The sequence below is a fragment of the Lissotriton helveticus genome, chromosome 8 (assembly GCF_964261635.1).
Source record: "Lissotriton helveticus chromosome 8, aLisHel1.1, whole genome shotgun sequence".
Classification (NCBI taxonomy): domain Eukaryota; kingdom Metazoa; phylum Chordata; class Amphibia; order Caudata; family Salamandridae; genus Lissotriton; species Lissotriton helveticus.
This window is the reverse complement of record NC_136069.1, coordinates 1,543,615,153-1,544,768,585: the sequence shown is the minus strand read 5'-3', so window position 1 is coordinate 1,544,768,585 and position 1,153,433 is coordinate 1,543,615,153. Positions and strand designations below refer to the sequence as shown.

At 45.8% G+C, this 1,153,433-nt stretch overlaps 2 protein-coding genes across 3 annotated transcripts; one reads left to right on the top strand and one right to left on the bottom strand.

Moving 5' to 3' along the window:
* Positions 1-148,345: 148,345 nt before the first annotated feature.
* Positions 148,346-250,159, bottom strand: MAP6 (microtubule associated protein 6). Of its 2 annotated transcripts, XM_078658534.1 has the most exons (4): positions 248,759-250,159; positions 157,264-157,477; positions 151,815-152,011; positions 148,346-149,957 (listed from the first exon to the last, which is right to left on the bottom strand). In XM_078658534.1, exons 1-4 carry the CDS (start codon positions 250,063-250,065, stop codon positions 149,867-149,869), a joined length of 1,809 nt encoding a protein of 602 aa, XP_078514660.1. In that variant the 5' UTR covers positions 250,066-250,159; the 3' UTR covers positions 148,346-149,866. The 2 variants fall into 2 exon arrangements, with proteins under 2 accessions (XP_078514660.1, XP_078514661.1); XM_078658535.1 differs by lacking the exon at positions 151,815-152,011.
* Positions 250,160-405,190: 155,031 nt separating this feature from the next.
* On the top strand, positions 405,191-906,434 carry MOGAT2 (monoacylglycerol O-acyltransferase 2). Its single transcript, XM_078658533.1, has 6 exons — positions 405,191-405,554; positions 555,812-555,990; positions 755,985-756,189; positions 806,793-806,967; positions 820,750-820,949; positions 905,895-906,434. Exons 1-6 carry the CDS (start codon positions 405,251-405,253, stop codon positions 906,047-906,049), a joined length of 1,218 nt encoding a protein of 405 aa, XP_078514659.1. The 5' UTR covers positions 405,191-405,250; the 3' UTR covers positions 906,050-906,434.
* Positions 906,435-1,153,433: the final 246,999 nt, after the last annotated feature.

The following is a 1,153,433-nucleotide window of genomic DNA, read 5'->3' as shown; positions in this document are numbered from 1 at the left end:
ACTGAATGTCTCTCATAAATCCACTGAATCTATAAAAATTTCACACATAAGCAATTTGAAACATTAGCAGCTGTGCTTAAATGGGTGTAATTTCTAATATATGTTTGTTTGATTGATTGTTTCGGGTGTCAATCACTCAAACAAACAGGATTTGCATAGCGCTGCTTATCACCTGTGAGGGTATCTAGGCACTGTGGCGTGGGGGCGGTGCTGCTGATGAGGAACGTTAATTGAATAACCATGTTTTTAGGCCCTTCCTGAAATCCTGCAGGGTGGCAGTCTGTGTGTTCTTCTTTGTACTGTTAAACTGTGTAGCCTTGGACCGTGTCATGTATGTGCATGTAACTTGCATGATCGAGGTAACTATTAGCGGCGATACTACGTGTCTCTCTGTCCTTTTTCCCCAGCACCCCTCCAATCCCCTCACCCCTCTCCCCAGGGGCGGCAATCTGAGGGATAGCCCCGGGCGCAACAAGCTCTAGCTACGCCCCTGCTCAGGAGCTCGTCCCTATCGTATCTCGTGCCTGTTGTGTCCCTTTGTGTTTAGAGCTCGTCCCTATCGTATCTCGTGCCTATTGTGTCCTATTGTGTCTAGATGTCATCCCTGTCGTGTCTAGCGCTCTGCAAACTAATACACTGCATGCTGCCCATCAAATAGGAAAAAAGTGAAATCCGAAAGGAATTCTTAATAGGATAATTCACTGATGGAATTATGAGGGTAGTGAAAGAGTTAGATCCAATTAAGAGTATAAATCGCTTTACAAAGAGCGGATCAGCCTAAAAAGTACGATGCATGTACTTATAGCTCGCAGCTAATCCCTGAGTCTAATGTATGTGACACTGACAGACAAGAGTATTCACCGCAGCATCAGACTGCATCACGTCAGTGATTCTGAGGTAACGTGAACAGCAGACGTCAGATGGCGCACAGACGTTGTCGGTCCGTTGCGCGCCAAGACGCAGAGGAACGCGTTCAGTGTAGACGGCGCGCGCGTACCCGCTGCTCCTGAGGAAGACCCAATAAAGGACAATCAAGGACAACTACGTGCGTACCCCCCCCCCCCTTTTTTTCTCCCCCTCTCCTTTCTTTTTTTCTCTTTTCTTCTCCAGTGGAGGGAGAACAATAGATATGACCGCCATCTGTGTACCTATATCTGTATATATATATTTTTGTACGACCTTCTTTTGTATACCAATAAAAAAAAAATCTAAATAAAAAAAAAAAAAAAAGGAAATACAGCCAATGCTTGTTGTGGTTCTAGGGCAGCCTGTACATAGAGGCGCTGGTAGGATGCTTTGTGAGCAGTCTTGCGGTACATACAGGTTGTTAGTTCACAGATCTCCCAAGAGGGCTCTCTTCCCACTGGCAGTTCTGTGGCAGCCCCACCCTTCCAAACCTAGCGCCCACAAGCACCTTGAAAGACACGTTCATCGTATATACCCTGTTCATCACATATGCATCACTTCACAGCAGTAGCGCTCCTTGAAGGGTAAAAAAAAATACCATTCTGTGCTCGCCAGCACAACTCATCTATTCCTGCTCTCAGTGACGTCGTTTTTTTTTCAAGATAGCTGTTTATCTCCTCAGATAGAACAAACACGTGTCATTCATTATTTTCTACAAATGCTTCAGATAATACGGGGGAGAGAGTGATCACGGGCCCAGTACAAGGCACTTAAAAAACACACAAATTAAGCAAATGGTTGGAAACGCATCTTTCGGAGGGAAGCCAGAAACCGCCATCTGGAGAAAGTACAGTAAGTAGGACACAGAGCCGTGCAATGATATGCCGGGCTCCAGCGATAATGAACAGTGTAGGATTAAACCTCACTCCTGCAGCCTCCGTGGATGGAATTATGAGGCGAAAAGCGTTTTACCTTAAAGGAACCTTTTTTAATTCGTCTGTATACTGACAGGTGTATGGCATGTTTATACTATTTTGAACGCAAGGGAGTAGCCAGATAAGTAAACCACCCCCCACTTCGAATCAAAGCTCTTATGGCACCAAACAAACAAAGCAAGTCGTCACGACCCTCCTCAGAAGTGCTCTCTTGTCTCTTGCATCCATGCATCTATCCATTCATCCTTACATCCACCTGCTGATATCAACAATTTCACCTTTACATTCTGTCTTGCATTCAATCGTTCATCCATCCTTCAGTCTTTCACCATTTCGTCTGTCCACCCATTGATATCCAAATGTATGCATCCATCTACAGGCTCAGCCACCCACCCATCCATCCATCTACCCTTTCACTCATCCATCCATCCTTTTTGCCATCCATCCATCTACGTTTTCACTACATCCATCCATGCACTCCATCTACCCATCCTCCCTTTCACTCATTCATCAATCCACCCTTTCACTCAGCCATCCAATCATCCACCCTTTCACTCATCCTTTCACCCAACCACTCATGCATCCATTCATTCACCCTTTCATTTATCTATTCATCGATTCACTCATGCATCCATCTATGCCTTCACTCATCCATTCATCCACCCTCCCTTTTACTCATCTATCCATTCTTTCACTCACCCATCCATCCACGCTTTAATTCTTCCAACCATCCTCCATTTCACTCATCCTTCTGCCCCTTTGATTCATCCATCCGTTCAATCATCTATCCATCCTTTTGCTCATCCACCCACCCTTTCACGCCATCCAACTGTCCATCCTCTCTTTCGCTCATCCAATCAATCTATCCATTAGCCCTCACTTTTAATCAGCCATCCAGCCACGACGCCCTTGTTTAACGTAAAATGAAGGATGTTAAGTTTCATTTTACAGTACCACATGCTACGGCTCTCAATGGCGTATCAGTGCACCTTAATCCAGCTATAACAAGGTTTTGTCCTTTCGGGAAAATCCACACAGGCCCAGGAATAAAGGTTCTTTTCCACGTGGTTAGCCCCAACACTGGAGAAAAATCAGGTCAAATTTACCACCTGTTCTGGGTTGTCCTTAAATCTGAGCAAGGGCTGCAGTGGGCAGGAGGGCCAAGGAGTGTGTGGCCAGAAAGGCACTGCGGGCAGGGCAGTCTTTTATCCTTCATGGTGGAGCATGCAATGTTTTGCATGGACTTGGCAGTGGCCGGGCCATGATGATGCTAAGGGCTAGCTGGTTAGCCTCCTGTGTGAGCTACAGAGACACACCAACCTCCAGAGAACCTGCAATCAATCAATCAATCAATCAATCAATCAATCAATCAATGCATTTATATAGCGCACTACTCACCCGGAGGGTCTCAAGGCGCTTGGGGAGGGGGGGTCCGCTACTGCTCTAACAGCCAGGTCTTGAGCTGTTTCCTGAAGGCGAGGTGGTCTTGGGTCAGGCGGAGGTGGGTCGGGAGGGAGTTCCAAGTCTTGGCGGCCAGGTAGGAGAAGGACCTTCCTCCTGTGGTAGCTCTTCGGATACGGGGGACGGCGGCGAGGGCGTGGCCGGTCGATCGAAGCTGGCGTGTGGGATTGTAGAAGTTGAGGCGGCTGTTGAGGTATCCTGGGCCTTGGTTGTGTAAGGCTTTGTGTGCGTGGGTGAGGAGCCGGAAGGTGATTCTCTTGTTGACCGGGAGCCAGTGCAGGTCTCTCAGGTGTCCGGAGATGTGGCTGGGTCGGGGGATGTCGAGGATGTACCTGCCTGCTGCTGCTGGTCCCTACTGGAGAGATGTCCTAGCCCCAAGTGGTGCCGCCTCTGGTCCTGGACCCTTGGTGTGGTGCTAAAGTAGCCTCCTTCTACCTGACCATTAAAGCTGGGACTTAGAAACGTTTTTATCCAAAACTGCTCCGAGAACCTACAGGAGACCGGGACCTATCTGACGAAGGTGCATCCCCGGTGGGATTGACTTTGCTGCAGCTGTCACCAGTGGCAAAACAAAATAATGTATCTTTGTGTAATGTAACTGGTGCTCATGTGAAGCGTTCCAATACCTTCAGGTTGGATTTGAACTATATAAAACCACAAAAAAAATAAAAAGAAGATTAGGCTGAATATAGAGTGACACTATATACTGTATACAAAATACAAGTGAAGACTGTCCTCAGTACACTGCCCAGCTACAGGGTGGCAGCACTATTACAGTGGCCAAGACATACTGCCCATTAAAACACCTGTCTTGGTGAGGCAAAAACTCTTCAGGCGATTAAGGGTGAGCCAGCAGTACAGAAAATCCCAATTCTCTCCTTTTCTATTCTTGGATGCACTTAGAACTTGCCTGTGCAGGAGTGGGGGTTTCTTCATGGTTGTGGGCAGTGGCGGCTGGTGACTTATGAAAGTGGTGAGCCATAAAAGTTGGATATGCCTTTTATGTAGCGAGTGAAGCAAGCAAGCTTAATAGACACACTTGTGGTCCGGGTGGGGGGTTCCTCTTCCCGAGAAAAATTTGAAAAAGATTAGCAAATGGTGGATTTGAAAGCAAATTAATTTAGTGAGAAAGCAGATTTATAAAGCAGTCGGAATGTATAGCCTTGAAACATTTAACACCTTAAAAACTGCCACATATCTTACTGCATTAATGTGTTCAACAGTTACTGTAATGTGCAAATTGTATAGCGTGACAACCTTTTAAGTGTGCGCTTGCACAGTGTCTTGTACTACATGCAGCACCAAATTTGGAAGAAAATGCTCTAACCAGTCTTCAGGAAAAACCCACAGTTGCCAGCTGCAATCAGTCACATAGCAGTTTTTCGGACACGTTTTTAAGTGGGATGAAAAAAGTGTATGTTCTCTAAAAGGAAACATGTAAAATAAATGTTTGTGATTCCCATAGTGTGCCACCGAGAGTGTATTTTGGTTTCTCTTTGAGATGTTATTGCATCCAGATATATAACACAACAATTGACGCACATCTAAAACCTGCCGGTATTAATAGCTTTGGCAATGGCTGTTAGCTTATTAAGACAAATATGTAACAACAATGATTTTTTATAAACAAACACTATTGGAAATGTTTGAATTCTGAAATTGTGGGACTGAGTATTAAATATTATTGAGGTCTGTGGAAGGAGTATTGGCCTTTAGTAATGTGTGATTTATGTTAAGTATGTAAGCCCTTTTTCTCTGCACATCTTGTCCATCTGCACATCTTCAACCACATCTATTTCCTCTTCAGCATCCTCATTTCTTCCACAATTGCATTTGCTTGCATCTCCCTTACTTTATCACCCCCAAACATACGCTGCACTCACTCACATTTAAGCACTTTAATTTCTTTTACTTTAGCCTTGTAAATATTTTGACATCTGTGACACCCTTTACAAACTTTTAAACAGAATTTCAATTGTGACTGTAATACATGACAATTGTTCTGTGCGCTCTGCAGAGAGGCCAACCCACTGACAGATGATTTGTTTTGCCTCCTTCAGCCTCAGCACCATAGCTCCCAATCAAAGCCCCTCATAAATACCTGGCACGACTTAAAGTATGCACTAAACAAGAGTATTAAGATGAAAAAAATTGTAACACATCATGACGAAATGGCGAACAGCGATCACATCGCAGCTGTTACATCGCATGCTGTTACGTCACTTGCATTACAGTGCATGCAACGTTTTCACGCGTACAAAATCCGACGCGTCACATTACATCACATGTGCTTTTAAAACGCATGTGATGTAATGGACGGCCGCCGGGACAGAGAAGATGAAGACACAACGCTGGAACCGGAACCGGGAGAGAGGAACCACGAGGAGAGAGAGAGGTAAGGGACAGTGTTTTAGGCTTTAGGGTTTAGGGCTTAGGGTTGAGGGTAGTGTCAGGGGGTCGTAGGCTAGGGTAGTGTTTGAGGGTTTAGGGCAAAGGGTTTAGGGTAGTGTCAGGGGGTCATAGTGTAGGGCAGTGTTTTAGGGTTTAGGGCTTAGGGTAGTGTCAGGTCATCGTAGTGTAGGGTACTGTTTAACAGTTTAGGGCTTAGGGTCGTGTCAGGGGTTCATGGTTGAGGTACTGTTTTAGGCTTTAGGGTAGTGTATTGTTTTTTTTTTTCAATACATCTTTTTATTGAAAGAAAGAAAAAAAGGCATCGGCACAGATAATGAAAACAGAAAGCACAATCGAATTACATTTGGAAACCATAGGGGGGACAAGGATTACAGCTGCGTATAGGAAAGGAGCATCACGGGGAAAGGGGGGCATGTATGTCAGGACAGACTGGCGGTATACACATTTCACTACAATAGCTATTCCAAAGGCCCCAGATACAAGCCCATTTTTGGGGGCAACCCCTAGCAACATAGACCATCTTCTCCCTAAACATACACCAATCGAGGTCCCGCGTCCAGACCTCCAACGAGGGTGGTTTAGTAGCTCCCCATAATTGCACAATGTTTCTCTTGACCATCATGAATCTCAGAGTAGCCCATTGTGTCAGGTAGTTGTTAAGGTCTGTGGGCTCCAATATGTTAAGGAGGCAGCGTCTAGCCTTTGGCATCAGCCGGGTATATAATACGGTAGACATTGAATCATGTGCCTCTTGCCAGAAGGAGCTAATGTGTCGGCATTCCCATATGATATGCAAGAAGGTTCCCAGTTCTCCACATCCCCTTCTGCACTCCCCATTGTCTACCCTTTCCATTATAATCAGTCTTAGCCCAGTGATGTATATACGATGTAGTATTTTTAGTTGCACAAATCTGAGGCGTGCCGGTATGGCGACTACTTTGGGGGAGGACACTGCCTCTCGCCAGTCTTCGTCGTCCATTTCGATCCCATCTCCAACCCACCACTCCCTTAGTGCCTGTAGGGGATCCGCCATGTTATTTATCAGCTTTTTGTAGGTCGGCTGCGTACTTTGGGAAGATTCCGCGCTCTATTGTCCCTTCAGACAATGTGTTAACAGAGGGGGTGATTGAGGGTTTTAAACTGAATTACTGTAGATTACTCGCTTACTATCTGGTGTGCCCTCTGTGTTGCTTCTACACCCCAACCATCCATGTTATTTCCCCCCACCCATCCATGTTATTTCCCCCCACCCAGTCCCCCATGCCCAGAACCTGGATGCCTGACCCTAAGATGGCGGCCTTTGCCACCAGCCGTGCATAGAAAAAAAAGAGGAATGCTCTTTCAAATCTTTGATGGCCATCTTGGATTGGGCAACCCCCTTTTGGTGCTTCCTCTTCCTCTATTAGAAACAGAAGAGGTATGCACACAATTCAATGCTGCTTCTCCCCTGTACCTTTCTACCTGATTCTAGCCTTGTCAGGTATCTACCTTTGGTCCTGATTTGACCTCACTCCTATTGGTTTTATTCTCACTGATTTCCGGAATTTGCGCACCCCTCTTATTCTACCTCTTTGCACCATCACTACCCTAGTGGCCCCTTTTTCTGTCCACCACACCACGTCTTCACCTCATCTCCTAATCATGGCTTCCAGTCAAATTAAGTCTGGAATCAATTGCTTCAAAGTAATCTATCTCCCTTATATGTCCAAACCAGCAGCTAAACGGTTCAAGGATAACATCATTGAACAATTTCCAGATTCCCTCTTTGTTGACAAATTCCATAATAGGTGCCTAGGGAAGATTAAAAATGACTTCATTTTCTTCACTAATGACATCCCTTCCTGGTCGTCCAGCTTCTCTAATTCCTTCAATGTCTCCTCCTCCTCTTCTTTCCCGCATGGGAAGCGGTTACAAATTTCTCCCTCCGCCTGCTTTAATGGCTATCTCACCATTACACTTTATAACAATGGCACTGTCATGATCCAAGCTTCGGACTCCTGTCTCTCTCTCTTCGACCACATCTTCCACTCCCTTCGTCCCACCCCTGCGACTACTATCTCTCTAGATTCTTTCTCTTCTTCTTCCTCTAGCTGGTCTACTTTCTCCCTTTCTCCCCCCTTGACCCCCACACATTCCTTCAGACCGCTCTCCCAGGAGTCACAGGTCGACCCTCTATCCCCCCCTTCTCTCGTTCCCTCCCCTCCCATTCTGCCACCTTTCCAACTGGACCTCCCCCTTACCTCATGTGCTTTACACCCCACTTCACCTCTACATCCTGCATCTCCCCATTATTCCACTGCCTTCTCCCACCCCTTAACTCCCCTATTCCTTCCCATTTCCCCCTATTTAATCCACCTTTCTTACCATCTGAACTACCGATCAACCCGCCTTACCCTCCCTCCCCTCTTCTCCTCACCCCTCTCCCCTCTCCGCTCTTCCCCTTTCCTCATACCCTCAATTCTGTTCTGACATCTCCCATCTCTCTACAACCTTCTCTCCCCCCTCCCATGCCTCACATCCCTGCCTCCCCTGTTGGTAATCCCATCATCTTCCCTCCCACTGATCTCACACCTCCCATCTCTCCACATCTTACATTCCCACCTACGCTTCACAAACCTGTTTCCCCTCTTGGTAATTCCTCCATCTTCCCTCCCTTTGACTGCACAGTCCTTCACTCCTCCCACAACTTTTATTTTGCTCGACCTCCCCCACTCTGCCTGGTGCCTTTACCCCTACATTTACCTTTCATTACCCATGGTACCTGGCCTGCACCCTCCCTCTTCTCCCCACTCCTGTGGCCTCCCTTTGACCTCCCTCCCTCCTCTACCTGTTCAGTCCCTTCTCCTCCCATCTCACCGTATCCATGGCCTTACTATAACCCCACTCCTTCCCCCTCCTCCTCCAGCCATCCATCTCTACTTCTCAACTTTCTCCTCCTATATATTATCTCTATTCTTCACCTCTGCTCAACACCAGTAAAAATATCACAGCAACTCCATTCACTCATTTCTATCGCCTTCTTTCCCCCCCTCAGACCCTTACATCACATCTCTCTCCCCAGTCTCCCACAGCCCACTGTCCTCCTTCGCCTACTTCACTTCTTCCCCCACCTTCGACCCTCGCACCCCAACACTTGCCCCGGTCCCCCAATTCCTCCTGTCCTCCTTCGCCTAGGCCACTCTCTCCCTTAACCATTGAGCCACCCTTCACTCTGTGCTCAGCACACCTCTCTCTGGAAACTTAACTTGATTCTCTCATCTCTTCCATTTCCCAGCTTGAAGCGTCCATTTCACTCTTATGTGCTAAGATATCCCCCTCCCCGAATAACCTCCCGAGGAGTTCCTTGCTCCCGCAACCCAATAGAGCAAACCACAATCTGTCCTCCACAGACATCACCAATTTATTGGCTACCTACAAGACCATCAATGTCAGGTCCCCTCCACTCGCCTCTCCTAACAACTCTACTCAATTTGCCATTCAGACCATCTCTTCTGTCAGATCTTACCAGCCTCCCCCTCAAGGGGCACCCTCATTCAAGAATCTAATCCCTACCCCCCTCACCAGTCCAGACACTCACCTCACCAAAACAGTTGCGTCAGAGCTACACTGTATGCTCCATAACTGCAGATCTGCAACCAAACACAAACTGGAAATCTCTGACACTATCACTCACCACAATCTCGGCATGCTCTTTCTCATTGAGACCTGGTTTAATGACTCCTCTCACACTTCATTTGATCTTTTGTTACCTACCGACCACTCTCTCCTCAGAAACGACAGAACAGGCAAGATCGTTGGAGGTGTTGCGATTATCTTCAGAAACGCCCTCCAAATCAAAGCCTTTCCCTCCACCCTCTTTCGCACCTTTGAATGCCTTTCCCTAGAACTCCAAGTTCATCATGGCTCACCCTTCAGGTTCCATACCATCTACCACCCGCCTGGTAATTGCTCTTCCTTCATGAAGGAATTCATTAACTTCATTAGTGACCAATATTCACAAAGCAACAAGCAGATCTTCCTAGGTGATTTTAATCTCCACTGGGGCTCCTTGGAAGACTCGGCTGCCACCAAGCTTGCAACCTTTCTCTCAGCTAACGATCTTGCCCAACTTTGCTCGGAAATTACTCACGCCAAGGGCTCAGTTCTGGATCTTGTGATATCCAAATCAGACCAGATTACCACTGCATCACCCATCAGTGTTGACTGGTCTGACCATTTCCTCATTCCCTTCTGTTTTCACCTCTCTCACATTCTAACTCTCGGCCAACCTAAAAGCCTCTATGTGGTTCCGCAACACAAAAAACATTGATCTTGGGGGCGTGGCCAACTGCCGAACATGGCGGCAGCTTAACTCGGGAGCTCCGCAAGGCTGACCGGCCCGCGTAACTATCCGACCACTTATCCGCTCTTCAGCCCGCCCGAAGGGGTGAAATCGGTTCCGGGAACCAAGCGGCGCACATTGAGCCGCCCCCGGTGGCAATCCGACACCGGGAAGTGCTGGGTTCGACGACGGCAAAGTGGGGCCTCCGCCTGACCGGCAGCACCGGCCTGGAGTACGGGCTGTGCCCGGCCGGAAGTCCACCATACCCGGCGGGGAGACATCGGCTCTGCCCGGCGCCCGCACCCTGCAATCAAACGGCGGGCCCGGCGCGGCATCTGACCAGCGCGACAGCCTGAACGTACCTGCGGCATTGAGGTCTCTTCGCGGACAGGACGTCCTCGGGAGAGGAGGAATCCTTGCGACGCGAGGGGGCCATTTTGAGGCTGCGAGACCGGGCTGACCCCCACACACACGCCGAGGTAGAGCGGGAGGCGCCTGGACCCTGCAGCTCGCCATATTTGACTCTGGCCCAGGACTGAGTGGGGACGGAAGGGCGCTCATAGCCTGGCAGCGCCTGCATCCACAGCGCCCATAAAGGAATAGGACACGGCGGTGAGACCCACGTGGAAGGGGCACCGCCATATACATAATCGAATTTTACCTGCGGGAAGCCACTACTCCAGACGTCACCAGAGGCGAGTCTCGGCCTCATATCGCCGCCACCTGCAGTGCCCACGGAGGTGAGGGTCGCTCTCACGGGGGCATACACAGAGAAACCCCAAGCAGTTTACGACACGGGCCTGGCGTCAAGGGGCTGCGGTGCGTCACAACCTGCACTCCTACATTTGCGACACCGGCACGCGCCCAAAGAGACTAGGGGAGCGGTGAGAGGCTGTACCGGGGCCCGCTAGACGGATCGGACAGTGCAGCGCTACACACAGCGTCATGACGGGCAAAAACACGAGGCACACAACGACGCAGGCGAAGCTTGATAAATTCGCATATGCCCAGAGTGGACAATCGCAGGGGCCTGGGCGTCATTCCACCGGTGCGTCCGCAGACGCGAATGGGGCTGGGAAAGTCACACTGGAGGCCATAATGAAGACCCTCACTGAGGTCCAGGCGACGGTGGGCACCATCTCCACTGAAGTGAACCTACTGAGAGCGGATTTTAAAAAGATGTCTGAGAGGGTGTCCCAAGTGGAGGTGGTCACAAAATCACTCATTGAAGACACCTCGGATCTGCAGGTGGCGGTGGAGCGACTGGACAAGACCACCAAGCAACTACAAGCAAAACTGGATGACCAGGAAGGGCGCTCGCGGAGGAACAACGTCCGCATCCTAGGCCTTCCGGAATCGGAGGGGAAGGGCGCCATGGACCTCTACATCGAGGACCTTGTCAAGACCAAACTGCAGCCCAAAGGCCTGTCCAACTTCTTCTCCGTTGAGAGGGCACACCGGGTCCCTGGGGGAACGGCCAAACCAGGAGCCCCACCACGGCCGGTGTTGGCCAGACTCTTCAACTTTAGGGACAGGGACGCTATCCTGCAGGCAGCCAGGGTGGCACCGCCTGTAAAAGTCCAAAACTCTACTCTGGCCTTCTTCCCGGACTACACGGCCGAGGTGGCCAGGCGCAGGAAATCCTTCACTGAAGTAAAAAAGACACTGCATGACAGGGGCCTAATCTATTCGATGCTCTTCCCCGCCAAACTGCGGATTGTGGCTGAGGGAAAGACGTGGTTTTTCGACACGCCTGAGGTGGCACGAGAATGGCTGGATGGCTGGAGGCCGGTGGGCAAATCGCAGCGCCCGCACAAAGAACACCAAGCCCGCCGCAACGAGAGGACGCCGGAACGCCGGGCGGACAGCCCAACGTCCGAACAAGGTGCAGCCGGGGGACTGGAATCTGATCTTGAGAGGGATCCGTTTGACTCCGGACAGCCTAATGTGGGTTGATTACCTGAGCTGTATATACCATGATTTGGACACAGCCCTTGGGACTTCGGACCGATGGAACTGAGTAGGGCGGGCTCTGGCCGGTGCCTGTAGGGGACTCACCAACCCCACAAGCAAGTAAGACTAGATGGGGAGGGAACGAAAGCACTCTGCCAAGTTGGGGATGCGGGCGGGATTTCGTCCGTGGAGCAGGGGAGCAGGGAGGGGGTGGGGGGGGCAGACTTGCACTGTTGCAGTTAAAGTTAAGGTTATTGGTCATCATTCTGAATGTACAGGGCACAGTTACACTACTAGTCATCTACGCCAGGTATCATGGCGTGCGGTTCCGCACACTGGCTTCACCACATTGTTGCCCGTTGGCATCTTGGGTATTGAACACAAATGGCACACCAAGCACAAGTAGCACCCACTGAGGACGCCCCTGTAACGACACTGGTGCCCCCATTGAAGCTATTTACATGGAACGTTCGGGGGCTGGGGGACAAAATCAAACGTGGTTTGGTACTGCAAACCATTAAGCGCCATAAATCTGAACTGGTGCTACTTCAGGAAACACATTTAGCGGGGACCACCTGCAAAGCACTGAATAGGCGTGGCTACACCATGGCAGTCCACTCCGAATTCACCACGGGCTCCAGGGGTACCGGGATACTCCTTAAGAATAACTCATCCTTTCTGGTCACTAGCCACAAGACAGACGATCAGGGGCGTTTTGCGGCACTCTCTGGCCAGTGGGAGGGGAGGGCCTTGAATGTGGTATCTGTGTACATCCCCCCGGCGCTTCATTCTACAGCGCTGCCGGCTCTTGGGCAGTTTCTCATCGATCTCCCGGAAGGTGATATGATCCTGGGGGGAGACTTCAATGCTATCACAGACCCCCTACTGGACACATTTCCCATACGGAATCGCCAGAGGGGGAATGCCACGCTTCCTGGATTTCTGACTGCCATGGGTCTCACGGATGTATGGCGTCACTTACACCCCACAGAGAAGCAATACACGCACTACTCAGCCCCTCACGATAGCCTTTCACGTATTGACTACTTTTTCTTCCTAGGGGTGGGATTAGGCTCCATAGAAGGGCTAGACATCCTACCGAGGGGCATCTCTGACCACTCCCCAATCTCACTTCACCTTTCTACCAAAGAACGAAAACGTGCTAGGATGTACCCAATATATCCCCACTATCTGCAGGTTCCTGGGATTAGGAAAAAACTTAAATTGACTACAACACATTACTTTAGTGAAAACACGGGTTCGGTCTCCTCACCCTCGGTGCTGTGGGAGGCGTATAAAACGGTCTTCCGAGGGGCATCCATATCGGCCATTACGGGGCATAAACGGGACTCTAGAGCTGAACTGGCTAATCTAGAGCTGGCACTGCACACGGCGAATAATGCTCACATGGCCGACCCCACCCCTACCACCGCACATGAGTTGCAACTACGACAGCAGCAGCACCTGGCACATCTCACTACAATCACTAAAGGGCACCTCGCGAGCACCGCACACCGCATATATGATGTGGGAGATAAGGCAGGGAAACTGTTAGCATGGCTGGACAAAAGGGGCGGCAGCAACAGGGGGATACAACGATTATATGATGCTAGGGGCCAGCTGCAGACCCACCCGGAGCGGATAGTACAAGCCCTAGCGCACCACTTCAGGGAGATATACACGCCGACACGAACGGTCACGGAACAAGAGGCCATGGCGTCACTCGACCACGTTTCTGTTCCTGTGCTTACTCCTGAAGCGAGGGAAGAGCTTGATACAGATTTGACGGAGGGGGAGATTCAGTTAGCAATCCAGGCGTTGCAATCTGGTAAGGCTTTGGGCCCAAACGGTATTCCTGTGGAGTGGTATAAGGCGGTGGACTCGATACTGGCCAAGCCTCTCTTGGACATGTACATAGAAAGCGTGGAGACGGCACTGCTTCCGCTCGACCAACGCACGGCCACTATTGTGGCCATTCCCAAACCCACCAAACCACCAACGGATTGCGCCTCGTACCGTCCCATTTCTTTGCTCAATGCGGAAGCAAAGATCCTGGCGAAACTTCTGGCCGTTCGTCTGACCAAGCATTTGAGTGCCCTGATCCACCCCGACCAATCAGGCTTCATGCCTCACAGGAGCACAGCACTGAACTTACGAAGGGTGCATGGGGTGTTGGCGAGGGCGCATCTTCTCACGGACCAGGCTGTGATACTCTCCCTAGACGCAAAAATGGCGTTTGACCTGGTGGAGTGGGAGTACCTCTTTGCTGTTCTGACCCGAATGGGGTTTGGCCCCAAGTATCTTGCATGGGTCCGATTACTCTACGCCTTGCCGATGGCGCAGGTGGTTGCAAACGGTCACATATCATCGACCTTTCCACTGGGGCGGGAACCAGACAAGGGTGCCCGCTATCGCCCCTTCTGTTTGCATTGGTACTGGACCCGTTGGCAGTTCTGCTCAGAGCAACGCCGCTGTTCCGGGGAATCGCTTGGGAGGAGGGGTGGGAGGACAAAGTCTCCCTATATGCGGACGACATGCTGATCTACATGACCGGACCGAATGAAGGGGTCCCTGCCCTGTTGACTCTTTGCGATGACCACGGTAGGGCATTGGGCTATACCCTGAACTGGTCTAAGTCCGTGCTCTATGTCCTCAAGGGCCCGGATCCAGTGCTGCCGGCAACCTGTCCCCTTAGGATAACCACCACCTCTTTTAAATACCTGGGTATTTTTGTGTCTGCCGATGCTACGCGGTTTTCCACCGAAAATTTGCAGCCGCCTTTGCAACGCCTGCGTGCAGATGTCCGATACTGGGCTGCGTTGCCGTTGACCCTCATAGGCCGCGCGGCCCTGTATAAAATGATGGCTCTCCCAAGGTTTCTGTATGTGCTCGAAAATTTCCCTTATGTGGTAAACCCACGTTACTTCCGGCAGGTCGCGGCATTAGTTTCCAATTTGCTGTGGGGTGGTGGCCCGGCACGGATAGCACAGAGTAAATTGGTAAGGAGCTGGTACGAGGGGGGAATCGCGCTGCCTGATCTACAACTATATTACTGGGCGTCCCAGCTTAAGGTTATTAATCATTGGATACACGTCTCGCGGGCAGACCCCGCGTATAAGGCGGACTGGTCGCAACTGGGGACTGAAGGCATGCTTTCAGTGCTGTACAACTACCCGCAAGTGAAGGCCCTGCTTGGCCCAACGCTTCACACGGCGACAATATGGCATGCGGCGCAGTCACGTCTGGGGTGGAAGGGTAAAATCACCAGGTTAACTCCGTTATGGGACACTAAAACACTGGGCGCCCTGCGGACATGTAAAGGGTTCGAGAGATGGGATGCCATAGGGATCTCAGTGGTGGGGGACCTCTGGGACAAAGGCACGGTGGTTCCTTTCCCACAGCTTCAACAGATGTACGGCATGGGTCCCTCTGAGACGTATCGCTATGTGCAGATCAGGCATGCTCTCTTGCAAGCAATCCCACCAGACACCACACTCCCAGAATCATCACCACTGGAGGACAGGCTACTGACCGAATTTATGGAACAGAAAGCGACCTCACTCACGTACAGAAAACTAATTAATAACCTGCCAGATCCCACACAGAGACTTAAAGAAAAATGGGTGGATGAATTGGGTGAATTGGATGAAACAGAGTGGAACGAGGCGCTTGCCTCGCCGCGAGAGGTAGGCATTTCGGCCAGATTCCGCCTAGTGCAACTCAAAATTTTACACCGCACCTATTATACCCGAACTCTACTACATAGAATACAAAGGGCACCACACCCATACTGCCTCAGGGGTTGCGGGGAGGAGGGAACTCTCCTCCACACGATATGGGACTGTCCACAAATAAGGGAACTTTGGAGACAGATTATGCGCACAGTCTCACAGGCCATCAATGTATCTGTCCTACCGGAACCCCGTAAGTGTCTGCTGAATGTCTGGGACCCTACGGACCTAAATAGGTATGGACGATTGTGGGTCACACTGGCGGTGACAGTGGCCAAGCGGGACATTGCGCAGAGATGGGGGGCCCCAGAGTTGCCGACGGTAGCGGGGTGGATACGAAACATGGACCTCCTCATGGTGAAGGAAAGAGCAGTATATGTATTGAGGGCATGCCCTCGCAAATGGAATGGGGTGTGGACGCCATGGAACAAATACAGGGGGGAACCGTGCGAGGCCCTGCCAGAGGGTGAGGACTCGGAATCTGAGGAGGACGAGGACTAGTGGCAAAGGGTGTGCCAACACGATACTGGGGGGGGCCGGGAGGAGGCGCGAACACAGCGCTACCTTGGGCGAAATGCTGAGTAACTGAACCTGTGAACAACTGTATGTGGCTAATCGCAATAATGTGCTCAATGATGACCTTAGTTGGATTTTTTAAGTTTTAACGTTTTATGGTTTATCTACAGTTACGTATTGTTGAACGCAAAGGGATATGTCAGCAGTGCATTTTCAGGGAGTTACTTATGGTAAGATGCAACCTTGGGCCATGCTTTCAGTATGCTTGTCTTTCCTACATGTTCCAGTGCATGGCAATTTTAGTCACTGATAGGTGCTGACGCTCGATCTGTTAAGTTCCTTTCATTAGTTGACAATTGATAATGATGTACAATTGTGCTTAACGAATGCAAATGTCAATGTCTCCTTTTGTTTTCGTGCAAAATAAAGATTTAAAAAAAAAAAAAACATTGATCTTGAGACTCTATGTGATTCTGCTATGCGTTCACTTCCTAATCTAGACCCCAATACGGATGTCAACGATCTCACCCCCCTTTGCCTCTCAATCCTTGCAGTCGAAATCGACAAGGTTGCTCCACTCGACAGCAAAAGAAAAAGACCCACCCCATCAGCTCCTTGGTTCAACAAAGATCTCTATGACGAAAGGAAAAACCTCAGAATCTTGGAGAAGCACTGGAGACAATCTCCATCCACCCCCAACCTCTCTCTTTTACGTTCGGCAAGATCCAATTACCACAAGCACATCTTCCAGGAAAAAACATCACATTTCAGATCCCTCTTCGATTCAGCTACGAACAGACCCAAAAAACTTTTCGACCTCATCAAAAACCCAAATTGTTCTCCCCAAACCATCAAGCCTGAGGATGCTTCAAAGAAAGCAACTGAGTTTGCTATATTCTTTGATCAAAAGGTAAAATCTCTGGTGGAACAGGTCTCCCACCCCACCCCCATCGAGGAGCGAAAATCCTTAGTCACTTGGCAGAGCCATCTTGGAGGATGATCTCCTCAAATGCATCGGCGTAACCAAACCCTCCAACCATTCTTCTGACCCCATACCCAGTGGCATCGCCATTGATTTCTATACTAACACTCTCTCCTACTAGGCTAGTCAATCTCTTCCTCAGTCAAGGATCCCTCCCAGTTGTCCTCAAAACAGGACAGGTTACCCCCCTTCTAAAAAAACGCTCTGTAGATGCAAATGACCTCAATAACTTCCGCCCCATCACCAATCTCCCTTTTCTTTCAAAGATCGCAGAAAAATGCGTTGCAAAACAACTATCCCAACACATTATGGACAATAATCTTCTCGACATGTTCCAGTCGTGCTTTATTCAAAATTGCAGCACTGAAACAGCCCTGCTGCAAGTGATCGATGATGCGCTGCATATTCTCGATTCGGGGGAATCGTGACTTCTGATTCTTCTTGACCTCTCTGCAGCTTTTGACACTGTTAATCACAACACCATCCTTAACATTCTTCAACAGAGAATGGGCATGGAAGGCACAGTACTCAAATGGTTTGCCTCTTTCCTATCGGACAGATCCCAAATGATCAAGATTGCGAACAGTCTCTCGTCTCCACTGGTGGTTGGTCAAGGCATCCCTCAAGGTTCTATCCTTGCTCCCATTCTGTTTAATCTCCATCTGGAACCATTAGGGAACCTCCTAAGCAAATCAGGAATCCTCTGCCATCTCTATGCGGATGACACCCAAATCTACCTCAAGTTGTCTTCCCCTCATGATCTCTCACTACTCAGCTCTACTCTCAACGCTATTCATAACTGGATGTTAGTTCACCAACTCATTCTCAATCCCTTCAAAACGGAATTCCTCCTCTTATCTAGCTCTCATTTCAGGGTCCACAGGAAGTGACCACATCACTCTTATCCTGTCTTCTCTCCGATGGCTTCCCATCGAGGCTAGAGCGATCTACAAAACTGTGTGCATCACCCACAAAGCTTTGCACTCTTCCTCCCATCGCTATCTGGCGAATAAACTGAAATTGTCTGGAGGCTCAAGACCTTCTCGGAATGTGGAAAAGTTCCTTCTTGAGACCCCATCCTTCAAAAGGGAAAAATTGATGGCACAATCGTTCTCAGGTAATGCGGTGAGAATCTGGAACTCGCTTCCTCCTTCGCTCCGTGCTATCACCGCCATCCAGTTCTTCAAAGCGGACCTCAAATCTCTTTTATTCCAAAGACACTTTCAGAACTAATTCCCTCCTTCTCAGACCCCGCCAGGAAGTTCTTTAGTCATTGTAAATTTGTCACATATATTTATATTTTTGTTTGTACATTCTGTGCTTGCCGCGATTGATATTGTGTTCCTTTTGCATGCGTTGTTTTGATTCTATGGCCTGCTATTTTTCGACAGGAAGTTCTTTAGTCATTGTAAAATTTGTCATATATATTCATATCTTTGCTTGTACAGTCTGTGCTTGCTGTGCTTGAGATTGTGTGCCTTTTGCCTGCGTCGCTTTGATTCTATGGCATGCTATTTTTCTTTGTTCCATTTCTGTGACAGTTCTCTCATGTAATGTAACTGGTTCTATTGTACAGTGCTCCTGCACCTTTGGGTAAAGTCCGCACTTTATAAAAATGCATTAAATAAATAAATAAATAAAATAACAAATTAAGGAAATTGCTTTTTTAGGTAGGTGACCGTCCAAGATTCTATCCTCTAAAGGGGAGGCTTCAGGAGGGGTAACCCCTTTGGGTAGGTGTGAGCGGAGTGAGTACATTACTTGCGCGTATCTGAAATATTCAGTGCTGGCAAGGTCGTATTCGACCTGTAGAGTGTTGAGGGACTTAATTCCCCCTGGTCCCCAGACATCTTTGACTTGGGAGATGCCAATAAGGTCCCACCTATCAAAGTCCTTGGACCCCCATCATACCAGTTCAAAGTCAGTTTATGTAGGGCGATGCGCTGTCTGCCATCCCAGAGCAGCTCTCTCTGAAGGCCTTCCACATCCCTGAAATATTGTGCAGGAACCGGGTCAATGGCATTTTGCAATGTGATACAAAACAAGCAAATGGAGAGGCAACAAAGACAATGGTGAATAGAATGTATCAATGCAACAAAACACAACACATGTCCTTCATTGATGTGAAAAAAGTCCTGTTTTAATAAGTCTTCTTGACACGATGATAAAAGTAAACAGCCAATATTCTCAATATAGGATGACCAACAAAACAGCCAAGAAACAGCCAACTTTTTTCACATCAATGAAGGACATGCATTGTGTTTTGTTGCATTGATATGTTCTATTCACCATTCTCTTTGTTGCCTTTCCATTTGCTTGTTTTGTATCTATTTGTTTATAGTCCTGTGGCAGTGGACAGCGTTTGTATAGGAATCTATTTGAACTTATGTGTATATGTAGGTGGTGCAACGCATAATCCCTTACTGCCATCCCTTTGCTGTTTTCTCATTTTGCAATGTGTAAAGAAATCTGGGCAGAGACATCATTTTAAACAGGGCCGCCCTGCCCAGCAGGGAGAGGGGAAGTGATTGCGATCGTGCAATATCATTTTTGAGTTTGCGTATGGGGGAAGAAGGTTTTGGACATAGCGGGATAGTCAATCAATCAATCAATCACAGGCATTTATATAGCGCACTACTTACCCGGAGGGTCTCAAGGTGCTAGGGGGGCGGGGGAGTGCTGCTACTGCTCGAATAGCCAGGTCTTGAGCTTCTTCCTGAAGGAGAGGTGGTCTTGGGTCAGGCGCAGGTCGGTCGGTAGGGAGTTCCAGGTCTTGGCGGCCAGGTAGGAGAAGGACCATCCTCCTGTTGTCGTTCTTCAGATGCTGGGGACGGCGGCGAGGGCGTGGCTGGCTGATCGGAGATGTCGTTTGGGAGCGTAGAAGTTGATGCGGTTGTTGAGGTAGCTAGGGCCTTGATCGTGTAGGGCTTTGTGTGCGTGGGTGAGGAGGCGGAAGGTGATTCTTTTGTTGACGGGGAGCCAATGAAGGTCTCTCAGATGTCCGGAGATGTGGCTGTGTCGTGGGATGTCGAGGATGAGTCTGGTTGAGGCGTTCTGGATCCGCTGGAGTCTTTTCTGGAGCTTGGCGGTGGTTCCGGCGTAGAGGGCGTTGCCGTAGTCCAGTCGGCTGGTGACGAGGGCCTGGGTGACCGTCTTCCTGGTCTCGGTGGGGATCCACCGGAAGATCTTCCGTAGCATGCGCAGGATGTTGAAGCATGACGAGGAGACGGCGTTGACTTGTCTGGTCATGGTGAGGGAGGAGTCCAAGATGAAGCCCAGGTTACGTGCGTGGTCTGTCGGTTTGGGTGCGCTGCCTAGGGCGGGGGGCCACCAGGAGTCGTCCCAGGCGGAGGGCGAGGAACCCAGGATGAGGACTTCCGTCTTGTCTGAGTTCAGTTTCAGGCGGCTGGTCGTCATCCACTCGGCTACGTCTTTCATCCCTTCGTGGAGGTTGGCTCTGGCGGCGGCGGGGTCGTTGGTCAGGGAGAGGATCAGCTGGGTGTCGTCAGCGTAGGAGATGATGTTGAGGTTGTGTTGGCGTGCGATGGCCGCGAGGGGGCTCATGTAGACGTTGAAGAGGGTGGGGCTCAGCGAGGATCCTTGAGGGACGCCGTAGATGACTTCGGTGGCCTCTGACTTGTACAGTGGTAGACGGACTCTCTGTGTTCTTCCGTCGAGGAAGGAGATGATCCATTCCAGTGCCTTCTCCTGGATTCCGATGTTGCTGAGGCGCTGCACTAGGGTGCGGTGGCAGACAGTGTCGAATGCCGCGGAAAGTTCTAGGAGGATGAGGGCCGCTGTTTCTCCGTTGTCCATCAGGGCTCGGATGTCATCGGTGGCAGCGATGAGGGCGGTCTCGGTGCTGTGGTTGGCTCGGAAGCCAGACTGTGAGGGGTCGAGGGATCCATTCGTCTCGAGGAAGGCGGCCAGCTGCTTGTTGACGGTCTTCTCGATGACTTTGGCTGGGAACGGGAGGAGCGAGATGGGGCGGTAATTCTTGAGTTCGGTGGGGTCCGCTGTAGGTTTCTTGAGTAGGGCGCTGAGTTCGGCGTGCTTCCAGCTCTCCGGGAAGGTGGCGGTGTCGAAGGAGGTGTTGATGATGTCCCGCAGGTGGGGTGCGATGACCGCGTCGGCCTTGTTGAAGACGTGGTGAGGGCAGAGGTCGGTCGGAGATCCGGAATGGATGGAGTTCATCAGGCGGATGGTGTCTTCGGTGCTGATCGGAGTCCAGGCGCGGAGGGTGGTGGTGGGGGGCGGTGGTTCGGTCGTGGCGTGCGTCGGTTGAGTGCTGAAGCTGTTGTGTATGTCCGCGATCTTGTTGTGGAAGTAAGAGGCGAGGGAGTTGCAGAGGTCTTGCGATGGGGTGATGTCGTTGTTTCCGGCGTTGGGGTTGGAGAGCTCTTTGACGATGTTGAAGAGTTCCTTGCAGTTGTGTGCGTTGTTGTCCAGCCGGTCCTTGAATGCAGTTTTCTTAGTGGCGCGGATCAGTTGGTGGTGCTTCCGGGTGGCAAGCTTGAGGGCGGTCATGTTGTCCGGTGTTGGTTCCCTTCTCCAGGCTTTCTCAAGGGCTCGGCAGTTCTTCTTGGAGCTCTTGAGTTCGTCGGTGAACCATGGGGCCTTCTTGCTGCCGGGTCTGCTAGGCGAGGTCCTCAGTGGGGCGAGTTCGTCCGCGCAGTTGCTGATCCACTTCGTGAGGTTGTCGGCGGCCTGGCTGGGGTTCGCTGAGCTGTCGGGGGGATGCTGGCTCAGGGAAGCGGCGAGCTGGTCGGCTGTGATCTTGTTCCAGCTTCTTCGAGCAACCGGTTGCTGGTGGTGGTGGATCGTCGTTCTTCTGAAGGTGAAGTGGACGCAGCTGTGGTCCGTCCAGTGGAGTCCCGTGGCGTGGCTGAAGGCGATGTCTTTGCTGGATGAGAAGACGGCGTCGAGTGTGTGTCCGGCGAGGTGGGTGGGGGTGGATACCAGCTGCTTGAGTCCGAGGTTGGCGAGGTTGTCGAGCAGGGTGGTGGTGTTGCGGTCGTTGTTGTTCTCCAGGTGGAAGTTGAGGTCTCCCAGGAGGATGTAGTCAGCGGAGGGGAGGGCATGCGGGCTGACGAAGTCGGCGATGTCCTCGCTGAATTGTGTGCGTGGTCCCGGGGGTCGGTAGATCAGGGTGCCTCTGAGGGTGGTCTTCGGGTCGGTGCGGATCTGGAAGTGTAGGTGTTCGGCGGTTTTCAGGGTGTCGTCGGTGTTGGTCGTGATGTGGATGGTGTCCCTGTGGATGATGGCGATGCCTCCTCCAGTCTGTTTGACGCGGTCTCTTCGGGTGATCTTGTAGCCCTCTGGGATGGCGATGGCGATGTCGGGCGCTGAGGAGTCGTTCATCCAGGTTTCCGTGAGGAAGGCGACGTCAGGAGCTGTGGTGTCGAGGAGGTTCCAGAGTTCGATGGCGTACCTGTCGACGGAGCGGGTGTTGAGCAGGATGCACTTGAGGTGGTTGCTGCTGGTGTTCGGCTTGGCGGGCGCTGGTGCGGGGCAGGTCCGGATGCAGGTGAACTTGCCGGCGTGGCAGCTGAAGGGTCCGTGGGTGCGCCTCGGGGTGGCTCGGTAGCATCCAGGGATCTCGCCGGTGTTGAGTGCGATGAGTTCGGTGGCGTTGTAGGATAGTCGGGTCGTCTTCCGTCGGTGGGGGCCAGGGGTCCTGGCGCTGGGCGCGGACGGGCGCAGATGGGCTTACCTTTGGCGCGCCTTCGGCGCACAATCGGCGCTCCCGCTGTGCGTGACCGCTGCGCGTTCGCACGGTCGCCATATATGGTGAAGTGCGAGGGTGGGCGGAGCAGCTGGGAGGCGGGAGCGGGGAGGGTACAGAAAGAAAAAAGGGGCGTGGTTAGCGGCGGTGGCGGGAAGCGGGGAGCAGGTAGGGAGGAGACGGGGGGTGATACAGGCAAGCAGGCAAACAGGCAAAAACCAAAATAAATACACAATAAGATACAATAAAGCAGAGGGGCACACGGCGAGATAGCGGGGAACAGGAGCCTGCAGGTCAGGTGAGCACAGCGCTACACCGTAGGAGACCACGCCACTCGGTGGCAGGGGGCGTGGTCACACGGCGGCGGCCGGGGCAGCGAGGCAGGCAGGCGGGAGGCACACGCAGCAGCTGGTGGCCGTGCGGCGCGGGGGGTGTCCTAAACTAGGTCTCGTGGAACGAGTGAAACAAAAATACCTAATATTTGAAGCCAATTGTGTTAATCTGGATTGGACAGTTTCCTGGTAGAATTGGAGGGTCCCCTCTAAGGGCAAACAGTACAGATTTACCCCAATTGACGGTGAAACCAGAGAATCTCCCGAACACTGCCAAAATGTCTAGCACTATTAAGAGGGATTTCTTCGGGGAGGCCAGGTACAACAAAATATCGTCTACATAGAGGGAAATGCGGTCCTCCCAATCCGGTGACCATCTTAACCCTCGTATCATGCGGTCTTGGCGGATCCAGGCTGCTAGTGGCTCCAGAGCAAGGGTGAAGAGGAGAGGTGAAAGTGGAAACCCCTGACGTGTTCCACAACTAAGTGGGATTGTGTCCGACAGTTTGTTATTGACCACGACCTGGGCCAAGGGTTCCTGGTACAGGAGACGCACCCATTGTATGTATTTAAGGCCGAAGCCAAATTTAGAAAGAACTGCCCAGAGGTAAGGCCATTCAGCATTGTCGAACGTCAATTGTTTTGTACTGTAGGGTATTGTTGTGGAGTTTGTGTAATGTAGGGTAGTGTATTAGCGTGTTTTTTTGGGGGGGAAAAACAAATTGCGATCTAAAAGCATTCAGAAGATTTGGGTGCGTTGTAAAGGGATTTCGTATGCATTTCAAAGGAAATGCAAAGTAATGGTGTGCGTTGTACAAACTTGCGTTGTGACGGTACATGCGAACTAAAAACTGTGATGCAAAGGCATGCGTTGTTTTAGTTTTCGATTTATCGTCATACATCCTGATGAAATAGCTAACACTTGGGGAATGCAAGATTAAGTAAAACGTGAAATAAAAGAGGAACTAAATCGCTGAAACACATTACTTTAATGTTTTTAACATTCATTATTGATAAATCAAACCAATTTTTTGGCATTAATGTTAAGGGCATGAAGATAGACCCAGTTTTAGTGCCATACAGCATGTAACTATCTTTTATATAAGCACATATTCCCCGCTTTGCACTCGACTAGGATATTTGGATCATCATTTCAAGATAACAAACAAAAATGATGTTCTTCTTTCGGATCAAATTCACAGGGGACAAATATAGCAGCTCTGCTTCTAAAGGAGCCAGCGACCAGCAGCCAGGGCCAGGGATGTCACAGTGGGGGAGGTTAGCTTTACCAGCGTTCTCCGCTCACTATACATAACACAAGATTAGCATTATAACACTTACCATTACAGAGGGCAAGGCTCCAAATCACACATGCTTGCATCCAGACCTACAGTGTGGCGAATAGGAAAGGATTAGATCTATGCCTGTGAATGACAGACATCTGGTCTCACGCAAGGATACAGACTCTGACACCAGAAACTGTGAAGTTGACAGCATCACTGGCCTACACTGGATACCTATCAAAAAAGGAGGGAGAAGGAGGGTCTGGCTAGGTTCAACCTCCTATATCTTTACAGTACAACACAAAAATCCATATGTGATGGATCATAGGATCCTAGCCGGGGAAAGATTGTAGGTCTACCCAATTTGAGTGTGCCTTAACAAAAAAGAAAATTTATTTTCTTGATTCCCCTCACTCACCCAGGGTTGCCCCTAGGTGACATGCTTCATCATTGGGGCCATCCCAAGCATCTACTTCTTGGGGCGTGCTACGACTTGCGACGGATTCGTAGGAGCACTGGTTTGTGAATCTATGTGTAGTGCAGTGTATGGGGGAGTGGTGTTTAGTGCTAGTTAAAAATACCTAACTAGTAAGCCAAAGTTTTATTCCTGCTCCTAGTTGGTAGGATAAAAAGGGGTAGATAAAAGGAAAAATAACTGTTATGTGGTTATGATCCCTAATATTCCGTCGACATATTTCATGGTGTCCCTTACACCTCTTCTTCAGGACAACATGGGGGCCAGCCCCATGTGTACAACTCCGGTGAACAAATCTAAATTAAGGTGAAAAATTGAAGAAATGTAAAAACACATCTATTGTATGTGAAATTCACTTATACATACGGTTAACGCTGTACCCGCAGTATCTGTATTGTGGGAGAAAAAGTAGATTGCATATTAGTACATAATGCCTGCCCAAATGGGCAGGTCACGGTCTTAGGCAGTGGATGATCAATTTAGTTGGTGCCTATGAAGATTAAAACAATGTTAAGTGCTGTGGTGCTCCTAAAATAAACAACAATAGGCAGGGGTTAATGTTCCAACTGTGTCCGGTTTTGCTGTTTCTGTTCATAGAATGTTGTTAAACACATATCGTAAATACACTCATTTTACTGGACACACTTACTGACAGACATAACATATAACATACAACATTACACCACTTTATGAAAGTAGCAGTAATATGCCCCATGGTCCGCCTGGGTGGAGGGGCCTGTAGAACCCTGTGGATGTTAAAAATGGAATGGTATAATGGAGCGCTGCGGCTGCACTCGAGATAGAGTGTTTTAAAATGCGGGCAAATTTAAAAAGCACATCCAGGTTCCTATTTGAAACGCGGTTCCTGTTTAGATAAAAGGAAAATATCTTACTTTGCTCGGCTGCCCTCCGTCAGTTTGACCTGTAACTCTCAGGCTCGACTGCATCTTAGCATGTCTGAGCCTCGGGGCTGTTTTGTAGTTTAGTATTTGCCAAGTCACCGCAACCGCGTGGATGCAAAGACCAACAGTTTTCAAAAGCAGTCGCAGGGTTCGATACACACTGTCCATAATTTGAAATATTCTTTTGAGCCTCTCTAAATTCTTTATTTGACACACAGGGTATGAGCAATAAATTAATATTGTGAAAATGCGCTTTCTCAATTGCACAAGCAGGAATATAATTGCGCTCGCGACGTGCCAAACGCCTCAAAACCACAACGCGCGCTAGTCTTTGCATCCACATGGTTGCGGTGACTTGGCAAATACTAAACTACAAAACAGTGTATGTTTGTAACTTACATTATGTCCCTGAATCCTAAGGGACCCTTAGGATTCAAGGGGACTTAATCCCCGAACTTACAACGCATCAGAGGGCCCGTTTGCACAGTGGTGAAGGGAGGGGGTGAGGCCTGATGTGACAATTGTGCAAATGCACCCCGTGGCACGTTTTAATTTGAGGGATTAGGTCCCCTTGAATCCTGAGGGTCCCTGGGGGCCAACTAGCCCACCAGGTACCTCCAGTATGCGCCACAGAGCTGCGTTGCAGAGAGGTGGTCCACGGCAACACCCGTTTTACACCTCTCTGCAACGCACCTCCGTTGCGCTTACTGGAGGTACCTGGTGGGCTAGTTGGCCCCCAGGGACCCTCAGGATTCAAGGGGACTTAATCCCCCAACTTAAAAAGTGCCACAGAGTGCGTTTGCTCACTTGTTGAGGTGTAAAAAGGGGTAAAGCCTCGGACCACCTCTCTGCAACACAGCCCTGTGGCGCTTACTGGAGGTACCTGGTGGGCCAGTTGGCCCCCATGGACCCTCAGGATTGAAGGGGAATTGATCCCCTGATTTAAAATGCGCCACGGGGTGTATTTGCACAGTGGTGGTGTCTCATCAGTGGCCTGATGAGACAAGTGTGCAAATGCACCCTGTGGCGTGTTTTAAGTTGGAGGATTAAGTCCCCTTGAATCCTGAGGGTTCCTGGGGGCCAACTAGCCCACCTGGAACCTCTAGTAAGTGCCACAGGTCTGTGTTGCAGAGAGGCCATGCCCCTTTTTACACCTCTCTGTAACACAACGCTGTGGTGCTTACTGGAGGTACCTGGTAGGCTAGTTGGCCCCCAGGATTCAAAGGGACTTAATCCCCAAACTTAAAACATGCCACAGGACGTGTTTGCACACATGTCACATCAGGCCCTGCCCCCTCCCTTCACCACTGTGCAAACGCACCCGTGGCGCATTTTAGGTTGGGGGATTAAGTCCCCATGAATCCTGAGGGTACCTGGGGTCCAACTAGCCCACCAGGTTCCTCCAGTAAGCGCCACAGAGCTGAGTTGCAGAGAGGTGTAAAAAGGGACGGGGCCTCAGGCCACCTCTCTGCAACGCAGCTCTGTGGCGCATACTGGAGGTACCTGGTGGGCTAGTTGGCCCCCAGGAACCCCCACTATTCAATGGGAATTAATTCCCCAACTTACAACGTGCCACAGGGTGCATTTGCACACTTGTCACATCAGGCCTGCACTGAGGGTGCGGGCCTCCAGCCCAACGCTGGTTAAAAAAAATGATTTTTTAGAAGAGGGGGCTGTGTGGCTCCCTTCTTTTTCTATTTTTTGGGCCCTGGGGACCCCCATCCCCCAGGGCCTGATGCCTATTTTGTTTATTTTTGTTAAGAAATACGGGAAGGGGACTGCGTGGCCCCCCTTCCGAGGCCATCGTTGGCCCCGGGGACCTGATCCCCCGTGGCATGGCCAGTTTTTAATTTAAAAAAAATAATATTTGGAGGGGGGCCATGGCCCCCCTCCTCAGTCCATTTATGGCCCCGGGGACCCCATCCCTGGGGCCGGCCTTTCCTTTTTTTGTGTGCCTAAGGTGTCTCTTCCTGCACAAAAACAATCATTCCAGCAATGCAGGCACCCTTGCACCATGGTGCAAGAGTGCCTGCACCGGCACCCTGCAGGGGAGAAAATGGATCCGTCATATCGTTGTAGATATGACGCATCCCTTTGCTTCCAAAGTAACACAGCACAGACAAATGGCTTGAGGCACCGCGTTAACTTACTTTGTAGTAGATAAGGTCCAACGGGGCTTATTTACAAGCCCCTTGCACCGCCAGTAAGTCAACCTTTGCCCATTTTAAAAGTGCTGCAGCAGCGGAGCAAGGAGCTTGTAAATAAGCCCTTAGAAGTTTTATCGTAAAAAAAAAGCAGAAGGAAGTGCATTTGGGCACAGGTGAAGCTAGGATACCACAGGAACAGTTAGTGTCTGCTTCTCGCTTTCTGGTACATCTGATCTTGTGTGCATTTATACAACATAGTGTTGGCAGCTCAATGAACGAGGAACTCCCTAAAAAGCAATTACCTGTTCACCTCTAAAACCAACATTTTAGAAAATGTGTTGTAGACATGGTGCTTTCAACGAAACAGCCTTGATATGAAACATTTCATATACTATTATGTTCACCTAATCGAAATTGCTAAACATGACCTTATGATAATGAATGGCTGGGTCACCTATGTGTGGCTTTCATGCGACAGCCTGAATATTGCTCCCAGGTCTCAGCAGTGAGAGCTCAACTTGCTAACCAAAAACCAATAACGTTGTAGAGTCATTAAATATAGAAGCAGCATTTTCTTCCATGGAAGAGAATGAGATATCAAAAAACACTACTCTGTGTGTGAGGTAAATACATTTGCGTGACTGCTGAATGCTATCTGTGCCTTTGCCATCCCCTGGTCTTGTACACAATCAGTGCTTAATTTGAGCTGGTGGTTTCCCTTGCTCAGCACCAGCACTTGTTCCGTAGCACCTGCACTTATGACAGTCTGCTACTTGGTGGTGCTGTTTGTCTGATTTAGAGTGAGCACAACAACAGTTGTTTACTAATTCAATATACGTTAAAAATGACTATACTGTTGCTCAAGCTATTCTTTTAGCTTTGGACGCCTGGAATAGCTGGAATTGTCACACTTGTAAGAGTGTGATGGTTAGTAGCTGTCTTGGTACTGTTAATGGTAGTGCTAGCAGGGGCAATGGATGATTCATGCTGCAGTGGCCTCCTGATTGGTGCCCTAGCACTTCATTTTTTACAAAGTAAGCACTGCACACAATACGTTTCCAACTCAGATGTGAATGCACAGCTGGCCTCAATTTAAAACCTCCTAAGGATAAGGGAGGTGGCTGCTGCTTCTTGCTATGAGCAAGAGAAGGTGTAGCTGTATAGACAAAGCATGGCTTCCAAATTAAGCTTCCAAAGCTCCACTCGTCATACCCACTTCCCTCACCAAGGCCATGCTCACTGCAGAATCACACAGTCACAATTATTTTAAGGTTGTCAGGTCTGCAAGCAGTCTTCTAGAAACACGCTAATTTTAAACTGCACGGATGTTGCTTCTTAAGCTAAGTAAAAACAATGCATCCTGTCTATGGTGATTCCTAGATCATCTCATCAATACACCCACTGCTTTAGACCATTCCGACTCATCTCGTTAAAGGTTTGAAACAATACAACCCTATTTTATTTTGTATTTTCACTTTAGATGCCAATCAAGGCCACAGGCAAACACGCCATAATCAGCATAGCCCAGGGGAGGTGGCGGTTCCCGGGGCTGTGAGACCCCCACAGGCCTCTGCTATTATTTTTTGACAAGGCCCACCCGGGGGCCTCATTAAAATGAAGCGTGGGAGCCCGCACTTCCTTAAAAAAAAAATTCTGCGGGATTCTCGACCCCCAACGCGGATTCTGCAGTTTAAAAAAATATATATACTTTTTTGGGCCCTGGGAGTCCTTGTGGGACCCCTTGAGCAGGCCTAGGGGGTCAGGGTGTTTCTACCCTGCCCCTTTTCTTCATTTTTCCCTTTGTTTCACTGTTGATGGCTGCCAACCCTTCCTTGTTTGGAGTGTTGGCAGCCCCGGGACGGTTCGCAAACCCTCCTCGGTGCTCAGATATATCAATTTTTCCTTTCTTTAATGTCTCAGCAACTACTAAATGTATTTACACCATTTAACAAAAAGGACTCTTTCTGAACCAAGGGCTACCTTTTTGCCAAATTTGGTGTAATTCCGTTCAGCAGTTCGGGCTGTAGCTTTGTCTAAAGTTTCCTATGAAAATTAACATGGGAAAAACACGTTTTGGGACCCCCCCTTTGTTCTCGGCCCCCGCTTAACGAATCACCCCGAAACTTTTCATGACAGGAGCTGACCGGAGTGGGCCTCTAGTTTTGAAAATTTCATGTAGATTCCTCAAATGACGCCAAAGTTATTGGGAGGACAAAAAACGCTTTTGGAATAGAAACGAGGTCCAAAATATATCTATCTATATAAATAAAAAAGAAACTGTTTGTTTGTTCAAAATCTCAAAAAGTTCTTCACAGATTGCTTAGAAATTTTGACACAACGTTGCATTCGAATACCCGAGTGTTTTATATACACAACATTGTATTCGAATACGCGCGTGTCAAATACGCGAGTGTTTTTAATCGAAAGCACAGACACATAAAAATGTCAATGTGCGTTTGATAAAAATATAAAATCTACGAAAGTTCTTCACCGATTGCTTTGAAATTTTGCCACAACGTTGCATTTGAATACGCGCATGCTTTTATATACACAACGTTGGATTCAAATACGCGTGTGGCGAATACGCGCATGTTTTTAATCGAAAGCAGAAAGAGACACATAAAAATGTCAATGTGCTTTGATAACAATCTTAAATCTACGAAAGTTCTTCACCGATTGATTTGAAATTTTGACACAACGTTGAATTCGAATAAGCATGTTTATATATACACAACGTTGAATTCTAAAGGACAAACAAACCCTAATGATTGGGTTGCTGCGCAACAATTACAATAGACGCATAGAGACAATAGTCTACATATGTTAGGATGGACAGTTGGTGTCAGGATGGCAGACCGGGAAGTGGGTGGAGGGAGGAGGAGTTGGTTCACTTTGCAACATTAGCTTGTGGTTATATATACACAACCTTGGTTTTGAATACATGCGTGTCCAATACGTGCGTGTTTTTGATCGAAAGGCCGAGCAGACCCTATCAATTTGGTTGGTGCGCAGCAAATACAAGGGACGCATATAGACAATACTCTACATATATTAGGATGGACAGTTGGTGTCAGGATGGCAGACCGGGAAGTTGGTGGAGGGAGGGGGGAGGAGTTGGTTCACTTTGCAACCCGAACAGACCCTATCAATTTGGTTGGTGCGCAGCAAATACAAGGGACGCTATAGACAATAGTCTACATATATTAGGATGGACAGTTGGTGTCAGGATGGCAGACCGGGAAGTGTGTGGAGGGAGAGAGGAGGAGTTGGTTCACTTTGCAACATTAAGAAAGGACGCATAGAGACAATAGTCTAAATAGATTAGGATGGACAGTTGGTGTCAGGATGGCAAACCAGGAAGTGGGTGGAGGGAGGGGGGGGAGTTGGTTTACTTTGCAACATTAAGAAAGGACGCATAGAGACAATAGCCTACCTATATTAGGATGGACAGTTGGTGTCAGGATGGAAGACCGGGAAGTATGTGGAGGGAGGGGGGAGGAGTTGGTTCACTTTGCAACATTAGCGCGTGTTTATATATACACAACGTTGGATTCGAATACGGCCTAGGGGGTCAGGGTGTTTCTACCCTGCCCCCTTTTCTTCATTTTTCACTTTGTTTCACTGTTGATGGCTGCCAAAACCTCCTTGTTTGGAGTGTTGGCAGCCCCGGGACGGTTCGCAAACCCTCCTCGGTGCTCAGATATATACATTTTTCCTTTCTTTAATGGCACAGCAACTACTAAACGGATTTACACCATTTAACAAAAAGGACTCTTTCTGAAACAAGGGCTTCCTTTTTGCCAAATTTGGTGTAATTCCGTTCAGCAGTTCGGCCTGTAGCTTTGTCTAAAGTTTCCTATGAAAATTAACATGGGAAAAACACGTTTTGGGACCCCCCATTTGTTCTCGGCCCCCGCTTGACGAATCACCCCGAAACTTTCAAGACAGGAGCTGACCGGAGCGGGCCACTAGTTTTGAAAATTTCGTGTAGATTCATCAAATGAGGCAAAAGTTATTGGGAGAACAAAAAACGCTTTTGGAATAGAAACGAGGTCCAAAATATATCTATCTATATAAATAAAAATGTAACTGTTCGTTTGTTCAACATCTCAAATCTCAAAAAGTTCTTCACAGATTGCTTTGAAATTTTGACACAACGTTGCATTCGAATACGCAAGTGTTTTTATATACACAACATTGTATTTGAATACGCGCGTGTCGAATACGCGAGTGTTTTTAATCGAAAGCACAGACACATAAAAATGTCAATTTGCGTTTGATAAAAATATAAAATCTACGAAAGTTCTTCACCGATTGCTTTGAAATTTTGCCACAACGTTGCATTCGAATACGCGCATGCTTTTATATACACAACGTTGGATTCGAATACGCGTGTGGCGAATACGCGCGTGTTTTTAATCGAAAGCACAAAGAGACACATAAAATGTCAATGTACTTTGATACAAATCTTAAATCTACGAAAGTTCTCCACCGATTGATTTGAAATTTTGACACAACGTTGAATTCGAATAAGCGTGTTTATATATACACAACGTTGAATTCAAATAGGCGCGTGTAAAATACGCGCGTGTTTTTAATCTAAAGGACAAACAAACCCTAACGATTGGGTTGCTGCGCAACAACTACAATAGACGCATAGAGACAATAGTCTGCATATGTTAGGATGGACAGTTGGTGTCAGGATGGCAGACCGGGAAGTGGGTGGAGGGAGGGGGGAGGAGTTGGTTCACTTGGCAACATTAAGAAAGGACGCATAGAGACAATAGTCTACATATATTAGGATGGACAGTTGGTGTCAGGATGGCAGACCGTAAAGTGGGTGGAGGGAGGGGGGAGGAGTTGGTTCACTTTGCAACATTAGCTTGTGGTTATATATACACAACCTTGGATTTGAATACATGCGTGTCCAATACGTACATGTTTTTGATCGAAAGGCCGAGCAGACCCTATCGATTTGGTTGGTTGCAGCAAATACAAGGGACGCATATAGACAATACTCTACATATATTAGGATGGACAGTTGGTGTCAGGATGGCAGACCGGGAAGTTGGTGGAGGGAGGGGGGAGGAGTTGGTTCACTTTGCAACTTGAACAGACCCTATCGATTTGGTTGCTGCGCAACAAATACAAGGGACTCATATAGACAATAGTCTAAATAGATTAGGATGGACAGTTGGTGTCAGGATGGCAGACCAGGATGTGGGTGGAGGGAGGGGGGAGGAGTTGGTCTACTTTGCAACATTAAGAAAGGACGCATAGAGACAATAGTCTACATATATTAGGATGGAGAGTTGGTGTCAGGATGGAAGACCGGGAAGTATGTGGAGGGAGGGAGGAGGAGTTGGTTCACTTTGCAACATTAGCGCGTGTTTATATATACACAACGTTGGATTAGAATACGCTCGTGTCCAATACGCGTGTGTTTTTATTTTTAAAAACATTTTTTTATGAATCTTTTTATTATTTTAAAGTAAAAAAATAAACAGACATATCCGGTGCCATACATACATCCAATAATGACAGGGTGAATTGGTACAAAAAACAGGATAGACGTAGAGCAGCAAATATACTCGAGAGGCTCGCACAATTAAGCATAAAACAAAATGTGCATCAGTATAATCGGTTAACAGTTTAGTTGCGGGTCCTCAATATCTTCCCACCCATAAAATCGAAACGGCAGGAGAATCATGGCGAACAGATACTAGAGGTTAAGGATCAAAGTCAGGATATTTCGCCAATATTACGAGTAAAGGAAAGACTGAGAACAAATGAAAAAGATACAAAACCATATGGGCGATAACAAAAAGAAAACAATAAACCCATCCCCCCACCCTGCACCCCTGCAAACGGCTATCGCCTAACCCCCAGTAGCAGCGTGCCTGTCGCCCCAACTAACAAGGTTCTAAAAGAAGAATCTACCGAAGTAGAGAAGAGAAGTGGAGGAGGGCATGTTCTTACAGGCTCCCGGTCGCCCCTCCCCCCCGCCAGAACCAAGGATCCCCAAAGTGAAGTCAAGAAATCTATCAGATAGCGAATATGTATCTCAACAAGGGGATCTTCAAACACCGCCCAGCCTTACTATAGCATAAGTTTAGCAGATCCCGTGCCCATCGATATTTGAGTCAAACCCAGTCCTTCGATCTCATCCTTGCCCCTCCCGATCAGACACATGAGTCCCCCCCGGATAAACCACCTCTTCCACAGGACAGTCCGAGTATGATAAGACTGTAATAGAACTCAATGCAAGACAAAGTAGTAGAACGATAGTGCCGTGAACATCGTCAGGTCCAGAGACTCCCTTCCCCGTTATGAACTCCCAGCATTGAGTCGTCCGCCATCTTAGCGGCTCAGATGCATAGGGAAGTGGCGCAGTTGTATTCCGATAACAATTCTCGTCAAAAGTTTCTGGAGTGAGAACATCAATTAGTCCTTCCATAGTCTGCAACGATCGTAGGTTACACAATCCCTTGGTGGCATCAAGCTTGTGTACATCGTCTAAAACACTGGTCAAAGGCTCCGATACCTCACACGCTAGGGGGTCTATTTCCTTCATCAGAGTGGCCATATTGGGTGTCTCGGTTGTCGCTGTTTCTTGTAGTGGAGTAGGGTCCGGTCCAATTCGTTCCATCTCAGCCAAGCGCACCATCATCGTCTGAATGCGGTCTTCAACAAACACATGAATTGACTCAATGGCTGCCAACACAGTTCGTAGCGACGGTTCACCCACATTCTGTTCAACTAATCTTTGATCGGTGTCAATCATGATTGCTTCCCCAGGCAGGCTCGATGTCTCAGAGGGGGACGGGCGAATAGAGAACGGTCGATTGCAGAGGGAGACTTATCGGTTGTTTCGATAATATCCTAGGGGCGGAGATCCAAACCCAGTGAACACCAGCGGGCCCGTTACCTGGTCACCGGGCAGGGCCCCCGTCCACAGCTGCAAGCGTTGAGTTGTCACCCCTCCTCCGACTTTCAGCAAGGCAGCCAACCGTCATCCACATCAATCCGAAAAAGCGAAGAAAAAGATTTTTTCCCCCACTCCGGTAGACCGGACCCAATCACACCACCACAGCCGATGTTGTTGAACTGAAACCCGGATGGGCCAGAACTCGAGACCCTGGCTTCTGGGCAAATCTAGGCCGCAAACTTCCACTCGACATATCTTCGTCAGCCGAGCAATTAGAGATCTCGGGAAAGCACCATTAATCTCACGGCAGGTTCATACACACTGTGGCTGGGCGCAAGGACAGGATAAATATCAGGATATTCCGGCGGGAGTAAGAGGTCGGCGGAGCCGGGAGCTTACACGGCCATCTTGGTTGCTAGCGTGGCTCCTCCTCCTACGCTTGTGTTTTTAATCGAAAGACCGAACAGACCCTGTTGATTTGGTTGCTGCGTAACAAATACAAGGGACGCATATAGACAATAGTCTACATATATTAGGATGGACAGTTGGTGTCAGGATGGCAGACCGGGAAGTGGGTGGAGGGAGGGGGGAGTAGTTGGTTCACTTTGCAACCCGAACAGACCCTATCGATTTGGTTGCTGCGCAACAAATACAAGGGACGCATATAGACAATAGTCTACATATATTAGGATGGACAAAAACATATTGTATACCCACAAGCATTGTAAAATTAAACATATTAGAAACGTGCGCTTACTCTTTTCTTTCTCTTCCATTTAACCAGACTGAGCCACAGCAACGCATGGCCGGGTACAGCTAGTATATAATATATATATATATATGCCACGTGGGTATTAAAGGTGGAGGTCCATTCCATGGTTTACCTAAGCGCCGCCCTATGATTAAGGTGCTTGGAGCACCGAAACGTGTAACGAGAGAGACTTATTGGATTCACGTCCGTTTTTCCTCAATAAAAGGTTTTGTGAACTTTACCCTCGTGGAGTGCTACTTCAAAGCTCGGGGATTTCCTTTGCAGAATATATATATATATATATATATATATATATATATATATATATATATATACACACATATATATATATATATATCTATATATATATATATATAGATATATATATATATATATGAGTAGATAGCCTGATAGATAGATAGATAGATAGATAGATAGATAGATAGATAGATAGATAGATATAGATAGATAGATAGATAGATAGATAGATAGATAGATAGATAGATAGATAGATAGATAGATAGATAACTTTTTCATTACTTAATGTGCTATCAGTCTGTGACCATTGAATACTCCTCGTTTACTGTATAAATGCATCCTGTAACAGAAATGTTAAACAACACTCAATTGAGTCATCAAGCTGACTAAATGAATTTACCAATTCTCCTGCTAAATAAGAGAAACTCTTGGCTCAGTTAAGCTACTGATTTAGTGTACGTTTTACCATTTTACAATTTAGAATATTGGCAAAAATGTAGGTAACCCCGAAACGTCCCTACGTCCTTGAGGCAACCAGTATCAGCCACCTGCTTTTAAGGTTTGCAGTTTTGACAATTCATGGGTTAAAGTATTCTCATTTGCCTGAAACCTTACGAGCTCTGATGCCTGTACCAGTCTCCTGCCTCAGTCTGGTTGCTAGGCGACCTGATCTGGCTGCTCTATGTTTTCGCGTCTGCTCTCCCTGCCCCGGAGAAGCAGCCAAGCATTATTTTCTCAATGGATCACAGTTGTAAGCATGTGGTAGTGGCTTGAGAGAGTGGATAAAATTAGAAATAAAACTGCAAAAATGCACTTCAGTTGTTTAAAGATGCAGCAGTGTGAATCACAAAACTGGCAAATTGGAATTATGCAAATGTACTGTAATAACAATGATGAAGAGCTGTTTAGTAAACAAGTACAACAGTGGCAATTCCCTAATTTGTTGGCTGGATCATTAGCTACAAAATAAGCACCAAGCACCTTTATGCTTTTGTTGTTGATGGTTGTTGCTCAGTCTTTAGAGCCAGGGAGAAGTTCTCAACTGGTTGCTAAACCTCTTTAATAGAAAATTAGAACGGTGTATGACATAGGCCCTAGAGAAAATAGGATAAAATAATAGGCTCCAGACTTTATCTGAAAATCTGGGGTTCACTCTTAGTGATGACAATGCAGCCGACCTCAATGTGCATGTTCTTGAAGCATTCTAAATTGTTGCTCTTCTTCTCACATCATGGACAGTAAGACATTGCCCTATGTTTTTTATGTCTCAACTGCAGACAGCTTTGTAGACAGTATAGACTCTGGCCCTGATTATGAGTTTCTTGGAATAGGATGGGGTATTTACCCTACCTCCTCTACTGAGTTTTTAAACAGAAAATGGGACAGAACATGCTGAATAATTATTTTAACATGAAACACACAACAGGTGATGGGAAGAATGCTTGCAATTTGTCTAACCACTGGCGATCACTCGGGGTAGCATCCCAACCCATCGTTCTTTTGCTCACGATGCCACCTCAGTTTAGACCCAGCCATATGCAAATCAGTCTTGACCCTGCTCCATATGGGGAGCAGTCCAGCCCGAACTGCCAGGTCCTAGCTGAACCGAAAACAAGCATCCTGGGACCGGGTTCAGACTGTTACCCCTCATCAGCCAGGCTAGCTTGAATTCAGTAACACAGTGAGCATTTAATAGAAAATGGGGCAGGACATTTTGAATAGTTATTTTTATGCACCAAATTATACATGTTTTGACTTTTTTCTGTGCTTCCCCACCCCCTGCACTTCCCTCCTATAAATTTCATCAAGGTTTGACCAGCCAGAATTTATCAGAGGAAAACTGCAAGGGTGTGATAATCACACAATTTGTAATTCTGATCCCTGTACAAACAGTTGTATGCACAGGTATCAGAATGTAGGCTTTAACTCGCAATTAGGGCATTAGGGTGGGCTTGACAGCCCTTTGCTCACAATATGACAGATTTATTGCCTCTCTCAGTTATCTGCTCCAGATTAAATGGCTTTCTTTGTGCTTGTCACACCTATGGAACATCTGGCCTCTCCATATTTTTAGTAGATGAGGCTTATCCTTCCACTACCGATGTTAGTACCTTGCATTGCTGTGCATGAATAACTATTTTCTTTCTGGCTCTGACTCTCCCTGCCCCATTTTCTAACTGCTCTCTTTATGAAAAGATTAGCACCCCTAATGTGTTTGCCCTCACAGCCCCATTGTGACAGTAGTCCTTTGCTGTGTTGGTGTAAGACCTTTTTCACAGGTTTAAAAAAATTCCAAGATGGCAGCTATAAATGAGAAGTCAACGCGGTGGCTATTGAGGAGTGAATTTCTTTAAAGAAAAATAAAATAATTTCAAGATGGCCACCATGCATGCTTGCACTCACACTGCAGCCATCTTGGTAATATAAATCTGTTTATTGTGCATTTGTCTTATAACAAATTGACAAACATCAAACTCAACAATTAACTTCGTTATTGTGCCATGTCCAACATTCAAATCATTACAATTGCCTCTGCGACCGTCGAGAGTTTTATACCATGATCGGATCCTCCCAGTTCCCGGGACAAAGTCAATTTCTTGCTGCACTGTTTTCCCTCTATGTCTTATCCCTATGGACCTGTAGGCTACTGTGTTTGTACCTGCATAATACAATCATTCAATCCATATCCATCCCCTGCCATGGTGCCCACACTTAGGTAAACGTATCTGGAAACTCTTTGCTGTGTATACTAGTTCTTCAGTCTGCTGGCATCAATCCATACCATTCAACCATCTTTGTATCGTCGGAACTTCTGCCTTCCACCAGCGGCATATGATGTCTCATATGGCAATCGCCAATGCAGTGTTACACAGTGGGACGGTGTAGCGATCAAGGGTTAAATCTCACCATGAACCCAGCATTATTAATTGGGGGTAAGTTGTACTGTACCACCCACCACCAATGTCAATTTGCATTGTATCCTGCCAAAAGCCTTGAACCATTTGGCATTTCCAAACTGTGTGTCTATGTATACTGGGGATACCACATTCCTTCAGGCATCTACCTGTTGTGACTCTTTCCATGGTCCGCATCCAGGTCCTAGTAAAAGAGGCCCTATGGAGCTGCTTAAACTGTATCAATCAGAAGCTGGCACAGATGGTGAGCTCTCTAGGATATCTACAAGCCGTCTGCCAATCGTCATCGCTTAGAATACTCAGATCCCGCTCTTATTTCTCTCTTAAGATAGTTAACTAAGACTGACTATTAGTCAGCAATGTGGCTTAGATGTGGGATATGGAGTGTTTCGTCAGCGGTGAGCCCTGGACTCTGAACTCCAAGGGGTTGCCCTCCTCTACCTCTAGTGACGGGCCTAGAATCTTTAACAATTGCGCTCAGAGCTGCATGTATCTAAGAAAGTGACTCTCTGCCATCTGAGATTGCTCCTGGAGACTTGTAAATGTCATTAACCTTCGTTCCGACAATACGTCCCCCAGTTTGGAGATAACCAGCACGTTCCATTGTCTGTGACCATCCAGCTGCCTCGTCCCGACAATGCTTACAAGTCCCATAGTGTTGTTTCCCCTTTCTTCCTGGTTAAAGTATTGCTGACCTCCTGGTCTCAATCACCATGGTCATCGGGATGGGGAAGGCCACCAATCGTCTTCTTTTGTATTGATGATGTGTATGTCTGCCCAGGTCCATAGCCTGCCTATCGGTCATCAGAAAGAGTTCATGCTGGGCCGTGAATGTCCAGTTGTTAACTATTAACAGTTGTGTCATCCAGTAATATGCAATGCACCCGTCATATGATTTCTAAGTCAATGTGGACCTCGTATCATAAACTTTTTCTTTTTAGGATTCGTTTAATCTGCCTTGGGAGCGGTGGGCCTTTTTTTCTGTTTAGAAGGTATGATGGGCCTGATGAGTAGGGCGGGGTGGGAAGACATTAGATGAGGGGGATAACGTTTTTGTCCTGGAATGTCAATGGCCTACGGGTAAGGGGGAGGAGACACAGAATATTACAGTATTTGAGAGATTCCCCTGCTCAGGTCATTGTCATCCAGGAAACTCACCTTCTTCAGCAAGAGGTGAAGGACATGTTGAGGAAAGTAAGGTGGGTAGATAACTTTATTTGCACTAATCACAACGCTAACGTTCGGGGGATTCTTATAATATTCAAAAAACAAGCTAAGGTACAGATCATCGAGCATGAAGAAGACCTCAGTGGAAGATGGCTATATGCCAAAGTAAAAGGGGGGCCTTTATAACTTGGTGGGATACTACGGCCCTAACCAGGATGATCCTTCATACTTGCACAAAATTCAGAGCCACCTGTTAACAACTCAAGACCCAATAATTTGGATGGGTGATTTCAATCTAGTACTAAATCCTAAACTGGATAAATCCCCTAATTCCAGGGCACTGACTTACGAGAAATCCAGACAAACCCTCAGGGCGATCATGTCAATGCTTGGGTTAGCAGACGCGTGGAGGGAGAGGGCCGGTAACGCACTAGGTGTATCTTATCATAATTTAAAATACAATCATAAATCCAGAATAGATTATGTTCTATTCAGCTATACATTAAGAGACTCTTTGGAGGAGTTGGTTTACTTGCCCTCGCACCTATCAGATCATTCGGCCGTCTTCTTCTCCTTAAAACATCTCATCAAACTGGACATACTTCTTGGTCTTTTGATCGTACGATTTTGTTAGAGGAAAGCGAGACAGATCTTTTCATCCAAGAAGCTAAGTCCTTTATGGAAGTTAATCTAAACTCAGCCCCGTTGGCGACAGTCTGGGAGGCCTACAAAGCGAATTTGAGAGGATATATCACTAATAGGGCTTCCCACCGAGGGAAAGTCTATAGGGCAAAGATTGCTAGTATAGAACAAGAACTTGCCCTTCTTGACCAAAACCTTGGCTCGAGCACAGGAACCAAAGAAGATCAGAAACAACGGAAGGAGTTAAAGGGTAAGCTTGAAAGTATTCTCCAAGAAAGGGTGGCAAAAAGGTGGGAAGCTAGTAAACTCTCCAATTTTGAATATGGTGAATCCTCGGGTAAGATCTTAGCCTGGAAAATTAAATCAGACCAGGCAAAAAAACATATCAAAGTCATCAGGGTAGAGGGGGAGCCCAATGATAGAACTTCCACCACAGACATAGGAACCGCATTTCATGACTTCTTCCGAAATATATATAGTGAAGATATACTGGACGACCCGGGGGTAAGAGGCAGATGGTTAGATAAGATATCCCTCCCGACTCTTTCACCTGAACAAAGTAAGCGGCTAGATAGACCTATTTCGGAGTTACAGGTGAGCAATGTCATCAAAAAGGTGAAGCGGGGCAAGGCTGCTGGACCCGACGGGCTCCCTGGTGAGCTTTATCGTGTTTTGGCGCCCATAATCACCCCAGTGCTCAGTAGACTATTTAATGAAATCCTATTAGAATGGGCTATTCCACCTAAATCATGGGGGGAGGCAACCATTGTTTTAATTCCCAAACCTGGGAAAGATTCAGCCAAATGTGGTTCGTACAGACCAATTTCGCTGCTTAATTGCGATTATAAGATTTTCGCTGCGGTGTTGGCTGCTCGGCTGGGGAGTGAAGTCAGTACAATCATTCACACTGACCAGAAAGGCTTTATCCGAGGACGGCAACTTGCGGATCTAACTTATGACTTAATAGGGGCAGTGGACATCGCATCAACTTTCTCTTTGCCCCGGCCATTATGACCTTAGACGCCACGAAAGCGTTCGATAGAGTAAATTGGTCATACTTGGCCGAGGCAATGAGGAAGTTTGCAATTGGCCCTAACTTTTGTAGGGCTATAAGTCTTATATATGGTAACCCCAGCGCGAGTCTTCTAGTGAATGGAACTTGTACCCAGCCCTTTCAGATAAGCAGGGGAACGAGACAGGGCTGTCCCCTTTCCCCCGTATTATTTAACATTTACATTGAACCCCTTGCACAATCCTTGAGAGAAGATCTAGATATCCCCTCCTTTTACTTTGGTGGTTGGGCAAAAAGGGTGGGGATGTATGCGGATGATATCGTTATCTACACCTCCGACCCAGCTGTGGCTTTCCCTATAGTTGTGGAGAGGGCAAAAGAATTCGGACGTATTTCGGGGTATGACATAAATGCTGAGAAAACCGAGCTTATGACATGGAACATCATTAACCCAAGCGTTGCCGTGCTTCCCTCAATCCGTTACCTAGGAGTTAGGATAACGCAAGACATAGACATCCTGGCTAAATCCAACTTAGATCTGGTTTTCCAGGAATGTAGGGCCTTATTGAAATCATGGGCCGGCCTCAGATTGTCAATCTTTGGGAAAGTCAACATTGTGAAAATGTCTATCCTCCCTAAACTTACTTTTATTTTCAACACCATCCCCCTGGCCTTTGACTCTAAGCAACTCCAAAAATGTCAACAGGAAATTAATTCTTTTATCTGGGGAAACAAAGCAACAAGGCTGGCATGGAAAAAACTAAGGAGGAGGAGGGAAAAAGGAGGACTCGCCTTGCCAGACTTGCTGTACTATGCGTGGGCATTCCAGCTTTCTCATGCAAGGATGCTCCTAAAGTCCCCAGTCAATTCCTCAAATGGGAGATTATTTAAGGCAATGTTGGTCGGGGCTAATCTTCCTCTAGACGGGTTTTTATTTAAGTTCGGAGATCGTAGGTTCTTCAAAAAGGTGAGGTTAAAGACTCTCTTAGCGCTAATGAAGATTTGGGTGCAAATTAAAGCAAAAGTGGGGCTGGCATACTTCTCTAACTATGCCCAGATATGGGACTCCCCCGGACTCCCAATGTGTTTGAAAGACAGCCTGGCACTCCCGTTGGTTGAAGCCGGGCTTTCAAGATGGGGAGAACTGTTTGTTGGAGGGACACTGCTGGAGTGGGAGGAGCTTAAAAAGAGAGTAGGGCCAGCCTTATCAAGATTTAAATACATGCAACTTAGTAGTTGGGCCAGGGAATTAGTCAGGAAGAACCCTAACACTGGGAGACCTAGCCTCCTTGAACACCACTTAGTAGGAAGACAAACAGGAAGTAAGGAGGTTGCCTTGTGGTATTGGTCCATCTTGGAGGAGTCGGACGGGGATTTCAATCTCCCAATGGAGTTATGGGGAAGTGAAACTGGGCTGCAGGATGGGGAAGTTTGGACAAACTCCTTTTCTCTTCTATATAAAGTTGTTAAACCGGCTTGGTTGAGACGGAACCATTTGTTCACCTTACATCGGGCTTTTTTTTCCCCCTTTACGGCTATCCAAATACCAGGCAGGGAAATGCTGCAATAAATGTTTACTCCCAGCAGCCTCCGACTCCCATATGTTCTGGGAGTGCCCCAACATAAAAGGTTTCTGGGAAGAGGTAAATGTTACTTTGGATTCAATACTTAAGACAAACCTTTCTCTTACTTTAGCATTAGTAATATTTGGTTTAGATCAGAACATCACGGGGGTGGCGCGGTCTTTCCTATTTTATGCCATTCTCTTAGCTAGACGCCAGATATGTATGCACTGGGTAGATACCATCGCTCCCACACATTCGGCCTGGCTGACATCCCTGTACGATACATCTAAACTAGACCTGGCTAGATCTAGCAGTCCGCAGAGCGTCACCTTCTGGAACCTACTGATTGAGTGGAGCTGAGTACCATCTAGGCTCGTGGTTTTTTTTTTTCCCCCCCAAGGTCCTATGATTAAGCCCATTCACTTCTCGGCCCAGTTTTGAGGTTGGCTCCGATCCCGTCATAAACTGGCCCAACAGGCAATAAGTTGCCTAGAGGGGAGTTAACTCGGTGCAATGACATCTCCCGCCAATATTGCTATGTTCTGTCTTTAGTGGGAAGCGGCTCAATCAAAGGGCCTTGCCCCCCAAGGCAGTAAGGTGGTTGGTGTGTTTCCTTTTGCATCCATGGTACGAAAGTTGGGCAGATGAGGACAATAACATTTTTAAAATAAAAAAAGCTCTTTAACTGGCTTTCTACCCATCTTCTTGCTAAAAGACCTAAGAGCCATTATGGATTTAGAAAACAGTAAATTCCTAGCTTTAATTGCCCAGCCCCATTTGCCCGTGTGATCATACAAAATCCCCAAATAAGGGAATGTCGGGGTATGTTGTAGTGGGGTTGATCCTATGAACATGTTTTTTTTCCTTTGGTTCACATTACCGCCACAATTCATAGCAAAAGTCTACGTGCAATTTACTTTTAGTTCTAGTTTGGCCATGAACGTGTTAAAGGAAGTGATCATGACATGCATGGCTATGGGAGTCCTTGCCATAAGGACGGCATCATCTGCATAGATGAGAACAGGAATACGACGGGCTGAGGCAGTTGGCATATCAGTGCAGTTTTGTAACAAGGTGTCCTCCAGATTGTTTATATAGATGGAAAATAAAAATGGAGCAAGGACACACCCTTGCCTCACGCCCCTTGCAACGCTGAACTCCCTTCGGCACTCCCCATTTTTACCGTATCTAACCATTGCACTAGCCCCGTTATACAATTCTTTCACAAATTTGATAATATTTGCTTCTACTCCTAGTCGGGTTAAAATTATCCACAATTTCCCATGATTAACAAAATCAAAAGCAGATGTCAAATCTAAAAAAGTTTAAAATAGTCTACCTCCCTTTGCTGTAGTATATTTCTCAATCGGTATTGATAGATTTAGTGCTTGTTCAGTGGTACCCACTCCTTCACGGAACCCATATTGAAGGGCGCTGATAATATGGTGTTCCTCTGCCCATTTGTGCAGTCTATCTAAGATGACTCTACCAATAATTTTGATGGTGGAGTCAAGCAAAGATATGGGCCGATAGCACACACAGCTTGCTCTGTTTTCCTTTTTAAAAATGGGGATTATGATCGACTTGTACCAAGTACTAATCAGCCCTATTGAGCAAGCAGCATTAAAGGTTCTAGTCAGCAAAGGTGCCCAGAGCAGCATATTATTCTTAAAAATGTCCACTGGGACTCCGTCGGGGCCGGGTGCCTTTCCCCCACGACTGGTGGTAATACCCTTAATTATCTCCTCCAGTGAGAAGTTAAGTTGCAACCCTTCCATACCTTGACCCTTGCTCATAGATTCTCTCGCTAAATCAGTATTTCTTGCTGCTGGGTTATAGAGTGTTTCAAAATGCTCAACCCATTCATCCTCGGTGATAGCTATCTCCATGCGAGCCTTTGTACTATCTTTGAAAAAAGGGGCATTCACCGCTTTCCAAAAAGCGATCATATTCTTTGATTCTGAGGCCTCCATAATAGCGGCCCATGCTTCCCTCTTCATCATCTGCCTTTGGACTTTTAGTGCATTTTTATACTCCTTACGTAGAGCCCTTATTAGGGCCTGGTTTCTAATTGGCTTATGCAGGGCCAATGTTAGTTGTTTATGGGCCTTACTACATGCTGATTTAAACCAGCCTCCAGCTTTCCTTTGGACCTTCTGTTCCTTGACATTTACCCATAGACTCCTCTTTATACAGTCAGTTATTTCTTTAAAATTACTAATAATGTCTGGGTCATTAGATGCCAGGTCCAAGCACGCACCAATATTTGTGCTACAAGCGTTAATTAGGTTACTAAGAAACTCCTCGGGGACCACTCTAGTCCATTTTATGGCATATCCATTTTGCCTAATAATTTCTAGGTTTTCAGAGGTAACCTCAGCATTTTTGTGCACTAATAATTGTGGATCCAATAATTCAATCCTGATAGGGAAGTGATCGCTTAGGGGAGATTTTAAGACTTTAAAGCTATCAATACATTCCCTAAAACACAAAGAAATAAGAATAAAATCAATTGTAGACAATAAACCTCTACCATTAAAAGTTGGGGAAAAAGGGGTCATAGGGTTGCATAATTCATTTGAGAACCCTGGATCGTTGTTAAATATGATCTCATTAAAAGCATTCCCCGTTAAAGTGTGTTCAAAAAGTGTCGGGTGGTTTCCCTATCTATCGTTAACCCACAGTTTCCTGTTCCTGATCTTTCACATAGGGAGCAATTAAAATCACCACCCCAGATGACAATGAACTGTTTATGGGAGCTATTGTTTATGCTATTAAGTTTCGTGTTCAGGGTTTTAAGCACCACTGGGATATCTTGTACAGGGATATTATTATAAAAATGTACTACTAGTATACAGACAGTGTTATTAAAATGTAGCCCAACTATATGATAAAAACAGTTATAAAAATACAACTCAATTTTTTTGTAGGTAAGACAATTGGAAATAAACATACATAATCCCCCCTTTGCTCGGCCATGTGCAGAGCCTACGGCAGGGATAGATACAGTTTTAAAACCACACATATGATATTCCTTCTCGGCCCATGTTTCTTGTAAACATATAAAATCACATTTATCGATAATGTTTACCCAATTTGGATTGTCTAGTTTCGCCTTAAGGCCGGCTATATTCCAAGATATAATGGACCATTTTCCTCGAGTCCTTCTATTAGACCCTTGGTTGTGAAGCGCCACACTAACTTCAGAGTTATCAGCGGGACTCCCCCCCCCCCCCGCGTTTGCCTTACTGGCATTAATTTCATTGTTTTTTTTAGACAGACCTTTCTCAGGTAGTGACCTACCAGTTTTAACTTGCCCATAATCAGAGCTTATTGTACCATTGCTATCAGTAGTGGTTACATCTTTTGTCATTTCACTTATACTTCCAGTACCCAAGTTAACCTGATTGAACATCCCTGGTACAGGGCTAACTACTTTATCATAAATGTTACTATATGACGAGTACTCACTAACAATTCCCTCATATGGTATAGATTTTAAAAGTCATTCGTTTGCATCTAGGCCAGAGAGGGGATGATATAAATTGTGCAGTGGGATGCTCCAGTACTCGTTTGGATTTGTAGTGTAATATTTGTTATCAAATGGGGTAAAATGCCTATTTATTCGTTTGGGTGGGAATACAGGGCTATAATTTTTATTATTGTATCTAGGAACGATAAAGTGCGAGAATTGTTTTGGTCGATGGGGAGCATATTGGTTACACAGAGTTGGAGGGTTGTTTGGGGGTATCATCAGGGCTTCTGGATAGAAGTAGCTCAAATTTCTCGATGATACTCCCCACTCACTTCTCCCTGAGAACCAGTCACTGATATATGTAACCACTCTATGGTCCCTAAAATTTACTATTACTACATCCCCTTCAATGTCTTTAGGGCGTAGGCCCACCCAATTGCACCGTCTCACTGATACAATATCCCCGTTTAGATGTGAGGGGAGCGGTCTGTTGTTACACAGCCAATGGATAACTTTATTTTTGAGGCTGGTATTAGTTTCTACATTTCCCGCTGTCACAGCCGGAACACCTGTTAAAATAATGACATAATTGGACGAATCCGGGGGCAAGTCTGCTATATTACTAAAGTTGGATTTTACTCTAGGCGTATGACTTGCCTTCGTTGGGGGATTGTTTCTGGTAGGGTCAACTTTCGAGGCACCTAATTGAGTCTTATCTTTGCCTATTACATTTAGGCCTGAAGATTTGTTGGAGTTTTTATCTGCAGGTACGTTTTTGGATATCACGGAGTCTTTTTGTTGCTTTGATGGATTATCAATGTGTTGTTTATTTTTGGTGCAGGCTTCGCTTTGATTAGTTTGGTTGGGGTTTTGAATCGAGTTAGGGTCTACCATAAGGAGATCCATTTTTTCCCCCAGCCTTTATCCTCTTTCAGTGAGAGGAAGTATATGAGATTTTAATAGGCATTCAATATCTTCTAAGAGCCCTTTATTAGTTAATACTTTAGAACTTAGAGTTGGTGGCCCCATCTGAACTTCCTTCCCTAATACCTTAGATGGCTTAGGTATTGGGTCCATATCATGTGTTGCCTTACTTAAAGTACTATCCCCTTTACTGGACCCACGCTTTCTTCTTCTCTTTTTGGGTGGGGAGCGAAGTACTCCCGTCTTCGCCTTGGTGGGTAATTTGTCGTGTGCTACACTGACTACTGTGGGCGGTTGAGAATCTAACGTCACAACTGCCACAACTGGAGGTTTGAAGACAGGGGAAAGTGTATTACTATTTGAGAAAGGGACCGCATCAATAGGTAAAGGTGTGTTTAAGTCTATTAGGAGAGGAGATAGAGCTGTTGACTCAATAATGTTAGGGTCTGTATTGACTTCCATGTCGTCTGGCACTGATGGAATGTCCTGGAATATTAGTGGGATGTTTTCTGTACTAAACAGCTCGGCATCTATGTCGGCAGGCAGTGTATTGCGTGGTGATATACTCATTGCAGTTTTCCTTGGGGTAATCAATGCCTGTTTTTTAAGGAGTTCTATAGAGAAACGACGCTCTGCCCGTTTCTCTGCTAGCAAGATCTCTCTGTCAATCTCTTTCGTTGCTCTAGCGAAATATTTGTCTAAAGGCCCAAGTATGGACACCCCAACGCTGGACGGTAGAGAGTTCGAGACCGGTGTCGTCATCTTTGGTATATAGTACTAGTTAGTGTCAAACAATGAATTTGGACAAACATGAGCCTATAAAATATATTTACCAATAAACGACAACCTAGTCAGTGTCACGAAATGATGCGGTACTTATATAACGCGACTTACATGCGTGTATTCCCAGCACGTGGACTTTAAACCAATGCAATGATACAGATGTCAGAGAGGTGGCACAGCCCAGCCTCCTGCAGCCCCTGACGGCCACAGACGGTCCCGCCCTTGTCCCGGGCTTCGCCCGGGCGCTCCCGCGCAGCGGTTGCCTTGGACAATTATATACACGCTGGGGGCGGGGCAAGCAGGGAGAGCGCACCAGGTGGTATCGGTCAGCTGAGCAGGGACTCCTGGGAATTGGAGTCCCTGTAGCGCCACTCGCAGCCCTGCCTTGAGCCCACACACACCCCAACAAACCTCAAAGATAGAAGCAAGTTTGTGGAATCCAAAGTCCTTAAAGACGAAGCGGGACCCGCGCAGCGGGTCCGGCGAGCGGTGAGTCTTAATCCAGGAAAAGGTGATTCTCAGCGCGTCCTCTCGTGCAGGCTCAGATTTGGCAAGGTTCCCACTGAGTTCAGAGGGCGGGATAGTTTTAAAGGAGTCAAGTGTGCTTGGGGGCGGGGCAAGCAGGGAGAGCGCACCAGGTGGTATCGGTCAGCTGAGCAGGGACTCCTGGGAATTGGAGTCCCTGTAGCGCCACTCGCAGCCCTGCCTTGAGCCCACACACACCCCAGCAAACCTCAAAGATAGAAGCAAGTTTGTGGATTCTAAAGTCCTTAAAGACGAAGCAGGACCCGCGCAGCGGGTCCGGCGAGCGGTGAGTCTTAATCCAGGAAAAGGTGATTCTCAGCACGTCCTCTCGTGCAGGCTCAGATTTGGCAAGGTTCCCACTGAGTTCAGAGGGCGGGATAGTTTTAAAGGAGTCAAGTGTGCTTGGGGGCGGGGCAAGCAGGGAGAGCGCACCAGGTGGTATCGGTCAGCTGAGCAGGGACTCCTGGGAATTGGAGTCCCTGTAGCGCCACTCGCAGCCCTGCCTTGAGAGCCCACACACACCCCAGCAAACCTCAAAGATAGAAGCAAGTTTGTGGATTCCAAAGTCCTTAAAGACGAAGCGGGACCCGCGCAGCGGGTCCGGCGAGCGGTGAGTCTTAATCCAGGAAAAGGTGATTCTCAGCGCGCCCTCTCGTGCAGGCTCAGATTTGGCAAGGTTGGTAACATATATCCCCAAGTATTTAGAACCACAGTCTTTCCATCAGTGGACATCACCTCTCCTTTGGCCTAGAGTCTGTGAGTGGATGCACCACTGATTTTGTCCAGTCTATGTGGAGGTCTACAAAGTACCCGAAAACTATAAACATTTCCAGGGTCCATGAAAGATGTCTTTGGATCTGCGAGATATAACAGGGTGTCATCGGCATTTAGTGAATTTAATTTCAACTTAACAGGGTCCCACCACAAACAACTGAGTTAGGCATCACAGTGGAACCAGTTGGCCAGAGGCTCTACTACTAGAGAAAAAAAGGAGGGGGGTAGCGGGCATCTCTGTCGGGTTCCCCTGCCTAGGTCAATTTCCTTTAAGAGCATCCCATTAATCTGACCCACACCTTCGGTGTCTGGTAGAGTAGCTGTATCCAGGGCAGAAAGGAGGGTTCAATACCCAGCCACCTGAGAAGTGCCATGAGGTATAGCCACTATAGCAAATCAAATTCTTTCTCGGCATGTAGCGCCAAAAGCATTTCAGATTCTAGCAGTTGTATTCCTGCGCCTCAGGCACCCAACAAATGGTGGAGGTTATGCCTTGTCAATCTATAGCAAAAGATGTGGAGCAATGCTTCACTCCAATTCAGGCGCACAGCTGATATCGTGAAAATCACTTGTTTTTTATGAATAACTTGATCACTTTTGACAATAAGTATTCCTTGTAATCCAAAGCTTTTCTTCATCTGATTTTATTTTTGTTATTCTTTACTCTTTAAGCAAAAAATACAAAAACCTCAGGTTGGACCTATATTCCTTTTAATAAAAAGGAATATAGGTCCAACCTGAGGTTTTTGTATTTTTTGCTTGCTTTGTTTTCTCCCCCCTCTGGACCTCAAATCAACCGGGAGTACTCTTTCCTACTATATTCTTTACTCTTTACACACGTGATTTGATTATGTTTTAAAACAACTTCTCATGCCTCGGATATGCCTATCCAGGCCTTTTTCTGGGCACGCCATAAAACATAAAACATCATAGGTTGTAGGTGCTAATGATTCCCAATGCATTTCGGGCTATGTAAAAGTCCTTCCTCAGGGGTTCTCTACAAAGTAAAAACATTACTGTTAAAATACGACCTTAAATCTCTATGATAAACGCATTCCATTATCATTCCACCAATGTCATTCTGTTTTCTAAATGTTGGCCTATACCCAGCCCTTTCCCTCTAAAACCGAAGCTGAACGCTCCCATAGTTAAACCTGGCGAGTCCTTTAACCAGCGTGTTTATTCTACAATTTCAAACTTCCTGACTGTAGAGGACACCCCAAAGCATCTAACCTTCTCTGCTTATCCTTTCTTCACCCCATGACCATCTAGTTCTTCCCCCGCTTTCGTTCACAAAACCTCATACCTGTACAACTCCATTACACATTCATGTTTGCTGCTCCGCTTCTCTCTCACTGGCGGCTTTTACAGACACGCCATGTTTCCCCTTATTTTAAATTCCTACGCAGTTGGCCCGCCTCTTCAATAGAGCCTATCATTGTCTTACTGGTAGCGCTGTTGTGATTACTACTGCCTACAGTACCCACGTGGCACGTGGAGGGGAGTCGACAGACGAAGGAATAGGATGTATTTATTTATTTAATTTTCCCTATTCCGTCATCTGTCGACTCCGCCCGCCCCTCCACGCCCCGCCCCAACTCGCTTACCTGCAGCAGCCGCAACTGCCCTGATGGACAGCACGTAGTCGGGTCTTGGATTTGTGAACATTTCACCCCACTGCAAATGCCGAAAACTGTTCAATATTGCATTTGCCCAGCATTGATTGGTGTTTTTTTGTGGGATTAAGGGGGGCATTTTGCCACCTCCAACTTCAGTGCTGTTTAATTAGGCACTACAGTGCAGGCACCAACATGTCCGTCAGCTCAGAAAATGTGGCACCAAGTCTGCATACCCAGCATGTAGTATTATCTATCCTAACCTGGCATTCATTTTATCCATACTGATAGGATGAAAGGGAAAAATGGCCTCAGCAGATCTTCACTTCTGACATCCAACTTGAACGCCGATCTCAGCAGTCTTTGGTCATCTCACAGCTGCTAAAACATGTATGTAAGATTTAAATTCTTCAATAAAACCAAAAATCATAAGGGAAAGAGAATGTAGGTGAGGGATCCAATATTGGAATATACCTACGAAAACACAAACAATTTAAGTCATCAGAGAGTGGAAAATAAACCCATTCTCCCTAAGGTTAACAATCATTTGCATAGCCAACAGGTCTTACCTTTGGGACCTCATAAGTGTTCAGCCAGAGCTATTGGCTTTGTCAATGTCTTTAACCCCTTCGATGCTTGTGACGGAACCATTCCGTCATCAGTCACGGTTGAGCTGTGCTGATGACGGAATGGTTCCGTCACGACCGCACCCTGTTCTGGAATGTCCAGCACAGGGGCGGAATCGGCGCCGCACGGAAGCGATTAAACTACGTTGTAGAGCAGTGTGGCTACAGTGCAGCATGTTGAAAAGTTATAATAAAAAAGTGTTATAAGCATTTTTGTTACCTTATATATAACCAAGAAGACAGTAGGCCAGATGTACGAAATACTTATTTAGCATTTCCTAAATAGCGATTCCCTTGAAATCACTATTTAGGTATGTGCAAAAATAGAGATTCCCTAATATCGATTCCTACAGAGTAGGAATCGCTATTGGGAAATTGCTATTTAGGTAATACCAAACCATTCATTTCCTATTGGCCTAAGTAACAAATGGTTTTGCATTTCCTAATTTGCAATTTCCTAATAAGAAATCACAAATTAGGAAATGTTAAAACAAGGTTGACGTTCAGCCTAAGGTCCCCCTTGCTGCACCCTGAAAAATGTGCTGCACATGTGAAGCGTGCACATGCCCTAAGGGGACATGTGCACTTTTGTTGTACTTAAAAATAAATTGCACATGGTTACCATTGACTTAGAGAGCAAAAGTTGTCAGAACTCCTCTAAACACATTATATTGCTATTACATCAATTAATTCAATTATTTCCCTCTTTCATTTCATTTTTCAAAATGCTGCTATTATTTACCCGCACTGTACCACTAGTAACAGCACAATATATTGCCTTTTTGTACATAGACAAGTCATAATACTTTAACGGACTCTCTGTAACTTATATTGTACAACTACTCAGCAAGCTAAAACTCACAACAAAAAACGGTGTATTATTAATCACATAGGTGAAACCTAATGCATTCACCAATGCTTGTTTATGAATGTTTGAAAATGACAAACTATTAAAAAACAAACTGTCACAGAATGTGACAGTATTTTGTCTTTTCCTGCTGCATAATTTAGGCATCCGTGACATTAATAATCTAGTCCTCAATTGCCACATAATTCCAGTGGCCCTGGTTTTACAACAGTACACAAGTGGCTGGGCCAACTATTGTGAGCAGCAGTACTGAGAGTTTCCAAAGACACTGGCTTTTTCTGTCACTCATTCATCTATTTCCAGCACCTTGTACACCTCAAACAAGCACGCTAACAACTGTTGCCACAGTGCACATTTTTATGAACGGCACGTTAATTAAAGGCCTGATCATATTTCACTTCTCCATATTTACAAGGAGAGGAACAGCCACCCTGCATGACTTTTGCTCTCCTTGTAAATATGGCACCTTCTCACGCAGCACTTTGCGTGGATGGGGTGTTCCGTGGGTGTTCCATGGGTGTTGCTGTGTGTGTTTCCACGCAACATCCATGGAACGAAACACATTTCCAGATTTACGAAATGTGGAAATGCGTGTCAATGCTATTCCTCCCCAGGGAGGCGTAACGAGGCGCAACGAGGAGAAATGTTTTAATTTCTCCTCGTTTTTTCCTCTTTCAAAGTGTGCTGCATTCTACAGAACGCATTGAAAGAGGAAAATGCCGGTAGTGATTGTTTTTGTGCAGGAAGGTGCCCCTTCCTGCACAAAAACAATCTCCCCATGATGCAGGCATCCTTGCACCATGGTGCAAGGGTGCCGGTGCCGCCGTACGGCTGCAGTTTGTGGGCCAGCGCAGGGTAGACCACAGGAATGCCACAAATTATCGTAAATATGTCACATCCCTGTGCTTCGGAAGTGCCGCAGCGTGGCACAGCCACAGGGCTTGCGTTGTCACGCTGCGGCAGTTCCTTGTAGATCTGCCCCATGAAATGTAAAATCAGTTTCAAAGCCACAAATTTGTCATCAGTTGTTTATCATGCACAAAATAGTGGCTTGTTTAAATCATCAACAGTTGTATCAAAACAGTGTTCAAACAAGTGTGCTCCTGGACAGACACAGAAACAGATGCAAGCGTGCACACAGACAGACATGGCACGAGAAGAAAGCATGTACAGACACTGCGACAGATGCAAGTGTGCACACCAACACAGACAGGGCGACAGCTGCAAGCACACAACTGTACAGATGCAAGTGTGTACACACACAGACATGGTGACAGTCACAAACGTACACAAAATACACACAGCCACACTAATTCAGCACAAATGAATATAAAGAGCAGCACACACATGGAGACAAGCACACAACTACAGACTGACAGAGTAAGAAGGCCAAACCAATACGGACCAGACTGTCGGCTAGACATGCACACATAAACGCCAGCATGTATGTATAAAGGAAGTTAGAAACACACAGTCTTGTTTGCGGACAGACGTACACAGAGACATACATGAGTACAGACATGCAGAGGCAAACATGTACGCCTACCTACAGATTGCCACGAAGATGAGGAGACATGCAGACGAAACACAATGGTTATGCAGAGCACACGAGACACACCCACAACTACACACACATGCAACGAGGCGGACACACAGCCGCAGCTAAGCAATGAGGGGGAGGGGTCAGTATGTAGATACACACAAGTAGGGGGGTGCGTTGCACAAAAACTAGACAAAAAGATAGCCAGAGAGGGGCCTAATCAAACATGCATGCACAAGCATTGTGTTTATCGATCATGCTGATGCTACCTTGTAGGGGCTACAGGCAGAAACACAGGGAAAACCTGCCATGAACAACATGAGGGAGGATGGTGGTAAAGACATTGGAGGGAGGTGGAGGGAGGTGGGGGTGTTGAGTTAAAGCACGGGGAGTGGGAGGAAGGCACGGGGTGGGATGGTGGGGTGGTTTTGAAAGCGGCAAGCAGGAGTTGACACAGGAAAGTGTTTAACGCCGGAGGGAGGGGGGCTACACAGAGAGAGGGAGGAGGGCAGTGATGAAGGAGAGGGACTATAAACGCATGCACTGTGTACGCATGCTGTTAAATAAAACAAGCTGTATGTATTTTAAGTACGTACTCACCAATTAGGGTGCCTCAGTAACCGCTGCGTTCACCAAAGTCCTTGCCGGGTGAACGCAGCGACTGCACCTTATTACAGGTGCCGCGCAATTCTTTCATCCTTATCGTGGATGACACACCTGGTGTATTACAGGTTCCGCTTAATTTCCTCAGTCCTATTACGCTTGACATACATGGTGGAATTTGTGGGTCTCTATAAAGAAGAGTGATTTTCTCTTTATTTTTATTTTTATTATTATTTTTGCTTTGTCACACCCAATCAACGCTGTTGCTGTAGATATTGATTGGAGGTCTAACCCTGGGAGTGAATTTTGATGACTATTTAATACATCATATTGGAGTTGAAATCTGGAATTGGACTTCATTTGGGTCATCTCGAAAATACCGATATTGCTGCCTTAAACTCCCACAGCGAACTTGACTTAAATAAAGAATTAGGAGGACATCCGTACATGGACTGATATTAATCATTGAAATCCAATAGATGTTACTCTTCTCAGCAACATCGTCACTTTGCTTATTGTGATTTGCTACGAAATCTGGAGGTGGCTAGCTGGGAATATTCGAACTCGGGTGACTTATCTTAGTGAAGATTACTATTCTTCCAATACCTTCCTTTTTGCCCTTTACATAAGTCCTGACGAAGTTCCCGTGGCACTGGGGGAACGAAACGCGTTGGCTGTGCCGCTTTTTTCATGAAAAGAATCAATAAAGAAAAAGAACTTTCACACAAACCATTTGTGCAACTAACTTTATTGGAGTGCACCTCCCTCTTCCTATGAACATTAATGTTACAATAGTTCGAACAAGCAGCGACAGGCAGTGGTGGTGATGGGTTCTAGTGTACAAAGACAAGGGGCAGAATCCGGGCAGTGCAGCTGCTTCCTGCTAATCAGATTCCAGAAAGAGACACTCTGCTCGCCAGACAGTTGCATGCCCTTTTCTACTCCATTTGGTGCCGAAAAGCCCCTGAGCTGCAATGCAGAGAGTTATGCACCCCCACTCCCCTGCCCATGTGCCTGATTAAAGACAGGTGCCACCACGGGGCCGGGGCTTGCTGTGCAGCTTCAATGAAGGCAGGAGGGCGGAGTGCATTTCTTGGAGACCTTAATGAAAGTCAGTTCTTAGGAGTGAGATGAAAGATATGTTCTACTAACAAGGAAGGGCCAAGTGGGTGGGTTTTAATGAGATCTGGGAAATGTTGGGGTGAAGGAGAAGGCTCAAAAATCTCAGGGAAGATGAATTCAAAGGCTGCAGGGTAGATACGGAGGGGTGGTCTGCAAAAAGGGAAACATCCATGGACGGCATAATGCAGGTGCCGCAAGCCAAACATAACAAAAAAAAGAGTGCTCTCAATTTATCCTAAATAACCTAAAGAGCAAGAGCACATGTAACAGGGGAAGTCCTCATGGGAGGATGCAAAAGTCCAAAAGAAGGGACTACTAAGCCTATCCATGAAACAAAAGCTGGCATTTACAAAGGACAGGAACCAATGAAAAAGATGGGCTGTTCTTGAAGCCCATATTGTAGATACAGCATGTCTCGAAGAGACAGTACATGCGCTGCCTAGGCAAGACCTAAAGCTGACTTACGGCTTACTGGTTTCCAACATACGTCCAACCTACATGACATATTGTTTATATGTCCACATGACAAATTTACACAGTTAGGGCCTGATTCACAAACGTAGCACTTTTGAGTAAGTTCACTCTTTTTCGGTAGTCCATGACCTATTAGAGGACACCCCCCCCCCCCACGTCCTCTTCCTTACCGAGACATGGCTCTCTGATGCCATGAAAGCAGAGCCAGGCCTTGAGCTTCCCTTGGGCTACTGCATGCTCACTTTGAATAGGGAGTCCAGAGGTGGGGGCATTGTGGCTATTTTTAAATCTTGCTATCCCTGTACCTTTGTAAAACGGGTCGTAGCCTGTGGCGAATGCGCACACTTTAAGATTGCCCTGAGCCCCAACTACACGATGTCAGGGCTCCTAGTATATTGGCCCCCTGGGCCATCCACAGACTTTAGGACCGCCCTCACAGAGACGGTTAGCGTATTAGCGGTTAACCCTGCTTACTTTACCATCACTGGGGATTTGAACCTCCATTTGGATAACCACAGACATGGCTAACTTTATAGCTGATCTTGTGGCTTGCCAGCTTGTGCAACTGGTATTGGGTCCGACATACATTGCTGGTCTCCTTTTAGACCTCGTCTTTATGACCATACCCTCACTTACAGTGAAAAACACCAATTCCCATGGGATGGTCAGACCACTGTCTTGTGCCTATGTCACACCAGGGTATAAACCTGGCACGGAGTGAGGACCGTTCAACCTCGCTCAAACGCCCGTGGCACAAATTGCACTGGGAACAATTTGACGCATGCCTCGCGGCCACCTGCCTTAGTCTTCCGGTTGACACTTACGAGGCTTGTAGGGTATTTTCCGATTGGATCAGACATCCATTAGACAGCTTAATTCCGGAGAAATGGTCCACTAATCGCAAATCCAAAACTAGACCATGGTACCATGGTACAAAGGCGATTTGGCAGATATGCGTAAATACTGTAAAAGGCTGGAGCGTATATGGAGACGGGATTTCGATCCCGCCGCAAAGGACATCTACTGGACGGTGATTAAGAAGTACCACAGGACCATTCAATTGGCCCGAGGGGCATTTTACACCAATGAAATCTGTGAAAGTGATAACCCTGTAAAAAGCGTGTTCTCATTACTCTCTAGCCTTCAATCCCAGCAGACTGCCGCTGGTCCTACCATTAAGTCTTATGGGTAGTGTGAGGACCTGGCCACCTTCTTTGTTAGAAAGGTGGATAATATCTACAGGTCCTTTCCAATGACCCACAGTAGCAAACGAGCGGCACAGGTGTCCTCAAAAGGCGAACACCTTGGATACCTTCCCGCCTATCGCCCCGACTAGCTGCAAACACTGTGCAACAAAGTCAAGTCTGGTTCCCCAGCAGACCCGCTCAGACCTGACCAACTCAGGAAAGTGCTTCTTACAATTTTACCCTCCATGGGCCAAGTGATAAATGGGTCACTTGCCACAGCCACCGTGCCCAGGGCATGGAAACAGGCTAAAGTGCTACCCTTGTTAAAAAACCTTCCCTAGACCCTGCCAAGCCAGAGAACTATTGTCCTATTTTCTTGCTCCGCTGGGCGGCTAAGATCACCGAGGCCTATGTCAACTCCCTCCTATTGGACTTTCTGACCAGGAATAACACGCTAGACCCCTCCCAGAATGGCTTCCGACCAAGACACAGCACGGAGTCTGCCCTCCTTGCTGTGACAGAATATCTCTGGTCTGCTCTGGATGCCGGCCAAACGTCGGTGCTGATCCTGCTGGATCTGAGCACCGCGTTTGACATGGTGTCCCATGCCAAACTGTTGCACCGCCTGGAGGAGGCCGGTATCACCGGGTCAGCATTGGAGTGGCTCACCTCCTTCCTCCACAAGAGGTCGTTCGTGGTGACAGTCCCCCGTACACCTCAGGCGTACACCCCATTAAACAAGGGGTGCCACAGGGTTCCTCCCTTAGTCCTTTTCTATTCAATCTTTATGTCCAACCCCTAGCCGCAGTAGCTAAGAGCAGAGGCCTGACCATGGTCTCCTATGCTAATGATACACAGTTGGTGGTAGCGTTCTCGAATAACACCGAGCGGGACGTCCTTAAGTTTCAGGGCGACCTAGCGGCAGTCGCCGAGTGGATGACCATCAACTGTCTCCAGCTGAATGCCAGCAAGTCGGAGGTACTGCTGGTGGGGAAGGACCATGGTCAATGGAATGAACGCTTGTGGCCTGCAAGCCTTGGTAGTGCCCCCCCTCCCAAGCAGGCCGTGAAAAATCTGGGGGTGTGGCTAGACTCATCTCTCAACTTCTAAGTCCAAACCAAAAAAGTGACAGGTACCTGCTTCAGACTCCTTCGGGGGCTTCGACCTCTGTTGTATTTTTTTATGCCCCCACACGTCAGGTCATCATTCAGGCGTCTGTATTATCAAGACTAGACTATGCCTCCTCGCTATATGTAGGGTCCAATAAGGCTGAAATTCTGAGGCTACAAAGGGCGCAGAGCGCAGCAGCAAGAACCCTTCTAGGTCTGCGCAGGTCCTGCCTAGTGTCTAACGCCATTCGGCGCTTTCATTGGCTGCCTGTGTCCAGGCTAATTGAATTCAAGGCTCTATGGATCGCCTTTAAAGTCTTGAAACTGTCCACCCCTAACATCTTGGCAAACCTTCTTCTGCCATATGTTCCCTCAAGCCAACCCCTGCTCACAGTGTCAACACCTGGTAGTGGTTTCCTGAACACAGAGAGTCCGCGCTGAGGCCGCTCATTCCGCAGTAGAGCCGCCCTCCTCTGGAATGCACTCCCAGTCTACATCCGGGGCCTTAACAACTATCTAGAATTCAGGAAGGCCATCAAAACTTACCTTTTCCCTGCACCATAATCCTACTTTCAGGTCCACCCGTTTATGTCAGTTGCTTTGCTGCCAGCGCCGCAACGCCCCTTCGCTGGGGCAGCTGTTGAGCAACACAGGTCATCATAACATAACATAACATATTCACAAGCTGCACTTTAATAGTAATTTATCCATTTATACTAACTTAAACATTTGTAGTAGGTCTCGCATTACACACGGCCAACCACTGGCATTGCAACACCCTCCCATTGAAAATAATATAGGTCAGGACATACTACAGAAGTATAAGTTGGTACAAAAGCTTAAGTTGCTACAAAAGTGCAATTTATGAATTCCGAAATGTAGAAAACTTGCTCAAAAGTGTAAGTTATTACAAAAGTGCAGTTTGTCAACATCACTTTGTTATAAGTTTTGTAGTACTACTAAATACAGTTAATAATAGGGCACTACTGAAGCGAGTACCTTAAACTTCAAATTTAGAAGCGTATTTACAGAGTATAAGTATAAATAGTAATTTAAATTGGAATGTGTAAAACCCCACATGATGTACAATGTCTAACAGAGTTTCCCAACTCCCAGTGACAGTGTTCGGCTACTCCCCAGCTAAGCATGTGTAATATAAACAACAACATATTCCTCCATTAATAAATACATACATGATTACATTTGTGCAGGCAAAACTGCGAGCATTTGCCACTACATTTCCTAGTCGATACTTTTAGGGAGAATAGAAAGGGCTCGCTGGGAATGCTGAATATTTCATTAGGTCTTGTAACCAAAGGCAATAGATAAATATGGTTAGAAATTCACAATTCACTACTACCTTTCTCCATAATCCCTTGGGAGAGAGAGAGAGACCTCTCTGTCAGCAGTAAAGTGGATTTGCAATTCAGTGACTACTAATTGGTTTACTACAAAATGCACACTTTCCTTCTACACTGACCAGAAATGTATCATTTTACCTCCTAACCGTCTTGGTGTTCTTCTTAAATGGTCTATGTTTTGACCGATGAATCTAGTATTTGCGCCTCAGAAACCCATTCATCATTAAATGTCACCAACAGCCCTACGCTGAGATACCACCACCCTTCTGAACAACGTAACTGAAATGCAGGTAAAAGCCATTGCAATTTGTCATGTACTGACTTGTTTTGTTCCAAAGAGAAAGATATTCAATGTGATTAAAGCTTCTTTTACTTCAATTGCTGATTAACAGCAATTGCAAAAAATATTCACTGCTGCTAATTAATACATCGTCTTCAAAATATTGAATTCTAATTTGTGTTTGTAGTCATTGTGCAAACACTTGCATGGAAACATGTTGTGTACTTGGCGATGTATCTCCCCATTTCGTTTAAAGCACAGATTTTGTTGAACTCATCCAAAGGCTTGGGAGTCCAAGGGAAGTTTGACAGAGATTTATAATCTCTGGTTTCTGTTGATTTTATGTCCAGCTTGTAGTTATTGATTCGACTGGACAATAAAGCCCCTGAACCAAGAACCCTAGTGAGATAAAGAATGAGATGGATCCCATGGAGTCTGTCCTGAATGACATCCCCCAAACCACCACTCAAACACCTGGGTCGGTGAAGAGAAGACCAGGGGGCCTGTTGTAAGGGTAACAGCAAACAATCACCAAGCATTGTCATGTGTGACAGAACGCTGCCTGAAGTGACTCACCCTGGAGCCTGGGCTCTTCACTGTGAATCAGGAGCAGGGGTTGCTGGCTACAAAAATGAATATAAGAGGAGATGCATGCCAGTGAGAGCATGCCACCCTTTTGCCACTTTTCTGCAGACATCAGCAAGTGTTATACACAGACAGAGACAACTGGAAGGCTCTCCCACTATGTCACAAGAAAAACAGATAGATGTACATCAGCAAAGCAGTGAATGGGTATATAATGTATTCTGTTGTGAAGCTGTTTGGCCACGGAAGAATGTGGTTTGCATGTGCGGGTGAGCAGCTTACGGTAAATGCTTCCCATAAAAATCCGTGTGGGTGGAGCAATGAATTCTGGTCTAGTGCAAATGTGTGAACAGTAAGGAGAGATGGCAACAGAGAAATGGTTCGAGGTATAAACTTTGGAACGGAGAAAAAAAGCTGACCTATTCTGATAGGCCATAGAATTGAATCAGATGTACCTGTGGCGAAGGATACAGGAGACATAGCAGTATACGAGACAAGGAACAAGGGGATGTGTACCCTTGTGGAGAATGTAGGGAACTCTGAATGCTTAACGAAGTCAGAAACATGAGGAATATTTTGAAATGACAACTCTGGCTTAAGGTATCTTTAGGAACTCTGCCTTTTCTGTGTATTCACCACAGCCTTTTTTCATTTTGCTGGACCCTATATTATTGCTGGTGTTAGATGTCAGAGGACTTTAACCCTCCTGACCAGTAATAAATGGTCTGTGCTCCCCCCTGTAAACATGGTCAATTTGGCATATTCCTAATTGTTATATTAACTTACCTATAAGTCCCTAATATAAGATATAAAATGTGTCCAGGGCCTGTAAGTTAAAAGTCACTAGTGGACTGTAGCACATGTTGTACCATTCACTATAGGGGCAGTGTAAACATGGCGTCAGGCCTATCAGTGTAGCCTGACTGTAGCAGTGTAAAGACTGTCATTTAACCAGACAAAAAAACATTTGACAGGTCAAAACCTCCATTTTAAATACAAATGTTTATGTCACCCAGTGTAGCTTGTCATGCACAAGGCAGGGTGCATGTTATTTCAAATTAGCACATGTAGAAATTTAATTTTAACATTTCCTTACAGCTACCAACAAACAAATGCTATTTTCCATTGTGGCAGACCTAGATGTCCTATGTACAAAAACAGAGTACAGGTTGAATATCCTAATACTCCATCTTGGCAAAGGGACAAGCTCGAAAAATAATTGAATAACAATTTTTAATAGTTATTAGAAGTCCAATACAGGGGAGGAGCCAAGCTCGCGAGCGTAATGGTCGCCTTGTAGCTCGGCTCCGTCAGCCCTCTGGCCTGACTCGCATATCCTGTTGCATATCCTGCCCAGAGACGACATAATTCCGAAGAAATAGGAGCGCAACGTTTCGCTCTTACTCACCGTTTGGCCTGGAGACTCCGGCGTGCTGCGGTTCCGAAGTTGTGCCCCCCGAAGGGACCTGGGCCTTTGTGGTGTTGAGACCGGGGCCTCGCCTATCGGATCCGACCTGGCGTTGTGGTGACCGTAGGCCCCGGCCGAGAGACTGCGCCACTGGTGAGAGCCGTTGTGAGAACATCCCGGTGACCCTGATCCGGGCCTGACTTGACGGCCGTGAGGCTGGTGCGGGGCGCGGTGCTCCGTGGACTGATCGTGTGAAGGGGTCCCCCCGCCGCTGCTCCGTCCATCGACCCTGGACCCTCGTCCTCAGACTCTGTTTGAGAGGAGCGCCAGCGATACTGCAGACGACCCCCGCCTTGGGCGAATCTCCTTTTTTCACCGAGGCTGCCATTGCTGGGACCCCCCGGAAATCTGTAAAGGCCCGCATTTGTGAACTTTTCCGAAAATCACGGAGGGTGGTGAGGAGGCTGAATTCACAAAATGGCTGCCGACGACCTGTGCTGAGGGTCTCCTCGTGATGACGGACTTGGGTTGCTGGACTGCACGGGGGCCTGGACGTGTGTGCGTGAGCCTACGATTGGAGACGTTCTTGATGCCTTACGATCCTTACGCGCGGCCCTGGCCCCCGGTGCTCCGGGAGACTCGATTTGTTCCACCGCCATCTTGGGTGAACGCTCCTTCATGGTCCCCTCTTGTCTCAGTGATGCCACTGCCTCGCCTCCCTCGGTCGCTACGAGGGTTACTGTCGCTATCCATCGACGGGTTTGCTGGCCGGTGGATTTGGAACCTCCTGCTCTTCGATGTTTGGAGTTTGGGGACTTGGATGTCGTGCGGGGACCTGATCCTCCCCGGGTGCCTGAGAACAATGGTGGACCGCTGCCTGTTTTTGCCTTGATGAGGTCGTGTTTCTATTTTGCAGGGAAACCCCCGCTTTTCCTAACGGCGAGACTGAACTCCTGTCTATTATTGCCCTTGTTGCTATTGCTGAGACGTTTGAACTGCCTATTTGAACTTTTGCCCACTTGCTTATTGAATGCCCTCCCTGGCCTACGTTTTGCTCGTACTTTCTTTCATTTGTGTGCTTGCCTCGCATCGTGTTGCTTACTTCACACTGTCCTGTGGTGGGTGGTAATTGTGGTTAGGAAGGGACTGGGGTGAGATGCACGGCTCCCGGTGGTTTATTGGTGTACAGATCCGTGGCGAAGTTGCTCATATTTCTAGTGCTGTGGGAGACCCCCCTGTACGTTTTTTGGCGCTCGAGATTGTGTCGTTCTGGTTCACATGTAATATAATCGTATGGTTGGGTGGAGGGCTGTGGCCGACCGTATTTGTTTCTGTCCTTTTGCTCCTCCCTCCCATTTATTTCTTTTGTTTTCATGTTCTTTTTTTTGTCTCTATATTCTTCTTCTCTCTTGTCTCTACTACATTTCGGGTTCTGGTTTAGGGCGACAGGCACGCTGTTTGGAGGGTAGGCCGTAGCCTTCTGCAGGGGTGCTGGGTGGGATGGGTGGGTTGGGTCTTCTTTGATGTTTTATTTTCCTCAGTTCTATGGCCCTTTTGTATCTCTTTATTGGAGTGCCGCGTCTGTCCTTGCCTTCCGTGGTATGATTGGGGTGGGGTCTGTAATGTCGCTGTTCTTCTTTTTGTAGTTCTGCTGCTTTCCATTGCGACTCCCATGCCCTCCTCGTTGCTGATATTACCGCTCTTTTATGTGTTCCTTGCTACGGGGCGCTTGTTTAGGCGCGGCATTCTTCTCTTTCGGTCTGTGTTTTCCTTTCCCTCTCTTCTTTCCTCTTTCCCCCCCCACCCCTCCCTCCCTTTTTCCTTCTCTCCCAAGGTCAGCATGACGGGTTAGTCTTGGTGTTGTCGCTATTCCGGCCCCTTTGTTCTGTTTCCGATGTGATACTGGGTGGTGGGGATGCAAAGTTGTTCTTAATTATATACTGATATATACAGTGCTGACATTCCTGCATGGCTGCCCTTTAGCCTTTCTGTTACCAATGGTTTGATTTGGGAATCCGGATTCCTCTATATTGTCGCCGAGCCTGTCATGCTCCTTATTGCCCTATTATAAAAATAACCTTCTTTGCTCCTGTTTGCTGGCCGGTTGGATCCTCTCTCCTCCCCCCTTTTTAAGATTGTATTGCTTACGTTCCTCTATGATTGATTCTGTAACTTCATTCTGGACTTCTTGACTGCTTTCACGTATTATGGCCGGCCAGTTTGGTTGTAGGCCCAGATTTGTATATCCTGTCCATACCAATAAAGGTTTACAAAAAAAAAAAAAAGAAGTCCAATACAACAGAGGAGTCAGATTATTAATTAATGTTATGAACAATTAACTTTTAGAAAATTACCTTTTTCCTGCCTGATGTTCCTAGAGGCTGAATTTGCATTTGCTCTCTCACTTCTGCCAGCCAGCAATTAGCATTTGAAGAAGTGGAAAACTTCTCCCAGGGGATGCAGTGACTGTCCCAAACTGGACTTTAGAGGGAGATGTAAGAGAACACTAGAATTACTATAGTAGACTTCCTACACACACCCAGTCCTCAGAGCCCAGGTTCCACCATCATGAAAATACCCAAAGTGCGTAGGGTTGGCTCCCAGAACTTTTACCCCATAGGTTAGGTCAATCCCAGGAGCTATTCCTACCCACTAGTTCATGCCAGGCATAAATGTAGCATCTCCATGCACCCACGTCAGAATACTACTGGACCAGTGGAGGATCAGAAGAAGACTGAACCTCCTGGCTAAGACCTGAGTAGAGTGTTATCTTAGCTCAATTAATGAGGCTGATGCTCTGTTGCTACCTGGGTAGGGCAGAGGTTCAATCCATGAGGTGAGTGAAGGTAGTTAAGGTTAGAGTGTAGGAGCTTAGTCGACAGGTTGTGGTTGGGTGGCTACTGGAATGGCTCTGAATCATCAGCAGTCTGTGCCATTGCTGGTGGTCTTCTGTTGCTTGTAACAGCATCAGTGACAAATTGTGAGATTTTTAAGGACATACACTCTAATTACAAGTGGTCTGGAATGAGTTTGGATGTTTGCCACATCCGGTGAACACAATTACCTGGGGTGAGATTTTTTACTGAGTTTAGCAAATACCTCCTATTCTAAGTATCCCTAGAAAAATGGGGAATTACATGTGAAATTGATGCGCTCCTCACCAAATTCTGAATGTATCAGAATTTGTTCCTGCATATTATTTCCTGCTAAATTTTGGTAGGTTTGAGAAGCTTTATAAATAATATCCTCTTGGTTCAATTCAATTCCTCAACACTCATTAACATAGTTGTGTTACACACTAATTAGTCCCCACAGAGCAGAGCAACATTGAGAAGAAGAACATCGCAATAAGTGGGAAAGAGGGGGCCACACAAATAATAACAACAAGTAAGTGTGAGTCCCTATATCGATATAAGCATTTTTGGTAGTTTTTAGAGAAGTCTGCTAACATGGTTAACTTAACCAGATGATAGTCTCAACACTGGTATTATATCTATGTATTTTAACTCAAGGCGGGCCAGGATCAAAATAAAGGAAATGGAATCGAAAAGGATATAAGTCTCAGAAGTAGTCCATAGAGGAGTCTAGTAATCCACCTCACGAATCCAGTTGATTATTTTTACACTGGTATTACACTCATGTGTTTGAATTCAAGACGGCTCATGACTGCAGTATAAGCAATGTAATGGAAAAAGTATAGAAGGATTGAGTGGTGTGATTCAGATGAGGGAATAGAAGTAGAGATATTGGCACAGAATGTTTTTTTTATCAATTTATGTAATTAGATTTATATTGAGAAATGTGAAGAATCATTATTATGTTTAATTGAGGACAATCTTATGGGTAATACTACAGATAGGGACATGACATAATTACATAAAGAAAAAAAGAGATGTGAATTGTAATGTAATTGCATCCATTTGTATTTCTAGATTATACAAAGACGGGAGTAAAAGTTACAGTCTTGAAAAAGAAGGTGTCATAAGATTAAACCTTCGAAACGCGTCGACGCAACCAATTGGGCCACAAATCTAATTGCTGTACTATCATCTTAGATGGTCACAAATATGTGGTAACTAATGGGGTGTATAGGATACAAAATTGTGAAACAGCATCTAACTGTGGCATCTAATGACAAAGAGTACTGTCTGCACAAATTCTCGTAGGACATTTTGTTTATGTCTAAATGTTATTTTGTTTACCCATATGATACTGTTTATGTATTTTTAATATGCAAAAGTTTGGAACATATAGAATGTTTTTATGAATTTTTGTCGTAATACATTTTATAATGATTTTTATAAATTTCTAGATATTTTGTGCCAATACTTGGGATATTTAGAGTGCAATATTAGTGGGAGGAGGTGACTAATGAGTGTGTAACACAACTATGTGAATGAGTGTTGAGGAATTGAATTGAACCCAGTCCTTTGGGCAACCAAGAGTCCCTCTCCTTTTGTGATAAAGGTTTGAGAAGCTGCCATTTACCATAGGGAAATTGCTGTGGGTGCAGTATACCGGGATTCAGCTTTATACTCATCTGGATCAAAATGGTGGCCAGTGAGGGATTCTTATAAGGGACCTTACTGCCTAGAGGCAAAATAAGTGTTCTGGCATAGTGAGCCAGAGGGATGTTTGTCCTTTGTGCTCTGTAGAGGTAGGTTACATGTGCCAATGTTGTTGAGGTCAGAAGCATGCTGAAGGAAGGCTCATATTGTAATGTAATGTAGATGCTCTAAAGCTGCCATTTTGCAAGGAATCTGTCCTCTTGGACTGCTAAAACTGTGTGCAACACTTTAGCACCCAATCTGGTGAGACCTCTCCTTCTTTTAGGGTATCCATGTTTTTGGGTGTTGAAACAGGTTTTACAGGAAGGCTCTGGCTGCTGTGTGGGGAGGGGTTAATATAAGATCTGCTTCTACCTGGAGGCCAGGAAGTGACCAAGGGCTTTTTGAGGGCAACGTTCTTCAGTGCTACAATTGGTGCCCATTTTAAAATGATGCTTTTGAATGCTGAAGTAACACCAATCCTGAATACCATCACTGTTAACAAGCTCATATAAACACCATTCAGTGCAGGAAGCAACCAGTTATAGAGAGTTGGCCACCACCTTTAGTGAGACAGATGATTAAAGAAAGGTGATTTCTACAAAGTGTGCCACAATCTAATATAATTGAAATTTCAGTGTAACCCATAATTTGTTGAAGTGTAAGTAAAATGCCAGTTGAAAAACAATCTGTTTGTCTGGTGTTAGTCACTGTATTACACACTGGTTGCTTTGTAGCCCCTCAGCCGGAATTTGTGAGATATTGTTAAAAAAAACATTCTCATAAACATTGGCTGATGTGGTTAATAGCTCATAAAAATCATTAATCACTATACAACCGTGTTATCCACTGATTAGAAAACAATCAATTTCATATGTCAGCAATACCACATGGGTGGAAGGTGTTCGTTGTACAAAAAACATTTTAATGAGGCTTCGTTAGAGCTGATCAATTAACAATAAGTGACGGTGGTCCTATTTTTCTTTCTAATGAGCTACTGCGTATAGTTCAGTTTGAGAGTTAATTGCCATAAATAACTTTCCATCAATGTTTCTTATGTGCCCAATGGCTATCAGTCACTTAGACAACCCCAGTCTTCATTTACATCTTTAGAAAGCCAGTGGCTCACAAATGACACTGTTTTTAATAGTTTGTAGTTACAAAGAAACAGCCATCTTGTGGCAGGAATAATCATAAGCAAGGACTAATCAATGTGCTCACTGCCACTTCTACAATGAAAGATTACTATCTTACACACAGGTGTGTAACTTTAGTATTCTTTATATTGGTTTCTGGTGAGATACCAAAGGCACAGTAAGAACAGTGTTGGAAAAGAACCTTCACGAAAAGCGAGATTCACTATGGCCAGATGGCTCCAGGGTCATGCTGTCTGCATGTTGTTCCTCTCTGTAGAGTCATCTCCAAACATCTTGCCTTACCCTCCCGTTTTCGGAACCCGTTTTTGTTGGCTTTTAGGACTCTGTGCACTTTATTTACCACTGCTATCCATGGCAAAAGTACTTGTGCTCTCTCCCTTAACCATGGTGAAATTGAGTTACACCCAATTGGCACATTTAGGGCCATATTCTCAAGAACATGTGATAACCATCGCAAAAGTAACTTAACGCAACTCCCAACATCGCAATCTATCGCGGGAAAATTACGCTGTGATAACAAAGCATTCTCAACACGGCAGTAGCATGTGATCAGATAACTTGTCAAATGTCCGCGTGAACACCCACGCCGCAAAAATGCGAAACGCGAACGCAAATAATCCTGCAATGAGGCCAATCGTGGTACAAAAAGCAGCGAAAACCAGTAAAAGGCCTGCAAATCCCACGCATCTGGCAGGAAAATGCACTAACACAGCTACATAACCAACAACCAGAAAGAATCCAAAGTGCGTAGCGACATAGATGCACCCTGACCGAGCGCAGAGGCCGACGCAAACTCCACAAGACCCACAGACCACCAGCAAGGAACAATGGGGTCGGGGAAGACCAAGGAGAAGAGGGAGAGGAAGACAAGGTGCAGTCCGCAGCAAAACAAGATCAGCGTCACGGAGGTGACAGAACACAACCATCAATGGACCCACAATTAGACCACCTGGAATGCAGTTGGAGTGTCGAGAAGGACAATAGAGGAGGCCAAGAGGCACTGGCATGATGTGAAAATCTAAACCAGGCACAAAGGCGCTGCCAACAGGAAGGCAGCAACGGTGACAGAAGGTGGGAGTCCTGCGCCACAGAAGGAGCAGGAGGAAACAGGCCACAGTCAACAGTGTGGAGAGGGTGCAAGGAGTTGGGAGTCCGGATACAGCTCAAAAGGACCTGACACAACAACAACAGGGTGAGAAACGACCAGGGACTGGGAAGACATGAGCACAATGGCACACATGCACAACGATGTGTAGCACACTGCACAACCACAATGACCCAGGATCATGACCCTCATCCCCATCCCCATGGCACACTGCAGCACACATACATAGCAAGAACAGCACAACCACATTGACGACCATGTGGTACAATGTGCAACCCCGACACTGCAGAACAGAGGACACAACTGGCTCCGCACACATGCAGAAACAGGCCTACTACATCTGATAGAGATGGAAACTGTGAAATGGAAATGTACACGCACAACCTCACATCCATCACGTAGTCCAAATGTACACTGTCCCGCATCTAAATCCAGCACCTCCCAAACAGTCACAATGTACATTGTCATATAGTCTGCATGTAAACAAGAACAATGCGCCAACATACATGTCAACACACCTTCGACACCCTACAACAGCCCATGGACATCCCACGAAACCCAACACCAGGACCAGGGCAGCCAAGTTACTTAGGGGAGAACCCAGCCCCTGCAACAGACCACACAGCATGAAGCACCCACAAGCACGGCAAGCCACCAACACTTCACCGACCCACACATGGCACCCCAATGACAGGTGTCAGAACACCAAAAGGAGCTGTGTGAACAGGTGCGAGTGTGGTCCGAAACCATGGAAGGTGAACTAGATCACATACGTAGGTGTCCATTACCCTTCAGGGACCAACTCCACTCCACAAGGGAGACCCACATTGCCATAGAGACACATGCAGATGCACATTTCCAGTACAGAACCACGCCCAGGGGCACGCACATATCAGTCACACACCCACGTTGGCTCTGCTCACAATGACCCAGTCCACTCCCCTTACGAATAGAGTGGATGACGACAAAGCTACATGTGCAAGCACTAACCCGCTGGCTGCGGTGACATGTCTGCGTCCGCTGTACACAGCACAATGTAATGTCGTAGGGCCCAGGGCCCTCATGCATACAACAAGACCACAGGGACACATGCAGATATTATGTTGAACTGGCTACGGGCACGTGTGCCCGGCCCCTTTATTGGCAGGGTCACATGTACAGTGACACCTGTGCTGTATGCGTGTGGGGTGAGTATGAGCCAGCCCACACAGAGTGCTTGGTCCCAGCAACAACTTGAACAGTGGACCCCAGTGCAATGGAAACAGACACCACCTGAGCAACATGGAGGGAACCGGAGCAAGTACAGAGGACACCCAACATACAAACAGAAGTGTCCGTGAGTTTCAGTGTGATGAGGATGGGGCACTAGAGCTGAGCACGCTCATGTGAAGAAAATGTCTAGGATAGTGTCCCTCCTGGACATTCCTGATGCAGCTGCGGGGGTGGGGGGGTGTCACACCTGCATCCTGCGGGAGATCTCCACAGCACATAACCAAAACAGTAATAGACGATGATTTGTGGTGCACTGAAGTGGAGTGCTGAGCAGGGGGATCAGGCAGATGATGGCATCCACGACAAGTGTGAGCAAATCCGTCAGTCCTCCAGAGGAGGTCCTGTCGATGGTGGCGTGTGCCTGGGCCGGTCTGGACTCGATTTGATGGGTGAACCCTGGTGGCCCGCATTTGTGGCCAGCGCAGGGCCACAGACACATGGCATTGATGACCCCAAGACCATCGCCTCGGAGGCTATCCAATATCTCAGAGGAAGGGGTCCCGGACCTGACCAGCACAGAGTTAGAGGCCTCGGATGGACAGCGGCTGGCACTGGCACCCCGCCACGGAACGGTGACTTACCGTCCACTGAGGTCGGGCCACGCGGACAGAGCGGGTCCTCGTCGAGGTCCAAGGTGTTTGTGGCAGAGGGTTGTAGGGTTGTGGGGGACAGTAGAAGGTGTCCTCCAGGGCATGCTGCAGAGGTCTTATCTTATCCGGAAACAACAAATGGGGGAGTGAAAAGTGACAGCCTCGTTGCCACCTTCAATTCGATATCAGGTACATGAGGATGAAAACGACCCCCTAGTCCATAGACACAGACGCTATGAATGTATGGTCAGAGAGTGTCCATGAATGTTGGGGAACAGACTTAGTGGCACCGGGGCTAAAGGGGATGCAGTCTGTGATGATGCCGGTACACTGATATGAACTCCGCCATTGCTAAATGAAGTCTCTGTGACCGACTGGACCGCAGTGTAGGCCAGAGGCAGCGGTCAGCAGTGGCCCACAGCCACGTGTCGTAGGCTCGTGATGCACAGAGTTAGTGACACCAGGGCAGGTGTCAGTAGTGTCCGATCACCTCCGTAACAATAATCCTTTTTTCCTCCCACATGCAACGCGTCATCCTATTACGCCTCTCCTTGCGTGCAATGATATGTACTCTGCCTTTGAATATTCGAGGTCCAGTTCCAATTCTGTGACCTACTTGAGTGCAGCATAGGCCGGGGGCAGTAGTCTGCGTGGGCCCACAGACACGTGTGGTTGAAATGCTTTACACAGACTTGGTGGCACCACATCGAAGAGAGTATAGTGATTTCAAGTCAGCCATAAATATTGCAGCAACCCTGCTCACGGCGATGGCGTCCGCCTCGTGGCAGGGTGAGAGGCGCCACCCTGGCAGAGACATTCGGCATTCCGGAAGAGGACCAGAGGTACGTGCCTTTTATTCACATCCCTACATGAGGTTGGTGTACACCAGGCCAGCCCACTCCACTCATGCTTACAGGTGGGAACGTAACAAGCTACATTCCCGCGATCTTCCCCACTGGCTGGGGTGACATGGTTGCATCCACTGTCCACAACACTCCAAACGCCATTGGTGTGTGTCGTCATGGTTATGTGTGTGTGGTCTGCATACCGCAGTCTGGCCTTCACAACCACGCCACACTTGGCATTGTGTACATTCTCATTCATCGGTCACTTGCCTCCTTCGCACATGCCTGGTCCCCACCTCTTCCGACATTCTGCTATTGTGTGGCTGAGGTGCCATGCCGTTGATGGCTAATGTACATGGCTGGGCTACGCTCCCACAATGAGTTCTGCTGTTGTGTCTGGTGAGTGTGCATGTTGTATGTGAGCTTGTAACATGTGCACTTCCTGTGTTGTGAGTTGCATGATTGTGGAGTTGAGGTGTGTGGTGTGTGCATTTGGTATTGGCCAACAAGCAGTGAATTTCCGTGGGTGCCATCCTGGTAGCGCAGCTTGATGATGGACTGTCGGAGGTGTATGTATCATGCACACTGCCTGGGTGGTTGACGGCGACGTTAGCAGAGATTCCCCGGTGGTCCACTAGTGCTTGCACATTGGTCGGATACGTGCACTTTCTGTTGCGCTTATTGTGTGCAGTGTTCCCAGGGGGCACAAGTGGGACATGTGTGCAGCCAATTGCCCCAAGGACAGTGCGGGTAGCCAGCTGTGGAGTACACGCCTTGCTTGGTCTCCAGCTGTTCCAACGCAGTGTGGGGGAAGTATTGGTAATGGGGTACCAAGCTGATGAGCTCATCCATGTCCGTTGTCAGGGACGTGGACTGGCCTAGCTGTGTGACTCTGCCAACTCGGGCGGTTGTTGGTTGGAGGGACCCAGAGCCCAACAGGTGCATCACGGCCAGCAGCTTTGTCTTACGTGGGATGTTGGTTGTCTGCTGCGTTGGTATTGTCAGCCAGTGGCCAATGGTGGTCAGGATGCGGTGGTGGGTTGTTCCTTTGAGCCTGTGGTGGGCAATGACATTCTCGGGTGTTGGGTCTGTGAAGTTTGTGCATTTTCTGGGGTCACTGTGTTTGTCTGCGCTGCCTCAGTGTTGGTTCGGGGGGCGTCCTGGGGGTGGTGGCGGTGGGTGTTGTGGCCCCCTTGAGTATCCGGCCCGCATGTTCAGTGGCTCCATGGCGTCTGTTGTTCTTCACGTGTGGCTGTGGGCTGGGCTCCATTTTGTGATGCAGGCTGTGGTCCGACTTTGCACCAGGTCAGAGCAGGTGTTCATTTTCTGCTACTAACGCACCTTATCGCATGTTTTGTGGTCGTATTGTCGATCTGGCTGGTCGTTGAGAATGTTGGGGAGTGGTGTTGTTGCGGCTTTTTGCACGGGAATGCCTACTCTGCATCTCATTAGTGATAGTTGCAGGGGTCATCTTTGGTGATGTTTTTTGCGGCTGATATCACAGGTAAACTGGTGATGTCGGCTGTTAGCACTGGCTTATGAATGGGCCGATATATTTATCGCCCCTTTGGCTGCGATAAAGTGCTGATAACTCGGCGATAGCTCCTTGAGAATATGCCCCTTAATGTATTCATAAATCCCTAGTAAACTGATACTACTTGTACCCAGGGCGTGTTAATTAAATGCTACTAGTGGGCCTTCAGCACTTATTGTGCCACCACTTAAGTAGCCCTTTTAAACATGTCTTAGACCTGTCATTGCAGTCTGTGTGTGCAGTTTTAAACTGCGACTTCAACCTGGCAGAATAAACCATTAGCCTGGTCTAAACCTACCTTTTTTCATCAGTGGAGGCTTGGAGCGGTAACGCTGTGGGGCGGTGAGGCGGGCAGGGTAGGGGCTGGGTGGGGACGGTAGTGGTGCCTAACATATGATGGCAGATATTTATTTATTTATTTACGTTCACCTTTGCAGTCGTATGTCGGACTCCACTACCCTCCACCCAGCCCTGCCCCACCCCGCCTCACCGCCCCACAGCATTATCTCTGCGAGCCGCCACTGCTTTTTATACATATAGGTCACCCCCTAGAATAGGCCCTCAACAACCCATAGGGCAGACTGCAGCATACTTAAAATGTTGGACATGTACTTTTAACATTTTCATGTCCTGGTAGTGAAAAACTCTTAAATTTGTTTTTCACTGCTGCATGGGTTTCCTCTCCCAGTGGATAACATTGGTTTACCTTATTGCATTTAATAAGTGCTCATGTTTAATTGGGAACAAGTAGGAAAGACATGTTTCATATCTGAGGAATTGTAATTGAAAATCTTCTTTAATAGTAAAGTCTGGTTTTATGTCACAATTCTAGAAATGCCACTTTTAGGACATTGGTATTTTCTTGTACCAACCATTTGGTGCTTGCAGCCTGTTCCTGGGTCACATTACTGCTTGCAGCCTGTTCCTGGGTCACATTACTAGGTGTGAGTGGCAGTTGGCATTTGTGTATTACTCTCAGACAGTGAGTCAAAGGGGGAATGGGTGTTGGTAGGATGAGCTATCTTCGACATGATAGGGGCAGAACTGTCACCTACCACACTTGCACATGACAAATTACCTGCCTCAGCACACTCACAAAGGGTTTCACGCTAGACCTTGGTGCCTTCAGACAGACTATGGTCAGGGCAGGGATGCAGAAAATTCCAGACACCTCTGTAGGGGCAGAACACTAGAAGCTTCCCTTACTTCAAAGAGTGCACCAAATATAAATATTGGACCCTCAGACCCAGCTTTTCAGCACACTTCTGAACCTGTGGAAGACTCAGAAGAAGCACTGCTGTGCTGCTGCAAGAAAGGCTGCTACACTGCGGCCCTGCTGCCTGAGTGAGAAGGAGTGGACCTGCATCTTGACCCGAGGAGTGAGTCCAAGGGCCTCCTGACCAGGGTTTCAGGGAAAGAAAGGGCTCCAACCACCCTGAACCCTCATCTGGACTCTGCCTACTGTGAGTCCTGCCCCCCAAGTGGTGCCACCCCAGCTCTGAACCCTTGGAAGTGGGCCTGAAAGTGCTCTGCAAACCTAGCTGTGGTCCCAGCACAACCGACGCAGCATAATACATCACCAGAACCACGGCTGCACAATGCATCCTTATTGCCGAACCTTGATTCACAGCCCTGCAGTTTCTCCGAACCACCACAGTGCCAAGCATCCTCAAAGCCGGACAACTCATCATATCCTTACAGCTCTTCAGAGCCGCTGCTGCATGATTCATCCTTGACGTAGGACCTCTCATCTCAGCCACAGCTCATCGGAACTGCCACTATGCGATGCATCTTCAACATAAGATTTTGCAACCCTTCGCAACCAGGAATAAAGGTACTTTATTCAGCAGGCCTAACTTGGTCCCTGTATCTGGTCCGCGCTTCATCACGGTTGGCCTGAACTTGGTACTTTGTCCCAGTCTGGTGCGACTAGATGACCACAGTTGGAGCATTAAGCTTTTAAGCGCTATTTTTACCTAGATCTTAAAATAAGAAGCCAACATTTCCGGCTCTACTAATTGGATTTTTAAATTTTGATGTCAAATTATTTATTACATTTTACTCTATATTTCTAAAATGGTGTGGGATTTTTCCTGTGTTGTATTTTGACTTTATTACTGTCTGAAGTGCTGCATACATACTTTATACATTGCCTCTAATTTAAGGCTGACTACTTTTAGCCCAGCAACCCAGTACCCCACAGGTTAATAGTGTTGTTCCTATGGCCAGCCAAATTGCCCCCACGGTAAGGGCACTATTTAACTTATACATTGCATCAGGAAAACTCCCTTCAGCCTGGAAAACAGCACAGGTTACATCCATTCAAAAGAAGAAGAATTTAGATTGTTCTATTCTTTCAAATTGCAGATCCATATCATTACTTCCGTGCTTGGGCAACCTGCTGGAAGGTCAAATTAACAAACAAGTGACCGATTACCTTGAAGTGAATAAAATCTTAGATCCTTCTCAATCAGGTTTTAGAGCAGAGCACGGCACTGAAGCAGCCTTGGTGGCCTTGATTGATTCAATCAGGTGCACACTGGATGTTGGCACACCTGCCATGCTCTTAGACCTATCTGCAGCATTTGATACTGTGTCCAACACTAAGGGCCGGATTATGATGTTGGTCAGTCATAACCGACGGCCTGTCGGTTGCGATTCAACCAACATCTGCCCCTGCGTTCCGCCCACTGCATTATGATGCGGTGGTCAGAGGCAGCATGCGGAGGGACCCACTGCTGCTGTTCCAACGGACTCAAACAGCCCATCACCCAGCGATTGGAATGTAATCCCTACAATAAGGGAGGTGCCTTCTCAGGCACTGCCGTAGGGATTACGATGTCCCTTTCAGTCTGACTTTCACTGGTTGTCCGACCACCATAGTGAGGCAAACAGAAACTGACTTTAGGGGCCCCTAGCAGGGCCCCAGTCACTCCACCACCTCCGCTAGGAGGCCTGGGCAAACATCCATGTACCGTGGGGCAGACAGCATGCGGTGCCTGCCCCGTGGTGCATGGATGTTTGCAAACATGCAGTTTCCTAATGAGGATTGTGCAGTGGACCTTTTTTGCCCTCTGCACAAGTCGCATTAGGTAAATGGATATTTTACGACTGCCTCATGGGCGGTTGCATCCAAATTTGTCAGATGGAACTGCAGACTGCTTGTCGGTTGGTTTCCATTCCAACACAATGACGGTTGGACACTCGTCTGACCAGCATCGTAATTAGGGCCTACGTTATTACAAAGAGTACAAGAGATCTTGATTCATGGGTCTGCCCTGGCATGGTTACGGGATTTTGTGAAGGATAAAGTTCAGGTGTCTTGCTGGGAGTGTATAAAGCGAAGCCCAGTGTGGTTGACAAGGGAGTGCCGCAAGGGTCATATCTGAGCCCTATTTTATTTAACATCGATGTGGCTCCCCCGGCGAAAGTCATCAGAAAATATGGATTTGATATTATAACATATGCAGGCAGTACTCGGCTGGTCCTATCCATCGAGGACATCTTGACAAAGCAAAGTATTGCTTTCCAGCAGGTATGAAGGAGATTGTCAAATGGATGGTAGATAACTTCCTGCAGTTAAACCCAGGGGAAACAGAGATTGTTCTGTCTGGGAAAGCCGAAACCCTGTGGTCTTCAGATTAGTGGCCACCTGAGGTGGGCATGGCCCTTATCAGGGCAGGGTAGTTAAAAATCTGGGGGTAAAGTTAAATTAATAAAGGAAGAGCAAATCCTATCTACTACAGGCACCTGTTTTTGCATGCTACTTTCACTTAAGAAGGCATTTCCAATAATGCTTATAACGTTTTTCTTCTGCTATCGGTCAGGAAGATCTTAGTGCAAACTCTGGTTGTGAGGCAACTGGATTACGGCAATGCACTCTTGGTGTCTGCCAATGAGTTTCTATTGTCGAAATTGCAAGTCGTCCAAAATATAGCTGCCTGGCTGATTTGCAACTGGCCACTTAGAACAGCCTCAGCTCCACTCTTAAACTCTCTTCACTAGTTGCCAGCAAAGAAAAGGATAACTTCCAAATGTGCTGTTTAACCTACAAAGCTTGGTTGGGCAAAGGCCCTGAATATCTATTTCAGAAGCTCAAGCGCTAATATACGGCTAGGAATCTGCATTCCAGTGAGAAAGAGCTACTGTCAGACCCGCATACTCGTAGAACTTGATGCAGTGGAAGGTCTTTTTCTTATCGGTACGGATGTATGACATTACAACGCACGCTTTTACATCGCATGCCTTTACAACGCGGTTTTTACAACGCATGCCTTTACAACGCATAGTGCTTTGGGGCGCTGGATAGTGAATTGTTTAATTTACTGTTCCAACTCCAGTCCCCGTGGATAGTAGGGAAGGTGTTGGATAGTACATTAAACCTATTCCCTATCCTAGAACGCCTCCCAGCGCAATGCGTTGTAATGGTTTGCATTGTAAAAGTTGCGTCGTAAAGGCACTGCGTGGTAAAAGTTGCGTTGTAAAGGATGTTTCCCTATCGGTACCCACCCTCTGGAACAAATTGCCACTCTATGTCAGAACCTCCAGACTATCAAACATTCAGGAAAGCACTAACAACAGCACTGTTTTAGATCTGGTCTCTTCTTGCTTTACTGTACTGACGTTGCACCGAGATACCCCGGTTGGGACGATTCATGCATGTTATCAAGTTAAATCATTCATTCTTTCAATATGGGGTTTGCTTGTGTTTCACTCTGACAAGAACTGTGGTTGCTGCCTGAGTGGGGTTTCACTCCCCTCAACCAGTCGTCCAATTTTCTACAGTGCCCTACAGCATGGGCGTGACCACAACAATGTGGAATAGTGAAGTAGGATGCAGGAATTTGCCTCGGGGACTCTCTGGCCTGGATTTTATTCACCAGAGCATTAAAAGCAGTACTTAACTCCAGGCAGCTATGCAGATGGGCTTAGTCACCATGACCACTGAGGTAATCCAGTGGGAGTCAGACTGAAAAAAGATGCAGTACACGGCATTGCTGGGGGAGTAGGTATAGGTTCTTGTTACACATAATCGTTATCTTATTTCAGTCAAGTATGACATGGTCAAATGATATAAAGAAGTATGGTGTTGAAGGTCAACCATGGTCTCTTGTTTCCCCTGCTTTTTCTCTTTTTAAGTCTAGATCCCACAACCAACTCAAGGATATTTGGTTTGAAGATTAGTCAAGAGAAGAGGAATACTAAGCAACCCATGGAAACCTAACAAGCAGGAGAAAACATCTTCAGCACACTCAGCTAAAGAAGAGAGGAGAAACTATACTGTGTACATGCCACACCGTGCAGGAACGTGCTGCAGGCACAGTCATGGCAGCGTCTGCAGTTAAGGTTCACCTATGAGTCTTATATAGCTGCCGCTGTGAGACCGCCCGCCCCCATGGATTACAGCTGTAATCCGGTGGGCGGATGTATAACGTGTTTGGCAGTCCTCCTGTCGGTGCGCCGGTGGCAGACCAACAGAAGGACCGCCAAACTCATAATAAGGCCCTTAGTCTCTATATTTTAGTTATCCACACATATCTTCCTTGCTGTCTCTAGTCCCTGTGTTCTATGAATCCATTTTCAAATTGAAATATGTGTTTTTAAATGTTGTTGATGTCTGTTGCCAGGCCTGGCAGCTAAGAAGTTTTAATAAAGAACCTATGACTTTTATCCTGCTTAAATTCGGGTCGTTCTTGCAGAGCCTTTAACAAAGTGATGTCAGAAGTGGTATGCAATAAATCACAATGCCAAGGAGGCACTACTGAAGTCACTGGCTGAAGACAGTCCAAATTAATTCAAGCATAAGGAAAAGCATCATCAGCTGACGTGTTTCACTTGCTTTTATTGCACAGCCAAAGTTATCTTTGCAGGCATACAATAATAAACAACAGGATAAAAAACAGAACAATCTTGGAAGTAATTTTGAACAACCTGTTAATAGTGATGCATGACCTTATGAGAAATAGGGATATCACTCCTTTACTCATGGGTGACGGGCACATTTGTTACTAAGATGTACATCATGAGGAGTTGAGGAAATTTGCTGAAGCCAGATCTGAGACACTAGGGAACAAGCATTTGCGATGCAATAGGTGTCACATTTACGCGAGACCTATTGCATTGCAAATGGTGGGCATCACGGACAAGAGGGAGGGCAGGGTGGAGAAGGAACAGACAATGGGAAGCAGGCAGGTGGGGAGGGAAAGGGCACATACAACGTGAGGGTGGGCGGGGGGGCGAGAAGGCATGGACAACAGAAGGGCAGGCGGGCGGGGGGAGAAGGCACGGACAACGGGAGGGAGGGTGGGGAAAAGAAGGCCCGACAACGGGAGGGAGGAGTAAAGAAGGCACCAAAGCATGTTGTGCCTGCAGTAGGAGAACCTCTTTAAAGGAAATAGTGCTCACAGTCTAAATAACACGTACAGTGTAACAACTGAAGTAAAGGGGCCAGTTTCCATGGGAGGTGACAAATGAAGAGGGGGCGGTACTAAGGACAGACTAACAAGCCTATTGACGAATCAGAAGCCAGCATTTAGGACAGACAATGACCCAAGCCAATGGCATATATGGGTGGAGAGTGGGCGGGGCATCTATTCCCTACTCCTCTACAATGAGTCTTGCAGAATAGCCCATGCACACTGGCTCTAGGTTCGACCTAAAAAGCACATCCAGAACTGCAATGATTGGTTTATTGAATCTCCGGGCTAGTCTAGGAACAAGTCATGGGGCTCAGTTAGAAGAAAATGAGCCTGACTCCTCAGATAATAACTGTATACTGATTTGGAAATCAGAGAAGTGGGAACTTGTAACCTTTTGTATGTTAAATTCCATGCTGTTTACATATCACGCTGCATTATGTCTGAAGCATATGTTTAATAAAGGCATTCTAAAAACAATTTTAGATGATAAATGGTTGCAAGCCATTAACACCATCCTTCCTGTAGTGCTAAATCAAATTGACTTTGTACAATGTATAGAATACATGATAGAGGGTTTAACTTCCCCAACAGCCAACTTTCTGCAAAGTGTTAGATATTGTTCTGCATATCAGAGAGAAAAAGGCAGAACTACATGGATTTTTTCCCAGACAGTAGCCCCTCTTTTGACACATCAATCCTTTGGAGGAAGAGTTTACGTTTACAGATTCTTACTAACCTACCCTCAGATTCAAAGGCAGCTTGACCCCATCATCTCTGTTACCATCCTAGGACGTTTACTAGATTCTCAACTATCAATGGAACCTCATATTGATAAAGCATCTGCCAGTAACACATTCTATAGAAAACAAAACCACTGATTCTATAGGAAGACTTCAGAACTGCTGTTAGATAACTTTGTTTGTCACACTTGCTGCAAAATGTTTGGAGAAAAGGAAAGCTAGCAGGTGTATCTCCTGTCCCCCTGCCCACCCACAGCGTTATGCTTGTATGGGAAAGGGTGATAGGAGTCAAACAAATCTATCGGTGTCTTTCATCTGCAGGTGAAAATGCAGGACCCCTCCCCGAACCTCAAAACCAAAACACATACTAAATATTGTTATTTTTCAACAAACTAATATTTACTATGTGCTATTTTCCTACAATTAATTTAAAAAATATTGACATAATTAATATTATCCCCCATGGTAAAATGAATGACATGGGGGCCCATAAATGTACCCCACCAAATCATATTTCATCAAACATCCATAACCAGGCCCCACTACCGGTATCTTTCATACCTTGTTCTTATTTGGGAGAGGTGTGGCGCCGCGGCTAGGGAGACGAACTCCAGAATACGGGGATCACGGTTCGATCCCCGGTGGCAGATTAGCCCAGCACCATGTGACTCTGGGCAATAGCTTGCTTAATCTCCCCGACAGCGCCCAGCGCCTAGAGACCCTTACGGGTGATTGTGCGCTTTACAAATGTGGATTATATATGGTAGTCTACTGAGCGAGAAGGGTCTGACATGCTTGACTCTTGTTTTTATTTCAATTAAGGTAAACAATGGTTTTGGTCAGACTTCATGCTGAATACTGAAAATGTCTCTATTGTATGTTTTGGTTCCTCTGATGTTGTGTAGTTCCTTTAGTCCCCATGCAGGACCTGCGCGTTCCGTTAACATAAACTGTAGTATTGGTGGCAGACTAACTCTGAGCACTCCCACCGCGTATGTTAGCCTGTTTGCATTAGCTAGCTCACAGTGCCACTATAATCTCCTCTTATTGGGGAGAGAATAGTTTCTGGCAACCTTAGAACATGACAACCCTGATCCCCCAGGATCGTGGAAACAATGTACTATCTTTTGCTCAGTCATTCCTGCTTACTTGGTTTCTCTCAGAGAGTTACACAGAAGAAACGGTTGGACGTTTTTACAATAAGTATTTATTGCACAGTTGATCTTCTAGTGTATAATATATGTGCTGCGACGACCGTTAGACAGTAGCAGAGATATATGATCAGCAGTACAGTAAATATAAAAGGATAGTACAGTGCTACCATTTTGCAATAGTGTAGGAGAGTAGGGTCTGCAATCCTATGATCACCCCAGATTTTTGCTTTTTGCTGCACTGGTTTACGACTTTCCCTGGCTGTGGGCCTGCTAATCAGACCCACAGCCTAGCTGTTCTCTCTATCCAAATTGTACTCAGGTACTGAATTGGCACTGGGCCCTCTCTAAGTCCCTGTACCCAGGGCTGAGGTGTACCCAGAAGTCTCCCAGGGGCTGAAGCACGTATTGTGCAACCCCTGGGCTGACTAACTAAACTGACACAACTGGCTGCACGACAGCTCGGGCAAGGTGGTGTAATAACCCTTTGCTTTAGATATAGTATACCTATATCTAACCCTAAAATGGACACACAGATCTCCTATCAGTCACTCCTATGGCAGGCCTTAACAATCCTGGAGGCAGAGTGCTTGGAATCGTGTGAGATGGTGCTCTGGCATGAGCTGAGCCTGTCTGCGGCTTTCGGGATCCATCCCTTAGCCGTTTCCATGATATCGCATACCATATACTCTTAAGTGCATTATAATCCTCGCGGTTATATGCCAACTCTGGTATCGCTTTATCAAAACATGTCGAGTAAGGTGTCATACGAATTGGAGTACTAACCCCTCGCCAATTCTGGCGACGGGGTTAGCATTCCACCCTTCTAGAGGGACACGACATGTATGTAACCTGTAACCCCGGTTAAAGTCAAACAGAGCCTTAGCTCCACAAAATGGATGCTGCCACCGAGACACAAGTCTGCCCTCCTGCTGCTGGGAGTCCTCCCAGAGCAGGAGGCAAGGACAAAGGGTTTCCTGCCAGGGGCGGTGCCAGCACCGTCCCAGACAGGGTTTTGTGTATTCTAGGTAGGCAGGGCTTCAGAGGAAGGTGACTGCCAGTGGCCCCCCGGTGCTCACTGTGCATAGGCCGGCTTGAACCAGTTCCAGGGGCACACCAGACCCTGAGCTGGGGAAAGCCCGCCAAAGGAGAGGGGTGTAACCACCCCCTCCTGGTCCCACCCATAGGGCAGGACTTAGTCGCGTGCCAGCCCCCTTTTCCCAGATAAAGGTAGGAGCAGGCCCCCTTCCAAATTAGATCATCTTTGGAATCAAGACACAACTTTCTACGAAAGGACTTCAAGATTTCTTCTTCAAGATTCTCCCTTGTGACTAAGGAGTAGTCACCCTGCATCCGCAGGCACCATCTTAAGAACACTGCGGTCTGCTGCAAGTCCGTCCTCCGGAATCCGACTGCCCAGCTCGACGAGAACCGGCTTCCCTGGCACCTCTGACCTCTACCCACCTCTACAGCTAAGCTGAGAACCGTGGGTGCGACGAGACCTCGAGGGACCGGCCATCTGCAAGACTGCACGACTTCTTTCCAGCACGACCGCCGAGAGATCCTCTGGTGAGTGCTTTGGGGTCCGAGAAGCCCCGACCCTGAGCAGCCCCAGCACCGAAGTTCAGCCTCCCAGCATCTCCACGATCTGCGTGGGGCCCTTCTGCTTTTTGCTGCTCACCGCGTTGTTTGGCTACTAGCCCGCTGGCTTGTGGCCTTCTTAAACTTGCTTAATCTCCACAACGGCCCCTCGCGGCGGGATGCCTGACTTTCACCTTGTGGATACCCTGCTATCTCACAGGGGAATACCAGGACGGGTTCCCTAAGCAAGCGCCGGGAAACCCACTGCGGGTAGCTGTGCGCTATATAAGCTCAACTACATTTACATTTACATTTACATTTAAACGACGCCCGACGACATCACTGCTGCTGGTCTGGTTGCTCCAGACTGGCCCTTGCTTCCCTTCTTCAGAGAAGCACCCTGGACCCTCCTGGTCCACTCAAGACGCCATTTTAGGTCCACCGCGTGGGCCTTGCATTTGCCAAGACTTGTTGCCCAATCCTGGGTCCAGCGACGTCGACAGCAAGAACCTTCGTGGGACAGCTCGCACCTCCATCCTGGTCGCCGACAACGCCTCCTGGTCCGAGAGACTGCAGAGCCCAGCAGCGCCCACTCACCTGACTGCGGTGACTTCGCCCGGTGCCATCCTGGTGCCCACTTAATCACTGGCTAGTGATTCAGGAACTTGGTCCCCTCTGCTTTCAGGTTTTCCTCTTCCCTGATCCAGGCTTGGATCTCTTCGAACTTTTCTTCACTGGCCGCCTGCCAGCAACTTCTTCTTCAGGCTCCTGGTTCGTCAACGAAGAATCCCGACGTCTTTTCAGACCTATGCAGCCGCAGCCCCTGGGCTAGGTAACTTCGGCATTTCGGTGCCTCAGCATAGCCTCACTATCCAAGGGTCCAGATCCACTTTCGTTTTTGACCTACCTAGTCGGGTTCGCCCGAGAACACTAACTTTGTGAGTTCTAGCTTCCATAGGCTTTTTCCCGCCTTACGCGTGAGAGTTGCCACTCTGCACGTGGCTCCCCTAGGCCTCCTGCTCCTAACCTGAGTGTTCAGTATTGTAGGCCTAGCGTTTCTAAAGCCTCTGAGAATCGTTACTTACCTGCTAGTAATTCGCATTCCACTTTTAGAGTACATGGTTTTTCGTGCCCCTCGGGCATTTGTGTAAATTGTGCAACTTGAAGTATTTTTATAAGAGTTTTGTTGTGTGCTTAGCTCCCTGTCTCATAAAGAGCCAGGGTAGTCTTGTTATAAATAAATACACTGTTTATTTTCATAACAACTTGTGTGGTGTCCTTTCACTGGGTGTTCAAGGGGTAATGTGATGGTAAAATAGCTGGCTTAACACGCCCTCTAGAGTCTTAGCCTTAGACTGCTCGTATCCATGCTACTAGGATAGCTGGTCTATAAGGTTGACTTACAACCAATCATCAATAAGGGTTGTTTGGACTGATATATAGTGATCACTAGAATAGTGAGCACTGCACATCAGGCCAACTTCTCACATTGGTGAGCAGTGGTTGGGATTTGAGCTTGCTGTTGTTTTACCACACATATCCTAAGAATATCTTGTGAAAGATCACATAAGTACTAAAGGTACATATAACTTAGCTTAGAATACTCTGAGTTCTACTGAACCAGCTGTTGTAGCTCCTAGGGCCTAGCACACCCTAAACTACAACTCTAGCAAGGGATCAGTAGGCAAACATATAGTGTAGGTAAGTGCACCACTTACACCTCACTAGAAAAGCATGTCTAACCAGGGAGAGTCTACTGAGACCCCTCTTGTGGTTTTTGACCCTCCACAGGTCACTTCAAGATATGCAGCTCTCAGTTTCCAGGAGATGAGACAAGTGTGTACCTCCAGGAAACTGAAACAGGGGTCTAACCCCACCATTCCCTTTCTAATAGGTCTCTTAGAAACCTATGATGCGAGAAAGATTTCTCAGTTAGATGGGAATATGCCAGCCTTAGAGGGTACCTCTGGAGATCCAGACCACCCCAACACTGCCAATGCAGTTGAGGAGGAGGATCAAGAGGAACTCTCTGGGGATGAGGTAGACAAAGGTCTTGAGGTAGTCAGAAGGCTAACTAGGGCCAACTTAGACTTACTTGGGCTAGGATCTGGGGAACCCCCAGTACTAACCCGAAGTGGGCCTAACCTTGGAGTTAGGAGAGATAGATCTCTTTCTAGGGACTCCAATAGGTCTCTGCACTCTAATGCCTCTTCTCATAGGAGAAGGAACTCTCCCCAGTGGAGATGTACTTCCCCTCAGAGAAGAGAGCATGAAGCTAGGATGAAACAGGCTGCTCTGAGGGTTGAAAGGGAAGAACTTGCCCTGGCCAAAGAAAAGCTTGCCTTTGCTAGAGAGCAGCAGATGAGTGGGCTAGCTCCCACTGGTGGCAGCAATCTCCCAAGAGATAGAGAGAAGGGTTTAGATACTAAACACCTGACAAAAATAGTGCCCCCCTTTAAGCAAGGGGATGACATCCAGAAATGGATGGCTGCTCTGGAGAGGGCCTGCACTGTGCAGTGCATTCCCCAGAGTCAGTGGGCAGCTATACTGTGGCTCTCCTTTGATGGTAAAGTTAGAGATAAGCTCCTCACTACAAGAGTGGAGGATGCTAACAATTACCAGGTCCTGAAGAATACCCTGGTTGATGGGTTTGGTTTAACCACTGAGCAGTACAGGTTGCAGTTCAGAGACACCCAGAAAACTCAGTCTCAGGACTGGTCTGACTTTGTGGGTTGTGCCACTAAGGCTTTGGAGGGCTGGTTGCTGGGTAGCAAGGTTACTGATTACACAGGATTGTATAATCTGATGATGAGAGAACAAATTTTAAACAATTGTCAGAACCAGTTGTTGCACCAGCACCTTGTTGATTCAGATCTGACCTCTCCCCAAGAATTGGGAAAGAAGGCAGACAAATGGGTCAGGACAAGGATCAAGCAGAACCAGAACCAGAACCAGGGTGGTCAGAAGAAAGCAGACCAGAAGGGTAATGCTAAGAGTGAACAAAATGACCAGAAGTCTTCACCAGGTCCCCAACAAACCAAAGAGGGTGGGGGCCAGGCTTCCCAGAAGAAGAAGACTCAAGAAGGCCAGTCAAAAAGGTGGTGCCAGTACTGTAAAAGTAAGTCTCACTGGTTTAGTGAGTGCACCAAAAGAGGAGGGCAAACTCCTACCACTACAGCCCCTAAGGCAACTGCACCCCCTAGTACAGTCAGTAGTAGTAGTGCACCTCCCAAGGCATTAGTTGGGTTAACCTTGGGAACTGAGGGGTCTGACAACTTAGTTGGCACACTCACTCAGGCTGTCCTTGTCTGTACAGGGGATATGGATATATCCCCTGACACAAGTCCCAATACTTTGGGCAAATACAGGCAGACACCTTTGATTAATGGCAAAATGGCTCAGGCCTATAGGGACACTTGTGCCAGTGTCACCATGGTGACACCTAACTTTGTGGACCCTGGACAGATCATGCCAGGTACAGATTTCCTGGTGACCAATGCCAGCAACGTCACTACCAGTCATAGTATGGCGATTGTGGCTTTCTCCTGGGGTGGAGTGAAGGGTCAAAAGAAAGTTGTAGTCAGTTCAGACCTCCCAGTTGATTGTTTGTTGGGCAATGATTTGGAGTCATCACTATGGTCAGAAGTGGAGCAGAGGACTCACATGGAAATGTTAGGCTTGCCAGCACATGTGCTTGCTGTGACTAGGTCACAGGCCAGAAGATGCCCCACTGAACAGGTGCTGGATCCTGGAAAAATGGACCAGACACCTTCCAAGAAGAAGAGCAGTAGGGTTAAGGCTTTGCCTTCCCCCTTGCCCCAGGTTGAAGATCAAGTCTCTGAGGAGGCTGATCTGAGAGAGCTGAGGGAAACTGAGCCTAAAGAGCTTGAACTTGATCAAGTTGAGTTTCTGGGCTCAGGGGGACCCTCCAGAGAAGACCTGGGGAAGGCACAGTTAGACTGCCCTTCCCTTGAACCCCTCAGACAGCAGGCTGCGGCTGAGGCTGCAGGGAATGCCACAGGTGCCCACAGGGTCTACTGGGAATATGGACTCCTGTACTCTGAGTCAAGAGACCCCAAGCCTGGTGCAACCAGGAGGCTGGTCATCCCCTTGTCTCTGAGAGGTTTCCTTCTCACCTTGGCCCATGAGATTCCCCTTGCAGGTCATTTAGGTCAGACAAAGACATGGGACAGGCTTGTCTCACACTTTCACTGGCCCCACATGAATGAGAATACCAAGGAGTTTTGCCGCTCCTGTGTCACTTGCCAAGCCAGTGGTAAGTCAGGTGGCACCACAAAGGCCCCCCTCATACCACTACCTGTGGTGGGGGTTCCCTTTGAAAGAGTGGGGATTGACATTGTTGGTCCAATGGAACCCCAGACAGCATCAGGGCACAAGTTTATACTGGTGGTGGTGGACCATGCCACCAGGTATCCTGAAGCTATTCCACTTAGGACCACTACAGCACCTGTAGTGGCAAGGGCCCTAGTTGGAGTGTTCTCCAGAGTGGGTTTCCCTAAGGAGGTCGTTTCTGACAGAGGTACAAACTTCATGTCAGGATATCTGACTGCAATGTGGAGGGAGTGTGGTGTGAACTACAAGTTCACCACACCCTACCACCCACAATGCAATGGGCTGGTTGAGAGATTCAACAGGACCCTCAAAGGGATGATTCATGGACTACCTGAAACTCTTAGGAGAAAATGGGATGTCCTGATCCCCTGCCTCTTGTTTGCTTACAGAGAGGTCCCACAGAAGGGGATTGGCTACAGCCCCTTTGAGCTTCTGTATGGGCATCCTGTAAGAGGACCCCTGTGTTTGGTGAAGGAAGGATGGGAGAGACCTCTCAAAAAGCCTGCAACCAACATAGTGGACTATGTACTTGGTCTCCGCTCCAGGATGGCTGAATACATGGAAAAGGCATCTAAAAACCTTGAGGCCAGCCAAGAACTCCAAAAAGCTTGGCATGACCAAAAGGCTGTTCTGACTGTGTACAAGCCAGGACAGAAGGTGTGGGTGCTGGAGCCAGTGGCCCCAGCAGCTCTGAAAGACAAATGGTCTGGGCCCCACACCATCATTGAGCAAAAGGGAGAGGTTACCTACTTGGTGGACCTTGGAACTCCCAGGAGCCCTCTCAGAGTGCTCCATGTCAACAGGCTCAAAGCATATGTCAACAGGAAGGGTATGAGCTTGCTCATGGCCACAGATGAGGGACAGGAGGAAGAGAGTGACCCTCTCCCAGACCTGCTCACTCAGAATCCTGATGATGGATCAGTAGATGGTGTTGTCTTTTGTGGCAGCCTCACTGAGCATCAGCAACAGGATTGCAGGCAAGTTCTGCAATCCTTCAGGCATATGTTCTCTCTGACACCCAGCCAAACTGATTGGTGTACCCATGATGTTGACACTGGGGACAGTCTGCCTGTCAAGAGTAAAATCTACAGACAGCCTGATCATGTTAGAGACTGCATCAAAACAGAAGTGCAGAAAATGTTGGAGCTGGGAGTCATTGAGCCCTCAGATAGCCCTTGGGCTAGCCCAGTAGTTCTAGTGCCAAAGCCTCACACCCAGGGTGGTAAGAAAGAGATGAGGTTTTGCGTAGACTACAGAGGCCTCAATGCAGTCACTAAGACTGATGCCCACCCAATACCAAGAGCAGATGAACTTATAGATAGATTGGCTTCTGCCAACTTCTTAAGTACATTTGATTTGACAGCTGGGTATTGGCAAATCAGGTTAGCTGAGGAGGCCAAACCCAAGACAGCATTTTCTACCCCTGGTGGGCATTATCAATTTGTGGTAATGCCCTTTGGTTTGAAAAATGCACCTGCCACCTTCCAAAGGTTGGTGAATCAAGTCCTCACTGGGCTGGATGACTTCTGTGCAGCATATCTTGACGATATTGCTGTCTTTAGCTCCACCTGGGAGGATCACCTGGTCCACCTGAGGAAAGTGTTAGAGGCCCTGCACAAGGCAGGCCTCACTATCAAGGCCACTAAGTGCCAGATAGGGCAGACACAGGTTGTATACCTGGGCCACCTTGTAGGTGGAGGCCAGGTTCAGCCATTGGAGAGTAAAATACAGGCCATCAAGGACTGGGCTCCTCCAATCACCCAGACTCAGGTTCGAGCTTTCTTGGGCCTGACTGGTTATTACAGGAAGTTTGTCAGAAATTATGGGTCCATAGTGACCCCTCTTAATGACCTGACAAGCAAAAAGATGCCAAAGAAAGTTCAGTGGACAGCAAGCTGTCAGAAAGCATTCAATGACCTAAAGCAGGCCATGTGCACAGCACCTATCCTTAAGAGTCCAGATTACTCCAAGCCATTCATTGTCCAAACAGATGCTTCTGAGTTGGGGGTGGGAGCTGTTCTGTCTCAACTGAATTTTGATGGTAATGATCAGCCTATTGCTTTCATTAGTAGGAGGCTGACCCCCAGAGAGAAAAATTGGTCAGCTATTGAGAGGGAGGCCTTTGCTGTGGTTTGGGCCCTGAAGAAGCTGAGGGCCTACTTGTTTGGCACTCACTTCACCATTCAGACCGACCATAAGCCCCTCTTGTGGCTAAATCAGATGAAGGGTGAAAACCCCAAACTGCTTAGGTGGTCCATTTCCCTACAGGGGATGGATTTTACAGTGGAGCATAGACCTGGTACTGATCACAGCAATGCTGATGGGCTCTCCAGGTATTTCCACTTAGAGCAAGAAGACTCACCTGGTCAAGGTTAGTTTATTGTCCCAAAGTTTGGGGGGGTCATGTAGGAGAGTAGGGTCTGCAATCCTATGATCACCCCAGATTTTTGCTTTTTGCTGCACTGGTTTACGACTTTCCCTGGCTGTGGGCCTGCTAATCAGACCCACAGCCTAGCTGTTCTCTCTATCCAAATTATACTCAGGTACTGAATTGGCACTGGGCCCTCTCTAAGTCCCTGTACCCAGGGCTGAGGTGTACCCAGAAGTCTCCCAGGGGCTGAAGCACGTATTGTGGCACCCTTGGGCTGACTAACTAAACTGACACAACTGGCTGCACGACAGCTGGGGCAAGGTGGTGTAATAACCCTTTGCTTTAGATATAGTATACCTATATCTAACCCTAAAATGGACACACAGATCTCCTATCAGTCACTCCTATGGCAGGCCTTAACAATCCTGGAGGCAGAGTGCTTGGAATCGTGTGAGATGGTGCTCTGGCATGAGCTGAGCCTGTCTGCGGCTTTCGGGATCCATCCCTTAGCCGTTTCCATGATATCGCATACCATATACTCTTAAGTGCGTTATAATCCTCGCGGTTATATGCCAACTCTGGTATCGCTTTATCAAAACATGTCGAGTAAGGTGTCATACGAATTGGAATACTAACCCCTCGCCAATTCTGGCGACGGGGTTAGCATTCCACCCTTCTAGAGGGACACGACATGTATGTAACCTGTAACCCCGGTTAAACTCAAACAGAGCCTTAGCTCCACAAAATGGATGCTGCCACCGAGACACAAGTCTGCCCTCCTGCTGCTGGGAGTCCTCCCAGAGCAGGAGGCAAGGACAAAGGGTTTCCTGCCAGGGGCGGTGCCAGCACCGTCCCAGACAGGCTTTTGTGTATTCTAGGTAGGCAGGGCTTCAGAGGAAGGTGACTGCCAGTGGCCCCCCGGTGCTCACTGTGCATAGGCCGGCTTGAACCAGTTCCAGGGGCACACCAGACCCTGAGCTGGGGAAAGCCCGCCAAAGGAGAGGGGTGTAACCACCCCCCTCCTGGTCCCACCCATAGGGCAGGACTTAGTCGCGTGCCAGCCCCCTTTTCCCAGATAAAGGTAGGAGCAGGCCCCCTTCCAAATTAGATCATCTTTGGAATCAAGACACGACTTTCTACGAAAGGACTTCAAGATTTCTTCTTCAAGATTCTCCCTTGTGACTAAGGAGTAGTCACCCTGCATCCGCAGGCACCATCTTAAGAACACTGCGGTCTGCTGCAAGTCCTTCCTCCGGAATCCGACTGCCCAGCTCGACGAGAACCGGCTTCCATGGCACCTCTGACCTCTACCCACCTCTACAGCTAAGCTGAGAACCGTGGGTGCGACGAGACCTCGAGGGACCGGCCATCTGCAAGACTGCACGACTTCTTTCCAGCACGACCGCCCAGAGATCCTCTGGTGAGTGCTTTGGGGTCCGAGAAGCCCCGACCCTGAGCAGCCCCAGCACCGAAGTTCAGCCTCCCAGCATCTCCACGATCTGCGTGGGGCCCTTCTGCTTTTTGCTGCTCACCGCGTTGTTTGGCTACTAGCCCGCTGGCTTGTGGCCTTCTTAAACGACGCCCGACGACATCACTGCTGCTGGTCTGGTTGCTCCAGACTGGCCCTTGCTTCCCTTCTTCAGAGAAGCACCCTGGACCCTCCTGGTCCACTCAAGACGCCATTTTAGGTCCACCGCGTGGGCCTTGCATTTGCCAAGACTTGTTGCCCAATCCTGGGTCCAGCGACGTCGACAGCAAGAACCTTCGTGGGACAGCTCGCACCTCCATCCTGGTCGCCGACAACGCCTCCTGGTCCGAGAGACTGCAGAGCCCAGCAGCGCCCACTCACCTGACTGCGGTGACTTCGCCCGGTGCCATCCTGGTGCCCACTTAATCACTGGCTAGTGATTCAGGAACTTGGTCCCCTCTGCTTTCAGGTTTTCCTCTTCCCTGATCCAGGCTTGGATCTCTTCGAACTTTTCTTCACTGGCCGCCTGCCAGCAACTTCTTCTTCAGGCTCCTGGTTCGTCAACGAAGAATCCCGACGTCTTTTCAGACCTATGCAGCCGCAGCCCCTGGGCTAGGTAACTTCGGCATTTCGGTGCCTCAGCATAGCCTCACTATCCAAGGGTCCAGATCCACTTTCGTTTTTGACCTACCTAGTCGGGTTCGCCCGAGAACACTAACTTTGTGAGTTCTAGCTTCCATAGGCTTTTTCCCGCCTTACGCTTGAGAGTTCCCACTCTGCACGTGGCTCCCCTAGGCCTCCTGCTCCTAACCTGAGTGTTCAGTATTGTAGGCCTAGCGTTTCTAAAGCCTCTGAGAATCGTTACTTACCTGCTAGTAATTCGCATTCCACTTTTAGAGTATATGGTTTTTCGTGCCCCTCGGGCATTTGTGTAAATTGTGCAACTTAAAGTATTTTTATAAGAGTTTTGTTGTGTGCTTAGTTCCCTGTCTCATAAAGAGCCAGGGTAGTCTTGTTATAAATAAATACACTATTTATTTTCATAACAACTTGTGTGGTGTCCTTTCACTGGGTGTTCAAGGGGTAATGTGATGGTAAAACAGCTGGCTTAACACGCCCTCTAGAGTCTTAGCCTTAGACTGCTCGTATCCATGCTACTAGGATAGCTGGTCTATAAGGTTGACTTACAACCAATCATCAATAAGGGTTGTTTGGACTGATATATAGTGATCACTAGAATAGTGAGCACTGCACATCAGGCCAACTTCTCACAAATAGTCATGAACACATACAGAGGTGCTGTATTTATACAGAAAAGTATCTAAGGTTCCTTTGTTCCTTGGTTCTTGTATTAGCCATTGTTGAGTTTGAGGATGACGTATGGGATGAAGATATTATGCATGTGGATATAGCCCCAGCCTGGTTTCCAAGAACCATTATGAGTATACATTCATACTGTATCTAAACAAAAGAGAGGGGGTACCAGGAACCAGTTATGGCCCAGTGGCCGTGCTCCTAACGTGAAATGTTTTAGTCAAAACAGAGGACACTGTTCCAAAAGAGGGCTAGAAGTAGTCACCCACTCGATGTAGAATCGGGAAAAGTAAGTAAGCGGTATAAATAGTCCTAGGCTTCTTGAGGCCCACTTGTGAGGGGAAAGAGCATGTCTTGTCTCCTAATGCTCTCACAGATCCCGAGCGATGTCATGCTTCATCATTGGGCATTTTGTTCCTCGTCGGGCTGGCGCTGCAATGCCCTACTGGTCCCCGAAGGGTCCCTTTAGCGTAGATCTTTTGAGACAAAACGCTGTACGGCGCATGCGGGTCTGTGGTGTGGGTCCTCTAAGTGAGTGCAGTTGTGTGTGCAGAGTGAGTCTAAAACTGCCTAAGGGTTATCCTAATAGAATTTTAATGAAGAGGGGCACCGTTGGCAGGCTAAAAAACCTGTGACCCTGGTGTTACCTATGTCAGCTCAATTTGCCCTAGGTAACTAAAGAGGTCGACACCTCTGTGAGCGGTTCAAGGTAAAGGTTGAAGAGGGTTGGGGACAGGGTTGATCCTGGGGGAACTCAAACCGTGATCAGAGTGGGAGTGGATAAGGTGCCGTTGATTAGGATTCTCTGTGAACGATTCTGGAGGGAGGACCTGAACCATTCTAGAACTGTGCCATCCTGTCCCATCCTGAGTTTGAGGAATTTGAGGAGTGTTTCGTGGTTAACCATATTGAAAGCCAAGGATATGTCAAGAAGGATTACAAGACATGTTTTGCCTTGGTCAAGAGCTTGTAAGGCATCATCCACGATGTGTAAGAAGGTGGCTTCAGTGCTGTGACTAGGTCTGAAACCGGATTAGAAGTCAATTAGTAGGTGGAAGTTGGTGATGTGTTGGCTCAGCTACTGCTGTACGCATTTCTCAAGAACTTTCGCTAAGAGTGGGTGTGGTATCTCCCACTGTTGTTCTCCCCCCGGCGCTCCGCATGTAATGGAGCTGCTCGCGGTGACATCATTTAGAATGTCACCGCGAACAGCATTCCAAGGCGAGCGCCCGCGGTAGTGAGAAAAGCCGTCTCTCGAGACAAGCTGTGGCTGAGGTCGTTAGGTCGTGTAATTCATCTTAAATAAATATTAATGGTTTCCTATCGCAGTGTCCTGCTGATTATTTGCCGCTTTCACACTGGCGACGAGGACTTGGGATGACCAGCGACCTCAACACGCTAAACGGTTGGTGACAGCTGAAGGGAAAAGAAGGATTCTGACGCTCTGGAGACTGACGGCATCGCGGAGAATGGTGTGGGGAGTAGAAGTATTTACCCCGCTTGCAGCCTGAGTCACGAAGAAAAACTGCGAGGAAGAGCAGTTTCAGGGCTGAAGGAAAGTAATCACCGACTTCCAAGTAAGGTGACGCCTGTCTGCTGCCCTCGGCGCGCTGAATAAAGACCCACAAGTAACGTATTTGATGGATGGAGTTTGTGACTGGGGTCAATCGAGCCTGCTAGGCAATTTTGGCAGCGTGTGTGTTGTGGGACTATGAACGAAGCGCCAGCTGTTTCTACATAAAGGAAAAGACGGCACTTGACAGCCAGCTGGAGTGTGTGTGCCTGGCGCGCTGTTTCTACACCCAGTGAGGTTCCTGAGGCAACTTATGACAGGCAGTCACAGAAGCGGAGTGAGCTGGAGAATATCATTCTTGGTCTGATCCACGTGCAGCGTGCGCGCAGAGAGTGAAGCCAGAGACTCACCGTGTGGCCTGCGGGTGCTGCAGTGTGCTAGGGTTACGTGATGAGGGCAGTATCAGCGTGAACTTTGCCAGGCCAGTCTCGTCCCTGCAATAGCGTTCGCATTCCTTTTAAAAGAGAGCTGTCGGTGCGCCAGGACGGATGATGAATAGTCCCTACTGTATTCTGCCACACTTCGTGAAGTGACTAGCAGCGTGAGCAGCACACCATCCCCTGCTGGTTCGCACGGAAGTAGGACAAACTTTGTTTTTTTAAATTCCCACACTTAGTAATTGGCATCCACGACTCGGCCATCTGAAGTACATTCCTTGTGCAACCTTGAATTTGGAGTTGAATTCTCTCGCAGGCCTGCAGCATTCTGTTTCTAGGAGTGTTGACCGGCTAGACTCCTACCATGAACCCATTCTCATAACTGTGGGCCTCTTACTGGTTGTTCGTATTTACCCTCTGTTTATAATAGTCTTTGCGTGTATAATTGAGCTGCCATGTATCTCGAAACAACATGAGAGGGTATTGATTATGTGCCTGGCTGTTACAGTAGTTTGGAATAGCACGTTACCCCACTTTACACAGTAGCCTAGGATAAATTATTCGTCCTTTGTATTGGTTTCCCTGTTACATTGCATTCTGTGGACACTGCACCTTGCGCTATTCCCCACTCTTTTACTCTTGTTGGCAATACACGTTTGTTCTGTGCCACCGTCTAATCGTAACCATGCAGAGTGTGACTCCTCCGCCCTTTTTCCTCACTAACCCGGGTGAACCTAATATTCAATGGAAAAAGTGGAAGAAAGTATTTTTGAACTATGCCACTGTGTGTGGGCCTAATCTGGGACTGGAAAGAAAAGTAGCGTTATTAGCATATTACCTAGGAGCAGAAGGGGAGGAAGTTCTAGATCATCTCCCAGAGTTAGGGACGCAGGAAGCGAGGGGCCTGAATGAGTTAGAAGTAAGTCTTAAGAAATTGGACTTGCACTACCTCCCCAAGACGAGCACCATTATGGAGAGGTACCATTTTGGAAAGAGAGCACAGAAGGAGGGGGAATCTATTGAAGATTTTGTGTCTGAGTTAAGGAAACTGGCTGCGACATGCAAGTTTGGGGGTGCAAGCGAAGAAAGGATCAGAGACCAGTTTGTGTTGGCTTGCAGAATGGAACGGGTGCGTGAGGAGCTGTGGCTTAAGGATGATCCGCCCCTGAGAGAGGTGTTAATTATTGCCAAACAAGTTGAGCACATGTTGCTGTGCGTCAAGGAAATTAAGCAGGACATAGGGGAGAAAAGGAACGAAGACAAGCCAAGTGTGAGTGAAGTGGTGGCAGAGAGTGAGGCTGTGTCGGTGATCAAAGGTCAAAAGGTGACAGGCAGAGAGCAGAAGGAGAACAGGGTGGGAGGGTCATTCAAGGGCACCTGTTACAGGTGTGGCAAACAGGGGCACCTTGCCAATGACAAAGAGTGTCCCGCCCTTAGATTTACATGTAACAAGTGTGGGAGGAAAGGTCACTTTAAGCAGTATTGCAAGAGTGGTCAAGGGTTCAGCAGACAGAGTAGAGACAGGACTAATGTAGTCTGTGATGAAATTGTGGTACAGGTCAATGAATGCCAGGTCGAGAGCCGTAATGACACCATCTGTGAAGAAATTGTGGTGCAGGTTGGTGAGGGTCAAGTCAGCAGCCCCAAGGACACCATAAAAGTGGGAGACACTGAATTAGAGACCTTGTTTGACTCCTGCTCTAGGATTACAATCATTAATGCCAGAGAATTCGCCTGTGTGTCCAAGGGGAAGATAACTTTGAGGAAAATGGATGTGAGACCTGGAGGGTATGCGGGGCGCCCCATCTCTATGAAAGGGTACTTTTGGGGCAAGATAGAATACAGGAACAGGTCAACAGTGTCAAAGGTTTATGTGTCTACAGTTGGGGATAACATTCTGGGGTGGCAAGCACAGAAGGAGTTGGGGGTCTATCTCAATCCCAATAGCACTCCCCAGATCTTGATACAGGAGATACAGGGACAAAAAGAGAATGTAGTGTCCGAGTTCAAAGAAGTATTCAGAGAAGAGCTAGGGTGTTTAAAGAACTACTGCCACAAAATAAAGTTGAAGGAGAACGCCAAGCCAGTTGTAGCAAAAGTCAGGAGGCTGCCAATCGCCATCCAAGAGGAAGTGAAATCTGAACTGGAGAAATTGTGCAGGGCTGGTGTCATCGAACCGGTGGAAGCGACGGAATGGTTGGCACCCATCGTGGCCGCAAAGAAAAAGGATGGATCGGTTCGGCTCTGCATCGACTTGAGAGCACTTAACAGAGAGGTAGTGGTCGAGCGATTTCCCCTACCGAACATCACCCAGATGATGAGCATGCTAGAGGGGGCAAAGGTGTTCTCTACCCTCGACCTCACTTCGGCTTATTTCCAGATCAAACTGCACGAAGAGTCGCAAGAACTCACGGCGTTTGTGACACCCATGGGCGCGTATAAGTTCAAAAGGATGCCTTTTAGATTGGTCTCGGCGGCTGCTGTGTTCCAGAGACTCATGGGGAACATCTTGAAAGGCATTCCAGGCGTCGTGTGTTATCAGGACGACGTGCTGATATTTGCAAAAGACCACGAAGAGCATGATGAGAGGCTGAGGCGCGTTCTGGGAAGGTTCAGGTCGCAAGGACTAACGGTGAAAAAAGACAAGTGTGTCTTCGGATGTGCAGAGCTCGACTTCTTGGGCCACAAGGTGACTGCCGGCGGAATCTACCCTAAGGCCGAGCTCCAGAACACCATAGTAAACTTGATGCCCCCCACAAGCAAGGACGAAATCAAGTCTTTCATGGGAATGTTAGAGTTCTACGGGAAATTCATACGGAACCTTGCAGGAAGGACGTACGCCATCAGGTTGCTTTTGAAGAGGGAGGCGGAGTTCAACTGGAGTCAGGAGTGCCAGAGGGAGTTTGAAGACGTAAAGAGGGCACTAGCTGAAGCCCCCAGCCTAAAGTCTTACATACCCAACCGGGCGACAGTGGTTACCACTGATGCAAGCGCGAAAGGCCTGGGAGCAGTCCTCACTCAAGTAGGCAAGGAAGGGGAAGAAACGATAGCATTCGCCTCTAGATCACTCCAGAAGTCTGAAAACAACTACTCAGTGATAGAAAAAGAGGCTCTGGCAGTATCCTGGGCATTGGGGAAATTCAGAGACTTCCTGGGGGGCACACAGTTCACGTTGCGTACTGACCACAAGCCGTTGGTAGAGGTCTTCAGCAAGAAGGGCTTGGATGCCATCTCCAGCAGGATCAGGCGGTGGGTGGTCAGTCTGCAGGAATACACCTTCTGCGTCGAGTATGTTCCGGGATCGCGCAATTTTGCAGCTGACTGCCTGTCAAGACTCGTAAACGAAGAGGAAGCGAAAGAGACGCATGACAGGGTGGATGATGAAGCTGATGAGAATCAGATGGAAAATGTTTGCGCTATCCAGAGGGCATTAGGAGAAGAAACATGGAAGAATGCAATGAAGGAAGATGAAACCTTGGAGGAGGTGTGCAAAAGAGTAAAAGGCAAGTGGAAACAAGAAGATAAACGAGAAGAGGCTCTGCGGCCATACTGGGTGGTCAAAGATGAGCTGTCTATAGTTGATGAATGCCTGTTCAGGGGAATAAGACTAGTACCACCTGTGTCAGTGAGAGAGAACCTAGTTGAGATAGCCCACGAAGGTCACATGGGTATCACCAAGACGAAGCAAAGGTTGAGAGAGAGCTACTGGTGGCCGAGCATGGACATTGCGATTGAGAGGAAAATAAGGGACTGCATTCCGTGCAGCAACAGCGACAAAATCTTGAAACAACTGACACCCCCAATGGTATGCAGGCCGCCACCGTCAGGACCTTGGGAAGAATTGGCCCTGGACATTGTGGGTCCATTGACGGGAGAAGTGCGCACGCCGTATATCCTGGTGCTCATGGACATGTATTCTAGGTGGCCAGAGGTGAGGCTAGTGAGTGAAGTCACAACCAAGGTTGTCATCGAGTTCATGAAAGAGTTGTTTGTCAGAGAAGGATTACCCAGCAGCCTACTCACAGACAATGGGGTGCAACTATGTTCCAAAGAGATGGAAGAATTCCTCGAGGGGAGTGGCATCACACACAAACGGTGTGCCCTGTATCACCCCGAGACCAACGGCATGGTCGAGCGTTTCAATAAAACCCTGAAAGAGAGCATCCAACTAGCCAAGGCCAGTGGTTTAAGCTGGAAGGAAGAAATATGGAGGCGGGTAGAAGCGTACAGGTTCACTCCACACCAAACAACGGGAGTCACCCCCTTCGAGTTGCTCCGGGCAAGGATACCGAACACCAAGCTGTCCCCAGGATGGATGGGGTGGCGCAAGGGATGGTCGGATCGCTCCAAAGAAACGAGAAGTCTGGAGAAACAAGAGGGAGCCATGATGGAAAGAAAAGAAAGATATGACAGGCTCAAATCAACACAGGAGGCCGGGTTCAAAGTAGGAGATGACATCAAGATCAGGACCCCTACTGGTAGAGCAAATTGGTCAGGGTACAGTCGTCCAACCAAGATCACCAAACTGTTCAAGAATGCGGTGAAAACTCAAGAGGGGAAGATCTGGAACCTGGGAAGAGTTGTGAGATTTCACCCACCTGGGCGTGACCCTAATAATGGAGGAGAGGGGGAAAATGTTGTGGTAGGGAGTAAAGGTTCTAACGCTAGGAAGCTGTTACCGACTCCCCAGCAAGGTGGCAGGTCTAGCAGGAGAGTGACCAGACCCCCCAGATATTTTGATCATTATGTTATGATGTGATGCTCTTCAGCACTTTTGGTTTTGCTGTCCATCCTCTTACTCCATTCCGCAGGGGATTCCCTGAGGTTTTGATTGTTATGTCATGATGTGATGTTCTGCTGTACAACTTTCCTTTTGTTGACCCCCATGCCTTTTTGTCCGCAGGGGAGGGGGATGTGTGGTATCTCCCACTGTTGTTCTCCCCCCGGCGCTCCGCATGTAATGGAGCTGCTCGCGGTGACATCATTTAGAATGTGACCGCGAACAGCATTCCAAGGCGAGCGCCCGCGGTAGTGAGAAAAGCCGTCTCTCGAGACAAGCTGTGGCTGAGGTCGTTAGGTCGTGTAATTCATCTTAAATAAATATTAATGGTTTCCTATCGCAGTGTCCTGCTGATTATTTGCCGCTTTCACAGTGGGATGCTGGATATAGGTCTACAGTTGTCAGGGAAAGTAGGATCCAGCATAGGTTTTTTTAAGATAGGGACGACTTGGCCGGCTTTAAGAGAGTCAGGTATCATTCCCCATAGGAGGGAAGCATAGATTATTGCAGTCCAAGAGGGGATGATAGATGGAGAGGCTGTGGTTAAGCAGTTAGAGGGGAGAGGATCGTTGTAGTGATTGTTCGGGTTTAAGGAGGACAGAATTTTTTAGATAGAATGTTCATGGTAGACTTTGAAGTTGGACCAGTCAGCTACGTTTTTGGGTGAAGTCTGTTAAGGCAGCGCGGAAAGAAGAGGTGGAGCCAATGAGGTTTGGGAGAGCGTTGCCAATTTAAATCATTTCCTAGGGCAGAGATTTTGTCACAGAAGAAGGAGGAAATTTCCTCGCAAGTTATTGGTGCCTTACGGTTTTCTTAGGAGGTTATGCGGGGCAGGAGGCTATCTGGACAGATTCGTAGCTAATGAGGAGGTCTGTAACTTCTTCCTCCGTAAGGTCTAGAAGGCTAGGTGTAACTGGGGCAGGTTTGTAAGTAAGGAGGAGGGCCTGAGTTTCCTCCTCAGAGAGGTGGCAAGGCAGCTTGCGGGGACGCAGGTGTCTATGGATAGTGGTAAAGGGTGAAGGAGGGGCATGGAGGAAGGGGCAGGAGTAGAGTCCTGCGAGTACTTGAGATTCGCAAAGGAATGTTCGGTGAGGTGCAGGAGTTTCTTTAGATCAAGGATGGCATTGTGGATGCTCAGGGTTAGTTCAGAAGCTCTGCGGTGGAGAGTGTCAATATGAATGTCAATATCAGTATAAGTGGGGGGTTAATGCGGGCAGGGGGGAGAGGGTGTGGGAGTGATTATGAGTGACTGTGCTGGAAGCCTGGTAGAGAGGCTAGGTCGATCCATGTCACGAACCATAGCAGGAGTTTCCATGTCCCATAGGGAGTGGGGATTTTGCGGTTGAGAGGTAGGAGGTTTGGGGGTGCTTCTGTTAGCAAGCGTTGGTAGTCTGGGGGAAGGGCTAGGTCGGCTAGAGTGGAGGGTCCTAGAGGGAGTTTCAATGGGCAAGCAAGAGGGAAGAAGTTGAGGGTGAGAGTACAGGGGTTTGGGCGCACTTTAGTTTGCATGCTTTGGTAGCATGGTGATGGGGCAGGGTCGACCAGTGTTGTGAGCCCTAGGGAGTTTCATGAAAGGCTAGGTACCCTTGTCGGGTTGGGCGAAGGAAGGTGCGGGGGGCGAAGACGGAGGAGGGTTGTGTACATATTTATTGAGGAGGGTGAAGAGGTCCGCAAATTTAATGAGGTCATTGGGTGGAGCTTGGATCAGGATGATGCCGTTTTTCTATAAAGTAATGGTGAAGTTGGCTTGCATGTTGGCGGACAGTGCAATCGTAAGTTTGTTGCTGTAAAGGATGTTCCTGGCTTCATGCACGTTAAGGAGGTTAGAGATGGCTTTGCACCATAGGGAGGTTTTCCTGGAGTAGAAGATGAGGTTATTGATGACTGTGCCCTTATGTGCGCTAAATCGCAGGTCCGAGATCAGGGTCTCAGGATTACTTTTTAGGCTGAATTGTTTGAAGTATTTAGCGGTGGATTTGGAAAGATAAGGGAGATAGACCACCGTGTAGGAATTGTACCCCGTAGCAGTTAGGCAAGGCCCTGTCATGCTGGAGAGAAGTGTGAGAGAGCTAAGGTTGGGGAGGAGTGAGAATGGTAAGTCTATAGGGACACTAGATTGATCAGGCCTGTGGGCGACACGGAGGCAAGAAGGGAGTGGATCAGTGTAGGTTGTGTCAGAGGCGATGAGGCATGTGGAGTCAGCCTGTGTGTAACCTGGCGTAACTGATGAGGCCAGGAAAGTTGTGAGCTGAGCAAGATTTATTTAGGCTTCGTGTGAAGGCGAGTGAAGCCTCGGCAGTAGTGGCCATGTTAAGGTCAGGCAAAGTGAGGTTTTGTATATAGCCAGGATAGCCCTCAAGCAATGCAGAGAGGGACATGGTGTGTGGTCGGATATCAGGGCGGCTATCTGTTGACAAGTGCAGGACTGAGGCTTGGAGGTCGTGCTTACCTCTTGATTAAGATGCGAGGTTGTCAGAAAAGCACGATGTCATCCGGCATTTTGGAGTCAGGCAACGTGTTCACCACTCGTCTTAGTGTCCACCTGAGGTTCAGAGCACGAAGAGGCAGCAAGCGTTTGGATTGGGCCAGAATTCCAAGTTCAGCAGTGCTCCTGACAAACCGCCACTCGAGCCCAGCACTAAGCACTCCACCACATTGCTGGTGTGTAGGGAGCCGCCGCTTGTCAGAGCGATGGAGCGGTCCCAGGCGGCGCATCAGATAATGGGCTGTACTCCTGAGATTGAGTGAGCGAGCACTCCTGAGATTGGGTGAGCAAGGAACGCAAAGAGTGGCGTCAGGCACAAGCGCGTCGCCAGCAACCACTGCCGGGCGTCAGGCTCCGGGCCGTTCCGAGGCAACAGCACCAAAGGGCCACAGAGAGCAAATGGCATCGACCACCTCCACAGTCAGACCCAGACTAGGGTCCTCCGGGGCGATGATGAAGAAGTGCCCGCTGGGAGGTGCTGGACGCCGGGCTCGGTCAGGTCCTCCGGAGTCCTCCAGGTCACGGTCGACTGTAACTGGCAGGGGAACATAGCCCACTCCTCTGGAACAAAAGGAGAGACCCTCAAAAAGAATCTGCACCCAGGGACATCCCTCAGAGCCAGGAGATCTCATACCTCTGGGGCAGGCAGGCAGGCATGGGAAATGGAGGGGCCAGCAGCGTTGTGTCCTCAGGCACACCTCAATAGACCTCCACAGCAAATTGCTCCAGGAGATCAGCCTAACGAGGTCGGAGGTCGGGCAGCAAGTGAGTGGACCGGGGCTGAAGCGGCGATCGTTCCCCAGGTAAGTTGGTGCTTATTTCAATTACAGCTATGTGTTACAGGCGGGAATGCATTCCAGTCCGAGGGCAGGAGGATGGAGCGCCGGTGGGGTAGTTTTTACAGGGATAGCTACCAGGTTGGTAATCCCCAAACCTGGAGCTCCTCCGGAGCCTCCTACTCAGCGGACATCTTTCGAGTTTCCTGAGATGATGGACGGAGTGCTGAAACATTTCAGACACTTACCTCTAGTTACAGATCTGGGTTGTATCCATCATCATTCTTTAACTCACTTCACCACTCCAGTTCAGACCCAGGCATATGTAAATCAGTCTTGACCCTGTGGCTCATGGGTACAGTCCAGCCCGAACTGCCAAGCGAGTTCTTCCCTGGACTGGAAACAAGCATTCTGGGACCAGTTTCGGGGTAACATCCCTCATCAGCCAGGTTAGCTGGAATCCAGTGGCAAAGTGAGCAAGGGACCCACGTCTAGGCATACCCTGCCAACTTAGGGCAAACAAATCAAACCCAAGGAGATCCTGAACAAAGCGCTGAAACTTTTCAGACACTTATCCCCAGTCTTTAGACACATTTATATTTTGTTTCCTTTACTGTTGACATTACTTACTCATGGAGGGAAGAACTCCATCCAAGAATGTAATTCGACTGTGCCATTTTTGTGTTTCACCTCACCTGTCACCTAATCACCATCTGATACATAATAGTTAGGCTTTCCTGTTTTCAGTTTCTATTTTTGGTAAATTCTGGTGGGGTTTTTTCAGTGTTTTCAATATCTTAAAAAACAGTTGTTATCAGTGGTTACACATTTTCGCGCCACTAAAAACAACAGAAAAAGTGTTTTTCCTGTGTTTATGGAACGTTTCGCTTTTATTATTGCTTGCTTTCTGCACTGAAAGAACATGATATATAGACAGTGTACTTATAGTGTATATGAGGTCCAAATAGATTTTTGCAAATTAATCTTATTGTAGTACACCATACAATACTTCTTCAGTGAGTCTTTGGGTCATGTGCGCTGCTCTTTCCTTCCCATGTAATCTTCTGTGAAAAGACCCTCTCAGCATTGATAGCCCCATGGGCTGAGAACCATCAGCTACGGGACACAGTTGGGATGACTCTTTCTTTGATGCCACATAAAGCACGAAATGATAAATATTTGCGTTTTAGTTCCTGTGCATAAGAAAACAGTGCACCAGAATGGAATAAAAAGTCAATAGCATCCCTCATTAACTCTGAAGATGGTAAAGATGCTTTCAGCACACCATCTAACAAGTGGCAAGGATCTCCTACAGGGAATCACTTCAGCTCGGGTATCAATTTTAACAGGTCATCACACAACTTTTTTAGATACGTAGCTGAATCACTGCAAATACAAACAATATCACTCCAATCTTTGTTGAACTTGGAAAGAACCTTTTTTGCAGGGCATTACAATTGACACTGAGTTCAATACTTTCCAAAAGTCTGGTGTCATGTTTTCACCACTATCCCAGATGCTAGGTGATATATATACTTGTCACTATACCTTGCATTGAATGTTTAAAGCCTGAGGTGTTGGCAATTCACCTATCAATACTGACCCACTAGAAACTATGGTCTGATGTATTAAGGGTTTTTACCCATTCTCTGCGGGTAAATGTGATGACACATATAAGGAAAGATTTTTATGAAACCAGCCATTTTACCTATCAGTGAAAGAATCAAATGCAGCCAAAATATCAAATATGAGTTTGATATTTTCTGATTCTTTACAGTTTATAAAATAATTAAACTAGACCTAAAACATGAAACTAAACCCTGCATCTTTAGACCAAAGGGCACAAAACTGAAAAAAGTAAAAGGAAGAAGAAACAATATTTTTGTGGCATCCCTAAAGAACAAAACTCAAGCAGAATAATGTTAGCCAGTCTTCCTTACTGCTAGCTTGTATAACAAAGTTACATTGTATTTACACCTTCAGGAAGAAAATAATGACTCTTTCACTCTCTTTTTCCTTTCTTTGAATGGCATTTAGTTAATGGTTGTGCAGGTGTTTTTTCAGTGTTTATATGTTTTTACCGGTGAGGGCTATTTATCTTTCAGTGGGGTTTTATCAGTTATTATAGGTTTAAACTTAAAATCCCACAGCCTAATAATAGTAGATTGCAATAAAAAATAGTTCCTTGTCAAACGGATCAACGGTTATTAACAAAATGATACACGTGGTGCTGCACATTGTAGACCATTTGGCCAGGATAACTGGTCATCTCTCCACTGTATTCAGATGTTAAACTGGGACATTGAGGTGGAACGTTTTCCCAGGCCGTAATAATGTGTGTTAAAGTCACACTTTAGTGAAATAATGTACATCGGTTATGCCACAGCATTACCGTTTCCTTGCTGCATAATATATTCATCTCCACCTATTAATTGCAGTGGCTCTGACTGTAGTGTAGAGCATCTCAAAACCAAGGTATACCACATAGCTGTTGTGTGATGCATGCTGCAAAATATGGATACAAGCTATATTATTCAATGGTAGGAGATCCAGAGACTTCAGGGAGCAGACAAGGATGAGTCAAAAATGCCGCCGAGAGCGGCTGTACAGAACCTCTTCATCTGAAGGTTGATCAGAGGGACATGTGTACATGCCCCTATCGCCACCCCAACGTCACTTATAGTGACATTGTGGTGGCCATAGGTGCTGCACCTTGGCTTAACTGTGCCTTGTACATAAGGCCCTGTTTCACGCTATGGTTAGCGTGAAAGGGGTAGAAAGTGGGTGTTGTGGTGGGCGTTCCACCTCAACACCCATTCATTTTGACGCTGCCCCCTATCTACAAGGATGGCATACATAGGAGGCAGCGGAAAAATCAAGACCAGGTAAACACTTGTCTTAAGATGGCGAAACAAGGATAAATGCATTATTTCTCCTCGCTTTTGCCTTTTCCATGTGTGCTGCCTTGTGCAGCACACATGGAAAAAGCAAAATGCCATTGTTTGTTTAGGTTTAGGATGTTGTCCCTTACTGTACATAAACAAACATGCTATTTTGTCACTTTCATGTGTGCTGCATGAAGCATTACATTGCATGACAGAATGTCATTTTAGGATTGTTTATGTGCAGGAATGGACACCTTCCTACACATGAACAATCCTCCCCTGCAAGCAGACACCCTTGCACCATGGTGCAAGGTTGCCTGCATTGGCGCTACGTTGCTAAACTTAGCACCACCACAGGGAAAAAAAGCAAGGCTGCACCACATTCTTGTAAATATGGTGCAGCCTTGCATTTCAGAAGTGGCAGAGACACGCGTTAACCCCTTCCCTGTGCTGCAAATTCTGCCGTGACGCGGGGGTGCCTAGGGGGTGGGTGTGGCTCTTCGGTGCTCATGACCGCTCCACCCCGTCATCAGTCACGGGCAGCATGTGCTCATGACGGCGTGGTGCCATCATGGCCCCGCCCACTCATTAATTTGCCCGCATAGGCGGGGAATTAGTGCCACGTGGGCGAAGCGGCAGCGGCATGACGGCTCCACGCTGTCATGAGCACACACCTACCGTAACTCATGACGGCGTGGAGCCGTCATGAGCACCCAAGGGGTTAAGCCAGTAAGGCTAATGCCTCTCTCCACCACTTCACTGTACATATGGCCCAGACCTCCTTTGATTAGGATCTACTACAAGCAAATATATTTAAAAGGTAAGATGAAATGTGTATGCAGAGCTTCCTCCATAACTAGTTTTTTTCTCTTTTTTGCCTTTAGAGACTATGAAAGATCCTTACAAATAAATGCATTACAGTCTTCTGTATCATTTGCAGCCCTCATGTGGCATTGCTGCTTGGAAGGAACAAAGAGACAATTTGGCCTTAGATAAACTCTCACTTACCAACCTTTTTAAGAAGTCAAATTTAGATCACGACTGCTGATACTTTCATATCAGAATTGCTGAAATATCATATGTTTTCTTTTTTCCTAGGATTAGGAACTTTCAGAACTTTGGAACAGCCACACTTAAAGAGTGTTTTATATGCATTATTCGTGTCCTAATTTATGAAACCATACCATTAAAGGCACCCCAAAGATACCCATTAATGCCCCTTTTAAATGTTCAAAAAAGCAAAGATCAGCAGAAATTGTAGATGACTACTATCTCACAGGGCACAAAAAGGCACACAGAAGCAAATGTATTGTCTATACTCTTCTGTGAATCGCCACCATCTCTTCGATGACCATGTGGTGGACCCCACAACTAAAATTTCAGCAGGTGTCCCACCGGAGGCTGAAGACTCATTCTCATTGGCTGATGGAATATGAGGCTGCAGAGGTGAGGAACCATCATGTGACATGCACAGTTCTTTCACAGGACAAGATTTATTTTCAGTTCTCTTGAAACATCCCCACTCATAAAAACAGCATCTTTCAGGTTTTGTGAGCAAGAAGTGGTTAACTCTATGGAGGCCTTCAAAATTATTTTAACATACGCAGCATGAGTTACTACATCGGCACTGGAAGTAGGGGTGCTGGGGGTGCTGCTGCAAAAAACACAGTTGATGGACAGAATGTAGAACAATGTCATACATTCACCCCAGTACAAGGATCTGGGCCTAAATCCATCGTTTTTTTGCACTCCACACCACCCTGGGTTAGACACTGGCTATATGCAAATCAGCTCTGACCCTGTGCCTCATGGGAACAGTCCAGTCCGAACTACCAAGCCATGTCTTTCCCAGACCGGAATCAAAACTGAGGGTGCTGCAGCACTCCCAGAACAACTATGCTGGGGTTCACAAAGTGAATGAGTAATTGATATGTCTTAATATTTTGTTTCTATCTTGTCACATGTGCTGTGCGTTCGAAGACTGAGGCCAAATTTCAGGCTGTCTTCGGGCAAAGTACTTATTATTCTTTTAATGTGGAGAGTGGTGTTTACTTTTCTTTCTCTAACTCCAAAGTTAGAGAATTTTCTAAAGTGAACTATTTGACAATATTTTTGTGGTACAGTGAGTGTGAAGGGAAATGTTATAGGATGTCATATTTTTCTAACTCGTAGCAAACTGTAAATAACTGTAAATAAACTGTACAAATATTGCAAAATATATTAGAAGTAAAGAAAGTACAATAAAGTAAATTTTTTGTTATTCTGAAGTGTGACGCATCAAAGAATTTAATAGGATCGAAACAAATCAAGACACTTTAGTTGGTGATGTGTAAATGATAAATATTTGGTGAAACACAATTTCTACACATTCGCGTTTATGCACTATGTGGTTTCATCAGTAAAACTGTAAATTGTGGGCCTCATTTATGAATAGTGTTGCATCGCTGCGGGGAAACAGCGATGCAACACTTTCCATAGAGCCATCCTTGTGTCGCCATGGATGCGCCGTTTTTACTGTACAGTGCTCCATGTCGCAAGGATTTACAGATACATCAGTATTCCTGACATATCTTTGGGTGAAAAATTGGCGCATTGCTGGAGTGTGTCTATAAACAGATGCCAGCAATGTGTCACTTCACATGGCGCAATCCCCATGTGTAAGGGCCTGCCCCCTTATGCCTGCTTCAAGCAGGCATAAGGATTTGACGCACTGACGCCATTGAAATGTCACAATGAAATCTCATAGATTTCACTTCTACATGGCTTCTACGTTGCTTTTCTGCAACAGAATGTCCACCCTGCATACATTATACCTATCATAGGTATAATGTAGCTCAGGGGTTTATAAAGTGACGTATCTGCCTCGATGCATCACTTTGTAAATATGGTGCAGTGTGGCGCAATGTTTAAGTCGCCGCAGAGTCACAAAAAGTGAGGCAACTGCAGCGTAAGGGCCTCATAAATAATGCCCTGTGCTGCTATTTTAACGAAAATGTGCTGTCTGGAAATTACAGTATCATGCTTCAGTAACATCAATGTGCAAAATTGCTAGCTTACTATGTGTAGAGGCATGTGGTACTTCACAGTAACTCTGTGCCTTGGAACAATTTAGTTCCATAATAGTCTTCACCATCACTTAAGTGTGGAGTAATAGCTTGCACAGAGGAATTTCTTGTCTAGGTGCAGTGTGCCATTTATGAAATTACAGTTGATCTTCCAATAAGGGGCTTCTGCAGAAATTCTGGGCCTTATTTATGACACATTAATGCAGCGTGGTGCCGCAAACCATTTGCTGTGCTGCATTAATTTGGAACCAAATGGATGCCGCATACATATCTACAATGATATGACAGATCTCTTTCCTCTACCATACACTGGTGAACAATTGGCAGCCATGCGCTGAGGCAGGCACCATGGTGCAAGGGTGTCTGCATGTCAGGGATGATTCTTTTTGTCAAGGAAGAGACAGCTTCCTGAACAAAACACCTTCCCACACAAAAACAATAATTAGGGGTGTTTTTCTCTTTGTATATGTGCTGCAGAATGCAGCTTGAATAGAAAGAGGACAAAATTGAGGAGGAATGAAAACATTTCTCCTCTGTGCGCCTCACTAAGCCTCTCCTTGGGAGGCGTAGCATTCTGATGCATTTCCTGGTATATGATTTCTCGTAAATCTGGAAATGCTGCAGAATCCATGGGTGTTGCGTGGGAACACCTACAGCAACACCCATGGCAAGCCCCTTTCAAACAAAGTGATGCGCGGTAAGGGGCCGTATTTACAAGGCTACGAAAAGCCACGCAAGGTGGCTTTGACGTGGCCTGGTAAATATGAGGCAGCACACTGCGCTGCCGGTGCACCACATATAAAGTGTCGCAATGGTGGCGCTAGGGGCCTGTAAATATGCACCTCTGTATGTTAAGGCGGTTGCTCATCCAATAATTATTTTGCACTGCAGCTGGAATGTTGTACAAAAGAGCACCGCTAAGACAAAAGAATGACTCAAGAATGTTTGTGTTTCCGACAAACAGCACTTTCCAGTGCGAGAGCATGCTCACCTGTACAGGCAGTAAATAGTCAATGCAAGAACAGAAAATAAAAGATGCATTGATGTGGTTTAAATGAATGAAAGTTGAACAATTTTGAAGCGCTTTGGCAATTGTTTGGGACAATTGAAGACTTCTGAACCAACTTCTATAAAATTGATTTTTTTTTAAAATTATTATTGTTACCAAAAATGTATAAAAGCTAACGAGCTGCATATGGTAAAAGCGGAAAGATAATTGACTTGCAGCAATCAAATAAAATGAAGCTAGTAAAAAATGTTAACTGTGTCAAACCCCCCAACTACCCCCTCCCTCACCGTGCCTGTAACAAGAACAACAAATTCGAATATTCCTTCTCGCCTAGTTGAGGTGACTGAGATAATGAAATGTGAGTACAAAGTTTTCTTTCTTTCATTGTGTTTACACCTTCAGGATTTATTGTTAATGGAGATATTTGTCTTATATTTTTGTGTGGGATATAGTAAACACTAAATGGATGACCAAGATAGGGGAGTGTGAAGTTGCCACGTGTCACACAAAAAATGCCCAAATTGCCTTATTTTGGTGTTTATATTTTCTAGGAAATCAGTGAATTGGGTGCCACAGTTGCTATGCAACTCTGTGTAGCAAAGGGGGGCAAAAAAGTACAAAAATTCTCATAATGAAACAGGTATCAGATCAACCAAGACCATGCGGCCAGTACGCATCATCGAGCATTTTAAAGTAAACAGAAGCAAAATTATATTTGCAGTAACAATGTTTACAATATACTTGAACAGTTACAAAATGCTGAATAAATAGCACGTTTTTGCAGAAATATTATCTCACAAGCATGAATATACACAGTGGCGTAGCGTGGAGGGGTCCACAGGGGCGGTTGCCACGGGCGCAAAATACTTAGGGGCAGATTTACGAGTTCTGGGGCATCTCTGCAAATCAGCAGGGATGCGCCAGAAAAGATGCGACACGCAATTTCCTCCCTGCGCCACCACGAATGCGCCGCATTTATAATGCTCCCTAGATGCGTCACGTAGTAAATACTGCTCAACATGGCGCATGGTTTACGCAGCTGCCTCACAGAAGTGACGCAACGGCGGCGTAAATGTGGCGCATGGGGCTTGTAAATCTGCCCCTTAAGGAGTACAACATTTTCAAAGAAAGTATTGTGCTCTCTAACCTGTGGACCGTTAGCACTTCCTTAGCTAACTGTCCACAGACTAGGGGGCGCAATACTTTATTTAAAATTGTTATCCCGGGGTGCTGATAGCCTACGCTATGCCGCTGACTCTGGTAGGGCCAGGACCAGCCGTGGTCCGTGCCGGTAACAGCAGTGTGGCTCGGTAAGGGGGAATTCGAGGGACGATGCAGAGGGGAAATTTAATAAATAAATAATTTTCCCTTGGCATCGTCCCTCGAAATCCCCCCTTACACGGCCCCACCGCCCCACCGCTGTTACCTGGACGGGCCGCGGCTGACCAGGACGCAGTTGTCAACACTTGCTGAGATGGAGAAATTATATATGTGGAGATAAAGACTGAGAGTAGTTTATTGAGTATGTATAAATTGTACATTTTATGAAAAACATAAAAATTGACACATGTATTGTTTATATCCAAATTGTCTTTAAGTGAGGATGTGTGAATTTGTATAATTTACTTTCATGTAATTAAACATAATTTGAAAATTTGCCAAAATTACGGATAACTACTTGAAATGCAAATCCATCATTTATTTAATTTTTTTAGAGTTTTACATAGTGCTAGTTAGACCCAAAGGAATCAGAGCACTTTACAACAGTAAATTTTAACATCAAAGATAGATAAGTCTATATAGAGCATCTGAGTCAGAGCGCTTTAATCAATCAATCAGGGAATTGTAAGCGAACTACTCACCCGTGAGGGTTTCAAGGTGCTGGGGGTGGGGGTGAGTTATGCAGATCCAGTTCAGCCAAAGAGCCAGTTCTTGAGGATCTTCCTGAAGGTGTTCAGGGAGGGGGCACGTGTGATGTCTGTTGGTAGCTCGTTCCAGGTTTTGGCCACAATGTGGGAGAACGCTCTTCCACCTGCTCTGGCTCTGTGGATGCGCGGGGTTTCAGCTAGGGTGAGATTGGCAGATCGGAGGTTTCTTTTGGGTACGGGGAAGTTTATTCTGTCGCTGAAGTATTTGGGCCTGCTGTTGTGAAGGCATTTGTAGGCGTGGGTGAGGATCTTGAAGGTGACTCTCTTCTCCATGGGGAGCCAGTGAAGTTTCCGCAGGTGTTGGCTGATGTGTTCGTGCCGGGGAATGCCGGGGGATGCAGAGGACGAGTCTGGCCGCTGTATTCTGTATCATCTTTACAACAGTAAATGTTCACAACATAGATAACAAGTATAGTAGACATTTATTTAAGCGCGATAATGAAAGGATGAAGCTCTTCAGAGTGTTATGGGCGACAGTAGGTACATTTAGACTGCGATTTCTCCACAAAAGAAATAGAAAGGTAAATAACGAGACAAACAAGCATTGGCAAAGCCACTTGGTCACACTAGTGGAATAAATTGATTGGTGTATCCAATCCTTGTTTTTCCCCCTAAATGACCATCATGGATCTGTAAGCATCTGTAGTAGCCATATATGAATTACTTTTCTGAGGATTTTAGGATGCTTTTGTCTATGAATGGAATTTTTACAACTTCTTGAAATGGTTATTAAATCATGTTAAGATGGCTGGCCACCATACAACTACAGGTGGTGCTCAGATCACGAGGTGGTTGAGAGGTAAAAGGGCACTGGAGAGAATGAGGTCGTTTTTAATAAAGAGGGAGATAAGGAAGGTGAAGGAGGAATGGAAATCCATCATTTAGAGTTATATTTTTTTGCATGGAATGCATCCTCGCATCACTTTATGATGCAAGGATACATTTTGAGCTTAAACAAAGCACAAGAAACATAATTGCTGCTGGCAGCTCATGAATTGATCATGTTCTGATTGTTCACATTTTTCCCAGATGATAAATTTACTTCAAAATGCATAGAAGGTATGTGACGTAGCACAATTGCATATTTTCAAGAATTTCACATAACAAGCATAACATGCAATTCCAACAAATATGCAGATTGTGCCAGCATAATTTCAGTTTAACCCAGACCACAAAGTTGCACCAAATTTGAAAATGGTGGTACAAATGCACCTTTTCACTTATAATTTCTTAATAGATCAACTGAATCCTTTTTTATTTGTTCAGCAGTTAGTTCTCCTCAAAAAAGGAAAGAACAATATTTTTGAAGGCTAAATATTTATCTATTAAATTATTAATAACTGTTAAACCCAATTTCTTACAGTAACTCTCCAAAATCATGAATAGTACAAACAATAGGTCCATTATCTTTCCATGTTGCAAAGTGAAATGACAGAGATAGAGTTTTATTAAAAACTTAATCTTAAAAATCTGTGACATTTTTTATTGTCAGTAAGAATTTAAAGTTAATTACATTTTCTAATCATTTAACAAAATAAAAACCAAGTTAATTGCGGAAAATTTAGTTTATTTCTATTCCATTTTTTACATTCTTTATCTGGTAAACTTTATTTTTGCAGAAAGGAACAACATTGATTAGGTATACATTGTTGTTTTCCAATGTCTTTGTTCCTTGTTCTAACTTAAAAGTGTGTTCTCTAAAAAGTTTTTTAAGGCATGTTTATGAAATAAAAAATGATCATGCTTTTTGATAAAGACGACATCTGGGTAAATTACCCGTTGCTTGTTTCGCATTTGTTATTTTCTGGACTGCACTGATGCGTCTGTCGTAACTTCGGTGCTGCCTGATGCTTACACAACTGTTTTTGTAGCAATGGTGCCTCCTAGATAGTAACAGTAATGGACACTAAGCAGGTGTCCTTAAGAAACGTGCCATGGGAGGAAAACGCTGAAAGGAAAAAAATTCCAGAAGCAGATGGAAAAGGAATTTTGGAGAAACAAATCACAAGACGAGAATTAGGACACTTAATCTCCTCAGGATTGAATAATAAAGAATTTGTAATCTGGAGACTTGGAGGAGAAAATCCATGGAAAATTCAAAGGGAAAACCAATGGGATGCAAATCTTGAGCAAAGGGTGAAAAATGCTAAGGAAAATACTCTTGGCTGCTTTTCGGCACATCTTCCGCCGAATTCTACAACCATTTATATCTAAAAAAATCAAGTGACATCGCAGGAAATACAGGAGCCATCTTGGATTAGGAATCCATTACGCCCCAAATCTTGCACTGGAAATAATGATCTATTCCAGCTCTGCTTCTACTTGAAGACCTATGGGAAAGAGAAGACAATGTGGAGCATTCCAGAAGGTAAGCCAATGGCTTCCTGGAAAAAGTAAGCTTTCCTAAACACCTTGGGCCAGATGTAGGTCGGTCGGTAACGGCCGAAAATCGGTATTTTCGGCCGTTACCGACCGGAAAATCAGATTTGGTATGTAGGGCCCAGAATTTTACAGATTCGGTAAATTTACCGATCGGTAAATTTACCGAATCTGTAAAATACCGAATCGGTATTTATACCTATTCGGTATTTTTGATATGTAGGTGGGACTCTTCTGAGTCCCACAACCCTTACCGATTCTGTATTTTACCATCAAATATATTTGATGGTAAAATACCGATTCAGGTGTGCATGCACATGTGTGCATGCACACCTGTGCCATATGACAGGCAGACCTGCCCTTAGGGCAGGTATGCCTGCCACATGGCCCCCGAATCTTTTTTGGGGGTGCTAGAGGGTGTCAAAGTGACACCCCCTGCACTCTTGTCAAAATCTGTATTTACCGATTCGGTAAATATCGACCGGTAATGCCCCATTCATTCCTATGGGCTTCAAAGCCCATAGGAATGAATGGGCCATTATTGGTCGGTATTTACCGAATCGGTAAAAACAGATTTTTACCGATTCGGTAGCAGGAACATCTGGATGTTCCTACATCTCAACCCCTTAGATTTACCGATTTTTTATTACCGAATCGGTATGATTCGGTAATTAAAAATCGGTAAATCTATTTTACCTACATCGGGCCCCTTGTCTCCTAAAATGTTTCTTACTGAGATTAGCCTGTTATGGGGAAAATGAGGCATAGATCGCCGTTTCCGAAAACATGGAATGCTATTTGGTGTTCTCAGCAGCGAGGAGGCACAACACACCCATTTACACTTTAACCTAATTAGTTCGCCTAACTTGGCTAATGTAGGTAGTGGAGTAATCTGTTGAGGTTATCACAAAGAAAACTATCAATCTTGGGTCCAAACTAGTCATTTCACTGCCCGCTCCAAACGGAGTGGGCAGTCAACTGGCCAAACCTCCGATGGCCATTAATTTGCTGAGCCATCAGAAGTGTATGTCAGTGGCAGCGACAGAGGAACCTAAAGGAGGTGGGTGGACCTTCAGTTTGGTGGAAAGTGTTGTGCATGTTCTAGAATTAGAATGGAGAGCATCGAATGTCAGGTTCAGCTGCCGAAAGTGGGGAGTCATTTGATCGGGTCCAGTGGATGAGTTGTTCATTTGTACTTTTCTACTTTTAATTAAGGTCTTTGTGAGAAGTTGGCCTGATATGCAGTGCTCACTATTCTAGTGAACACTATGTATAAGTCCAAACAACCCTTATTGATGTTTGGTTGTAAGTCAACCTGATAGACCAGCTATCCTAGTAGCATGGACACGTGCAGTCTTTAGGCTAAACTCTAGAGGGCGTGTTAAGCCAGCTGTTTTACCATCAACCCCTTGAACACCAAGTGAAAGGACACCACACAAGTTGTTATGAAAAATAAAGTATATTTATTTATAACAAGACTACCCTGGCTCTTTATGAGACAGGGAGCTAAGCACACGACAAAACTCTTAAAGAAATACTTAAAGTCGCACAATTTACACAAATGCCCGAGGAGCACGAAAAACCATATACTATACAAGTGGAATGCGAAATACTAGCAGGTAAGTAACTATTCTCATAGGCTTTAGGATCGCTAGGACTGGACTACTGAACCTTTAAATTACAAGCAGGAGGCCTAGGGACGTCGTGTGCAGAGTGGGAACTCTCACGCGTAAGGCGGGAAAAAGTCTATGGAGGCTAGTAAAAGCAAAGTTAGTGTTTTCGGGCGAACCCGACTAGGTAGGTCAAAAACGAAAGTGGATCTAGACACTTAGAGAGTTGGTCTACGCTGGAGCACCGGAGTACTCGGTTTACCTAGCCCAGGGGCTGCAGCTGCATAGGGTTCAAATGTCGTCGGGTTTCTTCGTTGATGAACCTGGAGCCAGAAGAAAGAAGTTGCTGGCAGGCGACCAGTGAACAAGTTCTTGGAGATCCAAGCCTGGATTGGGGATGAGGAAGACCTGTAAGCAGAGGGGACCAAGTTCTGAATCACTAGCCAGTGATTTAGGTGGGCACCAGAGTGGCACCGGGCGAAGTCACCTCAACCAGGTGAGTGGGTGCTGCTGGGCTCTGCAGTCTCTCGGACCAGGAGGCGTTGTCGGCGACCAGGATGGAGGTGCGAGCTGTCCCATGAAGATATCTGCTGTCGACGTTGCTGGACTCAGGATTGGGGCAACAAGTCTTGGCAAATGTAAGCCCACGCGGTGGACTTAAAATGGCGTCTGGAGTGGACCAGGAGGGTCCAGGGTGCTCCTCTGTTGGAGGGGAGCAAGGGCCAGTCTGGAGCAACCAGACCAGCGGTGTTTGTCGTCGAAATTCGTCGTCAGAGGGCCACTAGCCAACGGGCAAGCGACCTGGACAACACGGTGAGCAGCAAAGAGCAGAAGGGCCCTGTTAGACCTGTCTGACTTTTTGCGTAGTCCCTCCAAATTATTATTTATTTTGTCCCCTTTTTGCCCCTCATACCTTTATTAATTTTTGTGTCCACTAGCTTTTTCAAGGTGTTGGTCAAGGGGATAGGCGCTCTTTCACCCTCATAGTTTTTCACCTCAGGCCCAGAGGTGAGCCACTACCCGCGCTGACAAGGGGAGTAGCCGCAGGTCGGAGCCGCATCTCCCTCGCGCGTTCGCTGGAGCGCTGCCAGCAAGGGAATCCACGGAGAGCGGGCTCATCACAGAGCGCGAGTTAGCGCTACCTCCTCACGGGGCTGGTGGGTGCAATCTGGAGCCCAGCCCTGTGATTCACGTTGGGAGAGATCGACTGAGGCCCCAGAGAGAAAGTGTGGGCTGAAGAGTGAGGCCGACTTTCATCACAAGTAAGGGGAGTGGGGGAAAAGCGCGAGGTGCTTAGACTTCCCCCCTTATTTCAGTCTTCAGGGTGTCTGGAAGCACTAAAGTGCGGAGTGAGGGGTCGATTCTGATAACTTGAAGGATTTCCCTCACAGAGATTCGAAAGAGACAGAGTAAGTAGGAGTTTCAGAGCTGAGGAAGGTCAACTACAGAACACTGTACAATTTACAAGGGAGCAGCCTGGGTAGAATGCCTGTGGTACTCTAGAGGATTGCCAAAACGTTCTTGTTTCACTGAAGGCTCACTCAGTAGATATGGTGTTCACCTGCTAAAAACTCAGCTTTGGGAAGGAGGGGTTGCTATGATATCTGAAAGAGTTGGCTTTGTTAAACTGGAGATCCTATAACTAGGGTATCTGGGGGCTGAACAGGAAAGTAATCTCTATTAATGTTTCTGTGCTAAAATTTGAGACACTGTGCCCTGGAGACCAATGTGATGTATTAGTAAGTTGGGAAAATGAAAAGTGTAATATTTTAATAACTTTGAAAATCTTAATAATTCCATGAGTAAATGTAATGTACTGAACTGAGATTTCTAAAGTCAAGAGAGCAAATATTATTTTTATAAACAAGCTCGTATTTTTCCAAACATTGGTGTAGCGTCATTTTTGAGTGAAATTGCGTTGATTTACTGTTGGGTGGTTCTGCAACCTTTACACATGTGCCTTTAGTAATTGTGTCTTACCCTAGGCCAGGCTACCCTAGGTGACCTGTCATCTCAGGTTCCAACAAGTTGGTGTCTAGCGGTGGGATCCTGACTGTGGTTGCAACTACTCAGTAGTAATTGAGCGTAATTCACTAGACTACACCAGGAGTTTTCTCCTAGCGGCCCTCCTAATTTGTGCTTTTGTTTTTCCAAATTTGTTCCTGGTGGTGGGGTGGAGGTAGCTTCAGGTTGCCCTTGCAACTCAAATTTCCTTGTGTGTATAACTTGGTATTGCCTATTGTAAAATGGAGTTTGCACTAGAAAACCTAGACACCTATTCTGTGGCTCAGCTGAAAGATTTCTGCCAGAAAATGGGGGTATTTTTTAAGCATGGTGCCAAGAAGGGGGAACTCCAGAACAGTCTAAGGGCTTGGGTGGAGGCACACAAAGAAGGGAAGGAGGAGGATGAAGGGACAGACCGGGACACGGTTGTGGAGATAGAAGGATTATTCCACTCTGAGGGGGAAAACCTACTCCCAGGACCAGTGTCCTACTCCAGGAAGGGCCGTAGCGCCTCTGGGGGGAAGCTTAACTGAAGCAGAGCTCGCTAACAGGAGGGAAAAGAGGCAATTAAAATGGGAGTTGGCTAAGCTGGAGCAGGAGAAGGAAGAGAGGAGGATGGCTCACGAGTTCAGGTTGAAAGAGTTGGAACTCCAGGCCCTACAACGGGGGCCCTCTCCTGTAATGAATGGTGGCAGCGAATCTAAAGAGACAGCCAGGGAGTCCAGACCCTATTTACCAAAAGATCTCATTGCTAGCTTTAGTCAGGGAGATGATATAGCCAAGTGGTTGGCTGCCTATGAGGTCTCCTTAAGAGCCCATGGGGTGCAGGAGAAGCACTGGGGGGGGTGGTTTGTATAGGTACATGCCTCCCGCTGGTCGGGACACCTTGCTGGCCCTGGAACCAGAGGAGCAAACCAACTACCCCATCATGAAGCTAGCATTGGTAAGGAAGTTTTGGCTTACCCCAGAAAGGTACCGTCAGAAGTTCAGGGGAAGCCACAAGTTGAGCACCCAGAACTGGGTGGACTTCCTTGATTACGCAAGAAAGGCGTTAGAGGGCTGGGTCAAGGGCAGTGAGGTGAAGGATTATGAGGGGTTGTATGATCTATTTTTGAAAGAGCACCTTCTCGAGAAATGTTTTCCCGAGCTGCGCCAACACCTGGTGGACAACAAGCTGACCAATCCCCGGAAGCTTGCAGAGGAGGCGGACATCTGGGCAAGTACCCGGGTGTCCTCAAAGGGGACTGGAGGGGATTCCCAAAAGGCCGGACAGGGCGCCCCCCAGAAGAAGGAGGGGGGAGACAAAAAGAGGGAGTTCTCTAAAGGTCCCCAAAACAATTTCCAAGGAAAGGGAACAGGTTCCACCCCTAAGGCAAACCCACCCAGAAAACCTAATCCTGGCCAAAGCCAGCAGCCAAGGGTTCTCCACTGTTTTGAGTGTGGTGGTGTTGGACATTATAAGGGAGATGTCAGATGCCCAAAGAGACCACCCCCTCCCACCGGAGGAAAACCACCAGGAGTAGCTAGTGTAGCGCTCGGGGAGGAGTTGTCCTTAGATAAGGGAGGTGAGTGGGCGGGTGTCACCTTAGTGTCCCTGGGAGAACAGGAGATGGTTCCTAAGATCCAGGTGCCCCCAAATACTGTTAAGTATGGGCAATGGATCACCATCAATGGCCAAGGAGGGGAGGCTCTGAGAGATACAGGAGCCAGTATGACTATGGTGAGAAGTCGACTGGTGTCTCCAGAGCAGGTGATTCCCAATGTACTCCACCCCGCCGCGATGGCTGACGGCAGAACGGGCCACTATCCAGTGGCTGAGGTTCCCTTTGAGTGGGAAGGGGTTGCAGGTTCACTTCGAGTTGCCGTAAGCCCTGCCGTGCCAGTTGATTGTCTGCTGGGGAATGACATGGAGCACAACACTTGGAGAGAGGTGGAATACCGGACGCACTCTGCGATGCTGGGTACACCTGACTGGGCCTGTGTGAGCACAAGGTCTGCGACTGCCCGGAGAGGGAGTTCGCCTGGGTTGGAGCCTGGAACAATGGCCCAACCCGCTGCCAAAAAGGGACAGACCCGAAGACAGGAAGAGCCTGCTTCGGCTTCCACACCCCATGTGACAGATCGGCCACCTGCGGTGGTGGACCAGGAGTCCGTGGAGGGGGAAGTAGACTCTCTGGAGGATTTACCCATCCCTGCTGAGTGGCATGTGGAGGGAGGACCTACCAGAGAGGAATTCTGTAAGGGGCAGAGGGAGTGCCCTACCCTTGAGGGACTGAGGCGACAGGCTGAAGCCCAGGCAGCAGGTGATGCTACGGGACACTACCATATTTACTGGGAGGATGGACTCCTCTACAGTGAACCCAAGGTACCCTTACCTGGTTCATCAAGGGCCTTGGTAGTCCCGCAGCAATACCGAGCCTTTCTGCTGGAATTGGCTCATGCTATACCTTTGGCAGGACACTTAGGTCAGGACAAGACCTTTGCTCGGCTTGTCCTCCACTTTTACTGGCCTCAGATGAAAGTGGCGTCCAACACTTACTGTCGGACGTGTGTATCCTGCCAGGCCAGTGGGAAGACAGGGGTGAAGCTGAAGGCTCCCCTGGAACCACTTCCAGTCGTTAGCACCCCCTTTGAAAGGGTGGGCATCGACATTGTAGGGCCTTTAGATCCACCAACAACAGCTGGTCACAGGTCATCCTGGTTCCGGTGGATCATGCCACACGGTACCCAGAGGCAATTCCTCTGAGGACAGTCACTGCACCTGTGGTGGCTAGAGCCCTAATGGGGATCTTTACCCGAGTGGGTTTCCCCAAAGAAGTTGTGTCTGACAGGGGGACCAACTTTATGTCAGCTTACATGCGGGCAATGTGGAAGGAGTGTGGAGTGACCTACCGGTTCACCACTCCTTATCACCCCCAGTCAAATGGACTGGTTGAGAGGTTCAACAAAACCTTGAAGGGCATGATCAGAAGTCTGCCCGAAAGCCTGCGGAGGAAATGGGACGTCCTCCTACCCTGTTTGCTATTCTCTTACAGGGAAGTGCCACAGAAGGGAGTGGGCTTCATCCCCTTTGAACTTCTGTATGGGCACCCTGTACGCGGACCTCTCAGCCTGGTGAAGGATGGTTGGGAGAAGTCTCCCAGGAAACCCCCCCAGGATGTGGTGAGCTACATGCTGGCCTTGAGGAGCCAAATGGCGAAGTTGTGGAAGCAAGCTTCTGACAACTTGGAGGACAGCCAGGCAGTCATGAAAGAGTGGTATGACCACAATGCTCACCAGGTGGAATTGGAGCCTGGTCAGAAAGTGTGGGTGATGGAGCCTGGAGAGCTTAGTGCCCTCCAGGATCGCTGGACAGGCCCCTTTGAGGTGTTGGAGAAGAAGGGTAAGGCCACCTACCTGGTGGACCTTAAGACCCCACGACAGCCCCTACGGGTGCTTCAAGCCAACCGACTCAAACCCCACCATGAGAGGCCCGAGGTCATTTTAATGATGGTGACTGATGGGGAAGAGGAAGCGGAAAGCGAACCTCTTCCAGACTTGTTCTCGTCTCAAGAGAAGGATGGGTCAGTGGAGGGAGTGATTCTCTCTCCCACTCTAACTCCTGAACAGCAGGAGGACTGCCGCCAGATACTGGAGCAGTACTCTACGTTGTTCTCCCTTGTCCCGGGAAGGACTCACCTGTGTACCCATGATGTGGACACAGGGGACAGCCCACCAGTGAAGTCGAAGACCTACCGGCTGTCTGACAAGGTGAAGGCTAGCATCCATGGAGAGGTTGCCAAGATGCTAGAGCTGGGAGTTATAGAACCTTCCAACAGCCCTTGGTCCAGTCCGGTGGTGCTAGTGCCAAACGCCGCTCCACCAGGCACCACGCCAGAACTGAGGTTCTGTGTGGATTACCGGGGACTGAACTCAGTTACAAAGACTGATGCTCATCCGATCCCTAGGGCGGATGAATTGATTGACCGGCTAGGAGCTGCCCAATATCTAAGTACCTTTGACCTCACTTCAGGGTACTGGCAGATCTCCTTGACAGATGGAGCAAAGGAAAGGTCAGCCTTCTCCACGCCTGAGGGACACTTCCAATTTTGTGTAATGCCCTTTGGGCTCAAAAATGCCCCTGCCACATTTCAGCGGCTGGTGAATCAGGTCCTCTCTGGAATGGAGAGTTTCTCTGCTGCTTACCTGGATGACATTGCTGTCTTCAGTAGCAGTGGGAAGGACCATTTGCAACATTTACAAGCAGTTCTCCAGGCCCTGAAACAAGCTGGATTGACAATCAAGGCCTGCAAATGCCAGATTGGGCAGGGGTCGGTTGTGTACCTTGGACACTTGGTGGGTAGGGGGACAGTGCAGCCCCTGCAGGCAAAGATTGAGGCAATCATGGCCTGGGAACCCCCCAAGACACAGACTGAGGTCCGAGCTTTCCTGGGCCTCACAGGCTACTACCGTCGCTTTGTGAAGGGGTATGGCACTATTGTAGCGCCCCTCACAGAGCTCACCTCTAAGAAACAACCTCGACGGGTAGTTTGGACGAACGCTTGTCAGCAAGCTTTTGAGAAACTGAAGCAGGCAATGTGTGCAGCACCGGTCCTGAGGGCCCCAGACTTCTCCAAGGAGTTCATTGTCCAGACAGATGCATCAGAACATGGCATTGGGGCAGTGTTATCACAACTGAATGAAGAGGGCCTGGATCAGCCTGTGGTCTTCTTATCCAGGAGACTGCTTCCCCGGGAACAGAAGTGGAGTGCAATTGAGAGGGAAGCTTTTGCGGTGGTGTGGGCTCTGAAGAAGCTGCGGCCATACCTGTTTGGCTCGCACTTCCTGGTTCAGACTGACCACCGACCCCTTCGTTGGCTGATGCAAATGAAGGGGGAGAATCCCAAGCTGTTGAGGTGGTCCATCTCCCTACAGGGAATGGACTTCCGGGTAGAACATCGGCCTGGAGTGGACCACGCCAATGCAGACGGTCTCTCCAGGTATTTCCGCCTTAGTGTTGAGGACTCCCAAGGGGTTGGGTAGCTCTCCCCACTTTCAGCTGGGGGGGACGCGTGTTAGACTTGTCTGACTTTTTGCGTAGTCCCTCCAAATTATTATTTATTTTGTCCCCTTTTTGCCCCTCATACCTTTATTAATTTTTATGTCCACTAGCTTTTTCAAGGTGTTGGTCAAGGGGATAGGCACTCTTTCACCCTCATAGTTTTTCACCTCAGGCCTAGAGGCCTTTTCTGACAAGAATATAGTTGGAGTCACAAAATGGTGGCTACCAACTGTCCCACCTGACAAACCTAGAATCTGTCCCATAGGATAGAGTAGGGCATTCCAGAACCTTCTGGTCCCTTCTGGACCTCTGAGGGTCAGCCTATAAAAGGCGGAATGCTGGGCAACCATTTTGTCTTGTTAGTGAGGAGCAGCTGGAGTATAGGCGAAGGGTCTGGTAGAGGGTAGAATCTTCACTGGGAAGCTTGCCTTTTAAGGGTTGCCCCTTTTATGATTCCCCCCTTTTTCCCTCTTTAAGTCTGACCCAGTTAGCCCCCTCCTGCTGACCCTGGACAGGGGGACTCCAGCCTAGGAGGATGTGAGGTGTATAACCAAACCTCGACCCACTCTTGTCCAGTAGAGGGGAATTGAGAAATTGGCAGGAGCTAGAGGACTGGTGCTTTGGAGCGTGGAACTTCAACCTTGATTAGCTCCTCCTCGGTGTAACACCAGGACCCCATTGTCGGTGAGAGTGAGCGCAGACAGTGTCACCTCCTCTCACCTGTGGACCCTAAGGCGGAAGATCCGGCGCTGCCATGAAGTCCATGTGAAGCGGAAGTGTAGCGCTAGTTGTTTTGGGCGGCGCACTTCTGCACGGACTCTCGGCGGTGATCACTGTGTGGCGCTGACCGAATTTGGGCGACGCGCCTCTGAGCAGACTCTTGGCGGGGACCACTGTTCTGACAGGAGGGGCCTAGGACCGAGCAGGCTCAGAGGTGAGCCACTACCCGCGCTGACAAGGGGAGTAGCCGCCGGTCGGAGCCGCATCTCCCTCGCGCGTGCGCTGGAGCGCTGCCAGCAAGGGAATCCACGGAGAGCGGGCTCCTCACAGAGCGCGAGTTAGCGCGACCTCCTCACGGGGCTGGCGGGTGCAATCTGGAGCCCGGCCCTGTGATTCACGTTGGGAGAGATCGACTGAGGCCCCAGAGAGAAAGTGTGGGCTGAAGAGTGAGGCCGACTTTCATCACAAGTAAGGGGAGTGGGGGAAAAGCGCGAGGTGCTTAGACTTCCCCCCTTATTTCAGTCTTCAGGGTGTCTGGAAGCACTAAAGTGCGGAGTGAGGGGTCGATTCTGATAACTTGAAGGATTTCCCTCACAGAGATTCGAAAGGGACAGAGTAAGTAGGAGTTTCAGAGCTGAGGAAGGTCAACTACAGAACACTGTACAATTTACAAGGGAGCAGCCTGGGTAGAATGCCTGTGGTACTCTAGAGGATTGCCAAAACGTTCTTGTTTCACTGAAGGCTCACTCAGTAGATATGGTGTTCACCTGCTAAAAACTCAGCTTTGGGAAGGAGGGGTTGCTATGATATCTGAAAGAGTTGGCTTTGTTAAACTGGAGATCCTATAACTAGGGTATCTGGGGGCTGAACAGGAAAGTAATCTCTATTAATGTTTCTGTGCTAAAATTTGAGACACTGTGCCCTGGAGACCAATGTGATGTATTAGTAAGTTGGGAAAATGAAAAGTGTAATATTTTAATAACTTTGAAAATCTTAATAGTAAATGTAATGTACTGAACTGAGATTTCTAAAGTCAAGAGAGCAAATATTATTTTTATAAACAAGCTCGTATTTTTCCAAACATTGGTGTAGCGTCATTTTTGAGTGAAATTGCGTTGATTTACTGTTGGGTGGTTCTGCAACCTTTACACATGTGCCTTTAGTGATTGTGTCTTACCCTAGGCCAGGCTACCCTAGGTGACCTGTCATCTCAGGTTCCAACAGGCCCCACGCAGATCTCGTGGATGCAGGGGAGCTGAACTTCGGTGCTGGAGCTGCTCAGGGTTGGGGCTTCTCTTACCCCAAAGCACTCGGTCGAGGGTCACTCGGGAGTCGTGCTGGGCAAGCGTCGTGCAGTCTTGAAGATGGCCGGTCCCTCTAGGTCTCGTCACACCCACGGGTCTCAGCTGGGCTGAAGATGCAGGTAGAGGTCAGAGGTGCCAGGGAAGCCGGTTCTCGTCGAGCTCGGCAGTCTTGATCCGGAGGAGAGACTTACAGCAGACCGCGATGCTTGGATAGTGCCTGCTGCTGCAGGGTGACTACTCCTTAGTCACAAGGGAGAAATCTTGAGAAGAGTCTTGAGTTCCTTTCGTGGAAAGTCGGTTCAGGATTCAAAGATGATCTAATTTGGAAGGGGGCCTGCTCCTACCTTTATCCTGCAAAAGGGGGCTGGCACGCGACTAAGTCCTGCCCTATGGGTGGGACTAGGAAGGGGGGTGGTTACACCCCTCTCCCATGCCGGGCTTTTCCCAGCTCAGGAGCCGGTGTGCCCCTGGAACTGGTTCAAGCCGGCCTATGCACAGTGAGCACCGGGGTGCCACTCTAAGTCACCTTCCTCTAAAGCCCTGCCTACCTAGAATACACAAAATCCTGTCTGGGACGGTGCTGGCACCGCCCCTGGCAGGAAACCCTTTGTCCTTGCCTCCCGCGCTGGGAGGACTCCCAGCAGCAGGAGGGCAGACTTGTGTCTCGGTGGCAGCATCCATCTTGTGGAGCTGAGGCTATGTCTGACTTTAACCGGGGTTACAGGTTACCAACATGTCGTGTCCCTCTAGAAGGGTGGAATGCTAACCCCGTCGCCAGAATTGGCGAGGGGTTAGCAGTCCAATTCGTATGACACCTTACTCGACATGTTTTGATAATGTTATACCAAAGGTAGCATATGACCGCGAGGTACATAATGCACTTAAGAGTATATGGTATAGCGTTATCATGGAACAGCTATTAGGACTTGGTTCCGCAAGCTGCAAACGGGCTCAGCTCATGCCAGAGCACCATTTCACATTATTCCACGCACTCTGCCTTCAGGATTGTTAAGGCCTGCCATAGGAGTGACTGATAGGAATATATGTGTCCATTTTAGGTTTAGATATAGGAATACTATATCTAAAGCAAAGGGTGATTACACCACCTTGCCCGAGCTGTCAAGCAGCCAGTTGTGTCTGATTTAGTTAGTCAACTCAGGGGTGGCATAATACATGCTGCAGCCCCTGGGAGACTTCTGGGTACACCTCTGCCCTGGTTACAGGGACACAAGAGAGGGCCCAGTGCCAATTCAGTACCTGGGTACAATTTGGAGTAGAGAGAACAGCTAGGCTGTGGTTCTGATTAGCAGGCCCACAGCCAGGGAAAGTCGTAAACCAGTGAAGCAAAAAGCAAAAATCAGGGTGATCATAGGATTGCAGACCCTACTCTCCTACATGACCCCCCCCAAACTTTGGGACAATAAGCTAACCTTGACCAGGTGAGTCTTCTTGCTCTAAGTGGAAATACCTGGAGAGCCCATCAGCATTGCCATGATAAGTACCAGGTCTATGCTCCACTGTAAAATCCATCCCCTGTAGGGAAATGGACCACCTAAGTAGTTTGGGGTTTTCACCCTTCATCTGATTTAGCCATAAGAGGGGCTTGTGGTCGGTCTGAATCTTAAAGTGAGTGCCAAACAAGTATGACCTCAACTTTTTCAGGGCCCACACCACAGCAAAGGCCTCCCTCTCAATAGCTGACCAATTTTTCTCTCTGGGGGTCAGCCTTCTGCTAATAAAAGCAATGGGCTGGTCGTTACCATCAAAATTCAGCTGAGATAGAACAGCTCCCACACCCAACTCAGAAGCATCTGTTTGGACAATGAAGGTCTTGGAGTAGTCTGGACTCTTTAGGATAGGTGCTGTGCACATTGCCTGCTTTAGGTCATTGAATGCTTTCTGACAGCTTGCTGTCCACTGAACTTTCTTTGGCATCTTTTTACTTGTCAGGTCATTAAGGGGAGTCACAATGGATCCATAATTCTTGACAAATTTCCTATAGTAACCAGTCAGGCCCAAGAAAGCTCGAACCTGAGTCTGGGTGGTTGGAGGAGCCCAGTCCTTGATGGCCTGTATCTTGCTCTCCAAGGGTTGAACCTGGCCTCCACCTACAAGGTGGCCCAGGTATACAACCTGTGTCTGCCCTATCTGGCACTTAGTGGCCTTGATAGTGAGACCTGCCTTTTGCATTGCCTCTAACACTTTCCTCAGGTGGACCAGGTGATCCTCCCAGGTGGAACTAAAGACAGCTATATCATCAAGATATGCTGCACAGAAGTTATCCAACCCAGTGAGAACTTGATTCACCAGCCTTTGGATGGTGGCAGGTGCATTTTTCAAACCAAAGGGCATTACCACAAATTGATAATGCCCACCAGGGGTAGAAAATGCTGTCTTGGGCTTGGCTTCCTCAGCTAACCTGATTTGCAAATACCCAGCTGTCAGGTCAAATGTACTTAAGTAGTTGGCGGAAGCCAATCTATCTATAAGTTCATCTGCTCTTGGTATTGGGTGGGCATCAGTCTTAGTGACTGCATTGAGGCCTCTGTAGTCTACGCAAAACCTCATCTCTTTCTTACCACCCTGGGTGTGAGGCTTTGGCACTAGAACTACTGGGCTAGCCCAAGGGCTATCTGAGGGCTCAATGACTCCCAGCTCCAACATTTTCTGCACTTCTGTCTTGATGCAGTCTCTGACATGATCAGGCTGTCTGTAGATTTTACTCTTGACAGGCAGACTGTCTCCAGTATCAACTTCATGGGTACACCAATCAGTTTGACTGGGGGTCAGAGAGAACATATGTCTAAAGGATTGCAGAACTTGTCTACAATCCTGTTGCTGATGTTCAGAGAGGCTGCCACAAAAGACAACACCATCTACTGATCCATCATCAGGATTCTGAGTGAGCAGGTCTGGGAGAGGGTCACTCTCTTCCTCCTGTCCCTCATCTGCGGCCATGAGCAAGCTCATGTCCTTCCTGTCGACATATGCCTTGAGCCTGTTCACATGGAGCACCCTGAGGGGGCTCCTGGGAGTTCCAAGGTCCACCAGGTAGGTGACCTCTCCCTTTTGCTCACTGATTGTGTGGGGCCCAGACCATTTGTCTTTGAGTGCTGCTGGGGCCACTGGCTCCAGCACCCACACTTTCTGTCCAGGCTTGTACACAGTCAGGACAGCCTTCTGGTCATGCCAAGCTTTTTGGAGTTCTTGGCTGGCCTCAAGGTTTTTAGATGCCTTCTCCATGTATTCAGCCATCCTGGAGCGGAGACCAAGTACATAGTCCACTATGTTGGTTGCAGGCTTTTTGAGAGGTCTCTCCCATCCTTCCTTCACCAAACACAGGGGTCCTCTTACAGGATGCCCATACAGAAGTTCAAAAGGGCTGTAGCCAACCCCCTTCTGTGGGACCTCTCTGTAAGCAAACAAGAGGCAGGGTATCAGGACATCCCATCTACGCCTGAGCTTTTCAGGTAGTCCATGAATCATCCCTTTGACGGTCCTGTTGAACCTTTCAACAAGCCCATTGCACTGTGGATGATAGGGTGTGGTGAACTTGTAGTTGACACCACATTCCTTCCACATTGCAGTCAGATATCCTGACATGAAGTTTGCACCTCTGTCAGAAACAACCTCCTTAGGGAAGCCCACTCTGGAGAACAATCCAACTAGGGCCCTTGCCACTACAGGTGCTGTAGTGGTCCTAAGTGGAATAGCTTCAGGATACCTGGTGGCATGGTGCACCACCACCAGTATAAACTTGTGCCCTGATGCTGTCTGGGGTTCCATTGGACCAACAATGTCAATCCCCACTCTTTCAAAGGGAACCCCCACCACAGGTAGTGGTATGAGGGGGGCCTTTGTTGTGCCACCTGACTTACCACTGGCTTGGCAAGTGACACAGGAGCGACAAAACTCCTTGGTATTCTCATTCATGTGAGGCCAGTGAAAGTGTGAGACAAGTCTGTCCCAAGTCTTTGTCTGACCTAAGTGACCTGCAAGGGGAATCTCATGGGCCAAGGTGAGAAGGAAACCCCTCTGAGACAAGGGGATGACCAGCCTCCTGGTTGCACCAGGCTTGGGGTCTCTTGACTCAGAGTACAGGAGTCCATCTTCCCAGTATACCCTGTGGGCACCTGTGGCGTTCCCTGCAGCCTCAGCAGCAGCCTGCTGTCTGAGGGGTTCAAGGGAAGGGCAGTCTAACTGTGCCTTCCCCAGGTCTTCTCTGGAGGGTCCCCCTGAGCCCAGAAACTCAACTTGATCAAGTCCAAGCTCTTTAGGCTCAGTTTCCCTCAGCTCTCTCAGATCAGCCTCCTCAGAGACTTGATCCTCAACCTGGGGCAAGGGGGAAGGTAATGCCTTAACCCTACTGCTCTTCTTCTTGGAAGGTGTCTGGTCCATTGTTCCAGGATCCAGCACCTGTTCAGTGGGGCATCTTCTGGCCTGTGACCTAGTCCCAGCAAGCACATGTGCTGGCAAGCCTAACATTTCCATGTGAGTCCTCTGCTCCACTTCTGACCATAGTGATGACTCCAAATCATTGCCCAACAAACAATCCACTGGGAGGTCTGAACTAACCACAGCTTTCTTTTGGCCACTTACCCCTCCCCAGGAGAAAGCAACAATCGCCATACTATGACTGGTAGTGACGTTGCTGGCATTGGTCACCAGGAAATCTGTACCTGGCATGATCTGTCCAGGGTCCACAAAGTTAGGTGTCACCATGGTGACACTGGCACAAGTGTCCCTATAGGCCTGAGCCATTTTGCCATTTATCAAAGGTGTCTGCCTGTATTTGCCCAAAGTATTGGGACTGACATCGGGGGACATATCCATATCCCCTGTACAGACAAGGACAGCCTGAGTGAGTGTGCCAACTAAGTTGTCAGACCCCTCAGTTCCCAAGGTTAACCCAACTATTCCCTTGGGAGGTGCACTACCACTACTGACTGTACTAGGGGGTGCAGTTGCCTTAGGGGCTGTAGTGGTAGGAGTTTGCCCTCCTCTTTTGGTGCACTCACTAAACCAGTGAGACTTACTTTTACAGTACTGGCACCACCTTTTTGACTGGCCTTCTTGAGTCTTCTTTTTCTGCTGTGAAGCCTGACCCCCACTCTCTTTGGTTTGTTGGGGACCTGTTGAAGACTTCTGGTCATTTTGTTCACTCTTGTTACTACCCTTCTGGTCTGCTTTCTTCTGACCACCCTGGTTCTGAGTCTGGTTCTGCTTGACCCTTGTTCTGACCCATCTGTCTGCCTTCTTTCCCAATTCTTGGGGAGAGGTCAGATCTGAGTCCACAAGGTGCTGATGCAACAACTGGTTCTGACAGTTATTTAAAATCTGCTCTCTCATGATCAGATTGTACAACCCTGTATAATCAGTAACCTTACTGCCCAGCAACCAGCCTTCCAAAGCCTTAGTGGCACAATCCACAAAGTCAGACCAATCCTGAGACTGAATTTTCTGGGTATCCCTGAACAGCAACCTGTACTGCTCCGTGGTTAAGCCAAACCCATCAACCAGTGTATTTTTCAGGACTTGGTAATTGTTAGCATCCTCAATTCTAGTAGTGAGGAGCTTATCTCTACCTTTGCCTTCAAAGGAGAGCCACAGTATAGCTGCCCACTGACTTTGGGGGATGCACTGGACAGTGCAGGCCCTCTCCAAAGCAGCCATCCACTTGTGGATGTCATCCCCTTGTTTAAAGGGGGGCACTATCTTACTCAGGTGTTTAGTATCTAAACTCCTTTCTTTATCTCTTGGGAGATTGCTGCCACCAATGGGGACTACCCCACTCATCTGCTGCTCTCTAGCAAAGGCAAGCTTCTCTTTGGCCAGGGCAAGTTCTTCCCTTTCAATCCTCAGATTAGCCTGTCTCATCCTTGCTTCATGCTCTATTCTCTGAGGGGAAGTCAATCTCCTCTGGGGAGAATTCCTTCTCCTCTGAGAATAGGCATTAGAGTGCAGAGATCTATTGGAGTCCCTAGAATGAGATCTATCTCTTCTAACTCCAAGGTTAGGCCTCATTAGGGTCAGCACTGGGGGTCCCCCAGCTCCTTCCCTAAATAGGTCTAAGTTGGCCCTAGTAAGTCTGCTGACTACCTCAGACCTCTTGTCTGCCTCATCCCCAGAGAGTTCCTCTTGATCCTCCTCCTCAACTGCATTTTCAGTGTCAAGGAGGTCTGGATCACCACTGGTACCCTCTAAGGCTGGCATATTCCCATCTATATGAGAGGCTTTCCTAGCATCATATGTCTCTAAGAGACCTATCAGAAAGGGAATGGTGGGGTTAGACCCCTGTTTCAGTTTCCTGGAGGTACACACTTGTCTCATCTCCTGGAAACTGAGAGCTGCATATCTTGATTGGACCTGTGGAGGGTCAATAGCCACAAGGGGAGTCTCAGTAGACTCTCCCTGGGTAGACATGCTTTTCTAGTGAGGTGTAAGTGGTGCACTTACCTACACTATTTGTTTACCTACTGATCCCTTGCTAGAGTTGTAGTTTAGGGTGTGCTAGGCCCTAGGAGCTACAACAGCTGGTTCAGTAGAACTCAGAGTATTCTAAGTTAAGGTATATGTACCTTAGTACTTATGTGATCTTTCAAATGATATTCTTAGGATACGTGTGGTATAACAACAGCAAGCTCAAATCCCAACTGCTGCTCACCAATGTGAGAAGTTGGCCTGATATGCAGTGCTCACTATTCTAGTGAACACTATGTATCAGTCCAAACAACCCTTATTGATGTTTGGTTGTAAGTCAACCTGATAGACCAGCTATCCTAGTAGCATGGACACGTGCAGTCTTTAGGCTAAACTTTAGAGGGCGTGTTAAGCCAGCTGTTTTACCATCACATATACCCCTTGAACACCAAGTGAAAGGACACCACACAAGTTGTTATGAAAAATAAAGTATATTTATTTATAACAAGACTACCCTGGCTCTTTATGAGACAGGGAGCTAAGCACACAACAAAACTCTTAAAGAAATACTTAAAGTCGCACAATTTACACAAATGCCCGAGGGGCACGAAAAACCATATACTATACAAGTGGAATGCGAAATACTAGCAGGTAAGTAACTATTCTCATAGGCTTTAAGATCGCTAGGACTGGACTACTGAACCTTTAGATTACAAGCAGGAGGCCTAGGGACGTCGTGTGCAGAGTGGGAACTCTCACGCGTAAGGCGGGAAAAAGTCTATGGAGGCTAGTAAAAGCAAAGTTAGTGTTTTCGGGCGAACCCGACTAGGTAGGTCAAAAACGAAAGTGGATCTAGACACTTAGAGAGTTGGTCTACGCTGGAGCACCGGAGTACTCGGTTTACCTAGCCCAGGGGCTGCGGCTGCATAGGGTTCAAATGTCGTCGGGTTTCTTCGTTGATGAACCAGGAGCCTGAAGAAAGAAGTTGCTGGCAGGCGACCAGTGAAGAAGTTCTTGGGGATCCAAGCCTGGATCGGGGAAGAGGAAGACCTGTAAGCAGAGGGGACCAAGTTCTGAATCACTAGCCAGTGATTTAGGTGGGCACCAGAGTGGCACCGGGCGAAGTCACCTCAACCAGGTGAGTGGGCGCTGCTGGGCTCTGCAGTCTCTCGGACCAGGAGGCGTTGTCGGCGACCAGGATGGAGATGCGAGCTGTCCCACGAAGATATCTGCTGTCGACGTCGCTGGACCCAGGATTGGGGCAACAAGTCTTGGCAAATGCAGGCCCACGCGGTGGACTTAAAATGGCCTCTGGAGTGGACCAGGAGGGTCCAGGGTGCTCCTCTGTTGGAGGGGAGCAAGGGCAAGTCTGGAGCAACCAGACCAGCGGTGTTTGTCATCGAAATTCGTCGTCAGAGGGCCACTAGCCAACGGGCAAGCGACCTGGACAACGTGGTGAGCAGCAAAGAGCAGAAGGGCCCCACGCAGATCTCGTGGATGCAGGGGAGCTGAACTTCGGTGCTGGAGCTGCTCACGGTTGGGGCTTCTCTTACCTCAAAGCACTCGGTCGAGGGTCACTCGGGAGTAGTGCTGGGCAAGCGTCGTGCAGTCTTGAAGATGGATGGTCCCTCGAGGTCTCGTCACACCCACGGGTCTCAGCTGGGCTGAAGATGCAGGTAGAGGTCAGAGGTGCCAGGGAAGCCGGTTCTCGTCGAGCTGGGCAGTCTTGATCCGGAGGAGAGACTTACAGCAGACCGCGATGCTTGGATGGTGCCTGCTGCTGCAGGGTGACTACTCCTTAGTCACAAGGGAGAAATCTTGAGAAGAGTCTTGAGTTCCTTTCGTGGAAAGTCGGTTCAGGATTCAAAGATGATCTAATTTGGAAGGGGGCCTGCTCCTACCTTTATCCTGCAAAAGGGGGCTGGCACGCGACTAAGTCCTGCCCTATGGGTGGGACTAGGAAGGGGAGTGGTTACACCCCTCTCCCATGCCGGGCTTTCCCCAGCTCAGGGGCTGGTGTGCCCCTGGAACAGGTTCAAGCCGGCCTATGCACAGTGAGCACCGGGGTGCCACTTGCAGTAACCTTCCTCTAAAGCCCTGCCTACCTAGAATACACAAAATCCTGTCTGGGACGGTGCTGGCACCGCCCCTGGCAGGAAACCCTTTGTCCTTGCCTCCCGCGCTGGGAGAACTCCCAGCAGCAGGAGGGCAGACTTGTGTCTCGGTGGCAGCATCCATCTTGTGGAGCTGAGGCTATGTCTGACTTTAACCGGGGTTACAGGTTACCAACATGTCGTGTCCCTCTAGAAGGGTGGAATGCTAACCCCGTCACCAGAATTGGCGAAGGGTTAGTATTCCAATTCGTATGACACCTTACTCGACATGTTTTGATAATGTTATACCAAAGTTAGCATATGACCGCGAGGTACATAATGCACTTAAGAGTATATGGTATAGCGTTATCATGGAACAGCTATTAGGACTTGGTTTCGCAAGCTGCAAACGGGCTCAGCTCATGCCAGAGCACCATTTCACATTATTCCACGCACTCTGCCTTCAGGATTGTTAAGGCCTGCCATAGGAGTGACTGATAGGAATATATGTGTCCATTTTAGGTTTAGATATAGGAATACTATATCTAAAGCAAAGGGTGATTACACCACCTTGCCCCAGCTGTCAAGCAGCCAGTTGTGTCTGATTTAGTTAGTCAACTCAGGGGTGGCATAATACATGCTGCAGCCCCTGGGAGACTTCTGGGTACACCTCTGCCCTGGTTACAGGGACACAAGAGAGGGCCCAGTGCCAATTCAGTACCTGGGTACAATTTGGAGTAGAGAGAACAGCTAGGCTGTGGGTCTGATTAGCAGGCCCACAGCAAGGGAAAGTCGTAAACCAGTGAAGCAAAAAGCAAAAATCTGGGTGATCATAGGATTGCAGACCCTACTCTCCTGAGATTAGCCTGTTATGGGGAAAATGAGGCATAGATCGCCGTTTCCGAAAACATGGAATGCTATTTGGTGTTCTCAGCAGCGATGAGGCACAACACACCCATTTACACTTTAACCTAATTAGTTCGCCTGACTTGGCTAATGAAGGTAGTGGAGTAATCTGTTGAGGTTATCACAAAGAAAACTATCAATCTTGGGTCCAAACTAGTCATTTCACTGCCCGCTCCAAACGGAGTGGGCAGTCAACTGGCCAAACCTCCGATGGCCATTAATTTACTGAGCCATCAGAAGTGTATGTCAGTGGCAGCGACAGAGGAACCTAAAGGAGGTGGGTGGACCTTCAGTTTGGTGGAAAGTGTTGTGCATGTTCTAGAATTAGAATGGAGAGCATCGAATGTCAGGTTCAGCTGCCGAAAGTGGGGAGTCATTTGATCGGGTCCAGTGGATGAGTTGTTCATTTGTACTTTTCTACTTTTAATTAAGGTCTTAATATGGTATATTTGTTCATTCAGTATCTTGGATATATTGAATTGAGGCTGTATAATCAACTTGTTTAACATAGCCACCATTTTACAACTGTATTATGATTTTGTTATGAATCTGCAACTGCTGGATTGATACTATTATTGCCAATGCCCTGCACAATTGTTTTGTGTTGTATCAGGGTTAAATGAAACTTGCAAAAATTAATAGTTAAAAAGGTCAGGTTGTACTGTTGAAACTGTATATGTGTTGGTCTAATATTTTTTACCTGCTTGCAAATACTACCTCTGGTGAAAATGGTAAGCAGTAGGTTTAATTGCACTTAGCTCTCTTAGCACTTCCTGTCTTTAGGAAGTGTGCAAGTTTCAATATCCCTTCTCTTGGCTTCTTGAGCCGGTGATGATGACATAAAAAAGCTATTTTAATGGATTAGGCAGCAGCATGACTGATTATGGAGAGAATTTGGGACTCACAGCAGACAGAGTCCAAGTGCAGGGCTCAAGGGTGGGCAACCTTGTTGTGTCCCTGTCTCTTCAGAACAGGAGGCCAGCCACCCTTTGAGTCACTCAGGTGGCCCTGAGTTCAAGGTGGAGGTCCTGCCCTTCTTCCTCTGGCAGCAGGGCAGCCACACAGTCCTTCTTGCAGCAGAGCAGCATGGCAGTAGATAGTCCTTCTTTTGAATCTTTCACAGGTCAAGAAGTGATCTTAAGAGAGGTCCAAGGGTACTATATTTATATCTGTGCCCACTTTGAAGTGGGAGAAGCTTCTGGGAGTCTGGAATTTTCTTTCTCCCTGCCCTGTGCCCTGTCTGTCTGGGGGCACAATAGGCTTTGTAACTGAGACAGTACCTTTGAAGTGCAAGTGTTTAAAATTGCACACAGAGATTGGAATGTCAGACCTGGGGCATGTTTTAAAAGGGCTACTTAAGTGGGTGGCACAGTAAATGCTGCAGGCCAGCTAGTAGCATTTAATTTACAGGCCCTGGGTATATGTAGTACCACTTTACTAGGGACTTATATGTATATTAAATGTATCAATTCGGTTTAAGACGATTTTACCATGTTCAAAGGAAAGATTACAAGCACTTTATTACTGGTTAACAGCAGTAAAGTGCATAGAGTCCTAAAGCCAAAAAAAAGGTTCAGAAAACAGGAGGGTGAAGGCAAAAAGGTTGGGGATGACCCTGCAGAGAGGGCCAAATCCCACACTTATTTTTAGCATGCCTCTCTGTTGGTACGTAGGCCTCAGAAAGGCATTGAGACTGGAAGATGAAGGGATGCACAAGCTCAGAGGAGAGGTGGACTTCATCTTCCACAGGACTTTGCAGCAGTGGCTGGAGTGTGTGAGGAGCTGTGCCCCGGCACCTTTGTGGGATACGCAATGATTTGCTGGGACCTCCTGCGCGGTACGCACAAGATGAGAGGCGAGGGGGACATCATCTCCCACAGGACTTTGCAGCAGGGACTGGAGTACATGAAGAGCTGAGGCCTGCCCCCTTTGTGAGACATGCTATAAGGCACTGGGACCCCAAGCGCTGCATGGGACTCGCCCGAGCAAGGCCTAGCCCAAGGGCAGGCCCGCCCAGCCCTTGCCCATCAGTGGCTGGAAGTGACCAGGCTGGGCCACTCCTCTTGGCCGCTGAACTTGGGTTTAAGGTACTGTCAGGTGCTGTATACAGTGGCGGCTCCTCCGCTATGGTGGTGGAGCATTGCCCCACTGCTTTTGAGAAGTTTAAATTAAAGGAAATATAAAATGATAATGACATTGAGTTATTATTTTATTTTTCCTTCGTGGGTGGGCGGGGCTGCCCTGCTCTCGGAGCAGGGCAGGGGAGGAGTGGTTTGCCCACTCCTAAGTGTGCAATGACTGTTTGGTCGGCCCTCTCGGGTCACCCAAACCAGTCATTCGCACTTTCCCTGTTCAACATGCAGCCTTCATTACAGCCATTACTTAGCTGCATAAGCAAGCACCTCTACTCACTTGTTCTGGTCCTGACTGCATAACATTATTCCAATAAGGATAACGACCAATGATGCTGTTATCCATCTAAATCGAACAGCGTCTTGATATTGTCTTGCTGCACACTTGTGTTTCTAACATTGGTTTTTATAAGGATAGTTGGCAAGGGAGTTAGCCGAATATTAAGCTTAGTTTCTATTATTGGCTTTTGTATTTGGCTAACACTTATTTAGTTAAGTACAGCACAGTTTAACTGTATTTCAATGTAGGCACTTTTGTGGCATAATGTAATTGCCCCTCTCTGAGTACCTTGTAGTGGTGGTTGAGATCATCACCTGGGTAAGGCAGAGGAAGATCTAGTGTTATGTAGCGTTGTAACGCCTGAATTTTAATTAATACTCGTATTCATACAAACGATGTGGTATCAATGTGTATATTGTACATTATATTTTTAAAATGAGCGAGGTGGATTGGTGGTAAGCAGTGCATTTGTAGTAGTCAATCATAGGGAAATAAAATGCCATTACTAATTCCATCTCCTCTGCCCCACATAATGTGCCAAAAGCGTTCCCCAAGAGGAATCATTAAGAGTACTAGATCATCTATTACAACAGGTTGAATGGAACTCCAATACCCCATGAGAATTTGTGATGGACTGCGCACATACAGCCATGGTAAAGAACTGTTTCAAATTTGAAGAACAGTTCTATTTACAGACCCATGGGACTTCAATGGCCAGCACTTTTGCCCCAGTATAGCCTGTTGTTATGTCCATTCATTTGAGGATGGGCATATATACAGTGAGGTCAACTCGTTCATGACCACACAAAAGTGTGGGAGCGTTACATAGATGATATTTTCATAATTTGGTCAGGGATAATGGACTTGGCACAATGACAGCAAGCGGAAACGAGACAGCATTCTTGGACTTGAATATTACTCCACATGATAATATTATACGTAGTGAAGTATATGACAAGCCCACTGACAAGAACAATCTACTCCAATACTCCAGCAACCATCCTAAAACCTTACGGGACAACCTGCCAGTAGGACAATTCCTCAGGTTGAGAAGAAATTGCACAGACAAAAAGGATTTCTCAAAACATGCAGGTATCCTCATTGAAAAGTTGAGATAGAAAAAGTACCCAAAACAGATTAAAACAAAAGCAAGCAAAACTGCATCAAATACTCTAAGAGAAGCCCTCTTGGCTACCTCCCCAAAAACAGCACCAGAACTGCTGATCTCTGTGACAACATTTGGACTACACTCAACAAGAGTCCAAAAAAATGTAAACAAACATTGGAACATCTTAACAACTGGCTCTCTGAAGTATGAGAAACCTATGTTCTCTTTCAAATGGAGCAAATCTATCAAAGATGATCTAGTTCAGTGATACTCAAAGAACGGCCCAGGGGGCCATTTGCGGCCCTCCTGAACTTTACATGTGGCCCCGTGAGCAGCAGCAGCATGGGGCTGCTGTTTACTCGAATCAGCACTAACATTAAAAAAATGTTAAATATACATCAAGCACTTAGGCAAAGGATAATTTCAGTTCAACAAAAGAAAGTAACTAGACCCTTAACTTTAGGAACACCTTCATTTTTAAAGACCGCAAACATGAAAAAATGTGATAATCTTTTCAAAATTCAAAAAGTGTATTTCATTGACCTGTAGAACCATTTCTTCTTAGTGAATCAAATTATAGCAGTGCATTCGGAAGTATTTTTTTAAAGTAATGGTTTTCAAACATGAATTTAGAAATGTTCATGCTTTCCCCCTCCCGAGCCACCCCATCCTGACAACAATGCCATTAGTGATTACATCCGAGCCCAGGAGATGGTTTGGTACAGCACGCATCCTGGAGTCATGTATTTTGAGATCCTCTTATAAAAAAATGTAGGGAAATTGAAATAAAACAATTGCACAGGGTCACACAAATAGATCAAGTGGAGAAGCCAGGATTCATCCCAGGTTATCTGGTTTCACATTGCGCATTCGAGTTCAGCCAGTAGATATACATGCTTTGCTTCCCCTACACCCACTTTCACTGCCCCTCCCCCACTGGCAACAGTGCGGCCCTCGGTCACACCAAAGACCAAACTTTGCGGCCCCTGGGAAAATGTTTGTGGATACCCATGATCTAGTTCATACTCATCCAAAACTGGGTAGGATACAAAGTAATATACCCACACTATGGAATGCGCCAGACCTAACAGGACATGCGTCCTGTTTACACTGCAGTACATGCAAGCTGAAAAAAGAAACCTAAGAGGTGGATTTAGGTCTGAACATACCGCGGATTCACATGAAATTCACTAACTGAAACTAAAAATGTAATTTATATGTTGACCTGTAACTGCGGAGAAAGATATGTGGGTATGACCACAACAAAAGCAAAAACTCGGATCAATGAACACCGGAGTACGTTCAGGTGCCAGAAGACTCTGATTAAACTAATAAGACATTTCATTGAAAAAAGTCATGCGGCAGATAATTTTGTATGGACCATCATTGAGCAAATAAACAGAATGGTGGCAATAATAACACCCTGTTCAGAGTGGAGCAAAGGTGGATCTATCGTCTGGATACATGAAACAGGGACCTAAATGATGAAGTGAAATGGACGCAGCTGCAAGATAATGAACCATTTCTGCGCCAGGACTGCTAGGCCATTACATTTTATACAAAATATACTCTTCCCGGCCAACAATAGGGAGGACAGTTTATTTATATACTCCCTACCAGACTCCTTACTTCTAGATCTGTAGAATATAGAATGAACCATTGGAAAACGTAAAATTATCCTAGCTCAATAACCCTGGGACAAACCGTCGTAAAACTAACATTCTCCTAAGCTTAGTAATCCTGAGTATGAGGAGATGGAGAGAACCAGACACTATACCTTTTTTTATAGCCAGCATGCTCATAGTCAGCTAGATTCCAATAAGATGTTATATGTATTACATTCACTTAACACATGAGAAACTAACCAATGCCCTAACGGGTACCAGCATTCATAGTGCTGGCCCTAGATTACAATATAGTATGTTTGGGCAACACTTCAACTAGCTAGGGGTCCCAAACTACAGTTCCCAGGAATCTTGCAGTCCTTATGGTTTAATGCCCGCAAAAATGGCGTCATAGAGCAGGTGGCAACAAGCGACAGCGGCTTACTCAAGTAGCGATCACCGCCGCGGCTCCTTTCCTCACATACGGCAGTGGACGGGGCACGATTAGGTGCAACCACCGCGTCATCATTCTAAAGAAGTATGTGGATCTTGTAATGAGATAACATCATTATACTAATGCAGCCCCATGGTGAATCATCAGTATGAGAACAACCGCCTTCTCTTTTGTAGGAATGTGTCTGTTTCAGTACAGCCCTCTCTAATCTAGTGGCATATACCTTGATGCAGCACTTATAATATTGAAGTATTGTGCATTTTATTCCATTTTCTGGGTGATTGTGACACTCCTCGATGATGTCGGCATGCTAAAAATATGTTGCCCAAAAAGTATACTCTCACAGACAGTAGACCTGGGATGTAAATGTTCGAATGCTTGCCTGTTATACTTGAATTGAAACTGGAGGGTATTTTGACATATATATGGTGTTGATAAAAGAATGCTACATCATTATTGGAAGCTGATGGCCATTTGGCATTGTATATGAAACTAACTGTTATTTTATCAGTGTGTGACAACGAAGGTGACGCCCCCCACATCTGGCCATGATGCCCGTAGTACATTTTAATCTGGGTAAGTGAAGAATGAAACAAATAACTCTTGCAAGGAGTGTTGTATGGAAAGACAGACGTATGATTCACTAAGGAGGTGGGGTTTATGATCTGGACCCTCCTCACAGTGATATAAACGATGATGTATACCTTTAGGCAAATCCTTTAAACAAAAAATGCTACTAGTGATTATTCAAATGCTGGAGAATCAAAATATGCCAACAGTGGAAGCTCATTGCTATTGATCCCTTCATCCATACCCTTAGACTAAGCCAGTAATAACAGTATCAGAAATAACATTTATTTTAAATATGGACTATAATAGTCATCATAGTGGTGGGAGGTAAGGAACACGTTTACCCTACTAATATAGTTAACTTTGTTAATTGGATCCTCAACAAATAACATTGTCCCCCTTTATTTCATTTTATTTGTTGTTTGTATTTTAGGTGGTATAATGAATACAAGGACTGGTACGGTTTCAGGGGCTACCCTTCATTTTCTTTCCAATTTTCCACATGGTGTGTTAATATACCACATTATTGCTTTAGATTACCCTGAAAAACATGTTGGTAATTACAGTTCCTAAAGGTCAGTGTTTCATTGATTACACATTATGACCTGTATCGGAGCATTTAAATCATATCAGCGGTACTCTGTAATAAACTGATGGAGTATACCCCTTGGTATTTTTAATTGAGTTTCCTTCTTGTCTAAATAACGGAAACTAAGACATTGTCATGACAATAGATTTCAAAGAACTCCCAGGGTCAAGAATAGCTGCCGTCGGTTGAGTCCGCTGGAGTGGCACTGTTCCTACCCCAGTGTAAGAGGTCATCAAATGATGAAGCATACCTTGATAAGTTAAGGGTAAGACGACCTCTCAAAAATCTTTTGATGATCTTAACTCGTAGAAAATCAGAACTGTGAGGTGTCAAGTTGATGTGGCGGATATTGTGCATATATTTTTTGACTGCAGTGTATTGAAACCTTTTTTTGTATCTATTGCACAATTTCTGTCAAATATTTTAAACTCTGAAGTGGCGATATCCAGAGAGATGATGATGTTTGGATTATGTAAAGACATGGATACTCTGCCACTGTACTATCAAAATCGGTATTTTTTTTTTATAGCCATGTCAGTTGCCCGCTTATGCATTGCCTCTATGTGGTTGAAGCTTGAAGCACCTTCATATGAGATGTGGCGGGCAAAGTTTTATAATGTGTTTCATTTAGAATATAATCTGTACCGCATTAAATCATTGAAAAAAAGCAACTTGGGACCAAAATTTGGCAGCCTATGATTGATCACTTGGAAAGCCTAGAATAGTTGTTAGATTCATTGTTCAATCATTTTTTGGCCCTGATTTTTCTTTTCTTTGGTTTGTTTTTTGGCATGAAAGCTTTCTCATGTTGTGTCTTAGTGTATTTCTAATATGTTAGTTAACGGATTGATGTATATATGTGTTTGTATTTGCCTTGATTATGCTATGAACTGAGTGACAATAAAAATATTTTTAAAAACCAGAAAATCAGAACTGTGAGATACCAGCTTGGACCCTTTGCTTTGGGTTGTGCAATTTGTGTCAGGGGGGCATATTTGAGTGTTTTACCTCCTCCTCTCTCTATTTTTGAAATATAGCATGAGGAGCAGCTTAGCTCAGAGAGGTATTAGCGACATTGGTAGTCAATCGACTAGGGACATTGTATCCCAGTTGACAAAAATAGAAACATGGCACAGCGCTGTACCCTGCAATGTTGATACTGCCAAAGATTGTTCGGAATCATATGTGAGAGTGCCCAAAATGAGGTGCTCAGCAGCATTCTAAACATCTTGCAGGTGGTTCATCAAGTACCTATCCAGATACAGAGAGTTACCATGAATCAGTCTGGATTCCACCAGGGTTTTGTTGACTGAGACGCCACTAAATGGATGAAGACATGGTAGGTAGAGTGCTTTACAAAAGCTTCACTTGAAAAAATACAAGCAGAAGAGATGGACGCAATCTGAGACTCCCATGGGAAACAGGAGGATGGATAAGTGGGTAATGAATGAGTGAGTGCAAAGATTAAAGGATGGGTGAGAGCATGAATAGATGAATACGTGCATGAATTGATAAATAGATGTTAGAATGACTGCCTTTGCCCTCCCCTGCTGCAGCCCAGGAGTTGCACCCTGTTAGACCTGGCACCATTGGCGTGGGTCTCCCCTTCGATTTTAGCTGTTGCCTCTTATGTTTTGCTGGTTTTAGATGGTTTTGGGCACTGTGCCACTGCTGGTCAGTGGCACAGTGAAATGAAATACCAGTATTTGTAAAGCGCACATTTACCTCCGAAGTGGTGTCCCGGCGGTGTGGGCCCTCGGGAAGAGTAAGCAAGCTATCGCCCAGAGTCACATGGTGCTGGGCTAACCTGTCGCCGGCACCGTGGATCGAACCTTGCACCCCGTACTCCGGAGTCAGGCACCCTGGCCCCTGCGCCACACCTCTTCTAGTGAAAGTGCTCCCTATGGTAAATTGAGGTATGGAATAGTGATTCCATGATTGGCTTGTTTGGTTTACTGTCAGACCCTGGTACAGTGCACTGTGTGTGCCCAGGGCTTGTAAATCAAATGCTGCTGGCGGGCTTGCAGCACTGGCTGTGCCACCCACCGGAGCAGCTTGTAAAGTGGGTCTCAGGCATGCCATTGCACAGCCTGTGTGCAGTCTGGTACTGCCATGTTGACTGAGCAAGTGCACCCACTTGCCAGTCCCTAAACCTTCCCTTTTATACATATTAGTCGCCCCTACGGTAGGCCCAAGGGTAGGGTGCATTGTAGGTAAAAGGTAGAACATGGCCTGATGTGTGTGGCATGTCCTTATAGTGAATTACAGCCATTTTCGTTTATCACTATTGCAAGGCTACCTGTTCCCCATAGGCCAGAATGGGCAGTTTGATTATAAGATCTTATAATCCTAACTGACTCAGGGAACTAGGTAAACATTCGGGTTTAGTATGCCTGAACTCAAAATGATAAAATACATCTTTTTTATTGAAGTTGGTTTTAACATTATGCGCTTGCAAATACCACTTTTAGAAAGTAGGTATTTTCTTACCTAACTATCCAAGCCTGCCTCTGCTAGGTTGTGTATTCCTTGTCTGGAGTTTGAGTGACAGGGGCCGGGGGATTCCAAGAGACAGGGTGAGTCAGCACAGAGATGAATAGAGAGATCTGCATGCAGATGGGAGGGAGGAGTTGCACCTGGGACCTGCGCAGGGCTGTGCCTTTCCTCCACAATGCTGCTCCACCTCCTGTGGTGTGTCTGATGTCCCTGGCCTGCACTGGAAGAGAAGAAGGCCTGTAAACAAAGTGCTCCAGGACTGACCAGAACTGGTTTGGACTAGACAAAGGCCTCTCTGCCCTCAGAGAACAAAGAGAAAAGTAGTATAAATATTGGGACCCAGACCCAAGAACTTTAGATCACTTGTGGGAATCAAGACAAACCTTTGCTGAGGAGACGAAACAGGATCCTGAAGGAGGAGACTACCCCTGTGCTGTGTGTTTGGGGGTTGGCCTGCAGCGGTTGCTTCATTGCCAAAGAGAGGAGAAAAGGAATGAGTGTACTTTCTATCAACTTGAAGAAGAATCTCCAAGGGCTTGAACTAGAGCTTGCCTCCTGCCTGAAGTCTCAGGGATACAAGACTTCATCCACCAGCTCCCCCTGAGTTCCCTTGCTGGGGATTGAAGTGCCTGCTGTTGTGCTGGGCCTTTTGAGAGACTGCGTGTCACTGGGAGCTGGAAGCGCGACGCAACAACGAGAAGCGTGTCACCGCCGCAGCCGCTAACATCGCATTGCCGAGGAAGCGAGCTGCCGCTGTCATCATCGTATCGCTGAAGCATGGCGCATCGCCGGAGAAGCGGGACGCTGCAACAGAGGTCACTGTTGCATCCCCGGAGAAGCGTGTCGCAGGGCCTGTCACGGCTCCAAAGATCATCGAGTCGCTGCACGGCCGTCGGCATGTACGCATCACACCAACATTGTCGCATTGCAACCAAGATGCCATTTTTGTCGCATCGCAACCATGACGCCATTTTTGTCACATCGCACCAGAGAAGAGTATCGCATCGAGGTGCCATCTTGTCGCATCGCACTGGAGAGCAGTAAGAAACCGACGCATTAACTCCCCACACAGTAAGGAAGCAAGCATCAACTCCCCTGCACAGCAGTAAGGAACCGACGCATCCACTTCCCTTCATGTAAGGAGCCGACGCATCACCTTCCATGCGACCCTTTTGTTTTCTTTGCGTTACGCATCTAAGGTACATTGAGAGTAAAGTGTTGCATTTACATCTTGAGAGAACTGAGCTATTTTACAACATTTAAAGTCTATTTTTGAGTACAGAATTGTGGATTTTTGTCATTTTGTCGTGTGTTAAATCTATATAAAAATACTTATGTTTATAATACAACCTGTGTGGTGTACATCTGAAGTGCTGTCACTGTATTACTGTATGTGTTCACAAATGCTTTACACACTGCCTCTGAAATAAGCCTGCCTGCTTGTGCCAAGCTACCAAGGGGGTGAGCAGGGGTTATTTTAGGAGTATAGCCCCTTACCCTGACTAGACGTAAGGGTCCCTATTTTTCACAGGTAGCTACCTATGCCAACTAGAGACCCCCAAATCTAACACACCCCATTCTGCATCCCTTAGTTCATGTTCGACCTTGTACCATCACTCATTATTCCTAACTACTAGTGCATTTTTGCCCCACCACTCATCCTTAATTCAAACCAGATTTACCCAATCCCTCATCATTCCTTACTGTGTGCTCAGACCCTCAATTACTCCTATTAGTACTAAATGCATGCAGATTTGCACCATGACTCAGAAATTTTGCAAGTCTGTCAAGATTTGCACATCACCGGAAAAGCTGTATGTGGCCATGATTTGCACCATCACCAATTAATTCATAGTGAATGTTCAAATTTGCCCCATCACTAAGTAATCCTTAGTGCAGGTTTAATTTTGCCTCATTACTCAGTAGGCCTTAATGCTTGTTTAGATTTTCACCATCCCTCGCTAATAATGAATGCATGCTTAATTATACAGCCAAACTCATTGCATGCTGATATTTGCACAATCATAAATCTTGATTGCCTGCCCAGGTTTGCATAATCACTAATTGTGCTGAGAACAACATACTATTCAGGCATCGCTCAAGTGCTTTCTCATAAATTTGCCCCACAAAGAGCTGGAAAGAAGACAAGGGACCAGTTCCCTTTTTGGGTGAAGTATGCCTGGGACCTATGAGCACAGGAGCATGTTTTGGGATACCTCTATCCTCACATTTGCAGTGACAGCATACGATTGGCTTTTGTAAAGCAGAATCTGTCACTCAGATCCCAGAAACGTTGCTGTACAGGTGACCGTCTATTCTAGACACAGCAAAGAGCTGGCCTAGGCTCACATCCACCTTTGACCAGGGCAAACAGAAAAGCAGTGCCCCATAACACATAGGGAACCTGGATAGGACACCGCTAGCTGTGATTTTCATCCTCCTCCTTTTCCCTTCTGCGCCTTTAGAGTGTGCAGCACTTCATTGTATAAAAATAAAAAAATATATTTCTCATGCCGGTTTAGATACCATTTGACGGTTACAATCACATGATGTCTGATCCAGTGGAGAAGAGGCGCAATGCAGTTTCTTGCAATGAGTCCATTGTACATGATGTTGCCTTGCAGAAAAGAAGGCAGGACATGTGTTGGTGTGATATGCAGGTGGTTGGCCATGCCAAGTCCCACACATGTTGAAAACAACAACAAGGGGCACCCTACTCACTAGGAACCAGAGTATGTCATGAGTAACAGAAACAACGGTTCTAGCTATAATAATAATCAAATGCACAATCGCAATCACAAAAATGGGTTAAGGTGATGTCAGAAAGAAAGAGGGCCTTGCAGACTTTATGTTCACAATTATTCTTTTGATCAGATTTGTAAAATTGAAATTGATATATACACAGACCAAGAAAAAACAATAGTGCTTTGGCGTCCCCAAGTGAAATGGAACCATAAAACAAACAGTGAAAAACATGTAACGTGTACAGCTTGGTTTCCACAATTTTTCTAAAAGGCAACCAAAGATTCACTTAGTAATGATTCCAGCTTCTGTGTACAATAGTCGGAGCTGTTAAACTGGTTCGCTTTCAAATACAGTCAACGGCATTTTGACCCTTTTACAGTGCAGGGTCTCTTCAGGACCAAGGGATATGGGGACAATCTGATGGCGATTGTTCAGCCTCGTGAGACAGTGAAATAAGTAAGACACCGGTAAAGTGAGAGAGGAAAAGGGAATACTCACACTGGGACCCGGTCGGGTGCCCTGTATGAGAGACGAACTGGTGGGCTGACAAACAGTCTTAATCATAGGTTGCTCAATCGTGGTAGATGGCTGAAGTACATGACCCCCTTTGGAATTAATCTGTCAATTCGAACTGCTCCGGTCGTCTGCCTGGTTTTAATAACATGTCGACTGTATTTGAAAGCAAACCAGTTTAACAGCTCTGACTATTGTACACAGGAGCTGGAATCATTACTAAGTTAATCTTTGGTCGCCTTTTAAAAAAATTGTGGAAACTAAACTGTACACGTAACATGATTTCCACTGTTTGTTTTATGGTTCCATTTCACTTGGGGACACAAAATAACTATTTCTTTTTCTTTGCCTGTGTATATATCAATTTGAATTTTACAAATCTGATAAAAAGAATTAATGTGAACATAAAGTCTGCAAAGCCCTCTTTCTTTCTAACATCACCTTAACCCGTTTTTGTGATTGCGATTGTGCATTTGATTATTATTATAGATTAGCCTAACTTTCCGCTGGAACCGTTGTTTCTGTTACACAAGTCCCACACATGTGTCTGCTCCATTCAAGTTTCAGATATGTCATCTATGTTTTTGACTAACTATAGAAGAGTTGGGCAAACACAGCTGCTGCACGGATATACACCTTGTTCTTCCACAACTCAAATAACAGGGCGGAAGATTACTTGTGCAGCAGGTATACTCCATACGTTGTGAATGGCAGTATCAATCAGCCAAAGATTGATCACTGTCAGTTGATCAATATGTGAATGGCACACACGAACCTCAGTGTCTGAAGGGGGATGATCCTTTCTCTGTATGGAACGTAATAAACACTGTGACAACTTAACTGGTATTTAACCAGACATAAAATTGATTAGTGCAATGTTTCTTGATAGAGATCTAGGGCCAAATAATTTCCTTCAGGCAGTGTTTCTATGCTATGAAAACAAATTTGAGGGCTTTTGTAAATTTGAAATTTTTTGCCCATACTGTGAAAAAAGGTTACGACTAGTTTGAAGGGAGGTTGACATTTAATATTTTAGTAACTGGAGCACAGTGGCAATCCTGCTGATTCATATGTCAGATTACAAGTACACTGAAATATAAAATTATAACAATAATATTATATGGACATAAAAAATGACCTCAATGTTCAATACAGAAAAATGGAAATAAATAGGGTGTAGCAGCTAATGAAATATGGATCAATCATTTTTAATGTTATTAGACAGATGAACGAGGGACATTGCTGGTCATGTCAGTACATTAGTGCAACCATCATTACCACTGCACCTTGATCAACTTGATGTGTTTACAATACACGTTTGCAAATTATTATTTCAGCTCATCTTACACTGTCATGCTGCCCTTTTCAGTGCTAAATGCAAAAAGGGCAAACATATCCCAGCCCTAAGCTTCCAGATAATGACCTGGTGTATGTAGTGTCTTCTCTCAACAAAATACAAATGAAAGTCAGACATTCTTCTTCAGCATTTATTTATATTTGAAATTATTTTGGGCAAGCAAATCTCACAAGCACGTCACAATCAGTTGGTTATACATTAGTATCTTTAGTCATTCTCATACTTACAAGAATGAAATAGCACCAAGAGTGGTGTGCCCAACACATTACATAGACAATCTGTGATATGCCACCAAACCTAGGCCACAAAATAACAATTAGATACTTCATATCTGCCGCCAGGATGAACCATGGAGTAAAAAAATGATTGGCTGTAAGTTTTATGTTACGTGGCTTTGGCATGAATAGACATGTGGGAAAACATTGAGTGCTTGCAAATGTAAAAGGTGTAGCATTTCAATAAATAAATAACAATAAAATAAATATAATACATATAAAAATCTTAAATAAGCAGTAATACATTTAACATGACATAAATATTAATTACTTGTAACAAGGTGTGGTTACAGTGTAATACAAAAAACAAACTTCTATACCACAGACATGTAATGAAAAGTAATTGCCTAAGAAATTCTAAAATAGAAAAAGGGTAACCTTTCGTTTATTCTTTGATGGATAATGTTTTACCATTGGGTAAACCATGCTACTAACTGCTCAGCATTTACATTTTCATACATGTAATTAATGTGCATTTTATAAATATATGTACAATACTTACAGTACATTGCACTTACACAATTTATTGAGTTACAAAAGGGCATGAATGCTCAAAGTACAAATCTGTGCGAGTAGCTGAATTCAACCATTGTGAAACAGAGAATGGCATAATTAATAATTATACCATTACTAGAACAATCACAGTCAATCTGAATCCCTACAGTGTGTCCTCACTTCTATCACATCCAACAAATTAAACAAGCAATTACCAATCAATAAAGCTTGGTACAGAAATTAAAATAGTGTTTTTGCTTCTATGTATGTGAAAACTGTTTCCCCACAGCACAACACATACCTGAGGAGTCCTTTGGAGACCTGACCATCATCAATTTAAGTTATGTGACTAAATATTTGTGCATGATTATATGGGAAAAATATTTGAACTTCCATGACCAAATATCCCTTTTGTTTTATGCCTGAAATTTGAATCAGTTGGCAATATATTCAGGTTTTATCAATTTCTATAATGAATATTGGAGCTGTCGAAGTTGATGGACAACAGGTATATTCTTATGATGATTAATCATTTCACATTAACAGTATTCTTGGTTTTTTTTTAAAATCCACTTGAACCTTGTGTTTCACCTGTTTGAGTTACTCTACACCTTCTTCTGTTTAACAGTCCTCTACCTCCGAGTCCGGAAGCTCTTGAACCTATAATCAGTAAATAGAAGAAATGCCCGTTTAAAGAGACTCTTGAATATGAAGATAAATAAACAAAAATGTGCAGATCTGGGATCTTCCTAAACATTGAAAATGGATTTTGATTAAATTAATGGTGGACACTGGCATCCTAATTCAGCGGATTGGACAAAAAGTGATATTCAGTTTGTAAAATATGCATGAGTCTCAGGGCATTGATTAAAGTAGTTGGGCTTTATCATCAAGTGGCCCATTTAAGTCCTTTGCTTTCAATACTAGATCTGTCGGATTCCGAGGTTCATTGTTTGTTCTGGAAAAGAGAGAATAATTAATATATTTACTGCTGAAATACAATCAAATCAAATTTGCATCCTGATGCGGTATGCAAAGCAGTGTTCATTTACTGCAGACAGGGCACTGCATCTAGGTTTTGACAAATAATTTGGTGGGAAGGGGAATTCAAAATAAAAATGCATGCAATGAACTGATGCTGTAAGGCAGTATAGATATTGTGATCAAATGCAATTAATGGATCTTGGCATGCTTTAGGTAGAAATGACCACTGTTGATATTTCAAACAGGTGTTTCCCAAAAGCATGCATTCCTGGATAAAATATGAAGTGATCCCAAATTTAGTAGAATTATTGGGTATCTATTAGGAAATAGGCAAGACTTACTAGCATACACTGTACAGAGACATTCCTGCTACTTTGTACTATAGTATACAGCTCTACCACAGACACAGTCCACTCTAAGAAACACACCACTAATCTTAAATATTCACATTTTAAAACCTGCCATAATTTTCCAGCTTATAGTATAAAAGCACATTACACAACACCACCATGCTTTGTGTGACTCCCTTAGTTCGGTCTGAATCGTTTGCTCAAGGTTTCCTCATCAAAGTGGAAGGATTAGAGTGTATATTTTTATTCTTTCCCTTCAGAAGCCTTATTATTCAGGTAGAAATCCATTCCTTTCAAAGTACTTTACATTTCTAAATGATTAACCAACGTAAATGAGAGAGCACCTGCGTTACCTAAGATCAGACTTGGAATTTGACTTATGATGAGAAATCCTTTATTAAAGCTACTCAAGTACATCTAATCTCTGCCAACCACAGAAAACAAAGTCTCAAAAGTGTAGACACCACTTGCAGTTCATCGGTTACTACATTCTTGCAGAATGGAAACATATTCAACTTGCTATTTTTTGTCAATGGTTCCATAATCAACATATATCTTGCTTTTGCTCCTAAAATTGATGAAGGACCTCCTGCATTTATGCTGCTTAGATGTGCTTTTCCTCTATTTAAAATAGACTGTGCAGATGCATGGTAAAAAAGAAATTATGCCTCTTTCTTTGACCTGTTATCGAAATCTTCCAGTTAATAATTCCTACTGTGTTAGAACACTCAATCTATCAACTGGCAAGTACTGTGCCCCCTATAGGATCGGCAGGTCAATTTAGGAAAGGATCACATTTTTATCCCATCAACATTGATTCTGCAATTTTAACAAAAACCTGGATTGCAGTAAGCTACATTTTCATCCTGTCAGCAAAAAGATATTTTGCTTTAAATGCATTGGTTTGCTGAGCTGTGGAAACTCATAGACGTGCAAACCTCAATTAAATAACTATAAAAATGTCTACCATTTTGATGTACAAAAGGAAATTACAGATAAAAAATCCTTGCTAATAAAATCACAAATCATTTTTCTCTTAGAACACCAATTCATTGCCAAGAACAAATCTTTCCTCCAGTTTCAAGAAAATGGAAAGCAACAGGGAAAGTTAGAAAAAGTGGATGGTCCGAACAGTGCGAAAAATCTAATTTTACCCACCCACGAGTGATTTTTGTCAATGCCTTGAGTTGATTTCAAGTATTCTTTCTTTACACATGCTCTTAATTCACAATGAATTGTGCATGCTGCCACGAGACCCTCTCAAGATTCTCTAGGCATTCACTTTCCTCTATCATGCAGAATATAGCATGATGCAATCAAATCATTTTACACTATACCTGTCCTCTAAAATGAGGAATTCTATTTCCCCTTTTGGAAAAACAAATCAATACATCAGAATAACAGCAGGTTTGAAGCTTCTAATAGGTTTTGCGGCCTTTGTTAAAAAACAGAACAAACTAAAAAAAGTGCAGTGAAATTACTCTTTAGCCTCTGCCAATTTATTGTTAATCTCTTTGCTTTTCTCTTTGTCCTCTGGTTTTGCAGGAGTGGCACCCTCAGCACTCTTTTTCTTGGTAGCACGGCCAGATGGAATCAGCTTTTCTTTGGCCTTTTTCAGAGGTTTGTGGCTTGTTGTTGTCTTTTTCAGCTTTGGAGTCTGAATGCTAGGCTTCTCTACCTAGACAGACATGCATAAAAAAAACACAAACACAGAGAACACACAAGAAAGGGTGGAAAACAGGAAGCAGCATCAGAATACAAGTTCACCATAAGCAAATTATGACAGTAGTCATAAAGATCTTTATAAGAAGCCATATATATTACTTAGTTTAACATAACCACAAAAGAATATTTAGCACACCAGATCACCATAACCCCAAATATCCCTTTTCCCCCAACCCTCAACCATTTCCTACACATTTGATCATGTCACTTAAATCTGGGCTGAACTCCACAATGTTGTAATACGAAGTCATTGCTCTATTTAACAGCCATCCAGATAATTAAACATCCATCTCCTTACTCCCCTCCCCTGATGGCCACATTGCTGAGAGAAACAGTCACAGAGGAGCAATTACACTTTATTGAGGCTTCGGGTTTTCTTGACCTGCCATAAGTAGGGTTTCAACTATCAGGACAAATATAATTTGTACTGCAAGACATACTATTGGGATCTTTGATGATGCTGATACTGCTGTAATATAACATGCAAAGTTACTAATCAGTGCATCAATTCCATTACATTGTGATTTTCTATTTATAGATTGGGTCTTCTGTATCGCTAATGACACTGAACTGTATTTCTAAAATGTATTATTGGTAAAGCTGTATGTCTCTAGAATAAATATCATACAAAACAGGTTTTTCATACATTGTTGGACTCTGCTTTGTTGTGTAACTTTTTAGGGCCTTTTAACAAGTGGTTAGACTTTATGAAGGCCCCTAAGCACTGACTTGCATTGCTTTGCTTCACCTGGTACCTTAGCAGAGACATCTTCATCTTACAGTGCACAAACATTTCTTCTATTTTCAAGAATTTTCTGTTAAGTTCTGTTAGCTACAATAAGCGCACAACTTTTACTTCTGCCTAAATTGTTATTTTTCTAAATTCCGACAATCTTAATCCTTTTTTGAGAGTTCAGAGTTTTGTCTGAGCTGAAGTGCATGCAATGGCTATATTTTATCTAATCTCCTTAGCTGTTGCATCTTTCCTCTGGTCTGCAAATCTCCTGAGCCTATTCCTCTTTGCTAATGGTGATTTTCATTTCAATGTCCTGCATGGCCTTTCAATTACCCACTTGTCCTTAAAGAACCCAGTGATTATTATTTGTTACGCTCTCCTTGTAGCTTGGCTTCACTTTCATTAGCATATATTTGGCGTGACATTCCCTTGGGTCCTTTACCAACAATTCTCCATTTTCTACCTAATTCTTATTTGTAGATCCTCACCCAAAATGACCATCAATAATAACAGCAGTTGCTAAAAAGAAAGTAATTTTTTTTTTATTCTTTCACTGTGTTTGCCTACGTTTTTCCCCAATTGATGTTGGTCTTTGGGGGACACATCACGATTAAATATTGACTCATTGAAGTAATAATAGGAGTTCTCACACCACTGTTGGATTTACGGCTTGCTAAATTTGTACTTATGCGATGCATGAACTACAATTGTTGGGCTTGGTCCTCAGTTACTCTTTTCATTGGATGTCTATCCTTTTGGTGTAATTGATATGACCCTATATATAAGTGGAATATGTTTCAATATGTTGTCTCATAATTCTCAATTGTCAAACCCAGAAAGGAATGGCAACGAGTACGATACATACTACTGCCTTGAGACACACCCTGTCTGATACTTGATAAAAATGTTGAAACATGCCTATATTCCACAAACAGATTGTTTGGATTCAGACTATGGGACTTTGGGCCAAACACCGGCACTGACCTGAGAGGGGCATTGGAAGGCGTGTTTCCTGCCCCGCCCCCGGAGGTGCGCATAAGGACAGCGCGAGCCCCGGGGGAGCGGGGGACTTTGGGCCAAACACCGGCACTGACCTGAGAGGGGCATTTCAACAGGGCACCGGACCATTGCAGCCTCAGCGCTGCTCTGCCACAGCATTCCCCCGGCTTCCTGTTGTTGCCTGCCGCTTCCCACAAACGCGGCGAGGCGGCAGAACGGGGACCACATCCCCCACCACCACTAGCGCCTTGGAAGGCGTGTTTCCTGCCCCGCCCCCGGAGGTGCGCATAAGGACAGCGCGAGCCCCGGGGGAGCGGGGGACTTTGGGCCAAACACCGGCACTGACCTGAGAGGGGCATTTCAACAGGGCACCGGACCATTGCAGCCTCAGCGCTGCTCTGCCACAGCATTCCCCAGGCTTCCTGTTGTTGCCTGCCGCTTCCCACTAACGCGGCGAGGCGGCAGAACGGGGACCACATCCCCCACCACCACTAGCGCCTTGGAAGGCGTGTTTCCTGCCCCGCCCCCGGAGGTGCGCATAAGGACAGTGCGAGCCCCGGGGGAGCGGGGGACTTTGGGCCAAACACCGGCACTGACCTGAGAGGGGCATTTCAACAGGGCACCGGACCATTGCAGCCTCAGCGCTGCTCTGCCACAGCATTCCCTAGGCTTCCTGTTGTTGCCTGCCGCTTCCCACAAACGCGGCGAGGCGGCAGAACGGGGACCACATCCCCCACCACCACTAGCGCCTTGGAAGGCATGTTTCCTGCCCCGCCCCCGGAGGTGCGCATAAGGACAGCGCGAGCCCCCGCGTCGCGGGACCGCACGCGGGGCTAAGCCCGGGCAAAGGGCGGGCCCTCTGTGGCCCTCAGAGGACCCGAGAAGGACGGGACGGGCCACCCCACTTGGCTGCAACAAAGGAGGAGGTACAGAGACGTTTAATCTTTTTTATCTTTACCGCTTTGGACTGCCTACTGTTGTTATTGGAGTTCTGTCTCCCAACTACTATGTCCATCTGGGAGGAGCTGAATGCCCTGTGTGGCACAAACTATGGGCCGGATGTATCAACTCCCCCCATAGTGGGCAGAGACACTGCCCAAACAATCTGCACTCCCCAGGATGTACCTTCATCCCCCGAAACTATCCCCTCCACCGACCAATTGTGCTGTAGCCCCTTATTATCCCCCCCAAACCAACCCTATTAATGTTGGATAAGGCCGGAACAAATGACTCTGTATCGCCCCTCCAATTGACCCTACTGGCGCAAATAGAGCGATTGTTAAACTCCGCTTTGTCACCTCTGCTTGCGAAATTCAATGATTTGGGGGTCAGGTTGACCAGTCTTGAAAAAACTGTAAATAGGATTTATCCATCAACTGAAAAAACTGCTATACCCATATGCTCTACTCTCACTACCAACCATGAAAAACCTAGGACCATTGCTCCTAGGAAAGTTCAATCTTTTGATCCCCCTCTTTCTACACCCAATCCAAGGGGCAGCAATGTTACTTTTAATCCCGTACATGTCCCCAACATAGTTCCTAGGATTTCTCAAGAAATCGAATCAATCTACCCCCTGTAGCCGCCCCATACGTCACCGTTCTTTCTGGGGTCCCTCCACTCAGTCAGGGCAAACGTGAATTACATCAGGACTTGCTGAATAAAACCATCTTTTGGCTCAAAAACAACAGACCGCTACCACCTGCTCTAGATGGCGGGATCCTGAGCGTCAGGAGGGTAGGGTGGCTAGGGATGTTGTCCAAAGATATTCCAGGGGACTTGATACTAATTAAATTTAAACACAGCAATATTGCCCCCTTATTTACGTTCTACTCAGCCCAAAGTTGGAGATGGTCCCATCTGTATCTGGGACCTCCATGACTTTTATCCTGGACCCCGAGCACCGAATTATAATACCTGGTGAAAAGGAGTCTCTGTACATCTTGGGCTATTATTTTGATTATGTTGATTAGTTGATTTACTAAACTTTTTTCTTTTTCTTTGTTTTAAATAGTCGGTTTTTCTTTTAATCTTGAAATGAATTGTTGAGTTATTTATGCATGTATGTATTCCTTTCTGTTGCTTTTATGGTTTTAAACTCAAAAACCGAATAAAGCTTATTGAATTGAATTGACTATGGGGCTGATTTATATGTTAGTAGTAAAGATACCCTGTCGCAAAGGCAACAGTGTATCCTTATAACCAACATAATGGTCCGCCCACCCGATCTAGATGCGGGTGGACCACAGGTTTGGGAACAGCAATGACTAGTCCATCACCACGATAACCAAACCTTCCTCTCAGATGGAGCCCAATGGAGCCCAATGGAGGAAGTGCAGTCGAAGAAATGGCTTTATGTCCGCCTACCCAAACATGAAGGTCAGATATATAGCCATTTTGTTTACTGTCTGTCACTGCCAGGGAACCCTGTGGGAGATTGTTTTTGAGAGAGAAATGTAAAACTCAATAAAAATATGATAACCAGCCATCCTGTTTGACAGAGCCGTCTGTCAAACCTTTCCAACATTGACAGGAACTGGTATGATGGTGGTTCCTGCCAATGTTAAGAGATATCCATGGAGCCGGCAGACATCTCCAACTTTGGTGGACAGCATGCAACAGTCAAAACATAAATCAGGCCCCAAAAGGCCATTTGTCGACCAGGGAGGCTGAGTGAAATAATCCATTGCCCTGATGAACATGCATTTACCAAAGTTAAAGACAGTGTAGGCTCAGTTGTCAATATACTTTCAATCTGGATGCCTCTAAATGACATTTTGGGTGGGAGGGTGCTTCGTCTGTATTCTGGAGCAGACGAACAGTGGGTATTCCTTTGGCTTCGTTGGGTGAAAATAATAGATCAGATGTTAATTGCATTGTCACCCATATGCTACCGGACATTAAAAGCTGGTAACTGCCTTCAGCCTTATTTTCCACTGATGCTCCGCTTAGGCCCATATTTGCTGGGCGGGCAGCTAAATGTTGACACTGCCAAATTTCTTAGCACCATTAATGACCTGAGCAGGGGTCCGTAATGCAGTCATGCTTAATAATTAATGTGACGCCTAGGCCACCAAAATTGCATTCAATAGTCAGTAAACATTCGAAGATTTGCAATAACATGACCGCATGATGCGTTTTAATGCAAGTGCCACAGATGTAGGGCTACCTCTATACCAGCTTTCCCTTGTTGCTGCACTTTAGCAGTCTGTGCATTATGATTTTTGCAAAACCAGCAACTTTACTCTGTGCTGGCTTGCTGAATTAAAAACTCTTCATTGAGTCTGGCCATGGCCATTCTCAGAGGTAAAACAATAGAAGTGATTTGCACTGTTAGTTGGTGAGGATTGAAATGTGTTTTCTATCATGATGTTAGAAAAGAAGCAGTCTAGTAGTGGGAGGGGCTTCATGTCTCATGCAGACATGCACCTGTGTTTCCTAAAATGGCTGCTCTGTGCCTACACCCTTACCTTGGATGGTTCTTTGTAGGGCTCGCTGTACAGGCTGCGTATTCTCCTGCGCTCAGTCAGCTTGTTATCCCCCGGAGCAGGCTTGATTAACTCTCCCCTGAAGGTGGCCTTGTAACTGGTTTCAAGTATCACTTTGTCCTCAGGAGGCTTGTACTGAGGCTGGGCCTTGATAGGCTTCGCTGGCTTCACATCCGTCCAGGCTCTGAACTCATTCCTGCAGAGAAAGTACAGGACGCAGTGAGTACATTGAAACAATCTTTGCATTGCATGCTGCTTGCATGAGTTCAGAATCAATCCATTATCCTGTTAAAAGTACAATATTTTATACAGGTCCAAAAGGGCAGGAATTGAAACTTAGTATATAAAGAAATTTCACAATATGCTTTATAGCTCTGAACTCCCATCAGCTAAAATTAAATATAATGCATTTATAAATAGAGCGTTGCATTAGGCGTCCAAGTCAATTTTTTTAGTTGGATTTATGCACCCCTGACATTTGAAACTAGGCAGTAAAATAGATTTTTAGATGGCTGTTTTTTTAAAGGACCCATGTGTTAATAGTAATACATACTTCTTTTGCAAACGGCACAGCATATAAACAAAATGTATTATTTAAATGACAACAGTTGTAGTATATTATTTCCTCAACGTGTGATCTTTTGTCTCCTTTGTCTATTAACCCTCTCTTCTTCTGTGTGTGTGTGTGTCTATCTATCTATCTCTCTCTCTCTCTCTCTCTCTCTCTCTCTCTCTCTCCCATATCTTTGGTGCTCTTACAGTTCCATCTGAGTGCAATTTAATTTCTATCACTTGCTTCCCCATATTTCTGCCTCAGTCCCAGATCAAGGTACCCTGGTCATCCCTTATCTGTAAATATCTATTGCTCCTTGGTCAGTGTCACACTGGTTCTCCAGACCTACCCAACTCAGAGGCACACAGGTAATCCTTGTATCATATTTCCATTGTGCCTGGAAACACAGAAACCAGATACTGCAAGCTCTCTAAATTTCCAAATGTCTTCTCTTCAGGCTTCGACTCCCAAGGAATAGAGCCATTGAACAGCGTAGGCTTACTCTAAGAGAGTGGTTAAAAAGCAGAACATCTAGTTTTGACTGCACATGTATCACTCACAATGAATAGTTTGTCCAAAGAGAGTTATTCTTTAGTAAGTGCCACAAGCAAAATAGGGTACTGTGAGTGCACCAACACTGCCTTTCAAGGGACTATAGTGCTAGAATGACACACACAATGATGTAAACTCAGAAAAGTAGTAAAAAGCACCTCTGGAAACTGAAACCCTTCCTTGACGCTACCGACCTAAAAAGCGCAGTCCAAGCGCTAGTAATCTCTAGACTGGAATACAGTTGTTCCACTTTCTCAGGCTTACCCAAGATCTCTCTGGCACCCCTGAAAGCCTGCCTTAATGCCGCCACCAGACTTCTTACAAGATCAAAAAAATTTGATCATATCTCTCCACACTGAAAGCCTTGAACTGGCTCCCGCTTGAGGCAGGCCAGAATCCTACTCAAACTGGCTTGCATCACACACAAAGCTTTATGCTCCAACTCCCCTGCCTACCTTGCACAGAAACTTGTGGTATCCGGCCGAAGCAGAAACTCCCGTTCCGCCAGAGACCTTTTACTCCAACCGCACGGTTAAAGAAAAAAAAACATATAAAGCGGGCTTTCTCTGGATCTGCTCCAAGAATATGGAACTCTCTCCCGCCCGCCATCAGAAGAATCGCTTCTCTGGCACGCTTCAAAAAGGAGGCCAAAACCTTCCTTATGGGTAAATTCCTCTTGTAAAGGCTGCCTCTTACCGATTCTCAGTCCTTGACCAACACACAGACCTTGACCTAGTACATTCTAGCGCCTCCCTTCGGAATACCGTCCTACCTCTTCAAGAAATCGGGGGCCTTATCTGGAGTTAATTATATGTAAACTGTTTTTATACTTGTCCGCTTAACTATTGTGATTCCCTCCTATTGTACACTGCTATGATACCCTAGGGTCAAGTTTGCGCTCTATAAAACAATAAAACAAACAAACAAACACAATTTCCACAATAACATCTGCATGATTAACATTGTCAGATCAAGAACACATCTCACGCCTCTACAATCTAAGTGAGAAGAGTTGGTGGGATGGGAGGAAAGAAGAGGAGGGAAACAAGACAATGACCCTCCCTCCAATCACAGTTCACTAGGAAATTCCAAAGATGGCACTCCAACCTTCTATCAGAGAAGTAAGTGCACACCCGGCCCAACATCAACAGATTCTAGAAGTGAATTAAATGGTTATATAATACCTCATTCAGTCATTCTGATTGTGCACTTACAACTTTTCTGGAGACCAAGATGTTCCTGGCCAACAACACCATTCCCAAATTTGCTTTCTTTCTCCATATTTAGTGGGTACGTGGGTAGTCCTCGGTTCAGTTATTTCAGCCACCCTGTCTCCCTCATGAACCACATGACCTTCATTACTTTAAGGAATTATGAAAAGTAACTCAACAGAATTATTTGACTGCATATCTTCAGATATTCTGTCACTCAACTGTGCACTAGACTTTAACGCGTAACAGGGTTTGTAGGCATCAACAGTAAACTGTCCAGTGGAAAGCAAAGTTCAGCATATCCTTAAAAGTGTTAAAGATTATTACAGAATGCTAACTGATAGTTCTGCCGGGATATTGCACGCCATGTCTGAGTGATCGCGATATGGGCAGCAGGCGCATAGGTCTTTGAGAGCTGCATTATTGATCACTCAGGAGGACAGGTGAGGGTGGAGTGGGCAGTGGGCACAAAATTTCACCTAGAGAGCCAACCCATCTGAGGATGAAGTGGTCAAGTGGTGGCAGCACAGGGAGGAAGACTGACCTCTCATGCTCAAACTTTCTGAAAGTATTAACACACCACACAATGGTCAAGGCACAAGCGTGATGCACAAGTATTCGTTATATAGGAAAAACAGTGGTTCCTGTGGAATGATATATTATGAGGTTATTATACATAAGCGCAATCGTAATATAGAGGGTTAGATAAGGGCAGAGCGCGAAGGAACCACTAACACACCGATTCCAGTGTAGTATATTTTATGGATTTTTTAAAACAATAAAGTTAGGAGTAAACATTATACATCTAAACAACATTTGCGCATAGTGTCCCACGTGACAAAGGGAATCTAATGTTAGTGACAATGTGAATATTATATACAAGGTTTCCACAGTTTGTACAAGTCGACCATTATCAAAATAATTCCATGTGAACAGCAGCTATATACAATGATATGTGCTGGGAAAATGGTTTGCTTCTTCTTTTTGTTGACGGCGTTTCGACCCTCAAAACAAAGTGGGGTCTCTTCAGGACTATTGATGAAGGGACATCTGAATTTATGATTGCACAGCCTTGTGAAAAGGATGTGCCACACGTGAAGAATAGAGGAAAAGGGTTTACTCACATGAGGACCTGTCCGGGTACTCAATGTGAGAACAGGCTGTCACCGTCACTGTCAAAGAACAGGCTGTCAATCCAATGGGGTATGTAGGTAGGCCAGAGGGGCTCAATTAATTTTATGCCACGGCCGTAGCGTTGTAGAATCCCTTTGTGGAATAACAGTGGCAATGCACTGGGAGTTTCTCTCGGTAGAAGATTAGAAAAGCGGGACAGCGCTCCACGTGTAGATTCAGAAAAAGCTGCGTCAGTCAGCTTGATCGGGTACAGTGACACATGTAGTAGTGGCTGAAGAAATGGTGCTGTGCATGAAGATAAGGGCACACAGGCAATGCGTTGCTAGCACTAAATAAATTATGCAAAGATGCTGAGTTCAGGCATATGGGTGGCTTACTATAATCAGGCGCAGAACAGGATGAAGCATCCTGGCTTAGAGTTTGGTCGGAAAGGAACAAAAATGTTAGCTGAGCAGCATTTCACAACTCCAGGTCTCGGAAGGCTCTGCTTTTTCAACTTACTCACAGAAAAACGTTCTACCCAAGCTCTTGATGAGCAGGTTGAGTCTCTCGCTACTGGGAAGTCCACTTCTAGTATCCATCAGCAACAGTAGCAGCCCAGATTCTTATCAGCAGCAAGGGCATAGGCATTACTCAAACAAAGAGGGATAGCTGCAGATTCTTCCTCTGGTCCTCATCTTCCTGGTGTGCTGGTTCCTGGGGTGAAAACGTAAATTGAATATGGTAGAAGCTAATTGAATATGGTAGGGGGGCAGCTTATATCCTGTAGGGTGGACAGATGGCTTTTCCAATGTCCAGTCAAGTTCAAGGTTGCCACCAATGGCTTGTAGTGAAATGCATTATTCTTTTAATTACATTCAACTCCATGGCAACCTTTTGGAAGTCAGATTGATACCTTTCCTCTTGTGCACTGTTCTTGCCCATGGTACAAAGCTAAGGATTAAGCATACCACAAGGGACCAGTCTTTTGATGATGCGTGTGCCCCATGCCAAGCTTACAGAACACAGTCTTTATGTAATTGTTACTCTCTGGCCTGGTCACATCTTGACCTGCTCAAACTTGTTCAGTTCAGTAAATTGAAGCAAAAGGTCCTTCCACTAGATGATCATTCACAGTCTGATACTGACTTGTCTTTACAATGAATTCCGACTAGGGAACCTAAAGAACAGTACAAGGGATCACGCAGCTAGAGAGATAGAGCGGAGAAAGATTCCCCTGGTTACCACCAACACTATATTGCACCTTAAAACTTTACACACTATATACGTACACGTGAGGCCCCAACATGGGTACACAACTTCATGTTACTCAAGCACATACAAACAAGTTTGAGCACACTCCATATGCTATCAGGGGAATGAAGCAGGCTCACCAAAACATGATCTATGGATTAACCAGGGACAGCCAGATGGCAATCTCTGTACTGTGTTCAGGTAGAACAGTCTATTAGAACCAGGTAAACATAAGGAGATGATGGACGGAGTGCTGAAAGTTTTCAGACACTCATCCCCAGTCACAGATCTGGGTTGAAGCCATTATCGGTCTTTAGCTCACTTCGCCACCCCAGTTCAGACACAGTTATACGCAAATCAGACTTGACCCTGTGCCTCATGGGAACAGTCCAGCCATAACTGCCAAGCCATGTCTTCTCTAAACCCGAAACAAGCATCCTGGGACCGGTTCCGGGCTAAGAGCCCTCATCAGCCAGGCTAGCTTGAATCCAGTGGCAAAGTAAGCAAGGGACCCACGTCTGGGCATACCCTGCCAACTTAGGGCGAACAAAGCAAACACAAGGAGATGATGGACAGAGCGCTGGGACTTTTCAGACACTCACCCCCAGGGTCTACTAGAAACAGGTGCCACCAACTTTTACAATTGCAATGGACTGGTCCTGGAGACAGTAGCCACCCATGCTAAAAGGAGTGCCTCTCTAGGTGTTCCTCAATATCCCCAACAGAGTTTAGCCCTCTGTTGGTCTCCAAAATGATATAATAATATTTATTTATTTAGAAGTTTTCTATAGCGCTAACAAGACCCGAAGGTATCAGAGCGCTTCACAGTAGTGGGCATGAAAAAGAGAACAACATGAAACAAACCCAATAAAAGCAATCGGCGACAGACAATTTGGAAAGAAGAAAAGTTCGGACAGCAGGGCTTCTCAGTACTGGATTCAACAATACCGCATGGATTCTGAGACGTTTGCAGCTCCAAGTTATCCATAACCAAGGGAGCGGATCAGGCACAAGGATTTAAGTTGGCTCTTGAATTCTGCATAGGACGGTAGAGTTCTGATGTGCGGGGGGATGGCGTTCCATATTTTGGGGGCATTTCCTGAGAAAGAGCAGTCCGCAGTTCTCTTCCTTCTGGTTTTTGGTAGGATGAGCAGCAGGGAATTAGAGCTTCTCAAGTTTCTGGCTTGGCCTGCTTTTTTGAGCTTGTTAGCCAGGTATTCCGGTTTGCCGGTGTGGAGGGCCTTGTGGGTTAGGCAGGCCGTTCTGAAGGTACTTCGCATTTCCGCAGGGAGCCATTCGAGTTCTTTGAGAGCCGGGGAGATGTGATCATATTTTTTGCAGCCTGTGATCATTCTTGCTGCCGCGTGAAATGTTGTTTTTAGTGGAGCCAGGTGGGATTTGGGGATGCCTGTTAGGATTGAGTTCCCATAGTCCAGTCTTGATAGAACTAGAGATTGCGTGGCTAGTTTGAGGTCCTTGTTGGGAATGTAAGGTTTAATATTGTTCAAAAGTCTGAGGTTGAAGAAAGCGCTTTTCGCCGAGTTCTTAATGTGATTTGACAGGGTTAGTTTAGGGTCTAAGGTGAAGCCCAGGGATTTAACGGAGTCGGCTAGCGTGAGGTTACCCTTGAGAGCATCGATCGACTTTAGCCACTCGGTGATTTGAGGGTTATCTTCTTTGTTTGAGATGAGGAGTGTTTCTGTCTTATCGGGGTTGAGTTTCAGGTGATTCTTTGTCAGCCAGTCTTGAACTTCATTTAGGACATCGTTGAGTCTCTGGATGTCTTTAAGAGAGGAGATTTCCAGGTAAATCTGCGTGTCGTCCGCGTAGAGGTGGAAGTTGATGTTGGCGTTCCTGAGTAACTTAGCGAGTGGTTCCATGTAGATGTTAAAGAGCTGGGGGGAGAGCACCGATCCTTGAGGGACACCCTTGTTGACTTGCTGGGTATCGGAGGTGAAGTTCTTGATTTTTATTAGTTGCGAACGGTTGTGTAAAAAGGAGGAAAACCACTTGAGAACTACCTCGCCAAGGCCGGCTCTTTCTTGAAGAGTCATGATGAGGAGCTTGTGGTCCACCGTGTCGAACGCTGCTGAGAGATCAAGGAGTATGAGGAGGCAGCACTTGTCAGCGTCAAGAGATCCGTGGATGTCGTCTATGATGTTCAACATCGCAGTTTCAGTGCTGCGGCCTTGTCTGAAGCCAGATTGGAGGGGGTCCAGGAGATTGATGTTGTCCAGGTGTTGCGTCAGTTGCAGGAGTACACAGCGTTCAAGTGTTTTCGAGAGTAAAGGGAGGTTAGATATTGGTCTGAAATTGTTCAAGTCAGTTGAGTCGAGACCGGGTTTTTTCAGGAGAGGAGTGACTTGTCCCATTTTTAGACAATCGGGGACCACACCGCTTTGTAAGGAGCTGTTTATGATTCTTCCCCAGATGGGCGCTAAGGTAAGCTTCATTTGTTTGATTAAAGATGGGGGGATGGGGTCTGAGATGTGTGCTGAAGGTTTGGAGGTCGAGATCAGCGCGATTATCTCAGTTTCCTGGACGGGGCGAAAGCTTAGCCAGGGGGAGGGAAAGGAGTCGGATGGGAGTGCCACTGGGGAGGTCGAGTAGCTCTTCTGGAGGTGTGGGTTGTTGATGTCTAGAGATAGTTCGATTTTTTGGACTTTATCGATGAAGAAGTTGGCAAAGTTGTCACAGAGTTCTTTGGAAGCCTGTAGGGTTGAGGGCAGGGGCTTTGTTGTTTGTTGTCTGATTATGTTGTAGAGTTCTTTGGGTCTGTTTTTGGATTTGACCAATGCCTCGCGGAAGAAGCTGGATTTCTTGTTTTTGATATTGTTGTTGTACTTCCTACGGGCTGATTTTAGTTGAAGGCGGAGAATGGCGGTTGGGTTGTTTCTCCACTTTCTTTCTTTGGTTCTTAGGTTTCTTCTTTCTGCGTTGAGGTCCGCAGTGAACCAGGTTCTGGATGGAGTGGCTCGGTTTCTTTTGAGCTTTAGAGGAGCTAGATTGTCAAGTATGGCGACTACCCCCGAGTTATAGTGGTCGACGAGGTCGTTGGTCGAGAGGTGCGTAGTGTTATTTGAAAGAAGAGCGCTTAGTTGACCTTCCAAGATGTCTTGGGGTACTTGGGAGAGGTTTCTCGACCATTTAGGCGGGACTTGCGGAGGTTTAAGCGAGATGATGGGGTGATTGATGTGGAATAAGATCATGTGGTGATCTGACCAGTCAACTGGTAGTATGTGGTTGACCGTGATAGAATTCTTTTGGGCAATGATGGCGTCCAGTGTGGCTCCTTTGTAATGAGTCTCCTCAGTACAATGTTGGGTGAGGTTGTTCTCATCAAGGAGGCTAGATAGCGATTTGATTAGAGGGTTGTGGGTCTCATTCCACCGGATGTTCAGGTCGCCAAGAATTAAGTTTTTGGAGTCGCCCAGTGAGTCTTGTGCAATCAGGTTTGATAGTTGGTCTCCGAACTCGTTATTTCTGCCCGGGGGGTGATAGAGTAGGTGGCACAGTAGAGAGTCATTGTCTTTTGTCTTGATGACAGTGGATAGGCATTCAAAGGAGTCATACTCGAAGGAGGCGGTTTCTGTGATACTCCAGCTGTCCTTGTGGATGATAGCGACCCCACCTCCTCGTTGTTCAATCCTATCTTTGGAGATGAGGGAGAAGCCAGGTGGAACCAGCATGTCTAGGCAGGGAGGGGATGTCTTATTAAGCCAAGTCTCCGTGAGGAACGCAACGTCAATGTCATGTGTGAGGATGGCTTCGGCTAGGTCCGTTGCGTGTAGAGAAGCCGATCTGCAGTTGATTAGGAGGCAATTGGTGAATTTCTCCTGATTACTGGTGGTTCCCTCTTTAGTCTCTCTAGGTATAGCGGTGAGGACTGGTAATCTCTGTGTATTGACGATGGGTCGGTCTTTCCGGTGACCTGTGATGACTTGAATTTTAGATTTGGGTGACTCCGTAGGGGAGGAGTCATAAGTGGCGGCAAGTAAGGCTGCTTCCCTGTCTGACATAGGAGCTTCTGATCTAAGAGGCCTGGCGGTCGGGTAATTTGAGCCCACTGGAGTGGGAGAAGAAATGGAGGACGTTTTGACGGGGGGGGAGGTCCGGGGGGAGAGTTTGTAGGGATTACAGACTATTCCAAGGTTAGAGATGATTTCTGAAAGACCATGGGTGATAGTGTTGACCTGGTTTTCCAGGGCTGCGAGCCGTTTTGATATGGCCTCAAGGAAGGGGATGTAGGCATCCGCGGTGGGTCCGAGAGTGCTAGGGTTCGAGAGGGTCGGTTGGGGGATAGGGGTCAGGGAGAAGGACGGGGGGGTGTTCTGAGTGGGTTGGGAGATAGGGGTCAGGGTGAAGGACGGGGGGGTGTTCAGGGTGGGTTGGGAGATAGGGTGAAGGACGGGGGAGGTGTTCAGGGGAGGGTCCGGCGGGGGTTTAGACAGGGGGGAGGAAGGGAGGAGGACAGGAGGGTGCTTGGACAGGGGTGGATTGAGGGATGTAGGGAGACTTGAGGGGAAGTGGCTCGTTATCTGAAGGCAGCCTGCTGGCGTGGGGGTGATTGCTGTAGGAGGCTGTCGTAGCTTGGTGTTAAGGGAGGTGAGGAGGTTGGAGGAGGGGGAGGAGGAGGGGGATTGAGTGTCCTGCGGATGTTGGGTGGCTGAGCATGGAGGGTGAGGTATTACTGGGGGAGGGGGGGCCTGACGGACTGGGTAGGGGTTGCGGAAGGGAGTATCGCGGTCTTCACTGTAAGTTGTGGTCGTGGTCGGAGGCGGCGTAGAGGCGGGGATGGGGAGGGTGGGAGGGGCTGACCTGAGTGTGGGAAATATGGAGTCGAAAGCTTCCAGGTTCTCATTGTTAGCTTGGATGAGGACCATGCCATTGGTAAAGATGGTCATGGTTATGTAGCCTCTGCCAGCTGATCTGAACGGAAGAGTCGTGGTTAGTTTGCAGCTGTGGAGAGTGGAAGTTGTTTTGGCGATGAACATCCGCGATCTAATCGTGGAGACCCAGTATTCTGGTCGTTCAGTGTGGAATATTAGGTCCATCTTGGTCGGTCCGTTGGAGGCCGAGTGGTAGATGTCCGTGATTAGGGTTTCTTTGTGATTGCGAATGAGTTTCTGCTTGAGGGTGCGTCGCTGCTTAGTAGAGAGGAGTGGGGGGAAAATGATGGTGAAGGAGTTTCGGCTGTGAGGTTTAAGGTGGGCAAGTGGGGCTGGTGGAGGAGGGGGGGCTGGTTATAGTTCACACTGGTCAAGTATCTAGTGTCAGTGATCTCTTGCATAAAAAACATATCAGGTTTGGGAAAACCAAAAACCGAGCACCGTGTTGTCACACAGACACTGCCCCAAGAGTCTTTACACCCCATAGTCTCCCAAATGTGGGTTTAGAGCCATTGTGCACCATTTAGAGTACTTTAGTTCTTTCCATGTTTTGGATTTCTTTGTTTGGATGATGACTAATGACTCTTTGAGAAACTCTCATCCTTTGGGCTTTTCTATCTACTTTTCAGTGTATCAACCTTCTTCAAGCTCAGAGTGGATGCACACAGGAAGACTTTTCAGACTGTGCATTTTCCCTATTTGATGATCTTTGAGTACATCTCCCTCTTCAGTACCTACCTCTTGTACCATTGTGGTTGGGGGGGTGTACCCTGGGGTCAAGTCCTATAAATAATAGTTGGAGGACAAATTAGCATTTGCTACGATGTCACATTTAGTAAAGTCACAAAAAGTGACATCATACCCTGTATTTACCCCTATGTAAATTGGAAACTATTCTACTTTACAGCCAATCCCGAGACACTGTTTTTGCTATATTTAAGAAGGCAACTATAAGCAATGTATTCATAGCAAAAATAAACATACATGGACTTCAACTTTTTGATTGTGAACACAAAACAGTGAATGTTTTAGACAGTAAGGGAGACTACTTTTAAAGCATAATCTTTATGCGTAGTATGAAACATTGGACAAATGTATATACACATAACAATATATTAATGCTTTTATAAGCCTTTGGTGACCAGGCTATTAGCTATACTGAGCATATAAAAGAAATAATGCAATAAAATAAACATTAAAATAAGTCTGCTGAGTTATCAAATTATATCTTCCACATTGAACATGTGTTACAAATTCAACCATAAATGTGTGTGAATACAAAGTGTGATCCATCCACAGAAAATATATCAAAACATGTCATATGTAAGATACAAAACTAGAGTTTCAGCACAGCTAGTACAAAATGTATGATCCTGTAACAAGTGTTACCATCTATTACACTGATTTAAAGAGCCGTAACGCATGCAATGATCTTGTTTTCACTCTATATATTTTTTTTAAATATTGACTTCTTAAATCTTTCAAACCAAGATTTTTAAAATATGAGATAAGTGGTGGCTCGCATAGGGCATGATGCGAGGCGGTGAGGCGGGGCTGGGCAGGGGAGGGGAATGGTGGGGGGTTAGTAAACTCGGACATACGACACAAAGGAAGATAGTAATGATACACCCTATGCGAGCCACCACTGTATGAGATAGACTTTCATCACCTAATTGTAGGCATTTCCTATTCTGACTATTAGTGCATCTCCAGGAGGCAGTTATGTCAAGAACCCTGATATGTTGAAATTATATTTTCAGAAAAATGCCTCTTATACCAAGAGAAAGGCCATAATTGAAGTAGTTCTGAGCCTTTAAGCTGCTAGAATGTTACATTAATAATGAGTCAGATCTTTTGTTTATTAACAGGCCAATTTTATCTTTGGATAAACTATCTTCATTTATTTGGATAAACTATCTTCATTTATTGGAGAAGTGTGGCTCAATGGTTAGAGCAGGCAGACCTTGATGCAGAGCTCTGGCCAGAGACCAGGGTTTGATTCCCGCCTCGGCGGGTCTCCGGCTCATTAATTCCCCTAACTGGATATTCTCGCCTCAGTGCCTGCTCTGATCATGGGTCCCATGCTGCAACTCTGGGCAATAGCTTGCTTAGTCTCCACAACAGCCCCAAAAGCGCTGGGATGCCTGGCTGCACCTGGGGGGTGCCCAGGAGTGGACATTTCCCAGGAAGGGTTCCAAAGCGGTATACGGACAGCGCCGGGACACCTCCGGTGGAGGTAGCTGTGCGCTTTACAAATTCCGACATTTACATTTATCTTCATTTATTATTGATTCTATTGTTGCCTTTAAAAGACCTTTTCCCCTCTGCCTCAGATATGCGGCTGAAGACTTTAATTTGCCATTTACAAATTACATTTCAAAATCATTAAGTATGTCAAACTTCTGGCTTGTAATAGCTTTACTGGCCCCAATTTTAAATCTGTTATAAAAATGTAAACTAACCTCATCCTGTTCTCTTTTGAAACAGTAACAGAAGTATTGAATATTGTGGAGTTGATGTACTCATGCCAAACAACATACTTAGTCAGGCACACTGTCATCTGTCTTGCTCTTCCTTGGTGTTGAATACAAATACTCACTATGCCATGTTTATTATAAACAACTAGCATTTGCATCTAAAATTGAATTTTCGAGAATCATCTTTTATAGTTTTTGCAAAACATGCTGCATTCCATGGCATTAGTACTTCAGCATAGTTATTATAAGTCCCCCTATCTTGTTGAGTTTGATTAAGGTTTTAGATTTGCTATCAAGTTCAAATACACTTTTACCCCAACCAAGTATTCGTAAGTTCCAACTTTGATATGGGTGATCTAGAATGTGTAGTCAACTAGGTTAATTAGATGCTACATGTATCTGGAGTGCCTGACTTTTATCATATGTAAAGTTAAATTCATGGCATTCATTGATAAGTGAAACAAATTTTCTGGTTTGTAAACTCAACCCTCAATAACATGCAACATGTAATGGTTTTTGATCAAACAAAGCTTAAGGTGTGAATTTTGCTGGATTATCAGCTTTGTAGATAGTAAATCTTAATTGAAATTTTTAGGAAAGCAGCAGTTTCAATAATTATACATGTTCCTATACAGGATTTACAAAAGGTGATCCTTAATGCTTGGTGAAAATTATCATCATTGCTTTTCAGTGAAAATGTAATAAGATTACAATAACACAAGTTCTTGAGTCCTTGTAATCTTACTAGATCTTTAAAATATGTCCCCTATTGAGGTAATCATGCTTCCCAGCTGAGAAGAACATTGGTACAAATTTGATGAATTTAAGTATGTCAGAGGCCTCAAATTACCTAGACATATTAAGTAGCAAATGTTCATTTGATGCCATTCCTGGCCAGGTGATGGACCTTGTCTTCAAAACATAGGTTAATCTTCTCATATCATATCATACTCTGCCTTCTGGGCGGAGAACTCCACATGGTGAAGTATAGCGAAAAATGTAAAAGTTTATTTAAATTGAAAATAAGTATTAGACATGTTTTGATACTAAATAAGAATGTACATTAATTTTATGTATTTATTTTAAATGTAGAACATCAAACAAATGCTTGAAACTTTGATAGATGGAAATATAAAACCACAAATGCCACAGCACCATTAAAACTTTAATAAATGAAAATCTATTAACTTAAATTAAAATTATTTTTTTGAAGCTTATAATAAAAAATAATTTCCACCTAAAGAATAAATATTTTTTATCTTGCATTATTAATCATTAAAATGTAATTTCATTTTTTTATGACATTACTGTAAATTTGTATAACTAAATAATGAATACAGACTATTTTTTTAAAATATTTTAGCATTACATTTTATTTATTCATATTTTTTTATTATTTTAAATTATCTAATTTAACATTATTTTATATGGAGTTATTTTTTAATTCTGAACCACAATTATTTTCCATGGCAGGCTTTTGCTGTGCCAGTGAATGTCCATATGTGGTGCTGACTGACTATTGTTTTTATTTAGTAGCAACCTACTCTCGGATTTTGTGAAAAAGCCAAAAGTAGCAAATTTACTCATAAGTATAAGTTACCTTTGTGAATCAGGCCTGTTGTGAATAGCCAAGAACAGAAAAGTTACTTAAAAGTGTTAAGTTACCTTTGTGAACTAGGCCCTCTGTATTTTGGGTGATTGAGGGACATTTCCAAGGCAGAACCAATTCTGTGAGGATGATTGCTTTGTTCCTGTTGCTGCCCATGATTTACCTTTTCTGTGTGCTAGAGAAGCTTTAATTGGTGCTACTTTATATGTTGTACCTGTTCTGTATTTGTTGGAATCTTGAAAACCTGTTGCCCAAACTTGAAATTTGTTCCCTTTGCTGTAGGTGTTCCAGATGGGCAGGAACGGTGCACTGGTGATGCCTATGATGCAGCTATTTTCTCACATGGAAGGTGTATACACAAACTTTGTGTATGCACCGTCTACATGAGATTTTTTTTTTTACAATAAAACAAACATAACTATTGGCTTTGCCAGTACTTGCTGGAGTTTGGTGATGGAGGTAGTTGATAGTCCTACACTGCTGAATATATTTTCCGTGGTAGACATCAGATTTGATGGGGTGCAGATGTGTCTATGTGGGTATTTTTGAGAGCGGGGATCTGATGTTGGTGCATCTAGCAGTAATTTGCCAATGTGGCTCGTGCTCTGATTCCTTCTGCCATGATATCGTTGATCTTAGATAACATTTCACCGGCAGTTTCTTTTTTTATTTGAAAAACATGAACAACAATATATTATTAATCATCAATTAAAAAGGAGAATAAAGAAAGCATGCTATATACATTCCAAATAGATAATTTAATAAAATAATATATTTGGCTGCTAGCCTTAACATGCAAACGTGCGCATCTTTCCCTTCTCCTGGCCAAGACATAGCTCCCTACACACAAGGGAGGTTATAATTGTGTGTGGGGGGTAAGGTCACAGGAAACACCCCCTATTTAACTCATACACACAAAATCCCTGTACCTGATACCTTCATATAATGTAGAATGTAAAATGAACGAGATGACAGAGAATCCTAGCGATAGGACGGAACCCCCCTACCCACCATGGCGGTGGCATGCTTCATCATTAGGCCTCTCTTGCCACTGATCAAAGAGATCCAAGTACAAGCTACAACCATAAATGGGAGCTCTGGAGGATTTTTGAAGCCAGGAAGAATCAGGGTACCCGTATAATGTGAAGTCTCAATGGTGGTGCTGGGGCTTGTGATGCAGAGTGGTGTCAGGAATGATGGTAAAATTACCTTTTCCGTTGAAAGACTGGGAAGAGGGAGAAGAACAGGTACCACTCAACAGGTTCACTAGAGAACACTGCTCTCACCATGCAGGATGAGGAGCCAAATGATGAACCAATTAATTTCAACAAGAAACAGCACTTAGGGGCCGATTTGAATGTCGGTCGGAAAGCCTCCAACCGACATTCGCGGTTTGTATTCCAACTGCTGTATTATGAATACAACGGTCAGAATTCAAACCGGCCAGTCATTCTGGCTGGATTGCGACAGGCTCAAGGAGTCGGTCAGCCAATCAGGGATAGGCCTGTAATCCCTATGGACGATGTTTCCGTTATAGGGATTACGATGTCGGTTCCCGATAGGCTTTCCATGTCGGACTTTCGGACATAGAAAGCCTTTATGAAAGTGACATTGGGGACTCCTAGCAGGGCCCCTTTCACCCTGCGGCCTCCTGTTGGGGGCCGAGGGGGAACCCATGGTTCCTGCCACGTCGTGCAGGGATGAACAGATCCTCCCATTTGTCTATGAGAGCTTGTGCTATGGCTGGTTTATCGCTGCAGTACAGGCTCTCATAGACAAATGGAAGTATGTGAATGCACCATATGCAGTCACATTGTAATTGAGGTGTCGGGACCGCCGACCAGAGGTCGGTCAGTCCTGAGACCATGACGGTGTTGGTCGGAGGCAACTCTGATCAACATTACAATGAGGCCCTTAGTGGTTAATCTCAGCAGCTACACCCTCTCGGAACCAGAGAAGAAACTTCTAAACCAGGGCTTGGTTCCATACCTACACACAAAGTAGACTGGTTTACAGCCAGGTTGGAACTTGCAGAATCCACGTGAAACATTTCTTTGCCACCTATGGACAACAAAGGCCCAGAGAAAAGAATACTGGGTTAATAGAGAAATCCACATTCAATCCACACACAAATTGTGCTCCACTGGAAATTCTAGCCTCTGCGCAGAACATCATTAAGACCATTTAGAATGAGAAGAATGCAGAACAGTAGATTTTCCAGAACATATTTAAAGAAGAAAAGACACTAATCAATGATTTTGCAAATAACTCTTCAAACATCATGAAGCTAGCAGCCAAAAGAGGACTCATGATGGTATGAACATTGAAGTATACAGACAGGAGTGCCTTAGACAACTTAATAATGAATCATTCTCCAAAAGGATCTGGATAAACCCCACAAATCGACTAAGAAAGACCATAGACACAATGACTGGCCATAGACATAATGACTGGCCATGTGGTCAAAAACCATTGGATAACCAAAGCAGAAGCTGCATTCCTCAATTCATAAAACTCGAAAATACCATCTTTTATATACCACAAAAAATACATAAGAATGTACTAACTCCACCTAGACGGCTTATAGTGCCAGAGATTGGCTCTATTTAGGAGCTTCTTTTGCAATCCACAGATTTTTTTTGATAGACGAAATACCATCATACACACAACTGAGCAAAAACAACTGTTCATACTTTAGAAGACACACCATTCAATCCAGGAGAGCAATTCCTTATTGGATTAGATGGGGAGTCACTGTACACCTGCATCCCACGGACAGATTCACCGGTAACAATTGAGTGTCTACTAAACAATACATATAGAACATATATGAGCCCAATACAGTTTATAATGTAATGCTCATGAATAGCCCTAACTGAGGATATCTGCAAATTTGAAAACCAACTCTACAACTCTAATTACAGAAGAACAGGACCTCCATGGGAAGCACCTTCACGCAAAGCATGCCACAACTTTAAAACCAAATTCATATATGCAAACAATAATTCATTTCCTCAGAAGATCTGTTTCTAAAGACGGTACATTGATAACATTGTTATTATATGGCAATTGGAGACATATTCTATAGGGGAGTTTGTATTCTTGATAAACAACCTTGACCCCAACTTAAAATTTGTCTGTACCCATAGTATCTCTAAGCTACCATCCCTTGACATCTTGAGTTATGCCACTGCAGGGAAACTATACATAGAGGACTTTCACAAGCCCATAGATCTGAACTCCCCTGTGATGTACAGTAGTTTATATTCCATAGCACTCAGTAACAACTCCCTTTAGGTCAAGTCGTATGATTACCAAGGAACTCTGATTTGTATAGTTTTCAGAAACATGCACATCCTACGTAAGAATCTGCAGGAATGCGCCTACACCAACAGGATAATCACCTAGGCTAGGAAAAGGGCAAACACAACAATAGATTGGCTCTATTGAAATCCCATGAGACGATAGCAGTGGAACGATGTCTCTGTATAATAACGTTTTCCACACTCACAGGCAATATTACAAAAGTAGTCCTAAAGATTTGCCACATTCTAAACTCGAGAAATGTTAACTTTGAAAGGCCACTGTTTGCCTTTGAAAGAAGTAAGAACTTAGAGATTTGTTGGTCCAAACCATCTATGACAGAGAACCTGTGGAACCTCCCTAGAGCTGTAGAACATTTCACCTGTGGTCCTGTACTGTTTGAATTCAGACTAGACCTATGACACCTATAGACATCGGATTTAGGACATCCTGGAAACAGCAATCATTTACCAATTGAAGTAGTGAAGGTGTAAGATGTATGGTTGCTTGTCCGTGTGGTTTATGCTAAAGAATATTTGAATCAGAATTATGGAACATAGGAGCACAAGCAAGTGTCTAATGTAATACTACAAAAATGACCAATCACTTTCTTATGAAATGACATCCGGAAGAGATGATACACTGGACAGTGATTGACAAACCTGTACTTGAATGATCACAAAAAAGAAATCGGACACACTCCTTCTATGGGAACAACGTTGGATTTTCAGACGGTTTGAATGATTACATTACATGGATATCACTGCACCAACTAACCTAGCTGTACAAACTAATCTTGGAGAGGAGAGAAGGCCTCTCTACACCCTACTGACTAATATTTCCTAATTGAGAATACTGTCACACCTTTGAGTGGTGTGGACAAATAATTTCCTACCGCAACAATGCCATGATTTGATGGAGATTCTACATTGAAATTATCCAAGTCTGGAAATAGGACGCGTGTCCCATACAGTATGTACCAAAATATGCAACAGCAACATGATGATGGAATGAATGCTAAAATGTATCTCAGCCGCTGGCAATCCTACGGGCTGCACTCCAGTCCTTAGTTTTTAACTCACCATGCCACGTCTGATTGGACCCAGCCATATGCTATTAAGTATGGACGCTGCTCCAACAGTAACAGTCCAGCCCTCACACGAGCTAAAACATGCCCTTGATCATTTTACCCTTGTCTCCTTGTTGTACTGGAGGGACGCACTTTTGGCGGGAACTTGCAACATCTCAGGTAAGTTCGGTGTGCTTTATTTCAAGAGCTCAGTAGTTTGCCTTAATGCGCTACCGTGCTAAACACCACTGTAACTGACCTTTTTACTTCATGCTCAGCTATTTAGCTTTGACAAAGGAGGTCAGACTGCTCCTCAAAGGACATTATGTTGCTATTTCCCATAGTAGTGTGGATCCTACCTTCAGCCATTAGTAGAGGCAGCCTATCCTCAATACGAGGGGTAAGATGCTGTTTACAATATTACACAATGAGTGTGCAGTGCCTGCATGTCCCAAATGAATTCACATATGGGGACAGTTATTTTGTGTACCTTGCTTGTGTTTTTGTCCTCTTATAATCATACCAGTTCGTCAATATTATATGTGATATTTGTCTGTCTTTGGTTTTCAGAACTAAGGGGCACATTAGGATGGCAAAGCCCGCCCGCCACCCTAGCGGAAATCGGGACCGCCCGCCTAAAGGGCAGGGGTCCCGACAATGACCTTAGGATGCGCCCGCCACAGTGGCGGGCGCATTCCTCAATTTAACATTGTGGCGGGCGGTGCTCACTACACCGCCCGCCGCAATGTCACAAAGCAAAAGCAGCCTTTGCACAATCGAAGCGGGAGGCACCGCGCGGTGCCTGCCTCTTCGATTATGCAAAGGCAGGGGGGTACCACAGGTACCCCCCGTGTGCCACCCCCCTTTGGCCTTCATTCTGGGGGCCCACAGGGGGCCCCCAGAGTGAACACCGCATGCCTTTCTGCCACGGAAAGGCATTGAAAGAAGCCCATAGTAATATTGCGGGCGGTGTCTAACAGACACCGCCTCCATGTTACTCGTTTTCCGCCCCGGCCGCAAGGCGACCGGGGCGGAAAACAGGCGGGCGGTGTTTTTCACCGCCGCCTTCCCCTCCGCCGCCCGACATCGTAATGGACCCCTAAGACTCCATTACTGACACATGGAAATACAACACAGTAAGACTGAAGCAGTGGGTTGTTATCACTTTCTTTAGTTGATATATAACTACCAATTTCACAGCAGACAGGGACTTTGATGGTCCTGATGAATGCCCACACACATCTTGAAAGGGGTAAGAAGGGCAAAAACATGTGGATCAGAGATAACTGGTCAAATTAGACACAGCTCCTTTTAATCCTACCTACCAGGGCCTGAATAAAGCTTACCCACCACTCCAGTAATCTCCAGAGCTCCATATTTGAGGCTGGAGCTCGCACTTGGATCTGTCTGACCAGTGCAAGGAGGTGCCCGATGATGAAGCATGCCAGCATCATGGTGGGCAAAAACATAGCTCCTGCATCTACTCAGTGAACTGGCAAGTTTCAATGTGCACACTGATCCTTTATTCATTTAATTTGAAGAGACATGTAAGTAATGTATAAACCACAACAACAACAAATCCAGAATGCTATCAACTATTCCATCCCAATAAATAAAACAGGGACAGTATAATCAAACACAGCTAAGTTACCATGTCCTGTAACATCTACAAAAGAGATGCAAAATCACACTAACAGCTTGTATTCTTTTGTTTTTAAATTATAGATTAAAAGTTTAAGGAGGCCCCCTATTTTGGTTTGTGGGACCAGGGGAAATGAGTAAAGAAAAACAGAGTTAATTTTTCTATCTTACTTGTTGGTCTGATGTTGATGATTACCATATCTAACCTGTAACAATATATGTTTTGTTCTACCTTGCCTCTCTTTAATCCATACCTCCTTATAGGTGTGATCAACTCAGTTGAACTTATTTGTTTGAAGCTTTAATAGTTGTTGGGATACTATACCAGTGATACTTTGGGACACTCTGTTTTTCTTTAAATTATAGATGCCACTTCGATTATTGAGCACATGGAGAACTCAATTCATACTCATCGCTTGACACATTCCCAATTAGATACTTACCTCCCTACTGGTTACTTTCAGTACTAGTTGAATGAATGAGGTACTCGTTGAGTTGAATAATGCTCATTAGGATAGTAGGACTACAGCCAAAATGTAGGCATCTCCTTTAATCTTCTGTCCTGATGACCCTTTTCCAATTTATTTGGCATTGTGGGTTGAAACGTCGACAATTTTCAAGAATGGACTGTTTTAAATTTGATTGTGAGACTCTTAAGACGAGTGTCTTTATTGACATCATACTAGCCTTTTCATTCACAGGTATATAGTATTGTATGTAACACCAGAGCAATACTTATTTACTTTATCACTTTTCACTGCGCCATCACCAGATAGGAGCACCTTGATTCAGTATTGGATATTACTTGATTTTGAAATAATTATTTGTTGAAATGAAATAAAATGCATTACATGTATGAATAATCCTTACTTGTAAGAAGGGGTCTTTAAGAAATATTGCAGTGGAAGTTAAGGGCTACACTTCACCTGTTGGAAGCATTTGTGTCTTTAATCTCTATTCTACCCAGGTCCCTGGGTTACTGGATACCCCTCTTTTTAGGTCGAGCATTCAAGACCTCTTGCATATACTTTAGTATATACTTATATGTGTATGTACTTTGTGGGCTCTGGAGATCAACCCTAGGACTTTTCTGCTTCCGCTTAGGGACTTTTTTTTTCGGTTCAACTGCCTCTATTTAACTGTGTTGATAGAAAACAACCAGTCGAGGTCAGTAAAATACCAGAATTGCTTTCTGCTTGTTTAACTGCCTCTATTTAACTTTCTTGATAGAAAACGACCAGCAGAGGTCATTTCTAAAAGACAGAATTATTGAAACATTTGTCCCCTGCCTGGAGGATGATGGAATAAGCATCCTGAATGACTGATTCGAAACACATTTCCTTGAGCACATCTTTCAAAACAAAACACATCTCTCTCCATGAAGGACCCATATTAAAAAATGTAGGGAAATTGAAACAAAGTTATGTGTTTTATTTTTACAAATGAAGAAAATGGAGTTGCACTCAAACAAATTAGTATGTCAAGTATACTGAACTGGGGACCTAACAGTGCACTTGCATTAATTAGTCTATATTCTCTTATCATGGCCTGAAAGATTCTGAAAGATTTTATAAACATCATTGACATTTAAATCACTTTTGTATTCCAATGCACTGTAGTGAATGTATTTTTCAGAATTATCAGATATTTATTTTACAGTTACATGGTTCCTAATGATTTTTTTGTACTTCTTTCCCCTATCACAGAAGTATGATATGTGCATTGTGTGCCAAATGTATGCAGTTACAATCAAAAGCTTAGGGGGTCATTTATGGCCAAGCAGCCAGACAGCTAGGTCAGCCTAGACACAGGCTCCCCTTGTGGAAGACCACCCACTGAACTGAGAGATCAGTGATGTTGTTGGATGACGCATCGGAAGTTTCTTTACAGATGCCTCACATCCGCCTATCTCTAAATAATCCTTTTAGTGTCTTAAGTGACTGCTAAACCAACAGCCTGCTGTGCACAAGGACATTCTCCTCTGTGTTTTCTCACCTGGATCTATCGATTGCTCAACATAGTTGCAATTACAGAAGACGTGGCCGTACTCAAATAAATCAGCATGCTAAATGTTCACAATACGTGCTAACATCAGTGAGGCAAACCTTACGTAGATTCTATATAGTAATGCAGCCACATTTTCTTAAATTTAAGTTATTTTTGAGTCTGAGTTGACAGAACAGCTGTTGCCATACCTTATGTGATCAACAGAAAAATAGCTTGATGAAGCATTACTGAGAGAGGGACTATGGCCTCCACAAATGTTGCTCACCTAGAGTATAGAATTTGATTGAGCAGAAGTTGTGTACTCCCACTAAAAAAGAATGCGAGTGCTGCACTCTGTGCCTTGTGGATTATGTTCAACACAGCAGCACTAAGTCGGTTATGGTAACAATCTAATAATCAAGGCCATAGGACTGATCTGTTTATTGTCACTCGGTTGCTTCAATACATGTAGATCTGCCTTATTTCTTGTGAAAAGCAATAGGTCTGGGTGGATTGTAATTTTATTGTGTTAAAGCATGTAGGAATGTATTTTGTTACAAAGAATTTTATAGATTGTCACAGAAGGCATGGGTTTCGGTATTAAAATCCCTTATGACACACATTCGGGGTAAAAGATTTGCACTTTAGCAATCCATGGTATGCCATTTTAGGAAGAGTTGTACATTGTTTTGACGATTATAACTTTGCATATATTTGTGATTTCAAGACTACACCGATCGTTGCCTTTTTGAAGCGTCTTATACAGAATACGGGAGGTCTGTGTTGGTTATTGTGACAAGCCAGTGATTGGTTCATTGGAAATGTTATGTCAGATGCAAGAGGTCTTGTCTTATTATTATAAAACCAGACAACAAATATGTATTTGTTGCGAAGATAATAAGTTAAAGTCAATGGGCCTTTATACATGGATTGTTATTACACTGTGTTAAAGCCTGTAGGCGGATATTGTTTTTCATGGGTTATCACAGATTAAATTACAAGCCAATGGTTGTTTCCCTCTCTGGTTCCCCTTCTAATTAACCCTTTGGGTAGAAGATATGCACTTTGTCAATCTGTATTGTGCTGTTTTACCAGCTATAATTGGTTGTATATTTATAATTTTATGGCCATATGCATGAGGGGTGTCTTGTAGAAAAGCTTAAGTAGAATTCAGTAGGCTTGAGTTGGTTAATGTGACAAGCTTATGATAAAGGCTATAGGCCTGTTATGGTATAATTTAAGACTGTGGGAATTTACCTTGTTATATGGATTCTGAGGGATTACTATAGTAGGCCAGGCCAGGAGTTGGTTACACCCTGTGACAAACAGTTCAGAATCATTGTTATGTCGGTTTAAGATTAGGTGTGCCTGGATGGGCGAGCTGCTGACAGGATTGGGGGAGCAGAGCTGAAAACTGCCGCACTTAGAAGTGAATAGTCTGTGTGCTGCCTTCACACATAGGGCTTAACAACCCTGCATTGTCACTTCATTCAGCTTGGAGCCAGAGCAGGTGAGGCAGGGTATTCCACGCACATCAAGTTACTGTCTAGAAGCTTCACCACTTCCAGAACCATGTCACCAGGGTATAAAAAAAGGACCTCGGACGCCAACTCTTCTGTACACTGTGTACTATGCCAGAAAGAAGGACTGCTGTGCTGTTACAAGGACTGCCTCTCTGCTGGACTGCTGCTCTGAAGGAATGGCTGCCCTGCTGTGCTGGCCTGCTGCCCTCTTGCCTGGGGAAGAAGAAATGGACCTGTAACTCCATCTTGAACGCAGGACCCCAGAGTGACTCAAATGTCTAGTCTGCTGGCCTCCTGATCTGAGCCTCAGGCATATAAAAGGCTCCTCAAACAGCTCCTGGACCCAACTGCAGTGGGTTCATGTCGACCAAGTGCTGCCCTTTCAGGTCCTGAACCCTTGCTGTGGTTCACTGGTCCTTAAATCAAGCTTTTGTGATCTTCGCGACCAGTCACTGGCCCTTGCGCACCGGAACCATGCCACTCGCACCGAAAATATGTGTGAGCTGCCTCCAGTCGGTCTCTTCACACAGCAAGCATTGATTGCCCGCCGAGGACCGCCAACGCAAAGCTCTCACCCGCACATCCATGAGTTAGGCCTGCTCTTCACCCCACGCCAACCACTGCCAGTGATGCACTCCTTGCTCCATTCGGCCCTCTTCCTTGCAAATGGGACTCTTGGCACAAAACCCGAGGAGGTAAACCTTCAGCTGGAAAAATCTGGGACTGTATCCGGCCTGCACTCCATCGCGGTCGGTCTGAACTTTTGACTTTGACCCGGTCCACTGCGATCAGATAGCTGCGGTTGGCGCTCTATACTTTTAGGTGCTATAAGCAGTTTATTCTTTAATAATACATAACTTCGGTTCTACTGATTGAATCTTTGTTGTTTTGGTCTTGATTTATTTATTAAATATGCTCTATTTTGCTAACCTGGTATGGAATTTGGTTGTGATGTTTCTACTGTTTTACTGTTTGAAGTGTTGCACAAATACTTTACACACTTCCTCTAAATTAAGCCTGTCTCCTCTGTGAAAGCTACCAGGGGGTGAGCACAGGTTACTTTGGGGGTTGCTAGTGCCTTACCCTGACTAGGATTGTGGTTGCTGCTTAACCAGGTCATGCACACCAGTCAACCCTTAACCCAATTTCTAACAATCATCATGGAGCAGTAAATACAGTGATACAATATGCACAATAGCATTCCAATACAGCTGTTTAGTAAACATAGCACTGCATGGCCATGGTTGAATGTTAAATTGTAAAGTGTCTCACAGTGGTACTGAACCAAGAAGTCAACATAGCACTCCTAAACATGGTGAACATCTTGGAAAAGTAAAATAATGATATACTAGAAACATTGCCATTCCAATATGGATGCCCAGTTAAGAAACAATAGTCTCACAGGATGCAGGATCCATAAAGGGCAACAAATTGAAAACTAAAGGACAGGAGAGAAGACCAGACACTGAAGAGCATGACTTTTAGGCAGATAGGCTCATATGCTACAGGGAGGACACTAGAACCAAAGGCAGAAATGGGTTAACCCACTGCCCTTTACGGTATGCTGTCACAGGGAAACTTTGGAAATCCCTCCTCCTGCACATTATGTCACTCCCTGACCTATTGACCTTTAGAAAGGCTCTTAAAACTTGTTTTTAACCTTTAACGGGCAACCTCTCCTCCTTATCCTTGCAGCACCTAGATGCCTTTGGGTAATGTTCGTGCTATATGAAAATAATTATCATAACATAACATTTGGGCTAGAAACAATAGTTTTTTGTTAAAATCTGCAGATTATGCTGCAGATGATGGATTAGGTAGAAATGCAGATTATCCATAATTATGTGGAAAACACCACAGACTCCCATAATTCCAGTGGTCTTGCTTATAGGTAAGTTAAATATGCCAATTAGGAGTATAGCCAGTTTCGACAAGTTTTTGGGGACAAAGCAAATGCATTGGGGCTAATTAGTAGCGTCCCACTGCAGAGTCCAAAAATCAGCAGCGTGCATGCTTATTTTTTATGTATATCTTATTTAATTAAATATTCTCTAAAATCAAGAGCCAGATATTTATTGTCACTTTTCATTGAAATATATTAAGTTCCATTCTAATACTGCAATCAGATGCCCTAATTTGTAATGCAGAACATTTTCAGAAAACACTCATCAAAAATATTTTTTATAGTACAAATAAATTGCCAAAGGGCATGAGCCCTAAATTTAGTCTCTTCTATTTTGATGTTTACAGAAAAACTTTCATAAAACAAATATATCTGGTAACCTTTACACTGAAAATCTCTGAAAGGAAAATACTCCCTAAATTACTAACATGCTACAGGTTGCCATCTGACTCCCCTATTCAATTGCTACATGAAACAAACAATACAGGCTGAAAGTTCTGAAGTCAGGCATTCCCAATCCACCTTTCTCCTCAGATTAATCCAAATGTGCTCCCATTTACTAAAAGGGATTACACAATGGACCTCCTTCTCAATTGCAGGGCTATAAGTGTCCTGTTTCACTACTCCATACGCTTTTAGTAGCCTCAAAATGTCCTACAGTAAGGAACACATCTCTTATTCCCGAAGGTATGTCTGACTAGGGGGGGGGCCTCATTATGATGTCAGTGGGGCCGTCGGTGTCGGCCCCACTGACATCTGAAGCAGCGTTCAGACCACCGCATTACGATGCGGTCGGTCCGATCGCATGGGTGAGGGACCGACCATTGCGGTTCCGACGGGCTCAAAGAGCGACCATTGAAAGCTGTCAGAAACAGACGTTCGGGCCCCTAGTGGGGCGCGTCCCTCCGCTGCCTCCGCTATGAGGCTAACGGGCACTACAGGTGCCCCCACAAACATCCATGCCCCTGTGGCAGGCACTGTGAGTTGCCTGTCATAGGGTGCAGGGATGTTTAAAAATATGCCTTTTGGCATTGGGGCTTGTGTTGCTGCTCTTTTCTGGGCAGCAGCACAAGCCTTAATGCAAAGAGGCATGTTTCTAACTGCCTCCAGAGCGGTCGGATCCTAATTTTAGGATTGGGACTGCCGAGTTCCTGCCGGTTGGTCTCTTTACCATAGTGATGCTGGTCGGACGCTCGTCCGACCAGCATTGTAATTAGGGCATAGGTCTCTGATACTTTTGGAAAACCCACAGACTGCAATACGTTTTTCTATTCTTATGAGTACCATACTCTTGCACTAAATTGAGGATTTTCAAAGGAGTTATTATATGCATCAATTTCCAAAAGAGCAACTCTGTGCATCAATGAGCAGAAATAACAGCACTTCGCACATCAGGCTTTAACTCTCAAAGATCTGACTCTCAAAGAGCACTTCAGTGCCATTGATAAAGACCATCCCCGCTCCATCAGCTCTTTTAACAGTTATGGGCTGTGGGCCTTTCCCTATGCTTCCTCCTATCATTGTGCACAATCCCAAATTGGTTCACTTTCTACTCACAACATACCCCCAGATGCATCAAGCATCCATTTTGCGATTCCTTATTAGCGAAAAATAAGGAATCGCTAATAAGGAATAGCAAATGCTATGCAAGAATTAAATTGCTTAAAAAATAGCGATTTCTTAAAATTCCTTAATTGCGACTCGCAAATTGCGAGTCGCAATTAAGGAATACCTCCCCATTCATTCCTATGGGCCTAGAGGCCCATAGAAATGAATGGGAAGACATTCTCAATTTGCGAATCGCAATTAGCGAATCACAAATTGAGAATGCGATTTCAAGGGTGCAGGACACCTTGTTGCACCCCTGAAATTGATCTTTGCACATATGTTGCACACACACATGCCCTTAGAGCATGTGTGTGCGTAACATGAAACTTTGAAAAAGTTTTTGCAAATTACCATGAAGTTCAACTTCATGGTAATTTGCGAGCCCTATTAGCAAATTCGCTATTTTTTAAACTTTAATGCATTGCATTTAAGGAATCTCAATTTGAGATTCCTTAAATGCAAGTAATCGCAAATTTGCGATTTCTAATTTTGTGATTTTTGCATTTGGGATGATGCATCCCAAATGCAAAAATACCGGTCGCAAAGGGGCAGATTCTGAGAATCTGCCCCTTTGCAAGCGGTTTTTAGGTTCACGCATCTGTCCCTATCACCTCACTCCTGTGTGTAGCAATCTGATCTCAGTAGCCACTTTTCAATCACAATATTAACAATTTCCTTGTTCTCGCACCTTTAAAGCAAAACCGCCTTTAGTTATTGGCAATACATTGTTTTTTAAAATCTATTATATAGCTAAAACTTGGCCCAATGGTACTAAGGCGCTTTACAACAGGACTAGACAACATAAGAATTTTTTTCAGACATGGCAAGGTCAAATATTTTTTCCCGTATCATAAGATTTTGAGCGAAGCCTTGGTTTTGAACCTGGAGCCTCCTGTATAAAGCATTTTAACAGTCTACAACACTAAGATTCGGTAAATAAGGGGTTGTGACCACTATTACACGGTTCGCACTTTACTAAATCCAATTAAAGATTCAGGAAATGTTTTCCAAATTGTTAAATGGGTTAAGCAAATAATAAGGAATTGGCATATGGAAGGGGTGTGTTTAGACAGCCCTTCCAAATACTTATTCCTTATGGTAGTTATTAATGCTTTGCAACCAAAATTCAGTCGAAAAAAAATAATATTTTAGCAACAACCCCTAGAAGGCGGTAAGTGTAAGAAACTGGATAATCGTTGATCCTACTCAAGCAGGAACCATGAACCACGCTTAACTTTGAGGCAATGTGTAAAGTATTTATGCAACAGTAATAAAGTGAAAACACAACCCAGGAAAGGTTCCACACCAATTTAGGTAAATAGAGATGCATCATGATCCGTTGGTTCCGAGGAGCTGTGACGCTGCAAAGGAGGTGCTGAGTCATCATCGAGGAGGCGGTCGACAAGGAGGCAATGTGAAGTTCTGCATCAAGGTTGCATTACACACTGCCTAGTTCTGAGGAAGCTGTGGGGCTTGCGATGTGGAGTCCTGTGGCAAAGAAAATGCTTGCAATGGGAGAGCCTGCGCCGGGGATGCGTCACATAGCGGAAATTCCGATGGGACTGTGGGCTGCGATGCAGAGTCCTTGCGTCTGGGAAATTTCACACAGCGGAGGCGATGCTTCAGCTTGCTCAGGGTTGCGCTGCAGAGGAGATGTGCCTCTTCTGCTGGATACATAGATGGGCTGGCAGAGCACCTTCAGGACTACTTCCAAGGGTCCAGGACTGTGGTGGCACCACGTGGCAGGGTAGGACTCACAGATTGCAGAGTTGAGGTGCTGGAGTCAAGGTTGGTGGAGCCTTCTGTCCCTGAGGCTCTGGTCAGGAGGATAGCCGCATAGCCCTTTGAGTCACTCTGGTGGCCTGGGTTCAAGAGATGCAGTTCCAGTACTTCTCACCCAGGCAAGAGGGCAGCAGGCTGCAGGTCTGCATGTTACAGTCATTTATTGCTGACGTGTGCTCCAGTGCATCTGAAGCTGATGCCCTGTCTCTCATGCACTCCTTGATAAGCAAAAACTACAAACCATACGTTGGCCTGACTCTTCCAATACTCCCTGATGAATGAAGTATTTGTATAGGTATGTAGCTCTACATAAGAGCAACTGAATAAAATAAACATTAACAAACCATATAGATTTGTCTTGTGTATGTTACATGCAATCAGAAACATAACATTAAGACCCATATGCACACATAATACACGAATACCGGTGCCCTGATCAGCACACCCATATTACACATTCGCACATACAGACATTTTACGCGCCTCCCTAATTTTGCTAATTAGCCCAAAGCCATTAATTCCACATATAGAACAAAGAATGCCACCAACATTGTTAATGTTAGTTAGAAACCTACAATTAAATATTGCTGTGAAACATCTGGGGTTCCCTACGGCAGTGACAATCTCTGATTCAGCCCATCAAGAGTTCCCTTTTTACTAGACCAATAATCTATTTAAAGGGGATTTCTAATATTTAAACATTTTTCTGATCTGTGGAGAATGCTTTCTCATTTTCAAAACGAGGTAGATGGTAAAGCTTTTATTTTGTTTTTATATTATCATAATGTGTCCATTTGTGTATTCAAGTTGCATTTTTTTCTTTTTGGCATTTTGTTCAGTGGTTTAATGTGCCAATGGCCTCCATTGAAGGTAGGTCAATCATATTAAATCACCCCAGTCTGACCCTTTTACTTGGTGCAGGCAGAATCACTATTAGAGACATTTCATTTTAATCTCACAGCAGTCCAAGTGCAACAGAGTGGTGCAGCCAGGTGCTTTCTTGTGTCTTTCCGGCTACTTAACACACCCAGAGGCATTAGGTATTTATTGCCTGGCTTAAGTTTTCAATCTGGGAACCTCGTGTGCAAGAGTGCACACATGTGGCTCTGCATACAAACAGGTGTTATTTATACACACTTGTGTACATTACACTCATGTTCTAGTCCAGTGGATCATTGGCACCCAGGCTTGCCTTACTGCACAATTCTATACTCGTTGCAATTCACTTGTATACCAATCAAGTAATCTTTTGTGTAGTAAACACATTGATTGCAGTGCAAGCACTGTTACTGCAGAGACATAATGTAGAACAAAAGTCATGTGAATTCTTCACTTCATATGTTCTTTTATTCTAGTAACTCCAAAATGTCTCCAGTATAAGTCGGTCACAAATCAGCCCAGTATTCCACTGTCCTTAGCAGAGTTATCAAAACCTCAGGTATTGGTATTTCCCAGGACAGAAATTCTCTTGATTGCATTTTTTTTGGGGAATACAATAATGGAATCTCTGTTACTGTACCAATTTATTACCATTTTTCTCCGGAGTTTCATTGTGACACTTCACCTACTTTCACCTGAACAGCAGTGTCGTGTTGAAAACTTTAAACCCACAGTGTTCCCACAGATCTTCTAATCCCAGTTGGATCATTAACAACCAATACTCCTCCAAAGGGATTTATTGGGACGGTATAATGAGTCACTGGTATAAACTTAACCTGCAACATTCCGTCCATCATCTTGTGTGTTTTGCTGTTCTCCCTATGTGGGAAGTGTATGCCCAGACGTGGGTCCCGTGGTCACTACGCCACTGGAATCAAGCTATCCTTGCTGATGACGGCTGATAGTCAGAAACCGGTCCTAGGATGCTTGATTCCGGTCCAGGGAAGACATGGCTTGGCAGTTTGGGCTGGGCTGTTCCCATGAGGCACAGGGTCAAGACTGATTTGCATATGGCCATGTTTGAACTGGGGTGGCGTGATGAGCAAAATAACAAGGGATTAAACCCAGATCTGTGACTGGGGGTGAATGTTTTGCCAATGTGCAACATTCCGTGCATCATTTTGTGTGGTAAACTTAACCTGCACATAGATATATTATTTAAGCTGTCTGCTACAACTGAAATTCTCTTTTGATTAAAATGTATTGTGTTGCTGGCTTCATGTAAACTCTTCAAGTTTTTGTGGCAATTTGTAGTCGCGCCCTATTTTAAATTCCCAGATCTTAAAGAAAATTACAAATCAGAAGTACTGCTCTCATTTAGGATTAGGTGGGAGACACGTCATCCACAAAAAAGTGAAGGTAATAACCTTTGCTGCCCTGTGGGACTAACTCCCGCCATATTTAGAGATCCCCGCGTGCCTTGTAGGGAGCTCTTTGCTTTCAGAGGAACTTCCGCCACGGTGGCTCCTCTGGAACCATTGGATGTTTACTGGGTGGCTCATATGTTCCATGTGTGGCCCAGCAAACATTTTTGCTTTAACATGACAGTTTGTTTCTGCAAAACAAGAAAAAAGAATGACCGTGACACATAAGAATTTTTCTGCCAGGTTGTGGGAATCATTTTTCTTTTCTCTTTTTTCAAAAGAGAGAAAAGAAGTAAATCAGACCATCTGCTCTAAACAGGGTGGTCGGTTTGATATACTTTCCCCCCATGCTCCCAAGTTCATTAGGCAATCAGCGTAAGGTTTCTGACGGTGGAGCCGGCGGGGGCTCTTAAACATGATGGTCCACCTGACGCTAAATAAAGTGGGTGAATGTTCACTTTGGCGGACAGGGTACGCTGCCACACACAGCGTACGCTGCCACACACAGTGTACTCTGTCGACTAAACTCTAATTCAGCCCTTCAATCATTTTGCTATTCTATTTTTTGGAGAACATATGGCTACAAGTGCCTAGACGACTTTTTGTAAAAAAAAAAGTATCTTGTTTTTAGGTAGTTGGTATGGCACCTAGACAAGACATGGAATTAAAGCTATTGTGTCTGAAAAAAAGGAACATGGCTCCTTCTTGTAGTTTTCACGTACACATTACTACATCAATCTCCTGGATATTTGCCAGAGTAGCCTATGGATTGTAGAGTCATGGTAATGCTAAAAAGAGAAGCTGCAACTATTGCATATTCCATTGAAAAATCACCTTTTTAAAGGTTTGTTAATTTCCCACGTTCCTTTTTATGCTAAATTTGGTGATTCTCTTAATTAGAGCGAGTTGACCCAAGAGGTGACATCTAAATCCAAAAGATAAAGTATCCCAGCACCAGACTATTTAATTGCCTATCAGGCACCCCAAAACGTCTAACCTGGCCATCGACACTGGTAGACTCAGAGTTAATCAAACATTTTGGAGACAATGGGGAAGTCCCACAAGGGATGGGTTTTAAGTGATGACAGATATGGTCATTGGTATGGTCATATCTTTTTTTGATGCAGTGCTTGCTACCACAGTGTTGCAGTTAAATAAAGGTGGTCGTATTAGTCAAGGGTTGTGACCTCGTGTTAGCAATTTTCTGGAGAACTACACATAATAAGAAGAGATGAAGACTGTATGAATGATACTGACAGAGGAAGGCTGTCTTCAATGCAGAATAGATTCCTCTTTTGGGACTGAATTGAAGTGAAGTCCCCTATGGCCAGAAGCGGCTCGTCTGAACGGACAGAGGGGCCAGGCAAGAAGAGTGTCTGTCAGGCTGAACAAAGGCCAGCCATACAGACGCCCTTCTAGTTCATCAGGCAGCCAGGAGTTAGACATTTGCAAGTTTGCAGGCGCCCGGCCCCTGAGCTGAATTGTGCCAGGCCGAGGATTTCCTATCCCTGGGGGCATGACTGCCACAGCATGGCAAAAGTGCCTTGAGGCAATCCCACTCATAAGGAGGGGGAGTGTCACTGATTGTTTCGGATCTGGGCTAATCGGTTTAAATCCCTGAAGTACCCAGGTCCAAGTGTCAATCAGTGGCACCTCATCACAGAGTGAGGTGGGGTCAGCAATCTCACTGGCCCCTCCCACTCTGAGACAAGTGATTGGCTGCTGCCTTCCCTTATTGGCTAGTAAGCCATGATTACCTCGCGCTAGCTCCGCATTGCAAATTAAATGCTACTTGTTTTAAAAAAAAAAAAAATTGCACTTGACTAACTCGCATTTCACCTGCTTGGTTCTTGGTCGATACTCCCCGGTCCAACGCAGCAATCTTGTGCTGTTTGTGTGGAGGGAGGCACAATAGTATCCACTTCCTGGTGAGCACTTCAGAGCGGCCATTGTGGCGGGGTGACTCTCTAGTGCTTCATCAGTAGCTAGCTATATAAATCACAACATGGCGCTAACGCGCAGCGGGGGCGCCGCCGTCGTCCCAAAGGCAAGTCCGTCTGCGCCAGTCCGCACCCAGCCGGGCCCAGGGGCCATGGATTATGGCCAAATCACAATTTACTCACCTAGAAAATTTAAATCATTAAGACCACCGGCACAATTCTGTCCTCTTTTGGACTCCACTACTTATCATCGTATCTCCACTAATGGTACCTCAAACCCTCAATCAGAGCACATCCCCCCTGCTCTAAGTCCTTATTCTCCCGTTGTCATTAATCCCACCACTAACACGCAAATGGCTCTCCGTTGTTTTTACCTTAATACACGTTCTCTGGTAAAACATCAATTCGATATTTTCCTGTTACTCACCTCCGATAAACCTGATATCCTACTAATTACTGAAACATGGCTAACCCAGGACTCACTACCCGACATCCTAGCAGCACTCCCCTCAGACTACTACATCTTATTGGCCAACCGCCCACTGGGAAAACTGGGTGGCGGGGTGGCAGCAATAATCCATAAAAATCCATAAGTTCAGTACCCTAACCTTCCTTACCCTTCCGGAGGTTGAGAACTTAGTTATCAAACTCGACACGGACACAGGGTCCCTGGCATTTGTGCTTATTTATCGTCCCCCCCAAGCTATGCCCACTTTCTCTATTGCCCTGGGTGAGCAGATGGCCTCCCTAGTGGTAAATTATGCTAAAGTCCTCCTAATGGGAGACCTGAACTACTGGTTTAACGATGCCTCGGGTGGACCCCATGAGGCCGAAATCTCCCAGCTCCTCCTGAACTTGAACATGGCCCAACATATATTCTCCCCCACTCATGAAAAGAGACACATCCTGGACCAAATCTAGTCCCATTATCTCACACTCTCGACGCCCACTATTGCGCCATGCATATGGACAGACCATCATCTGATCCAGTTCACAACCACTATTAATGGCCATATTAAGTCCATGCCCCTGGAGGGAGGTGTGACCAAGAGATGGAAATCCTTAAATAAGCCGGACTTCGTCAACACTTTGATGAGCTCTCTACCCACTTTTTGTTCGGATGTCAATACTATGGAAGGAAAGATGGCTGAGTGGTTATCATCGGCCAGCAACGCTCATGCTCCACCCGTTAAATTCCCCCGCGTTGCACCACGCGGACGCCCATAAATGGTTTACCTCCAACCTCAAAAAACAAAAACTTGAGCTGCGTCAAAAAGAGAGGAAATGGAGATCAAAATACTCCACTAAAGACAAGGGGGAATTTTCTATAGCACGCAGAGAATATAAAAAAAACATTCTGAATACTAAAGCGGCCTATTTTTCTACCAAAATACTAAACTCTCATAATAAATCCAAAGAAATTTTTAAGATAGTGAATGATTTATGTAATGATGAGAGAACCTCATCCACTCAGGCCCCTACTCAAGAGCTCTGCAACTCTCTGAACAACTTTTTTATGGATAAAATCTTTCATCAAAGACAGCCTCCCTAATTCTTCCAGTCGGGAACCACTGGATGATACTTTTAACAACCACTTCACTTTAGAAGCCCTTCAACCTATTTGCCCTAAAATACTTTTGGAGCTAATGATCCGTGTCAATTCCAGGACTCCTAATGACAGTTGTCCACCACATGTCTTAAAAGACGTATTTTCTGCCCTGCCTCAGAGGGTACTCCCCTTACTTAATGAATCTCTCGCTCAAGGCAGGGTTCCCAGGGCCTTTAAGAATGCGCCGGTCGTTCTCCTTATAAAACAAACAGGGCAGACCCCACAAATCCCTCTAATTATCGCCCTATTTCCCTTCTTCCCTTTATGGCCAAAATACTGGAGGCCCATGAGTCGCGGTGTCTCTCGAATTTCATCGAATGTTCTGACTACTCAGAACCCAACCAAGCCGTCCGGCGCATTCAACGGAGGCTGTGATCCTCGCAGTCCTGGACACTCTCAGAGCAAACGCTGATAGGGGTGACCACCAGGCTCTGGTGCTCCTGGATTTGTCTGCCGCATTCGACACGGTCGACCATAACATCTTGTTGAACCGTGTCGAGCCGGCTGGCCTGAGGGGACCCGCACTCAGATGGATAGAATCTTTCCTTGCCGACCGGACTCAATCAGTCAGGCTCAGAACTTTCACTACTCCTAAACTTACTTCCACCTGTGGGGTTCCTCAGGGCTCGTCTCTATCACTGCTATTGTTTAATTTATATCTCAGATCCCTGATTCATTCTCAAAAAAACAGGAAGATCATCATTTTCAATTACGCAGATGATCTTCAGCTTATAATCCCACTGGGTTCCCCAGACTCTGCGGCTGAGTTCCAGGCGACAATGTCTCACATCCAGCGTTGGATGGACTTGAACCACCTGAAACTCAACCCAGACAAGACGGAATTAGTGCTGCCTGGGAAGAGCTGGGGCCCGCATTACTGGTCGGCCGACCTGGGGTCTCCTCCCACTTCTCACCCTCGGTTAGAAGCCTAGGGGTTATTCTTAATGCCGATCTCTCGCTCAAAGGACAGGTGGGAGCAGTGATCTCTTCCAGTTTTTTCCAACTACGGAAAATCAAGAAAATTGCCCACCTGCTGACACACTCAGCCCTCATACAGGTGAATTTAGCCCTAGTACTTTCGCGGCTCGATTTTTTGAACGCACTTTACCTCGGCCTGCCAGCCGGCTTGTTAAAACGATTACAGATTGTTCAGAACCAGGCAGCAAGACTCATCTGGAAACAGCCTAAATGGCAGTCAGCTAGACCGGGACTGTCGAAACTTCACTGGTTACCGATGGCCCAACGGGCAGCCTTTAAGACGGGATGCTTTGCTTTTAAGGCCCTGCATGGTAACAGCCCAAGATTTCTTAAAAATATGATCACTAAATAATAACGCCCGCGCAACCTCCGTTCAGCTCATCTCCATCTGGTAACAATCCCCTCATTCAAACGGAAACGGCAAGGAGGATACTGTTTATATAGAGGTGAAGATAATCTATACCTATGTGGTATGTATTAATTCCTATAGTGTACAGTCTTATCAGTATTACTGAATAGTTCCCACGGAAGCCGAGGACGAGGGAGGATGCGAGAACTATTCGTGGCCTAATGGAAGTTCCATTTACCCCTCATCCCTATCGGCTCATGGGGCATTAACCCCTGCTTGTGACAGCCCACTATTCAGCAATCCTGATAGGACTGTACACTATAGGAATTAATACATACCACATAGGTATAGATTATCTTCACCTGTATATACACATTGCACATACTGTGAATCAACATTAGTGAGTGACAGAGGGATCAGACCCCGTCCTGACGAAGAGGCGTTCTGCCTCGCAACATGTTGACGCCACTAGGAGATTAAGCTCATTGTCAAGCCTATCAGTCTCCGCTACACCTTTTTTAACCATACCAGCTTGTGACTAATAAATAGTTTTTTGCTTTCACAAAGCCAGGTATCATTTTAGATTCACTTTTCCAAACACCCCTGACCCTACCTACACTCACTCCAACTCACATAGCACTAATAATTATTTAAGGTGCTCCAGCGTAGTCGCTAGTCGTAGCACGCCCCGTCCCGCAGCGGAACGGGAAGACCCCGATGATGAAGCATGACACCAAGGGCCCTTTTGGTGTGTGAGGGGTATTTTAACAAACACTGTGTATGCCAACAATATCTGGACTCACAGTTAACTACTTGAGGTTGGACCTTTTTGATTATCTGAACCATTTACTGGAGGAGGGTGCGTCCACCTTGGTGCTGATCAGCACCACCTCTTCACTCCCTAATTTTGATTTTTGTTAGTTCTTTAGCCCACTCTGCCACCCCAGCTCAGACATGGCCATATGCAAATCAGTCTGACCCTGTGCCTCATGCGAACAGTCCAGCCCGAACTGCCAAGCCATGCCTTACCTGGACCGGAAACAAGCTTCCTAGGACCGGGTCCTGGCATTACAGCCGTCTTCAGCCAGGCTTGCTTGAATCCAGTGGCAAAGTGAGCAAGGGACTCACGTCTGAGCATACCCTGCCAACTTATGGCGAACAAAGCGGTACAAAAGGGGGTTCTGATGGACGGAGCATCTGAACCAATCAAACACTCACACCCAGTCAACAGATCTGGGTTTAAGCCCACACAGGAGTTGGAGGGTGGTCCAACCAAGAAGAAGAAGGAATAGACTGTTTATAAAGGCTTGGAATAGGGCCACAACCAGAGAAAGGGTCGGTTCTGCACAAGACATGGATTACTGAATTATTTACAGCATTATCAGGTAGTAGAATGATTAGTGGTGGGGTCTTCTAATGTGGGTTTTACAACACGCCAGCCCCTTTCTCCACAAGACCAAAGTCAAGAAGTAACAACGGCATTGTTTGCCACCTGGAATGGGGATTGCCTGGCCATGGACACTGTAGGGCCTTTATCTGCCTTGTCACGTCCTGCCATCTCACACTGCTAACAGCAACTTGGAGGAGCACTCACCTTTTAGCGAATAATGCTGAATGTGCAGCAATTTATACATGTGGAATACCTTTATCTTGGGCACTGCAAAACATTTTACATATTCTTGTGAAAAAAAGGCATCTACAATATTTTTGAATTATATGAGAACCCTTTTATAAACTGAGAAAGTGTTAAATTAATTCAGCCTAGAGATTGACAACTGTGAAAACATGAACTTTCATGTAACAGCATCTGATCTATTAGCGGATAATTAAAACACAATCTTTCAAAGGAAGGAAAAATCTAATTAGCACCTACTAATTGAAGCTAATGGGAACAGCAGCAAAGGTACATTTTTATAGTGGGATTCTACAGCTCAGGTACAATAGCTTATGAAAAACAATCGTAGAGATGTACTTAGTATAGGAGCCAAAGATTTGTGAAATCTCTTCTAACCATATTTGTGAGTAGAAAGGCGGGAGACGTGATGTCTAACGGCCGCCTCCTCCGCAGGTGACAACCTGTTCCGTTCCTCCTCTTACACCCTGAGAAACCGCAGCGACTGCTGTAATTCTGGTCATTTAAACACTCGTCATTTTCCTGGAAGCGTTGAGTTTTCTGCTCAGACCATAAAATGTTTTTGGGGAAAACCTTGCCAGATTTGGCTTCCTGAGTCAATCCTTTATCAAGTCAAATTTGTCCATGTCCAACACAAAATGTTTGATTAGTTCTAATCCTTTCTAGACAGAACTATACAGCTCTCTTCACACTAAACGTGGGAATTATTCTGTCGACCTTAAAGTAAGGGGGTTGTGGAAGATGACTGGATTTATTTGAATGCAAAGTAGATAGGAGAGGCATAGCTTTTTCTTTTTGCATCCTGAACAATGAGCAGTCGCGACAGCAGAGTAGATAACAACTTCAAAGTACATTTGCGGGCTTTCTAAAAAGGAGTGCCTAGAAATTACACAAAAGCAGTCACTAGCTGTACTGGAAAGGCATAGTTGAGTAATAAACTGCAGCAAGAAGGATTGAGAGATCTTATGGGAAAAGGCTTCCACTTCTTTACAATATGCAGTCTTAGTACAGTGATCTTCAGACTGTAGGGTTTACTGCTCCAGTAGGGTCTTGAGCCAAGCAGGAAGACAGGCAACATTTAACTGGAACATGAGGGGAAAAGTGCCTGGTTCTAAGATGTTTCCTAAACAGGAAACTCACTGTTTCAAGGGTGTACGAGCCAGGGCAAGGGTTTATGGTGGTTGGAAATGCAAACAGAATTAAAGTGTAATGTCCTCTACATGGAACCACCCTTCCTGGTTGTGCATATCAAGGTCATACATAAGAACAGATTGAGAGGATTAACAGGAGCAGCGTTAAATTCATTTATCACACAGTGTAAGTTTCTCCCATCCTTCAAACACCTTCTAAACGACGTCTACATGTAGGACAAAGAGATTGCAGAACCTCTTCTCCCCATCACACAGGCTGGGTAGCTTATGCCTCCTCCCCAGTCGTGTTGCCCACAGTAGATTGCAGTGTGTCAGAGAGGCATATCAGTCAGCTGAGGATTGCTTCTTCTATAACCGCACAATTCCCATAATGCTTGGGGATGTGGCATGCCAAAGTGCCCCCAATCACATTATCCTTTAGGAGGTGGAGGTCACGAGCCACTACCCCTAACCAAATCAACAATGAGAATTTGCCAGCTGAATATACCTGGACATATCCTCTTTCCTTTGCCACAGCTGACGTTCAGAGGAAGATGGCTGTTGCAGCTAGCTTCTGCCTCATCCCACCACCCAATATCCAGGATTTCGCAGATGAGGCCCCACTAGACAACAATGCAAAACAGAGTATCTGGACCATATGATCACAACCATGCATCTTTCCCCAAAACAACATGAGATCATGCCACTTGCACCACCACCCACACATATGACAATGCTGCAGTTCCTGTGTGTGTGGGAAGCTTGCACTCCTCAAAGTCCTGAAACTATTGCGTATGTATGATGGAGGTATGATTTTACAATGTTAAAGCTTGTTTGCATTTTTACTTGCAATTTGTTAATGTGAAAACATGCTCATAGCTAACGTCTCTTCATAAGGAGGAAAGCTCATACTTAATTTATTCAGGGAGACCAATATGCAAAAAAACAGTGTGTGTGCATTCTTTGTTAGGGCTGAAGCCACTTCATACAGGGCGGGTATTGGGGAAGAACAATTTGTTTGGGGAAAGCAGACGCACCAGCTCTAACCGAGCGGTCTGAGAGGCCCCTCCCCGTGTCTAGGGGAGGGGGGCCTTTAGTGGCATTACGGGCGAGAGGCGGCGAGGAGAAAGAGGCTGGGACAGCAGTAGACATGTGGTCAAGGGGAGTGGGAGGGGTTAGCACGAAATGCGAGGAGGTAGGGCGAGCTCGCAGGTGACCCCTCCCTAGGGAAAGGGATAAGAACACTGACCACGAGGGAGAATCCCTCTTTGTCCTCTTGCCTCGGGCGCCGCGGGTCGCAGCAAGAAGGAAGTTGCCCACCCACCCATCCCTGTTGTTAAAGGTAGAACTGGCAGGGTGGCGGGGTCCCGGCCAAGAAAAATGTCGGGGACTCCTTTTTGGCGGGGACTGGCTCATCCTGGAACAAGGAGGGCAGTCAATGGGGCTCTGGGTTGGCGGGAGAGGGGGCCATCCTGCTGGTTCATCCTGGACTCTACGGCCCTACCCGAGATGCAGTCGCTTGGAAGAAGCAATTTGGGGACAGCTGGGGTGCAAGGAAAGGCGCAAAGCAGTACCAGGTGGCCGCGTTTAGGGGGTAGACGACGGGTAGTTACCTGGAATGGAATGGAAGCAATAGAGATGGGTTGTGGCCTGCTGGTACAACCCACATCCAAGGTGGATCTGGAGATCCTGAATTGTAAATACAATTGTAACCTGTGGTGCAAACGAATACTGCACGAGCCTATGTTTATCAATGTGTGTTGGATTGTTTTAATAAAGTTGGTCTAATGTTGACAATGCATCAACAAATAAAGAGGGCGTTATCTGTGAGAATTAATAAACACTACGCAATGAAGACCAGCCACATTGTATGGTGCCTTTTGTGGGGGCAAAAGGGGGGGCAAGGTATTGGGAGACAAATTGCACGTTATATGCCTACTATTAGCATGGCATTGGCTATATTGACTGAGACTCTGCTAACCTAAAATCCCTTGACCACTCTAGAGAAGTACACAATTACTTGTAGTTTTTTTGGTTACTGGAACCAAAGAGACCCTCTGGAGAAGAAAAATCCTGATAACATATGATATTTCAAAGATTTTTAACCTTTTTAATTTTATATTTAATTTTTTCCTCATAAAAGTGCTGGGTTATTTGGCTGTTTCTTGCAGACAGAGGCACCCGGTAGACTGCTGTAAGTTATCACAATGGTATCACTAAATAATTACATTTAATGCTTATGGGGTTTAACAGGTATTTATACCCATTAAAGTTAAACTTCGTGACTGCAGTAGGCATATAAAATAGAGACATTGTATAGCTTTATAAACACCTTAAATAAATGAATACTTAAATGAATAAACCAGTCCCTGCGCTCAGCAAACAATATGCCTTGATGTATTTATCTTCACTTTAGGTGTTTATCTCTTTTGTTTAATATATAATGAGGCCTATGGATTGTGTGTCCGGGGTACTTGCAACTCTTTGTTGAATTATTTCACCTTGTTTTACTTCAGATCCTTCTTTCTTGTCTCCCATTTGACAGGCGGTCCCGTCTCATACCGTTTTATGACATTGTATATCTGTGTTTTTAGGTCTCGCCTGTCGATGCGCATGCGCATCGAGCAAGCGAGACTATAGGGGCTCATCGACTCTTTATCTAACTTGCAAGGAATCGTGGCGATTCCTTGCAGTGCCCGTGACTTTTAAGCTCAATGCGCATGTGCATTGAGCTTAAAAGCGCGTGCACAGCCGCCCGCATTCCTCCGACACCTTTGAAGTGAAGCTTAGCTTCACTTCAAAGGCCCGGCTTCTTCACACCCACATGCCGCTCTGCCCCGCTCCGCCCCCTCCCCTGAGTCATCCTGCCTGCCCTCGACGTTCCCCCCGCCCCCTCCCGCCACGCAATGCCGAGAGCTTGTTGTTAAAAAGCTGTTCTTAGTGCCTGCGTTGTGCCGAAGGCTGCCTCTCAGACACGGAGTCTAATGTCACCATGCCACGGCACCGAGTCCTAATGAGCTCTCGCTGGCCCTCATCCACCGGTCCCTCGTCTCCCTGCCGTGGTATGCTCTAAGCACGCAGAGGGGAGGGCCTTACTGCACCTCTAATCTGTCACACTCCCGGGGCTTGTAATTGATGTAGGTTTGTAGAGGATCTAATTCTAGCTCTCGGCTTTCGGGGTTTACCAATTAAACTGCAATAGCCCGTGCAGAAACTGCTGGTGATGCGTTAAGATTCCCATCTGATGTTTAAACAGTTTGCCAGTGCACTGCCATGAAAGGGAATCTGTTTTTAAAATGTAAGCAAGGTCAGGAGCAGGCAAGAGCTCCGGGAGTTTACATATTTTACCCCAATAAGGCACGGAGATCAGTATCCAGCTGTCCTCCCTACTCTCCTGTTCGTTTACGGGCTTCCCTCCTTCCTGTAATATTACAAACTCACCTCCTCTGCGTTCACAGGGTGCCCTCCTCCGTCCTCCTTTACATGTGTACAAGTACTGATTTCCTGTACAGATGCATGTTTGCATTTCCTATATATACTAATGTACTCTAATCGTAATGATCCACCAGCCTCGCTCGTCACCCTCTATACTTTCATGTGCTTACCACCTCTTCTATACATTCACACGCTTCTCCTCTACTTTTGCAGGCTATGCCCTCTTCTGTATACTTACAGTCAACCCTCCTAATATACCTTGGCACGAGTCTCTTTTCTACTGTACATTTGCAGGCTTTCCTTCTCCCCTGTACACTCACATTCATCCCCACTTATTCCCTCCAGTACGTTCCCAGGCCTCTCTGCTATAAATGTATGTATTTCCCGTCCTCTCAAGAACCCTCTTATGCTTCCGTCTTTGCTGTTACATTAACACGCCTTCCCCCACTGTCTGTACATTATCGTGCTACTCTTCTGTACATTAACGTTTCCCTTCTCTTCGGTACATACACATGTTGTTCTCATCTCTCCTCCTGTACATTTACATGCGTTGGCCCTTTCCTCTAAATGTAATTCTTCTCTGTGCATATGTGTATGGATTGGCATTTTAAAGCGCAAAGTTAACTAGGAAACAACAGAGTGCTATACATCACTTCAGGGAATAGGTAAAGGGTCTTGTATATCAAATTGGGATTAAAAAATACAATGCACATATTGCATTTCTGTTTTTTGGGAGGTACAGGGAGATTAAGTAATTTGTCCTGAATTGCACAATGTTAAATCAAGCGCCGGGGCCGGAATTCAAACCTGGGTCCCCAAATCCCAAAGTTGGCAGCTGTAACAGCTAAGTCACATCTCCTACCTTTATTCATTTACAAACCCTCACTCACCCTCACCCTCACTCACCCTCAACCCCTCAGCATCACACTCACTCACCCTCACCCTCACTCACCCTCAACCCCTCACCTACCCTCACCCTCAACCACTCACCCTCACCCTCACTCACCCTCAACACCTCACTCGCCCTCACCCACCCTCAACACCTCAACCTCAACCCCTCACCCTCACTCACCCTCACCCACCCTCACTCACCCTCACTCTCACTCACCCTCAACCCCTCACCCTCACTCACCCTCACTCACCCTCAACCCCTCACCCTCACCCACCCTCAACCCCTCACCCTAACTCACACTCACCCTCACTCACCCTCACCCTCACTCACCCTCACTCACCCTCACTCTCACTCACCCTCACTCACCCTCACTCTCACTCACCCTCAACCCCTCACTCACCCTCACTCACTCACCCTCACTCACCCTCACCCACCCTCACCCACCCTCACTCTCACTCACCCTCACCCTCACTCACCCTCAACCCCTCACCCTCACACAGTGCAATAGGTCTCGGAGCATTTGAGTTAGAGCTTTTACATTTGTTTATGGCTTTTTTTCTTTGTAATTCTTTAGCATTGCCTACAGGAAACAAAAATGCTAAAGATTTACAAAAAAAACCCATAAACAATTCTAAAAGCACTAACTCTAATGCTGCGAGACCTATTGCATTTCCAATGCTTGTTCATATGTGCTCCTGTGGGCAGGATGGTGGAGTTCCCTGGGGGCTGGATTAAAATTTCTAGCGTTCAGTAGTGATTTTTGGACGGATTGGAAGACCGTGTGGGTTATCTCAGCCATTTGGTCCACCGCCTGACAGCCATCTTATGAGGATCCCTGCACTGCCAATGGAAAATCCCCTCTAAGGTATGTGCTATCTTTAAGCCATTCTGCTATTGGAACAGATGCTAATTATAACAATAACAATTTTTTATATAGCACTTAATGCCAAACTTCAACTGTTCCTAAGTGCTATGGATAAAAGGTATTATTATGATGCAATCAATGGTAACTCAATTTGCCAAATTCTGAAAAAGGGAAGCTAAGAGGTACATTTTACCTGCACATCGCAACTGATATATCAGCAGTATATAAAATTATAGCTGGGTATCTGTGAATTACAAGGATGTTTTTCACCAGAGGATTCTGTGTGACATCACATAGACAAGGAGTGCAAAGCTTTAGTTGTCTAGGACGTCACCCAGAACCCAATGTGAAAAATATCCCTGTGAATCTATTTTTATCCATCTATAATTTTATGTAATGTATGGCCCCAAAATCATCTGCCCCTGTTTTCAGTCCTATGAGGGGGAAGAGAAGTAATTTGGGAGCCACACATAACATGGGCCCCACCTTGTCCCAAATGGAAATTAAATACCCGGCCACCTTCTAGCCGTCCTCTCCACTCTCTGCGCCTTCCCTTCCCTCTCCCCCAGATGCTGTGCTCCCTGGGTTGCATCTTTGCTCTGATAGGCTCTCACAGCCCCTGAAAGAGCAGCCCGGAATTCCTTCTTGACATGGCAACAGTGAGTCATAAGTTCTGGTACCCACTAATTGCCAGTCGTTCAAACAAGTGTCCCTACCAGAGCCATACATAACAAAAGTTGTACTTAATGAGGCATCTTGAAAGTTGCAAAACAACGCTAGCTGAGGATGACAATGGCTCCTTCTGTAGCCTTTGTGGAAGGGAAAGAGCAACCACTTTCAGATGGATTTCTGCAGAGTCTGCTATTGATGATCAAAAGGGAGAGGAGTTGGCCTAACGACTAGGGCGTTCAACCTCGAATCTGGGGAACTGGGTTTGAGTCTCTGCAATGACGCTGAACATCCTGTGATTCTGGGCAAATCACTTGGGGCCCGATGTAGGTAATCTCGATTTACCTACTCTTAAATACCGAATCTTACCGATTCGGTATTTAAGAGTAGGTGAATTGGAAGTAGGCAGATGTAGGTAATTTTTCTTTTTCAATTACCGAATCTTTTACCGATTCGGTAAATACCGAATCAGTATTTGCCATTGATTGCTATGGGCCTTGAAGCCCATAGGAATCAATGGCAAATACCGATTCGGTAATTACCGAATCGGTAAATACCGAATCCTGCCAGGGGGAACGGGGTGTCACTTTGACACCCTGTAGCACCCCAAGTGCAGGTTTGTGTGCCATGTGGCACACATACATACAAGAAGGGCATGTCTGTGTGTCACATGGCACAGGTGTACATGCACAGATGTGCATGTACACCTGAATTCGTTATTTACCATGCAATAGTATTACATGGTAAATAACTAATTCTTAGGGGCCTGTGGCACTGTTTAAAGCGCCACCTACATCTGCATTTACAGATTCGGTATTTTTACTGAGTCTGTATTTACCAATTCGGTAATTTTACCGATTCGGTAAATACAGATTCGGAAAAAATACAGAATCTGTAAATACATGGCCCCTACATTGGAAAAGGCATTTACCGGTCGGTAACGGCCGAATTCGGCCGTTACCGACCGGTAAATGCCTACCTACATCGGGCACTTAATCCCCCCCCCCCCGAGCCTAACAAAAATGAATGTGTCCTCATGTAACGCAACTGGTACTATGTAAAGCACTCTGATACCCGATATTGGGTCAAATTTGCGCTATATAAAACTCTGCAAAAAAATAAAAGGTTTTCTCATTTGTAAATGTATTATTTGCAGATTCTACATAACCAGGTCATTGGCAGTAAACGTTCTGCAAATTTTCATCTGTGAGGCCATTTATTCAGTTAGCGTTTTTACACAGCGCTGCATGGTTCCCTTTGGTTACTTCAGAGCACTCGGTGAAATAGACAAAAACAAAAGAAGATGTAGTTAGAGGCAGTGGGTGAATGGAGGTTCCCATTTCTCTATTCTTCAGTCGCTGCCTGGAGTTATGACGCTTGATTGATGGCACGCTGGAAATGTTCTGAGTTGATGCCTTCACTGAAAAGAAAAATGTGGTTCTTCACTGAATCTTGGGTTCAGTGAGCGCTACACACTGTGACACTGGACTCCACACTCTGTGACACTGGACTCCCAGAGATCTGCCTCCATTGTGTTCCATCTGAAGGCTTATTGAAATAAAAGGTCTGCCACTGTTAAAGGCAGGTTTCTGGTAGGAAGGAGTTGGGCGGCCAACTTCTGCAGGTACCCTTGACCATAGCCACAGTAAACTGTGTGCACAGTGCAAAATATGTGAACTTCATTGTTGCATAGACTGAGAGCTGGTGGAGTGCTCCAAGTGAAGGTTTTTCATGGTTGTCGCTCCACAAGTTCAGGCATGTTCTGACTGCTTGGTTCAGGAGGCTTTGCTTTACAGCCTTAGTAAATGATGTTACAATAGTCTACACAGAGCATCATAAAGAGGCGAGCATCAATGCAAACTGGAGGGAGGATCAGAGGACTGGAAGGATTCTCCATAGACGGGAGAGCTGCAGATTGATGCCCTTGATCCCTGCATTCAACCTGGAAATGAAGGAGAGATCAGATTTGCAATGCATATGGTTCTCAGGTTACTGACTTTTACTGTGGCGGAAGCTGATGCTCCTATGTTGGGAGGAGACTCGAACGTTAGAGGCTGAGATTCGTGCTCTACCATCATCAAAATGTCTGGCTTGGATCTGTTCCGGTGAAGGAAACACTCGTACAACCAAAAGAAAACTCATATATAAAAATTGAAAAGTGATGGGCTATAAGATAGGCCATGGAACAGTCGGATGGGCCCCGCATGAGTCTTTTGAGAGATACCAGGGTAAAAATAATCTATTATAGCTGTGGTAAAGATAGTCGTAGTCTGAGATGCTTATGGGTGGTTGGTCTTAGTTGTCGGCAACATTTCTAGGGATGAATGACATTGGTGGCACAATCTGGTGTCTTTTCCTTTATGGGAAGTAAATTGAGGGACTTCAAAAGCAGTATTTTTAGGACACAACACTGTAGCTTAAAGATGAGCTGAGTACCTTGGTTCTGCACTCAGATGGTGATCTGTGTAGATGGTGTCGCCATAGGCGAGCCTACAGATCACCAATGCTAGTTACAATGCCGCAGTGTAACTCTGCAGAAGCTGGCACAAAGTTAGGGTCTCATCTACCCACAGAAGGTGGTATCATCTCACATTTGTTGCCTTTTTGGTGAATTTGGGGGAGGGGCAGAAAGGTTACTATTGAACTAATACCGCCTGCATTGCTTTTCTGCAGCATATATGAAGTAATTCCTAATACATTGAATGCACTGTGCATTGTAGTTATGATCTACGTGTAGTATCTTCTTTTTTACGTCACAAAGATAACAAATAACATACTGTGCTGGTTGTTCTATTTTTTCCCTATCTTTGTGGGCACAGTAATACCATTATTTAGAAGAGAAAAAACCTCTTCTATAATAAAGGGAAATTATTTTCTCTAATTCGAAAAACTCAACTGATGATCACATACGAAAGTCAAAAGACATTAGAAACTACATGGAAGCATTAATGCAAGAGCAAGCCACGTCATTGTTTTAACCCTTCAATGACTTAGTAATGTATATCACATCATGAAAGGGTGTGCACAAGATGCCATTATGAAGTTAACCGACATCCATATAGGAAAGTGTCCATCTGCCCATGCGGCCATTTAAAAAAAAAAAAGGTGCCCACCCAATAGGTGACAACACTACAAATACTTACATAGAGCCTATTACAACCCTGCCAGGATGCATAAATATGGCATGAGGGAGGATGACAGGTGTCCGCCCTGTGGGACAAGCAAAGCTAATTTTGTGCTTCTGGCATGGGAGTGCCCTGGTGTCCAGACATTCTAGGAAAAAGTAGTTGCTGCACTAAGGTATATGGTGGGGGAGCAGCTCACCGACTCCCCTGTGGTTGCACTGCTGGGGTACGATAAAAATATACAAAAAGCAGGGAGGAAACTAGCGGCAATAGGCATTCTCTTGGCAAAAAGGAGAATCGCAATGCGCTGGATGCAGGGCCCAGTACCTACCCTGCAAGACTGGCACACGGATTTGGCGCACTGCTCCACGCAAACAGATAATTATAACGCCTTAATACCCATACAGTGCAGGTCCAAAAATATCTGGGGACCCTGGCAACAGTTGTAAATTGTCTGCATTTTTTGCGCCATCACTGCGTCACAAAAGTGATGCAACCTCAGTGCGAAATTGACGCAAGGGGCTTGTAAATCTGCCCCTTTATGTCCAGACTCCTTTCCCTAGAAAACCCACACTACTTGGTATTGCTGGACTCTGGAGCTACTGGGCAAAATATTATTGGTTAGCGTTCTGGAAGTACGGTTGACTATTTAAGAAATGCAATATAATTATAACATTTTAAATATATCCAAATGTTTTATTATATCGTCAGGCTGCAAGAGATAGTGATGAGCGGTATGCACCAATGCACTGCCCTAATGCACAAAGACACTAAATAAGTACATAAGCGTGAATAACCTAACACGAATCTTTAGATACAGGGGGGGGGGGGCTTATTTACAAGCCCCTTGCGCCACCCTTGCATCACTTTTAACACCTTGACCGCAGCGCGAATTCCGCTGCGGTGCTGGTGATTTATTGGGTGGGCGGGGTTCGGACGGGCCGTCCTCCGCACACGCCCACTGTGACATCGGACAGCATGGAAGGGGTTAATATAGGAAAAAGTGACGCACCAGCGGCGCAAGGGGTTTGTAAATTAGCCCCAGGGTCCGGCCAAGAGACGAACAAGTGGAAGGATTAAAATGACAAAATAGAGGTTAACAATAAAAAACATCTACTGTCCTCACTATCAGAAATACTTAACTGTGTACAAACTTTGTTTATTGTAATATAAATGTTGTTCCCTTGACGAGTGTGGGATTTGAGGGCAAGCCAGCTCTGTGCTGACAAATACAATCCACAGAATAAGTAATGGCGCAGGGTCACTGAGTGCAATGCTTCATTGCAGGGCCCTTTCCAATGGCAGCAGCTCTGATTGGCTATTAAGCCAGCACATCACAAAGTGACTGAGCACCCGTGGCTCGCCAGAGAAGCCCCCAAGGGAGTCTGAAAGGCTCATCTCGAGACAACGGGACCAGGTGCTCCCAAGAATGGCCAGTCCTAATTTGGGCCGGAGCAATAAACAACAGACAAGTGATCCATGGAAGGCAATTACCAGCCCTCACTCTGGCGCCCAGTAACGAGCTACTTACGTTTTCCCCTTCAACCAGCCCCCACGTCAACCTAGCTTGGTAAAAGCCTCATCTCAATTCGCCTCCTAATTGCTGCTCGGACCATTCTATCAAAAAGCATAATAAAAAGCAGTGATGACACTCGCTGCACCATTAAGTTGATGGCTTGTCATAAATTAATGCAAATGGAGGTTTTGCTGCCTTGCCCTGCTATGGCCACAGCTGCGTTCTGCTCCCTGGCGATGTCGCTCTTTGTTTTTTCGTTTCCGGGTCATTTCAATATTTCTTCTATGTCTAGTGCGCTCTAATGTTCTATCTCCTCACTGAATTGTTTCTCGTGTCTGCTTATAGCACTTTTTTACCTGAACTAGTTTATTTAACATTCAGTCTAGCAGCCACTATAATCACATGCGTTTTGTTAGTCTACGCACCCAGTGTGTTAATATGATTCTGTTGCAAGCCACCCCTTGCCAAAGCAGTCATATTTTATTCTGAAGAATCCCCTTCCTGTCAGATTCAGGCAGGAGATTCCATTGTACCGAATTTCATTTTTGAAAATAATGTATCTTTTGAGGAAACCTTCACATTTTAAGCCATTTTGGAAAAAGCTTGTGATGGTTTTGCGTATGAGTGGGACAGTGGTGTGACGCAATATGATGGGGCCCCCTGCAGAATGTGAAGAGGGACTCCTAAGTCTCCCATAGCTCACAGATATTCCTAGGCCTTGGGCTGAACAGGGGCCCCCTGAAGGGTTAGCGGGGCCCCTGAAGGGTCTCCCCGCCTATGCTGTAGGGGATGCAGGGGCCTATGTTAAGACCCTGGCATGGAAGGAACCCACACCTATGCGTGCCACATTCCTTTTTCTCATCCTCCACACTTCACTGCCTTCATAGAGAAGACTGTCGTACTGCCCACCTGCCCTAATTGGTGATCCAGTATTTTTCTACAATTTTAACTGTTCACTTTTCACATACTACTACTGTAATAAAATCTACTTTTTCCTAATGAAGAAGGCATCATTTTAGATTTTTGCTAAAGTGCAAGCTGCGTCACATCCTTCTATGTCTTCAACGTACTATACTTCCGTCCTTGTTCTAGACTCAGATTGGCAGGCCCGCCAGCTCGCTGTTGGCAAATGATGGTGTGATTCTGCATTGCCACAATATGGGAACATCAGTACTACTGGTATAGGCAGAGATTCTGGTTTAAATCAATGATTATTGGTCCATGTGAAGACACCATTTGGCCAAATGAGAAGCATTAGAATTCTGGCTTGATTTAACCCACTGAACGGGGGTACATTATAAGTTATTATCAAGGAGCATGACCAAGTTGCTTGCTTTTCCCACTTGGATTGGGGAAGTGCACAATTGTCCTGGCCATGCTAGAGTGAAAGGGACTGGCTTGACAGGACCCAGCAGCAATATATCAATGTCTTCCCATTCTGTATTTGCAGATGAGATAGACCTGATAAATTGCCATTCTTGTCTTAGAGCTTGATATACAACTATGCATTGTAGGCATACATGTACTATTCAGTCATAAAAGCGTTTAAAATAGCACCCAAGGAGGAGCATGTAAGCTTTGAAAAGCATTTATAACAGAATAAAGGCCAGAGGTACACAATATTTAATAGAGACCCTTATGGAATGAATGGGCCCAATTTGACTTGAGGAAGCGAACCCAAACAACTCTGTTCCACTGATGCCATCCATTATAGACAGTGTTTCGAATATTTCCTGATGATAAATGGTGTCAAAGGTGATAATATTACTATTTATGACTGAATCTTGAGCATGAAAAGTTGGTGTAAACCAGTGGATCGCGAGCTACCAGTAGCTTGCAGACACCTTCAGAGTAGCTTGCAGTCTTGAGTTAATTTTTAAATAAGCACAGGGGCACATTTCCCTTTTAAAGTTAAGGGAAGGCTGTCTTTATTTTACATTATTAACATCAGGTTGCAGATAGCAGGGCCTGATAATCAGCAGTGCATAGTCAAATGTATGACCCAGACTGGGGCATAGAGGTGAAGAACTGACGCACTAAGGTATTCAACTCGTAAGCAAAAGTCCTTGTCAACTCAATACTGGAGCATGAGAACAAAAGTATGTTTCTGAATGCTTGTAAATGGGAGAAAATTAAAATGAAAAGTTACTTTAATGATTAAGTTACCTCTTCCTTTTAATTTTCTCCTATTTCAGAATGTCACATTACAAACAGGAGGCCATTAGACATTAATACATATTTATAACAGAAAATTAAAGTCTTTTTTTTTTAAATGGGAGGAATTAAATTGAAGAATAACATTTCTATGAAACAATAAATCTTAATGTCTTTCTCCACTTTCTACTGAGCCAAATATGTCTTAATGTTTTATGAAGCAAGTTTCTTCACTTTAAATTCCTCCCATTTAAACAAATTACTATATTTGTTTGTTATACATATGTCACCTTGTCTACAGGCCACTGGAAGCAAGTTGCCTGGTGTTTGTAAATGTGGAATTTGGAAATGGGAGAAAATTTAAATGATGAGTTTTATGGAATCCATATAAAAATAAAGTTAACTCTTCAATTTAATTTTATCCCACTTCAAATTCTCGTCCTTACACACAGCAGGCATCTTGCTCCCAGAAGCTGGTAGACACGGTCCCATATTTATAACTGAAAAAGTACAGCCATTATTTTAAGAGCGAGAAATTTAAGGTGCAGAAAAATGTTTCTTAGTGTGATAATTTTTGCAAAACCTTTTTCCGCACTTTAAACAGCTCCCTTTTAGGAAAATGCTTATATATTTGTGTTACACATGTAACGGTGCCAGATATGGCGAAAGTTATGTCCTGTGCCACAAGTACATACAACACAGGCTCTCAGTCATGCATACACATATACCATTCATGTGCACACATGAACATACATCAGCAAAGTCCACGCTCTCACTAACACCCATGGCAGCCCTGTCATAGTGCCCTTAGTCAAAGAATGTTGTTCAATCCATAGTATGTGGCTCTATCAACAGGGCCGGACTGGGAACCACAACCGGCCCTGGCAAAGTGCTCGGCCGCCCCCCCTGCCCACTCGGGAGGGGGGGGGGGTTGGAGGTGCCGCCGAGCTCTTTGCCGGGGCCGGTTTTCGGCCGATTTTGGTACAGGGCCGATTTTGCAGCTATGCTGCTAAAACGGCCCTGTAACAAAAATGGCCCCCACCCGTGCAGCGCACCGGGGATAGCCCGGTGCCCGCTATGGCCAGTACGGCCCTGTCTATCGACATTAGGCTTAAAGTCAATGTAGCTCGGTGTGGGGGTGTCTGTTAGCAATGTGCTAGTTTCTCAGCCTTCAGTAGCTCACCGTGATTTTCACTGATAAGAAGTAGCTCTCACTACAGAAAAGTTTGGAGACCCCTGGTGTAAACTATCTGCCCTATGATCATATATATTTTATGTAGCATATCAGCAGGATAGCTCTATAAGCCTGTAGGGCTTGTCGAGCTCTGTTGTCTGTGGCTAGTGATTGTGAAATTTGTATAACTTGTTTTTTCCACTTTGCATCTTGCATGTAGATCTGTTGTCATAAATTCTGTCTGAGAATCTATTTGCTAAATGCAGGATGGAAAGTGAAATGAAAAAGATAATGCGATTTCTGGGTTGTATGACGGAACCCTGCATGCATTTACCCCACATATCTTTACAAAGCTGTCCCTATCTCGACGTTACCACGCGGTACTTCACCACGTAAGTCATTACAACGACTTGCCTCTGGAGGGAGGGGGGTTGCTGGACTTTAGAACACTTTAAATTACTATTCCAACTCCTGTCTAAGCAACAGTAGGATAGGTGTTGGACTGAAAATGCAACACCAGTCCAACAACGCGCCCTCTAAAGCAAGTCGTTGTAATGACTTTCAGGTTAAAGGAACGCGTGGTAATGTCGCAGTCAGGGTAGTGAGTGCGTTGCAATGGCAGGCTGTTGTTCTGACTATGGGCTACAGGATGTTCCTCAGATTTTTTAAACATGTTTGCAAAGTCTGAGTTAGCCAATCTTTGTGGAAAAATGGACTGGAAAATCCATGGTTGTGCTATAGTTTTGCCAAGTTTTTCTTGGAGACGTTGTGACTCAGCACCAGTGCCTAATTTGAGCATGTGGTTTCTGGTGCTCAACATCAGCACTTAATCATCATCACTGGCACTTTTCATGAGCACCAGTTAAGGCCAAAATCATTTATGGGGAGAATAAGTGATTTGCCAGAATCACAGGATGTTGAGCTGATGCTAAGACTCAAACATTGTTCCCCAGCTTCAAAGTCGGCAGCCCTGGCCATTATGCCACATCCTCTCCCAACTGTCATGGTTAGTGGTTGGTTCTGTTTAAGGCAACGCTAACAGGAGAAATGGGCTTGTGCAAGCTGCCTCATGATAAGAGCCCCGGCACTTACGTTTTTGTAGAAATTAACCACTGCTTAGCGCCCATGAGGAAAGTAAGGCTTGCCTGGCACACCACAAGTGCATTGCATTTTTTAATTAGTGTTCCTTCAGATCTTCTAAATTTTAGCCGATGTATGTGAACATTGAGTTTTAAAATGCACAAGTTTGCCACGCTTAAAAAAGAAAATTCTTGGAATGAAAATCCCATCGAAACTTACTATTGGAATACAGGATTGCTGGCTTCCTTTGCTCCCTGCGGGTAATTCAATACTGTATTTATGCCCAATTGCCTTAAAAGTTCAGCAGCCCAAATTATTGCTGCCCCGTTAAAGGAAATGGCTGCAATAATAGCATTTTGTGAATGCTGAGATGAAGGTCTGCTGTCCTTTCTCTGCACCTGCAGCCATTGGCAAGGTTTCACTGATGACATCCTGTACTATGGATACTAATGGGTCAGGATTTCCATGCATCTTATGAATAGCCTCTTTTCAGCTGTGTGTCGGATGTCACTTTGCACACAACTCTGCTAGTTGCAAGCAGACTCTGCACACACAACCACTAGAACATGTGGGCCATTAAGTCTAAATGTTTGCAATAGTAGTACCAAAATATGCAGATGCTCAGGACACCGCAAATCCTTAAGTCGCTCTGAACAGGTTCAAGCTGTAGAAAGGAACTGTGTGATTCGGATTATAGAGCAGGCCAGGCGCGGCCAGCACAAGTAATAGTGGTGCGGCGGGGTGCGGTTGGGTGGGGGGAAGCCGACGGAATAGGTAAAATAAAAAATAAAATAAAAACCCACTTACCTTGCACTTGCTGCATCACGGACTTGGCGATGCGGCAAGCGCAAGGGTAGTAGTTTTATTTAATTTTACCTATCCCGTCGTCTGTCTACTTAACCCCCCGGCCCCCACCCAGCCCCACCGCTCTTACCTGTGCTGGCCGCGCCTGGAACAGACACACCCATATGCGGTTGTAAGCACATGCAAACAGAGGTGCTTTTTCAAGGATAACCTTGCATCCAACTCAGGGGCGAAACTCCCAGGGGTTATTGGGGTCTGACACCTCCCCAAATAACTTTACTTTCTGGTATATAGTTGGGGGCAGGTGCTTTCGGTCGGGTAGGGTGAGGGTTCTGTCAGATTTCACCAGGAATGTTTACAAACACAGAGAAAAAGGCGCGCACACTGTTTCCCTGGACTCTGTTATAAAAGTCGTCATAAATGCAGGTTATTTTACAAAACATTGTTTTTCTCACTTAGTACCCCTAACAATCATTCGTCCCCCTTGTCACGGCTCCTGTAGCCCCTCTCTTGCATCTTGCTTGTCGTATTATCTAATATAACATTATATGACAGCATGATTGTCGGAAAATCTGAAGCCCCCCCTCAATCCTACTGGCCAAACTGCGCCCCTGATCCAAATTTCTACATGAAATACAGAGCAGCCCTCAGAGATGTATTAATCCTGAGCAAGAAAGATCATGTGAGGACACAGAGAATCAGATCCAGCGAAGGATTAATCATGTAACAGCGATTACAGAATCACCAAGTGGGACAACTGAGGGGAAAACAGGCCAGGGGCAGAACTGCACTGAAAGTCACATGGTTACCACCACACATAAAGAGAACAGCATTGCACATGCAAGCAAGCTCTGCAAACATGGAAAAGAAAAGAGACACTTCTGGAGATACACCTAAACCACATGCACAAACTGTGGGGAGAGCTAAATGTGACGCAAGACTAAAAGCGTGATCACCAACCCGTGCACCTAAAACCAAACACTTAACGAGTTACAACAACAGTTGACAAGTCTACAAGGTTCTGAAAACTGAATGCATGGGTGTAATGCAAATAAAAACAGAAAAAGCAAAAACAAAACTATATATATATATATATAAATATATATATTTGAGTGAAATAAATCAATAATTAAATAGAATTACAAGCACACCTGATGCACATGTGGACACCCACAACTGCAAAGACACTGCAAGAGCCTAATTCAGAGTTCCCCCTGAAATTGTGTAAATATTTGTCATTTTGAGTATAGTATTTAGTTGTGTGTACATTAAAGTGCTTTTCCATTTCAATGGAAAAACATTGGTTGGTTGCACATGAATTGAGACCTCATTGTTAACAGATGTTCTTTCTTCCTCTTGCCTTATTCAGTGGGTAACGTAAATGACACATTAGCAGTCAATTATTGGCTACAAACAGCGGTCAGTTAGTTTGCCCCACTGAAAACTCTGGTCAAATATAAGCAAGTCCCTTCTGCCCTGTGGTTCTCGTCCTCCCTTGCAGAAAAGAAACAACACTGTAAACAAGCAGTGGCAAAGCCAATCGGTCTCTGCAATCCGAGATCTATAGGTTTTGGCAATGTTAATGCATTTATGTACAGTGCTAGCACAGGTTTTATTAATATATGTGGGTTCTCAGCTGAAGAACTGTCCCGTAGCTGGTGTTGACTGTTATGCCACCACTGTGCGTCGCATTTAGTTTGTCAGTGTTATTGGTATAAATTCAGTACTCTAGTTGTTTTCACAACCCTGCGTTGGAGTCTTTCTTCCATGTGCATCACCCATCTAAATGTACGGTAGAAATGGAGTGGGTAATTTTTCCATAGCAGGAATCGTTCTAGTGCACCCGCTGCAGGAACATCTCTAGCACTTGAAGAGTTTGTTGTGAAGCATGCATAGCAAATGTCATCCGAGTCCCACATTAGTGACCACGCGCTAATCCTGCATGCATCCCGCCATCCAAAACCCATTAGCATGCTCTTTGTACACGTTCCAGAATGTTAGTCATTTTGATGCCCAGCCTTTCTAATGTGGTGCGCTTCCTTCACAGGCGCCATTTCTCTGAAGTAAATGAAGGTGTGCGCAGGGACCATGTCAGCAGTTGAGATATGGGCGCCATGTTCATAAAGCCATTTCTTAAATATTGTATTCCGATTGACTAGCTTTTCCCTAGACCATTATGTGTTCTACTAAATTAATGCTAGGAAACCTTTGTCACAAGTGTTTGTGCAAAAAGTAAGCAGCAATGAGGGAGGGACTGGGGGGACGGGTCAAGCTGCGAACCGGGAGAACTTAGGTGACGGGCAAGCAACACTGGAATGCACAGCAATGGGATGAGATAAGAACAAGATTTACAGGCCTGTTTAGAGGATCACTGGGAACAAACGTAAACACATGGGTTTGTGAAAAGCGCTGTTAACCAAAGGAACGAGATTTACAGGCCTGTTTAGACAAACGCTCAAAGCAAATGTAAATACAACTGCTCATGAAAAACACTGTTAACCAAAGAAAAAACTGAAAAAGTTTCCTAAACTGGCTGCTGTACATGGATATTCGAAATTAGTCCCTACTCTCGGGGAAGGCTAGACACAGGAAGAGGCATGACGCATGCATGCCATGGACAGATGGGGATAAAGAATAGAAGAGCGACGATGGAGACAGCAAATGGGAAGCCAAAGGGCGGGCTGTAGGCCACAAAATAGATACAACATGTCTCTTTCGAGACAGCGTATGCGCTGGTTAAAGCCAAGACCTAAAAACTGGAAAGGATTTGGCAAACAAACTAATTCCCTATAGATAAAATCAACTATAAGGACACCTTAAAAAATATCACACCGCCATAATGTTAGCTACAGTAGGTATTTTGCTAAGAAAGCTTCTTATGTGGCTAATATGTCTCTGGAAGTTTTTAGAATTGCCACCAATTCCTCCAACCCAAATCCTTTGAATTCCCCATTAAAAACTGCTGCGAGCTAAATTAGCAGACTTTTTTTAGGATAAAGTTGAAGAAAATTAAATTCATCTGCCATCTTTGCCAGCATTAGTGGCAGAATTGGACACTTCAATAGGGAGGTCATTGCCGTTAGACTGTGAACTATCTCAGTTTAGGCTGTCCAACCATGAGGATTTAAGAAAAGACCACTGTCCACCTTCTATTACAACAGGTAGTCGATATTATCAATCATATCTATTTTAAATGTTTTAATATTTCTCCCCGACAGGCCATGTTCCCTCTATTTTGTAACAAGCAAAAGTGATCCCTCTTTTAAAAAAGCCATCAGCCAATAAGTCTTTGTGGGCTAATTTCAAATCAAGTCCTTTGCTGCCTGAGGTCTCAAAAATACTGGACAATATCAATAACACCCAGCTTTCTGAGTACTTGGAGAAGCAAAGACTGTCATATTTTTCTCAGTTGGACTTCTGCCCCAGCATAGCTCAGAAACTGCTCTGCTGGAAATCTCTGGTTCCATTTAATCAAGCCTCAATTAGGGACATAACACCACCATGATATTTGTGGATGTTTCTGCGCCATTTGATACTGTCTCTAATACCATTCTCGCCTGTCAAATATAGGAGTAAAAGACTGGCATTGGAGTGCGACCCGTTTTTTTTATGGAGCATAGAGTACAGTCTGTTCGGATGGCCCCTTATTCATCGGATACCACGATCCTCAATCAGGGCATACCCCACCTCAGGACTCATCTCAGAGCACGATGCTGTTCAACATTTATATGTCCCTTCCTGTTGCATTCATGGAATCCTTAGGTATGAAGACTATTTCTTATGCGGATGACACTCAAGAAGCCTTCTCTGCATGCATGAGGGCATTAATAATTGGATGAAGGCTAATAATTTGCAATGCAATCCAGACAAAACAAAAGTTCTCCTGTCAGGCCCAGACCCTGCCCTTCTATGAGATGGTTGCTGGCCAGGAATGTTACTTCAATCACCCCTGCCAGCCATAGCGGCCAAGAAACGGGAATTCGATTTTATCATCAATTCTCATTTCACTCCAGATATCTTCAGTAGTTAGATATTCCTTTGCGATTATGAAGATATTAAAAAATTTCTACATCTACTCCCACTGGAAAACCAGACAATGGTAGGTCATGCCATAATTGCATCTCGACTTAATTACGCTTTACCACTTTATATCTGCCTACCTGACTACCTCATTAAGGGGCCTATTAGGATGGTGGACGGACCTGCGTCCGTCCGCCACCCCCGAGGTGGAGGGACCGTCCGCAGGGCCAGCGGCGTTCCCTCCCTTGGAACTAGGATGTGACCGCCACCCTGGCGGTCACAGCCCGTATAGTTAACATTGCATGCACAAAGCGGCAGGCACCGCGCGGTGCCTGTCGCTTTGTGCATGCAAAGGCAGGGGGTACCATAGGTACCCCCCATGTGCACCCCCCACCCCCCATCACCCCTGGGGGCCCACAACGGCCCCCAAACACAAAAGACCACATGCTTTTCCACCGCGGAAAACCCGCCGTGGAAAAGCATATTTCCGCATGTATCCTAATATGGCTGGAGGTGTCTGATAGACACGCCACCATATTAGAGCTTTTCCGCCACGGTCAGAAGGCGACCGCGCCCGAAAAGCGGCGGACGGTCTTCCCGTCCGCAGTTGACCCCCCTGCCATCCTAATCTGGCGGGGGGTCTTTTCAATCACCGCAGTGGTGAATCCGCATCCTCCGGGCCGGCGGTGGCTCCCGCCGGCCCGGAGGATGCGGATTCACCGCAATCCTAATTGGCCCCTAAGTGTTTGGAAGTGGTTCTAGTGCACAGTAGCACTTCTTTTACTTAGGGTGCCTTGGCATGCCTCTATCACCACCTGTTTGGTGGAGCTACATTGGCTTCCTTTTATAATATTTTAATTCTCTTTAAGTCAATGGCATTGGCTCATCAGGCTTTCTACGGGACCTCTCTGAGAGGCTCTAGCCCCATCCTTGACAAGAACTCCTCACTCCACTAATTCCCTCTTTTTTAAAAACTATTTCCATTCGAATTTTTACTATATACACAAAGTCGACATTTGTATAGTAGAGCAATTGAATCAATTGCACCAAGTTTAACAATTTTCCCATTGCAAATACTACTATACCACCATTTCCGGGGTTTCCTCTCACCCCACCTACCCCATCCTGATCCCTCTCTAGCTCTCTCTTCCTACCCAGCAGCCCTACAAATGGTATGGCCAGTTCTGTCTTAGGTTAGTCATCAGGGCGTCCTGGTTATGTGGTGTGTCTTCCCTAACCAAGGCCCTAGTGATCTCTCCAGACACCCCAAATTCTACCAATCTTTTTGAGGCATCCCTTTGCATTGCAGACTGCCCTTTCTGCTTCCATTTAGAAGTCTATGCCTGCTATCCATAATTAGTTTTGTTGCCAGTTGTTGCTGACCCCAGTGCATAGCAATGTCTGTCTTTGCCAACATGAAGCCTAAATTACAGAATAGGAGCTGGGCTCTTGTAAGGTCAACGTCGCAAGGGATCCCCAGGAGGAGGTACTGTGGTGTGGCAGGAATGGTCACTTCCAGGATAATTTCCAGTTCCTGGACTACAGCTGTCCAGTAGTTAGCCACCCCGAGCATTCCCAAAGGGTAAGCAAAACGGTGCCTTCACCAAACCTGCTCTGAAGGCGTGTGGGTCTGATGCCCTGCCCATTTTGTACACTCTAGTTTGGTTACAATTAATTCTTTGGAGGATTTTTAGTTGGACTAGTCTCAGCTTAGATTTTAAGGCAACTCCTCAGGGGTGCATTTTGCGCAGCGCCTCAGACCACGTCTTCCATGGGGCCGAAATCCCTTTCCCAGGCAGCCCTGAGGTTCCTCAGAGTATCAGGCTTGTTGTTCATCATGGTGCAGTATATGTAAGATGACACTCTATTGCCTATTACTTCACGAATTATGCTCCTTTCTGGCGGGAAGGTCTTGGGGATTGAGGAAAAGACTATTTGTTTGGTTGTAAGGCGTGTCATAGTTGCATGTATTTATAGTACTGTGTGGGGCCTAATTGGTGTTTGTTCTGCAGGATATCAAACAATGTCAACTCCCCTGTATCTAGTATATCGCAAACTGTGGAGATAAAAATAAGGTCCTATCTATGGAACCTGAAACATTTTCTCAGTTCTATTACCATATGGCCCTTCCACAGTGGTGTGAGCATGGTCACGCAATCGTAGTAACCCAAACCTCTAGTGGCCTTATGGCATACCTCTAGGGAGGTCTGAGTGGAATGCAATAGTTGCTGTTTGCTCTTTTTACTATACAGATAGTGGGGCTGATGCTCTCTTGATTGTGGTCACTCGATGCGGCGTTTCAGGAAAGATGGTTCCTCCTTTGCTTGCCTCACCACACAAGCTTGGAATGGTCTTGCATTCAAGCTCCGTGACATCGAAAATGAATCCTAGTTTCGAAAAGTTTTTTATTTGCTCTACACTAACTCTATTGGTTTGGCATCTTTTACTGAGTCTATTAATGGGCACATGTCTTCTTTGGCTACACCTCAAGCTGAAATAGAATAAAATGTATATGATGTGTATAGTTATTAGCACTACTGTGGCAAACTACAGAAAATGATATTGTGGATGCAGGTTTTGAAACCAAGGTTGGCTTAATGGATAACAGATTTAGTAATGTGGATATGCATTGAATGTTAAATTAAAATACAGAATTGCAAACACTTAACCCTATGGAAAACCTTTGTGACTTATACATATAAATAAAGGCTTTAAAAACGTAGTATTTCAAGATGACTGTGTTGTCTTTAACCGCATCGCCGCTAGCGGTTTTCCCGCTGTGCGCGGCTTTTTAAAAAAAGCCGCGTTACATGACGAGCTCAGCTCGTCATGAGCGTGCGAGCGTCGCAACTCATGACGAGCTGAGCTTGTCATGAGGGGGGAAGGGGTTAAAGTCATCAATCAAACCCGAAGGAACTGAGTAAAATTCTAGAACACAGTAGGTCTCAAGCAATGTATTTTTCTTAATAAAACAAGCAATAAATCACTCAATTAAACTTGGCATTGTAGAATAATGCACAGATATCTTATGTACGTACACACACGTAAATTTTTATATAAACCCATTGTACGCTAATTAATGTACATGATATTGATATGCATTCAATTAACTGCTAGTTCTTTAGAAATGCTTTGGTTAATGTTCCTTTATTCCCTACTTACCATGATTCTGAATATCTAGCAAGATCGTAAAATATAAATAACTGACAGAAAAGTCACTTAACTTAAGATAACAAGTACCAGTACCTGAATATCTATGGATCTTGAAATAGTCTTAGTTTGGGTACAATTGTCAATTCTCATGTGTCCAGTTGTCATCACACCGTACTCATGGATCCGAAAAAGAATTGATTACTCCTGGCTGCTGATATTGAAAGTATCTGCTCTTCTATGTGGTAAGGTTTGTACCATGCCCCACAGTCGAGGACAAGTTACAGTCTTCAGAAATACCTTCAGACTCTCCTTCTCTTTCAGGTAACAATGCAGCAGATACAAATTAACATCCACACCTCTATTATTTTAATATACTGAACACAATTGTATTAGAACTGAGTCGGCTGCAATACTAGCCATAAAATTCAAACTGCTAGAAAGTATCTCAGAGAACACTCCTGAGGCTGTGAGGCTCTTTTTCACACCTGTCTGCACACTGCTTTGCTTTCCTAAGTTTAGCCTTCTGTGGCCACGTTTGAGCATTGTCATTCGGATGATCTAAAAACTCTCGCAAAAGGTTTTTGCTGTCAGTGGGAGACCAAACAAATCAATGCAGTTGATTAGGATGTTCACTGAAAATGACACTCATGGGCATAATGGCAACAGAAGGTTAGCACTTAGAAATACAGAAATGACAGCAACAGGTGCACACAAAAGCAAAGAGAAGCAGGTTAGGCATTCAGCAGGGCAAGCATACATATAGAAAACAATATTGTTAAATTTAGAAATCAAGGAAATAAAACATGTTTTGCATGTCAGTGATAGGAGCAAATATATTTCTTGTTTTATGAGGCTGAAAGGAGAAAGGCCAAACACGCTGAACGCAAATATGAGACTTCTGAATTATTCAAAAATACTATTCTGCTCAATTTATTACAGACACATCTGAAAAAGGTTCTTAATCAAGCTTCAGAAAAGCCATGAAAGGGAGGAAAAGAGTATAGGAGACTGCTGCTGAGACCAGGTTTAAGCAGTGGTTGAAGCAATCGGTCCAGATATGAAACAAACTAGTAAATGAAAAGCTCTCAGAAAGGTGGTGGCACTAAACATACTTGATAAATTATATACTACAGACAGAAGATGCTGCATAGCACTAGAAAAGAGCAACTGCTGTAGGTCAGTCAGCCGATCATCAGTAAATCAGGTTAAAAATAAACATTAGTCCAAAACCAGGATGCACTATTATATCTTCATACCAACCATCAATCAGAAGAAGAGTTGCTGAAGGCATACATTTCTTGTCATCATCTTTAGAAACTTCAAGTGGCAGCCGCCATAAACTAAGGGTGGTGGCCCGCGTGGAGGGAGCACAGGAGCGGGAGCATGGGTGTGTGTGTGTGTTAACTGTATTGCATAGTAATTGTATTTATATAGAGCTTACCACCCCTGATGAGGCATCAAAGCGATTTATAATAATTACATAAAAAAGAACATACCTGAAGGTGCGGTCGCCACATGCGTCGGGCCTCCAGTGCTCTTCCTGCTCCCAGCAGACACTGGGATAGAATCCCTGTGCAATCCCCATGCTGCTTTCATGCTATGAGAGCAGGGAGGGGATTGGCCTGAGCGGGCTGAAAAGATGCTCCGCTCAGGACAGTGAGTCTGTGCAGTTTCTCCAGCCCAGCTGTGCAATACAACCTGGTTGGATAAACCTAAGTGCATGTGTGTTTGGCCGGCCGGGTACAGCCAGGTTGGATAAACCTAAGTGCATGTGTGTTTGGCCAGACTGAGACAGCCGGCCAAAGAAACATGCCCACTTAGAAGTGCACATAGCACTCCTCCTCCCCGCTGCTATGCCCCAGCCCACCCCTCCCTGCATACACCGGCTCAGAGCCAGCAAATAAAAAATAAAACAATGATAGAACATCGTTTTATTTTTCAACTGCTGCCTCTAAGCCAGTGGGGTGACGCTCCTCCGCCATAGTGGAGGATCCGGCCCTGGAAACCTCTGGCAAAATCAGATATGTTGTTTTTCCCAATATGTGCCTCATCTTGTTTGCCTCCTCTCTCAATACTTGCATCCAATGCTGAATTAACTTTTATTGATCCATATGAAAAACTACTGAAGTACAGTTAGCACCATCAAGCGATGTTAAAATAGCATGTTGTGCATTTCACTGCACTACGTGGCAGGCACCACACAGTGCCTGCCACTTGGTGCAGTAAAATGTAGGGGGTACCATGGGTACCCCCCAGTGCACCCACACCTTCCCCAACACAAGGGGGGCCTGCAATGGGCCCCCGAAACCAATCTCCACCAGCCTGTCAATGGCGGTTCACCCACCACGGAAAGGCTGGCTGGAGACAGCATTGTAATTTGGCGGACAGTGCCTGCTAGGCACCGCCACCATTTATTGGTTGCATACCGCTCCGTCAGGCAATCGCAACAATTGCCTGTGGCGGTTCCGTGGCAGACGGTCTATGCGTCCACCGCGGTCCGAACGCGATTCCCCCCGCCATCGTAATGTGGAGGGGGAAAATCACTGTCTGATTGCGGAAGGATTGCCACAGCATGGCTGGCGGTGTCTGTCCTTCCGCAATCGTAATCGGACTCTATATTCAAACTGTCTAAGAGAGTAAAGTTAAAATCATGTCAGTGTAATGTGCCTAGTACAAGTTCCTTTATATGTAATTACTTAACTTTATGTGGTGAAGCAGACTACTGCAGACTACTGCTTGTCCTGTTTAAGATGGATGCTAATTCTAACTTTTCTCCAGTTATCTGTGGTTGATGTGCAGGCGCCATCAGTATGAGGGCAAACAAGCCAGAGCAATAGTTCATTTCTGTCCATGGGTGCCGTATTTGTGAGGGTGCATTAGCCCTTTGCCGCAGCTATATCTACGCAGCGCTAAACTAGAGAGGCATTTTTGTATAGAGAAAATATAATATGTGGTGGTGGTGATGACTATTACAGTACAAGGAGTTGTTCCTAAGCACCTGCCAAATCAAACTGAAGTGATCTGGCATAAAGGTGTAGCAATGGCTTCCCACAGAAAACCTTAATCTCTCGCTGGTAGAAGACTAAGGGATTCATTTATAGGTGGACTGTAATGGGACCAAAATCAGTGGATATCTTATATGTCCACATTTTGGACCTCCCACCTCAATTAAAAGTTGTAAAAGTACTGTTGTCACCAAAGTCAATGGTGCTGATGGCTCATCCATCAGGCAATCCTTGATCTCCTGCACATTGCAGATGGAAATTTAGGATCGGTCTATTACACCATGGCCTCAATGTTTTTTGTCAACTCAAGACCGAAATCCATGATGTTCACAGGAAGGAAACACCATTTTTTTTAATTAAAAGGAGGAAAATGTCCAGCATGTCAGCGACATTGTCTTAAAAAAGCAATCCTACACAAATGTATCCAATTTAGTAATGTTGTGCAGAGTGATATACTGCAATAAATAGACCTGTTCAAACTGTCTGAAAAGCAGATTTTCACCAATGTAGGGGTGAAAACAGGGCCAATTGCAAGGGCAGATCACTTTTGTCACCTCAGGAATGATCTAAACTAGAAGTGCCGTCTATAGGGGAAAAATCTTCCCTTATCTCAAGAGAATTGTGGGGCTTGGATCAGCATCCTTCACTGGTTCATGGTGTCTGGATTCACAGCATCAGACCTGGCTGATAAACAAATACGGTCCATTCTGAGGAGTTCATTCTGAGCGAAGTGGCTAGTAAATTGCGTGATGGAGGGTGGAGTTTAAGGACTGGTGCTTTTCAAAGGATTCATGGGTAAAAAGGAGAGAAACAAATATGACATCATAAAGAAAAGCTGGATGAGATCTAGGAGGTGGCAGCCAATGATTAAATAGAGTCAAATGCAAAGAGGGGCACGCCTGCACCTGTACACCTGTCTATGAAACGTGGGAAACAAACAGATCAGGTGTTTGTGAAATCCATATGATGCCTCATTCACAAGATATCAGGTGTTGGAAAAGAAAGGGAAGAATGACCACAGTCACAAGGGGAGTCATCCATGCGATGAGAGGATGGGGTCAGCCAGGTTACTACAAGGATAAAGTCTAAGTGATCAACCACACAATGAGTGGAATAGAATGTATGTTGAAAGGGCTGTGGGCAGAAACAAATTAGAAAAAGAGAGTACCTTGTTGATCTTGCTATTTTTGATTTTGTATTTTGGTAGATTCAAATTGAGGTTTCTGGTATTCGTGAGAGGGTAATTAAGAGTCTGTGAGTCCATAAACAGTGCAGTAATTATAGGGGACTTCAAAGTACTGTAATATGTAGCCTACTATGCTTGAAGATTGGGATAGCAATATGTTCCAGGAAAGAGGGGGAGGGGTCAAAGGAGTTGGAATAAGATCGAGGTAAATTAACCTGGAGGTCCACTCTGTTACTTCTGAAATACAAATGAGGTGAGTAAATAGCTTGGTCTGCTTCAAGGGAAGCAGATATTAGATTATTGTTGGTCCTGTCCCTCTCTGCATGATCATACCCAATTGTGTTGCCTTCACTCCTTCTATTTTTTCTAAATTAATTTTTGTTGGCCAAATGACTTTGTGCACTATACCACTGCTACCCAATGCTAAAGTGATTGGCATATTTGATTTACTTATAGGTCCCTAGTAAAATGGCACTACATGGGCCCAGGACCTGTAAATTAAATAGCACTAGTGGATCTGCAGCACTGACTATCCCACCTGCTTAAGCCAGTGTGTGCAGTTTTACACTGCCATTTAGACCTAGCAAAATAAACCTTTGCCAGGCCATACTAATACATATAAGTAAATCCTAGGGGAGGGCACGGACAGGGCAGAAAGCAGGGTGCAGTGTATTTTAAATGCTGGATGTGTACTTTTAGGTTTTACATGTTCTGGTAGCGAAACAATCAAGGCCTATCTCTCCCATGGAATAACATTGGAATTGCCTTACTCCGTTTTATAAGTGTCATTTCCAAATGGGAAGAGATAGCCATTTCATATTTGGTGTCTCTGGAATCCTAATTTAAAAACCTTAACTGATGGTGAAGTTGTATTTTAAATTACAATTCTGAAAATGACACTTTTAGAAACTTGCTGCGGCAACAAAGGATAATGACATATTCTTGCCGTAGCTATTTGGTGCCTGCAGTCTGTCTCTGGTCACATGATTTGATGTAGTTGGCAGTTAGTTGGCAGTTAGGATTTGTGTATCTTCCTAGAAAGCCACACACAATGGGAGCTTAGGTGTGACTGGATGGACCATCACTGACAGGATGGGAGGGAGGAGCTTGGCTCAGTCTCATTTACACCTGAATAGGCTGTGCCCTGTACCACACAAAGGGCTGCATACTCCCTGTAATTAGTCAGGAGCCAGGGACAGGAAGGCAGGGCATCTGTACACTTTGAATCCATGCCTCTAGAAGCTTTTCCTCACTTCAAAGGACCAACTGTGTATCAAAGAAGGACCGCAGACACCACCAGTTCATTACACTTCTGGACCTGTGTTTACTCTGGGCAGAGGAGGCAGGAAATTCCATGAACTTCAAAGCCACTGTCTAGGAGCTTCTCCCACCTTCAGAACCAGGGCACCTGGGTCTAAAAGAAGGACCTCAGACACCAACTCTTCTGTACACTTCTGGAACTGTGGATACTCTGCCGGGAAGAAGTACTGCTGTGTTGCTACAAGGACTGGCACTCTGCTGGACTGCTGCTCTGAAGAAACCTCTGCCATGCTGTGCAGACCTGCTGTCTGCTGCTCTCTTGCCTGGAGAAGAAGAACTGTACCTGCAACTTTATCTTAAACCCATGACCCCAAAGTGACCTAGAAGGCTGATCTGAGCCTCAGGGACATAAAAGGCTGCCAACAGCTTATGCTCTCGTCTTCCGCTAGTTTCTGACCCCCAAGTGGTGCCTCTCAGGTCCTGGATCCTTGGTGTGGCTCTCAAGCTCTTGAAATTAAGCTTTTGGGCATGAATGGGCCAGTTTGCGCTGGTACCGTGATGCTTGCTCCGGAAGTCAGTGCTAGCTGCCGCCAACCCCGTCTGTTCGCGCGGCAGCATTGACAGCCACAGGGGACCACCAACACGAATCTCCAGCCTGCCCGTCAGCGACGCCGGTCCTGCTGTTCATGCCTCTTTGACTGCTGGCTGCGATGCTCTCCTTGCTCTTCACAACCCTCTCCAATGCTAACGGGGCTCTTTGCACAAAACTTGAGATGGTAAAACTTCAGGCCGGTTCTACTGATTAGATTTTTGTTGTTTTGGTCTTATTTTATTTATTAAAATATAAATGAAGCTATATTTTTCTAACCTGGTGTGAGATCTTTTTGTGTGGTGTTTTCACTGTTTTACTGTTTGAGGTGTTGCACAAATACTTTACACATTGTCTCTAGTTAAGCCTGACTGCCAAGCTTGTGCCTTACCCTTCCTAGGATTATGGATGCTGCTTGACCAAGGCTCACATCCCAGTCAACTAGTAACCCAATCTCAACAGTTATTTTATAGGCCAATCCATACTTTAGTGACAGCAGTAAAGTGAAGTGGGAGGTGAGAGTCAAAGTGTCCTGTAATGAATGTAGTCTTACACACTGGGCAGTCCACAGACAGAATAATGTTTTTACGTTGGAGGGTTGGTGATCTGGTTGTCAACAATGAATTAACCGTCTACCACCCAGCTTCCTCTTTCGTTGACTTTATGCTTGTCTTTGACCCTGTACAGTGCTTCGCTGTCTTTGCCTAGGTTTGTGCTGCAGTAAAGCCATATATGTACATACATACAGGGTTGATTGAGGGAGTGGTTGAGATGAAGAAGGGTGTGCTGGGGTGCCTGTGGAGAGCTTGAAATGAATCCTTGCCTTGATCAGGAGTCAAATTCAAATTCTTCATCTTTATTCGATCAAAAATATATTAGACCATAAAAGCACATCTGGCAATGACAAACACATATTGTAGTAAGACAGTACATTTTCAATCCTATTTCATTAATATTTAATTCAGGAGTTAGTGGTCCTCCACAAGATTAATACATTGCTCAAGCCTGCACCAACTCTTAATCCTGCCTTTTATACCACTGAGGTCACTCCAAATACAATCCAGGTACCACTGAATGGAGAACAATATGGTAGTCTAACCTTACACTAACAAAGGCAGTGACTAGCCTCTGTTTTTGGGCAGCAGGAATGGATGGAGGCTTTCAGGAAGCAATGCCAGAAATATTTTTGTTGTATAGGGAATTTGTAGGCAAATGTCAATATCGACACATTTTCTAAAGTATGTATCCACCAGAATACTGCAAAATGTATTAGCTATAATACATGCCTATTCATCGGAAAGTTCCAGTGTTTCAGGCCGGTTTATCTCTAGCATGTGTCAAGTGTTTGGACCCAGTTCAAATCCATACATCTCTGGCTATTTGTGGCCTGAAACAATCTGATCACATGTCTGCTGTCCTTGAAAGGTCGTCCTTTGCTTCCTTTGAAGCATTGATGAGATGTAAAGCTACTGGGGCCTATTCACAAAGACATTTTGGAGTGATCACTGTGGTACTCTATTACGTACTCTTGCATACCTCTGTGAATTGGCACCAAAACATCTAAAATGGGAATATTCATATACAATTAGTAAAAACAGAAAGGACTGTGTCGTCTTTGCCCTTTTACTCATAGGGAGTTCAGAGTTTTGATGCTGATATACAAATGTGTGTATGGATATGTAACAGAATACCTCTGTAGGATTGCATCCCATACTTATAAAAGCTTGTGTGAATCAGCTCCATTATATTTAGTGTATAAATCATTCTGTGTCTGGCTCATAAATGCATATCACCACATCAAAATCCTTAGGTCACATTAAGAGAAACACTCCTCATATTATCAAATGTCAGATTATCAGGCTTCAAAGAAAAAATTGTGGACCAGGAGCCTTCTCTCTATACTTGGAAACATTTAATGAATGATATCCTAGTTTAAGAAAGGAAAGGCAGGTCTCTCTGAACTCTGGAAGTGAAGCCCCTTTTGCTCTTTGAGGTGAAGTGTGTGAAGCAAGGCACAACACATGAATGAAAAGCAGAGTAGGCTCTCGAGGCTCCAGAGTGTGAGGGCTTGAAATACTGTGGCAATATTTCATCACTCGCACGGCCACTGGAGACAGAGCTGAGTACCATCCTTGCGATAGGTGCCTAACTGCAGTTTGTCATGAGACACAATAAAACCTTGAAGGGGGGACCCATGTTGAATATAAGCTTCAGGATAACATCCTCTGGCCTCACAGAGTGTTAACCAGTGAGAGGAGAGAAGGGGACATTGAATGGAGGGGTCTGGAAGCAAATACGATGGCATCACTCCTGTGGCATAACGTAACATGATAGAGCTCCCCTTGCAGAATGCAATGAGAGGCCTCTGAGTCTCCCATATCTCATAGATATTCATTGACGAATAGAGACCCCCTGAAGAACTGGGCGTCCTCTGAAGAATTGGGAGCCCCCTGCACCACAAGGTGCCCAGGAGCCTGCGTTACGCCCCTGTGTCACTCTAGAGCAGTGGTCGAAGTGGGCAGGATCTGAGGGGCATGACATGCCCATACTTTTTTAATTTAAGAAAAACAGTAACCCTACTTTTTGTTACAAGACAGCTGACCCGGACTGTTAATTCTGACAGCTGAAGTGCTTCCGCTGAAGTGTAAGGCAGGGAGCCTCCTGTGCTGTGAAACTAAGGGAGAGGCAGGAAGCTAAGCAAGCCTTCTTGCCAGGGTCTCTGTTGCTTGAAAGAAATGCAAAAGTGTGCAACTGGTTAATCTGCAATTTTAAAAGGTGCTTGAAAGCTGGTAATGGCTATAATTAACAGAATCACTTGAAGCTTCCTGATGACACAGATTTTTTTGTGGTATTGCAAGGGACTTACCATCTGAGCTGTGAAATATGTCCTTTTAAAAGACAGTTATTAAAAAAATTGCACTAAATACAATCTGGGTCAGGCTTCTCCAACGAGTAGCAGGTGAGTCACTGGTAGCTCTCCAGCGTGCAGAACAGCCTACTAAATAGGAACCTTTTGCTTGACTGAATCAGTGTATGCAATGTATGCCAAAACTGTGAGTTCAAGACAAAGATGTGTGTGTTGTCTGAACTCAGACGCTGATGTTTGCAGAAAAACAGCAGAATTTCAGAAATATAATTAAAGCTGATTTTTGAGAGATAAATCATGTAGTGTTAGACAGACTTATTACTAATATTATTACATCGGTGCCATGGGCATTACATCTATGGCTGTTATGTATTAACCATGCTTAATCACTTTAAAGTGACAAAGCCTTTTTTTACATTACTGCCTGCAACCATATCTGATGGACTGTCCTGATCATGGTCAGTAATATTGCATATGATGGCCTCCAACGTAATCTCGTCTGATGTGATCACCATTACAACATTAATAATAACAGTAGCTCGCAATGATTTTCATTGAATATAAGTAGCTCTTATTACACAAAAGTTTGGAGACCCCTGGTCTGGGTATTACTAAAGTGTATTATTTCTGAAACACTTTTTATCTGAAACCTTTGGTGCATTTTGTAGCAGCCTATCTTGTGCTGCGTGTAATGCAAGTTTAAAATAATGAGCAATTAAACATAGCCAAGTCACTATTCTCCCCCGCACCAACTAGGTTTCAATTCTGTGGCTCTCTAGTTACACACACAGACCTCTTCAGTGCATTAAACTAAGAGAGATTTAATAATGTAGAATATTGCACTTCCCACTGATCAACTTAACTTGAATTTAGTTTTCATTTCAGATGTGCATTATTTTATATGTAGTTACCTGAATATGAAAGACAGAAAAAGTTATTGAATATGTTGGTTTTAGCAACGCCTCTGATCCTGCTCACTCGCCCTGTCCCCATTCCCTCCAGCCTCACAGTTTCCATACTTTTTTTAATGCACTTAGATCCCTGCTCTAGAGTCTTAGTTGCAAACCGATCTAGTGGGTTATTTAACAGGATGAATTTTATTTGAGCCTCATGTACAAATCTTTTTTGGAGGTGCGAGATCAGGCGTTTGTGACTTCAAAAAAGGCATTTTGAAATGCAAAAACTCTAAATTGGGATTCGGTAGCTTGTTACAAAATCCCAGTTTGGTTCTGCGATTCTGTATTTGGTATGAGAGTGCATAGGGCATTCGTTGCAAATACTGAGTCGTAGTGATATGCATTATTGTTTTGCAACTGAATTATGGTTGCAAAACATGCATTTTTTACCGACTACGGAAAGGTAGTGGTAACTATTCACAAATGAGAAGGGGCCCCTGCAGGACCCCTCCCCCTTTACAAATGTTTAACAAAACAATTTTTAAAACAGGCAGTGGTCTCATGGACTACTGCCTACTCTTAAACAAATTAAACTTTTAAGTTTCATTTATTGTTTTTGAAACACATCCTGTTTTCTTTTAAGGTAAACAGCTACATTTAAAAAGAAATTGGTTAATTTAAAAGCAATCACAGATATGGTGATCTGTTGACCCTAGCAAGCCACCATCACGGTGATGGCTATCATCCCAAATGGGTCGCAAACTGCGACCTACCTCATTAATAACCATGAGGTAGGGCTATTTCCAACCCACTGGGAATCGCTAATTAAAAGTTCTCAGATGTCTTACATTCAGAATTTTGATTTCCTAATTGTGATTTGGTAAGAATCACACAATTTGGAAATCGCAGTTCCTAATTTTTGCACATCTGCCCCTTATTTACTTGGGCGGAAGGGCTGTGGGTCTGAAAATTAGTAGTAATTGCTGACAGACAAGTGACCGAGAAGTTATGAATACATTAGTAGGTCGGGGACTAGGATTCGATTGCACTCAGTGCGCTATAACAACATCCTAGTTCCTGCGTGAGTTATTGATTGACAGCAAGCACAAAGGCTGCCAAGACCAGCCAAGTGTCATCTTGATAAAGGAAGCCAGGATATAGGCCCCATCCCCTTATCTAAAATATTAATCAGAACCCACGTACATGTAAAGATGGTGCTGCGGGATCCTGCCTGAGAACGTCCCTTGGTGTTTTTAAGTGCGGGCTGGCCAAGGGAAAAGCGCCTAGCTCACAATGAAACTGTTTCACAGCATATGTATGTATTTATTTATTTATTTATTTTAGGAGTTTTGTATAGCGCTTGCTAGACCCAAGGGTATCAGAGCGCTTCACAGCAAATACAGTAAAGTGCAAACAGATGATACAGGGGGAAGGTGGAACATGGGAGGTTAGGGGATAATATCGAGCGCTGTCCAATGAGGTTTCAGCCTCAGACGTGGCGCACAGACTCGGGCTCGCTCCAGTAGACAGTAAGCAGGTCACGCATGAGCCGGCAGCGTCAATGAGGGGGCGGGGCCGATTTCATGGGTGAGGGGGCATTCACACACACACAGCTAATGACCCGCCGACGAGATTGTGGGATCACCTTCCACAAGGCCATTCTATCCAAACAAATCACCAGCCGCAGTTCAATGACAGCCTGGAAGGTTCACGTGTAAATCCGACTGCTGTCGACACATTCCATGCCCTAGAGAGAGAGGCCTGTCGGCTGCGCGAGACGCCTGCGAAATCACCAGCAAATACAATAAGTAAATGAATAGTTGCACCAAGCTATAATTGTGCAATCTTTTATCGTTAAAAATAAAGGGATGTAACAAGGAAGTCTGACCCTGAGGTCACCTCTAACCTTTCTTGCATTCTCTGTGTGGCACATTCAGCCTGTTTTATGTGGGGCACATAAAAACTGCATTTGTGTGTTCTTTGTTGCAAGATGCTTGAAAGGAATCCAAAAAATTGGCATAACAAATATTACCAAGCACAAAACTGAAATCATTAACTGGCATGTCATATGAATTGACAGTTTTGACAACCAGAGCTGAATGTCAGGGAAAAGATTTCTTAAAAGAGCCTCCTCGCAGAAAATATGTAAATGTATTCACTGGAGGCGTACACATATGAACTAAAAGATTTACACATTTGCTGGCATTCACAATGATACTAAAATATACATAAATAGTGGATTTTCTGGCGTACTTATGCCCAGGTACGTATACTTAAGTGGATTGCACACTGGGCAGGAAAATCACTGGAGTGGATATGGCATAAAGGTATAAAACCATACAATATTGATTTTTTCCTCACAAAGGTGAAACATTTTCTTAGTGATGAAACCTCTTCCTGTGCATCTCAAAAAAATATATGGAAACAAACCCAATCCTTTTCCAAACTGGACAGGGACTAACTTTCACGAATGGGAAGGTAAACAACCATTACGACGCGGTCATAACACCGCAGTACCATTACAACGCGGATTTTAGAACGCAAGTGGTTACCACGACTTGCGCTGGAGGGCGCTCTAGACTAAGGAATAGTGTGATTTACTATTCCAGCACCTTCCCTACTGTACGTAGGCTGGAGTTGGAATAGTAAATCATACTATTCCTAAGTCCAGCACCCTACAGCGCAAGTCGTGGTAACGACTTGCGTTGTAAAAGCTGCGTTGTGATGGTACTGCGGTGTTATGTACCGCGTTGTACCATCATACATCCAAATGGGAAAGACCCTGCAATGCTAGTGAGCATTCACACATTTACTAGTTTGAGGATTTTCACAATATTTCTGTTGGACCACAGCCTGAAAATACCCTGTTTCTGACTCCCTTAGACTTTTTCCAATGACAAACCACAACATTTTCAGTAAGCTGTTGGTATAAATCCGAGCTACCATCTACTAAACCTACTGGTTCTGATTCTGTGAATCCGGATCAGGGAATTTCTGGCTTCAGATCATGTTTTTTATATTTTTAATTATGTTTGCATGTATAGATTGGTATTTATTTAGGGAGCACCTTAGTGGAGAGCAACGGAGCTCTGTACATTATGGAGGCAGGTGAAGTAGGTGATTCAAGATCCTGTATCTACAGCAAGTGGGGCTTAGTGGCGGGCAACATATTTGTTATGCTGGCCTTATCGCACCTAATTGTAGAAATTGTGCATTACTCTTGTTACGTGAAATTACCAAAACCACGCTATTGTGCCTGCTTGTAAAATGTAGACACGGTTGGGAAAAACATCCTAACAAGGGAACACAGGAACAACAAAAAAGCAAAGTACAAGCGCTGCAGTTCGTGTTCGGTTGTGAATAGCGCTATTTTCTTAGCACAAAATTCATCCCCCGGCGCCCATTTTGGGTGCTCAACTCTAAAAGTCAGATATGCCTCTTGTATAATTTGGTGTAATTTCCCGTAATTTTGCCCTGATTTCATGTAATTTCCAAAACAAAATTACACATATTTAACACAGCCTTAGTGGGGATTAACATTTTTGAATCATTACACAATTATATTACATGCCACATATTAACAATTGCACTTCACATATTTATATTTAGGTACCAATCCAGGTGCAAACAATTATGGGACTGACTCACCAAAGCATTTATGAATCTGTGAAACTTCACTATATGAGCACGACTGGTTATAGCATAAATGCCTTTCTGAATTGGCCTCTGTGTGAGTTAGGCCTAAATACTTTTTTGCTTTCTTAGAATTCTCGATGTGAGAATTTTAAAAATAAATCCCCCAAACATCACGCAAATGGCTCTACTTAGAAACAAAATTAATTGAAATATTGTACTTGACATGCTAATCAGTTGATAATAAACCGAGATTTGATCAATTTGCCCTATTTTCTCCAAAGGAAGGGTAGTAGATCTGCATAGGCATTATAATAACATGCAGCTAGTCCTCAGGGGACTCCTGCACCTCCCCTGCAGCTACTAGAAAAGAAATTACCGAACAAAATTACTGCTTCACAAAATAATTATTTTTTTATTTTACAAAGGCACAGGCCAGTAAAAAATAAAAAGGGATATATATTCTAGGAAATTCTCTATTACCAAAAAACACAAGTTACAACATTTTGTGAAAAAAGTTCAAACCATGAAGTGACCTTTTATGTTACCTCTATGACACCTCAAAGTAGAGGTACAGAGGAAGTCATCCGAAAGCATTGTTGCTCAGTGAAATATCCCCTTGCTATTCTCAGATTGTATTTATTATATTAAAATAAAATGATCAACGTAAAATAATCATTAACCTTTTCTTGAGCAATGCAAAAATATATGTTACCAGAACATATACACAGATAGAACAACATAAAGTACAAAGAAAGCTAGCCATGGAATTCCTCTCACATAACATTTCCAGATTCTACCTAGTCGTCTCATGAATGACCTCTCAGCCAGTCTCACATGCATCACATAACTGGGGCACCATGCCAAACCCAAAGTGCCCTGACAAATTTGTAAATGAAAACATTCTGTTCCCAAAACAAGGGAGCAAGACCAGCTCAGATGTTGCCCGGGTTACCATGGCAGACGCGTCCCTGATGGGACTGCCTGCCATCCTTCTGGGAAATGTGTGTAAGCAACTAGGCCATAACATGGCCCCCTGCTGCAAGCCCCCTCTATTCCCCCATTCCCAGGGCATTATGATGGAGGATCCACAAAGTACTATGAACAGTAACGTAACCGCCCAACACCCCAAACCACTTTCTGTTACCAAATGCGATGCAGTGCACGCAACGAAATTCGTTTTATTTATTAATATGTTTACTTACCTGTTAAGGTCCGGAATCCATACATTACTGCCCCCCACCCTGCCCCTCCCCCTCCCCATGTCACCCCCCGGCCGGTACTCCCACTACCGGCCGCGGCTGTCTGTTACCTTTAGCGGGCCAAAACCCACGCCTTTGCGAAAAACAGCATTTGTTTAAGAATTGTACTAACTTTCTGATGCAGGATGCCAAGGGCTCTACTTTTCTTGATGCCAACACGAGGCTACCCTGCTCACACAAAACTGATACAATATGACAACATCATCCTCCTTTCATCAAAGCACTTACATAACCGTACCCCCACTGCCAATGCAAAGAAGATAACCCTGCACGATTTAGAGTTTGATGGGTGGGGCAAGTGAACGCTAGCGGACGCTCAGTGGGCCATGGGTGGCTGGACGTCCAGGTGCAAAAAGATGTCACTTGACCTTCAACCGGCGCATTTGTACTTTGTGCAGGGCACGCACCCCCATCCAAGGCCAACCGAAGCCTCCTCCCACTACATACAGCAGGACGCAATGTTGGTCTGCCTCAACCTCAACCCATCCCTCAACATGCCCCAACATGACCATCGCCATTGACCTCTACCAGCAGCTTCCAGGCCTTCTACTAAGGCAAAAACTCCACACTGAGGTTGTCCATAGCGGTAATATTCATAGCTGCAAAGCGGCAACACTTCAAGCGCGACAGCTTTAGCCAAATCAAGATTTTTAGCCAACAGCACTCGGAGATAACAACGTTTACCACAAAAAGTTTTCCCTGCAGGGAATTACAACGCGGTTGTTACAACGACTGCGTTGTAACCAAACATACCATTACTCCGCAAGTCGGACCAACGACTTGCGGAGGAGGCAGAAGGTGTTGGATTTAAAATCTAACACCTTCCCTTCTGTCCGTACAGACTGGAGTTGGAATAGTAAATTATACTATTTTACCATCCAGCGCCCCCGCCCCTCCGCAAGTCATTGTTACGACTTGCGGGGTAATGGTATGTGTGGTTAAAACGCGGTCATTGTAATGACTGCGTTGTAATTCTCTGCAAGGAAAAATAATGCGATAAAAAGAATTATATTCGCACTTGGATAATATGACTTTTTAGCCTATACTTACAATGTTAAAAGCAAAACAACATTTCTCAGAATGCAACATGCTACTGGTATATAAAGCCAGGAATGATTACAGTGTTACTCTTGCTCAACCGTTTCGCAGTTAAGAAATTTCCATTTGGAAAGATAATAACTGTAGAGCATTTTTAAGAAAGGAAGAGACACCTACTGAATTATGCACGGACAAAAAAAAACCAAATGAAATACTCTCACAGTAAGAATGTGCCCATTTACTAGCAAACCTTTTTTTAACGAGCAATTACCTCAATGTGTGGTTCTAATAAGACAATTTTTTCAAGTTTCTTTTCACTCACACACATATATTCATAAACAAGGCAAAAGAGAGACGTATGGGTAAATATCATTTTTCCTGTATATGAGGCCTCTTTTACATGCAGCTGCGGTCCGTGCAGGTAATAGCAGTGGGGCCGTGCAGGGGGGATTTCAAGGGACCATGCCGGGGTAAAATTAATTATTTATTTAATTTTCCCTAAGCATCATCGATCGAAATCCCCTCCCCCCCAACACGGCCCCACCGCCCTACTGCCGTTACCTGCATAGACCGCAGCTGATTACATGGCCTACACAATGTAGGAGAGTAGGGTCTGCAATCCTATGATCACCCCAGGTTTTTGCTTTTTGCTTCACTGGTTTACGACTTTCCTGGCTGTGGGCCTGCTAATCAGACCCACAGCCTAGCTGTTCTCTCTACTCCAAATTGTACCCAGGTACTGAATTGGCACTGGGCCCTCTCTAAGTCCCTGTACCCAGGGCTGAGGTGCACCCAGAAGTCTCCCAGGGGCTGCAGCATGTATTATGCCACCCCTGGGCTGACTAACCAAACAGACACAACTGGCTGCTTGACAGCTGGGGCAAAGTGGTGTACACACCCTTTGCTTTAGATATAGTATACCTATATCTAAACCTAAATGGGCACACAGATCTCCTATCAGTCACTCCTATGGCAGGCCTTGACAATCCTGAAGGCAGAGTGCTTGGAATCGTGTGAGATGGTGCTCTGGCATGAGCTGAGCCTGTCTGCGGCTTTCGGGATTTATCCCTTAGCCGTTTCCATGATAACGCATACCATATACTCTTAAGTGCATTATAATCCTCGCGGTTATATGCCAACTCTGGTATCGCTTTATCAAAACATGTCGAGTAAGGTGTCATACGAATTGGAATACTAACCCCTCGCCAATTCAGGCGACGGGGTTAGCATTCCACCCTTCTAGAGGGACACGACATGTTGGTAACCTGTAACCCCGGTTAAAGTCTGACATAGCCTCAGCTTCCACAAAATGGATGCTGCCACCGAGACACAAGTCTGCCCTCCTGCTGCTGGGAGTCCTCCCAGAGCAGGAGGCAAGGACAAAGGGTTTCCTGCCAGGGGCGGTGCCAGCACCGTCCCAGACAGGGTTTTGTGTATCCCAGGTAGGCAGGGCTATAGAGGAAGGTGACTGCAAGTGGCACCCCGGTGCTCACTGTGCATATGCCGGCTAGAACCAGTTCCAGGGGCACACCAGCCCCTGAGCTGGGGAAAGCCCGGCATGGGAGAGGGGTGTAACCACCCCCCTTCCTAGTCCCACCCATAGGGTAGGACTTAGTCGCGTGCCAGCCCCCTTTTGCAGGATAAATGCAGGAGCAGGCCCCCTTCCAAATTAGATCATCTTTGAATCCTGAAACTACTTTCTACGAAAGGAACTCTCGACTTCTTCTCAAGATTTCTCCCTTGTGACTAAGGAGTAGTCACCCTGCAGCAGCAGGCACCATCCAAGCATCGCGGTCTGCTGTAAGTCTCTCCTCCGGATCAAGACTGCCCAGCTCGACGAGAACCGGCTTCCCTGGCACCTCTGACCTCTACCTACATCGTCAGTTACGCTGAGATTCGTGGGTGCGACGAGACCTCGAGGGACCGGCCATCATCAAGACTGCACGACGCTTGTCCAGCACGACCACCGAGTGACCCTCGACTGAGTGCTTTAGGGTAAGAGAAGCCCCGACCCTGAGCAGCTCCAGCACCGAAGTTCAGCCCCCCTGCATCCACGAGATCTGCGTGGGGCCCTTCTGCTCTTTGCTGCTCACCGCGTTGTCCAGGTCACTTGCCCGTTGGCTAGTGGCCCTTTTACGACGCTCCACGACGACAAACACCGCTGGTCTGGTTGCTCCAGACTAGCCCTTGCTCCCCTCCAACAGAGGAGCACCCTGGACCCTCCTGGTCCACTCCAGACGCCATTTTAAGTCCACCGCGTGGGCTTGCCTTTGCCAAGACTTGTTGCCCCAATCCTGGGTCCAGCGACGTCGACAGCAGACACCTTCGTGGGACAGCTCGCACCTCCATCCTGGTCGCCGACAACGCCTCCTGGCCCGAGAGACTGCAGAGCCCAGCAGCGCCCACTCACCTGGTCGAGGTGACTTCGTCCGGTGCCATCCTGGTGCCCACCTAAATCACTGGCTAGTGATTCAGAACGTGGTCCCCTCTGCTTACAGGTCTTCTTCTTCCCTGATCCAGGCTTGGATCACCACGAACTTCTTCACTGGCCGCCTGCCAGCAACTTCTTTCTTCAGGCTCCTGGTTCGTCAACGAGGGTTTCCGACGCAACTTGAACCCTATGCAGCCGCAGCCCCTGGGCTAGGTAAACCGAGTACTCCGGTGCTCCAGCATAGTCCAACACTCTAAGTGTTCGGATCCACTCTTGTTTTCGACCCACCTAGTCGGGTTCGCCCGAGAACAGTAACTTTGTCTTTACTAGCCTCCATAGACTTTTTCCCGCCTTACGCGTGAGAGTTCCCACTCTGCACACGACGTCCACAGGCCTCCTGCTTCTAATCTAAGGGTTTAGCATTGTAGGCCTAGCGTTTCTAAAGCCTATGAGAATAGTACTTACCTGCTAGTAATTTCGCATTCCACTTTTTGTGTATATGGTTTTTCGTGCCCCTCGGGCATTCGTGTAAATTGTGAGACTTTAAGTATTTTCGTAAGAGTTTTGTTGTGTTCTTAGCTCCCTGTCTCATAAAGAGCCAGGGTAGTCTTGTTAGAAATAAATATACATTTATTTTCATAACAACTTGTGTGGTGTCCTTTCACTTGGTGTTCAAGGGGTATATGTGATGGTAAAACAGCTGGCTTAACACGCCCTCTAGAGTCTTAGCCTTAGACTGCTCGTATCCATGCTACTAGGATAGCTGGTCTATAAGGTTGACTTACAACCAATCATCAATAAGGGTTGTCTGGACTGATACATAGTGATCACTAGAATAGTGAGCACTGCATATCAAGCCAACTTCTCACATTGGTGAGCAGCGGTTGGGATTTGAGCTTGCTGTTGTTTTACCACACGTATCCTAAGAATATCATTTGAAAGATCACATAAGTACTGAGGTACATATAACTTAGCTTAGAATACTCTGAGTTCTACTGAACCAGCTGTTGTAGCTCCTAGGGCCTAGCACACCCTAAACTACAACTCTAGCAAGGGATCAGTAGGTAAACATATAGTGTAGGTAAGTGCACCACTTACACCTCACTAGAAAAGCATGTCTACCCATGGAGAGTCTTCAGAGACTCCCCTAGTGGTTATTGACCCTCCACAGGTCATCTCAAGATATGCAGCTCTCAATTTCCAGGAGTTGAGACACTTGTGTACCTCCAGGAAATTGAAACAGGGGTCCAACCCCACCACTCCCTTTCTGTTAGGTCTCTTAGAGACATATGATGCTAGGAAAGCATCTCAGGGAGATGGGAATATGCCAGCCCTAGAGGGACACCTTGGTGATCCAGACCTCCTTGACACAGAAAATGCAGTTGAGAAGGAGGAAGAAGGGGTGCTCTCTGGGGATGAGGCAGACAAGGGTCCTGAGCTAGTCAGCAGACTCAGTAGGGCCAACTTAGACCTGTTTGTGAGAGGAGCTGGGGGACCCCCAGTACTGACCCTAATGAGGCCTAACCTTGGAGTTAGAAGAGATGGATCTCATTCTAGGGACTCCAATAGATCTCTGCACTCTAATGCCTCTTCTCAGAGGAGAAGGATTTCTCCCCAGTGGAGATTTACTTCCCCTCAGAGAAGAGAACATGAAGCTAGGATGAAACAGGCTGCTCTGAGGATTGAAAGGGAAGAACTTGCGCTGGCCAAAGAAAAGCTTGCCTTTGCTAGAGAGCAGCAGATGAGTGGGATAGTTCCCACTGGTGGCAGCAATCTCCCAAGAGATAAGGAAAGGGGTTTAGATACTAAACACCTGACAAAAATAGTGCCCCCCTTTAAGCAAGGGGATGACATCCAGAAATGGATGGCTGCTTTGGAGAGGGCCTGCACTGTCCAGTGCATCCCCCAGAGTCAGTGGGCAGCTATACTGTGGCTCTCCTTTGATGGCAAAGGTAGAAATAAGCTCCTCACTACTAGAGTTGAGGATGCTAACAATTACCAGGTCCTGAAAAATACACTGGTTGATGGGTTTGGCTTAACCACTGAGCAGTACAGGTTGCTGTTCAGAGACACCCAGAAAACTCAGTCTCAGGACTGGTCTGACTTTGTGGATTGTGCCACTAAGGCTTTGGAGGGCTGGTTGCTGGGTAGCAAGGTTACAGATTACACAGGATTGTATAATCTTATAATGAGAGAACAGATTTTAAATAACTGTCAGAACCAGTTGTTGCACCAGCACCTTGTTGATTCAGATCTGACCTCTCCCCAAGAATTGGGAAAGAAGGCAGACAAATGGGTCAGAACAAGGATCAAGCAGAACCAGACTCAGAACCAGGGTGGTCAGAAGAAAGCAGACCAAAAGGGTAATAACAAGAGTGAACAAAATGACCAGAAGTCTTCAACAGGCCCCCAACAAACCAAAGAGGGTGGGGGTCAGGCTTCACAGCAGAAAAAGAAGACTCCAGAAGGCCAGTCAAAAAGGTGGTGCCAGTACTGTAAAAGTAAGTCTCACTGGTTTAGTGAGTGCACCAAAAGAGGAGGGCAAACTCCTACCACTACAGCCCCTAAGGCAACTGCACCCCCTAGTACAGTCAGTAGTGGTAGTGCACCTCCCAAGGCATTAGTTGGGTTAACCTTGGGAACTGAGGGGTCTGACAACTTAGTTGGCACACTCACTCAGGCTGTCCTTGTCTGTACAGGGGATGTGGATATATCCCCTGACACAAGTCCAAATACTTTGGGCAAATACAGGCAGACACCTTTGATAAATGGAAAAATGGCTCAGGCCTACAGGGACACTTGTGCCAGTGTCACAATGGTGACACCTAACTTTGTGGACCCTGGACAGATCATACTAGGTACAGACTACCTAGTGACCAATGCTAGCAATGTCACTACCAACCATAGTATGGCAATTGTTAGTTTCTCCTGGGGAGGGGTAAGTGGCCAAAAGAAAGTTGTGGTTAGTTCAGACCTCCCAGTTGATTGTTTGTTGGGCAATGATTTGGAAACATCCCTATGGTCAGAAGTGGAGCAGAGGACTCACATGGAAATGTTAGGCTTGCCAGCACATGTCCTTGCTGTGACTAGGTCACAGGCCAAAAGATGCCCCACTGAACAGGTGTTGGATCCTGGAACAATGGACCAGACATCTTCCAAGAAGAGGAGCAGTAGGGTTAAGGCATTGCCTTCCCCCTTGCCCCAGGTTGAGGATCAAGCGTCTGAGGAAGCTGATCTCAAGGAACTGAGGGAAACTGAGCCTAAAGAGCTTGAACCTGATCAGGTTGAGTTTCTGGGCTCAGGGGGACCCTCCAGGGAAGACCTGGGGAAGGCACAGTTAGACTGCCCCTCACTTGAACCCCTCAGACAGCAGGCTGCTGCTGAGGCTGCAGGGAATGCCACAGGTACCCACAAGGTATACTGGGATGATGGACTCCTGTACACTGAGTCAAGAGACCCCAAGCCTGGTATGACCAGGAGGCTGGTTATCCCCTTGTCTCAGAGAGGTTTCCTTCTTACCTTGGCCCATGAAATTCCCCTTGCAGGTCACTTAGGCCAGACAAAGACGTGGGACAGGCTTGTCTCACACTTTCACTGGCCTCACATGAATGAAGATACCAAGGAGTTTTGTCGCTCCTGTGACACCTGCCAAGCCAGTGGCAAATCAGGTGGTCAAACAAAGGCCCCCCTCATACCACTACCTGTGGTGGGGTACCCTTTGAGAGAGTGAGGATTGACATTGTTGGTCCAATGGAACCCCAGACAGCATCAGGGCACAAGTTTATACTGGTGGTGGTGGATCATGCCACCAGGTATCCTGAAGCTATACCACTTAGGACCACTACAGCACCTGTTGTGGCAAGAGCCCTAATTGGAGTGTTCTCCAGAGTGGGTTTCCCTAAGGAGGTTGTATCTGACAGAGGTGCAAACTTCATGTCAGGATATCTGACTGCAATGTGGAAGGAATGTGGTGTTAACTACAAGTTCACCACACCCTATCACCCACAGTGCAATGGGCTTGTTGAAAGATTCAACAGGACCCTGAAAGGGATGATTCATGGATTACCTGAACCTCTTAGGAGGAGATGGGATATCCTGATCCCCTGCCTCTTGTTTGCTTACAGAGAGGTCCCACAGAAGGGGGTTGGCTACAGCCCTTTTGAGCTTCTGTTTGGGCATCCTGTAAGGGGACCCCTTTGTTTGGTAAAGGAAGGATGAGAGAGACCTCTCAAAAAGCCTGGAACAAACATTGTGGACTATGTACTTGGTCTCCGCTCCAGGATGGCTGAGTATATGGAAAAGGCATCTAAAAACCTTGAGGCCAGCCAAGAACTCCAAAAAGCTTGGCATGACCAAAAGGCTGTCCTGACTGTGTACAAGCCAGGACAGAAGGTGTGTGTTGGAGCCAGTGGCCCCAGCAGCACTCAAAGACAAATGGTCTGGGCCCCACACAATCATTGAGCAAAAGGGAGAGGTCACCTACCTGGTGGACCTTGGAACTCCCAGGAGCCCCCTCAGGGTGCTCCATGTAAACAGGCTCAAGGCATATGTCAACAGGAAGGACATGGGCTTGCTCATGGCCACAGATGAGGGACAGGAGGAAGAGAGTGACCCTCTCCCAGACCTGCTCACTCAGAATCCTGATGATGGATCAGTAGATGGTGTTGTCTTTTGTGGCAGCCTCTCTGAACATCAGCAGCAGGATTGTAGACAAGTTCTGCAATCCTTCAGACATATGTTCTCTCTGACACCCAGCCAAACTGATTGGTGTACCCATGAAGTTGACACTGGAGACAGTCTGCCTGTCAAGAGTAAAATCTACAGACAGCCTGATCATGTCAGAGACTGCATCAAGACAGAGGTGCAGAAAATGTTGGAGCTGGGAGTCATTGAGCCCTCAGATAGCCCTTGGGCTAGCCCAGTAGTTCTAGTGCCAAAGCCTCACACCCAGGGTGGTAAGAAAGAGATGAGGTTTTGCGTAGACTACAGAGGTCTCAATGCAGTCACTAAGACTGATGCCCACCCAATACCAAGAGCAGATGAACTTATTGATAGATTGGCTTCTGCCAACTACTTAAGTACATTTGACCTGACAGCTGGGTATTGGCAAATCAGGTTAGCTGAGGAGGCCAAACCCAAGACAGCATTTTCTACCCCAGGTGGGCATTATCAGTTTGTGGTAATGCCCTTTGGTTTGAAAAATGCACCTGCCACCTTCCAAAGGTTGGTGAATCAAGTCCTCACTGGGTTGGATGACTTCTGTGCAGCTTATCTTGATGATATTGCTGTCTTTAGCTCCACCTGGGAGGATCACCTGGTCCACCTGAGGAAAGTGTTAGAGGCACTGCAAAAGGCAGGCCTCACTATCAAGGCCACTAAGTGCCAGATAGGGCAGACACAGGTTGTATACCTGGGCCACCTTGTAGGTGGAGGTCAGGTTCAGCCATTGGAGAGTAAGATACAGGCCATCAAGGACTGGGCTCCTCCAACCACCCAGACTCAGGTTCGAGCTTTCTTGGGCCTGACTGGTTACTATAGGAAATTTGTCAGAAATTATGGGTCCATTGTGACCCCCCTTAATGAACTGACAAGTAAAAAGATGCCAAAGAAGGTTCAGTGGACAGCAAGCTGTCAAAAGGCATTCAATGACCTAAAGCAGGCCATGTGCACAGCACCTATCCTAAAGAGTCCAGACTACTCCAAGCCATTCATTGTCCAAACAGATGCTTCTGAGTTGGGTGTGGGAGCTATTCTATCTCAACTGAATTTCGATGGTAACGACCAGCCCATTGCTTTTATTAGCAGAAGGCTGACCCCCAGAGAGAAAAATTGGTCAGCTATTGAGAGGGAGGCCTTTGCTGTGGTCTGGGCCCTGAAGAAGCTGAGGCCATACTTGTTTGGCACTCACTTCAGAATTCAGACCGACCATAAGCCCCTCTTGTGGCTAAATCAGATGAAGGGTGAAAACCCCAAACTACTTAGGTGGTCCATTTCCCTACAGGGGATGGATTTTACAGTGGAGCATAGACCTGGCACTGATCATGGCAATGCAGATGGGCTCTCCAGGTATTTCCACTTAGAGCAAGAAGACTCACCTGGTCAAGGTTAGTTTATTGTCCCAAAGTTTGGGGGGTGTCATGTAGGAGAGTAGGGTCTGCAATCCTATGATCACCCAGATTTTTACTTTTTGCTTCACTGGTTTACGACTTTCCTGGCTGTGGGCCTGCTAATCAGACCCACAGCCTAGCTGTTCTCTCTACTCCAAATTGTACCCAGGTACTGAATTGGCACTGGGCCCTCTCTAAGTCCCTGTACCCAGGGCTGAGGTGCACCCAGAAGTCTCCCAGGGGCTGCAGCATGTATTATGCCACCCCTGGGCTGACTAACCAAACAGACACAACTGGCTGCTTGACAGCTGGGGCAAAGTGGTGTACTCACCCTTTGCTTTAGATATAGTATACCTATATCTAAACCTAAATGGGCACACAGATCTCCTATCAGTCACTCCTATGGCAGGCCTTGACAATCCTGAAGGCAGAGTGCTTGGAATCGGGTGAGATGGTGCTCTGGCATGAGCTGAGCCTGTCTGCGGCTTTCGGAATCTATCCCTTAGCCGATTCCATGATAACGCATACCATATACTCTTAAGTGCATTATAATCCTCGCGGTTATATGCCAACTCTGGTATCGCTTTATCAAAACATGTCGAGTAAGGTGTCATACGAATGAGAATACTAACCCCTCGCCAATTCTGGCGACGGGGTTAGCATTCCACCCTTCTAGAGGGACACGACATGTTGGTAACCTGTAACCCCGGTTAAAGTCTGACATAGCCTCAGCTTCCACAAAATGGATGCTGCCACCGAGACACAAGTCTGCCCTCCTGCTGCTGGGAGTCCTCCCAGAGCAGGAGGCAAGGACAAAGGGTTTCCTGCCAGGGGCGGTGCCAGCACCGTCCCAGACAGGGTTTTGTGTATCCCAGGTAGGCAGGGCTATAGAGGAAGGTGACTGCAAGTGGCACCCCGGTGCTCACTGTGCATATGCCGGCTAGAACCAGTTCCAGGGGCACACCAGCCCCTGAGCTGGGGAAAGCCCGGCATGGGAGAGGGGTGTAACCACCCCCCTTCCTAGTCCCACCCATAGGGCAGGACTTAGTCGCGTGCCAGCCCCCTTTTGCAGGATAAAGGCAGGAGCAGGCCCCCTTCCAAATTAGATCATCTTTGAATCCTGAAACTACTTTCTACGAAAGGAACTCTCGACTTCTTCTCAAGATTTCTCCCTTGTGACTAAGGAGTAGTCACCCTGCAGCAGCAGGCACCATCCAAGCATCGCGGTCTGCTGTAAGTCTCTCCTCCGGATCAAGACTGCCCAGCTCGACGAGAACCGGCTTCCCTGGCACCTCTGACCTCTACCTACATCGTCAGTTACGCTGAGATTCGTGGGTGCGACGAGACCTCGAGGGACCGGCCATCATCAAGACTGCACGACGCTTGTCCAGCACGACCACCGAGTGACCCTCGACTGAGTGCTTTGGGGTAAGAGAAGCCCCGACCCTGAGCAGCTCCAGCACCGAAGTTCAGCCCCCAAGCATCCACGAGATCTGCGTGGGGCCCTTCTGCTCTTTGCTGCTCACCGCGTTGTCCAGGTCACTTGCCCGTTGGCTAGTGGCCCTTTTACGATGCTCCACGACGACAAACACCGCTGGTCTGGTTGCTCCAGACTAGCCCTTGCTCCCCTCCAACAGAGGAGCACCCTGGACCCTCCTGGTCCACTCCAGACGCCATTTTAAGTCCACCGCGTGGGCTTGCCTTTGCCAAGACTTGTTGCCCCAATCCTGGGTCCAGCGACGTCGACAGCAGACACCTTCGTGGGACAGCTCGCACCTCCATCCTGGTCGCCGACAACGCCTCCTGGCCCGAGAGACTGCAGAGCCCAGCAGCGCCCACTCACCTGGTCGAGGTGACTTCGTCCGGTGCCATCCTGGTGCCCACCTAAATCACTGGCTAGTGATTCAGAACTTGGTCCCCTCTGCTTACAGGTCTTCTTCTTCCCTGATCCAGGCTTGGATCACCACGAACTTCTTCACTGGCCGCCTGCCAGCAACTTCTTTCTTCAGGCTCCTGGTTCGTCAACGAGGGTTTCCGACGCAACTTGAACCCTATGCAGCCGCAGCCCCTGGGCTAGGTAAACCGAGTACTCCGGTGCTCCAGCATAGTCCAACACTCTAAGTGTTCGGATCCACTCTTGTTTTCGACCCACCTAGTCGGGTTCGCCCGAGAACAGTAACTTTGTCTTTACTAGCCTCCATAGACTTTTTCCCGCCTTACGCTTGAGAGTTCCCACTCTGCACACGACGTCCACAGGCCTCCTGCTTCTAATCTAAGGGTTTAGCATTGTAGGCCTAGCGTTTCTAAAGCCTATGAGAATAGTACTTACCTGCTAGTAATTTCGCATTCCACTTTTTGTGTATATGGTTTTTCGTGCCCCTCGGGCATTCGTGTAAATTGTGCGACTTTAAGTATTTTCGTAAGAGTTTTGTTGTGTGCTTAGCTCCCTGTCTCATAAAGAGCCAGGGTAGTCTTGTTAGAAATAAATATACATTTATTTTCATAACAACTTGTGTGGTGTCCTTTCACTTGGTGTTCAAGGGGTATATGTGATGGTAAAACAGCTGGCTTAACACACCCTCTAGAGTCTTAGCCTTAGACTGCTCGTATCCATGCTACTAGGATAGCTGGTCTATAAGGTTGACTTACAACCAATCATCAATAAGGGTTGTCTGGACTGATACATAGTGATCACTAGAATAGTGAGCACTGCATATCAGGCCAGCTTCTCACACACAACATGTGTAGAAAGTAGATAATATTAAGGCTAATAAACTGCACTTCAACTGTCACCTGTAAACTCAACCAGCATAGGCAGCATTATGTTATATTATGTTGACTTCTAATATATATGGCAGCCTCGAAACACTAAGGAAGTGACCAAGTAAGATGAAAATGAAAGACCAGGAAAACAGAATGAACACAAAGGTTGTGAAGGGAATGATCTTCTTCAAACAGGACGACAGGGTACACTGAGGGTAGTCAACCATAGGTATCCGGTGGGGACGGCTCCTATATTAGGGCAGAGGAGCATCGCCCCACTGCTTTCTCGCAGTGCGAGAAGAAGAAACATAAATTGGTAAAAGTAACATTTTATGTTTCTGCTTCTCGCACTGCAAGAAAGCAAAAGGGCTTTCTTGGGGGTGGGCCGGTGGGCGGGTCTGCTCTAGTGCAGCAGAGGAGTGGAGAGCGGAGGAGTGGCTTGCCCACTGCTGAGGGCGTTGACTGTTTGGTCGGGTCTCTGGCATAGGTGCCTGGCTGGTCGGCGTCCCAACCAATCACAATGATGCCATTGCAGCATTGTGATTGGCTTGGGGGGGGGGGAGGCTGCCAGCTTCCTGTTCCGGCTGGAGGCAAGAGAGCAGGAAAGTCGGAAAAAGCAGGACCCGGCCTGCCGGTGGACAGGTAAGTTTTTAAATTTATTAACCCCTCCCCCTCCCTGCGCTCATTAGGAAACACTTGGGGTCCCAACACTTATTTGATTATGCACTGGATGGAGCAGGTGAGGTACTGATGAAATAGGAGAGAAACAGAGATGGCGCTGGAATCAGGAGACGGACTACTGTCATGCAATGCCTGTAATTATATAGTTCCCTCTACCTCTCCCTCACTGAGATGTTCAGCTGCAGAACTGCTGCAGAAGAGACTTAGGCCCTGATTTTAAAAAGACTTTGAGTTTGGTTTGTGTTCTTTTTTGTAATGCAAACGTGATGCAAAGAGTAGCGGTGGTATTTAATATTCAACTTAAATCGCAAATGTCAAACCAAAAGTAACAGAAATCTGCAGAATGTGCTGCCTTGCTTTAGTTTGCATCAAGGGGGTGTTCCATAGGGGTGGCATGTGCGTTCCCGTGCAATCATAAATTGTAGACAGAGATTTGCACCAAAATTCTGTGCCTCCTTGAGGAAGGCGTAACAGGAGAATTATTTTCATTTCTCCTCGTTTTTCCCTCTTTGCAAGTGTGCTACATTCTACAGCAAACATACAAGGTGAGAAAATTAATAAAGCATAGTTTTTGCACTGAATGTGACTCTTTGCAATACAAAAACTATGCATACCGCAATATTGACACCCTTGCACTATGGTGCAAGGGTGTCAGTGTTGGCACTTGACAGCCAAAAGCTCGCCAGCATAGGGAGAGAATAGAACAGCACCACATATTAGTAGATATGGCTCTGTTCTGCTCTCCCATTCATGCAACACAGTGCAGCAACATTACTTCCTGTTTCCTATGACTTTTAAATAAATCTGGTCCTTAGAGAGGAGGGTAGAGTTGGGCGCTAATTGGCACATTCCCCATCAGATGCCTACGCGCCAAGACTTCTGAGAGATCAGAGCCATCAGCGCTCTAGCCGAGATTGTGCACAGTTTTCTGAAGACACGCCCCTGGATATCCATGGAGCTTTGCCTCTCTAGTGCAGTCTTTTCACATTGTCCTCCCAGTGCCCATCTTTTGTTTCTATGTTTTATAGATGCTGCAACATGGCAGCCAGCAGGAACCTCAATGAAACATGGCGGGCCACACAATGTGTCTTGCACAATGCACAACGCTACACATTTCAGAATGCATTTAATAATTAAGATCAAATCCATGGTTGGATCATGAGATCCCTGCTTGCACACTGTGGTTTATTGAGTGTTCATTTATGGTCAACATGCTGCATTTCGACACTTGGGTTGTCGTGCACATGCTGTGCGGTTGCCCTGCTGCTGTGAAGGTGAAAGGGTGCTGAAAAGATCCTTCCCTCTGACTGAAAATGTAAAACTATAAAGAGAGACAGCAGCCATCTACAAGCAAGAGCAACCCAAAGCACAGAGAGCTCAGAAGCATCCTTCCAGGCACCTTCAAAATGAGAGGATGGACCTATGAACTGAAAGAACATTCCCTTTAAGGAAACACTGTGTTTGGAAAAGATGCCTGCAGCCCTGGAGAAACCACATTGCTTTCTGTATGGAGAAGCTGATGAAGCGAGATGTGCATCAAGCTTAGGGCAACCAGTTCCCATAATGTGGCTCTGGTCCTCCTTATTCAGAAAACCCCTTAATTAAAGGGGGATCCTGCATAAGATACAGACAGTCAAGAAATGTAACATGTATTAACATAGGAATGTGCAGGAAGGAGAATACTACATATTTTACATTACCCCCTTACCCCTCTGCATGCCATGAACTTGAGAATGTAACTTGTAACTGTTGTACCTTCTGTAACAATGTGTAATTTGTAACCTATGTAACTCTCCTCATGTAAAGCGCTCTGATACCTCCGGGTCTAGCCAGCGTTATATAAAACTCAAGCAAATAAATAAATAAATACTGCAAAAGTGTCCAATTAAGGTCCAGGGAGGCTGGACCATGCCAGATTTTCACTATAACCACAGAAAAAAGTTACATTAAATAAAACTAAGTGGAACACTGCTATTTAGAGATTATTTGAAAAATCAGCCATGCATCCAGCCCTCCTGGACCTATATTGGACAATGTTGATTTAATGTCCCCTCAAACCAATCCCTGTAAAAACGTTGGGACTGTAACAAATGATAACGTAGTTCAATTGGCGATAAAATAAGATGCTTACAAAACAAATCAGTTTACTTAAATACTCAAAAGTAATGATTTATTGCATTGGAAATTTGACACGACCGTTTATTTTGAATCCCAATTTACGCCTATGTGTGGCCTCATTTATCAGGAAGTTAGAAGTCCCACTCAAATGACCCCGCTGTAGCCTGTGAGGCTGAACTGTTTAAGGTCTAGATCAAAATTGAAACATATTGGTAAATGTATTTTCTAAGCAATTTATGGAAGGGTGGATCCAAAGTGAATGATCATATGAAACGGAACAGTTTTTGCAACCAAGTGTAAAGCAAAATACATAGAAAAGAAGACTAAAAACGCATTTTACCTGTAAGATGTGCCGGGGCCACATTCCTCTTTGATCTGCCTATTGAGGGCATCAACGACCGCTCGGCCCCTTCTCTCAAGGGAGCCGGTTGTTCTCTCCACCACGGTTGGGTTCTTCTCTGTTGACTCTCCTCCTGGTGTTGAATTGCCACCCTTGCCCCTTGTTGGTATCAAAGGTTCCTTATCACTTGGCGCTGTCCTCTCGCCTGCTGCTGCCTTGTCCTGACCCTTGCTTTCAATGGGCCCTCCTTTGCCTTTGGTTGGGATGTCTGGTTCCTTCTCATCCAAGGGGGCCCGCTCGCCAGCCGGAGCCCTTTCTAAACTCCCGCGCTCTCGTAGATGACTCTTCCCCTTGGAGGACATCTGAGGATCCTTGTCCCCAGGAGGCCCTTTATCTCCGGCCGCAGCCCTTTCCTGCCCTTTGATCTCCTCCGGGCCAACTTTACCCTTGGTGGCTATCTGGGGTTCCCGAACTTCTAAAGCCACGGCTTTCTCTTGCCCTTTGGAGTCAGCCGGTCCACCCTTCCCCTTGTGAGACATATGAAGCTCGTTGTCGCCCACTGTCATCCTTTCCCCGGCTGCCACCTTTTCTTGGCCTTTGATCTCAGCTGGGCCACCTTTGCCCTTTGTGGGCATCTGAGGATCCCTGTCTTCCGCCTTCGCCCGCTCCCCCTTCTCACCTGCCGCCGGCCTCTCAAGCCCTTTGCCCTCCTCGACGGCCTTCCTCTCCAGGGCCACTCCTTTCTTCTTGGCCTCGGGGGTGCCACGTTCCCCCGCAGTGGACGGCGTTGGAGATGGCTTGTGTATCCATGGGTGGTCGCCGCGGCGGGGGATGGGCCAGGCTCTAAAATCCTTCTGGTACTGGGTCTCCCTCTCAAAGGGTGTTTCTGAGGGCAGGTACTCGCTCTTGGGTTTGCAGCTGGGCTCTGGCCTCACTCTCCAGGCTTTGTAGTCCTGGCGCATCACCGAGCCAGGAGTGGCAGGGGCATGGCCCGTGCCCGCCCCTCCTCCTGCTCGTACCGCCGCCTGGCTGCTGCAGAACTCAGTGGGGAGCCCCGCAGCTGCAACGTCGGCGTCGCCCCCTCCCACCACTGCCAGGGATGGCTGCGTCTCTATGGCGCTGGAGGAGAAGGCGGCAGCACGTGGCCCCTGCTGGACGGGCAGCTGGTGGTGGTGGTGCGCCGGCGGCTGCGCATCGGTGGCCTCGGAGTACCTGGTGAAGACCAGCGGGACCGCAATGTCTGCCTTGTCCAGCTGGTTCCAGAAGCGGGCAATGCAGCAGGCCCTGGTGATACAGGGCCAGGCCATGCTCTCCAGGGTGAGGGTGGAGGTTCAGGCAGCCACGCTATGAAACTGATCGGGGTGCAGGCTACAACATGCAGAAATCACAAGCAACCCCCGGGCTTCCTTCTGCACGAGACAAAACAAAATAGAAAACGAAATCAGATGATGGAGTAGGCTGCGCTTCTACTGTCCTTGAAAATACTCCAGTGCAATAAAGCCGGAAGGCGAGCAGATGCTTCCGTTTTCCCCGCTGGCCGAAGGGGGATACTGGTTTAAGCCATGGTGGGGGCTGCAGACGCTGCCGCTCCTTTCTCCTCGCTGAACCGGATCAGGCGCTGTGAGACTGGCTGAAGCAGCTGAGCGGATGCGATCCGAGCATCACCGTCGTCGTCGCTGCAGGAAGGGACCCCACCCACACTCTGCTGCTACAGCGGCAGCATCAGCATCCCAGGAGCAGGGAGGGGGAGGAAGGATGCTGAGGAGCGGTACCCAGCACCTGCCTGCGTCACCGCGCCCCGACGTGCCCGGGAGGCGGGGCAGAGGAAGGGGGCGGTAGTGGAGTGAAAACAGTGTCCTTCTTCTGTCTCTATGATCGACGAGAGTGGGTGCCTACTAGACTGATGTCCTTACACTTGGGTGCGTCGACCGGCGCGCGGGTGCAAGATGTCAGTGCTCTGGGCGCTGCTCTCTGATGACAAGGGACTTAAGGTGGATTCGCTCATGCATAGCCTGCTGGAGGTAGAAGAAGGGCGTGGTGCCTCCTTCCACACCCGCAAACATAAGGAGAGCGATGCCCACATGCCCCCAACACCCCTCCCCACCCTGCGCTAAATTGCACGGAGGAGGGGCCCGCAGCAACAGATCAATTCTGTATTATTCAAACGAGATCAAGTTGGAAAAAGGCAGCCTGGGGTGTAACTGTAATTATAATCATTGGAATGGATTGTATCTGTCACTGATTATCTGATAGCGAACAAGAACTATCTGATAAAAACGCCCCGAGGGGCGTGTGCCGGAGCGGGATGTGGTGTGATGTTTCATTGATTGCCAGTCCACGAATCCCACGCCGTGCAGCCAATGGCAGATGCAGCTTTGGGAGCGCCTGGCGCAGTTGGACGCCCTAGACGCCTGTCATCCAGGGTGTGTCTAACAGAGCAACGGGGGTGAGGGGGCGACCGTTCCGCCTTCCAAGCATAGGCTGTGGATGTCTCGTGTGACATCTTTCAGCACCACGCCCGATGGACAGCTCACCCATTGGAACACATCTACCGGGAGGCAGAGGGAGTTCACAGCGAGGGAGGGGTGACTGGCAGCTCCTCCGTAGGGGAGGGCGAGGTAACAAACTACCAGGGAGAGTCGAGCCAAGAGTTGGCTGTGGCTCTAAGAAGCTGTGCACGAGCCGAGCCTTAAACATGTTTGGCCTGTAAATCATGCAACACAGATCGCGTTAGAATATGATCAGGTGTCTTCAATATTTACAAAAACTGATATTTCTTCACGCAGAAGTGTTTCAATCTTAACATGTAGATTATATCAGTGCATTGATAAGTATTTATTACAACACAGAGTTTATAAACGTGAACTGGGAAATATTCCTGCCCCTGACCATGGGATCAGTGAAGTAAGAAACAAGTCAGGGGCCACGTGTAACCTGTATGTGGGCTAGATTCTTAAATATGGAGCAAAATTATACATGGGGTAAGGTATGCCCATCTGTACATTACAATGATATTGCAAGTCACTGAGGCGGTCTGTGATCAAGCTGACTTTCAGTCCCTTTCCAGTGTATGTCAGTGAGTACTTTATTCCTTCTAATGCATGGCCCCGCCATCACCCTTCCCACAAAAAACTTAAATCATTGGTGTGTTGTTCGTTCAGGTGAAAGAGACACCATGTTTGAGAACATGAAGAATACAATTTGAATTTGTAGTGCTAAATGAAACACTATGCATATCTCATATCTGGTTATCACTGATCATTTAGAAAAAGAAGGCAGAAGACAGAAAAGCCACATTCTGTGTTTGTTTTTGAAACTGCAGTTTTCATTACGCTCTGTGACCTGCCTTTCACTCCGCTGCTGGCTCTGACAGCAGGCATTGTGATGTTAGAATGCCACTGTAATAGGTTAATACAGTATAAAAGACTATGTTATTTCTTTATTTCCAGTGACTAGTTGTGTCACAATTTGACTGTAATAAGGAAAGTAGAGATGGGCTTTTATACAAGGATTGCAGTCTCACATGTATTATAGTTTACTAAATCATACACAAGAGAGATTTTTGAACATCAGATCCTGAACTCACATATTTCAAGGTGCTCTCATGTGATAAAGAACCAAAAGGAGGCTCATAAAAATAATTGCCTACGTGCACACAATTTAGTAAAGCAGGAAAGCCGTGATTCATGCCTGGTTTTCCAGTTTCACATGGTGCACTTCAGCCACTAGATGGGTATCTCTTTCTGACATCAAATGATAATGCTTTTCCCTTAATTCTTGGAGAGTGTGTAAGGCAGAATCCACATTTTAGTTTTGGCACTTCTACTTAGCATAAGCCTTGCCCAAGAACACAAGAGTGTTCCATAACAGAGACAGAGACTATGTTACACTTTCTTTTTTAGCAAAGGGATTCACAGGCTGCTGAGCCAAGGGCAGGATTTGAACCTGGTTCCTCGTGTTATATCATAAGCAGCTGCATCCACTAGGCTACATTGCCTCCTATGAAAGCACAGCTCATTTTGGGCTCAATGTTTCAAAAGGACATTGAGCTGCACCGGAGCCAAGTATGTCGCTGGCTCAAGCTCTCAGTGCCTCGCCCACTTCTACTTCCCCAACAACCACCACACAAGATATCATGCCTCTGCAACTGCTATGGAAGGCACATGCAGTGATGTGTATAATTTCCAGCCACACTTAAAACATTTGCCCGCATCACCCACACACAGCTTCACTGTGTCTGGGGACCAGGCCGCATCAATGCATGACTGAGAAACCATGGCACACCTGTGGGCCAGATAGGAGGTGTTGTACGTAGTGTTCAAAGCTGAAGTCAATTGCCAGCAGCAGTGCTTTGGGTGTATTATTAGGTGATAATCTGCAGGGAGATTGCCTGTGTGACTTAGTGAGCATGCTGTAGTGTTTTCAGGCAGTTCTATGAAGAGTTGCTAGAGAGTTAACCCATGGTACAGGCTTCGGCTGTGTGACCACTGGGGTGGGTGGAAGTGAAAGTGACATGCTCCTCCAAGAAGTCCCAAGCTTGGAATCTGTTCTCACAGGAAGTGGGTGTGTAACCCACAGGGGCCCAATGGCTAGGCAAGTAAGCATAGCCATTGGGCACCCTGGCTGACAGATTAATGACAGATTTGCCAGGTTCATCATGGTCTCAGTCCCTCTCTGCCATGCAGGACAGAGCTGGAGATGAGGAGTCACATTTGTGTGCAATGCAAATTAGCCAAACAAGCATTGATAGTGCCTAAAGGTCTGGCCTTGTATGTCTGCAATTTCTTTTTCAATTTCAATTTATTTGCATTCATACGCTGTAGACATTAAAAGTTGAAAAGTAGCAAAAATTAAATATACCACCATATGTTTAAAAAGGAGTACAAAATGTTAACCATCACCAAAATCAATAAAATAAAACTTGTAATGAAAGCAAAGATTGCCCCACCAGCCTTGGCACTGAAGTTCATCACCCGTTGAGCTGATGTTCGCAAGCAAAATATCATCACTCACACTGAAGATATCCAATGGCCAAAGACCCCATTGCTCTATGCTTTATGCTGCGCTGGGAGAAAGTAAAATGTGAATGAAATGAGACCATTGGATGAATTGTGTTGGTTGAAAGCCCCTCTTTGTATGTATGTATTTTCATCGTGATTTTCTGTTTTTTGATTACACGAGGCTGTTCTTCTGTTTTTTCCAAATTTATTGAGCGGGGTTACTAAAAAACACATGAAAAGCTGCAGTGCCAGAAGCAGAGAGTAAATACACACCAGGTCCCAGGTGAGCTCTCTGAGGCATATACCTGCTGGTCAGTGCATCCAGTCCTGGCTCTTTTATTGCCACATGAACAGTTTTTGTTTAAAAAAAACAATGAGTCTGAAGGGATTCAAAATCTATCTTACTGGGTCACACTTACCAATAACCCATATATGTTAAGGACCAATAGTAATTCAGTCGGCAATGGAGAAGATTCAATCGTTTATTCAATCAAATACAGACCCTGACAGGGGAGCCCCGGTCTACACAACCTCAAAGGTGCGCAGAGGAGACTGCTGGCATATTCACAGCACAGAGCATATATACGTTTCACACATTTAGGAGGACACCTTACAAGGAAAAACACAGTTTGACAGCAGGCCAAGAGGAATACCCATATAAGGCACAATTGATTGTTAGTATCCTGGGATTCAGCTATTCCGGGGGCAGGTCAGCTGGGTGCCTCCTAGTCTATCTAGAGCGGGGAGGACAAGAACAGGCTTTGTGAGAATGTACGCATCCCTTCAAGGAGAGCAGGTGCGACCTGGAGTTTCCCTTGAGCTACCAGTTAGCAGACACTAAACGTAGTCTGGCTGACGACTGAGTTTCGGGTAAAAGACACAGTCATGTGATATCAGGGAAACAGCATTTGTACATGAAGAAACGAAACAAAAATGGTTTCCACCGTGCCAATAGTGCTAATACATACAGAGTGGTTTATATGTGTCTAAATGAATATTTTCTATTTCTAAGTAGTCGATTATATGTTTGCAAGTTTATATGGGTCATATTAGGCCAATATTCATGTATATAAAATTCGATCCCTACAGACGGCTCTTTTGGCCTAATATGGCCAATACATGTTCCTATTCTACAAAAACACCCTCATCTAGTTGCATGAGGTCAGACACTTCCTTTTGAATCATTTGGGTCTCTACCTTGCGTTGTCTAGAAAATCGTAATGCAGACGTGATCTTGGTGGCACAAAAAGAGCAGCAGGCAGGGCCACAGTGAAGACACAAGCAGCACATAAATATTACTCCAAATGCTCCTGCTGATACCAAAAATATCTTCCATCCCCAAGTGGCCAAAAGACCCCAAAACCAGCCGCTAAGGGACCAGGTGCCATTATCCACATGGGCCTCGCTAGCCAATCGATGAAGCTTCTGTATAGCTAAGTGAATAGTAGGGGCGGAGTCAGGAATGAACACACAGCAAGAGCTGCCGATCACACGACAGGCTCCTCCCCTATCGGCCAGGATGACGTCAAGAACCATCCGGTTCTGGAGCGAAACAAGCCTTGTTGCAGTAAGTTCTACTGTGATATTAGTTAGGATTCCGGTAGTGGTCTGGCCCACATTTTCAACAATTCTAGACAAACGCCTGATGCTGCGGCTATTAAATATGGGCCCCCAAAAGGGGGTGAGGCCTTTTGCGAAATCTTCAAATGTTGTAAGGAAGTATCTGTCTGGTCTGTGCTATCCAGATCATAGCTCCGAATATTCCGGCCTACTACTGTCTCCTTGGATACCAGTTGGTGAGTTCTATGATAATCAGGAGGGGCAATATACACAGGAGGATAAAGAAACGACAGGTAGCAACTTCCTGCCCATCCCCGGGGAAGCCATGTATAGGCATTTTCACCGCAGACAAAATAGACATCTGGTGGGGTAATCATCGGTGGGGTACTATATATTTGCAATGTGTAGGTGTAATTACATTTACTTCTGCCTACTTTAACGTGGCCTCTACCCTGTAGGCAAAAGGGAGAGGTAGTATTAATGATGGAAATTGGCAATGCTTTGTCATTGGTGACATTTCTATCCTTAAAATGTTGAAAGTACGTTGTATCATTGAAAAGTTCAAAGTCCTGCATTTCTTCCACTAGCCAGGTAGCATTCTTATAATCAGTATAGAGATTCATGCAAGCATTAGGGTCTAATGAACCCTCCACTTTGTTGCCAGTCGCATCAAATCCCTGATGCGTCTCGATGTATTTTAAAATAGCTTCATAATCTTTTTCGGAATACAATTTTGGTTCAGCAACGTAATGTGAGTACATTAGAGACAATAATTGAAACCATGCCTCCCAACTGGCCAGATAGGACATTGGCAAAGAAATGAATAATTCGTGTTGGTGCATGACCGAAGGGAGCAATCCACATACCCAACAATTCCTCTTATTCGTAGTAGAATGGGTCTGATGTAACATTTCTATAAAAGCATTCTTCATATAAGTTTCCCTATGTCTAGCCTTATGAGGGGGCAAAGAGTAAAAGAGATGTTCTTCCGGGGCAACAGTAGTACCTATCAATTTCTGTACTGGATGCTGAAACTCTAAATATACGAATACACTCATCATAATAATTGTAACAATAATAATAAACACAATAAATGCCACCTTCACTCTGGTGGACCAACCAGAAAACAAATGCATATTATCCACATTTCGCAGAGGGGCTAGTGGTCTCTCATCCTCCATTGCAAATCGAGCAAAAGGGAACATACTCTCTAAAAGTTCAGATATAACTCGGTTCCTCTCTATAAGTCCAAAAAACTATCTGTATCCACGAAGCACGCACACCACCAGAGGGTTTCTTCTTCCTATGTCCATTCAGAGTCTCACAGGCAGACTCCTGTCGATTTTCTTCATGAACACAATACAAAACAGCTTCTTGTAGAACGACCGCAGCCCCCAACTCAGTCTTTCTTGCTGAACAGAGCTATTTAGCACAAAGTTCCGAGCTCTCAACGCGTTCAGTCCAGTGTCTCGCTCAGTACCCCAGCAACTCTATCCAAGGTTTCTGAGCTCAAGTCTTTCCCTCTCTCCTACCATGAGAACCTGGGGTACCGCGCTGTTTTCGGGGCCACAAGTTGTATTTGCAATGACCAGGTCGCTCTTGATCAGAAAACAACTCAATTGCACGGTCATCAGATACATCCGGATTCTGTGATGCACCCACCACACTGACTTTTGCTGGTTGGGTCACCTTTTTAGTGACTGGGGGCACAGTTTCACTTGGCTGCCCCTTTTCTTGGGCTTCCGAAAAAGGCACAAAGCTCAATGGCGATTCTCCTTCTTGGCTTGAAATTCCTTCACGATTTTTCAAATCAAAGGGTAAAGGAAAAGGAAGTCGTTTCAGATGGGTCACATGGATCCAGTGTTTCCGCCCGTGAACCTTCACAGCTGACCTGCTGACGAGGAGGATCTGATGGGGTTCAGACCATCTCAGTTCCAAACTCGATTTCCTCTGGAAGTTCTTCACCAGAACCCACTGTCCGGGTTACAGCCGATGTCCAGGACCCTCTGGTAGTGGCTGCATCGTCTCGGATACCTGTTGATGAATAGTACGCAGATCTTTAGTTAAGGCATACAAGTAATCTGTCATAAGAGGATAATCAATATCTCTGAAAGACCTAGGTCTAGGAACTCCCCATACATTGGCAGGCCTACCAAAGATGACTTCATAAGGAGACAAACCAGTTCTAGTGTGTGGAGTGGTTCTTAAAGATAATAATGCCACTGGAAGGGCATCAGGCCATTTTATTCCAGTGCTGGCACAAATCTTGGCCATTTTTGACTTTAAAATGCCATTATATTTTTCCACTAATCCTGCAGACTGGGGATGTCTAGCTGCATGGAACTTTTGCCGTATCTGTAGGCCATCACATACACTCTGCACTAGCGCAGAGTTAAAATGTGTCCCGTTGTCCGACCAGATAATTCGAGGCAAACAAAATCGAGGGAAGTATTCTTTGATCAGGGCTTTGGCAGTGGCTACTGCAGTGGCTTCTTTAGTGGGATAGGCTTCAACCCATTTGCTGAAAGCACAAACCACTACAAGTACATACTTCAAATTATTCACCCTTTCCATCTGTATATAATCGATCTGAATAACTTCAAAAGGCAAAGATGGGGGAGCAAAATTGCCACCTTGGACGTACTCCCTGCCTCCTGAGTTGTAACGCAAACACACCGGGCAATATTTGACCACATGTAAGGCTGTTTTAGAAATATTTGAGTTGTTCCAGACAGGGTCTAGTACCGCACAAATACCCTTTGCTCCTATATGGGCAGGGCCATGGGCCATAGTCACTACAGCATACACCAAGGCATTAGGGAGTAACCAACGCTGTCTTTCTGTTCGATCTATCCAACATTCATTTGTATCTAATTTCCCTGTCTCCTCCTCCCATTTCTGGACCTCTTCTGCGGTTGCTTCCTTCTGCAATTCTCTCACGCTTTCTATAGTATTATCAAAAACCGATGTTTCCGCCACCCACCGAGCTGAAGTACTTGGGAACATGGCAGACATTTTGGTTTGTGCTGTTTCCTTTGCTACTGAATCAGCATAGGCGTTTCCCTGTCCTGTGGAATCAATAATTTTCTGATGTGCGCTACATTTAATAATGGCCACTTTATCTGGTAACGTCAAAGCTGCTAATAAACGATCAATTAAAGGACCATTTTGAATCTTTTGGCCATGCGTGGTAAAGAAACCCCGCTCCCTCCACAATCTCCCGAAACTATGAGCAACGAACGCCGAAGGCGTATTGACTATCTGTATAAATGTTTACTCTCAATCCTTTGCTAATTTCACACGCTCTTAACAAAGCTATTAGTTCAGCTGCCTGGGCTTAATGGTGTGAGATTCCAGCAGTTTCTACTACAGTTTTCAAAGTCGTAATCGCATATGCAGCTGTTGCAGTTCCATCTGGTAATTTGAAACAGGAACCGTCAACATATAATTCTCCTTGGGGGTCTAGTAAGGAATGTCGGTAAGATCTACACGACCTTTTGTTTCTTCCTCAGTTCTAAATATACAATCATGAATATCATCCTGTTTATCATCAGAAGGGAGAGGTAAAAGCGTTGCTGGATTCAAAGTGGCATATCTCTTAATCGTAATGTGTGGTGCAAACAGTGTAAGCTCATATCCTGTCAAACGAGCACTCGTCAGGTGCTGGGTTTTGGTTCTATTCAATAGAACATCTACAGCATGCGGTACCAATACTGTAAGGTCAGTATTCAAGACTATCCCCTCAGATTGTCGGATGGACACCGCTACTGCCGCAGTGGCCCTCAGACAACTGGGAAGGGCTTGTGCCACCATATCTAATACTGACGAGAAGAAGGCACAAGGTCTTTGTTTCCCCCCAAAATTTTGTGTTAATACTGACAGGGAACAACCGTCCACCTCGTGCACATAAAGTGAAAAAGGCTTCCGGTAATCCGGGGTACCCAGGACAGGCGCAGAACACAAGGCAGATTTCAAAGAATCAAAGGCTTCTTGGCATTCATTCGTACAAGCAAGGGGTTCATGCACATCTTTGGTAGTCAAATACAACAAGGGTTTAGAGAGGAGTGAATAGTTAGGGATCCATTGGCGACAGTAAGAGGTTATGTCAAGAAAAGCACGAACATCACGTTGAGTACGTGGTACAGACATGTTAGTAATCACAGAAATTCGTTCCGACTCTAGGCTTCTCCCCGCTTTCGACAGTAAGTGTCCGAGGTAGGTCACTTCCTGTCGACAATATTGAAATTTAGAAAGGGAGACTTTATTAACTTTCATAGCCAAATGGTGTAACAATTTTACAGTAGCATCCTTGCAACCCTCCTCAGTGTCGGAAGCCACTAGGATGTCGTCCACACATTGAATGATTGTATTACCGGGGGGGGCAAAATTAATTCATCCAATACTGCTTTTAGAGCTTGGCTATAAATACTCGGGCTTTCTGTATAGCCTTGAGGTGCGCGCGTAAATCTAAAGCTTCGGCCTCCTAATGAGAATCTGAAAATATGTCTGCTATCAGGATGAATGGGAATGCTAAAGAAAGCATTCTTCAGATCAATAACGGAGAAATAGCGAGCGGTAGGTGGAATCATAGTAAGGATTGCCGTGATGTCCGGTACCACTGGGTATTGTGGGACCATTATCTTATTAACCGCTCTAAGGTCAATCACAAAACGATATGCAGACTTATAATCTGGGGCACCATCAATTGGAGTCTTTTTTAAAATCGGCAAAATCGGGCTGTTACAAACATTCGCAGCCGTCTCTTCCACTACTCCTTTGTCAATAAGATCACAAATAATTTGGAGCAGGGCCTGTTCACCCTCTGGTGAAATCTTATACTGAGGAATGCGGGGCATCTGTGCATTTGGTTTTATGCTGATTGACACAGGGTCTATTCTTAACAGACCAACATCGGTGTCCCCTGTCGCCCACAGGGTCGGAGGGATGGTCCATGTTCCCTCGACCCCGTCCTCGACCCCTACTAGGACCGTTTCGTCCTTGCAGTAGAGGGCAATCAGCTCTCCAGTGCCCTTCCTCCTTACAATAAGAGCATTGGTTTATCCCAATATTCGGAGGACCTCCTCTACCTCTTCCCATTGCCTGGCCCCTGTGAAACGAGCCCCGTACACCCCTTCCCGAAGTTTGCCCTCGGCTAACCTGTTGCAATAACACTCTTGTTTTTAAATCCTTAGTCTTCTTTTCAGATTTATCCTTGCTCTCATTCTCGCGATGTTCATAGTATTGGGCCACGCTAAGAATAACGGAGGGTGCTGCAGTAGTCCACGTGCTTTCAGATGACTGAAGACGGGACATAATCTCCGGGATCAAATTGGTGACAAATCTGTTTACAAATAACCGAATTCCTCCTTCAGTAGAGAGGTCCTGGCCACTAAAATCAATAAACACCTTCTCAAACCTTGTAAAGAAGTCCGATACACTTTCATCTTTCTTTTGTCGACACGCAGTTAATTTATCCCAATCTACCTTTCGAGGGGGGAGCAGTGTTTTCATGTACATGATAATTTTATCGGGGACTGCTAATACTTCATCCCGGGGTTTCTCATCCGGCTTCCGCTCCTTATCCCAATCCTTCAATTGGACCCATGTTCCCCCTAACTCGGGAGCATGGTCCGTATCGTGTATTTGCCTCCAAATATCAACCGGAATCAGAAGACCGAAGAACAGCTCAATGTCAGCTATTGTCATGATAGCAGAATTAGCGGCTTCGGATAATTCTTTGTAATAGGCTGTAGGATTCTTACGGGGGTCCGGTAGCTGGGCTTTCAGTGTGAGAACCTCGCTTCGTTTCCAAGGGGTATAAACCCATTGTTCTTGAAGTCTGGCATCCTCACGTACTCTGGTGATATTACCCCCATTATCTCTTATCTCGGGTACTTCTGGGAAAAAGAGAGGGTGGACCTCTCTCATGGGGTTCTGAGCTCCCCATTCGGCGCTTTTACGAAGCAACCGCTCCCGATAGTTCAATAAAGTTGTCACATTCTGATAGACTTCCTCTATCTGCAGATGAAATTTGTGAGCGTGATCCCGTATATCACGCAGTATTTGAGGCGGAGAACCCTCCGCAAAATGTTGTTCCCATAGCGAAATCAATCGGATCGCCATGCTTTCCAGGGCCAATTGTTGTGCAACGGGTTCAAAATCCTTCATAGTACTCCATATATCTTCTAAAGTATAAATAGGGTTCCGCATCCACTGGGATGCCTGATTTATAATAACTTTTCTCTCCTCCTGGCCCAATAGCGATCGGGTGAAAGCCAGTTGATCACTCAGGTCAGACATCGGTCTCTTGGGTGTAGTTCCAGAACCCACCATATTCCTAGGATCTAAAGGGGTCTGAATAGGAGGAGAAAGGAATACGGGATGTAAGGGGGAAGGGATGGCCCCATCCGGCCGAAGCGACAGGAGGGGTGAGGTAGTTAAGCGAAGAGAAGGAGGGGAAACCAGCGTGTTGGACCCTGATCTATCAACGGGAGCCGTGGCAGCTATTCCCGATATTGGTCGGGCGTCTGCGACTGCACCCGCTTGAGCAGGTCGATCCATGGGTACAGCTGGATATAATCCTTGCGGGGCATAAGGGGGAGGCGGTCGAGCCTCTAACAACTCTTCAAATTCATCTCCTGTCTCCGGTCTCGCTACATAGCTTTTCTCTGTTTCCAACCGGAACTGTCTATCCATTCTTTCGATATTCTTTTCTACTTTTTCCTTATCAGAAGCTATCGCTTTTTCAGTAACCGTCTGACCCGATTTCATTTTCCCCAACTTCTCCTCTCTGATTCGTCGTCTCTTTGCCTCCTTTAACCACAAATTCAAGGAGTCAAACATCGACTGACGACTTTTCTTCATGAACAATTTATTCTGTATGTAATTAATCTTTTTCTCAGCAAAGGACCCAGTAAGAGGCCATTGTAAATCCGAATTGTCCCTCGTATATTTGTTCCATAGGGAATTGAACAAAATTGGCTGTAAGCCGTGCTTAGCGTACATATCAAAACTGGGGCAGCCCTCGGGAGGGGCGGGCTGTCTTTCTTCGAGCCGCGTACCTTTCCGACAGCAGCACCCAAACCACATTTTGCTAAAACAAGGCATTGCGACTTATGCTTTCAAAACAGACATACACTCAAATGTCGACATTCATAACACTCATATACACACAATCTTTTACACTAAAGTGCTGTAAAACAGTGCAAGGCAATTATTTCTCAAAACCTTTTCAAATGCATATGACGTCTTCAAATACGAACAGAGCCTGTCGACTCCTGTTTGGGGAATCGATTCAAAAGAAATCCAGACCAACAGATAACACCAAAGAACATTCTTATTAGGATGTTCCGAGACCCCCGGATAGGTGAACCACGAACTCTCTCTCAGGCCATCCCCTGGTCCTGTGCTGGTTGGGCTGGGTAGTCGGACACGTCTCCGGACCCCTGGCTTACCCAGTTGCTCCCAGAGTCCTCCCGGAGAGAATCCGACCTCACGAGCAACACCGTACTCTGCTAAGGCATCCGAGACAGTCTCAATTAATCACCAAACAAGTCCGTGAGGTCTCTACTCGTGTAGCCCCTTCGCCACAACGATAGATTCCCCGATTCCCTTGTGGTCCGGCTTCCCCGGCCACCTTCAAACAAGAACAGTTAACTGTAATCCAAAAAGGAACACTCCCTCCGAGTGCTTCCTATCCAAATCAATTCCAGAATAGTCACTCACCTGGTGCACTCAGGTAGATTGCGAATTCTCCACTGCCGACATCTAATCAGACCGACCCAGTCTGACTTTTCTCTCGGGTTAAGCCCGTAGGACTCCAGCGTAGGGTCTTCAGCTGCTGGGAGGGGTACTGGACTCGAGGGGGGAATGGCTTGTTGTCTTACCACAAACGGGTGTCTCAAATCAGGATCCTTTTTCTGTCCACCCACTCGGCCAGAACTCCTCCTTGTCCTGTTACTCCTGCTTACAGGAGGGGACGACCCTATCGCAGAGTCCCGGCGGAGTCGCCAACTGAAGGGATTCAAAATCTATCTTACCGGGTCACACTTGCCAATAACCCATATATGTTAAGGACCAATAGTAATTCAGTCGGCAATGGAGAAGATTCAATCGTTTATTCAATCAAATACAGACCCTGACAGGGGAGCCCCGGTCTACACAACCTCAAAGGTGCGCAGAGGAGACTGCTGGCATATTCACAGCACAGAGCATATATACGTTTCACACATTTAGGAGGACACCTTACAAGGAAAAACACAGTTTGATAGCAGGCCAAGAGGAATACCCATATAAGGCACAATTGATTGTTAGTATCCTGGGATTCAGCTATTCCGGGGGCAGGTCAGCTGGGTGCCTCCTAGTCTATCTAGAGCGGGGAGGACAAGAACAGGCTTTGTGAGAATGTACGCATCCCTTCAAGGAGAGCAGGTGCGACCTGGAGTTTCCCTTGAGCTACCAGTTAGCAGACACTAAACGTAGTCTGGCTGATGACTGAGTTTCGGGTAAAAGACACAGTCATGTGATATCAGGGAAACAGCATTTGTACATGAAGAAACTAAACAAAAATGGTTTCCACCGTGCCAATAGTGCTAATACATACAGAGTGGTTTATATGTGTCTAAATGAATATTTTCTATTTCTAAGTAATCGATTATATGTTTGCAAGTTTATATGGGGCATATTAGGCCAATATTCATGTATATAAAATTCGATCCCTACAAGTCCTAATACTATACAACAGGTCACTATATTTAGAGAGAATCAATGAGTAGCATCGACTAGCCTAATAGTTTTGTCATTACTTTTGATATTTGTTATCAGCAACCAGTTCAAAGACTAGAAATGCATAAGAAAAAACAAAAAATAATAATGAAAGATGCAAAATAGCTGGGTATCTACTGCTAAGCACCCACAGCTTATGAGCTGGATAGTAACTGCCAGACATCCTACTGAATGCCTGCCAACTGCTGGTGTATATGTTTCATGGCTGCTCGCTGCATGTCAAGATATTTGTAACAGCCTTTCTGCAAACCAATCAATAGAACAATAAAATACCTCCTGACACTCGTTTTGGAAACATCCACTGATCTTGTTGTTTTTATGCAACAGACCCTGCCTTTTCACGAGCTCGGACTTTACACCCATCTTGCTTCATATCTGTCTCATGAGCCCTTCTTTCCTACATGCTTGGTCCACAGTCTCTTTTCGTCTGCTATCTTTGTGCAAGTCTGCTCTTTGTGGGTAATATAAGCATCAGGTGTATTTGTAAAGTGAATATTTACCCTTGGACCCCTTGGTGCTGAAACAAGAGATGGTTATTGTTAGCCATCTCAATGGTACTCATTTTATCAACCACTCAAGGATAAAAGGCTAATGGGACCGGACAGGATTCATACTAGTGACTATAAGTTCAAGCTGAGCGATCCAGAGAGGTTGCATTAGTCCACAAAACATAAAACCTGGCTACAGTAAGTGTATATGCCCAAATACACCCCAACATATAGTTTTCATTTAGGAACTTTAAAAATGTAAACAGTACAAGTAGTGGAAGGGGTTCTGGACAAACCCCCAGGCTTCCACATATGTCACAATCGCAACGTTTGAAAAACTGGGTATAAACAAACTCACCCTACAGACTGGCAAGAAAATCAGAGTCAGGACCTGCATTGATTGCAATAGTAAATTCACCATCTACATTATACTGTGCCCTTGTGAGTTACCATGTATTGGCAGCACAATACGACCTATCAGAAGCAGGATTCAAGAGCATTACAGGAATATACACAAATTCAAAACTGGACATCCTCTCACTGACCACTTTCACAATGTGAATCTACACAACAAAACCTTCTCCTTCTTAGGCCTATAAGTCGTCACCACACCACAGAGAGGTGGTGACCAGGAACAAAGGCACCACAGGAGAAAAGTGAGCTTATTCTCAGATACCAAACTGTGAAAAAGGACTAAACAAAGATGAAGAGTTGCATTACTGGTTAGCTGTAAACGAATGAGTTTATACGTCTGAATCCTTGGCCACTTACTGAATACACCACCAACCACAGTGCCATGCTCACCACTACAATAGTTGCATGCAAAACTCAGTCTGTCTGGTTTTTAAGACTCCATGTGAGGGGCTCTCCTCCAGTTGGTTGCCTCTTTGCGCTGGGCTTATTTTTCCCTTTGTACAAACTTTTCTGTAACATGTCAGACCACATGGGCAGAGCCACTGCTGTACCTTTACTGTAGTGATTCCCTCAACCTTATTGTTCAAATGTGCATTCTAATTGATTCTACTATACAGTATGAGAAACTATATGTTCTCTAGTGACATTTCCGGTAGTTTGAATTCATCTACTATATAGGTCTTTTATCGCCATTTTCCTTTGTTCTCACCTCCCACTTTAGATCTCCTATCCATATTTCTTACTATTGGTTGGCATAATGCAGAATATTAATACCCTCACTCACGTCTAATATGAGGGTAGTTATTCATTTATGTCAAGCAGCTTTATTGATTTCACAAGGTACAGAAATTTTGCATGGCACTGTCGATATGACTGCAAGCCAACATCAATTGGAAGCTAATGATATTTAAAGTCTAGTAAAAATCATTGGCTGACAGAATTCACAGTATATATGTAAAGTAAATGCAATATAAATTATCCAGTCTTGCTATCTTAAGTAATAAAGGTACCTTTCCTGTAAAATAAAAAAACACCCAGTCTTGGAAAACATGTAAAAAGAGGTTACAAATCCAAAGATATCAACCAACATAACTTACATGGAGGGTGTAGTGGAAGCATAGGACCCAGGAGTGGTTTCTATGGTATGGGTAGGGGTAAATCTCGTGTGTCAGTGTATAATGTATCATTTTGGAGGGATGAGTTGATGTTATTATGTTTGGAATAGATGAAGCGCCTGTATTTGGGTGTGACAGGAGAAGAGCATGAGTTCCTGTGAGAGAAAGCGTACCAAGGGCCCCATAAATGATCAAAACCTACCCGAGTGTCAGATAGAATATCGGTCATTTGCTCCTGTAAAGGCCTGCTAGCGTTGAGTGTGCCATTGGTACATGGTTGGGGCTTCTTGTTTCTTCCACGCTGCAGCCAAGACCATCATAGCCACCCTCAAACAAAGCCATAGAATAGAGTGGTCCTCTAAATTTGGCATTTAAGAGAAGGGTCTTGGAGGCCTAAAAGTACAATTTCTGGCCTGACTGGAATCGGGTAGCCAATATCTCTTTTATCTGAGCTGGTTTCATTCCAATTTGGCTGAATTATCAGGCAATCCCTCCAGACATGCTGAAGGTCTCCCAGCACCCCGCAGCCCCTCCTACAACTATCCAACATATTTGAGAAACTTTTCTGGAGTTTCTCCGGATAAAGGTACCAATCATAAAGTAGTTTGTAATGTGACACCCGTTGCCCCATAGAGCGATTACATTCCACCTTGCCCCTCTGTACCTCAGCCAGTGGCCACTGGGGTCCCGCAAGGTTTGTCCCTTAGCCCCCTCCTCTTTATCATCTATGTCACCCCGCTGATATACTTAGCGGAGGAGCTTGGCGCTATGGTGATTGCCTATGCGGACGACACTCAGCTTCTGTTTACTTGGGATGGGGATGATGTCGCGATCTCCTCTGCCCAACACTGCCTACTCTCGGTCTTTCGCTGGCTGGCTCAGGCCCAGCTGAAGTGTAATGAGGAGAAATCTGAGATACTTCTGTATGGCAAATTCCCGACCAATTTCAGGGAGCTACTGTGGCCTGTAGGCTTGCCCATGCCATGTTTTTTGGGCATCGCCGTAAAGAATCTGGGTGTATGGTTTGAGGAGAACTTAACCTTTGCAGCCCAAATTAAGAAGTTGGCGGGTTTCTGCCTTGGCCTTTTAAAAACACTGAGTAAGTTTCTCCCTCTTCTTCCAAAGGCTGCAAAGGAAACCGTGGTTCGGGCTTTGATCCATTCCCGCCTGGACTACGCTAATGTGCTGTATGTTGGGACCCCTGGCTATCTGTTGAACAAGCTTCAGGTAGTGCAGAACTCTGCGGCCCGCCTCCTGTTGGACCTCCCCAGAAGGAGTAGTGGGCACCTCCATCTGTGCTACCTGCATTGGCTTCCTGTGGAGGTGTGGATTAAGTTTAAAATCCTGTCAATTGCCCATAGTGCCCTGTATGGCCGGGGCCCAGATATTTACAAAAGAGGTTCTCCTTTTATGTCCCTGCGAGACAGCTGCATTCCTCCTCCCAATTACTGGCTCAGATCCCCGGTTCTTTCGTCAAAGGCTTGCCGGATGCTCCCTTGTCCGGAAAGCTGCTTTGGCGTGGAACGCATTGCCATTAGCTCTTTGCAGCATCCAAGATTCCCGGGCCTTTAGGAAAAGCTGAAAACCTTCTTGTTTTAAACTTTGGCACATGATCCTCTCAGGTTTCACGCCAGGACACTCTTTGGAGTAGCCGCGCTTGCTACAAATGCATATAACAATAACAATAACATTTAGAAATATCACTGTAAAGTGTGTGCCATTGCTTGGGCTTGATGTTGATGTTGGTCTTTGTTCTCAGAAGGATACATGGCGTGGAGCAGGGTTACACTTGTGGACAGCAAGAGTGCATATAGAAAGGAAGTGCATCCCATGGTGTCCCCGACAGTCCTGGCAAAAGTCTCTATGGGGAGTGGGTCTCTAGTAGCAGCAAGTCGTACATGTGGCTGGAGCACCCAATGTGTCTGTTGAGTAAAGTGACAAATTTCCCATGGAGGTAGGTTGAAGTTACAACAGCAGTTCTCAAATGTAAAAATGTCAGAGATCTGTCTGAAGAGCCGGAAGTGACGAACGGGGAGAAGTAACAGCCAGCAGGACATCATCTGCAAATAGAGATATCTTGTGTAGTACAGAGCCAAAACAAAGCCCCTGAATATTGGGATAAGCTTGTATCTTTGCAGCTAGGGGTTCATTGCAGAGGTCAAAGAGAACACCCCTGTCTTGTCCCCCTAGTTAGTTCAAAGAACTCAGAGATTGTGCCGTTTATTAAGGCTCGAGCTTGAGGATGAGAATAATTAGCCCATTTCATAGTAACTAAACCCTCTCCAAACCCAAAGCGACGTAGAATATTAACTAGGAATGACCAATCCACTCGGTCAAAGGCCTCCTTTGCTCCCTTTCCAGCCGAGGAGGATCATGGTCCAGGCCCTCATTCTCTCCCGCCTGGATTACGGGAACGCTCTCTACCTGGGAGCACCGGCTTCGGTTCTTCAGAGGCTCCAGGTCACACAAAACAGTGCGGCCCGCCTATTGTTCAATCTGTCCCGTCGGCAGTCGGCGAGGAAGGCTCTGAAAGACCTCCATTGGCTCCCAATGGCTGCCAGAGTGCAGTTCAAAGCTCTGTGCATCATGCACAAATCCTTCCACCGTGTAGGCCCAGCGATTCTGCACCCTCTGGTTACGCCTTATGTCCCAACACGCCCCCTTCGGTCTGGTACCCTGCAGCTGGCCACCTCCTCTAAAATTAACAAAGCCCGTTGGGGTGGCCGCTCTTTTTCCCATTCGGCGACCAGACTCTGGAACGCCCTCCCCTTTGCCATCCGGGGTAACAGCAACCTCCTCTCGTTCAGAAAGGCCCTAAAAACGCATTTGTTTGCTAAATCTCGCTGATCTGCCCCGAGCCTGCGCTAAAACCATTTTATCTTCAAGCGCTGCGAGGCCCCAGGGCAGTTATGCGCTATACAAATGCAATTTTTCATTTCATTTCATTTCATTTCCTTCTCAGTGTCAAGCGCCACCAAGACTGCCCGGATCTGTTTCTTAGTTGCTTTGTCCACCAAATGCATTACCCGCCGTAAGTTGTCATGGGTCTAACGGTCCTTGATAAATACTGACTGATGGGGCTGAATCAACTCAGGCATAATTTCCTCTAATCTAATGGCCAAAACCTCTGTATATACGTCAAGATTAAGTAGGGAAATTGGCCTATAAGAAGCATATTGGTGAGTGCTTTTCCGAGACTTAGGAATGACTGTAATTAGGGCTTCTCCCATTGATGGAGACACCACTTGTGACTCAGGCATGTGATTAAAGAGATCAGTTAAATATGGGGTAAGGTCCGAACTAAATGTCTTGTAGAAATGAGCATTAAGTCCATCAGGACCAGGTGTTGTATGGAGCTTGAGAGAATCAATTGCAAACTGTACTTCCTCTCTTGTAATGGGACTAACCAAGCTGTCCTTCATGTCCTGGGGGATTTATGGTAAGTCAACTAAATATAGGAAGGTTGATTGTTCCCCTGAGTCTAAAAAGTCAGAAGTATAGAGGTGTTTATAAAAATCTTGAAAAATTTGTGCTTTTCCTTCTTCAAATTGCTGAACAGTCCCTCTCTCATCCTGTATCAGACCAATATAGTCATTTTCCTGCTTAATTCTTAACTACCTCACCAGAAGGGAGCCTATTTTATTACTGCATTCTTAAGTAGTCTTTCTCAAGCTTAGGAGGGTGATCTCGGATCTTTTGGCATATATAGATTGAATCTTCTCACTCAGGGCCATCACTTTCCTCTGAAGGCTAAGCGTTGGAGCGGCCTTATGGGCCATTTCTGCTAAAAGAAGTTTCTCTTCTAATGCCTGTCTTTCTTTTGTTTTTTTTGTTTGGCTAGTGTGGACATTAGAGAAATGTACTTGCCACGTATTACCACATAGAACACATCCCAGGATGTGGAGTATGAGGTATCTCTGGGATCCTTTGTCTGAAAAAATTCTCAAATTGTTTTCTGAAGTTCGTCCTGGAAGAGACGATCACGCAGTAGTACATTAAGGAAGTACCCTTATGATATCCAGTTCTCGACGTGGGCCATACAAAAATAGCCTCCAGTGGGACGTGGTCTGAATTGTAATTGAATGTATCACTGATGATTTGGCAGTATGGTGTAGCTGTTGACTGAGAAAAATATGATCAATCCTAGAGTATGTTCTATGGAAATGTGAGAAAAAGGTGTAATCAAATCTGATAGGATTGACTCCATAGATCTAATAAGCCCAATTGTTGGATTGCTGATTTTGCTGCTTTAGTAAAAACACCGGTCTGAGATCTATGGTGGTGGGTGGTATCTAATTTAGGGTCCCAAATCAAATTAAAATCTCCTAGCACTATTATGTCTCCTTCAGCAAATCCACCCAACAAATAGAGGAAGAAGAAGAGAAAATCAGATTGACCAGCAGTAGGGGCATAGATTGTAGCTATAGACCATAAGCCCCCCCCCAATTATTATTTTAATATGAGAATTCAAAAGTCATATACTAACATCACAAATACTCAAGCTGGTTCACCTTCATCTCAGCCTAACTACCGTAGAACAGCGCCAAGAAACCAACCTGGTGTACGTGCGCTTAATAAATAATGTTTAACATAACATAACATAAAAAATAATTTTTCAACATGAGCTACCACAAGTCGTCTATTATTATGTATTGTATTTTTGAAAGGGAAAACACATATGATGCCCCAACATCTCGATCTTTTCTTTTTTTAGCTCTCACATGGGAGCATCTTTCACATTTACTTTTGGCCTGATTCTCCACTCCAATATGGCACCTACACCTGACATACATAGGCGAGCCTTTTTGTACAAGTCCACTTCCGGGTCGAACGACTACTCGTTACACACACCATGCTTTATGAGAACTCCCCTCAGAAGCGTCTTAGAGATGACTTCACAATACTAGATTGCTGAGACTCAACGTATGGCTATTTGCTCTAAGCCTTTGAGCTGGTTTAAATTTCCTTTGCTTATTGCCTGTTATTTTCCGTCCTCCATTTTTAATGTCCAGCATCATATATATGCCTTTGCCTTCTTACAACTTTCCAGGACTACTGAACCCGCACATTTCTCCTAAGGGCGATTACCTATTTGCACCCACAGTAAGTACTACCTGTCCTCTTGACCCTCGTACTGCCACTGGGGTCGGTGACTCACCATACCAATGTCCATTGCTCCTATTTCAGGGCATTTACGCAGTAAACTCCACATTTGTTCCTCAGAACGGAACCTCAACTCTACTGTGCTTCCTTATATGTATTAGATGCATGTATATGGTGTCCCTAGGGTTATACTTTGATATTCTTAGATGCATGCTGAACTAGGGCACGTGAGCGCTTCTATATAATCATGAAGCTTACAGGCTCACACCAAGTTCTCTAATATAATCATGAAACTCAGAGGCTCTTTATTTGACTACTCTCTCTGACACTCCTCTAACTGCATAGGACTTCTAGGAGCACGCTAGGCCTTAACATAAACAGTAATGGGCTCTAGGTACAGGGTGCACAAACCATATGGACTCCAAACAAAACGCTTTACAATATACGCAGTTTTCATTACAGCCAAACTAATATTGGCTTTCTTTTGCAATTTTTTTGAACCTATTACCTCCAATTCTCTTCTACCTGACCTATGGGAAACTTGACACTCAATTGGAATTGGGATTGGATCACCTGTATACAATCTGATCTGTATATATGGCATATGCTTACTTACTACATCTATTTGATATATTGTGGAAACATCTATGATACTCTATGGCCGCTCACCAATGATCTCTTACAATATGTTTGTTTTACACAGTGTGCCTTCATGCTTGCAACCAATGTATTAATTGATGTACCATAATTGCAAATGTTTATCTATGATGCTGCCCTGTAATTGACCTATGTATGTATTTAGATTCTGTAATTTCTCCCTTATATTTTAATGTCATATGGATGGGACCCTGTTGGCATCTGTCAATGATAATTAGGTCTCTCAATTTTATGGTATTTATTTTGAAACATTTTCGTCTGTAAATATCCATATTTAGTTTTTATTACTTTTATCTGCATTTATCCATACATATTTTGGTTTTACTGAAAAAAATGAAGCTGAAATAAGTATATTTTCACATTTATTTAACTGATAAATTTGCACACATGCTTGAGTGCCTGCAAAGTTTCAATGCTATGAACATCTACAGAAGATAAATCAATGCACTTATATGAAAATGTGCAATTTTCAGTATCAACCTTGTGCATATCTACTGCTATTTAAGCCTCTTTAATAAAATTATTTTCGTTGTTTTTAACCCACTTACCTACCAATCCACACATCTATTGGCCTGGTAGTTATGGCAGACAGTATTTGGAATCACTCAAAAAGCAACCAAATTTCTGTTTGTATCCACATTTAAAAAATAATACAGACAAGAAAATAAATGTTTTTCTGTCTGTATTAGTTTCTAAAAATCAGTGGAAACAGAAAAAAGGAGCCATAATGTTAATTGTGTTTGGCTTTTTTGCCAACCCACTGACCATTAACGTTAAGTATAGGTGAACCCCTTTGCTTCTTTGATGGCATCTGGCTACGCAAATATAATTTTATATGGGTTCCTTTGTGTACCTACTGAACCTTGAATTTAGTTACATGGATTGTTTTTGTTACATACCACTTTAACTTCTTTTCTTTTTTTCACACGTTTCGCTTGTTTTTCACCCTTGATTTATAATAAATGCATGAATGTTCAACCTTAAAAAAAAAAACATGTCCGAGGTGTCTCACCTTTGTTCTTCACTGCGGCTTACCAGAAAAACTTCGATCAAAAATAAAAAAGTCTGGAAAAGCCACGCTTTCATCTAGTGGCGTAGCTAGAGCTTCTTGCGTCTGGGGCTACCCCTCAGATTGCCACCCATGGCCGGTAGCAGGGGGGGGGGGGTTGCTGGGAAAAAAGGACGACGAGCAGCGGATGTGGATTGGCAGGGTTTAAGTTACTAAGCTACTCTCTACTCCACTGCAGGTGAATCCAAAGATTGGAGAGGAGGTGGTGTGTGCCCAACACTAACCTCTCCCAGCTCCCAGAGGAGAACAAGCACTACCAAGGCGCGCATACTCAGCTGAGTAATGATCCTGTGAGTGGGTAAAACTGCCCTGGGACAGAGGGGTCAGGTGGCTTCATAACCATGGACAATGAGTGAACTGGAGCAGCCATGGGCCACTGGAGCCCTACACACGGTAACCACTACCAGGACTCTGAAGTACAGGTATGAAAGAGGTCCAAGAGATACGTGGTATCGCCGCTTGCGAGCATGCTAATAGTTACCTTGATCATGCAAGTTACATGCAGATACATGACACGGTCCAAGGCTACACAGTTGAATGCACCCGCAGTACAAAGGAGAACACATAGATTTCATGATGTATCTGGGGACTCAGAAAAAACGCATGTGACATCTATCAGAGAGTGTGAACGATTACCTAGCGTGAATGATTACCTGGTCACCCCCTCAGTACAATGCAAACAAGCACATACATTACACTATTCGGGGGATCTACTGCTGGGATTAAGTCCCCCCCATTAAAGCAGTGTGGACGTGCACAAACGTGATGTGTTCTGGGGACCCAAAACCAACTTACAGCATCGAAGCCTGTGATGCTTTCTCTTTCAAAACAGCAATTAATTATTCACAGGGAATGACTCACTGTGTGCCCTTAGAACTAAATTCAGCACAAAGGGGTCAGTCAGCTCTACAACCTTGCCAACACAGACCAGATACAAGCCCGCTCTGGTGGCCCAAAGGCAACAACAAGGGGTCGCGCCCTGTCATTACTTCTAAGCTGCAGCAGCAGCAACCAACTCCCTGGGAATGAAAAGACGTGTACTCTTGGGACCCAAAGCCAGCATGTAATAGTCATCTCTCTTTCAGAGCAGCCTCAGTGAACACACAATGCACAATTTGCCCAGGGGGCCCAAAGCTGGGAACATGTTCAACCCTATCCAAGGCCCAGGACAAACAGCGCGAATAATCAGAAGAGAACATTATATTTTGCTGCGAGTTTGTTGTCAATGAGAGCCACATTACTTTCATGGTAACCAAAGTGTTAAAGGTCTGTGAAAACAGTAAAATCATAACAATGTGTTTAGTATGGAACGGCAAGGCTCGCACACTGCTGGGTGGGAATCACCTTCAGCCCCTGGGGTGTGAGGGGATGTGGACCGGGAAGGGGAGCGGAGGGGCCATTGATCATTTAACTGCAGAGGATTGGAACAGTTGGTCGTATCTTTATCAATAACCTGTCGTTCGGTGCCAAAGAATGCTCTGGCCTCTTCCCAGACGAGAGGCCTGGGGCCCCGCATGCCCACCTCGGAATCTGTACCCCAAACAGGGTGGGAGGGCCCCTTGTACAAGAACGGTGAGGGGAGAGGGAGACAGACATGAATTCATTATATAAAATTCATTGAAAAATGCACAAAGGTTAATATGACATTATTGTTAGGTCTTGTAATAATCAGTTTTAATTTAGAAATACTCCTTTCATAACTAGCAATACTTACAGCAATTGTGAGGAAAATTCACAGTAACATTACAATATTTGGAACTGAGTTCTCGAGACTGTATATACTCTTTTTTCTTCTTCACCAGTTAAATGTTCTACAGCACTTAAGATTTTTTAGTAATTCTATTTTACAACACTCAAAGCAGCTCCCCATGCACTCCACCGCTTTTCTACTACACGCTTGACCCTTTTACCAGTGACTGAAGTCAGAATATTCCAGTGATGGGTTGAGGAAGAAAAAAAAATGAACAAACGCCACACAGTTCCAAAAAAAGGCAACAGAAGCTGCATGTACACCAGCCAAATTAAGCGAGTGATTTGTACATGCAACAAATTCTGCTTTTCCATTAATTTCCTTGATGCGTCTCTGAACACCAGTATGTTGATCAGCCATCATAGCAACATTATCATATGCTTGTCCTCTACAATTTTGAATATAATTTCCACTGTTTTAATTCTGCAAAATTATAGTTGAAATATTCTCAGTTTTTTTACCTTTTGTTTCAGTGAAATTGACAAATGATTCCACAACCGTCACTTTATTTCCATAGATCATAACGTAGCATAAAACTTGGCTCGTCTGATCCTTATGAGAAATATCAGGGGTGCTGATGAATATCATAGAAAAATACTTTGCTTCTTTCTCTTGCTTGATAACTTTGCTTCTTACTTTTTCTACCAAAATTTCTATAAACTCATTCTGAATAGTAGGCGACATATAGGATTTAGCAAACTTTTTTCCCAGCTTAATTCTTACAATATGCTCCATAGCACTAGATTGTATTTTGTCAACAAATAAACTAATTCTAAAAAAATCCTCTATTTCCTGTTGATTCAGGTTCATCATCGGTCTTGTAATGAATTCCTTCTCGGTGTCCCCGTAAAGACAAATTTTGTTTAGCTAGGAATCTAATGATATCTAACAATCTTAAAAGTATCTCCCTTCACTTCTTTACTTAATTTTCAACTTGTTCTTGTGCCATTTTATCAATTGTTGCTACACATCAGATTCTAATTTCCAACTCCTTCCATTGTGTGAAACATCGAACATGGGCCACACTAGATTCATCGATGAAAATTTTAGGATTAAGTTTCCACCACGTGTTGAATCCATCTGCAGAATCAACATTCGAATGACCTCTGTATGCAAATAGTTTGCAACAAAAGCAGTAAAGAGCTTTCTTGGAAGGAGAGTACACCAACCACAACCTCAACATTTTTCATTATTTTGTTTAGATTAAAAAACTGCTCACATGTAAGCTTTCTGTTTCCATCTTTGGTTGAAGCACACTCACGAATCACTACACCAAAATTAGAATCTAGATGTTGAACCACAGATGCACCTTGTCATACCAGTAAGATATGTGTGTCATCCTTAATCTTACTTGGCCAAAGACTAATATCTTTCAAGTCAACAGCTGGAATGTTTTGTTCGTTACACTCCTTATCACTTGTGGAAGTTGAAGAATCACTTGACTTTGATGATGGTTTGAATTCGGAATCGGAAATTGCTTCAGTAGCAGTAGTAGTACTAGTAGTTTTGCAACTGAGGGATTTCAGTAGTGCACCTTCATACTTTTTAAATTCTTCCTCTCTAGCCTTTTTCTTTTTTCTAAAGGCTGCACCACTTTCTTGTATTTGCTTCATCTTAACTAAGACTGAAAGAATAATCAGAAAAAGAAAGATTCATAATAAAAAGAATAACAGGGATAAATACATCCCTTTTAAAATGTTAGCTTTGTAGTCTGCACCCCTAAAAAACTGTGATACTCTAACTCACCTGCCACCTCAGAAATACAAAGAAGAACGGCAATGTAAAATCACAAAGATGTTACACACACTTAGTCACACCAGGGACAAGCCTGACTACTAGAGGAAGGTGTCGGACATCCTTGCATATCAGCGAAACTAACAGGGCCTAGAGACCAGGTGCGTGTGTCACACCAGCATGCACATGTGTACACCAAAGTGAGTAGTCAGGTGCCCGTATTCTATATCTGAATGGCCTTCCACACTCACCACACTTGAATCTCGATCTCGCTCCCGGCGCCAGCAGGGGTGCGGGCTGTGTTGTTGCAGAGTGAGCTCTGAGGCTGTGCTGATGTTATCATCTGCAATAGGAGGGGCAGGAATGTGTGGGGGTAAATGAGTAGATGGGACAACAGTCCCTAGAACATTGATAGTCAAAGTACGGCCCGGGATCTGCAATAGGCCCTCCTGACCTTTACATGTGCTTACGACGTGTGCTGTAGCCTCCTGGCCCACTAAAGCACTGGGCTGCTGTGTACTCGACTCCTCACCAAACCTTAATAAAATGTTAAATAATGTGGCAAGTACTCATTTAAATGTTAATTGATGTTAAAGAAACAAGTAACTGGGGAGTCCTGCACCTCTTAACTTTAGCAACAACTTTAAGAGATCTTGCATTAAAAAGGGTCAAAATATGACAGTCTTTTCTGGTAAAATTGTATTTCATTAACATGCAGAACCGTTTCACTTTAGTACAGCAGATTATAGCAGTGCAATGAGAATTTTTTTTAAAATGGTAGTTTTCAAACATGAATTTATAAACATGAATTCCCCACCCTCACCCTGACAACAGTGCCAATAGGGATATAAGAGTCAAGTCAGTTGTTATGTGCGCTCATTGGGTGGCCTGGGTTATTACTATACATGAACAACATTATACTTTATTTAATCAAACACACACACAGTAAAAGGCTTTATACAGTAACAGCAAACATCCTTAAGCCATGTATTTGGAGGTGCTCTTACATATGATCACAAAGAAAAAGAAGGGAAAGTGAAATAAAACAATTTCCCTGGGTCACACAATTTGGTAAAGTGGGGAAGCCGGAATTAATCCAGGGTTTTATCGTTTCTCATTGTGCATTTCAGCCACCAGATGCATATGCTCCACTTCCCCTACACTCCCCTTAAATCCAAATTACCCCCTTCCACGCCACTGCAATCAGTGCGGCTCTCAGACACAACACAGACCAAACCTCTTGGCCCCGGAGAAAATGTTTGCGAGTACCCATGCTGCCATTTAACTAATTCTTCTACCTAGATAAATTAATAAGGGGGTGCTATGAGAGTCACCCCCCACTTCCAGGACTCACCTCCTCTGATCTAGAACTTTCCACTTCACTCCAGTGAGGCTGTATCATTGATCCTATCATCAGGTTTTTATTTTTCTAATTTATTGTTATTTATTTATTTGAGTTTTATATAGCGCTGGCTAGACCCGGAGGTATTAGTGTGCTTTACATGAGGATCAGAGTTACAGGCAAAACATGTTACATTTGTTTAAGCGCGATCAACACATGGAAGACAAGGAAAAAGCAGAGGTACAGACATTCGATGAGGGGGGGATGGTCGAGACAGGGAGAAACTGTGCCCAAAGTCTGGCTGGGTAGGTGACGGTCAAGGGGATGAACCAAGGCCGATCTCCTCAATAGCTGAACAGAGCAGCTCCACCGGGAGTCGGAAATAATGATCGGACTCCGCTGTCAGGATAGTGATCAGGTGTATTCATAGAGTGAAAGATTAGTGTGGGGGTGAGAAACTATGGTCCGAATAAAATCCAGATGCCATCTTGAGGTCAGGCACAGTCCTGGTAGGGTTATGTAAGGAAAAGTTCAGCTTGGGGAAAAAAAGTCACCACTGGCAGCCATGTTAGGGTCAGGCACGCATCAGCCTCAGCTTCAATTAAATAGTGGCCCCATGGACCCCTCTCCACACCATACCTGCTGCTCCACCGCGGGTGCGGCTTCCGAGTCCACGGCCATCGGCCATGGCCTCCGCAGCAGCATCGCTGAAATTCACTGCAGACAGTCAGTGTCACTGACGTTCTCTAATAGTGATGACTGACTATCCCCAAATAAATCCCTGCTACGGGCCATCAGTGCCGCGCAGCCGCCGTCCACAAAATAGTGCCGCCTGGGACGGACCGTGACCCCAGCAATGCCACTGCTTTAATCTGTCCTCACTCTAGATCACCAGCCTAACTTAGATTAATATTAAAAGACTGACCCATTGTGGCAAAGAATTTTCCAACCATTATTTTTGCCAGCTCTGTCCTTTACCACTTCAAAAATGTAAACAGCACTATATTGCCTTCAGTTAGACTTATCTTTAAAGAGTCCTATAAAATCCAGGAAACAAATTGTTTTACACTTTATTAAAAAATCTTAATGACTTTTTCCCTCATTTACAGATGCCTAGTACGATTATCAGTTGCTACAACACATGACGTTTACAGCACATAAATGCACCATTGATTTTATATCACTATGTCATTTAAATCATGTTACTTTACAATGCATTATACATCTCTAACAACTAATAGTTATACATATGTATATATAGGTACATAAACATATTTATGTAAGGTTTTGTACATCTATATATTCAATATTACGTATGTGTGTGGAATGACACATACTCACACACACGCACATATATACACACACACAAGCACACATACGGATGTGAATCTAACCCCTTACTTTTTTAAATATTATATCTCTTTACTTCTATCTGCCTGTCCATAAAACCACCTACCCTCTTTAGCTCTACCCACCCATGAACCCTAAAAAAAACCTTAGCTCCCTTTGCTTCTACTCACCCGGAACCCTAAAACCCCCTTGCCTACCTTTGCTTCTATGCACCCCTGAACCCTAAAAACCCTTACCCCATTTACCTCTACCTACCCCAAACCCTGAAAACCTTATCTTCCTTTATCTCTTCCAAATCCTTAACCCCAAAAAACTCTTTCCTCTCTATACCTCTGCTTACTCCTGAACCCTAAAAAAACCCTAACCTCCATTTACATCTACCCTTCCCTGGACCCTAAAATCCCTTACACTCCTTTACTTCTACCCACCCCATAGCCCTTAATACCCCATTCCATAAACCCTTACTCTTCTAAGTGATATAAAAACGATGTCATTAAAACAAATAAATATACTTATCTGTGTTGTAAAGGCCTGTGTTGTAAAATTCTTAAAAAGACCCTTGTAGTGATGCTTTGTAAGGGTTGTGCTGTAACATCCATCATGGTAAACACCACTTTGTAAATGTTACACACATAGTAACATAATGGCCTCTGGTTCTATTTAATAAACCTGATTTGGCCTACCTTACTTCTTCCTTGTTGATCACTTGTCCACCATTTACAAGTAATCACCCACAGGCAGCAGGATACGTTGAGTCTCCTTCATGTCTCTCTGCTTTCCATATTCTAGCCTTTTCAGTGCTTTTATTTATTCTTTTTAACATATGTATGTTCACCTGCCTTGTAGCCTTATAGCTGACTAGTTCTTTACATTTGTGGCTGTAGGATTTCAAGTGTCTGAGTCCCTTTTTGTTGCCTGGCTGCCAAAGCTTCCAGATTCACGCTCGAATGAATAGAAGGCTTGAGCGTAATCAAAGGCAAGTTGCAAGCCTTGATGCCCAAAGTTAGATGTGTCTGGAGGCGGCAGGCCCCGACATACATTTACACTTTCATGAAGTAGAAGGGAATAACCTATGGAAACCCCAAACGCCAGATGCCAGAGTTTTGAGGGCAACCAGTGCCAGTGACTTATCCATCAGCAGGAAATTTGTGATACTTTTGGACAGGTCAACCATCTCAAGATTTTTACAAGTTGTTGTGCTGTCGTAGCCATACTTTAGTATCCAATTGGAACCTTGTTTAAGGCCACACGCAGACCTTATCTATAGTCCTGAAGAGGACCCTCCCAGACGATAACATTAACGCTCTATTGTCCAGGGGTCGAAACATCGACGTATGCCATCAAGTGTCAATGATCGGCCACAATAATATAGAATAGCTAGACTATTTGCTAGTTGGGTTGATTCACTTTTTCTATATATTTCACACTGTGTTTAAATGTGTGTCTTGAATATATGTTTATTCGTTATGTATATATTGTGTTGTGATATGTAAATATATTCTTTGTTTTCACTTCACGTCACAAAATCAAGTGTAAATGTTTAAGTGTATATCTGTGTGTGCATATATTTGTTTTGTTCTCATGCTTTGAGTACATTTTTTCCATTTACTTATTATATATTGATTCAGGAGTACTTGATTTTCATTTGTTTGGACTTAAATTGGATATGTTTCATTCAATGCTAGACCCATCTTAATAGAGGGATCAATTTTACAAATAATTTTGCACGCTTTCTAAAGCTAATAGGTGGCAGAACCACTGTTCACTTAATGTACGAATCCCCAGGTTCTGCACTCAACCGGGCTACCCCATTACTTTATACTGGCTGACAAAGGTGGCAATCCATTGCCAAGGAAGTCTATGGTTGGTGGTATGATTTGGGGGTCTTACAGAGTCTGCTGGACAGTTTTAAAAAAGCAGACCTGCGTCTCATACTTACGTGTCATGTCTTTAGTGTTAATGGCCTCATTCTGGAAATGAATGTCTGTAGCCAAGCCACATACTAACATCTGCTGTTTAAATTAAGTTCTATTTTCTTGGTTTTGGTATTAGCTTTGATAAAAAGAATACAAAACATATCTTTAATTGGCATTAATATGCGCCAGTAACGTATTGTCAAATCCTAAAGTTTCATAAATACAGACACCGTTAATAAAGAATAAATAAAAAAAATGGGCAAATTGTTTTGTACATCAGTTAGACACAATGCCGCAAATTTACAATTGGACTTCAAGAGCTTTATGCAGAGATAAACGTTTTTTACATTGATTTTAGTGCAGCACAGATTAAAATCACTTAATATCCTGAATCCCTTCACCACACGGACAAGATTTCTAGTTATGGTCTTTTCTGTCAGAGTTTTGCCAGCTGTTCCACTGTCACTGTAGCGGGCACAAACATCTGTAAACCACAATCTGTGCGTGCCATTGGTCATCGGCATGTCACTGCAGTACCTTCTATCTAGGGCACTGCGACAGCTATGCGAAGTAGCTAAGCGGCTTATGGGAAAACACAAATCTGTACTTAATTCTACACCTCAGCATTCAATAGAGGCCAGAATATTGTCAGCTCACATGAGTTACTTGATGGCGAATGAGGAGGACAAACACGTCTTTAACTTACTTTATGTGACCGTTTGGATAGGAAAGATTATCAAAAGCATACTCACAATTGTATTTTGTAGTACTTTTAATACACATACCTACATGCAGCGATCAACGCCTCTTCCACCCCTTTCATTTATGGGTGGAGTTTTTTTTGGGGGGGGGGGCGGGGGGTTTCAATTCAAATCAAATCAATTCAATTACTTTATTTGGATAAAAACATATCCATAAAAGAATAGTTCGCACTACAATACATAAAATACACCAGCAGCAAAACGCATTAACCTAAAACAGTTAACATTGTAGCAAGTCCATAGATTATGAAGGGGGATGTCATCGTATACAGGCAGTGGATAAAGGACTAAAAGGCCTAGCCACCCTCCCCTTGGCAAGAAGATTTATTATATAAAAGAATATCTCTGGGCTTTGTCCGCAGTACCTCAGTGCCTAGATGGTATTTTTACATTATAGGAACAGCATAGCTCCTCTCCCTGTAAAGGTCCCTCTCCAAGTTTGTGTTAAACCAACATGCATCCACATAAAATCAGCGGCAGCCGTGTAGCATGTTTTGTCTAGGTGCTAGGGACTGAGCAGAACAGAATAACAAGGGGCATTGTTTATCGACGTTGCACACAGTGTACAGAGTAAACGCCAGGAGCAGACAGAGAACGCAGAAAGTAGATTGTTATCACGTGAAAGGCACAAACAGAGACTTGCAAAATAGAGTCATGTGGTAACATGTGCAAAAGCAGCATCATGGCAGCAGAGCTCATGCTAACTTAGCAATGTGGTCAATGACCCTAACGGCCATATGACAGTAGAAATGTGGTTCAGCCAGGTAGGGGAAGAATTTCAGGCGGCTTAGCAATCTTGATTAAGATTTTGCTCCAATGCTCAATCAGTCCTATCCCGCATGACTCTCCAGATATAATAACAATTAGTTTGGTGCTTCCATCAGGCAGGTCTTTGAAAATGTCCAATGTATATAATTGGGTGAAAGCTTGCATTGTAGAGGCTACATACCTGTGTCAAAGAGCACCCTCTCACAGCTATCTGGAAAAAGCTATGTGATAGTAGCTAGGGATTTCAATTCAACCATTGAACCCATAGTAGTACCCCCCCAGATTTGACAACGGAACACAGTAGCCAGTGAAAGATCCCGCAGATAGATCTTCCTTCTGTGAAATAGTCACTTAGAGCAGCGCAAGTGTCAGCTTTGCCGCTCAATTTTTATTTACGAGCAGCCAATGGAAGGACACTCTCAAATAGGCACGATTACTTTTACTAGACCGCGTTATTTGAGTAGAATTGACTATTTTCTATTTAACTTGAGCCTGTGTTTGTTATTTCCCCCACCCTGTTCTCTTTGTGTAATAATGGAGTGGTGGACTATCTGAACAATGATGGGTGTGACTCATCAAAAGTGGAAGGCCGGAAAGTGCTGGATTTACTTTTTGAGGACGAAACGTTATAGCTTTTAAAATCGCCCCAGGGGTTACAACAGCTGTTAAATAATTCTAATGCTTTTTGTTTTGAGCAGGGGCTACAGTGGAATAGCCTTAAGACCAAACTTATGCTATTCAGCCCTGCAAAGCAAAAAAATGAAAAGAGAAATATGTATGTGGGCAATAACTCAGTTGTTAAATTTTGATTACCCAGGCGTAAGATTAACACCAAATCTAAACTGGGCTTTCCAACTACAAAAACACACACATACTTCTAATGCATTATTCAGAGAGTATAGCAAAGATCTACAAATGGACAGTATCTAAGAGGGTTGCACCAGCCTTAGAGACAGCTGCGGCTCCTCCACAATGGCGTAGCACCGTCACCCTACTGGCTCGGAACCAACAGCTGGAAAATTGGCCTTAGGCCGGCCAAACAGACATGCGCAGTTAGCTTTCTCTAACCTGTCTGTGTTCTACAGCCGGGTAGAGAAACGGCACAGACTCCCTGTGCTTGAGTGGAGCATCAAACCAGCCCGCACAGGCCGATTCCGGCGCTGCTCACAAATTATGAGAGGAGCGTCTGGATTGGTTGGGGAGTCTATTCCAGGTACTGTCGGAAGGAGCAGAGGAATGGAGGAGCACCGAAGCACGAGACGGCCGCAGGATCAGGTAGGTTTTTATTTTTTTAAATATCTTAATTCAACCCTTCCCCCCAGCTGCTGCCGCTGCTCCCACACTGCATATTGGCAGCAGCCACGACTGCTTAGAGATATATAATGTAAAAGCCTTTTTATAAATAAATAAAATAAATAAAGGGTCTGATCTGTACAATTTGGGCGTGGGGTGTGAACACTAAAAATTCTATTAACTGTTGAAAACACGTTTATTGGGTCTCTCTTGGGACTCAATTTGAGAACGCCAATGACTCTGGTGTGTTTGGATCTGGCAAAAAGGGGAATATCTCAGATAATAGAGTGGAGATTTTTTAATTGCTATTGTTGACTTCGACAGACCTAAAATCATACTGAATGGGTTTAAGAGATCTCATGTCTCCTGCATGTGTCCTCAAAATGCCGGGGCTGAGCTATGTAAAGCACTACTGGGGAAAATGGGTCTGGAGAAATTTTGGTTATCCCCAGAAGAAATGTGTTTAGTATCTAAAGGAGGTTTAAAACAAGTATACTGGAAAATTGTGGCTGTTCAAACTGTTACTAATTGCAGAAGAACAGTGACTATGGAGTTTGGAGTTTATGGATGTCAAACCATGCCAATGGTATGAGCCTACAATAGATGAAATGACACCCTCTCTCACACGTAAATTGTACATATGGTTCAGATACAGGACTCTTCCAATAAAAAGGTTCTATAGTAAATGGACTGAAGCTTGTCCTGGGGGTGATCTTTGCCTGGCCTGTGTAGGGGAGCCGGAATCACTAACACATATCCTATTCTTTTGCACAGTCTCTCGCAATCAAAGAGCAAAGTGGATATCTCCTCTTAGTAGGATATTGGGTACTATCCGGCACGTTGAGGCTTTTAGGGTCCTCAGTACAGACACCAGTAAATTGATGGTCTATTCTATTGCTGAATTCCTGATGTCAGCCTGAATTTGGAACAGCAAGTACATACAACTTAGTGAGTACTTGCCATAATTTTATACGTTATGAAGGTGGTCCATGTACTGTTATTTCGTCCCCTCTAACGGGCTAGAATGAACTGAGATCCTTGTTGTATGTTTTCTTTTTATGTAGCGTTTTTGCACACTGTCTGGCATATGTTGAACTAATTGTGACCACTCTAATTTATAGTGTCAGGCTGGGCATATATTACATACAGCTGTTGCTCTGTATTGCTATTTTGCACAAACCAAACCAGGGAGCCGTTATCTTGGAATTTATAAGCTTTTTTATTAGGAATATATATCAAGCTAGCCTGATATTGCTAGTGCTGAAATTGTTTCTAAAAAGAAGTTCAGACCATACCTTAATGGCTAACTTTGATTGTGATTTGTATGCTGCTATTTTTGCACTTTGTTTTCATGCCCAAAAGATGAATGATCTTTTAACACACTTGCACTTTTAATTGTGGTTACCATATTTCCTTGCACTTACTACCAAAATGAACGTAACCTAGTTTTATAGGCGAAGGCAGACTGTGTACACTCAAGGGTTAACCTGCACAAATCATGTTGAATAGTTGTTAAGTTGATACATTTTTGTCTTGGCTTGTAAAAGGGGCTGAGTGTCTGAAAAGTTTCTGTGCTCCGTCCATCATCTCCTTGTGTTTGCTTTGTTCACCCTAGGTTGGCAGGGTATTTCCAGACATGGGTCTCTTGCTCACTTTGCAAGATTCAAGTTGGCCTGGCTGATAAGGGGTATTACCCCGAAACCGGACCCAGGATGTCTGTTTCTGGTCCAAGGAAGACCTGGCTTGGCAGTTCGGACTGGACTGTTCCCATGAGGCACAGGGTCAAGACTGATTTGCATATACCTGGGTCTGAACTGAGGTGGCGAAGTGAGCTAAAGAACGATGATGGATACAGTCCAGATCTGTGACTGGGGCGAGTGTCTGAAAAGTTTCAGCTCTCCGTCCATCATCTCCTTGTGTTTGCTTTGGCTTGTAAAAGACCTGTTTTCATAAGTGTTTTAAACCTCTGCGTCTTTAACTTATTTTTTAGGTCTCGGCTTAGAGACGCGCGAAGCGCGTTCTCGGCAGAGAACTATAGCAATCATTTCAGCCAACAAAGGGAGACAAGAGCTGGGCACGCGCCCAGCATTCTGAATGGGAGAGGGAGCGACAAGAGGTGGCCACGCGCGGATTTGGTCGCGCGCACGCTCACGGCGCCAGTGTTTTCGCCGCTCGCCGATGACTGCTCTCTTCCTGGCCGGCTTCACGGAAGGCAGCATGCTTGTCTCTTGTTAGGCTTAGGCAGCCCCCGAGGATGTCTCCATGATGCCTGAGGTGTGGTCCCTCCCGCAGTGCCCGAACGCCATGAGCCTCGGTGTCCTCCAGCACCTCCCGTGTTCCGCTCCCCCCTCTGGCGCCCCCGTCCATGCCGCTGAGCCCAGCCGGCGTAGCCGACATGGACAGCAGCACCATCAGCAAAGCCCAGCCCAGGGCCGGCTCGACAGGGCCCGCGGGAGAAACTAAACCCAGGAGCGGTGAGTAGATACTTGGGCGTGTGTGTGTGGCTGGGTTGGGTGCTGGAGAATTCCTCTGGGCTGTGGGATTATTTTTAATGTACGCCATTCGGCGTTTTGGTCATTTAATGCTTTGCGCATTTTTATGCACAGAGAGGGGATTGCAGTCTTCCATTAAGACGTGGTAAGAGTGGTGCACGTAATTTTGATTACATTCGTTTGTCTGCTTTACACTATGAGCACACGCAGTGGGGTACTTTGTTTGTGAAGTCCTGCTCCTTAAATTTTGCACTCGCAGCCAACAGTAGGATACAGATAATGATGTACCCTTGTACAGTGAGATTCTAGCATTTAATACTGTTCCAGAGTCCTAGCAAGGAAATATCGCGCAGCCAATTTCGATTCCGATGTTTGAGGTAATGATTGTAAAACTGATTCGAGCCTAAAGTCCTGTGTCCTTACATGGTGCAATTGCAGCGAAACTACGGGAAAGTTCTGTCTATTCATGTTAAAGTCACTGTATAAACTCATGCCCCAATAAGCATATATGCAATAAAAGTGAGCAGAAAAGATTCATCCACCTAAACGTGCAGTCATGAAGTGCGCAGCCCACACACCATCCCCTTGCACACTGCTATCTACATCGCAGAGACATAACTGTAGATGTTTTGTAGTTAGTGCAAAGAGTCCCAGAGCCTGCTTTTTGGGAACCACATCCGCATGGCCTAGTTTTTGTTCTAACTACAGAAACCTTTGGTGAAAAGACCCAAAAAATTAGAGAAGTCGTGGTCCCACAGCAGGCTGGGGACACTCCTGAGGGGATGGTGAGTTTCATCACAGGGTACAGAACATAAGCAGATACACGATATGGCCAAAGCAGAGGCGCTACAGAGCAGCAAGGGGCCTGGACGCAAGAAAGGAAAGGTGGCCTGTCCACCCCTACTTGTTCATTTATGCCTGTGCTTGGTACACAGAGAACAAACTTTGTTAAAATTATTTTTATTTTGCTTGTTTCACTGCGTACTCCTTTTTTGTTGTTTGTTTTTTTATTACATTTTAGCCAGGACTCAAGATGCAAGGGTGGGGTCTGCTGTCAGTAGCGTAGCCCTAGTTCAGGGATCGGAATGAGCCCATAGTAATTATCAGATTCAGAAAAGGGGGTGGTGATGAACAGAGTGTCTGAATTAAGCAGACCACTCTTACCCAGTCCAAAGATCAGGGCTTGATCCATCACCGTTATTTAGCTCACTGCCCCATCCCAGCTCAGAACATGGCTATATGCAAATTAGTCTGTCCCTGGCCCAGTGCATCATGGGAACAGGGCAGACCAAACTACCAAGCCAATTCTTCACCAGAAAGGAGACAAGCTTCCGGGGACCGGTTTCTGCCATTCCAGGCGTCGTCGGCCCGGCTTGCTTGAATCCTGATGGAGCAGTGAGCAAGGGACTCATGTCTGAGTATACCCTTCCACGCTTATGGTGGACAAAATGATTCAGAAAAGGGGGTGGTGATGAACAGAGTGTCTGAATTAAGCAGACCACTCTTACCCAGTCCAAAGATCAGGGCTTGATCCATCACCGTTATTTAGCTCACTGCCCCATCCCAGCTCAGAACATGGCTATATGCAAATTAGTCTGTCCCTGGCCCAGTGCATCATGGGAACAGGGCAGACCAAACTACCAAGCCAATTCTTCACCAGAAAGGAGACAAGCTTCCGGGGACCGGTTTCTGCCATTCCAGGCGTCGTCGGCCCGGCTTGCTTGAATCCTGATGGAGCAGTGAGCAGTGAGCAAGGGACTCATGTCTGAGTATACCCTTCCACGCTTATGGTGGACAAAATGATTCAGAAAAGGGGGTGGTGATGAACAGAGTGTCTGAATTAAGCAGACCACTCTTAGCCCTAGTTCAGGGATCGGAATGAGCCCATAGTAATTATCAGGGCTCAGTGTGCCCCTGAGGCCTCTCGGCACCGGCGCCACTGCTCCTGCTGCGCAATGAAAGCCACTTCCCTGCCTTCTGCAAAGGTTCTCGGGGTGAATTCCTGAATTAGCTTCTTCCCAAATAGGAGCTGGAGAAAAGTAAGAGTCGCTATTGACAGGCTCTAGTGCAGGAAGACGCCCTCACTCAGTGTGTGGGAGGCATGGCAGTAGTTATGAAAAAGCATACACACGCTACAGATGTGATTACAAGATTGATTGTCAATGTCACAACTATATATGTACTATTTTAAAGAGTATTTGCACAGAACCATTACTTTAATTGTGAGTAAACAGTTCAAGGTTCACGAGTAAGGATTTTTTTGGCTTTAAACCTAAAAACACTTACTGCAGATGCGGTCACATCTTTTGTGCTTGATCATGAAAAATAAAACGTTTATGCTGGTATGTTGTTCGCTTGCCAGACGTTATAGTAGTATTGTGTGTGTTTGTGGCTCTCTGTGTGAGAGTGGCTCTGTGTGTGTAGGTGGCTCTGTGTGAATGACTCTGTGTAGGTGGCTCTCTGTGAATGACTCAGTGTGGGTGGCTCTGTGTGAATGACTCTGTGTGGGTGGCTCTATGTGAATGACTGTGTGTGGGTGTCTCTGTGTGGGTGGCTCTGTGTGGGTGGCTCTGTATGTGTGTGTGGGTGGCTTTGTGTGTGTGGCTCTGTGTGAGGGTGCAAATGCAATAGGTCTCGCATTTGCGAGAGATTAAGCTATTGGCATTGTAAATGACAATGCCATTTATTTATATGTTTTAAAAACAAAAACATAAATAAAAATAATGTCATGAGCAATGCCAATAGCTCTAACTTTAACAATGCCGAGACCATTGCATTGTAAATGCTTGTTAATCAATGAAATGGAGTACTTACCTGTGTAGGATATATGATATATATGTACTGCTGCTTTCTGAATCATGGTTTCCGAAGCAGACTCAATGCAAACTATGAAGCCACTGCACAGGAGCACTTTGATCTCACTGTATGATGGTTTTATTCTATGTTTTTGTGTTGCTTTCTATGCATACGGTTGAGATGATTATATGCTTGGCTTGTACTTTTATGATCCTGGTGATCGAAATATCGAATGATACCCTATCCAACCAATGACAATACATGGAAAATCCAGGAAAGCCTAGAACCGAAGGAGTGTGATCGAAAGCCTACATTCTCTCAATACTTCATCCTTGTACTTTTTTTTTTAGACAAGGTTTGCCAAGAAATTAAAACTGTCTGTAGACAAACCTAACAATGGTGAAACTTTCAATTTATCTCTTACTTCTATTGAAATGCAGAAATGAGGCTCTCCTATGGATATTTCAGCGCAATGGTTGTACAAATTAGCAAAGCCTATTTGAACACATTAGTAGGAGGGTATAAAAACAATTACAATTGTATAAAAAACATAATAACTAACTTTCCATAAAGCAGTCGTTTGGTGCCTGATTCACAAAGGGCTTCCGCACTTGTGGCAGAGGTCTTGCAGTCAGGGAAGAGAGTCCGCACTCGTGGCAGAGGCCCCGCAGTTAGGGAAGAGAGTTCGCACTCGTAGCAGAAGCCCCGCAGTCAGGGAAGAGAGTCCGCACTCATAGCAGAGGCCCCGCAGTCAGGGAAGAGAGTCCGCACTCGTAGCAGAGGCCCCGCAGTCAGGGAAGAGAGTCCGCACTCGTAGCAGAGGCCCCGCAGTCAGGGAAGAGAGTCCGCACTCGTAGCAGAAGCCCCGCAGTCAGGGAAGAGAGTCCGCACTCGTAGCAGAGGCCCCGCAGTCAGAGAAGAGAGTCCGCACTCGTAGCAGAAGCCCCGCAGTCGGTGAAGAGAGTCCGCACTTGTAGCAGAAGCCCCGCAGTCAGGGAAGAGAGTCCGCACTCGTAGCAGAGGCCCCGCAGTCAGGGAAGAGAGTCCGCACTCGTAGCAGAGGCCCTGCAGTCAGGGAAGAGAGTCTGCACTCGTAGCAGAGGCCCCGCAGTCAGGGAAGAGAGTCCGCACTCGTGGGAGAGGCCCCGCAGTCAGGGAATAGGGCCCACACTCGTGGCGGACCTCGGCATTGCAGTTTCTCTTTGGGGAGGTCCTGCCAAGAAAGCGAGGCCTCCGCCATGAGTGCAGCGGCCCTTAGTGAATTGGGCCCTTAGTGTCCTGTAAATTATAAAAAGAGTAGGGCATGTGTCTAATTCTTCTAAGGGGTCAATGTGTTTCTGTAATCTAACGGGCCATTAAGGATCCTCTGTTTTCTTCAGACCTTGAATGCCCCAAATACCAAAACTCCTTCTGGTATATTTTGGGTTCAGTCAAATAGTCACATGGTTAACTTGGAGGAGACAATGCGGCAGGACCCTGGTTTCCTCCACTTCTTGTGTGTGGGTTCAGCACTATCCTTGACCATTACACATAATATTGTGGGATCCCTTTTAACGCTAGGAGGTGTGTGTGTACTTTGGCAGTTTTTTAAGTATCTCCAAGCAATGGCAGATGCACTGGCAAGTCTCCCCCGCTGCGTGGTGTTAGGTGGGAACCAATGTAGTTGTCGAGCAATCCTGCCACTGCCTATCCACTCTGTTATAATTGATTGAGGTGTAAAACTAAGAACGACAAGTTTTCTTTGTCTTGTCGTGATATAGGGGGATTTGACCCTATGCTCAAAATTTAGTGTGTACTATTTGAGCATGCAACCTCTTCCTATAAATGTGATTCAGACCATGTGTTCAATGAAAGAAACAGGACTATAGGCGCCAAAATGCAAATTCAAAAGCCTTAAGATGATGACCAGCACATGCCAGGATTTGGGAAACTTGCTAGTATTGTTTACTGTACAGACGGCAGCTTCATATTCTGTTGCTCCAAGGCTTCACCTTCTATACCAGCTATGTTACAGACTAGCTTGTCTCCCACCGGAACCCACCTGCAATGTGAGTGACCTGTGTGCTGGTGCAGGCGGGAAACGGCATTTACAACGCGGGTTGAATCGCGCGTACCATTACCCTGCAAGCGTTACTGCGCTTCTTTTACCATGCATATCCCTTAAGCACGTATATGCGTGGTTAAGGCAGTCAGCGTGTGGAAAATTAGTACGATTTGGTAAACATTATCTGCGCCATCTTGCCTTTTCCCCTGATGCCACACTTTTTGTCATACGCACCCGCCATTTTAGGTGCCTCGATCAGAACCACCCTCTGCACGCCACTGGCCCCCAGCACAGCCCTTCGCCCTCACAAACCCCCCACGCACTGGCCACCCCCGCTCTCACCACCCCCGCTCTCACATGCCTTGGGTCATAAACCCCTCTTCAGCACAGCTCTGCCTCAGAACCCCATCCTGTTCCCAGCGCGACACCTCCCTTCATTCCTTTCATGGTCCCAGGCCCTTTGATACAAACCCCCTTTCCTGTGTGCCCGTTTGTCTTCCTCGTTCCCAGGCCGCCACCTAGCTCTGCGGATACTGTTTATTGCCCCCCGTACAGTAGGAAGCCTCCCCCATTAAAGGACCCTCGAAATGATCAAAGCCCCCACCCTGTGATATCCGATCAACCCCACACATTCCGTGAATCGGCGGAATGTCCAGCTGCGCGATAATCATCACCTGTTGTGACCGGGGTGGGGACTTCAACTGTAAATGTGTGTGGGAACGGGCCTGAAGGGGAGATTCCGAGGATGTCCTTTCATACTTCAAAGCATTGCAAGAATGTGTTACCTGCAATAAAGATCATAAAACTGTGTATAAGAGGCCAGGCCTCAGAGATGCGGTTAGAGCACCTCGTGACGATACTGGCTGTCCGAACTGATGTGTTCTCCTCCGGAGAAAATAAACCTTGTTTCCTGCCTTCCAGTCTCCAGCGCCTGCCTCTTCATTGATTAATATTTTGTGGGTTAAAGAGGCGATACCGCCGGGCAAATATTGGTTGTCCTTAACCTGTTTTTACAATTGGCGTCCCAAGCGTGGGGCCCATCAGCGACACGTGGATCCAGTGGGAGAGGTCCTGACGACAGAGTGAACGACTGCAACGATCGGGAGAGCTCTTGCCCAATAGACCCTCGTCTGGCAGCCGATCATCCGAACTTCACTGGTTCCGAACAGACCTCTCTCGAGTGATCTACGGTCCTGACTGGGAACCATCAGGAGTGCCGCGAGGAATACGAGGAAAAGAGGACGATCGGGCGCTAGATTCGGAAGATAAGAAACTGTCCATACGGTCCGGGTAAGGTCGTGTAAACACGACGAATTGCGAAATGATTGATTAAATGATCGGAAAATACTAGTATTACTCTTTGTTGACTTGTTTGGAGATTCACTGTCTGCAAACGGAGAAACAATAGGCTCTCTCTCTTTGCAAACAGTGAAGGATAGGTAACGCAGCCATCGTGCCTATCTTTCTCCCCCACTGATTGATTGTTTTGAACTTTCGGGAGATTTCCTTCTCCCACACTGATTAATTGTTTTTTACCCCGAACTACTGTTCGCGGATTGTTTTCTGGAGATTCTCTGTCTGCAAACAGGAAAGAACAGGTTCCTCTTTGCAGATAGTGAAAGGGTAGAGGACGCAGACCTTTTGCGGGCCTACTTATTCTCCCCACTGATTGTTTATTGACTGTTTTGGTTCATGAGGTATTCACTGCCTGCAAACAACGTAGAATAGAAATATTCTGTCTAGTCTTTGCACGCAGTGATAAGATAGGCAGTGCTGACTTTTGTCCTCGTTGCGAGCCGTCATGTCTGTCTTCTCCCCACTGATTGGTAGTTGGTTCAGCCCGGACCGTTTTTTAGAGGTGGACCATCTAGCTCCGCTGGAAGGCACCCCTAATAAAGACATGTTCACAAAGTATGGATTAGTTACCATAGCCTATAGTAAGCTGTGGCACAGGTATACCAAAGAAAATCAAGAGAAACAGTGGCCGCTGATAGGATCCTTCGATCTTGATAAAATAGAAACGTTAGGAATAGCCCTTTGTAGTAATAAGACAACGCCTATTATGCTCGACAGTCTCGGTATGTGGCGCAAAGAAGCAATGCAACGAAAGAAAAGAGACGAAGTCAGAGTAGGTAAAGGAATATATCGACAGGACATGGGATGGCGCCCATACTTGCGCAGCACAAGACATGCGATGGCCCTCAAGTGTACTTGTGGAGCACGGGATGTGGGGTGGCCATCATGCATGCCCATGAAAGAGGGCAGCGTGGAGTGCACCGGGAGAGGGAGACGGCGCGAACGAGTCTCCCTCGCCTCCCCAGGTGGAGGCGCCACAGCTGCACCCTAGCCGAATGTCCTGCTCCTACGGCACGGCGTTCCATTTTTTCACCCCAAAGGGTCTCTTCCACTCTTGCAGACTCGACGAAGGGCGGCTGCTGTGGAGTCTCAAAATGGCGTCTGGGCCCCCTGGAAGGCGGGTCTAGGCCGCTAGAGTAACTTTGACCAGCAATGTAACTCGGACGCTTGCCCACCGGGGCACGAGCCCCCACCTCCGACAGCATCCCCACAGCCTTGAAGATTCTACAAAAGTCCCCGGAGCCCTCGGCCCCTGCAGGCTTCCGGTGAGGAACAACTGCCTTGGTCGCTAACGAAATAACCACGACATAGCCACCCCTTCTGTTAGCACGAGTTTTTTTGAACTGCCGAAAAGGACTCTGGTCCAACCGCCGGTTGTGGGAAACATTTTGCCCCTGATGCTACTTCCGGACTAACCCGGCCCGCCCAAAATGGCGCCGGTGTCAATAAGAACTTACGAACACCTCGTAGTGTTTTTTTTGCTAATAAGACTTGATGTTCTGAGATATGTATATGATCCTTTGTACACTTAACGGAAAAGAGGGAGGGTCCACTCGACGAACATGTAAAAGGACCCCGTTAAAAATGTTGTTTTCAATGTACGATTTATTATGATATTATTGTAACTGATACATAACCTCGCTTGTGACACACGCCCACGGTATGCATTTAGGAAATTTGATTACAACTAGTCTGACTGTGCTTCCAATTATGAAATGAATGCCCCTTGATCCCTCACCTATTGATAGACCTTTTTAGTTTCCTGCAAATGACTAAATAAACCCTTTTAAATGTTTTTAATGCTGCAAAATACCCCCCCCTTACTGTACGTGCTTCAGCCACCGCCGTGTCCGGCCAAATACGATTGCACCCTCATATCTACATGCTGAACGATTGTGCAAATAAAGGTTTTCCAAACTATGAACAGGTATTGCATGTTTTTTTTTAAATGTGGGATCAGCGGGAGAGTTTTTCTGTGCACCCTGCTTTGTTCTCTTTTTAAGGTTATTAGAAGATGGTTGCTCAGCCCCGGATGGAGGATCGAATCTAAGACACGATACTCTGCCTCCAAGTATGCGACTGGCTTAGGAAATAACGCATGGAGAAGGACCTCGACTTCTGAGGACGGGTAAAGTGAAGCGGAGTAAATGATAGAATGTTATAAAGGTACGGCACTCAAAGGTACTAGGGAACAGAGTTGGCCGAAGAGCTGATATGCCTTAGAACATCACAGCGTTGGAAAAGATTTAAGGACCCCGATAGCTAGATACATCTACCAACTAGATACCTCGCACTAAGTGCCTCTGATTTTTAACGTTTCCCTACACCCAGCCTATAAGGACACACTGCCCCCCCCCCCCTGGCTTCAGAAACCAAGACCCCAGGGATTCTATCCCGAGGAGATAAGACGAGTATGTGGTAAGTAAAGGACTTTCGTGCCCATGCATTTGATCTGCTCGAATGTTGTCCCCCTCCCTTCCCCTCTTTTCCTCCCTCTACAGGTTACATTGGAATCACGACTGAGGTATGGTGAAGATCTGAAGCCTCGCCATGTCTGATACATGAAGCGGACTAACGCTGCAAGGTGGCACCTAAGCACGCCCACAAACTGCTCTTGTAACGAAAGAGCCAATAAGTTGTATGATATGATGAAACCTAGAATTGGCCAAAAAGGAAAGGACAGGTAAGACGACTGAGGTTCCCTAATCTGACCCGTAATAAGGGAACTACATGTCAGTGGCTTCTATGATAACAAAAAATGCCTCAGATAACGCGACCTTCCCCGTCCCGAATTGTCTCAATACCCAAACAGTAAAAGTGATCGAAACATCCCCATCTTCCCAGAACGCCCTCAGTTTTGTATCAGCTGCCCCGGACGAGAGTTTTAAAAATGTCCCTCACCACCGGTTGTAAGAGATGGGTCGACTTACGACTAACACAGGCCAGCCGTTGTTCCTAGAAATGATTTGTTGATGAGCAAGCTACCGAGTTTAGAATTCGAGAAATGTCACTGAACGCTTACCAACTGAACTGTGGCCTTCTGCTAGATAACGCCCTCACGACACAAAGCAAGACGATAGTCCCTCACCACAGTTTGCTATGTTCCTAGTTGTTTTCCATAAGACCTCGGTTTTTAATAAAGTAGTCAGGTTGTAAGAGACGATGTAGAAATTAGAATGATGTTTGCAAAGTTAAGATTAGACCGAAATGAAGAAATTGTTGCAATAAGCCCTGTTAAAAGTAAAATGTTTAGCTGAAAGGTAGGATGCATTGATAGAATGGAAAATTGTTTAGCCTATGTTCATTCCTCAGAAAGATACCTATCAGACCATGGTGATAGCACGTTGCACTTTTTCGTAAAATATAAAGCCCTGGAGAACGGTATAGCTTCGTAAGGCTCGTACTAGAAAAGTGGGTCTCTGCCAGAAGAACTGACGTAACTGTAACAAGCAAAATGCAATGAATAGGTACCAGATCTCGTACCACGACAATGAATGTAACACCAACAAACACCAACGAAATAGTTACGAAGGAAAGTTATAGGAAATCCAGCAAGCCCATCATCAATTATTTATATGTTGGTTGTGAACCCCAATGTAACGGATGTTTCTCATTTGCTTGGAACTGGGAGAGAAATAGAGTTGGGTGATTACCTTCCTCTGCCAATTCTCTAAAGACTGTCTTTTCAAACTCATTTAAGGGTACCACTGTCGGAGGAGAGAGAGACCGGATGTGGGAGCACGCGGCCTGACTACAGATCGTGGAACATCTGCGACATTGGCCAAGGCGAGACCGCAACAGTAAGGAGTTGCAGGACGAGGCACTGCTTCCGACAAAATGAGAGGAAAGGGCTGACCTGATGCCCCTGCTCGATGATCAACATGTGCCGAAAAGTCCCCGCTCTCTGAACTCGGTCATGGGCCCACCTACCTAAAATTTTCCGTCCCCCTGGTCTGTTCCCGATCTGCCCCTGCTCCATCCCCTTTTCCTCCGACCTACCCTAAGGACTACTCACACACCCCCCTTCTTCCACCTGAACTCTTTGACAATCGACTCAAAAGGACACAGGGCGAAAAGGACCTTTTTGACCAGGAAAGCGAGGAAAAGGTCATGCCCTGCAACGCGGGACCTAGAATAGAGCTGGACACATAGCTCCACCGCCGGTGCTCCACAGTGCCAACAGAAGACGACAAAGAATGCTGAGAACTCACTAATAATGGTCCATGACCATAGGACTTCCCCTTCGAACAATGACACCCCTGATTATCGCGTTTACTACGTCTCATTTCTCTCCCAGCCACCATTGTATTGATTGTGCTCCAACCGAATGCGAAAAGAACTTACATATGTAATAACCTATCAGTTCATATTCCGAATGACTATAAGCATCTATGAAATGTACTCAACGCTCTCACTACAGAATCGTTTTTGTCCGATATTGCATTACTATGACTTTCCTGCAAACGAGCTTATCGATAGGCCCGCCTCCTAAGACGAAAGATTTTAAATGTTATGTTTATAGCTCCTTCACCTGGGTTCCTACTTCTTTACTTATGACCGCCGCAGTAGACATGGATAGGAAATAGGCCAGCAAGATGTCTTGGAAATGTTAAAGGGAGGACTGTGGAAAATTAGTACGATTTGGTAAACATTATCTGCGCCATCTTGCCTTTTCCCCTGATGCCACACTTTTTGTCATACGCACCCGCCATTTTAGGTGCCTCGATCAGAACCACCCTCTGCACGCCACTGGCCCCCAGCACAGCCCTTCGCCCTCACAAACCCCCCACGCACTGGCCACCCCCGCTCTCACCACCCCGCTCTCACATGCCTTGGGTCATAAACCCCTCTTCAGCGCAGCTCTGCCTCAGAACCCCATCCTGTTCCCAGCGCGACACCTCCCTTCATTCCTTTCATGGTCCCAGGCCCTTTGATACAAACCCCCTTTCCTGTGTGCCCGTTTGTCTTCCTCGTTCCCAGGCCGCCACCTAGCTCTGCGGATACTGTTTATTGCCCCCCCCCGTACAGTAGGAAGCCTCCCCCATTAAAGGACCCTCGAAATGATCAAAGCCCCCACCCTGTGATATCCGATCAACCCCACACATTCCGTGAATCGGCGGAATGTCCAGCTGCGCGATAATCATCACCTGTTGTGACCGGGGTGGGGACTTCAACTGTAAATGTGTGTGGGAACGGGCCTGAAGGGGAGATTCCGAGGATGTCCTTTCATACTTCAAAGCATTGCAAGAATGTGTTACCTGCAATAAAGATCATAAAACTGTGTATAAGAGGCCAGGCCTCAGAGATGCGGTTAGAGCACCTCGTGACGATACTGGCTGTCCGAACTGATGTGTTCTCCTCCGGAGAAAATAAACCTTGTTTCCTGCCTTCCAGTCTCCAGCGCCTGCCTCTTCATTGATTAATATTTTGTGGGTTAAAGAGGCGATACCGCCGGGCAAATATTGGTTGTCCTTGACCTGTTTTTACAAGCGCTCTAGATTCGGAGCGGTTGGGTGGGGAGATTGCGTGGAGGAGCAGGAAGGATCAGTTCAGGAAGCATCGGGATGCAGTAGGGCTGGGGCCTGGTTTTAGGGCTCGGGACGGGGGAAGAGGGGTCAGAGTAGTTTTTAGGGCTCACTGTGGGGGTCTGGGGTCAGGGTAGTTTTTAGGGCTGGGAGCCGGGGTTTAGGTCTCAGGCAGTGGCGAAAGGGGCAGTTTTCATGGCCAGTGTTAGGACTCAGGGCGGGGGGGCTGGGGTTGGGTGGTTTTTGGGGTTGGGTCTGGGTTTTAAGATGCAGGGTGGGGGGGGCAGGGTAGTTTGTAGGGCTGGGGCGGGGTGGTTTGCAGGGCTGGGTACTGGGTTTTGTTGTAAAAGCATGCGTGGTAAAGGCATGCATGGTTACAAAACAGTTGTGGTAAAGACCGGGGGCAGTTTTACAAGCCCATTGCGCCACTTTTGCGTCACTTTTCCCATGTTAATAGTGACGCAAAAGTGGCGCAGGGGGCTTGTAAATCGGCTCCCTGGTTGTTTAAGCATGCGATAAAATAGTGTGTGTGGTTCCGTCATACAACCAGTGCAGGAGGTTTGACTTATTGGTTCCTGCATCTGAGCTTCTTTAAGGTGGAAAGTCTGCTCTTAGGGTACCAACGCAGTAGGATCACAATGTGTACTTCATATGCAATCCATCACTGACTGGGTACAGGGACAGAGAGGAGCAAGCAGCTTCCTTGGGAAGTCGGTTCCCAAAGAACGCGAGCTCAGCTGGGCAGTTGCACATCTCATACTGGGATAACTTGTGCATTTACAACGGGTACCAGACAATCATTGTCAGACTAGCATCTCACTGAAATACTGTGTCTAAAGTATCATCTGAACAAGCATCGACCTACTGGAGAAATCTAAACCATTGGCTGACTGGGTCCCTCCCATCTCTGGGCCTGTGGGTCACTGCAGGGCTGACGCATTGATTGCAATGTCCTTGAGAAGCTGCTTGGTGTGCAGATCTATTGGTGTCCTGTGAGGCAGTGAATGTGCCTCTCTCAGCAGATCCCCACTTTACCAGTATCAGCTGGATGTTGAGGATGCAACAGGCGGGATTCTGGTACTCACAGGGATGGGATAGGACGTGCCTCAGACTTTGCAATAGCTGTGTTGTTACATCACAATGAGCCAGAGAGTTTAGCCTTGTCCAATGGACAGGAAACAGGAGGGTTAGTCCCTCCCACAATCTCACATATCTGTCATGTTCCTCACCACTTATTGTCCTGACCACAAGACAACGTCATCCCTGAGGCAAACCTGCTTGGGGGTTGAAGGTGCCACAGTCCTAAGTGGGAAATAGAAGACATCGGAGTGTTTATACCTAAATCTGGGTTACCATTAGCGCGAAAATTGTGCGCTTTTGCCCCCTCAGAAACTTAAGCAGAAAAAGATGATGAACACCGGGCAAAATTTGCGCAGGGAAGCACCACAATATCCTGAGGTTTGTGGCTCGAAATGTGAGAAAACATAGTATTACCACTCTATTCCTCATTACAACTTGTGGAACTCGTAAAAAATAATAAAACTGCACCAAAAAGCAAACCCAGCAGTATAATACCCTGAGCAGGACTGCTGTGTTGTCTTATTGTGGCTTTTGTAACGAGAAGAAAAAAGCAGGGTATGCATAAACTAGTCTTGTATAATGGCCTACAACACTTATGTCCAATTTTGGGCTTTAGCCTACCCATTTGGGGTCATTCCTCAACAATTACTTTTTAAAAAAAATATTTTTATTAGGAAACCTCAAGAATACATCACGTGCAAGCAAGGAAGGGCCAAAAGGCCACCATACAATAACATCAAATATCAAAATATCATGTATTAAAGGATAGCTACACTGCGGTCACAAGCCAGGCTGGCAGCATTAAATCAGGATAAGCGACCAAAATTGTCCACAGTGGTACAGGATGCATGAGGAGTCCAATTTATAATAAAGTTGAAGGATCAAACGAAAAGCAATATCACGATATCATTTACAGAGCTATCTACTTGACAGGATATGAGCCTTCAATTAAACGTACCAATGGGAGAGCAATAGGAAACATAAGTCTGAGAACAAATCCACCGAGCCACAGTGACCCACTCATGAAGCAAGCAATGTTAACAGGATTTCGTAGCGTAAAGGGGCACAAACAATGATCCTCCCAAGGAACCCAAACCCCCAACTCCAACTATAAGGAAGATAGAAAAAGGAAGAGTAGAAACGCGATAAGAAAAGAAAGAAAGAGGGCCATAGAAACACAAAAGAACATAAAACACATCCCATCCCCCCACCCTGCATACCAGCGGAAGGCCACGCCCCCCCCCCCCCCCCCATAGGCATGCCTGTCGCCCCAAGAAGAACCCCAAAAGTAGGAAATAACGGAGGAGGGCCGTAGCTCCAGCCCCTTACTCACCCCCACCCCCAAAAAGCGTAAGCCCACTAAGAAGGAACGTGGGCATCAATGTACAGTCATCCCAGCCACCCAAGGTCTCCAGTGCAAACAAAGTTCCGCCGCGGCACCAAGTTCACAGAAAAGGGGTCGTACACAGGCCGTGGTCAGCCCTGACCAGTCCGAGAGAAAGTCAACAATCCTCCCAAAGCAAGCGCGGGTAGTAACAATAGATCGACAATACCAGATGGTGCCACACAGGTCCATAACAAAGACCATAGTAAGAACTCAGGAGCGTTCCCCAGGGATATAGCAATCTTCCGCAGTAAGGCAGGGCGATGGTAGTCAGAAAACAAATCGGCCGGTAGGAGAGCAAGAGGAGTAACAATGGCACAGTCTCGATCATTGCGCTCCCTGGTCAGTGCATACAGCCGCGTCCAAACGTTCCGTAGCAGGAGAGGCGGTTAACTGCGAGGTATGCACATCCATCCACAGACCTTGCAGGTCAATGCGCCAGTCACGAAGAGCCAGCCAAACATCTTTCACTGTAAACGCCATTTCCTCTCTGCCAGCGGTCCAAGACCTCGGATCTCAGAAAACACAAAAAACCCGTCTCAGCGGCGGTCCGGCTCCAACAAACAGTGTACGGTTTGTGAAGGAGTTGGAAAGAGTCACACTCAAGCCCTCACACGAACACGGCGCCACGCGCCTCTCACCGCATTTCGGCCAAAGTCCGGTCCGGGCAAGCAAATCTGCCTCACGGAGTACCCTACCCAAAGCCAAAGGTACCGGCCGGAAACATGTGTGGCAGAGATCAGTGGTCCGGTGCCGCGCCCTGTGCAGGGGCTACGGCAAAAAGTAGTTTCGGTTTCACCACTCGGGGCACCGGACCATCATGGTCGATCAAGGCCGTTGTTTATCCATTGCGGGGCGGCTGTGACGCAACCCAAGGTCCCGGCTCACACCAGAGCGAAGGCCAGAAACTTCAGGACGACGATTCTCGGTCGTTCGGGGCAGTACGTGGACCGGAGTCACACGGTCGGGCTCCACCACAGTTCCGCTGCACGGGACCGCGGCTGGGGTGCAGGATAATGAACAGGATGTTGCTGGAGGCGAGGGCGAGCGGCGGAGCTGGGCGTCTATGCGGCCATTTTGGCCGCCGTCTCGGCACCTCCCTTAACAATTACTTTTAATACTTTCAATCTTCTCTGTGGACCTTATTTGCACTGTGCAGCTGCACATGTTCACTACAATTGCAGTAATGCATATAATTGGGAAATCATGAAAATTCTCTCCAATCCTATACTACCGTTCAATTGAGGAATATTATGTTTACATTCTTCCACATTCTACATTACAATCTTACAAATATCAATTGATTCTTCCTCAAACTCTCAGCCAGATTCGAGGTGCATGATTGATTGAACAATGCTCGATTCTCCCTGAGAGAGTTGGGGGACCCAATCCTTTCACGCAGATAGATATCAGTCTGTATGCTTTTGCAGCAGTCTGTGAGTGTGAAGGAAAACAAATGTGCAGTGGTGGCTCGCCGAGTGCTGCGGGGCAGTGGGGCGGGGGAGGAGCAGGGTGGGGGGGGGGGGTAGTGGAGTCCGACATCCGATGTACAGGAGTCACATAAGTAATTAAATAAATAAAACTATTTACCTTGCGCGCGCTGCATCGCCTAGTTGGCAAATGTGTGCATCCGTATGTCTGTAAAATCCAACGAATGTGCGCAAATGTGTGCCAATAGGTGCTCAAGATTTTCTCCAACAAAAGTGTGCAAATATTTTCAGAGATATGTGTAAAAGTGTGTCTTTGTGCAAATGTGTTATCAAATCAGTGCATACAGGTGTGTATACATCTGTGCAAGTGTGTATGAGCATGAACTTGTATGTGGGTAAATACATGTGTGCAAATATTTTTAAATTCGTGCCACTTTTGTACACATGTATATCAATCAATCAATCAGAGAATTGTAAGCGCGCTACTCACCCATGAGGGTCGCAATGCGCTGAGGGGGGGGGGGGGTACGCAGATCTGTTTAGCCAAAGAGCCAGGTCTTGAGGGTCTTCCTGAAGGTGTTCAGGAAGGGGGCACGTCTGATGTCTGCCGGTAGCTCGTTCCAGGTTTTGGCTGCAATTTGAGTAAAGGATCTTCCGCCTGCTCTGGCTCTGTGGATGCGCGGGGTTTCGGCCAGTGCGAGGTTGGTAGATCGGAGGTTTCTTTTGGGTACGTGGAAGTTGATTCTGTTGTTGAGGTATTTGGGTCCGTTGTTGCGAAGGCGTGAGTGAGGATTTTGAAAGTGACTCTTTTCTCCACGGGGAGCCAGTAGAGACTTCGTAGGTGTTGGCTGATGTGTTTGTGTCGGGGGATGTCGAGGACGAGTCTTGCAGCGGTGTTCTGTATTTCCTGGAGTTTGTCGAGTAGGGACTTGTTGATGGCAGCATAGAGTGCATTTCCATAGTCCAATCTGCTGGTGATGACTGCATGGGTGACTGTCTTCCTATATGTGCAAATATGTGCAGGTATGTATGTACTCTTCTGTGCAAGTGTGTGGGAAGGTGTATATGCAAACGTGCAGTCGTATGTGCTTGCATGCAAGTAATTGTACCAACATAAGTAATGTGTGTCTGTGTAGGTATGCAAGTGTGGTTGGTTTCTCATGGTTAAGGTTTGAGTAACTGTATGGGGAACCATGCAGTAAAGAATTCACCATTTTTTGTCTGAAATGAATATCAATCATGAAAAAGTACAAACAGAAGGGAGCCATTTTGTAGGCAGCTGTCTGGCTGTGAAATATACATTGTTGTGAGCTTACCAAGAAAACACAGGGGCTTCGAGCCTGTTTCATATTCGTGCCCCAGATTGTCAATCTTGAGTTTGTCCCTACCATGGAGCATAGTCAATCTCTACCAGCTCTTTTGATTGTCTGGCTTTTATGCTTTCACTACTTGCTTTTCAAGCACTGCTTTTTAGGTCTTGGCTGAGACAGCACATATTTTGTATACTTAGAGAGGGCTTAGAGCCTGCTGATTGCTTAGCATTGTTTGTGTCATCATCACTCTCATGTCCTTGCTCCTCTTTGGTCAGTGCATGCCTGACTCAATTCCTCTTCATGTGTTTGTCCCTTCCAGGGAGCGTGGCCCACGTACGTTTCCCAGTGGTCTTCCACTGGTCCCCTTTCAGAGCTCCATTTTTCTATTAGTGCCTGCACTCCATAATAGTGCATGTGTTTGCAGGCCATCTCTCTCCCACCCTAACTCTGTCATTAGTTGCTGCTGGCAACTACCCATCTCCCACTGTCTATCATCCTGCTTCTCCCTTCTACTCTCCTCCCTCTGTCCAACATGTTCCTAGGCTCCTCCTGCCCTCCTCTTGTTGTCCCTCATGTTGCTTGTCGCCTCTTGCCCTCCTCCTACCGTCTATATTAGCTGCACCATCTGCCCAAAAAGCTCTGACATGGCCAGTGCTGGCCGCGCCATAGCACTTTTTTCCAAAACATTATTTATTTGATTAATTAATCATTTACCTCCGCAGTGGAGCCCAACCACGTTAGTGCTTTTCCAATTCAACCCTGTCCATCATTTTTGCTTCCTCCCACTAACATTTCCGCTCCAACTGATGTTGCTTGCCCTCCTGTCTTGTCACACAAAAAGAAATTAACACAGCCAAATAAGTCTCACATATGCAAGAGCTATATTGCTTTGTCAATGTGTTTTTAGCCATGTTGTATGAGTATAATGGTTGAAATTTTTGAAAAAAAGTGCTATAATAGGGGCAGCATCGGCTGTACAATAGCCCTTCTTTTCAACTTTCAAACATGCTGCTGTACAATATTTTAAAAAAAAACTTGACAAAGCCAATAGCGTTCGTATGTGCGCGACATATTGCTTTGGCAATGCTTGTTTCTTTTTGATTAAGCACTCCATGAGAGTGTATGTGTTTTACATCTCCCTCATGTACTCCACTACACGTTGGTTTCTTTCCCCCATATTCTTCATCCTGCCTGCTTCTTTTTGTGCTTGCTTTCATTTTCTCCCACTCCTGTTACTTTCTCACCTGTGCGCTTCTATGCCACCCGATCCACATTGCTCTTATACCCATTGCTTCTCCTTCGCGCCCTCCCATCCATGTTGCTTCCATACCCCCATACATGTTCCATCACCCACTTGTGCCCTCCTTCTCTGTAACCCATTGCTTCTCCTACTCACCGACGTCACCTTTGTTGCTTTCGTCCCTACACCTCCATTTTACTTCCCCATCCTCTAACTCCATATATGTCACCCATTGCTACTCCTCCCTACCTCCAAATTCCTACACCCCTACCCACACTCTCCATGTTGCTCTTCCCTTCTAGTCCTTCAAATTAACACTTTTGAATATTATTTTTTTATTTACCTATCTGACTCAGATCAACATATAAAACAAATATAAAAAACCTCACCATTATAGGCATTTATTTGTCGTACTAAGCGTTGATTCACTGCAGCAGGGATCTTGTATAGCATGGCAATAAACAATTGGCAAAGCAAATAGGCCTCAAAGCAATGCTTATTGACTTAGCCAATGCTTGTTGCAGAAGCTGGAACAAGATCACTGCAGACCAGCTCGCCGCTTCCCTGAGCAAGAACCCTCCCACCAGCACAACAAACCCGAGCCAAGCGGCCACCAACCTCACGAAATGGATCACCGTCTGCGCAGACGACCTCGCCCCTCTGAAGACCCCGCCGAGCAGACCCGGCAGCAAGAGAGCCCCATGGTTTAACGACGAACTCAAGAGCTCCAAGAAGAACTGCAGAGCACTAGAGAAAACCTGGCGCAGAGACCCAACATCGGACAACATGACTGCCCTCAAGCTCGCCACCCGAAAACACCACCAACTGATCCACGCCACCAAGAAAACTGCATTCAAGGAACGACTGGACATCAACGCACACAACAGCAAGGAACTCTTCAACATCGTGAAAGAGCTCTCCAACCCCAACGCCGGAAACAACAACATCACCCCTTCGCAAGACCTCTGCAACTCCCTCGCCTCCTACTTCCACAACAAGATCGCGGACATACACAACAGCTTCAGCACCCAACCGACGCACGCCACGACCGAACCAGCGCCCCCCACCACCACCCTCCGCGCCTGGACCCAGATCAGCACCGAAGACACCATCCGCACGATGAACTCCATCCACTCCGGATCTCCGACCGACCCCTGCCCTCACCACGTCTTCAACAAGGCCGACGCTGTCATCGCACCCCACCTGCGGGACATCATCAACACCTCCTTCGACACCGCCTCCTTCCCGATGAGCTGGAAGCACGCCGAACTCAGCGCTCTACTTAAGAAACCATCAGCCGACCCCACCGACCTCAAGAACTACCGCCCCATCTCGCTGCTCCCGTTTCCGGAAAAAGTCATCGAGAAGACCGTCAACAAGCAACTGGCCACCTTCCTAGAGACGAACGGCTCCCTCGACCTCTCGCAGTCTGGCTTCCGGGCCAACCACAGAACCGGGACCGCCCTGATCGCAGCTACCGATGACATCCGAGCCCTGCTCGACAACGGAGAAACAGCGGCTCTCATCCTCCTGGACCTCTCCGCGGCCTTCGACACTGTCTGCCACCGTACCCTAGTACAGCGCCTCAGCAACGTCGGAATCCAGGAGAAGGCTCTGGAGTGGATCAGCTCCTTCCTCGCCGGAAGGACACAGAGAGTCCGCCTCCCCCCGTTCAGATCGGAGGCCACCGCAGTCATCTGCGGCGTCCCTCAAGGCTCCTCGCTCAGCCCAACACTCTTCAACGTCTACATGAGCCCCCTAGCAGCCATCGCACGCCAGCACATCCTCAACATCATCTCCTACGCCGACGACACCCAGCTGATCCTCTCCCTCACCAACGACCCCGCCACCGCCAGAGCCAACCTGCACGTAGGGATGACAGACGTAGCCAAATGGATGTCGAGCAGCCGCCTGAAACTGAACTCGGACAAGACGGAAGTCCTCATCCTGGGATCATCACCCTCCGCCTGGGACGACTCCTGGTGGCCCCCCGCCCTGGGCAGCGCACCCAAACCCACAGACCACGCACGCAACCTGGGCTTCATCCTGGACTCCTCCCTCTCCATGACCAGACAAGTCAACGCCGTCTCCTCGTCGTGCTTCAACATCCTACGCATGCTACGTAAGATCTTCCAATGGATCCCCACCGAGACCAGGCAGACGGTCACCCAAGCCCTCGTCACCAGCCGTCTGGACTACGGCAACTCCCTCTACGCCGGAACCACCGCCAAACTCCAGAAGAGACTCCAGCGGATCCAGAACACCTCAGCACGACTCATCCTGGACATCCCCCGCCGCAGCCACATCTCCGGACACCTGAGAGACCTCCACTGGCTCCCGGTCAACAAGAGAATCACCTTCCGGCTCCTCACCCACGCACACAAAGCCCTACACAACCAAGGCCCAGGATACCTCAACAGCCGCCTCAACTTCTACGCTCCCAAACGCCAGCTTCGATCGACCAGCCACGCCCTCGCCGCCGTCCCCCGCATCCGAAGAGTCACCACGGGAGGAAGGTCCTTCTCCTACCTGGCCGCCAAGACTTGGAACTCCCTCCCGACCCTCCTCCGCCTGACCCAAGACCACCTGGCCTTCAGGAAGCAGCTCAAGACCTGGCTGTTCGAGCAGTAGCGCCCCCCCCCCCCCCCCACCCAGCGCCTTGAGACCCTCCGGGTGAGTAGTGCGCTATACAAATGATTTGATTGATTGATTGATTGATTGATTGATTGCTGCACTTAGTGTGACTAATTATAAAGTCCTTGCTACTACTTTTTCTTTTCTCAAGTGGAAGATTTGACAGTTGCAAAGTGTTTTGAGATCAGTTACACTTGATGTATCCCATCAAGTGAACCGAACTGTAAATAGAACTCCTTGTCAAACAATTAAGAATGCTAAGATGCACAATACACAAAATTCACTCAAATATTTATAGCATGTGCAAATGTCGCACAGACGAGTAGTGATATATTTTGAATATTGCACCACAGACCTCAGTTAACACATCTTGTTTGACACAAATAGTTTAACCATTGTTGTAACCCGATATCTTATGCCTTATACAGCAGGTAAATATACTAGAGAATGTCAAAATATAGTACTAAGCATACATCAATCAAATATATAAACCCAAACCACTGTTAGGGTAATGGCCCAGGTGGTTCTGCTACCGCAAGGTCTGGTAAGAGACAGCTTCAATACATCCACCAATGCCGATTATCTCACATTTCCTGGATATCCTAAAAGGCCAGGCAGGTACTAGCTATCTGGTTCATCTTGTGGGAATATAGGTACAGAGAAACTAAGGTTTGTGCGAGAACATATTTGTGGGAAGCACTTATGGTCTATCTTAAACCTCAGTCTTGAAACTATTTGATACTACATAATCTTCTGCCTCTGAACTCAGCAGGCACAGACCTAGACTTCCATAGCTGTGCTTCAAACACAGAGGTAAGATGTCAAGCCTCGTCTTCGACTAATTGCTGATCATTCTTTTAACATGGGGATTGATGTTTACTCTTCTTTCCCTGACTGCAAAGTGAGGTTTTTTTTTTAAAGTGAACTTACTGGCAGGCATGTAGGGTACATGGCGTGTGAAGGGACCAGCTTTAAAATGTCATGTTTTACAACACACAACAAAATGTAAATACCTGTAAATTGAACTGTACATGTATTTTAGAATATATCAGCAGTTAGGAAAGCTATAAATGAAGACTATTTTTTTGTAATTCGGAAGTTTGATGGAAACAAAGATTTAAATAGGATCAACATAGTCAAGACACTTTACTTGAGGATGCACAAATGATAAATATTCACTAAAACCCGATTTCTACATGTTCTCATCTGTGTGCTAGGTAGTTTTATCAGTAAAACTCCTGCATGTCTGTGCAAACATGTGAAGGCCATTTCCCTGGAAATATGATGTCTTTAAATGCAAGTGCACTACCACATGATGCTTTGGTAATATATTCGGAACAGTGTGTTAAAAAATGCACCACCGGCTACAAACTACACACTTATCCCTCTTCTGTTGAATTGATTTGGTATCAGTGTGTGTGAAGCTAAGATTTGTCAGAATCCCCATGCCTTCAGTGATGTAACATTGATGTTGGCACAATCACTATGAAAATTATTCCTTCACCGCTGGTGGAAAGATGCTGAACTATGTCCCTAAGTACAATTTTAAAAGAAACCGTTGCAAGTATTCCCAAGCAAGACTCCATGTGAACCTTTCAGTATTTTTTGCTGCAATGGTTTTCACTTCAGAAAGCCACCTTAACAGAGAATGTGATAACTAGACATAATCAGGCACAAACATCCCACTTGTGCATGACTTCCACACATAAATTGAGAAATGTGGATGTGGCCTAATGTCCAGAGCTGCCAACTTTGAATTTGGGGAAATAGGTTTGAGTCCCAGCTTTGGCTCTGGCCAAATCACTAAGGAGCTGATTTAGAGTTTGGCAAACATGTTACGTTGTCACAAATGTGGTGGATGCCTATTGAATTACAAGTGCACTATATCCTACGGCACTTGTAATTCAGTAGATGGGATATCTGTCATGTTTGTGATGGAGCAACCTGTCTACCAAACTCTAAATCAGGCCCTTAATCTCCTGTGTTTAAAATAAAATGAATCAGACATTCTGTAATAAAATCTGGTGCTCTTGTAAAGCGCCGCAATGTACTTTAGTACATGTGTCCGTCTGCTGAACACAACTCCTACTTCCTTTAGTACTGCTAAACCATTATCTACTGATGCACATGTAAAACCTCTATCCAATAGTATAGTCTATATGCACAAGCTTGGGGACACATTTGCATGATGCACTCTACACTAATGTACTCTGAATCAAATCACTCTATGATATTATACTCTATGCCACTGTACTCTACACTACTCTATTCTGCGTCACTGAACTCTACACCACTCTGTTCTACTATGCATTACTGTACTCAACACCACTAAACTCTATATCACTGAACTCTAAGCCACTAAAATCTAACTCACTGAACTTCTTGCCACTGCATTCTATGCCAGTCCTCTCTAAGCCACTCTAATCTACTCTACACCACTGCACCCTATGACGCACTACTCTATACCACTGCACTCTACGCCACTTCACTCTACTTTGAAACAATCTACTCGACCAATGCATTCTACACCACTCTATTGCACTCTGTGCCACTCCACACCACGCCACTGCACTCTACGCTACTCTACACCACTGCACTCCAGGTCACTTTACTCTGTACTACTTTATGCCACTGTACTCTACACCAATGCACTCTACGCCACTCTACTCTACACCACTGCACTCAGCAACTCTCTACCCTGCATCATTGGACTCTCTACCACTGTACTCTATGCCACTCTCCTCTGTGCCACTCTACTCTGCACCACTTTACTTTATGCTTCTTTACTCTACGTTGCACCACTCTACACCACTCTTCTACACTCTATGCCAATGCACTGGAAGTCACTCTAATCTACTGTGCACCTCTGCACTCTGACACTGCACTCAATGCCACTTCACTCTACACCTCTCTACTCTGCATTACTCTACCCTTTGCCAGTGCACTCTACCCCACTCTACAATGCAACACTGCACTCTACGCTAATGTACTCTACAACACTACTCTATACCATTCCACTCTACTCTGCACCACTCCCCTCTACTCGCTTCACTCTACTAAGAAACATTCCACTCTACACCACTGCACTCTATGCCACTGCCCTTGACACCACTCTACTCCACTCTGCACCACTCTATTCTATGCCACTGCACTCTACACTAACAGTCTATGCCACTGCACCCTACCCTGCACCACTAAACTCTACATTGCACCACTCCACTCCATGTCACTCTATTCTGAAACAGTCTACTCTACGGCACTGCACTCTATGCCACTGCATTCTATGCCACTGAGCTCTAACCCACTGAACTCTAAGCCACTGCACTCTACGCCAATCCACTCTAAGTCAATCAAATCTACTCTGCATCACTACATTCTACTGTACTCTATTTTATACCACTGCACTTTAAACAACTTCACTCTACTCTGAAACAATCTGCTCTGCCACTGCATTCTACATCACACTATTGCACTGTGCACCACTCAACACCAAGCCACGGCACTCTATGCCAATCTACTCTGTACCACTGCACTGTATGCTACTATGCTCTACTCAATGCCACTGCACTGTATGACACTTTACTCTACACTGTTGCACCCTATGTCACTTTACTCTGCACCATTGTACGCCAATGCACACTAAACCACTCTACTCTGCACTCTACGATACTCTATTCTGCAGTACTGCTCTCTCTGCCACTGAACTCTCTGCCACTGTACTCTATGTCACTCCATTCTGTGCCACTCTACTCTGCACCACTATACTCTATGCCACTGCACTCTAGTCTGCACCATTTTACACCACTCTTCTGCACTCTAAGCCAATGCACTTTATGTCACTCTAATCTACTGTGCACCACTGCATTCTGACACTACACTTTATGCCACATCACTCTGTGCCTCTGTACTCTACTCTGCATCACTCTACACCATGGCAGTGCATTTTATCACACTCTACTATTCACCACTGTACTCTACGCCACTGCACTCCACACTACTTGACGCCACTACACTATGCAATCCTATACTGTGAGCCAATGCACTTTACGCCCCTACTCTACACCACTCCACTCTACCCTGCATCACTCCACTGTATGCCACTTCACTCTACTATGAATCAATCTACTGTACGCCACTCCACTTTATTCTACTCTACCCCACTCTGTGCCACTCCACGCCACTGCAATCAACGCAGCACGACTCTACTCAACACCACTCTATTTTATGATGCTGTGCTCTACACCACTAGGCTATGCCACTGCACTCAACCCTACACCAATATACTCTACACTACTGTACCTATACCAGCTACTTTGCGCACTGCACCTTCCACCACTACACTCTACAACATTTGACTCAATGCCACTGCACACTACGTCACTCTACACCATTGCACTCTGTCTCTGCACTCTACGCCACTCTATTCTACTCTGCACCACTGTACTCTACATCACTGCTCTCGGCACCACTCTACTCTGCACCATTCTACGCTATTGCACTCTATGCCATTGCACTCTGCGACACTCTAATGCTCTCTTCGCCACTCTACTGCACTATACACTACAGAACTCTATGCAACTGCACCACTCTACTCTATGCCAATGCACTCTACACATTCTACTCTGCATCACTCCATTCCTATGCCACTGCACTCTAACCTGCAGCATTCCACTCTACTCTGCACCACTCCACTCTATGCCATTTCACTCAGTCACTCTACTCTGCAACACTGCTCTCCCCACCACTGAACTCTACACCACTCTACTCTACATTGCTCTAGTCTACGCCACTCTACTCTACAACAATCCACTCTAACATATCTGCACCACTGCACTCTACTCTATACCACTGCACTCTATGCCACTTCTCTCTACTCTGAAACAATATACTCTATGCCACTGCAGTATACGCCACTCTATTCCAGTCTGCGCCAATCCATTCTCTGCCACTCCACAGTGGGCCACTCAATGTTATGATGCTGCACTTTATGCCACTGCACTGTACACCAAAGCACTCTACATCACTTTACTCAAAACCAATACACTATACGGCACATCACTCTATACCAATCTACTCTGCACCACTGCCCTGCATACCACTATAATCTATGACACTGAATTCTATGTCACTCTACACCACTGCACTCTGTCACTGTACTCTGCACCACTTCATGCTGTTGCACTCTACACCAATGCACTCTATGCCACTCTACTGTACACCACTGCCCTCTACAACACTCTGCTCTGCAGGACTGCACTTTCTGCCACTGAACTCTATGCCACTCTACTCTATGCTACTTTACTCTATGCCACTGCACTCTAATCTGTACGCCACTCTACTGCACTCTATGTCAATGTACTCCACGCTGCTCTAATTTACTGCGCAAAACTGCACTGTGTGACACTACACTCTACACCACTCCGTCTAGGCCACTTCACTCTGCACCACTCCACACTGCTCTGCAACATTGCACTCTATGTCAATGCACTCTATGCCACTACTCTACACCACACCACTCCACTCTACACCACTCCACTCTAAACCACTTAATTCTACTCTGAAACAATCTACTCTATGCCACTGTACCCTATGGCACGCTGCTCCACTCTGCACCACTCCAGTCTATGCCACTGCAATCAATGTTGTTCCACTCTACTCTACACCACTCTACTCTATGACACTGTGCTCTACCCTACACCACTATACTCTAGCCTGCACCTCACTACTCTACTCTGAAACAATCTACTCTACACAACCGCACTCTATGCCACTGCACTCTAGCTACTCTATGCAACTCTACACCACTGCACTCTATGCCAGTGCACTCTACACCACTTCACACAAAACCAAGCACCCTATGCCACTGCACCAACACCAACTACTTTGCACCACAGCACTTTATGCCACTATACTCTACAACATTTTACTCTATGCCACTGCACTCTACGTCACTGTACGCTTTGTTACTCTATACCACTGCACTCTCTGCCACTCTCTTCTCTTCTGCACCACTGCACTCTACGTCACTGTTCTCTGTACCACTCTACACTGCACCACTCTACTCTGCAACACCCTAATCTGCAACACTCTAGGACCCTGCACTTTATGACCATGCATTCTGACACTCTTCTCTGCATGACTGCACTCTATGCCACTGCACTCTACTCTGCACCACTCAGCTCTACTCCACTCTACTGCACTCTACATAACTGAACTCTAAACCACTACACTGTACACCACTGCACACTACAACACTGCACTTTACACCACTCTAAGCTGTTGCTCCCAAGCAGGGTTTCCAGGGAGACAGACGCCCTACTCCATGTGTGGCCTCTTCTGCTAGGGATTGTCACCCAATGACACCATGCATCGTTTTGGCTCTGAGAGTTATTAAGTGCAGGTTCAGCCAACGAAAGAGTGGTTCTCCGATTGGACAATCAGGGCCCCCACTCCACTATGGCCAGGAGCACCAGTGCTCACTACATAGCAGGCACCAGGGAGGAACAGAAACATCTTCTTTGTCACAGAATCCAGGCATCTAGGGGCTTGTGTGCCTGGCTTCTGGAACTCACTGTCCCACCCTTATGGGCTCCACAACACCCAGCATCGTTTGTGGCCTCCACATTGGTGCGAATATTCCTGGGCTACCACAGACCTCCCCACCACCCTTTCATGCACTGGGCCGTGTGTGGGGTACTCAGATTATCACCAGAGGCCTCTGTTGGCACTTCTGAGCTAGGCCTTGTGCACCCCATCATCCACTCAGGCAAGACAGGCCACTCAACCCCGGAGGAGATCTCCTCAGCTTAAAGGCCACACTCCTCTCAGACCTCAAGTGGCACGGGCCTGCCAGACCACTTCCTCTCACCTCCTTTCTCCCCAAGGGCCAGGCCTCACCGATTTGTAGTGTCCGCTCTGACAGGAGGTGGCACTGCGCTAACACGGGTGGTTCACCACCATCTGTCTCACCTACAGCCACGCAGGTGAGCCACAGTGCACAGCCAGCAGCTTGGCCCAGGCGAGCCTTCAGTCTGTCTGGTTCCCGCAGGCTCACTTGGTGAGGTCCATAGCCGCTCCTGCGGCTGGTCTCCCTTGTAATCCTCTGTGCTGAAACACCTAATGTGCAGGGGAGGGCCCCGATTCGACCACTGGTCGCAAAGGCCCCAACTGGGGGACACCTCTGCCCCAGTCTCATGGGGCCCGATTCACAGAACTAATTAAGACAAAATCCTAAACTTACTACTTTTGGTATTCACAGAAGTTAGGATTTTGTCTTAAGTTTGTCTTAAGACAGACTTAAGACAGACTTAAGTTAGGATTTTGGCTTAAGTCTGTCTTAAGTCTGTCTTAAGACAAACTAAAGACAAAATCCTAACTTCTGTGAATACCAAAAGTAGTAAGTGTAGGATTTTGTCTTAAGTTAGTTCTGTGAATCGGGCCCATAGGCTTAGACCTCACTGCAACTGTGTCATGCAGCTGAAAATCTCATCCGGACATATGGTCGAGCTGGGGCCACAATGGTATCTGGCTTTCTAGGGGGGGGGGTATGCACACCCCACGATGGGCAAAAGGGGGAGTTACAACTGATAAATAGGATATCAAGGTCTTCCCGAGCAAATGCTATGGTTAAAAATGACACCAAGACAAAAATAATAAACGTTAATAAAAACCCAGGGACAAAGAAGAAGCACTAACGGTACCTTCAAAACTTGCAGATAGAGCAAGTAAAATCATATACATATCTCGGAGTACTTTTCGACAATAAAGTATCATTCCATCCACACAAGGTTGATATGCAAAGGAGAACTAACACCTTATTGACAGCATTCCGAACCTTGCAGAAGTCCCTAGGGGGACCGAGTTACCTCCCGGTTCATAAAGTAATATCGGCAAAATTATTACCAACGCTAACGTATGGTAGTGAAGCTCTGGGAAGTAAAAACTCTATAACCATTAATAATGCTGTGACAAGAAACTTCAAATCCTTTTTCACCTTCCACACAATACATTGCCTGTCAAAATTAGATTAGAGTTTGCGCTAACCAACCAGCTAATTGCAAGGAGAGGCCAATTCATAAAAGTACAGAAAAGAATTAAAATGTATAATTTAAATCAAATGTCCAATTTGTTATGGCAGGAAATACAGACAAATCAGAAATCTCAATTTTGGAAATATTTCCAAGCTGCCTTAGATGAATATTCAGTGCATATGATCTGGGACATCCCTATAACTACAGAAACATTTTTAAAAATCTATTAATAAAATAAAAATTTTAAATCTATTGCTGTATAAAGATAAAGACTCTCTTGCAAAAAAAGCACATGCATGGTCCCTAATGAAAGGGTATGCATCAGTGAAAGGTCAATCATATTTAGAAACCCATTGGTCTTCAAAGCTAAAAAACATTTTTTTAAGCACGTTTTGGCCTTTTCCCAGAATCATGTCTGCCATGACTTTGAAAAACGGAACCGATGCCTTGCAGTTTAAGTAAAATCAGAGAAAAGAACATCATTCATTTGCTTTGTGTATGGCCAAATTTGAAAGAAGAACTAGACTTAAGTGGTATTTTAACACCCATGGAATACGGACCTGTAGACAAGCACTTATAAGATGGCTACAATCAGACAACATATCTTTAAACTCAGCTTATGAAAAATGTATATTAATGATAAGAAAGAGATTAGATCCATAAGACTAACCTGCGAGATAACATAGGACGTCTGTAATACCTAATTTGTATTATGAGGTATGCGTTATTGAGCGTCGCTATATTTTATATGATGGATCATTTTGATTTACTTATTAATGTATGTTTTTTATCCTTAAGTCAGATTTTATCAAATATATTTGTTACAATATGAACAATTGTTTTTTATATATTGTAAGATTTTAAATAATCAAACAAATGAAAAATTAGGATGAAAAGGGGGGTATTGCAGTAAGGATGATGCAGGATACAGGCCGGGCCAGGGCCAGAGCACTTGTTCACATATCTGCTCAAGACGCCATCTTGGCCACGCCCCTATACACAATTTTATTATAAAGAAAAAATCTTTAAGTATAACATAAATGTAATTACAAAATATAAAAATATTTTTTAATTAAATGAGCAAACTTTTTATCATTATATAATGGTACAAGTAATTTGAAGAACTAATATACTTTAAATGTTTTAAAGAATAAACATTTTACTTATAAATGTTTTGAACACGTAGTTTTCATTTTTTACAGTAAAATAAAGTTAATGTTTGTTGTTATAGCACAGTTTCAAAAATATTTGGGAACTTTAAATAGTACAATAAAAGTAACTTTTATACGTTTAATTTAAAAAATATATATTTATAATATGTTGCCAGGATAAATCAAAATGAATATATTTTTAACTCCATTAAATTGAATGTAATAAAAAATATTTTTTTATATTTTCAGTTTTCCACCATTTTGTTTACCATTAAGTTCATTGGATGTTTTATTATTCTTTCATTTGAAGCAGTCATCAAGGATAGCAATTGCAGGCATCTAGTTTTTCATTACAGGCAAGGACATCTACTATTTTACTACTTTTATCTATTGGTGTGCTATATATCTATTTAAATGGCTAGGCTTGGAGTCGATGTCTGTGTTATTTAGGGTTAGTAGATTATTGGTTAGCCTTTCAGACTTGTGTAGGCTTGAATGCTTATTTTGTTTACTGCTAGGATGTTATTATTATGTTACAGTATCAATAGTGTATAGGTGGTTTATATGTTGTGATTTTGACTTTTTGAAGTGTTTTGTGCGTGGGAATGTTTGAGTTTGTGTTTCCGATATACTCAATCATCTTATAAAGTAGATCTTTCTATTATATGTGGCTTTCTTTTTTAGACCACATTATCTTCCATTTTATGCCAAGAAGAATCTCGTATGTCGCAGTGGCTCGGATCTCTTACTAAAAGACCGCCATCTTTCAAAAAATCTTTTTGCCTCTATTCACTTAATACCACATAAGGTGCAGAATAAAGGCACTGGTTCTTGCTCGGGTGGTGTTCACATCTTCACTAACTATCTTATAATTTGCTGTGAGTTCACTTTTTTCTTTAGTTTTCTTCTTCTTCTCTAAACTTGACTCTAAAGGGCCCTTGTAGACCACAGAGAGAAAACTGGGTGTGCACTGTACTCGTGAGTTTGAAATACGTCACTCCTATTAATCTACTTTATTGATCTAAATATGCTTCTGGTGTTCTCGGTTATCAGAGTTTGTACATATTCATATATTTTTTAAATGTCTTATCATTTCATATAAAAATATTTAGAAAATGGTATAGGAATGACTTATTTTCCAACTCCTCCTAAGACAAGGTTTTGGTTGTATTGGTATACACACCTGTTGTCTTTTGCTGTTACATTAGTTTACAGTACTGTGGGTTGATGAACTTGTCATATAACTGTCTTGGATGCATTTAACAAATGTGTCTATTTGCACTAGTCTTTCGTTAATAGCTTTTATATGTGTTTATATGTGTTTAATGTGATATTGATGTACACATGTCTTTTCATGGTTGAAGCCCTGATGACGCCTTTGTAAGGTGAAATGTGTTGACTGCACTCTTTTGGAAATGCATAATACAGTTAGAGAATTGTATCAACAATCAAGACCCACGAGCATTTATCTAGGGTTCAATGTCTATTGTTACATTTTTCTGCAAGAAGTGTTTTTAGTTGTCTCGCTATCTTTTGTACTAAAACTAAGGGTGGGTGGAGTTCACAGAGTTGTACTCCGAGGAATTCCACAGGGTTTCTGAAAAACTCAGTGAGATTCTGTGGAGTTCTGCATGCTGTTGGAGTCACTCACAATGCTTTAATCTGGGGGTCCTTCTCAGTCCACGTGTGTGTAATGAACCTCGTTGTCCCAGCGCCGTAATATTATGTATTTTCCTATGAATGGTATGCCTTATATGGTAATCACACCATCTCTATCCCTCCCCACACCTCACTGGCTGCCTTCCTACCATTTTCTGTTGGTGGCTGTGGTTCTAATCTGGGCCTTTTCACCATTAGCCTTCTGTGAGGTCCTGCAGACAATGGTGAAAATTCCCTCGGCTGCTCCTGCTTCTTTGTTGTGTGCTAACTAGCCTTCTTTGAGCGCGACAGGACTGGACTACGTATGTCTTCTTGATGATGCTTAAATTCCTGGGCTGGGCTGGCCCGGGCACAGAGATGCTATGCTCACACAGCATAGGACAGAGAGGGCTGATGTCGGTGACTGACAAGCACGTTATCTACACTCACACCGGCTGGCTCCCACCAGTGGGTGGTTTTTCAAAATCTTTATAGCTGTTCAGAATCATTGCTGAAATTCAGTGTGCAGCCAACCGCTAATAGCGCAGAGAGATAAGCAGCAGTCAATCCTGCCATTATGCTGCAAATTTAAGCTTTTCCCAGAAGGGGAAGACCAAGCATTTATTTCACCTATCCGACTGTAGCCCAATCACATGAAGGACGCAGCTGGTCAGACCTGGTACAGGGAAATCATTGTTGCGCCGGTAAACTCTGCTTTGCAAAAGCTGCAGAGTTTTTGCTGAACTCCACGTTCCAAGCGGAGCATGGAGTCACAAAAACTCTGTGAACTCCGCCAGCGGAGCGGAGTTCACCACCCACACTTAACTAAAACGTGTCTTATGTACGGTCAATGTGCAGCTGACCATTGAGATGGGCAACAGGTCTCTCTATCTATTGTTGTGTACATCAGGTTTTGCGGATTTAAATTCCCTGGCTGCTTTCCTTATTTTCAAGACCCTTTCTGAAGGTGTATGATCTTGAGAAATTGTGAGGCCCTGTAGTGCAGTGGTCCCAGAAAGATTGCTTGCATTGATGAAGAAAGTAGGTCCACCATCCTGGCAATTGCTCATAGGGATACAGTATGTTGCGATAGAAGTTTGTATTACTCACTTTTAATGACAGAAAGGTTCCTGATCGGAAGTTCCAAAGTGGCATTGATAGCGTCTACTGTAACTGCCATTTGAGCTTCATGAAGGAGTACCTGGCTTCATGAAGGAGGATCTCTGACATTATGATGTTGTCGTCCAGGTAAATTATTAGTCAACAGTCTTGGGAGCGCAGGCAGGCCATCACCAGTTCCAGCATCTTGGAAAAGTACCATGGTGCTGAGGGCACGCCGAAAGGAAGGACCTTGAACTCCCACACCTGCTCTTTCCCTATGAACTGAAGGAAATGACAATGGTGGTGGAAATGTTGGAATACACAGGTGGGCGTCCTTCAGATCAAAATGGATCATACAGTCGCCTTTCCTGAGAATATCTCTCAAAAGATGGATGTGCTCAATTTTGAAGTGTCTGTAGACCAGCCATGAATTGAATTCTCATAGTTGTATTACTGGTCTCACACCCTTATCTTTTTTGTTGACTATGAACTGGTTGCTGAGGAAAGATCCTGGTATAGAAAATATTGCATTATGGCCTCTTTGTCCACCATGCTCTTGATTTCCTGATCTATTAGGGAGAGCATCTCTTGAGAAAAAAATATTGGATTCGGTCTGATGGACTGAGAGGGAGAACCACACAATTCTTTATAAAACCCCTGTGCTGTCTGAAGAACCCATGTTTTCTGAGGACATCTCACGCCATTTTGAGAGACATGTTGCTGTCCTCCCCTCTGGATTTTTGAGGGAAAAGAATCATACTCTCACCTTGTACACTTCTTCTCTACCAGCAACTCTAACTGCACGTCAATGCAGGTACCTGTTCCGGGAGGGGATGAACAAGGTATAGGCTCTCTGTTCTGACTAGTCTGTTTTTCTGTTGCCCTGTGCTGGCTCTCTGCACTCTTTGGCCATCTAAGCTATCTCCATGATCTTGGTAAGGGGTCCCGCAAGGTCTAAGAGCTTGTCCTGACAAGCCCCCCAGGAATGATCAATCCCTCACTTAAGTTCCTTGATCATTGTCCCAAGGAAGGTGACCATGGCATCAATCTCAGGGGTTCTGGCCACCTTTGCCATAATCGCTGGACTGGGACATTCCACTCTTAGTGGTTATGCACTTCTTTCTCCAGTGGCTGCCTATAGCATTGATTGAGGTAGAATGCTACCTTGGGAGAAGGTTCCCACTCCGAGGAGCGAGGATTCCTAATGTCCTCTGGGTCAAGTAGGTCTTGATGTTGACCTCGGTCTTCAGAGGGTTTGCCCTGATCTTTTTAGGTCCTTTGTGACACCTCCTGAGGGATGCCAATCCCTCAATCTCTTGGACGCACGGTCAGAATCATCAGTGTGTGAGTCTCGTGTTTTCTGTCATTTTGTTTCACATGCTTACTGGGTATTGAAGTTCATATTTTTTGTCTGTTGTGACAGTAAAGAAAGTTTAAGCATAATCTGAGGCACTGATCCTTTCATAGAATTCCAGTTTTACTTGGTGCTACCAATGCATGACACATTTTGGCCACAGAATGGCCTGATCATGGAGATTCAAACCGTCATTCCACCTCTAAAGGTGTCGAGTGCACAACATACACAAGGACTAACTTGCATACATAGGCATCATCGTGAAGTATTGTAGTTATATACAATATACACCAAAAATAAAATATATATCAAAATGCAAATTACTATCACTTGACATAAAATGGGGTAACATGAACGATCCATATATTACACGTGTATTTACACTGTAATTTTTGAAAGAATGCTGCGAGTGCAAGACCTTATAAAAAGGTCTCTTGGCAAAAATGGATGTGTTCCTGAAGTGGTCCTATTGCATACATCCTTATTTATATTTTCGCTGATGACATTTAGAATATTTTTTTTTTGAGAGCCTTTATTGTCACATCAAGTAAATACAAATATGGGCCTACAACCACCCCGGCCGGCCGCTAGTCAAGTCATAAGTACAGCGATCAGTGTAAAAATTACAGCAGCCCGAAAATCGGGGTCTAATAAACGTCCAGGATATACCTCGTATTCAAGAGTACTATACAAGATTCAGGATTCGAGAAGGTTCATTTTACAATAAAGAAAAATCAGAATCAATGCCATACGGTCATACATGGTCCTACAATAGCAAGCACGAATCAGGAAATCCGCAATTAATGCAAATACGTTGGAAGTATTGGGGGTAAGGCGTACGAGTCAGGATAAATGTCAAAACAAATACGTTTCGTAGCAAAGCTGCACCCCACCCCACCCCTCAAAACGAAACATACAGTAGGAAACATGAAAAACGACGACACCAAAAAGGAAGAAAGACAAAGGGCCATAGAAACAAAGGAAGGACAAATGAACAAACCCCATCCCCCTACCCCCCACCCTGCATCCCTGCAGAAGGCTACGGCCTATCCCTCCCAGCAGTGTGCCTGTCGCCCTAAATAGTAGACCCGAAATATAGAAAAGAGAAAGAGAAGAAAAAGAGAAAAAATGTGGGGAAGGGCCATCGATCTGGTCACCCGGCCCCCCCACCACCACCACGAGAATAAACATCCCAAAAGCAAGAGCAGAACAGCCATGGAAAACATTAATCACCGATAGCCCAATCAATAATAGCCCCGCCGGGTGTCTACCAAATCATCGTCAGCCAACAATAAGTTCCACTATGCCCTAGACGGTCTCACCCCTGGCCCTTTCTATCAATAGCAACAACATGTGTCCACTTATCAATCGGCATACAGAGCAGCATGGAGGGTCCAAGTGATCCGGGCAGACCGGGCAGTGTCAGTACTCCATGGAACTTCAGCCACCAAAACACAGCCGAGGATGTATGGCGAAAATCCGCCCGTGTCAGTATCGACCCCAAAAACATCCTCCAGTCCGAACACAGTCGCACCAGCCGGGGAAAGAGAGTCACACCATCCGGTAAGCGCTGAAACGCCGCCAGGGCAGTCCCAACCATAGATCGGCGTAATCTCCCCAGCCTCCGAAGAGAAAAGTGCCTCGACGAGTCACTCACATGTACAACAGATCTGTTTAAATCGATCTCATGAATCAGGTCGTCTAGCGTCTCCACGAACAGAGGCGTAGCTGGAGCACTCAGCACTGACGCAGAGGCGGGCACAGCGGCGCTTCCTTGAGATCGAACTATTCCCGTGAGGAACGGTGGGACAACAATGGCGGCCATCCTTCTTCCCAGATCCCGGGCATCCCGGAGCAGGGTCGTATGCAGGGTTGTTAGCGCAGCCAGTATATCTCTGGACGTGGGCTCCGTTTCGTGTCGGCAGACCCCAGGACTCTCCCTCACAGCAGCATCACTGCCTGGATGTGGTCTGCGCAAGAGGGCGCCATCCACCATCTTAGCTGATCCGGCCTCGTCCCTCTCCACCTCACCTCGGGCCGGCCCCACGGTAAGGCGCAACAAGATTCACAACGGGGGCCCCGCAGGTCTAGGCAGGCTTCTCAGCGAAGGGCCACCAAAAGGCTAAACAAAATCCCCGCCGCTCCCCGGGAGCCGCCCGATGAATATGGAGGAAGCCATTAGTCAGGCCCGGACACAACACCGGAAAGGGGCCAAGTATCGTGCACTCCCCTCGACCCTGCTGTACCGCACATCCCACAAGGCACTCCGCTAGATGGACTGGGTCGGCACTGTCACCATCGGCCCATCAGATCTCCAGTGCCCCCGGCCGAATCCTCACCTCCACCAGAGGACGCTGCTGTCGCAGTCAAGGCCGGCTGCCCTCCTCACTCGACACCCCGGTCCCAGCTCCATGAAGGCCGCAAAACAGTCAGGGACATTTCCAGGGGTCAGCTGCACGCAAAAGCCTCAGGAGCAAACGGTGAGTGAAAGCTGTCCTTCGCCTACTTAAATATGCCGTTACGGCTCAGGATAACTGCCAGGATGTGCACGCGGGGTGAGAAGGCTCACGGAGCCGAGCGTCTAAGCAGCCATCTCGGTCGCCAGCTAGGCTCCTCCGACATTTTGAATATTTAATTTTTTTCAACTTTACTTTATATTTGTGATTCTTATGTTTGTAGTAATAGTAGTAAAGCAATAGTTTTGTTGTCTATATTGTTGTTGTTTATATCGTATGTTAAAAGGTTGATATGTATGTTGTTGAGGATCTGTCAGATATTATTTCTCACTACAATTTGTTTGAGTTTAGCATTAAGACATTGAACCAATCTTACTACGCTAGCCACACTGGCATTTAGGTTCATGGCATCTCTGATGTAAGGACAAAACTCTGGCATGACTTTGCAGCGCTAGAATTTGGCTTCCTGAGACACAGAGATGGGAGCACACCACATAGTCTCTTCAGCTAAATTAGAAAACGCATCCATGCAAAAAAAAAATAAAAAAAAAATAACAGCATTCCGTACTTTGGACTATTTCAATATGCTAACCCACTTTGCCTTTGTGTCTGGTCAACACGAGAAGGCAGAGTCTGAAAAAATTCTGATTATCTCACATGTCTGCAATTGCTTTGTTGAGTAGGGTTAATGTTTCCAATTTGGGTCCTTTTCACTTGGCTGCCGTGCAGGAAGCTTTCTGTAGTTATTGTGTTTTAGGACAGAACCATGAATTACTAGCATCTCAGTTGAATAAGGAGCATTCTATGTATCTTATGTGATGGAGCAGAGGCTTGACCATATGATGCCACCCTTTCTCAATAACCCCATTTCAGCTCATACCAGCATGCTTTCAGGACGTGCATTCCGCATTTTGGCAGTGCCCGATTACATCTGCTTAAGTATAATCATCTGCTTGTGTTTCTTTCCTTTTTGTTCGGTGTCGTAGCAGCTAACATTGTACCGGGGAGTTCCACGTGATAACAAGTTCATCATTGCTTGTGCTGCCTGAGATGTGATTCTCTGGTACTGCTTCTTTTTAGTTTGCACAGAGCTCACTGTGTCTGTTGTCTTTCTGTATTTTCCTGAGAATACAACTCCTCATCTGCCATAAAAAATATCCCGCTCAGTAACTGTGAGACTGTCCCTAAAAGCTGCATTTCAGAATGGTCATTGTTTCCCATGTAATCAGTACCATTTGGAGACAGCCCCTGAAGAGTACATGTACATTCAGAGCCAATGTTTGAGACTTACAGTTTTTCATTTTAAGCAGTATTTTTAAAGACACAGAGCAAGTATTGTTTTCACATTCAACACACAAATTCCATGTGAAACAAGTGCAGCTGAATGAAACGCATAAGCTGCACCTTTGGTAGATACGTACATTAAGATGCCTAACACATGTAAAGAACAATCGCGGTGTGCAGTGCAAGTAACCTACCTTTTCGGTTTGATAATATACCACCAACATCCCTGTGCAACAGTTTTTTAAAATCTGGTCTACCAATCAATCATATATTACTTATAAAGCGCTGTGTATCACCTGCGAGGGTATCTAGGCGCTGGGCTGCGAAGTCAGTTGAAGAGCCAGGTCTTAAGTCCCTTCCTAAAGTGGGTCAGCGAGGGTGAGGTACGGAAGTGGAGGGGAAGTGTATTCCAGGACTTTGCAGCGAGGAGGGAGGACGAGCATCCTCCAGTGTGGCAGCGGTGGATGCGTGGTACCTGTGCGAGGGTGAGGAGAGCAGAGAGGAGGTTCCTGGGAGGTAGGTGACAATTCAGGTGGTGGTTCATGTAGGCAGGTCCCTGGTCATGGAGGGCTCTGTAAGCGTGGGTCAGGATCTTGAATTGGCAACTTTTCTGGATGGGGAGCCAGAGAAGGCCTTTCAGGTGCCGGGTGATGTGGGTTCTCTTGGGCAGGATGAGGATCAGTCTGACTGCTGCATTCTGGATCGTCTGTTGTCTCCTCATAAGTTCTATGGTGATGCCTGCATAGAGTTTGTCATGAGTGCAGGTTCTGCTGCATTGAACATGCAAGTACCACAGAGGAGTATAAAACTCCTCTGATCCAACACAGAAATGCTGCGCGTTCTAGTGTTCGGGATCGTACCTAACTTCCAGTTCACTCACCTGCTGTTCTTCTGGTTAGCTGCCGGGAGACATCGTCCTGCTCGTCATATCGTTGCGTCTTCCTTTCACGTTTCTTGGATCCCTTGGTGGTTTTGACGTTTTCTCACGGCAACCTCAGCAGCCCTGACTCTCCTCATCGCCTGTAAACAAGAAAGACAACTGGGTCCATGACTACCTGCAAGACGGTAACAGAGCTTTTGCACTGTACTTGAATTTATCCTTATTTATTCACCAGCTACTTACCTGTTGGGAGCCATGTCCCTGGAGATTCGTTTTTTCTTTTTTCTTCTGTTTAATTAATTAACCACGAATATTCCTGAAAGACATAAGGAATTCTTTGTAAATGCTTCCTGACTCTAAGGAGAATTTAATTTGAGTTCAAGTACTGAACTGGTGATTATTTACTGTAACGAGATTTTAAGGATTTAGGGCCAGATGTAGGAAGGCTATTACCGGTCGGAAATGGCCGAAATCGGCCGTTACCGACCGGTAATAGCCTTTTCAGATGTAGGTGGTATATTTACCGATTCGGTAAATAACGATTCGGTATTTACCGAATCGGTATTTACCGAATCATCATTTACCGATTCGGTATTTACCAAATTGGTAAATGAGATATAGGAAGCACTTTAAAGAGGGCTTTTGTGCTTTAAGGATTCGTTATTTACCACCAACTATTACTTGGTGGTAAATAAGGAATTCCTCTGTAAATGCAAATCTGTGCATTTACACCTGTGCCATGTGACAGACATACATGCCCTTAGGGCATGTATGTATGCCACATTTGCACACCAGCACTATTCAGGGGTGCAACAGGGTGTCAAAGTGACACCCTGCCACCCTTGACTCTTTCCCTATTTTACTGAATCAGTATTTACCGATTCGGTAATTGACATTCATTCCTATGGGCCTCCAGGCCCATAGGAATGAATGGCAATTACCGAATCGGTAAATACCGATTCGGTAAATACCGAATCTTAATGATTCGGTATTTTTTACCGACTTTTTATCTACATTGCATTTACCGATTTGAAAATACAGAATCGGTAAAATTCGGTATTTTCGAATCGGTAAATTACAATTGCCTACATCTAGCCCTTAATATCCTAATTAAGAATCTCTGTTCTACATGTCACTAGTAGCCTTAGGTGGGTGTTAAAGTGCTTCCCTTCTTGATTTCAGCTCTCTACACGTTTGTCTTTGCAATTCTACAGACAAAGGCTTTAACACCACTTGAACGACCCTGTTATCATTTAGCGGAAGAAGGGAATTATTTAGGTACTTTAGACTTTCACATGTTCCTCAATATCATTGTTTTACTTCTAGTATATATCTCTAAACTGGCACACTCTATCTCTTTTTAGGTAGGGATCTCTCCTGGTAGCCTGGTCCCGTCAATTAGTGGGGGACGTTGTGGGACATATTCATCTTCCATCCTTCCTTTTCCCTTCTTCCCCTGGTCTACTGATTTTGCTTTGACTCTGTTGGGTATGTCAGGGGCCGGGGGGAAGTAGGGACCTCACATACTTGCATGGCGTTCCTTCAGAAGCGTGAGTAAAGTCTGACAGCATTGCCGTAGTCCAGCTGGCTGGTGATGAGGGCCTGTGACACAGTTTTCCTGGTGCTGATGGGGAACCATTTGAGGACTGCGAAGCAGGCTGAGGAGACAGCGTTGACCTGCCGTTACATGGAGAGTTTGCTGTCCAGGATGATGCAGAGGTTGTGGGTGTGGTCATTCAGAGTGGGAGTGCATCCGAGTTCCGATGGCCACCAGGAGGTGTTCCAGAGGAAGGTGTGTGTGCCGAAGATCAGTACTTCAGTTTTGTCTGTGTTCAGCTTCAGTGAGTAGTTCTTTATTAGGGCTGAGATGTTCTTCATACAGTTGTGGAAGTCGGTCTCCTTCATTGTGGGGTGGCTGAGAGCGAGAAGATGAGCTGCGCGTTGTCAACGTAGGAGACAATGTTGATGTTGTGGGTTCTGACGATGCTCGCGAGTGGTGTCATGTGGATGTTCAAGAGTGTAGGACTGAGGGATGAGCCTTGAGGGACGCAACAGATGGTCTGCTTGGGTTCAGAGGTGAATGGAGTCAGATGGTTTCTTTGGGTGCGAAAGGAAGCCAGCCATTTGAGCACGATGTTTGTGATTCTGATCTTATTTAGGTGGGCAGCTTTTGATGCCAGCAGCCTCTTGTAATCACAAAAATAATAATAATACAAAGAATGATAAATATACATATACCTAAGAGGCGTTATGTTTCTGTCCTCTTTTGCCATTGCAGTCATGTTTTGTGTCAGCCCACAGTTAGCGTTGAGAGAGTGTGGGAACTTGTCAGCTCGATTCAGTCACTTGACTTTAAAGTCAGTTTCAATCACTTTTTGGATCACGCCACAGGGCAGGCATTCAGTGTTTGGAGTTTCATGCTTTAGTGAATGCGCAAAAGCGGGTGTGAGACATTATGACAGCTTTATTTGTTTTTATTTATTCACATGGAGGTCGTCAACCCATTGCAGAACAGTGCTTTGCCTGGGGAAATCAGAGCAATGCAAATGCACGCCACATATTAACAGTGATGGAGCAAGGTGGCAAAACAAAATTTTGTGTACCCCTTGTGAAATCAATGTTCCATAACGTTAACATTTACTAATGGTGTGTTGTGGTGAATTAATCAACAATAGTATAAGATGCACACACATGAACACGTGGGAATACTAATTTTGCTTGCATGAAGCAATATAATTAACTAATTTGTATTGTTATTGTGATGTGAACTAATGCACGGCTTAAATATAAATAAACGCAATAAAAATGTGCTTATTGTACTCGTTATTGTGCTGAAAAGTCGTCGGATATGTAAGTATAAAACACATTTATATGGCTTACCTTCTAGGTAATAACTAATAGGGAAACATTAGTACGGTGGGAGGTAAACAGAAGGGCTTTAGTTCCATATTTAACATGAATTTGTGTTTGTTTCTATGATAGTTCCAAAAGTGGCCTCTGAGGCCTAACAAAACATGGTTGCTCTGGTTAACTGCGAGCAAGTGCTGGACTGCGCATGCATGCCCAAAGCCTGCAAGCAAGGGAGAACTGCCTGTGCTCGGTGTGAAGTTCAAGCCTACTTTGCCCTGGAAGTCAGGATGGTTGCCAAAACATGGACGTTCGAGTGTTCTGAATGTGTGTTGCAAGTCAAGGAAGTGACCAGGCCAAAGACTGTGCTAAACAATACCCCTTTATAAATTTGCTGATTCACCGTGAATATGAAGTTGTAATGGTGAGGAAATGCTCACCCATCCCAAATTGTCCAATCAGAACCCGAATTGGTGATGTTAGATACTTTTTAGATAGATTTAGTTAGGAAATTAGTGTTTAAAAACCCCTGATTTTGCTTAGATGGTGTCGCTTTTTCGATTTCCTCTCAAAGTGCTGTCGGATTGCAGATCGATTCCTGGATGTAAGATACTTTGATTTATTTCTTGTTTTTCTTTGCAGGACTGAAGGATAAGAAGAGGGCCTTAGTTAGGGATGTTAGGAGAGAATGAATTTGGAACTATCTATTCTTTGCTAAACTTTTAACTGACATATAAATAAATGACTGTTTGCTGAGCTCTGAATAAAATGGTCATTTTGAAATAAAGTTTAAGATTTTACTGAATAAAGAATTAATTAAAGCCTAAATGTCAGACATATTAAAGTTTTGCTTTTAATAAAATTTGGAAAATGGAATATTAAAGCTGGTCTTGTAATTTTTCCTACGCCTGATTTTCTTTCTAGCAGATCCATTGCCACTATGGTGGTGTGTCTGAATAAAATTCATGTTTGATAAAACCATGGTAAATTGTATAAAACTAAAGGTGTAAATAATAACTGGTTAAATAGGTTTAGACACTCTGCCAAATGTTACAGCATTACTCCTTTGTGTTTCACCAATCCTTGAGATCGAGTTAAATGAACAGAGAAAGTGTGCAGTGTTATGGGCCGCACTGGAGAATAAGTGTGTGTTTGGAGGTTTCGGGGAAAGGTTATGCTGATTTAGAAATGATTTTTGGAGTTCAGCTGTAGCAGTTTTATCTTGGTAGCAGAGTAGTGGTTGCTAAGGCAATTAGCTAGGGTTATGTATAAAGTACTATATAGAATTTAATGTACAGAATTATGACTAGCATCTGTTGAGTTCGTATTACGTTATATGTAGTTCTGAAAAGGCTTCCAAGTGTTGCGTGAAGCTAGTGCCTCTGTCTGCAGGCAGAGGAAGTGTGGCAAGTAAAGTCGCACAGTGCATTGGTCTGTTTAAAAAAAAAAGGAGTATCGTCATATACTGCGGTGGTATTGTCGCATATCACTGTTTAGGGACATTAGGTGTGAAAGGATAAATGTATAGTGAGGACAGTCTATAAAATCTTAGCCTTCAAGCACAGGGATCATTGCGTATCCTGATTAAAACTTACTGCTGGGAGAGTAGTAGGACTTAACCCGAGCTTGATAGAAGGGTAATGGAGTGGCGTCTACTTTACTAACGAAAGAGGAATTCTGAGGTGGGTTAGAGGTAAGCGCTGCCTACTGGTAATACAGAGTTTGTGTATATATGAATAGGGATTTCTGTATGAACGTGTGTGAATGAAATTGCAATATGCGTTCTGGTAAAACTCTGGGATTGTCTCTAAGGAGGTGAAAAAGATCTCTGTATATACTTTCCTGGAGGAACAAGTTTGTTATTGCCTGATAGAAGGGTAAGGTAGAGGGTAGTGCTGCTTTATCGACGAGTCTACAATTCTGTGGAGGTAAGGGTTGTCTACTCCATATACAGAATACTTGCGTAATTGAGAAATTCTATCACTTTATTAGCGAAACAGGTGAATGGTATTGTTTTCTGTAAGTTACTAACTGATTTTGTAAAAAATATCTTGTAAATACGGCTTCTTGAAAAATCCTGTAAAGGAGGGGTCAGTCAGCGCTGCAGAAGCCGGAGTGCTGGTGACGTCAAAAGTGTCGCGCTGGGATTGGTCCTCGTGACCAAGACGGAGAAAGGGCTGATTGGTGCATCACAGGAAACAGCAAGAGCTATTGGTTGAGCACTACAGTGACGTATCTTGTTCTAATTGGTACGCTAGTGTGAACCGCGCTGTGATAGGTTGGTGTTACGGAAACAGCAATAGAATAGTACGCAATATTTTTGAAATCAGGAGATTTGTTGAGAAATGGCTCACTACTATTATAACAAAGACAAGAAGAATCCTTCATGATTTAAAAAGTTGAAAAAGATGTTTGTAAAGGACAAATAGGTAGTTACGATAGAGGGAAAAATACTTCCTTCGCCAAAGACACCTGCTTCTTATATGATGTCAAAATATGGTTACCATATGTGTGTTTGGTTGGAGAATTGGGTACGGTATACCAAGGATGATGGTGTGTTAGCTTTTCCAGAAGGAGGATCTTTTGATTTGGCAATTTTGAGAAATCTGAGAGACAGAATGATGAAGCTTGAACCAAGACCTAGACCGACTCAATTTGAGGCACTGGTTGAATGGGAAGATAAGATGCATGAACTGGAAAGCGAGAGGTTAAGCAGGCATATCAGACCAAGAGGTAGAGATTGAGATTTATGGGGAGAAACACATGAAAGTAGAATGCGTAGATGGAGAAATGGTAACATGTGTGATGGCATGTATCCAGTTAGACTAGTGGAAGAATATGAGGGACGGAAATGCACAGAAAAGAAAAAAAATGTGGAGATAGGTAACCAAAGTTATGGTGAAAGTGAATCAGAGGATGCTGTATTGGAGAAAATATTAAATAGGAGACCTCCACCATATCAACCAGGTTCTTTATGGACTACCCCGAATGCTCCAATAGCAGATTAGAGAGTTAGTGAAACTCCGAGACAACCATCAAATTTCCGAGAATTCCCTGAAAGAGTAGAAACAAGATATATCCCAAGTGCACCGATAGGAGAAGCTCGAATTTCGGCTACTCCTGTACAAAGTAATGCCTCGCATAAAACTGTGCTAAGTGCTGAAAGGCGAAATGATGTACAGCCAGATATTTCTGATTATGAACGTTCTGCACATGAATTGATCCAAAATCTTACGAAGAATATGGAAGCAGTAACTGTCCCAGTGACAATAAGACCTGTAATACCAGTATTCGAAAATCAAAGAATAAAAGAGCCAAGTTTAACCATTTCATTGCAACAGAGTCTGCAGAAAGTAAAAGAGAATATTTATCCTGATTTGTCAGAAATAAGGCGGAATATAAATGTGAATCCACCTGAATTTACTTTTATTCAAAGTTCGTCATGCAGATACCCGACAGGAGCAGAATCTGACTCTACAACCCCAGAGAGAAGTGTAGATAAAATAGATCTAACGCAAACACCTGTAGGACCATCAGATAAAGAGTTGAGTGATTGGATTAAAACTTAAAAATTAAAGGAGCCGGTTGATGCACTGCGTTTGCTATTGCCATTGGACAGGAGTTTTGCTACCCCCGTTCACTTTAGAAGCTGAAACCCCTAGAGTGCTGCCTTGTTAGCCTGGGGTCATTGCTCAGTTGGGCTTCTGCTCTGTCCTTGATTGCTACGCTCGATTTTGCATTACTGATTGCCTCCCCCTGCGTGGGATGATGTGCGATATTGTCGTAAAACCTTTTTTTTTTATATTCCAATAAATATATCTTTGACAAAAAAAAATTTAAAGGAGCAGGAATCAAAAGTACTGGATGTGGCAAAATTAAAAGTAGACATGGAAGAATTAATTATTGGAACTATTGGAACAGACAGATTAAAAACGTATCAGGACGATGAGCTCATGTTTTTTTGTAAAAGCATAACATGGAAGGCCAAAACAGTGTATGATCAGTTGGAAGAATTGGCACGTGAATATGGAATAGAATTTTCAAAAATAAAATCATTGCAGAAAACATATCGAGTAGATTTTGCAGAAAGAGACATTGAGAACATGAATACTGCCGGGAGGTTAGCACAAATTAAAGATTTGATTGTGCTGTTACGAAAATGGGGAGAAGTAAGTAAATGGAGGGTTAAGTGGGCAAAGAAGAAAGAAGAAAATAGTGATAAATCCACATTAGCTTTTCCAATCAGGGAAAAAGAGACAGTGACAACTGAGTTTCCCATGAGAGAGATACCTGGAGGAGGATATGTACATGTTCCTTGGAGCAGACAAGATATATTGTCATTCACAAATGATTTTCCTAGGCTGAGAGAGAAACCAGTGGAATGGTATCGACAAGTAGACAGATTTGTAAAAGTGTCAAAAGTTTTATGGAACGATTTGGATGGATTGTTTGACATAGTGGTGCCAGCAGACCTATGGACAGAATGCAAAATATCTGTAGATTGGCCAAGGGAAGAGTATCCCGGAGATAAAGTAATAGGAGCCCCATCACCAGATGTAATGCGAAAGTATGAACAAGTGATAGTATGGCTGAAAAATAAAATACCTCCAAAGGAAACTGATTTGGTGAAAATAGACAGGACCACACAAGAGCCGAATGAAACTGTACATTCATTCTATGAAAGATTATTGTTAGTTTTCAAACAGTATAGTGGTTATGAGGAACTGAATGAAAAGGATATGAGCCACTTTATATTTAGATTTGTATATAGTTTAAGACCAGAAATTTCAGACATGATTAGACACAGCATGATAGGATGGCAGTCGAGCTCAGTAGACAAAGTGCTGAGACAGGCAAAATATTGCAGTGAAGAAATTGATGCAAAACAGAAAAAGCTGAAAGAGAAAGCCATGTGGGCACAAGTGAAGGTAGCGGAACAGCAAGTGGCGCAAATGGGGAGTAAGAATACAGGGAATCAAGGTAGTTTTAAAGGCAAGCCTAAATTAGTAGGGAACATTGATGAATTGAAAAAGAAATTTCCATGTTTCAATTGCGGCAAGTTAGGGCATTGGAAGAAAGAGCGTAAATGTCCACCTAGACTTAATGGAGAAAATACATCATTGAATCCGCAGGTGCAGTTTGAGGTAAATCAACAGCAACAACAACAGATAGCAAATCAGCAAAGTCAGGTGCCACAACCGCCACTGCCATACCAGCAGAGATACAGTGCAGAGATAGGATTCAGCGGAGGTGAACAGGTAAAAAGACCGCAAAGAGTGAATGCATGTCCTCAGTATTGGTTACTAGAGGAGGATGGCAGTGAGCTGGATGAAAGTTTCTGACGGTGCCTGAGAGAGGAAGAAGAGTGTGTACTTGGAGCCACTCTTGAGGTAGATCAGTCAGGTCCATTTGTGAGTGGAAAGGTGAATGATGTAGAAATAACTTTCCTAGTGGACACTGGTGCTACCCGTTCTACTGTTAGATCAGTGGAAATTCAAAATCTTCCTCTCTCGGGAGAGACCATTCAAGTTGTAGGTGTAGCTAATAGACAGCTAAAAACTCCCTTGACAAAGCCAGTTGAGATAGGAATTGGAACTTTCAAAGATATGCATCGATTTGTGGTGTGCGATAGTAGTCCTGTTAATTTGTTAGGAAGGGATATACTGTGCAAGATGAATTGTGCCACATATTGTTCACCAGATGGCATAAAGTTGCAAACTTCAGATGAGGATAGTCTGTATAAAATGAAAATGCTTATGATTGAAGCAGAGCAGGACAAGCTATTTCCTGTTTTTGATAGAGAAAAGATTCCTGTTGAATTGAAAGAGGCAGTAAAAGAAGGAGTATGGGATTTCACTGGAAAGGATATAGGATTGATGAAAGGTGTTGATCCTGTAAAAGTCACAATAAAAGAAGGTGCGAGTTACCCAAATATACCTCAGTATAAGATGACCACAGAAGTAATTGAAGGAATAACTCCAGTGATTGACAAAATAATTGAGCAGGGAATACTGGGAGAAATAGAAAGCAGTCCTTGTAATTCACCAATTATGGGATTGAAAAAGCCTAAAGGAACAATTAGAATTGTGCAATACCTTAGAAAGGTTACTAAAATTGTTGTCCCATGTCGTCCGATTGTTCCAAATCCAGCAGTGATTCTGTACCAAATTCCTCATGAAGCAGAATGGTACACTGTGATTGACCTGTGTATGGTTGCTCTGGTTAACTGCGAGCAAGTGCTGGACTGCGCATGCCTGCCCAAAGCCTGCAAGCGAGGGAGAACTGCCTGTGCTTGGATGGGAAGTTCAAGGCTACTTTGCCCTGGAAGTCAGGATGGTTGCCAAAACATGGACTTTCGAATGTTCTGAACGTGGGAAAGTAATGCGACGTTGCAAGTCAAGGAAGTGACCAGGCCAAAGACTGTCGTAAACAATACCCCTTTATAAATTTGCTGATTCAACCTGAATATGATGTTGTAATGGTGAGGAGATGCTCACCCATCCCAAATTGTCCAATCAGAACCCGAATTGGTGATGTTAGATACTTTTTAGATAGATTAAGTTAGGAAATTAGTGTATAAAACCCCCTGATTTTGCTTAGAGGGTGTCGCCTTTTCGATTTCCTCTCGAAGTGCTGTCGGATTGCAGATCGATTCCTGGATGTAAGATACTTTGATTTATTTCTTGGTTTTCTTTGCAGGACTGAAGGATAAGATGAGGGCGTTAGTTAGGGATGTTAGGAGAGAATACATTTGGAACTATCTATTCTTTGCTAAACTTTTAACTGATCTATAAATAAATGACTATTTTCTGAGCTCTGAATAAAATGATTATTTTGAAATAAAGTTTAAGATTTTACTGAATAAAGAATTAATTAAAGCCTAAATGTGAGACATATTAAAGTTTTGCTTTTAATAAAATTTGGAAAATGGAATATTAAAGCTGGTCTTGTAATTTTTCCTACGCCTGATTTTCTTTCTAGCAGATCCATTGCCACTATGGTGGTGTGTCTAAATAAAATTCATGTTTGATAAAACCATGGTAAATTGTATAAAACTATAGGTGTAAATAATAACTGGTTAAATAGGTTTAGACACTCCGCCAAATGTTACAGCATTACTCCTTTGTGTTTCACCAATCCTTGAGATCGAGTTAAATGAACAGAGAAAGTGTGCAGTGTTATGGGCCCCACTGGAGAATAAGTGTGTGTTTGGAGGTTTCGGGGAAAGGTGATGCTGATTTAGAAATTATTTTTGGAGTTCCGCTGTAGCAAGTGTGCGTGAAATAACTACAAGTCTCGTTACAACGCTTTCCATTTGTAAATCTCCAACCCTCCTCTCAAGTAGCGTCCCTGGCAGGCTGCAGTGCCTGCAAACCTCCAAGAACGGGGTGGAGAAAGAGCAGGCGACATTCAGTTACCTGCGTCCACTTCCTTGTTGTTTGCGAGCAAACACTGGAGGCAGTCATGGAAGAGGATTTAGACAGGGACTTAGTCCCTGAGATAACACACTGCATCATGGTGTCATCAGCACAGGTGTGTCAGTTGGGGTTGATGATCATGTCACTTTAGCGGGGCACTGAGAGTAGCCTTTAGATGCCGCTGCTGCAGCTGCCCAGTGAAGGCCAAGTCGGTGCTGGGATCCAGATTGTGGTGCCTTTTGTAAATCATTAGTTGATAAATTGTGGAAGAATAGGAATTTGCACAACACGGATATACCATAAGGGGATTACTAAGGACATAAAATTACCTACTAGGATATATTTGGGCCAATATGATTTTTCATGCAGGCAAGTGGGTGGTAAAGTCTATGATGCGGATAAACGGAAAGCTACAGTGGAATGCCTACACCAGGAGAAGAGTGGGATAAAATTAGACCCTAGGGCTCATCCTCCAATTTAATTTGTCAAATAATTTAGAGGTACCTCACGAACTACACAGATTTTGGAAGCGAGGAATGTAAAGGAAGGAGGTTAGATGAGAACTCATGAAGAATGTGTTAACCCCTTCTATGCCAAGGGCGTAATGGTTACGTTCTCGGCAGCGGTGATGCTGTGCCCAGGACGTGGCCATCACGTCCTGGCACTGGCCCGCGGGGGAAACACTGGCGCTCTGCCCATGGGCAGCCCCTCTACAAGCCCCCACTGGGAATGGCAGCAGAAGCACTTCTGCTGCCACCACCAACACCTCCCTCCGCAATCTGATGACTTTGTCATCATAGGCGTGGCTTGCGGTGAATAGACACAGGGAGAAAGGAGTTGTTTTCCCTTTCCTCTTGTGACTGTTTTGAATGGATTCCTGCTACACGATTGCTAGCAAGGCCTGTGGAGCAGGAATCCATCCACTGGACCACCAGGGATTAATTTGGTTTATTAGCGGAGCAACCCCTTAGGCAAGGGTCACTCCCCTGGGGGCATATACATCTGTGTTGTGTCCCCCGGGGGCTGATTCGGCCTATTTTAGCCCGATCAGCCCCCCAGGGGGCTGAAACCCACTAGACACCAGGGAATGTATTTTTGCACATTTTGGGGGCGACCCCTTGGGCAAGGGTCATTACCATGGGTGTATTTTCATTTCTTATGTGTTTCGGCTCCCTGGGACTAGATCAGCATTTTATCCTGCCGATCTAGCCCCCGGGGGGGCCAAAACCCACTAGTAGCCAGGGATTTATTTATTATTAAGTGCCCAAGGGATCGCTCCCCTTTTGGGGATGAATGTATGTAAATGTAAATGTATAGGCATTTATATAGCGCACTACTTACCCGTAGGGTCCCAAGGCACTTCGACCGCTGCGAAACCCTTCCTGGCTTCCCTGAGAGATGGTCCCTTAATGGGTATCTCCAGGGTGAGACCAGGCATCCCCGGCGGTCTGGTGGGGCCGTTAGTGAAGATGAGGCAAGCTAATGCCCAGAGTTGCCGAGTGTGAACGCTGATCAGAGTGGGCACCGAGGCGAGAGAATTATCGAGTCCGCTGACCCTGGTCCCGAAACCTGCCGCGCCGGGAATCGAACCCTGGTCCCGGGCCTTCCTCTGCTCTCGGGTCTGCCGCCTCTAACCAGTGAGCCACACTACTTCACTAAACACTAATGTTTTGGCCATTTATGCCCCCCGTGGGGGTATTTCGGCCATATATTATTAGGCTCATCCCCTCCCAAGAGGGGAGAATCCACTAAACCACCAAGGATTTTTTTATATATGCAATTAGAAATGTTTTGGGGAGTGGCCCCTTGGCCAAGGATCACTCCCCTTTTGTGGGCGAATGTTTTGCCTATTACAGATTATCGATATATTTTTAGGCCCATCTGCCCCAAGGGGGTCAGAAGCTGATAGACCATGAGGAATTTCATTGTTTAGGTCATAAAATGTCCGGGAGTGGCCCCTTGGCAAGGGTTGCTCACTTTTTGGGGGTGAATATTCCGGCTGTTACAACCCAAATTGGGGCAGATAGGCCTTGTATTTTTATGCCCATGTGCCCCCAAAAGCCACTTGACCACCATGCAAAGTTTGTGTGTTAGATGTAGTTCACCAGGTGGTCTGTGTGTTTTGCCATTATTTGTGATCCTAACATTTTTATTCTCCTTTTAATTTTAGTGAAAAGCTTTTGTTTTACTTTGGTGTCACTTGTGCTTGCGGTTGTGGCCCTGGTAGAGCTGCAATTTGTGTAGTTGCAAGTGTTTGGTAAGGAAACCTTTTTTTAGATTGTTTACTACAAATGAGTATCAATGACCTGCATAAATGTGTTTTTTTGAAATATTGTCATAATAGCAGCCTATTTAGCTTCTGTTTAAAAATGTGTGTGGCATTTCCTTGTATTTTAGCACAACGTGTATTGTGTTGCCTTGTGAGTAATTTTCTTTTGTCTTCATTTTTAGTGGAATATAGATGCTTGCTGACTCTGCAGAGTAGGTGTTGCTGATTCTAGCGGTCTCTGTGAGTCCTATTGTTTTACAGTATATAGGTCTTTGAGTGCTTTGTATTGATTTAACTTGCAACTGCTATGTGCCTGTACGTTTTTCTTTTTGTTTTATAAATCCCCACTTTGTTTAATACTTTTTTTACACAGTGTTGGATACTGTTCACTTATTTGTCAAGTTACTTGTATAATTAAGAATTATGGCTAGCCAGAGGATGACCGCTCAGCAGGTTGTTGGGATGCTTTTCGAGTCTTCTTCTGACCATGATTATGAGACTGACTCTGCATCTGAGTCAGAGGAAGAAGGCCAGGATTCTGGCAGTGAATTTTCTGTCCGAGAGGAATTTGATGATGAAGCTACTCTCAATGCAGATGAAGCTACTCTCGGTGCAGATCAAGCACTTGTTTTAGAGAAGGACACTGATGTGCCGATAGTGTATCAAGAGGCATCTGGATTGCAGCCCCGGGCTGCAAGGCTTCCAATTGGAAGTGCTGGACTCTGGGTTGACCCAAACATGATGCAGCTGGTGTTGCTTGTTTTAGTGGTGTTGCAGGGTGTAGAGTGAATTGTGAACATTTTTGCCTATACATTTCTTTCAATTGCCTATGGACGATGTATTTTTTGCTGAGATCGTTAAGCAGACTAATTTGTATGCTGAACAATATTTGAGGGACAACAGTGCCAGACTTAAACCCCACTCTAGAGCTATCTACTGGACTCCCACAAATCTGGATGAGCTGAAGACGTTCTTGGGTTTAACTTTTTTGATGTGCCTGATAAGGAAGCAGTCACTGTCTTCCTACTGGTCTACTAATTCATTGATGGCAACAGCTATATTTCCTGCAACCATATATCGTAATCGGTATTAGCTTCTCCTGCGGATGTTGCATTTTTTTGATAATGCTTTAGCGTTGCCCTGGGATGAACATGATTGTAACCGTCTTTTTAAGCTGCGGCTGTTCTTGATCACTTTGTAGATTGAGTTTCAGAGATCTATGTGCTAGGTAAAGAAATAGCAGTGGATGAGTCATTGGTCTTGTTCAGGGTAGATTGGTTTTTAGGCAGTACATTCCTAGCAAGAGGGCACATTATGGAATCAAGATCTATATGCTGTCTGAGAGTAGCACTGGATATGTCTATAATTTCAGAGTCTACACTGGTAGGGAATCCAGTATTAACCTCACTGTTTGTCCGTCCACTATCGGAGTTACAGAGAAAATTGTGTGGGAACTTGGTAGAGGACTTTTTAACAAAAGTCACCATTTATACTGTAGATAACTTTTACAGTGATGTGCCATTGTTCAGGGAATTGTTCAAAGTGGACACTATCGTTGTGGCACAATCTGCTCTAACCGTAAAGGTTACCCAAAAGAGCTGGTTTGTAAAAAAAACTTGAGAAGGAACAGTGCAGTGCCTTGCGTAGTGAGGAGTTTCTAGCTATGACATTTTTTAACGGGAGAGATGTCAATATGCTGTCTACCATCCTTAATGAAAGTACTTCACCTGTGACTGTTTGGGGTCAGGTTGCTGAAGTGCGCAAACCTGTGCACATTTTAGACTACAATAAACACATGGGTGGTGTAGATCGAGTAAATCAGAGGTTAGAACCTTACACTGCTGTTTGTAAGGCGTACGTTTGGTATAAGAAGTTCGCTATCCATTTATTCCATATAACAAGCTACAGTGCCTTTGGTGTATATAAGAATTGCTCTCCAGAGTCAAATATGACATTTGTTCAGTTTCAGCAGTCTATGATAGGCAGCCTTGTTTTAGCGGAACAGGCAGGAGTTCCTAGCGAAGTAGTGGTGGAGAATGTGGCTGGATTGAAAGATCGCCACTTTCCTGATCACCTTCCTCCCACAGCCAAAAAAGACTTTCCTGCTAAGAAATGTTGAACCTGCGCCCTTAGAGGCGTGTGGAAAGAGAGTTGTATGTACTGCCCCTATTCCCTTCTAATCCTGGGCTGTGTGTGCCCACATGTTTTAAATTGTACCATATGCAATGGAGTTTTTGGATGCAACCGTGAGCATAAAAGTAAACTGACTGGCATGTATAGTTTTTTTGGGTTTAGATTTCATGGTTGGCATACGTGTGATGTATTCAGTTAGAGCTGTTATGTTTGTAGTTATAGTTTTTAATCTATTGCCAATTAGTTTGTGTTTTCTTTTTTGCATAAAAAATGTGATGGCGGTGTGAGTGGACTGGCATTTGGCTAGTAGTGTGCGTGGATTGGCCTTTGGCTGGTGGCGTGCATGGAATGGAGCTTGGCTGGTGGTGTGCATGGATTGGCACTTGGCTGGTAATGTGTGTGTGGACTGGCGCTTGCCTGGCATTATGTGTGGACTGGCACTTGTCTGGTGGTGTGTGAGTAGTGACTTGCTGCTGGTCACTACACACACTATTAGCCAAACTCCAGTCCACACACTCCATCAGCCGGTGTGATTGCTCAGGCAAGTGGGGAAATGAAAGTGATGGGCCCTTGAGGGACACTGCCTATTGATGTGAGTGTTATGCTGGGCCCTCGGCTGGCAGTGTGAATTGTCTTGTATGTGTAACGAATGAAAGGTGTGTGAATGGCCTGTGAAGAGGTTGGTGCCTTGTCGTGGCTTTACAGCTTACAAGCTGTGAGTCATTGGTTCAGGTTTGTAACCTTTTAACTATTAACAGTGCATTTCTTTTTTGTGAAATCTCTTGTTAATAAAATTCTACCCTCTGAAACTTCACTCATCCTCATGCCAAATCCAACTAGTACGTGTGTGTACTTGAGGAATAATTGGTTGTGAAGTAATATTAGCATTTTCTGGCTTTCTCTGCCAGGGTGTAGATTGTCTGTTGATGTGAGTGTTGTAATGTGCTGGGCCCATGGCTGGCAGTGTCAATGGTCTTGTATGTATAATGTGTGAAAGGTGTGTGAATCGCGTGTAAAGAGGTTGGTGCCTCATTGTGGCATTACTGCTCACGAGTAGAAAAGTGTTATTACCAGTTGTCTTTCTATGCATTTCTGCCATTCAAATGTAAGACAGTGTGTAAAAAAGACAAGAGTTTGAAAAAATTCCCTCTAATTCACCTGCTAGTATGGCTCCTTACATATTCAGAGATGTGAAAATAACCACTGCTTCTAAACTCCATATTGTGTTCCCATTTCGGAAATACATAGGTTTTCTTGATACCTATTTTCACTCTTTATATTTTACCAAATAAATTGCCGTATACCCAGTACACAATGAAAAACCATTGCTAGGTGTGGCTCAGCTATTGTCTCTCGGGTTCTTAATGAACCTACAAGCCCGATATATCCTCGCAACCAGAAAGGTTCCGGGTACGTAACGGTATATTGCTTTAAAAAATCTTGCATAGTTAGAAAAAGTTACAGGTGCCAATGTAGGCACAAAAAGTCATTTTTTACATAATTTCAATATTGTTTTATTTCAGCTGTTACTTTCTATAGTAAAGCCTTGAAGGATCTCCACAAATTACCCCTTGCTAAATTCAGAAATGTGTCTTCTTTTAAAAAATGTATAAATTTCCAGTTTCCATTATTGGTTTCACACCCATTTCAACCACTAACTGGAAGGCGAATGAAAGCACAAAAAACACGAAAAATAGGCTGTCTCATTAAAATGCCAAAACTGTATAGAAAATGTTGGCTTTCTGACAAAAGGCTGCCTGTTCCTGAAAGCTGGGAAGATGGGTGACTCTAGCACTACACCCCCTTTGTGGACACCATTTGCAGGAAAATAACTTGACGCTGTTTTCTGCAGCACTTTTTCCCCATTTCTCCCCCAAAAACACAATTTAGCTGTATTTTGCCTAATTTCTCGGTCCCCTCAAGGGGAATCTACTAACCCTTGGTACCTTTAGAATCCACAGGATGTTGGAAGAAAAGGACGCAAATTTGGCATGGCTACCTTATGTGGACAAAAAGGTATGGGGGCCTAAGCGCAAACTACCCAAATAGCCAAGAAAAGGCGGGGCACGGGGAGGCCTAACAGCAAAGGGGTTAAAAAGCTCATGAACAGGAGCCTGTTTTGATGAGCCAACACAGCGAAAAAGCTTTGGCGACATCCTTCATATTGGCTGACTACAACATCCTATTTTTAGGTGACTCCCCAATGGTCACAATATCCTGCTTTTATTCCCCATAAGACCCAGATTATAACAAGCTCAATAGTGTATATACCCTGACTCCAGACTCGAAGATTAGATTGTTGAGAGGAAGGAGCCATTAGTGGCTGGCATTTCAAGATGATGGGCATTGCGGTGGCATACCTATTGGGTGACAGTGCGCTTTAGAAATGCACATAACATAACATAACATGACTTTCATGGGCTGCAGACTGGGGCACATACCTTAATGTGACAGATGAGGTCATCTGGAATGTGAACCCCACTAATATCTGTCCTGGAGGTGGAGGAGAGCTGGAGATGCGGCCCAGATGTAAGATTCTCTCCTGAACTGAAAGAGCACCCGTGAAGGAAAAGTGGCAATGAAATCTTCAATGACAGACCCAGCGGGAGCAACAACCTCTCTGTCACACGTCCACTCACCAGACATAAGAGGTAGGACCAAATGAGCAAAGTTGACCCTAAATCCGCAAGTGAGTGAAAATAAGTAGGAAAAGGTGGGAAAAGAAGCCTAAACACGTGCCTGCGTGTAGAAAATAATGATGTATGTGATCCACCTGGATGACAGCCTCATGCAGTGGTAGAGAGGGTACAACGGGCCGATTCACAGAACTAACTTAAGACAAAATCCTAAACATACTACTTTTGGTATTCACAGAAGGCATTTAGTAGTAGTGAAGTCTTCTGAATTGGAATGAGTAGAAATAGAATTGCAGAATGTAAAACCAAAAAACCTACAATCAGTCCCGGCTTCCTCATGTGATCAAATTATGTGATCCTAAGCAATTGTTTTATTTCACTTTGCCTGTCTTTTCATCATGATCGCATGTAAGAGCAACTTGGAATATATGTGTTTGGAATATGCACTATACAACACCTTATTTTTTGTTTGATTTAATAAACTCTAATGTTGCCCAGGTATAATAACAATCCAGGCCACCCAGAGTGATCTACACGACAACTGACTTGCTTCTTAGCTCACCATTACTATTGTTGTCAGAGTGAGAGGAGACATGAATGTTTCTATGTTCATTTTGTGAAAACTTACACTTTTAAAATGGACTTCTCAATGCACTGATATAATGTGATGTACTAAAGTGAAACGCTTGTGCATGTCAATGAAATAAAGTTTTTTAATTTTTAAGACACTTTGTTCATTTTTCTACACATTTGTTGAAAGAGGTCTTAAAAAATGAACGTGTTGCGAAGGTTAAGTGATACTAGACACCTTATTTGCTTCATCATTCAGTTATCTTACAAACAAACAAACACTTTCCCCCTTATTCAACATCTTTCTGAAAGTTAGTGCTCTCTTAACTAAACAGCAACCCAGTGCGTTTCTTCATCAGAGGACTGCACGTGAAGATGAGGAAGGCCGCAAGTGGGCCCTGGGCCATACTTTAAGTATCTCTGCTCTAAAGGAAGGATCTGGCACTGTGGCACTCCATGATGAAAGTTTAGTCCAGAGCAAGGATTAAGAGGAATATAATTCTGATTTGGAGAAAATGTTGGTAAGAAAGGTTTGACTCTCAAAAGGTCAAGTGCAAATTTAACAGAGAGGTAGTGGCGCTTCTGGATATGATAATTGAATTCCTTTTCTGATATCTTTTGTTATGAAGGGATCCTTGAAGAATTAGTTTCCAAAATTGGTCCACAATATGTCAGTGGGTAGACCATGCCAAGTGGGTGTTGTAGCACAAGCGGATTTCTGTGTTCCATCCTGAGCCTACTGGACAAGAGGAAAGGTTTAACAGGCTTGTTGGGGAGTCAGTTCAGATAGCGACCAAAGGTGGAATAGGATGGAGGAAAGCTTTATAGACTACCTTGCTAGGTTTTAGAATTACACCTTAAAAGGTCAATGGGTATCTCATTAAGAGTTGTTAAGAGGTTGTAGGCAAGATTCCAAACTGACCCTATGTTGGTTGAAAAGGAAGTATAGTGATGAGTCTAAAATTGTTTTGTTTTTTAATAAAGAGGGCAGCAGATGAGTACAAGGGGATAATAAAGAAGTACGTAGAAAATGCTTGTACGCGGAAAAGGACATTGGTATGATCTGTTCCAGTAAACGTCACCTATGTGTCCGATAAGGCTGTGCGAGTTGTTGAAGTGAAGGTATGGAATTTGGCCAGGATTTCTTACCTCCTGGTCGGGGAAGGTATTGCTGATCCCATATCTTGTATCAGGGCTGGAATGGTCGTGGCAGGCATTGGGCTTTTCCCCGGGAGGCTGGAAGGATGGGAGCAAGTTTTGCAGTAATTGGGGGTACTTTTGTTACTGGGGGCCTGTTTGCAGCAGTGCTGCAATATCAGCCCCCAGTAACAAAAGCAGCAGGGCTTCACACTCCAACCCTACCCCACCCCCCTCCTGGGGCTGGTCTGACAACATTTCTGGGGTTGCTGTGGGTTTTAAGTCCTGCCCTGTCTTGTATGAGTGAAGGTTCAAGGTGCTTAGACACTGGTAATGTTTGCCTTGATGTTCTTAACAATGGTGTGGCGGCAGGGGAAATGATTATGGTGTGTCAGGATTGCAGTGCGAAAGTTTGTGATTGTCTTCTACCCTTTTCTGAGGTGAATGGATCTCAGACTGTTGGGGGATGAGCCAACCTGTGTAGTCTCATACCAAATGAGGTTGTGGTTGGTGGAGAGAGTTCTCTGAGTAAAGAAGTTGTTTACAGTAAACGTTTGCCCTTCAGGTGGTGTGATTATGTGTTGAGATAGATTTAGTGACATATTTAGCGCATTATTAGTCCTTTGTGGTTGTTTCGTTGTGTTTTTGTAATTGGTTCTTTCTTCAGTTGGTTTCTTGTTTCTATGAATTGTTTTGCTATTGTGTTGTTGTTTAAGGGGGGAAGGTGTGTGGTAGCGAAGTTGGTGCGAGGCATGGACTAGAATGTGTATGGATCACAGAGTTGTTTAATAGGATGCTATGAATAAAGAGTGGGTGCAGTTGGAAAGAAACTCTTGAAGGCAGCTGGTTGTTCTCTGCAGGCTCCTATTATGAATTTACAACTTCTGAGTAAATTCATTCAAGCTATTTCCAGCGGTAGTCTCTTCTTCTGATACCACAGAAGGCATTGTGACATCAGAAGTCAACTTACGTACACCAAAGGTACTGCCCTGGTGTAATGTAATGATGATCAAAGCACTTTGTAATTAACCACAAAGATATTGTGTACACTACTTTATACTTCTACAGTCATACAACAGTTGCATCGTGTTAGAAACTGTAAGTAAGTTACAATTTTGAATCAATTGTGCAGTAACAGTAGCAAACTACATTGCAAAGTATACTACTCTAATTCACACTCCTCATTTAGGGAGCAGAGTGAGCAATGAGGGTTCTGCTGACAGGGAACAAGAGCCTTTATAGATTCACAGTAGCTATAAGTAAATCATGTTTTCAATAGATCTTACTATTATCCCCTAAGGGTGGTTTACAAGTCTTCCATCAGATATCCTATAGCCCATTGAATGGATCTTTCAGTGCTCCAATTTATATTAAGAAACAGTTCATTGTGTTGCCTGCTTTCAGAGGGTTAGTGTTCATCACAGCTTTGGCATAGTTCTTTTTCTGTCCTGCTTCTATCAGTGTAATTAGGGGTAATTGAAGCCGTGCTTATTCATGAAGACAAATGTAGTGTGAAGTGAAGAGAATGACGCTGTTTTCCTCGAAAGCCTAACAAGCTTCTTTTTCAGCAGAGTGCAATGCTTAATTTGCACCAGTGGTTGCAGATAGTGGGCACCAGCGCTCACTATTTGAGCACTGGGGCTTGTTTTTCACCATCAGTCTTTCAACAAGAGCAAGAGAAGGCAAGGAGGTGGAAGAGAATGACAGGAAAACAATTACAATAGGAGAAACAGGGGTGAAAAAGAACCTACAAGGATGCAAAACACAGCAAATGTAGGAAGGGGAGGGAAGAGAATTGAGGAATCAAGATAGCTCAGAGTTGAGCACCTTGACATTAGGTGGTCTTCTAAGAAAAACTTTGGACCCCTGCACTTATTTAGTTTTTAAAGTAAGCACTGGTGTGCTTCCTGTCTCCAGATCCCCAGAATGTCTCAAACATTCAAATAATGATAGAGGTTGAGAAGTAAGAGCTTTCGAAACCTAGAGGGTTCACAAATATGGTTTTCCAACACAGAGTATTGGTGTTAAGTATGAGCTTCCAACACAGAATTTCACAGAGCATGGGGTTCCAACATTATGAATCATACTCAAGGTCAATGTTTCAAATGTGAGACTTGTTTACCTTATCCACATTTTCTTCTTTCCCTAGCATTGCAAAATGTGCACCACTAAGACTATGGTTTAATGAAATGCCAAAGAGTGGTTTCTTTCACATGCCTTTGCATCTGGGGATTTCTAGTATTGGACATGAGGTGGCTCAGCTTTATAACTGTTGTTCTCTGCCGGTAGATATGACATTTGATGATAGGGGAATACGGGGTCTTTCATTTCCTATACTGTTGATTTTTAGGTATATTTCTGTGCCCCTCACCCTACTCCAAACGGCGTATGTCTGCTCTATTTCATTTATGGATTTGCCTCCATCTTTTCTGTAATTACTTTCGCATTTCACCCTTTAAGTGCCATGACTAATTTGTGAGCATAAAGCACTAAAATAAGCATATCTCCTTGTACATGACCACAAGCCTTGTTAGTTGTTGCCTCCTTTTTAAAAGTGATTAAAAGTTTGTGTTAGCAAATAGTATCCGTGATTAAATCTTGCTCTCCAACCAATTTCTTTCTGGTGCTAATAACTTTTGCTCCATGTGATAAAGTTACATGAAACTGGGAAACCACGTAGCACAGCTGGCTAAATTTTACAATGTCAAGTTTCATTCCGATCCTTAAAGCGTTGGAAAACCTAACCCCTTCCATGCTGATGACGAACCCCAGCCGTCACGCTCCACGGTGCTCGTGTGCTGATGACGGCTGGGGTTCGTCACGGCCCCGCCCTGTTCTTTTGTTTACCGCACAGCGGCGGAATCGGCCCAGCATGGAAGGGGTTAAAGAGGGGTTTAAAAAAGAAATATTTTCATTTTAGCTGCCACAGTAAATTGTACTCCTCACTGCAACAAAAACTGCTGAAGAGGATTACACCAAAGCTTGCATGAGACTAGAGCTTTACTCAGACTAGACCCTTTTGTGATTTGGTGTAGGTCCGTTCAGTAGTTTTTGAGATTTTTGCTCTGCAAAAGGTAGCTGGCAGACTTTGAAGGGTTAAATTATAGAGTCAGCTTGTGTGTTCTATGGATCCAAATCCATGGAGTGTTTACAGTTCCAAATTTGAATAATAAACTAATCTGATTGGGCAAGGCAACATGTTTCCCTTCGTCCATTCTGGAATCCATGGATCCATGGATGAGTTGCAAATCCAAATGATCTGACTGGCTGGTACCAACTGAAAATGTTTGTTGTGGCAGACATTACAGGATGATAAGGGGCTGAAGCCTACCTCCTAAAAATAAGTGCCAAAGGAAATATAAGTAGGTCTGGGTGAAATACCGGTGTAATTTGAGGAATTTTACATTTGGGTTGAAACATGAAATGTCCAAAAATTACACCATTATTCCACTTTGGGTGATGACGCACCATTTTCACTACACATTTACCACAAACATGCCATTCTTGTTAAAAGTTTACTGCAAACACACAGGGACAACAGAATGCAACTGATTGTTGTTCAGTGCGATTTTATTTTTTGCACAAATGTTTTTATTTCAACATCTATTTTATTAAGTCCCATTCAGAGACACACATAATAAAAGGGTCACATTGACACAGCGATAAGCCTACAACCCTCATGGGGCCGGCCGCGTTGTATAACTCGTTGCGTAGACTCTGCGTGAGCTGGTACGTTCAATTATGTTCGTCGTCGTGCACATCAAAGTTAGTCCAGAACCCCAGTAAGTCGCTCAAAGGGGAGATCTGCAAGCGCAGTCCACCACGCCCCAGTGATACCCCGCCTTATACACCACCCCGAGAGGTGGGCAGGTACAAACAATTCAAACAGAAACAAACAACGGGCCGTAGTGGCCCAACACTCAACCGGAAGCCTATCAGAAGGCAGCAAAAAGAGTAGAGACAGAAACTAGAAGGAGCAGGGAGGAAGAGCAGAGGGAGCTAGGGGGAACAGCCAGGGCAGCGAGGACAGAAGAGCCCGGGGAGGGGGGGGCGCAGCCAGCGGAGCACCCTTCAGAAGGTCCACTCCAGTGTCACAGGTTGCGAGGAGTAAAGGGGAGCACCGCATCCTCCACTAGTTGCAACGCTCGCAGCGCCGGGGGCATATTCCTAGCACATTCGCTCCTGCAAAGATAAGTCACTAGGGGCCGCCAAACCTTATCAAAGCGGGCCGTGCGGGACTGTAGCCTAGCCGAGAGGAGCTCCATAGTGATGACCTGCCACAATCTGCCAAACCATATACTAGGGGGGGAGCCTCCACCTTCTTCCAATACAGGGCAATAAGTTGTCTGGCGGCACCCAACATCTGCATCGCTATAGTCCAGTCACTGCGGGTCATGGCCAGCAAGTCAGCAGGTTTAATTCCCAGCAACATTGTACTAGCAGCATCAGGCAGAGGAAATCCCAGCACCCCCCGAATGTGGCTCAACACCTCTTTCCAAAGGATAGCGATCACGGGGCAAGTCCACCAGATGTGTAGGAAGTCTCCAGGCACATGATAGCACCTCCAGCAACCGGGCGACACAGAGGGGAACATCCTGTGCAGACGCTGTGGCGTGTAGTACCATTGCGTCATTACCTTATACGCGTTTTCTTGTTGTGGCACGCTGCGATATATCTTAGGGACATCCCTCCAGAGGCGGGCCCATTGCGCCTGATCGATATCAGTGCCCAGCATCTCCTGCCATTGTCGCTGATACGGGTGAGCAGGGGGAGTATGTGGATGTTGTAGAATTCGATAGATCTTAGATATGAGGCCCGTCGTGCCCGCACCAGAACGGGCCAGCCGCTCAAACGGGGTGAAGGCCCGGGTGGCCCCCGGGTACACCGCATCCGATAAGGCCCAATGACGCAGTTGGAGAAACTGCAGTTCGGCCTCTGGGGGAAGATGGAACTCGTCCAGACAATGGGCAAAGGACTTAAAGGAGCCTCCATCAAAGAGATCCGTAAGGACTTTACAGTCCTCCCGCGTCCATCTGCGAAAGGCGGTAGTGCGGTTGGCCGGTGGAAACCATGGGTTATTCTCTATGGGGGTGTGTGGCGAGGGGAAAGTCGTCAGGCCTCTCCGTACCGCCACCTTGTCCCACACGTTCAGAACCGTCTTCGTGGGGGCCGCCAAATAAGCACTAGGGGACCGTCCCGCCCTATGGATCCAGGCCAAGTTCCAGATGGTGCGACCTGTGACCGCCCGATCCAGATGTAGCCACCCCTTCTCACTCCGCCTAATACCCCACTCAATCACAAACCGCAAATGAGCGGCCCAATAATAGTCCACCAGATTTGGGCATCCCAGTCCTCGGCGATCTCGCGGGCCATAAGGAGTGCCTGAGAGAAGCGGGGTCTCTTGCCCCCCCAAATGAATTTAGTACAGTCCCTTTGCAAGGCTCTAATCTTCGACAGAGGGATAGGCGTAGGAAGGCATTGAAATAGGTAGAGTAGTTTGGGTAGTATAGACATTTTGATTGCATTCAATCTACCCAGCCAAGAGGGGATAAGAGGCTTCCACCGCTGCAAATCATTGAGGACAGATTTGCGACATTCTGCCCAGTTGAGTGCCGACCAACCCTCCAAAGAGGGAGTCAGGGAGAGACCGAGGTACCGGATATGTTGGTCCGTCCATCGATAGGGGCACAATCGCTCAAGGAGAGGAATATCGGCCTGAGGGATCGTAAGATTGAGTACCCACGACTTATCGTGATTAATTTTCAAGCCGGAGGCGCCTTCGAAGGAGCAGAGCACTGCGTGGAGCGCCGGTAAGGACTGTCGGGGCTCCGTGAGAGTGAGGATGAGGTCGTCCGCATATAATGCCACCTTATGGACTTGCCCACCCATCCGAACGCCGCGAATGTCCGGGTTTCGCCTGATCAAGTCCGCCAGAGGCTCAACCGCCAGGGCGAACAGCAGGGGCGAGAGGGGGCAGCCCTGCCTCGTCCCTCTGCCAATGGTGAACGGTTCCGTCAACCTCCCATTCACCTGACCCGTGTCCGCGGCGCAACATAAGGTGCCATGATCCTGGCAATCATCTTGGGACCGAGCCCCATCTTACAGAGGACCGCCTGGAGGAACACCCAGTCCACGCGATCAAACGCTTTCTCAGCGTCCAATGACAGGAGGCACGCCGGAATGTGCCAGTGGTGCACTTTCCCCACCAAGTGTGCTAATCTCCGCACATTATCGGCCCCTTGGCGGCCCCGAATGAAGCCCACTTGATCAGGGTCAACAAGGTCCGGCATGTGGGGATCAAGTCTTCTAGCCAGCACCTTCGTGTAAATTTTCAAATCAGTATTGAGCAACGCAATCGGGCGATACGACGAGCAGAGCGCTGGATCCTTCCCAGGCTTAGGAACTAGAGCTATTTCCGCCATCCCCATGTCCGGAGAAGGACCCTGGCCATCATCGAAGGAGGCAAAGAGTCTGAGAAGATAAGGACTCAGTTGCCCCTGGAAAAGGCGGTAGAAGGAGAGCGGCAAGCCGTCAGGGCCCGGCGTCTTCCCCAAGTTCAGATCTTTGATGGCCTCAGTCACTTCATCAAGCGAGAGTGGCTCTTCTAACCGTTCCGCCGCTTCGGAATGTAGGCGCGTCCCGCCATAATGCTCCAGAACCTCCTCCGACTGGGCAGGGGCCGGTGGAGCCGCCGCGTACAAGGAGGCGTAATAGTCCCGAAACGCCTCCATTTTAGCCTCCGCCGCCGTCGCCCGAGACCCGTCTGGGAGCATCACGTTCGCAATGTGGGATCTGGCCGCCTTGACCCTCAGTCGTCTCGCCAAAAGTTTCCCCACTTTATCCCCTCCGTCAAAGTGCAAGCGCTTCAGTGCCAAGAGAGATGTCTCCGCCCGGTTCGCTCGTAGCATGCGCAACTGACCCCGCAGATTAGCCAGGTGCCTCCGCGTCCTTAGCGTGGACTCCTCCTGATTCTGCGCCTCCGCCGCCCGCAGGTCCATTACCAGGCCTTCCTCCACCGCCCTCTTCTCCCGTGCCCGCGCAATCGCAAGGGAGGTGATATGGCCCCGTATTGTAGCCTTAAAGGCGTCCCACACCACTGGGAACGGCGTTTCCGGCAGATCGTTGAACTCAAAGTAGGAGGTAATGGCCATGCGGATGTCGTCAACCGACGCTGCATCTCTGAGGAGGTGCGGGGGCAGATGCCATTTCCGTTCCCTAGGAGGGCCGCTCCGCGGATCTCTAAGAAGCAGCTCCACATGCGCATGGTCCGAGATGGATATGTCCGACATCTCAGCATCCACCACATCACAAAGCAGATCGTGAGATATGAACATATGATCAATGCGGGAATAAGAGCGGTGAGCACTAGAATAAAAAGAGTATTCCCTTTTTTCGGGGGAGAAGTAGCGCCACGCGTCGAAGAGACCCAAGTCACCTATCTGTTTGCGAAGAGCCGAGGACATCGCCCCTGCTCCATGAAAGGAGCCCGCACTCCGGTCCATCGTAGGGCACCATACCAGGTTAAAGTCGCCCCCGAGAACAATCGAGGGCCCACCCCGGAGGACGTGGTCATGCAAAAGATCCCGAAGGAAGCGATCCTGTGCCAGGTTGGGCGCATACACATTGCACAGCGTAAGACGGCGAGAACCCACCTCGACCGACACCTTGAGGAAACGGCCATCACCACCCCGGAAGAGCTTGTCAGTACCCCGCCTGATGCCAGCTTTGCACAAAATTGCCACCCCTGCCGTTTTCGTGTCCGCAGCCGCCCAGTATTGGAGGGGGTATCTAGGATGCGTCATGCGCCTTGTATCAGCCTGGAGAAGGTGGGTCTCCTGTATGAAAATGATGTCCGGGTCATGTCGCAGGAAATAGTGCCAGAGCTGTTGGCGCTTATTAGGTGAATTAAGGCCCTTAACATTGAGTGATAAAATCTTAAGGGGTTTGGTCACATCACTCGTCATCGTAGGGATCCCTGAAATAGGTACGCAAAGCTACGCGCAGCAGAGCACCCACTGGCCAAATGCCCCACCCAGAGGGCCCACCCCCTCCAACTCCGCCCACCCCACCCCCCCCCCACCCCCAGCCCCCCATAGTAGACAGAAAAAGGAAGGAAAGAGAGAAAGAAGAGGAGAAAGAAAGCCAAGTGAAGAAACCAAACTTTCAGCAGCCTGTAGGGCTGACGGCATAGATCGTTAAGGTGTGGCCAACAGGGCCAAATTACACTGTCCCCAGAGTAGGGCATCCTACACCCACGGGTTTGAATGTCCATCGGGATGTCACTCCCCAGGAGACAGTTCTGGTGGGACATGACTGGCCGGAAACACTAGGAGGTATGGAGCCCCCACCCTCCCAGGCCCAGCACAAGGGGATCAGGAGTCCAAGCAACCTCCCTCCCGCCACACATCCATCCCCTGCCCGCCGGAGGGGTGTGAGGGAACAGTACCTCAAGTAGCGTGCCACATGTGCGATGTCCATCTCACGGTGTAGAGGGCCGCTCCGCAGTGGAGCGCTAGGCACGATCGATCTCCGCTTCCTCTAGCGCTCTAATGTGGGCGATGACGTCCTGCCTGGCTTGGCTGGTTGGTGGTGACGCTCGCTGTCTCCTCGGCACCGTGGTCCAGTCCGGGGCAAGCGGTGTCCTCTTGCGTGGAGGGTGTCTAGAGGGGCTCCCCGGGGGAGAGCCCGCAATGTTGAGGAGCCGCGCCGCCTCGTTGTAGGACCGCAAGGATTTACGCTTTCCCTCCCATTGAAAAATAAGCGCAAAGGGATGGCCCCATTGGTATGAGATGTTCATGGATCGCAACTTCTCCGTTACTGGGCGAAAAGCGCGTCGTCGCTTCAGGGTATTGGGTGCTAGGTCTTGGAAGAGTTGAATTTTGTGGCCCTTGTATTGTAGATCCGGCTTGTCTCGTGCGCGCTTCCAAATCTCCTCCTTCTCCACAAAGAAATGCACCAGCGTGAGGATGTCCGGGAGAAGCCCCGATCTCCCCGCAGGTGCCGCCACCCGGTGAGCCCGGTCTAGTGTGGGAGGTGATACATCCTCGTCGCCTCGCACCTCGTGGAGGAGTTGTGCCACAAAGTCCATTACGTCCTCCCCTTCTTCGCCGAGTGGCACGCCGCGGATGCGGAGGTTGTTTCGTCGACCCCGATTCTCCAAGTCCTCCTGCTTGATTTGGAGGTCAATATTTTGTTCCTCCAGGGCCGTTAAGCGCTGCCATAGGTGTTCCTGGTCCTCGGTGCGCGTGTCCGCGGTCCTCTCCAGACTGTCTACGCGGTCCCCCAGTTCCGTGACCTCCCTCCTGAGTTCTGTGACGCATGAGTGGACCTCTGTCCTCAGGGATCCGATCTCGGCCTTAAGGTCAGTCATGAAGGCGGCCATGAACGCCTGTGTGACCGGAGGTGAATCCACCAGTTCCGCAGGTGGGCCCCCACTGGCCGCTGGTACTCCCACTTTGCCCCACATGGCCGTCACCGGGTTTCCCTTGGGGGTCGGCGCCGGTTCCGCCTTGCTGCTCCTGTTCGTGCGTGTCATCTTCCATGCGGTCTAAAGAGCGCCGCCCAGGCCGTGTCAGGGCCCCTGCCCGAGGTAGGTCGTGCGAGCAAAGCCAGAAGGGAAGGGGGGGGAGCACTGGCGCGAAATCCCAACGCACCCAAGGGTTCCGGGCTCCGCACCGTCACCCCCCGCAGTAGCGAGCTCCCAGCACACCCCCCGCAGCAGAGCAGGTAGACCAGGGACCACCAGGCAACATCACCTCACATTCGAACGCACCGACGCGGATCAGTCCTTCCGCTGTAATCTGCCAGCTCAGGGGTATGCCTCAGGTACAAGAGGCCGGTCAGGCCAGGGAACAGACCCCTCACATCAGTGGGGACCCACGCAATACTCGCAGTCAGCTCCCACTGTCAATGGTCAAAGGAGGCCGCAATCTCCCCAGGGGGGGGCCGGCACCGGATAGCGCCACCCGCAGCAGTCCCAAGTCCTCACTCACCCACAGGGAGGAGCCGCTGTGTTGCCGCGCTGTCACGGCGTCTCCATGCGGGCCTGTATCGTGGCGGGCGCCGTCCGCTCTCCAAAGTGCCCCGGGGGCACCGTCCGCACCGGAGCTCCGCTCCGATCCTCACCGCCGCTCCCCGCCGCAGTTCCGCTTCTCCACCGCAGCACGCAGGGGAGGCGAGGTCAGGGGCACCTCCGGCCACCGTTGGATCCGGGCAGCAGGTCCCGCTGCCTCTCAGCTCCGCCCTGGAACACGGGGGCCTGAGCGCACCGGTCACAGAAGCCACTCAGGGGTCTCAGCCCGGTCCCCACTTCTCACCGCAGCGGCCACAGGTAAGGGCTCGGCAGTCTCCCCGTGTGGGAAGGGCGGGGGTAGCATCCGCTGGTGTCCGCCGACGCTCACAGTGTCCGCTGGACTCCGCTGTAGGCCGCTCCTCCAGGGCCGCAAGATGGCGGACGGACAGGCAGTTCCCGCCTGGAGCGAGCCGTCCGCTCGTTTCTGCCTTCCACCAGGCGTAGCACGGAGGCACCACACACAAAGGTATTGCCCAGCTTGTCGGGGGCTCCGGGGAGGTGTGTAGCGGGTCTGGACACCCCGAAATCCGCCTTAATTGCCAGTGAAAGGCCCAACGGCGGCGGGAGCTCCGCAGCAGTGCGTCAGCTCACATCGCCGGCCAAGCCACGCCCCCCTGCACAAATGTTTTAATGTGAAATGCGTTCTTGCAGCTAAAATTGATTCAGGGCCTGTTTTGTGCTAAAATATAGCACGAAATGACGAATTTCCATTAAGTGTAATTTTGAATAACTATGCATGATTGAGCCAAAATGTTGTGTAAATATGTAAAAGCCAATTGCATTAATCTTAGCACATCCATACTAATATTATAAAGAGAGAGCCCAAACCTTTGAGGCGGGTAATCTCAGTAGCACCAATCACAACACCCAATACAGCGTTGGAAAGGGCAGTTGCAGCTGAAGGACATAGGCTATGCAGACAGATAAAAAAATGTATAAAACAAATTGCAAAAAACTACATCATCCAGAAGGCCAAGGGCCAAAATAACATCAAACAGTAAATTATGTAAGAATGTGACTCACTATATTGAGACTGAGAGCCTGGATACAAATTGATCGTGAACAAGGGATATGCTATCCCGAAACGCGTAGATTTGTGCCTGCCTGCTTGAGAAACTCCATGCTGTGAGGATTAAATAAAAAAGCACATAAGTGAAGACAAACACGAGTTCGTCCCGCTTTTCAACCAGCTGGGGAATTGGTTGTGGATTTAAATGCGGCGTGGTTCTGCCGGGGGGATTTACGAACCGGCGAAAGAGCGCTGCAAATTCGGGCGAAAACGAACCGAGGGGTATCAATATATATATATATATATATATATATATATATATATATATATATATATATATATATATATATATATATATATATATATATATATATCCATCCATACTAATATTATAAAGAGAGAGGCCAAACCTTTGAGGCGGGTAATCTCAGTAACCACAGCACCAACCACAACACCCAATACAGCGTTGGAAAGGGCAGTTTCAGCAGAAGGACATAGGCTATGCAGACGGCCACCATATACATTTAAAAGGTAAAAGAACCGTGCCAGCAAAGTAGACCCTTGTGGGCATGTCTGCGTTCTGCTGTGGGCATGTGCTGGGGGTGTGACAAACGCTGGGGGCGTGTGGTACGTTCCGCCCTTCATGCCATGTGAGTCGTAATTGCGCCGCATCAAGGGGCACGCTGGGGGCGTGACACGCTGGGGCCGTGACAAACGCTGTGGGCGTGTGTCCGCGCTGTGGGCATGTGTCCGCCCTTCATGCCATGTGAAGCGCCAATTACGCAATTGCGCCGCATCAAAGGGCACGCTGGGGGCATGTGCTACGTTCCGCACTTCATGCCATCTGGGTCGTACATTAATCAGATCGTCTGCTGTGGCCGTGTGCTAGGGGCGTCACAAAGGCGTTCACCTCGAAGCGTGGTAAGTAACCATTCGCAAGACTCCCTTGGGGGACTGCCCGTTGTCTCACACATACTGGGGGTGCAGAATGCAGTGTGTGCCTTGGCCTGGGTGCGTCTTAAAAGCACTCGAGCCGAAGAGCGTCGGTGTGGGTCATAAAAAAATAAGAACAGCGGGAAACAATCATTCAAGACTCACACAATTCTAATTGTTAGACGGTCGCCGCTGGCACTCAAAGGGGGGCACACGCGACTGAGCGTGTCTGCGGGGACAATTACTGCAGCCTCTCATGCGCGCCGTTACTGAACTATCACATTAAACCAAATTACACGCACCTGCTAACATCAGCCAGGGCTGTAGCCGGGCTCAAGCAGCGGATCACTACACTAATTACATGCGCCTGCTAACATGAACCAGGGCTGCAGCTGTGCCTCAAGCGGGGGGACACGTGCCTGCTTACATCAACCAGGGCTGCAGCTGGGCCTCATGCGGGGGAACACGCGAATGACCGTATCTGAATTCACACATTACACACATTCTATTTCATACCCGGACAATGTTGGGACGGGCTGCTACTTCTTAAATATAAAAGCTTATGGGCAGTGGCGGATACAGTAAAGAAAAAATAGTGAGGCGCGAAGGCGTGTGACTCACCATAAATTCGGGAGCACGATTGCTGCAGCACTTCCCTTAGCTTTCCATGAGCAAAAAAAAGAAGGACTTCCTTCCTGCTGGTGGAATGAATTTCAAACCAATCCTGGAGCTGCTCTCATGCTGAGAAAGCAGCTCCAGATTGGTGGGAGCAGGCTCACTTGGTACTCATTTTGAGGCTGAGGGTCTGTGCCGGCAAACCACAGGCTGTTTCACAGCCTTTGAATTGCTAGGTCTACAGTCTGCATGTTGGGTTGGCAGTCGCAAGACGGCCGTCCAATCCGACATAAGCACTGTAGACCAGTGCTGCCATCCTGCATTTACAAGTTTCAGCCACGCCCCCACCCTCGCACTGTACACAGCACAAGCTGGTGCGGTGGCAAATTAATAAATTGGCATCGATCTGCCATTTATTTATTTGTGTCTCCCTGCTGCACTCGCAGCAGGGGGGGCGATGCTCCTCCGCACCCGAGGAGGAGCCACCCATATATGGGGAGCATCCTCATACTGCCAGCAAAATATGGAGAGAGTCCCAGCAGGGCAGACACTAGAAACCCCTAAGAGATTCTTCCCCAGACGTCAGTGTGGGCTGGGAGAATCTTTTTGACAGGACTTTGGTAAGATGGGGCATGTACGAAATACAATACCACATTAGCAAAATCGGGTGTGAGGAGATGGCGGCACCAGTGCAGCTGGTAGATGCCCCGCGCTCTTTATAATAAAAATGCTCCCAGTACCCCTCTTGGTCCTGTAGAAGGCAAGGATGTTGGGAGGTGTGGGTACATCATTTACCCTCCCTGATCTTGGTAAATGCAAGCCCTCAGACAAGACGGGGGACTATATATTTTAGAAAAGGATTGGCAGATGATTCCTCCATTGCTAGTCCTCATGGCAGGGTAAGGTTTAGTGTTTTTGGACCCAGTGCGCACTTTATTTGTAACTACCCACTCCTCCTATTTTGCTTTTGTTTCCATTTCCATTTTGTGATCATTGGAACAGTGAGGGTGAGGAGTGTGTAGTGTGAAGTTTTTTCCATTGTCCATGAAGAATTATCCATGTTATCATGGTAAGCATCTACATGGGAAGTATATCTTCATAGCCTTTTCCGCAGGGATAAGAAACAAAGGGTCACATCCCTCTTCCTTGTCCTACTGTTCCTGACAACTAAACGACTGATCACCCATTGTTGGAAACAGGGCTGGACTGGGAACCAAAACCGGCCCTGGCAAAGTGCTCGGCTGGCCCCCCCACCACCCCGGGCGGGAGGGGGCGAGCGCTTTGCCAGGGCCGCATTTCAGCCGATTTTGTTACAGGGCCGATTTTGCAGCTATGCTGCAAAAACGGCTCTGCAACAAAAACGGCCCCCAGGGCCCAAAACCGGCCCCCACCCTTGCAGCCGACCGGGGGATTGCCCGGTGCCCACAACGGCCAGTCCGGGCCTGGTTGGAAATCACATGAACCCCCAGCTCTTGCAACCTGGACGCAATCCTTCATATCATGGAGCCAGCACAGAGAGTCGCCTTACATCGGGAAGGCAGTCTAGGGCTATGCAAATATCCATTAGCAACCAATTAGGACACTATCCCGGTGGATCTGCAAACTGCCCCTCAACATGCCTCTGATAGAGCAAAGTGATATTCTGGAAATTGTAGGGGTACATTATATTCATGGATAGTCCGTACCCACACAAATTCTTATGTGTGTTAATCTTAGGTAGTAACTTGTGTTATAATAACCCATGGTAAATGAAATGTTAGAATGAGTCGTGCCATTCAAGAAACGTGAACTGGCATTTAGAGGGAATCATGTAATTCATGATGTTCATTGCAAATGCTTAATATAGTAGCTCATGTGTAATGTAATGCATTAGATTTAAACGTGCACCATGAAGTCTGCACGTGTTGAAATGGTTAATTGTGTCTTAAATGTGATGAAATGTAGTGCTTGCAGATGCAACATTTATAAATGCCTGTTTAAATTAATGTCAAAGACCTAGCTGCAGTATTTGTGCTTTCGAGCTATGAGAGGCCTATTCGTATTTCTTACGTTAGCTGATTCTGTGTAGGCCTGAAATGTATTTTCCCTGGTAAAGCTCTCATTTAGAGGCAGTCAGCGAAATTCATATGCGTGCATGGTTGTTCTGTTCTAAGGATTCTGTTGCAGATGCAAGGATGGCGTTCTCGTTAGTTAGACTTACGCCTTTGTTTTAGGATTTAGGTATGGAGGAGACCAGCTACATAGTATTCAGGAATACCGATAATTGGGAGCTGATATTATTCCTTGCTGAAGAAGCCTGAGACCCAAGGACACATAAACCAGCGCTGGATCGAGTACAAGTTTTGGTGGAAAATTACATACGAGAGGTGCCTGGCCAGAGGAGGTGTTTCAGGGGCGTGTTCTATCGATTGTGCATTGTGTTTTAGGGAAAGTGCCCCAAGGGATGAGTTAGCAGAGAGCTGTGTGAGAAGTTGGCCTGATATGCAGTGCTCACTATTCTAGTGATCACTATGTATCAGTCCAAACAACCCTTATTGATGATTGGTTGTAAGTCAACCTTATAGACCAGCTATCCTAGTAGCATGGATACGAGCAGTCTAAGGCTAAGACTCTAGAGGGCGTGTTAAGCCAGCTGTTTTACCATCACATTACCCCTTGAACACCAAGTGAAAGGACACCACACAAGTTGTTATCAAAAATAAAGTATATTTATTTATAACAGGACTACCCTGGCTCTTTATGAGACAGGAAGCTAAGCACACAACAAAACTCTTAAAGAAACACTGAAAGTCGCACAATTTACACAGATGCCCGAGGGGCACGAAACACCATATACTATGAAAGTGGAATGCGAAATTACTAGCAGGTAAGTAATACTTTTCTAGACTTTAGAATCGCTAGGCCTACAATACTAAACACTTAGGTCAGGAGCAGGAGGCCTGTGGACGTCGTGTGCAGAGTGGGAACTCTCACGCGTAAGGCGGGAAAAAAGTCTATGGATGCTAGCAATGGCAAAGTTACTGTTCTCTGGCGAACCCGACTAGGTGGGTCGAAAACGGGAGTGGATCCGAACACTTAGGGTGTTGGACTATGCTGGAGCACCGGAGTACTCAGTTTACCTAGCCCAGGGGCTGCGGCTGCATAGGGTTGAAGTTGCGTCGGAAACCCTCGTTGAAGAACCAGGAGCCTGAAGGAAGAAGTTGCTGGCAGGCGGCCAGTGAAGAGAGTTCGTGGAGATCCAAGCCTGGATCAGGGAATAAGAAAACCTGTAAGCAGAGGGGACCAAGTTCTGAATCACTAGCCAGTGATTTAGGTGGGCACCAGGATGGCACCGGACGAAGTCACCTCAGCCAGGTGAATGGGCGCTGCTGGGCTCTGCAGTCTCTCGGACCAGGAGGCGAGGTGCGAGCTGTCCCATGAAGGTACTTGCTGTCGACGTCGCTGGACCCAGGATTGGGGCAACAAGTCTTGGCAAATGCAAGGCCCACGCGGTGGACCTAAAATGGCGTCTTGAGTGGACCAGGAGGGTCCAGGGTGCTTCTCTGAGGAAGGGAAGCAAGGGCCAGTCTGGAGCAACCAGACCAGCAGTCTTTGTCGTCGTGGAGCGTCGTGAGGGGGCCACTAGCCAACGGGCAAGCGACCTGGACAACGCGGTGAGCAGCAAAAAGCAGAAGGGCCCCACGCAGATCTCGTGGATGCAGGGGGGCTGAACTTCGGTGCTGGAGCTGCTCAGGGTCGGGGCTTCTCTCACCCCAAAGCACTCGGTCGAGGGTCACTCGGTGGTTGTGCTGGACAAGCGTCGTACAGTTCTGAAGATGGCCGGTCCCTCGAGGTCTCGTCGCACCCACGGATCACAGCTGGGCTGATGATGTAGGTTGAGGTCAGAGGTGCCAGGGAAGCCGGTTCTCGTCGTGCTGGAGCAGTCTTGATCCGAAGGAGAGACTGGCAACAAACCGCGATGCTTGGTTGGTGCCTGCTGCTGCAGGGTGACTACTCCTTAGTCACAAGGGAGAAATCTTGGGAAGAGTCTTGAGTTCTTCTTGAAGAAGGTCGGTTCAGGATTCAAAGATTGATCTAATTTGGAAGGGGGCCTGCTCCTACCTTTATCCTGCAAAAGGGGGCTGGCACGCGACTAAGTCCTGCCCTATGGGTGGGACTAGGAGGGGGGTGGTTACACCCCTCTCCTTTGGCGGGCTTTTCCCCAGCCCAGGGTCTGGTGTGCCCCTGGAACTGGTTCAAGCCGGCCTATGCACAGTGAGCACCGGGGTGCCACTGGCAGTCACCTTCCTCTAAAGCCCTGCCTACCTAGAATACACAAAACCCTGTCTGGGACGGTGCTGGCACCGCCCCTGGCAGGAAACCCTTTGTCCTTGCCTCCTGCTCTGGGAGGACTCCCAGCAGCAGGAGGGCAGACTTGTGTCTCTGTGGCAGCATCCATTTTGTGGAGCTAAGGCTAGAGTCGAACTTTAACCGGGGTTATAGGTTACATACATGTCGTGCCCCTCTAGAAGGGTGGAATGCTAACCCCGTCGCCAGAATTGGCGAGGGGTTAGTATTCCAATTCGTATGACACCTTACTCGACATGTTTTGATAAAGCGATACCAGAGTTGGCATATAACCGCGAGGATTATAATGCACTTAAGAGTATATGGTATGCGTTATCATGGAAACGGCTAAGGGATAGATCCCGAAAGCCGCAGACAGGCTCAGCTCATGCCAGAGCACTATCTCACACGATTCCCAGCACTCTGCCTTCAGGATTGTCAAGGCCTGCCATAGGAGTGACTGATAGGAGATCTGTGTGCCCATTTTAGGGTTAGATATAGGTATACTATATCTAAAGCAAAGGGTGATTACACCACCTTGCCCCAGCTGTCGTGCAGCCAGTTGTGTCAGATTTGGATGGCCAGCCAGGGGTGGCATAATACATGCTGCAGCCCCTGGTAGGCCCTGGGTACACCTATGCCCTGGGTACCTAAGGTACACTGTACAGGGACTGATAAGGTGACTCAGTATCCAATTAGATATGTACCTAAGGTACATGGAATCCATTTTACAGAGAGAGCAGTAGGCCTGGGGTCCTGAATGGCAGGGCCCCAGGTCAACTAAGTCAGAAAACCAGCAAAACACCAGGCAAAAAGTTGGGGGCAACCATAGTCAGGGATCTACCTTCCTACAAGCTGTTAGAGGGGTAAAAGGAAGAGATTGATTCTTAGAAGGAAGACTTAGAACGAACTCTGTATCTTTGGCTACTGACCCTTACAACGTGAATGTACTTCTTAGGAAGTCTTCACGAGCTAACACCTTTTCTTGATCTTGCCTGGGGAATGCTAAGTAAGGATGCCACTTTAGTGATAGAGTAGGGATAGATTAACAGATTTATTTTACAGCCACTAATAAAGACTAATATTGATGTTGCTGCAGTTATTGCTTGTTCATTATTTTTGAAGTTGCTCATTCTTTTTATACTGCACCGGATTAGATTCGTAGGATGACCTTTGTATTAGTGCCCATGTATTTTAACAACCTCGTCATGAGGTGCTTGTATGTTCAGTTATTTTTGGCTTTGTAATAAAACCCTAAATTTGAATTCCGAGTCAGTGATCATTTCCGAGTTTTGCTGGATTAGTCCATGCTGGTTAGTAGTAAATGCATGTTTTTCCCTCCTTTACGCTTTTCAGCAGGTAATAAAGATCCAGCCGACCGAGGATTCTCTGAGAATTTTGTGGTAGAATCTGGCGTTATCACCTCTGATGCCCACATCGGCTTGCGAACAGTCAGGCTGGAGGTAATAGATACTTAAAGAACTACTTTATTACAAGACACACATGCGGAGCACACCTCTCTCTCTGCACACTATGTTCCAGGATCCTGACTTGCTGTTTCATCTAGGTGCAAAATGTTTTCTCAAGCTTAAGTGCAATATATATGGCTACTGCGGGAGGGCTAGGGCTTCTGTGAGATTTGTTATAGTTTATGTTTGAATAACCTGTTCATTTCTTCATGAAAATTTGGCCCCTCTTAAAGAGCAGCTATGTCTTGTACCACATCTTCTCTTCTGAGAAGGTAACTACATTCTGATAAACTCCTACAGACTACTGCATTGTCATTTCCCCTCGACATGGTATGTACCTGTTGTGCATAACGTGTACACCATGACACTGCGCTCCCAGAGCATTGCAGTGACAACTTGACTGAATTGTGTTTTATCGTTTGTAAGTCTTGCTCACAGTCTGCAAAAAAAACAATCATAAACAGATTCAAATTTTAAAAAATCATGGTAAGCTGCTAAGCTGGATCACATGAAGGGCTTCGTGTTTGATGTGTTTAGTGGCTCGCCCTGGTTGTAGGAAACAGTACAGTTTTTATGAGCCAGAGGAGGATGTGAGACTGGTATATAGTAAACTGTCCTTCCTTCTTTGCCTGGGGCCATCTGTCATTAAGTCCAGCATCAGACAGCACAAATGCCTGGCCTCACAACTACTGATGCTCTCTGGCAGCGCAGGGAGATGACAACAAATCATTAAGGCTTTCGTGAGCGGTCGATGCAGGTTTATTCGCTAATAAAGAGACAGGGGCCTGTTTTATGCCCCATCTGTGCTCTGTTGCTTCCCCTTCTTTGTCTTGCACAGGACAGTTCATTACACTGGCCCCAGTGCACATCCAAAGACAACCTGAGCTCCTGGACATGTCTTCATTCTGATAACCTGCCTGTCCTCTGATGGACAGGCAGGCTACCACTGAAACCTGCAATGAAAATCGAGTTATCTCAAAAAGTGGCCATTGCAACACACCTAATTTAAATGTTTGCTTTTGCAGAATAGCCACTGAAAAAATAAACCAATTATACTCTGAATAAATGGCGAGAGATTGTAGAATTATTCAAAGGGCAACTGTTCACAAAATGGTCCTCACGTGCAAAATAAACTGCTGGATAAACTGAAATGGACAATGTCTGGACGAAAATTCTATGCACGATAAATGCAAAATTACAAAACTAATGGCTCTCAGACAGGACAGTGACTTAAAGAACTCCTGAACTGGGTGCATTGGGACAGCGTGGGCAGGGTAGGGCTCACCTTTTGAGTAGGTGGGAAAATGGGACACACTTTACATTTAAGAACATCCATATACAGAAGAAGAGACAAAACAGTCTTAACGCAAGCAGGCTGGCATCTAATGCTAGGAAGGGGTGAGGTACCACTTTCATTCGTGAACCCCTGATAAGTGAAAGGTGTGCACTGGTCTTTCCTGTTGCATTGTCAGTCACGATCAGCCACTTACTTACCGTTCAAACTACCCCTTGATGAAGGAGTTGCCGGTAGCTCGTAAATACGGAATTTCCTAAAAAGCTTGAAGCCTCATTTCCGAGCTGCATTTCACTTCATGCCCCCAGGTTCCTGGGAAGATCGAAGGCGTCACTTACTAATATAACTCGGCCAGCTGTGGACGCTTCCCCTGGAGGAAAATAAACTGACAGGGAATTATTTGATTGGCCCGTGTAAAAGTTGTTATTGGTTAGCAGTAGATCAAAGTGACACACCACACCAGCGTTGACCACCGCCCTCCCAATCAACCAGCTCATCATAAACCATCTGTAATCCCTCACTTCCGGCGCTGTATTTTTGACGTCAGACCTGCGACGCGCCAGCTTTAGACATGCTTGAGGACCTCAGAACGATCCAATGGGCACAGCAAATGCACTTAATGGACCAACAGTGTTCTAAATTGCATAAAGGGCAATTGTTTAAGCATTTTAAACAGCACTAGATTGATAAATATCAAGAATTTGAAGGTGACCTGTTATTTGGAGACATTTAGGCCCTGATTATTGTGGCGCGCCGACCAGGTATCGCGCTAGGCTTTGCGGCATGGAGCAAACAGATATGGGAGTCACTGGGTCTCACTCTTGTCCGAAGGTCACGTGCGACCTCGACCCATTTATTTATACCCTCGGGCCGAGCCCGGTCACGAGGGGTGGTGTACAGCAACATTGTAAAGTACCGGCCGGGTGGCCTCTCTACATCCCTCCTTTCTTTTAGATACATAGGTAGCAGGAGAGGAAAATGAGAAACGAGAGGATAGGAACATAAGAACAAAAGCAAATCGTACAACTGGGAGCACAGTAACTGCTTCATCTCTCCAAAGTGGTGCCAGCCGACACCGTGTTGGAGAGATGAAGCTGTTACTGCGCTCCCAGTTAACTAGTCGTTTCTGTGGCTTGAACTGATTTCTTAGTCCCCACAGTTTTTTGAACAATTGATCAAATTGCAAGTGATCCTGGAACTGATTATTCAGTTTATACGCCGCAAAATCCATGCAGGAATTCTCGCCATAAATCAATAGGGAGCCCTTGGGTACCACACGGCAATACTGAGGCAGGTGGCAACACCGGGTGTGCTTCATACCCACAGTCCCCAGAGGGTTGCCCTTTATCCAGTCCCCTGTCCTGAGGAAGACCTGCATGGCTGAGGCTGAAGTATCCCTCTTTTGCCATCAAGTCGGGTCGAAACGTCAACACTACCGCCCTCAGACTTCAACCACTAACCACTTGTGTCTCCCTCTCAACTACAGGAGATATATCTCTTGATCTTTTGTGAATTATGTGAACAAAGTATACATATATCACAATGTGTTTGGCCAGGTTATGAAGACTGTTTATTTGGTATCAGTCCCACATAAAGTTTTGTAAATATATGCCCCACGATTGTTTTTGGGAATTCTTTTACTTTCTGAATTTCTTTTCAATTCTCCACACTTGAGCACTTTCCTTTCACGTTCCTTTTGAAACAACCCTCCCCTTTTCTGCACAACTTATATCCTTGAATGAAATTGTTTTCATGCAACTGTGAGCTGATCTTTTGGATGCTCAGAACTGTTGAGTTATTAGTGCTGTAAAAAGCAATTATCTTTGAGAGATTGGTCCAGGACCGTTGTTTTTTGTATCAATCGACACCCAGGTCCAAGGACTTTTGTCGGGTTACCCCATTTATTATAATGGTTACCTTCTGTGTGATGAGCAGCATCGTATGCAGTGTTGCAATTTCTTTTTTGGTGTGTGAATTGAACACATCTAACATACCTTTGTTATTTCTCAAAATAAAATGTACCACTATCAAACACTATGTTTAATGTACTACATGTCCCATAATGCACTTGTATGGCTATAGTCAATGCTAACTAAACATCTCAATGAATGCTATATCTGTTTTCAGTACAATGGACATGCTGCACCTACTTGGGTTAGGTTCTGATGTTGAGGTGTCTATGTCCCTGAATCCTACAACTGCCTATGACTCAAGGGTGCCTTCCACTAGTCTTTCAATGGCTGTGGGTGGAGGTACTCAGGAAGGTCTGCCTCCTGTGGCATATCTCTGCCAGGCGAGTGCCCACCTTTTCTCTGGTCCTTGACCTGGTCATACCAAGTTTTGCGGATTTCATCCACCGAGCACTGAGTCACACTAACTGTTTTTATTCTGGCCTGCATGTCCAGCTAGATGATCTGTTTTTTGCTCCTCAGACAGTCATGAAGGTCTACCAAACAGCAGATCATGGTTATTACAGAATTCTTCAGTTAGGATTTCAATCTCCTTCTCATAGAATTTCAAGTTTTTTTCTGACCACAGCCTCTTTATCAACATTCTGTCTTGCCATTTTTTTGTTTTGAGTTTCATTCTCCACCAAACACACAAATTGCACCTGCAGTTTGAAGCACCTCCTCTCTCTATGCTTCACTGGCTGGCGATGAGGAGCATTGGTTGGTTTGAGGGTCATTCACCTGAACCAGGAGGTGCTTTTCTGTGTTTGCAAACATGTTCACAAATTGCGACTTAGTTTGCAGTTTAGGAATATGCAAATTGTGAACGCAGAACTGCGATTCACATTGTTTGCAAGTCAATAATAGACAAGAAACCATACGTACATACCATTGGCAATGACCTAATTGCGAGTCACAAAAGATCGCAAATAGGTAATCTCATAACAGACCATTCGTACATCTGCCCCTAAATCCCTGCTGAACATCTGGTCTAATTCCAATCAGATTCTGGTCAATTTCCACCACTGTTGGAAATTGCCTTTGCTGTACTGTCAGCATTGAATGTTTCATCATTAATGAACTTGTCTAGAGTTGGAATACCATTGGCAGGTTCAGGTCTCACACAGGCCCTTTGAGGTGGCATGGTTGCTGACTGAAACTTTGGACCTATGTGACATAGACATCTTCTAAATATAGAGCGTCTATGTAGATGTATATCCCTAGGAGATGTTTCTAGAGGTGTAATTGATGGTGTAGGTCCTGCAGGTACACCAGTTGATCTAGTTGGCGCTAGAGATGGGAGATGATTTTGCTAAACTCTCTGGCTCTAAATGTACTTCCTTCTGAACATCTTCCTCTTCCCAGTCGTTACAACCTTTGTCAAGTCTGAGGATGTGGGAATGTACATGTTGTCACTACAATGTTATGCTCTATTTAAAAATAATATTTTGTCAAGACATGACACTAACATGCCTGAAATGTTCGTATTTAAACCATAAAATACAATTTAAGACAAAATATTTCTCATAAAACTGATTCATAAGCAAACTGCATTTTCTACAATGCATTGTATAGATAACATGGAGCACTGGACATGGCATATTAAAACAAAAACCTACGTTTTGGAGCCTGATGACAATACCGTAGTAAAGTGGGATGAAGGTATTATATAAGGCAAACACCTGACAGCGCTAGTATGGATGTGTCTACATCACTGACTTCTGCAACTGCCTCTGGTACTAGTATGGATTCTATTGGTTGGTGCTGGTGGTGGCTGAAGGGATGGTCCACCATCAGTCCCACCTGCCTCCTGCTTCCTGCACACAGGGCGATATTGTGTGTCGAACCACTATTGGCGACTATTACTAATTCACAGCTTTTAGGGGCATATGCATCAAACTATTTTGTATGCACAAACGCTGCAATTCGCAAAAAAACATCGTTTGCGAATACAAAATCGCAAAAGGCGATGTATGAGCCGTTTTCTCATTGCAAAATTAAGGAATCGCTAATTCTCCGCGATTTCTTTGAAAAATTCACTTTTTGGCATTTTTCAAAGTGCCATGTGGCGCACATACACGCCCCTAGGGCATGTATGTGCGCCATATGCACACAAATGCTCATTTCAGGGGTGCATCAGGGTGTCCTTATTACACCCTTGCACCCTTGAAATTAATCTCAATTTGCTATTCTCAAATTGCGAATCGCAAATTGAGAATGACTTCCCATTCATTCCTATGGGCCTCCTGGCCCATAGGAATGAATGGGAAGGTATTCCTTAATTGTGATTTCACTATTTGCTAATCGCAATTAAGGGATACCAAAAAATCCCAAAATATTTGCGATTTTTTAATTACAAGGCACAATTCACTAACTGGTTCTGCCCTATGTAATCTTCATACATTCCCTCAAATTTCCCCAGTACTCTTTTTAGCCACAAACACACAGCTTGACATGAAAGTTTGAGAGCAACCAGATTTATCAGTGGTCCCGCCCCTGTCCTGAGGCTGGGTTCGGGACGGGGGTTTGTGGAGCCAATGAAAAATAAAATGGTAATAATGTCTATTGCCATTTTATTTTTCATCAGTGGACATTTAAACTAGCGGGGCGAGGCTGCTCCGCCTTAACCGAGAAGCCGCCCCAGAATTATTTGATAGATAATTCAGGCTTTTGTTTCTGCTCTTTCTCCTCTCATTGGTTACAGTTTTACCATTCAGCTGGTTAGCTGTTCCACATTTTAAAGTCCATTAGTACAAAGGGTATCAGTGATCACTCCTGACACCCCTTGTGATACTGAGCGCATTTGAAATCTGCACATTTGATCCTCACAAGGTCTGCTGCAGTTCCCTTCTCCGAGCACCTTTCTTCTCCTGGTATTTATCAACAACACTTCTCTTTACTGCATTTATAGTGGCTCCCCTTTGTGCTGAATCTACTCCTATTGCAACACTTATGTTAAAGCAAATGTACTGTTATGTCAGAACTTCTCTACCAGATTACACGTGTTCCCTGTCAGCGGTACCCTGTTTATTAAAGCGCTGCTCTCTAGCTGCACTGATGGGTCCTTGCCTGTACGCTGCTGTGCTGTCCCATTTTCTTCATCTCGTGTCTATTTTTATCTCCTGTTTCTCTTCTGTCTAACTTTCCTTTGTACTTCTCACTTTAATTACTTGCTCCAGTTGATCGCCAATTCCCTCGTCGCCATTGTTGTAATTCAGGTTTTCAGGAGGCGCAGCAATCATGCAGAGTCGGATGTAGGTTATACATTTTACTTTATGTATCAGGTTGGAGGCAGACCCCCCACCTGGAGGTAGATCTTTCTTGCTCAGGCTCCAGGCCTGCAAGCCTGGGCTCACGGTCTATGTACCCCCATGTTTGCAGCTCGAGTCCTTCTAATCAAAATTTGTAAAATTTGACACTTTCAAAAGGACTTGGAACCCAAAGCAGCCCTAGCAAATTATGTCAGACCAGCCCACACACAATGCAAAGCGAGTGAGCGCAGCAAGCGAGCCTCACCACTACAAGGGGATTTGGGGGGTTCTCCACCCAAGAACATTTGGTAAAAAATGACTAAAATGTTGCATTCTACAAAATACTTTTCATCATATATTCAATTCTATTGGTTTTTAAAACATAGTAAAGGATGGCCTTATAGTGCACCAGGATACAGAAATCTTTATTGGGGCTGTTCAATTATTCCCTCACTATCTTCCTCCAACAGTGCCTCTCATCTCTCCATAACCCCTCTCTCACATGTATTTCATTTGTTTCATAGCCACTCTGAAAGTAGTGTAGGGTGTCGGATCATTATACATCACACACACATACAGAGACAATGAATCATACAGCTGTAAATCAGTGTATAGAAAATGTTACATAAGACAAGGTGTAGGGTTCACATGTCATCAGTAGAGGTACGTTTTTTTTTTTTAAGAGTACTTGGTCGGGGGAAGCACAAATTCAGGATGAAGAACGTAACACAGTGGTTAGGGTTGACTTTACTAATATAAATGTATTTCTACCTAAGCAAACCATTTTTAGCAAAATTAGGATAATGAAAGACTGGGAGAAAAAAAACATAACTTTCTAACCTAGATTATGATTGTAATTTATTAACTGAACAGTAACACAGGGATCTCTGTGACAAAAGCAGTAACCCACTGAGCTATGCACATGAACTACTGTTCTGTGATCTGCATAGTACACGCTCTTTGCAGAAGGCATATTAACCCTCTGTGCTACATTAGATGAGTCAAAACTGCCACTACCCTAAACTCTGATCTCTCTCTAGCAGGTTCATAAATCACCAGCTATCTTAGCACTTTTATTGTTGCCTGAAAATTGTTGGATAGGCAAGGAAATCAACAGTGCTTTTAAAACTTCTACACTGCTACAAACCCCCCTCCCCCCCAGTAAGAAAAGCAGCCTCCCACCCTTCCAGCCTCCCCGGGAAATGCCTGATTCCCGGTACAGGCGGTCTGGCCTTGCTGTTATCTCCCTAGTGTCTGCCAGCGTATGAGGTGGGTGAGTTATCCAGTGTCAAAGTTGTTGGTTCCCAAACCGCTCAAACTCTCCTATCCCAAATGCTCTTTTTCAATATTCATAAGTCGTTATCTTGCTATTAACAAATAAACACCCCTTTTCTCCACTCACGGCAGGAAGAAGTGCCCGTTGTTGAGAATGGGTGTAATTGGCAATGAAAACGTCGTCAACTGCTGCATCAAGGCTTTGAAGTCCCAAATCCCCAGTACTGTTCCTGCAATCTGACTGCTGTATAACCTTGATGGACTTGGTGAGCTGCAGAAGCACAGCACATCCCAAGGGGGTCTCCCTGGCATTGCCCTCTCCATATACACCCAGTGTCACCTGAAAAGCTGCAATCACTATTCCTCGCTACCTAAAGTCTCAGCGCCCTATAGTGTCCTCTGACAACCAATAAACCCAGCCCTCCCTTCTGAACCAGCTTTTCTACGACTTTCCCAGAGATCAGTGCAGATGTCCTTTGCGAGGTGAATTTTAGAGGTGCTTTTGTGAAGTTCATCGAGAGTGGCTAAATCCACTTTAATTGGCAGTGCTTGAAAAACATACCAGAGCTTAGGTATCACCACTATTTTGATTGTGCTAAATCTGTCCAAAAAAGAAATATATTTTTCTCTTAATAGTGTTTGTTAGAGGAGTCATGTTAGGTTTGTAAAGTCCCTCAACTCTTTTTGTATTGTGTATCCCAATGCATTTAAGAGAGTGCCATTTTACATTGAATTGTATAGCTACTTTCAGTCCTACCTCCATGTTCCTACTCACTTGCATAAGTAGCAATTCAAACTTCTTGGTGTTCATCTAGTAGCAAGACTGTAACCTTTCAACAGGCCTGTAATTAAGGAAAAAACAATCTCTGAATTTGGTTGTTAATTAATTAAAACACTGGGTTTAGGAACCCTATATAAGCCACCTTAGTGACACTAAAACAAGGTTGTCTCCAGATTCCTGTTATTGAACTACGGTTCCCTAATCCTCGGTGTGTCTATCACCACCCGAGAGGATGGTGAAGAAGGCTCTTCCTGTATTCATTTGCTACCAGTGAGGACCAAACCATCTGCCACATATGTACTAGACCCAGGTAAACATCAATTTACGCCGGTGTAATTTTGCATAATTATTGATATTTCACCATACAATTCTTATGTGAAATGCCTGAAATTAGGTTGTATGACAACCGCGCATGCCTTCACCAAGCATGCCTTAACAACGCAGTCTGAACAACGACTGCTTCTTTACCACCCATTCCTTTAGTACACAAGTTGTTACTACAACTTGCCTTAGTGAAAGCATTGGACTTTGAATAATATAATTTACTATTGCAACTCCAGTCTATGCAACATTAGGGAAGGTGTTGGACTTTAAATCCAATACCAGTCCAACAATGCATTTGTTAAAGCAAGTCACTGTAAAGACTTATATGGTAAAGGAGCACGTGGTAAAGACGCAGTTGTTGTTCAGACTGTGTTGTAAAGGCACTGCATGGTTTAACTTCCTGGTAAAGGATGTTTCCCCTGAAATTATGCCATTATGCTGAACTGTTTAAGTGAGACTTTATTTCCATAAAAAGCTAGGGGCAAGACCATGGCAAGAACTCAAACAAACTGGACACGAGTGGCGGTTGTTAGCACCACATGCGATTTTGCGCTTTTTTAGTGCAAAATGTATCCTGATGCCAGTGGGCACGAGGACACATTCCATGCTGAAAAATAATTTTAAAAAATCAGACCAACATTATAAGATGTGCCCTCTTAAAGAGGAACATATTATAAATAGACCAACAAGCAAGGAAATGCTCACCTAGTTTTGTAATAAAAAGAAGCCATAATTGTGGGCCAGTGAGCCCCTAAGGCCCAGGGCCCTGGTGACACTGCACCTGTTGCACTACCCATTGCTATGTCCCAATTGCCGGTTTATAGTTGCTCCACGCTAGTGACAGTTGAAAGTCAATTAAGTGTAAAAGACCGTAATGAAATGGTAAATAATTAATCTGAAATGTAGGTGAATGGCAGAGCAGGATCCCAAGCAGCTGAAAATATTCATACAATCTGTAAAAGAACGCTGTTAATTACATTCTGAATACCAAAGTAAGCATGTGGGCATGTACTAAATTGCATTAGCAGGTAAGGTCGAATATTACATAGATTTATTCTGCCTTTCTTTGACTCATCCATACTCCTCCATAATTTAATGGGCGGATTACCTGTTAATTTTCCACTGATTAACCATGCATTGCATTCCTGAGTTTAACGTTACGAAATCTATGAGCCGATTGGCATGGTTCTGGGCAAACAAAGGAAGCAAAGTATCCCTGTGATGTTTGCAGACTGTACCTCTGCAGATATGTGCCTGGATTGTAAAGATAGCAGGTTTGCCAGCAGCGGTTACCATGGTAACAACTCATCCCCTTCTAAGGTCTGTGCTATAAACATGTCATAATAAAACCTGAGTTATGCGGTGCCCCAAAATTCTGGTATTGCATGCCTGGAGGAATTAGGCTCAGAACCGAGAAGTTTTTCTCATTTGGACAAGGTACTAAACAGCTGGTCCAGGCCCAGCAGCTGCACACATATCGCGACAGCAAGCTTAAAAGAACGCCTGAGAACTGTTTGACCTTATCACAATGTCCTTTCCTACTAAGGCACGTGTGACTAATTGATAGCTAAAGTGCTAGTTAAATGAAAGAGAAAGTAACCAGTCGGCGCTAGATTTCAGGGTAAAGCTGATTATATGGAGGGCAACTGGAATTATGCGATTCTGCTGCTGTGTTTTTTTGCACATAATTATGGATTTGCTGCATTTGCCACATAATCCATCATCTGCAGCATAATCTACTGATAATAACAACAAATGTTGTATCCAGCACAAACGGATCAAAAGTTACTAAAAACATGGCAACATGTGTAGGTGCGCATTGGAAGGCCCCCCGCAAAGGTTAACTGGTCATCTTTCATTTACCTAATTCTACATTTAGTTGTTAAACAGACACTAATGAGGTGAAATCTCTGCCCAGACAGTATTACCATGTGTAAACATAACAAAATAATGAATGAGCACTACAAAAAAGTGCTGCACTAGGCCGCATAATTTGCCCTTTCTTGCTGCATAATTTAGTCAACCCTGCCACATAATTTGGTGCTCCACTGCCAAATTATTCCAGTGGCCCTGCTTATATGAAAATTATAAAAGAAGAGAGCAGTCCCTCATTCATACAACATACTGATCCCACAATGCACTCTGCAGGTGCTATAACCACTCGAGCAAAATATAATGACTTCCTTTTGTCGACCATTTGGTAGTAAAGTATCAACAGTAGAGTGTAGATTTTGTACAATTAACTCAAACTGGCAATATTTTAGTAAATGATGCCTAGGACATAATATATTTTAATCAGATTACAGTATGGTTAAGATATCCAGGTAACAATGATGAAGCACTGGCTTCGATGAGGTCGGGTTTGCGGTGCAAGCCCTTGGAGATCTTCTTCAAGCAGGATACACAGCACACCGCAAAGTCTTAGTCATCTCCTCGGCAGAAACAGCCACTGCAGGCCAACCCTAGACAAGACACAGCAAAGAGGCAGTACTTCTTCCATTTTCCCAGCTCTGCTCCTTGGCAGCTGTTCCTCTTGAGTCCAGAAGTATTCTAAAATTCTGTAGCCTGGGCCCCAATATTCATACCACATTTCCCTTTGTTCTCTTGTGGCAGAGAGTGTCTGGGCTCAATCCAATCCAGTTCAGTCCTCTCCAGTCCAGCTTCCTGGCAGGAGGTGGAGACAGCATTGTGTAAGGCAGACCAGGCCTATTCACGTGCAAGGAAATCTCCTTCCACTATTCTTTATGCAGCCCAGGTCTATTCAGCCCAGCTCTGTCTTATTCAGGAAAGGCAGGGCACACGTCCCCCCCAGTGGCTGTCTGAGAAAATGCACATCCCCGGCCCCTGTCACTCAAAAGCCAGACAGTCCATCCACAAACCAGTAGAGGCACACAGGATAGCTAAGCAAGAAACACTCACTTTCTAAAAGTGGTATTTTCAAACACACAATATAAAAATAATTTTTACTAAAAGTTTCATTTTTATATTCTGAGTTCAGGCATACTAAACTCCAACTTTCTGTCTTGTCCCCATGGGAAGTTATACTTATAAGATGTTATAAATAAGCTCCCATTCTAATCTATGGGACAGAAAACCTTTCAATAGTGAAAAATGAAATACACTGTATTTCACTTTCGGGACAAGTCACAATCTTCAGCACATGTCCTACCTTCACATACACTGCACCCTGCCCTCAAGTGTACCTTTGGTCTACCTTAGGGGTGACACACATGCAATGAGGGAAGGGAAGGGCCTGGCAAGTGGGTACACTTACCAGGAGGTCAACCTGGCAGTAGAGACTGCATGCAGACAATGCAGTGGCAGGTCTGAGACCCCTTGGAAAGGCTGCTTGTGTGGGTGGCACAATCAGTGCTGCAGGCCCACTAGCAGCATTTGACTTACAGGTCCTGGGCACACACAGGGCAAAGTACTAGGGACTTAGTAGTAAGTCAAACAAGCCAATCATTGTAACACCAATCCATCAACACAGTTTACAGGGAAAGCATATGCAATTTATCACTGATCAGCAGCGGTAAAGTGCTCAGAGTCATAAAACCAACTCAAACAAGGTGAAAAACAGGATGCCGAAAAGCAAAAAGTCTGGGGAGAAACCCACTGGAGCCATAACAGCTCTGATTGGGAGAAGATGTATTTTATTCAAGGACATATGGTAGTCTACAGTAAAAGATGCCTGAGCACTGGAGATAATGCCTTTGGGTTATAGAATACCCTTTGTGAGCACTCCTCCGTCTTACTTTCAGCAAAGTTCTCTACCTTGGTGTGCGGAAAAATGACTGAGCCTTCTACAGGGAATCCACCTGCTCTTGAACAAGCAGCTATCATCAAAGTGCCTCCAGAGGAAAAAATTTGGTGAGACTATTCAATCTCTTTCTCATTTAAAAGTCTTCCGCCAACTACCCTCCAGTCGTTGACCTGAAGGGGGTCAACAACAGACATGTTCCATATCAGTCTTTCAAAATGGTCCCACTTCAAATAATCAGGATGCACATCAAAAAAGAGAATTGCCTGTGTTCTATAGACATGCTGGATGCATATCTTAATAGTCAGACCAACCTAAATTCTTAAAGATATCTTCGATTTGCAGTTGATAATACATTTTGGGCTCTACCCTTTGTCCTCTCCTCAGCCCCCAGAGTGTTCATCAAGATACAGGACCCACTGGTTGGTATTTTACATGCCTCTGGTATTCAGGTACATCCGTGTATAGAGGACTGGCTAATTGCTGCTTATACCTTTCGAAGGCAGAGAAGGTGTTCAGCAAGTCTGTTTGGCCCTTTATCAACACAGTTTTCTACTGAACCTCAAAAAATCACACATCAATCCAACACAAGAACTCACACTGATCAGAGCTCTGTTCCAGACAGGCATCACCCAGGTTATTTTGACTAGGAAGGCAAAAGTAAAACTAATAACTCATCTGAGATCTCTGCTATCCAAGTATTATAAATTGGCAAAGACCTGTAATGGGAGTCAAGGCGAGATTGCTTCACCCCTCTCCATTATGCCTTGGAGCTGTTTTTATCTATAACCCCTAGTAAATCGTCTTCTCAGATTTTGGGATCCAACATCAGAAAACTACAAAGGTTTGGTCCCAGTAACATAAAAAAAATCGAGATCAACTCCCAATAGTGGTTGAATCCCTCGGACCTAAACAGGGGTTATCTTTCGAGCTCTCCTCCCATACTGATGATGACCACAGTTCCAGCAAGAAGTGCTGGGGAGCAGTTTTAAAACACCAAGGAAAAGAAGAGATGGCATCTCCATGATGTAGCCCCATCCTCCAATTGGAAGGAACTATATGCAGTTAAGGAAGCTCTCCTTTATTTCCCCCTCTTATAACATCTCAGACAGTTTGGATTCAGACAGACAACCAGGTCTTATATAAATCGGTTAGGGGCGGGGGATTCCTCTGACCTAGCTCTCCTTTTCTTGAAGATCTACCGCTGGGCAGAATAGAATCTCCTTTACCTATCGGCAGTGTATCGTGCAGGTAAGGAGAATTGAATTTGAATTTGAATTGAATTTAAAACATTTGTAAAGCGCATCATATACCCTGCGGTTTCTTGGCGCTGTATAGACAAAGTTTCGGCAAAAACGGAATTGTGGCAGACTGGCCCTGAAGTAACATGGGCAAGATTTACAGGGAAAATGCTTGTTTAAACAAAAAAGTTTTAAGATCTTTGCGGAAAGAAAGATAGTGGGAGGCGAAACGTAAATGGTCGGGGAGGGAGTTCCAAAAAGTGGGAGCCAGAGTTGAAAAATTGGCACCTCCCCACTTCTTTCGTTTGAAGCGCGGAATTTGGAGGAGAGATTTGGACGAAGAGCGGAGCTCTCTGGCAGGAGCGTATTCATTGATCAGGGAGGAAATAAAGGCAGGAGCAGACCCCTGGCGAGCCTGGAAGATCATGCAACCAGTTTTAAAAAGGGAACGCTCCTTGACAGGGAGCCAATGAAGCTCTCTAAGGAGGGGTGTGGAGTGATGAGAGCGCGAAAGACCATACACCAATCGTGCCGCTTGGTTCTGAACCAGCTGGAGCTTCCGCAGGCTGTACGCAGGGATGCCGTTGTAGAGGGCGTTGGCGTAGTCCAGCCGCGAAATCACCAGAGCGGACATGATCAGCTTAAGTGCCAGAGGGGAAAAGAAACGGGAGACAGTGCGAATGGTACGGAGAGTGAGAAAACAAGAAGAGACGACTGAACTGATTTGTGAGTGTAAGGTGAGTTGGTTATTCACCCTAACACCTAGAGTTTTGACTGTGGAGGAAGGAGTGGGGGGAGGACCAAACGAGGGGGGCCAAAAAGAGGAGTTCCAGGGACTGGAGGAACCACCTGTGAGAACCAACTCGGTTTTGTCCGGGTTCAGTTTGAGGTGGTTGTGGTTCATCCAGTCCCTGATGAAAATCATAATAGATTGGAAATTAGAAATAGAGTGGGGAGAAGAGGAGAGATTGAAAATGAGCTGGAGATCATCCGCATAGTTATATACGGTGACCTCCAGCTGCTGGAGGGCGAAGATTAAAGGAGAAATATTTAGATTGAAAAGTAAAGGAGAAAGTGAAGAGCCCTGGGGGACACCACAAGTGACGTGAAGTGGGGTAGATGTGAATTCTCCTAACCGAACCGCCTGGGTGCGGTCCCTCAGGAAGGACGATAGCCAGACCAGGGCTGAGCCCTCGATTCCCGCCGCTCTGACACGTGAAAGCAAGATGGTATGGTCCACCGTGTCAAAAGCGGCGGAGAGATCGAGGAGCACCAGCGCCTGATGTAAATTCTGGTCCAACCCCTCCCTGAGGTTGTCCAGGACCGAAACCACAACGGATTCGGTAGAGTGCCTAGGGCGGAAGCCGGCTTGACGAGACGCCAAGCCTCCATTTACCTCTACATGGGTGCTGAGTACCGAGGTGACAAGCACCTTCCCCAGGTAGGGCAGTAGGGCAGTAGGGAAATGGGGCGGTAGTTGGCTGGAGTAGACGGGTCAGCGCCGGACTTCTTTAAAATGGGCACTATTGTGGCTGATTTGAGTGCGGGGATCACGACTCCCTAAATAAGAGAGCTATTAAGGAAAGTGATTGGGGGCTGGGGACAGGTGGAGTAGATCTGTTGTAAAATTCGAGCCGGACAGATGTCTGCCGGAGAGCCAGATTTGACTTTGGGCAGCATCTCTAAAAATACTTCTTTGGTGAGGGGAGGGATTGAGGTGAGACGGGACTGAACAGTAGGGGGGCAAGGGTCAACAAAGAGAGGAGAGGGAGGGGGGATATTTGCCTTAATAGTTGCAATCTTATCCAGAAAATAGGAATTTAGTTGGTCACACAGGGCCTGAGTAGGAGAAGATTGGGGTGAGGCCCTATCCGAGTAGGCTAAATCGTTAACTATAGTAAAAATCTCCCTGGGTTTATTTTCAGCTAACTGAACTTTTGTAGAAAAATACGTAGTTTTAGTAGCTAAAATGGATTTTTTGTACTTTGTTAACAGTGAAGAGTATTGGTTTTTCCGTAGGGGACAGTAGTTTTTTCTCCACTGCCTCTCGGCTTGTCGTACGGCCAGCTTTTGTTCCTTTAAGTCGTCACAGAACCACCTATTGGAGTCCTTGAGTCGTCGAGTTGAGACACGGCGTAGTGGGGCAGAATGGCCTGTGGACTTACTGAGTCACCAGGTCATGTCCCCAGTTTCTTTTTGCCTGTGCCAAAATCTGCTCTTTTAGATTTTTTATAGATTCAGCCATCTATGGCTCAACCTCCGCAGATTTCTCTTCTTATTTGCTTCTGCGTGGGCAATAGATGTTCTTTCAATCCTGTGGCCAGCAATTCCCTGAGGCCCAGATCAGGAGGCCAGCAGACTAGCCTTTGGGGTCACTCTGGGGTCCTGGGTTCAAGGTGAAGTTGCTGATCCAGTTCTTCTTCCCCAGGCAAGAGGGCAGCAGGCAACAGGTCAGCACAGCAGGGCTGCTTTTCCTTTAGAGCAGCAGTCCAGCAGTCTGGCAGGACTTGTTGCAGCACAGCAGTTCTTCTTCCTGGCTGAGTATCCACAAATCCAGAAGTGTACTGGAGTGGTGGTGTCTGAGGTCCAGTATTTATACATAGTTGTGTCTTTGAAGTAGGGTGCAACTTCTAGAGGTAGGTTTTTCAAGTTCACAGATGCCCTGCCTTCCTGACCCTGGCTCCAGACTAACTACAGGGGATATACAGCCCTTTGTGTGGAAGCATGACACAGCCTATTCATGTGTAAGTGGGGCTGTGCCCAGCTCCTACATCTTGCCAGTGACGGCCTATCTAGACACACCTAAGCTCTCCATTGTTTGTGGCTGTCTTCTAGGAATACACAAATACCAACTGTCAACTACACCCAGTCATGTAACCCAGAGACAGGCTGCAGGCACCAAATGGCTGGCTATGGCAAGAAAATGCCAACTTTCTAAAAGTGTCTTTTTCGGAATGGTGATTTAAAATCCGACTTTACCATGAAATTTGGATTTTAAATTGTGATTTTAGAGACTCCAAACATGAACTGGTTATCTGCATCTGCAACCGCCACCACCTCATCTGGACCGCCAAAAGGACCTCCTTCACAGACCGCCTTGACAACAACGCACACAAAAGCAAGGAGCTCTTCAACATCGTGAAGGAACTCTCCAACCCCAGCTCCAGCGCCAATGACATCCCGCCATTGCAAGCCCTGTGCGACTCCCTCGCCACTTTCTTTCACCGAAAGATCACCAACATCCATGACAGTTTCAACCCCCGGGCAACCCCTACAGGCCTCGACACGCTGGACCCACCGCACCCCACCAACCACGACTCCCTGACAACCTAGTCACACCTAAGCTCTCCATTGTTTGTGGCTGTCTACTAGGAATACACAAATACCAACTGTCAACTACACCCAGTCATGTAACCCAGAGACAGTCTGCAAGCACCAAATGGCTGGCTATGGCAAGAAAATGACAACTTTCTAAAAGTGTCTTTTTCGGAATGGAGATTTAAAATCCGACTTTACCATGAAATTTGGATTTTAAGTTGTGATTTCAGAGACTCCAAACATGAACTGGTTATCTGCATCCGCAACTGCCACCACCTCATCAGGACCGCCAAAAGGACCTCCTTCACAGACCACCTTGACAACAACGCACACAACAGCAAGGAGCTCTTCAACATCGTGAAGGAACTCTCCAACCCCAGCTCCAGCGCCAATGACATCCCGCCATCGCAAGCCCTGTGCGACTCCCTCGCCACCTTCTTTCACCGAAAGATCACCGACATCCATGACAGTTTCAACCCCCGGGCAACCCCTACAGGCCTCGACACGCCGGACCCACCGGACCCCACCAACCACGACTCCCTGACAACCTGGGCCAACGTGAGCATCGAGGACACAATCAAGGCCATGGGCACAATCCACTCCGGATCCCCGTCTGACCTTCTCCCACAGTAGATCTTCAACAAAGCCGGCAGTTCCATCGCACCTCACCTGCGCAACATCTTCCACCTCTCCTTCGAGACCGCTACCTTTCCTGAAAGCTGGAAGCATGCTGAGATCCTCGCCCTACTGAAGAAACCCAAGGCGGATCCGAGAAACCTCAATAACTTCCGGCCCATCTCCCTGCTTCCATTCCCAGCAAAGGCCATCGAGAAGATAGTTAACATCCAGCTCACCCGTCACCTCGAAGACAACAGCATCCTGGACTCCTCCCAATCAGCATTCCGCAGCAACCACAGCACCGAGACCGCCCCATTGCCGCCACAGACAACATCAGGATCCTGTAAGACATCGGCGAGACGGCGGCCCTCATCTCCTAGATATCTCCGCCACCTTCGACACCGTCTGCCACCGCACACTACGCACGTGCCTCCACGACGCAGGGATCCAAGACAAGGCCATGGACTGGACCACCTCCTTCCTCACTGGCAGAACTCAGAGAGTCCGCCTCCCCCCGTTCCGGTCCGAAGCCTCCGAGATCATCTGCGGTGTCCCACAGGGATCCTCCCTCAGCCCGACACTGTTCAACGTCTACATGGCCCCACTAGCACGCATCGCCTGACAGCACGACCACAACATAATCTCCTACGCTGACGACACGCAGCTGATCCTCTCCCTCACCAAGGACCCTCTCACTGCCAAATCCAACCTCCACCAGGGAATGAAGGCCGTCGCCGACTGGATGAAGGAAAGCCAACTTAAGCTGAACTCAGACAAGACGGAGATCCTCATCCTCGGGCCCAACCCCTCAGCATGGGACGACTCATGGTGGCCCGCATCACTGGGGACACCCCTGGCTCCTACCAACCACGCACGCAACCTAGAGTTATCCTCGACTCGAAACTCACCATGACCAAACAAGTCAACTTAGTCTCCTCAACCTGCTTGAACACCCTCCGTATGCTCCGCAAGATCTACAGATGGATCCCAACTAACACGAGGAAAACAGTCACCCAAGCCCTAGTCAGCAGCAGACTCGACTACGGAAACGCCCTCTACGCCGGAGCCTCGTCCAAGCTCATCAACAGACTGCAAAGAATCCAGAACGCCTCTGCACGCCTAATCCTCAACGTCCCGCGGCGCGACCACATCACCCCCCACCTGAGGAACCTGCACTGGCTCCCTGTCGACAGAAGAATCTCCTTCAAGCTCCTGGTCCTCGCACACAAGGCACTCCACAAAACCGGCCCAGCCTGTCTCAACAGTCGACTCTCCTTCTACGTACCCAACAGGAAACTCCGCTCCGCTGATCACGCCCTGGCCACAGTCCCACGCATCCGTAAAACCACTTCCAGAGGCAGGTCCTTCTCCCACCGCGCCGCCAAGACCTGGAACACCCTCCCCCTCAACCTACGACAAACCAAAGACCTGCTGACCTTCAGGAGACGGCTCAATACCTGGCTCTTCGACCAGTAGCAGCAGCACCCTATCCCCCCCCCACCCCACCGCTCCTCCCCTCAGTGCCTTGAAACCCTCACGGGTAAGTAGTGCGCTCTACAAATAATCTGATTGATTGATTGATTGATCTATTGCCACTTGGAAATTACTCTTATAAATGTAATAAGGCAACTCCAATGTTATCCTAAGAGAGACATAGGCCTTGTAGTAGCGAAAAACGAATGTAAGAGTTTTTCACTACCAGGACATGTAGAAATGCCCATGGTCTACCCTATGGGTGACTTGTATGTATTTGAAAGGATGTTTAGGACCTGGCAAAAGGCTTCTTTTGCCAGGTTGAAATGGCCATTTAAAACTGCACACACAGTCTTCAACGGTAGGCCTGAGACATGTTAAAAAGGATACTTAAGTCTGTTGTACAATCAGTGCTCCAGACCCATTAGCAGCATTTAACGTACAGGCCCTGGGCACATGTAGTGCCACTTTACTAGGGACTTATCAGTAAATTAAATATCCCAATTGGGTTTAAGCCAATGTGACCATGTTTAGAGGCGAGATCACAAGCACTTTAGCACTGGTTAGCAGTGGTAAAGTATGCAGAGTCCTAAGCCATCAATATTTAATTCAGCAAAAAAATGGAGGGCAAAGGCAGAACATTTGGGGATGACCCTGCAGAAAGGACCAGTCCAACACAACCGCCCTAATGCCAAAAGCAAGGGTAGACCAATAAATACCTTGAAGGGTTGCCTGTGTCGTGTAGTTCCTAAAAATACATTGGATGAATCCAGCATGACGCCCCGCGTTGGGCGCCATGTCCTGTATTTCCTAAAAATATATAGGATCTGCTCATTTGTTTGACAACATAAACTAAGGGTTTGATGTCTAGACTGATTCCGAACACCTCCAGAGGATATGTTGGCCTAAAGACTATCTAGCTCACAGTGCCACTATAATCCCCTGAACTTTACCAAGGAGCGAACAGTTTCTGGCAACCATTGAAGATGACAATCCTTGACCCTTCAGGGACCGTGGAAACAGTACAGTACTTTTGGCTAAGTCATTCGTGCTCACTTAGGGCCATATGTATCAAGGAACCATTTTGCGATTCTGTAATAGCGATTTTTAAGAAATCGCTATTTCAGAATTGCAAAATGGTATGTATCAAGAAAAATGCAATTTTTTAGCAATTTCTTGATATTCGTTAATTGCGAATTCGCAAATTGCGAATTCGCAATTAAGGAATACTTTCCCATTCATTTCTATGGGCCAGGAGGCCCATAGGAAGGAGTGGGAATTTTCTCTCAATTTGCGATTCGCAATTTGCTAATCGCAAATTGAGAATAATTTCAAATGTGTAGGTGTGTCCAAAGGACACCCTGTTGCACCCCTGAAATAAGCATAGGTGCACATGTGGTGCACATACATGCCCTAAGGGCATGTATGTGCGTCACATGGCACTTTGAAAAATGCAAAAATTTGCATTTTTCAAAGAATTCGCAACTAGAAGTTGGTGGTAATTTGCAACTCCTTAAGGCCGTTTAGCAAATTTTTTTGCCTTCTTACATTGCATTTAAGGAATCGCAAAATTTGCGATTCCTTAAATGCAATCGCAAAATAAGGAATCGCAAATTTTGCAATTCCTTATTTTGCATCGGGATTTCCTTCATACATATAATTTTGCGAATTTGCATTCGCAAAGGCCGAAATTCTGCGAATTTCGGCCTTTGCGAATGCGAATTTCAATGATACATATGGCCCTTAGTCTCACAGAGATACATAGAATAAATGTTGGGACATTTTCAGTAAGTATTTATTGAACCAGCATCATTCTAGTAGAAAACATGTTTGCCGCAACAATCAATAGACAGAAGTAAATGTTATGTTATGTTATGTTAAGGTGATTTATAAAGTGCATGGCTGCCCAAGCAACAGGGCGTCCCAAATGTAAATGATTTCAAGCACCAACAGAGTAAATAGAAGGTAAAATTCTACTATGGTGCTAAAACAGTTAATATATATGCAGGCATATAAACATGACAGTAATCATGCATACTCCTACCATGCGTACCCTACCTAAGTGTACCTCAATGTACCTAGCATGTATGTGGGTGTGAAGCCAAGAATCTCCTAGGCAAGAGCCAACCCCATTACCTGATGGGAGAGAATGAAGGACCCGTCTTGGTCACGAGTTGGACACCCCACAAGGGATGCCAGACCGCTGCTTGTTGAAGCTTCAGCATGCAGAGACCTTTGTGTCAGTGTCAGCATAGAAGCATCTCCTCTGTCTACCTAGCGAAGGTGTGTTTTTAATATACCAAAAAGGTAGCCTCAGGGGATCTAATACAATCGATATGTTATGAGTACGATTATGTAGATGAGCCTAAATCCATAATTGTAATTATGCAAAGTAGCCCTGTCGACCTAGGATGAAGATTGTGATTACTTTTGTACAGAGTATGGTAATCCTGTTATGTACATCATCTGCAGGGGATTTTACTAAGAGTCCTCATATATAATAAATTAGGCTAGTTTCAAGGAAACCAATCAACATTTATTCATCACATAACTGGGTAAAAGGTCAGTGCTAGAACCGTTATGCAGAGCTAGGTAGGGCAAATGTAGGTAAAGGGTCAGTTTGCTACTTAGGCCTCGGTTAGGGAACATAACACCTGTTTATGTGATAGAACATGGACGTAGGCCCTGTTATGCAAGGGCATCTGTCAGTTCTACACCTTGCTTAACTCAGTTGTATCCCTATGTCGACACTCTTCTAAGCCACAGAACTGTCCCATGGGGAACCCTTCTCCTCATCTGTGTGCTCCATCTGTGCAGCATCTAATCTTGACTTGCTTACAGATGCATCCCACAAGGCACACAGTGCCACCATGGCCAAAAAACTGATTCGGCCCATTCCACACCTTGGTTCAGACTTCTGTCCCCAAACCAAGGAAATCTCTGCTCATTAAGACAGAAACCAACAGAGGTCACTGACAGATGTAAGTGTCAAGAGCCAGGCCCCAGGCCATCCATGGCTCTCTGTGGTTTCTCAGTGTGTGGGGCAGTAGCCCCGTGTGTTTTTCACCCCACCTGCTCTCTACCTCCCACCAGTTCAGGGTTGATATCCTGAGACTGGCCTCTCAGTCCAGGGTCTTTACCCTGAGGCTGAACATTTACCTGATGAGCCAGGATTCCATTGGGACACCCTCCTTCAAGGATGATATACTCTGTCTGTGTTAGGCAGAACTCTGCCTGGTGCAGGTCCCCACCCCTCCATCTCTGTGACAGTGCAGGAAGCACCCCCAAGCCAGAAGTGTCCTCACCAGGGTCAGTCTTGGGGAGCTCTGTTTGGAGAGTTGGCAACCCCTGACCCACTGGTCCTCCCATTGTGGACTGATTCCACCTCCTGATCTGGCCCTCGTACCCTCTACTATGAGTGGCACCCCCAGAAAATGGAACTGGTAGGACACCTTGGTTGGCCACCCAACCCCACTTGTATGACACTGTGTTGCACCCACCTGTGAATGGTCTCTTGGTACAGATTAGATCCCCTTGCCTGTGCCCCCACCGAGAACAACCAAAGCTCTAGTGCTGGAAGTGGATAGCCCTGGCCTCTGCCCACCACAACCTCCCCTCCTATGCTTATAAGGGTCATTGGTACCCTTCCCCCCACACTATACTGGGACTTGTCTGGAACACTGTGTACCCCCCTCCCCCCACTCTGTTGGGGGAATCTGAACCACCCTCCTTAGTATGATTCCCCAATACCTTCCCAGGCACTCAGGTACTAACCCTGAGGTCTGCCTTCTTTGCAAGCTCCCTGAGGTCAGTGAACTTGTTATCAACCAGATGTTGTCAGAGGTCTGGATAACAATGCCTGAACATCTAGTCAGGGGAAGAACATGGCGGCCGCTGGCTAGTGCGGTGCGCGCGTCCGATCACTGACCTCTGGTGCACCGCGGTGCTGCTGTCCTTCTGGAGCCGTAATGGGGCGGTAATTGCAGAACTTAATCCACTCATGGAGTAAGAGTGGTTTAGACCCCCCGTTTTTTTCTGTTTTTTTCCTCATTTTCGGCGAGACTGCTTAGCTTCCCTGTTGTTCCAATCCACGGACCCAGTAAGATCATCGGATGTGCCGGGCTGGAGACAGGGACTCCCGGCCCCTCCCTCTCTCTTCTCTGCCTCAGTGGAGCCGGTGGCGTAGAGCAGCCGTGGAGCTCCGACGTGGACGTACGGCTCGGGGGCTGCTACGAGGCAGGCTGGGCTGTGGTGGGGCGGCTGCTGGTCATCAGCAGCCCCCTTTGGTCCCGTTAAGCGAACATACAGGTGCCACGAAGATTCCTGGAGAGGTTCAGGTGAAAGGCGCACCGAGGGGGAGATTTGCCACGTCCCCACATCAATAGTGGATCCCACAAGTAAGGTTGAGGGGGAGGGGGACGATACGGAGTGAGATAAGCCCAGCAGCAGAAAAGCTCCTAATAAAAAATCAACTTCAAAGTGTGTAAGCAGAAAACGGGGGAAAAGCCAGAAATTATGAAAAAAACTGCAACTACAAGCCCCAGAATGCTTTGCTATAGAGGGTGTTAAGCCTGGGGATACACCTTCTACTGCCGGCATAGAAAGCCACAAGGTTGATCAGAGGGCGAGCATCAATAGCATTAGCAATAGCAGTGGCAGTAGCAAGGAGGTGGGTAAAGGCACCAAAACCAGGGGTAGTTCACAGAAGGGGGCTAATATTAGATATCCCAATAGCACCACCGGAAGGTTAACTCCATCTTTGCGCCCTTTTTTCAAAGTCCTGCCCCAGGTTTTGGATTTGATACCCACTACAGCAAAAGATACATCGGTTCACTTACCCACAGTACTCCTAGATACATCCACGCCTTCAAGTACTCTCATTGACAGCTCTATCACTACTACCTCAATATTAGCCTTAGAGATGGCTGAGTTACCCCCGCTCCCTGAAATGGGAGCTGAGAATGACGTTGGTTGTGAGCAAGCCCCAATGGATCAAGAGGAAGGGGCAGAAGCAGGTGCGGGGTGCAAGAGCGGGAAAGTAAATGAGGCGGGGAGCACATTGGAGGCCCTGGTGGCGTCAATAGCTTCTATGAGGGCAGAAATTAGAAACGACTTCCTGATATCTAAGACCAATCAGAATGAGATAAGAGCATCATGTGAGGTCCTGGAGAAAAAAGTAGATGGGCTGTGTGAAAGGACAGAGGTACTTGAGGGCTCTGTGGGGCTCTTGAAGTCTAGTCTAGAGGTTGCTGAAATTAAGATCCAAAATCTACGGAGAGAGGGAGATGTTATGAGAGAGAGAGTCGAATCGTTGGAGATTTATTCACGACGGAACAACCTGAGACTCTTGAAGATCCCGGAAGGGAAGGAAGGGGGAGATGTCAAGACTTTCGTGATTAAAGTCCTGAAGGACTCACTTAATCTAGAGGAATCCATAGAGGAGCTGGGGAAAGATATCCAACTAATACATCGGGACCCGTTCCGCTTAAATCCTGGTAGAACAAAGCCTAGGAAGATTCTGATCAATTTCCTTACGTATACTCTGCAGGAAAAAATCTTAAATCTCTCTCTAAAAACAAAAACCCTAAAGGGCCCTGACTTCTCTTTCGAAGTACGGTCTGATCTTTCCAAATCCACTCTGGATAGACAGTGGGAACTGGGCCAGAGGATGGATAAGTTCAGGTCTTTTGGCGCTACTGTACAGATGAGGTTTCCCGCATTTTTGAGGGTCATGTACAACAATAAGATGCACAATCTTAGATCCCCTTTCGAGGCCGATGAACTGTTGGAGTCCATAAGTAATCACTATCAGGGTGGGGTTTAGCGGTGCAACACTCAGATGGGACTTCAATTTTGCTTTAATTTTTTTCCCACCTCCTCCCTTTAGGGGTAGGGTGTGGTAGTTATAGCAGTTGACTTATAAGTATATTTTCCTCAGTCACTTGACGCCCCGATCCAAAAAATCTTATGAGCGGGTATAGAAGGGGGGTAGAGAATGTAAAAAAAAAACTCAGGAGTCATGCCTTCTTACCTTAGTTCCATGTTCTAGTTGTGTATATTTTCAGCCTTTTTTCAGTTGTAAGTATAAGGGGAGGAGGATAGACATCAAATGATGACCTCAATTCAATTTCTGTCCTGGAATGTTAATGGTCTGCGTGTGGGGAGTAGAAGAGAGCGTATTCTACAATATCTAAGAGACTGCACCGCGCATATCATTCTCATTCAGGAGACACATCTTCTTAAAGCAGAGGCCACCATGATCTTAAAAAAGCAAAGATGGGTAGATAAATTTATATGCACTGATCACAATGCTAATATAAGAGGAGTACTATTACTCTGTAAAAAATCAGCAAAGGACCAGATCTTGGACTATAAGTGTCACGGCTGCTGGCTCCTCGAGGTCGGAACGATACTCAAATGGGGTCCACCTCCTGATGTCCCTGCACTCTGACTAGCTACCAGCATACAGAGCACAAAGGCAATCAAGCGAGGGATAGGTAAGGGTAGGAGCAGCAGTGGAAGGGACACCTGTAACAAAAGAAGGCACACATTAATACATGCAATCTGCTTCCTATCCCTCCTATGCTGTCCTTCAGATAATAACTGTACCTGCTATTAGTTCAGGAGATGACCCCTTCCCTCTTCTGAGATACTTCTCTCATTAAACTCGGTTAACCTATAATTAAAGAACAACCCCCGGTTAATCATGAGGGATCATACGTATATTGCAGGCATTTGCTAAGTCACTCAATTATCATACATACCCAAAACAATCTCACAAGAACCCTTCAAAGTATTAGATCCTTTGGCATCTCAGTTTTCCGAGGTGAATGTTGACTTCCACCACACTGCTCCAAAAGTAAATTATAACCAAAGCCAGGCTTCGCAACCTGGATATGTCAGTACAACGCGATCTTTTAGATCACGGTACTGGACATCGCAGATTTTACAACGCACGTCGTTACAACGACTTGCGTTGGAGGGCGCGGATTTAGGAATTTTATAATTTTATATTCCAACACCAGTCCCCGTAACAGTAGGGATGGTGTTGGAATATAAAATTACAACATTCCTTATCCCACAGCGCCATCCAGTAACGACTTGCGTTGCAATAGCTGCGGGGAAAAGGTCGTGCGGTGTAAACACCGCGTTGTAAACGACGTTTCCCTCGCAACCTTAATGTCTTGATAAGAAGAATAGCACCGCTAGTCTCAAATATCCTTGCAGTCAAGAAAAAAAACAAAAAATAGATTCCTTACCGGCAGGCGAAAGGAATACAGTATCCAAATGACCGGGTGCTGGAGTAACAAGAACAGTACTTAGGAGGGAACAAATCCAGCGTCTCCCAACTCATAGATCTTGTAGAAACACACCCTAGCACTAATTACCTGATGCGGTCAGGAGGGGGCAATCCTGCGTCTCACAACACCACTCTCAGGAAATATTTCTGAATCTAACTCAGTCTCGAAAATGTCATCACTCGCCGAGTGATAAAACAGGCAAAAGTTTGTGAAAGCGCGGAGGGGGTAATCCAGCGTCTCCTAACGCCTCACAGCACAACAACTAACCTTTGCTTCTTCAAAAGTCAGAAAACGTCCATACTCAGCCGAACATGAAAACGCAACTACTCCGCTCCGCAGCCGCAAAGACGGCGACCGGCAACGTGGAACAAACAAAGGCAATTCCGCAGTATATCCGTGGAACAGGTAGGGAATCCACCAACCTGCAGAACTTCCTGGACAAAATCACGTGCGAGGACCCCCTGTCTCTCGCCTTGCTAAATGCCTTCCTGGTCCTCCCATCTACCGCTAGGCATTATGGGAGATGTAGTCTCCCCAAACTACCACTTCTGGCAGGCACGTTTGTCAGGCCCTGAAAGTACGCCCCTCTCCCCAGTGCCTCCTAGCACCACGCTTGCTAGGGTTACGGGCGTAAAACAATCGGACTAAATGGGGGGCATGCACCGCCGTACTCGGTTCCCATGAATCATCCTCCGGCTGGTATCCCTTCCAGGAGACAAGGAACCATAACTTCCCCTGACGATACCTGGAGTCCAGAATACGTCGCACCTCGTATTCCACCTGACCATCCTTCTGAATAGGCGGAATGGCTTTACTTCGTATCGAACCAGCAGGTTTCAGCAGACTGCAGTGGAACACAGGATGAATCCTCAATGAGGCAGGCAGCGGATTGATTTTTCGGATAATGACGTAGGGACCTATGTAGCGTGGATGGAATATACTGTGGTAGTGAAAACGGATGTTCTTCGTTGACAGCCAGACTTTGTCGCCCACCTTATACTGAGGTCCCTCCAGTCGATGTTTATCGGCCCACTTCTTGTAGGAGGTCTTTGCATGGTCCAGCGTTTTCTGAATCTGCCTGTGTGTTATCAACAAGGCCTTCACGTGTGCTGCTACCGTGGGATGATTGTACACTTATCCGGGTACTGTCAGAGGAAGAGTGTTAGCGTGAAAACCGGTGTTGGCCTTGAACGGTGTTTCCCCTGTCGAACTGTGCCAGGCATTGTTGTAGGAGAGTTCTGCAAGCCATAACAACGAAACCCAGGATTGATTCGCTTCCTCAGAATAACACCTCAGGTATTTTTTGAGCGTTTGGTTGAGCCGCTCGGTCTGCCCGTCAGTCTGCGGATGGAAGCTGGTGGATAAGGCGTCTTCCACCCGGAGAGCCTTGCACCACATGTGCCAAAACCTTGCCACAAACTGCGGACCTCGGTCTGAGACGATTACCCGGGGTATACCATGGATCCTTACCACATGAGTTAGAAGCAACTGAGCAGTTTGACTGGCCGTAGGCAAATTTCTACAAGGTACAAAAAAAGTCCCATTTTTGTTAAACTGTCAACAACCACCATGATGGCGTTGCACCCTTGATCCAGTGGAAGACCAACTATGAAGTCCACACTGATCATGTGCCATGGGCGAGAAGGAGTGAGTAATGGCATAAGTTTTCCTCGACTTTTGGAGTGGTCAACTTTCGCACGGGCACATGTGTCACATTGATTGATCCAGCTTTCTACATTATTCAACATGTTTTCCCACCAGAAGTGGCGTTTTACCAGATGCAGCGTTTTCTTATTTCCGGGGTGCCCTGCACACCAGTTAAATGCCTTCAGCCAAAGGTTGTGAGTGGGCAAATACAACTTCCCCTCATGCAGAGGTATTCCGTGTTTGATGGTACGGAGTTTGTTCTTTCCTGCCCATGCTTGCCATTGAGCCTGGCTCCGTTCACTATGGACTTGCTCAATGAATTGATCAGCCGTAACGAAGCACACTACTCTTTCAGGGGCTATGATGGCTTGAGGCGTCTCCTGTTGTGGTACTGATCCTTCCCCTTGCCGAGAGAGGGAATCTGCTCTTCTGTTTTCGGACCCTGGACGGAAGGTGACTGTGAAGTTGTACTCCGCAAAAAACAACATCCACCTCATTTGTCGGTGTGAAAGATGGCGTGCGACTTCAATACAGCAGGTTCATATGATCAGAATACACGGTGATTGAATGTTGTGTTCCCCAAAGATAATGCCTCCACTCCTGGAATGCCCTTTTGATGGCCAACACCTCTTTCTCAGATATTGTATAGTTGGTTTCAGCAGGACTGAGTTTCTTGGACAGGAAGGCAACAGGGTGCAGTTGTCCCGTTTCCTTGTCTCTCTGTGATAAGACAGCCCCCACCGCTGTATCAGATGCATCTGCCTCCACCACAAACAGTAGATCTAATTGAGGGTGTCTTAGAATCGGAGCCGTGATGAATGCCTGTTTCAGATGCTCAAAGGCTACCATGGCCTCAGGTTTCCACTTGAAAGGAACCCCCTTCCTCAGCAGTTTGGTTGTTGGGGAAACCAACAGGGAAAACTGATAGATGAACCTCCTATAATAGTTAGAGAAACCAAGGAAACATTGGACATCTTTCACACATTTAGGCACCAGCCAGGATCGTACAGCCTCTTTTTTCCTTTCAGCCATACGGAAACCCCCAGGAGTTAGGATAACCCCTAAAAACTCCACCATATCTACGCTAAATTCGCATTTGCTGACTTTGCAATAGAGGCTGTTCTCCAGCAATCTTTTCAGGATCAGGATGACATGGCTGACGTGCTGAGCTCTGGATACGGAATAGACCAGGATGTCGTCGATGTATACAATGCCGAACTGGTCTAGATACTCGTTCATCATTAAGGAAATATTGGAAAGCCGCCGGGGCGTTACACAACCCGAACGGCATTACCAAATATTCGAAGAGGCCGTATCGGGTTTTGATGCCGTCTTCCACTCATCCCCCTCGCGAATCCAAACCAAATGATAGGCGCCACGGAGATCCAACCGTGTGTAGATATTGGCCTCCCTCACTTGGTCCAACAAGACGGGGATGAGTGGAAGTGGGTAACGGTTCCTGATTGTTTGTTTGTTCAGCTGGCAGTAGTGTATGCACGTGCGCAGCTCACCATTGGCTTTTGCTGTGAAAAGCAGAGGCGAGGCTGCTGGAGATCTAGATGGCTGAATAAACTGATCGCACTAAAATGTGCCAGATACTCTTGTAGGTGTTGTGTTTCGGGCTCTGATAAGGCATACACCCTACAGGATGGAACTACGGCTCCGTCTATCAGATCTATACGGCAGTCGTACTCCCGATGGGGTGGGAGCACCTCTGCCCTGATTTCGCTAAACACCTCTCTATAACCCTCATAAACCGTGGGCAGTATCGTTTCTTTTTCGACTGCCGTAGCTATGTGCAGGAACTGAGCTAAGGCTAACGTGTTTGATGGAGGACTGGACATGCAAGTGTTCTGACACTCATCAGAAAGGAAGCTAACAGATTTAAGCCTCCAATCAATAGTCGGGTTGTGTAATCCTAACCAGGGGATCCCTAGGATGATCTCGTATTGGGGGGCTTCGATAATATTCAACACTATGTGTTCCACATGGTCAACCGGATCACCTTTCAGGATTAACGCCACTTCTTCAGTGCGTTCTGTTATGGGGCCGGATTTCAATGGGGTGCCGTCCACAGCCAGCACTGTCTCCGGAGTTGGGTTTGGAACTCGTCCCAATCCCAAACGCCGCACCAGTCCCTCATCTATGAAATTCCCCATAGCCCCGGAATCTATCATACTCCACACTGAATGCTGTTGGTTCTTAGATCGCAATAACGTGGAGAGTATGATGTGAGTAGCTACGTGTTTTACTTCGGTGGATGCTAAGGACGTCAGCCTCCATTCTTTATTAGCCAACCCCTTTCTAGGTACCCCTGCCTCTTCTGCTTCGCCCTGATCCACTGCGGTAAGCGCTACTTTCTTACCCAAACTGAAAGTTTTAGGTTTCCTTGGTTTTAGGGTACACTCCCTCACGTAGTGCCTTTCCTTCCCTTGTTTTTTTAAATTTTTATTGAGCTTGATCTGTAGTAGTCAATCAATCATTTTCTGTACAAAAGAATAACAGCATAATGAAAAAAAAAAGAACCAAATAAACATTAACATCCAGTACATATGTACGACTAAGAAATATCATTCCCTCTCATATCAGTGGGAAGATCGTGCATTGAGATACCAGTCGGAGATTGGAGCCCAAATCTGGATACCCCGGGCTTTAGCTTTCCTACCTCTTGTGTTATATATAGCTATCTCCTGTTTGTATATGGCAAGAAATCGACTAAGCCACATCTGAAAAGTGGGTACATTTGAATCCTTCCATCGGGCCGCCAGGATAATGCGGAGGACGGCAGTTCCCAGGAAAACAATCCTCCTTTCCTTCATACTATAACCTAAGGATTCATCGTGGCCTAAAAGATATAATGTAGCGGAGGATCTAAGATTTCGCCCAAAAATTTGGGCCCAAAATCCTCCAATCATTGTCTGTAGAATATCAAGTTTCGGACACTCAGCAAACATGTGGTTTAAATTTGCTTGTCCCTGTCTACATCTTGGGCAGCAATCATCTACCCGCAGTCCCCATGTAAAAAGTTTAGATGGAGTAAAATAAAGGTTATAAATGGTTTTATAATATTGTGCTTTAAGGTTAGGTGCTAAAAATAATGTTGTATAAAGGGTTAGGGAGTAGTCAATATCAACATCTGGATTTCCAAGTTTTAGCGCCCAAGACCGCTCAACACGATCTAGATCATCAGTAGAGGATTCAGAGAGTATGTCATATAAGGTACCTATCCTGGTAGCTCGTTTCTCAATAATAGAGAAGAAGTGAAAACTATCTAAATTAATATTGAGTTTGGGGTTGCGGATACTGGTAAAGACTTGGAAATATTTTAAATAGTCTGTGGATGGAATATCAAATCTCTGCTGTATCCCTTCAAAAGATGGAATAGCATTCTGTCCAAAAAAATCACCTAGTGTATAAATACCTAGATTCTCCCATTTCCTAGATACATAATCGTTTAAATATGATGGTATGATCTTACTATGCCATAGAGAAGTGTATCTAGTTATTTTAGGAATGCCTAGTTGTTTAGAGGCAAGTTTCCAAATTTTCCACGAGTCACCAATCACCTTAAATTTAGTCTTTTTATAATATGATGCTTCAAGTTGTTTCAAAAATAGTCCTTGACATCTATCACCTAACCCAAGTTCAAAAATAGAAGGAATATGAGACTCTATATTGGATGGAATAGCAGGTTTAACTTTAAAGAGCGGGCCCATTTGCTGGAGTAGTGTCGCCCAGAGATAGAATGTCAGATTCGGGATGCCCAGGCCACCTCTATTTGGGGGGAGAGTTAAAAATGGTAGCGCTCTCCTGATTTTACCATAATTCCATATAAATTTGGATATTGTAGAATCGATGATTTTAATAGTACTACCGTCAGCCATCAATGGAATAGCCCGGAATAAATAAAGTATTCTAGGAAAAATACTCATTTTAATATAATTCGCTCTCCCAATTATTGAAAGATGTAGATTATCTACCCTCTTAAGCTCAGTTTTTACTTGCTTGATCAGGGGATCATAATTAAGCCTATTAATCTCTTCCATCTCTGCAGATATATTTACACCAAGATAGATTGCGTTTTTAACTTTGTTGGGGCTATCATATATGATGTTATTTGTGCAAAGAACCATAGTTTTGTCCCTGTTAAGGGAGTAGCCAGAGTAAGATCCGAAAACCTGGGTTATTTGCTCTATTTCTTCTACTGCATCAGCCGGATTGGTTGTAAGCACGGCAATATCGTCGGCGTATGCTAAAATTTTAGTAGAATATAGGCCCACCTTAACTGGTTGAATTTGAGGGGAGGTAAGAAGCTTTAAAATTAAAGGATTAATTACTAGGGCAAATAATATCGGGGAGCAAGGACAGCCCTGCCTAGTGCCTCTTTGTACCTCAACAAACTCTGACTCAAAGCCACCGATGGATAATTTAGCCCTAGGATTGATTTACAGGGCTTTTATGGCTTTAATAAAGCCTGGTCCAAAGTTGTTAAATTCCATAATGTCCCATAGGAACCGCCAAGACACTCGGTCGAATGCCTTTTCGGCGTCGAGAAGGATCATCGACATTTCTCCCCCCGTGGCGCCCATGATGTCAAATAGGGAGATGACTCTGCGGGTATGATCAGTCGTACCCCGCCCAGGGATAAAGCCATGCTGCCACGGGGATACAAGATGTTCGATGACCCCCCTCAGCCGATTTGCGAGTATCTTGTGCCTTTCCTTCCCACAGTACATACAGAGCCCCTGGGTTTGGCGACTCTCTCTTTCTGCTCTGGACAGCGGGGACTTGATAGCGCCTACATCCATTGGTTCCGGAGCGCTATCTCTGGTTACTGTGGAAGGATGAGACGATTGTCCCATGCCTCCCGGGGTTCTATCATACCGCCTATGGTCTCCTCTCCTTTCCGCTAACCGATAGTCTAGCCGTAAGGTGAGGTTTATCAGATCTACACAAGTAGTAGGTTGGGGTTCGATCTGAGCCAACACATCTTTAATATCATCAGACAGTCCCTGATAATATAGTGCCATTCTTTTTTCTTCCGGCCAGGCCGTTTCTGCCACCAGCCGGTTAAAAGTGGTCATATACGTGACCAGATCTTTCTTCCCTTGACGGAGCTCTAAAAGCTCCCGATCTGCGTTGAGGGTGGTGGCCCTTCGGTCGAACACCCGCTCGTATTCCTTTCGGAAAGCTGTCCAAACAGTAAGGATAGGATCATCAGTCCTGACGAAAGGGACCGCCCAGTTAGCAGCGTCTCCTGACAAATAAGAGATGGCGAATGCCACTCTGGACAGGTTCGTAGGAAACGAGGCAAGGCTGCAGAAAAAAATGTAGGGTGATCTGCGTTAAAAAAGCCTGTATTTTCTGTGGGTCACCGGAATACCTTTCCGGACTAGCTAATGGTATGGGGGGAGGAACCGTCACCTGAATCTGACGAGCACCTGCTGCCGCATCAAATGGATTGCCCTGCTGTCGGTCTAGTCTTTCCCTTAAGGCTGCGGTTTTGGCTTTTGAGGTATCCAGTTCCTTCTGCACTAACAGTAAGGCCTGAAGTACGTCATCTAATGTCGCTATATTTGAGTATCCTTCCGATTAGAAGGAGTATTTTTTCGTGGGCACGTGATTCTGTCACGGCTGCTGGCTCCTCGAGGTCGGAACGATGCTCAAATGGGGTCCACCTCCTGACGTCTCTGCACTCTGACTAGCTACCAGCATACAGAGCACAAAGGCAATCAAGCGAGGGATAGGTAAGGGTAGGAGCAGCAGTGGAAGGGACACCTGTAACAAAAGAAGGCACAGATTAATACATGCAATCTGCTTCCTATCCCTCCTATGCTGTCCTTCAGATAATAACTGTACCTGCTATTAGTTCAGGAGATGACCCCTTCCCTCTTCTGAGATACTTTTCTCATTAAACTCGGTTAACTTATAATTAAACCCCCGGTTAATCATGAGGGATCATACGTATATTGCAGGCATTTGCTAAATCACTCAATTATCATACATATTCAAAATAATCTCACAAGAACCCTTCAAAGTATTAGATCCTTTGGCATCTCAGTTTTCCGAGGTGAATGTTGACTTCCACCACACTGCTCCAAAAGTAAGTTATAACCAAAGCCAGGCTTCGCAACCTTAATGTCTTGATAAGAAGAATAGCACCGCTAGTCTCAAATATCCTTGCAGGCAAGAAAAGAAACAAAAAATAGATTCCTTACCGGCAGGCGAAAGGAATACAGTATCCAAATGACCCACGGAGTCTCTGGAGTTAATCCCAACATAATCGGGGTGCTGGAGTAACAAGAACAGTACTTAGAAGGGGGCAAATCCAGCGTCTCCCAACTCATAGATCTTGTAGAAACACACCCTAGCCCCAATTACCTGATGCGGTCAGGAGGGGGCAATCCTGCGTCTCACAACACCACTCTTAGGCAATATTTCTGAATCTAACTCAGTCTCGAAAATGTCATCACTCAGCCGAGTGATAAAACAGGCAAAAGTTGTGATAGCGCGGAGGGGGCAATCCAGCGTCTCCTAAAGCCTCACAGCACAACAACTAACCTTTGCTTCTTCAAAAGTCAGAAAACTTCCATACTCATCCGAGCATGAAAACGCAACTACTCCGCTCCGCAGCCGCAAAGACGGAGACCGGCAACGTGGAACAAAGGCAATTCCGCAGTATCTCTGCGGAACAGGTAGGGAATCCGCCAACCTGCAGAACTTCCTGGACAAAATCACGTGCGAGGACCCCCTGTCTCTCGCCTTGCTAAATGCCTTCCTGGTCCTCCCACCTACCGCTAGGCATTATGGGAGATGTAGTCTCCCCAAACTATCACTTCTGGCAGGCACGTATGTCAGGCCCTGACAATAAGGAGGATCAGAGCGGGAGATGGCTCCTGGCGAGAATCTCCATTGATGGTTGGGTGTGTATACTGGTTGGGTATTACGGTCCCAACATTGATGACCCGTCTTATCTGGAATCAATCAGGTACCATCTGATAACCTCCCAAGACCCTATTATTTGGGCAGGGGATTTTAAAATTGTGCTTAACCCGAAACTTGACAAATCTACCAATTCTAGAGCCTGCATGTCTTCCAAATCCAGACAGATGCTTGTAGGAATTATGTCACAGCTAGGTTTGGCAGATTTCAGGAGGGAAAGGGCAGGTAATAAATTAGGGGTGTCCTTCAGGAACCTCAAATATAAGCATAAATCAAGGATTGATTATGCACTTTTTAGCTACTGCCTTAAGAATTTACTGTCTGGGATAAATTATCTTCCCTCCCACCTCTCAGACCATTCTGCTCTCTTATTCACTCTTAAACTTGAAGCCCAGATAAACACCCATCTTGGTCATTCGACCGTACTATCTTATTGGAAGAAGAGGAAGTCCGTTTCTTGGCAACTGAGACCACTTTATTCCTGGAGACTAACTTAGAATACGTGGCCCTAGTAATGGTCTGGGAGACACTGAAAGCTTTCCTGCTAGGTTGTATTACAAACAGAGCCTCATATCGGCATAGAATATATCGGGAGAAGATTAAGAACCTCGAGCATGAAATGGAGTTGATCGAACGAAGGCTTGGGGCCTTAATAGGGTCGCCTGATGAGCAAAAAAGGTTAGGCGAGTTGAAAAACCAATTGGAGAACATCCTACAAGAAAGAGTGAATAAGAGATGGGAGGCGAGTAAGATCTCCCATTTCGAGTTTGGGGAAGCAGCGGGCAGAATATTGGCAATCGAAGGTTAAGGCAGACCAAGCCCAAAATGACATCAGAGAAATCATGGTTGAGGGGGAGAGTGTAGCCAGGATCTCTAATCAGGAGATAGGTACTGCTTTCAGGGATTTTTTTTGAGGGGATCTACAGGTAGGAAACCCCGAATGATCAGCGGGCAAGGGATACATGGTTGGACCAGATTTCCCTACATCTCTCTCCACAGTACAGAGTGAATGCCTGGAGATGGAAATATCTGAGGCCGAAGTAAGTACAGCTGTCAGGCAACTCAAGCAGCGGAAGGCAGCAGGCCTTGATGGGTTGCCAGGGGAGTTATATCGAGCTTTGGGTGATGCTATTGCCCCCACACTGACAGCCCTTTTTAACGGGATCCTTAGGAAGGGGGAAACACCCCCAAAATCTTGGGGTGAGGCGACTATAGTTCTGATCCCCAAACCAGGTAAGGACCCAACTGAGTGTGGGTCCTACCGACCAATATCACTTTTGAATAGTGACTATAAGATCTTTGCTTCCATTATGTCAGCAAGATTGGGGTCAGTTATAGGGGAAATTGTCCACCATGACCAGAGGGGTTTTTATTAAAGGGCGTCAGCTATCTGAGTTGACGTATAATTTGGTGGGGGCAATAGACATTGCTTCGGCTTTCTCTCTTCCATTGGCTACTCTCACCCTAGACGTGACTAAAGCGTTTGACAGGGTCAATTGGCCCTACTTGGCCGTAGTGCTGAGGAAGTTTAACTTCTGCGAAAAATGTTGTCGGGCCGTCACCCTTATGTATAATGTTCCATCGGCAAGGCTGCTTATTAATGGTGCCTTAACAGAATCCTTTAAAATCATGAGGGGCACGAGGCAGGGCTGCTCGCTCTCTCCCCCTCTCTTTAATTTATACATCGAACCGTGTGCTCAGCTCTTACGGGGAGATGAAAACATTCCATCATTCATATTTGGGGAGTGGGAGAGGCGGGTTGCACTTTATGCAGACAATATTCTCATCTTAACGTCTGATCCGGTGGCATCATTCCCTGAGGTTATCAAGAGGGCTGAAGAATTTGGTCGCATTTCGGGGTATGAGATCAATGCCAGCAAAACTGACATCATGGCGTGGAATATCCCCAATTTGCAGCTGGATGTGACCAATTCTATGCGTTATTTGGGAATTCGGGTGACCCAAGAAGTAGGGGACATTGCTCAAGTCAACTTAGAGAGAGTATATAATGAATGTAGGAAGTTATTACAATCTTGGTCCAATCTCCCACTTACCATCCTGGGCAGGGTGAGTTTGATGAAGATGTCTATCCTCCCCAAATTTACATTAATTGTTAATACTATTCCCCTGGCCTTTGATGTTAAAACCTTAGATAAGTGCCAGAGAGAGATAAATTGTTTCATTTGGAATTATAAATCGTCGAGGCTGGCATGGAAGTAGTTGAGGAGGAGGAGGGAAAAGGGGGGGCTTGCCTTGCCGGATTTGCAGTACTAGGCATGGGCTTTTCAGCTGTCCCATTCGAGAATGCTTTTAAAAACACCATTGAATGCATCCACTGGGACAATGGTAAAAGCCATGCTGGTAGGAGCTGCGTTACCAACTGATGGATACCTTTTTAAATTTGGGGACCAAACATTTTTTAAGAAAGTCAGGTTACAAATTCTTCTGTCCATGGCGAAAGCCTGGGTACAGATTAGGAAAAAATGAGGGTTGCCCTACTTCTCTAACTAGGCACCTGTGTGGGACTCTCCGGGTATCCCACTATGTCTAACAGACAGGTTAGCGATCCCAGTGAGGGATGGAGGGATAACAAGATGGGGAGAATTGTTGGCAGAAGGGTCGTTGAGGTCTTGGGAGGAGTTGCGGGAACAGCTGGGCCCTGGGATCTCTAGATTTAAGTACCTACAATTGGATAGCTGGGCCAGGGTTTTGTGTAGGAAATGGATTCCACTTGGGAAGATCAGTAGCCTGGAACAACAGCTGGTGGAACGACAAGGGGGGGTAAAGAGGTGGCCCAGTGGTACTGGAGTTTGTTGGAGGAAGCTGATGGGGAGTTTACTCTTCCCGAGGAGTTGTGGGGGGAAGAGTTAGGCGCACACAGCATTGAAACTTGGACGAGATCATTCACCCTCCTATACAAGATTGTTAAACCAGCATGGCTGAGACGCAACCAGCTGTTTACGATACACTGTGCCTACTTCTCACCCCTGAGATTGTCTAAATTCCTCCCAGGCAAGAAATGCAATAAATGTAACTGCATCAAGGCCTCAGACGTGCATATGTTCAAGGAATGCCCTTACATCGTTCGGTTCTGGGAGGAAGTGAAAGCAACTTTAGACTCAATTTTAAATACCTCTCTGTCCACCACACTACCATTAATTATCTTTGGTTTGGATGCTGGTACGACTGGTCAGGCAAAGTCCTTTTTGTTTTATGCAGTTTTGCTGGCCAGGAGACAAATTTGTAAAGTCTGGGCGGAAAACACGGCACCATCACATGCAAGTTGGTTGTCATCTATGTATGAAACATCTAAAGTCGATCTGCCCAGAACCTGCAGCAAACGTAACTTGGCTTTTTGGGACCTGCTGGTCCAGTGGAGATAGTGTCCGGGTTCCCCCCCCCCCGCCCCCCCGGTCCTATGATTATGCCTATTTCACTCCAAGGACCAGCCCCCCCCCCCCCCCTCCGCTTCATCGTTGGTCCTTCAGGTTTAAATACCTAGTTGGAGTAAGTGCAAGTCGACTTCCATCCACCACCTCCTTCTCTCAAGATTCATCTTCTGCCAATCTTGTTGAATCGTGTCACCGAGTGGGTGATAGGTAAAATCTCGAGTACCTCGGAGTGCGACACGCTAGGCGGTTGGGGGCTATCTGAGAGGAGGGCAAGGCAAATGAGGACAAAAAAAAACCAACTAAAATAAAAACAATGCCTGAACATGTGCTCTCTTGCAACTAGATTGTACAGCCCTTTAAAAGTGTTTACTCACTAACCTTCAACCATCCATCCAGTGCCATACACGAGTAGTCCACAAGATCCCCCCTGGACTGGTGAGACAGTTTCTGACTGTTCCTGAACCTCAACCTGTACTCTTCTGGAGTGAACCCATATCTCTTGACAAGGGCCTCCTTCTCAGTGGGATACCTCATCCTGTCCCCCTTCTCTAGGACAAGTAGGGCCATCTGCTTTGGGTGGAGGATTTGAGAGTTAGGAGCCTTACTATCTACTCCTCCCTTTATCAGATTTTGTTCTCCAGAGAAATAAGTCATGTAGCCAATTCCAGCTTTCTTACCTAAAATCCCAACTACTTTGACTGTATGAAAGGTGTAGTTCTTCCTGTTTTTCCCAAATACCTCTATAGAGGAGCAAGTAAACCGCCATTCTTCGGATGTTTATGAAGCTCTGTCTTTCTACCTAGCTGTGACGTCCTCTTTTCAGAAGGCTGACTCATTCTTTGTCACTTTTGACTTGTCTGGGTGGGGTCTTTTGCCGTTCTCATTCACTCTTTCCAGGTGAGTTAAACTACTTATATTCAAATTCTGTAAATTGGCAGGGTAGAAGCTATCCCCAGTAGTCTGTAGAAGATCTACAATGGGTGTATCCATTTTTGGGGCATTTTGTAAAGGAGCAACTCTAAAGGATATATGCTATGCAGCCATGTGGTTGACTCCACATATTTTTGTGTCATAAATTCTGCTTCAAGTGGGAGGTTCTTCATCTATGGGATTAGGTTCTTACGTTTTGTCCATTATGAACGAGGGCTATAATGTGATTTTTTTGTTTTCATGCTCATGGGTACAGTGTTAAGTTGGCTGTGAATATTTTTCTTCTTTGATTCAAACTCAAAATGCTCTGCTTGGTTACAGCAGAATTGGAGTGGTGCACTACCCAGGTGGTCAGTTCAATACATATGTTCACTTGTATAGTTGTGTCAAAAATCAATTCTTTATTTATATCCGACACAACAAAGTTCCAGGCAACGCGTTTCGTTCATTAATCAATGAACTTCTTCAGGGCGATCGTTGTTTGGTGGGAAGGCGAGGAGAAAGGTTCATCCTACAGCTGTGTCCTGTGATGCCCGTCGTGCAGGCCAGCTCCGTTGAGCCTGTCTTAATTGTCACAACCAAGCGTCAGTTCCGCAGGTTTCCAGTGGTCGCAGTGTTGAAACGAGTGTGGCCTCCTTGATAAGGGCCAAGATCCATGGTTCTGAGAAAGCAGTACGCCTGGGTGTGTCCCGATCCGGCCACATTGAAGGGTGAAGACAACTCATGGTGTAGGGCAGTGATAGTCACAGTACCCCACGGGGCCGCATGCGGCCCTCCTGACCTTTACATGCGGCTTCCTGAATAGCAGCAGCACTCGGCTGCTGTTAAATCCACTCAGCACTACATTTTTAAAAAATGAACTATTAAAAAAGCCCTTGTTTTAAGGTTGATTGCAGTTAAGCAAAAGGGAGTAACTAGGCCCTTAACTTTAGGAACACCTTTGTTTTTAAAGACATCAAGCATGTAAAAATATGATAGTCTTTTCAAAATTAAAAAAGTGCATTTCATTGACCTGTAGAACCATTTCACCTTAGTAAATCAAATGATAGCACTACATTCAGAACAAGTTTTTTTTTTTAGAGAGGGTTTTCAAACATGAATTTAGAAACGTTCATGCTTCCCTACCCGCCCCCGCCTCCTCCCCACCCTGACAACAATGCCATTAGTGATTACATCCAAGCACAGGTGATGGTTTTGTACAGCACGCATCCTGAAGTCATGTATTTTGAGGTCCTCTTATATGTGATCATGAAGAAAAAGGAGGGAAATTTAAATAAAATATTTGACCAGGGTCACACAATTTGGCCAAGAGGAGAAACTGGGATTCCTCCCAGTTTCTCTGGTTTCACATTGCACAATTGAGTTCAGCCAGTAGATATACATGCTTCTCTTTTCCTACACCCACTTTACACCCCCTCCCCCGCTGGCATTAGTGCAGCCCTCGGTCACACCAAATACCAAACATTGCGGCCCCCGGGAATATGTTTGTGGATACCCATGGTGTAGGGACTAAGATGAGGAAGGCCTGGACTCATAGTAATGAAGACTATGGGTAAGTAACCGGGCCATCACGGTCTGTGTTCCAAAACCCTGGAAGTGTTCATGCGATGCTGTGGCTTCACCGGACCTCTTGAGAGTTCTCCTCAATGCGAGCTGTTGCTTCCAAAGGCCATAGAACAGAGATTGCACCATCTACGGCAGTGCTGTGGCCATCCAGGGCCCTCCTCAGTGCAGTGCTGTCGCTTCCTAGAGTTATTTTCTGCTGTGGGCATCCAGCGCTCTCAGCGTTACGCCAGTGTTGTGCTTTGGCCACACGTCAAAGCCCTACACCTTGCAGCCCTGTAGCTACCCAGTGCTCTCCACAATGCAATGCTGTAACGACTGCTCGCCGAAAAGCGATTTGACGCCAGGGATAGTAAGCGCACTATTAATACAATTACAGCGCAGTTCTCTTCTGTGGTTATCCAAAGCTATCCTCAGCACAGTGCTGTGGCCGCGAGAAGGCCTTCTTAGTTCAGTGCCGTAGCTGCCCAGGGCCCTCCTCAGCATAGTGGTTTCCTCCTTGGAGATCTCTCCACCATAGTGCTTTGGCCTCACATTAGAGCGCTACACAGTACAGCACTCTGGCCACCCAGTGCTCTCCTCGCCTTAGTGCTGTGGCCACCAGGAGCCCTCCTCAGCGCAGCAAGGTGTTGTGGTTACCGTCAGCTCTCCTCATATCAGTGCTTAATTTGAGCTGGTGGTTTCCAGTGCTCGGCATTGAGACTTAATTGGTTTCCGGTGCTCGGCACCCGGCACTTAATTGTCAACACTGCACTTACGACCGCCTACCACATGGTGGAGCTGATCTTCTAATTTAGAGATGAGCAGGACAACAGTTGTTTATGAATACAATAGACATTAAAAATTATCAATACCTCCCTTCCCAGCCATTCCTTTAGCATTGAGGACCTGGAATATTCTGAACTGGCCTGAGAGATGGTTAGTAGTTGTTTTGGTACCGTCATTGGCAGCGATGACAGGGGCAATGGGTGGTGCACCTTGAAGTGGCCTTCCGGTCACGGCCAGTGCCGGACTGGCTGTAGCGAGCACCGGGCGTATCCCCGGCAGGTCACCAGAGTGGGGGGTGGTTTTTAACCCCTGTGGAGCTGTTTTTGTTATAGGGGATCGGTTTTATCCCCCCCCCCCCGTAACAAAAGCAGTTGCAGTGTTCTCCACACCCCTCCCCCCCTCGATCCCCACGACCCCCCCCCCCCCAGCCAGTCGAAATGAATTGATAGGGCTGATTTGCGCTCCTAGTCCGGCCCTGGTCAGGGCCCTAGCATTTATTATTTTACAAATTAAGCACGGACTCATATAATGCCGTGCATGTTCAGAACCCTCCTCGGCTCAGTGCTGCTGCTGTCCAGAGCTCACCTCAGCCCAGTGCTGTGTCCCACCTGTGCAATCCTCATCAGAGTGCTGTGGCCACCCACTGCCCTCCACAGTACTCTGCCGTGTCCACCCCCTGCCCTCCAGGAGCAGGGCCTTATTAACCCAGTGTCTTGCCCACCCAGTGCCCTTCAGAGCGCAGTGCTGAGGCCGCCTAGGTCCCTCTCAAGTCTGAAGCGAGTGCTGTGGCTCCCCGGATCCATCCACGGTGCAGCGTGAGCAGCTCACTGCAACCGAGGCTACTACAATCTACTCCCAAGGTTGAGACCTGATCACTTCACGCCGCTTCGAACTTCACACACCAGTGACAGTGCGTCATTTACGGCACACGGGCATTCGATGACCTCGGTGCCAGCTCCCCGTCTCGGCCTCATCTCTCCCAGGGCTGGGCAGGGCCTTGGCCGCCTTTCATGCTCTGCCAGCCCCACACTCGAAGTTCCACATTGCGACACCGCAGTCCTGAGGTCGATATCAGCTCGACTTTGGACCCTTCCTTCCTCCTTCTCCCCAGTGAAGAGTTCCCAGTCTTGCCGTCCACGAGCGCCCAAGATGTCGATCGAGTTCGCGCCCCTCTCGACCCCCTTGGAGCGGAGGCTGCAGACCGCCGCCGTCATCCAGTGGGTCTACTCCTTCCTGGCCCTGGGTAAGCACCTGTGCCTGAGGTCGCACGTGCCTGAGGCCGCCTCAGAGCTCTGCGTGACGTGGGGTCTGTGGTATCCGTGCAGCGCGAGGCAGCGCGTGAGCTGCTAAGCCCACTTGCCTTGTCTCTACTTTTCTAGCACAGTAGAGCTTTTTAAAAGGAAGTAATATAATGCAAAGGAAGAGTTGTTGCTATATTTTCGTTTAAAAGATGCATCCTACTGTAAACAGCCGCAGGTCTGTTTTATGATGTTTTCTGGCAGGGTATTTATTTTTTTATGAGAATTTACAAAGCCATGCTAATACCAATTGTGTGTCTTTGTATGAAAAAAATAAAGTAACAAAAGGTAGCGCATACCTCTGCCTTGCATTATTTGGCATCCAGTAGCCGTTGCATGAGTGATACATGGGTGTTCCTGTGCATACACCCATGCATTTTTTTAATAAAAACCTATGTTTATGTATCGAAGCCTGATGTACTATCCCTATGTGCAAGCTAAGAATGTGCAATTTGTACGCTACCTGGTTAGCGATTTGGAAAACAAATTGTGATGTGACCTATGTATTAAAAGGTTGCATCGCAAAATGGCAATTTGCAGCGGGTCGCAAATTAACCTGCCTAATATGACTGGTCGCAATTTAATTTGTGGAGAAGGCAGAGAGAGAGGCCAACAAGAGGCAGCAGACCTCCAGCCCTATGTTGGCATTCCCAAACTGGCAACTTCTGTTATTTAGGTCAAAGCTTGCCAGATGCTAAAGACATCTTGAGGACATTCTAAAAACTTTCCGTGGAATGCATTCCCCCCATTGCTTACTATTGGCTTTGTGGTTTAGAACTTACATTTGCTTGCTTTCTATTTGCTGACTTTATTTGTTCTAGGCTGTCCAGCATGAGATTGTCCCTCCCTTGCCTGAAACCTATGCATTGTATTCTTCCACGAGTACTGTATTTGTGTAACCAGGCCTTTAAATCTTGTTCTTATCTTGTGACATTTGCTGTGTATTCAAAGACAGAGGTCCAGTGTCAGGCTTTGTCTTCAGAGGGAGCTTGGTGTTTACTTTTCTTTCATTGACATCAAAGTGAGAGAATTTATGTGACAATCATGCTGGCTAATCAGGTGTGCTGAACAGAAGACTGTACACTGTTATTTTTTTCTAGTGCAAAACAAAATTTGAATGTCTAAATGAGCTGTGCAGACAATTCAGAATATGGAAAGCACAAATGATGCAATTTGTTTTGTAATTCTGAAGTGTGGTGGAAACATATTTTAATACGATCAAAACAAATCAATACACTAGGTGATGACATTTCCACACATTATCTGTTGTGCGCTGCATAATTTTATCAGTAAAACTGTATGTCTGTGCAAATGTAATGGTAATTTCAATTGAAGATGTGTTGTCTGTAATGGCAGTACACTACCACATGCATGCTCTACTTTACCCTACTCTACTCTGCACAACTCCACGCCACTGCACTCTGCTCTGCCCCACTGCAATCTATCCTGCCCCTCCACTCCACACCATTGCACTCTACGCCACTCTATTCTGTTCCGCAGCACTCTATGCCAATGCACTCCACACCACTTTACTCAAAACCAATACACTCTATGCCACTGCACTCTACGCCAATCGACTCTCCACCACTGCACTCTAAGCCACTATAGTCTACTCTGCAATGCTTTACAGCAAAGCGATTTGTAATTTTACTCTGCACCACTCTACACCACTGCACTCTACAGTAATGCACTCAATGCCACTGTATACCACAGCAGTCTACAACACTCTACTCTGCAACTCCACACTCTCTTCCACTGAACTCCACGCCACTGCACTGTGCACCACTGCACTTTCTGCTACTGCACTCTTTACAAATTAAAAACTGCTCCTATTTGCAGACATGGCTTTTTTTTTTTAGCTATCTAATTCACTAAAAGGGCCCCTTTTACGTTGGTGCCCTGGCCAATTTTCTCCCCCTGTCTGACCCTGCTGCAGAATTCCATGATAGTCCCCAGAGTCTTCTCTATCTCATATATATTCATTATTAGCTTTAGGCTGAGTGGTGGCTCCCTGAAGTTTTGGAGGCCCCATGAGGAGTTCGGGCTCCATTCCGCCACAGGGGCTGCAGGTGCCTCTGTTACACCCCTGGATGCAGTTTCTCCAAGAAGGATTTGATAGAACAATGAGAACATCCGCACCTGAACCCCAATTTGCTCACATACAAAGAACCTAAAATATAGAGAATGTTATGTTGTATGTTATGCAGATTTGTAGAGCACACAAGCACCTGGGAGGGTATCTTGGCTCTGAACAGGTGTGAGTCTAGCGAAATCTATGGCCTAGTGGGACTACGCGAAAAGTCAGGTCTTCAACTTTTTGTGGATTTCAAGAAACTAGAAGGAGGCTCTTATGTTTAGCGGCAGGTTGTTCCACACTTTAGGAGAGATGTAGGAGAAGACTCACCTGTCGGAACAGGTTTTCTACATGCATAGGATGTGTGCAAGTAGCAGCTCGGACTAGCAGAGGTGTCTTAAAGGTTTGTGAAAGCAGATGAGATTGTAGAGGTATGCTGGGCCAGTGCTATGTAGTGCCTTGAAAGTGTCGGTGAGGAGTTTGAAATGTGCTTGTTGTGTATGGGGATCATGTGGATATCCTTTAGGTGTGGTGTGATGTCAGTGTGATGTGGGAGATTACGAATGACTCTGGCTGCTGAGGTCTGAATGGTCTGCAGCCTTCAGGTGAGTTTTCTGTTGATCCTGACATAGATGGCGTCCCCGTAGTCCAGCTGCTTGTGACGAGGGTGTGCTTGTAGGTCTTCCGGGTGCTCATAGGAAGCCATTTGAAAATATTTCCCATCAACTTTAGGGAATGAAAGCATGAGGCAGTGGTATTGACTTGGGTGATCATATAGAGTTTGATGTTGATAATGATCCTGATGTTCTTGGCATAGGCATGGGCGTCCACAGAAATGTTTCCGGGGGGGGGGATTTTTAACTTCATCACCATCCGCCTTGCACCCTTCCCCCCTCTGCCTTGCACCCTTCTCGCCCTCCCCCTTGCACCTTTCTCCCCCTCCCCCTTGCACCCTTCTCCCCCTCCCCCTTGCACCCTTCTCCCCCTCCCCCTTGTACCCTACTCCACCTCCGCCTTGCACCCTTCTCCACCTTGCACCATTCTCCCCTCTGCCTTGCACCCTTCTCCCCTCTGCCTTGCACCCTTCTCCCCTCTGCTTTGCACCTTTCTCCCCTCTGCCTTGAACCCTTCTCCCTTCCCCGTTGCACCCTTCTCCCCCTCTGCCTTGCACCCTTCTCTACCTTGCACCCTTCTCCTCTCTGCCTCGCACCCTTCTCCCCTCTGCCTTGCACCCTTCTCCCCCTCCGCCTTGCACCCTTCTCTACCTTGCACCCTTCTCCTCTCTGCTTTGCACCCTTCTCCCCTCTGCCTTGCACCCTTCTCCCCTCTGCCTTGCACCCTTCTCCCCTCTGCCTTACACCCTTCTTGCCCTCTGCCTCGCATCCTTTCTCCCCCTCCGCCTTGCACCCTTTTATACCTTTCACACTTCTCCTCTCTGCCTTGCACCCTTCTCCTCTCTGCCTTGCACCCTTCTCCCCTCTGCCTTGCACCCTTCTTCCCTCGGCCTTGCACCCTTCTCCCCTCGGCCTTGCACCCTTCTCCCCTCTGCCTTGCACCCTTCTCCCCTCTGCCTTGCACCCTTCTCCCCTCTGCCTTGCACCCTTCTCCTCTCTGCCTTGCACCCTTCTCCTCTCTGCCTTGCATCCTTCTCTCTGCCTTGCATCCTTCTCCCCTCTGCCTTGCATCCTTCTCCCCTCTGCCTTGCACCCTTCTCTTCTCCCCCTTGCATCCTTCTCCCCATCCCTGTTGCACCCTTCTCCCCCTCCCTGTTGCACTCTTCTCCCCCTCCACCTTGCATCCTTCTCTACCTTGCACCCTTCTCCTCTCTGCCTTGCACCCTTCTCCTCTCTGCCTTGCACCCTTGTCCCCTCTGCCTTGCACACTTCTCCCCTCTGCCTTGCACCCTTTTCCCCCTCCGCCTTGTACCCATCTCTCCCTTGCACCCTTCTCTTCTCTGCCTTGCATCTTTCTTCCCTCTGCCTTGCACCGTTCTCATCTCTGCCTTGCACCCTTCTCCCCCTCCCCGTTGCACCATTCGCCCCTCTGCCTTGCACCCTTCTCCCCTCCACCTTGTACCCTTCTCTACCTTGCACCCTTCTCCCCTCTGCCTTGCACCATTCTCCTCTCTGCCTTGCACCCTCTTCCCCGCTGCCTTGCACCCTTCTCCTCTCTGGCTTGCACCCTTCTCCCCTTGGCCTTGTACCCATCTCCCCTTGGCCTTGCACCCTTCTCCCCTCTGCCTTGCATCCTTCTCTCCTCTGCCTTGCACCCTTCTCCTCTCTGCCTTGCATCCTTCTCCTCTCTGCCTTGCATCCTTCTCTGCCATGCATCCTTCTCCCCTCTGCCTTGCATCCTTCTCCCCTCTGCCTTGCACCCTTCTATTTTCGCCCTTGCACCCTACTCCCCATCCCTGTTGCACCCTTCTCCCCCTCCCCGTTGCACCATTCGCCCCTCTGCCTTGCACCCTTCTCCCCTCCACCTTGTACCCTTCTCTACCTTGCACCCTTCTCCCCTCTGCCTTGCACCATTCTCCTCTCTGCCTTGCACCCTCTTCCCCGCTGCCTTGCACCCTTCTCCTCTCTGGCTTGCACCCTTCTCCCCTTGGCCTTGTACCCATCTCCCCTTGGCCTTGCACCCTTCTCCCCTCTGCCTTGCATCCTTCTCTCCTCTGCCTTGCACCCTTCTCCTCTCTGCCTTACATCCTTCTCCTCTCTGCCTTGCATCCTTCTCTGCCATGCATCCTTCTCCCCTCTGCCTTGCATCCTTCTCCCCTCTGCCTTGCACCCTTCTATTTTCCCCCTTGCACCCTACTCCCCATCCCTGTTGCACCCTTCTCCCCCTCCCTGTTGCACTCTTCTCCCCCTCCGCCTTGCACCCTTCTCTACCTTGCACCCTTCTCCTCTCTGCCTTGCACCCTTCTCCTCTCTGCCTTGCACCCTTCTCCCCTCTGCCTTGCACACTTCTCCCCTCTGCCTTGCACCCTTCTCCCCCTCCTCCTTGAACCCATCTCTACCTTCACCCTTCTCCCCTCTGCCTTGCATCCTTCTCCTCTCCCCCTTGCACCCTACTCCCCATCCCTGTTGCACCCTTCTCCCCCTCCCTGTTGCACTCTTCTCCCCCTCCACCTTGCACCCTTCTCTACCTTGCACCCTTTTCCTCTCTGCCTTGCACCCTTCTCCTCTCTGCCTTGCACCCTTCTCCCCTCCCCATTGCGCCCTTCACCCCTCCGCCTTGCACCCTTCTCCCCTCCGCCTTGCACCCTTCTCCCCCTCCCCGTTGCAACATTCGCTCCTCTGCCTTGCACCCTTCTCCCCTCCACCTTGCACCCTTCTCTACTTTGCATCCTTCTCCCCTCTGCCTTGCACCATTCTCCTCTCTACCTTGCACCCTTCTCCCCTCTGCCTTGCACCCTTCTCCCTTCTGCCTTGCACCCTTTTCCCCTCCACCTTGCACCCTTCTCCCCTCTGCCTTGCACCCTTCTCCCCTCCGCCTTGCACCTTTCTCCCCTCTGCATTGCACCCTTCTCCTCTCTGCCTTGCACCCTTCTCCCGTCTGCCTTGCACCCTTCTCCCCCTCCTCCTTGCACTCTTCTCCTCTCTGCCTTGCACCCTTCTCCTCTCTGCCTTGCAACCTTCTCCCCTCTGTCTTGCACCCTTCTCCCCTCTGCCTTGCACCCTTCTCCCCTTGCACCCTTCTCCCCCTCCACCTTGCACCCTTCTCCTCTCTGCCTTGCACCCTTCTCCTCTCTGCCTTGCACCCTTCTCCTCTCTGCCTTGCACCCTTCTCCCCTCTGTCTTGCACCCTTCTCCCCTCTGCCTTGCACCCTTCTCCCCTTCTCCCCTCCCCCTTGCACCCTTCTCCCCCTCCGCCTTGCACCCTTCTCCTCTCTGTCTTGCACCCTTCTCCGCTCTGCCTTGCACCCTTCTCCCCTCTGCCTTCCAGCCTTCTCCCCTCTGCCTTCCACCCTTCTCGGCAACCCCCTTACACCCTTCCCACCCAATGGAGGGGGCTGCCACCTGGAACAATGGCACGATTTCAAAAGGATGATGGACTAGGGCCGGCCCTGACTGGGCCCACACCGGATGCACTGGCTATGCAGCCTCCCCTGCGGACGGCCATGGGCATAGGTGGTGGTGGAGGAGGGGGGTCGGTTCTAGCTCTTCCAGAATATCACAATTTCGGCCTTGTCAGTGTTCAACTTCAGACAGTTGGTCTTCATCCAGTGAGCAATTTCAGTTATGCAGGCATTGAAGTTGATCTGGCTTTTGGGCATGTTGTCCATGAGGGAAAGAATGAGCTGTGTGTCATCAGTGTAGGAGAGGGTGTTAATGTCGTGAGAGCAGATGATGCTGGCTAGAGGGATCATGTTTGTGTTGAAGATGGTTGCGCTCAGGTGATCTTTGTGAAAATATGCGGATGAGGTCACGTGTGTCTGAAGTATATGGTGCGAGGCTAGCTGACTTGGTTCTTCCAGTCAGAAAGAAGAAGAGCCATCCGTGTGTGGGTCCTTTGATTCCGATGTCATGTAGTCATTAGACGAGGATGGGTGACCATGTCAAGCACTGCGGAGAGGTCCAGGAGGATGAAGGCTGCCATGTCTTCTCTGTCCAGAGTCATGCGGTAAACAGCATTTACAACGCAACTTTTACCACGCACTACCTTTACCACGCAACTTTTACAATGCAATTTGTTACAACTAATTGTGCTGGGGGGGGTGCTCTAGAATAGGTAATAGTTTAATTTACTATCCAACAATTTCCCTACTATCCACGGGGACTGGAGTTGGAATAGTAAATTAAACTATTCACTACCCAGCGCCCCCCAACGCAAGTCGTTGTAACGACTTGTGTTGTAAAACCTGCATTGTAAAGGCATGCGTGGAAAAAGCATGCGTTGTAACGACATACATCCGAGTCATGCAGATGTCATCCGTGGTGGTGATCATGGCAGTTTCTGTGCTGTGTTTGGTCTGAAACCAGACTGAGAGGTGTTGAGGATTTGGTGGATGTTCTCTAAGGCCTTGGTTGGGAACGGTAGTAGGAAGATCGGTCTGTAGTTGGCAAGCTTTGAAGGGAGGGTGTCTTTGGCAATGGGAGGACCGTTGTGTGTTTCTAAGCATCTGGGAAGGTCATGGAAAAGGTGGAGGCATTCAGAATGGGTGTGAGAATGGCGCTGATGGATTGCAGTCTTCTGAAGGATTGTATGACGTTACAACGAATTCCGTTGCAACGCATGCCTTTACCACGCATGCGTTACAACGGAATTCGTTTTCCACGCATAACCTTTACCTCGAATATTCCTTTACCACGCATACATTTACAACGTTTTTCGTTGTAAATTTATGCATGGTGAGGGCATACTCTTGATAAAGGTTATAACTCTTTCCTTACATGCCCCCAGCCTCCACTCCTTATATTTACCCCAGCCCTTAACCCTTAATATATATATATATATTTTTACTAAAATGCCCCTTACCTTTTAACTCGCCATCTCTCCATCTTCTTTGGTTACGTCGGTCGTACGTCGTTAAGAGGAAGCTACTTTCCGTTTCCTCTCTAACGACGTTGATTGCATCAGCTTCGGCTCTTAAGGTTAGTTTTGTTTTTGGGGGGGAGACCCCCTCAGCCCCCCTTTTTATTCCAACGCTTTTTTGTTTTGTTTATGGGGGAGACTCCCCAAGCCCCCCCTTTTTTTTCTTTTCATTTACCACACATGCCTTTACTACGTATTTCGTAGTAAAGGTATGCGTGGTTAAGCCTCTCGTTGTAACCACGCATGCTTTGTAATGCATGAATGGTAAAGGATTTCGTGGAAACGGCCGCGTTGTAGTGGCCGTTTCCCTTCTGAAGTAGGCGTGGTGGGGCATTGGTCCGATGGGGCCCCTGAGTAGATGGACTTCATGGTGGTGGGGTTTCTTCTGGGGAATTAATGGGCTCTGGTAAGTTCTGGTTCTTTGGATAAGATCAAGAGGTATTTGGCAAGGTCTCTTGGGTTGGGTTGCGGGTTAAAGTTGCAGCAAATGGCTGTGATTTTGTTGTTGAAGAATGGAGAGAGATTGTCACAGAGGTCCTGTGAGGGTGTGATCGAGTTGGAGGCGGCTCCAGTGAGGTGAAATCCTTCACAATGGCAAAGATTTCTATGCTTCTGTTGGTGCTGGTATTGATGCGGTCCAGCAGAGTGGTATACTTCTGAGTTAAGGGCGTTGAGGAAAGGTTGTAAGAGGTTTGAGCGGACCTGGAGGAAGGACTGGAGCGAAACGAACCGCAAAAATTATCGGACGGCTCTAAGCACCTACAAGTCTGCTATTCGGGTAGCAAAATCTGGTTTCTTTGAGGAGAGAATAGGCATGGCGGCCAACTCCTCGAAAGAATCGTTCAGAGTCATCAAAGAACTCTTGAAAATTCCCGAACCTCCGGTCAATTATGAGGATCCTCGGGAGAAGTGTTCAGAGCTGGCCACCTTTTTTAAAACCAAAATTGACAACATCTTGGCATCTCTCCCCCAGTCATCTGAGGATGTTTTCTCTGGTCGCACTACAAGCCCTCAGCCTAGGGTGCGAACAGCAGAGTTGGTCTCTTTTGGCCCTGTCACTGTGGAGGAAGTTGTGAAAATTATGTCAACTATGAAAAGTGGCTCTCCAAAAGATCCTGCTCCTATGAAATACCTGAAGCAGGTAGCCCACACCATCGGTGGCCCAGTGACGGATCTCATAAACCTGTCTCTTTCCCAGGGTGTGGTACCCCCTGGTTGGAAAGGAGCGGTAGTCAAGGCTCTTTTAAAGAAGCCTAATCTGGACCCAGCAGATCTCTCCAACTTCAGGCCTATATCCCTGCTCCCCGGCATCAGTAAGGTGGCGGAGAAACTGGTGAATAGTCGCCTATCGGGCTTCTTGGAGGCCAACTCCCTTTTGGGCGATTCCCAGACAGGTTTTCGTCCTGGTCAGGGGACCGATACCGCCCTTTTGGCAGTCGTGGAGAATGCGAGAAGCATTTTGGATTCAGGGGGATCGGTGGCAGTGATCCTCCTGGACCTTAGTGCTGCATTTGATACTGTAGACCATCAAGTGCTTCTCCAACGGCTGTCAGGGGTGGGGGTATCCGGGTTGGCCCTTAAGTGGTTTGCTTCCTTTTTGGAAGGCCGGTCGTTTGAGGTGTGGGAAGGCCACGAGAAATCATCTTCGTTACCTCTCCAGTGTGGTGTGCCACAGGGCTCATCGTTGAGCCCTACCCTTTTCAACGTTTATATGGCCCCCCTGGAGAGTGTTGTTCTGCCTCTGGGGATCAAGATAATCAGCTATGCTGATGATACCCAGTTGGTGGTAGGCCTTTCCCAGTCGGCTTACCATCCCGACCGGCTGCACACGTGCCTGGATAAGATCTTTAAGTGGATGTGCAGCTCAGCCCTCAAGCTTAACGGCTCCAAAACGGAACTGATGCTGCTGGGGAATTCTTTGTCATCTCTTTCTCCCAGCAGCTGGCCCATCTGTCTGGGTCCAGCACCCATCCCCAAGCAGGAGATCAAGAGCCTGGGGGTATGGCTCGAGCAGGACCTTTCCTTTAAAACACATGCTAAGAAGACTGCTGGCGTGTGCTTTGGCCTGCTTCGATCAGCCCGGAAGATCTTACCCCTCCTTCCAGTGGCCTCTAGGAGGCTGCTCATTCAGGGGCTTATTATCTCGCGGCTGGACTTTAGCAACGCGTTGTTCTTGGGTGCTCCAGAGTCCACCCTGAACTAACTGCAACAGGTTCAGAACGCGGCCGCTAGGCTCTTGATGGGCCTTCCTAAGCGTCAATCGGCCCGCCCTGCTTTGAAGGTGCTACACTGGCTCCCGGTCAGAGACAGGGTGAAATTTAAGTCACTTTGTGTGGCCCATAAAATCCTGCAGGGGAAAGGTCCACCTATTTTGGGGGACATGGTGCAGCCGTATAAGGCCTCTCGTTCCCTTCGTTCAGACCATCAATGCCTGCTGCAGGTTGCGAGGGTGAAGAAGGCAAGAACTGGGGGTAGAAGATTCTCTGTGAATGTGGCCACGTTATGGAATTCTCTGCCTTTGTACCTACGCTCGGAAACGAGTCTTCTTCGCTTCCGTAAGCTTTTAAAAACCCATTTATTTACTGTCTAGTTCTTGTGTTTCAGTGGCAGTGTCTTCCTTTGGATCAGCGCGGGGATGCCCAAGGGTAACCGGGCGCTATATAAAATTCGCTAATAATAATAATCATAATAATAATATTTAGTGGTCCTGATCATTTGGTGGTAGCAATTCAAGGCGCATTTGAAAGTGCTCCTGTGTGCATTGTCCTGGCTCATGACCCTCTCCATTCAAACACAGACCTGCAGAGGTTTGTCCACCAAGAAATTTAGAATATGTGTTTGTAATGTTACTTTAAATATCGATAACATCCCCGTCACTATACGGCAGAGAGTAAATGAATGAATGCACAGAGGAACTGAGCCAGGCTTCCCTTTTGCATAGCACTCTCCCTATGTTTAGAATATGACTGACTTGAAAGATACCCCCACTCTTCTGTGAATTGGAACTGGCCACAGAAACAGTGTTACAGATAAAAGGAAAATAATTGAGGCTCTGAACACTCCAAGTTTGAAAATTGAGGGTAATATGTAAATGTATTGCGACTTATATAGCGCACGTATCACCCGAAGGCATCAAGGCGCTTGCCTTGGGAACCCGTCCTGGCTTTTCCCTTTGAGATAACCCCTACTGGGTATCCCCAGGGTGAAAGCCAGGCATCCCGCAGCGGGTGGGCCACTGTAGTGGAGATTAAGCAACTATTGCCCAGAGTTGCAGCGTGGGACCCCATGATTAGAATAGGCACCGAGGCGAGAATTATCGAGTCCATGGACATTTTTGGGCTCAGGACCCTGCCGCGTCGGGAATTGAACCCTGGTCCCGGGCCAGACCTCTGCATCAGGGTCTGCCACTCTAATCAGTGAGCCACACTTCTAAGCCAATAAGCAAAAGGGAGGAACAGCAATTTGTCTCACTTATTTTATACTCTGAAACAAATACTATACTCAATTGAAATGCCCTGAAAAAATGTTCCATGCACATATAGATAGCAGGTCACTCAGTGTGTTTAACACTCATTGCCGGAATCTATCTGTGATCTGCTGGACAAAACTGCGAATTCTAGAAGGACCACTCAACTGTTCATTCTTCAGAGGCTGATAAAGGTACCTTAACATTCTGCTATAGTAACACCTTTTATTTTAGAGTGCTACTAAAGGGCAAAACTGCAGCAGCAGGTGCTACATGTTATGAATAACAGTATGATTCACAATAATTGAGACGTTATTAACTTGGTAATAAGAATACCGATTATTATTACTGTTATTGTAATAATATGTATAATTAAAAAAAAAAACAATAGTGCACATTGTTATTAGTATTATAATTAGCAATGACAATAATACTTCTGCTTATAAAAGTGCATAGTGTTTTCACAATAATAATGATGAATAAACTGATGCTTGTAATATTAAAACATATATTACTCCTAATAATAGCATAATTATAAGTATTATTCGTAGTAGCAGTATTGTAATTATAGTTAAACCACTGGTGCAAATATATCATATACTTCTGGCCTCCTGTTTTCTGATGCGACACGGCGCCGGGGGTCAGAAACAGCTCCTTTATTCCAGACCTGATCTGCAGCGGTGGCCGAACCCATCAATCACTGAAGCATCGCGAGATCGAATGGAGCTGGCTCGCGGCGACGGTCACAATGCTGCGGTCGCGCGAAGATTAAACGATAGTCAATCGGTGCCCATATGGCCCAGTCACGTCCGATAGATAACCTTTGCAGATATGCTCCCAGGCTAGGCAGGCTCGGCGAGGCTGGCTCCTCTGCGTGGCGTGGAGCTGTCAGAACCATTACCGTCCACACTCCGATGAACGGCCTTGTCAGGGCGCTCGGTGTGCATGGCCTTCCATTTATTTATTTAATGCATTTTTATAAAGCGCAGACTTTACCCGAAGATGTCAGAGCACTGTACAGTAGAACCAGTTACGTTACATGAGAGAACTGTTACAAAAATGGAACAAACAAAAATAGCAGGCCATGGAATAGCGCTGCTCTTTTCTGCACACAAATTCAATATGGATGCCACACGGTTTGAAATATGCACCAGTGACACTTTAAAGACAGTACGTAATTTTTTAAAAGAAAAAAAGTCTCGAGCCCTAATCAGGAGGCCTCTGCAGCTTGCATCACCCATTGCCACTGCTGTCATTGTCAATGACAGTACCTATACAACTACTACTAACCAGCATAATACAAGTGTGACAATTCAGCCTATTCCAGGCCTCCCCATCTATGAAAATAGTTTGGACGTCAGGTAGTAGTTGTTTTTAATGCATACTGAATTAATAAACAATTGCTGTTCTGCTCATCTGTAATTCATACAAACAGCGCCGCCATGTGGCAGCTGTCATAAATGGCAGTTTCGACAATTCAGTGCAGGGGCCAACAATTCAGTGCAGGTGCCGAGCACCGGAAACCACCGGCTCAAATTGAGCACTGTTTAAAGACTGCCTTCTCTTCTAGTTAGTACAGAAAAGAGGCAGAAAATGACAAATTTACACACAGAAGGCTTTGAAAGTAATCAGAAAATTAAATTAACATACAATTAAATATTTCATCAAAACACAACATTTAGTCCACAGACCATCAATAGTTAACAAGTAGTGACAGAAGCAATATGTTTGGCCTTCATGTGATTAAGCATGCAACACAGACTTGCCCAAATTCTTTGAAGGTGGTAATGGTGATGTTGGGAGTGTTGGCGGTAATGGTGGTGCTGGTAATGATGGTAGTAACGATAGCGGTTCTGGTGGTGTTGGTGGGGTTAATGATGGGAAGCATGGTTTTTGTAACTGTGGAGGTGTTCCGGTGCAGGTACTGTTGCTACTCGTCAGCTGGAACTTCTGGAAAAAGGCCTTTTGAGGCTTGCTGTGTCCCTGTAGCCACACAGGACGTTTGGCAGCCAACCCATAGAGTCAAATTCTTAGTTCTGGGTACAAGAGTGAGCAGGTCCAGCCATACAGGACTCCACACAGGTTTCAAACAGCAAATCCAGTCTTCTGTTCTTCCACAGGTCTGTAATGTGTTCTGATGAGCTTTCGGTGAAGTGGCACTTTTGTAGGATTCACTAGCCAGTGGGTAGGGATGACTCTGGGGTGCGTCCTAACCAATGAAGAAAAAGTTCTCTGGAGCAAAAGTCTCCACTTACGCAGAACATCCTGTTTGCCTTACTGCAAAATATCCCACACTGCACTATTCTAAGTAAACTTCAACACAGCCTTTCTGCCCTTAGAGGTGTCTTGTGTGGCTGTCAGCATTGTGTTTACAGAAATGAGGAGTTCCCGCCTTCTGAGCCTGTACCAAATTGCTTCTGAGACCAGTTCCCCCTAACACTCTCGACCCTGGGGAAGAGGAAACAAAAGACTTCTGTTCCCCAGCCATTCATTTACACTTAATTATTAATGGAAAGGCCACACCCTGGTCCCCATCGAGTTAATGAAGTTCCTGAACTCTCCCCAGCTGCCCTTATTGATATGTGTCACATACCCTGCACCCATGTTTTCCTCCCACTAAGTCCTAAGCCATTGTTTTTTTCTCTGGATGCAGCTTTCACCCCTCACTAAAAGGAAGCACTGACAGGCCAGCTGCTGGCAGGCAAAGGCCAATGACCACACCGGTGGTTCAAGAAGACTGACTGTAACATTTTAAACTGCACTTTACCTAAATATTTATCATGATCAGGCTTCACCACTGAATTAGATTTAAATAATTGAATTATTGCCATAGCTTGTCCAAAACCAAAGATAGCAGAGTTATTTTATTCCGAACTTTCGTTTTTCTCACAGAACAGCTACTGCCCTTGACAGTGAAAATAGCTTTTGGGAGGTAGTCTTTGTAAGTACATGTCAACACTAAATTCTTGAATGTACTACTTTTAAATACTAGACACCCTACCTTATGGGCTACAAGGCCTACTTAGGGGTGGTGTATTTAATATTTATATTTATGGTTATTTCTTCTTAAAAAGAGATGTTTTGGCATGTCCGCCTGCTGGTTTGAAAAGCTATGAAAATAGTTTGGATGGCAGGTAGTAGTTGTTTTTAATGCATACTGAATTAATAAACAATTGCTGTTCTGTTCATCTGTAATTCATACAAACAGCGCCACCATGTGGCAGCTGTCATAAATGGCAGTTTCGACAATTCAGTGCCGGGGCCAACAATTCAGTGCAGGTGCCGAGCACCGGAAACCACCGGCTCAAATTAAGCACTGTTTAAAGACTGCCTTCTCTTCTGGTTATTACAGAAAATAGGCAGAATATGACAAATTTACACACAGAAGGCTTTGAAAGTAATTAGAAAATTAGATTAACATACAATTAAATATTTCATCAAAACACAAAATTTAGTCCACAGACCATCAATAGTTAACAAGTAGTGACAGAAGCAATATGTTTGGCCTTCATGTGATTAAGCATGCAACACAGAGTTGCCCAAATTCTTTGAAGGTGGTAATGGTGATGTTGGAAGTGTTGGCGGTAATGGTGGTGCTGGTAATGATGGTAGTAACGATAGCCGTTCTTTTTTTTTTTTTTTTGTCCTCATATATGCCACCAGTAGATGTTTGCTCTAGATAGGCTTTCTCCAGGCCACTGACACGAACTTTCTTTTCCGACCCTTGTATTCGTGGATAGCCAATGGAGATTGCCCAGAGGTAGGGCTGTTACCCATCCAACTTCCTCTCGTGATGTTACTTGCTACTGAGGAAGGACAGGACCACAAGACCTCTGGCATAATCATTGGACTATTTAGTTTAATTCTCACACCATACATGCAAGGCTGACCACAGGTTAACAGACCTCTCACCCCCACATAGTGAATCCAATCTACTCACCGCCATGATGTTTTTAAGGAAATCTGCAAATTTTGGAGGGAGTACCGACTTCCACTCTTTGCAGATCTCTCTTCTGGCGATGACTATTACATAAAAAATAAACTGTGATATATTGCTATTAATGTCATAAACAGATGGAAGACCAAAGAAAACCAATCTAGGAGTACATATAAAAGGAAAAGAGAGTACCTCCTCCAAAAAACCACACACTTGTCTCCAAAAATTGCTTAATTCAGGACATTCAACAAACATATGTATGTCATTCGCTTCCTGAGACTGACATCTAGGGCATAAGTATTGAGCTGCCGACAACCTAGAAAGTTTCGCCGGAGTCCAATAAGCCCTATACATTGTAAATAAGTGATTTCTTCTTAAGTTTGAAGGTTTAATAATTTTTTGAGACATGGAAAAAGAATCTACCCAAAGTTCCACTAAATTATCTGAAATCTGAACCGTGGAAAGGTCCCATAATTTGTTTATATCTGTTTCCAAATTATCCTTACTATCCAGGAAGATTTTATACCATTGGGCAGTCTCTCCTTTCCTACCTGTCTTGCCACTTATTAGGACTAATAGGGGGTTCTCTTCTTCCATATTCCAAGTTTGGCTTCCCCACCAGGCCGACAGTTGGTAGAATTTAAACCTCGTAAGAGTATCCCCGGTTAACCTGGATAAAACTTCCCAGCTCAATACTTTCGAGGCATCACATAGGTCCCCCCATTTTGAGAGACCAGCTCTCTTCAGAGGAAGAGCTAACTGATCCATCAAGCAATCAGGAGTACCGGGAGAGTCCCAAATTGGAGCTTGTGAATGATAGTAGTAAATACCTAACATCTTTCGGATCTGTAACCAGTTATCTAAGGCTGCTTTCAGAAGCTTCAGTCGAATCTTTTAAAACAAATTTTGGTCTCCAAATTTGAACAAAAAGAAGTCTGCACTATGTGGGAGGTCTAGCAACATAGCCTGAAAAAGTATACCATGGGAAGTAAAATCGTGCTTATTAGCTAAGAGTCTAAAGTTTTTGAATTGGAAGGCATAGCAATAAAGAAGTAAATCTGGGAGTGCCAAACCACCAAGTTTTAATCCTCTCCTCAACTTCTTCCAGGCTATCCTGGGAGATTTTGTTGCTCAGATAAAGGAACCTATCCTACCTTGCAAATTAAGAATATCTTTTTTATTAAATACTAAGGGTATGGAATTAAAAAGAAATGTTACCTTTGGCAGAATTATCATTTTAATTAAATTCACTCTACCATAGATGTTTAAAGGCAGGGTGTTCCATCTAAGTAGGAGTTTTTTAACCGCTTTTATTACTACTTCCCAACTGGTCTTGGGAATATCTTCCAGTTTTTGAGTAAGTTGAATACCCAAATATCTAATCCTGGATTTAGCCTCTAGGATAGGTACAGGATTATTCCAACACATAATGTCAGTTTTGTCCCTATTGATACCATACCCAGATACTTTACCAAAATCATCAGCTAATTTAAATAATCTTGGTATTGCTTCTAACGGATTTGATGTATAAAGTAGAAGATCGTCTGCGTATAGGGCAGTCTTGAGTATTAAATCTCCTATTTTAAACGGTTTAATTACTGGGTCCTGTCTTAAGGAACAAACAAAAGGCTCCATGTATATGTCAAATAATAATGGAGACAAGGGACAACCTTGCCTTGTCCCCCTGTAAATATTGAACCAATCAGACAAGGCACCGTTTACCAAGATCTTAGCTCTTAGTTTCGACTCCTTTAACAAAGATCTCTGGAAAGCTGAATTTCACCATCGCTTTCCATAAAAAAGACCAATTCACTTGGTCAAAAGCTTTAGCTGCATCTATTGCAACAATAGCAAGCGGCTTCTTCTTCTCTATTGCAAAATCTATAGCACCCATTACTTGAAATGTGAGTTCATTTAATTGCCGACCAGGAATAAATCCCCTCTGATCAGAATGAATAATAGTTTTTATAACTTTAGCAAGCCTAGTTGCCAGGATACCAGAATATATTTTTAAGTCAGAATTTAAAAGCGAGATTGGACGGTACGATTCTATTCTTCCAGGATCTTTATTTGGTTTCACTATTAAAGAAATTGTGGCATCTAACCAAGAAGACGGTATTCGTTCTCCATGGATAAATATTTTGTTTAATAGTTTCCGTAATGGGTCTAAGATTTCTTCAACACTATCCTTGAAAACCTCTATCGGAAGTCCGTCTGGTCCGGAAGCCTTATTTCTTGCCATCTTCTTCAGTTGGGATCTAATCTCTCCCTCTGATATTTCTTTTGTCAACAGAGCTGTGTCTATATCACTCAACTGTGGTAGGTCTCTTAAAATCCGCAAAGTATCCAATTCTACTGGGGGTCGATTAATTTTTCTGAGTAAAGTTCTTCATAAAAATATCTGGCTTCCCCTTTAATCTCTACATTTTCTGTTAATAAAACGCCAGTCCCACGTTGTATCAGGGATTTAATATTGTTTCTGCTTCTCTCCGCCCTTGCCTTCCATGCTAATAAAGACCCACATTTCTCTCCGTATTCGAAGTTACGTAATTTACTTACTTCCCAATTGTCTTTAAGTATTTTTTCAGTTCTTGCTTTGAAGTTTATTTGTAAGTCTAATAATTCCTTTTCCAATCTTGGTACAGTAGTTTTATCATCCAAAATAGCGGAATGAAGTTGCTGTTCTTTTATTTTAATCAGGCTAAGTTCTTTAATATCCTTTTCTTTATTAGACTTCCTATTTAAAGTCATTTGTGAACTGTATATACCTCTTATATAGGATTTGAATGCGTCCCATATAATGTAATCTGGGGCGGTGTTATTATTAAACTGGAAGAATTCTATTAACTTTCCCTTAATTTCATTCTTAAACTCTTCATTTAGTAGAATGGTCCTGTCTAGTGTCCACCTATATTCCTGAATATTAATTTGGAAATTAATATTTAGTTCAACCACAGAGTGGTCTGACAGACCGGTCGGGATGTATGAAATAGATAAAGTGCTAGCTAAAAAAGATTGATCTAATAGAAAGAAATCTATTCTTGAGAACTGGTGGTACTTTTTACTGTAGAAAGAATATTCTCTTTGAGTGCCATGTTTAACTCTCCACGCGTCTCGCAAAGCATAGTCTTTCATAATGTTTTTTAAGACTGAGAGGGATTTTTTTGGGCAATTATATTTAGCTTTCGAAGTTCGATCTACTTCGGGATCTAGTAGCAAATTAAAATCACCTCCTAATATGATAGGAATTGTATGCTGTAACATATATTTTTCTAATCTTTGTAAAAAAAGGGCATTGTCTTCGTTCGGCCCGTAGTAAACCCCGCATAACAATTTGACAGTGCCTATTGTAACTACAGCAGCCAACCATCTTCCTGATTGATCTGTAGTCCAATCATGAACTCTGATCCCCTTATTAGCGCTAATTATTATTGCTACTCCACTCGTGGCACCCGTTTGCTTTGAGCACAAGATATCCTGAACCCATTTATGTCTTGTGAACATTTTCCTACAATCCTCTGCCTCTAAATGAGTTTCCTGTAAAAGGTATATAGAAGCTCCAGTATTTTCCAAAAAGTGACAAATATTTTGTTGCTTCATGTTACTCCGTAAACCATTTAAATTCCAGGAGAGGATTTTATTACCTCTAGGCTGAATCATCGTATAACATTCCTACCCTACCATACATGACCAACAGAGAATATAGAAACACATGGTAACAGTTGAATTTAGAATAATAAAGATTTATGGTAAATGAGGACTTTTTTTTCTGTTTTTTCCCCTCACCCCTGTGGACCCTCCCCTCCCTCCCCCCGAGGAACCCTACCCTCCTAATTGGCGAGATTACGCCCAAGGAGGCCTTGAACCACTGACGCCCCGTTGTATATACAAAATATTGGTCTCTTAAGTTTTTTATTTTTTTTTGTATTTTTTGTATTTTTTTTTCTCCCTCCCCCCCATCTCTCGTACCATCACCCAACACCCTTTTTTTTTCTTTTTTTTTTCCCCTAAACATTCTTAACTAGAATTAATTTAAGTAATGATAGTGATAATGATAATGATAGCAGTAAAGTTATTCTTTGTGCTCTTTCATCCTAGCTAGTACTGCATCAGCTTCCTCAGGAAAATGGCATGTAAACATTTTATTGTTCCACATTATTTTAAGGAGAGCTGGGAATTTCATTTGCACATGTGCCCCCATCGAGCGTAGTTCTGGCATTCTGGAACCCAGCTCCCGTTGCCTTTGAGCAGTTCTTCCACCAATATCTGACCTTATTTGATATGGGTTGGCTCGGAAGTGTAAAGAAGTGCGTGACAAGCATCTAGTGAGAATCAGTTCTTTCACACTATAGGTTTGAAAGTACACCAGAATCTTCCTGGGCGCCTTACGTTCGGGGTGCAACTTAAATGGATCTCTATGGACTCGCTGAATTTCTGCTTCCAAATTAATATCGGGCCGATCCTTCAAAATATCCTCTCGGAGCAGTCTACATACAAAACCCTTTATGTCTTCTACTTCAACCCCTTCAGGAATTTTGAGGATCCTCAAGTTATTGCGTCTGCTTTGGGTTTCCAACCTTTCCAGGTCCATTGTTAATGTGCGATTCTGGGTTTTTAAGGCTTCTATATCTTTAGAGTTACTTTTAGAGGTCTCAGAAAGGGTTGTCACTTTGCCTTCAAGGACACTGGTTCTGGCGCTGATTCCTTCAATTTTGGCCTCCAGAAGATCGAATCTATCATGTAACCCCCTCTGATTTTTTTCAGAAATCTCAAATTTACCCAGTAAATCTTCTCTCAGCGTGTGCAATAAAAAGCCCAATCTATCATCCTCTGCTCCATGCCTTCCAGCTACCTCCTCCGGGCGTGCAGATAAACCATATTCTCCCATACCAGCGTTTAATGGAGGTTTGGGTGTAGGTGGAGCGCTAGTTGAGGGAAATTCTACTATGTCTGTAGCCGCGGAATCCCTTGGGGGAGAGTGCGCAATTTGTATTGTTTGCTCCATGCTCGGGAAGGTATCTATATCTAGCTCAGGATTTTGAGTGGGAAGTTGCTGTAAAGTTACTCCTGATGTTCCCCCAGAAGGAGTTAAATCTAAGACAGCATACTTATTACTCAAAGGAAAGGTAGATAAAAGAGGGGGATCAGATGTTATATTGGACTCAGTAGTCATAATACTCTCAGTAGTCTTAGTAGTCTTATCTATTGTAAGCTTCTCAGTCCCCTGTCCACCTATATCCACTTTTCTGGTTTCTGTGTTATTTTCCATGTCTTTCTCCTTAGAGCTCAAAGCATGCTCCATGATTTTAAAGAAACTTTTTAGCGAGGGGGTCCCTCTGGGTACTTGTGCTTGCTTTACCCCTTTGGACTTCCCTCTTTTTGCTCCCCCTTTCCTATTCTGCTTATGGGGAGAGATAGGTACCGGCCCAGCACTCTCTCTCTCAGCAAAATCAGTAGAATTGAGAACTCCCTTCTTCTTAAGCTCTTGCTTAGAACGCAGCTGGTAACGGTTTTTTACTTCCCCTCTCTTTTCTTTAGCAGTAGCAACCTCCTTAGGGGCTAATTCCGAGGGATAACTAGGTGAGGAAGCACCCCCCGTCACTTCTCCCCTCCTGGTAGCTCGTATTGAAAAAAGATTGTCAACTTGAAAGTCAGTTTGAGGGACAGTTATGCTTTTATCTGCCTCCATGCACTCACTCAGTACACTGTTTTTGTAGTTAGCTGTAAAAAAGTCCTGACACACTAGAGTGTTTGCACGATACCAAAATGCTAATCTTGAGCGTCTCCATATGCTACAACAGCTTACCAGCGGTCTGGGGATTTCTACACCTTTCCCTGCTCGTATATCGCTACTGCTTTCACCCCGCTTCTGCCTCTGTGCCTCGCCGTTCTCCTTACGTGTAATCCGGATCAGCTGCCCGGTATCCTGCTCCGCTGTGTACCTTCGCTCTGATACTAGCATCCCGCTCAGATCTCCGCCCAAGTCTTTAGCGCGGGTCTTAGTGCCTCCGTATTTCCCCACGCTCGAGCCTCAGAGAAGGGAGAGGAAACGAAAGGAAACTCAGTAGAAATCAGACAAAATGTCATTAAATAGGTAACAACCTTCTCACCATCTGTTTAGGAATAACAGTCCTCCGTTTTTTTTTGCGTAGAGACCGGCATAACAGTCGTCTGGGGCATTGGGCTCAGAGCCTCGCAGCAGCCGCTAGCCTGCCGCCTCCATGTTCCTCGCTGACCCTCCACCAACGATAGCCGTTCTGGTGGTGTTGGTGGGTTAATGATGGGAAGCATGGTTTTTGTAACTGTGGAGGTGTTCCGGTGCAGGTACTGTTGCTACTGGTCAGCTGGAACTTCTGGAAAAAGGCCTTTTGAGGCTTGCTGTGTCCCTGTATCCACACAGGACGTTTGGCAGCCAACCCTTAGAGTCAACTTCTTAGTTCTGGGTACAAGAGTGAGCAGGTCCAGCCATACAGGACTCCACACAGGTTTCAAACAGCAAGTCCAGTCTTCTGTTCTTCCACAGGTCTGTTCTGATGAGCTTTCGGTGAGGTGGCACTTTTGTAAGATTCACTAGCCAGTGGGTAGGGATGACTCCGGGATGCGTCCTAACCAATGAAGAAAAAGGTCTCTGGAGCAAAAGTCTCCAATTACGCAGAACATCCTGTTTGCCCAACTGCAAAATATCCACCACTGCACTATTCTAAGTAAACTTCAACACAGCCTTTCTGCCCTTGGAGGTGTCTTGTGTGGCGGTCAGCATTGTGTTTACAGAAATGAGGAGTTCCTGCCTTCTGAGCCTGTACCAAATTGCTTCTGAGACCAGTTCCCCCTAACACTCTTGACCCTGGGGAAGAGGAAACAAAAGACTTCTGTTCCCCAGCCATTCATTTACACTTAATTATGAATGGAAAGGCCACACCCTGGTCCCCATCGAGTTAATGAAGTTCCTGAACTCTCCCCAGCTGCCCTTATTGATATGTGTCACATACCCTGCACCCATGTTTTCCTCCCACTAAGTCCTAAGCCATTGTTTTTTCTCTGGATGCAGCTTTCACCCCTCACTAAGGGGAAGCACTGACAGGCCAGCTGCTGGCAGGCAAAGGCCAATGACCACACCGGTGGTTCAAGAAGACTGACTGTAACATTTTAAACAGCACTTTACCTAAATATTTATCATGATCAGGCTTCACCACTGAATTGGATTTAAATTATTAAATTATTGCCGTAGCTTGTCAAAAACCAAAGATAGCAGAGTTATTGTATTCCGAACTTTCGTTTTTCTCACAGAACAGCTACAGCCCTTGACAGTGAAAATAGCTTTTGGGAGGTAGTCATTGTAAGTATACGTCAACACTAAATTCTTGAATGTACTACTTTTAAATACTAGACACCCTACCTTATGGGCTACAAGGCCTACTTAGGGGTGGTGTATTTCATATTTATATTTATGGTTATTTCTTCTTAAAAAGAGATGTTTTGGCATGTCCGCCTGCTGGTTTGAAAAGCTGCAGTAATCAGATTACACACAAATGGCCTCTATTGTCACTCTAAAGATGGCACAATAAGGGGTGATATTTAACTTAACATGCCATTGGTGTCTTTTCCTGTAAGTATGCTATGGCCTTACTGTACAAATAATTATGCCAATTGGAAATTACCCAGTCATACCATCACTTAAGCGTCAGAACACATACACTGGAGCCTGGACAGCAGTGCCCAAGTGTGCAGAGTTAAAAAACAGCAATACCAATTAGCAAACAAATGAGGACGACCACACAAAAAGAGACATTACCTCATATTTTCTATTTCCTAACCCTAATACCTTACTCCTTAATTAATTAAAATACATAATTATCTCTAAACATCTATCTACTAAATAAATGTATATTACATTACATTAATTTAAATATTTAGCATTAACCTACTAGTAACCCTAACTCTGACTCCTAATTGAGGCATATTTAATTACATCATGTAAACCTCACTCTTTGTATTGCAGTAAATACCGTTTAATTTACTCTCATTCCTATTTAAATTGTAGTACTTCCCTTAATTGGTCGTCAGCCGGTTTCTCAGTAGTTGATACAGTAATAAAGCCCATCATTGCAGTGGAATGTAGTGCCATCAGTGTGGTGGAGGTGTAGGAAAGTAGGATCTGCTTCTATGGTTACCTCCAGTTTTAGCTCAATGTGATGCTGGTTTTGACTAGGCTGACTGGGATCCTGCTAATCAGGACCCAGGTCTATCTGCTTTCTCCCTAAATTGCTGTGTTAGTACCTAGGTACTATCCCAGATTGGATACTGGGGTGCCCTTATCAGACCCTAGTATATGGTACTAAGGTACCCAGGGCGTAGGTACCCTGAAGGTCTCCCATGGGCTGAAGCATGCATTATGCCACCCATGGGAAACCATGCAAAAGGGAACTACAGGACTACCATTGCAGCCTGTGTAAGTTGGTGCTTACACACTTACTTAAGATATAGGTTTCCTACATCTAAGGGTCACTGCACTTAAAACCTATAAGTCCCCCTTATAGTAGGCCTTTGCAATCCTGAAGGCTGGATGCTTGGTTCTAAGGGAGATGGTGCCCCTGGATGAGCAGGACACCCCTGCAGCCTACGGAGTCTATTCTCCCGGGTTGTCAGTGAAGCAGCCATATACTATATACAGGGGCACTGCATAATTAGGCAATGACCATCTCGAAAACGGCTGCAACAAATCCTATCATGTTTGGTATCAAACATGTTGGAATCATACCCTCACACTGTAAACCGTGTGCAAGTTATGATTCAAAGCACTGGAAGGGCCCTCCATTAAGCTCTCAGTGTTCCTGGTGCCAACCTTCTAGACCCGTACAGCACAAAATGGTTGCGACCGACGAGAGAACCATTTCTGCCCTCCTGCTGCTGAGCCAAGCTTGAGCAGAGGAAGGTGGAACAATAGGCATACTGTCACAGAGAGGTGTGACCACCTCCCAGACAGGATTTAGTGTATTGGGACTGGGTGTGTGCGCTTGTTAGCACCAGAATGTCTGCATGAGGGGCACACTTGGTGTACCCATGCATAGTCCAGTTGAAACCAGTTCTGGCATGAAACTGGACAAAGGACATGGGAGTACCCTCCCCCATTCAGATCCTCCCCTGGGAGGGTCCACTGAATCTTCCCAACCCTTTCCCTAGGGTACTTAATGGCTTACCTGGGTGTAGGTCCCTAGATTCATTGTGGGATAAGATTCAGATCAGACACCACTTCTTCTTCTACCGTTTGGGCACTCTGGATTTCGCTGGACTTCGTTTGGGCCTGACTTCATCTCCCTTTCAGTCTGCTGCACCGTCTGTGCCTGTTCACCATACAGGAACCTTCCAAGGCCTGTGTGCATCAAAGACACCTGAAGGAGTCTCCCTTTGCAGGCACCACAATCTTCAGCCACATCGCATCATGTGCATCGTGGCCTGCTTATTTGGTGAGCTGCTTGAGGTCCTCTCGCGACTCCAGTGCTTCCAGCCTGTGGGTCCACTTAAGGGTCACACTTGTTCCTTTTGGACTCACCTGATTTCTCAGGCCTGCTCTGACTACCCAGCTGTTGGTGAGTCCCCTGGACCTTGCTGGTCCCGATGTTGCTCCTTCTTTGATTCCTTCGTTGGTTGCATTTGCCAAAGCTTGTCGGTGCTCCCGCCAGCCACCGACCCCTCAGCACTCGACATCCTTCGTGGGACAGCTCTTGCACAGCTCCTGATCCTCCTCATCATTGCCTGGTCCGCACAGCTGCAGAGTCAAGGCTTTTGTCATCCATCCTGTAACACCAGACATCAGAGGGCATTTGTCTTCTAGGTCTCCTGGTCACTCCTGAGTGACATAGTCTAGGTCCCCTCTGTTTGCAGGTACCTCTCATCTAGATTCCATCCTCGGATTCCAATGGACACTTTTTCCTTCTCCCACAGCGGCACTTTCCTGAAGTCCTCCATTGGGTTCGACGGCGGTTTGTGACACCACTTCACATGTTTGCACCCAGCTTCCCTGTTGTAGGTAACATGGGTACTAAGGTATCCACGGGTGGGGTTGCTCTCCAACCTTCTGTCTTCCACAGGGTTTCTTCAGGATCCACTGGGAAGGGTCCTTAATCTTTAAAAATCCAACCGCGACTTGCACATAGAGTTGTACAGAGCACTCGGTTGTGCTTCCACACTGCAATTGCTCTCCGTGGGGTCCCTGTCTAGTCACCTTGGGTGGTTCCTTGGGGTCCCAGCCCTTCTACGTCCTCTTGACCCAGTCTTGATCCAAGTCTTGGTTCTTATACCACTTTCTTAGTATATGGTTTGCCCCCCCCTCCCCCGGGGTCCACTGTGTATTTTGTGCTATTTACTGTGTTTCTTTGCTAAAGTATTGTGTGCGCTGTGTTTATGTCTGTGTTGGAGATATTTTAACGTACTAGAGAGTAATATATAATACATACATATTTTTTATAATCACTTGGTGTGGTACTTTTCACTTAATCTATACCATAAGATTGCATTCTGGTAAAAACAAGCTGCTAACACTCCTTCTGGACTAAGCCTGAAGGCTGCTCTCCACAGATATCAGTTACCGCTATATGTATCAACAAACCATTTTGCATTTCCTAAATAGCGAATTTTAAGGAATCGCTATTTAGGAAATGCAAAACGGTATGTATGTACAAAATCGCTTTCCAATAGCGATTCCTTAGCATTTCTAATTTGAGATTAGCAAATTGTCATTCGCAAATTACCCCTTCATTTCCATGGGCCAGGAGGCCCATAGGAATGAAAGTGCAATTTGCAATTAGCAATTTGCTGATCGCAAATTAGGGATTTTTCCAAGGGTGCAGGGGTGTCTCAAGAACACCCTGCTGCACCCCTGAAAAAGACATTTGGGGGCATATGGCGCACATACATGCCCTAAGGGCATGTATGGGCGTCATATGGCACCTTTGGTTTTTTTCAAAAAAGCTTTTTGATAAGAATTCGAAAATTACCACCAACTAGAAGTTGGTGGTAATTTGCTAATCCTTAATGGCATTTTTCCCATAATATTTGTTTGATACATTGCATTTAAGGAATCGCAAAATTTGCAATTCCTTAAGTGCAATCGCAAAATAAGGATTAGCAAATTTTGCTAATCCTTATTTTGCATCAAACTTGTTTGATACATTCCATTTGTCTATTTAGCATTCGCAAAGGCCGAAATTCGCAGAATTTCGGCCTTTGCGAATGCTAAATAGCTTGATACATATAGCGGTTAGAGAGCTTGTTAAGGTTGTCTAAGACCTCTTAAAACACTGTAAGGGTTGTCTGGACTGGTTTCTGCCAAAGTTTCTACCAAAGTTATACAAACATAGTGTAAAAGTAGATCGAGATGAAACAAAATCCTTTAACAAGTGCATGCTTATTTGCCATCAGAATCTACAAACCTAGCAAGTATTTGCTTTTACATTTGAGAAGATAAATGAGACAGATTGCAATTTTGCACTGCCTTGGAGCATGGAAATGCTGTTTGGACTGTGGAGCAGCCTGGCAGCAAATGGAAGCTGTAGGGCTCTCCCAAAAAAATGTGAAAATGAAATAATTTGCTGTACTACGAGGAGTAGGGCAGCGATGAAAGGGCGGGTGAAGTGCAAGCAACGGAGCGAAGGGGATGCGTTTAGAAAGTGGAAGTAGTATAGGAGAGAGTACAACAAAACACATGCATCATGGAGTGCTTAAGGATGTTTTTACCTACTTGCCAGTGCAACAAGCATTGGCAAAGCCAATAGAGCTTGCCTTCTTTTCCTATTGGCTTTGTCAGTGCTTTTTTTCCCCCATAGTGTGCAGCATCATCAAACTAAATAAATATATAAAAATCATGATGATGTGGCCAGTGATGGCAAGCCATTCTGCTGACAAGTGCATAAGTGAGAACATATGCATGCATGAGTCATTATGCATGTGTGTACCGATAGAATGATGTGGATGCCCGTTGGATCAGTAAATAAAAATTGTTTGTCTTTTTTTGGCACTGACTTGCTTTTTGGTGGGGGAGCAATGGAGGAGTGGGTCGGGTTAAGCAAGGGGGGAGCGTGTCGGGGAAGCAACAGTAAGTGAGCGGGGTTAAGGGCGCAAAGGAGGCACATGGAAATATTTTTAGGGACTGTAGCTTGGCAGCAAATGGAAGCTGCAGGGCTCTCCCAAAAAAATGAAAATTAAATAATTTGATGTCCTGCAACAAAGAGGTGAGCACTGAAGGGGTGGGTGAAGGAGACACAACAGAGAGAGGGCAGGGGTATTGCAAAGGGGAAAATAGTATATGAGAGAGTGCAGCAAAACACATGTATCATGGAGTGCTAATTGAAAAAGAACAAAGTAGTTCCTAAAATGAGAGTAGTGGTAGGATACAAGTCACTCAACCAACAGGATGCTAAAGAAACAATGATCCAAGGAAGAGTAAATAAAGCCAGTCAATGGCAAGCAATGTTTCGGCTGCACGAGCAGTGTATGTTTTTAGTGTGGTCCACAATAGCCTTTTGCCTATAGACAGTTAAAAGGTGTCTGGCAGGCGAGGCCTAAAACTGAGTGAAATTACTTTCTGCCCCTTTAAATCTTTTCTAATGTTGATGCAAATGTTGTGGAAAAATTACACAAGCCCTTGTACACTTTATGCAGTTCAGCCCCAGATGTCCTCATCTGCAGAATTACCATCCAACGACATCACTCCACTTATCAAGTGATCAACGTAGATTATGACAGCACTCAGGCAATGCAGCACAGACATGTATTATATCTGTGAGACTAACATAAGGCTACCTGCAGTAATGCCCTGTTGCATTGAGGTAGATGTAGCCTTTGCATTTTTCATTTCCCTTTTTAATCTTTCAGTGATCTATATAGTAAAATACTGATCATCTTTGAATGAGGTAATCTCCTTAATCTCTTTCCCCCAGATGCATCAACAACCCATTTTGCGATTCCTTAATAGCGAAAAATACTGATTCGCTATTAAGGAATAGCAAAATGGAATGCATCAAGAAATCACTAAAAAAATTGCGATTTCTTAGAATTCCTTAATTGCGACTCGCAAATTGCGACTCGCAATTAAGGAATACCTCCCCATTCATTCCTATGGGCCAAGAGGCCCATAGGAATGAATGGGAGAAGACAATCTCAATTTGCGAATCGCAAATTGAGATTGCGATTTCAAGGGTGCAGGGGTGTCCAAAGGACACCCTGTTGCACCCCTGAAATTGATCTGTGCACATATGTTGCGCACACACATGCCCTTAGGGCATGTGTGTGCGCAACATGAAACTTTGAAAAATTCACTTTAGTGCATTTTTTAAAGTTTTTGCATATTACCATGAAGTTGTACTTCATGGTAATTTGCGTGCGAATTGAGATTGCGATTTCAAGGGTGCAGGGGTGTCCAAAGGACACCCTGTTGCACCCCTGAAATTGATCTGTGCACATATGTTGTGCACACATATGCAATTAGTTCATGTGTGTGCGCAACATGAAACTTTGAAAAATGCACTTTAGTGCATTTTTCAAAGTTTTTGCAAATTACGATGAAGTTGTACTTCATGGTAATTTGCGTGCCTTATTAGCGAATTCGCTATTTTTAAAACTTTCATGCATTGCATTTAAGTAATCTCACTATGAGATTCCTTAAATGCAAATAATCGCAAATTAGCAATTTCTTATTTTGCGATTTTTGCATTTGGGATGGTGCATCCCAAATGCAAAAATACCATTCGCAAAGGGGCAGATTCTGAGAATCTGCCCCATTGCAAGCGGATTTTTGTTTGATGCATCTAGCTGTTTATCTTTAAAGAGCACAGCTCCATTTCTCTGGGGTAACTGCCTGGTATCATGAGGTTTTGCTTTTATTAAAGCACTTCAGAGGCGCTCATCTTTGTTTGATGGTGCTGATTTGACCTGAAGGATGCAGAACAAATCAAAGACTCAAATACCCTTGAGGCACACCTGCAATAAATGCTGTGCTGCTTTGTGTGCTTGTTGCCCTAGTTTGTGCCTATTCATCCCTACCAACCTAGTGCCAGCTGACAGCTTTCCACCTCTTTGAAAAAGAGAGAGCTTATCTTGGGCTCACAGTAAAGTGATCTTTTTCAGAATAGACTTTAATGTCTTTGTCTGGATTTATGTGCAGCTTCCCCCAGGCTCGGTTACAGCCGATTGCTCCAGTGTGCAACCTACAATAATTCTGTCTGGTTCGGGGTAATGAGATAATAACCATTTTCCTTACTGAAGTGTCTTGTTCATTTTAAGCACAACAATCATCAGCAAAGGACAACAAACAGCATTCAGCCACATGCAAATGAGCCAAGGAGAAAAAGCCTGCATTTATTAGCCGATAAATGCCTTCTCTTTAAATGCTAAACATACAAAAGTTTATAGCCGGCTATTTCAGACGCTGCCACTAATTTAAGCAGCCTATGACCAAGCTATCCAATATGATGGTCAACATCGTTTATTCATGATTATTCATATTTTCTTAAACATTTAAATGACAGAAAGCAACACACTTCAAAAATAATACAACATCAAAACAAATTATAAAGCAACCATCAATTTGCAATCAGTTGTGCAGATTGTACCAGTCAATAGCAACAGACAAGAATAGAAAAGGTAATCCGTATCAACAATTTCTGAATAGCAACTGCGGATTACTGCCCACCGGGGAATGAACATTCAAAAGAACATAGGATATACATTTTTAGTACATTATTTTCCTGTTGTAGGCACTGTTTACAAAGCTAGAATTTGACCCCTTATGGTGCTGTGAGCCAACGCGTTTCGAACCCCAATTGATTACTCGGGGCTCTCATCAGGGCTAGGACTGGGTTTCTGAGTGCTGGATTTCACAATTTTTATGGCCGATTGTGAGAGTGTTCCCTTATGGAAGAGCTATCTTTGACCATTTTTCATGTTGGCTACATTTGCCTCTTTCATACGAACTGCGTTGTTTTTGTTTTCAGAACTGCTTGAGCACGATTAAGTCTTTATTATCTTCAAAGTACGCGCCTCTACTGGGAGTTTTCGTACTTTAATGTAGCGAGTCCTCGCTTAATCTATTCTTTGCTCAGTGCGCGGGAAGAACGTCTGTTGAGGTTATCCGTACTGCTCCAGCGGTTCCGTTTCTCTTTCGGCATTCTCTTTAAATGCAGCAGTGCTGCAGCAGGGTCATCAGACATGGCATTCTGCCTTGTGTTGGGGGATGGGTGCAGTGCCAGTTCTGCACTGGAAGCAGTGCTGCAGCAGGGTCATCAGACGTGGCATTCTGCCTTGTGTTGGGGGATGGGTGCAGTGCCAGTTCTGCACTGGAAGCAGTGCTGCAGCAGGGTCATCAGACGTGGCATTCTGCCTTGTGTTGGGGGATGGGTGCAGTGCCAGTTCTGCACTGGAAGCAGTGCTGCAGCAGGGTCATCAGACGTGGCATTCTGCCTTGTGTTGGGGGATGGGTGCAGTGCCAGTTCTGCACTGGAAGCAGTGCTGCAGCAGGGTCATCAGACGTGGCATTCTGCCTTGTGTTGGGGGATGGGTGCAGTGCCAGTTCTGCACTGGAAGCAGTGCTGCAGCAGGGTCATCAGACGTGGCATTCTGCCTTGTGTTGGGGGATGGGTGCAGTGCCAGTTCTGCACTGGAAGCAGTGCTGCAGCAGGGTCATCAGACGTGGCATTCTGCCTTGTGTTGGGGGATGGGTGCAGTGTCAGTTCTGCACTGGAAGCAGGGCTGCAGCAGGGTCATCAGACGTGGCATTCTGCCTTGTGTTGGGGGATGGGTGCAGTGCCAGTTCTGCACTGGAAGCAGTGCTGCAGCAGGGTCATCAGACGTGGCATTCTGCCTTGTGTTGGGGGATGGGTGCAGTGCCAGTTCTGCACTGGAAGCAGTGCTGCAGCAGGGTTATCAGACGTGGCATTCTGCCTTGTGTTGGGGGATGGGTGCAGTGCCAGTTCTGCACTGGAAGCAGTGCTGCAGCAGGGTCATCAGACGTGGCATTCTGCCTTGTGTTGGGGGATGGGTGCAGTGCCAGTTCTGCACTGGAAGCAGTGCTGCAGCAGGGTCATCAGACGTGGCATTCTGCCTTGTGCTGGGGGATGGGTGCAGTGCCAGTTCTGCACTGGAAGCAGTGCTGCAGCAGGGTCATCAGACGTGGCATTCTGCCTTGTGTTGGGGGATGGATGCAGTGCCAGTTCTGCACTGGAAGCAGTGCTGCAGCAGGGTCATCAGACGTGGCATTCTGCCTTGTGTTGGGGGATGGGTGCAGTGCCAGTTCTGCACTGGAAGCAGTGCTGCAGCAGGGTCATCAGACGTGGCATTCTGCCTTGTGTTGGGGGATGGATGCAGTGCCAGTTCTGCACTGGAAGCAGTGCTGCAGCAGGGTCATCAGACGTGGCATTCTGCCTTGTGTTGGGGGATGGGTGCAGTGCCAGTTCTGCACTGGAAGCAGTGCTGCAGCAGGGTCATCAGACGTGGCATTCTGCCTTGTGTTGGGGGATGGGTGCAGTGCCAGTTCTGCACTGGAAGCAGTGCTGCAGCAGGGTCATCAGACGTGGCATTCTGCCTTGTGTTGGGGGATGGGTGCAGTGCCAGTTCTGCACTGGAAGCAGTGCTGCAGCAGGGTCATCAGACGTGGCATTCTGCTTTGTGTTGGGGGATGGGTGCAGTGCCAGTTCTGCACTGGAAGCAGTGCTGCAGCAGGGTCATCAGACGTGGCATTCTGCCTTGTGTTGGGGGATGGGTGCAGTGCCAGTTCTGCACTGGAAGCAGTGCTGCAGCAGGGTCATCAGACGTAGCATTCTGCCTTGTGTTGGGGGATGGGTGCAGTGCCAGTTCTGCACTGGAAGCAGTGCTGCAGCAGGGTCATCAGACGTGGCATTCTGCCTTGTGTTGAGGTGGTGTTGCAGTGTCAGTTCTGCACAGGAAGCAGTGCTGCAGCAGGGTCATCAGACGTGGCATTCTGCCTTGTGTTGGGGGATGGGTGCAGTGCCAGTTCTGCACTGGAAGCAGTGCTGCAGCAGGGTCATCAGACGTGGCATTCTGCCTTGTGTTGGGGGATGGGTGCAGTGCCAGTTCTGCACTGGAAGCAGTGCTGCAGCAGGGTCATCAGACGTGGCATTCTGCCTTGTGTTGAGGTGGTGTTGCAGTGTCAGTTCTGCACAGGAAGCAGTGCTGCAGCAGGGTCATCAGAGGTGGCATTCTGCCTTGTGTTTGGGGATGGGTGCAGTGCCAGTTCTGCACTGGAAGCAGTGCTGCAGCAGGGTCATCAGACGTGGCATTCTGCCTTGTGTTGGGGGATGGGTGCAGTGCCAGTTCTGCACTGGAAGCAGTGCTGCAGCAGGGTCATCAGACGTGGCATTCTACCTTGTGTTGGGGGATGGGTGCAGTGCCAGTTCTGCACTGGAAGCAGTGCTGCAGCAGGGTCATCAGAAGTGGCATTCTGCCTTGTGTTGGGGGATGGGTGCAGTGCCAGTTCTGCACTGGAAGCAGTGCTGCAGCAGGGTCATCAGACGTGGCATTCTGCCTTGTGTTGGGGGATGGGTGCAGTGCCAGTTCTGCACTGGAAGCAGTGCTGCAGCAGGGTCATCAGACGTGGCATTCTGCCTTGTGTTGAGGTGGTGTTGCAGTGTCAGTTCTGCACAGGAAGCAGTGCTGCAGCAGGGCCATCAGACGTGGCATTCTGCCTTGTGTTGGGGGATGGGTGCAGTGCCAGTTCTGCACTGGAAGCAGTGCTGCAGCAGGGTCATCAGACGTGGCATTCTGCCTTGTGTTGGGGGATGGGTGCAGTGCCAGTTCTGCACTGGAAGCAGTGCTGCAGCAGGGTCATCAGACGTGGCATTCTGCCTTGTGTTGGGGGATGGGTGCAGTGCCAGTTCTGCACTGGAAGCAGTGCTGCAGCAGGGTCATCAGACGTGGCATTCTGCCTTGTGTTGGGGGATGGGTGCAGTGCCAGTTCTGCACTGGAAGCAGTGCTGCAGCAGGGTCATCAGACGTGGCATTCTGCCTTGTGTTGGGGGATGGGTGCAGTGCCAGTTCTGCACTGGAAGCAGTGCTGCAGCAGGGTCATCAGACGTGGCATTCTGCCTTGTGTTGAGGTGGTGTTGCAGTGTCAGTTCTGCACAGGAAGCAGTGCTGCAGCAGGGTCATCAGACGTGACATTCTGCCTTGTGTTGAGGTGGTGTTGCAGTGTCAGTTCTGCACTGGAAGCAGTGCTGCAGCAGGGTCATCAGACGTGGCATTCTGCCTTGTGTTGGGGGATGGGTGCAGTGCCAGTTCTGCACTGGAAGCAGTGCTGCAGCAGGGTCATCAGACATGGCATTCTGCCTTGTGTTGGGGGATGGGTGCAGTGCCAGTTCTGCACTGGAAGCAGTGCTGCAGCAGGGTCATCAGACGTGGCATTCTGCCTTGTGTTGGGGGATGGGTGCAGTGCCAGTTCTGCACTGGAAGCAGTGCTGCAGCAGGGTCATAAGACGTGGCATTCTGCCTTGTGTTGGGGGAATGGTGCAGTGCCAGTTCTGCACTGGAAGCAGTGCTGCAGCAGGGTCATCAGACGTGGCATTCTGCCTTGTGTTGGGGGATGGGCGCAGTGCCAGTTCTGCACTGGAAGCAGTACTGCAGCAGGGTCATCAGACGTGGCATTCTGCCTTGTGTTGGGGGATGGGTGCAGTGCCAGTTCTGCACTGTAAGCAGTGCTGCAGCAGGGTCATAAGACGTGACATTCTGCCTTGTGTTGGGGGATGGGCGCAGTGCCAGTTCTACACTGGAAGCAGTGCTGCAGCAGGGTCATCAGACGTGGCATTCTGCCTTGTGTTGGGGGATGGGTGCAGTGCCAGTTCTGCACTGGAAGCAGTGCTGCAGCAGGGTCATCAGACGTGGCATTCTGCCTTGTGTTGGGGGATGGGTGCAGTGCCAGTTCTGCACTGGAAGCAGTGCTGCAGCAGGGTCATCAGACGTGGCATTCTGCCTTGTTTTGGGGGATGGGTGCAGTGCCAGTTCTGCACTGGAAGCAGTGCTGCAGCAGGGTCATCAGACGTGGCATTCTGCCTTGTGTTGGGGGATGGGTGCAGTGCCAGTTCTGCACTGGAAGCAGTGCTGCAGAAGGGTCAGCAGACGTGACATTCTGCCTTGTCTTAGGGTGATGGCTGCAGTGCATGTTCTTCACCTGTTGCAGTGCTGCAGAAGGGTCAGTACACATGACATTCTGCCTTGTTCTGGGTGATGTTGCAGTGTCAGTTCTGCACTGGTAGTCGTGCTGCAGCAGGGTCATCAGACGTGGCATTCTGCCTTGTGTTGAGGTGGTGTTGCAGTGTCAAGTATGCACCCGCTGCAGTGCTGCAGCAGGGTCAACAGACATGACATTCTGCCTTGTGTTGGGGTGGTGTTACAGTGTGAGTTCTGCCCTGGAAGCAGTGCTGCAGCAGGGTCAGCAGACGTGGCATTCTGCCTTGTCTTAGGGTGATGGCTGCAGTGCATGCTCTTCACCTGTTGCAGTGCTGCAGAAGGGTCAGCAGAGATGACATTCTAACTTGTGTTGGGGGATGGGTGCAGTGCCAGTTCTGCACTGGAAGCAGTGCTGCAGCAGGGTCATCAGACGTGGCATTCTGCCTTGTGTTGGGGGATGGGTGCAGTGCCAGTTCTGCACTGGAAGCAGTGCTGCAGCAGGGTCATCAGACGTGGCATTCTGCCTTGTGTTGGGGGATGGGTGCAGTGCCAGTTCTGCACTGGAAGCAGTGCTGCAGCAGGGTCATCAGACGTGGCATTCTGCCTTGTGTTGGGGGATGGGTGCAGTGCCAGTTCTGCACTGGAAGCAGTGCTGCAGCAGGGTCATCAGACGTGGCATTCCGCCTTGTGTTGAGGTGGTGTTGCAGTGTCAGTTCTGCACAGGAAGCAGTGCTGCAGCAGGGTCATCAGACGTGACATTCTGCCTTGTGTTGAGGTGGTGTTGCAGTGTCAGTTCTGCACTGGAAAAAGCAGTGCTGCAGCAGGGTCATCAGACGTGGCATTCTGCCTTGTGTTGGGGGATGGGTGCAGTGCCAGTTCTGCACTGGAAGCAGTGCTGCAGCAGGGTCATCAGACATGGCATTCTGCCTTGTGTTGGGGGATGGGTGCAGTGCCAGTTCTGCACTGGAAGCAGTGCTGCAGCAGGGTCATCAGACGTGGCATTCTGCCTTGTGTTGGGGGATGGGTGCAGTGCCAGTTCTGCACTGGAAGCAGTGCTGCAGCAGGGTCATAAGACGTGGCATTCTGCCTTGTGTTGGGGGAATGGTGCAGTGCCAGTTCTGCACTGGAAGCAGTGCTGCAGCAGGGTCATCAGACGTGGCATTCTGCCTTGTGTTGGGGGATGGGCGCAGTGCCAGTTCTGCACTGGAAGCAGTACTGCAGCAGGGTCATCAGACGTGGCATTCTGCCTTGTGTTGGGGGATGGGTGCAGTGCCAGTTCTGCACTGTAAGCAGTGCTGCAGCAGGGTCATAAGACGTGACATTCTGCCTTGTGTTGGGGGATGGGTGCAGTGCCAGTTCTACACTGGAAGCAGTGCTGCAGCAGGGTCATCAGACGTGGCATTCTGCCTTGGGTTGGGGGATGGGTGCAGTGCCAGTTCTGCACTGGAAGCAGTGCTGCAGCAGGGTCATCAGACGTGGCATTCTGCCTTGTGTTGGGGGATGGGTGCAGTGCCAGTTCTGCACTGGAAGCAGTGCTGCAGCAGGGTCATCAGACGTGGCATTCTGCCTTGTGTTGGGGGATGGGTGCAGTGCCAGTTCTGCACTGGAAGCAGTGCTGCAGCAGGGTCATCAGACGTGGCATTCTGCCTTGTGCTGGGGGATGGGTGCAGTGCCAGTTCTGCACTGGAAGCAGTGCTGCAGCAGGGTCATCAGACGTGTCATTCTGCCTTGTGTTGGGGGATGGGTGCAGTGCCAGTTCTGCACTGGAAGCAGTGCTGCAGAAGGGTCAGCAGACGTGACATTCTGCCTTGTCTTAGGGTGATGGCTGCAGTGCATGTTCTTCACCTGTTGCAGTGCTGCAGAAGGGTCAGTACACATGACATTCTGCCTTGTTCTGGGTGATGTTGCAGTGTCAGTTCTGCACTGGTAGCCGTGCTGCAGCAGGGTCATCAGACGTGGCATTCTGCCTTGTGTTGAGGTGGTGTTGCAGTGTCAAGTATGCACCCGCTGCAGTGCTGCAGCAGGGTCAACAGACACGACATTCTGCCTTGTGTTGGGGGATGGGTGCAGTGCCAGTTCTGCACTGGAAGCAGTGCTGCAGCAGGGTCATCAGACGTGGCATTCTGCCTTGTGTTGGGGTGGTGTTACAGTGTGAGTTCTGCCCTGGAAGCAGTGCTGCAGCAGGGTCAGCAGACGTGGCATTCTGCCTTGTCTTAGGGTGATGGCTGCAGTGCATGCTCTTCACCTGTTGCAGTGCTGCAGAAGGGTCAGCAGAGATGACATTCTAACTTGTGTTGGGGTGGGGATTAGTGCCGGTTTTGCAGCAGAGCTGCAGCAGGGCCATCAGACATGGTATGCTGCCTTGTGTTGGGGTGGTGATTAGTGCCAGTTTTGCAGCAGAGCTGCAGCAGGGCCATCAGACATGGTATGCTGGCTGCCTTGTGTTGGGGTGGTGATTAGTGCCAGTTTTGCAGCAGAGCTGCAGCAGGGCCATCAGACATGGTATGCTGCCTTGTGTTGGGGTGGGGATTAGTGCCAGTTTTGCAGTAGAGCTGCAGCAGGGTCATCAGACATGGTATTCTGCCCTATGGTGGGTTGATGCTACAGTTACAGCTCTGCACCGGGTGGGAATCAGTGCCAGCTTTGCACCGGCTGCAGCAGCAGATCCATCAGACGTGACATTCTGCCTGGTGTTGGGCTGATGTTACAGTTCTGCACCGGCTGCAATCACATCCTGCTTGAGCAGGCGGTGGGGGAGGGGCAGACAGATCAATGAGCTGCTAGACGGCTCTCTGTGACCGGCACACTTGAACTTGAGGATAAATTGTATAGATCTGTGAGGCTGTATTCAAGCGGTGTGTGTGATCGGCTGCTGTCTGGAATAGCTCTGCCTTCTATGCCACAAGGCAATAACAAAACGTTTCTAAATAAATAACCAAAGCTGTCAATCAGGCGAGCTGTCAAATAAAAACCTCTGCCTGCCTCCTGTCTCCTTCAGACCTGCTGACGTAGAGTAAGGCTGAATACTTTTATGTATGTAAACAGTGTGTCATACTTTGGAAAAATGCCATCTCATTTCCCTCGTGAGTGGAAGTGTCGACACAAAAATATCTGTTGTGCTCACTACGATACGCCTTTTCACTGTAAAAGGTACCAATTACTGAACAAAGATAAGTGGATCAACACCCTGAACACATTATGATTTAAACCAGTCGCTTTTCCACATCACTTTATTATCTAAATTTTAGATCTAGGGTATAAGAAAGAAACACCTTTGTGCACAGGTCTAATGTGCACAGTTGTATTATACGCCCCATGCATTGCAGCCTCATTTCTTGTGCAAATTCTGGATCATGTGACATGGTGCAGATAAGTACAGATAAGCCAATCGTCTGTCCTATGCAGCCAGTGGCGTTATGTGCATGATGTTTCCCTATGGTCAGGTCCACAGCCCGAATACCACCTTCCAGATTTCTTCGTTTGCAGTCTTGTAGCCATCTCACCTGACAGTAGTACTCCAGAGAGAGGCCCGCACACATGGCAGGGGTGAACCCGCTGTTTGACAGCATTGTCCTTGTCTAGGTTTTGGAAAGCCTGCTTAGTTCACCTTGCTGCTTGACCTTCACCCCGATACCTGCCCGAATAAGGAGGTGAGCAGATCTTGACGGTCGAGTGACCTGCTCCTCAGAAAGACAGTACTGTAAGATTCACTTTTATATATAGGACAGAGGCCTTTGTAGGTGATAGCAAGATTTATTTATTGATATTTTATGCACACAGAGCGCCGAGCGTGTTCTCAGCACACAGCTCCAGCGTCCGACTGGTCGTGCTTGGGGCAGCGTGATCCCCAAGATGGCCGCCGTTCACGCCACGTCATCACGTAGCGTGAATGACTAGAGCGGCAACTCTACATATCTTCCCTTTTTTGTCCAAACAAGTAACTTAGTCTGTATAGAGGTTTCAGAGCCCATCACCCATTTCATAGTCCCGGAATCTGGAGGGTCTCACCACCAATCGCCCTCCTCTGGTGCATCTTACCAGAGTGGATGTTGCTTCCTTCTCCCCAGGATTAGGGACTCCGCTACTTTATCTTTGTGGACAAACGATCTTTCCCTGTCCACTGGTTCTTTCTCTTCTCGTCTTGTGATGTTCGCACGTGGGGTACCTCCACCTTCTTGTTCCAACCCCAGTTCCGTGCTTTCCACTTTTCCTTCCTGGTTGTCTGTATAATTTCCCGATGTGCACTGGTCCGTCACTACTGGTTCTCGCGCCTCCGGGGCCCATTGCACTATTTTATTACATCGCGCCATGCGGTCCTGGGACCACATATTCCCATCACCCAACCTGGCTGCTCGGCCAAAAACCTCTCTAACTTGGAGCGGCCTGCTGTATTTACTGTCCCCTTTTCGTTGAAGTGTGGCCAGCTTGACTCTCACCCATTCTCCTTCTTCCAACTGTGTGTCCTTTACATTCCTCCTCTCATTGTAGTGCTCCGAATATATTCTTTGGGCCCTTTCTAAATTTGCTTGTACTACCGCCGGAGACCACTTGCTGGTCACTGTCTTCTCTTTCCACGCCAAATTGTCCATGGTAAATGGGTCTCTTCCTCTAAGAATCGGGAAAGGACTGTACCCCGTCTAAGTGGGGGTAATGTGATACGCCCAGATCATGTGTAACAGTTCCTTCTCCCAATCCTTCCCCATCATGTTGGCTGCTTGAATTGAGCCCATCAGGACCCTATTGAATCGTTCTACTTGTCCATTCCCTGCAGGGTCGTATATTGACGTGTGTTTGGAGCAGACCCTATTCCTTTCCATGTATTGCAACCATTTGTCTGAAGTGAATTGTGGGCCGTTGTCACTTAATATAGATTTAGGGATGCCTTCCTTGAGGAATATGGTCGTGAGGAACTTGAGTATGGTGTCCGTGTCCATCTCTTCGTTGACATGTACTTCTGGCCACTTAGTGTATCTGTCCACCAGGACACATAGGTATTTCGGGGTTCCTTGCTCATCCAGGATCGGTCCCAAGATATCAATGGAGAGTTCTTCCCATGGATTCTTCGGTGTGCCGAATTTTCCTATGGAGGGCCTCAACGGTGTCATGGTCTTATCCGCTCGTTGACATTGGTTACACTCTCTTACGTGTCGTTCTGTTTGCGTGTCCATGCCTGGCCACCAGTAACCCTGTTTGGCTCTCAGTTTGGTCTTTCCAATCCCTAAATGGCCTTCGTGTAGTATAGCCAATAGTCTAGGGACAAGTCCTTCTGGGGGTACAACTTTGTCCCCTCGGTACATAAAGATTCCCTTGTCGCCGAGCGAGAGTTCCTCTCTCACTTCAAAGTACTTCCTCATGTCTCCACTCAGATGTCTCTTTTCCGGCCACCGTCCAGTGATGTACCCTTTTACCTCTTGGAGGTTCTTGTCTGCCGGATATGCTTCCGTCCATTCTTGGTTGCTTATCACCTTCTCCGGGTGTAGAAAAGCAGCTATTCCTGGTAACCTTTCTAAACACTGCTTTGGCGTTAGTCGCCTCTAATCCACTCGACGATTATCAAAATAAAGAGGCAGGTGCTGGAAACTGGAAAGCGGGAAACAGAATTTAATTCGCTCCGGAGCAGAACACGTGAGATCAGACAATAGGGTATCTTCTCGAGGTGCTCTAACAACATCTCTGAGGCCTGGCCTCTTATACACAGGTTTATTGCTTTATTACATACAACACATTCTTGGCAATGCTTTGAAGTACGGAAAGACATCCCCGGAATCCCCGCTCCAGGCCTGTTCCCACACATATCTACAGTAGAGGTCCCCACCCCAATCTCAGCAAGTGATGGCTATCGCGCAGCTGGACATTCCGCTGGGAACGGGAATATGTGTGATCAGTCGGATCTTGTGGTGTGAAGGCATTGATTAATCTCGGCTCCTTTGAAGAGAGGCGAGTTTCTACTTCTTTGTTCGATGCAGTTTTTCAGTCTTTGGATTTCTGTAGTTGATCTTCGGACGTCCGGTTGCTTCCATCACCTTCGTGTTGAGGGCTTCCATCACTTTCGGGAGGGCCCGGTAGTGGGCAGAACCACACACTTTGTCGGCGTCTCTCCCGGCAGCCTTTGTAGTGTTAGCTGTCGTTCTGAGACTGTTGATTCAGTTAGTGGCCTCCTTTTCCGGAACCCTCCCCTTTCGTCGCAAGTTGTACCTTTCCCTGGTTGGCACAGTGGGATCGGGAGACTAGGTCATGTCAAGTGTCTCTGGGTCAGGGTAGCAACTCAGGGCTAGTCGGTCTTTCTTCAGGAGCTCTTCTTGGGTGTCCACGTTTTCGTTCGTCGTTAGGGTTGGTGAGATCCGCTGACAGTGGTGCGCATGAAGCCAATTGCGCTTGCCTTCCACCCGGAGTGCAGTTCGAGTGGTGATCAGGACTTGCCAGGGGCCCGTCTACCTGGGTTCCAGACTCTTCGTCCTCTGGAAGTTCCGGACTAGAACAAAATCGCCGGGTTGGATTTCGTGTCCGGGGCCCCTGGATGTGTCCGGAATGGCTTGTTGCACCTGTTGGTGGATGACAGTTAGTGTTTTTGTCAAATTATGCAGATAATCAGACATTAGGATGTCTGGGACATCATGGATGGACGTCGGCTTCGGCGCGGCCCATATGTTCATAGGTCGGCCGAAGACAACCTCATAGGGGGTTAAGTGGTGCTTGGTGGGAGTGGAGCGCATAGATAGCAATGCCAGCGGGAGAGCGTCTGGCCACTTCATTCCTGTGGTGGCAACTATTTTTGCTAGCTTGAGTTTCAGTGTGGCGTTATGTCGTTCCACTAGGCCTGCGGATTGGGGGTGGAAGACCGTGTGGAACTTTTGTTTTACACCCAGCCATTTCAGTATGAGCTAGATAACTTCGGCTACGAAGTGGGGGCCGTTGTCGCTCCACAAAATTCGACAAAGGCCGTAGCGGGGGAAGAACTCTTTCAACAACACCTTAGCAGTGGTGATGGCAGTGTTGTCTCGAGTGGGGTAGGCTTCCACCCATTTGCTGAACGCACACACAATAACCAATACGTATTTTAGACCATGGCACCTTTCTAGCTGAATGTAGTCCATTTAGAGGACCTCGAAGGGGTGGTCGGGGACCCCAAACCCTCCCCGGGGTACTACAGTCCCTTTCCCCGGGTTGTGTTGCAGGCATATCAGGCATTGTTGAACCAGGCGTTTTGCTGCATCAGCTATCTTGTCGTTGTGCCAAACTTTAGAAACGAGTTCAGTCATGGGGGCGGATCCTATGTGTGCAGGGGAATGTGCCATGGTCAGTATGGGGATCAGATAGGAATTGGGTGACAACCATTTGTCAGTGTCTTTCGTTCGCCAGCAGCCTTCATCGTCTTTTAGTCCCAACCGTGCCCATTCAGTCAGGATTTCAGGATTTCGTCCTACGCGGCCGCTCCCCCCACGCTCCCTGGCCTCTGACTCGATCGTGATCCTCGTGTGAAGCCCCTCACTGGTGTGCAGAGTCCAGTATCGTAGGCTTGAAACTAGCGCTTTGACAATTATATAGCGCCGAGCCTCGCCTGCTGCTGTGAATATTAGCGCGACTTTGTTTTGCTTGCAGCTGCTGCCATTCTCATATTTTGCATTGCGTGCTGGCTTAACTGTGTGCATTAATTGTATTCAATAGTGCCTTGTGACTATTGAACTGTGCCCCCGTTTAACTCTCCACTCTCCATTTTGTTTATTGTGTATTCCCCTGGCCCGCCTACCCTCCCCGCTACCGCCTCCCAGCTGCCCCTCCCACCCACGAATAGAGAGCTTACCTCCTCCTCGTCGAGGCTGTGACCGTCAGGATTTCATCCTAAGCGGCCGCTCCCCCCACGCTCCCTGGCCTCTGACTCGATCGTGATCCTCGTGTGAAGCCCCTCACTGGTGTGCAGAGTCCGGTATCGTAGGCTTGAAACTAGCGCTTTGACCATTATATAGCGCCGAGCCTCGCCTGCTGCTGTGAATATTAGCGCGACTTTGTTTTGCTTGCAGCTGCTGCCATTCTCATATTTTGCATTGCGTGCTGGCTTAACTGTGTGCATTAATTGTATTCAATAGTGCCTTGTGACTATTGAACTGTGCTCCCGTTTAACTCTCCACTCTCCATTTTGTTTATTGTGTATTCCCCTGACCCGCCTACCCTCCCCGCTACCGCCTCCCAGCTGACCCTCCCACGCTCCGCCCCCTCCACTATCCATATATGACAGATGTCTAAACGCGCAGCGTCCACGCGCTGCGGCCGCACCGAAGGTGCGCCAAAGGTAAGCCCGTCTACGCCCGTCCACGCCTGGACCGCGCCCAGCGCCAGACCCCCTGGTTCCCGTACCACCCACCCCTCCCGCATTACATACGACGCCTCCACCCTCTTAGCACTAAACCCCGGCCGACTCCCCAACTGCGCCCAAGCCGCACCTGGACACACCCATGGACCCTTCACTTGCAACTCCTGCAAGTATGATGGCACCAAGACCAACTCCACATCCACAAACACCAAACAGAGATCTGACACCAACCACCTAAAATGCATCCTGCTCAACACCCGCTCGGTCCACAAACACGCCATCGACCTTTGGAATCTACTAGACACCATTTCTCCGGACGTCGCCTTCCTAACAGAAACTTGGATGAACGCCTCCTCAGCTCCAGACATCACCATAGCCATCCCGGAAGACTACAAGATCATCCGAAAGGACCGCACCAAGCAAACAGGAGGAGGCATCGCCATCGTCCATAAAAATTCCATCCGCATCTCAACCAGCTCAGACGTCAACCTCGCTAGCGCCGAGCACCTTCACTTCCAGATCCACACCGACCCCAAGACCACACTCAGAGGCACACTCCTCTACAGACCACCAGGACCCCGTGCACAATTCTGTGAAGACATCACTGACTTCATCACCCCACACGCCCTCCCCTCCGAGGACTACATTCTACTGGGAGACCTCAATTTTCACCTGGAAAAGAACAACGACAGCAACACCACCACTCTTCTGGACAATCTCGCCAACCTCGGACTCAAACAACTAGTTAACACCCCCACCCACTGCGCAGGACACACACTCGACCCTATCTTCACCTCCAGCAAGCACATCTCCTTCAGTCTCACCACAGCACTCCATTGGACGGACCACAGCTGCGTTCACTTCACCTACAAAAAGACCACAATCCACAACCACCCTCAACCCACTCTGCGAAGAAACTGGAACAAAATCACCATCGATCAGATCTCCACATCGCTTCTTCAAAACCCCCCAGCCTATTCGTCGAACCCTAACCAAGCAGCCATCAACCTCACACAATGGCTAACTCACAGCGCCGACAACCTAGCACCCTTGAAAAAACGTCAAATCAAACTAGGCAGCAAAAACGCCCCCTGGTTCAACGATGAGCTTAAGAAATCCAAGAAACTCTGTCGCTCCCTCGATAAGGCCTGGAAAAAAGACCCAAACACCAGCACCAGGGACGCCTTCAAAAACGCCACCCGCATACACCACCAACTGATCCGGACAGCCAAGAAAGCCGCATTCATAGACAGACTAGACAACAACGCCCACAACAGCAAGGAATTATTCAACATCGTCAAAGAGTTTACCAACCCCACTGCCAACTCCAACAACATCACTCCCTCTCAAACTCTTTGCGACTCCTTAGCTTCGTTCTTCCACGACAAAATCGCAGATATCCACAACAGCTTCAACAACCAACCCGAAGACCAACCCACCCAACCTTCTGCCGAACCTTCACCCCCCTTGAACATCCTTAATGACTGGAACCCAATCTCCACTGAGGACACCATCCGCCTGATGAACTCCATTCACTCAGGATCCCCCACAGACCCATGCCCTCACCACATCTTCAACAAAGCAGACTCCATCATAGCACCACACCTCCGAGACGTCATCAACTGCTCCCTCAACTCCGCCACCTTCCCGGAAAGCTGGAAACACGCCGAACTCAGCGCCCTTCTAAAAAAAACCACAGCTGACCCCACCGAACTCAAAAACTACCGCCCCATCTCGCTCCTTCCATTCCCGGCCAAAGTCATCGAGAAAGCAATCAACAACCAGCTCGCCGCCTTCCTCGAAACCAACAATTCCCTCGACTCCTCACAGTCCGGCTTCCGAGCCAAACACAGCACTGAGACCGCACTCATCGCAGCAACAGACGACATTCGAACTCTACTGGACAATGGAGACACAGTCGCCCTCATCCTCCTCGACCTCTCCGCAGCCTTCGACACAGTCTGTCATAGTACCCTGTTACATCGCCTTAGAAACATCGGAATCCAAGGAAAAGCACTGGAATGGATCACCTCGTTCCTTGCCGGAAGAACTCAGAGAGTCCGCCTCCCACCGTTCAAGTCAGAGGCCTCGGAAGTCATCTGTGGCGTGCCACAAGGATCCTCACTCAGCCCCACCCTCTTCAACGTATACATGAGCCCCCTCGCGACCACCGCACGCCAACACAACCTCAACATCATCTCCTACGCTGACGACACTCAACTGATCCTCTCACTCACCAATGACCCTAACACCGCCAAAACCAACCTACATCAAGGAATGAAAGAAGTAGCAGAGTGGATGAAGCTCAGCCGTCTGAAACTGAATTCAGACAAAACAGAAGTCCTTATCTTAGGTACCTCCCCCTCCGCATGGGACGACTCTTGGTGGCCAGCGGCCCTTGGAAAAGCACCCATCCCGACGGACCACGCACGGAACCTGGGCGTCATCCTGGACTCCTCACTCTCGATGACCAGACAAGTCAACGCCGTTTCATCATCTTGCTTCAACATTCTTCGCATGCTCAAAAAAACATTTCGCTGGATCCCCACCGAAACTAGAAAAACGGTCACCCACGCACTGGTTACAAGCCGCCTGGACTACGGAAACACCCTATACGCCGGTACCACCGCAAAACTTCAGAAAAAACTCCAACGCATCCAGAACGCATCAGCCAGACTCATACTAGACATCCCGCGTAAAGATCACATTTCTAATCACCTGAAAGACCTCCATTGGCTCCCTGTCAATAAGAGGATAACATTCCGCCTCCTCACCCACGCACACAAAGCACTTTACGAACTTGGACCCGAATGCCTCAACACGCGAGTTTCCTTCTACACCCCCTCCCGTCAGCTACGCTCTTCCAACCAAGCCCTTGCTGCTGTTCCACGCATCAACAAAACCACCATGGGAGGAAGATCCTTCTCCTACTTGGCGGCTAAAACCTGGAATTCACTCCCCATTCACCTCCGCCTCACTCAAAACCACCTAGCATTCAGAAAGCAACTTAAAACCTGGATATTCGACAAGTAATTCCCCTCCCTCCTCAAGCGCCTTGAGACCCTCTGGGTATGTACCGCGCTATACAAATTACTTGACTTGACTAGTCAGTTCGTGTGGGGTGCTAGTCGTTTGAATGTCTCTTATGGTCTCTCTAGCGTCTTTCCATTTCTCTCCTTGAGACCGGGTTACGTACATGCGGGTAGTCGTCCTATTCTCAGCTGTAGTTCGTGCGGTGATGTCAGTGACTTTCTTGTGTGCCTGGCACTTGATTACCGCTAGCTGTTTGGGGAGGAGGACTGCTTCGGTCAGGGCAGAGACTAGGTCTCCATGCAAGATCGGTGTGCCATGTGAGGTCAGGAATCCCCTCTCCTTCCAAAGGAGCCCAAAGTGATGAACCACCCCGAAGGCATACTGGCTGTCTGTGTATATGTTAGCGGTCGTCCCTGCTGCTAGGATGCACGCTCGTGTAAGGGCAATCAGTTCTGCTGCTTGTACGGATCGTTGTGTGATGCGAGCTGTCTCGACAATAGTTCGGGCTGTGGTAACAGCGTATGCAGCGGAAGTGGTACCGTCAGGGAGTTTAATGCATGAACCATCCACCCATAGTTCGCCGTCAGGTTCTGGGAAAGCAGTGTCTCGGAGGTCTACTCTGCTCCTGGTCTGTTCGTCAGTGAGGGTCACACAGTCATGGAGGGGAGCGACATTGGGGTCATTCTCGGGCAAGGGTAATAGGGTTGCTGGATTCAGAGTGGTGCATCTTTTCAGAGTTATGTGAGGTGCCAGTAAAGTCAATTCGTACCCAGTCAGTCGTGCGCTAGTCAGATGGTGGGTTTTGGTCTGGTTCAGGATTGTATCAACAGAATGGGGTACCCGCACGGTGAGGGAATTAGAGAGGACAATCCCTTCACTCTGTCGGATGGAGACCGCAGCGGCAGCTACGGCCCGAAGGCAGACAGGCAGACCTCTGGCTACAGGGTCAAGAGTGGCAGAGAAGTAATCACAGGGGCGTTGTTTGAAACCAACGGATTGTGTCAAGACAGATAAAGCGCATCCCTCCCTTTCGTGAGTATAAAGGGAAAAAGGCTTGGAATAGTCTGGGGTTCCTAAGACAGGAGCTGAACAGAGGGCATCTCGCAATTCTTTGAAGGAAGATTGGCATTCGGGGGTCCAAGGGAGTGGGAAGGGGACATCTTTGGCTAGGAGGGAAAGTAATGGCTTAACAATGAGGCTGAAGTTTGGTAACCACTGCCAGCAGAAGGAGGTGAGGCCTACCAGGGAGCGGACTTGCTTCTGGGTTTTAGGGACAGGGGTGTCTAAAATGGTCTGAATTCTGTCGGGCGTACGTTTTCTCCCTTCTTTGGACAAAAGGTGGCCTAGGTATGTCACTTGGGGTTGACAAAACTGCAATTTCTTTTTGGAAACCTTGTGACCATTCTCTGCAAGGAAATGTAGGAGCTGGATGGTGGCCGTGACTGCAAGGGGAGTGGTGTTGGCTGCTAGGAGGATGTCATCTACGTATTGGATTAACACTACTCCATCTGGCAACTGGACTGCGTCTAGCTGTCTCTTGAGGGGGGCCTGGCTATAGATGCTGGGACTTTCGGTGTAGCCTTGGGGTGCTTGACAAAATCTATACGAGCGGGATTTTAGGGTAAATCCGAAAAGGTAGCGACAGTCGGGGTGGATGGGGATGGAGAAGAAGGCATTCTTGAGGTCAATGACAGTGAAAGTGGTGGCAGTGGACGGGATCAGGGTCAGGATGGTGGTGATGTCGGAGACCACAGGGTATTGTGGCACGACTACCTTGTTAACCTCTCGGAGGTCGATGATGAAGCGGCACGCTTTTTCATCTCCCTCTCCTTGTTTCTTGATGATCGGCAGGATAGGGCTGTTACAAACGTTGCTGACCACCTCCTCTACCACTCCTGCATCTACTAAGGATTGAATAATCTTTACCAGTGCCTTCTCGCCTTCGGGAGATATCCTAAATTGTGGGAGTGTTGGGAGCGTCGCATCCTGTCGTACAGTTATGTGCACGGGGTCAATCATCATTCGTCCTACGTCTGAGTCGGTCTTTGCCCGTAAACAGAGGGGTAGGGTGTCAAGCAATGATATGTCGGCGTCAGTCACAGAGAGCATATGTCGTGTGGGACAAAGTCTGAGCTGGTTGGGATTGTCGTACAAAATGACTCGGACTCCGTCCGGTGAACATCTAATGGTGGCTTGGAAATGCTTCAATAAGTCGAGACCCATAATGGCGTCGGGGGTGTTGGAGGACAGAAGGAATGTCGTGTCAGTAGCGTGGTTTTCCAAAGCAAAAGGGATTGGTGTGGACAAGGGATTAGTGGAGGGCGTTCCATCGAAACCTATTGATGTTACATGTGAGCAAGATAAGGGTGCCCTTGGAATCCGTCGTTTAGATAAAGCACTAGGTGTTGCTCCTGTGTCTACCAAGAATGGAGACTTCGTGCCTAGGACCTTAGCGGTGACATAAGGGCCTTGCTGGTCATCATAGAGCTCAACTGGATCCCTCCGTTGCCTTTGGCAATCCTATGCGAAGTCGTACGTGTTGTTGTGGTCAGACTGTTGGCACTGGTTCTGTCGGGGTCGGTCAAATGTGTTCGTTTTACCGGGCTTCTCGGCGCTATTGTCATTCGTGTGCCCTCGCCCCCGTCCTCTATTTCTTGGATCATTCGTGGAGTCTCTCGTTTCCTTATTCCTGATTATTTCTAACAGAATCGGACACTGGAACTTCCAATGTCCAAGCTCTTTACAAAACGCACATTGGTTCTCGGACAAATCCTTACGTCCAGCGTGGGATGTGGGTGCGTTATCTCTAGGAGGTGGGTTTCTAGGGGTATTCGGTTGGTAGTTTCCTCTGTAGGGTTCCCTTACTATCGTCACTCCCTGCAACTGTGCAATCATAACTCTTTCTTTTAGGTCTTTCTTCTTCTTTTCCGACGCCTTACCGTTTTCATTCTTTTGATGCTCATAGTACTGGGCCATCTGAAGGATAGCCACGGGTTTGGAGGCCGCCCAACTACTCTCGCTAGTCTGCAGTTTCTGTGAGACTTCCTGTAGCAGACCTTTAACGTAGTTTTGGACAAACAGGTGATGTCGGTCGCAGTGGTCATGTCCTGACCACTATAGTCAGAAAACACCGTCTCGAATCGAGAAAAGTATTCGGAGACATCTTCTTGGGGTTTCTGACGACAAGCCGTTACAATTGACCAGTCTACCTTTTTCTCTGGGATCAGTGTCTTTAGCTTTAGAACAATTTTGTCTGGGAGTTCTAAAATAGCTTTTAAGGGTTTCTGTCCGGGATCTCGTTGCCTATCTATGTCATCGAGTTGTTTCCAGGTATGTCCGAACAGCTCAAGGTGGTCGACTTTCCGGATTTGCTTCCACACATCAGCTGGTAGACATAACCCGAAAAACAAGTCGATGTCTGCTAAAGTCATGATTGTGGAACCTAGGGCCATACCTAGTTCTGTATAAAAGGCTGTGGGATTCTTTCATAAGTCTGGTAAGGTTTTTCGGAATGTCAGGATGTCCTGTCGATCATAGGGTTGGTATACCCAGTTATAAACTACCCTTCCCTTTGCGTCCTGATGGTTAATGTCGTCATGAGTTCCCTGACCTCGTGGGGGGACCCAGTAGGGAGCGGTCTCCTTTATCGGCATCATGGTATCAATTTTTCCTATCGGGGGTTCGGTCACTACAGGAGTCGTGTTTTTAGCTATCGGTTCTTGTTCAGTGAGGTGGCGGAAGACTTCCAGCGTACGCGCGAAGAGTTCCGTCACGTCACACTCGCTCTCGTCTCCTACATCTACCTTTCGGTACAAGTTTGCAAGGCGTTCAGGTCTCTTGTCCTGATATCTCTCCTCATAGGCTGTGAGGGTATGGTAGCAAAAACGTACAATAAAGTGGCGTTTATGGCTGCTAGTATACGTGCCACATATATCTGAAATATATTCTTCCGTTTCTTTTCGTTCTATTAACGTTTTCACTATTTTGTCAATACCCGCTCGTTCATGGCTGTTCAAGCGGCTTGCTCTCGTAATTTCCTTTCCTACAGCTTTAAGCTGGGTTGAAGCTTCAGTTGATGCGGTGTTTAGTACGAGAGGCTCGGTCGGCGCGGAGGCTGTGGGTACCGAGGCCCTGGCACTACCTATAATAGGGGCTGAGGGTTGTTGGTGCTGAGCTATAGGATGGGAGGGAGCATATGGAGGGGGCATATAGATGATTGGGGGACCTAGGAGTAAATCATCGTTCGCCTTTTGCTTCAATGGTAGCTCAGGGTAAAGTACAGAGGGTGTTCTAACAGGGCATTGGCCCGATGTTTCAGGCTCCCGTTCTTTCTTTATTCTCTCTCTCTCCTTAATCTCTTCTTCTAGATTTTGACCAGCCAGGTGGGCTGCTTTTCGCATTCCTGTTTATATCTTTGCTTCGTCTCTCTTTTTACGCTGCATTGCTTCTTTCCGCCACATGCCGAGACTATCGAGCATGGTTGGCGTGGTTTTCTGTTTAAGAAGGGCTGTTTCTTGTGCTTCTATTTTATTTATCTCAAAAGATCCCATCAGTGGCCACTGACTTTCTCGATCTTTCTTGGTATTTTTATGCCATAGCTTGCTGTAGGCTATGGCGACTAATCCATACTTCGTGAACATGTCCTTATTAGGGGTTCCCTCCAGTGGAGCTGGATGATCTACCTCTAATAAACGGTCCGGGCTGAACCAACTACCAATCAGTGGGGAGAAGATAGGCATGACGTATAACTAATAAAAAGTATTTCAAACAATGGTGGACAAAGGTCCGCACTACCTATCCTTCACTACTTGCAAAGACTAGGCAGAATATTCCTATTCTTCGTTATTTGCAAACAGGGAATATCTCAAAAGAACCAATAGGACCAATCAATCAGTGGGGAGAAGATAGGCGCCCTTACTGATATGGACAAAAAGTCCGCGCTACCTATCCTTCACTATCCACAAAGGGAGAGAGAATATTCCTATTCATCACCGTTTGTAGACAGAGAATGTCTCAAAAAGAACGAATGTCGCTTAACAACCGAGGTTAAGTGATTCAATCAATAAATATTAACTAGTACTTTCAAACAATCAAACAAACAATGAGAGTCGTGCTGCACGACCTTACCCGGACCGTATGGACAGTTTTTCTTGTCTTCCACTTCCAGCGCCCGATCATCCTCTATTCTCCGTCAGTGCCCCGGCGCTCCTGAGGGTCCCCAGTCAGGACTGTAGATCACTCGAGAGAGGTCTGCTCGGAACCAGTGAAGTTCGGATGATCGGCCGCCAGACGAGTGTCTATCAGGCGGGAGCTCTTCTCGATCGTTGCAGTCGTTTACTCTGTCGTCAGGACCTCTCCCACTGGATCCACGTGTCGCTGATGGGCCCCACGTTTGGGTCACCAATTGTAGAAAAGCAGCTATTCCTGGTAACCTTTCTAAACACTGCTTTGGCGTCAGTCGCCTCAAATCCACTCGACGATTATCAAAATAAAGAGGCTGGCACTGGAAACTGGAAAGCGGGAAACAGAGTTTATTTAGCTCCAGAGCAGAACACGTGAGATCAGACAATAGGGTATCTTCTCGAGGTGCTCTAACAACATCTCTTAGGCCTGGCCTCTTATACACAGGTTTATTGCTTTATTACATACAACACATTCTTGGCAATGCTTTGAAGCACGGAAAGACATCCCCGGAATCCCCGCTCCAGGCCTGTTCCCACACATATCTACAGTAGAGGTCCCCACCCCAATCTCAGCATGTGATGGCTATCGCGCAGCTGGACATTCCGCTGGGAACGGGAATATGTGTGATCAGTCGGATCTTGTGGTGTGAAGGCATTGATTAATCTCGGCTCCTTTGAAGAGAGGCGAGTTTCTACTGTAGGGGGCACTAAACCGCATCAGCAGGGCTAGGTGATGGCCTGGGATCAGCTCGAACAATCGAGTACAGGGGGAAGGGGTTATCAAAGGATCCGTTTGCGTGAAAGGGATGAAAGGGTATGTGGGTTCCGTACGGGATGTGGCTCCGGGGCTGGGTCACGCTGAAGCTGTTTTATGGCTTCGACAGATACTTGGGGGTTGCAAGCGCGCGGGGGATGATCGCAAGGCCGGGGAGACGTGCAAGTGATCGGCAATGTTATGAGAGTGGCCATGGTTTCTAAAATGGCTGCCGCTTACGTGCTCGCAAAGGTCTAAAATGGGACAAGATGGCGCTGGTAATGTTCACTCCGCAATCTAATATTAAACACGGGTCTTCCATCAATGCCACCATTCCATCCCCTTCTTCCTTCTCTTCTTCCACTGACTCCATAGCTGCTGCCTTGCTTAAATAGTCGGTGACTTTGTTCCTGCTGCCCGGGATGTATTCTACGTCATAGCGGTACTCCAGTAGTTTTAGAGTCATTTTCGCTATTCTCGGGGTGGCACTCGCATGCCCACTGGACATGAGGACCTGCACCAATGGCTTGTGGTCTGTTCTTAGCTGGAATCTTGTGCCCCAAAGGAACTGCCGAAATCTTCCCATGGCCCAAACCACTGCCAGCATCTCTTTTTCAATAACACTGAACTTCTTCTCAGTGTCTGTCAGGGCCCTGGATGCAAAACTGAGGGTCTCCATCTTTCCTCCGCCTCTGTCTTGCATAAGGACCGCACCGAGTCCTTTGTCACTGGCATCTGTTGTTACCACAGTCTGCCCCTGTGGGTCGTACCCATGGAGGGGTATGGCTTGGGTCACATCCTTCTTGACGCCTTCGAACTCCCTCTGAGTTTATTCTGTCCATGCAAACGTCGTTTTCTCTCTTGTCAACTGCCTCATGTGGTGGGTTTTAGAAGCAAAATGCTGAATGAATTTGCTATAATACTCGGCCATGCCTAGGAACGACCTAACTTCCTCTTTGCTGGCAGGCGGCGGAGCGTTGCATATTGCTCTTACGTTCTCCTTCTTCGGTGTGATCCCTAGTTCACCAATTTCGTGTCCCAGGTAGGTGACGGATGCCATGCCTAGGTTACATTTCTCCCACTCGGCAGTCAACCCCTTGTCTTCCAGTACCCTCATTGTGAGAAGTTGGCCTGAGATATAATGTTCACTTTTCTAGTGAGCACTTTGTATCAGTCCAAACAAACCTTATTGATGATTGGTTGTAAGTCAACCTGATAGACCAGCTATCCTAGTAGCATGGACACGAGCAGTCTTTAGGCTAAACTCTAGAGGGCGTGTTAAGCCAGCTGTTTTACCATCACATTTACCCCTTGAACACCAAGTGAAAGGACACCACACAAGTTGTTATGAAAATAAAGTATATTTATTTATAACACAACAACCCTGGACTCTTTATGAGGACAGGGCGCTAAGTACAATACAAATACTGAAAGTCGCACAATTTACACAAATGCCCGAGGGGCACGAAAAACCATATATTACAAAAGTGGAATGCGAAATTACTAGCAGGTAAGTACTACTCTCATAGGCTTTAGAACCGCTGGGCCTACAATGCTGAACCCTTAGCTTAGAAGCAGGAGGCCTAGGGACGTCGTGTGCAGAGTGGAAACTCTCACGCGCAATGCGGGACAAAGTCTATGGATACTAGTAAATGCAAAGTTAGTGTTCTCGGGCGAACCCGACTAGGTAGAGCTGAAACGAAAAAGGATATGGGCACTTAGATAGTTAAGCTATGCTGGAGCACCGAAATGCTCAGGTTACCTAGCCCAGGGGCTGCGGCTGCATAGGTCTGAAAAGACGTCGGGAATCCTCGTTGCAGTCTATGGAGTCTGAAAGAAGAAGTTGCTGGCAGGCGACCAGTGATGAAGTTCGATGTGATCCAAGCCTGGATCGATGAAGATGGATACCTGTAAGCAGAGGGGACCAAGTCCTAAATCACTAGCCAGTGATTAGGGGGGCACCAGGATGGCACCGGGCGAAGTCACCTCGACCAGGTGAGTGGGTGACGCTAGGCTCTGCAGTCTCCCGGACCAGGAGGCGTTGTCGGCAACCAGGATGGAGGTGCGAGCTGTCCCACGAAGGTGTCTGCTGTCGACGTCGCTGGACCCAGGATTGGGGCAACAACTCTTGGCAAATGCAAGCCCACGCGGTGGACTCAAGATGGCGTCTGGAGTGGACCAGGAGGGTCCGGGGTGCTCCTCTGTTGGAGGGGAGCAAGGGCCAGTCTGGAGCAACCAGACCAGCGGTGTTGTCGTCGTGGTTCGTCGTCAGAAGGGCCACTAGCCAACGGGCAAGTGACCTGGACAACGCGGTGAGCAGCAAAGAGCAGAAGGGCCCCACGCAGATCTCGTGGATGCAAGGGGGCTGGACTTCAGTGCTGGAGCTGCTCAGGGTCGGGGCTTCTCAAACCCCAAAGCACTTACTCGAGGATCCCTCGGCGGTCGTGCTGGGCAAGCGTCGTGCAGTCTTGAAGATGGCCGGTCCCTCGAGGTCTCGTCACACCCACGAATCTCAGCTGGGCTGATGATGCAGGTAGAGGTCAGAGGTGCCAGGGAAGCCGGTTCTCGTCGAGCTGGGCAGTCTTGATCCGGAGGAGAGACTTACAGCAAACCGCGATGCTTGGATGGTGCCTGCGGGTGCAGGGTGACTTCTCCTTAGTCACAAGGGAGAAATCTTAAGAAGAAGTCTTGAGTTCCTTTCGTAGAAAGTAGTTTCAGGATTCAAAGATGATCTAATTTGGAAGGGGGCCTGCTCCTACCTTTATCCTGAGAAAAGGGGCTGGCACGCGACTAAGTCCTGCCCTAGGGGTGGGACTAGGAGGGGGGTGGTTACACCCCTCTCCTTTGTCCGGTCTCTCCCCAGCTCAGGGGCTGGTGTGCCCCAGGAACTGGCATTTTAACAGAGAGAGCAGTGGGCCTGGGGTCCTGAATAGCAGGGCCCCAGGTCAACTAAGTCAGAAAACCAGCAAAATACCAGGCAAAAAGTTGGGGGCAACCATAGTCAGGGATCTACCTTCCTACACTCAACACCTTGGTCAACTTGGCGTCGTGGTCCCATTGATCGCTCCCCATGACCAAAATGTCGTCTTGGAAGTATTGGCCCCCTTCCATGTCCTTAAAGAGACGGTGCATACGCTTTTGAAAGACCGCTGCTGCCGATGCTGGACTGAAGGGCATCCTGCAGAATTGATAGCATCCGAAGGGGGTGATGAACGATGTCAGCCTCCTACTCTCAGGGTGTAACGCTATCTGGTGGTACGCTGACGTCAAGTCGATGGTAGAGTACCATTTCTTTCCTTTGGTCTTCGCCAGCATTTCCTCGATACGGGGTAGCGGAAACTTCTCTACAACTATATTTTTGTTTAGTTCGCGCAGGTCCACGCACAGCCGGACCTTGCCATTTGGTTTCATCACCACCACCAGGGGGGCCAGCCACTCCGCACATGTGATGGGTTCAATAATGCCATTTACTTCCAAGTCGCGCAGCTCTTGCTGCACCGCCTCCCTCACGGCTATCGGTACATTCCTCACTTTATGTGACACCGGTGTGGCATCCATCTTGAGGATGATCTTGTGCGAAAACTTCTCCAATTTCTCGACTCTTCCTCCGAATACCTTGGGAAAGTCTCTTTTCCATTTCTCCATGTCTGGCCACGTTTCTGGTTCCGTCAATAGTACCTGCACTGGTCCGCCAGGGTCCACCTTGATGCGTAAATCTCCTTGGTCCATCCTGCCTAATACCGATGGGCCTTTCTCCGTCACATATAGTTTGCAATCTGCGCTGCGTCCTCTGAATTCAAATGTTAATGGTCGATAGCCTGCTATGGGGATGCGGTTTCCCAGGTACGTGACCGGTCTGATGTCCGGTGGTTCCAGATGCGGGCCTAGATGGGGCATACATTTCTCTGTCCACACTGCCATTTGTACTAAAGTGTACGGTGAGCCTGAGTCCGCCACGATGCTTATCATCACGCCACCTATTAACATGTCCAGCACGGGTTTGTTTCATTTCCTGGTGCCTACACTCAAGACCTGTTCCTCGATGCACAGTATTTCATCCTCTTCCACTTGGCTTCTTCCTTCCCCATCTTCCTGGTCCATGTCAACGAATTTCACCGTGTTGCAGGCCATTTTCTTCCGACAAACTTTTTTGTAATGTCCCATCACTCCACAGAACATGCACATAGCCCGGAAGGCCAGGCACCTTTTGTCATTCGCCTCATGGGTCCAGCTGCCACATCGGTAGCATGATGTCTTACTTCCTTTCACCTGCCTCCCTGGCAGTCCTGGCTTTCCTTGCCACTTGTTGGGTCCTTTGTAGGTTGAGCTCATGTTCCTGCTCCCGCCTTTTGGCTCTTCGTCCTCTATTCTGTTGACCATGGGCGTTGCCGCCATTTCTCTTTTCGCCGCGTCTGCACATCTACGTGCTAATTCTGCCTTCTTCACCATCGCAATCGCCTCTTTCAACGTGGTATCACCGCATGACCATAGCTTGTCCTGTACTGATTTCATTGTCATTTGCATCACTATTTGGTCTTTGATGAAATCATCATGGAGTCCGCCAAACTGACACGTGGACGCCAACTTTTTTAATGCCGCTACATACTCATCGATAGATTTGCCCTGTTCTTGCTTCCGCTGTTGGAAATTGTATCGGTCTATCGATACACAGACCGCCGGTCGGTAATGTTCATCGAGCTCTTCTAGGGCGAGCGCATACACATCATCGTCACTCGTTTGTCTCTGCTTGGGTACCAGGTTCTTGAACACTCTGATTCCCTCCGGGCCCAAGTTGTGTAGTAAGATTCTCCTTTTTCTGACGCTCGTGAAGGCTTTTTCATTCTCATCCTCCAGGACTTCAATGTAATTTGTGATGTCTTCCTTCCAGTCCTCCCACTTCATCAGGGGCTCTCCCGGTTTCGGTAGGAATGGAACCGGCGCTGTCGCCGAGGATGATTGGGCGCACATGATTTCCCGCCTCACTGGCGCGATACTCTGGGTTTTGGGGCTTCCTGGCGCGCTGTTCTCCCCGCTTTCGCCTGGCCGGGGTTGGGTGTCTTCCTCTTCACCACTATCAGTGACTCCCGGATCCGCCAGTGCTACTATCTAGCCGGGTACACCAACAAGGTGTGGCTCTGAGCTGCTTTGCCGCCCTCCTAGCACGTGGTAAGTCTCTGTGGTGCCCCTTGTACCTCAGTTCGTCGTCTGATGTGTCTGCAGAGGATACAACTGCTTCTGCCGCGCTCTGTGTGCTTCCCTGCGTGCTCCCCTCCTTGCCAGTGGTGTAGATCGTCGAGTACGTCACTCTGAACCGTGGTAGCACTGTGGGGGGTATCCAGGGTATAATTATGTCTTCCTGGTGGGTCCTCGTTGCCTCTCTGGTTCACCTCGTCTCCATTGTAAAGATTCACTTTTATATATAGGACAGAGGCCTTTGTAGGGGATAGCAAGATTTTTTTATTTATATTTTATGCACACAGAGCACCGAGCGTGTTCTCAGCACACAGCTCCGGCGCCCGACTGATCGCGCTCAGGGCAGAGCAATCCCCAAGATGGCCCCCGTTCACGCCACGTCATCACGTAGCGTGAACGACTAGAGCGTCAACTCTACAAGTACATGACCCAGCTAGCTGGAAGGTCCAGTGCAGGGGTAGGACGAGAAATTGAGGTTGTCCAGGAGAGTGGTGAGACGCCACAGTCCATGATGTGCCCTCACTTCCATGCAGGTCATCAATACCCACCTCTAGCTCAGTTCTGGAGGGCCTGGCAGACATTCTGACTCAGCACCCTAGGAGGAGGTCAAGTTTTGGAAGATGGCAGGAGGCTGTCCTGAGTTTTAAGCCCATTGGCTCATTAGTCCAAAGCTTGTCGTTCTGGACACAATGCTGGTTAAAAGGACACTTACTCCTTCCTCTGGTAAGGTGGGTAAATGTTCCCAGAGTAGAGCAGATTTCGATAAATATTTGAAAATAGGGAAACATGATTTAATCCCCGTCCCTCAGTAGTAATTTTTATTTCATGTATGTTACTTACTGTTAATTCCAATTATACGTGTTGCTGGTTCAGAATCTACTTGTTTAGTAATTTAATCTCATAATGCATTTAACTCAATAATGACAATGTTGCAGTAGGGCGTGGTAGCCTCTAAATGTGAATTGTATACATCTCAAGTTTGCACTTTTCCTCAAAAGGAGTTTATTTAGGGATGGACCATTCAAAAGAAGCTTTTATCTTTTTTCCTCTAAATGAGACAACCACGTGTGTCTATATATTCTATTTTTGTTGGTTGTGATTGGTAAGAATTACTTCTACTTGGTTTATGTGCCCATTGATTGATCAATGAAGTCTAAGTTAGCTCTTATGTACGTGAGCATGGGATGTTATCTCGATTTAAAATAACCAAGCGAAATCACATTAATATCCCGTAATGTGTGTATTCGATACATGCAATTAGTAGTTATTGAACATCTCCACCACTGATCATGTGGGTAACAATCAAAGAAGCTGCTGATATTCTCCCTTTGCTTAAACAGATGCCAGATTCTCTTGCACCTTTGTATGCCAGAGCCATATTCTAATGAGACTAATGTTTGCTGCATCAGTGTGCCATATAGTAGCAGCAATATTAGCGTGCAAACCAATTACCCACAATTAGGGTTGGTCCTCGTCCCAGTCCTAATATTATGAGGTCTTCTTTGCCTCCCACACAGCTGTAACATGCTAAAAATGGCCACGTCTTATACACAAATATGCTCTGTGTGTATTTCGCGCCTCCTCCTGTTGTATTACCAAGTTCAAATATTGGAGGTGCAAAAAAAGGAAGGGGGCAAAGAAGTGGACTGGGATGAGGAGGACTCCTAATCGGGCATAAGGAAGATCCCTGGTAAGTAATTGGTTCACTAGCCCTCTTTTTTGTTGCTTTGTTTTGTTTTTTACAGCGTTTTATATAGCGCTTGGTGTCCTCCTCATCCCAGTCCTAATGATATAAGGATTTCTCAAGCTTAATAAAAATTGCACCTACAGACAAACATGCAGAATATCTTCTTTGTCTAACAGCAGTACTATGTTGCTGAAGAAATAACTTTAGAGCCATAATATTCATTCATGGTATCAGACACGTTGAGTTTGTAGTGCTTAAGAATGGTCTGATATGGCGACCAGGTTGCTGCCTTGCATATTTCTAGCAAGAAAACAGCTCCTGCTTCCGCTCAAGAAGTTGACACTACTCTTGTGAATTAACCTTTAATGTCAACAGATAGCGAATCACATACTGATCTGTAACTTTGGGAAATAACTTGACAAATCCATCTACTCAAAGTTGTTGTAGATACCTTTCTCATTTTAGTTACTGACCCAAGTGCAATAAGGAGTGAATTTGAGGTTCTGAACCACTTAATGCACTCCTTATAAATGAGAAGGGTTCGTTTGGCATCTAAAGAAGATGAAATTGAATCACTAGGTTTAACTTGAAACACAAATAACAAAACAGTGAAACAGATAGCTAAAAAAGTCGTCCACGATGGGAAATTGGGGCTGGTTTGACTTGTAAAGACATGCAAAGCAAAATTCTATATATTTTTTCTTTGGCCGGGGAAACCTTGTGAATTTATGATTTACCATACAACAGGCCCATGAACAGACAGATAAACTGCCAACACTAAATAGTCAGACCAGCGTTTATAGCACTGCCAGATGGCAATCTAACCCTGGCTGCACAATATTGTGAAACTGAAATTTACTTTCAGACACCTCCACGCAGGGACATCCAGGATAAGCCACCAATGTATATTGTATTGTATTGTAATTGCATTCATATAGGGCTTACTACCCCTGAGGAGGTGTCAAATCGCTGTTTCGGCGAGTAGCGCGCACCTCCAGAACCCACAAAAGATTAGTAGTGAATTAGTATAGTGAAATAGGAAATTAATTTGAATGGTGGATATGTTATTCTGTTATTTGGATTGAAATGGATAATGAAGGGATGGAAGAGGTAAGGGTTTGTATTTATATAGTGCTTGCTCCCCTGATGAGTTCTTGTAGCACTTTTCAGCGAGTAGCAGGCTACTCTAGAACCCAAAAAGGATAAGTAGTGAATTTGTGTAGGAAATCCGAACAACTAAAGAGCTATTTTATTCTCTTTTTAGAAATCTTCATGTTACTGGCTAGTCCATATTTAATGCACATAAATAATTTTGTTAATAGCACTTCCAAGTGCATCATTCATTTCTGTCGACAGGTCGTAAGGACTTAGAAGTACTGTTCAATGCTGTATTTTGGAATCAGCAGAAGACCCTGCCTCTTGCAGCTTAATTATGTAGAATATTTCCTGCTAAATATAGAAACCCCCCTCCCTCAGCAAAATTAAACAAAGCTATTGAAAGTGACTAAAGAACCTTGTGCCACCTCCAGTGATATATCTGAAGGACGAGTAAAGACCCCCAGGTGACTAGCAGTGAATATTAGCTGCATTTAATTAAAGCTGCATCTCTATGTGAAGCCTGATCCTGGCTTTCAGATTTCCTTTGTATTTTAAGACCTGGTCTCCCTCTACCCATGTCAGGTGATCAATTGAGCAGCTCTGCTAAAAAACATAGGGCCAGATGTATCAAAGGGTTTTGCCCATTCTGTGTCTATGGGAAAATGTGTTCATACATAAGGCCCATAATATCTCCCCCATAATTTCTCAAGCAAACACGCAAGCCTCACCGTCTAGGTCATAACACCCACAACCTGAGAACATTTTTTGTTGAACATGGTATCAAAAAATGCATTTTTTCAACATGATTTTTCAGTCATTTCTCAAGAATAACGAAATAAATATTCCAACACTCGAGGGGCTGTCATAGTACCAAGGAGCAACATTTTGGTGTGGCATCTAATAAAGTATATATTAAGGATCCCTCCCATATTGTACACATGCACCTTTGCTTATTGATGCCTGAGGCCTAATAAATATTTATTCATTTGCAATAGCTGATGAATTAATTTGTGGATCAGGACCTCTGTGTTTTTGTGCTCTCTACAGTGTTATTGATTTCTGCACTTATCCTCTTTCATTCATCCAGCACTAAAATTGGCTTAAAATAAAGCCTTCAAAACGGCAGTGTAGATCTCTTTTGTGTGGGCTCACTGTAAGAGGCTGCCAGAACTCTCAACCATTCATCAAATATGCCTGACAATTACTGGCATGTTGGTACATGGCAATTATACATTATCTCCAGGTAAGTTGATGAGATGTTTGGGTTATAACTTGTCCATTTCTTTGGCTCAAGCTTATACCTGCAGTTGCTAAAGGCCCAATATGAATCTTCTGGTTCATCTTCTCAGAACACAGAAACCTGTTCACACTCCAAACCCCAAGATAATAGGGACATTACATTTAGTGGGAAATCCAACACCAGAAGCTCACTGTGCCACAACTTGCCTTCTTCAATAGGTAGCATTGTAGTCATTTTAACTCTGAACGGTGTATCTTCTCTTAGACAGTGATGCCCCAACATTTTTGAGTTAAAGTCACCTCCCCACTTGCAGGTCTCAACCTCCTTCTCGAATGCCATGCACTTTTGTGTTCAAGACAAATAGATATGTGGGGGCGTTGGGGGGGCTGGAAGAAAATGCCCATATTGTAATGTAAATTGAATTTATAAGGAGCTTCATATCCCTCATTAAGTGCTGAAGTGCTTTAACGAGTTGGTAGCACACTGCACTGCAAGGGAATTCTTGAATTGCACTATGGCCTAGGTGGGTTGCATTTTACTGAGTGTGAGTGACCAGAGTGATACTTTGATCTTGTCTCAGTCACTGTGTAATAGAGGAAAAGTAACAAGATATAGAAATATGCACTTTACGTTGGTTTCTCCCATGTCATAAAGTCGACGCCTCTCTTCCCAGCTGTATGGCCATTAATCCTCATATCTGCCACCAAAGACATCCCTCTACATTTTCAGACACTTGCTGCTCACTGTGTGTCTCTTCTTCCCATTTCATGTGCATTATAATTCTCCTTTTCCTACTACTAGATTATCATCATTAAGTTTTATATAGCACTATCTAGACCTGAAGGTATCAGAGTGCTTTACATACATAGAAACAGCATAATGTACTATTACAAAGCCTAAATTAGAGAAGGGACTAATTTATTAAGCAGCTGATACAGTCAAAAACCAACTGTTACACGCCGTCGGGTCTTGGTGATAGTAAGTAATTGGAGCATGGTTTGGTTGGAGTCATTGCTAAGGTATTTGTTGACAAGAAGGACTTTCAGGTCTCTTTTGAAGCAGGAGTAGGAGGGATTGCAACGGAGTTCACTAGGGAGAGCGTTCCATATCCTGGGTGCATTTCCAAAGAAGGAGTGAGCCTCAGTGGTTTTCCTTTTCAGTTTCGGAGGAACAAGAAGGAGTGAGTTGGAGCTTCTCAGAGTTCTCGTTCTTCCAGCTGTCGTAAGTATGTTGTCTAGATAGTTCGGGTAAGGTGTGTGGAGTGCTTTCTGTGTGATGCAGGCAGTTTTGTAAATACATCTTCCTTCAATGGGCAGCCAGTTATGGGACTTGAAGGCTGGAGTGATGTGTTCATATTGTTTAACACCAGCTATGAGTTGGGCTGTCATGTTCAGAACTGATCTTAGGAGGGTGAGGTGAATTTTCAGTGTCCCTGTGAAGATGGCGTTTCCATAGTCTGTTTAGAGAGAACTAGAGATTGCACTTCTTTCTTGAAGTCAATGGGGAAATGAAAGGTTTCCTTTTCTTGAGGTGTTTCAGTGACAATAGTGCTCCTTTGGCTGAGCTTTTGATGATATCCTTGATTGTCAAGTTCTTGCCAAGGTTGATGTCCAAGGACTTTACTGACTTGGAGAGGGAGAGTGAGCAAATTAGGGCATTCAAGTCCCCGAACCACTCTTGGATTGGTTGGTGGTTACTCTTCGAGGCGAAAAGTATTAATTCTGTTTTGCTCAGATTCAGCTTTAAGTGGCCTGAATTAAACCAAGTTTGAATTTCTGTTAGTGTGGCATTAAGGTGTAGAATGCCACTATGTGATTTGATTTTGCAGTGGAGTTGCGTGTCATCAGTATATAGGTGGTACTTGACCACTGCATGCTTCAGGATGGTTGTAAGGCATTCCATGAAGAGATTGAAGTAGGAAGGGGAGAGTATAGAGCCTTGCGGAACACGAAGGCTAACAGGTGGGTTTGGTGAGGCAGTAGTTGATTTTAATTGGTTTTGAATGGTGTTGAAGGAAAGATGGGAAGCATTTAAGGACAGTGCCATTAATACCAGAGAAGATCTTGAGTGTTTGAAATAGAGCTGAGTGATTGACAGTGTCTAAAGCCACTGATAGGTCAATCAGGATGAGTGAGCATGTTTCACCTTCGTCCAAGGTTCTAACGATGTCATCAGAGATATTGAGCATGGCCGTTTCTGTGCTACAGCCTTGTCTGACTCCTGATTGGAAGGTATCATGGAGGTTGTAATCTTCTACATGTTGATTAAGTTGTTGTGGAACTCACTTCTCCATGGTTTGAGCTAGAAACGGGAGGTTGCAGATAGGTCTGAGGTTGGTGAGATCATTAGGGTCAGCCCCTGTTTTTTTAATATGGGAGTAATTTATCCTAGTTGGAGTGAATCAGGTACGTAGCCTGAAGTGAGGAATGAGTTGATTATTTTTGTCCAGAACGGGGCAATGACATGTTTGAGGTTTTGTACTATTATGGATGGGAGGAGATCGGTAGTGTGGGAAGTAGGCTTTAAGTTTGCAATAATATTGAAGAATTCTTTTTCTGTCATGAGTTTGAAGTCAGACCAATTGGCATTGTTTTTCAGTTAGGTGAGATCATGGTTGACCCTGTTATAATTTGGGTCCATTTGGTCATTAGTAAGCCTATCGAGGCATGATAGGAGTGAAGGCGTATATATGACTTGGGTGAAGTATTGATCATTTTTTGCGACTTTATCAGCGAAGAAGCTAGCAATTTCTTTACAACGTTCATTGGTGGCTGTTGTTATATGTGGGTATGTGAGGGAGGTTTGACTTTTTACAATGTTGAAGAATCCCCTTGGTCTATTCTCAGCATGGTCAAGTTGGTTGCGAAAAAAAGTGGCTCTTTCTCTAAAAATGTGCTTCTTGTTTGACAGATGTGCAGTTCTAAGGAAAGCTAGGTGCATTGTGAGGGGTTCTGTCTCCATGCCCTTTCTGCAAGTCTGAGTTGTCGTCTCTCGTTGTTAAGATCAGCGTTGATTGGATAGACCTCAATCGTTTTAGTTTGAGTGAAGCCACTTGATCAAAAACCACCGTCATAGTTGTGTTAAAGTGGGTTGTGAGGTCATCGACAGTGTGGTTGGGAGGGTGACGCTGTGGTTGGGCACAGATCCTGGTTTCTGGCTCGATTGATGTTCCTGGTCCAGTGCTTGGTTTTGTCAGTTACTAGAGTAATGTTGAGAAACCATTGCATGGCCAGTGTCTGAGGTGGGGAAAGGTCTAGGTAATAAATGCTATGAAGAGAGTACATGGGTGGAAATATGAAGTCTGGTAGAGCATGCAAATGATACACCCATGTTTAACATGTCTGAGCTTTGTCATTTGAATCCTGACATTTCTTGCCTGGCCTCAGCTATCTCAACCCATCCAATGCATTGTTGTGTGTATGCACCAACTGAGGAGCATGAGTTGGGTCGGGTAGTTGTTGCCTTGGATAGCATTGGTGGTTGGGATAAGCCGAGTCTGAAACTGCTTTTTGTTGTATTTCCATGCCGACTAACAATGAGGGGTAGGGAGTGTATGTGACAGGGGCATACTGATCTTTGTCCTGGATCTCATGATGCATCAAGAGGGGGCGCCGACTAAACGTGATTTCTATTCATTTCTCACTATGGTTTGTCTGGGTAATCCTTTGTTAGAAGCCTTTTGTGGCTGGGGTGAGCAGTACGGGTACCCGTGTGTGTACGTTGTGCTGTTTTTACATATGAAAGTACACAACAAAGTGATTGATGGAATGCTTGAATTAATCTCAGTTACTGGTAATGACTCGGGCCGCATTCCTAGCCATTGCTATTTTGCACACCATGTCACCTCAGGTTGAACACAGCTATATGCCAAGCAGTCTTGACCCAGCTCCAACAGGAACAGTACGGCCCAACAGAGAAGCCAGGCTCTCCCTGAACCAGAACACAAGCAACCCAGGTCCAGTTTTGTCCGACTTAGGCCTCACCAGCCAGGTACAGCTTGGTTCCAGTGATACAGTGAGCATGGGGCCCACGTCTGTGCATACCTGTCCCACTGAAGGCGACACACTAAAGTATACAAAAAGTGATGGATGGAATGCTGAATTAATCTCAGCCACTGGTAATTACTCGTACATCTCTTGCTCCAGAGCAGATTTTCTGCCTCACTTCATTAGCTCCTAATGAAGCAAACTGGAAAGACATTTCATCTTACTCACTCCTGGCCATTTTTGTAGAAAGATTTCAGTGCTAGTGTAGAATTGGAGAAAATACATTGTGAACTGGTTGCAAAGTATGCATAGCACATTGACTGACAATAATTGTACCAGTTCAATAAAGATTTTAACAGAGAAATATCCTCTACCATGAATAAGGTAAAAAAATATAGCAAGCCCGTTTCACATAATTATTGCTTCTTACTTTTAAAATATAAGCAGACTGACAGTTTGTAACTTCAGTCCATCTATCACATTCAAAAAGTGAAGAGTCAGGGCCAGATGTAGGACGCCAATTACCGGTCGGTAACGGCCGATTTCGGCCGTTACCGACCGGTAATTGGTTTTCGAGATGTAGGGGGCCATTTTTACAGATTCGGTAAATTTACCAAATCGGTAAATTTACCGAATCTGTAAAATACTGAATCGGTATTTTTACCGATTCGGTAACGGCTAGATGTAGGTGGGACTCTTCAGAGTCCCTATGGCCTTACAGAATCGGTATTTTACCACCCAATCCAATTGGGTGGTAAAATACCGATTCCAGGTGTGCATGCACATGTGTGCATGCACACCTAGCCATGTGACAGACAGACATGCCCTTAGGGCATGTCTGTGTGCCACATGGCAAACATGCCCGTCTTTGGGGTGCTAGAGGGTGTCAAAGTGGCACCCCCTGCACCCTTGCTAAAATCGGTATTTACCGACTCTGTAATTACAGATTCGGTATTGCCCATTGATTCCTATGGGCTTCAATGCCCATGGGAATCAATGGGCATTACCGAATCGGTATTTACAGAATCTGTAAATACCGAATCTTAACGATTCGGTATTTACCGAATCAGAAATACCTACACCTCCCCCCCTCTATTTTACCACCTCTTAAATACCGATTCGGTATGAATCGGTATTTAAGAGGTGGTAAATTAAAGTTACCTACATCTGGCCCAAAGTGTATAAATATAATGTAAAAATGAAAATGTTAAAATGTCTAAAAAAGAAAAGCAAAAATAGTATATCATCGGTTTTCTGGAACAAAACTTCCCTACGGACCCAACGGTATTTGCTCCAGTCCCTATCGCATTAGGAGCACAAATGATGCAGATTAAATTAATATGTTTATACCTATGCATACATCCTGTGATGCACTTGCTTCTTTGTGAATATGTGAGTAGAGACAAAAACTAAGAAAGACGTGGCAGGCTCACCGTACAATTCTTCCAGCACAAAATGACCCCTTTTTTTGAGCTATTCCTAGATGAGATAGAACAGATGAGATAGAACCACAACTGGCAAAGTGTTTATATCTGAAATTCAGTTACGGTATATTGCAAATAAATAGTTTTGTTGCCAAATGGTCAATCCCACAACTTAAGGAGGGGGAGTCTCATTGTACTTTATGCCAGATAGGGGTTTATGAAGACATTCCACATGTTTTGTTCTTCTGCCCAGCACATAAATCCGCGAGAAGGAAGTGGATAAAACCGATAGGTAGGTGCCCTAGCGTCAGGAGAATGAATGATATGCTGAGAATATTAAAAACTGACAACTCTTGCCTAATAGTATTTGGAGTCAGTCGATTCCTATTGGCTTTTAACTTTATTAGGAAAAAGAGAGGACAAAAACTGTAGCTTTGTAATCAGGTCACTATTTCGAAGTGTCTATCTAGTGGTAATGGTGCATTGCTCGATTAGAGCAACCATGTCTAAAATCCAAGGTGACAGGTGCCTTAACCGCGCATCGTATTGACACTGAATTGTTATCTAGTAAAAATACATGTTTTTCCTTGATAAATGCTGACCAGACAGGCTCTGAAGGTGGTTCTCCAATTAATGGAGTGTGCTAGATGCGCGGGGAAGAAGATCATTGGCCAAGACTATATGGTATCGAAAGTAAAATTGCTACTCTTCTGTGCATATACCGAAGTACTTTTAAATAGACACGTATTGGGGCGTGGCCAAGATGGCGGGGTAGAAGGACGTGTTTGCCGGAGCTCCTGACCCCATCTGAGGCCCCGAGCCCTACTTACAGCTAAATTCTCCCCCCCGGAGCTGCGCTGTGACGCTGAGTGAGCAGGGGAGTCGGTAGCTGCCCGACTATCGCCGCCTGGCCCCCGTGAAGCGCGAACTCACCGAGTTCGGAGGGACGAGTGGCAGACCGGGGCAGACCTGAGTTAGCGGGGCGCCTCCGTCCCGGCTGTGCAGCGGACTACAGGACGGCAGAGAGGCGGAGACCTGCCTGGACAGAGTGAGCGGAGCCGATCTGCGCCGGCAGACCTTGGGCCAGGGGTCCGATCGTAACTGCACGGCGCTGCGAGGTGCCTGTGGAGCTTCCGCCCTTCCCCCAGCGGCCCAAGATGGCGACGAGCTGAGGCCGGTATTTCTCTCCCAATCCTGCATGGAGACCAGAGTCCGGAAAGCGAGAGCACGACTGAGGCTGCTGATTTCCGCCGTCAGGTTGGTGCTCTCGGCAGCGAACCGGGCGGAGTGCCTGGAGCAGCGGACCCCTTGGCTGGCAGCTGGTGCACTCCCCGCCCCGGGACGCTGGCTCGGCCGAGGTGGGAGCTACGCGAGTGCCCGGCTTGGCGGCCCTCTCCGGGCAGCGCGGAGGGCCGGGAGTGGCAGACTGTGGAGTCCCGCCCCTGGCGGGCGCTGATCGTGGCCAGGAGGTCACATACTCATAGCGGGCCGGCGGCCCCACGACCCCCCAGCACCGGCTCGCTTCTGTGCGACACCGACTAGGAGGCCCACAGCAGACCGGGCCACACTACAGACGTGGGTGCAGCGAACCCCCCCGGCGTGGCTCTCCCCGCCACTGGCATCTCGGGAGGCAGCGGGGATCCAGGCGGCAGCCCCCGCCTGAGGGAGCCAAGACTGGGGTACGGCCCGTGAAGGAGCGAGGGGCCATCTCGAGGAGTTGACGTGGTGCGCTACCGGGAGCCGGGCTGGTGGGGTGAAGGCCTTGACCCCGGGTCCCGAGGCCCTCGATACAGCATTGGGGCCTCTGTGACGCGGCCCGCCCCAGGGGCACAGCGCCGGAAGCGACTTTGGAGCGGTGAGCGCCCCGTCTTGAACTGAGGTGCAACATTCGACCCTGGTAGACTGCGGTCTTTGGGGGGGTCCCAGGCCAACACCAGCCCTGGGTTGGAGGCAGACTCCTGGAGCAGTGAGGACCGGTGGGGAGCACAGAGGCGACGAGCGCGCAGTTCGGTGGAGGGGCCTGCATCATGACCGCTCAGAGGGGTGGTAAACGGAACGATCGCACGCTGCCGGAGATGCTCGGCAGACCTCAGAACAAAGGAGATAAGACCACCTCTTCACCTGGAACAGCTGGGAGCTCACAGTCTGGCGCGGCGGCAGAACCCCCGGTCACCAGATCCTTTTTGGAATCCCTGTTTGGCACGTTGCGAGAGGACTTCCAGGCCCTGAAGCAGGAAGTGGCAGGAGAGGTGAGAGAACTCCGCAGGGAGGTGGACGGACTGGGCGAGAGGGTGGCCACGGTGGAGGGCTCCACGCACAGACAAGATGAGGAGATTACCTTTCTGCAGCAAGAAGTGCTGACTCTCCGAGAACAGCACTTGGACCTCCAACTGCATAACGAGGACTTGGAGAATAGGTCACGAAGAAACAACATACGGGTCCGAGGTGTGCCATCCTCGGAGGAGAACCCGGATATAGTTAAGTACCTGCAGGAACTCTTTCGATCTATCTTGGGCGAAGGGGATGATTTCCCCATCAGAATTGACAGAGCACACAGGGTGGGTCCCGTCAGAAGGGCTAATGGCCCCCCTCCGGACATTCTAGCATTCCTCCCGGACTTCCCGCTGAAAGAGAGGATAATGGGGGAGGCACGGAAAGCACGCTCATTCACCTTTCGCGATCGCCCTGTGGCGCTATATCAAGACCTGTCCACTCTCACACTTCAGAGGCGTAGGGCGTTTAAGATTGTGACGGACTTCCTCAGGCAGCACGACACGCCCTACTCCTGGGGTCATCCCTTCCGTATAATCTTCAAATGGCAAGGAGAGACTCACCAATTGAGATCCCTACAGGACACTTGCGAAATCCTGGGCATCACTGCGGAGGAGGAGGAATCCCACACGCCGAGGAGGCGACGCACGGCGACTGGGGGATGGCAACGAGTGGCACGCAGGAGGACGACGGGGGTGTCACGAAGGCCGGGATCTCCGACTATCAGGGCAGAACAAGAGGGTGCTGTCCGGACAGCCTCTGAGGAGCTTGGAGGCGCGGTGGAGGTGGCGTTGACCGCTTGAATGTGCTCCGGGGGGAGTTCGCCATAGCTACAATCCATCTGCTGGCTCGGGGTGGGGGGACGGGGGGGGCTCCGGATTGAACACGTGTGGCTGGACGTCCACTAAGGTACCATTCCACGGACTGGTCCGCTTGGGCCGGTCTGGGACTATTTCAGGAAGTTCTGGGAAAGTTGGGGTGTGAGTTGAAGGGTAGGGGAGGGAAACTGGGGATGAAGGGAATGTGGGGGGTTAAAGAAGTTTGGGAGTTGGGTAGGGGTGAGTTGGGGTGTTGGGGGCTTGAGGCCACTCTGTCCGGCGCTCTAGGGGCGTACACACATACCTGTCCTGACTCACGTGCGACATTACATACACTCTCCGGGCTGCACACCTTCGATACACTGCGCAAAGGGGAAGGCTCAGACACCTCATGGCGACACTGAAGGTAGTGACCCTGAATGTTAAGGGGTTAAATAATCCTACGAAAAGAAGGGCGATTCTATCGCTGCTTGAAGGCTCTCAGGCGGACATCTGTCTGCTTCAGGAGACCCACCTACTGGCGGCTGACTGTCACAGATTGCGGTCCCGACATTTCCCCACGCAATTCTTCTCCTCCAACACGACTAAAACAGCCGGGGTAGCTATCCTATTCTCCAAGTCCTTCCGGGGGGAGGTGTTGCACAAACTCACGGAACAGAAAGGTCGACTTCTGGCCTATCGCCTCAAACTGGGATCCCAATTGTTCACGGTGGGAACAATTTACGGCCCGAACGAACAGCAGGATAGGTTCATGCGCGCCGCCCTTGATGACATTACCGCTTCCCCGGACAGGAACATCATTCTGGGAGGGGATATTAACATGGTCTTTGATTCCTCCGCGGATAGATCTGCGCAGCGGCGTCCCCAGGCTGGAGAGTTGTCTCCGACAGTTAAGGCCCAGCTGGTAGATTTGGACATGCACGACCTCTGGCGGAGTCTACACCCGGCAGACAGGGATTTTTCTTACTACTCACATGCACACAAAACGTACGCCAGGTTGGACCACTTGCTGGTTACAGGGCCTGTCCGTGACATGGCCTCGGCCTCGGAAATAGGGGTTATCAGCCTTTCGGACCACGCGCCGGTTCCGGGAACTTTCCGGCTCCAGTTGAATGCTGCGAGGCGTGGGGTTTGGCGGTTGCGGGACACGCTCCTTCACAAAAAACCGGTAGTGCAGCGGATCACCGACTCAGTAAAGGACTTTCAGTTACATAATTCTAACTCGGATACCTCACTCTCTACTCAGTGGGGAGCCCTTAAGGCGGTGCTGCGGGGAGAATTCATTGCGGTTTCGGCTGCAGACAATAAGGATAGGGCACTAAAACGGGACAAACTCACTCAGAAGGTACGGGAACTGGAACAGGTACATCGCCGGACAGGGGCTCCGAGAATTTGGAGACAGCTCAAAGCCGCCAGGAAACTCTTGTCTTCTTTGGATTTAGATAGGGCGGAATACGCGGCGCTGAGAATGAAACACGCCTATTACACGGGGGGGGACCGGTGTGGCCGTTTACTAGCAGCTAAACTTAGAGCAGTGCACCAGTGCCGTCGGGTGAAGGAGCTACGGGGTGCGGCGGGGGAGCTGATCACAGATGACGCTGCCGTGGCGGACGTCTTCCGTCGGTTTTACGCTGACCTATATGCAGCAGATGACACTCGGATTGAGGAGCCGGAGGCTTACTTGGATTCGGTGCCCCTCCCGTGCTTGACCCCGGACCAAGCTGTCTATCTGGAAAGGGAGATAAGGATTGAGGAAGTGGTTGCAGCGATTTCCAGACTTAAGCATGGAAAGGCCCCGGGCCCGGATGGGTACACGGCCCTTTTCTATAAAACGTTTAGCTCGACGCTCGCCCCTATTTTGACTAAGCTGTATAACTCCTTCTCAGACCCAGGGGCTATTCCGCCAGATCTCTTGCAGGCAACGGTGTCGGTGATACCCAAGCCAGGGAGGGATAGGACCCAATGCGGCTCGTATAGGCCGATCTCTCTCTTGAATGTAGATCTAAAACTTTATGCAGGGATCTTAGCGGCACGGCTTGCGCAATACCTCCCTGGCTTGATTGAACCGGACCAGTCTGGCTTTGTGCCGGGCAGACAGACAGTTGATAACACGAAAAGACTGGTGCACGTTTTGGAAAAAGCTACGCGTATTCCGGGGGAGAGGATGTTGCTTTCGGTCGATGCCGAGAAAGCATTTCACCGTGTACACTGGCCCTACCTTGAGAGTGTGATGGCACGGTTAGGGATGGGGGAGAAATTTCGGAGCATGGTGTTTAACTGTTATAAGTTCCCGTCCGCGGTGGTGCGGGTGAATGGCTGCAGTTCGGGGCGCTTCAACATTGCGCGCGGTACGAGACAAGGGTGCCCCCTCTCCCCTCTCCTCTTCGCGCTCTACATGGAGCCCTTCGCTCAGAGAGTGCTGATCCAGCGGCCTATAGGAAATATGCCATAACCAACGCTACCCAACTCTATAACATGTTACCTAAAATATTACTCTAACTTATGGACCCATTAATCAAACATGACATATTTGACCTACTGAATCAGGTGATCAAATTAAATCTATATACACCTTATTCACAACTTATATACATATTATATACAACCGCAGTAAATGCTGACGTCATTTTGAACAAAAAACCTAATTATTTAAATGACCACCATGGCGATGGCATCTAGCTAATAGTAACCTATGCTTCTGAATAACCAAGACCAGCTTGTTTCAAAAGAAAGATTTTATTAACTAATTATGGATGAAACAAAATATAGTTTTATAAATGCAATTTTATTAGCAATATAGTAAGCATGTCTGCAAAGTATCATGAGAAAATATAGTTTAAGCAAGAATTTATAAGTTTAGCATTTCTAAAACCTAATTCCCTAACTGTGCTAAATAAAATGGAAATAAAGTAAAAGTCTTTGAGAATTCTTACGTGCTCCACGCAATGTTCATCAGCACATCACCCTCATCGGAAAGTCAGAAAGCAGCCGCCAGCCCATCCCCAGGGCATGGACTTTTTATACCTTTCTATGCTAACTAATCTAAGCAAAGGAAATTTTTCTGCAATTGACGAGATCTTATTGGACGAAGGGTGACAAGTGACATGTCACCTACATTTCAAAACTTCCATTCGGTCATATTCTTTGGGACCATTGTCTCTCTTGTACGTGTTCCAACACATCCTTGGTTTGCAACAAATTAGTTCGAGAGTTCATACTGACTCCATTGCACTTCCGCGGATGCCAAGTTAGTAATGTTCTTTCTACCGGTTTCTGACCTTGGCCACGTCCGCCAGAATAATGACAGCACATCATCTTTGCTGAATGAATGCAACTTTGATGGAAAACTTTTCTTTCTCAGAGACATCTCGTGCTCCATGCAGAATTAAATTCATCGTTTAGCAAACTCGAGCAAACTAGGCCCAAAAGCAGGCAACTTAATTTTTCTAGTATAAAACAAACATAAGGAAAGTATTAATGTAAGAATTGTCATTTATTCTGTATCCACCCTTTATTTACTAATTGATTAACCCACCCAATTAATCTAATGTTACCTAGCACCAAGCAACATATAAGCAGCATTTTATATCTACCAATCTTCATGAATCCATGAAACCTTAAGTGCACCTAGAATAGTAGAAATGACATCTCATAGACAAGGAAAGCAAAATAAGCACATGCTCTTTAAAATCTGCTGCAGTTTAGTATGACAAAAACGAAAACTACAAATTAATTTATTATTTTGCACGAACAAAAGATGCAACATTAATGCACGTTTATGAGCACACGTGTTACCAATCCCATGTGTAAAGTTTAATCTAAGTTGTATTAATAAAACATACCACAAACGTTAATATTATTATTCATGTTATGGAGATGTGACTTCACGAGTTTAAACAGAATTCTGTTTTCTATCTCGCTCTATCAACTCCCTCATCTGGTGATTAACAAATCACCACACCACCACCCAAAATTTGGAAATTTAAACTTGTCTGGAAAATGATTCAAATTCATCCGTGTCAGTATTTCTAAAAATCTGTTTCTGCAAAATCCTTACAATTATCATAACGCACTCTGTGTAATTCTTGCAACTCAATCTCCCTCTCCTCTTCTTTTTTGAGTTTATAAATCCTTCTCTTTTCTTTCATTTGTCTCTTCCTCTTATGCAACAAACAACCAATTTTTGTCAAAATAAAAATGAATATTATCACAATCAAAGGTGCCAAAATCTTGCCAAGAACTGAACTTCCAATGTCATGAAACCAATTTTTAATTGTTTGGAACCTTCTTGAAAGTCTTTCCGAAAAGTCTTCTTCTTCTAACGGAATTATTTCTGAATGCATTTCTGTGATGTTTTTAATGTACATCTCAAGGTTCTTACTCTCATCAGGGATATAGGTACAACAATGTTGTACATGTAATATGCCACAGACTCCTCCCTCTTTTGCTAGGAGTATATCTAAAGCAAGACGGTCTTGAATCACCATAGATCTAATTGCAATGACCTCAACGTTTACTAATTGGAAACCATCAGCTGTATCTGTTGACAATCTGTCAACAATTGTGGACAGTTTTCTAATTCTACCTGAGTTCAGGGTTATACCTACAATAGGTATTACTGCTTGGAAAATATCTCCCATCACTTTGGTGAAAGTTTCTCTTTTAACTCTATTTACATGATTATGAATTTTGAACAAACCCTCTGAATCCCTGTCAACATGAAATATCTTAGGGAATACAATCCCAACATAACAGGTTCCGTACCAATGGTCCGGAAGGTTATAATAAGCTTTGTCACCACACACAAAATAAATCCCAGGGAAAATTGGATCTTTTCCACCTTTGAATCCCCAACCTCCCATGATCTGATATGTATCTTCACAATTACTCGCACCCACAAAGTAGTTATCAAAAAGTGTATTGTCTCTTCTAATGCAAAGCTTACCACTAACTGGTTTATCTATGTGAATTGCAACATTATCAAGCATTTTGCCATTAACCCCTTAAGTGCTGCCGTCGGCCAACGGTCGTCACGGGCACTACCTCCCCAGTGCTGCGTGCGACCGCTGGACGTCCAGTTCAGCACCGGATAATGGACAGCGCAGCACTGGGGAGGTTTGTTTACTAGCTCCCAAGTGGTTAAGCTTCTCGTCCTCTTTCTGCCAGAACCTGGATTTAGTCTGCTTGACTATCTCATTTCTCCTGTAAATTGCTCTCCTTTCTTCAACCAGGTTCAAAAACTTCTTTCCCTCAGCACTTAGTTTGCAAGTTAAATTATTTTTATAAGCATACTCGTAGGTAAGTTCATTAGTAACAAGGAAAAATTCTCTCATCTGTTTTGCTCTCTTATGCTTATTCAAAGCACCCTCAATTTTTAAATTAGCAAAAATTTCGTCAAAATCTGAATAATAATATTCTAAGCGTCCAGTCTGATAGAACAGACTAGCTAACACACTGCATGTCACACCATATGTAAGAGGAAGCATGTTGTATGTCACTCCTTCAGAAACAGAAGCAGGTAACTTAACACAGACATAGCAGTCTTTTGCATCCATTACCTTGACATATTCACTTAAAAGCTTTGTGAATGTATTGCTTGAAAAATCACTGATTGAATTATCCTGATGAATGTTAGGTTGATGATCAATAACTTTGCCAGTTGCACTAATCTTATTTTGACTAACTGAAGCCTTGCTTGTCATATTGGCTTTGTGAAAATCTTTGTTATATTCAAATGGAATAATAACAGCTAAAACTACCCAGAGCAGAATTAAAATGAGCAAACACACCCAGAGTCATCTTACAGCATCTCTTAAAAATGGAACATCTGGAAGTACTTTGTTCCATGACGTAAGGCATCTTTGATTACTTTTGCCTTAAAAAAAGAAAAATGTAAAACTATTTTAAAATTTAAAACTATTTTAAAACTTAACTAAAATAATTATTTACACCCCCCTTTTAAAATAATATATATATATATTTTTTTTTTAAACCCTAACAGTATTTCTTCGACCTTATGTCACAAATAAATTTTCTTCAACTAAACAACTTCTCTTCGACCTTGTGTCACCTAACAAGATTTCTTCAGCCTTTTGCCAAAAACTAAAAACCCAAAACCCTACTAAAAATTTTTTACTTCAATCATTGTCACTGATTTCCTCGATTTTCTCTTCTTCTTCACTACTATCATAAATGTCAATAACAGGTGGAATTACTAAATAAGTCCACTCAGGTGATTTGTACTTTTGATTTGGCCTTACAATCCTCTTTCCTTTTCTTGTCACGACTTCAATTTTCCTTCCAACTCCAACTTCCTTTTCAGAATCCTTTTGACTACTGATTTCTTCCAAAAAACAACAAGTGATGGACTGAATGTGGATCAATGTCACACACTCCCCCAGTCAAAAGATCTGGGCCCAAATCCATCGTTTTTTTGCACTCCACACCACCCTGGGTCAGATAATGGCTTTATGCAAATCAGCTCTGACCCTGTTGCCCCATGGGAACAGTCCAGTCCGAACTACAACAGCCATATCTTTCCCAGACCGGAATCAAGCATCCGAGGACCGGACCGGTTTCGAGGTAACACCTCTCTTCAGCCCGGCTAGCTTGACTCCAAGTGGTGTGGAGTGCCTGGGACCCACGTCTGGGCATCCCCAGCGCACTTAGGGCGGCAATTGCAAAAAACAACAAGTGATGGACTGAATGTGGATCAATGTCACACACTCCCCCAGTCAAAAGATCTGGGCCCAAATCCATCGTTTTTTTGCACTCCACACCACCCTGGGTCAGATAATGGCTTTATGCAAATCAGCTCTGACCCTGTTGCCCCATGGGAACAGTCCAGTCCGAACTACAACAGCCATATCTTTCCCAGACCGGAATCAAGCATCCGAGGACCGGACCGGTTTCGAGGTAACACCTCTCTTCAGCCCGGCTAGCTTGACTCCAAGTGGTGTGGAGTGCCTGGGACCCACGTCTGGGCATCCCCAGCGCACTTAGGGCGGCAATTGCAAAAAACAACAAGTGATGGACTGAATGTGGATCAATGTCACACACTCCCCCAGTCAAAAGATCTGGGCCCAAATCCATCGTTTTTTTGCACTCCACACCACCCTGGGTCAGATAATGGCTTTATGCAAATCAGCTCTGACCCTGTTGCCCCATGGGAACAGTCCAGTCCGAACTACAACAGCCATATCTTTCCCAGACCGGAATCAAGCATCCGAGGACCGGACCGGTTTCGAGGTAACACCTCTCTTCAGCCCGGCTAGCTTGACTCCAAGTGGTGTGGAGTGCCTGGGACCCACGTCTGGGCATCCCCAGCGCACTTAGGGCGGCAATTGCAAAAAACAACAAGTGATGGACTGAATGTGGATCAATGTCACACACTCCCCCAGTCAAAAGATCTGGGCCCAAATCCATCGTTTTTTTGCACTCCACACCACCCTGGGTCAGATAATGGCTTTATGCAAATCAGCTCTGACCCTGTTGCCCCATGGGAACAGTCCAGTCCGAACTACAACAGCCATATCTTTCCCAGACCGGAATCAAGCATCCGAGGACCGGACCGGTTTCGAGGTAACACCTCTCTTCAGCCCGGCTAGCTTGACTCCAAGTGGTGTGGAGTGCCTGGGACCCACGTCTGGGCATCCCCAGCGCACTTAGGGCGGCAATTGCAAAAAACAACAAGTGATGGACTGAATGTGGATCAATGTCACACACTCCCCCAGTCAAAAGATCTGGGCCCAAATCCATCGTTTTTTTGCACTCCACACCACCCTGGGTCAGATAATGGCTTTATGCAAATCAGCTCTGACCCTGTTGCCCCATGGGAACAGTCCAGTCCGAACTACAACAGCCATATCTTTCCCAGACCGGAATCAAGCATCCGAGGACCGGACCGGTTTCCGGTTACTGATTTCTTCCACCTGGTCCTTTGGTTTCTTTATCAACCTAACTCTCAATCTTCCACCAGGCCAGTAATCTGCTTTCTTTACAAACTTTTTCTTTGGTTCTGAAGTTTTCAACTCAGATTTCCAAGACCTTTTCTTTGGACTTCTATTTTCACCATCCACATCACTTTCTCCAGTATCACTGTCTGAAACTTCAATTATTGACTCAGGAATTTCTCTATTCGGCAGTTTCACTCCTTCAGGAACACTTTGTTTTCCATCACTGGTACTCGGCAATTCGTCTTCCTCCTCCTCTTCAATTACCTCCAACTTCCCAGACTCTGGACCTCTGTTCCTTACTTCAGAGCTTAACTTCTGCTTTTCGATACTCTCCTGATCAGAAATTTCTTTCGGTTCAGCCTCACTTTCTTCTATGGAAATCACTCCATTAATTTTCTTGACTGACTTCTCGGTCGAATTTTCTTCTGATAGATTCTCTTCTTCTCCGGAATCTATTTCAATTATTTCAGAGCTTTTTCTTGTTACTTCATTCACAGGCACAAGTTACAGACGTCGACTTCCCTGTCGATCTTTAGTATCTGGATTTGTTTCACCTTCTACTTCTGAATCAGAATCATCTGTAGTATCGCTTTCTACATCAGAACTCTCAGGAGTAGGCACTGGAATGGTATGACTCGGATGTATCGACCTTTTCAATCCTCTGCATTTCACTGCGTTTGTAGTAACCAGAATTACTTGTCCAGGCTTCTGCCATCTAGGAGACAGACAATTTCTTCTCCGATGTCCTTTTGTTCTGACCCAATCACCAGGTCTCAAATCATGTGTTAGAACTTTCTCATTTGATTGTGCTTCATTTCCCACCTGATTAGACACAGAAGTCACTATATCAGATAACCTTTTACAGTAATCCAAAATAGCACTGTCATTTATACTCAACAATTTGCCTACAGGTACAAAAGCCTGTCTCATGACTCTCCCCATCAACACTTCATGAGGGCTCAAACCTGTCTTTTTATCAGGTGTACTTCTTAATGACATTAAAACAAGTGGAAGTGCATCAGTCCACTTTACACCTGTCTCTAGACATATTTTCCAACTCTGTTTTTAATTGTCCCATTAATTTGTTCAACCACCCCAGATGCCTCTGGTCTGTATGCACAGTGTATTTTCTGCTCAATGCTTAACGCTTCACATATCAGCTTCATCAGTTTGTTATCAAAATGGCTTCCTCCATCACTCTCAATAGTGACTGGAAAACCGTACCTTGGGATAATCTCTCTTAGTAGCAATTTTGCCACTGTGATTGAATCACAATGTCTTGTAGGAAATGCTTCCACCCACCTTGAAAACAAACAAACAATCACAAGAACATATTTCAAACAATTGTGTAAGGGCATTTCAATGAAATCCATTTGTAGTCTGGTAAAGGGACCACCTTCTCGACCAATTATCCCTGTACCCACAACCGATTTTCTGTTTGGGTTCATTTGTTGGCATGATAAACACCTTTGACAAAAAGACTCTGCAATCGTTCTAAATTTTGTATTGAACCAAGTCTCTCGGAAAAGTCTGATCATAGAATCTCTTCCAAGGTGAGCTGGACCATGATATAATCTGGCCATATCAGCAATTAAACAATTTGGTAGAACTACTCTGCCATCTTTATAGACCCACACTCCATCCTCATCACGTGGTCTACAATCTGATCGCAACCATAGATCTTTTTCCTCATCATCTGCTTCATTTTGTAAGTCTCTGATCTCATTCCATGTTTCTACCACTGTTGTTAGCATTAATGAATTTGAATCAGTTTCTTTACTCTTTTCCCGATTGTATGCACAACCCTTTCTTGCGCAATATTTTGCTGTCTCATCTGCATAGGCATTGCCTTTTGAGATATAATCTACTCCTTTTGTGTGCGCAGCACACTTTACAATTGCGATCTCTTTCGGCAATTGTATAGCTTCAATTAATCTTTTGATAAAGACTGCATTTTTAATTGGTGAACCTGCTGAAGTTAAATAGCCTCTCTGAGACCAGAGCTGTCCATAATCATGTACAACTCCGTACCCATACTGACTATCAGTAATAATAGTAACTCTTATATCTTTTGATATTTCACATGCACGAATTAAAGCAATCAATTCAGCCACTTGTGCTGAACGAATTCCTTCAAGACATGATGCCTCTTCAACATCTGCAACTGTACAGACGGAATATGATGCTTTCAAAACACCTCCTTCCGACCTTAGACAGGAGCCATCCACAAAGTAGACAACATCTGATTCAGACAAAGGTACATCTTTAATGTCCTGCCTTGGTTTGGTGCAAAACTCCATGACATCCAAACATTCGTGTTCTACTTCATGTTCATCAACAATTTCAGAATCAGGCAGTAATGTTGAAGGATTCAGATTTAAACACCTCGAAATGGAAACATTATCTGCTCCAAGTATGATTTTCTCATACTTTGTCAATCTGCTGCTTGTTAAATGTTGAGTCTTACCTCTAGTCAGTAAAATTTCGACTGAATGAGGTACAAAAACTTTCACTGGAAATCCCATTATGATTCCTTCACTCTGCTCAAGACTGACACTTGTAGCTGCAACTGCTTTTAAACAACCTGGTAATGCTTTTGCAATGGGATCAAGAACTGCAGAAAAATATGCAATGGGCTTCTTTAGATTCCCATGTCTCTGGATTAACACAGACAATGCACATCCTTCTCTTTCACTGCAATATAGTTCAAAGTCTTTCTCGTAATTTGGCATGCCCAAAGCAGGAGCTTGACATAAGCTCTTTTTCAAGTTTTCAAAAGATTCCATCTCATCCTTATTGAGAATAATTGGATCTTTTACATCAGATCTTGTCAGCCTCTGTAGTGGTTTTGCAATTACCGAAAATCCACTAATCCATTGTCGACAATAGTCAACCATTCCTAAAAACATTCAAACTTGTCTCTGTGTTCTTGGTGGTTGCATTGCTTGAATCATTTTAATTCTCTCAACTGTCACCTGTCTTTTTCCCTTTGCAATTCTGTGACCAAGATATTTCACCTCTTGCTTGCAAAACTGTAATTTTGCTGGAGACACTTTATGTCCTTCATCTGCAAGATGATTCAAAAGTGTTATTGTGTCCGTCACACAATTTTCTTTCGTTTTAGCAGCTATTAACAGATCGTCAATATACTGCACCAACGTAGACCTACCAGGTAAGTCTAAATTTTCCAAAGATCTCTTTAACAGCTCATTAAAGATAGAAGGACTCTCTGTATACCCATGTGGGATTCTACACCATGCGAGGGTCCTACTTTGGAATCTGAAAGCGAATATTTCCTGACTATCTGGATGTAAAGGAACAGTAAAGAATGCATTGCAAAGATCAATGACAGTATACCATTCAGCATCATGTGGAATCTGATACAAAATCACTGCTGGATTTGGAACCACAGGACAACATGGAACCACAATCTGGTTAATTTTTCTCAAATCCTGAACTATCCGATACGTTCCATTTGACTTTTTAATTCCCATTATCGGTGAGTTACAAGAGCTACTCTCGATTTCTTTTAAAACACCTTGTTTAATGAATTTGTCAATCACAGGTATTACTCCCTCAATTGTCTCAACTTTCATTTTATATTGAGGTATATTAGGAAACTCTATTCCCTGCTTCAGTGTAATTTTGACTGGATCTACATGTTTCATCAGACCCATCTCATTCCCAGTCAAATCCCAAATCTCAGATTTTACAGTTTCTTTGAGTTCTTCTGGTAAATTTTCTTTTTCAAATGCATGAAACTATTTTGTTTCCTCTGTTTCCATTATCATCATTGTCAATCTATACAAACCATCTTCTTCCATTGTTTGTAATTCAACTCCTTCAGGAGAACAATATATTCTGCAATTCATTTTGCACAGTATGTCTCTACCCAATAGATTCACCGGACTACTGTTACAAACCACAAATCTGTGTTTGTCTTTGAAATTTCCAATTTCAACTGGTACTGGATCAGTCAAATCAGTTCTGATTTGTTGATTACTTACTTCTACAACTTGGATGGTATCCCCAGAGAGAGGTAGGTTTTCAATTTCCACTGATCTAACAGTAGAACGGGTAGCACCAGTGTCCACTAGAAAAGTGATGTCTACATCATTAACTTTCCCATTTACAAATGGACCAGACTGGTCAACCTCAAGAGTGGCTCCAACAACACACTCTTCCTCCTCTCTCGGGCACCGTCAGTAACAATCATCAGAATCACTCTCTTGTTCTTCTGTTAACAAAAATTGTTGTGCAGTGTTTTGCACCCTCTGCCTTTTCGGTTTTATTACCTGATCTTCTCCTTGAAATCCCACACCTACATTATATTTCTGTGTTCCCCCACAATTTGGAAACGGTGCCTGAGGCAACTGATTCTGACGGTTATTCACTTGATTCACCTGTTGCTGATTTACCTGTTGCTGATTTACCTGTTGCTGCAACTGTCGTTGAAGACTCAATTCATTTAAACTCTGTTGCAACTGTAGCTGTTGCTGCAGGTCAACATCATTCTGCCTCTGTGGATTTAATAATGGGCTTTTTAAATTTCTAGGCGGTTTCTTACACTCGTCTTTCCAATGTCCAATTTCGCCGCAATTAAAACAAGGTAACCTTTGTTTCATCTCTTCAATCTTTGGGTTAAATTTTCTCACTAAAATATTATTTTTAAACTTTCCTTGCCCTTGATTTTGATTTGCAGTCTGCACAAAATTTGTGTTTTTATTACCAAGACTGGCAATCTGTTGCTCAGCCACCTTTACCTGAGCCCAGATGGCTTTTTCTTTGAGCTTCTTTTGTCTAACTTCCAGCTCATCATTGCAGTACTTCGCCTTTCTCAAAATGTCATCAACAGATAGTGCTTGCCATCCGACAATACTATTTCTGATCATATCTGCAATTTCTGGTTTTAAACCATAAACAAATCTATAGACGAAATGACTCATATCCTTCTCATCTAATTTTTCATAGCCACTGTATTGTTTAAAAATCAACAGTAACCTTTCATAAAACAAATGAACTGATTCTTTAGTTTCCTGGTTCGTTCTCTCAATTTTAACCCAATCAACCTCTTTTGGTGGAATTTTGTTTTTCATCCAAACAATCACTTTTTCATAAAAATCCATTACAAGAGGATTTGGAGCTCCTGTTTCCTTAACCCTCTCAGGTTCTGTTTTTGGCCAGCTTATGGATATTTTACATTCTGTCCAAAGATCTGATGGGACAACTATATCAAAAAATCCATCCAGATCAATCCACAGAACTTTTGAGACTTTAATAAATCTATCTACTTGCCTATACCACTCTACTGGCTTTTCCCTTAGTTTTGGAAAATCATTTGTGAACAATAGTATGTCTTGCCTTGACCATGGGACATGAACATATCCTCCACCTGCAATCTCTCTCATTGGAAATTGTTTTGACAATTTTTCCAATTTCTCATCGTCCTTCTTTTTAGTCCATTTCACTCTCCACTTATTCAGTTCTCCTAACTTCTTAATGTACACAATCAGATCTTTTATGTGCATTATTCTTCCCATTGAATTCAAACTTTCAATGTCATTTTCTGAAAAGTCTAATCTATAATGTTTTGCAAAATTCTTTTGTCTGCTCACATCAATTTCTAGTTCAGCTGCCAGTTCTTCTAACTGATCATATTTATTTTTAGTTTTCCACTGCATGCTTTTTCAAATGAACAATAGTTCATCATCTCGATAATAATTTAGACTGTCAGGACCAATGGTACCAATTATTAATTCCTCAATATTTGCTTTTAATTTCGCAACATCAAGTTTAGGTTTGGTCACCCTAACTTCAGGACTCTCAACATCAGATTCTGCACCCATCGGTGTTTTTGGAGATAAATCCTCATTAAAAGTTAAATCAGGCATTCTCGATCTTGAAGAGTTTATTTCAGATAAATCTGAATAAAATTTTTCAGCAACCTTCTGGATTTCAGCATTTAAAGGAATAGTCAACCCTGTCTTATTAGTTTCTCTCTGTTCAAAAACCGGCTGAACAGGACCAATAGTTACTGGAACTGTCACAGCTTCCATGCTTTTCGTTATTTGTCGAATTAATTCTTCTTTTGATCTTAAATACTCAGAAGAATCAACAGCCTCAACATTTCTTGTTTCTCTCACATAATTTTTTGGAGCTTCCCTTGCTCTTGGAGTCGCTGAAAAATGTCTACCCTCATTACGAACATTTTCAAATTCTGGTCTTCTTGGAGTTTCAACAATTTCACAATTATTTGGATAAAGTCTCGGAGCTTCATTCATTGGAGGTGCACTCGGTGAAGTTTCTGTAGAAACCACCGGAGTCGACCATGACCTAGGAGGTCTAAAAGGCTGATTCCTTTTATCAGTAGTGTATATTTCTTCTAAGACTGCATCTTCCGATTCACTTTCCAAAGGAGCAGTAGATCTAATTTCAGTTTCTTTTCCAGTAGGAGAACCTGAAACCATTTCTCTAATTACAAAAAGTCCTTCACTCATGTTTCCCTGTCTCCACATTCGCATCCTGTCCTCATGTGTCTCTCTCTTCCAACTTGGAGGTTTAGTGGATCTTTTCATTCCACTTGCTTCCCTTTGTAATTGGTACATTTCATCTTCCCACTCAACTAAAGCCTCGAATTGAGTCGGTCTTGGCTTGGGTTTAAGAGCATTCATTTTCTCTCGCAAATTTCTCAAAACCTTTACATTAAATGAACCATCATCAGGCCATGCTAAAACACCGTCATCCTTCGTATATTGCTTCCAGGCGTCAAACCACAAGACAGTATGGTAACCATATTCACCTTCCATATACGCTGCAGGTGTTTTGTACTTATGAAGTAATTTACCACCTCGCGTTTCAATTTTCTTGTCAGGCGATATAAAATTTTTAAGTTTCTGAAACAACGTCGGCTTTTTCTCAACGTGTTTAAAATGATAACTCATCTTTACGAGTTATTTCCAATCAACAAAATTGTTCGTAAAATATTTCCGGGATGTTCCGCTAAAACAACCTATCCGTGCGCGAAACACACCAACAGGCCAATGAGGGTTGAGCTACGTCACTTTTCTGCTCAACCAATAAAATTAGAAAATTTCTGAAGAACCAATCGGCTTACAGTTCATCAGAGACTCAAGAACCAATCAGAACACAGCTTGTGACGTATGTCACCCAATCCCAGCGCGACTCTGTGACGTACACGGCAGCTGCGGTTTCTCGTGTCTCACTCCTTGCGCTTACCCCTCCTTCACAAAATCTTTTCACAGCGCCATTTTGAGAACACTTTCTTTGTTAAAATTAATTTTTAACAATGACAATAAGGACTCATCTGTCTGTTTCTCTAAATAGGACAGTTTGCACACATTCAAGTATTCACGCTTCGGAATAGTCGACGCTATTCTCATTAAGAATATTTTTCAATCGCCAGTAGAGTAATCTTTTTACTCTACCCTTCTAACAAGTAAAATATGAACTCATTTCGCTTTGAACGTACAACTAAGTGACTGTCCGAAAGTTCCACTTGAACATACCCTACAAAACAATCACGCACTTTCACACGGAATCCCTAACTTCAAACACACATGAAATCCGTACAGGACTCTCACCTGTTTATAGAAATCATGCACCGTTAGCAAAATAACACCGTTATCCGTACAGGACTCTCACCTGTTTCTAGATATAAAACATGTACCCCTACAGGACTCTCACCTGTTTATAGGTAATCATATACCGACATTACCCCACCCTTCACTCAAGCTTGAATATATCCAATACTCTTATCACAGTGAGTTTTACAACAGGCGCTTTGTCCCTATTCTCATGCTGCTCTAATTTCTTTGATAGCCCTCACTATACAACATTCACACCTAGCCCTAACATGTGTTGCACGACCACAACACAGTGTTGCACGACCACAACACGTGATACACGAACATATCACTTGTGATACACGACCATATCACAAACAGATCAGATGTCTTGCGTGACTACCTTCTCATCACACAATCTGTACCGGTACAATTCACATATAGCACGAAAACTAACTCAACATATGTTAAACATCGATCCTATTTTTATACCATAATATATCAATAACATTCTAGTTACCCTAGCAACGCTTTGGTTACCCTTAGCAACCATCAATTTCTGCTACCAGATAATTGATCCAGCGGCCTATAGGAAATATGCCATAACCAACGCTACCCAACTCTATAACATGTTACCTAAAATATTACTCTAACTTATGGACCCATTAATCAAACATGACATATTTGACCTACTGAATCAGGTAATCAAATTAAATCTATATACACCTTATTCACAACTTATATACATATTATATACAACCGCAGTAAATGCTGATGTCATTTTGAACAAAAAACCTAATTATTTAAATGACCACCATGGCGATGGCATCTAGCTAATAGTAACCTATGCTTCTGAATAACCAAGACCAGCTTGTTTCAAAAGAAAGATTTTATTAACTAATTATGGATAAAACAAAATATAGTTTTATAAATGCAATTTTATTAGCAATATAGTAAGCATGTCTGCAAAGTATCATGAGAAAATATAGTTTAAGCAAGAATTTATAAGTTTAGCATTTCTAAAACCTAATTCCCTAACTGTGCTAAATAAAATGGAAATAAAGTAAAAGTCTTTGAGAATTCTTACGTGCTCCACGCAATGTTCATCAGCACATCACCCTCATCGGAAAGTCAGAAAGCAGCCGCCAGCCCATCCCCAGGGCATGGACTTTTTATACCTTTCTATGCTAACTAATCTAAGCAAAGGAAATTTTTCTGCAATTGACGAGATCTTATTGGACGAAGGGTGACAAGTGACATGTCACCTACATTTCAAAACTTCCATTCGGTCATATTCTTTGGGACCATTGTCTCTCTTGTACGTGTTCCAACACATCCTTGGTTTGCAACAAATTAGTTCGAGAGTTCATACTGACTCCATTGCACTTCCGCGGATGCCAAGTTAGTAATGTTCTTTCTACCGGTTTCTGACCTTGGCCACGTCCGCCAGAATAATGACAGCACATCATCTTTGCTGAATGAATGCAACTTTGATGGAAAACTTTTCTTTCTCAGAGACATCTCGTGCTCCATGCAGAATTAAATTCATCGTTTAGCAAACTCGAGCAAACTAGGCCCAAAAGCAGGCAACTTAATTTTTCTAGTATAAAACAAACATAAGGAAAGTATTAATGTAAGAATTGTCATTTATTCTGTATCCACCCTTTATTTACTAATTGATTAACCCACCCAATTAATCTAATGTTACCTAGCACCAAGCAACATATAAGCAGCATTTTATATCCACCAATCTTCATGAATCCATGAAACCTTAAGTGCACCTAGAATAGTGGAAATGACATCTCATAGACAAGGAAAGCAAAATAAGCACATGCTCTTTAAAATCTGCTGCAGTTTAGTATGACAAAAACGAAAACGACAAATTAATTTATTATTTTGCACGAACAAAAGATGCAACATTAATGCACGTTTATGAGCACACGTGTTACCAATCCCATGTGTAAAGTTTAATCTAAGTTGTATTAATAAAACATACCACAAACGTTAATATTATTATTCATGTTATGGAGATGTGACTTCACGAGTTTAAACAGAATTCTGTTTTCTATCTCGCTCCATCAGTGCGACGGAATCCGGAAGTGACGGGCATAAGAATGGGGGGCTATACCCACGCGATCAGTCTCTATGCGGACGATGTGATTTTCGCGCTAGAGAACCCGGGGCGGTCATTGCCAGCAAGCATGGCCGAACTCGAGGCTTTTGAGAGAGTGGCAGGCTTCAAGATGAACGTGGCGAAATCCACTGCATTAGATGTCTCCCTCCGGCCCGCGACTAAGAACGAGCTGCAGGGGCTCTTCCCCCTCCGTTGGTCGCGGGACCAAGTGCAATACTTGGGGATCGCGCTGGCTCCCACGTTGCAGGCAACGGTTACCATCAACTATGAGGCGATGAGTAAGAAGGTTAAGGAAGAAATGGGGAGATGGAACAAGGGGACCATTTCTTGGCTGGGACGGGTGGCAGCTGTCAAGATGACGGTCTTACCCCAAATTCTATACCTGTTTCGCGCTCTGCCCTTACAGCCCCCCAAGGGGTGGATTCAACGGATGCAAACTGAAGTGTCCCGATTTGTGTGGCAGGGCCGCGCCCCCCGACTGCGCCGTGCACTTACTACTCTGGCGCCGGAATCGGGAGGATTGGGGGTCCCAGACTTGCGCAAATACTTCCAGGCGTCTCAATTGAGATACCTGGTGGAATGGAGCAGGTTGGAATCTGACAAACACTGGCTCTTTCAGGATCAGGCGGTAGCCGGGCGCCCGTTGCAAGACATACCATTTCTCCGCCGATCGCACCGTCCCCCGAATCTCTATGCCTCTCACGTCACGCGGGTCCCGTTAAGGGTGTGGGACGCCACCAATCGTGCATTTGATCTCACCACATTCCCCTCCCCGTTCACGCCTATAGTGTGCAATCCCGACTTCACACCGGGGACAGAACCTGGGGGCTTTTCGCGCTGGAGGGAGAGGGGTTGTAAGGCACTATACCACATGTACACGACTGACGGGATTGTCCCCTTCCAAAGCCTGAAAGACGATTTCCAGTTGGACGAAACGGACCGCATGAGATATTGGCAAGTTAGGCACTGGGCCCTTCACCCACAGGTTAGAGAATCGGCGGACAGGAAACTGTTGCCGTATGAAAAATGGTTAGTGACGCGCACCTCGGACGCGAAACTAATATCCGACCTGTACAAGATGCTGCAGCGTCCATCCTCACATTTCCATATCCCCGGCAGGGAGCGGTGGCACAGGGAGTTAGGGAGGACTCTTAGCCATAAGGAATGGGAACACATATCATACCGAGCGCGACATTCAGCTTACCATGTAGGCCTCACAGAAACGTTTACCAAGGTCTCTACTTACTGGTACCGCACTCCAGAACGGCTACACGAGATGAACCGGCTGATCGATGATAGGTGCTGGCGCAACTGTGGGCAGACAGGCACTCTAACACATATCCTGTGGGACTGTCCAGTTATACAGGCGTACTGGTCGGAGATACTTGATGAGATTGATGTGTGCTTTGGGATTGAACTGCCCAGATTTCCTGCCTATACCCTGCTAGGCCTCCCTAATAGGTTAATGTATCCTTTGAAATCTAGACGGGGGAGGCAGATTGCAATCATGTTAGGTTCAGCGGTTCCGAATATTTTAATACACTGGCGCACACCCACCGTTCCCTCTTTGACCGGGTGGCTACACAGGCTGTGGCATGTTCTGGGGATGGAAAAGCTCTCTCTCACGTTAGCTGGGGAGGTGGACGGCTTTGAAGAGCTGTGGCAGCCTTTTCACGCACTGCTGTCCACGGAATTCAAGGAAATAACATGCCCTAGATACCTGAGGCTCATGAGGCTTATGCCGCCGTTGTAAGGAGCTGTTGGAGTGGAGTGAATGAGTGTGACCGGCGGGTGGTGCTGGGGAGAGAGTGCGTGCCCGAGACTACACCAAGGCTTTTGTTTTACATAGCGCCGGACAGAGTGGGGGAGGGACTGTGGGGGGGAGTTTGTTTGTTCATGGAGGGTTCGATTGGTTCGGGTATGGCTTTTATACTTTTGTTTCCTGCATATTACGACTTGCTGGGTCGGGTGCTGGGCGGCCCCCAGAGGCCGGGACATTTGAACTGCATTCCGGAGACGCCTTTGGCGCGAGCACTGACCCTTTGTATGATTGTTTACCTCTACCACTGTACCTTTCTAATAAAAATACTTTAAACATAAATAGACACGTATTTTTAAACGTTTATCTTTTTTAGCAATGGTTTGTTGATTTTATGAACTGACAGTTCCAGCTTCATATAAGTCCTTCTTTGACCTTCCTTTAGAAATATTTTATTTCTATTAGTTCTTGTATCATTCCGGACATAAATTAATTCATGCCGATGTTTAAGCATAATGGTATATTGTAATAATTGTGATATTGCACACTGACCGCACATGCACTTTTTTGGTATATTTGTAATAACTGCTATATTGCACATTGACCGTGCATGCATTTTTCTAGAAATTGATATTGATACAGAACAAATAGTATTTTGCTGTTCATACATAGCACAGGCACTTTAGAGATGAACAAGATACTAGGGCAACCTCTAGAAGATTGTCAAGACCAACTTGTGCGACTCTTCTAAACTCGAAAACACATGTATATGGATGCGAAGAAGTGAGCAATAGATAAGTGTGTCTACACTAAAGTATACAAAAAGTGATGGATGGAATGCTGAATTAATCTCAGCCACTGGTAATTAATCGTACATCTCTTGCTCCGGAGCAGATTTTCTGCCTCACTTCATTAGCTCCTAATGAAGCAACTTGGAAAGACATTTCATCTTACTCACTCCTGGCCATTTTTGTAGAACGATTTCAGTGCAAGTGTAGAATTGGAGAAAATATATTGTGGACTGGTTGCAAAGTATGCATAGCACATTGACTGTCAATAATTGTACCAGTTAAATAAAGACTTTATCAGAGAAATATCCTCTACCATGAATAAGGTAAAAAATCATAGCAAGCCCGTTTTACACAATTTTTGCTACTTACGTTTCAAATGTAAACAAACTGACAGTTTGTAACTTCATTCCATCTATCAGATTCGAAAAGTGAAGAGAACGTGTATAAATATAATGTAAACATATCTAAAAAGAAGAGCAAAAATAGTATAGCATCGGTTACGGACCCAACGGTATTTGGACCCAACGGTATTTGCTCCCGTCCCCATCGCATCAGGAGCAAACATGATGCAGCTTAAATTAATAATTCTGTACCTATGCATATATCCTGTGATGCACTTGCTTCTTTTGTGAATATGTGAGTAGAAACACGTGAATGACTCAGCACAAAAATTTACGCATGGAAAGTACCTGCATGTTTATTGGTCATTCGGAAAACCTGATCAGATTATACTTTGGAATGTGGTAAATAATTTTGATAATCCCAGCTAAAATGTCATTTTACCATTTACGCACTCCTTTCCGCCTAGCACCTAGGCCTGTTTTACTAGGTCGTTTATTGCCAGGAGGCGCTCACTTGTGGACATTTGTGGAGGCGCGGGAGTGGAAATGAATGATCTTGACAGCCTAAGATGGGCTTGCCCTCTTCAGGTACATGTGCCTGCTGAGGTTATCCACGAAACTCGAAGGAACGCGTTGTAAGCTCTGATCAACACAGCCTGTTTCAGATATCTAAGCTTGTTCTGTCGAATATTGAAATGCAAAAGGTGTCTCCTTTCCCTCATGTTCGCATCTAAAATCCTAATGTAATTGAAGCCTGCCTGCACAACACCAAGGGGATCAGAGAAGCCATTTTCCTTCAAATATTGTATTACTTCCGGTCTGATGTGAATTTAACGCCCGAGGGGACGCCGCAGGCAGCCGCGCGGGCAGCAGGGGTCTATCTATCTATTGCCCATATTTTTATTCGTGCCGACGAGGCATAGAGAAAATGAGAACTGAGAATCCAAGCACCCAGCTCCCGCTGCCTCAAATACCTTTTATTCTGTAGCACAGAACGTTCTGATGCCAGCTAGCCTCTTCACGAATCTTTTATATTCGAAAGATGCTAATTAGTTCCCTGGTTATGGCTCTAATTATCAGACTGGACGCACTGGGCCTTTTTCATAAACATATGCAGTTATAAGCTGCCTTTACAGTGAGTTGCCTGTCTTTTCTGCAGAGAAGGTGACTTTTCAGAATTGTATTTTATTTCTTTGATGCTTTTTTGATGGCAAGGCCGATTGCATATGAATATAATGTGTACCCATTTGGCAAAATTTACATTCCTTAAAAACATGAAAGCGTGCCAGACCTTAAATACTAAAAAAAATAAATATTGACCACTTACAGGATTAATCAAAGATCATGTTAAATACAGTATTTTGCCTAACAGTATTAGTCATAAGATGTGTCTGTATTCATATTAGTGACATGGGTTGGCCATACAGAATTAAAAAGCATGGTGTTATATATCTGGTGTAATATATCTTTGTCCTATTTCTATTTTAAAGCGTGGTGATGCGCGAATGGAATGGAATATTAAGTGGGGATTGTTGTCTGAGTGAGCCAGTTGGGTTCTGCAGGTAAATCTGAGAAGTCCTTGCTCCTGGTAGGGTGTCCTACTGACCAAGTTACAGCTTATATACTTCTGCCCCTTGGAGGGTACATGGCACTATAAAATATAGAAATATCCTGCATGAGCTGGTGGGTTCTGCCTCTTACCTGAAAAGGTACTTGATTAATGGCAAGTTTGTAAAGATGGGGGAAACACGTCATCTAATGAAGAGGAATACTGAAACTGAAGACATTGGAAATCCAACCAATGTATCTTTTTTTTACACCAGGCAGTGTCATATTAGGTACAAGGCTTATGGAGGTGTTTGTAGACCCTGAGCATTGAGATGACTCCTGTGAATCAGTCTCCAGCAGCAAGGAAGAAAAAAACAGGCAAAACATGGAGAGAAAGTACTAAAGAACACACTGGTTAAAGGGATTGTCTCTTGGCTGTTGCCAAGACTGGCATTAGCGACTGTAGGTGAAGGTGTCAGAATCTGTCAGGTACCTTTCTTAAGTCCTGGGCAGATGTGAAGAGTAAAGTTGCCCATTCATTTCCAGCTCCATTGGCTCCTGATACACAAACACACCCAATTCAAACTCCTCACTCACACATTCCAGGCAATATACAATTCAGGCCCACCTATCTGAGCAGTCGCATTTCCTTCCACAAACCACCCAGACACCACCGCTCCACAGGACTATTGCTCACACGCTTCCCATGCATACAAAGAACCAGATCAAGAGGATTGGTGTGCTCTTACATTGCTAGTAAAATGTTGAACCAGCCTCCCACTCCACATCAGAGCCTCCTCCTCTCTTCTTGAAGCCAGCAAGAAGATGTATACATGGCTTTTAATTAACCTACATACCATAGGTAGGGCTAGGCACTTTTGTTAGACATTCCTAAGTGTCAGCTGCCACTAGGTAGTTTTAGTTAAGGCTGCTTTTCCGTAGAAAGATCCTTTTTTGGTTTTCTAATAAATCTGGCCCCATTTGACGAATCTTCACAAAATAAAAATGAAAAGTTTGTCAACCTTAGCTCCTTTCTGGAAAGTTTTGGGGTGATCTTTCAAGCAGGCGCAGAGGAAATAGGGGTCCCAAAATGAAAAATCCCCATGCATTTTTCATAGACTTCTCTAGACAAGACTTCGGCAAAAATTGCTGAACGGAATTACTCCAAATTGGGTAGGAAGTTAGATCTTGGTCCGTAGGTTTTGCTTGTTATGATTTTGTGTAAATTCGTTTAGTAGTTTTTGAGAAATTTTCGGTAAAAAATAATGATATATTTAGGTAGTTGGGTCCGCAAGAGACTCTTACGGGAGTGCCAAATAAAAAATAGAACAATCTGATTGGCCCAGAGAGCTTTATTTCCCTTGGGTCATCGTGCTTCTGAGGGAGTCAGTCTCCTGCGAGTGCCACTCTGACAGGCTGCCAGCACCAGGATAAAAAGGTAACTGGCAGCTATTACAGGACTCAGGGTCCCCTGTCCTGCAGTTAAAAAAAAGAATAATATAACCCAGAGGGACACCCCCTGGCCGAAAAAGAAAACAAATTCATCAATCCCACCAGAATCTCTCAGGATCTCCCACCAAAAATGGCGCCCAGGATGCATTCATTTACCATAAGCCCACTCCTAGGGCTGTATTCATAAAGAGAAGGGGGGCTGCATGTACCCCCTCCCGAGCCTCCATAGCCCCCAGGAAGTCCACCTCCAGGACTGAAAACAATGTTTATGTGGAGAGGGGATGCATAGTCCCGCTCCCCAAGCCATCAGAGGCCCCGGGAAGTCCAACTCATGGACTGAGCATATTATTCATGGGGAGGGAGACATGCAGCCCCACTCCCCAAGCTATTCGAGGCCGGGTCTTAGTAGCTCACCCCGCGGCCACATTTTCAGCAAATGGGGAGGGAACCTAGCGCCCCCTGTCCTTGAGCCTCTAAAGGCCTTGGGGAGACCAAATGGGACAAAAATCTTCAAAATGGGGATGGGGTGCGCGACCCACTTCGAGAGCCTCTAAAGACCGTGGGGAGCCCACCCCAGGGTTAGCCCACACGTCTGCCCGTAGCGGTACTGGCAAGGAAGCCTGTGTTTGCTCTCACTTGGCGGGCGCATTTTCAAAACTTCTGCCAAGCGGGAACAAACACCAAGTCTGCTTTTAGCAGGTGGGAGCTTCAAAACTGCTCCTGCCAGCTGGGAGCAGAGTTTTGATCTGTTTCCTTGCCGGAAGTGATACATGCAGGGAAACTGATCAAAATAGTTCTCCCGCTCCCACTGTATGCGGGCAGCCGACTGGGGCTATTGGAGCCCTGGGGCTCACCCCCAACAAGACTCAGGAGGTGCCCTAGGTGGGCACTAGGGTACACACTTTTAACTTTGAGGACCCCAGGAGATGGGGTCCCAGGGCAGGAATCGGGCTGAGGTGGGTGCCACGTGCCCCCATCCACCTGCAAAATATCACCAGGACCTGTGGGATGGGCTCCTCGGGCCGAAATTGACCCGGGAGGGAAACTGCGTGCCCCTGTACCCCTACATGTCACTGGGCCCCAGGGAATGAGGTCCCCGGGACATAAATCGGCCCAAGGTGGGGGGCCTCATGCTCCCCAACCCCTGCAAATGTTGCAGGGCCCCAGTGAACGGGGTCTCCAGGACCGAAATGGACCCAAGTAGAGGGGCCATGTGCCCATCTCCTCCTAAAATGTATGCCAGGCCCCAGGTGATGGGGTCCCCAGGGCCAAAATCGACCCTATAGGGCACATGCTCTCCTTCTCCTAAGAATGACACTGGGTTTCCGGGATGGGGTCCCCAGAGCCTAAGTCAGCCAAGGAGGGGAGCCATGTCCCCCGCCCCTGGGGAAGGGTTTTCAAGGAGCCAGAATCAGCCTGGGGAGGGGACTCATAAACCCCCTACCCCTGAAAATGGTTCGGGCCCCAGGTTTTAGGTCATTGGGCCGAATGCAACCTGGGTAAGGGGGCCACATGCCTCCCTCCCTCTAACAATGATGCCGGGCCCCGGGAGATGGAGAACCCTCGGGCTGTAATCGAGCCAAGAAGTGGGGCTGTGTGCTTCTCTCCCCCTGATAATACCAAAGGGCCCATCAGGGATTGGGTCCCCAGGGCCAAAATCTGCAGTGCGGGGGGGGGGGCTATGTGCCCCTCGCCCTTGAAAAGCAGGCCAGGCACCAAGGGATTGGGCTCTGGGATTGCTTTTGCCCCTGTCCTTAATAATCACATTAGAACCTGGGGCATGGGGTCTCAGGTGAAAAAATGGCCCTGGGAAAGGGAAGAGTGTCCCCCACCACTGATAATCACACTGGGGTACCTAGTGCCAGAGCAGGACTGGAGAGGGGGGACCATTTAGTAAAAAACAACAGCCCTGGGGGATGAGGTCACAGGGCCTACAGAGACTCAGGGCCAGAAAAGACCTTGGGGATGGGGTCCCCAGGGCCAGGCCCAGTGGTCAGCCCCTTCAATGCACTGCTTATGACCTTACATATATTGTCAAAACAATATGGTTAACTTGGGATAATCTCAGCAAGCAATGAGGCTATACATATTGGGGCTTGATTCACTAAGGTAAACTAATAGGTTTGGTCTAAACATAGACCAAACCTGTGAGTTTACGACTTTGGGAATTCACAAAGGGCATTTACAGGTACTATCTTTATATCTACACTCGGACAAAAGCTGGCACTGCTCCCGCCCTCAGGGAGCAGCTAAAAAGGCTGCTCTATGCAGATGGACCAATCTTTTCCTTTGTTTCACTGCCCAAAACAGATGAAAAGTTCACTCCCAGAGGGCGGGAACATTTATCAAGTCCCCGCCTGCTGGGAGTGGACTTGCTGCATGCTCCCACTTAGTGGGAGATTTGAAATTGCTCCGGCCAAATTAGAGCTAGCACAGGTTTCTCTGTCTGCGCCAGTTCCGGCCGAAAAACTGATATGTCCAGGGATGAGCTCCCCGGAACATAGCTTGAACCAGCTCTGGTGGATGGGATACCCAGGGCCATGAATGGCTCTGGGGGAGATACCGCATTGCCGGCCTCCCTTTACATTTATGGTCAGCAGGCCCTGTGGGAAGGCGTCCCCAGGCCCAAAATTGGCCTGGGGAGGGAGCTATGCCCCCATTCCCCTCTACATATTCGGCCAGGCCTCAGGGTAAGAGGTCTCAGGGGTTGAAATTTGCCCCAAAAGGGGGCGGTACATTCCCCCTCCCCTTTTGAAAAATGTGCCCCCCCTTCCACCTAGGAATGCGACTGGACCAATGGGGATGCACTCCTCAGGGCAATGTTCAGCCGGGGGGGATAGGGCCACGTGTGCCACCTTCTCCCAAAATGTAAACATTTGTTCCCTCTCCCCCAGGACCTGATCCACCGAGGGCTTTTTTAAAAACAAGCGCAGGGGACCGTGCTTTGTTTTTAAAAAGAAGTTTGCTGCGGATTCATGAATCCTTCATAAATTTGTGACAAAATCGAAATAAAAATGTTTTTGTCTCCCCCTCTGGGACCACACCAACAGGCAGGCCTAGGGGCTCATGGTATTCCTATCCTGCCACCTTCTGTCTTTCTTTTTGAGACTCGGACCAAGACCGAATCTTCACAACATTTTCAAAACTAGTTTGCCAATCACATCAGCTGCTGTCTTGAAAGTTTCGGGGTGATTCATCAAGCGAGGGCCGAGAATAAGGAAGGTCCCAAAATGCTTATTTCACCATGCAATTTTCTATAGGACTTTTGTAGACAACTACAGCCCGAACAGCTGGTCCAGAAAGCAACCTGTTTGTTTTTTGGTGTAAATTGGTTCAGTGGTTTTTGAAATATTAAAAGAAAACCAAATTTGTATATCTAGAGGTGCTTACCCTTGACAATCTTGTGCAGAGATCTGATTTCCTGCCAACACTTTAACCAAGAAGTGTTTGCAGCCATTTTGGAGTCTTCCTTAGCTGAGTTCCATAAAATAATGTACAAATAATGAAAAGTGGTAGAGTAGACCATGTGCTCTGGTGCCCCAGGAAAAAAGCATTTTTTATAAAAAGAAAATTGCTACGAAAATGTGAGTATTTATGAATTTGCGGCAAAACATTATCCCCTCAGGTTGGCCATGTCCTGGGGGCTTCTTTATATGTATAAAATGGAGAGGGGGTGCACACAGACCCCTCCCCATTGCCAATCTTAGCTCCATGACCGCCCCCACCCAGGGGCAGGCCGATGTTATTTTAACTGGAGGGGGCAAGTGCGGCCCCGCCCCTGAGTCTTTTGAACATCAGGGACCACCACCTCCCCGAAGCTTTATAAAAAAATTGGAGAGGGGCTTGTAGCACCCCCTCCATTGCCAATAAGGGCCCCGGGGGCCACCACCTCTCCGGGGCCATGAATTAAATTGATAGGAGTAGGGTCATTTACGGCCCTGGGGACCTCCACCTTCACAGGATTTTATTAAATGTTTACAAGGAGGGGGCCGTGCTGCCTCTCCTGGGCCATGAACCCCTGGGGAAGGGGTTCATGGGGCCAAAATATGACTGGTAGGGGGCCAATAGACCCCCTACTCCTGTAAATGATTCCAGGCCCCAGGAATTGGTTCCTCTGGCCTAATTCAGCCCTGGGAAGGGGCCACATGCCTCCCTCCTTCTAACAATGATGCCAGGTCCCGGGAGATGGAGTCCCCGGGGCTTAATTCGACCCAAGGAAAGGGGCTGCGTGCTGCCCAATCCCCACGATAATAACAGAGGGCCCTGGGGATTGGGTTCCTTGGACCATAATCAGCAGGGGAAGGGGTGCTATGTGCCCCTCACCCCTAAAAAGCATGGCAGGCACCATAGGATTGGATCTCCTGGGTTGCGTGTGCTCCTGCCCTTGATAATCACTTTAGGACCTGGGGCGTGGGGTCTCCGGGGAAAAAAACTGCCCTCAGAAAGGGGTGCATGCCACCCTCCACTGATAATCACAACGAGCCCTGGGAGATGGGGTACCTAGTGCCGGAATCGGACTGGGGAGGTGTGGTTCTGAAAATCTGGACCCTGTTGTTATCCCGATATCGAGGTCCAATACCCGTGTCACAAAATATCAACATACCATGACGAATTTGGTGTCGACAGACCAATAATGATTAGGACATCGTTCCTATGCATTTGGATCATAATCGAAGGTTGCCAACACCCCTAAATCGTAGTTTCCGTCCCGACCCTTTAAGACTCCATTTTGTAAACGGCATCCATCTTACGTCTTGCCCTCATGATAAGTCAATTAAAGGTCGAGCTTGATCTAAAAGGACACGTCCACCTTCCCTGACTTCCCCCTGACCTGTCCCAACTGACTCCATTGCCTTTAGCCAAACCTGTTTGGGCAGCTCCTCGCCCAGTGGCCGAATACGATAGCATCAATGCATAACATTCCACAAACCAATCACTACATGCAGACCATGCTTTCTACAAACATGCACCTGTCCACGTTCCCTGTTTTATGGCCAGTTTTATGACTAGGAGGTGCCTTTCTTTATTGGTGTTTCATCGATATCTGATGGGAGTTCCGGGCCTAACCGGGTAATCTATCACGAACTGGACATCTAAAATGTGGGCTTGCTTACATGACTTCGCTCTTTGTATTATTGTAGAAATATGTGTATAGCCATATCATAAACTCAAGAATTCTTGCTTGAAGCTATTATTTCTGTATATAAGGAGAAGGCTTGTTCTGTGAACACGAACAGTCTCCCGAGAATATACTCCCCGTGTGGTGTACTTCTGGGACACGTGTTACTTGGTAGCTACCAATAAAACTTGATCTCTGACTGCGACTAGAAGACTCAGTGTTTCTGTGGTCCGGAACAAGGGAGAACTCAGAGGTCTTCGGGTGTTATCCCCTGGCACCAACGGGTTCCTAAAAACCCGTTACCTCAGTTGGCGCCCAACGTGGGGCGATATCAAGCGGCGACGGTCCAAGCCAGATGTTCGTGAGGAGCTTCGTGTGAAAATTCCGGAGGACGGCCAGCCACTTCAGCGACCCCTGTATGTCGACGTGGTTCCGAAGGTCTTTGCTGCGAGGTTCCACGCGTCCCGACGGCTACGAAGGACTGCTGCCCTGACTATCGCCTTGTTTTGGACCCAGTGATCCTTGGTAGAGCGAAACGATAGACGAGTCTTCTAGCGACGTCACCGATCTTCAAATACTTCAGTTAAGTATAAGTGGAGCGACTCCCAGTCCTTAGTTTGTCCTTAGTTTTTGGTGTCCTTGAGATACGACTTGATTTGGTACTTGCAAGCCCCAAAGCCGAAGGACTCGTGTTTTCACGAGAAAATATCGTAACAGAAAATCCTTTGAAGTTTGAAGCTAGACTAGTGAGCGAAGATGCCTGGTTTTAGCAGTCTTGGAAACTTGTTTTGTCTTGGTTGTAGTAAGGACTCCCGATTAGAGGATTCTTCTCCGGTTCCTCCAATTGGAACTCCAACGTATGAGCTCTATGTCAAACATGGCGGAGGTCCTATCACATATAATGAAGTGTGGATAAAATACACCCGTAAGGATGGTGTTTTAAAATGGCCCCAATATGGTAGTTTTGACTCAGAAATTTTAGATAACCTAGAGGTCAAATTGTTCAAGAAGAAAGCCCGGCCGGCGATGTTTGACTCTTTCCGTTTATGGCGTAAAGAGGCCAAACAAAAGGAAATTAAATTAGAAAAGAAAAATAAGAGAGAAAGAGGTATTTCGGTAATGCAAGCCGCGATAAAATTTAAAGACAACGAAGAAGATCAAATGAGTGAGCAGTTGCACAGGCAACGTAAAATGGCAATAGATAAATGCTATCCTGTTTTACCATCTCTTCAGCAAGAGACAGTAAAAGAGCGCGAAAAAGATCCATTAATGGCGCATTTGCTAAGTTCGCCACCACCCTATGCGCAAAATGCCACAGCACCCCCGCAACCTTTAGTTACACCTCTGGTAGCTGTTATGCCAGCTCCTTTACAGCACTCACCAGCTGCTCTTCAGCTGGCTTCTATTTCTCTGGTGCAACCTCCTCAAGGCTCACCGATCACATCTACTTCTCCTACTGTTCCTCCTACAACTTTGCCTAGCACACCTTCTATTTCTTCTGATACTCGTTCTACGAATGCTTCTGTTTCTGCTTTGCGTGACTCTGTTCTGCCACCAGTTATTACTCCACTTTCACCTTTTGTCTGGCATAAAATGGCCAGCATTGTTACTAACATTCCTTCACCACTGTTTCGGTCGCCTAAATCGACCCCTAATACGGGACAAAGACAATTACGAAGCCAAATGCCTGATTATCAGGAGAGGGAATCATTGAATAAGTTAGCACGGAATTGGGTTTTGGACACAGCGAGATATGATGTAGAGTCTGTCATGAACGTCTTCCGTCAATGGGATGAACAAACGCAAAGATATGTTTTTGAACAGATGTGTGTTTTTCTGTGTGAGGATTTGGAAGACAATGGTCAAGAGAGCAACGCTCGAGAGTTGTGTAATGTACGATTTAAATTTGGGGAAGGTATGATCATAGGTCCCGATGTCGAAAAAGCAGTTGAGATATTATTATCATGTCGAAGTACGGGTGGTAATTCTGGGTCATCATCTGAATGTGGTACATCTAGTAGGAAAAGAGCGAGACAGTACCCCGTGAGAGAGGTTCCTCCGGTTTGGAGGGAAGGCGATGCGAATGCAGTACCGCCAATTCTGCCTCATTTCCAGCGTGTATGGGTACATGTCCCCTGGAAAAGATCAGAAGTTTTAGCACTCAAGCAGACACTACCTGATCCTCGTAAAAACCCGACTGGGTATTATAAGGAGTTATCGCAAACTGCAAGCTCATGTATAATGAATTTAGCGGATATAGACATGCTGTTTGGGAACGTTGTTCCACATCCTTTATGGAGCAAAATCCGTCATACGGATCACGATCAGGAACTAGGTGACTCATGGGCGAACATTGCGACTACAGATGCTAGACAAGTTGGTGGTTTTAAACCTGAGCCGTTAATAGCTGAACTTCCCGGTAGGATTATAGCGTACATGAAAACAATAATGCCTGAAGTACGCGTAAACTGCGACAAGCTATCTGCGTGTAAGCAAAAGAAAGGCGAGAATGTGTCTGACTTTTTCACGAGATTTGAGGAAACTTTCACTGATCATAGTGGTCAAGATGTGGCTACCGAGGGTGGCCAAAGATTGTTTGTAGACAAGTTCGTACATAATCTGCTTCCAGAACTATGTAATAAACTGAAAGATTCAGAGAGTGCTTGGGCTGTCTCTACGTCAGCGCAGATTTTAGCCACAGCCCAGTACTATGAAAATAGGCGTAAAGACGAGCTAGATAAGGCAGATAAAAAGACGAAAGATTTAAAAACAAAGGTTCTTCTCCAGCAGGCCTATCCGCCTCGCACGGCTAGTCAGCCCAATTATCAACCACAACAGCAGTATTCGAGAAACGCGCAAGGTAACGACTTTTCCCATCAGCGTCCTACGTATGGCCCGAATCAATGTGCGTATTGCAAGGAAGAGGGTCATTTTAAAGGTAATTGTCCGGCTCTTGCGCGACGTTTAAACGGTTCGTCAGGTGTAAGGGGAAGAGGTGTTCACCATGCCCATAGAGGTAGAGGCCGTGGAAATTTCACTCAGAATACAACTTCTTTTCCGCCTCAGAATTCCATGAACAGCTTTGACCAACAGAATAATGCATCGTCTAAATCAGCCCAGTACTATGCTGACGACTATTACACCGAACACGAAAATGAGGGTAATGATTGCTAGGACAGCCATGGACAAAGAGAGGGAGTTGTTTCAGTTCCAGTAGATCAGAATGGACCTAATGTCGAGGTGATTGCCTCAGGAGTGTCACAGCCATTTCTGCTGGATACTGGTGCTACAAAAAGTTCTATTATGCACTCGAAACTTCCTGGCGCACCTTTGTCTGGCGAAATGAATGTCTCAGTAGGTTTCTCTGTGCCCCTGTTAGAAACCCGATCTCTAGTCCTATATCACTTTCTGTTGGCCCATGCGAATTAGAAGCACCCCTCATTTTGACAACAGGTTGCGGTGAAAATTTGTTAGGTTTGGATTTATTAAAGAGGTTGTATGCGACTTTATACTGTTCCCCCTTGGGAGTACAACTTACTTTAGGTAAGAAAGTCATTTCTCCAATGTATTTGTCAAAGGAAAATATTCCAACTGAATTGTCATCACTCCCTGATATACTTTGGGCTAATGGTTCTAATGATGTCGGTCGTTTGGAGATAGCACCGTATGTCATAACTTTGAAAGCCAACGTTAGGTTGCCACGTATTCCCCAATACAAAATATCTAGCGAATGCGAAAAGGCGTTGTTGACGATCATTTATGATCTGATCGATAAAGATGTTATCGAGGAAACAACAGGAAACGTTTGTAACAGTCCAGTTTTGCCCGTCTTAAAACGCTCTGATCCTTCACAACCGCCTGTATACAGGTTCGTGATTGACCTCAGAGAAGTGAATAAGGTAGTTATCCCACAGTTTCCCGTTGTCCCCGACATTACTGCATTATTGACCATGGTTCCAGCTTCAGCAGCTTGGTTCTCGGTGATTGACCTTAAGAACGCTTTCTTCAGCATCCCGATTGCTGAGGAGAGTAGGGATATTTTCGGCTTCAATTTAGGAGGACGAAGCTTCCGCTTCAAGTGCGCTCCTCAAGGCTACTGCGAAAGCCCTTCAATATTCAGTCAGGCCCTGAAAACACAACTGGACACGATTATTCTACCAGATGGTTCAACTCTGATTCAGTATGTCGACGATCTGCTGATCGCCGCAGACACTGAAGAAATTTGCAAACATGCCACATTATCATTATTGCGTCACTTATGTGACATGAAGCACAAAGTCTCTCTTTCCAAACTACAATTTTGCCGACAAGAAGTAACCTACTTAGGTCACATCTTATCGAAGGAGAGAAGGAGACTGACACCAGAAAGAGTACAGGCAATTGCAGAGCTGAGTGCCCCAAGGACACAGAGAGAAGTTCGAGCCTTCTTGGGCATTACATCGTACTGTAGAAAATGGATACCGAATTTCTCACTACTAGCTAAACCCTTGCTGGCACTACTCTGTAAAGACACGCCCAATCCTATGCCCTGGTCTGAAGATTTACAACAAGGGGTGGTGATGGACATCACTATAGGTGTGGCAGGGTATACTCAGACATGAGTCCCTTTCTCACTGCTCCATCAGGATTCAAGCAAGCCGGGCCGAAGAGGCTGAAATGCCAGAAACTGGTCCCCGGTAGCTTGTCTCCTTTCTGGTGAAGAATTGGCTTGGTAGTTTGGTCTGCCCTGTTCCCATGATGCACTGGGCCAGGGACAGACTAATTTGCATATAGCCAGGTTCTGAGCTGGGATGGGGCAGTGAGATAAATAATGGTGATGGATCAAGCCCTGATCTTTGGACTGGGTAAGAGTGGTCTGCTTAATTCAGACACTCTGTTCATCACCACCCCCTTTTCTGTATCGTTTTTGGCCACTATAGGTGTGGCAGGGTATACTCAGACATGAGTCCCTTTCTCACTGCTCCATCAGGATTCAAGCAAGCCGGGCCGAAGAGGCTGAAATGCCAGAAACCGGTCCCCGGTAGCTTGTCTCCTTTCTGGTGAAGAATTGGCTTGGTAGTTTGGTCTGCCCTGTTCCCATGATGCACTGGGCCAGGGACAGACTAATTTGCATATAGCCAGGTTCTGAGCTGGGATGGGGCAGTGAGATAAATAACGGTGATGGATCAAGCCCTGATCTTTGGACTGGGTAAGAGTGGTCTGCTTAATTCAGACACTCTGTTCATCACCACCCCCTTTTCTGTATCGTTTTTGGCCACTATAGGTGTGGCAGGGTATACTCAGACATGAGTCCCTTTCTCACTGCTCCATCAGGATTCAAGCAAGCCGGGCCGAAGAGGCTGAAATGCCAGAAACCGGTCCCCGGTAGCTTGTCTCCTTTCTGGTGAAGAATTGGCTTGGTAGTTTGGTCTGCCCTGTTCCCATGATGCACTGGGCCAGGGACAGACTAATTTGCATATAGCCAGGTTCTGAGCTGGGATGGGGCAGTGAGATAAATAACGGTGATGGATCAAGCCCTGATCTTTGGACTGGGTAAGAGTGGTCTGCTTAATTCAGACACTCTGTTCATCACCACCCCCTTTTCTGTATCGTTTTTGGCCACTATAGGTGTGGCAGGGTATACTCAGACATGAGTCCCTTTCTCACTGCTCCATCAGGATTCAAGCAAGCCGGGCCGAAGAGGCTGAAATGCCAGAAACCGGTCCCCGGTAGCTTGTCTCCTTTCTGGTGAAGAATTGGCTTGGTAGTTTGGTCTGCCCTGTTCCCATGATGCACTGGGCCAGGGACAGACTAATTTGCATATAGCCAGGTTCTGAGCTGGGATGGGGCAGTGAGATAAATAACGGTGATGGATCAAGCCCTGATCTTTGGACTGGGTAAGAGTGGTCTGCTTAATTCAGACACTCTGTTCATCACCACCCCCTTTTCTGTATCGTTTTTGGCCACTATAGGTGTGGCAGGGTATACTCAGACATGAGTCCCTTTCTCACTGCTCCATCAGGATTCAAGCAAGCCGGGCCGAAGAGGCTGAAATGCTAGAAACCGGTCCCCGGTAGCTTGTCTCCTTTCTGGTGAAGAATTGGCTTGGTAGTTTGGTCTGCCCTGTTCCCATGATGCACTGGGCCAGGGACAGACTAATTTGCATATAGCCAGGTTCTGAGCTGGGATGGGGCAGTGAGATAAATAACGGTGATGGATCAAGCCCTGATCTTTGGACTGGGTAAGAGTGGTCTGCTTAATTCAGACACTCTGTTCATCACCACCCCCTTTTCTGTATCGTTTTTGGCCACTATAGGTGTGGCAGGGTATACTCAGACATGAGTCCCTTTCTCACTGCTCCATCAGGATTCAAGCAAGCCGGGCCGAAGAGGCTGAAATGCCAGAAACCGGTCCCCGGTAGCTTGTCTCCTTTCTGGTGAAGAATTGGCTTGGTAGTTTGGTCTGCCCTGTTCCCATGATGCACTGGGCCAGGGACAGACTAATTTGCATATAGCCAGGTTCTGAGCTGGGATGGGGCAGTGAGATAAATAACGGTGATGGATCAAGCCCTGATCTTTGGACTGGGTAAGAGTGGTCTGCTTAATTCAGACACTCTGTTCATCACCACCCCCTTTTCTGTATCGTTTTTGGCCACTATAGGTGTGGCAGGGTATACTCAGACATGAGTCCCTTTCTCACTGCTCCATCAGGATTCAAGCAAGCCGGGCCGAAGAGGCTGAAATGCCAGAAACCGGTCCCCGGTAGCTTGTCTCCTTTCTGTTGAAGAATTGGCTTGGTAGTTTGGTCTGCCCTGTTCCCATGATGCACTGGGCCAGGGACAGACTAATTTGCATATAGCCAGGTTCTGAGCTGGGATGGGGCAGTGAGATAAATAACGGTGATGGATCAAGCCCTGATCTTTGGACTGGGTAAGAGTGGTCTGCTTAATTCAGACACTCTGTTCATCACCACCCCCTTTTCTGGTCTGAAGATTGTCAGACGAGTTTCCACGAGTTGCGTGATGCATTGTGTTCGGCTCCTGTGTTGGGAAACCCCAACTACAGTAAGCCTTTTACATTATACGTCCATGAGAAGGAAGGTTGTGCATTATCAGTCTTAACACAACACTTTGGGGACAAACAGCGCCCATGCGCGTATTTTTCGGCAACTCGAGACCCTGTGGCTAAAGCCCTACCAAGTTGTCTGAGGGCTACCGCCGCAGCAGCTGTCTGCATTCGACAGTCTGCTGGATTAGTCATGAATAATACTCTGATCGTTATGGTTCCGCATGCAGTAGACATTTTGCTAAACAGGACGAAGACACAACATCTTACTAGCGCTCGACTATCCAGTTACGAACTTACACTATTAGCAAGTCACATCCACATAAAGAGGTGTGATACACTCAACCCCGCTACGCTACTACCCATCCCGACAGAAACAGACGAGATTGATAAACATGACTGCTGCTTTAGGACAGAAGAAGAGACAAAAGGGAGAGTAGACTTACAGGACACTCCCCTTCCCGAGTGCAATGATACTTTATGGGTTGATGGTTCATGTTTCAAGTTACCGAATGGTGATACGACTGCAGCATATGCCGTAACAACATCACACACCATTATAGAGACCGCGCGTATTTCCCACAATTCTGCACAAGCTGCAGAACTTATTGCACTTACCAGAGCATGTGTATTAGCAAAAGGAAAGCGAGTGAATGTGTACACTGACAGCCAATACGCCTTTGGTGTGGCTCACAGTTTTGGGAGATTGTGACGCGAACGTGGTTTCCTTACATCACATGGTGCAAAGATACAACATGGTCAGCTAGTTAATAAACTCCTTGAGTCACTGACCTTGCCACTACAAGTTGCCATCATGAAATGCAGTGCACACAAAAAGATTCAGGATGATGTTGGCCGCGGGAATGCATTTGCAGACGAGGTTGCGAAAGAGACTGCAAGGAACACAATGAGTCGGATGTATGTTGCGGGTCCCGCTAGATGGATTACTGATGTGGGAATGTGTGAGGACACCATTGAAAGTGTGAAATCTATACAAGCCCAGTCAACTGAGAAAGAGTTGAATGAATGGAGAGAAAGTACAGGTAGATTAGATACGAATGGTTGTTGGGTTGAATTGTCGGAACACCAGCGATGGCTATTACCTAACGCATATGTACTTGCAGTAGTAACAATGGCTCATGGAATTGCACACATCAGTTCGAGAGGAATATGTAAACTATTGGCCCCAGTATGGCAGAATAGTAATATCCCAAAATATGCAGAGAATGTGGTCAGAAACTGTATGGTATGTTTAAAGTACAATCCCGGTAGGGGAACCCCAACTCCAGCTGGTCATTTTGCGCCTCCAACGTATCCGTTCGAGGTTTTGCAGCTCGATTTCATCCACATGGAGAGGTGCAAAAATCTGAAATATGTTCTCGTTGTTGTTTGCGCCTTTTCAAGGTGGGTGGAAGCGTACCCCCTTAAGGACAATACCGCCTTGTCAACTGCCAAAGCCCTTGTCAAAGAGTTCTTCCCGAGGTTTGGTATGCCTAGAATTGTCTGGAGTGATAATGGAAGTGAATTTGTAGGACGCGTGATGAAGAGAGTGTGTGAGTGTCTAGGCATATACCAGAAGTTCCACGCTGCAAATCACCCCCAATCAGCTGGATTAGTAGAGTGCTACAATGGCACATTAAAGCTGAAATTAGCCAAGATCCAAGCCAGTACAGGTCTTAAATGGCCTGACGCCCTGCCTCTAGCACTCCTGTCGACCAGAATGACTGCCCATTCCAGATTAGGACTTAGCCCCCACGAGATAGTGTTCGGCCGCCCAGCCAACGTCTGGGGCGTGCCAAGACCCAAGAAACTCAGCGAGATAGAACACCCCGTACTGCTTGACTATTTGTGCGAATTGACAGCTAAATTGCGTGTTTTACACCAACAGGTTCACAGTTCCTCTCCGCCAGCCTCTGACGATCCAGGTCACACCATCAAACCCGGCACGTGGGTCCTGGTGCGGAATTTCCAGCGCACCAACAACGAACAACCGAGGTGGACCGGACCGCACCTGGTACTTCTTTCCACGAGATCAGCCGTTCGGGTGGAAGGCAAAAAGAACTGGGTACATGGGACCCATTGTAAACGGGTCCCTCTGCCCCTTCCATACGACCGGTGGGTCAATGAAGGACTTGCCGACTCAGAGACAGAATCCGTACCTCGCTTCATCCCTTTCAGCGACGCACGTCTAAAAGAAACTGGTACCGAAAAGGAGAGTGATAGTATTTTGCAAGGACCTGTGTCACCGTCTATGCAGTTGGACACTACCGAACCTGAGACATTGTTTGAAGACCACGCCGTACCTGGGAAACGACGGTACCACCTAAGATCTAGCCCCAGAGACTAATAAAAGTGCAAACTAATGTGATTTCCTTTTCCCCCTAAGAACTATTTTTGATTTTTCAGCTCTCTCGTCCCAGGGAACTAGCTCATTTTTGATTTTCGAACCGCCATCCGGTTCCGCTGCTAGGGTCGCGGTTGAAGACTGGGGAGTGCAACTGGGGAAGTTTTAGGTCAACGGTTCTGGTTGGTCCGAGGGAGTTACCCTGGACTGAACGGAGCGCACTCCCCGGCAGAATCAACCTACCACCGCGGGCAGCAAGTAGAGGATGGAGTTTCCAAGGGTAGAGAGACCTGCCAGATTCACGAACTTTGAAAGACAATTGTGTACAGTACTGTCCAGAAGAAGATTTTTAATACCATGTGTTTTTATGCTGTGTAGCATAGTGATGTTCTTAACTGGTTATGCTCTATTTGTATTTCAAGTTTCCTTGTTCTCGAACGACACTCGGCCAGCGCCTCCTCCCACTCTCTCTACACACTCCTTTCACCCTCTACCTGAACACGAGTCTGCCAGAAGACTTGAATTTGTAAATAACTCATTTATCCAACTCCTACACCAACACCAGTCCATAATGAACACATCAAACTGTTGGATATGCGGACTCATGCCGCACACGACTGATAAGGGTATCCCATACTTCATCCTGCCATTCAGTTATTATGGTTCTCTGTGGGCTTTCCAGACCATGTTCCTATTCGCCCTAGAACCATACCCGACCCGTTCCACTGAGAGCGATTCCAGTAACAAGGCATTGATAGCAGGGATAAGAAATATGAGTAGGGATATCAACACATATCTAACGATCCCCAAAGATGAACTCACTCCATACACTTGTTGGAACGTAACTAAATATGGAGTTTACCTAAGTAAGAGCCAGACAGTGAAGAAATCCCGCCCAGTTTGGATAGTACCCCACCGAGGTCACTTATGTTTACAGGGTATCGGTAGGGATCCCAAAGCACAATTAGGAAAGAGCGTATACACGGAAACGTATGTGTTCGCTTCCCGAACTTCCCCTATACTCTTAGCAGCCAAAGGCACGTATTTCGTCTGCCACGACCAAGCCTATACATGGTTGCCCCCTGACTTCTCGGGCACTTGTTTCATCTCATTTCTGCTGCCTCCCACCTACACGGCCCGAGCAGATTACCATCGGACAAGGACAGCTAGAGGTGTCGTGAGTAACGACGACACCGCGGGTCAGGAATTCGCTGACTTCGCAAAGGGTTTTCTGCCATTTTGGGGGCCTATGGTGAACAGCAGGAATATTCGTCAGTTATCGAGGATAGTTGAATCCGCCGTGATTACAATGGCTGGAGCTCTTGGCAATTTGACGACCGAGCTTCAGTCGGATCGACTTATGACCCTTCAGAACCGAGTTGCCCTAGATATCATACTCGCCGATCGTGGTGGTGTGTGTAGAGTGATCCAATCTAGTTGTTGCATTTTCATCCCTGATAACGCACCGACAGTGTACCAGGCCATCTCTAAACTACATGAAATATCTGATTCCCTTCACGTGGAGAAAGGAGATTGGTCCTTGCTAGGGTGGTTCTGTGGACTGATCACTGCCTGGGGATGGAAAACACTGATCTTCATTGGGATGATCTTAGCACTTCTGTTTATGTTCTGCCTGTGTGTACAGTGCGCTCCCGCACTCTGTGGCCTCTGTGCTACTTCATGTGTACGGAAGCCTGTGTTAAAGGACGGACTGAGCAACAGAATGATGCTACAGCATCATCTCCACGAATTCCTTCATACAGATTTAGACTCAGATTAACATGAGTTATTGCCTTACATAAGGGCAAAAGGAGGGTCTGTGGTTCTGAAAATCTGGACCCTGTTGTTATCCCGATATCGAGGTCCAATTCCCGTGTCACCAAATATTAACATACCATGACGAATTTGGTGTCGACAGACCGATAATGATTAGGACATCGTTCCTATGCATTTGCATCATAATCGAAGGTTGCCAACACCCCTAAATCGTAGTTTCCGTCCCGACCCTTTAAGACTCCATTTTGTAAACGGCATCCATCTTACGTCTTGCCCTCATGATAAGTCAATTAAAGGTCGAGCTTGATCTAAAAGGACACGTCCACCTTCCCTGACTTCCCCCTGACCTGTCCCAACTGACTCCATTGCCTTTAGCCAAACCTGTTTGGGCAGCTCCTCGCCCAGTGGCCGAATACGATAGCATCAATGCATAACATTCCACAAACCAATCACTACATGCAGACCATGCTTTCTACAAACATGCACCTGTCCACGTTCCCTGTTTTATGGCCAGTTTTATGACTAGGAGGTGCCTTTCTTTATTGGTGTTTCATCGATATCTGATGGGAGTTCCGGGCCTAACCGGGTAATCTATCACGAACTGGACATCTAAAATATGGGCTTGCTTACATGACTTCGCTCTTTGTATTATTGTAGAAATATGTGTATAGCCATATCATAAACTCAAGAATTCTTGCTTGAAGCTATTATTTCTGTATATAAGGAGAAGGCTTGTTCTGTGAACACGAACAGTCTCCCGAGAATATACTCCCCGTGTGGTGTACTTCTGGGACACGTGTTACTTGGTAGCTACCAATAAAACTTGATCTCTGACTGCGACTAGAAGACTCAGTGTTTCTGTGGTCCGGAACAAGGGAGAACTCAGAGGTCTTCGGGTGTTATCCCTTGGCACCAACGGGTTCCTAAAAACCCGTTACCTCAGTGGGGGGTCATATGCACCCTCTGCCCTTAAGTTAAAAACAACAGCCTTAAGGGGTGAGGTCCCCTCTATTAGAAAAGACCCTGGGAAATCTCATCGGCGATCGCAGGCACCCGGTAAGTTACTCCGGTATGAGGGAAAATGCATTTTGGGCATGACAACACAAAAAAACTCCTCTCCTTTGCAGAGTGCAAAGTTTTTCGGCAACTCTGTGTTCTACGTGGAATGCGGAGATGCCAAAACTCTGCATACTCGGCGAGTGGAGCAGAGTTTTACGCCCATGGTTAGTTTTCACTTGAGTTTCGTCTTAGGGTTTTCCCTCTGACTCTTCTAACCAACTAGGATACTATGTTTAGAATGTTGTGTCTACACTACTGAAAAAGGCAACCCCAACAGCATCTATCATATGACGCTGCAGAGCATACAGGAAGCTCAGAATTATGGGCATGCCTCGTTTACAGCGTACAATCACATCACCTAACAATGGAGTGACCACAATGGTTCCTTCCTGATTGACAGGGCCGGACTGGGAACCAAAACCGGCCCTGGCAAAGTGCTCGGCCGCCCCCCCCCCCCCCCCCCGGGCGGGAGGGTGGGCGAGCGCTTTGCCAGGGCCGCTTTTCAGGCGATTTTGTTACAGGGCCGATTTTGCAGCTATGCTGCAAAACCGGCTCTGCAACAAAAACGGCCCCCAGGGCCCAAAACCGGCCCCCACCCTTGCGGCCGACCGGGGGATTGCCCGGTGCCCACAACGCCCAGTCTGGGCCTGCTGATTGACCAATGTTGCAGGCTTTGATGTTCTTTGACTCGCTCATTACCTGGAGTATGGATCAATCAGGACATACCTTTTGTTTTTTAAATCTGTTTATTACATTTTCAACTGTTCATATATGTGCTTAAAATCAAATTAAAGACACAGTATCAGCATTCATGTGTGAATACGTCATTGAAAGTTAATACAAATCAAAGGCTTAGGTCTATTTGAGCCTCAACTGCAAAATTGCTTGGGGGCTGACCCTTACTATAATTACCCAACCTATCCAAACCTGTCTCTCAATATGACATGCCTTACTTGACTGATGCAGCCCTGTCACCCTCACAAAAGCCTCTCTCTTAAACCCAAATCAGTCTTTACACATATGGAAAAAGCAACTCTCTGGAGGGAGAACCCCCACATGCATTGTTATAAGTTGTGGAACTTTTTCCCACAGCATCAAACCTGGCTTTAAAGAATACCACAAAGTGCTCTGACAATCCTACTGTTTTCTTTGTACTTGAGTAATAGCAAAGGAATTGAGGCATCTCACAAAAATGTATTTTTGTTCTTTTGCCCCCAATAACCTATAATTTAGAGGCACTCTAGCATTTGTTTTTTGCTAGTAGAATTTAGTTGGGCTTTTTTTTACTTTTGCCCCTTCTAGAGGCTGTGATGATGCCCTGTTTATCTTCACCTTCAGCTGTGCAAAGATTTTTTTCCATGTGAAGAAGTTTTTTTCACTGTTTTTACCACTAGTTGTGCGGGACAGACATCCTGCATGGAATTCTGTTCTGCATAAATATAAATGGGGTGATGTTTCTGCACCCAGATTTTTCAGGTGCCGGAACCGCTGCTGGTAAAATTGCTTTGTGAAAATGACTGCAATTCAGCCCTCGCCTGGTCTCGAGCTCCCACCCAATTATTTGCCAGGGCCTGGTTGGACATTTAATTCTCTAAGTCAGCCATGCAACATCCTCCCCTGTCCTGGATGAAAGAAAAGAGGCTCGAAAGGTAAAGGAAATAAACAATATAGATGCAGTCCTTAAACACACAGGCATGGAAAGATATGCTGTCCTTCCGCAGTGTGTTTTAGCCCTCCGGATGAAACACTTAACAGATTCCAACTCAAATGAGGAACAGTTGAATCTAGGATTACACGCTTTGCATGTTGCAGAGCCAGAACAGCTTGTGCACTGCAGGCTGCAGACTCTGTTCCAGCATGGAGCTGTGCCTGGGGATCTCTGCTGCCCTCTGCAGGCACTGAACAAAAGCTTGTCTTTTTAAAATGCTGGGTTAAATCCATCATTCTTTTGCTCACCATGCCACCCCAATTTAGACCTGACCATATGCATATCAGCCTTGTACCTGTGTCTGGAACAGTCCAGCCTGAACTGCCAGGCCAGGTCCTTCCTAGACCGGAAACAAGTATCATAGGACCGGTTTCAGAGTTTCACCCCTCATCAGCCAGGATAGTTTGACTCCAGTGGCACAGTGAACATGGGACCCATGTCTGGGCATACCCGGCACACTTAGGGGCGGAATGCTGAACAAATCAAAACATTCACCCCCAATCAAGAGATCTGGGTTAAAACCACCATTCTTTTGCTCACCATGCCATCCCAATTTAGACCTGGCCATATGCAAATCAGCCTTGACCCTGAACCTCATGGGATCAGTCCTGCCCGAACTTCCATGCCAGATCTTTCCTAGACCGGAAACAAGTATCCTAGGACCGGTTTCAGGGTTTCACCCCTCATCAGCCAGGATAGTTTGAATTCAGTGGCACAGTGAGCCTTGAACCCATGTCTGGGCATACCCAGCACACTTAGGGGGAGAAAGCAAAAGTCACAAAGTTGATGGACGACATGCAGAAAAAATCAAAACATTCACCCCCAGTCAAGAGATCTGGGTTAAATCCATCGTTCTTTTTTTCACCATGCCACCCCAATTTAGACCTTGCCATATGCAAATCAGCCTTGACCCTGTGCCTCATGGGAAGAGTCCAGCTCGAACTACCAAGCCAGGTCTTTCCTAGACCGGAAACAAGTATCCTAGGACCAGCCGCAGTCGGAAGTGGGCGTACCTGCCGGGCGGTGACGTGGGGAGGGGGAGGGGCAGGGTGGGGGTAGTAAACTATGGATTACGGAGGTATACAGGAAAGTAAACATATATATAAATAAAACGACTTTTGTTGCCTGCACTGCATGCCCAAATGCGATGCAGATCAGAAAATGTAGAATGATCCCAATGCTGAAGGAGTAAACTCCATGCATTCCCGGGTTACTTGTTTTTGTTTAAAGGTTGCAGAGAGGGTGCTTTATTCATGGGGCACTCTGCGCAAACCTGCAGTGCTGTGAGGGGAGCTGCAGCAGAGGTAGTTCCCTCATAGGACTGAGATCCAGAAGGCAGGCGAGCATCTCTAATTTGGACAGATGGTCTACTGCCAGGGACGGTTCTAGGATGTTTGGTGCCACAGGCAGAAAGGGAATGTGCGAGTCCTGTTTATTTTGTATGCAGCACCGAGACATTCAGGGCTGTTAGCATCTCAGTAGAAGACGCTGCTCCGGAAGCTGCTTTGTGCAGATCCCTCCTTAGCTCCAGACCTTACCTCTCAGCCACCTACAAGCCTCTTACAGCTCATAAAGGGCTGCAGGTGTTAGAGCTGCTTAGGAGGGTTAAACTTGAATAGGTATCCTACAACAGGAGGTCTAATGGTCAAATTGCAGGACAAACCTGCAGACGTGTCTCCTTCCAACCGGTACCTTAGGGGCGCCCCCTCCCATGGTCCTCTCCTCGCTACACCATAGCAGCGACACCCAGTTGAGGAGGGCCCCTTCTGTGTGTCCAATTGCAACAGGACAGCTTTATTTCAATTGAAAGGGCAAGAGGCACAAGAGGATGTGTGTTCTGGTGCCCCCGTTGCCTGGCTGTGTCGCACTGGTGCGGGGCCCCAAGTTGGTGGGCTGTGTGCGGGGCCCTGGGCAGCTGCCCACATCTCCCAGGCCTACCGCTGGCCCTGTCTACTGCCAGAGAGTCGGAGACCTCAGCCTCGTCTACCTTGCCAACAGGCAGACCAACTCCAGGGACTAAATGGCCCCCTTTATTTTTTAACACAGGGGCTCCAGGCTCACACATTCCAATCCAGTGCATGGCAACTTTTTTTTAAATTTCTTTTTAGACTTTTTGATATAGTGCTGCTAGGCCACATAATGTGATAGGGCACTTTTACAATAAAGGGTAGGGCAATACTTCAACGTTAGCATTCTTGATTTTTAGCGTTATACACGATGCTGCTGTTTTTACGCACTTTACCACTTATCTATGTTAGACAAATGGTGCTATTGATTGTCGTGTTCTTAAGGCAGGAAAGGTGGCACTGCAACCAAAAGATGCTTTGTGCACTTAAAAAAAGAATAATGAAAGCGTGCTCTAAGACAGTGTTTAATATTACTGTGTTAAACATGGGAAACGCAGGTGTTAATATTACCATATTTTAGTGGGACTGGGTTAGCTGAGTTGGTTTTGACATGATGAAAACTAATAACCTGTATATCACAACATATATTAGAGCCGTGATCTCAAGTCACTGAGCAGTCCTGGAGAAACCCTTCTTCCACAAAGTTTTGGGTGATCTGTTCCCCTTTCCACCCTGTCATTTTATTTACTCCACTCCCTGATTTGTAACTTTCTGCACCCATTTCCAGTTTTTTAAGGAGCTGAAGAAGTATATATTAATGCCCACATAAGACGGGGTTGGTTCACAAACTTACAAAGCAAATCATGCCTTGATACGCCAACTGTCCAGTACTTGGGTGGAATTTATTCCAGCATGACATTACACAGCTATTGTAAAGGGTGGGAATTACTCTATGCCTGCAAGGTCACCTTTTGTGCCTGCCTTGCCTTGTATCGTTTTATGGGAACTATGTGTAGGTGTAGCAAATGCTAGAATTGTGCGATTTTAGCTACTGCAATAGGTGAGCATTTAGAACCTCTTCCAGATTTCGAATAGAGCAAAGCAGAGGAGAGCAGGGCAACTTCTTTATGGGAGAAATGATTTTACCTATATTTTCCTTTGAGGCAACATTATGATAGTTCATCCTCTTACTTATATCCCTTTGATTGATTTAAACTTCTTGTTAACCAATGCATTCATATATTGATTATTGATTGACACTAACTTGATGGTTTTGCTTCTATAAATTTGTAACTTTTAATAAACCTTTATGGTTTGAAAACCTAACCACTCTTTGTCTTCCTTGTGGAGTCTAATGTGCTTCTCATTTTAAAAAGGTATTGATTTGTTGACCAGCCGCAGTTGCAAATTCGCTTCATCAGACAGCACTTTATAGGCCGCAAACTTGCATAAGGAGAATCACTAACACAGAAAGCATTTTTTGGCCACTTATGAAGAAGCAGGGATTGGATGTTGATTGTATGGCTGAAGGCCATTGAATTTCCAATTTCCATTTCTGACATAATATCATGGGAAATCTATCACATCTCAACTGAAGATGGAAAAGCTTCTACCTTATTACTTAGCCCTTTAAGTAATGTAAATAATAGGGACCCCCCCTGCCAATCCTTTAGGTTCCCAAGGCCAAGAAAATTACATCGGTGTGCAGAACCCTTAGGCAACCCCAGCATTTACAATTATTATCGATAAAAATATACAAAAAGGAAAAACAAGAAATATATATAGCGTGTATGACAACAAATTCTTATATTATTAATTTACCATTCAATATTCCATATAGCAGAAAAATAAAGGCTTATGAAGCAATTATTAACTCAGAAATCCAAAATAGTTTATATAAACACCTTTTGCATCCACATTCATTCTGAAACCACCAAATGGGAGGCAAAGTACAGGAGAGATATGTATACATAGAAAAAAAACTTAATTGATGAATAAAACAATCAATATTTCATTCTTTTTTAACAAAAGTCTTGTTATGACGAGTCCTCCTGTGGCTTGTTCCAATTGTCTACGCGCATTTCGGCATAGAGCCTTCTTCAGGAGAGCCACATGCTAATACCACTCAAAGGTACCTGCAAAACCATTCCACAATAAATATTGCCCTAAACAACAAGACCAAAAGGATAGCTAAGAATAAGGATAAATAACACGATTTGTAACCACTGACCAAGAACCAGCACCTTCATCTAAATTATTGTGAAATGGTACAACCTGCAGCAAATAGCCTAAAGTCATAACTTTCATCATAGAAAAACAGTAGTAATGAGGAGTGGTTATTTCAATCTAAAATACCTACAAATTGACCCCACACCAGAGTCAGAAAAATGATCGAGCGCCTGACTAACAGGGCCTTGGATAATGAGGATATCTGTGACTGCTTGATGGTCACTACGGTCGGTTTGATTACGAAGCCTGTCTCCAAATACTGTAAAGCTATTCTCCGACTCCATGTCCCAATAATTACATTGTATATAAAAGACAAGAGAGATATCATCACCACAGTTGAAGGGCTGCCGCTTACTGCCATCAGTGACATACTAGTCACATTGGATATTGAAGCCCTTTATAGCAATGCTATGGAGGCAGTTGACGGGTTCATGGAGGAATATCATGTACAGGTTCCAAAAGCTTTCATTCTTGTACTCTGCCTCCTAGTTTGTGGTTTTAGAATGAATCTCTATGCAAAAGTTGCATATATATGAACTATTTTGGATTTCTGAGATAATTGTTTTATGTCTTTATTTTTTTGCTACATATACTATTGAATGTTAAATTAATAATAAAATATTTGTTGTCATACACACTGTACATAGTTCTTGCTTTGCCCTTTCATATATTTTCTATCGCTAATAATATGTAAATGCTGTGGTTGCCTAAGGTTTCTGCACATTTTCCTTTAAGTCCCAATCCACCACAGGAGTACACTTCTAAAAGGCCTCCCCCCCAAGAACTTCAGGGGAGGCACTTAGAGACTCACACAGTGTCCGGCTCAGGCCAACAGCAGGGGCCAGTCCATGTCCAGGTGCCACTGGTCAGCTGGGCACTTGCAGCAAAGGCCACTCGTAGCTTTTTATATGCCTATAGCTTAAACAGGAGGTCAGCCTTCTGACCATGGAGCTCACTTCAATGTCCTGTGTACAAGAGGAAGCAAGTCCAGTCCTTCGGGCTCCTCTCAGGTGACAGACAGCAGGTCCAGTCATCTTCCGTTCTTCTTAAGGCCCAGAGGTGTTCTGAAGTGGGTGCCAGAAGGTGCCACATGTATGCGTCACACGAGCTAGTGGGTTGGGATGGCTCCCTGGCATGCCCTACCAATGTGGTAAAAGTTCCGGGGCCAACCCCCTACATACTTTAGCATTTTTCAGATGGAGAAAGTCTTCCACTACACTAAACTTAGACTCTTATGTTTGGTGTTATGGGTGGGGAGTTTACTATGTAATGCTAGTGTCATCCTGCATCTAATATCAAAATCAATTTTGAGGCTGCCACTGTACCCACAATAAACCCAGAGACAGAAGACTGGTAGATTTTACAGCAACCATACAATGGAAACACAAGAATTGTCTTGACATCTAGTTTCCCTTCCTTTCGAGTAATTCCCAGAGTTATAAGCAAACCCAGTATACCTGTCAAGCATGATTTGTCACTCAAGCAGGATTTGACAATTTGTTGTCAAAAAAGATGCTCACAGCCCCCATCCTTCAGCTGAGCCCAAAGGAGTCATTCCTGCTCCATCAATTCAACAGTGACAATGCTTTATTGTAGAGCTCAACAATCACAATGACCTATTGCAAAGCTCTCATGAGGCATTTCACACCTTTTTCACACCTATTCAAAGGCTAATCCACGTTTGGGATAAGTTGAAGCTCAAATGCAAATGAGCCTCCAGGAAAATCAGACATGGAAGAGTTAACCTTTTGAAGGACCAACATATCTGAACAACCAGCTCTCCTCCCACGCACCCAAAAGACATCTCCGATCAGCTGACCTCTCTCTGGCCACCGTTCCACGCATTTACAAGAGCAGAACGGGTGGAAAATCCTTCTCCTACCTCGCAGCCAAGGTCTGGAATGACCTCCACCTCTGGCAAGCCCCCACAGTGCGCCAGTTCAGGAAGGACTACAAGACCTGTCTCTTCGGATGACACCAGCACTCCACGGAGCCGCCCTCCTCCCCCCAGCGCCATGAGGCCATTGTGGGTATGTAGTTCCACATTACCAACTCTGATTGATTGATTTAAATCTTATTTCCCTTATTATTTATTAAAAATCTAGCTTCGCCCACAGATTTGGATTTTTAATAACTATTAAAAATAGTTGTTTGATTATTTTTCTAGCTAGTCGCATACCTGAGATACAGAATTACGATTTTAATCTGTATTCAGGTTTTCTACATAGAACAGTTTGGCCTGCCACCATGAAACATGGCTTTTGGGTGCTAGTCAATGTAAGGACATGTTGACATTACATTTCTACATATCCTATTTGTAAATGCCATGCACTCTGCTGTGTGGGCCACAAGGCCTAATATTCAAAAGAGATCATTTGACCTATGAAAAGGGTTTATTTTGACATGTTAAATGGAAGATTGTACACTGCTACAGTCAGACTATAGTGGCAGGCCTGAAGCCATGTTTGCACTGCCATTGTAACGGATGGCAAAAAAAGGTGTTGCAGTCCACTAGCCGTAGTTAGATTCCAAGCCCTGGGTACCTTTTGTACCATGCACTAGGGACTTATAGGCAAGTTAAACATTCCAATTAGGTGTATGCCAATGCAACCATGTTAAAAGGGGAAGCATAGCACGTCACCACTGGTTAGCAGGGTTAAAGTGCTCAGAGTTCTAAAGCCAGAAATATTTAAGGTTCATCCAAAAGTGAAAAACCTGGGGTGACTCAGCAAAGGCAGATTTCCTAAATATACTATCAGACAGATTGTGAGATCTTTTATACAATAAAAGTGCAATTTTTTCACCCTTTCGGAGAGCACTTGAGCACCAAGAAAAGCTACACAATTTAGCACCAAGAGACATTTCCCAGTTGCCAAGCTTTCCTGTGATAACAAAATCTGTGGGGCCTTGTGAGAGCACCGTGGACATGTCCCACAGTCACATGGAGAGCCTGAACATTTGCAATGAGTTTCTTTTTTTAAGTTTCAAGTTAAAGTTTATTGAAGAAAAATAGTATAACATACAGAAAAATGGATACCGTATAAGTAAAATACACTATGAGAAGTAATGTTGTACATTATAGATTAACTTACAAGTTAAATATTGAGAGAAAAAGAGGGAGGGTAGGTAGGGGAGGAAAAAGAAAAAGAAAGGGGGGGAAACATCATTGAATACCAGTACATGCAAGAAATAAAACTACCTGAATCTTAAATAGTAAAGCAGCATCAAGTGACATCAACAAAAATATTGTAAATATAATAAACTCTAAAATGTAACTAGTTGAAAAGGAAAAAAGGGGGGAAAGGGAGTCACATCCGATAACCTGGGCACTGAAATAAAGGAGCAAAAAGACAACAAAGGATTTATGGGGGTTTCCTAACTTCATCAGGAGTATCAATTGTATTAGGTAAAGGAGCAGTTATATCCATGAGATAGGAAGATAGAGGTAACCATAAAAGGTCTCTTTATTGGATAGAGATATAGGGGTGACATAGTTAGTATCTAATCTGTGATGGAAAAACACAGCATTCCACCAAGCTCTGAAAGTAACTTTATCAGCTTGTTTCCAGTTTGACGTAATCAAATGTAGAGCAATCACCAATAATAGATCAATTAAGGAGGGGCAGGGAGGTGAATGAGTCCAGGAAGGTGACAAGGAACCCAAAAAGATGTTGGAAACAGAAAAAGGAATGTGGGTGTGAAATAGTTTATTAATTTGGGACCAAACCAAATGCCAAAAACAGGAGAGGAAAGGGCAATCAAAAAGCATATGTTTTAAAATCAGCTAAATTTCTATTGCATGACCAGAAGGCGGAGGAAAGGTCTGTAGAAAAAGAAGCTAGTTTCAGTGGTGTAAACAGAAGGTGCTTGTAAATAAAATAAAGATTTGAGAACCATTAGCTGCTCTTGATGTCTTATTTATTTTCAACCATAATCTGTCCCAAAAAGGAACAGGCCAACATTCTGTGAGATCTTTTTCCCAGGCCAATTCAGCTTTCCTCTTGACCCTATCAGAGGAGAGAAACAGAGTTTTATATAAAGAAGAAGCCGAGGTAGTTTTAGATAATAGAGAAAAAAGAGCAGAAGATTTGAGGGGAATAACAGGATTCGTTGGTAAGGAGTGAAGATACTGTAGGAGAGGAGGAAGGAGGGAATTATATTGGGGTTTACAGGATGAAGGCAAAGAAAATCGTTGTTCAAGATCAGAAAAGGATAAAGGAGAATTATTCGTGACCAACTGTGAAAGCCAAACTAAACCGTGAAGTCTCCAGGTTTTCCAATAGAAGGTACGACCTTTAATACGTAACAAGTGATTATACCAGATAGATTGTCGATCTAAGGACGAAGAAGAGGGATAAGAAGACAGAAGAAGAGGAATCAAAATCTTACGTGAATGTGAGATCACTTGAGAGCGAAAAGAAGAGATAGTATTAGTAAAAGCAAGTGATTCGTTAAAGGTGAAAGGAGTTAAGAAGTGTTTCTCGATATTCAACCAAATAGGAGGATGAAGACATTGATCAGGAGAAAGCCAGCGAGAAGATTGTCTCAGAGAAAAGGCATGATGATAAGATTTGAAATCAGGAAATTTGAGACCACCAGAGAGTTTGTCTGCTTTGAGGGCAGAAAGAGCTATACTAGGAGATTTATTTTTCCAAAGGAATTTGGTTATTAAAGAGTCAATTTATTTTCTTAAAATACAAACCGGGAATGTTGCAATGAGTTTCTAACATTCCATTTCACACGATCAAACAGTGAAACTAGTCCACAGAACCTGTCAATTCCACTTCATGCCCCAAAACCAATAAACATGTTGTCCTTCCTTATATTAGGATTAGATAGCATTAAGGACTGACTGCATCCTGATCCTGAGTTCTGGTACCAATGTATACAGCACAAAGAGTTTGTCTGAAGGACATGCCCTGCACTCGCTGTCAGGTGGTGATGCTACAGACTGTTATGGTTTTTAGCTGTGGAAACGGAGTATTTTTTATTGCTTCTAACCTGGGCTTCTTATGGTAAATCTACATGAAACATCCCAAAAACAAGCTATGTCAAGTTATTTCTGATCTTCGAAAGTTAGCAGCTGGTTTGTCAAAGTAGGGAAGTAGCGGAGGTCCCAGCATTTGCATTTTCCACTGAAATTCAGCAGTGAAATATTAAATATTGCTGCCAAAAGTCTATGCCCAGTGGGTGCTGCATGGAGTGGTTCTGAACACAACACAAAGGCCATGCCATGGTCTCAGCAGATACTGAAACCAATGTTAAAGGAACATGGAGTGGTCAAAGATCACAGCCAGTGTGATCTCAGCAGGGAATTAACATGTGTTTAATATGTAATTGCAGAAGGCCACACCCTGTACCCATAACCCATGAGGCAAAGCCTAATGAGTTTTGGGATTGGAGGAGTGGACAAAGGTCATATCGTACACCAAGAGCTTGCAGCTCACAGTCATCGAAGTCCACTGGGCATGGCGTTCAGCTGGGCTGGGTGATCTGTGGTCACAAGGCATAGACCATGTCCATGTCCTGTGACTAGCAACTACTCATGACAGAGGTAGTATGTAAAGGTCCTGCTTTAGGCTAATCTGGGAACTGCCCTAGCAGAGTAAAACATATCCAGCCATTATTATCAATATAGTTTCTGCAGGTAAATCTAACGGTGGACAGTGGTACTGCAGATTACAACTGCGTTGCGTGCCTGTGACTAGTCATGAATTGCTGCTTCAGCAATTTTCTTTCATCTCCCTGTCAGACGTACCACCTGTGAGGACTTATCAATGTTAAGTGTAGTACCTCGGCCTTACAGCCACACATAGGCCCTTATTATAATGTCAGGCGGACTCACGTCTGCCCGACACCGTTGCGGAATGGGAACCGACCACCTCAGGTCGGCCGTTCCGACGGCATCATTTGAATGTGACACACACAGTGGGGTCGGAAACATCCATTTTTCTATGGGAGCTTGTTCGGAGCACGTAGAGCCCGTGCAGCATTAGGTCCCATAGAAAAATCTATGTTTCCAAACATCCCTGCACCATGTGGCAGGCACCTCACGTTGCCTGCCACACGGTTCAGGGATGTTGAGGGGGCACCACAGGTACCCTCCAGGGCAGAACGCCGAGGACACAGAGGGATTGGGGCCCCCAAAGACACTTTCCAACATTAGTGCCATGCGTGAAACACTGACATTGACCTGCTGTCAGATAGTGCCATCATAATCCCGACGGCGCAAACGCCGTCCTTAAGGGATTGTGAGTCATTTCCGACTGGCCAACAGGCTCCTTGAGCCCGTAGGAAACGCGTTGGACTTTTGGCCAGTTAAACTCCGTCTGCCATCATTATTATACGGCGGTCGGACTTTAAACTTACAATGTGGTTGGAGGATTTCCGACCAACATTGTAATTTGTTATTTGTTATGTGTTATATAATATGTTTTGAATGGAAAGGTCAATACTGGAGAATTTCATGCCCACACATTTAGTGTGAGAATGTCTACTGATTGACAGCCTTACATATTATTTTGATGGCCTTCAGGATACACTTGACATATATTTAAACAACAGAGGTCATATCTCGATATGATGTAAATTGTGTTGCTATATCTGTGCTGTCACTAATGATGGATTGTGTGATGCTATCTATGATCATGATTTAGGTTGTAGATAGTGGATGCGGTGGATGATATGGTTGTGAAGCTCACAATAACTTTTGAATTTTGGAAGACCTCAGGTTTTGGACTGCAACCATAACTTCCATCCAACTCAAGGAGTTTAAGGAAATGTATTTAAAAAAAACACAAAGGGGGATATTTACAATGAAAGGTAGAGCACATTGCTGCAAGCAATTTAGCTGCGCCGAGCTGCGTCCTTTCACAAATGCAGGGATGCAACATATTAACAAGAATACAGCTCACCCCTGTACTCTCCCCTGCGCCAATGTTGAAATAGCTGCCTACCTCCAGCGCAGGCACCCTTGCACCATGTGCAAGGGTGGCCGCGTTGCAGGGATGATTGTGTTTGTGCATGAAGGCATATCTTCCTGCACAAAAAGTAATTAGTGGCATTTTGCTCCTTCTATATGTGCTGCAGGATGCAGCACACTCCTGCAGCACACATAGAAAGAGCAAAAAACGAGGAGAAATAAAAGTTTTTCTCCTCGTTGCACTACATTAACTCCTCCTTTAGAAAGGGGTTCGTTGTTGGCACTGCCTAAGATTTACCGATCCTTGTAAACCTGGGGCTGTGTCAAACAATGGGTGTTTGTGAACACTGCATCAAGGAGAGCCATATTTACAAGGCCGCATTAAGCCACACAAAGTGGCTCAGTGCCGCCCTCGAAATATGGAGCAGGGCACAGCTCCACCGGAGCGTCGGAAAAAGTGACACTCCGGTGGCGCTATGCCCTTGTAAATATGCCCTAAAGTGTTTGTGAACTCTCTTTCATTCAGTCTTACTCAGAACCCTTGCAGGTTATTTCTATACCATTATTTTCATCTTGAGTGTTCTATATACTATTTTTCTGACAGGGTTGTTTTTTTAATTTGTTTTAAATCTGTTGTATTAACATGAATATGACCTGTGCCCTATTATTGCATGAGCCTTCCTATGCTGCTTCATGTCAGTGATGCTGGAACAATTTTCAGAATGGGGGTGCTGCCATCAATGCTACATCACTGAAGTCATGGGGATTGTGAGAAATACAAACGTCACTCAAAGTGCAAGTGTACCAATGAGCCACACCCATTCAGGAAAGTGGTAAGGGTGTAATATGTAGCCAGTGATGCCTTTCGTAGCAGACTGTTGCAAATATATTACTAAAGCATATTGTGGCAGTTCTCTGGCATTTTCAGGCAATGCACTTTCCATTGAAATAGCCTCTACAGTTGCACCATTACATTTGCACAGACTAGTGTTAGACTGATAAAACTATCGGGCATATGTAGGTAATTTCCATTTTGCGATATCTAAATAGCAATTGTTAAGGAATCGCTATTTGAGAATAGCAAAATGGAATGTACGTAAAAATTAGCAATTTTTTTGCGAATCTTTAACATTCCTTATTTGCGATTAGCAAATTGCGAATCTCAATTAAGGAATGAGTGTCCCATTCATTCCTATGTGCCAAAAGGCCCATAGGAATGAATGGGGATACATTCTCAAATTGTGATTTTTTGTGTGAAAATCGCAATTGAGAATCGCAATTCCAAGGGTGCCAGGGTGTCCAAAGGACACCTGTTGCACCCCAGGAATGTGCCTGTAAGTACATGTGGCGCACATACATGCCCTAAGGGCATGTCTGTGCGCCACTTGGCACTTTGAATTTTTAAAAAAAATGCATTTTTGAAGGAAATCTCAAAATACCATCTACTTGAAGTAGGTGGTATTTTACGATTCCTTATGCAAAAATCGCAATTTTTAAAGCACCCCTACATAGCATTTAAGGAATCGCAAAATTGCGATTCCTTAAATGCTGTAAGCGAAATAAGGAATCGCAATTTTTGCGATTCCTTATTTTGCTAAGTGGCACCTACATATCAAAACGCCGTTTGCGATTCGCAAACGCCGAAAATCGCAGAATTTTGGCATTTGCGAATCGCAAACGGCTACCTACATATGCCCCTATATAGCACACAGGGCCGGACTGGCCATAGCGGGCACCGGGTGATTAGCCGGAAGGATGGGGGCCGGTTATCGACTCTGGGAGTGGGGGGGGCGTTTGTTACTGGGGGGCAGTTTTGCAGCAGTGCTGCAATATTGGCCCCCTGTAACAAAAGCGGGAGCGATGCTTCTCACTAGCACCCCTCCTAACCACGGCTGGTCCAGCAGATTGCTAGAGCTGGTTGCTCTTCCCAGTCCTGCCGCGGTAGCGTACAAACGATAATGTGTGGAAATCGAGTTTCACCACATCACCAATTAACGAGTCTTGATTTGTTTTGATCCTATTAAAAGCTTTGTTTCCATCACACTTGAAAATTACAAAAAAAAATTGCCTCATTTGTGCTTTCCTCACTACTGATATATTCTGATATATTTGTAAAGTCCATTTATAGGTATTTAAATTTGTTGGGTGTTATGAAAATGGCCTCCTACAGCCTTTCCTTTCCCACTTCCTGTACCTCAGCAAGACTGTCACACATTTCTGTTTAGAAAATCCTCCCTCTTTGCAGTCAGAGAGAGTGAGCCTTTCTGCCCCTGCAGCAGTCTGTTTACAGCCAAACATGAGTCGGGTCTCACACTTCAGCTCTGTGGGAGGGGTGGAAAGAGGCGGGCGCGGCTGGGTTGTCAGCCAAGTTTAATACATTAAATGGATTTATTCATAATCAGTAACCCTGGACAGTCTTGTCTTTTCTCGACAATTAATCCGCATACTTAAGGCTCAGCTCACGTATTTCACGTGGAGTGAAGAGCCGGAGAGAAGCGTCTAGAATCGCTAATGAGGCGCTGGCTCTGAAGCCAGGAGAGGGGTCGCGCGGGCTAATGAAGGGGCCGCGGCTCCACTGATACCCAGAGCTTAGTCTCTGCGCGCGAGGGCTGAATTCAGCCGGCTGATTCTTGCTTTCCGGAAAAATCGATGCTAGGGAAATGTAACATAAAAAGCCATTATTGCTCCAAGCCTTTGTCATTTGTTGAGGTGCCAGGCTCCGGATCCCTGTAGATGCAGCATGTGCACCCCCAGAATGTTATTAAGCAACAGGAGCTGCAGTAAGTATCAGTTCTGGGTGCATAGCTCGCTGAGTGCTGTGTGCAGTAACTTACATCATCCACAGTTCTAGATTGTGATGCGCCTAGAGGGCGCCATTGCGCATCTGCTGCTGATGATTGCCACCAGATATGCAGTTTACAGCTGTCATGCTATCATCGCTGTCAAGAAACCATCAAAGATGGCACGCTCTCATTGGCTGAAGTAGCCTATCAATGATCCTAGGGCCCCGGTGCAATTAAAGCACCTCTCTCTTCCGTCCGTCCATTGGCTGGGCATGGGCAGTAAAATCCAGCCATGATTTGGAAGAATCAGGCTCTTACCATCTTTGCCTGCGTTATTGATAGCTACACCCATCATAGCCGGTAAATATAGCCCCATGTGCAATTATTCATTTCTGTATTCATTGTTTTAGTTAGGTTTATACTATAGTGCAACTTTTGACAAAATATAACATCAAAACACTTGCAAACTTAACAGTACATAAACATAAAGCACAGTACTCTCCAGTTAAAAGTATTGCACCGTGTAGACCTGGCACCATTGGCGTGGGTCTCCCTTCCATGTTTCCGCTGTTGCCTCCTATGTTTTTGCTATGTTTTGCTGGTCTAGATGATTTGGGCACTTTGCCTCTGCTGTTCAGTGACAAAGTGCAAGTACTCCCTATTGTAAATTGTTGTATAGATTACTGATTCCATGATTGGTTTATTTGATTTGCTTGTCAGAGCCTAGTACAGTGCAGCATGAGTGCTCAGGGCCTGTAAATCAAATGCTGCTGGTGGGCTTGCAGAACTGATTTTGCCACTCATAGAAGCAGCTTGTGAAATATGGCTCAGGCCTACCATTACAGAGCCTGTGTGCAGTCTGGGACTGCCATGTCGACTTGGCAAGTGCACCCACTTGCCAGTTCCCTAAACCTTCCCTTTTCTTCATGTTAGTCACCCCTAAGGTCGGCCCAAGGGACAACTGTGAACAGGTTGCTTGTATGTGCCACTGGATTCAAGATAGCCTGGTTGATGAGGATTATGAATCCGAAACCGGTCCCAGGATGCTTGTTGCCGGTCCAGGGAAGACATGGCTTGGCAGTTCGGGCTGGACTGTTCCCATGAGGCACAGGGTCAGACTGATTTGCATATGGCCATGTCTGAACTGGGGTGGCTGAGCGAGGTAAAGAATGGTGATGGATTAAACCCAGATCAGTTGACTGGGGGTGAGTGTTTGATTTGCTCAAACACTCCATCCATCATCTCCTTTTGTTTCGCTTTGCTTGTATGTGAAAGGCAGAACATGCCCTGGTGTGTGTGGCATGTCCTGATAGTGAATTACAGCAAATTTAGTTTTTCACTATTCCAAGGCGACCTGTACCCATAGGCCAGAATGGGCAGTTTTATTATAACATCTTATAATCCTAACAGACCCTGGGAACAAGGTAGAAAAACGAGTTTAGTATGCCTGAACTCAGAATGTTAAAATACATCTTTTAGTGTGGGTAATTTTTACATTCTGTATTTGAAAATACCACTTTTAGAAAGTAGGGGGCAGATTCTCAAGGAGTAATCTCAGCGTTATCAGCTCTTTATCGCAGCCAAACTGGTGATAAATTTATTGCACCATTCACAAGCTGGTGCTAACAGCCCATAGCACCAGTTTACCTATGATAGCATCTGCAAAAAACATTGCCACAGATGACCCCACCACCTATCGCTAATGAGATGCAGAGTAGGCGTCCCGTGCAAAAATCCGCGCCAACACCACGCCGCAATATTCTCAACGACCAGCCAGATAGGCAAAAAGAACACAAAACATGCGATAAGGCGCGTTAGCAGCAGGAAATTGACACCTGCTCTGACCTGGTGTAAAGTCGGACGACAGCCTGCACCAGAAAAGGGAGCCCAGGCCAGAGCCACACCTGAAGGGCAACTGATGCGAAGGACCCCTAAGGTAGGCCCAAGGGACAACGGTGGGCAGGTTGCTTGTATGTGAAATGCAGGAAATGCCCTGGTGTGTGTGGCATGTCCTGATAGTGAATTACAGCCAATTTAGTTTTTCACTATTGCAAGGTGACCTGTACCCATAGGCCAGAATGGGCAGTTTTATTATAACATCTTAGTTATAGTTATAGTTTAGTATGCCTGAACTCAGAATGTTAAAATACATCTTTTAGTGTGGGTGATTTTTACATTCTGTGTTTGAAAATACCACTTTTAGAAAGTAGGGGGCAGATTCTCAAGGAGTAATCTCAGCGTTATCGGCACTTTATCGCAGCCATACTGGTGATAAATTTATCGCACCATTCACAAGCTGGTGCTAACAGCCCATAGCACCAGTTTGCCTATGAGAGCATCTGCAAAAAACATTGCCACAGATGACCCCACCAACTATCGCAGTGTGGGTCCCCTTTATGGTGTGTAGGTGGTCCCTGAAGAGAATTAGACACCCACGTATGTGATCTAGAATGTCTTCCATGTGTTTGGACCCCACCCGCACCAGTTCGGCCACCTTTTGGAATTCTGACACCTGGCATTGGGATGCCGTGTGTGTCTCGGTGAAGCGTTGGGAGCCCGCAGTGCTGGCGGGTGCTTCCTGCTGTGTGGTCGGTGCAGGGGGTGGGCTTTCCTCTATGTAGCTTCCCTACCATGCTCCAGGTAGTGGGGTGTCTAGGATGTCCAGGAGCTCTTGCAGGGCATCGAAGGTGTGATGGTCCTCTCCAGCATCACTGATGCGTTGTGTGGTCTGTTCTGCTGGTGTTGTTGTGTGTCCCTCTGCAATGTAAAGGGGAGATGCATGTTGACATTGTGTTGACATGTATGTTGGAGCATTGTTCTTGGTTACATGCAGACTGTATGACAGTGTACATTGTGACTGTTTGTGAGGTGCTGGATTTTGATGGTGGACAGTGGACATTTGGACTACAGGACGGATGTGGTGTTGTACGCTTACAATTCCAGCTCAATGTTTCCTACTCTGTCAGATGTAGTTGGCCTGTTTCAGCGCATGTACGGACCCAGTTGTGTCCTCTGTTCTGTGGTGTCCGAGTTGCACATTGTACCACATTTCCGTCAATGTGGATGTGCTGTTATTGCTATGTGTGTGTGCTGCAGAGTGCCACGGGTATTAGGGGCATGATCCAGGGTCATTGTGGGTGTGCATTGTGCTATACATCGTTGGGCAAGTGTATCATTGTGCCCATCTCCCCCGTCCCCCCAGTCCCTGGTCGTTACTCAACCTGTTGATGTTGTGTTAGGTCCTATTGGGCTGTGTCCGGACTCCCAGCTCCTTGCACCGTCTCCATACTGATGACTGTGGCCTCGGTTTCCTCCAGCTCCTCCTGTGGCGCAGGACTCCCACCTCCTGTCGCTGTTGCTGCCTTTCTGTTGGCAGCGGCTTTGAGCCTGGTTTAGATTTTACATCATGCCAGTGCCTCTTGGACTCCTCCATTGGCCTCCTCGACACTCCGTCTGCATTCAGGGTAGTCTAATTTTGGGTCAGTTGATGGTAGTGTTCTGTCACCTCCATGACGCTGGTCTGGTTTGCCTGCGGCCTGCACCCAGTCTTCCTCTCCCTCTTCTCCTTGGCCTTCCCCGACCCCGTTGTTCCTTGCTAGTGGTCTGTGGGGTTCGCGTTGGCTTCTGCACTCAGTCAGGGTGCATCCATGTTGCTAGGCACTTTGGATTGTTTTTGATCATTTGTTTTTGTAGCTATTATAGTGCATTTTCCCGCAAGACGCGTGAGGTTTGCAGGCCTGCTGCTGGTTTTCGCTGCTTTTTGTATCGCAATTGGCCTCATCGCAAGTGTTCTTGCGTTCGTGTTTCGCCTTTTTGCGGCATGGTGTTGATTTTAACACACCCATTTGATGCGTTATCGTATGGTACCGCAGTGTTGTGAATACTCATTAAACAAGGCATAATTTTCCCGCGATAAACTGCGATGTTGAAGGTTGCGTTAGGTTACTTTTGTGATGGCTATCACACGGTCTTGAGAATAGGCCCCTAGGTGTTTTCTTGCCTAACCATCCAGTGTGCCTCTGCTAGGTTTGTGTATTAAATGTCTGGTTTGTGAGTCACAGGGGGCTGGAGAGGGCTTTGGCTCCAGCAGTCTGATGAGTCAGTCCTGGGCTAAATAGGACCTGGGTTGAATAGAGAGTAGGGGGAGGAGATTTCCTTTCACTTGCCTGAGCCTTCATTGAATAGAGAATTGGGGCGGAGAGTTCTTTTCAGCTACCTGGGCCAGGTCTGCTTTCAACAAAGCTGTCCCAACCTCCTGCCAGGAAGCTGCACCAGGGAGGACAGAACTGGTTTGGACTAGGTACAGACACTCTCTGCCTTCAGAGAACAAATAATTTAGTAGTATAAATATTGGGGCCCAGACCCGAGAACTTTAGATCACTTGTGGGAATCAAGACAAACCTTTTCAAAGAAAAAAACCAAGGAAGCTGAATGAGGAGACGGCCCTTGCGCTGGTTACTGTTTGGGGTTGGCCTGCAGTGGTTACATAATTGCCAAGGAAAAGAGAAAAGGAACTTTGTGTGTACTTTATCATCTTGAGGAAGATCTCCAAGGGCTTGAAGCTGAGCTTGCCTACCTTTCTGAAGTCTTAGGGACACAAAGACTTCACCACCCGCTCCCCTGAATTTCCTTGCTGGGGATTCTACCTGAATTAGTGCCTGCTGTTGTTTTAGGACCTCTAGAGACTGCATGTTGCTGGAAGTGCGACACAACAAGGAAGAAGCATGTCGCCGCCGCAGCTGTTACCGTCGCATCACTGAAGAAGCGTGTCGCAGGGCATGTCGCGGCTCAAGAAAACACCAACTTCGCCACACGTGCAAGCATCGCATCTCATCCAAGTTGTTGCATTGCATCAAAGATGCTATTATGTCCCATCGCACCGGATCATCCCATCACATCGAGGCACCATCTTGTTGCATCGTAAGATACCATGTGTATTTGTAAAGCGCACTTATCACCCATGGGTTTCAAGGCCCTGAATAACAGACGTTTATTGTTACCTAACTCAATGGTACTCATTTTATTACCCTCAGATGAATGAAAGGCTGAGTGGACCCACCAGGATTCGAACCTCTGACCATGAGGTTGAACACAGTCCCCTGTAGTGGATGCATTAGTCCACTAAGCCACCAGACCCAGCTGGTAACCGGAACGCAGTAAGGAACCGACGCATCACCTCTTCTCCGGTAAGGAACCAACGCCTCACCTCCCCTGCTCTGCAGTAAGGGACCGATGCATCACCTCCCCCGAAGCAAGGAACCAACGCATCATCTTCCCTGCAATCCTTTTGTTTGTTTTGCGTGATGCATCCAAGGTACTTTGAGAGTAAAGTGTTGCATTTACCATCTACTTTGAACTAAGCTATTTCTACCATTTGAAAGTCATATTTTTAAATACTGTATTGTGGATTTTTGTTGTTTGGTCTTGTGTTAAGTCTAGATAAAGATTACTTCTTTTTCTAAACTGGTGTGGTGTCCATTTATAGTGTTTTCACTGTGTTACTGTATCTGTTCACAAATGCTTTACACACTGCCTCTGAGATAAGCCTGTCTGCTTGTGCCAAGCTACCAAGGGGGTGAGCAGGGGTTATTTTAGGAGTGTATCCCCCTTTCCCTGACTAGAAGCAAGGGTCCCTATTTGGACAAAGGTCACTAACTCTGCCAACTAGAGACCCCCATTTCTAACACACAGCTGCTGAATAGTGCTGATACTCGCCAGTTAAAAATATTGCACAACTACTGAGAAGTGCAGGTACTCTCCAGTTAAAAGTATTGCACAGCTGCTGAGAAGTGCATGTACTCTCCCTCTCCAAATAAAGAAGAGCAGGTACTCAGTACCTGACAGTACCGGCCCCTTCAATGCACGGTTCCTAGGTCAACTCATCCCAATTTATCTGTCAGAATCTGCAGCTGAGGCCACCCCTGTCCACTCCTCCCATCTCTCAGTTTTTCTCCCCTTGTTCAGTTGGACGCTGCTGCTCCATTACTAAAAACCTTGAAACTCTCAACAATGTCTGATACTCAATAGAAATTTGATTTGAAATTACGTTTTGCCCCTGGAGCACTCCCTTTTTATTTACTCTCATGTAGTGCCCATAAGGCCTCTTGCCTTAACCTTGTTGTAGGTTTCAATTATTGTTTTTATAGTTTTATGAATAAAGCATAGGACTGGATGGCATACCCACTTAACATTCCCCAGAAAAGTATCCACTTCCTTCACCCATTCACAAATGTATCTCTTAGATGTTACCTTTACTCGACTACACTTTACGCCACTATAACCGTTTGCTACCATTCACATTGGTCTCAAAACCTTTACACCTCTTTTTCAACTTTAGGGTATATGTCTCTATATAGAAAACTAAGGGGCATATTTACAAGCCCCAATGGCCACCAAAACGTCACTTTCAGTGACATTGTGATGGAGACAGGGACCTCGTCTTATTTACAAGGCAATGTTAAGCCACTTAATGTGGCTTAACGCTGCCTTGTAAATAAGGCACACTTTCATGCTACATTTAGCACGAAAGGGGAGGGTAATGGGTGTGGCAGTGGGCATTCCATTGCAATATCCATTGATTCTGATGCTGTCCCCTATTTACAAGTGCAGAGTAAATAGGAGGCAGTGCCAAAATTAAGACCAGGGAAAACCTGGTCTTAAACAGGCAAAACGAGGAGAAATGCTTTATTTCTCCTAGTTTTTGCTGTTTCCGAGTGTGCTGCTTTGTGAAGCACACATAGAAATAGCAAAATGCATATGTTTGTTTATGTGCAGGAAGGTCCCCTTCCAGCACATCACCAATCTTTTTAAAAACATGCTGTTTTGCAACTTCTATGTGTGCTGCATTAAGCAGCACACAGAAGTTGAAAAATGCCATTTAAAGATTGTTTATGTGCAGGAAGGGAGACCTTCCTGTGCTTAAACAATCTTCTCCTCAACACAGGCCCCCTTGCACTATGATGCAAGGGTGCCTGTGTTGGTGCTAGGCAGCTAAATTTTGCCCCAGCGCAGGGGGAAACGCAGGCTGCACCATATCCTAGTAAATATGGTGCAGTCCTGCGTTTCTAAAGTGACATAGCATGTCATTAGGCTTCTTGGCTTATCGACACACTTCGCCACTTGTTTGTAAATATGCCCCTACGTGTTTAAAGGCACCTTCGGCTTGTGCGAGCTCTGTAATCCTAGTTTCAGTAGTCAATCTCCACCCACCCCCCCAGCACCCAACTCCGTGAGGTAAACTGCGTCCCCTTACCAACATGCTAATCTCTAGCTTCTAATGGCTCAACAATGCCTACAACTTCTGCAGCCATAAGTCAGCCACCTGAGGATGGCCATTGCCCCATGAGGACAGGATTACTTGCAAAGCAACCAACAAGAGACGAGAGATCGCTATCCCTTAACTGAATGGATTTGTGGGATTCCCTGAGCAGAATCCACGGAATCCAACTCCAGGAATCTATTGTGCGGTGTGCTGCAGAAAAAACCTTCACAGAGGCTCTTTACTGTTCACATCCTCTCTCGCATCACACTCAACCCCATAAAACATAGGGGCATATTATCAAGCGGGGCGATAGGCAATTATCGCCGCGGCCGCTAAGCGGCGATCGTTCTATTGCCCTATTAGCAAGCTGTCGCTAACTGATGTTAGCAACAGCTTTTAGGCGACAGCGAGCGGTTTGGGGCCCGCTTTGTATGTCAGCGATGTTTATCGCTAACGACATGCAAAGTGGGCGTACCCAACCAGTTAGCGACTGAAAGCAGTCGCTAACGTCGCTATCGTCTATTAGCAAGGCAGGCATAGCGATGGAAATATTCACTCTAAGCGCGAATATCTCCAAATACTAACACCTGCCCAGACCAGTTCATAGCCATGTTATCCAATGGGAGGTGGATAACATGGCTAATAGCATTTCGTCGCTAATGCGTGAATATCGCTGTATTCTCAGTGATATTCACGCATTTCGCCGCTATCGCTGGATATTTTAGCACAATGGAGAAAAACGTTGCTAATACCATGTTTTCTCCGCTAACATATCCAGCGATAGGCAGCGATAACAAAAAATGCACTAAGCGCATTTTGCGATAAATATCGATATTCCTTGGTAATATGCCTCATACTGTCCATCCATCCACCTGGCCAAGCCTTTGCTATTCATTGATTGCGTCATCTTTTTGTCGCGAGGGAGAATCTAAGTTTTCCCTATCGCCATCACCTTATGTGTCATTGCACACACATCTAATCAGTCCATTCCCAGACTACTTGCTCCATAGCGCTGATCTCTGTTTGTGCAATCGCATCCATATTACACTGTGGAACATTGTGATATAACCAAAGGCAGAGAACACTGTATGTCCTTCTGTTATGGACAGTATACTAATATTATATTAGATATAGGACTACCAGGATGAAAGGTTTTGCAGCTTGCAGATTGTTACGAGATTTACATCACCAACACATTTCTGAGAGCCCTCGCGGTCCCTAAAAATGGTACCTTGCCTATCAATGGCAATTCAAGAGATGTACAAAATGTCAGTGTACATTAGATTCCTTGACTTCATTTACGGATACTGTATGTGGGTTTTCTGTACTTGCTGGGTGATAAAAAGGTTCCCGGGTGAGTTGTACATCCTTGCTTCACACTGCTTTTTAGTTCACACTATTCTCAGTCCCAAATGGCCACCGCTTGAATAGAAATGTTCTTGGGAACTTGCTTGGTAGGTGAGCTGTTGACACCATTCTGGCTTAGTCAATCATAATTATCATGGGAGACACCCGTTTACTGATCAAATAGGCTGTGCAAGGTCATGCCGCAATATTTCTTCAGATATACTAGATATGCCCAGATTATGCTGTAAAGTTTTCTAACTTATCCAAACTACCCTATTTCCAATTGAGGAACTCACAAAGGCCCTTCCTCAAGGCCACTAATCCTCTATCTGTTCCTCAGCCATGGCCCCAGGCAGGAAACCGTGTTTTTTTTGGGGTCATTTCATAAACAGCTTGAGTATTTGGGCTGCATCAATTGTAACCTATCTTAAGTGTGGGTCACACTTAACCTCTGTGCACTGTTGCTAGTTGTGGTTCAAAACGCCATCAACTTTGTTTTAACACACTTTTACAAAACTAATAATAGTAATAATGATCAAACTTTTACTTTTAGAACTGTTCAAAATTTACTTCATGGATTCACAGCATTAACTTTCATAAACCTTTGATATCAGCATCAATTTTGTTGAAATCACAAAACATTGCTAATACAGTATTATTCATTATCACAATTATTTGACATCAATAACGGATAACTCTTCTCTGTGCCCAATGCATTTCGAGCTTGTAGAGTTCTTCATCAGGGGCCTGTGGGTTGAAAATGAAAAACGGACATAGTTTCAGCTTTTATGTTTACAGAAAATGTCAAGAGTTTTCAGGGTATTTAGCAACACAAGTTTAAAAGTGGTGAAACTCAAGATGAAGAAAAAAACGATAGAAACCCTGTCACCCACCACTTTGTGTAACAAACATCTCTTGTACTCACTAAATGATAGGACAAAAACGTTCAGGATCCTGCAAAAAAATACGGGAAAAATCAAACATTCGAAAATGTGTCGAGGGTAACTCTGGATGACAGTGGAGCCTCACCACCATCTTACCTCGGTGTCGGCTGTGAGTGACTTGGAACAGGAAAACCTTCTACCGTATCTTTAGTCGCACTCGCAACTTCCGCTATTCAAAAATGCTGGCAAAAGAATGGAAACCCAGACTTACTATCTCTAATAATAAAAACACACTGATGCCTGAAAATCAACTGTCTCTCAAACCTTACCTCTAGGGAATGACCGTTTCGCATATACGACTCGCCCACGCTCTAAAACACACACCACTCTCTGTACGTTGACCTCCTCAAACGCGAGTCCCGCGGTCGCTCTCATATACGTCAGTGCTCCAGAAACTAAAAAAGGACTACACTCGTCTCTCCGTGTAACTCAGACGCAAGAAGCTAAATCAATTACTGTTACTACTCAACAAAACCGAGACATCACCTACAAATTCACTTATCAGGGCTGCCAATACAGGCTCTCGGAATCACTAAATAGTCTCAAAAGAAATGTACACTCAAATAGAACGGGCGCCATCTTGGAATGGTACTAATATTCATGGGTCGGGGGTAAACTGATGCAACATATAGAAAAACAAACACAGGTGCAAAAAGGTGTGAGACTGAACAAAGAACTTCATTGAGACACATAAATAAGATTAAACAGAGAAAATGAATACAAAATACTCAATGCATAATGTATAACAATGACCAACATTGATCACAATCATTCAATACAAACGGCAACCTTATTAGCAGATCACAAGTGAAAAAGTTCATAAAAAACATCTAAGATCTATTTTTTCATTGAGACCTGTTGGCTCTTGTGTGTTTAGAGTTCTTATCCAATGTATCTCTCTCTGGAGGAGGGATCTGGTTAGATCAACCCCCTCGTGAATTTTAACAATTTCCAGTATGGAAAACCTGAATTGGGAAATGTTATGTTTGTTGTCCGACCAGTGTTTTGCTAGGTTGCTTTTGAAGTTTTTGTTCCTGATCGTACTTTTATGTTCAGAAATTCTGGTTTTTAATTTCCTTTCTGTTTTGCCTGCATATAATTTCCCACAGGGACATTTTATGTAGTAAATAAGATTTTTAGAATTGCAGTCACCATCATAGTGTAGGTTGATTTCTCGTCCAGTTTGAGGATGGTGTATCACTTTGCCTTCAGTAACATTTGAACAATGTACGCAATTATGACATTTTTTCATTCCTCTATGGTTGGCTTCTGTTTGTCTTATGGGCGTAGACAATATCTCCTTTATGTTTTTAGATTTTGTAAAGGCAAAAATTGGCTTATTGTCAAAAATTCCATTAAAATCCGTTTCATTTTGCAGTAATGTCCAATGTCTATTTACAATGTTCTTGATTTTTTGGGATGAAGTGGAAAATTTAGAGACAAAAACATGTCGTTCAATCAATTTTTTGGGTTTTTTCTTCAAGAGGTTCTCTCTACTACTCGTCTGTATCCTCATCTTTGCTTTATTCAAAACATCATCAGGGTATCCTCTTTCTTTATATCTCTGTTGTTGTACTGTCAGATTTGCTTCTAGATCTTCTTTTGTTGAACAGATTCTTTTTATTCTCATGTACTGAGACACGGGCAGATTGTTCTTCAGATTCAAAGGGTGAAAACTAGCAAAAGATAAAGAATTGTTTACGTCAGTTTCTTTTCTGAAAACTGTTGTCCTTACTTTTAACTCTTGAATGTTAATCATAACATCCAGGAATGGTAATTCTTTATCACTGATAGTGTATGTAAATTCAATTTGATCTATGCACTGGTTGAGTTTTCCAATTTCTATCTCCAAGCTCTCCTTGGAGCCAGACCACAGTACAAAAATATCGTCTATGAAACGGCGATAAATTATCGCCTGTTCTTTCCAAGACTGATTGCTGAAGACAAATTCGGCCTCGAATTTTGCCATAAAGGTGTTAGCGTATGCGGGGGCTCCTGCAAAACCCATTGAGGTACCATTCTGTTGGAGAAAAAACTTAGTGGACCATTGGAAATAACTATGGTACAGACAAAAGTGTATTAGTTCTAGTATGAAAACGTTATCTGCCTTCATTGTTGGTTGTTGTAACAATGCCCATTTCACGGCTTCCAGACCAGATTGGTGAGGGATAGATGTGTACAACGACTTGACGTCAATTGTACATAAAAACATTTGTTCAGTGATCTTAATTTCTTGCAATTTCAATAAAAAGTCGTTGGTGTCTTTTATGTATGAGGGCCATTGTTGGACGAATGGTTGTAGAAATGTGTCAATGTACTGACCGAGTGGTTCAAAAATAGTACCACATCCGGTCACAATTGGACGCATGGGGGGGTCTTGTAGATTCTTATGCACCTTGGGGAGCATATAGAGGCGTGGTCTCCTGGGAAACTGAACTGTTAGAAAAGACTTAGTCGTTGTTGAGATATGTCCTGATTCAAATGCGTGTGTCAAAATCTCTTGGAGAGTAGTTTTCAAATCCTCAGTCGGATTGTTATCTAGTTCAAGATAAGTCAGTCTGTCCGCCACATGTTCGTCAACTTTCTGGTTATACATAATCCTGTACATAACTATAATAGCTCCTCCTTCGTCAGCCTTTTGGATCGATATTTCCGTGTTTTCTTGCAATCCTTTCAATATGTTCTTATCATATACTGATGGGTTCTTCCTTTTTGATTTACTCAAGTTCAAACAGTCTAGATCATTCTTGACCGCGATTTCAAAGGCATCCAAAATTTTGTGTGACACTGGAGCTTGAAATTTTGATTTTGGTCTGAATTCCAAAAATTCCGGTTGCTCTTTATCAGGCTGAGGTGGAACTACATTAGCGAAAAAATGTTTCAATTTCAAAACTCGCATGAATCTAAAGAAAGCAATTTCACTCTCCAATTTGTTGGTATCATATGTGGGGACGAATCCCAAGCCTTTGTTCAGTACTTTGACTTCATTTTTAGTCAATTGGGTTTTTGAAATGTTTAAAACTATGTTTGTCTCTTGCTTCTTGTACGAGCTCCTTCGATGTCCTCTCCGTTTTTTTTTTGTTGTTTCCCTGGTGGTTGGCTTGAATCCCCTCCCTGGGCTAAAAAAGACTGGCTAGTTCCTGCTGTTCTTGATACTTCTGTAGCGGTTAGATCAGTTGTTGACAAAACTTCAACAATTTGAGTTTGTGCTGATGGTCTATTTGTGTTCAGATCTGTATCAGAAACTAGAATTTCCTCTGATGTTGTAGGTGCTTTTTTCTTAGGGTAGACTTTCCTTTGGGCGTAGACCTCAGCCCACGTGTAAACTTCGTTGAGTTTGTAATCCAACGTATCCCGTTTGAATTTCCTTAATTTACCTTCCTGCAACTCTTTGGAATATTTATCCAGCTTTGTGTTGATCTCATTAAGTGATTTTTCCCAGTCATCTTTATCCATTCTTGATTCCAAGTTATGTTTAATTTCCTCTATTTCATTGGAAAGTTCATGGATTACTTTCGCCAATATCTCAATTAATAAAAGAATCAAGTCCAGGGAACATTTATTGAGAATTGAGTACCACCTTTCCATAAACTCCTTGTTCAGGTGAAATCTATACAGCATCGGTTTGATTGACATTCTCAGTCCTCGTGGAATTCTTTTCACTCTGTGATACTGCACCAGGGTTGACACATGCAGTTTTTGATTCACTTCTCGTTTTGCTAAATACTCTAGTTGTTTTAGTTGTTGAATTATTGGGTTGCCTTGTACATTGGAAGACTTGACATCCTGAATTAGAGAATAAATGTCAGCTGCTTGTTCATTGGTGTAAGCTAAGATGTTAGCTCTGTTTTCTGTTATACTTGAAATTTGGTCAAATGACATGGTTGGGTGCTCTGCTCCGTATGGACAAAATATCAAAATGTATTAATGGATAGTAGAAGCACTCCTTTTTATGTGTTTTGATACAAAATAATTTAACTGTTTTACCTTTTTAACATCAGCGTGCAACCGAGGTGGCACGTTTGTCCTTCTGAGACTATTTAGTGATTCCGAGAGCCTGTATTGGCAGCTCTGATAAGTGAATTTGTAGGTGATGTCTCGGTTTTGTTGAGTAGTAACAGTAATTGATTTAGCTTCTTGCGTCTGAGTTACACGGAGAGACGAGTGTAGTCCTTTTATAGTTTCTGGAGCACTGACGCATATGAGAGCGACCGCGGGACTCGCGTTTGAGGAGGTCAACGTACAGAGAGTGGTGTGTGTTTTAGAGCGTGGGCGAGTCGTATATGCGAAACGGTCATTCCCTAGAGGTAAGGTTTGAGAGACAGTTGATTTTCAAGCATCAGTGTGTTTTTATTATTAGAGATAGTAAGTCTGGGTTTCCATTCTTTTGCCAGCATTTTTGAATAGCGGAAGTTGCGAGTGCGACTAAAGATACGGTAGAAGGTTTTCCTGTTCCAAGTCACTCACAGCCGACACCGAGGTAAGATGGTGGTGAGGCTCCACTGTCATCCAGAGTTACCCTCGACACATTTTCGAATGTTTGATTTTTCCCGTATTTTTTTGCAGGATCCTGAACGTTTTTGTCCTATCATTTAGTGAGTACAAGAGATGCTTGTTACACAAAGTGGTGGGTGACAGGGTTTCTATAGTTTTTTTCTTCATCTTGAGTTTCACCACTTTTAAACTTGTGTTGCTAAATACCCTGAGAACTCTTGACATTTTCTGTAAACATAAAAGCTGAAACTCTGTCCGTTTTTCATTTTCAACCCACAGGCCCCTGATGAAGAGCTCTACGAGCTCGAAATGCATTGGGCACAGAGAAGAGTTATCCGTTATTGATGTCAAATAATTGTGATAATGAATAATACTGTATTAGCAATGTTTTGTGATTTCAACAAAATTGATGCTGATATCAAAGGTTTATGAAAGTTAATGCTGTGAATCCATGAAGTAAATTTTGAACAGTTCTAAAAGTAAAAGTTTGATCATTATTACTATTATTAGTTTTGTAAAAGTGTGTTAAAACAAAGTTGATGGCGTTTTGAACAACAACTAGAAACAGTGCACAGAGGTTAAGTGTGACCCACACTTAAGATAGGTTATTCATTGCAGGCACGGTTAGGACAAACGTGCCACCTCGGTTGCACGCTGATGTTAAAAAGGTAAAACAGTTAAATTATTTTGTATCAAAACACATAAAAAGGAGTGCTTCTCCTATCCATTAATACTGCATCAATTGTAACCCATTAAAATCGATCACTCAAATTCACATACCACTTTAAACACCATTAATAATTCATCAATGTATAATTTGAATAAAGCATATACATTGTTCAATTAAGGACAAACAATGAGGGTGCTACAGTGTGAATAGGCGAGGGTGCAGTGCTCAGGTGATCATCATGTGCAAGGTAGTGAAATGAAAAAGCACATGTTAAAAGACTCCAGTGTCTGCTATTATTTCACAGTAAGAAGCAGGTGGGGTGATACTGTCCACTTTCCTACTAAATGTTGTCTTTGGAGGTATAGTGTATACAGGACAAAACTGACAGATTCATTGACATTTCGACACCAACGTCGTGATTTCATGGGGTCTTCATCAGGTCAGATAAGATAGGGAAGTAGCAACCCTGTTAAAATAGATTCAGATGACTGTGAAAACTTCAGGTGCAGCGCTACTGAACCTATTATTTGACATAAGTAGATCTGCTTACCTACATGTAATTTGTACACTGGAGTACAAAGGATTATTTGACAGAAAGGGTCAGCCAGATTCCATCAGTATTTAAATAAAGTCTGGGAAATTGAGGAAAATAAAAGAGCCGCTGGCTAGGCTTACATAATAAGCGTTATAATTTGAGGTTGAGCCTCTAACATGTTACAAGGTAAAAGAGTGCCTGATCCTGAAGTTGTTCCAGGATCATGTAAAATAGTGCAAAAAGTAATGGGTTTAGTTAAAGTAATTGGGGCAGCTACCTGAACTTTGGAGCATAGAAAGCTCAGTCAGCTTCTCTCTTTCCCATTCTACATCCTGTTTTATGCAGTCACACAACATTTAGGACCTAAAACTGTTACTGGTTCTTCTGACAAACACCATTCACCACTATTTGTGCCTCTCAAGAGGTTCTCTCAGTTTGCTTCCGATGGAAATAGCATTTGTCTCCTCACAAGGACAAGGAGCGCTGCAATATCTCCTTTCCTTCAGGATTAGCAAAAGGGCCCACCACTGTCACCTGGACCCTAGCCACATCTCTGTATTTGTATGAAATGTTGAGGTGAGCACTCCTAGAAGCCAGGTCACCTCAAGGGCGGCACAGTCTGTCCTGAGACACACTGCAGAGGGACACACAACAACACCAGCAGAGCAGACCACACAACTCACCAGTGATGCTGGAGAGGACCACCACACCTTCGACACCGACGTCCTGCAACAGCTCATGGACATCCTAGGCAACCCACTCCCAGGAACATGGTAACCAAGCTACATAGAGGAGAGCCCACCCCCTGCACAGACCACACAGCATCAAGCACCCGCCAGCACTTTGTAGATCCTTAGGTACTCACTGTTTGTCGTTAAGCCTTCGTCTCCCCTTTCCTTTCCACCTGACCTCAACAGGGCGGCACAATCCAGACTGCTTATTTTAGATTTCACTGCCATCGACCTCCTTAAAAGCTCCCCAAAGGAGGCACAGTCGAGCCACGCAGCACTAGAGACTGCCTCTCTGCCCCTGCCCTCTCTCCCAGCTGCCTGCTCCTAAATCTGGAGCCACGAGTTTCTCTTGCTTCCTCGCCCCGGACTCAACTTGGGCTGCTCATCCACCCCTGCACCTCTCGGTACTCCGCCTCCCCGTTAGGGGCACCCCGAAACCGGCTCAGGAAAACTGCACTTCTTCAGAAGCCTCTATTTCCCTTCCCCCCTCTTTCCCCCTCTCATCCTCTCCTCACTTCCCCCCTCTCCACTTCTGGACTGTGCTCCCTCCGTCTAACTCCGACCCGTCCCAGGCCTCCGCTAACCAGCTCCGCCCCGCAGCGGCTTCCGCCTTGCTCCCCTGGTTTCTAACTAGCCCTCCTGAATTAGACACTATCCTCACTTAACCCTCTCCATCTGCCCAGTTAGAATGCCTCCCTCCTCGTCTCCCTCCCTTAACCCTCTCTCCTCACCCTACATAAAACAGCACGGCCATAACTCCTTCTCGATCTCCCTCCCGCCCATCCTCTCTCTGAAATAAAAAAAAACCCTTAAACACAAACTAATCAGACAATTCCCGGAATCCCTATTTGCCGACCTTTACCACTCCTCCGCCTTAGCCCAAATAAAAATGGACCTCATATTCCACACAACCAGACCCACCTATTGGATATCAGTCCTGAGAGACAGATGCCAAATCACCAAAACGACAAAGACGACCCATAGCTGCAAACTCTCCTTTTACGCCCCCTGCCACTCTGTGGGATCACCTCGGTGACCATCTACTCTAACGGCACAGTCCTGAACCAAGCCAACAATGCCAACCTGGAAGCTTTTGAACTCCTCTTCCCCTCTCTACTAACTATCAGCACCCCCACTCCTCCCCCCTGCCCTCCGATCACCCGCCGCCTGGAAAGCCAATCCCCCTTAAGGAACTCTCACCACATTCCACCTCCTGCTACCCCATCCTCCGTAGCGCATCCTCTGATCATCAGAAATCCCCCTCTCTCCAATGATGCGGCTCCTCCCCCCGCTTTACCTCTTCCCCCTGATCTACCACCGGCGTGGAACCCCCCAACATCCTATGCTGGGTATCCATCCATAACCTACTCCGCAAGCCTCCCCCACCATCACCCTCCCCCTGACAAGAAAAATAGCCCATCTCTCCCTGATCCCTCGCATCCCTTGTCACTCTCCACAACCCAACCCGTCACTTCCACTAACAATATAAGTCATCCAAACTCCACCAGCACTCCCCCTCGCCAAAGAGATCACCCCCAGTGGCATCCCACCCCCGTCAAGAAGAGACCGATTGCCGCCTCACCAGCATTGAACGCCTGCTCTCCTCCTTACTACAGGGCATGAGTCCCATCCTAGCCAACATCCCGTCACTACCCCTCAACTCCACCTCCTGACCCTCTGCCCCCCCTACACCCCCCTTTGGCCTCCGAACCCCCTACCCCCTAAGAAGTCAGTCCACCCTCCCTTTCCCCAGGCCCTGATACCAAGGAGGGCTATGGAAGCCATGTCCCCGGAGGAAGCGATCGAGCTGGCCTCCCACTATTCCTCCCCTCCAACCCTTGACCTGCACTCCGCAATCCAGGTAATCACCGGGACCAGAACTGAGTCTTCTGTCCAGAAACCCCTCAGACCCCCCCTCCTCTCTCATCACCATCCCCATGGAACCAATGAAAGAGACCCACCGCACTAACTGCATGCTCATAAACTGCAGGTCTGCCTTGAAACACGCAACAGAAATATCCTAATCCATTCTCACCCATGACATTGACATTGCCTTCATCACTTAGACCTGGCTCAATGATTACTCCCCTCCGTTCCTGGATATACTCGTCCCCCCGGGTTCCTCTATCATCAAGAAAGATAGAATAGACCAAAAAGGCGGAGGCGTGGTAAACATCCACAACAATAACCTATCGGTGTCCGAAACCGATACCATCATATACAACTCTTTCGAATGCCTCACCGCCAAAATCAAAACCACCAACAATAACCTAGTGCACTTCCACCTCCTATACCATCCCCCAGGCAACTCCGTCACGTTCCCAGACCACCTATCAGACCTAATCGCACGTTGCTCGCTCAAAGATTCCAACAAGATCATTCTAGGCGACCTTAACCTACACTGGAAAGATAAGAACAGTGCTCCTCTACAAAGCCTTAAATGACCTTCTCCTTACCAACAACCTCACCCAGCACTGTTCTCAAGAAACCCTCAACAAAGGAGCTTCCCTGGATGCCATCATCGCGAATCATGACGCAATCACCATAGACCACATCCTGCCCGTCGACTTGTCAGACCATCACCATATCCTATTCCACCTCACTCATCAGACCTTGCCTCCGCCCTCCATCTCAAACCCCCCCTCATGGTCGAGAAACTTATCGCAGATCAACACAGAGGAGTTAGAAGAGAAAATATCCACCCGCCTGCCCATCTCCCCGGTAGGACTCTCCACTGAAGAACTCACAACCCACTACAACGTTACCATGTCCTCCATCCTTGATGAACTAGCCCCCTTGAAACTAAAAAAACCCAGGAACATTCCCTCCAGATCCTGGTTCAACAAGGACATTAATGAGGAAACAAAGCAATTCAGAGCCTCTGAACGTCTCTGGAGAAAAGACCCCTCCTCCAGCATTACAAGGAACTCAGAGCAGCAAGAAGAAAGTACAAACAACATATCAACAACGAAAAATCCAACTTTTTCTGCTCCGCGCTGAATCAGGCCAAAAACAGACCAAGAGAACTCTTTGACATCATTAAAAAACAAACGTCCAAGCCAACAACATCCCTCGTCCAGCCCTCAAAAACCTTATGCGACAACTTCGCCAACTTCTTCAAAGAAAAAATCTACTTGGTCAAACTTTCTCTCGACCTTATCCTTCTTCCCCCAGACAAAGACTGCTCTCCAACAAGCGAAATCCCCACAAAAAAAAGACCTGCAACAACCTGGTCCTCCTTTGACCCCATCTCAGAATCGGAGATCCGCAAACTTATCTCCCCTCCAAGCCATCGTCTCACAACCTCGACCCCGTTCCCGCTCAAATGGTCAAAGAGCTGAAACTCTCCCTAGCTCCACTTTGGTGCAAAATCATAAACAGTTCTCTAAAAACTGGCACCATTCCAGACTGCCTTAAAGTCGGCCAAGTCACTCCTCTTCTGAAAAAAACAGGTCTAGACGCAACCGACCTGAATAATTTCAGACCTATCTCCAATCTCCCTTTCCTTGCCAAAGTCATCGAAAAATGTGTCCATCGTGAACTGAACAAACATATTGACAACATAAATTTGCTTGACCAACACCAATCAGGCTTCAGAAAAGGATACAGCACCGAAACTGCAATCCTCAACATCATGGACGACATCTTCAACTCCCTCGACGCTGGCCACTGCTGTCTCCTCATCCTCCTAGACTTTTCAGCTGCTTTTGACACTGTAGACCACAGTCTTCTCATCAAAGCTCTCAAAGAACGGGCAGGCGCAGATGAAGTGGTCCCCCAGTGCTTCTCCTCCTTCTTCCAAAACCGCTCACAAAGAGTAAAAATCAAATCCTTTGCCTCTGAACTCGTTCCCGTAAACAGAGGCATCTCTCAAGGCTCCATTCTCTCCCCTCAACTGTTCAACATATATATGGAACCTCTCACCTCCATTCTGAAAAAAGCAAATATCCCCTTTCATCTTTATGCAGATGATACACAGATCTACTTGGAAACCTCCTCCGTTAACGACATTCAAAGACTCAACAATACCCTCAATGAAGTCCAAGAATGGCTATCAACGAACCACCTTAAACTCAATCAGGGTAAAACCCAGATCCTCCTCATCTCCAACGAGGAAGAAAACCCGCAAATCGTTGAATGGTTGAAAGCTATTGATGCCCTCAATGGAAATCTCACCCTGGCAACCTCGGTCAAATCACTGGGAATCACCCTTGACCACAAACTCTCCATGTCCAATCACATCAAGAACTCTGCCAAGAGTGCCTTCCTCAATCTGAAGCTCCTTAACAAAATCAAACCCCACATGCCTTCTTCCGACCTCCCAATCCCTGGTGTTGTCCAGACTGGACTATGGGAATGCAGTTCTCTCCGGTACAGCTCACTCTCACCTAGCCCTGCTCAAAACTACCCTCAAAGCTGCAGCCAGAATGGTCACCGGAATCAAGAAATTTGACCACATTTCTCCTGCACTCAGAGATCTAAAATGGCTCCCAGTCGAAATGCGGGCCAGTTTCAGAACTGCCTGCCTCACACACAAAGCCCTGCACACAGGGAAACCGGAATACTTAGCCTCCAAACTCAAGAAAGCCGGACAAGCAAGAAGCCTCAGGTGTTCCAACTCCCTCCTACTCATTCCCCTAAAAACGCGTAAACAAAAGACTGCTGCCCGCTCTTTTGCAGGAAACACCCCGAAAATTTGGAACGACATCCCAGTCAACATCAGAACCACATCCTCCTTTCCAAAATTCAAAAGCCTCCTAAAAACCCTATACCTCAACCGCGCTTTCCCGAACGCAATTACGTGACGCTCTCTCCTCCACCAGGCTGTCACCCGTCAGCGTGCCCCCAACGGGCAGCCTTAAATCATCGCATAACCACTACCTACGTCTTACCCTATCGCCGAACTCTCAACCCCTGGGTCGACACCACGAAGAGAACATTTACAGCACTAGTTTTGCCTTCCCTAGGATTTGAGACTACCTCCTGACCCTTCCTCCTCAATGCCTCGCCTCGGCCCCCTCGACCTCTCTACCTCAACGGCTCACCGCTGACACTCAGAAGAACTGTAAAGCTTCTTTTTGAACTTTTTCTTCCTCGATCGGCTCACCTCTCACACTCAGCAGAACTGTAAAGCTTCCCTTTGTAATTTTTCTGTATTTCTCCTTCCATGCCTTTGCCCTGTATTTTGTCTCCTCTTCATCATGTTGTAAAGCGCTCCGATACCGTTGGGTCTGGCTAGCGCTATAGAAGACTTCCAAATAAATAAATAAATAAATAAATTGCTCACACATCTAATCACTCCATTCCCAGACTACTTGGTCTGTAGTGCTGATCTCTATGTGTCCAATCACATTCAGATTAGATTGTGGAACATTGTGATATAACCATAGGCAGAGAACACTGTATGCTCTTACGTTATGGACAGGATACTACTATTCATAGATATTGGACTACCAGGAAGAAGGGTTCTGCAGCTTGCAGATGTTTTTTGAGATTTACATCACTACACATTACTGAGAGCCCTCGCGGTCCCTAAAAATGGTACCTTGCCTATCAATGGCACTTTAAGAGATGTACAAAATGTCAGTGTACATTAGATTCTTTTACTTCATTCACGGATACTGTATGTGGGTTTTCTGTACTAGCTGGATGATAAAAGGCTCACCTGGGTGAGTAGTTCATCCTTGCTTCACACAGCTTTTTAGTTCACACTATTCTCGGTCCCAAATGGCCACCGCTTGAATAGAAATGTTCTTGGGAACTTGCTTGGTAGGTGGGCTGTTGACACCATTCTGGCTTTGTCAATCATAATTATTATGGAAAACACCCATTTACTGATCAAATGGGCTGTGCAAGGTCATGCCACCATATTGTAATCAGATAGACCAGGTATGCCAAGATTATGCTGTAAAGTTTTTTAACTTATCCAAACTACCCTGTTTCCCATTTAGGAACTCACAACGGCCCTCCATCAAGGCCACTAATCCTCTATCTGTTCCTCAGCCATGGCCCAGGCAGGAAACAGTGTTTTTTGGGGGTCATTTCATAAACAGCTTGAGTATTTGGGGCTACATTAATTGTAACCCAATAAAATTGATCACTCAAAGTCACATACCACTTTAAACGCCATTAATAATTCATCAATGTATATTTTGAATACAGTATATACATTGTTCAATTAAGGACAAACAATGAGGGTGCTACATTGTGAATAGGTGAGGGTGCAGTGCTCAGGTGATCATCATGTGCAAGGTAGTGAAATGAAAAAGCACATGTTAAAAGACTTCAGTGACTGCTATTATTTCACAGTAAGAAGCAGGTGGGTTGATACTGTCCACTTTCCAACTAAATGCTGGTCTTTGCAAATATAGTATATGCAGGCGAAAAACGGACAGATTCATTGACATTTCGACACCAACGACGCTATTTCATGGGGTCTTCAACAGGACAGATAAGATAGGGAAGTAGCTACACTGTTAAAGTAGATCCAGAGGACTGTGAAAACATCAGGTGCAGCGGTATTGAACCTATTATTTGACATACTTGTAATTTGAAACTGACGTAAAAAGGATTATTTGACAAAAAGGGTCAGCCAGATTCCATCAGTAATTAAATAAAGTCTGGGCAGCCGCGGCCGGTAGTGGGAGTACCTGCCGGGCGGTGACGTTCGGAGTGGGAGGGGCAGGGGGGGGATAGTAATGCATGGATTATGGAGCTTTACAGGTAAGTAAACATATAAATAAATACAACGAATTTCGTTGCGTGCACTGCATCACAAAATGCGATGCAGTGCGCACAACGAAATTCGTTTTATTTATTTATATGTTTACTTACCTGTAAAGCTCCATAATCCATACATTACTATACCCCAACCTGCCCCTCCCCATCCCCACGTCACCGCCCGGCAGGTACTCCCACTACCGGCCGCGTCTGAGTCTGGGGAATTGAGGAAAATAAAAGCTGCTGGCTAGGCTTACATAATAAGCGTTATAATTTGAGCTTGAGCCTCTAACACGTGTCAAGGTAAAAGAGTGTCTGATACTGAAGTTGTTCCAGGGCAGGGAGAATAGTGCAAAAAGTAATGGGTTTAGTTAAAGCTATTGGGGCAGCTACTGAGTACCTCAACTTTGGAACATAGAAAGCTCAGTCAGCGTCTCTCTTTCTCATTCTACATCCTGTTTAAGGCAGTCACACAACATTTAGGACCTACAACTGTTACTGGTTCTTCTGCCACACACCATTCACCACGATTTGTGCCACTCAAGAGGTTCTCTCGGTTTGCTTCCTATGGAGACAGTATTTGTCTCCTCACAAGGACAAGGAGCACTGCAATATCTCATTTGCTTCAGTTTTAGCAAAATAGCCCACCACTGTCACCTGGACCCTAGCCACATCTCTGTATTTGTATAAAATGATGAGGTGAGCACTCCTAGAAGCCAGGTCACCTCAATCAATCAATCAATCAATCAGAGTCCTTGTAGAGCGCACTACTTACCCGTGAGGATCTCAACGCGCTGAGGGGAGGGGGTGCTGCTACTGCTCGAAGAGCCAGGTCTTGAGGAGCCTTCTGAAGGCGAGTAGGTATTGCGTCTGCCGTATGTGGGTAGGGAGGGTGTTCCAGGTCTTGGCTGCGTGGTAGAAGAAGGATCTGCCACCGGAGATCGTTCGTTGGATGCGGGGACAGCGGCGAGGGCGAGGCTGGCGGAGCGGAGCTGGCGGGTGGGGGTGTAGAAGTTGAGTCTGCTGTTAAGGTAGGCTGGTCCGGCGTTGTGGAGTGCTTTGTGTGCGTGGGTGAGGAGCTTGAAGGTGATCCTCTTCTCGACGGGGAGCCAGTGTAGGTCTCTCAGGTAGGGGGTGATGTGGCTGCGGTGGGGGACGTTGACGATCAGTCGGGCGGAGACGTTTTGGATGCGTTGTAGTCGTCGTAGGTGTTTGGCTGGGATTCCTGCGTAGAGTGCGTTGCCGTAGTCCAGCCTGCTGCTGACGAGGGCCTGTGTCACCGTTCTTCTTGTTTCGGTCGGGATCCACTTGTAGATCCTGCAGAGCATGCGGAGGGTGTTGTAGCAGGAGGAGGAGACGGCGTTGACCTGCTTAGCCATGGAGAGGGAGGGCAGCACAGTCTGTCATCCACCAGGGAACTTCCCACTGGCTGCATGGACTGTGTAGAATACCTTAGGCCTTCAGGCTCCAATCTCCAGCGCCTCTCAGTCATAATTTTTCTACAATATCAAATACCTCAGCACTATTTTGACACAGGTCAGCTGTCCACAGGGCAATTCGAGTGTAGAAAATGCCAAGACACAAAAGCAATATATAGCATTGACCTTCAAGAGATATCTAAGGACTTTCCTGATAATGGTGGCTAGCTCTTTGATGTCACACTTTCCTCTCTGCCTGCTTTGTTGTTCTTTGTCACCTAAATGTACCTCATTACCAGGTATTAGACATCACTGGACAGGCCTTCACCTTCCCTACTGCGTCTCCCTAAACCCATGTGCATCTCACCCTTCTATTGATTTGCATTTTGTTGACTGATTTGATGAGTCTACAGTGTGGTTTGTCTATAGTAATTAATACATCAGACAATATCTTATCAGTACTGTAACTTTTGATTTTTCTGCTCTAACCCAGTGCTTTGCTTTTTTCCACACAGCTCAGACCTGTGCAGCTATTTTCACATTCCTCCTCTTCACGCGCTTCTGGCTGATCAGTGTATTGTATGGGATATGGTGGTTCACGGATCTTGACACGCCTACTAAAGGCGGACGGCGGAGTCCACTAATCAAGCAAAGTGTTGTATGGAGATACATGAGGAACTATTTCCCAGTTTCAGTAAGTAAAATATTTTCAAAATGTTGGAGTGGTCTTGTACTTAAGTCAAAACCAATTACCTCAGACGTAACCGGCATGAAGACGTACCTGTAAACAGACCACCATAGGATAATCACAGTGGTAGGAAACGTAGTTACCTACAAATTCACACACTTTTTATCCCAACAGGGTTTACTCACCTGTTCACCACTACTTGACGTAGTATAACTCTGCAAGCATTTTCACCAATATGCTATATTCTTAATTTATTTTATGCTAAGCTAAACTATTGTCTTGAATGTATGGTTTGTTAGTATTGTTTAGTGTTTGCTTACTATGTTGTTGTTTTTGTTGTTTTTTATATTGCTATTTTATTGTTATTGTTATTTAGTGTGTATATAGCACATAATCACTCATGAGTGTGGTATCTCCGTCCTTTTAGTAGACTTTTGATCATTTTCCAAAGAAGCATTCCACTGGAAACCAACAACATTGCCGATATTTCGCAATCTTCTCTATTTTGCGATCGGTGAAATGGTTCTCCGTGGTTCATAATCACAAAGTATGATAGTTTGTTGCCTGAGGGTGGCACAGGCAACAATAGAGCAATAGCCCACAGGAAAGTGGTGTTGTATAGGACTTAGATCTGTCTGCATGCCTGTAGGTCCTCATTGCTACCACCACATCTAAGGTGCAAACATACCCTGTGTCTGTAGAAGTGCGTAGTAGAGGAAAAGAGCGACACAGGAAAGTCCATGTAAGTCTACAACAGCTAAGAAATATGAGATCACTGAAAATGATGGATGGCATTCACAGGTGTGGACCATCTCATGGTGACATTTCAGTATTGCACATCATTGAATCTAGGCTACTGCAGGGGGGTGCTGTCAAAGAAAAGTTAGCATTTTGTTCCAGTTTTATTATATTTCAGTATTCTACATAATGTGAACCAGGCTACTGCAGAGGGGGTGCTGTCAAACCAAAATGTATTTTGTTCCTATTTGTATTATATTTCAGTATTCTACATAGTGGAATCTAAGCAACTGGAGGGGTGGTGCTGACAGACCAAAAATAGTATTTAATTCTTGTTTTATAATATTTCAGTGTTCTACATCGTGTAATCCAAGCTATTAGTATTTGTTCTAATTTTACTATATTTCAGTATTTTACAACGTGGAATTTAGACTAATGGAGGGGTTGTGCTGTCAAATCAAAATGAGTATTTTTTCAATTATATATTTTTTTTAATTATGTTTCAATATTCTACATCATGGAATATACGCTCTCAAGAAAAGTCCGGTGCTGTTAATTCAAAACGAGTATTTTGTTCCAATGTTATAATATTTCAGTATTCTGCATAATGGAATGTACTGTGCTGGAGGGGGCATGCTGTCCAATCAAATTATGATGATACTAAAAGAAATTAGGCTTATCGACAAAATTAAAATCATGGGGATCATTAGACAATTACATAAATTCCACAAGCCTGTAACAATTTGGGAGAACTAGATATTCAAATGTAGTTAACCTTACTCAGCAGTGTCTCTAGAAGTGCAATTATTGCAGATTCTAAAGTTGTACAATGAAGTCCACTGCTCTCTGAACACTTCCCACCAACTCACTCACACACATTAGAGGCTTGGTGGCTAAAGTCCTTTGGGATTTGGCCTTGTGTGATAATTGGCTATTACAGATCTATCTCCCTCCAAGATAAGACACGAGCAAAGGTTTTGCACATCTTAACTTATCTTAACTTTTATTAGGTAGAAGGGACATTGGCCTATTGGTGTAGCTGCAGGCACCCTACAACCTTTTGAAAGCGTTTCTAGAAATTAAAAAATAAAAACCCTCACTGAATCTTGGCAGTAGTTCACATGTCTAATGGGGTTTGAAGAAAGGGGGGAGTATGAGCAAACTGCTGGCAACCAAGTTTATAAGTTTATCATTTGAAATGTGATTGTCCTTGCTCCAGCTCTTCCCCATGCATGCTGCACACACTCTGCCATTGTTGGGGCTGATTTAGATTTCAAGGCAACCAAATGTCTTCTATCTGGCCCATATTAAGTCTTGTTGAAGTGAGAAACCTTTTTCACAGCCTTTTCTTTACATCCGACATGCATATTTATATTTCTTCGTGTGTTTTGCCTGCGGGTAAAACATCTCAAGCAAATGCATTCTTTGTTGGAGTCTCTGAAAGTGAATGTCACAAGTTGACTTTGGCCCACATGCATCATTGTTACATTTTGCACTACCTAATTTGCGAAAAATAAGGAATCGCAAATTAAGAAGTGCAAAATGCTATGCATCATTATTTTCGGTATTAATTTGTGATTCGGTAAAAATCGCAATTTTTACCGAATCCCAAATGAATACCGAATTCTTAAGTTAATTTTCGCAATTCCCATTGATTCCTATGGGCCAAAAGGCCCATAGGAGTGAATGGGAAGGCATCAGCAAATTGCGAGTGGCACTTTGAAAATGTCATGGGTGCAGGGGGGGGGGGGTCCAAAGGACCCCCTCATGCACCCCTGAAATGTATTTTTCGCATCATGTTTCACACACACATGTCCTAAGGACATGTGTGTGTGAAACATGAATGTTGAAAAAAAAAATATTTTCAGCATTTTAAACACTTTTTCCAAATTTACCGAGTGGTTCAACCACTCGGTAAATTTGGCACCCTAATTGCGAATTTGCACTTGTAACAGTAATGATGCATTGCTTTTAAGAAATCGCACATCTGCGACTTCTTAAAAGCACCCACAATTTTAGAACTCGCAAAAATGTTACGAATTCTAAAATTGCTTCATGCATCCCAAAAAGCACTTTTGCATTCGCAAACGGCCGATTTTAAGGAATCGCACCGTTTGCGACTACAAAAATGCTTGATGCATGTGGGCCAATCTCAATTTGCGATTCTCAATTAGAGAATCGCAAATTGAGATTGCTATTTCAAGGGTGCCAGGGTGTCAAAAGGACACCCTGTTGCACCCCTGAAATCTGCATATGGGTACATCTTGCACACACACATGCCCCAAGGGCATATTCTGTGTAAAATGGAACTTTGAAAAATGCACTTTAGTGCATTTTTCAGTTTTTGCAAATTACCATGAAGTTCAACTTCATGGTAATTTGCAACCCCTATTAGTGAAATCGCATTTTTTTTTTTACTTTAATGCATTGCATTCAAGGAATCTCAATTTGAGACTCCTTAAATGCAATAGAAATTTAAGTAATCGCAAATTTGCGATTTCTTAAATAGCGATTTTTGCATTTGTGATGATGCATCCCAAATGCAAAAATGCCGGTCGCAAAGGGGCAGATTCTGGGAATCTGCCCCTTTGCGAGCGATTTTTAGCTTGATGCATCTATGCCTAAGTCCTTTGTTTTGTAAGGTAAAGGGCCAGATGTAGGTAGGTAAATACCGGTCGGTAACGGCCGAAAATCGGTAAATATCCCGTTACCGACCGGTATTTAGCCCTTTCCAATGAAGGAGGCTTCAAATAAGGATTCGGTAATTTACTGATTTGTTATTTTAAGGAATCAGTAAAATACCGATTCCTTAAAATAACGAGTCAGTAAATTACCGAATCCTTACTACCAATGTAGGTAGCACTCAAGTGAGTGCATTTTTGCATTAAGGAATCGTTATTTACCGCCAACACAAGTTGGTGGTAAATACTAACAGCCTTATTCATCAACGGGCCGTTTTGCGAGCCCCTAATAGCGAATCATAGCGAATCGCTATTAAGGACTCGCAAAACGGTATTCATGTAGGAATTGCTAAATAAATAGCGATTCCTAAACATTCCTTATTTGTGAGTAGCAAATTGCAAATCGCAAATAAGGAATAACTCCCCATTCATTCCTATGGGCCAAAAGGCCCATAGGAATGAATGGGGAGTATTCCTTATTTGCGAGTAGCAATTTGCTACTCGCAAATAAGATAGCGATTGAAAGGGTGCCAGGGGTGTCCAAAGGACACCCTGTAGCACCCCTGAAATGCAAATTGAAACAGGTGTTGCGCACACACATGTCCAAGGGACATGTGTGTGTGCAACATGCAACTTAGAAAAATGCTTTTAAAAGCATTTTTCTACGTTTTTGCTATTTACTGAGAGGTCTGACCTCTCGGTAAATAGCGGCCCAAAATTGCAAATTCGCAATTTTTAAATGTGTCATGAATAGCATTTAAGGAATCTCTAATAGAGATTCCTTAAATGCTAATCCTCGCATATTTGCTAATTCTTTATTAGCGATTTTTGCATTTGGGATGATGAATCCCAAATGCAAAAATTGCACTCGCAAAGGGCCAGATTCTGAGAATCTGGCCCTTTTGCGAGCGCATTTAGCTTCATGAATCAGGCTGTTAATACCTTAAATAAAGAAATTATTTGCATTTTTTCACAGTGCCATGTGGCATGTATGTGCGCCACATGTGCACACATGCATGATTCAGGAGTGCAACAGGGTGTCAATGTGACACCCTGCCACCCTTGAATATGCTCCCGCTATTACCGATTCGGTATTTACCGGATCGGTAATAGTGAATGGATTTCCATTCATTCCTATGGGCCTCCAGGCCCATAGGAATGCATTGGAAGGTATTCCTCATTACCGAATCCGTAAATACCGATTCGGTAATAAGGAATATTACCGAAACGGTTAATTTTACCGATTTTCTTCCTACATCACATTTACCGATTCTAAAATACCGAATCAGTAACATTCGGTATTTTAGAATCGGTAAATTGTGATTACCTACATCTAGACCTAAGTTCTTTATTTTGAAAGGTCTAAGGGCCAGATGTATGAAGCTCAAATGGGTTCGCAAACGCCGAAATTCGCATTTGAGCAAAATGGTATGCATGTAGGAAATTTCAGTGCAAAATAAGGAATCGCAAATTTGCGATTCCTAATTTTGCAATTGCATTTAAGGAATCGCTAAATTTGCGATTCCTTAAATGCAATGTATGAAGCAAAAAAAATGTGCTAATTGTCCCTAAGGAATCGCAAATTACCATCAACTTCAAGTTGGTGGTAATTTGCGAATTTCTTGAAAAATGCCCATTTTTGCATTTTTCAAAGTGACATGTGATGCACATACATGCCCTTAGGGCATGTATGTGCACCACATGTGCACCCATGCTTATTTCAGGGGTACAACAGGGTGTCCTTTGGACACCCCTCCACCCTTGAAATTATTCTCAATTTGCGATTAGCAAATTGCGAATTGCAAATTGAGAATAATTTCACATTCATTCCTATGGGCCTCCTGGCCCATATAAATGAATGGGAAATTATTCCTTAATTGCGATTGTTTGCGATGGTTTGATTCTCTGATCCCGGTGACGTCAGACGCCGCCAGCGGGCGAGTCGGCTATATGAAATCTTTCATCTTTGACTCTCATGCAGCGTAACGATTTTTATGAGTAAGATTCATTGTCGACCATATCCGGTTTGTCAGTGGAATTGTTTGGTTTCACCGATGCACCTAGAAGGTTTTTTAATAAAGCGCTGCCGTGCCCATTTTAATAAATATCTACAAGGAGACATTATCAAGCTGTCTCCGTGATTATTGGTTATATGCCAGACAAGGTTGTCTCTAATGCAGGAAACCTTTGGATGGACCTTTTAATGAAAATTTTGTATTTTCATATTCGATTTTTACGATCCCTACATCAATAAAAGTGGGACCTTTTAAGAAAACTATTACACAATTAATAGAACTAAAACAACAAGCGACTTCACTTGAAAGTGGGTCCAGGCTCTACTTAGAAATAAGTTTGTGGTAGTAAGTTCCTGAAGAAGGCGTTCACTACGCCGAAACGCGTGTAGAATTGTTACTACTAGATTTATTATTAATTGTATAAACTTTTCTGTTTATTGATTGTTTTATTAATTTTATCCCTTATAAATTGAAATATTGTAATCTTGATTTGAATGTTTTACGACATGTATGTATTATGTTGTTTTTAACTAACTATGTATTAAAATCAAGACACTTACCTGTATAGACATCTTTCCTGTCTTTTTGGTTTCAACGATACCCTCCCACTGTATAATTATGTTTATGTTTATGTAGGATTGCCTAGGAACTGTTTTTTCACATACACTTCTCCACACCGACCAGTGAGTCTAGCGATAAGAGCTTTAGTCCGCGGATGTCCACTTACCGTAATATCTCCCACACCAACTTCTCATGCAAATGTATGTGAGACTTCAAATATTCAAAACAAGACAGTCAGACTTTACCTTATCCTTTGTAAGCAGCTGTCATCAGAATGGCTCTTTAAGGACTCCACAGGCTAACGCGTCAGACTTGAAGAAGACTTCACCAAGATCAGGAGAGGCCTGAAGATTCACCTCTTCCATCCAGCATTTGATTAGAGCTTTATTGAGCCATGACACTTAAGTCTGGTCAGTAATCACTGAAGAACTGGTGCTAATCTTCCCTGATTCTGTGGAAGACTTTATTGACCATGACATCCAAAGCAGGATCACGAAGGCTACTATCACACTGCGGCGGCACAATAGTTTTTAGTCTTATTTTCAAAACTATTGCTTTGATTAACATCTTTATGTCCACTCCCTTTAAGAGTTGCAGGTACCAGATGTGTGGTACATAAGAAAAACAGTAAATGCATAAAAAAATGTTTTCAGACCAGGTTCAATGTATGTTGAAATCTGGTTATGATTGCATCCGCCAATCAAAAGTTAAACTACTTTTATTTAGCAGAGATCTGTTTCCTGCGCCATGGCATGGTCAGAAAAATATGCTGTATCGCATTCTGATAAGTAATTGGGTTAAGTTTACACTTTGCAGATGCTATTTCGTGACTGAGGGGCATATGTAGGTAGCAGTTTGCGATTCGCAAACGCCGAAATTCGGCAAATTTCGGCATTTGTGAATCGCAAACGCTGTTTTGCTATGTAGGTGCATATTAGCAAAGTAAGGAATCGCAAAAATTGCGATTCCTTGTTTTGCTCAAGCATTTAAGGAATCGCAATTTTGCAATTCCTTAAATGCTATGTAGGAGTCAATTAAAAAATGCGATTCAGGCTTAAGTAATCGCAAAATACCACCTACTCCAAGTAGATGGTATTTAGCAATTTCCTTTAAAAATGCATTTTTTTAAAAAATTCAAAGTGCCATGTGGCACACAGACATTCCCTTCTGTGCGGCACATGTACTTACAGGCACATTCCGGGGGTGCAACAGGTGTCCTTTGGACACCCTGGCACATTTGGAATTGCGATTCTCAAATTGCGAATTTCTCATAGAAAATCGCAATTTGAGAATGTATCCCCCTTCATTCCTATGGGCCTCTTGGCCCATAGGAATGAATAGGACACTCATTCCTTAACCGCATGCGCGCTAGCGGTTTTCCCGCTGCGCGCTGCGATTTTGAAAATCGCGCGTTACGTGACAAAGTCAGCTCGTCATGCGCGTAGCGCAGGTAACGCCCACGACGAGCTGACTTTGTCATGCGCGTCGAAGGGGTTAAATACAATTCGCAATTTGCTAATCGCAATTAAGGAATATTAGGTAATCGCAAAAAAATTGCGAATTATTACCTACATTCCATTTTGCGATTCTCAAATAGCGATTCCTTAAAAATCGCTATTTCAGAATCTCAAAATGGAGATTACCTACATATGCCCCTGAGTTCTTGTTATATGTGCAAAAAAGTGATAAACAGATGCAACGTCTGCAAGACGGCCAATTATATCAATGTAAAAATAAAAATACAGATGCTTAAGCAGAACACTTTTGCCCCTTGGTCTAATCTGTAGGCTGTAGCCACTGTGAAATAAAAAAATTAAGAAAATTAGGGTGAAAAAACAGGAAGAATAAGCAAATAAGATTGAACCTCTAACAACATTAAACAAATATTACAAAAATACTATTTTAACTGGTCTGCCTCCAATCCATGTTTGTGTCGCAACTAGACTCCCTACCTGGGACCTTGGAACAAAAGTTTTTTAAATAGGAGATTATTTTACTTGATTCACCTTCCTGGAGCGACACGTGATTGGGTTGCACATGTGTGCGCATTTACCCAACGTGCGATGTTATTGGTATTCGATAAAAGCCCGCGTACCAGGTATGTTAGTAATGCCTTATTAAAGCGCTATTCAATGTTTAAAGTAGGCCGGTCTGGAATTTTCAATTCTGCTGGCGGAATCAAAAGAATTTAGTAACTCTGCGTTAATCTTCTAATGCGAAATTACTGATAAATTAAAATTCTATCGCTAGAATTAAAAATTATGCAATGGTTTCTAAAGTTAGAAGCCAATGCATACCACTTGGCGGCTTTGCATACTCTGCAGTGATTAAAGGTTTTTATCACTGCAGAGTATGCCAGGGCGCTGAGGGGTATTTGGCTGCACTTTTTTCTTAGGCAAAATGTATTCTCGCATCCATTTTTTGATCCTGGGGTGCATTTTACTCTAAGAAAATAGCGTCAGATGCCCCCTGCTGCCCCTTCACAGAATTCTGCAGAATCTGGCATTATTTTAATGTAATTCCACGTGATTCCACAGAACCAAAGTCCGCGAATTCCGCCCACCCCTAGTATAAAATCCATGGTTATTCCAAAAGATTGAGCTGAGGCCCCTGAAAGCTACCAGTGAAAAGTGTTTGTGGCTTCTTAAGAATGCACCCATGCAGGAGTAATTAACTGAATGAGTGAATGAATGAGTAGATGAATGAATGACTGAATGAATCAATAGCCTTTACGTTAAGCATCACGATACACCAGGCAAGCAAGTAGGAATGGGATTATAACTAGTATTAGAACATTGGAATGTTGGGAGCTCCATTGAAAACAATGGAGTGCTCCGGGCTTATAATGGCTGGTAGGAGCCTGGAGCTCCAACATTCCAATGTCTCTTTGTTCACAGCTCTGGCTGCGAACAAAGGCTTCAGGGAGCCCGAGGGGATTCCAATCCCCTCACGCTCCCATAAAGTTTTGTTCTTTTTTGTTAGAACAGTCTGCCCTCTAGTGGCAGAATGTTCTAATAGCCTTATAGCCCTTCGTAGCTGGGCTATACCGGCTTTAACGCTGGAGAGGGCCTTTAATAGCCGGTATAGCGCTCTACGGCGGGCTATAAGGCTATAATAAATGCGCACAATGATAGGGCTGGACACATCAGTACATATGTTTACTCTTCTTAACTCCAGATGTGTGCACCTTGGTGATATATCTTCAATGTACATAGAGGTGGAGGTAAAAGTAGTAAATTTATACTTACCATCACAATATTTGGCTCATCAATATTTTGACTACAGTATTTGTGTAGCACCATAATTCAGTAACAGGTGGTCTGATATACCAGTGTCCTAATAGACAGTCAATCAGGACCTTGGGCTCTGCAGCAATTGTAGGATAGAGACAGTGAATCTTGAGATCAAAAACATCTACAGAAGATGTTCTGGAATGACAAATAGAGCTGGATAAACATATGCGTTTAGCAAAGCTTTTAAAACTTAAATGGAAATTACTCATGTGACAAATCGGGCATATTTAGAGAAATCTATTCTCCTAAATTGTTTCATTTCCCAAAAGCGTGTGCACTCTAATGTGACTATTTACTTTCTTTCTTTTTTAACTCCATTATAAATTGATTGTAGAGTAGACGTTTTAAATGGGTTTCGAATAAATGATCTTAATTTGCACAAGCAATTTATTACTAGACAATACCATGAATGTCAATTCATTAAAAAGCCAGGGATAGTCAAAGTGAGTGAGCTCATGCATACTTTGACCCCCCAATGATGTCACTGGGTTGGCCCCTTATTCCACGATTTGCCCGAGCTGCTCCCTGCTTGAAGCTAAGAGTCCAGGCAAGGGCATGGAGAGGAACTATAAGAAGTAAACATGGCTCCAACAGCCTTGTTTCTTTTCTCATCCTGCAATCATGATGCCAAAGAACAAGAGTAGCAATGGCAGTGCCTGTGATTAAAAAGCAAGCCAAGAGTAGCATTTGCTTTCCACAGCTTGCTCTAATTCACGTCCCAGGGCAATACATTTATGATAAAAATATATTAATAACATCATTTAGTAATTTTTTTATAAGACGTCAAACAGAAAGAAAGGCACAACAATGTACTTAATTCATTATTTAAAAAAATAGGAATACAAATATTGCTATCAAGGCACATGCATTTATAAGTGTAAACCAAACCACTCCGGAAAAAAATGGAGGCCCATGTTTATCAAGGTTTTGTGGGGCCCTTGCACCATGCAGGGGTGTCCAATGGCAATGCAAAACCTGGGGGAAATGTATCAAGCCACACAAGGCCACCTGCATGGCTTGGTAAATCTATAGTAACGCAATGCAATGCAGATCCCTGCCTTGCATTACTCTGCTCCAGGGAGGTGTTCCATGGGGTGGAGCGTGAATGTTCCCACGCATTCTTCCACAGGTTTTTTGGGCATTCCCAGATTTAACATAAGTGGTAGACCTGGGAATGCGTCAAGATGCCTCACCTTCCCGGGTGAGGCATAATGAGGAGAAATATATTTATTTCTCCTCGTTTCTTCCTCTTTCTAAGTGTGCTGCAATCTGCAGCACACATAAAAAATAGGAAAATGCCTCTGAGAATTGTTTTTGTGCAGGAAATTGGCCCTTCCTTCTCAAAAGCAATCCTGCTGGGGGGGCGTGGCCAAGAAGGCGGCCTGAGCGGACGGTGGTTTCTGTGGCTCCCCATCCGATCCCCATTGTCGCCCTTTATTTTGCAGTTTAATCCCCCCCCAGCACCACGCAACCTAACAGCCTTGCGGGGGCACCCTGCAGCCGCTCCGGTGTGCCAGGGACCTGTCCAGCGCCAACTCCGGGCTCCCTCCAAGCAGTGAGACACTCGCTAGCCTTTGGGCAAATGTAATGGCGGCCGGTCCCGCAGAGTAACAGCGGCCGGCCGGACTCCCTGCTGCCAGCCAAGTCTATCCACATCAAGTCGCCGGCCGCGTTCCCAGCCCGCCTGCTTGGGGCCGGGAGCGTGAGACAGCGGCGAACGGAGAGAGCACCCGCCGCCGCGTCACTCCCAGCGGCGGGAGGCAGAGCCCGCCGGGAGGAGCAGCACTTGAGGCCCCGGCTCCGGGCCTATGCGGGAGCCGAGGCGGGAACCCTCCGCTACGCCGGCACTACGCAGGACCCCTGATAGCTCCTGGGAGACCCGGTGGCACATCGGGCCAAGGGCCCACACAGAGGTGAGGAGGACGGCTCGGGGCTGGTGGAAGCAGAGGACTCGGGGGCGTGATCGAGTCACCAGCGTCGAGCCCAGCAAGGCCCACAGACCGCAAAGCGGAGGCAACGGGTGAAGAGGGACACACGCCCGAGAACGGGGCCACTGTGCTGCAGCGCAGGGAGCTGTGTGCGGAGGGGTCCCCACAAACCACTGCCAGGCGACCACGGAGGTGGAATTAGAGGGTCCTGTGTGCCACAGTGAGGGACCTGCCCATGGCGCGGTGACCGTCTGCCCTGGTGTGTGCAACCAGCCCCTCGCAGACTCCTCGTGGCAGGGCCCAGGGGGTTATATCCATATTTGGAACCTTGCCTGACTGTTAACACCCCCTGGCCTGAGGATAGTTGGGCACGCGGAGAGGAGGTGGCCGGATCCCTGTACCGGTAGCCTCACGTTGGGGCCACCCATCACCAGCCACTGAGATCAGGGGGACGAGGACCTCGCCCTTCGGCAGCACTGTCACCTACCGCGCCACCGGGGACAACTACATTGGGAGGTACCTGCACGCATAATCCTGCCCTAGGGGCCTCGACTGGCAGGGACACTGACCTGGAGGATGCGCAGCGGACAACATGGCGTGTCTCAGTAAGAAAGGGGAGCGCACGCTTCCAGAGATGCTTGCGAAAGGCAATGCCAGAAACGACAAAGGGCCACCCTCCCCGAGGTCACAAAATCACAACCGGCGCCCACCGACGATATTGTGCCATTCACTAAATCTTTCTTGGAGTCCTTGTTTAACTCCCTTAGAGAAGACTTCAAATCCCTGAAGCAGGAGGTAGCCGGAGAGGTTAAAGAGCTCAGGAGAGATGTGGAGGGCCTGGGAGAGCATGTGGCCGCCATTGAGGACGCCGATCAAACGAGAAGCGAGGAGGTCGAGCAACTCCAGCAAGAGGTCCTACGGCTCAAAGATCAATAGGTGGACCTCCAGGCCCACCCGGAGGACTTAGAAAATCGGTCCCGCCATAATAACATACGAGTCTGGGGGGTCCCTCAGAAGGCAGAAGGGGCGGACGGCACTGGCTATCTACAAGATCTTTTTCGGGAGATACTGGGAAAACCCTCTGACTTTGTCATTAGGATAGACAGGGCACACAGAGTGGGGCTTCCCCGGCGCTCACCTGCCCCACCACCGGACATTTTAGCGTTCCTCCCTGATTTCCCGCTCAAAAAAAGGATCCTCCGAGAAGCCCGGCAGAACCAGCCTCTTCAGTTCCGCAGTCATCCCATCGCCTTGTATCAAGATCTTTCTGCTATCACTCTTCAGAAGAGGAAGGCATTCAAAGTGGCTACGGACTTTCTGCTTAAACAAGAGGTTCCTTACTCCTGGGGACACCCATTCCGTTTGATATTCAAATGGAATGGAGCCCTCAAACAGCTGCGTTCACTTAAGGACACCTGTACACTACTGGGCATAGAGATGGCAGAGGACGCATCGCCAGTGAGGTCCTCCCAAGGACCCTCCCGGGGAGGTTGGCAGACGGTGGGCCGAAGACGCTCCCGGACCTATGGTCCAAGCCTGAGGCCCACATTATCTCACAGGAGAGAGCTACGGCCATTTTAGAAGTGGCCAAGGAGACATCGTCCTCTGATTGACTTCCCTTATCGGGGGGGGGGGATTATCATAGCATTGTTGCATGCTAGGTGGGGGGGACGGGCGGGGGGCCATGACGGCCGCCAATGGACATTACCCCAATAGGTATTATTACCACAGACCTGTGTTGGACTGACAGGACTGGGACATTGTATCCACACAGTTGGGAAGTAGGGGTCCGGGTGGTGGGAGGAGGGGGATTGGTTATTGGGATTGGGAGTTTGCTGGGGTTGGGGATGGAGAGGGGGGATGGGAGTTTTTTGGGGGGTGGGTGGGGAGTGGTGGGAGGGGAGGGAGGGGAGCTGGTGTGTCACAAGGGTTTCCATAGGCTGGGGTTGTCAAACTTCACCCTTGTTTCGGGGCGCAGCACTATCATCCTCATACAACGCCTCTCCCTTGCCTGATTTGTAATGGCTAACTCTGTTTTGAAGGTATTGACCCTTAATGTGAAGGGCTTGAACAATCCCATCAAGTGGAGGGCAGTGATCTCATATTTGGAAAACTCGGGGGCGGGGATTTGTTTTCTTCAGGAGACCCACTTGCTTACGAAAGACTGGCACAGGATGCGCTCCCGCACTTTTCCAAAGCAGTTTTTCTCCTCACTTCCATCGAAGAAGGCGGGGGTGGCCATTCTGGTTTCTAGGCACTTCAGAGGGCGGATAGGTGATAAGGTGGGGGAGATTAAGGGCAGACTCCTTGCTTACAACTTTCGCATTGGCGATCAACGCCTCACCATCTGTTCCTTTTATGCTCCTAACACAGTTCAGGAGCCCTTTATGAAGGGGGCCATTTCAGAGGCGCTTCAGTCACCCGATGCTCTCTTGCTCCATTGGGGGGGACCTCAACCTAGTGTTGGACACTAATATGGATACGTCCGGGCACAGATATGGGGACACGGGCGACCTCTCCAGCGCAGGTAAGGCTTGGTTACATGAGCGGGGTTGGGTGGATCTATGGAGGGTTAAACACCCTACTGCATCCCAATTCACTTTTTATTCCCACGTGCACCGCACCTACGCCAGACTCGACTACTTCCTAGGCTCCTCCGACCTGGCCACTTCCCTTGCTGACGTTAGCATTGTCCCTGCCGCCCTCTCCGATCATGATGCCGTTGAAATACTGCTCGAGCTTCCCAGCCCTAGTCGCCCCTTGGGGACGTGGAGACTACGCGAGATTTTGCTACAATGCCCAGAGGTAACTAAACAAATCCGTTCATGTATCACAGATTACTTAGCCATTAACGACATGCCAGAGACGCCAATCTCGGCTCTGTGGGGAGCGCTGAAATCAGTGGTCCGCGGTGACCTCATTGCAATAGCGGCAGCAGAGGCTGAGGCTCGTAATGCGTAGCGGAAGGATCTCTCCGCCCAGGTTTCTGAACTCGAGAGAGTTCACAGTCGTACCGGGGCTCCGCAGGTGTGGAAGCAGTTGAAGGCTGCCAGGGCCCAATTAGCCAGCCTAGACACCGACGGGGCTGAGTTCGTGGCTCTCCGTCTGCGCCACTCGTACTATGTCGGGGGGAATAGAACTGGCCGACTTCTGGCCAGCGCGCTGAAGGCCAAGTCACAAAACTCGAAGATTTCCGGCCTTCGGGACAACAATGGCGTGGCAGTCGAGGGGGAGACAAAGATCGCGGAAACATTCAGAGACTTCTACGCCTCACTATACCACGCTGATGATGTCCCGAGCGGGGATATCGACAGCTATCTGGAGACAGCGGAGATTACCGCACTCTCCCTGGGAGCGGTGGACGCCCTGGAGGCTCCTATCCGTCTGGAGGAGGTGCTGGCAGCTATCTCTCACCTCCGTCCTCTTAAATCTATGGGGCCTGACGGCTTCTCGGCCGGTTTTTATAAGACCTTTAGCTCACTACTCGCTCCCATCCTGACTTGGCTCTTCAATTCCTTTACTGGTCCGGGCTCCATCCCCCCAGATATGTTGGCAGCCGAAATCGTGGTGCTGCCTAAACCCGGCAAGGACCCCACACACTGCTCGGCATTTCGCCCCATTTCTCAATTTAGACCTGAAGCTTTTCACCATAGTACTAGCCGCACGCCTCGGGCCGTGCCTGCCTTGGATTCTGGAATCCGACCAATCAGGTTTCGTCCGGAGCCACCAATGTAGCGACAACACCAAGCGGATCCTACATTTGGTCGACAAGGCCCATTTCCAGCAATCGAATTCGGCTCTTGTCGCCATTGACTCCCATCACTCGCACTACTCTGCACGTGTGGGACATGGTCCCCGTTAAGAGAGAACTGACAACTTTTCCCTCCCCGCTCACCCCCCTCCTGGACAACCCCGAATTCCCACCGGGCGCTGACCCCCTCGCCTTTTTGCAGTGGCGAGGCACGAGCTGCAGGTCGGCGGGCCATCTCTTTGACCCGCAGGGTTTTCTCACCCTCTCCGAACTGTCAAGGGGTTATGATGTTGTCTCTCCCCATTTGTTCCAATACTTTCAACTCAGGCACTGTCTCACGCACCCAGATTATGCTCCCCTGAAGAGCAGGCGTATGACAAGTTTTGAGCGGTGGCTGGTGACAAGAGACTCGGACAAACATCTTATCTCGGACCTTTACAAGATGCTCACATCCCCAAACACCCCGGGTGGAGCAGCGGGACAGCGACGCTGGGAGACGGAGTTGGGGAGGACATTGTCAGAGCGGGAATGGAGCTCCATATACTTTAGGGCCTCCCACACTACATGTAACACAGCGGGCAGGGATGCAGCGGTGAAACTAGCCCTTTACTGGCATCTTACTCCTGTTAGGCTCAATAAAGGGAACCCGGCTCGTAGTGCGCTTTTCTGGAGAGGCTGCGGGGAACAGGGCACCATGACTCATCTCCTCTGGGACTGTCGGGAGGTCAAAAACTACTGGACTGCAGTCTTAAACGATATAGATAAAACTTTTGATACCGAAATCCCATGTTTCCCTGTCTATGCTATCTTAGGCCTTCCCAATGCGCTCACCTTCCCCCTGAAATCAGTCCGAGGGCGTCAGATGGGGGTTGCGGTACAGGCGGCAACACAACACATTTTATCACTCTTGGGATCCTCCACTAAACCTACCCACACGGGATGGCTGCATAAACTCTGGTTTACGCTAGGCATGGAGCGCATTCAGGCTGCACTCACACAGTCCACAGACACGTTTCGGAAAGTGTGGCTGCCATTGTTGTCCCTCCTCTCCACTGAATTCAATGAGATCACGTGCCCCAGATATCTCCACTTACTACGCCTCACAGAGGTCCCTGCAGATCCTCCATGACCTCCTGATGAGACACACTATAACCCTTACAGATGGCTTGGCGTTGGCTCTTCTATTTTGGCACACCAGCTGGGGTGGAGGGAGGGGTGGGGGGGGTTGGAGGAGGGTGGGAGTTTGAGGGTCTCGTTTTTGAAGTTTTGCTTCTCTGTTATGCTCGGCAAATATGATTCTTGCAGCTCATTCATAGCCTGGCTCATGTACCTTGCTTGCAGTTGGATTTGTTGAGAAGCCATGTATGTCTGTCTCGGACGCTTCCTTTGCATGATGCCTTACTATTGTGATGTATTGCCTGTCATTGCTTTTGAAACCAATAAAACAAATTTCAATTTAAAAGCAAACCAGCCTACAACGCAGGCACCCTTGAAACATGGTACAAGGGAGCCTGCATTGGCGATGGGCATCCAAAAGTGCGCCAGTGCTAAAAAAACGAAAGGAATGTGCTGTATAATCCAGAGCATTCCTGCCCTTTCCCTTAGCACAGCAATTTGGCTTACTGCGTTGCGCTGTGTGAAAGATTAATAAATCTGATCCAGAATTTGTAGCATGCATCTTTAGAAATGTTAATGGATTTTTTTTTGTTTTGATTTCGGAAAGTTTGATTGGTACATATTCAGCTTTTTTAAGCCTGGTACTAGCCAAATATTTTTAATTTGACTAACATCATTTATATAATAATACTTACTGGGACTTTCATCCAGAACACTTCAGCCATTGGCTAACTTCACTGTAAGTAATGACATTCTGCTGTTTCACAAGGAGCACATCTACAAACAAAGTAATTCCCTTTCTGCTAGAGGCTTCAATAGATAAATCTCTTTAGTGAGACCAGAAAATATTTGTGCTTTTAGGCAGTCTTTTTTTAATGTGATTAGGGCCTGGCAATTCCCCCAGCAATAAACAATGGCGTTTTACAAAAGCACAGATGATAGAAAACAAGCATAGCCTACTACAAACCTGTTGGCTTTTCCAATGCGTGTTACCTGTGAATCATTGCAGTCAGAACACAACCCCCAATGCTGGGGGGTCACTTCGATACATTGGAATAGGATAGGTGTAAAATCATCCTTTTGGACCTGGCCTCGTGGCGTGGTTCCCCCCTCGTTCCTCAGCACCCCGTTAGCGTAGCCATGCACCCAGACTTCCCTGCGCAGCACCCCGCTAGCGTAGCCTGCACCCAGAGTCCCCTGGTCGTCCGGCTCCCTGTACGCCCAGACCCGTAACCGACGGCCAGCCCCGCTTATCCTGTCCCACTCCCCACTCGGAGCGCCTAGAACCTGCATGCCCCACAAGGCCCTGCAGCCATTTTCCCTTCCCGAGATCTCTGACTCCCTGGGCCTAGCGTGACCCCGGCCCCCAGCGAAACTCAGACTCCAAGGCGCGCCAGTCCCGGCTGGGGGGTAAAGGGCTCCCCGAGTGAGATAAGCCAGGGAGATCACACGTCTGGCCTTCCCCGGTGGACCAGTTTCGATCGCACCTCTGGCCTCCCCGAGGGCTGGCTCCAGACCTGCTGGGCGTCTGGGAAACCCCGGACACCTCTTCAAGGGATCAAAGAGCCAACTGCCGGACCTCTCCAACGACCAGCCCCCAAGGCATGAGACCTCCGCCTGCGAGGGTCCGGACATCAAAGGGCCACTGAACTATATCAAGGCCCGCACCACAACTAGCAGGAGTTGTATCCTGGGTAAGAAAGCCCTGCTGATCTGATCGCGGCTGACCTTAAGGGGAACTGAACCTTTGAATCGCCGAGCCCTGCTGACGCTGTCGCGGCTCTGTCTCGAACCTGGAACTGAATCATCTGAGCCCTGCTGACGCTGTCGCGGCTCGTCCTCTCAAAGACCTCGGAGCCCTACTGACGCTGTCGCGGCTCGTCCTCTCAAAGATCTCGGAGCCCTGCTGACGCAGTCGCGGCTCGAGCTTGAACTCGAAAACATCGGAGCCCTGCTGACGCTGTCGCGGCTCGTCCTCTCAAAGATCTCGGAGCCCTGCTGACGCTGTCGCGGCTAGAACTTGAACTCGAAAACATCGGAGCCCTGCTGACGCTGTCGCAGCTCGTCCTCTCAAAGATCTCGGAGCCCTGCTGACCTCGTCGCGGCTCGAAGAGTACCCTGGTCCGGCTGGACCATCGACGCTACCATCACGACCGGAGCCGACTCGACGTGAGTGAAGCAGCCAGTACGACCATCATCTTCCGTATCCCCCGGCTCGAGGATTGAGAGCTGTGCGCAGGGTACGCTTCGTACTGGCCAAAAGGCTAAGACTGTCCCGCTTCCCTCTTCCAGAATTCCTAGAGACTTTACGATCCCTTGATCGCTTGTACATAAGAGTGCCGATTCTTCTTACTGTTTGATAAAGAACCTAATACTGAATACCTACGGTGTGGTGTCCGTTCATAAGTGTGGTGTGAGCTCAGTGTGTACGATCCTAGACTCGAAGTCCTCCCAGGTGGGGACCTCACAATAAGACTCGGCAATATCTGTGGGAGAGGTGGGTCCTGGGTGGTCAGGTGAGCACAACTTGACCCTTGGAGATCGCCCCGTCTAACATTGGTGGCAGCGTCGCGATAAGAACCTACGTCTAGGGATCGTACAGTACTGACACACTACCCGAACGAAGAACAACCATGAGTCTCATCCTAACGAACGACAAGACCACCTTCCAGATGGAGCTTCTGGAAGACTACACGCACCGAGAGCTGAAGCAGTTTTGCAAAGATCTCCAGATCCCTACAACTTGGTTAAGCACCAAGGAAGACTTTCAAAAAGCCCTGACAGCATGGGTAGAGGCTGTAGCCCATCCTCCCCCGCCAACGGAAGGCGGTGGAGAGGGCGGGCCATTGACCGAAACTCGTGACCAAGAGGGTGCGAGAGCAGAGTCCCCGACGCAGAGTCCCAGCACCGAGAGAGGTCTGTCACCAGAAGAGATGACCGACCGAGAGCGCAACCGAAACCAAGAACTAGAACTAGCGCGCCTGAAGATAGAAGGGGAGCTCAAGTTGGCTGAGAAGAAGCTAGCCATCGAGCAGTTACGACTGCAAGGAGAACTGGAGGAGAAGAAACTCCAGAGAGACCACGAAGGGAAAAGACTCCAGCTGGAGCACGAGCGCGGTTTGAAGGAGATTGAACTGAAGGCCCGGAGCGACGACAACAGAACATCGGGGACCCGAGAGGCCGTTCCCCCGGTGGAACTCAAAGTCCACATCCCCAAGGATGTGGTAAAGGAGTATTACAAGAACGATGACATCCAGCAATGGTTCAAGGCCTACGAGGTCGCCATGACCTCCCACCAAGTTCCGCGGACGGATTGGGGAGCCGGGCTGTGGGGTCGATTCCTGAGCGAGGGGAGAGACACCCTGCTCGATCTACCGTCCTCCGAACAAGCCTCCTACAGCCACATGTAAGAGGCCCTCCTCACAAGGTACGGGCTCACCCCAGAAATGTACCGGCAATGGTTTAGAGACTGCAAAAAGATCCCCGGCACCACATGGGTAGAATATGTGAATTTCTACAGCCGGGCCTTGGAAGGAGGGATCAAGGGCAGCAAGGTGTCCACCTTTGAGGGACTCATTGATCTCATCGCCTACGAACATTTGTCCACGAATTGCTTTGTAGAACTGACACAGCACCTTCTGGACAGTAAGTTGGCTGACCCCCGGAAACTGGCCGTCGAGGCAGATCGCTGGGTGAGCACCAGAGTCCCCCGGGGTCCCGGGGGAGACTATGGCCGAAATGAACAAGGATCTTCCCGCCAGAGGGGAGGGGGGTCAGAGTAGACAGAGGGGGTCCCAAGTAGGGTCCCTACGAAGCCCCCCAGAAACCAGTCCGGGACCTCTCCTCCCACAGCGCGAGCAGGGTTCCCCCCAGCCAAGCCAGGGCCCCGAGTCAGCCAAGCCTGCTTCCATTGCCAGCAACCAGGTCATTATGCCAATGACCCCCGCTGCCCTCTATTCAAGAAACCCGCTGCTGCAGGTCCCCCAGCGCGCCAAATAACCTCTGTAGCCCTAGAAGAAGAAGAGGGGGAGGATTTTGAGGGGGGTGACCCAGCAGCCATGATTTTAGTCTCCCTGGGTGATAGGGAAATGGTCCCCGGAGCCCCCTGCCAGACAACACTGAGAAGTACAGACAGCAGGTGACCGTCAACCGTCACCACATAGGAGCGCTCCGAGACACAGGGGCCAGCATCACTGCAGTAAAATGTCACTTGGTCACCGAAGCCCAAATTGTACCCAGCGTCTCCTGCAGGGTGATCGCAGCTGATAACTCTGTCCGCACCTTCCGGATAGCTCAAGTCCCGTTCGAATGGGGGGGCGTCTCCGGGGAGTTACGAGTAGCGGTCCGCACCGACATGCCCGTGGACTGCCTGCTTGGCAATGACCTGGAGAGTTCCCCGTGGAAGCAAGTAGGGCGAAGGACCCACCTGGAGATGGTGGGTCTGCCCGAATGGGCCTGTGTGAACACCCGTTCCATGACTGCCCGAGTGGCCACCCCCGAGGGGGTAGACCCTGAGAACGCCCAGCCAGCCCCCGAGGACCCCGAGGTCCACGAGTCCGCTGAGACCCCCGAGCTGCTCTCCCGGGAGAGCCTTGTCTCCGGCGCCGGTCCCCTCGGGCCTAACGCCGAACCGATCCCAAACCTCGACGACCTCCCGGAGTTGGCCCAGTGGCGCCAAGAAGGAGGACCGTCCCGAGAAGAGTTCTGCCTCGAACAGACCTCCTGTCCATCCTTGGTTGGGCTGCGGCAGCAGGCCGCCGCCCAGGCCACCGGTGACCAGTCCAGCTCCCACCTTGTCTATTGGGAAAACGGCCTTTTGTACAGCGAACAGAAGTCGGCCGAGCTAGGGTCAGCCCGAGTGCTGGTGGTACCCCTACGCTTCCGCGGCTTCCTCCTGAACCTGGCCCATGACGTACCCCTGGCGGGACACTTGGGACAAGACAAAACATATCACCGCCTGGTCACGCACTTTTACTGGCCCGGCATGCACTCCGATGTGGAGGCCCACTGTAAGTCCTGCCCCACGTGTCAGTCCAGCGGGAAGAGCGGCGGAAGGCGCAAGGCCCCCCTCCAACCCTTCCCCGTGGTCAGTACCCCCTTTGAGCGGGTGGGAATAGATATCGTGGGGCCTCTCGACCCCCGGACCTCCTTAGGCCACCGATTTATCCTCGTCCTGGTGGACCATGCCACCCGATACCCCGAATCCATTCCCCTCCGAACGGTGACGGCCCCCGTAGTGGGGCGGGCCCTCATGGGGATCTTCTCCCGGGTGGGATTCCCCCGAGAAGTAGTGAGCGACCGAGGAACAAACTTCATCTCGAAGTACATGAAGTCCCTCTGGCAACAATGTGGGGTGACGTACAAGTTCACCACCCCATATCACCCCCAAGGTAACGGTCTGGTTGAGCGATTCAACCGGACCCTCAAGGGAATGATCATGGGTCTCGAAGAGCCCCTGAGGCGCAAGTGGGACGTCCTCCTTCCCTGTCTCCTCTTCGCGTACCGCGAAGTCCCCCAGAAATCCTTGGGGTTTAGCCCCTTCAAACTGCTCTACGGGCACCCCATCAGGGGGCCCCTCAGCCTGGTCAAAGAAGGGTAGGAAACGGCGGCCCCAGCGCCCCCCCCAGATGTGTTTCGATACATCCTGGCCCTCAGGAACCAGACTAGGAAGTTCCGAGAACTGGCCGAGGCAAACCTCGAAGCCAGTCAAGAAGAGATGAAAAGGGTGGTCCCAGTTACTGGGACAATTCGCCAGCCTTTTCTCCCTCATCCCCGGCGTCACCAGCTGGTGCGTCCAGGACGTGGATACCGGGGACAGCCCTCCGGTACGGCACAGAGCCTACCGCGTCCCGGACAGAGTCCGGGCCTGCATCAAGGCCGAAGTCTCCAAGATGCTAGCCCTGGGGGTGGTCGAAGCCTCTGACAGCCCATGGGCCTGCCCTGTGGTCCTGGTTCCGAAGGCGGCCGCCCCTGGTGCTGTTCCCGAGGTGAAGCTCTGCGTCGACTACCGCGGGCTTAACGCAGTCACCAGAACCGATGCGCATCCCATTCCCCGAGCAGACGAGCTTATTGACCGCCTAGGGACTGCTCGCTTCCTCAGCACGTTCGACCTGACCAGCTTATACTGGCAGATCGCCCTCACCGAGGGGGCCAGAGAGAGATCCGCCTTCTCCACTCCGGATGGTCACTACCATTTCCGGGTGATGCCCTTCGGGTTGAAAAACGCCCCCGCCACCTTCCAGAGGCTGGTTAACCAGGTCCTGGCTGGGTTGGAAGAGTTCAGCGCCGCGTATCTGGACGATATCGCGGTGTTCAGCTCCCACTGGTCCGAGCACCTCCAACACCTCTGGGAGGTGCTGTCAGCCCTGCAGAGGGCCGGGCTCACCATTAAGGCAAGCAAGTGCCAGATCGGACGAGGGTCCGTAGTCTACCTGGGGCACCAGGTCGGAAGCAGCCTCGTAGCCCCCCTCCAGCCCAAAATCGATGCGATTGTGGCCTGGGAGGCCCCCACGACCCAGACGGAAGTGCGGGCATTCTAGGACTCACGGGGTACTACCGAAGATTCATAAAGGGGTACGGCAGCATCGTAGTCCCCCTCACGGAGTTAACCTCTAAAAACCAGCCGAAGAAAGTCAACTGGACCCCCGCCTGCCAAGGGGCGTTCGAAACATTAAAAGATGCCATGTGTACTGCTCCTGTACTCCAGGCCCCCGACTACTCCCGAGAATTTGTGGTCCAGACGGACGCGTCCGAGCATGGCATCGGCGCAGTCCTGTCCCAGATGAATGAGAAAGGCCTAGACCAACCAGTGGCATTCATTAGCCGGAGGTTACTCCCTCGAGAGCAAAGGTGGAGCACCATCGAGCGGGAGGCCTTCGCGGTGGTTTGGGCCCTGAAGAAGCTGAGGCCCTACCTGTTCGGTACTCACTTCCGGGTCCAGACCGACCACCGACCCCTCCGGTGGCTAATGCAAATGTGAGGGGAGAACCCCAAACTGTAGCGCTGGTCCATCTCCCTCCAGGGGATGGATTTCACTGTTGAGCACCGACCTGGTGTCGACCACGCCAACGCAGACGGCCTGTCCCGACTCTTCCGCCTCAGTGAAGAGAACCCCCAAGAGGATGGGTAGTTCTCTCCGCCTTTCAGCTGGGGGGGACGCGTGTTGGACCTGGCCTTGTGGCGTGGTTCCCCCCTCGTTCCTCAGCACCCCGTTAGCGTAGCCATGCACCCAGACTTCCCTGCGCAGCACCCGGCTAGCATAGCCTGCACCCAGAGTCCCCTGGTCGTCCGGCTCCCTGTACGCCCAGACCCGTAACCGACGACCAGCCCCGCTTATCCCGTCCCACTCCCGGCTCCGAGCGCCAAGAACCTGCATGCCCCACAAGGCCCGGCAGCCATTTTCCCTTCCCGAGATCACTGACTCCCTGGGCCTAGCGTGACCCCGGCCCCCAGCGAAACTCAGACTCCAAGGTGCGCCAGTCCCGGCTGGGGGGTAAAGGGCTCCCCGAGTGAGATAAGCCAGGGAGATCACATCTCTGGCCTTCCCCGGTGGACCAGTTTCGATTGCACCTCTGGCCTCCCCGAGGGCTGGCTCCAGACCTGCTGGGCGTCTGGGAAACCCCGGACACCTCCTCAAGGGATCAAAGAGCCAACCGCCAGACCTCTCCAACGACCAGCCCCCAAGGCATGAGGCCTCTGCCTGCGAGGGTCCGGACATCAAAGGGCCACTGAACCATATCAATGCCCGCACCACAACTAGCGGGAGTTGTATCCTGGAGAAGAAAGCCCTGCTGATCTGATCGCGGCTGACCTTAAGGGGAACTGAACCTTTGAATCGCCGAGCCCTGCTGACGCTGTCGCGGCTCTGTCTCGAACCTGGAACTGAACCATCTGAGCCCTGCTGACGCTGTCGCGGCTCGTCCTCTCATAGACCTCGGAGCCCTGCTGACGCTGTCGCGGCTCGTCCTCTCAAAGATCTCGGAGCCCTGCTGACACTGTCGCGGCTCGAGCTTGAACTCGAAAACATCGGAGCCCTGCTGACGCTGTCGCGGCTCTGTCTCGAACCTGGAACTGAACCATCTGAGCCCTCCTGACGCTGTCGCGGCTCGTCCTCTCAAAGACCTCGGAGCCCTGCTGACGCTGTCGCGGCTCGTCCTCTCAAAGATCTCGGAGCCCTGCTGACGCTGTCGCGGCTTGAGCTTGAACTCGAAAACATCGGAGCCCTGCTGACGCTGTCGCGGCTCGTCCTCTCAAAGATCTCGGAGCCCTGCTGACGCTGTCGCGGCTAGAGCTTGAACTCGAAAACATCGGAGCCCTGCTGACGCTGTCGCGGCTCATCCTCTCAAAGATCTCGGAGCCCTGCTGACCTCGTCGCGGCTCGAAGAGTACCCTGGTCCGGCTGGACCATCGACGCTACCATCACGACCGGAGCCGACTCGACGTGAGTGAAGCAGCCAGTACAACAATCATCTTCCGTATCCCCCGGCTCGAGGATTGAGAGCTGTGTGCAGGGTACGCTTCGTACTGGCCGAAAGGCTAAGACTGTCCCGCTTCCCTCTTCCCGAATTCCTAGAGACTTTACGATCCCTCGATCGCTTGTACATAAGAGTGCCGATTCTTCTTACTGTTTGATAAAGAACCTAATACTGAATACCTACGGTGTGGTGTCCGTTCATAAGTGTGGTGTGAGCTCAGTGTGTACGATCCTAGACTCGAAGTCCTCCCAGGTGGGGACCTCACAATAAGACTCGGCAATATCTGTGGGAGAGGTGGGTCCTGGGTGGTCAGGTGAGCACAACTTGGCCCTCGGAGATCGCCCCGTCTAACACATCCAATGCACAACTACAGAGGTGGCTTTTGAAGTAATCCGCAGTTAAACTCCCTGGGCCTGCAACTCAAGTTGAGGGCTTTTTAAGGCTGGTTTAGCCCTTGGCAGTCAGCTATAATGCTATATCCCTGCACATTGTCCTAATCGGACCTTCTTTTATGCTCAGTGCTACGAACAAGATAGAAGAGCTGATCAATAACATTGCTAAGTAAACCGTGGTCATATACTTGGTATTAGATCAATAAGAATTTTATCTTCAAATTATCAATGAATGAATATGAATTGTGCTCAATGTTGACAGTGGACGGATAGGGATCCGCTCCCACACTGGCAATGAGTGAGGAGGGATTTTCCACTCACATTGAGTGGACGGGTATTTTCTTCCTCATTGGCAGTGGATGAATGGGATGCTCCCCCACATTGACGGTAGATGGATGGAGAATGTGGGGAGAGGATGTAGCCGAACGGCTCGAGCGGTCGACCTCAAAGCTGGGGAACTGCAATGACGCTCAACATCCTGTGACTCTGGAAAAATCACTCCATCTCCCCGTGCCTAACAAAAATTAATGTGTCCTTGTGTAACGAAACTGGTGCTCATGTAAAGCGCTTTGATAGCCGATGTCTCGGATTTAGTTTGCGCTATATAAAAAAAAAAAAAAAAAAAAGACAAAGTCCCTATACATTGGACATTAATGCACCCAACTGGAAATGCCATTTATCATGTTCTGCTACATATTGCAGTTAGTTTTCTCTGCCACACAAAGTTTCAGCAAGGAGTTCCTTTTCAGGTGATCTGCTGAAACAAGTTGCCTGAAGAAGGTTTGGAGGAACAAATAAACACCCTTACTGAGAACAGAATTTGAACAGTAGTTTCCAAATGACTTACCCCATCATCATAATATAATCCAGAAAAGAACCTTTAGGGTCAAACGTATTTTTTAGTGTCAACAAGCGGTACGTTTTTAAAGTTCAAATGATGAGCAGGCTCGGCTCTTACCTTATAACCTAGAATGTCAAACTCTGAAGAATTCTAAATATTTTTCTCCAATTCAGTAACTTGTGGTGACGCGTCTAGCAGCCTTCAATATTCCTTAGGATTGATGCTTAAGGAAACTCCCCTAACTTTTTGTTATCAAATCTTCCTAAACCAGCCATGAATATTTCTAACAGGGATTTCCAATTCAGATGAGAATCAGCGAGCACCTATACATACAAACAGTCCCTGCCCTTGTGAAGAGCACGTTAATCTAGAGTCCAGGTAAAGGGATTATTCTGTTTTCTAAAAGTTATTATTTCACATTTCGTGTCATTAATTTTAAGTGGTCTGATCTTTTGATAGTGGTCGAGAAAATGTTTAAAATGTTTCAGACTGACAACAATCTTATTGAAATAATGGTGTTCTTCAGTATAGGATTCTAAATTAACCCCGGCAAGCATTTTGGAAATACACTAGCCTGTCTTAGAAACACAGTCAAATCTGAGATATTCATATTAAAGCATGAGGGGTGCTATATATACAATGGGTTTGCTGGTCAACAATGACTTGCTTCTTTTTTCTAAAAGCGTTTTGGGGTGAAGTATAGTAGTTAATCCATTAAATATTTGAAGTTTTGTAATGTGCTGCAACTTAGAGGGCAACAAGAGATTTATTATAGATAGATTCAGTTGGCAGTGCCAAATGAATCTATCTATAATAAATCTCTTGGCAACTTGGTACATCAAAAAGTTTTTCAGATGGTATGATATAGCGCGGTTTAGTCAGGTGGAGTGCTTCCAGAAGGCCTGCGCAGCCAAGTGCACCTTAATAGTAGCCTTCAAAAAGATAGTTTTTCTTAATATTTAAACTATTAACTATTACTATTAAAAGCTGATTTAAAAAAATTATTTTTCTGGCAAATCCCATTCTTGAGATACAGTATTAGTATTTAATAATGCATCCCTCTAGAACTGTCAGCAATGCTACTGTGAAAATAGCTTTTGGGGCCTTTTCACTGTAGGGATATGTGTAAAATGTTCAATGTCCTACTTTTAAATACCATGCCCCGGGCCTTATGGCTAATAAGGACTGCTTAGCAGTGATTTATAAATATTTAAAAGTAAGGTTTTGACTTGTAAAAAGGGGTTCTTTTGACCTATTCAATTTGCAGATTAAGCCTGCAACCGCCAGGTTACAAATGGTAAGGCCTTGGTGATGTTTCCACTGCCACTGTAATGATTGGCACAATGGATGCTGCACACCACTAGTGACATTTAACTTGCAGGCCTTGGGTACACTTTGAACCTAGTAGTAGGGATTTACATGTAAGTTAAATATGCAAATTAGGAAGATCCCAATTTTGCCATGTTGAAAGGCGAGGCACAAGCACTTTATCACTGGTTAGCAGTGCATACAGTTCTACAGCCTTCAAAAAGCGAAAACTCTGTGTTGCCCGGGCTGAAAAGGTGCATTTCAAAACTGCGTTCATCACGCTCTCCTCAGGCAACTGTCAATGCAACCCACTGTGTGTAGGGCAGTGCACATGTAATTGAGCGCAAACACTTTGTTTATGCATTATTTCTCATAGTTACCCTCTATTGTAAATCATTTATTAAAAAAACACGGAAAGGCCCACGGAATATGTAATGTGTGCTTAATAATAGGATTCAGGTTTAAATGACCCTCCTATTATGCCTTTTTCAATCATTTAAAACAAAAGGATCAGCTAAAACCTGCAACCTCGGTGCTGGTGCTTCGGGCAAGCGAGTTAAGGGAAGGGACACACTGAATGGAAGACCTTGATAGCAGTGGCTTTTATTGCGTTGCAGTATCGGTAACACAAGGATGTGGTAATACCGCGGGCACAGGGTTTTTGCCCTATTGGCACATATTAAACGATAATAACGTGTCATTCATATTTCCTCGCCTTTCCGAGACGAGACATTCTTGGGGAATTAAATCAGAATTACTGTGCCGCCATTAAAGCGGGACAAAGCTGATAAATCCTGAACCTTATCTATCATTTATCTTTTAAATGTCGCTATTGTTAATATATGACATGACCACTAGATGTCAGCAATGCAACATATCTGTTTTTTTCTGCTCGAAAAACCATACATGAGTGAAGAGTTGCGGCGCCAATTTGAAAAGCGAGATAAAATGTAAATGTAAAGCTTTTAGATCCAACCTTCATTAGACCGGAAATATCAGGATTTGGAAAAAGTAGTAGCACAACCCAGTCTGTGAAACTAAGCACCTAGGGGCAGATTTATGAGGCCCTTGCGCCTCTTTGCGCCGCAATTGCGTCACTTAATGTGACGCAACGGCGGCGCAAACAATGCGCCCTATTTACAACGTGACGCATCTAGGAGATGCTGAAAAACAAGTAGTGGGGGAGGGTCATAGAGGGCAAATATTTAACGACCAAGGCTACTCATGCCCCTATAATAGCAAAAACAAATAGAAGAAACCTGGTCAGAAAAACTGTGAGTATGTCATGCTGAGTCTGAGACCATGAGTCCATTGATGACACTAAAGTGATATCACAGGGCTAGAAAAATTCCCATCAGCCCACCTTTCTGGTGGAGTATCGTCACGTGGGAGATGTATCATAAATCCAAATCTTACAGCACCTGAAATTGATGCACAGAAGGATTTTGAAGTTTTTTTTGACCACAGTGATTCACTCGTGATGCCAATGGAGTGCAGTGCGCGTGAGAAAAATGAAAAGTGTGAGATAAAATTGACTCAAAGAACCAAAAATCGGTTTAATTGGTATGGTGCTATGGTCAAAACTAAAAACAATACCTCAATAGTTTCAAATAATAACTATACAAAGGCATGGTGTATTATGGTCGACATGTTTCAGCTATATGGACAACTGGTCCTAGCTTTCTTCAGGACCCGGTGAAATACTGCGACTGCAAATTAACACAAATAAAAATCTAATTATAGTGCTGAATTTGTACACCAATAATGGATAAATCCTACCAGTTGTTCTGAGCCCAGATAGCTACTGGTGATAATCCAATCTTAACGTCTATCCTAAAACAAGATAGAAAAAATGTACAACTCAAATAGTGCAAAAAACGGTCTCAACAGTACAACAAACAAACAGCAAACATACTCACAATACGGTTGAGAATTTCTCACCGTTACTCTGTAGTTAAAAAAATATACTACTGGATGAGTGTATACAAATCACACTGAGTTAGCGAAGTAACTGGACTTACCCAGCGTTATGTGGGATAATGCCTCACCTCACCCGGTCACCCACTCGGGAAAAAGGAGGCCCCGCTCTGTCAGAAAGAAATAAGTAAGAGGACCTCAGAGAAATATCAGGGGTACCTAGGTGCTGTAGTCACTACTTAGCACTGTTCTGCTGACAAAAACCTAGTTATAATAGAGGAGATTCAACCTCAAAAAACCCATGGCAGGGACCCTGCAAGACAGCCCCCTTTAGACTAGTGTTCAAGAGGTATCTTATAATATGGGCCAAAAGCATCCCAAACAAGTAACCAATATGTCAAGACATACAAAGTTATGAAGACATACAAAGAAACACAGAGAAACATAGCTCAGATGCCTAAACCAGAACACAGACAACCAGCGTCCTACCTGTCCGTCGGTACCTCTAGGTGTACATCCGAGAAGGAGTGGAGGTAGAAGACGGACAGGCGCGCCCGTCTTTATATATCCCAGTTGATAGGCTAATTAGTTACAGCAGTGAAATGCGCTAGAGATCGCGAGGCAAAGATACACTATACACCTCGCACATGCGCAATACACTCTGTCTTTCAGCTATGTTTCAAGTAACGCGCATGCGTGTTTACGGGACGAACAGGAACACTACACACACCGCGCATGCGCAGTGCAGTGGTATCAGCCTCCTCGCGCCGACCAATGTGTTCAGTGCAAGGCGCATGCGCGGTAAGACGCGGATGTTAGACGCATGCCAGCTGGTCTTAGCGATTGCTGTTTAAAGCCTGCACGATAGTCCCAAATGCACCAAAACTATATCTGGAGGGTGAACGCTTGCGTCCACAGCTGAATATGAGCACTGACAGACAGAGGGTTTAATGTCTTATAAGTAGAAGTGCACATCTCATAATAAAGACGAGGCTCACACAGAAAGGTGCTGTACATAGAAGAGTATCTGTCAGAAATAATACAATATTTGGTATATCATCTATATCATGCAACAGGTATATATAAAGTTGCCAGATGAACATACAGTATGAGGAATATGATATTCAAAAGGTACTCTAAGCTGATTTTCAATCACTTTCAAACTTTCAATGATGTTAAAGATGTGAACATAAATACCTGGACAAAGCTCATTACAATGATGTCCACGGTATATCATCGTTGAGTCCCTGAATATGGCTCTTAACAAGAAAAATCCATTTTTGTTCTTTCCTAAATAGGAAATTGGATATATCATTAATGTGAGGAGGGATAAATGGCTGCTCGAGGATTAGCCATTTCAGTTCATCACTGGCTAATCCTCGAGCAGCCATTTATCCCTCCTCACATTAATGATATATCCAATTTCCTATTTAGGAAAGAACAAAAATGGATTTTTCTTGTTAAGAGCCATATTCAGGGACTCAACGATGATATACCGTGGACATCATTGTAATGAGCTTTGTCCAGGTATTTATGTTCACATCTTTAACATCATTGAAAGTGATTGAAAATCAGCTTAGAGTACCTTTTGAATATCATATTCCTCATACTGTATGTTCATCTGGCAACTTTATATATACCTGTTGCATGATATAGATGATATACCAAATATTGTATTATTTCTGACAGATACTCTTCTATGTACAGCACCTTTCTGTGTGAGCCTCGTCTTTATTATGAGATGTGCACTTCTACTTATAAGACATTAAACCCTCTGTCTGTCAGCGCTCATATTCAGCTGTGGACGCAAGCGTTCACCCTCCAGATATAGTTTTGGTGCATTTGGGACTATCGTGCAGGCTTTAAACAGCAATCGCTAAGACCAGCTCGCATGCGTCTAACATCCGCGTCTTACCGCGCATGCGCCTTGCACTGAACACATTGGTCGGCGCGAGGAGGCTGATACCACTGCACTGCGCATGCGCGGTGTGTGTAGTGTTCCTGTTCGTCCCGTAAACACGCATGCGCGTTACTTGAAACATAGCTGAAAGACAGAGTGTATTGCGCATGTGCGAGGTGTATAGTGTATCTTTGCCTCGTGATCTCTAGCGCATTTCACTGCTGTAACTAATTAGCCTATCAACTGGGATATATAAAGACGGGCGCGCCTGTCCGTCTTCTACCTCCACTCCTTCTCGGATGTACGCCTAGAGGTACCGACGGACAGGTAGGACGCTGGTTGTCTGTGTTCTGGTTTAGGCATCTGAGCTATGTTTCTCTGTGTTTCTTTGTATGTCTTCATAACTTTGTATGTCTTGACATATTGGTTACTTGTTTGGGATGCTTTTGGCCCATATTATAAGATACCTCTTGAACACTAGTCTAAAGGGGGCTGTCTTGCAGGGTCCCTGCCATGGGTTTTTTGAGGTTGAATCTCCTCTATTATAACTAGGTTTTTGTCAGCAGAACAGTGCTAAGTAGTGACTACAGCACCTAGGTACCCCTGATATTTCTCTGAGGTCCTCTTACTTATTTCTTTCTGACAGAGCGGGGCCTCCTTTTTCCCGAGTGGGTGACCGGGTGAGGTGAGGCATTATCCCACATAACGCTGGGTAAGTCCAGTTACTTCGCTAACTCAGTGTGATTTGTATACACTCATCCAGTAGTATATTTTTTTAACTACAGAGTAACGGTGAGAAATTCTCAACCGTATTGTGAGTATGTTTGCTGTTTGTTTGTTGTACTGTTGAGACCGTTTTTTGCACTATTTGAGTTGTACATTTTTTCTATCTTGTTTTAGGATAGACGTTAAGATTGGATTATCACCAGTAGCTATCTGGGCTCAGAACAACTGGTAGGATTTATCCATTATTGGTGTACAAATTCAGCACTATAATTAGATTTTTATTTGTGTTAATTTGCAGTCGCAGTATTTCACCGGGTCCTGAAGAAAGCTAGGACCAGTTGTCCATCTAGCTCAAACATGTCGACCATAATACACCATGCCTTTGTATAGTTATTATTTGAAACTATTGAGGTATTGTTTTTAGTTTTGACCATAGCACCATACCAATTAAACCGATTTTTGGTTCTTTGAGTCAATTTTATCTCACACTTTTCATTTTTCTCACGCGCACTGCACTCCATTGGCATCACGAGTGAATCACTGTGGTCAAAAAAAACTTCAAAATCCTTCTGTGCATCAATTTCAGGTGCTGTAAGAATTGGATTTATGATACATCTCCCACGTGACGATACTCCACCAGAAAGGTGGGCTGATGGGAATTTTTCTAGCCCTGTGATATCACTTTAGTGTCATCAATGGACTCATGGTCTCAGCATCTAGGAGATGCGTCACGTTGGAAAGCCCTGCGCCATAAGGAGGCGTTCCTGCGCAGGGGGGGGGGCGTTCCTGCGCAGGAACGCCTCCTAAAAGTGGCTGAGTGAAATCTATGAGATTTCACTCAGTCACTATCTACGTCAATTCCTTACGCCTGCTTGAAGCAGGCTTAAGGGTGACGCACCATGCATTGAAGAGGTGGCCCCTGTGCATTGCAGGAGTCATATCGCACTTGCGACATGACTCCTGCAATGCGCCGCCCGTACGCCGAGAGATGCGTCACGCATCTTCACTGCCTTGCACCATGGTGCGCCGCATTGTAAATGCGGTGCACCATGGGAGGCGGAGCAGTGGCGCACTGTGGCGCACATTAACTGGCGCATCCCTGGGGATGTGCCAGTTAACATAAATCTGCCCCCTAATATGTTTTAAATGTTTACTTTCGGCGCTGTTCGTTTCCTGTCTGGGGGAGCAGGGTTGTTCAGTGGCTGGTTCTTCCCTTTACAGAAACGTAGTAGGTTTTTCCGTCCCCGGGTTAGTCCTCAAAATTTGTCGAAGAACCGACCTATCTGGAGGAGTCACTGGGTTACCGAAATAACTGAATAACATATCTACTACTCAAATTACTTCATATTTATACTATACTAATTTTCAACACTAATCCTTTATGGGTTCCGCAGTGGCGTGCTACTCGCCAGAAAAGCGCTTCAACACCCATCAGGGGTAACAAGTGCTATATGCGTGCAAATCTTTCTTCCCCTTCTATCCCTCTGCTAGCCTCCTCACTCCAAGTAACTGACTAATATCCACCACTGAAATTACTTCATATTTCACCATATTAATTCACCACTAATCCTTTATAGGCTTCCTGAATAGCTTGCGTCAACAAGCGCTATATAAATACAAACCTTTGTCCTCCTCTATCCTTCTGCTATCATTCCAAATCCAAAACACTGACTAGCCTATCCACCACTTAAAATGTACTTGCATGTTTCACTATACTAATTCAACATTAATCCTCTATGGATCCCGGAGTAGCGTGCTACTCGCTGAAAAAGCGCTTTGACGCCTCGTCAGGGGTAGTAAGTGCTATATAAATGCAATTACAAAACAATACAATACCTCTGAGGGAGATACAAGTAATGATCAGAGAGAGTTCCAATCTACCTAGTTTGCAATGGGAATGCCATTTATATATTTATTTGAACGTAAATAGCCCCTTTATTCCAAGCCCTGTTACAAACTCAGGGCCTCATGTATGTGTTTTTGCTGTAGGGCAGCGCAGCCGCTGTCCCTGCTGCGCTTCCTTAACAGCCGCGGTCGGTAGTGGGAGTACCTGCAGGGCGGTGACGTGGGTAGGGGGAGGGGCACGGTGGGGCATAATAATTATGGATTACGGAGGTTTACAGGTAAGTAAATATATAAATAAATAAAACGAATTTCGTTGCGTGCACTGCATCCCCAAATGCAATGCAGTGCACGCAACAACATTAGTTTTATTTATTTATTATGTTTACTTACTTGTAAAGCACCGTAATCCATAGATTACTACCCCCCACCCTGCCCCTCCCCGCGTCACCGCCCGGCAGCTACACCCACTACCGACCGCGGCTGTTCCTTAACGCAAAAGAAATGGGTAGGAATGCGCCGCATCTATGAGATACAGTGCACACCTGCCTTTTTCCCTGCGCACAATGAGCTGCCATGCGCCAATGCAGGCACCTTTGCACCATGGTGCAGTGGTGCCTGCGTGGGGAGGGGGGGGGGGCGAATATTGCAGGAAGGTAAACCTTCCTGCACAAAAACAATCACAAGAGGCCACGAAACGTCATAAAAAGTGACGTTCTGATGGTGCAAGGGGCCTCGGCCCTAGGTGTCAATATAAAATAAAAAAATAAAAAGATACAACTGTGGTTAACGTGGTAAGACTCCGAAGTCTGAAGAGAAATAAACAGAGTAGTGAAGAATATATTGTAATGATTGTAATGTTCTTAATTGTAAATGTCTGTTCTGATCTTTGGTTCCACAAAGCACATTTTGTAATCCCCACAGAGAGTGCACAACATTAATCATAGTATGACATTATAAGGGAAAGAAGAAGATATCTAGCAGCTGGGAGCGGGAGAAAAGATAGCATCTTCCTATTTTATAAAGCTGGAGCACACATTTCTGGGGAACCTGGGAGATTTGTTTTCGGAAAGTAAACCAGAATTTAAAGTAATTTCAGGATAACGAGGAGAGTCAGTGGGGACCAGAGAATGAGGAAAGGACATTGAGGAAGAAGCAGAGAAAGAGTCTGATAAAGAAAAGTGTTCCATTAGAAATGCACTCAAAGAAAAGGGAGAGCCATCCAGGTTTCTATGGCAGAAAGATACGCAGAAAGACATTAATTAATCGAGTGAAATGCGGGTTGTCATTTGTGACATGACCTCTCACAGCTCAAAAATATGCCTACCACACACCTTCCTCCTTACCGACCTGCCTTTCCTACTTTCTCTCACATTTCCAATGTATTGTCTATTGTCATGGCATTGCATACATTTTTTTAATCAAACTTACTATATGTAATACATATATTTAAAGTGCTAGTATCAATGGCCACTGATTAGAATTAGAATATTTGCAATTTTATGCAATTTATTTTTCTTTCAGGAAAAAAAATTAACAATTAATGGGCAGAGGTTAGGGCCAGTGGATTTATGTGAGTGTTTGGCTGCAGTGTATACTGGAGAATTATAGGTTTACTGTATTTACTATACAATGTGCCACATAAAATATTTCAATTTCAGACTTCAACAAGAACAAGCATTTACAATGCAATGGTTTCGACTTTGTTAAAGTTTGAGCTTTTGGTATTGCTTCAATCCCTGACTAAGCACAGCCACGTTTGTATCTCTGAACATCTTTCACAACATCCCAACACTTCCCACATAGACCATACTATAAACCCACACTACCAGACATCCATACCAAAAACGGTAGTCTCTTACCAGACAACCCGGAAATACTTAGTGGCTTCTTCAAGGCTTTTGATCACTATAGAAATAAAACATTACTGCTGGATGAGCAAACTTCTTCCAGAGGTTCGAGAGATTTTCCAATCTGCTAAGGTATAGTTTTCTGGTGCTGGAAATAGATGGCAGAAAGGAACTCGTTGTTTGACGTTTCAGGTGGCTAGTTGCTGTGGGAGACAGAGATCCAGACTGTACACAAGGGCTACGCGTACCATACCTGCAAGTCAATCATCGAGGAAATGCGCTCGCTAACAACTAGGTTTTAAAGAGACAAAGACCGCAGTCGCCTTTAACAAGGACAAGAGTGGAGACACCCCAAAACCGAAAGTGATAAAGGCAGTCTACACCAGAAAAAAAGAAAGCTGTGGAAAGAGGCCGAACACGGGCAGCGCCTGAGTCTGTACATGCAAGACTCTAGTGATAGAGCGCTATAAACGTGCGCACTCAGGGAGCTAGAACCAAGCCAACCCCGCGTGCGTGTCCGGGGTCTCATCAGCGCTGGAACACCCCCCTGTGAGGCACATGTATGTGACACGGCTTCACATGTCACGGAGATTTCCGAATAAAGCTCCTCAGACAGCGCCTGGATGGATCCGTGCAAGCGCTAGAAGGCACGAGGCCGGGGGGTGGCTCGCCCCATCCGTTCCCACTGACCCCCAGCTTGGAAAAGCCCCCCTGGACCCCCGGGCAGCCTCTCCAGCCGATCCCGTCTCCCGGTGCTGGGCGCCTCGGGGCTGTCTCGGCGCCCCGAGCGCTTTATAGCGCCTCGTGCTCTTCTCTCAGCGCTTCCCAAAGATTAGAAGGAAACGAGGCGTGCGCTTCCGTCCACGCTGACTCTTCGGGGCAGAGCGTGTGTCCCCCCTTTATTCGACCCCCCCACCCCAGACTCAAAACCAGACTCGCGGTTTATAGCAGAGTGAGATCAATCTACCCCCCTGCCTCCCAGAAAAGGGGAACATTTTAAAGCAAAGGTTTCTAGACACCACCGCTGCATCAATTGGCAAGTGAAATTGTGTTTGATTGGTTCCATCAGGTGGACCCAATGAAGGGACAGAAATCCCTGAAGGCTTCCTATTCCCCGCCTTTCTAATTGAACCACATCAAGCAGGATGCCACGAGGCTCAAAGGAGTTGTGAACCACCTCTGCTGGTGTCACTGCAGGTTTGGCAGAAGCGGAATCATCTGAATCAATACTAGAATTCTCTTGATGGGGAGACATATCAGAATCAAGAGGTATCCATGAGTGCTCCTATAAAGTGTGCCCTTGGGGATGAGATGTACAAGGTTATCTGTTGGGTGACTGAGAAACCAATCCTACTCGTTAAAGATCACTAGACAAATGGCGGAGTTACTTCTGCCTTCCAGCAGCTCTTCACTCCACTCATCCTCTTTCTTCCCCTTCTCCCCGCCTCTTACTGGCTCACCGTGCACATTCATGTACTACCTATTCTCATTTATACTCCGCTCTAGGATGATGTACAGCAAGGGAACGATTTGACAGTTATTGATGCTATAATATTTTTGTTCTATGCAATACCATGTATTTTGGTGTACAAATGGACAGGGCACTTGGTACTTTGTGGTGGAGCGTGCTTTTATAATTAAAAAAACAAACAACAAAAGTAAATAAAAATATACAGGTCTATGTACTCCGAGGATGCTATGCTTGGACGGTTAATAAGGGCGCTTGAAAGTTAGTGTGATCTTTCCCTTCAGTAATGAGAGGCTTTGTCGGCTCGTGAACCCACACCCCTGCCTCTCTGAAGTCAATGGCTCCCTGCTTCTCTTTCCTATCGTTCTATAAAATGTATTGGCCTGGTCATATCACATTGATAAGATACCCGTAAGATGTTGAATTCTCCTGAAAGATGTGGTGTCTCTGACCTGCTGCCCATTTCCCCAAAACAGCCTTTAACGCAGCACCAGTCAGCTGCCAGCCTCAGGAGAGGGGCCAAGCAATGAATGCACACAGGAAAAGAAATGCACACGGGGCAAAGACATTCTTCGATGGCTTGCCGCAGCTATGAATCCAATAAAACACATCAAAACAGAAATCCAGAATGTACGATTAAAATACTTCAATGTTGAAATATTTAATCTTGAAAACGAATGTAAAATATTTATTTAATAGACTTTAAAACTTCTGAAACTACAACGTTGAATCTTAAAAACGTTATTTACTAATTCAACACTAATCCTCTATGGTTATCGGAGTAGCGGGCTACCCGCAGAAAAAGCGCTTCGCCGCCTCGTCAGGGGTAGTAAGCGCTATATAAATGCCATTACAATACAATATTTTTCTTACTTTAATGAACTTTTAACAAATCTGTACAATTCTAAGAGTGACGGTGATACTGTTTTGCTGTGCGCTGCGATGGGCGGTCCTGGTGTTAGTAGTGGGCTCAGGGCCAGCGCTAGGGCTAGAATTAGCTGTAGATGTAGGTCAGGGCTTCCAGTGGTTTTAACATGCGTTTAGAATCACAGTTCGGGGTGACGTTCTTGGACGAGGTCCCTTAGATTCGCTTTTAATTACAATTTCGGCGCTACAGTAATAAACACTGCAATCATTTTAGGTATTTAAAATTCTGCATTTTGTTTGCAATACATGCGTTTTAGTCGTACATGTTATGGTATAAAGGCATACAAATGGCACTCGTCTGCAAACACTTGGGGGCTTGGCCTTACGGCGCTCCTGCATTTTTCTTAGCTGTTAACTTCAGACATGAAAGACGGATGCTTTCAAGCACCCTTCAACACACACTTGGGGGCAGCCCCACACGGCTCTGCCGCATGCTTCAGAGGTGGGGGGCGGGAACGGGCACTCACCTGGACTGCGGGAACGGACAGCGGGAGGGGGGTCGGGAAGGCAGAAAAACATGAAGCACACGGACAGGGGGGGCGGGAACGAACAGCTGGAGGGGGGTCGGGAAGGCAGAAAAACATGAAGCACACGGACAGGGGGGGGCGGGAACGGACAGCGGGAGGGGGGTCGGGAAGGCTTCCTCCGTTGGCGGTCGGCCGCCGAATGGCCAAAACAAACCTGGACGCCCCAAAAAAATAAGCCCCGCCCACGGCAGCGATGACGATGCGAAAAGGGTGGAGAGGGAAAGAATCGTCCGGAACGCCCACCAATCGCCTCGGGAAATGACGGACAGTTCTCTCTTCCAGTGGCAAGCCTCCATTTATGGAGCTAGCCAATGGAAGAGAGAGGCTGAACTAAAGCACACAGTGTAACTCAAAAGATTTCGACCTGCGCCGAAAAGCTGCGCGGCGCAGCTTTTCGCCAGGTCGAAACCTAAAAATTGTAGATCAATATAATATATATATTTATACAATTTAATTTTCTTTCAGGAAAAAAATGAACCATTAATGGGCAGCGGTTGGGGCCAGTGGATTGATGTGAGTGTGTGGATGCAGTGTATATTGCAGAATTATAGGTTTACTGTATTTACTATACAATGTGCCACATGAAATATTTCAATTTCAGACTTTAACAAAAAATAATTGTAGCTCAATATAATATATATAATACTGCCAGAGAGTGTGCCACATACCTTCCCTATTATTATAATAATAATGTAGAAAACTGTGCTGCATAATTCTAGTAGCCCTAAAAATGGTAAAGCTCTGCAGAAAAAAAAGATATCTCACAAGTAACTGTAAATTAGTTCCATATTTCAAGTTTGCCTGTGAAATATGGTTTTTTCATAACACCTTTTTGTAATGAAACAATTAAGACACCAACACATTAAATGTGTGTGGATGCCCATAAATTGTTTCTGTCACTCAAGAATTAAACATTTGTCAGCACTCAGTTATTTCTATTTAGAAAGCAGTCTTTAATCCATTGAAAAAAGAAGACTGAACCAAACCAACTGCAGAAGAATGTATTTTTGACCTAATGTGGACCATCCTAGGAATCAGTTCATTCCTATTGTTTCCATGGTTACATATATAAGTAGTATTGTAGAGAATATAATAAAACCAGAAAAAAAGATTCAAATGTCAATGCCTTTTCCTCTGTTAGTGCTTCAGAATACAGACTTCAAATGGTCATAAGTATAGATGAGTTACTTCACAGCAACACTATGGAAAACCAGTTTTCATCAATCTGGTGTGTGTTGTACAAGTGAAAAAAGACTTTGTGTTGCGAAAAATAATAAGCAATATTAACCGTAATTGTACATAATCTTCGTCATTGCATATATCCAGTTTGATCTCGATTAATGAAACATTACACCATAAGTCACATTTCCATCCATGTTTTGCGCATGAAAATCAGTTTTTTCCTGTGCCAGTGGCAAAGTGGCATATTGAGCATGGCGTGTGTTGCATAATGCTCTAAATAGCTGTTGCTTAATGGGAAGAGTTGCTTCCTATGGCCCTTTAATACAAACATAAAGTAAACTTGAAAGTCTCGATATGTTTTAGAGCCTATTTTAGATGCGCTGAATAGGCTCACCTTCTAGTACAAATAGGGGGCCATATTATCAAGAAAGGGCGATACATTATCGCCGCTTTTATCGGCAGGAAACAGCCCCTAAAGCGGCGATAATGGGCTTGATAATATGCCCTTGTGAATTCCCATAGAAGCCAAGGTTCTGGTGTTAACCTGGGCTTCTATGGGAATTCACAAGGGCATATTATCAAGCCCACTATCGCCGCTTTAGCATCAGTTTCCTGCTAATAAAAGTGGCGATAATGTATCGCCCTTTCTTGATAATATGGTCCAAGGTTCTATACGTAGGCTTGTTTTCTGCAGAGGCCAGCATTGTGTGCTTCATACAATCTATTTCCCTAGAATAGGTAGGAAAGGCTTTCTGTGTACATAACATCAAAAACACATAAAAAGAATGACAAAATTCAGGACGTTCGTTATATGCCATATGCTGTGTTTTCTGCAAGGTTTTTGTTGCAGTTTACCAGACAATAAATGTGCTTGTGACAATGTTTCCACCCAAACCCTATTGCATTTTAAAATACTTTGCATACTGTTTAAATCTTTTAGGTCTCACTATTTACTCGGCCTTTTTAAATCCCACAATTGTAAACAACGTAGAGTCTCCCTCAGGTTTTTACAATTGCTGCCAAGCAGGGATGTTTGTTTTAGATATGTATTAAGAGCAACAATATCTCAATCGGATTTAATGAGAAAGGCAAATATACGTGTATGTACAAGACATTACAAGATAGCAAAAGAAAAAGAGACTCTCAGTATCAAATTTTTAGAAGGTGCATGTAGCATCATATATTAAAAAAAACATTTTATACAGGACAGTTGTAGAAGCACTGTTGGCATAAAATGGTGTTGCAACCCAAGGGGGCTTTGTGCACCTGGTGCTCGTGATACAAAAGGTGACGGCGCGAGTAACAGGTGAAAAAGTCAGCAGATTTATTAAAACAGCTGTGTTTTACCAGAAAAGTTTTGATTTTAAATCTATGTTCTTTAAAATTGTCATTTCTGATTGTCATATGTGTTATATGAGCATCTTTTATGATTGTCTTTAACATTAAAGTAAAGAGAGTTTCGAGTTTTCTTTTTTTACATTAGAGAATGTACATAGGGTCAGATTGGGACAGAAAATAGGCCCAGGCTCAAAAACAAAATTAGACCCATTAGCGAATTAGATAACTTTAAAAGTGTCCCACATTTGTAAATCGTGGGAGTTTAGAACTGGTAAAGACACAAAATTGTGTTTTTTCAAGGTATGGAAGACTGCATGCATTTGTGCTTGCTTCAAGCATGGAAATCAACACAAAAAACAATCCCACCAGGCCATAAAACGTGCTCCCAAACAGCCCCTAAGCTGACCCAGACACTGACTTGTCAGACCAGCCCTTCAGGCTCTTCCAGATTGCCCTTTAGGCCAGTCCGACCCTGAATGTACAAATAAGTGACACAGGTTGGCATCATGATAAAGCCAGAATCATAGAAATAAACATTATATATTAACATGGAACAATCCAGTCTCATCTGATGCACTGTTTCCAGAAAGCCAGACTTCGTAGAAAGAAAGGAAACCTCAGACATGGCACAATTATCGGTGGTCAGCGATTACTCTGTCCCAGGGCTTTAAGTGGTCCGGGTCCTGCTGGAGCTGAGCACCGGCAGTTCAAAAACACAGCTGCTGAGACTGGTCTCTATCGGGTTCTCCATTTTTGTCCGCACCCTCAGGGAGAACAAAATATCTTAACTCTGCAGCAGAACAACCCTTCACTGCCTTTACTGTAACTTCAAAGAGACTCATTATAGTTCTTTCACAGTCTCATCATTTCATAGCGGAAGCTTTTTAAATGTTATATACAACAAAGTCATAGTTGTTGGTTATTTATCATATTCAACTAATAACCATTGACAAAGCCCATAGTCCGTGCTTCTTGTAGGTGTAATTTTACTTGTAGTATATATCTGAAAGCAACGACAGAAGCAGCAAAATTCGAACTGGGTGGCGCACTATGCCAAGCATAAATTTTTTGCTAAAGTGTTTTTAAACCACACCCTTAATTACATTGGTCACAACCCTTTGAGAGACCCCCTAGTTGTTTCATCCCAATTAAAGCCCTGCTATGCCCTGGGCACAGGAGGAGGTGCAACCTGAGATTAGCAACATGTAGAAAAAGATAATATTACAAATAGTATCTAAAAAAAAAAATACGTTCTTGCCCTATCATATGTTGAAAACAATACTCATGTCTCGACATCTAAATGAACTCTGAATTTTGAAGGTATATTTGGCTTTGTTTTAGTCTCTGGTCAGAAAGTTTTAACATTACTTCGGAGCACCTACTGCGCCTAATTTCTGAACTCTGAATAATCGAGAAATGCACTCGGCATACCAAATTATTAACAGAATATTTTCTAACATTAATTATCTTTGTGAGTCAGTCAGAGACAGCAATCTCATGTAAAACTGTAAATGACCAGCAGAGGGTGCTGTGAATCCTTAAATGAATTACAGTTCACACCAAACGTATCCAGAATTATTGTAAATCAGAGCAATGAGAAACGCGTGCATTGTGTGATGTGAGTTTCATGAGTAAAAATGTGCATTTATTTAAAATCCAGTACAAAACAATTAAGATGTGGCCGGCAAAGCCTTTATATTGCAGAGAAACTGCAAACTTACGTCAGGCGTACAGACAGGGCAGAAACTTTAAGACAATAGTAGGCAGTAGTCCTATGTACCACCGGCAGGGGGCTCTAGATTCCATCTCAAAGCCCCAAATATAACACCCTGGCTGGGGAGTAGCAGTGGGTGGGACTGGGGTCCTTCAAAAAATAAAAAATATAATTTGACTTATGCTCCAAAAATTCTTGCTCTGAAGCAGAGTGCAAGGCTAGTGACTAGGCTTGTTTTAAAAAAAATTGTCAGATTTGAGCATTATTTTAGGCCTTCAGGCCTGATTCAGAAAGGTGACTTACACTTTTGAGTAATTTACATTTTTTGAGTAAGTTTACTACTTATTTGCTATTCACAAAATCCAGGTGTAAGTTTACAAGAAACTCGGCAATTCCTATGCTAATGAGTGTGATAATCAGAATTTAATGGGGGCTGTTTCAGAGTTAATGACAAATTGGCACATACATTTGGAAAGCACTAACATTTTCACGCACTACAGGGCCAAGGCACGGGGGCACCACACCAATAAATGCACCTTAAACCACTGTCCGGATCCAATTGCATTACATGTACGTTCAGCTATGTGTCTGCAAAGATATTTGAGTTTTTCTGTCAATTACAGTAGGTGTACCAGAACATTTTATTTTGCCTGAAAAATTTGCAAATTTACCAAACTACACTTCGCCAAGGTTACAAAATTTGTGAACTGCACATCTTAGCGAACAGATTACAACTCTTGCGCTAATATTCTTGCTGAAGAGTGTCTTGCAAGATGATTCTCCACTGATAGTGAGTTTATGTTGAGTATTTTCATGCAAAACCTTCTCTAAGGAAAAATCATAACCTAATTTATTTTTTTTGTAAATTTTGCAAGGCATGAAAAGTTTAGATGAAAAGGTCATGTTGGAGGGAAAAATATTTCCAATTTCACGCACCTGAATTCGTATGAAGTATTCACTACTTTGTAAAAAATGTTTGCATATCATCACACTTGTACATTTTGCTGCTTGGTAGCAAGTCCAAATATGATCAGTGAAATATGCATACAGAATCAACAATAAGTGTATTATTCTAGATTTTTTATAGGGTGTATTAGACTTAAAATCTGCTGTCACCTTGACAAATATTTCATTTTAAGATTTCAGATTTGTCTGCATTAGCATATTTAAGGTTTGAATGGAATTTTACTAACTGGGTTATTTCTGATATCGATCCCTAAATGTCTAGGTCTCCTTGTGACATTCTTTTATCCTCCTTCCTCAATACAGTCTGAAATATCTGAATGAATATGGCAATGATTGCCATCAGCCCTTAATTCATTTCTCTTTCCTCCCACCCAACCCCCCACTTTGGCTTATAACAGTCAGTCCTGCTTCAATATAACCCTCTTGCTGTCAGCGGCTTTTTAGCGCCAAGATACGCTCCTGAGTTGTGCGCTCCACAAATACCCTCAACATAACAGATTACAGCTTGCATTAAATCTTTGAGCCCCGCTTGCTCCAAATGATCTGATGTGCTCATAATTTGTTTAGGCTAACCTTCTTCTACTAAGTTATACTCTAGTAGTCAATTTTTCTTCTCAAGTCAGTCCAATCTTAAGTGGATCTACTCATGGCCCCACCCATATTGGGAGTTTGAATTCTGCAGCTTTTCGCAAGTAGCTAAAAACCTACCTCTTTAGTCAGTCATAATAGTGCATATAGTTCTTTTTCTCTTTTTCATCAAAGCAGCACTTTCCGATACTAGCGCTTAGATGCCTTGTGACTTAATGCACTTTATAAATTCAAATTCAATTCGATTCAAAGCTTCTATTCTTTTCTCCCTTTATGAAACCATCCCTGAAAACAAATGGGATGTCCAATTACAGAAACTAATAAAACCTACATTGTATGCTCCTGTTGGAAGCTGGATTAGAATACGGTGCACACTTATGTGAGTGGCCATCTTGCACTAATCCAGACAACCCCTATGATGATTTTAGTGGTCTTAGACAACCATAGAAAGCTCTCTTAGTGGCAGCTGTGGAGAGCAGCCTTCAGGCTTGTTCCAGAAGGAGTGTTAAGCAGCTTAGTTTTCGATAACTAATCATATAGTGTAGGTTAAATGGAAAAGAACCAAACAGTGTAGATATAAAAATAGTTATATTTAATATAAACACTCACTTATGTATTGGTATATCTCCTACCCGGAGATATTAACACAATACACACAATATTTCAAAAGGAAACAGGTAAGTAAGCACAAATACACAGTGGTCTCCAGGGGGAGACCAAACCATATACTAAAGAAGTGGAATTTGAACTGCAACCGAAGTCGAGGCTTGGACCAGAAGACTCAGAAGAGCTGGGGGCCCAAGGAACCACCCAAGGTAAGTACCCAGCAACCCCACAGAGACAGTGTGCAGAGCGGAAACACAGCTGCATACTCAATGCCAGTCAAAGGGGAAGTCGTGGTTGCAGTTTCGAAGAAGGACCCTTTCCAGTGGACCCTGAAGAAACCCTGTGGAAGATGAAAGGTTGGCGAGTCACCCCACCCGTGGATACCCCAGGAACCAGGATACCTACACCAGGGAAGCTGGGTGCATAGGTGCGAAGTGACGTCAGAAACCACCGTAGACCACAATGGAGGACTTCTGTGAAGATGCCGTTGGCGAAGAAGTTGAAAGAGTCCGATGGAATCCAAAGATGGATTCTTGAAGAGAAGTACTTGCAAGCAGAGAGGACAGAGCCTCTGCCACTCAGGAGTGACCAGTATGCACAGAAGACCAATTACCACTGATGATGGAAGATGCAGGAGAGTTGACGGTGACCTTGTCACAGCAGCTGTGAGGACCAGGCAATGCTGTGGAAGACCAGGAGCCATTCATGAGCTGTCCCCCGTCGGAAGTCGAGAACCAGGGGTCGAAGTCCGGCAGGAGCACCATCAAGCCTTGGCAGCAGTAACAGACGTTGTAAATGAAGTGCAGGATCTGGACCAGCAAGATCCAAGGGACTCACCGGATCACTGAAATAATATCGAGGGACAGAATATCGACCACCAAAAATATCGTTGACAAAATATCGAGAGACAAAATATCGAGTTTTTATCTACAAACAGGTAAGTACAAAAATATCGAGTTAAAAATATCGTTTACAAAAATATAGTTGTAAAAAATATTGTATTTACTAAAAACAGTGTTAAATTAAATTAATATTAATAATTAATTACTAAAATATACTTAAAATTACTTAAATTAACTTATAATAATTAAATAATTAAGGAAAGTTAAATAAATATTTTTTTATTTCATATTTATTAAAACATATATATATAGTAACAAAATTTAATAAAAGAATACCCAAAAACTGAAAACTGACCCTGAACCCTAAAAATACCCCTTTACCCAAAAACCCAAACTGACCCTGAACCCTAAAAATACCCCTTTACCCAAAAACTGAAAACTGACCCTGAACCCTAAAAATACCCCTTTACCCAAAAACTGAAAACTGACCCTGAACCCTAAAGATACCCCTTTACCCAAAAACTGAAAACTGACCCTGAACCCTAAAAATACCACTTTACCCAAAAACCCAAAACTGACCCTGAACCCTAAAAATAAAAAAATTTTTTTTTACTATCTATATTATATACTTACATATTTTCACTTTCTATATTATTTACAGTCGATATTACTTCACTTACCTTAAAAACGATATTTTGGCTGTCTATATTCTGTCCTGTCGATATTTTGTCCAAACGATATTTTAAACTCGATATTCTGTCCAAACGATATTTTGGAGTCGATGTTATGTCTGTGCACCGACTCACCAAGTGTAAGAGAGTCAGAGCAGGCCCCGAGCAAGCAGGGGAGTCCGCTGAAGCCAAGGAAGACACGCAAGAGAACCCACAGGCTAATGGCACAGGAGTCCCAAGAGGACCTCAAGCAGCTCACCAAGGATGCAGTTCCAAAGGGCAGAGGATGCGGTGAAGATGAAGATCTTGGAGGCAAGAGATCTTGGAGGTTGGAGCTTCCTGTAGCCTGAAGATCTCTGGAGGACAGAGTCAACATACCTTGGCAGCAGCAAGTCGACATGGTGCACAGAAGTTCTGTTCCAGCATTTCAGACGAGAGAGACTCGCCTCAAACTTGCTGAGAAGACAGTGCAGGCCTCGAGGGAGTTGGAGAACCACCACCTGTGTTGATGAGCCTTTGGGAGTCCGGGGACCTCATAAGCAGCAGACTGTTTAGCTTCGTTGTGGTGCCTGAAGATGCACGGGAGTGACTCCTTCACTCCAATGGAGATTACTTTGGATGTCTTTGATGCCCACATGCCTGGACAAAAACCTGGATGAAGCACAGGCACAGACAATGCAGAAGACTGGCAGACGATGAGACCAGGAACAACAGTTGTCTTCCTTGATGCAGTCTTGCTTCCAGATGAAGTCCAACAAAGTTCAAGGTGCTCAGACGGTTGAAGTTGAAGTGGTTTCGGATCTGAATCTTGCCCCACCACGGATCTGAAGAGCCACCCACAGATGAGCCCTTAAGTACCCTAAGGAAAGGGTTGGTATGATTCAGGGATCCCTCCCAGGAGAGGGCTGGACAGAGGGGAGGATACTCCCCAGTTTTGCACCAGAGCGAAAGCCAATGGCTCCTTGAACTGGTTCCAGCTGGAGTATGCACGGAGGGCACCAAATGTGCCCTTCAAAGCAGTCTGGTTGCACTGGCAAGTGCCCCCACCCTAGACCAATACACTAGGTCCTGTCTGGGAGGTGGTCACACCTCCCTGTGACAGGAAACCTATTGTTCTACCTTCCCCTACTCTAGCTCAGCTCAGCAACAGGAGGGCCGAATCATGTCTGTGTCCCCCCAGTACATGGGATCCTACATCCAACACCGGAATCGGTGTTGGGGTAGTATTCCAACACGTTGGATAACAAACATAACCGGTGCGGTCAATATATAGTTAGACATCTCGTAATTGACTTGATGTCCACTATATGTATTAAATGGCTGACTGCACTTACAAAGCTTGGAGAATCGTCTTCGGTATTTGTAGGGGGTGTCCTGCTCATGCAGGGCACCCTCACACTTAAAACCTAGCACCCGACCTTCAGGAATGAAAGGCCTGCCTAAGGGATGACTTATAGGTTTTAAGTGCAGTGATCTCAGATATAAGGAAACTTACATCTGTTGTGAGTGGGGCTAGCATCAGCTCACACTGGCTGCAATGGCAGGCCTGTAGTCACAATTTGAGTGGTCTCTCATGGGTGGCATAATACATGCTGCAGCCCATGGAACCTTAGTACCATATATTAGGGACTTATCAGGGTACACCAGCAGCCAATTGGGAAGGCATCAAAGCACTTACCATAGTCAAATTTAGGGAGGAAGCACAGTGAGTGGGGTCCTGATTAGCAGGATTTCAGTCAGACAAGTCCAAAACATACTAACACCAGGCAAAAATAGGGGGTAACCATGCTAGAACGACTAACTCTCTACATTAATATTAATTCAGCTAGAGGGACTGAAATCATCCAGAGATGGCACAACAAACTAGTCACAAAAACAACAGTGAACTATTATGAATGAATTCAATACAACGTGCAAGCCGAAGAGACCTTGAACAGTTGAAATATTACTGTGCCCATACTGGAAACGTTTTCTTCAAGAAAAGTCAGAATAACGTCATTGGGAAATAAACAAATATGAGTTTACCTGACTGTGTTCAGTGAAAATAATTAACAGTGAACGTGCAGGCTGAGACTTCCATTTTAAAGTAGTCCCTTTAACAGGCCACAGATAAATCAAGTTAAAGACAATAGAACTATATAAGTGTATACTTCAAGCATAGGTCCATAAAAGTGTAATTCAAGCATAGGCCCATCTTTTGCTCTTTGTTAATAATGCACAATTATTAAAATACACTCAAGTTACCATATGATCTTCTCCTGATACAGAACCTTCTACATCATGGCCTGCAGAGCTTGATGCACACTATTGAAATAAAAGCTTCAGAATCACTTTGGATGTCATCTTTAGGACAGGTGAACCACATAAACAAATCCTCTTTCTATCATCTTACACCACTCAGGTTGACTTTCTTTGAGTTTTACATTGGATTTAGGCCATCATCACTATGATACTCTCCAGCCGAATCTAAGCCAAAAGGCTCTCCCTGCTGAGTATGTGATCAAACCTGTGCAGACTCGAAGGGGAGACTTGCATCTGTGCTGTGGACCCTTTCAAATCAGCACAAAGCTGGTGAACCTCCACAGCGCTCTTTCGGGAATATGTATTAAAAAAACGTTTTGCAAGTCCTTAATAGCGAACTTTAGAGAATTGCTATTAAGGACTCGCAAAATGAAATGTATGTAGGTTTTGGCATATTAATTGTGATTCCTACATATTCCTTAATTGCGAATCGCAAATTACGATTGACAATTAAGGAATACCTTCCCATTCAATCAATCAATCAAATTTGCTTTATTCGATTTTTGTTTAAAATCATAAAAGCGTACAGTTAAAAAATACAATCATGATTAAAAAGAACATACATATAAAGGCACAAATTATCTATGGATTAAAAATTAAAAACATTTGCTCACCCTGCTAATATAACTATCTTGGTAATACCATACTTTACAGGACGCGTGTTGACAGGTCTTCCATTACATCAAAAGGAAAGTAGATAGGGGTTGCAGTACTTAAGACTATTATGCGGTAAATCAAATCTGTTAAGCGCGGGGACACTACAGCAATATGGTAATCAAACTCCTCTACCCGGCCTGGTATTATCCTCAGCCGTTGGTCTGGAAACAGAGATATATGAGGTGTTTGGGTAGAAATCGTGTAGATCCCAGGTAGATTTTGGGCCATCACCTTCTGTGGGTGGCCAAGTTTGGAGGTATGGAACAATATGTCTACTCCTAAATCTTATTAGTACCAAGTCACCAGTGATGTCTTTTGGGAGGGAACCTAGCCAGCCCACTCTCCTCACGCTCATAATCCTGCCGTCAAGATCATGGGGCAGGGGTCTATTTTTGGATAGCCAAAACTTGACCTTATTTAACAAGTCATGTTGTCTCTCTGATTTTCCCTGTTTGAGTTGCGGGACTCCTGAGAGGACGCACACAAATGGAGCGGCCTCTGGAGGTAGATGAATTCGAGAAACCCTGTTGCGCTCTACTCTGGGAACAATATTGTGCGCTGCAGTGGGTTTAAGAGGGGCTTTAGAAACATTTGAGGGCAAAGAGGTGGGAACTAGTACTTGGGTTTGGGCAACTTTGTTTTGTGTGGTTAGTTTGGGTGCATTAGGAGGGGCAGGTGACAAGGGATGATTAGATATTGTAGCATGGGTAGGAGGTAACACATAAAATTTAATTGTTTCCTCGATCCCTGTCAATCTATCTTCCAAGGTGTTAATTTTGTCAATCAGGGGGTGTATAATAGATTTGATCAGTTGTTCGATCATAGACAATAAAGCCATCTGGGAAGAGGGTGCTAGGTCGTCCAATTTTATATCCACTTCTGGAGTTGGGGGTAATTGGTAGGGGGCAAAGTTGGACTTGGGGACCTATTTTGTAGTTTTTGTAATTTAGATTGGCTCCCATTATATTTATCCCCGTCATGCTTCCTTTTGGCAGATGTAGCCCGAACGGGTACTATACTTTGGGTATTGGCTTTTGTGAAAATGGAAAAGGGTTCCAGCACACTCTCATTAGGAGCAAACGGGATAATGTTATTTGTCGAGTAGGGTAATCCTGCTGGGCCATACCTGGTCTTACACAGACTATTTAATTCCTCCAGCAGTGAGAGGCTACACGCTGTACTGGTTATTTGTAGAGAGGATTGATTACTAGTTTGGCTATCTATAAACTGGTTGGAAATATTTTTATCAACATCTCTGTGCGTAGGTAAAAATGTACTATTTGTGTGCTTGTCTTGCATCCTAGGGGAAGAATCCGACCGAAGGGCTATTTTAGTGGCAACCCCATTGCGGGCCATAGTGTGGCTTGGATGTGATAAAGTTATTGCAGTTTATTAAACAAGTACTACTGTCCGGTACTAAATGTCAATCGGTAGCTTTACCTCCTCTAGTAAGGCCAAGGGGCGTGGCCCGTCCCGTCCTCCTCAGGCCTCTGAGGGCCACAGAGGGCCCGCCCTTTGCCCGGGCTTCGCTCGGCGTCACGCTCGCTTCCCTCAAGGCGGAGCGGAGCGCTGTTTAAGGGCGCCTCCTGGCGCTTGCGGTGCGTGTCAAAGCAGCGCCACCGCTGAGGCAGCCGGGAGTTGCAGTCCCGGGGCGGCGGCGCTATCCCAGCAGGTGGTGACTCCTGGCGGTGGCGGCAACACTGGAGGACTTCCCTCGTCCCTCAGCTCCAGTAAGTATGTCCCCCCTGCTCCGCCGAGCAGAGCGCTGTTTAAGGGCGCCTCCTGGCGCTTGCGGTGCGTGTGAAAGCAGCGCCGCCGCTGAGGCTGCCGGGAGTTGCAGTCCCGGGGCGGCGGCGCTATCCCAGCAGGTGGTGACTCCTGGCAGTGGCGGCAACACTGAAGGACTTCCATCATCCCTCAGCTCCGGTAAGTATGTCCCCCCTGCTCCGCCGAGCAGAGCGCTGTGCAAGGGCGCCTCCTGGCGCTTGCGGTGCGTGTGAAAGCCGGGAGTTGAAGTCCCGGGGCGGCGGCACTATCCTAGCAGGTGGTGACTCCTGGCGGTGGCGGCAACACTGGAGGACTTCCCTCATCCCTCAGCTCCGGTAAGTATGTCCTCCCTGCTCCGCCGAGCAGAGCGCCGTTTAAGGGCGCCTGCTGGCGCTTGCGGTGCGTGTGAAAGCAGCGCCGCCGCTGAGGCAGCTGGGAGTTGCAGTCCCGGGGCAGCGGCGCTATCCCAGCAGGTGGTGACACCTGGCGGTGGCGGCAACACTGGAGGACTTCCCTCGTCCCTCAGCTCCGGTAAGTATGTCCCCCTGCTCCGCCGAGCAGAGCGCTGTTTAAGGGCGCCTCCTGGCACTTGCGGTGCATGTGAAAGCAGCGCCGCCGCAGAGGCAGCTGGGAGTGGCAGTCCCGGGGCGGCGGCGCTATCCCAGCAGGTGGTGACTCCTGGCGGTGGCGGCAACACTGGAGGACTTCCCTCGTCCCTCAGCTCCGGTAAGTATGTCCCCCCTGCTCCGCCAAGCAGAGCGCTGTTTAAGGGCGCCTCCTGGCGCTTGCGGTGCGTGTGAAAGCAGCACCGCCGCTGATGCAGCCGGGAGTTGCAGTCCCGGGGCGGTGGCGCTATCCCAGCAGGTGGTGACTCCTGGCGGTGGCGGCAACACTGGAGGACTTCCCTCGTCCCTCAGCTCCGGTAAGGGGTCCATAGGAATGAATGGGAAGACATTCGCAATTTCAGGGGGGCAAGGGTGTCATAAGAACACCCTGTTGCACCCCTGAAATATGCATGTGTGCACATGTAGCACACATACAAGTCCTAAGGGCATGTATGTGCGCCACATGGCACTTTGAAAAATGCAAAAAATTGCATTTTTCTAGGAAATCGCAAATTACCACCAACTTGAAGTTGGTGGTAATTTGCGATTTCTTAAGGCAAATTCACACAACTTGGCGCATCCCGAATTGCATTTAAGGAATTACAATTTGTGATTCCTTAAATGCATTTGCAAAATAGGGAATCGCAAATTTTGCGATGGCGTCTTGGAATGATACATCCCAAAAGGCTTTTACTCGTTCGCAAACGGGCCGATTCTGAGAATCGGCCCATTAGCGAATGGGAAAAAGGCTTGATACATATGCCCCTCTGGGTTTACATCCAAAGCCTCTCTGTCTTGTATGTCCGTGTTGTCGTAGATGAAGGAGAATTTCTCTTCTAGATCATGAGACCATTGAGGTAGAAACCACTTGAGTATTGGCTCAATATACCTCGATCTTGACTAGCTAAAGAGAGGACAGTGTGCTCTAGAAAATAGACTAATACCCCTTTTGGATGAATCTTGGTTACTGGGCACCTCTATGATGATGATGTTTTCACTTCAAGCAATAGCTTTGGGGGATTAAGCATTGCCCTATGTTGGCTCCAACATGAGAGCTCCCTTGGCTGCTGATCATGCAGGGTGATTCTGGGCTAAACCCACAAGCGCCACAAGTAACACAATGGGTATGTCACTTGCCGTTCTCACTGCACATGCTCACCCCTGCGCTGCTTTTATTGTGCACCAAGGGGCCTATTTGAGCGAGACTTGAGTCACTTTTGCAACACGTAAAGTGGTGCATGTGTGATGCAGGGATCTCATAAACATTTATGAAGACACGCAGCGTGGCTTTGAGTGGCCTCATAAATCATGAGTAAGGCAATGCAGCGCTAATTTCTGCCTCACCTTACTCTGTACCCGGGAGGCGTTCGAAGGCTGCTGTAGTGGGGTTTCCTATGGAATATTTGGTTGCCATGGCACTGTGTTATGCTGTTTGGAATGTTTTTATTTATGATGTCGTTTTTACACTTTAAAGGGCTGCATATCTTGAGCAGCAATAAAAGTTGTTGTATAATGTTAGGGCTGCCGCAGATTTACAAGGTGATGTAAACCTGGGGATGTGTCAAATCCATATGCCTCCTGAGGATGTTCATTACGCCTTGTTTTTTTCCTCTTTCCATATGTGCTGCATTATGCCCCTTCCTGTACAAAAACAATACGGTCTGCAACAGAGGTACCCTTACATTATGGTGCAAGGGTGCCTGCATTGGTGCTAGGCAACAAAAATGGCTCCGGAGCAGGCAGAAAGGACAGGAATGCCCCTTATGGCGCATTCCTGCCCTTTCATGTTCACATAGGGCACTGCAGCAAGGTGCCTTGCTATGCTGCCCTACACCAAATTTCCATAAATAGGCCCCAAGATATTCCAAAACACGAGGAACACGTTAATGTTTATTATAGGTTCTAGAAACGATCTGGGCCTTTAACACTGCAGAGCACTTACACTTCTTTTTAATGTTTTCCCAAACCCTTCTGTGCCTTTCTCTTTCTAATTCCATCCTTAAATATTGATTTACAAAGAACAAATATTCCGATTGATCTAATTTGTTTAAAAATATATATGCAGCTCTCTATGATAATAGAACGTTTCCAATGTTTTGTCACAGGTATATGTAATAACTATTTTTTAAAGCTCATTGTTATTCTTACTGTCACCAAGAAGTTCCCCAATAAAAATATTTTATATAAAAGAAACAAAGCACTTTTGCATGACTGGTGCTTTAGTATACATTTTTCAAAAAGCATCAAAAGTGCTCAGCTAAATTGAGAGTTTTGAGTCACAGACTGAGATGGATGTGTAGTAAATTTTAAAGATGCATAGCAAAAACAGACATATAATGGAAGATGTGTCTCCTGGTTTCCCTTGCTCAATTGATAAATGAGCACGTTGCAATGCATGCCAGGCTGACAGAGATAAATTCCAATAATATACCCTTATAAGTTTGAACTTTAATAAACAAATGCTTCATGATACTGTGCTCATATCTGGGCTCAGATCTATGAAATACTAATAATGCACCGCATATAATTACATATATGCCTCTGCCACTTAAATTAGTATTACAACTCAAGTGATTCCACAAGAAATGGGGGTCATTAATAACTGTTCTTAGCATTTCTGTCCTGAAGCTGGTCTTCTTTAATAATTAACTGAGAGACCGAAACGTTGAGTTGCTACTCCATAAACAAACGTCTTCTGACCTACAGTCGCGCCTACACTGAAATGGATGAGTGACCCAAACAAACTGTACATGCAAAAGAGGATCATCACTGATATGTCTTTTCTTGATGGTACATTCACATAAGTGTATGCCTTTTTGGCAATCAATTATCTGTCTAAGAAAGCTATTTTCCAGTGAAATGTTAGGTACTGCTTGTTTGTAAGAATGTGTGACTGATACAATGAATGTACAGTTAATATTAGATTAAGATAGTTACAATTGTTTGGCTAACTATTGCCACAATAGTGCAAAGGTGTGTGCGTTGTGTAAGGAATAGTTTTTGTAGTGATTGGATCAGTGCTTAATTTGAGCTGGTGGTTTCTGTTGCCCGGCACTGGCATGTATCTTTCAACACTAGCCCTTATGACAGTCTGCCTCATGGTGGCATTGTTATTCTAATTTCAAGATGAGCAAAACAACAGTTGTTTATTAATTCAATACACATTAAAAATGACTAATACCTGCCGCCCAAACAATTATTATAGCTTTGGGGACAAAGTATTTCCTCAATTGTCACCCTTGTCGGAGTGCGATAGTCCTTGTGCCTGCTCCCCCTCACCCAAACCGAGCAGGTCTTCCTGACGCTGCCTTGGTGTTCCGATCCCTCTATTCACTGGTTGCCGCCGCCTGCCACTTCTGCCCCATTAGCCCTGCTTGCACTACTGTATTCTGCTGCTCCAACTTAAATCTTCTGCTTATTTCTCTGTCGAGTCAGCCCTTTTTAGTTCCTCTATAGTTAGCTGATATTGAATAGTCCGCACACTCATAATTACTGTTGTCATTTCAATTCTGTTGTATTTCACTTAGCTCAGCCCTTTTGTTTCCTATAAAAGTCAGCCGATATAGTTTCAACCTGCACAATTACCAATACTGTTGTGTTATCCTCATCCCAATGCTGTTGTGTCTTGTTTTCTTGTTCTTTGTACTCCTACCTCCCATTTCCCGCAACCCAGAGCCCCTATCTCCAACCTGGGACCTACTTAATGGAGGCCGCATCGTGCCTGCATCGCAGTTGTGCCAAAGGCAAGCCCGTCTGCGCCCATCCATGCCTGGAACGCGCCCACCACGGGAATCCTGGCCTTCCTGCCATACACCAATTTGCTGCCTCCAAGCTCCTGGCCTTGGACCCAAGAACCAAGAGGCCGCAATATTAACTGCTGCAGTACATCTCGTTGGTCAATGGCTGGACTGTTCATCCACCACCGCTGTCAATTCACCTGCAACACCGGCGCTCCCACCCACACAGAAACCTTTGTTACACTCAACTCACTGACCATGGACCCCCCTGAACTGTATCCCTGCATCCTGCTAAACGCTCATTTCCTCTGCAAACATACCAGCGAAATCTGAGACGCCATAACCACCCTCACCCTGATGTAATCTTCATCACAGAGAACTGGCCCAGACCTTCCTCCTACCCAAAACCGCTACTGCAATGCCCAGTGGCTACAAGATGATACACTGCAACCGCACCAACAAAAAGTGAGGAGGTATTGTCATCATCCACAAAGAAACACTACTACACCCCCACCGAAGATGATTTCACACCTACCATGGAGCACCTCAACTTCCAGCTCCAAATCAACAACAGAACAACCACAAGAGACACCCTTGCCTACAGACACCCAGTACCATGCCCCAGTTTCTGCGATGCATATCCAAATTCATAGCCCCCCCCCCTAGCAATCTACTCCACACACTACATTTTCCTAGGCGACTTCAACTTTCCCCTCGATGACCCCTAAGACACCAATATACTGGAATACATGAGCAACATCAGCCTCACCCAGCTAGTCACCGACCCCACACTACAGCTCAGAACACATGCTGGACCCGATATCACTACCAGCGACAAGTCAAGCAGAGTTATGCCACCGAACTAACCTGGACCAACCACGCCATCATCCACTTCCCCATTGCAGGATCCCCTGACATCACCACCAAGCCTCCGTACTCTGCCCACTGCAGCTGGAACAAAGTGACTGAGTCCCAGTAGACCGACGCCCTCAACACCACCCAGTCTGACTCCACAATCAACTTGAAACAAACTGTCTAGAACTTCTCGCCTGAATTAACAACTGCACCCACAGAGTTGCCCCCATTAAGCAAGCCAAGACCATCAGAGCCACCAAGCAAGCAGGCTGGTACACACCAGAACTCAGAACCCGAATACACAAATGCAAACAACTGGAAAGAAGATGGAGCAGAGACCTCAGAGACCGAACCACCTTCAAGTCAGCCCTCAACAGATACCACCAACACCTCAAGGACACTCCTGGGCGAACCACATCAAAGCAAGCACCAACCACAGCAAGGAACTCCTCAGCCTCGTCAGAGAACTCCCCTCCCCTTCCTTCAAACTCAGAAGCAAAGAAATCAGCAAGACACTCACCTCCATTCTTTTAAATCGATTAAAAACAGCAGGAATACATGACTCAGCATGTATCCTCATGGAATCCTATCTTGCCAATAGAACCTTTGCAGTGGAAGTAGAAGGAGCAAAATCTAAAGCCTTTTTTCTACCATGCGGAGTTCCGCAGGGATCATCGTTAAGTCCCACCCTTTTTAATCTTTATGTTGCCCCACTTGCAGAGATAATAAGAAATTGTGGTTTTACCCCAATATCATACGCTGGTGATACTCAAATTGTAGTGACCATCAATAAAGACATAGAAGAAACAGCGGAAAATTTCCAACATTGCAAGATACAGGTCAGCCAATGGATGGAAAGGAATTGCCTATAGCTCAATGGAGACAAGAGTGAAGTGATTATACTAGGAGGTGACACAAACATCTGGTCCCCCGCATGGTGGCCTAAGGATATGGGCAGATGTCCTAGATCATCAGAAAAAGTGAAGAATCTGGGCTTTACCCTTGATATGAAGTTATCATTTGAAGCTCAAGCCAACAAACTGTCATCATCACTCTGGTACATTTTAAAAATGATAAAAAAACTATGTCCATATTTACCACAGGATTCTTGCAAAACAGTAGTAACAACATTAGCATTAGCAAGACTGGACTACGGAAATGGTTTATATGCCGGAGCCAGAAAAAAGATCATAGATAAATTACAACGCCTGCAAAATGCAGCAGCTAGACTGGTTCTAGACATACCCAGGTTTGAGCCAATCAAACACAGACTGAAAAGTCTTCATTGGCTGCCAATTGAAAAGAGGGTAAAATTTAAATCACTCTGCCTAACCTATAAGGCACTATAGGGAAAAGGATCACAATTTTTGAGATACCATTTGAAACAGTATGAACCCATGAGATCTTTGAGATCGGGCCAGATGAAACTAATTGCTGTCCCCAGATTTAAAAGAACCAACTGGGGAGGGAGAAGTTTCCTGGTACATGCCGCACATGCATGGAATCAACTGTCTCTTAACATAAAAACCTGCCCATCTCTGGAAACCTTTAGAAAGGAAGTAAAGACATGGCTTTTCTCTGATTAACACCAGACACTGCTACAGAGCTGGAAAGGACTTATCTTAGCGCCAAGACGCCCATGGGCAATCGCTGCGCTCTATAAATTGACAAATCAAATCAAATCAAATACTCAACACATCCATCACTACGGGCACCTTCCCTGATGATTGAAACATGCAGAAGTCAGGCCTCCTCAAGAAACCCTCTGCTGACCACAGCGAACTCAAGAACTACCGTCCCATCTCTCTGCTCCCAAGGTCTTCGAGAAGGCCATCAACCTCCAGCTCACCTGGAGAGAAACACCCCGCTGGACACCTCCCAGTCTGGCTTCCGCACCAACCACAGCACCAAGACCGTCCTGATCACCACAACTGATGATATAAGAACTCTCCTCAACTGAGGGGAAACAGCTGCCCTTATTCTCCTCGACCTCTCAGAGGTGTTCAACACCATATCCCACCACACTCAAGTAGCTCCTCCGCATTGGGATGCAGGGATACACTGTTCAATGGATAGCAAACTTCCTCACAGGTTGCACCCAAAAAATCCCACTCCACCCTTCACCTCAAAGCCCAAGAACATCATCTGTGGAGTCCCTCAAGTTTCATCCCTCAGCCCGACCCTGTTCAACACCTACTTGACACCACTGGACGACATCGTCAGATCCCATATCCTACATTAACATCATATCCTATGCAGATGATACCGAGCTCACCCTCTTGCTCACGGAAGACAACCCTTCACCAGAACCAGCTTCCACAATGCCATAATTTATGTCACAGACCAGATGAAAACCAATTGCCTGAACCCCAACACGGACTAGACGGAAGTGCTGATTTTTGGGAACAACACCTCCCCCTGGGATGACACCTGGTGGCTGTCAAACTCGGACCCATTCCCTCTCCTACAGACCACACTCGCAACCTCCACATCATCCTGGAAAACAAACTCACCATGAAACACCTGATAAACATTGTCTCATCTCCCTACTTCCAGTCCCTCTGGCATGCTCCAAAAGATCTTCTTATGGATCCCAGTCAGCAGCAGGAAAACTGCACTCAAGCCTTCGTCACCAACCTCCTGGACTACAGAAATGCACTCTATGCTGGTATCACCTCCCAACTCCTGAAAAGATTCCAGACAAAACAGAACACAGCGGCCAGACTGCTCCTCGACCTTCCCAAGCAAACCCACATCAACTCCCACCTCGGGAAACTCCACTGGCTCCCCAATCAGAGAAGATGCCATTTCAAGATACTGACACAAGCCTAAAAAGCTCTCCATGATGAGGGAGTAGCATACATTAACACCATCTGAACTTCCATCAACCTTCAAGACACCTGCACTCCACCTCCCTCGCCCTGGCACATAAGCTCTGCATCCGCTGAACCCACAGTTAAGGCTATTCACTCTACTATCTCTCCGCCAAAACCTGGAACGACCGCCAACTTCACCTTCGAACTTCACCCTCTCTCACGTACGTCAGAAAGGGACTCAAGATTTGGCTTTTTGAATAAGCTCAGGCAACCTCAGCACCTGGATACCCTCACAGGTAATCAGCTGTGCTTGAGAAATACCCATTGAGTGCAATGGTTAGTAGCTGTGCAGGTTCTGTCACTGACAGCACTTGCAGAGGCATTGGTTAGTACAAGCTGCAGTGGCCTCATGATGAGAGCCCTGGCAGTTATTTATTTGCAAATGAAGCTGAAGGTGTCATTTGTACTACCGCTTAATTTTGCAAGTTCTTAATTGCTACTTTTTGTCACTTGCAATTAGAAGTCACAAAATATGATGTACTAATCTGTCTCAGACACATTTAGAAATTCCTTATAGTGTCCAATTGACCTACCTCAAAAATATTCCTGAGATAGGTCACAATTTTCGACCCATTGGAAATTGCTAAAAGAAAAGGGATGGTGGCCTGCTGAGGACAGAAGGCCACGGTGTCTGTGTTTGCTTTTAAATACAGCAATGTCTGTTTTTTTAAATGCAGCACGTTTTCTTTAAAGGAAAATGGAATGTGTTTCAAAAAGAAAAATTAAATGTTTCAGTTTAATTTTTTAAGAGTAGGCAGTTGTCCGTGGAACCACTGCCTGCTCTAAAAATGTTTTTGTAACAATTCACAGAGTGGAAGGGGTCCCCTACGGACCTCTTCCCATTTGCAACTGGTTTTCCATCTATTTGAAGTAGGAGGTAAACTGCGAATGTTTTGCAACTGCATTTTGGTCACTAAACATTCATACATCCCCCTGCGACTCACAATTGGGAAGGGACACCCTTGACATGCCACTTCCTAATACCAACTCGCAAACGCTATTTTGCAAGTCACTAATAAGTTATTGACTCGCAAAATAGAGTGAGTACATGTCAAAAGGCTAGTTAGCGGTTGAAAATAGCCTGATTCTCCATTTGTAACCGCTAAAACATTTTGTGCATGTGGCACCAGATTAGATACATTGCATGCTGTGCATGGCTATGGTTTGGAAGATCCCTGTTCTGAAAAGTATTGTACTCCAAATAATCTTGAAGGTTGGGTGGGAGGTGGACTGGTACAGCGGTCGAAGTGCATTAAAAAAAGTATGGGAAGAGTGATGCTGCATGCAATGGGGTGGGATCAATGAGCATGGGGGCGGGCTGAAAGACAAAATATTCTGTACGTTTTTTTGTCTTTCAGTAGTTACATATAAAATAGCACACTTCTTAAGTGAGAAACAAATTTAAAAAGTTAAGTTAATCACATGCTAATGCACTATTGTACACTATGAAACTTCTATTAGTAACTTCACTGTCGAGGTCTAGGTGTAACAGAGAGCCACAATTAAATCTTGGTTGGTGCAGCAGAGAGTATTGACTAGTGTATTTTTAGTGCTGCAAGGTCCCAGCCTGTGACAGAAAGCACTGTGGATCTGTAAGTCATTATTTTAAACCCGCATTGCACACAGCGTAAGACACACTGCTACGAAATGTACACAAGATTTTAAGGTACAATGGTGGGTCCAAAATATCGATTTTAATAATATCCAGACTGTACGTAATGCATTTTTTTATATAGCTATCTCTTAAAAGCAAGCACTTCACCACTCAGCAGTAACTCCCTTGCATTACCACTCAAAAAGAGTACCTCTTTGTCATCACAAAGCTTCAAGCGATTCTCTCAACTAAAGATAGTACGACTTCCAAGCACCCTTTACGTTTGCAGATTAACCAGTTGTGCATGTTTGAATTTCTTTCAGGACGGCAGGCACCCTAGCAGGAAGGCTTGTTTATTGTTTAGCTCTCTGCCCGTGTACGGTTTCACAGCACAGGAGACTCCCTGAATGATACTCCAGCGGAAGCATTCAAACTATTGGATTTAACCGTCCCAGGACGGTTGCCTTTTTAACAAAAGTAGGGGAGCTGTTTTCCATAAATTAAAAGAGTATGGGCTCGCCGAGCTCCTCCGATCCCGCCCACTTCGACCACTGGACTGGTAGGCATCCAGCTCTACATGGACCGTGCTATCCTTTCTATGTAAAAAGGGTCACAATTACTGGCCTCACAGATGCTAGGTAGAATAGTCGACACTGAACCTAAGCAGATGAAATTGGGACCACTAGAAAAAATTGGCGGAAGAGGACAGTGTTGATAGTGCTGGACAAAGGGGATATAGTGAAATAGGAGAAGACCAGAATGAGGGTCCCCAAAAATGAAATGACTTAATGGTATAGACTGATGCCTACTTACAGTGGACCTGATCTACGACGCATGTGGTGCCCCAACAAACACTACAGGATCTGGCCCCGGTGGTGGGATTTATAGATTTCAACCAATCAGACTGTGAATTAGATTAAGAATCTGTTAACTGGGGAAACGTTCAGCCATTAATACATTAATTGTTGTGTTGTGAATGGATGCTAGACCTTTTAATTGATTCACTTGGAATATATATATATACATATTACCTACTGGCGGTCGCCAGTAGGTAGTTATAGTTAGGACCTAGCTACCATAGGAAATCCGCAACATTCTATAGGGAATAACTTTGGCGCTGGTTGAGCAATTTGCGTGTAATTTTCAAAAATTTTGGCCAGCTCCGCTCTGCTCCTTCCCTGAAAGTTTCGGGGGGATTCGTGAAGTGGGGGCTGAGAAAAAAACGTGTTTTCCCCATGTTAATTTCCATAGGACGGTCTGACAAGTCTACAGCCCGAACCGCTGAATGGAATTACGCCAATCTTGGCAAAATTGTAGGGACTGGTACGCAGATGTGCCTTTGCTATATTTGGTGAAAATTGCTCCAGTGGTTATTTTGAAAATTAACTTCAAAAACACATATATATCTATAGGCTCGCTCCGAGCGCTCACCGGTACGCGTACCGGGGAGCGCACCGGGCGTGCTACGGGAGTGCGCGAGCGGAAAGCTGATTGGCTGTCGGGTGTGTCTGTCAACATTCTAAACAGTCCAGGGAGTCCGCCATCTTGTGTCTTGGTAGAATCGAGACACAAGAGGTGAACAAAAAGGGGGAAATAATTAAAAGGGGGCAGGGTAGACACCCCTTGACCCCCTAGGTTTTTTGAGGGGGGCCTAGAAGGACCCTGAAGGGCAAAATACCTATTTTTTTTTTTTTAATTTTCGCGGGGTAAGCGCTGGGTGCGTTCTCAGGTGCGCTCTCCAGTACGAGCACCCTAAGCGCACCACGAGGAAAAATAGTGCAAGAAAATAGAGTAAAAAAATAATTTAGAGTGCTTACAAGTAGGGTAGCTCTGAAAAGAGCTGTTGTGTTATGTGGGTGTTTTTTGTACCTACAAGTAGGTACCAATGCAGAGTCTCATATTCAAGAGGAAAACACTATTCCCCTCATCTGTAAAATGAACACCATCTCTCCTATAGATGCCTTGCATGTTGTAACACAAGTTGTTGTGGTAAATGGAACCCATACCATAGTCTCTGAGGAAAGCAGAAATAGATTTATTTACATGTTTCCTTGCTTTCTCAATCTGTGGACAAAATTGGTTGGACCAGTTCCATTTTTGCCTTTGGCATATATTAGAAAATACCAAGGCAGTTTTTGGAAAAGTGACATCAATTGCCCAAAGATGTCCTTTAAAAGCATTTCCAGACCTACCCCAGTCAAAGTGCCTAGGTCATTTCCACCACAGTGCACAATTATAAGGTCAGGGTGTGGAAGATGCATAAAGGATTTTATCAGTGGTATCAGTTGGTGACTTCTTAATCCTCTCTGTCCAATCCACACAATGTCCACATTTGGTAAATCAAGGTTGTAAATTCCTCTGTTGATTGCAAATTTTTCACTCCTGAAGACATAGCTATGACCCACAAACCAGACTTTAGGCATCTTGAAGGTAGATGTGCTTCTAGTCAGATGAGTTGTGGAAATGAAATGGCAGTTTGAAAGTAGGAATTATGAAAAAAAGTGGTTGAGATTCAGTGCAGTTGAAAAACAAGAAATGATTGGTGCTTTCTTAACTTCACCACTGAAAATTAGGGTGCATGTTTTTTTTTAAAGAAGTCATTTCAATGGTTGAGAAAAAGTCATTTAAAGAAACATTGCACTTGATTAGCTAGTACATTGAGTGGTCAAACACCCTTGCTGTATTCTTTTGCAACATAGTATGATGAACTTGTGAACTGTGTGCTGGGTTAGGAGGGAGTTACCATGGTTACAGGGTGAATGAGCACTGGGGGGATGGGTGAATGTTATGTGGGTTTCAAAGTCTTGAAATGTACAACCAATTAAAATGTGCAGTTTGGTTTTGAATTTGTGTGGGAACAATTTTGATTGGTTATGTTACCCTCATTCTCTCCGTCCCCTTAGTCTATCACTCCTCTTCTGTCACGCTCACTCCCTATAACTCAGCTACACTCCCACACTCACCTTCTTTCAATACTTCTCCTTTACTTTCCTTCCTGTCTTTTCCCTTCTTTCACTCCTTCACACTTTTCCCTTCCCTTACTGTCTTTACTCCACTTCACTAACTCCTTCTCTTACCCCCTCTGTCCTGTTAATTCTATACTTTCCTTTCCTCATTCTCTCTCTGTTAGCCTCATTCTCTCCGTACCTTTAGTCTCTCACTCCTCTTCTTTCATGCTCACTCCCTATAACACAGCAATACTCCCACACTCGTCTTCTTACAGACCTTCTTCTTTACTTTCCTTCCTCTCTCTTCACTTGTTTCGCTCTTTCACTCTTTTCCCTTCCCTTACTCTCCTTACTCCACTTTACTAACTCCTTCTCTTTATCCCTCTGTCCTCTTAGATCTACACTCCCCTTCCGTCATTCTCTCTCTGTTAGTGTCATTCTCTCCGTCCCCTTAGTCTCTCACTCCTCTTCTGTCACACTCACTCCCTATAACTCTGCCATACTCTCACACTCACCTTCTTTCAGACCTTATCCTTTACTTTCCTTCCTCTCTCTTCTCTTACTTCATTCCTTTACTCTTTTCCCTTCCCTTACTCCCCTCACTCCACTTCACTAACTCTTTCTTAAACTCCCTGTATCCTCTTTCTTCTACATTCTTCTTCCCTCATTATCTCTCTGTTAGCCTCATTCTCTCCATTCCCTTGGTCTCCCACACCTCTTCTGTCACACTCACTCCCTATAACTCAGCTACACTCCCACACTCACCTTCTTTCAAACCTTCTCCTTTACTTTCCTTCCTGTCTCTTCCCTTCTTTCGCTCCTTCACTCTTTTCTCTTCCCTTACTCTCCTAACTCCATTTCACTAACTCCTTCTCTTACTCCCTCTGTCCTCTTACTTCTACACTCCCCTTAGCCTCATTCTCTACGTCCCCTTAGTCTGTCAATCCTCTTCTGTCACGCTCACTCCCTACTCTCTTTACTCCACTTCACTAACTCCTTTTCTTACTCCCTCTGTCCTGTTAGTTCTACACTCCCCTTCCCTCATTCTCTCTCTGTTAGCCTCATTCTCTCCGTCCCCTTAGTCTCTCACTCCTCTTCTGTCACACTCACTGCCTATAACTCAGCCATACTCCCACAATCGCCTTCTTTCAGTCCTTCTCCTTTACTTTACTTCCTCCCTCTTCCCTTCTTTTGCTCCTTCACTCTTTTCCCTTCCCTTACTTTCCTTACTCCACTTCACTAACTCCTTCTCTTACTTCCCATGTCCTCTTAGTCCTACACTCCCCTTCCCTCATTCTTTCTCTGTTAGTCTCATTCTCTATGTCCCCTTAGTCTGTCACTCCTCTTCTGTCACGCCTACTCCCTATAACTTACGCATACTCCCACAATCACCTTCTTTCAGTCCTTCTCCTTTACTTTCCTTCCTGTCTCTTCCCTTCTTTTGCTCCTTCACTCTTTTCCCTTCCCTTACTCTCCTTACGTTACGTTAACGTTACGTTAAAATTATTTATACCGCGCACTTTCACCAACGGTTTCATGGCGCTCTTGACAAGTACATTGATCCAGGGTGGGGGGGTTATTCGTAGGCAGACTGGAAGAGCACGGTTTTTAGTAAACTGCGAAAGCAGTCGTAGCTGGGACATAGACGAAGTGTGGGTGGCAGGGAGTTCCAAGTGGAGGGGGCCAAAACAGAGAAACTCAATCCGCCGTGCTTTTTGCGTTTGGATTTGGGGACCACAAGGAGGTTGAGAGATGCAGAGCGAAGAGCTCTGAGGGGGATGTGGCGTGTCAAAGCGGATGAGATGAAGGCTGGGGCTGCATCGGAGAGGGCCTTAAAAACTGAACATGCCAGCTTAAAGGTGCAGCGCTTGGAGACCGGGAGCCAGTGAAGACTACGAAGAAGGGGAGTGACATGCTGGTGTTTAGGCTGGCGGAAAATCAGGCGGGCAGCCTGATTCTGCACCAGCTGCAGCCGGTGGAGGTGGCATGCGGGGATCCCCGCGTACAGCGTGTTGGCGTAGTCGAGCCTGGAGGTGATAAGAGCAATGCTGACTTGAATCAGGGCATCCCTGGTGAGAAACCTACTGATTTTGCGTATCCGCCTAAGATGGAAAAAACAGGATGAGGTGACAGAGTTGATTTGTGGTCTCATCGAGAGGTCTTCAGAAAGAATCACCCCCAGACTCTTCACTGTGCTCTCAGGGGTGGGTGCCGTCCCCAGGGAGGTTGGCCAGAAGGTGGCATTCCACGGATTAGTGGGACCCCCCACAAGTACGAGCTCAAATTTTGTGGGGTTCAATTTTAGTTGGCTATGATACATCCACTCTGCAATGGTCAGCATAATGGACTGAAAATTAAGACGGGAAGAGGGAAAAGAATCAATGGGAAAAATTAACTGAAGATCGTCAGCATAGTTGAAAATTTTGATTGGGGAATTGCGGAGGGAAGCTAGTAAGGGTTGCAGATATAAATTAAATAAAAGAGGGGATAGTGCAGAACCCTGGGGGACACCACAGGTGAGGGATGTGAAAGGTGCAGAATAGGTAGACAAGTGAACAGCTTGTGAGCGCTGGTCAAGGAATGATCTGAGCCAGTCAAGGGCCACCCCCTGGATGCCGGCATTGTGGACACGGTCGATCAAGATGGCGTGATCGACCGTGTCAAATGCTGCCGAGAGGTCTAAAAGGACAAGGGCCTGAGAGATGTTTTTATCGCCACCTTTCCTGAGGGCGTCCATGACTGCTACTATGACCGCCTCAGTGGAATGGAGGGGTCTAAAACCGGCTTGTTGGGGGTCAAGGAAGGAGGATTTCTCTATAAAGGAACTCAGGCAGTGGGTGACATAAGTCTCCAAGATCTTGCCTAAGTAGGGGAGGAGGGAGATGGGACGGTAATTACTTAGAATTGTGGGGTCCGCATTGTTTTTTTTTAAGATAGGTAGTTTGAAGGAGCGAGGGACCTCCCCAGTAGCAAGGGAGTTATTAAGTAATGCCAGTGGGGGGCCCGGACAAGCAAGGAAAGCTTCTCTTAGGATCTGAGGGGGACAGCAGTCGTTAGGGGATCCTGAGCTAACTTTAAGAAGAAGAGAGGAGAATTCCTGTAGGGAGATTGGAGGAAACTCCGTCAGGGTGTTAGGGTTCCTGGGGGGAAGGGGAGGAGGAAGAGGGGATGCAGGGGTCGGAATATTATTTTTTATGGTTATGATCTTATCAATAAAATATGAGTTTAGAGAGTCGCACAGGGTTTGGGTGGGCTGGGGTTGGAGGGTGACCCTATCAGGCAGGGAAAGCTCATTGACAATTGCAAAGATATCCTTGGTTTTACTGTGAGAGTCCATTATTTTTTGAGAAAAATAGGCCATTTTAGCTGTCAAAATCGATTTTTTGTAAGATTTTAGAGAGTCGACATAAACGATTTTGAGCTGTGGGTCATAGTTATGGCGCCAACGGCGTTCAGTTTGCCGCAAAGCAAGTTTCTCCGTTTTAAGTTGGTCCGTGAACCACCGTTGTGCGTCGTGAAGGCGCTTAGCTTTGATTTTTTTAAAAGGGGCAACTTTGTTGCTAGCAAGACGGAGCTATTCATCCAGATGATCGGCTTGATCCTTTAGCGAATTCGATGACAAGGGTGCAGTGGAAGCCAGTATGGCGTGAAAGTCGGGCAGATTTGCTCTTTTCCAGTTACGAGCCAGGAGATTCTTAGCAAGGGGAGGAGGGCATGAAATATGAAGGTGTAGTTGAAAGGAGATAAGGCTGTGATCGGACCAAGGACAGGGGAGAACAGCGGGAGGGGAGATGTCGAGGTTGGACGTCCAGACTTGGTCAAGGATATGGCCTTTGTAGTGTGTAGGGGTGTGAACATGCTGGGAGAAGTTCATGCTAGTTAAAAGGTCGGAAAATTCTGAGGAGGATTGACTTTCATGAGCAGCAGACGGCCAATAATTAAAATCGCCAATAACCAGGATATTGGCATGATTGGTCGCGAGTTGGGCAATAGAATCACTGAAGAGCTGGGGGAAGAGAGGCATGTGTTCAGGGGGCCTATAAACAATAACACAGATAAAGGACGACTTATCTGAAGAGAATTTAAGAGCTAAGCATTCAGTCTTGGGAATGGATGTCACGGTGATCTCAGAGAATTTATGTTGAGAGCGGATAAGAGCCGCCACCCCGCCGCCCGTTTTTCCAACGGGCCGGTTGGCTTGCATAATATAGTATCCCGTGGGGATTGCAGCGAGGACGTCAGGAACTGAGTCCTCGGTGATCCAGGTTTCGGTTAAGAGAAGGATATCGATGGTGGTCTGATGCAACAGTTGAAATATCTCGAGCTGGTGGCGAATGAGGGAGCGGGTGTTAAGATAGTAGATGAGTAATGAGGCGGAGATCGGCGACAGTGCTGAGGAGGGGGCCTGAGGAGGGTCGTGAAAAGAATCAAAAGCAGGGATGTCGGAGGGAACAAAAATGCCGCATTCCTGAGCCGCCCTAACAGTACGGGCGGGGATAGGCCCTGAGGATTTAAGTCTCAAAAGGTCGGTGGAAGAATAAGAGATACATTGGGCATTACGACAGGGCCCTGGGCCCGGTCGGCCGCGGACGGGCGCAGACGGGCTTGACTTGTGCGCGACTTCGGCGCGAAGTCGGCGCTCCCGCTGCGCTCGTCCGCTGCGCTTCCTCCATACCGCCATTAAGTACTAAAGGAGAGGGAGCACTAGACCGCTAACCTGCGAAAATTCCGTGCAGGGCGGAAGTGGTGTCACTAGCAGGAAGTGACGCTCCTCGAACTGACCCTCCGCACAAACGGCACAGAGCCGGGGCGGAACGGGGCCACGAGGGAATGAAAGTGCAAGTGAGAGTAACTTGGAGTAGTTCCAAAGACAATGTGCAAATTACAATTTTAAAAATGCTTGTCAGGCGTGCTATTAAAATTAGCAGCGAAGTCAAAGATAGTGTGCAAGTTACAATTTTAAAAAGCTTATCAGGCGTGCTATTAAAATCAGCAGCGAGATAGAAGGTTCACAGCAGCATCCACAACAACACATATCCGCAGCCTAGATCGCCGCGATTGTCAATGGGGCTGGGAGCTGGAAGCGGGAATTATGTACTCGGTAGGCTCGGCAGCACTAGACCGCTAACCTGCGAAGATTCCGTGCAGGGCGGAAGTGGTGTCACTAGCAGAAAGTGACGCTCCTCGAACTGACCCTCCGCACAAACGGCACAGAGCCGGGGCGGAACGGGGCCACGAGGGTATGAAAGTGCAAGTGAGAGTAACTTGGAGTAGTTCCAAAGACAATGTGCAAATTACAATTTTAAAAATGCTTGTCAGGCGTGCTATTAAAATCAGCAGCGAAGTCAAAGATAGTGTGCAAGTTACAATTTTAAAAAGCTTATCAGGCGTGCTATTAAAATCAGCAGCGAGATAGAAGGTTCACAGCAGCATCCACAACAACACACATCCGCAGCCTAGATCGCCGCGATTGTCAATGGGGCTGGGAGCTGGAAGCGGGAATTATGTACTCGGTAGGCTCGGCAGCACTAGACCGCTAACCTGCGGAGATTCCGTGCAGGGCGGAAGTGGTGTCACTAGCAGGAAGTGACGCTCCTCGAACTGACCCTCCGCACAAACGGCACAGAGCCGGGGCAGAACGGGGCCACGAGGGAATGAAAGTGCAAGTGAGAGTAACTTGGAGTAGTTCCAAAGACAATGTGCAAATTACAATTTTAAAAATGCATGTCAGGCGTGCTATTAAAATCAGCAGCGAAGTCAAAGATAGTGTGCAAGTTACAATTTTAAAAAGCTTATCAGGCGTGCTATTAAAATCAGCAGCGAGATAGAAGGTTCACAGCAGCATCCACAACAACACACATCCGCAGCCTAGATCGCCGCGATTGTCAATGGGGCTGGGAGCTGGAAGCGGGAATTATGTACTCGGTAGGCTCGGCAGCACTAGACCGCTAACCTGCGAAGATTCCGTGCAGGGCGGAAGTGGTGTCACTAGCAGGAAGTGACGCTCCTCGAACTGACCCTCCGCACAAACGGCACAGAGCCGGGGCGGAACGGGGCCACGAGGGAATGAAAGTGCAAGTGAGAGTAACTTGGAGTAGTTCCAAAGACAATGTGCAAATTACAATTTTAAAAATGCTTGTCAGGCGTGCTATTAAAATCAGCAGCGAAGTCAAAGATAGTGTGCAAGTTACAATTTTAAAAAGCTTATCAGGCGTGCTATTAAAATCAGCAGCGAGATAGAAGGTTCACAGCAGCATCCACAACAACACACATCCGCAGCCTAGATCGCCGCGATTGTCAATGGGGCTGGGAGCTGGAAGCGGGAATTATGTACTCGGTAGGCTCGGCAGCACTAGACCGCTAACCTGCGAAGATTCCGTGCAGGGCGGAAGTGGTGTCACTAGCAGGAAGTGACGCTCCTCGAACTGACCCTCCGCACAAACGGCACAGAGCCGGGGCGGAACGGGGCCACGAGGGAATGAAAGTGCAAGTGAGAGTAACTTGGAGTAGTTCCAAAGACAATGTGCAAATTACAATTTTAAAAATGCTTGTCAGGCGTGCTATTAAAATCAGCAGCGAAGTCAAAGATATTGTGCAAGTTACAATTTTAAAAAGCTTATCAGGCGTGCTATCAAAATCAGCAGCGAGATAGAAGGTTCACAGCAGCATCCACAACAACACACATCCGCAGCCTAGATCGCCGCGATTGTCAATGGGGCTGGGAGCTGGAAGCGGGAATTATGTACTCGGTAGGCTCGGCAGCACTAGACCGCTAACCTGCGAAGATTCCGTGCAGGGCGGAAGTGGTGTCACTAGCAGGAAGTGACGCTCCTCGAACTGACCCTCCGCACAAATGGCACAGAGCCGGGGCGGAACGGGGCCACGAGGGAATGAAAGTGCAAGTGAGAGTAACTTGGAGTAGTTCCAAAGACAATGTGCAAATTACAATTTTAAAAATGCTTGTCAGGCGTGCTATTAAAATCAGCAGCGAAGTCAAAGATAGTGTGCAAGTTACAATTTTAAAAAGCTTATCAGGCGTGCTATTAAAATCAGCAGCGAGATAGAAGGTTCACAGCAGCATCCACAACAACACACATCCGCAGCCTAGATCGCCGCGATTGTCCACTTCACTAACTCCTTCTCTTACTCCCTCTGTCCTCTTATTTCTACACTCCCCTTCCTTCATTCTCTCTCTGTTAGTCTCATTTTCTCCGTCCCCTTAGTCTCTCACTCCTCTTCTGTCACACTCACTCCCTATAACTCAGCCATACTCCCACACTCACCTTCTTTCAAACATTCTCCTTTACTTTCCTTCCTGTCTCTTCCCTTCTTTCGCTCCTTCACACTTGTCCCTTCCTTTACTCTCTTTACTCCACTTCAGTAACTCTTTCTCTTACTCCCTCTGTCCTGTTAGTTCTACACTCCCCTTCCCTCATTCTCTCTCTGTTAGCCTCATTCTCCCCGTCCCTTTAGTCTCTCACTCCTCTTCTATCACGCTCACTCCCTATAACATAGCCATACTCCCACACTCACCTTCTTTCAACCCTTCTCCTTTATTTTCCTTCCTGTCTCTTCCCTTCTTTTGCTCCTTCACTCTTTTCCCTTCCCTTACCCTGCTTACTCCACTTCATTAACTCCTTCTCTTACTCCCTCTGTCCTCTTACTTCTACACTCCCCTTCCCTCATTCTCTCTCTGTTAGCCTCATTCTCTCCGTCCCCTTAGTCTCTCACTCCTCTTCTATCACGCTCACTCCGTTTAACTCAGCCATACTGCCGCACTCACCTTTTTTCAAACCTTCTCCTTCACTTTCCTTCCTGTCTCTTTCCTTCTTTTGCTCCTTCACACTTTTCCCTTCCCTTACTCTCTTTACTCCACTTCACTAACTCCTTTTCTTACTCCCTCTGTCCTCTTACTTCTACACTTCCCTCCCCTCATTCTTTCTCTGTTAGCCTCATTGTTAGACGGGGACTCTGAGGGTCGGCCGAATACTGAGGGAGAGGTCCCCGAGGAGGACCGTCTCCGGCGATCGTACAGACAAGTCACCTCCCTCCCCACAAATAGGCACCACACCAGGTCGAGTTCAATACTTTATATAAGGTTCGTAAGGCAAGGATATTAGCGATACAGGATATCTCGGACCCGAGGGTCCTCTCACTTCTAGTCTCTGTAGGGAAAAGGGGGTAGCGGGACAGTCTTGGTACCGGGTCGGTACAGGGGGTGGCAAGAGGCGAGCTCGCAATCCTCGAGCTGGAGAGTCTGTGAGTCGGGCCGCGGCAGCGCCAGCAGGCCAAGACGATGGTTTCACGAGGCAGAGGGCCGCGGCAGCGCCAGCAGGCCAAGACGATGGTTTCACGAGGCAGAGGGCCGCGGCAGCGCCAGCAGGCCAAGACGATGGTTTCACGAGGCAGAGGGCCGCGGCAGCGCCAGCAGGCCAAGACGATGGTTTCACGAGGCAGAGGGCCGCGGCGGCGCCAGCAGGCCAGTCACGGATGAGTTCGTCTCGGGTCTCTCGACTCCAGGATACAACTGCTTTCCTGGTCTGGCCCTGCCCCAGTTATAGGTCTGGTCCCCTTTGATGTCCGGACCCTCGCGCCTGGGGGCCGGGAGGTCCGGGATGAGGGAGTCCAGACACCCAGCAGGGGGGTGGAGCCAGCGCCCAGGGCAGCCTGGGGTGATCGACACCTGGCGGAGGAGAGCCGTTGACGATTCCTTCTCCCATTGACTCGCCAAGTGGTCACTCTGCCTCCTGGGAGGAGGTTGGTGCCTCGATGTCGGGGCCGGCCGGGCCCAGGGTTAGGGTCGAGTTGAGGCCACGCGGCCTCGTGCTGTAGTACCCCAAAATGGCGGCTGGGCCGAGGCCGGGGTGCGGATGGTGTCCCGGGCCAGCTGGGTCCGGAGCTGGTGTCTTGTGGTGGAGGGATTGCAGGTTACTTCGGGTGGTCGCCGGGGACTCTGGTTGGGGATTCAGGGAGAGCCAGGGTCCGGGTCCCGTTGCGGGGAGGGGGGACAGCCCGACCATGCGGCCTGTCCAACATGCGTCCCCCCCAGCTGAAGGCGGGGAGAGTCAGCCATCTTCCTGGGGACTCTCCTCGCTGAGGCGGAAAAAGCGTGACAGGCCGTCTGCGTTGGCGTGGTCCTGGCCTGGACGATGTTCCACCGTGAAGTCCATCCCCTGTAGGGAGATGGACCAGCGCAACAGCTTCGGGTTCTCCCCCCGCATTTGCATCAGCCATTGCAGGGGTCGGTGGTCTGTTTTCACCCGGAAGTGGGTGCCGAAGAGGTAGGGCCGGAGCTTCTTGAGTGCCCAGACTACGGCGAAGGCCTCCCTCTCAATGGTGCTCCAGCGCTGTTCTCGGGGCAGTAGGCGTCTGCTGATGAAGGCCACTGGTTGGTCGACCCCTTCGGGGTTGAGTTGGGAGAGGACGGCCCCCACACCATGATCGGAGGCGTCCGTCTGCACAATGAATTCCCGGCTGTAGTCGGGAGCCTGGAGCACGGGGGCCGTGCACATGGCGGTCTTCAATTTCTCGAAGGCCGATTGGCAGTCCGGGGTCCAGTTGACTGTTTTGGGGCTCTTCTTGGAGGTGAGCTCTGTGAGGGGCCCCACGATGCTGCCATAGTCCTTCACGAACCGCCGGTAGTATCCGGTGAGCCCCAGGAAGGCCCGGACCTCCGTTTGGGTCGTAGGGGGTTGCCAGGCCTGGATGGCAGCAATCTTGAGCTGGAGGGGGGCCACCAGCCCGCTTCCCACTTGGTGTCCCAGGTAGGTCACGGACCCTTGGCCAACCTGGCACTTGCTGGCCTTGATGGTGAGCCCGGCTTGCTGGAGGGTGTGTAGAACCTCCCGCAGGTGGCGGAGGTGGTCGGTCCACTGGTGGCTGTACACCGCAATGTCGTCCAAGTAGGCGGCGCTGAAGTCTTCCAGGCCCACCAGTACCTGGTTCACCAGCCGTTGGAACGTTGCCGGAGCGTTTTTCATGCCGAAGGGCATTACTTTAAAGTGGTAGTGCCCGTCCGGGGTAGAGAAGGCGGAACGTTCTTGGGCCCTAGGGGTGAGGGCGATCTGCCAGTAGCCCGCTGTTAGGTCGAAGATGCTCAGGTAGCGGGCGGCCCCCATCCGGTCAATTAGCTCATCTGCCCGGGGGATGGGGTGAGCGTCGGTCCTGGTAACTGCATTCAGCCCCCGATAGTCCACGCAGAACCGGAGCTCATGGGCAACGCCCGGGGCGGCCGCCTTGGGAACCAGGACGACTGGGCTTGCCCAGGGGCTGTCTGAGGGTTCGATCACTCCTAGGGTCAGCATTTTGGACACCTCGGTCTGGATGCAGGCGCGCACCCGGTCTGGTACGCGGTACGCCCGGTGTCGAATAGGAGGGCTGTCCCCGGTGTCCACATCGTGAAGGCACCAGGGGGTGACTCCGGGTGTGAGGGAGAACAGGGAGGCGAACCGCCTCAGGAGGGCTTGGCAGTCTTGGCGTTGCTCCGGGGACAGGGCCTCGGAGAGCTGGACCCCTTCCACTGAGCCATCCCGCTCGAGGGTCCTCAGTAAGTCCGGAAGGGGTTCGGAGTCTTCTTCCGTCCCGTTATCGGTAGCCATCAGGAGGCTGAGTTCGGATCGCACAAAATGGGGTTTGAGCCTGTTGGCATGGAGGACCCGTAGAGGGTTCCGGGCCGTCTCCATGTCGATTAAATAGGTGACGGGCCCCTTGCGTTCGATCACCTTGAAGGGTCCGGACCATTTGTCTTGGAGTGCACAGGGTTCAACCGGGGACATCACCCAGACCCGTTGTCCCGGTTCGAACTCAATGGAGGATGCGTGCTGATCGTACCATCTCTTCATGTCCTCCTGACTGGCCTCGAGATTGGCTTTGGCGGTTTCTCGGAACCGCCGGGTCTGGTTGCGGAGAGCCAGGAGATACCTGTAGATGTCCGGGGGAGTTTTCTGGGGAGGCTGCTCCCAACCTTCCTTGACTAGGCTGAGGGGGCCCCGGACGGGGTGCCCGTACAGGAGTTCAAATGGGCTGAAGCCGAGGGATTTCTGCGGGACCTCCCGATAGGCAAACAGGAGGCATGGAAGTAGCACGTCCCACTGGCGTCGAAGGGGTTCCTCTAGGCCCATAATCATTCCCTTGAGGGTACGGTTGAACCTCTCGACCAGTCCGTTCCCTTGCGGGTGATAGGGGGTCGTGAATTTGTAGGTGACCCCGCATTGTTGCCAGAGAGACTTCATATATCTGGAGATAAAATTCGTGCCCCTGTCGCTGACGACCTCCCGGGGGAACCCCACCCGGGAGAAGATCCCCATCAGGGCTCGGCCCACCATGGGGGCCGTCACAGTCCGAAGAGGGATGGCCTCGGGATAGCGGGTGGCGTGGTCTACTAGGACCAGGATGAACCGGTGTCCTTGGGCTGTTCGGGGGTCGAGGGGCCCCACAATGTCTATTCCCACTCGTTCGAACGGGGTGGTGACGACAGGAAAGGGTTGTAAAGGTGCTTTGATTTTTCGGCCACTTTTTCCGCTGGCCTGGCAGGTGGGGCAGGCCCTGCAGTGGTTGGTGACATCCTTTCGCATTTGAGGCCAGAAAAAATGGGTCACCAGGCGGTCGTAGGTTTTATCCTGTCCCAGGTGTCCGGCAAGGGGGACATCGTGGGCTAAGTTCAGGAGAAAGTCTCGGAAGCGAAGGGGCACCACCAGTACCCGACTGGCTCCTAGTTCTGCAATTTTCTGCTCGCTGTAGAGCAGGTCTTGGTCCCAGTAGATCCAGTGGGCCCCCGAGGTATCCCCTGTGCTCTGGGCCAGGGCTTGCTGCCGGAGTCCTTCGAGAGAGGGACATGTTTTCTGTTCGGCCCGGAATTGTTCCTGAGTGGGGCCTCCCTCCTGACGCCATTGTGCCAGGTCAGGGACGTCCCGAAGCTGGTCGGATCCTTCTTCTGTTTGGGTCGGGGGACTGGCTTCTGGGGCGGCCTCCTCTGGGATGAGCGCAGGAGGAGGTTCCGGCCACTCGGGCTCTTCTAGACTGGGGACCGCGCGGGCGGTCATGGACCGGGTCGTGACGCAGACCCATTCGGGGAGGCCGAGCATCCCCAGGTGTTCCCTCCGTTCGACAGCTGCCCAGGGAGAGCTCTCGAGGTCGTTTCCTAGGAGGCAATCCACGGGGGCATCATCGCGGACCGTTACCTATAACATCCCTGTTACTCCTCCCCACTCGAAGGGGACGCAGGCCATGTGGCATAGACTTTCGGAATTGTCTGCTGATCGGACAGGGCAAAGAATGTTCGGCAGGATTTGGTCGGGAGTGACAAGGTGGCGTCGGACCGCCGTTACACTGGCCCCGGTGTCGCGGAGGGCTTCCGCCCGGCGGCCATTAATGTTGACCCACTGACTGTACTTCTGCGTGTTGGCGGGAAGGGGGGCCCGCGGAATCATCTCTCTCTCCCCCAAGCAGACCAGCGCCATGGCGGCTGGTGCCCACTCAGAAGGGTCGGTCTCGTACTCTTCTTGGTCTTCCGGGATTAGTTCTTCCCCTAGGGCGGCCGCTGCGACCTGGCGGGGGGTAGTGTTCGGATTCTTTGGGTAGTTGGGATCATTGGCGTAGTGGCCGGGTCGCTGGCATCTGTGGCATATAACGTTGGCCCGGAAACCGGCCCGGATGGCTGGGCTCCCTCGGCCGACCGGGGTCGAGGGGCTGCTTGTAGGTGACAAGGGGCCGGGGTCTCTCCCCCGACCCTGGCCTCCTCCTCCTCCTCCCCGGGGGCGATGGGGCCCTGGGTACGGTCTGGATGATTCGCTGGGTCCGTTCCGGCCAACTCGGGTGCTTTCCCACCGGTCGGCTTCGGCGGCGAGTTGTCGAGGTTCGGTTAGTTTACTGTCCAAGAGGTGTTGCCGGAGTTCCACGAAGCAGTTGTTCGACAGGTGCTCCCATACGATAAGGTCAAAAAGTTGTTCGTAGGTGGTCACTTTGTTGCCCTTGATCCACCCTTTGAAGGCTCGACTAAAGAAGTTCACGTACTCCACCCAGGTCGTACCCGGAATCCGTTTGCAGTCGCGGAACCGCTGGCGGTACATCTCGGGTGTGAGCCCGTATCGAGTGAGGAGGGCGGCCTTCATGTGGTCGTAGGATGTCATCAGATGGCCCGGGAGTTGCAGCAGGGCGTCCCGCCCTTCGTTGACAAACCTCCCCCATAATCCGGCTCCCCAGTCGCTCCGTGGAATCCGGTGGGAGGTCATGGCCACCTCATAGGCTTTAAACCACTGCTGTATATCATCGTTCTTGTGGTATTCCCGGATGACATCTTTGGGGATGTGAACCTTGGGCTCGGTAGAGGCAGGCAGGGTCGGTCGTTCGGGGAACCCGAGTTCTTTATTCTGTTTCTGGATTTCCAGTTCCTTGAGATTGCGCTCATGTTCGTACGCTAGTTTCTTTTCCTCTAGCTCTCTCTGTTTTTGCTTCTCTTCTCGCTCCTCTCGGAGCCGTAAGTGTTCCAGAGTTATTTTTTGTTCCGCCAGCTTGAGTTCTCCATCCAAGCGAAGTCGGGCTAGTTCTAATTCGTGGAGTCTGCTTTTTTCTCTTTCTCGGATCTCTTCCAGGGAGAGACCCGCTCTTCTTTCTTCAGTTGGTGCGGGGCTCGTCTCGGTTGTTCGTGTTCGGGGTACGGCCGTACCCGTTTCTGCCCAAGCTTCTAGGGCCCGTTTGAAGTCTTCCTTTGTGTTCAGACCTGTGGTTGGAAGGCCAAGTTCTATGCAATATTGCTTCAGTTCTCGGTGGTTGTAGTCTTCCAATTTTTCCATCTGGAATTTTTCCGTTGTTCCGCTCTCTGTTGTCATGGTGGTTGTGTGTCGTGGGGCGAGTGGCTTTCTGTATGATTATGCGTAGGTTCGGATCCCGTCGCTGGCCACCAATGTTAGACGGGGACTCTGAGGGTCGGCCGAATACTGAGGGAGAGGTCCCCGAGGAGGACCGTCTCCGGCGATCGTACAGACAAGTCACCTCCCTCCCCACAAATAGGCACCACACCAGGTCGAGTTCAATACTTTATATAAGGTTCGTAAGGCAAGGATATTAGCGATACAGGATATCTCGGACCCGAGGGTCCTCTCACTTCTAGTCTCTGTAGGGAAAAGGGGGTAGCGGGACAGTCTTGGTACCGGGTCGGTACAGGGGGTGGCAAGAGGCGAGCTCGCAATCCTCGAGCTGGAGAGTCTGTGAGTCGGGCCGCGGCAGCGCCAGCAGGCCAAGACGATGGTTTCACGAGGCAGAGGGCTGCGGCAGCGCCAGCAGGCCAAGACGATGGTTTCACGAGGCAGAGGGCCGCGGCAGCGCCAGCAGGCCAAGACGATGGTTTCACGAGGCAGAGGGCCGCGGCAGCGCCAGCAGGCCAAGACGATGGTTTCACGAGGCAGAGGGCCGCGGCAGCGCCAGCAGGCCAAGACGATGGTTTCACGAGGCAGAGGGCCGCGGCAGCGCCAGCAGGCCAGTCACGGATGAGTTCGTCTCGGGTCTCTCGACTCCAGGATACAACTGCTTTCCTGGTCTGGCCCTGCCCCAGTTATAGGTCTGGTCCCCTTTGATGTCCGGACCCTCGCGCCTGGGGGCCGGGAGGTCCGGGATGAGGGAGTCCAGACACCCAGCAGGGGGGTGGAGCCAGCACCCAGGGCAGCCTGGGGTGATCGACACCTGGCGGAGGAGAGCCGTTGACGATTCCTTCTCCCATTGACTCGCCAAGTGGTCACTCTGCCTCCTGGGAGGAGGTTGGTGCCTCGATGTCGGGGCCGGCCGGGCCCAGGGTTAGGGTCGAGTTGAGGCCACGCGGCCTCGTGCTGTAGTACCCCAAAATGGCGGCTGGGCCGAAGCCGGGGTGCGGATGGTGTCCCGGGCCAGCTGGGTCCGGAGCTGGTGTCTTGTGGTGGAGGGATTGCAGGTTACTTCGGGTGGTCGCCGGGGACTCTGGTTGGGGATTCAGGGAGAGCCAGGGTCCGGGTCCCGTTGCGGGGAGGGGGGACAGCCCGACCATGCGGCCTGTCCAACACTCATTCTCTCCGACCCCTTAGTCTGTCACTCCTCTTCTATCACGCTCACTCCCTATAACTCAGCCACACTCCCTCACTTATGATTCTTTTCTCCCTCACTCAGTCCTCTACTCTCACTTTTTTCTTCACTTTCTCTGTCTCTTCACTCCCTTACTCCTCTTGTCGCACACTCACTTGCCTTTATCCAGTCTGTATCACCACTCTTTCCTCAACATCACTGCTCTTTTCTTACCCTTCCACCCCGTTCCTTTACTACATTTTCTTCACTTATCCTTCTTCCCCTTGTTCACTCCCCTTCTCCTCACTCACCTCCCACACTCACCTTCTTTCAGTCCCCCTACTTCACTTCCCTTCCCCTCTCGTCCCTTTCTTTGCTTTCTCACTCATTTTCCTTTCCTCTCTCACTGCACTCCACTTCAGTTACTCCTTTTGAATTTGTTAAGAATACAGCTCTTTTTGAGAATTGGAGGTAGTTCTAAAAAGAACAGTTTTTTCTTCTTTTTTAGTTTTTTTTCACAACAAAAACAAAAACAGGGAATGCAAAACTGCTCAACAGGAGCAAAAAAAAGGGGAAAAATTAGAGCTGGTGAGGGCAGCGGTGTTCTTGCCTCCTGCGTGTAATGAGCTTGATGCTCTGCTCACCATAGCAAAGCATTTCATCGCATTGCTTGCACTTTATAGTAATGTCACTAAAAACAGGCTGAATGTTTGGAATCGTCTCCAATTCCGCTGCACGTCCTCTCCCTGATGTTGTGGCTCCTCCAGTCAATGTAGAGGCACCATCCCTTGGGGGATTACGTGCCAGGTCTCGGACACTCTCCCGGGCATAGTTCTGGGGGTGCCTCCGTTGGACGTGGCGAATCATTGTGGAGTTGCCAAAACTGTACTTCCTTCTTGGGTCTCCTCGGGAAAGCACAGTTTTTCAGATTTTGCATTCCACTTTAGGAGCATTCACCTTTTTTAATCCTGCAGGTATTGAAAAAAACTTCCAAATAAAATGCTCCTTGTCCTTGGGCTGAGGAGGCTCTTCCTGAATGAAGTCTTCTGACTCTTCACTGCTGCTGGGTGCTCTGGCAGCCATTCTTTACACAAAATAGTACAACAGCAAAGAACAGGTCTTGCTGTTTCCAAAGTGAAAGAAGAAGTGAAGGAAATGGGTGGGATTTTCATTAGTTGTAAAAAAAACTGTTAACAACCAATGAAAAGAGTTATTTTAAGGTCACATGACTTGACGCGCTTACGCTGCGCGCACCGGAGCACTTCCGGGGGCGCTTACGCGGCGCGAACATAGGCGCTTCCGGGGGCGCTTACGCGGCGCGCCTAAATGACGTTTTGCTAGCTTTTTTTTTACGCACGCGGAAATAGCGCTCTCGCTGCTCTCTCGGGTGAGCTTACCGGTGCGCGCACCCTGAGCGCTCCAAGACAAAATGATTAAAAAAAACATGAAGAATAGTTTGTAAAAAAAAAATTTGTAAAAAAAATAAATGAATAATAGTTATAAAAAACAGCTAATAAAAAACAGTTTAAAAATCGTAGGTTACAAACTCGATATATAAAGGAATTAGCTTTTAAAAAACTATGAAATTCACTGAAAAAATCATAGGTTTCACAATCGTTATAGTTAGGAATTAGCATTTAAAAAACCTTTGAAATTCACTAAAAAAACATAGGTTTCACAATCGTTATAGTTAGGAATTAGCATTTAAAAAACCTTTGAAATTCACTAAAAATAACTTAGGTTTCACAATCGTTATAGTTAGGAATTAGCATTTAAAAAACCTTTGAAATTCACTGAAAAAACCATAGGTTTCACACCAGTTATAGTTAGCTGAACATTTTACTCATACAAAACCATTGAAATTCCCACGTTATAGTTAGTTGGACTTACTATAACTCGCGCACCCGCAATCCACTGCTGATGATGTCACATATTACATCATTCATGACATGGCCAGTGACATCACTGATGACATCTCAAATGACATCACTGATGACATCACTGATGACATCATCCAGTGAATGTGTGTTCCTGTAAATTAAAAATGTGTTTAACATATTGTAGAATGAGTGTATGTATGAGTGTTTGGATAATGGATTTAGTAGGTGTGTGACTGACTGTATGAGTGGGAGATTAAATGTGTCTTTCTGAATGCATGGCTTAGTGACTAAACTGTCTGAATGTGTGCATCATTATGTCTGTTGTTGTGTAAGCTGCTGCATGTGTTGATTAGTAGCTATTTGACTGGCTATATGGGTTAATGATTGGTAACCCAAGTATTGGTATGTGAGGGTGAGTGTGAGTGGAGGTGGCTGGGAGGTGTGTGACTCTGTGCATAGATGTGTGAGCAGTTGATTCACTTGGTGTATGGGTTCAAGAGTGCATGAGGAAACAGCTGTATAGGCGGATTACCTATAACGATTGTGAAACCTATGTTTTTTTAGTGAATTTCAAAGGTTTTTTAAATGCTAATTCCTAACTATAACGATTGTGAAACCTATATAAATATCATGTTAAGAACTGTTGGGACTATGCCAACTTGAAGAAAAATCTCACCCTGTGAGAAGTGGCGCAGAGCCGTGTGCTGGGAAGTACCTACGAGGCACTTTGTCTAATTTTATACTGTCTCAGAAATTAAATTATTAATGTTGGAAGAAAATGGAGCTGTGGCAACCCTACCTCATGTCTGAGACAAGCTGCAGTTGGGCAGTGTGTATTGGGGGAGTGGGGACAGGGTGTTACCTACCAATGATGCAGCAGGTGCAGTGGCACCAGGGCTGTGAGCGTCCTTTTGCACCTCAATTATGTGACATAACGTGTATTTATAACATTCACATTCACCCAAAGGTTTATTGGCACTGAATAACACATGTTTATTGTTACCCAACTCAATGGCACTCATTGTATCAACCTCACAAGGATGACGGGCTCAGTGGACCCGCCAGGATTTGAATCTGTGACCATGAGGTTGAACACAGGTCCCTGAAGTGGGCGCCCTAGTCCACCAGACCCGGCTGCCTCTGTGTGGGAATTCTGAGGGTGTTTATGTTTTTTAGTTTGTGTATGATACAGGCAATAATATACTGTAGGATGTGGCATACATTATACTATTCCCATAGTGGCAGTGCATGCCACATGGCATAAGCAGCCCCAAGGGAATCATAAATGTCCAACCATTATCTAAGAATAGATGTGGAATTACAATGCCTACTAGAATATGTGTGTCTATCAGTTTTCTGCCAAATAGTGTGGTAAAATAAAAATTGTTCTTTCACTTAAGATATTGTTCTGGTCAGAATTTATTCTGACAACTACAGCAGAGTGACAAATGTGATCATTTAATATTCTGAAATATTGTTCAATTACATTGCACATTCCTAGGTTATAGTCAGGGTGATTGGAATGATGTAATTTTGCTGCTGTGGTGTTTTCCACATAATTATGGTTTTGCTGCATTTGCCACACAATCCATCATCTGCTGCAGAATCTGAAGATTAAATAAAACAAATTCTAGCTCAAACAGATCAAAAGTTACAAAAAATGCTGCAACTCGTATTGCAGCAAAGTTGAAGACTCTTCGCAGACGTTGACATGTCACCTTTATATTGTTTATTGCTATGCCTGTGTGCTAAATTTGTACAATTATTAACAAACATTTTCGTCTATTTGGTCACATGCTCTAAAGAGCGTTTATTTTCTTTTTACATTTCGCTGCATAGGACCAACTTTGATAAGGCTCTATATAACAGTTAGAAGTCACACAGCTGATGATCCATGCACATAAGCTGCAGAGCGTGTGGTACCTCAACCTTTAGGGCTTAAAGCTGCATCATACACACATTTAGAAAATAATATTTGCAGTCTGTTTTCCTCTGTGCCCCATCCATTATACAGGGCGGGCACAGAGGTAAAGTGATTCCCTCATTTGCATGGGGCCTCTTGAGAAGAGAGAAGCACTTCCATGTCTTAGTAGATATGCCTCTACAATGCTCTCTTCCTCTATAGCAATGTAGCACAGCAACTTTTGTTGCTGTGCTTCATGTTGCTATTTTTTGTTTTAGTAAATGTGCCCCTAAGTGTCAGTGAGTGAGAATATGAATGAGAAAAAAGGGACTGAGAAGAAGTGAGAGTGTGTTGGTGAGAATGAATGAGTATGAAAGTGAAAAATGTAAATTTAATATTAAAGACACTGAGTAAACAGTAGATGGTTGAGGCTGACGATTCAAAGGATCACTGGATTGTTTTGTATATTTAAGCCCTTCTACACATATAATTGTTTTCACAGCCGCTACAATTCTTTTTGAGGGTTAATACGCTGAAACATGTCAACCACATACTAACACGAACTGCCGGGTATATGTTTCCTCCTGCAAGTGCCCTGTTTTTAATCCTGGCCCAGGGATGCATGAATAAAGGAAAACTGTGCACCCTGTAGCAAGTTCTAATTGTCACCTTCACTTGCTGTGCTACCTTCACCACTTTGAGCTCAGCAGTGTGGTATTTAGCATACCTCTCCTTACAATAAAACATCTCAGAGCTCCTCCCTCTCAGTAAGGGGGTTGTAACCCGTACCATGACTAGGTATTATGGTAAGAGGAGATCCCCAATGATGAAGCATGCCACCTATGGTGGGTGAGGGAATTTGTTCTTTTAAAGGGATACTCCATCCTCTCTAGGTCCTCTTTTGTAACAGTAATTTTTACAGACCCAAAGGTTTTTTGGTTGTGGTAGACTTTTTTGCTTCTTACCACATATAACCCTAGGTCATCAATTAATACTCTCATATCACCCTATTGCACCCCCATAGTGCTGGATTCCTTTTACGTTTGAAACCCTCAACACTCCAAAAAACATTGCCGCAAAAAGTGCCCAGAGAAGCCCCACTTCCCAGGTGGATTGCCACTCAACTTTTACTGGTGCATGATGCCCTCCAAAGTCTCCACAGTGATCACTCTATGCTTATCTCTCTCTCTGTCCCGCTTTCCCATGACCAACCTTCGAAAATTCATCCACTTTTGGCTCGTATCACCAAAAACCTTTCTCACAAAATGCCACACTAGGTAGTTTACCCCAAATCTGACTATTTGCACCATCGATTTCACAAATCTCATTATGGCCTCATTCCTCTTCTCCATCCCCACCATGTTGCTCCCTCTCCTTTTTACTGCACTCTTCACAAAATCAGTCTAGACCTGTGTACACAGATTCCCCTTGGAGGCTGCTAGGAAAGCTTGTGTTAAATAGCAAATTCTCATCACCCTAGCTCCAATTGCTCTCTGGTACCTTCTCCTATTCTTGTGCTGCTTCCAATGCCGCACCATGGAATTTCGCCCACTGAGATCAAGACAAAGGGTCCTCTGAATTATTTTCAGCCTGACTCCTCGACCGGACCACTGACAACATGACCGCCCTCAAACACGCGACCCGCAAGCACCCCCAGCTCATCCGCACCACCAAGAAGAAATCTCTGAAGGATCGACTGGACAACAACGCCCACGACAGCAAGGAACTCTTCAGCATCGTCAAGGAGTTCTCCAACCCCAGCACCGGCAACAACGACATCACCCCTTCACAATATCTCTGCGACTCCCTCGCCTCGTTCTTCCACCGCAAGATTGCCGACATCCACAACAGCTTCGGCACACCATCCTCGCACCCAACCGTCGAACCAACGCACCCCACCGCCACCCTCCGCACCTGGACCGCAGTGACCACCGAAGACACAGCCCGCACGATGAACACCATCCACTCCGGATCTCCGACTGCCCCCTGCCCCCACCATGTCTTCAACAAGGCCGACTCCACCATCGCACCCCAACTCCGAGACGTCATCAACTCCTCCTTCAACACTGCCACCTTCCCGGAGAGCTGGAAGCATGCCGAGCTCAGCGCCCTACTGAAAAAACCAACAGCGGACCCCACCGACCTCAAGAACTTCCGCCCCATCTCGCTCCTCCCTTTTCCTGCCAAAGTCATCGAGAAGATCGCCAACAGACAGCTTGCCGCCTTCCTCGAGACGAACGGATCCCTCGACCCCTCGCAGTCCGGTTTCAGAGCCAACCACAGCACCGAGACCGCCCTCATCGCAGCCACCGACGACATCCGAGCCCTGCTTGACAACGGGGAAACAGCGGCACTCATCCTCCTGGACCTCTCCGCCACGTTCGACACTGTCTGCCACCGCACCCTAGTCCAACGCCTCAGCAACACCGGCATCCAAGAGAAGCCGTTGAAGTGGATCATCTCGTTCCTCGCTGGAAGAACACAGAGAGTCCGCCTCCCCCCGTTTCGATCCGAGGCCACCGAAGTCATCTGCGGCGTCCCGCAAGGATCATCACTCAGCCCCACCCTCTTCAACGCCTACATGAGACCTCTCGCAGCCATCGCACGCCAACACAACCTCAACATCATCTCCTACGCCGACGACACCCAGCTGATCCTCTCCCTCACCAGAGACCCCGACACCGCCAGAACCAGCCTCCACGAAGGGATGAAAGACGTCGCCGAATGGATGAAGAACAGCCGCTTGAAACTGAACTCAGACAAGACGGAAGTCCTCATCCTTGGGCCATCACCCACCGCCTGGGACAACTCCTGGTGGCCCCCAGCCCTGGGCACCGCCCCCAAGCCAACAGACCACGCACGCAACCTAGGCTTCATCCTGGACTCCTCCCTCTCGATGACCAGACAAGTCAACGCCGTCTCCTCTTCATGCTTTCACACCCTCCGCATGCTCCGCAAGATCTACCGATGGATCCCGACCGAAACCAGGAAGACTGTCACCCAGGCCCTCGTCACCAGCCGGATGGACTATGGAAACACCCTCTACGCCGGAAACACAGCCAAGCAACAGAAAAGACTACAACGCATCCAGAACGCCTCCGCCCGACTCATCCTGGACATCCCTCGACGCAGCCACATCTCCGGCCACCTGAGGAACCTGCACTGGCTCCCCGTCAACAAGAGGATCACGTTCAGGCTCCTCACTCACGCACACAAGTCTCTCCACAACCAGGGCCCCAAGTACCTCAACGACCGCCTGACCTTCCACACGCCCACCCGCCAACTACGATCCGCTAGCCTCGCCCTCGCCGCCGTGCCACGCATCCGAAGAGCCACCGCCGGAGGCAGATCCTTCTCCTACCTGGCGGCCAAGACATGGAACTCCCTCCCCATCCACCTTCGGCTGACCCAGGACCACCTCGCCTTCAGGAGACAACTCAAGACATGGCTGTTCGAGCAGTAGCGGACCCCCCCCCCAAGCGCCTTGAGACCCTCCCGAGTGAGTAGCGCGCTATACAAGTGTTATGATTGATTGATTGATTGATTGAATTCTAGGTAAGTGTCTCGCTCTGAGCAGCACGTTCCCCTACAGACATCTCAACACCATCTCTGTCAACACTCTCAGTACCCAGCGGTCAGCCAGAGCCTGTTAATCACATGCACAAAGACCTCATTGTCAATCATGAACAACACACTCCTGTTCGCCAACTCTGCTTCCCACAGATCAGTAGCCAGAAATACTGGAAGAACGCCATGAATGTCATACTGTGCCTGCAGCGTTTCCAATTCTCTGGCCAGCAGACCATGGCCCATCCCAGTATGGTCCAAACCATTTTCTTACGATGCATCAGAGAATATCCCGACATCCATTCGGAATTGATCTGGATAATCCACATCATCACACCATTATACTCATCCAGGAATCTTAGCTATATATCCATTTCCTGCCTCTCCCCTTCATTTATCAACTCCCTGCAGTGTGGTTTTGGCAAAGTGAGCTACAGAACGATGATGGCTACAACCCAGATCTGCGACTGGGGGTGAGTGTCTGAAACGTTTGAGCACTCTGTCCATCATCTCCTTGTGTTTGCTTTGGTTGCCCTAAGTTAGCAGGGAATGCCCAGACGTGAGTCCCTTGCTCACTTTGCCAATGGATTCAAACTAGCCTAGCTGATGAGGGGTGTTATCCCAAAACCGGCCCCAGGATGCTTGTTCTGGTCACGGGAGGGCCTGGCCTGGCAGTTCGAGCTGGACTACTCCCATGAGGCACAGGGTCAAGACTGATTTGCATATGGCTGGGTCTGAACCAGGGTGGCAAAGTGAGCTAAAGAACGATGATGGATTTAACCCAGATCTGTGACTGGGGGAGAGTGTCTGAAAAGTTTCAGCGCTCCATCCATCATCTTCTTGTGTTTGCTTTGTTCGCCCTAAGTTGGCAGGGTATGCCCAGACATGGGTCACTTGCTCACTTAGCCACTGATTCCAACTAGCCTGGCTGATGAGGTGTGTTACCCCGAAACCAGTCCCAGGATGCTTGTTTCTGGTTCAGGGAAGACCTGGCCTGGCAGTTCGGGCTGGACAGTTCACATGAGGCACAGGGTCAAGACTGATTTGCATATGTCTGTGATTGAACTGGGGTGGTAAAGTGAGCTAAAGAACGCTGATGGATTCAACCCAGATCTGTGACTGGGGTAAAGCGTCTGAAAAGTTTCAGCACTCCGTCCATCATCTCCTTGAGTTTGCTTCCAGAGTGTTCCTCACTTAAAAATTCAGATAGAGGCATCACATTATTTTTGTAGGTGTGAGGTTCTTAGATACTGATGAATATTTAAGGCAATCCACCATGTATTATTACATTTTTATTTTTTAATAAATAATAATAACTCCTATTTGTAAAGCGCGAACAGATCACTCCTTAAGGTTTCAAGGCGCTGGTGGCTATCGGGGAGGTTAAGTGAGCTATTGCCCAGAGTCACATGATGCTGAGCTGAGCTGCCGCCGGCGATCAAATCGTGAGCCCAGTGCTCCGGAGTCAGACGCTCTGGCTGCTGTTACACAACTCTCCCCTTTACGGTGGCACTGTACTGATTAGCTATTAACACGCTTTATAAAGACCGTAGAATTTAGTAGGAAACCCACAAGTTAGTTAAGACATGAGAAGATTGATATACATTAGAAATCAAAGGATGAAATTTACTAATTAATAACTCAACTGCTTGATGTTTCCTGGTATATGCCGCAGGTTTTAGTAAGCATGGTGAAGCATGTGAATTGATTCTGCATAACGCGCTCGATTTGTAATGAGTGCTCTTTGTCTGAGGAGGTTCAAACCACATCACAGCAGGAACATTAAAGGACAAGCTCGTCCCACCATTGTGGGATTCTTTACTGTAATGCCACATAATTTCCTGGAAAGTGCTGCCAAACAATAAAGACAAGGAAACTATGCTGCGTTCCTCTTCAGTGAGTGTGGACCTTCTTTGTCTACAGATCTATCAGGGCTGGCAAAAAGCAATGAATTTGATTCTACCAAGACACATCAAATCCGAGGTCTAAAAACAGCCCTCAAAGTGTGTTACTACGCACTCTTTATTGCACCAAGTGTGTGCTGGTAGCGAACCTTGACCTTCTGGAAGGGTAAATGCCTCAACCCCAGGACAATTTTCTTTTCAAAATGGGATGAAGTTATTCATTTTAGTGTAAAAGTATCTAAAACGCCACAACATATCTATCAGCCAGCTCCATGTCCTTAGCATGCGGAGAATTATAGGTATATACTTAAAAAGCAAGCAAGCAAGCCATGAAACTACAAGTTGCAGCATCATAGTGCTGTTGGCTAATAGTCACTCTATTGCTAAGAGCTAATTGATAGCATTGCCATATTCATTTTATTTTATTTTTGTAATTTTCGAGGGCTCTGATATGGGAGGATTTGGCTGTGAAGATTTGGGTTTTGTATTGTATTCTGTTTCTCGCTTTGCTAAGCTTAGTTATACTCAGGTGAGATGGTGCTTATCTCCATTCTTTCTTGCATTTTCTGATAAGCTTTCTTTCTTCGTAATGCTCTTTTGAGAACCAGGGTCTAGAGGGTTTTGGTCGGTTTAATTTGCACTTCAGGGGTGCACATTTGTATAAAAGGGATTCCATGCAGGCGTTATACTTGTCGGTGGCTTCATTAATGTAAAGATGAGGTGTCATCGCTAATAGGGTGGCCATGGCTTCTGTGTCAAGATTGAATGAGTCTCTAAACCATATTTTCTCTGTTTTGGGTTGCCCATATGTTTTGGAATAAGAGCCGGTTAGAGAGGATGGGATAGCATATGATCAGATTAGTCGACTGGGATGGAGTCATATGTCTTTAGGTTGAGGGAAATAGAAGATCCAGAATGGTGCATGTGTGGAGTGTAGGTTTATGGCAGTGTTGTTGGAGATCGTTCCATTGAGAAAGGAGGTAAAAGGGTCCACATAACTGTTGCCCCCATCTCCCAAGTCTATGTTGAAGATATTGATGTCAGAGCTGATAAGTTGGGAGGTGATGATATCCATGCATTCCTCTATGAAGGTGTTGTTTTGAACCAGTGGGAGGTAAATCACACTCAATCTGAGGTTGAAGATAGTAGATGTGGACAGTTCCATCGACATGCATTCAAAAGAATGAAAGTGAGTCATTGGGACGGTTCATCATCTCAGAGAGTTTTGGTGAATGAGTACGAGACCTCCACTGTGTCTATCTTCCTAGTAGTGAAGCAAAATGGAGTCACTGGGAGCTAGAAGAAAGTCTAGAGCATGGTTAGATGAAACATTAAGCCAGGTTTCCGTGAGAATCTGGATGTCAAGATTATGGGTCTGGATAGAGTCTGATAATTCTGGACATTCTTTGACTGCTGATCGACAATTCTGTATCATGCAGCTCAGGGAGAAGCTGTTGTCTTTCTGACTTAGCTGTTCTGGCAGGGTAGTTGGGATTTGTATCAGTTTTTTTTTTCTCCCAAGAGACCTTTATTAGCATCAAATTCAGTGTCGTTACAAATGCATTGGCAAGCATAAATTACGTGGCTACCTGGAGCTCAACAAGTCCTCAATCAAAAGATGTTACACAGCCACGTTAACCGGCATCCCGGGGTCCCGGTGGCATTATGCAAAGGTCACAACTCAGCATAATTGATATGAGCTCCCCCACGAAGGCAACACTCAACGCAGCACGACAACTGATTACACATTGGTAACAACTCACAGGAAAGGTCTCTTGCTGTGTTAGGTCAACAACGAAACAAGAACGTCCAGAAACCCCCCCTAACCCCAATCCCAAACTCTACCCACCCACCCTTGTGTGTTCCGTGGAGTGTCAAGTCTGTCCACACTAGGATAAACGTGGTGTGTGAAAACCATGTCCCGTACCACCCCTTATCCCATACCCCCCAAGCGCCCAACCCTTCAGTGACTCTCCTTGCTAAATCCACTCATGCTAGTAACTACGCGTATGTCCCAGCGCCCCCCCCCCTTGACCACCTCATTCTCTTCCCATAGGGGAATCCTCCGCCTGTCCAGCCCTTTACTCTGAAATTTGGTCCTGGAGATCCACCACCTCAGACGTGTCAGAACTACCTTCCTCCCCCTCCCGCAAATATTCCTTATAGAGGTCCCAGAAGTTCTTCGGTCTACTTCTAGGTGGCAACAACTCACTATACAGCTCAGTTTGGGTACAGCAAAACCGCAGATCCCTCTTCCATCTGGCTACGGTGGGCAGCGGTCCGCGCATCCAGCAGGATGCCACCACTCTCCTGGCAATCAATAACGCCAGATCGGCCAGTCGGCGAAGGGATGGCGGGAGTGGCTTAGAAAAGCCTAGTAGCGCCAGTGCCGGTGTCCTGGGGAGCGTTACGCCTAGTATCTGATCAAGCTCCGCAAACACCTCATTCCAGAATGCTAGCACGCCAGGGCAGAGCCACGCCATGTGTAAAAAGCCGGCAACCTGAGTGCGACAGCGTTCACATTCCGCCGAGGGCCGTAGGCCATAGCGGTGCAGTCGCTCGGGAGTATAGTACACCCTGTGGAGATACTTAAAATGCACCAGCCTGTGCCTGCCATTAAGCGAGATCTTACGGGTGCTGGAGCAGCAGTATCGCCACATGCCATCATCTATGGGCGATTGTAGATCCTCCTGCCATGCCTCCCTGGCTTTAGACGGCGTTAGTCTCTGGTGTGACACACCTAACTTGTTGACAGACGAGAGGAGTTTAGCCGGGGATTTAGTTTTAATAATATAGGACAGTTCTGGGATCTCCTCAGGTTCCTTCATAGCCAGGCCCATTTCCTCCCGATAAGCCGAGCGCAGTCTGTGGAACTGGAATTGCTGAAGCAGTGTGGGGCTCGCAGTCTGCTGATCTAGCTGACCCCAGGATTTAAGTGTGCCCTCCGCAAATAGGTCCTCCATCTTCTCCAGGCCCAAAGAGCGAAGGGATTCTACCACTCCCTTCTCCCTCAGGGGTCTCAACCACAACGCCCATCCGATCGGCATCAGGGGTGAATATAACCTATCACAGTTACGGGCACGCACCAGTGCATGCCATGCGTGGTTAGTCGCCCTAAGGGAGTCAAGACGCCCGACCGATCGATTCAATGGGAGGCCGATCGTTGCCGGAAGGGGGAGCGGGTCTGCAAAGAGTCGCTCCAGGAGCAAGTGCGGCGTACGCGCGTCCCCGTGAACCCAAGAATGCAAGTGGGCTGCCTGCGCGACACGGTAGTAACGTTCCATGTCCGGGGCCCCCAGGCCCCCCATGTCGCAGGGGAGAATCAATGTCGCCCACCGTATTCTGGGCTGTTTGCCGGCCCAGGCCAGCCGAATGAGGACCTGCGTGAGCTGGTTAAAGAAAGCTCTCGAGAGCACCACTGGTAGATTCGTGAACAGAAACAGAAACCGGGGTAGAATAATCATCTTCATAATGGCAATTCTGCCCAGTAGGGACAGCGGGAGCCTGCACCAAGCGTCCACGTCCTCAACTAGCTTGGCAAAGGCCACGCCGTAGTTATCACGGACAAGGACTTCCGGGTTAGTGTGCAGTTGTATGCCCAGGTATCGTACCGAGTCCGTAGTCCACCGCAGTGGGTACTCCATGGTGAAGGGTTGTGTCACAGGAGTGAGGGGGAATGCGATAGACTTGTCCCAGTTCACTCGCAGCCTTGAGAGTGAGCCAAAGCGGACCACCTCCCGGAGGACTGATGTCAGGTTAGACTCTGGGTCTCGAACGTACAGCAAGGTGTCATCAGCGTACGTGGATATTCCTATCTTATAGGTGGGGAAGCTGATCCCCTCCAGACTGTGGTACTCCCGGATGGCGCAAGCCAATGGCTCCGCGACCAGCGCATAAAGAAGCGGCGATAGGGGGCAGCCTTGCCGCGTCCCTCTACCGATATGTATCGGTGCCGTCACCCTATCCCCCAGTCTTAGTCTGGCCGCCGGTCGGTGATACAGCGCTCCAATCCTCTGCAAAAATGGTTCGCCCAGGCCCAGTTTCCGAAGTACCCGGACCATAAACGGCCATTCGACAGAGTCGAACGCTTTTTCCATATCCAGGAAAATCGCCAACGCGCTATTCTCCTGCCGCACATGCTGCATGGTGCCCAGGACCGTACGTATATTGTACGTCAGATTTCTACATGGGACGAACCCAGACTGTTCAGGGGCCACCAGGTCCGGGACTAGGAGGGCTAGCCGATTGGCCAGTACCTTCGCGTATATTTTGGCATCTACATTTAGCAGACTAAGGGGTCTATACGAACTGCACATATTCAGTGGCTTCCCCGGTTTCGGAATGGTGACTAGCAACGCCTCCTGCATAGTGTGGGGCATTTCCCCATCCTCGCAGATCTCGTCGAAGAGGGTGACCAAGTGAGGGAGTAGAATTCCTGAGAAGGCTTTGTAGAAGCCTACCGTGAGCCCGTCAGAGCCCGGTGCACTACCCGCTCTCATGCCTGCCAAGGCGTCCAGAATTTCGTCCTCGTGAAAGGGGGCCATAAGGAACTCCCTATCGGAATCTCGCAAGAAGGGCATTTCTATATGTCCTAGATAATCGTCAATGGCGTCCTCCGCCCCTTGGGATTTGGATCGATAGAGGTCCGCATAATATTGACGAAAGGTCGTTAGAATTTGCTCCTCATCTGTGACCACGTCCCCCTCCGGGGTGATCAGTTCCTCCACGATTAGAGGTTTGCGTGAACCCCGAACCATACGGGCCAGAAGGGCGCCCGGCCTGTCCCCTTCTCCATAGACACGGGCCGTGGCATATTTCCCCATGTATAGGACCTCCCTATCCGCCAGCTCCTGGTACTCTGCTAACACAGGGGCGAGCTCCGAACCAATGTCTGAACCAGGGTCTCCCTAGCTGTTTAGCCTCTAAGTCTGCCAATTTGGCTTCCATCGAGGTTAACTCTCGCCTAATAGTGCGTAGTGTACTGGAGTGTTTGGACATGGCCATGCCTCTAATGAAGACTTTAAACGACTCCCACACCGTGGAAAAGTGGTCTACTGAACCCAGATTCGTAGCAAAGAATCCCTCAATATCCTCCGCCAGTCCGCCCCTAAACACCTCATCCAACAGGGCGAAGGGGGGAAACCTCCAAGTAAATGCTGGGATACCCCTCCGGGCTGTGGTGATATGAATTAGTACTGGAGAATGGTCAGAGAGGGTGCGTGGTAGCACCTCGCATCTGCCAATACTACGCTGAACCGAAGACGTTGCCAACCAGTAGTCTATACGAGTGTGGACATTATGGAAGGCCGAGTAGTGTGTAAAGCCTCTGATTGTGGGGTGCTTCTCCCTCCAAACGTCAACCAAGTCAAGTTTGATTAATTCGGCTCTCATATAGGCAGCAGAAGCGACCGGCCTCCGGGCAGGGCCTGTGGAGCGGTCTTTCTCGGGGTCAAAAACAAAGTTGAAATCTCCCCCCCATAACATCCCAGGTTGTGTGTGCTTCCTACAGAGTGCGGACAGGGCAACATAGAAGTCAGGGTTGTCATAATTAGGGCCATAAACATTAACAACTAAAAGGTCTAGTCCCTTACCCACACATCTGGCTAAGGCATACCGCCCCTCAGTGTCCATCGCCACCGGAATCAATTTCAGTTGCGAGGACGGGCTAACCCAGGTCAGCACCCCCCGGGAGTGTGTTGTGAAGCCAGACGCCACTATTTGTCCCGCCAGTCCCCGCGTCTGTAACATCCTACTGTGAATAGGCAAGTGGGTTTCCTGTAGAAGGGCTAGGTCAATCCTATGGCGGTGCAGGTAACTAAGGACTTTCCTCAACTTGCGGTGATCATTTAGGCCCCGTACATTCCATGTCAACATTTTGAGATTGTGTGGGGCGCGGGTGGGATCAGTCAAGGCGGCATTCGACATTGCAATTGTGACTGATCCATCGGTAGTCTAAAGATAGCTTGAGTAGTGTTCCCCTGAGCAGGGGCACCAACCGGGAGCACCGGAGAGGCAGCAAAACACAGCATCACACATTGTCCCTCCCTGGAGCTCAGACACCACAACCCATGAGCAACCCCACAACTTTGAACACACAAGTACCCTCCCCTTGCACCACCCTCACTCAACACACACAACAGTCCCAACAGGCGAACCAGTAAACTGCCTCCCACCCACCCACAGCCGACCATCGCCAACCAGGTCAGACAGGTCCCTTCACCACCCAACCTCCCCCCCTTGCTCGACAATGAATTCTACAACACCCCAAAGAGCCCCCAAAGGGGCCAAAAGCCAAAAGCGTAAGGGCAGAGGAACCTAGCCGGCCAACGGCTCAGCAGGAATACCAAGGCTTGTGACCCCTTGCGTGCTCCCACCCCGCCCCCCGCCCAATGGCAGTTAACCCTGCCAGCTCTAGTCTTTTCAGTCAGATAATGACAGATCCCCATGTGGAGAGGCCTACCCCGGGTCTGCCCCCAGCCGGTTGAGTATCCCCCCGCCATACCACAGCACCTACAAACAACCCCGGTGGTAACCAGATAGATCTCACCCCAGACACCTGCCACAATGGGCCCACTCCGTCTGTGTCCCAGCTCTCGAGCAGCTCAGCTCCATCAGTTCCGCAACATATCCCACATGTCCGGCTACTCCTGTTCCTCCAAGGAGGACGAGGCATCCACGTCATCCCGCTGACTCCTCTGACTATTGCGGTTGTCCTTCTCCCATTCCTTTAAGGATTTCTTGAGTTCCGCGGGATCGGTGAAAAAGTGAGAGTGGCCTTGCCTGTTGATGCGAAGCCTCGCAGGATACAGCATGGCGTAGTCGAGCCCCAGGTCTTTCAGCTGCTTCTTATAGGGGGCAAAACGCTTCCTTTCCTCCTGCACCCTCGCCGTGAAGTCCGGGAAGAGGGAGATGTTCATGCCCTCGAACTGTAGCTGTCCCTTCTCTCTGGCTAGTCGCAGTGCCAAGTCTCTATCACGATAATTTAATAGCTTCGCTATGATTGGTCGTGGCGGGAGACCTGGTTGTGGTTTCGGCCCCAGAGTGCGATGGGCCCTTTCTATAATGAACATAGGGGAGAAGACATCTTCCCCTAAAAGGGTCTGAAGGAGTTTCTCCACGAACAGCTCCATTTTACCGGTGCTAGTGGATTCCGCCACTCCCGTGATGCGTAGGTTAGATCGCCGCGAGCGCGCCTCCAAATCTTCTGTCTTATCCTGTATGACTTGGAGCAGTCGCCCAAACTGCCTGCGGTCCTTATCCCACTCCGTTTGCGCCTCTTCCGCCTCTGTAAGCCGTCGTTCCGCCATGTCCAGCCTCTCCGCGTGTTTGTCCACTCTCTCGGACATGCGGTCCATCCGATACGTCAGTGCATCGATTTTGGTACTGATCTCTGACATGCTGCCTTGCAGGCCTTTCTCCATGTCCCCTAGCATGACACGTATCTCCGAACATAGAGAGTTCTCGGATGTTGTAGGGCGTGGAGAGATGGCTGGAGTCGCCCCCTCGGCCCCCTTCGCCTTCCTCTGGTCGAACGACAGCTTGGGCTGTGTTCTGTCACCTTTCCCCATGGTGGCTCTAGTGGACACACGGCCGTCAGGCCCTGAGACGCGCAGTCCACCACTCGTGGTGTGTGGTCAGGTTCAGTAGGGAGCACAGCAGCACAGGATCCCCCTGTCCAGTGGGGCATGCAGCAGGGCCGTTGCCCAAGATGGCGGCGGCTCGCTCCGGGAAGCAGATATGGCCCTCCGCAGGAAACCACCTCTAACAGTGCCCCCAGTAGTCTCCGCGTTTGGTGGTCAGCTAGTTTGCCGCAGTGTTGGGGAGCAGGTCACTCACCGCTCCTCCGATGTCCCTTCTCTATGTGGTGCGTGGCGCCGGGATTCGGCGGGTGGTGCGTCTCGCCAGTGGGGAAGCAAATAGCCACAGAGCCTCCCTCTAGTCCGTGTGCACTCCGTGCCGTCACCCGCTGCCTCCGGAAATTATCGTCACCGGACAGGAGCCGACCCGCTCCACTGTCCCACAGCGCTGGCCGCAAGTGAGTCGTCCGACCGGGCACCCTTGCAGATGATCGGGACCCCCTCGGTCTCCCACGCCGCACGCACTGCGACGCAACCCGGGCCGCCGTCCAGGACAGGTCAGGGATCGCGGCCTGGGTGTTTCCGCTCCGTCCGCCTCGGCGTCAAGGTTTGCCGCGTCGGATCTCCGTCCGGCAAAGGGGCCGCCGGCTGACCGGAGCCCCGTCCAAAGATCTGCCTCTGTTGTAAATGTCGGCAGGGCAGTATCAGGATGGTTTTTCAGGATTTTGGCGGGTTGCCGGTGAGGAGCTCCGCACTCGCGCGTCTTACATAGACGCCGGCTAGCTCCACCCCCCCGGGATTTGTATCAGTTAAGAGAGTATGAGCATGCACTGGAATGGTATGTGTGAGTTTTAATCCGGTCAGAAATGATGGTGGAAATCGGTCGGGCCCCTCTACCGGAAGGTAGGAGGAGGGGCTAGGGGAATTTAAGCTACGTAACTCTTTAGGAGATGGAATACATCTGAGTTGTCTTGGGGTGATAGTGTCCATTTGGGTCTAGGTAAGCAGCTGTCTCTCTGTATTCTGGCAGTGTGTAGGGAGGGTCCGCAAAGAACGATGAGGGTAGAAGTGACAAGAAGACACAAAATCACTAAGCTGGAATAGAGCCGATGTGAGGATGTCCATTCTTTGAGAGAAGTGTGAGAACGAGGAAAGTAGCTTGCTGACCAGAGGCCGCCTATGTTCAGTAATTGTGGGAGGGTTGGGGTGAAGTGCCAGGAATGGACTCTGAGGGTTTGAGGTGCAGGAGTGGGCAGGTGCTGGTTGTTGGTGTCGTGTATTGAGAGATGTTAGGGAACCAGGTGAAAAAGGTAGAGAGAAGGAGGAGGCATATGGACCAACTGTGGCGATGAAAGAAGGGTGGTGGCGGCAACCGGAGTGGGAGATAAGGGTTTGTGGAAGGTTGGGGAGGAATGGTTCAGAGATGGTCCTTGGGAGGGATGTTCAAGGTCTGGTATTGGTGGTAAACTATGGATTGTGGGGGGCAAAATGGATTGTAGGAGAGTCCAGAGTAAGAGATGTTGTCTGAGTGGACCAGAAGGAGGAACATGGTTGACGTTTTTTAAGTGGACAGAGAGGGAGATCGCAGAGGATTGTAGGGGTGCCTGAGAGTAAGATAAATTAAGTTGATTGTGTCCAGGATTGTGTTGTTGACTTGGAGCATGATCTTCCCATTCTTGTAAATGAATATAGAAAGGTTGCCACAGAGGCCAAAGGGGGAGCAGCATTTGAGTTGGCGTCCATAGGAGTTGTTAGAGAGAGAAGAGTATTGGTGAAAACTGCATAAGAATCTGATCCATAGGTCAGTGTTGTGTGTAAAGAGGAAGTGATCAGTGTTGATGGATCCTTTGCGTTGGCAGTGATATTGGTCTGTGAACAGGGTTTCAGTGCCAGCCCGATGAGGAGCACCCTATGATGAAGCATGACACCCCTTCAGTGTGAGCGGGCATTCCGAGCTGATCATTGGGATTCCCCTGAGTCCTTTTGTTCAGTTCCTTGGATCCACCCCTTGTGGTTGCACGTTGTGTACCCCCCTTCCCTTGGGAACAGCACCCTCTTTGTGTATACATGTACCTAGGATCATGGGTGCTGGACCTCAAACAGCTTTGTGTCCCTCTTTTAATTACTACTAGAGGATAGACCTATCACACATAGACACTTGCTGTCACTGCCAAACACAAAAGTATTGATTCCTTTCACCTACATAGAATATATAACATCAAGGATAGATTAGAAGAAACTGAACAGAGGGACCACATGCCTTTAAGATGGTAGTAAGAGACACAGCTTTTGCCATTAGGGCTCATCAAAAGGAAAGGTGGTCCCTTACGAAATAAAACCTGGAAACTGACTTTAAAGATATAGAATGACAGTACAGGAACAAAATATCAATTGCCTTCCTTAGAGAAATGATACATTCATGTAGCCAGTTGCATCTGTTACTAACCAATGGCTCAAAGAAGCCTTATTTTGCTAAAACAAAAAGTGTACGAGAAATACACTACAACAGTCACATTCTTAGTGGTGCGATTATGTAGAGCAAAAGATACCACCTGCATACCTAAGGTAAAGTGGTCATCTGACTCATACAGAGGAGGAAAAAAGAGGGGCTTTTGAGGATTTTTCTCACCAACATTACCAAACACTTCATCCAAATCCCAAAGACATAGCATACCTCCTGGCACCAATACAGTTGTCACAACTACCACAAACTACACAAATATAATTAGAAAAGGTCATAAGCTGTGTGGTGGTCTGCAGGGTTATAAAGGAAATGCAAGAATGATTAATAGATAAATACACAAACACACAAATAAATATATGAACAAGCACATAGATATACAGGCAAGAATAATTCTTCAATTAATCGTCATGGCGCCTGAATCACACGTCCTGATTGGGCCACTGGAAACCAGGAACTGTTAGTCGAAGTGTTAGTTTTCTGCACAGGTGAGGTGAAACCATCAGGAGAAACAGTCATCAACAGTCTGTCTGGACCCATTCCCGTCATTGACATCGATGTTTGGTGAGTGATGGACCATATTTAAAAAATGAGAGGAATCTCTTGTAAGTGACTTTCCAGGACGCTGGACAGTCACCATGTGTCCTTTGGTGTTAGTGATGGTAAATGGTTCTTCTGGGTAATTTGACAAGCACTCAATTTCCTCTTGTAAAGGCAACATCTTTCCTATGATGTTGTCTGTTAGCATATATTTTAATTTTATGTTTGTGACCAAAGTCCGAAGTATGAATGTCTTCCTCATTCTTGGATCCGAGGTTGGTCCATTGGGGCAGCTTAGTCATAATGGTTCTTCCAAACATGAGAGTCTCAGGGTTTTCCTCAGTTGAATGAGGGGTCAAATGGTAAGCTCTAAGAGTAGTGTTTAAAAAACTTTGAGGTTGAGCTTCTATAATGCAGCATGCTTAGCAGTTTTCTTTAGAGCACATTAATGGACCGATCTACCAGGCTATTGGCCTGGGGCCATAGAGGATGCTTTATATTGAGGTGATTTTGAAAATCTTTGAATTCTCGACTATTAAAAGGTGGGCCGTTGTCAGATTTTTAGATTGCAGGGACACTCCATGTTGCAAAGATGCAATTGAATCTTTTAATAACCTTTTCATGCGTAGTGGATGAAATGTCTTCTACCAATGAAAAACGGGAGTATTCATCAACAATGACTAGAAGATGAAGTCCATTCTCAAGAGGACCAAAGAAGTCAACAGCAATTCTCTCCCAAGCCTGATGTAGCAATTCTGACACATACAAAGGGTGCTGAATAACTTGAGATGAAAGATAGTTGCAAAAACAACAAGTCTTTAATTCTTTTTCAACCCTTTCTTTGAGAGAAGGAAACCAGACTCGGTCATCGAGAGCTCTCTTGGTGGCAACTATTCCGTGATGTCTCTCATGGGTGAAATCGATCCCTTGTTGTCATAGACTCTCTGGAATGAAAATGTGTGTACCTCAAAGAATGAGGCCTTCATGAGTAACTGAAAGTTAATCTCTTACGTTTTTGAACTTCAAATACTCAATGTCTCTAATGAGAGGCCTTGAGTGCCGGTTCTATGATTGATGATGTCTTATATCTATAACAATTCACTATTTTGGCTTGTGGCAGTGACAGTTTGCTCTAAAGACATGGCAGCTGGTGTGCTCGATTTCAGAATAAAATTGATATACGCCGCTGCTTTCTTTGATGGGGTACCAGGGCGTTGCAATGGCACTCTTGAAAAATAATCAGCAGGATTCTGATCATTCCCCAGGCAATGAAGAATTGTATAGTTGTGTTATTGTAACCTCAAGCCCAAATTTCAAATCAAGGAGGCATTTGACTTGGTTGCAAGTAAGTATGTTTCGTTTGTGACAGGCTCTTACTGGCATATGCCACGATATATCTCCGGGCATTTGGCTGTCCATTGTACTGTGTAAGGATTGTACTTAGCCCAACAACATAACCGCAGTATGAAGTTTAGGATCAAAGTATACCATTTCAGTGTCAGTCTCAAAAATGTCCTTGATTTTTTGGAAGCTCTTCTCACATTCAAGTGATCAATGAAAAGACACATTCTTTTTCATCAGTTCTCGTAACTGTGCACTGACCATGGCAAAGTCTTATATGTATCTAGAACAGTAACTGGCCATTTCAAGAAAGGATCGTAACATAGAAGTGTCTTGTGGGGGGTTTGTAGTAGGCAGCGCTTGCACTTTAGCTGGATCAGGATTCATACCCTAATCAGAAAAGAAATGGCTAAAGAATATCAAACTTTTCTTGTGGAATTCATATTTGCCAGCATTCAGAGTTAAGTCTGCATCATTCAGCAAATGACATACTTGCATGAGAGCTTTGTCATGCCCTTTATGTGTGGCTCCAAAAGCCAATATGTCATCACTATAGGTAAATGCATTTACTACAGGCTGTGTGATATGTCAAATGATGTCTTGGAAAAGTTCTGCTGCAGAGGATGCACCAAAACTCAATAGCTTATAGCAATACAGACCAGTATGCGTAGAAAATGTTGCAATGTACCTGGATTTTTCTTCAAGTTCCAATTGGTGATCTTATTTATTCACGTTGAATCAAGAGAAGAACTTCGCACTATTCAATTGAGTTATCATATCAGCAATGTGCGGACCTGGATGTCTCTTTTACTCAATTGCCTTGTTGACAACGCATATGCATACAGCTTCGTCAGTGTCTCTTTTAGACACTACTACAATGGGAGAAACAGATGGTGTTGGGCCAGTGGAGTGAGCGTTCAATAATGTCTTGTTTAGGAAGCAAATTGCATTCATTTTCAACAGCTTCTTACAAGTGAAATGCAATTCGTCTGTGTCTTTGAGCAACAGGACGAACATCCTAATTTATATGTAACTTTCATTGTTTTGAGTTTGCCTAACCAATGAAATAATGAAGGAAATGGCTTACAATTTCATGATGAGCATTCATATTGTAGTTCACTGATATCAGTCCCATATCATGGCAGGTCCATTCAGCCTTTCATCCATCTGAGCTCGATCAAATGAGTACCATTGAGTTGGGCAATAAGAAACTTCTGTTATTCAGCGCCAAGATAACCAAGGGTGAACGTGCGCTTTACAAATACACATGTTATGTTATGTTATCCGCAGCAGTGTTGAAACTCAGTAAACAGGTACTTGAAGCTGTTCCTGAAAATACAGTTTTCTTATGTTTCATCATGGCTACAAATAAACCTTGACGTTTTAAGGGTGTTGAGGCAGGCAATGTGTATACTTTAGTCTTTGACTACGTAAGCTGTGGTAATGGAGATAATTATTGATGCTTCTCCTCAGGCATGATATTTTGTGATGCATCGCTGTCAATTATGAATGGTATGGAACACCCATTTATCTTTAGAGTGATCTTCAGACAATGTTTGAATGTTTTTGGTGCTTTTTCATTTCGATTTTTCTTCACTTTGAATTTTCCCCCACATTCGACTAGTTCCACATGTGAATGCCTTTCTGAAGTATATATCGACATTGCATAATTGTCATTGTCAATTCAATTCAATTTGAAGGATTTTATTCGGTTAAATAAATCACCCATATAAGCAATACAATCATAAAACAATCTACAATAATAGTTATAAAATATAGAACTACAGGACTAATGAAATATGTATACATAGAAATTCATAAACATATAATAATCCTAGTACATAAAGTGCAATAGTTTGTGTATGGACCCTAACGATCTACATAAACATGTATGGGTCCTAATACAAAAAGTGCATATGCAAATGGTTACATGTGAGGCCCTAAAAATCTTACAGTCAAATGTCAATGATCATCGATTTCCTAATACTAATAGATTTCAAAAGAAATTTAGCTAAATAAAAGCACAATCCTGGGTCCTCTAATCTACAGAGCAATTTCATGGCATCTTTAGTAGATCTTATATTATAATATAAAAAGAATGGTTTTAGATAAAATGTTCTAAAATGCAAATAAAATTTGCAGAATAATAACATGTGGCAGCAGCTTTGTCGGGAAATTCCATCACATGGGCATAGTTGAACAGAACGCTGTTTCGTAACTGGGAAATTAACAAGATGATGTGCAGTACCCACTTTTAGACATGTCAGCACAAGTCGGTGTGATGCTCTTGTCACGACTGACAGGTAAGTTTGGAAACCCTGTTTAAGATCCAGTTTAAGATAAAATATAGAAGTTGTTTGGTTCTTAATTACACGGAAGCGGGCCTCTATTTAATGGGCTAATAGAATTGATTTTATCTCCGTTCTGGCAACAAAATCTGCACACCCAGAATCCCCCCGAATATCACAATTGTCATTGTCATTTTCACTGGCAACTGATACTGAGGAACTCTTCGTCGATGATTTTGATGATGATCAACTTTGTTTAGTGTTGATTTGCCTCAGTTGATGTGACCGCTTGGCCTTGTGGGAGAGCGCAGAACGTTGTTGAGGTAATCTCTATCGACCATTTTGTCTTCACGCTGTGATGAACTTACTTTTCTCTTCACCTTGCAAGTCATCACAAAGTAGTTATTTTTACCACAGTTGATGCATATCTGTCCAATGGCTGGACATTTACCTTCATGTGGAAACAACAGTCCACATTTGTAACATTTTTTTTTCTGTGGAGACAGCGCCTTGTGTCCCTCGACCTTGTTCTTTGTCTTACTTTTCATGCTCATGACTAACGCATTTTGGATATTTCCAGCCTCCATGTCAGTCTCTTGATCATCAGTACACTCTTTAGTGTGAGCAGCCTTGCGGACGTGTTCAAAGGTTAGAGTTTCCTTCAGCGTTCGTCAACATATGGAATCTGACAGACATCCATTGATTACTCTGAGGCGGGCAGCTTCTTCACTATTAAAATCATTGAATTTACAATGTTTGACCAAAACATTCAGTCTCTCACCAAACCCAATGATGGTTTCACCTGATCTTTGAAGTAATTGACTGAATATGTATCTTTCAAACTCTACATTTGGCACTTGAAATTCAAAGCTGTTTTGATTTGATTGTATGTTACTTCTCCTTCTTGTGGTTTCTTTTTCATGGCTTCTTTTACTCCTTCACCAGCCAAGTTCCTTAGATACTTCATAATCTTTTCATCATCTTTTCATCTATTGAATCTATGAAATCTTCAATGTCTTAATCTTCCATTGCCACTATTGTGATTTTTGGCAGTATCAAAGGTAGGTACTGCAAGCCCCAGAACCTTGGCACTGATATCTGGAGGAGGTGAGCCACAACCTTTCCTCGCACCCTAAAATGATTGAGGGTTGCGACAGCGTTATAAGAAATTGGACTGCTGGAGGGACTGCAAGTCCCAGAACCTTGACAGTGAGGGCTGGAGGAGGCAGGCCTTGCCCCTTTCCTCAAGCTCTATAGCGCTTGATGGGTCCTGCAGCATAGGAAGACTCCTGGATGGATTGCAAGTACCAAAACCTTGGCACTTGGGGAGCTGGAGGAAGCAGGCTATGCTATGTTGATTCCTCATACTGAAATCAGTAATAATAATAATAATAATAATAAACAAGTTTCTAAAGCGCATGGTTACACTAGCTAGTGTGTCCCCGCGCTGCGGCAGATTAGACCATGTTCGGGCAGTGAAGTGAAAGAAAGGGAGAAATTAGACATGAGGGCTTAAAGATGGAAAGAACCAGGTCTTTAGTTTTTTCAAAAAAACTGTCTCCGAAGACTCCAGCTGGAGCCCCGGTGGGAGTTTATTCCAGTGTTTGGCCGCTAGAAAACGATAGGAGCGGCCACTCATCCTTACTCTTCTGTTGGTCGGCATGCTAACCTGCCCTGTCTCACTTGATCTCAATTGGCGGATCGGAGAGTAGGACGGGAGTAGGTCATGTAGATAGCTGGGCCCTTTCCTCTTAAGAATGCGGTGGCTGACACACAGTGCTTTAAAAAGAATTTGTTCCTTTACCAGAAGCCAGTGAAGGGAAACAAGGGCCTTGTTAGAGGGAGCTCTCCTGGGTAACATTAGAACGAGATGAGCCGCTGCATTCTGAATGCATTGGAGTCTTTGCACACATTTGATATTTGCTCCCAAATACAGGGCGTTCCCCTAATCCAAGCGTGACGTCACCAGAGCGTGGACCATAGTTATCCTCGCTGTAACAGGAAGTACATCAAGGGTCTTCCGAAATCCTCGCAGTAAGTCTTTTTTTTAAAGTCTTGTAATGTCAGTCAGTGGACAAACATATATCACAACACATATATACAGGCGGGCCTACTCGTCCATCCCAAGGGTTTATCGCTTATATTAACTGTTGGTTTCCAAACGAGGGTGAAATTCATCAGTTAGGAGTAATTTAAAGTAATATTAATTTCTTTAGTGTATAAGAGATTCAACTTGAGTACGCACAAGACAGACTAACACAGATATGACATATACATTTTCATACGTTCATACACATTTGCATGCTGCATAATGCAAGGGCACGACCTCCCTCTGAATCGTTAGATGAAAAAAAAATTGTGTATCTGTGAAGGTTGCGAAATACACTGGGGTCATTGATACTAAAACATGACTTACTGCACTTGTGAAAAAAAATTCGGGCCCCTCAGATGCACTTTTGTCTGCTAAAAGTTAAAAATAGGCTTACCCTAAATGGTGTATACTAACAACATATACAGGTTGGTGGAGGTGTATCCCTGTTGTCAAAGTCTGAACTTATAACACATGCGAGCATAAACTTCTTGTGTAAAGAGGTCTAACATTCTGCAGCTGTTGTTATCCTTGCAAAGGGCTCAATAAGTCAGTCACTTACCATGCCAAGGCTATCACACCACTATACTACCTACTAGGCCCCTGATTCACCTATGCCGATAGCCTGACAGAAGAATGCCGCTAGTTTTATTCGTGTTTGTCTCCAGTGGTTGTGTTCAGTGGTTAGAAGAGTGGTGATGTGTATGTATGGCGTAAGGTGTATCACGTGACCGCAAGGAATCATGGGATACATATTATCCTCGATGCCATACCCGTTAACAGAAGATGGGTCACAAAAGTTCTTTTGTTTTAAGATTTAATTTCACCTTGAAATTATGGTATTCATCACATGACTGCAAGGAATCAAGGGTAAGTAGTTTCCTCATCGTCATAATTATACTGTCTGGATATACAGAATGGAAAACGAAAGTTTACAGGGAAAAGGGTTGGATACCCTCCCTCCATTTTCAAAATTCCATCCAAACCCGATTTTCTTCTCAAACTATAAGCTAGCCTTTTATCTTTGAAAGGAATGATAAAATTCCACCAAATGCCATCATTCAAGTCAACTACTTCGGTCTTTAGTCTGTACACACACCTCTGTTCCCGTTAGGTTAGTACCTTTGTTATGTTCATTTTTGCTGTAACTTTTTCAATAACTTTCCATGTTATGTCATTTTCACTATGATCACTGGTCACAAAGTGACTGTCCAGTTTTCGGTGCTACGTTGACCTCTAATTGTGCTATGATGTTCAATGACACGTAACCATATCTTTCTACTTATCGTGCCTATGTACATCAGGCCACAGGGACACTGATTAAGTAAATTACGTTGTTTGAGTTGAAAACTGGTATGGGTTTTTGTTCCTGAGTGGGTTGTAGGCCTAATTCTTTGTTGGTTGTATGCTTTTTATATGCACAAATAGAACAGTGACAACATTCTAACTACCACCAGCCTCAGTGTACAAGTCTTTTGCAGAAAGTGTGACCATTCATTTTTCCCTTTCCCACAAAAGACTGCGTAAGACTTTAAATGAAAAACCTGGGGATAGGGCCAGAGTTTGCTCTTGTCGTCGTATATATAATTTAGCCATCAAGAAAAGAAAATCCGCTTTACTGCAAGACGGCTGGGAAGATTTGTTAACATAATGTGCTACCAGGCATTGCTCCAAATTCTGGGAAATCATTAATTGTCCCATTGTTGTGCCCTCAACTGGTAATCTACTCTCACAAGGTATTATTCCGGATTCTTGGGTAACATATTTTGCTGCTATTTATGATGCCACTGACTCCATTCCCTCTGTAGCTACCCAGTTGACTAATTCACCATCTTCCTGCTTAATTGCATCGCTTATCTTAACTTGGGAGTATGGCATTTTAGAGCTGCCCAAGAACAAAGGCCCCGATGTAGGTAAATCTAAATTACCGACTCATAAATATCGAATTTTACTGATTCGGTATTTATGAATCGGTAAATTAGAAGGAGGCAGATGTAGGTAATTTTTAAATAACAATTACCTTACCGATTCGGTAAATACCGAATCGGTATTTCCCATTGATTCCTTTGGGCTTTGAAGCCCATAGGAATCAATGGGAAATACCGATTCGGTATTTACCGAATCGGTAAATACCGAATCCTGGCAGGGGGAACGGGGTGTCACTTTGACACCCTGTAGCACCCCAATTGCAGGCTTGTGTGCCATGTGGCACACAGACATGCCCTAAGGGCATGTCTGTGTGTCACATGGCATAGGTGTACATGCACAGATGTGCATGTACACTGGAAATCGGTATTTTACCACCCAATAGGATTGGGTGGTAAATACCGACTCCTAAAGGGCCTGTCGCACTCTTTGAAGTGCCACCTACATCTTGATTTACATAATCGGTAAATGTACCAATTCGGTAATTTACCGATTCTGTATATTTACCGAATCGGTAAATATACCGATTCTGTAAATAAGATTACCCCTACATGCCAAATCCAAAATACCGGTCGGTAACGGCCGAATTCGGCCGTTACCGACCGGTAAATGGCGACCTACATCTGGGCCAAAGTCCCTTGTCGAACATTACCGCTTGACTTGTTTAAGTCTAATATTGATTTCTCAGCACCTTTCTCTAACACTCTATACCAACACCACCATTGGACGTCAGCTTCCATCTTCCTGGCCCACTTCAATCATTGCACCTGTTTTCCAAAAGTCTACTTTGCTGTCGCCCTGCCTCTTTGATTGGTTCTATGGTCAAGGTGCTGGGGAGACTGTTTTTAAATAGACTGATGGCCTGGGTCCATGACCATCAAGCTTTGACAGATGTCCAATTTGACTTTAAATCTGGCAAGGGGAAGATGGATCAATGTTTAAACCTTTATCTTCCTGTAACCCAATACACCAAGGCTAAGAAGGCCTCTCTTCCCCTGTGGTTTATGGATTTGAGCTCTGCTTTTGACAGGGTAAATAGGGACAAGCTCTGGAATATTATGTTGGGCAAGGTAATAGATAAGTCTGTTGTTGCCTATTTGTAGGGTTTACACATGGCCCTGAGAACCTCTGTCCTCTTAGGGACCCGAGGGAGAGTGTACTCCAAAGCTTGCTGTGAAAATGGGGGGGGGGGGGCAGACAGGGTTGTATATTAGATCCAATCTTATTTCTGTTTTATGTTAACAATATGTACAAGGATCTATCCATGACAGGATGAGATATGCCTTGGTCACTGGCCGGGCAGTGTCTGTTATGCTCTATACGGACAATGTGTGCTGATCTTAGAATTGCCTTGGACCTTCAACGACTCTTGGGCAGTTTTTTTAGATTTCATGGACAGCCTCGACCTTAACACCAACTTTACTAAATCTAACATCATGGTAATAGGTAGGGGTGGGTGGAATTTGCGTAGTTGCAATACGCAAAGCTCTGCAAAATGGTAAAAATTCTCTGCGAGCACGCAAAAGTTCCGCAAACATGCGGAATTGCCTGTTCCGCCTTTTCGCTATGCTTTTTTCCTGTTCGCGAATGCTGTTTGCTTGATCGGGGAGAAATATCTCACGAACACGCATTTTGAAACGAGCGAACAAGCAAAAAATTCCACGCTTTGTGCAGAATTTCTGGCAATTCCGCGTTCTCCGCGGAACGCAAAATTACCAAAATTCCGCAAGCGGAACGGAATTTACCGCCCAGACCTAGCAATAGGCCCAAAAGCAGATCTCATTGTATCCAGGGCAATGCGTTGAAGAAGGGGGACAACATATCCTTATCTTGAGATTCTCGTTGACTCTTCTGTCTACTGGTCTGCTCTGGTTAATGATAGGCGTCACACCTTCACAAGAAGTATTGCCTCAGTTTTTTTACTTTGCCTCAACAATAGGGTACATATGTGCTGTCCAGTTGCTTAAAATGTATCAGGCCAAGTGCCTTGCCATTGCACCTTATGGCAGTGAGGTTTGGGGGTATACAAATGCAGCTTTCTTACAAACAGCTGAGAACAGTACTCTTAAGTGTTTGCTTTTTTGCCCTGTTCTGTGTGTACCTAGAACATTTATGAAGAATCACTGTTGGGCTACATCTTTGATCTAATTCAACTTTGACTCTTAATTTTATGGTTCTCTGTTTGGTTTAAGAATGAGCTTTCTCTGAACAGATTAATGATTAAAGATTGTCTAAACTTGGATCAGGCCCCATGGAGAGTAAGCGTTCAGCTCAGTCATGCCTGGTGTAGTACTCTGGCAATGCTGTGGCTTCATATGGTTCAAAATGCTTCAAAACGGTTGTTAGATAAAAATAAAAAATGTTACCTCCAAATTTCCTTTGCATGTGATAAGTGCAGGCATCTTCCCATTTCAGTAAAACCCTCCTCTTCTGAGCATATCTGTAAATTATTGTTCAGTAAACAGTTTGGACATTTTACTCTAACCAGTATTTAGAAAGCTTGTGGGGTACTACATAACATAAAGTGTGTTTGTAAAGCATCCGTTCCCCACAACGGGTATCTTGCCGCTGAATAACAGATGTTTATTGGGGTTAGTTCTTGCTTTCGAGCCCTTGACAAAATGGGAGTGGGACCTGCTGTCCCACTCCCATTTTGTCCAATACTGCTTCTATCACTTTGTATAAATACAGTTTTTATGTATTTGTTTATTTAATTGTCTTCTAACAACCACCTTGCTGACAACTCCTTGCACTTGCCAGCCTACCGACTACCCTTCAGAGTTTCTTAAAGCAAGTTAAATGTAGCTGACACTCTAAGCCGCCGGTGGTTCCACAACTGGTCGCCCTTTGACATTCCTGTTAACGCTGTGAACAACCCACAGGAAGTGCTTCTGGGATGGTTAGTGCTCTAGTCACTAGGGCACAGCATATAAATTGATGCCCGCCTCGACGCGCAGCGGACGCGTTAGAGGACTCTTATCAGGGTAACAAGTGCAAGGGAAGGAGCGCCTGGTAAAGGGCTCCCAACTTGCTCCACTCCCTATGCTGTATCCTTACTGGTATTGCACTGTATGCAAGTAAACTGCTCACACTGAACTGATCCGCTGCCCCCGCATTCAACCCCACTTTCAGTGTTCACTTTTTACCTTCGCATAAACCTTGATGCACGCCTCAAAGGCAAGCCCGTCTGTGCCTGTCGGCGCCAGACCGGGCCCAGGAACCTCTGCTCCCATTCCCATAGCCCCTTTACACTATCCCAGGGAAAAACTTCTCCAACTCAGGCAGGTCCCAAAGCCACACTGCGCCCATTCAATCAACATTGAGGAATTGCAAAGCCACTGCACCCACTGCTCTTATGATCTGTCATCATTAGGGACTCAACACCCAGGAGGGAGTCTAATTAGCATAGCCCTGCTGAACTGCAGATCCCTGCCCAAACACGCCATGGAGATCTCCATGCTCTTACAGGACACTCTTCCTGATGTTCTGTTTCTGACGTAAACATGGCTTTCTCCAGACGCCAACCCAGACATTGTACAGGCTCTCCCCCGGGATACCTGATCCAGCGCCTCGACAGAACCGGTGGCAAGGGTGGAGGAATAGCAATTATTTATAAAAATCACCTTACCTGTCGCATTCTGGACAGCCCCATCTTAGACTGTGCAAAGGCGCACTTTACCATTCAATTTTCCTCTCTGAAGTCGCTCTATGGTAGCCTCCTATATCGCCCCCCGGGAGCACAAGGGCAATTCTGTAATTCGTTACTAGAAACCACCCTCTCCCTGGCCAGTACCTCATCCAACTTTACCATTCTAGGAGACCTAAATCTCCACTTCGATAACCCTCGGGATAAAATGGCAGGCGAACTAGCACTCGACCTTGCAGCCTACCAGCTACGCCTCATGAGCCAGCAACCTACACATACGAAAGGTCACCTCCTAGACCCTATTTTTTCAAATTTAACTGAATCAAAAGTGATGGATCCCTCACCCGTTCCATGGTCTGATAATTTTTAGCCCCACTCATCTGGCACACTCCCACCACGTTCTCCCACAGACCAGCTCCAAGCATCCTCGATCGACCTTGGTCCAAACTTGCCTTAGAGGAGTGGAGGCATCAACTGGAACTAGCCACTCCTACATACGACCCTGACATTTTCCTCATGGATCGAGAACTCACTGGACATAGTACCACCCAGAAAAATCACATCAAAAAAATGTGGAACAAACAAATCCCCTTGGTTCACCCACGAAGTTCGCAGTCTAAAAAGAAAAATGTAAAAGATCAGAAAGAGCATGGAGGAAAGACTATGGCCCAGATGTAGGTTACCAAATACCGGTCGGTAATGGCCGATTTCGGCCGTTACCGACCGGTATTTGGGTTTTGACATGTAGGTGGCCTTAATGTTACAGAATCGGTATATTTACCGATTCGGTAAATTTACAGAATCGGTCAAATACCGAATCGGTAAATTTACCGATTCTGTAAATCAATATGTAGGTGGCACTGTAATCAGTGCCACAGGCCCTTACCGAATCGTTATTTACCATGGAATACTATTCCATGGTAAATAACGAATTCCAGTAAATACTGATTCGGTAATTACCGAATTGGTAATTACCGAATCTTACCGATTCAGTATTTTTACCGAATTTTTTACCTACATAGCAATTACCGAATAGTAAATACAGAATCGGTAAAATTCGGTATTTACCATTCGGTAATTTCCTATTACCTACATCTGGGCCTATGTCACCAATAAATAACTGAATATAGACTATCCATCTCAGCTTATAAAACTGCCCTTAAAACAACTCAGGCCACCTTCTTCGAAGAAAAAATTCGATCCTCCACCAACTTTTCGAGGGAAACATTCCGCATTTTTGAAAAACTCCTTAAAATCCCCGATCCTCCCCCGACCCCCGAACCCTCCGGTCGCCATTGCGATGAATTGGCAGAATTCTTCGCCAACAAAATTCAAAACATTCTTAAATTACTCCCACTCAACAATAATGGCCACTCACCAGAGCCCCAACTACTAGAACCCCAGAACAATGACATTTGTTTAGAATCTTTTACTCCTATCACAGAGGAATTACTTCTCTCCATACTAATATTCAATAAAGAGCGGCTCCCCGCTCGACCCAGCACCGCTCAACATCCTGAAATTAGCATCACCCTCTATCAACTCCCCCATTACCAATCTGATTAACACTTCCCTATTACAGGGCACTGTTCCCCTGAACTGGAAAATATGCCACAGTAAAGGCCCTTCTAAAAAAGCCCCACATTGATCCCACTGAGATGGGCAACTACCGTCCCATCTCCCTACTGCCAGGAATCAGTAAGGTGGCTGAAAAATGTGTCAACCGCCAGCTCTCTGCCTTCCTCGAGTCCGGTGGACTCTTACACTACTCCCAGACGGGTTTCTGCCCCGGACAGGGCACGGAAACCGCTTTGGTAGCAGTAGTGGAAGAGGCGAGAAAGATCCTTGACTCGGGAGGATCCATAGCGGTGATCCTCCTGGACCTGAGTGCAGCCTTCGACACAGTGAACCACCACACTTTGGTACACCGGCTCAACAGAGTGGGAGTTACGGGTTCGGCTTTGTCCTGGTTGAAATCCTTCCTGCAAAACAGAACCTTCCAGGTCCTTGAGGGCAACACCAAATCCCAACCTACTCCACTCCACTGTGGGGTTCCCCAGGGCTCATCCCTGAGCCCTAAAATTTTCAATGTGTGTTGGAAATGGGATCCCTGGCTGGCCAGGGCTTTCGCCAAAGTCAGTCAGAGACCACCACTCCCAAGTCAGGGCAAGGGAGTTACACGCCAAGATAACCCCTGCTCACCCTCTAGGTAACGTGACGCGAGCAGCAAGGCTAAACTTGGAGGCGATGTAAGTTAAGTATTTGCGCACGCACCCCTGCAACAACACCCAGGCACCACAAAGGAAACTCCACACAAGGTTGTATATAAAAATAGCCTTTGTATTACACCAAAACACATTAGATAAAACACACACTTTACAATGTGCCAGAGGCACGGGCAGAATTTACAGGGGATATTACAAGACAGGGCCACCTGGACCACTGTCAGGAATCAGCACTTTTTAGAAGTAACACTTTTGAATGTAAATCACTGTAGCACAAAATATAAAAATAGAGCACACAACCAGTATCTACTGGTAACCAGGACCTCACTAGCACCACCTGCACTAGGAGAAAAACAACCACCTAAGTATTACAATGCCTGTAGGGGTGTAAGCACATAACACATGATGCAATGCATAACATTCATTCAGAGGTGTATCAACAAGGAAAACACATGATGCATCAACAATACATTCAGAGGTGTAAAAACAAGGCACATGACGCATAAAAACACATTCAGAGGTGCAGAAAATGAACAATTGCGCCAAACTCACTAAAGTCACCACCTGTGACTGTCCCTAGGCCAACTGGCCTCTCTAGGGCTAGGACGCCCTGTGTCCAAAGTCAGGGGCCTAAACGTGGCAGTTGCCCACGAAGTGCTGGGCAGCTGAAAGAACAATATGGGGCCACGTGGGAGCCTCTCAGGGCTCTAAACAAGTGACTGGCACCAACGTTGGAGTCCCCCCTCTGGGGACTCGAAATCAATAAATGCCCCCTTGAGCCTCTCTGGGCTCCTGAACAACGGTGGCGCTTTTGAGCCTCTCTGGGCTCGTGAAGCAGAAATGCCCCTGAGCCTCCACGACGTCAGAGTCCCTCTCGGGGGACTCGAGATGCCATTATGCCTCCAAGAGCCTCTCGGGGCTCTACGTAAAGAAATGCCCCACTGGTTGAAGCGAGCACACAGGGGGGGGGCGGGCACCGTCAATGTGCCCCGACGCCCCCCTCTTCCACAAGCCACCCCGGGCCCCACTCACCCGCTCTGCGAGGCTGCCGGTCGTCTCCTTTTCACCGGCGGCCACACGGGGCTCCAAGGCTCTCCTCCTCTCGTCCGGCGGGGGGGCGGGACTTCCGGGGCCTGCTCCTGACACGCTCCTAGGCTTCCCCAGACCGGGGGAAGCGGAAGGGAGACTCGCTGGTCCCGCCCTCGTCCGGGCGTCTTCTGTGGCTTTCCCTGGCTTCCTGCCTCGGGTGTCCGCCAATGACAGCGCGGCCCGAGCAGGGAGGCGGGCACTTCCGGGTCCACTAGGCAGCGGCCCGGCAACGTTTCTAAACACCCCGGGCTGCGGCGGTGAATCTCGAGGGGCAATGCCGGGTGGGCACCGGCTGGTCAAACACAGCGCAAGGTCCCTGGCAGGGTGGGCACCTGCCAGGGGACTTTAAAAATCGGCAATAAGCGGGGTGAGCTCCCGCGCCGCAAAATGGGCAAAAAGGGGGAACCCCGCGCCGGGGAATCCCTCGAGGGCAGCACTTAAGCAGCCAAATGCCCGGTGGGCACCGGCAGAGAAGATACAGCGCTCCCAAGCGCTGTAAGCCAAATAAAAGCGCTTCCAGGCGCTAGGGCAGGAAATGAAGCACTTCCAAGCGCTAGGAGGCAATTCCAGCGCTCCCAGCGCTAGAGGACAGCACAAGTCCAGAGAAAGTCCTTCAGCAAGGCAGGGGGGCAAGGCTGGGCCCAGAGCCAGCTCACTGGGTCTCCAGGCAGGGAGACAGTCCAAGTGGCGGTCCTCTGGCCCAGCGACAACAGCAGCAGCCCCCTCAGGATCCTGGAAGAGAACAACTTCTGTGGGGACACAGCCCCTTCTTTATACACCATATTCCTTTGTCTGAGGGCAGGGTGGGGGCAGAACCAGTCGCAGCTGGTTCTTGAGTACTCTGTTTACCTCAACCACCCTCTCTATTCACTGGCAGGGCTTGGGTCATTAGACGCACCACAGGGGAGCGGAGCCAGCATTGTCAGGGTAAAACCCAGCCTCATTCAGGACACAGGTACACTCCTCCCGAGCCATCAGCATGCTAATCTCCCACTCACCACCGGGCAGACCCATCCAGCCTTCCTGGAGCCAGGCTCACCAGCCAGCTCCAGCCAATCACACGCCAGCACCTTCACAGCACACGTATAGCCATGTCTAGAAGTGGCACTTCCCTACTAGACACATACATGCCGCATACACCATCTTGCAGCATTCACTCTCACGAGTTCACACATACCAAACTCGAGCCTGTACACCCCACGCATCAGAAACTACCAGGGACACATACATTCCCCATGCATTCCTATGGGCGGGCAGGCCTAGCTCAGCACATGCACTCAGAGTGCGCACGCACTTTCCACTGGGACACAGTGAAAGTGCGCAGAATCCAAAAATCACCATCACCAGGTCACCACTTAAAGGCAAAAAGTCTAGGTGTGAACCTGCCCTAAGGGCCAAGTCCAACAATGTGTATATGTCCCCACTGAAGAAAACAGTTGCCGCTTATGGTATTAAACTGGTTACCTACACAGATGATGCCCAACTTATCGTACCATTGAATCAGATGGATCGATCCCCGGAAGTCCTAAGCTCCTGCCTCAAAGACATTACCAGCTGGATGAATAGATCCCACCTTAAACTTAACAGCGAAAAAACAGAGATCCTAGTGCTGGGAAAGCAATCAAAATTCATCCATAATTCTATGTGACCAACCTGTATGGGACCAGCACCCATCCCAAAACAAGACATACAAAGCCTGGGAATACTGCTTGACCAGGACCTCACGTTCAAAACCCAAGCAAGGAAAACTGCTGGAATCTGCTTTGGTCTGCTCCGAACAACCCGCAAAATCCTCCCCCTCTTACCTAATGATTCCAGAAAACTCCTTATTCAGAGGCTTATCCTCTCCAGACTGGACTATGGCAATGCTCTACCTGGGCGCCCCTAAAACAGTCATCGCTAAACTCCAGGTAGTCCAGAACTCGGCAGCCAGACTTCTCACAGGCACTAAAAATTGGTGCTCAGCTAAGCCTGCTTTAGGATCTCTCCACTGGCTCCCGATACAGGAGAAAGTCAACTTCAAAACCCTGTGCACCACACACAAGATCCTTCAGGGCAAGGGCCCCCCTATTTTAAAAGCCATGATCAAACCATACAAAGCCAGTAGAAAGCTACGCTCCGACCACCTCCATCTAGCCTATACGCCCAGAATTAAGAAGGCACGTACAGGGGCCGTCTCTTCTCCTACAATGACCCCAGGCTTTGGAACTCCCTGCCTCTTGCCATCCGCAGTGAAACTAACCTACTAACTTTCCATAAACATCTGAAAACTTGGCTCTTCCCGTAACTACATCTAGTCCTTTAGCATACTCCGCAGCGCTGGGACGCCTTCGGGTAGCCATGCGCTCTACAATAAAAAAAAAACCCACAAAAAAACCCATCCCATTGTAGGCATTTGTCGAAAGAGTACTGTCTGTCCAGCTGAAAACCCAGCAGATGGATGCTCTGTGGATGCACAGCAATGTTTTCCTGTTTGCCCTTGATAGATTGTCAGAGGCATCTATTCATGCATATGCAACAGTGCACCTCTCTTGCCCTATAATGACATTGCCAGATGCATACTCTGTATGGGAGGGATGGTGAATCAGCCTGAATTTCCCTGGTGTTTTTTGGGCACTACTCCCAAAGGCAACACCCTGAAATGCTGCAAGGGAGGGCTCTGGAATGGGCCTGCCACTTGCCCTAACTGTACCTCTTTAACCATCTTTTGTCTTGTTCTCCGTCGCCAATTTCAGATTCCTGCTCATTATTATTATTATTATTATTAATGTAGCGCTGAATGACCCCAAAGGGGTATCTCGGTGCTTAGGATGGATTGCTGCAGCCAGATCGGAGTGGATCAGAAGAGATGAGTTTTCAGAAGCTTCCTGAACTGAGAGAGGCTCTGGCAGTTGCGAAGCTTGAGGGGCAGCTCATTCCAGCAAAGAGGGGCAAGGTGTGAACAAGCTGTGCCACCACTACGCGCTTTTTATAATTCTAGGGGTGCGGAGGAGGAGCTTGGAGTTTGACCTAAGAGGCCGCGAGGGCCATTTGCTCGCCTTTTGTGTTGGGTTAGGGGCTTTTGAAGCCTTCCTTAAACCCTTGCTCTAGTGTCTATGCATACTCTTGCCTGGGATATCTCCAGAGTAACTGGTGGAACCTGGACACTCTGTTTGGTTTAGGGGCCCTGAAATTATCTTTTGCCCCTTCCCACTCCGTGGGCTTTTCAGCTTCTTGTTCACCACTTCTTCTGAGAGTCTTTTCTCCGCGGTGGGCTTTCTTTTGTACACTCACTGGCTAGATGTGGTTCCCACAGCTACCGCATGCATGTCTGAACTTACAAGCGGAACCCCACGTACACTGACTCTTGTCAAAGTTCCAGCGAATTGCTGGCTTAAATCTGCTTGTCTTGCTCCAGGAGGTGGTTTTTGCCTTCCAACCATGATAGGATCAATCCTGCATTGCTTGCCCCCTTTATGTGTGAAAAGTGCGATGCAATCTGTGTGTGCTCTCCCTTGCCTATACCATTATTTCTGTGTACCCTGCTACGTCTTGGTGATCCCACTCTATGACTGGCCAGGCTTGCATCTTTTCCCGGAAAACCTCATCACATCTAAGCCAGGCATCACCTTGATAATTATGCTCTATTTTGTTAGTTTAGCAGGGCTAACGTTCTTTGTGAGAACTTCTTACCCACTATGCTCTGCCCATGGGTCCCTGCCATCAGCTTTGCATAGTTGGCCAATAAAGGCCTGGGTGTGTAGGCATTCCCTGTGTGTATGCTGCTGGCCATGGCATAAGCCTTGGCATGTGGTATGCATGTGCAGTCATCCTATATTGCGGTCCCCCAAAAATACCCCTACCAATCCACTGCATTTTGGCCCCTGCTGTGTTTGACCTTGCTCGCCATTTTCATGCACATGTGAGCAGGGTAGGCTGGTTGCAGTGTTTTTTACTATGCCTACTTGCGTTCCATTGTTCAGTATGCTTTGTGCCATTCATCCGCCAACCCCATGCTGTACTGGCCCACCCTTTTTGCCCAGTCATGGTGCTTTCCACGCTCTTTTATTCACCACAGTCCTTCTGTAGGTGAGCGTTGAGTTCACCCATGCCCTCCGCAGCCTATGCCACCATGCTGGCTCCAATGCACCACCTAGGGTGAGGATTGCATTTCCTCCAGCTCACTGTAAAGTAAAGTCCACATTTGTAAAGCGCACAATCACCCGTAAGGGTCTCTAGGCGCTGGGGGGCCGTCGGGAAGATTAAGCGAGCTATTGCCCAGAGTCACATGGTGCTGGGCTAACCTGCCGCCGGAGCCGGGGATCGAACCGTGGTCCCCAGATTCCAGCGTCAGTCGCCCTGGCCGCGGCGCCACACCTCTCCCACTGTCTATGACGTTGCTGTGGTAGTTGTGCATACTACACCTCTTCCCCGGCACCATTGTCCTGGCTACAGGCCAAGGGGGAACAGGCTCCACCCTTTTGGTGCAAGGCCTCCTGCAGCCACCTCTGCCTTGTATCTGGGCAGCCCACAAAGCCAGACCCTGGTTATCACGTGGCTCCTGGCTGCGGCCCAATATTTGCTCCATGAGTCAGCGCTGTCCAAGCTCCTGTGCTGCTTTCTTCGCTTTCAGAATCAGTTGTTGCAGCTCTTCAGTCCCTCCTTGCTACTGCCCTTGTCCAGACACCTTCTGCTGATGGTCTGTGATCTCCTGCCTATGACCTTTCCAGGCCCCTTGCTTCAAGTCCTCATCATCAGCCCGGTACTGAATCATCAGCTTGCAGCACAGCCTTCTTGCTGCTGTATCACTGTCGCTTCTGGTGCTTGCAACTTCCATCCCTTTCTGCTTTTGTGCTGCAAAGACGGTGGAATATGCCGCGTCACTCCGCTCCAACTTTGCTCCCTACGCGAGGAGCACGAGCTGCTCTTAAAGCTGTTCCTGATGTACAATTGCTTAGTCAGCGGTAGCAGGCCTCCTCGACTAGTGCCGTCCCTTTCATAAACCCTGCTTTCATGACCAAAGTCTTGCCCGACTGCCTCCTTCCCCAACAGTGGGTGAGCGCCCACAACAATGTTGAGGAGCCCGGCAATGATATAGACACTCGCCTGCTCGCGGTCTCTTCTGAAGTGGGGGAGGGCCGCACTCTTCTTGCCCTCTAAGAGCTCCTTCAAATGAGCCCTCGCCAATCCTGCACATGGGATTTCCTGCAGCAAGGATGAAGTTAACTTTCTGGCCCCGCCCCCCTTTTTGCTTCCACTTCCTCTTCCGCCTCCCACAAAGCACCCTCAGTTCAAGTTAGCTGCAGCCCTCTAAGGCTCCGTCTGTGCCTCCCCGGTTACTCGTCTTCCCTCCCCTCAAAGTAAAACAGCACTGGATCACTCTAAGGCATTTTTCTGCCAGGAATGTCTGTGGTGCACTTGGAGAAAATGAGAGGGTGATGGAAAAATACTCCTCCACCAAGGCATTACTACAAGGTGGATAAAGTCTCCACAAGTCAAGGCCAGTGGTACATTTTATGTGAATAGGGACAAACACTTTTGAAGCTTCATAGCTTTGTTTTGGGATTTTTCTGGCTTTGAAGGTAATGAAGAATAGTTTCAAGACGGTGCAAGTCTTCCAGGTCGTCAGAAAGAAGAACACATTCATATCAGCTAAAAGTCAAGCAGAGGAGTGTAGGCTGGGTTTAAGTCAGAGAGGAGGGGTAGGCGGGCAAGCCGGCCATTAAGAAGCCTTTGTCAACCAGTTGCTTGCTAAATTCAGATCCTAAGTCCATTTAGCTACAGTTTCAGCTCAACACAGACATTTGTAGACTTTAATCACCCACAAATTGACATTTGTTAATGTTGTCTTCGTGGTTGGAGCAAGTTGGTTGCATGGTCATGCGTGGTTTGTGCGAGTGAGCAGCCTGTTGTAATCATGGGGAGGGTCAACTACATGAAATATCTGCAGTCTAAGGCACAATGATGGACGTTCTGGATGCTGTGTTTAATTAGAGATTGATGCTGTTGTGACCACAGTGGTGCCACCTATATGGTGGCAGCATGTGTTTCTGCTCTCCTGTCAAAGGCTGGGATTGCATTGCGTAGAAGTAGGTAATGTTCCCAAACTGTTCTCAGACTGTTTAAGAACCACAGGCATCATGAGAAAAACCGTGGCTGTCTCAGTCAAAGATATTTTTTCCAATTCAAAATCAGTTGATACGAATGAAGAGATTTACAATAAACTACATAACTGACAGATTCTGATTAGGCCTGGTGAAATTTTAATTTTGCAGATGAAATTTGCATAATTTCCAAATTTCGTATTTGTGAAATTCAAGAAATTGGCAACACAAAATTCCGTAATTACGTAATTTTTGCAAACAGGAGACTCATTTGGGCATAAAAAGGTATCAGTGAGTGGCATTTCCTGCTCCAAACAACCTCATGAGAATTTTTAATGAAAACTTTGAGCGCACAAGAAAATAATCATGCGGGATTCAAACAAACCACGTTTCACAATGAAAACATAAATTGCAAACCTTCCATGAATTTTTGCAAAAATATGCAAACAAATGTGTCATTTCGCACACTCCTAAATCAGAGTAATTTCTGTCTACATGCCAAATTTGATGCAATTCTACCGAGCACTTTCTGCTGTAGCAGCGATACAAAATCCCTATGGAACATAAATGGGGGGCGATCTCCCCACAAAACAAATGTGTTTCCTTTTGAATAATCTGCACAAAATGTGAAATAAAAATTAAGCTGGATGAGCAGCTCCACCAAACAATGCCTAAATTATTAGGAAATCACAAACAGATACTATGAAAAGTACAATTTAACTATAGCTACAAAGTTGCTACCACCTATTCGTTACACACATTTATAGGTACACACTTTAACAATTTGAAATAAAGTAGCAGGAATGTTACAACTCATTCCGTTTAACCTGGCCATAGCTAAAGCTTTGCAGTGAAGAGATGTGAACACCCTTAAAATACATTAGGTGTTATGGGTCATTTGTGAATGTATTTGTAAAGCTCAAACACTATGCAAAACTGTTTAAAGCAGAGAGGATCAGTTTTACCAGTGATTGCACTTAAATATTTATTTCATATGTTACGCTATGTTGAGCGGCGGTCTGTGCAGGTGAACGCGGTGAGGCAGCGCGGGGGGGAGTCAACAGACGACGGAATTGGGAAAATTAAATACATAAATAATTCCTATTCTGCCGTCTGTCGACGTCACAACCCCCCTCCCCCCCCGCTCCGCCTCACCAGTCATACCTGCACGGACCCGCTGCTGTTTATGGTATGTTAAAGTTTGGTGGATGCCACAGTGGACAAGTCTGAAGGAAATGGCGGAAGGCCCACAGAGAATACTGAGCAGCTCCTGCCCACAAGCTTTGTCTACCTCTCCGCCAAGACTTGGAACACTCTCTCTACCGACCTACGACAGACCAAGGACCAACTGGCCTTCAGGAGACTTCTCAAGACCTGGCTTTTCGATCAGTCACAGCCTCCCCCCTCCCTCCCCCCCCCCCCCCCCAGCGCCTTGAGACACTCACGGGTATGTAGTGCGCTCTACAAATGTAATGATTCATTGATTGACAGAACGAGGCCCTTAATCACAGGTTTTCTCATGCCATGTGGGACAGAGACAAAGAAAACCCTTTAAGGGCAGCCCCAACCCCTATCTCAAATTATGCCTACTGCCACCAAATGTGTGACTCCGCAGGCTCAATTCTTAGAAGGCAGTGTTGACATCAGCACACGCCTCCCTGCAAATGTGCACCAATAATAACATGCTCTTACCTTGAACAGGGCCATGTAGTGAAACATTACACAGCCCAGAGCTTCCCTTTCTGTGAACTTCTCACCCTCATGGAAAACATGTTTGGGCCTTGTCCCTGAGTTACTTGCAAAGGGTGCCCTAGAGAGCCCTTTGCATGGGAACTAAAGGTTAAAGGTGCAATCACATAACACAATCATTAACTATCCATGGTCAACACTGGCATAGTAATGTAGCAAACGAGTTGCCGCCTCAAGCTCAGGGGAGGGTCATTAGAATCAAAAGAATACGCACGGGATGATACGTGAAATCCAAATAAAAATGTTTTATTTCATATAATGATCCCCAACACACTGGGCCACATTCACAAAGGCAATTTTTCCTGTTGAAGGTTGCAGTTATATTTAATTTTTTTTACTCCAGCTAGGAATTCAGACAGGTATTGCTGGCAGGTGTAACCACATTCACAGGGAGAGACATCTCCCCCACAAGTGATGAGACCCCTGCAGCCATAGAATCCTCTCAGCGGGTGTGAAGTGAGCGTTCAAGGTGTGGCTTGCCTTCAAACTTGGGACCGCCCACAAACATGGAAGTTTGTCAGCATTCCCAAATTACAATCCAACCCCTTCTCACCCTGGAAATGGCCATAGATTTTAACCTCTTCGCTGCGGGGGTAATTCCCCCGCTGTGCTGGGGGGCGCGCACAGCACCCCCATGCTCATGACGAGCTCAGCTCGTCATGAGGCACAGTGCTCGTGTGCTCATGACGAGCTGAGTTCGTCACAGCCACACCCGTTTTAGTGGAACGTTCAGCACAGCAGGGGAATTATCCCCGCGTTTGAGCGTTCCACGGCCCATGACGAGCTGAGCTCGTCATGCGCACACGAGCACCGTGCCTCATGGCGAGCTGAGCTCGTCATGAGCATGCCAGGCCTGCTGTGACTCCCCTTTCGCGGAGGGGGTGGGTGGAGGCAGGGTAGGAATGGGTCACCCCCACATTTGGTAGGACTGCCGCAAGACAAAGGGTTACTGCACAGGGAAAAATATTTTCCACGCGGAGAACAAAAAGATGCATTTACACAAGAAAATGTATTTCCCCTATGCGCAGTTGTGTTCCATGGAGAACTCCTTACAAAAGTAATGAATTCCCAAATTGGAAATTCTAGGGTTTCCCATGGAATGCGACTGAAAACCTGTGCCAGGATCAGCTTCTATCTGGATTTATTGAAAAGTTGGCGAATTCACAATAGTAATCACCTCTGATGGAAGGAAGTCGGATGTGGTCACTACCCTTTGTATACAATTCACTCCTAACCTGCCTTACCAGTCTCATTTCCTAACTTTAGTTTAGAGGTCTTTTTTTCCAATCTCGCTATAGAAAGTTTTATCTATTGTTTCTGACAGCATTGTAACCAATACTCTAAAATATACCTAGAGGGGGGTTTAGGGCAGCCCCCTGCTAATGGCTGGAGAGTTTTTTGTCTTTTCCAGTCCCCTGCACTTATTCAAATCTTTCCTCTGTATTCTTGTGTTTGTCCCTACTCGGTAGTTATCATGGTTTTTGACTGGATGAGCTGTAGAAAACACAGAAATATTTTTCGATTCCTAATTTCCTGTGGCTTTTGACTTTTGGCATACAGACCGAGTGCATGGGTCTTCCTCTTTTCCGCTGGTATGTTGGTCTTTGCCCCAGGGGCAGCTCCTCCGTTTGAGCAGAGGAACGCTGCCCCGCAAAGAGAAGCCCCAGGCCAGAGCTGAAAAATAAAATGGTAATAAAGTTATACCTGTCCCAAACTGAATGACATTGCCAGTGCTGCTAAGTGGCAGCAAGGAACTGTGTGCTTTAAAATGCGCATGTCTCTTTGGCAGGCCATCTTGGGACGGCCGGCCAGATATGCGCATTTTAAACTTCTCAAACTTAGCTGTCTTAGACAGCTGGGTTAGAGAAAGCGCAGGCCTCAAGTGCTCATGAGAGCACTGAGAGAGGCCGCTCCCTCCAATCCTGGCACTGCTCTCATGCTAGGGAGAGCAACTCCAGGATTGGTTAGGGGAATTGCCTGGCTTCCATTGTTGGAGTATGTCATCAGAGAAGAGGACGTTGTGTCACGCACGAAGGAAGTGTATTTTATTTTTATTTATTTTTTGTGTGTCCCTGCCGCACCACCCTCAGTACATGCCAGCCGCCACTGCTTCTCTTTCCCTTTATGTCGCTTCCTCAACCCGATCTCTTTGTCCAGGCATCTTGCTCCCTTGCTCTTTCTCTCCCCTAGTCCATTTTTACTGATCTTTCTCTCTCCCCAGCCACACACTTGTGCTTAAACTTCGCTCCCTCTTTTTTCAATATCCAGGCTCCTCATTGGAGCATGGGCACAGGCAACATGGCCGCCCCCTACTGCTCCTGCCTGATGCTGTTGAGATTGGCTTTGGCATGGCAATACATATAAAGCTGCAGCACAAGCATTGGCAAGGACAATAAAGCCAGGCAGCCATCTACCTATTCTGGTTGGTATTCTTTGTTATTGTTATACCATTCTAAGATGGCTGTCAAGATGCATCATGCCATTTACCTGCAAGTTGTAGAGGGCAAGCAGGAGAGGTGGCAAAACAAGCCAGATTCTTTTTTCCAATGATTGTTGTCTTTGTAGCTTAACTTTCATTGTTGTAGGGCAGGTTTTCCCGTAAACATATGTCTGTATGTGAAGAAGGCCTACAGGGAAAATAGGCAGGTTTTCAGACATGGAAAGACTCTGCAGTGCAGATAGGTTTGAGGCAGAATCATTGCCCTGTGAGACTGACTTCTTTACATTTATATACCCCTGTCAACATATATCCAGATTTCTCTACTGAGCCTCTGAATTTCTCTACGAGATTAACATCAAATACGTTTCTGTCAATATTTGTATTGTCAATAGTTTTATTGTAAACCACAGCAGAAGAAAACAATGAACAAGTACTTAATAATACTCGTTTTTCAGTTCGGAAAAACACCCAGCTAGTTAAATGAATCTTTCTAACTATCATAAGTTGGTTTCGAACACCCCGATACATCAGTTTTAAAACATATTTAAAAAAGAATCAATAGGTCTAGATGGACCGGTGGATGCCTGGAAATTACTGTCCTCCTGTATTCAGATTTACATCTCAGATCAAAATTAGAATGTAAGAACATGCTTCTTAACGGAGAGTGAAATGGAAATTCAGAAATGTGAATTGCACTTTAAATTGCAACCTCCACGATTCTATCAAATGCTAAATAGGTACAAAAATCATTGTAGCATCGTTCTGTGAATAATGACAGACACGCTGTATGCTATTAGGAGAGCCTCTAATCTTGCTGCTGCTCCTGACCACGTCCCTACTCTAACTGCCCCTTTCCTGTCCTTCCGCTCCTCCTCTTCCTGTAACTTCCCTTAACTCCACCCACCAAAGACTAGACTGCATACACATTATTACATCTCCCCCTTTGTTTACAACAGGAAAATAACAAAGTCTAACATGATTATAGTTCTTCAATTAGCCGTGTAGGTCGGTGAATAGTTCGTTTGGGCCACAGGAGCACACCTCCATCGTCAGGTTCAGCTTCCGTCTGATTCTCAGGTATCTGTGCTGCAGAGACGGTTTCAAGCCTCTTTGTAGTCAGCTGTTCAGTCGCCTAGTTGAGGATATCTTTAACGGCCAGAGTACACCTTTGAAAATGTGAGACCTTCCATGTAACTCTCTTGTTCTTTGACTCATGACAGTTTCCAACAAAACTTCTGGTTTCTCCATTCATTCTCTTCCGAGCGCCCGCATATAGTTCCACTTCCTTTAGTCTTGTCCTGTCGAAGGTAACACTGTCTTCCTGTTCCAAATCATGCATCCCAGACGGTAAGACACTATCTGAAATGAGTGTTCTGATTTGGTTCTGGGACTCGTTTACTGCCTCTGTTTGTCTAGCCCACTCCCACTTGCGTTTGGGACTAGTGAACCCTTTAACCATCCAGACATGCGCATGTTTCTCTCTCATCCGACGGCGATCCATCTCTTTCACCACGTTTTGCCTTTCTTGCAGGGTGACAGGATAGCTCTTTCCCACCCAGTGAGTAATGTCCCATATATCTGTTTTCCTTCTGTAAGCCCTTCGAGTCAGTCTCGCTGACCCCATCAGGGGTGACGGTTCATTGTTCAACTTTTGATGTAACAGTGGCTGACATGACAAGTTGTCTGGTGGGGTGATCGAATATTCTGAGTCATTGGCATGAGGTATGTTGCTCTGGACGGGGAGGACGTCCTTTGATTTCATTGTGCATTCTTCTCGCTTGTTGGGTGCACTGACGTCAGTGCCACGTGTGTGAGGTGTCCTACTGCTTGACGCCTCCTCAGAGGGGTCCACGAAGTTTGATGAACGGTGAGTTGTTAGAGTGTGTTCGTATACCGGTTTCCAGAGATGGCATGACTTGTCCACTCGTCTGTATTTGGTCTGTTTTTTATAACCGTTGACTAGACCGTCTTCTGTCTCCTTTGTGTGGTCTGGCTCACTACTTGGTGTTTCTCCAGAATGGTTTGTTGAGTGACCTCTCCAAGTTACATTAGTCAGGCTGTCGTAGTTCCGGATCGTCCCAGTCTTTCGTTCGCCATCATCCACTGCCCTTGGTACTGTTGACTCAGGGAACTTCATGTCACTTTGCCTCTCATGGTGTCTTGTCTCTGGTCTGCCTTTGTCCCCTGTCATTCTGGCGGTTTTGATTTCTTGGGCTTTCTTCACTAATACAAGAGATGTCTCCTTTCTCTTGTCTTCCTTTCTTGTCTTAAGGATGATGTCAGGATCATCACTCACCCGATACAGAATTTCAACCAGCCGAAGACGCTCAGCAGTGGGTAAGCTGAGGAGACAGTCAGCTTTCGGTCCTTCAATGACATGTATGTAGGCTGGCACAGATGTTGTTTGGTGCTTGAGCATGGTTGCAAATTTTCCCAGGCATGGGAGAGGTTTCTTTGACATCCACGTGTACACTCTGACATGTGACGGGCTCAGGGTGGGTGGCGGCTGCATTTTGTTGTACTCGGTTATGGGGATATAGTTTAGTGAGGCCCCACTGTCCAGTACAAACTTGGTTGCATGGGTCCCCACACATATGTCCAATCTGTGGTATTTCTTCAATTGGTCTGGATCAGCTACCATATTGACATACTCATCAGTGTACAGCGATGCTGAAGATGCTGACCTGGATTCTCTGGATGGAGATCTTCTCATCCATTGTGACTTGCGAGACTCTCTGCTAGAGTGTGAGGAGGCCGAGGACGACTCTGGCCGATCTTGAACTGCCTTTGCATGATGTTGCTTTGTGATGGGGCGAGAGGATCTCGTTGTCTCTTTCGTTCTGTCTTTATGATACTCCCCACAAACAATTTCAAAGTGATTTTCTCTTCCGCACTTTTGACACTGCTGTCCAAGCGCCGGACAAGCATCTGTCTGTGGAAAGTGATATCCGCACCTGTAACACCTCAGGGGGTGGTCTCGTTTCTTGTCTCCGCGGCCAGACTCATGGCGTCTGCGCTCTACATAGTGTTGGCGGGAAGAAGATCTGGATGTCCGCCTTCTATCTCGAGAGTATTTGCGAGTGGTACTGGCTTGTAAAGGGTAAGCTTGTTCCCGCCTCTCAGCACGTCCCGCCTCCATTTTCTTGGCGTGCTCCTCTGCTTGATCATATACCCGGGTCATCTCTTCAATCTCATCTAGGTTGTGACTCTTCCGCAAGAGCCGCCTTCGGAGGGTCTCTGATTGACATGCTTCAATGATTCTTAATCTAATAGCATCATCCGTAGAAAAAGTATCAAATTCACAATAATGAGACAGTCGTCGAAGTCTTGTTATAAATGTACTCATTAGCTCTTCTTTTTCTTGACAAGCTAAGTTAAATGTGTACCTTTCATAGTCTACGTTTCTCTTGTGTAGAAATTTTTCATTTAGGGCATCTCGCACCTTGACATATGACCCTGTTTCCGCAGTCGGCAGTTCATTGATTAATTTACCAACTTCCTTTCCAACCAAATTGCGTAACGCAATTAGCTTTTCATCTTCATCAGTGACTTTGGATCCCTTCATAAAATTTTCAAAGTCCTCGAACCACTCTTGCCACCTGAGGCCCATGCCACCTCCAGCTATCAGGGCTAGTGGTTCTGGGGCGCGCAAATATGAGACGCCTGCTGTATTTGGCGTGGCCGCCGCTGTACCCGCGACATTTCAGTGCGGTGATGTCGACATCTTGATTTATTTCTTTATCCCTCAGTCTTTTCTCGTGTTTCTTGGTCTTGCTTCTATCACTGTCTTTGCCTTTGCTTGTGCTTGTTTTCTTATTTCACCTCTTGCATTTGCATGTGCTTGTTTGCTTTTACTGTTGCCTTTGTCTATCTCTTGCCTTGGCTTGTGCTTGTTTCTTATTTCACCTTCTGCCTTTGCTTGTGCTTGTTTCTTATTTCACCTTCTGCATTTGCTCGTGCTTGTTTCATTTACTGTTGGCTTTACTTTTGCTTGCTGCTCAAATCTGGTTGCCTGACTTCAAAATGGCCGCCCTATGCTTTCAATAGGGATTGGAGCTCACCGCCTGACTTCAAAATGGCCGCCGCTATGGAAATCTCGTTTCCCACGAGATTTGGGCTCATTCAGTCCTCGTGGTCACGTTCTATCAACCGGCACTCACTGGCAGCCGGTCCCTGCGGTCACGTTCTATCAACCGGCACTCACCGGCAGCCGGTCCCTGCAGCAGGCAGCACCTTCACACGCTCCCAGGGCACCAGGAGGACAGGTAAGATCGGGGTGGGCTCCCGGTCTTCATTTATTCGCCGCACTTGACCTCACGCATCCGGGGTGAGCACCCGATCACAAACGCTCAACAGCGTTTCCACAGCGGGAAATTTCCAGCGCTCAACAGTGCTTTACCGGCTGGGCTCCACGCGACTAGCTGGTCGCGGAGCGGCGGGTATTTACCGCTGGCCGTTTGGTTCTCGGCGGCGTAGTGTTTGCAGGGCACACGTGTCACAACCGCGACTTCCCTTCGTGTGCTGGACGTGGTCACTCGTCTTCAGGGGTCCAGGGGTGACAGACTGCACCATCCCACCTTCGTCGCCAGCTGTAGCATCGTTCTGTGAATAATGACAGACACGCTGTATGCTATTAGGAGATCCTTTAATCTTGCTGCTGCTCCTGACCACGTCCCTACTCTAACTGCCCCTTTCCTGTCCTTCCGCTCCTACTTTTCCTGTAACTTCCCTTAACTCCACCCACCAAAGACTAGACTGCATACACATTATTACAGTCATATGTAAAAAAGCTGTTTCCATACTATACAGCATGTGCTAATGTGTACTGTATACGTAGAAATAAATGTATACATCTGTACACTAATCCACAGACAATGTCTTCCAAAGTGTGATTGTTAAGTGAAAATAGAATTTGGGATCTATCTCTCACCACATATATTTTGAATACAGTGATTTGATCGAACTGCACTATGAAAGCCAAATGTGTTAAGTCCATGCTATATAAAACAGCTATAAGTAACAAACAAAAATAAAAAACACTCACTAAATACTGGATGAATTATATATGTTCATATCTCTATCAAGGAATGACCATATTTATGAAGTTCCTGTCTTATCTAAGAGTGAAATGTCTTCTATTATTCTGTAAATTATTTCATCTGAAACTGGATGACTGCGCAGATCAGCATAGAAACAATGGCAATAACTTCTTTCACCATGCCATTTTCCATCATCGTATTGGTATGTTAGAATATCAACTTCAAAAATATTGTGGTACAAAAATATAAAATTATGGGCCCGATTCACAGAACTAACTTAAGACAAAATCCTAAACTTACTACCATTTTGGTATTCACAGAAGGCACTTACTCATTTTGGTATTCACAGAAGGCACTTACTCATTTCGGTATTCACAGAAGTTAGGAGTCCTAACTTTAGGACTCCTAAATGCCTTCTGTGAACACCGGAAGTCTTAAAGATAGGATTTTTCTCAGTTTAGGAGTAGTAAAGTTAGGACTCCTAACTTTAGGACTCCTAAACTGAGAAAAATCCTAACTTTAAGACTTTGGGTATTCACAGAATGCATTTAGGAGTCATAAAGTTAGGAGTCCTAACTTTACTACTCCTAAACTGAGAAAACTCCTAACTTTAAGACTATCAGTATTCACAGAAGGCCTTCAGGAGTCCTAAAGTTAGGACTCCTCACTTCTGTGAATACCGAAATTAGTAAGTGCCTTCTGTGAATACCAAAATGAGTAAGTGCCTTCTGTGAATACCAAAATGGTAGTAAGTTTAGGATTTTGTCTTAAGTTAGTTCTGTGAATTGGGCCCTATATATGCATAAAGGGGGGGCTCTGTAGTTAAACTGAATAGAATACGGAAGAATTGGAATTGAACTGCAGTAGTAATTGGTAAACAATATTTTATGAATTGGTTATGATTAACTTAAGCACTTTGCTGCCAGAAATGAATCGCGTATTCACTTTATATATGTAAATGTCCTTATGTATAGTGAATTTTGGGCAAGGAATTTCAGAAGAAAAGGTAAAAAAAAGAAAGAAAGAATTTGCATTAGAGGTTACGCAGTTTGCTCTTTATAATTTCTTTCTTTTGTGCGCTTGATGCTACATTGAAAATAAAAAAATTCTATACACTAATTTACACATGTATGATTCATTGCCTCTGTATATGTTTGTGATGTAAAGTACTAGGACACCCTACACTAGAATGAGAGGCGCTATAAAACAAATGAAATACATGTGAGGGAGAGGCTATGTAGAGATGAGGGGCACTGTTGAAGGGTGATAGTGAGGGAATCAGTGAAGAGTCGCAACAAAGATTGTTTAATCCTGGAGCACTATAAGGTCAAGCTCCCGGTTTTATGGTATTTACTTTTTTAACATTTCCGTCTGTATTATCCATATTTATTTTTATGTCATTTTATCTGTATATGTCTGTATTTATTTTTGTTGCAAGCAAAAAAAGACATTGCAGCTAGTATTTTTCCACATTTATTTAAATAGACAGTGCACACGGTTGTTATAGGTTTAGCTATATGTATATATGCGCCAAATTAAGTAAACATAATACAGTCATCTGGAAACTTTGCCACAGAGATTACTTGCAGTATTAGTGAGCTGCTGCTGTGTTACAATATTGAAAACACTGTCATTAGCCATGATTATTAAATGTAAACACATTTAGAATTTAGACAAGTGCACCTGTGCACCTTAAGTGACCTGACATTAGCCCCCCCGCCCCCCGAAATTTGGATCTAGTTGCACCTCTGCCAACTACCGAGGCCTGCAGAGGACATGACGTGACTGCAGTTTTGCCTCTGAATTACTTCGCTACTTGCACACGAGCGTGGAAAGCACCTGCCCTCTGGGGCACAAAGCACTCACACAACATGTGTTCCCACTTTGCCCAGGATTAGATGTGATGAAAGGCGCTTTCAATTCATCACCTTCACGTTTGACACCGTCGGGTGTCTCTGCATACAGAAAACAAAGGCTGAACATTTACAAAGCGAGGGGCCTGTAACTAGTGCAAGGGCCCCTTGAACGAAGCAGAGGAGGCCCCTCATATCAGCAGCTTCGACCTCTGCACTCATGAACCCAAGAGGGCACATTTACGTAACTTTAATGTCATTTAAACCCTGATTTAGGAGAGAACACATAATTGTGTGCACCACTGCTCACTACTGGCATCAGTGAAAGTGTGCAATGCTGGCAGCAAACATGCATGCCTGTCAGCACTGCGCTTCCAGAGACGGTGCTACTGTAACGCGGTACAAGGCAGCTGCCCTGGGTGTTACTAGGTGGGTAGCAGCAGATTGCCCCTGGAGCCACCAGCCACAATCGTAGGGCACAGGCTTTGCCTCAAGGTGCGCAAATGAATGCCCTGATGAAATAGGCGTTCCTCTTCAAGGCTGCTGGGCACAGACCTGGGCACCTCATTTTTGGGTGAGGTGCTGCAAGACGTGCACCTCCCCATGGGGGCACATTTGAGTACTCTTAATAAAATACACGGCACGCACTGAGTGTGTGTGCAAAATCAGGTGTGAATCACTCGTTCTTGCAGTGGGCACACACCTGGCTGCCTCTCTTTTGGGTGAAGTGCTAAAAGAGACTGGCACGCAACGCCCATTGTGCTCAAAGGGCTACAGCCCCCCGCCCCCCTTGTGTGTCAGCACGGGCTGAGACAGCTTCCCGGGCACACACAAACATGAGCTTATCGCAGCCGCACCCGAGTACTTCCCAGGTCTTTAAAAGACCATTTAAGTGTTAACTAGGCGTCTGCCAGAGATTAATGGCCCAGCAGGTGTTAATGTGGGCAGGCATACCCTGAAATCAGGAAGAGGGTCATGGCAGCCAACCCTGGGCTGGAGCACGGATTGCTGAACAATTCTCAGAATCCGATTTGGTTGTATTTTTCCGCTTCTATTTATAAATACAGACAGAAGAAAAACATTTTTCCATCTGTATTTATATGTAAAAATGAATTTAAACGGAAAACTGGGAGCCTTATATATAATAAAAAATGTGATGTAGAATGCACCATTTTGCCCACATTTTCTTGGGTGGAGAGCCCCCCTAAACCCTCCTTGTAGTGGCCAGACTCGCTCGCTGCACTAATTATACAACGTACGGGGACTGATCTGACAACATTTGCCAGGGATGCTTTGGGTTCCCAGTTCGGCCCTGTGCAGCCCTGCGTGCTACAATTATGCATATTGTGGCATAAAAACAATGCCGTGCTGTGTGAAATAATTGTGTATATAGACTTCTGTTTGCAAACTTGATCAGATCCTGATGAGAGCCATGACCTGTCTTTAGCTCTGATTGAAACATTGCTGTGTTAGTATTGTTTTGCCTGTAAATAGAAGAGAGTTTGCTACCAACCTTGGGTCACACATTTGCCTGCCTCTGGCTGTGACTGGGCAAGATACCCTATATTATCTCATGTTCTCTGGTTATACTGCATACGCAGCTACATATTTCATTATCATATGAAATCTCTTTATTGATGTCATAACTATAATTTTGCAATTGCTTTAATAATCTTCTTGCTTTCTCAAATTCTTGAAAATGCACCACTTGCCCACTCTTTTTCCAAATTTTTCCAGGGGGAGAACCTCCTGAACCCACCTTATGACATTCGGGCTCACTGGCTATGCTCGCTCACCACAGGTTACACCTCGTCCCTTTCAAATGTCACCAGCCGCCACTGGCACCACCTAGGGTTCAATTATGTGTTGCTCAGCTTTAACAGCAGGACTGTTATCCTAAGCACTCTGTTTCTGTGGAGTTTATCCGTTTTTATAATTCTAGAGGTTGGTGCCTCAGTCGTCGCACGTAGTCAAAAAACGTGCCTGGTATAACAAGTGAATGTGGAGGTTAGAGAACTAGCCTCAAGACTTGGCGCCAAATTTACAACGAAAAACAACGTTTTCTTATTGATTTACTTCAGTTTATTTAATTGATTTATGTTCATTTGGAAACGAATTTTCTGGTGAGATAATCCATGATGTTTATAACAGACATAATAACCATCTTATGTCATGCATACAATCAATGTATAATCCATTTTTCAATACACCCAATGCATTTCGGGTCAAACCAACAAACGTGACCCTTCGTCAGGGGTCTGTAAAGGAAAATCAGACAGGACCAGATTAGTCACTCTCTATCGTGTAAAACAACACAATATTCTCTGTTAGTCAACATCACATTGCTATGTCTCATATCGACTTTAAACGTGATCTGTGGATTGTGTTACAATCTACTCAATAACTCATGGTAATCAGGACTGAATAAGCATATAAACAGAATAGTCAATCACATTAAACTGCTAAACTCAATCTTCATGGCATATTTCATCGTTACATTGAGTTCGAAGACTTACGTGAAATGGGACGCGAAGCGCGTCTCGGAAGGATTCTGAATGAAATTGACCGCGAAGGATCAACAGTCCTAATAGGCCGAAAGCTCGGTCACGTGCCCGCGGCCGCATCCAATCGTGATGCGGCAAGCAGGACACGTGAAATGAGTCGAATGGCTTCAAAACAAAGCGGATCACGGAAACGAAGCTACGTGATGTTCTATGTTAACAATAACACTCGAAATAACTGCAGTATGGTTTAAATGAAATGCCAATAGAATGAAGAGTAAAAGGTTACATTGCTGAGTGAAACTAAACATAAAGTGAAAGAAATATAGTCAACATTGAAGATATACGTTACCACTTGAATACGGGGCACAGTATGTTGCAAAAGACAATGCATCAAAATCAGTCCAATTATAGAACCCAAGAATGTTCAATCCTGTCATTCAACCCCAATGGGTGTGCAGAGTTCAGTCTTTTTATCCAATAGTATTCAGCTCTCAGTCGTTGTTTTATTGGATCCATGTCGGGGCGCTGTTGAATTACCTCGATCACCATGAATTTTAATTGAGAAATTTGGTGATTCATCTCTTTCCAATGTATTGCCACAGCTGATTTGAGGTTATTGAGTCTGATGTTGCTCTTGTGTTCCGTGATGCGGATCTTGACCTTGCGCTCAGTTTGACCTATGTATATTTTGCCACAAGGACATTTTATAAGATACACACAATTGGCAGTGTCACACGTGCTTGAATGTTGTAATTCTATTGGAAAGCCTTTGGTAGGATGCATTAGCGTTTTTCCACACATAACGTTGTTGCAATGGGTGCAGTTAAAACACTTGGACATTCCTTTCCACGTTTTAATCTCCTTAGGCGGAGTATTCAAAAGTTCCTTCAAGTTTTTTGATCTTTGGTAGGCGAAAGTGATGTGTTCACTATATAATCCCTTCAAATCTGGTTCTGTTTGGATCAAATGCCAATGTTTTTTGATGATTTTTTTGATTTTCTCAGAGTCCGAAGAGTATTTTAAAACACACACTGTTTTTGGTTCAATTTGTTTGGTCTTAGGTGTCAACAAGTCAGTTCTTTTGAGTTTGTCTACTTTCATTATGGCTTGTTTGAGGACATCATCTGGGTACCCTCTTTGTTTGTACTTAAACGTTTGCTCTTTGATCGCGTTTGGAACTTCTTCTTCAACTGATATGATTCTTTTGAGTCTTATGTATTGCGATAGTGGCAGATGTTTTTTTAAGCCTTCGGGGTGGAAGCTCTGGAAAGATAGGCAGGCGTTTCTATCAGTGGATTTCCGAAACACTCTAGTTGTGATCTCGTTCTGATTGAGTGTTATGTGTACATCCAAGAAAGATATACTTTCGTTTGAGATGGTGTGTGTGAACTTGATCCTTTCATTGTGACTGTTCAGATTCTTAATGTTGTTTTCCAAGTTCTCTCTAGAACCGCTCCATATTAAAAAAATGTCATCAATGAAACGTTTGAATGTCACTAAATCAGAACGAGATCAAAGAGCAAACGTTTAAGTACAAACAAAGAGGGTACCCAGATGATGTCCTCAAACAAGCCATAATGAAAGTAGACAAACTCAAAAGAACTGACTTGTTGACACCTAAGACCAAACAAATTGAACCAAAAACAGTGTGTGTTTTAAAATACTCTTCGGACTCTGAGAAAATCAAAAAAATCATCAAAAAACATTGGCATTTGATCCAAACAGAACCAGATTTGAAGGGATTATATAGTGAACACATCACTTTCGCCTACCAAAGATCAAAAAACTTGAAGGAACTTTTGAATACTCCGCCTAAGGAGATTAAAACGTGGAAAGGAATGTCCAAGTGTTTTAACTGCACCCATTGCAACAACGTTATGTGTGGAAAAACGCTAATGCATCCTACCAAAGGCTTTCCAATAGAATTACAACATTCAAGCACGTGTGACACTGCCAATTGTGTGTATCTTATAAAATGTCCTTGTGGCAAAATATACATAGGTCAAACTGAGCGCAAGGTCAAGATCCGCATCACGGAACACAAGAGCAACATCAGACTCAATAACCTCAAATCAGCTGTGGCAATACATTGGAAAGAGATGAATCACCAAATTTCTCAATTAAAATTCATGGTGATCGAGGTAATTCAACAGCGCCCCGACATGGATCCAATAAAACAACGACTGAGAGCTGAATACTATTGGATAAAAAGACTGAACTCTGCACACCCATTGGGGTTGAATGACAGGATTGAACATTCTTGGGTTCTATAATTGGACTGATTTTGATGCATTGTCTTTTGCAACATACTGTGCCCCGTATTCAAGTGGTAACGTATATCTTCAATGTTGACTATATTTCTTTCACTTTATGTTTAGTTTCACTCAGCAATGTAACCTTTTACTCTTCATTCTATTGGCATTTCATTTAAACCATACTGCAGTTATTTCGAGTGTTATTGTTAACATAGAACATCACGTAGCTTCGTTTCCGTGATCCGCTTTGTTTTGAAGCCATTCGACTCATTTCACGTGTCCTGCTTGCCGCATCACGATTGAATGCGGCCGCGGGCACGTGACCGAGCTTTCGGCCTATTAGGACTGTTGATCCTTCGCGGTCAATTTCATTCAGAATCCTTCCGAGACGCGCTTCGCGTCCCATTTCACGTAAGTCTTCGAACTCAATGTAACGATGAAATATGCCATGAAGATTGAGTTTAGCAGTTTAATGTGATTGACTATTCTGTTTATATGCTTATTCAGTCCTGATTACCATGAGTTATTGAGTAGATTGTAACACAATCCACAGATCACGTTTAAAGTCGATATGAGACATAGCAATGTGATGTTGACTAACAGAGAATATTGTGTTGTTTTACACGATAGAGAGTGACTAATCTGGTCCTGTCTGATTTTCCTTTACAGACCCCTGACGAAGGGTCACGTTTGTTGGTTTGACCCGAAATGCATTGGGTGTATTGAAAAATGGATTATACATTGATTGTATGCATGACATAAGATGGTTATTATGTCTGTTATAAACATCATGGATTATCTCACCAGAAAATTCGTTTCCAAATGAACATAAATCAATTAAATAAACTGAAGTAAATCAATAAGAAAACGTTGTTTTTCGTTGTAAATTTGGCGCCAAGTCTTGAGGCTAGTTCTCTAACCTCCACATTCACTTGCTCAGCTTTAAGACACACAGACATCTGCAGTGATGATATTTTGGAGTCAATACTCATTACCACAACCATCAACATACATCTCATTGAAATACTCAATCAAGTTGGTTGCCCATTTTTAAAGGTTTACCATTTGTCAACTGAAGGTCAATTAATATATTTCTTTATTTCAACTGCATTTTATTTGTTCAACGACTTTGGGTATTGATAAATTGTGAACCTAGCCCAAAGAGCAGTGGTCCGCTCTTCATATTTAAAGGTTATGTAATGAAAACGTGAGGATAAAGAGACATGCAAGTACGTTTCCAATGTGAATGAAAGATTAATATAGGTGGTTTATGATATCATCAAGAGAGCAAGTCTGAGGTGCAAAGGGAAGTCATTCCACAGTCTCAGCCTATGTGCAGAGAACCCATCTTGGTATGTGCTATCTTTGTGCGACTTGGTGGATATGCAAATTATATTTTGACATATAAAGCTATTTTATAATTGTGTTGAGCATTGATTGAACACTTACAAAGAAAACATGGGTTAGATGGCCAAATACAATCACAAAAAACCTTTTTGACTATTCGGTCAACTGGAGCATTCTAATTTGCATGTAAATATCTTTCATGATACTTATTAAGGCCCATTTGCACTGCAGAGTTTACGGCCATACCAACTTTTTTCCACTTATTGAGTATTTAGGCATGTAAAACATCTGTGAGTTTGGCACTCTGAGAATTTCAAAGTGAGGCTTTAAGACTGTAAGATTTGCCCTACTGCCTCCTATCCTAACAAATGCCTGAAAAAACCATAGGAATTTGTTGTATACTAATTTGGTCCATCTTCTTCCCTCCTTTGTGAGTGTTTGTGAGTGGGATATGTGTGTGTGGGTGTGTGTGTGTGTGTGTGTGGTTGTGTGTGTGCGTGTGTGGGTGTCAATGTGTATAGGAGGTACTGGATGGTCCTTAACCCCTTCGCAGCTGGGGGGATTCCCCCGCTGTGCTGGGGGGCGGGGGGCGCATACAGCGCCCCATGCTCATGACGAGGAGAGCTCGTCATGAGCCACGGCGCTCCGGTGCACATGACGAGCTGAGCTTGTCAGGACCGCGCCCGTTCCAATGGAACGTTCAGCACAGCAGGGGAATCAGCCCAGCGTGCGAGAATTCCACGGAACAGGCGCGGTCATGACGAGCTCAGCTCGTCATGAGCACCGGAGCGCCGCCGAGCATCCAAGAGGCTAATTGTATGTTTACATGATTTATAGATAGTAATATATTGTCTGTAGGTATAAAGAAGGGAAGAAAAGAACCATCCTGTGTTTTTACTAGAAGTAAACTTTAATGTGTGGTTTGGGAGCAATACCTCCAGATTGGTCAGATTTTAGTGAGGATGAAGACCTAAGGATCCCTAAGTTTAGGTCAAATAAAAGAGTTCATATAGTAACCTATGCTTTTCTGGTGTATGGACTTTGGATGATTAATTAAAATTCAATTCAAAAGCATTTCTTAAGTGCATGGCTAACTGATGGGCTTACCAGTGCTAAAAGGTCTGCCAGACTCCTAGGAAATCTTGATTACACAAACAAGCATGTTTTAAGCTGTATCCTGAAACTGAGTACATTGTCATTGTGCTTGAGCACTAGAGCAAGGGAACTCCATAATGTGCAAACCAAGTGTGCAAACGAGCGCCCCCACTCCTGGCCTTATTCGCCATTGGGACGGCCAGCAAATGTATATTCCTGGATCTAAAATCTCTTGTGGGACAGTAGGGTTGAGTCAAATGATGTAGAGTTTGCGTCCCCTTCCTATACAGAGAACGGTGAGCCAAGGACAAAGCCTTAAACAGAATCCTTTTTTGTATCAGAGCCAATGTAGAGAGGCTAATACAGGTGAAGCTGTCTGATGCTCTGGGATTCCCAAGAGAATCTGGACAGCAGCATTTTGGAGTTTCTTAATCACATATTTTTCAGATAACCTAAATATAGGGAGTATTCATATTCCACCTGTGATAATATGAAACCCTGAACAACCACTATTTGTATAAGGCTTGGCAACCACCTCAGCAGCATCCTAAGAGTTCTCAGAAGACTTAAGCGGGTTGATGACAGCTTTCTGGCCTGGGCGTCCGTGATAAGTTTGCTGTCAATGATCATGCTAGACTTTTTACTTCCAACTTGGAAGAAGGGAGATCTCCTAGGGACTTGGGCCAGCTGAGATTGCGCCATAAGAAGAGATTGTTCCCAATTATTAGTACCTCTGTCTTATAGCCATTAATTTTTTTGCAACTGGCCACCATCCAATCTGTAACTTCAGTTAGATGGGAATTGAGTTGGTGCGATACTGCCTCTAAATCGGAAGAGAGAGAAACAATGATCTGTGTGTCATTGGCATATGACATCAATGAGCAGCCATGGGAGCATATAATGTCTGATAACAGGGGCGTGTTCTGTAATATCTGAACAACCCGGATCTCAAGTACTCATTGCTAAAGTAAAAAAGATAATCAGAAAGAGTTTATAGATTGAAAAGAGAAATGTAGAAAGTGGCGGCTCACTTTTGGGTCGCTACAAAGAGCAAAGAAACAAGAAATTCTCTGCCAGGGATCGTTGGTGTTCCATCATTACACATTGCGTGTCCAGTGTCATCATCTGGGCTACCAAATAACTATACTTTACCCGGCCTCTGACTAGGAGGGGTATGGAAGAAAATAGTTATATCCTCTTTGTAGAGTTCTTAGAATTGAATAGTATAAGAGGACAAATCTCCTTTAGGTGAGTAGTGCAATGCAAGAATAGTGAATTAAAAAGGATACACATCGGAGACAGAAGTGTCACTAACACTCAAAAGTGTGGCCTTACATATGTCTTCCTTTCTAAAAACAGTGAAGGAGAGGATATATAGATCAAGAGCTGTTGGAATATAGTACTGCTCTTATGGTCGACATGTTTCAGCTTATGAGGAAAAAAATCCCTAGCTTTCTTCAGGACCTTGATGCTTCAAAGAAGCTTTGTCACTGTCACCAAATCGTACATTATACATACATTTTGTTAATTTTACAAATTGAAAGATCCTTTCTCAAATCCTCCAAGTGGACATGATGTATCTGACATCTGCAAAACAATAAGGAGACAAAGAGAACCAAACTACATTTCTCATCCATCAAACTATAAAAACACATTTAATGAATATTTTAACAGCAATGGTAAACTTACCAATGTGCCCGAGGACTAGGCCTCACCTCTCTGGGCACCAACGTGTGTCTAAGAGGCCCGCTCTGCAGAACAAACAGTTCAACATACAGAGAAATGTGCATGTAATTGTCACTCACAAAAAAATGACTGTTGTTTCTAATAGTAGTGTCTGTCACCATTAGGTTTTCAATATCATTCACTACTACAAACTACTTCTCAGTAGTGCGCTGGATCTAACAACCTTAACAACATGGCCAGGCTGCGGCAAGCATATGATTAACTATTGGACATAAAAAGGACCAAGACCATTGGAGTTTGTATTCATCGTAAATACAAAAACCTTAACTGTGAACCATATCTTCTCCCATCTAATTGACACTATTAAAAAGCATAGTGTCTGGGCTGGTAATTAGGTTCACACATTACCTCCCATCCCTCCCTCGCCTTCCTTCAGCACAATTGAGGCCCCGCCTCCCACCCAGACCCACCCCCAGCATAAAAACTTTGGCGTTTCCTCCTCAGTGGCTGCGGGCCGTTTCTGTTGTTCCTGGGGTCCTGGGTTCTGTGGGTCGTAGGTGCTGGGTCGGCTTGGTGCGGGTTCCTCCTGGTCGGGGGTTCGGCTGCCTCCGGTGCCTGTCTCCGGTTCCTGCTGGGTGGCTCTGCTGGACTGGGTGTCCTGTTTGCTTGCCTTGTGATCCTTCTGCTGGGTTCCTGTCGGAGGGGTTCGGGTCTGGGGTCCGCTCCTTTCTGTTGCTGGGGCTGAGGTGTCCGGAGGCTTTATGCCGTTCTGGTTCTCCTGGGATTGTGCTCCTGGTTTCGGTCCCTTCCCTTCCACGTATTGGTCCTTCGGGTCATCTTTCCGCGGGCCCTGCCTGGCGGTTTATGACGTGCCCTGGGTTTTGGGGGCACTTCTCACGGCATCCCTGTCGCTGCTTCTTGCTGCGTTTCCTGCGGTTCTCTGTGGTGGGCGCCCGTGTTCCGTGTGGCGTCCTTCCCCTTCAGCCTCTGGCCGTTACCCTGGGTCTTCCCGCTTGTTTGGGTGCTCTTGTGGCTCTCCTTCCTGTGGCAGGGGTTTTCATTCCTCCGTCTCTGGTCGACCTCTTGCGGATGGTTCTTCCGGTGGTCGGGTTTTTGGTGTCCCGGGGTTTGTCTTCTCTGTTCCCCTGTCGGTGCTGGCTTTCTGGCTTAGCTCGGCCCCAGTCCCTTGTCCGGCGGGCGCCTGGTCTCTCTTCCTTCGTGGGTTCGGGCCTTGTGGTCCCGGGGGCTCCTCGGCAGTCCTGTGGCTGCGGGTGCTGGGGTGCCTGGCTTCTGTAGTGTTTCTGTTTCCCTGGGCTCGTTTCTTTCTCCGTCTGACTCCTGTTGGGTTGGTCTCCGGGGTCTGTTGTCCCTGCTGCCCTTGTTAGTCCGTCCCCGGGAGTGCTCTCCTGGTGGCTCGGCCGCTGTTTCCTTCTGGCTGGGTGTTCCCTGGCTCCTCCGGCTCCCCTTGTGGTGGCTTCAGTCGCCAGCCTGTTCCTGGCTTGACTGGGTTCAGTTCGGGTTCCGGTTCTGGTTCCTGCTGGTCTCCCGGGGGTCCTCTTGCTGACGGTTTTGTGGCGTTTGGGCTTGCCCTGGTGCCCTTTTGGGGCTCTCTGCGGGGTCCGTGGGTGTTGGCTCGGTCTGTCGTCCGGTGGCTTGGTCCTGTGCCGCGGTCGGGTTGGTCCAGGTTCTAGTCCTTGATCCTTGGTTGCCTGAGTCCTGTGTCTGTGGACTCTGGTCTGGGTACTGGGGCTGTCTGCTCTCTGCCTTCGGCGGGTGGCCTGGGTGCTGGCTGTTCTGTTGTGCTGGGTCCCTCCTTCCTCCTGGGGTTTCTCACTCCTTCCCGGTGTCCGGCCTGTTGAGTCGTTGGGGCCTCCCTGTGGTGGTCCTGTTGCGGCACCGGCCTGGGTGGCCCGGTTCTGGTCTCTGGGCCGGGGGCCCGGGTCTTGGCCTGGTCGGCGGCTGGCCCTCTCCCAGGCCTCTGGGTTTTTCTGTGTGCCTCCTCCTTTCCCCCTCGCTGCTTTCTGCTGCTCTGGGCATTTCTGGTGCGGGCCCAGTGGGTCTGTTCTCGGGGGTTGTTGGTTTCTCCCTGTTGGCCTTGGGCTCCTCGTTTTCCCCTCCTGTCCGGGTTGTGTTGCGCTCGGTGAGGGTTCCTTCCGGGGGTTCCGTGCCCTTTGATGTTCCGTGCCCTTCCCCTGGGTTCTGTGCGGGGCTTGCCCCTGCTGCCTGGCGGTTGTGCGGCTGGCCTTGGGTTTGCTGGCCTTTTTGGCTTGGGATTCTGCTCTGGGTGTTGTTCCCATGGTGCTGGCCTCCTTTTGGTGTGGCAGTTCGCTCCTTCTGGGGCTCTTCTGGGATTGTCGGTGGTTCCTCTGCGGGTGCAGGGGACGGCTTTCCTGCTTCTTGGTGCTCCTGGCTTCCTTGCATGTTGCCTGGGTCTGTTGCCTGGTTTTCTTTTCCGGGTCTGGTGTGTTTGATTCACCGCCCTGTCGGGTCCTTCCCTTCGGGGTCTTTGCTGCTGGTGTTGGATGTCCTCTCCAGTCCGCCCTTTGGTCTCCTTGGGGTCTTGGGTTGCGGCTCTCGGCTTTTGGGCCTTGTTTTTTGGTTGCTGTCGCCCCTGCTGGGCGCTTGGGGGTGTTGTGGGCCCTGTCTTGTGCATTACCTTCTGTCTGGTCTGTGTGGTTCTGCTGGTTTGGGGTCTGGTTCCGTCCCTTGTCCCTCCGGTGGCTCGGCGTTTTCGCTCTGTCATGGGGTGGTTTTGCCTGTGTTCTGTTCTGCTCCTTCCTTGGCTGTGGTGTCTCCTTTGCTCGGTTGGGCTGTCCGGCCTCTTTTGCTGTGATGCCTGCTGGTTGTGGTGTCCTTCCGGGTGGAGGTCTCTGTTTGTTCGCTTTGGTCCGGCTCTGGGGGGGTCCGGGCTTCGAAGTCTTGTCCTCTTTGCGAGGCCAGGGATGTTGATCTGCTGTGTTTGGGGCACTGTTTTGTGTTCTTTGACTCTCAGTTGTCCGTCTCTGTTTTCTTCTGCTTGCTATGTCCTCAATTGTGCTGAAGGAAGGCGAGGGAGGGACGGGAGGTAATGCATCCATTTCTATCGATAATGGCATTACTCCTACTCCTACTCCCTCGCCTTCCTTCAAGGACCCTCCCTCCCTCCCGGTGCGGTACAACTGAGTGCTAGCTCGGCTTGTTTGTGTACAGGTGGAGGTGGGGGCGGGCAGAGTTTTTATGCTGGGGGTGGGTCTGGGTGGGAGGCGGGGCCTCAATTGTGCTGAAGGAAGGCGAGGGAGTAGGACTAGGCGTAATGCCATTATCGTTAGAAATGGATGCATTTCGACTTACTAACAAGAAATTTCTGTGTTTGTTTTCATCTACAGCATTATATGTACATTACTAGGTGGCTTTTTCGAAGTGGTTCAAGCTCTATGTGTATCTAGATTATGTATACGCTGCTCCATTAATAGCTGTAAAGAAAATTTGTCAACAAATCTACAGCATTATCTGTGCATTACTAGGTGGCTTTTTCACATAAGTTCAGGCTCTATATGTATCTAGATTAAGTATGAGCGCGGCTCCATTAATAGCTGTAGAGAAAATTTATCAACAGAAGCTCGAAAGCATCCTCCAATCGGCGCCTGTATAAGAGCTCTGAAAAACAGGTGGCCTGGTTTGTAAACAAAGCTTTTAAGAGAAGCAGTCAACACGGCAGGGCTATATCACCAAAAGGCTTAAATGTGCTCTGTGTGTTAAACAGAGGCCGCTTGGCATTTTAAACATAGCGTTTAAATCGACCTCTCTAATAGGGTCCCACAGTACCTAGCATTCTGCAAACTATTACCTTCTCACAAGGCTATCATAAACAGCGCTGTACTAAACAAGGAACCATGCGCTGACCTTACCTGTCCGTCGTTGCCTCCAGCTGGAACACCGCTGGGATGGAGGTAACGGACATTTTACAGGTCTCGCTTTAAATACGTTGAATTAGCTAATTGGTCAATTGGGCGTGCACGGATTACGTCATAGAAAACTACACAGTTGTACCATTGCTGATGGGAACTGTAGTTATTTGGCTAGTAGGGTAAAAATATAATCTCTATTTCACGGTCAGTGGCTGTTCAAATCTACTATGCATGTGTAGTTACATAACCGCTATTACAACTGGTACAACATCAAGTCAACGAATATAATTATCGTCGACTGCATGCAAAGACCTGTATTATGCAAGAAGGCCCTTGTAATTCACTAGGGGCCAGATGTAGGTGGGCCAATACCGGTCGGTAACGGCCGAAATTACCGAATTTCGGCCGTTACCGACCGGTATTGGGCAGTTGGGATGTAGGGGACAGAAAATCGTCCGAATCGGTAAATTTACCGAATCGGTAAAGTTACCGAATCGGTAAAGTTACCGAATCGGAAAATTTACCGAATCGGTAATTTTACCGAATCGCAATGGTTTAGGATTCGGCAAATTTACCGAATCGGTAAAGTTACCGAATCGGTAAAATACCGAATTGGAAAATAAGAAGTGGTAAAATTGTATATTGAGATGTAGGTAAGCACTTAAATACCGAATTTGCTTGAAATTCGGTATTTAAGAGTCGGTATTTAACATGGATTGAACTCAGGTGGTAAACAGGTGCAGCCTATAAAAAATGTAAATCTTCTTTCACAATGGCGGCATTCTATGTCATTGCAAGACGGCTACGGCTACGGGAGGAAGGAGAGAGGAATGGCAGAGACAGGAGCAGGTCTACAGACAGAGGATCACCTTGTTCATGCTTACAGAGGCAGAGATACTCCAGAGGTACACGTTGGACCCAGACACCATCTTGGACCTCATCAGGGACCTCCAACCACTGTTGGAGCACACTATCCCAAGGGCACACGCTATTCTACCCCACGTGCAGGTGCTGTGCTGCCTACACCTGCTTGCGTCTGGGAGCTACCAGAGTGTGATTGCTGCGGTAGGTGGTGTGACCTAGAGCAGCCTGTCACGCTTTCTCCACAAATTCCTTGACGCCATGATACAGAGGATGGACCATTATATAACTTTCCCTACAACCCATGCAGAACTGCTCCAAACAAAAACTGACTTTTATCTGATGGTGCATTTCCCCAATATCATTGGCTGCATTGATGGCACCCACATTACCATTTGTCCCCCTGCTGTCACCGAATACATATATAGGAATAGAAAGTCCACCCACACCATCAATGTGCAGGTGATCTGCAATGCCAAGTGCGCCATCACTGACCTTGTTGCAAAATTTCCTGGGAGTACCCACGACTCCTTCATATTTCAAAACAGTGGTATCTATGCACGGCTGACAGCAGGTGAATTTGGTGAAGGATACCTCCTAGGTAAGACACAGTGTGCGACCCCATTAACACCTATTGCAGTAAGAAGTACAGGTATGCATGTGAGTAATGTATTCCCATTTACTTTTAGGAGACAGTGCATATGCCCTCCGCTCCTTCATACTCACCCCCTACCTCAACCCCTCAATACCCAGCCAAAGGAGATATAACAGGGCCCACAAGACCACAAGAAATATTGTGGAGCGTACCTTTGGTATATGGAAGAGCAGGTTCAGGTGCCTGCATAAGAGTGGAGGTGCACGGCAGTATACCCCCATCACCTGCTGTAAAATCATTGCTGCCTGTGCCATGTTGCACAACCTTGCTGTGAAGAAGGGCACTGAGGTGGAGTTGTCAGACTTTGAGGATCATGATGACGAGATTGCTGTGCCTGAAACACAACCTGCTGGAGTGGCAACACCAAGTGATGGCAGATACAGACGTGAGGAGATTACACGCAACTATTTCTGAGTAAGTAATGAGACACAGACAGGTTGTGTATGGGACCAACTTATTTTAAATGTGCCACAATGTTCAAGCACTTAAGTGCAACAGAAAAAACATTATACACGTGGGGACTGTCTGTCCCGGGTTACTTCACCCATGACCAGGGCAGGATTCTGTGCTGTCTGCGAAATCAGCATAGCCTCTAGTGCACTTGTTATTCTGGCCATGCCCCTGGTGACCTCAGCTGTATTCTGGGTCAATGCCTCCTGCATATTTACACCCCTCCTGCATAGCAGTGATGTGGCGGTGGCCAAATGATTGATGGCCGCATTGTGGGCACGGGCATCCCTGCGCCTTGTGTGTGACATACCATCAAGTTTGGAGCAAAGCTGCGTAATAGAGTTGCTCATCTGCTGCATCCCTGCTGCTATGTCTGTATTTGTTTTTGCAACGTCTTTATTTGCCTCCACAATGTCTCTCATGCACTTCCCCATGTCTCCCATTTGCACTTTCAGGGTGCAGAGTTGGCGTTGGCAGGCTTGGATGGATTTGCCCTTCATCCTTTGTATGCGCACCATGCGCCCCTCCAGCCCACAGAACACAGTGCCCTCACCACGTCCACCTGCACTGCTAGGTCTGCGTTGTGTTCTGCGAGCAGTGACTGTCTCACAAGTGGACTGCCGTGCTGCTGAACTCACTTCTACGGGGACTTGAGCCTCCCCCTCACCCTCTGCTGCCTCCATTAATGGTAGTGAGGGCACGACACGCCTCCTTGCTGGTGGGGTTGCAGGAGTGGACTGGAGCTGTGATGGTGAAGTTTCTGGTGGATTGGGAAAGCTGTGGGGAGTGCAGCAACTCTGGGGTCTGTACAGTGTCATCTTCATGTGAGATGTCAGTCGTGTCACCTTCCTCCTGCGAGGCTTGCACTTGGCTTTGACCTGCTTCCTCACTCTCCTCCCTCGCTGGTACAGTCCCTTCTGTGTCAGTGGCTCCACTGCCTGTTTTGGCCCCTAGGTATAAATAAGCGTATGTCAACAGAGGGCTACTGTGTCACAGTCACTACAATAAATGCATTACACATTTAACTTTCATTTATCTGCATTCATTTCACTAACTTGCTGATGTCTGCGCTGTTACACATGGTCTGACATTTGCTGACTACATTTCCCATAATGCATTGCTCCTGGATAGTGATAGCAGTACTGGACTGGGGTGCTTGTCCACAAAGGGTAAAGGGAAGCATGTTGGTATGGGGTGTAATGCAGCGCATGCGTCTTACCTTTTTTTGGTGCAGCTCTGGCTGAGCTGTCCACGTCTCCCAGTCCGCAGACGCTTTCTGCCTCAATGGTTGAGGCCACCATCTCCTCCAGGTCAGTCAGGGGGGGCGCTGGGTTCCTGCCTCCACCGGTTAGGCCTGCCTGCTTGTGGATTTCAGCCATATTTTTTTTGGCGAGGCTCCTGAGGTCATAGAATCTTTTCTTGAGATCCTCAGTATTCCTGGTCGTGACTCCCACAGCATTCACATTTTCTAATATTGCCTGCCAGATTTTCCTTTTGGCAGACTCTGGGAACAGTGAGGGAGTGCCTGCCAAAAAGTTTGTTGTGCACTCTCACAACCTCCTCCACAAGTACCTGCAGCTCCATGCTGCTGAACTTTATTTTCCTCTTTCTTTCTGCCTTCTGGCTTTCACTGCTGCTTGCCATTTTTCAGTTGGTAACGTTTCAAAAAGAACTCTCCCTGCTGCTCTGTGTCTCTGCTCAGCTCTGACTGCCTCTCCAGAACCTTCTAATTAGTTGCAGCTGCCTGTGTAGCCACTTCCTGGTAGGGAGGGGTAGGGTGGTAGCACCTGATTGGCTGTTTTCTTAAGGTTCACTTTTACTTGCTTTCCGATTCGGAATTAACCGAATCGGTATTTACCGATTCGGTATTTACCGATTCGGTATTTCCCATTCATTCCTATGGGCCTTTTGGCCCATAGGAATGAATGGGAAATACCGATTCGGTAAATACCGATTCGGTAAATACAGAATCAGTAAATTCCGAAAGACAGATACCGATTTTTACCATATCGGTAAAAAATACCGATTTTTTCCCTACATCTCATTTACCGATTCTTGAATACCGAATCGGTAAAATTCGGTATTTAAGAATCGGTAAATGTCATTTACCTACATCTGGCCCTAAGTCACTTTGCATGTTCCACACCAAAGTATTCTCATATTTTAAGTTGTATCTCGCAAAAGTATCGATCGATCAGAGAATGACAAACGATCTATACCAACCTCAGGCATCAAGGCGGAAGGACTACAAAATGACATCACAGACCCCAGGAACTGTATTTCTCAAAAGGGGATCTATCGCAATCGCCTCTGTTACATAGTATAACTCTAGAAGCGGGGCCTGGCAGTATTATTATATCATATTTTGACTCATAAGTTGTCTCTCGCAAAAGCATCGATCGATCAGAGAATGACGGACAATCTATACCAACATCAGGCATCAATGCAGAAGGACTACAAAATGACGTCACGGACTCCGGGAACTGTAGTTCTCAAAGGGATTCTTTCGCGGTCGCCTCTGTTACATAGCGTAGCTCTTGAAGAGGGGCCTGGCAGTATTCATATATCAAAATCATATGTGGCCCATGCGGCCCCAACCGTCTGCTAGTTAGTAAAAAGAAATTAGAAATTAATTGTCCAAAGTCCCTCAACACTCAAGGACTCGAGAGTGGGTGTAAATCACTTTGCTCACAAGGGGGTTTCTCCTCATATCTCTATTTGAGGAGAGACAACTGTTTTTCATATATCTAATGACAAAGCCATAGTTATATGCACATACAATACTGGAAACGCACATTACAGGTGACAAATTTCCATGGTAATAAATCTTGATAGATGTTATGCGCACATTCCCCAGATAAAAGGGGATCTACTTTGTCAATACAAAGACAGTGGCTACTGTTCTTATTTGTGACCGATATTGACTATAATTAGAAAAAGAGACAGTTCCCGGGGTCTGTGACATCATTTTGTAGTCCTTCCGCCTTGATGCTTTAGGTTGGTATAGATTGTTCGTCATTCTCTGATCGATCGATACTTTTGCGAGATACAACTTAAAATATGAGAATACTTTGGTGTGGAACATGGAAAGTGACTTAATGAATTACAAGGGCCTTCTTGCATAATACAGGTCTTTGCATGCAGTCGACGATAATTATATTCACTGACTTGATGGTGTACTGGTCGTAATAGCGGTTATGTAACTACACATGCATAGTACATTTGAACAGCCTCTGACCGTGAAGTAGAGATTATATTTTTACCCTACTAGCCAAATAACTACAGTTCCCATCAGCAATGGTACAACTGTGTCTTTTTCTATGACGTAATCCATGTGCGCCCGATTGACCAACTAGCTAATTCAATGTATTTAAAGCGAGACCTGTAAAATGTCTGTTACCTATCCCAGCGGTGTTCCAGCTGGAGGCAACGACGGACAGGTAAGGTCAGCGCATGGTTCCTTGTTTAGTACAGCGCTGTTTATGATAGCCTTGTGAGAAGGTAATAGTTTGCAGAATGCTAGGTACTGTGGGACCCTATTAGGGAGGTCGATTTAAACGCTATGTTTAAAATGTCAAGCCGCCTCTGTTTAACACACAGAGCACATTTAAGCCTTTTGGTGATATAGCCCTGCCGTGTTGACTGCTTCTCTTAAAAGCTTTGTTTACAAACCAGGCCACCTATTTTTCAGAGCTCTTATACAGGCGCCGATTGGAGGATGCTTTCGAGCATCTGTTGATAAATTTTCTCTACAGCTATTAACGGAGCAGCGTTCATACTTAATCTAAATACATATAGAGCATGATCCATGCGAAAAAGCCACCTAGTAATGCACAGATAATGCTGTAGATTTGTTGACAAATTTTTTTCCCAGCTATTAATGGAGCAGCGTATACTTAATCTAGATACACATAGAGCTTGAACAGCTGCGAAAAAGCCACCTAGTAATGTACAGATAATGCTGTAGATGATAACAAACACAGAAATTTCTTGATAGTAAGGCGAAATGTGTGAACCTAATTACCAGCCCAGACACTATGCTTTTTAATAGTGTCAATTAGATGGGAGAAGATATGGTTCACAGTTAAGGTTTTTGTATTTACGATGAATACAAACTCCAATGCTCTTGGTCCTTTTTATGTCCAATAGTTAATCATATGCTTGCCGCAGTCTGGCCATGTTGTTAAGGTTGTTAGATCCAGCGCACTATTGAGAAGCAGTTTGTAGTAGTGACTGATATTGAATACCTAATGGTGACAGACACTACTATTAGAAACAACAGTCATTTTTGTTTTGTGAGTGACAATTACATGCACATTTCTCTGTATGTTGAACTGTTTATTCTGCAGAGCGGGGCCTCTTAGACACACGTTGGTGCCCAGAGAGGTGAGGCCTAGTCCTCGGGCGCATTGGTAAGTTTACCATTGCTGTTAAAATATTCATTAAATGTGTTTTTATAGTTTGATGGATGAGAAATGTAGTTTGGTTCTCTTTGTCTCCTTATTGTTTTGCAGATGTCAGATACATCATGTCCACTTGGAGGATTTGAGAAAGGATCTTTCAATTTGTGAAATTAACAACATGTATGTATAATGTACGATTTGGTGACAGTGACAAAGCTTCTTTGAAGCATCAAGGTCCTGAAGAAAGCTAGGGATTTTTTGCCTCGTAAGCTGAAACATGTCGACCATAAGAGCTGTGCTATATTCCAACTGCTCTTGATCTATATATCCTCTCCTTCACTGTTTTTAGATAGGAAGACATATGTGAGGCCACAGTTTTGAGTGTAAGTGACACTTCAGTCTCCGATGTGTATCCTTTTTAATTCACTTGTTTGTTTTTCTATTCTTGCACTGCACTACTCACCTAAAGGAGATTTATCCTTTTATACTATTCTCTTGTAAGAACTCTACAAAGAGGATATAACTATTTTCTTCCATCCCCCTCCTAGCCAGAGGCAGGGTGAAGTATAGTTATTTGGTAGCCCAGATGATGACACTGGACACACAATTTGTAATGATGGGACACCAATGATCCCTGGCAGAGTTTTTCTTGTTTCTTTGCTCTTTGTAGCGACCCAAAAGTGGGCCGCCTTCTCTACATTTCTCGTTTCAATCTATAAACTCTTTCTGTTTATCTTTTGTACTTTAGCAATGAGTACTTGAGATACGGGTTGTTCAGATATTACAGAACACGCCCCTGTTGTCAGACTTCAGACTACTTTGGTGGTTGATTAATTGAAATAGGGGATTTAGTCCGGAAGTCTTTAAACTAATCCCTTCAGGCCCTCCTTCTGTTTTTTGTTTTAACATATAATGTCTGCCAGTGGGTAGACATAAATATTCACAAGAGTGGGGCTCAGTGAAGATATCTGTGAAATCCCACAAATTAGGTGATGGGAGGCTGAATAAAAAGATCCTTCACTGACTTGAAAACTTCTGTTGCTAAAGAAGTGGATGTATGACATTACAACGCATGCCTTTACATCGCATGCCTTTACAACGCAAGTATTACAATGCAGTCCATTACAACGCATAGTGCTTTGGGGTGCTAGATAGTGAATAGTTTAATTTACTATTCCAACTCCAGTCCCCGTGGACACTAGGGAAGGTTATTGGATAGTAAATTAACCTATTCCCTATCCTAGAGCCCCCCCCACAGAGCAATGCATTGTAATAGTTTGCGTTGTAATGGTTGCGTTGTAAAGGCTCTGTGATGTAAAAGTTGCGTTGTAAAGGTTGTTTACCTAAAGAAGTTAGTGAACCACTTTTGTGCTAGACCAACAAACCCCACTTCTTCCACACTTTCAAGCAAAATTCAGTGGGAGACCATATCAAATTCTGCACTCAAGTCAAGCAAAATGATCACAGCTGATCCCCCTTGGTTAAGGATCCCTTTTAACTCTTCTGTGACCGATAGGAGAGCTGTTTCCGTGCCGCATCCAGGCAGAAAGCCTGTTTGTGTGGGGTGCAGTAGGTTGTGGGCTTCTAAGAAGCTGAAGAGATATTTATTAATATATTTCTGCAAAACATTACTAATGCCAAGAAGTAGATATTTGCCTGTTGCCTGTAGCTCTCTGCCAACCTCAGAGGGTCCATGGAGGGTTTCTTGAGCAGAGGTCTAATAATGGCATGTTTCCAAGCCTCCGGAACAATTCCACTCTCCAGTGACCGGTTGTAGATATCGGTCAGCACTGAAAAGAGTATATCTCCCCCTTCAATAGGACTACATGAAGTGCTGGGTCAAGCATGGGCCTGACATAGATTTAGTAAGGACAATTATATATTTCCTTCGTATTGGAGGGAACGAGGCTAAATCCCTTTTGTCTGAGCTGCCTGTCTGGAATCGCTGAGTGGGCCACTGCAGTCCGGCTCCTCGACAAGGCATTGTAGAAGCTGCTAACTGTACCCAACAAGTAGTTGGCAAACATATTGCAGTGGAACTCGGGTGGAGGAGGGCCAGAGCCCATGTTTTCTGGTGTCATAGAAGAGTTTACTATATCGTAAACCACCTTAGATGAATTGGAGGAATTATAGATCCTCAAACTGAATTCATTAATCCAAGCTCTTCTTATAGCATATTGAGATTACTTAATGCATTTTTGTACAATATTTACTCCTAACATCGTAGCTTATTCTCCACTTCCTTTCCATTGTTTTCACTCTTTTTTAAATGTTATTAGCTCTGCTGAGAACCATGCAGCTTGTCACTTCGGTCGGCTGGTTTTGTGCAATCTCAACGGTGTAACTTTTTCTAAAGGGGTTTTTATCCATTCAATTAATATAGTATATATTTTGGAGATTTGTCCATGCATGTCAGGAATGGAATTTAGTACGGTGGCATCCCAGCTAACCTTATTTAATTTAGACCAGAATAAATCTTGGTGCTGGAATAGTGAGGCTTTCTTTCCAGTTTTTGGAAGAAGAAATTGGACAATATAGTGCTCCAACAAGCAGACTGAGAGGGGATCTTCCGGACTCATATTGGAGGCATTAGTGAAAATTGGGTCGAGAAGATGTCCTTTTTTATGCGTGAGGGATGTGACCGATTGAGAGAGCTGTATTGCAACAAGATTGTGTAAAAGGTTAATTGCATAGTCTCAACAGTTGTCATCAAAATGTCATTTTAAATCACCAAGCAGGGTGCAGCTGGCTTTTAGAAGGCTTAGTTCGGCCACAATTTCAAACAAAGCATGAATAACCTGGGTAGCTGTCCCCGGCGGGTGATATACCAAAAGTCCGGCAAAGGTAACAGTAGGAGAGAGTTTGATCGCAAAAGAAATAATTTTGCACCCCACAATGTTTTTCAGGGAGATATTCCCTCTAAGATGTTCTTTGAAGATTATCGTAACCCCACCTTCTGCTTTGTTTTGGTGATCACAGCTGGCTATAGATTAGCCCTGAAAAAGTGCCACTACTACATTATTGGGAGAAAGGGCCATGATTCTCAAGCTTCCACAACATTTGCGGCTGGCACCCGGGTCATTCCGATTGACCTTTTTGTTTCTCTCAGCCCAGTATTGCTGACTTATTGATAACATGCACATGCTAGGGAGAGTGTAATCAGATCAAACTTCTTTACAATGGCTATTGAAATGCCCTGTAGGTTATGGAGGGAAGTAGTAGATACAGAGGGTGTGGACATTGGTGTTGTATACCTGGGACCAGGTGAGAAGGTATTGGTAGTTGGATGTAAACCCACCTCTGTCCACCTCTGGCCCAATAACTGTCTGGGGCAAAGTCTGTTATTGGCATGCAAATAATGGTGGATCATAACTCCCTGCAATACTGAACATTAGGATGAGTCCAGATATGTGCTGCCTAGGGGTAACCATATGTTGGTCAAAAAGAGATAAACAGGCCATTCTTATAAAGAGGGAGACCAACTGGGCTGCAAATCAAAATGGGACAGAGATTCACCTGCTAGCGAGTGCAGTGAGTGAGTGTCCCTGCCTGCAGGCAGATGTCGGGGGTTCATAGGACCCACTTCCCCCTTCCAAGGGTCTCCCTTAGAGGGCGCACTCACTGTGCACCGCCTCTTTGTGGCACATAGTCAGTGTACCTCTGACATCTCCTTTACTTCCGCGCCCACATCTATAATACAATGAAATAAAAGGAAATGACAGCCATATATGCCTTTGTGGACCTAGGTCAATACATATTCCGTAAATATTTGTCCCGTAGGACTCATTCCAAATTTAGACACCTCTCAGTGGCTTAATATTAATCCACCATCTAATGCACAATGTAAATACTTATCATTTAATGTAAATTAAGAACAAGGGACATTGAATTGCTTGCAGTTTCTGTCAAAAAACTATATTCGACCAATTTGCATGCAATGATGTGTGAAAAGATTATTATTGTGAGACGACGCACTCCTCAAAAAGTGAATATATATTTAAAACGCATATGACATAAGACACTGAATGCATTTTTGCATCATTTATAATAATTCTTAGTAGGGTAGCGTAAATTGGTCCACAATCCCTAAAAATATCACTTCATTCCATGAACCAAGAGGAAGAGATTATCAACGTTTCGACCCATTTAAGTGTTAGGCTCTCTTCAGGACAAGGTCATCTGACTACTGCACCATGACGGTGTGAGTCCTGATGTAGTACCATCCACTTAATCCCTCTCAACGTGTTTCAACTACCCACAAATTCAGGCAAAGTGCTCACGTCAGTCGTCTAAATGCCCAAAACCTCACAGGCCACAAGTTTCCATAAATTGTATCATCTATAGCTCCTATCGTAATTGGAGCATGTTTCATCCTCAGTCACATCTAGAAGGGTTCCGTCCGCAACAGGTAAAACAGGTAAAAAAGGCATCTGCTACTGCCTACACTACCAAGAGTTCTATGCATGCAGCCTATCTACCTATCTATTCTTGCAGTCTGTCTATAATGTGGTACGGCTGTTGAGGTTTCCTTATATGCACAAGGTCATACCCCAATGCAAAAGAGGGAACATCCCCTTTAGATTACACAAGTGCTACATGTGTGTCAAGAGCACTAAAGTGGGTGCACAGGCCCATAATACATCTTTTTGGGATAAAAAACGATTGCAAAACCCTTATGAATGCAATTAGAGCTCCACTCATAATCGGCTGAGTGATAGAAACAAGCCTTATTTAGGCTCTAACCTCTAAATGAGGCTATATATGTGTGTGTATATAAATATATATATATGCTTCAAAGGTCCTTGCTGATGCAGCCGCGCCGCACAAGAAGAACAATGCCCGCTCTCCAGGTAGGTCCAAAACAATTAATTTAAATAGCTGCCGCGTTTCGACCAGGAGGTCTTTGTCAAAGCTGGGAACTACACATTTTGGCACAGTATTAATAGCATACAGTGAGACAGAGTGGAGGGAAAAGAAAAAAGAACATAGGTAAAAGACTGGGCACAAAATACATTTTTGCCATCTCATCAGTCACAGAGAAAAAAGACTATGTAAGTCAGAACATTTAAAAAAAAAAAAAAAGTTGTTTTGCAAAGTAATTAAATAGCAGGTGCCTCCACTTAAAAAAAGGAAAAGAAACTGTACATAAATATACATGTATATATATGTCAGGTGAGAAACATGGAAAAAAGTCACAGTTGAGAAATTGCAAGTGCCACTGAATAATACCCAGGCATGATCCCTTAATGCGCTTTGGAAGGAAAACCTCCCCACTATATTCATAAAAGACAGTTTAGCCAAATTTGGTTCATTGGTCAAGTGACCATTGTGAGAAATGGTGGCATTGGGTGTGAGAGACAGGGGACCCTTCCTGATGGAAAATTGGATAAAATGTCCAATTTCATCCTATTGCCATACATGGTCTGGAGAATCGGGTAGTTCAATCGCTCAGGGGGAGGAGAATAAAAAAGAGAACAAAAAGAGAGTAACGGGGGTGTTTTATATATATATATATATATATATATATATATATATATATATATATATATATATATCACTCCTAGTGCAAGACCTTATGTACACTAGGAGTGATCATGGTTATTAATATGAAAAGCGTTTGCAGCCCACTAGGGCAAATACTATTGCACATTAATTTGGAGAATAACTGTTTATAAATGATGAATTGTAATTATTGAGACAGAATAGCCAGTACAAGATGGCGACGATTCTCCTGGTGTGTAACCTTACCAGTCCTATGTTTATTTCAATCACTGGGCGTATGAAAATGGGAGTATCAGGTGCAAACTTTACCGTGACCAAGCCTTACGGTGAAACGCGTCGGCTTTTGTAACCATTACTTGCGAATAAACTGACTTTGAAGCATCTCGGAGTGTCCCGACCCTTTCTGAACCCAGGAGGTTGGCAGGAAGCTTACTGCAAAATATATATATATATATTCAATGAAAAAACCATAGGTTTGAGACCATATATAGTTAGGTATTTGCATTTACAAAACCTTGAAAATTCAATGAAAAAACCATAGGTTTGAGACCATATATAGTTAGGTGAATATTTTAATCATACATCATACACAGATGATATTTTAATCATCTGTGAATATATATATATATTACCTACTGGCGGTCGCCAGTAGGTATATATAGTTAGGATTTTTTCTCTATGGGTTTTTTGAAAATTCTATGTCTAATAACTTTGGCGTTTGTGGACGGAATTGGCTGAAATTTTCAGGAAAATGGCACATTTTGTTTCTGAGCAGCCCTTGAAAATTTGGGGGGGGGGTTCGTCCAGTGGGGGCCGAGAAAAAAGGGGGGTCCCAAAACGTGTTTTTAACATTGAGTTTTCCATAGGGCGGTTGGCCTCACTTTTAGCCCGAACGGCTGAATGGATTTGCACGAAACTTGGCAAAATTGTAGGGACTGGTAGCCCGATGTGCCTTTTGTAGGTCTCAATATATGTGCTCCAGTGGATTTTGAGAAATTAACGTTTAAAAAAAGATATATATCTGTAACAGCGGACCGGGCAGCGCTCTGGTTCGCGGACTTTTCGCGCAACGGAGCTTTGTGAAGCGAAGCTGATTGGTTCTCCGGCGTCTGTCAACATTCCAAACAGTCCGTAGCGGCCGCCATCTTGTCTCTCGGTAGGATCGAGAGACAAGAGGAGGCCGAAGCGAAGGGGCAAATGACCATAAGGGGGCATAGTACATTGTCGCTCACCCCCTAGGTTTGATGTGGAGGTTTTAAAAGGGCCCCGCGGGGCAAAAAAAAATAAAAATAATAATAATCGAACAGCTGAATGGATTTGCACGAAACTTGGCAAAATTGTAGGGACTGGTAGCCCGATGTGCCTTTGCTAGATCTCAATATATGTGCTCCAGTGGATTTTGAGAAATTAACGTTCAAAAAAAGGTATATATCTGTAACAGCGCACCGCTTCGCGTACTTTTCGCGTTACGGAGCTTTGCGAAGCGAAGCTGATTGGCTCTCCGGTGTCTGTAAACATTCCAAACAGTCCGTAGCGGCCGCCATCTTGTCTCTCGGTAGGATCGAACAGCTGAATGGATTTGCACGAAACTTGGCAAAATTGTAGGGACTGGTAGCCCGATGTGCCTTTGCTAGGTCTCAATATATGTGCTTCAGTGCATTTTGAGAAATTAACGTTCAGAAACAAGATATATATCTGTAACAGCGCTCCGCTTCGCGGAGATAAAATTATATGTGTATTACCTAGCTGTTGCTAACACCAGTTAGCGACGGCTAGTAGAAGATAGCGACCATCTTGGGCCCCACTTTGCATGTGAGTGATATTTATCACTAATGACATGCAAAGTGGGCATGCCAAGATGTTAGCGACTGGAAACAGTCGCTAACATCGCTATCTCCTATTATCAACTTTTGGAAATATTCGAGATAAGGGCGAATATCTCTAAAAGCTACCACCTGCCCTGAGCAGTTCTTAGCCATGTTATCCAATGGGAGGTGGATAACATCAAATCAAATTTAGCTTTATTCGATTTATCTGGAGAAATCATAAAAGCATACAAATACATTTTATACAACAAATTTAAAAAGTTTTCCCCATCGAGAAATTTATAAAGAGACTATAAAACAATTTTCCATTTGTAAAAAGTCAATGATGAAAATATGGCCGGAAGCCTCGTGTTAAAGCGGCTAATAAAATTTAAACATGTAAGGTTTACATCATAGAGTTTCTGTATTTCATCACTGACGTTAAAAAGCGAGAAACAACAAAGATGACATACACCTCATCAAGCAAGAGTAACTTCAGATATGCATCTTTACATGTTCTTATGCCCCAGCGTTTAAGCAATGGTAAGAGGAACAATTTCCTTGGGGCAGAATACAGATTACAGAAGAACATAATGTGAATATTACTTTGTGATGAATGATCATCGCATGGGCAAATTAGATTCGGCGAAATCCAATCGTTTTGTTTTGGAAGAGTGACCATACGGAAGAAAGTGCCTAACCGCAGCCTAGTAAGAAGCATACGAGGATAAGGTGCAGTTTCAATCCTGAGGTACAATTGTAAACCTTCATTAGGGGTAATTTTTTGGTAACTCAGGGTGGTATTTTTGAGTTTCTCGGTGTCCCATCTGACACTTTCCAGGTGTGTAATTAAAAGTTTTTTGAGCGCTGGCCTAGACAGATGTTCTAGGGACTCTGGGTCATCATAGTATTCAGGATGTCCAATTTTAGAGAACATCAGCCGGACGTGTCGTAACCATTTGATTTTGGGTGCAGCATCCAGGTTCATACAGTCCGTGATGAGTTCTCTATTAAATTGGCATTCCATAGTGGTCCAGATTTTGTGCCAGAGCAAACACGGTGATAGCTTTATAGTGTCGCTAAGGTATTTAAGGCCAGTCTCAATATGGGTAATAAAAGTTGAAGTAAATTTGCTCACACCTAGTAAATAGCGAATAAAAAGATTCTCACAAGTTTGGAGTGAGGACACATTTTCAAAGCCCCATAGGCCTGCTCCATAAGTGACTGTCGCTACACACTTAGCTTGGTAGATCTGTAACATCTCGGCAGTTGGTTTGCCCCCAATTTTGGCTGCAAAAGTTCTCAGAGCCCCAATAGCACGAGTAAAGGCAAGCTTCCTAGCAGATACTGCATGTTTCCAAGCTCCTTTCCTCTCGAATACAACACCCAAATAACAAAAAGTGTCTGTACTCTCAATTCTTTGCTCGTCAAGATGTATCGAGCATTGTGGCTTTTTGTTTTTTTGGGTGCATGGCATGGAGAAAGTTTTAGAGATGTTCACTTTCAGATTTCTTTTCCCCATGTAGGATGAGAATTCAGTTACCGCTCTTTGCAACCCTACCTTGGTCCTGGACATAATTGCCGCGTCGTCGGCATATAATAGGATGGGTACAGGCCTACCATTAACGGCTGGGTAGTCACTTGGCTGATTTATTAGATGCTCTACAATAGAGTTAATATAAAAGCTAAATAGAAGGGGCGCAAGTATGCAGCCTTGCCTAACCCCTCTATTTATAGCAAATTTCTGAGTACATTGCCCCTGGGTCCCGAACCTCACTCTGGCGCCGGCATCTCTATACAGTTCTTTTATAAATACGACAATGGTAGGATCCACCCCAATATGTTCCAATGTTGACCAGAGCTGCAGATGATCCACACAATCAAATGCTGAGCTAAGGTCAACAAATGTGACAAACAGGTCCCCTTTTTTGGCCTCGGTATATTTGGACATCAATAGAGAGAGATTTAAGCATTGTTCCTGGGTACCCAGTCCCTTTCGGAAGCCGTATTGGAGTTCCGAGATGACCTTTTTTTCTGTCTCCCAGTGCTGAATTCTCTTAAGGACGATCCTTCCTGCGATTTTCATGAGGCCGTCCAGTAAGGATATAGGACGGTAGCAAGCAGGATCGTCCCTGTTTCCCTTTTTAAAAATGGGCACTACAATTGCGTCTGACCAGGTGTTAATTAAGCCGCATTTGTTTCCCATATTTAAAACGTTAGTTAACAGGGGAGCCCAAAATTCAAGATTTGTTTTATAAAGATCCACTGGTGTGTGGTCGGGGCCAGGGGCTTTCCCTGAGGGGCTTTCCCTGATTGCATTTTCAACTTCTGAGGTGGTAAAAACCAGATCAATTGGGTATGGGGATGCTGGGTGGTCACTTGACAGATAATCCTGAGTTGGTTTGTTCAAGGATGAGATTACCTTTTGGTGGTTCTTGGTGTCCCCCTGGCTGTTGGTGTAAAGTTTGCCATAATGTTCTACCCAGAGCTCTGCCGTGATTGCTACATCCATGCAGTTGTCCGTATCATTAGTGTTATATACTGATCTTATAACTTTCCAGAAGAGGTTAGTGTCCTTGTTCCTGGCAGCTTCCCCCAAAGCTTCCCAGGCCTCCCTTTTCATCGTTGCTTTCCGATGATTAATTTCCCTCCTGTACTCTCGTCTGGCCTCGGAAATTTGAACCCTATTTCTCGGAATGATGTTTAAAGCTTTCTTCAAATTCTTTAGGGCGACTGTGCACCTGGAATCAAACCACCCGCCTGCATGTTTCCCATTCTTTTTGTAGCTCTTGGTTAAAATATTTTTTATGTACAGTTGGATATTAGCAAAAGCTGCCATAATCGCCTTAGGATCAATATCTTCCTCTAAACAGACAGATATGTCTGCAAAGCAAGATGATATGAAGTTGTGAAAGAAGATTATAGGGTTCAATTTCTCCCACTTTATCACATAGCCATTTATCTTTGTTAAGGTAACCTCTAGTGGATAAAGTGTACCGCTAGATTCCTTTGCTTTCTCATCTGAGAGCCTAAGCCCGAAGGTAATAGGGTAATGATCACTCATTGGGTCGTCCCCTATCTCCCAAAAAGTTAGAAAATTGGGTTTAGTGGGGGATATCAGTGCAAAGTCGATTGTAGTTTCACAGCCTCTTCCATTGTATGTTGGGGCAAAGGGAACTGGGGGGGAGCATGCCTGATTAACGAAGGTGAGATCAAAAGAGAATATAATACTGTTTAGGAGAGACCCCAGATTGGTGTGTGAGAAGTGGAGAGGGCCATCCTCCTCATGATCTGTAAGGCCGCACAAACCTAACTCAGAAGATGGGCAGATGGCACAGTTAAAATCTCCCACCCAAAGAACTGTATGGTCTCCCGTATTTTGATCCCTCACTTTATGGATGTGATTAGACATTTTATTCAAAATCAATTCCATTTCGTTTGCTGGCATATTGTTATAAAAATTCACCAGTATAATCTTTTGTGTGGTGCCCCATTTAAATGAAAGAATTTGGAAATATTGGTCAGAGTGGAAGTTATATACCTTTATATCCCCTACATTCGAGGTGTATATGCACAAACCCCCTTTATTTCGACCCTGTGGAGAGGGCACAGCGGGTGAGTGAAATGTTCGATACCCCATAATGTGCCTTTCCTCTGCAAGCCAAGTTTCTTGCAGGCAGAGTATACCATGCTTCTGCACGGTCTCCAACCAGGGTGTGTGCATGATCTTTTTGCCCAGGCCTGCTACGTTCCAGGATAACAGTGAGTGCTTTAATTCACTAACTTCCTGATGTGTTTGTCCCACGTTCCCCATTACGCCTACCGGGGCTTGGAAATGTGCCCTATCTAGATGTTGTGTGGCCCGCACTGATAGGGGGCGCTGAAGAGGGCAGGGTTGTTCCACCACCAAATGAGTTGGATTGTTGACATTAAGTGGTGATTTATCACTACTACTGCCATTCATTGAGTGATTTTGGTCGCTCGACCGGGGTAGGAGATCAACGGTTCCCAGTCAATCCACCTGATCTAGGCATTCAAACCTGTTCATAGTGGGTGCTCCTTCCCACCAGCTGTTAGTGGGTTGCCATCCCTGCCCGTGCCCCTTCCCTCTCTGATTGTGGGCTATAGTCCAGGCCCCAGGACACTCTACTACCTGTTTCGGAGGGTAAAAAAGGTAAGGGGTTTAGTGACAATGGCTTGTTTGGTCGCATATGGATCCCATGTGGTAATGAGATGGGCAGTATGGGGGTCTGCAAATGACACCACGATGCAGTCTCCTGGTATTGATTTATAAGTGCGACCCACCCATGGGACTCTCCTGGCCATTAGGACCCTACCCCTGTTATTGTGAGGGAGCTGCCTATTAACATTTAGCCAGTGGATCACTTTGTTCTTTAAGGACCACTGGGTTTCCACAGTGTCAGTGTCAAGCGGAGGAACCCCAGCCAAGATAACAACATAGGGTCCGGCCTCAGGAGGGAGGTCAATATAGCCTCCGCGAAAATTCTGATGATTTTGGTGTAGGTAAGGTCTGCGCTCTAAAAGGGGAGTGATAGGGTTGCTTGCCTTCTGGTCAGCTCTAGAAGAAGATTTGGGCTGCACCTTTTTTTTGTAGGATTCTTTCTCTGATATTGGTGGATTAGATGATGGGGGGTCAGCGACATTTGCAATTGTCCGGGGTTTAGGGATTGGAGTAGGTTTGGGTAATGGGGGGGGTAATGATGAGGACAAAATTAAGGGGGCATGGGGTGCCTCCTTAGAGACTTGAGCCATTTGAATGCCAGTGTCACCGGCTGGTACAGGTTGGATGCCATCATTTCTAGCCTGAGGAGCACCCTCAGTGATTTGAGGATATGTTGCTTCTAGCTGTTTTAGGCTAAGTGTGGCCAGGGATACTAAGGTTTTGTCCATTTCAAGAAGGTGATTCTCAATACGTGACAGTCTGAGTTCAAAAGGTGTCAATAATTGTTTTAAGGTAACCCAGACTGTTTTGAGAAAGTCATCATCATGACCCGCTTTATCAGTGTCCCTCCCTAACTCATTTTGCCCTCCCCTTGTTAAGTTATCGCCAAGGACGACAGGATTCTCTAAAACAGGGGCAGTAACAGAGTTAGAATAAGTAAGATTACTATCACCCCCTGTTAACTGAGTAGGTGGAGGTGGTATTTGTTTAGGCTCCCCTGTATAAGGCAGGGTTCTTCTGTGATTGAAAAACTGCTGCCTTGCAATTTTAGCTTTCTTGCGGGCATGGACAAGTTTTGCATAGTTTTTCTTTTTCAGACCTTGGCGATGTAGGTTTTTGCTTTTTATTACAGAAAAAGAGGGAGCTGGAATGTCTGGCCAAATGGTAAGATTTCCCTGTTCAGTAGGCAATTTGCCCTCACTAGATTTGGAGATCGTGGGTGAGAAAATAAAAGAGGAGTCTAATGGTAAGGGAGAGGAGGGAACAGGGGGGTGATGAACGTCAGCGAGAATCAACAGGGGAGGGGGGCATGAAAGCTGTTGGGGGGATACAGCAGACGCAATGTTTCCCAAGGAAGATTTTTTAGAGTTAGTGAATGTTTGGGAGAGTCTGCGGGCAGCATCTAACTCGATAGAAACCCTCTTCTGCATTTTTGTTATTTCGGCATCTATGGCCAAGTTAGTTTTTACTAGAAAATCATCCAAGGTACCATTTGTCTTAGTTAAACCCAGCGCAGTCTTACTGCGACTCCCCCGAGTACACATAATGTATGACAGTTATAATTTCTGTGGAGTACTCACTAATCTCAGAGTCCAGGCACGATAACAATGGCTAGAACCAAGGGGGGAGGGCCAGGCCAGTCCTCTTAGTCCTCGAACGGCCTCAAACGGTCCCGCCCTTGTCCCGGGCTTCTCCCGGCGCCCTCCCGCGCGCTCCCGCGCAGCGGGGATGTTACTTCACTTTTATGCCTATGAGATTGGTGGATGAGGGGGTGGAGCCGGCAGGGAGAGCAGCCCAGGTGGTGACGGGCGCGCGGGGACTCCTGGTCCTTGGAGTCCCCCGCTGGAAGCTCGCAGCCCTGCCGGTCAGTGGGAACGCCCAACCCCTTGAAGGAAAATGCAGAGTGACAGCCGCAGCTAACCGCGCAGCGGGACCCGCGAAGCGGGTCCGGCCAGTTGTAGCGGCAACAGCGGCAGCAGGCAACAGGGTCACAAGAAATCCGAGGTGAGGCTAATGTCCATGTAACTTGCCAAAGGAATCCGCTCGCAGGGTTTTCAGCCGCTGATTAAAAAGAGGTAGAGTGGGGGTGGAGCCGGCAGGGAGAGCAGCCCAGGTGGTGACGGGCGCGCGGGGACTCCTGGTCCTTGGAGTCCCCCGCTGGAAGCTCGCAGCCCTGCCGGTCAGTGGGAACGCCCAACCCCTTGAAGGAAAATGCAGAGTGACAGCCGCAGCTAACCGCGCAGCGGGACCCGCGAAGCGGGTCCGGCCAGTTGTAGCGGCAACAGCGGCAGCAGGCAACAGGGTCACAAGAAATCCGAGGTGAGGCTAATGTCCATGTAACTTGCCAAAGGAATCCGCTCGCAGGGTTTTCAGCCGCTGATTAAAAAGAGGTAGAGTGGGGGTGGAGCCGGCAGGGAGAGCAGCCCAGGTGGTGACGGGCGCGCGGGGACTCCTGGTCCTTGGAGTCCCCCGCTGGAAGCTCGCAGCCCTGCCGGTCAGTGGGAACGCCCAACCCCTTGAAGGAAAATGCAGAGTGACAGCCGCAGCTAACCGCGCAGCGGGACCCGCGAAGCGGGTCCGGCCAGTTGTAGCGGCAACAGCGGCAGCAGGCAACAGGGTCACAAGAAATCCGAGGTGAGGCTAATGTCCATGTAACTTGCCAAAGGAATCCGCTCGCAGGGTTTTCAGCCGCTGATTAAAAAGAGGTAGAGTGGGGGTGGAGCCGGCAGGGAGAGCAGCCCAGGTGGTGACGGGCGCGCGGGGACTCCTGGTCCTTGGAGTCCCCCGCTGGAAGCTCGCAGCCCTGCCGGTCAGTGGGAACGCCCAACCCCTTGAAGGAAAATGCAGAGTGACAGCCGCAGCTAACCGCGCAGCGGGACCCGCGAAGCGGGTCCGGCCAGTTGTAGCGGCAACAGCGGCAGCAGGCAACAGGGTCACAAGAAATCCGAGGTGAGGCTAATGTCCATGTAACTTGCCAAAGGAAGGTGGATAACATGGCTAAGAGCATTAGCTCGGTAATGCATGAATATCGCTGAGTTTTCAGCGATATTAATGCATTGCGGTCGTTTTTTATCGTATTTCCGATAAACCTTGATAATAGCAAGGTTTATCTGCGATAATTTCTGACGGTAAAAAAATCGTTGCTAAGCATCGTTAGGGATAAATATCGCTTAACTTTGGTAATATGCCCCAACGTCTGTTAACGTTCGATTCGAAGGAAATCAGGAAGTGTTGAAAAACATTGTCTGCGCCATCTTGTCTTTTTTCAAATGCCACACTTTTGTCGTGCACGGCAGCCATTTTAGATGCCTTGACCAGACCCACTCTGTGCACGCTGTCGATCCTTAGCATGGCTCCCCACCCTCGCAAACATCTCCCCCAGGCAGTGGTCACCCCCGCTCTCTGTCTTATGCATGGGTAATAAACCTCCCCCATCTGCGCTGCTGTTCCCTGAGAATCACACCCTGTGCCCGCCCGACACCTCCCTTTCGCCCTATTCACTACCGCACCCTCTGACACTCCTTTTCCTCTGTGTCCGATTGTCCAGGCTGGTCCTAGGGTATCAGCTAGCCCTGCAGATGTAGTTTATGGCCACAGCTGTAAAGAATCACCCCTCTTCAAAGGAGTTATAGTAGATCAAGGCCCACACTCGATGAGATTCGTCACAGCAGAAGCGTTGCTATTATCTGAAAACCATCCTGTATTGTGATTGGGGAGGGGACCGAGCCTGAAGCGGAAGATTCCAGGGATGACTGTTTGTACATCAAAGTTTTTACAATTATGTGTCACATTAAAAATATATAGCACTCCGACAAAGTAGTAAGATTATAAAACTTTAATAATTTATAAATATATACAAGAAAACAAAAATAGTAATAACATATAAACATTTTTAGGGAAAAACAACGAAGTAGCGGTCGGCTGTGCGAATAGTCCCAACGCAGCACAACGTCCAGATTTCCGGCGTGGGGCGTCGCGGGGGGGGGTCATCAGTAGCAAACTGTTGTGCGAATAGTTCCAAGGCAGCAGAACGCGTTGAAATCTAGATGACACGAAAGTGATGTCTAGTAAGTTGCCACCCAGCAAATAACGGCATGGGGCGTCGCGGGGGGTGGGTCATCAGTAGCAAACTGTTGCGCGAATAGTTCCAAGGCAGCAGAACGATGGCACCAAGGTGATGTCCAGTAAGTTGCCGCACTGGTTTTGGTATCCTACAATGCTGCTCCGAATAACGGCGTGGAGCGCCCCGGGGGAGGCGGCGTGAACGGGCCTCTCCAGGTGGAGTGTCATCTGTTGTAGTGGGGCGCCCCTTTACCGTTTCAGTTGCCATTCCGTCTGTTTTTGGTCCACTGTGTCAAAAGCCGCAATTCAGCTGAGTTGCGCCCACTCTTGCGGTGCAGCGATAGGCGGCTGTCACAGGACTCTCAAAATGGCGGCAGGCTGTTTCCTTTTTGGGCCTGGTCCACTGAAATGGCCCTGGGACACCTTGGAAATCGGACGCTTGTCTGCTAGGTCTTGGACCTCATTCTCGAAAGCGTCCCCTCCGCCTTGAGAATTCATCAAAAGTTTTGGGGGCTCCGACTCCTGCAGGCTTCTGGTGGGGAGCGGCTGCCATGATTGCTCGCGGAATGACCACGACTGAGCTACGAGATGGTGGTGCTTTCATGCTGACGCCAGCTTCAGTCTGAAACATCCAGAAACAAGGTGGGGCTTTCATCGTTTGGGGAAAAAAAAAAGTTTTCATCCTATGAAAAGTGTTGTTTTTAGGTCACATGATCAAGCCTTCCATCATTAGGAAACCAAAAGTAAAATGAACCAATGAAAAGTTTTATAAACAAGTCACATGACCTGTTATGCGGCATAGGGTGTAAAATTAGGAGAAAATACGTTGGCACGTGAGGCGGCGTCAGTAGCGGACCGATGTGCGAATAGGCCGAAGGCAACACAACGCGCCAAGATCTGGATGGCACCGAGGTGGTGTCCAGCAAGTTGCAGCACTGGTGTGGCCATCCTACAATGCTGAAAGTCGGCGTGGGGCGCCCCATTGGCCTGTGAGTTTGCGTCAGTAGCGGACCGATGTGCGAATAGGCCGAAGGCAGCACAACGCGCCAAGATCCGGATGGCACCGAGGTGGTGTCTAGTAAGTTGTCGCACTGGTGTGGCCATCCAACAATGCTGAAAGTCGGCGTGGGGCGCCCCGTTGGCCTGTGAGTTTGCGTCAGTAGCGGACCGATGTGCGAATAGGCCGAAGGCAGCACAACGCGCCAAGATCCGGATGGCACCGAGGTGGTGTCTAGTAAGTTGCCGCACTGGTGTGGCCATCCTACAATGCTGAAAGTCGGCGTGGGGCGCCCCGTTGGCCTGTGAGTTTGCGTCAGTAGCGGACCGATGTGCGAATAGGTCGAAGGCAGCACAACGCGCCAAGATCCGGATGGCACCGAGGTGGTGTCTAGTAAGTTGTCGCACTTCTGTGGCCATCCTACAATGTTGAAAGTCGGCGTGGGGCGCCCCGTTGGCCTGTGAGATGGCGTCAGTAGCGGACCGATGTGCGAATGGGGCCAAAGGCAGCGCAACAATATTTTCTGATTTGAAGACACCACAAGGCGCTGAGATGCCAAGATCCGGATGGCACCGAGGTGGTGTCTAGCAAGTTGTGGCACTGGTGTGGCCATCGTACAATGGTAAAAGTCGGCGTGGGGCGCCTTGTTGGCCTGTGAGATGGTGTCAGTAGCGGACTGATGTGTGAATGGGGCCAAAGGCAGCGCAACAATATTTTCTACTATATTTTCGGAGTAGAAGACACCACAAGGCGCTGAGATGCCAAGATCCGGATGGCACCGAGGTGATGTGTAAGTTGCGGACGGATGTGCGAATGGGGCCAAAGGCAGCTCAACAATATTTTCTGAAGAGAATACACCACAAGGCGCTGAGATGCCAAGATCCGGATGGCACCGAGGTGATGTCTAAGTTGCGGACCGATGTGCGAATGGGGCCAAAGGTAGCGTAACAAGATTTTCTGTATGGAAGATACCACTAGGCGTTGAGATGCCAAGATTCGGATGGCACCGAGGTGATGTCTAGGAAGTTGTGCCACTGGTGTGGCCATCGTACAATGGTAAAAGTCGGCGTGGGGCGCCCTATTGGCCTGTGAGATGGTGTCAGTAGCGGACTGATGTGCGAATGGGGCCAAAGGCAGCGCAACAATATTTTCTGACTGACACCACAAGGCGCTGAGATGCCAAGATCCGGATGGCATCGAGGTGATGTCTAAGTTGCGGACTGATGTGCGAATGGGGCCAAAGGCAGCGTAACAATATTTTCTGTATGGAAGATACCACTAGGCGTTGAGATGCCAAGATTCGGATGGCACCGAGGTGATGTCTAGCAAGTTGGTGTGGTCATCCTACAATGCTGAAACTCGGCGTGGGTCACCCCATTAGCCTGTGAGATGGCGTCAGTAGCGGACCGATGTGCGAATAGGCCGAAGGCAGCACAACGCGCCAAGATCCGGATGTCACCGTGGTGGTTTCATAGTTGAGAGGCACTTCATCTGCAGTGGGACGCCGAGATCCGGATGGCACCGAGGTGATGTCTAGCAAGTTGCTGTACTTGTGTGGTCATCCTACAATGCTGAAACTCGGCGTGGGTCGCCCCATTAGCCTGTGAGATAGCTGTTCTTTGGATTTGGGCCTGGTCCACTAAAATGGCCCTGGGACACCTAAGAACTCGAACGCTCGATTTTTTTTTCCTTTCCTGTACATGCAAAAAAAGGTAAATGCCCGGTATGTTACACGCTTCATCTGCCACGATGAACTCTCCAGAGGAACCGAAAAAATATATAGTTGTGGTAACTATACCATGCATCGTCATATGGAGAGGTGGCACCAATTAATTATAGTGCTGCATAAAAGAGAGATTTGGAGGAGAACCCCTGACCTGCTAGTACATTCATCAAAGAAGTGGCACTGAGAGCTTCAGAGGCAAGGGAAACGGTCCCAAATATTTAGAAGAACTTTGGAAAGATTAAAATGACATGTTTAGATTGTGGTAAATTAATTTCATGTGGGCAGATGAGTGTTACTCTAATAAATACAGCATATGAACATCATCATAGTCGATGGTTGGTAGAGACATTTTGACTATATCCTGGACCTGCCCGTCCTCGCCCAAAATGGCGCCGGAATAAATGGGACTCGTAACTCCTTGTTGTGTACTGGTTGCAGAACCTTGAAATCACGAGATACGTATGCAGTTTTGAAGCACATGGCGGGCGGGGACGAGAATTGATTGAATATTTCGACATCCCTATTAATATTAAGTTCTGATGTGTTATTGATTACTGTACTGTTGAAAATTCGAATTAACGTCACCCATGGTACTTGCCCGCAAATGTATATCTAGATAATTTTATTGTAACTGGCCCTGTCGTATTTTAATTATAAAATGTACGTCCACCGATTCCGTAACTGTTAGACACCTTAGTTTTTGCAACCTAATGGCCCGCCCGTTACGTTCCTCTACAGTGTAAATGTCTATTCATCATATACGATTACAGTTTGCTCCGTGGCAGGCCCACGTGGTTATAGGCTCGTATTTGTATAATGAAATTTTCACAATAAAGGTTTTTAAAAGAAAACATGGTAGTAGTGTATACATTGGTAAAGTTTTTAATAATAGTCACTGTTTTAGAATCATTAAAAGGCAAGTGAAATAAAGCAGACCAATTACATGAAGGGTAAAAGGTATAATACGAAGGAACGCAGTAAAGATAAATGGTCAAGGGCTGTTGTGTTTTCTATTCCTGCAACATAAAGTGATCGATAAGAATCTCATATTCAGGCGTATCGGCGACTAAGACAGCAGGTCGACCCTCTTTTGCTCAACGGCTCCGTCATGGGACGAAGAAACGCTCTTTTTCTCGAAAAAAGAATATATTTTACTTGCAGGACAGTTGTAAAATTTCCGGGAAAGTACATTAGCCTGGAACATTATAACATATATTTAAGAGAAAATAATGTTCGGAAGTAATTAAAAGCGTAATTTTTAGGTGATATGACCAAGGCTTTCATCATTAGAATAAGAAAAGTAAAATGAACCAATGAAAAGTTTTATTAACAAGTCACATGACTTGTTATGCTTACGTTACGCGCTGCGCGCCCCGGATGACTTCCGGATGCGCTAACGCGGCGCGTCATATGACACATTACGCGACAACGCAGGTCCAGAATATAGTCAAAATGTCTCCACCAACCAGCGGTCGAAACACAACCCCTTTCAGCAGGCTAAATAGTTCTGTTAAATGACAACAGAAAGGACAGGCAACAAGAACCATCAGTCAAAGAGGGGAGGGCTAGTTCTTCTCTACCGGGTTACATTGGGGCGCTACCGGAACTGATCGAATTGGTAGTCTACAGTGTTTCTGGATGTTTCAGACCGAAGCTGGGGTTAGCATGAGAGCAGCACCATTTCGTAGCTCCGTTGTGGCCATTCCGCAACCAATCATGGCAGCCGCTCTTTATCGTTATTTTGGGCGGGGTGGGTGGCGGAGCCGAGCTGTTTTGCAGCCATCATTGTGTGGAGTTCAGTTCATCTCACTAGTTTTGTATTTGTCATGAGGGGTTGTTCCTAATGTTTCTATTTTAGCGAGGTCAAAAAGAGATCCCATTAGTGGCCTACTGATTTTGCTCGATTCCTTTTCTTTTTTTTTACACGATTTTTCGTTATCTGCAAAGACTAAACAGAGTATTGCGACTCTGTGTTTGTTTGTAAATAGAGAATGAACCAAAGAGAACTAATTCTAAAACAGTAAATACTTGGATAACAATCAATCAAATGGAGAGAGAAGCAGGCACGACGGATTACAACGGGGGCAAAGGCCTGCGTTAACTACCTTTCACTATCTGCAAAGAGAGAGTACTCCTAATAGAAATGAGGGGGGGGGGGCACCATTCAAAGCAGATCAGTGTGCATAAACACGAAAATGTTTTCACTTACCACGTACTTGACATTCGACAGCTTATGATATTTGCTATTAAAAAACCATTGAAATTCACTGAAAAAACCATAGGTTATAGACCATATATAGTTAGGAATTAGCATTTACAAAACCTTGAAAATTCACTGAAAAAACCATAGGTTATACACCATATATAGTTAGGAATTAGCATTTAAAAAACCTTATTTTACTCACACAAAACCATTGAAATTCCATATATAGTTAGTTGCACTAACTATATATCGCGCACCCGCAATCCACTGCTGATCATGTCACATATTACATCATTCATGACATGGTCAGTGACATCACTGATGACATCACTGATGACATCTCAAATGACATCACTGATGAGATCACTGATGACATCTCATTTGACATCAATGACCACATCACTGATGATATCATTCATGTGACAATACAATGCATCTCCTCACGTTTTAATATAACCTCTGTTTCACCCAGTGTTAAATACAGAGTATAATTTTTGAAACCATTGACACACCAATACTAGTTACTACATATGTACTCACTGATTCCTACGTCTACACACACATTCACTCATTCACCCATACAATCATTCATACATACAATCACTCATCTTTACAACACTATCATATGCACTCATACACCTATACAGACACTTACACTCTGCCACTCATCCATGGAGTTACTCACACACCTAGTCAGTCCTGTAAAGAATCAATCACACTTCCATTTTCTTGTCTATACAGTTAAACATAGAGCACCTTACATTTTCAAACATATACTAACACATACTTACTTTCTTATACAATCATTGATACAAGTACACATTGATCTGCACAGAGTCACACACCTCCCAGCCAGCCACACACACACTCAGTCTCCTATACAAATACTTGGACAATCAATCAATAACCCATATAGTTAATCATATAGCTACTGATCAACACATGCAGCAGTTTACAGAACAACAGACATAATGATGCACAAATTAAGACAGTTTACTCACTAACCCATGCACTCAGTGAGACACATTTAATCACTCACTCATACATTCAGTCATGCACCTACTAAATCCTTCGTCCAGACACTTATACATCTACTCATTCTTCAATATGTAAAACATATTTAAACTTTACAGAAACACACAGTCACTGGATGATGTCATCAGTGATCTCATCAGTGATGTCATTTGAGATGTCATCAGTGATGTCATCAGTGATGTCATTTGAGATGTCATCAGTGATGTCATTTGAGATGTCATCAGTGATGTCATCAGTGATGTCACTGACCATGTCATGAATGATGTAATATGTGACATGATCAGCAGTGGATTGCGGGTGCGCGATATATAGTTAGTGCAACTAACTATATATGGAATTTCAATGGTTTTGTGTGAGTAAAATAAGGTTTTTTAAATGCTAATTCCTAACTATATATGGTGTATAACCTATGGTTTTTTCAGTGAATATATATATATATATATATATATATATATATATATATATATATATATATATATATATAAATTTCTATGGCAAAATGAAACCCCTCATTTTGTTCCTTTTCAAAATAAATGTATTAAGTGTTAACACTTTATTCCAATCAAGATGACTACAGGTGTGCCATACTTTTGTCATAAGTAAGACTGTTAGCGCTCTAGTTGATCTTTAGAACACTCTGGGACATTCTGTCATTGGGCTATAGTTGGGCTACATCTGGCTGATATTTGGGCTACATTTGTTTTTTTTTGTCTCTGGTGGCCATCTTTGGGCTACAGTGGGCTACATTGGGCTACATTGGGCTACATTTGGGCTACATTTGGGCTCTTTTGTCTCTGGTGGCCATCTTGGGAGACTGCATATCAGAATTTTTTAATGAAATATAAGAGGATTTGAGAAGTCACTCAAAATGTGCCCTAATTTTTCTTTCTTCAGCGCTAATCATAATTTCTATGGCAAAATGAACCCCCTCATTTTGTTCCTTTTCAAATTAAATGTTTTAAGTGTTAACACTTTATTCCAATCAAGATGACTTCAGGTGTGCCATACTTTTGTCATAAGTAAGACTGTTAGCGCTCTAGTTGTTCTTTAGAACACTCTGGGACATTCTGTCATTGGGCTATAGTTGGGCTACATCTGGCTGATATTTGGGCTACATTTGTTTTTTTTTGTCTCTGGTGGCCATCTTTGGGCTACATTGGGCTACATTGGGCTACATTTGGGCTCTAACATATATATAGCCCAATGTAGCCCAATATATATTTTTTCAAAGTTAATTTTCGTAAAAACCACTGTAGCACATATCTTGAGACATAGCAAAGGCACATCGGGCTACCAGTCCCTACAATTTTGCCAAGTTTGGTGAAAATCCATTCAGCCGTTCGGGCTAAAAGTGAGGCCAACCGCCCTATGGAAATGAACATGGGAAAAACACGTTTTGGGACCCCCCTTTTTTCACGGCCCCCGCTTGACGAATCCCCCCAAAACTTTCAGGGAAGGACCGGGGAGTAAATGTGCCATTTTCAGGAAATTTTCAGCCAATTCCGTCCATCAATGCCAAAGTTATTCAACATAGAATTTTGAAAAATCCCATAGGAAAAAATCCTAACTATATATACCTACTGGCAACCGCCAGTAGGTAATATATATATATATATATATCCAACAAAAGATTGTCCCACTTTAAAGAGCCAGCATTCAGGTAGGTTATGGAATTTCGTTTTTATTTTCAGGAAAACAGCGTAGAAAGATGAGAACAGAGTCCATGCTATTTACAAGCCTGACGTGTTTCATGCTCCCCTGAGCATTTCTTCAGAGGCTTCAGCAAACTCTGTGTGGAGCTTTCAAAGTTTTTCAATGATTTGCACCTGCTCCAGTGTGCGTTGGTGCCCCCGGGGCCTGCTGGTGCTGGTAGTTCAATAAATCTTGCTGCAGTGAGTTGCTCCCAGAGTAAAATAATACTTTAAAGTTCAAACCCGGGTGGGGCTGGAAAATGTTCATACTGCTCTGCGCTGCAAATGACATCCTGAAAAACGACCTTGCCTGCCAATTCCTGCTGTGTGCCTTGTGACTGCAGCTTGGACCACTTCTATGTAGTAAGGGCTCTTCCCCGACCGGGACTGGCCGGTAAATAATCCAACAAAAGATTATCCTACTTTAAAGAGCCAGCATTCACTCCTACCCACTTGGGATTTATTGTGTGAAAAAGACACGAAGGGAGCATCCACTTGAACACTATTATGAGCACTACAACACCCAGGAGGCCGTGCGCGGCCACGCCCATTGCAGGGCAGGTGTTTTAAGAATTGACTATCAGCAACTTTGTTTCATTACACTCAGCCACTGAAGAAGAGAGCTCATGTCTCTCGAAACGCGTTTGGCGAACCTTATTTTTGAAGTGTTTCCCTGAATTTGCTCACTGGCATGCTGCAATAAAGAAACGAGCTTCTGAGTGGCCATTCCAAGTTGGGTTCCTGGAATTGTGATGGATATATATATATATATATATATATATATATATATATAAGTTATTGCAACTACAACAGTGCAGACACTGGGCTCCTGAACTGAACTTCAACCTTGCCAAATAAAAGACAACGTTGATAAGAAAAGTAAACATGTGTATCTATATCAAGTTTCTGTACATTTAAAAAACATTAATCAGTGACAAATGATTCAGGCAGTGTGCCAAACACTATCCCATGGTGACTGGTTAACTTGCCGCTGGATAACTAATCGCAGCAGTAAAGATTATGAGGGAGCAAGTCTAAATGATAAAGGCGAAGAGTAGCATAAACAGAATGGCATTTACTGTGCCGCGTTTGATGAATCCGATGGTGCCTTTGTTGAGGAAAGTGACGTAGTAGTGCCATATTACGGAAACACTGAACAAATAAAAGCAGTGCAGCACCGATTGGAACTCCTTTGCTGCTTGTGTAATACGGAAAGAGGCAAACTCATTTTGGAACAGACAATATTCCAAAAGGGTGTTTGCACCAGGGCACCACTGGATTGCAACCCACTTTTTTTCTTTCAAGTCATTTTATACCTGTTTAGTAACCACACTGAGTCTATTACCAACCTTTAAACGAGCACTGGCAAAGCCAATAGGTTTTGTCTGTGCAAGAGTGATTGGCTTTGCCAATGTGTTTTAGCCATGGTGTACGCCAGTGTAGCAGCTGCTCAGCATGGCTAAAGGTTAGTGGCATGGAGAAGAGTGGCATGGAGTGGAGTGGAGTGTCATAGGGTGGAGTGGCTTAGAGTACAGTGAAGTAGAGTGAAATGGAATGGAGTGTTGTGGAGTGGTGAGGAGTGTTGTGGAGTGTTGTGGTGTATCGTAGAGTGATGAATGGTGGCGTGGAGTGTTGTAGATGGGCATAGAGTGGAGTACAGTGCAGTAGAGTGGCATAGAACGGAGTGGCATAGAGTTGAATGGAGTGGAGTGGCTTGGAGTGTCGTGGAGGGAATAGAGTGTCATTGAGTGGATGGCATAAAGTGGAGTTGAGTGTAAGAATGGAGTGGCATAGAGTGAAGTAGAAGGTCATAGAGTGGAGTAGAGTGGAGTGGCATAGAGGGTCGCAAAGTGGAGTGGCATAGATTGGCATGAGGTAAAGTGGAGTGGAGGGAGTAACATACAATGGAGTAGATTGGCATAGGGTAGAGTGGAATGGATAGGAGTAGAGTGGCATAGAGTGGAGTAGCTTGTCATAGAGTGGATTAGAGTGTTGGGGAATGCCATGGAAGGGCATGGAGTGGAGTAGAGTGGCGTAGAATAGAGTGGCATTGAGTGGAGTGTAGGATCATAGAGTGGAGTGGCATAGAGCGCCATAGAGTGGAGTGGCATAGAGTGGCAGAGTGAGTAGTGTGTCGTAAAGTAGAGTAGAATAAAGAGGTGTAGAGTGGCCATAGAAGGAGTTGCATAGATCTTCATAGAGTGGAGTAGAGTTGTAGAGTGGAGTAGAGGGTTGTAGAGTGGAGTAGAGTAGAGTGGCATAGAGTGGAGTGGCATACAGTGGATGGGTTAGAGTGGAATAAAGTGGCAGAGAGTGGCGTAGAGTGGAGATGCTGTATAGTGGAGGGTCCTGGCATAGAGTGTTGTGGAGTAGAGTGTTGTGGTGTAGAGTGGAAGGAAGGGCTTAGAGTTGAGGGATGTAGAGTGTCGTGCTGTAGTGTGTCATGGCATGTTGTAGAGTGCAGTGGGTTTCGTAGAGTGGAGTTGCATAGGGTGGAGTGGCATAGAGTGGAGTGGTGTAGAGTGGAGTGGTGTAGAGTGGAGGGGAGTGGAGTGGAGTGGTATAGAGTGGAGTGTGTGGAGTGGCCTGTCATAGAGAGGAGGGGAGTATGTGACGTGTCATAGAATGGTGTAGAGTGGAGGGGCATAGAGTGGCATAGAGTGGATCAGAGTGTTGTAGAGTGGAGTGGTGTAGAGCAGAGTGGTGTAGTGTGTAGTCTGCATGGTGTTTAGCACACTGCTAGTACAGATAACATACAGTTTTACTGATAAAACCATACAAACAATAATGCGTGGAATGCCATCTAGTGTATGAATTTGTTATGATTGTTATGATCGTATTGAAATATTTGTTTACGCTACACTTCGGAATTACAAAAAATGTGCTTTAATTTTGCTTTCCTAAGTCTGATCTATTTTAAAAGATATATTTTTAAATATCATTTAAAGACATCTAAATGTTATTGTGTGATAGAAAATAAGCTTTTCCTTTCACAACTTCAGCAAGATTGTCACATTAATCTCGTCACTTTGAAGTCAGAGAAAGAACAGTAAACACTTCCTCTCAAGACAAAGCCTGACATTTGACTTCTGTCTTTCAATGCACAGCAAATGTGACAAGATAAGAACAATATGTAAAGGACTATTTACATAGGCAAGCACTTCTGAAAGAGTACAAGCGCCATGTAACAGGCTATGGTCCATGGGAGGGACTCGCTCAGTCTGGACAGTCTAAAACAAATAAAGTCAGCAAATAGAAAGCAAGCAACATTGAGTTACAACAAACAAAGCCATTGGTAAATAATTGGCGGAATGCACACTGAGGGAAGCTTTCATAATGTTCCCAAGAAGTCTTTTGTAGACCAGACAGCTCTGTGGTCTGATAGGCTTCAACATATAAAGGGAGACTGATTTAGCACTGTTTTTACTATTTTGTAATAAAGATGGAACCAATTGGTTTTCCTGAAATGTAGTACCATCTATCAAACTCAAAAAGCGTGTACACAGCAAAAGTAATTTTGAGCCACGTTTTCCCTGGTGCAAACACCTTTTAGGGCCTGTTTACAAGTTTAGGTGTTATTTAACCCACATGGTAAATAACTATACCACAAGGTACATTAATTATTGAATGCAGTAAATAACACCTATTATGAGTTTGTGGGGAATCACATGCAGATTTTTGTGTTTAGCTCACCAGATCCACATGATACGGTAAATGCAGTTTGTCTTTCCTCTGTCAAACTTTGACAGATTTCACCTGATGAAATGTAATGAAGGTTGAGTTATTTAACCCATTTATTAATCATCAGATGCATTAAATACCTTCAAACTCGTAATTCCAACCGATGCGTAGACAGGGGTTTACACATGGGTCCGAATTAAACGACCTACTCATAATAAGGCCTTTAATGTTTTCTGTATTGCACAAGGCGCAAAGCTGGTGCGAATAGATATTACCTCCTCTTTTTGCGCTGCTTCAAAATTCCGTTAGTACTGCCCCTATAGTGTTTTCAAAATAGTTTCCAAAAACGTAACAATAGCTAATTTAAGTAGAAGATGCAGAGCAGGGGCGGCTCCCCACTGTTCTCTGAGCTGTTGAAAAGAATGTATGACGTTACATCGCAAACAAGAAAAAAGAGGGAGATCCCCTATATGCCAATATGGGACAGGGTAGATTAATGTTAAAACACCAAAAAGTCCCTAGTTGTCAGGAAATACCCTCTGTCACAGCCCCTTGTTCCCAAAGGACCTAGCGTGGCTTCAACACAATTGTTGTGTCACACCTAGTCCTGTTATTCAACCTGGACCCTAATAACCATGTGAGAAACAATTTTAACTACTCGAGGTCAGCTAAACATCATAAACTAAAACAAAACAGATATAATTCCTGTGGCATTCAAAAAAAGGATCTAACTGTATTTGAGTAAATTAAAAACAATGATTTATTAAAATTTCATCACATTACAGTACATCACAAGTTGCATCATTATACAAAAACATTACAATAAAAACCAAAGAGTCGACGCAGCGTTTCGGTGTCTTGACCAGTGTGTCACACCTTCTTCAGGACGGGTTTTTAAAATCACTAAAAAGAGAATGCCACAATTATACACAGTTTATAACAAGACCTCGAGCTATGACCTATACATATTGTTCTCATTATTTAAAAAAACATTGCACATTTATTAAAGAAACTAATCATAACAGCAACAACTTTCCTATACTCGTTCATTACAGTTTTTCATCCACGTAATTCTAGACTTTCACATACAGGAAGTTTTTCTCTAATAGATTACCTTCTTCCCATTTAAGATTTTCACATACAGGCAATATTCTCTTTACAATTATGCTATTCCCTTTTGGGTTTGAACTGGTGGCCATGAATCATCTATTTTCATGTTTACATGGCTAATTTAAACATATCTCTCATTTGCATTTGGATTGCTCTTATTTGAGAGATGTTTACAATATTTTCTCAACTTGTTATGATGAACAAATATATGCTCTGCATAAATCCTAGGGTTATTTGTGCATGCTCCAAAGTTATACATACCTTGGAAATCAAATGAGACAGATTCGTAATATACTGTCTAGGTTTACCCTCTATTTCTCAATCTCATAGGGGTATGTTCTCCATATCATAAAAAGATATGTTACCTACAAAAATACAGATGGCATCATCTATCAGGTTACTTCCCTTTCTTGCGCAAAAAATACTTTTATTCCTGTGAATAAAATTGCTTGTTGTAATACCTTAATCCAGGAATACATATGTTGAATAGGTTTGCTGCACCAGGAATGACCACCGTTCTGATAGGTTATATAAACTTCTACTGCAAATAGACAGAAATACACACAATTGCCAAATTGTAAGAAGGCTATGGTCTTCTGGTAATGGTTAAAAAACGACAATTAATAGGTTTTGAAAGTTTTATTACCTTTCGTTATGTAGTTTGAGGTCCCCTCATGGGGTCTGGAGGAGTTTAAATCACTTCCTTCTATTTCCGATTTTGATAATCGCTTTTGAACTTCTTTTTTTCTTTCTTTTAGGTTCAAGTTGTCTAGTTGGATAAAGCAGAACCCGGGATATGGTTGTAATCAGACCTGCTGTTAGGGTTTTTATTTTCATTTTACCTATTGATGTTATTATAGAAACTCCTTAAGTTTTTTAGTGAGTTCTAAGTTGTATTATGGCTTGCAGGCTCTTTCTTTCTATATTGCGCGTTGTTTTTAGCGTTTTACCCACTAGGTTCAAAATGGCTTTTATCGCCATTTTTGAGGAGTATTGTAATACGAGCCCTGGGTTTGTTATCATGATTACACCCACTAGTGGCCCCGTTCTCATGCAGATGGCGCTAGGGGAATTGACTGCATAACCCTCCAGAAATTATAAAACTGCCGCTAGCCGTCGATGTCCTGCATTTCTGCACTAGCGGTTTTGGCGGGTAGCAAAGACTCACTCGGAGCCTCCCGGCTTACCTTATTAAAAATCAGCGGCCTCCCTGTCATTTCGCTCCCGGTGCAGCATCAGCGGTAACAACCGGAGATGTCTGCGCTTTCTTTTTATCTCCCCTATCCGGGTTAAAGGTGACGGAGGTCCCGGTCACGTGGTCCGCACTTTACGTGTCGGCCATTTTGAGATGGGCTAAGTATATGTGTCCCTCTGGATTTAGTAGTAATATGTTTCTAAGGCCGATATATATATATTTTCCAAAAGGAAACAAAGCGTATATCTATTTTTGATATTATCTTCGCTCAATTCGGTTGTACGCCAATCGAACTCGTTACTTAATCAAGCAATAATATTGCGATAACATATTCCTAAAGTCGGTGTATATACGTTTTCCTAAAGGAAACAAAGCCTATATCTGTTTTTAAACTTATCTTAGCGTGATTCGATTAATGCTAGTAGAAATTGTAGCTTACTGGCGATATTCTATTATGCTATTAGTCACGTGATCTGCATAAAACGTGTCCGCCATTTTGGATTGGGCAAAATATGTGTATCTCTTTTGGTTTAGTAATACTGTCTTGCCAGATGCAGATTTATATATGCTTTCCTAATGGCAACACAAAGCATATGACTATAGTAGTTTTTATTCATTATTATGGCGCTGTACGTTTATACTATTATAAAATAGCTCCATTATAGCATTTCCATAGGGACAACATGGTTTTTTTTGGGAGTTGTGTAATCAACTCATATTTTTGGTATAGTGGAAAAGGATGAATTCATCTATACGTCGAGTTATTTGCTGAGGGCCTTATGTTGTCATTGTGAGAGTTAGTAATTGTTAGGTTTTTAGCTGTTATTACATAATCTAGATTTGCCTAAATAATTCTCTCCCAATCTTCCTTGCTATTACATCGCATACATTCACAAAGTGGTATTTTACATCGTGTTCGTTTCAATGCAAGTCGTTGCAACGACTTGCGCTGGAGGGCGTTGGACTTAGAAATAGTATGATTTACTATTCCAACTCCAGTCTACGTACATTGGGGAAGTTGTTGGAATAGTAAATCATACTATTCCTTAGTCTAGAGTGCCATCCAGCGCAAGTCGATGTAACGACTTGCGTTGTAATGACTGCGATGTGAAGGCATTGCGATGCAATGCCCGCGTTGTAATGGATGTTTCCCCTTGAAAAAGGAAAAGTAAAATGATAATAACTCAACGTCATTATCATTTTATTTTTTCATTCCTGGCTCAGCTGGTTAGGGGTGGGGCGGGGCTGAGGCTGGGCTGGATGTCCCAGGAACAGGGGGAGGAGTGGTGGCACGCTTAAATACGCATGACAGTTTGGCCAAACAGTCATGCGCAGTTTGCATGTTCTCCACCGGCCGTAATACACAGCCTTGATGGAGAGCATACCCAGCCTCCCCCCTGCCTGAGTGCCGAACTATGACTGTAATGCAGGTTAGGGGGACCCGGAAGAGGGGGTCCAGGCGGGGTGGCTAGGGGATTCTGGGAGCCTGGATGCTTCCTAGTTCCTGCTTCCTTCCTGCTCCTGGACTCCACCGAAGAGGATAGAGAGGAAGAGGCCAGCGTGCAGGTAAGTGTTTTTTTCCTTTTTTTTCATACACCCACACCCCTGCCTCCACTTCCGTCCCTCCACTTCCGCTACGTAGCGGCTGTCACTGATGAGGAGTCTGATTGACAAAGTCGTTTGTGCACCTAAGTCGAACCTACGAGTGCAAGTGACTTGATTTACAAGAATAAATTCAGGTTTGATATTCACGAAATGCCTATTTACAATCCAATTCGATTTACTCACACTCAACATTGCACCAACATAGTTACATTTTATGTAACAGCAAATCTCTTGAGAGAGCATGGTGTAGGTGTTCACATGTGGGGATGGCTTCAAAAGTAGATGAATTTTGGTAAGAATCATGATGAAAGATTAATTCCTATCAAGGGGAGGAGCAGTTCTTATCAGCAGTGGGATCAAGAAGTCATCTTCCTCTAAATATATTCCATTGTGGAGGAAGACATTTCTTTACCAACAAATATAACTTAACCCTGGAGATAAAAAAGAATACAGGCCTTAAGCCCTCGTGCCGAGTTAAGGGCTAAGTCCTCCTGAAAACACTAAGTTGTGTTATAATTATCCACCCTTGTAGTGTTCCCCAAATTGATTCGGCACCTGGGGTTTGGTGGCCCTGTGCAGGTGCACAGCTTGCACATGCCTAAGGCCGCCCCTGCAAGGGGTGGCATACCTGCCAACTCACACGGTGCTACAGTGTGACACAAGATATCGGCTCCCATCGCACACCGAAATCACATGACAGTAGGGAAAATGAGCTGAAAACAACTGTAAATAGTGGGTTTCCTGCTCGTTGGCCGAGGCTTTGAACTGCCGACGTCCATTAAGGAGTGTGCAAACATCCCGGAACATTAGCACAAGCCTCAGCAAGCTTTTTTTTTTTTCTGGGGGGGGGGGGGGGGGGGGGAAGGGGTCTGGGGGTGGGGTTCAAAAGTGCCTCCTAGGCACTTCTCGGAATGATGCCCTGCCCCCTCCAAGGCCTCGCTCCCTCCTCACATAGTGAGATTGTTCTTCAAGTTGGCAGGCATGGGATGGGTAGCTTACAAATGTATTTGTTCCTCTTCTCACCAACTACTTTTGCCCACATCCCCTAGCTCTTGCTGTCCTTGGGGTGTGGGGGGGGGGGACTGGAGCACAAAGCTGGGAAAGTGGTTCAGTGATTTAACCATTCACTACTGATATCTGCTCTGATCTGCAGGTCACAAGCATGGATGTTGGTTCACCAATATACCAGGGGTAGTGGAAATTACACCAGGCGCTCTTACATTTGATGATATCGCTCCTGTTTGCCACCAATTAATTTAGAGAAGGACAAGCAGATAAACCGACAGAAAATAAACAAGACTCTAACAGCCAGATTCATCAAGGGAAAATCGGCTTGCAAAGGGCCAGATTCTGAGAATCTGGCCCTTTGCGAGCGCAATTTATGCATTTGGGATTCATCATCCCAAATGCAAAAATCGCAAATTGCGAAATCGCTAAATTGCGAGGAATTGCATTTAAGGACTCTCTATTTGAGATTCCTTAAATGCAATTCATGAACCATTTTAGAATTGCGAAATTGCAATTTTTGGCAGCTATTTACCGCGAAGTCTGACTTCGTTGTAAATAGCGAAAACTTAGAAAAATGCACTTTAGTGCATTTTTCTAAGTTGTATGTTACACACACACATGTCCTTTGGACATGTGTGTGCGCAACATCAGTCTATATTTTCATTTCACTGGTGCTACAGGGTGTCCTTTGGACACCCCTGGCACCCTTGAAATCGCATCCTTATTTGCGATTAGCAAATTGCTAATCGCAAATAAGGAATGACTCCCCATTCAATCCTATGGGCCAGTAGGCCCATTGGAATGAATGGAGAGTCATTCCTTATTTGCGATTAGCAATTTGCTAATCGCAAATGAGGAAGCTGTAGAAATCGCAAATAATATTGCGATTTCTACATGAATCCCGTTTTGCGAGTCTTTAATAGCGATTCCTTAATAATCGCTATTAAGGACTCGCAAAACAGGACGATGATGAATCTGGCTGTTAGAGCCCTGTTTCCTTTCTGTTAATGCCTGTGCCTTCCTGGCCCCTCGTCTAGAGGGGCAGCAATTAAAGTGCTTGGGGTACCAAACGGTAATATATGGTGAGTAGCTCCTAAGCCTGGCTGCACCTAATTGGCATCTATGCCCCCAAGGCCAACTCAACATTTCATCCTTCTAATATTGGGAAATTGAGCAGCATTTAACTGGGTTATAACACCTGTGTATTTACAGTGACTAGAGATGACAAAACCAGGTTTGAAATGCCACACAAAAAAGCAAAGTATTATTTGCCTTCCTGGTTTAGTGGTAATGTTTTCCGTGTCCTGGAATGACCGAATGACTCCAAAGCAATTGCTATATCGGCCGACATCCAAGCTCCTGATGGAAAATATTTGGGAGTGACAGGACCAGCACCCAAATTTAGTGGCATTTGCAGAGGGGCTTCATTTGCGCTACATGATTCCTGTGAAGCAAGATGGCCGCTAAGGTGGGAACCGAAGGTATAGGATGTGTGGCCGACAGTACATGAGGCTCTAAGGTGCTCTAGAAAGAATAAGCATAGAACCCAGATCTTCCACATGTCCAGAAGACAATATGGCCATCTCTTACAGAGGACACTGATGACCATGATCCATAGGTAAGGAGCAAAGGCCATGAAAGAAGAATCATACTCAAGGTCTCTGTGGTTTGAGATCTCCTCTTCTAGCGCTTAGATTTCATCAGGGTCTGGATCTTCATCTGACATAGAAGATATGAGTAAGTTTACTCAAGGGCAGCAGATGATGGCACTGATCGAGCATCTAAGAAAATTTGGAACTCCTGACCTCTGTGGATGGAAAGAGACGTCCAGGAAAATCAACTCCCTGCCACAGTTTCATTGAACATTATATCTGCCAGTTGTTCCCATGTTTTATGGAGAAGCATTTTCCATTTGATATTTTTTAAGACAGAGTGTCTTTCTTTAGTTTGGATCGGTTCATTGAGAGAAAGTTCATCAGGATCAGGCTACCATTTTATGGACATTAATTAGGTGTTTCAGCCGAATTTGTAAATTAAAGGATTGATCCAGGCCATAAGTAATTATGACCAGTATCAATTTTATGCTTTCAAGGTGCTTGGAAATCACAGGATTTAATCAGTACCAGCTTGAGAGGACTGTCCCTGCTGCTTCTTTGCTAGTGCTGTAACAGGATCATTATTCTGAGCTTGTGATTAGACTAGGCATTGATCCTGCAGGTGAAGGGCAACAACTTCCATGTGCCACAGTGGAGGTGGATGGGGTGTCCCCCCCTGACTCTTGAGGTGATGCGGATACATTGGTTTTCCTGTGTGACCATTGTTTTAACAAATGTGGCTATTTCTCTGAGTGAAAGGGGGGATAAGAGAGCAGTTGCCTGGAATTATGTACCTTATTGCACATGTTCTTGTTAGTTAGCACGTAGAAAAGATATACTTGGAGAAGCTGAGATTCTGGTACCTTCAACCTCCCATTGCCCCACTCAGCAGGAGCTGAACTATATTCTCTGTGTACTGAGTAGTTCTATTTTCAAATTGGAAAAGTTGTCATTTTTCATGCTTAAAAAAATCAGTATATAGAGGGTTGTCTGTTAGTCCACTAGTGTGGCATCTTACACATTATGTACAATACTGTCACTCAAGACACCTGTTTTTGTAAATATCTAGAAAAGACTATTACAAATTAAAAACGGTTTGGGTGGAGTGAAAAATGAACAGAAGGAATTTTGAAGTGAGTAGGAAGAGTTGCTAACCTCCTGATTTAGGGTCTGTGACAAGATTGAGCAGTAATAAATTGAATGTAGATTACTGGGTGTACTTTGAGCATTGCACAACAGAATATGTATGCATCTGAATGGACACACAAGAGATATGATGATGCTGAGTAAGCAGGGTTCTTTGACCTGTAATTGCATTCTCAGTAGGTGGTTTTGCTTTTAGTTGCAGATATGCAACTGCCTCCCTGAAATGTTGGATAATGGCTTGATCCTCAAAAATAGGCACATACATGCATGGTGTATACATGTAATGGCTACACATGCATCACGTAAGACGTTGAAATAAATGTTGTGCATCAATTTTCTGTTGGTATACAAAATGTCTGGTCTATGATATTTTGCTGGAATATTTGCACATGTGTGTAATTTGAAGTTTCGATTATTTTAGAGAAATTGATATCTCATGCAATTTTGCCTGTACTGCTGATGAGAACCATGGGACATTGGGGATGCGGCAGGCTGGGTCACCTCCATTGCAGCCTTGCTGCATCAATAGTGGAGAACAGATCCCAGAGAAGGGAAGGCAGAGACAGGCGGGCCTGGACTGCAGGGGTTGAGTATGCACAAAGTTAGATGTCTGCGGGAACCTCAGACCTGGAGACAGTAGAGGTTTCGCAGAGAAATATGTACAAGGTCCAGGGGATTGGGACAGGCCCAGGGCCGGCCCATAAAGAATCCTGTCCCATAGCAACACTTGCAGAACTGTCCCTCACTCTGCCAGCTATTCAGGCACGATGTAAAATAGACAGCAGGAGCAGAGCATCACATGGCTCGAGACAGCCTATGAAAAACTCTCAAAAAGGTAAGGGCGGCTTTTCAATCTCCTTCCTGCTTGGACATGTGGCTAACCGTTGATGTTTCTGAAGAGACTGACATTCCTATATCGCCTTTTTGCCTCTTCTGCCTTTGCTGACCATTTAATAAGTATTTAGGACCCCTCCCGGGGTCTCCTGACTGCTCCATCTTTTACCTATCTACTCTCTGCTTTACTTTGACCTTGTGTCTGCCTGTTTTTAGTTCCTGCTTACTGAGTCATGACTGCTCGTTGATTCCCTGCCTGCTATTTCCATGCATTCCACTTTTTTCGCTCTTCCAAGCTCCTTAGAATTTTGTGGATTGCAGTTGGGAGGGTGCAGTTGGGGATTAACAATGTAATGTGGCTGTCAAAGCCAGGGCCGGACTGGCCGTAGCGGGCACCGGGCAATCCCCCGCTGCGCCGCACGGGTGGGGGGCCAGTTTGGGACACCTGGGGGCAGTTTTTGTTACAGGGCCGTTTTTGCAGCATAGCTGCAAAATCGGCCCTGTAAAAAAATCGAGTGAAAACCGGCCCATGGCAAAGAACTCGGCCGCACCCACAACCGCCCAGGGGGGGGGGGCAAGCACTTTGCCAGGGCCGGTTTTGGTTCCCAGTCCGGCCCTGGTCAAAGCTCTCCCTGGAAGAAATCGGAGGCTCGTAGGTTATTGTGGGGAGAATCCCCCATTGTCAATCAATCAATAAGGATTTGTATATCATGGCTGCTTCACCCGTAAGGGTCTCAAGGCGCTCTGGGGCCCTGCTGTCGGATTCCGACGCTCGTTCCTATTAGTTGAACATCCAGGTCTTAAGGTGTCCTTCCTGAACTATTGAGGTGATGCAGCTGCTCTGAGGTGTAGGGGGGAGGGTTTTCCAGGTCTAAGCTGCCAGGTGGGAAAAGGAGCGGCCTCCGTTGATCTCACGGCAGATGCGCTGGGTAGCGGCTAAGGAGAGGGATCTAGAATGGAGTTCCCTGGTAGGTTGGTGAAAATTCACTTGTCTGTTGAGTTACGCCAGTCCTTCATTATGTAGTGCCTTGAAAGCATGGGTGAGCAGCTTGACCTGCATCTCTTCGCGACTGGTTGCCAATGGAGTTTCCTGCGGTGAGGGGTATTATGCGTCTGTCTAGGGAGGTCGAGGATGAGCTGGCTGCTGTGTTCTGAATGGTCTAGATTTTCCTCAAGAGCTGTACAGTGATTCCTACGTAGAGGGAATTGTTTATTTGCCTTAAAGATGTTACTTACTTACCGTGTCATTTCAGCTCCTTGAAGTTGCTGCGGTCTGTTTCCATACCTGGGTTGCAGAATCCTATCCTTTGCTCTGCATCTCTGGATAGCCTGTGCTTCCTCATCAGGGTAGTGGAGCACTTTTTTCAGTCCATTCCTGAAGACTCCCTGAGCTTCATGCACTGTCAGCTGGCATCAGGTCGACAGATCTCACAAGTGCATTGAACAGTGGCTGGTGTGCCCGGGAATGAGATTCAATAGTCCATTCTTTACATTAGATATTCTTGAACCTCCTTCTGGGTGCACGATAATGATGTTTGTGACCGCCCATGGGCCATTGACACTGTGGGGAGTCATGAGCCCCTAGCGTCCAAGACAGATTGCACTACAGTGTTGTAAAGATGGCTGTTCCGGAGCCTAAGTATCACTCATGGTCAGCATGCATTTCACTTAGGATGTTTGATCGCACTATGTGGTCGATATTTAGGGTGTCGGCACTACCAAGCATCACAGTTGTGGACAAAACATTCATACCTTGCCTCCTCCATCTTTGGCTTTGTCTGTTCCCTGTCTTGTCTAAGGCCCCAAATTCATGCAACTGTTGATTGGGAGATTCCTTTTATGGGCTGAAAGATATTCAATTAATTTGGTATCAGGGCTTATTATTTATTCAGATGGTTTTTATGATAGTATTTTCCAACAGCATGAAAATAATGTTTTTAAGTCATATTTTGAATAGAGGGCCAATGGAGTATAAGCTCATTCTTACTGTCTTTAAATGCATCAGTAGCATGTCCACAGGGAAATTGCAATACTAATTACTTTTTGCCCTTGCTTCTACAATCTACATTACCAAGTAAGTGACATTAGTATGAAAATAAGCCCATGTTTTTGGGTATTATAAAATAGACCTTTGAAACACTCAGTGGATTCAACAGTGCTAGCAGTAAAGCTGTGCACAGCACCAAAGGGGGTATATCCGAAGAGATGTTGGGCCTGATTCACAAAAGGCAACGCACTCGTGGCGGAGGCCCCACATGCGGCGGGGGACCAGCACTCGTGGCAGGACGATTGCACTGCAGATATCCATTGTGGCGGTCCTTCCACAATTGTGGAACCCCTACCACGACTGCGTTGCCTCCGCCACAAGTGCAGAGGCCCTTTGGGAATAATGCCTGTAGAGTTGCACACCTTAAACCTTTGACCTCTTTCAGGTATTGGATTAATCAGACTGTTCCAGAGACCAAGGCACTCATATCTTCTATATATTCTGCTCGTCTAATACTAGGGTGTTTAATAATAAGCCTTTGGGACTTCCATTTTAGATACATTTACACAGAATACATTTAAATAAGAATGACTGACATTGGGTAGTGGTTACCCTCAATACGTGATATGACTGCTGCTCTCAAGGATCAACGGTTGACACTCCTGGTGTACTGGGTTAAATGATGCACCAAGACATAAAGCATAAATGTTGATGCAAAACCTTGATCACAAAAGTCAATGTAGTCATCTTGTACTGCAGAGAGTCACTTAATGTGTGAAGACATAAGTTGGTCAAAGCTATTTCTTTAATAAGCCATTGAAGTCTCCTGTATGTTTTTTTATTTTATTGGATTTTCCATGGAGTGTGAAAAGCCTAAGGTATTCTGGAAATGATGGAAGCAAAGGTAAAGGAGCCAGGCCAGAGAGTGTGAGTGAGATGATAGTGGTGGTTGATATCCCATCAACAATTTCAGCACCCTGACTGCCAGCATCAGAAGGATGTAGACTGAGTGTTTTGTAAGCTCACGTTATATTAAGAAAGTACCGATAATATTTCATTTGGGTCCTGGACAACATTACACTAAAGGATTTATTGGATTGGATCTTGTAGTCTCTGCTCATTATTTCAAATTTATCATGCAATTCTTCATTTTGGCGGGGCTAGATGACAAGATAATCACATAATTATCCATCAAACCTTCGTCACGTAAAAGTCTCAGCTATTGGTTTTGCCAATATTTTTTAAATTCCATTTGCTTGAATATGAACCCATGTGTCTTGCATTGGGTTGTCTATTGAAAGAACTCAATCGACGATGGCCTCTGATGCATATGAAGGCATAGTGACATGTACAGCAGCCATTTGTAATTTAGCATTCTAACATGGCAGCGGGCCATCTTAAAACAGTAAATTAAAAGTAAGAAAAAGGGAAAAAGAACACAACAACACAAACATGGAAGCAAGCCTTCGAAAATAAAACAAATAAAAAGAAACATGAAACAAAAGCAGACATGAAAGCAGAGATTGTTCTGCAATGTCTGTCACTGAAGTGGAATAATTATTAGGAAGATGTGCACATGTGCAAGAGCAAAATGTTGTCACTCACAGTAAAGAGAGCCACTGGCTCAAGTGGGCTGATTCATTACCCCATGCAGTAGGCTGTGCTGGTTACGTGAATGGACCAATTACTCTCCTCTCTCTCCAAACTTGCCAGCTCTGGACCACTTCTGCAAACAAAATTTCAAGACAGCTAGAGCAGTAACCAACAAAGTAGACTATACTCAAAAGAAGCACAGCAAAGGGACCTGCGGAGCTGTTCAAAGCTGCCAACGCACTAAAATACATAAACTGTGTGTCCGTCTCTCTCATCTCATGATCCACCACTTCATGTATTCCATAACATGATAACCGCACTTCAGTGTATTATTCGAAAACACTTCCCACATACGATCACAAAACAATGATAACATCCTTCCAAACCCACCCCTTTCATAGGGCCCGATTACGATGCAGTTAGGAATGAATTCCCACTGAATTGGTTTGGGAATGGTTTCCCACCGACTCGGATCGGTAGAGTCCAACCGACTGATTACGATGCATCCGGATGCTTCCAGATACAATTTGGTTGGACTTCCATTGACTTCCATGGGAGCCTATATTCCGACTGAATGCATAGGCTCCCATTGAAGAAAGGGGTGGCTGGGCAAAATCGGGCACCCTGTGGCGGGCAACCCCTGGTACCTGCCACACTGTGCATGGCTGGTAAGGGGGAACACATGGGTACCCCCACGGGCCCGATTGGGAAGGGTCCGGGTGCAGGGTCCGGGTGCAAGGGGGTCCGCTACGGGCCCCAAAGTTTAATTCAGACTGCCGATTCGAGTCGGATGGCACAATTCAGAAAGGATGTCTGAATCCAGCATCGTAATTGGTCGTTCGGAAACGCTGTCAATAGAGACGTACGAGTCTGCTCTGTATGGCTCGATCATTCCGAATGCTGTTGGGTTTGGATTTGGATATTCCTAACTCGCATCGTAATCGGTCGGTTGGAAACCTTTCCGATTCACTCATAAAGACATGATCCCGATCCAATTTGGACAAAGCAAATGCCAGTAGGGAGGGCCTTCCTAACCACATTGTAATTGGGCCCATAGTGTAGCTTGCTGCCAATGTAGGTAAGTGCTTCACTACTCCACATAGGGGTAGGAAGTGCTATGTAAATGCTACAATACATGCAATACAATAGTTGAAGAATGCTGACCCAAAGCACTTCCAATAGATCCATAGTGCAGGGCGAGATGGGCCGTGGTGGAGCAGCACATAAAATGGCGTTCCTAGCCCTTCTCCTTTGTCCCTTGACAAAGATGAAAACAACATAATACCAGGTGCCCTGCGATCATCATCAATCTCCTTGTGGCCATCCCTTTCTTCTTTCCATAAAACAATTGAAAAAGTAATGACACACTTTCTTATACCTCCCCCTGCTTTATCATGAACACTTTCCCTTATCAATTATTTAAAAAAGGAATACCTGGTCTCCTGACTCCCTCCCACCAAAATATTTAAAAAACACACAAAGACCTAGCATTCGTAACACCTACCCCATCACACATACAAAAATAATACCTGGAATTGTTTCACTTCCCCCTATCAATCATTGGACCTTTTTTCCTGCCAACCAGGTGTCCGCTTGAAGTTATTGATGTGAGTGGCCTTGACAGAGCTGCTGCCGGCACAAGCAGAAATCCACTGTCTGTCACATGTTTGCACATACCCGTGCCAAGCAAAGCAGAGCATTACTTGTATTCCCTCACTTCCCTCTGGTCTGCTAAGACCAAACAGTGGCAGAGGGAGTTGGGGAAGATGGCAAACCATCATCTGCCATGTTACATCCTCTTGACAGGCCGATCTGTGTTTTGTAGCCAGCCTTGAATCTAATGCGGGGACACTCCTTGGAGTATGTGTGCTCTATATAAATCTCATATCATCATCATCTTTTCAGTGTCTGCAAAGTCAGGGGAAGCAGCATATTCCCATCTGCCCAGGCACTGGCTTTAACCCCTCCCATGCTCGTGACGAACCCGTTCCGTCACGAGCCTCGGGTGGGCTGTGCCGGTGACGCAACGGTTCCGTCACGGCCTGCTCGCCGCGCCTGCGCGGCGCGAATTCGCGCCTGCGCTGACGTTCTAAAGAGCAGGCGGGGCCATGACAGAACCGTTCCGTCACAAGCACAGCTCACCCACGGGCCGTGACGGAGCGGTTCCGTCACGGGTACGGGAGCGCTGCGCGGCCCCGCCTCCCCCTTAGCGCTGCGGCGGAATAGCCGCCGCAGCGAAGGGGTTAAATTCTGTTTTCTATTGTTCTAATGTCAGCAGTAAATACATGGGGTCTTCTTTACAAGGACTGACAAAAAAGGGGGACCCGGTAGCGATGGGTAGGCGTAAGAGCAATGACCAAGGCTCTGAGAACCATTAAACCCCTATTGGCTCTCTCCCTTGAAGTCACACCTACCGGGTACTGTTGACACCTGTACTCCTTGACCTGTAGGCAAGAGCGGTTATAACCAGGTAGTACAACAGTAACAATGATGTTTATAGGTTGACACTTTATTAGGTCTTTCCTTGTGATAGATGTACAATTATATAAGGTCCTGAAGAATCGCAGCATAATTGCAGAAGCGAGAAACATGTTGACCTCACAGAACGCTTTGTAGTCCTAGATCGTGATACAGAACCTAATCTCTGGCGATCATAGGCTACCCACTGGTTTTACCTGTAGTATGGGAACCACCAGAATAAATTGCTCTCCGGTATCCCTTGCTATATTTTAACACACCCATCTACACTATTCACTTCTTACCTGGCCCCTCACTTGCACTTCACCCACAGGCTGTTGGAAAAAAGATCTCCGATAAAGAGCCCCTCCTAGAGGTGAGCCCGTTGGACATTGCACCGCCTGTCCAACGAGGAGCAACGGCCGATGATGAAGCATGACACTTGCAAGAGTGTGTGAGGCCATTCATTCCAACTAATGGGCTGCCCAGGGTAGCCCTCCACTGAGCACTACCCTCTTATCAACCTCCTTCCTTCCTTGACCGTATTACTCTCCTCCAAGGAACAACTGAGTCCCCCTTTTTTGTCAGTCATTGCTACTTGGGGCTCTGACTCAGGTTGGACCTTCCATTCTATTTTCCTGGAATGGTAAATTGAGCCTTAGGATCAACACTTGATCCAATCCTTTTACCCCTCCTTTGCTACACGTCTTCTTTACAAGCCCCTTGCGCTGCCAGTGCATCACTTTTTTTTCATCACTAGCGGGTCAGTGCACCTGCCCATATTTACAAGACCACGCAAAGGCACCCTGCGTGGCTTTTCGTGGCCTTGTAAATATGGCCCCCTTTCACGCATTACTCTGCATGAAAGGGGTGTTCCATGGGTCTTGCTGTGGGTGTTCCCATGAAACACCCATGGAACCTGAAGCATTCTCAGATTTACAAGATTCTGTAAACCTGGGAATGCGTCCGATTCCCTCACCTCCCCAGGGTATGCATAAGGGATGTGTAACAAGGAGAAATACCTTTAATTCTCCTTGGTTTTCCTTTTTCTATGTGTGTTACATTCTGCACAAAAATAATAACCCCTACAACTCATACCCTTGCACCATGGCGCGAGGGTGCCTGCATTGGTGCATGGCAGCCCATTGAGCACTAGCACAGGGGAAGAGGACAGAAATGCGCCGTATTTTGTAGATACAGCACATTCATCTCCTTTTCTTTTGACTCATGGCAGCACAGCAGAAAGGCTTGCTGCGCTGCCGTGCTTCAAAATATTGTAATTGAGGCCCAGGGTTTAGAACCCAGGGTTGTGTCTGATGGTGTCCAGGATAAGTCATGCATAACAATATAATCTTCCTTCTGTTTTTTGTACTGCTCTCTCAATGCATAGCCCCACCTTGGTGTCACAGTTATCTGCAAAGCACAGTCATGTAATCATTAATGCTGAGATTCTTTCAATGATTGACAGAAAGTGCATACTGTTGACAGTGGCTGTCATATAACAAAGGCTACTGCTTGCCTGTCAAGAAAAAACTGTCCATTTTCTTTTTAACACCTTCCATGCTCAGGACAGCTCCCGGCCGTCATGAGTCACAGTAGACGTGTGCTCATGATGGCCGGGTGCCGTCCGAACGTTGCCGCTCCGCCCACGTGTGATTAATTCCCCATGCGGGAGAATTAATCAGTGGGCGAAGTTCGGACGGCTCCCGGCCGTCATGAGCACACGTCTACAGTGACTCATGATGGCTGGGCGCTGTCCCGAGTATCCGAGCGCCAAGCCCAGCCCCCTCCCCCAACGCACCTCGGCGGAATCTGCCGCGCGGCGAAGGGGTTAAACAAGTGGTTCTACTGGGAGTAGCTCACCCCCACTCTCAATTCCAGGCAACTAAATACTTGAGCTAAATGGAAATTTATGTGCCTCAATAGTATATACAGTCCGACTCTGCTCAAACATAGGTGTAAAATTGTGAAATTTCATTTCAGTTGTATGTTCTTATAAGAAGGTTTCTACCGCCTTCACAGGTATATGTCCTCAGCCTCCAGGCATCCCAATGCCAGCCCCTGCCCCCTCGCACACCTTGCATCAGCACCCTTTTGAATGCCAGTGAAACTAGCATTTGCCACATTGTGTCATATTAACACCAGGTAATGTATAGCATTTTCGCCTGATTTAGAATTTGGCCATATGGCCGAGAACTCCCCCAGCCCTGAAGAGATCTCTGTGAAGTCAGACGAGCTGCTGTGGCAGGGCCTCCTCTGAAGGCACTGAAAGTTTGGTGAGCAGCCACCATGTTTCAGGCTATCTCTCACAAAACTTTTTAATTTCCAAAAACAAACTTACAAAACAAAGAAGATTTCACAGATCCTAGAGTCAAAGAAACAAAGTTATGCAGTTTCATCAAACTGTAGCAGTGGTTCTTAAGCTTTGGACTTCTGAGGACCCCACCTAATCATTACTGTATCCCAGAGGCCCCCACTGAATCATTATTGGAATCCAAGGACCCCACTGAGTCAATATATATATATATATATATATATATATATATATATATATATATATCGAACTCCACAGTCCTGCAGTACAAGGATCCAAACGAACACCAGCACAAACAGGTACTGACCACAGCGATGGATGAAAAAAAGAGTGCTTTATTCCAAGATGGGTAGCAGCATGACGCGTTTCGTCCGGGGAACCCGGACTTGATCAAATGATATATACTTTTATTTTAATAAGAAGATTAGAGTGTTTCTAAATTCAATTGAGGCCACTTATTGTCCATTCTATATTATGTTTCATGCATTTGCACTCCTCCCATGAATCAATCTAATTTTTAGCCTCCAATTTAAAAGATCTTCACATTAACAGAACATTTAAACATTCTTGGTTATACACTTTGCTTCTATATTTATATACACTTTATTATTATGTTAATATTATTTAATTTTCTAAGCAGTCACAGACTCCCTGAGTATGCTTCATGGACGGCCCGGGGTTCCCGGACCACAGGTTAAGAACCATTGCTGTAGCGCATTCAAAGGCACACCTTTTAGTTTGTGTTAGTTCTTGATACTTGTCTAAGTCTGCTTTACTTAGAAGGGAACTCCACTCAGTATTTACAGCTTACAGACCTCACTATTGAAAATGTATTTGAACTTGGGATTGATCCTTGTGTTACAACATAAATGCTGGTTGCTCCTCTATTTGCTGTCAGACTTTTTCTCAGGATAGCAAAAAATGTTGTTCTCATCAAAACACCACTTATTTTTTAAATCCATAAGTCACAATCCTTAAGGTGCTCACTTCACAGTTATGCAAATATCCAGTTGTTTTATCAATAACTTTGCACACCAAGAAGGTATATCAATTAAAATTATATCGGAATTCTGCATTGTTTCTAAACTGCGCATGTTATTCCTAGAGAATTATCTGATTCCTATCAATTTTTGCTTACTAACCCAATTTTTTAGGCCTCCCGATCCATAAAATATGCAAAGGCCCTACCAGATCCTGAAGAGCAGTGTTTTCCCACCATCCAATCCCTGTTGACTGCCCTATGTCCAGATCAACAACTTTTCCTCCAAATAGGATGGTCTACAGAACTGTGACCACTTCTCTCTGCATCCAGGAAATAACAGAAACACAGAGGAGTATGGTCCTATTTATCTCTAATATGGACACGAGAAAGCTCCTACTGTTGTGAGGCTTTGCAAGATCTCGACTGCCTCTCCAGCAATATTAATGATGGCCAAAAGCAGCTCCTGCACCTGGGTCCTTAAAGATGTATGTCATATTTGCATTGTCAGCACAGAACCTTGATTCCAAGGATCTGTTAGAATGTGGTCATTTGAACGATGGATAGTTTATTGCTGAGGCTGGTGATGGGAAAGTCCTGCTTGGGTGGGCTGAATTAAAGAGCTTAAAAAGGCTTCAAGTGTGTGGTTTAACCTCCAGCGCCATGAGACTTTCGAGTGATAGGCACGCTTAACAAATAACAAATACCCCCTCCCCTCGGCGCCTTGAGCCCTCACGGGTAAGTAGCGCTCTTTACAAGTACTCTGATTGATGATTTGATTTGATTTGATTTACCCACAGTTTTTTGGCGACGAGGATGGATGTTAGAATTTTTTAATTTGAGCGATGACCAGTTTATGCTGAGGCTGGTAAGGGGAAAGTTACACATCGATGGGCTGAATTAAAGAGATTCACAAGGCTTCAAGTGCGTGCCTTAACTCCATTCACCACGGTGTAATGAGTGCCACAGTTTGCCAGTCTTTCTTCTGCACCACTAAGCTCTTGACATAGTAGGCACAAGTGGGAGCAGAGGGTGAGGTGAGTCGTGGGGAATTTTCACTGTACCCCCAAACCGCTGAAACAATAAGCAGTAGTGAGAATTGGGGTGCGTACCCCCAAACATTTGTCACTGTGTGCAGGAGTGAGAGGATGGGGGAGGACATCCCTCCTAACAGCATCACAGGCTCCACTTGAGAGGCTTAAATGCAAATACTCATTGTGTGGTAGCCATTGTTCACCCCTGCTAAGCTCAGCTTAACCAATAGAATGTTATGGCTTGATTCTATGCAGGCAGTGCTGCTAGCTTGCTGCTAGCCTGTGTTGATAGATGCTGGTAACTGCTCTACCTCCTTGGTCCCAGGCATTCCTGTTTCCTTTTCATGATCTGGCTTGACAGCGCCGCTGATGCCAGACAATTATGTGAGAATCATCAGCAGGGACATGCTTGCTTTCTGATCCTACCACTGCATTCATGACCCTGGGGATCAGTTGTAGTAAAGACAGTAATTGGGGCTCCAAAAGGAAAGCTAGCTGTATTAGTCGCTACCAATGGAGACCCCAAGTGAGAGCCAAGGTACTAAAGAGAAAATGGAATCTATAGAGAATTTCCAAACGTGTGACTACTTTGTAAAATCTTTTTGCAGCTACAAAATTCGGTGCTAATAAACACATTTTCCTTTTCTGTGTAAAATCAGTGCTACTGACTTTGGCTGTCCCATTATATACCTCTGCTGGTGGAGGCATCAGTTGTAGTATCTGGGAAGTGTCAGGTTGATCACTGCATCTTGCCTGGATTTCCAGGTTGGAGATTTGGAATTTACCTGTGACCCTGTGGTGCCCAACAGCAACTGACTGCCATTGACTCTGTTTAATTGGCTGTAAGATCTCTTTTGTTGGGTTTCTTAGGTGAAGTGAATATTCGCTGTTTAATTAGGGTGATGGGGCTGTCATTTGCCGATGCATCTGCTATGTTAAGCAAAACAAAGTCATTCTCCTAGAAGCCACTGTCTAATATCATTTTATTTCAGTCTATCTCAGAGGCTAGCATTCTGATTCACAAAAAAGTTATACATTTCTGAAGGCATAGGCTGTTATTTGGGTAGAAAATGGTCAATTCACAACCCAACAGTTTAACATGGAGTAAAGGAAAACCACAGTTTCAATAATGATAATAACTTTTTATATAGCTCTTTTTACCGCAATTTGGCCATTTTAAGTGGTATATAAAGAACAGATGTTACTAAGACCCAATTTAATGCCAAACAACCCACTGGCCTTGGAACCACCGAATGCTGTCTACAGTAGCAAGATTAAAACTCAAGAACATGAGATCACTGCAGATTTCAGCAGAAAGTGGTAATTTCCTGAACCACCTTGCCAGATTAATTTTTGCCGCCGTTTGCGAGTTTACCTTAACCCGAGGTGATCAGCATGCTGCCGTAAATCTGCAAGGAGTGGTGCTAGGTCTACACTGCTTAATCAGAGCTGCTATTATTTCACATGGAACATACATTTCATAGAAAAAATATGTGGGCAGTTTCTGCACTTTCTATACTCCTTGTAGCACTGATACCAGGTTAATCCAAGTGCTGATAAATGTGGTAGATTTTTTGAAAACAACAAGGGAACCCAAAGAAGTCGGCAAGGGACTTTGGGAGTCAATATTATTAAGGCAACAGTGGTCCTTTATAAATAATAATGCTTAATCAATAAATATAGACGAAGGTGTTGCTATATTTGAAAGCGACGTGCCCAGCCGAGCAGAGGTCTTGGTATTTACTTTTCAGTCAATGTAAAACATGAATAACACACAATATACAAGACAGGGCACAAGCCTGTACCCAGTCAATCACACAAGAAATATCAGGACAGGGAACAAGTAAAGGGAACAAACAAAAGGGCTTAGGCAAGAGCTTAACGTTCTGTAAACTTGTTAATCGCACAGTTTTGATTATGAAACAGAACAATATTGACACCTTCACACTTTTAAAGGGCAAATACATCATTCCATGTGTGTAAGGTGCTCATAGTTGTCGACGGCGTTTCGATCCGTTTAACACATTCTACGGATCTCATCAGGACATTTAATATATGCCTTATAGTAAAGCAGCCTCATTTGCCAAGAGGGAAGCCAAGGGGTTCAAGGGTTATTGTGTACCTGATCACAGGAATTTCCGGGCGGGCTGTTGCTGTGACCTGTTGGGGTCAGCTTGGATTCGATTGCGGTTAGCAATGTGCTTGTGTAAGACTGAAGAAGGGCCAAGGTTTGGTCAGTCAAAGAACGTCAGGCGGACCACAATCAGGAATATAGGGACGTTCAAGATAGTCCGGTACGATAACCGGTAGCAACTTAGCGCCAATGCAGGCACTCTTGCACCAGAGTGCAAGGGTGTGTGTGTGCAGGGGAGGATTGTTTATGTGTAGGAAGGTGTCCCTTCCTGTACATAAACAAACCACAGCATTTTGCTTTTTCCATGTGTGCTGCACCAGGTAGCACACATGGAAAAAGCAAAAACAAGGAAAAATAAAGCATTTCTACTTGTTTCGCCTGTTTAAGACCAGGAATTTCCTGGTCTTAATGTTGGTGCTGCCTCCTATTAACGCTGCCCTTGTGAATAGGGGGCAGCATCAAAATCAATGGACGTTGCGGTGGAACACCCACCGCAACACCCATTACCCTCCCCTTGCACGCTAAATATTGTATAAAAGGGTGCCTTATTCACAAGGCAGTGTTAAGCCACGTTAATTGCTTAAGACTGCCTTGTGAATAAGGCGAGGCCCCTAACGCCATCACAATGTCACTGAAAGAGGTGTTGTGGTGGTGAAAGGGGCTTGTGAATATGCCTCATAGTCTCTGACACATCCATGTTGGTGGAAATAGATAATTTTTTATTGCAACAAATCCTGGAGTGCTGGTGCCTGTTTGTTGTGGAACCCTTCTGCTGGAGATTTGCTGGCTTTTAACCCCATCGCTGCTGCCGACGTCCAACGGACGTCGCGTGCACTACCTCGGTAGTGCTGCGCATGTCCGTTTGACGTCGGGGCCCTGCCCGTGCAATAGAACGTACCGCACTAGCGCAGAACGTTCAGCGCAGGCAAGGGGTTAATATGGGTTAAACAGACGGGCCTCACCATAATTCTGCCAGATGAATGTTGAGTGCTTAAATGTCATCAGATATAGGGTCATATTACACGTTACTCACTATGTATTTTTTATGGTACATATATATTTTGGGGTAGTTAGCTTGAAAAAGCTGTTCTCTTCCAAGAGCAGCTAACAGTGTGCACTGACTGAAATTAGTATGTTTAGGCTTTGTTTATCTTTCTTGAATACATTGTTGATAAATCAACAGGCAATGGTGAGTGGCAGTAGATTTAAGAAATTCTGTGGTTTACCGCATAACCATCTGCATATTGCACATGGATCTATTCAGCAAAAAAGTGAGCTGTTTTACTGGGGTTTAAAAATGTGACCTGTAAGTCACTTACAAAGCTCTGCAAACGGTGCATTAACCCTCAAAGCTATTTTGGATCAAAACATTTGACCTGTATTTTATGCAGATATATCTATAACTAACAGGATTACAACTACGTCCTGTAGCTTGCAGAGGTACTCTGGGTTGGTATGTTGCTTACATTATTGAACCTTAAACCTATCTGATACAATTCAGATCTCAGAACTATGGTGCCAGTGGATCCTTCTGGGTGGCAGAAATGGTTGATAGGATTGCAAAGTACCTTATTGTGCCTGATGAAGCGCTTTATAGACGATTTGAAGTTCAGATTTAATTGTCGCTAAGTTTGCCTTTCATGCTTCTAATGCCAACACACTCAGTAAAACTTAGATTGAGTAAATATTGCATAATAAATAAGTGCTACTGAACTGTACAATTGTAGCACCACATGCAATATACTGTAAAATCAAGGACAAATGTCTGTGTGTACATCTGTAAGCATAGAACACACATTGGCAAATATTTATGTTCTCAATGGTGGCATTAGTAAGAACAAGCACTTGCAAAGCCAATAGGTCTCAGTTTAATGTTCTGACACAGAAAAATGTAAGAAATGAAAGGCATTAAATATTGAAGTCTCCCTTGACTTCTCTAGTGCTTATGGTATATAAAGAGTGGATGGCAAGGAAGCCTTATTTAGTTTATATGCAAGCAAGGGATCACTATAATGAAGGTTCCATTATTATTAGAACTTTATTTGCCATGCAAGCAAAAAGAGGGCCGTATTGAAGGAAACAGACATGTCCATGAGTCAACCTTTCATTGTGGGTGAGCCCCAGTGACACCATTGAGAAGAGGCTGGGAGTGAGAAACAGTACAGAGGTTAATGACGAAGTGCAATGTGGGAGGAACAAGTTGGGGTGGTGGTTTCAAACAAAGAGGAAACACAGCATAAAGATGGAAGTTTGGGAGGGTGGAACAAGGGAGTTCCAGGTGGAAGAAATGTAAGAGTGAGACTCAAAGGAAAGAGAAAGGTAGAAGACCCACAGGTGGAGACACAGAAGGGGAAAGTGGGAGTGGGAATAAGAAACATTAAGACGACAGAGAGGTCTATAGTTGCAAAATAGTCCCTCCTGCAGTTCAATGCACTCTATTGGAGGCAGAAAGATACACCCAAACAGTCAATATCATTATATGAGAGAGAGGTACTCTCTCAGCTGTGCTAAGACTTATTTTATTTATTTATTTTATTTATAAAGTTTTATATAGCGTGAACAAGATCCCGAGGGATATCAGAGCACTTTACAATAGGATGGGAGGAAGGACATAGATGCAAAATTGACATCAAGTAGGAGTGGGAAACAGGAATGATCGCATATTCAGAGGTAAAGTAAAAAAACTCAAGCCGAAATTAGCAAAAAACAAAGGTTGAATGTAGTGGACTAAAGTATAATAAAGGAAATCTAAAAGTGAGAAAACACCTTTTGTAAAACAATGGGAATAGGATGTCATTAAATACAATGAATAATGTTTCCGTACTGATATCCTTAATGTTGTCTCTTCACAGTTGATCAAGACAGCAGACTTGAACCCCAGCCAGAATTATATACTCGGTTTCCACCCCCACGGGGTACTGGTGGCTGGTGCTTTCATCAACTTCTGTACAGAGGCCACCGGCTTCCCGGAGCTTTACCCCGGATTGACCCCCTACATGCTGATGCTGCCTCTATGGTTCAGAGTTCCTTTCTTCAGAGACTACGCCATGGCAGGAGGTAAATACTAGTGCACACCATGAGCAAGCACTACAGACGTAAGCAAAGAGCTATTAAGGAAACACACATGGCTTTTGGAGACTTCTACCTTTATCATATCCTTTGAATACAGAGTTGGGAAAGATGATTCACAAGGAGGGGAAAAGAGGCTGGAAATACTAATATCAAATAAATGACTGCATTACAAGCAAAGATGTTCTTCTTGGTTTACATACTACAATGCAAAACTGTTGTGTCAAAGGTTTTTCTCCTTAGCAAAATCTATGCAGAGAAAACATGGCAGCCTTTGTGGGGTAAAAACCAACCATGCATTGCATCCAAGTGCATTGCAAGTTGCAATTGTAAGTTCAGCTTGCAGTATGCATGTTGTGAGCCCTTCTGAATCTCATAGAAATGGGAACGGCAAAGAGTGTTGCCTCTTTCTTACAATTAGCAAGGAAATTGTCAAAATGTCCTCTCCCATTGATGGCCGGTACTCATTCCCAGAATGGAAGCTGAGTAAATAACAGCTGCTGGCATCTGTGGGAGCAGACAGTAGTCCCCGGTGTTGAGGCAAGCTTCTGCAGATGTCAGTTTTTCAATGTGCCATATTTTTAGGTCTCACCTAGGCAGCTCTTGTGCTGTCTCTTCGAGACATGCTGTATTCAGGATATGTTAGGGACAACAAGGGAACCCAAAGGAGTCAGCAAGGGACCTTGGGAATCAATACCATTAAGGCAACAGTGGTCCCTTACAAGGATGAGGATATAGTCAATAAATATAGATGAAATAGTTTCTATATTGAAAATGACATGCCCAGCCGGGCAGAGGTCTGATATTTACTTTTTAGGCAATGTAAAACAACAATATACAAACAATATACAAAGCGGGGAACAAGCCTGTACCCAGCTTAACGTGCAATTTAGACATAAGGGAAGAATGACATATGGAGAGAACAAACAAAAACAAAACAAAAGGGCTTTTAGGCAAAAGCTTAGCATTCTGTAAACCGGTTAGTTGCACAGTTTTCAATTATGAAACAGAACAATGCTGGCACCTTTACACTATTACAGGACATATAGGTATTATGCATTTGTATAAGGTGCACATGTTTGTCGACGGTGTTTCAATCCGTTAAAAAAGGAGGCTTGTTAATTATTAGGCATTCATTACATGTCCTGATGATGTAATGTTTTAACGGATCGAAACGCCGTCAACAAACATGTGCACCTTATACAAATGCATAATACCTATATGTCCTGTAATAGTGTAAAGGTGCCAGCATGAAGAACCGGGTTTTCTTAGAACCCAGGGGTGCCAGGGACACACCCAAAGTCTTCGGATTCTCCTGTCTTGGAATACAGAGACACGGAATACTTCTGGATGGCATCAAAGATCAAATTTATTAGCTGCAGCTAGTAGCAGTAGACCAAGCAATACAACACGGTGTACAACTCAGGAAACTGCTCAAATTCATAGAGCAAGACATCTCTTTTTATGCTGTTTTCGAATAATTACGAATGCACACCCACTGCGGCAAATTCTGACCAATGGAATACATTTTCACATATAATATTACATTCCAAAAAGCTCACTCTACATTGTACCAACCCACAAGTTAATTATTAGGACTGTCCCAAATTCAATTTCCACAAGCCGGACAATCCCATAGTTGAAAGCACTACCCATGTAATGAAAAGTCGTAAGGAAAGAAACAATTCAGATGTTGAGTAGGATAAGATATGTGCAAGAAACTAAAAGTTAACGATATCCTGAACATTGATTGGCAATCACAGACAACGATCAACTAGGAAAATTGGCTTCGTGAAAGGGTCAGTTTCAAGTGACGGGGTCAGCATCTTACAGTTTACTCGCAATTCGAAAAGGGCCTGTTAATGCATACATGAACAACGAAGCCCATGCAACTTTGTTCGTTCGTTTACCTCCATAGGCCTACGTGAGGGCAACAAAAATGGCATCACGAACAACTTAAACAAAATGGAGTCCGGTCCCCAAAACCACGGAACCTCAGGCCCTCCTTTTGCCATTACGTAGGCAATGACCTAAACTCACGTCAATCTGAATCCAGGTCTATATCTATTCTCATCAGGTCATCAAGGTGTTGCTGTAACATCATCTTATTATCCTTCGCTTCTCTCGGGACGGGTCTTCTCACACAGATTGTAGCACAAAGGCCACAAATGGCGGGACCACACTGGATGCATAAACAACACGAGAAAATGATAGCTAAAACCATACCAAGGAACATCAGAATCTTCCATCCCCATTTGGACAGCAGTTCCCAAAACCATTCTATCAACGACCAGTTCTCTTCGTCTACATGTATAGACTCAGCGAACTTATGCAACTTCAAGATGGCTTAGTACACTGTCGGGGCGTTATCTGGTATGAAAATGCAGCAACTAGACCCGATCAATTTACATACTCCACCTCTATCTGCATGTATAATATCTAAAACAAAGCGGTTCTATAATGTCATAAGGCGATCTGCTTGGAGCTCAGCTGTAATATTGCTAAGGGCACCTGCAGTCTCGTTTCTAGTGGCCTCGACCACTCTCGTAAGCTGACGAATATTCCTACTATTAGCCATAGGACCCCAAAAGGGCAGAAAACCCTTGAAGAAGTCTCCAACTTCTTGTGCGACAGTATCTTTCGCATCGATAACACCTCTACGATATCTTGTCTTATGGTAATTGAAAGCAGCTGTATACGTAGGGGGAAGCAAAAATGCCACATAACATGTGCCTGAAAAGTAAGGAGGCAACCAGGTATATGCTCTATCGTAACAAACAAAATACGTGCCTTTAGCTGGCACGAACGGTGGAGATTTCTGGGATGTATAGACATAGGTGTGAACACACACACTCTTACCAAGCTGAGCTCTCAGATTCTGACCATTACCTTGCAGACAAAAATTACCTCGGTCGGGTACAATCCAAATAGGGGGAGACCTTTTTCGTCTCTCCTTCTCTGTCAGACTAATACTATATCCAGTCTTGTTCCAACCAACATATGCTCGTACCTCATCTTTAGGGATAGCATTATACGTATCAATATCTCTGATCATATCTACTATTCCCTGTATCAAGGCATTATTACTCGCATTATCTTTGACGGAACGTACAGGAGATGCTTCATTCGCATAGATAAACATTGCTTGGAGTGCCCATACTGACCCATTAGGCGAAAAAGGCAAAACCAAATATGGCATTCCCTTATCTGTCGTATGTGGCATAACACCACAAACCCAACAATTCGTGGTATTTACGACTAGCTGATGCTGATGCAACATCTGTATAAACAAATTGTTCACAAATTCTAATCTTCGTGTCTGTTCATGTTCAGGCAACGTATGAAACTCATGTGGGGAAACAGTAGAAAAAAAAAGAGTAGGTTGGGAGGTAGATGCAAGCGTCTGTTGTGTAACATAGATGATCCAACCCACACAAGCTACGCAATATTCAAAAGTATTAGAAAACACAGTATTAAAAAACATTTGCTACGGACCAATATACACATTTTCATTTTAGAATTGATTCTCTTAATACCCTTATCAGACTCAAAAGACTCCATCCTCTAACGTGCTGCTCACGGCTATTACCTTCTTCACTTAAGTGTGCGTCAAGATCGTACTAACGACCATGAACCACAGACCTTATGTCAATACGCGGCTCACCCCTTAAGGCTGTACCGCGACCCTGCAGCTGAGTCCGGATGGTGACTCGAAAAAGAAAAAAAGTAAAAAAGTCTCTTGATCTGACTAGGTGTAATTCACTACATTAAAAATTCAATCTTTATTTGTCCATTCATGTATCTTTTTTCGATCTCAGATTGTAGCGCTCTTTGCCAGGCACAGTTTGATCCTTGAAACGTGTTTCTGGATTCGTGGTGTCAAGTTTCAAATGCGAAGGCACAGCAGCTTGCAGAATGTCATCATCCTCGCGTTCTGACTGAGTCCATGTCAAATGTGCATCACTAAAAGGTACAAATCTAGGAATTCTTTCACATTCGGAGTCGGCTAATCCATCCCTCACCCACTTATCATACGGTAAGGGCAAAGGAACTCTTTTGCAATGGGTGGCATGCACCCAGTTTTTTTTACCAGCTACTCTAACAGCAGTTCTAGTGGCCAAGAGAACCAAATGCAGTCCAGTCCATCTCGGTTCCAAATTTTTGGCTCCCTGGAAGTTCTTAGTCAATACATATTCTCCAGGTTGGATTGTATGGCCTGGATCTGCAGTAGCTGTCGGCAAACTGTCATAGACCTGTTAGTGGAGAACACGTAATTTAGCAGTTTAGTCATGTAAGTAATCCACCAACATAGGGTACTCAATCTCACTAAATTTCTTAGGACGAGGCACACCCCAAACATTGGCCGGATGACCAAAAACTATTTCGTATGGGCTAAGTCCCACACGAGAATGCACTGTCGTCCTTGTTGACAAAAGAGCCAACGGCAAGGCATCTGGCCATGTAAGACCAGTGCGCGTTTGTTTCTTAGCTAGCTTCAGCTTCAACGTGCCGTTATAGCATTCGACCAGGCCTGCTGACTGGGGGTGTTTCGCAGTATGGAATTTCTGATTAATACCCAAACCCGCACACACTTTCTTCATGATCTGGCCCACAAATTCACTCCCATTGTTGCTCCATACAATTCTCGGCAAACCATACCTAGTGAAGTACTCTTTGAGCAAAATCTTGGCTGTAGACAAGGCAGTATTATCCTTTAGGGGGTAAGCCTCTATCCATCTGGAAAAGGCGCAAACAACCACAAGGACATACTTCAAATTATTGCATCTCTCCATGTGAATATAATCTAGCTGTATCACTTCAAACGGATACGTCGGAGGAGCAAAATGACCAGCTGGAGTTGGAGTTCCCTTTCCAGGATTATACTTCAAACAAACCATACAATGCTTCACCACATTCTCGACGCGGATATGAATCGACTGGCAACAGTGGTGCTGGCTTTACGTTACTAAGTGACGTGTGCTTCTTGAGATTAAACGTCCGAGTGCCTCTTGTAATGAGACGAGACTACTGGAGTTAATCACGGCTTCTGTAGACGTTAGGTTAATACAGCGCTTGACCTGTTGACTTCCGGCTGGAGGTCCTGGATTTATATGTGCAGCATATGGTCCTGAAGATGGTCCTATGGATTGTTTAACCAACGAAGGACCGAAACGTCGACGCTTGGCAACGTTTTGTTCATTATCTATATCATCATTTGATCACGAAATGACTGTATTGTGATAAATACCATTGTCCACATGATATTTATTTTTTTCCATGTGTTTAACAAAAGTTGCCGTATACTACTAAGAACTTTGCCTAATATTGTAGTATTTTTGTTGCCATATTTTTAGTCTTGTATATGATAAAAGAAAAAGTTTAAAAGGAAAAAACTTAGAATACTTGGAATAAAGAACAGTTTAAATCTGTCCTCCTTGCTTGAGGTTAATTGCTGACCACTATGGTGGCACATTGGAAACTAATTGAATTGTGTGTAAATGATTTCCTATAGGGACACTTGTGCAAATTGTTATTCACCACATTCTCAGCACATTTAGGAATTCCAGCATTCTGCCATACTGGGGCCAACAACTTGCATATTCCTTTCGAGCTAATGTGAGCCATTCCATGAGCCATAGTAACCACTGGGAACACATACGCATCAGGCAACAACCATCGCTGGTGTTCCGACAACTCAACCCAACAACCTGTCGAATCCAACATACCCGTACTTTCTCTCCACGTGCTCACTTCCTTTTCCGTAGCTTCAGCCTGAATCAACTTCACACTTTATATTGTGTCTTCACACATTCCACCAGCCATAACCCAATTAGCAGGGCCTGCAACATACATACGGCTCATCATGTCTTTCGCCGTTTCCTTCGCAACATCATCCGCAAATGCATTCCCTCGACCCACATCGTCCACAACTTTCTTATGCGCACTACACTTCACAATTGCAATCTGCTTTGGGAGAGTAAGTGATTCCAAAAGTTCATTCACTAACTGCCCATGCTGTATTTTTGTACCATGGGAAGTAATAAATCCTCTCTCTCTCCACAAACGCCCAAAACTGTGGGCAACACCAAACGCATACTGGCTATCAGTATAAACATTCACTCGCCTTCCCTCTGACAACACACACGCTCTAGTCAATGCAATCAACTCTGCTACTTGCGCAGAATTCTGTGCTATGCGTGCTGTCTTAACAACTGTATGTAAAGTTGTGACGGCATATGCCGCAGTCGTTTCACCATTCGGAAGCTTGAAACACGAACCATCTACCCATAGGGTACCATCAACATTCGTAAGAGGAGTATCTTTTAAATCAACTCTAGCCTTCGTTTCTTCTTGTCCGAAGAAAGCAATCATGCTGTTCTTGAGCATCTGTCTCTACAGAAATTGGCAACAACGTAGCTGGATTCAACACATTGTATCTCTTAATGTGAACATGGCTAGCCAAAAGTGTCAACTCATATCCTGACAGACGTGCACTAGTAAGGTGCTGAGTCTTGGTCCTATTCAATAAGGTATCCACTGCATGTGGGACCATCACAATCAACGTATTATCCAATACCAAACCAGCAGACTGTCGAATAGAAACAGCCGCTGCCGCTGTAGCTCTTAGACAACTCGGCAACGCTTTAGCTACCGGATCTAACGTCGCTGAAAAATACGCACATGGGCGCTGCTTGTCTCCAAACTGTTGCGTCAACACTGACAATGCACAATCTTCTCTCTCGTGAACATACAATGTGAAAGGTTTACTGTAGTCAGGAGTACCCAACATCGGAGCCGAACACAATGCATCACGTAATTCAGAAAAACTTTTCTGACATTCATCAGACCAAGGGAGAGGATACGGAGTATCTTTAAGAGTCAGCGCTAACAGAGGTTTCGCTAGTAGGGAAAAGTTGGGGATCCATTGCCTACAATACGAGGTGATACCTAAGAAGGCACGCACTTCTCTCTGTGTGGATGGCACAGTCATTTGCGCAATCGCTTGAATTCGTTCTGGGGTCAACCTTCTTCCCTCCTTCGACAAGAGATGACCTAAGTAGGTTACTTCTTGTCGGCAATACTGTAACTTTGAAGGTGACACTTTATGATGAAGGTCAGACAAATGTCGTAACAAAGAAAGAGTAGCTTCTTTACAAATCTCTTCGTCATCAGCAGCAACCAGCAAATCATCAACGTACTGAATAAGAGTAGCACCAGTAGGCAACACAAAATCATCAAGCTGAGTTTTCAACGCCTGACTATAAATGGAGGGACTTTCACAATAACCTTGAGGAGCTCTCTTAAACCGGAAGCTTCGGCCTCCTAAAGAGAAGCCAAAAATATCTCTACTCTCCTCGGCATTTGGAATACTGAAGAAAGCATTCTTCAAGTCGATAACTGAAAACCAGGCTGCTGAAGCAGTAATCAGAGTCAACAAAGCAGTGATATCAGGAGCAACAGGAAACTGTGGCACCACAATCTTATTCACTTCTCGAAGATCGATCACAAACCGATACACAGGTGGCTGAGAAGCATCAGTACGCTTAAGGACAGGCAGAACAGGACTGTTACACACGTTACCTCTCGTTTCTTCAACTACACCCTTCTCAACCAAATCATAGACAATCGCTAGAAAAGCTCTCTCGCCATCGCTAGATATTTTATATTGGGGAATACGAGGTAGCCTAGCATTCGACTTAAGGGTAACAACGTAGGGTGGAATCTGCAAGAGACCAACATCATTCGGACCTGTAGCCCAAAGTGTATCAGGAAGAGAACGCAATTCCTGTGGAAGGCAATCTTTAGACAAATACATCGGGGAAATCACTTTCTTACCCAAGGTAAGATGTACTCCCGAAGGAGAGCAATGTAATGTTGCATGCAGTCTTTTCAGCAAGTCCAAACCCAACAGATTCTCACCACAACCAGTCGTTAGAATAAGTGGAGCTTCCAATTCACAAGGACCAATAGAAAGGTACAAAGGACTAGAAACCGGATTACGAACTGGGGCGCCTGAAAATCCTACGGAAACATTGGTCAAGCCAGACAAAGGTGTGCCAGGAAGTTTTGAGTGCATAATAGAACTCTTCGTCGCACCAGTATCCAAAAGAAAAGGTTCTACCACACCTGATGTAATCACTTCAACATAAGGTCCACTCTGGTCTACTGGAACTGACACTACTCCCTCACTTTGTCCATGGCTGTCCTAACTATCATTATAACCAGCACTCTCACTCTCGACATAATAATCATCAACATAGTACTGTGCAGACTGACCACTCGGAACATTCTGTCTGTCAAATTATTTCGCGAATTCTGAAGAGAAGAGGAACGCTCATTCTGGGGTAACACACCACATCCCCTACCCCTAGGAGCTTGCTGGAAACCACCACGATCTCTCTGACCAGATACGCCATTCGCACATTGTAACAAAGCCGGGCAACTATTCTTGAAATGACCTTCCTCTCTGCAATAAGCACACTGATTAGGACCAGGAAAGAATCGCGGAGCATAAGGCTCAGGCTTCTGTAACAATCTCTGAAACTGTGGAGGTTGCTGAAACTGAAGCTGATTCTGACAAGGCGGATAAGCTTGCTGCAAAAGAACCTTCGTCTTTAGATCTTTCGTTTTCTTCTCTGCTTTATCCTTCTCATCTTTATCCCTATTCTCGTAATATTGTGCAGTAGCTAATATCTGGGCCGACGAAGAAACAGCCCATGAACTCTCAGAGTCCTTTAACTTATTAGAAAGCTCGGGAAGCAAATTAAAGACAAATTTGTCCACGAACAACCTTTGACCACCTTCCGTACTCATGTCCTGACCACTATGATCGATAAACTTTTCCTCAAACCTCGTGAAGAAATCAGACACACTCTCATCTTTCTTTTGCTTGCATGCTGCTAACTTGTCCCAATTCACTCGTAAAGGAGGCATCATAGTTTTCATTAAATTAATAATCCTACCAGGTAATTGTGCAACTAAGGGCTCAGGTTTGGCACCTCCTACCTGCCGACCATCTGCAGCAACAATATTAGCCCACGTATCTCCTAATTCTTGCGCATGATTCTCATGACGAATCTTCGCCCACAAAGGTTGAGGAACTACATTACCCATCAACATATCTATGTCAGTTAAATTCATAATACATGCTTCAACTGTCTGGGACAACTCCTTGTAATAACCAGCAGGATTCTTACGGGGATCAGGCAAGGACTGCTTAAGAGCCAAGACCTCTGCTCTCTTCCAAGGGACATGTACCCATACTCGCTGAAAATGAGCCTCTGCGGCCTGAATACCCAAATTAACATTAGCAGCAACTGCTTCTCTCCATACAGGGGGAACCTCTCTCATAGGATACTGCTTCACTTTCCTCCTAACAGAAGAATCAGGTTCGTACAATGTCTGAGGCGGCAATCTAGAACTAAAAACAAGTATCGTCTCCACGGCATCTGTAACATCAGATTCCACTATCGTCCCTTTAGCAAATTCGGACTGAACATCAAGCACTTCCTGCGGAATTGGACCCAACTCATTATCTTCCCATTCCTGACGGAGAAAAGTATACATTACATCAAAAACGTACCTTTGCTTAGGTGGCTACCACTGAAAGAAAACATCCATAACCGCTTGCAAATAATACCTAGAAGCATTTAAAATCCATCTACGAGCCAACAAATCCAACACTGTCCGTTCCTCGGAACTACGAAGCGGACTACGACTCTGCTTACGTTCCGAAACAGGGGTCATATTCAGTGACCCAAACAATGGAGACAAAAGATTAACAACAGTCTCAGTCATTCGTTCTCGAGCAGAAGGAGAAGAAGTAGACATAAGAACAGGAGAATAAGTATTTTGAGGCAAAAGAGGTGTAGGAACAAGAACAGTAGGAGTCGAAGAGGCAGAAAAAGTAGGCAAAGGAGCTTGAGGCAAAGCTGGTAGCAAAGCTGGCGACCCTAGAGTGGGTTGCACAGTAGGAGGCAAAACCATCTGTGGAGCACCGGGTGACTGAGCACCGGGTGGCTGAACAACAGCAGGAGGTTGAACAACAAAGGGTGCAACAACCGGGGGTAATGGAGGTGCAGTAGCACCCTGCACATAAGGGGGTGGCAATCTCAGTAAATGAGAGATCAAAGGATCTTTTTCAAGGTCTTCAATTACTTTCGGAGGAGAAGGCGGCAAGGCCGGATAACATTTATCAACGGCCAAGCAACGTTGTCTATCTGAAACTTCACTCGCACGCTCTTCTCCATCTTCCCTTAACTGCCTAGCAGTTTGTAGTACCGACATATTCTTATCTTTCCTATCTCTCTTTGCTTGCTTAATTTCTCGCTGTTTGGCTTCCTTACGCCAAAGGCGGAAAGAGTCAAACATTGCCGGCTCGGCTTTCTTCCTAAATAGCGCAACTTCCAGATTATCTAAAATATTTAATTCGAAACTACCATGTTGGGGCCATCGTAAAACACCATCTTTCTTCGTATAGCGAACCCATACTTCATTATAAGTGATAGGACCCACTCCGTGTTTTGAATAGAGCTCATAAGTCGGAGTTCCAACCGGAGGTATCGGACACAAATCCTCCAATCGGGAATCCCTGTTGCAACCACAACTAAACCATTTCCTAATTTTGCTAAGACCAGGCATTTTATAGCTCACTAATCTAACTTCAAACTTCAAGGGGTTATCAACTATCGATACACTCGTAAATATACAAGCCCCTCGGCTTCGGCTATTGCAACATCCGAATCAAAACCAAGAACCAAAACAAAGTCGTGGGAGCGACCCACTTATACTTAACCAAAATATCTGTCACGCCACCAGAAGACCGTCTATCGTCTCGCTTTACAAAGGATCAATCAAGGGTCCAAGACAGGGCGACAGTCAGGGCAGCAGTCCTTCGTAGCCGTTGGAAAGCGGGAAGCCTAGCAGAAAAGACATTTGGTCCACGTCGACATGCAGGGGTCAATGAAGTGGCGGCCTTCCTCCAGAATTTCCTCACGTGGCTCCTCACGATCCTCAGGCTTGGACCGGTACCGCTGAAGTCGCCCAACCGTTGGGCGCCAACTGAAGAACAGGATTTTCTTAGAACCCAGCGGTGCCAGGGACACACCCGAAGTCTTCGGATTCTCCTGTCTTGGAATACAGAGACACGGAATACTTCTGGATGGCGTCAAAGATCAAATTTATTAGCTGCAGCAATTAACAGTAAACCAAGCAATACAACACGGTGTACAACTCAGGAAACTGCTCAAATTCATAGAGCAAGACATCTCTTTTGATGCTGTTTTCGATTAATTACTAATGCACACCCACTGCGGCAAATTCTGACCAATGGAATACATTTTCACATACATTATTACATTCCAAAAAGCTCACTTTACATTGTACCAACCCACAAGTTAATTATTAGGACTGTCCCAAATTCAATTTCCAAAAGTCGGACAAACCCATAGTTGAAAGCACTACCCATGTAATGAAAAGTCGTAAGGAAAGAAACAATTCAGATGTTGAGTAGGACAAGATATGTGCAAGAAACTAAAAGTTAACGATATCCTGAACATTGATTGGCAATCACAGACAACGATCAACTAGGAAAATTGGCTTCGTGAAAGGGTCAGTTTCAAGTGACGGGGTCAGCATCTTACAGTTCACTCGCAAGTCGAAAAGGGCCTATTAATGCATACATGAACAACAAAGCCCATGCAACTTTGTTCGTTCGTTTACCTCCATAGGCCTACGTGAGGGCAACAAAAATGGCGTCACGAACAACTTAAACAAAATGGAGTCCGGTCCCGAAAACCACGGAACTTCAAGCATTGTTCTGTTTCATAATTGAAAAATGTGCAACTAACAGGTTTACAGAACTCTACGTTTTTGCCTAAAAGCCCTTTTGTTTTGTTTTTGTTTGTTCTCTCCACATGTCATTCTTCCCTTATGTCTAAATTGCACGTTAAGCTGGGTACAGGCTTGTACCCCGCTTTGTATATTTTTTGTATATTGTTGTTTTACATTGCCTAAAAAGTAAATATCAAACCTCTGCCCGGCTGGGCATGTCATTTTCAATATAGAAACTATTTCGTCTATATTTATTGACTATATCCTCATGCTTGTTAGGGACCACTGTTGCCTTAATAGTATTCAGGATATGGGCATAACGCTCCACCCACTTTCCGCCCATCCATTTAATTGGCTCCTGCCCCTGTCTTTTGTAAATGGGGGCTTTTCCTTGGTCAATAGGCTTAGTAGTCACTCCTTCGTACCGCCTTGTCTCTTCTTGTAACCTCCCATGAGGACACCCCCTATTACATGTGTTGCTACTCCCTAGGTTTTAATTACCGCCTGAAGGCACTATTGTCTTAAAGGGCTTCAGGCAAGACACACACTTGCTCCTAAGCAGTGGCGTAACAAAACTTGAGGGGGCCCCCCTGCAAAGCACATGGAGGGGGCCCCCCAGCCGCCCAGCCCACCACCTACCACTTTGCCCCACCAACAAAAATAAGCAGTCACCTAAAGCTGTATTTTCAGCACTGCATACTTCGAACAGCAAATATAAATAGTAAGCACTTTTATTGTGTTCTAGGGCTGCCTGAATGATGAGATTCATGACTGATAATTAAAGAGAACAAAGGCAGAAAAGTCGCATTACAAATGAATACATACTTTTTTATTTACAACACTATTTAGTGCCAAGACAAGGTCTGTCCAGGCTCTTTAAACACACGGCTGGGATTTTTCTTTTGGAAACCCTACTTTATATTCCTTTTCTTGAAATGCATTCTCACACTACAGCAGAAAATGTAAATTTCGAATGCAAGGAATACGCAGAGTGGGAGCACAGGGAGTACTGGAACCAGAAAAAAGTAAGCCTCATTCACTAGTTTACAAAGGTATGTTGACTGTGCACCTCAGAGCGTAGAGTTGCCTGTTGTGGTGCACTGTGGCACCCAACAACACTTTTCGATAATTGACATCACACGCAGACATGTAATAGCGCACACTAGGTAGAGCTTACATAGCACATAGCTCAGAAATACCATATAGCTGGATGGCAAGCAGCTCCCAAGAGCATTGTAAGTAGTTTAAAACATATGCAAGCATCAAACAGAACGCACTGGACAGACCTTGCATACACCCCACATAGCGCAGATATACTATACAGCTGGCTGCAATGTGGCCCCGAAAAGCACTTTTCAATAGCATGGAATTCACACAAACTTCCAACACAACACATTAAATAGAACCTTTTGCTTACATCTAACTAAGCACAGACATGGCATTTGGACCGTGGGCCATATTTTCCATAGAATGCAGTATATAACATATATAACGTAACATAACATGTAACTGCTGCACCTATAGCAGTGTAGCTCTATCTATAAGTTGGTCATCAGAATGTGCTACAACAAAGACGATGATGGTGGGCTGGTAAACAGGCGAGAGGGCCAACCCATCTTTACTATTGAGAGGCTAAGAAGCGCACAATTTAATTTAGGAGGCCTGGCCTGGCCACATGACTGATATGAGGCAACTGGTGCACCCATGCTAAAGCTGGCGCTACAACTACTGCGCTGATGGCCAGAACTCTACGCCACTCTGCACCACTTTAATCTGTGTCTACACCACTGCACCAATGCACTCTGCGTCAATGCAGTCTATACCACTTTACTCAAAACCAATCCACTCTGCACCACTGTACTTAATGCCACTTAAGTCTAGGCCACTTTACTCCACTCTGCAACACTCCACACTTTGACGCTCTTCTCCACTCTGACACTACCGGCGCCATTCCACTCTACACCATTACACTCTACGCACTGCAGTCTACTCTGCACCACTCCACTCCACTCTGTTCTGCACCACTCTACTCTACGCCACTTCACTGTAGGCAAATTACTCAAAACTAAAGCACTCTAATGCAACTGCACTCTATGTCAGTCTACTCTTTACCACTGTACTTTATGCCATTTCATTCTAGGCCACTCTAATGCACTCTAAAACACTCCACCCTATGATGCTCTAATCCTCTCTGTGCCACTCAGCGACACTACTCCACTCTACAACAGTCTATGCTACTCCCTCTACGCCACTTCATGCCATTTTACTCCACTATATTCTACACTACACTCCAGTTTACTCCACTACTCTACTCCCCTACAATCCATGCCACTCTACTCTACCGCACTACTCCACTCTATGCCATTTTATTCTACTACACTACTCCTCTCTAAGTCACTCTTCTTTACAACAATCTACTCCACTCTACACTACTCTATAACACTGTACTCCACTCGACGCAACACTCTCTGCCACTCCACTCAGCTCTACACCACTCCACTCAATGCCACTCCACTCTATGACACTCTGCTTCACTCTACAATACTCAACTATACAACCCTCGAATACACTCTACTCCCTTCCAATATACGACACTCTACTACCTCCATAACGATCCACAACACTATGCCAGTCCACCCTATGCAAATCCATGACAGTCCACTCAACTCTACTCTACACCACTCCATGACTCTACGCCACTTCATAAGAGCCCTCTCTACTCCATGACACTGTGCGTTACGACACTCCGGCAGAAAAGCAACTTGCGCCATGTCTGTCTAAATGCCCCTGTGTAGCAAATGGGGAAGGGTCAAATGTGAACATTAATGCTACCCAGATAATCTAATTAATCGAATCACTGGCTTAGTGATTTCTCATCAGCCAGAGCTGTCACCACATTACCATTGGTGTACTCAAAAGGTATGCTATGTGTTTCTAAATTATTCCTACTGAATAAATATAAGCTACTGATAATGAGCCGACCATTAATTCAATATACGTTAACAATGATCAATAACTGCCACGCAAGCCATTCTTCAAGATTTGGGGGCCGGGAATAGTAATGAATTGTAATACCTACAAAAGTGTGAGGGCTAGTAGTTGTCTTGGTACCGTCACTGGCAGCAACAATGGATAGTTCAAGTTACATTAGCCTTCTGGCAAGGGCCCTGGCACCTAATTGTTCACAAATTAAGCACTGCATGTAAACCTTAACTATACGGGGGCCAGATGAGACCAAGCAGTACAGGAAGGCATATGCCTGAAAACACACACCGGCTGTACCCACATTTTGGGGAAAAAGGCCACCTCGCACAATATAACTTCTTCATGATACTAAATAGTACCTGTAAACAAGTTTGTATTGCTTTATTCGTGGAATGACTTCCTGCTGTTCATGTCCTCCAATTACTAATCAGGGATAATTGACGCAGATGTAGAAGCCCTGTAAAAATGCTTTCCATTTGCATTCATGCATTCCCATGCAACATCAATATCACGAGAAACTCGCAGCCCCATCATCAAAAATAAGAATATGAAATGAATTTACGGCAGAGTTGCATAGGTACTAGCTACAAATATGAAAAACAAGATTCCCCATTAAAAAAAACTTAGCAATGACTCAGGGCACGTATGTTGCCTGAAAGTGACAATAATATGATATAACAACTCTATCAAACGTAAATTATTGGCAGCGTTACTATATGCTGTGCGGACATAGATTGCCTGGATTCGTGAATAACATGCTGTAAATTATATGGAGGGACAGTCCAATAATAAAATTTAAGTTGAAGTTCCAGCTCCTGGAAAGACTTGACTCCTAACAGGCTGTTTCTTCATCAGAAAAGACACCTTGTAGCGAAGGAGTTATGACCAAATCACACATTTCGCAAAAGCAGAAAACAGGGAATTGCATGAAAATGTTACTTGATTTTGTTAACTGAGATTAATAATAGACAAGTCCTTTTCTTATAGCTTTTTAAAGCTCTAGGGTATGTGATTCTGTCTCCCATAGCCTAATATTGGCATCATGTACATTATAATAACTTACAAGTCAGTTTGCTTTTCTCAAGGAACGACTAGCTAGCCAGATAAAGGCCTAGAGTGACCAGAAACCGAGACCTTCATAGGGACCAAATCACCCAGAGCTGAGGTGAGCCAAGATTAAAACACTTCACAGTCCGATTAAGAACAGTAATTCATCATAAACTTTGTTGAAAGGCTAAACTCCTTGACTTCATAGGTGTATTTCCTTATGGAGGGTAGAAACGGGACGACCTGTGCTAAATTTGGAGGTTGTTTAACCCCTTCGCTGCTAGGCCTTTTCCCCTCCTGTGCTAAGCCTTTTTTTGGCGTTTTGGAGTAGTGCGCGCTTAGGCCCTTGTAACTTTTTGACCACATAAGTTATCCGCGCCAAATTTGCGTCCTTTTCTTCCAACATCATGTGGATTCTAAAGGCGCCCAGGGTTTGTGGATTCCCTTGGAGGGGTCCCATAAATTAACCAAAATATAGTGATTTTTTTGGTTTTTTCAGAAAAATGGGAAAAATGGGCTGCAAATGAAAGCCTCTGCGTTTTTCCCTGAAAATGGTATCACAAAAGGGTTTGTGGGGCTGAAATCTCCATTTTCTCAGCTTTCAGGGAATGACAGACTTTTGTCAGAGAACCGAAATTTTTCACTCAGTTTTGGCATTTTTCTGGGACATAGCCTATTTTTGCTATTTTTAGAGCTTTCCACCTCCTTCCAGTTAATGGTAGAAATGAGTTTGAAAGCAATAATGGATCCTGGAAAGCTTTACATTTTCGAAAAGTAGATAAACTTCTGAATTCAGAAAGGGGTCATTTGTCTAAATCCATGAAGGTTTCGTTATAGAAACTAACAGTTAGATATTGGAATATTTGAAATTATGTTGAAAAAAACAGCCTTTTGTCTCAACGTTTTCACCTATAACTTTTTCTAATTTTGACAGCTCTTGGAAAGCAATATACCGTTACATTTGTTAGACCTTCCTGGTTGTGGGGATATATAGGACTTGTAGTTTCACCAAGAACCCGACGAACCCAGATCCAAAAACTGAGCAGCAACTTGCAATGGTATTTTTTCATTTACTGGGTATAGTGCACTTTGTCTTGGAAAATGTATACATGGAATAATCTGTATGAAAGACACCTATGTATTTCTGAATTGGGTACAAATTATAGAGTTCAGAAACAGTATATAATTGCACATTTTCAAAGTTGGGAATACTCATACTAGCATGAGAATTATTGGTCATTTTTCATAAAGATTTTTTTTTTACACAATGTCTTTCATTGAAAGGGAGAAATGCATGAAAGCTCAATTGGTAATAATATTTGATTTACAAATCTGAATTACCCCAAGTGTCCCGATAAAAACGGTACCTCACTTGTGTGGGTCGGCCTTGTGCCTGCGACAGGAAACGGCGCAAAATGCAACGTGGTCACACCTAAATTTAGCAGTTACAAATTGACCCTTTTTTGGCAAAGTGCCTACCTGTAGTTTTTGCACCCTAGCTCTGCCGGCACCTAGGGAAACCTAGCAAACCTATACATTTTTGAAAAGTAGACACCCAGGGGAATTCAGGATGGGGTGACTCGAGTGCCTACCACCAGGTGTTGTTACCCAGAATCCCTTGCAAAGCTAAGATTTTGACAAAATAAACACATTTTCCTCACATTTCTGTGGTGGAAAGTTCTGGAATCTGCGTGGATCAACAAATTTCCACCCACCCAGCGTTCCCCCAGGTCTCCCGATAAAAACAGTACCTCACTTGTGTGGGTCGGCCTTGTGCCTACGACAGGAAACGGCACAAAATGCAACGTGGTCGCACCTCAATTTCCCAGTGAAATTTTACGTTCTTTGGACAAAGAGACTACCTTTTGTTTTTGAGCCGTAGCTCTGCCAGCACCTAGGGAAACCTAGCAAACCTATACATTTTTGAAAACTAGACACCCAGGGGAATTCAGGATGGGGTGACTCGTCTGCCTACCCCCAGGTTTTGTTACCCAGAATCCCTTGCAAACATAAAAATTTGACCAAAAAAACACATTTTCCTCACATTTCGGTGGTGGAAAGTTCTGGAATCTGCGTGGATTAACAAATTTCCACCCACCCAGCGTGCCCCCAGGTCTCCTGAAAAAAATGGTACCTCACTTGCGTGGGTAGGCATAGTGGCTGCAACATGAAACAGCGCAAAACGCAGCATGGTCGCACCTCAATTTCCCAGTGAAATTTAGCATGATTCTGACAAAAAGACTATCTTTTGTTTTTGCGCCGTAGCTCTGCCAGCACCTAGGGAAACCTAGCAAACCTATACATTTTTGAAAACTAGACACCCAGGGCAATTCAGGATGGGGTGACTCGTCTGCCTACCCCCAGGTTTTGTTACCCAGAATCCCTTGCAAACATAAAAATTTGACCAAAAAAACACATTTTCCTCACATTTCTGTGGTGGAAAGTTCTGGAATCTGCGTGGATCAACAAATTTCCACCCACCCAGCGTGCCCCCAGGTCTCCCGAAAAAAATGGTACCTCACTTGCGTGGGTAGGAATAGTGGCTGCGACATGAAACAGCGCAAAACGCAGCATGGTCGCACCTCAATTTCCCAGTGAAATTTAGCACGAATCGGACAAAAAGACTACCTTTTGTTTTTGCGTCGTAGCTCTGCCAGCACCTAGGGAAACCTAGCAAACCTATACATTTTTGAAAACTAGACACCCAGGGCAATTCAGTATGGGGTGACTCGTCTGCCTACCCCCAGGTTTTGTTACCCAGAATCCCTTGCAAACATAACAATTTGACCAAAAAAACACATTTTCCTCACATTTCTGTGGTAGAAAGTTCTGGAATCTGTGTGGATCAACAAATTTCCACCCACCCAGCGTGCCCCCAGGTCTCCCGAAAAAAATGGTACCTCACTTGCGTGGGTAGGCATAGTGGCTGCGACATGAAACAGCGCAAAACGCAGCATGGTCGCACCTCAATTTCCCAGTGAAATTTAGCACGATTCGGACAAAAAGACTAACTTTTGTTTTTGCGCCGTAGCTCTGCCAGCACCTAGGGAAACCTAGCAAACCTATACATTTCTGAAAACTAGACACCCAGGGCAATTCAGGATGGGGTGACTCGTTGGCCTACCCCCAGGTTTTGTTACCCAGAATCCCTTGAAAACATATAAATTTGACCAAAAAAACACATTTTCCTCACATTTCTGTGGTGGAAAGTTCTGGAATCTGTGTGGATCAACAAATTTCCACCCACCCAGCGTGCCCCCAGGTCTCCCGAAAAAAATGGTACCTCACTTGCGTGGGTAGGCATAGTGGCTGTAACAGGAAAAGGTTCAAATCGTACGGTGGTGAATTTACATTACCTTATTGCAAAACTACCTTGATTTTGGGGGGGGCATCTGAGTTTGTGGCCCGGGGCTCGGTGGTATTCTTTGCAAAGTAGCAAACCCAAACAGTTCTGAAAACTAGACACCCGGGAGAGTCCAGGGAGGTATGGCATGTGTGGGTCCCCCAATGTTTTCCTACCCAGAACTCTTTGCAAACCTTAAAAATAGGTAAAAATAGCACTTTTCCAAACATTTTGGCGTGGGATCGCCGTGCCGGCAAAAAAGTCTTACCACCCTGCGTTCCCCAAGTTCTCCCAAGTAAAAGGATACCTCACTTGTGTGGGTGCCCCAAAGCAGAACACGCCAAAAATGAATTTTGAAAAAAGTAGTTTTTAGTCATATTTAAGTTTTACAAATTAAGCACCCCAGCCTGAGTCACATGCCTTTGGCCCACCCACACAAGTGAGGTATCATTTTACTCGGGAGAACAAGGGAAACGCTGGGTGGTAGGACATTTGTTCCGGCAGCGAGATCCCACCCAAAAAAGTATGGAAAAGTGGGTTTTGGACCAAAATTTCAGGTTTGCAGGGGTTTCTGGGTAGGAAAACATTGGGGGACCCACGCATGCCATACCTCCCTGGACTCCCCCGGGTGTCTAGTTCTCAGAACTGTTTGGGTTTGGTAGTTTCCAAAGATGCCTGCCAAGCCCCGGGCCAAAAGCTCAGGTGACCCCCTCAAAAAATAAGATTATTTGGCTAAAGGTAATGTTTTGGTCTCCACAGTATGAATTGGGCCTTTTCCTAAAGCAGCCGCTATGCCTACCCACGCAAGTGAGGTACCATTTTTATCGGGAGACCTTGGGGAACGCTGGGTGGGAGGTAATTTGTGTGAGCCCAGTGATGCCATGCTTTCCCACACTAAAACGTGTGAAAAAACTGATTTTTTCCAAGCAAAAAATGAGGTTTGCAAGGGATTCTGGGTAAAGGAACGTTGGAGGATCCACGCAAGCCATACCTCCTTGGAAGCCCCCGGGTGTCTACTTTTCAGAAATGTGTGGGATTGATAGGTTTCCCTAGATGACTGTCTTGCACGGGGCCAAAAACTCAGGTAACCCCTCTTGCAAAAGCTGGTGGACTTAACATTTTCACCATTGTTAAATTCACCAGCTTTTGCAAGAGGGGTTACCTGGGTTTCTGGCCCCGTGCGAGACAGCCATCTATGGAAACCTACCAAACCCACACATTTCTGAAAAGTAGACACCCGGGGGCTTCCAAGGAGGCATGGCTTGCGTGGATCCTCCAACGTTCCTTTACCCAGAATCCCTTGCAAACCTCCATTTTAGCAGAAAAAAATCTATTTTTTCACAGTTTGTATTCTGGGAAAGCGTGGCATCACTGGTCTCACACAAATTACCTCCCACCCAGCGTTCCCCCAGGTCTCCCGATAAAAACGGTACCTCACTTGCGTGGGTAGCCATAGTGGCTGCAACAGGAAAAGGTCCAAATCTAACGGTGGTGAATATAAAATACCCTGAAGCAATATAACTTTGATTTTGGGGGGGGCACCTGAGTTTTTGGCCCGGGGCTGGGTGGTATTCTTTGGAAAGTAGCAAACCCAAACAGTTCTGAAAACTAGACACCCGGGAGAGTCCAGGGAGGTATGGCAAGTGTGGGTCCCCCAATGTTTTCCTACCCAGAACTCTTTGCAAACCTTAAAAATAGGTAAAAATAGCACTTTTCCAAACATTTTGGCGTGGGATCGCCGTGCCGGCAAAAAAGTCCTACCACCCTGTGTTCCCCTTGTTCTCCCGAGTAAAAGGATACCACACCTTAACAGAGTTACTCAAAAGTCAAACCTTCAAGCACGGCTATCTATTCCTCAAAGACACACACATACAGGTTGGATTTGGCACGAGGGCGAGTGATGGTTCAGTACATAAAATTTTATTAACAAGATATTTCAAAAAAATGAAATGCCCTGTCAATAAATAAATGCATAAAAACTGAACCAGTGACTCGCAACTCGTGAGCTGTAAAGCCACGACAAGGCACCAACCGTTTTACAGGCCATTCACGCACCTTTCATACCTGATACAAACCAGACCATTGACACCATCCGAATGGAAAAGCAACACATAACAACAATCACAATAAGGGGCAAGGTACACCCTACTGCAGAAAGAGAAAAAAAAACAATTATTACTGCACACCCATCTAATCCGCAAGCACACACACATACTGGTTGGATTTGGCACGAGGGTGAGTGATGATTCAGTACATACAATTGTATACGCAAGTAATTTCACAAAAATGAAATACACTGTGTATAATTGAAAGTATGATAAACTGAACCACGGACTCACAGCTCGTGAGCTGTAAAGCCACGTCAAGGCACCAACCTCTTTACAGGCCATTCGTACACCTTTCGTACGCGTGACACATACAAAACATTCACACCGCCAGCCGCGGACCCATCACATTCCAACACTCACACCAGCAAACAGCGCCATTCAAGGGCCCATCACTTTCACATGCCCACATTTCGGACACTGCAACTACACAAAATGATGGACTGTGTGGAGTGTCACTCAACTAGCAGTGTGTGTAGTGACCAACAGAAAGTAACTACTCACACACCGCCTGCCGAGTGCCAGTCCACCCACACCACCATCCAAGCACCAGACCATGCACACCGCCAGCCAAACACCACTCAGCGCACACCGACAGCCAAGTACCACTCCACACACAACACCAGCCAAGCGCCACTCCACACACACCGCCAGCCAAGCACCACTCCGTGCACAGACAGCCAAGTACCACTCCATGCACACCACCAGCCAAGCGCCCCTCCACACACACCACCAGCTAAGCGCCACTCCACAAACACAACACCAGCCAAGCACCACTCCGTGCACAGACAGCCAAGTACCACTCCATGCACACCACCAGCCAAGCGCCCCTCCACACACACCACCAGCCAAGCGCCACTCCACAAACACAACACCAGCCAAGCACCACTCCGTGCACAGACAGCCAAGTACCACTCCACGCACACCGTCCAGCCAAGCGCCACTCCACACACACCGCCAGCCAAGCACCACTCCACACACACCGCCAGCCAAACACCACTCCGTGCACAGACAGCCAAGTACCACTCCATGCACACCACCAGCCAAGCGCCCCTCCACACACACCACCAGTCAAGCACCACTCCACGAACACCACCAGCCAAAGACAAATCCAAACACAACACCAGGCAAGCCCCAAACCATGCACACAGTCAGACAATGGACACTACACGCAAACCAACATCATACTTTACTTTTTTTTTTTTAAATAAAAGAGAAACAAAAACAAATTGCAAATTGATACAAATCTACTAACTCGACAACTAAATCTAAAAAGACTACACAAATACAAACTTTGAAACTGAACAATAACTATTACAGAATAAAGACCAACCAGTTCACTTTACCACTCATTGATACTCCCAAAAATTATTTTGCGTGTGGTACAATCTAAAACAAGCAGGTACACACAGCCCGGGGTTTGAAGGGCAGTCGGGGCAGTACATGCGAACCTCCTTCCGCAACCCTCTTCGCCAACAGACTCTACATCTCCGACTGGGAAAGTCTTTTGAGGGTGTAGGAGGAATATGATCAGAAAAGTGGCGATCTTTCAATCTGGCAACATCCTCCACCACTCCAAATCTAGGAACACTTGCCTGTTCCACTAAAACAAGGCTGCCTATTACAGACTCCTGAAACTTTACAAAAGTCAACTTTGACTGGGGACAAGATTTCTGGAACACAATAAAAGCATTAAAGGTTGCCAAGTGGAAAAGATGGATAGCCAACTTCTTGTACCAAATGTAAGCCTTACGAAGAGCAGCATACGGTTCCAACCTCCGATCAACTCTGTCAACACCACCCATGTACTTATTGTAGTCCAGTATGCACACAGGTTTGCGCACTTCTGCAACCTGACCCCAAACATTCCGCGGTTCAGTACTTTCATCATGTATTGTAGTCAACATGTAGACATCTCTCCTGTCTGTAAACTTCACAGCTAGAAGCTCCTCACAACGCAAAGCACTGCACTGTCCCCGAGCAAGCTTTCGACAAACAAGTTCTTTTGGGAAACCTTTACGGTTTGAGCGGATTGTGCCACAAGCAACAGTGTCCACTTTGGCCAATTCCCTGAACAACCGCACACCAGTGTAGAAGTTATCGACATACAAATGATGGCCTTTGTTAAAAAATCCACGACCAAGTTCCCACACAATTTTCTCAGTCACTCCAAAAGTCGACGGACAACCAGGGGGGTTAATCCTGGATTCCTTACCAGTGTACACCCTGAAATTAGAGACATATCCAGTCTCACTGTCACACAGCATATACAGTTTGATTCCATAGCGTGCCCTCTTACTAGGAATGTATTGCCGAAATACCAAGCGGCCCTTGAACAACAGCAAAGACTCATCCACTGCAATTTCTTTCCCAGGATAAAATATCTCAGAAAATCGATCAACCAAATGATCAATGACAGGCCGAATCTTGAAAAGACGGTCACAATCAGGGTGATCTCGTGGCAAAGCAAGACTATTGTCAACAAAATGCATCATCCGCAGCAGAAGCAAATACCTATCACGAGTCATGACTGCCGGAAATATAGCTGTTGCCATCAAGGGACTAGTAGACCAATATGAAGCCATTGATGGTTTCCTAAGCTAGCCCATCAAAAGAGTTAAACCCAAAAACTTTTTCATCTCCTCCAAATGGGTGGGAGTCCACCGGGTAGCTCTAGCGTGGGGCTTAAGGCTGGCACTGTTCACCCTCAAAAAATTTTCAGCATACAAATTAGTCTGCTCTACAATCTCTGCCAAAAACACATCATCCATAAACAACTTGAAAAAATCATTAGGCAAAAAGTTTTCAGTGTTCACCCTACACCCTGGAACACCAGTAAATTCAGGCAATGCCGGCTGCACCATGCCTGGTGCAACCCAGAGGTCAGAACTTTCATCGTCAAGTCTTGCAGCCGCAGGCCGCCGCCCAGCTAACTCTTGTCCCACAACACCAACTGGAAGTCTAGCAGCCCCAGGCTGCAGCCCAGATGTCTCTTGCCGCACAATTGGCACATCACTGTCCTCCGCAACCACAGGCACAACCATGTCCTCCAAAACTGTAAACACAGCAATGTCCTCCCCAACCACAGGCACATCATCCACACCAAAAGTAGCTTCATCAGCACTCAAAGTGTCTTCATCATCAGATGAAGCCATGTGTAGAGAAAACTCACTACCTGAATCTTCACCTCCCACCTCTGGCTCAGAATCAGAGTCAGACTCTGGACCATGGTCAGAGGAAGAATCAAAAAGCATTCCAACAACTTGCTGAGCAGTAATCCGGCGGCTAGCCATTATCCTTACAAATAAAGGAGTCTGCACAAACAACTCAACAACCCCAACACTGCGCAAAGTAAGATAAAAATGTAAGACTTTTTCACCCAAAAATATATTTAGAAAAAATATACAATTCACTTACAAGACACAACTACACTCACCAGCACCTACTCTGCAAAGACACAGCAAATAGGCAACGATATCCCACTAGAAAGAAGAAAAAAAAAACCTTACATCTACAGAAGGACACATCAAAAACAAATGCAAAACATGTTTTACAATCACAACAAACAGCAACAACACATACTCGTATTACTACACACTTTGCAAAATAAACAATTACATTACAATTGAACAAAAAAAAGGTCTCTTACCAAACACATGCAACTACAGAAACAGCAGAACAACAGAACCACCAGTAACAGAACCGCACACTGCAACAATCTAAAGAGAAAAAAAAACAATACACATTAGAAGAAACAAAAACAACACACATTACAACAGGCTATGTCACAGGGTATGTCACAAATGGGGTGTCTGCCCCCAAGGGGGGAAGATTATAAATCATTATAAACGTGGGCCCCCTGGAAGCAACCCTACGGAGGGCAGAGAGGCCAAATAAAGACACGGCAGAACATACTGAAAACAAATGGGCCCAAGGAAGCAACCCTTGTCCAAGGGGTCGCTCCCTATAAAAAAAATAACCCTGGAGTCTAGTGGGCTTTTCTATTCCCCCCCAGAAAAGTCTAAAAAAATATTAGGGCCACTAGGAAGTGACCCTTCCCCAAGGGGTCGCTTCCTTTTCAAATAAAAAACAAATCCCTGGTGACTAGTGGGCTTTTCTGCTCCCCCTGGGTGCAGATCGGCTGAAAAAACGGCCGATCTGCCCCAGGGGGGGCAGAAAAGTCTGAAAAATATTTTATCCCCCTAAGGAAGCGACCCTTGCCCAAGGGGTCGCTTCCTTTATAAATAACAAACAATCCCTGGTGTCTAGTGGGCTTTTCTGCCCCCCCTGGGTGCAGATCGGCCAAACAAAACGGCCGATCTGCCCCAGGGGGGGCAGAAAAGTCTAAAAAATGATGTGGCCCCCTAAGGAAGCGACCCTTGCCCAAGGGGTCGCTTCCTTTATCAATACCAACCAATCCCTGGTGTCTAGTGGGCTTTTCTGCCCCCCCTGGGTGCAGATCGGCCAAACAAAACGGCCGATCTGCCCCAGGGGGGGGCAGAAAAGTCTAACAAATGATATGGCCCCCTAAGGAAGCGACCCTTGCCCAAGGGGTCGCTTCCTGCAAAGAAAAACATTGTCAAACACAATCCCTGGTGTCTAGTGGGCTTTTCTGCCCCCCCTGGGTGCAGATCGGCCAAAAAAACGGCCGATCAGCCCCAGGGGGGGCAGAAAAGTCTGAAAATATATATGCCAGCCCAAGGAAGCGACCCTTGCCCAAGGGGTCGCTTCCTACACACAGTTTGCCCAAAGAAAACAATCCCTGGTGTCTAGTGGGGCATTCCTGGTGCACGATCGCGACGCTGTGCGCAATCATGCACCAGGAATGCCGTGCATTGGGACATCAGGGGAGAGGAAACACAGTTTCCTCCCCCCCGATGCCTCAAGGCACCGAAAAACGGCCCCCCCGCCCCACCGGAGCACCGAACACCCACCTCTATGCTGGACGCGCTGGATAGAAATGGCTTCCAGCGCGTCCAGCGCTTCCTGATGACGTCGGCACGCGCTGTGCGCGCTGACGTCACCAGGAAGCGTGGGGGGGCCAGGGGGTGGCAGCGGAAAGTCTTCCGCTGCCACCCATGCAAAAAAAAAAAGATCGCCGCACAGGGGGGGGAGCGCCAGCGCTCTCCCCCAGGGCTGTACTGATGACGGAGCGGTTCCGTCATCAGCACAGCCCAACCGATGCTGATGACGGAACCGCTCCGTCATCAGCATCGAAGGGGTTAAAGAAACAGTGTTGCCGTATGATCTGACCAGGTGACCGGGGCAGTTATAGAAAAACATAAATAAATTATTAATAAGTTGATACAATGGCCAGCACTATGCGTGGGGGGTCGCCAACGTTTGTGCAAGCCCAAGAGTAGCACAGGCTTCAGGCAGATTTCGGTAGCTGATGGCTAGTCTTGTCTCTCCATAAATTAAAGTCGTCATGGTTCGAAATCAATAAAAAGAAAAATAGAAAATAAAATAAGTCCTCTCGCTTGTTTCGAAACAAAGCAAATTGAAGTTAGTTAGGACTAGTAACATTAAATCAAATGCCTTTCTCGTCACCTTTAATTTCTCTGCAAAAAAAATATTTTTTTAAATAGCTCTGCCTGCAAATTTTACAACCTAGGGTGGTAACCTTGAGCTTTATCAATGGGGTGGCCTGGGACATTACTAAACCGAGCACCTGCAGCTTGTGATTGTAATTCATTCAACCCGCTATATATTTGAGTTGGTGGCGCTTTATTTTCAGATAGTACAACTTGCAAACAATAAGGTTGACTTCCTTCTGTTTCTGAACTGTGCTGTCCGAAAATAAAGTACCAACTCAGCCAAATATCGGGTTAAAAGAATCCACCTTAGCTCTGCAGGCGAGGTGCATAAAACAGGCGCGCATCCGTTACCTGCAGCAGTAAAGCCCATCCTGACGTGACAGCTGTATGGAAGAAGAAAGCCACACGCACTGGGACGAGTGTGAAAGGGCGAGATTTTGATCGATACCTTATCTCTATTGATCCAAACCTCGATCTGGTCGACTGAACCTTTATTGCCTGTCTTGGAAGGAAACAGTACACCTATCTGCAAATTAGTTCACCCAAGAAAGGACTCTACTCTCAAAGATCACGGACAACTTCTAGGTTTCAAAAGTTTATTGTAAAGATATAATGAGCTGCAAATACAAGCATCTCAGAATGAGATTCACGAGATACACAGGTCCAATTACATACATGTGCTCTCGAAAAGCCCTCAGACGAGCAACAGAAATCACTAACACAAGTTCTAAAAATAGCAAAGCTATCAGCATAGACGCATATCTCTCCTTCATTTAGGTTGGAGGAAAACAAACACAGGTTAGGCGTCCCTACCCTGTTCTAGATGGTATCCCTACTTAACCAAATCCCAACCTAACAAAGGTGTCAGCAATGAATGACCCCCAAGGGAAGTCACCCACTCTAAGTCTCTTGGTGAAAACCTAAAGTTCTCCAGTCATGACCCCTCACTGCCTACCCATCCGCTCTCTAAAGGGTCCTCAGGTCTCTGCTCTAACTCCACCCAGGGGTGCTGTCCCTAATACAAAACAGTCAACAACATTTGAGACGCCCCTTGCGAAACGCCTCTCACGTGGTGCAACTTCAGGCTTTTTCCATGATGCTTTGTATTGGGCCTCAGACGTTAGAGTTGACCTTGCTTCTCAATCTCTTCTCCGGCCCGCTGATACCCCTTAAACATTCCAGAACCCTCCTCCATGTCTGGGCCGTCTACTGAACAGACCTCTATTCATTCACTTATAATTGGATCCCCCCTTTCCTGTTGCAGACAGATATCTGCCGCCAAGAACCCAACTCTCATAGACTTCTAAAAGGCTTGCAACATTTCTCAGCCCAGACATGTACGTGTAAATCACTGCTAAAACATTTCAGGCCTACAATATTTCACATTATGATTATAGCATTCAATTTCTTCATTTAATTAAAGCATGTTAAAACTCTTATTCTATTATTTAGAAAACATTACTCTAAATCATGGCCCATTAATGCAATGACCAAAAACGTTAAACAATCTGTGTCGTGAAAAGAAACACCTTCCCTTTTAACTCCAGCTCTGGCCCTGAGGCCTACCACGTTCTGCGTTTTACCACAGACCATCTTATGTTAACAGCTACACGACATAGATTCAAAATAATCACGTCTAATAAAATCATATAATGTCACACATTTCTGTATTAGTTCCACTTCTACTTAAATCTCTATATTAGCTATACATTTAGAATATAATTTCAGATACTATTAGCACTCATGGCATTTCTCATCATGACTTGTGCTTACTATAGGTAAGTGTGATGTACTCATACATTTATATCAGTTTGCGCTCTCTCAGTTCCCCCCTTTGATGACCTCTCGGGGTCATCACTAACATTTAAACTGCAGTTATTGCTGGCATTCTCTGCGCTTCCAGAGCTCTCAGGCTCCTGTACTGATTATCTTGTATGGCAGCCAATCTCTGCAACTGTTCTCTTTGGGCCCTTTCTAACCTTCTTGCTCTGTACCATTTGAATACCCTCACCAATCCCCACAATATTATCCCACAGATCAATATTATGATGATAGGCTTTAGGATATACCAAATAAAGCTTTTGCCTAAGGTGGAAAACCACCCTCCAACTGTACTCATTCCGTGGCCCACCTTTTCCCAGACATTTTCTCTACTCAAGTCTTCGATCTCTTTGTGTATATTAGTTATGTTCTTAATAACTTTCTCAAGGGGTTTCGAAAGGTCTGGAATGTAAGTGCAACATTCCTGAACCTTCAAAGCCTTACAGACTCCGCCCTCTTTTGCTAATAAGACATCTAATGCAAGCCGATTTTGAAGAACCATAGCCCTTATCGATTGCATCTCTCCTTCTACCAGCATTAAGGACTGAGCAGTGCTGGCAGACAACCTGTCGACAACTGTTGCCAGTCGTCTAATTTTAACATCATTAAGGATTATTCCCAAAAGAGGGAACATAGCTCCAAAGACATCTCCAACCATTTCTGCATCGCCTAAATCTCTCCTTCCCCTCGATGATGTCTGGCCCTCAATGATCAATAAGTCTTGTGCATGATATATTTTGGGGAAGACAATTGCCAAGTAACATGATCCATACCAGTTGTCAGGTAGTCTCACGTAAGCATTTCTTCCACATACAAAATACACATTTGGAATCACTTGCATTCCCTTCAGGAAATCCTTAGTGTAGTACTCTAAATTAAAAGCATGTTCACAGTTAACTTCACCCACGTATACATTTTCATAATACGTTTTGGCTCGGTGAAGACATAACTTTCCTTTCTGCGCTTTATCTAAAGCTATTGGACCACTACTACCCTTTCTCTTGTGTGACTTCTCTTCCTCGGTCCAATCTAATTTCCCTTGTCCTGATTTTTTCAAAATCTTTTGTCTCCTGTAACGATCATCCACCTGCCCTATGAACTTTTTCTCGACCTCTGACACCTTGCATGTCAGATTATTTCTACGGGCATGTGAAGTATCTAAGGTAATCCAAGGAATGAAGAACTTGGCCAATCTGTCTTCACTCTTCCAGTAATCCCATTTATTCATCTGCTTATAATTCGGGACTTCTGGCAATACAGAATCATAATTGGAGAAATAGTATTCAAAACTATCTCTCTCATAAAATATACTAAGCAATAAGCTACATGTAATGCCATATGTTAGAGGGAGGTGATGATATCGAATTCCTTCATCTACAGACGCAGGCAACTGCATGCAGACGTAGCAATCCTTAACCTCCATGGCATCCACGTATTCATACAAAAGTTTAGCATAAGCATTTGACCTAAAGTCTCCTTGGGACTCGTCTACATGTAACCTGCGGGCTTCTGCAGCCAATAACGCTTTCTCTTGAGTGTTTTCCCTTTTCTCACCTGCAACAGTGGGTGTAAGTGTTACTACAGAATTCGCATCAGTTACCTTTACCTCTTCCTCATGTCCCTTTACATAAGAAATTGTTACCACTAAAGCTATTAATATTATCACTCCTACTATTAGTGTACCTATTATACATTTAGCTCTGCGGTTCGGGGTGCCGGCCTCCATTTCGTCAGACAATCTAGCTTTTCCCTTTCTCTTTGCAAAAAAAGTTCTTTTCCTCTCGTTCCTTTACAGTCTCTTTCAATCCTTTTTTTGTCTTTAGAATCCACACAGCTGGAGGCTGACAGCCTTTTCCGCAAAAAGTCCTTTCACAGTTCAAAAAGACAACCCTAGCCCTTCTCCATCCACTCAAGGGGTTCCCTAAAATTCTCTGCTTCCTGGGCGCTAGGTAATCTTCTTTTCTTCTGCTTGCTTTATTTACAAAGTCCTTTAACAATCGACTATTAGATTTGTGGTTGCAGCTTCAATAGCATAGTTCAATATTTCCATGCGAAGAGTATGCTCTTCATGTGCTGTTATCGTGGTACCAAAGTCGGGGAATTTCAATTCTGTAAGAAACATGTGTTTTAACTTGCTGAGGCGGGGAGGTCTGGGGAGCACGAATGTTAGTGACCCTTCTTGTTCGACACCGGGTACCAACAGTTGTATTTCCACGGTGATAATGGGCTCAGAACTGGACACCACCACCGCTCGGATCCTCCCTGTCTCCGGTTTCACAGACATTTGTCGCCAGATATGTCCACTCAGGTGTGGAGTATCTTCTGTTAGGCACACGCACTCTTCTTGACCTTCTTCGGTCTGGTGCTTCAGCGCCCTGAGCACCTTCTTCTGGGTCTGAGTCTTCTGATATCGGAGGAAGGGTTGCTTCTGGAGTTGACCTCAGGCTAGAACTTCTTCTTTGCGGCCAATTTGCTTCTCCACGTGCCCTTCTACTCCTTCTCCTTCTGGTCTGTTCTCGCTCTCTTTCAGACCTGTCAGGGTCAGACTCGTACTCCCAGCTGTCTTCTCCTTCTGTAGCGTCTTCTGTTTCGCTGTTGTACTGACCGTCCTCAGCTTGGTCAGACTCGTTCCCTGCTTCCACTGGCACCTCTACAGCTTGACTAGCCCCCTCTATGGCTTCTTGGTCCTCAGCTGGACGTCCATCCGAGAGAGGAGCTGTTTCCAGAGGTGCTGGAACCCTTTTCGTATGCGACGCGTGTATCCAGTTGGGCAGGCCTCCCACCTTTACAGCTGTACTTGTGATCAGAATGACCTGGTAGGGCCCACGCCAACGAATATCCAAGCAGCTTCTTCTCACATGTTTCTTCACCAGGACCCAGTCCCCAGGATACAGGTCATGGCAAGGGCCCTGGCACGCTGGAACCTCTGCAGCCTGCACCTGAAGGGACACAGAACGCATGGCGTCAGACAGCCCCTTACAATAGTCCAGGATCATATCATCTGTGATATTTAACAGTGCAGTAGCTGGAATAGATGGCAGTCTCATTGCTCTCCCCATTAACACCTCATGTGGTGACAACCCTGTTCTTCTGTCTGGGGTACTACGAAGGCTCATGAGTACTAATGGCAGGGCGTCAGGCCAATTCAGGGTCGTTGAGGAGCAAACTTTCGCTATTCTGGACTTGATCGTGCCATTAATTTGTTCCACAATTCCTGAGGCTTCTGGTCGGTAACTGCAATGGAGTTTTTGGTCTATATTCAGTGCAACACAAATCATCTTCACAAGCTCGCTGTTAAAATGTGTTCCCCTATCTGATTCCAAAAAGGCCGGCACCCCGAACCGAGGGATAAGTTCTCTAAGCAGTAACTTAGCCACTGTGAGGGTGTCGCACCTACGTGTAGGGTATGCCTCAACCCACCTGGAGAACACACAAACAACCACCAGGACATAGCGGAGGCGGTTGCATCTTGGCATTTCAATGAAATCTATCTGCATTCTGTTGAATGGACCTCCAGACCTTCCTATGTGACTTAGTGCAACTGGTGTTCTTTTCCCTACATTCAGCTGCTGGCAGGTCACACAACGCTGGCACACTGCTTCTGCTGCTATTCTAAACTTAGGATTGTACCAAGTCTGTCTAAACACTCTCAGCATAGCATCTCTCCCTAAGTGTACGGGACCATGTATGAGTCTAGCCATTGGACTCACCATCTCATTGGGCAACACTGCTCTGCCGTCTGCTGAGACCCAAAAATGAGTCTCACCCATTACACATCCTGCCTTTACCCATGTTTCCTTTTCTGAATCAGGAGCATTTTCTTGCATGGTTGACAATTCATCCCAAGTATCAACAGTTTCCAGTATCATGGCTAATTCAGTTCTTACATTTATTCCACCCACATCCACCTCTGTGAAAGAGTAACCTTGTTCTGCGCAATACCGCGCAACTTCATCAGCATATCTATTGCCTTTCGAAACAAAGTCCTCATTTTTGGTATGTGCGATGCACTTTACAACTGCGATACTTGCTGGACATTGCAATGCTTCTAACAACAAGCGCACAAACTCTCCATTGCGAATGGGAGAGCCTGAAGAAGTCATGAACCCTCTTTGAGACCATAACTGCCCGTAATCATGAACTACCCCAAACCCGTATTGGCTGTCGGTGTAGATGGTGACTCGAATTTGATTGCCTGCTAAGCAAGCACGTGTTAGGGCAATAATCTCGGCTACCTGAGCGGAGTGTACTCCTTCCAGGCACCCTGCTTCCACAACTCCTTCAATTGTACAAACAGCATAAGCTGCTCTCAACTGCCCAACTTCGTCTCTTACACATGAGCCATCGACAAAGAAAACTTCGTCTGGGTCGGTCAGTGGCTCATCTACGATGTCGGGTCTGGGTTTGGTGCATAGTTCAGTCACATCGAGACAGTCATGGTCTGTATATTCATCATCATCATCAATATCATTTGGAAGTGGCATTAAGGTAGCAGGGTTCAAAACAGAGCATCTCTTGAGGGTCACGTTCTCTGCAGCAAGAATAACTTGCTCATAGCGCGTGAGCCTGCTATTGGTCAGATGCTGTGTTTTGGTCCTGGTCATCAACAGTTCAACAGAATGTGGCACGCACACCTCTAACGGGTGCCCCATAACAATATTTTCACATCTCTCAATGCTGACACCCGTTGCAGCAACGGATTTGAGACATCCGGGCAACGCTGCGGCTACTGGGTCTAAAGTAGCTGAGAAATAAGCAACTGGTCTACGGGCATTCCCATGGATTTGGACCAACACAGACAACGCACAACCTTCTCTCTCACAACAGTAAAGAAAGAATTGTTTATTGTAATCAGGCATTCCCAATGCCGGAGCACGACACAGGTCTTCTCTCAGCTGTAAGAATGCCATCAAACAGTCTTTGTCCCATGGTACCGGATCACTCACCTCTTTGTGCGTCAGTTTTTGCAAGGGCTTTGCTTTCAGTGAAAAGTTCACGATCCACTGTCGGCAATAACCCACCATCCCTAGGAACATCCTGACCTCTCTCTGTGTCTGAGGCGCGTTCATTTTCATGATCGCCTCTATCCTGTCTGGTGACACCTTTCGTTTGCCTTTCTCAATTCTGTGTCCCAAGTACTGTACTTCTGTCAGGCAGTACTGCAATTTTCCCGGGGATACCTTATGCCCATTGGCAGCTAGGTGATTTAACAAAGCAATGGAGTCTTCCCTGCAAGCTTCTTCTGTGTCTGACGCCACAAGGAGGTCGTCTATGTACTGGACCAGAACTGACTTCTGGGGCAGCACTAGACTTTCAAGATTTTTCTTCAGAAGCTGGTTAAAGATCGATGGACTCTCTGTATACCCCTGAGGGATACGACACCATGTTAGGACGCGATTTTCCAGCTTAAATGCGAAAAGAAAATGGCTTTCTTCGTCCAGAGGGATCGAAAAGAAAGCCTGACAAAGATCTATCACAGTGAACCACTCAGCTTGGAATGGAATCTGAAACAGTATCACTGATGGATTCGGCACCACTGGACAACATGAAACGACTATGTTATTAATCTTTCGCAGGTCCTGCACTATCCGAAATTTCCCATTTGGTTTCTGCAGACCCATAATCGGGGAGTTACATGGACTACCCACGATTTCTTTCAGTATTCCCTGTTTAATCATGGACTCGATCACGGGTTTTATGCCTGCAATCGTTTCTGGAGTCAATTTATACTGGGGTGTTCTTGGGAACTCAGCATGCGGTTTCACTACAATTTTCACTGGGTCCACCCCTTTGACTAATCCAATCTCTTCCCCAGTGAAATCCCATACCTCTGATGCCACTGTCTCTCTCAAATCCCAGGGAAGCTCGTCTACTGTCAAAGTAGGGTACAGCTCCACACATATTCTTGAGTTTGCAACTTTGAAATCTGCATCATCATCATTAGTCAATACCTCCACTCCCTGGGGTGTACAGTATATAGTACAATTCAATTTGCACAACAGGTCTCTTCCTAGCAGACACACAGGGCTTGAATCGCAAACCACAAATTGGTGCTCATCGCTGTACTTCCCTATTTTCACCTGTACCGGTTCTGTCAATTGGCTGGTTATTCTCCTGTTTGCGACCCCTACCACCTGTATGGTCTCTCCAGACATGGGCAGGTCTGGAACTGCAGCTGATCTGATCGTGGATCTAGTGGCTCCTGTGTCCACCAGAAATGTCGTAGGGCACCCTGCTACTTCTGCTTCAACATAGGGTCCCCTCTGATCTACCTCTAAGGCTGCCCCAAGGGTGCAGTCTTCTCTTTCCACTCTCTGTCCAGTTAATGGGTCCACATAATAGCACTCTTCACCTTCCACAAACAGGGGCATTTGTCTATAGGTCTTACCCATACTCCCTACTCGAGGAGGTTGCGGGAACTGGGCTCGGGGAGGAGCCCCCCCCCCTTTGAGCACCTTTCCTTGGTATGGCGTCGCCCCTCTCATAGGTGCGCTCTGGACCTCTTCCTCCTCTATCTCTTGCTCTCCGATCTCTACATTGTAAGGGCACTCGCGTTTCCAATGCCCCAACTCGTTGCACTGGTGGCACCTAGTCGTTTTCTTCAAGGTAGCTATGTCTACTCTGGGTCTGAAGGTAGTACTCTCCTCATTACCCTTGTTCTGACTGTACTGCTTCTTACCTCCTGTACCTGTCCCTTGCTGCTGTTGTTGCGGTCCCCCCTTTCCTGCTGCCTGCAATTGTACCACCATCAGCTTCTCTTTTAGTTTCTTAGCCTTGGAGTCTACCTCATCACAGCAGTACCTGGCATATCTCAGTATTTCATCTAGGGGTCTACTTTGCCAACAAATCGAGTGTTGCTGAATCATTAAACTAATATCCGGTCTCAGTCCCAGGACGAACTTGGACACGAATTGCCCTATGTCTTTTGGATCCATTACATCCAAGCCGCTATACTGTTTAAACGCCTTCAGCAATCTCTCGTAATATTCATGGACTGTCTCTTTGGGTTCCTGTCTCGTTCTGTCTATTCTGACCCAATCTATGTCTTGCATTGGCACTTTTTCTTTCAGCCAAGTCATCACTCTCTCGAATTTTGCCATCACGATCTCGGACGGCCCATTAGTCCTAGCATCTCTCTCTGGCTCCGTTGTGGGCCACTCAGCGCTAACCTTGCATGCTGTCCACAGATCTCCTGGTACTACAATGTCAAACAGCGTGTTCAGATCTATCCATAGGACTTTTGAGATCTTTACAAACCTCTCGACTTGCTTGTACCACTCCACGGGGCTCTCTCGTAACTTGGGGAAAGATGTGGTAAAAGCAGCTAAATCTCCCCTACTCCAAGGGACATGTACATAGCTCCCATTGGCAACTTCACGCAAAGGGTAAGCTTCTATTCCCTGCTGTCCTGGTGTTATACCAATCATGCTTCTTCTGCCGGTCCCTTTCTTGGACCACCTCTCTTCCCATTTATCTAGTGCCCTCCATGTCCTTATTCCAGTAATCAGTTCCCTTATGTGTGTTTTCAGCCCAATCGTTCTCCTCTCATCTAGATCTCGATCTGAGTAATGTAGCCTGTGGTTACCCTGTAATGCTTTGGTTCTTGACAAGTCCACCATATATTTGCCTGCTAGTTCGACTAACTTCTCATGGACTGCTCTCGCCTTTCGTGTGATGTCCTTTGCCATATACAGTATTTCATCCTGTTCATACATTTCCATTCTTTCTAAAGGCAGGGTACCATCTACCATGTCATCCAGATCTGACCTTAAGCTGGAGACATCAAGTCTCTTGGCTTTTATCTCAGCTCGCAATATGTCTTTTGAAGGGGGCTCACTGGTCTCCCTACCATCCCAACTTCGAGCTCTGCGTTTGGGCTCAGGAGAGTTAATGGGTGGCCTCCCTTGCTCCCATCTCTCCAGGTCCCATGCTCGGCCATCCAATCTTGGAAGGTGATGGAACACGGGCCTTTTATCCCTACTCTCTCTCTGCCCACTCTCGTCTCCTTCTCTCCTCTCACCACACATCTCTCTGTTATTTTCCCTCTGGTCGCTACACTCCCTTTGCCTCGTATCGCTCAGTATCCGATACGATCCTTCCTGGTTCCCCATACTCCCTGGGCTGCGCTCATTTCTGTCATCACAGGGACTATGGTGCGACCTCTCACAACTCCCATTCTGTTCTCTGGTGCCAGGCACACAGTGTGGACACTTAAAGCTGTTCCTGTACTCTTGCGCTCTCCTCTCCCCTTCACTGAGTATTGGGCACGCCACCCCTTCACTCCCGGGGCCCCCGTTTTCCAGGTCTGTTCTACCTCCATTCCGGGCCCAATGGGTGACTCCCCTACTCCCTCTACAGTCCCACTCCGGGCTACTCTCCCCAGCCCCGCAGTGAGTTCGTGCTCTGCTGTCCTGACTTTCCCTTTCTGCTTCTGCAGCATTGATGCACTTTTGAGCCTTCACTGCCTCATCCCACTGCTTCATGTACTCATTTAGCTCTTGAAAGGATTTTCGTCCAGATCCCCTCAGATCCATTGGCCATCTAGGGCCCCCAGGATCTCCTCCTGGGTCCCCTGCTGTGTGCATCGGGGTGCTCCACTCTCTGGGTATCGGCATCTGACTTGGGGAATTAGTGGTATCGTTCCTCCTTGCCTGCTCTGCTCTTTCTCTGTCTTTCCGTTTCCGTTCTTCCCCTTTTGCTCTCTCTTGGTCATATATCGATATTATAGGACCTATGGTAACAGGTACCTGTAGTGCATCTGGCAATGGGTAGGATGTGGCGCTTTCCGTTTCCGGCGCTCTTTGTACCACAAACCTACCGACTACCTGTTGCACCTGACTAGGCTGGAGCAACTCTTTCTTTGGCTCAGGATCCCACTCTGAACTGGGAAGCGGTCTATGCTCTCCTGCATTGCCCCCCTTTTCTCCTTCAGTATTCTCGACCTCTCCCCCTGCTCTATTATACGGGGGTGGCCTGTCTGTCAGTAATCTGTTTATCAGGCTGTCCTCTGTTTCGCTCTCGTCATCTTCTTCTATGGGGCTTTTATTTACTGGCGCCTCTAACACTGGGTACAGTTTATTTATTTCCAAATTATGCACTCTCCATCTTTTAGCATCCGCATCCCACCTGGCATCCTGTACTGCCCTTACCGAGCGTTTCACCCTTTCTTGTCGTCTGTTCATATTCCTTTCATGCGCTGCCCTAAGCCATGCCTCAAGGGCTTCAAACTGGGTTGGTCTAGGCAAGGGTCTCTTTGAGGTCATGACTGATTTCAATCGATGTAACACCTCTAATCTGAACGTCCCGTACTTCGGGAACGTCAGTTCCTCGTTTCCTTCAGTAATCTTACTCCACTCTGATATCCAAAGGATCGTATGCAACCCAACATTTACTGCCATGTAACGAGCTGGCGTACCCTCCGGCGGGGCTTCTTCCCCTTCATACGATCCTCTCCTCTCTTTCTTAAACAGCGCTTTCAACCATTTAAAACACTTCATAATTATGCGCACAAAATCCAGCCTCGCTACTCTGTTTACTTCCTGATGACAATCCACCAATCCTGTCGCGGCTTTGCTAGCTTGGCCTATCACAGCGCGGTCTTTCTCCTGTTGGCCAATCACGTCGCGACCCTGTATGACGTGTTCGCTAGCTGGCCTATCACAGCGCGGTCTTTCTCCGGTCAGCCAATCACTGCGCGACACCACCTGACGTCTCTTTTCTCCGCTTCGCAGCAGCACCCCTCCTTTCTCAACTCGTCTCCCGGTTATGCATGCGTCCCATTCATACACTGAAAAATGACTACTTCCGACCAAGCGGTCACTTCTCTCGACTGTACGTCCACAGTCTATCTGTAATTGTCAACACAACTGACGAGATGTCTATCGTCTTTCTGATAGGTTACTTACACACACAGTAACTTCCGACCAGCGTCCGTTACTCACGCACTCACTCTTACGTTCCCCCTATCTCGGTCTCTCGGGTGATCAATGGTACCTCATGACCCCCTTCACACTAGTTGACAATTACTCTGGGTGTCCGATACACCCGAACCACTTAAGCTCTCCTTGAACTTAAGATTTCCACCGGTTGCGCGCGCTCACAACCTGTTCCACAGTCACTCTACAGACATTCAACTCCGCCAGACATTACAACATAGATACAATACAAAAACACCGCAATCTAACACGCATAACCCTTTATACTCACTCTCTCTGATACTGCTGCTTTTTCTGTCTCACGTCATCCGGATCTTCATCTGCGGGCTGTTCTTCCGATCATCGATTTCTAGGGGCCTTGGGGTAAGCTAACCTGGCCTAGGTCACCGTCCTCAAGAAGGCAACCATCCTCTATAGCTACCAACTGAAAGGGCGAGATTTTGATCGATACCTTATCTCTATTGATCCAAACCTCGATCTGGTCGACTGAACCTTTATTGCCTGTCTTGGAAGGAAACAGTACACCTATCTGCAAATTAGTTCACCCAAGAAAGGACTCTACTCTCAAAGATCACGGACAACTTCTAGGTTTCAAAAGTTTATTGTAAAGATATAATGAGCTGCAAATACAAGCATCTCAGAATGAGATTCACGAGATACACAGGTCCAATTACATACATGTGCTCTCGAAAAGCCCTCAGACGAGCAACAGAAATCACTAACACAAGTTCTAAAAATAGCAAAGCTATCAGCATAGACGCATATCTCTCCTTCATTTAGGTTGGAGGAAAACAAACACAGGTTAGGCGTCCCTACCCTGTTCTAGATGGTATCCCTACTTAACCAAATCCCAACCTAACAAAGGTGTCAGCAATGAATGACCCCCAAGGGAAGTCACCCACTCTAAGTCTCTTGGTGAAAACCTAAAGTTCTCCAGTCATGACCCCTCACTGCCTACCCATCCGCTCTCTAAAGGGTCCTCAGGTCTCTGCTCTAACTCCACCCAGGGGTGCTGTCCCTAATACAAAACAGTCAACAACATTTGAGACGCCCCTTGCGAAACGCCTCTCACGTGGTGCAACTTCAGGCTTTTTCCATGATGCTTTGTATTGGGCCTCAGACGTTAGAGTTGACCTTGCTTCTCAATCTCTTCTCCGGCCCGCTGATACCCCTTAAACATTCCAGAACCCTCCTCCATGTCTGGGCCGTCTACTGAACAGACCTCTATTCATTCACTTATAATTGGATCCCCCCTTTCCTGTTGCAGACAGATATCTGCCGCCAAGAACCCAACTCTCATAGACTTCTAAAAGGCTTGCAACATTTCTCAGCCCAGACATGTACGTGTAAATCACTGCTAAAACATTTCAGGCCTACAATATTTCACATTATGATTATAGCATTCAATTTCTTCATTTAATTAAAGCATGTTAAAACTCTTATTCTATTATTTAGAAAACATTACTCTAAATCATGGCCCATTAATGCAATGACCAAAAACGTTAAACAATCTGTGTCGTGAAAAGAAACACCTTCCCTTTTAACTCCAGCTCTGGCCCTGAGGCCTACCACGTTCTGCGTTTTACCACAGACCATCTTATGTTAACAGCTACACGACATAGATTCAAAATAATCACGTCTAATAAAATCATATAATGTCACACATTTCTGTATTAGTTCCACTTCTACTTAAATCTCTATATTAGCTATACATTTAGAATATAATTTCAGATACTATTAGCACTCATGGCATTTCTCATCATGACTTGTGCTTACTATAGGTAAGTGTGATGTACTCATACATTTATATCAGTTTGCGCTCTCTCAAGTGTTCACCTCAGAAACAGGGGAGAGTCTGTGGCGAGTAGTGCGTGGATCAAAGGGCTTCCAGTGTAGGCCCCTAATTGCTAGTCTAGTGTCTGGTTTGCAGAGCTGAGCTGGGGCGACTCTGCTGAACTTAAGTGACAGGAGCTAATTAATTAATAGCATAAGCAGCAACTAAAGTCATTTACACTACCCGTCCCAAACACTTACTTTTTTCAGCGAGAGGAGCAGGGCAATTCAGTAACGTTGATGCGACATGCCGCAACATTACGACTGGACTAAAGCCCACCGCCACGACCCTGCGGCCAGCAGAGGGGAATCAATGGAAACTCCCAGGTCGGGCAATCATGGTTCTGGGGGCTGGTCTGGTGAGATTCAGATTACCCACGCCAGTAGCTAAAACTTGTTAACGGTAGCTGTCGCAGTGCGCACGCTCAGATAACTAAATCTCAAGCTCATTCATTGGTCACTGACTCATGATGACGTCATTTGAAATGCTGCGCGCAAAGTCAAAGTCTGTGAAAAATCAATAGTGTTTAAATTAGTAGCAGCTATTGTGCGAGAAACCGGACCGCCCAGACCCAAAGCCAGCCCGGACCAGCGCGCACCCGGGTGACCACGCACTGCCTAAAATTCTGCAGCAACTACAGGGGCTGCGGGGGGCCTTTGTTACGCCCCTGCTCCTAAGCTAGATTGGCAGTGGTTACTTCGCTCACTAGAATATCTCACATTTATATGAGACCGTCTATAAATTTCCCTTCATCAGCTCCACACAGAGTACAACCTAATCCGAAATTAATGTAATAATTCTTTTGTCACATTTCAAAGCTACTAATTGTATATATGGACCTCGATATTTGAATGTACTCATAGTACTGTCTTGAATGCAATACATTATGGGTAGGGTGGATTTACCATATCTTCTGCAGGGTGCAGTACCATATGTGACCAAAAGAGGTCCGCACTGCTGGTGCCTTGCTCACTAGGGCCCTCTGGGAGAAGCTTGCGGTACTGCACCGAGACATGCACGGCTGGTGCCTTCCTCACCAGGAACCTCTAGGAGCAGCTTGCGGTACTGCACCAAGACACGCAGTGCTGGTGCCTTGCTCACTGGGGACCTCTAGGAGCAACTTGCGGTACTGCACTTAGGCATGCAGTGCTGGTGCCTTGCTCACTAGGGACCTCTGGGAGCAGCTTGCGGTACTGCACCGAGACATGCACGGCTGGTGCCTTCCTCACCAGGAACCTCTAGGAGCAGCTTGCGGTACTGCACCAAGACACGCAGTGCTGGTGCCTTGCTCACTGGGGACCTCTAGGAGCAACTTGCGGTACTGCACTTAGGCATGCAGTGCTGGTGTCTTGCTCACTAGTGACCTCTAGGAGAAGCTTGTGGGACTGAACCAGACATGCAGTGCTGGTGCCGTGATCACTAGGGACCTCTATGAGCAGCTTGCAGTACTGCATCGAGACATACAATGCTGGTGCCTTGCTCACGAGGGACCTCTAGGGCCACCTTGCAGTACTGGACTGAGACATACAATGCTGGTTCCTGGCTCACTAAGAAAGCACTTGCAATGCACTAGGTCTCATATTACTGAAAGTATGAGCTATAGGTATTGTATTATTATTTGCAATGCCAATACCTCAAACTATCAGTAATGCAAGACCTATCGCATTGCAAATGATTGTTAAGTGGGATGCTATCCCTTTCTGTGACTTTTCTAGGAACCTTTTATGCCTGAATAGAGCAGCTAGGAGGTTTTTCTGTGTATTTGCAGTTTTGCAATTTGGGGAAACTGACCATAGTATTGAATGTACACAATTAATATTATAAAAAAAAAAAATGTAAATATTCAAAGATATAGCCACTCCATTGTATTGCATTGCATATACAGGGCATTGTACAAGATAATGTACCCCTACAATACATTGCAAGGATATTACACGATACGGAGGAGTTTGGTGACTGTGTAGAAGAATGCAGGGAAAGGATGAGTTAATTTATTATGTCAAAAACACAGGTGTCACTTGTGATTTCCTTTTGCCATATGGTAGTAGGTACTGTGTTCTATTTGTATATGTTTTAGCAATATCATCCCACCGCAATGCTCCATTAAATGTTCGGGCTGTTACTATCTCCAATGCAAGAGCTCTATTGGGTAATGTGGTATAAATGTGGACCTTCTACTGTAAAAATATACTGTCACTTTTCCAGCATGTCTTTGTTATAAACATATATGTATTTTGATGCAATTCACTATCGAAAGCGGCTTTGTGCTTTAAAGAATGCAGATAGATTGTTTTTCTCTAGAAGTAGACTTCATCAGTTTAATACTTGAACATACTGCCATACTGTCATGTCGCCTTATCAGGCACGGCTGACTTTTCAGGGAAATGAAAAAGACAAGCATTGACAGAAACATCGTGTATGACTATTATACGACAAAAACTGAAAGCACTGCAAGCACACAGAACACACACACAGGAACACATGGCAACTTAACAGGAATACATGCACATCCGGACAAATAAAGACAGGCACACAGGCTTAACTGGACAGCACTACAGGAACACATGGGAAACAGTCAACATTGCAAGTAATAATCTATACTTATAATTCAACTGACTTATGCATTACAGGTCATCCCTTAGATACCCACCAGATAGACTGGAAATGCACTCTCTGGAAAATGGGAAAGGCTAATAATCCAGGATCAGGAACAACATTTGCATAACCATAAGCACGCCCCAATGCTGTTCCAATTTAGGAATGAGTTGAAGACACACCTCTATTCACTAACTAGCTGTCTCTCCAACCACCCAGTGACTGTATGTTTACCTTTGAAACCTTACAGTGCCCGCTGCCTTTTTGTCCTGGTTTAAGCTATACAGATACCACCTACATAGATACAAGTGAAACGTCAAAGTGAGAGTATTCAGTGTGTCTGTTCTCGCTCTTATCCAATCCCCTCACCTTGTTTCTCCTATTGGTATCATATTCTTGCTGTATGAGGTAACTGGTGGAGGTTGGGAGAGACAGAAGAGTGCAGTGCTCCCATTGGATCCAGCATACAAGGTTAGTGCTTTCTAACACATAGCTTATAGTCCACATCATCTCCACTTGAGCTATAAACTAAAATGTCTCCATCTGGTACCTAGCCATGCCTCCTCCACTATGCACCTACACCAGTGGTTCCCAACTTGTTGACCGCTGAGGACCCCCCACTGAATCACTACTGGAAGCCGGGGACCCCTAAGCAATTTGTAGGATTTAAATTTCAAACATTAAAACAATAATTCACAAAAAAAGCACAAACAAGTACACATCAAACAAAAACTTTAATTACTAAAGATGTTATTCTTTTATATTGAAAGAAATATGCAAAAATCTTAATGGGAAGGTTAGTGCTGCATTTCTACAACTAAGTTTTCAATGTCTGCTTTATTTCGGAAAAGTGGAATCCTCCATTCAGATTCCCAAGCAATTTCTGTATTCATTTTTTAGGTACATAAGATCTGAGAAAGCATTTTCGCATAAATGCATACAAATATGTGACAACATTTTAGAAGTGGGTGATTTAAAAAAAGAATTTCTGGAGAATGTAATTTCCCATTCACGTCTATGCAAGCAGAGGCAATTTCAGGCAGGAGACCCTGAATCAGGTCTACTGACATGGATGCATATAGTGGTCTGTTTAATGGTACAATGCTCCTGCCAGGGCAGGACTTGAAACCCAAAGCAGCCCAGGCAAACTTTTTCAACCCAACTGCGTACGGGGCATAGCGAGTGAAGCAAGCAAGCCTGACAACTACAAAGGGGGCTTCAGTGGGGTTCACCCCCCAGGAAAATTTGGGAAAAATTGTGCATTCTACACCATATTTGTAAATATCTATTCAATTGTATTCGTTTTTAAATCATAGCAATGATGGCCTTACTGTGCACCAGGATGCGACAATCTTTGTTGGGGCTCTTCAACGATTCCCTCACTATCACCCTCCACCTTCCAACAATGCCTCTCATCTCTCCATGTTCCCCCTGTCACATGTACTTCATTTGTTTTATAACACCTCTGATACCAGTGTAGGTAGGATGTCGGAGTGCTTTACGTCACACACACACACACACACACAGACAATGAATCATACGTGTGTAAATCAGTGTTTAGAAAAAGTTACATAAGGCAAAGGGGACAACATGGTGTAGGATTCACATGGCATGCATACTGGTAGGCATGTTTTAAGAGATCTTCATCTGGAGAAGCACAAACTCATGATTCTGAACATAATCCACTGGTTAGCATTGACTTCAATATTAAGAATTTATTTTTACCCAACCAAACCCTTTTTAGAAGCATCGAGGGAATGAAAGACTGGGAAAAAACATAGCTTTCTAACTTGCACCATGCAGTTTGCCTGCGACTCTTTGATGGTAGTTCATAGCTCACTGTGCTAGATTACAATTTTAATTTATGAACTGCTCAGTGGCAAAAAAATCTTTGTGACAAAAGCAGTAGCCCACTGAGCTATGCACAAAAAATACAGTTCTTTGGTATGCATGGCACACGTTCTTTGCAGCAGGCACCTGTGCTACTTTATATGCTTCACAACTTCTAGTAGACAAAACACAAAACTCCCACCTCTTTCCAGCAGGTACACTTATCAAGAGAGTTATCCAGAAACTTTTATTGTTCGCCAAATGTGACTGAATATACAAGGAACTTTTCAGTACTTTTAAAACTGCTGTACAAATGAAGTAAATATGAAAACACTCCTGTATTTCTGTTGAGAGACCCAGCCTGTTCAGCCTCAAAACAACAAAAGGCGCAGCTGTTTTGCAGAAGGCCTGGGTAGTGGCTCCAGACCTACGGAACCCCTGGGAATGTGGCACGGATCCCTGGGTGTCCGTGGACGACAAGTTGGGAACCGCTGACCTACACCATACCTCTTCCGCATAGCCCACAGACTAAATCTCCTTTACTTAGCACCTAAAGCACATCTCCTCCATTTATTACCTAAACAAGGTCTCTTCTTTGTAGTCCTTAGTCCATATCTTCTTCACTTAAAGCCTAAATTACATCTCCCTTATTCGGCCCCAGGCCACATCACATTCACATACCAGGTAAACCACACCACCTCCTTTTAGCTGCTGAACTGCATGCCCTCTGCATAGCACTTTAAGCACATCTCTCCACTTAGTCCCTAGACCATATTTCCCCCACTTCACTTACTTAGAGTGCATTAGGTTTCACTGGCAGATTTAAAGATTGCAATGCATACCCATGATGACTGGGAAGCAGTCTATAAATCAAAAGGCAATGAATAGAAAGCTTTGTTTAATATCAGCCATTGGTAATTGTCCTAAGCTGCATTACAGTTTATATTTTTTGCAGCCCATGCCACTTCAGAGACCAGGCCTTTGCAAATCAGTCCTTGTCCTTTTCCAGCAGGAACAGTTTTTCCCTGAACTGTCAGGTTAGAACCCCTCTATTGAGGGTAACTCAACAACTCCATACTGGTTCATAGGTGCTGGAAATAGGGGTCGGGATAGTACTGTAACACCCTCAAAATAACCATAAAGGCGTTCCGAAGGAGAGTGAGCATTACAGAGGACTTTAAATGTTGTTTTTGCCTTGTCCGATTTGCTGTGTGTGTTCTGAGACAGACGTCAAATGTCCAATTAATCTTCTTACAAATTGCTGCTTATTCTTTTTACATGAAGGTTGGTGTTTACTTTTCTTACCCTGACTGCAAAGAAAGGTGATTTTGTTAAGTGAACTGTTAAAATCTTGATGGTCTGAAAAGTAACACTGGAGGATGTTGTTTGTCTAACACACAACAACAGTTAAGTACCCATGAAGAAACTATAAAAATCCTACAAAATAAATAAGCAGCTACGAAGGCACAAATATTTGCTTTTTTGAAATTATGAAGTGTTTTGAAAAGACAGATTGTAATAGATTTAAAAGAAATCAAGACACTTTACTCAGTGATAAACAAATTACAAATATTTTCTAAAACCCAATTTCCACAAATTGTCATTTGTGCGCTATACAGATTTTTATTCAGCAAAACTGTACAAATGTAGTGAATATTTCAGTGGAAAATGTGCTGTCTGTCAATAACAGTGCACTACCACGCCATGATTTAGCAATATATTTGTGACAGTGTGCTTCAAAATGCACCCTTACAACTCACTTGCTGAATGGGCGACGCTCATTTGCAACACTTGTTCTTTGTATGATGCTTGTATTTTTCTGAATCCCTATAAGTTCAGTAATGTAACAGTTATGGCAGCACACCTACTCTGAAAAGTGTCCCAGTACTACTGCACTGGTTTAAGCTTTTGTGGGCTCATCAGTGTAGCTCAGTGTGTATCCAATTGCATAGTGAAGACTGTTCAAGTCTCTTATCATACTTGTCACAACTGGGGTCTCTCTGCTAGAAAAACAAAAATAATGATGGGTGGCATGTTTGAATATCAGTAATGGTTAAATATCCGATAAGCGGATTTTGGAAGTCGCACTCAAGTGTTAATACATTTTGAAGGAAGGTCCTATGGTAGGTGGTGCCCTTGAGGTGAACCCCCTGTGCTATTGGTGTATAAATCCAGTTGCGTTAACTCCCTTGGGAATAACGTCCCCTCAACGCAATTAGTAAATTATTCACCCAACTGGCACGTTTTTACAGGTGCAATACTTGGTTGCTTTCAGAATCAAGTCCCCTGAAGAAGGGCAGTCGCCCGAAATGCATTGGGCAGACACTAAATGGAAAATTGTGATGTTATGAAGAAAATAACATGAGATACCAATGATCACAATAAAAGAAAAACAGAATTGAAGCAAACTTGTTGACTTTCATTTTTGAAAAAACTTGTAAGAAATTTCCACCGAGTGCGTTGAGGAGACATTATTCCCAAGGGAGTTAACGCAACTGGATGTTTGAATATCAGCCACTGGTAATTTGCCAGGTCGCTTTACGGTTTATCGTTTTTTACCACAATTCCACTCCAGAAAGAGATCAGCCATATGCAAGCAACATGTTATATTGTCTATGCTTCCCTCTACCCTTCCTTATGTTGTGCTGACAGTTTAAAAACAGGCAACTTTATATGCATTATAGATTATTCCTTTCATCCCCTTCCCCTACCTTTGTTGGTACTTCCCTACAGTTAGCCCATAGGGTACCTTAGAATGTTGGGTGCTTGGAATGTGGAAAGGAGTCTGCGGTACAACGATGGGGGAGGTGAGAAGGCAGGGACTAGGCTGGTGCTGAGGAGAGAGGAGACCTAATAAATGCTGGTACTAACCTTATTGAAGTTCCATCCTTTCAACACAATACTTCTAATGGGAGCAGCTTAGACCATTACATCCTGTAACCACTGTGTTGTTAACTTGTTTTTGAGTCGCAATTTGGGATTGTAAATAAATGCCAATTTAGTATTTGGAAGGGGCGTCCCCTCAAAATACCGATTTGGTATGGTATTTATTACTGTTTTATGACCGAATTCCAGTTGCAAAACAGTAATACATACTCTATCACCAATTTAAAAACGGCGGTGACCCATTTGTAAGTGAGAAGGGGTTCCCTTGGGACCTTTTCACCTTTGAGAATCTTAAAAAAATATTTTTAAGAGCAGGCTGAGGTCCAAATTACGGCTGCCTGCTCCTAAAAAATGAAACTTAAATGTTTCATTTTCTTTTTTTGAAACTCATCACATTTTCTTTTAAGGAAAATGGGCTGTATTTCAAAAAAGGATTGCTTTATTGAAAAGAGTTCAAAGACATGGTGGTCTGCTGACTCAAGCTAACCACCATGACTGTTATGGCACTGATTTCTAATTTGTTGCAAATTGTGAACAATATCATTAATATTCATGAGGTAGGTCGATGTATGACCTACTATGAATAGTTTAAAAAGAACAAAAATTAAATGTTTATGTTTAATTTTTTAAGAGTAGGTAGAGTTCTGCCGGACCATTGCCTGCTCTTCAAAATATTTCTAACAACATTCACAAAGGAGATGGTTTTGTCCTCTTCCATGAATGTTGTCCGTCATCCCATTTTTCTACATATCTGTGAGACTCTTTACAAGTTATTATTATTATTATTATGCGTTCTTATATAGCGCTCGATTACCCGTAGGCATCTCGGCGCTTGCCTTGGGAACCCGTCCTGGCTCTTTTTCCCTGTGAGATACCCGTATTGGGCATCCCCAAGGTGAAAGCCAGGCATCCCGCCGCAGGGGGGCCGTAGTAGAGATTAAGCAGGCTGATGCCCAGAGCTTCAGAGTGTGAACCCTTGATTCGAGTAGGCACCAAAGCGAGAATTATCGAGTCCGCTGACCCTGGTCCACGACCCTGCCGCGTCGGGAATTGAACCCTGGTCCCGGGGCGTTCTCTGCTTCAGGGTCTGCCTGCTCTAACCAGTGAGCCACACTTCTCAAGTCCCTCGGTAAAACAGTACAATAGTACTGCACCTGGTATTCACAACTAAGTGGTAAAGACTGGGGGCCTCAACCACAAAAAACCATGCAACACGGCGCTCTAAGCCATTTAGCTGCGCCGTACTGCGCCATTTTCAAAGCAGAGGGATGCATTGAATTAACAACAATACAAATCATCCCAGTGCTTTCCCCTGCTCTGGGGCACAATTGGCTGCCATGTGCCAACACAGGCACCAAGGGTGCCTGCGCTGTGGGATGATTTTTTTTGTGCAAGAAGGGACACCTTCCTGAACAAAAACAATAATTGATGGCAGAATGCAGCACGCCTAGAAAGAGGAAATAACAAGGCGAAATAAAAGGATTTCTCCTCGTTGCACCATTCCTATGCTTCCCCTGGGGAGGCATGGGATTCTGAGGCATTCACAGTTTTTCAAAATGTTGTTTTATGGCTGTTGCTTGGGAACACCCACAGCAACACCCATGGATCGTCCCTTTCATGCTTAATGCATGAAAGGGGCCCATATTCACAAGACCATGAAAAGTCATGCAGGGTGACTTTACGTGGCCTTGTAAATATGGGCAAGCCCATTGTGCCACCGGTGTCAAAAAAAGTGGCGCACCAGCAGTGCAATGGGCTTGTAAATATGCCCCTTGGTGCGGTATTAGCGTACAATTAAAAGAGTTGTCACCCAGAATTAAGAATTACAGTTCGTATGTGCAACAGTTTCTGCTGCTTTTTCTGTGTACCTTCCTCTGGTTTTCACTGACAAATGGGGCCAGGGGTAATCGAGAGGTTTAGGTTTTTATGTAAAACTTGAAACCATTATTGGGGTGGGAGCTCATATTTCATACAAAAAATCAAATGGGGAAGGATCACTTGTCCTGCATGAACCAGGGTATGCAGGAGATCTAACAAAGGTGTCTCCAATAAAAAAACCCTCATGCACGTGTTGGGAAGCATGGATAGCGGTATATCTTGGTTCTCCGCTCTTCATACAAGTGTGTGCATAATCATAGGGTTAGTTTCGGTATGCAGCCTCCACCAGGAGGATCTTACCCTTGGTTAAAAACAGTAGTGACTCAGTGCGTTCTGTTGAAAAGGATTAGGTTTTCAGGACGCACTAGCATTACTTTTTTTTTTATTTCAAAGTAATGCTAGTGCGTCATGAAAACCTAATCCTTTTCAACAGAACGCACTGATCTTGAGCATTCCCGTATGGGATTCACCCGAACCCAGACCCAATAAAATTCAAATCTCCGGTTATCCGTGTGTTTTTCAACAATTTTTTGGAACACTGTCCACGTCACTGGGTCACTACTGTTTTTAACCAAGGGTAAGATCCTCCTGGTGGAGGCTGCATACCGAAACTAACCCTATGATTATGCACACACGTGTATGAAGATCGGAGAACCAAGTTATACCGCTATCCATGCTTCCCAACACGTGCATGAGGGTTTTTATTGGAGACACCTTTGTTAGATCTCCTGCATACCCTGGTTCATGCAGGACAAGTGATCCTTCCCCATTTGATTTTTTGAATTAAGATAAGGAAACTGAAGGATCAGTTATTTCCTCCTCCCTCTCATTTGATTAGTAGAGGCTCATATTTCATACCCTACCCGGCATTCTGAAGGGTCTCTAAATGAGTGTTTATTTATTTCAAGTTTCAGTGTTGGTATTGAGCACTACTCATGTTTAAATTTTTCCTTTCTGGTTCAGGTCTTGTATCAGCAGATAAAGAGAGTGCAGAATATATACTGAGAAGCAAAGAAGGTGGCAATGCAGTGGTGATAGCAGTAGGTGGCGCTGAGGAGGCCCTGGATGCGAGACCTGGAGCCTTCACCATTCTGCTGAAAAACAGGAAAGGATTTGTGAAGCTGGCATTGCATCATGGGTAAGTACCAGCAACATTTTCATAACATATCTCTAAACATGAGGGTGTGCGTTGGACCATGTTCTTTTATATTAAATTGTGAATCAAATTTAATTATTGTCAAGACAGTGTTTTACACCATTAATTCATTCAGTACAAACAAATGTGAAGATAAGTAAAATGTTTTCAATTTTGTAGATGTAGTGAAAAATCATTGCTACAAATGCCCAAAATATATTTGGCGTTCAGTACAGGAATATCTGAGGGCTTTCATTAATCTCTTGACCCCTTCGTCACTGGTAGTCTCAATCCATCTGATTTAGTGGTTAAATCACTAAATATCCTTTTTTAGCACACTAATACTACAATATGGTCTGTAGGCATTAATAGTTGTTAAGGACAGCTAGAAAAGTGGTGCCATCAGCAGGTTTTTTTAAGATCGGTTAGATCAGAGGTAGATCTATTTGGGATGATAGTGTGTTCCAAATTAACACAACTTTCATTGAAAAATGTTGCGTGCCTATGGAAGACAGTGTACAAGTAGGCTCTAAGATGAAAGGGCTTCCAGTGCTCCTTAGGGAACATATTGGGCTCTGTCAGATTCTAGAATTGTAGACCTACCGAAAGCCCTTGCCATTCTTTCATGCCTATGCCTATTGCTTGTTTCCGGTCCAGGGAGGACCTGGCTTGGCAGTTCAGACTGGACTGTTCCCATGAGGCACAGAGTCCCGACTGATTTGCATATGGCTGGGTCTAAACTGGTGTGGCCTGGTGAGCAAAAGAAGGATGGATTTAACCCAGATCTCTTGACTGGGGGTAATTGTTTGATTTGTTCTGCATTCCGTCAATCATTTGTGTGTCTTTTGCTATGCCGATGAGCAAAGCAGGACATGTTACCACACACAGGAATCATGACAGAAACAGGGAAGGGAGTGAGAGAGAAATCTTGGACTGGAGCCCCACTCCTTCAAAGTTCATCTCTTTCAAGGGATGGCACCACTACGTGTAGTTGTTACCAAATAATAGAGCACAGATCCCACTATGCTTACCGGTTCTAGCATTGGGTAGTGCTCTTACGAGTATGAGGCTGGCCACGATACAAGTGGAAGGCTCCAGGATGGTGCAGCATTATATATGTAAGACTCTACAAAAAATGAGACAAGACGGTGCAACAGAAGGAAAGGCAAAAGAGGACCAAACAGGGAAACCGCAGGAGACAAAAAGGGAAGGAAAATAATATATATGAAGGGAACGCAATACAGGGTGTGAAGTAGTACATGAGTGAAAAGCAAATGAAATTAGGCAACACATTGCCAGAAGAGGCCTAATCGATACCTTTTTCTAAATAGAGCTCTACCTCTCTTCCACTAAAACTATGAAATGAGACACTTCTGTATACTGAAGTTAGCGGTCTAGAGCCCCAGCCCTTTATAACTTCCACCGGCCCTTTCTCTAGTGTCTTCAGCTTCCGTGCAGCTGCTGTTTCCCCTGAATCCTGACAGGCTCTCACCCTAATCTAGAATGCAGCTAGGCAGTCGCTAAGCTTTGTAGACACCTGGATTGTATAACCCTGCTTCTCACAGAAAGTCAGTGCCAAGAACACCATTATTCAGGATTTTCCAACTAGCCATTCTGTGAAAGATCCTGCTACCATCCTTGTCGCAATTCTAACTCCATTCCATAACATAATATGCAAAGACAGCGAATCTATGAAATAAGGGGATTGCCGTTTGTTGAATAAAAATCACTCAATTACAGCTATCAAAATACATTCTTTGAAACTCTATTCAGCAGATAGGTTATCAATATCATCTTCTCATTCATCCTGACTATAAACTCTATTGTCAGTGGTGACAATACCTCCTTCCTAGAAGAAATCTTCAGCCTAGCCCTTTTTCTACAGTCCCTCTCTAATAATGTTTTAATAATGAGTCAATTTAACCTGTGGTTCGATACAACATCAACAACAAACCTAGCAACCAATTTTCTAGAAAAAGTGAAACTTTTAGGGTTCTCACAATTCATCCATTTACCTATACACAAGACTAGCCATAAACGTGGCCTCTACTTTGAATGAAACCGAGGGGCATATTACCAAGGCGGGCGATAAGAGATTATCGCTGCTATAGCGGCCGTTTTCGGCCGCTAAGCCGCGATAATTTTATCGCCCTATTAGCAAGCTGTCGTTAACAGCAGTTAGCGACAGCTTGTAGGCGATAGCGAGCGAGCGGTCTGGGACCCGCGTTGCATGTCAGTCATATTTATCGCGAATGACAGGCAAAGTGGGCATACCCAACCTGTTAGCGACTGAAAGCAGTCGCTAACATCGCTATCGCTTATGATCAATGCAGGCGTAGCGATGGAAATATTCACGCTAAGCGTGAATATCTCCAAAACCTAACGCCTGCTCAGACCTGTTCTTAGCCTGTATATCCAATGGGAGGTGGATATTCAGGCTAAGGCCCTGTTAGCAATAATGCCTGAATATCACTGGATTACCAGTGATATTCATGCATTTCGCCTCTATCGCCGGAAATGTTATCACTTTAGAGATAATCGTTGCTAATAGCACGTTATCTCTGCGATAAAATCCGGCGATGCGCAGCGATAAAAAATATGTTGCTATGCCTATTTAGCGATAAATATCGCTTGTTGTTGATAATATGCCCCCTGGTTATTAGCAAATAAAAAACACATGATTATCGACGACGGACCATGCATTGCTGTACACCTGTATTCAAACCACTAACTTTTTTACCGACTCAGGGAAAGCTCATGTTAAATTTGAAAAGCCTATGCGCTAGAGCAGTCAAATCAATCACCTAGAATTCGACCGAATATTCAAAAACATCCATGGAAAATCGTTACTCAAACAGTCATCAGATGAAATGCTTAATTCATTGTTATCAACATCTTAAAATGCTTAATAAGCTCTCTTCCGCCCACTGGAGTTTTGGCATGTCAGCTATGAAAATGGCAAGACAGCAGTTTAGCAACAAGTTGTCAGGTATTTAAAAAAAATGGATGCTTCCTAGAATGAGCATGAACGAAATCTAAATCCATGGCTGACAGAATTAAATGACAAACTGATGGTTATCACAAGAGTCGAAATTAGTGTTCACGCATATTTAAAACTCTTCAAGAATTTCGAGCACATATCCATGCCTCCCCAACACTGTAATGTTCTCATCTCATTCTCCTATATAAGTCCATCCCATTTTCCTTACCATCTCTAAGAAATTCTATGGTTTCCTGGTTTAGACACCAACCAAGTGCTAGACACAGAAGCAAATACCAAAGCTTGAAATATCCCAGTGTATCCCTCAGCGGTTAAGATGGATCAAGGAATCATTCACTTCCCTGAAACCATTGATTACAGATTAGATCAATCCCTCCTTGCAACAGGGAACTGCCCCAGCTCAATTGTGACAAGCAATGACTACTCCTCTCCTGTAAAAGCTTTCAGGATAATGCTCTATATTACAAGTACAGAGATCTTCTGGAGTATGGTAGCCTCTTTTTTGAACAGCACTCAAGGTTCAGCCCAGAAGGAGACACAGAGGCAGCACTCTTAACTGTTTGCGTTGATCTCATTTTAAAGCTTGGCATTAGCCGTCCAGTAGTCCTCCACCTTTCTGCCACATATCACACACCAAACCATCAAATCCTGAATCAGGTAAAAGAGCAGATAAGAAAGTCAACATTTGCCTTTGAATGGCTCAGGTCATTCCTATCAGACAGGAAGCAATAAGACAGAATTTTCTCCACTGATTCCATCTGGAACTGTGTCAAGAATGATGTCCTCCAAGACTCATTGCCATCGCTATTATTATTCAATGTCCATATGCTCCCCCTCATGCAACTTGTCAACAGCGACCAACCCCCTCATGCGACTCACCAACAGCTACCAACCCCTCTTGCAACTCACCAACAGCTACCAACCCCCTCATGCAACTCACCAACAGCTACCAACCCTCTCATGCAACTCACCAACAGCTACCAACCCCCTCATGCAACTCACCAACAGCTACCAACCCCCTCATGCAACTCACCAACAGCTACCAACCCTCTCATGCAACTCACCAACAGCTACCAACCCCCTCATGCAACTCACCAACAGCTACCAACCCACTCCCAAATGTATGCTGATTATTCCCAAATCTTTATCCAAAATTAACTAAGGGTACCCAGAACTAAATATTTTCAATTGAGTCACCATTGGTGGGCACCAATAATACACATCTGGTGTGCCCTTCTAAGCAGAGTAGGCTCTTGTTCTTACCATCCTGAAGAACTGCCACTGACTCTTTTTTAGGGGACTTGTGGCAAGAAACACGATGACCATTAGATAGACTCTGAGACCATTATAACCCCATGTTTCTCCTGCTTTTAATTCTAACAGGGGCAGCCAATCAGAGTAAACTAGTTATTGGTGCCCTTAGTTAATTTCCATTCACTATATGTCCTGTCTACTACTTCAAACAGCCCCCATAGGACTAAAGGTCATTTGTGGCATGTGAATTTCCTAACCACCATGCAGAAAAAAATAACTCTGACAAAGAGCCCCCTTGCAGGTCTCATTGGGCATTGCAGCTCCCACCCAAAGAGGACCATAACTCAATAAGGAAGCATGCTACCTCTGTGGGTGAGGGTCTGTATATCCTGCAAAGGATACGCCATTTGACTTGAAAGGATCACAAGTCGAAAGAGTTTGGCCTAGCAGACCTGTACCACAGAACTGCATACTTGTAAAATGTGAGTGAAGGAAGGCTGTGTGCTGGACTTAAACCTTTCTCACCCCCTCTTTTTCTTATTACCTAAACACCATTTTCTCCAGCAAGTACACCTAGTAAGCCTAGCTGTCACTGTAATTATACAACATATCTGCAATGCACTGATAGATGCAACACCCTGCCTCCATGTCTACACTACCAATTCTTGATCACCGCTGGCAATTAAATATACATTTTATTATCAAAGTCACAGCAAAAGACAACTTTTAGTTTACAAAGAGCTTTGGTAAGTACAGCTCGTCAGCACAGATGAAAATATTTCCTCAGTAGCAGTAAGAGAGTAAGTAATGATATATTTGCTTAATGTGATGCATACACTCTTTTGTACAAAAAGGCGAGGCACTATGCTCTTCTCCAAAGTTGTATGACCCAGTAGAGGACATATAATAAGTAATGTCGCTCTACCTTGGTGGGAGGAAGCTCGGGCTCATTGGCATCTGGTCCAGTAGTGCAAAGGCCAATTCCACGCGGCCTGGTGGAAAGGAAGCTGTGAGGTGCTCCTTAGAGATACCTACCTCCAAAGCATCACCACAAAGCCCCTACTGGAAACCCCTTCCCTGAATGGGTCTTCATGAGGCCTGCTATAGAGTGCCCTTCTTCGACTGAATGCTTAATCTAGCATTGAGTTACACTGGGGTAGAGCGAGGAGTTGAGTCACCCAGACCTGTGTAAATGGAATTCAGTGGAAGAGATAAACTGTGATATTTGAGCACCACAGGTGGAAAATCAACCCAAAGACATGGTGCATTGGAAGTTACTGCGCCTACTAACACATAGAATCATCCATGGGGAACAGTGAATTACACTTATTACAGGTTTTTTTTCACCAGTGCTTCTGACTGACTTCAAATAGACAAAGAGAGCGAAGTCCAAATTGTCTATGATGTCCTCAGAACCCTGAGATCAAAGCAGACAAGCAGGGCGGGTCTGAGAGGCTCTTGGGGAGCCTGTCACCCTGGCCTGAAAGACCTCATTGATGCAGCAACAGTGGGTGACGTATTTTGTTACCAATTGTTGTTATATCATAGCAGTGAGTTACCAGATCTGGTGTAAACAATAGAGGCTTTGGCTGGAAGCCATGCATACCATATACAATTATAAATGGGTATCACTGAATTGCGGGGATGTTGTTCAGCAAGGAGGTCTGAGTGACATAAAGTAAATGAGAGCGAAGCTTGGGTTGTTTCTGCTATCACTCTAAACCATTCTTCTACCTTCAACTGTTATACTGAGGCAGGGGCAGCCTTAGGCATGTGCAAGCCGTGCACCTGCACAGGGCCACCCAATCCCAGGGGCCACCACGCCAAAATATATCCTTAATTTAATAATCCTCTGAGGATGGATACATATTTGTGTGGCGGCCCCTGGCAGGGATTTGGTGGCCTCTGGCTCTGTTTCACTTCCAAACAGCCTGACCCCCCCTCTTCACTGGCCTCCGCTCTCCGCCCCGTCCGGACCCCCTCTTCCGGGGCCCCCTACCGACGCTCCCTGCCCAGGGCCGCCATGAGCCTAGAGCTGCCCCTGACTGAGGAGAGGAGTGATAAGGGAGCCATACATTAGATGGCCTCTCCTCCCTTACCCAAATGTGGAAAAAAAACTTCCGTGCCACCCTTAACCAACTCCCATCATCTTCCCTGTCTTCTTTCCCTCTCCTTCAGCTGTGCTTTCTGCTTTCAGTCAAAGCATACAAGCAGTGCTACGCTGACAGGCTCTGGTGTTGCAAGTACACAACACAATAGGCGGACTCTGGAGAACTATTGCAGACACACACCTTTGTACAATTTATATGCCCAGAAGAAGTTCAATATAATGAAACACATTGACTGAGGCTGTAATCATGTAATGCTAAAAGAAAAAAAAATCTTTAAGAATTGGATAAAGAAGAAATTTAAAAAACATGATTGATTTAATTGGACTTACAATTGTTTCGTATTTATTTTGCGTGCATCCTGTTGTTCTTATTATACACCTTTCTGCTCTGCAGCAATACCATTAGCCAATGGTTTTGTACAGAGTGTGAACCAACATTGATAACGTGGGACAGTCTGGAATGTGCTAAATCTGTTACCTAACTGATGTTCTTTGTTGCTTGCTATGTTCTAGACAACAAAACACTTTAAACAATTTGCCACTGTGATGTGTAATAGATTACTTAGGTTTTTTTCATTCAATTGTACATCAAGATCATTTATTTTTTTTCTCATACATCTCTCTTGTGACAACACAAGGATGGTTTGTCATGTTTCTCAAACAAGGATAAAATAAACAAAATAAACACCCTAAGTGAGAAACATGTATTCTTCCATGTACCATTCAAGCTGGCCATGAATGTCCTCACAGCTCTGTAGGGTCTTCTGCCCTGACATTTCCTGACTTGAATAGTATAGAATGTTGTTGCCATAGGCTCGCAGCCGTTTGTTGGGACTTTACTCTGTGCAAACGTGGTGATTGAAGACTTGCCAAGCTTACTGGGATATTTTGACTATTGACTTTGCCTGGAAGTACCTGGTTCGCGAGGGTGCGGGACTGCGAGTCCCAGGCGGCAGTGCGCGGTAGAGATCGAGAGCACCTGGGACTCTTCCCGCACACTTCCTCCCGGCTCCTTATCACGGCTCGCGGCCCCCGCTCCACGGGAGCCGCTCACAGCCGTTTGTTGGGACTTTACTCTGTGCAAACGTGGTGATTGAAGACTTGCCGACCTTACTGGGATATTTTGACTATTGACTTTGCCTGGAAGTACCTGGTTTGCGAGGGTGCGGGACTGTGAGTCCCAGGCGGCATTGCGCGGTAGAGATCGAGCGCATACCTGGGACTCTTCCCGCCCCCCTCCTCCCGGCTCCTTATCACGGCTCGCGGCCCCCGCTCCGCGGGAGATGCTCGCAGCCGTTTGTTGGGACTTTACTCTGTGCAAACGTTGTGATTGAAGACTTGCCGAGCTTACTGGGATAATTTGACTATTGACTTTGCCTGGAAGTACCTGGTTCGCGAGGGTGCGGGACTGCGAGTCCCAGGCGGCAGTGCGCGGTAGAGATCGAGCGCACCTGGGACTCTTCCCGCCTCCCCTCCAGGTGTATAAAAGATCGCCCATATTACGCGCATCGCGGGACGCGCGCGGGCAAGCCGGGCTAAGCCCAGGCAAAGGGCGGGCCGTCCACGGCCGTCTGAGGCCGACTGTGGCTGGGCTGGGCCATTTCCCTTGGTTTTTCTATAACGGTGATTTTGTGTGTATTTTACTCGTCTTTGCTTTAAGCCTTTCCCTGTGGGCACTAGATTACTTTAGACTGAGGTGTAATGGCGGCTCAGTCAACCAAGGGAGGCAAGGATGGTGAGAAATCCAATACTGGAAGCATTTTGGGTACTTTGGATAATTACTTTACCAAGGTCTCTGTTGTATTGGAAAACCAGATAAGTGCAGTTGAGAAAAGACTATCAGCTGAGTTTTTCTCGAAACGTTCCTCTCTGGGGGCAATTCAGCATTGTACTACTCCTGAAAATCGCATGAGCCAACGGCTAAGTGACCTGGGTTTGCCCGAGTCCAGTATTGAGTTAGATTCCCTTTCTAACATTCTAGAGGAAAATAACTCTCCTACACTGCCAGGTAGTGGTGACTTAGTTGAAATTTCCACCTGTATATCTTCCCCCAATGGCTCTCCGGTTTGTGTGGTAGTCGACTCACCGCCCCTAAATAAAAGAGTGACGGCCAAAAGGAAAAGAAGGGGCGGTGGTCCTCAAAGTAAAAGAGTGAAAAGGTCCAAACCTACGAAAAAGGGGAATAAGCAAGTGGGTGTCGGGATTGGTGTAGAGTCTGATAATACACTATATCCTATTCCTTCGCCATTACTTCCTCCAGTTGTTTATGGGGATGGGTCACTGGTGGGGCAGGTTGAACACCTGCTTCGATCTTTCTTACTCCCTATTATTGAGAGGTTGAGATTAGTCACTGAAAGCCTGGACAAACTGGAAATTGCAGCTAAGGACAACTCTCATATGTTACATTCACTGACTGTTGGAGCAAACAAGGGCAAACCTCTACCTGCTACTCCAGAACAGAAGGTAGTCAGAAGTGACCAGGCACCCTCTATCTGTAAATCCCCTTTGCAGAATGGAAAAAAGTCAGTGGTACCCAGGGATGCAAGTCTAGTCAAGCCAGGTGATAAAAACCTACATTCTGAGTCATCCAATGCTCTGAAGGGGGCATCTCAATCATGTCAGGAAGCGCAGCTAGAACCTACTAAACTTGCTCCTGGGTATTTGGCTCCTAATAATTTGGACTCAGTTATAGGAAACCAGTTTATATTGAACTTACCCCCCCCCCAAAGTACCCCCCTAGTGGTGGTTATGACTTATGTTCCCCCTCTTTGAGCTGGTTTAACTGAGGGGTTTTACCAACTGAAGACAAAGGTCACTCACTGGTTCGCAAAGAATCTAGAAGGGGGTCAAGAAATAGGAAGTGATATACTCATGGTTCGTAGAGTAGGATGGGTGGGTCGCTTAAGGAAGACCAGGGAGGGTGACTGCATAGTCATACATTTTAACAATCCGAATACAGTTGCTAGAATACTATGGGAGACAGAACATCATTCATTAGAGAGGGGGCAGGGTATTGAAGTCGTGCCCCTCGAGTTCTTTTATAGACCATGCATTCAGGGTAAATCCTCCCGTAGGATCCCCTCACTGAGGAATTTTTCCAATCAAGCGTACCCTATAGGAAGACATGGGTTGCGACCTATACCTCATTTGATGCCATCTGGTCGTTGGCAAGGGGGTGATTCTAGATATAGAGGAGTAATAGAAATAACAAATAGATTCAATGTTCTTTCGGGGCTTAATGAATGCGACTGACTTGCCCATAATGAAGTTGGCAGTAATTTGGAGCATACTGTTAGGCCCCATTATGAACATGATCTCAAGGGGGGGGCTCAAACTAAGGGGAATTCTAGTCTAGTAGAGTGTACTGATAATAATATCGACTTTGATGCACCCCCGCTAGGCACTCACAGGGAATCGGTAACAAACGATATGGAGGGAGTAGGAAGCTTGGTTTCCTGGAACATTGCAGGTATCTGCCCAAAGATGGAGTCTAAGGAATGGGTAGATTTTGTTAATTGTTTTGATGTGTGTATGTTTCAGGAAACTTGGATCTGTGAACCCTGCTTTCTCCATGGGTACTTGAATTATTCTATCCCGGCAATTAAAGGTCAAAAGGGCTGTCCTAAGGGTGGCTTGATTATATGAGTCCGTCAATGCCTGCCCTTTTCTATTAAAGTGGTTGATACTGGTAGTAACAATATTCAACTTATAAAATTGAGTATGGGCTTATTTGGGAACCTAGATATATACAATGTGTATGCTAGGGGCTCAAATGGGGGGGAAATCAGTAGTTCTTGAGGCTCTGGTTTCCCTACTTGAGACATACTCCATGAATATTAACACCGTTATTGCTGGAGATTTCAACCGTACGTTTGAACCCCTGGACTTTAGTGATGATCTAGTTGGGATGGATGAGGATATGCTATGGGGCGTCCCCAAACTAAATCTAGATCCAATTAAACGTTGGCCTGAGGATATTATATGTTTGAATGCCATTTGCCTGGAAAGGGGCCTTAGGGCACTAAATGGGCGAGCAATGAGTGACAAGGGGGGGGCATGCACTTTTGATAATGGTAGAAATAAGAGTAGGATAGACTATGTCCTGTGCAGTCTCCAACTATGGAAGGGAGTCCACGATATTGAAGTAAAGCATAGGCTAGAAAGTGACCATGACCCATTGTGTGTTACACACAAATGGTGGTTGCTCTCAACAGGGAAGTCCGCTAAAGAGTGGGTTGGTGTTCCCCTGCCTGTACCCACCAATGACATGCAACGGCTAAAATGGCCGAATGTTTTGGCTAATCAACAGTCTATGGTTAATATAGATATGGAGGTAGACAAGGCGATAATAGCCCTAGAGCAAACAAATATTGTCGTCCCAGGGTCTCATGAAATTTCTGCTATACATGATAATCTTTTCTGTGCTATTAGATGCCATTTCCAGAAACCGGGTAGGAAAAACAATAAGGTACTTCCCAGTCCTGCGAGGTGTAGAAAAGCCAGGCTAACTTTGGGAATAGCTATTAAGAGCAGAAATTTAGTGACTATCCGTGGTGCAAGAAGGATGTATAAGGATTGTATAGCCTCTGCAAAAAAAATCATGGGATGAGAGACACTGGAATGAACTAAGAGAGGCAAGTAGGACCAAAGACTCTAGACTTTTCTGGAGCATTGTTAAATGGGGGTGTGGTGGCTTACCCAATTGCCCAGATAATAATGTTGGTGAGGAGGACTGGGTCAATTATTTTAAGCCACAATATGCTGATAGCAGCCCTGGCTCTGAGATGGAAGGTTTCAAGGCAGTATATTCTAAAGATAACTTTTTTAGCCGTGGTGAGGTGTTGTTGGCCCTAAGGGCAATATCAAGTGGAAGAGCGCCGGGTTTGGATGGGATCCCGGCGGATCTTTTCATTAATGATAAGGAACGCTGGGGCAAATATATCCTACTTTTGACTAATGCTGTTGCCCAGGGTGCAAATGTTCCGTTATCCTGAAAGGGTCCAATCATTATCCCGGTACACAAGAAAGGTGATCGGAGTTTGCCGGGTAATTATAGACCCATAAGCTTGATAGCCACCATCCAAAAGGTGGTGGGGAGGATGGTGGTGAACAGGCTTATGGCCTGGGTGGATGAAAACAATGCATTATCCCCTTACCAGGCGGGGTTCCGGAAGGCCACTAGTACGGTGGACCAGGTGTTCCGCTTTACTCTGCTACGGTGGCGAAATGTGGTGCTGGGAGGGGGCAGCCTGTATGCCGCTTTTGTGGATTTGCAAGCTGCCTTCGACCTGGTTCCTAGGTCTAAGCTGTGGTCAGTGCTGTGGAAGCTGGGTCTACCGGAGGACTTGCTGACCCTGGTTATGAGGCTGCACGAGGCGAATTTTGCCAGGATACAGTGGGGCAGTCAAGGGGAGGTCACTGCAGACTTCCCGGTTGAGCGGGGAGTTCGGCAGGGGTGTGCAATGGCCCCCCTGCTTTTTTCCTTGTTCAATAATGGTGTAGTAGTAAGAATGCTGTCGGCTAATTTAGACGCCCCCTCGTTGGCGGACATTAAGGTCCCAATATTAATGTTCGCCGACGACACTCTTATTCTATCAAAGACTCCGAGTGGCCTGCAGTGTGCCCTCAACATCTTTGAGGAATTTTGTGGGGAGCATGGCCTTGAGGTCAACGTGGCCAAAACCAAGTTAATGGTTTTTAACCCTCACCGTAATTTCCGCTCCAGGCTGACTATGAACCAGCGCCCCCTAGAGGTAGTCAAAGCTTTTACCTACCTTGGTATTTATATAACCAACGATCTTAAATGGTCCCAGCATATTGATCTAGCGACATTAAGGCATAGACAATTAGCTGGAGCCTTAGGGGCTGAACACAAAAAATCAAAAACTAAACCAATCATTCCTGCCTTACAGGTTTACGAGGCAAAAGCTTTGGGCTCAGCACTTTACGGGGCTGAGTTGTGGGGTTTTGGGAAGCTCGATTCTTTACAGAGGTCCGAAAATAAGTTCTTCAGGACAATTACTGGCCTTCACAAAAGTACCCCCCTCCTCCCCCTTAGATATGAGCTGGGCAGAAAAGGAGTGGTTGATTTGGCAATACTTCGCCCGATATTGTATTGGAGACGACTCTGGATTATTCCAGAACTTAAGCATTATGCTGAGGATTTTTTGGCGTTAATCAAGGAGGATGTTTTTCATAAGATCAAATGGCTAAAAGACCTTAGATCCTTGTTATGTTTGTTGGGTCTTCAAACCCTCTGGGATAACCCGCCAGGTGCCCTTTTCCCTAGTAAAAATACTGTAAAGGAGTTGTATTGGGACTATGTGGCTAAGCGGGCTTGGAGAAATACTGACTCTAGAACTATGACAGGATGTTATCTGGAATCTAAAATCTCTCCTGATCATGATCTTTATTGGGACCAGATAACAAAGCCATGGGATAGGAAGCTTTTATGTCAATTGAGGATAGGTGCTCTTCCGTTGAGGTCCCTAACTGGCAGGTGGCGGGGTTCATCAAATACTATCTGCCCCGCTTGTGTAATTGCAAGGCAGACCATTGGTCACTTTTTATTCGCCTGTCAAGCCTATGCCGTTCCTAGGCAAATCTGGTTAAAACCTGCATGCAAAAACTTAGGTACTAACAGTAGCATTGTAGCCCTGAGAATTATTTGTACTAGTTCTTGCTTGCCACTGGCATAGCAGTAGCGAAATTGATGGGGTGGGCCTGGTCTATTAGGGTTAAATTGTTAGACAAGTAACTGTTTACATTGGGAGGGTTTTTTGACGCTACCTGACGCAGTTTGTATTTTATATCCTATGTATATATATTTATATTTATGCTTTTTATGGATAGTACTTGCTTTTATCTGTTAAGAGGCAACCATTTAATACTGTTTTAACATTTTTGTATGTATTGTGCTTTTATGAGAAATACTCGAATAAAGCCTCTTTAAACTGAACTGAACTGACATTGGCCACCCCACCTCTGGCAAGGACAACTTTTTTGATTCTTACAGTGGTTATCCTGGGCCAACGCTGGTCACTCCATAGGTAGCTGCATATCATGGTCTTGCTTTGGCTATTACCTTTCTTAGATCCCAGACACTGCTTATCTCTTACGACACAGGGTTATTATCCTAAATTGGAACAGAATTATTAAATATGATCCAGGAGCTCTGAAATTGGCTCAAGATCTCGGTTGTATGCACAGTCTCTTAATATTTTGGTCTCTTGGCAAATTGTTCCCTACAGCATTGGATATCAAGTAGAGTTTTAAGGTACCATAGCAACCTGTATCTACCCACTGCTCTCTGTACTTATAACGTAATTTCTACTGGTGCCTCCGTTGAAGTTTTTTTCATCAATAAAATAGATGTGGATAACCACGATCAATGCTGATGCTGATTAATTTCTGTCCACAGTGCATCGCTGGTCCCTGTGTTTTCCTTTGGAGAAAATGAACTTTTTGATCAAGTGGAGAATCCAAAGGGCTCCTTTATACGCCGGACCCAAGAAAACCTTAGGAGGATAATGGGAGTCTCGCTACCCTTGTTCCATGCTCGTGGAGTATTTCAGTACAACTTTGGCCTTCTCCCATACAGAAGGCCAATTTACACTGTGGGTAAGTCAGCAATGCACTTGCTCAGGTAATCACCACCCAATGCAACCATGCTTACATACCAGATATGACAGGAATTGGTCCGACCTAGCTCCAAAAAGGCATGCCTTTTTAGGAATAAACCATCTCTCGCAGTAAATATTCAGTCTTACCAAGTGTTTTTGCCTGGCAAACATTGGAACGCCGATAACATTATCAATATTCAATCAATAAGAAAGAGGTTGCTGCCACTGTTGATGGGGTGCCATGATGTATTTTCAAGACTATATTTCTCTGAAAGAAAAATAAACTAAGCAAATTAACATTGCTTTCAAAACATTTTTCAACAACATATTAAGAGGAAGCCATGTATATCATACAATCGAAAACAAAGTGTAAAAAATAATGAGGAACATTATATATTGAATTTATTGCAAAATGGGTTTGTAATCACTTATTTTTGCTCTGATAATGTATGATTTCGGCACGTGCCAGAGACATTTTACGCTTTTTTCTACTAAAGTATATGTGGGATGCATGGCAGAATATCGACAACATAAATATCATCCTACAAACAAACAAGTCCACAATATTGACCTCCATAGCACTGTGTAGATAAGCACATTTAGATAGGTATACATTTACTATTCCTAAATCCACATATATGTATGTACTTGAAGCTATATATCAGTAACGTATGTAGATTTGTAGTTAGGAAAAGTAACTCTATACTTACCTTCATATATGTACCTTCATGATTTTGTAGTAGTAGATATTCTGGAAATAATCTTTGTGTAGCATTATATATAAAACTTGATATTCTGGTTGAAATCCAAAATGATAAATCCACGAGTACATTTTCACATAAATCCTGAGCTACTTCAGTTTTTCTTTGACTCTTAGGTTTGCTCGACCTCTGGAATGATTACTGAAATCAATGGCACACATTTGTGACATTTATTTCTGCTTTTTAACTACTTACAAGTGGGAGAGGCAATGGCTTCTTGGACACAGAATGGCTTTTTTAAATGCCCTTCAATGGTGAGGAGGGCCCCTCAGAGCAGTGTGGCATCTTACACCACAATGAACAAAAGTAGCTTGACTATGATATCTCTAGTGGGTATCCTGCATTTACACAACTTAGGTGCACAAAAATTGATATTTACAAACATAAACGACGTATCCTGGGTTCCAGATTGAAAATGTGTGGCACTTACACCTTTAAATAGAAACTACACTTGCAAACAATCTGCAAGTATGAAGCATGGTAGATCTTCTGCTGTAATAGGTCAGTGTAGGGGGACTTCTAGGAGTTCGCAGAATAGTTTCGGGTAGCAACTGAGAATGTTAGGAAAACCCACAAATGTATAACATTGTGAGCATTCACCGGCATTATTAATCGTTTTCTCACCCAGTGTGGCACTTTAGGTTTGTTCCACAAAATGCTAGAGGTAAGTGAGACAGTTGGATGTGAAAAACATCCAAATACACTCGGGTGTAGTTAAAATGGTGTCTTGATGGGCTTGGTGTACACACAAAAATCTACAGAATATATGTTGATGCATATACAGTGCCATTTTTGTAGCTTCTTTAAAGTAATGAACAAGCATTTCCAGTGTGGTTTATTTTTGCGAATCCCCCCTCCCCCCCGCCTCCTTTTGTTTACACCATACATCAATATGGGCCTAGTTCACATAGTAAACCATATAGCTGCACCAGTAGGTTCCCTTGTAGGAATTCACAAAGTTTTCTAAGAATATAGTTGCAATACTGCTACCATCATAGGTTTTCCAAGTTTATCAGTATGCAGTAGTGCATCAGCAGAGTATATATTTGACAATGATTGACACACGATAGTCAACAATTGGACACTGAAACGGTCTGTTGAGTTCCCTTCTTGATTGCCTGAGGAAAGGGTGACTCCTACCAGTAGCCAGTGGACCATCCTGCACAGAATAGTATGCAGGAAAGGTGTCAGGTGTCTACTTAACCCCTTCGACGCTCATGACGAGCTGGGCTCGTCATGAGGTAGCCTCCTCGCACGCTCATGACGAGCCCAGCTCGTCATGTAAAGTGCGCTTTCGCAAAATCCAGCGTACGGGGGGGAATCATGCCGCACGCATGCGGTTAAGAACCTTTAGAGACTTCCAGTTCAGAGAAGACCCCTCAAAAGGGGAAAAAACTACTTGGCCATCTTCTAGCTCCTAATTGAACATGAAGATTCATATTGAAGAAATCAGCAATGCAACAAACTCCCCTTTATATTAGGAAGGAGAAAGGAGTCTAGCACATAGTCAAGGCATGGAATCCAGAAGAAGAAACAACTGCTAGAAGCAATAATCTGGCACAGAATCAGTAGCTCGCAGGGCAAAGAGCATGACGAAAAATAATGGAACTAATGTGTTATGACGAATCTTCCTCTTGTGATTTTTATTTTTTGCATATGTTTCAAACAGGAACTGACCTCACAGGCAAAGATTCTACTTCATCTTAGATTTGGAACCTTGAATAAAATCCTATGGACAGACCCCCATCTTGGGAAATGTTGGTTATAAGGTTGTCCACGCCCTATTCAGAAAGTCATGGAGTTCATTTTGTAAACGAAGAAGCCCAAGTTTGTCATCCTTCGTTTTGCGCTGTATTTCAAAGTCCTAACTCGGCACTTTAAGTCCAGCGCTCCATGCAGCTTGCGGAAAACCTTATTCACTCATGTAACAACCAGTCACTTTAGGGCAAGAAAAGACACCTGGGGCATATGTACAAGCCCCTATCACCACTACAATGTCACTTTTACCGACGTTTGTGGTGGCAATAGAGGCTGCGTCTTATGTACAAGTCAGTGTTAAGCCACTTAATGTGGCATAACGCTGCCTTGTACATATGGCCCCCTTTCATGCTATGGTTAGCATGAAAGGGGCATTCAGTGGGTGTTGCGGTGGGCGTTCCACCACATCACCCATTCCTTTTGATGCTGCCGCGTATGTAAAAGGGTGGCGTACATAGGAGGCAGCGCCAAAATTAAGACCAGGTAAATCCTGGTCTTAACTTGTCGAAACGAGAAGAAATGTATTATTTCTCCTTGTTTTTGCTTTTTCCATGTGTGCTGCCTTGTGCAGCACACATGGAAAAAGCTGAGTGCCATGGTTTGTTTATAAATAAACCTTGGAAAAAAATGCCATTTTGTCACTTTCATGTGTGCTGCATGAAGCATCACACATGAAAGTGACAGAATGGCATTTTAGGCTTGTTTATGTGCAGGAAGGGACACCTTCCTGCACATAAATAATCCTCCCCTGTAATCAGACACCCTTGCACTATGGTTCAAGGGTGCCAGCATTGGCGCTAAGTTGTTGAACTTAGCGCCATCGCAGGGGAAAATGCAAGGCTTCATCACATTCTTGTAAATATGATGCAGCCCTGCGTTTCAGAAGTGGAGGAGCACGGCGTTAAACCAAGGAGGCCAACGCCGCGCTCCGCCAATACCTTGAACATATCCCCCTTAGCGGCCCAGGCAGCACAAATGAAAGTCATGCTACATGCACAGCAGCATGAGGAGCTCTTCTTTCCTCTATGAATGTTCACAGTCTGTAAGTTCTTGACACCACCCGCAACTCAGATGTTAACAGTGACGAAAATATTATTGCGTTTGTGCGGCACTACAATTTATATATTTTTCTCCTCATGAAAATATTATTCTGCATGGAGAAATCGCTCCTCCTACACCTCACCTGTTTTGGGGTTGCTCCCATCCTTTATCCACCTTGCAAAGGGTTATCAGGAGTAAATCATAGACCTTTGCGACTTGGAAAGGGCTTGAAGAGAAGTTTGAGATCACCCCAAATCTCTCGAGTTGGCGCGTGTGTCCAAACTTACCAAAGAAATCCACATCGGAGAGCCCAGCCCTGACCAATTGAGAATGATTCCACCCATTCAATTTTACTCCATCAAGGGATAATAATGGGCATGGCTGAAAAGATTTATAAGTGCAAGGTCACCTATTGTCAGGGCTGCTGGAATTATGCGTCAGTGGAGGGCCACATTATGCAGCAGTGTTGAGTAAATTATGCAGCAGGAAAAGGCAAATTATGCAACATTATGCAGCGCATTTTGGGATAGTATTACATTAATATTTTGTCAAGTTTAACTTCTCTGGGCATTAGTTGCATCTGTTTAGCACCAGTTGAAGTCCCAAATATTGCAATAAGCTGCAGAAAGATGATGAGTAAACCTTTGCAAAGGCCATTCCATTGTGCAGCAACACGTGTTGCTGCATTTTTAGTAACTTTTGAATCGTTTGAGCTAGAAAAACGTTTGGGGTTAAAATCTGCAGATTATGCAGCAGATCATGTCTTATGTGGCAAATGCTGCAAATCTACAATTATGCAAAAATCACCGCACAATTGCATAATTCCAGTGGCCCTGCCTATTGTGAACACATTGCAGTTGTAAATTATCCATCATTTCGGATTTAATATCAGACTTACAAATGGCTCTGTGAATCAGGTGCTTTGTGTTACTGCCAGAAAGGTCATTTGTCCCAGCTGTAAAAAACAGTGTGTGTTAAAGATGTGCCATCTCAGTAAATGGATCCTAAACTCAGTGAGTGTTACGTGAGTGAAGACACTTGATTGACATCACAACCATCTCAGCGTGGAAGGCTCAGTGCTTGCAGTAATCAATAACACCTTCAGAGATCCTTTAATGAACAGCATCAGGACCATCGACAAACACAGGAGCACTCGTGCCCTGCCACTCTGCAGCACAGTGAGTGGATGTCAAAGTTGCTGACTTGCATTTGGACGGTAATCACAGCAGCTACTAATTGCATTAATAGCCTGCTGCAGGGAGCTCTTCCAGGCAGATGTGAAGAGTGGTCTAGACTTGCACTAAAGGTTAATTGCACGAGAGCATACTAAGAGCTTGACGTGTGCATCAGCACATCAATAGAGTGCTTGGCAATCATCATCATGGGCATGATGAGGTACACATCTGTTACTGTATTACAGTGTCTCTTAATCTTTTGACTTTTGTGGACCGCCACTCAGCTGCTGCCGGTGCAGTAAGCCTGGTGGGGCGGATACGGGGGGGTGGGAGGGAGCTGACAGACGACGGAATAGGATTTTAAAATGTATTTAATTTTCCCTATTCCGTCGCCTGTCGACTCCCCTCCCCCTTTTGGGCCTGGCCCGCCTCGGCTCACCACGCTCACCTGCACCAGCCGCCACTGCCCCCACTAAATCATTACTGTAACCCGTGGACCCAAGCTGAATCATTGTTGGAATCCAGGGATCCCCACTGAGTCATTACTGGAATCCAGCAATATCAGCCTAAGCATTTTTTTAATGATTTGAACTGCACAAAATAGAGAAAGTAGCGTTCATCAAACACAGACTTGATGAAATGTTTTATTTAATTCACAAACACATGTAAAAAAATCTACACTTTAATTTTAATGGGAAGGCTGGAGCATTTCTAAATTTAATGTAGTCCACTAATTATCCATACTATAATCTGTTTGATTCACTTGGGTGCACTTGCACTACTCCCACAATTCAATCTGAGGATGCTAACTTAATTTTTACCCTCAAATTTCAAATTCCTTCACATTTATAGAACGTTTTAAAAATGCCATCTTTACATTTTGCTTTCTTGTTTATAAAGACATTATTTTCTAAGCAGCCACAGAACCCCTGAGTAGGCTTTGCGGCATAACAGCAATCCCTGGATCACAGGTTAAGAAATCCTGCTGTATTAGACAAGTGCCCTGGAAGTGAAGCACATGCTTGTACACACTTTTATCACTTCTGGGCTGCTTCTATTGGACAGAAGACTCCTGAGATACTCAGAAGTATATTTGCAGGGGACATGGTCCAATGCAAATGAGGGAATGGCTTTGTCATATGTGACTGCCCTATATCAGAGATGCAGATACATGGACCAAGAAGCCTAGGAACCTGTCCTGTCTAGGTAGTGGCACATGCTTTGTGCCCACGACCGTGTCATGTGGGACCATCAATTACTTAGTATTAGTACAGCGCGGCTTATAACCTGTGAGGGTATTCAGGTGCTGGATTACTGGGCTTAGTCGAAACGCCAGGTCTTAAGTCTTTTCCTGAAGTCTGTCACCGAGGGTAAGGTTTGGAAATGGAGAGGAAAGGAGCTCCAGGACTTGGCGGCGAGGTGGAAGAAGGAGCGGCCTCCTCTGTAGCTATGGCAGATGCACAGTGTCTGTGTGAGGGTGAGGGAGATGAAATGGAGTTTTCTGGATGGTTGGTGGAAGTTCAGGTGGTGGTTCATTTGTGCTGGCCCTTAGACATGGAAAGTTTTGTAGGTGTGTGTCAGTATCTAGAATTGGCATCCTTTTTGGACGGGGAGCCAGTGGAGGTTTCTTAGGTGTTAGGTGATGTGGGTCCATTTGGGCAGGTGGAGGATCAGTCTAGCTGCTGAGTTCTGTATCGTCTGGAGCCTTCTCATCAGCTGGGTGGTGGTTCCAGCATACAGTACATTGCCGTAGTCTAGCCGGCTGGTGATTAAGGCTTGCATGACTGTTTTTCTCGTGCTGAGGGGGAACCATTCAAAAATTCTTCGGCGCATACGAAGAGTGTGAAAGCAGGTGGAGGAGATTGTGTTGATCTGTCGTTTCATGGTGAGTGTGCTGTCCAGGATGATGCAGAGGTTGTGGGCGTGGTATTTTGGTGTAGAAGTGGGTCCATATTTGGAGGGCCACCAGATGTCTTAGCCAGAGATCAGCACTTCGGTCTTGTCAGTGTTAAACTTCAGGCAGTTGTCCTTCCTCCATCCTGCAACTTTCTTCATGCAGCTGAGGAAGTTGGTCTTAGTGGTGGCAGGGTCTGATGAGAGCAAGAGGATCATCTGGATATCATCAGCGTAGATGTTGCGATCATTGGCTCTGACGATGTCGACTAGAGGCATCATGAAAGTGTTGAAGAGGATGCGGGTGAGGGATGAGCCTTTGAGGGATGCCGCAGATAGTGCTCTTGGGTTCCGAGGTGAAGGGAGGTAGGCAGAGTCTTTGTGTTCGTCCCATGAGGGGTGAAGCAATCCATCTTATTGTGTCTCCCTTGATCCCAATCTGTTGCAGTCTCTTGATGAGTGTGTGGTAGGATTGTTGTCAAAAGCTGCGGAGAGGATGAAATGGATCAGAGCCGCTGAATCTCCCTTGTCATCTAGGGCTCGGATGTTGTCCATGGAGGCAATCAAGGTGGTCGTGGTGCTGTGGCTGTCATGGAAAATGGATTAGGAGGCTTCTAGCAGGTTGTTTTTCTCCAGGTGTTCCGTACACTGCCGGTTGATGACCTTCTCTGGGACTTTGGTAGGAAAAGAGAGCAACTAGATGGGGCGGTAGTTCACTCAGGTCAGCGTAAGGTTTCTTGAGGAGTGGTCTGACTTCTGCGTGCTTCCGTGTGTCTGGAAAGGTGGCAGTGGCGATGGATGCATTGAGGTAGGTGGCGAGTTGGTGCCTGATCTCCTTGCTTCCAAGGTTGAGGAGGCTATGGTGGTAGCGGTCCATGGGTGCTCCAAAGTGGACGAAGTTCATTATGGCTGCGTGTGTGTGGTGAGCTGTTCCCATGCAGTGAGATGATGGTCAGGGGAGGTTTTCGTTGGTGTAAGGCGGCTGAGGAGGTCGGTGGGTTGGGGCTCAAAGTTCTTGTAGATGGTGGATATCTTGTCAAGGAAGTGGTTCGCTAGAGCGTTGCAAAGTTCTTGTGAAGGAGGAATAGTGTCCTCTGTGCCTGTTGGGCAGAAGAACTCTCTGACAATTGTGATAAGTTATGTGGGTTTTGGCTGGTTTGATAGGGTTGACTAGGTCAGCTGCATTGGTGATCCAGGTGTTAAAGTTCTACACTGATTGTTCCAGGTTGGTTGCAGAATTGGGCTGGGTGGTGTTAAGGGCGACTTTGCTCCAGTTGCAGAAGGTGGTGGTGAGGGGGTTGGTGGCAGTACGCTGTGATCCTGTGATGGTTAAGTGGACTATGGAGTGGTCAGTTAAGATGAATTCTGTTGGATGGGAAGATCAGGTCGAGTGTGTATTCTCCTTTGTATGTGGGGTCTGTGACCAGCTGGGTGATGCCGATATTGTCCATTCATTCAAGGAAATAGGCGAAGTTGGTGTCTGTGGGGTCATCCAGGTGGAAGTTGTAGTCCCCCAGAAAGATGTAGTGCTTGGACTAGATGGCAAGTGGATGGCAAGATGGAGCATGGTCAGCCCCTAGAGACATCACAGTATGCACACACAGGTCTGTCACAGACTTGAGGGACAAGGGGTGGATGTCCTCGGTAACCCGGTCAAAGGCACATCAGTTCTATCTGCAGTGGAAAACTTTTTTCTGACTCCAAGGCCAGGGATGGCAAAGGAAGTGCCAGGAGTAGCAGGGAGCAAGTTAGAGGTCATAGCTCCCTCCCCCCTACTACTCCCAAATGATGTCCATGGTGTACACCATGGGTAAAACACATTGGCAAGCCAATAGCTCTTGCATAGGCCTAGTCCATTGGCTTTGCCAATGCTTGATTACTTATCTAGTTTGCTAATGGGGGGCACTTTTAGTTGTGCGTAGGCCTATTTTTCATTCCAGTCCTACCCTGCCCACTGCTATTCCCGAGCTGCCTAAATTATAGAATAGAATGTAACAGTATTAGCCTGATTTAGAGTTTGTGTAACTCTGTCACCAACGTGATGGCTATCCCGTCTGCTGTATTGCAAGAGCCATTGGATATAATGCACTTGTAATACAGCAAATGGAATATCCGTCACGTTTGTGGTGGAGTAACACATCTGCCGAACTCTAAACCAGGCCCTTTGTGTTTTACAGGAGCCAAGAAGGCTCAGAATTCCAATTGACCCAACATCATAATACAGTACTCCAGCCGGCAGCTACAAACTTTACATTGGAATAGATAGCAGCTGGGATGGTAAAAAGCCTACTCCCTGTCATACCCCAGCCTTGCCAGTCCCAGTCTGTTACCATTAATGGGATTTCTGATCATTATTTGTCCTGATACTCGAGGCCTGCACATCGCCAGTATTCAGTTGCAAACATTTTGGGAGGTTTCAGTTGGATTACCGCCTACCTTTTGCGCGCAAGCTCAAACCCTATTCATGAAGGTCTCAAAAAATATATTACACTTTCCAGTCATTGGTACAGCTATAAAATATGCTTACAAACCAACAATCTCACCCTTCTCCAAACCTCTCCAAGGTAAAACCATGTTTTACCTTACCCCTCCACCATAAAACAACTAAACAAAATCAAAGCATACGGCTGTTGGACTGTCTGCCCAACATTGAATGTACAATATTAGTCCAGACTCTTCCTCCTAGAGCTCGTAGTGCAATGGTACTACTGGCATGTAATAATTTCAACAGTCTGGCTTCGTATCTAAAACCTATATCACCACAAAACCCAGAACTCAATGTGATGTTGTCTAAAAAACCACTACTTCCTGAAGCATTATAACTGAACAATGAGGTCGGAGGCTTTATTTGGCTGAAGAGAGCAGCATGCCACAGTTCAGTGTTTGCTTTGCTTTGCCATGATGAGTTACAAAGCAGAAGCCTGCCCTTGCTCTACTAGGCAAGAAATAGGTGTCATGTCTCCCAAAAGCAGGCAAGAATTTCACACTCATTGGAGGTATTGTAAGGCTATATGGGTTAAATTATTAAGTTGATCTCATTAATTGGACATAATTGTTTGATCATGCTCGAAACACAGTCTCCCCCCAGAGTGTCACGCATTTTTATTTGTATTTGTATTTGTATTTATAGAGCGCCTTATCACTCAGGGGTCTCTAAGCGCTTATCAGAGGGTGGACATGTAAGGCAGGGAATGTCACACATTTGAACACACGAAACATGGAAATGTCATTGTGGTCGTAAAACAATCGCATTTACCACCAATTTCAAATTGGTTGTAAGCCAGTCGGAAACGAGAAGGGGTCCCCAAGAGACCCCTACCCCTTTGTGATTGGCAGCAAAATGTTTTTAAGAGCAGGCAGTGGTCCCACAGACTGCTCTTAAAAACTGAAACTGAAACGTTTCATTTTTATTTTGTAAATGCATCCAATTTTCCTTTAAGGAAAACGGGCTGCATTAAAAAAACTGGTTTATTGAAATAGCCGTCACAGACAAAGCGGTCTGCTGAGCCCAGCAGGCCACCATCCTTGTGAGTGCTGGCTGTACCCAATTGGTCGCAAAAGGCGACCTGCCTCATGAATAATAATGAATGCAGGTCCTTTGCGACCCATTTGGGAATCTCAAACAGTGTCTCAGACACTGTTGTACATCAGTGTTTGCGATTTGTGAGTCGCAAACAAAATGCAAATTGCAAGTTGCAATCACTGTGGATCGTACATCTGGCCCTCAGTTTCTTTAGTATTTGCATACAGACTATTGGGCCAAAACATTAAAAAAAAATGTGCAATCCATTTTCAGAAGGGTGCTTTCAATTGTTCAAATCCTTGCGCATTCGCACAACCCTTAGCTTCGGAGAGCGCATGGCCAGAAAATGTGACATCAACGTAAATTTACAACAAGGGGATCATGCAGAGCTGTGTACCCTGAGCCTGCACTCTTGTCATATAGCTACTGTATATCTTTATAATGTGTTAAGTTAGCATAGGCACATTACATGTTTAAACACCATTTTTCCTTTTGCTACTTCTGCACACGACACTTAATTGTTGATTTAGCTTTCAACCTAGTATTTCGTTGTGGTTTACACAAGAATAATATGTTATTACTCTGATATCAGCTTTGCTTAATAAACTATGTCTGTACAGAGAGTGCTGAAGTTTCAGGAAAAACACGATACAGAATTGTTATGAGGTCTGATCTTCGCGCCTTCATAGACATAACATAAGTGCAGCTTCTGCCAACTTTGGGCTTTAGGCGGGTTTGATATTGCTTTGCTTGAAGCGCAAACAGACACTTGATGCTGTTCGCATGCAGAGAGAACTGGTGTATGCTGATGTGATCCCTTCATTCTAGGACACTGAGGTATGGGCCCGCCCTAATTCAACCCAAAGAGACCTTCTTAGCTATTAATATAATATGCGAGTTAGGGAGGGTGAGAAATAAGTGTTGTTAACCCTTATTAGTTTACAGCATGGTAACATGCTGTCACCGTTCGCTTTCTATGGACTAGTAACTATGCTTGTAGCTTTGTTGTTGATAATATGTTTACTTGTATTATCTAAGATACTGCGCCTGAGAAGACGGCATTAGTAAATAAACATTTCAAATGCTCACGTGTTCTTCTTTACTCCATGTTCTGGTTTGAAATGATTGTATAACGAAATAGTGCTCATGTGTTCCACGTAACCTGAGGTTGGTGAGTTCATGTTCTGGTTTGTCTAAACATTGGGAGTTGGTTATGACCAATGAGACACTGTAGCTAGCTCGGTAAGGGGTTTGTTGGGTACTAAGGTGAGTTTTGGGTCACCCTAATTCGCTGAGGTTCCAATCCTCTGTGCACAGTTCTGTGGGAGAACAGAAACCCTGCTACATGGCGCCCGTACGTTGGTGGTCGTATATCATGGCACTCGAGTAGTATATCATTCAAACCTTAACCCCTTCACTATCGTTTCCGGAAAACGGTGGTGTCGGTGAAACCTACCTGTTTTTTGAAATAGGTCTTTTTCAAGCTTGATTCTTTCTAAACGGTTTCCTTGAATTACTACCCAGTTGTGCTACAAAGTTCACTTTGTTTTTCAGTAGTTCCGGTGGAATCATGGCTGTGGCTGTGGCCATTGCGCAGCATAGTCGCATTGCAGTGCGCACCCATCTACAGACATACCAGGTCCCGTTGGAGGGCATGGCTGTGATTTTAGTGGTGTGTGCAGATCCGGCGTACCCATTCGAACTGTTTTACTCATGGGTAACGTTTCCGGCAGTGGACGCAACTTCTGGTTTGTTCCACGCCTACACACCCTCCCCTGTACCGGCTGAATATACACCGTACAGGGCTCTGGAGATACCTATTGATCATTGGCAGCATTGCGTTTGGTTTGATGGCGCCCTCCCCCACTCTTTATCCGCTGCGAGGTTAGGTCCTTTATCCATTCCAGGTACAAATTGGCCTGCTTTGGGTGGCTTTACCCCGCACCCGAATCACGGCGCATGTCCCCTTGCGGATATTCGCAGGCTACACGTTGTCTCAATTGCCGTGATTCGTGCCTTGGTGCAATACATAGGTCGACATCTCCCGGGAGGTCCCCAGGGGGGTGCGGCCGTTCAAACGGAACGTGGCGGTTTAAGGCTCAATCCGGTTATGGTCAATTCGGTATTTGGTCAGCGTCCCGTTGATAACGATGACTTCCCTTTCTGGCTTGCCGAGAAATTTGACCAACTGGAGGCTGTGTTTCCGAATTCTACTCCTGCTGATAAACATAGAATGTTGACGATCACTCTACCGAAGGATTTAACTCCTGAGCTCGTTGACTGTGAAAGCTGGGGAAAGACTTTTGCGGCCGTTTATACGAGGTGTTTCGGTACCCCGTCTATGTCCGCACTGCCTGAGATCGTTAAGCGTGTTCAGGATGATAACGGACCGGAGACAGCGGTTGAATTGGGTATGCGCCTGTGTGGTTCTTTTGAGATAGTAAGCGATCTCATACTCTCCAATATTAAAGGGGATGCAGTGAACTTTCAGGTGTCGAATGCTTTGGCTGCTCTGCCCGATGCCGATAAACCCAGACAGTTAGCGAAGATAGTTGTGGCTGCATATAAAACTATTGGCCGCACAAGTAGAGGTCTGAAATATTTTTCAGTTAAGGAGAAAAAACAACCACAAGGACAGTCTGCTGCGGCAGATGTCCAACCCAAGTCCAAAAAACAAAATTGGCCTAAAAAACAGACACAGAGGAAGCAACAAAAGCAGACTCAGGATTCTTATCCTGCACCACAAGTTCCTGCGCCAACTGAGAACGTTTATGATTTGCGCGATCGCGCGATGATTAAATCACCTGATCGATTTCAGGTTTCTGATCAACGCTCTCCTCGTTCCTTTCAGGGCTCATCGGCTCCGAAGACCGGTGGAGGTGTAGGCGGACGGGGACGTGGTGGCCAACAAGGACGTGGCCAGCCCCGCCAGACAGAAGGCGCAGGGAAGCAGGAGGATTCTACGCCAAAGAGACCGCAGTTTGCGAAAAAGAAAGTCGCAGCCTTAACAGCGCATCGATATGCCACAGATAGTGAGAACGCGGCTTCAGAATCTGACGTGGGCTCTGACCTTGCTGGACAGCGCGGCGGAGATAACCATAGTCAGAGAGGCGCTGCGTCCACTACTGAGGGTGACAGCGACTGATGTCTACGTTGTAATTGAAACAGCAGACACGAGACTTGCTCCCCCTGAGCGACTTTATGAAATTGTCCTGTTAATTTAAGGTGACACACAGCGTACTGTAAAAGGGGTGTTTTGGGAAAATCTTTCGTCTACATATGATATTTTGCTTTCGGAGGCTGACTGGCCCCCACCTTTTGTGCTCGCGGCGCCGCGAGGGGAGGAGGTAATCCTTCCCAGTTTCGCGAACTCTGTCTCGAAAGAGCATGCGCAGCGTTTTGCAGAAGAGTGGGCTCGGGCTCTCGCACCGGCTCTATACCGTAACCAATGTGGTTGGGATAAATTGTCGCCTTGCCACGAAATTCCGTTGCGGTCTCAGCCGCAGCCTCAACCTCAATATCCCCTTCGGCGTGAAGCAAAATCTTCCGTCGCGGAAATCCTTGAACAATTGGAATATCAGGGAGTTATTGTTCCATGTGTGTCACCGATGAATAACCCTATTTTTACTGTGACCAAGCCTGATGGTTCATATCGTTTGGTATTGGATTACCGGCATTTGAACTCGCATTGCCGTAACTGTGCAGTACAGAATACTCACGGCTCTGCCCTAGTGGATAGTCTAGTGCGTAAGCATTTTAAAACAACGCTTGACATTTCCAACGGTTTCTATGCCCATAGATTGGATGGCTTAAGCTCCCAATGGACCAGTTTTACATGCGCTTGGGTCCAAAAACAATTCCGGCGTCTCCCAATGGGCTATAAAAATAGTCCAGGTATTTTTACCGCACGTATAGTCTCCCTTTTGGAGAGTATCGACCCAGATGCTTGCTCGTATGTGGATGACATCTATCTCACAGACGACGAAATTTGGATGCATCTGTGTCGGGTAAATTCAATTATTTGTATCTTTGCTGACATGGGTTACAAATTTAACTTTGCAAAATCGCACATTGCTGAGTACACAGTGTTGTTCCTGGGCTATGAGCTCAACAATGAAGGTAGAGGATTGGCTCCTCACTTCTTGGAGAAATGCGCTCAGTTGCGCGCTCCTACAACACTGAAAAAATTACAGTCTTTGCTGGGCTTTTTAAATTTCGGAAGGACATACATTCCGGAATATGCCCGGCGTATCAAGCCTCTGTATGCTCTGATACAACCTACTTTTTCCAAATCATGCTGGCTACCTGAGCACTCAGCCGTCTTGCAGTCCTTGCAGGCTGATCTGCTCGCTTCTAAATTCTTACTGACTCGTGATAACCACACAAACCTGGTGATAAGGATTGTCCCTGGGACAGTGGGTTTCACGTACCTCACTTTTAATGAAGGAGACACAGTACCTATTGCTTGCAAGTCGCACTTGTACACTTCGGCTGAAATGCGTTTTCCTACTGTGGAAAAGGTTTTAACAACTGTGCAGATGGCAATTCTTAAAGAACGAGCTCTGTCACAAGGTAAAAGCATTTTGGTTGTAACACCCTGTCCTCATTTGGAGGCAGTCACGAAGGCCAGTGTACCAAATTCAAAAGCTTTGCACCCTCGGTGGATTCAATGGGCTGCGTCCTTGACGTCCACGGATGTCACGTTTATTTTTGACGCCTCATTACGGTCGCAAGAGTTCTTGCAGTATGAGTTCGTTCACGCTGCTCCTCTAGCTATGCGACCTTTGGAGGACTTCCATTGCATCATTTACACTGATGGTTCGGTCTAAACACGCCTACGTTTCCGCATGCGCCATTGTGGTCGGTGCTATGTTGAACGATGGGTTCGTTTCCAGGGAAGTGCACACGATGCCACTGGGCGATTGCACCGCACAATTGGCAGAGCTTCGTGCTCTATTACTAGCGTTGGAGTACGCTGATCCAAGTGTTACTACTCTTATTGTGAGTGATTCTTATTACTGTGTCCAGTCTTACAATGAAAACTTGTTCTTTTGGATTCAGAATGAATTTCGTGATTCCAAGGGTAGCACAATAAAACACAAGATGATCTGGGTTCGAGTGGCGGAACTTAAGGCTAAGTTGCCGCTCGTTTTTGTGATTCATACTCTTGGCCATCAGCGTGTGGGAGTCCACGCTGTCGGTAACTCGCTTGCTGATGAAGCAGCGAAATCAGCAGTGTCTACATACTTAGTTGCAGCAGTTACACGGTCCAAAAGTAAGATTGATAGTGACATCTTGGCGGCTGTTGCTGCCACTGAGAAGGGAGGTAAACATCCTACTGGATTCCCTTCGAAGTACACATACCACTTAAGTCCCGAAAAGGTTCCTTTTGTGAAAATTCCTGATGTTGGTGAACGTTTGATTCCCAACGCGGATCGCAGGGCTGACTTGATTACAGCGGCACATGAAGGTGTGGCGTCTGCGCATGCGGGCGTCTCGGCCACTGTAACTCAATTACAACAACGCTTCTGGTGGCGGGGACTGTACAAACAGACGCGTGATTATGTCCTTCTTTGTGACATTTGCCAGCAGATTAAACCTTCAACTGCCACGCGTCCGCCACAGACACAGTTGTACATTTCTAATAAACCACTAGGTTGTGTTTATTTAGATCACTGCGGTCCTTTTTCATCTGATACTGCGTATAAGTACATCTTAGTAGCAGTTGACTCATGCACACGCTTTGGGTGGGTGTGGCCCCATCGCAGCGCTGATTCACGGACTGTCATTAGAGATTTGCGTGTCTTTGTAGGGATTTTTGCCTGTGGTACCTTCCATTCGGATCAGGGTCCGGCTTTCGCCTCTAAGGCGTATAAGGATGCCATGAATTCGGTGGGGGTCCAAGTCAAGTTTTCGTCTCCCTACAGACCTGAGGGTAACAGTGTAGTGGAGCGAATGAACCGTGATTTAAAGCAATCTTTGACAGCTCGAGTTATAGGCACTGGCAGAAACTGGCTAGCCCACCTCTATGGCGTGCAGCGTGCGCTTAATAATCTCCCTAGAAGGTCTCTGGGTGGGCGGACCCCATACGAAATGCTCTTTGGCATCAAGATGTACGTCCCTGACCTTGACGGTCTAGACTGTGTGGTTCGCGCCACTTCCTTTGACGCAGATGAACATTGCAATGTTTTACAGAATCTACAAAAGACCAGAGACAGTCTTGCAAAGGAACATTTGTCCTCCACGTCGGATGTTGCGTTGCAGATCCCGGTAGTCGGCTGGCTACCCCAAGTTGGAGAACTGGTTCGAGAGAAGATCGATAACAAGACGGAATTTGGTCCTTCCTATCGGGCTCCGGTTCCTGTGCTTGGAGTGCGGGGAACTAGAACAGTCGTATTACCACCACTTCCTGGTCGTAAGGAAAACAGGTTTATTTCAATTGACAATGTCAAGATACACAGAGTGGCCGATTCTTCTTAGCATGACACCGGCTGTTTCCTGTCCTTCCATTGTGAGAAATTCAGTTTTGCCCACTGCTTCTGATCATGAAACTGCAGTAGCCATTGAATTACCTGCGATTTCCAGTCCTTTATTAAGTACTTTGCCCGGTACAGTCCATGATGAAATTGACTATGCTTACCCCACTGACTTGTCCATGCCTGACCTGCAAGCAGGTTTGGCCACAGAATCCAGATTTTCCTTTGACTCTGTTTCCAATGCCTCTAAGAAACCTTCACGTTTTGCAGTTTATACTACCTTATTTAAAAAACATTTTTTAATTCCCCCTTGGACATATATTTGGCTGGTGCTTTTTTCGATTTATCTTTTTATGTCAATTGGTTTTGTGTTTTATTTTTTCCGGTTGGTAAATGGACACTATGTCGAGGAAAGAACATGCATTCGCCATCTCAATGGAACTTTGGCCCCCCTTTCCCCATCGCATTCTGCACATAGACTGAGAAGAGACTTAACATTTGTTAATATCACTGTTTGGCCTGTCCTTGATGGGATTGTGTGGGATGCCGTTCGATTTCAAATTCATGGCCCTACGGAAGTTGTTAATGTCCCTAACGTGCTTAGAGTTAATATGGGGGATGTGGTGAAACAAAACATACGTTCTGATGATTGGGATGTTCAGGCCGTGGAGTCTTTGTTTTCTGATTTAAAATACTATGCTGCCTTTGATGCTGAAGATTTATATTTAGAATCTGCTAATTATGGTGATTTATTTTGCTTTCAACATTTTGGCAATCACTTCTTACATAAAACAACATCCAGAAGGAATACTGTGAATTATACACAATGGGAGCATTGTCCGGCTCCTATACAAGGCAGTTCAAGTACTTTTTTGAAAAAGTACACATATTTTACTGACTTCAATCAGTCTAATCCCGAGTCCTTTTATTTAAAAATGACACAGAAGCCTATGTCCAAGGTTAGACTTACCGATACCAAACTATTGTATTCGAAGTCCTTTCTAGATCAGCTGGCTATTGGCGGTTATGAAGTATGGAAGGAAATAATTAACCTAAAATCAGTTTGGGGTTCTAAGGACTGGCAGGTACAAGGCGCTGAGGCTTTGCACCGTGCATGTCTCATCCCGAATCAGATTTTGTTTTTGAATTCTACTATTTCACAAACGACATGCTTTGGATTGGCTACTGCTAAGAAACTAAATTTTCCTTCTATCCCCGAGTTAGAGGAATATTCAGGCTGGAGTAATTATACTCAATTTTCGATTAGGGACTTACAGACCCTATTGCTGAATTCTTCCTTTAACATATCCAGTATAGACCCTAAAGGTTGGCTAGTGTGGCACAAGAGTGCTGATTCTTGCCAGCGCCGTTTTCTGGGTTTGTCTGACGGCTTTGCTCAGGTTAAACCAGATTCACGTTTTGAAACTGAGCATTCTGTCACAACTTACTCTGTGGGTAAATTATGTCAAACGTGGCTGAAACATTCTAAATTATCTGCAGTTAAATTACATCTTGCAAAACTAAATGATGATGTAGATTTAAATGATTTCATAAAAGGCCCGGCTAGTGGTAGATCAAAAAGATGGATATATGCTGTTTACAATGAAATCTGGAAGACATCACAGATTGAGGCTGCGACACGCCTTAGAGCTATAGATCAGGCAAATTTAGAAAAGGTGCTTGCTGTGGTAGATAATAGTATTAACATACTTTCTTCCCGCATTTACACTTTGGATAGTATTGTGTCTTCTGTAGTGGATATTGTACATGATGAGGTGTCTGTGTTGTACCATGGTCAGAATCAATTACGTTCTGTCATGCAATTTGCATGGACCCTTCAAACGTTAAAGGCTGGCAAGGTGCCATGGACCTACATGAATGTTTCTTCTCTCTTTGCACCCTTTAATTTGACTGACAAGCAGCGCTTGCTTTCAATGCGAGATGCTTCATTTTCTATGTTACATATTGAGAAATTGGAGTCCTTGCCTTTCTCTGTGGCAGAGGCCAACGATGCAACGTGGCTTATCCACGGTTTAATAACTTTGCCTTTTGCTCTGTATAAATTTACAAATTGTATGCGATATGTGGCCATAGGTCGCTATGAGCCCTTGGGTAGTGCATTTCTCCATGAAGTCTGGTCCCTTCCTTTCACTTATAGATGTTTGAAAGACGGCCAGGAAGTTTATCTGAATGGGGAGGAGTGTGCAGAAACACCAGATCATTCGCTGATGTGTAGGCATATACAATTGCACGGTTCTTGCAACCAGAACCGACCAAACTTGGCCTGTGTTTTAAAAGGCACTCCTGTACCATCAATTACCCCGACTTTTACCTTGTTAGGGAACGGAAGTTATTTACTTTTAAATAATGAAGATTGTTGCGGGTTAATTAAAGGTGTAGCTTATGTGGTAACAGTAAGTGAACGTGTTGTTTGCTGCAGAAATGTCCTGTACCCACCCACACATGAAAATAGGGAGGTTTCCATTTGGCCACGCATACCAACCTTGAAGGCAGAGTTCAACGGCATGACTAGACTGAGGGCTCCATTGTCCCAGAAAGAAGTGGCCTTGAGTTCGGCTCGGGAAACTTTCGTGCTTCACATAGCTAACACCCGGACCGAGGTACAGGCCCTTTTAAATACTGATTTACCGTTGCATTTTGGCGAAATGATACATTCTATCTTTAACGCGTCCTCGACATCTGGGCTAGCGCATTTTTTTAAAGCTGTTAGCAGCGGCCTTGTGACTTCATTTGAAAAAATATTTGGAGTAATCCCTAGTTTCTTTCATTCCATTTTCTCGAGTCTGTTTGGTGGATTCCCGGTTTTACTGGCACTAGCGGCAGGCGTCCTAGTTGTTCTCTGCTTCCTTAAATATGGATGCCCCACATGTGGAAGAAGCGGCCCAGCCTCTGCTGCCGCTGTTTCGCAACCGAATGCTTGAATATTTTGGCACGCTGCCGCTTGCGATTTTGAGCACGGCATATGGATTATCGTTTCGATTTTCCTATTTCACCTGTGTCCAACCTGTATTTCACTGCCTGAGTTGTGATTTTGATTGGGCCATTGATTTGTGTCTCTGCGGACCAGTTTCTCCTGACGTCGATTTTAATCAGCTGATGAGTCCAATCACTGCTCACGAGTTGGTTTGTTCTGACGAAAGGATTATGGCCTTAGCAGCGGTGCATGGACTAATGGGTCCCTGGGACTTCTTCGCAGCAGCGCAGGATTTCTTGGAACTGAGCTTTCTTGAGAACCCACCGAGTTGTCCTCTGATGGTAATAGAGGCTCCAATACTTGAGGAACACGTATGTTCTTTTCCACTTTTGAATTGGATGGCTGAACTGTTTTCGGATGAAGACGGTGATTTCATGCTGGAGGCTGTTGCTGCATATTTTGCTTATACGGTCTTGTCCTAAATACTTTTCCATGGTTTAAGTCCAGCGATTTGACTTTCAGCTTACATCTTTTTTGCGAGTTTCAGTACCATTGATTGATTTCCCAGACCTATTGACTTGAACAAAATATTAAATTTTTTTACAGTTCTTGAACTCTGCTTTCATGAAGTTGCCCTTATCTTATCTTATCCGTCCTCGTATCATGGGGGGGTGTCATATAGCTACTGTATATCTTTATAATGTGTTAAGTTAGCATAGGCACATTACATGTTTAAACGCCATTTTTCCTTTTGCTACTTCTGCACACGACACTTAATTGTTGATTTAGCTTTCAACCTAGTATTTCGTTGTGGTTTACACAAGAATAATATGTTATTACTCTGATATCAGCTTTGCTTAATAAACTATGTCTGTACAGAGAGTGCTGAAGTTTCAGGAAAAACACGATACAGAATTGTTATGAGGTCTGATCTTCGCGCCTTCATAGACATAACATAAGTGCAGCTTCTGCCAACTTTGGGCTTTAGGCGGGTTTGATATTGCTTTGCTTGAAGCGCAAACAGACACTTGATGCTGTTCGCATGCAGAGAGAACTGGTGTATGCTGATGTGATCCCTTCATTCTAGGACACTGAGGTATGGGCCCGCCCTAATTCAACCCAAAGAGACCTTCTTAGCTATTAATATAATATGCGAGTTAGGGAGGGTGAGAAATAAGTGTTGTTAACCCTTATTAGTTTACAGCATGGTAACATGCTGTCACCGTTCGCTTTCTATGGACTAGTAACTATGCTTGTAGCTTTGTTGTTGATAATATGTTTACTTGTATTATCTAAGATACTGCGCCTGAGAAGACGGCATTAGTAAATAAACATTTCAAATGCTCACGTGTTCTTCTTTACTCCATGTTCTGGTTTGAAATGATTGTATAACAAAATAGTGCTCATGTGTTCCACGTAACCTGAGGTTGGTGAGTTCATGTTCTGGTTTGTCTAAACATTGGGAGTTGGTTATGACCAATGAGACACTGTTGCTAGCTCGGTAAGGGGTTTGTTGGGTACTAAGGTGAGTTTTGGGTCACCCTAATTCGCTGAGGTTCCAATCCTCTGTGCACAGTTCTGTGGGAGAACAGAAACCCTGCTACACTCTCCTTGTGATGTCTGAAAATATACCAGGTAGAGGGGAAGGTGCAAAACTGGCAGGAACCATTCCTTTCAAGCAATCCATCAGCAGGAATGGAATGAATAATGCTTTGACCTCTAAGATGTGATCCAAATACCCACATGGGTGCAAATCTGGGGAGCCCGCTCCCTCTACGTATTTTGGATGATAGGAAAACATAAATATTTATTGGGTGCATGCCTAATACTTATTATGTCTTTTATTGTTGACTGGTAATGAAACTCTGTAAAGAATGAATGGATGTCCTAGAGGCCAAATTCCCAGTTTCCTCACCTCACTTAGAGGTCAGTGGAGCATTCATTTTCAGATGGGAGAACTGCTGTTGGAAACACCAAACCTGACCCTCAGAGCTGCTCTTTGCTGGAATAGCACCCTGGGCAGAAACAGGGTTGGATTGGGATCAAAATTAGGGCAGGGCACCCCAAAAAAGTGGTCTCCATTTGCGGATTGCTACGTTTAGCAAAACATTGCTTCAGTGTTTTAAGTAGTATAAGAAGGAGAGGGTGGGGTTCTCTCAAAGAGGCATGTTTTCTTAAGTTCACTGAGATAAAAAAAAATGCAGATGTTGCCCGGACTCCTCATGCAAGGGTTAGTTCAGACTGGTGAACCTCACCTGAATATAAGTGGGCCACTTCTGCTCAGGCCCCCCACCCCTGCTTAATCTGCATACATTAATGGGTCCATAGTCAGCCCACGTCAGCTTTTTATATCAATTGGCCGGTGCCGTGGGGGGCTGGCAATGACACCTCTGGCCCCTTGGGGAAAGGGGGGCAACAGTGGCTTATGTGCCTAAAGCTATAAGCCTCTAGAAAGGCCGCTCAAGCCCCCGCTGGACCGCTGGCGGGATCTGAGCAGCACAGACAGATCTCAAATCGGCCACCATACTGCCCCAAAAAATCTGCACAAACATCTCTGTACCTCCCCCAACAACTAACACAGCTCAGGTCTGTTACACTGGTACCAAATTACTTGTTGGGGGTGGTGTTGGAGTGTTGCGGCCAGGGCCGGACTGACTACCGGGCATTTTGGAATGCTGCCGAGCTGGCGGCTGATTTCACTGCGGTGAGGGCTGATTTCGTTCAATGAGACCTGCGTGTGCTTTGAAATAATTAAAGCAAAATGAATTTTGTTTAGAACATGCAGGTCCCCATCAACGAAATCAGCCCCCAGCTCAGCAGCATTCCAAAACGCCCAGTAGACGGTCCGGCCCTGGTGGCGGCAGGGAATGAGAGGGAAGAATGGCGAAAGGGGTTTATGGGGTGTTAAAAAAACACCCTCTGCACATTAACAAGTGATTGAAAGCACTTCAAATCGAATCACTGGAGCTAATGGACGCTGCTGTTTGCATTATTTTAATGCAGACATCTCTGAGTGCCTCTCTGAAGATCGGAGCCCTAGGCCTGGGCCAAGCTTGACTATGCTAAAAGCCGGCCATAGGCGCTATGCCTAGCAGGAAAAATAAAAAAGTATCACCCCCTCATGTCAGAAACTTTTTTTGTTTTACTCTAGATCTAAATAATGACCTTTACCGAATAATGTAATTAGGGCCATCCTTAACATAACATAACGTGAATTTGTAGAGCACACGTTCACTCTTGGGTATCTTGCGCTGAATAACAGTTGTTTATTATTACCCAACTCAATGGTACTCGCAAGGCCCATTGAGTGTAATTCTATCTCAGTGCATTGATTTGTACTCTGAGTACTGTTGAATAGCACTGTTTATAACTATTGCATGTGAAAAAAACAGCATGGCATAATATATATTACCCAGTGGTGGTCACCCGTATAAAGTTATAGTTAGATCTGACTTTTCATTGGAAGTGTGTTTTTTGATTTGCTAATAACATTGCTACCATTTGACAAATCTTCACAACATTTTCCAAAGCAAAGTTCCTCCCCTTCAGCTATTTCCATTGAGAAAATTAGACTCATACAGAAAAAAGTCTGACAAATTTGCAGAAAGCTAGATCTTAACCCAGAAACCGTGCTTTTTATGATTTGGTGTAAATCTGTTTAGTAGTTTTGGAGAAATATAGAGAATTATCTTGACAGTTGCTCCCTGTGAGCCCCTTGGGAGTTCCTCTGGAGTCTCGCTGCACCAGGAATTAAAAAAGTAAAACTGTGTGATTGGCTGAGCAGGCTCTTTCTGCATCGGTCATTTTGGTCTTGTGGGAGCAAGCTCATTGGTTGGTGGGCTGCAACATCAGAAGAAATGTTGTGGCTCCCTTACAGAACACGAGTATTTGGTCTCTGTGTCCTGAAAATAACATATAGAGGGACAGGGTAGGGATACCCTGACTACCCGCACTTGTGGGGCGTCCCATAGGGACCACTGGGCCCAAAATTAAATTAAAAATAAACGGGAGTCACCGTGATCCCGTAGGACTCCCAAGGAAAGCCTAAGGGGGTGAGAAAATGAATTACAAACAAAAATGTGTGTGGTGTCCATGGGGGTTGGCCGCCTGCGAGAAGCTGGCTGCTGGACCTTGTACAGGCTAAGCCCAGAGGCCAACCCCACACCCTGCACGGCTGAAGGGTGCACTCAACAAGGGTTGAGTGTCGCCAGGGAGTGGGTGCATGGCCTGGCCTCAAGCCATGCTCTGCGCCCAACCCCACACCCTGCACGGCTGAAGGCTGTGCGCGACAAGGGTTGAGTGCCCACAGGGAGTGGGTGCGGGACCTGTCCTCAAGCCATGCTCTGCGCCCAACCCCATGCCTTGTACAGCTGAAGGCCAGGCATGGCGGGGAGTTGGAGGCTCGCAAAGGAATGGGCAAGGGCCTGACCGCAGTGGCAAGGGGTGACCGTCCTCCAGGTGGTTCGGTACAATAATAAGATCTCACTTTACATTACAAACTCTAGAAATTCACTAAAAGAACAAAGGTTAAAGTGATATTATTGTTAGGAATGTTAATAGTAACTTACTTTACATTTAAAAAAGCTAAGAAATTCACTGAAAAAAAAGATTAGAGTGACGTTATAGTTAGTTGCAAATGTCAGTTAAAATATGACATTTTATATATTAAAAACACTTTATGACCTCACATATTACATCACTCATGACGTATTCAGTGTCATCATAGATGGCATCCCTGATGACATCTCGAATGACATCATTGATGACATTATTGATAATACAGACCAGACTTAATGTACATCTAGACCTCATTTTCTATAACCTCTAAAAGTTGTAACCTTTTGCAACATTGTTTGTCTCCTAACGGGTGTGTGAAGGCAGTGAGTTCTCCATGAATAGATGTCCACATGGCTAAAGCCGCACGTATCAGAGACTTTCCAAATCGTAACACATCGATTGCCAACAACAGGTCAGCTATCTGCAAAAGCTGTACAGCAATGCGAAGGCTGTATGTAGTAGGTGCTTGGTCTCCTAAGGGGGCTTGAGTGTCTGGAGAGCATGAGAACCTATGCATTGGAGTGAAGATTGTACGTACCAGGTCCTAGCTCAACCATGTGTGCTTGGTTGTCCAATCGCAGCTTTCTTCAGTTCCCGTGTGAAGGCTGTGAGCAGTAGGGCCTTCACCACCTATGGGGCTTTGTGCAGCAAATTTACAAGGAAGTGGCGGAGAGCTGCATTAACCTACTTGGTGTAACGCCACACTCTGCCTCTTCTGAAACTCAAGGACACTGTATTTACAAGAATACGGTGCAGCCTTGCGTTTCCCCCTGCGCTGGTGCTAATTGAGCAGCACACATAGAAGTGGCTAAACATCATTTTTTTTATGATTGTTTATGTGCAGGTTGGGACGCCTTTCTGTACATAAGCAATCAATGGCGTTTTGCTGTTTCTATGTGTGCTGCACAATGTAGCACACATAGCAACAGCAAAAACAAGGAGAAATTAAACATTTTTCCTCGTTCTGCCAGGGTAGGACCAGGTTTTCCCTGGTCTTATTTTTGGCGCTACCTCCTATGTACATCACCCTTGTAAATATAGGCCAGCGTCAAAATCAATGAGTGTTGTGGTGGAACACCCACCACAACACACATTGCCCACCCCTTTCATGCTAAGTACAGCATGAAAGGGGCTATTTTTACAAGGCGGCGTTAAGCCACATTAAGTGGCCACCACAACATCAAGAAAAGTGATGTTGTGGTGGCTATAGGGGCTTGTAAATATGCCCCTGTGTGTCTAGATGGAGTGTGCTCTCTGAGGAGGGGTTCTGCAGAGGGCAAAGAATGTTTGCAGTAGCTACTTTCCTGGATCTTAAAGTAGAGTCAATGTTATCAAAGGGGACACATCACCCCCTACCCTTGTATGCTACCTCAGACCTATCAACTAACAGTCTTTCGTATGAGATATAGCATGATGTGGTTGGGAATATTTGAGTTGGAATTGAGTGCCCTTATGGATTAAAAAAGGTGGACTTCTGGAATATTTTTAACTAGATTCTGAATTCAACATTTATGTGAATGTTTTATTACATTACATGCCATTCAGGAGATGTACCTTTCCAAGACCACTGATTTATTTTCTCTGCCTCAGACATGCAGGAAAAGGGGAATGGGTCCCTGGATCCCCACCACCCTGCAAACATCTGCTGCTCGCAGGTCTAGTGGGAATTCTCTGACTGCAGCAGTGCTCAGCTTCTTGTGGTAACTGTATTATGCTAACACACGCGAACACAGGCATGCACAACTGCTTCCAACAAGCACTGAAAGATTAGATAGTGCATCAATTACCCATGAACTGCTCAGCAGGAAAATATTGTCAGCGACACCCATGTAGAGAACAAAGGGCACCCTGCACAAACAACTGATTATCTTTCACAGGAGAGTGATCAGGTTGTCACAGGCAATAGAAGTCACTGATACCTTCCATTGGCTGCTGTGTTATGTCTTGTCCGGCTATATAACATCCTCACATGAGCCGAAGAATTTAAGCTCAAAATCTATCCAGATAACAGCTTTGTACTGTAAAAAAAAATACATATATTTTCTTAGGTATTTATGAAACAGGGACATTGCCACAAAAGATGGCTGGGGTTGAGAGAAAGGATGAAAAGGAATGCAGAGGTGTCTAGATTTATATTACTGAACAAATGGCAAATTGTGAAAAAAAATAAAAAAATAGAACAAAAGGTTCAGTGTGTTCGATGCTCAGTTGAGATGGACTACAGATTACTGGCATTGAGGAACAGTGTGTTGAGAGCACCACTTTAATAAATTTATGATTTATTGGGAGTCACTACCCGACCTGAAAATAAGGTTGTAAATGAATGCCTAAATTCAGTAAAAAACAGGGAGGTTCTCCGTTTTTAATCCTAATGTTTCCCTGCTTTGTTAGCATGTAAATATTTCTTTATAATTCCCACAATAGTTTATTTTGTATTTAACTTATTTTACATAGGATTGAAATACCACATAAATATGCATCATTTTAACGGAAACGTGGCCCTCTCTGCAGGGTCACTCCCAAACTTTTTGCCTTTACTCCCCACTTTTTGCTGAATTCATTTTTGTTGGCTTTAGGGCTCTGTGAACTTTACAACTGCTAACCACTGCTAAAGTGGGTGTGGTCTCTCCTTTAAACATGGTAAAATTGGCTTACAGCTCTTTGGCACATTTAACTTACTTAAAAGTCAGGGGAGAGGAGTTAGGCTAAGGCGCTCGACCTCGGACCTGTGGATCTAGGTTCGAGTCTCGGTAACGACGCCAAAACCTCCTGTGATTCTGGACAAATCACTTAATCTCCCCGTGCCTAAAAAAAATGAAAGTGTGTGTCCTCATGTAAAACGTAACTTGTGCTATGTAAAGCGCTCTGATACCTGATTCGGTTCGGGTCTAGTTCGCGCTATATAAAACTCTACAAAAAAAAAGTCCCTTTTAGAGTGAGATACCATATACCCAGGGCCTGTAAATTAAATGCTACCAGAGCTACTTATGGTTCCATCCACCTAAGTAGCCCTTTAAAATATTCCCCTGGCCTACCATTGCAGCCTAAATGCGGTTTTAAACTGCCACTTCGACTTGGCAATAAAAAAAAACCCTTGCCAAGCCTTAAACTTCCCTTTTATTGCATATACAACACCCCTAAGGTAGGCCCCAGGAAGCCCATAGGGCAGAGTGCATTGTAATTAAAAGGTTGGACATGTATGTTTAAGTTTCATATGTCCTGGTAGTGAAAACTCCAAAATTAGTTTTTCACTACTATGGGGCCTACCTATTCCACAGGATAACAATGGGTTGCCTTATTACATTTAATAAGTGCAAACTTTTGATTGGGAACAGGTAAGCATTTCATGTTTAGCTTCTTAGAAATTGTAATTAGAAAAAGCTCTTCAATGGTAAAGTCGGATTTTAAGTTACGATTTTGAAAATGCCACTTTTAGACATTTAAACATATAAGGGCAACCCAGTATTCCCTTGTGGGCTTGGGATTGAAAGTCACGTAAATAATGGTGCCAACAAGAGAGTCGCTCTTGTAGAAATATTTAACCTAATATATGAGTCATATAGGATGTCTATAAATGGCATCATAAATTAATTGCAAATTAAACACTTTATTTCTTAAGAAAATCAATTTCAGTACAAAGGTGTATGTCTTTATATCCAATTTATATTTCAATTAGGAATCATAAAAATAAGGGTTCACTAAGAATTCTCACATACATTGACATGAGACACAACAATCACTTTTTATCTTGGCATACTGATCGTCAGTGCATGTAAGAGCCCACTTTCCAACTCAAAATGCAAAGGTCTGTCTCCCTCCTGAGAACTAGACAAGAGATCAATTTAACAATGACTAGGTTTACATCCCATACCAGGGTTTCTGTATATCTGTACTATGCTATCACTGGCAATGGGGCTTGTTGCGCATGACTGTCTTTATATTTGTCTTCTGCATTAAACGAACATAAAAAAGACATAAAAAAAATTAACAATGACTGAAAGGAAAGTTGGGTTAAGCTTCGAACTCATGTTGAGTGCCAATGGAGACTGACTAATACCACAGCTTCGATTTAAATAGACAATTTTCCTCCCAGGATTATTGTCTAGCTCCCCAAAACTTTGCCTAGATTTTCCTTTGATGGGAGGAACCCTTTCTGGATATTTTTGCTTCAGCCCAGAATTCTCTTCTTCTTTTCAAAGGGAGGGAGTTGGGAGCTTGGGCCGTGGTGGTGATCTCTTGTCCATGGCCAAGAAAGCTGCTGTTTGCTTTCCCTCTATTCCCTCTCTTACAGAAGTTTCTTCTTCGGGTTCAGAGCAAGAAGGCTAAGGTGATCCTGGCAGCTCCTCTATGGGTCCGCTCATCCTGGTGTCATCTGGTAGTGGAGATGATGGTGGGCCAGGAGTGGGTGTTCCTCCTTTTTTCATCTCCTCTAATGTTCCCTGTTCTTCCTTTGAAATCCCTGGACAGGCTCTGAATGGAAATGTTTGAGGGCATAGGGGTATCATATTCTGTGGAGGTATCTATTCAGGCCTGTAGGAGACAGTCTATCTGGGCTTCCTATGCTCGCCATTGGGCTAGTTTGGTAAATGGTGTGAGGCACATGATTTCAGACCTTTGCATGCCCCACTGGCCCAGATTCTAGAGTTCTTTTAGGATGGGTTTGCCTGGGTTTAAAGTATTTGCACTTTGAGGGTTCAATGCAATTCATGTTTTATGAGGGCCCTGAAATAATCTGTCTGACTCTTTTGGTTTGATGAATCTCGGGCTCCTCCTGTATGAATTTGTCGTTTCTGGAATCTCCTCATATTTGTACATTGAAATTGCCTACCTTTGAGCCTCTGGAGTCAGTGGATCACCAGATATTGACTCTGAATGTGTTTTTCTTGGTGGTGATTACATCTGCCAGACGCCTGGGGGAGTTGTGATCTTTATCTTGTGTAGCTCATTTTCTTCAGGTTTTTGAGGATCAGCTCGTTCTACAGTCAGGCCCTGGGTTTGTCCCAAAGATGAATTCCTCTTTCCATTTGCAGCAGGAAGTCCTCCTCCTGGAGTTCTTTCCTAATCCTCAGTCTTCGGAAGTGGTTGAGTGGCATGCTCTGAATGTGACATTCTGATATGATTTTCTTGTCCAGAATTCAGGATTCCTAACTTGTGTCCTGTCTGTGTCCTGTCTGTTTGTTGGACCAGCGAAGAAGGGTTTGAAACCTTCTTTGCAGACTTTGTCTAGAGGGATTAAGGCTTTTGTCACTTTGACATACTAGCAGTTTGGTCTCCCCTCTCCTCTGGGGCTCCAGGGGAGGTCAACCAGGGGAATGTCATTATCCATTGCAGAGATTAAGGGTGCTTCTTTATCTGAGCTCTGCAGAGCGGCCTCTTGGGCCACGCCTAACACCTTTATTTCTCATTATCATTTGGTTCAGGGTCCAGAAGTGGGGGAGGTTTTTGGCTCAAATGTTCTGTCATCTGTGTTGTATCTGGCTGTCATTATTTTTGATTGACAATAACTGTGCATTTAATTTGGGTGAGTCTGAGCAGAAAATTGTACAGGTGTCCTGGTCTTTTTCAGCTTCATATGTCTCACTGTGTAATGGAAATAAGTGAGAGGGACAAGGAGGTAAAGCTTTTATTACTTACCAGTAATTGAATTACGCCGAGTCCTACTCTTGCGTATTTCCATTACGGCCCTCCCTCCCGGTTGTCAGGCCAACTGTGTCTATGGCAGCTTGGAACGAAGAGGAGGTGTGGAGGGGGTTGTAGAATTTTATATGGGTAGAGGGTGTGTCTAAGAGGCACAGGGGCCTCACTGCGTAATGGAAATAAGAGAGAGGAAAACTCAGAGTAATGCAATTACTGGTAAGTAATAGAAGCATTAGTAAATCTCAGCCTTAGATCATATTAGTAAAAAGAAACACACAGCACAGACAGACACAGAGCATTGGTCTCAAAACAATGTATAGAAACAGAACTAATTAATTATGAGAAGGGCTCCGAGTTCAATGGCAATGTGATTATCACCTGTCTGTCAGAGGTGTCCGCCTGGCTCAGGCAAAATCAATTGAAGTGCAACTCTGGAAAGTCGGAGAAATTTTTTTTTTTCCGGCTCCCATCCCTGTGCAGCATGCCACCAATGGTGGCTGCAGGACCAATGTGTGTTGTTATCCTGCAGTCTTTTCCCCCGCAGGGAATCACAACACGGTTGTTACAAAGATCGTTGTGATTCCGCATACCATTAGGGGGGAGCTGGATGTTGGAATAGTATAATTTACTATTCCAACTCCAGTCTGTGCGGACAGTAGGGAAGGTGTTGGATTTTAAATCCAACACCTTCCTCCCTCTGCAAGTCTTTGTTTTGACTTGCGGAGTAATGGTATGTGGAATTAAAATGTGGTCATTGTAACGACCACGTTGTGATTCCCTGCGGGGAAAATGTTTTGTGGTAAATGTTGTTTACCCTGCAGGACATGTCCCCCCGCCCCCCCACCGCTACTTCAGTCAGCATAGTGAAATATCTTGGGGTCAAATTGGACGATTCCCTTTCTATGAAGGTGTAGTGTAGTTCCTATATTCCCAATAGGCTCTGCGCATTGGAATAATATAAACAGCAGTGTAGATGTAGGACTGAGGTCGACTAGGTCTCTACTGACTTTATTAGACTTAATTAGTTTTGCCAGCTAGCTCAGAGGTCACTAGAAACTTTCTCGAATAAACAAGGAGGAGTTTAACTTCCCTGGATAGACAAGAAGGGATTAGCTTCTGACAACCATAAACATGACAACTTTGCTCCCTCAGAATAAGAGTGTATCTCTAGAGTCGTGTGAAAACAATAGACAGCTATTTTACTCAGTCAATCGTGCATACTTGGTTTCACCAGAGTGCAGAGAAAAGAGAGACGGGCGTTTTCAATAAAAGGTGTTATTTATTGAGCAGTCTTCTTTCTCATGCAAGAGAAATGAATTGCCATAATTGCAATACTTAATGTAAAGTAAAGTGCGTACAGTAAAAGGAGTATTATGAAATAATACTGTAAAAGCATTGATATGGTTTCTTAGCCATATGATACTTTAAAATGGATAAAATATATACATACATATATACATTGACTAACGTACTCAACTGGTGCTTCTAAATACGCCTACCCCGGTGTACCTGACCTAAGCCTAATACGTGGGAAGGAGTAAGTAAGTAGCAGTTTAAGTTAAGTTGGTTTTTGCCAAGAATCTGAGTCAAGAATTCTCTTTAAGGGTTTAGTCAGCTCCGTACCTGGGTAAAAAAAAGCAGGAGGTCTGGTATCTCTCTCTCAGGACTCGATATCCCATCAACCCGCAAGGGTATCTGGAAACACCGGAGCTGGATTTTCTCGGCTGGAGAAAAAGACAGCGTCTTTCTCAGTGCGTCAAAAGGGAGGGGCGGCGTCCGAGGGCTCTCGCATCAGCTGGGCTCTCGGGCAAGTAGATAGCCGCTCTGCTCCAAACCACCGTGTGTTTGCTTAAGGCAACGTTGGTATATTTATACCTGAAAGGTGCCGGGTTTGACGTAAGGTTGGACATAAGACATCAATAAAGATGTCCCTAAGAACTGGCCGTTCTTTCAGTGTTTGCAGGAGTTCTAGGACAAATCAGAACAGAAGCATGGGGATTTCCCAGGTTGCTGGAGGTTTGCTTTGTTTAAAGAACGCGTTGTACTCTCTAGGAGTCTGGGGAAGTAGCCTTGCTTAATTTGGACTGCATGGGCTATGACTAAATATGGATATGATTCTTATGCTTTTATAAGGATATTATTTATTATAATCACTTAAGGGCATAAATCAGGAATATCGAATTAGGGTCCTAGATAGAAATACAACACCCACTCCACGATCTAATGTCCCTCATTACTTAAAACTAAGCAATAGTAAACATATAATGGTGCATGTGTTTTCCAACCCACCCCAAAATACATAATTCGCATTTGAAATGGTATATGGTAAATACACGAAAATGAGTATTGGTACTGTACGCTTTTCAAGCAGTGGTATCATTCAGTTAAAAATGCATATATATATATCAGCTGAATGAATTGCGAAAATTACACGTGAAATAGCTCTTAATACAGAAGAGAAGGTCGAGACCATTCCATCACATAATAATACAAATGCTGTACATGTGCTAGAGGCTGAGGTAAAATATTGTCTCTAGAGTTCCTAAAATAGAAGCTCTGTTCTCTAAGAATAGTTCTACTTTAAGCAGAGTACTCTGTGTCAGAAAAAGGTAAATATTTTGGAAGTGAAAAAAAAAAATTTCGTTTTCAGGGAAAAATAGTTCCAAATGTTTTCAGTAGCTTTTGTTTATCAAAGCTGAAGGCCGAATTCAGAGTTCAGGGAACGCTGTGTGCTTGTTGCTTAAAAAGTTATTCCCGTTGTTCATGGGAGAACATCATTTCAGACAGGCTTGCAAAAAGTTGGTCTACAGCCTCAGGTGAAAGTTCGACCAAGTTCGAAAATGCTGTAACAGTGCAGTCGTGAGAATGATTGCTATCATCGATGTCAGGATCATCAATGCTCACAGAAGGTTGTACCTGGGTGATGCTGCTCTCATCTCGTACTCCACTACCACATACTCGTAGTGGTGAAGTCTCAACGAATGCCGTCATCAGAATAGGTAGCCGCTGGGGACAACACGATGCATGAGTCGTTACCGGACCTAGCAAGGTATCTGTATCCATTGGTACTGCTGATGGTAGTGTAAGACAGACGTCCAACACGCATTCTTCTCCGCATAGCATACATCGAAGCACAGGTAAGATGCAATTTTGCCAGATAGGTCTGAATGAAAGAAACCAGGTCATATTCAGATCTCTTAGCCGGGCTAATCCGATGACTTTAGTTATGCGGTCCCGATAGCGTATAGCTAGGATCGTTTCTTCCATCGTTGCTGGAGTCTTGTCTGCGACTTGGCTTGCCATATCGGAGCAGAAGGATGAAAAATAAGATTCCTGCCACGAGTCCCAAAAGTAGAGGTAGGCCGCCAAAGACAGAATGGACAAAATTGGGAAAAATGCCCAGAACTGTTTCGAAGGGTGTTAACAGTCCCGAAAAAATTGTCTTAAAAATATGTGCGATGCCACTGGTATCTGACATGTTTAGGATTTGGCTTAGCATTTCTACGAAATGTACGGGGCAATTTGTTGATAAAAGGGAATGTATCTCTGCCGTTGTCCTTGCAACTTGCAGATCATACGTTTCTCTGGACGAGGTCAAAGGCACAGTTGTCTGTAAAAGAACGGATTTCATTCTGCTTAAAGTATCAATTCGAATAGAAGAGATATTCAAATAAGGCCATGCCGCCTCCTTGTCTGGAGTGCTGTTTGGATACAATACTTGCATAAAGCAAGTGACCATGGAACTAACCCTGACGAGATAGGCTTTCCCTGGCACCATGCCACAACAGCTGTGGTCATTTATTAGAACATAGCTCCCGTTAGAAAGTTGTCTAAAGAATGGCTCTATCTGTGTTGTAGGAGTGCCGTGCAGGTGACATGAAAGGTTATTCAAAGACCCTTCGCAGGCCCCATGCAAGTTAATACCTTGACACAGAAGTGTACCGCTTAGTGATCGTTTACAATTTTTACCACTAAGACATACATTCTTTTTCTTTTCACTGTAACATGTGTGTGTATAAGGTAGTTTCCATGTTGACTTGATGTACCCTTTACCCAACCTTTCATACTGGCCCGCTAGTATATATTCTTGGCAATATTTAAATTGGAAAGTTGTTATCGGGATTGTAATTATTCCGTGTATTATCCATTCAATGACAGGTCTTTCTGACATTGTCAATGGTAATCTCTCAAGTTTTTCAATGCTCAGAATCGTATAGTCTGCTCCTTTTTGTGCCAAACTGATTTGTTTATCAGTAAGGTTAAAGATAGAGAATAATGACGTTGAGTTGATTAAACGCCATGGTACGTAGCCGGAACGCAGATTTTGCAACGTCCAGCCAAGCTGTACAATAGAACGTAATTGGGACTGACCATGTTGTAACATTAGTAAGTCCTGCTCTATTATATCAATAGCAGATGATACAATACTATCCAGTGAATATATTCTGGAGGACAGAGTCGTTAACCCATTGTCAACAACAGAAAGTGATTTTTCCAAATTAATCCGATCAATTTCTCGTATTTTTTCTGCTGTTTCAATTTGCATTACTTTCCAAGCTTCGTTGTACGCAGCGTATATACCAGCCGCTATGAAACGTTTTTGACGCTGTTTGCGTGGTCCCAGTATGAAATCACGCAAATCAGCACCGTCTTTAAGTAAAGTCAAGTGTTGCTTAATTTCAGCCAGTGTGGATTTTTGTAGCCATTCGAGGCATAGTTTCCCTACACTGTATGTTGTAACTATCCCTGGATGTTGTCTCTGGGAGTATCTTGGGTCTGGCCTGTTCAGTTTTAACCCCTGTATTTTGTTCAGGAATCTATCTTGACAGTTATTTGTGTCTGTGGGCCAGATCAACCATTTTTTCCAATAAGGATGTGTTCTGTTTTGTTATAAAATATGGGATACGTCTATCTCCATATCAGTAGTGCTATTACTATGAGGTATGGGCTTTGGAATAGACGGTTTGTTTAAGTCCTTAATTTTGGCTAGGCCAAGACAGGTAGTCTGTTGAACGGTGTCATTCAGGAATATTAATTGTTCTGGGATCATGCAGGCTCTAAACAATGCTTCTAAACCTTGGACCTGCCATTCTTTTGTACCCCAGATGGTTTTTGTTTCAATGTTTTTGTTCCAGAATTCAAAACCAAATGTAATCATTTTTTCATAAAATGCTTCGGAATAAATCATTTTAGTATTTGTCAACATTGTTTTCATTCCTGTCTTATTTATCATTTTAAAATAAAACGCTTCTGCATCACTTGTGTTAAACCCTGAGAAGTATGGGAATTTCTCATAAAATGTTTTAGAGCTGCTTTTAGGTGGTGTAGCACAATGTTCCCATTGGTTATACTTGAAAACATTTCTAGGTTGAGCAGATTTATGCAAATAGTGATGACCAAAATGATTGTAGCAATACATTTCTTCATAATTTGATGAACCCTGTAAATAATCATGTTCTGTAAATTTTGCTGACATTACTAAATCTGACATCATATTATTAATATTTTCAAAGTCCCAATCATCAGAGAAAGTACTTGGTTTTACAAAGTCACCTAATGAAACCTTAAACTGGTGTGGATATTTCAAGAGCTCAATCGGGCCATAGATTTCATAATCCGTTTTGTCCCATGCTACCCCACCGGGTATTGGATTGGCTGTGACGTTTACTGATGATATTCTCTTTTCTCGATGTGAGATGATTTGTAAGGCTTTAGGACCAAGTTGATGTTCTGACTTGCTGTGTCCATTGTACTGTATTTCCCTTCAGATAATTTTCCCAAACAAAGAACCATGATGAGCCAAAGCAGGAGGAAAAGTACACCTAACACAATCCAAAATTCAATCCATGGAGAAATCAGATAGGTTTCTTTGAGTTGATGAAAGAGTTCTGTTACTTTTTCTTTGAAAGTTTTTGTGGCTGGCTTTTCTTCAGGCTCGCTTGGATCTTCAGAAAAGTCATCGAAATTGATGATGTAGCCAGATGCAGTTCAGTTCAGACAGGCTTTATTCGACAAAAGTCATAAAAGCAAACAGTACATACAAATAGCGTTTAGACATGTAAATAAAATTTGATTTTGAGAAATCTGTACATATATACATATAAAACCCAAAAGTTCATTTATACAATTAAAACATTTCATCTATATAATTAACCAATTATATACATTATTAAAAATAGTTTCCGGTATAGTGATTACATATTAATCTTTGAGCATTCTACTGCTGATGGTCCAGGCCCAGCCCAAATACTTTGCCACGGCTATACAGTCTTTCATGTCAGTACAAGAACATATGATGCGTATTGCCACTGCCCCTGGTCGGTACCCAGTAATCTACACATTGGACGAAGCCATGTTCTTCGGGGCTCCGAGTATATCGGGCATTCAAAAAGCAGGTGTCCTATAGTCTCCGGGCGAGCTGAACAAGATGGACAAACAGCTTTAGCCCCCGGGGACCACTTACTAGTGAAAGCCCCTACTGGTAGGCTCCCAATCCTCAATTGAAAATATAGTTTACGATCAAGAGGTTTTGAGATGACATCCCAGAAGGTTTCCAGTTTAGGCACATCCTTGATGGCTAAGAACATTCCGGTCAAGGACCCCGGGTCAGTAGACCTATAGGCCCCAGAGGCCACAAACTGCCAGTACAAAGTCCTTAAAGTCTTCTTAGGGGGAAACCTTGAATTTGTGGGGTCCTCCCACAGATTCCGCAGACCCATATTAATCAAAATGCCCCGAACATGGTCCACCCACTCAATCTTATGGAAGGTGTCGCTATGAATAACATCAAGCAAGCCTCTTGCGAAGATCTCAAGTTCCGGCGTAGTTCAGATCCTCCTCCAGTATAAAACTGGACGAAAGGATGCTATAAGCGCTATTGGGGATAACCCCAGATCGTAAAAAAGGGGATTCATGGGGGTACTCTGAGGAAGTTTTATTAAATTCCTTAAAAAGGAATTTTCAGAGATTGAAATCCCCCTAGGGCTTTCACATCCCCATATCTCAACCCCATACAGGGCAGAACTAACAGCTTTACCATTATAGACCGCCAGGACTGGAGATATTGGCTTAGTTAGAGACTTCTGGTGTTCTAGGCACAGTGCTCCAGTTAACTGCCTATGTCTTAGAGTGGCCAGGTCAATTTGTTGTTTCCAGGTCAACTTGCTATCAATGCAAACACCCAGGTAAGTAAATGCTGGGACCCTTTCCAGAGGACGCTGATTCATATTCACGGTATCCTTGAAAGATTTAGAAGCGTTAAAAGTCATCAACTTTGATTTCTGTACGTTTACTTCTAGACCCCGAGCGGTACAGAAATCTTCAAAAAGTTTCAAACCCTTTTGAAGCCCGCTGGGAGTTTTTGAGACTAAAAGACAGTCATCGGCGAACATTAAAATGGGGACTTTTGCTCCAGCGAGGAATGGTGCATCAATATTAGAGTCAATTAGGGTCTTTGCCACATCATTAATATATAAGGAAAATAGAGCGGGCGCCAGGACACAACCCTGGCATACTCCAGTTTCCACTGGGAACTGCGAAGTGACATTCCTTGGACTCCCCCACCTAATCTGTGCATAATTTTGTTCGTGGAGTCTTTTTACTAACGATAAGAGAGGCCCCGGCAGACCCTTGTCACCAAGGACTCTCCATAAAGTAGAACATGGAACCAGGTCGAAAGCTGCTCTTAAATCTATAAAAGCAACATATAGACTTCCATGTCCAATCAGCACGGTCTTCCAGTACAGCATAGCAAAATGCAGCACTTGGTCGACCGTGCTGATCATGGTTCTGAACCCTGCCTGTAGGTGGGATAAGATCTTATTATTACTTTCCCAATCAAGAATTTTGTTTAAAACCAGCCTTCCAAATATTTTTTGGAAGGTGTCTATCAGGCTGATGGGGCGATAATTGCCTGGCTGGGTCTTATACCTTTTTTAAAAACGGGTATGATCTCAGCCCCGTTCCAAGAGCTAGGTATGGGGGCTCCCCTGGCAATCATATTTGCCAGAAGAAGTATGTAATAACCCCAAGAATTCTGGTCTTGCAGACAAAGGTCTGCGGGTATGCCATCAATACCTGGCGCTTTACCAGGGACCACTAGGCCTAATGCACACTGAACATCCTTCATAGTAAAAAGCTCTTCAGTTAAGGGCTCAAATGTGACTTCTACTGTTGATTCCGAGTCCAGGCCCTTGGCATATTGTGGCTGGAAATGTTCTACCCACTTTTCTTGGGGGACCCAATTTTATGGCTTATCTGGATTGCCCTCCACGCCCCACTTATAAACATTCAAAAACCTGCGCATGTCTTTACAGGATCCCGCTTCCTTTAAGTCGTTCCACCTTTTTTCGTCCCAGTCACGCTTAGCTCTTAAGACAACATTTTTATACTTCAGCCTGGCTGCCCTAATATTCTTGATGGGCTCACATTTAATTGCTTTCCCCAAGTCAAGGCGAGCCTTCCTGCATTCACCAGTGTACCAGCAAGCTGGTTCTAGTGCAACACTGCCTTTACGCCTGGAGGGCTTTACAAATAGGCTTTTAAGTTCACCAAAAAGAACCTCGTGGGTCCTAGTTCCTTTTTGCAATTTTAAAATATCATAGTCCCCATCCGTTAACAATAATAAGTCTAATTTCGCCTGTCCAAGCTTGCTAGCTATAAAATCCAAATTCTCTTTATAGAGGGAAACTTTGGGCCATCGAACTTGGCGCATGTCGTTTGATAACACAATGTCTCTGGAGGGGGTAGGAGTCATTTCAACCCCTTGGTGATCAGGAGACTCCCAGTAAGAGAGATTCATAGACAGGGGATTGTGGTCGCGCTCAACCCTGTCTATGATCGTCATATCCTGGAGATGTTTCCACAGGGCCAGGTTGAGCAGAATATAATCTATTGTACTCTTACGTATACCACTACAAAATGTAAGTGCCCCGGCTTTGTCTCCTGCGGTCCTTCCATTTGCAGCTCTTAGACCTTTGTTTAGACAGATAGAGTTCATTTGAACCGCTACCTCAGACCATTTACTAACTTGGTCAAGGTCCAATTTGGGGATCCCCCACTCTCTATCCTCCTCCTCTGACACGTTAAAGCTTCCCTTCATAAGAGGCTCAAAATTTACATTAAAATCCCCCCCAACAATTACATTAAAGGGAGAGCGATGGGTTTCTAATAAGCTTTCTAAAAGCACAAAGACCTCAGATTTTCTACCCCCTGTGCTTCTCGCATACAGATTATAAATATAAACTGGTACAGGATTTGAAAACTTGAGACTTAGGACCTGAAGATCTCTATGGTTAGTACAAATAGGTTTTACTATTACCCCCAGGTCTTGTCTTATCCAAATAGTTAATCCCCCAGATGGTCTCCCCTCCCTTCCTTTACTGCAGGGATGCTATAATTTGGGTATCCAGGGAAATGCACTTCCTCCAGTGCCCATGTCTCCTGAAATAGACATATCTCATGTTCTTGGATGAATAATGCCCACTCAGGCGACTCTAGCTTAGTCTTTAAGCCAGCTATGTTCCATGAAAGAACAGATCCTTGGCTACTAGCACAAGGCACAAGACACACCTCACCTACAGGTTTTTGGCAAGTATTAGGGAGGATCGATTCGTCAGCGGAACAGACCAAGATTTGATTTTTAGATGGTTTGGTGAGAGTGGAACTAAGATCTTCACCTAATATTACCCTGTTATCTGCTTCACTAGCTAGGTTTCTTGGGGATAAAAGTCAATCGTTCAAGTCCAATCTCAAACTTTCCCCAATTAAACTATCAATCTGTATCCCTCTTGTAAGTTTCCAAGTTTGGGGAGGGGTTGCTCTAATCTGGATCCTAGAATGATCTGGGGAACAAGATCTAAATTCTAAATGTAGTAACTCGCGAGCTACCATTGGGTTTTTGAAAATAAGTTCAATACAATCATAGGGATCACCCTGGGAAGTTAGTCTAGTTGCACACTGAATGTCCTCCCTAATCACTGACCTACATCCTCTTACATATCTGATCCAATGGATAGCTTTGTTGGACAGAGAGTCAGGAGTTTTACGTTCCCTGCCAACAGGTAGCTTGGGTATATTGATCAGATATACTGGTGGAGATTTGGTGGGATAAGAGTTAAGTGTGGAAAAACCAGTGTTTGGTCCAGGCTGGCCCAATTGCTGCCGATTAGATAGATGGCTATGCCCAGTTTGAATTGGTCTAAATCTTCGGTTATCCACAGGTTGGGATATTGTACTCTTTGGTGGAATTGGGTTGTGCTCATGGGATTGGCGATTCTCCATTAGCCTTAAGTTCTTTGGTCTAACAATCTCATTTGTTCCTGGACCTTTAGGTCCCACAGTGTCTGGACTGGGTTTTTTATTAGGTATAGCAGCAACCTTTCCTGCATAAGTTGATACACTTGCCTGGTTAGAACTAGGAGCTTTAGGTATTACAGCAGATTTAATTTGCTCCAGCTTTAAGTTGTTGACAGCAGTAGTTAAGGTATCGTTCTTAACTTGCATTCCCTTAATCAGGGCACATAAGTGGGTCACTAGGTCAAACAATGGTTTATCACGATGTTCAGATGCGTCAGAAAATATCTCAGGGGTACATTCGGCAGATCTTAATCCATAATCTGACATATCTGGACTGGTGTCTAAGTGGGGATTTTCGATATGGTCTAAGACACTGAACTTATTAGCACAGGGTAAATTTAAAAAACTTTCTGTATTCAGATCCACAGGAGGTTCACTCTCATTTAAATTACCCTCGGTTATCCTAGCTGCTGGTGAATTATCCCCTGAGGGCAATTTGCCCATGAACATTCTAGGAATAACTGCAGGCCCCATTATTTTATTCTTTCTGCCCTTTGGAACCCCTTGGCTAGCTACCTCCCCTTCAACTGCCGATAAATTAGGGGTATCTGCTAACAAATCAGTACAATCAAGGATCAGTTCATCAATTCTGTCCATATGTGCTATAACACAATTTTCCCCGGCATTTAGCTGACATTTTCTAGCGGGCTTGCATTTCAGTCTCTTAGCATACTTTCCTCCCTTAGTAGCCCCTCCAGCAGACTCACTGGGATCCTCCGGATTTTTCCTTTTCCCCATAGCTCCAATGCTATAGGGCCCCAAACAATCGGAAAGCTATAGATGTACAGTACCTTTTGTTAGTTGTTGAAAAGGGGGGGGGGGGGCCCAGCCCTGCCTCCTCCTGCCCCGGACGGCCACAGACGGCCTGCCCTCTGCCCGGGCTCAGCCCGGCGCTGCCCGCACACGTCCCGTGACGCGGGAAGAAGTGCTGGCTGAAATACGCCTCCGGGCGGAAGCTCCAGCTGTCCGGCGGCGTCCCCGCAAAGCAGGGGACGCTGGGAAGTGTAGTTTCCTTCTGCCCTGCCCCTCTCAGCGGCCGCGGATGGTCTGCGGCGGCGGGGGCTAGCAGAGTATGCAGGAGACCTGGAGATGCCCCGAACAGGTAACAGTGGCCCCAAATGCGGTTGGAAATGTTCCAGATGCAGTTCTGTCAATTGTTGGAATTGCTTCCGGATTTTCAGTTGCTTTTGGATTTTTCTTTGTTTCATTAGCATAGTCTGAGGCTACATCGTTGTAGACTGGTGTTTCTTGACGAACTGTTGCAATTTGGGTTTCAAGAGGCACAAGTTCCATGGCTTTTTTGCATAGTCCTTTTTTATTCACTGCAGGTTTATCAAATGTGATTAGTCGCTCAGTTTGAACCTCTTAGATTGTAGCAAATTTTGGTATTCTGCTATTTCTTGGGAGTCCACTGGGCCTACTACTTATTATTGGCCACATGATTGTGGTTTTACCAGGTCGATGGATACAACTCGGTTCTCCTTTTTACCAGCAAGGGGCGGTAGTACAACTGATCTTGTTCTGCTGATAGCTAAGACAGGTACTGCTTTTCTGTAAGAAGGCCCAAATTCCTTCTTCACCGCGATCTTTTCTCTGACCAGATCCCCAATCTTTGGAATCCAGACAGGTCTTGCTGGGACAGATGGTTTTTCTTCAGTGGCTGTTGGCTGTTGTTTTAACTTTATGTTGCTCAGGTTTCGTCTTGTTTCATTTAAGTCCTGCAAAATAGCCAAACGGTCTTTGATATCAAAGCATTTTTCTTCTACCACTGAAGTGTGACTATCAAGGTCCTGAATATGCATTCTAGTACCGAACAATAGTTCATACGGACTGAGACCTTTTAGAGAATTTCTTGGCAGATTATTAAGACTACGTTGGACACTTGTTAAATGTTGGACCCACCCGTCACCCGAACCTAATACCCTCGCCGTTATAGATTGCTTTATGTCCCGGTTTTTTCTTTCCACTACCACATTTCCCTCAGGATGGAAGGGACAAGAGTACCGCAATGCAATGCCCATGCTGGCCATGGCCTCCTTGTAAGCCCTAGAGCTAAACGCAGGACCCTGGTCAGAATGCAGCATGCCAATTGCATATGTGCCGATAAAGACTCGCAAATCTTTTATAACAGTTCTGGCATCAGCCGAGCGCTGGTGTCTACATTTTAAGTGAATCTAGTCTTAAACATTAATGGGACGCATTTCTGCTGGACTTTTGTGTATAGATAGCCTTATGCTTTCTAATAGAAGGGTCCTGGCAATACTCCGGTCGGTTCACGACTGCGATCTCTGTTGCAGTTTGGGCAGCCCATTGCAAATTTGTAATGTTGCAGGCTCATCACCGGCCACCAGTATTCTGATCGTAATTCTTTCTAAGATTCCCTGATCTCTCGGTGCCTTAGACCCAATCCCATGTGTGCGGGTGCTATTAAAAAGACTCTCCTGTTCGTGTTTGGAATTACTCTATCCCCCACTCCAGGGATTTGAGCAAAAGGAACGGAGTTTGCATCAATTATGTATGTATTTTTGAGTGGATAGTTGAGAGGTAATGCTGCATAGTCGCCTTTTAATGAGGCTTTTACCGCCAGCATGGTTTCTCCGTCTATGTATTTTTTAGAACGCTTTTTTGTGGCTATGGAAGCCGGTTGAACCGCTTCCGCTGTGGCTCTGTTAGCCAATGAAGTCCCTGCAACGTGAACGCCATCACGTTGATGACTCAGTGTATTTATTACGTGAGTCTTTTGTAGTTCTTTCTGTAAAAGAACTACTTGTTCCCAAAGCGTTTTATGCTTGATTGTGCCACCCTTTGCATCTTTGAAGCCGTTTTGAACCCAGTTCTGCAAGTATTCATTGTAAGACTGAACGCAGTAATGCGAGTCGCACACTATTAGTGTGGGGAATTCGCGATCAGCATTTTCAAGCGCCATCTTTAAAGATCCTATTTCAGCTCGCTGAGCTGTACAGTTTCTGAGTGATTCAGTTTTGGTGATTATCGGTCTGAATTTACCAAAGCGCCAGCGACCTTTAACAATCGCGCACGCTGCATTGTAGGATTTTTTTCTCTACATCGTAGTGTTGTGCAAATCTGTCCATGTAGATTACACAGGTGTACTGTTCGAGAGGCAGAATATCGATTGGCAGAGGATATTCATGTTCGTATTCTAGATCTTCTAGTTTTTTTCATTTTTGGGTCAAAAGCGTGTTTCACGTCTTCTCTAGCAAAAGAATTTTCCCATTGTATCCATTTTGGATCTAATGCCACTGCATTCGCAATGCGTGGTCTTGTTACTGCCTCAAGGGCTGATACTGCTGTTAAAACAGATATGCTCTTGCCTTGGGCTAGGGCTCTTTCTTTTGCTACAGCAGTTTGAACCGCAGTTCGAATTTTTTCAGTCGAACTGAATTTCATTTCAGCTTGTGTGTACAAGTGTGATTTCTAAGCTATTGGTATCGTTTCTCCCTCCTTAGAGGTTAGGTATGTGAATCCGCATCTTCCTGGGATGACTCGGATTACAAGGTTGCGTACGTTTTCGCGTGTTTGTAATTTAGTTTTAGCTAACATGTCGATTTGCAATGATCTTAAAATGTCTGTGTGTTTCTGAGTCCAATTGATTGTTTTGAAATCAGGTTTTATCAATTCATAGAGAGGTTTAACCCTCTCTGCCTAATTTAGAATGTATGTTCTTCCGAAATTCAGGAAACCTAGTATTGATTGTAAGTTTTTCAGCATTTTTGGTGCTTGGAGTACCGCACACTTCTCTAAGAAGTTGTCTGCTAGGCTTTTGCCTTCACTTGATAATTCATATCCTAAAAACAGGACAGTTAGATGGGCAATTTGTGACTTTTTAAAGTTGAATTTGTAACCCTCTGCTGCGAAACCAAGTATTATGGTGTTCACTCTTTTCAAGTGAGTCTCCAGGTCATCATCTGTTAGATAGATGTCATCGACATAAGACAATGCTTCATCATCATATATTTGTAGTAACTCTGTTACTCTTGCTGAGAATAATCCTGGGCTATTCTTGAATCCCTGTGGGAGTCGAGAGAAGTGTTTGTGCGACCCCATTATTGAGAACGCGGTCAAATACCTGCTCTCAGGTGCAATGTTCTGACAAAAGAATCCATTAGAGATGTCTAATGTCGTTTTATATTTTTTGCGCACAATTTTATTCATTAGTGCTACACTGTGTGAGTTTTGTACCGCAAATGTTTTGCAACATGAGTTTAAGTGTCTGTAGTCCAAAACTAGACGATATGAATCGTCTGGCTTGGAGACAGCAAACAAAGGATTGTTCATTTGTGAGGTGCATGTTTCAATCACCCTCTGGTAATCAAGTTGATCTAAGATCTCCCTGACTTGTTTTTTAGCTTCTTGCTTAACAGGATACTACCTTTGTGCAGTGGGTTGACATTTTAACTGTATTTTATGAGGAGGAGGGTCCTCATCCCATCCTACATGATTTTTATATAATGCAGGAGCTTGGGCCACTTCCCATTTTCTTGCAAGTGTATATTTTTTATGAATCGGAATATGATTTGAGAAGGCAGGCATAATCCTTTCTTCGCCATGAGGGCACTCCCTGACAAACTCTGGTGGCCAGTTTTTCTCAGCTAACAGGATGTCATAGCCTTTCGAAAGGTTATCCCAAAAGAGACCCCTTACTTTCCTAGTCTTGTCCCCCTCTATACGCAGTGTTATTTCGTATATTTTAGGAGGTTTGCTAACTCTGGTATCTGCAGTTTCCACCTGAATGTATTCATTCGTGTCCACTGTCTCCAGAAGATTCATCAGGATCTTGCGAGCTATGGTCACTTCTGCTGCGCTGTCTAGCATTGTCTGGGCCCACTCTCCGTTTTTCAATTGTGTCCTCAGTATCCTCGGCATGTTTAATTATTTTAATACTGGCTACCTTCTTTCTTGGAAATTGTAATTTTTTACTTTGATGAGCAGGTTCTTTGTCTTTGGACTTGACGTGCTCTTCCTTGTGTTCTGACCGTCCTCTTCTTTCCGATTTCTGTGAGGAAGTTTGAAAAGATCGAGAGGGACGTGTATCAATATCTTGATATCTATCAGGTTTTTTCAAATTATCCCTATTTCTAAGGTTGTATCTTTTCTCAGAGGGCTCCCTCTGGGGAGACTTGTTTCCTTGCTCTGGAGAGCTTTCTCTCCGTTGAGGAGACCTTCCTCTGGACTGGAATCGTTTTTCTTTGGGAGTGGATTGTTTATTACCATCCGAACTCTTTTTTGGAGTATTTAGATTATTTTTAATACAAGTTTTTTCAGGATTTTCAGTTAGTTGGGGTTTTACTGGTTTCCCACCCAAACTATCTCTACCTAGTTCTTCATAGGATTTTTCTATGATTCTGGCAAGTTCAAAAGGTTGTTCTGCTATATCTGTTTCTTTCAATTTCTGGAGGTATGTTATGTCCTACATTGCAAATTGAACTAATTCTCTATATGCCTTTGTTAATTCTTTTATTTTAACCAAAAGTTCTTCACTTGACATTTGTTCAATGTCGGGATGTGGTGTGTAGCTGGCTAGAACCGGCCACGTTGCTCCTGGTCTACCTAGTGAACCGAGCCTGGTGATGTGATTTTTATGTTTTAGGGCGCCTTTAAACCAGAGCAGGTGCTCTTGGTAATTTAATGGGATTTCAACCTCCTCGAAAGGAGTGTATTCATCCGGAGGTTCCTCTATTTTGTAATAGTGGAATTCTCTTGTTACAGCGTTTGCTGCTGGAAAGTGTATCCATGAATGGAATACCTCTGTCTGCCGATATTCATGGGCCTCTACCACGAATATGACTGTACCACCTCGTGATGTCAGTCCATTTTCTATAAGTTTAATAGTTATAGTTCTTCTTATATTTGCCGGAATGTAAATAGCATTCGGGTCATTCTGTTGGATATTTGTGTCATCCAACAACTGTGGAGACGCTGTAGCATTTCTTTCTACGTCTCCGTCAGGCATTTTACTGACAGAAAGTTTTTTGTTGCAGATCAAGTTTCAAGGGCAACAAAGATTAGGTGCACAATATTTTGGAACACTGGATCCTTCAACGTTGACTATACCAAAACTATACATAGGAATCTCTTCCTACTAAGATCCGGCGGATTTTAACCTTTTACCCACTCCAGACGTCTTTTGGAGTATTTACGGGAAAAAGGGTTCTGTGTGAAAAAGCACGACTGAGTTACTCTAGTGTCTTGCGTTAGATTATCGCCTTACCAAACGTTGGGCGCCATGTAGTGTAGTTCCTATATTCCCAATAGGCTCTGCGCATTGGAATAATATAAACAGCAGTGTAGACGTAGGACTGAGGTCGACTAGGTCTCTACTGACTATATTAGACTTAATTAGTTTTGCCAGCTAGCTCAGAGGTCACTAGAAACTTTCTCGAATAAACAAGGAGGAGTTTAACTTCCCTGGATAGACAAGAAGGGATTAGCTTCTGACAACCATAAACATGACAACTTCGCTCCCTCAGAATAAGAGTGTATCTCTAGAGTCGTGTGAAAACAATAGACAGCTATTTTACTCAGTCAATCGTGCATACTTGGTTTCACCAGAGTGCAGAGAAAAGAGAGACGGGCGTTTTCAATAAAAGGTGTTATTTATTGAGCAGTCTTCTTTCTCATGCAAGAGAAATGAATTGCCATAATTGCAATACTTAATGTAAAGTAAAGTGCGTACAGTAAAAGGAGTATTATGAAAAAATACTGTAAAAGCATTGATATGGTTTCTTAGCCATATGATACGTTAAAATGGATAAAATATATACATACATATATACATTGACTAACGTACTCAACTGGTGCTTCTAAATACGCCTACCCCGGTGTACCTGACCTAAGCCTAATACGTGGGAAGGAGTAAGTAAGTAGCAGTTTAAGTTAAATTTGTTTTTGCCAAGAATCTGAGTCAAGAATTCTCTTTAAGCTCCGTACCTGGGTAATAGAAAGCAGGAGGTCTGGTATCTCTCTCTCAGGACTCGATATCCCATCAACCCGCAAGGGTATCTGGAAACACTGGAGCTGGATTTTCTCGGCTGGAGAAAAAGACAGCGTCTTTCTCAGTGCGTCAAAAGGGAGGGGCGGCGTCCGTGGGCTCTCGCATCAGCTGGGCTCTCGGGCAAGTAGATAGCCGCTCCGCTCCAAACCACCGTGTGTTTGCTTAAGGCAACGTTGGTATATTTATACCTGAAAGGTGACGGGTTTGATGTAAGGTTGGACATAAGACGTCAATAAAGATGTCACTAAGAACTGGCCGTTCTTTCAGTGTTTGCAGGAGTTCTAGGACAAATCAGAACAGAAGCATGGGGATTTCCCAGGTTGCTGGAGGTTTGCTTTGTTTAAAGAACGCGTTGTACTCTCTAGGAGTCTGGGGAAGTAGCCTTGCTTAATTTGGACTGCATGGGCTACGACTAAATATGGATATGATTCTTATGCTTTTATAAGGATATTATTTATTATAACCACGTAAGGGCATAAATCAGGAATATCGAATTAGGGTCCTAGATAGAAATACAACACCCAATCCACGATCTAATGTCCCTCATTACTTAAAACTAAGCAATAGTAAACATATAATGGTGCATGTGTTTTCCAACCCACCCCAAAATACATAATTCGCATTTGAAATGGTATATGGTAAATACACGAAAATGAGTATTGGTACTGTACGCTTTTCAAGCAGTGGTATCATTCAGTTAAAAATGCATATATATATCAGGTGAATGAATTGCGAAAATTACACATGAAATAGCTCTTAATACAGAAGAGAAGGTCGAGACCATTCCATCACATAATAATACAAATGCTGTACATGTGCTAGAGGCTGAGGTAAAATATTGTCTCTTGTCTCTAGAGTTCCTAAAATAGAAGCTCTGTTCTCTAAGAATAGTTCTACTTTAAGCAGAGTACTCTGTGTCAGAAAAAGGTAAATATTTTGGAAGTGAAAAAAAATAATTTCGTTTCCAGGGAAAAATAGTTCCAAATGTTTTCAGTAGCTTTTGTTTATCAAAGCTGAAGGCCGAATTCAGAGTTCAGGGAACGCTGTGTGCTTGTTGCTTAAAAAGTTATTCCCGTTGTTCACGGGAGAACATCATTTCAGAAAGGCTTGCAAAAAGATGGTCTACAGCCTCAGGTGAAAGTTCGACCAAGTTCAAAAATGCTGTAACAGTGCAGTCGTGAGAATGATTGCTATTATCGATGTCAGGATCATCAATGCTCACAGAAGGTTGTACCTGGGTGATGCTGCTCTCATCTCGTACTCCACTACCACATACTCGTAGTGGTGAAGTCTCAACGAATGCCTTCATCAGAATAGGTAGCCGCTGGTGACAACACAATGCATGAGGCTTTACCGGACCTAGCAAGGTATCTGTATCCATTGGTACTGCTGATGGTAGTGTGAGACAGACGTCCAACACGCATTCTTCTCCGCATAGCATACATCGAAGTACAGGTAAGATGCAATTTTGCCAGATAGGTCTGAATGAAAGAAACCAGGTCATATTCAGATCTCTTAGCCGGGCTAATCCGATGACTTTAGTTATGCGGTCCCGATAGCGTATCGCTAGGATCGTTTCTTCCATCGTTGCTGGAGTCTTGTCTGCGACTTGAATTGCCATATCGGAGCAGAAGGATCAAAAATAAGAATCCTGCCACGAGTCCCAAAAGTAGAGGTAGGCCGCCAAAGACAGAATGGACAAAATTGGGAAAAATGCCCAGAACTGTTTCGAAGGGTGTTAACAGTCCCGAAAAAATTGTCTTAAAAAATATGTGCGATGCCACTGGTATCTGACATGTTTAGGATTTGGCTTAGCATTTCTACGAAATGCACGGGGCAATTTGTTGATAAAAGGGAATGTATCTCTGCCGTTGTCCTTGCAACTTGCAGATCATACGTTTCTCTGGACGAGGTCAAAGGCACAGTTGTCTGTAAAAGAACGGATTTCATTCTGCTTAAAGTATCAATTCGAATAGAAGAGATATTCAAATAAGGCCATGCCGCCTCCTTGTCTGGAGTGCTGTTTGGATACAATACTTGCATAAAGCAAGTGACCATGGAACTAACGCTGACGAGATAGGCTTTCCCTGGCACCATGCCACAACAGCTGTGGTCATTTATTAGAACATAGCTCCCGTTAGAAAGTTGTCTAAAGAATGGCTCCATCTGTGTTGTAGGAGTGCCGTGCAGGTGACATGAAAGGTTATTCGAAGACCCTTCGCAGGCCCCATGCAAGTTAATACCTTGACACAGAAGTTTACCGCTTAGTGATCGTTTACAATTTTTACCACTAAGACATACATTCTTTTTCTTTTCACTGTAACATGTGTGTGTATAAGGTAGTTTCCATGTTGACTTGATGTACCCTTTACCCAACCTTTCATACTGGCCCGCTAGTATATATTCTTGGCAATATTTAAATTGGAAAGTTGTTATCGGAATTGTAATTATTCCGTGTATTATCCATTCAATGACAGATCTTTCTGACATTGTCAATGGTAATCTCTCAAGTTTTTCAATGCTCAGAATCGTATAGTCTGCTCCTTTTTGTGCCAAACTGATTTGTTTATCAGAAAGGTTAAAGATAGAGAATAATGACGTTGAGTTGATTAAACGCCATGGTACGTAGCCTGAACGCAGATTTTGCAACGTCCAGCCAATCTCTACAATAGAACGTAATTGGGACTGACCATGTTGTAACATTAGTAAGTCCTGCTCTATTATATCAATAGCAGATGATACAATACTATCCAGTGAATATATTCTGGAGGACAGAGTCGTTAACCCATTGTCCACAACAGAAAGTGATTTTTCCAAATTAATCCGATCAATTTCTCGTATTTTTTCTGCTGTTTCAATTTGCATTACTTTCCAAGCTTCGTTGTACGCAGCGTATATACCAGCCGCTATGAAACGTTTTTGACGCTGTTTGCGTGGTCCCAGTATGAAATCACGCAAGTCAGCACCGTCTTTAAGTAAAGTCAAGTGTTGCTTAATTTCAGCCAGTGTGGATTTTTGTAGCCATTCGAGGCATAGTTTCCCTACACTGTATGTTGTAACTATCCCTGGATGTTGTCTCTGGGAGTATCTTGGGTCTGGCCTGTTCAGTTTTAACCCCTGTATTTTGTTCAGGAATCTATCTTGACAGTTATTTGTGTCTGTGGGCCAGATCAACCATTTTTTCCAATAAGGATGTGTTCTGTTTTGGTATAAAATATGGGATACGTCTATCTCCATATCAGTAGTGCTATTACTATGAGGTATGGGCTTTGGAATAGACGGTTTGTTTAAGTCCTTAATTTTGGCTAGGCCAAGACAGGTAGTCTGTTGATCGGTGTCATTCAGGAATTGTAATTGTTCTGGGATCATGCAGGCTCTAAACAATGCTTCTAAACCTTGGACCTGCCATTCTTTTGTACCCCAGATGGTTTTTGTTTCAATGTTTTTGTTCCAGAATTCAAAACCAAATGTAATAATGTTTTCATAAAATGCTTCAGAATAAATCAATTTAGTATTTGTCAACATTGTTTTCATTCCTGTCTTATTTATCATTTTAAAATAAAACGCTTCTGCATCACTTGTTTTAAACCCTGAGAAGTATGGGAATTTCTCATAAAATGTTTTAGAGCTGCTTTTAGGTGGTGTAGCACAATGTTCTCATTGGTAATACTTGAAAACATTTCTAGGTTGAGCAGATTTCTGCAAATAGTGATGACCAAAATGATTGTAGCAATACATTTCTTCATAATTTAATGAACCCTGTAAATAATCATGTTCTGTAAATTTTGCTGACATTCCTAAATCTGACATCATATTATTAATATTTTCAAAGTCCCAATCATCAGAGAAAGTACTTGGTTTTACATCTATATAATTAACCAATTATATACATTATTAAAAATAGTTTCCGGTATAGTGATTACATATTAATCTTTGAGCATTCTACTTCTGATGGTCCAGGCCCAGCCCAAATACTTTGCCACGGCTATACAGACTGTCATGTCAGTACAAGAACATATGATGCGTATTGCCACTGCCCCCCGGTCGGTACCCAGTAATCTACACATTGGACAAAGCCACATTCTTCGGGGCTCCGAGTATATCGGGCATTCAAAAAGCAGGTGTCCTATAGTCTCCGGGTGAGCTGAACAAGATGGACAAACAGCTTTAGCCCCCGGGGACCACTTACTAGTGAAAGCCCCTACTGGTAGGCTCCCAATCCTCAATTGTAAATATAGTTTACGATCAAGAGGTTTTGAGATGACATCCCAGAAGGTTTCCAGTTTAGGCACATCCTTGATGACTAAGAACATTCCGGTCAAGGACCCCGGGTCAGTAGACCCAGAGGCCACAAACTGCCAGTACAAAGTCTTTAAAGTCTTCTTAGGGGGAAACCTTGAATTTGTGGGGTCCTCCCACAGATTCCGCAGACCCATATTAATCAAAATGCCCCAAACATGGTCCACCCACTTGATCTTATGGAAGGTGTCGCTATGAATAACATCAAGCAAGCCTCTTGCGAAGATCTCAAGTTCCGGCGTAGTCCAGATCCTCCTCCAGTATAAAACTGGACGAAAGGCGCTATTGGGGATAACCCCAGATCGTAAAAAAGGGGATTCATGGGGGTACTCTGAGGAAGTTGTATTAAAAAGGAATTTTCAGAGATTGACATCCCCCTAGGGCTTTCACATCCCCATATCTCAACCCCATACAGGGCAGAACTAACAGCTTTACCATTATAGACCGCCAGGACTGGAGATATTGGCTTAGTTAGAGACTTCTGGTGTTCTAGGCACAGTGCTCCAGTTAACTGCCTATGTCTTAGAGTGGCCAGGTCAATTTGTTGTTTCCAGGTCAACTTGCTATCAATGCAAACACCCAGGTAAGTAAATGCTTGGACCCTTTTCCAGAGGACGCTGATTCATATTCACGGTATCCTTGAAAGATTTAGAAGCGTTAAAAGTCATCAACTTTGATTTCTGTACGTTTACTTCTAGACCCCGAGCGGTACAGAAATCTTCAAAAAGTTTCAAACCCTTTTGAAGCCCGCTGGGAGTTTTTGAGACTAAAAGACAGTCATTGGCGAACATTAAAATGGGGACTTTTGCTCCAGCGAGGAATGGTGCATCAATATTAGAGTAAATTAGGGTCTTTGCCACATCATTAATATATAAGGAAAATAGAGTTGGCGCCAGGACACAACCCTGGCGTACTCCAGTTTCCACTGGGAACTGCGAAGTGACATTCCCTGGACTCCCCCACCTAATCTGTGCATAATTTTGTTTGTGGAGTCTTTTTACTAACGATAAGAGAAGCCCCGGCAGACCCATGTCACTAAGAACTCTCCATAAAGTAGAACATGGAACCAGGTCGAAAGCTGCTCTTAAATCTATAAAAGCAACATATAGACTTCCATGTCCAATCAGCACGGTCTTCCAGTACAGCATAGCAAAATGCAGCACTTGGTCGACCGTGCTGATCATGGTTCTGAACCCTGCCTGTAGGTGGGATAAGATCTTATTAGTACTTTCCCAATCAAGAATTTTGTTTAAAACCAGCCTTCCAAATATTTTTTGGAAGGTGTCTATCAGGCTGATGGGGCGATAATTGCCTGGCTGGGTCTTATCACCTTTTTTTAAAACGGGTATGATCTCAGCCCGTTCCAAGAGCTAGGTATGGGGGCTCCCCTGGCAATCATATTTGCCAGAAGAAGTATGTAATAACCCCCAGAATTCTGGTCTTGCAGAAAAAGGTCTGCGGGTATGCCATCAATACCTGGCGCTTTACCAGGGACCACTAGGCCTAATGCACACTGAACATCCTTCAGAGTAAAAAGATCTTCAGTTAAGGGCTCAAATGTGACTTCCACTGTTGATTCCGAGTCCAGGCCCTTGGCATATTGTGGCTGGAAATGTTCTACCCACTTTTCTTGGGGGACCCAATTTTGTGGCTTACCTGGATTGCCCTCCACGCCCCACTTATAAACATTCAAGAACCTGCGCATGTCTTTACAGGATCCCGCTTCCTTTAAGTCGTTCCACCTTTTTTCGTCCCAGTCACGCTTAGCTCTTAAGACAACATTTTTATACTTCAGCCTGGCTGCCCTAATATTCTCGATGGGCTCACATTTAATTGCTTTCCCCAAGTCAAGGCGAGCCTTCCTGCATTCACCAGTGTACCAGCGAGCTGGTTCTAGTGCAATGCTGCCTTTACGCCTGGAGGGCTTTACAAATAGGCTTTTAAGTTCACCAAAAAGAACCTCGTGGGTCCTAGTTCCTTGTTGCAATTTTAAAATATCATAGTCCCCATCCGTTAACAATAATAAGTCTAATTTCGCCTGTCCAAGCTTGCTAGCTATAAAATCCAAATTCTCTTTATAGAGGGAAACTTTGGGCCATCGAACGTGGCGCATGTCGTTTGATAACACAATGTCTCTGTAGGGGGTAGGAGTCATTTCAACCCCTTGGTGATCAGGAGATTCCCAGTAAGAGAGATTCATAGACAGGGGATTGTGGTCGCTCTCAACCTTGTCTATGATCGTCATATCCTGGAGATGTTTCCACAGGGCCAGGTTGAGCAGAATATAATCTATTGTACTCTTACGTATACCACTACAAAATGTAAGTGTCCCGGCTTTGTCTCCTGCGGTCCTTCCATTTGCAGCTCTTAGACCTTTGTTTAGACAGATAGAGTTCATTTGAACCGCTACCTCAGAACATTTACTAACTGGTTCAAGGTCCAATTTGGGGATCCCCCACTCTCTATCCTCCTCCTCTGACACGTTAAAGCTTCCCTTCATAAGAGGCCCAAAATTTACATTAAAATCCCCCTCCCACAATTACATTAAAGGGAGAGCGATGGGTTTCTAATAAGCTTTCTAAAAGCACAAAGACCTCAGATTTTCTACCCCCCGTGCTTCTCGCATACAGATTATAAATATAAACTGGTACAGGATTTGAAAACTTGAGACTTAGGACCTGAAGATCTCTATGGTTAGTACAAATAGGTTTTACTATTACCCCCAGGTCTTGTCTTATCCAAATAGTTAATCCCCCAGATGGTCTCCCCCTCCCTTCCTTTACTGCAGGGATGCTATAATTTGGATATCCAGGGAAATGCACTTCCTCCAGTGCCCATGTCTCCTGAAATAGACATATCTCATGTTCTTGGATGAATAATTCCCACTCAGGCGACTCTAGCTTAGTCTTTAAGCCAGCTATGTTCCATGAAAGAACAGATTCATGGCTACTAGCACAAGGCACAAGACACACCTCACCTATAGGTTTTTGGCAAGTATTAGGGGGGATCGATTCGTCAGCGGAACAGACCAAGATTTGATTTTTAGATGGTTTGGTGAGAGTGGAACTAAGATCTTCACCTAATATTACCCTGTTATCTGCTTCACTAGCTAGGTTTCTTGGGGATAAAAGTCAATCGTTCATGTCCAATCTCAAACTTTCCCCAATTAAACTATCAATCTGTATCCCTCTTGTAAGTTTCCAAGTTTGGGGAGGGGTTGCTCTAATCTGGATCCTAGAATGATCTGGGGAACAAGATCTAAATTCTAAATTTAGTAGCTCGCCAGCTACCATTGGGTTTTTGAAAATAAGTTCAATACAATCATAGGGATCACCCTGGGAAGTTAGTCTAGTTGCACACTGAATGTCCTCCCTAATCACTGACCTACATCCTCTTACATATCTGATCCAATGGATAGCTTTGTTGGACAGAGAGTCAGGAGTTTCACGTTCCCTGCCAACAGGTAGCTTGGGTATATTGATCAGATATACTGGTGGAGATTTGGTGGGATTAGAGTTAAGTGTGGAAAAACCAGTGTTTGGTCCAGGCTGGCCCAATTGCTGCCGATTAGATAGATGGCTATGCCCAGTTTGAATTGGTCTAAATCTTCGGTTATCCACAGGTTGGGATATTGTACTCTTTGGTGGAATTGGGTTGTGCTCATGGGATTGGCGATTCTCCATTAGCCTTAAGTTCTTTGGTCTAACAATCTCATTTGTTCCTGGACCTTTAGGTCCCGCAGTATCTGGACTGGGTTTTTTATTAGGTATAGCAGCAACCTTTCCTGCATAAGATGATACACTTGCCTGGTTAGAACTAGGGGCTTTAGGTATTACAGCAGATTTAATTTGCTCCAGCTTTAAGTTGTTGACAGCAGTAGTTAAGGTATCGATCTTAACTTGCATTCCCTTAATCAGGGCACATAAGTGGGTCACTAGGTCAAACAATGGTTTATCACGATGTTCAGATGCGTCAGAAAATATCTCAGGGGTACATTCGGCAGATCTTAATCCATAATCTGACATATCTGGACTGGTGTCTAAGTGGGGATTTTCGATATGGGCTAAGACACTGAACTTATTAGCACAGGGTAAATTTAAAAAACTTTCTGTATTCAGATCCACAGGAGGTTCACTCTCATTTAAATTACCCTCGGTTATCCTAGCTGCTGGTGAATTATCCCCTGAGGGCAATTTGCCCATGAACATTCTAGGAATAACTGCAGGCCCCATTATTTTATTCTTTCTGCCCTTTGGAACCCCTTGGCTAGCTACCTCCCCTTCAACTGCCGATAAATTAGGGGTATCTGCTAACAAATCAGTACCATCAAGGATCAGTTCATCAATTCTGTCCATATGTGCTATAACACAATTTTCCCCGGCATTTAGCTGACGTTTTCTAGCGGGCTTGCATTTCAGTCTCTTAGCATACTTTCCTCCCTTAGTAGCCCCTCCAGCAGACTCACTGGGATCCTCCGGATTTTTCCTTTTCCCCATAGCTCCAATGCTATAGGGCCCCAAACAATCGGAAAGCTATAGATGTACAGTACCTTTTGTTAGTTGATGAAAAGGGGGGGGGGGGGGCCAGCCCTGCCTCCTCCTGCCCCGGACGGCCACAGACGGCCTGCCCTCTGCCCGGGCTCAGCCCGGCGCTGCCCGCACGCGTCCCGCGGCGCGGGATGAAGTGCTGGCTGAAATACACCTCCGGGCGGAAGCACCAGCTGTCCGGCGGCGTCCCCGCAAAGCAGGGGACGCTGGGAAGTGTAGTTTCTTTCTACCCTGCCCCTCTCAGCGGCCGCGGATGGTCTGCAGCGGCGGGGGCTAGCAGAGTATGCAGGAGACCTGGAGATGCCCCGAACAGGTAACGGTGGCCCCAAATGCAGTTGGGAATGGTCCCCGCTCCCCCGGAGGAAGTGCTGGCTGAAATACGCCTTCGGGCGGAAGCTCCAGCTGTCCGGCGGCGTCCCCGCAAAGCAGGGGACGCTGGGAAGTGTAGTTTCCTTCTGCCCTGCCCCTCTCAGCGGCCGCGGATGGTCTGCGGCAGCGGGGGCTAGCAGAGTATGCAGGAGACCTGGAGATGCCCCGAACAGGTAACGGTGGCCCCAAATGCGGTTGGAAATGTTCCAGATGCAGTTCTGTCAATTGTTGGAATTGCTTCCGGATTTTCAGTTGCTTTTGGATTTTTCTTTGTTTGATTAGCATAGTCTGAGGCTACATCGTTGTAGACAGGTGTTTCTTGATGAACTGTTGCAATTTGGGTTTCAAGAGGCACAAGTTCCATGGCTTTGTTGCATAGTCCTTTTTTATTCACTGCAGGTTTATCAAATGTGATTAGTCTCTCAGTTTGAACCTCTTAGATTTTAGCAAATTTTGATATTCTGCTATTTCTTGGGAGTCCACTGGGCCTACTACTTATTATTGGCCACATGATTGTGGTTTTACCAGGTCGATGGATACAACTCGGTTCTCCTTTTTACCAGCAAGGGGCGGTAGTACAACTGATCTTGTTCCGCTGATAGCTAAGACAGGTACTGCTTTTCTGTAAGAAGGCCCAAATTCCTTCTTCACCGCGATCTTTTCTCTGACCAGATCCCCAATCTTTGGAATCCAGACAGGTCTTGCTGGGACAGATGGTTTTTCTTCAGTGGCTGTTGGCTGTTGTTTTAACTTTATGTTGCTCAGGTTTCGTCTTGTTTCATTTAAGTCCTGCAAAACAGCCAAACGGTCTTTGACATCAAAGCATTTTTCTTCTACCACTGAAGTGTGACTATCAAGGTCCTGACTATGCATTCTAGTACCGAACAATAGTTTGTACGGACTGAGACCTTTTAGAGAATTTCTTGGCAGATTATTAAGACAACGTTGGACACTTCTTAAATGTTGGACCCACCCGTCACCCGAACCTAATACCCTCGCCGTTATAGATTGCTTTATGTCCCGGTTTTTTCTTTCCACTACCGCATTTCCCTCAGGATGGAAGGGACAAGAGTACCGCAATGCAATGCCCATGCTGGCCATGGCCTCCTTGTAAGCCCTAGAGCTAAACGCAGGACCCTGGTCAGAATGTAGCATGCCAATTGCGTATGTGCCGATAAAGACTCGCAAATCTTTTATAACAGTTCTGGCATCAGCCGAGCGCTGGTGTCTACATTTTAAGTGAATCTAGTCTTAAACATTAATGGGACGCATTTCTGCTGTATTTTTGTGTATAGATAGCCTTATGCTTTCTAATAGAAGGGTCCTGGCAATACTCCGGTCGGTTCACAACTACGATCTCTGTTGCAGTTTGGGCAGCCCATTGCAAATTTGTAATGTTGCAGGCTCATCCCCGGCCACCAGTATTCTGATCGTAATTCTTTCTGAGATTACCTGATCTCTCGGTGCCTTAGACCCAATCCCATGTGTGCGTCTGCTATTAAAAAGACTCTCCTGTTCGTGTTTGGAATTACTCTATCCCCCACTCCAGGGATTTGAGCAAAAGGAACGGAGTTTGCATCAATTATGTATGTATTTTTGAGTGGATAGTTGAGAGGTAATGCTGCATAGTCGCCTTTTAATGAGGCTTTTACCGCCAGCATGGTTTCTCCGTCTATGTATTTTTTAGAACGCTTTTTTGTGGCTATGGAAGCCGGTTGAACCGCTTCCGCTGTGGCTCTGTTAGCCAATGAATTCCCTGCAACGCGAACGCCATCACGCTGATGACTCAGTGTATTTATTACGTGAGTCTTTTGTAGTTCTTTCTGTAAAAGAACTACTTGTTCCCAAAGCGTTTTATGCTTGATTGTGCCACCCTTTGCATCTTTGAAGCCGTTTTGAACCCAGTTCTGCAAGTATTCATTGTAAGACTGAACGCAGTAATGCGAGTCGCACACTATTAGTGTGGGGAATTCGCGATCAGCATTTTCAAGCGCCATCTTTAAAGATCCTATTTCAGCTCGCTGAGCTGTACAGTTTCTGAGTGATTCAGTTTTGGTGATTATCGGTCTGAATTTACCAAAGCGCCAGCGACCTTTAACAATCGCGCACGCTGCATTGTAGGATTTTTTTCTCTACATCGTAGTGTTGTGCAAATCTGTCCATGTAGATTACACAGGTGTACTGTTCGAGAGGCAGAATATCGATTGGCAGAGGATATTCATGTTCGTATTCTAGATCTTCTAGTTTTTTTCATTTTTGGGTCAAAAGCGTGTTTCACGTCTTCTCTAGCAAAATAATTTTCCCATTGTATCCATTTTGGATCTAATGCCACTGCATTCGCAATGCGTGGTCTTGTTACTGCCTCAAGGGCTGATACTGCTGTTAAAACAGATATGCTCTTGCCTTGAGCTAGGGCTCTTTCTTTTGCTACAGCAGTTTGAACCGCAGTTAGAATTTTTTCAGTCGAATTGAATTTCATTTCAGCTTGTGTGTACAAGTGTGATTTATAAGCTATTGGTATCGTTTCTCCCTCATTAGAGGTTAGGTATGTGAATCCGCATCTTCCTGGGATGACTCGGATTACAAGGTTGCGTACGTTTTCGCGTGTTTGTAATTTAGTTTTAGCTAACATGTCTGTTTGCAATGATCTTAAAATTTCTGTGTGTTTCTGAGTTCAATTGATTGGTTTGAAATCAGGTTTTATTAATTCATAGAGAGGTTTAACCCTCTCTGCCTAATTTAGAATTTATGTTCTTCCGAAATTCAGGAAACCTAGTATTGATTGTAAGTTCTTCAGCATTTTTGGTGCTTGGAGTACCGCACACTTCTCTAAGAAGTTGTCTGCTAGGCTTTTGCCTTCATTCGATAATTCATATCCTAAAAACAGGACAGTTAGATTGGCAATTCGTGACTTTTTAAAGTTGAATTTGTAACCCTCTGCTGCGAAACCAAGTATTATGGTGTTCACTCTTTTCAAGTGAGTCTCCATGTCATCATCTGTTAGATAGATGTCATCGACATAAGACAATGCTTCATCATCATATATTTGTAGTAACTCTGTTACTCTTGCTGAGAATAATCCTGGGCTGTTCTTGAATCCATGTGGGAGTCGACAGAAGTGTTTTTGCGACCCCATTATTGAGAACGCGGTCAAATACCTGCTCTCAGGTGCAATGTTCTGACAAAAGAATCCATTAGAGATGTCTAATGTTGTTTTATATTTTTTGAGCACAATGTTATTCATTAGTGCTACACTGTGTGAGTTTTGTACCGCAAATGTTTTGTAACATGAGTTTAAGTGTCTGTAGTCCAAAACTAGACGATATGAATCGTCTGGCTTGGAGACAGGAAACAAAGGATTGTTCATTTGTGAGGTGCATGTTTCAATCACCCTCTGGTATTCAAGTTGATCTAAGATCTCCCTGACTTGTTTTTTAGCTTCTTGCTTAACAGGATACTGCCTTTGTGCAGTGGGTTGACATTTTAACTGTATTTTGTGAGGAGGAGGGTCCTCATCCCATCCTACATGATTTTTATATAATGCAGGAGCTTGGGCCACTGCCCATTTTCTTGCAAGTGTATATTTTTTATGAATCGGAATATGATTTGAGAAGGCAGGCATAATCCTTTCTTCGCCATGAGGGCACTCCCTGACAAACTCTGGTGGCCAGTTTTTCTCAGCTAACAGGATGTCATAGTCTTTCGAAAGGTTATCCCAAAAGAGACCCCTTACTTTCCTAGTCTTGCCCCCCTCTATACGCAGTGTTATTTCGTATATTTTATGAGGTTGCTAACTCTGGTATCTGCAGTTTCCACCTGAATGTATTCATTCGTGTCCACTGTCTCCAGAAGATTCATCAGGATCTTGCGAGCTATGGTCACTTCTGCTGCGCTGTCTAGCATTGTCTGGGCCCACTCTCCGTTTTTCAATTGTGTCTTCAGTATCCTCGGCATGTTTAATTATTTTAATACTGGCTACCTTCTTTCTTGGAAATTGTAATTTTTTACTTTGATGAACAGGTTCTTTGTCTTTGGACTTGACGTGCTCTTCCTTGTCTTCTGACCGACCTCTTCTTTCCGATTTCTGTGAGGAAGTTTGAAAAGATCAAGAGCGACGTGTATCAATATCTTGATATCTATCAGGTTTTTTCAAATTATCCCTATTTCTAAGGTTGTATCTTTTCTCAGAGGGCTCCCTCTGGGGAGACTTGTTTCCTTGCTCTGGAGATCTTTCTCTCCGTTGAGGAGACCTTCCTCTGGACTGGAATCGTTTTTCTTTGGGAGTGGATTGTTTATTACCATCCCAACTCTTTTTTGGAGTATTTAGATTATTTTTAATAAAAGTTTTTTCAGGATTTTCAGTTAGTTGGGGTTTTACTGGTTTCCCACCCAAACTATCTCTACCTAGTTCTTCATAGGATTTTTCTATGATTCTGGCAAGTTCAAAAGGTTGTTCTGCTATATCTGTTTCTTTCAATTTCTGGAGGTATGTTATGTCCTCCATTGCCAATTGAACTACTTCTCTATATGCCTTTGTTAATTCTTTTATTTTAACCAAAAGTTCTTCACTTGACATTTGTTCAATGTCGGGATGTGGTGTGTAGCTGGCTAGAACCGGCCACGTTGCTCCTGGTCTACCTAGTGAACCGAGGCTGGTGATGTGATTTTTATGTTTTAGGGCGCCTTTAAACTAGAGCAGGTGCTCTTGGTAATTTAATGGGATTTCAATCTCCTCAAAAGGAGTGTATTCATCCGGAGGTTCCTCTATTTTGTAATAGTGGAATTCTCTTGTTACAGCGTTTGCTGCTGGAAAGTGTATCCATGAATGGAATACCTCTGTCTGCCGATATTCATGGGCCTCTACCACGAATATGACTGTACCACCTCGTGATGTCAGTCCATTTTCTATAAGTTTAATAGTAATAGTTCTTCTTATATTTGCCGGAATGTAAATAGCATTCGGGTCATTCTTTTGGATATTTGTGTCATCCAACAACTGTGGAGAGGCTGTAGCATTTCTCTCTACATCTCCGTCAGGCATTTTACTGACAGAAAGTTATTTGTTGCAGATCAAGTTTCAAGGGCAACAAAGATTAGGTGCACAATATTTTGGAACACTGGATTCTTCAACGTTGACTAAACCAAAACTATACATAGGAATCTCTTCCTACTAAGATCCGGCGGATTTTAACCTTTTACCCACTCCAGACGTCTTTTGGAGTATTTACGGGAAAAAGGGTTCTGTGTGAAAAAGCACGACTGAGTTACTCTAGTGTCTTGCGTTAGATTATCGCCTTACCAAACGTTGGGCGCCATGTAGTGTAGTTCCTATATTCCCAATAGGCTCTGCGCATTGGAATAATATAAACAGCAGTGTAGACGTAGGACTGAGGTCGACTAGGTCTCTACTGACTATATTAGACTTAATTAGTTTTGCCAGCTAGCTCAGAGGTCACTAGAAACTTTCTCGAATAAACAAGGAGGAGTTTAACTTCCCTGGATAGACAAGAAGGGATTAGCTTCTGACAACCATAAACATGACAACTTTGCTCCCTCAGAATAAGAGTGTATCTCTAGAGTCGCGTGAAAACAATAGACAGCTATTTTACTCAGTCAATCGTGCATACTTAGTTTCACCAGAGTGCAGAGAAAAGAGAGACGGCCGTTTTCAGTAAAAGGTGTTATTTATTGAGCAGTCTTCTTTCTCATGCAAGAGAAATGAATTGCCATAATTGCAATACTTAATGTAAAGTAAAGTGCGTACAGTAAAAGGAGTATTATGAAATAATACTGTAAAAGCATTGATATGGTTTCTTAGCCATATGATACTTTAAAATGGATAAAATATATACATACATATATACATTGACTAACGTACTCAACTGGTGCTTCTAAATACGCCTACCCCGGTGTACCTGACCTAAGCCTAATACGTGGGAAGGAGTAAGTAAGTAGCAGTTTAAGTTAAGTTGGTTTTTGCCAAGAATCTGAGTCAAGAATTCTCTTTAAGGGTTTAGTCAGCTCCGTACCTGAGTAATAGAAAGCAGGAGGTCTGGTATCTCTCTCTCAGGACTCGATATCCCATCAACCCGCAAGGGTATCTGGAAACACCGAAGCTGGATTTTCTCGGCTGGAGAAAAAGACAGCGTCTTTCTCAGTGCGTCAAAAGGGAGGGGCGGCGTCCGTGGGCTCTCGCATCAGCTGGGCTCTCGGGCAAGTAGATAGCCGCTCTGCTCCAAACCACCGTGTGTTTGCTTAAGGCAACGTTGGTATATTTATACCTGAAAGGTGCCGGGTTTGACGTAAGGTTGGACATAAGACGTCAATTAAGATGTCACTAAGAACTGGCCGTTCTTTCAGTGTTCGCAGGAGTTCTAGGACAAATCAAAACAGAAGCATGGGGATTTCCCAGGTTGCTGGAGGTTTGCTTTGTTTAAAGAACGCGTTGTACTCTCTAGGAGTCTGGGGAAGTAGCCTTGCTTAATTTGGACTGCATGGGCTACGACTAAATATGGATATGATTCTTACGCCTTTATAAGGATATTATTTATTATAACCACATGAGGCCATAAATCAGGAATATCGAATTAGGGTCCTAGATAGAAATACAACAAAGGCTCAGATTCAATCAGTGGCCGGGACCTGTGTTGGGCTACTGAGAATGCTAAGGAACTTTCTCCCCCGGCTTCCAGTCTTTCACAGGAAGACAGTAGTCCAGGCCTTTGTGGTATTGAGACTGGACTATTTAAATACCCTGTACTTAGGCCTTCCTGATTATTTACTTGGCCGCCTACAGGTAATCCAGAATGTGGCGGCCAGAGCTATTCTCCTGGCGGGGCCGAGATTACGAACGACCCCTCTTCTGTCTTCATTACACTGGCTTCAGGTTCGTAAGAGGATTAATTTTAAAGCGTGAGTGTTGGTCTTTAAAGCCTTCCACAAGATAGGGGCCCCATATCTTAGGGAAATGCTCCAGCACTATACACCACAACTACCCCTGAGGTCTTCTGCCCAATTTCTGACAACTACCCCCAGGTTCCTACACTCCCGGATGGGGGAGCAGATCTTTTCAAGTGGTGGCCTCATGCCTTTGGAATAGCCTGCCCTTCTCTCTCAGACAGGTGCAGGATTTCCTTACCTTCAGGAGGAAACTAAAAACATGGGGCCTCATTTATGAGGCCTTGCATCAGTTTTGCGCTTCCGATGCGTCACTTTTTGTGACGCATCGGCGGTGTAGAACATGCCTCCTGTTGTGCACTATTTACAAAGTGACGCATCTAAGCAGATGCGTCACTTTGTAAACCCCTGCGCTACATTATATCTGCGTCAGGTATAATGTATGCAGGGGGGGCTTTCCCCCGTAAAAAGCCTCGTAGAAGTGACGCAGTGAAATCAATGAGATTTCACTGCGTCACTTCTAGGACGCCGTTGCGTCAAAATCTTGCGCCTGCCTCACAGCAGGCGTAAGACTGACGTAGGCCCTTTCACATGGGGCTTGCAGATTATAGAGGTCTTTCAGGTAGAGCTTAAGGACAGCAGAGGTATTACTGAGGTCAGAGATGTCTTGCAGGTAGGGTGTAAAAGCAACAGAGCTATCAGATCACACTGATCTAGAAGGTAGGGTGCAAAGACAGCAGGGCTATGGCTCGGAAGACATGACAGGCATTGACAGCAGAGCTACCACACAGATCACAGAGGTATTGAAGGTGGAGTGTAAAGACAGCAGAACAGTAACTCAGGTCACAGAGGCTTTGTAGATATTGTGGGCCTCATTTATGAGGCCATGCGTCACTTTTACGCCGCCGGTGCGTCACTTTTTGTGACGCACCTGCAGCGTAAAAAATGTGCCTTATTGCACCATATTTACAAAGTGACACATTTAGGTAGATGCGTCACTTTGTAAACCCCTGAGCTACATTATACCTAGGCCAGGTATAATGTATGCAGGGGGGGAGTTCTGACACAAGACCGGGTCATAGAAATGATGCAGTGAAATCTATAAGATTTCACTGCGCCACTTCTAGGATACAAATACGTCAATTTCTTATGCCTGCCTCACAGCAGGCGTAAGACTGATGCAGGCCCTTTCACATGGGGCTTGCCCCATGTGAAAGGACACATTGCTGGAGTTGCGTCACTTTTGTGACACACTCCAGCAATGCGTAATTTTTGCGCTTACAGATACGTCAGAAATACTGACGTATCTGTAACTCCTTGCGACATGATGCGTCATACATTAAATATGACGCATCGGGTATGTCGCAAGGAGTGCGCACTGAGAAGTGACGCATCGCTGCTTTCACGCAGGGATGCGTTATTTCTCATAAATGAGGCCCATGGCTTTTTCAACAGTAGATTTTTCTGGATATTGCGTTGGTGCACTCTGTCTTGTGTTGCGAGGACTTTCATAGCGCCGGGAGACTCCCTGGAGTAGCTGTGCGCTTTATAAATACCAGATAACATAACATAACATATACTCAGCTGCTACCTCAACAATTAAACCCTGTAGATCCAGAAAGGGGGGAGAAGAAAATAGAGGGAAAAAGCTTCAGAATAACAGAGATCAAGCAAGCTGCACCCAGCCTCTCTAATAGTAATACTCAGTGTACCAACCTCCGAAAGCTGGAAGGCTGAATTGACTTTACCGGGATAATGACCTGCAGTTCACAAAGATATCATTAGCAAGGGTTTAACTCACAAAGCCATCTTGCCAGCTTCATAAAGACTTTATGGACCTTTGTCCAATTCAAACCACTGCAGAACAACGCAGAAGAAAAAGACATACTTGAAAATCAGCTGCCTACACACGATAGTGTGGGTTCTCCAGCAGGAAGGGTCGCTGCCATGTTACACCCTCACACAAGCTTCTCTACTGCTTCTTGCAGACTGTGTCATTACTCTCAATGCAGTGTTCAGGGTGGACTTTCAAGAGTGCAACTGCAAGTGTTACACTCGAAAACAATAAGAGCAAATCAGCTCCTGTACAAAACCATGCTAATGTGAGCGGAGGGCTACAGACAGGGTGCAGGATCTCTGTCTCGCCGTCAAGTCTAGCTAGGCTTTTCCTTGACAAGTCGCCACATCCACCCTCTCACTGTCCCCAGTACCATCTGCTTCAAACTATTTGTCCTCACAATTGATGTGCAATGTCCCTCTTTCTGGCGTATAATCCACAGCTCAACCATGACCAAAGGTTTAAATCAGGGAAGGAAAAAAGGAAGGGGTCTCTCAGGACAGTGCCACACACCCTAGTCTTGCCCAGGGTGGACCCAGAACATTTTTTGCAGACTGGTCTCTCCAACTCTCGTCTGGAGCCCCTAAACGCTTCTCATTCTTTTTTTAAACAAACTGCATTGGCGACGAGAACTAAGGTTATATTTTAAATCTGCTTGCATAGTTATACAGCAGCTTTCAGTTTCACTGAGTAGCTCGCAATTAAGAATAGTATTTGAGGGGGTTCTGCTGTTTTACATTGTAAAATAGGGGTAACCAACATAGGTACAGGAAGGCTAGATACAAGCCATATTTTCAAGTTAACTATGGACCAAGTTCATAAGTATAGATTTACTATTCTTAACTCCACATCTATGTACCTTGAAGGTATATATATCATGATAGTACATATGTTTGGAGTTAGGTATAGAAAATCTATACATACTTACCTGTTGATATTTTTGTCCTCGATATATTTGGTCACAATTTCGTGGTCCCTACTCGATATTTCAGATCTAGACCATTGTTGATATATCTGCGTGACATATCTAGTGTGTGTAGATAGTTGTGAGGGCATTGTTTGATTAACATAATCAATTTGGTAATTTTTAGTTTACTTATTTCTTCTTTCTGGTGTGTGTTTGGTAGGTGTATTGCCAAAGTAGGTAAAATTCCATTAAACAAATATTGTAAATGTTCTTCGGTGGCAACGATAAGTCTCATCATCCTGCTACTACTAGATAATACCTTTGTAGAATGCCGATCGTACAGGTAGCTGGTGTTCCTTTTACTGCTCAGCTCATTTTTTGTTTGATTATGTTTATTGCATTTGTGTTTTATCAGTCCTTGCATCACAGTACAGTATTACAGATCGAAGAAATGATAATCGATTAGTAATGCTTGATTATAATCAACAGAGCAATAGCTACTACAGTCAATCACGTACAGTGTATAGTATGGCCGTGTGGGCCAGCTCATAATCAGGGTAGCAAAGTAGCATGTCAATTTCACGAATAATCAGCATATGAACAGTAGGTAAGAGGTAACATGGGTGGTAGTAGAGCAAACGTTACGTCTCGGCATCCATTCAGATTATTATTCAGTTCGGAACATAGGATGTATAGTGATAATAGCCCAAGTCAGGGTGGGCTCGTCCGGTATGCAATAGACATTCAAAACTGTAGTGCTAAACAGGTAAACATAAGGAACAATCTGAAAAGGTAGGTGGTAGAACCATAAATTGGGTGGGTGTTTATTATTGTGTGTGCAGGTCTACATGAAGTGTGCAGGCCAGGCAAGTGGATGCGGGCACTCGCACCGCTCCAGTGGCAGCGGGGATTGGAAGATACTGTCCGTCGTGTGCTCAGCGGATCGGTGGGTGGAGAGGGGGGAGGAGGGGGAGGCGGGGGGAGGCAAGGAGGGCAGGGGAAAATCGAGCTGGGTGGGAGTAGGGAAAAGGGGAAAAGACAGTAACAGGGGCACGCAGGGGCAGGCAGCAGGTTCTAAACAATGCCACTACGTAAGCACTCTCGATGAAAGGCCGCTAGAAGGCCATCCCAGTCTTGCGCTATGGGATACTTGCGGAGCCTCGCAGTTTCTTCTCTGTGCGGCGCTGTGCTTTCCGCACGTGCCCAGTTGTCAAAGGACGTACGCCAGTGTAGTGTTTGAGGGGGAGTGTCGCTTTTCCAACGTCTAGTGATGAGGCGTTTCGCCGTTACCAGTCCCAGATCCCAAAATCGTTCTTGGACCTTTGTCTGTTTTGTCAGTTTAAACAAACCTAATAAGCCCGCATCCCATGTATGCGACAAACGTCCTCCCGTTGCTTTTGACAGGGCGTCCATCACTGCCCGCCAGTAGGCGTTCAGGGAGGGGCATGTCCAGAGGGCATGGAGGAATGGAGCGTCTACTAGTTTGCATCTGGGGCACGCTGATGTGGTCAGTCCAAAGTATCTATTTATTTTATCAGGCGACAAATAGGCACGATGGATAATATAGTATTGTATAATTCTAAAACGGGCATTGCGAGGCACGTGCAACATCCCAGCCAGAATCCGTGTCCATTCCTTATCGGTCCAGTCCCGGCCCCGATCGGCTGCCCATTTGTCACGCAGCCGTTGCGATGGGAACTGCGTGTGGAAGTGTAACGCCTGAGCAAGCCAGTGTATCATGTGGGAGCCGTTCCCCATCACATGCAGGTATTGGATCAACAGGTGAGGAGGGGGCTCCTCCGTCAGTGGTCCCCAAGCTTGCGTGAGAATGTGTAGGAGTGTCGCGTGTGTCAAGAACTGGCCAGCCGGAAGGCCCGCGCCTCTCACTATAGCCGCGAAGGGGAGGAGGACTCCATCTTCAAACAGATCGCCTAGGCTCTCCAGATCAAATGCCGTCCAGGCACTCAACACCGGTCCTGTGAGGGTTCCAGCAGTCCAAGGCGTTCCTAGTAGTGGCAGGTTGGGCGCATATGGCCTGGTGGTGCTCGTGAGTTTCAGGGACCTGACATAGCACTTTCTGGCCACCGCGAGGTGCAGCTGGTCAGGACAGCGGGACTTAGACAGGGGGTGAAATAGAGCGTGGATTTGTGGGGTAGTCATCCAGGGTAGCAGTATCGCCCAAATTCTTGCCGGCCAGCCAATATGTGACCCATTGGAGCTGCGCCGCCAGGTAATAGAGCTCGTGGTTAGGGACCGACAACCCTCCGCTCTCCGTTGCAGCGTACATAGTTTTTAATGCCACTCTGGGGCGCCCCTTGTTCCAGATCAGACGCCTGATCAGAACTTCCAGGTCTCGGAAAATACGAGTAGGGACGTATACAGGTAAGTTCGCATAGAAATACAGCAGCCGAGGTAGGGCAATCATCTTTGCTAGTGTAATGCGACTTGGGATGCTCAACGGCAGGGAGGTCCAAAAGGACACCTGGGCTGTGAGCGACGAGATTGTCCTTGTGATGTTGCCGTCCAACAGATCAGCGGGATCGCGATAGACCCGAATGCCTAGGTATCTGAAGACGGTCAGATACCAAATTAGTCGTTCCCCTGCCACTGTGATGTCACACTCCGGGGTGTCCGCAGCGAAGGAATACACCCCCGGCTTCGCCCAGTTGACTCGTAGCCCCGATACGTCGCCAAAGGTGTTGAAGATGGCAGTGAGCGTGCGAGGAAAACAGGTCAGGTCTCTGACATAGATCAGCAGATCGTCCGCGTACAAGGACACAGAGTGTAGCCCGTCAGCTAGGGGGATACCCCAATCCACTCCAGAAGCACATAACTGCGCAGCCAAGGGTTGCATCAGGAGCGCAAAAATCAGAGGGGAAAGGGGGCATCCCTGTCTGGTGCCTCTACGCACTCGGATCAGATCTGAAAAGAGTCTACCAGTGCGTACTCGCGCTACTGGGCAAGAGTAAAGGAGTTCCACTATCCGGATGTAATCGGCACCGAGGTCATATTTTTCCAGAACTTCTTTAAGGAAGGGCCACTCCACCGAATCGAACGCCTTTTCAAGATCCAGTATGACACAACCCGAACGTGGCCAGCGGGACGCAGCCAGGCTCTGCACACGGAATAGTCACCTGATGTTATAGGACGTGCTGCGTGTAGGCACAAAGCCGTTTTAGTCCGCGTGCACCAGTGTGGGAACCAGAGGCGCCAGTCTCTGAGCCAGGGCGGACGCCAAGATCTTATAGTCCGTGTTGAGGAGGGCTAGCGGTCTATAGGAGCCCAGATTAAGCCCGTCTCTACCAGGTTTCAGAAGGGAGATTACATTCGCCTCGTTATGGGTGGAAGGGAGAATAGCATCGGTCACCGCCGCTCGATACATCCGTAGGAGCTCAGGAATGAGGATCGTTGAGTAGGCCATGTAAAAACTCCGCCGGCAAGCTGTCGGGGCCTGGGGTTTTACCGTTCGACAAGGAGAATATAACTGTCCGGAGTTCTTCCGCCGAGAGGGGCGCGCCTAGCTCGTCGCGTTGGGTTGCAGTGGCCGTCGGATATGGGAGGTCCGACAGGTACTCCACGATGTCGTCCCTGGTGGCCCGGAGTCGGGAGCGGTACAGGTCTGAATAGTGAGTACTAAAAGCGTCGTGTATGGCCCCCTGCGTGTACACCACTGTACCCTGTGTAGTGCGGATCGACATTATCGGCAGTGATTGAGCGTCTTGCCTAATCAGCCAGGACAAAGGTTTGCCTGGTTTGTCACCAGCATGGTGAGTGCGTGCCGAGTGTGCGGCAAAATTCAGATTTTTGAGCCTATCCATGAGCTGGGTATGTTGCACACGCATGGCTATGAGCCTCGTGTCGTCACCCTGCGCAGCCTCCTGTTCGCATTCCAACAGTGTAGACTCCACCCTCGTCAGTTCCCTATCCTCCTGGCGCCTCTGCCCCGCCTGTGTGCCCAAACAACAACCCCGTGTGACTACTTTGAATGCGTCCCACTTGACCTGCGGGGAGGACGCTGTGTCTGTGTTATCATCAAAATACTGTAGGATGTGAGACGAGAGTGCTTCACGGAAAGGGGCATCTAGTAATACATCCGGTTGCAGTCTCCACGTGGGGATCGGAGGGTGTGGGCGTTCCCAGGCCAAGTCAAGCGTGTGAGGGTTGTGGTCGGAGTGTGTGCGGCCTAGGTAACAGGTGTCAGTGACATGAGGCAAGAGATCACTAGTCAGCATATATCTGTCTAGTCTGACGTGCAGTGTGTGCGCACCCGAATAATATGAGTACATTCGTACAGTAGGATTGCGAGTGCGCCAAGCATCGTGGAGATCCCACTGAACCGCCCAGTCAGCGAATGTGCGCGAGGTACCAACCACCGGTGCGCTCGCCAGTGGAGGGAATGAGCGGTCAAGGTGGACGTCCAGTACGCAATTGTAGTCGCCCCCGAGTAGAAGTGGAACTCCCGGCCATGTCGCCAGCACTGCCGATAACTGTGTAAAAAAGTGTCCCTGCTCAGTGTTGGGAGCGTACACAGAGGCTATGATTATCTGCTGACCATCCAGCCTACCCTGCAATATCACATATCTGCCTTCAGGGTCCAGGGTGCTATGAGTAAGAGCAAAGGGGACTCCCGGTCGAACCCACACCAAAGTCCCACGCGCATAGGCCGAGTAATCAGTGGCGTGTAGTTGTCCCCTCCACCTACGACGCAAAGTGCGTGTCTCACATTCCTTCAAGTGTGTCTCCTGCAGCAGAGCTATCTGCACCTGATGTCGCCTGAGATATGAATATACCTGGTAACGTCGCGAGGTGGTATGCATGCCACGCACGTTCCAGGTGCAAAATCTAACAGGAGACATCACAGTGACAGCGACACACCCCTCCCCCGTCCCCACCACCCGCCCCCACCACCCCACCCACCCGCACAACAGATCAATGTGTCATACCATAGCTCCCACAGCACCCGCACCGCCCCCTCACCCCGCCCGCACACAGCAATAGGGAAGGGAAAAAGCACCAATTTCAGTAACTTGAAAAACATTAACTGAATACCAAAAGGACAACAGTCGAACATGCCGCCGTCCAAACGCTCTAGTGAGCAATATCAGTTCGTATCTTCAGGGGGAAGGGTAATGAGGTTGCAGTAGGAAGTGTACTAAGGAGTCATACAAACAGGGTGAGGGTGTAGACTCCCCAACACAGGCAGTTAGTGTTTCAATGCCTACAAACAATAATGGTCAGCAACACATGGTGGAGGAAGTTCAAATGGGCCGGGCATCAGGGAGGCGACAGTGGGAGCCGGTGGGGCACACACAGGCACTCACCTCTGGGGAGGTACGCCCCCCGTCATGTAGTCCCAGGATGTGCCATTGTTCGGGGCCGACAAGGAGTTCCAGCAGTGCGTGCGATCTCGTTCAGGCGCCCGGGAAGCAGCCCCAGATCGGACACCATCTCCAGAGGGACATCAGCTTGACCAGTATCTTGTGGGTCAGCCTCTGGAGAAATGATATCCCCCTTTCCGTGGAGGTCGACCAGCGGGAAAAGATTACAGTGCAGCAAATCAGCAGTTTGCGGTGTAACGTCAGGAAGGTCTCCCGACACCTGGGAGTCTGACAGCCCGTATAAATACTCATCATCACTCGGCTGACGTCCGGAGCTGGCTCCCAGGGCAGGGTCTCCTGGTAGCGATCCGCTGATTTCCGCAACCATGCGGAGCCTCCTGTTGCTCAGTCTGTTGATGTTCAGGGGTAGGGCCCACTTCTGTGTCCGTGTGTGTCGAGGCCGTCACCGATGGTCTCCTGCGTCGGCGTCGGCGGGGACCTCTGTCTCGACGCGTCCTCGGGGGCATCCCGCCAGGGTCGGTATCAACACCCGAGTCGAGCCAAGTCTCAACCTCCTCAGGGGTATTGAAAAAGTGCGTCTTGTCCTGAGCCACGACTCGTAGGCGAGCAGGGAACAGTAAGGAATATTTGAGAGCCAGGCGGCGGAGGCGCTGTTTCACTCCCAGGAATGAGTGTCGTTGACGCTGCACTTGTATCGTGTAATCTGGGAAGAACATGATTTTCGCGTTCTCGACTCTGACCTCGGCGAGCTTCCTTACTTCACGGAGGATAGCGTCGCGATCACGATAGTTCAGGACACGGATCAGTAGTGGCCTCGGGTTGGACCCTTCAGGGGGAGGTCGGGACGGCACGCGATGAGCACGTTCCACAACAAAGTGCTGTGAGAGGGTACCGTCCGGGAGAATGGTTCTCAGCCAGCGTTCCACATGTTCGGGCGCCGCTCTTGGTTCCCTACGCTCCGGAAGACCTACTATGCGAATATTGTTCCTTCGGGCCCGTCCTTCCGCGTCCTCCGCGCAGTCCTCCAAGAATTCCACCCTATTGAGAAGGTCGCGGACATGCGTATCCTGTTGGGTTACCTTAGGTGTCAGTCCTGTCACCGCGGATTCCAGGGTAGTTGTGCGCTCAGCAAGTTTCTTATGGTCAGCGCGGAGGTGGGTCAAATCTATGGCCACACTGTCAATTTTGGTTTCCAGCGAGGTGCGGGTCAGCTGCAGCGACTCCTCCAAGCGCTCCATTGCCGCCAGCATGGTGTCCAGCTTGGAGGCCGTGTGATTCTGTTCAGATGGCTTCATCGTCTTGCCTCGCACCTGTACGCCACTGGCCACGGCTCTCGTTTTGGGTCCAGTAGACATGGAAGGTGTCGCTCCGTGGAACTAATCAACCGGAATAAGTGCGTGAGTAGAAATGTCTGGGATCAGTGCTCAGTAGGAGGGTAACGTCGTACGGGCTCAAGGAGAAGGGAACACCAGCGTCCGCACCGCTAACCGGGTCACTGAAAGAGCAGGGACTGCTGTGAAATGGCGCAGGTTCCAGGTAAATGTGCCACAATCCTGGTGAGTGCAGGGTCGAAGAGGCGCGGGTGGGAGGAGGGGGCTCCACCTCTCAAGCGCCCACCCGTCTGTCCACGAGGGCGGCAGCAGTCATGAACAAGGCCGTGAGCCCCCGCAAGCCTCTTCATGTCGCCGGGTGGATACCAGTCTCCTCGTGCGTCTCAGCTACTCACCCCCGCACAGCGCATCAGCGTCTCGGCGGGAAGCACAGCGTGAGTGGGCACGCAGCAGGACAGTTCCAAGGTGCGGCTGCCATACCCCACTCCAGAGCAGGGGGGGGCGAAGGGTATCGCATGCAGAGTAGGGCCACAGCAATGTTCAGGGCTGGCGTGGAGCGAGGCAGCAACCAGGACCCCCGTACCAGTTCCTTAATGGCATCCACCACCGCGCCAGCGCTCAGGGGGAAGCTCCTCGCGAGCTGCAGCCGGGGGGGGGGTCACCAGGCGTAACTCACCACCTTCCCCGTCGTCTCTCAGTCAAGCGCCGGGGGATTACAAGTTGCAGCTGGGCGGTGAATGCAGTTCCAAACAGGAGCGCCTTTAAAGGCTCCACAGTCCCCCGCCGACACCCCTCAGCGCGGTAGCGGTAGGGAGACCGAGCACGTCTCCCAGGTCCCAGTGGCCGCAGGTGTGGGCAGAAAGAATCGCAGCCAAGGGCCCCGTGCAAAGTTACCAGGTTGTAGGGTGCAGGGAAGAGCATGTGCGGCCCCCGGCAAACAGGGGAGGTCCACCGCCAGGTCCTCCACGGCAGTCCATAGGCTAAAGTAGTCCCGGCGGCAGGGGGCCTAGTGACTCCAGCACCCCCCTACTGCAGCACAATGGGCAGGGGCGATCCCGTCTTGCCGCCGGCGGTCCTCCGCTCACCCACTCCTCCGAGTCCCGTGGATAGCGCCGTCGAGCGTTGCCGTCTCCCTGCGTGAGGCCCAAGCAGTCAGGTGGATCCCCGTCCTCGAGTGTTGCACCACACCGAGCGGGGTCGCTCGCAGGGAGGGCGGGCAGAAGTCACCTCCGTCGGAGCGGTTCCGCGGGGGCCAGCAGCCCCAAACTTTGCCAGGGGATAGAAGGGTGTTCAATGCAAACTCGCTGCCAGTTATCGGGCAAAGCGGGAAGTATTTCCGGAGAAATGGCCTGTGGTAGGGGAGCCTCTCACGGAGCTCTACCCAGGCACGTCGTCCACCATTGCGCGCTCAGCCACGCCCCCTTTACTGCTAAGCTCATGTTGTCGGATAGCTTAGACTCAAATATGAGGCCAATTTCTAAGGACTGGACCAAACCACTTTTGCAATCCTGAGGGATATCCCGCTTTACAAGTGCATTACATCCTGTGGCACTTGTATGATGCAGACAGGACAGCTGTCACGTTTGTGAGAGAGTATCCCATCCACAAGAACTCTGAATCAGGCTATAAGTGTTTATTCAAAGATCTTTCATGATACAAAAAATGCATGTGGTTTATATTAAACACACAAGGCAGTGTTAGTAGTTTATGCAACAAAAAAGGAAAACATGCTGCCGCCTATAACAATATCTGGTATTTATAAGGCTTATAAACATGAACAGTGCACAATGCAGCGCTATCAAAGAAAACGTTGTTCTAATATTATCCTGTGTGCGGATAAAGCTTTTATCACAACATCAGTGATGCAAAAAAATAATCCCAATCCACCTTCTTGTTATTAGGGAAGCACAAAGACTAAATGCACTGTTATTGGATACATGCTATCACATTGCATATACATTTTGCCAGCCAAAATTTACATATATACGTATAGGCCCTCATTACTTATTTGGCTAAATAGAGTGGAGTATTTACTGCACTTGATACATACCATTACTCCGCCTCATGAAATTACGTTTACATTTTGGGGAGATATTATACCACAAGAACTCATTTAGGAAGTGCCAGCGGCCGCCGGAGCTCGCTATCTGTGTTCTGCTGCATTTAGTGCTATATCTTAACACAAATACATCCTCGTGTCCATTCTTGTGTAATTCTGCAAAATCATGCGGAATTCCTGGGTAATTCCGTGTCATTACGCTACACAGAATTACACGGGTTATACCCACCTCTAACTAGCACATGCCTGTCGTTTTGACTGATACTCCAGACCATGCATTAGCCGAAGAGGGCAGACCTATTTTCACATTGTATGTATTTTTTCCTATGGGCTGACCTAACACTGCAAAAAACCAATAACTAAAGAAGGCTGACCCAAAGTCTCTTTCCATATGTAATATTACAATTAATTTGATGTGTTATTCCCCCTGATTAGGGAATACTGGTATAATGTATTCAACTCTCTAGAGCAGATTTGGGGCATGCAGTTCCACAAACACCGTTTGATATGTCTTTTGGGTTATGTAAAAGGCCTCCTGCCTGACACCCGCCTTTTAACGGCTATGCTCCTACTGCTGGCGAAACGTTGTGTCGCCATACAATGGGGTCGGAAACTGGCGCCCAAGACCATATCCTGGCTACAGAATGTGACCTATTGCCAAGAACAACTGTCCAATAATTGGGAGCAGATGCCTCCGACATCCCGGCCCAAAGAGACTTGAGAACCACTATTACTGTATTTACGGTCAAGAGAACCTCCCCTAAACACAACAAACTCCCCGCAAAAACCCAACCCTCGGAACCCGGACCAACAGCCTCTCTATGAACATGCATATGCTGACTCATGATATGTCTATATTATCCATATATAAGTGAGTGCATAAGGTCCTGTCTACCTTATGATGATTTGATTCATCTAATGGTAAATAACGACTGCCGCTTCTCCTATTTGTTCTCGTTGTACAACCTTGGTTGTTCGCTTCAATATCTGTGTAACATGGGATGCTCAATTGCATTATCCTCCCTACTCTACATTATCCCCCTTCCTTCCCCTTCGTTACTTTACATATTTCCTTCCTTTGGATCTTGCTTTTGATTAATTCCATATGACATGGATAATATTATCGTCTGCCATGTCTCCAACCTGTGTTCCTTGTTGTTTCCTGGTATAAATGCCAATAAAGACAATTAAAATAAAAAGAAAAAGTGATGTATTATTCTTCCAGATTACACAGCCTCACCAGGCTATCTCACTGCTCATGCCTACACCTAAACAAGCATTGGCAAAGCCAACAGATCTGGGCTCTAAATGGCAGAGCTAATGACTTTGTCGATGCTTTTTTCATTGCCGTCATCATCACACATGCAAATGCATGGACGGCAATCTTACTATTTTTTTTTAAATTAAAGAACATACATTTCACGATGGTTGCCAATGCATTCGCACGCATCACGATGCACATGTACAAATGTGTCAGGACGCATGTGCACACGTGCATGTTGACAAGGGGACACATGCATTGAGACTCATAGTGACCATTTTGTTACTTTTTATTTACGATTTTGCCTTGGGGGATGGCCATGTTCGAAAGTAGATTGAAAGTATATAGTGAAAACAGTGAGTGCCAGTGCAAACAAAGGAAGAAAACGGCACCATATCAATTGGAGCTGCCAGGTGGTCGTAAAAAGTGTTCATAATTTTAAAACAGTGAGTGGCACATAGAGTGTGATAGGGAGCAAAGGAGGAGAGTAAGCAGAGCACGCAGGGGACAGAGGATAAACCGGGGACGAGAGTAAGAACACACCATAAAGTGTTAAATGCTTGGGGGCCTATTATCAAGTCAGGCGATAAAATGATCGCCGCTTTAGCGGCAGAAAACTGCATCTAAAACAGTGATAATGGGCTTGATAATATGCTCCATGGAATTCCAAATGAAGCCCATGTTAGATGTGAAGGACATCTAACATCAGCAGTGGAAAATACAACTCATCCAATCAGAACTCCATTAGACCGTAATGCTCTTCGGTGGGGGGAAGGGAGGGGTGGAGAGGTCAAAAACAAGCATATCACCGAAAGTCATCAGTTGAAGAGCAGACACCTAAGATAGATAACAAAGAAATCCAACCATGAGAAAGAACTAGACCCAAAGCCCACCAGGGCCGGACTGGTCATATCGGGCAATGGGCATTTCACTGGGAGGCTGGAAGGATGGTGGCCGGTTTTGCAGAGCTGGAGAACAGTTTTGTTACTGGTGGCTGGTTTTCCAGCAGTGCTGCAATATCGGCACCCCATAACAAAAGCAGCAGAGCTTCACATTTGCGGCCCTCCACACCTGGGGGCTGGCCTGGCAAAATTGTCAGGGCTGCTTTGAGTTCCAAGTCCATCCCTGAAACCCACTCTAAGTATATGCAATGTATTGTAAAGAAAGCGTCTGACACTCGATGGCTAAAGCTGTCTGTAGATAAAACCTAAAAAATTGTTTTTAAAAACAACTCATTTCAAGATAATTGTATGTATACATGAAAAGTAAAAAAAAAACTACAACACTAAGAAAAATGCCTATCGGGGGGGGGGGGGGGGGGGAGGATGAATAATAAATAATAATAAATTCACATGTTTCAGCCAAGAGAAACACATATTTATAATGCACACGTTTGTCACATCCACCAGTTTAATGATCACAAAATACTTGCAAGACTTTTTTTTTAAGGTGAGGAATGAGTTAAACTGTAAAGATCCGACCTGAAGCAAATATTGTGAAGTCTGGGCATCGTAGATTACTCTGGACATTATTTACTGCATTCAAAGGATTGGCGCCGGAGATAATCTTAACATGCATCGTGGAGTTAACTGCCCTAAACGGAATATTAAAAAAATGTGTACACAGATTTCTTTTTTTTTGGGCTTTGCACTAATGCATTTTTTCTTGTTAATTCGTCATCGGGGTTTTCTTTGAAGGTGCTGTGCACTTGTTCGGGTGATATGATGCAAAGGGAGTGTTAGGAGTTCATTGTCCCTTTCGAAGCACCTTGTCCAAATCAGCATGGATTATGGCTATCTGCTCACTCTTGACCTTCTATCACATACAAGAAAGTCACATTCACAGACTTAGAGGCACTTCCGAAGTCCCTTTGAAGCAACCTTATTTTAACACCTTAACTCTATATACCATTCCTGCTAGTCTAACAATCTCTGGCACAGTCACCTCAACAGATGATATAAAGGTGGAGAATTCCAACCCCTATGTCTCAAATCAACACCGTTAAAAAGCCTGGAACTGGATGTGTAGAAGTTCATCTGGGGCGGGTCGCGCAGCAGGGTGGGGCTAATCAAAATGTACACTTCGGTGTCCAGCGGGGGTCTCTCGCTACCCAATATGGAACAGTACTATCTTGAAGCGGAGCTCCAGTGGGTGGCGAGATGGCTGGACGCACGCCATCTGGAAGACTCAGCGACTCGTGACCCAGGTCTTACCCACCCGCAGATGATGCCACTATTTTATCCTAACAGAAAGGGTAGACCACCTGCCCAATTGCTGATAGAGGTGGCTCGTCACTGTTTCCGTCGCAGCCTGCGAATCACACGCCATGTGGTCCTGTATGCGCCATCACTCCCAATGCTCGGCACGCCCAGAGGGCACCAAGTGGTCACCAGTGCGGAATTACCCCAATGGGAAGAAGCGGGTATCTTAACTTTAGGGGACTTATATAGCGATGGACAACTTTTGCCGTTCAACACTCTTGCAGAAGACATGGGCCTACCTCAGGGTCAGTTCTTACTAAACGTGGCAGTGGTGTGCATGCTGCAAATGGCATGGAGCGATATTGCATAGGAGCCGGCCACCACCTGACTGTACAATACCTGCATGAACTGGGCACAGGTCGTCACTTAGTCAGATGGTTTGCGGAATCTTTGAGGATACACACATCACCGCAGCTGGAATCCATCCGCACCCACTGGGATGCGGATTTGCGGCTTCCCAGTACCAAACAAGAGTGGGAGGACATCCTCAAGAGCCCCACTCGTGCCCCCCGCAATGATAGATTCTGGCTCATACAGTACTATATAGTCCTTAGGGCTTACTTAACCCCAGTCAAAATAAATAAATACTTTAAATGTACTGATGCCAGCTGCCCATGATGTGGTGAAGCAGGTGTGGACCTACTACGGGCTTGTACATCCATACAATCATACTGAGGAGCAGTTACCATGAATCTAACACAGTGCACAGAGCGCACACTTGCCTGGTCGTGGGAAGTATGTATCTTGGGATTATACAAAAGGTCTAGTACACCTAAAGTGACATCCTGCTACATGGACTTAGGGCTAATAGTAGCTAAGCGTTTACTCACGAGGCGATGGAAATCTCTGAAGCCTCCCCCGATACAGTCGTGGTGCCAATCACTCCCTTGCTGGGCACAGGCAGAGAGCATAGTGCTGCATTGGGAAGATGCGATGGGTATCCAAAAGAGGCCAATAGCAGCGGGATGGGATGCAATTCTGATGGACTTTTGCTCTAAATGGCAAAATCACCCCGAAGAAGTAGATAGCGCGTCTGAGTAGGCGGCAACTGACGGCTGGAGTACCAGGTGAAGATTACAAGGCGCATTAATGCATGAGACTTAGGCTCACCACTATGCACTGAGCGACACAGCCTGCGACAAACACCTGTCATGATGCAGCCAAGACTCTGGCGGAGGCATACACTTAAAGTAAAATAGAACTACGAGTGACTTGAACACGCGCATAGATCAATACCACGGTAGAATGCTACACGAAGTTTAGAACTAGACGTCACTATCATTACTTTGTTTTTTGCGAAGATAGACAAATGTGTTGACCACCCTATTACACCAAAGTTATATTGTACACAGTTTAAAGTTTCTTCTTTCCCTTTTTTACAGAAGCACACTGTGATATATGATTGCCCAGCTTCATTACTGCTGGGAAAGAATTGTATTGTTATGCAACCATTAAACTGATGCGTACCACAAATGCAAAATCAAAAAAAAAAGGTAAACAAAACAATAAAGGTGGAGAATTCCTTTCAGTGTCTAGGTGCCTTTTGTTCTGATGACATGTTCAGACACTTGGACTAAAATGCCGTAGACTTGGGAATGCTCTAAGTAATTGAAAAGTTGGCAGCTTTAGAAATGGTCCTGTCTCTGTGACCTAGAATAGGCCCATGCACTGGGCCAGTGAGCTTAGAGCCATTCCAAAGTCGCGCCACGGTGGCTTGCACGGTATTGGTGTGCTGCTGCTGTGCACACTCCTATTGTTGTCTGCCTCTTAAAGTTGGTAATAGAAATCCATCAGAGAAGGCTGGCTTCCTCCTTTCTCTTCCAGTGTATGTCCTTGACTTCCTGGTGGTGTAACAGCAGTGCCAAGGTGAGTTCTGGCAGAGCAGCGGTGGAACACTCTTGGTTGTTGCTTGCGACACTGGGGGATGGAGGGTGGAGAGGTGAAGTGTCGGACTGCAGTGTCAAAAAGAGCATGTTCCCATGTTAGAGACCATGGCGGAGGCTGAGGCTCAGGAAGAGGGTAGAGAAACTAAAGATGAGGCCCTGACCATTCTCAAAAATGTTGAGCAGGGCACCACCAGCGGCTCCCAACAGACGACCACCACTTCCAGCACCCGAAGCTCGACCTTGGAGTATCCCCGGAGCTGAAATGCCATGGCTTTGATTGCAGCTTGCACAACAGTGGTTTATGCAGCCAGTCTGTGGTCTGTCACCACATGTGATAATGCAAGGCCACTACATTCTTTCAAAGACAAGCAGGAAGGTAGCACCAGGAACCATGAGAGACTAGCAGACCCACCTACTACCTCCATCAACTCTGTCCATACATGTCACACGCTATCACATTATGGGCGTGATCATGCTCGATGAAGGTAAAAATCACATGGGGAGGAGTGATTTGGACATATAAGTGTACAGATAATTGTCATGTTTCACTTATCAGGGGAAGCTGGCAGCTTCGTTAGCATCATGCATGGCTGCAAACTAAGCCAGTCACGTCCAGGTTGTTATTAAAAATCTGTGATCCAGCGATTGATCTAGTTTTGAATCCTGTTAAATTTCACAGGAAAACACAACTGAATAAGACATAAAAAGAGGATATATTGAGAATCATTTGAACGATAGACATGCAAAGCTGAGAAATTACATAATACCTACGCACAGCAGCCATTTTGAAGTGAACATGACTTGAAGCCCTAGAACAATTGATGTCATGATATGTCTATTATTTTTACTATTTTTGTATGTTACTGTACTTACTGTTCCAAGATGGCGGATGCCAATCTTGAAGCGATAAATGTTAAAAAATGAATTTAATGTGTATCAAAGCCCATTTTAATACAGGAGCATCCCAGCAACAAATTTCAGCTCCCATTCTTGCCAAAAAAATAAACAAAGTAAAATGCGTATGGGGAGGGATGGGGGAAGAATGGTACAACAGGCAGAGGGGGGGAGGGGGAATGCCGCCAAGCAGTGAGTACAATGGTAGGGAGCGCAACAGGGGAGCTATATGTTTTAATAAATTAATAAAAAGCATAGAAGGATGGAGATGGGCAGGGGAACGAACGTGCAAGCTTGACGCGGATGGGGAAGGTGAGTGGGAAGCAGCACACAAGGGAGAGAGCAAGAAAACACAAACATGTTTATGGAGTGCTGAAAGTAAAAGACAAAAGCAGATCCCTGAATGCAATCAACATCAGCAGTGGAAGGCAGAAGTCAACCAATCAGAACAATGGGATATTGAAATGCTCCTGGGAAGCGCATAGAGAAAAATAATCAAAACAGGAGCTGGGAAAGTAGACTGACAACAACCCCCTCCAATCTCGAGCAAGGAGTGACTCAAAGCTCACTGTATTTATTTCGGAAACAATTGGCCTGGTCAAAAGACAACTAAATCTCTACGTAGGTGAGAGCTAAAAAGGCTGGTTCTGAGCAAGTGGGAGGAGAAAGGACTGCAGCCAGTGTAATTAGTAGAGGACTGGAGAATCAGGGCACTGCAGCTGTATGAAGGAAAAGATGTGAGATGGCTTGGATCAGCAGGAGTATTTAAAAGGAGAGAGCCAGAGAGGACTGCACTGACAAGCTTGAGAAGAGAGTCAGAGAAACATGTCTGTTCAGTACTATAATCAAAACAATGGTACACTGCAACCACAGCTATATGCCAACAACCTACAACATGGACATTTGTCCTATGTTGAGCCAGAGCAGGGGTCTCCGACCTTTTCTGTATTGAGAGCTACTACTGATCAGTGAAAATCATCGTGAGCTACTGAAGGCCATGTAACTCGCACATGGTTACCACCGCCTTACCCAGCTTCATTGACTTTAAACCTAATGTCCATTGATCCTGATACTATGTTTTGAACAAAATACTGTGACTAGAGGTATTAGGATAGGTCTGCCATGTGCATCAGTGAGTGCATGGTCTGTGGTGATGTATGAAGATGTATGAGAATGAATGGGATACATATGTATGGGTGATTGAGAGCCTGTGTTGTATGTACTTGTAGCATATGTGACTCCATTACATGTACAACACAAAAATACAACTCTTTTTTATGGGAGAAATTTAAAGTGCAGAAAAATGTTTGGTGGAAATGTTTATAAAAAGGAACATTGTTCTGTGCTTGAGGGAAAAGAGGGTACACTCGTTGCACACCTCCACTTCACAGAACAGGTGATGGACCTCAGAATCACCATGAAAAGTCAAACACGTCAGTGCGCACACCAAAACAGCATGTTAGGTAAGCCATAGAATAGAAAGGATGCCAGGATTACATGCAGTTTGGTGTCTCAGGTCGAGGTAAACCCGTTGTGTGCTGCCGTCGGCCAACGGCCGATGGCAGCACTACCTCGCTAGTGCTGCCGTCGGCCAACAGCCGACGCGGCCCCGCCCACCTTTTAGAACGCCCGAACTGCACCGAAATAACCGCCGCTGTTAAGGCGTTAACATGCACAGGACATTCCTATCAAAGCAGACATCCATCCATTAGTCAGAGATAGTTTTCTGCTGATTTGAGCTTACAAGTCACCTTCTGATAAACTCAAATGGGAGCTTGCAATAAAAACAGAACATGATTACATTAATCTCTTCACTGCTTGCAAATCAGTGCATCCCTATACATACCACAACAGGCACGTTTGTCAGAACTAAGATGACGTAGTTAAAGCTGACAATAAAATGCTACATCGAAGGTATTTTTATGTCTTTTTTAATTCTTAAAACTAATAAAAGTATGTTGTAGCATGAGGTATACTGAAATTATATTTTATTTCTTAGTTGCATTACATGTCCATCATCAAATTATTTATAATGTTGGAACCATATCAATGTATGTTGAGTTTACACATTTTAATGTTTGGATTGTTCATCATTAGACTCTATAGAAATGTTTGCAGTTGCTCTCCTAATAAAAGATGAAAAAAACATGCGATATAGTAAATACAAACACATGTATTTCCACTTATGAATAAAAGTGCATTTTTTCTGGGCGACTAAGTGTACATTGTCAACCACACACCTGAAAAGCACTAGGTTAGCACACTGCAATATGTTGCATCTAGTTGAAAATAGAAAATAGGAAAGGAAGGTGATAATTGTATGCATATAGGTTAGTGTTAAGCACAAGAAAATGTATCTTTATCAATAACTGGCACTACATTGAATTACATGCAGCAGAATGCTTAAAAATGCTGATTACTTATGCTTCTTTGTGGGAAGTATTTTCCTAGGTCTACCTTATAATTGAAATATATGTGTAGGCACCTTAGTCACCACAAATGCAGCGTTCAAATACCAAGTTGATCCAATGTGTTAGGCGCATTACTATTAAACAGACTTCTGGCCCCCTTCTCTCGGTCCCCCCCCCCCTCCCAGCTCTTAAAGTTAAAACTCTGGGCATTTTCATTAACCCACAGCTTACCCTTCACACTCAGATCAATTCTGTGGTGTCTGCTTGTTTCCTCTCCCTCCGGACCATCCGGAGGGTATCACGTTTCTTTTCTGTGGCTGCACTTAAGCTCATTCTCATGGCCATGGTGCTGTCGCGCCTTGACTATGGGAATGTTATTCTTAATGGTGCCCCGGCTTACCTCATCCACCGACTTCAACTTATTCAAAATCAGGCGGCTCGCCTGATTTTTGGCCTTTCAAGGTCCAATCATACGACTCCCTTGCTTCAGTCCCTCCACTGGCTCCCTGTGAGAGAGAGGGCGCTTTTCAAGCTGGGCTGTACTACCTATCAGGCCAGAGCTGGGACCGCCCCCACTTTCCTGTGTGAAGCTATCTCCCCGTATGTTCCGCCCAGAGAACTCCGCTCTACCCACCTGTCCCTTCTGTCAGTCCCTCGTTTTAGGAAACAGAAGGCTGGTGGGGCCAGATTTGCCGTGCTGGCCCCATCGTTTTGGAACTCACTCCCACTTTCCCTCAGAATGTCTCCCTCCTATCTGGAGTTCCGTAAGCAATTGAAGACTCTTCTGTTTTCCAGGTCTGTTGCAGCTTAGCTCGTTCCCCACTGACTCTCGGCTATCTAGCGCCATGGAACCGGTTTCGGTATAAGAGCGCTTTACAAATATTTTAAAAAATTAAAAAAAAAAAAATACAGACTCAGTTCCACCTCCTAATCACAAATACCACGCTCAGCCTCATATAAAACAAGCATTTCCACTTCTTAGGATAAGGCATTTTCAGCATCGCGAATGAATAAAGGAAATCAATAGGATATATTTTGCATGACATGTGTAATAATATTTGCATACTGTGGTTTTCAACATTGCAAGTTCTACCTGCCTCCCATCCTGATGGACATATCAAAGTTTAATGCAATGCATAGCTTTGCACTTTAAAAGTCGTACCAAGTGGGTGTCGCCGGTACCCAGTTATTTGGCAGGTCTGGTGGCTTAGTGGACTAAGGTGTCCACTGTAGAAGCCTGTGTTTGACCTCATGGTCACAGGTTCAAACCCTAGTGGGTCTCTTCAGCCTTTTATCCTTCTGAAGTCGATAAAATGAGTACCATTGAGTTGGTAACAATAAACATCTGTTATTCAGCGCCAGAGTGCACTTTGCGGTGAACGTGCGCTTTTATGTTATCTCCCCACTTAATTAACTAATGCAAGCAATATGCTTTTTAAGGGCTTACTGCTCTTTAAAATGAAAGGTTTTGAGACTTTGCAACATGCTGTGCTCACACATGTCCCTGTTGTTCTTCCTTAGTGGGAAAGCCAATCAAGGTCGAGCTGAACCAGAACCCCACGGAGAAGGAAATTGATCGCATCCATAAGATCTACATGGAGGAGCTATCCAAACTATTTGAGGAACACAAAACACAATACAACGTCCCAGCAGACAGGCACCTTGAGTTTGTGTAGGCGCTCAGGACATGCCTCCATATTTGTGCCTGTGCCTCTTGTCATTCTAAAATGCGTTTGAATGATCATGAATAAGGTGATGAGATCATGAGCATATCCATTTCTTTTAGATGCCTCTCCATGTGCTACACAATGAATATATTAATGATGCTTTGTTGCAACTTCCAAAGATTCCCATTGTTTTTTGTCCAGAAGACCATTGTAAATATCTGCCTTTAACATAACAATACTACATCTTAAAACAATTTTATTGCATGTACGCTGACTCGGTTTGCCTCAAATTTGATATTAATCCATGCACCTTTTCTATATTTTTGTAGAATTCATTTCAGCCTCTTGAAATTGTGTATGCATTAACAAAATAAAAACTAAGCATCATTTTGTATGAATGTCTGATGGTCTGTTTTTATCAAACGAAACCTCTTTTCTGGAACCTTATACTCCGTTATTTGCAAGAAAACATCACAGTTTTGACATTTTAGGGGTCGTTCAGGAAATACTGCTATCATAGAAACCAAAAGTGAAAATATTAAAAAAACTAAATATTCATCATCTACAACGTATATTGAATGTTACAAGCGTAAAATGTAATACAACTATTTGCATTGATATTAATCATTTCAAAAGCCAATACCACCCACACTTAAACAGAGGGACTAGCCCTCTTATAAATGTTGCAACGTTGGAACTCCCCCCTCTCGTTTCCAAGAGGCACAACATCCTTTCACAACTCTCCTATTTGCTGTGCCATGTGCCTGTCCCATTATCTTTTCTTCCCCAGTCCACCATGCATAAAATCATGTCACTTACCTTGCTTGATGCATGTCCGACGTCATCCTCGCTCCTGCTCCAGTCAATTCCATTAACCAATCCTGATGCTGCTCCTATGCTTGTAAACAGCATGAGAGAAGCACCAGGATTGGATGGAGCAGGCTGGCTGGGCGCTCCTTCAGCTCTGGAGGCCAGTGCTTGGTTTCCACCCAGGTGTCTAAGATCGCTTTGAGGAGAGCTGCAAATTGCGCATCTCACTTTGACCGGTGCAAGAGAGATGGTCAAATTGACACGCGTACTTTGTAGAGTCCAACTAGCTCCTCCATTCCTCTATGCAGCCAATTGGCAGCAGAGGAGGACACCACCCCATTTCTCCTGGCTGACGTCAGGCTGGCAGATGCGCCGCTCTGCATGAAAAATAAAGTGACAATGAAATAATGTCATTGCAATTTTATTTTCCACGTTTAGCGTGGCAATCCCCCACCCTCATGCGGAAACCGGCGCTGAAAAATAATTTAAAGCTTTTGGGATTAGCAAGCTGATCAACACTTCCTCCTCTCGAAAGTCAAGCTGTGAAACGGAGCTTTAAAATGTCACAAACAGATAGTTCCTTTAGGTATGGTTAGTGTGGGCAAGATAATATAGCACAAAACTACAGAGTAGAGTAGGGCCCAAGGGGAATTATTGTTATAGACCTACCTGCACCTTGTCCCCCAACTATACATATTCAATACACGGAAGGTGCTACAGGTCTTTCATGCAGTCCAGACACACTAGGGGAATCTCAAAGGTATTCCACAACCAAGGCTGGAGTAACAGGATAGATAGAGGGATACAAAAGATGTGAAAAGTACCCATCAGCCCACTCAATAGTGGAGGCTCGTCATTTGGGATTTTCAAATGTAGAGAGTTGGTGTCCAACCAGCACTGCCTCCAGTGAATACTGAGGCTAGCATAGGACCCAAAGGTTGAACCTTCAACCTGAACAAATGACAGCACAAGTGGCTGAAAAGGGCTTAGTTGCAGTGCTCAAAGATGTGAAAAAAGAAGATAATCCAAGTGATTCTAAAAATGCCTAACTTGACGTCAACAAGAAAACTTTATTGAGTGTGCCCGTCAAGATGGTATGGTTAAAAACAGAGTGACAATAGCAAGAAAGATGATTAGCTATTTACCCGAGATGTTATCTGGTCAACATGTTTCAGCCTGTAAAGGCTTTCGTCAGGACCTACGTATCACTACTGCAACACTTACTTTATAACGTGTAAAAAAAGAAGAAAGAATAATCTTTTCATGGGTGGTGTATCCCCTCCTGTTAGAAAAAAGAGAAACATAGGACAATATTGCACAAAATGCAAGGCGTAACTAAAGTCCCATAGCATTGCAATCACACACGTATGTAATATTCACACTATTCATAATATATTCACTTACCCAACTTTGTGGGATCAGGAGCCTCACCTCACCTGGCGACAGCTCAGGCTAAAGGAGGCCACGCACTGAAAGAAATATATTCAAGATAAAAATAAAGTTATGTTCATCATAAATGCAGTTATTTACCAGATCACCAGCAGACTAAGGCAGTTGTTGGCCATGACCATTTACTGGTATTGAAAATGTGCTACCCAAATACATATCTGAGAGTCTCCATACACCCATTGGGATTATATACAACCTCAGTGGCGGTGTGTATACCTGATGTTTATTCAAAGAACTGCTTTGTTTCTTTTAGGTGACACACATAGCCAAAGGTATAAATTCTGTGTCATCTGTTGCATAAACTCACAACTTAGCAAGCAGTCATATATCTCACCACAAGCTCAAGGTTAGCTTCAAATAGTCCTATCTAGGGTAGAGAGTATGTAAAAAAAAAAAAAAAAAAAAAAAAACTCTAGCATGCTAAAGGAGAGAATGTGCTCCCGGATCCCAGATTTCTTAAAAAAGAAAAGAAAACAAGTACTTTCTAAGCGTTTTTCCAAAAGGCCACTGAAGCGCTTTTAAACCCCCTATAGAAAGGAAGAAAATAAGGAAGAAAGTACCTACCACAACAACCCTGTCTGGTCACCTACCTCTCCGTCGTTACCTCTGGCTTAAACTGAGCCGAGGGGGAGGTAGTGTGCCAGCAGAGCCTGAAAGAACATAAAGAAACGTGGCGGACCAGAGAGAGACACTTGCTGTCTACTCTCCTATTGGATCATTACCGCACGCTAAATAGACCAATCAAATCAGGTCTGCACACCCGCCGGCTGCTACACCGTACACGATGTAGAACCATGCTTTTCATCAGGGCGGACCATATAGAGAACTACCAGCCGAGACAGACAGAGAGGCATTGTTGGACTTGGCCTTTTCCCCCCAAATTTTTTCGCTTTTGACCCCCTTATCTGGATTGTCTCCCCCATGGGATTAAACCTGTATAGGCCATGAGTGGTGTGAGACACCTTGTGAAAATGTAATTACCTGACATAATGTGAGCACTTGTAAAATCCCCCATTTTAAAACTGCACCCCCATTTTGGAAATGTACCTGACTGAAATGTATTGTTTTTAAAATGGATGCCATGGCCATGGGTTTTGCCACTGGACTGATATAGGTCAGCAGTCTAGATAATATTACCCAGCTACCCCTAGTTTTGGAGGGAAAGCCTGGCACCCAGGGTGCTCACCCCCTCCCCTAGAACCAGTTTAGGCTAGATGTGCCAACATTCTAGAAGGTCCTGGCACTGCCTGGGAGGAGGGTATAAATAGGGAGAAGTGTCACCAGAGAGTCAGTCAGCGCAGGGACAAAGAAGAGAGGGGACCTGCTGTGAGGTGCTACCGCCACATGGGCCTGTGAGCTGGGCCCTGCACCCCTATAAACCCCCCCCCCGCTGCTGTCCCCATGGGCCCCTGACAAGGGAGGGCCCTACCCAGGACACTGACGCTGTGGGACCTTGAACTACGCCAGCGCTGCGGGAAAGAGGTGCCCCCATGAGGAGGAATGCTGTGGGCTTGAACCCCCCAGGAGGTGAGGAGTGTGCCCCTGGGGCTGGCTGTGGAACTATTCGCCCCCCTCCGTGAGGTGCGCCTGTCAGACGCTGTTTGGGGAGGTTTGTTCCCCCAGGAAGCTGTGGCCCCCTCTGGAAGTGCTGCTGCTGCATTGCCTTAAGCGTTGAACTGGGAAGTTGTGGCCCCTGTGGAAGCGCTGGACTGGGAGGAGCTGCCCGGGGAGGATTGTGCCCCCGAGGAACTGTGCCTCACTAATCTGCCTCAGTCAACCTGCCCCTGGACTGCTGAACAAGCTGTGCGCTGTGAATAGCGCCATAGCACTGAGAAGACTGTGAGGAGAAATAGCGCTAATCTGCCCCAGAACTGCCGTGTGGGCGCAGGGAGCAGTGCGCTGTGAATAGCGCTGTGGTGAGGAGTAGTGCGCGGTGGAAAACGCTGTTTCCTGAGGAGACTGTGGCAAGGAGCTGTGCGCTGTGAATAGCGCTGCCTGAGGAGGCGCGCTTTTGTCGCTATATAAATAATTAATTAAAAGGGAGCCTACCCCTTGTCTTTGCCACGCGCTGCGTGGTAGCGCCGGAATCCGCCGCCGCCGTGAGGAGACCCCCCCCCCTTTTCTGGGGTGTGCAGCGTTGCGGCGGCCCCCGATGTGAGGAGAGGGCCGCCGGAGTAGAGAAAGGGCCGCGCTGGGCCCGAGAAGCCAGCCTCGACCTGCCCATGTGACGGGGGCGTCCGGCCGCGTCATTGGCCCGCCCCCGCCAACGCCGCGCAGGGATTGGTCGTCTGTCCGGGCGGCCGGGAAGGCAGGAAGGAGTCGAGTCGGAGCCCCGGGTCCCCGTGAGGTAGGAGGGGGACCCGGGTGAAGCTTTGTTGCGGGACCCCCGTGCCAAGGAGGGAGCCCCGAGAGAAGGACCCGGAGCGGGAGGCCACCCCGCCGGTCTGTGCCCCCACGCGAGGGGCCGGTGAGGTAGGCGGGGCCGGGGCACACTGTCGGTGCCAGCCCCGCCTCCTGATCTGAGGCGGCCGGAGGAGCAGAGAGACTGCGGGGCTCCCGTGAGGAAGGAGGGAGCCCCGTCTGGGCCTAGCATCTCGCGGAGGCTGCCGTCGAGTGAAGTCCGAGGGGCGCTGTTGGTGCAGGGTAAGTGTCCCTGCAGCCGCTGAGGCCAGAGAGAGTTCTGTGGAGGAGAGGGGGCCCGAGGCACGCTGTTGGTGCCTGGCCCTCCGTGATGACCAGCGCCGGCCCCCGGAAGGCCTGGGCCACGTTGTAGTTGAAAGGAGGCCCGAGGGAAGCGCCAGAGTAGCGCGGGTCTCCCCTGACTGGTCCTTCATACACCGCAAAGACTGAGGTGCAGCCTTGTTGGCCGGTGTGACCTGGAACTGGGGCCTGAATCTGTTCTTACCTTTAACCCCACGTTGAGGGGACTGAGTGTTCTTACATGCCCTAGGCGGGTCCTCCAGGTAGCAATGTTTTGGGCTGATTGATTGGTCCCTTGACCCAGAGTTTGTATGCTTCACCTGTGGTTGATGCCCTGCGTATTTATGGGTAATACAATGTTAGTGCTCACTCAGGAACCTTTTCTCCCTTTTGGGGTGAAAGGCATATGGTGGCCCTACTGAACTGTTCATTCCTGCCCCGCAGCCAGGTGAGAGGAAATGCTTGGTTATCCCTGTCCATTAATGGTTATGACCTGTTACTAGTGTATGTTGACGTTACACGCCTGTTAGGCCCTGTGGATCTTGTCCTTACGCCAGTGTGGGGTGTCCTAGGGAGTCCATAAGAGGCCTGGAAGTAATCCTAGTGCAGGGTGGGGATGCCTATGCCCCCTGGTTTTACACATGATGTAGGGGCCGGATGGTGCCCACGGAAAATGTGGTACAGACCTGGTTCAAATGTTATGTCCGCCTTCAATGAACTGCTTATTCCTGCTGACAGAAAGGTGTTATTCTGGCATAAGTAATTTTATCCCTGCCTAGATCCTTACTAGCATATCCAGTCCTGAGTCAGGAATTGTCGGGGTATGCCCCATGTTAATGAGCAAGCCTCATGGATTTATTCCAGGTGTTCCTGTATATTGTATACTGTGATGCTCTGTTTTCCCTTACAGGGGTGGGGATTGGCGTTATAATACATGAGGTGTATTTATGCATAATGTTGTATCTTACATTTCCAGCCAACCCCCTAAGGATGAGAGTCTGAGTTGGCCCCGCCAGATTGGGCTCCAGATCTAATGACAATTTTAACCCATCCTTTTTCCCTTACAGCATGGACTTTGGACTCAACCCTTTTTATCCCATGTAAATAATCCCCCTCTGAAGTACTTGGCTCTGGTGCCAGTTGGCGCCGTGTTATGATGACACTGTTGATGCATTTTTGCCTTGCAGGTTGGAGATACTAAACTACTTAATTTTCCAACTCAAATTGGTGTCCTGCCTCTTCTGTGGTGTGCCTGGTGTGTTGACTGAGGGTACTGCGTGAGTGCTTCACATGTCCTCCAAGATTGGCCTGCCCGCTTGATGCCATGCTACCCCCTTTTGAGACTTGGGCAACCCCCAATTCCAACATTTGGTGGCAGCGGTGGGATAGGACTTGTGTTTGCGCAGTACCACAGCGGCCACAGGTTACACCACAAGTAGAGCCTTGTGGTGGGGATTATTGTTTGAATATTGTTTTTGATTGCTTCCTCCTGAAGAGTATTCGGAATTGTCCCCTTGTTCCACTGGGAGGGTGTGTCCCGGGTGTACCTCGCCACGATGGGGTTGATTTACCAGGAAGTGGAACTGATGGAGTACACCGAACAGGAGGTGATAGACTTCCTCCTGGAGAGAGGGATACCCCCAGTAGGGAACATTAGGAGGAATTTGTTTCTCTATGAGGCCCTCAAGAGGGGAGAGCCCTTAGAGATTGATGGGGACTTGTCTGACTACCCCCCGAAGTTTTGAAGGGTCAGTGGGTTAGAGACCAGAGAGAGGGCTCCCCATCCAGAACCCTGGGAGGTAATTGCTCCGATGAGGAGGAGGAAGAGTCTAGCAGGGCAGAGACGCCAGTAGCTGTGGAGGACACCGAAGATAGGGAGTCTCGCACTGGGTCCAGTCCCGGGGGCACTGCCCCATCCCTTTCCCTGTCCCCAGAAGAGTGGGTAGATAGGAGAGAAGTAAGGGAGTATCAGCTGGCGCTGGCAAAGCTCAGGCATGCCGAGGGCTTAGCGCAGCTGAGGGTAGAAGAGCAGCGACTAGAGACTGAAAAAGTCCTAGCGCTGGAGAGGATGGCGGAGGCGGAGAGGGCCTTCGCCAGAGAGAGATCAGCTCAGGTGGGTAGGTTGTCCCCTGAGAGTGGTTTTAGGAGTCTGGATTCACCGAAGAGGGTGGGATCCAGTGGTGGCAGCGAGTGTAGGTCCAGTGCAAGGAGTCCCACTCCCGAAGCCCAAGAGACTGTGCCTGATTCCCCGGAAGAGGAGGACGGGTTAGTGTTTAGGGGCAGGGGAAAGCTGTTCCATCAGTCCTGGGGAGAGTTCGAGGAGGAGTGTTGGACTGTACTGGAGGATTGGGTGGTGAGGAGAGCAGTGGAGGACTGGGAAGGGCTGTGCCATGCCGTTATCCGGGAGCACATGCTGAGGAGTTGTTTCCCAAGACTGCGTCACCATCTGTTGCGGTGCGGGTTCTCAGACCCCAGGGAACTTGCACGGGAGGCAGACCTCTGGGTAAGTGCCAGAGTGTCTGGGAAGGCTGAGGGGAGTGATCCTGAAGGGAGTGAGACGGGGAGGTGTCCCGAGATGCCCCAGCTGTGGTCACCGGGCCTGGAGTGTTCTTTAAGAGAACCTCCGGTTGGGAGACTAGGCTGTCCCGATGAGTCATCCAGAGGAAGGGATCCCCTCATGTCAGGAGGACCCGGAGCATCATTAATTGGAGCTCTAGTGGTTCGGGGGTCTGACCAGTCACAGGGTTTAGATCCTGGACTGGGGTTCCAGGTTAAGGGGTTGCCTGACCTGGAGGGTGGGGTACCTGTAATTCAGGTCCCTACCAATTTGACTCCCAGGGGTACTACTCCCAGTGGGAGGGTGCGGAACTCTGGGAGGGGGTGCAGAGGGAGGAAGGTCTCTTCTCTGTCACCAGCTCAGCCACAGGGCGCAGATCCTGGGTTGGGTGGCCAGGGACAGGGTTTGCCTGCCCTGGTGGGAGGGACCTCTGTAACCAGAGTCCCCCCGGAAGTGACTCCCAGGGGTACTACTCCAGTTAGGAGGGTGCGGAGCTCTGGGAGGGGGTGCAGGGAGAGGGAGGACTCGCCCCTGTCACCGGTTCAGCCTGTGGGTTTCGGCTCCAGGTTGGGGAGAGAGTTGTGTGAGGGTGTCCCCCAGCGTAGGAGATGGAGGAACCCTAGGAGGAGAAGTAGGGGGAGGAGAGCCTCGCCCCTAAGGGCTGGTCAGTCTGAGGGTGTAGACCCCAGATGGGTGGACCAGTGGCAATTTGGAGAGAGGAGAGTGGTCCAAGGGAATTACAAGCCTGAGGCTAGAGCCTCCCACTCTAGGAAGGAGAAACATCCCACTAGGGAACACCAGTGGGGTGGTTTTGTTGGTGAAGGGAGGGTTGCGAAAGAGAACCATTGGGTTCCAGAGTGGAGGAGAGACTGCAGGTGCTCCTGTAGTTGCAGGCCTGCGTCCACCTTTTTCCGCCCCAAGCAGGGAAGCCCATCAAGGCATTGATATGTCTACCCTGGCTTTTGGCTGGGGGGGAGTCGTGTTGGACTTGGCCTTTTCCCCCCAAATTTTTTCGCTTTTGACCCCCTTATCTGGATTGTCTCCCCCATGGGATTAAACCTGTATAGGCCATGAGTGGTGTGAGACACCTTGTGAAAATGTAATTACCTGACATAATGTGAGCACTTGTAAAATCCCCCATTTTAAAACTGCACCCCCATTTTGGAAATGTACCTGACTGAAATGTATTGTTTTTAAAATGGATGCCATGGCCATGGGTTTTGCCACTGGACTGACATAGGTCAGCAGTCTAGATAATATTACCCAGCTACCCCTAGTTTTGGAGGGAAAGCCTGGCACCCAGGGTGCTCACCCCCTCCCCTAGAACCAGTTTAGGCTAGATGTGCCAACATTCTAGAAGGTCCTGGCACTGCCTGGGAGGAGGGTATAAATAGGGAGAAGTGTCACCAGAGAGTCAGTCAGCGCAGGGACAAAGAAGAGAGGGGACCTGCTGTGAGGTGCTACCGCCACATGGGCCTGTGAGCTGGGATCTGCACCCCTATAAACCCCCCCCCGCTGCTGTCCCCATGGGCCCCTGACAAGGGAGGGCCCTACCCAGGACACTGACGCTGTGGGACCTTGAACTACGCCAGCGCTGGGGGAAAGAGGTGCCCCCATGAGGAGGAATGCTGTGGGCTTGAACCCCCCAGGAGGTGAGGAGTGTGCCCCTGGGGCTGGCTGTGGAACTATTCGCCCCCCTCCGTGAGGTGCGCCTGTCAGACGCTGTTTGGGGAGGTTTGTTCCCCCAGGAAGCTGTGGCCCCCTCTGGAAGTGCTGCTGCTGCATTGCCTTAAGCGTTGAACTGGGAAGTTGTGGCCCCTGTGGAAGCGCTGGACTGGGAGGAGCTGCCCGGGGTGGATTGTGCCCCCGAGGAACTGTGCCTCACTAATCTGCCTCAGTCAACCTGCCCCTGGACTGCTGAACAAGCTGTGCGCTGTGAATAGCGCCATAGCACTGAGAAGACTGTGAGGAGAAATAGCGCTAATCTGCCCCAGAACTGCCGTGTGGGCGCAGGGAGCAGTGCGCTGTGAATAGCGCTGTGGTGAGGAGTAGTGCGCGGTGGAAAACGCTGTTTCCTGAGGAGACTGTGGCAAGGAGCTGTGCGCTGTGAATAGCGCTGCCTGAGGAGGCGCGCTTTTGTCGCTATATAAATAATTAATTAAAAGGGAGCCTACCCCTTGTCTTTGCCACGCGCTGCGTGGTAGCGCCGGAATCCGCCGCCGCCGTGAGGAGACCCCCCCCCCTTTTCTGGGGTGTGCAGCGTTGCGGCGGCCCCCGATGTGAGGAGAGGGCCGCCGGAGTAGAGAAAGGGCCGCGCTGGGCCCGAGAAGCCAGCCTCGACCTGCCCATGTGACGGGGGCGTCCGGCCGCGTCATTGGCCCGCCCCCGCCAACGCCGCGCAGGGATTGGTCGTCTGTCCGGGCGGCCGGGAAGGCAGGAAGGAGTCGAGTCGGAGCCCCGGGTCCCCGTGAGGTAGGAGGGGGACCCGGGTGAAGCTTTGTTGCGGGGCCCCCGTGCCAAGGAGGGAGCCCCGAGAGAAGGACCCGGAGCGGGAGGCCACCCCGCCGGTCTGTGCCCCCACGCGAGGGGCCGGTGAGGTAGGCGGGGCCGGGGCACACTGTCGGTGCCAGCCCCGCCTCCTGATCTGAGGCGGCCGGAGGAGCAGAGAGACTGCGGGGCTCCCGTGAGGAAGGAGGGAGCCCCGTCTGGGCCTAGCATCTCGCGGAGGCTGGCGTCGAGTGAAGTCCGAGGGGCGCTGTTGGTGCAGGGTAAGTGTCCCTGCAGCCGCTGAGGCCAGAGAGAGTTCTGTGGAGGAGAGGGGGCCCGAGGCACGCTGTTGGTGCCTGGCCCTCCGTGATGACCAGCGCCGGCCCCCGGAAGGCCTGGGCCACGTTGTAGTTGAAAGGAGGCCCGAGGGAAGCGCCAGAGTAGCGCGGGTCTCCCCTGACTGGTCCTTCATACACCGCAAAGACTGAGGTGCAGCCTTGTTGGCCGGTGTGACCTGGAACTGGGGCCTGAATCTGTTCTTACCTTTAACCCCACGTTGAGGGGACTGAGTGTTCTTACATGCCCTAGGCGGGTCCTCCAGGTAGCAATGTTTTGGGCTGATTGATTGGTCCCTTGACCCAGAGTTTGTATGCTTCACCTGTGGTTGATGCCCTGCGTATTTATGGGTAATACAATGTTAGTGCTCACTCAGGAACCTTTTCTCCCTTTTGGGGTGAAAGGCATATGGTGGCCCTACTGAACTGTTCATTCCTGCCCCGCAGCCAGGTGAGAGGAAATGCTTGGTTATCCCTGTCCATTAATGGTTATGACCTGTTACTAGTGTATGTTGACGTTACACGCCTGTTAGGCCCTGTGGATCTTGTCCTTACGCCAGTGTGGGGTGTCCTAGGGAGTCCATAAGAGGCCTGGAAGTAATCCTAGTGCAGGGTGGGGATGCCTATGCCCCCTGGTTTTACACATGATGTAGGGGCCGGATGGTGCCCACGGAAAATGTGGTACAGACCTGGTTCAAATGTTATGTCCGCCTTCAATGAACTGCTTATTCCTGCTGACAGAAAGGTGTTATTCTGGCATAAGTAATTTTATCCCTGCCTAGATCCTTACTAGCATATCCAGTCCTGAGTCAGGAATTGTCGGGGTATGCCCCATGTTAATGAGCAAGCCTCATGGATTTATTCCAGGTGTTCCTGTATATTGTATACTGTGATGCTCTGTTTTCCCTTACAGGGGTGGGGATTGGCGTTATAATACATGAGGTGTATTTATGCATAATGTTGTATCTTACATTTCCAGCCAACCCCCTAAGGATGAGAGTCTGAGTTGGCCCCGCCAGATTGGGCTCCAGATCTAATGACAATTTTAACCCATCCTTTTTCCCTTACAGCATGGACTTTGGACTCAACCCTTTTTATCCCATGTAAATAATCCCCCTCTGAAGTACTTGGCTCTGGTGCCAGTTGGCGCCGTGTTATGATGACACTGTTGATGCATTTTTGCCTTGCAGGTTGGAGATACTAAACTACTTAATTTTCCAACTCAAATTGGTGTCCTGCCTCTTCTGTGGTGTGCCTGGTGTGTTGACTGAGGGTACTGCGTGAGTGCTTCACATGTCCTCCAAGTTTGGCCTGCCCGCTTGATGCCATGCTACCCCCTTTTGAGACTTGGGCAACCCCCAATTCCAACAGGCATGCTTTGACAACTTTGTCAAAAGACACTAATATCGTTATAAAGCCAGCCGACAAGGGGGGTGTCATAGTGGTTCAGGATGCCACTTCATACAGGACGGAGTGCCTAAGACAATTAAGTAACACCCTTTTCTATGCCCCTTTGGACGAGAACCCTACTTTGAGGCTCACAAACGAGATCAAGTGCCTAGTGGAAGAAGCAAGCAGTGAAGGCTGGATTACAGCACACGAATCCGCTTTCTTAATGACTAAGTTTCCTGTCATTCCGGCATTTTATATCTTGCCTAAAATACATAAACCCACTAGACCACCATTGGGACGGCCCATCATCTCTGGCATAGGGTCTCTTCTTGAACCCTTGTCCTCTTTTGTGGATGTGTTTTTGAGTCCACTGGTGAAGAAAATGCCATCCTACCTACAGGACACAAAGGATGTACTGCGTTTATTACCTGAGGTGCAGTTTGATACAGACAAAGACATCTTGGTATCTCTAGATGTGGAATCTTTGTATACATGTATACCCCAGCTAGACACCCTTGAAACAGTAAGAGGACTCCTGGAGGATGCAGCACCAGACACCATAACACCGATCCCTTTCATAATGGAACTGGCGAAGTTGGCTATGACTCAAAAATGTTTTGCTTTTGAAAAAGACCTGTACTTGCAAGTATCAGGGACCTCAATGGGGAGTAAATTTGCGCCGAGTCTGGCGAATCTTTATGTTCACCAATTTGAAACTGACTGTGTCCTTGCCATCACCAATCCACACCATCAAAAATTGATGGTGTGGAAAAGGTACATAGACGACATCTTGCTGGTGTGGCGTGGTGATGAACAATCGCTCCTGGGTTTTAAAGACTGGCTCAATAGCCAGAATCCCTATTTAAGGTTCACCCTGGACTACAGCAAAACAGCGCTGTCTTTCCTGGATCTGTGGATTTTCCCAAAGGATGGTCACTTAGCCAGCACGCTTTATCGGAAACCAATGGCCCGCAACTCGCTTTTGAGGTTCGATAGTCATCATCCTCGGTCTCTTCGTGAGAACCTCCCCTTTGGGCAGTTCCTGAGGGTCCGCAGGAACTGCTCTGACAAAGTGGACTTTCAATCTGAAGCTAAAGATCTGTCGACAAAATTGATCGCACGGAAATATCCAGTCACTTTGATTAAGAAATCCAAGAAACGGGCAGAAAACAACCACCGTGAGGCACTCTTAGCTCCTCCAGTCAAAAAACCTCCTTTAGACAGATTGGCTTGTGTGACTACCTTCAATTCTTCGTCATCGAAGATTCAGAAAATTATACGACACAGATGGCGTATCTTGAACAGCACTGGAGAGAACATACCATTGCCTCTGTTTGCGTTCAAGAGAGGGAGCAACCTCAAAGATGAATTGGTACACACTAGACCACGTACAACTCCAGAGACCCCGATAGCTACACTGTGGGATCTCCCACCGGTCCAAGGGCATTACCCCTGCGGGAACTGCTCAGTTTGCCCACAAACGAGGAAAACTCTTCATGTTGACATTGGCACAGCTAAACCATGGGTACTCAAACGTCATACTAATTGCAATAGCGAGGGAGTAATTTATCTAATTACCTGCCCGTGCAATTTAAGATACATAGGTATGACCACGAGGAAGGTCAAGCTACGGATACAAGAGCATAAAAGCACGATCAGGCGTAACAAGCAGGCGACACGTCTGACCTCACACTTCCTTGCAGCTAGACACCAACCTGATGACCTTCAATGGGTAGTGTTAGAACAACCTTACATACCCCAGCATGTCACAGACAGGTCCCAATTTCTATTGAGGAAAGAGCAGAGATGGGTCCATAAATTGATGTGCGACTCCGAAGGATTGAACGACGATGTTCCGTGGTTACAGTTGTAGTGGCAGCGACTGGGCTACACAGAGAATATGGTGTTCTATAAGCTTCCAGAGATTTGGTGTTGCCCTTACACAGGATAGAAGTTTTTGGTAGAGGGGCATGTTATGAACTGTTGAGGTCTCTTGAACCAAGATTTGGGTGAGCACCAGGAATACACAGTTATATGAAAATCACACCTGACTGTGTCACCGCTATAATTTTGTCACTTGAGGCATGCCTCCTTTGGCTGCAGGCCCACACATATATTGTGAAATGCGGAATGATTATCTTCCGCGAACGTATTCTGACATAATTGACAGAACCTGTAACCAACCTTGTGAGTAAGGCAATATTTGAAGTGAAAATTGACATGAGGATAGTACAGATTGTTACTAACGTCCACTCGCTATGGGCACCTCAGTGTACTCTGTTACACATAAACATTGTGGTTGGTCGGTAAAAAGATAATAATTTTGTATGTCTGGTTGTATACTTATATGTGCTGGTCTGATGCATTTGACCTCTGATAATCTTTTCTATTCTTTTCTAGGCAGCGCGTTGATTTTCTAGTCAGCGCGTGTACTTTCCTAGACAGCGCTTGTATCTGTCCACGCGAGCGGGACGAGAACCAATCGGAATGCTCCATCTAGTGAGGAGACAGCCCGCTAAGTCAGCGGAGTGGTGTGAACTTTTTACAGCGTCTTCTGTAACATATCCGGTTAAGTCGGCCTGGACCAATCAGGTCCGGCTTAGGGTTTGGAGGCGGTTTTCTGCACGCAGGAAACGTGTAAATTGTCAATTACTGTTTCCTGTGTTAGACTATGAACCAATGGGCGTACTCGGCTGGTAGTTCTCTATATGGTCCGCCCTGATGAAAAGCATGGTTCTACATCGTGTACGGTGTAGCAGCCGGCGGGTGTGCAGACCTGATTTGATTGGTCTATTTAGCGTGCGGTAATGATCCAATAGGAGAGTAGACAGCAAGTGTCTCTCTCTGGTCCGCCACGTTTCTTTATGTTCTTTCAGGCTCTGCTGGCACACTACCTCCCCCTCGGCTCAGTTTAAGCCAGAGGTAACGACGGAGAGGTAGGTGACCAGACAGGGTTGTTGTGGTAGGTACTTTCTTCCTTATTTTCTTCCTTTCTATAGGGGGTTTAAAAGCGCTTCAGTGGCCTTTTGGAAAAACGCTTAGAAAGTACTTGTTTTCTTTTCTTTTTTAAGAAATCTGGGATCCGGGAGCACATTCTCTCCTTTAGCATGCTAGAGGTTTTTTTTTTTTTTTTTTTTTTACATACTCTCTACCCTAGATAGGACTATTTGAAGCTAACCTTGAGCTTGTGGTGAGATATATGACTGCTTGCTAAGTTGTGAGTTTATGCAACAGATGACACAGAATTTATACCTTTGGCTATGTGTGTCACCTAAAAGAAACAAAGCAGTTCTTTGAATAAACATCAGGTATACACACCGCCACTGAGGTTGTATATAATCCCAATGGGTGTATGGAGACTCTCAGATATGTATTTGGGTAGCACATTTTCAATACCAGTAAATGGTCATGGCCAACAACTGCCTTAGTCTGCTGGTGATCTGGTAAATAACTGCATTTATGATGAACATAACTTTATTTTTATCTTGAATATATTTCTTTCAGTGCGTGGCCTCCTTTAGCCTGAGCTGTCGCCAGGTGAGGTGAGGCTCCTGATCCCACAAAGTTGGGTAAGTGAATATATTATGAATAGTGTGAATATTACATACGTGTGTGATTGTCATGCTATGGGACTTTAGTTACGCCTTGCATTTTGTGCAATATTGTCCTATGTTTCTCTTTTTTCTAACAGGAGGGGATACACCACCCATGAAAAGATTATTCTTTCTTCTTTTTTTACACGTTATAAAGTAAGTGTTGCAGTAGTGATACGTAGGTCCTGACGAAAGCCTTTACAGGCTGAAACATGTTGACCAGATAACATCTCGGGTAAATAGCTAATCATCTTTCTTGCTATTGTCACTCTGTTTTTAACCATACCATCTTGACGGGCACACTCAATAAAGTTTTCTTGTTGACGTCAAGTTAGGCATTTTTAGAATCACTTGGATTATCTTCTTTTTTCACATCTTTGAGCACTGCAACTAAGCCCTTTTCAGCCACTTGTGCTGTCATTTGTTCAGGTTGAAGGTTCAACCTTTGGGTCCTATGCTAGCCTCAGTATTCACTGGAGGCAGTGCTGGTTGGACACCAACTCTCTACATTTGAAAATCCCAAATGACGAGCCTCCACTATTGAGTGGGCTGATGGGTACTTTTCACATCTTTTGTATCCCTCTATCTATCCTGTTACTCCAGCCTTGGTTGTGGAATACCTTTGAGATTCCCCTAGTGTGTCTGGACTGCATGAAAGACCTGTAGCACCTTCCGTGTATTCAAGATAATATAGCTACTGCTGTTACAGGCTAGGCTCAGCTAAGCTAAGCGAAACTAAGCTAAGCTAAGGCAATAATTTTTATTTATGCTCTCTTTTAATACATGGGTGCTAAAATAGCCACTAAAGGTCAAGGTGTTGCTTGCTCTAAATATTGTTAATATTATTGGATCTTTATAGAACACGGCATAACTCTCTAGGAGTCTTGTGGCACTACTGAACAACACCTTTACAGAATTTACTGGATATGGAGGCAAGTTTTTACGGAATCTGATTGAGGGGGTTTCCATCCGAAGGGAGAGTGGGAGTCGGAAACTGTTCCTCCAAATGCCTTGTATTTATATTTAGGGATTGGGTACAAGGCCTGAGATTGTGACCACAGACTCTGAACGTGTGTCTACTTTGAGAACTTTCAAGCTAAAAGCAGACCTCAGATATTCAGATATTATTGCAGGTTTTGAATGTCATGTGTGCTACTTTAAATTGGATGCGCTTGCTACGGATAGACAGTGAAGTTGTTTAAGATAGACATGGACACTGTTCATTTTACAAATATTGAAGATTAGTCTACAGAGGCATTCTGGATCTTTTGTAAGGATGCAAGAACCTCTTGTGCCATTCATGACGACGCAACATCAGAAGCAGCAGCAAGCCCCAAGTAAATTGTGGTCCCTATTCAAAAAATTTTTTTCTAAAATTAATATATATTTAAATGGCTCACATTTAAAAAAGCTGCACAAGCAGAACTCACATATTTCAAACCACATAATTATGAGAACATTTGTGTACAAAATGCAAAAATAATGTACATCACTTGTCATTTATAAAAACTCCGGGGAATTACTGTATAATTAATGGTAATTGATTGTTCACTGCCACCTCATAATAGCAAAACGTCTCCATTGAATGTTTTAAAGTCACTTAGTATGATAATAAGGTCCCACGCGTTGAAAACCACATTTGGCAACTTCAAAAGTAGCATAGAGGGCTAATTAATAGTATTATTTATTTATTTATTTATTTTTTATTTATTTAAAGAGTTTTATATAGCGCTGGCTAGACCTGAAGGTATCAGAGCGCTTACATGAGAATCAACAATGTAACAGAAAAAGATCAACAAGTACACAATACATCAAAAAATAGGCAATACAATTAGGCGAGGAGAGAAAGGAGAGAGAAAAGTAGTGGAGGGGACAGGGGAGGTGAGAAAGGGGAAAAAAGGGAAGAGACAACAAGGAGAGACGAAAGGAAGTCTGTCTAAAGACCGAATAGGTAGGTAACGACCAAGGAGGCAATCCACAGCCCATCTCCCCTATAGCTAAACCAGGTAGCTCCATCGGGCATTAGACAAAATAGTTAATTCTCAATACATTGAGAGAGGAGAGAAGGAGAGACATAAATATAGGGTGGATGCGGGAGGAGACGACAGGAGAGACGAAAGGAAGTCTGTCTAAAGACCGACTGGGTAGGTGACGTCCAAGGAGGGAATCCCCGGCCTGTCTCCCATATAGCTAAACCAGGTAGCACCATCGGGCATCAGACAAAATAGCTAAATTTCAATTGACGAGGGAAAATTCACAGATAAACAGGGTGGGGACTAAGGGTCAGGACAAGTGAGGGCAAAGGTCAGTAGCAGGAAAGTGGAGAAGAGTAGAACGGAGAGGGTTTGTTGCGGCCGTCATTTTAGGCAGAAACAGGCAGTATTTACATGAGGATCAGAGTTACAGGTTACAAGTTACATTTGTTCCAAGAGCAAAATAAACATATGAAAAAAGAAAGCAAAGTTACGGAAATTCGTCAGGGGAGGGATGTGAGAAAAAACAGGGAGACAGGGAGAAACTGTGCCCAATGTCCGGCTTGGTAGGTGACGGCCGAAGGGATGAACCCGGGCCAGACTCCTCTATAGCTGAACCGAGCAGCACCACCGGGCATTGGACATAGTGCTCGAACTCCGCTGTCAGGATAATGATCAGGTGCAATCAGAGAGTATCATAATAAAGCGGGGGAGTTGGAGAGATGAGATACCGCAGTCCGAACAAAAACCAGATGCCATCTTGAGGTCAGGCGCTGTCCTGAGAGGGCTCTATAAGGAATATTTCGGCTTACAATAAAGAGTGTAGGGGGTCCCCAGGCATCTCCATAGTGATGCCACTCCACCACTTCCCGGGGGCGTTCCTCCTTCTTCAGAAGAAACAATCATGGGCCCCTCCCCAGCACTGGGGACCAGGTTAATTGATTGTGTGAGTTCGTGGAGAGGACCCCCAGAGAAGCTACCTTGGGTGCATAGTGATTTGCTCATGTGGTGATTTTTCCCATTCAATATTGAGTAGGTGCTTTATGGTCCTCATCACATTATGCCATTCATTGTGTTTCCAACCTTTGTGGGCTTAATGGGGTCTTCATCAGGACTGGAATCCTGGCTGTGGTTACTTATGTGCAGTGTATAAAGTTTACATTCATTTGCAGTCATGGTCGGTAGTTCATACTGAGCACCATGATGCATAATGTATGATAGTTCTGTGGTATCTCTGTCTGTTGTCATAGTCGAATGTTGCAAAAGACCTTCTAAAATAGTTAAACATTTTCCTAAATTTCGCATTCAATGATATTTTCTCTCTTCTGGTCTAAACATTTGTCTTAATAAAATGTGTAAATCGAAAACTGCACTAGCTTGAAATGTATACATTGTATTAATAAAGGGTGAGAATAGCACTCTGATACAATTCGATATTGGTATTTAATGTTTTAATATATTATTATGTACAACACATACATATATGATTCAATAACTGCTTTTCATGGCCATGTGCATTTTAGAGCACCATGCGTATTGAGCCTGGAAAGTGAAGAAGCCTCCTCAAGAGCCCCCAGTTAACATTCCCTCAATCATTTTAGGCCAGGGAAGTATTTCCAAGTACCAGATAATGAAGTTCATTGATGAGATCGCTACTAATAATGGTCTAATATCCTTATGGAGAAGAAGCAGGGCCAGACTGGCCGTAGGGGGCACTGGGCGTTTTGCTGGTGGGCCGGAAGGGTGGGGGCCATATTTGTTACTGGGGGCTGGTTTTGCAGCAACAGCTGTGGACCTTTTAATTTATAATGAAGCTCAAAGCTGCGTTTTACCTAAAATAGGATATTAATTTCCAATGCATTTGATTTGTTGTGGCACATCAATTTGGTTTCTATTGTTGTATCCATCACAGTGAACCCATTTATACGCTGCATGTCTTTTACATGTCACACCTTCATTCGTATATAAACCTATATGTTCCTGCATCAAGTTATGGAAGCAAAATATGCACGCTCCATATTACATGACTGCCAATTCCAGTGTCTGTGTCCCTTTCAATTTCTTCTCCAAAGTACACCAAAGACTCCAAAACCTCCTCTGCCAGGAAGAAACACATTCATCACATACAAGAAAATTATATTTGAAATTTTTTATTTCTAGGATACAATTTCAGCACCATCTGCAGTGTATGAACTAAGCCATCCCTTGATCTTCTTCTGCTAGGTTTGACAACAGATGGAATGTGGTGGACTATGTGCTTTGTAATTGGACAGTTGATAATACCATAGCTAAGGGACAAAACTTTGTTGTGCAAAATATGTTTTTTCAGGACCAGCACCACTGGAATTATGTGATTCACTTGCTAAATACTCAACCAGCTGCTACTTAATTTGCAGTTGTCAACCACTAACATGTTACTAGCTAAAAAGGAAAACAGGCTATTAAGATACTATAGATAGGACCAACACAGCGTCAGGCACTACATAAAGCTTAACCTGTAGCCTTTCAGTTGTTGATCCTTGCATTCAGGCATTTAGAGAGGTGACAATTCTGCTCGGTGTATTAACATGTCCATTTGATGGCGCGAGGGAAATGTGATTTTCTGAAGCAGGAAGAAAATCAAAATGTATTAAACATGGTGGAAAGAATGATTCCTTCTTTGTCATGAAAAATCCTTTGGCCGCTATTCATGCCATTTCATGCTAACATCATAAGCACTGATCTTATAAAGCAGCTATTTCACAGATAAGGTAGTAACTTGGAGTATAAAAATCCAAATATTTGCATCTCTATTTAAGATATTATGGGCCAGATGTAGGTAGCCCAATACCGGTCGGAAACGGCCGAAAATACCGATTTTCGGCCGTTTCCGACCAGTATTGGGCTATGGAGATGTAGGGGCTCAAAAAACATACAGATTCGGTAATTTTACCGAATCGGTAAAATTACAGAATCGGTAAATTTACAGATTCTGTAAATTTTACCGATTCGGTAAATTTACCAATCTGTAAAATTACCGAATCTGTATTTTCAGATGTAGGTAGCACTTTGAACAGTGCTTCAGGCCTTTCAGGATTCGGTATTTACCATGTAATACAATTGCATGGTAAATACCGAATCCCTGTGTACATGCACATCTGTGCATGTACACCTGTGCCATGTGGCACACAGACATGCCCTAAGGGCATGTCTGTGTGCCACATGGCACACAAGCCAGTTACAGGGGTGTAACAGTGTGTCAAAGTGACACCCTGTCCCCCTTTGCAATTCAGTATTTTTACCGATTCGGTAAATACCGAGTCGGTATTTACCAAATCGGTAAATACCGAATCTTACTGATTCGGTAAAAAATACAGAATTATTACCTACATCTTATTTACCGATTCATAAATACCGAATCGGTAAAATTCGGTATTTATGAATCGGTAAATGAGATTTACCTACATCTGGCCCTATGTCTTGAATTCTAACGAGCTTCCTAATAAGAAACTTTCCTCAGAAATATGAAAGTTCCAATATTGTTCTTCTGGGATGTTTTTTAATCCAAAAAGGTGCTTCCTGAGGCCACATAGCATGGAATCAGGGGAACCTGGAACTGAAGATTTTTTTTTTTAGGTAGAGCCTACAGCGATCATGCGCTGCCTGCAAGCCCTACTGTCATCAATAATACAACGTTTTCCCCACCTCCTACTTACCATTGGCTCACTCCGATGTCGCTTTTCTTTGGTGCCTCCTAACTCGTTCACTTTGCACATACGTCATATCAGTTCAAGGCTCAGGTGCACCGGCCAATCACAGTTTCCTTACACTTTACCCCTTCAGATGTTGTGTGGGAGAACTCTTTTTTTAGGTTGAGGGACCATCGCACTCACTGTGGGCGGAGTCCCGAAGATTTAATGTTTTGGAGTTAGGGGGCTTGGAACCCGCCTCTCTCCTCCATTCTCCTCCTTTGGCTGGCTTCCTAAACGGAGGCCAGCCATTGGAGGAGAAGGGAGTCACTCCAATAAAGCCCCGTCTCTTTCGGATTCGGGGGCGTGTTTTTTTGCGTTCTTTGTATTGTGACGTCATCCGTCACTCAGAACGCCAAAAACATGCCCCCGAATCCGAAATTTTCGGAGTTGCGGCCGCCATTTTACTGCTGCTCGGTAAAAGCAGGAGAACAGCGTGAGGTAACTATCCCTTGTTTAACTGCCCGTTTGAGCTCACAACTGGCGAGGATCCAAGTGTCCGACCCGACCCGAACGTGCCTGGATTCTGCCGCATAATTCCCGTTTGCTTGTCATGTTTAGACCGCGGTTTTATATTCCGTTTCACTTTTCCCCACAGAGTGCTTTAATGTTGGACGTGTTGCTTTGCAGCTGTTCTATTTACTCGAAGAAAGCTGGCTGTGTCTCTCCCGCACGGTGGATAGTACTTCAGGGACTGCGTGCAAACTGTCCCTGCCTCGCAGGAAGCACGGAAGTGACTCTGTGTTCCCTACTGTTCCGGCCCCAGCTTTGCAGGAAGTACACTAGAGGTGCAGTGGTTCCTCATCCAGCTGTGCAGGGAGTCCAGTGAGGAGCCCAGCCCAGCATTTGATTCCACAGCCATGCAGAAGACTGCAAACAAACAGAGGTTGCAGAGCGGAGAGCACAGTAGGGGACGCTAGGCATTGCCACCCCAAGTTCTGCATGGAAATCAGCGGGGTCCATGACCCTGCATGAAACCCACAGAGCTACCCCAATGCACTTTGGGAGAGGAGAAGGGCTGTGAAGAATGCACCAGGCTCTGCTCACAGTTATTTTTACATTTAGCGCGATCTCAACCCAAAAGTATTGGGGTGCTTTACGTTAACACCAGTTACGTTACTTATGACACATTCGTTTTTGGAAGGCAGGAGGAAGATGAAGTGATTTGCCCGGAATCACAGGGTGTTGAGCCGACGCCGAGACTCGAACCCGGTTCCCCGGCGCCAAAGTGGGCAGCTCTGGTCGCTATGCCGCATCCTTTCCACCTCACAGCACTCCCCAGTCACGCAATGACACTGGGACTTCGGCTATTCCTCTCCAGCCCTGCGGGGGGTGCAGGAGGTGCAACAGGGACTGCAGCTGCTCCTTTGGTCCTTTGGGTGACAATAGCAGGGGCAGCCAACTGAGGTTGTGCCCCATGCTGAATGATGCGAAAGAGTCAACCTCTCCAGCGTCCTAGATTGGCACCCCACGTCATGAAGCACTTGCCAAGTGACGTCACATCCGCGGCGGCGTACAAGGGAAAGCCTAGCTACGGGTAAACCATGACGATGCTGGCCTCGGTGCCGCAGCCCAGCCCTGCGGCCAGATAAGCAGCGGGCCACAGTCACTTCTTCCAGCCCTGCAGGGCCATGTAAGGGGGGACCCAGGGAGAGCTAGGCACGAGCCAGTCTCTTCCTGGGTAGGTTCGCGCGAGAATCAGGGCACCAGGTGGGGGCTGATTAGGGGAGGTGATATAAGGGAGGCAGGCTGGCGGTTGGGAACTGCGTGGGCGGGAAGCTAGAAGGGAGGTTTGTTTTGCGGCGCGCGTGTGTTTACCTCGTTTTTCTGGCTTCATGGAGGAAGCAGCGGAGGTCCGGAGGGCTGTGCAGATCCTGTGTGAGGCCGGGCGTGAGGACCTACTGCGGCCGGGTGTTCCGGCGGAGGCGTGGGTCGGAATGGCCCGCCCCCCGCGCAAGGCTTCGGAGGGTGTGTCCAGGGCAGTGACGGCGTGTTTATCCCCAGGCCCGGCGGAGGAGGAAGACGGCGAGGCGGCAATGCCGGCGGACGGGCCGATGCCTGTTTTGCCCGCCGCAGAGGTGGAGCCCCCGCCGGGTGCCCCGGGCGCCCTCCAGCAGGTATGTGATTTGCCGTTTTTCAGTGCTGGTCCCCGAGGGGCGCCCGGGGGAGGCGGGGGCGTTCTGCGGGCCGTCAGGCTCCGCGCTCAGGCGGCATGGCCCCGGGGAAGTCTGGGAAGCCGCAGGCGGGTCCGCAGCCGCAGCGGGGGCGGAGCCTGGATCTGCTCGGGCGCGCGCAGCCCCCTCTCCCGGATGCTGAACATGACGGCTCTCTGGCTCCACTGCCCCCCTTGCCGGAGGGGGTTTCCCCGTACCTCTGGCTGAATGGGCAATGTTTCCTGCTCTCCCCTGCCACGCCGGTGCCTGGCCCTGCCCCCACCCACACTTTTGGCCCCCCACTACTGGCCGGTGCAGATGCTGGGCCACATTCTGTTGCACTGCCTGCATATTCCTCTTCTGAGACTCCTACTCAGGCTTCTGTTTCCAAGCCAGACGGTGCTGCGCCCCGCATGCTGCCCCCTCCGGCCACCAAGTCTGCGGCCCGCGGTGCGCCGGGCCCCTACTCTGCCCCCCCCTCGTCCTTGGCTCCTGGTGGGTCGGGTTTGGTCCGCAAGGGGGCGCCCCCGGTTCCTGGGCAAGCTCTGTTCCCGGTCCCTAGGGGTCGGCCGGGTGACCTTCAGGGTGGTCCTTCGCATGGGTCGGGTGGTGCCAATGGTCTGGCGTCAGTGGGTCGTCCATCGGGGGGTGATTGCGATTCCGCTTTGAGGGTGGATGGTTTTGCGAACTCTTCCTTGTCTGGCTGGAGCGGCCACATTTCTCAAGCTGAGCCTTCGGCTGGGCGGCTGTTGGCTGTTGCTACGGGCCCGGGAACTGACCACACGGCTGTTTCCAGTAGTGGGCTTACAGGGGAGTTATCTGGAGCGGATATCTCTTCTACAGCTTTCAGTGCACACAGCTTTCAGAACATTGACTGGCAGTTTTATGATGGGGGTATTGGTGATGGGGCTATGCCCAGTGGCAGTGCGCAAGTCGCATTTTCTGATGAAGCTTTCTGTGGGAATTTTCATGATGATGATTAGGAAGAAGGGGAATTGCGAGACACAACTGTTGGGCTTTTGGCAGCACGGGCCCAGGGGGGTGGGTTGGGGCAACCCACTGTTTCTCGTGTTTTGCAGGCGTCTCGTGCGGACCATGCAGCAGTACGAGGGGCAGTGAGGTCTGGACCTACTCAAGGGGTTCGAGTGGCTGTTCGACCGCAGTCGGAGCAGTTGCCAAGAGGTAAGGATGGGTGGTGGTCTGTGTGGCAACCCAGGGAGAGTCTCCCTGTTAAGAGTACAAGATCTATTGGTACGGGTGATGGGGTTGTTGTTGAGCGAGTCGCTCTGGCACCGAGGCTTGAGCGGCCGGTGATTTCGAATGTTTCTAATGTGCCAGTTGCACGGGATGTTTCTGCGGCAGAGTCTGGGGGGGTGGCTGCCACACGGGTTACGGAGGATAGTATCCTACCTAAGAAACTGCCTTATTCTGGGGTGGGGATGCCGTTGGGGTCCCATTTGTCTGAAAAAACAAAGAATCTCATATGGTCTGGTGCATTTGTGGATGTTTTTCGGCTTCTACATAGAGATGTCCAAGCTAAAGAAGGGTCGAAGGAGGAGGAATTAGAATTGGCTCGGAGGCCTCGTGTTCCGAAGTCGATAGAGAATTGGACTTCGGCCTTTCTTATCTATGCTAGCGTTTATTGCCAGCGTCATCCGGACAAGGCGATAGACATGTTTAAATATGCCGATGTCATTCGCAAAGCTCACAGTTATTTTGGAGGCTTTGCATGGTTGTCCTATGATGACGAATTCAGGGCGCGCATGAGCGTTTTTCCTGAGCGTTCGTGGGGTGAGGTTGATTCCGAATTATGGCTCCAGTGGATGGCATCGGCTCACCCGCCTGCTACGACCCACACGGCTAGCGGGCAGCCAGTGTATTATCGGCCCTTTCCAGCTCGCCCCGCTCAGTCTGGGGCGGGGGTTTGGGGCAGAGGTCAATCATCCTCCTCTGGCACATGCTGGCACTTTAACAGGGGTTCCTGTAACCGACCAGCTTGCAGGTATAAGCATGAGTGTTCGCAGTGTGGGGGGAAGCATGCGCTCACCCAGTGTTTTCCCGGCCAGCGCTTTGGTGATCAAGGACGGGGTTCCGGGGGCAGGGGACAGCCTCAGCACGCTGTTTACAAGGGCTCCTACTCCTATTAAGCAAGATGTTCTGGATCTCTGGTTGGTGGATTATCCTGATTTTGAGGCAGCTAAGATTTTGTCTTGGGGTTTCAGACTTGGGTTTCGAATTGGGTATCAGGGACCCAGGGTGGGTAGGTGGTCTGACAATTTGAAGTCTGCGAAGGAGAGTCCCCATGTTGTGCGGAAAAAGCTGGATGCCGAGCTTGCCGCGGGTCGGATTGCTGGTCCTTTCTTGAATTGTCCTCTTCCTGACTTGATAGTATCGCCTCTGGGTGTGGTACCCAAGAAGGCGAAGGGGGAGTTTCGCCTTATCCATCACCTGTCATGGCCCGAGGGTGCATCCATTAACGATTTTATTGATCCAGCTGATTCAACTGTCAATTATGCTTCAGTGGACGATGCCTTACGGCTCGTGCGCACGGCTGGTGTGGGGGCTTTACTGGCAAAGAGCGACATTCAGTCGGCTTTCCGGCTATTGCCCATCCATCCTTGGGACTTCAGTCTTCTGGGAATGCATTTTGATGGTAGTTTCTACGTTGACAGGGTGCTGCCCATGGGCTGTTCAGTGTCATGCTCTCTTTTTGAGACATTTAGTACATTTCTGCAGTGGCGCTTCACTTTTGTCAGTGGCCACGTCCTGGTCTGTCATTACCTTGATGATTTTCTTTTCATTGGTGAAGGTCACTCTGGGCAGTGTCAGTCGGCTTTGACCATCTTCCAGGCTCTGGCGGAGGAATTGGGCGTTCCCTTGGCGCCGGATAAGACAGAAGGTCCCTGTACGTCCCTGACGTTCTTAGGGATTGAAATTGATACCTTGTCTATGGTGGCGAGATTGCCTGAGGCTAAAGTGAGGGAAATGTCTGCCTTCATACATCTGGTGTTGGGGGAGCGAAAAGTTGTTTTGAGGACTGTCCAGAAACTTTTGGGGTACCTCAATTTTGCTTGCCGGGTTGTTCGGGCGGGCAGGACGTTCTGTAGACGTCTGGGTCTTTCAATCCTACTTGTAGGACACCCCCGCGCCGCACGGCCACCAGCTGCTGCGTGTGCCCCCTCTGCCCTCTGCCTCGCTGCCCAGCTGCTGCCACCCGACCACGCCCCCTCCCTCGAGCCTCGAGGTCCGTGGTAGCTCCTGTGCCCAGCTGTCTTTCTGTTAGGCTTAAGTTAGATCTGTATTGCTTTATTCTGTGTAATATTGTCTTTTTCCTTAAATTGTCAGCATTGTAGTTTCTGTCCCTCTGTTCCCTCCCCGCTCCCCGCTTCCCGCCACCGCCGCTAAGCCCCGCCCCTTTTGCCTTCTGTATCCCTCCCCGCTCCCGCCTCCCAGCTGCCCCGCCCACCCGCGCACTTGGCCATATATGGCGACCGTGCGACGCAGGTGAGTGTGACCTACTTGTAGGACACCCCCGCGCCGCACCGCCACCAGCTGCTGCGTGTGCCCCCTCCGCCCTCTGCCTCGCTGCCCAGCTGCTGCCACCCGACCACGCCCCCTCCCTCGAGCCTCGAGGTCCGTGGTAGCTCCTGTGCCCAGCTGTCTTTCTGTTAGGCTTAAGTTAGATCTGTATTGCTTTATTCTGTGTAATATTGTCTTTTTCCTTAAATTGTCAGCATTGTAGTTTCTGTCCCTCTGTTCCCTCCCCGCTCCCCGCTTCCCGCCACCGCCGCTAAGCCCCGCCCCTTTTGCCTTCTGTATCCCTCCCCGCTCCCGCCTCCCAGCTGCCCCGCCCACCCGCGCACTTCACCATATATGGCGACCGTGCGAACGCGCAGCGGGCGCGCCGATTGTGCGCCGAAGGCGCGCCAAAGGTAAGCCCGTCTGCGCCCGTCCGCGACCGGATCGCGACCAGCGCCAGGACCCCTGGCCCCCACCGACGGAAGCCGACCCGACGAACCTACAGCGCCGTCGATCTCATCGCACTCAACACCGGCCGCATCCCAGGATGTCACCGAGCCGCCCCGAAGCACACCCACGGACCCTTCAGCTGCCACGCCTGCAAGTTCACCTGCATCCGGACCTTCCCTGCACCCGCCAAGCCGAACACCAGCAGCACCCACCTCAAGTGCATCCTGCTCAACACCCGCTCCGTCCACAGACACGCCATCGAACTCTGGAACCTCCTAGACGCCACAGCCCCTGACGTTGCCTTCCTCACGGAGACCTGGATGAACGCCTCTTCAGCTCCCGACATCGCCATCGCTATCCCAGAGGGCTACAAGATCATCCGGAGGGACCGCAACGCCAACCAGATGGGAGGAGGCATCGCCATCATCCACAAGAACACCATCCGCCTCACGACCAGCACCTACAACACCCTGACCACCGCCGAACACCTACATTTCCAGATCCACACCAACCCGAACACCACCCTCAGAGGCACCCTGATCTACCGACCCCCTGGACCACGCACACAATTCAGCGAGGACATCGCCGACTTCGTCAGCCCGCATGCCCTCCCCTCCGCTGACTACATCCTCCTGGGGGACCTCAACTTCCACCTGGAGAACAACAACGACCGCAACACCAGCACCCTGCTCGACAACCTCGCCAATCTTGGACTCAAGCAGCTGGTGTCCACCCCCACCCACCTCGCCGGACACACACTCGACGCAGTCTTCTCTTCCAGCGCAGACATCGACTTCAGCCACGCCACAGAGCTTCAATGGACGGACCACAGCTGCGTCCACTTCACCTTCAAGAGAACGACGACCCACCACCACCAGCAACAGGCCGCCCGCAGAAGCTGGAACAAGATCACAGCAGACCAGCTCGCCACCTCCCTGAGCCAGCACCCTCCCGCCAGCTCAGCGAACCCCAGCCAGGCCGCCGACAACCTCACGAAGTGGATCAGCAACTGCGCGGACGAACTCGCCCCTCTGAGGACCCCGCCCAGCAGACCCGGCAGCAAGAAAGCACCGTGGTTCACCGTCGAACTCAAGAGCTCCAAGAAGAACTGCCGAACCCTCGAGAAAGTCTGGAGAAGGGAACCTACACCGGACAACAGGACCTCCTTCAAGCTTGCCACCCGGAAGCACCACCAGCTGATCCGCGCCGCCAAGAAAACAGCATTCAAGGATCGGTTGGACAACAACGCACACAACAGCAAGGAACTCTTCAACATCGTGAAAGAGCTCTCCAACCCCAGCGCAGGAAACAACGACATCACCCCATCGCAAGACCTCTGCAACTCCCTCGCTTCATACTTCCACAACAAGATCGCGGACATACACAACAGCTTCAACAACCAACCAACACACACCATGACCGAACAACCACCCCCCACCACCACCCTCCACGCCTGGACCCCGATCAGCACCGAAGACACCATCCGCACGATGAACTCCATTCACTCCGGATCACCGACCGACCCCTGCCCTCACCACGTCTTCAACAAGGCCGACGCTGTCATCGCACCCCACCTGCGAGACATCATCAACACATCCTTCGACACCGCCACCTTCCCTGAGAGCTGGAAACACGCCGAACTCAGCGCTCTACTCAAGAAACCAACAGCGGACCCCACCGAACTCAAGAACTACCGCCCCATCTCGCTCCTCCTGTTTCCTGCGAAAGTCATCGAGAAGACCGTCAACAAGCAGATGGCCGCCTTCCTCGAGACGAACGGATCCCTCGACCCCTCACAGTCCGGCTTCCGAGCCAATCACAGCACCGAGACCGCCCTCATCGCCGCCACCGATGACATCCGATCCCTGATGGACAACGGAGATACAGCGGCCCTCATCCTCCTAGACCTCTCCGCGGCATTCGACGCGGTCTGCCACCGCACCCTAGTACAGCGCCTCAGCAACATCGGAATCCAGGACAAGGCGCTGGAATGGATCATCTCCTTCCTCGACGGAAGAACACAGAGAGTCCGCCTACCACCGTACAAGTCAGAGGCCTCCGAAGTCATCTGCGGCGTCCCTCAAGGATCATCTCTGAGCCCCACCCTCTTCAACGTCTACATGAGCCCCCTCGCGGCCATCGTACGCAAACACAACCTCAGCATAATCTCCTACGCCTACGACACCCAGCTGATCCTCTCCCTGACCAACGACCCCGCCTCCGCCAGAGCCAACCTGCACGAAGGGATGAAAGAGGTAGCCGAGTGGATGACGACCAGCCGCCTGAAACTGAACTCTGACAAGACGGAGGTCCTCATCCTGGGCTCTTCACCCTCCGCCTGGGACGACTCCTGGTGGCCTCCCGCCCTGGGCACCGCACCCAAACCGACAGACCATGCACGCAACCTGGGCTTCATCCTGGACTCCTCCCTCTCCATGACCAGGCAAGTCAACAACGTCTCCTCGGCGTGCTTCAACATCCTACGCATGCTACGGAAGATCTTCTGGTGGATCCCCACCGAGACCAGGAAGACCGTCACCCAGGCCCTCGTCACCAGCCGACTGGACTACGGCAACGCCCTCTACGCCGGTACCACCGCCAAGACCCAGAAGAGACTCCAGCGGATCCAGAACGCCTCAGCCAGACTCATCCTCGACATCCCACGAACCAGCCACATCACCGGACACCTGAGAGACCTTCACTGGCTCCCCGTCAACAAAAGAATCACCTTCCGCCTCCTCACCCACGCACACAAAGCCCTACACGACCAAGGCCCGAGCTACCTCAACAGCCGGATGAACTTCTACGCTCCCAAACGCCACCTCCGATCAGCCAACCACGCCCTCGCCGCCGTCCCCCGCATCCGAAGAGCGACTACAGGAGGAAGGTCCTTCTCCTACCTGGCCGCCAAGACCTGGAACTCCCTCCCGACCGACCTGCGCCTGACCCAAGACCACCTCTCCTTCAGGAAGAAGCTGAAGACCTGGCTGTTCGAGCAGCAGCGGCACCCCCCCCCCCCCCAGCGCCTTGAGACCCTACGGGTATGTAGCGCGCTCTATAAGTGTCACTGATTGAATGTCAGGCGCCAGCCTTCCCCACCATCGGGTGCGCATTACCACCGCTGTGCGTGCCGATTTGACGGTCTGGCTTCGTTTCCTGCAAGAGTTCAATGGCGTGTCCTTGTTTTTTGCGGATGAGGACATGGTGTGGCAAGTCCAGTTGTTCACGGATGCATCGGGAGCTCACGGATTCGGTGTATTTTGGGAGGGTCGATGGTGCGCGGCCGGCTGGCCGGTGCACTGGAAGGAACAGGGTCGCAGCATAGCGTTTCTGGAGCTCTTCCCGCTGCTGGTTGCTTTGTATCTCTGGGGGGAGGAGTTTCAGAATCGTTCCGTCTTGTTCCATGTGGACAATTTGGCAGTAGTACACCTTGTCAATCACCAAAAGGCTCGTGACTTGCGTGTTTTGCGGCTCCTGCGCGCATTCATGCTGCGGTGTCTGCAATTGAATATTGTCTTTAAAGCACGGCATGTTCCTGGTACTTCTAACTGCATCGCTGACTCTTTGTCTCGCTTTCAGTGGTCCGAATTCCGCAAGTTGGCTCCTGGGGCGGACCTGGAACCAACGGCGATCCCACAGTACGTATGGGACCTGGGGGATTGAGGGAACACCAATTGGTCGAAAATTCAGTAGCTGACTCCACAAGGCGGGGTTATGTGAAGGCCTGGCATGAGTTTCTGCAGTTTGGTAAGGATTTGACGGGGCCGATCAGGGCCGGGTTGTCAGATGAGCAATGCATCTTACAGTTTGTTTTACATTTAGCGGACAAGGGCCTATCGCCCACTACCATTTCTGGCAAGTTGGCTGGGGTTTCTTTTTATGGGCAGCTTTGGTGGGGGCGGGATCCTGTTGGGGGGGTTTTGGTTCGTAAAGTGTTGAAAGGTTTGGCTAGGCTTCGGGCTGGTGGTCAGCAGCTCCGGCAGCCGGTGACTTTTGAGTTGCTCCAGTTGCTGTTGCCGGAATTGGAGGAGTGTTGCCATGATGTTTTTGAGTGTGCCAAATTTCGTTTGTGTTTTGTCTGGTTGTTCTTTGGGGCATTTCGGGCATCAGAGTTGCTGGGGTTGCGGGGTAGGGTAGGTATGACCAGCAGTGAGGTGGTGTTGGAAAGTGACAGAGTGCGGTTGTGGCTGCGGGCGTCCAAAACCGACCAGATGGGGAGGGGTAAGTGGGTTTTCCTTGGCAGGAGTGGTGTCTCTGCTTGTTGCCCGGTTGGTGAATGGGAAGTGTTTGTGTCCTCTCCACATTTTCTACAGGGGCCCATTTTTTGTCATGCTGATGGTAGTCCCATAGTTGCATCTCAATTGTTGGCTGTATTACGCAAGGTTTTGTTGCGCCTGGGGAGGGATCCTGTTCAATTTGGTACCCATTCGTTCAGAATTGGTGCGGCGACGGAGGCCGCTAGGTTGGGGTGGGACTGGTCCCAAATCCGTCGCATCGGTCGTTGGCGCTCCAAGTGCTGTGAAAAATATGTACGAAAATAGTCCATTTTGCTTGTCTAACGTTTCTTTTTCTCCTAGGTCCTTGGCCCTCTGTCGCCGGATCCAAAAGGAGGGTGTGGATACTGGGGCACTCTTTTGTTAAACGGGCAGCTTTAGCCGCTGCCAGTCAGCTTTGTGGGAGATCGCTTGGTTTAAACAGCATGACGCACGAAGTCTCCTGGCATGGAACAGGGGGTATGCGCTGGGGTGGGCTTTTTCCCGCCTTAGCTGATTTGGTTTCAAAGTGTTTGGGGGGTCCTCCGGATCTCCTGGTCCTGCATTTGGGAGAAAATGACTTAGTTTCACTCTCTGGTTTGACTTTGCTAAAATTAATGAAGCAAGACCTGGAAATCATCAAGACCACATGGGTGAGCACCATGTTGATATGGACTGAGTTTGTACCTCGTTTGGAATGGCGTGGGGCGAGGAACCATTCCGCCCTGGAAAAGGCTCGCCGGAAAGTTAATAGAACAATGCGACTTTTTTGTCACCATTTGGGTATCTACAGTTTGGATCATTACCATTTAAAAGTCTCTGAACATCATTTATTCTGTGAGGATGGTGTACATCTGTCTTCTTTGGGCATTTCTTTTTACCTTCTGGAACTCAGGGATTTGATTAGCAAAGTTCTTCAGGTGCAGTTGTGGTGTGCTCCTTCCTTTCCATTTTTAGGTGGGGCAGGAAAACGCTAAAGGTTTTCCTGGGTGGCGGGTTTTGGCTAGTGGGGTGGGCAGCCTGGAGCGGGTTGGCCATCCTTAGGGTAGCTCGTTGGGTAGTACTAGGGGTAGTAGGCAAGAGTTAGTTCGGGGTTTTGGGATTTAGGTTTTGTAGGATCACTGTATAGTTGATTTATGATAAATAAATAAATAATGAATGTGTTCACGAAATTTATGATGCACCTGTCTTAAAATAAAGTGGCCTTTCTTGCTCCTAAAGAGGTGTGGACAGTGATTTCTTGCGCGAGGAACGCAGAGCTCTCTCCGGCGGGAACTTTCCACAGCCCTCTCTCCCTCTCTCGCTTGACTCCGATGCCGCTTTGTAGACTCCGAGGAAAGGAGGCTGCTGGACGCTCTTACTGTGTTTGTGCCGCAGTCTCAGGCCTCCTGTCAGACTCGTCTCTCTTCTGTTCCCGTAACTCTCTTCCCTTGTTGTGCTCTCATAAGCACGTCCTTCTCCTCCCGTTGCCTTCCGTGCTCTTCCTTCCTGCAATGCCCTCGGTCTCCGCAGTGAGCAGCTCTTGCGTGTCCTGCTCCCGCTCACCAGGAGGTCATGATTCTCTTTTTCCACCCCTCTCAAACTTCAGTGCCTTCTTTTCCCATTTGCCAGTCTCTAAACTTGTTTTACTTCCACTCACGATTTTAGCACAATTTCCCACACCATGAAACTGTTAAAAACCCCGCGAAGCCGCTGCTGGGCGCTTAGTTCAAATCCGATACTTTTTTTTTTTTCGTAACACAGTATTCTTCCAAAAGGCTGTATTACTAGAAGATCATTTTTAATCATAAGGGTTTGTTAACCAGGCTACTTTTTTGTTTTAATTTTAAAAAGCGTATGTCGCGCTTGAACTATTTTTATGCTGTGTTCTATGTTTAATTATACCTGTTTTTTAATTTGAACTTTTTAGAACGCCAGTCTGCATTCATCTTTAATTTATTTATACCGAGAACTTACGTTTGGAGTAGTGTTTTTTGCTGTTGCCGAATATTGTAATTTAATACAGGTAGCGTAGGATAAATTAACTTTATCTAGGAAGGACTTCAGATGTGAAAGCAATAGCTGCATTAAGTTAAGTTTGAGCGTAGTTAACATTTTTTTTCCGGACAGATAGGGGAAGAAACCTTTGACTACGAAGGAGGGTGGGAGATGGGTAACCCCCCCTTTCTAATTAATATAGAAGTTCTACAACGTGTACCCGCAAAATAATGGATTTGGGCTAATTTCATTTATAACGCGAAAACACGTTTTCAAGCAAACAGAATTGAGACTTCAATTGTAAATTGAAAGATTATTTAAAACTTAATTCATAAAATATGTGAGCTATTTTGTACCTGCTCTGTTATGAGAACTGCCTGCCGAAGAGAGAGAACTCTCATTGGAGGAAATAATGTGGCCATCGTTGAATGCGGGCTGAGCTTCTTGCCAGTACACTTCTGTGTAAGTAACCAGCTTGAATGCCAGGTCGGCTCAGCCTTTCGTCCTTTTCAAGTCAGCGCTGTACCCTTGAGTAGGGATAGCACGGCGTCTTCAATTAAGTGTGCGTTTTGCTTTGTACTTTAAGCCGTTGTGTTATTATTAGATGAGGTAGTAAAGTATGCTTATGTTTAAGATGCACGTGACCTATCGGCTCATGAAGCCGCATTTGGTACCTGAGGTCCCAGGTTGGAATCCTGGCCTCGTCCCCAGACCGACATTCCTGTGTTTATGGGCAGGTCACTTACCCTCCTTGTGCCTCAATGTGTGCAAAATGTATGCACACAATCTACCTTGCTCTCCTCATTTAATGCACAGCGTAAATCAGCCCTCAGCTGCCAGAAGGGTGACTAAACTCATTAACCCTGTCTGTTTCAGTAATCTGCACGTTTCCGTGACACAAAATACCTCTTTCCCTGCCCCCTTGCTGTGCTTGCTTCCCTGCGCCCTCGCTGTGCTTGCTTCCCTGCCCCCTCGCTGTGCTTGCTCCCCTGCCCCCTGGCTGTGCTTGCTTCCCTGCCCCCTGGCTGTGCTTGCTCCCCTGCCCCCTGGCTGTGTTTACTTCCCTGCCCCCTGGCTGCGCTTGCTCCCCTGGCTGTGCTTACTTCCCTGGCTGTGCTTACTTCCCTGCCCCCTCGCTGTGCTTGCTTCCCTGCCCCCTGGCTGTGCTTGCTCCCCTGGCTGTGCTTGCTTCCTTGGCTGTGCTTGCTACCCTGCCCCCTCGCTGTGCTTGCTTCCCTGCCCCCTGGCTGTGCTTGCTTCCCTGCCCCCTGGCTGTGCTTGCTTCCCTGCCCCCTGGCTGTGCTTCCTTCCCTGGCTGTGCTTGCTTCCCTGCCCCCTGGCTGTGCTTGCTCCCCTGGCTGTGCTTGCTCCCCTGCCCCCTGGCTGTGCTTACTTCACTGCCCCCTGGCTGTGCTTGCTTCCCTGCCCCCTGGCTGTGCTTGCTTCCCTGGCTGTGCTTGCTTCCCTGCCCCCTGGCTGTGCTTGCTCCCCTGGCTGTGCTTGCTCCCCTGCCCCCTGGCTGTGCTTGCTCCCCTGCCCCTGCTTGCTCTCCTGCCCCCTGGCTGTGCTTGCTTTCCTGGGTGTGTGTGTGACTCTGCGTGGGTGTAAATGCAATAGGTCTCGCATTTGCGAGTGATTAAGCTATTGGCATTGTAAATGACAATGCCGGGGGGGGCGTGGCTAACACCCCAACAAAGATGGCGGCGTGATTCGGAGCTCCGGCGCCGACCTCGGAATTGCCGCGATTTTCGGCGGTGTTCTGGGTCGCTGAGCACTGCCACACATAACATTCGTCTTCGGAATGTGAGGTGAGCCCTGCGCCCTCACCAACTTCACTTTTTGAGCCTGTTCGGCGGACTTGTTCGTTCCGGCCGATTTTCGAACTCCGGCCGCCATTTTGCGCTATCAGTGAGCGCTACGCAATTCCCCTCATGAGGCATTCCTCCTTTAACAGCTCCCAACAGCTTGCTGCCCACAGGAATCACCTTATCCCCTAATGTGGTGAGTTTGCTTGCAGCAGGCTATTCTTAAAACACCTGAATTTGCTCTCTTTTTGCCGCGATTTTGAAACTTCATGACAAGCCACCATTTTGTTAATGACTCTTCCTCTCTGCTGAGTACAATGCCTCCTAGTGTCGTTTTTCAGTACTTTTCTTGACTTTGGCTATGCTGTTGCAGCGCTTATGGTGAAAACAAAGTTATTATGCGCTTTTGACTTCTTATGCACTTTTTGGTCTGCTTTCAGTGCGCTTTTGGAACATCTGCATTTCACCTGTCTGTCTGCGTTTACTTCAGCCTGTTGCTAACATGCTTCCTCATCTTTTTGGACCTGACGCATGATTGACTCTGGCTTTCAGCCTTTCCTTCTATACCACGATTTGCTTGATGTTGACTATACTCCTCTATTCAGTCATTCATTGGATACTCCTTATTTTGGTGGTATGTTCTGGTTTCTCTCTCTTCTGATAGAGAACTAACGCCTTCTTCCTCATTTTTCTAATCTGCGCCTTAGCTTTTCCCATGTTTCTCTATTTTTATTGCTGAGCTTTCCACTACGTCTTTTGGCTCAATCGTCCTTCTGTAAGTTGTTGCTCACTAATTATTACATGGGGAAGCTCCGCGTTTTGAAGCTTTCTACGGTCAACAAACTACCTATCGGCTCGGATTCGGACACTCCCTCTCAGGATCTAGAAGAAACCACAATGTCCAGGTCTGAGGTCTCACATGGCTCTATTCCTAAGTCTCAGAATGGTGGTAAAGCAATATCCACTTCAACCTCCAAACGCCTTAAAAAAGACCCTCCGTCACCTGAATGCTCTGCTTCCCCCTCATCTATGGACATTATCCTAGAAGAACTCCGTGCTCTTAAACCCTTCATGGAAGCTACTACTAAAAATATGCAGGCCATGCAAGAGAAATGGACCTCCCTAGACGGTCGTGTTCTTCTCCTGGAACAGTCAATGGACTCTCTTCAGTCCTCTTGCTCTCGAATCCCCTCATTGGAGGCTGAGGTTCTTCTTCTTAAAAAGCAAACAGAGGATTTGGAAAATAGAAATCGTAGGAACAACCTCCGCTTTTATGGTCTTCCTGAATTTACGGAAGGGTCCAGCCCTACTGCCTTCTTCCAATCCTTTCTCTCAAAGATCTTGGATGCCTCAGCCTTAGCCTCCATTAACATTCAAAGAGCCCATCGCCTACGTCCCAAGGTTTCTGCTAAACCTAGAGGAGTCATCATGCTATTCCTTCAGTATACGGATCTTCTGCAGGTTCTTTCAGCTGCTAAACTCAAAAAACAAATTCTGTGGGTAGGTCACCGTCTTTATTTGTCTCAAGATGTCTCCAAGGCCACTGCAGACAGAAGGAAGAGGTTCTTGGACTTGCGCCCACAACTCAGAGCCCTCAATGCTCGATATGGTCTTCTGCATCCCTGTCTATTCAAAGTTACGTACAAAGACAAAACCACTACCTATGAGGATCCTGCCGTCCTTCAGGCTTTCCTTCGCCAACACGCTCCTGATGTTATGGATGTCTCCGGACCTGGCTGATTGTTCATACAGATCTTGTGACTTTGTTGATGTTGTTCTTTATCTGTAGTTCTTTTTACTATTGTCTTTTTTCCCTTCTATGCATTACCTCTGTATTATTGCCCGTTGCTGTTTTCCGTTCTTTACTCAGCCCATATGTTACCCTCTTTCTCTCTTATTTTTACAGATGCTTCCCTTTCTTATTCCCTCCCGATGTATACCTTGTTTCTGTACACTGCCCTTTGGAATTGTGATGTTTGAGGTCTGGCGTCCGCTCTTGGTGTCGTCGCCGTCATCTTCTGGCGCCTCCACCCCCGTTCTTGTCTGCGTTTTCGGTTTTAGTAAGTATGTCTCTCAGTCGTCCTCTTTGGACTTGTACTGTCTTCTTGTTTTCTTTTATCTCTTTCTTCACCCTTCCTCCTCCTGTCCTCTTTTTTCTCTTCGCACTCTTTAACAGTTTCTCTACTTTTTCCTTGCACATTTACTTCTTCTTCTCCTTTCCTCTTTTTACTCTCTCTTTATCACTATGTTTCCATTTTTATCAATTTTTTCATTCTATTGCTAATGCATTAATTCTAATTTTATCTCAATTGTATTTCTTATGCATTGCTAAGCATGTTGCACTCAGCTGTCTTTCTAAATTGTTTAGTTCCGTGTAACGACATGGAATGTTAAGGGATTAAATAATCCCATTAAAAGACAGAGGGTTCTCTCACATTTAGCAAGATTTAAAACTGATGTTGCCCTCCTTCAAGAGACTCATCTTGCTGAACCGGAGGCTTTGAAACTTAAACGTTGTTGATTGGGTCATGTTCTTTGTTCTCCAACGACGTCTAGGAAGAATGGTGTTGTACTTTTGTTACATAAAAAGTTAAATGTTTCCTCAATTACTCATGAATGTGATGTTGATGGTCGTTGGCTCATTGTTAATTTACTCATTGATAGCATTCCACTCACCCTCTTTAATGTATATGCTCCTACTGGAATCGATAGATCCTATTGGCCTGCTATCTCTTCCAAGTTGTCTTCCCTTTCTGGAGATTACATACTTCTTGGTGGAGACTGTAGGAAGGTAGATCCCTGACTATGGTTGCCCCCAACTTTTTGCCTGGTGTTTTGCTGGTTTTCTGACTTAGTTGACCTGGGGCCCTGCTATTCAGGACCCCAGGCCCACTGCTCTCTCTGTAAAATGGATTCCATGTACCTTAGGTACATATCTAATTGGATACTGAGTCACCTTATCAGTCCCTGTACAGTGTACCTTAGGTACCCAGGGCATAGGTGTACCCAGGGCCTACCAGGGGCTGCAGCATGTATTATGCCACCCCTGGCTGGCCATCCAAATCTGACACAACTTGCTGCACGACAGCTGGGGCAAGGTGGTGTAAACACCCTTTGCTTTAGATATAGTATTCCTATATCTAACCCTAAAAATGGACACATATATTCCTATCAGTCACTCCTATGGCAGGCCTTATCAATCCTGAAGGCAGAGTGTTTGGAATCATGTGAGATGGTGCTCTGGCATGAGCTGAGCCCATTTGCAGCTTGCGGAACCAAGTCCTAATAGCTGTTCCATGATAACGCATACCATATACTCTTAAGTGCATTATAATCCTCGCGGTTATATGCCAACTCTGGTATCGCTTTATCAAAACATGTCGAGTAAGGTGTCATACGAATTGGAATACTAACCCCTCGCCAATTCTGGCGACGGGGTTAGCATTCCACCCTTCTAGAGGGACACGACATGTATGTAACCTGTAACCCCGGTTAAAGTCAGACATAGCCTTAGCTCCACAAAATGGATGCTGCCACCGAGACACAAGTCTGCCCTCCTGCTGCTGGGAGTCCTCCCAGAGCAGGAAGCAAGGACAAAGGGTTTCCTGTCAGGGGCGATGCCAGCACCGTCCCAGACAGGATTTTGTGTATCCTAGGTAGGCAGGGCTTTAGAGGAAGGTGACTGCAAGTGGCACCCCGGTGCTCACTGTGCATAGGCCGGCTGGAACCAGTTCCAGGGGCACTCCAGCCCCTGATCTGGGGAAAGCCCGCCAAAGGAGAGGGGTGTAACCACCCCCTCCTGGTCCCACCCATAGGGCAGGACCTAGTCACGTGCCAGCCCCCTTTTTCAGGATAAAGGTAGGAACTGGCCCACTTCCAAATCAGATCATCTTTGAATCCTGAAACTACTTTCCACGAAAGGAACTCAAGACTTCTTCCCAAGATTCTCCCTTGTGACTAAGGAGTAGTCACCCTGCAGCAGCAGGCACCAACCAAGCATCGCGGTTTGTTGCCAGTCTCTCCTTCGGATCAAGACTGCTCCAGCACGACGAGAACCGGCTTCCCTGGCACCTCTGACCTCAACCTACATCATCAGCCCAGCTGTGACCCGTGGGTGCGACGAGACCTCGAGGGACCGGCCATCTTCAGAACTGCACGACGCTTGTCCAGCACGACTCCCGAGTGACCCTCGACTGAGTGCTTTGGGGTAAGAGAAGCCCCGACCCTGAGCAGCTCCAGCACCGAAGTTCAGCCCCCCTGCATCCACGAGATCTGCGTGGGGCCCTTCTGCTCTTTGCTGCTCACCGCGTTGTCCAGGTCGCTTGCCCGTTGGCTAGTGGCCCCTTCACGACGCTCCACGACGACAACTACTGCTGGTCTGGTTGCTCCAGACTAGCCCTTGCTCCCCTCCAACAGAGGAGCACCCTGGACCCTCTTGGTCCACTCAAGACGCCATTTTAGGTCCACCGCGTGGGCCTTGCATTTGCCAAGACTTGTTGCCCCAATCCTGGGTCCAGCAACGTCGACAGCAGAAACCTTCGTGGGACAGCTCGCACCTCCATCCTGGTTGCCGACAACGCCTCCTGGTCCGAGAGACTGCAGAGCCCAGCAGCGCCCACTCACCTGGTCGAGGTGACTTCGCCCGGTGCCACTCTGGTGCCCATCTAATCACTGGCTAGTGATTCAGAACTTGGTCCCCTCTGCTTTCAGGTCTTCTTCTTCCTTGATCCAGGCTTGGATCTCCACTAACTTTTCTTCACTGGCCGCCTGCCAGCAACTTCTTCTTCAGGCTCCTGGTTCATCAACGAGTGTTGCCGACGTGACTTCAACCCTATGCAGCCGCAGCCCCTGGGCTAGGTAAACCGAGTACTCCGGTGCTCCAGCATAGTCCAACACTCCTAGTGTTCGGATCCACTCTTGTTTTTGACCCACCTAGTCGGGTTCGCCCGAGAACAGTAACTTTGCAACTGCTAGCCTCCATAGACTTTTTCCCGCCTTACGCGTGAGAGTTCCCACTCTGCACACGACGTCCATAGGCCTCCTGCATCTAATCCCAGTGTTTAGAATTGTAGGCCTAGCGATTCCTGAGTCTAGAAAAGTACTACTTACCTGCTAGCAAGTTCGCATTCCACTTACTGTGTATATGGTTTTTCGTGCCCATAGGGCATTTGTGTAAATTGTGCGACTTAAAGTATTTTCGTAAGAGTTTTGTTATGTGCTTAGCTCCCTGACTCATAAAGAGTTCAGGGTAGTCTTGTTATAAATAAATATCTGTTTATTTTCATAACAACTTGTGTGGTGTCCTTTCACTTGGTGTTCAAGGGGTAATGTGATGGTAAAACAGCTGGCTTAACACGCCCTCTAGAGTCTTAGCCTTAGACTGCTCGTATCCATGCTACTAGGATAGCTGGTCTATAAGGTTGACTTACAACCAATCATCAATAAGGGTTGTTTGGACTGATACAAAGTGCTCACTAGAATAGTGAACATTATATATCAGGCCAACTTCTCACATTGGTGAGCAGCGGTTGGGATTTGAGCTTGCTGTTGTTTTACCACACATATCCTAAGAATATCATTTGAAAGATCACATAAGTACTAAAGGTACATATAACTTAGCTTAGAATACTCTGAGTTCTACTGAACCAGCTGTTGTAGCTCCTAGGGCCTAGCACACCCTAAGCTACAACTCTAGCAAGGGATCAGTAGGCAAACAAATAGTGTAGGTAAGTGCACCACTTACACCTCACTAGAAAAGCATGTCTACCCAGGGAGAGTCTTCAGAGACTCCCCTTGTGGTTATTGACCCTCCACAGGTCACTTCAAGATATGCAGCTCTCAGTTTCCAGGAGATGAGACAGGTGTGTACCTCCAGGAAACTGAAACAGGGGTCTAACCCCACCATTCCCTTTCTGATAGGTCTCTTAGAGACCTATGATGCGAGAAAGCTTTCTCAGCTGGATGGGAATATGCCAGCCTTAGAGGGTACCACTGGGGATCCAGACCTCCACAACACTGTAAATGCAGTTGAGGAGGAGGATCCTGAGGAACTCTCTGGGGATGAGGCAGACAAAGGTCTTGAGGTAGTCAGAAGGCTAACTAGGGCCAACATAGACTTGCTTGGGCTAGGATCTGGGGGACCCCCAGTACTGACCCTAAGTAGGCCTAACTTTGGAGTTAGGAGAGATAGATCTATTTCTAGGGACTCCAATAGATCTCTGCACTCTAATGCCTCTTCTCAGAGGAGGAGGAACTCTCCCCAGAGGAGATTGACTTCCCCATAGAGAATGGAGCATGAAGCTAGGATGAGACAGGCTACTCTGAGGATTGAAAGGGAAGAACTTGCCCTGGCCAAAGAGAAGCTTGCCTTTGCAAGAGAGCAGCAGATGAGTGGGTTAGCTCCCACTGGTGGCAGCAATCTCCCAAGAGATAAAGAGAAGGGTTTAGATACTAAACACCTGACAAAGATAGTGCCCCCCTTTAAACAAGGGGATGACATCCAGAAATGGATGGCTGCTTTGGAGAGGGCCTGCACTGTACAGTGCATCCCCCAAAGTCAGTGGGCAGCTATACTGTGGCTCTCCTTTGATGGCAAAGGTAGAGATAAGCTCCTCACTACTAGAGTTGAGGATGCTAACAATTACCAAGTCCTGAAAAATACACTGGTTGATGGGTTTGGCTTAACCACTGAGCAGTACAGGTTGCTGTTCAGGGATACCCAGAAAACTCAGTCTCAGGATTGGGCTGACTTCGTTGATTGTGCCACTAAGGCTTTGGAAGGCTGGCTACTGGGTAGCAAGGTTACTGACTTCACAGGATTGTATAATCTTATTATGAGAGAGCAAGTCTTAAATAATTGTCAGAACCAGTTATTACATCAGCACCTGGTAGACTCTGATCTGACCTCTCCACAAGAATTGGGTAAGAGGGCAGACAAATGGGTCAGAACCAGGATTAGGCCCAAGAACCAAGGTGGTGACCAGAAAAAGGAATCAACCAAGCCTCAAGAGAAGGGTGGGAATAAATCTCCAGATCAAACCACATCAGGGCCCCAAAAATCCTCTGAGGGGGGTGGGTCCCAGAATCCTTCTAATAACCAGAAGAAACCTTATTGTTATCCCTGTAAACAGGTGGGTCATTTGAAAACTGACAGCAGTTGCCCAAAGAATAACAATAAGGAGAACATACCCCCAAGTAACATTCCCAAACCTCCTGTTACTATTAGTAGTAATCCCCCAGGTGGTGGGAGTGCCCCCAAGAATTTGGGTGCATTTGCTTTGGGAGTTCCTGGGGACTCTGGCCTAACCAGGTCCCCAAACTTAGATACTCTTGTCTGTGAGACTGGCATGGGGTTTGCCAACTTCACAAACTGTCCCAACACTTTGGGCAAGTACAGACAGGAGCCCCTCATCAATGGTATAAAAGTTGAGGCCTATAGAGATACAGGGGCTAGCATCACTATGGTGACTGAGAGTCTAGTCCCCTCAAGGCAACTTTTACCTGGTGCCACATACCAGGTGACCAATATTGATGGAGTACAGAGAGATCATCCCATGGCAGTGGTCAATCTCAGCTGGGGAGGTGTCACTGGCCACAAGAGAGTGGCAGTGTCACCAAACTTGCCTGTAGATTGCCTACTGGGGAATGATTTAGAGCTCTCAGCCTGGGCTGAAGTAGAGCAAGAAACCCATTTTAGAATGGTAAACATCCATGGTAAGGTTAGTGGGGCAGTGATAGCCACAGCCCCAGTCCAAGATGTCCTCCCTGAACAGGTCAGGAGGGCTGTGCCAGTCACAGCCCAATCTCAGACAACTTCCTTCCCAGAACAGGTTGTCAAGGCTGTGATGGTCACAGCCCACACTCAAACTGAGCCCCCTCCTGAAAAGGTTGGGAGAGTTGTGATGGCCACAACTCAAACTCAGACAGATGATAGTGTTGTGAAGCCTGAAACTATGGATCACTCCACTCAGACAGAGAGCATTGAGGAGGAAGAGAAATCTCCCTCCCACCAGACTTTAGGAAAGGATCAGCCTCCTCAGGGAACTGATCTGACCCCTTGTGAAGGAACTGCCCCAGAGGTAGTCAGGCCTAGCCTGGCAGAACCCCTGATGTCAGTGGACCCTTCCAAGGTGGGACCCAGTCTGGAGCAGGTAACCTGCCCCTCTCTACCCTGCCTCAGTCAGCCCAGGGCTGTAGAGGTCAGGGAGGCCAGTGTTGGACCCCAAAGGGCCCCCTGTCCAAAAGAATCCCCCAATCAGCAGATTAAGGGCACTGAAGCTAGCAGTCCTAGCCAAGTGAAAATAAAACAAACTCCTGAGGGATCCCCCTTAAATTTAGTTAGGGACCTCCCACAGATGGACACTGTTGGGCACAGCCAGACCTGGGACCTAAGGGCCCCAAACCTGACCTGTCCCTCCAGTAAGCCAAACAGAGGGACCCAACCTCCAGCTGTAGGTAGCCAGAGGTTGACCCTGAGAGCCCAAAACAACTCAGTCTTTGAAAGAAAGGCCTCTATGGTGGAAAATGATTGGAGGAAGCTGAGCCCAAAATTAGTGGAGCCTCACTTCAGTACTCCATTTCAGCACCAGCCTTTTCCTTTGCCAAAACACACCACTGGTAGAGATTCCCTATGGTGGAGACCCTCAGATACCCTTAGGGTGAGGGATTGCTTAGTGGACCATGAGATAGGGGATAACCATGCCAGTGCTGGTACTTCCTTATATGGCCACTCAGGCCATATAGGCTTACCTGGCAAGGATAGCCTTATCTCCTTTCATTTGGGGGGGGGGGGGGTATGTAGGAAGGTAGATCCCTGACTATGGTTGCCCCCAACTTTTTGCCTGGTGTTTTGCTGGTTTCTGACTTAGTTGACCTGGGGCCCTGCTATTCAGGACCCCAGGCCCACTGCTCTCTCTGTAAAATGGATTCCATGTACCTTAGGTACATATCTAATTGGATACTGAGTCACCTTATCAGTCCCTGTACAGTGTACCTTAGGTACCCAGGGCATAGGTGTACCCAGGGCCTACCAGGGGCTGCAGCATGTATTATGCCACCCCTGGCTGGCCATCCAAATCTGACACAACTGGCTGCACGACAGCTGGGGCAAGGTGGTGTAAACACCCTTTGCTTTAGATATAGTATTCCTATATCTAACCCTAAAAATGGACACATATATTCCTATCAGTCACTCCTATGGCAGGCCTTATCAATCCTGAAGGCAGAGTGCTTGGAATCATGTGAGATGGTGCTCTGGCAAGAGCTGAGCCCGTTTGCAACTTGCGGAACCAAGTCCTAATAGCTGTTCCATGATAACGCATACCATATACTCTTAAGTGCATTATAATCCTCGCGGTTATATGCCAACTCTGGTATCGCTTTATCAAAACATGTCGAGTAAGGTGTCATACGAATTGGAATACTAACCCCTCGCCAATTCTGGCGACGGGGTTAGCATTCCACCCTTCTAGAGGGACACGACATGTATGTAACCTGTAACCCCGGTTAAAGTCAGACATAGCCTTAGCTCCACAAAATGGATGCTGCCACCGAGACACAAGTCTGCCCTCCTGCTGCTGGGAGTCCTCCCAGAGCAGGAAGCAAGGACAAAGGGTTTCCTGTCAGGGGCGGTGCCAGCACCGTCCCAGACAGGATTTTGTGTATCCTAGGTAGGCAGGGCTTTAGAGGAAGGTGACTGCAAGTGGCACCCCGGTGCTCACTGTGCATAGGCCGGCTGGAACCAGTTCCAGGGGCACTCCAGCCCCTGATCTGGGGAAAGCCTGCCAAAGGAGAGGGGTGTAACCACCCCCCTCCTGGTCCCACCCATAGGGCAGGACCTAGTCGCGTGCCAGCCCCCTTTTTCAGGATAAAGGTAGGAACTGGCCCCCTTCCAAATCAGATCATCTTTGAATCCTGAAACTACTTTCCACGAAAGGAACTCAAGACTTCTTCCCAAGATTCTCCCTTGTGACTAAGGAGTAGTCACCCTGCAGCAGCAGGCACCAACCAAGCATCGCGGTTTGTTGCCAGTCTCTCCTTCGGATCAAGACTGCTCCAGCACGACGAGAACCGGCTTCCCTGGCACCTCTGACCTCAACCTACATCATCAGCCCAGCTGTGACCCGTGGGTGCGACGAGACCTCGAGGGACCGGCCATCTTCAGAACTGCACGACGCTTGTCCAGCACGACTCCCGAGTGACCCTCGACTGAGTGCTTTGGGGTAAGAGAAGCCCCGACCCTGAGCAGCTCCAGCACCGAAGTTCAGCCCCCCTGCATCCACGAGATCTGCGTGGGGCCCTTCTGCTCTTTGCTGCTCACCGCGTTGTCCAGGTCGCTTGCCCGTTGGCTAGTGGCCCCTTCACGACGCTCCACGACGACAACTACTGCTGGTCTGGTTGCTCCAGACTAGCCCTTGCTCCCCTCCAACAGAGGAGCACCCTGGACCCTCCTGGTCCACTCAAGACGCCATTTTAGGTCCACCGCGTGGGCCTTGCATTTGCCAAGACTTGTTGCCCCAATCCTGGGTCCAGCGACGTCGACAGCAGAAACCTTCGTGGGACAGCTCGCACCTCCATCCTGGTCGCCGACAACGCCTCCTGGTCCGAGAGACTGCAGAGCCCAGCAGCGCCCACTCACCTGCTCGAGGTGACTTCGCCCGGTGCCACTCTGGTGCCCATCTAATCACTGGCTAGTGATTCAGAACTTGGTCCCCTCTGCTTTCAGGTCTTCTTCTTCCTTGATCCAGGCTTGGATCTCCACTAACTTTTCTTCACTGGCCGCCTGCCAGCAACTTCTTCTTCAGGCTCCTGGTTCATCAACGAGGGTTTCCGACGTGACTTCAACCCTATGCAGCCGCAGCCCCTGGGCTAGGTAAACCGAGTACTCCGGTGCTCCAGCATAGTCCAACACTCCTAGTGTTCGGATCCACTCTTGTTTTTGACCCACCTAGTCGGGTTCGCCCGAGAACAGTAACTTTGCAACTGCTAGCCTCCATAGACTTTTTCCCGCCTTACGCGTGAGAGTTCCCACTCTGCACACGACGTCCATAGGCCTCCTGCATCTAATCCCAGTGTTTAGAATTGTAGGCCTAGCGATTCCTGAGTCTAGAAAAGTACTACTTACCTGCTAGCAAGTTCGCATTCCACTTACTGTGTATATGGTTTTTCGTGCCCATAGGGCATTTGTGTAAATTGTGCGACTTAAAGTATTTTCGTAAGAGTTTTGTTATGTGCTTAGCTCCCTGACTCATAAAGAGTTCAGGGTAGTCTTGTTATAAATAAATATCTGTTTATTTTCATAACAACTTGTGTGGTGTCCTTTCACTTGGTGTTCAAGGGGTAATGTGATGGTAAAACAGCTGGCTTAACACGCCCTCTAGAGTCTTAGCCTTAGACTGCTCGTATCCATGCTACTAGGATAGCTGGTCTATAAGGTTGACTTACAACCAATCATCAATAAGGGTTGTTTGGACTGATACAAAGTGCTCACTAGAATAGTGAACATTATATATCAGGCCAACTTCTCACAGAGACTGTAATCAGATTGTTGATCCCTTCCTTGACTGACACTCGAAAGTCACCTTTGTTCCATCTAGAATGCACACGCAGTTTGTGAACTCCTTTCAAAACAACGCCTTAGTAGATATTTGGAGACTGTGCAATCCTGATGTTAGAGAATATAGTTTTTTCTCCCCTCCCCATCAATCCCAATCCCGCATTGACCATATCTTTCTCAGTAAATCCTTGTCCCAACATGCTATTCGTTCTGAAATTGGCTCCATCTTACTTTCCGACCATGCCCCAGTTTTTGTAGATCTTGACCTACTCCCATTTTCTCCCCACCCTGGCAGATGGCGATTTAATAATGCTTTACTTTTGGAGCCCACCTTTTGTACCGAATTTACTGCCTTTGCCAAGGTTTTTTTTCTTTTAAATCACACCCCTGACTCCCCCTTTGTTATGGTTTGGGATTCATTCAAAGCAGCCTCTAGGGGTTTTATTATTAACTTTGTGTCTCGGCGGAAAAAACTTCGAGAGGCCAAGTCAGATAAAATTTTAGCTGACATTAAAGCTTTAGAACATGCTTATTATGCTTCTAAATCTGATTCCTCCCTTAAGGCTCTTATTGAAGCAAAAATCTCTTTTAATAAATTCACAACAGACGCTGCTTCTAATATTCTGCTAAAATGTAATTCTAGATACTATGGGGGGAAGAATAAAATGGGGAAACTTCTGGCCAATTACTTAAAGATTCGCAAGGAACGCACAAAGATTTAATCTATCAAAACTTCTTCCGGTGAATCCACATTTAAGGATAAAGATATCCTCACTGAATTTGCCAAATTTTACGATACTCTTTATACCCCAGAACAGGTTCCATCGCCTGATGATCTCCTCTCTTACTTTCAATCTCTTCCATCTCCTTCGGTTTCACATGTTGACTTTCACACTTTGGAACAGGACATTTCGCTTTCTGAAATTTCCCATGCTGTATCTAAACTTCATCATGGTAAATCTCCAGGCCCTGATGGGTTTACTATTGAATTTTACAGCCACTTTGCCTCTCTCCTTCTTCCTAAACTCTTACTCTTATTTCAATCTTTCTCTGATGCCGGTTCCTCTAGCGGTTCCTTTCAACAAGCCTTAATTTGCTTGATTTCAAAGGAGGATAAGGATCACTCTTTGTGCAAAAATTATAGGCCAATATCTTTGGTTAATACTGATTACAAAATTCTAGCGAAGATATTAGCACTACGCATGGATCCCCTTTTACCGGATATAATTGGTCCAGAACAATCTGGTTTTGGCAAGGGGCGTCTCTCCTCTGATAATTCCCGGGTTTTTCTTAACATTCTTAGCAAATCTTCTTCCATCACTCTTCCTTTCGCAGCTATCTCTCTATATGCGGAGAAGGCTTTTGACAGGATTGGGTGGGACTTCATGTTTCAGGCTTTACTTTGGATTGGTATTCCTCCTAAATTCATTTCTATTGTCTCTTTACTTTACTCTGATCCTCAAGCTTCTATTTTTGTTAATGGGATGTCCTCTGATTATTTTTCTTTACATAGAGGGGTTCCACAAGGTTGCCCCTTATCTCCCTTACTTTTTGTTTTAGCCTTAGAACCCTTCCTTACTAAAATTCGCTTAGATGACACTATCTCTGGTTTTCATTTTGGTTCCCAGCAAGTCAAACTCTCGGTTTATGCCGATGATATTCTTTTTTATTGTTCCGACCCTGCTACCTCTATTCCTTCTTTTCTTCAGCAGGTCTCTTCCTTCTCTGCAGTTTCCGGATATCGCTTGAACGCTGACAAGTGTGAAATTTCACCTTTGAATCCCCTTTGTCAGAAACATCTCTTTTCTTGTACAGGTTTCTCATGGCAACCATCCAAAATCAAATACCTGGGGGTCTGGTTTGCTCCTTTATTATCTGACACTCTCAAACGAAACTTTGGTTATATTTACAAGAAAATGGACACGGCTATCACTCGTTGGCATCCGCTCTTTTTGTCCTGGTGGGGTCAACTCAACTCTATAAAGATGATGCTATCCCCCTTGCTTCTCTATACTATTTCCATGCTTCCTTTACACATCCCTCTTTCTTTCTTTAAGAAGATTGACTCTTCATTACTGAAATTCCTATGGAACGGTAAACGTCCTCGAATAGCTCTTGCCTCTTTGCGTAAGGACAAAGCTCAATCTGGAGTCCGTTTTCCTGATTTCAAACAGTATCATCGTGCTTTTTCCCTGAAGCAATCTACTCGCTGGTTTTCATCTAATCTGCTTCACTATTCCCCTGTCTGGCTCAGTATGGAATCCTCTTTCATTTCTCCTTTTACCTTCCGTGAATTCCTGTCCTTTACGTCTTCTTTAACTCGTCTTTGCTCGCCTATTCCTTCACATTCTCGTAATCTCCTTTCTCCCTACTTAACTTCATCCTATCCATCCCTCCTCTCCATTCACGAACAACCGATTTGGAATAACTCTCTTCTCAAAATCCGTAATCGTACCATTTATTGGAAAACTTGGCACTCTCGAGGAATATGTTGGATTTCTCAATTACTTTCTCAGGATACGCCTCTCTCCTTCCAGGATCTTCAATCTCTTTTCTCTTTGCCTGCTTCTGCCCGATCGCAATACACTATTTTTTATCCAGTCTTGCTCTCCTATCTTCAATCTCTTTCACCCTCCAACGATGTTCCTTTAGATCACAGATCCACTTCCCTTTTACTGGAGACTTCTCCTTCTGCATCCGCTCTATTTAATTCTTTCCGTTTTACTACTGATAGATTGAAATCTCGCATTGAACTTGCATGGGAGTTGGATTTTTCTCAGAATTGGCCTGTACTTTTTTGGGATAAAATTTGGACTAAACTTCATAAGACCTCTAGAGCTGCTAACACTACCCAAACTTTATTTTTTATTTATCACAGAACTTTATTTACTCCACTCGCCTTATCCCGTTTTTCACCAGACACTTCCTCTACCTGTTGGTCTTGTCCCTGTCCTTCTGCTGATCTTAAACATATGTTGTTTGAATGCCCTCCTACTTCCCAGTTCTGGCAGTTGGTTTGGAGGCAAATACAAAAGATTTTCCAGTTTCAGGTTCCCTTTTCATCCTCACTAGTTTTTCTTGGCTCCCTTTCATCGGACCTCCCTCATTCCCCCAATCACTACCCTTTACTTGACCTTTTCATTGCTGTAGCCTTTCATATTGTCACTTCTAACTGGAAGCAGGCTGCAAATATTTCATATCAGTCTTGGTGGAATGCAGTCTGTTTTAACCATCGTTTAGACACCAATTATGTATCTCCCATCTCCCAAGCTATCAAACGTGATCTGACTTGGCTTCCTTTGGTAACATACCTCTCCTCCTCTGCTCCTGTTCATCCCTCTCCTAATCCTGAAACAGTTGAAGTTCGCAAGCCCCCGTGATTTTCTTATTACCTGTTATTTCTCTTTATTTGATTACTATAATTATTGCATCTCTTTATACTGTGTTTTATTTATTGTATTTGTATTCTTATGATGTGTTCATAACTCTTCATGCTTGTAATGCTTACTTTTTATGAAATATTATTATATTGTTTATTTCTTCCATCCGCTTATTGTAACTCTTCTCCTTCGCCCCCTTCCCTTTTTCCCCTCCTTCTATTTCTCCATAAATCAAACTTAAAAAAAAGTAAATGACAATGCCATTTATTTATGATTTTTAAAAAAAAATGTCATGAGCAATGCCAATAGCTCTACCTTTAATAATGCCGAGACCATTGCATTGTAAATGCTTGTTTCTTTCTGCCACCACTCGTCGCAAAACACAGATGAGAAAAAATGCGTTTTCATTTGAATATTTAATTCTTGCATAATATTTGCTTTGTGAAACAATAATTAATTAACTCTGGTAAATGCCATTCACAGCTGCAGCCCTTAAGATTTTAGCACGCATAGCTTTACTTTAATTTCTTCTGCAAAACGTTCCCAGCAACTTTGAACAGCATTGTTGCAGTGAGCACGGTGCAGATAACTCGGTTTGTCACTGGAAATACTTGGATTAGCTCTATAAAATGCTTGTGTTCACAATGATTTTCGTGTTTGTGGCCATAGCATTGACTCTTTATCCGGTCTTCATTATAAGCCAGGCCATTTATTACCTCCATGATTATGTGGTACATTCTGCCTCTTGTTGCTGGAAAATATTCCAGCGCAGGCATAACTTTTCTTTAATTTCTTCTAGAAAATGCCATGTTTCCAGTTCCGGGCGCCTTTGATCGGTGTGGTTGCTCTGAGCACAGGGCACTCCTCACGGAGATTTGGTCACAGATAACACGGTTTGTCTGGGAAAATGCTTGATTAGCTCTATAACATGCATTCGTGTAGACTGGCTTTCGTGTTTGTGGCCATAGCAGTGACGCTTTATCCGGTGTGGACTTCATCTGATCCCAGGCCATGTATTACCTCCATGATTGGGTGGTGCATTCTGCCTCTGGTTGCTGGAATATATCCGTTACCATGCTCTGAGCATTTTTTTTTTTTTTAACCCAGAGTTTTATATAGAGCGAACTTGACTCAAAGGTATCAGAGGGCTTTACATATGCACTAGTCGCATTATAGACTGACACATTCAGCTTGCTCAACTAGTGTCATAATTGGCCTTCTTCTAGTGCACTTGCTGGCTCTATTGAATGAGTGTAGACGTAGGGGGTTCTGAGGCAGCATTACAGTAATTGTGAAAGCCTTGCACCTCCTTTGAAACTGTACAGGCTTGTTGCATTGTCTGTATGTTGCGCACGGATTCATGGACATTAGTTAGCATATGCTGTAATGCTACATGACATTAACGTTCTTTTATTTTTCAAAGCTATTTTTACATAACAACACTTTTTTTGCCAGACAACATTTACACCCTTTCTTGGTACTGCAGCGAGTATCAAAAGGCGCAGCAGTGCTCACCCTCATTACAACTCCGCTGTCACATTATACAACTCCCCTTGACCTCTTATTGCTTTGATACCCGATTTTAAATAAAGTTTACAGTTGAATGCTGTGGCCATTAATGCTTGCTTAACATCTCATGGCATACTTTAGTTTCATGATCTGGGAAGACTGTAGTTTTTTACCGGACACAGCCCCTTTCATCGACGCTTAAGTAATACTATAAAGTACAATTCCACAGTACACACTACAGATATTCATCTGCTAACAAAGCAAAGATGCTTAGGGCCTCATTACGATGTTAGGCGGAAAGCCATCGACTGACAGTAGGTTCCTGCTCTCGGAGATTCCGTGTTAGTTTCGAGCTGATTCGTACAGCTCTGCGGACAGCATTTCCGCCACACCGATTACAATGTCAGATTCCAACAGCCTTCCCGACTCAGTCTGTCCGACACGAAAACTGACTTTGCGGGCCCTGGCAGGCACTTCTTCCTCCTGAGGCCTCCGGTTGGGGGCCATGTGGGTACCCAAGGGACCCCCTTTAAAACCATGCACTGTGTGGCAGGCACCTTGGGGTGCCAGCTACAGGTAGCAGGGTTTTCTGCAAACACCCATTTTCCCCATAGGAGTTAGTGTTGTCATCCGGAACACAGGCTCTCATAGGAGTCAATGGGAGTCCAACTGAACGGTGTTCGGTCGCATCCTAAACGGACATGCAGAACCGCCGACTGCAAGTCGTTCAGAACCGATTCCAAGAAGGAGTCGGCTGAAAGTTTCCACCCAACATCATATTGAGGACCTGTGTTGTTAATTATCACTTATGGCGTAGTGTGACACATACTTTAGATATAAATATTAAGTAATTCAGACAGGAGAACTCCTTTTCCTTGGCATCTTGCGAATACTCTAAAGAAACAAACACTGACATGCTTCAACTACCTGTCAACTGGTAGAAGGAAACATGGCTGACTGTGCTACCAGGCATTCAATGTCAAGTGTTTCGCTTTGATTTTAGTATGTTTTCTTCATTAGACTGCTTCTCTTTTGCAAAAAAACATGACAAGTCACTACCTTGTTCTTATTGAGTAGTGATCCTTGCGTGTTAACAGCAAACTGCTCTTTCTGCACGAAGTATATTTATCATTCAATAACTTCAGTACCAGAAAGAAGTACGCTTTTTCAAGGTTTAGAACTCCCAGTTAGCATACTAATAACATCTCTGAAGATTACATCTCACAACATCTGACATCACAGGACATAACACTCTAATCTGTGTGACCCAGAAAAAAACGACTTTTTTCCAACAGGTAGCACTATAAAACATAGATGCCATGACAAAAATAATTAACCTTTGTGCAATAGCGACAATCACCTCACTTGATTACAAAAAAATATTTTTTGTTTCCAGGAAAGAGCTTGGGGACAGGGTGGGGGGGAAATTCTTCATAAGTACTTCTAGTAAGAGGCCCCATCGCCTCCTTAGACTGTGTAATTTGTGTACAATTTGGCAGGTCTTACGTCATTTACAACGCCAATAGCTCTAACTCGCACAAATGCGAGAATTATTGCATTTCAAATGCTTGTTTAAAACTGGGAAGCGCTGAAATCAAAGAGGCACAAGTCTTAGCACGAGAAGCATGTTTACTAAGGCTTGTGTTCTCCTGAGCACAATATTGCCTACTTTTTACACAAACTATTTAGTTAATAGCATGACAAACGTTTGCTTCTATTCAAGACAATAACATTAATTACTGTTTTCTATTTTGATAAACTTATGAATGTTTAATAGTATTGTGATCCTTTTTCTATTAATATTTGTAGAATTTCAAAGTATCTACATAGTAATGTTACATGATGTGGCCATTATTATACCTTTCATTGTACAATGTGCACTGCAACAATCTTTATTACTTTCCACATACTTTGCCATTGCTTTAACATATGCTATATTGAATGCTGTCATGCAACATTAGCCTCCATTGTCACATAATTCCAGTTGCCCCGGCTGTGACCCATATTTCAACAAAAGTCTTTTTACAATTTGTACTATTACCTTGCAGTATATACTATTTGCCACATCTAATACCTGTGCATGTAATAATGTTGTTTAACTTTTCACTATTACCACTTTCCTTGTTATGTGGTGTCCTAGTAAATGTCTCCATTACTCTGACTGCGCTGCCTGCCAAATTTAAAATGTCTGCACACCCAGCTGAGAACAGGAGTTTCCTAGCATTGTAAGGAACTGCTGTCACAGCAGTTTCTGTCAATTCATTGTAAGTTTGACGGAAGGCTCAGTTAACATGATGGAGGTGTACGGCAAACTTATGATATTTTTTACAAATGTATAAAAGAAAACACCAAGCCGGGTTTTACTTTTTGAAAACAATCCCCCCCCCCATGCTATGGGAGTGTACTCCAATGGCAAGGGGGCATTGAGTACTTTTTGATGCCCCTTCACTCTACGCTTTCCTCGTGGTGGCGGGTATTGAAAATTGGATGTATGTCTGCCCATATGAATTAGGTGGGTGGACATATAGCCAAACCTCCATCAGGCTGTTGGAGGGGTTTGACCACTGCAGATACAGCGTAGTCTCTACCAGCGTCAAACCAGTGGTCCACTGGATTCTAAATCGGTCGGGCAGACCACAATGTTGATGGGGAGGGAACTCCGACGCTGTTGCAATAGAACTCCCTCTCCGCCTCCCCTACTAATCTCTTTTACCTCCTCCAAAAGTTTCAATTCTTTTCTGATAATAAAATATGCAATGAATTAGCTGTTTTCATAGTGGATTTAAGCAATCATATATTTAGCAATTGTTTTTTTAAATTTGATTGTCAGGTTTGTAGTGTGCTCCAAAAGAAAGAAAACCTCTTGCCTCTGCATTCATCAAGGTGAATTGTCAACACTATCAGGGCATTAGTTTCAACTTATTAGTACCAGTTTTACACCAAACACAGATAAGCTTCAGAAAGTTGACCAATCAACCTTTGTAAACAGTCTTCCACTGTACAACAACACATGTCGCTGCGTTTTTAGTAACTTTTGAACTGTTTGAGGTAGAAACATAAGATTATACAGCAGATGATAGATTATGTGACAAATGTGGGGAATCTATATGCGAAAATCGCAGCGGCGGCACAATCGCATAATTCCAGTGTCCCTCCCTATGTGTAATAAGGGCCTATATGTCCACATATATACATATTGCTGTGAAACTTACATGAGGAACTGCTCTGACTTGGTGTAAAGAGAAGACCGGTCTCAAGATTGCCTCACCTGAAATCTAGCTCTGACGATAAACCCCTCTCTCACAAAAAAGTCTCATTCAGGGTGCATGGGTATTTGTCAGTGCTTAATTTATAAAACAATAAGTGCCAGTGCCTAATGTTTTTTTTCTCAAATGTCTGTGGCCAGCACTGAGGAATATTGGATTTATCACATACCAAGGATTTCTAGTTTGAGTTCACTTACACCTACTTTGTCCACCACTCTACACTTCCTGCCCCTTTAGTTCACTCTTTCAGGTTATTTTTCATCTTAGTTGCTGGTTCTCCAATTGTCACTGTTTTTTTCCTTAATTCCCTTCCTCCTATTTCCCAATTTTCTGCCTTTCTCTGTCTCTCTTATAAGTGCTATTTACCACAAATGAATACTTGTGGACCCCATCTGCAGCCACCAGGTCAAATTAAGCACTGAAATAGCTGGGAGACATAAAGCTTATAGAGCACATACCCCACAGAGCCCTAGAAAGACAATCCCATAATGGAGCAGCATCTTGGACTACAAGAATTTGTAAGCTAGGAATAGAGAACCTTTCCAGAACAGACTACATTAGCAGAGTTAAGCTGTACCCTCCAACAAGAGTGTTTTGAAGAGGATCAATGAAGTTTGCTTTGTAAGTGATGAAGTTAAAGGGCATACACAAACAATTATTGCATGGGAGATACTTTTGAAGATGTGTGTATATACCTTGACGATATATGGTATAATGATAAGGTATATATATATATATATATATATATATATATATATATATATATATATATATATATATATATATATATATATATATATATATATATATAAATCACCAAAGTCCTGTCGAAAACCAAATGCTGCAGCACAATACCAGCGACGCTTTCAGACCAGGAACGGACCACAACTCAGGATCAATTGAAAATAGTGTGCAGTTTATTCCTCCATTTCCTCCAACATGACGTGTTTCAGCCGGGTCACTGCAGCCTTGATCACATGACATGCACAGACTCCCGCGTGATTTAAATACTCCATTTCTCCAATACAGTCCTGCCCAATAAAATCATAGAGTGCAAAGACAGACTATCAGGGTACAAATATTCGCCATAGACCTAAAAACATCAGTGTTTATATTTGAAAAACAAGGCGCAAAAAATTTTACAAATACGTGTATATATAATTTAAAAAAAATACATTTATACGCATATTTATTTTGGCTACAATATTGTGTTGAACAATATTTAAAGCTCAGTATTATGGTAGTATATAGATAGTATCCTGGACCTAATTGGAAAAAAAGAGGAGGGTCAGATGACATTCAGTAGGTAGCAGGAATATGAAATTCTTGACTGCAGAGCAAGTACAAGAGAGTGCCTTGGTAGGCCTGGTGATACATAAACGGGAGGTACATCAGCACAGCCTTTGAAGAAGAGATGTCCTTTTAAAGGAGGACGTAGTTTTACTAGGATGCAGCAGGCTTGCAAGATTTAAAGTGAGGTTTTCTGGCACCATTGGGGAACCAATATCCAGCCCGAAATTGCACACATAGCAGATACGGGAATTAAAGGAGAACGAATACGTAGGACCTTATTATTATGAGTTCAGCAGTACATAGGATTGCCGAACCCTTGTTGGCGGTCTGTCCGCAGTATATGAGTCAGACCGCCACAGGACCGCTGCGACTGCCGGGGATCAAGGATCCAGTGGTGGTCGTGCAGTGGTCAGTAGCACTAATATCTGCCGGTGGTGCTGCTGCACCTCCAAGCATTTTAGGAGCTGCCTGACCACCGACCTTTTCATGGAGGTGAGCCTGCCATGAAAAGGGTGGTGGAGAGGCTAATAGGGCTCCCTGCCACTCCTGGGACTGGGGGTACATACAGGGGGGCACATGTAGTGCCCCTCTGGTTTTGCACCCCCAGTTTGTGCACGGTGTGGCATATGTGCCACACTGTGAAGGAAGGTGCAGTCGGTGCTCTGGGAACGGCGGTCTGCATGTTAGGTTCTTCTATGAGCCTAACAGACCTCTGCTGTCAGACCACCGCAGGACCACCCGCTAGACCAGGATTTAACTCCTAATCTGGCGGGCGGTCGCACCACAGCTTTGGTGGTCCAACAGCGGACGGTGCAATGGACCGCCAAAAAAGGCCTTTAGTTTACCAGGGCAGGAGAGTTACAACTCCTAGGTACTAACAAGCTGAGTACAGGTGTGGACTGGAATTACTGTTGAAGAGCAATGAAAATGCCCTTTGACAGCTGTACGCAACAGGTAAAGGTTGGGGGTTGTTTACACCACAAGACTGGGTTACTGACTTCCTTCTGGCTGCCTAGAATAATGCAGTCAACCAATGGTCCACGTTGAACTAAAGTCTGCTGGAAAAGTCTTAGGCATCGGAGGAAACCCATAGCTTTTACATTCCAGGTGCTAAATATGAATCTGAATGTGATAAACAGTGAAAATGGGGCTCAGCTCCCCATCTGTCAGCAAATTACTCTACTGATGAACCTTGTTCCTTAAAGAGTTCACTGAAATACAACAAATTAAACTGTAGAAGTCTACCACTACCCTGGTACCGCACTCTGCTCAACTAATAGATGAAGTAACTTGGTAACATACTTGTCACCTCAAACGTTGCTGCTGTGTGGTATAAGATGTCATCTCTGTGTACACAGTCTAGCCTGAAGTTGGCAGGTCTGTTGCTATATAGCCAGTAAGGAATGGGACAAGGAAGGGGATGAGGATAAAAAACCTAGATTACGTACCAGTAATCTGCATTACTCTAATTTGTTCTTCCTCACCCCAGTACCTGTGATTCCCCCTTCATGTGAGCCTTCATCAGCACCGTGATAATGGGCTTGGTAGTCCTGGAAGTGGCCCAAGAGGCAGGGTAGCTTATAGGGATGGGAGTTTTTTTCGCGTTTTATGGAGAGTGAAAACAGATTGGGAAAGTGGTGATCTGTTTATGGGAATGAGGATTAAACCTCAATCTAGTAAATACTGAGAATTTGAGTAATGAACATTACCGGTAAGTAATCTAGGCACTAGCTATGCATATCAAGGGTGAGCGGAAGTCAACTTCTCCAGTGGAATAATATGTAATTAAAGCCTGACGCAGTTAAAAAATGAATTCCTTTCAGAATATAACACATGTGTAAGAATATAAACAGTGCTTAATTTGTAAAATTATAAGTGCCGGGGGCCAAGGTATTCACAGGGCCCCTCACGCTGTAGGAATAGCTTCCTCCCTGCAGCTTTATTATTTACTCAAAATATTTTAGCACCTTTTTTTATTTATGAGGTCTGCTCCGAATTAGACCACGCCACCATATGGTGGACTGTCATAAATAAGTGCTGTGTTTAGAAACAAGTACCTCGGCAAACACCTGCACAAATTAAGCACTGGTAATAAATTGAATGTGTGATGATTGAGCATGTTTTTTTCGATGTAAAATAGTCTCCTGTGATCTCCATGGAGATCAACTTCTAGGAAAAAAATAACTGCAACGCTAAACCAGACCAAATACTGGCTAGTACATAAGGCATACTGGACACCGGCCCGCCTGGCCGCCTTGGGGATCCGAGGGAGCGACACATGCTGGAACTGTGACAGAGAGAAGGGAGACCTAGAACACCTGCTAATCAACTGCCCCAAGATCAGGGGATTCTGGGATAGAATTGGGATACTTATCGAAGAGATCACTGGAGTAGCTATACACATAGATTTCCCGAGCCTAGCCCTAGGTTTCACATCCCCGACCACCACAACAAAAGAGGAACGTGACCTCATCGACCTACTGCTGACGGCTGCAGTCAAAATAGTCCTAAGTAACTGGAAGGACACCTCAAAGGCTGCACCCAAGGCATGGCTAAACTGGGTCACGTTCCTAAGGGGGCAGACAACATCACAGCGAAACACACGCCGAAAACTCACAGGCAGGCGAACATGTGGGAACCCCTTGACCTCTACCTATCCTCGCAGAAACCCCCATAGGCAAGACTAACAACCACAGCAGAAGGTCGCACCCTGCAGATCCACGCGCCAACGAAAAGAAACTAATACGCAAGGCTCCTCCACCCTTTCTTTCTCAACTTCTATCCACTATCCCCCCTTTCGTCCGGGGCGGGGGCCTAGGACACCATTTGTGCCTCGCTGAAGGGGTAACAGGAGACGACTACCAGATGGACCTGGAAAACTGAACTTTGAACCTGACACTCGAACAAGCCATGGAACAACGTGGCCAACACCCTCCTCCCCCTTTTTTCTCCCCCCGGGCGCCCTTCTCTTTTTCCTCCTTTTGCCCTTTTCTCTTCTCCTCTCTTCCCTCCACTCATGTATACTCCGTGCTCCATGTAAATATATATTTTTTACATAGAATAAAAAATTACAGAAATCAAAAACAAATAGTCTCCTGTGCATTCAGGCATTTTATGGGAGGCAGAAGCATAGTCAAGCAGCCAGTAGCATAAGGTGAGCGAGTAATACTCGTCCAAGTGGAGTAAAAGACCACTCTATGTATATTTCAACAAATTGGTAACAATATGTCTTGCAGACAGCTGCACTGTAAAGCCAGACCTAAAAACAAGTTTTCAAATGGAAAAGGCAGCGCTAAGGCTGCCTGCTAAGAAGCAAAAGTTGAAATCCAGTGCTTCGGAGCTGCCCATCTTTTAGGTGACATGAAAACTACTGGTTTTAGACAGGCAGCTTTGCTTAAACGATTGGCTCCCAGATGCTCTGCTTCCCTCTGAGAAGGTTTCTGGCTGCCATGGCAACCAGCAGTCGTCACGTTGGCTAAAAACAAACTAGCCTGCAGAGGGAGGACTTCAGGAAGGAGACGATTTGTATTCTACCTCAGTCTGCCCTTTGAGCTCATGAGGAATAACCCTCGCAGTACCAGAAAGCACAGAAGCCCTGGGTCCCTGAGCCCACATGTCCTTTTGCGCCATCCCTCCAAACAGTGATACTCAAATTACGGCCCGCGTGTCTCATGCAGTACTCCTGACCTTTAAATGAGGCCGCCTGGGCAGCGCCACCACTGGGCTGCTGTTTACTCGACTCAGCACTAACATTAACAAATATGTTAAATAAACAGAAAGCATTTATTTAAAGGTTAATTGCACTTAAAGAAAATATTTAACCAAGGTGTACTGCACCCCTTACATTTAGGATCACCTTCATTTTTAAAGACAACAAGTGTGTACAAATATGATAGTCTCTTTAAAAAGTGTCTCTTTCCTAAAGTGTATTTCATTATAAAAGCAGAACCATTTCAGCTCAGTAAATCAGATTATAGTAGGGCATTCTGAAGTATTTTTTAATAGTGATAGTTTTCAAATATGAATTTAGAAATGTTCATACTCCCCCCCACTCTGACAACATTGCCAATATTGATTAAATCCAAACATAGGAGTAGGTTTTGTACAGCACGCATCCTGGAGTCATGTATTTCGAGGTCCTTTTATATGTGATGATGAAGAAAAAAGAGTGAAATTGAAAAAAACTATTGCACAGGATCAGACAATTCTTCAAGTGGGGAAGCAGGGATTCATCCCAGGTTTTTTGGTTACTTATAGTGCATGGCTCGAGTCGGGGTACCACGCGGGTGGACGGCATACCCCCACTTATTTTACTGGGAGCTCGATAACTGGAGCAAATGGAGCCACACATTCACTCTTTGGCCTCTCTTGGGCGAGATCGGAGCTCATGTAGAACGCTGCTCATGCGCTGGCTTCTCTGATGCAACCGCATCTAATGGGTGAGCGAGGGGAGGCAATGAGTCTGATGGTGCAAGCCACCTTTCGTGGCGTCACTTTCTGTCGTGACGTCAGCGTACCCCCACTTCTTTTTTTAGGACTTGTGCCCTGACATAGTGCAATTCAGTTCAGCCACTAGATGTACATGCTTCTCTTACCCTAAACCCACTTTATGCTCCCCACCCACCACCACCACCCTGCTGGCATCAGTGAACCCTAAGTCACATCAAAGACCAAGCGTTTTGGCACGGGAAAAATGCTTGCCAGTACCCAGGCCCCAAAGTATGTGGGAGTCTCGTTCCTGAGCAACCACCTACTGATGTCCACGAGACTCAGCCTCATCACGCTCAATGGTAACAACACCATCCATGTGCCTGACCGGCTGACCCTTGTATAGTTGTTTGTTTTGCAAATGTGAAGCTCGCTATATGAACTGCCAGGCATAGCTGTTCTTTCCCAATAATTTGCTGTGCACATGCCTTTTTGTCTTTTATTGAATTGAATTGTATTATATTGTAGTATTTATACAGTACTTCATACGACAAAGTGTGCCGCTAACGTCGAAGAGCATTATCAGGGGAAGCACGCTACACCTTGGAGGAGAGTGTGTGGTTGGCAGAGTGTTGTTTTTGCAGTGATTGTTGGGGAGCATCTTGGTGTCATGCACAAATGGCCAAATATATGCTCTTATTTTATCTTGGGGTACAGCGCTTAGCAGTGTGATGGAGGAGGAGGATATTTTTATCCTAATTTTTTTCTGCAACATTTTTGTTTGCAATATTTTTGTGATCGATACTCTGCCATAGAAGTACTAGAGTTCTTGGAGTGCTTGGCAGGGTTGTAATAAGCTCTTCTGTGGATTTCTCATTTCATGCTATCTGGTTCACTATTAGATAACAAAATGTACAGTTGTGCATGGTGTGCTTGTGTGCATAAAGTAATACAAATAAAAGCCACTGAAATGGACCAGTCGTTTTAAGCAACAAAACTGTAATGCCGTCTTGGTCTCATACCTAGTGCAATGGTTGGAAACTCATAGACAATGAAAAAAAGAAAAGTCAAGGTACATTCCAGATAAAACTTTCCTATAGAGACTATATGCAGCTTAAGAGCAGTAACTGTTTCAACACATAGGATGTTGTCGCAGGAAACAACCTTTACAACGCAACTTTTACAACGCACTACCATTACAACGAAACTTTAACAACGCAACATCCATTACAACGCATGCAATTACAACGCAACCATTACAACGCATGACACTACAACGCACACCTCGAGCAGTATGTCTGCTTTTAAAAAGTTACCTTGGTTCTGCTCATGCAATCAACTTCTTTTCTTTAATATTTGGCATCAATCTTATCCATTTGACAGCATTTCTACTGTGCATGTTGCTATACTGACTCCCAAACCTTCTCTGACTATCCCTTTTTTTGGTGCACATACACCAATTATCCCCCGGCCGCTCTAGCTAGGTGGGTGATGTGTAGCAGCCTATATGTTTTAGACCCCCTTCCTGGAAATTGGATTACCTATAAAGCAGACCATCCAGGTAGATCCCTACCTCTTTCACCATTACTTTTACCCTTTTCTTCTTCCTTTGCTTGCCTCTCACACCTTCCCTTCCATCACACTGCAATTAGGCGCTGCATACCTGTCGGTCACCACTAGGGAGTTATCGTTAGAATCAGGTTTCCATTGGAAATGGATTTTTGATCTAGTCATAACTTCGATGTCTTTGTCAATTCTGCACAAAACTTTGTTTTAAAAGTCTCATCCACCTCATCTTCTTCCCGGAAAGTTTCAGGGTGATATGTTAAGTGGGGGCCGAGAAAAAAAGGGTAGGAGGCGCAATATTTCCTTAGAAAATTGAGCAGCAATATCACAGAAAAGGCTGAACGGAATTACACCAAATTTGGCAGAAAGCTAAGTCTTGCTAAAGAAAGTGTTTTTTTGTATAAATCAGTTCAGTAGTTGCAGTGGATCCACCAATGAGGATCTGCAGATCCTTCTGCGTTTTGGTTGACTGACTGCGATTAACAGCAGTGAATCCACCGAGTCAAACATACATTGTGATTAGGTAGCCAAAACCAGGAGGTAAAGTTGTGGCCGCCATATTAGGACTCAGGGAGGTGTTCTTATTGTCATAATATGATACTTTACATTTTTTTTAAACTTGGAAATTCACTCGAAAACCAAAGATTAAAGGGGCGTTATAGTTAGGTGATAATGTCAGTTAAAACATAACGTTTTAAACTACCAAAACCTCTGAAATTCACCAGTAATAGTTATTACAATTTATATCAGCGTATGCCCTAAATAACTATAACTTGTGCCCTTGCCATGCACTGCTTGTACTCTCATATATAACATCACTCATGACATGTTCAATGATTGCATTGCTGACACCTTAAATGACATTCTGAAATAACATCTTTGATAACAACAGTGTAGCGACCATGAATTATTGAAGTTTATACGGTAATGCATCAAAATTGGCTCTGATAGATGCACTCATTTAACCACAGGCCCTCTGCAGTTCTAAGAAGCGGGATAACTCATCCCCAAGTCTCTCCATCCTTCCACCAAGGCAAGCAACAAGACCCCCTTACATTGGACAGCTGACTCCTTTAGTACCCAAGACATTTCATGTTCAAAGCACCTTCACGCTTAGTAGCCGGATACTCAGATCAGCAGACACCACAGTAGATGAGCTCTGGCCCTGGGAGTCAAATAGGAGGCTATCTTCTTTACTGTTTGGTACTAAGTCCTCAGCCAGGCTGGGATTTTGACAAAGGTATGGTTAGCTTTTCTTGAATTTCTTTTGTTAATACTTCAAGTATCTTCCCTTTTCTCTTTCCGCCAGCCTTGTAGAGTGGTACAGAATAGAGATGGGTAAGGAGAGGGATATGAACATAATGGTCAGAAAAACAGGAAGTCAAAAAGGTATCCTACACTGATGATCCTGGGCAGTGTTTCTATACAGATGTTTTGTGCCCGATGCGATTACTGACAGGGGACAACCATTTCTAATTTTGGACCAACCAAAAAAGGGACAAATCACTTCAAATCGTTATATCATATCCTCCCTCATATGTGGGGAGTCCATGCTACAGTAATGAACCCATCCTTCCTTTATAGAAATGGGTTCTTTGAAAGGAACCACAGCCAACCCCAGACATGCCCCTATTTAACTATGGTGTTTAGGAGATGTTAGCGAGTGTCTGTCAGATTTGGTTTACTTTGTGGTAAATCACAGTGGCTGTATTATCTCAGACCCCGGCCTGTATTCCACTACAACATATTGCTATAGACCGTAAACAATACAAAGGCTTGAAAAAGTTTCCACTCTTGGGAAGGCAACTAGTCGGCTCATGGAGTCAGCTGTCCAGCAAACTGACCCAGAGAACACAGGTAGAGTGTGAGTAACACTGACCAAATTCTGGCATAGCCCAAAAACATCTTACAGCTAGTCTCTTTATTAGTCTTCAGCCATCATGTTTCAAGCCAGGAAAAGCAGCTGATTCCTTGATGAATTCATCTGCATAGATCAATTTGTTTTTCACCATCAAAGATATATAGTTAGGCCCCTCAACACTCACCACTCACTGGTTGAATAAAAGAATGACATTTTAACTTCACAGGAGTTTTGATTTGATTTGAAAACTGTAATCAAAATCTGACTTTAGATTTTAGAACTTCAGCTCAAACTCTATACACTTCTTAAAAGTGGCCGCCGCCAGCCCATTAATTATAAAATGTATTGCATTTATTTTTGGGAGTCATTCAGCTGCTTAGGTGGTGCAAAATGAATGCAAGATATATAGATGGCTAAGAAGAAAACAAGTTATTCTGCCCATCTACACATCACTTGACCGGGGTGGCCCATTACTTGTACAGTGAACTGATAATGTGTTGCCCACTAATAATCTATATTTCCAAATCATATTATAGTGAACTAACAAAATCTCCAAAAACTGCAAAGTTTGGAAATGCAATCAGGCTAGGAGGGATTTCTTACATATACAGCTTTATTAGAAGTGGGTTATGTTCTGTAATATAGGCTTTCCCAGGGTCTACTAGATCCCTTGCATTCATATATTTAAAGAAGCACTGTTTTAAACAAAAGTGTGAATGGACACATTTTATAATTTCTCTTATTAAATACTTCATGAACATATAGTATTCCTTTAGAGTTCTTTAAGTTTTTTTTAATAAAGAAACCCATTAGGACATGCTGGGATTGTTTAATGAAATAAGAAAGGGGTCACAACTGCCAGGCTCCTGGGGCACGGCTAATATTGTTATTTTTTTAAAGAAAGGCAAGGATCCCACAGCCCTGGGCTCTTATAGGCCAATTACTCTTTTAAACAGCGATGTAAAGCTATATTAAAAGATCTTTGCGAGTCGGCTAAGCAATGTAATACACAGTCTTGTCTCACCTCAGCATCAGCATGGCTTCATCCAGGGGAGGGGAACTGGAGATCGTGTGCAGTGAGTAATCTCATTATTTGATCCCACTGAGGTCCTTGCAAAGCCTTGCACAATGCTGAGAAGGCATTTGACAGGGTTATGTGGGACTATCTCTGGACGATTATGGAGGCTAATGGTTTGGGGACATCCTTCATTAAGGCCAAACAGGTAATGTATCTTAACCCCACTGCTCGTCTGTAAATCATGGAGGGTGAGTTGGAGCCTTTCTCAATCGAAAGGGGAACGAGAATGGGCTGTTCCTCCTCCCCTTTATTATTTGCACTGGACAAAGATCCCTTTCTTAGACGGTTGGAAGCCGCCCCGGACATCCTCCCTGTCAGCCTCCAGGGCTGGGACACTAAGATGCTGGCCTATGCTGATGATGTGGCAATAATTACAGCTGATCCTGACAGGGCTCAGCAATCTGTGGAAATGATAGCTGAAGAATTTGGGAATCAACCAGGGTTCTCGTTGAACAGGGCTAAAACTCAGGTCCTGATAAACACATTTACTTCAGCCCCCGATAGCAGGATTGTCGACGAAGCAATGTATTTGGGAGTAAAAATCACAGCAAAAGTAGATTTTATTGTCAATTTAAACTTATCCACTATTTTGGAAACAGTCAAGAAGGATTTTTGTCACTGGGATAACCTTTAACTCTCAATAATGAGTAGGTGCAACACTGTTAAGATGATGGTGTTGATGAAGTTATTATATGTTTTTCGCACAATACTCTTAGAGATACATAATGACTGGTTAAACTAATGGATAGATTGGGGGCTAGATTTATCTGGTCTTATTGAAGGACTAGAAGGGCTAATGCTTGTTTATGCCTACCCTGAGAAAGTGGGGTTGGGGACTCCCCAATTTCAAATTATACTACTTAGCTGCAGTGCTTCAATATTATGGTCCTTTATTTAACTACAAGGCTGGGGAGGGAGTCACGCTAGGTTATGTCCCTTCAATTTTCGAACTTCTGATTGGGGCAACGCTAGCAGCTGTCTGCTGACATTTTCTGAGCTGAGTTACTTCAAAAGAACTTGGTTTAAGATCCTGATCACTCACTTTCAGAACTGGGCATGTGTTTGTAAAAAACTGGGGGTGGGTAGATACTGCAGAAACACTCCTATCCTCAGGAACGATCAGTTCCCTAGGATCTTTCAGGGTGACTGTTTAGCTAGGTGGGAAAGAGGGGGTTTTGGCAGGATCGGGGATCTCTTGGCTGGGGATCATATCACGTCTTTTGAAGTGGTCAGGGGTAGATTCAACAGTGGCCCCCGGGTTTTTTAAAAAATATCTACAGTTGCAGGAGTTTTTTTTTTTAGGAAGGCGGGTGGCGGGGCAGGCTTTAAGCAGATTCCCCAAATGGTACAAGCCCATCCATCTCACAATTATATGACTGTTTGCTAGAGGGGGTCCCGGACAACTCGGGCAAGCATGAAGTGAAGTGGCAGGGGAGGCCTGAGTTGTAGGACTCTGACTTTCTGAAATCGCCTGGGATGGGGGGGGGGGCTCAATTTTGTGTTCAGCAAATTTACAAGTACATTATAAAACACTTTTAGACCTATATATAACATCATCAAAATTGCAAAATGGGGTGGGGATGTGGGGACCTGTTGTTTTAGATGCCAGGCATCCAGTGCGGATCTGGTCCACATATTTCCCACCTTCCCTAACCTAGAATCAGTGGGCCAGGAAAATTAACAAATCCCGGTCACCTCCGCTTATGTTATTGGGGACAAATAAACCAGATAACGGGGTTGGGTAAGGCCTAATTTTTATTTCTATGTCGGTTTTTAGGCTACGTGTAGCTTGACCCCTGCCCCCGTCCTTTCAACAATGGAAGGGGTGTTTTCTGCATATCTATAATCTAGAGACAGCAATTTATGAATGGAAAGACATGAGGGTAAGGGCTAAAGGGAAAAGGATCTGGGGGTCGTTTGCGACTTGGGAATCCTTGTTCAAATAAGCCGCTAGGTTTTTATAATTCTGGGAGTGAATGAATTTGTGTATGTCTTTTTACCACTCAATCTCGATGTTAGGAATATGTGTATTTATGTATTTATGGATAACTAATTAAATTTACCCTTTGTAATGTATTTATGCAATCTACTGCTGGAATTTTACTTCATCAATCAAAAAATTAAATAAAATAAAATGGCTGATATAAAATTGATTGTTCAATAGCCGTAAAACTATTCATACATTTACCAGGGGAGAGGCTCTGAGGCAAATGTTAATTTGTAAAAAAAACAAATAAGTGGCCGGGTACTCATCAGGTAGTAGTCTCATTCTCTTATTTCCTCATATACTATCGGAATATGACTAGGGACACCTGCATGGTGTAAGATATATAATGTTTGTATCTCTGGCATTAAAGCATTTAATTGAAGGGGTCTAGAAGTGATCAAGGAGTCAAGAGACATGACTACAAAGAATTTTTGTCCTATAAAAAGGGATTAGGGTCCTTCTTCCAATGCCATCTTTTATTCTCTGAGCAGCACCCATCCAAATAACACTCCACAACGATTAAGGGTTCAACACAATTAGCAAAAAGAAAATGTACTCAATTTATTGATTTTGTTGGAGATAGGTATAAAGCACAAATGCAGGTCAGGGAGGCAACAGAATGACTCCTTTGGGATTGGCTCTTCCTTTCATCAAACGCAATACTGCCAACAACTACAAGTAGAATATGTTTCCTTGTCCACATGCTCCAGGGGCTTAACACAGGCCCCCGCCGCTCATGCGGTGCTGGGGGCCCCCAGCTGCAGGGGCCCCCCTCAGCAGAGCACACAGGCCTGAAAGCTCTGGATTCGATTTGGAGCGGGGTGCCCCTCTGTGTACCTTGCAGGGGGCCCCCTCAACTTTCGTTACGGCACAGACATGCTCAGTTAGTATACAACCTTTACCACGCATTTTTTACCACGCAATACCATTACCACGCATCTATTACAACGTAAAGACTTTTACCATGCATACTTTTACCACGCAAGTTCCTTTACAACGCATGTACTTTTACAACGCATTATATTAAAAAGTATGTTAAATGTAAAATAACTTTAAAATATTATTTGATTTTAGATTTATTATAAACACTTTTGTAATTTTTGAAAATACTGTGTTAATTTAAAAAAAAAAGGAATTAATTAAACTATTTTGGTTTAAAAATAATACTAGAATATTATTTGTTCTAATTAATTATTTTTGCTAATTTGGTAATTTATTAAAATAAATGAATTTATTTAGGGTTTTGGGATACAGGGGTATTTTAGGGTTCTGGGCTAGGTTTGGGTATTGGGGTATGGGGGTATTTGTAGGGTTCAGGGCTAGGTTTGGGTTTTGGGGTACAGGGGTATTTTTAGAGTTCAGGGCTAGGTTTGGGTTTTGAGGTACAGGGGTATTTTTAGGGTTCAGGGCTAGGTTTGGGTTTTGGGGTACAGGGGTATTTTTAGGGTTCAGGGGTAGGTTTGGGTTTTGGGGTACAGGGGTATTTTAGGGTTCAGGGCTAGGTTTGGCTTTTGGGGTACAGGGGTATTTTAGGGTTCAGGGTTAGGTTTGGGTTTTGGGGTACAGGGGTATTTTTAGGGTTCAGGGCTAGGTTTTGGGTTTTGGGGTACAGGGGTATTTTAGGGTTCAGGGCTAGGTTTGGGTTTCGGGGTACAGGGGTATTTTAGGGTTCAGGGTTAGGTTTGGGTTTTGGGGTACAGGTGTGTTTTTAGGGTTCAGGTCTAGGTGTTGGGTTTTGGGGTACAGGGGTATTTTAGGGTTCAGGGCTAGGTTTGGGTTTTGGGGTACAGGGGTATTTTTAGGGTGCATGGCTAGGTTTGGGTTTTGGGGTACAGGGGTATTTTTAGGGTTCAGGGCTAGGTTTGGGTTTTGGGGTACAGGGGTATTTTTAGGGTTCAGGGCTAGGTTTGGGTTTTGGGGTACAGGGGTATTTTTAGGGTTCAGGGCTAGGTTTGGGTTTTGGGGTACAGGGGTATTTTTAGGGTTCAGGGTTAGGTTTGGGTTTCAAATAAAATGAAACTAAAATTAAATTAAATTAAATTATATTAATTTTAATTATTTACATTTTTAAAAATAATATATACTTACCAATACTTACGTTGTAATGGTATGCGTTGTAATGGCATCTGCGATGTAAAAAGATGCGTTGCAATGGTAGTTCGTTGTAATGGATCCTACGTTGTAAAAATTGCGTTGTAAAGGTATGCGTGCTAAAAGTATGCGTTATAACGTCATACATCCGCTCAGTTGAACTTGTCTTTCACCCAGTTGAATCTGATCTAGAAGCTCCTGAACAGTCTGGGCTATTGTACCAAATGTTACAGTAACATTGCAGTAATATTGCAATTTCTTGGGTTATAATGTATTGCCTCGTTGTTAGCAGTCTGCCAGTTAGAAAGGATTAAAATGGCACTAACCTTCTAACCTTTTATCTGCAGGGCTGGTAGGGTAGGGACTGCAACCAGCTTTGATTAAGATGAAATATAAAACTCAAATCATACTTGAAACAAAAAAAGGTCAATTGAATGTAGCACTTTAAATGGGCACACTAATGTGCTTTTTTGTTCTAACATTAGGCAATTCCTTCTAATTTTTCTAATATTATATTATAATATATTTACGTGAGAAACTGGATTATTAGTTGGGGTAGATGGTAGTCCAAAACATGGAATAATTGCACTCTTCTTGTTAGGTCCAGTAAAGGTTTCAGTAATTTAATCTCGAGTTAGACTCCTAGTAGCTAGGGCAAAGAGCAAGCAGTCTTAGCTTAAGAAAATGTGCAAAGCATTTAGAAGGACCAAAACAGTTAAAAAGCTGAAAATACAATGCAATAAACATCCCACTACAATTTATTAAGAAAGATTTTAATGGACAAAATGACACCAAAACGACAAAAATCTATTACGGGGAACTAGATATATGAATTATTTGCATTTTAAATAAAAATAAAGGTGAAAAACAGTAAGTGGCAACTGTGGTCATCAGGTCATGTGAGAATGGGGCAAAGTCACAAGTTAAGGTCAACTGTAGTTGTTGAATACAGGCACTGAGTTCGTCCCGGTCAAAGAGTTACCTTCTTTTCTTAGAAGCTTGGATGTTAAGGGGTCGTTGATGGGTTCATCTGTGTCGAAGACTTAAGATTAAAGTGGAAGCAGGGCTCGACAGGGATGGGTGGCAGAACTCGCTCCCGATGCGGTCATCTGTGAAGGCAGAAGTTTGAGTTTCTGTAACAAAGAGGCCTTCGGCGTTGATTGGGTTGTTGTTGATGACAGTGTCGAGGTAGCTGCAGAAGGAAGTCAAAGCAGCCTGGTGTCAATGTGTTCTGACGTCGAGTGGAGAATGTAGCAGGAACTACGTTGAGTTCACGCAACCCAGCAATGCAGCCTCAGCGGATTGGCTTTGCAAGTTAACTATGGTCTTCTGTCAGTTCTCTAGGTAAAAAGTTTTAAACATTTTTAAGTCCCAGCTTTTATTGGTAGGCAGGAGGAGTACACTATGATACCAGCCAAGGGTTCCAGACCTCATAACCAGCACTTGGGGATCATGACTCACTCAAACAGAAACCACAAGCTGGGTTCATGATGGGTCCAGTTAAAACTGGTCAGTTGGACTTTGCAGGAAAGCTGGCTTCTTGCAGATTTTATGTCCATGCAGGTAAACTGACCTCTTCTTTTTCCAGGGTACCAGTGCAAGCAAGTCAAGCCCGTAGGGTTCTCCTCACAGGTCTCAATAACAGAGGTAGTCCTTCCTGTGTCTTCACAGGTTCAGCAGTGTTCTGAAGAAGGTATCAAGTGGTGGCACATTTATGGCGGACATTAGCCTGTGGGTGGGGGTGACTCCTGTCCCCTCCCTAACCAATAGGCAAAACGTTCCTAGAGGTAACATTTCCTGTTCTGTTGCAGTTCCTGTGTGCCCTACAGCAAAACACCCAAAAGTGACACTCTCTACCTAAAAACCACGATGATGGAACCTTTCTATCCCTGTGCAAATCTCCTTCGCCCACCCTAGAGGTGTGGCCAGAGAAATGAGCAACCCCAACTCTGGTCACTGCCCCCAGCTCCTCTACCACTGAGATTAAAGCTTGATTGGCTAGAAGTCAAAAGGGAGGCAGGTCCAAGTGTGAGCTACATCTGCCAGAATAGGTGCCCTCTGAAGTTAATTAGGTTTCTGGGGACAACCCAGATTGTCATCCTCTGCCCACACCCAAGGCCTTTGTCTCAGCTCTCGGCGTCAATTCACACCTCACAGAGAAACCATACAGTGTCTAGGGGACAGGTGGAGGCTCAGGAAAATGGGCTTCTAGAGGCTGTAAGCAGGCACAAGGTGACTTTTAAAAAGTACCTTTTGTAAAATATGTGTTACAAATCCAACTTTACCAGTGAATTGGGTTTGTAATAAATATTTTCAGATATGTCCAAGAGTGAACTTTTTATTTGGTTCCTAGGTTGAGATCACATTATTTAAGTTTAAAATTAACCCCCAGTGCTATCATTTGAAACAGCTAACCCTGCCACCCTTAAACTATCCCTTGGGGCATTGTAGCTGTAAGGACATATTTTACTGCATTAACGCTTACATGTCCTACTTTTAAATATCATGCACCCTGCCCCATAGGCATTTTAGACCTGCTTAAGGTTGACCGACTAATATTAAAAAGGAGGACTTAGGGCAGGTCAGTTTTGTAGTTTAAACATTCACAGTCAATTGCCTGGTGGCAGACCTGCAGCTAGGTTTTCCATTGTCTCTTTAGTGGTGGCACAGTATGTGCTGCAGTCCATTAGTGATATTTAACTTACATGTCATGGGTACACTTTGTATCACATACTAGGGACTTATAGGGAAGTTAAATGTGTCAGTTCAGAGTATAGACACTTTTAACATGTTTTAAGGGTTAGAGCACATGTACTGGGCCTGGTTAGCTGAGTCCCAGTGCACTAAGTCAAACAAACAGCAGCATCTGTCCACAAAATATTGGGGCGATCATGCAAAAAGGGGTCATTTTCTTACATTGCCCCCCTCCAGAAGAAAGGTGAGGAGCAACTCAACAATACCCTTGGCAGTTTTCATCTTCTAAGCAGAAGAACCTGGAAAATCTGTTTACTATGGTATGGTCGGTCCAATGTCTGTGTTCCACTGTAAAGGCCATACCCTATAGGGAGATGTACCACCTCAACAATTTGGGGGTTTCCCCTCTCACCTGCATGAGCCATCTGAGAGGTCTGTGGTCAGTTTGAACTCTGAGGTGTATTCCAAACAGGTAGGGTCTCAACTTCTTCAGTGACCAAACCACAGCAAAGGCTTCCCGCTCTATGGCGCTACACCCTTGTGGAAGTTGCCTGCAAATAAAGGCAGCTGGTTGACCCTAACCCTCATCATTCAGCTGTGATTTCCCTGCCCGAGTCCTATGTTCTAAAGCATTTGATTGCACTACAACATCTCTGCCCGAAAGCAGGTGCCTTGAGTACAGATGTTGTGCGCAGCATCTCCTTCAGGGCGTCAAAGGCCTTCTGACACTGTTCAGTCCATTTTACTTTCCTTGGCTGTTTCTTAGAAGGTAGTTTTGTCCGGGGGTACCATGGTGCCATACCCCTTAACAAATCTTTTGAAGTATCATGTCAGACCCAGGAAAGCTCTGACCTGCGTCTGAGTTTTGGGAGGTCCCCAAGCCATGATTGTCTGGATCTCGGACTGGAGAGGCTGCACATCTCCCCCACCAACTTGTTGGCCCATGTAGACCATAGACCTCTGCCCTATCTCCCACCTGCCTGCCTTAATAGTTAGACCCACCTTTTTCAGGGCTTGAAGCACTCTCCTGAGATTGATCAGACGTTCCTCCCTGTTAGAGATTAAAAACAGCAATATCATCAAGATATGCTGCATTAAAGGCATCCAATTCAGATAGTACCCTGTTCACCAGCCCCTGGGAGGTGTCAGGGGCGTTCTTCAACCCGTAGAGCATTACTTTGAATTGGAAGTTGCCTTCAGGAGATGTGAATGCTGATCTCTTCTTCTCGCCCTCAAGCAGGGCAATTTGCCAGTACCTGGGAGTTAAATCAAATGTGCTGAGATAATTGACTGCCCCTTACCGGTTGATGGGCTTATCTGCTCTGGAAATAGTGTGTACCTCAATCTTGGTGACAGCATTCAGTTGTCTGTAGTCCATGCAGAATCTGAGTTCTGTTGTCCTCCCTTTTGGGTTGGCCTTGGGCACTAGCACTACTAGCTTGCCCAGGAACTACTAGAGGACTCAATCGCACCCAGAAACAAAATGTGGGAAACTTCTTGCTTGCCGATGCGTTGTCTGACAACCTGTATATTTTGCTTCTGACAGATAAGTAGTCATCGGTGTCAATTTCATGAACTCACCATTGGGTCAGTCCAGGTATCAGGGAGAACAGTATATCAAACTGCCCGAACAATTAGTGACAGTCTCTCTGCTGCTGCTCTGTCAGTATTGGGGAGAGTACTACTCCCACTACTGCTTTTGACAGGGTGTACTACTCCCACTACTGCTTTTGACAGATAAGCTGTCACCGGTGTCAATTTCATGAACTCACCATTGGGTCAGTCCAGGTATCAGGGAGAACAGTATATCAAACTGCCCGAACAATTAGTGACAGTCTCTCTGCTGCTGCTCTGTCAGTGTTGGGGAGAGTACTACTCCCACTACTGAACCATCCTTGGCATTGTGTGGAACGAGATCGAGGAAAGGCTCACTATCCTCTTCCTCTCCTCCATCAGTGACCATGATTCTATCTGCCCTGTCAGAGTGGAGCTTTAGACAGTTGACATAGCTTGTCTTAGGGTACCAAAGTCCACCAGGAAAGTACCCTCACCCATATTTTCCAGTACTGTGTAAGGCCCCAGTGCATTTATCTTGAGGGCTCTGGGAGCCACAAGTTCCTCAACCCCCACTTTTTGTCCACTCTAGCATTTCCCCATGGCTGCTTTTTGTCCATGCCAGTGCTTGATAAGCTCCTGCCTGGTCTCCAACTCCTTTTTGGCCCTCTTCCTTTACTAAGCCATGCGGGAATACAGGCCCAGCACATAGCCAACAATGTCCTGTTTGGGTTCCGCGAGAGTTTTCTTCCACCCTTCTCGGACAAGACTTATGGGACATCTGACGGGGTACCAATACAAAAGTTCATAGGAGCTGAAATTCATTGCCTTTTGTGGCACCTGTATTAGGCAAATAAAAGGCATGGGAGTAGGACATCCCACTACCCACAGAGTTTCTCAGAAAACCACACAATCATAACTTTTAAGGTATTGTTGAATCCACAAGACCATTGGTTTGGGGATGATCAAGAGTGGAGAACTTATAAGGCATCCGAAATACATCCCACATATCCGTACACAGACATGAAGCTTCTCCCCCTATCTAGGTACAGTTACCATCCTCAGATGTATTAATTTGGGATATCTAGTAGTATGGTGCACCACCAACTAGATAAACCTACTCCTTGAAACAGTTTTGAGGTCTAGGGGTCCGACAATATCAATCCCAACTTCTCAAAAGAGTCCCAACCACAAGTAATGGAAGTATGGTAACTTTGCATTTCCCTCCTGGCTTGACGGGTGGTGCAGGGCCAACAGAACTCCTTCATCTTTTCCTACATCTGGGCCCAGTAAAAGTGGTCTGCAAAAAAATGCCCAGCCAAGGAAGTATCCTGGGCTAAGTTCAAGAGGAAGGTCTTTACTGTTGGGGGACTACTAATCTTGTGGTTGCCCCAGGTCCCTAGCCTCACTATTTAGATCACATTCCTGGGTTCCGCCGGTATCCTATCCTCAGGAACGATCAGTTCCCTAGGATCTTTCAGGGTGACTGTTTAGCTAGGTGGGAAAGAGGGGGTTTGGGCAGGATCGGGGATCTCTTGGCTGGGGATCATATCACGTCTTTTGAAGTGGTCAGGGGTAGATTCAACAGTGGCCCCCGGGATTTTTTAAAAATATCTACAGCTGCAGGAGGTTTTTTTTAGGAAGGCGGGTGGCGCGGCAGGCTTTAAGCAGATTCCCCAAATGGTACAAGCCCATCCATCTCACAATTATATGACTGTTTGCTAGAGGGGGTCCCGGACAACTCGGGCAAGCATGAAGTGAAGTGGCAGGGGAGGCCGGAGTTGTAGGACTCTGACTTTCTGAAATCGCCTGGGGTGGAGGGGGGCTCAATTTTGTGTTCAGCAAATTTACAAGTACATTATAAAACACTTTTAGACCTATATATAACATCATCAAAATTGCCAAATGGGGTGGGGATGTGGGGACCTGTTGTTTTAGATGCCAGGCATCCAGTGCGGATCTGGTCCACATATTTCCCACCTTCCCTAACCTAGAATCAGTGGGCCAGGAAAATTAACATATCCCGGTCACCTCCGCTTATGTTATTGGGGACAAATAAACCAGATAACGGGGTTGGGTAAGGCCTAATTTTTATTTCTATGTCGGTTTTTAGGCTACGTGTAGCTTGACCCCTGCCCCCGTCCTTTCAACAATGGAAGGGGTGTTTTCTGCATATCTATAATCTAGAGACAGCAATTTATGAATGGAAAGACATGAGGGTAAGGGCTAAAGGGAAAAGGATCTGGGGGTCGTTTGCGACTTGGGAATCCTTGTTCAAATAAGCCGCTAGGTTTTTATAATTCTGGGAGTGAATGAATTTGTGTATGTCTTTTTACCACTCAATCTCGATGTTAGGAATATGTGTATTTATGTATTTATGGATAACTAATTAAATTTACCCTTTGTAATGTATTTATGCAATCTACTGCTGGAATTTTACTTCATCAATCAAAAAATTAAATAAAATAAAATGGCTGATATAAAATTGGTTGTTCAATATCCGTAAAACTATTCATACATTTACCAGGGGAGAGGCTCTGAGGCAAATGTTAATTTGTAAAAAAAAGAAATAAGTGCCCGGGTACTCATCAGGTAGTAGTCTCATTCTCTTATTTCCTCCTATACTATCGGAATATGACTAGGGACACCTGCATGGTGTAAGATATATAATGTTTGTATCTCTGGCATTAAAGCATTTAATTGAAGGGGTCTAGAAGTGATCAAGGAGTCAAGAGACATGACTACAAAGAATTTGTGTCCTATAAAAAGGGATTAGGGTCCTTCTTCCAATGCCATCTTTTATTCTCTGAGCAGCACCCATCCAAATAACACTCCACAACGATTAAGGGTTCAACACAATTAGCAAAAAGAAAATGTACTCAATTTATTGATTTTGTTGGAGATAGGTATAAAGCACAAATGCAGGTCAGGGAGGCAACAGAATGACTCCTTTGGGATTGGCTCTTCCTTTCATCAAACGCAATACTGCCAACAACTACAAGTAGAATATCTTTCCTTGTCCACATGCTCCAGGGGCTTAACACAGACCCCCGCCGCTCATGCGGTGCTGGGGGTCCCCTGCTGCAGGGGCCCCCCTCAGCAGAGCACACAGGCCTGAAAGCTCTGGATTCGATTTGGAGCGGGGTGCCCCTCTGTGTACCTTGCAGGGGGCCCCCTCAACTTTCGTTACGGCACAGACATGCTCAGTTAGTATACAACCTTTACCACGCATTTTTTACCACGCAATACCATTACCACGCATCTATTACAACGTAAAGACTTTTACCACGCATACTTTTACCACGCATACTTTTACCACGCAAGTTCCTTTACAACGCATGTACTTTTACAACGCATTATATTAAAAAGTATGTTAAATGTAAAATAACTTTAAAATATTATTTGATTTTAGATTTATTATAAATACTTTTGTAAATTTTGAAAATACTGTGTTAATTTTTTTAAAAAAGGAATTAATTAAACTTTTTTTTTTTGGTTTAAAAATAATACTAGAATATTATTTGTTCTAATTAATTATTTTTGCTAATTTGGTAATTGATTAAAATAAATGAATTTATTTAGGGTTTTGGGATACAGGGGTATTTTAGGGTTCTGGGCTAGGTTTGGGTATTGGGGTACGGGGGTATTTTTAGGGTTCAGGGCTAGGTTTGGGTTTTGGGGTACAGGGGTATTTTTAGGGTTCAGGGCTAGGTTTGGGTTTTGGGGTACAGGGGTATTTTTAGGGTTCAGGGCTAGGTTTGGGTTTTGGGGTACAAGGGTATTTTTAGGGTTCAGTGGTAGGTTTGGGTTTTGGGGTACAGGGGTATTTTAGGGTTCAGGGCTAGGTTTGGGTTTTGGGGTACAGGGGTATTTTAGGGTTCAGGGTTAGGTTTGGGTTTTGGGGTACAGGGGTATTTTTAGGGTTCACGGCTAGGTTTTGGGTTTTGGGGTACAGGGGTATTTTAGGGTTCAGGGCTAGGTTTGGGTTTTGGGGTACAGGGGTATTTTAGGGTTCAGGGTTAGGTTTGGGTTTTGGGGTACAGGGCTATTTTTAGGGTTCAGGTCTAGGTTTTGGGTTTTGGGGTACAGGGGTATTTTAGGGTTCAGGGCTAGGTTTGGGTTTTGGGGTACAGGGGTATTTTTAGGGTTCAGGGCTAGGTTTGGGTTTTGGGGTACAGGGGTATTTTTAGGGTTCAGGGCTAGGTTTGGGTTTTGGGGTACAGGGGTATTTTTAGGGTTCAGGGCTAGGTTTGGGTTTTGGGGTACAGGGGTATTTTTAAGGTTCAGGGTTAGGTTTGGGTTTCAAATAAAATGAAACTAAAATTAAATTAAATTAAATTATATTAATTTTAATTATTTACATTTTTAAAAATAATATATACTTACCAATGCTTACGTTGTAATGGTATGCGTTGTAATGGCATCTGCGATGTAAAAAAATGCGTTGCAATGGTAGTTCGTTGTAATGGATCCTACGTTGTAAAAATTGCATTGTAAAGGTATGCGTGCTAAAAGTATGCGTTATAACGTCATACATCCGCTCAGTTGAACTTGTCTTTCACCCAGTTGAATCTGATCTAGAAGCTCCTGAACAGTCTGGGCTATTGTACCAAATGTTACAGTAACATTGCAGTAATATTGCAATTTCTTGGGTTATAATGTATTGCCTCGTTGTTAGCAGTCTGCCAGTTAGAAAGGATTAAAATGGCACTAACCTTCTAACCTTTTATCTGCAGGGCTGGTAGGGTAGGGACTGCAACCAGCTTTGATTAAGATGAAATATAAAACTCAAATCATACTTGAAACAAAAAAAGGTCGATTGAATGTAGCACTTTAAATGGGCACACTAATGTGCTTTTTTGTTCTAACATTAGGCAATTCCTTCTAATTTTTCTAATATTATATTATAATATATTTACGTGAGAAACTGGATTATTAGTTGGGGTAGATGGTAGTCCAAAACATGGAATAATTGCACTCTTCTTGTTAGGTCCAGTAAAGGTTTCAGTAATTTAATCTCGAGTTAGACTCCTAGTAGCTAGGGCAAAGAGCAAGCAGTCTTAGCTTAAGAAAATGTGCAAAGCATTTAGAAGGACCAAAACAGTTAAAAAGCTGAAAATACAATGCAATAAACATCCCACTACAATTTATTAAGAAAGATTTTAATGGACAAAATGACACCAAAACGACAAAAATCTATTACGGGGAACTAGATATATGAATTATTTGCATTTTAAATAAAAATAAAGGTGAAAAACAGTAAGTGGCAACTGTGGTCATCAGGTCATGTGAGAATGGGGCAAAGTCACAAGTTAAGGTCAACTGTAGTTGTTGAATACAGGCACTGAGTTCGTCCCGGTCAAAGAGTTACCTTCTTTTCTTAGAAGCTTGGATGTTAAGGGGTCGTTGATGGGTTCATCTGTGTCGAAGACTGCAGATTAAAGTGGAAGCAGGGCTCGACAGGGATGGGTGGCAGAACTCGCTCCCGATGCGGTCATCTGTGAAGGCAGAAGTTTGAGTTTCTGTAACAAAGAGGCCTTCGGCGTTGATTGGGTTGTTGTTGATGGCAGTGTCTAGGTAGCTGCAGAAGGAAGTCAAAGCAGCCTGGTGTCAATGTGTTCTGACGTCGAGTGGAGAATGTAGCAGGAACTACGTTGAGTTCAGGCAACCCAGCAATGCAGCCTCAGCGGATTGGCTTTGCAAGTTAACTATGGTCTTCTGTCAGTTCTCTAGGTAAAAAGTTTTAAACATTTTTAAGTCCCAGCTTTTATTGGAAGGCAGGAGGAGTACACTCTGATACCAGCCAAGGGTTCCAGACCTCATAACCAGCACTTGGGGATCATGACTCACTCAAACAGAAACCACAAGCTGGGTTCATGATGGGTCCAGTTAAAACTGGTCAGTTGGACTTTGCAGGAAAGCTGACTTCTTGCAGATTTTATGTCCATGCAGGTAAACTGACCACTTCTTTTTCCAGGGTACCAGTGCAAGCAAGTCAAGCCCGTAGGGTTCTCCTCACAGGTCTCAATAACAGAGGTAGTCCTTCCTGTGTCTTCACAGGTTCAGCAGTGTTCTGAAGAAGGTATCAAGTGGTGGCACATTTATGGCGGACATTAGCCTGTGGGTGGGGGTGACTCCTGTCCCCTCCCTAACCAATAGGCAAAACGTTCCTAGAGGTAACATTTCCTGTTCTGTTGCAGTTCCTGTGTGCCCTACAGCAAAACACCCAAAAGTGACACTCTCTACCTAAAAACCACGATGATGGAACCTTTCTATCCCTGTGCAAATCTCCTTCGCCCACCCTAGAGGTGTGGCCAGAGAAATGAGCAACCCCAACTCTGGTCACTGCCCCCAGCTCCTCTACCACTGAGATTAAAGCTTGATTGGCTAGAAGGCAAAAGGGAGGCAGGTCCAAGTGTGAGCTACATCTGCCAGAATAGGTGCCCTCTGAAGTTAATTAGGTTTCTGGGGACAACCCAGATTGCCATCCTCTGCCCACACCCAAGGCCTTTGTCTCAGCTCTTGGCGTCAATTCACACCTCACAGAGAAACCATACAGTGTCCAGGGGACAGGTGGAGGCTCAGGAAAATGGGCTTCTAGAGGCTGTAAGCAGGCACAAGGTGACTTTTAAAAAGTACCTTTTGTAAAATATGTGTTACAAATCCAACTTTACCAGTGAATTGGGTTTGTAATAAATATTTTCAGATATGTCCAAGAGTGAACTTTTTATTTGGTTCCTAGGTTGAGATCACATTATTTAGGTTTAAAATTAACCCCCAGTGCTATCATTTGAAACAGCTAACCCTGCCACCCTTAAACTATCCCTTGGGGCATTGTAGCTGTAAGGACATATTTTACAGCATTAACGCTTACATGTCCTACTTTTAAATATCATGCACCCTGCCCCATAGGCATTTTAGACCTGCTTAAGGTTGACCGACTAATATTAACAAGCATTGGAAATGCAATAGGTCTCGCACCATTAGAGTTAGTGCTTTTAGAATTGTTTATGGGTTTTTTTTGTAAATGTTTAGCATTTTTGTTTCCTGTAGCCAATGCTAAAGTATTACAAATAAAAAAAGCCATAAACATTTCTAAAAGCTCTAACTGAAATGGTCTGAGAACTATTGCACTGTGTGAGGGTGAGGGTGAGTGAGGGTGAGGGTGAGTGAGGGTGAGGGAGTGAGGGTGAGTGAGGGTGAGTGAGGGTGAGTGAGGGTGAGTGAGGGGTTGAGGGTGAGGTGTTGAGGGTGAGGGTGAGTGAGGGTGAGGGTGAGTGAGGGTGAGGGTGAGTGAGGTGTTGAGGGTGAGTGAGGGTGAGTGAGGGTGAGGGGTTTTGGGTGAGTGAGGGTGAGGGGGAGTAGTTGAGGCTGAGTGAGGGTGAGTGAGAGTGAGGGTGAGTGAGGGGGTGAGGGTGAGGGGTTGAGGGTGAGTGAGTGAGGGTGAGGGGTTGAGGGTGAGTGAGGGGTTGAGGGTGAGTGATGGGTTGAGGGTGAGTGAGGGTTTGAGGGTGAGGGGTTGAGGGTGAGGGAGGGTGAGTGAGGGTTTGAGGGGGAGGGGTTGAGGGTGAGTGAGTGAGGGTGAGGGGTTGAGGGTGAGTGAGGGTGAGGGGTTGAGGGTGGGTGAGTGAGGGTAGTATGTAGTGAGGGTAGTGAGGGTGCAGTATGCTTTGGGCAGATGAGCAACCTCTAAAGCCAATGCCTACAGTGAGCGGAAGTATAAGTATAAGAAATCATGCCTCATTTGCAAATAATACAACCAAAATGCTGCAGTTGCTACACAAAGAGATAGAATAAACGAAAAGGCTAAATAAATGTAATTTATTTTGCGACTGGAATGGAGGGAACGTATGAAACGTGGACCCCTAGTTACCAGTAAGTAGCCCAACATATGAAATCGATCGTAATAAATACAAACGATAACCGAGAACACCCTCAGAACTTCTCGAAAATCCTTGCTAATAATAAATCAACTACAACTAAACTACAGTCAAAACAAGGGACTAAGCAGTGTGAAAGTATAAAATGATGAATCGGTATATGTGTTTGTGCCAAACGCATCACATCACATCACTCAACATTCAAAGTGTTCATATTAAAAGGTAGTTCACCTGCAAATGTAGCGCAAGAGAAGCATTTCGTTAAAATGGCTTTACAATTATTCGAAGTCCCGGAAAACGCTAACACTTTTAATACTGGCAAAACGCCTATTAAACATCTTTTTTAAAATTAGTTGTCTAAAATCGTTTATAGGTAAAACACTGAGATTTCAAAATGGACTGCGGTCTGAATTGATCATAAAAGAAACGTTTGCAAAATCTAGTTGGTATTTTGAATGGCAGATTTCACGGCAACGACTGGTTTACAAATACACTAACATAGCAAACCGGCATTAAATAAAACCAAAACTCGTAGTCCCCGTCTTTTGCAAACCACACTATAAGCACCATAACGAAGTACACAATAAAATGGAATTTATTTTCTGCGTGGGGGGTGAGAAACGTACGAACTCCCAAAGCAATCAAATGGCTTTTGCATTTAACCCTCATTAACAACAGGATGCAAGTCATTAAGTATTCAGTCGACTTTTTATAGCGAGCCCGGAAGCACTTGAGACACTTATGTCTGTAAATTTACTCCTTGAATTCTAAACTTAATTTCCGCAGGATTCCTTGACAAGGTTGTTTTTTTTCAATTGTCTGTCATCTACCTGCTAAATGTAGAGTGAGCAAAAAATGTAGCGCAATCTTCCGTTCTTGGTAAACCTTCGTATGGTTTCAGGACGAATTCTGTTTTGGGGAGAAAAGAGAGGGGGCGAGGCAGCGAGTGCGAGCTTTAGTTCTGCGCCTGTACACAATTTATGCGCAGACTTCCTGAGCTTCTGACCAAATAGTCACTCGACCGTAGTCTGGTCTTCCAGACCGCTATCCCTATATAGTTACCGCATGAGCACCCTTTTTTGTTCAGAATCAATTTTTAAATTTGCACAAAAAGGACGATTTTTTTATAAATGAACTGAACGGACAAAACAAGCATCAGGCAGACCATTCAAGTAAAACTGGTTTGGTCAATGCCCGGAAGCTAATGAGCAGCTGCTTCGAATTTCAACACCTAGGCAGTATATTGTCAGCTGGAATGTTTTTTGTGTGTAAAAGAACCCCTAGCAATGCAATGTACAATATTAGAAAACAAGTTATGTCCGCGCAGCATCACTCAGCTGTTCTAAAGCATCTCGAACAGCCCTAATGCAGCACATTCGGCTTAGCTGTTCTACAGCTAGAGAAGAGTTATGCACGGCGGGCAGGGGAGGGGGCGGAGCGGGGAGAGCGAGAGCGGCATGTGGGTGTGAAGAAGCCGGGCCTTTGAAGTGAAGCTAAGCTTCACTTCAAAGGTGTCGGAGGAATGCGGGCGGCTGTGCACGCGCTTTTAAGCTCAATGCACATGCGCATTGAGCTTAAAAGTCACGGGCACTGCAAGGAATCGCCACGATTCCTTGCAGTGTGGATAAAGAGTGGATAAGTCCCAATACTCTCGCTTGCTCGATGCGCATGCGCATCGACAGGCGAGACCTAAAAAGGAGGACTTAGGGCAGGTCAGTTTTGTAGTTTAAACATTAAATAATAATAATCCACATTTGTATAGCGCACAATCACCCGTTAGGGTCTCTAGGCGCTGGGGGCCGTCGGGAAGATTAAGCAAGCTATTGCCCAGAGTCACATGGTGCTGGGCTAACCTGCCGCCGGAGCCAGGGATCGAACCCTGATCCCCAGATTCCAGCGTCAGTCGCCCTGGCCGCGGCGCCACACCTCTCCCTGTCTTCACAGTCAATTGCCTGGTGGCAGACCTGCAGCTAGGTTTTCCATTGTCTCTTTAGTGGTGGCACAGTATGTGCTGCAGTCCATTAGTGATATTTAACTTACATGTCATGGGTACACTTTGTATCACATACTAGGGACTTATAGGGAAGTTAAATGTGTCAGTTCAGAGTATAGACACTTTTAACATGTTTTAAGGGTTAGAGCACATGTACTGGGCCTGGTTAGCTGAGTCCCAGTGCACTAAGTCAAACAAACAGCAGCATCTGTCCACAAAATATTGGGGCGATCATGCAAAAAAGGGTAATTTTCTTACATTGCCCACCTCCAGAAGAAAGGTGAGGAGCAACTCAACAATACCCTTGGCAGTTTTCATCTTCTAAGCAGAAGAACCTGGAAAGTCGGTTTACTATGGTATGGTCGGTCCAATGTCTGTGTTCCACTGTAAAGGCCATACCCTATAGGGAGATGTACCACCTCAACAATTTGGGGGGTTCCCCTCTCACCTGCATGAGCCATCTGAGAGGTCTGTGGTCAGTTTGAACTCTGAGGTGTATTCCAAACAGGTAGGGTCTCAACTTCTTCAGTGACCAAACCACAGCAAAGGCTTCCCGCTCTATGGCGCTACACCCTTGTGGAAGTTGCCTGCAAATAAAGGCAGCTGGTTGACCCTAACCCTCATCATTCAGCTGTGATTTCCCTGCCCCAGTCCTATGTTCTAAAGCATTTGTTTGCACTACAACATCTCTGCCCGAAAGCAGGTGCCTTGAGTACAGATGTTGTGCGCATCATCTCCTTCAGGGCGTCAAAGGCCTTCTGACACTGTTCAGTCCATTTTACTTTCCTTGGCTGTTTCTTACAAGGTAGTTTTGTCCGGGGGTACCATGGTGCCATACCCCTTAACAAATCTTTTGAAGTATCATGTCAGACCCAGGAAAGCTCTGACCTGCGTCTGAGTTTTGGGAGGTCCCCAAGCCATGATTGTCTGGATCTCGGACTGGAGAGGCTGCACATCTCCCCCACCAACTTGTTGGCCCATGTAGACCATAGACCTCTGCCCTATCTCCCACCTGCTTGCCTTAATAGTTAGACCCACCTGTTTCAGGGCTTGAAGCACTCTCCTGAGATTGATCAGACGTTCCTCCCTGTTAGAGATTAAAAACAGCAATATCATCAAGATATGCTGCATTAAAGGCATCCAATTCAGATAGTACCCTGTTCACCAGCCCCTGGGAGGTGTCAGGGGCGTTCTTCAACCCGTAGAGCATTACTTTGAATTGGAAGTTGCCTTCAGGAGATGTGAATGCTGATCTCTCCTTTTCGCCCTCAAGCAGGGCAATTTGCCAGTACCTGGGAGTTAAATCAAATGTGCTGAGATACTTGACTGCCCCTTACTGTTGATGGGCTCATCTGCTCTGGAAATAGTGTGTAACTCAATCTTGGTGACAGCATTCAGTTGTCTGTAGTCCATGCAGAATCTGAGTTCTGTTGTCCTCCCTTTTGGGTTGGCCTTGGGTAATAGCACTACTAGCTTGCCCAGGAACTACTGGAGGGCTCAATCGCACCCAGAAACAAAATGTGGGAAACTTCTTGCTTGCCGATGCATTGTCTAACAACCTGTATATTTTACTTTTGACAGATAAGCTGTCACCGTTGTCAATTTCATGAACTCACCATTGGGTCAGTCCAGGTATTAGGGAGAACAGTATATCAAACTGCCCGAACAATTAGTGACAGTCTCTCTGCTGCTGCTCTTTCAGTGTTGGGGAGAGTACTACTCCCACTACTGGACCATCCTTGGTATTGTGTGGAACGCGATCGAGGAGAGGCTCACTATCCTCTTCCTCTCCTCCATCAGTGACCACGATTCTATCTGCCCTGTCAGAGTGGAGCTTTAGACAGTTGACATAGATTGTCTTAGGGTACCAAGGTACACCAGGAAAGTAACCTCACCCATATTTTCCAGTACTGTGTAAGGCCCCAGTGCATTTATCTTGAGGGCTCTGGGAGCAACAAGTTCCTCAACCCCCACTTTTTGTCCTGTCTAGCATTTCCCCATGGCTGTTTTTTGTCCATTCCAGTGCTTGATGAGCTCCTGCCTGGTCTCCAACTTCTTTTTGGCCCTCTTCCTGTACTAAGCCATGCGGGAATACAGGCCCAGCACATAGCCAATGTTAGAAAGGCGATCCCAGGGGAGACAGAAGATGTCTGACTGATCACCCCGAGACCCACCTCTCCGTAAGGAATCGGCCGAGCGCTGTCGAGAGGCCTCCTTGGCGAGGCTCCTCCCCTACAATCGTAACAGCCGAGCAATCACACCACTACAAAGGGACACCACACGAGAGTAGATTCTTAAGAGTCTTTATATAAAGAATAAAGGCAAGTTCTCACAGCAATATGTACAGGGGGATCGAGGGATCCCTAAAGTCTCGGTATAAAGGGAAGGGGGTAGCGGGACAGTCTTGGTACCCACTGGTACGAGGATATCCGGCGCACAGCTCTCAATCCTTGAGCTGGGGCCGTAAGGAGCCGCGACGTCGTCAGCAGGGCTCTGAGGATGGTTCAGCGATGTCGGGCTGCGACAGCGTCAGCAGGGCTCCGAGGATGGTTCAGCGATGTCGGGCCGCGACAGCATCAGCAGGGCTACAAGGGTGGTTCAGCGATGTCGGGCCGCGACAGCGTCAGCAGGGCTCCGAGGGTGGTTCAGCGATGTCGGGCCGCGACAGCGTCCGCAGGGCTCCGAGGTTCCAGGTTCCAAGTACGAGAGTTCTTTATCAGGATCAGCCGCGACAAGGTCAGCAGGGCTTCGACTCCAAGATACAACTGGAGTCCTAATCCAGGGCTGGCCCAGATATAGGACTGGAGTCCTTTGATGTCTGGACCCTCTCGGCCGGGGGTCAGAGGGGCCGGGATGAGAGTGTCCAGACACCCAGCAGGGGGGTGGAGCCAGCGCCCAGGGAGGCCGGAGGGCGATCGGTACCAGTTGTTCGGGGACGGCTGGAGGGCCATCGAAACTCCCCTCCTCCTGGATCCGTCAAGTGGACACTCTACCACCTGGGGGGATCTTGGTGACTCGATGTCGGGGCTTTGCTGGGGCCGCGGCCGGGGTCAGGCCGAGGCCACGTGCTCGGGACATGATGGGCCCAAGATGGAGTCGGGCCCGAAATGGCGGCCCGGAATGGTAGCCGGACCTGCAGAGTTGGGGCGAGCAGGGTTCGCCGGGTTCCAGGGGGGAGAGCCGTGGGTTGCCTGGGGGGCTGCTTTCGTCGAGAGTTCGTGGAGGGTAGTGTCCGGGGGGCGACAGCGGGTCGATGGAGGGCCGATGTCGTCCCGGGCCCGCCATGCGGGAGGGTTAGGACCACGCCACGAGGCCGGGTCCAACAGCTAACAATGTCCTGGTTGGGTTCCGCGAGAGTTTTCTTCCACCCTTCTCGGACAAGACTTATGGGACATCTGACGGGGTACCAAAACAAAAGTTCAAAGGAGCTGAAATTCATTGCCTTTTGTGGCACCTGTATTAGGCAAATAAAAGGCATGGGAGTAGGACATCCCACTTCTTACAGAGTTTCTCAGAAAACCACACAATCATAACTTTTAAGGTATTGTTGAATCCACAAGACCATTGGTTTGGGGATGATCAAGAGTGGAGAACTTATAAGGCATCCGAAATACATCCCATATATCCTTAAAGTACACAGACATGAAGCTTCTCCCCCTATCTAGGTACAGTTACCATCCTCAGACGTAATAATTTGGAATATCTAGTAGTAGGGTGCTCCACCAACTAGATAAACCTATTCCTTGAAACAGTTTTGAGGTCTAGGGCTCCGACAATATCAATCCCAACTTCTCAGAAGAGTCCCAACCACAAGTAATGGAAGTATGGTAACTTTGCATTTCCCTCCTGGCTTGACGGGTGGTGCAGGGCCAACAGAACTCCTTCATCTTTTCCTACATCTGGGCCCAGTAAAAGTGGTCTGCAAAAAAATGCCCAGCCAAGGAAGTATCCTGGGCTAAGTTCAAGAGGAAGGTCTTTTACTGTTGGAGACTACCAATCTTGGGGTTGCCCCAGGTCCCTAGCCTCACTGTTTAGATCACATTCCTGGGTTCCGCCGGTATCCCCCTGCTTGTGTACTTCAACCTGGCGCTGAAGGCCTCCAAGGGTTGGACTGATGGAGCGATGTGAAGAAGCAAAATTTTGCGTACCCCTTGCAAAGTCACACTTCCATAACCATAATTTGTACTAATGGAATGATATATGTGACTAATCAACTTAGAATAAGAAATGCACCTACACAAATACACGTGGGAACTAATTTTGCTTATGTTGCAATCATAATTAACTAATTATGTGATTTAATGAGCAGCTTTAAGATAATGGAATGCAGTATAAATGCGCTTTTGTTTATGTATTATCATGGCAAAATGCGAGGATAAGTGAATATATCACGCTTAAATGTGGCTATTTGCTAGGTAATTACTAATAGGGAAAACTTTAGAAAGGGGGGCGGTAAACAGAAGGGTCAAATTACTTAAAATTAATGTTTGTTTGTGTTTGTTTCTATGATAGTTCCCATTTTGACTCGTGAGGCCTAAAAGAAATTGAAGTCACTCGATTATTGTGGTCACAAAAGAAATACGCATGCGCGAGCAAAGTCTGAATGCGAGCTGTCTGTGCCTGGAGTGACTACGGTTCAAGGACATAATGGCCTGCAAGTATAGATGGCTGCCAAAATGATGAGCACAATGGTACAGAATGTGGGAATACATGCTAAAGTTGCGAGTAGAGAACAGGACTAGGCCGGACTTGGGCCAAACAAAGGACCGATTAGAAAATTGCGTACGGAAGGAAAATGTAATATTATGATGACGAGATGATGTTCATCCACCCCAAAATTGTCCAAACAGAACTCGAATTTAGGCTGAAAGTTACACTTTTAGATAGATAGAGCGAGTGAAAAGGTATAAAAAGTGCTGATTTTATTGAAGAAAAAAATTCTCTTCGATTTCTACCAGAGATGCTGCTGGAATGCTGATTTTCCTGAGACGTAAGACTAATAATTTTTCAATTTCCTTTCACAGGGAGATGCACTTTAGCTGAGAGCTTAGCTAGGGATGTTAGGAGAATAAGTGATTACTTGGGAACTATCTGTCTTTTTCTAATACTTGCTTTATAAAATAAAATGAAAATGTCTAATTTCGAGTTTTCTTAAATAAATGAATCTAGCTAATCTTAGACATGCTGAATTTGTTCTTAATAAAAATTAGATGCATGGAGAATTAAGCTGGTCTTGAGTTTTCCTACGCCTAATTTTTTACTAGCAGATCCATTGATCTCAATGGTGGTGTGTCTAAATAAAATGTTGTATTTAATGTAAACCATGGTAAACGCATCTAAACTGCAGGTGTAAATAGTATAAATATTCAATTTTAGTTTTAGATACTCCACTATGACACAGTAGCTTTTCCTTTGAATTTCACAGAAACCATGAAGTAGAGTGTAAGGGGCACACCACCACCCTATCGGAAAACGGGACCGCCCGCCTTAAGGGTGGGGGTCCCGGGAGTGCAATTAGGATGTGCCCGCCACAGTGGCAGGCACATCCTGTATTTTCAGCATTGTGGCGGTCAGTGCTCTCTGCACCGCCCGCCACAATGCTGAAAATGCATTGCAGCATTTGCATGATGAAAGCGGCAGGCACCGCGCGGTGCCTGCCGCTTTCATTATGCAAATGCAGGGGGTACCATAGGTACCCCCCTTGTGCACCCCCCTACTGTGCTTCACTCTGAGGTCCCGCAGGGGGCCCCCAGAATGAAGTCCGCCTGCATTTCCGTGGCGGCATTGCCGCCACGGAAAGGCATTGAAAAATGCTCATGCTAATATGTTATCCCTTTTCCACCCCGGCCGCAAGGAGACCGGGCGGAAAACAGGCGGGCGGTGTTTCCCACCGCTGCGGTCCCCTCCGCCATCGTAATATGGCGGGGGGGGAATGCAGGGAAGGATGTCGGGTGGATTGCCTCCGCCAGGGTGGCGGTGGCCACCGCTACCCTGGCGGAGGCAATCCGCCCGACATCCTAATGGGCCCCTAAGTGTTTATGAGTGATTTGCAGTGTTATGGGCCCCACTGATGAGAATATGTTAAAAGTTATACTTCAGGAAAAGGTGACATGGATTTAGAAATTATTTCCGGAGAAGTGCTGCATCAGGACATGCTGTCTGTACTTGACAAAATTGTTTCCTCAAGGGTCCTTCTGCCCCATGCAATACAGAGAGTTCTAACAGTTCCCTCAGATGAGGTTTTCCACCTTTAGGCTCTAGAGGCTCCCCCATGAGGTCAGATTCCTTCTGGGCATGGGACGTTTTGAAGCTGATTTCCAATGCCTCTTGCCCTTCCTCTTTGTTGTGGGAATCTGGGCCATTGTTCCAGAATCCAGATTCCCTTCCCTTGCTTGATGTGCTGCCTGCCCTCCTTCGGTCACAGGTCCACCCTCAGGCAGACCCAACATTTCTGCATGAGTCTTATTTATTTTATTTTATTTTATTTTGTGTATTTTATAGAGCACACAGCTGCCCCAGCGGGCAACGAGTCTTCGTTTCCACCTCAGCCCAAGCAGAGGCTTCACATTCCTTTAACAACAGACACTCCAATGGAATGGCAGGGTCATAACTAGCTTCTCCAAACTAGTAAACCCTCCCCACTCAAAGGTGGCCATTGCCTTAGGATGAAACTTTACCTCATTGTCAGCTTTGAGTACACTAAGGAGAGTATCTGTGATAATCTACTCTGGGAAAATCAGCTGGTCCACCACTGTGTTCATGCTTGCGTATCCCTCAGAGCATCTACATTGGTCCCATTGATGATTAGCCATTATCTGTAGTTCGCCATGTTGGGAGGTAAGACAGCCAGGGCTCCAACACCCGCCCCACCCGTGGACACTAAGGTGGCTTTAGTCCAGCACCTGGTTTCCTCTGGGCAGATGTCCACTCCAATTCCTACAATTGCAATCCCTTTGGACGGCCCACTACTTGGGGGCTACTTGGAACAGACTGACTCTCCTCTTTTATGCACTGGCTTGTGACAGATCAGGCACCCCACAGTCTTCTCTGGTTCAAAAGTTTTCTTCCACTTCTACCTTTCCCAATTGGGTTTGGAAAAGACACAGGACTCCCCCTCTTGAGTAGACTTTTGGGGGCCTTGTGAGAACTCCTTTTTTTTATCCTTATTGCTCCCTTCTTTCCCTTGAAAGGGGTTGTACCCCCTTTCATGGGATCACCTCTCTGGGACTTTTTAGACACGCTAGTGCATACCCACACGTCAGTGGCCTTACCAAGCTGGCTGGGATCAGTCAACTTAGGGGCATATTTATGAGAGCCTTGCACCAAGCAAAGTGGTACGTGCACTACGCAAAGCCCCAAGTCATATTTATGAAGCTACGCAAAGTCACCTTGCGTGGCTTTGAAGGGGTTCACAAATATGGAGTAATGCAACACAGCACAAATCTCTATGTGGCCTTACTCTGCGCAAGGGAGGCATTGGACTGGGTGCTCTCACGCAACTCCCATGGTTTTTGATGTATTCACAGATGTACAAAGACTTGTAAAGCTGTGAATTCGTCAAAGTCTTCTTTCTAGGTAGAGAACACACCTCTATGGATTGCGTTTTGCAGGAAGGAGAACGATGGGGAGGCTGGTGTAGTAGAAGAGAAAGCGGGGAAGGATGAACATTTTGGAAGTGATGATTTTTTTTGGTCATGGATAAGGGAAGTGGTTTCCAAAATTCTACCTGCGATTTCAGGGCAGCAAAAGCGCTCCCGATATTATCCTCAAAAAGGTCAGCTGGAGCATGGTACAGACACACTTCAGGGTACCAGATGAAGTCACCCCTCAAGTCCAACGACCGACCACCCCAATCGAACCTCAATGGCAGGCAGGATGCCACTAAAGGGGAAGGCACATGACTTTGCCCAGTTATAGTGCAAGCTGGCATTATGTGCAAATGATTGCAGAGTATCATAGATGGGGTGAGGCCCATGCGGATGTCCTAGATGTAAAGGAGCAGGTCATCCGCATAGAGGGAAACCGTGTGAGTCATACCATCCAAGGATATCCCTCAAGCCTCTCCCTACAAGCGAAACCGAGCCGTCAGGGGCTCCATCATTCTGGCCCTTCATGTCCGAAATTTCCCTGCGTTATGTATTTTCTAGGATCACACAGATCCCCTGATCATTGTGGGTTGGGATGCATCATAACACCTTCCTTTACCCTCTCTGTCTATTATCTCTTTCTCGTTTCCTCTAGTCAGCACTCTTTCTATACCCAGGGTGATTCCCCATCCCATTCTACATCAACACTATTTTTTTTCTTCACTCCTGTTCTCTAGCCCTACCAATACGTTAGTATTTCTATACATACTGTGCTCTAGTTAATTTGCCTTCTGCCTTTGCCTTTTTATCTTTCTCTAGTCCTACCTATACGTTAGTATCGCGATACATACTATGCCCTAGTTAATTTTCCTTCTGTCTTTGCCTTTTTACCTCACTTATACTCGCATACATTTACCTCATCTATACCCCACTACCTCTACCCCTACTCATACTCAGTTAGCTCCTCCTACACAAATCCTCTGTTAATTTAACCCCTACCTTTACTATAGTAGCTCAATGCCTACCTAAACCGTAATATTCTTACCAATACCCTGTAGTCGCTATCCTTCCTATACTCTACTATACCTAATTATACCCTTGCACTACACGCTAGAAATTCCACTTCTCCATACACCATAATTGCTCTATTCATTACTACTTGCATCCTAGCAGATCTTCCCTGTCTATATCATATTATCTAATACCCACACATATATCCTTTTACCACACCACTACATATAATTTAGTACATCTATCGCTCTCTCTTCCCTTTTACTGTATTACCCTATTACCTTTACCCATACATCTCAAAGCATGCCCGTACTATAGCACTGCAACTTGTTTGAAACTCTAATCACATCAAACCTATAAATACCCTGGTGCCTCGGCCTCTAGCTATAGCCCATCTATACCTACAATTACCATAAATTGATTTCCCTCCCCCTTTTCATTAATCCTGAGTCTTTTTCTCCTTAGCTGTTTTTCAGTGTCATTTTCTTGTCCCGCGTATCCTGCACTGTTGGTCTTTTTTTTTCACATTTCTTGAAATGTTTTGAGGAAATGAGTTTGCATGGGGTGGTCAAGCTGGTATTCTTCATTTAGAATTTTCTCCTGAGTGAGATGTAGCCTCCCACTATCCATTCTCTTCACTTCAATTGCTCCACAGGAATGGAGAATGAATAGTGAAAGAAAGTCAAAGGTTCATTTTGTAAGAGGGAACTTGAATAAGTCTCAGGAAAGGGACCCATTTCTAAAAGAAAATGTAGGGATTGGTTCCATCGAGGCTTGCTTTTGATTGGAACATCTTTTTTTTTTTTTTTTACTTTTTAGGTCTTGCGTACAGACATTCTTTAGCAGTTGTTGAAAGACCTCTTAGGGTCCATACCAAAACGTAGATGGTTGGCTTTCTTTGTTACCGCCTAAAAGCATTTTTTTAACAGATTCTGCACAGCATTGACAAAAACCTTTGGAAAAGCAAAAAGGTTGAAAAAGCAAGACCTACTGCCTTTGGCTAGTGCTAATTGCCTTTGGGATGAAAGCACTGCCAGGAGCCCATGAGAAGTCTTTTTTTTATTTGTTACTTTATTTTAGATGAGTTAGGAAAAGCCAATTAGTGCATCAAATCTAACCTTACTATAGGGTTATAATGTCTCTCATTTGCAAATTGTGATCTTAGATGGTATGTTTTTCATAATACATACCACCTTTGATTTTGATTTTGGTGTGGGTAACTTTTAAATAAAATCAGCCTCTGTGACAACAATGACGATTGTTGTATTTGGGATACATTTTCTTAGTAGAATAATTTAGATTGGGAGGGACGTTTTACGTATTCTTGGAGTTCTACCACATCTTTTTAAAGAAACTGCGACAATATTGGAGGCGTAATTTAAATGACAATTGAAATATATGTACCAATGAATCCCTTAAGTTCCACTGAAGCTACATTACTTTTAATCAGTTTTGACTTATTATAATCCAGTGGAACTGTAGGAGAACATTTGAATATGGTTTTGCAAAGGTAAGGAGGCAATGGTCATTTGCTAATCTGTTGTAATCCTTCTAAGGCAGCCAGTAGTGCCACTGCCCTCCGCTCATAGCCGTAATAAATTACGCGCGGTTCAAAGTGCAAGAGTTTATGAACAGTTTACCGTCAATATCAGCAACCGGAAAGACTTTATCTGTGCAAGCGGGTGATAGCTCGCCAATAACATGCATTATTAAGTCCACCTCCTAGTTTTAGGCAAAATAACGCTCTGCATGCTAGAGGACAGGCCATGCTCATGACTTTTTTTGCAGAAATGGGGAAACACAATTAGGTGGCAACATATGGCAGCTGCCTTACTGCCCCTCAAGAAACACCCTCTCTAAATAAAAATAGGTTCGCTAAGAGATCCCATACCTTGATCAAGGTAAGCAACTACTGACATTTTAAGAGTCAACCTTATCTGGACAGTTATTCCAAGTTTACCAAAAGTCAATTTATGAATCAGCGTTTGGGTGGTCTGCCTACACTGGACTATTGTCCCAAATGGCTGGTAAGGAGCTCAGATAAAACTTGCAGATGGTGTCATGGGGAACAAGAAACCATAGAGCTTGTTATTTGCATCTTCCCAGCACTTCACGCCCTCTCTTCAATTTTCTGGGAGTGCGTAGTTGCAGAAAAGCTGTTACAATGGGAACAACATGAAACTTGATGCTCAAACCATCAACTTTTGAACTAATGCACTTCAAAGACTCTCAACCACAACAAATTAGCTTCTAATGAATAAGCCTTTCATGACAGGATAAACACAATCCCACCCACTGCCCGTCATTGCAGCGCTTTTTTACCGCGTTGGCACTTCAAGAACAATTCACGTTTTATTCAGTTACTAATGTAAATTAGTGACCATGATGAAACCGTAGAACCCTGAATTCGATTCGCATTCTGATTTTCCTTCTTTTTATTGTTTTTTTGTTATATTGCGTGTCTATTTTGCAAAGGTTTTAATGAACTATGAAATGAAATTAAATTTGTAACCTTCGCTAAATGCAAGATTAATTCCCAAATATGGTAACACTCTTCACGCAATCAAGTGGTGCGTTGTATCTTTAAGGATTAGAGCTCTTGGCAGAGCCAGTGCAGAGCATAGTATAACACCGTGTATCAGCCGGTGCTAATACTGCACCTGTTCTACACCATCTATTACCAATAATATTAGTCTTGGCCCGACAGCTCATCAATGATGACACCTGCTAATGTACAAGTGCATGCTGTGCACCACCTGAAATCATGTACCGTCAGCAACATTAAGGGCCATAAGTATCATCAACCTGATTTGCGATTCTGAAATAGCGATTTTTTTAGAAATCGCTATTTCAGAATCGCAAATAGGGATGTATGTACAAATTCACAATTTTTTTGCAAATTCTTAGTATTCCTTAATTGCGATTAGCAAATTGCGAGTCGCAATTAAGGAATACTTTCCCATTCATTTCTATGGGCCAGGAGGTCCATAGGAATGAATGGGAAGTTATTCTCAATTTGCGATTTGCAATTTGAAAATCGCAAATTGAGAATAATTTCAAGGGTTCTGGGTGTCTAAAGGACACCCTGTTGCACCCCTAAAATAAGCATGGGTGCACATGTGGTGCAAGGGCATGTATGTGCGTCACATGGCACTTAGAAAAACGCAAAAATGGGCATTTTTCAAGGAATTCGCAAATTACCACCAACTTGAAGTTGGTGGTAATTTGCGATTCCTTAAGGACAATTTGCTTTTTTTTTTTTGCTTCATACATTGCATTTTAGGAATCGCTAAATTGGCGATTCCTTAAATGCAATTGCAAAATAAGGAATCGCAAATTTTGCGATTCCTTGTTTTGCACCAGATTTTCCTTAATACATACCATTTGTCAAATTCGCATTCGCAAATTCCGTGAATTTTGGCATTTGCGAATGCGAATTTGCTTGATACATATGACCCATAGATCCTGTGCATCCTCAGAGGACACAGGGGAGGGACTTTGCTTCTACTTTGAGGCCTTCGACACCCTTCAATTCAAGGCTTTGCTGCCATGTTGGGGACATACCTTCACTTGGGCTATCTCCAGACATTGTCCATGGCTGCTTGATGTCTCATTGGTTTTACATCACTTGAATCTACAGAGTTCTAGTTGTAGGGTGCTAAAACCTCGCTGTGCACCCGCAACTAAAGCGCTCCGGAGCCGCAGCGGGGTGTCTATCAATGCTTTACAGACCTGACCTAAATAAAAGGGTATTATATAATAGTCATTATAACTTTGGATGTGCTTCATCACGTCACTTGGGTTCCCAAACACCAGCTGTCACTAGCTCACAATCTAAAGGAAGATTATGGGCCTTTTTTTAGAGTTTGATTGACAGGAACTCTGCCACACATGTGGTGATGTCCTTTCCACCACATTACAGATGCCATGGTCTATAATGCATTTGTATTGCAGCAGATGGAACTTCAGCCACGTTTCCGATGGACTCCTTCTCCGTCAAACTCCAAACAATTCCTGAGGGCACTGTGTGGGTCGGTGTTTTCTAATACCTGTTGAAACCTCAGTTTTCGCAGGAATTATGATTTGGGAGGTAGTTACCACATCTAGGGGTCTATTAGGATGGTGGGCGAATCACCACCGCTCGTATGGCGTGGCGATCAGCCCGCCATTTCCGTCCAACCGCCTAACTTTTCCCTCCGCCATATTACAATGGCGGTGGGTACCCAGGCGGACAGAAAGACCGTCCGCCAGTTTTCCACCGGTAGGCAATCCGCCTGATTGCCTACTGGGCGGAAAAGACATGCAATATAGTGGCGGTGCCATATTACGATGATGGCAGTCTGATGCCTTTCCATGCCGGAGACTCTGCCATGGAAAGGCATGCGGAGAATGCCTTTGGGGGCCTGTTGCGGGCCTCCATGGGGTTGAGGGTGGGTGGCTGCACTTGGGGGGTGCCCATTGTACCCCCCGACATTTGCATGCACAAGGTGGCAGGTACCACACGGTGCTTGTCACGTTGTGCATGCAAATGCAAAACATGCTCTTTTAACATTGTGGCGGGTGCTGAATACAGCACCGCCCACCACAATGTTAAATATACAGGATGCGACCGCCATGGTGGCGGTCGCATCCTAATAGGAACAGCGGAACCGCCGCACCACTGGCGGACGGTCCCAGTACCACTAGGGTGGCGGGCGGACTGGAGCCAGCCCACCAACCTAATAGATCCCTTAGTATTAAGCAGATGTGTTAATTACCTCATCCTTCATTAAATTCCGGCAGGTCAAACCTGGCAAAAATTTACAGGGGAAAATGTATGATATTTACTGTACCATTTAGATTTTGCTGTGGTTAGTGTGACCATCTGAATGTTTTTCCCCAGAAACTCCTACCAGATTCTGCTTGCCACACCCAATAAATAACATAAACGAGTACTTCCTATTTATCTGGTGCTATAAATAGTTTATGGATTCTGACAACTCTGAATCAGAGCCTATGTCTTTTCTGTACACCTGAGATTTCACATCTCTGGACCAGTCACTCGAGGTTTTGAATCTACACTTCCAAAGCTCCCGGTGTTTGACATCTCAAATCATAAACACCAGATACTGTAAACTTTGCATAAAGCAGATGCAAAGTACGTGACTTTTAACATACAATGGCTGCATGTGAATCCTTATCTACTGACCATCTCCAGAGCTATGCTCGGTATGTCCTTCCCTTTGTGCATCAAAGCTGTTCTGCCCGAATCGACTGAGCACTCTGTGCTTCTACATGAGGGCAGATCAAATTGCAAAACCCTGACAAATTAGTCTTGGAACCTCAATATTACACTATTATAAAACTACACATTAGTATCCTATTCTGTCGAAACCTTAAAATGTTCCTTCTATCAATGTCTTTACAATGTGGTTTCTAATGCCAAGAAAACTTTCTTATTGCTCGAATGTTACTCTCCGAACTGAATGACACTAATTTAGCAAATAAAGGGAGCAGGGTTTCTGAAGATTCTCCCTAAAGGAAAATATTAAAAGTATCATCCTTACAAAATGTAACATAGGTTTTACGCATATGTCTGGAAAGGAACTTATGAACTATTTTAGTACACAAGGGGCGTAAGCACTTCTACCTAGTCCCAGCTCTCAAGACCTCAAGATTTTAGGAGATTTAGTTACATCTGGAATAACCTCATATTGCAGAGCTTCAGCTTAGGTGATTACAATCATTCAGGTTCAGACAGTCAGCATACTCCAAACTTCCAGGCACAGGCCCAACACAGGATAATTACAGCTAAAATACAGTTATATAACATACTACCATATTGGGGTTGTATGACAGAGCCACACGTGCCTAAAACCATGCGTGGCATAACAACGCAGTCTAAACAAGCATTTGCCATGCAATCGGTCTCGCCTTTGGGACCTTATATGTATTTTGCCATGCATTGCATTAGCCTGGGTGCTGAAACATCCACTGTTCTTTAACATGGAGGGAAAGTAAGCACCAAACTGCATGACACGCCAGGTATGGGAACACGTGGAGAGAAATTTCGCCTTTCAGCGGGGAATGGTATAGTCCAAAGCTCTGTTTTTAATGTAAAATCAGGACCTTTGGTGGTCATATCACTGAAAATACAACAATTTAAAATATTATTGTCCATGGCTGCTCATGGAAGACAATGTCTATGGACTGGAATCTAGAGAATGGTAAATGAATCCTGGTATTTTGCTGACCTCTGCTGATCGTTTTCTATAAAAAAAGTTAAATAGAGGCAGTTGCCAGAAAAATTAAAAAAGTCCCTAAGCAAAAAGAAATTCTGGTATTTTACTGACCTCTAGTGGTCGTTTTTTAGCAAGACAGTTAAATAAAGACAGTTGAACAGAAAAAAAAGTCTCTAAGCGGAAGCAGAAAAGTCCTAGGGCTGATATCCAAAGCCCACAAAGTACTTACACATATAAGTATATACTAAAGTATATACAACAGGTCTCAAATGCTTAACCCTGAGGTTGTGTTGGAATAGATCCCAGCGGAGAGCGAGCGTGCGGTACCCGTACGCGCCGGAGATGCCACTGGGCATTCTAACGGCATTGCCACATGGAGGGGACTGGTCCTCGTTGAGGGACTGGGAACGGGCAGCGATCCAATTACGGGGGGACTTATACAAAGATGGGGAGCTGTTATCTTATCAGGTACTGCAGGAGAGGTTTGATCTCCCCGGGGGAAGTTTCCTGATACATGCAGCCCTAACATGTGCGATACAGAAACATTGGAAAGAGGAATTGATCAAACCTAAAACTATGATGGCGTGCCAGTATGTGATGATACGATAGAAAAGGGGATGATGGACGGAGCGTTTGAGCAAATCAAACACTCACCCCCAGTCAACTGATCTGAGTTTAATCCATCACCATTCTTTAGCTCACTCAGCCACCCCAGTTCAGACATGGCCATATGCAAATCAGTCTGACCCTGTGCCTCATGGGAACAGTCCAGCCCGAACTGCCAAGCCATGTCTTCCCTGGACCGGAAACAAGCATCCTGGGACCGGTTTCGGATTCATAATCCTCATCAGCCAGGCTATCTTGAATCCAGTGGCCAAGTGAGCATGGGACTCACGTCTGAGCATACCCTGCGACACTTAGTGCGAACAAAGCGATACAAAAGGGGATGATGGACGGAGCGTTTGAGCAAATCAAACACTCACCCCCAGTCAACTGATCTGGGTTTAATCCATCACCATTCTTTAGCTCACTCAGCCACCCCAGTTCAGACATGGCCATATGCAAATCAGTCTGACCCTGTGCCTCATGGAAACAGTCCAGCCCGAACTGCCAAGCCATGTCTTGCCTGGAACAGAAACAAGCATCCTGGGACCGGTTTCGGATTCATAATCCTCATCAGCCAGGCTATCTTGAATCCAGTGGCCAAGTGAGCAAGGGACTCACGTCTGAGCATACCCTGCCACACTTAGGGCGAACAAAGCTATACAAAAGGGGATGATGGATGGAGCGTTTGAGCAAATCAAACACTCACCCCCAGTCAACTGATCTGGGTTTGATCTATCACCATTCTTTAGCTTACTCAGCCACCCCAGTTCAGACATGGCCATATGCAAATCAGTCTGACCCTGTGCCTCATGGGAACAGTCCAGCCCGAACTGCCAAGCCATGTCTTCCCTGGACCGGAAACAAGCATCCTGGCACCGGTTTCGGATTCATAATCCTCATCAGCCAGGCTATCTTGAATCCAGTGGCCAAGTGAGCAAGGGACTCACGTCTGAGCATACCCTGCCACACTTAGGGCGAACAAAGCGATACAAAAGGGGATGATGGAGGGAGTGTTTTAGCAAATCAAACACTCACCCCCAGTCAACTGATCTGGGTTTGATCCATCACCATTCTTTAGCTCACTCAGCCACCCCAGTTCAGACATGGCCATATGCAAATCAGTCTGACCCTGTGCCTCATGGGAACAGTTCAGCCCGAACTGCCAAGCCATGTCTTCCCTGCACCGGAAACAAGCATCCTGGGACCGGTTTCGGATTCATAATCTTCATCAGCCAGGCTATCTTGAATCCAGTGGCCAAGTGAGCAAGGGACTCACGTCTGAGCATACCCTACCACACTTAGGGCGAACAAAGCGATACAAAAGGGGATGATGGACGGAGCGTTTGAGCAAATCAAACACTCACCACCAGTCAACTGATAGGGTTTAATACATCACCATTCTTTATCTCACTCAGCCACCCCAGTTCAGACATGGCAATATGCAAATCAGTCTGACCCTGTGCCTCATGGGAACAGTCCAGCCCGAACTGCCAAGCCATGTCTTCCCTGGACCGGAAACAAGCATCCTGGGACCTGTTTCGGATTTATAATCCTCATCAGCCAGGCTATCTTGAATCCAGTGGCCAAGTGAGCAAGGGACTCACGTCTGAGCATACCCTGCCACACTTAGGGCAAACAAAGCGATACAAAAGGGGATGATGGACGGAGCGTTTGAGCAAATCAAACACTCACCACCAGTCAACTGATCTGGGTTTAATCCATCACCATTCTTTAGCTCACTCAGCCACCCCAGTTCAGACATGGCCATATGCAAATCAGTCTGACCCTGTGCCTCATGGGAACAGTCCAGCCCGAACTGCCAAGCCATGTCTTGCCTGGAACAGAAACAAGCATCCTGGGACCAGTTTCGGATTCATAATCCTCATCAGCCAGGCTATCTTGAATCCAGTGGCCAAGTGAGCAAGGGACTCACGTCTGAGCATACCCTGCCACACTTAGGGCGAACAAAGCGATACAAAAGGGGATGATGGATGGAGCGTTTGAGCAAATCAAACACTCACCCCCAGTCAACTGATCTGGGTTTGATCCATCACCATTCTTTAGCTTACTCAGCCACCCCAGTTCAGACATGGCCATATGCAAATCAGTCTGACCCTGTGCCTCATGGGAACAGTCCAGCCCGAACTGCCAAGCCATGTCTTCCCTGGACCGGAAACAAGCATCCTGGCACCGGTTTCGGATTCATAATCCTCATCAGCCAGGCTATCTTGAATCCAGTGGCCAAGTGAGCAAGGGACTCACGTGTGAGCATACCCTGCCACACTTAGGGCGAACAAAGCGATACAAAAGGGGATGATGGACGGAGCGTTTTAGCAAATCAAACACTCACCCCCAGTCAACTGATCTGGGTTTGATCCATCACCATTCTTTAGCTCACTCAGCCACCCCAGTTCAGACATGGCCATATGCAAATCAGTCTGACCCTGTGCCTCATGGGAACAGTTCAGCCCGAACTGCCAAGCCATGTCTTCCCTGCACCGGAAACAAGCATCCTGGGACCGGTTTCGGATTCATAATCCTCATCAGCCAGGCTATCTTGAATCCAGTGGCCAAGTGAGCAAGGGACTCACGTCTGAGCATACCCTACCACACTTAGGGCGAACAAAGCGATACAAAAGGGGATGATGGACGGAGCGTTTGAGCAAATCAAACACTCACCCCCAGTCAACTGATCTGGGTTTGATCCATCACCATTCTTTAGCTCACTCAGCCACCCCAGTTCAGACATGGCCATATGCAAATCAGTCTGACCCTGTGCCTCATGGGAACAGTTCAGCCCGAACTGCCAAGCCATGTCTTCCCTGGACCGGAAACAAGCATCCTGGGACCGGTTTCGGATTCATAATCCTCATCAGCCAGGCTATCTTGAATCCAGTGGCCAAGTGAGCAAGGGACTCACGTCTGAGCATACCCTACCACACTTAGGGCGAACAAAGCGATACAAAAGGGGATGATGGACGAAGCGTTTGAGCAAATCAAACACTCACCCCCAGTCAACTGATCTGGGTTTAATCCATCACCATTCTTTAGCTCACTCAGCCACCCCAGTTCAGACATGGCAATATGCAAATCCGTCTGACCCTGTGCCTCATGGGAACAGTCCAGCCCGAACTGCCAAGCCATGTCTTCCCTGGATCGGAAACAAGCATCCTGGGACCGGTTTCGGATTTATAATCCTCATCAGCCAGGCTATCTTGAATCCAGTGGCCAAGTGAGCAAGGGACTCACGTCTGAGCATACCCTGCCACACTTAGGGCAAACAAAGCGATACAAAAGGGGATGATGGACGGAGCGTTTGAGCAAATCAAACACTCACCCCCAGTCAACTGGTCCGGGTTTAATCCATCACCATTCTTTAGCTCACTCAGCCACCCCAGTTCAGACATGGCCATATGCAAATCAGTCTGACCCTGTGCCTCATGGGAACAGTCCAGCCCGAACTGCCAAGCCATGTCTTGCCTGGAATAGAAACCAGCATCCTGGGACCGGTTTCGGATTCATAATCCTCATCAGCCAGGCTATCTTGAATCCAGTGGCCAAGTGAGCAAGGGACTCACGTCTGAGCATACCCTGCCACACTTAGGGCGAACAAAGCAATACAAAAGGGGATGATGGATGGAGCGTTTGAGCAAAACAAACACTCACCCCCAGTCAACTGATCTGGGTTTGATCCATCACCATTCTTTAGCTTACTCAGCCACCCCAGTTCAGACATGGCCATATGCAAATCAGTCTGACCCTGTGCCTCATGGGAACAGTCCAGCCCGAACTGCCAAGCCATGTCTTCCCTGGACCGGAAACAAGCATCCTGGGACCGGTTTCGGATTCATAATCCTCATCAGCCAGGCTATCTTGAATCCAGTGGCCACGTGAGCAAGGGACTCAAGTCTGAGCATACCATGCCACACTTAGGGCGAACAAAGCGATACAAAAGGGGATGATGGACGGAGCGTTTGAGCAAATCAAACACTCACCCTCAGTCAACTGATCTGGGTTTAATTCATCACCATTCTTTAGCTCACTCAGCCACCCCAGTTCAGACATGGCCATATGCAAATCAGTCTGACCCTGTGCCTCATGGGAACAGTCCAGCCCGTACTGCCAAGCCATGTCTTCCCTGGACCGGAAACAAGCATCCTGGGACCGGTTTCGGATTCATAATCCTCATCAGCCATGCTATCTTGAATCGAGTGGCCAAGTGAGCAAGGGACTCACGTCTGAGCATACCCTGCCACACTTAGTGTGAACAAAGCGATACAAAAGGGGATGATGGACGGAGCGTTTGAGCAAATCAAACACTCACCCCCAGTCAACTGATCTGGGTTTAATCCATCACCATTCTTTAGCTCACTCAGCCACCCCAGTTCAGACATGGCCATATGCAAATCAGTCTGACCCTGTGCCTCATGGGAACAGTCCAGCCCGAACTGCCAAGCCATGTCTTCCCTGGACCGGAAACAAGCATCCTGGGACCGGTTTCGGATTCATAATCCTCATCAGCCAGGCTATCTTGAATCCAGTGGCCAAGTGAGCAAGGGACTCACGTCTGAGCATACCCTGCCACACTTAGAGCGAACAAAGCGATACAAAAGGGGATGATGGAGGGAGCATTTGAGAAAATCAAACACTCACCCCCATTCAACTGATCTGGGTTTAATCCATCACCATTCTTTAGCTCACTCAGCCACCCCAGTTCAGACATGGCCATATGCAAATCAGTCTGACCCTGTGCCTCATGGGAACAGTCCAGCCCGAACTGCCAAGCCATGTCTTCCCTGGACTGGAAACAAGCATCCTGGGACCGGTTTCGGATTCATAATCCTCATCAGCCAGGCTATCTTGAATCCAGTGGCCAAGTGAGCAAGGGACTCACGTCTGAGCATACCCGCCATTAGTGTGGCAGGGTATGCTCAGACGTGAGTCCCTTGCTCACTTTGCCACTGGATTCAAGCAAGCCAGGCTGAAGACGGCTGTAATGCCAGAAACCGGTCCTCGGAAGCTTGTTTCCGGTCCAGGGAAGGCATGGCTTGGCATTTCGTGCTGGACTGTTCCCATGAGACACAGGGTCAGACTGATTTGCATATACCATGTCTGAACTGGGGTGGCAGAGTGGGCTAAAGAACGGTGATGGATCAAACCCAGATCTTTTGACTGGGTGTGAGTGTTTGATTGGTTCAGATGCTCCGTCCATCACCCTCCCCTTTTGTATCGCTTTGTTCGCCCTAAGTGTGGCAGGGTATGCTCAGACGTGAGTCCCTTGCTCACTTGGCCACTGGATTCAAGATAACCTGGCTGATGAGGATTATGAATCAGAAACCGGTCCCAGGATGCTTGTTTCCGGTCCAGGGAAGACATGGCTTGGCAGTTCGGGCTGGACTGTTCCCATGAGGCACAGGGTCAGACTGATTTGCATATAGCCATGTCTGAACTGGGGTGGCAGAGTAGGCTAAAGAACGGTGATGGATCAAACCCAGATCTTTTGACTGGGTGTGAGTGTTTGATTGGTTCAGATGCTCCGTCCATCACCACCCCCTTTTGTACCGCTTTGGCCGCCATAAGTGTGGCAGGGTATGCTCAGACGTGAGTCCCTTGCTCACTTTGCCACTGGATTCAAGCAAGCCAGGCTGCAGATGGCTGTAATGCCAGACATCGGTCCTCGGAAGCTTGTTTCCGGTCCAGGGAAGGCATGGTTTGGCAGTTCGGGCTGGACTGTTCCCATGAGGCACAGGGTCAGACTGATTTGCATATAGCCATGTCTGAACTGGGGTGGCAGAGTGGGCTAAAGAACGGTGATGGATCAAACCCAGATCTTTTGACTGGGTGTGAGTGTTTGGTTGGTTCAGATGCTCCGTCCATCACCACCCCCTTTTGTACCGAGTATGTGATGATGGCGGCTGGTACCTTAAAAGCAGTTACATGCTTGTATTCAAGGATGTTGAATGAGGGCTTAGCCCCATTGGACGAGCTGCGCCTAAAATGGGAAGGAAGCATTTGTAAGCCCATACCGGAGGCCACGTGGGGGCACATACAGCGTAGGGCGTGGAAGGGAACTAGAAACGCCCGGTTCCAACTGGTGCATTTCTTTATTCTACATAGAGCATATTTGACATCGGGCAAGATCATGGAACATCATAATGCTGACAATGTGATGTGTCCTCGATGTGCTGTGGTGGGTGCAGACCTGGAGCATATGGTGTGGGGATGCTCGGCCCTGGGAACTTATTGGACTGAAGTGGGTGGTCTCTTAAACCTAATTACAGAACGCCAGCTGACTTTTGATATGGCCTCATGCGTACTACATTGGTTCCATCATACACCCAAAACGAAGGTGACTAGCAAGTTTGTTGACTTGGGCCTAGTATTAGCAAAAAGGGAAATTACGATGCGCTGGAAATCAAAAGAGGGGCCCAGTGGTAGGAGGTGGAGGGGGGAGCTGCTTAAGTGGGCTGGTAGTGAGGGAGCGGTTCGCTATCAGATGGCGATCTGACAGAAGAATGAAAAGGCGATGGAAGTGGCGAGAGCTTGGGAAGAGTTGGTTCGGACGTTGATTGCCCACACATCCGGACAGGAGGGGGAACGAGGAGATGGGGGTGCACAGGGATAGTCGCAGCCCCAAGTTGGAACATTCTGATCTACTGTTCTCACAGACCTCATATGTAGAAATATCATAATTGGAGTGCACACCGGTGACGGGGTGGGGGGAGGGGGGGAATATTCATTTGCTTAGTTGCTAATTTAGTATGTATACAGAGTTGGTTGTTACCATGATATTGTTGGGTCGATTATGCCCAGACGTGAATTAATGCAATCCCAGGGGTTGTGGGGCTGAACTCCTGATCACAGGGACTGCATTGGAGAGTTGGAACTGTATGCTATCGGCGTGGGGGAGGAGTATGTATAACATGTACCAATGACTTCCTGATTGCAGAACTAAAATTCAATAAAATATGTTTAAAAATAAAAAAAAAAACAGGTCTCAAATGCTTGACCTAAAAAGAAGGTCCCTCAGCAGAAAGCAATTCTGGTATTTTACTGACCTCTTCTGGTCGTTTCTATCAAGTAAGTTAATAGAGGCAGTTGAACAGAAAAAAGTCCCTAAGCGGAAGCAGACAAGTCTTAGGGCTGATCTCCAGAGCTCACAAAGTACATACACATATCAGTATTTACTAAAATATATACAAGAGGTCTAGAATAATCAACCTAACAACAACTACGTCATTACCATATGTTCCTTTAGTACACAAGTTGTTACAACAACTTGCTTTAGGGGAGCGCTGGATTTTAGAGTAGTGTAAACATACTATTCCAACTCCAGTCTGTGTATCAGTAGGGCAGGTGTTGTACTTAAATTCCAACACCAGTCCAACACTGCTTTCCCTAAAGCAAGTTGTTTTAACAACTTGTGTGAAAAAGGAACGTGTGGCAAAGACACAGGGGCAGATTAATGAGAAAATGACTCAGTGCATTCCACCAGCCATTTGGCTGCACTGAGTCACTTTCAGAGCACAGGAATGCAACATATTTACAATAATATGTTGCAATCCTGTGCTCTCCCCTGGCGTACAAACAGCTACCATGCGCCGTCGCAGGCACCCTTGCACCATGGTGCAAGGATGCCTGCGTCATGGGGAGGTTGTTTTCTTGCAGGAAGGGGCACCTTCCTGCATGAAAACAATCACTACAGGCATTTTCCTCTTTCAATGTGTGCTGTAGAATGCAGCACGCATTAAAAGAGGAAAAAGCGAGGAGAAATGAAAACATTTCTCCTTGTTGCGCCTCGCTACGCCACTCCTAGGGTGGCTTAGAATACTGATGCATTTCCAGGTTTACGATTCCTCGTAAATCTGGAAATGTGTCTGGTTCTATGGGTGTTGCGTGGGAACACCCACAGCAACACCCATGGAATGCCCCTTTTACGCAAAGTGCTGCTTGTAAAGGGGCCATATTTACAAGGACAGGAAAAGCCATGCCGAATTAAACCCAGATCTGTTGACTGGGTGTGAGTGTTTGATTGGTTCAGATGCTCCGTCCATCACCACCCCCTTTTGTACCACGTTGTTCGCCATAAGTTGGCAGGGTATGCGCAGACTTGAGTCCCTAGCTCACTTTGCCACTGGATTCAAGCAAGCCGGGCTGAAGACGGCTGAAATGCCAGAAACCGGTCCTCGGAAGCTTGTTTCCGGTCCAGGGAAGGCATGGCTTGGCAGTTCAGTCTGGACTGTTCCCATGAGGCACAGGGTCAGACTGATTTGCATATGGCCATGTCTGAACTGGGGTGGCAGAGTGGGCTAAAGAATGGTGAGGGATTAAACCCAGATCTGTTGACTGGGTGTGAGTGTTTGATTGGTTCAGATGCTCCGTCCATCACCACCCCCTTTTGTACCACTTTGTTCGCCATAAGTTGGCAGGGTATGCGCAGACTTGAGTCCCTAGCTCACTTTGCCACTGGATTCAAGCAAGCCGGGCTGAAGACGGCTGAAATGCCAGAAACCGGTCCTCGGAAGCTTGTTTCCGGTCCAGGGAAGGTATGGCTTGGCAGTTCAGTCTGGACTGTTCCCATGAGGCACAGGGTCCGACTGATTTGCATATGGCCATGTCTGAACTGGGGTGGCAGAGTGGGCTAAAGAATGGTGAGGGATTAAACCCAGATCTGTTGACTGGGTGTGAGCACAGTTGCTGTTGCGTCTCATATCTGACCTGCCTGATTTATCCGAAAGAGGATCTAGAATTAAGTTCCAATCTCTGCCAATTATGAGTTTATGGGCGCTGCATTCCACCGACATTCTATGAAGGCAGAGCAGCCATGAGTGTTTCAATCCCACAGGGGCATATACTAAGCTAATAACCAGGATTTGGCCAGACACTTTGATCAGCTGAAGAACATAGTGCCCATATTCATCTGTCTAGGGTTTCAAAATCTGAACCGGATGCTGCGTATGGGGCAAAATGGCTACTTCGTTCTTCCTAGGGGGAGGCGTGGCCGACTGGTTGTCAGATGGGTCCACATCAGATCCTGTGGGAAAAAGGACTGTACCCACGCAAGTGTGTTTAGGTTTCGCCCTAATCTTCTGCTGTGAGATGCGCTTCCTGTAAGGACGATGGAGGTGTTTTTGAAACTAAGAATTTCAGTATTTTTTTGTGTTCAATGAAGTGGCTCATTCTGTTTAAGTTAAGGTCCGGTGAGTCAAGTCAACAACACAATGTTTTGGCAATTTTATTGCATTGATTTCTTTACTTTAAAATTGTTTTTACTGCTTGAACTTAAGATGCACTTCTTTGTGCATTTTGCCCATTTCTTGTGCCAAAGATACTAGGGGTGAGCAGTGATTCTCTACCAACTGTATTTTGGTCTGATCAGATTGGGATTATTAAATTGATACTGGTCAGCCTCTTCCAAATTAATAACCCAACTCCTGGCAGGTATGCATACCTACTCTAATATCGGTAAATTTCTAACAGGACAGGAAGGTCAGTTCACGAGAGCTTAAGCTTCTCCAGCAAAATGCACCTTATCACTGACTTATTTGGCAGTTTTACTCTACATGTCATTCACAGTCCCTCAAGACCATCAATACTCACATTTGTTACGTGTTTAGTTGTGTGTTTAGTTGTGTGTGAATTAAAGTATTTCTTCTTTTTAAAGGTAGAAGCACTGGCTGGATATTGCTTTATTAATTGCTGTTTTGTGCTTTGTGGATTCTGAGTTTCTAACCCATGCTACCTCCCTCGGTATTAGTTAGACTGCTCTGTCTTTCCTCCCGAGTGTCAAGTGCTAAAGTGGTGCACTTGGTGCTCAGTGTGCGTCTGCTTTTGTGTATATTTCTAATTTTGTTTCAGTTTAGTGTGGATTAAAACTCTTTTATGCTTTTAAAAGTAAAGCCACTGGCTATGCATTGATTTATTAGGTTTTCTTGTGCGCTTCAGAAACATTAATACAGAACTGTGTCTTTCAAATTGAAACCTCATAAAACAAATGCAACAGGAAAGGGCCATAAACTACAATTTAGGTTGGATATTCAGAACCACAACTATTTAACATAACATTTTAGTGCAAAGCATAGTATCAGGAGCATTTCAAACACAAAGTATTGTACACAGAACATTAATGTGTATTTGCGGCCTGTTGACATTAGACAACAGAAATACAGTCTGTGGTGCTATGTGTGGAATTGAAAGATATACCTCTGACATTACAAAACACAATACAGTGTAGTTCAATTATTAGACATTAGTTTCAATGTTTAGGGTGAGTGTGTGTGTCTGCTAACTCAAAACCCTATAAATGTGCAGGGCAAGTCTGTCTGCACCTGTCTGCACCCAACCAGGACCAGGGACTCTGTCTGTTTTCTTTATTATTGGGACTTGGAGCTTCACAATTTAAAACAGGTCAATCCTCCCTATGATCAAAAGGTTGCTGAGACCTGTGGAGTGCAGGTTTACTCAGAAACCCTCCCCCTGCCGAGTGTTCTCTGGTCCACGCCCTACTTGGCCCTCCTCTGCCCACTTCTCCTCCTCTGTTTGCCGCCCCCCCCCAATCAATTTCTACCATTCCCTATACATGGTTCTCCTTCAATAATAGGTTGCTGAGTAAACATGGCACTGAACCCCACAACCTGCTGGAGGACAGCTTACTGGACATACTTTATCTTGCAGAAACCTGGCTGGAGGAGTTGTCTATGCCTGATATTTTGAAGGTGTTACCATCTCAGTATATCATTTTTAACAACAATAGAGGCTTACACAAAAGGAGAGAGGGGTTGTTATACACGCCTTCCATGCCCTTAACTCATTTGTTGTGATATTTACCACTATTCCTTAATTTGACATTAAGACAGAAAAACTTTTTTTTCCATATTGCAGTCTAGTGTATGTGGTAGTATATATGACACCGCACTGCGTGCCCAACTCTACTAACTCTTTCTTTAAATTAATATGCAGCCTTGGTACCTCATATAACCGTTAGTTTGTCATTGGGAATTTTAACTTTGGTAGGACATCCCTCCCGTAAATTCCAAGGACAAAGAGTTCTTTAACCTCATGTCTTCTTTATCATTCCTCCAAAAGATTCAATTACCAGCCCATGCTAAGGGGTATATTCTGGATTTGGTATGGTCACACGCCACACCTATCAAGAAGGTGTCGGCCTCCCTTGCATTTGGTAGCATCCCAACCTCATTAAATTTGAAGCATTTCGAAGGACCAGCACTGCATTGAGTAATTCATGTACAAGCACATTCTGTAACCGGGGCAGGGTGAATCTCCAGGAAATGGTTAAAACACTCCATGAAACCTGCTCAATCCCCAACTCCTTTGTTGAACAGACTTCTGTATGCTTTTTTAACTGGCTGCAGCACACCTACAATGTACATGTCCCAGAATGCTCTTAAATGATGCGGCCTCCTTCTAAACACACTCCATGGTTAAATAATGAACTGAAAGCGGCAAAGTTCCGACTACGCCAACTTGAAAGACAGTAAAAGTTATGTACTTCAGAAAGAGAACAATTTGGTGAGGGCTTAAGGAAGTATAAAACCTTGCTCCTCACCAACAAATCCTCTTTTTATTCTAAACACATTAATTTAGCGGCAAATGAACAAAAGGAAACCTTTACGATATTAAGATAGTAAACAAATTCACTAGTCCCAAGTGAGTAACCCGGGAGATAGAACCCTCCCAAACTCTGTGTGGCTCGCTCAGCTTTTTTTCAGTGAGCACATTAAATCAGCTAAGGATTGCTTTCCGACCACTTCTCTGCCTCAACAATTGGGGGAGAATATTGACTTTGGTGCTATCCTTGGGTCATTTTCCCCAGCTCCAGCATAAGACTCCTATTTCTCTCATGCATAAGGTGAAATCTGACTCCCCTCTGGATCCCTGCTCCCCCTACTACTACAAGACAACAAACATAAGCAGTAAGGAATTATAAGTTGCACCACCTACCTATACACAGAAATCACAATAGATTACTCTACAAATGCTGCCCACCTCTCAAGTCCACTGCCAAAGTACCATAAACAAACAATCAAACTCCAAGCAAATAGAGAGGCAACAATAACGTAATTATACAGTGCATCAATGCACCAGGCGAAATAAATGTCCTTCAATAATATGGAAAAAGTTATTTTTAATGTATCCCTTTGGTACAAGATGTCAACGGAGGTAGCCAATATTCTTGATACAGGGTAGTCAAAGAAACAGCCAACGCGTTTCACCCATTTGAGGCTTCTTCAGGGCAAATAATCAGGTTCCCAGTAATAGTACTGATTTTCCAGGCCGGATAAACAAAAATGTGAACTTAGTAGCAACAATGTCCAGTATATCAAACAAGTAAGCGAATGGGGGAATGTCACGTAAACACAAAAAAGATTCCATAGTTCTTGCACCTTATTTCTGCTGTAATTTCGTTGTTAATCACCTGGAATACATGTGAGTGTGCTATGATATGCAACACTCCAAACGAGATGATCTATATATCTCTCAAAGAGTCCCATATTGTGCCGAGTCTCGCGACGCACCAGCTCCAAATATCAAATTTCGCGCGAAATTTGATATTTCGCGCGATATCCTTGGGTCATTTTCCCCAGCTCCAGCATAAGACTCTTATTTCTCTCATGCATAAGGTGAAATTTGGCTCCCCTCTGGATCACTGCTCCCCCTACAGTTGGCCGTTATGCAAGCTCTGTCTGTCATAACGGCCAACCCTCTGTTACATCTTCTGAATATGTCACTCACTCAGGGCATTGTTCCTGACAGGTTTAAAGCTGCAGTGATAATTCTCTTGCTGAAGAAGCCGGATAATGATCCTTAGTTGCTGAAAACTGATTGCCCCATTTCACTTCTCCCCTATGCAGCCAAACCTTTAGAAAGCTCTGTTACTCAGTAGGTTGCTTTTTTCATCCACCTTTCCTCATCCATTGCAGACTGGTTTTTGCCTAGTCTATAGTACAGGAGCAGTGATGCTTACTGTCCTTGATGATCGACAAAGGGAGATGCATTCCGGGCAGGAGTCTGCGCTTGTTCTCCTAAATCTATCGGCCACATTTGACACTGTCATAATGCAATTCTATTGAGTCGTCTGAAGGTGGCTGGTCTATCAGGTCAGGCTCTGAGTTGGATATCCTCCTTCCACGGAAGCCCCACACAGAAAGTGCAGCTAGGCCAGCTGTACTCTTCTAAGACCCATCTGTGGGGTCCCTCTTTGCTCAGCATTATCATCTTTGCTGTTTAATGTTTATATATGCCCATTGACATCAGCTCTTGCTAGCTGAGATTGTAACTTCTCCAACTATTCTGATGACTCTTTACTGATTTTCCAGCTTGAGGGTTCTGCCTTAGCCCTTCAGGAATTTCAATCTACTCTATCTATCCTGAAGTTCATTTGGAACTGGATGGCCACTAAATCCTTTAACCCCTTCCATGCTGATGACGGCCCCCGTCCGTCATGCATCACGGTGGGTGTGTGCTGATGACGGCTGGGGGCCGTCATGATCCAGCCCACTCATTAAAACGGCCGCACAGGCACAGAATTGTGGCCACGCCCAAGGGGTTAAGGTAATCACTGATAAAACTGAGCTGATTACTCTCAACCACAGAACGGATCACTGGGCCAACACTTACTGGCCCTCTGAATTCGGTGCCCCTCCTATCCCAGTGGCCTCTGCCAAGAGCATGGGTGTTGTAGCATACATAACTTTTCCATGATCCCCCAGTTCTAGATAGTCACTGCAAAGGGCTTTGGCCTTTTGAAATCCATTATGAAGGTTGTTCCTCTTCTGTCACTCGAGGCCTTGAAAGTGGCTATTACAGTGATAATTGTGACCCACTTGAACTATGCAACCTTATTTGGGTCTCTCTGCAAGTTCTTTAGACAAACTACAACTCATTCAAAGTACAGCAGTGATAATAATCTGTAAACTGCATACACGTACTTATCTCTCCTGCCTTACTGAAGCTTCATTTGCTCCCCGGCAAAGAGAGAGCTCTTTTTAAAATGGATTGTATCATTTACAAATCTATTCATGACCAGGCTCCAACATTTGTAGCAAGCAGAATTAGGAGAAATGTTCCTACTCAAGCTCTCAGATCTTGTCTTGCCAAGAAGTTGAGGATCCCTCTGTTCAAGCGACAGAGAGCAGGGGGCAGCATCTTCTCTGTTCTGAACCCCATCTTATGGAACTCTCTCCCTTCCTCAGTCAGACTAAAACCTAACATCCTGAGGTTTGGGATGCTTTTGAAAGCCTTTCTCATTAAGCAAGATTTTGATTATCCTGGGCCTTCTCTCCTCTTCCTCCTGGTTGCCACAACACCAAGAAACCCTCATGTGTATGTGTGCTTCATACTTTTTCCTAACATAAGATAAGATAAGATGACATAATTTAAAATGACATAACACACCATAACACTTGATTTGCCCCGAATCACAAAATGTGTGGTATATAAAAGGTTTGAATACAAACCAGTTCACTGCGTTCCAGAGATAGCACTAAAGCCCACGTGCCACATCTTCATTAAAATAATGAAGGTAAACTGTATTTATATCAATATTTTACTATTAATATCATAAAATGAAAAACACAAAGACAAATGAAGAGAAATCCCCATTGTCAGACCCACTTCAGTGGGCTACAGGGGCGACCGGACCCCAACAGTGGGGGTTGAGGTTGTTTGCTACTGGTGTGCTGGGCTCCATCTAACTATGGCTCTGTAAACTGGGCCAAGTCCAACCCTTTGCATTTGACTGTCAGGGCAGTGAGGTCGTCCAAGCAAAGTCTTCCCAGGGTGGTAGTGTGGTGGGAAAAAGTTCAGAACCCAACATTCAATCAACAGACACAATAAGTCATTGCCCATCCCAGTGCTTGCCTTTATGAAAAATAAAGTAATTTTAATCACATAACAATTCTGCATAGTGCACAATTCGATTGTGAATACAGGTTAATACCCTGATCATGATTTTCCTGTGGGTAATAAATCCCTCCCTCTTCTCGGTGTACTCTCCCACACAGGCTGACCCTACTTCAGATAGTCCTTGTGTAAGGGGAAACATCGTTTACAACGCGGTGTTTACACCACGTTGCCTTTACAACTATGCCATTACAACGCAAGTCGTTACTACGACTTGCGCTGGATGGCGCTGTTGTATAAGGAATATTGTAATTTTATATTCCAACACCTTCCCTACTGTTACGTGGGCTGGTGTTAGAACATAAAATTATAATATTCCACAATCCACGCACACCAACGCAAGTCGTTGTAACGACTTGCGTTGTAATGGCAGCGTTGTAAAGTACCGCGATCTAAAAGATCGCGTTGTACTACCGTGCATCCCTGTGTAAGCTATGGCAAGAGCATGGATTAAACTCAGGTACAGATTTTACTTCCACACAAGTTCAAAAGTGCAACCAGCATTTGAACTTGTGGGCACGGCAAGGCACTTGCATCCCAACCCTGGCCGATTCCCATGAAGAGGAAGTTGCAGACCAACTGGGCCGATGCTCATGGCAAGGCATCTGCAGACCAATGCAGGCTGATGCATTCAGCGAGGCAGTTGAAGCCCAACCCATGCAGCGGCACCTATCAAGGCAGATGCAGTGCAAGAGGAACAAATCAACAGGGTGAGGCAGATGCAACCCAACCGGGGCCAATGCAAACAGCAAGACTGTGGCAGACCAAATTGTTCCAAAGCACAGATGTGCTCAGTCTTTCACATGCTTGCTGGGAACTGCAGTGAGAGAACAGGTAACTCAATGTAGTACCGGTCATTCTGGATTCACTTCTCAGAAAGGCTCCTTTTTCTAGGGGTTCCTCAGACCAGGAGCACACTGGGTTTCTCTTCCTGTACAATCTCTCCTCCTGTAGAGCGAAGTAGATTCCTTCCCTCTCTCCGCAGACAGGCTCCTAGGCACTCGGCAGACCTGCAGGACCTCCAGCAGATTTAAAATAATAGCTCTTCACCTCTGGGAGACTGACTGTCAGGCAGGCACCAGCCCTGGCCATTCATCAGTCCTTAGAGCAGTGGCGGCTCCTCTGCTAAGGCGGAGGAGCGTCGCCCCATTGCTCTTAGAGCAGTGACAAGGGGAAAAATAAAACAATAATAACAAGGTTATTTTCGTTTTAGTTATGGTTGCTGAGGGCAGGGAAAAGGCATGGCGGGACAGGTGGCTCAGCGTGAGAGGGGAGTGGACTGTGCACACTAAGGGGCTCATTAGGATGGCGGACGGAAGGACGTCCGCCGTCCTGGAGTAGGTGGAAAAAGCCCTTTTCCGTCCGCCTGCCGCGGACAGTCCGACCGCCATATTAGGATGGGAAAAACTGTCACAACTCCGTACGCGGCGGAAGAGAACGCACCGCCGCGGAATTACACCCGACCCCGCGGCAGACGTAACCAATCCAGAGACACCGCCGTACTGAATGACGTCTCCGACCGTGTCCCAAATCACGATGGCGGAAAACACACATAAAACCGCTGCGGAAAGACAACCTGCTGAACACGGCGGATTCCCCACAGCTAACAAACCACACATTGCGAAGATACCCACCACAAGCAGCTCGCCCACATGGACCCAGCACTACACGCTTTTCCGATGCTCTTCGCGATCCTCCACCAGCAAGTCATGGACCATCATCGACGACGACGCAGGTACGCTACACACCATTTACTTCCGGAAGGGGAGTACCTGGCAGGGCTGTGACATTGGGAGGGGGAGTGTCATGTCACAGGAAATACATTGACGAACGCACCAAAATATACACAATAGAAGTACACAACCAGGAATGACAGCGACAAACCACTAAACATGATACATTAGCTTTATTCAACATAATAGGTGCATATATCAGAAAATCCAAGAGCATGGGCATTGTGCCCAACAGAGCAGGTACATCATTGGCAGCATATGCGAGGGCAGAATGCATTATCAGAACAGCAACAGGGCATTGTGCCCAACACAGCAGGTACATCATTGGCAGCATATGAGAGGGCAGAATGCAGTATCAGAACAGCAACAGGGCATTGTGGACAACAGAGCAGGTACATCAGAGGCAGCACGTGAGAGGGGCTAAGTGCATCAACAGTCCATTGCACTGAACAGGTCCATCAGAGTCAGCACGTGAGAGGGGCTAAGTGCATCAACAGTCCATTGCACTGAACAGGTCCATCAGAGGCAGCACGTGAGCGGGCAGAATGCAGTATCAGAACAGCAACAGGGCATTGTGGACAACAGAGCAGGTACATCAGAGGCAGCACGTGAGAGGGTAGAATGCATTATCAGAACAGCAACAGGGCATTGTGCCCAACACAGCAGGTACATCATTGGCAGCATATGAGAGGGCAGAATGCAGTATCAGAACAGCAACAGGGCATTGTGGACAACAGAGCAGGTACATCAGAGGCAGCACGTGATAGGGCAGAATGCAGTATCAGAACAGCAACAGGGCATTGTGGACAACAGAGCAGGTAAATCAGAGGCAGCACGTGAGAGGGCAGAATGCATTATCAGAACAGCAACAGGGCATTGTGGACAACAGAGCAGGTACATCAGAGGCAGCACGTGAGAGGGCAGAATGCAGTATCAGAACAGCAACAGGGCATTGTGGACAACAGAGCAGGTCCATCAGAGGCAGCACGTGTGAGGGGCTAAGTGCATCAACAGTCCATTGCACTGAACAGGTCCATCAGAGGCAGCACGTGAGAGGGCAGAATGCAGTATCAGAACAGCAACAGGGCATTGTGCCCAACAGAGCAGGTCCATCATTGGCTAGCCAAGTACGTGTGTCAAGCGACCCGTCACAAGGAGACTAATAAAACATAGGTGGTTACATACGCAATCTACACACAAACTTAAATGAGATGTGACTGATGACATCTAGACCTCACACCACAGAATCAGGTGGACTGCTTGAACAACTCGCCTCGGACACACCGCCAGCACCAGCAACAGGAGTGAGACACAGCCACCGATCTACTGACTGACACATGAGCCATAGACCCAGACACACCGCCAGCACCAGCAACAGGAATGTGAGACACAGCCACCGATCTACTGACTGACACATGAGCCCTAGACCCAGACACGCCGCCAGCACCAGAAACAGGAGTGTGAGACACAGCCACAGCTGTGGTGACTGACACATGTGCCATAGACCCAGACACACCGCCAGCACCAGCAACAGGAGTGTGAGACACAGCCACCGATCTACTGACTGACACATGTGCCAGAGACCCAGACACACCGCCAGCACCAGCAACAGGAGTGTGAGACACAGCCACCGATCTACTGACTGACACATGTGCCAGAGACCCAGACACACCGCCAGCACCAGCAACAGGAGTATGAGACACAGCCACCGATCTACTGACTGACACATGTGCCAGAGACCCAGACACACTGGCCGGACATGTCCCTGTACACTGACCAACAAATACCATGCCTGCACCTGACACATGTGAGTGAACAGCAGCTGAGCCACTAGGACCACTGAAATGTTGAGCCACAGGGCTGTATGGGCCAGGAGGCAGGGTGGCTCTGGGAGCTGGGGACAGCTGTACTGGAGCGACATTGGGGTGTTCAGGTCTCACTGGTGTGTGTCTCCGTTTCTTTGTGAAACCTGGGGGCACCCCGGACATGCCTGGACTGGTAAGTGGAGTGGCATCACCAGACATCAAAGGTGTATCATGTGCTTGTGGTGGTCTGGTCTCTGGGGACGTGCTGGACCCTGCCTGCGGTTTGCTGTGTGCCTGCCTTCTGCCCTCTGCATCATGTGTAATGGGGATGCAACAACAGTGTACTCCTTCCTCTGCTTTAGCGGGGCGTGGATGGGAGTAGAGGTATGGGGGGACTCCACCGCTGATACATGTGTTGTACGTTCCTTAAACATCATCCTCAGTGCAGCCAGGGGTGAAATATGCCTGTCCTTGATGGTGCTCGTGTCCATGGGAGAACCCTTGGCCATGGGATGTGCCTTGGACGTCGGAGGTGTCCTGCCCTGGAATGGCCCTGTTCCCTTGCCGGTACCCTGTCCCTGGGTGCAGACATGTCCATTGTAGTGTCCCTCTCCTTTGAAGCTACCCTGCTCTTGGGAGGTGCCCTTACCTTGGTACTGTCCTTGTCCTTGGGTGTGACCCTGTTCTTGGGAGGTGCCCTTTCCTTGGTACTGTCCTTGTCCTTGGGAGTGTCCCTGCTCTTGGGAGGGGCCCATTCCTTGGTACTGTCCTTGTCCTTGGGTGTGACCCTGCTCTTGGGAGGTGCCCTTTCCTTGGTACTGTCCTTGTCCTTGGGAATGTCCCTGCTCTTGGGAGGTGCCCTTTCCTTGGTACTGTCCTTGTCCTTGGGAGTGTCCCTGCTCTTGGGAGGTGCCCTTTCCTTGGTACTGTCCTTGTCTTTGGGAGTGTCCCTGCTCTTGGGAGGTGCCCTTTCCTTGGTACTGTCCTTGGGAGTGTCCGTGCTCTTGGGAGGTGCCCTTTCCTTGGTACTGTCCTTGAGAGGGTCCCTGCTCTTGGGAGGTGGCCTTGGCTTGGGAGTCACGTTGGTGGGGGATGGCTGTGTAGCATGTGAATCCATTTCCATACACACCCCTACATGATCCTGTCTGTCAACTCCAGTGTTGGACACGTCGTCTTTGGATAAAGAGATCACAGGCTATGGGGAGGGTGTCTGTGCCCTCCGTGCCCTGCCTTGCTGCCTGTGGCTGCTCCTAGTGTAATAACCAGAATAAGAGGCCTGGTCTGAAGACTCACTCTCCCCTGTAACATCAAGTGGTGTGGATGGTTGTACAGAAGTAGCACCCTGTGTATGCAATTGTACAATGGCTGAGGACACAGTGTTTGCCAATGACTGAACTGTTCTGTGGAGACCAGCAACATCGCCATGCATCCCCTCCATGAATGCCACCACCTGCCCCAACTTCCTATCGGGGTCTTGGAATGCATTGATCATGTTGGTCTGCCCTACACACAGCTGTCGCAGCAGATCAACAGCCTCTGCACAAAGTGCACTTTGTGTCACTGGGGCAGGGGGGGCGGTTCCTGCACCGAAGGCAACTCTGCTCCCCCTCCTCTGGCAAGCCCGAGCAGTACATGTTGCAGTGGGTGGCAGTGTGGGCCCTGTGTGCTGTGTCCTGACTGAAGGTGTCGATTGCCCACTCCCTGTCTGTGCCAACAGTGCGGACTCACCAACACTTTCTGAGGATGAGGGCGATGGTGTTTCCACATGCGAGTCCTCAGGGACGGTCCTGTCCCCCTCTCCGGGGCTGCCCCCTTCAGTGTCAGTCTGCGTGTGCGTGACCTCTGAATCGGAAGCATTGCCACCACTCATCTCCATCGTCTGTGGGTCAGTGCCCTCTGCCAAAGCTGAAATAGAGAGAAACGTGGTGTGAGTAAGTGCCACACTCACGTACTGAAGGACAACAGATCTAGGATTCCATTACATACATTGTACATGTAGCACACATCCTGCACACGTCCCACCCCTACTATCTGCACACATGTCATGCCATGGGCCCACAGACCTCAACGGCATGTCCTGGAACCCTCAACTTCCATGCAAGTGGGCTGTCCACCTGGCGGACATGGATGCCAACGCCTACTCCGCTAATGGCACCAGCATGGTATTTCAGATAAACATACGCACCAAGGAAGCCACTACTGTGTCCGAGCAGCAATACATGCATTGCAGGCCCAAGTAACATACACATACAATCTGATCACCGCTAGTGTGCTGCTGTTCCCCACTCAGCTGGGCGGACAGGTCAGGATGCGTCACAGCAATCATACGGTGCATAAGAGGGGTCATGGTGCGGCGGGCCAGACGTGTAGATCTTGGAATCATCCCCAGTGTCATCTCGGCGACATTCTTGCTGAGCCTGGAGATGTCGTCCCAGCGCTTGTGGCAGTGTGTGTGTCATCTATTGAACCCCTCCACTGCCCGTACATCACGTGCTATCGTCCTCTACACGGCCTTGCGAATGTGCAGCTTTACCTGCCATGATGGGAGACAAGAGGGTAACGTAAGTGGACAGTATGACATGCACAAACATCGTAGTAACACGTTTCTACATGCAGCCATGCTCAGCACTACACATGTGAAGGTCCCACAGCACACTGCCAGGCCTGCAGAAGACAGGAGCCACTGAACACCTCATGACCAACAACATGTACACCACTGTACTTACCACCTGTCCGGGTGCACCGTAGAGCCGTTGGTAGTGGCTGAGCACACCGTCCACAAGGACATCCAGCTCCGCTGCGGTGAAGGGACGCGACCGGGTCTCTCGCACTCCCTGCATGGCAAGGTCCTGGACAGTGGCACAACAGCAGCAGCCGTTGGTCAGCTCAGCAGCAGCAGGTCGAGGTGATGGTCACAGGCAGCAGCCGTTGGTCAGCTCAGAAGCAGCAGGTCGAGGTGATGGTCACAGGCAGCAGCCGTTGGTCAGCTCAGCAGCAGCAGGTCGAGGTGATGGTCACAGGCAGCAGCCGTTGGTCAGCTCAGCAGCAGCAGGTCGAGGTGATGGTCACAGGCAGCACTGGATCAAAGCAGTGAATGTGTGCTTGTGAAAGTCACACATATATAGGTCCCAGAGCCCATGTCAGTGGCACACGTGGCCAGCTATTGGTTCCCCCTGGAAGCCTCATTCGAAAAGGCCCAATGACAGGCCCTGGTGTGGCGGTGCACTGTTTCCGCCATTGTCGATGGCGCATACGCGGCCCGCGTTCCCTCTTCCCATTGGCTGCATGTGCACGGACCGTCATAGACACACATCGGCAACCGCAAGTGCGCACTTCCGCGACGGTTGCATCATTTGCAACAATGTTCAATCAGTGGCGCCACCATGGCGGTGCACGCCTTCCACGGGGGAGGTGCTGGCCAACACATAGTTGTAATTATGGATATCGAAATGGCAGGTCATGACCCCCCTTACAGTCACGTTGCATCATCCACCGTACACCGGCCGTGGCAGGCCCGGGGCACAACCGCCGTGCCAGGCATGTCACCCACCGCTGTGCAAGGCATGTCACCCACCGCGGGGCCAGGCCCGGTGCACAACCGCCGTGCAAGGCATGTCACCCACCGCGGGGCCAGGCATGTCACCCACCGCCGGGCCAGGCATGTCACCCACCACGGGGCCAGGCCCGGTGCACAACCGCCGTGCAAGGCATGTCACCCACCGCCGTGCCAGGCATGTCACCCACTGCCGTGCCAGGCATGTCACCCACCGCGGGGCCAGGCCCGCTGCACAACCGCCGTGCAAGGCATGTCACCCACCGCCGTGCCAGGCATGTCTCCCACCGCCGTGCCAGGCATGTCACCCACCGCGGGGCCAGGCCCGGTGCACAACCGCTGTGCCAGGCATGTCACCCACCGCCGGGCCTGGCCCGGTGCACAACCGCCGTGCAAGGCATGTCACCCACCGTCGGGCCTGGCCCGGTGCACAACCGCAGTGCAAGGCATGTCACCCACCGCCGTGCCAGGCATGTCACCCACCGTCGTGCAAGGCATGTCACCCACCGCCGGGTCAGGCATGTCACCCACCGCCGGTGACATGCCTGGCACGGCGGTGGGTGACATGCCTTGCACGGCGGTTGTGCACTGGGCCAGGCCCGGCGGTGGGTGACATGCCTTGCACGACGGTGGGTGACATGCCTTGCACGACGGTGGGTGACATGCCTGGCACGGCGGTGGGTGACATGCCTTGCACGGCGGTTGTGCACCGGGCCCGGCCCCGCGGTGGGTGACATGCCTGGCACGGCAGTGGGTGACATGCCTTGCACGGTGGTTGTGCACCGGGCCAGGCCCGGCGGTGGGTGACATGCCTTGCACGACGGTGGGTGACATGCCTGGCACAGCGGTGGGTGACATGCCTTGCACGACGGTGGGTGACATGCCTGGCACGGCGGTGGTTGACATGCCTTGCACGACGATGGGTGACATGCCTTGCACGGCGGTTGTGCACCGGGCCAGGCCCGGCGGTGGGTGACATGCCCTGCACGGCGGTTGTGCAACGGGCCAGGCCCGGAGGTGGGTGACATGCCTGGCACGGCGGTTGTGCACCCGGCCAGGCCCGGCGGTGGGTGACATGCCTGGCACGGCGGTTGTGCACCGGGCCTGCCACGACCGGTGTACGGTGGATGATGCAACGTGACTGTAAGGGGGGTCATGACCTGCCATTTCGATCAAATATGTGTTGGCCTGCACGTCCCCCGCGGAAGGCGTGCACCGCCATGGTGGCGCCACTGATTGAACATTGTTGCAAATGATGCAACTGTCGCGGAAGTGAGCACTTGCGGTTGCCGATGTGTGTCCGTGACGGTCCGTGCACATGCAGCCAATGGGAAGAGGGAACGCAGGCCGCGTATGCCCATTTTTAAATCGCGGAAACAGTGCACCGCCATGGCGGCGCCAATGATGTTTTTATTTGGACCGCTGCACCGTGCTGTATAGTCCGCTAATGCGTTATGAGGGTTGTGACCGTGCTGGCGACACTGCATATGTAATGCACTATATCATGTGTGTTCATACTATGCCCATTGATGTGCACACAATGTGCTACACATGTGCATGTCGACGTGTTGACGTCTTGTATTTCCCTACACACATTTCAAATACTTCACATCTACACTGTACATCAGGCCTCTTGCCACAGTCAGAATCTGTTGACAGTGTGTAATTTATGTGTGCTAATAACAATGGTGGGGGTACACATGCATTCTGTGTATGTGTGTTGCCTGTTGTTTGACCATGCATGTTATGAGCGGATGCTCACCATTGTCAGTGTTGCCATTGGTGCATGATGACATGGAGTGTGTGTAGCAGAATCGTTTAGTGTCTGCACGTGCATGTGTGTCAGTGATGAGGCTTGTACACATTTGGGTCCTAACACATGTCTTGTTGGCAGTAATGTTGACATGAGACTAAGTTGCATTGTACATGTTGACACACTTCATGTTGCTAGTGGCTGCACATTGTTCATAGGGCACTCCGTATTGTCTTTACTTTCTGAGATGTCACACATATGACTATTGCCCACAACATTTATCTTCTTGCTAGTGTTGGCTTACATGTGATGGAGTTGCAAAGACATGCGTTGTTTGTAAGTTGACTTATATTACAAATACTCCCACACAGGAGGGCTCCAAATGTCCATCGCCCATACACTGTGCTGGAGGATATGGTTGACGAGGAGGTGATCAGGAAATTCCGGCTAGATCGACATCGATTGATGGAGCTTGTAGACCAATTGTCTCCTCATCTGCAGCCACGAAGGACGTATCCTGGTTCCATTACACCCACAGCCAAGGTGATGGCGGCACTACACTTTTTTGCTACTGGCACCTTTCAGTACACAGTTGGGCATGCCGGGGGGATGTCACAGTCCATGTTCAGCATGGTACTTCGGGATGTTCTAAAAGCCATGATGCTGTACAAGGATGACTACATCCATTTCCCACGGCCGGCAGAGTTGGCAGCTGTCAAAGCAGACTTCTATGCACTGGGTCAGATACCACACGTAGTGGGTTCCATTGATGGCACACATATCGCTCTCATTCCACCACGGGCACGTGAGCCGGTATATAGGAATCGCAAGCACTTTCATTCGCTCAACGTGCAGGTGGTGTGCCTGGCCGACAACATCATCTCCCATGTGTGTGCAAGATTTCCAGGCTCTGCACATGACTCCCACATCATGCGGAGCAGCATTGTCCCCCAACTGATGGCAAATCTGCGTCCAGGACACGCGTGGCTTGTTGGTGAGTATGCTGTGGGGACATTTGTGATTTATGTGTGCCAGGGGGTACCCCCCAATTCTGGTTGTGATATTTGGGTCTGTCATCCCCCTACATAGGCGACTCGGTGTACCCAAACCGGCCCTGGCTCCTGAGTCCCATAGGTAATCCTACTACAGCGGGTGAAATGCGCTACAATGATGCCCATGGAAGGACACGTAGAGTGGTGGAACGTACTTTTGGACTGCTAAAATCCAGGTTTCGGTGCCTGGATAAGACCGGAGGGGCCCTGCCTTACTCACCAGGCAAAGTATGCAGGATCGTGATTGCCTGCTGCATGCTCCACAACCTGGCAGTGCGCAATAACATTGAACTGATCTTGGACCCTGAAGACCAACAAGTTCCTCAGCCTCCCATCCCACCCATGTCGACTGATGAGGATAGTGGTGAGGAGGAAGGTGTGGACCAGAGGCGCCAGCTCATTGATCGCTATTTCCCTTGAATGTGAGTGACTACCTCCTGTGCCGGTTGACAATGCGTTATGTATGTTTGCTGGTGGTGTGTGGATGTGGTGTCCATCGGCTGCCTGTTCTGGTATGTTATGTTTGCATGTATGTGTGTTTATTTCTCTGGACATGCAAGTCTCCATGATGTGTGTCCTCTCATCCACTGAATTTGTGATGTGTGTGGTTTGTGGAATTTTGCACTCCTGTGTGTTGTGATGGGTGTGATTCACTTACTTGACGTGTGTTTGCTGTCTCTGATTTTCCCTAGGACACTCCCACAGCGGCAGGATACTGTACGACATGGTTCCCTGCACCTGGTCAGGTCTGTTTCTGAGACAATCATGTGAATAAACATGGAGGCAACACATCATTGAGTGTGTAAGTGAGATTATTTACAGGTTGTGCATTGGTGCTGGTGGATATATACAAGTAAGTGTTGGGTGGGGGAGTGTGAGTTGAAGGTCATGGTAGATGAAATGTCTGTGCTGACACCACATTGGGTGATGTCCCGCTAGTCCAGCAGACCTGTGCCAATACTTGGCGTAGTGGGACAGGATAGTTTGCGGGTGGATGGCAGCCTCAGGCAGTGTTACAGTCATTGTCGGCCCCTCTTTGAGCGTGTAGATGGAGCATCCTCACTGCTCTCAGCTCCATCCAGCCTCGGACGGCCCCTCCATCTTGGAGGCGCTACAGAGTCAGCTTGTGGGGCAGGTTGCTCAGGGGCCACATCCATGTCCAGGGGCACAGGTGCCGGTGGCAGTGGTGTTGCAGACCGTGGCGGCTGGACACTTGGTTGAGGGGGAGTAGGGGGGGTGTTGCGGTCTAACCATACCCTCCACAGTGATGTGTGCTGGCCCAGGAGGTCCACTATATGGCCAAGGCGGCTGTCAATGGACCGCAACACATTGGTGTTATCAACCGAGTCCTGGTGGGCACGATCAGCATGTCCCTGCCCACGGTCATAGGAAGCCTGGACTCTGCCGAGGGCTTCCAGTTTCTCAGCGGCTGGATGGGGTGGGTGTCCTTCCCCAGCTCGCCGGTGTGAGGTAATCCTGCTTCGGGGATGTTGTCTCGGCTCTCTCCTTTCCCGTCCACTCTCCCTGCTTGCCTGGGATGTTGATGGCCCTGCGTCTTGCGGTGGGTCAGGCAGGGTGGCTCAGGCAGGAGTGGTGGTAATGGTGGTGGTGGAGGTGGTGGTGGTGGTGGGTCTACAGCTCACTGTGGCAGGTGTTGCAGGAGTGACACAGGCCACGGTTGTTGAGGCAGGGGTTTCCAGTGAGCCAGATGGCCCTGGCTGTGTGCATTGGCCCGCTCCCTCCTCCGCACCGGAGCTGGCTATGGCATCGTCACAAGAGAGTCCTGGATGTGAGTGAGGAGAGTGTGGCGGCGGGTTGCTGGTTTCACCAGTCAAATTGCGATGACCTGTGGGAAAAGATTTTGATGATCAATACTTTGGACATGACATGTTTTGATTGACATACATTACTTTTCAGTGTCCTCTCGCACACACCCCACCCACCACCACCCTCCCTGTGGACATGGGGGCCTATTGGGAGTTGTAGTTGTGACCTCTCTCACACACCCCACCCACCACCACCCTCCCTGTGGACATGGGGGCCTGTTGGGAGTTGTAGTTGTGACCTCTCTCACACACCCCACCCACCACCACCCTCCCTGTGGACATGGGGGCCTGCTGGGAGTTGTAGTTGTGACCTCTCTCACACACCCCACCCACCACCACCCTCCCTGTGGACATGGGGGCCTGTTGGGAGTTGTAGTTGTGACCTCTCTCACACACCCCACCCACCACCACCCTCCCTGTGGACATGGGGGCCTGTTGGGAGTTGTAGTGCTGGTCTCTCACACACCCCATCCACCACCACCCTCCCTGTGGACATGGGGGCCTGTTGGGAGTTGTAGTGCTGGTCTCTCACACACCCCACCCACCACCACCCTCCATGTGGACATGGGGGCCTGTTGGGAGTTGTAGTTGTGACCTCTCTCACACACCCCACCCACCACCACCCTCCCTGTGGACATGGGGGCCTGTTGGGAGTTGTAGTTGTGACCTCTCTCACACACCCCACACACCACCACCCTCTCTGTGGACATGGGGGCCTGTTGGGAGTTGTAGTTGTGACCTCCCTCACACACCCCACCCACCACCACCCTCCCTGTGGACATGGGGGCCTGTTGGGAGTTGTAGTGCTGGTCTCTCACACACCCCACCCACCACCACCCTCCCTGTGGATATGGGGGCATGTTGGGAGTTGTAGTGCTGGTCTCTCACACACCCCACCAACCACCACCCTCCCTGTGGACATGGGGGCCTGTTGGGAGTTGTAGTTGTGACCTCTCTCACCCACCCCACCCACCACCACCCTCCCTGTGGACATGGGGGCCTGTTGGGAGTTGTAGTTGTGACCTCTCTCACACACCCCACCCACCACCACCCTCCCTGTGGACATGGGGGCCTGCTGGGAGTTGTAGTTGTGACCTCTCTCACACACCTCAATCAATCAATCAATCAATCAGAACATTTGTATAGCGCGCTACTCACTCGGAGGGTCTCAAGGCGCTGGGGGGGGGGGGTCCGCTACTGCTCGAACAGCCAGGTCTTGAGCTGCTTCCTGAAGGCGAGGTGGTCCTGGGTCAGGCGGAGGTGGGTCGGGAGGGAGTTCCAAGTCTTGGCGGCCAGGTAGGAGAAGGCCCTTCCTCCTGTGGTGGCTCTTCGGATGCGGGGGACGGCGGCGAGGGCGTGGCTGGTCGATCGAAGCTGGCGCGTGGGAGCGTAGAAGTTGAGCCGGCTGTTGAGGTATCCTGGTCCTTGGTTGTGTAGGGCTTTGTGTGCGTGGGTGAGGAGCCGGAAGGTGATTCTCTTGTTGACCGGGAGCCAGTGCAGGTCTCTCAGGTGTCCGGAGATGTGGCTGCGGCGGGGGATGTCCAGGATGAGTCGTGCTGAGGTGTTCTGGATCCGCTGGAGTCTCTTCTGGAGTTTGGCGGTGGTGCCGGCGTAGAGGGAGTTGCCGTAGTCCAGCCGGCTGGTGACGAGGGCCTGGGTGACCGTCTTCCTGGTTTCGGTGGGGATCCATTGGAAGATCTTACGTAGCATGCGCAGGATGTTGAAGCATGACGAGGAGACGGCGTTGACTTGTCTGGTCATGGAGAGGGAGGAGTCCAGGATGAAGCCCAGGTTGCGTGCGTGGTCAGTTGGTTTGGGTGCGCTGCCCAGGGCGGGGGGCCACCAGGAGTCGTCCCAGGCGGAGGGTGAGGATCCCAGGATGAGGACTTCCATCTTGTCCGAGTTCAGTTTCAGGCGGCTGTTCGACATCCATTTGGCTACGTCTGTCATCCCTTCGTGCAGGTTGGCTCTGGCCGTGGCGGGGTCGTTGGTGAGGGAGAGGATCAGCTGGGTGTCGTCTGCGTAGGAGATGATGTTCAGGTTGTGCTGGCGTGCGATGGCTGCGAGGGGGCTCATGTAGACGTTGAAGAGAGTTGGGCTGAGCGAGGAGCCTTGAGGGACGCCGCAGATGACTTTGGTGGCTTCCGATCTGAACGGGGGGAGGCGGACTCTCTGTGTCCTTCCGGCGAGGAAGGAGGTGATCCACTCCAGTGCCTTCTCCTGGATTCCGACGTTGCTGAGGCGCTGTACTAGGGTGCGGTGGCAGACAGTGTCGAAGGCCGCGGAGAGGTCCAGGAGGATGAGGGCCGCTGTTTCTCCGTTGTCGAGCAGGGCTCGGATGTCATCTGTAGCTGCGATCAGGGCGGTCTCGGTGCTGTGGTTGGCCCGGAAGCCAGACTGCGAGAGGTCGAGGGAGCCGTTCGTCTCCAGGAAGGCGGCCAGTTGCTTGTTGACGGTCTTCTCGATGACTTTGGCTGGAAACGGGAGCAGCGAGATGGGGCGGTAGTTCTTGAGGTCGGTAGGGTCTGCTGATGGTTTCTTGAGTAGAGCGCTGAGTTCGGCGTGCTTCCAGCTCTCCGGGAAGGTGGCGATGTCGAAGGAGGTGTTGATGGTGTCCCGCAGGTGGGGTGGGATGACAGCGTCGGCCTTGTTGAAGACGTGGTGAGGGCAGGGGTCTGTTGGAGATCCGGAGTGGATGGAGTTCATCATGCGGATGGTGTCTTCGGTGCTGATCGGGGTCCAGGCGCGGAGGGTGGCGGTGGGGGGCGGTGGTTCGGTCGTGGCGTGCGTTGGTTGAGTGCTGAAGCTGTTGTGTATGTCTGCGATCTTGTTGTGGAAGTAGGAGGCGAGGGAGTTGCAGAGGTCTTGCGAAGGGGTGATGTCGTTGTTTCCGGCGTTGGGGTTGGAGAGCTCTTTCACGATGTTGAAGAGTTCCTTGCAGTTGTGTGCGTTGTTGTCCAGTCGTTCCTTGAATGCGGTTTTCTTGGTTGCGCGGATCAGCTGGTGGTGTTTTCGGGTGGCGAGCTTGAGGGCAGTCATGTTGTCCGGTGTTGGGTCTCTGCGCCAGGTTTTCTCGAGTGCTCTGCAGTTCTTCTCGGAGCTCTTGAGTTCGTCATTAAACCATGGGGCTTTCTTGCTGCCGGGTCTGCTCGGCTGGGTCTTCAGAGGGGCGAGGTCGTCTGCGCAGTCGCTGATCCATTTCGTGAGGTTGGTGGCCGCTTGGCTGGGGTTCGTTGTGCTGGTGGGAGGGTTCTTGCTCAGGGAAGTAGTGAGCTGGTCTGCAGTGATCTTGTTCCAGCTTCTGCGGGGAGCCTGTTGCTGGTGATGGTGGAGCGTGGTCCTTCTGTAGCTGAAGTGGACGCAGCTGTGGGCCGTCCATTGGAGTCCCGTGGCGTGGCTGAAGGCGATGTCCTTGCTGGAAGAGAAGATCGGGTCGAGAGTGTGTCCGGCGTAGTGGGTTGGGGTGGTCACCAGTTGCTTGAGTCCGAGGTTGGCGAGGTTGTCCAGCAGGGTGGTGGTGTTGCGGTCGTTGTTGTTCTCCAGGTGGAAGTTGAGGTCTCCGAGAAGGATGTAGTCGGTTGAGGGTAGGGCGAGCGGGCTGACGAAGTCGGCGATGTCCTCGCTGAATTGTGCACGTTGTCCCGGGGGTCTGTAGATGAGGGTGCCTCTGAGGGTGGTCTTGGGGTTGACGTGGATCTGGAAGTGCAGGTGTTCGGCGGGTGCGAGGTTGTCGTCGGTGTTGGTCGTGATGCGGATGGAGTTCCTGTGGATGATGGCGATGCCTCCTCCTGTCTCACCCACCACCACCCTCCCTGTGGACATGGGGGCCTGTTGGGAGTTGTAGTTGTGACCTCTCTCACACACCCCACCCACCACCACCCTCCCTGTGGACATGGGGGCCTGTTGGGAGTTGTAGTGCTGGTCTCTCACACACCCCACCCACCACCACCCTCCCTGTGGACATGGGGGCCTGTTGGGAGTTGTAGTTGTGACCTCTCTCACACACCCCACCCACCACCACCCTCCCTGTGGACATGGGGGCCTGTTGGGAGTTGTAGTTGTGACCTCTCTCACACACCCCACCCACCACCATCCTCCCTGTGGACATGGGGGCCTGTTGGGAGTTGTAGTTGTGACCTCTCTCACACACCCCACCCACCACCACCCTCCCAGTGGACATGGGGGCCTGTTGGGAGTTTTAGTGCTGGTCTCTCACACACCCCACCCACCACCACCCTCCCTGTGGACATGGGGGCCTGTTGGGAGTTGTAGTTGTGACCTCTCTCACACACCCCACCCACCACCACCCTCCCTGTGGACATGGGGGCCTGTTGGGAGTTGTAGTGCTGGTCTCTCACACACCCCACCCACCACCACCCTCCCTGTGGACATGGGGGCCTGTTGGGAGTTGTAGTTGTGACCTCTCTCACACACCCCACCCACCACCACCCTCCCTGTGGACATGGGGGCCTGTTGGGAGTTGTAGTGCTGGTCTCTCACACACCCCACCCACCACCACCCTCCCTGTGGACATGGGGGCCTGTTGGGAGTTGTAGTTGTGACCTCTCTCACACACCCCACCCACCACCACCCTCCCTGTGGACATGGGGGCCTGTTGGGAGTTGTAGTTGTGACCTCTCTCACACACCCCACCCACCACCACCCTCCCTGTGGACATGGGGGCCTGTTGGGAGTTGTAGTGCTGGTCTCTCACACACCCCACCCACCACCACCCTCCCTGTGGACATGGGGGCCTGTTGGGAGTTGTAGTTGTGACCTCTCTCACACACCCCACCCACCACCACCCTCCCTGTGGACATGGGGGCCTGTTGGGAGTTGTAGTTGTGACCTCTCTCACACACCCCACCCACCACCACCCTCCCTGTGGACATGGGGGCCTGTTGGGGGTTGTAGTGCTGGTCTCTCACACACCCCACCCACCACCACCCTCCCTGTGGACATGGGGGCCTGTTGGGAGTCCTTTACATTTTGGTGAGTATGTAGCCCACATGCATGGGTTGGAGCCTGGGAGCGTTTTCTTCTCAGTTGTGTGAGGCAGGCCATGTCTATGTGCTCGTGGTGCTTGGTTTGTACTTACCAGCCTCTTCTCCTTCCTCAATTCCTTCCAGGCTCTCTGGGTGCAGTATGCCCAGCACCTTTTCCTCCCAATCAGTATAGGGTATGGGCTCCGGGGGTGTGCCGCCGCCAGTGTGATGTGCTCGCAGATGGTTTTTAGCACGGATGCCTTTGACCCTGGTTTTTAGGTCATGCCACCGCCTCTGGATCTCGTGCTTTGTCCTTGGCACGGTCCCTGACGCATTCACCCGAGTTACTATCCTGTCCCACATGTGATTTTTCTGGGCCACGGTGGTCTGCTGGACTAGTGTCCTGAATAAGTGAGGTTCAACACGGATGATTTCATCCACCATGACCTTCAACTCTGTCTCCGTGAATTTGGTTTTTTTTTGGGTGCCATGGTGTGTGGTGCTCAAGGTGTGGGTTGATTGTTTTGGGAGGTGCAGGTGTGTGGTGTGTAGGAATGGTGTGGTGGGTGTTTGTGTGGTGGGTGTGTTTGGGTGGTGGTTGTATGTGTGCAATTTGTCTCTGCTGTCAGTCGTCTTGGCCCTCTTGCTAGCAGCTATGTTGTAAAGCAAAGGATTGTGGTAGTGGGTGGGCGTAATTTTATAGTCTGTGTCGTAGTTGTGTCCCAATGGTTGATGGCAGTCAGGTGCTAGGTGGGTGTGTTGACTAGTGTGGATTAGTAGGTGCTTCGGGGGTTGTCATTGTGGCTTGTGATTGGTGTGGGTGTTTCAGGTGGGTGGGTGTCCTGTGTAGTGTGTTTTGTATTTACTTACGTCTGCCATTTGTAAATTGGTTTGACGGTAGGCATGGTGTCCATGTTGTCCTTCCGCTGGGATGCTGGGTTTCTCGTTGCATTGTTTTCGCAGCGGTCGTGGATGGAGGTGAGTTCCGTGGGACTGGCGGCGTGATCCTAATCGCGGGAACGGAGCATCCGCAGGTATTGCGGTGACTTTGAGTTTGAGTTTGAGTTTAAAAGCACTTTTAAAGCGCACGTATACCGGCGGTTTCTTGGCGCTGTAGCTAGTGGGGGCTGAGGGTTAAGAGCAGGGAGAGAGGAATGGGAATTTATTCAAAGGATTTTGTGAATAGGTAGGTTTTAAGACTTTTGCGGAATTGGGGATAGAGGGTGATGGCACGAAGATGAAGGGGAAGGGAATTCCAAAGGGTTGGTGCCAGAATGGCAAATCTGGAGCCGCCCCACTTCTTTCTCCGGAAGCGGGGGATGGAGAGGAGGGACTGGGAAGAAGAACGTAGTTCCCTAGAGGGGACATAGGGAACAATCTCAGAGGAGATGAAGGCGGGTGCCAGGTCCAATCGGGCCAGGAAAGTGATGGATGCGAGCTTGAATTGAATTCTAGCCCGCACTGGGAGCCAGTGGAGAGATTTCAGAAGTGGGGTAGAGTGGTGGAATTTGGGAAGGTTGAAGGCTAGGCGGGCCGCCTGGTTTTGGATCTGTTGTAGGCGGCGCAAGCTGTATGCAGGAATACCGGCATACAGAGCGTTCCCGTAGTCCAGGCGGGACACCACCATGGCCAGAATGATAAGTTTGAGAGCAGAAAAGGTAAAGAAGCGGGACACCTTGCGTATAGTACGCAGTGAGAGGAAAGAGGAAGATGCCTGTTCACGCGGTCATGATCGACCGCCGCGGACGGAGTATCTTAGGTTCCGTCCGCTTGCGGCGGTCTGAGGTGTACTCCGTCCGCCGCGGACGGGGTTTGATGTACTCCATCCGCCGCGGACGGAGTTTCATGGCATTAATATCCTCCGCGGAGCGGTCGGGTGTATCTTGGCCGCGTCCTTGGCGGACGGAACCCGTTTCCGTCCGCCATCCTAATTGACCCCTAAGTGTGCAGGACTGCTTGTCCGGCCTGTAATAAACAGCCTGGTGGGGAATATACACAGGCTCCCTGTCCTGATCAGAGCGCTGATCCACTGCGCTCAGACCAATCACAGCTCTGCATTGCAGCGTTGTGATTGGCTCAAGGGAGCCTGTGTGCCGGGTGCTTCCTGCAGCTTCTTCCAGACTGGAGACAGGAAGAGCAGAGAAGCAGAGGAGAGACACGGATGTCGGAAAAAGTAGGTGGTTTTTCAAAATATATTTTCGGGTGCTTCCTGTTGACGTGGCCGCAGGAAGATAAATACGGCGGAGAAGAGGCGGCATACGGTCGTTAATCGTAAGACCTTTATTATTTTTTTCATCTCCCTCCCTCCACCCCATCCCTGCCCCACCACCCCATCCGGTAGCCGCTGCTACTGCGGTTCTCATGCTCCAGCCACAGGCAAAACACTTCCACTGTTTGTGGAGGCTGTTCTCATCATCCGCTGTGACAAGCCATACCAGGAGCATCCATAATGGATGCCACAGTTCTCTGTACTCAGACTCATACACACACAGTGTGCTGCAATGATACATGTACTACACGCATAATCTACACGCACTCAACATGCACATAGGACGTCAGCACAAGGTTCTATGTTTCAAGTAACAGTGGGACTGATAAAATGGTCTGGTCAAGTATACATGATCACAAAACATGGTACACTGCCCCCAGTGGTTTATGTACAGAATACAAGACTGGGACATGATTCCTCAGTCTACCATGAGGACACACTAGGTCAAGGTCACAGGAGACGTCCTGGACCTCACAATGTCATGGACAGGCCCAGGGCTCTGTGCACACCCTAGACCTTAACGTGACACCAGGGGCAAAAGAGAAGTCAGGCCAAAAGAGATCCGTTCAATAGTCTGTTTCATCTGCCAGATGCACTGTAATCAGTTTGACTTTGTCCTATACTCTTTCAAGCTGTATCCTCGCCAGTCATTCTGTTGACTGTCTGTGGCTTGTGCCAAAATGTTACAGTAGAGTTGTGCTGTCTGTGGTTATACATTGCTTCATTTATAGCAAGTAAGGTTTAAAAATCTGCTGACGTTGGAATGTCTTTCCTTTTTAATATCAGCAAGCCAGGAGGAGAAATGAACGAGCAAATACAAAGCCAATAACTCAGGCTTTTTGTTAAGGGAAGTGTTTGGTAATTAGTCGGTGACTTTTGTGTGTGTATCACCCAGATATTTTATAAAGAAAATCCCACAATGAAGCATTATCATGGGCTACAAAAATATGGAAGCTGGAAGAAGTGCCTCTTTGCTTAACAGACTGCAATAGAAGTTAAGCTATACCCTCAAAGTGTATTATATCGTTCACAATGCCTATCTATGTGCAACAATGTTTCTTATTTGTGAACAAAAAACTGTAAATCCAACAACATGCTATCATGACAGCAAACTAAACTAAAAGAGCAGGTAAGGGTGGTTAGTGAATCGCACTGTATCTTTATAACAGTCTAAGGCTTCCAAAGAGCAAACACTTCCTAAATAAAAAAAAAGCCATAAGGAAGCAATTAAAATGTTGTTCTGTCAGCAAAGTAAATAGATCAAAGAGCACTCACTGGCTCTAGTTTGATAAAAACTACCGGAGCCTCATCACTTAAACCTAGGGGGGAAACAAATGGCACTATGTGAACAAACATGATGGAGAATCACTTCAAGCAATAGTAAACTATGAAAAACACAAGAAAGAAATTTGTAAAATAGGGTTGCCTCTGTTCTCTCTGAACTTCTTATTGGAATGTTTTTGTGCTTTGTTGACAGGTCTTCCAGAAAGCTACATCTGTCTACGGCCAATTCTAAAAAGGGATTAATGAAATGTGTTTCTTCTACTTTATTGTGTTTCTCTAACTTCTGGTAAGGCTATGTAGTACTATGCAAGATGCAAAATGTTTGGATCAGGTCATATAACGTGGCTATGATCAACATGATGGTTCATAAAATGACAGAAAAAGTACAGTCAGCACAAAGTATGGTGCATAAAAATCAGAGTACATTTTATGGTAATATGTAAACTAAGTTGGATAAATGTAGGAAATTACCATCTTTTCACATGCCCCCCCCCTAATTTTTGCTCTTTATGTTTTTCTGACATTAGTAGTCTGTGCACTTTACCCCCGCTAAACAAGCGAGAAGTGCTTGTGTTCCCCTTTTAAAAACTAACTTTCCAATAAGGCCTTAGTGTATGGAGCAGAAATACATCCCTGACATGGAAAGTTAAATGCCAACTGTGGAATTCTGCATCTATCGTGCCATTGACTACAGTATCAGTCAAGTCAAGATTTCTTTATTCAGTTTTGAATTGTACAAAAACCATAAAAGTAAATTTTTTAAAAAGAATCCTTTTTAAAATACCGAAACAAGTGCATTTTATCTTCATTAAAAAAGATATACAAAAACATAATTAGTATTTAAAATTGCTACGCACACCAGCCTGAAAATGGTACAATAGAAAGTCAAAATATGTAGAGCGTGAGATTAGATTAAAATACAGAAAAACATCTAAAAATGAATTATATCATAAGTGCTTTAGTGCTCCTGTTCTAGATTCGGTATGTGTCTTAGGCAAAGTTTCAAGAATCTAGCCATATTCTTTGCAAAACACTCTGTTTCTAGGTATAAAATTGCCAAAAACGCCGGACGGCATTGTCGCAAACTCATGGTCTTTAGTATTGGTATTACCCACTGTTTTCTTGGCTCTTGATAGAATCGACAGAACAAGACTACATGAAGTATAGACTGCTTGAAGACTTCATCACAGGGGCATAATGATAACAAATGTGACCAATCATTAACCTTGGGAAATGTGATCAGGCGGTGGAATGTGTGTAGTAACTCAAAGGCACACAAGGATTGTGAGAAAGTCTTTATTAATAGCTCCCGCCAGCACGACACAGCCTTCACCAGGTACATCTAAAATGGCCGTGTCCGCCAGCCACCAACTGTCACAACTCATTAACATTAACAGGCAGCATGAGACCAATGCCTCGCGCGTCGCACACAGGGCGCGCGAGGCGGACTGGCTCACTACATATCTCCTTTCCCTAAAACAAAGAGGAAAGAAAGAAGAGTCAGAAGAGAGAAAAAGCGAAGAACAAGAAGAGAGCTCAGAGGATAGAGAAAGAATCAACGTCGGTATCTCATGGGAACTCTGATAGCTCTTGTGCTTCTGATAGAGCAAGATTTCGCATCGCGACTTGATCGATTCAAGAACCTCGAAAAATCTATTATAATCTCGTAACTCAAATTGTTTGTGTTACTAATTTTATGTATTTTGAATGTGCGTGGGTATCATAGAGATGCTTGCTTATATGTTCTACTAATACGATTAATTCGTGTCCCTAAAATGGCCGCTGCTTGACTTTCCTCTTCTGCGCATGCGTCAGTCACACTCACGTGACTTCGCGTAGAGATAGTTTTGGAGGGAAAGGGTGCGCATGCGTAATAAGCAATAAGATGGCTGTGCTTTGATAACGTGGTGAAGCTTTGTGCTGCTGCTCTTGTGACCTTGTTCGTTGCACTTACCATTAATGCATAGTATATTTTTATAATGATGAAGCTAAAGTACGACATCATGACATGAAGATCATTCATTTATTTTTATGTACTAATTTGTTTTCGCTTACTTTTCATGTATCACGGGAAATGGGGGTCCAATTGGGTCATGAGCCATTTTGAAGGTCCTTTCTGCGCATGCTCCAGATGCAAGGCCAGAGTCAACCATGGACCGTGGAATACAGCCAGCTGGCACCCACAGTCAAGAGGCTCCTGTGAAAGCTACCTCTGACCCAGGAGGATGGAGCCAGTGTTCCTAGAATGATACAATTGTAGACACTTGCATTGTATTCTGTGCGACTTTCTCATGGGAACCCCAATCTTGCTAGGCGGTACCTTAACATGCAAATTAGGCCTTAGAATAGTCTGTTCTGATTGGTGTGTTAACCAAATCCTACCTTAGGACCAATCGAAATCTGGGGATTCTGACACTTTGCAACATTGGGGGGTGGTACACTGACCCAAAAGAGTATATCTAGCCTAGGTTCACCTAGGGAAATTGTCCGACTTGTCTGAATAGCTGACCTGTCACTGACCCAACGCACTCAATAGGTGACTGAATATACAGAGCGCTGCGGAGCACTCTGTCCGAATTTGACCATAGACTAAGGTTTTACTAAACCTTAAGTGCTGGCGGAGCACTTTTGCTGGGAGTTCGCTGACCCAATCGGGGTCCTGACTGATAGCTGCAGAGAGGGTGGAGCGCAGGCGTTGCTTCCGAACTGCGGGTGCTGGTCGTATCCTGGTGGTCCTGTCCTGATCCTAATCTGGGTTTCCTGTCCTGTCCTGGGGTGTCCATTCTGCACCTGCTGTCCCACTGAGGGTTATCCTTCCTTGAGGGTTTTCCTGTCCTTAACTGACCCGTGGCCAGGGTTGGTTTTCACACCAGTCTAGGTAAATATCGCTCTGAGTTCTTAAATTGCACCTTTCTATTTTCTGTCTTTGCTTCAATAAAGACATACCCTTTGCATATGTTAATTTTCCATGCTTTTCTCTGCAAATCATTGCATCTCATTGAAGTCATTTACAGTTTGCATTTCATAGCATGTTCCTATGTTCCCCTGCTTTTAGTATGAATCTTTCCATACAGTTTATGAATTAAATATGTTTACAAATTTCTCTTAAAATTACTGAATCGAAGTAATAACGTTAGAATTATACCGTGTTGCATTTTTTACCTTTCATAGATATATAGGTTTTCCCTAGTGTCTTTTCTCTCGAAATATGACCTAATGATAAATTCCTAAAACCTGCATAAAATTCCTAGCTTTTAGTATCCTCTCTCGAATTTCCTTTTTCGTTAATTCTGAATTCCCTCATTATAGGGTTAGATGGTTACCTGTATACTCTTCCTATATTGTTATGTGCTCTTCGTTATTCTGATTATAGATTGCCTCATTACTATAAACTGTATGTTTGCAGAATCTGAAATCTAAGATAAATCTTTTAAAACTTCTAGTTGTCCGTGGTCATTTCATGAAATAAAATACAATAAAGTTGGGTTTGTATTTTGCTGCCTTTCCTTTTACAGCTAGCTCCCTGACCCATCGTGGTCATAGGTACCCATAACGGTGGATGGTAAGTTGGGTACACTGGAAGTCATCGAAAGGGAACTCACAATTATTGATAGTAGATTGTGTGGTCATATGATCAATGTATATGATAAAGTAAAGTATATGGGCCCGAAGCCAGAAGTGGCGAATTTATTGGTGGAGTGACCCACGATCTCTAGCAGTAGTTTTCTGGTAGCGAAGAGGATGGTTAGGGAATAGTTAAAGGTTAGGTAGGACTAGTTAGTCTAGCTAAGGTCGGATGCTGCTAGGTAGAAAGCCTTATCTGCTGCTATAAGAGAATAGGTACTTCAGGTGATCTGATCACTCACTTGGAATGCTTGTTTTGAAAAATTATGAAATGTTTTAAAATTATTGTTCTTGTTATTATACTGTTATATGTATTAATCCATTCGTACGTGAAACGTTTTTTATGTTGTTAGGAATCCCCGGGGAATTGAATAGCGAGTGGTGAATAGAATCCACTTGCTTTGAGGTCACTGGCCCAAGGAAAGTTGGTGCTGGTTAGGCAGAACTGGAAGCACTAACTAGGGTTTTTCTGAATGTATGATTGAATAAATGTTAGTGACGAGGTTCATTGGCAAAATTCCTACTGTGGCATAACCTAGTGAGGGTCGCACCGGAAGAGTAGCAGGTTCATCGGAGCTCGAGTGAAAGCAAAGGGGTTCGCTAGGGAAACTTTAGGCTCGGATATATCCCGGAAAGGTGGATGAGTCTAGGGGAGTAACAGGTTCTCCAATGCTAGTGTGAAGGGTAGGCAGAAGAGATCTACTCGTAGTGATTGAAAAGTAAATGGAAGTAGTTTACTTGCAGTAAAACAAATCTTTCCTTTCTAGACACTTGAGCACAGTGGCGAATGTGTATTCGTTGTTAAATAACCAAGCACTAAGCACTTTAGAAAGAAAGAAAGTTTCCGTTACCTTGTGAAGGAGGGAGTCAGTCGCGAAGCTGCTCTGACGTCACTCCGTGCCGCGCTGGGATTGGTAGACACAGCGGGTTGGTAGCGGAGCTGGAATTGTAAAGGAGGGGCGAGCGCCGGAGCGTGGGAACTGTCTCGCGAAAGGGCCGCGCACCCATTGGTCGAGATTATTTGAACTCGTGCATTTCATTGGTCGCACGAAAATAATAGACGCACTTGGATTGGAAGTGGTTTTGTAAACAAAGTCACTCGTAAAAATCGTATGTGGCATTCGTATAGACCGCATACCAGACCTGATCCACGGCATATGGGATTTGAGAACGATCAGTGGAAAGGCGTCAAAAACGACATTATGTACGGAACTAAGAGAAAAGTGTCACTTGTAAACAAAGTGAAGAATTATTTCAAAAAGGACAAGCCGATTAAAACTAGAGAAGGTGTTGTCATACCACAACCCAACACTCCCGCATCTTTCATGATGTTCGATAAAGGGTACAACACATGTGTATGGTTGGAAAATTGGGTGGAATACACGAAAGATGATGGAGTATTGGCTTTTCCGTTAGATGGAACATTTAACAGCAGAATTCTATTCAATTTGAGAACCCGAATGAATGACTTACATCCTAGACCTAGATTAACGCAGTACGAAGCACTAGAGGAATGGGAAATTGAGGCTTTTGAGAGGGATAAGCCCCGAATGGATAAAGGGTTAACTAAATTTTATCCAAAATTGAAGCAGGAAGCACGAGCTAAAAAGATGAAACAGTGGAGGCAGAACATGATAGTGGAGGGATTGTTTCCCATGATGCCAGCAGATGATCCTTCTGGGGGAAAGAAACGGTTGGAAAAATCTAAACATTGGGTACCCATCGGAGAGTCGGATGATGAATTATTAGATGACCTATGTACGAGAAGTCCGCCTCCTTATAATGAAGGACATCGACCTTCCAGTGCAGGAGATATTTCCCGAAGACTTCCTCCTCAGGAAGAAGTTAGGTCCGCAAGTGTAGGAGGGGGTTACCACATACCTCCCTATACCGAGAGTCTAGGACCAGTGGATACCAGAAACATATACCCCAGAGTGTCAGCTAGTGGGGAGATAGGATATTCCCGTGAAGGAGATTTTTGTTCTCGACCTCCCTACGGAGGCGAGATGAGACCCTTAAGTTCAGGAATGCCGTTATTACAGCCTCAGTATGAGGAAGAACGAAGGTCCCTAGGATCAGTAAGTTTATTCCCAAGACCAAATTATGGTGAAGGGCCTAGTGAGACTCATCCCACTGCCCCAAGTTATGCTCCCACACTGACCCCGCAGGTGTTACATGACAAATCCTTAGAGAGATTATTGGAAGAGAAGGAGCGGGAGGTTCTAGCAAAACAGAGAGCTGAGATCATTCAGAAAATGACCCAGTTAAACACCAGTACTGAAGCATTGACAATCCCAGTGACAATCGGACCCGTGGTTTCCTTGTACGGGGATCGGCATGAAAGTCCAAAACCTCCAGTCATTACTCCCGTCATAGCACAGCCCAGACCAGAACCCTTAATTGTAGATGAACAGACGAGTGAGTGTGAATCTGAGGTCTCACTGATGGATCTGCCCATTAGAAATACAGGGAAAAGGATGCAGAAAAGACATAATCCTTTCAATGAGAGGGAGATTCAAATGGAATCGACTTCGGGTACTAGAAGTGTCACTTTGGTCACACCTGAGGAAATCGAAAGATGGAGTCAAGAATTAGAGAAACAAACTTCGCAAACGAAACCTTTAGACCTCTACAAACTGAGAGTAGAAATAGAAGAATTAATGGCAGGAAACGTAGGATTAGACAGATTAAATACCTACTCTGAAGAAGAGCTGTTGTTTATGTGCAAAAGTCTTACCCGCAATGTCCGAGTACTTCATGAAAAATTGACGGATACTGCTGCTAGTATGGGAATAGACATTTCAAAATCGAAACCCTTGCAGAAGCCATACCGAGCAGAATTTTCAGACAAAGATTTGGAAAACCTGAATATATCAGGAAAAAAGGCACAGGTCAAAGAACTATTGACAGTGTTGCAGAAATGGGGAGACGTAGAAAAATGGAAAGCCAGAAGGGCTAGGAAAAAAGATGAGGCCAGGTCTAGGCAGGTAACTCCTGAATTTGTCCTAAAGGAGGTAGACAAACCAGAACAGTTATGCCCTATGCGCGAAGTGCCAGGAGGAAAATATGTACATGTTCCATGGTCCCGACAGGATATTGTGTCCTTTACCAATGACTTCCCGAAATTGCGAGAAAAGCCAGTCGATTGGTACCGGCAGGTAGAAAGATTCGTAAAAGTGCAAAAGTGCTTGTGGAAGGACCTGGATGGGTTCTTCGACATAGTGGTCCCTGTAGATTTGTGGACTGAGTGTAAGATAGCCATAGCTTGGCCTAGTGAGGAATACCCGAGGGATGACAAAACCGGGGAACCATCGAAGGAAGTGATGAGGAAGTATGAACAAGTAATTCAACATTTGAAAATAAAGGTACCTGCAAAGGAAACTGATTGGACCAAGATAGATAGAACCACGCAGGAAAGGGATGAGACAGTGCATTCTTTTTATGAAAGGCTGTTGCAGGTATTTAAAACATACAGTGGTATAGATAACATCGAGATGAAGGACATGACCCATTTCATTTACAGGTTTGTAAACGGTTTAAGACCCGAAATTTGTCAGTGGATAAAGGATAATAAAATCTGTTGGCATACCAAAAAGATAGATGAGGTCCTACGGTACGCAAAGTACTGTGAGGACGAAATGGCAGAAAAGAAAAAGGCCCTGAAGGAGAAGGTGATGTGGGCTCAAGTAAAGCTCGCAGAACAGCAGGAAAAGCAATTGAGTAAGTTAAACAAAACTACTCAGCACCAAGGCCCTGGGGCTGGGGGTGGAGGAAAACCTAGGCCTAAAATGAGCAGAGAAGAAGCGAAAAAGAAATTTCCCTGCCACCAGTGCGGAGAAATTGGACATTGGCGAGACGAGTGTCCGTATTTACAAGGTGATAATGCCCAAACACCTGATTTAATTCCACAGACGCAGAATGAAAAGCAAAGAAAGACCCAGCAGCAGGTAAAAACGATTCAAGTGCCTCGAGCGCCAAAGCCTATTTTTAAAGGGAAGTCACCACAGGGTGATGATGTAGAAATCTGGGGAGGCAATGAAGACAGAAATACAGCAACTTCGCAGTATTTGTTGAACGACACTTTTTTCTGTGATGACCAGTACTGACGGGGCCTGAGAGGGGAGGACGAGGAGTGCGTACTTGGCGCCTCTTTGCCGGTAGACCAGTCAGGGCCATACATTGAAGGAAAGGTTGATGGAAATTATGTCACCTTTCTATTGGACACTGGTGCTACCCGTTCTACTATGAGAACAGTGGACGTTCCAAACCTACCCCTCTCGGGAGAAGCAATCCAAGTAGTAGGAGTATCTAATCAATTGATTAGTACACCTGTTACCGAACCCATGGAGATCTCAATTGGAAACTTTAAGCAAATGCACAGATTTGTTGTCTGTGATACCAGTCCGGTAAATTTACTGGGACGTGATTTGCTGTGCAAAATGAATTGTACCATCTTTTGCACACCAAAGGGCGTCGAAATTCAAACCCCAGATGAAGACGGTATCTACAAGCTAATGTTAATTAGGCCTGACTCAGAAATAAAACGACTGACTATACAAGACTTACCTGAAGAACTCCAGCAGACAGTGAAACAAGAAGTGTGGGACTTTACAGGAAAGGATGTGGTATTAATGAAAAACATAGACCCCATACAAATAGCCATGAAGGAAAATGCAGTATACCCCAATACCAAGCCTTACAGAATGAGTGCAGAAGTAAGAGCAGGTGTTGCCATTGAAATACAGAAATTGCTAGAAGCAAACATCATACAGGAAGTAATGAGTAGCCCGTGCAACTCTCCCATTATGGGTATCAAAAAGCCTAATGGCAAGTACAGAGTAGTGCAGGACCTGAGAAAGGTAAACAAGATAGTGGTCCCTTGCTGCCCTATTGTCCCGAATCCAGCAGTGATTCTGTATCAGATCCCCTGGGATGCTGAATGGTTCACTGTGATAGACCTATGTCATGCTTTCTTTTCGATCCCATTGCATCCAGATAGCAAATTTCTTTTCTCATTTGCTTTCAACAGTAACGTATATGTCTGGAACAGGGTCCCCCAGGGGTACACAGAAAGCCCCTCTATCTTTAATCAGATCTTGAAAAAATGCCTGGAAACTTTAGTCTTACCTGGAAAATCTGTTTTGGTACAGTACATTGACGACCTATTGGTGGCGTCTAAAAGCCATAGGGATTGTGTGGTTGACACCATTGCCCTACTGAATCACCTGAGTGAAAAGGGACATAAAGTGGCCCCTGAGAAATTACAGTTCTGTTCGAAATCAGTGAAATATCTGGGACACCAGATAGAAAAAGGTATCAGAAAAGTCACCTCAGAGAGAGTTAGAATAATTCAAAACATGCAGTTACCCCGTACTCAGAAAGAAATCAGAATGTTCCTCGGAGTTGTAGGTTACTGCAGGCAATGGATTGTGGGATTCGCAGTCCTTGCAAAGCCTTTGATACAAATGACAAAGAAAGGAGTAAAGGACCCAGTTGAATGGAATGATGAGAGCTTAACAGCTTTCACGCAGTTGAGAAATTGCCTGTGTACAGCCCCTGCTCTGGGAATGCCTGACTACTCTAAGGAGTTTGGCTTATTCTGTGACACTCGTGACAATTGTGCATTGTCAGTCCTGACTCAGGAGCATGGTTTGACCAGAAGGCCTGTGGCATATTTTTCTGCCACTTTGGATCCAGTGGCTGCCGGACTACCTGGATGTCTAAAAGCAGTAGCTGCAACCTGCACCAGTTTAGAACAAAGTGAGTCTATTATTATGGGACATCCTGTAACTGTATATGTTCCACATGCAGTTGTAATTCTATTGACTCGTACAAAAACTCAGTATCTCACCCCTAGTCAGCTGACTAAATATGAGAGGATTCTCATGGGTGCTGCAAATATTGTCATTACCCGATGTAACATTTTAAACCCTGCCACACTACTTCCTGACTCAATGGTAATGGAAGATAAGGGAGGTCATGAGCATGACTGCATTGACCTGACAGAGTTTAGTACTAAACCTCGCCCAGACATTAAAGAAACTCCTTTGCCGGTACATGATGAGGAATGGTTTGTGGATGGGTCCTGCCTGAGGCATGAACTAGGAGGTCTAAGTGCTGCTTATGCTGTAGTCACGTTAAACAAAATCGAAGAACCATCCTATCTATTTGGAGTAAAGTCTGCACAAGTAGCCGAATTGATCGCCCTGATAAGAGCTTGCAAATTGGTGAAAGACAAAAAAGTGACAGTGTATACTGATAGTCAGTACTGTTACGGGGTTGTGCATGACTTTGGCCAATTATGGCTACAAAGAGAATTCCTGACTTCCTCAGGTACCCCCATTCGAAATGGAAAAGTTGTCCAAGACCTTTTAGAGGCAATCCAATTACCAAAAGAATTGGCAGTGGTCAAATGTGTTGCTCATAAGAAGGGCCTTGACCCTGTATCTTTGGGAAATGATTTTGCTGATCGGGTGGCAAAACAATGTGCTATGGAACAAATGAGAATAAATCCCAATCGAGGTGGGGTTGGAAACAGCTGCCAACTTAGAATGTTTGAAGAAGTGCCTACATGGGATGAAGTGAGAGAATGGCAGCATGTGACGCCCTGGGAAGAGAAAGAGAAGTGGAAAGAACAAGGTTGTAAACCGAGACGTGAGGATGGTGTCATTGTGGGCCCAAATGGTATGCCTGTGTTACCCAGACACCTGCTTGCCCCAATGGCTCGATTGATACATGAGGGATCACACATTGGGAGGGACGCCATGGTTCTGGTATTTCAACAGACTTGGTACAACAAGAAATTCAGGAAAGTAGCAGAATCTCTCTGCCAGAGGTGCTTGACCTGTCAGCAGTTCAACGCTGGCAAAGGAACAGTAGTTGAACTGATGAAAATTGGGAGATCAGGGGGTCCCTTTGTGAGAATACAAATTGATTTCATTACCATGCCTCGTTGTGAGGGAAAAAGGTATGTCCTTGTCATTGTCTGCCTATTTTCAAAGTGGGTGGAAGCTTACCCTGCCACACAGAATGACGCCATAACAGTAGCTAAGCTCCTACTAAGAGAATTGATACCTAGATTCGGGGTTCCAGTCTATATTGACTCAGATAGAGGCGGACATTTTCAGAATGAAATTTTGGCCCAGCTTTGCAAAGCATTCAGCATCACCCAAAAGCTGCACTGTGCATATCATCCAGAGGCTTCTGGAGTGGTAGAACAAATAAATGGCACTATAAAAAATAGATTGGCAAAAATGTGTGATTCTACTGGCTTGAACTGGATAAATGCCTTGCCTCTTGTTCTGATGGGACTCAGAAGCATTCCAGATCGAAGAACAGGCCTGAGCCCCCATGAGATATTGATGGGAAGAGTGATGAGACAAGTGTGGGTACCAGGATACAAACTGTTAAGCATTTCTGATGATTTGGTGCTTGAATACTGCAAGCAACTGGGTGACCAAGTGCGTTCTATCTCTCGCCAGATTGGGGCAGACGCCGTCGCCAACCCGACAACCCCAGTTCACAAATTGGTTCCTGGTGACTGGGTTAAGATAAAGAAGCATACTCGTTCGAGTTGCCTTGAACCGAGGTGGGGACAAAAGCGCCAAGTAATCCTGGTCACCACGACAGCGGTGAAGTGTGCAGGCGTTTCCAGGTGGATCCATGCCAGTCATACCCAGAAGGTGATACCCGACGAGGTACCTGGAGCCGAAGGTTGTCCAGCTGAAGGGTCTACAGACGTTGGTCCTGAAGTAGCTGATATCAGACGGCCAAGCACCAGTCCCGTTGAAGGTCCTGTAAGCGTTGGTCCAGAGGTACCCGAGGACGTATATGGCCAAGCACTAGTACTGCTGAGGATCGCACAGATGTTGGTCCGAGAGTAGCTGATGACGAGCAGCAGAGGATTTGGCCAGAAGATTGGATACCCATAATCGACCTTGCAGGAGACCCACTCAGAACAAGAGAGCGAATTAGAGAAGACAGAGAGTGGAATAGAGAGGTCGAGCAAGGCACAGGCGAAGACCCTCAGATCATTGAGATTCACATCAAATCTGAGGACGAAGAAGAAGGTCAGACAGGGACAGAACAAGTGATCGATACTCCTCCACTGACTCCTGATATCGAAAAGGGACAGACTAGACATAGTGTAATAGTTCGAGCAGAAGAAAATCAAGGGATCGAAGTGCTCGAGCAGGATCAGGCAGAACTAGAAGAACGTGTTCAGGACACAGAAACAGAGACATTTGAAAGCCAAAATCAAAACTCACCTGAACAAGGCCAGCTTAGTAACCAGGCAGAAGAAATAGATACAAGACCTGGGACTAGTCAGACAGAAAGGGAGAAGGCAGAAATTGCAGTGCCACAAACAAGTGAAAATAAAAGGACATTAGAAGAAAACCAAATAACAGTGTCAACTAAAAGACTCAAGAAAAAGAAGCACATTGAGCCAAGGTATATTAAAAGACTAAAATTAAGAATAAAAACAGTCCAAGAGAAACTTGCAGATATAAGAAGAAGTCCCCGAATTGCAGAAATACCTGAAGATAGCTCCAAGAGAAGGAGTGAGCGAATAAAAAGACAAAACGAAAAATACAAGGATCCGGAGTGGACCTACTTAATCTTGGAAAACTTTGAAGATCTTGATATTACTGACGAAAGCGACAGAGAACAGATTACTGATTACTCTGCAGAGGAAGAGGAAGAACCGCCGTGAAATAAAAATACCTGGGCAAAGCCACAAAGAGGGGTTAAAATTTTCTTCTGAGCCAAAATGTCTGATACAAACGTGAGTGGTAGACCTAGTCGCAGTTGTTGCAAAACATGCTGCAAGGTGTGTATATGTAGTATAGTTATAGTTATATTAATTTGGATAGGATTAACAGTTTTCATTCCTTTTATGGTAAGCAAAAATACTAATATTGACCCTACTCAGACTACTGACACTGAAGAACTGACAACACGAAGTGTAGAAAGACGTGAAAAAGCACTCAGACAGACAAAACGAGACTTAGAAGCATCAGATGAGGAAGGACTACATTACCACGGAGTTAGAAACAAGACTCATTTAAATGTTTTCGCAAACCTGTTAGTGCATTATGTAGAAACTATGGAAATAGAAGATTGCTATGTCTGCATGAAGCTACCTACTTCTGTGGCTGAAGGCGTGACATATCATCATCTACCTCTGACCTATGGAATCTCCTGTAGTATTTTAGCAAGCTTATTTTACAAAAGAGGACCGTTACAATACTATTACTCTAACAATGACGTGATCTTTTCTGAACTTCCTATACGTGGAAATCTGAATCCTGTACATACTAGAAGTGACGTTACACGTTATATGGGAGAATATTTTCTGACTATAGGTACTATAGACTTAAATGAAGCACACAGAGACAACTTGACCTGTTTATTACATGAACAAGAAAAGGTATTCTTAAACATGGCAGAGAAAAGAAGGGAGAGTTTCCAAAGAAAGGCAAATGACAAAAGGCAGAGAACACCTAAATGGGCTGAAAACATGGAAAGCACCTCAAATGGCGGGGCAGGACCTGCTTTGTTGCTGGATTTCAAGAAGAAAGGGAAACTCTGTCTTCATCGCGAGAAGACTAGTTATTATAATAACATTTTCATTGGTTCCAGTCAATGTGAGCACAATTACAAGGTAATTGGAGGTTGGGGATTCAAAAATGGGTCAGAGCCTGTGTTTCCTGGAATTTATTATATATGTGGAGACAAGGCTTATTTCAAATTGCCGGATCACCGGTATGGAAGCTGCTACTTTGGCATTGTTTTCCCGAGAATATACCATGTGAATGAAATTGCTGGAAGCAGTGAAAATACTAATGGCTTAGCGCGTAGTAAAAGAGAAAGCGTAGGTGAAATAATGGGTAGTATTTTTAGTGCACTGATATCTGGAGTGGGAGTGGTTCTGAACACTCACAGAATTTGCAAATTGTCCACAATAGTGGATGTGTTGTCTACTGACACGGCTCGTGGATTTCCGCTGGTCAATACCGAAATGGTTGCGATCTGATCAATGGTTTTGCAGAACAGACTTGCTCTTGACACCTTATTAGCAAAAGAGGGCGGAGTCTGCCGGATGTTGAAGGCGCAACATTGTTGCACTTACATTCCGGACAAAAGCGTACAGCTCAAAAGATATGTGAAAAACATTACTAATTTGGAAAAGGAACTCAAACCACTCGAGGTTGATAGTGCCTGGAAGAGACTGGTTGATGGTCTCTCCAATGTAGGACATTGGTTTGCTAGTTTAGGTAAAAGCTTATTACTTAAGGTACTGATGCCAATTGGAGTGATAGGTCTTATCCTATTTCTCATATTCGTCTGTTGCAAATGTCGAAAGCATACTAAGAAATACCAAGTGAATGCAAGAGGAGTGAAACGGAGTGCGGATGAGCTTGAATTGGAAGAAATGAATAATCAGATTTATAAAAAGGTGAAAAATTCTCACCCTACCAAAAATAAGAAAGAGAAGCTGAATCGCTTGTTGGAAGAGATAGAAATGTACAAAGTGTGAAAGAAAGTTGGCATCTGGTTCCATTTTTTGTGATGATAGTAAATATCATCAAAGAGGGGATTGATAGAGCAAGATTTCGCATCGCGACTTGCTCGATTCAAGAACCTCGAAAAATCTATTATAATCTCGTAACTCAAATTGTTTGTGTTACTAATTTTATGTATTTTGAATGTGCGTGGGTATCATAGAGATGCTTGCTTATGTGTTCTACTAATACGATTAATTCGTGTCCCTAAAATGGCCGCTGCTTGACTTTCCTCTTCTGCGCATGCGTCAGTCACACTCACGTGACTTCGCGTAGAGATAGTTTTGGAGGGAAAGGGTGCGCATGCGTAATAAGCAATAAGATGGCTGTGCTTTGATAACGTGGTGAAGCTTTGTGCTGCTGCTCTTGTGACCTTGTTCGTTGCACTTACCATTAATGCATAGTATATTTTTATAATGATGAAGCTAAAGTACGACATCATGACATGAAGTACATTCATTTATTTTTATGTACTAATTTGTTTTCGCTTACTTTTCATGTATCACGGGAAATGGGGGTCCAAATGGGTCATGAGCCATTTTGAAGGTCCTTTCTGCGCATGCTCCAGATGCAAGGCCAGAGTCAACCATGGACCGTGGAATACAGCCAGCTGGCACCAACAGTCAAGAGGCTCCTGTGAAAGCTACCTCTGACCCAGGAGGATGGAGCCAGTGTTCCTAGAATGATACAATTGTAGACACTTGCATTGTATTCTGTGCGACCTTCTCATGGGAACCCCAATCTTGCTAGGCGGTACCTTAACATGCAAATTAGGCCTTAGAATAGTCTGTTCTGATTGGTGTGTTAACCAAATCCTACCTTAGGACCAATCGAAATCTGGGGATTCTGACACTTTGCAACATTGGGGGGTGGTACACTGACCCAAAAGAGTATATCTAGCCTAGGTTCACCTAGGGAAATTGTCCGACTTGTCTGAATAGCTGACCTGTCACTGACCCAACGCACTCAATAGGTGACTGAATATACAGAGCGCTGCGGAGCACTCTGTCCGAATTTGACCATAGACTAAGGTTTTACTAAACCTTAAGTGCTGGCGGAGCACTTTTGCTGGGAGTTCGCTGACCCAATCGGGGTCCAGACTGATAGCTGCAGAGAGGGTGGAGCGCAGGCGTTGCTTCCGAACTGCGGGTGCTGGTCGTATCCTGGTGGTCCTGTCCTGATCCTAATCTGGGTTTCCTGTCCTGTCCTGGGGTGTCCATTCTGCACCTGCTGTCCCACTGAGGGTTATCCTTCCTTGAGGGTTTTCCTGTCCTTAAGTGACCCGTGGCCAGGGTTGGTTTTCACACCAGTCTAGGTAAATATCGCTCTGAGTTCTTAAATTGCACCTTTCTATTTTCTGTCTTTGCTTCAATAAAGACATACCCTTTGCATATGTTAATTTTCCATGCTTTTCTCTGCAAATCATTGCATCTCATTGAAGTCATTTACAGTTTGCATTTCATAGCATGTTCCTATGTTCCCCTGCTTTTAGTATGAATCTTTCCATACTGTTTATGAATTAAATATGTTTACAAATTTCTCTTAAAATTACTGAATCGAAGTAATAACGTTAGAATTATAGCGTGTTGCATTTTTTACCTTTCATAGATATATAGGTTTTCCCTAGTGTCTTTTCTCTCGAAATATGACCTAATGATAAATTCCTAAAACGTACATAAAATTCCTAGCTTTTAGTATCCTCTCTCGAATTTCCTTTTTCGTTAATTCTGAATTCCCTCATTATAGGGTTAGATGGTTACCTGTATACTCTTCCTATATTGTTATGTGCTCTTCGTTATTCTGATTATAGATTGCCTCATTACTATAAACTGTATGTTTGCAGAATCTGAAATCTAAGATAAATCTTTTAAAACTTCTAGTTGTCCGTGGTCATTTCATGAAATAAAATACAATAAAGTTGGGTTTGTATTTTGCTGCCTTTCCTTTTACAGCTAGCTCCCTGACCCATCGTGGTCATAGGTACCCATAACGGTGGATGGTAAGTTGGGTACACTGGAAGTCATCGAAAGGGAACTCACAATTATTGATAGTAGATTGTGTGGTCATCTGATCAATGTATATGATAAAGTAAAGTATATGGGCCCGAAGCCAGAAGTGGCGAATTTATTGGTCGGGTGACCCACGATCTCTAGCACTTCTCCTCACCGTTGAGGGTTGAGGAGAAGAAAGCTGTACACTGAGATCACTTGGAGGATTGTCACGAGAAACATTTTTTGCATCATTAGAGCTCCGTGGATTGTTTTTAACATTTTTCACTTTTACCACCTTGTTAATATTCCACCAGGGCTGTCCGTTGACCCGAACAGCACTTCCACACACTTTGTCAACCACTACAGTTTCACTGAACTTAGCTTCGCCTTTTTTTACAAACCCTTGTTTCTTTATTCTTATACAGTCTCCCACAGAAAAAGCTCTGTTTTTTACCCTTTTCCTCAAAGTATTCTTTCTGTTTTGACTGTACTTTTTCGCTCATTCTTCTAACTTTTTCATCAATTTCTTGGGGAGAAGAAATAGATTTGAACCATTTGGTCATCCATGCAGGTCTAAATTCTGTGCATGGTTTTCTACCTCTCAGTAGTTCAAAAGGAGATACTGCTGTAGACGAATGGGGGATGGTCCTGTAGAACCATAACATAGCCCTCACACTCAGGGGAACAGCTTTGTTGTGTTCAAGAGCCCATTTGACACAGTCACCAATTACTCTATTGAGTCTTTCCACCAAGCCATTAGTTTGCGGGTGGTAAAGGGAGCTTCTGTAGTGAGTGATGGTTGATTCTTTAAGAAACTCTTCCACCTCTGTGGACACAAACTGCACCCCATTGTCGGAAATGATGGAAAGAGGGAACCCTTCTCTCATGAAAATTTCTTTCATGAAGTCGATAATCTCTTTAGAGTCTACTTTGGACACAAACTTTGCTTCTGGCCACTTAGTGTAATAATCCATCATCACTATGGCAAATTTGCATTGATGGGGTAAACTATGGAAGGGTCCTAGCACATCAATACCTAGTTTTTCCCACGGAACACCCGGAAGAGGTATGGGCGTGAGCGGGGAACAGGCTGTACGAAAACATTTGTCACGAGAAGAACAAATTGTGCATTCTTGCACCATCGCATCAATGTCTTTGTCCATCTGCTGCCACCAAAAGTACTCTCTTACTCTACGTTTCGTGAGTGTGGCTCCAAGATGCCCTTCATGGGCTTTGACTAAAAGAGTGGATCTAATGTTTTCAGGGGGCACCAGTTTTTTCAAGCCCGAAAACCAGGCCATCCTCAATAGAAAGTTCATCTCCCACCTTCACATAGGGTTGTAATTCCACCCTCACATTCCTTTCTCTGGGCCACCCTTGAGCAATATACTTCTTCACTTCTTTTAGAACTTCATCACTTTCTAGAGCCTCCCTCCAATCTTCTTGTCCCACAGAACATACATGCATCAATTCAACACTGGCTATAATACAGTCTTCTTTCATCATTGCATTGCATAGTCAGGCTTGTGGAGGCCGGCAAGCGTGACAAAGCGTCTGCCCTCACATTTTTTCCCCCAGCCATGTGAACCACTTCAAAATTGTATTGTAGTCACTTAGATGCAAGGCGGGCAATACGGGGTGTAGCATTCCGGCTTTTTGTGTTACCAAGAATAGACACCAACGGTTTGTGGTCCATTTGAAGTGTAAACGTACGACCCCACAGATAATTTTTGAACTTTTCAATGCCCCACCAACATGCTAGGAGTTCCTTTTCAATCACAGAGTAATGCGTTTCCGCCTCTCTAAGTACTCTGGATGCAAATCCCACCGTGTGTTCATTAGGACTAACCTCCTGCGTCAAGACAGCCCCTAACCCATAGTTACTAGCATCAACAGTCAAGGTGCACGGGACATCCTGCACAAAAGGTTTCAAAGCACTGACAGTACTCAGTTTATCTTTGATCCATTTGAACGCTGACTTGCACTCTTCATCCCACACAAATTCACTTTTGTCCTGTAACAACCTTGAAATGGGGCGAATGTTAGTAGCATAGTCTTGGATAAAACAGGCATAAAATTCTGTGAGACCCAAAAGTGATTTTACACCTGCTTTGTCTTTGGGAGCTGATGCATCGACTATGGCTTGAACCAAACTCGGCATTGGTGTGACGCCTTCGCTTGAGATGGTGTGACCCAGATATTCCACACTGTCTTTAGAGAATACACATTTGTCCCTTTTTAGTACAACGCCATGCTCTTGGAAAATTGACAAAATTTTGTTCAAAACAAGGTCATGTTCCTGTTGATCCTTAGCAAATATCAGGACGTCATCTTGAAATATAGCAACATTTTTGATTCCCTTGAGCAGATTGACCATGACTCTCTGAAAGACAGAGGCTGCCGAAGCCAGGCCAAAAGGCATACGACAGAATTGATACAATCCTGATGGAGAGTTGAACGCAGTAAAGTGGCGTGAATCCTTGTCAAGTTCGATTTGGTGATATGCAGAGGTCAAATCCAGTTTGGTGAAAACCTTTGCCCCTGCAACTACTCTCAACATTTCCGTAATATTAGGTAAAGGGTGCGAATCCACCCAAATCACTTTGTTTAGACTGCGCAGGTCAATGCAGATTCTGAGTTCGTTGTTCTTCTTCCGTGCTACCACTAAAGCCGAAGACCAATCCGACGACTCAATTGGTTCAATGACTCCTCTTTTCTGCATAGACAAGAGTTCTTTTTCCAAATCGCTACGAATGCTGAAGGGTATACTTCTTATTTTTTGCTTGACAGGCACAGCATCACTCTTTATCTTTATTTTGTGCTTGAACCCTTTGATCTTTCCCAGTTCCCCAGAAAACACTCTCGGGTATTTATTGAGTAATTCTTCCACATGTGTTTGGTCGCGAATAACCAAAATTTGTTCTTTAGCTCCAGGACATAGCATCATACTGAACAAACCTTGATGGAACCATCCTAAAATGTCTAATCCATGGACGGCCACATATATTTTTCCATATATGTGTCTGTTCTTGAACACCAAGACGTCTTCAAAATACCCTAGAAGATCTATACTCCTCCCTTCATAGGATACTGGCTCTCGATCAGGTGGTTGCAGGGGTCTATTTCCCCATTTTTCCTTGAATAAAGATTCATTGATCATTGTGATCCTAGCTCCTGAGTCTACCAAAAGTCTCAGATTCTTATCTCCAACACCAATGATCGCGTAAGGATCAACACAGTCATCTGGATCACCACTTTTTATGTCTCCTTTAGTGACCACCAAAACCATGTCTTTAAGTTCACTGAGAGTGTCATCACTGTCACTGCCACTTGAGTCCTTAACACATGCGACTTGGTTAGTACTTTTCTTATGAGTTTGGCATACTTTGTCAAAATGCCCTATCTTCCCACATTTTCGACAAGTAGCATTCCTCGCGGGACCTGGTCTTCGCTTTTTGCGTGGAAGGATAACCACACCTGAAGCAGATATCTGTTCTTTTGAAGAAATTATTCTGTTGAAATTCTTTTCTCTTCACCACATTTTTAATGCGCACAGGTGTTACCATTTCTGCATTTTTACTTTCGAGCTCTTTGAGAGAGGATTGTGACGTTTCAATGCTCTTAGCTATACGGATGGATTCATCTAAAGATGGATTTTCCAAGGACAACAACTTTTGTCTTATGGATTTATCAAGACATTTACTTATGAATTGATTACGCACCAATTGTTCACTGAAATTTTCAAATTCGCACTCCACCACCATTTTCCTCAAGGCGGTAATGTACGTGTCAACATCTTCCTCTATTTTTTGCGCTCTTTTGAAGAATTTGTGTCTTGAAACAACGACACTGGGTTGCTTGTCATACCTTATTTTCAATTTTTTAACAGTGTTTTGGTATTCATCCGTTTCTTCACCACCTTCATCAACTACATCAGGTAAGTGTTTGAGTGTTTCTCTTCCTTTGAACCCCAGTGAGTGAAGAAGTAAAAATCTTTTTCTTTCTGCTCTGAACCTGTGCGCACCAATGGCCCCCAAATAATTCTCAAATGCGTCAAACCATTTTCTCCATGTTACAGGTGGTTCCCCAGGTGTATCTAAGAAAGGAGGCGGAGGGTGAATTGACTGCATCATTGCTCTCAGGTGTTACTTATTTTATTTGAGAGACCAAATTATAACACATGCCTCTGCGAGTTTTTTTTTTCACAACTTCAGATTTAACTCTTGTAATGCGCAAAACAACAGTGGTTTTCACCTAAACAGGAAAGAAACCATCAATTGTTCCCTAAAACCCTCTTTTATGAGCTTGTCTTTGTCAGTATGTACTCGACAATACGTGACATAAGTTGTAACACTGCAGTGTTATTTTTTCCACATATAACCAATATGTCGTGCTTTAACTCTTATACCCACTGTTTATGTGGTGTTTGCCCCAGCGATATCTTCCTTGTGCTTTACTTTTGCTTTAAGTCTATGGTAATAGAAATGCAAATCGGCACAAATACACACTGGAAAATGAGTTACTTCCCCTTTAAGACGCTGGGAATGTGCTGTAACTTGATCAGGCAAGCTTCATGAGGTAGGCGGGTACAGCTTCACGCTTGACTTACGTTTCTGTATACACGTCGCACTTCACTTCAGCGTCTATTCTCGAAGCAGCAAAGAAGAGAAGCAGACCCTAAGCTGTTCCTCTGCAGCGCCACTCCTGCTCACTTCTTCACATTAGTGGGAAAGGCTCCACGTTTTTTACACGCCAGGACGATGCAGCCAGCTTCCCTCTGCTTCGTTTTGATTGACAGCTCAAACAATACACGACTCATTTCCAAGGTAATCCATTTTTCCTTTACCTTTTCCTTTCGCGGGTCCGTTGCGGGAGCTCAAGTGCCTCGTCGCCAATAAAGAGTTGCAGTAACTCAAAGGCACACTTAAAGGATTGTGAGAAAGTCTTTATTAATAGCTCCCGCCAGCCCGACACAGCCTTCACCAGGTACATCTAAAATGGTCGTTTCCACCAGCCACCAAATATCACAACTCATTAACATTAACGGGCAGCACGAGACCAATGCCTCGCGTGTCGCACACAGGGCGCGGGCGGACTGGCTCACTACAATGTGTTTATTCTCAGTCGAGTGAGCACAAACCTATTGTGTCCGTTCAGTTTAAAAGTCAAGTATGGTTGCATGGTAAGGGTGGTTTGTACTGATAGAATATGTTGAGCTTTTAGATGACTCCATAGTCAGTCGGAGTTCCTCCATATGAACCAAACATAATTTCTTTAATTTTTTCCTGGGAATCTCAGCTATTAATAGTGGATTGTAATAGTATCTAATCAAACCTGAATCGGACAAAAGGTTTTTCACATACAGGGGCCAGGCTATTTTGTACGAGTTTTCAAGAGAGAGACAGTCACTCAAAAGCTCCCTGTTATCTACTAATTTAGAGGATGTCCAGATGTGATACCATAAAAGAATAGGTTGGAGTTTCACCAGGTCTGTAATGTACGGCATGCCCAGTTCCGTATGGCAGCTGAAAGTAGAGGTTCCGTGCAGAACCGATAGGAGGTACCTCAAAAAGCTATTCTCTATCTTTTGGAGAGCATCCACTCTACCATGACCCCACACCCCTGCCCCATACATCGCCACACTAACACATTTGGCTTTGTAAATTTGGATCTCTTCTACTGGAGGTTTTTTACCAAGCCTGTGTGCGAAGTTAACCAATGCCATCGTGGCCCTAATAAACATAAGGTTCCTGGCCTCTATTGCCTGTCTCCAGGAAGACTTGTCATCAATTATAATTCCCAGATAGGGGTATGCGGTGGTGATTTCCCACTTAGTATGTTCTATATAAATACGCATTTCCTTCTTTCTTGACCCAGAGGACATCACAAAAGTTTTTTTAATGTTAACTCTGAGGTCTAGGTTTGCCATAAAACAATGATATCTATTAATGGCTCGTTGGAGTTCTAAGGGGGTTCGTGCAATAATCACGGCGTCATCCGCATAGAGTAGAGCGGGGATTGGTCGCTTTTTGATGCTGGGTAGGTCCTGGCAGCCTTCTAACATTGCCTGTTCTAGCCTGTTCGTGTAAAGTGAAAAAAGAAAGGGCGCCAGGACACATCCCTGCCTTACCCATTTCTCTACTCTAAGGGGGCCGTGAGTTCACCTCCTGTTTCAAATCTGACTCTAGCCGAGGCATTCAAATACAATTCTCAAAGGAAGTTTAATAGGGCGGGGTCTATTCCCAGATCACCCAACAACTTCCACAATTTAGAATGGTTTACGCAGTCAAAAACTGCTGACAAGTCAACGTACGCCATATAAAAACTCCCCCCGTTGCATTTATATATTTGGCCATCATTAGAGTTAAATTAAGGGCTTGTTCTGTTGTGCCCAAGCCTTCCCTCAAGCCGAATTGAAGGTCGGACAGAATGTTATGGTCCTCTGACCATTGATTTAAGCGGTCAAGGATGATCCGGCCTGCTACCTTACCCAAGGACTCTAGCAGGGATATGGAGCGATAACAAGCTGGGCACTGACGATCTCCTTTTTTTAATATTGGCACCAAAATAGATTTGGACCATGAATCGATGAGGCCCACTGTGCAGGATGCTTCCAGGAACTTTGTAAGAATTGGAGTCCAAAGGTCCATGTTGAACTTAAAAAGATCCACAGGTACCCCATCGGGACCAGGCGCCTTGCCCCCTTTACTGGACTTTAAAGCTCTCTCTATTTCCAGCAATGTAATATCAAGGGTAATGGGGAAAGGTGTGGGATAGGGATCTGGGGTTGCCCTATCTTTGTCTCCTAACTTAATTACTTCCATATCATTTATTCCAAATATTTGGGCAAAGTGATCAACCCATAGAGATTCATCTATGGCTACTTCTATCTTGGGAAGTTCCCTGTCATCAGATAAAAATGGGGATTTAACAATTCTCCAAAAAGCAGCACTATCTTTTTTCAGTGCAGCTTTTTTCTAATAATTCCCGAGCCTCATTTTTTAGTTCGATTTTCGTCGCTTTTATTGTGTTTTTATACGCTTTTCTACAAAATGCTATTTCTTTTTTATCCCTTACTGATTTATGTAGGGAGAGTTTTAAAGCAGAGTATGGCTTAGTGCAATTTCTATTGAACCAGCCCTTAAATTTTGGAGTTTTTTTCTGTTGTATAGTCAGAGCCTCTTTAATTACTCTTGTTATGACTTCAAAGTTAGATAGAATCTCTTGATGTGAAGAAGAATTATTCAAGCAGATCTCTATTGCTTTAAGGGACTTTTTTACCACAGTCGTTGTTAACCCTAATGGATCAATTTTAGCCCATTTGAGCGAGTATCCGTTTGGTCTATCTGCGGCCAAGTTTTCTTGCTGGAGTATTCCATACCGATCACCCCTGCTTTGTAAAATAGGATTACATAATGTGACACTAATTGGATAATGGTCGCTGGTAGCGTTAGCATGAGTTTTAAAATTAAGAATGCAGGACGCTGCATTTCTTGAAAATAAAATCTATTGTGGTACTAGCTCCCCTGCCATTGAAGGTCGGTGTCAACGAGACTTGAGGTATCACTAAGTCGTTGGCCATAGTAAGTTCCAATAGAAATAACGTTTTATTTAGACAATTCCCCATTACTGTGTGTGGGAAATGTTTTAAGTGGTCCCCGTTCTCATCTATCAAACCGCAGGTAGAATCATTATTATACCCACATAGTGATATATTAAAATCACCGCCCCATATTATTGTGCCATTTTTGGTATTCTTATATTTAAAATCAATCAAGATGGAGCGGATCTCTTTTAATATGGAAATAAACTGAGAATTCTATAAATTATTATAGAAATTAACCGAAAGAAAGATGTCATATTTGGTCAGACCAAAAATGAATATTTGGTAATTTGACTCAAGTTTAGGAGGAATTATTTCTTTGAATTTTAGGAGGTTTGATATAAACGTTACTAGAACTCCTTTGGCTCTCCCTGATACTGAAGGGATGGTGGGAGAGAAGTAGGTCTTATAACCCTCCAGATGCATGGCAGAAGTAATCCAGGTCTCCTGCAAACAAAGGACCTTAAATTTAGTGGCGAGTTTGAGCCATGCATCGTTAGCCAATTTGGATCGTAGACCTGCTACTTTCCAATAAGCGATGCACAGCCCAAAACCGCCTGTTTGTGCTTTTACAGCTAAACCATGGTTAATAGTATCTCCAGGAGGATTATCATGTACAACTCTATCCCTGGCCCCGGAAGTACCCTATTTTGGAAGGCTTTGTCTGGCGGGATGGGAACTTTGCTTTCCTCCTGCCTGCAGTGGTAAGTGACCCAGGGTTCGGGGCCAGTTGACACCGTTGGTAATTGCAAGTGATCATTCTGAGAAGAAATCATTGGAGGGAAGCCCAGTTCAGTCAGTGGATTGTGTTTCACTTGTTGGGCGGATTTTGTTTTAGCCAGTCAATCTAGTTCCTCCAGTCGAGATAATGTGTTATACCTGTTCATTATCTGGACGTTATACCAAGGACCTTGAGTGGATTCATTCGTATAGGTGTTAGTATTAATGCTAGGGGTTTCGTCCTCCCTCTGAGCCCCAGTTCGGGGAGGGTAAAAAAAACCAAGCGGAACGATGTTGATCTCACCCATTACTAGCGAGTTCTTGGTTTCCATCCGTAGTATATTCTTCACTAGTGCTGGAGTTTTAAATGTAAGGACTATACAATCTATGGGGAACATTTTACCACGGGAACCAATCCGATGTACCCTTCTTACCATCTTGAACTCATTAAAGAGTTGACAGGTTAGTCCCGTCCTCTTACCCAACCAATAAAGGGATTTATTTCTTAGTGAAACCCAGTTCTCTTTTTCCACCGGACCTTTTATTGGGACATTTGACAAAACGACCACCTGCGGAGTCGCCTCCGGGGGTAAGTGTAGATGCTGATCTGTTAAAGATTTATCTGAATGGGGTCCTAAGGAAGTAGAACCTGGATTTGGGTTACCCTGTGGTTGATATACGGGGGGATTACATCCATTAGGGTTTCCCACCATTCTAGTATCCCTATAGCCTTTCCCTGGGTCTATGGTGGTTAAAGTGTTACATGTACTACTCTGTAGGTGAGGATCATTGCCCATTTTATTTAGGCTATTTAAAGAATTAGGCAACCTCAGCTCACTAGTTTCCCTAAGATTTATATCCGTGTTATGTAAGTGCTTCAATGATGTGTTGCTATCTGCGGTCTCCATGCCTAGATCGGGAGATATCGAGTCTCTATCACTAATCTTTGAAAAGCTTCTTCGGATAGATTTTTCAATGAGAGTTAATCTCTCTTCCAGTTGATCTAATCTGACTCTCAAGTACAGGTCCAATCTTTCTATCATTGTCACTAAGTTCCTTAGTTCAACGGAGTCAGCATCACTTTTACCTTTAACATCTTCCTCCCCTTTGCGAGAGCCTTTTCTAGTCCCCACTCGCTTTTTCCCTTGTATGCCAGGTTTTGTTGTTACAAGCGAAGCAGGCTTCAGTGTTTTTTTTATACCTTCACCCGAATGCTGTTAACCCATTTTTTTCTCCCCTGGGGCCAGATTCTTTTGCTTTTTTTGGGGAGGTTGCATCGATGACTCAGAGTCACTCGATACGATCTCTTCAGATAAATACTGTATACACCCATTTATGTGTGAATTTAATTGTGGGCTAGGGACCAGGCGATTTGATACCTTGGGCTGTTCGAGCGCTAAGACAGGGACCAATGTGCCTGCCTCCAATGATTCCTCCACAGATGTTATCTGTTTATCCAATGCACCCATAGCCCCTGTAAGATAACTTAATAGGGTTTGTTGGGTGTCAGTTGGTGCTCGTGTTACACCTCCTCTCTTAGGGCTAAGCATCTTCCTTTTACCCATAACTGGAATAAGGACCTCTCAATAAACGTGTACAATTATCAATGAACTTGTGTACTTTCACGCAGATTCTTTGAAGCCTACCGTGGTAACCCGTCAAAGCAGCCCACAATACAATTTCTAACAGTTTCTAGCAGTTAACAAAAATCATGATTGAAGGCTGAGGTGTACTACACACTCAGCATATGCTCAACATGATTCTATAAGTGGGCACAGATATGTCCATAAGTCTTACTGTCAGTGCTATTTGCGGGTGGTCCCACTCACAGGCTTAGAGAATGGGCCCAGCCTCATCCGAGCACAGACCGGCAAGGACGGGCCCGCCCTTGGCCCGCGCGCGTCCCACGCCGCGGGAGCCCAGGAAATTATTTATCCTCGTTTGGCTCGCTGGAAGACCCGCGAGAGCGCACTGCCTCCTGGGGAGTGAAGTCCCGGCAGTCCTGCGCTCCGCGGTATGAAATGGCCAAAATACAAACAAGGAGGTCTGCCAACAGCAAACTGGTCCCGGGCAGCACAGCAGCAACAAATGTAAATGGCCGGTGAGTCAGAAAGTATCGGTCAAAACATGGCTTCAGGCCTACAATTTGTTTTTTGTTAAAATCTACAGAGTATGGATGATGTGGCAAATGAAGCAAATCCATAATTATACAAAAAGAATCTTTGGCAGCATCACACAAATCCAGGGGCCTTGATTACAATTAACTCAAGTAAATATAACTTGGGCCACCACCATGCACAGTGATGTAATCAATTATGTAATTTCATATGTCATCAGTGATGTTATCAATGATGTAATAGAAGATGTCATGAGTGATGTAATATATGAGGATATAAGCAGTGCATGGCGAGAGTGAACGGTAATGTTACATGAGTTAACTATAACTGCAGAATGTCAGTGTGTTTTAGTTTAGCATTTTACATTTTAACTAAAATTTTCACCCTATGTAGAGTAAGCTATTATTTCCATACCTAACTATTTGTTTAATATATTTTTATTGGAGCAGTATGACACTTATTACAACAAATGCAGTCACAGTGAGATGTATAATAAGACAGTGTAGGTTATAAATACACATATACCAAGAATAGTGGAGAGATCTCTATTTTTTTTATGCATTTCCTACTTCCCCAACGTACAGTTACAAAACTTAACCCCATAGCTCCTGCACCCCCACGCCCCTCCAGCTGCCAAATGGCAATATTTATCTTTCCGATCAGGTACAGCAATAGGTGGGTCAGCAACATAGCATAAGAAAGGCCCCAATATGACATTTAAAATGTAGGTTCTCAATTAAATGAATCACAAACAAGAAAATTGGAGTCAGGGTAGAAAAATTACAGGGGGTAATTGTTTATTTTTACTGTGTGATTCAAATTCAGAAGATCCCAAGATTGAGATACTATAGCAGTCCAGCATGATCTTCTCTGTTTATGAGTGCACTTATAGATTGGAGCCAGGAAAGAAGGACCATGGCCCAGGTATCCATAGATGGGCCTTCAGTTTTTTTCCATTGATTAGTGAAGCTATATCAACAATTTGGTAGATGCCTTGTCAAGTTTTGGGTGAGCAAACAGATCCAGGAGGACCACCACCATGGAACTTGCCAATGTGCGACACGTTGATCGATTCAAAACCTCAACTATTTTTGCTCAGTTGGTGGAATGGGAGCGGCAAGATCAAAGCATGTGAAAAAGATTGCACTCTAGTAGACAACATGGGCTTTTTGATTCTGCACCATTGCATATTTTACAGTAAAATAAGCTCTGTTCATGATGGTATATTGTATATTCTTGAGCCAGGCCTTGCACAACACCTTACGTGGATATGTCAGTATTTTGACCCATTTGTATTATGTTATTGTGCATTATATTAAATTATTTTATGTTATGTTAAGAGTATTTGTATAGCATGTTTATCAGCCGCGGGCCAATCGGGCTCCGAGTCAAATAGCCAGGTCTTCAGTTTCTTGCAGAATTCAAAAAGGGATGGGGAGGCTCTGATGTGGTGTGGAAGGCTGTTTCAGTACTTAACTGCATTGTAGTAAAAAAGTCCTCCTGCCTAGTGAGTGAGCAAGTGACTGAGCAGCCAACTGGGTTATTCACTTTATGGTGCATTCTTTCCCAATAAGATGAGTAGTCATGACGTCTGAGAAGCTCCAATCTATCAAAATTAGTGGTTCCTAAAGCATGCAGGTCTGATATATCTCTTGTGAGTGTCCGTTTAACTCCCACTACAGTTTTAATACAATTCCCCCTACTAACCACTTTAAATGTTTTCCACTCTATTAACGGGGAAGATGAGGTGCTATTATTTCTTGGAAGAAGGAAAGAATATGATCCTGAAGTGTTTTGCTGGAACACAGTGTCCTCTAAGGTAGCCACTTGAAGGAACCATGTGAGACTGGGAGTTATTATTCTGCACCAAGTAAGAACCACACAAAAGAGGTAATCATAGGAAAATGATGTGGGATAGTAAACGATAGAGGATACACAAGCATGTATGCCTAGCATTCAGACACATCTTTTATAAGCGGCAACATACATCATGTACCAGGGAGAAAAAGGAGTGCTAGCATCAAGGTGGGAAATGTAATACACTATGTTTATCTTAGATCCCAGTGATCTAACCATTGGCACAAGTTGAAAGCATTATGAGCTACTCGAGTCTGAGAAATTGGTGGTTACGAACTTATATGAAATTAAAATCGCCCCCAATGATCGAGGAAATTGGATCTAGATCTGATGCCAAAAAGCCATTTGGTCAACATTGGAAGCATTAGAAAACCCCACAATCAATGGATTGCTGCCCAAATTATCTTTTACCAGTACATATCACCCTGACACGGTTTTTTTCATACATTGTAAAAGAGTTTGTGATACAGTCACTCTCTTTGTTGTGTTTACCTCCCCTGATCAGACCATTGTTTGTATCAATTGACAAGTTACGAGGCTGTAAAGAAGAGCGCCGCACAAGTCAACAAACGATGAGCCATGGGCTCGAGCCACGCACTCACAGGCTTGACCATAAAAAGGAGACTCTGTGACTTAAAACATTTACCTGGGATCACACAATTTGGACAAGCAGAGCAGCATCTAGTTTATTTGGTTGCACATTTTGGATTTCAGCCACCAGGTATATATATCTGTCTCTCTCTTGTTTTACATCTAAGCTCACTGTTTTCTCTTTTATCCTTGGTGCAAGACGAGACAAACCGACAAGCACATACCAGAACTGACAAAGACATAGCAGACTCGACTTAGAGCTTCCCAGACCCAACTACCAAACGGAGCATGCATTTGAGCGGTGCCACACTCCAAACACACCAGCTGGAGCTACGCATCTGCCCACCCCACATGTGCTTGGTAGTTCTGCCTGGGAACTCATTTCTGCGGTCATGTACAACACAACAGCCTTGAATTCCTGCCCTGTGATCACTTATTTCAAATATATTCTCACTACAAGCACTCTTCTTCATCTCTGCTACAAGAAGTCTTGATGGTAGAGTTGTCAAATTGGAGCATATGAGCAGTTTTCCGTGTTTCACCCAGATATATATCTCTTCCTTTCCTGTTTTACATCAAACTGTTTACATAACTGTTTTGTTTTTTGTTCTAGGTGCACGACAAGACAAGCCAACAAAGACATGGCGTACCCGATGCAGGGCCCCCCAGACCCAACTACATAGTCAACAATGGATTTATTAGGGCAGTGTCACACCCTAACCTGCCCCCCTGAAGCTACTCCCCTATTTAACGCCTGTTTGGAGGAGGCATTATTTTGGGGCATAAAGCCCTGTCCACTATGTGAGAAGATAGGGCTCTGCAACAACAGCCATGGATGGCAGCCTGGGAGCAGCCATTTACCACCCATGGGACGCACTCAATGCAAATTAGTATAAAACACTATGGGGCAGATTTAAAAGGCCCTATCACCACAAAAATGACACTTTTCATGATGTTCCTGTGGCAATAGGGGCATTGCCTTATTTATAAGGTGGCGGTAAGCCGCTTAACGCAGCTTAACACCGCCTTGTAAATAAGGCCCCCTTTCACACTACACTTAGTGTGAAATTGGGGGGATGGGTCTTACGGTGGGTGTTGCACCACAACACTAACTGATTGTGGCACTGCCCTCTATTTACAAGGGTGGCTTAAATAGGACGCATCGGCAAAATTAGGACCAGGGAAAACCTGGTCTTAACATGGCGAAACGAGGAGAAATGCTTTTTTTTCGTCTTGTTTTTGCTGTTTCTATGTGTGCTGCATTGTGCAGCATACTTAGAAACAGCAAAACACCATAAATGAGTGTTTATGTGCCGGAAGATGTCCTTTCCTGCCCACAAACAATCATTCAAAAAATGACGATTTGCAACTTAAATATGCCCCTCTTTGCATTACTTTAAGGCACTTTTTTCTAGTGCAAATAAAGTTTTACGCTGGAAAGTAATTACTTAATCAACACTTTGTTCCAGTTTGCATCACTTTTTGTGCATTGGCTCAACCTGTTGATAAGACTGTCCCTTACTCTCAAATGAGATCACACTGATATAATATGTGCACCAATTCACTCAATGTCTGCCCAAATTCACCCCAACTCTTCACTCCCAATTTATATATTCTCAGGGATGGAGAGGTGAAGGCAAGTAATAAGGAATGTTCTCATGTCACGAAGACTCCACACTGAAAAACTGTTGCACCCTTTTGGTTTCTCAATACTCAATGAGATTTCTGCCGGTGGGGTATTGGAAGCTTATAAATTCACAGAGTGCATGTCCTTAAGCTGTAGAGACAAACTTGTAATGAAATAAAATGCAAAAGTGGTTCTCAGACTCTAAAGAGATGTATAAAATAATATGGAAACCACTCTCTCCAACACAAAGCAATTTCCCAGGCGTTAAATTAGACATCAATACAATTTTCAAAAGTAGAGATTTACATAGGGATGAAAAACACTTCGTACATAGCCACTCTCAAGGTATGCTTAGATGATGTACTCGGTCTGGCACAATGCAGATCAAGAGCAGAAAGTTACAAGATGTCAAGTAAAATATTGGTCCCTGATAGGTGAATGGAAGGCTGCAGAAGAACTTTTATTTTTTTATTTTTTATAAAACAGTTTTATTGCAGTAGGTACAGTTTACACAGCTGCGTATTGCCTACAACCCGGAGGCCGGCAGCGTGCGGTGATCATTTGAGAGATAAAACATTACACGGCCTGTGTGCCGACATCCCGGAGGCTCGGCGGCGATCACATCTCTAGGCGTAGTACTGTAACCAAGTAGACAGTCGTAAAAAAGTGAAATCAACTGTTTGGCATTTTCTCGTTTTTTAAACAAATAACAATTATATAACATGAACATATAGTTAAAAAGAAGCAGAGTCAAACAGTAGTCACAATTAGAGCATCATCTAGGAATCGGTGTCATAATATAGATGTATCCCATATTAGCGTAGAATTCGGCCCATAGGTCTATCACGCGACAAAGCTAGTTCAGCAGTTGGAGAGTCACAAAGTTCACCTCTGTACGCATTTGAATGTCCCCATTTCTTGTCCCATACTCTCGGGCAACCACACACCTTGTATACTGTCTTTTCTGAAATCATGCATCTGTCCATCTCGGCCACCCAGCCCACAACTAACGGTCGATCCTGGGAGCCCCATTTCATCGCAATGGAGCGTTTAGCCAGCAGAAATCCCAGTGTTGCCCATTGCGGTTCTTGACTGTTGAGGTCATTGGCCTCCCAGATATCTAAGATATAGGGCTTAGGCAGTGGTGAAAGTGGCTTACCCAAAGAGGCACTCATTTTCCTGGAACGCCCTCCCAAAATTGCTGCACTCTCGGGCAATCCCACAATATATGAAAAAAAGTGCCTGGTAGATTACAGCCCCGGAGGCACAACTGGTTAGGGCGTTGTCCAATTTTCGCCAGAGTAAGAGCAGACATATATGCCCTGTGTAATACCTTTAGCTGAATTAATCGGAACCTGTGGCAGATAGCCGATTGCCTGGGGGACATGAGGGCTGAGCGCCACTCCACAGAAGAACTTTTATTGACAACTGATGATGGCAGTGGGAATGTATGGGATAAGAGAGAAACGACGAGACAGATAAAATTTGGGAGTTTCTCTAAGTAATTGTGTATTCATTTATTAACATTGAGGGCTATTTGTCCCTTATGCAAGCAATCAGTTAGAGACAGCACTATACTTGATTGGCACTAGCCAAGACTTGAGATCTGTCCTCCCCAACCAGCATGAGCAACCCAGGGTGGTCTAGCGTTCAAGAGGCTATTTATGATTTACACAAGTGTATGTGGCCCACCATAGAAGCAGTGGAGGTGAGACCCAATAGGTAACAACTCATTTACCAAACATTATATTCATACCCGTTGAAGCACAGCTCCCAAGAAACATTGTAAGATTTTAATTAATCAACAATGAAATAAACCTAAACTCCCCCTAACGGGCAATCACCTTTAACCTGAACACTCTAGAACCTTCAGCCACTAGATGCACAGCCTGGAGTAGTGAGTAGTTTGTTGAGTCACCTGCAGTTGCCCGCCTTCTTGCCTCTCTTCTTTCTAAAGGAGGTCTGACTTGATAAAACAACTTTGTGAGTAATTCTGAAAGGCGCAATTTTTTTTTTATTTGAAAAACACTCTTCAAGGTCACCTTGAGAGAGAGTCATCGCTGTTCTAGGATGTTCTAAGGTGACACTGTAAGAAATAGACCCGACAGAGCAGAGAGTAATGTTCACCATCCTCATTAGTCAAGACAAATCAGACGTGCGGTGCGGTGCCGCATGGTAAAAAGGAAGCTGTCTGCGGAAAAAATTGATATTCGTAAACACCATATTAGCTCACAAATGCTCTTTTTCACAGCTTTTTGTTACTTACAATGATGTAGTACTGTATCCAGGTGAACCCCATTTCTACACACAAAATTATTTCTAGGACTTTTTGAAATTCACTGGGTATACTTTCACAAGAGAAAGGCAAGAAAAATATGCTTTTTTTTGCTAAATACACAAGTTTCCTTTGTGCACTGAGGGGGTTCTATTACCCGTAACCCAGAATGCCCGAGTCGGTGGAATGGGTAGGTTATGTTTGATATTTAATTGCACTAACATTTATCTAGATGGATTGATGGATGGTATTTCATTACACTGACATCCATCTCGATAGATAGATAGATAGATAGATAGATAGATAGATAGATAGATAGATAGATAGATAGATAGATAGATAGATAGATAGATGGATGGATGGATGGATGGATGGATGGATGGATGGATGGATGGATGGATGGATGGATGGATGGATGGATGGATGGATGGATGGATGGATGCAGCGTGTAAGCACCTCTGAATGGAGGGAATATTCGCTCTTGAAGTATGCAAAAAGCAAGAAATTTTTATCATGATTTAGCAAGTACCTAAATGCAAAAATAACATATCTGAGTGCCCTGAACTGTGTCTGACAGAGTGAGTTGCATTTGGGATGTTGCAACATGTGAGCGTGCAAAAGTACACTATCTATCTATCTATCTATCTATCTATCTATCTATCTATCTATCTATCTATCTATCTATCTATCTATCTATCTATCTATCTATCTATCTATCTATCTATCTATCTATCTATCTATCTATCTATCTATCTATCTATCTATCTATCTATCTATCTATCTATCTATCTACAATGACATTTCCATAACTCATCTACTTGTCTTCAGGAGCTGGTCATCAGGGAACCCTAGAATAGGTTTGTTTTCAGAGCTGCTGGGAAGGCTGCAAATTTAAGTCAGTTGACTAAGGTAATTTCGTGGGGCATTTCCAGTGCTTAATTTGAGCAGGTCGTTTCCGGAGCTGGGCACTGTCACTTAATTGTCAGCACCGGCCCTAGTAACAGTCCACCACATGGTGGTGGTGTCTGTCTACTTTTGTGATCAGCCAATCAACTGTGTTTATTAAGTCAATATACATAAAAACGAATAATACTAGCCGCTCACACCATTATTATAGCTTTGGGTGGTCTGGAATTGTCTGAATTGTCACACTGGTAGGAATGTCATAGCCAGCACTGGTGGAGAAATGGTTGGTGGAAGCCGCAGTGGCGTTCTGAGAAGGGCCCTGGTATTTATGGGTTTTTTTTTTTGCAATTTAAGCAGCAGCGTGTTTCAGAATATTGGGCTTAGTGCAGAAAAATGCCACCCACCCTTAGATTTAAATTTGACCCTATGAACAGAAAGCACATTAAGTATTTGGCTACATAGAGAGACGAATGAGAGGTAGACTGACATACGATTAGTGAGATATTCGGGTAAGAGACTGTATTTTTACATATGAATAACGAGCATTCAGAGTCTGCCTAGAAGGTGTGCGCTTTGGCTCAAAGTCCCCAGGAGCCAACATGGTAAGAAAGTGCAATGGGCGAAGAAAGATATGTTCATGAATATCCAAGTTTCCAGTCTACTAACATCTACAGCAGTGGAAAACAGGTGAGATCCACCTAGGATTGACAGAGCTTTGGCCATGCTCAAGAACAAACCAAAGCATGAATAACAAATCCAATGTGTTGTGAATGTACAGAAGTCATTAAAAAAAGTGCTAAATTCAGTGGAACCTAATACAACCAGGAGAAGATGGCGCTACCTCAGTCTGTTTCCTGTTCTCCCTTCTGTTGCAGTTCTTCATCCCAAGTCTAGCCTTGGTCCTGGGTTTGGTGTGGCCCACCAGAAGTGTCAGGTCTGGTGAGGGTGTAAGTGAGGCAGCTGGTGTTGAAGTTTATCAAACTCTGGAGTAGGGACCAATAAAGTTCCATTAGAACTAGGGCTATATTGTTGACGCAACTTGATGCGGCATATAGGGAACCATTAATGGGGGGCATTGTGATGTCAGAGGCCATGGAGAAGGGAGTTGCCTCCATCTAAATGAGGGAGTTTGAGGGTTTGTGGACAGCAGCAGGTCTGAAGTCCTATTCAGGAAGCGAATGTCTCCGTTTTTTGAGGCTGGGGAGCAGATCCCTTTCCGCCTTGGATTTATTAGCAGGGTTTTCCTTGAAGAAAAGGTTGGCATCGAGGGTGAATCTCCATCAACCAATAAACACACCAGATGCGCTATTAACTGTGAGTTCCCTGGAAGTTCAGGGAAGAGCCAAGGCTTTTAAAGCTAGAAGGCAAAACCTACTCAGGACAGACACAACCCACATGTGCTCCAGGAAACTCCTGCACAAAGAAATGTTCAAGATTCCAGAACACTGGGGGCGTGGCTTAGCGGGCGAAGATGGCGGTCGCAGCTTGCTAGAGCCTCCGCCGGCCCGGCACATATCCGACTGTTTATCCTGCCCCCCGGACCCGAACAACACACCACTTGTGGGGCGAGTGTAGCGGAAGGTGCTCGGTGCTCTCCGACGCCGAGAGTGTTGCCCTTGGGCCATTTGATGCGGCTGAACCGCCGACAGCAGTTGCGGCCTAGTCTCGACCGAAGAGGCCGGGACCTCGCTTTTGGCACCGCCGGGCAGGAGGGCTTGTAGGCGGGCCGGCCGCGCTGCACTTTGGCCGGGGCCCGGAGCCTATTTGAGAAGGCGGCAGCCCTGGTCCCAGACCTGCCATACAGACTGCTGGGAGTACTCCGACCCTATCAGCGGCGCTTCTGGGTCGTTTGCTGCAGCTGAATCGCCGGCGGCGAACTGCGGCCTAGTCCCACACAGTGAAGCCGGGACCTCGATTTCGGGATGGAGGGCCTGTCAGTGGCCCGACCGCACTGGACTCCTGCCTGGATAATATTGGTGGCGGCGGAGCAGCGGGTGAGTCCCCAGCTGTCCTGCCTGCGTCTGTGGTGGTGACTGGGGCACGAAGGACACTGTGAGGGGCGGCGGCCTACATCGCCGGGGCCTGGTGGTGGTGTCTGACGGCGGCCGCGACGGGACCGCAGTGGAATCTTGGACCCGAGACCTTTGGTGCACGGCCTTCTTCGAATGCCTGGGTGGAGCGCTGCTACACTTCCCTCGACAGCGGCTGGTGTATGGCAGGACGGACTGGCGAGGTCGGTACCCGTGGCTGGCGCAGCCTGGAAGCGGGGTATCCACAGTGAGTGTCTTCCCCTGACTACTAGAGTGCGTAGGGCCGCGGTACCCGGTGGCATAGTGCACACGCCCAGCAGTACGTGGGACACGGACTTGTGCCGTACTAAGGCATAATCGTGACTGGCCTGTGGTACTAGTGTTATCCCCGACTGTTCCGGTCGCCAGTGGCAGTGGGGTCGTCTACACCCAGGAGCAGGGGAGCGACTGGGTTGGCTTACGCTGAACATTTGCTGGAGGTGTAAGGTGTCTGCGCTGGTGCTAGCGTTTATAACGTAGAGGCCCCCTTGAAGTGCACTACGATTATGACCAGGGGAGGAGGTGGTCCCTCCAAGCAGGGACCTATTGACAAATTCACTGGACCCCCCAGTGGGGGACCAGGACCATCTGGAGGAGGGCAGGGAGCAGGACCGGACAATGCGGCACTTATGGCAGCGATCACCCAGTCAAGAGACACGCTGGACGCCAAAATTGGGGCAGTGGGAGCGGATGTGACCCTGCTGCGTCAGGACCTACGGAATGCAGTTGCCCGGATTACCGAGACGGAATCCAGAATCTCGGTGGTGGAGGACGACGTCGGGACCCTGAAGCAGAAAGTGGCGGCAATGGAAAACATTCAAAGGGGCCTGGCGCTTAGTGTGGAAGATGCTGAAGGACGCGCGCGCAGGAACAACCTTCGCTTTATTGGATTTCCGGAGAGGTGTGAGAAAGGGAACATGGAGCAGTTTCTGTCCCAGTGGCTGGAGAGCTGGCTACCCCCGGGGGTTCTTTCCAACTGCTTTGTAATTGAGCGCGCGCATCGGGCCCTAACACAGAGACCACCGGAGGGTGAGCGGCCCAGATCAGTGATAGCCAGGCTTCTGAATTATCATGATAGAGACGCTATCTTGCGGGAAGCAAGGACCAGAGACTCTATTTTATTCGAAAATCAGAAGATCATGATCTTTCCTGATTACACCAGGCTGGTGCAGCAGCAACGACATTCCTTTATAGCTGCCAAGGCGAAACTGCGAGGCCTGAAAATCCAATACTCCCTGCTGTATCCGGCCCGCCTGCGTGTAGTCTTCCAGTCGCGGACGCACTTCTTCGATACGCCGGAGGCTGTCTTCAAATGGACGGATGAAACGGTGCGGATCAGGCCACATGCCCAACCGGGACTGAACCCGGGCCACTCGAGAGAATCGTCGCGGGAACGGGGAGACCAACCTGCCCGAAGCAGAAGGAACCGAAGGTCCAGATCGAGGAAGCGCTCCAAATCCGTTGATGGGACACAAGATAGTGGGACAGTGGAATCCGATCACTCTGGCCAGGGCCACTGAGGGCCTGGAGAGGACTGAGTTGATTTGTCGGTGTCATGGGCTCCGGCTGGGTGGAGTCGGCCGGCCTTGTCCTATCATTTGGGGACGTGAACACTGTCTGTATTACTGATTCTACATGATGCCTTATACATGTGTGGGGTTGTGGGAGGGGTTCGGGTGGCTACTCTATTGGGGCTACACACCTTCTCCTTGAGTGGGAGTTGACGGGGGGGGGGTGTTTCTACCGTTTGCAGGGGTGTTGGGATCCATTGGTATGGTTGGCCTTGGGTCCTCCGTTGTGGGTCCGAGGTTGCCCATGCCGCGACAGGTACTTCAGAGTTTTATGAGGTATAGGGGTGGGGGGGTGGGGGTTGGGGGCAGGGGGGAGGAGGGGCGGGGTTGGGGTTGCCTTGGGTTGGGGTGGGGGGGAGGCTGTTCTGGTTGTGGGGGGGAGTTGGGGGGGTGGGGGGGCTGCACGTGGGTTTATCTGATCTCTTTGTGTTCGTGTTGAGTGTGTGGATGAGGCGCGGCGGGCCTGCTTGGTTCGTCCCGATTGACTATGGCTGAAGTACCTCCGGGGCTCCTCGGTGAGTCCATGCGAGTAGTAACCTGGAATGTCAGGGGGATGCTCGACAAGATCAAACGGGGGGCTATTTTGCGGTGGGGGAAGAGGGCAGCTGCAGATGTATTGTTGCTACAGGAAACGCACATGATGGGATCAAAGGTGCTTAGCCTGCAGAGGTTCGGCTATCAACAAATATTCCATGCCGGATTCTCTAGGGGGTCCAGAGGAGTTGCCATCTTGGTGCATCGCAGGTTGGCCTACATCCACGAGAGACAGTGGGCAGATCCACAGGGTCGCTACATTTTTATAACAGGGAAGGTGGGTACTAAACCGGTGGTGTTTGGGAGTGTTTACGCCCCTCCTCCATTACAGTGGTCTTTATCTGAGAGGTTGTTTGCGGTATGGGAAGACATCCCAGAGTCCCTGGCAGTGGTGGGAGGCGACTGGAACGAGGTAATGGATGTGTGTGTGGACCGTCAGAGATTGCAGGGAGTGTTGACGGCTGCCCCCCCTACCCGATTGAGTGCACTGGTGCAGGGGATGGGCTGGATGGATGTGTGGCGCCATATGCACCTCAAGGCACGCGAGTTCATGTATGTTTCTGCGGTACATGGCTCCTTCTCGATATTGGATTATATGTTTGTGCCTCATGGGTATCTGGACAGAGTGCTGGAGGCAGGGATCTTACCGAGAGGGTTGTCTGACCACTCCCCGGTGGCAGTTAGGGTCGACCTACTTAGAAAACGACACCCGTTTCGGTGGAGGATGTCCTCGTGGCACCTTCAGCAGCCTGATTATGTCCAACATTTGCGGGGTGCGATTGCCCATTATTGGCAGGAAAACCTAGTGGGCGACATAGATGCCGTTGTAGTTTGGGAAGCCATGAAGCCCACCATACGGGGTGTAGACATCGCGTGGTGTGCGGCGGCCCGCAGACGACGTCGTGAAGGAGTCGCTGACGCAGCCACACTGGTGGAGACCTTAGAGCGGCGGTGTCGAGGAGGGGGCGACGAGATTGCAGTGCGGCTGCTCCTGCAGGCACAGCAGTCCTATGCGTCGGTGTTACTCGATGAAGCTAGACTAGCGTGGCTAGCCACGCGGAGTAGAGTATATCAATGGGGGGATAAGTCTTGCACGATGCTCCATCGGTTATGTCAACGAACTCTCCAGCCGATAACGCTTCCGGGCTTGACTGCTGGGGACGGAGTGGTGATTACTGACCCGGCTGAGCTGGCAGCGAGTTTTGCGCGCTACTATACGGCGCAGTATGCTCCGCGGGATTGTCTATCCACAGATGAGGTTGCTAAATTCATTGACGACTTACCTCCGAGGGCGGTCTCGGATGAGACTAAGACACTCTTAGACCTTCCCCTTAGGGCGGAGGAACTGGGAGACGCACTGGGACAACTCAACACGGGGAAGGCGCCAGGGCCGAGCGGCTTCCCGAGTGAATTCTACAAGAAATTCCAGCTCCAATTGGGTTCCCACTACCGGCATGCGTTGGAAGCGGCGAGAACACAGGGTAGGCTGCCATCAGACTGGCGGCACGCCGAGATTGTGGTCTTTCAGAAGCCGGGCAGACCCCCGGACAGACATGCCTCTTACCGCCCCATTTCCCTCCTCGACATAGAGGCCAAGATACTGGCAAAGGCGTTAGCGAACCGCCTGCTCCCGTATGTGACGGACCTGGTCCATCCGGACCAGGCCGGATTTATGCCGGGCAGGGCGACACGACACAACATTCGACGGGCGCAGGCGGCGGTCGATGCCATGAGAGCCAAGGGGGAACGGGCGGCTCTGCTACTGGCGGATATTGATAGAGCTTTCGACTCGGTTAGCTGGGCGTACCTGTTTGCACTCCTACCGCGTCTTAATTTGGGCCCAGTGTTTATCTCCTATGTTAAATTACTCTATACTGATATCTCCGCGTCGGTACGGGTCTCCGGGGCGGTCTCTGGGAAGTTTCCAATTGGTCGGGGTACCCGACAGGGTTGCCCCCTCTCCCCGTACTTATTTGCCCTGGCTATTGAGCCTCTGGCCGCTTAGGTGCGCATAGATGCGCAGATGCGAGGCTTTGAGTGGAGTGGGGGCCTCACAGATAGAATCGCGTTATATGCCGATGACGCCCTCTTTTTTCTTACCGACCTGCACAAGTCGGGGCCCCGAGTTTTGGACATTCTGCGTATTTTCGGGGAGGTATCGGGCCTCTATCTGAACCCACGTAAGTCTACTTTGTGGGCGTTGAATGGCGGGAGGGTGGAGGACCCCTGGGCATCAGATCTGCAGGTGGCAACCGGGGGATTGAAATACCTGGGAGTGTTCCTCTCTGACTCTATGGATATTGCATGGGAGCGTAACATAGTGCCTGTGTGGGAGAGGGTCCAGGCGGACGTGAAAACATGGTCTCGGATGCCATTGACTATTTTCGGTAGGTCTGCGATCTTCAAGATGATGGCACTCCCGCGCCTGTTGTACCAGCTGCAGAACTACCCTCACTTGATTGCCCCCCAATGGTTTCGGCGGGTCAACTCTGTGTTGGGCCGTTTCTTGTGGGCAGGGGGTGCTGCTAGAGTGGCGCTGCGGACGTGCTTTCTGTCCACGTACTGTGGTGGTTTAGCCACGTCAGACCTATTGTCCTATTATCAAGCCTCCCAGCTCCTGATACTTAATGAATGGTGGTATGGAGACAGGGGAGACCCAGCGTATGCTCTGGAGCGCTCGCTGATGGGTAGTAACACACTCCACACGATCCTGTACTCGGCTGGGCTGCGGAGGGCGTTGCCATGTGTCACACGAGTGGTTTTTGTTGTATGGCGACAGGCACTGCGTGGCATGGGCTGGTGGGGTAGACTGACGGCGGAGACTCCGCTGTGGAAGAACGGGCGGCTTCCCGCGCTGGCCTCGCTGGCGGGGTTTGACGGCTGGGATGCCATTGGAATTTCGTCATTGGGTCATGTGTTGACTGGGGTCACCCTCAAATCATTCCAGGAACTCAGCGCTGAATTTCACATGCCCAAGACCCAATTTTTTCGGTACCTACAGTTCCGCCATGCCCTAGCACCTAGCATAGCTGACATGGAGGCACTCCCGGAATTTAGCCCGGTTGAAGCGAAGGTCTTCATGGGAGACCTTGGAGATAAGAAGGTGTCCCGAATTTATCAAATGCTGGTCACTCACTGCTCCGCCACCCTGCTTTCCCTCAAGGCCGCCTGGGAGGAGGATGTAGGTTCCCTAGATGAGGATGATTGGAGGGAGGCCCTGGAATCCCCACGGGGGGCTGCCATTGCCATACGACTTAGGCTGATCCAATTTAAGTACCTACACAGGGCCTACTACACCAGAGAGCGCTTATGGAAGGCGGGCCTGATTGGATCACCGGAGTGTCTGCACTGTGGGGCTGCAATGGGCACGCTGTTGCATACGGTGTGGTCATGTATTGGGCTGGTCAGATTCTGGAGGGGTGTTTGGGATTGCTTGTCTGAGGTGTTGGGATGGGATCTGCCCCGAACCCCTCGATTAGGTTTGCTCCATGTGCTGGAGGGTATAGGTGGCAATATATATAAACGTCATTTGTTGTTGCTGGGGCTTGTTGTTGCCAAGAGGGACCTGGCCAGAGCGTGGAAGGGAGAGCGAGCCCCCCCCCTGTGTGCATGGAAGGCTGGGCTGGACTACTGTATGGGACTGGAACGCCCTGTATTTGAGGCCAGAGGGTGTCCCCGAAAGCATTTTAAGATATGGAAGCGATGGGCGGACTATAGAGGATTGCTACTGGACCCTCCCGCAGAACTAGACCTAGAACAAGAAATACTGGTGGAGGATGTTGGGCTGGCCTAGGCGATGCTTCATACCTAACACAATACGACAATGTACTGTATGTTTTTTTTTTTTTTCTCTTTCTTATACTCACGTGCAGAGGGTTAGGGAGGGATAAGGGGAGGGTAGCAGGGTAGTTGGGTGGTTGGGGTTGGTGGGCGGAGGAAGGGAGGGGGAGTTTTAAGTATTTTCTCTTGTCTATTGCTTAGATTTTGTACTGATGATAAAACGTGACGTGATGCTTGGTGGTGATCTCCTGAATGTGGAGAACCATGCCTTTAATACTGCTTAATCACTTAATAAAAACTTGTTGTGAAAAAAAAAAAAAAAAAAGATTCCAGAACACTGCACAAAGCAGAAACAGAAGAATGTAAGGGCCCCCACACTGCCCAAATGAACTTTAAACCAACCTCTGCAAAAAATGATTTTTTGTCAAAATCCTAAGTGCCCTATGGTATCCAAAAGGTGTCAAGCTTTATAAAACATAAAAAGTAAACAAATACTTTTCAGGTGGTAGTACTAGTTTTAAATGAATAAATCGACTGTGCTATTCGCCTGCACAGGTGGTGTTTATTCAGTGATTTATGTCAATTTTAAAGTTAGATTACTGTGAATTGACGTGTGTGTATATACCCTTACACTTACTTGTATGGTCACTTGCTATCCTATTTACTGTGATATTTAGAGGAGAGCTTTTAAGTCATATGTGCTTTCTGTTGGACTAGGTTCACTTTCTGTGTTTCAAATCCTGAATATTTATTAGCTGGGTCGTAGGGTGGCCCAGGAAATTGAATGCTCACTGCGGGCGAGTGCAGTTATCTGCAAACTACGGGCCTTATTTATGAGGCCGTGCGTCACTTTTACGACGCTGGTGCGTCACTTTTTATGACGCACCAGCAGCGTAAAAATGTGCCTTGTTGCACCATATTTACAAAGTGACACATCTAGGTAGATGTGTCACTTTGTAAACCACTGCGCCACATTATACCTGCGCTAGGTATAATGTATGCAGGGGGGCGTTCTGATGCAAGAAAGGGTCATAGAAGTGACGCAGTGAAATCTATAAGATCATACTGCGGCACTTCTAGGACGCAAAAGCGTCAATATCTTATGCCTGCCTCACAGCAGGCATAAGACTGATGCAGGCCCTTTCACATGGGGCTTGCCCCATGTGAAAGGACTCATTGCTGGAGTTGCGTCACTTTTGTGACACACTCCAGCAATGCGTCACTATTGGGCCATACAGATATGTCAGAAATACATATACTGACGTATCTGTAACTCCTTGCGACATGATTGATGTGTCATATTTACTGTATGAGGCATCATGTCGCAAGGAGGGCGCACTGAAAAGTGACGCATCGCCGCGTTCACGCAGCGATGCGTCACTTCTCATAAATGAGGCCCTACGTCTTTGTTCGTCGGCAAGGCCGGCTCGGACTTCCATTTTACTAATATTGGTAATTTGAGTGTGGCACATTGCCTGTATATAAAACTCTTCTTTGTGCTGGCTAACCTTTATGGGATCGTAGTCTCTTTTATTGAATTCATTATTTCTACTGGAGCCACATGTGATCTAATCTAAATTCTATTTCATAAGGAATGGGTTGCCTGTGAGGGCTGTTTATAATGACAAGTAATTGAATCATTACTTCATGCTGGGGTTACACGTGCAGGCCCGGACTGGCCTTTGCAGGCACCGGGCAATCCCCCGGTCGGCCGCGAGGGTGGGGGCCGGTTTTGGCTGCAAAAACGGCACTGTAACAAAATCGGCCGAAAACCGGCCCTAGCAAAGAGCGCGGTCGCACCCCCCCAAACCCCCGGGGGGAGGGGGGGCCGGCCGAGCACTTTGCCAGGGCCGGTTTCGGTTCCCAGTCCGGCCCTGTACACGTGCACAAGGGCCTTCATTAATTGTAGACAGTAAACGAGCACCTTAGAGACCCATGAAAACAGCATAGGCTTTGCAACTTTAAACAGGCTGGTTGCAATGTACAAAAGGCACATTGCGAATCTGAAAGGTCTGTCTGAATTACAAAGGCCACTTTGAGACAGGGTTTGATTGGGATAAAAAATTGGCGGGGCACACCCAAAAAAGTGGCCCACATTTGCGTATTGCCTTTCTGCAAAACACTGCTTCAGCGAAGTTTTATGAAAAGAAAGGGGGTTTGCGGGCATGTTTTATTAACTTCACTTAAATTAAAAAAAATGCACAGATTAGTTCACACTGCTGAGCCACACATGACTGAGACCACTTCTGCTCAGGCCCCAATCAGCATACATTAAGGGGCCAGCCAGCGAGAGAAAGGGAGTAATGCCTCTGCCCATCTGCCTCTAGAAAGGCCACTCAGGCACCCACTGGTATGCTGGCGACATCCTAACAGCACAGACAGTCCCTAGGCTGCCCAAAAAAGCAGCCCACTGCTAGAACTCGGTTACCGGTCCTTCGATCATTTCCCTAGTGTGCACGCTTTGAGAAGACCCAAAATGAAATGCGAAGGAAAGGGCAATGTAAAGGAGGTGCCTCTCACCTTTGAGACACGGATGGAAGCTTTCAGTTCCTCATGGATATCGGTCCCTTTGTTGGCAGTTATTCATGTTGCTTCGCATAAAGATGCCTCATCAATATTTAAGATGCATGAGTTTCATAGACGTCATTTAGAAGCCGCCAGGGGGCACAGTTGCGACTTCTGGCTTGCTGCTGTGACCCCTGGCACAGCCTTTGAGACCCCCTGGCCTCAGAGGTGGCAAAATCAGTGACAGGAACATTGTGACAGCTCGTCCTTATGGACATTGTGTAGTGTAGTTCCTATCTTCCCAATAGGCTCTGCGCATTGGAATAATACCTACAGCAGTAAAGGCCTAGGCCAGACGTTAACTAGGTCTACTACTGTCGATACTAGACTTAAGTTTTGGGTTTGCCAGCGTAGCTCAGAGTTCGCTAGAAACTTTCTCGAATGTTCAGGAAAGAATTAACTCCCCTGATTAGACAAGAAGGGATTTAGTTTCTGACAACCATAGAACATGACAACTTTGCTCTCCCCTAATCAAGAGTGTATCTCCAGAGTCGTGTGAGCACAAGGCAATTATTTTACTCAGTCAGTACGTGCATTCTTAGTCTCATCAGATTGTAGAGAAAAGGAAGAGACGGGCGTGTTCAATAAAAAGGTGTTATTTATTGATCAGTCTCTTTTCTCGAACAAGAGAAATGGATCGATATTATTGCAATACTTATAGTTAAGTGAAGTGCATACATTAAAAGCAATAGTATAAAATAATACTGTAAAAACATTGATATGGTTTCTGAGCCATATGATGTTTAAAATGATTAAAATATATTTACATACACATATACATTTGACTAAACGTACTCAACTGGTGTTTCTAAATACGCCTACCCCGTGTACCTGACCTAAGTCTAATGCGTGGGCGGGAATAGAAAGTTACAGTTTAAGTTAAGTTTGTTTTTGCCAAGTGAATAACTAAAGAATTCTCTGTGAGGGGTTATTCAGTTCTGTACCTGGAAGTTAGGATGAATGAGGAATGGTATCTCTTTCTCTGCTCTCGATATTCCAGGCTGCCTGCGAGGGCTGCCCGAAAGCGCCGGTGCTGGGTCTCTCGGCAGGAGATAGCAGCGCGTCTCTCAGCGCGTCAGGAAGGCGGGGCTGCTGCCAGCGGGGTCTGCTCTGCTTCTGGGCTTCGGCAAGTATGGCTGCTCCGTCTCGTCACCACGCGTGTGTTTGCATAGGGCAAGATCGGCAATATTTATACCTTAAAGGTGCCGAGATTGACGTAAGGATGGACATAGATACGTCAATAAAGATGTCATACGACTTGCTCGTTAGCACATTCTTTTACTGAAGTTCTCTGTGAAATCAAAACAATGGCCGCACGGATTTTCCAGGTTGTCATAGGTTTGATTTGTTATGAGAACGTCGTATGCCTTATCAGGGGCTGGAGGAATGTCACTTGTCTAATTAGATCTTAAGCGTTATGACCTAATCAGATAACACGTTCCTGTGCCGTAGTGTGACTGCGTCAGATAACGGTATCTGCATCATGGGGGCTTTTCTTGCCTCATGGGCTGACTGTTAGTTAACTTGATAGTTAGTTTAACCAGAATAGGGTCAGGAATAGGGGGATCGATTCAGAACCTATAGGAATACATGACACCCACTCCACGCTAACTATGGTCATATTTACTAATCTATGCATAGTATAACATAGTACAACATACTATAGAGTATAGTGTATACCTCACCACCCCAAAATACATAAATGCATTTTGAAATTTTCAAATATACTGAAAAATTGCAGTCATATATATTGTATGCACGTAAGCTATGAATTAAACGCTAAAGTAAACACGCATTTGTAGACAGTATTGCTTACTTGGTATATGAGAAATACACATGAAATGGCTCTTAATATGGCTATACAGAAAGAAAGTTCGAGACCATTTCATCACATAATAAAATATTTGTGAACATACCAGCTTGCAACTAAAGTTTATAAAGTATCTAAAAATAGAAACCTTAGTTCTCTAGGAATAGTTTCTTACTTTAAGCAGAAGATGAGTGTCCCGAAAATTTTGTAAAAAATAATTTGGGGCTGCTAAAAAATTGCTGTCCGTGAACTGGTGGGAAAAATTGTTCATGTGACTTTATTTTTAAAGTTGAAGGCCGAATTCAGGGAACGCCGTGTGCGAGCTTGCTCAAAAGTCTCTATTTCTGTTCTGGAGAGAACATCATATCATTAAGGCTTTCGAAAAAACTGTCAACAGCTTCATGGGAAAGTTCCACTAAGTCGGAAATAGGTGTAACCATGCATTCGTGCGCATGATTGTCTCCATTGACATTCTGATTTGCATTGCTGACAGAAGGTCGTACCTGAACGATGCTGCTTTCATCTTGAACTTCATTACTCTTCAATCGTAGTGGTGAAGATTCCACGAATGCCGTCATCAGGATTGGCAGCCTTTGAGGGCAGCACAAAGCGTGAACCTTGGTAGGAACCAACAATGTATCTGCATCCACTGGCGCATCCGATTGTAGCGTCAGACAGGTGTCTAACACGCATTCTTCTCCGCATAGCAGACACCTCAATACAGGTAAACACACCTTTGCCACATTGGTCGAAATGATAGAAACCAAGTCATGTTCAGGTCTCTAAGCCGGGAGAGTCCCAGGATTTTTGATATCCGGTCCCGGTATCCAATGGCTAGGATTGTTTCTTCCATTGTCGCGAGAGTTTGATCTGTGACATGGGTTGCCATAACGAAAAATAAGGACTAAGAATAGGATTCCTGCAATTAGTCCCAGGATCAGGGGAAGTCCGCCAAAAATCGAATGGACGAAATCTGGAAAAATACCCAGTATGGCTTTGAATGGTGTTAATGCCATCGAAAATACTGTCTTAAATACCTTTGAGACCCCAGTGGTATCAGAAATATTTAAGATTTCGCTCAGGATTTCCGCGAAGTGTACGGGGGAATTAGTTGATAATAATGTATGTATCTCTGCAGTCGTCCTTGCGACTTGTAGATCATACGTTTCTTTTGATGACGTGAGCCTTGTAGGCGTCTGAAGAAGCACTGTTTTCATTCTGCTTAAAGTATCTATTCGAATAGAAGCAATTTTCAAATTGGGCCATGCCCTTGCCTCCCTGTCTGGAAAGGAGCTGGGGAACAAAGAACGTCCACAGCACTTGACCTTCGCAGTCGTAGTGACTAGATAAGGAGTCCCGGGCATAAGACTACAACATCTGCGGTCTACAATAAGAATGTAACTCCCATTATAGAGTCTTTGAAAGAATGGTTCTATTTCAGTTGCAGGTGCGCCTTGCTGGTGACATGAAAGGTTGTATGAATTCCCTTCACAGGCTCCATCCAAACTAATTCCGTTACACAGAAGCGTGCCGCTTAGTGACATAGCACAATTGTTGCCACTAAGAAACACTTTCTGTCCTTTATTACTGACACATGCATGTGAATAGGGCAGGTTCCAAGTTGTTTTAAGGTACCCCTTCCCCAATTTCTCGTACATGCCAGCCTGTATATATTTTTGGCAGTATTGAAACCTGAAGGTTGAGATTGGAATATTTATGATTCCGTGGATTATCCATTCACTGACAGGTCGTTCTGACATTGTCATTGGTAATCTTTCTAGTTTTTCAATGCTCAAGATTGTATAATCAGCACCCTTCTGTGCCATACCGATTTGTCTATCAGTAAGGTTAAAGATTTGGAATAGTGACGTTGCGTTGATTAAACGCCAAGGCACATAGCCTGAACGCAGATTTTGTAACGTCCAGCCAAGCTGTACAATAGAACGCAATTGTGACTGACCATGTTGTAATAACAGTAAGTCTTGCGATAATATGTCGATTGCTGAAGACACAATGCTGTCCAATGAAAAAATTCTGGAGGACAGAGTCATTAACCCATTGTCCACTACAGAAAGTGATTTTTCCAAATTGATACGGTCAATTTCCCGTATTCTTTCTGCTGTTTCAATTTGATTAACCTTCCAGGCCTCATTGTATGCTGCATATACAGAGGCTGCTATGAAACGCTTTTGACGCTGTTTGCGTGGTCCCATTATGAAATCACGCAAGTCAGCACCATCAGTAAGTAAAGTTAGGTGTTGCTTAATTTCAGGCAGTGTGGAAGTTTGTAGCCATTGAAGGCATAATTTGCCCACACTGTAAGTGGTTATTATCCCTGGGTGATGTCTTTGAGGATATCTAGGGTCTGGCCTGTTCATTTTGAAACCTTGTGTTTTGTTCAGGAATCTGTCTTGACAGTTATTAGTATCTGTGGGCCAGATCAACCACTGTTTCCAATCAGGATGTGTTCTGTTTTGGTTTAATATATGGTTTACGTCTATCTCTTCATCTGTATCAGAGCTATTGCTAAACATTGTTGGCTTTGGAATAGACGGTTTAATTAAATCTTTGATTTTGGCTAAGCCAAGACAGGTGGTTTGTTGAACAGTGTCATTTAAAAATATCATTTGTTCTGGGATCATGCAAGCTCTAAACAAAGCTTCTAAACCCTGTACTTCCCATTCTTTTGTACCCCAAACACTTTTCAAATCAACATTTTTGTCCCAATAATCAAATCCAAAGGTATTCATTTCTTCGAAGAATGAATCTGAATATATCAACTTTGTGTTGGTTATCATGGTTTTCATCCCTGTCTTGTTTGACAATTTAAAATAAAATGTTTCAGCATTACTTGTGTTAAAACCTGAAAAATATGAATATTTGTCGTAAACGGTTCTTGAGCTCCCTTTTGGAGGTGTTGCACAATGTTCCCATTGATTATAATTTAAAACATTTCTAGGTTGTGCAGATTTATGTAAAAAATGGTTACCATAGTGGTTATAGCAATACATACTATCATAATTTGTAGAACCTTGCAAATAATCATGTTTGGTAAATTTAGCAGACATTACTAAATCAGACATCATGTTATTAATGCTTTCGAAGTCCCAATCATCAGCAAATGAGTTTGGTTTTACAAAGTCACTCAAGGAGATCTTGATTTGGTGTGGATATTTCAGGATCTCGACCGGACCATAAATTTCATAGTCAGTGTTGTCCCAGGCTACCCCACCAGGTATAGGATTGGCTGTGAAGTTGGCTGAAGAAAGTTCTCTTTTCTCGACGTGTGAAGATGTGTGTGGTTTGAGAACCAAGTTGATGTTCTGACTTGCTGTGTCCATTTTAGCATATTTTCCCTCAATGAAGCGTCCCAAAGTTAATACCATGATGAGCCAAAGTATGAGGATAAATGCACCAAAACCCACCCAAAATTCAATCCATGGAGAAATCAGATATGTTTCTTTCAGTTGGTTCAAAAGTTCCTTAGCTTTGTCTTTAAAGGATTTTGATGATGGCTGTGTCTTTGATTCACTGAGGCTTTCAGAGGAATCATCGAAGTTGATGAAGTAGCCGGATGCAGTTCTGCTAATTGTTCCAATTGCTTCAGGATTTTTGTTTCTTGAATTGTCACCTGGTACTTCATTATAGATTGGTGTGTCTCTGCTAAATGTTTTTATTTGGGTTTTCAGAGGTCTGAGTTCTATTGCGTTATTGCATAGTCCTTGTTGTTCTTCTGTAGGCGTTTCGAATGTGATGAGCCTCTTTTTTAGGACCTCTGTACTGGTAGCAAACCTTGGTGTTCTGCTACTTATTGGGAGTCCACTTGGCCTACTGTTTGTTATCGGCCACATGTTGTGGTTTTACCAGGTCGATGGATACAACTCGGTTCTCCTTTTTACCAGCAAGTGGCGGTAGTACAACTGATCTTGTCCCGTTGACAGACAAGACAGGAACTGCTTTTCTGTAAGAAGGCCCAAATTCCTTCTTTACCGCGATCTTCTCCCTGACTAGATCCCCGACTTTTGGAATCCAGACAGGTCTTGCTGGGACAGGTGGTGATTCTTCAGTGGTTGTTGGCTGTTGTTTCAACTGTATGTTGCTCAGGTCTTTTCTTGTTTTGTTTAAGTCCTGCAAAATAGCCAAACGGTCTTTGACATCAAAGCTTTTTTCTTTAACCACTGAAGTCTGACTGTCGAGGTCAGAGATAATCATTCTAGTTCCAAATAATAATTCGTACGGACTGAATCCCTTCAGAGAATTTCTTGGCAAGTTATTTAGACTACGTTGGACACTTATTAGATGTTTGACCCACCCAGCTCCCGAACCTAATTTCCTTTCCGCTATAGATTGCTTTATGCCTTGGTTTTTTCTTTACACCATCCCGTACCCTCAGGAAGGAAGTGAGAAGATTCCCGCTGGACTGTGCTCATTCGGCCATGTTTCCCCCCAGGCTGGTGGGCTTGAGTGAAAACAATAGTCGAACATAGCATGCTCTTAGCGTATATGCCATTTAGACTCGCAAATCTTTGTATAACAGTCCGGACGTCAGCCGAGTGCTGAGGATCTACATTATAAGTGAAAACTAGCCTGTATATGTTAATCGCAAGCCCTGCTTTTTACTGGTGATATTATCTGCCTTGATACGACGAGGTATTAAACTGTTTCTCTCCCCACTGCGATCTCTGTTGCAGTTTGGGCAGTTTTTTACAAACATGGTGTGATGCAGGCTCATGCCTGGCCACCAGTACCGTGATTGTAATTCTTCCAGAGAATCTTTTAATTTAAGGTGTCTGAGACCCTCGCCCATGTGTGCGTCTGCGATTAACAAGTTTCTCCTGTCCATGTTTGGAATCACTCTATCCCCCACTCCAGGGATTCGAGCAAAAGGGACAGAGTTTGCATCGATTATGTATGTATAATTGAGTGGATAGTTGATCGGTAACGCTGAGCAGTCGCCTTTTGATGACGTTTTCACCGCCAGCACTGTTTCACCGTCAATGTATTTTAATGTACGCTTTTTTCGAACTACGGGAGCCGATTTAGTGGCTGCCGCTGCGGCTGTTTCAGCCAATGAATTCCCTACAACGTGAACGCCATCACGCTGATGACTCAGTGAGTGAGTCACGTGAGTCTTTGGTAGTTCTTTTTGCAAAAGAGCTATTTGTTCCCAGAGCAGTTTCTGCTTTATTGGTGCATCTGTGTCATCTTTGTAACCGTTCTGAATCCATGTCTGCAAATCCTTGTTATATGATTTGACGCAGTAATATGAATCTGACACTATAAGTGTCGGGAATTCGCGATCCGCATTATCTAGCGCCATTCTCAATGCTATTATTTCAGTTTGTTGTTCTGAATTAGTTTCATCTGAGTCTGTTTTTGTTAATAGAGGTCTTAGTTTACCTCCGCGCCACACTTCTTTTGTAATCTCACATGTGGGGTTGTATGCTTGTTCTCCCCAAACGGAGGGTTGAGCATGTCCGTCTGTATAGATTACACAGGCGTAATGTCGTAGAGGCAGAATGTCGATTGGCAGAGGATACGTCTTTTCATATTTTAGATTTTTTTATTCTTCTAGTTCTATTAGAAAATTGTCAACCAGGCTATACTTGATAATTCATATCCTACGTATAAGACCGTTAAATGGGCAATTCTGGATTTTTTAAAGTTGAATTTGTAACCCTCTGCTGCGAACCCAAGTATTATGGTGTTCACTCTTTTCAAGTGAGTATCCAAGTCATCATCTGTTAAGTAAATGTCATCGACATAAGATAATGCTTCATCATCATATAGATGTAGTAATTCTGTTACTCTCGCTGAGAATACCCCCGGGCTGTTCTTGTACCCCTGGGCTAACCGACAGAATTGTTTTTGAGTGCCATTTACTGAGAATGCAGTTAAATATCTGCTCTCTGGTGCTATGTTTTGACAAAAGAATCCATTGGAGATGTCCAAGGTTGTTTTGTATTTTTTGCGCACTATGTTATTCATTAGTGCAGCACTGTGTGAGTTTTGCACTGCAAAGGTTTTGCAACATGTGTTAAGGTGTCGGTAATCCAAAACTAGACGATATGAATTGTCTGGTTTGGAGACCGGAAACAAAGGATTGTTCATTTGTGAGGTGCAAGTTTCAATCACCCTCTGGTATTCTAGCTGATCTAGTATTTCATTTACCTGTTTTTTAGCTTCTTGCTTAATTGGGTACTGCCTTTGTGCAGTAGGTTGTGATTTTAACTGGATTTTGTGAGGAGGAGAATCCTCATCCCATCCTACATGATTTTTATATAAAGCAGGTGCTAAGGCCACTGCCCACTTTCTAGCGAGTGTGTATTTTTTATGAATCGGGATTTGATTCGAGAAGGCAGGCATAATTACTTCTTCGCCATGAGGGCACTCCCTGACAAACTCTGGTGGCCAGTCTTTTTCAGCTAGAAGGATGTCATAACCCTTGGAGAGGTTATCCCAAAATAGTCCCCTTATTTTCCTAGTCTTATCTCCCTCTATACGTAATGTTATCTCGTATATCTTGTGGGGTTTGCTAACTCTGGTGTCTGCAGTTTCCACTTGAAGATATTCATTCGTGTCCACTGTCTCCAGATGATTCATAAGGACTTTGCGAGCTATGCTCACTTCTGCTGCGCTGTCTAGCATTGTCTGAGCCCACTCTCCGTTTTTCAGTTGTGTCCTCAGTATTCTCGGCATTGTTAACTACCTTGATACTGGCTACCTTCTTTTTTGGAAATTGTAATTTCTTTTTTTGTTGAGCAGGTTCCTTGTCTTTGGACTTGGCGTGCTCTTCTCTTTGTTCTGATCGTCCTCTTCTTTCCGATTTCTGCGAGGAAGTCTGAAAAGATTGAGAGGGACATGTATCAATGTCTTGATATCTATCAGGTTTTTTAATATTATCCCTATTTCTAAGGTTATATCTATTCCCAGAGGGGTCACTCTGCGGTGACCTCTGTCTTGTGTTTGGAGATTTTTCTCTTCGCCTAGGAGACCTTCCTCTGGACTGGAATTTCTTTTCTTTTGGATTGGATTGTTTGTTTCCATCCCAGTTCTTTTTTGGTGAATTATTATTAAAAAATATTTTTTCCGGACTTTCAGTCAGTTGCGGTTTTACTGGTATTCCACCTAAACTATCTCTACCTAGTTCTTCATAGGATTTTTCTATGATTCTGGCAATTTCAGCTGGTTGGTCTGCTATATCTGTCTCTTTTAACCTCTGGCGGATCGCCACGTTTGCTGCTTCACCTTTTATATTGGCTAATAATATAGCCGAGACCTGCTTGAAGTCTTTCAGTAATTTCATACCAAGAGTTAAAGCTGGTTCTGGACCGTATTCATCTTGAATTTGTTTTAGCACATCTGGTATTACCGAAATGGATGGAACACCGTGCGTTTTTGTGTAGATTGAAGCAAAGACTGTACCCCAAGTGTCACAGTCCTCTATGTGTGGTACGATTCCCATTGGGAGACATATAGTCAGAATCCTGTGTTTTTCTAGCGGGGTGGTGTCAGGAAACACCGCCTCTATTTGGGTGATTTTCTGTGCCAACCAGAATGGTATCTGTTCCCGTTTAGCCGGAACTTTACCTAGGCAGGATTGGATGTTCTGTGGTGTGATTTTATTTGTGTTCCCCTGGTGAGGGGTCAGCTGTGGAAGTTTAATCGCTGGCTGAATTGTTGAAGTCCGCATTACATACTGGACTAATTGTCTATGAATTTTTAGTAATTGTTTTAGCTGTATTAACAGCTCTCCTGTAGACATTCCTTCGATGTCTGGGTGTGGTGTGTATCCGGCCAAGACCGGCCACGTTGCTCCTGGTCTACCTAAAGGACCGAGCCTGGTGATGTGATTATTATGTATTAGGGCGCCATCAAATAAGAGCAAATGCTCTTGGAATTTGAGTGGTACTTCCACCTCCTCGAAAGGAGTGTAAATGTCGGGTGGAACCTCTATTTTGTAATAGTGGAAGTACTTTGTTACAGCATTTGCTGCTGGAAAATGTATCCATGTATAGTATACCTCTGTCTGCCGATATTCGTGTGCCTCAATTACGAATATGACTGTGCCACCTCTAGGTGTCAGTCCATTTTCTATAAGTTTTAAGGTTATAGATTTCCTTTTGGCGACCGGGATGAGTATTATATCCCCGTCCACATCTAGTGCTGCAGTATCAGCTGCTGCTATTTCAGCTGCTAATCTAACTGCCTCTCTTTCATCCTCATTGTCAGACATTTTACTGTCAATAAGGTTATTTTGTTTGTTTGCAGATCAGGTTTCTTATGGAAACAGAGATTAGATGCACAATATTTTGGAACAGTGTATCCTTCAACGTTGACTAAACCAAGAACCTTACATAGGAGTTCCCTCCTGCGAGGTTTTGGAGGATATTACCTTTCACCCACTCCAGACGTCTTTGGAGTATTTGGGAAAAGGGGTCTGAGTGAGAAAGCACGACTGAGTTACTCTAAATGTCTTACGTTAGTTTTATCGCCCTTTCCAAACGCGTTGGGCGCCATGTAGTGTAGTTCCTATCTTCCCAATAGGCTCTGCGCATTGGAATAATACCTACAGCAGTAAAGGCCTAGGCCAGACGTTAACTAGGTCTACTACTGTCGATACTAGACTTAAGTTTTGGGTTTGCCAGCGTAGCTCAGAGTTCGCTAGAAACTTTCTCGAATGTTCAGGAAAGAATTAACTCCCCTGATTAGACAAGAAGGGATTTAGTTTCTGACAACCATAGAACATGACAACTTTGCTCTCCCCTAATCAAGAGTGTATCTCCAGAGTCGTGTGAGCACAAGGCAATTATTTTACTCAGTCAGTACGTGCATTCTTAGTCTCATCAGATTGTAGAGAAAAGGAAGAGACGGGCGTGTTCAATAAAAAGGTGTTATTTATTGATCAGTCTCTTTTCTCGAACAAGAGAAATGGATCGATATTATTGCAATACTTATAGTTAAGTAAAGTGCATACATTAAAAGCAATAGTATAAAATAATACTGTAAAAACATTGATATGGTTTCTGAGCCATATGATGTTTAAAATGATTAAAATATATTTACATACACATATACATTTGACTAAACGTACTCAACTGGTGTTTCTAAATACGCCTACCCCGTGTACCTGACCTAAGTCTAATGCGTGGGCGGGAATAGAAAGTTACAGTTTAAGTTAAGTTTGTTTTTGCCAAGTGAATAACTAAAGATTTCTCTGTGAGGGGTTATTCAGTTCTGTACCTGGAAGTTAGGATGAATGAGGAATGGTATCTCTTTCTCTGCTCTCGATATTCCAGGCTGCCTGCGAGGGCTGCCCGAAAGCGCCGGTGCTGGGTCTCTCGGCAGGAGATAGCAGCGCGTCTCTCAGCGCGTCAGGAAGGCGGGGCTGCTGCCAGCGGGGTCTGCTCTGCTTCTGGGCTGCGGCAAGTATGGCTGCTCCGTCTCGTCACCACGCGTGTGTTTGCATAGGGCAAGATCGGCAATATTTATACCTTAAAGGTGCCGAGATTGACGTAAGGATGGACATAGATACGTCAATAAAGATGTCATACGACTTGCTCGTTAGCACATTCTTTTACTGAAGTTCTCTGTGAAATCAAAACAATGGCCGCACGGATTTTCCAGGTTGTCATAGGTTTGATTTGTTATGAGAACGTCGTATGCCTTATCAGGGGCTGGAGGAATGTCGCTTGTCTAATTAGATCTCAAGCGTTATGACCTAATCAGATAACACGTTCCTGTGCCGTAGTGTGACTGCGTCAGATAACGGTATCTGCATCATGGGGGCTTTTCTTGCCTCATGGGCTGACTGTTAGTTAACTTGATAGTTAGTTTAACCAGAATAGGGTCAGGAATAGGGGGATCGATTCAGAACCTATAGGAATACATGACAATTGGTTGAGACTCCACTCTCTTGCTTAGTCTCATTTTTTTATTACACTAATAGTGAATAATGTTTTACTAATCACTATTAATCTTATAAAGAATGGAAGATGACACCCCCTGTCAGCTGAGGTAAGTAAAAAATGGTTTAAAATGTATGTTGTGTGTGTGAGAGTGTGTTTATGTGAGAGAAAGTGTGCATTTGTGTGTGTGTTTGTGTAAGCATGTGTGTGTGAGTGAATGTTGGACTTTGCCCTTTCTGCAGGGTTATCCCAAACTTTTTGCCTTTGCCCTCCACTGTTTGCTGAATTCGTTTTAATTGGTCATAAGAATCTGCAAATTTTAACACTGCTAACCAGTGAAAAAGTGCTTGTGCTCTCTCCCTATAACATGGTGGCATTGGCTTATACACAGTTGGCATGTTTAATTTACTTGTAAGTCCCTAGTAAAGTGGCATTACATGTGCCCAGTGCCTGTAAATTAAATGCTACTAGTGGGCCTGCAGCACTGGTTGTGCAACCCACTTAAGTATCCCTTTAAACATGTCTCAGGCCTGCCATCGTAGAGCTTGTGTGTGCAGTTTAAACTGCCATTTTGACCTGGCAAAGTAAATCTTTTACCAGGCCCAAACCTTCCTTTTTAATACATATACAGCACCCTTGGGGTAGGCCCTGGACAGCCAAATAGAAGCGTGCAATGCATTTAAAAAGCTGGACATGTACTTTTAAGTTTTACCTGTCCTGGTAGTGAAAAACTCCTAAATTCGTTCCTCAGTACTGTAAGGCCTACCTCTTCCATAGGATAACATTTGAGTTACATTATTACATTTGATAAGCATAATTTCCAAATGGGAATAGGTACCCAGTTCATGTTTGGTGTCTCTGGAATCACAATTTAAAATCCTAACTTATGGTGAAGTTGGATTTTAACTTGCAATTGTTAAAATGCCACTTTTAGAAAGTTGGTATTTTCTTGTCTTAGTCATTTGTTGCTTGCAGACTCTCTCTGGGCCACATGACTGGTTGTGGGTGATAGTTGGGCTTAGTGTTCTGCTTCTAGACAGCCACAAACAATAGGAGCTTGAGTGTGACTGGATAGGCCATCACTGGCAGGATGGGAGGGATGAGCTGGGCACATCGTCACTTACACTTGAATAGTCTGTGTCCTGCTTCCACATAAAGAGCTGCATACCACCTGTAGTTAGTCTGGAGCCAGGGCAACCATGCACTTCAAAGGCATGCCTCTAGAAACTTTTCCTCACTTCAAAAGCACAACAAAAGGAGGAACTCAGAAACCAACTCGTCCTTCGGTAAACTTCTGGACCTGTGGAAACACTATCAGGAAGAAGGATTCTGCGCTGCTGAAAGGACTGACATTCTCCTGGACTGCTACTCTGAAGGAGCTGTCCTGTCCTGTTGTGCTGACCTGCTGCCACCTGCTGCCCTCTTGCCTGTGTGAAAAGGACTGGACCTGCATCACTGAACCTCGAACCCCAGATTGACTGTAAGGCTAGTTGGCTGGCCTCCTGATCAGAAGCCACAGGGACATAACAGGTTTCCAACCACTTTGAACGCAGGACCCTTCCTTGGGCTGTGCCCAACCTCGCCGCCACGTTTATTTAACCACAGGCTATGCTGTGACCCCCCAATCCTAGCATTCGACTCGGGCCTCAGATCGCGGTGCCTCCGAAGTGGGCCTCTCGTCTAGACCTAGCTGACGGTACCCCTTAATTAACCCTTTTTCCTCAGTCCACTCGGATCTGTCCTCGTAGCTCTTGGTGCACTGTCAATACAGCAGGCTGAGTGCTCCTGAGTGTACACCCCCTCCCCCAAAGATGAGAGAGATGCTGGAAAGGAAACTGAAAGAACCGAGCTTTGATAGGAAGCGGGCAGAAAGCCCTCACCGATCAATCAATAACAGCCGTGGACCAGAACATCAATCAATAACAGCCGTGGACCAGAACATCAATCAATACCAGCCGGGGGCCAGGACATGCGACGCCATGTCCACACAAACAGAACCCCTGCAGTAACATGTCCGTGTGTAGAGGTTAGGGGGCACAGTCAAACTCGGCTGTCAAGGTGGATACACAAGTCTGTTGGTGCTTGGATAAAACTCTGATTGCAGTGCCAATTCGCCACGAATGTGGCCACTGGCTGTGAAGGACAGTATGATGCCACTGGCTGCATTGGTGTTAAAACACTGTTTCAGGGCAGCCCTGGGCATCGGGCCGCTGCAGTGCAGAGTTGTTAAACTTTGCAATTTCTGGGAAGATTGCTGCAGGGTTCCCTCGTCTACAAGCGCAGGGCCAGGCCTCCCTCCTTTTCACTATGGTTTGTGTTGCTTCAACAATCAAGGTAGGAATTGTTTGGTTTTTCTTCTAATATCAAAAGTATTGTTTGTTTCTGCTGTAGTGGTGCAGGTGCCCGGTGCACATTGCGTGCACCAGTTTTACCTCTCCTGACTGTATTTCAGTTTACTTTTACTTAACTTCAGGCAGTTGAGAGGCCTGTATGTGTGTGCTCTGTGTATTGTAAGCGATGCAGTGTTGGCCCGCTCACTTTTCTTTTCTGGCTCCATCTGCGAGTCAGAAGCATGCTACCATGGTTCATGTTCTCCTTTCTCTTTGCTCAGTCTCTGCCCAGAAACAGCAGATAAGTGTGCCAAGGCCAATATCTGTCTCTGTTGGCGGTCGGGCCGCTTGGGAATCGGCTCTTCAAACTAGAATTATGTGGGGACCCCCTCACCCCTGAGGTGCTGTGCACTCTGGAATAAAACCACCTTCTGCTAAATTTCTTGTCAATCCAGGAATCTCCAGGAAGATATTTAAATGTCAAGATAACTCTCGTAAATAATGTTCCTGCTGCAGCCAGATAAGCGATTTGTCTAGTGGCAGTTTCACCCATCATGAAGTAGCGCAGATGGTTAATGTGCCTGCTGCATAGAACGTGTGCCAGACAGATCACTACACTGCATTTTATGTGGCAAGCACAGGGGGTTACTGCTCTTGTCACAGAGATCCTTTTGTTACTTGAAGTTCATAAGTTACAATCCTATTATATCACATATGAAATGCAATCAATGAGCTTCATTTAAACTGCATGGTATAGGTTAGAAATGTATTTTCCCCTCAGGTTTTCATTATTCCAATGTTGCTAAAAGGGTTTGGTTGGGTAGAATTATATTCTTTTTAATAAAACCTTTCACAGTGGTACATTTATAATCCTTCGTGTGTGCCTCTATTGGACCACACACTTAAAATATAGTGCCTGCTAAAAAGGATGACGTGTGATTCCTACAACTTGTAAGCCTCAATGTCTTACCTAACATTTCCTATAAACTGATTTGCACATGTATGATTTGTTCTCTCTGAATGTGTGTATGATGTAAAGTGCTCTGACACCCTACACTGGTATAAGGACCGCTATAAAACAAATGTAACATGTGAAAGAGACAGATTAGTGCCCTTCCATTTCAGGTGCTTTGTAGCAGTTTGAAGATCTTACAGTTTTTCATTGCATTGCAATGAACTTCTTTATATCAATAACAAGCTGGAGGTTTTTGGCGCGATAGAGCCAAGCTACACGGTTGACTTCATTGAGGGCTCCGGAGCAAATATCTCCTTTTTCCCGAAGCCCCCTCCTGCTATCGGCCATAGGCGGCAATCTGAGGGATAGCCCCGGGCGCCAAAAGCTCTAGCTACGCCCCTGGTCTGGCGGAAGTGTTTAGGTGGCTTGCGCAGGCTCAATTAAAATGTAATGAAGAAAAATTTGAGGTGCTCCTTCATGGGCGCTTCCCCCCACATTTTAGACAAGATATTTGGCCGGTGGGCTACTCCATGCCTAAATTGACGGGGAGCCCGGTAAAAAATTTGGGGGTATGGTTCAGCGAAAAACTGAGATTCTTGCCTCAGATTAACAGGCTGACCGGTGTGTGCTTTGGCACCTTGAAACGACTTAAGAAGTTTCTGCCACTTTTGCCCAGAGGGGCCAAAGAAATGGTGCTCTTATGCTGTCGCGGTTGGACTATGCTAATGCCCTGTACATCAGTCTTCCAGCATATCAGCTAAAAAAGCTAAAGGTTGTCCAGAACGCGACAGCTAGAGTCTTGTTGGGTAGTCCAGGAAGGTCCAGTGTGAGGCAGCTTTTGGTGGATCTGCACTGGCTCCCAGTTGAGCAACGTATTCTGTTCAAAGCCTCACGCTTGTCCATGGTGCGCTTTACAAATCTGGGCCTCAGTATCTCAGAAGCCGGTTCTCGTTTTATCTGCCACCCCGGCAGTTACGTTTCACTGGTCAATGCCTCGCTCATGTTCCCAGGTATCGCCTGGCCAGAATGGGAGGCAGCTCCCTCTCGGTCAAAGCGACCATGGCTTGGAATGCTCTGTCCTTTGAACTGAGGAATATCGGCAACCTCAGGTTGCTTAAAACAAAAACGAAAAAGTTGTTATTTAAGTAATCTTTTAGTCGGGCCGGTCTAGCTCCACCCACACCATTTGGCTATCGCGCCGGGACACGTCCGAGTAGCTGTGCGCGCTACAAATAATGGATAACATACATAACACCCCCCTGACTCGGCACTCTCCTCCCAGCCCCACAGCTGAACAGCTCCAGCCAACCCCTCGGAACCCTGCCTGGACGGATTTACGTATCCCACCTCCCCTGCCTGGTCCTGCCTCTACTCAGCCGGGATGCCTGGATGGAGGAGAAACCTTGCCCTCTGCCTGCAGCGGATGCAAGATGAAGGTAAGGCTGGGGGTCCTCCCCCGGCGGAAGTAGCATTGCATCGAGGAATCGCCATGGAGATGGTGTGATGGAGGGGGAGGGCACCGCCGGGGCTGAACCTCGCTGCTTCCCGACAATGCCACTGGGTGTTCATGTTTTACATGCTGCCTCCTTTCAGGGCCCTGGATTATATGTGCAGCCTCGTTTATTGCACGTGGAAGTGAAAAGAGCAGTTGCGCTTCGTGCACGAGGGTCGTTCCAGGTTTCTGAGATGGGAACATTCCTGCAGAGGGCTGATTGCCTATAGCTTCGCCAACTTCCTTGGCGTGCTCCTGTCACTCCAACACTGGCACCAGGAACTGCAGGGAACTTGCTGTAGAGGGCTTTGGAGTACTGACTCTGGGACCATTAGGAAAGGGGGGGGTGCGGGCACTTGCTATTAACTTTGGGCTTGATACACTTAAGTATTGGGAGGAGGTCGTGGCAACTGTGTTTATGTAAACCCAGGAGTCTTTAGGCCATCAGGCACAACTCTGCCAGTTCTGGGCTTTACCTTTCCAACCTGGTGCATTCTGGGACTCAGCGGTCTTTCTTTGCTTCCTGTTGAGGTTTAATTTTTGTGACAGGAGCATCGTGCCCGAATGAATCCTGCCCTGATATTTATTTCCCAAGAAGATGTCACCGTTTTGTGCCATACCTCTACTCAAATGGAGTGCTTTCTACTGCCCTCGTGCTCCCGAATTCCGTTCCGCCACGGATCGCAGAAGTTTCTACATTTTCGCGTTCCGCATGGAACGCGTAAATGCCGGAATTTTGCAAGTTCCGCAAGCAGAACGGAATTTGCCGCCCACCCCTACAAGAAACTAATGCAGCGCGATGCAGCAAGTCATTTTGCTGCGTCGAGCTGTGTTCGTTTTGAAGCACAGGGATGCAACATATTTACATCAATATGTTGCATCTCTGTGTTTCCCCCTGCGCTGGTGCACAAACTGCAGCCATGCGCCAGCACAGGTACCCTTGCACCATGGTGCAAGAATGCCTGCGTCGAGGGGAGTTTGTTTTTGTGCAGGAAGGGGCACCTTCCTGCACAAAAACAATCAATTGAGGTGATTTCCTCGCCCAATGCGTGCTGTAGAATGCAGCACAAATTGAAAGAGGAAAAAACCGAGGAGAAATGAAAACATTTCTCCTCGTTGCAGCTCGCTAGGCCACCTCTAGGGTGGCATAGTATTCTGACGCATTTCCAGATTTACGATTTCTCGTAAATCTGGAAATGCATCAGTTGACATGGGTGTTGTGTGGGAACACCCACAGCAACACCCATGTTACGCCCCTAACACGCAAAGTGTTTACGTGAACAGGGGCGATATTTAGAAAGCAAAAATGATGTCATGCAGGGTGACTTTACCTGTACTTGTATATCACTCAGCAGGCTGCGCCACTGGTGCATCACACAATGTGATGCACCGGCGGCGCATGGGGCTTGTAAATATGCCTGTGCGCCCTTTATTTTATTAGCTGCAAAGCATGTGTGAATTGATTGCAGCATGTGACATAATCAAATTAAACCTAAGTGTTTCTTTCACTCAGATTGTTTTCGGGGCTACAATATTATTTATATATATATATATATGTCAGAGCCCACCCCCTCATCTGGGAGATACTGCAGCGGTGTAAGGAGTCGGGAAAAAAATGGCTCCGCGCTGGGCAGGATAGCATTTCATCCTGTCCCCGTTTCAGATGACGCCAGACGTAAGGAGGTTGAGACGGTAGGAGACAGGAGGAAGCAGTTTGTTCTGAGGCGGCAGAGAGGGGAGTCCATTCCATACCATCACGGCATTTCTCCTATCCCCACGCAACCATCACCAGAAATGAACAGATGAAATGCATTCTGGGATTGGTAGTCGCGGTACAAGATGCGACTTACCAAAGGACAATTGCGATTGGTATTTGGACCAGAAGGGGTGGAGCAATGCAGGACTAATAAGGTGGGGCGTGGTATTTGTATCAGGGAAATGTGCCACCACCTGTAACAGTTCACTCGCGGCGCTGAAGAAGGCTGATCTCAAGCCGAAATGCATTCGCTTTTAAGCGGGTGACAAGGAATCCTCCCACCTGCTGTTATGGAATAAATGCTGTTTCCACTGGTTCTCCGTTGTTGGTCTCTGCACTCTCACCGTTGGAGGGGGTGTTGGAATGATATTAAGCGCGGATTCCAGCGCCGTGCAAAGAGACTCCCGTCTTTCAAAGTTGGCTCTGGATTGCTGGTTGCCGCCTCGGCGGTGTTTGGATTTGCCTGGGGTACCGGGATATGTCAGAGCCCACCCCCTCGTCTGGGAGATACTGCAGCGGTGTAAGGAGTCGGGAAAAAAATGGCTCCGCGCTGGGCAGGATAGCATTTCATCCTGTCCCCGTTTCAGATGACGCCAGACGTAAGGAGGTTGAGACGGTAGGAGACAGGAGGAAGCAGTTTGTTCTGAGGCGGCAGAGAGGGGAGTCCATTCCATAACATCACGGCATTTCTCCTATCCCCACGCAACCATCACCAGAAATGAACAGATGAAATGCATTCTGGGATTGGTAGTCGCGGTACAAGATGCGACTTACCAAAGGACAATTGCGATTGGTATTTGGACCAGAAGGGGTGGAGCAATGCAGGACTAATAAGGTGGGGCGTGGTATTTGTATCAGGGAAATGTGCCACCACCTGTAACAGTTCACTCGCGGCGCTGAAGAAGGCTGATCTCAAGCCGAAATGCATTAGCTTTTAAGCGGGTGACAAGGAAGCCTCCCACCTGCTGTTATGGAATAAATGCTGTTTCCACTGGTTCTCCGTTGTTGGTCTCTGCACTCTGACTGTTGGAGGGGGTGTTGGAATGATATTAAGCGCGGATTCCAGCGCCGTGCAAAGAGACTCCCGTCTTTCAAAGTTGGCTCTGGATTGCTGGTTGCCGCCTCGGCGGTGTTTGGATTTGCCTGGGGTACCGGGATATGTCAGAGCCCACCCCCTCGTCTGGGAGATACTGCAGCGGTGTAAGGAGTCTGGAAAAAAATGGCTCCGCGCTGGGCAGGATAGCATTTCATCCTGTCCCCGTTTCAGATGACGCCAGACGTAAGGAGGTTGAGACGGTAGGAGACAGGAGGAAGCAGTTTGTTCTGAGGCGGCAGAGAGGGGAGTCCATTCCATACCATCACGGCATTTCTCCTATCCCCACGCAACCATCACCAGAAATGAACAGATGAAATGCATTCTGGGATTGGTAGTCGCGGTACAAGATGCGACTTACCAAAGGACAATTGCGATTGGTATTTGGACCAGAAGGGGTGGAGCAATGCTGGACTAATAAGGTGGGGCGTGGTATTTGTATCAGGGAAATGTGCCACCACCTGTAACAGTTCACTCGCGGCACTGAAGAAGGCTGATCTCAAGCCGAAATGCATTCGCTTTTAAGCGGGTGACAAGGAAGCCTCCCACCTGCTGTTATGGAATAAATGCTGTTTCCACTGGTTCTCCGTTGTTGGTCTCTGCACTCTCACCGTTGGAGGGGGTGTTGGAATGATATTAAGCGCGGATTCCAGCGCCGTGCAAAGAGACTCCCGTCTTTCAAAGTTGGCTCTGGATTGCTGGTTGCCGCCTCGGCGGTGTTTGGATTTGCCTGTGGTACCGGGATATGTCAGAGCCCACCCCCTCGTCTGGGAGATACTGCAGCGGTGTAAGGAGTCGGGAAAAAAATGGCTCCGCGCTGGGCGGGATAGCATTTCATCCTGTCCCCGTTTCAGATGACGCCAGACGTAAGGAGGTTGAGACGGTAGGAGACTGGAGGAAGCAGTTTGTTCTGAGGCGGCAGAGAGGGGAGTCCATTCCATACCATCACGGCATTTCTCCTATCCCCACGCAACCATCACCAGAAATGAACAGATGAAATGCATTCTGGGATTGGTAGTCGCGGTACAAGATGCGACTTACCAAAGGACAATTGCGATTGGTATTTGGACCAGAAGGGGTGGAGCAATGCAGGACTAATAAGGTGGGGCGTTTTATTTGTATCAGGGAAATGTGCCACCACCTGTAACAGTTCACTCGCGGCGCTGAAGAAGGCTGATCTCAAGCCGAAATGCATTCGCTTTTAAGCAGGTGACAAGGAAGCCTCCCACCTGCTGTTATGGAATAAATGCTGTTTCCACTGGTTCTCCGTTGTTGGTCTCTGCACTCTCACCGTTGGAGGGGGTGTTGGAATGATATTAAGCGCGGATTCCAGCGCCGTGCAAAGAGACTCCCGTCTTTCAAAGTTGGCTCTGGATTGCTGGTTGCCGCCTCGGCGGTGTTTGGATTTGCCTGGGGTACCGGGATATGTCAGAGACCACCCCCTCGTCTGGGAGATACTGCAGCGGTGTAAGGAGTTGGGAAAAAAATGGCTCCGCGCTGGGCAGGATAGCATTTCATCCTGTCCCCGTTTCAGATGACGCCAGACGTAAGGAGGTTGAGACGGTAGGAGACAGGAGGAAGCAGTTTGTTCTGAGGCGGCAGAGAGGGGAGTCCATTCCATACCATCACGGCATTTCTCCTATCTCCACGCAACCATCACCAGAAATGAACAGATGAAATGCATTCTGGGATTGGTAGTCGCAGTACAAGATGCGACTTACCAAAGGACAATTGCGATTGGTATTTGGACTAGAAGGGGTGGAGCAATGCAGGACTAATAAGGTGGGGCGTGGTATTTGTATCAGGGAAATGTGCCACCACCTGTAACAGTTCACTCGCGGCGCTGAAGAAGGCTGATCTCAAGCCGAAATGCATTCGCTTTTAAGCGGGTGACAAGGAAGCCTCCCACCTGCTGTTATGGAATAAATGCTGTTTCCACTGGTTCTCCGTTGTTGGTCTCTGCACTCTCACCGTTGGAGGGGGTGTTGGAATGATATTAAGCGCGGATTCCAGCGCCGTGCAAAGAGACTCCCGTCTTTCAAAGTTGGCTCTGGATTGCTGGTTGCCGCCTCGGCGGTGTTTGGATTTGCCTGGGGTACCGGGATATGTCAGAGCCCACCCCCTCGTCTGGGAGATACTGCAGCGGTGTAAGGAGTCGGGAAAAAAATGGCTCCGCGCTGGGCAGGATAGCATTTCATCCTGTCCCCGTTTCAGATGACGCCAGACGTAAGGAGGTTGAGACGGTAGGAGACAGGAGGAAGCAGTTTGTTCTGAGGCGGCAGAGAGGGGAGTCCATTCCATACCATCACTGCATTTCTCCTATCCCCACGCAACCATCACCAGAAATGAACAGATGAAATGCATTCTGGGATTGGTAGTCGCGGTACAAGATACGACTTACCAAAGGACAATTGCGATTGGTATTTGGACCAGAAGGGGTGGAGCAATGCAGGACTAATAAGGTGGGGCGTGGTATTTGTATCAGGGAAATGTGCCACCACCTGTAACAGTTCACTCGCGGCGCTGAAGAAGGCTGATCTCAAGCCGAAATGCATTCGCTTTTAAGCGGGTGACAAGGAAGCCTCCCACCTGCTGTTATGGAATAAATGCTGTTTCCACTGGTTCTCCGTTGTTGGTCTCTGCACTCTCACCGTTGGAGGGGGTGTTGGAATGATATATATATATATATATATATATATATCTATATATATATATATATATATATATATATATATACTTGTTACAAGATCTTCACCTTAGAGAGTCAATATAGGCCACATGTATCAATTACAGGTTACAAATTATTCCATTCATATTGATTTAGCATACAATACATGGGAGCACCCTCTGAAATATCATTAATCGGAATCCGAGATCTATGATTATTCTCTTTGCTTTCAGGGATAAAAAATGTGCCCAGGCAGTATATTACTGCCTACTTCCACTTCTGTAAAAAGTAGGGTTTCACAATTTTTTGAGGTTAATAGACTTAGGGCCTCATTTAGATCTTGGTGGTACTCCCGTCATGCCTCTGTGGCAGCATTTACAAGTACTCCATCGAGCTGACGGATTCCCGCCCGCCGTATTTAGATGTGTTCTGGCTGATCCTCCGGTTATCTTTTTCCGTTGCATAAGTGTCTCACCACTGTTGACACGGTGGACGTCTCTGCTAGCTAACATTACTCCATCACCATCAGGGTGGCGGAATTGCGCCAAGGCTATTTAGATTTGACAGTTGTTCATGCTTTGTCCTAGCAGTGGATTGACGACAGAGGGATTCCGTTGCGGGATGCAATCAACATTGTATTATTACTGTGCCTTTTGGATGGATGCTAGCATCACACAGCTGATGTGTTTTGGCTAATTGTTTACATCTGAATACCACAGTATCAAACACACTCCATTTCAGGCCATTATTGTTTGCCATTCCACTCCAGCAAACATTGCTCCTGAGCACTTATTGAGTGAAGCTAGGTGTTTTGTTGGCCTTCTCTGTTTCTTGTTCATTTTGTTTCATGTTCTAATTATTATCTTGTGGGTTATCAAAATCATTTTAGTTTATTTTTACACAGGCACCTCACCTGCCCTGTCCCTGTCACCCTCCTGTGCTGAGTGAGGAGGTTATTGACCTCTTACACAGCATCTCTGTAGACCGTACTGCGATAGTGAATGGCATCCAGGGCCTTACCTGCCAAATGCAACAAATGGTTTCATTTCTGGATTCCATTCACAGGTCAATGTCTGGCATGCAGAGATTGCATGCCAAAATAGCAGCCTCCTCACTCACCCCAGCCTCCCAACCAGCCCAACCATCGGCACCCACTCAGGTCCCTTCCTCAGCCCCAATCTTAACTCCCACCCTAATCCCAAGCATATTCACTTCTTAGCAGGCACCCACTACAACAGACACAAGCAGCACAATCACACACACATAAACACAAACACATAAAGAAACACAAACAACATAAACACACTATTGAAACTACGATAAAAAGCACCACAAGCTCAACATCCACAAACACCACAACCACCACAAAACCCACCACCATGCCCACCAGCACACCCGCCCCGAACTCACCAGTGCACCACCAACACACCAACCACCACAATAGCACACTCATCAAAACCAAAAATGTTAATGGGAAATATGTGGAATACATTTGCTTACTCACACTTATGACAGGAACTTACAATTTTGGTGCAAACTATCCTCATGATAATGAACATTTACATTGTTTTTGTGTTTTTATTTTTTGAGTGTTAATACAGGTGTGTTTATTTTAACTTAGATTCAAAAAAATGGAGGGTCCCCTGTTTTGTTTTCAGGGTAGGGGAAATACAAACATACAAAAAAGCAAATCCCTGTTAAAATAGTCGCAGGCTAGGATTGCTGTAGGAGAGCTGAACAGGGGTGTAGGGCTAATCTGATATTTTAACTAAATGAGTGACAAAAATAAAATAAACACTCATGGATTACACCTTGAAAGAAAAAGAAAATACAATGTAATAAAATATAGAAAAGGACTAGGGAAAATGTCACATAAAGTGCCACAGGACCACAACACCCACCTCCACCAACCCCAGGACCCCCCCTGCACTTCTCCCCCGGCAAAGACATGCCACATCAAATACATGGAATCATGTACCAAATAATCCGCCTGATGTCGCACAGTCACATCTGGTGACATGCATGTGTCGTCACAAAAATGAGCATCACACATTCACCTTCAAATCAACAAATTAAACTTTATTTAAATAGACACAGAACAGAAAAGAAGACACATGACGGCTCCCCTCATGACAATCCATAGGACACAGACTGCAAGAGAAAAATTATGATGCAAGGTGTGTCCTGCGCACATCAAGGGACAGAGAGAGAGCGAAGGAGAGAGGGAAACACAGAGAGAGAGAAAGAGAGAGAGAGAGTGATAGATGGACAGAGAGGGGAAGAGAGTGATAGATGGACAGAGAGGGGGAGACAATGATAGAGGGACAGAGAGGGGGAGAGAGACACAGTGCTAGTATGTAGTATAGTTCACCAGGTCCCCCATCTGAAACGTCCGTCATCTGAAACAGCCCAGATACAAGAACGGCAAAGTACATACAACTGCACATCATCGCCAGTCCGCCCCTGCGCACCCAGGCAGCTGCACCCCAGCCCCTCCTGCTGCCCAGCGGTGCTTGCCCGCCCCTGCGCACCCAGGCAGCTGCACCCCAGCGCCTCCCATCACCTAGAGGTGCTTGCCCGCCCCTGCGCAACCAGGCCTCACTGCTCAACTTCCACCACCGGCGTGTAGAAACGAGGGCACACCGCGTGCCGCTGCAAGCCCCAAGCCCGGGGCCCGCTGACAGGGCACCCTCCACATCATGGATCCCCAATCCGCAGACCACCAGGTCTCACATTTGGTGCTGGGTCTTGATCACGCTAAGGCAGAGGACATTCCAGTGCACAGGACATCATCGCAGCCTGCACACCCGCTCAGCACTTAAGGTGCCCCTACCACAGGGCACAGAAAGTCACCGTCCCGTGGCAGTGTGCCTGTGCCGGCCACAGTGCATCCGGTGCCACCAAGTCTGTGCCCCAAAAGTCATGGACCCTCTATGAGTGGGTAACTGGTGTGGATGCCATCATGTCACCTCCGGGCTGGCGGACTGTGATGTCGCAGGTCCCTGGGCCCCCATGCCCACCACACGGATACTCCCCGAGAGAGGTTGGAAATGGCATTGAGCATGTGCGCCCGGCCCTTTTTTTTGTCTGGGTCATATGTCCTGTGATTCGTGTGCTGGATGGGAGTGGTGTGGGTGTAAACCAGCCGTGAGAGAGTGGCTGTGGCATGCTGACAACTAGGCCTGTGACCAGAAGATCACTACCGTGAAGTCCTGGCACATGAAGCGTGGTTGTCCCCCCCCCGACCCCCCCGGTGAGTGTAAGCCTAGTGAGCTGGCCTTGTGTATGCCAGTCCAGCGTAAGGGTTTGTACAAAGACCCCGGGGCTCTGGGCATGGTTCCGTAAGGGGCTGGACAAGGAAGAAACAAATGCATATGTCACTGTGGTGGCATCGGAGCCACCCGGACAACATTCGGCATTTGTCACCCTGTGACCCAAGTCCAACGGCATGAGCCACATGGACGTAAGAGGAAATCACTGACCCTACATTAATCCATACTACCACACCTGAAAGACCATGAACACGACACATCTGTGTAATTCAGAATGTTTCATGCACATTCACTGGATTGTTGCATCTGGAGCAGTACAAGCAAACCCCACTTTACATTGTTGGCCCATGGAGGACCAGCCAGGGTCCTTCAGGAAATGACAAGTCCAAAGGAAGAGAAAGCGTTCAGTCTGCAGTCTGAGTGCTGTGTCATTGGTGATTAAACTGAATATGGCAGTCCATGTCGAGGTCCAAGTTGAGTGTCGCAGGGTGCATCAGGGGACAGCGGAAGTTGATGATGCAGAGAGCAGTACCAAGCTTAAACCGGCCATATGGCGGAGATGAATGCTACTGCGTCCTTCTTACCACGTAGGAGGTTTCCACCGTATCTTCGTCCGCTGCTGTTCCAGATGCCTCATATGTGGGAGGTGGTGTTCTTTCTCCAGCACTCTGTGGTATTGACACCTCAGGATCCGGATGTGGAACGTCTGCCGCACTGTATGGCACTGACACTTCAGGGAACGGAGAGGTGGATGTAGTGGCATCAGCAGTATGCATCAGCTTCAGGCCTTGTGGCAGCAATGCCATGAGGATGGTCCTGAGGTCATTGTAGAACCCAGCTGTCGCTCGCTGGTGTGCAGCTGTGGCAGCCGCACTTTCTGCCTGCTTCCGCACCATGGTCTCCATTAACCTCTACATCTGTCCCAACTCCTGGCTGACATCGCTGGAGCCACTCTGACTGGACAGTTGTTCTAGTCTCTGAGTCAGGGCTCCAGCGATGTCAGCCATGGTCCATTGGAGAGCATGGAGTGGACTGCGGGTGTCTGTTATGAACTGTGAGTGGCCCCTGATGGGACTTAGACACCCACGTATGGCATCTAGTTTTGCTGCCATGCGATCGAAGCCCACCCGCACCTGTTCAGCCAACTGCTCCTGGCACCCCAACACACAGAAATGGAAGGGCATGTGTTCTTCGTGGGGGTCCTGGGAGGCAGCCGTGGTGGTGGGTGTTGCATGTTGTGTGGTCTGTGCAGGGGGTGGGTTGTCCACGTTGCAGCTGGGCTGGCCTGCTCCTGGAGGTGTGTTGCTGAGGCTGTCAATGAACTCCTGGAGGGCGTCGGAGTCGAAGCTGTGGTGGTCCTCTTCATCATCAGAGAAGAGAGGGTTGGGCTGCTCTGCAGGAGGTGTTGCATCTCTCTCTGCAAAGTGAAGGGGTGATGCAGTTTAACATTGTGTACACATGTATGTTGTTGCATTGTCCATGTTTACATACAGACTGCATAATTGTGTACCTCATGGCTGTTTGGGAGGAGATGCTTATTTGGTGGGGGACAGTGGACATTCCGACAACAGACGTGTGTGTGTTTGTACTTATACATTTTCAACTCACATATCCCTGCAGTGCCACTGGTGATTGGCCAGTGTCTACACCCAGTCGGCACTAGTTGTGTCCTGTGGTCTGTTGTGGACATGTTGCGGTTTGTGCCTCATTGTTGTCAGTGTCGATGTGCTCTGCCTGATCTGTGTGTGTGCTGCATTTTGGGAGAGTCGCCCCTGCACCTCTGATTTTGCTGCGCCTTCTCTATTTCATGCGATGTGCCTTTGACTTCTGTGCTTATGCAGTGCTGAGATGTTGCATACTTGGGTACATTGGTCTCTTTGTGGGAGTTGGGGGTCTGGGGCATGGTTTGTCCGCAGATGAGCTCTACTTAATTGTGCAAGTGTACCATTGTGCCCATCGCCCCCGTCCCCCCAGACGCTGGTCGTTACTCACCCTGGTGCTGTTGTGTTCGGTCATGTTGAGCAGTGCCCCTCCCCCGACTCCTGCCACTGTCTCCCCACTGATGACTGTGGACACCATTTCCTCCATATCGTTCAGCTCCTCATGTTGCGCAGGACTGCCACCTCCAGTCTGCATCGCTGCCTTCGGTTGTTGGCAAGTTTCAGCTTGGTTTTGCGCTTGACGTCGTTCCAGCGCCTCTTGACCTCTTCCATTGTCCTCTTCAGCACTCCCACTGCATTCACCTTATCCACGATGGACTGCCATAGTCCATTTTTGGTCGCCAATGACACAGTGGAGGTGACAAACAGTTGTTAATGGTGTTCGACCACCTCTGTTATCAGGATCCTGTTTTCCTGCGGACTGAACCGCTTCTTCCTACTCTTCTTCTCATTGGCCTTCACTGATCCCGAGGTCCCAGGCTGGTCCTCCGGGGGGCTTGTGGGGTTTTGGTTATCCTCCGTACTTGCTCCGGCACCATCCATTGTACTTAGCAGTTGTTTGGCATTTGTTTGTCTGGTTTTTTTCTATTTTTATTGTGATATTTTTCCCGCTTGACACTTGTGAATTGCAGGCCTGTGGCTGGTTTTCACTGATTTTTGATCCCCGATTGGCCTCATCGCAGGATTTTTTTTGTTCGCGCTTCGCATTTTTGCGGCGTGGTGTTGGTATTTACGCGTTATCTGGTGACTATCACATGGTACCGCTGTGTTGAGAATGCTTCGTTAATACAGCGTAATTTTCCTGCGATAGACTGTGATGTTGGGAGTTGCGTTAAGTTACTTTTGCGATGGTTAGCACACGTTCTTGAGAATATGGCCCTACGAATTTTGATTAATGTCAGTTTTTGTGTAAGTGCCCTTTAAAAGGAAGGCAGCTTGCATCAAATTTAAAAATAACAAAAAATATTCATACAGGACTTTACATTTCTTAAACTGCAACATTACACACATATGCATTACACATTATAAAAATATTGTTTGTAAGAGAGATTTAAAAATGGAGGAGTGCTGCGCTAATGTATACAGATAACTCAAAAGGAAACAAGTAACAAGAGGCTTGCCTTTGATTCTGGCAACAACAGGCCTGATTTACTTCATGGTCAAGTAGCAGCAGCAAAGGAAGGACTTGGACGATCGGGTTCACAGTGGAAAAGGAAGTGGAAGCATCAAAAAACAAAGTTTTTACCTTATATATCCCTTCAGAACCGTCTACTCAGGTGTGGAGGTTTCCTTGTCACAGTTAAGTTGGCGGGAAGGCACATCGTGATTGGCCCGGCGGAAATATTGGCAGTACTCCCTCCCAAAGCCGCTTTTGCCTATTGAGCCGCTGACGCAGATGGAAAAATTTGGCAGATTCGGTGGGACTATGACGAACTATCGTCCACGAACCCGCCAAAATCTAAATAGAGTAGGTGGACTGCCTAGTAGACAGGCAGAGGAACCGACTGAAACGTGATGACAGGACCAGATCTGCCAAGGTCCAAATCATCAGGCTCTTAGTCGTTCCCCCCTTCTCCAAAGTGACGTCTCCCCTGTTCCCGATCTAGACTCTCTGATGTGATCCTCCCTCTATCTATCCACCACTCAGCTATTGCTTGTGAAAACTGTGGGGCTTATTTACAAGCACCTTGCGCCACCTGTGCGTCACTTTTCCCCATGTTAAAAGTGACGCACCGGCAGAGCAAGGGACTTGTAAATAGGCCCCTGTATATGGATAAAAAGGACACTAGAAATCTCTCTCCTTCAACTTCAAATCCCTGAAATCTTGGAACCTACAATGCCTTATGAGCTGCCCCTACTGTTCCATCTTACTGGACTAATTGTACAATTTGCTTTACCACTATAAAGCGCTCTGACGTCCACGTGCGCTCCATTGACGCTATAGAAAAACAAAAAATAAAGAACATTGTTAGTCACCAGGCTGGTTCTTGTTTTTGAGTTGATTCGAAATACAGAAAGCCCATTTAATTGTAGACTTATAAAATGAGAGTAAAACTAATCAAAATGACACAAAAACATGGTGTAAATAATGTGTTTTCCGCTGCATGTCTCCACAACGTCTGACACAGCAACGAGCTTTTCTTGAAAGATGAATGAAGCATGCAAATCAAGTTACACCCATCATACAAAGGACAGATCCCTGAATCGCCTCGTGTTACATTTATTGCGTTTTTACAGTTCTCGACCCCGAGTATCCAAGTAGGTTTGGCATCTGCACCAGTCTTGAACCGACATGTGAACCCAAAAAATAGCACAAAATGGTATTTTTGGACTGGTGAGTTAGTGCAGATGTTTTTGCGTTAGTCAGTGATGTAGCTGTCACTGTAAAATCTCCTGGGACTGGTGTTCAAAATTGCACGGAAAAAGCCCCAGGATTTAGACACAACACAAGGCTGCTGCAGATAAGCTTTCGTGCAGGCCGCTGACCTCAGTTTCTCTCTTTTATGAACAAATACAGTTCCAGCGCTGCCAATTTGGAAACCATCTGAAGCACTACAATTGCAAAGTAAGCAAGCACAGAAAATTGCTCAACTGTTTAAAACCTTTGCCAAAAAATGATTCGGCACTTTGTGCAAAGTCATTAAAACTGTCATTGTCCACAATATAAATCGCTGCTGAGATTCTGATGAGCTCTTCAATTGCATTAGAAATCAATCCTAGATGGATTTTAAGTTTATTAACTGCTTGCTTTAGTTTAGAGGTTTTTGTTTTGTTTTATTTTAAGCAGTTTTATATAGTGCGAACTCGACCAGAAGATATTGGAACGCTTTACATGAGCACCAAGTTATTATACACAAACTTACATTTTTAGGTCACAGCCTACCAGTCTGCTAAAGACATCTTATGGACATTCAAGAAGTTGACCTAGGAATGGAATCCACCTATTGCTTACCATTTGCTTAAGGCCGCAGCCTACCAGACAGCTGTGCTTCGTGGGGACATTCAGAAAGTTCACCTAGGAATGCAATCCACCCATTACTTACCACTGGCTTTGTGGTTTAGAACTCACATGTTCTGACTTTCTATTTGCTGTCTTTATTTACCTTAGGCTGTCCATCTCGAGTTCCCTCTCCTGTTGCCCAAACTTTGTTTACTGTATTCTTCCACAAACTCGCTTTCTGTAAACAGGGCTTTATACCTTGTTCTTATGTGTCACATTTGCTGTGCATTCAAAGGCAGAGGTCAAATGTCAGGCTCAGTCTTCCAAGAGAGTTTGTTTATTTTTCTTTCTCTGACTTCAAAGTGAAAGGATGTATGTGACAATAATGCTGGCTAGTGGGGTCTGCTTGAGGAAGTCTGTACCTTACTTCTGAAACAATCTACTCCATGATACTGGACTCAGGGCCACTCCACTCTACTGTCCACCATTCTGCCCCATTGCACTCTATGGCAATGCCCTCTAAACCACTTTATTAAAAACCAATCCACTCTATGCCAATCTACTCTATACCACTGCACTCCACGCCACTATACTCTACGCCTTTCTACTCTGTCACTGCAATCTACACCACTCTATTATACTCTGCATCACTGCACTCTATATCACTCTAGTCTATTCTGCACAGCTGCTCTCTACACCACTCTACTCTGCACCACTGCACTCTATGACAGTATACTCTGCAACACTGCACTCTCTGCTACTCTACTTTTTGCAAATCTACTTAACCCACTATACACCACTGAACTCTTTGCCACTGAACAATGCATTGATCCAATGTATGCCACTGCACTCTACGCCAATCCACTATAAGCCACTCTAATCTACTCTGCACTACTGCACTCTTTGACACTCAACTCTATACCACTGCACTCTACGCAACTTCACCCTACTCAGAAACAATCTACTCCAGGCCACTGCAGTCTTCACTACTCTATTTCACTCTGCGCCACTGCACTCTATGCCACTACACTCTACCCCACTACTCTATACCACTCCACTCTATGCCTCTTCAATCTACTCTGAAACAATCTACTCTATGCCACTGCACTTTAAGCCACTGTATTCCACTCTGAGTCACTTTACTGTATGGCACTGAAATCAACACTGTGCCACCCTAGTCTATGCTATGCCACCTCTCTATGAATTTGCACACTACCCTGCACCACTCAACTCCACTTCACTCTACTCTGAAACAATCTACTCTACGCCACTGCACTCTAGGCCACTCTACTCTACTCTGCACCACTCTGCTCCATGCCACTGCACCCTATGCTGCCCCAGTCTATCCCATTGTACTCTATTCTACTCCACTCTAAACCATTGCACTCTACGCCAATTCACTCCTCACCACTTTACTCAAAACCAATGGACCATACGCCACTGTGACTATGCCAACTACTTTGCACCACTGCATTTTACTCTACACCATTCTGCTCTATGCCACTGCACTCTACGTCACTGCACGATATGTCACTCTACATAAATGCGCTCTACGTCACTGCACTCTACACCACTCTATTCTACTCTGCACCATTGTACTCTATATCACTGCTTTCTGCACCACTCTAATCTGGACCACTCTACACCACCGCACTCTATGCCACTGCACTCTAAGACACTGACCTCTGACACTCTACTCTGAGTGACTGCAGTCTACGCCACTCTACTGCACTCTACGCCAACCTATTGCACTCTTCGCCAATCTACTTCACGCTATGCGACTCTACACCATTGCAACACTCTACTCCAGTGTTTCCCAAACTGTGGTCCGCGGACCCCCAGGGGTCCGTGACACATTCCCAGGGGGTCCGTAGGCAACAGTTTTAAAAGCACAGAAATGTTTCTTGTATAATTAGAAGCTTTCCAGCAACAATAAAAGTGTCAAGAGAATGCCAGTGATTAATGTACCTGCTGGAGAGCAAGGAGAGCTTTGTTCAGTGGCAGCTTTGATTTAACTAATGTAGCACAGAGGGTTAATGTGCCTACTGCAAAGAACGTGTAACATGCATCTTAAAAAGCAGTATTTTATGTGCCTAGGTTCGTGGTTACTGCTTTTGTCACAGAGTTTCTTTTGTTACTGTGCACTTCATAAGTGACAATCGTAATCTAGCAGAGGGACCTATAAACTGTCATCAAAGAGCTGCGTGCAAACTGCATGGTACCAGTTAGTAACTTATATTTTGTCCCAGTTATTCATTATCCTGATGCTGCTAAAAAGATATATTTGGGTAGGAAATACATTTTTAATGTTTAGGTCAATGCTAGCCACTGTGTTATGTTCTGAATCCTGAGTTTGTGCTTTTCCAGACCAAGCACTCTTTAAACATGTTATATAAACACTGATTTACATGTATGATTCAATGTCTCTATATGTGTGTGATGTAAAGTGCTCTGACATCCTACAATGGTATGAGAGATGCTATATAACAAATGAAATACATGTGACAGAGGGGCTATTACTTCAATATAAAATACTAAGGGCCCGATGTGCGATCTGTTTTTATATGCGCGAACGGGTTCGCAAACCCGTTTGCGCATGCAAAAACCCATTGGGCCATGTACATAGCCTATTTCGCGAGTCGCAATTTGTTTGCGACTCTCTAAATAGGTTTTGCAACTTGCTATTTGGAAGGGGCATTCCCTTCCAAATAGCGAATCTCAAAACCATGTACAAATGTTTTGCGGTCGCAAAACAGTCACAATTACCACCTACTTCAAGTAGATGGTAATGCATTCGCAAATGGGAAGGGGTCCCCGGGGGACCCCTTCTCCTTTGCAAATGCATGCAAAATGATTTTTTAAGGGCAGGCAGTGGTCCCAGGGACCTCTGCCTGCCCTTAGAAAATGAAACGAAAACGTTTCATTTTCTTTTTTCTTTTAAATGCATGGTAAACAGGCTGCATTTTTTTCAAAAAAACTGCTTTATTTAAAAGCAGTCCGAGACATGGTGGCCTGCAGAGCCCAGCAGGCCACCATCGCTGGGAGGGCTGGCATTCCCAATGGGTTCTCAAATTGCGAGAGGCTCATTAATATGAATGAACCTCGCAATTTGCGACCCCATTGGGAATCCCAAACAGTGTTAAACACACTGTTGTACATTTCATTTAGCGACTCGCAATTTGCCACACGCAATGTGTCACCAATTGCGAGGCGCTAAATGAAATGGTCGTACATCTGGCCCCAAAATCCTTAGTACTTTGAGTATTTGTTTTGTGTGCACACATGTGTATTTTTTTCGAATTACTGTTTTAATGTTTGAAATTTAACTCATACAAATTGCTTGGGGGTCCCCGGCTTCCAGTGGTGACTCAATGGGGGTCCTCAGGAGTCAAAAGTTTGGGAACCACTGCTCTACTCTATGGAAAAGCGCTCCTCACCACTCTACTCTGCATCACTCCACTCAATGCCACTGCATTCTATCCTGCACCTCTCCGCTCTACTCTACACCACTCCACTCTGTCATTTCTCTCTATGTCACTCTACACTGCTCTCCCTGCCACTGAACTCTACAGCACTCTACTCTGCATTGGTCCACTCTACGCCACTCCACTCTAAGCCCCTCTAATCTACTCTGCACCACTGAGCTGTACAACACTCTATTCTATACAAGTGCACTGTATGCCATTTCACTCTACTCTGAAACAATTAACTCTATACCATTGCAGTCTATGCCACACAATTCCACTTGGCGCCAATCCACTCTATGCCACTCCGCACTACACCACTCTATTGTACACAGCTGCACTCTATGCCTCTGCACTCTACACCGATGTTCTCTGCACCATTTTACTCAAAACCAGTACACCCTATGCCACTGCACTCTACCCCAATGCACTCTATGCCACTCTACCCTACCCCACTGCACTCTACGACACTACTCTGCAGCCCTGCACTCTCTGCCACTGAACTCTATGCCCCTCTACTCTATGCCACTGTACTCTTCGCCAGTTTACTCTATGCCACTGTACTTTACTCTGCACCACTCTATGCCACTCTACTGCACTCTATGCCAATGCACTCTACGCCACTCTAATCTACTGTGCACCACTGCACTCTGACACTGCACTCTAGACCACTTCACTCTACACCTTTCTACTCTACTCTGCACCACTCTGCTCGATGCAAGTGCACTCTACCCCACTTTACTATGCACCACTGCACTCAACACCACTCCAGTCTAGGGCACTCCCACTCCAATTTGTAACCCTGCACTCTATGCCAATGAACTCTACGCCTCTACTCTATACCACTCCAACCTACCGTGCACCACTCCACTCTGCCCTGCACCACTCCACTCTACACCACTGCCCTCTACTCTGAAACAATCTACTCTATGACACTGCACTCTATGCCACTCTACTCCACTCTATGTCACTCCACTCTATGGCACTGCAGTGAACGCTGCGCCACTCTACTCTACACCACTCTATTCTCTGCCACTGCACTCTACCCTGCATCACTCCACACTACTCTGAAACAATCTACGTTATGCCACTGCACTCTATACCACTGCACTCTACGCCCCTCAACTCCACACTATGCCACTGCACTCAAAGCTGTGCAACTCTACACCTCTTAAGTCTACGCTTTGCCACTGTAGTCAAAACCACTGCATTCTATGCCAATGCACTCAACACCACTTTACTCAAAACCATACACTCTACATACAGCACCTACATCAACGCCTTTCACGCCGTTATACTCTACAACATTCTATTCTATACCATTCCACTCTATGTCACTGCACACCACGTCACTCTACACCATTGCACTCCATGTCACTGCACTTTACACCACTCTATTCTCCTCTGCACCACTGTACTCTAATGTCACTGCTCTATGTACCACTCTTCTCTGCATCGCTCTATGATCCTGACTCTGACACTCTACTCTGTATGACTGCACTCTATGCCACTTCTCTCCATGTCACTGCACTCTACACCATAGCACTCAATGACATTGCACTCTACGCCACTCCACTATACCCTGCATGACTCCACTCTACTCTGCACCACTCCACTCTGAGCCACTTCACTCTACACCAATGCACTCTATGCCACTCAAATTTACTCTGCACAGCTCTACTGTATACTACTGAATCTATGGTACTCTACGCCAAACTACTGTGCACCATTGTACTTTACGACACTTCCCTCTAGTGCACTCTACTCCCCTCTACAACACTCCACTCTACGACATTAAACTTTGCTCCTCTGACACTGTAGTCTACTCCTTGCCACTCCACTCTACAGCACTTTACTCCACTCTATGCCATTCTATGACAGTACTCCACTCTACGATGCTCTATGCAACTCCTGGTATGCTAACAAGGATACTTTACTCTATTCCATTCTGTGACACACTACTCTCTACTCCCCTCCACTCTATTACAATTTACTCTGCTCTATTCTACTCTACAGGACTCTACTCCACTCTTCGCCACACCCTCTACATCACTTCACTCAGGTCTACACCACCCCATGACACTCTATGCCACCCCGCGCTACAACACTCTACTCAACTCTGACACTGTACTCTACACCCTTCCATTCTAAGACACTCTACTCCCTCCAAGACAGTCCTCAACACTGTACGCTACTACATGACACTCCACTTCACTGCTCTCCATGCTACTAAACTCGACTGTATTCCACTCCAAGTCACTCTAGGCACTCCATAACACTCCATTCTACTAAACTTTATGACACTCTATTTCCACACCATTCTTCTTTACCTCACTAACTTTTAGCCATGCTGACAGCAGGCACTCTGGCGTTCAACATTGCTAAAACATATTGGCAAAGCCAATAGATCTTGCATAGTTGATACTTGTTGGCATTGCCAATGCTTGTTTTATTCAGGCACGGGAGAGTATGTGATTTACCCATTATCATAGTAGGTTGAGCCCACGCCGAGACTAGAATCTAGTAAACCAGTTCCAAAGACGTCAGCTTGGCCGTAACACCACCTGGTTTGTTGAACACCTGTTTCAATCCACCAGTGGTGCTGGAACAATTTTCATAGTGGGGTATACTACCGTCATTGTTACATCACCCAAGTCATAGGGATTGTGAAAAATCACAAAGAACAATTGTAGCAATGTGCCACACCATTTCCGCAGAAGAGTGGTAAGTGGTTACATATAGCCGGTGGTGCATTTTGGAGCACAATATCACAAATATATCACTAAGACACGGTGTGGTAGTGCACTGCCATTTACAGACAACACGCTTTTAATTTAAATGGCCCCTAAAGTTGCACAGACATACAGTTTTACTTGTAAAACTATATCGTGCACAACGACAATGTGTGGAAACCTGGTTTCAGTGGATAATTATCATTTGCACATCACTAAGTGTCTTGATTTATTTTGATCCCATTAAAATCTTAATTTCCATGTCACTGCAAAATTTTAAAAAAAGCACTTTTGGTTGTTTTTTCCTATGTGCTGGTATATTTTGATATGTTTATACAGTCCATTTACAGATATGCCAATGTTGTTGAGTTAGGAAAAAATGACATCCCACAGCCTTTCTTTCATGCACTCTGTATTCAAGCAACATAGGGGCATATGTATCAAACCATTTTTCATTCGCAAACGCTGCGATTCTCAACATTTAATACATCCCGTTTTGCAATTCTCAAATTGCGATTTCTAAAAAATCGATATTTGAGAATTGCAAATGAGGATGTTGATACATATGGCCCATAGTCACATCATTCGCTTTAAAAACTCTTGTCGCATTGTACTCAAAGAATGAGAAGTAAACACCATCTCCATGTTAAAGAAATAAGCAGCAATTTGGCAGAAGACCTAGCCTGACACTTTACCTAATTTCCTTCAAAGCACAGCAAATGTGACAAGCTAAAGACAAAATTTGAAGGCATCATTATTTCCCATGCTTTGGAATTGGAAGCTTGTTTTTAAAAAGTTTTCAGAAGTTGACTCAAATATGCCCTTTGAAGGGATTTAGTAACAAACTCCATGAGTTAGAAGATATGGAAAAAAAGGATTTGAGTAGTGATGTCCATAGTGGTGTAAACCTCTTTATTAAATCCCTCAGAAGGTTTTCACATGTGTGTTCAAGGAGTGGCCTTATAAAATCACTTTTATAAATCACTCTGGTATACGGATGACTATAAAAAGTTATACTTTGTCAAGGTGGCAACAATAATGAAATAACCCTGCCTGGGAGGAATTTTAATTACACCGGACTAATTGGCGTAATTTTGGTCATTTCTCTTAACAAAATCTATGCAAAATTACCCAGATTACACCATTACTCCAGGGAGAAATGCTAACGTGAGATGTACCATTTAGGTAGTTTTTGAAAGCAAGCAGCATTTCAGGTAGATTTTTAGCTGTGCAGACCGTTCAGGTAATTTTTGAATGCAAAACTACAAAATTGAATGCGAACGGGCAGTATTATGAACGCGGGTGGCATTTCCTTTAAAGTGGTAGTCAACAAACATTTCAGGTAGAGTTTTTTACCCAATCTGATCATTTGGGTAATATTTTAAACACAAATCTGCAAATGTAAATGCGAGCACCAGTGTTTTGAATGTGATCAACTGGAAAGAAACTTGAAATTACATTTTCGAATTTAATTTTTACCCAAACAGACCGCAAGGGCAATTTTTTCAGTGCAAGATACATTTTGGGTAATTACGTTTCATTTTCTCAGATCTTATTGAAATTACACTTCCCAGAATGATGCAAGTTATGCCTACCCCTAGCCCAATACTGTAGGCATCTATTTCTACAGGCAAGGGGGTTTTAGGTAAGCACATTCTTACCAGACAATGTTTATCATGACTGCCCTTTCCACTGAAACTGGAGTGTCTAACACAAACAAGAAGCCACATTGATTTTTAAATACTCTAAGATTCTCATTTATCAATCCTGATAAAAGAGGAAAAGATGGGCAAAATTGATTTTTTTCCAGAAAATTGTTTTTTTTATTTCTAAAAACATCATGTCCTATAAAGTAATGTTTTGAGACTTCCATGGCCGCATTAAGGTCATTTGCACATATAATTTCAATTTAAACATCCTGAATTGCTTGATTTATTAGTGCAACCAACTCACAAATTGATTTAAACATGTGTTAAATTATGCATGCATTAATCAACTACATGATGGGGGATTAGTATTGAAGAGCAGGTTGCTCTGCAACGTTTGGAAACAGTCAAAAGCTTCCGCACAACCATTTCCATTTTGGAAAAAAATACTTCTGTGCAGGAGAATGGAGAAGAGAAAAGTAAAAAAAATAAAAGTGCAAATGCTCTAACGTAAAGGCATTATTGCATGTTAAATTATACCATGTGTGCCTTACTCTGGGAGTGGTGTGTGAATTCATAACATTCATAAATCTGCACATGGGTGCTACACCACCCCCAAATCTGGAGGCAGATTAAAAAGATAATGGAAAACATTGAACCCTTTCAACCAGTTTTTTTTCACTCCACATGAACTATTTGTTTAAATGCATCAAAAGTCAGTAAAAATATAATGAGCCACAGAAAAAAACTGTCAACAAACCACTGCACATTTGATGTTCATTGGGTTCTATGGAAGAAGAAGGAATTAGTCGTGCCAAAGGCACCAATGGTAAACATAGCTTCTTTTTACATTTTACAAATAGTAATAAGTGTTAGCAAAGCCAATAGTTCTTACCTTTGAGACCTATTGGGGCAGGCCTTGTTAATTTGTAGGCTCCTACAAACTGACATGACTGCTTTCTTGTTCTTTTTATTAACTGACACGAGTTGGAGTGGTAACTAAAATGAAAAATAGGTTCAAAATGCCTCTTTATAAAAGCCGGAGGGGGAACAGCAGAAGGGGGGTTGAAAGCAACACAGAAGTGGTAGAGGACAAACACAACACAGGGGGCACGAGTGGTGGCGGAAGCAACACCCAGTGTATGGGTGGGGAAAAAGCAAATGGCAGAGAGAGAGAAACTCGGAGTGTGGCGGAAGAAGGGAGAGAAGTACACAAAAGAAACAGCTTCACTCTTGTAGAGTGCTTATGTAAAAAGAAATAAATAAAGCTTGGACTAGGAGCATTGCAAGGACACAAGTAATGCATCCATACTTCGAGGAGGGACAAACACAAGAAGAGGAAGGAAAGCCCACACCAGCTGACGAACAGTAGGCAAGAAAATTAGAGTGACAAAAAAATCAACCATTAGAAAGCAATGGGCGGGCACTAAGCCCACTGTAGGCTAACAATACATCTCAAGACAGACAGCGCATGTGCTGTTGCATATGGTGGAAGGAGATTTTCTAATAGAGTGACAAAACAAACAATTTCACAATTTTTGCTAAAAACCACCCTGCTTTAATAATGGCCTCTTTTAAATAACTCTTTTTGAACAAAATTGAAACCATTATACAGATATTTAATAATATTGCATTATAATGAACCACTGAACTAACACCAACATTTATTTTTTGGAACCCCCTTAATTGATGCCCCTGGCTAGCAGCCCCACTCGGAAAATTAGTCCAACTGGTGAAGAATTATGTTACTAAAAATGGATTGAGGCAAATAAAATCTACCAATGATTTAAATCGACTATGGTGGTCATATTTGGAACTGCTGCAAAATTACTTCTATCATATTTTGGTTCGCACAGACAGTGAAAGGTGGCACTTTTGCTATAAATGTGCAAATAAAAAATATGCTAAAATCCAAGTTAATAAATTGTCCACAAGAAAGTTAATTCAAAATGTGTTACAAAGCCTTTGGGCTCCTTGCTAGGACTGTCCTGGCTAGACCTTACTCTCACACTTTCAGGAAATACATTTATAGAAAATGAATAAAAGCATCTTTCTTAGACATGCCTCTCTTCTAAATCCACATCACTCCTTCGACCTCACTCTTATCTTTCTTTACCTCTTTCATTATGACCTCTCTCTCTTTGACTTTCTGTATATCTGCCACTCTCTACTCCCTCTCAGTTCTCCAGCTTTTGGTAACTCACCAGTGGCGGCTCCTCTTCTAAGGCGGAGGGGCGTGGCCCCACTGCTATTTGAAGAGTGCAAAAAATAAATGATAATAACAAGCCATTAATATCATTTAGTTTTTCTACCGGGGATTGGAGCCAGGTCGGGGTGAAGCTGAGCACAGTGAGGAGTGTTTTTTGCACTCCCAAAGTGTGCATGGTTGTTTGGCTGTCCCTCCTGGGCCAGTCAAATATAATCATGCAGACTTAGCATGTTCTCCGCTAGGCTGTGTTGCACACTGTAACTCACCTCACACCCTCTACTGTAATGCTCTCTTTTCCATCACACCTTCTTGAATCTCTCCTACTTCTACTTCTCATCTCTCAACCTCATCTCTCTGTTTACCTCATCACTCTCTCTCTAAATCATACCTCCCTACACTTCTTCCAGCCATCTCTATGTGCCAAGACGCCCTCGGGCATGAGTTTGCATTTATAAATCACATTTACATTCACCACCCTTTCCCTCACCTCTTTTTTCATTACTATCTTTACCTCACATCTCTCACTATCTGGTTTATTTACCCATCTCTTTCTCTTACTACCACTCGATTCACCTCTCAATTTATTTGCTATCTTACCTGTCCACCTCTACGGTCTCTCTCTTTTCACCTTTGTTCCCTATACCTCTTCTCTCTTACTATCTGCTCCATCTCCCACCATCTGTCTCTCTACTTCTTACTCTTTTTAGGTCTCGCCTAGGCAGCGCGCATGTGCTCCCCAAGGAGATGACCTTTTGGAATTGGTCAGCCCTTTTCAAGCACTCGTGCTTGTGCTGGCATCCACCTTGCGGGAGCGAGCAGCGGCACGTATAGGCCATCTGTTTTCAATTAGCGTGGCAGTACTCTCGCTTCCGCGTCTTTCATCATGCCGATTACTATTTGTTAATAACTAGGTGTCATGTTACCATCTCCCACCTGGCGCCGTGTGCAGCAGAGGTCACTCACTCGTAGCTGAGACAGCCAGGAAGACCAGGGATTGCAAACAGCTTCTTGAGAAGAATAAATGCTGACACACTTTGCAAAGGATGCTACGAACGCATTTCTAAATGTACATGTATTTATGAGGCACTCTCGTTCATACTCACCTTGGGGACGTAGTCAGACCAGAATAAAGTCAGCACCACAGGTTATTTGTATAATCTCTGTGCATGCCTCTCAACCTTATGCTGATGCGTGGCTGCTCAGGATCTCAGTTTTAGCAGAAAACTCCCTGTTTAATTGATGTGATTTGCAAAGAGTGACGTTTACTATGTTTCGAGCGCATTGGCTTAATATTACGTATAGTTGCGTGTTGTCACATTTAACGGGGTAGTGTTCATTTTCTTTGTCGGCTCTACAGTGCTTCACTCTACTCCCGGTTGGGAAATCATGACATCATTCTGGTGGTGTAGCTCAGCAAGTTGAATACTCATTCCTTGAAAAGAGCGCGGATTGGCAGGTCACAAGTTTGAATCCTAACAAACCCTTCTTTAACTTTCTGTCCTTTCGAATGTCGTAAATTAAGCAACATAAACTGTGAAATGCCAACGTGTTATATAATGGGTGCAAAGGTCGGGTTCATCCAAGCAGCATTGCAGGTGACCAAGACGAGGGTGTCTGATGACTGGATGCTAAAGTATTGGGTTAAAGGTCTGAAGGGTGTGAGTTGACTAGATGTATGCACAATGTGATATCTGTTTAATTGTAGTGACTGTTTACTGTTTCGAAGACCCATAGTTTACTCAGTGGAAAAGTGTTTACTTCGTAACAATGGCGGAATGAATGTACTTTGTTAGGAAAAAGTAACGTGGCGCATAATAACTGTGTGAGTGGGTGGGGAGGCGGGGGGTCGATATCAGGTGCCCAACACCCATTGGGCTCACCGGGCTTCAGCCCCCCCCGTCTTGAGTGTCAGACGGGCTGAGACAGCTTCGTGGGTTGGCGACTGTCTGATTGCAGCGGCACCCGAGTACTTCACAGGTCTTTAAAAGACCATTTACTTGTTAATGAGGCTTTTGTTGTGTTTTCAACCCTTCTCAGAGCCACTCTGCTTATGGCTGGAAGAATTAGCCCCCCCCCCCCCAAAAGAAAAATCTTTTTCAGCAAAACCCCTCCCACACCCCGCCTGGTCGGTATAGAGCAGTAAGTAGCAGCAGTCACTGGACCATTATGGGGAAGGTCATCATTACTAGTGTGTTGTACGAACTCTGATGCGCCCTTTTCGTTAAGGGTCAAACACCAGGGCTCTTAGGAAAGGCCCATCTCGGTAAACATTGGCGCCAGCAGAAATACTCTATCGTGCTGCAGCGCCTGGATACTTGCTGCCCAATAGCTTGCATCCAAGATGCACTAATGAGGCATAGAGATGTAAAGAAGAGAAGTCACTAGGTAGAAGTTTTCTTGATACACTTGCTCTGCAGCAAAAGCCAGCTATTCAAGATTTGGCCTAGAGATTACACTAGCCGTCTCACCAGCCTGATGTCATAAAAAAATCATAAATAAAAATGCATACATATGTAAGTAAGTGCGTTTCATTAATTGGTTTGTTCAACTGACATTCGCTTTTTGCTTTTGGCACCAGAGCATAGCACAGTGGGTCACTCCACTTTAGCCTTAGTCTCTCTTGCACTGTGAGTAAAGGCATTTTTCCTAATTACTTATGCAACCCACTTTAAAAGATGTCCATGTCTGGGCTGATAGGCCAGTATACTTCTTTTAAGTGTATTTTCTTTTCCTTTCTGTTCTTAGATTTTTATACATATAATGGTTAATTCTTTGAAAAGTAACATGTTTGTATTACAATCATATTGCCACTGCGTGTAAATAGCATTGCCTTTAGTTTTTATTATTTTTGTGCCATACGCATAAAAAAAAAGCAAACCATTGAACCAGCTTCCAAGACCAAAACTAATGGCTTTGTCAACAAGCATTTGCAATGCAATAGGTCTCGCATTTACGCAAGTTTGAGCTCTTTGCATTGTAAATGACAATGACTTCTATTTATGTTTTAAATAACAAAACATAAATAAAAGGTATTGTCATTTACAATGCCACTAGCTCAAACTCGTGTAAATGCGAGACCTATTGCATTGCAAATGCTAGTTCTTTTTCTGTTATTATCTCCTATCTCTCTCACACACAGACATCTTGCTCTGCACCTCCTCAATTTGAACTCTCCTCATCTTGCACACCTATCTCTCCTTCTCTCCTTTATGTCTTTAGTCATTTCGGTACCTAGCCCTGACATTACCTTCAATTTTACCTCACAGCTCTATCAGCCTTACACTCTTTTGACCCATCTCTCTTCAACCTCACCGTGTTTGCTACTTCACCTATGCCTCTACAAAGCCACTTTTAGCTTTGATTTCTCTTTCTACACGTCCTCCCTCTCTGCCTCTCTACTCGCTTTGCCTGAACCATTGTTCTATATTTCTTCTCAGTTTCCCCTCCCTGTACCCCAAAGCTCCCTCTTTGCCTTGCCTCTCTTCATATCTCTCTTCTAGTCTATCTCCATCTCCCTCTCCCTTTACTTCTTCTAAATTAACTCTCTTTCTGTCTTACCTCTTTCTCTACTTTATCCTTGGGTGAACGCCAGTCCTCTCACTCTTTCAACATATTTTCTCCTTTTCTTTAACTCTCTACACCTCTCTACCACAGTCTAAAACATTATGTACCTGTGTTTGTCTACCTTCTGTTTCTTCTTTCTACCTCTGTGGGTCTTATCTTTTTCTCTAGCTCACATTTCTCTCTTCACCTCATGTCTCTCCCCACCTCACCTATCTCTTTACCTCACTTCTATCACCTCCTCCCTTCTGCCTCTATTTATCTACTCTTTTTATACTGTTTTCTTTATCGCTCTGTCCTTCCTATCCAATGTCGCCCAGCAGAATCGGATGTAACTTTCTAGGCAAAGAAGTGCATACATATAAATGCGAGAAGAGGGACGAGGCACTGCAAGAGAGATAAGGATAAAGTTATCATGTTTCACCTGATGTAATGGTGAAAATCAGTATTTCAGTGGGTCGAATTTCACTCTTAGAGAAAACCAATATTGAAGGGGGGTTCTTTGTGATTATGAAAATCCTGCAACAAAAGCTACAATGTCTAGCGCTCTGTGCATATGTGTAACTTTAATAATATGCACAAGTCCACTAAACATTCTCCAACCCACCATTACTGAGTCTTTCCTGCAATTGAAGAAACAGACTGGGTGAAAACTGAATTCCACATAAAAATGTTGTTGCACGTCAAAACAAGCATTGGCAAAGATAACAGGTCTGGGGCTGGCTGTCAGCCTTTTAACGTTGTCAATGCTTGTTTTGGTTTGTCATGGTTTTTGCAAAACTTTATTGTTGGGTTCGGAGCTGCCCCTTGCAATTTAAAAAAAATAACTGTGTCTAAAAGCAAAACTCTTTGTTCTCAGAAAGAACACATTGTTTTAACAGTTTCTGGCATTGAAGGGAACTCACTTATGTGCAATGATGTTAGCCAATAGCTGAAGTGGACTGACCCTTTCCACCATGCTGTAGTGAGTGTGAGTGGAAGAAAAATGTAAATGACACAATAACAGACAGCTGAAGAGGGCCAGCTGAACGCTCTTATAAGTATGCTATACATGGAGTTTCTGTAAAATCAAGAGGTCTTGGCTAATGCCGGAACTTAAAATACTAGATCCTCGAAGAGAAAGCTCGTTCATGCTTTTTTTGGTACTATTTGTGGCAGACAAAATGGATTTTGAGCTTTCAGCCTTTATGTCTGAAAGTTTCATGTTTAATTACACTGTGCTTATCCACCATGTGCGGGGTCTACACTGCCGTCTAGTGCCAAACATAATAGCTCAATTTTATTTATACAGCGTTTTATACAGTGCGAACTAGACCTGAACATAACAGGTATCAAAGCATTTTAGAAATCACCAGTTTTGTTACACAAGGACACATTCATATTTTGTTAGGCACGGGGAGATTAAATGGTTTAATTAAATGATTTGCCCAGAATCACAGGATGTTGAGCGTCGTTGCCGCGACTCGAACGAGGTTCCCCAGCTTCCAGGTCAACTGCTCTAGCAGTAAGGCTACATCCTCTCCCCCTTTGCACTCTGAGATACCAGGACAAGCAAACTACAGGATGAAGAGAAGTTGTAAGCCATCTTACCTGCTGATGTGGCCCATGTACAATAAATACATGTGGGTTCCTGCCACTCTCTGCCACCTCCCTCTACGTGCTAACCTAACTTCAAAATATGTTTTAATTCTACCAGCCCAGTGCATCACTGTATGAAAGTTTGAACCAGTGCATTGCTCTAGCAGTAAAAGATTACACCCTGCATATTTACAAAGTGTTGTGTGCCACTGATGTGATCAGAAATGTTTGGGCATTAATTACGCTTGCCAGTTATTTGCAACTGGTTTCTTCTGGTGGTAGGAATTCATGCACTACAAAAGTGTAAATCCTCAGGCAACTAATACCTTTACATCAAACACACGTATCTATGATAAAATGGCGCTAAGCCAAATGGATATAGAAAAGTATCAAAATATATTTTATTATGAATGCCTGGATCGGCATGGACAACATCACATAAACATACATATGAATAAAGCATTTATCCTGAAACATTCAAATCCATACATTCACTCCCCTCACGTACCACATCTGTCATCCATAACAATATACAGGAGACTCATTATCATATATATTTCAATTCATTACATACCTTATGGTTTTATATGTGTTCAGAAAGTTATAAGCAACAAAATAAATGAAAATAACAAAATAATTGTATTGAATTCCTGAATTTGATTTCAAAGACATGTTAAAGCTTCACACAGATTCCAATGGCTTAAGCTCGCTTGAGGTTGCTTAATGTCCAGTGGCTTGAATTCTGGATTCTCATACAAAGCCAGGTCCTCATAATACCTAGAAGATCTGGCTTTGAGTAGAACCCTAGAGGTGTTTGGATTGTGTACACCTTGTTATTTCCCCTATTATCCGGAAAGGGGGATGCATGGCGCCCCATGATGCAAAGTGTTTTAGCACAGCACTAGCATCATTTTTTTTGCACAAAATAAATATTGCGGCCAAAAGTTTTTTCCAACCTTCATGTCCTCTGCTTTGCTTTGTGAAACCCTCCCTAATGTCAAGACAAGGACCCTCGCAAAATGCCTCGGCCTTGGTTAGGTAACAGCAGAAACAATTGCCTGATGGCCAGGAGGATATTGAGAAGTTGGAGGATAGATTTCAGACTATTCTCCCATTTTAGAGCAGAAGTTTCGACATATTTATTCTGTTCGGGACTGCCAGGAAAAACATGATGGTCGTGACCAGGAACAACAAAAAGGGACCCCACAGGCTGAGAGAAAGCTCGCAGCGTCAAAGCCAATAGTTTTCCTGCTTCTCAAAAACAAAGTCCTGCATTGGGACTTTGTTTTTGAAAACAAACATCTTTGGAGAGCAGCTGCATGAGACAGAGCAGCTGCTTGTCACAGCTGCAGGGCCTTCAGAGAAGCCACTGTGCATCCGAAGGCACAAGAGACCTGGCTCTTCGAATGACTCCAACGAAGATGCATACCCCCAATCCCCCCCCCCCCCGAGACTCTAATAGATGAGTAGTGCCCAAAACCCTGCTTGTTGCGACATCTCCACCTGCCAGGTAGAGATCTCACCAAACCTTAAATAAGGCCCCAACTCGAGTCTGGAGTCCCCCAATGTAAGATGGTAACAGCAGCATCAGAATGGGAGCCAATATTTATTTATTAGACTGCCACTTTATCCAGGACAATGGCATGGCTGCATGGAATTGGCAAAACACTCACACAAAATCCTCCAAAGCCTTTTCACTATGGTGCCATAATCTTGATGGCTTAATAGTCAAGATCCTATGGGAGGGGAAATATGCATGCTTTTGGAAAATCAGAAAATAGGCCGGTTATGAGTATGCGACCACATCCCACCTCCACAGAATCCTGCTCCTTGATAGGAAAATAAGGACATTTGTATATTTTTATTTTTAATTGTAACTTAACTTTATTAGACAAATTGTATGCGTTTGCAACTTCATACAACACAAAAACATGCATTCCATACATAATATATCGTAAAATAATTACCAAATGGTAAACAATGTAATTATTTGATAACTTCAGAACTCAATCTTTTTCACTTCAATCCGATTTAAGACAATTTTTCCCTAAAATGGGAATTAAAAAATACGTAGAGGCATTAAAAATTGAACACATCAATAAATAGTAGACGATACCCTTCGCCTCGCTTTAATTTACCCAGGTAAAATCTTCCTAAAATGCAAATATGGACTTGGTACACATTTTTATAGTTCTAAAGAACAAATCTGGAATTTACAGCAACTCGGATCAAAAACCTAGAACATCGAGAGAAGGATACATTTTTCTGGGCAACCATCTAAATGGATTTTGTCACTCATACTTTGCACTCTGACCTGGAAACAGACTGTGAATGAGAAAAAGGGGGGGCTACAGTGTAAAGGAGGTCCATGGTGACATCTGATTTCCTACAAATTCTGACTCATCCAGATATAAAACAAGTTCTGAATAGAAACGGCTAAAATATTTCACAACTGTAAGGTGCTGGCACTGTGCCAAAGCCTTATTTACCTGTAGCAGAAAATCATTTATGTGCCTTTAAATAATTTGCCCTGTTGCTTTTGGGGTTGGCTACAATGATCCCTCAACCAATCCTGCAATAGATGCCAACGGGCCATAAAGGGCAGTGTTCCATAAAATGGTATACTCTGGGCGGGGGGGGTGTCAGTGTCAAGCACTGCTGCTTTTGTTACTAGGGGCCAATCTTGCCACACCACTTCAAAACCGGCCCCCATTAACAAAACTGGCCCCCACCGCCACAAAACCAGCTCCCACCCTTTGAGCCTTTTGGGTAAACGCCCAATGCCCACTACGGCCAGTCTGTCCCTGAACCGTTCAGCACTAGAAGGTGGACCAGCGGGTTGGAACCATTAGCCCATCTTCCAAAGAAGAGGGACGGGCCGCATTTTGAATAGGAGGGTGGGCGTATGAATGCACCCACCTGAAGCAGGATACCTGGATGGGTACCTGGGCCTCCCATGCTCCCCCAAACTGCATCTCCTTGGAGGGGCCTAGTGTTTGACACTTCATATTTAGGGACCATCAGGGCGCCTCCCAAGGGCCTGTTTGCCCCTAACCTCACATCCGTGACATGGCCCCCGGAGTTTTCCTTGTGTTGTGCACAGTCTGCTCAGCTAAGCCTGAGGGCCAACTCACAACAGCGAAGGATGCCTTGTGCCAGGCCAAACCCATTGTACTAGCTATGGCGAAATTCCTAGGCTGGGCCTGGATTTTGAGGGCGCGTCAAATTGCACATTGTCCTTGAGTAGATTTAATAACTTTTTATACTGTTTATGTAGTGTGTATATGTCCAATGTTTTATTTATTCTTTTAACCTGAGGTTTTTACTGGTTTTAAAGCACGTTTTTATTCATGGGGTTTTAAATGAATTTATGTATGATATGTGTTTTAAATCAGGACCCTTATGTACTCTTGTGGCTTTATATGCTTTTATGATTGTAAAAATCGAATAAAGCTTTTTGAACTTGAAATAAGCGAGGTGCCCTCAGTTGAGTTAAAGCCCACGGAAAAGGAGTACAAGTGAGAGTGCTGCAGTATAGGGTGAAGCTGCCAGTTTCGAAGGCGTGGATCCATGCCTTTGGCAATGCCTAATGTCTAAACAGCAATAGGTTACTGGTGGGAAAGGGCAGACAGCCACAGATAGGCTTTACTGTTGAGATACTGCAGTGAAGAAATCCCCGTCTAAAAATAAACTGGTCTGTTTGGACAACCCCCATGGCCATGTCTCAAAATGGTGAAAAGAGCCTTTCCAAACCCTCCGCCTGAAGGTAGTGAAAGGTCTGCTACATGGACACAGCAAGGGTTGCATCATGAGAAGTCCAGCACGAGAACCCTTTGCCCTTTTTTAAGGAGGCGGCTTTCGAAATGCATAGATGGCAGACTGGGAATCGTTGCATCAACTTTTTGAAAATTTGCATCATCAGCTAAAGCAATGAGTTCAGTGTGCCTAGTCCTTTCAAAGGACATCAGATGTATAAAACTCACTGACTGTGCAATCAATAGTGGCAGCCAGAAAGGCTTGGGGTCAGGAGCAGTGCAGACATCTGGGTCTCCTAAGCCATCTACCATTTAAGGACAAGTTATTTGCAGAACCTAGCCCGCTACACAGCAGATTTTGGAAAGTTACTCCCAGTTTGCGCGCTGCTTATTTGTATCATACTCCTGAGGGTTCACACCTTCTCCATGTAAGTCTAAGGGACTAAAGGAATACCACCATTAGTTAATTACCACTTCTGCGGAGGTTAGATAGGTATTAAACATCACTGCTAGTGGTGACTATACCAGAGGCAGAACACTTTACCTCCTCCTTTTCAGCAATTAGGATTGCTGTATCTTTTACCAATGGGGAATCAGTAGCACTGTTCAGGAAAGAAAGTATGAGTTGAAGTGGTGGTGATTCAGGGCCCGATTCACAGAACTAACTTAAGACAAAATCTTAAACTTAATACCGCTTTGGTATTCAAAGAAGGCACTTACTCATTTTGGTATCTTATTTTAGGAGTCCTAACTTTACTACTCCTAAACTGAGAAAAATTCTAACTTTAAGACTTTTGGTATTCACAGAAGGCATTTAGGTGTCCTAAAGTTAGGACTCCTAACTTCTGTGAATACCGAAATGAGTAAGTTCCTTCTGTGAGTACCAAAATGAGTAAGTGCCTTCTGTGAATACCAAAGCGGTAGTAAGTTTAAGATTTTGTCTTAAGTTAGTTCTGTGAATTGGGCTATCCAACACTGGCAAAAAACATTTCCTGTCCCAAATAGTATGTAGAATGACTATAAATGGGGTACGTCTCAGGTAGTTGCAGCTGGATATGATTTTATTACTATTTAAGACCAACTCAGAAACCAGGGCTTTAAGTGGAGTGGGCCTTTCAAGTGCTCAGCAACAAAAGAAGTTAAAAAACAAGCATTGGCAAAACCAATAAGTCTAATCTTTAAACGGCAAATACCGCCCTATTGTTTTTGTCAATGCTTGTTGGCATTGGTGCTCCTGCGTCATCACTCATGCACATATAAGATGCAATGCCATGGGCACAATTGACCAATCAATCTTGTAGCCAGAAACATCTGGGAAGGAAGATATTCAAGACATAAATGATGGAATGGAATCCACTGGATTTGACACTGTCACCAGAATATTATAGTATGCCTTAGATGTTCTAGTAACAGCAAATCATTATAGCCAGAGGCTTCAAGGCCAATAAGAAAATGAAGTGTGAGGGAACAAACCATTCTGATGATGTTCAGTACTTGGAAAGATGGTGACAAGGACCCGCCACAATTCACCAAGGCCGTAGGCCTGGGATATAGTCACCAACATTTTCAATAAAGTTTTGACCCAAACACAATCAATGCATCATTTGAAATAAGTAGCACTATTTCACACAGTCAAAGACCTTCTCAGTGTCTAAGGATACTGTTGGCTTCTTGACATTTTCATCTTTTAACTCGTTAGAGAAGATGAGGCCACAGGTGACCACCTGAGAAATGACCCAGGACAAAACTAATTTGGGCAGCATGTATCAAGAGTCAAAAATCTTTCTTCAGCTTGTTTGGAAGGACCCTTGCAAGAATGTTCATGTCCATATTTATTAGGAAGATAGGCCAGTAAATGGAACAAAACAGAGGGTCCCTGTCAGTGGTGGCATCCAGTGAAGGCCTGGACCTAGACAACATTGCGAGCAGCTTCTCCTCAATCCGCTGCATAGCGGAGAAATAAATGTTCAGTAGTTTTGTAAAATGATATCCAAAGTCTTCGTCCAGTGCTTTGCCTGTAGCCATGTCATCAATCAAACAAGCAATCTTTTCCTCTGAGCTGTCCCCTCAGAGGATTGATCTGTATTCCTCAAAAAGTGTGGGGAGATCGAGATCTGATAGGCATTCCACCACTACTATTGTATCAACCGATCTTCAAAAATGAGGCTTTTGTGCCTGAAGGGTATTTTATGTTTTACATGTTTCTGCAAAATGTAATACTTCTTTTAATATCTGAAATTCTGTGCTAGAGTATAGAGCAATTTGAACAGCAGTAGGTTGGAAGAAGGCATGAGTGATGTTATCAGTGATGTCATTGATGATGTAATTTGAGATTTCATCAGCGATGTCCTTGAACATGTCAATAGTGATGCAGTATATGAGGTCATATGTAGTGCATAATGGGGGTGCAAGTTATAGTTAGCTCCATAAACTATAAATGGTGAATTCCACAGTTGTTTTTCTTTTAAAAATATAGGGGCATATTATCAAGAAACAGCGTTAACATTATCGCCGCTTTAGCGGCAGAAAACTGCCTTTAAAGCGGCGATATTGGGCTTGATAATATGCCCTTGTGAATTCCCATAGAAGCCCATGTTCTGGTGTGAGCATGTGCTTCTTTGGGAATTCTCTACGGCGTATTATCAAGCCCATTATCGCCAGTTTTCTGCCGCTAAAGCGGCGATAATGTTAATGCCCTGCTTGATAACATGCCCCATAGTTTTTATATGAATAAAAGGCCTAAAAATACCTATGCTTTTTTTTCAGTGAATTTGTCGGGTTTCGTTTAGCGTAAGCTAAAATCTTAGTACCTTATCTAACTTCAACATCACTTTAACCTTGCACAATATATATATATATATATATATATATGTTCCTCCAAGTCAGTTCCTTTGCGGGAGATAATGCAGCGCTCACTCATGTGCGGTATCCTGCGGCAGAACCAAGTCGCTATTATCCTCAAAACTTTCTCCCAGCTGGGAAAAAACGGGTCGCACAGCCAACTTTGGGATTTAAACAGCAATCCTTTTTATTATCATTTCCAAGGGCAACAGGCACAGAGATCTCTGTGCCTGTTGCCCTTGGAAATGATAATAAAAAGGATTGCTGTTTAAATCCCAAAGTTGGCTGTGCGACCCGTTTTTCCCAGCTGGGAGAAAGTTTTGAGGATATATATATATATATATATTTTCACTAAAAAAAAACATAGGTTTCACAATCGTTATAGTCAGGAATTAGCATTTAAAAAGCCTTTGAAATTCACTGAAAAAAACCATAGGTTTCACACTCGTTATAGTTAGGAATTAGCATTTAAAAAACCTTTCAAATTCACTGAAAAAACCATAGGTTTCACACCAGTTATAGTTAGCTGAACATTTTACTCATACAAAACCTTTGAAATTCCCACGTTATAGTTAGTTGGACTCACTATAACTCACGCGCCCGCAATCCACTGCTGATGATGTCACATATTACATCATTCATGAAATGGTCAGTGACATCACTGATGACATCTCAAATGACCTCACTGATGACATCATGCAGTGAATGTGTGTTCCTGTAAAGTTAAAATGTGTTTAACATATTGAATAATGAGTGTATGTATGAGTGTCTGGATGAAGGATTTAGTAGGTGCGTGACTGACTGTATGAGTGAGTGATTAAATGTGACTTACTGAATGCATTGGTTAGTGACTAAACTGTCTGAATGTGTGCATCAGTATGTCTGTTGTTGTGTAAGCTGCTGAATGTGCTGATCAGTAGCTATATGAGTGGCTACATGGGTTATTGATTGGTTGCCAAGTATTTGAATGGGAGACTGAGTGTGTGTGTGGGTGGCTGGGAGGTGTGTGACTTTGTGCATATATGTGTGAGCAGTTGATTCACTTGAAATATGGGTTCAAGAGTGCATGTGGAAAGAGCTATATGGGTGGTTGACTGTCTGCATGGGTGTGTTGGTGAGTGAATGGCTATCTCAGTGCTCCATGTCCAAGTAAATACATATGTAAAACACAGTGCATGTCAGAGTTGGCATATATAAATGACTAAACATCAGAGCCTGTGTTTGCGTAAGTGACTGTATGGATCAATGTGTACTTGTATCAGTGAATATAAAAGAGAGTAAGTATGTGTTAGTATAAGTTTGAATAAGTAAGGTTTAGTGTGTATAACTTTGTAGTTGAGGAAATGGGAGTGTGATTGATTCTTTGCATAACTGACTAGGTGTTTGAGTAACTTTGTGGATGAGTGTCAGCATGTAAGTGTCTGTATAGGTGTACGAGTGGATATGATAGTGTTCTATTGATGAGTGACTGTATGTACGAGTGATTGTATGGGTGAATGAGTGGATGTGTGTGTAGACCTAGGAATCAGTGAGTGCGTATGTAGTTACGGGTATTGGTGTGTCAATAATTTCAAAAATGGTAGTTTGTATTTAACACTAGGTGTATCAAAAGTTAGATTAGAGTGTGAGGAGGTGCATTGTATTATCACATGGATGATGTCATCAGTGATGTCATCAGTGATGTCATTTGAGATGTCATCAGTGATGTCATCAGTGATGTCACTGACCATGTCATGAATGATGTAATATGTGACATCATCAGCAGTGGATTGCGGGCGCGCGAGTTATAGTGAGTCCAACTAACTATAACGTGGGAATTTCAAAGGTTTTCATTTGAGTAAAATGTTCAGCTAACTATAACTGGTGTGAAACCTATGGTTTTTTCAGTGAATTTGAAAGGTTTTTTAAATGCTAATTCCTAACTATAACGAGTGTGAAACCTATGGTTTTTTCAGTGAATTTTAAAGGTTTTTTAAATGCTAATTCCTAACTATAACGATTGTGAAACCTATGTTTTTTTTAGTGAATTTCAAAGGTTTTTTAAAAGCTAATTCCTAACTATAACGTTTGTGAAACCTATGGTTTTTTCAGTGAATTTCATAGTTTTTTTAAAAGCTAATTCATTTGTATATCGACTTTGTAACCTACGATTCTTTTTTTTTTGTTAGCTGTTTTTTACAACAATTAATATTTTTTTTTTAAATCATTTGTTAAATGTATATATTTTTTTTATATTTTTTCCTGGTACGCTCAGGGTGCGCGCACTGGTAAGCTCTCCCGAGAGCGCACCGAGAGCGCTATTTCTGCATTCGTAAAAAAAAATATGTATGAAAAGTAAATAATAATAGAAGACATTTAGTACCATACTTATAAAAGCAGTATTTTTGATGTACGAAATGAAAATGATTTTGCATTTCCATAAAGCTATCAAAACGTCACTCAGTCGCGCCGCGTAAACGCCCCCGGAAGCGCCTACGTTCGCGCCGCGTAAGCGTCCCCGGAAGCGCTCCGGTGCGCTCAGCGTAAGCGCGTCAAGTCATGTGACCTTAAAATAACTCTTTTCATTGGTTGCTAACAGTTTTTTTTTTTACAAAGAATGAAATCCCCACCCATTTCCTTCACTTCTTCTTTCACTTTTGTGACTGCAAGACCTGTCTTTTTGCTCTCGGATCTTTGTTGGATTACTATCTTGGATTACAATGGCTGCCAGAGCACCCAGCAGTGAAGATGAAACAGAGGGATTTCTTGGTGAAGAGGTTCCTGAGCCGAAGATAAAAGAACACTTCATATGGAAGTTTTTTTCCATTCCAAATGATCTAAAAAAAGTAAATGCTCCAAAGGTGGAGTGCAGGATTTGTCACACTGTCCTGTCACGGGGTGACTCCACCAAGAAATATTCATTTGGAAACTCCACTATGATTCGACATGTTGAGAGGAGGCACCCCCAGAACTTTGCCCGGGAGAGTGTCAGGGCTCTGGCACGAGAGGCTCCCAGTGATGGGGCCTCTACTTCAACCGGAGGAGAAACTACATCAGGGAAGAGGCGATCACAAGAGCTGATTCCTAACATTCAGCCTGCTTTTAATAAAGGCGTTATTAAATGCAGATATTGTGATCAGCTACTTTGCTATGGGGAACAAAGTGTTCTGCTCATGGTTCGAGCATTAGACAACCACCGCTGCCGTCCCCAGCCCTAATTTTTTTTTTTTGCTCCTGTTGAGCAGTTTCCCATTCCCTGTTTTTGTTTTTGTTCAAAAAAAAGAAAAAAGAAGAAGAAAAAAAGTTCTTTTCAGAACTACCTACAATTCTCATCAAAGAGCTGTATTCTTAAAAAAATGAAAAAGAGCAAGTGAAGTGGAGTGCAGTGAGAGAGGAGAGGAAAATGAGTGAGAAAGCAAAGAAAGGGACAAGAGGGGAAGGGAAGTGAAGTAGGGGGACTGAAAGAAAGTGAGAGTGCGGAAGGAGAGTGAGGAGCAGGAGAGTGAACATGGGGAATGTGGATAAGTGAAGAAAATGTAGTAAAGGAACAGGGGGGTGGAAGGGTAAGAAAAGAGCAGTGATGTTTAGGAAAGAGTGGAGATACAGACTGGATAAAGGTAAGTGAGTGTGAGACAAGGTGAGTAAGGGAGTAAAAAGACAGAGAAAGTGAATGAAAAAGTGAGAGTAGAAGACTGAGGGCCTCATTTATGAGGCCAGGCGTCACTTTTACGCCGTTGGTGCGTCACTTTTTGTGACACACCAGTGCTGTGCACCTTGTTGAGTCATACTTACAAAGTGACGCATCTAGGTAGATGCGTCACTTTGTAAACCCCTGCGCCACATTATACCTGCGTCAGGTGTAATGTATGCAAAGGGGGCGTATAGACGCAAGAAAGGATTGTAGAGGTGACGCAGTGAAATCTATGAGATTTCACTGCGTCACTTTTAGGACACCATTGCGTCAAAATCTTGCGCCTGCCTCACAGCAGGCGTATAACTGACGCAGGCCCTTTCACATGGGGCTGGCCCCATGTGAAAAGATGCATTGCTGGAGTTGCGTCACTTTTGTGACACACTCTAGCAATGCATCATTTTTGCGCTTACAGATACGTCAGAAATACTTACGTATCTGTAACTCCTTGCGACATAATGTGTCATACATTAAATATGACGCATGAGTAGAAGACTGAAGGTCTAATTTATGACGCCATGCGTCACTTTTACGCCACCGGTGCGTCACTTTTTGTGACGCACCAGTGCTGTAAAAAATACACCTTGTTGAGTCATATTTACAAACTGATGCATCTAGGTAGATGCGTCACTTTGTAAACCCCTGCGCCACATTATACCTGTGACAGCTGTAATGTATGCAAAGGGGGCGTATTGACATAAGGAAGGGTCGTAGAAGTGACGCAGTGAAATCTATGAGATTTCACTGCGTCACTTTTACGACGCTGTTGTGTCCAAATCTTGCGCCTGCTTCACAGCAGGCGTAAGACTGACGCAGGCCCTTTCACATGGGACTGGCCCCATGTGAAAGGATGCATTGCTGGATTTGCATCATTTTTGTGACACACTCCAGCAATGCATTACTTTCCTCTAAACACTCTATTTTTTTACTCTATTTTTTTACACTGTTTTTTCCTGTGGTACGCTCAGGGTGCGCGTACCGGAGAGCGCACCCAGCGGTTACCCCGCGAAAATGTAAAAAAAAAAACCATCTTTTTTTGCCCTTCAGGATCCTTCTAGGCCTCCTTTAGAAAACCTAGGGGGTCAGGGGGTGTCTACTCTGCCCCCTTTTAATTATTTTCCCATTTATTTTTCACCTCTTTTGTCTCTGTTCTTCAGAGTCACAAGATGGTGTACTATGCAGACCATTTAGAATGTTTACAGACACCCAAGAGCCAATTAGCTTTTGAAATTTACAACCAATTAAAATGTTTCTTTGGTTTTGAATTTGTGTGTGATGAAGTTTCATTTGTTTTCTACTAAAGTAAAGGTTTTCTAATGAGAGGGAAACACAGCCATTTTGTGATAGTATTCTTTGAGGTACATTTGTGAGGAATTTTTGGTGTTCTAATTCTGGTGTGAAATTTACACAGTATTAACTCTTCTACTGCTTTGTAAAAGGTAAGTTGTTAATTTGTAAGGGGAATTTAATACTTGATAAAGCTAGTTTAATATTATCTATTACTGAAAACAAAAAATTAAAGTGATTTTTTTTCTGCAATTTTCAGCAAGAAATTTGAAAAGAATATGGATCTCAATGAGGACACCATTAATATTAATTTTGAAATTTCTGCGACCTTTGTTGAGGCGAGTTTGATTGAGGTCTTAAATGATCCTGTTGAGAACACTAACCATGAAGAAGACCTTTTTTTGAGAGGAGATGGAATGGAGGATTTTAATGATGAGACTTTCGATGCTGAATTAATGGAATGTTTGGACTATATTGAGTTCCAGGAGTCATGTATGAAGAGTTCTGATGAGGAGATTCCTGATCAGTTGATGTTAGAAGTTCTTCTAAATTATGAAAATTCTAAAGAATACATTTATATTTAGAAATGATAAATTGTTTGAGACTTTTTTTATTATTCTACTTGAAATTTATGAGATAGTTGTGAAATGATTGTGGTATAAAGTGAGACTTATAGTATAGAGTGCAACATTTGTGTGTTACATAGTAAGTTTACTCACAGTTACTTCCCTTCTCCCACTATATTTTCTCTAATGTGCACTTCACATCTCTTTTTCATCTCATACCTTCTTTCTCTCACTGTCTCTCTCTAATGTACACTATCGCCGCCATTTTTTGTATTTTCAGAAGACAGTGAATTCTAATGCTCCAAAGGTGGAGTGCAATATGTGCCATACTATATTTTGCAGAAAAGACCCCAGAATGAAGTACAATTTTGGTAATCCAACTATGATTCAGCACGTGCAGAAGAGGCACCCCCAGAACTATGCCCGGAAGAGTGTCAGGGCTCTTGCACGAGAGGCTCCAAGAGATGGTGCCTCTACTTCAACTGGAGGAATAACTGCATCGGTGAGGGGGCAACCAGAGCAGCTAATCCCAAATATTCGGCCTGGTTTTAATGAGGCCTCCATTAAATGCAAAAATTGTGATGCCCTACTTTGTTACGGGGAACAAAGTATTATGATCATTGTTCGAGCATTAGAGAACCACTGCTGCCATCCCCAGTCCTAATTTTAGTGAGAGAGGAAAGGAAAATGAGTGAGGGAGCAAAAAAAGGGATGAGAGGGGAAGGGAAGTGAAGTAGGGGGATTGAAAGAAGGTGAGTGTGTAAGTATAACTAATTTATAGGGAGTGAGCTTGACAGAAGAGGAGCAAGAGACTAAAGAGGCGGAGAGAATGAGACTAACAGACAGAGAATGAGGTAAGGGGGAGTATAGAACTAAGAAGATAGAGGGAGTAAGACAAGGAATTAGTGAAGTGGATTAAGGAGAGTAAGGGAAGGGAAAACAGTGAAAGAGCGAAGGATGGGAAGAGAGAGGAAGGAATGTAAAGGAGAAGGTCTGAAAGAAGATGAGTTTGGGAATATGGCTCAGTAATAGGGAGTGAGCATGATAGAAGAGGAGTGAAAGACTAAGAGGACGGAGAGAATGGGAGTAACACGGAGAGAGTGAAAACAGGGCAATGAGTAAGTTAGAGAACAGAGGGATTGACAGAAGCAGTTACTGAACTGCAGAAACAGGAGTAAGGGAAGGGAAAAGAGTGAAAGAGTGAAGGATGGGAAAAGACAGGAAGGAAAGTGAAGGAGAAGGTCTGAAAGAAGGTGAGTGTAGGAGTATGGCTGAGTTATAGGGAGTGAGCGTGATGGAAAACGAGTGAGAGATTAAGAGGACAGAGAGAATGAGGCTAACAGAGAGAGAATGAGGGAAGGGGAGTGTACAAATAAGAGGACAGAAGGAGTAAGAGAAGGAATTAGTACAGTGGAAAAAGAAAGTAAGGGAAGAGAAAAGAGTGAAGGAGCAAAGGAAGGCAAGAGAGAGGAAGCAAACTAAAGGAGAAGGTTTGACAGAAGGTGAGTGTGGGAGTATAGCTGAGTTATAGGCAGTGAGCATGACAGAAGAAAAGTGAGAGACTAAGGAGATGGAGAGAATGAGGCTAACAGAAAGAGATTAAGGGAAGGGGAGTGTAGAAGTAAGAAGACAGAGAAAGAAAGAGAAGTAGTAAGTGAAGTAGAGTCAGGAGAATAAAAGAAGGGAAATATATAAAACAATGAAATAAAAGAAGAGAGAGGAAATAAAATAAAAGAGAAGGTCAGTATTTCCCTATGGTGCGTTTCAGGACCTCATTTATGAAGACATGCGTCACTTTTACGCCGCCGGTGCGTCACTTTTTGTGACGCACCAGTGGTGTAAAAATTGCACCTTGTTGAGTCATATTTATAAAGTGACACATCTAGGTTGATGCGTCACTTTGTAAACCCCTGCGCCACATTATACCTGCACCAGGTATAATATATGCAAAGGGGGTGTATTGACGCAAAGAAGGGTCGTACAAGTGACGCAGTGAAATCTAAGAGATTTCACTGCGTCACTTTCCGGACGCCGTTGTGTCAAAATCTTGTGCCTGTCTCACAGCAGGCGTAAGACTGACGTAGACCCTTTCACATGGGGCTTACCCCATGTGAAAGGATGCATTGCTGGAAATTATTTTTTTACTATAATTTTTTACACTGTTTTTCTCTGTGGTGCACTTTAAGGCCTCATTTATAAGGCCATGTGTCACTTTTACTACGCCGGTGCATCACTTTTTGTGACGCACCAGTGGTGTAAAAATTGCACCTTGTTGAGTCATATTTACAAAGTGACACATCTAGGTAGATGCGTCACTTTGTAAACCCCTGCGCCACATTATATCTGCGCCATATATAATGTATGCAAAGGGGGCGTATTGACGCAAGAAAAGGTCGTAGAAGTGATGCAGTGAAATCTATGAGATTTCACTATGTCACATTTAGGACATCGTTGTGTCTAAATCTTGCGTCTGCCTCACAGCAGGCGTAAGACTGACGCAGACCCTTTCACATGGGACTTGCCCCATGTGAAAGGATTCATCGCTGGAAATTATTTGTGGGTAATAGAGAAAGAGTAAGAAAAGTGGAGTGAATAAATTAGAAGACAGAGGGTTTGAGAGAAGGAGTTATTGAAGTGGAGTAAGAAGAGTAAGAGAAAGCAAAAGAATGAAAGAGCAAAGGATGGTAAGAGAGAGGGAAGGAAGGAGTAAGTAAGTAAGTAGTAAGAAAAGGGAAAAGAGTGAAGGAGCGAAAGAAGAGAAGAGACCGAAAGGAAAGTAAAGGAGAAGCTTTGAAAGAAGGTGAGTATAGGAGTATGGTTGAGTTATAGGGAGTGAGCATGATAGAAGACGAGTGAGAGACTAAAGGGACGGAGAGAATGAGGCTAACAGAGAGAGAATGAGGGTAGGAAAATGTAGAAATAACAGGATAGAGAAGTAAGAGGAGTTAGTGAAGTGGATTAAGGAGAGTAGGGGAATGGAAAAGAGTGAAGGAGCGAAAGAATTGAAGAGAAAGGAAGGAACGTAAAGGAGAAGGTTTCAAAGAAGGTGAGTGTGGCAGTATGGCTGAGATATAAGGAGTGAGTGTGACAGAAGAGGAGTGAGAGACTAAGGGGGTGAAGAGAATGAGGCTAACAGAAAGAGATTGAGGGAAGGGGAGTGTAGAAGTAAGAGGACAGAGGAAGAAAGAGAAGGAGTACGTGAATTGCAGTAAAGAGAGTAAAGGAAGGGAAAAAAATAAAACAAAGAAGTAAGAGAAGAGAGAGGAAAGAAAGTAAAAGAGAAGGCCGGAAAGAAGGTGAGAGTAAGAGAAGAGTGTGAAAAAACTGAGTAAATGTGGGGATTCAGAATAAGTGAAGCAAGCGCAATAAGAGAACAGAGGTGTGAGAATATCAAAGAAGAGTAGTGAGGTTATGGAAAACAGTATAGAGAAAATAAATATTGTACATTAAACTTACCTTATAAGTAATGTCACCTTAGTTTTATATTTTCATTTAAATTTATATCTGTGAAAGACAAAACAAAATAAGTTACAATATTTATAATATATATTTTACAATACAAGAGACAAAGTAGGAGATTAACAAGAGTGAAGGAGGGTGAGTGAAGGGCAGGGAGGTTGATGAAAAGGGAAAATAAAGAGAGGATAAAAGCAAATGAGCTTGAGACAAAGGAAGTGAAGGAGTGAAAATATACAGGTAGTGAAGGAAAGAGTGACAGAAAGGAACTAAGTAAGAGAACAAAGAAAGGTAAGGAAGGGAGTGTGGGTCAGTTTTAGGGAGTAAGCATAACGGAAGAGGAGTGAGACAGTGAGAGGATCCAGAGACTGAAGCTAAGAGACAGGCAGTGAGGGAAAGGGAGTGAGGATGTGAGAGGACAGAGGAAGTGAGGAAAGGAGTGAGTGAAGTGTATTAAGATGAGTGAGAGAAGGGGAATTATTGAGGGAACAAAGAAAAGAAACAAGGGGAAGGGGAGTGAAGTAGAGTGACTGACAGCTTGGAAAATGGTAGATGGGAGAGAAGTAAAGGGCCGTGAAGCAGTGGTTAATGAGAAATAGTGAGGAAAATCGAATAAGGGAAGGGAGGTGAGGAAGAATGAAAAAAGGCCAGTGAGGGTGAGTTAAGAGAAGTGATAGACGGTGGAAATAGATAAGTGAGCATAAGAGAATGGGATAATAATATATATTTAATAATACAAAATACAAAATAATTTCAACAACATGTTAAATGCTTTATTTTTGATGTTCTCAGAATATATTGAATTTCACTTAAAACAGTGACTTCAACAGTACTCATCATATAACAGCGGGCAAAAAAAACACAATCAAAATGATTGTGTTTAAAAAACCCATTGAATAATTTCTTAAATAATGTAAAATTTTAAAAATCATATCTAAACTCACTTTTGATCCATCCACTTTTCCACGAGGCCAAACAGTATATGGAAAGTCCTTTTCGATGGAAATTAGTCCAGAGTATTCGTAAATGTCTCATTTACCCGACTTTCTGAAAGAAAAGCTCAAACATCTTTTGCATTATGAAACAATACTTTTACTTCCACCTCTAGTTTACTTTTTCTACAAAAATTCTTTAATACTCACAGCACACACTATATGATAAACATATACTATCTATATGAGAACTACATGTTTTTTATAACCTTCATCACTCTCATTCAGAAAGTAATTTTGAAGAGCAAACTAAGTTATATTAACTGCTGCAATCTTCATAGGCCAATTACCTTCCCTAAAATTTCGGTTGTAAGAACACTAGGTAAGAATTTAGTAAGTCAGAAGGCAAACGTTGTTTGAAAGTCAATTGAGTATCATTACAGTGTTTCCAGCCTTTTTCACATTTTAAATAACATGTGTAATGTCCTGATGTTGTTAAAGGACCATCATGGTAAATAATTGCTGCAGTTGTAAAGGTTCTTCCTGAAATTGATAATTGAGAAGCCACCATTTTTTTTATTAATGTTGTCAATTTAGTTCCATCAGGTCTACATCGTTGGAACATTAAAATAACATGCTGTCCATATCTTATTAAAAATAAAATTGATAGCATTTCAGATTTACATTGACTACAGACCATGTTTTGATTTGCTGCTCTAACTAGATTATTAAAAGACACTGATTTGCAGTCTGGTAAAGTCAAATATATAAATCTTTGAGTGTCTACTGCAGTACTACTTGAAAAGGAGCAATTGTCACAGTCATGTTGCCATTTATAAAAAAGGCCAAAAAGATTTTCTACATCTACTCCTTCATCTTGCAAAACAACAAGCATATACATTAGAAATTCCTGACAATCTTGCTGAATATTCTGTGAAAATTGATTTAGATCAGAACATATGTCTAAAACGTTTCGAATTTCAGAAACACTTTGTATTTTTGTTCTATCACTGCTACATTTCTCTAATACAGAATTTAATAAACAACAAAGTGTTTGATCACGATTTTCAGCAATCTGTTCTTTTACAGTTTGGAGAGAAAAAAAAAACATTAACCACTACATTAGCATAGCAGTTGACACCAGAACTATTTTCAAATTGAAATCCAACAACATCTTTAACTGAATCCATTTCCTTTCTGCTTACAATTACTGTTTCATCTACTTTTCTTTCTTTTTGCTACAACTTCACTACAATTTTTCTCATTTCTTCTTTTCCGGCCTACCATACGTTTTTCAAAAAGAGGATATTGAGGTAAATGTGGAGCATACTCTCTTCTTAACCTATTATGTTCTTTTACACAATTTAGATCTGCATTAATCTTTGTCTCATCAAAATCAATCAAGTACAATACAGATAAAGTTCTGACTCGAGATAAAGCAACATATGCCATGCCCTCCTTGAACACAGAATTTCCAATATTCACCAAAGCACTATCAACACTTAAACCTTGAGATTTATGAATAGTTACTGCATATGCCAAAGAAACAGGAAACTGTTTTCTGCGGACATATAAATCTTTCACTAGCAAAAAGCGTGCAGAACAACGAGTGATTTGTTGTACTTCTTCATTACCATCAAATTTATTTTTTATAATTTCAATTCCATCTCTATTTCGGTAATTCACAAAATCCACAACATGACCCATTGCTCCATTTACTAAACCTCTTTCCACATGTAAATTACGTCGTAAAATTATACGACAATTTAAAGATGCATACAGAGTCTTTTCCATACCAGCAGTTTTAGATATTGTCTTCTCTAAAGAATCCAATTTTGTTTTCAACTTTTCTGACAAAATAATAGTGGCTCCTTCATGTTCTATTTTATCAATAGCTCCCAGTTTCACAATCTCTTGATTTTCCAACTTTAACATTTTGGTGTTGAAGATTGAACATTCTTGCAGAGTTGGCATCAAGCATATGACGGATTTGTTTTCAGAAATTTTCCTAAAAATATTCTCTGGGACAATATTTTCCTTTGGAAACAAATTGGAAATTAACGTCCATGTAAAGCTTCTTTGCCATGCTCAGTTAGTTTTCCAATTCTTACATCTCGTAGAATATTTTTATAATCTTCATCCTTTGCCTGTCGCATATTTTGAAGTAGTTCTGCATATTTGAAATTTAACCAGATATTCACATTTCCAATGCTTCCTAAGCACTTCCTGGTATCTTCATGCGTAAGCATTTTAAACACTGGCTGTCCTTTCACTGGAGTTAGTTGCAGTAGATCTCCAAAAACAATGATGTGTTTGCCTCCAAATAACACATCATAGTCTGTTTTAAGAGTTTCTTGCATTCTTAAATGCACAAAAGCAAGCATTACATTTGATACCATGCTTACTTCATCAATGATAAGAAGTTTCATTTTTTTTACGACTCTTGAAACTTCACAACAAGCTTCTCCAGATAGCTTGTGGTATTGTAATTTGTTATCATGCTCCACTGGCAGCATCAATAAGCGGTGTGAAGTAATCTCTTTAATGTTGTGTGCTGCCAACCCAGTTGGAGCAGTAACAACACAAGAGAGCGATGACTCCGTTGTTTTCTGCAAATATGTAGCAATCGCTTTAATCAGGAAACTTTTCCCAGTTCCTGCTTCTCCACTCACATACAGTCAAATAGGTACAAATGATGTACATGAGCACTCTTTCTTCTCATGAGATAAACCATGCTCAATTTGTTGTGTGACTTGGTCATATATTTGTCTCTGCACAACGTTTAGTTCTTTTTCCAAATCTTCTAAGTCAACTCCATCCTCCTGAGCTTGTTCCATGGCTCTTTCAACTTCATCCAGGGCAGTGGCAGCTTCATTTTGTATAATTGGTCCTCCTAGTGGATCCTGACTCAATGAAGCAGAACTCTGACTGTCTTGAGAACTTTCGATGTTACTGGACGTGGAAATGCAAAACGACATTTCGAGTAGAACTTGTCCTTGGATTTGTATTTTCGACGACAGTATTTCCCACAACGATGACTTTGAAAGCATAAAACTTGCTGTCTTAAATTGTTTTCTTCTGTATTTTTCGGAACAGCACATGTAGAATACTGCTCAATGAAACTCATCACTTTCTCATCTGAATCTGTTCCAAATTTGGTTCATCTTTAATCCATAGCAGCATATGTATATGAGGAGCACCTCTTGCTGGATACTCCTTTCTCTAAAAGAAATCCAACACCTCTCCAAGCGGAGGATTTTTTTTGTTTGTAATAAAAGACATCATAGCTTCAAACCTATGATTGAAATACCTGCTTACAATTACTGTTTCATCTACTTTTCTTTCTTTTTGCTACAACTTCACTACAATTTTTCTCATTTCTTCTTTTCCGGCCTACCATACGTTTTTCAAAAAGAGGATATTGAGGTAAATGTGGAGCATACTCTCTTCTTAACCTATTATGTTCTTTTACACAATTTAGATCTGCATTAATCTTTGTCTCATCAAAATCAATCAAGTACAATACAGATAAAGTTCTGACTCGAGATAAAGCAACATATGCCATGCCCTCCTTGAACACAGAATTTCCAATATTCACCAAAGCACTATCAACACTTAAACCTTGAGATTTATGAATAGTTACTGCATATGCCAAAGAAACAGGAAACTGTTTTCTGCGGACATATAAATCTTTCACTAGCAAAAAGCGTGCAGAACAACGAGTGATTTGTTGTACTTCTTCATTACCATCAAATTTATTTTTTATAATTTCAATTCCATCTCTATTTCGGTAATTCACAAAATCCACAACATGACCCATTGCTCCATTTACTAAACCTCTTTCCACATGTAAATTACGTCGTAAAATTATACGACAATTTAAAGATGCATACAGAGTCTTTTCCATACCAGCAGTTTTAGATATTGTCTTCTCTAAAGAATCCAATTTTGTTTTCAACTTTTCTGACAAAATAATAGTGGCTCCTTCATGTTCTATTTTATCAATAGCTCCCAGTTTCACAATCTCTTGATTTTCCAACTTTAACATTTTGGTGTTGAAGATTGAACATTCTTGCAGAGTTGGCATCAAGCATATGACGGATTTGTTTTCAGAAATTTTCCTAAAAATATTCTCTGGGACAATATTTTCCTTTGGAAACAAATTGGAAATGAACGTCCATGTAAAGCTTCTTTGCCATGCTCAGTTAGTTTTCCAATTCTTACATCTCGTAGAATATTTTTATAATCTTCATCCTTTGCCTGTCGCATATTTTGAAGTAGTTCTGCATATTTGAAATTTAACCAGATATTCACATTTCCAATGCTTCCTAAGCACTTCCTGGTATCTTCATGCGTAAGCATTTTAAACACTGGCTGTCCTTTCACTGGAGTTAGTTGCAGTAGATCTCCAAAAACAATGATGTGTTTGCCTCCAAATAACACATCATAGTCTGTTTTAAGAGTTTCTTGCATTCTTAAATGCACAAAAGCAAGCATTACATTTGATACCATGCTTACTTCATCAATGATAAGAAGTTTCATTTTTTTTACGACTCTTGAAACTTCACAACAAGCTTCTCCAGATAGCTTGTGGTATTGTAATTTGTTATCATGCTCCACTGGCAGCATCAATAAGCGGTGTGAAGTAATCTCTTTAATGTTGTGTGCTGCCAACCCAGTTGGAGCAGTAACAACACAAGAGAGCGATGACTCCGTTGTTTTCTGCAAATATGTAGCAATCGCTTTAATCAGGAAACTTTTCCCAGTTCCTGCTTCTCCACTCACATACAGTCAAATAGGTACAAATGATGTACATGAGCACTCTTTCTTCTCATGAGATAAACCATGCTCAATTTGTTGTGTGACTTGGTCATATATTTGTCTCTGCACAACGTTTAGTTCTTTTTCCAAATCTTCTAAGTCAACTCCATCCTCCTGAGCTTGTTCCATGGCTCTTTCAACTTCATCCAGGGCAGTGGCAGCTTCATTTTGTATAATTGGTCCTCCTAGTGGATCCTGACTCAATGAAGCAGAACTCTGACTGTCTTGAGAACTGTCTCTAGCAATCTCTGCTGCAATTGTAGCTTCTTGCTGTAGTTCCTCGTTCAACATTTGCAGATAATTTGAAAAAACAGGACATTCTATTGTATCCTTGGTTGCATTGAATGAATCTTCATAAGTAAGAAAATCTCCAAGTAGTTCCTCTTCTCTACGCCAAGGCTTAAAGAGTTGTAAAAGAGCTAAGTAATGAAATTCCCTTTTGTCTGGAGAATCACAACTCAATTTTCGATGATTAATCAAATGGCCTTTTTTTTGTTTTACTAAACAGCCTTCACATCCAATTACAGCATATACACCTTTATTGATGTCTTCTGTGATGTTCTTTTTAAAAAGGTAGGTTTGCAGAACTTCGTAGAGACAAGCGTTCTCAAGGTGAGTACTTCTATTTGGATAGTATGTATCCAACATCTTTGTCTTCAGAATATCTGTACTGTCTGGTTCTTTCTCCGCCAAATACTCTATTTCTTGTACAGATTTCAAAACTCGGTTTCGTGTTGCAGCAAGACCTAGACTCACCCAAATGATGGTTCTAGACTTGGCATATAGACTTGCTGATGACAACCGATCAGACATTCATACGCTCCAATTTCTCGATGCGACAACATCTTCAGACTGTAACTATATAATTTCTTGCTTAGACTCTTTTCATGTGAAATTTCCTCCCACATTTCTTTCAGTTCTGTCTTTTCTGATTTTGTGATATAAGATGTCACATATCAAGCCACAGCAATAGAGTTGTCAGCCACATATTGAATATCCATGTTAGCATTCCACATGGATAAAATGACTGGGTTGTACTCATTTATGAATTTGGATTCCTCATTTCTCCTTAGGTTGTATGTATTTTTGGGTGATTTTCTTGTCACAGTATGTCGCAGAGAAGACATAAAATTGTTGACTCTTCCTTTCGATGTTACTGGACGTGGAAATGCAAAACGACATTTCGAGTAGAACTTGTCCTTGGATTTGTATTTTCGACGACAGTATTTCCCACAACGATGACTTTGAAAGCATAAAACTTGCTGTCTTAAATTGTTTTCTTCTGTATTTTTCGGAACAGCACATGTAGAATACTGCTCAATGAAACTCATCACTTTCTCATCTGAATCTGTTCCAAATTTGGTTCATCTTTAATCCATAGCAGCATATGTATATGAGGAGCACCTCTTGCTGGATACTCCTTTCTCTAAAAGAAATCCAACACCTCTCCAAGCGGAGGATTTTTTTTGTTTGTAATAAAAGACATCATAGCTTCAAACCTATGATTGAAATACCTGCATACATTAACTGGATCCAAAGAGCACAGTTCTCCAGGTGTCTTGTATTCAATATTTTCAATGTTTTTATTTGCCTCTCGTAGAAATTCAAGTAAGTCTTCCCAAGCATACTCAGCACAGCTAAGAGTGAGGAACCATGTAGGAGTTACTAGGTTTCTTAGCATACATTTCAATTCCCCATGACGATGGTACCAATACTCGTTAGTACCACGCTGACATGCCATGAGATTAATTAGCTGAGATTCCAAAACACTGTCTTGCAGTTTGACTTTATCCATAAAATCCCTTGCCGAAACATTTCGTAGATGTGCTCCACTTTTCAGTATATGATTTACTGCATAGGAAAGTCCAGACAAGTCACTCTCAAACAGTAGATGGAACAAATATGGAATGCATTGACGAAACCTTGGATCTTCTGCATATAATCTTGAAGTCCGGTATTCAGATGCAGGAATTTGAACAGGTCGGTCGTCATATCTTCCACCTTTACCTGTTAGGAATAACTGTGGAAAACAACGAGCTTCCAAACTTTCTTCCCATACACTAATGGGACTTCCTTCGGCTTTTTTCATCTGAAACAAGTCAATAGCATTCCCCATTACTTCTTTGGAATGCAATGAATGAACACTATAATGTTCGTAAATTTCTTCACTTCTAGAGACATCAACTTTTTCTATTTGTCCAGCAGAGACATCAGTGTCGTCTTGTGCAGTTGTTTCCTCATCTCCGAAATACACATTTCTATAATACTGATTATTTTTTACCAAATACAACGTTGCCTTCTTGACTGTCCTAACATCCACTAATTCTTGCCAGATTTTCTTATTTTTTGTCGGAACACCATTAACTAGAATAACCAGAGGTTCCTCTTCTACTT

Coding starts and splice junctions, on each gene's coding strand:
- MAP6 (XM_078658534.1), bottom strand. CDS start 250,065: ATGGCCTGGCCCTGTATCACCAGGGCCTGCTGCATTGCCCGCTTCTGG. Junction 157,478..248,758: donor GGCCCCGGCACATCTTACAG/GTAAAATGCGTT, acceptor CTTTCTCTGCAG/GAATGAGTTCAGAGCCTGGA. Junction 152,012..157,263: donor CCTACAAAGAACCATCCAAG/GTAAGGGTGTAG, acceptor ATGTCTGTCTAG/GTAGAGAAGCCTAGCATTCA.
- MOGAT2 (XM_078658533.1), top strand. CDS start 405,251: ATGACCTCGGTGCCAGCTCCCCGTCTCGGCCTCATCTCTCCCAGGGCT. Junction 756,190..806,792: donor AGACTACGCCATGGCAGGAG/GTAAATACTAGT, acceptor TTTCTGGTTCAG/GTCTTGTATCAGCAGATAAA. Junction 820,950..905,894: donor AAGGCCAATTTACACTGTGG/GTAAGTCAGCAA, acceptor GTTCTTCCTTAG/TGGGAAAGCCAATCAAGGTC.